Genomic DNA, 1,088,809 nt, shown 5'->3' with positions numbered 1-1,088,809 from the left:
AATTAAATGGAAGTTTGACTCCTTTGGGGAGGATTAAGTCATAATAGGTATAAGAAGAGTGGACTGTGGAAGGCAGAACTAGTTGTGCATATATATCCGTTGTTCTAGCTTTAGTAATAGAACCCCTCAATTTTAGAGGGCATGTGGATTTAGCATGGCCTGCCAGCTAAAGACACCTTTCAACCTTTGTGCATAGATGTGGCAAGGCAACGTAAATGAGTTCTAACTAAAGGTATATGAACAGAAATGATGAGTTCAACATTCAGTTTATGCTCTTAAGGAAAAGGGGTAGGTCTTCCCCTGTCCTTTTCTCTTATTTCTGCAGCTAAAATGTGCTCCTGCTTGTGAAAGCTGAATCGCACGACCGTATCAAACCTGGACTACTTAAGGTTGGAATGTTACAGGAGAGGGAAACACTTTTTAACCACTTTTTTAACCACTTTTGTCTGGGCCTTTGATTTAGCTGCTCAGCTGGTATCCTAAGGAATACTAAGAAGAATAGCTTTGCATACAGTCATGAGTTTAAACTTCTAGGAACACATACATCACCTAATTCATCTTGTCTTCAAAGAGGGAAATATTAATTGTAAGTGGACTTCGAATGCTCTAGGCTTCCTAGAAGACAAAAAACACTTGCATCAGTTATTGGACAAGGCTACTAAAGACACACTTCACATTTATGATAATAAACTATCATTAAGTTTGATAATAAAATATTTAATGTTTCTAATCTCTCACTTTAGATTTTCATTTTCAATCATAACATCCTATAAAGGAGGTTCTCTTATTATGTCTATTTTACAGATGAGAAAACTGAAGTGGAGAGATAAGTAAGTAACAGTGGAGATTAGGATCCAAGCAATCTGAATCAATATTCTGGGCTTGTAACTGTCACTGTCTACCCCTCTCCTATGTATAGTATAGTTCAAGGACTTGCAAGAAAAGCCTTATTTTCAGGAAATAGACTGATGTGTCTAAGACTATGTAAGAGATGCTAAGGAAAATTAGCAAAAGACATCTCAAAATCCAGGCTTGGGACCCGAAATGTAGATATAAATATCTACATTTGTTTGGAAAACAACATGTTTACAGGTGAATTAAAGAGGATGGGTATGGAAATAAGTTTTTGTTACACCAAATTTAAGCATTACCTTACCCGGCTTCTGTTCTGAAAAGGTGGTAAACAGTATCAGAAAAACCTTTATAAAAAAAAATACTTTCAGTTTGGTTCTACCATTTCTCAGAAAGTAAACTATCCCTGTATTCTGATTTTCTCTGAAAATTGAGATCTCCAGTCTCCTAGAGGGAATGACTTCCACTCTGAGTGTAGTACTGCCGACCATCTCAAGCACAGAGCACTGGTTTAACCTGCTCAGGAAAAAGTAAAAAAAAAAAAACATATAAAATTGAGTGGAGCAGGTCTTAAAGGCCAGTAATGACCCAGTTTAGAATCAATGAGAGCATTGGGAAAGGAGACAAGGAATCGTGAAAGAAGGTAAGCAAAGTACATGAAATTTGATTTAGCCTGGGAGAGGAAACCTGAGTATTATTCCAAAAGCGTTGTAAAAAAAAAAGGAGCTGAAAAAAATTCCAAGCACAGCTGAGGATAGAAGTATACATTAGAAGCAAATGTCTTTCAATGCATAAACTCCCTGAAATGTCAAATGGACATTAATTATCTAGGAACCACTCTGATGATATCCTGTTGTTAATTCATTTGTCAGACAGCAGAAGTTAGCAAGCCCCAGAAGGAAGCCATCAAATGTGCAACAGACAGGGAGACTTGGCAGGCAGGCAGGGAGATTTTGGCCAAGCCCATACTAAACCACTTAAGGAAATGTAAAACTTAAAGACTGTCCTGAGTCAGTCCCGGAACTGAAGACCTGGCAGATTTAGGCCTGAAGGACAAAAATATATATTTACTTACATACGTATGAATGTGACTCTTAGAAACTGACCTAATTAAATGCAGGTTTATACACTTGACAATTTTGCTCTTCCTCACCCACAACCTTTCCTATAAAATAGTTAATGCTCTCTCTGGTTCCTGCTTATAATATACATCATAAAGAATTCTACCAATATAGTTATTTTTCCATCTTATGCAATCCATTATTTTAGCTCTGAAGACACTTACCTGAACAAATACACCTGCAAAAGATGACTTAATTTCCTCAAATGCTTGGGAAAGTGGATAGGGACTTGAAATTTCAGAGGAGGAGATTCAGACAGTTCAGGGTCAGTCGTAGTTATTAACTCTAGGGGGCTGACTTCCCTTTCTCTGGCCTTTAGAGAAATCCGGATACATGTTAAATGGCAGTTACACAATTACCCATTTCATTGGAGGCAGGAAAGGCTGAATTCCAGAAGGCTCTAATTTGAATATCTTTGGTTGAGATAATACTCAAGAAAAGATTTTGAGGTAGATGTCCTGAATATACCTTGTCCAACAGAGAACAACTATTCAGATTAAGACTTCAGGAGATGTGTGTTGTTCTCATGTTGTTTCTGCAGGTAGTTGAGCTGTGTGACCTAGAAAGTGACCTCTGTATTCTGGACAATGCCCTTAGCTCTAAAATGAGTGAGAATGAGTAGAGAGCCCCTGAAATTACTTAGGAAACTAACACTATAATTTAATTCCTCAATGTCCTAAAGGAAGAGCACTGTGGGAAAGGATCTCTTAATCATCAAAGGAAAAATTAAGATACTGAATGTCTATTAGTCTCCATATGCACTCTTTCTCAAAGCATTGTAATTATCCTCACCATAATTTTTTAACTTAGTTTTATTCTTATGCAAGACATATTTAATCTCCATTCTTCAAATAATTTTTTTTTTTTTTACTGCAAACTTCATTTTGTCTTTATTCAACAACCTTCAAAAAGAAAGTATCTCAACCTTTAGTCTATTTTTGAACAAGTGTTTTGGAAAGGCCTTGGACAAATTGCTGTTCAATAGAACTTGCTGAGATGATGGAAATATTCTAATTCTGTGCTGTCCAATACAGGAGCCACTGATCATATGTAGCTCTTGAGCACTTGAAAGTTGGCTAGTGCAAATAAGCAACTTTAATTTCTATTTAAATGTAAGTAGTTACATGTGGCTAGCACGTGGTTACCTTACTAGACACCATAGACCAACAGATCAGAAAACCTGCGAGTAGATACCAAACAAAACGTGAGTGACTGTTTATCTCCCAGTTAGCTTAACAATCTGTCCAAAGTATTGAAATAGATATTAGGACAGGAGTTGTGTCCAAATCAAAAGAGTTTGTGGGGATTAGAAGTGCAGTTTTTACGAGGCGCCTGGGTGGCTCAGTCGGTTAAGCCTCCGGCTTTGGTTCAGGTCGTGGTCTTGAAGTTCGTGAGTTCAAGTCCCGTGTCGGGCTCCGTGCTGACAGCTCGGAGCCTGGAGCCTGCTTCAGATTCTGTGTCTCCTCCTCTCTATCTCTCGAGAATAAATAAACTTAAAAAACAAAAAAGTTGAAAAAAAAAAAGTGCAGTTTTTAGCCCAGGGTGTTTGGCAGAAACTGACTCTGCTAATCAAAGAGGGGAATTTATGGAGAATCTAGGGACTCTTGAAGAATCAAAGGAGGGGCGCCTGGGTGGCGCAGTCGGTTAAGCGTCCGACTTCAGCCAGGTCACGATCTCGCGGTCTGTGAGTTCGAGCCCCGCGTCGGGCTCTGGGCTGATGGCTCAGAGCCTGGAGCCTGTTTCCGATTCTGTGTCTCCCTCTCTCTCTGCCCCTCGCCCGTTCATGCTCTGTCTCTCTCTGTCCCAAAAATAAATAAACATTGAAAAAAAAAATTAAAAAAAAAAAAAAAAAAAAAAAGAATCAAAGGAAAAACTGAGTCACGAGGCCTCAGGAAGGACAGCAACCAGTGATGGTCCAGGGAAACAGGCAGTGGGCATAAACGGATAGTTTCTTCTGGAATGCTCCATTGGAATGAGATCCTTCCAACTATGTTCCTTTCTGGACCTTTCTTCCCTAAATTCAAACTCCAGGTGTAGATGATCAGGGTTTGGATCATATAGCACTCCTTGTTCATGGAAAAGCATGAATGAAAAATCCAGGGGGCTGCCACCAGAAGGAAAGGGTAACCAATGATAGATGTTAATTTTTATTAACTGGCAAGATGCTATGTCCTATAGTTACAGATTTGCCCCACTACAAGAACATCTCCACTATCTTGGCCTTTATGTTTAGTGTATTTTCATTCTAAATATGTTTAGATGTATATTATCTTATTTAAGTATAAAAGAAATTTTTATGAGAAGGTTTTTTTTTTTCCTATTTTTCCATAAGCAAACTGCATCTAAAGCTTGAATTTGTTGCTGGAAGTTAGGTTGTACAACACTGGTCTTAGCGGGTCAAATGATTTGTTCAAGTGGTCACAGTTGCACTGTAGGCAAGGTAGGAATTAAGCCTGGTTTCTTGTGATCTTCCCCAACTCTGTGATCAATGTTGTAGCTGTGTCTCTGACAGTGATTATTCCTTTTTTCCCTGATAGTATTCCATATAAAATCTTTCTGTTCCTTTAAAAAGTATTACACCTCATAGTTACATAAACTTCCTTACCTTTCAATTATTATATTTAAGAAACTAGAGTCCAGCAAAAATCACTGGGCAAAGAGATATTATGGCAATTCATTCTTTTTTTTTCAAATGCATGAGATAAGCAAAGGACATGTGACCCTGAAATATCTATAGACAAATTTTAAATAATGTCCCCAAAACACTAGATACTACATCATTCCAAACTCCTTACACCTTGAAGGCTACTTGATTATAGTAGGTCACAGTAGCTTTTCAGGTTTACACCTATTAATATTAAAAATAAACCTTTCTTTCCCCCCTCTATTCCTCTACATTAGCACTTGAGAATCTTTAGAGGTGATTCCCTTTTCTTGCACTTGGCAGTAGATGGATTCCTACATGAGCCTGTGACCAGCCCTCCAGGTGGCCGCTTACAAAGCAGTCAGCAGACAGATCAATCTAAGAGCTTGCCACTCAGCTTCTCCGGAGAAGAGACAGCATCATGGAAGTGATTAGGGAGGATTTAATGACTCCTCCATCCTGATAACTGAAGAACCCTCCCTACAGAGAGTGATCAAAGAGAACCAGATATTTCCAACATATAAACTCACTAACATAACCATAGAGATGATAAGTGATACTGGTCCTATCATTTCAGCATGTTTTACTTAGCAATCCTCAATCCAGTTCCACTTTCAATGAAGTGAGGGAATTATACATTTAATTATTTAGACAGGAAGCTAATATGTATATATCAAAACCAATCTACCTCATGGAGAATAATAATTTTAAAAATGTGATGTATCTTTTAGTTAATATTTAACCACATATAGTTACGTTGTCAAGAAGATATGAAACTCCTCTGAAACTTAGTGGTGCAAAGCCCCAATCTCCAGACATAACCATGGAGCCTCACTGTTTGCCCAGAAGCATCACATCAAGTCAATTATACAGACTTAGGCCTCAAGAAAAGACAGATCCTGGGTTAGAGGACATTTACCACGAGTGTCTGTTTTCACCTGAATACAGTCAGCCAGGACTTGGAGGTTATGAGGTCATCACTCTACACTTTTCTTAAACTTGGGAAGAAGAATTGAAATCAATTGTTCTTATTATCATAAGTTTTAAAATGGCATATCAGATCTTGAAGAGGAGCAGAGCTTTTCTTAAAACTGAGTTGTCTTGGACCTTCTGCTTCTTCATCTGTTAGGGCGGAATCATACACACTCCTGACATAGGTATGAGAAGTATAAAAAAATACATATAATTTTTGAAAATATTTGAAATCATGATGCAATATGACCCAACAAATGTTACTTAAGAAAAAGATGTATCCAACTCCTCCATCCAAACTTTTAATTCCTCTTAACCTATCCATTGATGTCAAGAGCAAACTGGCAGTCCCAGGGAAAGAAGACCCACTGATACAAATTTACATACTAAAATCATGTAAACTAGTATTTTGAAATATATTTCGGCATTTGAAGGCATTTTTCAAGAAATGTTTTAGCAGTTCATTTCTGAAGCTTTAACTGAGTAATGTTCACTAAGAATTTACTATATTCCAAATACTGTTTATGTTACTCTCATATAATATTTATAATAACTCTAAGATTTTTATATTTTCTTAAAAACTTTTTCTATAAAGACATTGAACCTCAGAGGAGCAAAATATCTTCCAAGTTTGCGAAACTACTTAACAGTAGAACTGATATTTTAACATCTGTTAGCTGTCTCAAAGGTCTATCCAATTTCTTTCGACTATACTGAAAATGTTTCTCAAACTCCATGTATACAAGGTTGTATATTATATATACAGTATAGCTATGCATTAAACACCTCAAATATATTTATTAGTTATCCTTATGTTTTAAATCTCTAAAAACATGAATTAAATAATATCCTGAGTGGCTACTTGCTCCCAGCATTGTTCTTGCTTTAGATTCATTATTTATAGCATTCATAGAGGTTGAAAGGAGAGAGAGAAAGAGGTGGCAGGGGGAAATCTCAGGATACTTAATCTTTGGCTCTCCCTTCCTCAAATAACAAACCTATGCTCATAATGTAGAACACTGTGAATATAAAGACACCCCGGCTTTATAGTTAACTTGACTCTTAGAAAAGTTGCTGAGACTTTGCCTCAGAGAAAGTCCACAGGAAACAATGAGAAATCTAGAACAGCCACAATGCCATCACCTGCTTCTACCATAAAAGGCAGAATAACCTCAAAGATAAGGTGATTTCAGGATATATTGAGACACTTTAGTACTAAGTGTACTAATGTACTAAGTGACATAAGACAAAACTCTGACCAAGTGAATGTACATGAACAAGTATGATGTTCTTCTAGCAAATTACTAGCAAAAATTTAATATAGCCACTGAAGTGGAAATTGGCAATTTAAAACCTGAGAATAAATTGATAAATGGGACTAGAGCTTTGAAAAAGGAAGAATTTACTTGCAACTAAAGTAAGATTTACTGAATTCCTAGAAGTATCACTTTATTATATTTGGAAATTTTTTATTTATTTGTCATTGCTCCTTTTGTCTTTCTGTTTGGGTTTTTCAATATATATGTATTGATATTTTAAAGTTAAATTTTCCAACTTATTTTCATCATTTAAAATACAGACATTTATATTTAGAAGGTAAAAATCAGTCCTCTCCTAACATATATTTTTGTTTTCATTAATTTGTTTTCTTAACCTAGCAATGCATAAATTCCTCTATGTCACACCAAATAGTGGCACCATCCAGTTGACGCTTATAGTAAATATTAAAAAAATTACAAAGAACTCCACAGTTTGCTTAAACATAAATGATAGACACAGTGAGAAAATCTGATGATCATGATGTTAGCCTTTTACATAAAACTAAGTTGAGGGAGAAGAACAAGAGAAAGAATTAGAATAAATAAGAAACTGAGTTCAAATCTAAACAATCAGAAACATACCTCACACCCCAAGACTTATACTCCCTGCCTTCCAGGACAAATGTCCACTGGAGGCAATGAGTCAGAGAGAGTTGCTCACATGGTATTTATTCACTAAGGGGCATTTTGAGGCTCGAACTACTTCTATTAGTAGATGCATAAGCATCATTATGTGAGTAATTTAAAGTGTTCCTGACAGAAAGCTCAGGGTAGAGTTCTACGGGGATCTATTCTTCTCTGACAAGGTTCTGCTGAAGGGGAGGTATAAGAATTTCAATAAAGAATTTACATTAATTCATGAGCATTACTCATTCGGCACAATCAAATTTAAGTCAGTTGGGGAATATCAATGTTTATTGCCAAGACTGAATCCTTGCTGCAGTCCCATTATTTAAGACTTTTTCTCACATTTTGGTTTTTTTAATAATATTTTGAAACCTCTCCTCAGAGAACAGCTCTTGCAATCATTTAAGCCACTTGCTAAAATAAAGTTTTCTGTTTATGTGTAATTTTGCCCCTTAAAATCCATTAGATAAAATCTAACAGGTCAAAAATCACAATTTTAGATACATTATTTTTTCTTCTTCCTTGGTCCACTGCCTTTCTAGCAAGTGGAAAATAGAGTTTTGCATTGGGATCTTAATTGAATCATCTCCATCCAAAAAATAAAGCCACTTACATGTTTCTTGGTGTCCATTAAAAGATCTTGTTCAGATTTGTCCCTTTTATCTCAATAACATAGCCAATTCTAAACATTTCACATGATAAGAAAAGACCTCCAAACGTAAGTTTTGGTGCTAAACTTACTGGACTATTTTCAAATCCTACCCTTGCCAAACCTCATTCCAGATCAAAGGTCGGGCAACCTGAGGAGAGTTTTTGTTTCCTTTCTCCTTCCTTTGCACTTCTTGGAAGAATGCAACTGAGCAAATAGTTTTAACTTGCTCCAAGAAAGAAAGGGGCTTAGGCAGCCTGGGGGAATCCCTAGACAGAAGTAGTGCTTTGTAAATACTCTGAAATTGTCAGAGCAAGTAAACCATTAGCCTTTGCAAACATCCACAAATACCCTCAGGGTTTGAAAAGTCATTGGTAATATAGGAACAAGATGTAGTAGAAAGTCTGGTTACCAGGCAAGTAAGCTGAAACATAACCACATCCGCTGTGACTCCTAGGCCTTTCTGGTCCAGAAGTTCAGGTAAGGACACGTGGAAGCTGTGTAAGTGAGCAACTTGAGCAAAGATGGGCAGGCATAGCTGATAGTCTGCAGTGGAAAGCCAATGTCTCTCTGTTCAGCCAGGGAACTGGGGGTGTAGTTTAACTGGAGTTAAGATAAAAAGCTTTTTCACCTTTAGAGCTGCTTCTCCCACTGTGCCTAGGCATGAAAACTAATTTATAGCCCCACTCACTGCTGAATACAGCCTTTAGCCTATTTGAGCAAAAAGTCTAATCATAGCACACAGAAATCTGCACTGCTCCAACAGCCCTTCTTACAGTGGTACTTAAATGGAGAACACAACCCATGGCTTCCCCCATTTGCCCAGCAAAATGGTAGCCTCACCTGCCAAAGTAAACTTGTAAAGTCTGGAAGAGGAGACTGATTACTCAACTGCACAGATACCAATGTAAAAAATCAAAGATAATGAAAAATCAGGTAAATATATTACCTCCAAGGAAAACTAATAAAGCTATAATAGCTGACCCTAAAGAAATGGAGATCTATAAACTGTCATTTAAAGAGTTTAGAATAATCCTCTTAGGAAGTTTAGTGAACAACAAGAACACACAGACTAACAATTAAATGAAATTCAAAAAACAATTCAAGAAAAAAAAAATTTTTAATAAAGAAGTAAAAACCATTAAAAAATAGAAACCATAAAAAAATCCTGATTTATAAGATACAGTAAATGAACTGAAGAATTCATTAGAGTTTCAAAAGCAAACTAGATAATACAGAAGAAAGAATCAGCAAACTGGAGCATAAAACATTTGAAACAATCTAGTCAGAAGATTAAAAAAAATTAAAAACTCAAAGCCTGTGAGCTTATGTGACACATGGAAAGAAGCAATATTTGCATGATGGAAATACCAGAAAGAAAAGAGAAAGTGACATAAAGAGTATTTAAACAGTAAGGTCTGAAAACTTCCCAAAACTGGGAAGAGAAATACAGATCCATGTCCATGAAAGTCAAAGGACCCTAAATAGGGTGAGCCTGAATAAAGCTGCACTGAAATACACATAATTGTCAAAAGACAAAGAATTCTGAATGCAGAAAGAGAAAAATTACATGCAAGGAAAACCCCTAATGCTGTTGACAGATTTGTCACCAGAGACATTTCAGGGCAGAACAGAATGGGTTGACATGTTTAAAATATTGAAGAAAAAAAAATCTGTCAACTAAGAATTCTATACTTGGTGAAACTGTCCTTCAGAAATGAGAGCAGGATAAAGACTTCCTGAAAAAAATCAAGAGCTGAGAGAATTCATTACCATTAGACATGCCTTATAAGAAATGCTAAAGGGAATTCTTTAAGTGGAAGTAAAAAGACAGGGGTAATTAACATCATAAAAACATTAAAAAGGTAGCACAAAACTCATTGGCAATGCTAAATACTTTGTTAAACTTAAATTCTGTAATATGGTAGGGGTGGTGCATAATTCACTTACAACTCTAAAGTTAAAACAAATGTATTAAAAATAACCATAACTAAAAAATCTGTTATTAGTTACACAACATAAAATATGTAAATTGTAACAGCAAAGACCTGAAATGTGAGATGGAGGAGAAATACAAGTATAAAGTTTAGAAATTCTATTGAAGTTGTTATTATTTTAGAACAGGGTATTATAATTGTAAAGTAATTTATGTAAACTTCATAGCACAAGGGAAAAACCTAAGCAATTACACAAAAGAACATGATGATGAAGTCAATGCCTACTGATAGACATCAAAACATAAAGGCAGCAAGATAAGTAATAAGGAACAATGGATCTAGGAAACAACCAGAAATCAATTAACTAACATAATGGCAACAATAAATCCTGTCTATCACTAATTACTTTAAACATCAATGTATTAAATTATTAATCAAAAGATACAGAATGGGTGAATGAATAAAATAAATAAAATAAAAAGATCCAATGATATACTACCTACAGAAAACTAAGCCTTAAAGATACACTTAGAGTGAAGAACTGGAAAGAGATATTTCACACAATTGATAGCAACAATAAAAAGCAGAATTAGCTATACTTCTATCAGACAAAATGGAACTTTAGGTTAAAAATGGTAAAAATAGGCAAAGTCATTATATGACAAAGAATTAATCATTTATGAATATATAAAAATTATAAATATCTATGTGTCCAATATCAGAGGACCTAAACATATACAGCAAAGTGAACAAAGCTAAAAGGAGAAACAAGCAATAATACAGTAAGAATTGGGGACTTTACTACACTGCTCTCAACAATAGACAGCCTATCTGAATAGAGAATCAGTAAGGAAAGACTGGATTTCAACACTATAGACCAATTGGACCTAATAGATAAATATAGAACATTTTATCTGACAAATGATAGAATACAGATTCTTGTAAAATGCACATGGAACTTTTTAAAGAATAAACCACGTGTCAGACTACAAAATAGGAGTTAGCAAAAACAAGAAGACTAAAACATCAGGTACAATTCTCTGACTACAATGGATGAAATTAGAAATAACAAGAAGAAAACTGGAAAATTCATGAATACATGGAAATCAAACAACATTCTCCTGAATAGCAAATGAATCAAGAACAAATTAAAGGGGAAATATGTTTCTTGAGACAAATGAAAATAGAAACACAATATACCAAAACTCTTGGAATACAGCAAAAGCAGTTCTACAAGAGATCTTCACAGTAATAAACACCTATATTAAGAAATAAGAAATATCCCACATAGCCTAACTCTATACATTAAGGAATTAGAAAAAGAAGAAACTGAGTCCAACATTAGCAAAATGAAGTAAATAATAAACATTAGAACATAAATTACTGAAATATAGAACAGGAAAACAACAAAAAAGATTAACCACCCCAAAAGTTGGTTTACTGAGGACTTTAAGATAAAAACAGATGAACACAAGGGAAAGGAAGCAAAAATAATATAAAAACAGGGAGGGGACAAAACATAAGAGACTCTTAAAAATGGAGAACAAATAGAGGGTTACTGGAGTGGTTGTGGGAAGGGGGATGGGCTAAAGGGGTAAGGGGCATTAAGGAATATACTCCTGAAACCATTGTTGTACTATAAGCTTGGATGTAAATTTAAAAAAATAAGAGTTGGTTTACTGAAAAAACAAACAAAATTGACAAAGCATTAGCTGTACTAATGAAGAGAAAAAAAGATTATCTAAATCAAGAAAATTATAAATGAAAAAGGAGACATTAAAAATAATACCACAGAAATACAAATAATCGTAAGAGGCTACTATGAGCAACTATAAAACAACAAACTGGGGGCGCCTGGGTGGCGCAGTCGGTTAAGCATCCGACTTCAGCCAGGTCACCATCTCGCGGTCCGTGAGTTCGAGCCCCGCGTCAGGCTCTGGGCTGATGGCTCAGAGCCTGGAGCCTGTTTCCGATTCTGTGTCTCCCTCTCTCTCTCTGGCCCTCCCCCGTTCATGCTCTGTCTCTCTCTGTCCCAAAAATAAATAAACGTTGAAAAAAAAAATAAATAAATAAATAAATAAAACAACAAACTGGACAACCAAGAAGAAATGGAAAAATTCTTGGAAATATACAAACCAGAAGATGAATCATGAAGAAATAATTCATGATTCAGACCTATTACACATAAGGAAATGGAATCTGTAGTAAAAAGTCTCCCAATGAAGAAATACCCAATATAAGATGGACTTACTGGTGAACGGTGCCAAACATTTAAAGATGAAACACCAATTATTCTCAAACTCTTTATTTTTTTAAGTTTATTTACTTATTTGGAGGAGGGGGAAGGAGAAGAGAGGAGAAAGAGAATCCCAAGTAGGCTCCACACTGTCAGCATAGAGCCCAATGCAGAACTCAAACCCATGAACCATGAGATCATGATCTGAGCCGAAATCATTTGAGTCAGACACTCAAATGACTGAGCCACCTAGACACCCCTATGAAACTCTTAAAAAACAATCCGAGAGGGGAGAGCCATCCCAAACTCCTTTTATGAGGCCAGCATTATCCTGATATCAAAGCCAGATGAAGACACTACTAGTAACTATAGGCCTCAATCTCTAAATAAGTATAAATATAAACATTCTCAACAAGATATTAATAAAGTGAATTCAACATGACTCAGCAAATTCAAAATGATTCAAAGGATCATTTACCATTATCTGGTGGGATTTATCCCTGGGATGCAAGAAGGGTTCAACATACACAAATCAATAAATGTGATATACATTCCATTTACAAAAATAAATGAAAAATAATTTGATCCCCAAAGGCACAGAAAAAGGTGTTGGCAAAATTTAATATCTATTCATAATAAAAACCACTTAAATTAGGCATAGAAGAAACATACTTCAACATAATGAAGGTAATCTATGACAAACACACGGCTATCATCATATTCCATGATAAAAGGTTGAAAGCTTTTCCTTCAATGTTGGGAACAAAAGAAGGATGCCCACTCTCACTGTTGCTACTCAACACAGTTCCTGAGGACCTAGTTGTAGCAATTAGGCAAGAAAAAGAAAGAAAAGGTGACAGAGTTGAAATAGAAGAAGTAAAATTGTCTCTATTTGCAAATGATATGATTTTATATATAGAAAATCCAAAAGACTCAACGGAAAACTTAGAACTAATCAAAGTTAGTAAAATGGCAGGGTACAAAATGAACATACAGAATCAGTAATGTTTCTGTACACTACCAATTTTTTGAAAAAGAAATAAAGTAACTGACCTCATAATGGCATCAAAAACAATAAAATACTGAGGAATAACCTAGACAAGGAGGTGAAAGATCTCTACTCTAAAAAGCGTAAGACACTGATGAAATAAATCAAATACAACACAAACAAATGGAAAGGTATTTCATGTTCATGGATTGGAAGAATTAATATTCTTAAAATGTCCATACTACCACTAGCCATCTAGAGAGTCAGTGGAATCCCTATCAAGATACCAATGACATTTTTCAGGGAAACAGAAAAAACACTTCTAAAATTTATATGGAACCACAAAAGACACTGAATAGCAAAAGAAATCCTAATAAAAAAGAACAAATCTGGAGGCATCACACTTGTTGATTTCAAGCTATAATATCAGGCTACAGAAGGGTACCTGGGTGGCTCAGTTGGTTGAACATCTGACTTCAGCTCATGTTATGATCTCACGGCTCATGAATTAGAGCCCTGCATTGGGCTCTGTGCTGACAGCTCAAAGCCTGGAGCCTGCTTCAGATTCTGTGACTATGTCTCTCCCTGCCTCTCCCCTACTCATGCACACTTTTTCTTTCAAAAATAAATAAACATTAAAAAAAGTATAATATAAAGCTATAGTAATTAAATCAGTATGGTGCTATCATAAAAACAGGCAAATATATCAATGGAACAGAATTGAGAGTTCATAAATAAACTCTAGTATATATGCTCAACTAATGTTTGACAAGAGAGTCAAAAATATTCAACGTATTAAAGATGGTCTCTCCTAGAAATGGTGCTAGCAAACTGGATATTCACTGTAAAAGAATAAAACTTGATTCTCAGTTCTGGGTCAAGATGGCAACGTAGGAAGACTGTGAACTCACCTTTTCCACAGATCACACCAAATTATACCTATTAATACAAGAATTGCTCCTGAAAAAAAACTTATGGCTGGCTGAACAGTCACTGAACAACCAAAGACAGAAAACAACAAGAGAAAAGCAAGAGAGAGAGAGAGATGGTAATAAAAGGAACCCCTACCTCCAATGCTGAGGATGGTGGTGGGGAAGGATAGTACTGAGGGACTTGGAACAGATTCCTCTGTCTTTGGGCACAGAAATATTGCCATGGTTTAAAAGATTAACTAGCAAAAGATTTTGGAAGATGGCAGAAGTAGCAGGACCCTAATCTCACCTCAGCCCATGTTTACAACTATATATCACTCACATCTGAGTAAATAAACCAGAGAGCAATCTGAAGACTGACAGAACAAACTCTACATTTAAGTGTAGAGAAGAAGCCACATCAGAGAAGTTAGGAAGGAAAGAAAGGATGGTTGGATGTTGCCTGTAGGAGGGAGGGAGCCATGGGTGCTGAGAGGGGGAAGCACCAGGGAGCCCACACAGAGAAAACAAATCCCCAGAACTTCTGGCCTTGAAAATGAGGGGAAGGATTCTGTGAGTTTTGTAAAACCAGTGGCAGTTGGAGCCTGGAGGTTTAAGGCCAGCTGACTCAGCACTGGGTGAGGGGCAACATAGAAGCCATAGTTTGTACAACACCTGGGGCAAAGGGGGAAGGAAATCTGTTTATACTGATTCCAGAGCCTATTGGAGAACTTCTAGAACCAAAGAGCTGGCAGATGCCATTTTCCTCTCCCGTGTCCCCTCCCAGCATAAATATAGAGCCACCTGCAGGAGGTGGCTCTGAGCAGACACTTGCTAGCAGTGTACCCCACCCACAAGTTCTCCTGAGGACTGACCTACTCAAACCTGTTGGCCTAGGCCCTGGGCTCAGTGCAAATTTTGTTAATGGCACACATGCCCCATCCAGCCAACCCTTCCACACACACCATGCCCCTGGCAACCACCATGCTCTCAGGGATCTGGCCTAAGACTAGCGACTCTGCAAATTTTGCTAATGCTAAGCATACCCTTTCCAGCTACCCTGTACACAGACAGTGAGTGCTCCTGGCTGCCATGCCCTGGCTGCCACTGTGCTTCAAAGAATCCAGCCTAGGACTAGTGGCTCAGTGCGAATTTTGCTACCACTGCCACCCCATCCCCACGCCCTTCTGTCGTCATGCCACCTCAGAGCAGACCTGCCTAGGTCTCACTAACATCACAGACAGCAAACATAGCCACAACAGGTAGAAAGTCAGTTCAGACCTCTGGACTGCAAAGAAAAGCGACTCAGACACAATAGCATTAGGCAAGCAATACACACAGGAGACTCCCATGAAGCGTCGAGCACTGGTGAATAACGAACAGAGCACTGCAGGGCACTACAGGGCCTCTTCTACATAAAGCCACTACTTTCAAGAGCAAAAGATGTAGCTGACTTTCCTAAAACAGAGAAACAGACCCAGAGAGGTAGACAACATGAAGAGACAGAGAAATAAATCCAAAATGAAAGAATAGGTCCAAATCACAGCCCAATCTGTCATACATCCTAAGTGTAACAGAAATAAGTAAGATGCCTGATTGAGAATTTAAAGTAATGATCATAAAAATACTCACTGGACTCCAGAAATGGGTGGAGGATAGCAGTGAGACCACTGACAAAGAGATAAAAAAGAACATCAGAGATGATTAACTCAGTAAAAGAAATTAAGAATACAATCGGTAAAATAAAGAATAGCCTACAGGTAGCAGAGGAACATATCCGTGACCTGAAGCATAGAGTAATGGAAAGTAATCAAGCTGAACAGGTAAGAGATAAATACTGAACAATGAAAACAGGGAACTCAGTGACACCATCAAGCATAATAACATTTGCATTACAGGGATCTCAGAAGAGAAGAGCAAGAAAGGGGGGCAGAAAATGTGTTTGATAAAATAATAGCTAAACATTTCCCAAATCTGGCAAGGGAAACATCCAGATTCAAAAGGCACAGAGATCCCTCCAATAAATTCAACGCAAGGAGGTCTGCAACACAACACAGAGTACTTAAAATGACAACAAACAAATAACAAAACAAAACCAAAATGATTAAAAATAATTTTAGGGGCACCTGGGTGGCTCAGTCAGTTGAGCTTCCCACTTCAGCTCAGGTCGTGATCTCACAGCATGTGAGTGTGAGCCCCCTTTCAGTCTCTGTGCAGACAGCTCAGAGAGCCTGACCCTATTTCAGATTCTGTGTCCCCTTCTCTCTCTGCCTCTCCCCACTCGCACTCTCTCTCTCTCAAAAATAAAAAAAACATTTAAAATAAAAATTCAAAAAAAGAATTTTAAAGGTTGCAAAAGAAAAGACAGTTGCATACAAAAAGAACCCCATAAGGCTGTCAGCTGAATTTCAGCAGAAACTTTGCAGGCCAGAAGGGATGGGAATGATATAGTCAAAGTGCTGTAAGGGTAAAATTTGCGGCCAAGAGTACTCGATGCATCAAGGCCATCATTTGGAATAGAAGGAGAAATAAAGAGTTTCCTGGACAAACCAAAGTTAAAAGAATTCATGACCACTAAACAAGCCCTATGAGAAACGTTAAGAAGGCCAAAAAAAAAAAAAAAAAAAAAAAAAAAAAAAAAAGGAAGATCTGTAAAAATCAGTAAAGACAAGCACAAAATTAAAGAATATAAAATATGATACCAGGGTGCCTGGATGGCTCAGTTGGTTAAGTGTCCAACTCTTGATTTTGGCTCAGCTTATGATCTCACGGTTCATGAGTTTGCGTTCGAGCCCTACATCGGACTCTGTGCTGGTTTTCTCCCTCTCTCCCCACCTCTCTCTCTCTCTCTCAAAAAAACAAAATATATATATATGAGATACCAAATATCTGAAACTTAGAGGGGAGCAGAGTGAAAAATGAGTTCAAAATTAAGCTTAATATAGACTGCTCTATGCAGAAGAAGTTATATATAAACCAAATGGTAACCACAAATCACCAAACAGTAAAAGATATGCAAAAAAATAAAGAGTAAGGAATTCAAGTGTATCACTAAAGAAAATGAGCAAATCATGAACGAAAGCGGCAGAAGCTCAAAAACAGAAACTAAAAAAACAACATGGCAGATCAGTGAAACTAGGAGGTAGTTATTTGAAAAAAATCAACAAAATGTATAAACTTCTACCTAAATTCATCAAAGAGACACAGTGTGTGTTGGGAGGGGGAAGGACTCAAATACACAAAATTACCAATTAAAGAGGATAAATAGCCAACACCAAAGAAATACAAACAACTGTGAGAGAATATTATGAAAAACTATATGCCAAAAGATTTGGCAACCTAGAAGAAATGGTTAAGTTCCTAGAAACATAACCTACCAAAACTGAAGCAGAAAGCATTAGAAAACTTGAACAGATAATTACCAGCAAGAAGATTGAATCAGTAATCAAAAAACTCCAAACAAACAAAACTCCAGGACCAGAGGGCTTCACAGGAAAATTCTACCAAACATTTAAAGCAGAACATTTTAATAACTATTCTACTCAAACTATTCCAAAAAATAGAAGGAAAACTTCTGAATTCATTCTATGATGGCACTATCATTCTGGTACCAAAAACCAGATAAAACAACACAAAAACAAAGAAAACTACAGACCCATATCTCTGATGAGCATAGATGCAAAAATTCTCAACAAACTACTTGCAAATAGAATCCAACAATACACTAAAAATTTCATCCACCATGATAAAGTGGGTTTTATTACCAGGATGCAAGGTTGGATCAATGTGATACATCACATCAATAAGAGAAAGGATAAAAGTCATATGATCATCTCAATGGCCACAGAAAAAGAATTTGGCAATGTAGAACCATTCATGATAATCCCCCCTCCCCCAACAAAGTAGGATTAGAGGGAACATACCTCAACATAATATAGGCAATATATGAAAAACCCATAGCAAACATCTTGCTCAATGGGGAAAACTAAAAGCTTTCCCCCTAAGGTTAAGAATAAGACAAAAAAGTCCATTCTAACCACTTTTATTAAACATAGCAATGGAAGTCCTAGCCACAGCAACTAGATAACAAAAAGAAATAACCAAACTGGTAAGGAAAAAGTAAAACTTTCACTATTTTCAGATGAAATGATACTATATGTAGAACACCCTAAAGACTCCACCAAATAACTACTAGAACTGATAAATGAATCCAGTAAAGTCACAGGATACAAAAGCAATGTGCAGAAATCCATAGCAGTTTTATACACTAATAATAAAGCAGCAGAAAAATTACAAAAACAACCTCATTTTCAATGGCACCTAAAATAAGACACCTAGGAATAAACCTAACTGAAGAGGTGAAAGATTTGTAGTCTGAAAACTATAAAATATTGATGACATAAATTAAAGATGACACAAAGAAATGGAAAGACACTCTATGTTCATAGACTGGAAGAACAAATAAAGTTAAAATGTCTATACTACCCAAAGCAATCTATACATCTAATGCAATCTCTATCAAAATACCACCAGTGTTTTTTCACAGAACTAGAATAAGCCTAATTTTTGAATGGAACCACAAAAGACCCCAAATAGCAAAAGCGCACCAGAAAAAGGAAAGAAAACCTGGAGGTATAATAATTCCAGACCTCATGTTATATTACAAAGCTGTAGTAATCAAAATAGTATGGTACTGGCACAAAGACATATAGATCAATGGAATAGAATAGATAATCCAGAAACGAACCCACAATTATATGGTCAATTAATCTTTGACAAAGCAGAAAAGAATATTCAATGTGAAAAAGACAGTCTCTTCAACTAATGGTGTTGGGAAAACTGGTCAGCTACATGAAAAAGGATGGAACTGGACCACTTTCTTACACCATACACAAAAATAAACTCAAAATGGATTAAAGACCTAAATGTGAGAATCAAAACTATAAACATCCTAGAAGAGAGCACAGGAAATGATTTCTCTGACAATGACCACAGCAACATGTCTCTAGATATGTTTCCTAAAATATAAGCAAAAATAAATTATTGGGACTACATCAAAATAAAAGGCTTTTCCACAGCAAAGTATACAATTAACAAAAGTAAAAGACAATCAACTGAATGGGAAAAAATGTTTGCAAATGACATATCCAATGAAGGGTTAGTATCCAAAATATATAAAGAACTTATAAAGCTCAACATCCCAAAATGAATAATCCAGTTTAAAAATGAGAAGAAATGAAGAGATATTTCTTTGAAGAAAACATACAGATGGCCAACAGACACATGAAAAGATGCTCAACATCAACCACCATCAGGGAAATGGAAATCAAAACTACAATGATATGTCACCTCACACCTGTAAGAATGGGTAAAATTAAAAACACAAGAAACAACAGGCAAGGATGTGGAGAAAGGAACACTTTTACACTATCAGTGGGAATGCAAACTGGTGGAACCATTCTGAAAAACAGCATGGAGTTTCCTCAAAAAGTTAAAAATAGCACTACCCTGTGATCCAGTGATCAAACTACTGGGTATTTACCAAAAAAAAAAAAAAAAAAAAAAAAAGTGCTAATAAGAAGGGATACATACACCCTTATGTTTACTGCAGCATTATTTATAATAGACAAATTATGGAAGCAGCCAAGTGTCCATCGACAGATGAATGGATAAAAAAGAAGTGATATACAATGGACTATTACTCATCCATCAAAAAGAATGAAATCTTGCCATTTGCAATTACATGGATGGAGCTGGAGAGTATAATGCTAAGTGAATAAGTCAGTCAGAGAATGACAAATACCATATGACTTCATTCATATGTGAAATATAATAAACAAAACAAGAAAGCGAAGGAGAATAAAAAGAGAGACAAACCAAGAAACAGACTCTTAACTATAGAGAACTGATAGTTACTAGAAAGGAAGTGGGTGGGGAAATGGGTAAAATAGGTGATGGGACTGCACTTGTCATGATGAGGACTGGGTGATGTAGAGAATCATTGAATCACTATATTTTACACCAAGACTAATACAACACTATGTTAACTATACTGTAATTAAATTAAATTAAATTAAATTAATTAAAAAAGAGCAACTAGCATATGCAAGAGACGTCCCCAGAGCTCTGTTTAGCAATGTATGAGCTGTGGGAAAGCTCTCCAGATCAGAGGGACTGGAAAATGTCAGTTTATGTTCCCACCCCACCTTGAAAACTTAGGCAAGAGCAGGGTTCAGACACCATAATGGGTGGGTTTAGTCATCTCAGTGAGCTTGACACCAGTGAGCTCAGCATCCAGAAGCCTATACCAGCCCTAGTCATACTGGGTCACAGAGAAAGAAGCTAAACTTAACAGGGTCAAGGAACCATGGGAAACCTCTCTCCACCTCAACCTTAAAAGCCCAGACTTAAACAGGGTCTGGCCATTGTAGGAAGTGGGTCAGATTACCACAGAAAGCTTTTGACCTCAGCAAACCCATGGTCCTCAAGCCCACACCAATCCTGGTTATGCTGGGGCACAGAAAAAGAACTATGATTTAAAAGGGCTAAGGAGGGGCGCCTGGGTGGCGCAGTCGGTTAAGCGTCCGACTTCAGCCAGGTCACGATCTCGTGGTCCTTGAGTTCGAGCCCCGCTTCGGGCTCTGGGCTGATGGCTCAGAGCCTGGAGCCTGTTTCCGATTCTGTGTCTCCCTCTCTCTCTGCCCCTCCCCCGTTCATGCTCTGTCTCTCTCTGTCCCAAAAATAAATAAAAAACGTTGAAAAAAATTTAAAAAAATAAATAAATAAAATAAAAGGGCTAAGGAATTGTGAGAACATTCTCTCCCTCTCTAGCATAAAATCCCAGACGAGGGCAGGGTCTGCTTCATGGTGAGCTTGTGACTTCAGCAAGCCTAGGCTCCATAAGCCCACACCAGCTGCCTTGTTTGTGGTGCTGGAGCAGAAGAAACAAAATGCAGTTTTCTGGGCATTTTTGAAATAATATTTTTTTTACTTTTAAAAATATGTCTTCTTGGGGCGCCTGGGTGGCGCAGTCGGTTAAGCGTCCAACTTCAGCCAGGTCACGATCTCGCGGTCCGTGAGTTCGAGCCCCGCGTCAGGCTCTGGGCTGATGGCTCAGAGCCTGGAGCCTGTTTCCGATTCTGTGTCTCCCTCTCTCTCTGCCCCTCCCCATTCATGCTCTGTCTCTCTCTGTCCCAAAAAAATAAATAAACGTTGAAAAAAAATTTTTTTTAAAAATATGTCTTCTTTTTTTCTTTTAGGACTTGTTTTTTTCTATCTTGTGCTCTTTAAAAATTTTTTTTATCTCCTTTTGTTTCTTTTTACATTTTTTTCATTTTCTTCCTTTCTTTTTTCTTATTGTTTGCTTTATTCTTTCTGTAAAAAGCCATGGCTTTAAAGAGTAACTAGTAAATATGGCCAGAGCTCCAGCCCACCAGCAAATCACCAAGTACATATAGTCTGCCTAAGGGACACCATACACAAGACCATTTCTTCAACTTTAGGAGAAACACTCATGTTTTCTAACCCATAGGAACAAACACAAAATTTAACAGGAGGAGGAGACAGGATGTGCTCCAAAACAAAGAACCAGAAAAATGTTAGAAAAAGAACTAAATAAAACAGATAAGCCATATGCCTGATAAAGAATTTACACTAATAATCATAAAGATACTCCACGGGCTGGAGAAAAGAATGGAGGAACTCAGTGAGACCTTCAATAAGGATATAAAATGTTAAAAAGAACTAATCACGGGCACCTGGGTGGCTCAGTCAGTCAAGAGTCTGACTCTTGATATTGGCTCAGGTCATGATCTCAGGGTCATGAGTTCAAGACCCATGTCAGCTGTGCACTGACAGCATAGATTCTTGGGATACTTGGGATTCTCTCTCTCCTCTCTATCTCTGCCCCTCCCCCACACTTGCTCGCTCTCTCTCTCAAACAAATAATTTTTTTTTTTTAGAAAAGAACTAATCAGACATACTAGAGGAAATCAACAACAACAAAATAAAACACACACTAGAGGGAATCAACAATTGATTAGAGGATGTAGAAGAACATATCAGCGATGTGGAAGACAGGATAATGGAAAGCACACAAGCTGAACAACAAAGAGAAAAAACTTAAAAATGAGGACAGATTAAGAGATCTTTTGAACAAAATTGAGGAAACAAACATTCAAATTATAGGGGTCCCAGAAGAAGAAGAAGGAGAGAAAGAGACACACATGTACAACTTATTTGAAGAAGTAATAATGAAAACTTCTCTAATCTGGGGAAGAAACTAGACATCCAAGTCCAGGAAGCACAGAGAATTCCAAACAAGAAGAATCCAAGGAGGTCCACACCATGGCACATAATAACCAAAATGTCAACTGTTAAAGATAAAAAGGAGAATTTTAACAGCAGCAAGAGAGAAACAAAAAGTTACCTACAAGGGAAAACCCACAAGACTATCATCTAATTTTATAGCAGAAACTGCAGGACAGAAGGGAGTGGCATGATATATTCCAAGTACTAAAAGGAGAAACCTACAACTAAGAATACTCTATCCAACAAGGTTATCATTCAGATTTGAAGGAGAGGTTAAAAAGTTTCCCAGACAAAAAATAGAGTTTATCACCACTAAACTAGCCTTACAAAAATGTTAGAGACTGCTTTAAGTGGAAAAGAAATTGCTATAACTGGAAATAGGAAAAATATTAATAAAAAGAGGTTTTTTCTTCTTCTTTTTGAATGTTTGAACTTAAATTACCACCCAATTAACATGGACTACTATTTTCTTAGAGTTTTACATATGAACATGATGGTAACCACAAACCCCAAATCTCTATTAGATGCAAACAAAAAAGAGAAAGAAAGCCAAACAAAACACTATACTTATCACAATGACAGAGAGCAAAAATAGAAGAAATAACTACAAACAAGAAAACAAATTTTAAAAATGGCAATAAGTGCATAGCTATTAAAAATTACTTTAAATGTAACTGATAAATATTCTGATCAAAAGAGTGGTGGAATGGATAAAAAAGCAACATCAATAAAACAGCATAGAGACCCCCCCAAATAAACACACATTTACATGGTCTAGACAAGAATATACAATGTGGAAAAGCCAGTCTTTTCAATAATGATGCTGGGAAAACTGGGCAGATACTTGTAAAAGAACAAAACTGGACTAATTTCTAACACCATGCACAAAAATAAATTCAAAATTGATTACACACGTAAGTGTGAGACCTGAAACCATGCAAATCCTGGAATAGAACACAGGTAATATTTTCTATGACATTAGCCATAACAATATTTTTCTAGATAGGTCTCCTAAGGCAAGAAAAACAAAAGCAAAAATAAACTATTGGGACAACATTAAAAGAAACAGCTTTTGCATACCCAAGGAAACCATCAACAATACTAAAAGACAAACTGCTGAATGGGAGAAGATATTCACAAATGATAGTATAGAAAATAAGGGATTAGTATTGAAAATCTATGAAGTGGCACAAAAACAGACACTCAGATCATTGGAACAGAATAGAGAACCCAGAAATGGACCCACAAACATATGGCCAACTAATGGTTGACAAAGCAGAAAAGAATATCTAATGGAGTAAAGACAGTCTCTTCAGCACATGGTGCTGGGAAAACTGGACAGTGACATGCAGAAAAATGAACCTGGACCACTTTCTTGCACTGTACACAAAAATAAACTCAAAATGGATGAAACACTTAAATGTAAGACAGGAAGGCATCAAAATCCTCAAGGAGAAAGCAGGCAAAAACCTCTTTGATCTCAGCCGCAGCAACTTCTTACTCAACACATCTCCGGAGGCAAGGGAAACAGAAGCAAAAATGAACTATTGGGACCTCCTCAAAATAAAAAGCTTCTGCACAGCGAAAGAAACAATCAGCAAAACTAAAAAGCAACTGACAGAATGGGAGAAGATATTTGCAAATGATATATCAGATAAAGGGTTAGTATCCAAAATCTATAAAGAACTTATCAAACTCAACACCTAAAAATAAATATTTCTGTGAAGAAATGGGCAAAAGACATGAAGAGACACTTCTCCAAAGAAGACATCCAGATGACTAACCAGCACATGAAAAAATGCTCAACATTACTCATCATCAGGGAAATACAAATCAAAACCACAATGAAATACCACCTCATGCCTGTCAGAAAGGCTAACATTAACAACTCAGGCAACAACAGATGTTGGCGACGATGCAGGGAAAGAGGATCTGTTTTGCACTGCTGGTGGGAATGCAAACTGGTGCAACCACTCTGGAAAATAGTACACAGTTTCCTCAAAAAGTTAAAAATAGAACTATCCTACAACCCAGCAATTGCACTACTAGGTATTTGTCCAAGGGATACAGGTATGATGTTTCCAAGGGGCACATGTAACCCAATGTGTAGAGCAGCACTATCAACAATAGCCAAAGTATGGAAAGAGCCCAAATGTACATAGATGGATGAATGGATAAAGAAGATGTGGTATATATATACAATGGAGTATTACTCGGCAATCAAAAAGAATGAAATCTTGCCATTTGCAACTATGTGGATGGAACTGGAGGGTATTGTGCTAAGTGAAATTAGTCAGAGAAAGACAAAAATCGTATGACTTTACTCATATGAGGCCTTTAAGAGACAAAACAGATGAACGTAAGGGAAGGGAAACAAAAATAATATAAAAACAGGGAGGGGGACAAAACATAAGAGACTCTTAAAAATATGGAGAACCAACAGAGGGTTACTGGAGGGGTTGTGGGAGGGGGGGATGGGCTCAATGTGTAAGGGGCATTAAGGGATCTACTGAAATCATTGTTGCACTATATGCTAACTAACTTGGATGTAAATTTTAAAAAGTATTTTTAAAAACAATAAAAAAGAAAATCTATGAAGAATTTATACAAATCAATGTGAAACACACAACCCAACAAAATCCCAAATAATTTGATTAAAAATGGGCAAAGGTCCTCAATAGATATTTTCCAAAGGAGACATACAGATAGTCAATAAACACGTGAAAAGATGGTCAGTGTCACTAATCATCAGGGAAATACAAAACCAAACCAAAATAAGCTATCACCTCACACTTGTTAGAATGGATAAAATCCAGAAGACAAGAAACAAGTGTTGGCAAGGATGTGGGGGAAAACAGGAACCTTTGTGGGGAAAAAATAAGAGCTGGAATGTAAACTCAATTCAGATTTCACAAACTTTCCCTCAACAGCACAATCTTTCCAGAGTAAAAGTAGAAGCCTCCATCCCTTCTAGGCAGACAGACATGCAGATACCTTCTCACAATACCAAATACTTCCAATTTGCTGGGAGTGAAAGTTTCAAAATATTTACTCTTGTGAAAAATTTGAAGTCTTAAGAAAGTTGTAATATCTGTATTAGAAAGTTGTAAGAAACACTGTTTTGCCTGAAATCTACAACTCCATCATCTTTGTTCCCTCAAACATCTTGAACATATTACAGTTTCTTAACACTACTTTCTGTTTAATGGTTTTTGAGATCATGTCATAATTATGCATTAATTAGTTTCCTAAGTCTCTTGCTCATGATCTTGAGACTCAATAATCTAAACACCAGTGAATTTCAGCTCTAAACTTCAATCAAGTAGATAGATTTTGGAAATTTCAAAGAGTAGTTCTAACCCTTCATATCACTTCACCAAAAATAAAACAACACTTAGCACTTCTCCCACCCTGCCTGTCTAGTTAAGGAACGTCCACACTGCATACATTGACTTTTCTATATTCCTGCCAGGCTCTTTACAAACAAGGAAGACCAAGGAACATTTCACTAGTCTCAGAGATTATACCATTTAATTCTTTAAAAAAAATTTTTTTAACATTTATTTATTTTTTGAGAGAGAGAGAGAGACACAGAGACAGAGCATAAGGGGGGGTGGGGCAGAAAGAGAGGAAGTCAGATTCCGAAGCAGGTTCCATGCTCAGAGCTGTCAACACAGAGCCCTACGCAGGGCTTGAAATCAGAAACCCCAAGATCATAACCTGAGCCAAAGTTGGATGCTTACCCGACTAAGCCACTCAGGCACCCCTAATTCTAAAGGTATATTTAATACCTTTAATATGATATATTAAAGCATACGATATATGCTCTCTGGTCTCTGATGTGTTCCTCCTGCATCATTGTGTCTAATCAGAGCTGAAGTGAACTCTAAATGATTCAGCTGTATTTGTAGGGAATAATGTATGTAGTAATCCACTTTGAGATTCAGAGGTAAACTACTGTCTGTGCACAAATAAGGAGTAGCCAGGAGTGACACTTAATGCAGAAGATTATTCTTATTGATCCTTTTCAGAAAAATAAAGCTTGTGTTCTTGGGTGTCAGAGGTGTACTGGTTCCTTTTAATCATGGAGACAAATGTGCTTACACACTTGTACTCAGAACAAATCCACTGCCTTGGAAAATCTAAACATACCAAATTGATCTTGATGACTGCAATGTTAATGCAGGGATCGGGGGAGGGAGGGAGGAAGAGGAGAACCAACAATTTTTTTTTAAAGACATTACATTTTCAATAACCTGGCTGAGTTATAGAATTCTTATGTAGAAAAAGAGCTTTCAGATTAGGAGAGATTTTTTTTCCAGATTTGTCTTTAATTCTCAGATCCAAGGTAAGCTAATTGAAAAGAAGCTTGGATATTTTTCCTTCTCTTATGGTCAAATTACAGTAGGTCATTATTCAACCTCTTCCAAATATTCCAAGTTGTGTCGAAAAATGTAATCTTGTTTGTAAGGCATCAAGAGATGCTCAGATGCAGAAACGGAAGCAGGTTCTAATAATACCTAAATTCATAACACTTCTTTTCCAGGCTGCCTATTTAACAATGGACTGCTATGTACCTTCACACATTCTTTTGATTTTTAAAGTTACTTTAAGGTTAGTTCACTATCTTTTTTCCTTCTCACTCATCTTTCATATATTATACGTGCATGTAATTATTTATTGCATATTAAATACTTTATTTTTGTTTCCCTCCAATCCTTACTAATACAAACACACACATCCACATATTTCCATTCACACTGACTCATGTTTTCCCCTTTACTATGCAGTCAGAATTTTTGAAGTGATAGTGGCAAAAGCATCTGATATTCACTGTCTTCAAATCATTACTTTTCATCTTTCCTGAGTATCCAGAAATCTGAATTCTATCTGACACATTGTCCAAACTATTCTTACAAAGGTACTGAGCTCTTAATTTTTGACTATTTGGCTTACTCTCAGAAAGGTGGATATTATTTTGATGTTTACACCTTCTACAATATTTCATCTCCCTTTGGAATCTGTGGTATCACTTCATCTGGCTTTCCTTTGGAATTATTATTCAGACTTATATTTTGTTCTCTGCTCATTCTCTTACCTACATTCCACTTTGCTTTCAGATTTTCTCATATTCTTACACTTTAAGAAATCAAATGCATAGCATTGGCGCCTTTTTTTTTTTTTTGTAGTTTCAAGTTTTTATTTAAATTCCAGTTAGTTAACAGGGCGTCTGGGTGGCTCAGTCAGTTAAGCATCCGACTTGAGCTCAGGTCACGATCTCATGGCTCGTGAGTTTGAGCCCCGCGTCGGGCTCTGTGCTGACAGTGAGGAGCCTGGAGCCTGCTTCGGATTCTTTGTGTCTCTCTCTCTTAAATAAAAACATTAAAAAAAATTTAAATTCCAGTTAGTTAACATACAGTGTTTTGTTAGTGTCATGTGTAGGATTTATTGATTCATCACCTCCATACAATACCCAGTGCTTATCACAACAAATGCCCTCCTTAATACCCATCACCCATTTAGCCCAACGCCCCATCTACCTCCCCTCCAGCAAACTTCAATTGGTTCTCTATAGTTAAGAGACTGCTTTAGGGTTTGCTTTGCTCTTTTTCTCCCCATGTTCATCTGTTTTGTTTCTTAAATTCCACATATAAGTGAAATCATAGGGCATTTGTCTTTTTCTGACTCATTTTACTTAACACAATACTCCCCAGCTCCATCTATGTCCTTGCAAATGGCAAGATTTCATTCTTTTTTTTAAGGCTGGTAATATTCCATTGTATATATATGTACCACTTCTTTATCCATTCATCAGTCGATGGGCATTGGGCTCTTTCCACAATTTGGCTATTGTTGATAGTGCTGCTATAAACATCAGAGTGCATGTGTCCCTTCAAATCAGTAATTTTGTATTCTCTGAGTAAATACTAGTATAATTATTGGCTCATAGGGTATTTCTATTTTTAACTTTTTGAGGAACCTCCATGCTGTTTTCCAGAGTGGCTGGACCGGTTTGCATTCCCACCAACAGTATAAAAGGGTTCCCCTTTCTCCACATCCTTGCGAACATCTGTTGTTTCTTATGTTAATTTTAGCAATACTTAGGGGTATAAAGTGATATCTCATTGTAGTTCTGATTTGTATTTCCCTGATGATCAGTGATAGTAAGCTTCTTTTCATCTGTCAGCCATCTGGATGTCCTCTTTGGAAAAATGTCTTATTCATGTCTTCTGCCCATATTTTAACTGGGTGGTTTTTGCGTGTTCAATTTTATAAACAAGTTTTTTATAGATTTTGGATACTAACCCTTTATCAGATATGTCATTTGCAAATCTCTTCTCCCATTCTGTAAGATGTCTTCTAGCTTTGTTGATTGCTTCCTTCGTTGTGTAGAGGCATTTTGTCTTAATGGAGTCTGAATATTTTATGTTTGTTTTTGAATCCCTTGCCTCAGGGGACCTTGCGAGTAAGAAGTTGCTACAATATCAAAGAGGTTACTTCCTGTGCTCTCCTCAAGGATTTTTATGGTTTCCTGTCTCACATTTAGGTTTTTCATCCATTTTGAATTTATTTGTGGGTGTGATGTAAGAAAGTGATCCACTTTCATTCTCTCCCATGTTGCTCTCCAGTTTTCCCAACACCATTTGTTGAGGAGACTACCTTTTTGCCATTGGATGTTGTTTCCTGCTTTGTCAAAGATTAGTTGACCATATAGTTGTGGGACCATTTCTGGGTTTTTCCATTATGTTCCATTGATCTATATGTCTCTTTTTGTACCACACTGTCTTGATCACTACAGCTTTGTAATATAACATGAAGTACAGAATTGGGATGCCTTCTGCTTTTCTCTCTCTCAAGACTGCATTATCTATTCAGGGTCTTTTGCGCTTCCACACAAATTTTAGGATTCATTGTGCTAGCTTTAGGAAATGCTTGTGGTATTTTGATAGGGATTGCACTAAATGTGTAGATTGCTTTGGGTAGTATAGACATTTTAACAATATTTGTTCTTCCAAGCCAAGAGGATGAAATGTTTTTCCATTTCTTTGTGTCCTCTTCAATTTCTTTCATCAGTGTTTTACAGTTTCCAGAGTACAGGTCTCTCATCTTTGTGGTTAGGTTTATTCCCAGGTATCTTAAGGCAATTGTAAATGGGATTGATTCTTTGATTCTCTTTCTGCTGCTTCATTACTGGCATATAGAAACGCAATAGATCTCTGTATGTTGACACTGTATCCTGCAACTTTACCCAATTCATGTATCAGTTCTACCGATTATTTTTGGTGGAGTCTTTTGGGTTTTCTATGTAAGTTTCATGCCATTTGCAAATAGTGAAACTTTGACTTCTTCCTTGTTGATTTGGATGTTTTTTATTTCTTTTTGTTGTTTGATTGCTGTGGCTAGGACTTCAAGTACTCTGATAAATAACAGTGGTGAGATGGAACATCCTAGTCTTGTTCCTGACCACAGAGGAAAACCTCTCAGTTTTTCCCCATTGAGCACGTTATTAGCTATGGGCTTTTCATATATGGCCTTCATATATGTAGTAAAGAATGGATGCTTTACTTTGGCAAATACTTTTTCTGCATCTATTGAGAGGATCATATGGCTCTTCTTCTCTCATTAATGTGATGTATCACATTGATCGATTTGTGAATATTGAACCACCCTTGCAACCAGAAATAAATCCCGCTTGATGGTGGTGAATGATTCTTCTATGTACTGCTAGATTCTATTTGTAATATGTTGTTGAAAATTTTTGCATCTATATTCATCAGGGTTATTGGCCTATAGTTCTCTTTTTCAGTGGAGACTTTGGGTTTGGAACCAAAGTAATGTTGGCCTCATAGAATGAGTTTGGAAGTTTTCTTTCCATTTATATTTTTTGGAATAGTTTAAGAATAGGTATTAATCTTTTTTTTAATTTTTTTTAACGTTTATTTATTTTTGAGACAGAGAGAGACAGAGCTTGAACGGGGGAGGGTCAGAGAGAAAGGGAGACACAGAATCCGAAACAGGCTCCAGGGTCTAAGCTGTCAGCACAGAGCTCGACACGGGGCTCGAACTCATGGACTGAGAGATCATGACCTGAGCCGAAGTCAGATGCTCAACTGACTGAGCCACCCGGGTGCCCCAGTATTAATCTTCTTTAAATGCCTGGTGGAATTCCCCTGGGAAGCCATCTGGCCCTGGACTTTTGTTGGGAGATTTTTGATTAGCGATTCAATGTCTGCTGATAGTCTGTTCAATTTTTCTATTTCTTCCTATTTCAGTTTTGGTAGTTTATATGTTTCTAGAAATTTATCCATTTCTTCCAGATTGCCCAGTTTGTTGGCATATAATTTTTTACAATATTCTTATAATTGTATTTCTGTAGTATTGGTTGTTATTTCTCCATTCTCATTACTGATTTTGAGTCTTTTTTCTTTTTGATAATTTGGCTAGGGGGTTATAAATTTTATTAGTTCTTTCAAAGAACCAGCTATGGTTTCATTGATCTGTTCTACTAGGGTTTTTTGTTTGTTTCTCTATCATTTATTCGTGCTCTAATTTTTATTATTTCCCTTCTGTTGGCTTTATGTTTCTTTTGCTCTATTTCTAGCTCTTTTAGGTGTAAGGTTATGTATTTGAGATTTTTCTTGCTTCTTGAGGTAGGCCTCTATTGCTATATACTTCCCTCTTATGACCACTTTTGCCATATCCCAAAGGTTTTAGACTATTGTGTTTTCATTTTCATTTGTTTCCATATACTTTTTAATTTTTTTCTTTAATTTCCTTGTTGACCCACTCATTTGTAGGATGTTCTTTAAATATCTATGTATTTGTGTTCTTTCCAATTTTTTTCTTGTGGTTGACATCAAGTCATACCATTGTGGTCTGAAAATATGCATAACTTGATCTCAACCTTTCTGTACTTGTGGAGACCTGATTTGTGACCTAGTGTGTGATCTATTCTGGACAATGTTACATGTGCACTTGAATAGAATATATATTCTGCTGCATTAGAATGAAATGTTCTGGATGTATCTGTTAAGCCCATCTGGTGCAGTGTGTCATTCAAAGCCATTGTTTCCTTACTGGTTTTCTGCTTAGATGATCTATCCATGTAACTGGGGCATTAAAGTCCCCTATTACTGTAGATTATCAATGGGTTCCTGTATGTTTTTATTGTTTCATATATTTGGATTCTTCTAAGTTGGGGACATAAATATTTACAGTTATTAGATCCTCTTGTTGGATAGACTCCTTTTTTATGATATAGTGCTCTTCTTTATCTCCTGTTACAGTCTTTTGTTTAAACTCTAGTTTGTCTAAGTATGGCTACTCTAGTTTTTATGTTCATTAGCATAATAAATGGTTCTCCATCCTCTCAGAATCTGAAGCTGTCTTTAGGTCTAAAATGAATCTCTTGTAGGCAGGATACTGATGGGCTTTTTTTTTTTTCATCCATCCTGACACCTAAGTCTTTTTTTTGGAGCATTTGGTCCATATACATTCAGAGTAATTATTGATAAATATGAATTTAGTGCAATGTTATTTCTTGTTTTGTCATTGTTTCTGGATAATTTCTCTGTTCCTTTTTAGTTTTTCCCACTGAAAGAGTCACCTTTACTATTTCTTGCAGGGCTAGTTTAATGGTCATGAGTTCCTTTAGTTTTTGTTTGTCTTGGAATCTCTGTGTCTCCTATTCTGAATGGCATCCTTGCTGGATAGAGTATTCTTGGCTGCATATTTTCTTCTCTTTAGCACATTGAATATGCCATGCTACTCACTTCTGGCCTGTCAGGTTTCTGAGGAGAGATCTGCTGCTTACCTTATTTGTCTTCCTTTGTAAGTTAGGGATGTCTTTTGTCTTGCTGCTCTTAGGATTTTTTATTTTGCAAATATAACTATGATGTGTCTTGGCACTGGCCTGATTTTGTTGATTTTGATGGGAATTCTCTGTGCTTCCTGGATTTGGAAGTCTGTTCCGTAACCCAGATTAGGGAAGTTTTCAGCTATAATCTCCTCAAATAAACCTTCTGCACCCTCTTCTCACTTCTTCGGCAACTCCTAGGATATAAATGGTACATTTCATGGAGTCACTGAGTTCCCTAAGTCTACTTTTGTAATCTAAGATTTTTCCTTCCCTCTTTTGATCAGCTTCATTATTTTCCATAATTCTATTTTCTGTATCATTTATTGGTTCCTCTGATTCTTCAGCCCTTGTGGTCTTTGCATCCAGTTGGTTTCAAATCGTGGTTGCTGCATTTTTCATTTCAGCCTGATTAATTTTAAGCCATTTTATCTCTGGTAAGAGACTCCCTGGTGTCTTCTATACTTCACTCAAGCCCAGCTAGTACCCTCGTGATAGTTGTTTTAAATTCTGCATCAGTCATATTAAATATTTTTCTATTAGATCCCTAGCTGTGACCTTTTCTTGTTCTTTCTTTTGGGATGAATTCTTCCATCTTGACATTTCATCTAGGTCTCTGTCTTTGTGTTAGGAAAGCCTGCTATGTTTCTTACTCCTGAGAGTAATGGCTTTATGGAGAAGACATAATATAATGATCAGGGCCTGCCACTTCAGGATGTCACTTCAGGATATAAGTGTGTGCTATACACACTCTGCTGCTGTGTTCTAGCTGCTTTATCCTTTATCCAGGTCAGTTCTCTGCAGAGTTCCTCCTTGCCTGCAGTGGGGAGTGCTTGGACATTGGCCAAAATGTGGCAAATTTTAACTAGGTGTGCTTTGATCTGCTAGTTAAAAAAAACCTGATGCTATTTCCACTAGAGCTGAAGCTTTGCAGAGAACCCTATGGTCAGTAGACATGATGTGTGCAGGGGTTTGTACTGGTTTTCTGGGGGAGGGTCCTGTTGCACTGGTTCTCAGGCACACTTCCAGCAGAGCACGGGGGGCAGGGCTTGGTGTAAGCAATTTAGGCAACCAGTGTTGGTGCTTTGATGTTTATTGAAATTAGTTTATGCTAAGAGGCAGGGGAGGCAAATGGCACTAGCCATCTCCTATTGTCCATGGAGAGGGGATTTCATGTTTGCTACTATCACGGAAGCACTCCCAGAAGAGCAAAGCATTTCCCCTCATGTACTGTAGATGTTTTTCAGATCACTGTAGTCACACTGTCTGTATCTGGGTGGATTGCCTGCCTGGACCAGTGCAGTGCACTTTGGGCAATATCCCAACCAGACCAACTGAGTTTTAAAACTCTAAACTTTAGGGGCCTGGTGTGGAAGGGACCTGCACTGGTCCTTCCAGATGAGGGTCTTGCTGTGGTGGGACTGATGCAGGTTTGACCCAGAAGGTTGGCTGCACCAGATCATAGGAGTGTGGGGTTTGGAGCAAAGCACACTAAACAGCCAGAGTCCAGGTTAGCTGCCCTCAACAGTTGTTGCTATGCCTATGCTGAAGGATGGGGGAGGGAAATGGCACCCACCAGATTCTTTGTCCCCAGAGAGGTAATGCCACCTTTCTCAATGTGCTCCAAGGAAGGGGAACCATCTCTCCCAGTGTGTCTCTGGTGATACACAAATTGCACCCTCTATCCCTGTGTTACCTGCCTACTGACTCTATAGGAGCACTGAAGCACCTTCAGGGCTCTATACCAGACATACCACAGACCTCTAAAACTCCATTTTTTGAGCTACATTTGTTGCAATACCCATGAAAATCAGCTCCTCTCATTTTCCCTGTTAATGGCTTTGGGGAAGTGTTTTCCTTGTGCTATCTCTTATGCACTCCTCTCTCTCTCTCTCTCTCTCTGTCTCTGTCTCTCTACAATCAGGGCAGGCCCCCTTCCCTCCATACCACTCCTGATCCATTACTCCTCAAACCATGTCTCAGTACCTCCTACCTTCTACAACGTGGCCTCCTCTCTTGCTGTAGCTATGCAATGTGTTCAGTCAGTTCTCCGATTGATTTCTTGGGTAGTCAGAATGATTTGGTATTTATCTAGCTGTGTTCAAGGAACAAGGCAAGCCTAGGATCCTCCTATTCCTCTGCCGTCTTAGCTCCTCCTCTCACAATTGGCCCTTCTCTTGAATGCTAGCCATCTATTAGAAAGTGTTTGTGTGTTTCACACTTACTTCATACTTAATATCTCCACATTTTAACTCTCCAAATTCTCTCTAAACCTGCACACTCCTCAATGCATTTCCACTTACAGTCAAAGGCAAAGCTCTTCAGCCAGTTGTCTTATAATTCTTTGAGTCATGCCTCTTTTTAATCTGTACACTCAATAACTCCTATAGCTTCTGTGTTTACAATATCCATCACTTCCACTTCCCAATGGTTCATCACCTCCTCCCTTGGACCTGGATTATTAAAAAAGCTTCCTAGTTTACTTCAGTGTTTCTTTTCTCCTCACCACTGTTATCCTTATACTTATTGCCAAGATATGACTGCCATGTATACAACTCTTACAAAAGATGCCATACCTCAGAAGCACTGTTTACATGGCAGAAATTATAATTTTTTACATTTATTATGGCAAATTTCCAGCAATTATTGGTTCTAACAAAATAAGTACATTAAAAACAATTGTTGCAATATATGGAAGGAAAGGACTTAAGGAAGGAATGTTTTACTAATTTGCACCCAGTGCCATATGGAATAATTGGCCCTGAATAAAACTGGCTTTCTAGAACATTGATTGAGTTGTCCCACTTCTCCAGTTAGGCCTTAAATTCCTGTTTTGTTTTTTTTTTAAATTTTTTTTTTCAACGTTTATTTATTTTGGGGACAGAGAGAGACAGAGCATGAACGGGGGAGGGGCAGAGAGAGAGGGAGACACAGAATCGGAAACAGGCTCCAGGCTCTGAGCCATCAGCCCAGAGCCCGACGCGGGGCTCGAACTCACGGACCGCGAGATCGTGACCTGGCTGAAGTCGGACGCTTAACCGACTGCGCCACCCAGGCGCCCCAAATTCCTGTTTTAAGATAGTCTAAGTGGTACAAAGTCCCAGATACTGATCTTTTACCTAAGTACATTTTTCATATCTACCTTGTGCTTCAGCCCCACTGTGAGGATTTGTTGGCATAATTTTATTTTACCTACTTGAATTTTCTTCATCCCCTCCCCCTCTCTTCTCTGCTTATCAAAATGCAGATTAGGCAACAAAAGCAAAAATAAACACGCGGGGTTACACCAAACTAAAAAGCTTCTGCACAGCAAAGGATACCATCATAAAATGAAAAGGCAACCTACTGAATGGAAGAAGATATTTGCAAATTATATATTAGAGATTAATATCAAGCTATATAAGGAACTTCTACAACTCAATAGCAGAAAAACAATCTGATTATAAATTGGGCAGAGGATCTGAATAGACATTTTTTCAAAGAAGAAATAGAGATGGCCAACAGGTACATGAAAAGATGCTCAACATCACTAATGATCAGAGCAATGCAAATCAAAACCACAATGAGATATCATCTCACTTATTGGAATAGCTAGTATCAAAAATACTAGCTATTTTTGATAGCTATATAGTATCAAGAAATAACACATGTTGACAAGGATGTGAAAAAAGGGCACCCTGTGGAGTGTAAGTAATGTAAATTGGTATAGCTACTACAGAAAACAGTGTGGAGATTTCTCAAAAAATTAAAAAAAGAACTACTCTATGATCCAGAAATTCTACTTCTGGATACTTATCCAAGGAAAACAAAAACACTTACTTAAAAATATATATTTGTTCCCATGTTCATTGCAGCATTATCTACTACAGCCAAGATATAGTAACAACTTAAGTGACAGATAAATGGATAAATGAATATATATGTACATGTACACACATCGGTATTCTCAAAAAGAATGAAATTTTTTCCATTTTGCAAGAACATGGATAGAGCTTAAGGGCATAATGGTTAAGTGAACTAAGTCACACAAACAGAGACAAATATCATATGATGTCACTTAACACGTGAAAGCCAAAGAAGAAAGAGGAAGAAAAGAAAAAACAAGGGAATGAACTCCTGGATACAGAGAACTTATTGGTTACTGCCAGAGGCAGGGTGTATGGAAAACGGGTAGGGGAGTCTAAAGGTACACACTTCCTGTTATAAAATAAATAAGTCCTGAGGAAGTAATGTACAACAGAGTGACTATAGTTAATAACACTGCATTGCACATTTGAAAGTTGGTAAAGGAGTAGATCTTACAGGCTCTCATCACAAGAAAAAAATTGTTAACTCTGCATGGTAATGGACGTTAACTAGACTTACTGTGGTGAAAATTTCACAGATTATACAAATACAAAATCATTACGTTGTATGCCTGAAACAAAATGTTGTATGTTAATTATACCTCAATAGGAGTGGTTAAAAAAATGTAAGCCAAAATTCACCTTTCTGATTAGATACTGCCTGGTAGCTTTGATTAATTTATTTCCTAAGCATTTATATTTAACATTATAATACTTTATTTGTTTATTTATTTATAATAAATACAACTGTGCAGAACTTACTTATGTAGCAGGTTAAATGTAACACATAGGTTGAATCATGTGAAATTGCCTTAAAAAAAAAAAGTCAACTATTGGCACTTTCATACGGCCCAAAGTATTGTTTTTCCATTTTTAAGTAAAACCATCTTGTATATATTATTTACCCATTAAACCAGGGATCTGTTTTTGTTTGATTTATGGATCCTAGAATAGTTTTTACACTTTAAATCATTGTAAAACAATAAGAGAGAACATGAGGTAAAGACTATATGTGGCCCACAAAGTCTAAAATACGTATAGCTGGGCCATGTGTAGAAAAGTTGGCAGACTCTTGCACTAAACCACTACCAAATGGGGGGAGATCCTTGTGTCACCAACATGGCACAGTGCTTGAGACTCCCTAAGTGCTTTTCAAAGTTAACCAAGAGATTAATGAATTTCGTAAGAAAAAACATAAGGTGAACATAGTCCTAGTTTTTTTTCCTCAATGAAACCTTTTTGGAAAAAAAAAAAAGAAAAGGAATTACAAATATTCTCACTTTGAGCACGCTTTGCAGCTCACCCAAACATCGATATCCAAAACTATTATAGTCAAATGATATAGAGCAAGGGTTTTCTTATGCCGCCAGCAACAAGGCCACTGGTTCGGAGTTATCTGTCAGTAATCCAAATAAATCCTGACGGCAACTAGAGGTACTGGTGGGAGAAGATGTGTGAGGCATGGTGCTGCTTAATAGCGTTAACATTTGTTGACATTCGAAGTCCTAAACAAAAACAAAACAAAACAAAAATCTCTTCCTGAACTGCATCATTGCAAAGTGCTTAAAAAACTTTGTCCAAGAGCCCAGGCGCTTCATCACTGGCCACATTCCCGCTGAAGAAATGGTCTAGAGACGATTGCTCTTAAATCAAAAAAATGCAAAATTGTACTTGGCAGCCATAATGCAGGGGAGAAAAATTCCGCTTGGAACAACAGCCTTTTCCTCTATTTTATACACTCACATATCCTCTTGCTTTTTACTATCATGTTTGGTATATTCTGACAGCTTAGAGAAAAGGGATCTTTTTCGCAGTCTTTTTGAAAATGGGGCCTTCTGAAATCGTTTGGTAAATTAAATTCATCCCTTCACAGTTAACCTCAAAAGGTAGTGTTGTTGGTATTTTCACTAAGACATTTAAGAAGTGCTTTGGAAATGTAGAATTATCGAAACACTCATTTCCTGTTTTAGGTCTGTGTCATATCACAGCTGTGCTCAATTACGGCTTTTTGAAAAGCAGCAGACAGAAAACAATGTCTTTTTCCCCCTCTATTCTTTGTAATTCTTCAAAATAAATAAATAAACAAACACACAAACCCAACACTTTCAATTGGAACCCCTCGTCCAATGCTTTTAGAAGTACAGACATCTTAAAGTATCATTTCTGAGCAATAGAAAAAAATAGCTTATTTCTAACTATACAACATAGTATAGGGAAGCTCTTTATTTCCAACTGTGTGCCAGAGTTGCTAGTTTCTTATTGAACGTCTTAACTGCCAAACTAAGTCATTTTAAACTCACCATGAAAAGCTTTTTCACATTGCAAATACAATAGTGTTTCCGGGACTAGATATACAAGGTAGAATCCTCCTCATGAAAGTAAACAGCAGGAGAAATTCAGAGGAGCTACATCTCTCCGTCCAAGTTCACGAGTTTATCCAAAATACTAACCAATGTAGATCTCTTAGCTATTGTTTGGCCTTTATTCCCGACGCACAAAACTCAGTCACTGGACTACAGAACAAGAGCCAAACCCTTTAGCATAACATCTAAGATTTTTCAGTTTGGTTCATTATGTTTCAAGCCCAATGCGGGCATTTTAGGACTGATCTCATTGACTTCTGAACAGAATTTGATAGGATTAACCACTCCTTATAACTTAGAATGTATTTTCTTTGCAGTGTAACACAGACAGAATTTCCCTCTATCCCTTTCTTTTTAAAATCTCTTTTGTATTTATTTGTTCTTTTTCTTTAAATCTCTGAAATGTTAGTAATAGTGGAGAGAGAGAGAGAGAGAGATGGGTCCTGAGGCTGCTTCTATTATCACTGCATACTTTCCTTCAGTCATATATTAATTAATCTTCCTACGTCTTCAGTTACCGTAGTGGTTAAGACTGCTGACACTGGGACCAAGCTGTTTGGATTCAGTCCTGGCTCTGTCACTTATTATCCTCTCCTTGCCTTTGTTTCTTATCTATAAAATGGGAATAACATTAATTAGCATCTACATGAAAGGGTTATTGTGAGAATTACAGACTTAGTATGCGTAAAGTATTTAAATAGCAACTACGTCATAATATGTTCTAAATGAGCACTCAGTGTCCTTCTCATTATTGTATTTATATTGGAGACTTACTAATTTTATTCTGTCAGCTCAAAACTCTCCCCGATTCCTAAAACTACCACATCCAGCTGACGATATTTCCTCTCAGGGGTCACACAAACTCTGAAGACTTAACACTTCTAAAAACTACCCTGTTCTCATCTACCAGTCCCACTTTGCTCCTTTCTCTGAGAACTATAGCTCATGTTAACTACCACCAACCCAAGTGCTTAAGATGAGGAATTGCGCATCCAACCTGCCAACTTTTTATTTCTCTCCACATCAAATCCATCACCAAATCCTGTTAATCCTAGGTCCTCTGAGGACTCAAATTCTTTCACTTCTTTTGAATACTACTTGTCACAACCCTGTATTGAACCACCTCAACTTATTATAGTCCTTCCTTTTTAACAGTGTTGCCTCTGACTCTTTCAAATATTATCTGATTTTCATTCTATAATCTACACCCCAGCAACAGCAAATATTCTAAATCTGGTCAATGTCCATTTACGTCCAATGGCTTCTCACTGCCTTCAGGATGAAATTAAGTGTCCTTATCATGACTAACCATATCCTTCAGGGTATTCCTTGATGACATCTCCAGCCTAATTCTACCTAACTGTCCCCTCATTCTACGCTATACTCAGCTTAGGCTGAAATCTATCCAGTTCCCTATCCTATCTTTGGCTTTTAGACTTTTGTATGATTTCTTCTCTGCCTGAAACACTGTATTGTACACCAGTTTGCCTCAGGGGAGATGTAATGTTTCCAGGAAGCTTTCTCAACATACCAGGTCCCAATTAGGTGTTCTTTATCTAGGTATCTCCTAACACGTTATATGATTTGGCAGTTTTTCTTTCTGAAATGTTATTACTGTGAAGGCAGGAACTGAATCATCTCCCTATTCATAGCACTTAACACACTGCCTGGCATATAGTAAGCATTCAAAAGATTTGTGATGAATGAATAAATGAACATGTGAATACATATATTGTTTATCACACACCTTATGTTTCATCCATGTCAAAACTTGGTTCTCTCCACACCTATATTAAGACCTCTTCTGATTTTTTTTCCTAGTATATGTAAACGTAAGTGAATTAAACTTCTAAAGCAAGTAACATCTATAACATACTGTACATGACACAAATGTAAAGTGTTATCATTCATTAATACAACAGATTTATTATGGAAAATGTATTTGGGATAATGGCAAGGATTCCAAATTCTGTAAATCTTGGCCTTTCCTGTATTCATGCAAAATCTTCCTTGATTGTGGGTAACCACAGCATCTTTGACATTAATCTGAGCTTCTTATGAGATTTTCAGTTCTTTCTGATTTCTGGTTTCTGTCCTGATTAGCCTATGAAATCTGGACTTTGTTGATTCTAATACGAACAAACTAAGTATCTTATATTAAAAGGAAAATGAATCAAAATACCTGAAATGAACATGTGGCCAAGATAGTACTTAGATGTCCAAGGCCTGTCAATACTTATGAGAGATAAGAGAGCTGGAAGATATTTTTAGACATCATCAAGTCCAACCCACTTATTCTGTAGATGAAGACAGCTACTACTTGGCCAGAGAAGGTAAGCAGACACAAATTCCTAAGCTACTTATTAGCAGAGCTGGGTTTGAATTTGTTCAGTCCTGAGCACTTTCTACTCACTCATGACTTAGCAGAACGTTCACATAAAGCTTTAGAGGACTATAAATTAATTTTCACCAGGAATAGTCATTGATTACTAAAAAAGATTCACAGGTAACACTGGCTGTGAAACTGCTGAAGGAAATACCATTGTAATCATTCTTCATACCTCCTGTCTACTTTTAAAGAATTTCTCAGACTTGATGTCAGAATGTACTCTCTTGGCTCAAGTGGGAGTGAGGTAGAAAACTTAGTGGGTTAGGCTACAGAGAGGAACAAAAATGTGGCAAGGGTGAAGCAAAGTGGCAAATAAGCAATAAATGAAACCACCAGTATTTTGGAAAAATTTTAAGAGTCCTTTTGTAAGATGTATTGTTCAGTTTTATCTAGTTCTCTTTATAACGCTGATTCCCTATACTTCTAAGGGTTAGAAAAGGGGGGACTTTTGATTACTAAAGGTCAAAAGAAATATATTCCTATTATTTCTTTCCTCATCTCATAAGATTCTCTGAGGAATATGGTTGTCAGTACAGGTTTAGAATTTTTATGTAGATTCCTGCCTATACCACATGTGGGTTTTTTTTTTATGTTTATTGATTTTGGAGGGGGGGGGGTAGGGGCAGACAGAGAGATGGAGACCCAGAATCTGAAGCAGACTCTAGGCTTTGAGTTGTCAGCACAGAGCCTGACACAGAGCTCGAACCCACAAACCTCAAGATCATGACCTGAGCTGAAGTCAGATGCTTAACTGACCGAGCCACCCAGGCACCCCTCCACATGTGTTTTTTAACTGATCTTTTATTCTCAGGTTTCAGATCCACTATATATTCTATCTTACAACCAGATTTTTTTTTCCAAACCACAAGACTGCTCATAATGGTACACTTTGATAATCTTAATAAATCACATCTCCCGGTATTTTTGGTTACTGTTTGAAACCAATACATTTTAATGCTGTTATCGAACAATAGATAACAAATATTGGTCATACCATTTCTCAGCATAAACTGATCTGAAAGATTTCTCTGTTGTCTATAATCCTTTGCTTGACAGGCATTTATTCTCCAGCCTCAACTTACCCTTCTAGCCTCCTTTTCTCTCAAAACTTCACTCCTCCACTCCTTCTTCCCTATTTTACCTCAGTATATCTAAACTCTCACACTCCTTTGCCCATTAATGCCAGCACACCCTGAACATGTTTCACACTGTCCATCAACTCCTTCCAACTGAAAAGCATTGCCTCCTGGACAGCTCTTCAAGAAAATAATCCAAGAGACCTCAAAGAACAGCTTTAATTCAATGAGTTTTCATAAAAAGTATCTAATCTTTAAGAGTTTAAAAAGAAAAAATCCCTTATCTCTTGGCATTCTAAGACCATCTCCATCTCTTAAGGACCCATTCATTATTAAACAACTCATGATACTAATGAATAAACGTTGAATGCAAAATCTTTTTTCCCCCCTTTGAAGGAACTTTCCAATTCAGTTCTTCAATTCAGCACATTTTATCTCTGTAGGTAGAATCCTTGGGGAGCCAGTTTATAATCGGAAGGTAGTCTCAGCAGTATGAGATTAGAACATGGTGTTAGGACATTGATGGCTCTAATGTCCCTAGATCAACTCAGTCAGATTCGTTCTTCTGCACAATGAAAAGTCACAGGCGAAACTGTTGTGTTCAACACCTCTCCTTGGGCAGAGTTTTCAGGGACTCTGCCAATGTCCTCTCTGAATTCTCACGTCCCTCACTTTCATAGGTGACCAACACATTCTCTTTTAGCTATGTTTTTTACCTTTCTTTACATTTTATTTTAGTGTCACTGACCCAGTGACAATCTCATTAAGATGACTTTATAGACCAATGCATGGAGATATATATATATAAAATGTGCTTGAATATGCATATGTACTATGCATATACATATATATTACACAATATATAAAGTGCATATTTTTAACATCAAAGAGGACCCTTTTGTTTTCCTGTGCTTCAGTCACTGTACGAAAATTACTTTGTCCCATACATTGACCTCATTGCTTTAGTATATATTTTTGAAACTCTATTATAGTTATTCTGTACAATATGACCTTATTTTCAGTAAAAATATTTTTTTATATAAAAGATACTCCTATCTATTAGAAAAAAATTAGTCAATCAGTGATGAGACTTTCTCAATAAGTTGTCATATAATCTAAAATTTCCATCATTATACTTCTTGTTGATTGAATTCAGACAGATTAAAGTGTTACTTTAAATAGAGGGGAAAATTAACATTTATTGAGAACTTACTAAGTGTGAGTTTTTTATATCCATTTTTCCCTTAGTATTCAAAAGTAGCAATAGGTAAAAATAGAATAAGGCAGAAAGAGAATATGTATGCCCTAGGAAGTTGAAGATCAGAAAGAATAAATAGCCCATGTTATGTAGCTGGGAAGTGTTATAACAGATTTTAAAACCAGGTTTTTAGAAGGCTAGGTGGCTTAGTTGGTTATGTGTCTAACCTTGGCTCAGATCATGATCTCACAGTTTGTGAGTTTGAGCCCCACATCAGGCTCTCTGCTGTCAGTGCAGAGCCCCCTTTGGATTCTGTCTCCCTCTCTCTCTCTCTCTCTCTCCTTTGTGTTATCTCTGTCTCCCTCTCAAAAATAAATAAAACATTTTTTAAAAACGAAAAAAAAACCAGGTTTTTATACAAAGTTTCACTATTTTGGGGTCTCCAGAGAAATGGAAGGAAGAAAGGTATATTTAAGAAGCTAAACTGTAACTGGATTTATGTTTTCTGTTATATAAAGGTTTTGGAGTTTGCATAAGAGAATAAAGAAGCTAAAAGACAGCCTTTGTGGAGCTACTTCACGGAGAAAAGTGAAAAACTTGTCCCTAACTGATGTGATTGAGATCTAACAGAAACTGGAGGGGCTGTCAGCCAGTCAGCCTGTCATTTCATGAAGAGCTTTATGAGGAAAGAGGGTAGTGAGGGAAGACTTAAGAGATACATTTTTTCAGGGCACCTGGGTGGCTCAGTCGGTTGAGTGTCCGGCTTCAGCTCAGGTCATGATCTCACGGTTTGTGAGTTTGAGCCCCGTGCCGGGCTCTGTGCTGACAGCTCAGAGCCTGGAGCCTGTTTTGGATTCTGTGTCTCCCTCTCTCTCTGCTCCTCCCCTGCTCGTGCTCTGACTCTCTCTCTCTCAAAAATAAACAAACATTAAAGGAAATTTTTTTAAAAAATAAAAAAAGAGACATATTTTTTAAACTTTTTTCTTCTTATAAAAATGGAGTAAATTTCTACTAGTGTTCTTCTAAGAAGCTTCCTATAGTTGTTTATTTCCAGGGATGGAATGATACTTTACCCAACATTATTTTTTTCTAAAAGCAAGATGAACAATATATCCCACAAAGCAACTAAAAAATAACTTCCTCAACTTGATAAAGAATACCTTTAAAAAAAATTCTAAAGCTAACATTATACTTAAGGCTGAGAAAGAGGTCATTTTCCCTTAAAACTGGGATCAAGGTAATGGGAACACACTACTATTCAGCACCATGCTGAAAGTTCTACAATAAGATAAGACAAGAAAATAGAAGGTATATGGATTGGGAAGAAAGAAATAAAACTGCCTTTGTTGACAGGTGATATGACTGTCTATACAGAAAAGCCCAAAGAATCAACAAATATATTCTTGGAACTAATAAGCAATTACAGCACGATTGTAGGACATAAGATTAATATACAAAAATCAACTGCTTTTCTATATTCCAGCAACCAATGATCGTAATGTGACATTGAAAACAAAGTACCATGTACAGTAACACCAAAAATAAAATAGGTGTAAACCTGACAAAATATGTACTAGATCATCATGCAGAAAACTGCAAAACTCTGAAGAAAGAAATCAAAGATGATCTAAATAAAGAGACACTCTATGTACGCTAATTGGAAGGCTTAACATTTTTAAGATGTCACTTGTTCCCAACTTGATCTGTAAATTTAATGTAATCCCATTCAAAATCCCAGCAAGCTTTTTTTGTAGAAGTCAACAAACTGATTCTAAAGTATATATGGAAAGTAAGAAGACTCAGAATAATCAACGTGATACTGAAGAAAAATAAAGTTGGAGGACTGATACTAATTGACTTCAAGAATCTTATTATAAAGCCAGAGTAATCAAGACAATGTACTATTGGTAAATATATAGACACAGAGATCAATGGAGCAAAATAGAGAGCCCAGAAATAAACACACACACATATATTTAACTGGTCTTTTGAAAAGGAGCAAAGGCAATTCAGTGGAGAAAGTATAGTCTTTTTCAACAACTGGTGCTAGAATAATTGCATCTCCATATTCAAAAATATGAATTAAGACACAGTCCTGGGGTGCCTGGGTGGCTCAGTCTGTTAAGCCTCCGAAATTTGGCTCAGGTCATGATCTCGTGGTTCATGAGTTCGAGCCCATATCAGGCTCTGTGCTGACAGCTCAGAGCCTAGAGCCTGCTTCAGATTCCGTGTCCCCCACTCTCGCCCCCTCCCCCATTCGCACTCTGTCTTCCTCTCTCTCAAAAATAAACATTTTTTTAAAAAAGACACAGACCTTACATCTTTCACACAAATTATCTCAAGATGAATTACAGACATAACCAAAAAATCAAAAAATATAAAATTTAGGAGAATTTTGGAGAAAATCTCAATGAACTTGTGTTTGGCAATGAGTTTTTAGATACAACACCTAAAGCACAATACATGACAGAAAAATTGTTAAGTTGGACTGCATTAAAACTATAAACTGAAATCCTGAGAAAGACACTGCTAAAAGAAACCAGACTTGAAGGAAGTATTTGTGAAACACGTATCTGATAAAAGCCTGGTGGCCAAAGCCTACAAAGCACTCTTATGATGAAATAATAAAACATAATTTAGTTTAAAAATGGGTAAAAGATCTGAACAGAAAATCAACACATGAAAAAAAAATGCATGTGAAAAGACGGTCTCATAATTTTTCATTAGTAAATTGCAAATTAAAACAAAACACGACTCTGCTGCAGAACTACTAGAAAAGCTAAAATAAAAAAAACCCCAAAAACCTGAATATCAAACACTGGTGAGAATGCAGTGCAACAGGGCTGTTTATTGCTAGAAGGAATGCAAGATGAGGTGGGTACAACCACTTTGGAAGACAATTTGGCACTGTCTTACAAAGTCAACATAGTCTTACCAATGAATACGTCTACCCCACTCCAAGTATTTACCCAACTAATTGTAAAATGTGCATCCACACAAAATGAGCATGTGAATGTTTATCACCATTTTATTAATAATCACCACAACTGGAAGCCACCCAAAAGTCTTTCGATAGGTTAATGAGAATAAATTGTAATAACGCTATACAATGGATTATTATTCAGTGATAAAAATATGAGTTGTCAAGACACAGAAAGATAGAAAATTTAAATACATATTGCTAAATTAAAAAGCCAGCCTGATAAAAAAAAAAGTGCTATATTTTCTATGATTTCAGCTAATGACATTCTGGGAAAGGCAAAACTATAAAGTTGGTATAAAGATCAACTATTGCCAGGAAGAGGGAAAAGCGATAAAGAATTAAATAGGTGAATCACAGGGAATTTTTCAAGCAGTAAAACAACTGTGTATGATGCTTCGATGATGGATACATGACATTTTACATTTGTCAAAGCTCATAGAACTCTATAGCTTAATACTAAGCCTTAATATATTCAAACTAAAAAGAAAATACATAGAAGTTTAAGGGATCCAAGAAGGAATAAAGACTGACAAAGAATCTGACTACAGTAGAAATGTATGAAACAACCTTGTTGAAGGGTGTGGAGAAATAGTGATGACCTATCTACTGTGGGAAATTAGCAAAGTCTGTAAAATTAAAGCAAAAAAGCACTATACATAAGCACTCTACTCTTGTGGATATAGTTGTTTCCAGTGGGGTATTAACAACTCTTACGTATTCTGGAATTGAATAGGTAAGCAAGTGAGTGAGGGATGATGGGAACCAGATTCCTCCCTACAAATGTGAGATTATAGATAAGTAAATAAATGGTGGAAGCTAAAATGATTTATGTAGTCATAGTGTTCAAGACAGGAGTACGAATTCCCATTTAGCTTAAAGTAGATACAGATGGCTACACACAGAAATGTTTATAGATATGTGCATATATACAGCTTACTACACAGATACATGTTTATGCTCCATTCAGTCCTAAAACCAATGAAAACTCCCTCAACAAAATAGGTTTAGAGGGAACATACTTCAACATAATGAAGGCTATATATGAAAAACCCACAGCTACTATCATCTTCAGTGGGAAAAAAACTGACAGCTTTTGCTCTATAGTTAGGAAGAAGACAGGGATTTCCACTCTTACCACTGTTATTTAACATAGTACTGGAAATCCTAACGAGGGCAATCGGACAACAATAAGAAATAAAAGGCATCCAAATCAGCACAGAAGAAGTAACACTCCACTATTTGCAGATGACATGATACTCTATATAAAAAATCCAAGACTTCACCACATAATTCCTAGAACTGGTACACAAATTCAGTAAAGCTGCAGGATACCAAATCATGCAAAGCAAATCTTCTGCATTTCTGTACACCAATAATGAAGCAGCAGAAAGAAAAATTCAGAAAACAACCCCATTTACAACCATACCAGAAACAGTAAGATATCTAGGAATAAACCTAACCAAAGAGATGAAAGACCTGTACTCTTGAAACTATAAAACACTGATGAGAGAAATTGAAGATGACACAGAAAAATGGAAAGACATTCCATACTCATGGACTGGAAGAACAGATATCATTAAAATGTCTATACTGCCCAAAGCAATCTACATATTTAAGGCAATCCCTATCAATATACCAACAGCATTTTTCATAGAACTTGTAAAAACAATCCTAAAATTTGTATGGAACCACAAAAGACCCCAAATAGCCAAAGCAATCATGAAAAAGAAAAGCAAAGCTAGGGCCATCACAATTCCATACTTCAAGTTATATTACAAAGCTGTAGTAATCAAAACAATATGGTGCTAGCACAAAAACTGACATATAGATCAATGGAAGCGAATAGAAACCCAGAAATAAGCCTACAACTATATGGCCAATTAATCTTTGACAAAGCAGCAAAGAATATCCAATGTGAAAAAGACAGTCTCTTCAACAATGGTGTCAGGAACCTGGAGAGCAATATGCAGAAGAATAAAAGTGGAATTTCTTCCACCATATACAAAAAGAAATTCAAGACCTGTGAGATAGGAAAACATTAATACCCTGGAGGAGAACACAATCCGTAACATTGACATTGGCCATACCACCTCCTTTCTAGATATGTCTCCTGAGGCAAACGAAACATAAGAAAAAATAAACTATTGGGACTTCACCAAAATAAGAAGCTTCTGCACAGTGAAGTAAACAATCAACAAAACTAAAAGGCAACCTACAGAATGGAAGAAGATATTTGCAAATGACATATCTGACAAAGTGTTCTATCCAAAATCTGTAAAGAACTTATATAACTCAATACCCCCAAAATGAATATCCAATGAAAAAAATGGGCAGGAGACAAGAACAGACATTTTCCCAAACAAGACATCCACATGGCCAACAGACAGATGAAAAGATGCTCAACATCACTCATCAGCAGGTAAATACAAATCAAAACTATAATGAGATATCACATCATACCTGTCTGAATAGCTAAAATAACCAACACAAGAAACAACAGGTGTTGGTGAGGATGTGGAGAAAAGGGAAGCCTTTCGCACTCTTGGTAGGAATGCAAACTGGTACAGCCACTCTGGAAAACAGGATGGAAGTTCCCCAAAAAGTTAAAAATAGAGCTACCCTATAATCTAGCAATTGCAGTACTAGCTATTTACTGAAAAAAAATACAAAAATACTAATTCAAAGGGATACCTGCACCCCAATATTTATAGTAGCATTATCTACAATAGCCAAATTGTAGAAACAGCCCAAGTGTCCATCAAGTGATGAATGGATAAGGAAGATGTGGTACAATAGAATACAGTAGAATATTACTACTCAGCCATAAAAAAGAATGAAAGCTTGCCATTTGTAAGACATGAATGGAGCCAGAGTGTTGTGCTAAGCAAAATAATTCAGTCAGAGAAAGACAAACACCATATGATTTCACTCATATGTGGAATTTAGGAAACAAAACAAGCATAGGGGAAAAGAAGAGAAAGAGGGAAAACCAAGAAACAGACTGTTAACTATAGAGAACAAACTGATGGCTACCAGAGGGGAGGTTGGTAGGGGGGTGGGTGAAATAGGTGATGGGATTAAGGAGTGCACCTGCTGGGATGAGCACTGGGTGTTGTATGGAATTGCTGAGTTCCTGAGGCTAATATTACACTGTATGTTAATTAACTGGAATTTAAATAAAAACTTTAAAAGTAAGTAAATAAAAGCAATGAAACCTCAGTAGCAATGAACACATCAACAAGCACATAACCCAGATCATAATTTATTCTAAAAGGAACCAGGACTGCCCCTTGGAGAAAAGGCTGATTCTAGAACTGGAGCAAGAAATACCTAACTATAGAGTATCTTATTGTGCCAGAAAGTCAGCAAGTTCTAAAATAAAAACAAACAAATCACATTGAAAGAATATGTCAAAGGGCCATCTTTTAGCTTCATTTCTTTCTAAGCTCCCAATGGTCACAGCCAAACCAATTTGAGCATAGTAAGGTAGTACTGTAATATAGCCCAAAATATAAAACAACTACCTGTGATTCTGTAATGACACAGATACTTATATAAATAAGTGGGGAAGGATAGACAATCACCCACACAGAATTCGAAATAACTTATGTAAATATTCTGCCCTCAAGCATAGCTCTCCTCCCCTTAAGTGTGTACTGTGTATAGTGAATTCCCTCCAGAAACTGAACTACAGAAAGGGATTTAAAAAAACAAAAACGGTGGCTTTACAGAGGAGAAATCTGACAAACACAACCTCAGCCAGGTAATCAAAGGTAACATCAACAGTGATAAATCATGTTAATGACATGTATTCTTGATAGGATGTGGTGCAAATGGTACTTTACCTCTCGCCAAATCTCAGAACTACACTCTAATTATGAAAAACACCTCAGGCAAATTCCAAAGAAGGACATCCTACAAAATACCTGACAAATGCTCCTCAAAAATGTCAAAGTCATCAAAACTAAGGAAAGCATCAGAAACTATCAGATCCAAGGGAAGCTAGGACAACACAACAAATTATTGCAGTATGGTGTCCTTAATAGGATCTTGAGATAGATAAAGGACAGTAGGTAAAAACTAAAGAAATCTGAATAAACTAAATGTGTTGATTAATAATAATGTATCAATACTGATTCATTAATTGTCACAAATATATGATACTGATTAGGATGTTAATAATAGGGGAAGCAGGGGATATATGGGACTCCATATATTATTTCTTATCTTTGTTGTAAATCTAAAACTATTAATAAGAATAAATTTTATTAAAAAGAACAAAAATCAAAGTACCTAGTATCTTTTAAGCTGGAACAATTTCAGCAACAAAATAATGATGGTATTGTATTATAATCCTAAACATAAAATAAATATCCTTGAGTCCAACTGATAAAAACAAATGTAGAAGCAACAGGGGAAATAGAAAGCTCTCATGATAACATAATAGCAATAGTAGCTGCAGCCATGAACCACTGATATATGTTGAAATTAGTGGACAAAGTGTGAGGGGAATAAGATATTTGCATAGTCTCAAAAATCTACTCTATTTATTTATTAAGGGCAAAGTGAAAAATAGTAACTTTACAGTAGGGAAACTGGCAGACACTACTTTTACTAAGGATTAACACCACCAGAAATAAGCCATTTTTACCTCATTTGACCTTATGTACCCTTGACACAATACACTGAGAGAAGTACATCATCACTGTAGTTCTCTTTGTAATAATGCATTAACTCCAATGTAGTCATGAGAAAGCAGACAATCCTACAAGGGATATTCTACAGAATAACCATCTAATATTCCTCAAAATTCTCAAGGTCGAGAAAGACAGGGAAAAAAACCGAGGACTGGAAGAGACTAAGGTGACATGAAACTTAAATGCAATGCGCATTTAGATTAGATCCTGGAACAGGGTGAAATATGAATAAGCTGTATGGTTTAGTTAATGGCACTGTAACTATGTCGAGGTCTTAGTCATGATAATTGTACTATGGTTATATAAGATATTAACATTCGGAGAGTCAGAATGAAGGGGATAGAACTCTGTACTATTTTTGCAACTCCTCTGCAATTCTAAAAACATCTCAAAATTAAAAAAAAATTAAAACAACACGAAGTAAAACAAAACTTCCACACAAAATTTTTTACACCAGTAAGGGTTTGCCTGTTTTGTTTGTAGATAGTGTCTTTTCAGCTAAGTGGTGATGTTCAGCTAAGAGTCGCTTAGGGATAAATAATCTCTGAGCTCTTAATTAAATGATAAGGCAATATTTTCCTCCTTCAAGAATGTAGTAACTCCTTCAAAATAGGTCTTGTTCCCTCATTTTCAAAATAAGAAATTTCTTGTTAGTGTGTTTAGTAAAATACCTTCAGCTTGAGATGGAGATGTGGTTTAGTGTCAGCTGAATTTCAATTATTTGAGAAAACATATTTAACCATGACTCAAAGCCAGGTGAATAGATGCCAAGGGAAGAAATAAGTCATCCAACCAGTTCAGACTTACAATGACTTTTTAGCTAATAAGCCATTAAATTCAATGTGTATAACCATAGGCCTCCAATTTGTCAACAGCTAACTCTAGACACAATGTGACTTAGAGCACTTTATTAATTCATTCATTCTAACAGTAATTTTACCAAGTCCCTTTATCTATATAATCTTATTTTGCTTTATAACATAAATACAACCTTTAGAGGCATTTAGAGGTAGAAAAACTAAAGGTTTTAAGCTGATGGTCCAGTAACATGGTGGTAGGACTGGATTTAGAACTCAAGTCCTTTGATGCTCTTCCCAAGGTTCTGTGCCTATTTTGTCAGCCAGGTATAGGTCAACTGTCTGTTAGACACTGAAAAAACAAGGTTCTCTTTCATGAAATGTTCTCCTCACAACACCTTCAGGCCTTTTGTACCAACTAAAATATCCCTTCCTCTGTTTGCTTTCTTGAACGACCTAGCTTTATTCTTCTGTTAATTCATCTAGGTATTTCAAAACATATTTAACACCAGGATCAACTTTGTGCTAAATACTAAAGACATGAAAAGAAACCAAACCATTCACATGTTAGTGGAGGTGACATGAATGTAAGTAAACACATTACAATTTCCTTTAAAAAGTGTATCAACTGGAGCCAATCAGGGGCACTAAGGTGGCACAGAATGGGAATGATGAATCATGGGAAGTGGGATAGAAAGTTTCCAGGGGAAGTACAGGAACTTTCCGTAGTATAGTTCTCCATTGTCCTCACTGATTGGTGGTGTTCTTGGGGATATCTTCCATTACAAGAACTAAAATTTACTAATGATGAAGGAAGGAAGGGATGAGATTTTGGCCTTTCCAAGGGTAACTCTAATGTCCTGTTTACATTTTAACAGTGCCCTTTTTTGGACCATTGTAAAAGAGTCTTCTAAATAGCATTTTCTAATCAGTCATTTTAATTAAGAATGATTCTGAAGCTCTTACTCATGCAATTCTGTCATTAATTCCACGGGGAATTTGACCTCATTATGTGCCTCAGAATTAGGCTCAAATTACCCCAGAACCACTATTAATTTTTTGTTCTGTTTCAACTGTAAATAGCTAAAAGTTGAGGAAAATAACATTTTTACCAAATATGTAGGAATGCATTTATGGAAGGTCTGGGGTATTTTGTTTGTTTTGGTTTTGTTTTCTAATCTCTGCTTAATGTTACGTTTATTGGCCGTGGATCATTGTGCTATTCATTGTGACTAATTATTCTATAGATCCTCAGAATGCAAAGCTCTGAACCTGAAACTAAGGTACATAGCAATACACAGGGCAATTATAAGGATTTCGGTGAGAGAAGTATTACTTTTGGTTTGATACAGGGATCAACACATGGTTTATACAGGAGGTGGCATCTCAGATAGAAGTTGATACTTGGTGAAGGTAGTATTCCAATTGGAGGAAGAAACATTAGAGAGAAATCAGAGTATGTGGAGAAATACAGGAAGCAGCTGGTCACCAGCCATGTAGCACACACAAAAAAGGGGGGGTGGATGGGTGATAGTAATGAGGAGTATGCAGCAAGCTGAGGGCAAAATACAGGCAGGCACACCACCCCCAAGCCCCCCAGGTGGGATATGCGTGATATTCCTCCAACACTCCTGGCTACCCAAGAACAAAGGAAAGGAGTATAAGCACTGCCGTGGTAATGCGGAAAACTAGGACAAATGAAAAATTAAATTCCCTCACTGCCTACAGCCCATTGACAAGTCTTTGAAACCAGCAGTTAACCTCCCTTTAGGACATCAGCTGCCTTGATGATGACACTTTGTTAGGAGCAAAAGAGAATCTTACCTTAACATTATCCCTACCTCGAGGATCCTGTAAGTCTACTTCCTTTATTTCAACTCCTCCAAGATACATGCTGGCAATCATACTCCAAGCTTATGCCCCCCCCACCCCCAATATACATCTGAAGGGTCTCATGACTGAGGTTTTATTAAATGGTAATAAATGGTGTTTCCCTAGCAACAGCTAGCCCCTGAAGGTCCTGGAAACCTTGCTTCCAAAATTCCTTAGAGACTTACTCTATCCCGGACTCCCTCCCAACCCGAGTATATATAATGAGTTACCCATCAAGACCCTATGCAGCTCTGCCTGCCCATGGGTCCTGTCCCCATGCTTTAATAAAATCACCTTTTTGTATCAAAGATGTCTTCAAGATTCTTTCTTAGGCATCAGCTCTGGACCCCATGAACCTCCCCATCACCCCAAAACTTCATCAATAGAATTATTTTACTCATAGCACCTGTAGTCTAATGAGATATGCCTGGAAATTCATCAGCCAGTGAGGTGTACCTAGAAAGGTAAGTTACAAATATGCTGTTGAAACTTTTCTCAGCTTATTATTCAATCATCAAAAACACAGAGATAGTGGAAGTTTTTAATTAGGAAAATTAGATGCTCAGAACTATGCTTTATAAAATTTATGGCCGGGGCACTCTTTAAGACAAGTTGGAATGTCATGGGGCAGAGTGACAAGTCATATAACATCTGTCTTATAAAGAGATTATTTTATAAGATAGGGAAGTTTTTCAAATCTTACCAGTCTATAAACTCCTGGGACACATACTGCCTATGATTTCCTCATCACTGTATTTTCAGTGTATAATTTAGTGTCAGGCAAACAATAGAGCTTCAGTAAATACTGGCTGAATTTAATAAAGGTCATCCAAAAATTTTTTTTTGGTAAAAAAGGATTAAAAGCTATTGCTATAAAGATACTCATTCATACATAAACTTCAGTGTCAATAAAATGTGTGTGTGTGTGTGTGTGTGTGTGTGTGTGTGTGTGTGAAAAAAGGAGGGGAAATAGAGCTAAATCACGTATGCAAATACACATATACAAAAAGTGAGAAAAGGTAGAAAATAAATAGCCACAAAGAGAAGACTATTATTCCCTGAAGCAAGTACAGAAAAATTCCAGTGAATAATTAAACACAACTCAAGTAAAAAATAAGATACACTTTATTGAGAAGGAAAAAGACCTTATACATGGGGGCATTGTATGAACACTAGAGAGTACTCTGAGCTAGGAGTGGATTGCTAAAATAATACCCCATGAGCAATGATATCGAACACACAAGATAAAAGTGTCTGATTTCACCTGATATCCATTGTAGTTTACTAAGGTCTAATAAGAAGTGGCATGGACTTAGAGAAACACTAGTTTAATCAAATAATTTACAGGGTTAGGTAACAGAAACCAGAGAGTCCAGTTAGAAGGGATTATATATACATACATACATATATACATACACACCCAAGATTAAAAGCCCTTGAACTGACTTCCAGTTTCTAGTCTGGCACATAAGAAGCTAGTAGTCAACACTCCATTTCAAACAAGTACAAAATTAAATAAACTGAAAAATCAGTAATTTCACTTAGATCCATCAGAGAAATAAGGTCACAGGGCAAACTGTTGCCCCCATTTTGGACACCAAGAGGCAAATACACAGAATCGTGACTTACCACAGGCACAAACTTCTTCAAGAGCCAGTGCCAGGGTTAAAAAAAAAAAACCTGAGCAATACTGATGAATTGGTGGAGACTCAGAGTGGACAAGTCTGGGAGTTAAAACTCCGGAGGACCCAGTCTTCAGGAGTCCTCAAACTTTGTCAGTTTTACATCCAGGAGTTCAACCAGGTTCTTTCTCATGGTGAATATCTGAGAAAAACCCCCTCGTGTCCAGCAAGCAGATGGATAAAGGAACCATTTTAAAACAGGCCAGAGCACTCTGTTCTTCTTAACAAGGTTTGCCCTTAGAAGTATTTCAGCAGAGCCTAACTTGTGGGAGTTTTATCAGAAACTAACTGACCTGGGGGCAGGGAAGTACCCAATCCCAGCCCACTCTAGTTATCCTGTCTCACTGAGAGGTTCCTGGGAGGGACTGAGAGCATGAGTTAAGTTCCCAGTCCAAGAACAAAAGCTCACTAAAAGACTGCTGAGCTTCTGAGACCAGCAGATAAAATGATAAAATACTTCTCCCCACAAACCTCACGACTACATTACTAAACACTTATTTACAGCAGTTCCATGTACCTAGTACATTTCCAGCTATCAAGAAACCAATAATATATACTAAAAGGCAAACAGAGTTGGAACACACAGAGCAAGTATCAGATCCAGACTCAGATATGGCTGCGATGTTGAAATTAATCACACTAGAAATTTAAAACAGCAATGATTAAAGTGCTAAAGGCTCTAATAGGTAAAGTAGACACAGGCAAAAACAGATGGACAATGTAAGCAGAGAGATGGAAATTCTTTTTTATTTTTTTATAATGTTTTATTTATTTTTGAGACAGAGAGAGACAGAGCATGAGCAGGGGAGGGGCAGAGAGAGAGAGGGAGACACAGAATCCCAAGCAGGCTCCAGGTTCTGAGCTGTCAGCACAGAAGCTGACACAAGGCTCGAACTCATGAACCGTGAGATCATGAACTGAGTCGAAGTCAGATGCTCAACCCACTGAACCACCTAGGTGCCCCAGAGAGATGGAAATTCTAAGAACAAAACATTAATGCTAGAGATCAAAAACATTATAATGGAAATAAAAAATGCCTTTGATATGCTTATTAGTACACTGGAAATGGCTGAGGAAAGAGTCTCTGAACTTGAGGATATGTCAATAGAAACTGACCAAATTAAAAAGAATAAAGAAAAAAAGACTGAAAAAACTAGAACACAATATCCAGTAACTACAAAACAACTACAAAAGTTGTAATATACCTATAATGAGAATTTCAGAAGGAGAAAAACAAAGCATAGAAAAAATATATGAAAAAAAATGAGAATTCCCACAAATTAATGTCAGACACTAAACCATAGATCCCATAGTTCAGAAAACACAGAGATTAAAAAAAAAAATCCTACACTTAGGCATATCATTTCCACACTAAAGATCAACCAAAAAATCCAGGGAAAAGGCAGAAGGGAAGAGAACACATTACCTATAGAGAAAGAAAGCTAAGATTTACATCCAACTTCTCAGATAATGGAAGCAAGAAAGGAGTTAATACAATATTTAAAGTGTTGGTGGGGGGAACACCAATCTAGAATTCTGTTCACTGAAAAATTAACCTTCAAAAGTGAAAGACAAATGGATTTTCTCCAATAAAAACAGAAAATTCATTACCACTGTATCTACCTTGCAAGAAATGTTAAAATAACTTCTTTGGAGAGGAAAATGATAAGCATCAGAACCTGAGATCTATATAAAGAAAGCAGAAACATCAGACAAGGAGTAAGTGAAGATAAAAGAAAAAACTTCTATTATTTTATTCTTATTTATTTTGTTTTTGAGAGAAAGAGGGCTCAAGCAAGCAAGGGGCAGAGAGAGAGAGAAAGAGACACACACACACACACACACACACACACACACAAGTGGGATTCACCCTAAGTGGGGTTTGTTCTCAAAGCGGGGCACAAGCTCACCCAATGTGGGACTTGAACTCTCAGACTGTGAGATCATGACCTGGGCTTAAGTCAGATGCTTAACAGCTGAGCCACTCAGGCACCCCTATTCTTCATTACTCTAACAACAGTTTGTTCAAAATAACAATGTATTTGATTGTGTACATTTATCTATTTGTGAAATGAATGGCAGCGATGATACAAAAAATGAGGGCAGAATTAGGATTATTTTGTCAATATAAAATAATCGTGCTACATGTGAAATGATATGGTGTTATTGGAAAGTGGATTTGGATTAGTTGTAAACATATGTTGAAAATTCTAGGGCAGCCACTATAAAAAGTAAAACAAACAAATAAAAACTGATATACTAACAAGGAAAAAATGTAATTATATGAAATAATCAATTAAAACCACAAAAAGCAAAACAGAAAAGAATAAAAGACAAAAATAGGAAAAAAGAACAATGGCAACAAAAACAGTCATCAACACAGTAACTATTAGTCCACTGTATAAATAATCACCTTGAACATTAATTGTATGACTATACCAATTAAAAGACAGAAATTGTCAGAATAGATCAAAAGTAAGACCCAAGTACATGCTGACCAGAGAAACCCACATTAAATATAAATACATATAAGATTAAAAGTAGATGGAAATAAATATACCATGCTAACAATAATCAAAAGAAAACAGGAAAAGCTATATTAATTTCAGACATAACAGATTTCAGACAAGGGAAGGTTATTAGGGACAAAGAGAGCCATTACATAATGATAAAAGCATCAATTCTCCAAGAAAACATAACAATCTTAATGTGTATGCACCTAAAAACAGAGCATCAAAATAAATGAGATAGAAACTGATAGAACTACAAGAAGAAATAGATCAATCCACTATGATAGTTGGAGAGATCAACACCCGTCTAACAGAAATAAATAGATCCAGGGGCCATTGGGTGGCTTAGTCAGTTAAGTGTCCAAATTCAGCTCAGGTCATGATCTCACAGTCAGTGAGTTCTAGCCCCACACCGGGTTCTGTGCTGACAGCTCAGAGCCTGGAGCCTGCTTAGGATTCTGTGTCTCCCTCTCTCTATGCCCCTCCCCGCCTCCCCAACTCATGCTCTGTCTCTGTCTCTCTCTGTCTCTCAAAAATATATAAACATTTAAAAATTTTTGAAATAAATACATCCAGTAGGCCGAAAATTATCAAGGTTATAGTTGCAATAACCATTATATCCATTTGATTGATGGCACTGCTTATCTACAGACTACTTTAATAACAGCAGATACATGTTCTCAAATTCATATGGAATATTTACCAAGTAAAACTACATTTGGGACCATTAAAAACACCTTCACAATTGCTTTTTAAATTTTCTTCTTTAATGTTTATGGGGAGAGCATCCCTTTGGCCACCTTCCTTGCCTGTGTCATTTTTGAGAGACAGAGACAGAGACAGAGCATGAGTGGGGAAGGGGCAGAGAGAGGGAGACACAGAATCCAAAGCAGGCTCCAGGCTCTGAGCTGTCAACACAGAGTCCGACGCAGGGCTGGAACTCACAAACTGCGAGATCCTGACCTGAACCGCTCAACTGACTGGGCCACCCGGGTGCCCCAACACCTTCACAATTTTAATAGAAATCATAAAACGTTGGCTCTCAGACCACAATGGATTAAACTGCAAATCAGTAACAGAAAAATAGCTGTAAAGTTCCAAAATACTTGGGGAATTAGACATCATACTTCTATATAACACATAAGTCAAACAAGAACTCTAGTGAAGTTAGAAAACATTTTGAACTAAATGAAAATGAAAATGTAACTTACCAGAATTTACAGAATGCACTGATAGCAGTGCTGAGGGAAATTTATAACACTGAATGCATGTATTAGAAAAGAGAAAGATGTAACATCAATCATCTAAGTTTACACCTTAGAAAACTAGAAAAAGAATAAATTGAATCTAAAGGAAGCAGAAGGAAAGAAATAGTAACAAGTAGAGCAGAAACCAATGAAATTGAAAACAGGAAATCAGTCAATAGAGCAAAGAAATCAACAAAAAGCTGACTCTCTGAAAAGGTGAATAAAGTGTAAGCCTCCAGCCAGACTAAAAAAATGAGAGAAGATACATTTTACTAATATTGGAAATGAAAAAGGGAACATCACTAGAGATCTCATGGACATGAAAAGGAAAATAAAGGAAAACGATGAATAATACTATGACACAAATTTGATATCGTACATAAAATGAATCAATACCGTCAAAGACAAAATCTGCCAAACTCACACAAGACTAAATAGACCATCTGAATAGGCCTATATCTAATTGAATCAGTAATTAGTAACCTAAAACAAAAAGCACCAGTCCCAGATGGGTTCACTGGTGCTTTCTACCAAACATTTAAGGAGGAATTTATGCCAGTCTCTTTCAGAGGATAGATGAGAGAAAATTTCCTAACTCATTCTATGAGGCAGCATAACCCTAATATCAAAATGAGACAAAAATATTACAAGAAAACTACAGTTGTATCTCTCATTAACATAGATAAAAAAAACCTCAATAAAATGTTAGCCAATTGAATCTAAATATGTATAAAATCTTTATATACAACTAAGGGGTTTATATCATAAAAATGCAAGGCTGGTTCAACATTCAAAAATCATTTTCTGGAATTCATCAGATCAAGAGGCTCAAGAAGAAAAATTACATGATCATCAATAGATGCAGAAAAAAGAACTTGACAAAATCCAACACCCCGTCATTACAAAAATTCAGTAAAGTAGGAATCGAAGTGAAATTCTTCAACTTGGTTTAAAAAAATCTACAGCTGTCATAATTAATGGTGAGAACAAAAGGGTGTATGCTCTATTACTTTTCAACACTATGCTGGAAATACCAGCTAATGCGGAGAACACTTTTATGGTGTATTGGTTGTTGTTTCATATATTCTACACTATGCTACCGAGAAGTTCTGTTTTTATGCCTTACATTCTATTTTGTCTGATATTTTTAAAATTTTTGCTCCATATTTACCTGATTTTATATTTTCAGTATTTTTATATTACTTTCTTTTATACAGATCTCTTATAAATAACATATTCCGGGATATTATTTTTCATTCGAATCTATAATTTTATATATTTTTATCATGAAGAGAACATATTTTTATTTGTTGAAATTATTTCATATTTGAAGTTCTTTTTGCCTTTGTTTTCTATTTTTTCTACTTTCAACCTATGTGCTGTTCTTATGTTCTACCATCCTGCCTTCCATTTAATTTTTTAAATTTTTAATTATTTTCCATGTTTACTTTTTTCTAGTACTTACATATTATCTTAAACTCATTATCTTTGTTATTCATGTCCAAATCTTATGTTTCTTTGTTTTCCCGTAACCTCAATAAGATAAAAACCTTAAAATTCACTTTTCTGTGAATTCTGTGCTCTTTTTTCCTTATAACATGCAACCACCACAAATTAATTACACTGTTCTGTTGTAACTTCTTAAGAAAATAATGTGGGGTTTTTTTTAAAGAATTTTTTTTAAGTAATCTCTACACCCAATGTGGGGCTCAGACTCACAATGCCAAGATCAAGAGTCATATGCTCTACTAATTAAGCCAACCAGGCACCCCTGAAAAAATGTTTTTACCAAGTTCTTTAATTTATGCAACCTCATATTTCCTCAAAAGTTTTTTAAATTTTATAATAGCTTTATAGTTCACATAATTCACATTTAAAGTACACAATTCAATTTTTTAATATTCACAGAGTTGTACATCCATCACAATTTAAAAGATTTTTATCCTTCTCAAAATAAAATCTACATTCATTAGCAATCACTCCTCAGTTCTCCCCAGCTCCCCTTCAGACCTAGGCAACTATTAATCTACTTTCTTTCTCTGCAGATACGCATATGCTGGATATTTCATAGAAATGGATTGATACAGCATGTGTTCTTTTGTGACTGACTTGTTTCATTTAGCGCAGTTCAAAGGTTCATCTGTGTACTAGCATGTATCACTACTACACTTTTTTGAAAAATATTTTAACTGTTCAATGGAATAATATTCCATTGTGTGCATATCTCACATTTTGTTTATCCAGGCAACCAAAGAAAGACGTATAAGCTATTTCTACTTTTAGGCTTTTATAAATAACGTCACTGTGTAGATATATGTAGAGTTTTTGTGTGGCAATGTATTTACATTTCTCTGAGGTCTATATCTAGGAGTAGAACTGCTAGATTATATGGTAACTCTTATGTTAACCTTTAGAGGAATAGCGAAACTTTCTTCCAAGGAGACTACACCACTTCACATTCTCATCAGCAATGCATGAGGATTCCAATTTCTCAGCATCTCCAACACTTGTTATTATCTGCATTTTTTATTATAGACATTCTAGTATCAGGTGGTATCTCAGTGATTTTGCTTTGTATTCCCCTAATGACTTACGATGGTGAACATTTTTTCAGGTGTTTACTGGCCACTTGCAGATCTTCAGAGAAATGTCCACTTAAATTCTTTGCCTTTTTCAATTGACATTTTTATTAACAAATTATAAGAGGTATTCATATATTCCAGATATAAGCCTATTACCAGATATATAATTTGCAAATATTTCCTCCCATTTTGTGAAATGTCTTTTCACTCTCTTGATGGTATCCTTGGAAATAAAACCTACAAACTTCATTAAAATTTAAAATGTTCATATCTTTTGTCATTTGTACTTTTGAAATCATATCTAAAAACCCCTTGCTTAATGTAAGTCATTAATATTTATCCTTATTTTCTTTAAGAGCTTTATAGTCTTAGCTCATATATTTGTGTACTAATCAATTTTGTACATGAAATGGGATCCAATTTCGTTCCTTTGCATGTGGCTTTCCAAATGTCCCAACACAACATGTTGCAAAGACTGTTATTTTCCCAACGAATGATCTTGGCACTCTGTTTAAAATTAACTGACCATTAGATGCATGGGTTTATTTCTTAACTCTCAGTTCGATTCCATTGATCTATATTGCCTATATTTATGCCTGTACCACACAATCTTGATCACTGCAGTTCTGTAGTAAATTTTGAAATAAGGAAGTGAAAACTACAACTTTTTCTTCTTTTTCAGGATAGTTTTGACTATTGTTTACTTTGAATCTCTTTATAAATTTCTATATGAATTTCCAAAATACCTTGCCCATTTCTTCAAATAAACCTGATGAGATGTTGGCAGATTTCTTTGAAGCTATAGATCAATGTATGGAGTATTAACATTTTTTTTCATTTATTTATATTTTAATATTGATTGATTTTAAGATTGATTGATTTACTTATTTACTTACTTATTTAGAGGCAGGGAGGGGCAGAGAGAGAGGAAAAGAGAGAGAATCCCAAGCAAGTTCTACACTGTCAGTGCAGAGCCTGGGGAGGGGGTGGGGATCCAAACATGAACTGGAACACCCTGACCTGAGCCGAAATCAATGGTCAGACATTCAACCAACTAAGCCATCTAGCCGCCTGATATTGACAAATATAATGTTAAGTTTTTCATTTCATGAACGAAGAATGTCTTTCCATTAAAGTCTTCTTTAAATTTTCCAATAATCTGTGTGTAAGGCTTGCATTTTTTCCTTCAATTTAATATTTTGATTATAATTATTTTGTTAATTTCATTTTTTAATATTTTCAGTATAAATATATTGAAATACTATTGATATTTGATATTGATCTTGTAAACTGAAAAGTTGCTGTGCTCTTTTAATAGTCCTTTTATTTAATAGATGTTAAGTGGATTCAGTTGGAATATATATACATACACATAATCATCTACAAATAGAGATTTACTTTTCTCTTTCCAGTATTAATGGCTTTTAATTGAATTATTTGTATAACTGCCCTGGCTACCTCAAGTGCAATGACGAAAAGATATGGTGAGAATAGACATTTTAGTCCTGTTCCTTGTCACAATGTGACTATAATCTCACAAATACGTCTGGTGTAACTAGAGGTTCTTTATAGGAGCCTTTTAGCAGATTGTGGCATTTTCCTTTCTTTGAAATTTTAAACTTTCAGGTTTTGAATATTTTATAATGCAAAGTTGTTTTTTTTTTTCCAGTTTTTTTCCTTCATCTATTGAGATGATTACATGGTTTTTTGCCCTTCATTATACTAGTAGAGTTTATTACATTAGTTCAGATGTCAAATCAATCTTGCATACATGGGAAAATGCTGCCTCATCATGGTATACAGTCATTTTTATATGATGCTGAACTTGCTTACTAGCATTTTGTTAATTTTTTTGTTCCTCTTATTTGTTTGCTTATTTCTAGAACTAGCAGGGGAAGGGCAGAGGGGGAGGAGAATGAGACTCTTAAGCAGGCAAAATCTCACAATGATGAGATCATGACCTGAGCTGAAATCAAGAGTAAGAGGCTTAACTGACTAGGGAATACATCCCTTCCTCTCATATTTTTAGGAGAAGTTTTGGAAGAATTGGTATTAATTTTAACTTTTCATTCAATACTCAGAAGTCACCAGTGAAGCCATGTTGGGCTGGACTTCATGGTTGCTTTCTAAAAGTTATTACCAATTCAATTTCTTTCCTTTTTAGGATTTATTCAGCTTTTTTATTTCTTCTTTGCTCAGTTTCTGCAGTTTATGTCTTTTTAGGAATTTGTCCATCATGCCTTTATCTGAATTTACTAACACATAGTTGTCAATATATTTTTATAATCATTTGATATTTTAAGCTCAATAGTAATATCTCCTGTTTTTTTTTTTTTAATGTTTATTTAGTTATTTTGAGAGAGAGACCACACAAGCCATAGAGGTGGAGAGAGAACAGGAGAGAAAGAATCCTAAGCAGGCTCCGCACTGTCAGTGCAGAGCCCCACACAGGGCTTGATCTCTTGAACTATGAGATCCTGACCTGAGTCGAAATCAAGAGTTGGATGCTTAACTGCCTGAGCCACCCAGGTGCCCCTCCTCTTGCTTTTATTTTAATAGTTTTAATCTCTTTTTGGCTTTGTCAATCTAACTAAAATTTGCCAATTTTATTGAACCAATTTTTATTTTCTCTATTGTTTTTCTATTTTAGATTCATTAATTTCATTTTAAAATTGCATTTCTCCAACATGCTACTTTTCTTTTTGTTTAGTAACTTGGCTGTATCATTTTACTGAAGTCTATTCCTCTCCTCAGCACAATTGTTCATCTGATGGTGGAGCTTTAGACTTGTGAACAGGTGTTCTAAATGACCATGTTTTTAGCAGATCTCCCCTTCTGTCTTTCCCATGATCTTTGTTAAGCTATCTGCCTGATTCAGTATCATACCCAATCACTAATTGCCACCCAATTGCTGTATCGTTTTTGACAATGTCCAGGGACATAAGTTGTTCCATATCTTGATCCAGTTAAACACAGGCCTCTTTGCAAGCATAATTTTCCAGGCCACTCTAAGATCTGTTCTGACCCTCAGAGGAGGCAGGTAAGTATCTCTTTCCCTATTGTCTCTGGTGAAACACCTGACATACAGTTTAGTTTGCTGAGCTCATAGAGCTAGGAGTCTTTTTTTTTTTTTTTTTTTTTTAAATTGCTCATAGGACAATCTCCATTGTTCTGAGGGTGTTCTTGGCCTTGAACTTTGCCAGTTTGTTTCAAATGTAGCCAATTTCTTTCAGGAGAGTTTCTGAGCTTTCTGTTCTTAGAAATTCCTTTTCCCCTACAAAATTTCTGGGCCACTGCTTCAGAGCTCAGGTTGGGAGGGATCCCTCTGCTTTAAAAGCATGGTACATGGTGAGGATGGGAGCCTCTTTTCTCCTCAGCTTACTTCTGGCATGGAATCCCCATTCTGCCAGCAAGCTAGAGTGAGTGATCAAGGCCTTGGTATTTTCAGCCTGCTGTGACTAGGGTAGCGCCTCCTATCAATGGTGTTTGGGTGGAGGAAGTGACCACCCACAACTTCTTGTCTACATGCACCAGGGATTTAGCTTATGCAATTCAGAGCTACAGGGAATGAGAAACGCCGGTGTCCTGCTCCTCCCAATAAGATATCCTATTCCTTGCCTAGGAGGTGATAAGAAAAGGAGTTCTGTTCTTGGTCACACTTCTTCGTGAAGCTTTCATGACACTAAGTTGGGAAAGAAAGGATGTATATCAAAGCTAAAGTGCCACAGACTCATTGTTCTTACTAGATTTTCTGGAATAAATGTTTATTCATTTTTTGTATGCCTTTTGAAAAATTCCAAGAGACTTAACACAATTTTTCATTAATTTTCATCAGTTATAATTGTTTTAATGAGGAATGGAGATGTAGCACTCCTCAAACCTCCATTCCGGAGGTGAATGTCTCCAATTTTTAAATGGATCCTTCGAAAACTTGAGATATTTTCCCAATTCTTTTGTAAAATTATTTTTTCTTAATTATAGACATACTTTAGGACTCCATAATCATTCTAAATAAGTATTTTTTTATAATTTACAAAATTGATATTTAATATTTTTCTTTTTATTAGAGTTTGAAGCACTTAAAAACTGGGGTGCATTCCTCTAGCTTTTCCAATAGAGACTTCATGTGGAGATTACAGGGTTTCTGTCAGCCTGAGTCACTGTGTGACCATGTGATTTCAGCCTCCCATCTAACAGCAAACTATGTTGGATATGATGGAGTATGAATGATACGAATTGTTGCCGTGTTATTGTTTTTTTTTTTTTTTATAACACTTTCAGGACAAATTTGTTACTGCAGCATGTGATGGACTATCCTAACATACATTGAGACATGTTTTTAATAACCCTAAAATAAAAACAAACTTTTAACTCTAAATCATACTTCCAGTTTATACAGGAGACATTACTCCCTTCTACCTAGAGACCTCTCCATGATTAGATAATCTCATGTATGGCAGAACGTGTCCTCAAAAATTTCCATGTCACGCTTTAGAAAGGGAGTTTGACTGTCTTTGAGTTTATGTAATGGTAAAGCCCATGTGCTATTCTTACATGAACCACTGGAAGTTATAACTTTGTTCATTAGATGCTTATGATTTTACAATTAGCTTTGTTATTTAGTTTTTGGCATAAGTGATTTAAAAAATGGAGAAAATACATGACTAGACAATGTCATAAGACTGTTAGGGAATTTGTTTGGCTTTCTTAATATTAAATGTCTTTTCTTGAGCGGTAATGTCTGTAAATGTACCATTATCAAGTTAAACATGTAAAAAATACCAAAATATTTACTCGTTTATAAGGAAATTTTCCTTAAGTTTTGGATTAAACATTGCCAAACTTAAAAAGAACCTTACTAGATCAGGGTTACAAATTATTCATGCCATTTTATAATAATACTAAGTCCCCAATGTATGGGAATTACTAATAAGGCATGCTTTACTTACTGATGGTTGTGATCCTTAATTTAGTAATTTCTCCAGGACCATAAACTGGATTTGGACATTATATGCCCTTTAAAAACTCTAAATTATCTTACTAAGTCCAGCACTTAAGTGGATAGAAGTACATAAAGAAGTATGTGGGATGGAAAAAGGAAACCAAATCTTAAATTGCTATCATTGTTCATATAATTATATAATACGTATTTTCATGTGTGGGTTGGTATCTGTGTGCATAAAACGGGAAAAATCTTAAATACTACCCATCTCCATGCCTATTTGTAGAATGCTGAGATAAAATTTAAAAGTAAAGCTGAAAGAGAGCAAATCTTTTTCAGAGACTGATAAGCAGTAACCGTTTTGACTAATATCTGAGTGTTACCTTCATCTCTCCAATATCTCATGCCAGATACTGGGAGATAATTGAGGCCACATTCTTTCTTACTTTTTTTCCCCCTCATTTATCACTCTAGTAAAAGTCATCATTATCTCCTACCTGGAATTATGCAATGTCTCCTAACTCCTCCTCCCATCTCATCATTTTTATTTATTTTTATTTTTATTTTTTAACATTTATTTATTGTTGAGAGACAGAGTGTGACCAGGGAAGGGACAGAGAGACTGGGAGACACAGAATCTGAAGCAAGTTCCAGGCTCTGGGCTGGCAGCACAGAGCCTGATGTGGGGCTCGAACTCACAAACTGTCAGATCATGACCCGAGCTGAAGTCAGATGCGTAAGCGACTGAGCCAACCAAACTCTTCTCCGCAAAGAAGACAATGTGATATTTTTGAATCACAAATAAGGAGAACTACCAAAAATGATTAAACTTCTCTATGGCATTTTTGGGGGGACAATATTTCTTATCTTCATCCTGCTCTATAAAGGTCTCTATGATCTGAAACTTACATTTCTTCAGCTTCATCTTGTCTACTTTTCTTAGATATTTACCACCTCAGAACTCTCATCCATACGAGCCTCAAGGCCAAAAGGGCTCTATTCTCGATTATTTACCTAACTCTTGATTTGATTTACATTCCCCTTCTTCAAAAAAACTTCCATGCCTCTCCTAATCTAAAGCTGATACTCCTTTTTCACAATCTTATTATACTTCTTACTCTCATAGCACTCATCACAATTTGTAATACCATTTTTATGTAATATTCTACAGCTCTGGAATCTCAAGCTTGTTTAACTCCTTTCCCCAAACCTTCCAAAACACACTCATACCAAACTAGGTATCGATTTCCAGGGATCCGCAGTTGGGTTTACAGAGTGTAACAGAAGGAAGTCTGTGTCTTCCTTGGGCTGGATACTTAACCCCAAAGGTTCTGAAATAGATGGAGTTGAGTTTCCTCCGTCTCATAGATGAGTCTAATAGATCACCTGGTCATGTCACTCAGTACAGGTGATACAATACAATCACTTATAATAAAACTGTTGAGAACATTGCTATAGCAAGAATCCATGGTCCACTCTCTTAGTACTTCCTTGGGCTTTTCTGATCTTGGACATCTATTCCTAAAATCAGATACCTAGAGTGACATCACCAAGATGGTGATTTAAGTTGTTCCTGACTTTGCTTTCCTTCCCAAGAACAACTATCCATGAACAAGACACAACTGAGAGAGTTCTGTAACATAGGGGTGAAGCTAAAGAACTCTCCTGTATCACAGAGACCGAGAGAGACTACACTAGAAAGGTAAAAGGAATAGCTATATACTGACCACCTCGCCCCCCATCATTACCATGGCCCACCATTACCAGGCCAGCGCATTACCATGCAGGGACATCTCTGGTTCTTCCAATGAGAAAGGAAAGCCTGGAAAGGGGACAATCAGACCCTCCAGCACTGTGAGTTGCTTTATTGGAGCCCCTACTCTGGTCTCACCTGATGTGGATTAAAGGAGAATCTGTGGGGCCCAGCTATTGGGAATCAGACTGTGACTGAAGGCAAGAAAGGGGCTTGCAACAACTAGTACATGGATATTGGCAGGTTGAGTTCATACCTAGAGTGCCCAAATAGTAATCCCAACCAAAATTTTGTTCATCTGAAGAACAAAGTGGGGTGGGAGGGAGCACACTCTGACCTGGGAATTCAATGGGGTACACATATGCCATCAGGTCCTCAAACAAGCTTTTATGGCCCTAGAGTCTGGTTTGCCCACACCAAAGCAGGGAGCTGAGGCGCAGCCCTATATGCTAGTGGGGTCTGGTCAAAGCACACGGAAGCTGTGTAGCCTAGCAACATTCAAGCTGAGGGGTGGGTAGGCAGAACTTATCACTATCAGAGCAAAGCCAGTACCAGGCATAAAAGGTTCCCCAACTAGGCCCAGGCAGGGGAATTAATTCATAGCCAAAAACGAGGGTTCTGGCTCTATCAGACCACAAGTATTGGCAAGAAGACCTAGAAGCTGTTCTTCCATCTAACTAGAAAGGTTGTTCAAGAACACTATCAAGGCAGAGTTGTTAGCCCTTAGGATAAAGTCGGTACTGGGTTTGGAGTATTCTTCCAGTATGCCTGGGCATTGGGATTAATTCATAGCCATGGCTGAGGGTGGCTCACAGACAACTGTGACCAGAAAGCCTACTTGGGCAAGGGCACTGAGACAGCCCCACCTGCTGTGGAGAGTGCCTACCAGACCCATCTGACCAGAAGGGCTGATGAAAATAGCTGGAAGCTGCATAAGCCATAAATGCTCAAGCTGAGAGATGCACAGTGCAAAGCCAGTGGCCCTGTTCAGCAGGAAACCTGGGGCATTGGTTGGTTTAAGACAACAAAGTGCTTTACCATCTTTAGAAGTCCTTCTCTCACTGGGCCCAGGCAGAGAAAATAATTCATAGCCCCAGTCATTGCTGAATCCAGCCTTTAGCCTCAATGACCAAGGAGCTTTACCAAAGCACATACCAAGATGCACAGTCCATCCAACAGCCCTGCTTACGGTGGCACTTGAAAAGACAACATAGCCCACAACTTTTCCCATTTGCACAGCAAAACTGGTAGTCTCACCTAACCAGGGAATTCAGTGCACACTCTCTTAATTTGGGTCCCCAAGCATGGCCGTGGGTCCTGTCCTGCTGCTCCACCAGGGCAGGAAACCAGATTCACAGCCCGATCTACTACAGAATCTATCATTACCCTTGAATATGGGTGTTAGGTGTGCCAGTCTCCCAAGCAGTTGAAAATCTGTGTATAAATTTGACTCCCCCAAAACTTAGTTATTAATAGCCCACTGTTGAGTGAAAGACTAACTGCTAACACAGTAATCTAACATATAGTTTGTATGTTATATGTATTATATACTGTATTCTTATGATAAAGTAATTAGAGAAAAACTACTAAGAAAAATCATAAGGCAGAGAAAATCTATTTACAGTTCTGTATTTATATAATCCACATATATGTAGGTTTGTGCAGTTCAAATCTATGTTGTTAAAGGCACATCTGCAGTTTAATCGTAAACATAAGTTATCATCCATCTATCAAAGTTAGAATCTGTAATATGGTAGGGATGGTTCATAATTCACCTACCACTCCAGTTTAAAACTTTTAAAGAATAAACAGAGTAAAAATAAACTACAAAAATCTGTTATTAGTTACACAATATCAAAAATACATAAACTTTAATAGCAATAACATGAAATGTGAGGGAGAGGAGAAGTAGAACGTTTAGGAATTCCATTCAAGTTGTTTTCAGCTTAAAGAGGTATTAATAATTTAAGATACTTTATGTAAGCCCCATAGTAACAACAAGGAAAAACCTGTACCAATTACAAAAATGAACATGACAAAGTCAAGGAAAACTGACGTCAAAAGACATCAAAACAGGAGAAAAAGATGGCACGGTAAGAAACAAAGCACAATAGATCCAAAAAACAACCAGAAAACAGTTAACAAAATGGCCACAGTAAGTCCTTACCTAACAACAATTACTTTAAACATCAACAGATTAAATGCTCAAAAGATACAGAATGGCTGAATAGATTTAAAAAACACAATATCCCATAATATACTGCCTATAAGAGATTCATTTTAACCTCAACAATGCACATAGATTGAAAGTAAACAGATAAAAAAAAGACATTTCAAGCAAATAGGAACAACCCCCAAAACAGCAATAGTTATACTTAAATTAAACAAAGTAGGCTTTCAACTAAAAATGGTAAAAAAGAGGGGTGGCTGGGTGGCTCAGTTGGTTAAGATTCTGACTCTTGGCTTTGGCTCAGGTCATGATCTCATGGTTCCGTAGATTTGAGCCCTGCATTGGGCTCAGTGCAGAGCATCCTTGGGATTTCGCTCTCTACTGCTCTCTCTGCCTCTCCCCTACTCATGTTTCCTAGCTAGCTCTCTCTCAAAGGAAAAAAATAAATAAAAACAGACAAAGAAGGCCATTATAGAATGATAAAGGGTCAATTCTCAAAAGGTTAATTCACCCAGAGAATAAAGAAACTATAGAACAAATGGACCTAACAGACATATATGAAACATTCCATCCAGCAACAGAATATAAATTCTTCTTTGTTTTTAAGTTCATTTATGTATCTTGAGAGAGGCAGTCAGTTGAGGGGAGAGAGACAGAGAGAGAGAGAGAGAGAGAGAGAGAGAGAGAGAGAGAGAGAGAAGGAGGGAGGGAGAAGGAGAGAGAAAACCCCAAGTAGGCTTTGCATCACCAGCATGGAGCCCAATGTGAGGCCTGAACCCACGAACCAGGAGATCATAACCAGAGCTGAAATCAAGAGCCAGATGCTTAACTGAAGAATATACATTGTTTTTTTTTTGTTTTTTTTTTTATTTATATATGAAATTTATTGTCAAATTGGTTTCCATACAACACCCAGTATACATTGTTTTTAAACATACATGGAACACTTTCTAGCAGGCTCTGCATCATCAGCACGGAGCCTGATATGAGGCCTGAACCCATGAACCATGAGATCATGACCTGAGCTGAAATCAAGAGCCAGATGCTTAACTGAAGAATATATATTCTTTTTAAACATATATGGAACATTTTCTAAGAAGGCCATGTTTTAGGCCACAAAACAAATCTTGGCAAGTTCAAGAACTGAAATCATACCACGTATCTTCTTTGACCATGATGATATGACCAGAAATCTTGACACATGGAAATTAAATGACAGTTTCCTGAACAACCAATGGATCAGATCAAAGAAGAAATTAAAGTTAAAAAAAAATCTGAGACAAATGAAACAGGAAATAACTTATCAGAACTTATGGGAAAAGAAAAGTTAAAAGCAATAAATGTCTACATTAAAAAGCAAAACAGAACAAAATACAACAAAAACCAAAAAAAAAAAACCAAAATAACAAACAAACAAACCCCACAGCCACATTAACAACCTAACTCTACACCTTGAAGAAAGAGGAGCAAATCAAACCTAAAGTTAGCAGAAGGAAGGAAATAATAAAGGTTAGAGCAGAAATAGAAATGAAATAAGAACAGAAAAACAACAGAAAAGAGTAATCAAACTAAGAGTTGGTTTTCTGAAAGGATAAACAAAATTGACAAACCTTTAGCAAGACTGCCCAGGGAAAAAATAGAGATGACCAAATCGACAAAATTATAAATGAAAAAGGAGGCCTTACAAATGATACCAGAAATACAAAGAATCAAAGAGACTACTATGAATTATACACCAACAAACCGGACAGCCTAGAATAAGTGGGAATATTAGAAACATACAAGCTATGGAGATTGGCTCAAAAAGAAATAGAAAATCTGAATAGATTGATTACTAGTAAGGAGATTGGGTGATTTTTTACTACTGACTCAAAGAAAAGCCTAGGACCAGATGGCTTCACAGGTCAATTTTAAAACAAGTATTTTAAAAGAAATTAACATCAATCCTTCTCAAACTCTCCCAAAAAATCAAAGAGGAGGGAACACACTCAAACTCATTTTATACTGCCAGGATTATCCTGAACAAAAGCCAGGTAAAGATACTACCAGAAAGAAAACTATAGGCCAAATTCCCCAATGAATATGAGCGCAAATATTCTCAATGAAATACCAGCAAACTGAATTAAGCAACAGATTAAAAGGATTATTCACTAAAATCAAGTGGTATTTATTCCTGAGATGCAAGGATGGTTCAAAATAAACAAGTCAAGCAATGGGATATATCACATTAACAGAATGAAAGAATCATATGATCATCTCAATAGATACAGAAAAAGCATTTGACAAAAATCAACATCCATTCAAGACAAAAGCACTTTAGGCATAGAAAGAACATATCTCAATATAGTAAGGCCACAGAAGACAAACCCACAGCAAACATCATACTAAATAGTAAAAGGTGAAAACTTTCCTCTTCAGATCAGGAATATAACAAGGATGCCCACTCGTGACATTCCATTCAACATAGTCCTAGCTAGAGCAATCAGGTTAAGAAAAAAGAAAAGCCATCAGAAATGGAATGGAAGAAGTAAAATTTTTCTCTATTTTCAGATAACATGATTTTATATGTAGCAAATCCAAGACTCAACCAAAATAGTGTTAGAACTAAATCAACAAAATCAGAGTGACAGGATACAAAATATATACAGGATATAAAAGTACATATGGACATTTAATATTTGACCAGGGAGCCAAGAATATTCAATGGAGAACAGTCTCTTTAATAAATGGTTCCAGAGAAATTGGATATTCACATGCAAAAGAGTAAAACTGGACTCCTATCTTACACCACGAACAAAAGTTAAATAGAAATGGATTAGAGACTTATATATAAGACCTGAATCCATAAAACTCCTCAAAGAAAACATAGGGGAAAAGCTTGACAGGAGTCTTGGTAATGATTTTGTGGAAATCACACCTAAAGCACAAGCAACACAATCAGAAATAAACAAGTACGATAACCTCAAATTAAAAAGCTTCTGCACAACAAAGGAAACCATCAACAAAGTGAAGAGTCAACCAAAAAGTGGGAGAAAATATTTGCGAACCATATATTGATAGCAGCTTAATATCTAACGTATATAAAGAACTCATACAACTCAATAACAACAACAACAATAATCCAATTAAAAAGGGGCAAAGGACGTGAGTCTTTTTTTTTTTTTTTCCTAAATAAGATATAGGAATGGGCACAGGTACAAGAAAAATTGCTCAAAATAACTAGTCTTCAGAGAAATTCAAATTAAAAGCAAAATGAATTATCACCTCATACCTATTAGAATGGCCCTCATCCAAAACACAAGAAATAACAAACGCTGGCATGTATGTGGAAGAAAGGGAACCCTGATGCACTGTTCATGAGGTTATCAACTGATGCAGCCACTAAAGAAAACAGTAGGGAGTTTCCTGAAAAAGTTAACAATGGAACTAGTATATGATCCAGAAATTTCACTTCGGGGAATATATCCAAAGGAAATGAAAACAACTCAAAAGACACTGTATTACCACCACCGATATGGCATTATTTACAATTACCAAGACATGGAAACAAACTGTGTATCCATCAGTGGATAAATGAGTAAAGAAGTTGTGGCACGGATCCTGGAAAAATGGCAGCGTAGGGGGACGCTGGGCTCACCACGCGTCCTGCTGATCACTTAGATTCCACCTACACCTGCCTAAATAACCCAGAAAACAGCCAGAAGACTAACAGAACAGAGTCTCCGGAGCCAAGCGCAGACGAGAGGCCCACGGAAGAGGGTAGGAAGGGCGGCAAGGCAGTGCACGCTATATGGACTGGCGGGAGGGAGCCAGGGCGGAGGGGCGGCCTGCCGGCCAAGCAGAGCCCCCGAGTCTAGCTTGCAAAAGTGGAGGGGCCGGAGGGAGTGTGTTCCAACAGCAAGTGGGACTTGACATCTGGAAGGTTAGAAGCTAACAGCTCTGCTTGGAGAACGGGAGGGCTGGAGGACAACGGGAGGGTGACTTGTTGAGCCCCAGACAACAGAGCTCAGCTTGGCAGCGAACAAAGGTGCTCGCCAGCACCATCTCCCTCGCCCATCCCCCAGCCAAAATCCCAAAGGAAACCAGTCCTGCCAGGGAACTTGCTTGCACCAGGCAAACACCCAACGCTGTGCTTCTGCAGATCCATCCCTCCAGCGGATCTGACTCCCTCCCGGTGCCGCAGGGCCCCTCCCCAATCGGATCACCTAAGGAAAAGCGAGCTAAGCCTGTCCCTCCCACCCCTGTGCACCTTGCCGACCCACACCAGCTAATACGCCAGATCCCCAGCACCACAAGCCTGACAGTGTGCAAGCAGCCCAGACGGGCCACCCCATCCCACAGTGAATCCCGCCCCTAGGAGAGGGAAAGAGAAGGCACACACCAGTCTGACTGTGGCCCCAGCAGTGGGCTGGGGGCAGACATCAGGTCTGACTGTGGCCCTGCCCACCAATGCAAGTTATTCAAGACGGCACAGGGGAAGTGCCCCCAGTCCCACACCACTCCAGGGACTATCCAAAATGACGAAACGGAAGAATTCCCCTCAGAAGAATCTCCAGGAAATAACAACAGCTAACGAACTGATCAAAAATGATTTAAACAATATAACAGAAAGTGAATTTAGAATAATAGCCATAAAATTAATCGCTGGGCTTGAAAACAGTATAAAGCACAGCAGAGATTCTCTTGCTACAGAGATCAGGGGACTAAGGAACAGCCAGGAGAAGCTAAAAAATGCTATCAATGAACTGCAAAATAAAATGGAGACAACCACAGCTCGGATTGAAGAGGCAGAGGAGAGAATAGGTGAACTAGAAGATAAAATTATGGAAAAAGAAGCAGCTGAGAAAAAGATAAAAAAATCCAGGAGTATGAGCAGAAAATTAGAGAACTAAGTGATGCACTATAGAGAAATAATCTACGCATAATTGGTATCCCAGAGGAGGAAGAGAGAGGGAAAGGTGCTGAAGGGGTACTTGAAGAAATAATAGCTGAGAACTTCCCTGATCTGGGGAAGGAAAAAGGCATTGAAATCCAAGAGGCACAGAGAACTCCCTTCAGACGTAACTTGAATCGATCTTCTGCATGACATATCATAGTGAAACTGGCAAAATACAAGGATAAAGAGAAAATTCTGAAAGCAGCTAGAGATAAACGTGCTCTAACATATAAAGGGAGACGATAAGACTCGTGACAGATCTCTCTACTGAAACTTGGCAGGCCAGAAAGGAATGGCAGGAGATCTTCAATGTGATGAAAAGAAAAAATATGCAGCCGAGAATCCTTTATCCAGCAAGTCTGTCATTTAGAATAGAAGGAGAGATAAAGGTCTTCCCAAACAAACAAAAACTGAAGGAATTCATCACCACTAAGCCAGCCCTACAAGAGATCCTAAGGGGGACCCTGTGAGACAAAGTACCAGAGACATCACTACAAGCATGAAACATACAGATCACAATGACTCTAAACCCGTATCTTTCTATAATAACACTGAATGTAAATGGACTAAATGCGCCAGCCAAAAGACATAGGGTATCAGAATGGATAAAAAATAAGACCCATCTATTTGCTGTCTACAAGAGATTCATTTTAGACCAGAGGACACCTTCAGATTGAGAGTGAGGGGATGGAGAACTATTTATCATGCCACTGGAGGTCAAAAGTAAGCTGGAGTAGCCATACTTATATCAGACAAACTAGACTTTAAATTAAAGGCTGTAACAAGAGATGAAGAAGGGCATTATATAATAATCATAGGGTCTATCCATCAGGAAGAGCTAACAATTATAAATGTCTATGCACAGAATACAGGACTCCCCAAATATATAAAACAATTACTCATAAACATAAGCAACCTTATTGATAAGAATGTGGTAATTGCAAGGGACTTTAAAACCCCCCTTACAGAAATGGATAGATCATCTAGACACACAGTTAATAAAGAAACAAGGGCCCTGAATGATACATTGGATCAGATGGACTTGACAGATATATTTAGAACTCTGCATCCCAAAGCAACAGAATATACTTTCTTCTCGAGTGCACATGAAACATTCTCCAAGATACATCACATACTGGGTCACAAAACAGCCCTTTTTAAGTATACAAGAATTGAAATCATACCATGCATACTTTCGGACCACAATGCTATGAAGCTTGAAATCAACCACAGGAAAAAGTCTGGAAAACCTCCAAAAGCATGGAGGTTAAAGAACACCCTATGAAAGAATGAATGGGTCAACCAGGCAATTAGAGAAGAAATTAAACAATATATATAAACAAACAAAAATGAAAATACAACAATCCAAACGCTTTGGGATGTGGCAAAGGCAGTCCTGAGAGGAAAATACATTGCAATCCAGGCCTATCTCAAGAAACAAGAAAAATCCCAAATACAAAATCTAACAGCACACCTAAAGGAAATAGAAGCAGAACAGCAAAGGCAGCCTAAACTCAGCAGAAGAAGAGAAATAATAAAGATCAGAGCAGAAATAAATACAGGATCTAAAAAAAACTGTAGAGCAGATCAAAGAAACCAAGAGTTGGTTTTTTGAAAAAATAAACAAAATTGATAAACCTCTAGCCAGGCTTCTCAAAAAGAAAAGGGAGGTGACCCAAATAGATAAAATCATGAATGAAACTGGAATTATTACAACCAATCCCTCAGAGATACAAGCAATTATCAGGGAATACTATGAAAAATTATATGCCAACAAACTGGACAGCCTGGAAGAAATGGACAAATTCCTAAACACCCACACTCTTCCAAAACTCAATCAGGAGGAAATAGAAAGCTTGAACAGACCCATAACCAGTGAAGAAATTGAATCAGTCATCAAAAATCTCCCAACAAATAAGAGTCCAGGACCAGATGGCTTCCCAGGGGAGTTCTACCAGACGTTTAAAGCAGAGATAATACCTGTCCTTCTCAAGCTATTCCAAAAAATAGAAAGGGAAGGAAAACTTCCAGACTCATTCTATGAAGCCAGTATTACTTTGATTCCTAAACCAGACAGAAACCCAGTAAAAAAAGAGAACTACAGGCCAATATCCCTGATGAATATGGATGCAAAAATTCTCAGTATGATACTAGCAAATCGAATTCAACAGCATATAAAAAGAATTATTCATCATGATCAAGTGGGATTCATTCCTGGGCTGCAGGGCTGGTTCAACATTCGCAAATCAATCAATGTGATACATCACATTAATAAAAGAAAAGATAAGAACCATATGATCCTGTCAATCGATGCAGAAAAGGCCTTTGACAAAATTCAGCAAACTTCCTTAATAAAAACGCTCGAGAAAGTTGGGATAGAAGGAACATACTTAAAGATCATAAAAGCCATTTATGAAAAGCCCACAGCTAGCATCATCCTCAATGGGGAAAAACTGAGCTTTTTCCCTGAGATCAGGAACACGACAGGGATGTCCACTCTCACCACTGTTGTTTAACATAGTGTTGGAAGTTCTAGCATCAGCAATCAGACAACAAAAGGAAATCAAAGGCATCAAAATTGGCAAAGATGAAGTCAAGCTTTCGCTTTTTGCAGATGACATGATACTATACATGGAAAATCCGAAAGACTCCACCAGAAGTCTGCTAGAACTGATACATGATTTTAGCAAAGTTGCAGGATACAAAATCAATGGATAGAAATCAGTTGCATTCTTATACACTAATAATGAAGCAACAGAAAGACAAATAAAGAAACTGATCCCATTCACAATTGCATCAAGAAGCATAAAATACCTAGGAATAAATCTAACCAAAGATGTAAAAGATCTGTATGCTGAAAACTATAGAAAGCTTATGAAGGAAATTGAAGAAGATATAAAGAAATGGAAAGACATTCCCTGCTCATGGATTGGAAGAATAAATATTGTCAAAATGTCAATACTACCCCAAGCTATCTACACATTCAATGCAATCCCAATCAAAATTCACCAGCATTCTTCCTGAAACAGGAACAAGTAATCCTAAAATTCATATGGAACCACAAAAGGCCCCGAATAGCCAAAGTAATATTGAAGAAGAAGACCAAAGCAGGAGGCATCACAATCCCAGACTTTAGCCTCTACTACAAAGCTGTCATCATCAAGACAGCATGGTATTGGCACAAAAACAGACCCATAGACCAATGTAATAGAATACAAACCCCAGAACTAGACCCACAAACGTATGGCCAACTAATCTTTGACAAAGCAGGAAAGAACGTCCAATGGAAAAAAGACAGTCTCTTTAACAAATGGTGCTGGGAGAACTGGACAGCAACATGCAGAAGACTGAAACTAGACCACTTTCTCACACCATTCACAAAAATAAACTCAAAATGGATAAAGGACCTGAATGTGAGACAGGATACCATGAAAACCCTAGAGGAGAAAGCAGGAAAAGACCTCTCTGACCTCAGCCATAGCAATTTCTTACTTGACACATCCCCAAAGGCAAGGGAATTAAAAGCAAAAATGAACTACTGGGACCTCATGAAGATAAAAAGCTTCTGCACAGCAAAGGAAACAACCAACAAAACTAAAAGGCAACCAACGGAATGGGAAAAGATATTTGCAAATGACATATCAGACAAAGGGCTAGTATCCAAAATCTATAAAGAGCTCACCAAACTCCACACCCATAAAACAAATAACCCAGTGAAGAAATGGGCAGAAAACATGAATAGACACTTCTCTAAAGAAGACATCCTGATGGCCAACAGGCACATGAAAAGATGTTCAACGTCGCTCCTCATCAGGGAAATACAAATCAAAACCACACTCAGCTATCACCTCACGCCAGTCAGAGTGGCCAAAATGAACAAATCAGGAGACTCTAGACGCTGGCAAGGATGTGGAGAAACCGGAACCCTCTTGCACTGTTGGTGGGAATGCAAATTGGTACAGCCACTCTGGAAAACAGTGTGGAGGTTCCTCAAAAAATTAAAAATAGACCTACCCTATGACCCAGCAATAGCACTGCTAGGAATTTACCCAAGGGATACAGGAATACTGATGCATAGGGGCACTTGTACCCCAATGTTTATAGCAAAACTCTCAACAATAGCTAAATTATGGAAAGAGCCTAAATGTCCATCAACTGATGAATGGATAAAGAAATTGTGGTTTATATACACAATGGAGTACTATGTGGCAATGAGAAAGAATGAAATATGGCCCTTTGTAGCAACATGGATGGAACTGGAGAGTGTTATGCTAAGTAAATAAGCCATACAAGGAAAGACAGATACCATATGGTTTCACTGTTATGTGGATCCTAAGAAACTTAACAGAAACCCATGGGGGAAGGGAAGGAAAAAAAAAAAAAAAAGAGGTTAGAGTGGGAGAGAGCCAAAACATAAGAGACTCTTAAAAACCTAGAACAAATGAGGGTTGATGGGGGGTGGGAGGGAGGGGAGGGTGGGTGATGGGTATTGAGGAGGGCACCTTTTGGGATGAGCACTGGGTGTTGTATGGAAACCAATAGGACAATAAACTTCATATACTGAAAAAAAAAAGTTGTGGTACGTTTGTGTATACATGCATACACACAAACACACACACACACACACACACACACACACAAAATGGACTATAATTCAGCCATAAAAAATAATAGGGAAATTCTACCATTTTTGACAACATTGATGAAACTTGAACGCATTATGGTAAGTGTAAAAGTCAGAGAAAGATAAATACTTATATGTGGAATCTAAAAAAAATCCACCAAATTTATAGAAAAAGATCAGATTTGTGGCTATAGGTGAGAACAAGGGGAATTGAAGGAAGGGGGTCAAAAGGTACAAACTTCTGGTTACAAAATAAATAGGTACTAGTCATTCAACATACAATATATTGAGTATAATTATCACTGCTCTAGGATATGTGGAAATTATTTTTCTATTTTATCTATACAAGATGATCAATGTTAGCTCGACTATTGTGGTGGTCATTTCCAGTATCTGTACATCAGACCAATATATTGTACACCTTAACCTTATACAGTGATGTATGTCAAATATTTAATAAAACTGGGGGAAATAGAATTATGCCCACTTGCTCCTCCTTCCTTTTCTCTGAGTTAGTGAACAATTTTGAAATATTTTCTAAAACCATTTGTATACATATACAAAACTTTATTTTACCCATATACTAACCTACTCAAAATTCAAATTGTGAGTAACTTGTACAATATTTCCATAAAACATTTTTTCCAAGCCATTGTTCTTTCAATTAAATCACTGCCATCCATTCTCTTTTCTCTGAACCTCTTACCTCATTATTTATATTTTCTCTCTGCTTTTATGAAAGCAACCAGAGCTGAGCTCAAGTTCTTGCTTTTTGGAGGACTTCTTTCTGGTCTTTGTCTTTCTATCCCTTAAACCCAACCCATTATGAAATCTTGTGTTGCATTTGGTAGTATTATTTGGTAATTATGCTTTCTTATCCAGTACTCTCTTTTATGTATACATCTTTTCTATCAAAGAGAAAACTACTTTTCTATCACTGCAAGGTAGGACAGTTTTTCTTATTCACAGTGTGTGTGAGTGTATGTGTGTGTGGGGGGGTGTGTATGTGTGAGGAGTAAACGATCGTATATAATAACTTTGGCTATTTTCCAGCTATTTATTCTTTAAGATTAGGTTGTTCATACTCCTTTGAATTTTTTCAACTTTTATCCACAGGATTTTATATAACCAACAACTCCCATCCACCTTTTCTTTGCTAGCATAAGACAATATAAAGGATTCACTGATGCTATTATACAGTCTTTTCCCCAGAGCTAACATTCTGCCATGCAAACTGGCACAGCTACCTAAGCGTGTGTGATTGTTAGTGATGATGGGATGCTTTTCTATTGCAGTTCATATTTATGTTGTTTTCTTATTCAAGTAGTTGAGTATATTTTTAATTATCCATGTTCAAATGCTATACAGTCATAATGATAGAGTAAATTGGGAATAGTAGTGCATATTGCCAAAACATTATCCAATAAGTAGGTAGAAAGTAATACCTTGGAAGTACTTTTCTCTTTAAATCACAATTGTCTTAACTTGTATACTTGACAGAAATTCAGATGAGCACTCTAATTTATATATGGTGTCCATAAGATACCATATTCCTGGATTTCACATTAATATTACACAATTAAGCTCTTTCATCAATGTATGAATTACCCTCCTTTATTTTATTTAAAAAAATTTTTTTAATGTTTACTTATTTTTTGAGAGACAGAGTATGAGTCGGGGAGGGTTAGAAAGAGGAAGACACGGAATCTGAAGCAGGCTTCAGGTTCTGCCCAACACGGGGCTTGAACTCATGAGCTGTGAGATCATGACCTGAGCCTAAGTTGGACCCTTAACCAACTGAGCCACCCAGGCACCCCAATTACCCTACTTTAAAACATTATTTAGCAATTAAAAAATTCCCCCACTACCTTTTGCCCACTTTTTCCTGATATTTCATGATTTGACAAATTAGCTAGAGGTCAGGTTAATAATTTAAAAATCTTTGAGAAGACTTTAATGTTCAGCTATCTTATTGTAGCTCAAATATTTTAGTAATTGTAATACAAAGTTGAAGGCAAACACACAAATCACTGAACAATTTTGCCTCCAAAATTTCTCTTGGCTGCTTCTCACAACTCCTATCAATTAGGAATTCACATTCACAAGGTAAATCCTAAAACACCTTGATGTTAATGTACAAAATATCAATATTTGATATGTAAAGGGACTTATGCATGAAACATTCAACTATGGCATTAGAAAACTACTCACAAATTAAGATTAGCTTAATTTCATGATTTAGGAGGCAAAATATCTAACTTGACCCCTCTCTGGACTGCATCTTCATTGTTTTTTGAAAGAATGCCTCTGAATAGTTAAAAAAAAATCAGTCTGAAAGGACTGGAGATTATGCCCTGATTCATGGATTTGAGCATACTGGGGAGAACACAGCCACCATCAAATGAGTTCAGGTAACAAATGTCTGCTCTAGGTATCAGCAAGCAATGCAAGAAAGATCTTCCTAGGAAATATGAATAGTGGGAACTAGCAGTGAAAGATGTTGGCAAATAACAATTAACTGAAGTTCATTAGTTCACTTTACCAGAAATCACTCAAGTATGTGTCCCCTGAGAATACAAAAGTAAATAGGGCAAAAACCCTTGCCTGTAAGTGTATGGTCCCAGGTTGAACTAGAATGCTATTATTTTGTGAAAGTAAAAGAGATTAAAATATATATGTAGTTTTAATGAAGGGAGAGAATAACTCCTCGTTGAACATACACCACTGAAACCACCACCAAAGGATCAGACCCCATTTTAGGAAAACAGAGGCAAACGGTGGGAAAAATCAGAGCATAAACTCTTTATCCTCTCACTTCCTCAGTGATATCTTGGCATCAGCTTTCCACTCCCCTGTATCTTATACTATTTCCCTCATTGCTAACTTCCAAAGATATTTATGCCTGTCAATATCATCTATCTTCTATCAAAAACCATCTGAAACATATTCACACTTAATAATAAATGACCTGAATTCCTTAAACCATTATTTCCTTCCAAAGGTAGCTGCATTTTAACCAGAAAAAGAAGAGAAAAGAAAAAGAGTAATAGTCAGTTTGAGAAATATTAAGTAGCAGGCTGCAGGCCAACCAGACTTTGAAGTTGGTTGTCTATACTACCTATACCTAAATCTCCTTGTTGCAGAGGAAGACAACATAGAAAAAGTGGGGAGATAGGATTGATAATGTGGATCCAATGAAGGAAGGAGCAACTCACTACCAGCTCTCAGCAGGCACAAATTCCTCCTATTCAAGTTTGTTGTCATTAAGTTGATAAATTGTGGTATTGAACCTTACCTGGTGAAGCTCTGAATCTTGGTAGAATGGGAATAAAAAGTTAAATAGAGTGTTTCCTTTGGCAGTTCTGTTAAGGATACCCTTGGCACTCTTATTCCCACACTGGCAACATGGGATACATTGATTTTTCATCAATATTACTTTTCAGCTGTGTCCTGGTAAGGGCAGAAAAAAAAAAAAGCCCTTAGTCATTGCTTCTTTTTCTGTATTTAAGAAGTTGAGACTAGGTCTAAAGGTGCTGAAGAATTCCTTCTCTGCTCAGTAAAATAAAGCCATGTTTGAATGTGATGTGGTATTACAATGTTTATTGCAGCTGTTTAGAGCTAAAATATACAGAAAAAATTAGTTGGAATGTCGTTACTCAAGTTGTGTCTCCAACCTAATGCTATGATCATTTCTGGAAGTGGTACTATGCTGATAATTCAACCTTAAAAAAAAAAAAACTAGAATATTTATATTTTTATTTCCTTTTTGTGTGATTTTGGTTTCTGCTTAAATGTAAGCTGCTTAAACAACTTGAGCCTGAAGTTGGGGACTTATTTTGTAGAGGGCTATGGACTTGTCTTCTTACTCTGTGAAACTCTGTGACAGAGAGTAAGTTTACATTTTTGTTTTTCCATCTCTGTTTTTTAGTTCATTTACCTTTGCCTGACCTGGCAGTGCACCAAAGCTCTTTGGTGAAATTTATGTATACCAAGTGCTAAATTAGAGGTGGTAATTGTTTACTGTGGCAAGGCTTCAAAACAGAAGAAAAGTTTTCCAAAACAGATTGGGAGAGAAGAAATCAAAGGTTTTATCTGAACATCCATGAGCACATTTTTCTTCATCAAAGAGAAAACACTAAAAAAAAAAAAAAAAAAAGAGCCTAAAAGCACCAGAGATTAATTTTAATTAAGGCTTAGAAAAAGATGACAAGTATATTGATAAATGACTTTCTTTTCTTTGCTTTCCCTTTCATTTCTTTTCACGGTCTATGCTTAAGGTCAGAAGATTTTCCAGGCTTCTGTAGACACTCATTATAGAGTGAAAAATCATGGCACTTTCAGGTATTCCAAGTATATCTGCTAGTGTTGGGAAAGGTAGGATGCTGAGATACTTTCCCAAATTTCACAGTTCAGTTAGTCTGAAATATTCAGTGACCTCTTGCTAACTAAAAGACACCCGTCTACGCACATGAGGACTACAAAGATGGATAAACTGAAAATAATTCTGATCTGCTGTGCTACTCACATAGATGTACAAAGGCTGTATAAGTGACCAACTGGAGGCAGGGAAGGGAGTTAAAAGTTCATGGTAGGTAAAGGGGTAATTCAGGCTGCAAGTTAATCAATGAATACTGCAGTCCCCAGAGAGGATGGTATATCCACATGAACCTAAACCTGGACCTAAAGTATCCAAGGGAAAGGAAACCTACTATTGATAAAGTACTTACTATGTGTTAAGCACTTCATTAAACGATTTATATATACTTTCTTTTAATTACCACAATAGTCTTGTGAAATAGATGTTAACCCAGATGAGAAAATAGAGATTCAAAACGAATATATAATGACCTCCAGTGGATGTCGCCAATTAAAATCTGTATACATCAACATGCTTTCCATGCAATTAGTGAAACCTGAAGTGAAAAAATATGAAATTGCTGGATTATGCAGATTCCACTTCATTATAATATTATACCCTCAAGCAAGCAATCTCAGCCCTTTATCTACTACAAGATTCATCACGGTGAGTAATGTTCACAGTTAAGAACATTCTTGCAGAGATATAATCAGAACTATCTCCCGCTTAAAAAAAAAACAACCTTAATTTCAGAAAAATTAGCATATACAAATTGAAAGAATAGTCATACATTAACACTTGTCTACTATTCATTTAGATTCAACACAAAATCCTGGCACATTTGCTTTTTCATTCCACCTATCCGTTGTCACCTTCCTCTCCCCACCTCTTTACTCCCTGTCTTATAAAATATCCCACAATCAGGGTTTGTAGGATTATTTCCTCATGATTACATGAGGAATTTATTTTTTTGGCAGCACGAACACCATATAACAAGGTAATTTTCTTTCCACTACATTATACTAGCGGCACATGATTCTGAAATTCTACTATTTCTGCCATGTATGTTAGTTGGTATGTAACAGTGTGCTTTGGGCTTTATAATGTATGTAAAAATAAAGCTTATGACAATCACAGCATATAAATCAAGCAGAGAAAGATGAACTATACTATTGTAAATTTGCTATAGTATATGTGCCATAACATATTATCACTTAAAAGTAGACATTGAAAAAAGTACACCATGAATCCTACAGTGACCACTATAACAATATACAGAATTGTTTATACAATATAATGAATTATAGCTAAGGGGAGCATGGGTTGCTCAGTCAGTAAAGTGTCCAACTCTTGATTTTAGTTCAGCTCACGGTCTCTCAGTTTGTGAGACTGCTCCCCACATTAGGCTCTGTGCTGACAGCATGGAGCCTGCTTGCTATTCTCTCTCTCTGCCCCTCCCCTGTGCTGACTCTCAAAATAAATAAATAAACATTAAAAAAAAAGAATTCTAGCTCAAAGGCCAAAAAAAGGGGATTAAATAGTCAGCTAATCCAAAAGAAGGCAGAAGAAGAAGAAGAAGAAGAAGAAGAAGAAGAAGAAGAAGAAGAAACAACAACAACAAAGTAGTGGAGGTGGTCCAAGACCACCTGACTTGGGGATGTGCTGAACTCACCTCCTCCCATGCACACACTGAAAAATTTCCCTTTCAAGAGACCTGAAAACTAGCTGAACAGATCCTCCACATCAGAAAAGGAGAAAGGAGTCCCATGGAATCAAGTAGAAGAGGCTGAGATGCAGTCTTGCCATAAACCCCACCTCTGGTGCAACAACCCACAATCAAGGAGGGAATCTCACAAACCCAGAGCTACTCTCTGAGAAGCAAATGGTTCCTACCTCACACGGGCACCCCAGATTTTAATACTTGCATCTAAATCAAAAGCCCCTAAGACATCTGGCCTTGAAAAACAATGGGGCTCACTCCCTCAAAAGCCAAGGAGCTCTAGCAAACTGAGAAAATGTGTTTCAACAGCTCATACACAGATGCACTTGCCACAGAGCCCTTCACAGAAAAAGCTGTTTGAAAAGCACCCACACTCTATGAGAAGGAGATTTGAAGGAGATCAGAGACGATTTGCTAATCTTCAAGTGTCTGCTGGAAGGGAAGGGGCTTATTGAGATAGTCTCTCACCATTGGGCTCCAATGATATTGGGCACCAATTTATACCCTTCTTCTACCTTGCTAAAGCCATTTGTTTTTTCCCTTGGCTGGTGCCATCTTTACTCTCCAAGGATCAGGACCATCTTTGAGCTCTTCCTCTGCCTTGCTAAAGCTGGCAACCACCATATATTTTTTTTCCCTTGGCAAATAATACTTCATGCTCTCCCTCTGCCATGCTCCATGTTGCCAATATCTCCTAGAGGGGAGCTTTTATAGGTGTCTGGTGCCCCAGTTTTTGCAGCTTCAGCCCAGTAGACACCCTTGGGTTGCTGGGCTTTGGAGACCAGGGGACATGTGTTCCTGGGTCCCATGGGACTATAACAATTTGAAGAGTTCATGGAAGGATACTAACCTCAGGGAACTGCACCGATTGCCAATTAAAACATACCCCAGTCTTTCTGAGTTAGAGGCCTTTTTGTATGTCCAAGATCTTTGGCCTAAGGGACAGGTTTCTGGTCTGGCCTACCATACAGAGGTGTTCCCAGGGAAAAGAGGCTAGTGGACACAATTTTGTGCTCTCCCTTTCCCTCAAACCAGCTTGCTAGTATCTTCTAGAGGGGAACTAATACCCTTGTCTGATTCCCTAATTTTTGCAGCTGCTGCCAAGGATACCACTATATCACCTGGCTCAGGTGGCCAGTACAGCTTATATTCACCAGTCTCACAGGACTGTAACCAATGAATTAAGAGTTCTTGAACAGCTACTATGCTTAGGGAACAGAAAGAGGCAACAAAACCAGGAGATCAGTCTTTCTGTGAACAAAGTCTATAAGCTTATTATCATAGCTGCAGCTTGAGAGGCAAATTGCTAAACACACATCTAAGAGGTGACTATGAACATTTCCAGAGACCTCATAATATGGGCACTTTGTGTTCTTCCTCTACTATGTATGCTCTACTGCCCAAGTATCTCTCAGACCTATCACCCATATCTGGTGCCCCAGGTTTTATGTCTGGTTCCCTGTTTTTTTTCAATTGCCACACAGGCAACATCCCTTGACTGCGTAGTTCTGGTGGCCAGGTGGGGCTTGCATTCCTGTGTACCATGAAACTTTAATAGAGAAACAAATTTTGGCAAACTACAACCTCCAGGGCACCATATAGACAGCAGACTGAACCATACCCCCAGCCTACCTGTGCAAGAGGCCTATTTACTTGTCCTGGAGCTTAGGCCTGAGGGGTAGGCTTTAGGTTTCCCACACACGCTTTCAGGGAATGCGGGCTGGGGGACACCATCTTTGTTTTCTCCCTCTGCCTCACTCCAGCTCATTGGTACTCCCAGAAAGGAACTTATGCCCTCATTTACAGCCCCAGTTTTTGTGAGTGGCACTTAAGGGACACCTCCAGGTTATCTAGTATGGAGGCTAGCGGGGTTTCCAATTGTATTTCTACATGATGAATATATTTGCACACTTTTATATTTAGTTGATGTTTACATATTTTTGAGAGAGACAGAGTATGAGTGGGGAAGGGGCAGAGAGAGAGAGGGAGACACAGAATCCAAAGCAGCCTCCAGGCTCTGAGCGGTCATCATGGAGCCCAATGCAGGGCTCAAACTCACAAGCCATGAGATCATGACCTGAGCTGAAGTTGGATGCTTAACTGACTGAGCCACCCAGGTACCCCCATACTTGCACACTTTAAAAACTGTTGCCTGAAGGTTTAGTTTCCAATCAATGTGGAATTTGGTGCTGATGGAGACTCCCTGCTTTGGGACACTGACAGATCATGGCACAGCCTCAACAACTGGAGGCTATCAAAAATAAAATAAGCTACTTGGACAATCACAGAGGTTCAAGGTGCAATCAAGAGCTAGGGCAAGCTTGAACAACTCATCTCTTACATTAGGCTACTCCTTTAAAACTGGAAGAGGTGGCTATTTCATCTAATACACAGAAACAAACAGAGACAAACAGCATAAAGAAACAGAAATATGTTCCAAATGAAAGGACAAGATAAAACCTTAAAAAAAATTAATGAAACAGAGGTAAGTAATTTACCTAATAGGAAGTTCAAAGTATTGGTCATAAAGATGCTCACCAAACTTGGAATAAGAATGAACACAGTAAGAACTTCAATAAAGAGAGAATATAATAAAGTACCCAACACAGTCACCAGAACTGAAGAATCCAATAACTCAACTGAAAAATAAATTAGAGGTATTTTAATAGCAGACTAGACGCAGTAAAAGATTCAGTGATCTTGAAGTGGAACTCATGCAATCAGAACATCAAAAATTAATAATTAAAAACATAAAGACAGTTTAATATACGTATGGGACAACACCAAGCAGACTAACATTTGATTATGGGGGTCCCAGAAGGAGAAGAGAGAGAAAAGCAGGAAATTTATTTGAGGAAATAATGGCTAAAAAGTTTCCTAACCTGGGAAAGAAAATAGACATCCAAATTCAGGAATTCCAGAAGTGAACTCTAAGAGCTTCGTGCCAAGACACATTATAACTAAAATGTTCAAAGTTGAGAAAAAAAAGGAGTAAATCTTAAATGGGGCAAGAGAAAAATAACTTGCTACATACACAAGAATACCAGTAGTGCTATGAGATTTTTCAGCATAAACTTTGCAGGCCAGAAGGGAGTGGAAGGATATATTCAAAGTGCTGAAAGAAAAGAACTTCCAACAAAGAATGCTTTACCCAAGCAAAGTTAGTATTCAAAATTGAAAGAGAGTTACAAAGATTCCAACAAGCAAAAGCTAAAGGAGATCATTGTCACTACATCAGTCTTATAATAATGTTAAAGGGACTTATATAAGCTGAAAAGAAAAGGTGCTAATTAGTAACAAGAAAACATATGAGTGGCACCTGGGTGGCTCAGTCAGTTAAGTGTCTAACTCTTGGTTTTGGCTTAGGTCATGATCTCGCAGTTCATGAGTTCATGGCCCACATCAGGCTCTGTGCTGAATGTGCAGAGCCTGCTTAGGACTCTCTCTCTCCCTCTCTTGCTGCCCTTTCCCTGCTCATGATCTTTATCTCTCTCTTTAAAATAAATAAATAAATAAAATAATAAAATAAACTTTAAAGTATAGATCTCAGTGAAGAGGTAAATATCTAGTAAAGATGATGGATTATAAAGCTAGTATGAAGGTTAAAGGGAGAAGTAAGGAAAACAACTAGAGCTACAGTAATCAGAAAAGGGACTAGACTGTTATAAATATAAATTGTTACACACAAGCCTTAAGGTAACCAGAAAGTAAAAACCTATAGGAGAAACACAAAAGCTATTAAGAATCTAAGCATATCACTAAGAAAAGGCATCAAACCACAAAGGAAGAGGACAAGACAAGAAATGAACAGACAGGAACTACAAAACAGCCAAAAAACAATTAACAAAATGGTAATAAGTATGTATCAATAATTACTTTAAATGTAAATGGACTAAATTCTTCTATCAGAAGGCATAGAGTGGCTGAATGGATTAAAAACAAGACCCATCTATATACTGCCTACAAGAGACTCACTTCAGATGTAAGGACACACATGACTAAAAGTTAAGGGAAGGAAAAAGACCTTCCATTAAAATAGAAACCAAAAGAAAACTGAGGTAGCTGTAAGATATCAGACAAAACAGACTTTAAAACAAACACTGTAATAAGGATAAAGAAAAGCATTACATAATAATAAAGGGATCAATCCAACCAGAGGATATAACTTATAAATATTTATGTTCCCAATATAGAGCACCTAAATATATAAATCAAATATTAACAAATCTACAAGGAGAAATAGACAGCAATATAGTAATAATAGGGAACTTTAATACCCTACTTACATCAATGGATAGATTTTCCCCAACAGAAAATAAATGAGGAAACATTGGCTTTAAAGGACATACTAGACCAGATGAACTTAACAGATAAATACAGAAAATTTCATTTAAACGGAGAATATATATTCTTCTCATGTACACATAGAACTTCCTCCAGGATACACCATATGTTAGTCCACAAAACAAGTCTCAATAAATTTAAGACTGGAATCGTATCAAGCATCTTTTCCAATCACAATAGTATAAAATCAGAAATCAATAGAAAGAAAACTAGAAAGTTCACATATACATGGAGGTTAAACAAAATGCTACCAAACACCCATAAATCAATAAGGAAATCAAAGGAAAAAAAAAAAAAACCTTGAGACAAATGAAAATACAACACACCAAAATTTATGTGATGCAGCAAAAGCAGTTCTAATAGGTAAGTTCACAATGATAAAGGCTTACCTCAAGAAACAACAAAAAATTATCAAATAAGTGACCTATCTTTAAACTTCAAGGAACTAGAAAAGAGTAGTTCAAAAATAGAAGGAAAGAAAACAAGGACCAGAAAGGAAATAAATGAAATAAAGACAACAAAAAACATTAATGAAATTTAAAGCTGGTTCATACAAAGATAAATAAAATTGAGAAACCTTTGGCTAGACTCACCAAGAAAAAGGACTCAAATACAATCAGACATGAAAGATGTTACAACTGATACCACAGAAATACAAAGGATCATAATCAGCGTATGTGAATTATATGCCAACAAACTGGACAACCTAGAAGAAACAGGTAAATTTTTAGACACATACAGTCTCTGAAGACTTAATCAGGAAGAAATAGAAAAATCTGAGAAGGCCAAATAGTAATAAGGAGATGGAAGATTTTTGATTACTGATTCAAACAAACAAAAGTCCAAGACCAGACAGTATCACTAGTGAATTCTACCAGACATTCAAAAAAAAAAAAAAAAAAAGAATTATTACCAATTCATCTCAAACTCTCCCCCCAAAAAACAAAAACAAAACAACAATAACAACAACAACACTGAAGAGGAGGGAATGTTTCAAAACTCATTTTTATGAATCCAGTTGTACCCTGATCAAAAAACACTCAAGGACGTCACAGGAAAATTATAGGCCAATATCCCTGATAAACATAGATGCAAAATTCCTCAACAAAATGTTAGCAAATTGATTTCGAAAATACATTACAAGGATCATACACTATGATTAAGTGGTACTTATTACAATAATGCAAGTGTGATTCAACACCTGCAACTCAATTATTTGATACACCACATTAACAAAATTAAGGATAAAAATTAGATGATTATCTTAATAGATGCAAAAAAGCATTTGACAAATTCAACATCCACATGATAAAAACTCTCAACACAGTGGATATAGAAGGAAATGCCTGACCATAATAAAGGCCATATATAAGAAGCCCATAGCTAATGTCATTCTCAACAGTGAAAAGGTGAAAGCTCTTCCTTTAAGATCAGGAACAAGACGAGAATGCTTTCTCTCAACACTTTTATTCAACATGGCATTGGAAATTCTAGCAAAAGCAATTAAGCAAGAAAAATAAAGGGCATCTAAACTGGAAAGGAAGCAAACTGTCACTATCTGTGGGTTAAATGGTTTTATATATAGAAAATTCTAAAAACCACAAAAAAACTGGAAAATAAACAATTTCAGTAAAGTTGCAGAATACAAAATCAAATACAAAAATCTGTTGGGTATCTGTACACTAATAACAAAGTAGCAGAAAGAGAAAACAATTCCATTTACAGTTGCATCAAAAAGAATACCTACAAATAAATTTAGGAGGTGAAAGACCTGTACCTTGAAAACAACAAGATAAATAAAATGGAAAAATATCCCATGCTCATGAATTAGAAGAATATTGTTAAAATGTTTATACTATTCAAGCAATCTCCAGGTTCAATGCAACATCTATCAAAATTCCAATGGCATTTTTCCAGAGAAATAGAACACAACCCTAAAATTTTTATGGAACCACCTAAGATCCCAAGTATCAAAGCAGGCTTAAAGAACACAGCTGGAGGTATCATGCTCCCTGACTTGAAATTATATTACAAAATTTTAGCCATCAAAATAGGACATTCATGTAAAAACAGACACATAGATCCATGGAAAAGAATAAAGAGCCAATAAATCAACCCCCACATATGTGGTCAATTTATGACAAAGGAGGCAAGAATATACAATGGGGAAAGGACAGTCTATTTAATAAATTGTGTTGGGAAAACTACACAGCCACATGCAAATAATGAAACTATACTCTTATCTCATTCCATAGGTGGCTCAGTCGGTTAAGCATCTGACTTCGGCTCAGGTCATGATCTCACGGTTCGTGAGTTCAAGCCCCACATCGGGCTCTGTGCTGACAGCTGGGAGCCTGGAGCCTGCTTCAGATTCTGTGCCTCCCTCTCTCTGTGCCTCCCCCATTCTCACTGTGTGGGTCTCTCTCTCCAGAATAAACATTAAACAAATTAAAAAAAAATGAACGCCAAATATATTAAAGATTTGAATGTAGGACCTGAAACCATAAAACACTTAGAAGAAAACATAGGCAGTACATTCCTTTATATGGGTCTTGTTGATGGTTTTTATGGATTTAACAGCAAAAGCAAATTCAACAAAAGCAAAAATCAACAAGTGGGACTACCAACTAAAAAGCTTCTGCACAGCAAAGGAAATCATCAACAACAAAACAAAGGCACTCTACTAAATTTGAGAACATATCTGTAAATCATATACCTGAAAAGGACTTAATATCCCAAAACAAAGAACTCCTACAATTCAATAGCAAAAATAAAACAACCTGATTTTTAAAAAATGGGCAGATTAACTGAACAGGTATTTTTTCTAAAGAAGACATTCATATAGCTAACAGGTACACAAAAAGATGTTCAACATCACTAATCATCAGGGAAATGCACATCAAAACAAAATGAGATCACTTCATGCTTGTTAGAATGACTATTATAAAAAAGACAAGAAATAGCAAGTGTTGGCAAGGATGTGGAGGAAAGGGAACCCTTGCTCACTTTTGGTTGGAATGTAAATTGGTGCAATCACTATGGAAAATAGTGTAGAGGTTCTGCAATATATTAACAATAGAACTATCATATAATCCAGTAATTCCACTTCTAGGCTTTAACTGAAGAAAATTCAAACAGTGATTCAAGAAGATACATGCAAAAAGATATATGCTCCATTCACTGCAGCATGATTTACCAAAGCCAATAATGAAAAGCAAATGTCCAGTGATGGATGACTGGATATACACAATGGAATACCATTTAGCTATAAAAAAGAATGAAATTTTGCCATTTTCAACAACATGGGTGAAACTTTGGAGCATTGTGCTTAGTGAAATAAGTCAAGGAGAAAAAGACAATTATGTGATCTCACTTACACATAGAAAAACAACAAAATAAAACAAGAGATACAGAGATACACATAGATACATAGACCAGATTGGTGTTGTCAGAGTTGCAGGGGGCAAGGTGGGGAGAGGCCGGATGATGATGAGTTAAACTGGTAAAGAGGATCAGAAGGTACAAACTTTCAGCTATAAAATAAATAAGTCATGGGGATATAATTTACAGCATTGTGACTATAGTTAATAATATTGTATTGCATATTTGAGAATTACTAAGAATAGCTCTTTCAAGTTCCCATTAAGAAGAAAAAAATGTAACTATGTATGATGATGGATATTAACTATACTTATTGTAATAATTCTTTTGCAAAGTATACAGATAAATTATTTTGTTGTACACCTGTAACTGATATGTTATAGGTCAATTATACCTTAAAAAAACCCCACAAAGTATAAATGTCATAAGTGTAAACAAAATAAGACAGATTTCTTTTTTTTTTTTTAAATTTTTTTTTTCAACGTTTATTTATTTTTGGGACAGAGAGAGACAGAGCATGAATGGGGGAGGGGCAGAGAGAGAGGGAGACACAGAATCGGAAACAGGCTCCAGGCTCTGAGCCATCAGCCCAGAGCCCGACGCGGGGCTCGAACTCACGGACCGCGAGATCGTGACCTGGCTGAAGTCGGACGCTTAACCGACTGCGCCACCCAGGCGCCCCCAGATTTCAACCTAATATAATCAAGATCAAATATAAATGATATAAACATTACAATTAAATGATAGATATCATACTGGATAAAATCACAAGATTCAATTATATGCTATATAATATACGGGAAAGGAATTTCAAATATGAAGGCACAAATAGGTTAAACATAAAAGGATGGGAAAAGATATACAATGTTCATAGTAATCACAAGAAAACTGGAGTAGTTATATTACTATTTGGCAAAGTAGATTTGTTGGTAAAGAATATTAGTGAGGTAAAGAAGATAACCTCATAATTATAAAAGGATCAAGTTACCAATGTGACATAGCCGTCAAACATTTATGAGCATAACAGAGCTTCAAAATCCATATGAACTGATAAAATTGCAAGAAGAAATAGACAAATCCTCAATAGTTAGAAATTAAAATGCTGCTCTATCAATAAGTAATAGAACAGAAAGTATAAAATCACTAAAAGTAAAGAAGACTTGAAAAATCCTATCAATTCACTTGACCTGACATTTTGAGAACACTCTATTTAAGAATAGAATATATTTTTCCCCCAAGTGTACTTGGAACATATCTACAGATAAACTGGGTCATAAAACCATTCTCAATATATTAAAACAAGGTAATACTTCTCTGGTCACAATGAAATTAAATTATAAATATATAACAGAACGATAGATAGTTGGGAAATTTAAAAGATTGACCAGCCATTGGTAACAATGTGGATGGTCTTAAAACTACTGGTGAAACATTCATGTTGTTAAATAGTGTGCCACTCTCTTAAAAATTTAAGTATATATCCTCCATGTGATCTCTTAACTCTAATCCTAGAGAAATGAATGCACATATCCATAAAAGCCTTATACATGAATTTGCATAGCAACATTATTTTTATAGGCAAAACTACAAGCAGATATAATTATCAGTTGTAAATAAATGTCCATTAATAGTTGGACTAAAAAAATTGTACATTCATGCAATGGAATACTACTCAACAATAACAAGGAATAAACTACCAACACATACAACATGGATAAATTTCTATATAATTATAATGAGAGAAATAAGCCAAAAAAATGTATGTTGCATTATTCCATTTTTACAAAATTCTAGAAATTACAAACTACAGTGACATTCAAAACTTACCCAATTATACATTTTGAATATGTGCATTCATTTAATGTCAATGATACCTTAATAAAGCTGTCAAAAAAATCTGTAAAATTAAATTTGTGGCTCAAAAATAAAAAAAGAAATACATAGAAATGTTTACGTACCTCAGAGTACTTTCACTTCCATCTGTGTATCTTTGACCATATACTATAGACTAGAAAAAATAAATGCCTAACACAAGGAAAAAAGGTTCAAGCCCTAGAAAAAGTATACACAAATATATTTTAACTGGTTATTTTTTAAATATTAGAGGACTTGGATTTAGTTATTTTATATTTTCTCCCTTCCTAAATTCTTTTATCATTTGTGTTAACTCTTATCATATATAGTCTTGGGTATGCCATATCATATCATCAACAAATAGAGATATTTACTCCTTTTCAAATTCTTATGCCTCTATTAGATTTGCTAACCACAAATCACTATTTAAAAAAAAAATGTGCTGAATGCCAAAAAATTAAAAAATTTCTTCCATGAGCAAAATTTAAACTAGTTCTCTTTCTTATTAGATATCAAGAAATAAAATCTCTTAACAGGGGCAATGTTTAAGAGTATTTAAACATTCATTTACCTAGTATTTAAAGGAGGAAGAATCTCAAAAATAAGTCATATTTCCAAAAAAAATGCAAGTTATATATATATATATATATATACTCCTTATATGTACCAACAAAAATTCTTAAGATAAAAAAAATAAAGCAGAAAAATATTTTTCATTCATCACCTCATGTAATTCTGAAAACAGCCCCCAGTAATGTGGTATTACTGTCATTTTATAAAGAAAGTCTCTGAAATTCAGAGAGTATTTAAGAACTTGCTCATGGTAACCCAGTAAGTAATTTTGGAGACACTATGTAAGCCTAAATCTGTCTAATTTCCAAGTTCATGGTCTAACGTTACACTTGGCTAATCCAGGCTATAAGTTTTAGAAATCTTTTGAATTATTTGTTACTGTGTGACAAGCCACCTCAAAACTTAGTGACCTAAAACAACAATTATTTAACTCACAAGCCTACAGCATGGGGAGGGTTCAGGAGGTTTCAGCGGGGAAGGCTTCTCTGCTCCATGTAGCGTCCCATAGAATAGTCTGACAGAGACCCAAGATCCGCTCCTTAAAATGGCTCATTCACGTGGCCGGCAAATTGGTTCTATCACCTGAGAGCTGAGCTGGGCTTGTCAGCTGAGTTACCTACACATGGCCTCAGCAAGTGTTCTTTCTGCATAGGTTAGTTGTGGTTTCCTCAAATGGGTAGCAGCTGGGTTCCAAAAGCAAGGCTCTCGAAAGTACTAAGTGGAAGCTATACCATCTTTATAACTCAGCACCAAAAGTTACATAGCATAGTCACAGCTCACCCAGATTCAAAGGGAAGTTACATAAATCCTGCCTCAATGGGAGGCGTGGTAACACCACATGATGAAAAAGAACAGACGAGTACTCTGTAAACAGTTTTGGAAAATTTATCAATACAGTCTTTAGAATTTACAATCTGCTCCTGCATTTCATTTGTTTCACGGTATTTTTAAAAATATTTTTAAAACATCTTTGGGGAAAAAAACCCTTTTTTTCTTACTTCTTTAAAATTAAGTGTGAATTGGGGCACCTGGGTGGCTCAGTCAGTTAAGTGGTTCAGCTCAGGTCATGATCTCACCCTTTATGAGTTGAGCCCCGCGTCAGTTCTGTGCTGACAGCTCAGAGCCTGGAGCCTGCTTCAGATTCTGTGTCTCCCTCTCTCTCTCTGCCCCTCCCCTGCTCTCTCTCTCTCAAAAATAAATAAACATTTAAAAAAAGATAGAGAAAATTGTGAGTGATTTGTTTCAAAGTTCTTTTGTTCTTTTTTATATTTATTTTCGAGAGGGAGAGAGAGGGAGAGAGAAAGAGCGCACACACACACACACACACACACACACACACACACACGTATGAGCAGGGGAGGGGTGGAGAGAGAGGGAGACACAGAATCTGAAGCTCCAGGCTCTGAGCTGTCAGCAAAGGGACCAACAAAGGGCTTGAACTCACAAACAGAGAGATCATGACCTGAGCTGAAGTCGGACACTTAACCCACTGAGCCATCCAAATGCCCCTCAAAGTTCTTTTTTCTACATCCTCTCAGCCTGAATTCTCATGAGTTCATTTTGTTCTATATTCATTTGGACATTTAACTCCTTTGTGAAGGAAGGAAGAAAAGAAGGAAGGAAGAGGGAGAGAAAGAGGGACAGAGAGGGAGGGAAGGAGGGAGGGAGGAATGAGGAAGGAAGGGAGGAGGGAGGAAAGAAAGAAAGGAAGGGAGAAAGGGAGAAAGAAAAAGAGATAGAAAAAGAGAAGAGGGGGAGAGGGAAAGAAAGAAAGAAAGAAAAGAAAGACAAAGTACAGTGAAAGCCTTCTTTAAAAAATACTATTTTTCATACAAATCATCTAGAATAATATTTCTCAAGGTATAGTACATACATTATCTGAACAAAAATTACCTGACATACATGCTCAAATGATGATTCTTGGGTACCTGTTGAGAAATAGATCATTAAAAACTTTGAGATCACGGCCTAGGAATGCACATTTGTAACAAATTATTTATGTGGATTTTATGCATTCTCAAACTTGAGAAGCACTTACCCAGTCCAACTTTCTTGTTTCAGAGGAAAAGAATTAACTAGTGAAGTGAATAATCTCCCAGAAATAGAGTTAAATATGCCTCTCTTTGGGAGTGTTGCTGTTCAGTTATTAAGAACAAGTTACTTTATGATTTTTCTCATTGAGAAAACCTCAAGGTACAGCACTGAAAACTCAAACGACTACAGGAGAGAGGAGGTGATATAAATGACTGAGGCAGACCTAGTCTAAGACAACATAGGCAACGAGGGAAAAGTTGTGAACTGGCAACAGAATAATCAAAGAACCCAGAGGAAGAGAGAGTTTCGTTAAAGACCCAGGAATGGGAAATAAGAAAAATGCCATGACCTCTACAGTACAAAGGTTACACAGTGGCAGAACAGAAAACCCCATGGAGGTCATGAATTGCCTTTGGCCCAAGGATGGCTCTGTTGCCTCACTTGTGAGTGAGGGCTTCAGCCACCTCCATTTGACTTCAAACATTCTAATTGATGAAGTTCTTCTTTCCAACTTGTCTCTTCACTCAAGCAAAAGCACCTGAGGGTGAAGCGTCCCCTGAGGGGAACTGAAATTACCCCTCAGGCAATAAGGACTGCCCGGAGCCAGCAAGACCCTGCTCAGGATTGACTCCAAGACGATGGTCAACCTCATTTTCACTGTCCACCTGCAAGTACCCACCATTGCCCCACATTTTCCTTATACTATATAAACCTAGAAGTATTTTCAGCACTTGGGAGACAGAGTTTGAGATGCTGGTCCTCTGTCTTCCCAGGGTTGGTCTCTCTGAAATAAATCCCTTGCTTGTTTCACCTCCACTCATCTCTCTGCCTTTGTATTTTGTCAGCTCTGAGTGGCCAAACCTGGTCTGCTTGGGACCCCCAGAGCATGTGCTCTTACATCCTTACACCCTTGGCTGCACTTGGTGGGCAAACATGTTTCCTGACTGTTTACTGTATAGAAGGCAGGATTGGGTAAGAGAAGTTTGATCTTAGGATCTCCAGGCGGTGGCCGAAACTGAGTATATGACACATAATGAATTGCCCTAAATGTTAAGGTGGATGAACATTCATTTTTTTCGTATCCTTTTGAAGACATACATGCAGACACAATTCCTTTGAATTTATGTGCAGAAACAATTCCTTTAGAATCTATAATTCTATGAACATTCTGTCACTTTTGTATATAATGGAGTCAATCAAGAGTTTATTGTGCTCCCCAATAAGATCTTCTTGTAACAAGGTCAACATCAGGAGTCCCCAAAGAGCAGGATCCCTGCTGACTCTTGTTCATGACTCCTCCAATAAACAGCTTGACCTCTCAAGAAATTTTCGATTTTCATTTTTTAATGGCCCCTTATTATAAACAACCTGCCCTCTCAAGGCCTGCCAGATCAAAAGCTAATTCTTAGGTACTATTATTTCTATGCAAGAGGAGAAGAAAAAATATTTTTGAATTGGAATGGAGAATCTAATTTTGACTCATCAGAGTACGTCTCGATGTAGCAAAAACAACTGTTCCCTTTAAAAAACCTCCAAGGTGGGGCGCCTGGGTGGCGCAGTCGGTTAAGCGTCCGACTTCAGCCAGGTCACGATCTCGCAGTCCGTGAGTTCGAGGCCCGCGTCAGGCTCTGGGCTGATGGCTCAGAGCCTGGAGCCTGTTTCCGATTCTGTGTCTCCCTCTCTCTCTGCCCCTCCCCCGTTCATGCTCTGTCTCTCTCTGTCCCAAAAATAAATAAACGTTGAAAAAAAAAAATTTAAAAAACCTCCAAGGTAAGCAGCCAGAGGCACATTGGCAAAAACAAGACTCAACTTTACACTTCTGGGACTCTGAAGAGAATGCATTTAAGATTCACAACAAGCTACAAAGAGTTTCTGCTGCTGCTGTTGGAATCACTGGCCTTTGCCAGTCAGGGGCAGCTGAGATCTGTCCACTTACTCATTTTATCTCCCTGCCATTGCTGATTGCTAATTTCCTGAGTATTAATTACAAAGTTCAGTCCTTCCCCCATTGAGTCTGAAATAGAGAATGAGGGCTAACTTTAGAACAAAAGCCATCAAATTCCCCCATCTACTCAGAACATTTAAGGCCAAGGACATGCAAAGCAAAGAGACACATTCCTCCCCTTTCAGGAAAATTTCTGTGAAATTAGGATGACTCAAACATTCCTCTCGGTCCTTAAAATAAAGGGTGAGTGTTAAAGGCATTCCTTTTTTGAATGGCCCTAAAAAATCCTTTTTTGAATGGCCCTAAAAAAATCCTTTTCTGGGAAATCTAGAAAGAGGGGTGAAATTATCTCAGCTCATTGAACACAAATAAATGTTCAGGCCATCCTTTCCTGCATGATTAAACCATTGTCTTAATCACAGACTGGCCTCTAATTCCCAAATGAATGCATTGCCTTGGTGCTGTTATTCAAGAGAAAAGAAAAAGAAGAATTTTGAGAAATTAACTTTCTTTGCTTTTGATCTTGGGGACAAATTGCATACTTGGGAGCTACCAGCTTGTTGTTTAGGCCACAAGATTCAATATGTAGCACATCCTCATACTTCTTTACCAAGAATTTGTTTTATGATTACCAATTTCCACGTGGAACAGAGAGGAAAGTCAGAGAAAAGACCGGGCCAATCTACCATATTAGCTGATGTTGCAGGTGGCAGGCATGTAAGAGTTTCTGACAGCCACAAACACAATTTACTCAAGTGCTGTCAGGGGGCTAGAATTTTAAGGCAAAATACATCTTCCATTGAAAACATTTCCCAAAAAATTGTGAGAAAGTGAATGGGGAAAGCTGAGAGCAAGTCAAATGTGAATCTCATGTACGTGCATTCCCTTAGAAAGAATATTAAAACTCGACAATGGAGCAAGTGATACTCAATCCTGGGGAGAATATCTTGGGAGAATAGAGCAAATAGTCACACAAATACATTTCTGTCCTCTGTGTTTCAGATGAAAAATCATGTTAAAACTCATTTTCAGGAAGATGCCGGCGTAGGAGGACGCTGGGCTCACCGCGCGTCCTGCTGATCACTTAGATTCCACCTACACCTGCCTAAATAACCCAGAAAACCGCCAGAGGATTAGCAGAATGGAGTCGCCGGAGCCAAGCGCAGACGAGAGGCCCACGGAAGAGGGTAGGAAGGGCGGCGAGGCGGTGCGCGCTCCAGAGACTGGCGGGAGGGAGCCGGGGCGGAGGGGCGGCTCACCGGCCAAGCAGAGCCCCCGAGTCTGGCTGGCAAAAGCGGAGGGGCCTGACGGACTGTGTTCTGACAGCAAGCGCGACATAGCGTCTGGGAGGTCATAAGTTAACAGCTCTGCTCAGAAAGCGGGAAGGCTGGAGGACAAAGGGAGGGAGAGCTGCTGAGCCCCTGGACGACAGAGCTCAGTTTGGTGGGGAACAAAGGCGCTCGCCAGCGCCATCTCCCCCGCCCATCCCCCAGCCAAAATCCAAAAGGGAATCAGTTCCTTGCAGGGAACTTGCTCGCTCCGCGCAAACACCCAACTCTGTGCTTCTGCGGAGCCAAACCTCTGGCAGCGGATCTGACTCCCTCCTGCTGCCACAGGGCCCCTCCTGAAGTGGATCACCTAAGGAGAAGCGAGCTAAGCCTGCCCCTCCTGCCCCCGTGCACCTTGCCGATCCACCCCAGCTAATACGCCAGATCCCCAGCATCACAAGCCTGGCAGTGTGCAAGTAGCCCAGACAGGCTATGCCACCCCACAGTGAATCCCGCCCCTAGGAGAGGGGAAGAGAAGGCACACACCAGTCTGACTGTGGCCCCAGCGGTGGGCTGGGGGCAGACATCAGGTCGGACTGCGGCCCCGCCCACCAACTCCAGTTATACACCACAGCACAGGGGAAGTGCCCTGCAGGTCCTCACCACTCCCGGGACTATCCAAAATGACCAAGTGGAAGAATTCCCTTCAGAAGAATCTCCAGGAAATAACAGCTAATGAACTGATCAAAAAGGATTTAAATAATATAACAGAAAGTGAATTTAGAATAATAGTCATAAAACTAATCGCTGGGCTTGAAACAGTATAGAGGACAGCAGAGAATCTCTTGCTACAGAGATCAAGGGACTAAGGAACAGTTACGAGGAGCTGAAAAGCGCTTTAAACGAAATGCAAAACAAAATGGAAACGACGACAGCTCGGATTGAAGAGGCAGAGGAGAGAATAGGTGAACTAGAAGATAAAGTTATGGAAAAAGAGGAAGCTGAGAAAAAGAGAGATAAAAAAATCCAGGAGTATGAGGGGAAAATTAGAGAACTAAGTGATACACTAAAAAGAAATAATATACGCATCATTGGTATCCCAGAGGAGGAAGAGAGAGGGAAAGGTGCTGAAGGGGTACTTGAAGAAATAATAGCTGAGAACTTCCCTGAAGTGGGGAAGGAAAAAGGCATTGAAATCCAAGAGGCACAGAGAACTCCCTTCAGACGTAACTTGAATCGATCTTCGGCACGACATATCATAGTGAAACTGGCAAAATGCAAGGATAAAGAGAAAATTCTGAAAGCAGCAAGGGATAAACGTGCCCTCACATGTAAAGGGAGACCTATAAGACTCGTGACTGATCTCTCTTTTGAAACTTGGCAGGCCAGAAAGAATTGGCACGAGATCTTCAGTGTGCTAAATAGAAAAAATACGCAGCCGAGAATCCTTTATCCAGCAAGTCTGTCATTTAGAATAGAAGGAGAGATAAAGGTCTTCCCAAACAAACAAAAACTGAAGCAATTCATCACCACTAAACCAGCCCTACAAGAGATCCTAAGGAGGATCCTGTGAGACAAAGTACCAGAGACATCAATACAAGCCTAAAACATACAGACGTCACAATGACTCTAAACCCGTATCTTTATATAACAACACTGAATGTAAATGGATTAAATGCGCCAACCAAAAGACATAGGGTATCAGAATGGATAAAAAAAAAACAAGACCCATCTATTTGCTGTCTACAAGAGACTCATTTTAGACCTGAGGACACCTTTAGATTGAGAGTGAGGGGATGGAGAACTATTTATCATGCTACTGGAAGCCAAAAGAAAGCTGGAGTAGCCATACTTATATCAGACAAACTAGACTTTAAATTAAAGGCTGTAACAAGAGATGAAGAAGGGCATTATATAATAATTACAGGGTCTATTCATCAGGAAGAGCTAACAATTATAAATGTCTATGCACCGAATACCGGAGCCCCCAAATATATAAAACAATTACTCATAAACATAAGCAACCTTATTGAGAAGAATGTGGTAATTGCAAAGGACTTTAACACCCCACTTACAGAAATGGATAGATCATCTAGACACATGGTCAATAAAGAAACAGGGCCCTGAATGATACATTGGATCAGATGGACTTGACAGATATATTTAGAACTCTGCATCCCAAAGCAACAGAATATACTTTCTTCTCGAGTGCACATGGAACATTCTCCAAGATAGATCATATACTGGGTCACAAAACAGCCCTTCATAAGTTGACAAGAATTGAATTTATACCATGCATACTTTCAGACCACAATGCTATGAAGCTTGCAATCAACCACAGGAAAACGTCTGGAAAACCTCCAAAAGCATGGAGGTTAAAGAACACCCTACTAAAGAATGAGTGGGTCAACCAGGCAATTAGAGAAGAAATTAAACAATATATGGAAACAAACGAAAATGAAAATACAACAATCCAAACGCTTTGGGACGCAGTGAAGGCAGTCCTGAGAGGAAAATACATTGCAATCCAGGCCTATCTCAAGAAACAAGAAAAATCCCAAATACAAAATTTAACAGCACACCTAAAGGAAATAGAAGCAGAACAGCAAAGGCAGCCTAAACCCAGCAGAAGAGAAATAATAAAGATCAGAGCAGAAATAAACAATATAGAATCTAAAAAAAACTGTAGAGCAGATCAACAAAACCAAGAGTTGGTTTTTTGAAAAAATAAACAAAATTGACAAACCTCTAGCCAGGCTTCTCAAAAAGAAAAGGGAGATGAGGGGCGCCTGGGTGGCGCAGTCGGTTAAGCGTCCGACTTCAGCCAGGTCAAGATCTCACGGTCCGTGAGTTCAAGCCCCGCGTCGGGCTCTGGGCTGATGGCTCAGAGCCTGGAGCCTGTTTCCGATTCTGTGTCTCCCTCTCTCTCTGCCCCTCCCCCGTTCATGCTCTGTCTCTCTCTGTCCCAAAAATAAATAAACGTTGAAAAAAAAAATTAAAAAAAAAAAAAAAGGGAGATGACCTAAATAGATAAAATCATGAATGAAAATGGAATTATTACAACCAATCCCTCAGAGATACAAACAATTATCAGGGAATACTATGAAAAATTATATGCCAACAAATTGGACAACCTGGAAGAAATGGAAAAATTCCTAAACACCCACACACTTCCAAAACTCAATCAGGAGGAAATAGAAAGCTTGAACAGACCCATAACCAGCGAAGAAATTGAATCGGTTATCAAAAATCTCCCAACAAATAAGAGTCCAGGACCAGATGGCTTCCCAGGGGAGTTCTACCAGACGTTTAAAGCAGAGATAATACCTATCCTTCTCAAGCTATTCCAAGAAATAGAAGGGGAAGGAAAACTTCCAGACTCATTCTATGAAGCCAGTATTACTTTGATTCCTAAACCAGACAGAGACCCAGTAAAAAAAGAGAACTACAGGCCAATATCCCTGATGAATATGGATGCAAAAATTCTCAATAAGATACTAGCAAATCGAATTCAATGGCATATAAAAAGAATTATTCACCATGATCAAGTGGGATTCATTCCTGGGCTGCAGGGCTGGTTTAACATTCGCAAATCAATCAACGTGATACATCACATTAACAAAAAAAAAAAAAGAGAAGAACCATATGATCCTGTCAATCAATGCAGAAAAGGCCTTTGACAAAATCCAGCACCCTTTCTCAATAAAAACCCTTGAGAATGTTGGGATAGAAGGAACATACTTAAAGATCATAAAAGCCATTTATGAAAAGCCCACAGCTAACATCATCCTCAATGAGGAAAAACTGAGAGCTTTTTCCCTGAGATCAGGAACACGACAGGGATGCCCACTCTCACCACTGTTGTTTAACACAGTGCTGGAAGTTCTAGCATCAGCAATCAGACAGCAAAAGGAAATCAAAGGCATCAAAATTGGCAAAGATGAAGTCAAGCTTTTGCTTTTTGCAGATGACATGATATTATACATGGAAAATCCGATAGACTCCACCAAAAGTCTGCTAGAACTGATACATGAATTCAGCAATGTTGCAGGATACAAAATCAATGTACAGAAATCAGTTGCATTCTTATACCCTAACAATGAAGCAACAGAAAGACAAATAAAGAAACTGATCCCATTCACAATTGCACCAAGAAGCATAAAATACCTAGGAATAAATCTAACCAAAGATGTACAAGATCTGTATGCTGAAAACTATAGAAAGCTTATGAAGGAAATTGAAGAAGATATAAAGAAATGGAAAGACATTCCCTGCTCATGGATTGGAAGAATAAATATTGTCAAAATGTCAATACTACCCCAAGCTATCTACACATTCAATGCAATCCCAATCAAAATTGCACCAGCATTCTTCTCGAAGCTAGAACAAGCAATCCTAAAATTCATATAGAACCACAAAAGGCCCCGAGTATCCAAAGTAATTTTGAAGAAGAAGACCAAAGCAGGAGGCATCACAATCCCAGACTTTAGCCTCTACTACAAAGCTGTCATCATCAAGACAGCATGGTATTGGCACAAAAACAGACCCATAGACCAATGGAATAGAATAGAAACCCCAGAACTAGACCCACAAACATATGGCCAACTAATCTTTGACAAAGCAGGAAAGAACATCCAATGGAAAAAAGTCTCTTTAACAAATGGTGCTGGGAGAACTGTACAGCAACATGCAGAAGGTTGAAACTAGACCACTTTCTCACACCATTCACAAAAATAAACTCAAAATGGATAAAGGACCTGAATGTGAGACAGGAAACCATCAAAACTTTAGAAGAGAAAGCAGGAAAAGACCTCTCTGACCTCAGCTATAGCAATCTCTTACTTGACACATCCCCAAAGGCAAGGGAATTAAAAGCAAAAATGAACTACTGGGACCTCATGAAGATAAAAAGCTTCTGCACAGCAAAGGAAACAACCAACAAAACTAAAAGGCAACCAACGGAATGGGAAAAGATATTTGCAAATGACATATCAGACAAAGGGCTAGTATCCAAAATCTATAAAGAGCTCACCAAACTCCACACCCGAAAAACAAATAACCCAGTGAAGAAATGGGCAGAAAACATGAAAAGACACTTCTCTAAAGAAGACATCCGGATGGCCAATAGGCACACGAAAAGATGTCCAACGTCGCTCCTTATCAGGGAAATACAAATCAAAACCACACTCAGATATCACCTCACGCCAGAGTGGCCAAAATGAACAAATCAGGAGACTATAGATGCTGGAGAGGATGTGGAGAAACGGGAACCCTCTTGCACTGTTGGTGGGAATGCAAATTGGTGCAGCCGCTCTGGAAAGCAGTGTGGAGGTTCCTCAGAAAATTAAAAATAGACCTACCCTATGACCCAGCAACAGCACTGCTAGGAATTTATCCAAGGGATACAGGAGTACTGATGCATAGGGGCACTTGTACCCCAATGTTTATAGCAGCACTCTCAACAATAGCCAAATGATGGAAAGAGCCTAAATGTCCATCAACTGATGAATGGATAAAGAAATTGTGGTTTATATACACAATGGAATACTAAGTGGCAATGAGAAAGAATGAAATATGGCCTTTTGTAGCAACGTGGATGGAAATGGAGAGTGTGATGCTAAGTGAAATAAGCCATACAGAGAAAGACAGATACCATATGGTTTCACTGTTACGTGGATCCTAAGAAACTTAACAGAAACCCATGGGGGAAGGGAAGGAAAAAAAAAAAAAAAGAGGTTAGAGTGGGAGAGAGCCAAAACATAAGAGACTCTTAAAAACTGAGAACTGAGGGTTGATGGGGGGTGGGAGGGAGGGGAGGGTGGGTGATGGGTATTGAGGAGGGCACCTTTTGGGATGAGCACTGGGTGTTGTATGGAAACCAACTTGACAATAAATTTCATATATTAAAAAAAAAAGAAAGAAAGAATATCAAAACTCTATAGAATTAAAAAAAAAATATGAAACTTGAAAACACAGACTAAAACCTGAAAACCAATGTCAATGTTGTCGAGTTGTTACAGAACCAGGCTGGATCGCTGGCGGAAAAACCAAGCGGCACTCTGAGATCTTGGTGGATCAGAGATTTATTTAACACCAGCGGGCTCAAGGAAACCGTTTCTCCAAAGATCTGAGCCCGAATGCAGGTGGCAAGGGTAATTTACAGTGTTATCTTCCTCATTCATGGCGGCTTTAGCGCCTGCGGCAAACAGGGCAGGAAGAACCCGGAAGAGGAGTCGCTAAACTAGGAACTAGAGCTTATTTTAATCTCGTCAGCCATTTTATTTTTTCAACGTTTGTTTTTTTTATTTTTATTTTTGGGACAGAGAGAGACAGAGCATGAACGGGGGAGGGGCAGAGAGAGAGGGAGACACAGAATCGGAAGCAGGCTCCAGGCTCCGAGCCATCAGCCCAGAGCCTGATGCGGGGCTCGAACTCACGGACCGCGAGATCGTGACCTGGCTGATGTCGGACGCTTAACCGACTGCACCACCCAGGCGCCCCTCGTCAGCCATTTTATGGCACAGAACTCTACTTATTTTCCCAACAGAGTGACTCTGTGACTCAGTCCAGTCAAAGACATTAACCTTCTCTATAGCCTCCATTTCTTCTCTGTAAGATGAGAGATGCGGGACTAGGCAAATGGTACTCAATCTTTCCTCTCAAAATGTCTATGGATATGCCATGATTAAAAAACCTAATGGAAATTATCTTTATATCTGAAAAAAAAATATGCTCATCTAGCTAATCATCCTTTCCTCAGCTGAACTTAAATCTATTCGAAACAGTACGTGTGATAATCATACACTGGTCAGAGGCAATGTTCAGCTTGAGGCCCTCTGACTTACTCAGAGCTGTTGAGATCAGCCCATCTCCCCCATACCCTCATGCACCCGGCGCAATCCCACACCTCTGTCACCTCCCCACCATGTTGAACACGATTTGACACTGGGTCCATTAATTCCTCCATACCAAATGGTTGATGAATGATGACAGCATGTCGGCTAATGTTCCACCATCTCTTGGACACCTTTCTTCCTCCTCCATCTTCCCCTTCTCTTTGCTCCTCTTCTTTTTGCTCTCCCCCTCTGGAGCAAAAAATGTGTCATGTCGGGCCATTTAGCTGTTTCTGTTTGAAAAATTATTACGACCTTGAGTTTTCCTTTTGTACCCTGCATAACTTATCCAAGTTTTGCCTTTTCATTTCAGACTAATGTTGGCGTTGTTGAAGATGCATTCTCTCTACCTCCTAATGTTATGGAAACGGTCTGGATCACCCAGTAAAACAACCAAGCGGCACTCAGAGATCGTGGAAGGCAGGAGGTTTATTTTATACCTGCAGGCTCAGAGGAGATAACTCTCCAGAGGTCTGAGCCCACAGCATAAGCAGAGGGGACAATGTACAGTCTGTTACTTCTGCATTCCACACTAGTAGTAATTTGGCACCACTGGCAAGAGGAACAGGAAGAAGAACCCGGAAGGGGAGTTTTTGGGTGGGGACCGGAATTACCCCATCAGTCCCGTCAGCCATCTTATAACAGATTTTTCCCTATCAGTAACACATATATCTTTGATGAATAATAATTCATTGTCATTTGATGAATAAAATAATACAATGAGGATATTACACAGTGTTCTCCAGACTAATGCTTGATCAAATATCTGGTTACCTTGGCCTTGCCAAATTGGCACATAAAGTAAACCTCATAATGAATTATTACTTATTGTTAAATGTAATTTGATAAATCAATTCCTTCAAAAATGTGAATTCCAGATTTTGAAAAGTCTGAAGACTACAGATAAAGAAGTTTTGTAAGATCTTTCCCAAATTCAAGGAAGGAGAAAAATCCTGACCCAGCTGATTCTCTGTTGAGTAGTTTGGCAGTATTAAGGGTTTCTACTAACCTCTAAGTCTATTTTGAAAAGATGAGTTCAAGGTCCTCTACCTCTAATCCCTTGTACTTACAGTGGAAATGACTGTTTTTATTTGATATACTCTGAGGGCCACTTTTCCCTTGCTTCTTTCCCCTGTTTATTGTTTTGTTTTTGTTTATTTTCGCTAAGATAGTCTTAGAGCCTGCAGAAATAGGAGAGAAATGCTGATTGGCCCAGAGATTATCTCTTAGGAGATTTTAAGGATATGTGAATATGGCAAAAGCTTGAAACATTGAGGAATTAAAAATAAGTCAAAACAGAAATATACTATAGTAATTACCTTTGGATTTTTATTGGATGGACCTAAATATTTGTTTGGAAGTCATCTAGGAATAAGCTCTGGGGCAACCCACACTTCCCCTCCTCTTTCTCCTGCCAAGTTTTGCTTCCTAGATCTGGCTAGTCGGAAATGACTGAGAGTGCACGGCTTCCCATTTCCTTCCTGGACCAGGAATGTCTGCCACTTCTTAAAATGTCTGCATCTCCAGAAAGTTTGCCAGCCAAAAGACTTCTCCTCTAAATGGACAAATGGCTGTAAGCATTTTATCTTGTTATGTTTGGATTTTAAGTATAAAGTTAGACCTAGATATACATTTAAATTAGATAAAAGCAGGAACACCTGTCTCCCCACAATACAACAGCCCCACTGCAACATATGTTCCTGAGAAAAGGAAACACACACGCATATCTCAGCTCCCAATTTGAAAATCGATGTTCATCTTTCAGAATACATTTTAGAATTAATGTGCTTTGGTGGAGATAAAAATGGAAAAATAATTAGACACTATCCTCCTTATTTGCATTCTTCAGACTCATTCCTGATTAAGCTAGTAAGGTGGGGTTTTGTTTTGTTTTGTTTTGTTTTCCCACTGATGGCATTTTTTCTGGAATGGTAATTAAATCTCAGCCACGAAGAATGACCCACCAGCACCATAGGTAAGCCATTTTCCGAGACACAGCTCTCAAATTGTCTAGGAAGCAGTTGTTTTTGAAATGAGAACTTTTGTGCAAAGGCAGAAAGACTGTGTGCTATTAGAACTAGAACTTATGAGCTCCAAAAGGTAAGGTGGGGCCCAAACTTCCCTCTGGAAATTGGTGAAATCCAGGCCTTATTTCCCTGGTGTGTTTGTGTGAGTTTCTGTGTGTGTGTGTGTGTGTGTGTGTGTGTGTGTGTGTGTGTGCGTGTGTGTGTGTATGTGTGTGTGTGTATGTTGGGACTGAAAGGGAAAGAATACAAAAACTCTGTAAGCTTGAAAATACAGAATGTGCAAATCACTGAACTCGGTTACAACGTCTGTTGGATGGAATTGGCAAGAAGCCGAAGCTGAAAGTAATGGTGTGGACAGCCTCACCCCATTACTTTCAAAGCAATTGATTCTGTTGTAGCCATTATATCACTCTCGATTTAAAAAGAAAAAAAATGGAGGTGGTTTATCATCTCTCCCTTGTAATGGATAGGAACATAAATTTGCTCTCAATGTGGAATAAGTGAACTAAATATAAGGTACTCACTCAGCTTGTGAGTCTCTGCATCTGACCCAATGATGAGATGACATATGCTCAGCTCTATGGCCAACATTCATATTTGCTTCCTGTGTGAGGGAGTTATTGGGTTGTGTGCTTGTCGAAAATGGCTTCTGAGAATCAGACCAGCTTGAAGGAAAGAGAGATATTTATCACAGTCAGTCATTCCTCAATGTTTGAATATAATGTATCATGTGATGATAAAATAAATATATTTTAGGGTCTGGAATTACTACTATTGTCTGTCTTTGGGTATATGATTTTTGTTGTTTATTAGACTATTAGCTAGAAAGAGATACTACTAATTAAGACTGCTTATGTCATCCTATAGATCAGATTCTTCTTTTTTTTGAAGCTGAAAAAAGAAAATTCTGTACTCAATACCAAATGCATAGTTATTCACACCTACATGATCAGCTGTTTGTTCAAAAGTTGTTCTACCAACAGGGTTAAAAATAAACAAATCCCCCCAAGAAAACAATGTCACATCAGTAGTGACAGTCAAAGGGTAAGTTAGGAACAAGGAAAGTCAAATACATTTTATAAAGTGTGTAGTTGCGTGGTTAACTGTTTAAGTGAATTGTTTTACGCCATTTGGTCTGGTTGCTGGGTAAGGAGAAATCTAGGCACAGTTAGAAAGGGCTTTGCAGCATCGTTTCCAGGTGGCTAGGTGATGACCAGTTCATGTCTCTGGGTTTAACACATGCAATGGTTCTCAAACTTTGCTGCACATTGGAATCACCTTGGATTCACCTTTTTTTTTTTTTTTTTTTTTGAGAGAGAGACAGAGACAGAGACAGAGAGAGTGGGAAAGGGGCAGAGAGAGAGGGAAAGAGACAGAATCCCATGTAGGCTCTGCACTAAATGTGCAGAGCCTGATGTGGGGCTGGAACTCACAAACCTTGAGATCATGACCTGAGCCAAAACCGAGTCAGACACTTAACTGTCTGAGTCACCCAGGCATCCCACTGGATTCACTTCTAAGACATACTGATGACTGTGTCCTCTCCCCAGACATGTAGATTTAAATTTTCTGAATTTTGTCCTGATTATCAGGACTTTTAAAAGCTCCTTATGTTTCACTGGGCAATAAGAATTCAGAGCCCTAATTTTCAGAAAGTAGGTTTCCAGTTATGGCCAACTGTCTCACAAATGCAGGCACTTGAGCTCACCTTGGTCTGGGTTTGAGAAACACCTATTACCTTTCAAGTATGCACAAAACCCATAGTTTGTCTTTCTATGTCAAGGTATTAATATCTTCAAATACCACTGAAGTCCTACTTTCATTTTTAGGAATCAAAAGCTCAACTGGAACTTACTAGAAATGGTTGATGACTCATTCCATTGTTAAAATTAAGTAAATTCTAAATATTGATAACAAGTTATCCTTTAGCTTTCAATCTACCTCTCAAAAAATTTTGATTTAGGTAAGAAAATTCAAACCATGAAGGTCAAAAGGGTACAAACTTCCAGTTATAAGAGGAATACGTTCTAGGAATCTAATGTACCGCATGGTGACTATAGTTAACAATACTATATTGCATATTGAAGTTGCTCAGAGGGTAAATCTTAAATGTTTTTACCATAATAACAACAAAACAGTAATTATGTGAGGTGAAAGGTGTGTTGACTAACATTATTTCCATAAACATTTCACAATATATACATGTATCAAATCATAACATTGTATACAATATTATCGTCAATTTTATGTCAATAAAGCTAGGGGAAAATACTAAGGACCTTTGATAAAGCTTAAGTTTTGAGCTTTACTATCCCTTTTCTAAAAACATTTATTTATGTAAGCAGCTTATCTGAGATTATTGAAAATACTCTAGCACTTTTTCATTCAGAAGAGAATATATATCCTATATATTTTGTATAACACATATATATTCCACATATAGTAAGTATTCATGTACTTTTGTTATATTCACAAGAACTCAGCAAAATGGAATGAAAAACCACCCATGTTTTACAGATGAAGAAAATATATTTTTACGATGTGAAATGACTCATCCAAGGCTATTATTCATCTACAAAGTAAATGGAAATAGAATAAAAACATTTGTTTCCTCATTCTAAACTAATATATCCTTTTTCCAATATAGAGGTATATTCCAAAGACTGTCTGAACCTTAGTTCTTGTGAAGAGAAGCTAATTGAAATTAGGTAGGAGGAAACACATCTAAATACAAACTGAGTATGAGGAAATATTCCTGTATAATGAGAATACCTATTGCTGAATACCATTGCTAGGTAAAGAATTTTGAAATATCGTATGTGGCAACTGCCTCATGTAGGAATTAATTTTTAATGAATTAGAGACATCAAAAGAGAAATAGAAAGGAATTTATTTCTCTTTTGTTGACAGATATTTTCCACTGAAAAAAGTATCTTTATAATAATTCAATGAATGTTACGACCCTGAGAGATATACTTTGTCATTGATGTTATTTGTGAGACTCATAATTCAGAAATTGGATCGTAGAGTTAACTACTTAACTCTGTATCATATTCTTAAATATTTTTACCTTACAGACCTCCTTTAGAAACTAATAAAAATAACAGAAGCTCTCTCTGGAAAAATTTCTCATCATTACATTTTTTTATCAGACTCTTATTTTTTTTAAGTTAATCTCTATGCCTAATGTGGGACTTGAACTTACAGCCCCAAGATCAAGAGTCATACGCTCTCTCGACTGAGACAGCTAGGTGCTGCATCATCATTATATTTCCAATACAGTTTGAGAAATTCAAAGGCTCTGAGAGTGGTATAAGAATTCAACTGCTGCAGAGTAACCCAGTTAAATATATATTTGAGGCAAGGAGACTTCAAGTAAAATATTTTTGTTATGAAGAACTTTCCTGTTTAAAGAGTAACAGTGCCTGTCATATGTTGATCACTCTGTATATTTAGAATTATTATAACTTAAGATTTAAGAGATTGTCTATTTTCTCATTAGGAATTTTACCTATATTTAACAACACAGAACTATAACCAACTGATCACCGATATCTGGTGTCAGTGCAAAATAATAGCTAGGTTTGGTAGAATTACTAATAAAGACAACAAAATATCTACATACAGATATAGATGTCTACAATATATGTATATTTTATATGTATACAATGTCTCAGTTATCCTAAAAGCAAGCAAATGAAAGACTCTTCTCATAAGAGCTACTGGTAAATGAGTTGTTAAGACAATTCTGCAAAGCAGTTTAAACGGAGATTTTAGTGTTTTTTGGTTTCTTTTTAAGTTTATTTTATTTTAAGACAGAGAGAGAGTGTGTATGAGTGGGGGATGGGCAGAGAGAGAGGGAGAGAGAGAATTCCAAGCAGTTTCTGTGCTGTCAACGTGGAGCCTGATATAGGGCTCGAACTCATGAACTGTGAGATCATGACCTAAGCTGAAACCAAGAGTTGGATGCTTAACAGACTGGGCCATCCAAGAGCCCCAGGAGGCATTTCGGTTTAACTAGACTTCTTTCTCCCTAATCTTTAACAAATATCACTTACTAATTTTAATTTAACATTATTATTTTGGCCATTTTAAGATATACTCTCAAATCACTGTAAGTTGTCACAAACCTGTGTTTGACCTTCCCTAGAATTCATTGGGAAGGTTTAATATTTCAGAATTTAGTATCAAAAACTAGCACATAGGTGACTTTTGGTTTCAGTTCTAACCTGTAAAGAGCTTTGGAAATCTGTCGCTTCAGTCCTTAAAACAAGAAAAAGTGTGATAAGCTGAAAAGCACTGACAATTCTTGGACCCACCAGAGAACTAAGGTTTTGCAGGGCAAATCATCACTCCAAAATCAAGAGATCCAGGCACATCAGTGACATGCAGCAACTCAGATCTGCTTATCTGAAATAGCAGTTAGTGGAAACATAAGCTGGTAAAAATGCTTAAAAGATAACTTTGATAAATTGCTGGAGCTTGAGTATGGGGTAGCAGTGGTAGAGTGGTAATTCCTGGTGACTACAGTCTTAGGGGAACTCCCAGATTTTTATGGGTGCTATCTATAGGAGCCTCACTAGATTTTCACAAGAAAGAGCTAAGAGAGATTCTCTTGTAGCTCTGCCAAGGGGAGGAGTGGAAAATCATTGTGAAATATGCCCAGAGTCATCTCTATAACAAAGGCTCAGTCTCCAGAGGTAAAGAGTTTGCCAGAATCTTGTCTCAGCTTGAGGAAGGAAATCCTTCCCATTGCACCCTTCCAGCCTTTCTGTCTCACTGAAGGAGGAAAAAACATTAGTCAGCAAGAGTCAGGCTTCAAGGAAATAAATTAGGAATATTATAGCCAGAGAGAGGTACAGGGGGACAGGGAGAGAAAAAGCTCTACCAATGGAGAAATATTTGTGAAGTTCACAATCCCATCACAGATCTAACAGAACACTGATTGAGCTTTCGTTAGATTCTAGAATGCTTCCCACTCCGGTCCATTACCACAACACCAAAACAGCTCTGGCATGGTAACAATGGATTACAGCTTGAAAGAACTACAAGACACTTATTCTTTATGAGGAGGAATACTTAAGGAAGACTGAAGTCATGAGGGGGGACAATCACAAGGACACTAGAGAAATTTGATTCTCTAAGCACATATAGCTATACAACCATTAAACACAGTCCCATCCCTAGCTAGATTCACACAAATCCTCACAATAAAGGCCTGTTGACATCATTATGTCAGCTCCTATTACCCAAAATAACCCACCTGGCTTTCAACAAGAAAATTACACGGCACAACAAAAGGGAAACAAACTAACTCATAGTCTGATGAGGCAAAGCAGTGATCAGAGCCAAACTTAGATATGACAGATATTGAAAGTATTGGACAGGAAATTTAAAATAATTATGATTAATATGCTAAGGGCTCTCAGTTAAAAAGAAGACAAATTTGCAAGACTAAATAGGTAACATAGAGCGAAGAAATTCTAAGAAAGAATAAAAAGTAAATGACAAAAATCAAAAGGACTGTAACAGAAATGAACAAGTGCCTTTGATATGTTTGTCCAGTAGACTGGACACAACTGAGGAAAAGGATCAGTGAGCTGATGGGGTGCCTGAGTGGCTCAGTTGGTTAAGCACTGGACTTGAGCTCAGGTCATGATCTCACAGTGTGTGGGTTCAAGCCCTGCATGAGATGTTGTGCTGACAGCTCGGAGCCAGGAGCCTACTTGGGTTTCAGTGTCTCCCTCTCTCTCTGCCCCTCCCCTCATTGTGCTCTGTCTCTGTCTCTCTCTTTCTCCCTCTCCCTCTCAAAAATAAACATTAAAAAATTTTAAAAAATCAGTGAGCTTAAAGATATGTGCTTTTTGAAACTTTTTTTAAAGTTTATTTATTTATTTTGAGAGAAAGCAAGTAAGAACGTGAACAGGGAGGGACAGAGACAGAGGGAGAGAGAGAGAATACCAAGCAGGCTCCATGTAGTCGGCATGGAGCCCTACAGTGGGGCTTGAACCCAGGAACTGTGAGATCATGACCTGAGCTGAAACCAAGAGTCAGACACTTAACCAAGCCACCCAGGCACCCCTAAAGATATGTTAATAGAAATGGACATTACTAATTTCTGACAATGTGGAGCAACAGGAACTCACATTTGTTCGTGGTGGGCAGTCTGGCAATTTCTTACAAAGATGGACATAGCAGTCATCCTTCTAGGTGTTTACTCCATTGATTTGAAAACTTATCTCCACAAAAATGCTTGCGTGCAAATATTTATTGCAGCTTTATTATTGCCAACAACTGGAAGGAACCAAGGTGTTATTCAGTAGATGATTGGATAAACAAACTGAATAAACCCATACAACAGTCTACTCTTCAACAGTAAAAACGAATGAGCTATCCAGTGACACGAACATACAGATGAGCATTAAATGATATTCCTAAGTGAAAGCAGTCTGGAATTCTAACTATATAACATTCTGAAAAGAGCAAAACTATAGAGATAGTAAATAGATCAGCACTTCAGACTGGGAGGGGGGTTGAATAAGTGTGAGTAGGTGAAGCACAGGGAGAGATTTGTTGAGGGAGGTGAAGCTCTTCTGGATACATGTCACTGAATTTGTCAAACCCACAGAACTTTAAAGAATGATGCTTAATGTATATAAATTTAAAATAATACTTAGGAAGTTGAGATATTCCATTACAGAATGCAAAATATGTCAAAAGGATATAACTGTATTAAATGATCTCCCTGAAGGGGCTGGAGGGACGGTTACTGACTTAAGTAACTTTGAAAATGGAGTCTTGTACAACCAAAAGTAAAAAGTACACGGACATTGTACTCTAGTTGACAAAGTTGTGTCCCATGGGGATAAAGGTAAACAATTCTGAAATGATTTTACGTGCCTAATTCTGAAATTAGGCAATTAAGTAAATGGGTGGTAGATAATGAGGGCACGCTTCTGAGTGTTGGAGTGTGGGATTACAAATAAGCAAGGGGAGGGGGCTAGAATAACCTGTGTGGTAATGAATCAGAGTAAAAGACATCAGTATGAATCCCTGTTTAGCTTAATATAGGTAAAGTGGTTAGGAAAAGAAATATTTGTAGATATATATTTTATATGTGGGTTAGTATATACAAACATATATTTCCTTCTATCTTAGCTGACAGGGCCTAGAAGTAAATGGTGTCCCAACAGAAATGTGGACACCTAGTACCCAGATACTGGTTGCTAATATTCTACAATAAAAGGAACCAGGGATCTTTACAGAAGTGGCTGATTATAGGAGGGGCAGGAAATATTTAAGATGAGCCTGGGGCATTTGGTAATGAAGCAAAATTGAGCCACACAAAACAAAATAACACAATGATGAAGTATGTCAAAGGGACCCAGGAGTCAACTGAGAAAGTTCACTCAGCTGGAGTAATTTGGCCAAAGCTGGAGTAATTTGAGCAAAAAAAATAAATACGGCAGTAATGTATTATGACCCCAAAGTATAACGTTAAGTATCTAGGAGTCCATTGTGATATAAATAATTAATTGAGTAAATATTTATTTAATATATTATTTAGAATATAAATTATTATATAATTTATTTAATATAATAATAAATTATTCTCTGTAAGGGACTGATTTCCCTCACAGAGAATTCCAAATAATTCATGTAGATGCTCTACTCACAAGGAACTGGCAAATAACTTCTCACTCTTTAAATATGGGCGGCAGCACATAGTGATTTCCTTCCAAAAAGAATGTAGTGGAAAGCAGGAAAAAAGCATAACTTACCATGGAGAAACCTGGCAAATACTACCTCAGCCATGTGATCAATATCAACAGTGAGAAGTCATGTTAATTGTATATACATTGACATGATGTGATTATAATAGATTTTACCTCTATGATCTTCTTTCAAAAATCCATGAATCTAGTGTGATCATAAGAAAACCCCAGATAAATTCCAATCGAGGAATATTCTACAAAATACCTGAACAGCACTCCTCAAAACTGTGAGGTTATCAAAGACGAGGAAAGTCTGATAAGCTGTCACAGCCAAGAAGAGCTTGAGGAGACAATTAAATATAATGTAGGATCCCAGATGACAACCTGGAACATAAAAACGAGGTAAAAACTAAGGAAATGTGAATTAAGTATACACTTCACTTAATAATATTCTATCAACATTAATTCATTGACTGTGACAAACAGACCACACTATTATAAGATGTTAAAAACAGAGGGAACTGGGTGTAGGGCAGGGTATATGAGAATTCTGTACCTTTCTTTATGGGATTTTTTGTAAATCTAAAACTATTCTCAAATAAAAAGTTGATTTTAAACCTCGAATAGAGTGTCATTTGTCAAGTTCTTATGTTTCAAAGTTATAAATCATCTATCCCTTGCTAGAAGGTTATATCTACAAAAAAGGCTTACTTTTCATTTACTCCTCTACACCGATTTTTCTCTTCATTAGTGTCTGCATATACATATATATTATTTAAAATTTAGTTTATTCTCAAGAACATAAATCTTAAAGAGCTCTCTATTATCATCTAAAATGGTTACTTTACAGTTTGCTTTGCTAAGGCTCTCTGACATATGTTTAGATAGATGTGCACTATTTTAATTATTTCTCACATTTATGTTTTTGAGATGATGTATTTTTGCTCTTACAATGTGAATTAGACTCAAACTGCCTTTCCTTGAAGAGAACTTGTTTAAATCCACTAGACTAACTTTTAGCAACATATTGAAAAATCAGTCACTCTACCAAACTATATATAAATAGCTTTAATATGCAGATGCATCAAGTTTGATCTTTAAATAACCAACAGAAGCAAATTTAATAATAGAGATACATCAGCCTCGCTGGTTCACATTCTTGACTTTGAGTCTGTCATCTAATGGACTGTGAAAACCTGGTGAGACTCAGAGCGATTGCCTCTTGGAGGCATGTTAGCTACCGCACCTGAACACAAACACAAGCAGAATCCTAAAATGGCAAATTGTGCGTTCCGAGGCCAAATTGCAAGACCAGGCTGATATTTACACCTGCAATTGCAAACCAGAGAGCACAGTACATTACATGTTCCAAAGAGATATGGGATCACATTTCACAGGGACAGCCTGACTGCTGAAAATCATGGCCTTCACTGAGACACAATGAGTGTTCTTACCTATAGTCAGGATCACAGCGATGTGACCGTTTCGGGGAATGTCTTCCATTACACGTTCCACCTTCAAGGCTACTTCTTCTGCCACAAGAGAGGGATCAATCGGTGGATGTAAAGATCTAAGAGATCATTTGTTTATCAGGGATAGAGGTTTCGTGATTTTGGATCTCTGAAAGCCACAGAATAATTTTTACAAGTTTATTTCAAACATGGACGAGAGAAAAATTAAAGAATAAAAACAAGAGCAGTGGGTAAAGCATTTATTGGTTGAAAGTCTGTCTCATGATGAGAATTACATAGGATCTTAAATCACATGGATTTTCTGGCTGCGGAAATGTGGAGGAAAAAATAGGGAGGAAGGGGGGCAAACCTACAAGATAAAAATAAGGACTACAGACCTCAAGAAGACTTAGTCAAGGAAGGTGGGGACACTTAGTAAATATTTCCTAATTTATCAAAGGAATTTCTGAAAACATAATTTTTCTAGACAAATAGTTTTAGAAAAAGATAGAAAGGGGCACCTGGGTGGTTCAGTTGGCTGAGCGTCCGGCTTTGGCTCAGGTCATGATTGTTGATTGCGATGTGTGAGTTCGAGCCCCACATTAGGCTGGCTGCTGTCAGTGCAGAGCCTGCTTCAGAACCTCTGTCCCCTTCTCTCTCTGCCCCTTCTCCACTCACACTGTTTTTCTTAAAAATAAATAAACATTTAGGAAAAGACTGAAATATTCAAAGAAGATATTTCAAGACCACAGAACATAAAAATTGTGGGAAAATCTAAACATGACAGAACTGCAACCTTATAATATGAAAGACAACAAAAGTAATACCAATTGAAATATAACTGGTGCGACATGTTGGACAGATCGGGGGAAATAATACAAAACGGTAAGGAACTAAGATATAAAATTACTATAATTTAAATGATAGACAAAAGACAATGGAGAGTTAGATTCCTAAAGATCAGAACTAAGTAAAACAGAAAACATTAGAAATATAATAGAAGAAAACTAATGAATATGCAGATCAAAAGAACTCCGCATACCCCGGGATTTACTAATACAAAGCAAAATTATAATCAAGTCAAGAAAACAGTGAGGTCAGTTGTCAAGAGCACCAGGATGGAAGAGGGAGATAACTTCAGGTTGAGACACACTGAATTTATGGTTCTTTAAGGCATCCCACCCAATGAGATACTGACTAGGCAGGTGTACATGAACATCTTGACCTCAAATGTGTGTGTGTGTGTGTGTGTATATATATAGATATATATACACACATATATATCTTATATAGGATATTTGTGGAATTTAGTAAAAAAAAATAGAGAACACATGTATAAAAATCTGATGCATAATATATATAAATAATCGTGCCCATTATACAAAAAGCAATTTCAGAATCCAAAGACTATTTTTTGGAAATGTTTATTTATTTTTGAGAGAGAGAGTACACATGTATGCATGAGAGGTGGGAAGGGGCAGAGAGAGAAGGAAAGAGAATTCAGGGCAGGCTCCTCATGTCAGCACAGAGCCTGACATGGGGCTCAATCCTATAAACAATGAGATCATGACCTGAGCCAAAACCAAGAGTCAGATGCTTAATCAACTGAGCCACCCCGGTGCCCCCAAAGACTACTTAAAAGTTACATTAGATAAAAAGAAATTGATAGGGGCACCGGGGTGGCTCAGTCTGTTGAGTGTCCAACTTTGGCTCAGGTCGTGATCTCATAGTTCATGGGTTCAAGCCCCACATCAGGCTCACTGCTGTCACCCTGTCAGCCCAGAGCCTGCTTTGGATCCCCTGTCCCACCCTCTCTCTCTGTCCCTGCCCTGCTTGCACTCTCCCAAAAATAAATACTTTTTTAAAAGTATTTAAAAAAGAAATTAATAAAAGAGGCAATTTCTCTGCTGATCTCTTCATGGTGCCAGTTTCTCTGGTTGGATTGGAAAGGGCAGAAAGCTTGTGGCAGGTACAACATAAGAGTTGCTTTTTGCCAGTTTCTAATAGCTTATGCTTCAGTTTTTGATTGATTCTAAAAGTATGCTGAAAAGGAAGGTAGTGGATACCTCGCCCGAGAAAAGCAGTTAACCCATGATGATAGAGGTTTTTGTTTTGTTGTTTTTTTTGTTTTTTGTTTTTTGTTTTTTTAGTTTCGTGTTCCATCAGGTATGTTAAGTGCCCTCTGGGCACATGGGTGGCTCAGTCAGTTAAGAGTCCAACTCTTGATTTCAGCTCAGGTCATGATCCCACGGGTCCCACAAGACTGAGCCCCACTTCAGGCTCTGCACTGACTGTGGAGCCTGCTTGGGATTCTCTCTCCCCCTCTCTCTCTGCCCCTTCCACCTCCCAAAAAGTCACACACATTCTCTCTCTCTCTCAAAACAAATAAATAAACTTAAAAAAAAAAAAAGAAAAGAAAAAAGAACTGCCCTTATCTGAAAAGAGTTATCCTGTCTAAGACCACAAACCTATCTCTGAAGCAGCCTATATCCACTGGCTGGCTGATGTGAGGGCAACCTCTTTGTCTCTCCTTGAGGAATGCTGAAAGGCTATCTCACTTCTAGAGCCTAAGAGATCCCATATAGTCTTGGTTAAGACTTTGTTGTGGTGACATTGCAGGTTATCAACTCCTCCTGGGGAATCGTATTCCTCTACCTTTCCCCTTGGTTGCCTTCTTTCTTTACTCCATGCTGAAGATACGGTTGAGGCAACTGCTTAAAGACACTACTCTGTAAGGATTGGATTTTAGGCAGAATATACTCTACATCAATCATAGCCTATTATGCTCTGCTCCCAAAAGTAGAATGTAGGGTCCCATGAATGCAAGGGTGAAAACAGGGGCAGCTTTGAATAACCCTCTCAAGAATATTTTGCTTTTCATCACCACATTCCAGGTTCTGGAGGCTTAGGGGCCTCAGTTCCCAAATGGTATTTCTTCCACCAGAAAGAGTTCCATGGAACTTTAAGGCGTGGCAGCTACCAGGTACATCAGACTTCTTAAGGTGCTAAGGGACCAGTGGCAAGTACCAGGAGTAATTGGCCCTAATCAACAACAGGACACAGAGCCACTCTTACACAACAGAAGTATGGCTGAGTACGTTCAGCATCTATACAATTCCCTTAGGCAACTCTTGGTACTCCCTTGCCCAATTTTAATAGTAAATGGGTAAGTGCAACAACCAAGAGCTGAGACCTAGATCCTAACAAGAGACTGAGATCCTTTAAGACTGAGGATCTGGGTCAACCAGAATAGAGGGTGAGAGGAAACTGGAACAGTTAGTAGAGGAAGGGAAGGATGAATATCAGTTTTAGGAGACCAGTTACAATGGCAGGAATGATCCTTTATACCACTAAACTTCTTTTTATAATTCACTCTAGGAAGGTGAATCAATCATAATCCTGATAGAGTTGCTTCCAGAAATCAAACAAGGAAGTGACTTTAACAACACAACAGGTGGACTTAGAAGGGGTGATGTGTCACCAAGATATCCCTGCAGAATGTACTAACCTGTTTTCCTAGCTGCTAAAAGTACTGTTGGCTGACAGATTTGGTTTGGTCTTTGCAAGACATCTCACCAAAATGCATTAACTATCTGGACTTCATAACCTGAACTTTCTAAAGCTGTCTAAAACAGATGCTATTTAGTTGCCCTAAGCTAAAGAGAGCTGCTTCAACACCTCACCACCATTTTGGGTGGTCTGCAACTGATGAAATAGAAGTATAAAAGCCTGGTCCTGTTAGCTAATCTTGGAATTCTATGAAGGTACAATCCCAACTCCACAATATTCTCCAGTCATCTGAATCTTTTGCTATGATTGCATCATGGACCAACTTCTCGCTCTGCCCAATCCTGACTCATTTCCTTCCCACACTTAGTGTAAATTCAGAGAACATTCCCTAATTAACTTCCTGGATGCTGATTTCTGTCTGAAAGTTGGTTTCCTAGGGAATTCAATCTGCAATATTGTCCAGAGATAAAAGACGACGAATTGAGTTGTTTCCATACTTCAAGAAAGGACCAATACTCTATAACCACATACTATCACGATTTTGAAGAATATTGTAATGTACACAAAAGTCCATAATATAATGTTGAGTGAAAAAGAATGAAGGCATAAAATATTATTGTCAAGACATGTAAGAGAGTCAAAGTACGAAAGGGATCTGAAAGATGCCCCAAGATATTTGTATAGTTATCTAGACATAAGAAAAATGGTAATTTTTTCCTTTGTGCTTTCCTGTGTTTCTAAACACTCCACGATTAATATGTATGTATTTTTAACTAGAAAAGGACATTTTAATTGTCATCTCAATGCTCGGTCTGATAGCACAGTACATTTTGGGAAATTGTGGTATCGATGTAACTTTCACACATAGCTAAGATGACTTTTTTAAAGTTACCATTTTAAGGGAGCTACGGCCGTCTTCATTTTAGCCAATGTAGTAATTTTTGATGGTTAAGCTATATTTTCTGTTTTTCCTTGTGATGAAATACTGAATAATTGTTATTTTCAAATGGACAACCACGTTGAGAGCTTCCCAGCCAGACCAAGCTGTGCACACCGCACTTGTCACAGTGCTCAAATGCAGAGAATGGGGATGTGTACAGGCTGCTGTTCTTGGACTGTGACAAGACATCTAATCCACAGGCATTAACTTTTTGACCAGTGGGACCCAGGATTTCTAAAGTTGGTTATCAGGGATGCCATCTAGTTACCAATTTCAAGCTACACTCCTTCAAACTACACGCCGTCTCCTCATAAGTCATTTTCATCTGATGAATGTATTATTCCCTTCTCATGTCTCCAACACTGCTATTTAACCTTGGGACCACGAGCAATAGAGTCAGCTGAAAAAGAGTGTGTGTGTGTGTGTGTGTGTGTGTGTGTGTGTGTTCATGTGTGTCTGTATAAGGGCCAAGGTGCTGTCTTTTTTAACACCCAATTCCCTCAAGAGCTGATTTCTTCTAAATGGGAAAGATCCTTTTTTTTAAATGACTTGTTTTAAATGCGATGCCTGGTTAAGTGATTGCCTTCTGAGCACCGGCGCTAGCGACTGATACAGGTTGACAGACCCAGGTAACCGAAACAGGCATTTACTGCCAGCTGCTGTTAAATGAAGCAAGCAAAGAGGAGGATTAAAAAATATCCTACAACTGTGGTTTCCAGAATGAGAATATAGCAACATAGCAGTAACAGGACCAGGGAGATAGAGGCATTAACTAGCTTTCTGTTCTTGTTACCACTTTAAGAGGAGACGGCCCTGCGTTTTGGAGGTAAATCTCACTCCTGTTGTATATTTCCTAACACTCATATGATTTCTGCAAGTGTCATGCTACCCAGAACCGGCCACATGCATTCCATTCCTTTTGTTCATTTCCCTTTTTATATTCTCTCTCAGCAAAATCAAATATTTTCCAGCAAATAGAAAATGAGGCATGTGACATTTGTTATCAGAAAGGAAAATACGCTTGCCTTGCTTTTGGTAATTCATTTCTACCTTTGTATATCCACTTTTAGATTTAGTCATTGTTTTGAAACAATTCTAATCCTTAGAACTGGCCTAATAACTTGCATGGCGTATGTAGCCATTAAAGAAACCTGAAGCCGTGGACAAAGCTTGCCAACAAATTAAGGAGGCAGATTATTACTCAACAAATGTCACTATAACCTGAGGTTCCACATTATAAAATCATTTCCAAGTCCTAATCAGCAGCAGCTCATCTATTTTCAGCAATATTTGACACAGCATAATGTTACCGCATCAAAGGCATGTGGGCAGTCTTATGGCATTCCTGACTGTGATGGATTTAACTAAGTGAAGAAAGTACAGGTTTATTCTGGAATCTGCTTCAAGTACAAGTGCTTTAGAGCCGAGTATGCTTGAAATAGTCTGCTGCTTTCGGCCCTGTGTGCCAAATTTAGGTGTACCTTCACACGTAAGTAATTTGCCCCAAATAAAAAGCAGCAGATTCACCACATATCTAATTATTACTCGCCAAAGAGGTCAAATTCAGCATCTTCATTGAGAATAACTGAACTCACCAGACAATGAAAAGTTCATAAAATAATCAGATGTGGTTAACTACATGACTCAGTGCATGTCCATGTTTAACTTAAAAATAAAATACAGGGGCGCCTGGGTGGCTCGGTCGGTTAAGCGTCCGACTTCGGCTCAGGTCACAATCTCGCGGTCTGTGAGTTCAAGCCCCGCGTCGGGCTCTGTGCTGACCGCTCAGAGCCTGGAGCCTGTTTCAGATTCTGTGTCTCCCTCTCTCTCTGCCCCTCCCCTGTTCATGCTCTGTCTCTCTGTCTCAAAAATAAATAAATGTTAAAAAAAATTTTTTTTTAAATAATAAAAAAAAATAAAATACAGAATAATCAAGAGCTGAATGGTTGATTTCATTTCACTGACAAACACAATGTTTGAAATGGAAATCAAGGGAACTATCCTGATAATTGCTTTACAGCAATTGAGGCAAAAATGTTCCTGAAATTGTTTTACTTCTCCATGTCAATTTGTACTTCAAAATAGAGATTTTGAGACCTCAGCTATCACAAACTTATCAAATGCATAGTCATTAAAAGGAGAAATATATTTCTGCATATCAGTAGATGAATTGTCCCCCAAAAAGACGAATAAGTAAAAAAACAAATACGAATGAATGAAGCCAGTAGCTTTTTGGTTGCCTGGTAGGTTTCAAAGATTTTTACAGATATGCTTTAAGCGCTAATTGTTAACAATAAGACATACACAAAATTCAAATTTGATAATTCAATTTGTCTCTTCATTTTTTTTCTAATTTTTTTAAATGTTTATTTAATTCTGAGATAGAGAGACAGAGCACGAGTGAGGGAGGGGCACAGAGACAGGGAGACACAGAATCTGAAGCAGGCTCCAGGCTCTGAGCTGTCAGCACAGACCCCGACGCGGGGCTCGAACTCACGGACCGCGAGATCACGCCCTGAGCGGGAAGTCGGTCTCTCAACCAACTGGGCCACCCAGGCGCCCCAGTCTCTTCATTTTTCAAGACCAGTAGCAATCCATCCTACGTTCTACCTCAATTATTTATAAAATAAAAACAGTATTATATAGGAATATATACCACCTGACTTACCAGTAGGGGCAACTCCACTAACCCACCCTTCTCTTTTTTTCTTGCACTTATGCATTCATTCATTCATTCGACAAACATTCATTACTCTCAGTTTCTGCTGAAACTGTAATGTACACAAAAAAGAAATAAAGTTTGGTGTCTTTTTTATTTATTTATTTTGAGAGAGAGAGAGAGAGGGCACAAGCAGGGGAGAGGCAGAGAGAGAGAGACAGAGAGAATCCCAGGCAAGCCTGGGGTTATTAGCGCAGAGCCCACACCTGGGGCTTGAACTCAGGAACCAGGAGATCGTGACCTGAGCCTAAGCCAAGAGTCTGATGCTCAACCAACTGAACCACCCAGGTGCCCCTAAAGTTTGGTTTCTTAATTCTAGGTGCTTATACCATGTGTGGTAGGTGGTGTGGTGCAGGAGCCAGTAAATCAGTGAGATCTGGATTCAGATCCTGACTATGCCACTTTTCTAGCTGTCTGTGGTTGAGATTACTCATTGTCTGCCCAAATCCATTTCTGACTTTGCTTTAGAAACAGAACTGTTTTCGCTTCCTCCGCTCCTCCCTACCAGCAGCACTACACTCATTCCTCTGATGCCATGATTGACCGGTGGCACTTAAGAAAGCATTTGGGGGGCGCCTGGGTAGCTCAGTCGGTTGAGCGTCTGACTTCAGCTCAGGTCATGATCTCACGGTTTGAGTTTAAGCGCCACGTCGGGCTCTGTGCTGACAGCTCAGAGCCTGGAGCCTGCTTCAGATTCTGTGTCTCCCTCTCTCTCTCTGCCCCTCCCCCGTTCATGCTCTGTCTCTCTCTGTCTCAAAAATAAATAAACATTAAAAAAAAAAGAAAGCATTTGGCTGGGGGTGGGGGGAGGGGGCTTCCAAGAAAAGGGTTTAATAGAGAGCCACACAGTTGTGAAGGACCAGCTGTATCCTTCCCCATAGTTTCTTCTGCTCTCTGAGTGGAATATAGATGTGATTGCCATACCTCTGGCAGCCATTTTGGGTAATGAGGCAAACCTGAGGGTGAATGTCAAGTATACAGTTTCGCAGAGCAGGGAGAAAAAGAGCATGAGTCCGTGATGACTTATTGGAGGCTCCATACAAATCACAGACTGTCTACTTCTGAGTATTTTTAATCTGTGAGTGAAATTAATTTGGATTATGTTTGTTAACAGTTAATTAACAAAAATTTATAAAATGTGTGAACTTGGAAAGTCCCCTATTCTCTCTGAGCCTTTTCCTCTTCAGCCTTAAAATAATACCAGCTTTGCAGAATTTTCAATTAAAAGTTTTAATGTCTGTAAAACAGACAGCATGTAATAGGGGTAGGCAAGCAGATATTTCTTGGGCCTCGAGCGTTCTGACACAGTCTTACAGCTTGATTATAGTGAGTTCTGTTTGGATTGGTCAGAATAAATGTCTCACCAAGGGTTGAGCTGGTTTTGAACAGCATCTCGGAATATGTTGTAGAAATTAGTTTCTAATCTAAAGAGAATTTTTACTCACATAAAAGCTGAAATCATAACAGGATTTAAGTAAGAGAGAAAACTTACAGAGATGTTATAAACTAGTATCAGTGAGGGGTCAACCATTTGGTGCCAAATATAAGTGCTTTTGCCTTTTGAGCTCTATCATTTGATACGGTTACTGGGAAGAGAAAAATTAGCTGGTGCCAATGAGGAATATTTATCTCACATCCATGGCATGTTGGCATTCATGGAAGATGAGGCCCTTAGAAAAATTGTCAACAAAATAGAAGATGCACATTCTGTCGCAATGAGAAGTGAAAAATAGGAAAAGCCCATATGAAAAGGTCATAGCTTTGTAAACAACTAAATATTACCCAAATCCCTATTGCCCAAACCAAATGCAGGTTCCATACACGTTTTTAAAGTTGAATTCTTAATCATTTTAAGTACTCCCTAAACATATGTATCTCTTCTGAGCTTCATCAATTGCTGTTTGGAAGTTAAGTGGGTTACACTAAAGGATATTAAACAAATGAATTAACAAATAAATGTAGAAGAAGAGAGTGGAAATAGGTAATAGTTTGTCTTTGGCTTTATGTATAAAGGATCTATTACTTCTACCTGGTCACGAAATGCAAAACACTTCCAAAATAATGCTGGTAAGTTTATGTCCTGATGTTTAACCTAATTAACACAAATAAAATGATAACTAATACATGGGAGCCTCCATATGATGTTTATGGCTCTCATTGTGATGAAGGAGGGGAAATGCCTGGCATTTTGAATGATGCAATAATTAAAGAGGGAAGGGAGAAGGATCCATTGTCATCATCCTAATTAGAGAAATAAAGCTTTTCCAAGAACACAGACTGCCTCAGGACTTGCACAAACTCTACTCAAGACCAGGGAGGGAATAGCTTGATAGGTCTGTCTTTGTGGTCTGTCTTTACAGTAGAGTTGAGAGTTGCTTATGATCCTTTGAAATATTTCCCTTAGCTACGATGGAATAAGATAAACACAAATTAAGAAGTGCAAAGCCTTTCACTCCAAAGTTAAAGAGGAGAGAAAAAGTATCATAGTAGCTCAAACAGACTTTGAAGAATCTTGGAGATCCAGACTTTCATTTTGTAGATGGGGAAACAAAGGCCAAAAAAGGATAATAGTTTTTTTTTTAGGAATTTTTCTAAAACAAGAAAGTTTTGGATAGAGCTTTTAGGGTAAAACTATATGACTGGCATATATAAGGGAAAATATCAATAAATATCTATAGTAGTTTGACTGGAATTTCTGTCATTTGCAAGTGAAATAACATTGACTAATTCAATTTTCAAGAATTTTCCATTTGTACATCAAGGAACAGTAATGGTAGTGATGTTCAGACAAAAGTTAATATCTGCTTAGAGAATAGGCTAGTAGCCCTATATCAATGATTAAATAAGATGTACTGCTGGGCACCTGGGTGGCTCAGTCGGTGAAGTGAACGACTTCGGCTCAGGTCGTGATCTCTCAGTTTGTGAGTTCAAGCCCCTTGTCGGGCTCTGTGCTGACAGCTCAGAGCCTGGAGCCTGCTTCAGATTCTGTGTCTCCCTCTCTCTCTGCCCCTCCCTGGCTAACGGTCTGTCTCTCTCTGTCTCTCAATAAGAAATAAATGTTAAAAAAATTTTTTTTAATAAAAAATAAAATCTACTGTTCTTGGGCCCTTTGCTAATACCAGAGGTAATAGTGTTTGTGTGGTTCAGGGGGAGGGCATGCATACAGGATAAGATCCACAGGGAATAACTGGATATATACAAAAAGTTCAGAAAAGGAGTTTTAAGGGTAAATTCTGGAGTGGGATGAACTATTCTGAATATGAAAATGAGAATGTTTGTTTCAGTCTCTTTTGACTTCTGAACAGAAGAGCCAATTAAGTGAATGGCAGAACAACTAGGTAGAATGTTGAAAGGCCATTCAAAAATACTCAAAAATACGAAAATACAAATTTTTAAAACTCAGTTTTAAATTACTTGCATTTCTCCAATAAAAATCTGCTCTACTCCCAAAACTTTCAAAAAAATACGTCACCAGGGACCTTGGGTGTGGTGTTTATGGGGGGGCGGGGAAAAGGGGGCGTATGTGTGCACATGCACCTAAATTTAAAAAAAAAAAAGGGCAAGTCCCCTTGAGGAAATGTCATATTGAAGATAAAGAAATAACAGTAATATGGAGATATGGAACACAAATATTTATTGGACACAGAACATCAGAGACAGAAATTACCATGAAATTTGACAGAGAAACAAGGACAGTATTAGACTTTCCACAAGACATGGCAAGATGATTCAGGCATTTTTATGAATCACTGTTCAACAAAGCAATCATTGACAAGCATGCTATTATGTAATGAAAAGTACATAAATGTTAGTATAAAAAATAGATTCATGATGAGTATTTCAGTGAAGAAGGATATATGACAGAAACATTTTATTGAAGTAAAGGCCCTCAGAGTTCACACAAAAATTTGCTATCAACATTCTACCAATGTCTCATTCCATGCACAGCCAACTTAATGAGCAGGGTGAATGTAGGGATGTACAAACAGGTGAAAATTTTATTGTTCACCAAAACGGACTTCAGCCATGTTGAGGTGCACTTCCATTTCCTGATTCTCGATCTTTCCAGTCACTCTAGGTAAACCACTTCCACCGTTCTTCCATTCTCTGGGCCAAGCGTGCACCCACTTCTGCCACAGGCGGTATGCTCTACGACTTCTCAATCTTCTGCTTCATCACGGGGAGATCTGGCCACATTGCAAGGTACTCCCTGAACCCATGAGAAACCCATGCACTCGTGCCATGCCCTGAAGCAAGGTTACAAAGTGCTCTGTTATAAAGAGGAGAGAAAAGCCAGTGCCTGTTTCTAGACAAGTGACTCGGGACTCTGACAATGTCTTCAAATCCCCTTTTCCCTACCGTTACCTTTGTATATTAACCTTTGAGGTAGGGGTGGTTACAGTGACAGAAGATGGCCATCCTGTACTAGTCTTAGAGCCACATGTCCCCAACAATGTTCAGCTCCCATCACCTTTTTCTCATTCTCAATAGTGGAGAAAAAGAGCTAGAAGATACAGACCTTGTAAAGACGTGATATGGCATTAAAACAACAAATGGATTTATTAAATAATTAAAGTAAAACAGTTCTTGTTTTGCCAATGTGGCAAGAGTGATAAAGAAGGTCCAACTGTCAAGGCGGCCTGCAACTGTAGAGTTATATCCTCTCTCTGGTGAAGGAAAAGCTATGAGAGAATTCCATCATTTAATATGGGAATGTGTATTTTAAGATGCCACTGATGATTTCTAGTACTACAAGACGAATTGTGCTTTTAGCTAAAGAAAGATTTAGGCTAAATATAATTAAGAATTCTTATCTGTGTGATTAAACACTGAAAATAGGATGGATGTTCGGAAAATATTTATCTATTCCAAATAGGGGGACTTAGCTATCTAAGAACTGATCTATCAGATCAGTTCAAAAGATGAATTCTTTCTACCTGGGCTGGACCTACCCTCCCTTGGAAGCAGCAACCTAGATCTAACAAACTTTTTAACTTGATAGATAGTTCTCAGTGCAGTGGTATTACCTTCTACAGGGAAACCGGACATTGTTTTCATTGATATGATGACTGGTAGGTATAAGCAGGCATTTATTGGTGGGTACAAACCGGCAAGATGCCCGTGATGGTGGGCATCTTGCATTTCTTGAGACCATCCGGCAAAATAAATGTTCCATATTGTATATGACTTATGCACCACCAGAAGTACCCGCCAGTCAGGTAGGCAAAAGCCTGATCGTATTTATGATCCTAAAACAGCAACTTTTCATAATCAACGCAACGTATTTTAACACTGTTTAAATGTACGCTGAAAGCTGTAGAAATGTAACTACTGTGTTTAGAGTCAAGATCTTACTTTGTTTTACAAGGATTTTTATGTAGAGTTGTTCACTATTTCAGAAGAGTACATCCAACAACAGTGCTGTTCGTGGTATCTGGGACTTTAGTATAAACTCCTATATCAATCTGTACTTGTAGCTGTCACATTTCAGGGATTCTACAATTAGGTGGGAACATCTGGCTAGCTAACTTATCTTCTAGTATAGAAGTACCATAGGATTTATATATTGAAAAACCTATAATTTTATTCTAAATTGCATTCTTTCTAAGTTTACATTACAATTTGAGAATTATATTAGTTTTAAATGTGTATAGAGAGTTCAGTAAATATATGGTTTTCATTTCAGGACAGTAAAGGAGCATTACAAAGTACCTGTTACTAAAAGGGAGCAGTGAGGCTGACAGTCCTGGCGATTCATCAGTGAGATTATATGAAAGTTTCAGATCCTGGACACCAGATGTGGAGAGAATTCTCATTCAATTTTAAAGGCATTTCTATTTATATAAATGGTTGAAAAACAATGCCATGAAAATTGGCAGACTCAAAAAACATCCTTAAGCAATTGTTAAGCATTCTTTTGATTTTTATATTCAGTCCCCTAGAATAATGAATGCTGAGGTTGGGAGAGATTAAGAATCTTCTCTGAAAATCAAAAGATGATGCCCAAAGCCAAGGTAGAAATATTTTTTTTTAATGGAATGTCAAATACCATCATGGTGCTCTAAACATTTGCCGTATCATGAGGCAGAAGGCAAAGTATCAAAGTTCAGATACGGAGATATATGTGGAGCCCTCCAAGGAGAAGATGGCGATTCCGAGTTAGGAGTAAATGATTATTATGTTGGGGAGTGTTTCCATCACTGACATTGCATGGAATAGGAGCTATCCAGCCTTGCTCCCTAAACCTAGAGGTTTCTTCAAGGTACATCAAGCAATATACTTATCAAGGATGGGACATGCCTATAGGTTCCCTCAGCTCCTGCTTCTCTTCATACACAGCAGCTGCTCTGCACTGTCCAAATTTATATATTTGGGCTTCCAAGTAGACTCTCACTTATTTTAATTCTGTGTTTTTATAGACTGAGTGACACTTGTCTAACCCAAAGCTAGAGTTAACCTCTGTCTTAGTCCACTCAGGCTCTATTGCAAACCACTATAGACTGGGTGGCTTATCAAAAGAGAAAGTAATTTCTCACAGTTCCAGAGGCTGAAAATCTAAGATCAAAGTGCCAGCTCTGTCAGGTTGTGGCGATGGCCCTCCTCTCAGGTACAGACTGCTGACTTCTTGTTGTGTCCTCATACAGCAGAAGGAGCTAGGGAGCTCTATGGGGTCTCTTTTGTAAGAGCACTAATCCCATTTGGAGGGCTTTGCTATCATGACCTAAGTACTTCCCAAAGGCCCCACCTCCAATACCATCACATTGGGCATTAGGATTGAACGTATGAATTGGGGGGGGGGGGGGACACAAAAACTCAGTCCAGAGGTTATGAAGTTGAGATAGAATGTTACATTGGTGACCCTCAAGGAACCATGACTCCCACACTCGCCCCTTGTATAGTCCCCACCAACACTGGCTCATGGTTCGGTCATGTGTCATGCCTTATCAATGGGACATTAGTAAGTGTGACACAAGCAGAGGTGTGATAAGCACTTCCTCATTACATCTCCCTGTCTAATTTTTTTAAAAATGTTTATCCATCGAGAGAGAGAGAGAGAGAGAGAGAGAGAGAGAGAGAACATGAGCAGGGGAGGGGCAGAGAGAGAGAAGACACAGAATCTGAAGCAGGTTCCAGGTTCTGAGCTGTCAGCACAGAGCCCGAAGCGGGGCTTGAACTCACAAACTGCGAGATCATGACCTGAGCCGAAGTCACATGCTTAACTGTCTGAGCCACCCGGGTGCCCCTATGTCTCCCTATCTCGATAATCTTGAGATTATCATAACTGTGAGGAAGCTCAATTTGACCACCCAAGTAAAAAAGAATGAAGGAAACTGGCCAACAGCCAGAACCGAGGCCCCCGGTATATGACGCCAAAGGAACAGTCACAGAGAGTCCTGACAAATTGGACTTTACCAGCTGAAGCCCTAGACGACATGGAAAGAGACAATCCATCCTTTGCCCTGTCACCATTGTGAACTCTCAGAAAAGTGAACAAAAAACAGCAGTTGTTTTAAATCATTACATGACATAAGATAAGTGAAACAGGGAGTCTTTATGACCCCTTAGCTAAAGGATCAAGGTTGCTGTATGTGTGGAAGCAAAGGTGACAGGTTTCAACTGTTTTTCCACAGAAATGCTGCTAAAAGTCCCTGCCCTTTTTTTCCGGGTCAAAATTCTAACTGTCTCTAAATACAATAAACAGGACTTTCCGATATAAAATAGTATCAGGGTTTGGGCATGACATGGATTAAATTATTCCCGATCTGTTTGTTTTAAATGTCAGTGACATGCCATATCTATGGTGTCAGTGGAAATTCTCAAGAAAATGATGTGGAAAATTGTAAATTTGGTTATTTTCAAATGAAAATTCACCAGATGAAATTTCTTTTTCTATTTAGAGAGTAGGATCCACAGTCCACAGCACAGTATTTGCACAGTATCGGCATTAATATCAATGTACTGGTATATAGTTTATCATGTAAATTGACCTTATCATCCATGTACTACAAAACACTTAGAAGTCCTTAACTATATGTATCTTTTTAATTCTCAAGTTTGTCTCTACATCCTATTGCCTATGTTTTTGCCTGAAGTATGAGGGCATGGAATTTGGATTCCTCCATCAACTCTCTGTTTGGGGAAACTGCACATCTACTGTGCAAGTTCTGTAAGCTCTCAACTGATGCCAGGAAGGTCACCCACCCCTCCTATTCTGGCCGTGATCTCACCAGCCCCCACTCCACCCTGACTAATTGTTTCACTAAAAACAAATGTAAGCTCTCAGCTAACATAAATGGGGAGTTGTGCGGAAAATCTTGTTTCATCCTGTTATGAGCTTAAAGGATGTGCTGTCTCTAAATGTGTGCCATTTGGTAAACACACACTGGGACTTGCAAGGTCTCAGAAACCACCATGGTGGAAAGTCCCCCAATAGCAAAAGCTCCGTTATTTTCTTCCCTCTCTGTCCTAGCGGGAGACTTTGGGCAAGTCACAAAACTTCTGAGTCTCAGCTCACCCAGAACTACACTGGGATTTCTGAATGGGGTTGTTGTTGAGAGGATAAAATGAGAAGATACAATTATATATAAATCTGTTTTGATATGAATCCCTGGGTGGGTAGGAAGAATTATGTGCTAATATAACATTGCATAAACCCAAGGTAGTATTTTTATAAGCATTGTTATTTAAAGTTTGAAACCGAAAAAAAATTAACATTAAAAATTAAAAATCTTGTTAATCTTAGACGTCAACTTGACGGGGCCACAGGAAGCCCAGATATCTGTGGTGTTTCCGTGAGGGTGTTTCCAGAATAGGTTAAAATTTGAACTGGCAGACTGAGTAAAACAGATGACCCTCCCTGTGGATGGGCATCATCCAATCTGCTGAAAGCCTGAATAGAACAAAAAGCAAAGGAAGATTTGATTCACCCTGACCCCTAGCTACGACATCAATCTGCTCTCAGTGCTCCTGGTTGTGAGACCTTCAGACTGACTGGCATCTACACCATCATCTCCCTAGCTCTCAGGCCTGTGAACTATATCACCTACTTTCCTGGTTCTCTGCCTTGCAGACAGGAGATGGTGGGCATCACTTGAACCAGGACCTTATAATCAATCTCTCTCTCTCAATCTCTTCTCTCTCCTATCGGTTCTGTTTGCCATTGGAGAACCCTGGCCAATATAAATAACCATCTATTAACTGGCAAAGGAAACATTTTCAAATCAAGAGTAGATTTATGAAATTGAGGCATTGAGTAGATTCCCTGATTGCTTTGACAGGACAAATTTAAATTGAATTTTTAGTTAAGTTTCATTTTTCTTACAATGAGACTGATTTCTAAGACAAACTAAGATGTATACAAACAGCCACATCTCAAAAGAGTATGCTTAAAGAGCTAAATCACTTTAGCCTTTAAGTTATCATACAGTGCTTCTGCAGAATAAATGTATTATTTAAAAATTTTTAATAATGTTTATTATTTATTTCTGAGAAACAGAGAGAGAGAGAGAGAGAGAGGGAGCAGCGGAGGGTCAGAGAGCAAGGGAGACACAGAATCCGAAGCAGGCTCCAGGCTCTGACCTGTCAGCACAGAGCCCCAAGCGGGACTCGAACCCACAAACGGTGAGATCATGACCTGAGCCGAAGTCGGACACTTAGCCGACGGAGCCACCCAGGTGCCCCTGCCGAATAAATTTAAAAGATAATTTTTTTCTGTTTTATTTTAAACTACACACTAGTTGTGTAAACTTATTTCCCTGATTCTTCAACCATGACCTAATCCAACAGGAGGTTATCACATTTCAGATATTTCTGGGGTTTTGTAGAAAAGGGAAACTTGGGTGCAAAAATGCAGTCATACTTGCAGGCTGCCATGGAGAATCTTAAAACGAGAAGCTAGAAACTACCATGTCATTTCAATTTAAATGAACATACAGGGCAGTACTGGAAGGAGCAGAATGAAGGGACATGTTGCTGATGGACAGGAAGTAATGGAGGAATTTCCAGGCTTATGTCAACTTAATTTCAATAATTTTATTCTGCTCTCATATGACAGTTTTACTGCCCTCCCCAATCTGCTGCTCCCAGCATGACGCCTGTGGTACGAGTTTTATATACTAGGAAGGGCCCTGATTAGAGGAACCTTCAAAACTCTTGAGGAGCCAAGGTGAACTCCAGCACAGAATCAATCCCATTGTATAATGAAGGATGAATGCACTGGACAGAAACCCACAAGACACAGGTTCCTCACACGCCTGCAAGGTACATTTGCAGAAGCCACTTAACCTTTCTATTAAGTGCCAAGCCTAATGGAAAACAATTTTAAACACAGGGTAACTTAAATGCTGTGCTCCTGTACTCTGCTTGAGCAATCCACCGGAGGTGAGTTTCACCCAACCAAGAGATGGCTGGGAAGTTTTTGTCAAACAGACTAACAGTGAGTATTTCATGGATTTCATTACAGAACGGAGTCCAAAACAGAAAGTGGAAGAGGAATATGTATGTATGATATGCTCTGATAAAAAGAACACAACTAAAAAATGGGAGTCCATGGGGGATTAAAGGGTACACTCAGCGTGACGAGCACCGAGTGACGTGCAGAAGGGTTGAATCTGTATTCAATCTGTAGAATTTCAATACTGCACACCTGAAACTAAGATAACACTGAATGTTAACAAGACAGGAAGTAAATTTAAAAAAAACTTAATAAAAAATGGAAGGATATGAGAGAGAGAAAAAGAAAGCAGAGTAAGTCATAGACTATTGTGTAGGAATACAAATGAACACTAGCCAAATAGTAAAAAATAAGAGAAAGGGAGCTAGCTCAAGGGCACTTTAAAAGGTATGCGTGGGGGCGCCTGGGTGGCTCAGTTGGTTAAGCGGCCGACTTCGGCTCAGGTCATGATCTCGCGGTCCGTGAGTTCGAGCCCCGCGTCGGGCTCTGTGCTGACAGCTCAGAGCCTGGAGCCTGTTTCGGATTCTGTGTCTCCCTCTCTCTGACCCTCCCCCATTCATGCTCTGTCTCTCTGTCTCAAAAATAAATAAACGTTTAAAAAAAAAAAAGGTATGCGTGTAAACAAACAACAACAAAAACAAAAACCCAAATCTTCATAAACAGCAAAAAAAAAAAAAAAAAATTTAAAGCAAGGAAGATACACCAAATGCAGAAACACAGTAAATGTAACATAACACAGTAATGATCAAATAATAATATATAGAACTGAGACCAAACATATCAGTCGCAACAAAAGTTTCTTTTAAAGGAAAGCAAAGCCATTTCCTAATTGGCTAATCCATAAAATCTACCTCTATTTGCACTCAGAGATTACCTAAAGGATAATGATTTAAAAGGGCTAAAAATAGAGGGAAGGACAGAGACATAAGAAAAAGAAAAAAAAAAAAAAAAAACATGAGAAAGCAGAGATTCTAATCCTGATAGCCAGATAAAGTCAAACTCAGACCAAAAACCAAAACAAAACATTAAATGAGACAAAAACAGAGTGTAATGCTAAGAGTATATGTTGGGGGGGGGGGAGGGATTAAAAAACAGCATTGAGTTCTATTTCTAGGTCTTTCTGTAACTTTGAGATGTAGGTAAGTTCACCACCCTGAGTGTAAATTTCCTCTGTATGAAATAGTAATAATAAATACACCACACAGAGTCTTTGTCTTCTGGAGTAAATATGATCCACATCCAAACAATGGGGAAACAATTCCTGTCACCCACCAGATACTTTAATGCTGAGTGGAATACACGTGCTCTATCAGCTTATGTACAGGATATTTTTATGAGTTCCTCTGGATGCGTGGGGCTTTTTTAAGTATATGATTTAAAACTAAGAACCCCCTATCCTTTTTGAATTTCTGTAGGTTTGGGCTGTGGGTTTCCAAAGGAAGAATCGCATAGTCCCCTGTGGTAAAAACAGAAAAATAACTGACAAAAGCCTATCCAGCTTTTTAGCCAACCCCAGTGTTTATCCCTCCTTTGGAATTTACAAATGCGTGTCGAGTTCTACTGTATACTGGGCACATATGGCCCCCTTTTCTTGCCTTGTAATTTATCGTCATTCCACAATTCTTTCTTTTTTTTTTTCAACGTTTATTTATTTTTGGGACAGAGAGAGACAGAGCATGAACAGGGGAGGGGCAGAGAGAGAGGGAGACACAGAATCGGAAACAGGCTCCGGGCTCTGAGCCATCAGCCCAGAGCCCGACGCGGGGCTAGAACTCCCGGACCGCGAGATCGTGACCTGGTTGAAGTCGGACGCTTAACCGACTGCGCCACCCAGGCGCCCCCACAATTCTTTCTTGAGAGACCACAGGGGCACACACAAAGCGCCACCGGGGCTGCAGATACAAACAGCAGAGAGATACAATTCTCAGACACCGCCTCACAAGGTGGCCCGAGTGTCCCAGCTCCTTAGTCTAAGGAGCTCTCATACTCCTGCCCTATGGATTCTAAACATGATTACTTGTCTGTAAATCAGTCCAGAAGACCTTTAAACACTAATATGCGGAAGCAGTTAAAGCACGCACCCAACAGCCTGTGGGATTTTCTAATATGAATCGATAAGGGAACCCCAGCTTGGCGTTCACAGACTGGATTGGGTTTCCAACGACGTTGAGCAGACAGAATCAGAGAGCTTTACCCTGCAGTCACAGAAGCAAGAAATGTTTCATCAGAGAACTTGAGTTCCTTCTTTTAGGAAGAAGAAAAGGAAGGCATACAGAAAGGACAGTGTAAGAAATGAAAGCACCAGGAAGGGGAAGAAAGAGGACAAAAGAGAGAGAGAGAGAAAAGCCTTGTATGTATTTATAGATTTTCAAATGCCACATAATTTGGCCTTTGAATATCACTAGAATGTACCTGTCTCTGACTTCAGCTTTTGCATTATGTATTTATGTAAAATACATTTAGCCAGGAGGAGCCTTTGAAACTCTCATTACTATTCCTTTGGGGAAAATTATAAAGTTGTTCCTGCTCATACAAACTCAGAGAGAGTTGTCTGAGATCCTCTGCAATATAATTATTTAATGTGAACCCAACCGTTACATGTCTCTCTTCTCTTTCCTGCCATCTGATTGATTGACACGCAATTATCCCATGGTTATTACATTTCATTAATACCTTTGGATCCTGTGTTCCCATTTTGTTGCACCATCGTTTGATTTCAAATGCATTAAATATCATCAGTTTAATCCTAGCTATACTGTAGCAAACAGTTTGCCACCTACAGAATTTCCAGATATATTTTCAGTTTGCAAAGTAAATAGGGAATTGAGGCCTCACCCTGACTGAAAACTGGGAACTATTCACTGGAGAAGTAGAAACTGAAAGAATTGACATTCAAACGTATAAGCTGTTTTCATTTTGCAAGAGTTGAAGATCTGAAGACAATTTGGGGCATACAGTTTATCCGCTATTATGAAACTACCGAATGAACCATTTACTTACGAGAACGTAGAGCAAAGTCCATAGTAGAAATTCAAATATTGGGGCAGTTGTGGCTGTAAGGCCTATACAATGTGATAATATAAATAACTTTTATTATTATACAAAGTGCATCATAATCCTGAATTTTAACAGTCCATCTCTGACTTTGCTTGTGGATTCCTGCTGTGCTTTGTTTCAAGACAACGCAAACATTTTTAACACTGTAAATATTGTGATCATGTTTTCTAAGAGTTGGGATAATAAAAATAAGAACAATCCCAATTCCAATGGTAGCATGACCCCGACATCAAAAAAGGAGGCTAAATGTCTGTGCCATTTTAGTAACAGATGGCCGTACAACGGGGCTAGGGAGGTAAGCGATCACAACAGAGCGTCTTAAATCATACGCTGGAAAGAATATGGAAGCGGGCGAGGTGGAGAAGGAGATGTGAAAGCACATACAGACTGATTCTCACAAATTTGGGATTAGACAGGCAAACACTTCCAAACCGATTAAAAGTGTTGTTGTTGTTGTTGTTGTTGTTTTCACTCTCCCAGAAAGATATCAAGGCTCAATCAAAAACAGCAGTCATTAAATAGCTGTGGCATTCTTCACAAATGAACACACATGTTTGTCGTGACTTTGTTAAATTCACATTGGGTAAGCAAAGCCCTGGCGTAACTGACAGCGAGCCTCCATTCAACAAAAGACAAGGGAAACTGAAATAGAGAAATTTAATACTCACAGGTGCTGGAGGAAGGACACGGAATGCCTCGAGGATACCTCTGAACCGGTCAAGGCAGGGTACAGGCAGAGACCCACAGGGCTGGGGCACATGCCTTGGTTAGGGTTAGTAGGTGGGAGTGCTTTATAGGGTTTCCAGGCTAAAGCCAGACTGCTCAATTTAAACTAAAGGGACTCCGTTTCCAGTAAGCTCCATGGAAGTCGTATCTAAGGAGCACATAAAAGGAGGGCCCTGGGAAGCAGGGGAGATTTCATCACAAAGACAACTGGGAAAATCACATCAGAAACTTACATTTACTTGTGACGCTGCAGGCTGTTACATAAGGGGTGAAAGGGTTTCAATCTAAACTGGAACCGGAGGATAGGAAATGGAAACTCCACGCATGCGCCCTCAGAGAAACAAAACGTAAGGAGCGTGCGCCTAGAAGCACTATCTTCGGGCCAATGAACTTACTGTTTGGACTTGGGCCAGACTTTCCCTTTTTTTGTATTCCTTCCGCACAAATGCAGCCTGCCCTAGAGCTTCAGTGGATTCACCTGTAGCTTGCTAGAGTTTGCGTTTCTCAAATTGCAGTCCCTCTATTTCCAAATAAACTCTATTTCTGGTAATGAGGGCCTGCCTCCAGTACACCTCTTTAATTGGGTTGACAAGGGCATGCGCTACCCTGAGTGGTTAATGTCAGTCTAAGGCCCTCTTGGCCAAACAAAATGAATGCCCAGACAATACCGCCATGCGTTAACTTAGCTAACCTCTGGACGGTATCATACCGTTCCCTTCTGTTCAATGAAAATAAGTAAAGTTACATTTCCTGGTTCAGAGACTGTAATTAAAAAGACTTACGGGTGAACAAAAGGAGAAATTTTGAAAATAGGTAAGTTGGCTCTTTACAGTGTACAGCTTTTTCTGTCAGAACTTACCAGTGATCGTACTTTCTCCAGTATATCAAATGAAACACCGAATCATGGCAAAACAAAAACACACAAAAAATTTTTCCCCTAGCTAGTAGATACTTTGATTTCAAAAATGTAGTTTATACTCATTTTCTAAATTCTATGAAGGTTTCAATAAAACATCAGTAAATGTAAAATAATAGATTGTTGACATCCTCACCAAATAAACTCTACACTGCCTGTCAATCTGAATAATTAGGCAATGGGGCAAATGTAAATTTTGGAAAATTCCATTCAGGTTATAAACTTCTTACAAAGAAGATGTTAAATCTCTTGCAAACCTCGTATACAACAGTGCTAAAAACAGATGTGATTTGCTTCTCTGTGATATTAAGGATTTCATAAAGAAAAAGTTTTATCACTTTCCAGTTTCCTCAAAATGTGCATAAACATTTAATGGTGCTTTAGACTTTATGGAAATAAAAGACGATAACCTTTCACATGTCTACGGGATGGCTTTCATTATTGTCAGCCATAGGAAAGATATTAAAATGTTGGCCTGTTGTAAGATTACATTTTCAAAGTGTGGGACAAGAAGAATGTTCTCCAATTTAGACATACATTTAAGATGAGAAATGGAAAAAAACATTACAATAAAACAGAAACTTACATACTGTTTCTCCAAAACCGTTTGATAATCTTTGAAGGGCCATAATGAGTCAAGAAAAAGAACTGATTATATTTGAATCATTTAATGCTATGTGTAGGTTGCAGCAAAATCTCATACAGTGAAAATCATGACTCATTTTTTGGAAATAATACTGCTTAAGAATCCAAAAGTATGTCTACAGAAAAGGAAAGCCAAATTTAATAGGACTTGCTCAATATCTTTACTAAAACTGTAACTTACTTGGAATCCAATTCCGATTTCACAAGTTCAAATTATCTCTATATATTAAAACCAGTTTCCTGGAAAGATTTAAAATGTGATGAAATCCAATGTGCTTCTGAATGCTCAAAAATGATGGACATTTTAGATACGGATATTTATATGATAAATTTAGACATGCAAAAGACTTTACTGACAAACATTTCATCTACCACAACAAGTATGTAGATACAAAGTGGATGACATTATTGTCAGTGTTTTTTATTTAAGCCATAATTTAAGTTATAATAGATATATAGCTGTATTTCATTATTGTTTCAATTTGCAACTCACTAATGACAATATAATATTGGGCATCTCTTCATTGCTTACTTGCCATTTGAATATCTTTGCTGATGTTCAGAACTGCTGTATATTTTATAACTGGGTTGTTTATTTCTTTATTGTTGAGTTTTAAGAGTTCTTTATATATTTTGGATAGAGTCCTTTATCAGGTGTGTTTTCAGCAAATATTTTCTCTGAGTCTATAACTTATCTTTTGATCCTCTTAACAGTATCTTCACAGGAATCCTTGCTTCTTTGTTAAAAATTAGTTGACCATATTTGTGTGGGTCACTTTGTGGACTCTCTTGTCACTTCATTGATCAATTTTTCTATTCTTCCAATAATACCAGACTTTCTCGATTATTGTGGCTCTGTAATAAGTGAAGCCGGGTAGTGTCACTCCTCCAATTTTGTTTTTCTTCAACATTGTGTTGGCTATTTTGAGTCTGTTGACTCTCCACGTATACTTTTAAGTAAGTTTGTTGATATCCACAAAATAACATTGATATTTGGGCTAGGATTTATTTATGAATAAAATTGGGAAGAACCGAAATCTTAATAGTATTGAGGCTTCCCATCCATAAACATGAAAGATTTTCTCCTTTTGTTTCGTTTTTCTTTGATTCCTTTTAGCAGAGTTTTGTAGTTTTCTTCACATAGCTCTTGGACATATTTTTGCTAGGCTTATGCCTGGGCATTTAATTTGGGGTGTGCTGATGTAAGTGGTGTTGTGTTTTTTATTTCAGTCCCAAATGCTAGTATATAGGAAAGAATTGACTTTTGCATTTAACCTTGTATCCTGCAGCTTTGCTGTAATCACTCATTAGTTCCAGGAATTTTTGTCGTTACTGTTAAATACAAGGGATTATTCTACATAGACAATCATAACAATGTTTTCTTCCCAATCTATGTTCCTCGTTTCCTTTTCTTATCTTATTTTGTTAGTTAGGACTTTCTGTGCAACGTCGAATAGGAATGATGAGAGGAGGCATCCTTGCTTTACTTTTGATTTTAGGGAGAAAGTATATAGTTTCTCACTATTAAGTACAATGTTAGCTGTAAATTATGTTTACTGTTTGTTCTAGCTGTAGGTTTCAGAGACTAAATCTTTCCATTTTTCGCCTCCACTGTAGCCTTTGAATTTTCCTAGAGATGTCTTAAATAAGGCCTGAGCCTTGCAATTCTATCAACTATAATCTTTTGTCACTATACAAGGGCCCAGTCTATGTGGTGGTAAATTATGAGGGAAGAGGAAGCATTCTATTAGGTCTCAGCCTTTTAGTGAGTTTAGGCCACTGGGCTGTTATCTTTACAAACCCTTCTCCATCTTTAGTTTGACCCTCTTAGGTAACACAGGAAGACTAGAGGGGACCTGAGCTGGATAGATCACTTTGCCCAGGTCAGTTAGGCTCTGATAAAATCCAAGTCCCTTAGGATCTGGCAAGATAATTGACCAACAGGATAGACTTTTGTTAAAGAAAACAGAATGTTCTGAACTTACTTCCGAGTTGCTGCTTTCCCTCTCCCTATTCCAGAAACACAAGAGGATTTTTCTCTGATCTTTATCCTGAGAACCTGGTGGGGCTCTTGGACATGAAACTCACACAAGTGTGAGGGACACCTTAAAACTGGAGCCTCCGGACCTTTTAACTCAAGCTAGTCAATGCTGAATCTCCAGCAATTCATCAAACATAGTTTAAGTGCTCCAGCAGATACCAGTACTAGGGTAGTGGTTTGATCTGTGACCCCAATTCCTTGATGGATCTAAGAAGAATTGATGATTTCCAGTTTGGCCCTTCTCCTATTTTAAGGAGAAGACTTGCAACTTCTAAGCTCTTTACATGTCAGACCAGAAACCAGAAGTCTCAGGATGGCATTATTGAAAACTGAAAACAAATCCCCACTAATTGCAAAGGACTACTAGTGCTGGTAAGTAAAATCTTAAGAAGCCCACACCCACATGCTTTTGTCAAGAAGAGATATAGTTCAATGTTACCATATTGGACCAGTACCAAGACTCAATGTATTAGGGCCTTGATATGAGCAAAACTGCAAGTCAAAATGAATTTTTAAGTTTAACTATATTCAGTTTTGCCACTGCACACGAGAAAAAAAAGTTTATCCTAAAGGCTGCAAGAAGTTCAGAGAAGTATTACTGGACAAAGAATCAGAAAGAGAAAAAGTATCCTATTCTATCATGGAACAGAAAAAAAAAAAACAAAACCACAGCAAAACATTATTTTCTGAATTGAATATAAGTAATATCTGTTTAATTAGTCCTATTATATTTATGTTCTCCTCTAAAAAGATCTTAAATTTATGTCTTTAGAATATACAATGTAACCTATAAAATATAAATATCCAATAAAGAAATTTAAGAGTTAAGCTACTATATTAAAGGACACACAGGAATGTAAAATCATTGTTATGTTTTTTACACACATTATTTATTTAATTAGTCCTGCTATTAATTACTACAAATTGGCACTATTACTCAGCCCGGCATTGAAATAATAGCATTTGTGTGACAGAAACATAGCACAGAATAATACATAATTTCAAACAAACACCTACTTTTCATATTTGTATGTTAATTCACAGTGGACAAATTTAATATATATTTTATTATTATAATCCTTTCGTTCTGGTATGGCTGAGTCCTGGGCTGGCTCTGTAACATGTGGTCACCCTATATGACTTCATTCCAAGAAGTATAGGCTTTCTGAAGGCACCTAGTGGGCAGGTGACTGGTGAGGGGCCAGTTAGGGAAACACCTGTGTTAGACCCTATTCGTAAATGCCAAGAGCCTATCCAAGCCCATGAAGTATGTATCATAAATCACTCAGTTTTTAAAAAATGTTTATTTACTTATTTTTGAGAGAGGGGAGGAGCAGAGAGAGAGAGGGGGGAGAGAGAGAGAGAGAGAGAGAGAGAGAGAGAGAGAGAGAGAGAATCCCAACCAGGCTCCACACTGTCAAAATAGAACTCGACACAGGGCTCAGACTCACAAACCTTGAAATCTTGACCGGAACTGAAACCAAGAGTCAGTTCCTTAACTGACTGAGCCACCCCAGTGGCCCATAAATCACTTACCTTTGATGTAATTTTCAAATATATAATAAAATCCATCAAATACTATCAGCTGTCTGCAGTACTGCAGGAAACAGAGGGGAAGGACTGTATGCACGGTGGGAAAATGGTGGAAAAGTGGAGAACATATACTCTACGTATCACCAGTGCCCCAGGATGAAAATCAGGAGGAAGCGTTTGTCAGCTCTGAGGCTCAAAGGAAACGATAAGAATAGGCTGCTTAAAACAGGTTGGTGTAGACCAGGAGGTTAATCATAGATGAGGTAACAAGTCTAGAGTATTACCCAACTAGAATGACAAAGGAAGGCTTTTACATAGCTAGGGTGGCAGTAACAATGATAGCTTAAAAGTTCCCTGTCGGAACATGAGAGACCTTTCCAGACACCTAGACCCATTAGAAAAAATAAGAAAGCTTAAAGAACTTGCATGGGTGGGGCAAGTCATGAAGATAGAAAATAGGTTGCTATAAAGATGGGAGCTGCAAGCTAGCAAAAACATGATCTACCAATTATGACCTTATTTGCACATAGAGAGAGTGAAGCTTGGTGACATTCAAGTGTCTGTATCCGTGAGGTTAACTTTAATATTACCTTATTCAAATCCTTATAATGGACATACATTTCTTGTTCCTGCCCAGCTTCAATTTTTCTCTTTGGAAACTAATACCTTAATTTCCCCTACATGAATCACTCTATTTATCCATGTGGTTTGAGGGAGACTGACCCTAACCCAGCCCCAGAGTTAAGTATGGGACCCAATACTAGACAATCAGAACATCTTATATCTGGTCACCAGGAATGAATCACACAAGTCCACTTGACTTTTAGCAAGCAAATAAAGCCACATCTATTTGCTAGAATTATTAGGAAAGATAAGGTCTTTTTATATTTGTATTGCTAGTGATACAGATGATGTAAATATACAGCTGCTTGTAGAGAGCCAAAGCCAAAATACATGAATGCAGAGCCTAGAGAAAGAAAAAGGGAGAGAAATTTTCCACTGAGAAAGAGAGAGGTGCTTACTAATAATATCATTGAAAACAAGATCTCTGAATCCTATATCTTGATTTTCATCAATGGATCCCTTACTAGTAGTACTGCTTTAAATAATTTCTGTCACTGATGTACAAAAGAATTATAACACAATCTTCTATATTTACTTTAAATAATCAAGAACAAATAAAGATATTAAAGTTTTGCAACATTAATGTATTTTTTCAATTTATTGCTGTGATCTAAAAAATTTTTAACTTTACATATTTGAATGCAAGTTTGTCTAAAGGTTTATGACCCTAATATCTTCCATATAAACTTTCTTCTAGGTGTCCTTTAAATTTTTTAACCTGGAACTCTATCTTATATGAATAGTAATCCCAATTACTTTTGTTTACATTTTAATGTTATAATTTTGCCCATCCTTTTTATATGTCAACCTTGTTAAATCAATTTTCCAGCAGCCTCTCATAGACAGCTCAAGATTGGAGTTTGTTTTAAAATGTAAACTGATCATCGTGTATGTTTATGTTTATTGAGTATATTCTTCCCTTTTCAATTATTTCATGACCTATTTGGTCTTATTTTTGTCATTTGTTCTATTTTCTGATTCTCACTGGGTTAGGAGTTAAACGTTTTTTGTTATTTTTTTGTTTTTTTTTTACAACGCTGAATTCTATTTACTAGTATTTGGTTAAGAATTTAAGAATTTCTGCACCTATATTCTGAAGACATATTGGTCTAGAGTTTTCTTTTTCTGTACTACCTTTATCTGGTTTGTTATCAGGGTAATATTAACCTCACAAAATAAATTGGGAAGTGTTCGTTTCATGTCAATTTTCTCAAAAAGATTGTGAAGAACTGTTAATTTTTCTTTAATCCTGTGGTGGAATTCTCCAATGCAACCATCTGGACTTAGAGATTTTCTTTTGGGAAATTGATTAATTATAAATTTAATTTCCTTAACACTTAACAGGGTATTTCAAATTATCTATTTTGTAATGTGTGAGTTATAGTATTTTACATTTTTTGATAAATTGGTCCATTTCCTTTAACCTGTCGAATGTATGGGTGTAGAGTTTATTGTAGCTTTCCTTTATTATCTTTTTGATGTCTATACCATCTGTAGTGATAGTCCTTATTTCATTCCTAATATTGGTAATTTGTGTTCCTTTATTTTTTTTCAGTTTCACTAGGAGTTTGACAATTTTACTGACATTTCAAAGAGCCAGACCTTCCAGTGATTTTATCTCTTGTTTTCTATTTTGTTTAAATTTTTTTTTAACGTTTATTTATTTTTGAGACAGAGCATGAACGGGGGAGGGGCAGAGAGAGAGGGAGACACAGAATCAGAAACAGGCTCCAGGCTCTGAGCCATCAGCCCAGAGCCCAACGCGGGGCTGGAACTCACAGACCGCGAGATCGTGACCTGAACTGAAGTCGGACGCTTAACCGACTGAGCCACCCTGGCGCCCCTCTTGTTTTCTATTTTGAATTTCATTGGTTTCTGCTATTATTATTTCCTAATCTAATCACTTTAGAATCATTTTGCTCTTTTTTTTCATACATCCTGAGTTTAGATTACTGATTTGAGACTCTTCTTCTTTTGTAATATATGCATTTAATGCTGTAAATTTCTCTTTCAACACTGCTACAGTTAATGTCCACAATTTTATCTTGTATTTTTTTTAAAGTTTACTTATTTACAGAGAGTGAGAGAGCCAGAGAGAGAATGACAGGCAGAGGTGCAGAGACAAAGAGAGAAAGAGAATCCCAAGCAGGCTCCACTGTGTCAGGGCAGAGCCCCACTCAAGGGTTCAAACTCCGAAATGGGGAGATCATGACCTGAGTCTATGAGATCAGGAGTCCTATGCTTAACTCACTGAGCCACCCAGGCGCCCCTTTATGCTCAAAGAATCTTTAACTTTCCTTGGGACTTCCTTTTTGACTCAAAAGTTATTTACAAGTGTTTTATTTCGTTTTCAAGGTTTGGAGATTTTCCACCTATGTTTCTATTATTACTTTCAACCTCGATTCCAATGTGCTTCAATAACACAATTTTTTTTAAATTATGTCTTTTCAATTTGTTGAGGTTTCCTTTTTGGTGAAGGATATAGCTTATCTTGGTATTTATTCCACAGGCTCTTTAAAAGGATTCTGAGGGTCGTCTGAAAGTCACTACCTTAGCTTAACAAAGGCACATTTATTGTCCTCATTACTTAGGAAATTCCGAGGGCTTTAGGAGGTCTGTGCCACAAATAGGGACAAAGATCAAATATATATTTCTTATAATCACAATACCACCCACTTGCAAAGAATGTATATTCTGCTTTTGTTGAGTCGAATGTTTTATAATGTAATTTTGATCCTTTTAGGTGATGGTCTTGAGTTCATTTATACCTTATTGATTACCTGTTTAGTTGTGATATCAATAATGAGAAGGGTCCTATAGCCTCCATTCAAAAATTAGGATTTTTCTGTTTCTCTTTCCAGTTCTATCAGTTCTTGCTTCACGTATTTGACAGTTCTGTTGTTTGGGGCATCCACTGAGGATAGCTGTGGCTTCATGTTGTATTGACCTTTCATCACTGCATGAAGTGCTTTGCTTTCACTAGTAATTTTCTTTGTTTGAAAGACTACTTTATTTAATATTAATATAGCCACTCTTGCTTTCCTTTGATAAATGCTTGCATGATATATTTTCTTCCATCCTTTTATTTTTAATTTACTTAGGTTGAAGTGAGTTTCTTTTTTTTTAACACCTATTTTATTTTTGAGAGAGAGACAGAGAGAGAGAGAGACAGAGAGAGAGAGAGAGAGAGTGCACAAGTGGGGAAGGGACAGAGACAGAGAAGGAGACACAGAATCCAAAGAAGGCTCCAGGCTCTGTCAGCTTTAGAAGTTATCTCTAATATTATAAATAACTGGCATAAGTTATTATTAAGAAATTATTATTAAGAAATATAAATTATAGAAAAAAGAAATATAAATTATAGAAAATTGCACATAGTTAACACTGTCTCTTCAACTCTGCAAATATAAACTTAAAGTACTATTGATTTAAAGCATATCAATCCAATTCCAGCTTCAGCACTTCCTGCTCCTACTACTTGAAATGTTCTTCCTTTACTTCCTCACTTTTTAAATTTTTATAACTTTTATTTCAATTTTATTTAGTTGACATATAGTGAAATACTGGTTTCAGGAGTAGAGTTCAGTGATTCATCTCTTATATACAACACTCAGTGCTCATTTTATCCACAGCCATGCTGAAATGTCACTTTCTCAGAGACTCCTTCCCTATTATCTCCTCCTGTAAGATGTTCTCTTCCTTTCTAACTTCTTGGACTATTTTATTTTTACTCATTGCATGAATCACTCACTACCTGGCATTCTAGCTTATAAATCTAATTGTTTACTTCTCTTTTTTTTTCTGTGTCCCCTCTAGAGTGTAAGATCTGTTAGAGGCCAGGCTTTGTGTGCCGTGATTACTGTGATGTCACCTGCATGTTCAAACAGTATCTGACTAAGAAGGAGCCCTTAACTATTTGTCAGAAAGGGGACTCAAAGTAGTCGCCTCTTTACTTCTGTAGAATCTTTCAGCACATGTGTTTGAATCATGAGATTTTATTATGTTTGGCTCAAACTATGCAATTACAGCCATAAAATCTCATTCTCTTGGAGGAAAGAGACATGCTTTGGTCCTTGATGTCTATTTTCAAAACAGTCTAATCAGTTCTATATATAGCAGAAATTCCTCTAGATAAGACATTTGTTTGGACCATTCCTTCGGTAGAGTAACTATTAAAGAAAATTGTCCCAAGTTTTCTTTTTCATTCTTTTGGCCAGTTTGTGAAAGGATGGCAACCTGCACTTACCCACCAGTTTTTCTTAGAGTCATAAACACACTGTTTTCAGTAACAGGATAGGATATGAAGAATATAGGTCAGTGAATACCGTTCACCTAGGGATGTTGATGGTATTGCGAGATTTCCTCAAACCATCCATACATGAAACATCACAAATAAGTGATCCATATCTACTAGTCAAACGTGTATGTGAATGGTGTTATGACACACACAGACACACACACCAATTTACATTTAAAAATTACGAGATCCATTATGGTTTTTCCTTTTCATTTTAAATATATGTAGTTCATTTTGTGTATAACATATGTATATATTTCATTGTATGTGTATATTTGCCTATCAAAAAAAGCAAAATTCAGCTTCAATTGTGTGAAGAGCCTACACATTCTCTAAGCAGCTTTTATAAATTATATACATTATATAGAAAGATATGTATTATATATAAAGTCAGAGTATATTTATATATAATTTATATAAAGTATACTTTATATAAAAGTATATAAAGTACTTTATATATTTCATAAGCGATAATTTTGCTGGCCTCATTGAAGAATTGTGGCTTTGGCAAAGTGATAGACTTCATTTAGTTTTGAGATTTTGAGCATATGAAAAAAATTCTTTAGAGTTTCAAGTTTCTTTTTCCATGTAAATTTTAGATAAGACTCCCTACTATTTCTATAAGAATTAGAAATAATATTATAGGGGCAACTCGGTGGCTCAGTTGGTTAAGCGTCCGACTTCGGCTCAGGTCATGATCTCACAGTTCGTGGGTTCGAGCCCTGTGTCAGGCTCTGTGCTGACAGCTCAGAGCCTGGAGCCTGCTTCGGATTCTGTGTCTTCTCTCTCTCTGCCCCTCCCTAGCTCACACTCTGTTTCTCTCTCTCTCTCAAAAATAAGTAAATGTTAAAAAAAATTTTTTTTTAAAGAAATTTATAAAACCTGTATAAAACTCCCCAGTGTACAATAAATGAGTATAAATATTATGATCAGTAAAGACACTTTAATTATACAATTAAATATTTATGTTATGCATTTCTAAATTTTTCCTGTAAATAATTCATAATTAGAAAAACTAATTATGTGTCAGACTAAGCATATTGAGTTTTCATTTGTTGTTTTGGGTAGAATGTTCCCTTGGATATTCTATTCGCTTGGGTATATTAAAAATACTTGACTGTCAGCTATTAGGGTGTAATTTCTGTCCTCTAATATTAGTGAGTTTCACAACACAGAAGTGGAACCAAAAAGACTAGATGGAAAAAGACCAAAACAAAAAAAAAAAAAAAAGAAAAAAAAAGGTGGAAAGAATTAAGATGTCAAGAGGAAGCTATATGTAGAGACTCCAAAAACTCCCGGACTGAATGCCTGAGAGTTTATCTAACACATCTCCTTAACTGCTTATTGATGGATATGCCCTTAAGAAAGAGGCTCACCTGTTTCCGATTCTGTGTCTCCCTCTCTCTCTGCCCCTCCCCCATTCATGCTCTGTCTCTCTCTGTCCCAAAAATAAATAAACGTTGAAAAAAAAAATTAAAAAAAAAAAAAAGAAAAAGAAAGAGGCTCACGAGCTTTTAACTTCTACCAATGGGTAGGTTCAGGAAAGAATGAAAAATTTTCAGGTAAAACTGAGGCCAGATGTTCATAAACTACTTTCTGAGGCCAGATGTTCATAAACTACTTTCTGCTTTCTGGGATCATAGCTCAGTACCATTTCCCAGGGTCCTTTGCAGTTAAGTGTGTGTATATAATTTATTTCTAGCCAATGGAATTCAAGCAGAAGTGACACGTGACTCTTCTAGTTCTGGCCTTGGAGAACCTCTTTAGTACAACCCTCCATCACTCTATTACGCTGAAGGTTAAGCAAAGGTTTTCAGAAGAGGATGGAGCCATAAAATGAAAGGATCCTGGGTACTAAGTGAACCTGGAAACTCATCAACCTAACCATTGGAAATTCATATGTTGAAATCATTAATTAAAAGTGTTTTTTAATCAGGGTGCCTGGGTGGCTCGGTCGGTTAAACGTCCGACTTGGACTCAGGTCATGATCTCACGGCTTGTGGATTTGAGCCCCGCATCAGGCTCTGTGCTGACAGCTCAGAGCCTGGAGACTCATTCGGATTCTGCGTCTACCTCTGTGTCTGCTCCTGCCCTGCTCACCCTTTGTCTCTCTCTCTCTCTTAAAAATAAACATTAAAAAAAAAGATTAAAAAAGAAGTTATTATTTCCCAAAATATTTTGTGTCTATCACGGATATTTTGTTTTTTAAAACAACTCTAGGCTTTCGCTTTGAAAAAATGTTCTAGATTTTTTTTATGGGAGGGAGAAGGTGATTTTTCTTCAAACAATGAGGTAGTTTATGATTTAACCGAAAATAAAATACCAGTGACTTGTTATCTTCCAACAAGAATTCTGTAGTCCTTTGCTTGCACACTCCTTATTAGTCTCCTTGGCAACGGGTAATCACTTGTTTCCCTTAAATAGATGAGATGCCAACAAATATGTAATAGTGGCTTGATACATCAGCAAAGAAAAGTGCCATAATGACAGCATAATAAATCTGAACATGAAAAGTTAATAGCCACATTAGTGACAGCCTAACTATAGTGTGAGAAGAACATGGAGCCTGGATTTTCTGCTTCTATTTCATTCTTTTTGTGATGCTCAGTTCTCCCTAGAATGCCCTCCCCACTGCCTCCGTATGCATCGCCTGAAACCTGTAAAGGAATAGAAACCCAAGTTAAAATAGGCCTGTTAATAATTCCTTTCTCCTCCCACAAGAATTTATCTGGATCCAAGTAAATATTTTCATAAAAAATATGACTTGGGGGTCAACCTTAAAGAGTTAAATGTGTAATTTGAACCTAATATATTTACCTAAATATTTTGCATTTGGGGGTATTCACCTTGATTTGTTCTGATCAGAGTCATTAACCTCCATTAGGATAGTCTTTCTGCTCTCAGATTAAGTATCACAGCTCTGTCGTATAGGACAATACAGAACTCACCACAGTTCTTTCACAGTGGAGCCCGGGACAGTTGGAGTGCACCACACCTCTGTAGTTGTAACTAGGTACAGTGACCCTGCTTGATCCATGGGGGGACCCTCTCCTCTTCTCATTATTTCCAGGTATATATGGGCATTTTGCAGTGGCCAGTGGACAGCCATTGCTTTAATTCACCCTCAGAAATAACTGTGCTCATCAGTGGTACCAGATTTAGCTCAAAATGAGAAGCCAGTGACACAGATCTCTTACATCTCCTCCCTTCTTTGTTTCTAGCTCCACTTCTTTGACTTCCAATGGTTTCTCCCAACCTTTTCCATCTTCCCTTATTCTAGGGTATCCAATTCTGTCTTTTCCCTCGACAGAATAAAAGAACCATCTGAAAACTCTCGTATAAGATATTGAGTAGCCTGCCACACAAAAAAGGATGAGACTAGAGCATAAAATGGATCAGAGAAGTAAAAACCTAAATAAATATAAATGTTATGATAATATTAAAAATTATTGCTGTCATCTGCCAAATAAGTTACCATGTGTCAAACTGTGGGCTAAACTTTATGTACATTATTTTCATTTAATCTTTCCAATAGAGATACTACTGTCTTGATTTTACAGGCAACTGAGGCTCCACAGATGTTAAACATCTTGCTTTGGGTCACATAACTAGAAAGTACAGAGTGAGTATGTGAATCTGCATCCACTTTTTCCCAAAGCCAACACAGAGTTGAAAGGGTCATTCAAGGAAAACGGATCATTTTCCACAAAATGTAGTCATCGTTCATTCAGAATTCTTGGAGGGTAATTAAGCAAACTCTGAATAGTTCCAAGTTCCTGCCTTCCAAGGCATCGCTTCCATTATTAATACTAAGAGGAAGAATAGCTACTATTTATGTAATGCTTGCAGTGTGCCAGACACATTCGTAACCTAGAACACGATCAGTGATTATAACTGTGGGTTCTAAAGTCAGACTGCCAGGCTTTGAATCCTTATTACACCCTTGTGCGATCATGAGCCTCTGTGCTTTGCTTAACACCTCAGATTTCTCATTTGTAAAGTGGGGAATAACAATATTCCCATTAATATACTGTTATCATTAGAAATAGATGAGATAATACAAATATAACTCCTGGGACTGTGACCACAACTGGGATGCATTCAGTAAAGATTAACTAGATTGTAGGTAGTTCTTTATTTTTTTTATTGAAAAATTTTTTCATGTTTATTTATTTTTTAGAGAGAGAGCGCGCGCACACATGTAGGGAAGGGCCAGAAGGAGAGAAGGAGACACAGAATCTGAAGCAGGCTCCAGGCTCTGAGCTGTCAGCACAGAGCCCGACACGGGGCTCGAACCCGCGAACCGTGAGATCATGACCTGAACCCAAGTCAGATGCTCAACCAATTGAGCCACCCAGGTGCCCCAGTAGGTAGTTTTATTGTTGTTGCACGCAAGGCAATGTGCTGAGCAACTTACCTACATTATTGCACCGGATCTTCTTAGGAATTCTGAGTTATGCACTATGGTTATCCTTACTTTACAATTAAGACAGAGGAGGCCCAGTGGGGTTATGGAATTTTCCTAAAGATACAGAGCAAGTAGTGGCAGAGCCAGGATCCTATCCCAGACATTATATCTCCAAAGCCTGCCTTGTTAGCAGCCGGTACCCCGACTATTGTTGGACAACACTATTGGTTAGACAGCGTGTCTCTATCTGAAGCCAAACTGTGTCGATGAAATGTAACCCCTCGGTCTTAGTTTCTGTTTTTGATAGTTTATACACATCACTGAACCATGAGAATTTTCTTTCTCCTTCCTCCCATCTAATGCTTCACCTCCCTGCTCATCCACCCCACCCCAATAAGCCTGTTTCACTAACTTCTCGACACAAGTAATTTGTTAAAGATATTCTAGGGAATATGTACAAAAAATGTATTCAATCCAAATCAAGAAAGCAATGTTCATAATGTATTTGACCAACACCATCTTAAATTTAACAAATGCAGATTTAAGGATCAATGGTTTTCTTATGATGGAAAATAATGATGGAAGCAATCCATTGAAGCTGAGTTTCTCAGCCAGTTCTCTGAGAGGAGTCAGTTCTGTGTCCTTCTTTGCCAGCAGGAGAGGGGCATACGTGTCCACATTTACTCTGCCCCAGTGGGGATAGGGGTTCTGGCTTGGCAGCCCATATTACCATATATACCCACAATGCACTGGGACTGCATTTCAGTAATCAGCAACTTTAGAAAAGTTATATGCCTGTTGCAAATTTGTATCATAGCAACATGCACATTTTTAATAAATAAATGGTTCTCCAAATAACTTTATTCACTGAGGAGAAATTTCAGGTTCTTGTCTCTCAGTCTGAACAGCACTTGATGTTCTGTTCTTCCTGTGTTGAATCTAAAAACCACACAAACTTTCTTCTCCCTCTGTAAATTATTATCACAAGTGGAAAATACTTTGGTTTTCAGGGGATGGTAAAACATTGTTTTTCAAAATTCTCCAGAGTTATTAAAGAAACAATGTCAAGGATGAGAGTTTGATTTAAAAGGTTGAATCTCTATCAGATATCATTTTTGTATGTACTGCTAGAAAACTGACTTGGCAAAGGAGATGTTCTGATTTCATTTCCAGTCAACTCATGTCTTGAGTTTTCCTCTGAAGAATCTTGCAGTTTAGGGGGAAGTGGAGGATAGTGGAATGGAGTAACAGAAAAAAAATGTTACAATATAGAAAATTAAATAATTTTTTACATACATAATTATGTGAGGAATTATGTAGCTGAGCCAAGGAAATCGGGCTAGGTTCCAAGTAATCTCTATTGAAATGTCAAATATCTTTATTTTCACTCACACCTCATTACTATCCCACTCTGTCCTCTATGGTTTATGGTGAGTGACCAAACACAGGCCAGAGACTGCTCCTGTATAAATGTCTCTATCCATCGGAAAAATACCCATCCAGCTTCCATAAACAAGAACTTCATCATTTAGGAAGATCATGCCATCCCTTCCTGTATGGCTCTAGGCATTGGCTAGAGCATTTCAACATTTTTTTAAAAATAATTTTTATAATGTTTTTCATTTTTAAGAGACAGAGTGACCAGGGGAGAGGCAGAGAGTGAGGGAGATATAGAATCCAAAGCAGGCTCCAGGCACAGAGCTGGATGTGGGGCTCGAACTCAAGAACTGTGAGATCATGACCTGAGCTGAAATCAGATGCTTAACCAACTGAGCCACCCACCCTGAGTGTTTCAACATTCGGGAATGCTCTCTCATCTGGAAGCCTTCTGTGGCTTCCTTTACCTGTTCCGCCAGAAGTTAGGTACTCTCTCTTCTGATTTATGTAACATTTTGTGTATCATCCTGACATTATCTACACTTATTTTGTCTGCATGTTCATTTACTTTCTGGAGTGTGAACTTCTCAAGACAGATGCTATCTTTAAAATTTCTTTGTTTTTAATCCAAATTGTTTAGCAAATTTTTTCGAGAAATGTTTGTTGGATGGTTGGATGGTTGGCTGGATGAATTAAAGGATAAGACTTAATAGTAGAAATCTTGGCATCACTACCTTTAAGATTCACAGATTAAACACCCATTGATTTAGGAGATGATTAATTTGAGTGAAAAGAGTAACTAATTTGGAAACAGCGAGACTTGGGTTTAAATACCTATGACAGTACCTACTTGCTATTTGGTCTTGCTCTGAATGCCTAATTTCTTAGACAATGGACTACTTTCATTAATCAATCTTAATAAAGTTTACCACAAAGGATTTTTATAAATATTAAATAAGATTATGTATATAAGGTGTCTGGTCAATTGTAAATATTCAATAAACAGTAACTATCGTTATTTCTATACCTAAGAACCTCTGTACATTTTAAAACCTATTTTTGGTCTTAAATAAAAAGTATTGAAGACCTCCCAGCACACACAAATGCATGCATAGGCATTTCTTCCTTAACACTAATGTTTAAACCAATAGATGATTTATCACACACACACAACACACACACAATCCTGAGTACAAAATATCTGTTGTTCTCTGAAAATACATTTGGTTTAGGAACTCTTGCTTGTGTGTAAAAGGCATACAAAATAATGACAATGATAATGATAATAATATTAGCAATATTTATATTGTGGTTATTACGTGGCAGGTACTGTTTTAAACATTTCACATATATTAGGTTTGTTCATGGACATAAGAACACTATGATGTATATGTACTATTAGTTTCTCTATTTAACAAATGGGGAAACTTAAGCATGGGGTAATTAGATAGCTGACCCTAGCTCATACAGTTTGTAAATAGCATAAGCTGGGCAAGTTGACTAAGGTAGCAGTGACATCTGGCTGTCACCAGCAGTGACAACTGACCGGGTGGCTCAGTCAGTTAAGCAGTCTCCAACTTTGGCTCAGGTCATGATCTCATGGTTTGTGAGTTCAAGCCCCACATCGGGCTCCCTGCTGTCAGCAGGGAGCCTGCTTCAGATACTCTCTGCCCCTCCCATGTTTGTGTTCTTGCTTTCTTTCAAAATAAATAAACTTAAAAAAAAGGAATGTTCTTTTAAAAAAATGTAGCAATGACATGAAGTTACCTCATTATGAAATCAGTGGCTGGACAGGAGCTATGCAATATTGGCATGACAGAATACACCCAACCTTATCAAGCTAAACATAATGGAAAGGAAGAATGACTTATAAAAACATGGTCTTAAACGCTGGTCTAAGATATGCATATTTGGAACAGAGGCTCAGATTCTCCCCACCCCCCCCCCCCCAAGTGAAGCATGTCCTTTTATTGTTTGCTGTCCACTAGCATCTGAAGTCTCAAGACTCTCAGGCATGGTGAGTAGCAGGCAGGGATACTCACTGTAAGTGCCCAGATGCCATGGGATTTGGAACTTGCAATATGTTGTGTGTGCTTTGCCCCTGAAGTGGAATGCAGTGATATTTGGGGCATGTAAACTCTCTAGAAGGGGCCTCAGCTATGTGATTACATAAACTGGTATCTATAGAAGATTTATACCAAAGTGGAAAAATTCCTTTTGGGAAAAAGCCTAGTAACAGTGGTGACACTATTCCTATGTTATTTTTAATACCAAAGATTATAAAAGAAGGCCACTAAAGGATGTCAGAACTGGCAGCTTTTTCAGACAGTGGTTTAGGGTACACAAGAATCACCAAGTCAGGGTGCGTGGGTGGCTCAGTCAGTTAAGCATCGACTTTGGCTCAGGTCATGATCCCATGGCTCCTGAGTTTGAGCCCATGTGGGGCTCTGTGCTGGTAGCTCAGAGCCTGGAGCCTGCTTCAGATTCTTTGTCTCCCTCTCTGCCCCTCCCCTGCTCACACTCTGTCTTGCTCTCCGTCAAAAAATAAACACTAACAAAAAGAATCACCGTGTCAGTTGGAAACAGTTAGGACATTGACCTTCAAACCTCCTGATTCTCTCTTAGGTAGAGCCCAAGAATTTGCATGATGAGCTTTCCTGGTGATTCTGATGGGGGTGGTCTATGTACCACACTTGGGCAACCACTGCTTGAGGCCATCTTTAGTTGTTTAATAGCTGAAACCATTTGTTTTAAATGCTTCAAAACCTGTTTAAAATTACAGAAATTAGCTCTTGACACTTGTCATTACCCTAGATCCTAAGGTATGCAGGCATTGTTATATCCAAACTTGGAAGGCAGTTAGTCTCAGATACATCACAGATGATAAAATGATCCTTCATTAAGTGATAGAGATATGTTAGTCCTCAGAGCTTTCAGGATGCCATCAGGAAGGCAGATTGGCCCTGCAATTTTTTTCTACCGTATTTAAAAGTCCATTTCCTGTCACACATTTCACCTGCAGTGCTAGGACCCTTGTTCATAGACAGTGGAAACAGGCCAAGTGCCTTATGGAGAAGTCCTGGGGTTCCGTGATCTCTAACTGCTGCTAAAGAATTCACCAGGTCTAGCAGAGCCTCTTCTTGCTGCTGTGTAATCGATGGCCCTTTAACATCAATCTTATCGCTGTATTAAAGTGACTACAACACACTGGAGACTAAATAAAAGGAATTTGAGATTTGAATAGAACAGGTATTGCCAAGAGCAGTGAAAGGGTTGATGGCTGGTCACAGATTTTTGCACTTTGGTCTGAACATCTTACATCACTTTACTGGAAAAGAATAGACAGCCAACAGTGAAGGGCTCTGAATCTGAAATGAGCTCAGAACCATCAGCACCATCATCATCATTATCATTGTGATCATAGTCAACATTATTATTCCTCAACAAATTTAATTAAAAGCTGTGACCTTCAGCCTGTCGTACAAATGATTTCTGGTTATCTATTCTTCAGCTGGATTGTAGGAAGTTTTGCTATTTTCTCTACAAAAGAGACTGATGAAACATTTTGCAGCATACGGTAGAAAAAATTTGGCATCGGAGTTCTTGATCTAAATATTGTCTCCAAAGCTTACTTACTGTTTATCTTGGGGTAGCTGCTTGACTTTATTCTGTTTTTTAATAGCCAATAAGTACCCCACATTTAAGTTTCCCTATTGTCTCATAATAGCTTTTATCACTTTTTTTTAATGTTTATTTGTTTTTGAGAGAGAGAGAGAGATAGAGACAGAGACAGAGCATGGCGCAGGGGAGGGGCAGAGAGAGAGGGAGACACAGAATCCAAAGCAGGCTCCAGGCTCTGCGCTCTTAGTGAAGAGCCCAATGCAGGGCTCGAACTCAGGAACTGCAAGATGACGACCTGAGCTGAAGTCGGATGCTCAACTGATTGAGTCACCCAGACGCCCCGCTGCTGGACTTTCCTGATCTTACTTATTTCACATTTGTAATATGGGGATAGTAATATTTTTGCCCTTGTAATCATTACGAAGATAAAATTTAAAAAGCTGAAGCATGGGATTTAGCATACAGCCTGGCACCGAATATAGCTTAGTTACCTTCCCCTTATTAAAAAGCAACATGTTTTAGTAAACACAAGGCACTGTATAGAAATGTGTATTATTGGAACGGTCCTTTTATCATCTATTTCAACCCACTCATTTTTAAATTGGGAAAAACAGGATCAAAAATAAACTGTCCATATAATTATCGGCCAAACCAGGACGTTCTTGAGCTTGCAATGGGTTAATGGCTACACCATTAATAAATGAATGAATGATTTAGTGATCACCCTGGTGCAACTGGTATAAATTGCAAGCTTCTAATCAGCTTGCCCAAAGATAGCCACTGACTTGCCAATGGTCTTAAGAATTAATGTTAGCCATCTCTTTTGTTCTCAGTTCAGCATTCTTTCTGACTATGCCTGTCTCTCTGAATATCTTATCCTTGAATTATATGAATGATCAAATAGTATCTTAAAGAGTTATTGAAAGTATTCATAGCTTTCCAGAGACCAGGCTAAAGCCTATCTTTCCCCTCGGCCCCTGAGCTGCTTCCCTTACTCCTTCTCTCCTGAGAGCACACCCTCAGTTAAAAACAAAACAAAACAAAACAAAAAAACTTTCATAAGAATCTCATTTCAGGCTCTGCTTCTACAGGACCCAACCTAAAGATAGCAGGCTTGATTTTGGATAGCAATGGACAGAGTATTTGAGAAATAGAAAAGATAGTTGAAAACAAAGTATTGAGGGCCTTATTCTGCTTGTGTGCTCCCTCCACCTTTGATGATAAAAGTGGAGGCCTCTTTGGATCAAAAAGTAGGCAAGCCCCAAAATTATAAACAACCCTTTAATGGGAAGGGTACAAATTGCGGGTGAAAGTATTCCAGGAAAGGTCAGGTAAACCCAAAGGGGGTTGATCTTTCTCCCCAAAAAGATATGTTAAAGTCCTACCTCAAGACCCCGAGAATGTGAGCTTATTTGGAAATAGGATCTTTGTAGATGTAATTAATTAAGATGAGGCCATACTTTACTGAAGGAGGTGCGTCCTAAGTCCAACATGACTGGTGTCCTAATAAAACATAAAACAGACACAGTCCTGTAAGGAAGGTGATATGAAGACACACAAAGAGAACCCCAATGTTCAAATGAAGGCAGACACAGGGCTATGCATGCATCAGATTACCAGCCACCACCAGAAACTAGGAGAAGGCTCAAAACCGTTCCTTCCTCTCAACCCCTAAGAGGAAACCAATCCTGCCAGCACTTTGATTTTGGCTTGCTAGCATCTAGAGCAGTACGAGAATGAATTTCTGTTGTTTTCAAGCCATCAAAGTGTATGGTAATTAATTCAGCAGCCCTAGCAAATTCATATACCTAAGTATACAATGGCAGTGAGTTACCATAACTGGGCTTTTCTTCATAAATCTGATGGAACCATGACTGTACCAGCTGTTGCTGGCAATTGTGCCCCCCTGCCTCTCCCACTTCTTACCTAGAAGAAATCCAGAGAAAAGGAAATAGTGGCCAAAACAGGCCTCATTTGCTCTGATCCTATATAGCAGTTTGCTCCCATCCAGTGTTGCATCTGAATCAATCACAGGCTTGCAGAGGCTATGTTTATGTAGTCCTTCCCATTCTAACTCAATCCAGCCCACCTGAAATGCTCTGACACTCTTGAAAATAATTCTGATTAATGAATAAAACATGATCAACTGGTAATTAGCTTTTGAAGGTGAACTCTTTAACAGGAGGGTAATTTGGTAATGTTCTAATTGTTTTTCCCCAACATTAGACCTTAGCTGACATTTGGTTTTAGCTTCAGCATAACAATTCCCTGTTTAGAAAGACCATGAGCAATTTCCTAGGATTTGGCCAGAAATTATTCTCAATGTCTGGAGTACACGCTTCAAAAAATGTGAAGTTGTATGTTAGTTAAGATTCCAAATCTAGTTTTCGCTTAGGCTCATGACTTGGAATCCTCAGCAGAAACATGATCAGCCATGTTTTTTGTTGTTTTGCTTTGTTTTCGGTTTTTTTACTTTATTTTTTATTTCTAAGGAAAACGACATGAAAGAGACCTTTGCTGTTAGATGATTAGCACTTTAAAAATCATAGATGTTAATATTTATGTCATTTGAGTCAGGCAGAATTTAAGGATAGACATTTCGAATGCTGATCCTAAATGTGGGAAAGAATGGGGGTTATTTCAAAAGTTAGTAAAAATACTTCTGTATGCGTTTTTTTCAAATTAACAACCTGGCACTTTACATGTGTATGGTGCTAAAAAAAAAAAAAAAAAAAAAAAAAAAGAACCAAAATGTATTCAGCAAAGGTATGTTCAGAAAAATTATTATTTCTGAATTTTTTTCATATTTTACTTGAAGAAAGAATCACAAAGATAAGGATGTGTTTCCATATGAACTATGCTTGGTGTTTCTTCCTGAAATCTGGTGTCTGCTGTAAACTGAAGCCAAAGTCTCCTTTAGAGAAATGAGAAGAAAACGGCAGAATCCTTTCCTTGAATGTGGTCACCTGCTGGCTGCCCGAATCAGATCTTTCCTGGGTGTCAACTCTAGAAAATCCCACATATTCCCATCATATTCCAGTGAAGGGAGGCTTTACTGAAACTGATGCTTGCAAAACATTCATCCTTTTGAAACTGCGTGTCTCAAATGAGACTGAAAAGCATTACAAGATGAAGCCAGCAATGACAAATTGACGGAGAGGGTAAAGGGTTGAAGGGAACCCCAAAAACTAGCTGGCAAAAAAGTAGGTGGTGGCTGAGAATCAAAAGGCCACGCTGGAGTTTGCAAACCAAATGATCACAGTGGCCTGGCAGGAAACAATTGCTATGATCTCTGAGTGTACATCATAATAAATTGCAAAACTCTGCTTTGTCCAAAGGGGGCAGTCACAGTTCAATTGCAGCTAATAGTTGCCTAATGGGAACGCAGTACTAGGGCTCTCAGATTTTTCTGATTTGTCAAGAAAATCAGAATCTCCACTTAAAAAAATGCTTTCGGGGGGGATGCTTGGGAACTAATTAAAATTTGTTTTAAAAAAACCCACAATACTGTTCATGCAAAAAACTTTTTCAGCCCTATGGAAACATGGCTGTTATCTTGTAACCTCGTCTCTGCACTGGAATTTTATTTTTCAGCAAGGACCAACCACAGGTTTCAATGTTAGAAGTCAAGTGATTGTTCTGCCTTACCCTTAATTGAAATGCACTAAGTCGTCAGTTTAAAGATGAGACCTCTTGGGGGAGCCTGGGTGGCTCAGTCGGTTAAGCACCTGACTTCGGCTCAGGTCATGATCTCACAGTTTGTGGATTCCGGCCCCGCCTGGGACACTGAGCTGACGGCCTGGAGCCTGTTTCAGATTCTGTGTCTCCCTCTCTCCCTGACCCTCACCTGCTGATGCTCTTTCACGCTCGCTCTCTCTGTCTCTCTCTCAGAAATAAACATTGGTGTGTTTGGGTGGCTCAGCGGGTTAAGCATCCGACTTGGGCTCTGTTCAGGTCATGATCTTGCATTCATGAGTTCAAGTCCTGTGTAGGTCTCTGTGCTGACAGCATGGAGCCTGGAGCCTGCTTGGGATTCTTTGTCTCCTGCTCTCTCTGCCCCTCCCCCGTTCATGCTCTGTCTCTTTCTCTGTCTCAAAAATATACATTAAAAGGATGAGAATTCTTCCTTTTTTTTTTTTTTTTTTTACATTTATTTATTTTTGAGAGAAAGAGTGGGGGGAAGGACAGAGAGAGGGGGAGACACAGAATCAGAAGCAGGCTCCTGGCTCCCAGCTGTCAGCACAGAGCCCGACGCTGGGCTTGAAGCCACAAGCCGTGAGATCATGACCTGAGCCGAAGTTGGTCACTTAACCGACTGAGCCACCCAAGCGCCCTGAGAATTCTTGTCTTTCCAACAAGGGAGAAAGAAGGGACGATGGAACAGCCATCATTCAGAGATGGACAAAAAATAAATATTTTACTCTTTGTCCCCCCTTCAAACAACACATTTCTTTTGAGAAACAGTCACGAGACACATGTTCTGTGAGTTACTTAAAGTTTTAGCTGACACTTGGAACAACCATATTATGGAGCTTTTTTTGTACTTCTCTGAATGCTAAGACATTGCAAACAAGTAGACTAGAACATATGGAACACACGCTTCATTTGTTTTAATATAATATCTCTCTTCCAAAGAACCTTAAAACTTAAACTAAGAAGGAAGGAGGTTTCCTAAATGGATATATTACCTATGGATTTTTTTGTGAATGACAGGAAAATTAGCAACCATCTTTATTTTATGAACTAAGTGAAGACTAAGGACTTAAATGTGCTAATTTCCTGAAACCACGTGTAATGTTTTGTACCTGGACAATTTCGATATTGTCGAGGCGAGAGGGATTAATGGCTGAGGACATTTCTAGAGCTGCTGAAGGAACCAGGGAGCTTCCATCACATAAAAATACCTCTAGTTTCTTTCCTTTATTACAACTGAAAAATTTTAAAGACTTCCTGAAAACAAAATAAAGATCAATTTGTTCACAGCTGAAAGTGTAACCTATAGGACCAGAGACAGGATAAAATGTTCTATATCTTACATTGCTGAGTCAATAAAATAGATAACAGCTTCATTTCAAATAGGGGAAATTATTAGCACATGGGGAGATTTTGTTACATGACTTAAAACAGAAGAATGGCATGATACAAGTTATGTGAATGACCTGATTATCAATATTTTAGATTTAAGACTTTACTGGCATACAAGGGGCAGTTCTTTGGGTCTTCAATGAAAATGAATAAAAACAGCAACACAAATAATCATAATTCAAGTATCAGAATGCAAAACACACACACACACACACACACACACACACACACAAATTTCATCTCGATGGTCCAAGTCTACCTGGGGACATCTAGAACCTCCAATTAAAGGTTATTCAGCACAATTTGGCAAGATGAAAAGAGCAAAGTTGTTTACCAAACATATGGGCTATAAGGTGGCACGAATTTGCATCCTGAGCAATTTGCTTTCTGCTGCTCAAGATCCCTAATATGCAGATGAACAAAGAACATGCTAGTTGTATGCCAGTGTGGCATCATTTTAGCTGACCAATGAATCAGCCATATCTGTGTGACTATAGGCAAGGCAATTTCTTTGATTCCTAGTTTCTTTTTTTTCTTTTTCTCTTTTCTTTCTTTCTTTCCTTTTTTCTTTCTTTTCCTTTCTTTCTTTTCCTTCCTTCCTTTTCTTTCTCTTTTGTAAAATCAAGAAAGCTACATATACTGCACCTCTTTCAAATATGAGGTATTATTGTCTTTGGATAAAACTTTGTCAAATCTTTTGCCAAGTGGTTGATATTGGACAAAGTCCTGCTTATATTTTCTGAACTATGAGGATAAAGAGTGAAAAAAAGAATCACATAATTTTGTTCCCTTGAGTAGTTTTGTTGCAGGGTTACAAAAATGTAGGGCACACCATAGCCTATTTTTAAAATTTCAAAATGTGATTCAATGTTTTTGAATGTTAATGCCAAAGTTTCCTATCAGAAATCTGGTTGTCAAAAACAAATACTGCCTTCAATTTGTGGTCACTAAATGCATGTGGATTAGCTATTTTTAGGTTTTGAGACTAAGGCTCAAATTGGCTGTGAGTAAATAGGCAAAGTCATCACTCAATTTATTTGATTGAGTCTATTTAAAGTTCTATTATTAAGAATAACCATTAAAAATAGCCAACCCCCCAGGTTTTATGAGAGTTGAATATCTCATCATCCATTAGCTAATACTAAATTTTTCTTTGACCACTTTTAGGAGGCAATTTAAAATTAATTGTAAAGTTCCAGTAAATTAAATATTACTAGCAGAAATGAATGACTACAATTAAGTAAGGAAACCTTAGTTGAATTGACAAAAGATTTTGAATGATAAAAGGAAAAAAATATGACCAACAAATTTCCCAGTAAAAACAACGTTCTTAGCATAGAGTTCCATGTGTGTATAAGACTAGATGTCTTAAAATCTATTTTAAGTTTTGGGTTTTTTTATTTTCAGGACGAGATTGAGGATCTAACATAGCTACAAATGACCTTGGTTTGGCATCAGATCAATTCCCCTGAATATATGTAGGAATATGAACACTGTAAGTATTAGATGCATTTTAAAACAACTTTATTGAAGTTTATAGGAATTAGGCTTAAATTTTGGAACCAATTTTGAGAATCAAATGACTTACGTTTACTAAATTCAGATTTTTGCTTAGTGTATCTTTGTAATCACATTGTTACTCCTATTTTTTTTCAGAAGGGAATCGTCAAAATATCAAGTGAGTTGACCCAGTTTCCTAATAGATAATTTGTGTTGAAGCCAGAGAGCATGTCCATTGTTTTGTGATGATCGATCTTATGCCTAGATCCCTTAGCCACAAGCCTTTTCCTCAATTTCCAATACTTCCACATACTTTTTCCATAATCCCTTTAAAAAACAGATGTTATCCCAGGAAATTCTTTTTGACTATTTCATGAAAGCTAAAATTTCCAGAATCTCAAGAACTTTATTACTTTTCTGTATCTAATAATATAAGCTGACTGTCATAATAGATGCAAAACACTTAGTGGAGGGTCTTTACCCAACATTAGCCTTGTCTAGTCCTGGTGTCCAATGCTGAAATTATACAATTAATATATTTTAAATTCAGTTGACAAGTATCCAGTAAAACCCACATTTTTATTTTTTAGTTAATAAAATTCCATACACTTTTACCATGGCTTAAAAACTCCATAACTATGTTTCTCAATGGATTTGTGTCTCACTAGATTTAGATAATCAAAAAGCCAAATGACTTTAACAAATTTTGTTTCCTGAAAAAATATAATCTAGGTCCCCAATATAGGATTCTCTCTTTGATAATTTTCTTTAGTCCTGTTTTACCATGTGTTGCATACTACCTGGATTTAAAGATTTGATAGTTTCAAATTCTATATTGAATGTCAGAAGCTTGTATTAAATGTTACAATTGCATTACCCAACTCAAACTGCTAGCATAAAAACGTTACTAGAGAGCATAGTACTTTAATATTATACCTACTTGACAAACTCTCCAATGCCTTAAATTTATTAAGATTCTCAAATGTGAAGTTAGAGTTTCTCGTCTTAAAATAACAACCAACCTGATCATTGGAGGGGAAAAAAAGGTAATACCATGATTTTGAAAAAGGATGCATTCTCTATCACTTCATGTACACACACACACACACACACACACACACACACACACAATTAACCTTAGAATTGGTCACTGTTCAAGTACTTATTTTTAGTTACACTTTTTTGCTTACAAACCATTTTAGATCTTCTGTTTGGAAATTGCTTTTAGAGTTGACTCGTCAGTCATAAAAAGAACATGAACCCATTCTCAGTGGTCTTTGTAAATTTGAGCAAACTCCAAGATACCCCACTTGATCATGCATATTAATCATCAGGTTTGGCCTGGAATGCATTTTGGCAGTTTGTAGAGTCAACTTGAACATCTAAGAAAGATGGCTTTCTGTCACCGAAAAGAGTAAAAAGATGATCAGATTGAAGGTAGTTCTTGGTTCTTTCACACCTGAGCAAGCCAAGGAATTTTTCAAACTCTGTGACCTTTGGTAACTTGCATGGACTTCTAAAAAGTAGCACATAGAAGAGTTTTCCAGTGCAGAACTGGCCTTTCATCACCATTCATAATTCTGGAAAGCTATAAAGCCATTCCTGGAAGTAATGATCCTGTAGGCCACCTAAGAATGATATATCAACATATCAACATATCTTTCTCTGGAAGCCCTGATGCTACTCTCAGAACCAGTGAGTAGACAATGAAGACTTGCCATATAAATGATCCATTTCACTTCCTGGTAACAGCCTTTGCCATTGTTACAAAGCATGCCATAGAAAGACCAGAAGAGATGCTCTAGAAATAAATCTACACTTCTGGTGAAAACCAACAGAAATCAACATGTAAGACATTCAATGTCAGGACCCAGTTCAAATAATTCTTGCTGTAACAATGTCGAGAGCATCACTGATATCCTTTGACTGTGGAAGAAGTGGTCTTACTAAGGTGTCCATTAGCTAAAACACACGCAAACACAGGGAAGAATTAGTGATGGAGACCATTACTGCTGAAGAGAGAAAGCACAACAAAAGGCATAAGGATGAGGCATTTAAATATCTGTTGCTCCCTTCCACACATGCACTGCCAACTTTCTATTGCTTTTATTGGGGTTTGTCTTGTTCAAATTTTATTATGCTCTAGATTGAGAAAATAGATGCAGTACATCCTTTATGACTTTGTTGTATGTCCAGTGTGAATTAGCAACTCCTCTGATAATTGTTGAAATCTACATTCTGATTGATTAGATGAATGACCTATAGCGTGGTATATTCAGGATTGAGAGGAATACAGAACACATTTCTGGACACATGCAAATATGTGAGTAGCTGAATGGGTCACTACAAGAAAGCAATTTTATTTTTGAAAGGATGAGAGAAGTGGTTTTTTAATGCCGAAATAGAAAACCAGCTCAGCCATATTACTGATGAAGAAGTTAAGGGCAAAGCATTAGTCAACTATCTAATTATTATCCTGCTGATCAGAGACAAAGTCTACAATAGACTGACTTCTTTCAGCTCATTGTTTTCCCTACTAGTTTATGATGCTTTCCTGTATACAAAGAGCTATTCACATAATGCTATCCATGAGAATGCACAGGAAGGTAGTGCTCTATATTAATTCATATTTGAAGGAAGAGGTCTCTACACCACTTGAATCATTTAGCTCTGTGATCTGATTTCTTCAAGAAAGTCGAAAATTAAATGGGTGTGGGGGCAAAGATATTAAGTTACAATTTAATTATAAGTGGAATATAATGCCATGTGTACTATGTATTGGTTCTGTGCCTTAGAAACTTATATGGGTTCATAAAACTTTAACTTTGGATAAACTTTTAATAATCCTATTTTAAGAAACTTTGTTGTCTTTCAGTTTTTTGTTTTATGATTTCCTCTCTTTTAATTTCCAAATGAGCGTGAATGGTCTCTTGGTTAAATAGTTCTTTGGCAGCAAAATATGTAGCACGTTTCAAGAAACCAAATTAGATCTCTGATGATAATGGCAGTGAATTATCACAGTGGATGAAGGGAGGCCTAATGGTACCTAAAGACTGCAGTCTTTACAGATGAGGCAGTGATGCCAAAAGCCAACCATGTTTGCTCACATGAATAGAACCCTTCAAAGATTAAGACCGGTGACAGGAACAATTTGTTATGTGTAATCACCTGTTTTCTCAAAAGAGAAATACAGTACCTCCCCAACGACTGTTTCCCATTTGTCTGGATGATCTGGATGAGGTGTGGCAATGCTTTGTCCAGAGGCATTTGGTTCTTGCAATGCATTTATATCTGTTTCAAATGAAATCGGAGATGCTTCCTCTATCACTTCCTCGCCACGGGTGTGATGCATGGGAAGGGATATATAACCATAAAGTCAGACCACTCCTGGGGATTTTCAGAGCACCAATGCTGACCAATCTGAATTATTGATCTTTATTCATGAAAAAGGTTCCCTACGGGAAAGGATATAGCTTTATAGCAGTCTGAACTGTAATAGATGTTGATCTGGTGTTGATAAATATGTGGAGTGGGGGGAAACAATTCACAGAAAATCCACTGTAAGTTCTATAGTTAGGCTTCATCCTTTATTAGGTAGTGAGTAAAAGACAACTGATGATTACAACTCCAATTTAAGAGACCATTTAAACAAAAATGGTTCCATAGCGAAGTGAGGCAGAAGGGAGTTAGGTATTTCTGAGTTTTCTCATATGGCTGATGGAGAAAATATGGCTGATTTGTTTGCTCCCAGCAAATCATTAAAGTTAGTAACACCTTGTGATCCAGGACTCTTTGCATCCCACAGGCCCTGACTTCTAGTGGACTGGCTTGTTCACTTTGGTGAAAATGGGGAAAGAATAGCAAAAGCACAGAGTAGTGAGATTGTATCAGTTAACATCAGGTTCTCCAATAGAAAGAGGTTTTCTCAGGGGTAAAGGTTGTTGGATAAGGATTCAGGCTAACTTATAGCGAAAGATAAAAATATTTGACAAAGCAGAAAAAGGCAACTTAAGTTCAAATTGGTCAGAAGCTGGTCACACGAGATATAGACAGAGCCCCAAACAACAAACTCGTGAGCAACTTTCCATCTGACTGAACTAGTAGGGTCTGTGAGTGAAAAAAGGAAACACTTGCTAACACCAGATTGTAGAGGTATTGGTAAATGTAAAATCACCAGATACTCTCAAAAAACAAATTTTAATACTAACCAGCATGTTTAACCAGATGTGTATGGTTTGAAATTCTTTTTACCAAGGACTAATGAAAGACTTTTTTGTCTTGTCTGCCTGCCCTCCTCCCTTTTTTCCCTTCCTTCCTTCCTTCCTTCCTTCCTTCCTTCCTTCCTTCCTTTCCTTCCTTCTACCCTTATTTTTTTTTTTTTGTTTAACAAAAGATATATAAAGCCAACTGCTTTAAAGATACGTATATATGACAAATGTCTATAGCTAGATAGATGGTGGAGAAGAACTCCAAAGACCACGTTCAATGTTGAGCACCAAGCACGCTATGGGTGTTTCTTAAATATAAAATGACAAATGCTAAATACCTATCTCTCAAATGGTTTCATCTTGAATCTTTATACCTCTCAAAAAGTTACTACAGTTTAGATAAGAGCAGTTTTAGGAAGGCCATATCCAGCCCTTCCCTATATTTTAAATAGTCTTTACAAAACCTTTTCAAAAATATTTTTTTTCTCTAAACCTAAATCATGTAGGGTTGATTTGTACATGTTTTATCATTGTTCTAAGTTTGAGTATCCTTGTTGTTATTAATGCAACAGACTGGCTGCATCAAACCCCATCATAGTGATAGGTATATGTTAGCTTTCTATGGGAAAAAGCAAATAGCCTTTATCACAAATTAAAGGCACAGCTATTTTTATGCCATTCGTTACCAACTTAATGATAACATGTAACATGGGATGGTTATATAATTATTTTATATAGATTTTCTTTTTATAAGTTATTATCTTAATCTTTCTAACATATATACAATATACATCTATTTATATATACCCCTGATAAATCTTGTTTTAAAGGTAAAACATCAACTCCTTTCAGCCTTACGGTGAACACAGAAGGCTGCCAGATTTCACAACTCCACTAGAGAAATGATGGTCAAGTGCGTCCTACCAGGTTTTTTTCCAACACTATATCCTTGGTCTGCAATCAACTCAGATTCATTTTTCTTGTTTTACTAACACTTAAATATATATTAATTGTTTATATCATGTCAGTAGGAAATCTAAAAAACAAGAAAAAGCCCACAACAATAGCTAACATCTATCATCATATTCAAAGCAGAAACCTTTGCCTAAGACCCAGCCTTACTGGTATGATATAAAGGGGATATATTGCAGAGATGCAATATTCTCTGTTTTTTTTGTTTTTGTTTCTTGTTTTGGGTATACACTAACATGAAAAACCTTTACTTTGCATTATCATCTTAGGTCGTGACCGTTCCTTATCCATGAAACAAAACACTTGTACTGATTTCTTTCGAAACACCCATGATGCACGGGTTTACCTGTTTTCAGATATAGTTTCATTCCAAAGCCTTCCCAATTCCCAGCAATACTGCCTCAGGGTGGGAAAATGAATAATTTGTAAGAAACTACCTTTATTAATGTCTCCCCTATGTCGATGCTTAGCCCTGCTCTCTTGTCCTCAACTTGAAGTCTTACAAGCTGGACAGGAGGGGGAGAATGTGGACCAGGAAGACCTCCACAAACCCTCTGGTGTCTGTTTATCGTTTGACTGTTTACTGGCATGAAATAGTTGTTCATTCTACCTTTTGCGACTCTTTAAAACCTAGTGGCATAGATCGAGACACAGCACTATTGTTTTACAAGACATCTACTGTATCTACTTTTGTTGGGATAAATACCCAGTAATTGCTGTCATAGCAAGAGGACCAGCACGGGTACTACTATTCACAGTGTTGCTTTTGTGTGTGTGTGTTTTTTTTATGTTTTTTTGTTTTGTTTTGTTTTTCTTCTTTTCATATTATCTTAATCTACAGAGTAAATTATTATATATATATACACTGGAACCAGTTAATGCCCTTACAATGTATAGTTGTTTCATAAAGCAGGAAAGACAATGCAGAGGGAAATAGGTGCCCAAAAGCACAGTCACAAAGGCTTCAGAAGTTCTAGATACCACTACAAGTCAATGCTGGAGATCACTTCTAAAACAATCAATGTTCAAGAGGAATGCTTTAATTTGGAGAAAATACCACCCCTCCCCTCCCCCCCAAACCTCCCTCCTTTTTTTTTTTTTAATTTTTTTAAATAATCTTTTCAATTCACTATCAAAAGTCCTGGCTCTTCGGATATACTTTAAACTATAAATAAACACTGCATAGTTCTCTTTTGTTGTGTTTGTTTTGTCTTTTGAAAAATTATTGCAGTACAAGTACTCCCATTTGGAATTCAGTAAGGAGCAAACAGCACAGGAGTGTGGGCGGTCCGAATAGGTCCAGGAGCTGGCCGCAGGAGTGCTGGAGGGAGCGCCGAGGTCTGGAACAGTGTTGCCGCTGGGGCAGTTCGGAGACTGAAGGGGGCGTTCACTGCCACGGCAGCAGCGGCCGCTGCAGCTGCCAGTGGGTTTGGTAGAATTCGCGGAGCCAATGGCTTTGAAGGTTCTTTTGAAAATACTAATTTTACCTGCAAGGGAGAGAAGAAGAAAAAAAAAAAGAGGGCAGAAGGACAAGAGTTTGGGCATCTACACTCAGAATCCAAAATGATGGGCAGCTTTTAAAATGTAGCAGTTGGGGCGCCTGGGTGGCTCGTTCCTTTAAACATCCGACTCTTGGTTTCAGTTCAGGTCATGATGGTCTCAGGTTGGTCCAGGCCCTGCATCAGGCTCTGCACTGAGGGCGTGAAGCCTGTTTGGGATTCTCTCTCTCCCTCTCTCTCTCTCTCTTTGCTCCTCCCCTGCTTGCTCTCTCTGCCTCTCTAAATAAATAAATAAGTAAATAAATAAATAAAGCAGTAAACAAGTACAAAGATGAAATCACACTTGTGAATGATCAATAAAAATAATGGGAAGTGTAAACATCTTTTCTTTGATAGAGATGGAAGATCACTGAAGATGGCCAATCTAGGAAGTTGAAAAATCCCCCAGAAAAGTACTCAGCAACCTTACTTTATTTTTCTCAATAAAGTAGGAAAGTATTCATGTTGAGAAAAAAATAGGGAGTTTTCTACTCTTTACACACACACACATTAACTGTCATGGGAAGATATTTTTAAAGGGAGTAACTGTCAGCTACTAGGAGCATATCCTAGTGTACAAACTGAGTTGCACAGCAAGGTGTGAGGTAGTAATAAAGAGAAATAAAAATAACAAAATTCCACTTGCAACGAAGAAGAAAAGACCACTTACTTCCCCCTGAATCTGACATTCTGGCTTCCTCTCTGGGCACATGGTAACCACATGCTCTCAACTCTACTCTCCAAAACCAGTTCATTCTTTGGCTAGTAGCATTAGCAAGATGGCTGCTCTCACAGAAAGAATGTTCCCATTTATGGGAACAGTAACACAGAGCTACCACTGAGGTTTTGCAGGGTAACGTTAATACAATTTGACTTCCCTGTTTACTTAACAACCATTCACTTGATTGTTGAAACTTGTGTCTATGCTGGTCAGAAATTGCACTCAAAGTTATGACTAGTGGTGCTGAAACCTCAGCTCTGCATAGAATTCACAGCTTTTCAATGCAGCTAAAATTGCTTCTGTACAAAAGAGTAAAGTGACTTCATCTGCATAAAAATGGGTGATGCTACTAAATTAATTGCGTCAACTCCTACTGAGGTCTCATAATAGATGATTGCAGTTTTCCTTTAACTATATTTTCACAGGCCAGCAGCACACAATAGTACCAATTATTAATAAGATCTATTTTGAAGAAAACAGATTTCAAAGTGCATAATTCAGCACATACTGTATAGATCAGTTGTTCTTAACTCTTCATTGAGCCCTGGGTATCCCTGAGAAATCTGTGCTCAATTCGACAAAGAAAAAAAAAAAAAAAGAAGAAGCACATGGTCATAAATACCAGCTTGAAATTATCAGGAGGTTTCACAGATTTCCCCTAAGTTCCTACAAAAATTCCAGGCCGGGACATTAATACTAGTGTGTTCACTAATCTAAATGGTGTATCTGGGGTAATGGGAAGGGGACATCTCCCAGAAAGTGTTTCCCCAGGCCTTAGATACTGTCCTTGGTTTGATAATTCAATAAAATAAGCCATGCCTTTCAGACTTTGTTATTCAAAATCCAAAACTGTTGAGGGCATCATCAACACCAATGTTTTGTCCCTTGAAGAAATTTTTCACTGACCTTTCGTTAAATTCTGAACTAATGGCAGGGCCAGATTTCATGTGATTTCATGTAATTACTTACCTGACTCCAACGATTGGCTTTATTCCCTTCCCCATGCTTCTGTCATTAACCAGAGCCCAACTCCAAAAGATAAAGGTGCTGGACCTTGGCCAAGAGTGGCAAACCACAGAAACAACTCATGAAACAAGTAATTCTATTGGTGGAGTAGGGTCTGGACTCTCTAATCAGCTGTTTGTCATTACTTAGGTACCTTCCATTTATTTCATACAGTAACTGACCAAAAAAAAAAAAAAAATCAAGTTCAGCAGATTGTTGGACATTCAAGATCACTATCATTTGAGAAGCAACAAAGACACTCACCCCCAGTGGATGTGCTGCCTTCTGTAGTTTGTTGTAAGGACTGTATTTAGGTTTCGGGGGCTTCCCAGCAGCTCTGTCTTTGTGCCTTCTACTGCTAATGTGCTATTAAAAGCAATTAAAAATGACAGCTTTAAAAAAATCATCCCCAAACCCCCCTTATAAATACTGTTTTAACCTGAAGGATAGTAGTTACTTCACAGAAGTTGCAGAAACACCAAAATAAAAAAGCATGCACTTTTGTCCTTGGATCCTGATGGCTTGAGGGTATATATTTTTATGCTACCCATTTTAGTATATTTTTAACGGATAGAAGGCTCTTCTTTTTCCCAGCCTTTCTTTATATCACTGCACAGATCTCCTTTTTTGAAAGTTTACAAAGGAAAGGAATGTCTAAAGGAATTTTATGTGCAAATAAACAAAGATGCCCAGGCAGGCATGAATTTATTTCCATACTAATATTTATCCTCACATTTGTACAGCCAAATGTCAATCCCCTAAATTCTAAAGATAAATAACTAAGGTGCATAAAATGAGTCCAATTTTGTACATATGCATATAAAACACAACACAATACGAGGGCCGGCCCTTCCATTGTACAGCTGATCTCTTTGGAAGGCTATTCACAGAAAAAGTGAATGCAATAGGATTAGTAATCTCTTTAGCAGGTCACTGCAGGGTTTAGAAATACAGTACAACACCATGTAATAAAGTACATAAAATAAAAGAACAGTATAAAATTAGTTGTAGCATGTAAATGTCTAAACAAGTAAAAAGGGAACATTGCAATTTGACCTTTAAAGAAAATCAACACTTTTGAGGGGGAAACCTGGTAGAGAAAAGATCTCATACCCCTTTTTTCTCCCACTCTTCAGATATAAGAATAGTACAAACTCACTTCAGACAATTTCTGAAAGGCTTTAGAAAACATTACATCTTAGTATTCCCCTGGCAACTGACATAAGCATTAATAAATAAGGGCAATGAATACAAGACAAGTGGATGGATGGATGGATGGATGGATGGACAGATGGGTGGGTGGATGGATGGATGGATGGACAGATGGGTGGGTGGATGGATGGATGGATGGGAGAGGAAAACAGGAAAGAAAGGGAATAAAAGAATCACACATATTCTGCCCATAAGGGTGTCCCCTATCTGTTTTCATTTCTAGAATATGCGCTGTCTACCTGTTTAAGTTGTGTTTCCGAGTTGACGTGCACATCACAGATTTCACAGTGAAACGTTTTGTTTTGCAGACCTGTGTTTCCCTTATTAACTGGTCCTTTGCCTTTCACGCCTGCCCTAGGAAAGGCTTTGATAGTCCCACTTCCATTCCGGGCTTCTAGCATGGTTTTGTGCTTAGTACCTGCCAGAAATATTTAGAACAAAAGGAAGAAAAAATAGAAAAAATTCTTAGCTAGGAGATGCCTTTAAGAAACGATTCAATAACAAAATATGGTACCTAGTTTTAGAGCAGTTCCTCCAAGGGTTATGACTGAAATACGCTTAACTTAGAAGACAATGTTGTCTGACCACCTTACACAACATCACTTAATTACTCATGTTTTTATAGCGTACCACATAACAAACCAGCACCATTAATACAGCACCTGCACGGGAGAGTACTGAGATGAAACTAAATGGGTGTGACTTTGTTTCATTTCCTCTTGATGCTAATAAGACATAAATGATAGCTGATGAGCAAGAGTGATTTAGTTGCTAAAGGTATAGTTGGAGGTGATTTGTAACAAATGTAATCAGTTTAAGCATGGTGTGTTTACAGAAGTGGCACTAATTAAATACCCATGTTCTAAACAGAATGCAAACAAGCTTTCCTGGTCATGTGTTTAGGTTCAGTAAAAAATAGTAATAGTATAAAGATCTTAATGACAGGGGGAAAAAAAGCCCTATTAGGAGAGTAAAGCCCAAACAGACTGGTTATGTAATTTCAAATGTATAAACAAATGACCAGGATGATGAGGGGTGAGAGGGTATGCAGATGCACTCTAAGTAAATACTTCTTTTTAATAAACCAATAACATCTTTGGACTCTCACACATAAGTAGTGTAACTCCAGTTCTCAATACTTTTTTTTCAATTACTAGAGTTCATGCATGGGAGTTTTCCCTCAAAACTTTGTTCGCAATTTTCTTTCCCTTAGTGTTGATAAATATTCTTTATTTTTCTCACTTAGTCATATGGTGTTGCTATGAAATTTTCTCTGTTAATCATTTATGTCCTTTTTGCCATTCTGGTTTTCTAAATCCATTTTCAGTGGTTTCTCTTTTCCTAATTGTATCTATTAGATCTGTTATTAGATTTATTGGATTTAATATTTATTAGATTTATTTGTTAGATTGGTACCAGCTCTGTAAGGATAAAAAATAAGATTCTTAACTTCTGAATTCTGAGCCAGCCTCCCAGAACCATTGAATATTAACGAAGAAAACACACTGAGGGCCACACGAGGTCAGTGCCAATCACCATTGCCTTAAATAAGAGGCAGTGAAATACACAAACAGGTTTACAGTCACGTTTCTTTTTCAAAACGATTACAACTTTACTGAACCCAATATAAACAAACGTATATTTCTACAAAATAGATTCCCCACTTTGAATGTCATATTCTTATCCATAGCTGTGAAAATGTTCATATCCCAACATATTAAGGAAAGGGAAAAAGGTCAACACCTTGTAAGTAGACTGGAGGACTTGAAATATGGGCCACAGCACTGCTCTGTGGTTCTGGTGGGAGGCCTCCTGCAGTCCGCTTTCACTTATCCCCCTTGCAAAATAGATACAAACACTTTCTACTCTGAAGTTGGTGTAAGCCAGTGTAGAGCAAAACAATGTTCTAGGGAGCATATATATATATATATATATATATATATATATATATATATACACACACACACACACACACACACACACATATACACACACATATGTATATGTGTATACATATATATATATGTATATATGTAATTTATGTCACTGTGTGTATGTGTCCGGACAGTTGTCCAACCTTTTTTATCTAAACAGGTGGTTATATCAAAATATTTTTCCATGCAGCTTCTTCAATCAGACTGAGAAGGATTCCTGGGCTGGTTTGGCTTATTAATGTCTAAGAAGTAGTCAGTTGGAGACTGAATGTTACTCTGACTTTTTGGAGGGACTCTTGATTCACCCTGGTTAACCTCTTTTGTAATTGAGAGTCTTACCTCTACCCTAGAAGATTCTCAATAGGAGTGCCAGATAATCTTTGGACCTTGATAACAAGGCCATGGACACTGACCACAGCTGACTGGCTTAAATGAACTTTCACTTGAAATATGAAATGAGAGATGCCTTAATGAAACAAGTCTTTACCTATTCTCTTACTGAACACAGAGGCATGGCTTAGACATGGGCTTCTTAAAGGAAACCCTGGGTTTTGCTCATACTCTATTCTCAGTGCCTGACACATAGTAGAGAATCAGTGAAGACTAGGTCAAGTATTAGATATTTTAAAGAGCAATGAACAAATATCTGTAAAGAGCATTGTGAGCTCAGACTCTGGCATGGTATGAGTCAGAGTTTGCTTCCATTAGCTGTGTGGTTTACATGTCTTTGTGCCTCAGTGTCCTCAGCTGTGAAAAAAGAAATTATCTGCTCTACTGAAGTGCTGCATTAAATGCATTTATTGTTTTAAGGATTACTTTTGGCATTTCCATGTGTTCTACATATTTTAGTCTATCCTCTTTCTTAATGGTGTTGGTTTTATTTAGGCGAAAATTTAGAAATCTCTAAGCACTTTAAAATTTAGTGAAGTCTATCCTTTGATACCTGCCTTTTATGCATATTAAAACTTAGTGAGGGGTAGCATAAGCTCTGTCTAGGGATAAAAAAGCTTGAATGAGCTTAGTGAATATTATCAAATGTTACCACTTCAAGTGATTACCAGAAAAATTTGCCCAAATTAGTAATGAGCATTAACTATAAAGCATTTAAAAGGTTTGGATTTTTTATTATATAGAGAAAACCATCAAAATTACCTAAGGAAAGCATTGCCTAGTGGAATGTTTTGGGGAGATTTCTTTGAAGACAAAGACAAAACATATTTTTTGTATTATCTGTGTCTATAACATACAACTAAAAGGGGACTTTTGGATCTTTTGAAAAGAGTAGGTCCCCTTAAGTTGTTTTAAATATTCTTAGACTGGTTGTGAATCATGCTTGTAAGCTTAGGAGAACTACTTCTCTTCTCAAATTCCAAAACAAACAAACAAACAAACAAACAAACAAACAAAACATGCAAAGCCAGAATGCCCGTATTCAAATCCTGCATTCCATTATTATGGAATATAAACCAATTAACTGCAACTTTAGTGAAAAATAAAAAGAGAAAGCAAGTGAAATAACACAACTGATCCCCAGATAATGCTAGAAGCAACTGTGGTCATACTAATAATTGTGCCGTAATAACTCATCCTTACAAGATGCCATATGGCCTCTTAGCTCTGAGATGGAGAGAGAGGGAGAGAGAGAGGGAGAGAGAGAGGGGGAGAGAGAGAAGAAGAAGAAGAAGAAGAAGAAGAAGAAGAAGAAGAAGAAGAAGAAGAAGAAGGAGGAGGAGGAGGAGGAAGAGGGGGAGGAGGAGGTAGGAAGGAAGAGAGGAAGAAAGGGAGGGAGGGAGGAAAGAGAGGAAGAAAAGAAAGGAAAGAAGGAAAGAAAGAGAAAAAAAAAGAATAAAGAAAGGAAAGGAAAGGAAAGGAAAGGAAGGAAGGAAGAAAGGAAGGAAGAAGAAAGGGAAGGGGTAGGTTCAAAGAGAACAAATGACTTGCCCAGGTTCACATAGAAATGTTATTTACAGATCCGAGGTAAAAATAGTCTGATCACTTCTAGCTCATTCCATTGGAATATACAAGAGGCAGTGTTTGATGGAAGCTATAGCATCAAAATCTGTTTATGATTAAGAATGTGTTTTTGAGATTAAAAGAAAAACCATAAATGCAGAACTCTACATTCACAGCTATAGGCCTTATTTCATGCATATGTGTTTCTAAAAGGGAAAAAAGGGGGAAAACTACTTAGAATTACAATTTAGATGCAAAAGACACATCTCCCCACCCTGCAGCCTGGTTGCTTTTGATCAAAATTGGCTTTCAAACCTGGCTACCTGAAAAACAGCCCAATCTCAAAGGTGGTTTCCTCATCTGTGGCTCTAAAAGAAAGCAGGGAATTCTTTTAAAGTGATATTGGTGGTGTTGGGTGGGTAGGGGTGAGTGTGGGGGCAGTGGGGCACTAAGGCAGTGACTGTAGTCTGTTCCAGATGCAGGTAATACAGGGGTCCATTAAAGAGAATTAGAAAACAATAATTAAATGGACTGCAAAGGCAGTCTGCTTTCCACTAGGGCCATGAACTGGCAACTCTAAACAATGTCCATGATAAAGGACTTCTTCCTAGAAAACATTTTGTTGATCTATATTCTACACCATTTGTGTGTTTACTGTTGAGATTTAGTATGCATTAAATTAGCCCATTGTGTTACTTATCCTATACTAAGCATCATGCCACATGGAACTTGGTCTGTAGACCTCTCTATTACACAGCGGGCCGCGCACACACAGGAGCTCAGCTACGGGCTCTTGTTTTGTTAGCGAGTCCATAACAGTTCACAATCATTCAAGCTCACGAAGGCTGCGGTTCATGCCTTCAACCCCTGCGGCCCTCTGTATTTTTATAGATGAACGACGACACCATGATTGTGAAAATGAAGCGACAGAATTTGGGTTGCTTCAATTCTGTCATTTTATGTGACTGCTGGAAGTTTTTATGTTTAAAGCAGCGAAACAGTGTGAGCCGTGGGGTTTCATGGTTTTGTCTGGCGAGCATCAGTTGCCCACGTTGGTAACTGTCTAGTGACGGGCACTGTACTGGCTGCCTTCCTGCCCTGTTACCTTTTCTCGCTTCCTAACCTGTTCCCTTGGCCTCTCCTGAAAACTCTCTGCTCTCAAATCCTGGTCTCCGAGTCTGCTTCTAACGGAACCCAAACTAAAACACACACCAACCCTATGATGGATCCTACAACAACTACTTCTTTTCCTGACAGGAGAGTGATCATACGGGTAAGCCCGTCTCTTTCTAACTCCCCACCCCCCATGGGTTTCCCCTCATGGGGTCCGAAAGGAAAGATGCTGGAACCAGTGGATAAGGGGCAGTTGTATGAATATGGGAAGGACTGCATTCATCATCTACATTTAGAGAATGTCCTGGACACAGGGAGCCTCTCGACACTGCTTCCGTTACAAATAAGAGAGCTAAATCTGGAGATCAAAAATGGCGCACAAAGGGGGTTAGACACATCTACTTGTCCACCTGCTTTCCTTTGCCATCTCCAGTTCTGGCACAGCTGGCTCGTGCATGTCTAGTGTGAGGCCTCCAAGAAGGGCCTGGACCTGAGAGAAAGATCTCTGAGGTAGGAAGGGAAATGCAGGGCTAGAGAAACCTAAGCTTAGGGGGAATGGGGATAGTCTCCTGACTAGGACAAAGGGTTGGAGGGGACATCCCTATAAAGGGACTCATAGTAGAGGTGACAACCACATTTACTACCTTAAGCTCTGCCTGCACAACACTTGTGAGGATTTTGTGTTTGCTTTTTTTTTTCTTTTCCCCAATACTATAGCTTCTAGGCTTGGATATATAATAAATCAGAATCCCTAGATATAAGAAATACACACACACACACACACACACACACACACACACACACATATATAATGACATGGGTGAGTATGCATTTAAAGCTCATGGGCTACTTCTGACAACACAAAGCAGAGATGAGCATCATAGAATTGGAATATGAAAAGTGCTGACCTGGTGTGATATCATGTGATATCATTGCTTCTTAATCAGATGTTTCTGATAAGAATTCAAGAAGGATGCCCAAATTATTGATAAATTATCGCCAGCCTCAAAGGGTATGGTTTTGTTTATCTGTCAGAGTTGATCCCCCCGCCCCCAAATGAATGTGTTTCTCTGTCACTATGCAGAAGGATCAAGAATTCTTGAGAAATAACTGGACCTCCAATGATGTTTTCGCTCTCCCAACTACCCTGCATCCCTGAATAATGTATTTGCATGAGTAAAACTCGAGGCATGTCTGCATGGTATATAGATTCTGACTTGGGGCCAGATCTTTTTCTGTGTTCTCAGGCCCTGAACCCATGAACTCCCAGACGACAACTAATGTTGCGTGCAGGAGGAAGATACGAACTGAAGGAATTGCTCTCCACCTGCAATTACTCCCTCAGAACACTGAAGTCAATACTTGGATATTACTGTGCAGCACAGTGGCCAATGACAGTGAACATATAGCTGCAACATTAACCCAGGGTATCATTTACAAACGATTCTGTTTTTACTGTAATTGCTGACAGGGTCCTGGCAATGAACACAGTCTTTGGGAGAAAATCTAATCTTGGGCCAAAGGGCTGGCTTAAATCTTAGGCAGGATATATATACAATTATCTATATCTATATATCTATATATGATATCATCTAGATTTTATTGATAGATACATAGATAGAGATATACTCTCCCTGTATGTATTTATCTAGATAGATAGGTTTTGGTATGATATAATATCTATACATTATCTTTCTATAGATATAATACAGAACAGATGGATGGAATTGAAATATACTGGGGAAACATTTCATCCTTGTTATGATATGTTCAAGTTTAGTGTTTAAGTTGGAGAGACCTAAGTTTACTTCATGGCTTAGTCGCTTAATTGGTCATGTGCCTCACCTGAGCTTCAGTCAAATAGCAAGAATAGTATGTTTAGGTTGCCACAAAGAGTAAATAAAATATCACATGTGGAGAACATACCTCAACGGTTGCCCATAATAAACCCTTTATGGTAAAGCGTCCAGGTGATACAGATTTAGCCCAAATAATATTGTCATTAAGACCATAACAGCGAGGTTTCACCTAAAATCACATGGAGTTATGGAAGCAAATTTTGTAACTACCGATAAAAACTTCAGCAAACTTCATTTAGAAGCAAATGTGTGGGAGTGTATAGCAATTTAGAAATCAAATAAATGCAAATCTTAGACTTTAGAATATTTTACTTTATCTCCTAATGTTTAATAACACACACACACACACACATTCATAAACACAAACACATACACATCGAGGCACAGGAGCCCTGGAAGTCCTCTCTTGCTCCCATGTAAATGACACTTTGCATGTCATTTTTATTTTGTAACAGTTAATGAATTCCATGTAATAATTGCCAGTTTTCCGCCAACCCTTTGTCCCCTGCTGCAAAAGATCTAACCCATTCAGAGGAAGATAATTGAAGAACTGTTGAGACAGAAAAGAAATCGCTTCATCTCACCACTGTTGTGTGCCTCCAGCTGTGAGGCAGAGTTGACAGCAACCTTGCATAGCGAACAGTAAAGAAGCCGTTTTGCCTTTTCTTCCTCGGTCTCCGTGGAAGGACATGAGCTATTGCCAGTGGCTGTTGTGGGGCTTTTTTCCACTTTGGAGGTGATCTCAGTTGTCATAACACTGCTTTTGCGAATTTCCACAGTTGTCGTTGATATTGCTGGTGTCCCTGCGGTACTGTCTGCATTCCAAATAGCATAGGAAAAAAGAGGACAAAACAGTGGTATTATCTTTCCCTATTTGGAAATGTATCACTAACATTACGTTCTGCTAATAATGATAAGAGCAATCAGCAATTGCTGCTTGGTGACTGTGGTATGGGTCAATCATCTCATGAAGATATTTGCATAGACAGCCACATGTAATTGTGTATATTGATATCAAAGGCACAGATAATTCTTAAAAATATGCCCAAATACACTTAATATTTTTTCCTGTGGGGCAAATAAACATACCCACAGATTTCTCTTGTTACCATATGGCCTTAATAAAATCATCTTTACAGTATATTGTATTTTGCATATGTATATTTCTACACAGAGGATTTTTGACAAAATAGAGGATAAACACTTTTAAGATATCTTTATTTTTCTTGACTAGTCTATTTTCCTTCTACATTTATCTCTTAAAGTAAATACAAGTACCGATCCTTTTGTATATACTTGTGCAAAAAAAAAAGAGAAAAAATGGAATCCTGACGACATATTGCTCTGTTCAGATCAACAATTTAGAAAACCATTGCCCTATTTACAAAGAGTTGTATATTCAACACCAGGTACAGGGATCATCAACATATAAACAAGAGGAATTCTAGTCTGGCGTATTGATTAAATGCATGCTCTGTACCAGGCTGTGTTCAGGGAGTCTGTGACATAGTATTCAAACATCAATGGCCTCTGTACAAGAAACTCACAGGCTGATCACACCATGTTAATGTCACCTCATCATTTTGAGAGTCAGATGACCATGAAAGTGTTGGTATACTGGAACCCTACAACCCATCTGGCTCTGAAGTCTGATTCTAAATCTGGAGGGGTCAACTTCTGAAGGAAAACTGCTTTATCCTGACTTCACTCAGGTATACACCAACAATTACCAATTATAATTAGCAGTGTTTGCCATATCCAATAGCAAATTGCAAAGAAGCTCTATGTTCGTATCCTTTCGTCTTTCATACTCTTTACTCAGCCTCCCAGCTGGCTGGTTCTTAACCTCTATTCAAAATATTCCCAGGCTGTCTCCCTAGCTACAGCTGCTCTTGGAACTGTTTCTCATTCCAGATACTGCTGTGGTCACTAATGCCACACTGAAAAGTTCATAATAAATGGATCAGGCATGGTTATAAGGGACAGTGGTCTGCCCGCAATGAAGCGTTGTCCTCAAAAATGCTGGTTAGGTCACACTATCAAGAGTTGATTGCAGTTACAAAATGCCTTTTAACCTGGGTATTTCCTTTGATCCAGATATACAGGTGGGGATTTAGGTGAGATTGGTTATGGCTTCTTTCCCAAATATGGCATCAGAAACACTAGTCAATAAGAAGAGATGGGGTGCCTGGGTGGCTCATTTGGTTAAGCGTCCAACTTTGGTTTAGGTCATGATCTCGTGGTTCGTGGGTTTGAGCCCTGCATCACGCTCTGTGCTGACAGCTGGAAGCCTAGAGCCTGCTTCAGATTCTGTCTCTCTCTCTCTCTCTCTCTCTCCCCCTCCCCTGCTCATGCTCTCTTTATGTCTCTCAAAAATAAATAAATGTTAAAAAAAAAAAAAGAAGAGAAATGGGCTCTTGTTGAGGGCTGTTGTATAAAACAATTCATCTGGATCTTATTTCCTTTGCCTGATACTTCAAAAGTGTTTAATCACTTATTTAGCTTCTGAGATCATCAAGTAAGCCTCCTTTTTGAAGAATATCCCCAACCATATTAAAAAAAAAGTCAAACTGCTCATCAGTTTCTCATGATTAGGGAAAAATAAATAAAATTACTCAAACACTAAGTTTTGCCACCAGAATACATTCATTCCCTTTCCCTTGAACACAGACAAGTCTATTTCCTGATTGGTTTTTGCTTATCTATTGAGGTACCAGTGTTAAAACATCAGTTAACAGCTAGAAAATATTTCTGAGAACCTAGATATGGCATAAAATGGAATGACCACTTTAAAACAGTCTAGTAGCTTTTCATTGCTCCCAACAAACCAGAAATGACTGTTTGAAAGCATATGCATATGTGTCTGTGAATAAATAACAAATACCCAGTTAATTTGCTAAATGTTTTAGATACATGATTTCATGTATGCTTCACACAAACTTGAGGAAATTCCAGAAGTTAAGAAAATTTCCCAAGGTCACACAAATAGAATATGGTGAGTCAAGGCAAAGTGTTTATAGACTGAAAAAATCAGGGATTTAAAAAAGAAAAAAAAGATGTTGTGGATGATATTCTTGCCCAAGACTGTGATTCTTCATACTAAGGCCACAAATGGCAGTAGGCTAAAACTGCTAAATTATTCTTACGATCCGCTCTCATGGGGAGTGACAACCGTAAATATAGATATATTTAAACTTTGTGTGGCTACATGTAGAGGCAGAGCGTGACACTATGGACATTTATTTCATTTAATTCTAAGTAAAGATGTCCCGAGTAATACAACATTTCCTCTGGATTGACAATGCTGATTTCTTGATCTGAAAACTGCGTAGCATCGATCAGAGTAGTCCTAAACCAGCTTCCTTATTTACACTGAAATTCTTAAGTACAGAGTAAACAAAACCATGGATCTCCTAATCCCTGTGACAGCTACATTAGTCGTTTTCTAACCTCAGAGGATAACGTACATTTAGACCAAGGAAGCCACAAGATTAGAACTGCCAGATTCTCTATGCCTAGGGCTTAATGAAGTATTAACATTTCTTAAGGCAGGTCCTTTGCATGAGCTAGGTTTAGGGGAATTAGTATCAAAATGCCTAACTTCTGGAACCTCTACTCTGGTCTTTTAAGACCTCATGGCTGAGTACAAATCTGTTATTTTCTCCATTTGGCAAGTAATTTGAAAGAAATACAAATAGTTATATTTTTCATTTTGAATTGAATATATAAATGTTATGTGTTTATGTTAACATTAAATGTTATATAAATGTTATGTCCATAGGTAGGATTACTATTAATTTATAATAAGACATGAGTTTTTCAGTTACTTTTCATTTATCAGTGGTGAGGGGATTTTTTTCATAAAAAAGTAAAGTAATTATATTTTAAGATTATGCCATTAATATGGCATTAAAAAATTTTTAATGTTTATGTATTTTTGAGACAGGGCAAGCACGAGCCCAGGAGGGGCAGAGAGAGGGGGTGACCGAGGATCTGAAGCAGGCTTTGAGCTGACAGCAGAGAGCGCGATTCGGGGCTTGAACTCATGAGCCATGAGATCATGACCTGAGATGAAGTCAGCTGCTTAACTGACTGAGCCACCCAGGTGCTGCAAGATTATGCCATATTAGAAGATAATCACCTATGTTATACATTGCCTAGAAAGTTACACCTAGCAAAGAGATTTTAATATGGTACATTAAATTACCAATTATAATAATCCTTATCCACTCATAAGAGGCAAATCTTAAATGGGTGTTCATGTTAACAGCACATACCTTTGATAAGATGTGAGAAGAATTACCTCTAAGATTTTCCCTCCCCAAACTCACAACCCCTGTCTGAACATGGGAAAAGCATTAAACAAACATAAATTTAAGGACAATTTATGAAATTCATGATTAATGGTCCTCAAAACTGTTAAGCTCATCAAAACAAGGGAAGTCTGAGAAACTGTCAAATCTAGATGAGTCTAAGGAGACACGATGACTAATTATAACATCATACCCTGGTAGGGATCCTGTGTGTGTGTGGCAGGGGGGAGGGTGAGACAAAAGGACATTAGGTAAATACTTAGGAAATGTGAACGAAACTTGGACTCTAATTAATATAATGTATCAGTATTGGTTCATTGGTTATGACAAATGCTCTATAATAATGTGAGATGTTAACAGTAAGGGCAACTGGATGCAGTATATACAGAAACCCTCTACAACATTCTTATACCTTTTCTGTAAATCTAAGACTATTCTAAAATTTCAAGTTCATTAAATTGAAGAAAAACAGAATCATAACCAGTCAAAAAATAGTGCATCATTTCAGTTACTTTGTAGAATCATAATTAAAGGATATCTTCGTGGTTTCATAGTATAGTTTTCTTGGTTTTCAGAGTAAAATTTTTCAGTAAATTTCTCAAGGTTACATAGTGCTTTAAGGTAGACACTGGGACTTGACATTGCATATCCCAATTCTAAATTAAGTGCTTAGTATCCTGTATTGCAATGACTCACATATTCAAACTTCATGCCATCAACATTTATTAAGCAGCTATTTTGTGCTAGGTTCTATATATACTAATCCACAAGACCAATAAATATCCATCACGTACTGACCATCACGTACTAAAGGTTTTATGAGACACCTCGTGATAAGCTGGAATAATAATAAAGTGAAATCTTTAATCAGCATTGCTATATCCTTACACTTATACTTGTCACAAAAAAGACACTCAAATATTTATGAAAAGAAAACAATGAACGAACGAACGAATGAATGAACAACAATTACAGCTAATGTTTACTGAATCACTTTTAAAGCATTTACCAGTATGAATTCATTCAATTCTCATAAAAACCTAAGAGGGGCATACCATTTCTATCCCCATCGTGAGAAGGAATTGAGATATGGATTTGCCCAAAGCCAGAGCTCCCAGGTGTGGCGCAATGATTTGAACTCAGACAGTATGGCTCAGAAGCACAAGCTCTTCTATTTTTTTTATGCTAAAGTTTTGATTTTTTAAATGAAAGAACTGACTACATCCTCTTCAGCTAGTTCAAGTTGGTCATGATTTATTTTGCATGTCTGTAGATAGCATCTTAAAAATTTGACTTTAAAAGAAACTAAACATGGCCAGAACTAGAGTCAATCACATATATTCAATCATCCACTTAAGCTCAAGTATTAAGTTACTGGAATACATCTGGAAGGAGGGGAGAAAAGAATAATTTACAGCTCTCAAATAATCTCTTGTGCAAAATGGTAAAAGTACAGCTCTTCCTTGTTACAATCCTTCCTTTTCTTCCTCCATCCCTTCCTTCCTCCCTCCCACTCCATGTCTGTCTGTCTTTCTTTCTTTCTTTCTTTCTTTCTTTCTTTCTTTCTTTCTTTCCTTTCTTCCTTCCTTCCTTCCTTCCTTCCTTCCTTCCTTCCTTCCTTCCTTCCTTCCTTCCTCCTTTCCTTCCTTCCATCTTTCCTCCCTCCCCAATCCTTCTTTCTTTTCTTTTCTTGTCTTGTCTTTTCTTTCCAAAAGATGAGAAACGGGAATAATGATTCACTTTTCCTAATGTTTCCCAAAGGTGGACTCAGATTTCTTTGCACTCTTCAACCAATGGCCCTCTAAGAACAATATATGTGACAAGGAGTCGAAAATAATGGGTGCTCTTCAGTGGGAAGAAAAACGTTTGAGATGGTTTGGGTTTGCATTTCTGTGCATGTTTTCTGCCAGTGCCCTGTAGCAAATATTCATTACTGCAACAATCAGTATTTGGCTTTGGCATCAAAACAGATTGCTGATACTTGGTGGAATGGGGCTTTAGTTGAGAATGAAAGAAAACTTGTCAGTATTCAGAGTGGACCATTTGTGGCCCTCATCCTTGTACAAGAAAATATTCCAGAAGATAACAACGACTTGAATTCTAGGTAATAAAATAGAGCAGCCAAGTTTCATGGCCTGGGTAAGAAATTTATTCTCCTAGACACAGACCTCATAACCCAAGTCGGACAACCACAGCTGAGTTACTTAAGTTTCCTTGCAGGTAACAGGAATTAGTATTATGATCCAAAGATGCTCATCATGTTTTCCAGCAGATTAAAGACTGAGAATTATATACAATTTATGTCCTTCCTCCTCGTGTGAATTTAAGTCTCACCCGGGCTTGCTAACAAGTGAGAACAGCTGCTTCCTCTTAAATATGCTGACATTCCAAAGTACAAAAAAGGTGCCTCCTGACAAAAAAAAAAAAAAATCACAAGTTTTTAGAAATTACTACTGGCCGTTTCTTTCCTATGGATTTAATTTAATTTAATTTAATTTAATTTAATTTAATTTAATTTAATTTAACTAACATTTATTGAGCACACAGTTAGACCCAGGCAGCAATGACCTGTGCACTGGGCACTGTAGTTTTGAGGGCTCCACATATCATGAGCTACTGAAACAAAAGCCTATTTTTTTAATGCACTGATCTTGTAAAAAAGTTGTTAGAGTGTCTGATAGCCAATTGAGCAAGTGGGAATTATAGGAAAGGGAAGTGAGGGCTGGAATGGCTGCCTCAGTGGCCTGTGTAGACTAAGATCTCACGAGTGTGTGTGTGTGTGTGTGTGTGTGTGTGTGTGTGTCTGTATCTGTGTGTGTGTGTGTGTGTGCATACACCTATGTGCACTGGGAGGTGGCAGGAGACCAAAGCTTGTATCTGGAAACCAGAAAAAAAAAGTTATTTCGTTCATATGTGGCTCTATCAAATCACCTGAGCAAAGTCCCTCCCCCACAAATTTCCTCCCTCCCCTCTTCCCCTCTGCTATGATGGTATAGGAAGGGCTTCAAACTGCCTGGAAATTCTGAGTTTACAAAATGAGGGTGGGAAGAAAGTGTTACCTCCCCAGCAGGTGACCTGATTTGGGTGGATCCAGCCACCATCCAAAGGTCAGGGCTCAGGATTACCTTACCCTCCAGGTCACGTGGGTAAGGTCATTGGGCTGCTAGGTAAGCTTGAGGTGGAAGTTGTCAGTATTTCCATGTAGGACATATGGTCTTTATCTGCACTCTTGTCTTAGCCCTGAAACTTTGGGGTGGGCTGGAATGAGCCCTCATATGTCAGACTCTGTGCTACTCACTGGAGGTGGAGAAATAAACATGATATAATTTGTATGCTAAAGAATGAATTTGCACTAATATGATGAGGGAGAGGGAAAGAGAGAGATGGAAGGAGAGTGTTAGTGGTGCAGGGTCAGAGAAGGAGACAGAGGATCCAAAGCAGACTTTGTGCTGACAGCAGAGAGCCCGATGTGGGGCTTGAACTCACGAATTGTGAGATCATGACCTGAGCCTAAGTGGGACACTAAACGGACTGAGCCACCCAGGTGCCCCTGGAGTTTCTCTCTTTAAGGAAGGTAAGCACAAAGAAATGTCACTAGAAAATAAGTTGTACTTCAAATTTTGATTTTATATTGCCTCCAATGGTGTAGAGGCCATGCCCCAAAAAGAGATTCCCTGTACTTTTAAAAATGTTTATTTATTTATTTTGAGAGAGAGAGAGAGAGAGAGCAAGAGTGTGCAAGCGAGTGGGGGAGGGGCAGGGAGGGAGGGAGAGAGAGAGAGAGAGAGAGAGAGAGAGAGAGAATCCGAAGCAGGCTCCACACTGTCAGTGCACAGCCCAACACAGGGCTCAATCCCAGGAACCATGAGATGACAGCCTGAGCAGAGATCAAGAGTCAGACACTGAACTGACTGAGCCACCCAAGTGTCCTCCATACTTTTTAGACCAAGTGGTATATTCTGTTGTACAGTGAGCTCAATGAAACTCTTAATGTCCTAAGGGATTGGGTGACTGATTCTTTCTACCTTTACAGCATTTCCCATGCTCACAAAGCAAAAATATCAAACTGCAACTTCTGAGATGCTTCCCAAAGCTGTCCAATCTACGATCTGTTTGAGGCAATTACATTAGGAGTAGATTCATACACCGATAATGATGATCTGTTGAACTCACTTTGCCATGTATACCACATGCAGATTAGAACATAAATTATTCTGATGAAACGCATTTGAGACAGAGCCTATTTTAAAAACAAAATAGGTGATTGAGCTTTCAGATTTGCCTCTTGAAGCCAGGACCAATTAGTTTCATTGGGACTGGCTGTTTTTCAGGAGCATCTATGATTTGAGAGGGTAATTTTAGATTAACTTTCATAGGATAATTTATCAGAAATTTAGGTTATTCCTATCACTGATTAGAATTTTGGAGTCAGAAGCTAGAGATTCAGGTTGCCAGGTTTAGCATATAGCTGCAGAAGCCCTCAGAAAGAAGTGGTGACTAGGACCACGGTGAGGGGGGCTGACTTACGCCAGGCAACTGCAAGTGCAGTTAATGAGAAGGGGGAGGGCAGGAGGATGAGGCCAAGCAGGAGGGACACCAGCAGCCCCTGAAGCTCAGCGGGCTCGGCAGGGACTGTCCAGCCCCTGGACAGAGGAGGCAGGATGGAGCAGTTGGCCAACCAAAGCTGAAATCTACTTATATCTTCAAACCTCCCCTCTCCAAAATGTCTTTGACCTCAAATATGGACCTCTCTTATTTGAACTGGGATCTCACCAAGTAAAAACAGGCATAAAACTAGGCAGCAGTCAGGGGCGCCCGGGTGGCTCAGTCGGCTGACCGTCCGCTTTGGCTCAGATCATGATCTCGTGGTTTGTGAGTTTGAGCCCCATGTCAGGCTCTGGGCTGACAGCTCAGAGCCTGGAAACTGCCTCCGATTCTGTGTCTCCCTCTCTCTCTGCCCCTCCCCACTTGCACACCTGTCTTTCTCTCTCAAAAACAAATAAACATTAAAAAAAAAACACCTACGCAGCAGTCACACTCACATATACCCCCACCCCCAGGGAAGACAGAAGATGTAGATGAGTGAGGCAGGGCAATGGACGATGATAGTATTAGCAGCTGTGGTAAACTGGGGAGCAGGCAGCTCTCCACAAAAGGGGTAGTTCATTGTACCACTGTAGCCAGTTCCTGTCATTTTAGAAACACATGTCCAGCTTTACCAGATGCTTTGATTATTATGTTAAAAGCCACAAAGTTTCATGTAAAATTTCCAAATATTTCCAAATTTTTCATGTTAGCAACTGTGTGTGTGTGTGTGTGTGTGTGTGTGTGTGTGTGCATACAAAATCCTGTGTGGGCCCAAATATTCCCTGTGCTCTATCTCGGCTATGGGATGCCAGTTTTGCAAGGTTCTCTAGGGACGTGGTGGCTGTGCCGCCAGACACTGCTCCTTTCCACAAGGGTTCAGAGACTGTTCCGATGGCTTGACTTAGAGTCTCCCTCAGAAGACAAGGTCTCTACTTGAAGCAAAGATAGCTGATTAGAGTTGGTCTTTTTTTTTTCCTTTACCAGACAATTTTCCTTCATTCCTTTCTTTCATCCACAAGAAGGGGCTCATTCTGGAGCAGAAACCTTGGTGTGTCTTGTCAGCTACGTGTAAGGGTTCACAACTTAACATCCCAGAGGTGTTCTTGGTTGATAAGCCACATCAGCAATCTGTACCAATGTCTTATAATGTTGGAGCATTCGTATCTAAAAGTCAGTGGGGATTATATTACCTACTCCTATACTTACCTTGTAACACAACTAGAAAGAGCTTGCTAGATATTTTTTTTTGTAATTTTTAAAAATTTCTTTTTTGGGGCGCCTGGGTGGCGCAGTCGGTTAAGCGTCCGGCTTCAGCCAGGTCACGATCTCGCGGTCCGTGAGTTCGAGCCCCGCGTCAGGCTCTGGGCTGATGGCTCAGAGCCTGGAGCCTGTTTCTGATTCTGTGTCTCCCTCTCTTTCTGCCCCTCCCCCGTTCATGCTCTGTCTCTCTCTGTCCCAAAAATAAAAATAAACGTTGAAAAAAAAAATTAAAAAAAAAAATTTCTTTTTTAATGTTTATTTATTATTGAGAGACAGACAGGGACAGAGCATAAGCATGGGAAGGACAGAGAGAGGAGAAGACACAGAATCTGAAGCAGGCTCCAGGCTCTGAGCTGTGAGCACAGAGCCCGAGACAGGGCTCGAACCCACAAACCGCGAGATCATGACCTGAGCCGAAGTCTGATGCTTAACCAAATGAGCCACCCAGGCGCCCCAAGCTTGCTGGATATTTTATAATTGATAAATATAGAGGCTGCTGTCAGTAACTTCATTCTGTTAGACGTTTGCCTTTCTTTCAAAAGTTAAGAGCTTCCATAAAATACCAGACTGAAAACTGGCATAGACGTATAAATAACAAAACTCTGACCTGCTAACTTAAGTGTTCATCCTCAATCAGTTTCATTTTATCACTTTTAAAACGCTGCTTCTTTCACTCTATTTTCTCTATTGTCTTTTGGCTCTCAGAACATCCAACAATGATGAAACCAAGATGTTAGAAACTTGTGAATCCAAAATATTCCTCTCCCTGGACACTAGTGGTTGGAAAAATGTATTCTGTATCAGAATCACCTGGAAGTTTTGATAAAACTTTGTTGGTTCTTGCCCCTAGAGTTTACGATTCCTAGGTCTGGGTTGGACTCTGAGTATTTGCATTTCTAATAAGTGCCCAGGTGTTGTTGTTGCTGCTGGTCTGAGGCCAGAATGTCAGGAACCACCACTGACAGATCTGTCAATTAGGTTAACTCAGCTTTGAAGCTCGAATGTCACTGAAGTCAAAAGTCACTGATGTAAACAGGGTAAATGAGGGATAGAGCCAACACTGTCCCGTTTGGCGTGTGACTAAGGGAGTTCCTGAGAAGGAACCGCCAGTATTAACACAGGGAAAGGTCCCGGCAGGTCAGGTCACGTTGGTCACCCTATAAGGGAATTTGGGATAAATTAGGAAACAACTCTTAAAAAATGTATTTTAGACACAACTAAGCAAGCAATGAGCATTTCTATTGAAAGATACATTTTTTTTAAAAGATATATGTGACAACAAATGAGAGAGGATGGAGAAACATTCAGATCCTTGAAACAGAAAAATAACTTTGGGGCTTAATTAACCTTCCATTTAGTAGTTAAAGCAGGGGCTCTTCTGTAAGAATATAGTCTTGTCTCTCTAACTTCTGGTCTGTACATTTCCAAGGGAATTCTTTTCCTATACTGTTCACAGGATATATGCTTCATCCCTTCCAAACACAGATTGATCTAAAGTAAATTAATTTAAAACTAAGCTAATTAGAAGGTAGGACTCTAGGACTTTGTAGTGTTAATCGAGTGGGTCTGGCCACTGTAAATGAATTGCAAAGCACCAAGAAGAAGGGAGGGGGGATTTTGTCAGAATTTGTGAACTCTGATAAAATTTCCAGAAGGGAATAAAAGGAGGAGACTAAATAAAAATCAGTGTATTTCAGAGCTATTTTAAGCGACTTGGATACCACTAGATTAGGAAGCTGCCTTTTCTGACTTCTAAAAGAATAAGAAAAAAAAATCTTTCCAAATCTATGAATGATAGTTCCCCTGTTCCAAGAACTACCAGAGGGAAAGGTATGCAGGCCACAGCAGCAGTTCCCAATTCATCAGCGAGAAAGTCTGTATATGGAAAACTCGATTTGAAATCTGGCAAAAAGTCAACGCATGATTTTTCAGCAACTGCCTTTGGTACTTGGTCTGTTTAATGTACATAGCAACAGTCTTCCTTCTGGCCAGGTGCTTTAGGTTACAAGTAAGGATTTGCCTTGTGTCCTTCCATAATAGCTAACCATTAAAAACTATGACATGATAAATGGTGAGTCTTGAGATGTGTTACTAACTGCAAGTGAACACAAAGTGAGAGAAAGCATGTCTTCTGACTATTGAATGTAGATTGTGTAGAGAACTGAGAACATGGAGATAGTTCTGCCAAGTCACTTAGGATATGAATCCTTGCTGTGGAATCCTGTTAGGTGGCCCATGTAATAATAATAATAATGGAAGTAATAATGGTCAGTTAGCTCTACAGTTTTTTGGGGGACTTAGTTTTTGTCTTTGTTGTTTTTTGTTTTTTGTACCATATTGCTGTCCTAAAGATAAGGAAACAAGCTCTCATAATGGTTGGCATACTGATAAAATATTTACTGTGGACATAATTTAGGACATTATACCATCTGCGCTTGGGCAGTTTATTGTATGTGTAAATTACTTAGCAGTTTTCATTACAATGTTAGTGTTTCATGGATTACACATGTCTATGCGGACGATGTTTTAATCACCAGAAAGCTGTCATGATGTCACATGCCACACTCAACATTTAGAGTAAAGGATTTTTTTTCTTTCAAATTTTGAGAGACGGGGAAAGGTGTTTTTAGGGAGTAAGTTCTACTGGACAGATTATGGAAAATAGTTGGCAAAGATGACAGAAATACAGAAAGTGAGGAGATCTTTAAAAATACCAAGAAATAATATTATATATATATATATATATATATATATATATAATATACTGTATACATATTGTATATTGTATAGTATATATTATATATATATATATACACACATATATATAATGTAATGAGAACTTTTTCGCAACTCCTATGCATCCCATGCACACTATGTTGTCTCAAGACTCAAACTACCAGTCATTTCACCTGAAACAGCAGTTTATTATTATTTTCCCCTCTGCTGGAAGCAGAACAAGAGGGAGGTCATCATATAATACAGTCACTTTTTGACAGAATTTCTCTTCTCAAAGTAGTTGTTTCCTTGTAATATTAATATACTTCAGCCGAGACGATTTTTAAGAGTTGGGAGGAGGAACATAAAAATTAGGGGAAGCGTGCACATCAAAATAGACCAAGAGAAATGAGAATCCTACTCATTTACTGAAAGGTTGGCTGCTGAAAAATTAATTGAACTGCCTGGAAAATAATAAAATTCTGGAGCAAATGCCTCTCTTCTTCAGCAAAGCCAACAGACCTTTTTCTAAGATGGGAAGAATCTCTTTTAATCTACAGAAACCACAGAAGCCAGATTTTCATGAAATTCCAGGTATAAAAGTAACTCTCCAAATATTCCCATAAACTGTCATACTGCTCCCAAAATTCCAAGCTACCGCAGACTGCTTCTTGCACAAAAAATTATCATACTTTCTTTTTGTTTTTGAGAATACATTCATTGTAATTGTATTACTATTTCAGCAAAACACTAACTGAAACATTAAAAGAAAAAAGTCAGTCTCCTTTGTCTAAATGATGCAGAACACCGATTTTGATTTTCCTTAGGGCTTACTTAAGAGACTAGTTATTTTGGCATTCTTTAAACAGCTCTAAGTCCAATTATTTGTTTTCAGTGTATACTCAGGGAAAAAAGAGATTTCTTGCTTAGCTCTACCAACAAAGATTTCATTCAATACTTTAAGATAAATCTATTTTTAAAGTGGAGCTGTGTTAATAAAATACATGCTAATGATTAATTTCAAAGTAAATTCACATTATCTCTGACAGTCAGTACCGGCCATTCTGAGACCGTAGCATGCTAAATATTTTTATAGCTACAAAAGGATAGAAATCTATCCCATGCGACCTGACCTCTCAAAGGATGATGGCATTTCAATGAGATGATCTCATTTCATGAGTCAAATCAGAACACTGTATTAGAGACCATTTGATACGAACAGAAGTTCTGGAATTTCATCATTAAGTTAGATAAAGTAATTTTTAAAATATAACTTTTAATCTGAGGCTTAGAAAAGAGTCATGATTTTACTCAGGATAAATATTTGTTTGGCTGTCTTTAACAAGCACTATTTCTATTCCTTTTACCAAAACTCAACCATGACCATTCAAATTTAAAGCCAGCACTTAGAGCAAACCACTTTGCTCTACAGATCGCTTTTTAAAAATTATTTTCATGGGACAGAAGATTTTCTTTTCAATGTATCTGTGTTCTGTAAGCCTGTTTTAAATCAACATTCGGTTCTTTTAAGGTTGTTTCTCTAGAAATGGGAAAAAAGCCTTCCTGCGGCATGTGACTAGTTTTGTTCACATCCTTACTGGCCAACTCTTCTCGCTCAGGGAGGAAGCCGGGCCAAGAACGCTAACAGTCCAGGGCTGGAATGTGTCAAGTCAAAAGTCTGAGTGGATGGGGAGTGTGCAAGGCAGAGACCTCCTTCAAGGCTGGCACTGGGAAGCCTGTTGCCAATCAGTCAAGATCACAGCCAAGTCGACAGCCACTTCACAAGGCTGAGGAGAGAAGTCAGAGCCAGAAGGCAACTTGGGTGAGAAGAAACAGCTCTCGGGTATTTAAGGACATGGCTTAAGACCCCGGCAGGCAGATAAGGTGGTGACCTTGTCAGGTTATTTTTAGGATGGAGGCTTTTGCCTCCTGGACAGCACTGTCATGGTTTATTGAGGAAAGAGTACTCATGGGCACTATCTGTGCCTCCCAGTAAAGGGGAGAAGAGGCAAAGGAAGAGATGATAGCTGTGTGTCTAGAGACCTCAAGCTTTATGCAGGATCACACTGCAGGAAACTGGGATGAAGATGGAGGCAAGCACCAGGCTAGGGTTCGAGCTCCTTTCTTGCCTCCTCTTTTGCCCAACTCGCCCATTCCTTACACCATTCAAAATAAAATACCTAACTAAATAAGATAACACATGTATGTATGTATTTCTCCCTTTGAGACTTCAATTTGTTCCTGTAAGCTGTGCCTCTAGAATTCAGGACATTGCAAGAGAAAGAAAGTTGAAAACTTTCCAGGTTGGCTGGAAAAAAGAAAAAAAGAAGTGACCAAGGGTTGGGCAGGTTAGCTAATAGAACTGAGTTGTATGATCTAGTTCTGTGAAATCATTTGGTTCTTATTAGCTCATCTAGATACCACTGAAGCTTAGGCGTAGCTTTGCAAAAATATAATGCTTTTTTTTTTTTTTTTTTTTTTTTTTTTAAATTTTTTTTTTTCAACGTTTATTTATTTTTGGGTCAGAGAGAGACAGAGCATGAACGGGCGAGGGGCAGAGAGAGAGGGAGACACAGAATCGGAAACAGGCTCCAGGCTCTGAGCCATCAGCCCAGAGCCCGACGCGGGGCTCGAACTCACGGACCGTGAGATCGTGACCTGGCTGAAGTCGGACGCTTAACCGACTGCGCCACGCAGGCGCCCCAATGCTTTTTTTACCAAAATTGAAGCACAAAATAAATTTACCTGGATAATTTAAGTGCAAAGATAACTGTAAGAATCTAGGGGAATTCTTTTTTTTAAATTTTTTAAAATGTTTATTCATTTTTGAGAGAAAGAGAGAGACAGAGGGTAAGCAGTGGTGAGGCAAAGAGAGAGGGAGACAAAGAATCAGAAGCAGGCTCCAGGCTCTGAGCTGTCAGCACAGAGCCCGACATGGGGCTTGAACTCACGAATCGTGAGATCATGACCTGAGCCAAAGTCGGACGCTTAACCAACTGAGTCACCCAGGTGCCCTGTATCTAGGGGGATTCTTTGAAAAACACCTAGAAGTTAAAAAATGATGTATTTTATTTTCACACAACTTTTTTTTCATTCTGTGTGTGATATATTCCTTTTTTTAGCATTGCTAAGCCATAATTTCAGTAGTCATTTGCTTTTACTTAACACGTCAGAAAAATTCCACTGTACTTAACCCTCAATGTAGAATTCCAAAGCCAATACAAGTCTCTCCTCTGCCTGACTTGTCAGTCTGGGTTAATAACTGTTTCCTCAGACTGGAAGTTTAAGTAACTTAAGTTGAATAGATGTGAATGAGATAGAAATTATTTGTATTTGCTTATTAACTCTGTCTTTTGCAAGACAGAACTAGAAAGAAAAGAAGCAAGAGAAAAGGGCAAGAGAGATCTGTGTCTTATTTGCTCTTCTAAATTACAGATTTTATAGGAAGAAAACTTTCGTGAGTTTCTCCTCTTTAAGGGTATTTTTATCCGTCACTCCAGATGGACCAATATGATGGACCAATCCATAGCATTTGGATGAAATTATTCTCTTTCGATCTTTGGAGTTCACATCATCACAAATGCTCCATTTCTATTGAAAGCAATTTTCTGTGAAGATTTCTGAGATGCTAATGGAAAAGGTGCCACCAAATATGAAGACTTATGAATTCTGATGTGAATACCACAGAAACGCAAATGAATGGTAAATGCCAAAGAAGTCTGCAGCTGATTTTTGAAGATGTATGTTATACGATATACCCAAGATGACAGATAATGCATCACGCAAAATGAGATAAAGACTGCTTCTTCAACTACTTTTATGTCTCATTATTTTTTGCTATTTTAAACTTTGCATGATATAGAGTGGTTCTCTCTAGTAAGTCCAACAACCTAGCTGTCTAGTTTTATAGGTTCTTATTCTAAATGCCATTACTGTTACATGAATCAGCCATCAGGTGTGACTGTACTCTCTCAAAGGCAAACTAAATAATTACAAAATTAAACAAATGTGTGATAAAGAACATTTAAAAGATGCAAGATAATAGTGATACCCTACATTTTTAAGTGCTTTTAGTTTTCAAATAGTGCCAAGATTTTTTTAGGGCTTCTTGTTGCTATCTAGTAGAAAATATTATCTTTGATTATCAAGAAAGGAGTATTAAAAAATTGCATAATAGGGCATTGCAGACTCACAGTGATAGGTAGACAGATAGATAGCTAAGACAAGTGTATGACTTGAACGCATTATACATTTAATTTTCAACTAATTTTATAGTACTTAGAAGAGACATATGTATTAAGTAATAGAGTAATATTACTACACAAAAATGCTTAAGTTTAATGAACCATGTCAGATTTTTAATACCTACTTATCATATTTACTAAGGTTTATAGCTTTAGTTTTAAAAATTGTAATCATTTTAAAAAAATCAAAAAAGACAAAGATATACTTTTAAAATAGGGGTTAGATCACATTATTCTCAAACTACCAGAATGGCTTCCTATTTCATCCCAAGTAAAAGCCATTGTCCAAGTGAAAGCTTCCCTCTTAGTTTAGGTTAGGAACAAGACAGGGATGTCCTTCTGGCCATTGCTACTCAACACAGCACTGAAAGTTCTAGCCAGGAATATTAAGCGGGAAAAAAAAAAAAGGTATCTATCTACACTGGAAAGGCAAAGGTAAAACTATTTCAGTTCAAAGATGGCATGCTCTTACATATAGAAACCTCTAAAGAATCTGAAAACAAACAAAAGAATCTATTAAAAAAATAGAGATGGGGCACCCGAGTGGCTCAGTTGGTTAAGCATCTGACTCCGGCTCAGGTCATGGTCTCATGCTTTGTGGGTTCAAGCCCTGCATCAGGCTCTGTGCTGACAGTTCGGAGCCTGGAGCCTGCTTCAGATTCTGTGTCTCCTCCTCTCTCTGCCCCTCCTATGCTCATGCTCTGTCTCTCTCTGTCTCTCAATAATAAATAAATGTTTAAAAAATTTAAAAAATAGAGATAATAAATAAGTTTAGCAAAATTGCAGAGTACAAGATCAATGCACAAAAAACCAGTTGTATTTCCGTGCACTAGCAATAAACTATCTGAGAATAAAATTAACAAAATAATTTCGTTTACCATAGCATGAAAAAGAATAAAATTCTTAGGAATAAATGTAACCATGAAGTGCGAGACTTGTAATGAAAACCACAAAGCATTACTAAAGTAACTTAAAATATCTAAATAAATGAAAACACATTCCTTATTCATGAAGTGCAAGACTTAATATTCTAAGATGGTAATACTCCCTGAAGTGATCTACAGTGTAAATGCAATATCTATCAAATTCCCAATGACCTTTTTTGCAGAAATAGACAAGCTAAACTAAAGTTCATATAGAAGAAATAAAGGGATCCCAATATTCAACAGCACTGAAAAAAAATAAGTTGGGAGTTCTCAAACCTCTTTACTTCAAAACTTACTGAAAAGCTGAAGTAATAAGGCATAAGGATACCAGACATACTGATAAATGGAATAAAATTGAAAGTTTAGAAATAAAACTGTACATCTATAGCCAACTGATTTTTGACAAGGGTGATAAGACCACACAATGGGGGAAGAACAGTCTCTTTAAGGGACATATGGATATCTACATGCAAAATATTGACACTGGACCCCTGCCTCATATCTTATACCACTCAAAATGGATCAACAACCTAAATGTAACAGCTATTACTATAAAACTCTTTTAAGGAAGCATAGTTGTAAACATGTGTGACCTTGAATTAAGCAATAGTTCCTTAAAAATTATACAAAGAATACAAAGATAAAAAGAAAAAAACAGATAAATTGGACTTCATCCAAATTAATAACTCTTGTATGTCAAAGAGACTGTCAAAAAAGTGATGTCATATGGCTGATAAGTGTCTAGTGTCTAAAATATACAAAGAACTCCTATCACTCAATTATAAAAAGACAAACAATTAAAAAAGTGGACAAATGATGTTAATAGACATGTCACCAGATAAAACATAAAAATGGCCAGTAAACACATGAAAAGATGTCTGACATCATTAGTCATTAGAGAAATGAAGATCAAAATCATGACAAGATACCATCTCACATCTACTAGGCTGTTTATAATAATGATTAAAAATTAAAATAAAAAAACCCCAGAAAATAACAAGTGTGACCAAGGATGTGGAAAATTGGAATCCTCATATATTGCTGGTAAGAATAAAAAAATGGTGCAGTGGCTGTGGAAAAGTTTGGTAGTTTCTCAAAAAGTTAAATATAGAGTTAACCTATGACTCAGAAGTTCTACTTCTAAATATACACCCAAGATAAAATATATTTTTACACACCAACTTGGACATGAATCTCATAGTAGCATTTCATAATTGCTTAACAATGGAAACAACCCAAAGTTCATCAAGTAATGAATGGATACACAAATGTGGTATGTCCATACAATATAATACTAGTTAGCCATATAAAGAAATGAAGTTTGGATACATATCACAACATGGCTGAATCTTGAAAACATATGGTGGTTAAAAGAAGTTAATCACTAAAGACCACATATTGTAGAATTCCATTTACCAGAATAGCCAAATTGATACGGACAAAGAAGTAGATTAGTGGTTGCCAGGGAATGGGAAAAAGGGGAAATTAGGAGATACAGGGTTTCTTTTTGTGGTAATGGGAATGTTCTGGAATTAGTGTTATGGTTGCACAACATTGTGTATATACTAAAACCCTCTAGACTGTACACTTCAAAATGGTTAAGACAGTTAATTGTGTTATGTGAATTTTGTCTGTATAATTTTTTGTTTGTCTCCTTCTCTCTCTGCCCCCCCCCACTTGTGCTCTGTCTCTGTCTCTCAAAAATAAATAAATGTAAAAAAAATTTAAAAAAAGGGGGTGCCTGGGTGGCTCAGTCAGTTGAGCGTCCGATTTCGGCTCAGGTCATGATCTCAGGGTTTGTGGGTTTGAGCCCCGCGTCGGGCTCTGTGCTGACAGCTCAGAGCCTGGAGCCTGCTTCGGATTCTGTGTCTCCCTCTCTCACTGCCCCTCCCCTACTTTTGCTCTGTCTCTGTGTCTCAAAAATAAATAAATGTAAAAAAAAATTATAATTTTTTGTTTGTTTGTTTTAAAGTCAATATCCTTGCAATGGCCAGAAGGCCTATATAACCTGGTCTTCCATTATCTATCTGACTTTATCTTTTCCTACCTTCTCTTTTGTTCCCTCTTTTAATAACCACACCACACTGGCCTTCTTGCAGCCTCCCACCTCAGAAACTCTGAGTTTGCTATTCCATCTATCCAGAACACTCTTTCCCAGAAAATCACATACATTACTCACCCCCTCCCCATCTTCAAGTCTGCATCACCTTCTTAGTGAGGCTTATCTAACCACCCTGGGTAAAACTGTATCCCTCCACCCCTGCCTGCAATTCTTCTTTCTCTTCCCTGAATTTTTAAAAAAAGTTTATTCATTTTGAGAGAGAGAGAGAGAAAGCACAAGTTGGGAAGGGGCAGAGAGATATTCCCAAGCAGGCTCTGCACTATGAGCGCGGAGCCTGATGTGGGGCTCAAACTCACGAACCGTGAGATCAGGACCTGAGCAGAAATCAGACAGTTAACCGACTGAGTCACCCAGCCACCCCTCTCTTTTCTGCTTTCTTTTTTCTTTTTTTTCTTTTTTTTTTAAAAAAAATTTTTTTTAATGTTCATTTATTTTTGAGACAGAGAGAGAGCATGAATGGGGGAGGGGCAGAGAGAGAGGGAGACACAGAATCAGAAGTTCTGCTTTCTTTTTTCTACACAGAACTCATCACATTCAAGTATGCTGTGAAACATATAGCAGCCTGTGGGCTGGTCAGTATCAGTCTACACCAGTGGAATGTAAACTCTATAATGGCAGTGGATTTTAGGGTTTTTGTCCCCTGCTGTTCCTTAGCATCTAGAATTGTACCTGAACCATAATAGATTCCCAACAAATATTTCTTGAATGAATGAATGGGCAAACAAATAAAACACCCCAGGAAATAAAATGATGCTTGAAAAGGAAGAATGAATTGTAGGAGAAGGAAGGGGAAGATCCAACATCAGTATGTGACTGCATTTCTGTGGTAGCCATTGTTTATCTCTCTAAAATGTCTGCTTTCTTTTGTTCAGGTGTGATTTAATTAGATGATTTTTAAAAAGTGGTTATAATTAACTAATTAATTAATTTAGAGAGAGAGAGAGAAAGAGAGACAGCAAGTACCAGTGGGGGAGAGGGGCAGATGGAGAGAGAGAATCTTAAGCAGTTTCCACAGTCCTCAGAGCAGAGCCCAACGTAGGGCGCTATCCCACAACCCTGGGATCATGACCTGAGCAGAAATTGAGAGTCAGTTGTTCAACCAACTGAGCCATGAAGGTGCCCCAAAAGTAGTTATTTTTTAAAATAAGGAATTTTATTACACGATTTATTTTTAAATATTTATTTATTTATTTATTTATTTATTTAGAGGAGGGGAAGGGGAGGGGCAGAGAAAGAGGTACAAAGAGAATCCCAAGCAGTCTCTGGGCTGTTAGCACAGAGCCAGTTGTGGGGCTCCATGTCACAAACTGTAAATCATGAGCTGAGCCAAAATCAAGAGTTGGATGCTTAACCGATTGAGCCACCCAGATGCCCTTGTTACATGAATTTGGAAGTCTCTTCCGGCTCTAAAATAATGTGAACTTTTGAAGAACAAGATGTTTATTAAAACTTAGCTGTAAGGTCTACAGATTTTCTAAAGAAGTGATGAATAAGTTAATTTTAGAATAACACACAAGTGATTCTACGCTATCCCTTCTGCTATACCAAAGGCCAACAGCTAAATCAGATGAGGTGTATGTTCAGAATTATTTTCTGCATTTGGGAAGTTATAGCAGAATCATATTGAGGCATTATTGCTATGACTTCCCCTCCTACCCCCTGCCCCCACTTTCTGTTAGATCAGGAAAAAAGGGATAATATAGTCCAGAAGAGCAAGTTTCTAAGACTCCTGGGGAAAACAAACAAACAAGTAACCTTAAGCAGCTGGAAAAGAGATTCAGATAAAAGCTAGTTATGCAAGGGGGAAAAAAAAAAAGGAAAATTTGAACTCTCAAGCCTCAAGTAGCTGTGTAAAGCCTAGAAAATGTGACCCTATTAAGAAACAGATTGAGGTTCTCTCTTTAAAACTATAGGTAAAAATATGAAAAAAGTTTACTTTTACTAAGTATTATGGTTCTTTAAATCTTATTCTAAACCTAAATGAATTTTATATATATTATGAAGACTAGTTAGTAGTTATACTTTATGTTTATTCATTTTATGTGATTCGTTTTTGTTTTTACAGGAACATCATCATTGAATAAAAACACGCACTGATTTTTTTTCCAGGTAGTAATTCTGGGAGGAGCCTACCTCCTAAGAGTATCAACCTAGGGCAACTTTATTGACAATTAGGATATGTTCTACTCTCAATGAACTTTCAATCCCCGTCAAGAGAGCGTTCCACTAAAAAGGAGCCCTCATGCACTGTTAGTGGGAATGCAAACTGTTGCAGGCACTGTGGAAAACAGTATGGAGGTTCTTCAAAAACTTAAACCCAAAATTACCAGTAATTCCACTACTGGGAATTTACCCAAAGAATACAAGAATCCTAATTTAAAAAGATACATGCATTTCCTATGTTTATTGCAGCATTATTTATGATGGCCAAGATATGGAAGCAATTTTTGACCTGGTAGCTGAGAATATGTAGTCTCAAACCTAATGTTAGCACAGCCATGTTGGAAAACATTTTAATATAGTTTCTCAAAATGTTAAAAAATAGAATTACTATATGACCCAGCAATTCCCATCCTACCCAATTCCACACATACTTAAGAGAAAAGGAAACTTAGGTCTACAAAGAAACCTGTACACAAATGTTCATAGCAACATTATTCACAACACTCCCAAAATGGAAAAATCCAAACATCCACCAATGACTAAAGAAAAAACAAAATGTGTATCTATACAATGGATAATAACTATTCCACCCTAAAGAGGAATGAAGTCATGATATGTATGACATTGTGAATGAACCTTGAAGATCTTATGTTAAGTAAAGAAATCAGTCACAAAACACCGGGTATTATGTTATTTCATTTTGATGAAATATCCAGCGTAGGCAAATCTACAGAGACAAAAAGCATATGAGGGTAGCCAGTGGGCTTGTGAGGACATGCAGGATGACTATTAATGGGTCTGGGGTTTCTCTAGGGGGCTCTAAAATTGATTGTGGTGATGAGTGCTCGACTCTGTGAATACACTAAAAAACTATTGAACTGCACACTTTCAAAGGGCGAATTGTATGGTATGTGAATTATATCCCAATAAAGCAGCTATTAAGAAATACAATAAGCTGTGAAAATGCTTTAAGTTCTAGCACCCTGATTTCTGGTTTTACTCCGAGGAAGCGTGACCAGAAACAGACTCCTGTCACCTGGAGAATAAGAAGGGAGAGCAGATTATATCAACTCTTATGTTGGTGCAGTGGTGAACTTCAGAAGTATCAAGAGGGGGCAGGACCTCTGTGCTACCTATGCCCTGAGGTTGCTATGTTGGGAGGATGAGCTTTATAAATTAATATGTGCAAAAGGGATAGTAGTTATCATGTGTTTCAAGCCAAAAAGATCCTTGGGAGGATCTTGCTACAAACCTTGTAGAACAAAATCTAAACTACTCTGTATAATACACCAGTCTGACCCTTGAAAGCTTTCGAGCTTCCACTCAAGCTCTTCACCTGCACACTATATTTTAATCTTGTCATACTGTCCTCATTGCCACGCATGCTATACTCTTTCTTAGCTTTGTGTGCATCTTTTGGCCAAGGTTCAGCACAAATGTCATCGTAGAAATTCAGTGATTCCTTCTCCATAAGCTTATACCACCCTTGCCCATATTCCTATTTGGGTACTAATCATGTTACTATAATTATTTTTAAGTTAGTGACCTTTTTTCCAGGCCATGAATCAAGAGCAATATCTAGTATTTGGTAGGTGCCTAAATAAAATACTTATTATTTGGCTGGATGGATGAATGACTGAATCTAGTGTTAGCTTTAACTATCTCTGACTCACATCTCTGCTCTACAGGATAGGAGAGGAAAGGTGGAGTTAAACAATACTTTATAAATGGAGTATAAATTTAAAATTTTGTAAATGGCATAGGTAATCACAAATTAAATGGGTGGACAACTGTGTGGAATAGGTACAAGACTGACAATTAGGACATGTTTTACTCCCAGTGAGTTTTCAATCCCCATCAAGAGAGCATTGCACCCAAAAAGGAGCCCTCATGCACTGTTGGTGGGAATGCAAATTTTTGCAGGCACTGTGGAAGACAGTATGGAGGTTCCTCAAAAATGTAAAATTAAAATTACCAGTAATTCCACTAATGGGTATTTACCCAAAGAATACAAAAACACTAATTTGAAAAGTTACATGCACCCCTATATTTATTGCAGCATTATTTACAATAGCCTAGATCTGGATGTACCCAAGTGACCATTAATAGAGGAATTGACAAAGATGTGGTACACACACACACACACACACACACACACACACACACACAAATAGGATATTACTTAGCCATAAAAAAAGTGAAATATATTTGCAATAACATGGATGGATCTAGGGGGTAGAATATTAAGTGAAATCAATAAGAGAAAGACAAATACCATATGATTTCACTCATATGTTTAAGAAACAACACAAAAGAATAAAGAAAAAAAAAGACAAACCAAGAAACAGACTCAAATACAGAGAACAAACTGATGGTTTCCAGAGGGGATGTGGATGGGATGATGAGTGATATAGATGAAGGAGATTAAGAGTACACTTATCAGGATGACCACTGAGTAACATATAGATTTGATAAATCACTATATTGTACACCTGAAACTAATATAATGCTGTATGTTAACTATACTGGAATTAAAATTAAAAAGAAGAGAGAAAGCATTCCACTATGCTAAGTATATTTTATTTTCAAACAAAATAGCCCATGAACACAGCAACTACCACAATCTATTCCTCAACCAATGTACCAGAATCTATTGTACCTCTTGATGAAAACGGAACAGGCTGGGCATTCAAGATAGATGGAAGGTCTACACCAAATTACCACCTTCCTATGATATTTTCAAGGGTAATTATGATAATACCCAATTTTCACCCTAGGTAATGACTTTAGAACTCAGCTCTCAACTAAGATGGGGCTGTATTCTCTAAGTCTGGGTATACTCAGTTGTGTTCCAGGTCCCAGGCTAACCACTTACAACCTCCCACAGTATTGCTTCACGACCTAGGCCGCAACAAGCATTGGCCCACATTACTAATATTATTGGCTGCTGCTAAATCAGCTGTCAAGTTTTCTGAATTCTCAATTTACTCTGAATGTTAAGCTCGATCCTTTGTGTGCATGTTTCTGTTGATGCTGTTTATGTAAAGACTCCCAAGAGACCAGGCCTGACCTCAGTTTAATGCTCAGATGCTGTATCTACAACACCATCTTGTTTCTTTCCAGTGCTAGACAAAGTAAAAGTCAAATATAATTTATTGTTGTGTGCCCTAACTTGCATGAATGACTAATATAGATTTGGAGTGAAGTGCTTTTGGTTTCTGTGTTTGCCTGAAATGCATATGTCTCAGCCTAATGCTCCATGTAACTATTTCATAGTTATCAGATCATGTGAGAAATAGGAGAGAGAACCATAAAGTGGTTGGTGGATATTGGGTATTCATTATTTAACTTTGCTTATACCAGATTATATTCAGTATAAAACTTTAGCGGCATGGTTTTAAATTGTGTACTTCAATAGGGATAAAAGGAACAAAGTAATTGATTTTGCTTTCCGGGCACCTGGGTGGCTAAGTCGGTTGAGCCTCGGACTTCAGCTCAGGTCATGATCTCACAGTCCATGAGTTCGAGCCCCGGGTTGGGCTCTGTGCTGACAGCTCGGAGCCTGGAGCCTGCTTCTGATTCTGTGTCTCCCTCTCTCTCTGCCCCTCCCCTGCTCATGATCTGTCTCTCTCTGTCTCAAAAATAAATAAAAACATTTAAAAAACTCTTTTTAAATATTATATCACACGCAGCTTAGAAATTAAATCTTTCTGGATGTAATCTTGTGATGAAGATATGGAGCAAATGGATCCTTTAATAAACACGCAAGTGTTTACATGTGTGGTCTTTGTGCTATGTGTGTAAGAAGAAATATTTCTATTGTTTTCTATTGACTACAGTAATTTTTAAGGAAAGAAGATATAACAGTGTTACTTATTAGAGCAGCTGTAATCTCTAAAGTTGATGGTTTTCTGATTTGATATAGAGTCATGATGTAAAACTTTTTTATTTTTTTAAAATGTTTTTAATGTTCATTTCTTTCTGAGAGACAGAGAGAGAGAGAGAGAGAGAGAGAGACAGAGCATGAGCATGAGTATGAGCAGGGGCGGGGCAGAGAGAGAGGGAGACACAGAATCTGAAGCAGGCTCCAGGCTCCAAGCTGTCAGCACAGAGCCCAATGTGAGGCTTGAACCCACAAACCGCGAGATCATGACCTGAGCCAGAGTCAGACACTCAACCGACCAAGCCACCTAGGCACCCCAATGATGTAGAACTTATTTAAAGAAAAGAACAATTAATTAGGACAACTGGATTTGAGATCTAGTTCCTGAAAAACACAAGACTCATCTTTCTGTCATGAAAAAAAATATTGTCGATTTCCTTAATAATATCTAAGCTGTGTTTAGAACTGTGCAATTTGCTAAATGCTTTTACATCCACTCATTCTCACAAAATTCTTTAAAATCAGAGCAAGAGCTATTTTTGCCTCTTTTAAAATGTGACTATAGTTGATAACACCATATTGCATAATTCAAACCTGCTAAAGGGGTAGAAGTGAAATGTTCTCAATGCGAAAGAGAGAGAGAGAGGTGAGGTGATAGATGTGTTAATAAACTAGATGGGGGGAATATCCTCTCACAAGTATGCATATCAAAGCACCACCATGTACACTTTCAATATCTTAAAATTTTATATGTCAACTATCCCTCAATAAAAGTGAAATTAAAAAACCCACAAAGAATGCTGGGATACTTGAATTTACTCATCTAAAGACATAAGCTCGGAGTGCCTGGGTGGTTCAGTAGGTTGAGGATCTGACTTTTGATTTTGGCTCAGGTCATGATCCCGGGGTCGAGGGATCGAGCCCTACACAGGGCTCTGCACTGAGTGTGGAGCCTGCTTAAGATTCTCTCTCTCTCTCCCTCTCTCTCTCTCTCTCCGCCCCTCTTCCCAACTCATACTCTCTCTAAAAATAAAATAAAATAAAATAACATAAAATATAAAATAAAATAACATAACATAAAATATAAAATATAAAATAAAATAAAATAAAATAAAATAAAATAAAATAAAATAAAATAAAATAACATGAATTCTGCATTGCTGGACCAAGACCATGGTGTACCTCTCACATCACCTGTGGTGTCTTAGGGAGCTGAGGCGAGGAAAGGATATAAAGTGAACGCCAACTCTCCACCTTTCATCTTCTAAAATCATTTTCAAGGTTTAGTTTTTCCTTTTTGGTCTTCACATTTAAAATGCTATGTGAATTTTTCATACTTAACCTTCTCTTTGGAAGGAAGTTTTAATTTTGAAGAGGATGGTTTAAGAGAGCAGTTCCAATACAGATGTTAAAAATTCAAATGATCCATGTTGAACCAAATGTTAAATAATAACTTCATTGTTTTCGAATTTGCATAGCAACTAATTAGACCTCTAGCCAGTTGAAATCACACATTATCAACTTATGCTGCACATTTCACATGTTCGCAGAAAGGAGTTGAACACTCTTCTGAGAGGATGCTCTCTGCATAGCTACAGATGTCCAGTAAAGCTGCTTGCCGATACAAACTAGGACAAAACACATCTGTACCCACGTTAAAATATGTGTACCATTATGCTAGAAGTAAATTGCAAGTATTTTTAACCTCTGAGGACTTCTCATTTGGCTTAGAGAGTCCCTGTGACTTTTTAGTTCTTAGCATACTAGATACGACTAGGATACTTGCTATAGAGTAGTTGCTTAATAAATATTTTCTCAGTGAGCTATTTTTTTTTTTTTGGTTCCTACATTTTCATAACCAAAATCTGATGACCTCACAAACCAACTGCATGTCCAGCGGCAGCAATAACAATAATTGACAACAAACCCCCTAGACTAGAAACTCGAAGGGTGCCTGGGTAGCTCAGTCGGTTAAGCACCTGACTCTTGGTTTCCATTCACGTCATGATCTCAAGGTTCGTGAGTTTGAGCCCCACATTGGGCTCTGCTTTAATAGCACACAGCCTGCTTGGGATTCTCTCTCTCTCTCTCTCTCTCTCTCTCTCTCTCTCTCTCTCCCTCTGCCCCTCTCTCCCACTCTCTCTCTCACAAATAAATACATTTAAAAAAAAAAAAAAGAAAAAGAAACTCCAGAGAACCCCATAGTGGGTTGGCAAATAGAATTGTTATGTTCAATTCCAAACACAAAGTTTTCTACTTTTTTTTTTTAAAACTCTTTTACTTTTAATTTAATCACTACCTCCCCTCCAACCCCAACGCAGGATGAGAGAATTCTTTGGTATTTAGGATTTCTGAGACTCTGAGTTACGATTTAGTTTCTGGAGGAGAAGTTGTATAATCAGTATCTAGAGTAGTTGTCATAGAACCAAATGGCAGAAAGAGTTTTACTTCAGGTCTCACCCTGACACCTAAAATGCTTGCTTGCAAGTAAATAAGTCACGGGAAGAAATATAAGAAGTGATAGATATGTATATACATAGCTAGATAAATGGCTAAATACTATTTTAAGGGTAAAAGTAGACATTAAAATATGTGTACCACTATGCTAGAAGTAAACAGCAATTTTTAAGAATCTGAGGATAAAAAATGATAATGAGGGCAAGAGACAAAATAAGTTAATATAATTTTTAAATGCTATAAAGTTGAAATTTCTATATGGGAACATTGTAACCATACATTATAAATAATTACTTAACTTATATAATATATACCTACATGTAATTATATGTAATAATAATTATATAATGTTTTTCACAGAAAGCTAAACAGGCAACCCCAAGTGAGGCAACTTTTTAAAAAATTTTTAATGTTTATTTGTTTTTGAGAAAGACAGAGACAGAGTGCGAGTGGGTTAGGGGCAAAGAGAGAGGGGGACACAGAATCCGAAGCAGGCTCTAGGCTCCCAGCTATCAGCACAGAGCCCGACGTGGGGCTCGAACCGCACGGACCCTGCGAGATCACGACCTGAGCCGAAGTCGGACTTTTTAAAATATTGTTTGATGGACAAGATATACAGACTTGAAAGATTAAGTACATTAAGAAGTACCTTAAGCTACCATGATATTAAAGGTACTACATATAATTTTATTAGTCATGGTAGCTAAAATTGTAAATATACAAAAATAAAATAGATTAAGAGGAAAAATTAAGTAGGACAGAAAATATTCAATCACATAAGATTAAAAACCATTATATGTAATATGATCCCAGTTTTATAAAAAAAAAAATGTATCCCACGTGTTTTTAAAGAAAGACTAGACGGATTTATAAGTGATCGACACTATCCTTTTTTGCCTGTATGAAAAACAGATACCATGTATTTTCTTCACAATTAAAAAAAAATACTAATTATTTAAAATAATGAAGAGACAGCCTTGAGCAGTGGCCAGCCTGTGAGTCACACAGAAAGAGGCTGAGCCCACACAGACGCACGCACAGGAGCCTGAGAGTCCTCAGGGCATCCTCGGGGCTGAATGTCACGGTGGAGCGAGGGCCCGCTAAGCCCCTTCAGGTCTGGCCTTGAAGCCCCTGTTCTCTGTAACAGCTGCCTTGCTTTTGCTCCCCCAGGCCTCCAGACTCAACTAGCCTTCTCCACAGATGCCTACAATATGCAAAGATGCCCATTGCCAGGTGGCTGTAATATAGACCAAATACCTGGGAACAGGGGAAAACTCTTTGGATCTGAGGTCTTTCATTTTCAGTGAGAGACTTGACTGGATGAAATCCAAAATTATGGGCAGGGTTAAATGTTTGCATTTTAGAGATCACATTTTTCTTCCCAGATTGGTACTCTCATACAGTGTACTTTTGGGAGAGCCACTTCGTATTAGCTTCTTCAGACCCAACAGGAATGAGTATATGCCTCATCTATCTTATTTATAGCAAGCGACAGCACACATATAAATGAAACAATTGAAACAAAGCAATGAACCGAAGTGAGCTCAGCCGAGGTAAATGTTATTCACAACTCTTGGCTTTGGCAAAGGAACAGAGGTTACAAATATCCTTAAACTCATCTAAGTCTCTACCGAAAGCAAATATTTAATATTATAATATTCTTAGAGTATTTGCTTCAAACACATAAAGAAGACTTTTGAGAAAGTAATTGCAGAGATTTCAAAATAATTAAAAAATTTTTTAAACGTTTATTATTGAGACAGCATGAGCATGGGAGGGGCAGCGAGAGGGGGAGACACAGAATCTGAAACAGGGTCCAGGCTCTGAGCTGTCAGCACAGAGCCCGACGCGGGGCTAGAACTCACAAACCACGAGATCATGACCTGAGCCGAAGTCCCACGCTTAACCGACTGAGCCACCCAGGCGCCTCCAAAATAACTTTATAAGTACTGACTGGAGGGATAATGTAGAGCATTCACATACATCACATATACTTGTTAACTATGCAATCTTATATATTCCCAAATGGAAAACCAAAGCCTTTTTAAAAATGAGTCTATTAATTTGATGCAAATAAATCTTAACACTAATAAATGTATTTCTATATTAAAAACACACAAAAATAAATATATTTCCATGCCCTTCCTTCCTCCCTCCCTCCCTCCCCTCTCTCTCTCTCTCTCTTTCTTTCCTTTCTTCCTGTGTCTCCCCTTTTGGTAGGCACAAACACACAGGCACATGCACACCTGCGGAGGGAACCACAGACACTCAAATGCTTATTGCTTTCTTCTCCCTGAAACATTGTGTAAGCTTCAGAAACAACAGCAGTCAACGCTTCTCCAAACAAGAGTGGGCTCTAAAACTGCAGTTTTAAAACCACAGCTGTTAGAAGCTATAGTCCAAAGTTGCTATGTTCATGCCATGTTTTCAACTCATAGTTTCCAAAAAATCCCTTTTTTTTGAAAAAAGTAGATACACATGCATAATTATTTATAGCCGCCAGAAAATAAAATACACACACATGCATGTGTGCCCACCCACACACTCACATGTGCACCTCATGAACACTACCTCTGCAGTAAGTTCGGGATGAAGCGAAACAAAACCACAGCAAATGTGTAGTATATTGAAATGTTCATAGAAATACAACCCGCGTGAAAATGAGATAGTACCCTCGCTTACCAAACATCATTTGGCTACTCTCTCCTTTTTCGGTGGGGTGCAGACAGAGGGATCCAAGCAAATTTATGAGGCTGTCATGTGATCCCACCGTCAGCCAAAGACTCTGCTACAAAGAAGCTATAAATTTCTTTCTCATTAAATACTTAGTCATCATCCCAGAAAGGTTTTATATCCAAGTCTCTATGCCCTGTGTTTAACAGATTTCCATCCATCTCTCTTTATATGGGACATTTTCTGTTAAATATTTCTTCGCACGTATGTTCTTACTGTTTTCTTGACCACCTGCAAAACCTAAATTTTATTTCCGTGTAGGCAACCACACTTATATCTAGAGTCTTTCCAAATTTTTTGGTGGCTTTAGATTATATTTTTACGTAACCCGTTAAGTGTTTAATGAAAAACACATGAATTTTTAATGATTGTTCTCTTCGTTGGATATTTTTTATTCAGAACCATGGTTATGTAGGTGCTATAAACTCATCGACCAATATCATATACAATCTCAGTTAGTTTGGAGCACTTTCTCTTTTCTCAGTGGGGAAAATCATGTAGTGAAATATTTCATGCAGAGCTTAGATCTAACGGGCCTCTCTTTTCTTATTCATGCTTTTGTAAGCTTCCCTAGCCCCAAGACAGCACAGCCTCTCATCACCTGGCAAGGGTTGATAACACAAGACAAAATATTTTGAAGTCCAGGAAAAGCCATAAAAGAATGAATGAATCAGAAGCCAAACCTGTCAATTATCACCAGGGTTTAAAACCTAAATTCTCAAATAATTCCTCCAAGAATGTATGACTGTTATTTCGTTTTGTTGGCACTCTTGTCTCACATCTGTGTGAGTCTCAGTGTGTCTTGTTTTCTGTCCCGACTATGCTTCTTCCTTGACTGTGAAAATAAGCCATTCAGAGTCCATCTGTGTGAATTTCATAACATCCCTGTAATCTGTTCCTTTATCACCTATTTAATGTTTGTGATTAATCGCACAGTAGACCTACACTTGGCACTGGGGATGAGATTTGGCACATAACCAGACTCGTGGCCTGCAGGCTGACCCACTATCTCAGGCTATAGAACACTCATTCTCCATCATACTTCAGGCTACGGAGACTACTGTGAACTACAGACTTCTCTGCATAAATGTGTGCCACGCACCTCTACCGGGATTTGCAAGGGTCTTGGAAAGTTCTTGTCTCCACCTACTTCGACAGCAAAATTCAGAAGACTAATATTTCTTAACTACATCACTGAAATGGCTCTGTAAAGGATAGCTGCATATCTTCTGTTACACTACCTTCATTCTAATATGCAAATCTATTACCAATTTTTACCTTATAGTACGTTCATTGGGTCAACATTCTGGGGCACAAAATCCAACGACCTTAATGTGGCTTATAAGGTCCTGAAGGATGTGGTCTCTGCCTAACCTTCTAGAATTTTCTTTCACCTTGCCCACTCCTCCATATAACCACTTTGCTCTAGTCACATTAAACTTCTTCTACTTCCTTGAAAATCATTCTTATCTCAAGGCTTCAAACAATAAGTCACTTTTGGCTTTAATATTCTAGCTCATTATCTAGGTAAAGCCTGTTTGTCTGTCAGTTAAGAACGTTCTTTTTGCAGGAAGGCTTCAACAATCCCCTAAAAGAGGATGTCAACCTTTCCTGCATGCTGTTGCTAACAATCATGGCTTTCAACATCTCTATCTCAATTTTCCACCTACTAGTGAATACTTCACTGGTCTGAAAGTGCTATTAGAAATGGTAACATATCAAAAAAAAAAAAAAAAAAAAGAAATGGTAACACATCCATCTTGTTTTCCATGACGTCTTGTGAGTTCTGCTCAAGCATTATTAGGAACAGAAATTTGTTAAATTAATGAATAGCTGTTTCCATCTCCTTTAATTCCGTGTTCTCTCCCAATTACACATGCCCTCTTCCTTCCTGCCTTAGGTCTTCATGAATTATTGGCTTTGATAAGCAAATACAGAGAAACTCAGAGGACTGGAAACTTAGGACAGTATCTAGTACTGTTCTACAATTTGATAAATGACAGTGCCCTAGTCCAAAGAAATAAAAACAACTTGCCCAGAACACTGAACTGGAAAGAAGCAGGCTCTAGACCAGAAGACAAATCTTCTAAATCCCTGGTCTGTGTTTCTGTGTTCTCTCAACTACGCCAAGCTATTTACCGATGATCAAGAATTTCTCATCAACTTCCTCCAACAAGGTTCTTGTGCCATCGGCCCTAGTGTTTACACTCTTATCTGTGCCACCGCTAATGGGGCGGTGGCAGGGTGGGGTGCGGTGGGGAAGCTTATTTCATTAATGGCTCTTCACCAATGTACTCATCAATAACATGTGAAAGCAAAATTAAGGGGAGTTAATGAGATGCTGTGTCAAAACTTGAACACATTACACTTATTTTTCCATTGAGTGAACTCGACAGCTTTTACAAAATACAAAAACCATGAACAGTTTTGTTTGTGTTAGCGCTGTAGTTGTTTTTAGAAGTTTAGAATGTCCTTTGTTTCCTTTTTTTGGTTTGTTTTTACCAAAACTGTGTTCTAATTCTAAGTACACATAAGTTGAAAGCCTAAGTAAAATGGTTTCTTTGGGACATTATTCTGATGCACGAAGATTTCATAGTATTTGGGGAAACAAAATAGTTTTCCAGAATTGTTTGTAGGGTTTTTTGTTCGTTTGTTTGTTTGTTTCCAATCTTACTCATTTCCCATTGAGTCTGGGGAATAAGGAAAAGAGAAGATACTTACAAACAGCAAACACACCAATCACAGTTCACTTCCACTCTCTACAGCTTTGTCCTGGTCTTAGATGCCTCGTGTCAGTGACATCTTTTTGTGGGATCTCCCTGGTCATTCACAATAAACTGATTGTATCCCAGCAAACTCATGCTTCTCCCGAATCTAAAATGGTGTGATGTCTTTGGAAAAAGTTTGATGATTTCTTCTAAAGTGAAATATACTCCTATCCAAAACACAGCAATCTACTATGTAGTTACCAAGAAAAATCAAAATATACCCGTGAAAAAAAGTATATACAACTGTTCAGAGCAGTTGTGTACATAAAAGCACCACTGGGAAGCAACCCAAATAGCCAGGACCAGGTAAATGGGTAAACTGTGGGATATTCATAAATTGAGATACTATTCAGCAATACAAAAAAAACCAAATTAATTGATACAAAAACACTATGCATGAAACTGGAAAACTTTACCTTGTACAAAAGGCACGAGGCACAGAAGAGTACACAGTAAGATTCTATTTACAGCACATTTGAGAAAAGGCAAAAGCAGTTACCATGACAGATAAGCAGATCAGTGGTTGCCTCTGAACAGGGAAGGCATTGACTGGACTGGGGTACAAGTGAACTTTCTGGGGTGACAGTCAAGTCCTATATCTTTCCAGGGTGATGGTTACACCGGTGACCAGATTCATCTGTAAAGTATGCCTCAATAAAACAGTAAAGGAACAGAAATCTGTGCACTCATATTGACTCTTGTTTTGTATATAGAATATGAGAAGAGGCCAAGAAATGGAAAAATAATCATAGTTGCAACTGTGATTTCACAAGGTAAATGCCACCCTGAGTTCTCCCTGAAACTTGCCAAAATTTGAGTTCACCTCCGGTGGACCCCAGGCTTCACAGAACACAACCTGGTATGCATTGTTTTTCTTTGAGGACAAATATAAACACATTTTACTAGCTCTTTTTAAAGAACTTTGTTTTTCCCCAAAGGGAATTTAAGAAATGTAGGGAACTATAATAATTATTATAAATTGGACATACATAAGAGTTTGGTTTATACTATGGGAAGGGTGTTTTAGTTATTTTTTTTATAAAATATTCCGTTGATGTTCAAGTTCCTTTCTTTTTTTAAATAACTATATAGACTGATGGACGTTCAATTACTTGAGAAAGGTTTTTAAGTTGTCTTTCCTTATTTCAGTGTAACAAATAATTTGACATAGGCATGGCCATTTAAAGCTCTAGAAAGAATTATTAAAGTGGAACTCACGGTATTAAATAACCATACAAAGAAGGCTTAAAGAGAGGGGGAAAAAGTCAGTAATTGTTTTGTGGTCTCAAAGTTTAACATTGGAGATCCAAAGCAATCTTTCATTTCTCGCAAAGTACTCCACAAAGCAGGCACATTAAGAAAAAAATGATGGGTAAGAGGACTAAAAATATAGCTACTAATGGAATGTGTTGATTTTAAAGTTGTATAAAATGGAAGTCAGATCACCTAAGTATAACTGCCTTTCTCTCAGCACTTTGCTTGCTGTGTGTCTTATTAGGCACTCATAGCACTTAATTCCCCTTGAAAATACAGGTTCATTGTATAATCATGGTAAGGGGAGAAACCATGTACTTCTTGTCTACTTTCTTGTTTTGCCTGGTACAGTGCTGCACAGACCAACTCTTCAACAAATGTGTGCTGACAGAACTCAAGAATTAAGAGCACATTATAAAAGGCGTCTATATTTATAAATGTGCTGGATACAAAGTAGTTACCTAGGTAGCTTGAGGTAAATAGGCAGCTGTCCAGCTTTAGAATTCTTGACCCAGGCACTAGTATTATTCTAAAATGTGGCAGGGCTGGATGTATTCTCCATACATTATCCTCAAATTTCTAGGACCAAGAAAGCACAACAGAAACTTCTATATAAACCTTTTTAACACTTAAAAATATTGTTTCATAAAATTGGTAACAAAGGCATCATTCAAAATAAATTAGTGACATGAGATACATAAAAGAAAAACAAAATTACATGTATCTAATATGATTTCTATCTTTAATTTTTTTAATTTTTTTTTCAACGTTTATTTTTATTTTTGGGACAGAGAGAGACAGAGCATGAACGGGGGAGGGGCAGAGAGAGAGGGAGACACAGAATCCGAAACAGGCTCCAGGCTCTGAGCCATCAGCCCAGAGCCTGACGCGGGGCTCGAACTCACGGACCGCGAGATCGTGACCTGGCTGAAGTCGGACGCTTAACTGACTGCGCCACCCAGGCGCCCCTAATTTTTCTGGGAAAACAGAAACAAATGGTTTTCCCAACATTTGATTAGAGAATATTCTTTATTGTCATATCACAGACCCTAACTGAGCCAGACCTACAGTTTGAAAATGACTTCTGCAAGCAGAAGATGTCCTCTGGGACTGACGATGAAGATGAATAATATAGGACACAGGAAAATGCTAAGGAAAGGGCCTCGAGTTGACTACCTTTTTGTGGCGAAACTGTCTTTGCATGGTTGTTCCCAACCTTCAGCCACCAATGGGCCCAAGTATACGTTTATACTTGTGGTACCCAGTTGAGGAAGGTTTGCAATTACATGCAACACAACGCAGCCAATCAGAACCTGCCGGTAGAAGAAAGCACGTAGTAGGACTCCCCATTCGAATTCTATATCCAATTCTTAGTTAAAGACCACATAGGCTGGTGTGATTCAAAACATTATTTAATTTTAGAGATAGACAGTGGGTCTCTGTCAATTTAACATGAAAACCAGGGGGCCCGAAAAGGATGAATGACTTACCCCAGATCGCACACATATCTCAGGTCGTACCCAGGGTTAATCCCCAATTCTCCTGAGTTCTGAGTTGGGACTACTTTTCCTGCACCATTCTCTCTCTCTTGTCCTCATTCCTTCATCTACTTACAACCTGGGCTGTTTTCATATCATTACCTGGTTGGATCTCTTCAGACAGGACCATTACTTTTATGAACAAAGTTCAAAGGCATAGTCTGCTGATACTGCAGAGTTTCTGCTAATACACAGCCCTAAAGCAGCTCTGATACTCTCACTAAAGAACCCAGAGCAAGTAAGCAAACTCATTTCTCTGCAATAAAATTCCAGCCTCTTATATTTATGGTGGAACGACTTCTCTGTTAATTAATCTATTATTTGAAATCTTCTAATAATCAAAAATTCCCAGAGGATGGAGTACAGAGAACACTGCTCACCCCTCAAGTTAAAACATCAAAATATTTTTATGATAATCAGTTTTGTCTCATTTGAAATAGCCTGCAGTGTGTAGGATAACATTTCCCTTAAGACTCTTTAGTTTTGACACAATTGGAAAAATGATTTCTTTCTGAGTATATTTATAGTGTCTTTCTGAATATCTTTGTGCATGAAAATCTCAGAGAGACAAAGGAAATCAATTATCGTTGGTTACGTTTTTTTCCTCCCTGTTGGAGGGAAACATAATAATTATTTCTTCCCATTTCATTACATACATGGGTTCAGAAAACAAAATGCTAAGTTTGTTAAATTACTTTGCTTAACTTAGAGAGAAATTTTGTGTTTATGTGAGGACTGGTTTGTACTATTGTCATCTTGAAATATGTTCAAGACAGCATGACCTGAGTATTTAAACTTTAGCTCATGTTACTTTCTGATGAAGTCTAAAGATTAAACATTTTTCATAGGCTTTTAACATAATAATCCCTTATGTTTATAATAAAGCCATGTGGCTAAGGGCTGGAATGTGACAGAAGAAAAACTTTTTAATTCTATTTTAACATTTGTTGACATAAGGAACTCTGCTAGGCATTCTGGGGGGAAATTTTTAATTTAAAAATATGACAAGACGTCTCTACTCTTGAAAAGCTTACAACTAAGAGAAGGAAGCAGGTAAGAACTTTACCCAGTGGCACTCAAGGGGACATAAGAGGAGGGCGACAGCACAGGAGCAAGAATTGTATTATGGAACCCCAAAGGGTAAGTGATAACTCCCATTTAGAAAATGTGATCCTCAGCCACAAATGTCACCACAATGCAACCAACTGCTCAAGTGTGAATCTGGGTTGTCCTTGCTCCCTTATCTCTCACCTCTGATCCATCAACAAGTCTAATTGTTTCTGTATCAAAATGTACTTTAAATCCTTCCACCACTCTGTCCCCACACTGTTCCAAGTCACCATCACTTTTTGCCTAGACTGATATACTACCTTCGTTCAATCTCCCCGATTCTACTCTCAATTTCTGGTCAACCTGTACTACAACAGATAAAGACATTTTTGAAATATGAAAAAGATGACTCCTACTTAAAATTTGGCAATGGCTTCCCATTGCTCTTAAAAGTCCATTTGCTATAGGGGCTTAGTTGGTAGAGCATAAGACTCTTGATTTTGAGGGGTCATGAGTATGAGCCCCACATTGTGTGTAGAGTTTACTAAAAAAAAAGTCCAACTGTGGACACAGCCTACAAAGTTCCAGCATGATTTGGTTCCTGTCCTCTTCTCTTTTGTAGAGGACATGGTGGCCTATCTTAGCATTCATACTAGAGGCCAGAGAGCTACAAACTGTAGGTCCTAGATTAACCCAGTACATCCTGATTATGGTTTGGATTCTACCATTTAGATTGCATAAGACTGAAAAAAGAGATTTAGAAAATATTTCTGTCTCTTCTTTCACCCCCCGCTTTTCTGGCAAGTAGTATGTAGGAGGGGTCTGGCTTTTTGGGGGGAATTTTTCCCATTTGAGCTGTTTTCTAATTGCAGTGTCTTCCTGATAAAGGACATGGCCCTTTCCTGGCCCAAGTCTACAGGTAGTTTTTTTTTCTGTAGCTTTCCTAATAAATCTGTAATCCATTTTATCCTTTCTACTAAAACAAGCTAAGATGAAATCTAAATCCAGCTGTTCAACCCCGAATGATATATGTATTTTCAGCTTCTCTAATATGCCAAACTTTTTTTTTAAGACTTTGCACATACTTTCTTCCTTGACTGGGTTGGCCTTCTTTGGGGTCTTTCTCAAATTTCACTCCTGGAGGCAAACATGAACTCCTCATAGATACTTTTCTTGGTTAATCAACCCAACTTAGATACTCCCCAGTTTTTCCCATTAAACACTCTGCTTTTTAACAGTAGTTAACATATACTATAATATATAAACACATATAAAATATCAGATGTTTTGTACCATATACATATATCTGTATCTATATCTACATCTATATAACCTTCTCTATCATGTTCAGCCACTAAATTGTAAGTTCTGCCACTTGATCAGCAATGTATACCTAGTACCTTGGAGAGTGCATGACACTTTTATTTTATTTTATTTTATTTTATTTTATTTTATTTTATTTTATTTATTTTATTTTATTTTATTTTTACCGTGAAATATTATTCAGTCTTTATTATTTTTTTTTATTTATATATGAAATTTATTGTCAAATTGGTTTCCATACAACACCCAGTGCTCATCCCAAAAGGTGCCCTCCTCAATACCCATCACCCACCCTCTCCTCCCTCCCACCCCCCATCAACCCTCAGTTTGCTCTCAGTTCTCAACAGTCTCTTATGCTTTGGCTCTCTCCCACTCTAACCTCTTTTTTTTTTTTTTCCTTCCCCTCCCCCATGGGTTCCTGTTAAGTTTCTCAGGATCCACATAAGAGTGAAACCATATGGTATCTGTCTTTCTCTGTATGGCTTATTTCACTTAGCATCACACTCTCCAGTTCCATCCACGTTGCTACAAAAGGCCATATTTCACTTTTTCTCATTGCCACGTAGTATTCCATTGACACATTTATTTTAAAAATAAATCTATGTTGCTTCTAGGAGTTGTCCAACTTTTCAGCCAGCCCATTCTTCTTTTGTTGCTTTTCACTGACCATGGTTTAGCTAGGGACACCAAGAGGGAATCTTTATTCAGAGTAGCTGGGGAAGTTCCCCACACCACTGCATCAAGGCAAATCCTAGCAAAGCCATCGGAGGTAGTGAGGACCATATGCATGGGGCTATGTCTCTGTGCTATCCTATCTCCCAGGCACGTCACAAGGTCTCTGGACTTGGAGTAGGTACTCAAAAAACAAATTGTTTGGCAAATGAATTGATCTCATTCCATCGTTTCATTTGAGAGTAATATGAGGTCTGGGCAGATAAATTGCTCTCCCAAAGTCAAAAGAAATTTTTATTTTCCCTACACCATTCTCTTCCAGTTCAAGCTGTCATGTCCCAAAAATTTCTCACACTTTACTTATTTATGTATTCATTCATTCATTCATTCATTCAGTGAGTTATTTTGAGAGAGAGCACTTGCACGTGAGCAGGGGAGGAGCAGAGAGAGATGGAGAGAGAGAATCTTAAGCAGTCTCCACACCCAGTGCAGAGTCCCACATTGGGCTCAATCTCATGACCATGAGATCATGACCTGAGCTGAAATAAAGAGCTGGATGCTTACTCAACTGGGCCACCCAGGCATCCCCTCTCACATTTTACTTTTGACATTAGAAATATGTTTCATTTATTTTAAATTCTGAGAAAGAATGTAAAGAACAATTTTGGATACTGAAATTTTAAAACATACCAGATATATTCTAATCAAAGCCCTCTCACAAGTCTTGTGGTTCTCAAAATCCAAAATGATTTAATACTGCTCAAAACCCATATTTAAATCTTTGCTAACATTACACGTAAATGATATAGTCCTCATATTAATTACATTCTTAATTACATGTTTTCGTGAATAGTTTTATATTTTAATTCTGATGAAGATATATTTAGTATAAGTGACATAAGGACACTTTTCTCTAGCTGTTGATACAGAAAATATAAAATAAATTAAGAAAGACCTTGTTTTGTTTTGTTTAGAGTTAAATCACTGACATGTTATTTCTTTTCACAAGGTATACAGAGTGATAAAATTCTACTGGTATAGTTAGAAATTTAAAAGAAAAAATATATTTAAAAAATTTATTAAGTTTATTATTTTTTTGAGAGAGAGAGACAGAAAGAGCGAGCAGAGGAGGGGCAGAGAGAAAGAGGGAGAGAGAGAATCCCAAGAAGGCTCCATGCTGCTAGTGTAAAGCCTGATGTGGAGCTAGAACCCATGAACCGTGAGATCATGACCTGAGCTGAAACCAAGAGTCAGACTCTTAACCGACTGAGCCACCCAGGCACCCCTAAAAGAAAAATATTTTAAAAAATTGGTTGGGAGTGGTAATAATTCCTTTGTGTTATTACATTTATTATTACTAGTATTTGAATTAATATTTAGATTAGGTAATATAATTATACTAATAATTTTATATTAAAATATATATGTATTCTATAACAATAGTCTGAAGGCATCTATTTCAAACTGGAGCATTCAACTTCTATTTTAATGTTCAGGTGAAAAATGTCATGTATAAAGTAAGAATCTATGTTCATTTAAAATATCTAGTGATTCTTCAACTTTTGTCTTCAGGATATTAGAGATTTGATATTCACTTTTAAATTTCCCATAATACTGAAACAAAAGATTTCTTTTTTATTAAAATCCAAAGCCCTTATTTAGACTGAATTCTCTTAATCTTAAAAAGATCCAAGAGGAAAGACCCTCCTTGATCCAACATTCTAAAACTGTATAAAATTTCAAAACATCTGTATTTTTCTTATGAACCAGAGAGCTGGCTCCATTATGCTCAAAGTTAAAGACATACACATTTCAAATGTCAGGCCCATTAACTCTTTCAGTCCCCCTAGGAAACAATCAATGCAGACTTATGTTAGTGCAAATAAAATTTAAGATAGGAAAAAAAGATTACATTTTATAGGTACTTAGATTTTGAGTTTCAAGCAGACTCCATTGGCACACATGGGAAAATCTATTTCTTTTCTCTTGGTTTTTATGGCTTGATATAAAATCATTTCTAGTGTATTATGTATGGAAAAGACCTCATCTTTTAGATACAGCTCATGTGTTTATGCATTTTGCATGCACAGTAAATCATCAACAGACACATAAGCATGTTGCTTTCTCAGCAATTGCTGGTCATATGGATTAAGAGATAGAGTATAGCTAAATATTCCTGATTATTGGAACATAGCTCTGTAAACATTCCTCAGCTCTGAACTGCAGTGTTAGACATTTAAACAATTGCTATTTGTTTGGGCAGGGAAGCTGCAAGCTATCATAGTGTGCATGGCGGCTTTACTCTATCGAAACACAGCGTCTAAACACAGAACTAAACCACTTCAGTTGTGGTCTCAGCCTGGATTTAAATAAACACTGTCTCTGTGAAACAAGGCCACCCCTTATTTAATTGTTCATTCAGCCCCTAAAAATAGACCGGACAAAGTAGTCACAAAAAGGGACTGTTCAAAGTAGTATGTGCCAAATTTATTATTTACCTAATAATTTTAAAATTAGACTGTCCACTTCCCTCACACACAAATTGGAATCTTTAAAATGATATTGAGTGCCATTTTCTCTTTCTTATAGAAGACACTACATATGTGTGTTTGAATTATGTCTTGAAGATACTTAAGCTCAGGGTGCCGTGTGGGTGGGTTGGAAAGAGACCTATACTCGCTTGTATTTTGCATTTGTAGCATATAAAATATAACTGTTTTTAGGTGAGAATGGCTATCTTTTTCAGATTACAGAACCTGAATTTATTTAGGTTGGAATTAAAATAGAATATGTCTCTTCTAGTGAAGAAAAAAATTCCCTATCCTAAATCTGTTTCTTATCTCCTTTCATCTTTCACTTCGGTTACAACCTAATTCTCCCCCAAAAACTAGTTCCACGGAGTGCTCAGTCTTTCCCTTGCATGGAAGAGATTCCAAGATGACTGTCTTCCTGGATGCAATCTCATCCATATTTACAGCCCTCTCTCTGTTCCCATCCCTTGAAAAGTTCCCGGTAACTCTCAATCCCTCTCTGTCCCCAATCACCTTGACCATTTGTGTAACTGCCTCACAATTCTAAGACCCTCCAAATCATAGTCTTTAAGGCACTGTTACTTCTTCCTTTACTATGATAGACCGAATCTACCACACTTCAAGGTCTCTCCAGCTTACCCCTTCCTTTCCTGTTCTATTAACTGTCCTGTTCTGGGAAGTGATTGTATCATATTTACAATTGAGCAAAAATCTCCCTAGGTACTTTCTTCTTCAAGTCACTGCTGGCACCCAAATGTCTTACCAACTGTCAGAATGGTCTCCCTAACGTCAAGCCCTGAGTCCTCAATGTACTGTGTTGGCCATTTCTTGCTGGAGTTCACCTTCCCTGTTGAACCCTGGCATTCTAACTCCCCGTCAACCAACATCACATCCATTCCTGCAACTTTTTTAAAATTTATGCTCTCTTCCACAGGGCTTGCTTTTTCTTTCTCTCCCAAAAATCTGTGTCCAAGCAGATTCTTCCTTTAAATTTTACATCTTTCATGGAGGCCCCAGCAACTAAAACCAGGAAACATACATGCATGGCCACCAACTTTCTGCTCTATAGGCTACCACCCCCATTTCTAAAAGACACAGATCTATGGATGACAGTTACTTTCTCTACTATTACAATGGAGTCAGGGCGCAGCGGGGGGGGGGGGGGGGATCTTCCAGAATTGATCTGATTCTCCAGGCAGATGTGTACGAAAATGATCTTGGCTCATTTTTTGCTCCCTTATCCCTAATGAAATTTCTTTCAAAAAGCAGTGTTTGCAACCTCTATGAAAGAAACATAAAATTTCCATCAACACAATATCAATGAAAGAAGAAAGTATATCTATGTTATCTATTATTCCAGCCTAAACCTTAGTACAAACTTCAGCACATATTTGATGCTCCAAAATATGTATTATATAAACAAATATTTAGTGTGGATGATAGCATCATTGTATACAACATCCAAAACATTTCTCCACAATGCATTCCCTAACAGAGAATTGCATGTGTCTGTGCTCCGCTGACTTGTGAACTCACCATGTGACTGACTTTGCACCCTCGCCATAAAAACAAGAGTAAAAGTGACCCATGCTATCTCTCAGCAGATAATGTATGGCTTACCATTTCTTTCTTTTTCCCTGTACTATAAGACAAACAATGCCCAGATACACCTACTCTATCAGACTACGTCCACAAATAAAGGCTTATTCAGCAAAGTCATCACAAAGAATAAATCTTAGTTTAGTAAGCCATTGAGATGTAGGGGTAATCTCTTACCATTACATAACTTGCCTTAAGCTTTCTCATACAGAGAGAATCAAATATTTGAAGTAGGACTATTCTCTCCTAGTACTAGCTATTGTCTCTGAAAGAAAGAAAGGGCAATTCTTTTCAATCAGTTTGTGAATTTATTCAGTACAAAAACACTGTCCCCAGTAACACAGAAAACAGACTGACGAAGGGATAGTACAAGAGATTAGACCTCATTTTTTCTCTTTACCTTTGTTCAAATTTGGTAGAAGGAGAAATTTGAAGCAAAGGGGATTACAGGAAGTTTTTTTTACCTTTTAAGTCATAGACATCTAATAAAATGTGTAAAATGAACTTGTATTATGTATAATTAAAATATCTATCTATCTATCTATCTATCTATCTATCTATCTATCTATATGAGCGGATAACGTGACAACTGTAAGTTTCATGTAAACTTTGGCTAGAAATATTCTGTGAATATGTTAAGATATATTTAAGATCAAAACATAAATTATACAGTTAATGTTTTTCTACTTGAATGGGTAGCCTACAGGTACTGGTATTATTCCCTCTATAGAAAACTTTAGAAAATTCTAGAGCTGTAAATTAATTTAGTTCAATATTCAGGCAGGAAATGCATATTTCTCTGTATAATTTCATCTATGATACCACTTGAGAAATTTATCTTTGCTTTATGTAACTTTTTGTGGAAATTTTCCTTCTCAGACCTGATCCATAATTTAGCATGTTTAGTAATTAACACATGTAATGATGTGTTAATGATCTCTTATTTATACAGCACCTAGCTTCAATGAACACAAAGTACTCTATTTACTTAATTTATTCTCTAAACATATGCATCTGGAACTGACTTTGGACTTAAATTAACTCCACTAAAGAGTAGATTTCTATAAAATAAGATTTATTTAAGGGCAAGAATAAAAAATTAAGACATGGAAGTGTTCTTCTGCATGACACATTTATTTAAGGCTTTTGATTTAGACTTAAGGGTACTAGAAAAATATTTCCAAACTCCTCTCAGTGTTCAGCAGGCTCTGGATGACTACCTAGAACCTTACATTTTTATCAACATCAGAAGAACTTAATTTGTAATGAAAGGCAACTTTGCAGTTGCAGCTAATTCTACATTTACCTGCCTCCATAACTTGCTTTACTCACGGCTGTTTCTTGCATTAATATTCATTACAAAAGCCCCCTTCTAATATTACTTGATTTGACAGAAATGCATTAGCTATGACAAATGCTTCATAATGTACTCAGACAGTATTAATGCAGGTAGAATCTACGGTAATTATTGCTATTTAAACACACAGATTACTCCTTCTGGTCTTCTTCTTTAAAATGAATGTAAAATTTACAGGCACCAGAACTTAGAAATATCTGCTTTTTAAATACAATTTGCATTAATATCATTTCCCCATATTAAAAGAGCTATATACAGAGATAATGGCATATAATAAACATGGTGGACTCATATATGTATTGAAAAAAAAAGAGAGAAGAAAATGGGATAAACTCTGTACTTGTCCAGAAAAAAGGGGGATCTCAGAAGGTTGGGCCACTTGGTATCACAGTAAGATTGAGGCCATCTGTTACTCGATATCAATTTATCCTTCCAGACGTCCTTTCTTTGACTGCTCCCTTGTTCTCATCACATACATCCCGATCAGCAGCTCCTTCCAATCAGGAAAGATCCAGGAGATGAAGAAGGATTTCCCATTCACTTTGAAGACCACTAAGATGCATCACGCATATAACCTGATTCGCTACTAAGTGATTTGTCTGATGATATTTGACTTCTTCAAATATGAAGCATATGAACTGGAAAGCTTAGCATATGAACAGGATCCTTTATGGAGCTCAGTAAGAGCTCTGAGGTCCATACAGCAGATTATGCCCCTATCATACCCCCACCTGAAATGCCCCAGGCTAGCTTTTTCTATTTGAGGGATTGTTTTTTCACAACTGCAGAGACTGAGAATTCATTGCCTCTCAAGGTAGCCTGGTCCACTTGCAGATACCTTTAAATTTTACAGATTTTTCTCATTGAATTGCAATCCACCTTTCTGCAACTTCCTTTCATTGTCCAGTTAGCTCTGGACGGGTTAGCTCTGTCTCTGTGGCCTGGAACAGCACATGAATATAGTAAGTGTTCGATATACAATTGTAGGACAAATGAATGGAGAAACAACCCTATTTGTTTGGAAGTCATAAACTTCATAATCTTTTTTTTTTTCTAAATAACAAAGTATTTGGACACTGTTCTCAACATTTTCCTCAGGGTTAGAGTTCCAGTTGCTTCAGGTCCTTCTCTCATTGTGTGGTTTCTAGACCTTTGGCCATCCTAAGGGATTTGTTCTGGTCTTGAACAATTTCATAGACTTTCTTTGAAGTGAAAAGGTCAGAACTAAGTGCAATGCACTAAGCATGGTTTGACAGTAAGTGGGACCACTGGTTCTTTAAGCATGGGACTCATTTGTTCTGAGTAGGATTGCAAAAATAAATGGTCTAGGACCAACCCATGGTTGATTCCTACTAAGTGTGTGGTTCACTCAATCATCTAAATTAGTGGTCAGTGAATTGCGGCCTGCAGGCCAAATCTGGTCTACCATCTGTCTTTGTAAATAAGGTTTTATGGAAACATAGGCACATCCATTCTTTTATGTATTACATATGGCTACTTTCACTCTATAATGGCAGAAGTGAGTAGCTGTGACAGGGACTTATGGCCTACAGAGGTGAAAATGTGTCCATCTAGTCCTTTACAGAAGTTTGCTGATCATTGTCCAGGGTCAAAGTTCATGCCAACATAAGCAGTGGCACCAAATATCACAAACCCAAGAGAACCAAGGAAGCTAGTCTCTCCTAGCAAAGCTATCTTTTACCTAATAATTTCTTTAAATCAGTGTTAGCCCAACCTCTGAAATTGTTACAATTATCTGTGAAAATTTTTTAAAAATGCCAAGTCCTGGGTCTCAAACTAGGTCAACTAACTCAGACACTCAAGGCTGTGGCTTTGAATAATCCCTGACATTAGCACTCCTGCCTTAGTCCTCTCCTTCTAACACCGTATCCTTTAGTTATTGCTGTTTTGTTGTTATTGTTGTGGTTGTTTGTTTGCTTAAGTGTCACTTTAACAAAATTTTGGACCAACAGAGAAGTTTCAAAAATAGTATTGAGAGAATTCCCATGTAGTCTTCATTCAGATTCCACCACCGGTAACATTTTTTATAGGCGTAACAAAATTATCCAAACCAGAAAATTGACTGTGGACAATACTATTAGCTAAATTATAGATCTTTCTTCAGAATTTGCAGTTTTAACATGCATTTTTTTCGTGTATATTTCTTTGACATTTTACCACATGTGTATTTCTTGTAATCAGTACCACAATCAGGAAACAGACCGTGATATTACACTAAAGAAACATCTTCATGCTAACCCTTGGCTGTCACAGCCTCCCTATAACTCCAAATCCTAAAAACTACAGCTGAGTATGAGTTGGAGAATGCTACCTCAATGGAACAACAAAATATGGAAAATCTTGAGATTGGTTTTGTTCATTGATGGTTTTGTCCATTCACCATGATGCCCTTTAGGTCCACCCAAGTTGCTGCATGCATCAATCGTTGACGCCTTTTTATTGTTGAGTAGCACTCCATAGGATCAATGTATCACCGTTTGTTAATCCATTTGCCCAGCGAAAGACATTTGGGTTGTTTCCAATAATCAGTGAGCATGAATAGAACTGCTACAGAGATTTGTATCCAGGACTTTGTGTGAATCTAAGTTTTCAGATCTGCTGGGTGAATACCCAGGAGTAAGATGGCTAGGTCATATGGCAAGTATATGTTTACCTTTATAAAACTTCCAACTGTTTTCCTCACTGGCTATATACCATTTTGCATTCCCACCATCAATGTGTTTCAGTTGCTCTGCGCCCTCATCAGTATTGGCATTGCCAGTAACATTGCCATTCCAGTAGGTGTGTAGTGTTGTCTTCTCATGGTTTTATTTTGCATTTCCCTAACGGGTAAAAAAAAAAAAAAGTTGAATATATTCTTGTGTGCTTATTTATTATCTGTGTATTCTTTGGTAAAAAAGCTGTTCAAACTTTGGCTCATTTTCTAATTAGAATGTTTGCCCTCTTACTGTTGAGTTTAACCTATTCTTTATATGTTCTAGATATAGAATCTCCTAGACTTGTGAATTGAAAGTATTTTCTTGCAGACTGAGGTTTTGTCATAGAACAAAAGTCTTCATTTTCATGAAGCCCAATTTATCAATTTTTCTCCTTTATGGATCATGCATTTTCTGTCATTATCACTCAGGGTCCCATCTGGAGAGAAAAACTACACAGTATTTTGCACATGGAAAGTTCACCATTAACTCTAACAGGGGTCAGAAGTAAAGATATCTCTAAATAATGTAAGACTAACAGATATACAAAGTAGCTAGGTCATGTCATGTGCTGAGGTCATGTGCCTAAGGATGAATGCATCCCTCCCAGAGCTGATCTCCAGACCTTGTTGGAGAGGGTGGGGCCATGGCTCACTGAATCACTGCTATGGAGCCTCCCTGGTAGTACTTGCTGGAAATCTGGCCTCTAAGGTACCAGTGAAAGCTGTTCATTGTGAAGTATCAAACTTGAGGAACAAAGCTATAAAACTGCCATTGGCTGAGTTGGGAGAAGTTGCTGGCCTATCTATGCTGCTGGCCACCATGCACAGCAGGAGCTGGGTGTCTATGGCAGAAGCTGTCCACCCTGCAGAAGTCTGGCCGGTGAGTACCCAAGACCAGGAAGAAAGACTTCTTCCTCCTTTAGTGTCTCTCCAGTGCCCTTTACTGACCAAGATTAACATAACGCCAGCTGATAAAAAAAAAAAAAAAAAGGATAGTTTAGAAGGGCCCACCCAGATCCACTTTCACAGAGTGAGGCTGGCTGTCAGGCTCTCCCCCACAGTTTCACAGTGCCTGCTGGAGAGGAGTACTGCCTCTGCTTGTACCAGTGCTGAGCAGGGATGGTAAGCAGGACTCTATCCCACAGTTTCCGAAGGGTCCAGTGAGGAGGAGAAGAAGCTTCTTTGAGCTATTCACCTGGAGTGCAGAGTATAGCCAGAAGGGGCCCATCCCACCGGGCCACCACCTTCCAAACCCACGAGAAGGCTGGAAAGAGAAGGATTTCCCTGGAGCTGTTGTATGTGCAGCTACTGGCAATTCCAGGTTGCAGACTGTGCTAGCACCCGGGCTGGCATATAGGGGAGGAAACCAAAAATCAAAACCCAGGGGAAAAAAAAAAAAAAGAAATCATCAAAAACAAAAATGAAAACAAAAACCATGGAATGTCCCACTGAGTCATCCCTCAAGTCTTTAGGTTCCCCCAGTAGTCCTACTTCTGTCTACCCATCAGAGTCTTCCAATAGTTGGCTTCATGTATTTTTCCCAGGGTTTATAGTTGTAATTAGCAAGAAGAATGGGTGCTATGTGCTTAGTCCATCTTCTCTGGAACCAGAAAATCTCCATAATCTATGTTTAAACTGATTGATTTCCTCAGACAACATGTCAAACCTTGTTCCAAATACAGGTGTTTCTGAGCCATGGTATTGTCATGATCAGCTGGCTCAGGAAGATCCCTTCTAAAAAATGCTTATCCTGATCTGTAAGACTTTCTTATTCACTAAAGCTGGAGATGGGCCATAATGTGGGCATTGAAGAGACACCCATGCCATTATGAAGGGCAAGCTTTACTAAATATTAGAACTAATGAAGAAAGAATTTGAATTGTCCTACACCGCCAGCTGGGGGAGGCAAATGTACATTCAGCATCGATTTTCACCTCTATGGCACATCAAAGGTACAGGAATGCCTTGGAACTCTTCTGGCTATACCATCATTTCTGATCTTGCTGGCTATGGGCGTCTTCCCTGGCATTTCCTTTATATAGATGATGTCTTTCTAACCTTTCCCTCTATTTGTGAGGATCCAGAGGAGTGAGAAAATCCCAATCCTATCTCGAAATTACAATACCTGATAATAATAATGAATACAACAGTGTATGGTAACCTTCCTATCATTTCAGAGTATCTACTCCATGCTAGGCATTATGATGTGTGTCTTAGCTACACTTTTGACCATCCTTACTACAATTGATTATTTGACAAATGAAGAAAAAAAGTGGTATAGTAGACATGAGAAACCTAGAGTCTGATTCCAAATTTCTTCCACCTTTCCCAAACCATCCTTTTTTTGCCTGTACCTATAGGTATACATCATAGTATTTCCATTTTGGTTTTATCTACTGAGCAACACTGAAAGCTCCTTGATGGAAGTGAATTGCCTTGGGTCTTAAAACACCGAGCTGACAAAAAATCCCACGTTAGGTGTTGAGTGGCTGCTGATTTTCATTGCTGCCAATTTAGAGGCTGTCCTTCTCTAGCAACTGACTTAGCAGAGAGATTAAAAGAATTTATCTAGAGAGTCACAAATCCAGCCAATGACTAGCTGAGTGGAAGGGATGCTCAGTGAATAATGAGGCTAATCCGACTGATAATCAAAATTTGACCATGCATGCCTATGCGCACCCAACCTGAAAAGAGGTGTCACTGTATGCATGAATTTATAGCTACATATGAAGAAATGGAGCCAAGTGTCATAAATGCAAGTACAAGCCTTTCAAATACACACATTTCAGAGACTCATATATGACGATGATACTTGATAAAGGCTCACATCAGTCATGCCTAGCCTCGTGTCCTGATTACAAAGTACACACTGTCCATTTCTCTGAACATCAAAAGATGATAAATGTCCTCCCAAACAGGTAGGGCTAAAAGAAGTGCCTGAAATATTTCTCAGTGGTTTTGCAACAACAAACATATTGTTTGGATTTTTTATCTTCTGTGGCATGAAAAGCAAAAGGCTTTAGCTGTCAGGAAAGCTAAAACGAAAAGAAATAAAAATCAGAGGATCTGGGCTTTGGAGTAGACATTACATCACATCTGGTGTTAAGCATAAACCAGAGCTGGAACTTGCTGAAAACATTCCTAACAACTAGTCACACAGCCTACGCCAGAATTCCTCCATTGTCAGGAAAATACCTGAAGTGCTTCATTTGATAGGAAGTTCTTTTGTTCATTTGTTCATGCATTCTTTCATTCATTCGATAGTCATCACGTGCTTTTCGTTTTTTTTTTTTGATCCAAGACTAGACAAGGTGCTAGGAAAATAGCCATAAACAAAACATATATATCACTGTTCTTAAGGAATGTCTCTTCTACTGGAGGTGGCAGACAATAAACTAAACTGTACAAGAATAAATTCTTTATAAGTGTGATAGTGTGAACCTGGTGAGGTCTTCTGTATTTTTCATCAATCTTCCCTGGTTGTATACTTTCATGCCATACAGAACAAGGCTGTTCTTACTCTTCTACATGGCGACGCACAAGATACCTGAGGATAACTAGCACCTTATCCTCAACATTTCTGCAGGACAAACACCTCCAGAATTGTTTTAACTCTTTCACATTTGACAAAATGTTGTGGCCCTTCATTCAGTACACTGGTCCTACATGGTAGGCTGTAGGCATTTCCTTTGTAAATGCACTGGTTCAAAATCTATCACTTTTGCTCCTAACCACTTTTGCTACAATTCATTATGTGGCCCCAATATAAATGCAAGAGGCCTTGAACATGGAGAGAAATACAGGGATATTTAGCGAACGTTATCTCTAATGCAAATTCTAAATTTCACTTAACATCACGACAGTAGATGTAATAATGAATGCCATTACCTTCCTCATTGCCAATACTACACCTAACTCTTAAATGTAATCACATACACACTATATAATATGCACATACATAACAATGTTAATATAGTAATAAAATAGAGAAGACTTGATTTAGGAAAGGGAATTAAATAATATGCTTATTGAAAATATAACACATATAGCTGGATCACAATCTTGCATTTCAGAAACAACATGCCTACTGCTCAGGATCAAGGCCCCTGGGGCTAGATTTACTGAGATTCCAATTCTGGTTCTATCATTACTAGCTTTGTGACTCCAGACAAGCACTTAACCTCTCTGATCCTTCGTATCTTCATCACAAAATGAAAATAAGATCAGAATCAGCATCCCTCCATAATATGTAGGGTGCTTGACTCACTGTAAGTGCTGGAGATATGTGTGCTATTGTTGTTGTTATATTTAGTTATGCAATGAAAACACAATTTTTTTATTTGCTAAAACCAAGTGAGTCTTCCTAAAGAGCTTCCTCCATGCTAAATTGGAAGGGGGGTGAAGGATGTACTACAACACTGAACTTACATATTTAACGTCATCATACTCTTTACAGGTTGAATAGCCTCTTTGGGATTTCTTCTAACTCTATGGAGCAGAGTTAAAGTTTTATGTCTCTTTCTCTTCCTGTGCTTGCTCTGCCATTCCTTCTTCCTTACTGTTAACTTTAGGAGGATTATAATTATTCATACAGTCAAGGCAAAAAGGAAAATATAACTCATTATGAAAAAGCAAGAAGTATGCCAGGTCCGAAGAGAGCTAATATTAATTTAGTTTTTCTGGCACCTGCATCTATCCAGAATAGAATCTTCTACCATACTACCGAGACAAAACTCCTAAGTTTATTCTAGTCCATCTGATTCTCTGTAGAGGAATTCAAATGTATCCCTCTGTCCTGATTCTCAACCTTCTGTTCATCCAATGTCATAGTGCTGTAGAAACAGGACAGAAATGACATTAAGGGGATTACAAGTAGAAGAGACCTGGGCCTACTGGGCAGTTTGGTACTTAACACTTGGCTGTTTTGTTAGACCAGGGTTTTTAGAACATGAATAAATCCAGTCAGCTTCAGTTCTCTGGAAGGAAAGTTTCAGCATTTATTTGTTTAATCTCTCTAAAGCAGTCCAAAAGCATTACCTGAAGGCAGAACTTAGAATTGGATTTCTGGTCCCAGAGGACACCAATGTTGCTGCTAGAGTCGGCCTAAAGCCCTAGCATGTAACAAGCACATTTGCAGTTAGAGTCTATTAATAAACTGATGAAAGCTCACCAGCTAAAAGCTGGAGAAATGCTATTTAATGCTCTCTTTTGCTTTTAATGGACTGAAACTTGTTAAAATGCTGCTAAACAATAAGATAAATTTTTCTTGCAGTTGATAGAAGGGCAGGAGCATACACACACACACACACACACACACACACACACACACACACACACAATTGAGAGATTAATTTCCATAGGCTTGACACCAAAAAGCAGCTGGAATGTAGCAAAACCTTAGTGTCTAGAGAGTCCAAGGAGCTCCACAGACAGTCTGGAGATGAAACTCGAGATGTTTCACTCAGACAGAACTATGATTACATTATCAACTTTTCCTGGGGCTATTAAATCAGTGGAGCAAAAAATAGGCACATTTGGTCCACAGACAGAGAGAGCCGAGTATAGCAAAGAGAGGATTAAAATGGCACAACAGATGTCTCGGGGCTCTCATATCAAGGTGCATGCTCAGAAGGGCTCTTCCGGGGGCTCTAATGTGGAAAATGGCTTATTGAGTGCAAAAGTGAGAGAAGTTAGGGGATGGACTTTTAAAGACTTTCCTCATTCTTTAACTTCCCAGATGGGCTGTTTCATCTATTTTGGATTCGTGATGTCAAACCAACCCATTGATGCAGTCATTTTGGTGAGACTTTTGCTTTTGTGACTGCAGTCACAATTAAGCACACAGTCAACACTTGCTTCTCCCTTGCCTCCTAGGAACATTCATCTACCAGCCCCACCCTGTGCAATGGGTTGTCCTTGACCTGCAAGAGGTTCTAGGCCTCCAGGAGATGATGAAACTCTTGGTTAATCAGAATGTAGCCTTAACATTAAGGACATCTCACTCTTCTGGTTACAGAGACCACTTTCTGATTTCCTTCCTGTTTGTCTGGATTTAGATTTACAGCCTTCCTCTGAAAACTTGAGGCTACCCATTCATTTTTGACATATATTCTTAAAATTTTTTTACTTCACAACATGGCTCCAGTGTTTTGAACCTCATTTTAACTTGGATTTAGCTCTTTCTTGCCTTCGCTACCATGATCAATATGTCTTTCCTATTATTGTCCCAATTTCTCTCTTGTTTCCCAAATCTTGTCCTGCCTCTTCTAGTAGCTGTGAATAGAATAGAATAGAATAGAATAGAATAGAATAGAATAGAATCCAATCCAATCCAATCCAATCCAATCCAATCCAATCCAATCCAATCCCACTGTGGCAGATTTCATTTGCAAAAATGGTTCCTGTCTTACACGACCATCTTACATTGTGACTTTGCCATTCTGCTATCATTGGGTGGAATCTAGGCCCTCTTCCGTTGTGTCGGTCTCAACTGATAGAGTACGGTGGAAGGATATTGTGACTTTAGAGGGTAGGTTATAAAAGAAAATAAAGCTTCAGCTTAGCTGTCATTTTGGGATCCCGCGGTCATGCTGTGAGCAGCCCAGGACACATGAAGAGGCTACCGGTAGTGCCCTTGGCAGATGAGCCCCTGCTGAGGTTCTAGCCAAAAGGCAGCATCAATAGGCTGATGTGGGAGACATCATTCCACCTCAAGGTGCTACTTGACTGTAACCATACAGAAGAGAGCACCCCCTATTCCTCCACCAAAGCAAAAACTGCCCACTTAATTTCAATATCAGGAGAGATGCTAATAATATAATACGAATAATATTGCTAATAAGATCCTAAAACTCACGAGAGAAATGGACAATCAATTCTTTTCTTTTTTCATTACCAAAAAAAAAAAAATGGCTTGTTTTGCATACATACACAGATAATTGGAGGAAGAAAAAAACATTAAGTAGCTGAATATGTGGAGGTGTCTAGACTAGGGATTTGCAAAATATGGCCAGTAGGCCAAATCCAGCCTGCTGCATGTTTTAGTAAATAAAGTTTTATTGGACCACAGCTCAGTCATTTACTTACGGCCGATGTCTGCATTCATGTGACAATGTCAGAGCTGAGTAGTGTGACAGATAGTGCATGGCCCACAAAGACTAAAATATTAATACCTGGCCCCATTACAGGAAAAGTTTGCTGAACCCTGATCTAGACAAATGGCTGACTTTTCTTTCTCTTATATTCTTTTAAAACTTTTGACAGTGGATATTTCCCATTTTGCAACCTAATATACTTATTTCCTATCCAGTTATGTAAAATTTTATATTAATATACACATTTTCATCAAATGCAAATCCAGATTCTAAGGAGTCATGTATGTGGTTTTCATAATGGTTATGTGAAATCGAGTATGAATTAAAGAACCCAAAAATAAATATGGTCATTGACCAAGCAATGTGATACATTATGGTAAAATGTTTTATTTTTCTTTCTGTAATAAGAAAACATCTAATAATACTGGCAACTCCTGACTGTTCAGAAGTTTACACGGGGTGGGATTTTGATGAAAACAAAACAAAGGCTTTCTTGGGTGTTTAACCAAAGGTAAATGTTCTTAAAGGCCAACATCTAAACTTAATTAATCTGATGACAAAGTGCCCACAAATTGAATGGGCTTGCTATATGGATTTTAAATGTGTTCTATGTGAAAAAATTACTTTGTCAATCAAGGCCAACATGGCATGATTCCTTCTTTACTCTTTGCATTACAACAAATTACATTTCTGCAGCATACAAGTAAAAAAGAAAAGAAAAGAAAAGAAAAAAAGCAAAAAAAAAAAAAAAAAAAACCCAAAAAACAAAACAACTATCTTACTCTCCCTTGTTAATTGCAAGTTTGATGGACGATGTTACCTTTACCTTTTGAATAAAGGGAATAATCATGGAAAGAAATACTCAGTGGACTTGACAACGAGGACAAGTAAGTTATTCTATCAAGGTTCCAACCATAGGTATTAGTTTAGTGGTTTTTAACACAAAGACACATAATCTGGTTGGAATCTTGGATTACTCTAAAGTAAGAAACTTTTTCACCTACTGTTTCAAAAAAATTTTCAAAATCCATTTACCCTTTAGGGTAATGAGTACTTCTGGCCCCCTTCCTAGAAACAAAAGTTAACAAAGACTAGTACCTAGAAAAAACAAAAAGATGGATAATACATCACTGACATATTTCTCCACAGTATTTGGCAAATGAGAGATCTATGAAATGTTTCTACTAATAGGGAGATAAGTATATTTCTGTCCTATTACTGATACACATAGCTTTCTTCAAAACAAATTCTTTAACTGGGGATGCCAATTTTAGAAATAGCTGTTTATATTTTTAATTTTTCTGTATGAGCATAAAATGCAATGATTTATATGATGACAAATTGAAAATTTAAAAGCTATACAAATAAAAACTACCTTGTTTTTCCTGTTTAGGAAATTGCCAGCTTTATAGGGAAAACGATTTATGACCTTGAATTCTAGATTGCATTACCTTATTTTTAAATATCACTATATGCTAATCTAAAATGTCTTAGCAGCAAAGGAGGAGGCTTGCATTTATGGGCCCTGAACCAATCCTTTCTGGGTTACTGGATTTTCAATTACCAAAATTATCACACTAACTATCACCTTAGTTTCCTGAAAGAACTAAAGCAGATTTCCAAAGTAGAAATTCTTAGGAGATGATATATGAGATTCTAATTTCTTGCAATGTAGGTAATCTTCTATGTTTATTTGATAGTTTTGTTATATTCATTTAGAAAAATTAACATTTGACTGCAGGAAAAAAAACCCACTTTTGTTTCTTTTGTAGTTTTGTTCTTGCAGAGAATTCTGTCATTGTGTAGACAGCATTACAAAATTACACAGAAAGACTAAGGCTGGAATGGTTTCACATGCAATTCCTAAAATATCTACTATAAATTTTACATAGAGAGGTCAAAGATGTTACTTTACAATACACATGGAGCTCTTCTGTCTGGAAAAGTAATAAAAATAACAGTATGGTTTTCATTAACAAAATGTAGACCAACAAAAAGCTTTGGCCCTTAACCTTATCTTCTTTTACCAGCTTCCATGAAGGTGAAAATCACAATAAAGATGTGAAGAGCTTAACTGTGGGCAGATACACACATCAGAATCTTTTAACAGGTCCAAGGTCTGATATGCACAGGCAAATACAGCAGCATCCTTAGGGGTGTTAAGAGTGTTTTTGCAAAATAAGTGGAACTATCCTGGGTGATCTACAGACGTGGTGATATCAATTAGCAACCCAAACTGGGGCTAGTGTTAACAAGGATTACAGGGTGATTCCATGTTTTGCTGCCTAAGTCAAGACAGCAAGGCAAAATGTGTCAGAACTCAGTTCAAACCCTACCTCTGCTTCTTACAAATTTATTGACTTCAGTCAAGTTCTTCAACTCAGAACACAGTTTCTTTATCTGCCAATTAAGAATGTTTATTTCTAAGAGTTAGGTACTCCCCATAACCTAGCACGAGCCTCTAGCACTAGCCTAACACAAGCCTCTAGCATTGAAGTTCTAAACCAGTTGGGGCCTTTTGTTTTGTCTTCTTCACTGAAGTGAGTCCCTAGAGGCTGGGAGTTACATCTAAAGACAGAAAATACTGAGTACATGCTAAATGTTGGTAAAATGAAACATCTCATCAAGGGAGTTATTTTAGGGATTACACACCCTTGCCATTAAGTTTAGCATACACCAGTTAATATTCATCCTTCCATCTCCCTCATATGAAAGGGTCATTCCAGCTGCTCTAGACATTCATGGTACCATTACCTGCTATCTCCTCCTGACAAATCATGGCCTATCCTGGATTATATTTTGGTTTTGCTTCTTGTTTTCCCAACCAGACTGAAGACACCTTAAAGCAGAACTCCTAATCTGCATCTTAGTTTTTGTTCCTGACTTATCTTACCCATTGCAAAAATACCTGTAGATGAATGAGTAGGTATGACTGAATAGACAGATAAAAGAACAAATAAACAACGTAGAGTTGATAAGTCAGACTCTCAAATATCTGACCATTCAGAGAGGGGTGGGGGAGTTTTTCTTTTCTACAAGGTCTTCTACTTCTTCGGCTGCATGAAAGAGATACATGATTTTTTTTTTCTTATTTTACTTAATTCCATTAGAGAGCTGGCAGGAAAACAGAAGGCAGGACAATAAATAAAATAAGGTCCAAATGGGTCAGCATCATTACTGCTACACATTCTGCATCTTGACCTTCCCCTTGGAGTTTGGCCAGGCACCAACTGTTAGTCTGAGAGTGATTGATATGAGCAATCACGTAAGTGTAAAATGTCAAGACTGCCTCCAAACTGAGTCATAACAAAAGCAAAGCAAAGTAAGGAAAGTGGCACAGATTCTACCCCACGGAGTTAAATATGCTCTCTGTCCTCAAATTTAACCTGATGTCAGAACTTATAGTTCGTACATAGTCAATCTGATTCAATATAGCTTTTTAAAATGTTCTCAACTCTCATTAGAAAGTGGAGTAGCACAGTAATTTAATGAGGAATCTGACTGCAATTATGATCATTAAAATAGTAACTTAATTTTATGCTGTCTTTGGGAAATGCTCAACCCAAGGGCTGCACATCCAAAGTCTGAGTTACACTGGTTTATATCTTTGATTCGTATTATAAAGTATTTAAATATGATAGATTTCAATTAGTAAAAACTATTGACTGTATGCATTCAAATTGTTACTAAATAGTTTGGAGTGTGTGAACTTTCACTGTTAAAAGAATTCTTAGGATGATCTTCCTGAAAATAAAATTAATACAGCACTATTTATTGGTACTTTTAATGTAGAACCAGTAGGTGCTTGGACAAAGACACATGGTGTAAAGGTGTATGCTCCATCAAGGAAGTGAAAATTTTATGGGGTTGACAGGTAAGAAGATACACAATTTCAATAAGTGCCAGGACAGAGCTTACATAGAAGCCTGGAAATAGGAATCAGCTGGACAAAGAGTGTGAATTCATTTGTATGAATCCATGCACATATGCATTGGCACACAACTTGTACATCCTCTGTGCACCAGTATGTGATGTATTAGATAGGCTGAAATATAAGAAAGGGTTTTTCTAACATGTTTTGTTTTGTTTTGTTCTGTTCTGTTTTGTTTTGTTTTGTTGAGAGGGGGAGAGAGAGAGAGAGAGGAAGAGAGAGCGAGTATGACGGAGGGGCAGAGAGAGAGGGAGACACAGAATCCAAAGCAGGCTCCAGGGTCTGAGCTCAGCACAGAGGCCAGGTGGGGCTCAAACTCAAGAACCAAGGGATCATGACCTGAGCCGAAGTAGGATGCCCAACTGACTGAGCCACTCAGGTGCCCTTTTTATTTTTTAAAGTTTATTTATTTATTTTTGAGAGTGAAAGCACGAGTTGGGAGGGGCAGAGAGAGAGAGAAAGGGAATCCCAAGCAGGCTTTTCACTGTCAGCAGGAGCTTGAACCGACAAACGATGAGATCGTGACCTGAGCTGAAGCTGGATGCTTAACTGACTGAGCCACCCAGGCGCCCCTAGAAAAGATTTTTCTAAGAAAAAGAACGTATAGCTCTTTCTTCCCCCCCTCAAGTGATTTTGTTGGGTTGGAATTAAGGACAGATATGGAGGACTGGCAGAATAGTAGTTCTGGAGCTAAATCCCTGTGATTCAAGCGCTAGATCACAAACAACTTTTGCTGCCATGTTTGAGTTTGGAATTCGTAGAACATAAATAAAAGTATAATTCTTAATTTAAATATCTATTTCAGTTTGGGTTTTACTAAGAATTCAGTAGAGGGGCGCCTGGGTGGCTCACTCGGTTGAGCGTCCGACTCTTGGTTTTGGCTCAGGACATGGTGTCACAGTTCGTGAGTTCAAGCCCCATGTCTGGCTCTGTGCTGGCAGCTTGGGATTCTTTCTCTCCTTCTCTCTTTGCCCCTCCTCCACTCACACTCACTCTTTCTCTCCCTCTCAAGATAGATGAATATTAAAAAAAAAAAAAAAAAAAAAAAAAAGAATGCAGTAGAAGCTTTATGTCTCCTGACTGGAAGTAATGTGCTGTCGAAATGTTTTGTTCCACATTTCCTATCACTATTAGATAGCAAACTCCTCACTTTTCCAATTTAGAGACAAAGTTCTGTAATGGCCCACATGCTTTTACAGGTGCTTACTTCACATTCTGTCATATTTGATCATTGTTCAACAACGATTTTTGTTATAGTTGTTATTCAACTTTAAGAATTATTATCTTGCCGTTGAAATAGTTTATCATCATACAAGCATGTGTCTACTCAATTCCTAAGAATTACATAAAAGTAGAGGGAAAGAATCCCTCCATGAATTAAAACAAAACACATACAAACAAACAGAGACACAGATGTTTCCAGAACTGTGGCATCTGTAGGCAAAGCCACCGGGAGCTTTAATTTAATTTTTAAAATTCACCAGATGTCTGGTATTTCATAGATACTGGGTAGGTGTTTAGCTTACCAATTATTTTAAGATTTGATATTTCTGGTAAAAAAGACACATATACAGACTGTGTACACATGCACACAACATGCATGCACACACACACATACACACACAAGTTAGCGAACAAGTTGCTTTAGATTCTAACATAAAATTATATACTAGCTTGTCAAGTTACTATTAATTCTCTTCTTATCTTGCACACCATACACCTGCACCTGAACAAAGCTGGATGATGGGTCCTTTAGAAAGTTTAGGCCTCTAACTGCTTCACTCATTCATTATGTTGAGGAAGACAACATGTCCTTGTCCAGATGAATAATTCATTGTGAAATTCTTCTGTGATTCAAGGAGCAGTTTTACGTAGTATATCTAAGATAAGACCTTTATCAGCCTAATAGGACCAGCAAAATACAATTCATCTTGATTTCCTCATGCACAAGAAGAGCGGGATAGAATAGTCTGTGTTATTTCCACGTCATCTCTAATATACAATTTGCCATCACTGGTTCACATACAAAGATCCTGGAACCACAATATTCAAATAAGGGTTAAATTTTTTTTCCCTCCTGAATTTCCCCTCTCTTTTTCAATCCCTCTAGAGATCTGCTGCTAGCATACTCTGTTGGCACTTATCACCCATCTTGAGAAGGGAATACTTGATAAAGTCTCTTTTTTGGCCTATCTGAAGCATGTCATGAACCAGTGCTAAGAAAAGAAAAAGCAATTTAAGCATAAATGTTCTCACAATGGTGCTTCAACTCCTGCCCCAAGAGGCATACAATGGCATCCTTTATCATAGTAGTGATTGTCCCAGGGAGGTTTTGTTTGGAAGAATGGGTCAGAAAAGAAAGACCCCAGGAACTAGCACAATTTCCACAAAGCCAAGAGAGGCCATCTGTACAGTACTACATCAGATCTTCAAGTGCTGACAGTGATGTGTCCCTTTTCAAATGGCTTTGTATTACTTCTTAAATTTCAACAGACCTATAGATTCACAAGCCACAAAAATGTTTGTTTCTCTTCTTGAAGTAATGTGCAATGTTGATTATGAAACCTGGTGTAGTGGGGAAATTTCAGGGACAGGCATTAAAGACAGAATCTTGCATATAAATAAGTGTGTGCTTAATACATTTTTATATAATACATACTATACTATATCTTATATACAAATATATAATACAAAATCAAAGATATATAGCTTTCTTATACCAAACTCAGCTTGTATTTTGTTATCATTGCCAACATTTGGGACATTTGTTTGAAGACTATGTCAAGAAAAAAAACTTTTACCATCTTCCTTACGAAAACAGAACAAAGCTAATTCCCACTTGTCCTCCATGAAAACCCATGTATCTATTTTCTAAATGACATTGGAATTAGTGTCGCCTTACAAACTATCCATCCACCACCTCTGTTTCTAGTTTACCATTCTCATGATTTGGCTTCTACCTAAATAGAAGGGGGAAAAAAAAATGTTTGTGCTTGGCTTTGCCTGGCACCGGGCCTATTGTAAACAGCTGACTCCAGAGGATAATTCTTAGGAATGAACCCAGAAAGGGAAAAACCCAGATTCTGTGACCTTATAACTGACTGACTTTCCCAAAGGGGCTTTGTTTCCCAACGTATTTGCTTTCAATCACTGGCCATCATTTTACATCAAATATCTTTTTTTATCATTAGAAAAGTCTCTATTATTCCAAGTGCCTGACCAAATAATGTGAATTCTAATAAACACTTACAGTCAATTATTAACCCACAGTAAATAAATATTCTTTTGCATTCCTAGAGCTTCTCAACAATAGATTCAAGAATATTTTACTCTCAGCACCTTTGAATCAGATGAATACAATCTTCTTGGATTATAATTTTAAATTTAAAATAGAAAAAGATGGGAAAAATGGATACAAAGAAGACTAAATCATAAAGGTGAATAGTGCAAATTTAAATAACATAGTGGCTTTATCTAATGAATATATTTGCAGTTCACTGAGACTTGATAAAGAATTATGTACTAGAACCCGAAAGAAATGTTCTCATACCTTACTGGTTAGATGACTAAGGTAAATCTATATACTCAATATACAAGCTAATTAACTCAAAGACAGTCACCAAGGGGGCATTATAAATGTCAAGTTTTCTTTACCTGTGCAACTAGAGAATCTCAAAACAAATAAACAAACTTCAGGAGTTTGACTTGATGACCTTTATGAAAACTCTGAAATTTGATGAGCAATATCTCAGAATTCTTTAGATTAACAAGAACTATTGTTCTTTCATGGAACTATCTATGCATAAACAGCAAAATCTAAAGCTTTGCTATGCTCCCCCATTCTAGATCAAAAACACAAAACTGATTAATTCAAGTTTTAAAACCACTTATTTATTATATTTTATATAAGCAGTACTCTGTAAAAAAATAATCAGACTAATCAAGTATACACTGTCAATGAACATGTCATGTAGCAATAAGAAAAGGCAAAGACATAAGAAATAATATTTTAAGAAGAATATGATAGAGCAGTTAGCTATGAATTCTTATGGGATTTGAGATGCAGAGAGAAAAGTGATATACTTTTAAGAGAGAAATGTAGAAGAACAGTAAGAAATGAAGACAGGGAAACAAGGTGTGTTTCTAATGGCGAATATTCCAGGCGAGCAACAGAAGAGAAGTTTGGAGAGGTAGGTTGTGGTCAAACTACAGAGGACCAAGCAGCTCAGCAAGTAGGTACATTGAAAGTTCCTGAATGGGTAGGTCCTATGATCTCCCTGTATAGTATAAATGGACTGGAGAGTGAAGGATATGGTTGTCAAGGGACAAGAATGGAGAGAGCTGGACTTGCATGGAGGCTAGGGCAATTGTATGGGCAAGGCAGAGACATACAAAGCCAGGTTAAAGGTAGTAACCAAGAGGGAAAGGATAAAGGATGTTTTCTGGGGATGGGAGGAGAGTGGATTCCAACAACTGAATAGATGTGTGAATTGAGATAAAGGAAAGTGGCATAGAAACTAGGAAGTTTCAACTCTGTGAACTGCAGGACCAAAAATGAAACTAGGAAATACAGGATGGAGAGAAAATTGGAGAAGGTGGTCAAGGTTAGGCCTATTTTTTTTTTTTTTTGGACCTGTGAAACACGGATGCTGACAAGCCACCCAAGTGAGTGACTAACCAGCCATGGAAAGTCAGGTCAAACTTCAGGCTAGAAATGTGGAATGCTGAGATATGTAGGCACAAGTCATAGTTGAAGCCATGGAGGAATGCTGTGTTACTGCTCACCAATATCTGCTTCCCCTCCCCGGAAGAGATGATTCTTCCTTGTCCATGATAATCAAGCTTGAACATGGGACTGGACAAAGTCAAGTGAGAAGAATATTATATGTCACTTCCATTAAGAAACTTTAAGAGCCTACTGATTCACAATCTTCTTTTTCCCCCTGGCCCAGAATTGGGAATGTCCAGCTAGTGACTGCTTCATTAGCCTAGCCTGGAGTTAAATTAACATGGAAAAAACCCACAGCTAATATGTACTATGAGTGAGAAATAACTAGTTGTTGGAAAAGCCACTAGGATTCGGAGGTTGTTTATTATTGCAGTGTAAACTAGCCTAACTTAACTCATAGACCAAGGAGATGAATAAGATTACCCAAAAAGGAAAACTAAAGAAAGTTCAGAAGCTGACCAAGCCTGGGACTTAACTCTACGATTTTGAATTTGGTATTTGATAGGGGTAAAAATGAGTTACATTTGCTAAGTTACTTTGAGAATATTTAATTTTTGTCATTACCTTTTCTGTATAAAATAATCATTTAAAAAACTTGCTGGATCAGACAAAATCATCTAGCCATATTTGGAAATGTTTGCTGTTTGAATTATTCTGTAATGATTAGTAACCATTCTTACATACCAACAATTTTGAGTGTTAAATATATTTTTTTAAATATTATTTTTATTTGTAAATTTTTCTTTGTGTAAATTCACTAACCTAGCACTCAGATAATGAGAAATAAAATTATGCTTTAATGTTAGGGAGTCTCATCTTGCCTAGAGGTAGGGGGAATAGGCTTTCTGTGAGCAGTTGGTGGTTGATCACTGAATATTATCTTTTTCTCACCATGCCAGCATGCAGACTGGCATAAGCAATGACAAAAAATATCCCAAAATTATAGTTAGTGAATAAGAGCTTACCCTGCAGGGCATTTAGACATATTTGTTATCCCAAGGCAGCAATTAAAACCCACAATATATGATTTAGGAATTTAACAGAAACTATCTGTCAAAATTACTTTTATCAAGTAGGTTTTCAATGAAACTTTATTATGACTACTCAATTTCTTACATTTTTGAGAATCCCAGGAAACCCTCCAAATTAATGTTCTAATTCAAGTCCACACCACTTCTCGTCCTTTTCTCTGCTGTTGTCCACCCTTCTTTAAGGTTCTTATCTGTCAAACCATTGTATCCTTAGCATGTTTAAAGGCAATTACTTTTTGTATATGCTTGGATTATTTTCATTAAGAATGATTTGGTAAAATTAGTAAAATGTGATTTAATGCATCTATATCTTTTATGTATGTATAAATCCACAAATCACAAAACAGCTTGCATATTAAGCAGTAGGATTAAAATTTATTATTGAAAAATATATGATCCTTGATTCTAGAGTCTTATTTCTCTCTCCTTCTGCCCCCAAAGTGTTCAACCATTCTAGGAAACTAGCTCAGAGACCCATATCGTTTTCAAGGTTGTACTTCTTCCTAATCAATATGAAGAAGCAGACAGTAATAAAAAGGACTCACAGTAGTTTTAAGAAAACTCCAATTTGTCAGCGTAGGTACCTCTAATTTATTTTGGAATACAAATGGTAAGAAGGAGACATGTCTCTGAAGGCAAGGGAAATAAAAGCAAAAATGAACTATTGGGACATTGAGATAAAAAGCTTCTGCACAATGAAGGAAATAATCAGCAAAACTAAAAGGCAACCAACGGAATGGGAGAAGATATTTACAAATGACATATCGGATAAAGGGTTAGTCTCCAAAATCTATAAAGAACTGACCAAATTCAATGCCTGAAAAACAAACAATTCAGTGAAAAAAAGGGCAAAAGACACGAATAGACACTTCTCCAAAGAAGACATCCAGATGGGCAACACACACATGAAAAGAGGCTCAACATTGCTCATCATCAGGGAAATACAAATCAAAACCACACTGAAATACCGCCTCATACCAGTCAGAGTGGCCGAATTAACAACTCAGGCAACAACAGATGTTGGTGAGGATGTGGAGAAAGGGTTGCACTGTTGGTGGGAATGCAAACCGGTGTGGCCGCTCTGGAAAACAGTGTGGAGTTTCCTCAAACGTTTTAAAATAGAATTACGCTAAGACTCAGCAATAGCACTACTAGGAATTTATCCAAAGGATACAGGAGTGCTGATTTGTAGGGGTACATGTACCACTGTTATAGCAGCGCTATCAACAATAGCCAAATTATGGCAAGAGCCCAAATGTCCATGAACTGATAAATGGATAAAGAAGATGTGGTGTACACACCCCCACCCACACACACACATACACACACACTGGAATACCACTCGGCAATGAAAAAGAATGAAATCTGGCCATTAACAACAATGTGCATTGAGGAGGGCACCTGTTGGGATGAGCACTGGGTGCTGAATGGAAACCAATTTGACAATAAATTTCATATTAAAAAAATAAAAATAAAAAACCAATGTGGATGGAACTGGAGGGTATTATGCTAAGTGAAGTAAGTCATTCAGAAAAGGAAGGATATCATACGTTTTCATTCATATGTGGAATTTGAGAAACTTAACAGAAGACCATACGGGAAGGGAAGGGGAAATAAGTTACAAGCAGAGAGGGAGGCAAACCATAATAGACTCTTAAATACAACAGAGAACAAACCAAGGGTTGATGAGGGTGGGGGACGGGCATTGAGGAGGGCACTTGTTGGGATAAGCACTGGGTGTTGTATGTAAGTTGTGAATCAGGGGAATCTACTCCCAAAGCCAAGATGTTAGCTAACTTGACAATAAATTATTAAAAAAAAAAGACCTCACCCTAAAAAACAAAACAAAACCAAAAACAAAAAACAAAAAAATAAATGGGTAAGAAGGGTGATGAAAAGACAGGAGCTTTCTTGGGCTATTTTTCATGGATAGTTTTGTGGAAATGCCAATTTACAGATAGAATTCAGCTTACAACATCGGGCAAGTGTTAGTCTTTCAACTATATGACCTTTCTTTCTGGGCAAAGGTCCCCCTGTATTAGGAAAGCAATGCACTGCTTTTTAATTTGGGAGAGAGAGAGAGCAGGGGAAAGAGACAGAGGGGGAGAGAGAGAGAGAGAGAAACAGAGAGGGAGAATCTTAAACAGGCTCCATACTCGGTGTAGAGCTAGACAAAGGGCTTGATCCCACAAGCCTGGGATCATGACCTGAGCCAAAATCAAGAGTTAGACACTCAACCGACTGAGCCACCCAGAAGCAATATACTTCTGGTGCTCATAGCTTTCTTCCTTTGGCTTCAGGATATCTGTACTAATTTACAGACTTTGCTATCCTTTCTGTCCTTGAAGAATTTTCTCTAGCTTCAGCTTGAAAGGGTACTTCACCATTTCAACACCATTCCAGTCATTAGGTAAATGCTGGCATCTCCACTGAGAATTTGTTTGTTTCATGTGGGTTCTCTCCCACAGCCCAATCCAAAACTTGTTTCCATTTAACTTGTGAAAGGACAGAGTCTTGATGACTCCCATCCTTTCCATTTTAGTTTCTAAGGTTGAGGGATGGAGGTATGTATTCGTAACTCAACTATGTAACAGAGAAAACACACACAGGAGTCTTTCCTAAACCAAGTTAGCAACTTTCCCCTCCATGTACATATATACTTTTAAATGATGAGAATCCTCAGCTTAACAGGATTTTTTGCCTTTTAAAAAGGATTCAAGGTAACCCAAATTGCCTTTATTGATAAAAATACCTAAGAATAGAAAAGTTTGGGGATAAGCACAAACTGTACATCAAATCCCGTATCTTATATCATGCTAATTTCTTTGTTCTTACTACCCACTATCTTTCTGCAAAAAAAAAAAAATTCTTTATGGCAAACATGGCTTTAGGGATCCTAATTTGTGCCTGAATATCTGGGAGCAGAAATTACACTCATCTGCTACATTACTGCTCATTCTCCTACAGCCCCCAAAATAACTGAAATTTCAGTTAATAGAGAAAAGATTAATGCTTTCTCGATAAGGTTTTACATCTAAATTAATAAGATGGCATAATCCAGCTCTTGCTCTGGATACCAAAGAAATCGAACATGACAAGCACTTCTTTTTCCCTTTAGTATGTTGTAACACAAAACTGGATGAATCAGAGAACCAAAGGAGTGAGGGAAAAATGCAGCCACACAATAGACATTGTACTCAGTAGCTGCACCATGCTAGGGTACAAAGATGAGAGGTGTACTCAGCCTCAGAGAGTACTCAGGTTCTCAGGCAGTAGGGGACATAATGTATCTACCCATAACACTCGGGTAAAGGACATGAAATATGTCATGGGAACTCGTACTGAACATTATCCCTTATAGATTCACATAGGAGTAAGCATCTCTCCAGATCCTTTGAGGAATATATAGGTGTCTAATGTGCAATGCATATAACAAAGTTGCTTTATTCTGTTCCATATTTTCGCTGCATCATTTTACATTTTCATCCGTTATGGTTGGAAGATTCTCTTCTGTTAAGATACTATTATTGACGATGATACAAATGCTTCCTAACCGTTGTCATTTGTAGGGCTTAGAAAACAACTGACGTGTACCACCCACTGTGATCTAGAAAAGGATTTATTAAACATGCAGCCATGAGTCACACAGGACTTCTTTTTCTGTAAATATTGAGGACCAATAGTCTTATATTTAAAAATGCCAGCCTAGAGAAACCCCACTGGCTTCCCCTGCCATGAATTAACTGCTTATTTGCAGGAGCTGTCCCAAGAGGCCATTCAGAGGCCATTATTTCACTGTGAAGACTCTGTTAAAAAGAATAATTGGGAGGCGCCTGGGTGGCTCAGTCGGTCCAGCGTCCGACTTTGGCTCAGGTCATGATCTCACGGTCCGTGAGTTCGAGCCCCGCGTCGGGCTCTGTGCTGACAGCTCAGAGCCTGGAGCCTGTTTCAGATTCTGTGTCTCTCTCTCTCTCTGACCCTCCCCTGTTCATGCTCTGTCTCTCTCTGTCTCAAAAATAAATAAACATTAAAAAAAAGAATAATTGGTATCAATAACACTTACCTGTGTATGCAGAGGGAAGGTTACCCAGCTATAACAAGCCCAGATTCACACAGCCACTACTTAAAACAATGCAATGTTTGGGATTTATGAGAATAAGTCCTGTCAATAATAATGCCCTTGTCTGAAGGGGCCTTCTCGATTCATCTGGCATATGCTGCAGTGTATTCACAGTTAAATCGAATCTGCCATGCAGTTACAGGCTAAGGGGCGGCATACAAGATGTCAATGATACACACTGAAAGGGTTTACTTCTCAAATAAATGGCTTCAGATGCCTTTATGCTCTCGTGTTCCTCCAGAACAGCCACAGGACTGTTTCAAATGCAAAATCTGCAACATAACTAGTGATTATCTTAATCAGTTGCTGAAGGGTATTGGGAAAATGAGGGGGACACAATTACCATTACACAGAAAGATGGATCAAGCATGAATCGATGCGGCAGGAACATAAGGAAACAGACATGGGTCTAGACAAGGGAAGGAACCCCCAAACCACTATGATGACAACAACAACAAAGATCATCGCTTAACCTGTTTTGTCAGAGCTGGTATTGATGGTATTGGTAGTGATGGAGGTGAAGGTAGTCTTTGCGCTGTCCTTGGCAGTTACAGATTTCTGCTTATTTTTCATGGCTTCCAGTGCTTTGAGCTTCTTGGCATGTTTCGTGCCTTTGTAGTGGGCCGCAGCCTGGCTCTACAAAGGAGAACAAAATGAACCGTGCAATCAGGCTCATTTCTAAACTGGCATTCTCTGTATTACTGCAAATACAGACTCCCTTTCAATAATAGGTACCATTCAAGCTAATTCTGGCAGTGGCCAAACAGTAGGGTTCTATTTAGAATGATGCTAGAAAGCAATGGGATTCAAGTTCTAAAACCTCTGGACAGAAGTAAGAGATATTCCATTGTTTCTCTTGAGAGAAATGTGGCTGAACACTAACACATCAACAACATTTTCTTTGTGGAGTGGGGAAAAAAAAAATTGTACCCATATTCCTCTGGCTCTGCCACAGAGGATGCTGGGCTCCCAAAGATTAACAAGGGCCCCAGAAAAGAGTAGCTCTCATCTTCTTGGCTCAGGAAATGTGTTTTCTCTCTCTACAATGTGTCTTATTAATACAATCCCCAACAGGTGTCTACAAGGAAAAGTTCACACATAACAAGGGAAGTGGGCACCCTGGAGACTGAAATTGAAGTTCGACAGTTCAAAAGCAAATGTACTGCCTAAGTCCAAATGAAGTACACAAAAGCTGGGCAATTTTCTGATTCTTTCTTTCTCCTTGCTTCCTACAGAGGTAGTCTGAGAAACTCAAGGGACTGGCATTCCTTAAACACATGGATCTTTCATGCCCTGGTCCATGGTCAGGAGGCTCCAATGTGCTTTGACTACTTAATGGAGCCACAACAATTCTTTTACCTGTGCCTTCTGAGATTTTTTTTCTTAAACAGTAATATACATTTTCCAAAGTTTATATTTTCTTAACATGATTTTGTTGTTGTTGTTCCTGGAGAGACACAATAATTGAGATAGAAAATCATCTTAAAGAATCCTATATTTATTAATGCTTATTGGAAAACAAGGAGTCTTTGCTGCTGGGGGTGGGAGGGGACTGGGCTGAGAGATTCTTAGATCAGAAAGTTTCCCAGATCAAAACCCTTAAAAAGACACCTCACAAAGAAGAAATCTCAGTGGAGGACTATGTCTGTCAGACTGCCCATTGCTTCCCGTGACTTATTTAAATCCATGTTCCACTCCATGTTCTGGCTCCATTTTGCCAGAAAAAATAATAATAACCACACTGTCCTCTTTGTCACAGCAATTGTGGTAAGTAGGGTTGTAGTATAATGTCTTTTTGTAAATAGGTAAAGAAATAATCCACACCTTCATTTGCATCATTCTGACAAATATTCTCAAAGGACTAGGTACCCTTATTGAAAGAACACTGGACAAGGAAATCATATATTAGAAACAGTTTGAACAGAGAGGACGCTCATGCATCAGTTACGAGTTTTCCAACAACACATAACATCAAAAGACATAGTGCGAGCCAAAATGTGAAGTTAAGACTTGCTATAGTTAATTGAAGAACCAATGATAGGTTGGATTGGGCTGATTCTACATTAAGAATGCCACTTTGATGAACAGAGTTGTGTCCTTTTTTTTCCTGCCTAGTTCTCCTTCTTAACAAATCGATTCCTTTGGTCCTATCTTTTGAGGGCAATATGCATTTTTAATAAAATCCACAATATAGACGGTCCTCTTCTCTAGACAGCTGGCTACACACTTTCTCTTAAAGCAAAGTTCCTCTCTTCTCTCTGTCCGCATTCTTATTCCTGACATAGAAGTGAATGTTTTATATGTAATACATATTAAAAGACAGGGTTTATATTAACAGTGCTATCTCCATTTATACCTCATATATATATATGTATATATGTATATATATGTATATGTATATATGTATATGTATATATGTATATATATGTATATGTATATATGTATATGTATATATATGTATATGTATATGTATATATGTGTGTATATATATATATATTTTTTTTTAAGGTTCCTTGCAAATATGCATTCTCAGTAGTATTTCAAATCAGGCAAGACTCTGTTTTAACACACCATAGGACCAGGTGAATGTCACTATTTTGGATATTAAGAAACTTACTCCAAAGGAACCCCTGCAAGTGAAGAGAGTATTTACACCTCCCCAAAATACTCTCTCCACAGGCACAGCTAAGCCAATGCTTCCATCCAGTGAAATGGCTCAGGGAGTCATAGAGAGAAGGGGATGACAGAATAAACAAGAGTTGGTGGGCTCCCTCCCAAGTGAGACACCTGATCTATTAAAAACATAATAAAAATGTATACTCACTTGTTAATTGAGTAATAGTCCCAGAGCTTCTTGATAATAATTATTTCAATTAAAAATTATCTGATTAAAAAAAAAAAAGGTAACTAAGCCTTCCCCAAATTTGAAAATAAAAAAAAAAAGAAGATCCAAAGTGCTATGGAGAGATCAGGACATAGAGAATTTAGGGGGAATGGTAAAGTATAGAGGGGTTGGTAACACTGGAGGCGTCAATGTGATTATGACAGTGCAGGGCATAAGTGGTGGGGAGGAGTTGGGCATACAAGTTGGAAACCAAATGTAGACAGATAACCCTTTCTGGATATTTTACATTAGACCTTTATTTAATGTTCGTAGGATTTATTGGACTGCTCTTGGTTTACACCGGTATAAATTTTCTAGTCTCTGCATGTTGACCCCACAAATCTTGATCCATCTTGATAGAGGTGTGTGGTATAAAGGTGTGTTCCTTGTGCAAAGGAAGTATATCCAGTGAGCTCCCTGTATTCCTTTCAGCCACTTCCTGGACTGAATCAATTATTCAGCCCCATCTAATATTTCTGTGACTGCAGACAAAGCTGTAGCCTAAGAGGGAGTCCTGCTGGGAGATTTTTTTGAAAGCAGCAGTTGGTCAGAGATGTTTCTTTGGGCCTCAGCTGCTTTTCCTTTGGGCAGAGAGGCACTGGATGTACCATACCACCTCATATTCCCTCGGGGCTGTTTCCTATTATTAGCCTCTGAATCAAGTCATTCCCAGAAACCTGGGGACCATCGGACACAAGCAACCCATTATTTTTCACAGGAATGATTCCAAGGTTAAATAAGTGGACTACTTCATTATGGCACACTTCAGCATTCTGTATTTTGAGACTGAAACAGAATCAGATGATCATAGTACACAAAGAAGTTAGCAGAACAATAGAAACTGGGCTTTGACAACTTCCTTTTAAATAATGAGTGTAATATAGGGTGTTGTATAATAAACGTCACTCTACCACCCTTGAAATAGCACATGACAGCATGAAATCTAACAAGTGTCATCCCAGAGGCAAGTGCTGACATTAAAGATATGCACACACATTCCTGCAGAATAGAATGATGCCACTTTAAATGTCATCACCACATCCTAGTCATCAGTAGCCAGTCATACTTTCTCATCTTCAAATTTTATCTTCAGCATTTCAAAATGGCTTCAAGTTTAAATGTAACTGAAGTCCCAAAGTAGACAAAAATAACTGTTAAATGGCCACAATTGGGAGAGAAGTCTCATTCTTTTGAAATGCACACACACACACACACACATGCACACACGCACACACACATACACCCACACATTTATTTTACTCATGTAAGTAAGAGACTTCTTGATAAACCCCTATTCTCTTATGAAACTCACAGAATAATATTGTGTGAATATTCATATGCATCTATCATCTTATCTCATTAGCATCAATACCTTGTACACTTTTATTCTATGTCTCCTTAATACAAGGTATCTTAATATGATTTTTAAAAACTAAGTTTATTATTAGCACAAACATGTAGCTCCCACAACCAATATTAATTTTCATAAACACATATGATTTCAAAAGGAACATGGTAGTCTTTGTTAGTTATTAATATGTAATTTTGCCACATATTAAACTGTATGAAAATTAAATGAATGTTATCATGTTAAAATGCAACATCAGAAAAGTAAAGTGTAGTTAATTGAGAAGTTGTGATCCATTTTGGGGCAGGGGGTAGAGATAATACCTGAGCCAGGTAAATTTTTCTTTCTTTCTTTCTTTCTTTTTCTTTCTTTCTTTCTTTTCTTTGTTTTCTTTCTTTCCTTCCTTCTTTCCTTCCTTCTTTTTTTCCTTCTTTCTTTTTCTTTCTTTCCTTCCTTCCTTCCTCTCTCTCTTTCCTTTTTTTTATAATAAGTTACCTCATGTTTTTAATTTTGGCTTAGATTATTGTTTTGAAGATAAAAAAAATTAAATGACAAAACATGATATAGTATCCTAAATTCTAAAACACTTACTTTAGATTTACATTTTAAGAATTATTTTAAAAAATTACTTCAGGAAAGTTTAATGTTTTGGTTTATCTACGTGCAGTTGTTTCTATGTTGTGTACATTCACTCAAGTTTAATACTAAAACAGTGTGTACAGGCTCAGCCCTATGGGTTAGGGCCAGTGCGCATTTTAAATTGGTCAGCAGTACATGGGGTGCCTGGGTGGCCCAGTCAATTGAGCATCTGACTTCAGCTCAGGTTATGATCCCACAGTTAGTGAGTTCTAGCCCCATGTCAGGTTCTGTGCTGACAGCTCAGAGCCTGAAGCCTGCTTCAGATTCTGTGTCTCCCCATCTCTGCCTCTCCCCCCGCTCATTCTCTGTCTTTCTCTCTCAAAAAATGAATAAATGTTAAAAGATTTTTTAAAAAATTGGTCAGCGGCTTATTAAACATTTTGAATATCACTTTTGTATATACCAGCAGCAGATTTCTATTCTATTCTATCGTATTCTGTCTTAATTATTATATCTTAATTCTTTCATTATCAACTCTCAGCTTCATTTAACGTTGATAGAAATAAAGACATAGTTCTCAGAGAGCTGTCCCCAGACCAGTAGCCATAGAAGCAGCTGGGTTACTAGAGACGCAGATTCTCAATCTCCATCCCAGACCTACTGAGTTAGAAATGATGGGGCTGGGGCTCAACAATCCGAGTTCTAAAACCTACTCAGAAGCTTACAATGCATATCAAAGTTTCAGAACCACTCATCTTAAATACTAGAGCGTTTTCTTCAAAGATGGGCCCTTCTTTAGTAAATAGCCAAAGTCTAGGTTTTTTTAAGATTAATATTTAATCATTTGAAAATTTAACATTTACTAAATATGAACAATGGGTATCACCCAAGAAAAACCAAGACATAACAAGAAATAAAAAATAACTCCTATACACAGGCACTTGGGGGAACTTCTATCAAAGAGGGATAGATACAAAAGAGCAAATCAACCTTGGTGACTTCCATACAATTCTAAAGTCTCAAAGAAGTGCTTCCCAAGTCCTTGCGTTTTCTCTTTGCAATTTTGACCTCTGTTCTTCTAATTTTTGTTGCAGCCTGGCCCTCTGTCCCCATTAGTTTTACCTTTATGATGAATACTTTGCTATGATTCATTTGGGGGGGGGTGGGGCATCCCCAACTCTATGAAAAAAATAAATAAAATCAAGCACAACATTTAAAACATTACTATAACAAGTATATGGCCCACTGTTTTATTTGCAACAAACTGACTTAGTGTTAGACATGTCTAGCTTCTTTTATCATGTACTCACGGCTCTTTTACTGAGGGAAACTTCTAGCCGGGAGACACATAAAGACCACTCTGGTAAGCTGGGAGAATGCCTTCTCTGCTACTCCACTTAACAAAACATTTGAAGAAGGAACTGAAAGACTAGTGCTTTGTTTTACGTTTGCCCTCCTGCAATGGATACAGGAACCTTTCAAATTCTCCTATATCGTGGGCAAAATGACGTGATACAGGTATTTTTCTCCCTTAATTGCATGCCCCATAAGGAGTATTTAATAACTTAATTTAACTTGTGATTATGTAGCTCACATGTTAAGTGGATGACTACATTACAAATAAAAATGAAAATTCACTTGCACTGAGCCCTAAAGTGAAAAACACGATTCAATTAAGAGTGTTCTCTTTGAGCTCAAGTGATTGATGCCTTACTTTAAATGTATTCCTGTCTTCTGTGCTTTTCAATACAGAAATGAACAGTAAGAGTCACAGGAATAGAAAAAAAAGATAGAAAAAAAAAAAAAGAGATAATGCCACAAGAGTAGAGTGATTTTTATACAGTACCACTACGCACTGGAAGAAAGAAATTTAAAAAAAAATAAAGTAAAAGAAGAGAGGCATGTCACAATTTCTCAGCTACATTAGGTAACTCTGATTTTATAAGCAAAGAAAATACCTTGTCACTAAGTACTTATGTAGTTGTGAAAAAAGTAATCTAGATGGACTCACTTACCTCTTCGAAGTTTCTCAATACATCTACAAACTTCATGATTTTTAAACATTAACTATTTAATGTTTTCAAGTATGTAATGCGAGTGATAAAGTAGAGTACTTATTTGAGTGAGAGGAGCTAATTTGAGAGGTTTTGTCTGGTTTCTGCTGTGAAACCACGGTTTATGTGTATTTGCAATCCAGATAGCTGCCTCACTGACCTCTAGTGGTGGGGTCCTGATGGGGGGGACAATGGCTAACAGTGGGTTCTAGAAGCTAGTACAAATGATGTAATGAAGTCAAAAGGAACATGTGGCCTTGCCTAAGTTTGGTCAACATTGATGGGAACTTTCTGTAAGCCAGAAACTTCAAGTGAGTTTTAATTCTAGTGATATAATCACATAAAAGGTTTTTGTATGAAACTAAGAGAAATCAGAAGAACCATGTTGCCTAATTGCTCAGCCAATGTTCAGTACCTTTTCACAATGCCCATAATTTAATGCTTTGCTTGGTGGGTGATTGTCACGTGCTAGTTAAAATGTGGGGGGAATTAGAAATGTTGAATCTAATTGTAGGGGAGGGTCAAGCTGTTGTGGGTGTTGGTATCAGTAACAGAGAAAAATGTCTTTATTTCCTGGCATGACATGTATGCTTCCCTTAAATAACCTCCAGCTTCCCCCTCCAGGCAACCTGCCTGCCCCCTGGCACAACCCCACAGTCGTGACCCTCACCGTCACGATGCCTGCTCTCTAGAGAGGACAACCACTTTCAGTGTAGATCAGGGAGGGACAGGCCTCCCTTGTATTCTCTTCCAGAAAATACCACCACAAGAAGTAATTTTCAAGCCTTTGCATGACAACTTCCCTCTGTCTAGAGAACGGTTACTTGCTTGGTAGATATCTACTCCTCACATGTTACCTCTTCCCTGCAGTCTTGGGTATGGCTGCATTATAACACTTGTCACTGACACACGAAGGGTTAAATGTCTGTTTCTTCTAGTAGAGACTGAATTTCTCAACAGAGAGAGAAAGACCTGATGCTACTCATCATTCTGTCCCTAGAACCTAGGATGGATCTCTAAATAGGTGCCGATTAAATGCATGTTGAATTAATTTCACATTTTGATTTTAAAATGGAAATATGCATATGGTGTCTCAATGGATTTTGTATGTGAACAGGGTTCAACTTAATTCTTTGCCATTCTTTGGCACTTTGCCTTATCTGCTGAACACACTTTAGGGGATTTTTATGGCACTTAATGCTGGAAAAGCATCTGGCACAAACACAAACTATTATTTTTTCTCAGGGAGAAGCTTATCATCAACTGCAAATTGTGCTATTTACAGGCGCTCTCTTTGCATGGAACGTAGCAAAGGAATAATATCGAGATTGTTTCATTTTCTAAAAATTTTGATAAATAACTAACAAGTTTTTTTTTAAATCTGGGAAATGCAATGAATTATTCCAGTGATGACTCTGCAGTTTAAGATTTATCTGAAAGACTAAATTCCTATAGTAATTTTCAGTACTCGGAGAATGCTATTTTCTGTTAACACTATTTTTAACCTTTCAAAATGAAATGTATTATGTTCTAAAACAATATAGAGAAATTAATTATGACATTGTTAACCCATTTTCCTCCCTGAAAACCCACATAATAAAATACACCCTGTATTTTCTGAAAAAGAGTACCTTCCATTGGGGAAAAATTATTAAATTCCCTACATTTCCATAAATGAAGAAAGGGCTTCCCTCTATAATTTTATAGCATTTCTTTTTTTTTTTAGTGTTTATTTTGAGAGAGGGAGAGAAAGCACATGCACATGTACACTTGGGCAAGTGAAGGAGGGGCAGAGAAAGAGAGAGAGAGAGAGGGAGAGGGGGAGGGAGGGAGGGAGGGAGGGAGGGAGGGAGGGAGAAAGAGAGAGAGAGAGAGAGAGAGAGAGAGAAAGGGGCAAAGAGACAGGGAGAGAGAATCCCAAGCAGGCTCTGCACTGTGGGGATCAATCTCACAAAATGTGAGATCATGACCTGAGCCGAGATCAAGAGTTCGATGCTTGACCGACTGAGCCACCCAGGCATCCCAATTTTGTAGCATTTCTAGTCTCTAATTCATAAATTTGAGAATTGTCCTGATTGCAACTTTAATGGACGTGTCCCAAAGATCACTTCTAAGACATGCAATTAACATGCAATTGCTAATAGGGTTTATTGGGTTCACAAAATAATGGTTTATATTTGAGGCAGATGTTTTGTCAGTGTTAGGCACCATAACAGTTTTCTGAAGCACTTTGGGTACACCAGGAAAAGATGAAGAATGATATCACATATAACGTCAAGAACCTAGACCCTTATAGGCATGATCCACCTGTGTTCCAGCTGCTGTCCATTCATTCACAAAGGACTCGCAGAACTGCGGCCAGACGTTCTTGTAGTTATGAGAATAGAACAAAGACAAGTCAGACTGATAAATTACATTTACACACCTCTATAAAAAATACCAGAGTAAAAACATTTGAAAAAATATGAAAAATACTCGCAAATCCTACTGCAAAGAGGTTAAATTTCTTATTATATAAAGAACATCTACAAAATCAGGAGGAAAAATGCCAATGATGAGAAAAATCGGCAAAGCCTTCATAAATTCAATGAAGTAAATTATCTCAAAGTACCTAAGGCTTCTTGGTATGGGGGTTCAATAATAAAAATAAATGGCTATTTTTGGTCAAAATAAAAGAAAGCTAATGTTCATCTGTATAAATCAATTTGGTGCCTAGATTAGAACTCTGGAAATAAAAAAAAATTGTGAATAAACTGTTATTTTTTGGAAATTGAGGGATTAGGAAGGAGAGAAAACAAAATACTTTAAAGGAAGATAAGTTATTCCAACTGGACCCACCCCAAGATACTCCTGTGACCTAAGAGATCTGAGGTGAGACATTTTATGGGCAAAACCCAGCAAAATCACCCAACTGCTCTAATAATGGTCTCTTCTTGGACTTAGGAAAATATTTGGTAGGCAGAAAAAAAGTGTTTGTTGTCATTTTTAGCTTCCTACAACCAAAGTTGCAGAAAAAAATGGCTTTGGCCTTGGATTAAGTTTTGGAGGGAGGGTGAGCTGGCAAGAAACAATGGCAATGACTCCAGAAGATTGAGTTGTCTGGGCAAGCATAAATGCCTGACTTCTTGTTATACCAAAATTTCTTCCTTTTGCATAAAAAAAAATATTTATTTTCCATGATTGACCATGGGTACAGGAGTTGTGTTAGGCACTCTAATCCCAAGAGTTTAAGGCTTAGAGAAAACTTCCACAAATGGTGAGATGTTAATAGCACAGTATCCCTTGTGGGCATTCAGTAGCCCTTGGTGGAATTCTGGCCAGAGGGTTTCTTTTTCCTGAGTGATGTCTGGTGGAGGAACTCAGTGTGTTATGAATGCATTAAGGAAACCCTGCTGTCCCTTTACACAGTGGATGTTTGTTTGAAGCATTTACAGAATGCTCATCTGTGCCAGGTAGTGTGTTAAAGGCTTTATATGAACATTCGCACCCATTCCTTACAAAGATCTATGAGGGAATGACACTGACCGTGAGCATTTTATAAATGGAGAGACTAAGACTCTGGAAGCTAGAACCACTCGACCACATAGTAAGGGCAATGCACGGTGTGTACCTGTGTAACTCCAAAGACCACAGACATAGCTCTTCTTCCCAGTCCAAAAGAGACTGGAACATGGAAAACAACCTGTTATACAGCTTCATAGTGGCTCACCTTGCAAAGGACACAAGTAAGACTAAACAGTGCACAGATACTAAGCTCATAAATAAAAACTCTTGATTTTTGTGGTCATTAATTCATAGAATTTCACTCAGAGTCTGTCTTAGGCCCATGCTTTAGATACTATTATTAGCAACATTCTGAGGGTCTACCTAGTTTAATTCTTTCCACGCCAGTTCCAATAAAGCGATGCTGATGCTGTAAACACAGTACAGAAAACTATGTGATATTTGTTTATATCCCAAAATGTGAAGCCTTCAGGCATCAGGAAGTATTATTGGGCACAAGTCAGCTCTTGCACAGAGAACCTTGTAGGCTTGGTTAAGGATTATATTCTTTACTCTCTATTCAAATGGAAGTCTGCTTGATGGCTTTGAGAAACACAGAAACACACAAATTTTGCATTTTTGTGAGATCACTCGGCAAGAGCAAAGAACTCTGGATGGGAGGAGAGCCAGAGTGAGAGAGGAGCAGAGGAGTGGATTCTTATCGCAGTGGCCAAAGGAAGAGATGGCCACGCTAAGAATTAGATGATGAAAGACAAAGAAGAGAGAGAAGAGGGCACAGATTTGCTTAATGTGGGAGTTGAAAATGTCAAGAATTGATGATGACCTTTGAGAGGTGGTTCAAATATGCCTCGCAGGTTTCTGGTTCTTGCAAACACACGATCGGAGGTTCCATCCCCAGAACTGTCGGTAGTGACAGAGATCTAAATGTCTGGGGAAAGAGCGTCAGTTGGGTTGGGATAAGTTGCGTTTCAGGAGTCTTTAAAACATCTACGTAAAATATGGGCTCTGCGATTAGCTATGTGGTCTGGAACTGAGAGATGAAGTCTAGGCTGGGGCTAAACTGGGGAGTTATCAGAAACAGATGGTAACTGAAGCCACTGGGAAGTGCCATTTGAAAGGCAAATAAAAGATTTTTTCCTGTTTAACCACTGAAACACAATCCTTAATCAGCTGCAACATTTGAATGAGCGAATGAAGACTCTGGTCGTGTATGGGAGAACATATTTCCAAATTCTTCACTGAGCTCAAGTATACTTCAGCACTTAGCTTCAAAGCAAGTCTTTCCTTAAAGTGCTTAAAATCTTCAAGTTTCAGTCACACGGTGAATCACTCCTTTCTTAAACTTCGCACCAACATAAGCGAACGAGGAATAAATGACACACTTCTCTCATATATAGAATGTTGTATCTCAGCATTGGGTCTCTAGAGGCTGGATTCATGAGGATAAAAGTTCTCTCGCTAGAGCGGCAAAATGAGGTTTGGTAAAAGTCCAACTACTAAAGGCCACAATGAGGTGGCCTCCAGACATGGCAGTGAGTTGTTCTCTCAGTTAAAATTGTAGCGGATGGAATGAGCCACTTACAGAGATCTTATTAAAGGGTAGGTCAAAAGCAACGAGGCAGGATGAGACTACTAATCAAGGGCTGACTGAATGTAAAAGAGAGCTGTGCTTAATGAATATTATTAACATGTCTGAAGTAAGACCATCTTAGTTGAATAGGTCTCACCTTGGCATCTGGAAAAAGGGAATTTAAAGATTAACTTCATCTAGGTTTCCTTCTCCCCCCGGCCCCCCGCCTCCCCGCCTCCGACAAATGTGGGAGAAAAACAAAACAGAAGCCCTCTATCTGTGATGACCGAAGGTGAAAGGGTTTGTTCCGTCAATCAGGTTTTAAAATTGTGTATACATGTGACATTTACAAGTCAATAATTATAAAATTTAAGTACTTTCCGGCTTCTACGTGTGAAGGAACAAAACCCCACAACTCAGTAAGATCACTAAATTTAAGATTCTTGTCTACATTTTTTTCAATATTTTCAAGTGTTGATTTTTAATTAATTAATTAATTAATTAATTTTTAGAGAGAGAGAGAGACAGAGCATGAGTGGGGGAGGGCAGAGAGAGAGGAGACAGAATACGAAGCAGGCTCCAGGCTCCGAGCTGTCAGCACAGAGCCCGACGTGGGACTCCGACTCACAAGCCATGAGATCACGACCTGAGCCAAAGTCGACTCATTTTCAATGTTTAAACAGCTCTTTCATTTTAATGCTTTGGGGGGTGTGGGGGGCTGCTTTTGACATGTTTTTCCAGCAGTATTTGTGATTAGCACTAAGAAAAGTCAAAAAAAGTTTTCTCTAAATAAGACTTACTAAAACTTTTTGACTTTGTAAATATTAAGAAATTTCTAACCATTGAATTTTCTATGATACTATATGAATCTCCACATTGTTTGAATTTACCAGGGTCAAAACAAAACTAATAAACATCTATATTTTCATGACAAGTTGGGATATTTGTATCCAATCTTAAATACCAGAGTTGTCTAAGTGATGCCTGTTAATATCACCGCTTCCAATGCTTAAACCAGCAAGTGATTCCCCCCTTGGGCATACATTAACAATTTACTTTTTGCAGACAAGTGCACAAATATGATTAGCTTTTGCAAATTGCTCTTTATTCTGTTACTAGTAAGTAATTTTTATATTATTACAGTGTAAACAGATGCTATTTTCCATTCATATTCAGCTGTAATGAGCGAATTTAATGTATTAAAACAACAAAAGAACTTCAAGAATGAGTCCGTGATTCAAGTTGCATGGAAACCAAGGGAAAAATCAAGCATGAAGTTTGCAAAACCGTTCCAAAATTCCGTTTTCGATAAGGAATTGTGGAGCCCCTGTTCTTTGAGTCTGCTTGGCCAATGCTGTCTGCGCACCTTTGCATGGTGAGTCCTGCAATCCTTCAAGCGGAAGGGTTCCACATGCTCCTCTGCTCATTGTGTTCCCAAATCCTGAAACGCTATTTAGTGTCCCTCCTTTAGGTTTAAGATTACATTTATTTATTTACTTGTTCATTTAAATATTTATGTATTCAACTAGTGTTTATGCTGTGGGGCATTCCAAATAGATAGGCATTACAGGAAGTGGATCAAGAAAAGGAGATAAAGAAGATGTAGTAATGAAAATAGGATAAGCCCCTGAAGAATCTCGTATCATGGAAACCAAGAGAGATAACGACTTCTGGAAGCGAAGTCACTACTGACTGCGACTGCTATGTCAGATAAAAGGAGTTATGGAAGTGTCCACTGGATTTTATAACATATGTATTGTTGGCAACTGTAATACAGAATAGGATCATTTAATGCTTAATCAATTGATTAAAACAATGGATTTTGGAAAGGTCTGGAATAAATGAAGGATCTGAATGCTTGGTCAAGCAGTTGCCAATTTAGGCGGCCTCCAGATGCAAACTTGGTCATCTGACACTATCATTCTGAACTAAGCACTATTATCTAATTCTGCTCACATATGTTTCCATATTATAAGTGGATATCTGGAAACAGACCTGCATTTTGATTCTATCATTCATTAAAGCGCAAAGATGAGTAAATATTTTCAATAACATCAAAGAGTTATTTTTAAATACTTTTACTTTTTTTTTTTTATCAAAGTCCTCAGAGTAGAGAGTCTTGAAAGTTTAAATAAAGAGAAGGGATAATGCAAAATAACCTGTAAACAAACCATCTAATATTAATCCTTTCAGATGTTCAGAGATTTTTTTCCTATCAGCAATAGTTTCCTATAGTAGCTGTTGCTCAATATCTATTTGTTGAACTAATTATATGTTATTATATAAAAATTAAGAACACACTCTTTACTGTTACATAAAATACTTTACTGATTAACATATCTTCAACATTTCTGTATTTAATCAAGATTGTTTCTCTCACACCCTCATGACAATTGCCACTCTTAGAGAGAGGTGATATAGCTTGGTATTGTAAGCAACAAGCTAAAAAGTGAAGGCACAGCTCCCCACTAGTCTCCCAAGTTCATTCATATATCCAACATAAACCATTTCACCTGAAAATTTCCCAGTCCCTAAAACAGAGCAATGGTACAAAAGGTTTATAAGCAGTAAACTGATTTATTTGTTATATTGAAAGTAAATTTTCAGATAAAGACTAAATAAGAGTCTAATCTTAACTTAGACTTTCCTCTATAGATTAGAATTTTAAATTGGCTACCCTCTGGTCTTCAATATCCTTCATGTCTGGAATGGCCATGACTTGTTAAGTCACCAAAACCACATGGAACCAGATGACAAGAAATGCTCAGTGCAGAAAACCAGAAAAAGAGAAATACACATCCATGTTCTCAAGTCTCTCTAGTTTAAGGCCTATTTGTTATAGCAGCTTAGTGTAAATATAACTAATCAAATCCTTTCCATAGATTTTCAGGTAAGGAAAAAAGAACATAAAGGTGCCCAGATAATGATAAAAACAGCAAATACCAAATATTTGCCAACTAATACATTCTACATACTATGAAGGGATGTTATCAAAATTAGAGTTTATTATATTAATTTCACAGATGAGGAGACTGAGATTCATAATGTCTAAGTGACTTGCCCAAGGTCCAGAAGGAGTAAGCCAGAGAGGAAATATCTGAAACCAGGTCTTCTTGTTTCCAAAACTCATGATCCTTCCATTACAACATGAAGAACTTTTCAAATAGTTCTGTCTTTAGCACAAATATTTAGGAAAATGAACTATATATTATATATACATTATATGTATAATACATATATATAAATGAATTACACACACACACACACACACACACACACACACACACACACACACACACACATAACCAGAAGGGGAGAAAAGATTTTTTTAAAAAGCCCTGATAGGGGCACTTGGGTGGCTCAGTTGGTTAAACATCCGACTTCAGCTCAGGCCGTGATCTCACGGTTTGTGAGTTCGAGCTCCATGGCGGGCTCTGTGCTGACAGCTTGGAGCCTGGAGCCTGCTTCTGATTCTGTGTCTCCCTCTCTCTCTGCCTCTCCCCCACTTGTGCTCCGTCTCAATCTCTCTCTCTCTCTCAAAAATAAGTAAAATGTAAAAAAAAGAAAAATTTAAAAAGCCCTAGTACATTTCCTACTTTCTTCTATGATCCTGTATCTTTACCACAGAAACACAACAGAATCATTTTTGTAATATACTAGCTTCTGGGGAACAATGTCAGGAATTCACAGAAGAAATTTATTTCTTCTTCTTCCTTGGCAAACAGCCAGACTATACTTCTCTTACACCTAGGTAGCTATGTGGTTGAGTAATAGACAATGACTCTGAGTGTAAAGGACCTGCAATATGTCTCACCCTGGTTTACTAAAACTTCCCAAGCATAGTTTTCTAGGTTCTTTCTCTTCTGCCCATTGGATCAAACAAGCACAATCACCTTAGAAGCCACACTCTGAAGATGTTAACACCATAAAATGCAAGGGCCTGAATTTCTGAAATCACCACTTGGAAGACATGTGTCAATGGATGAAGTACAGGTATTTTGGATATTACGTAGGAAAATTAAAATATTGACTATTAGAGCTGGTATACATCTTTTGATTGATTTACACAACAATCAGGGTTATATTAAACTAACAAATGCATTTACCTTCTTATTATGCTTTAAATCTAGATAAACAGAGTTCCCAGCCAAGGAAAAGAAGAAACAGTGTGTGAGCAGATAGTCACAATTAAGTCTGCAAATTTATTTTTTTAGCTAGTCTTTGCCTAAATGAAGACCGAAGTATTCCGAAAATCTACAATTACATGATTCTAAAAGAGGCAAGTTTGTGATGTATCTTTCTTTGGGTATTTCTTTGGATAGCCTAGAGTAACGAAAGACCTAGATGTGGTGCTAAACCATAGATATGGATGGACTCAAATCACCTCTATATATTACCTTCTCAATCCTTACCAAATCAATTTCTGGTATGGACAGCACACCCAGTTTCCCCAGATGCTCTCCCTGAAACCAAAGGTGGAACTATGACTGAGGATTTTCTCAGTATTTTCATCAAAGCCGAGTAATATCTTCTCATCATAGTGCAAAGGAATTTCAGTTTCTGATATCCTATTTGACTTTGACAATAAATCAAAAGATCCTGCTCCTTCCTAGAGAGTCCTGCAAGTGATTGATGACACTCCCCCAAATTTTAACGTCATGCACTTCAAAAATAAGTACTACTTTTATTTCAGGAGCCCTTCACATCCACGGCTTTTTATGTGTCTTCCTTTTTCCTGGCTGTCCTTTCTCATCACATACTTAGGAAGCTTAAAAAAAATAAAATAATTTACTCATCCCTTTAAAAAAAATCTTTTCAGCAGACACCAAGATAATCTTGTGATTCTTTTTTCAATCTTACATGAATTTCATCTATAGACCTCAAGTCCCTTTTGGAAACATCCATTCATTTTTCACCATCTTCAAGTGAAGAAGAAATATCGCCTCACAATAGGTGTGTTAATGCACACACACACACACACACACACACACACACACACACACAAATGAAATACAGTACTTAAACCTTTCTATAAATCTTACTATAACCCAGAACCCAAAAGAGCATGGTTCCAGGTCTACAAGCTAAGCATTAGGCATAAGTCTTACTTTAGTAAAATGGAATGAAATGAAGTTTGGATTTAATGGTTCTGAATTTAATATTTGGCTTTCTACTCATGGACTATATGACCTTAAGAAAGTTATTATTCCCCAAATCTCAGTTTCTTCATTTGCAAAATTCTTATAGAGAGGGCTATTCTTTACTTTGTGAGGATCAAATTGGACAAGCAAAACTTCAGCGCCTTGAATATAAACTAAATTTGAATGAGAAATTCTGGAGTCTCCAGCCTGGTATTTGATTCAATTTCTTTTCATCACTTTAGAACCCTTTTGTGGAAGGAAGAGCTTTTTCTCTACCCAACTCTCAGACGTCCCCCCCCCCCCCCCCCGCCTTTTGGGAACCTCAACTAACTGCCTCTATCAGCTCCAAGCTATACTAATGGGAGAAGACAACATTAGTAGTCTTAGCAAGACAGGGAAAAAAGATGTTAGGAATGTTTTCATAATCATTTAGAAGAATTTTGTTAAAATAGACCCTCAGCATGAGGAAAAAAAAAGTTCGCTTTATGGGTATTTCATTTTAAGGAACTTGAGAAGTCTGAGCACCCCCTCCAGACCCCAGAGGATACAAGATCTAAAGTTGCCCTTCTCTGCTGTAGATACAGCTAAAGAAAAACCAAACAGGGGCGCCTGGGTGGCGCAGTCGGTTAAGCGTCCGACTTCAGCCAGGTCACGATCTCCCGGTCCGTGAGTTCGAGCCCCGCGTCGGGCTCTGGGCTGATGGCTCAGAGCCTGGAGCCTGTTTCCGATTCTGTGTCTCCCTCTCTCTCTGCCCCTCCTCCGTTCATGCTCTGTCTCTCTCTGTCCCAAAAATAAAATAAACGTTGAAAAAAAAAATTAAAAAAAAAAAAAAAGAAAAACCAAACAAAAGCAGATGATGGAGAGTCAGCGCTCTGGGGGAAATGCAGAAATACAGAGAACAGCTTATCAGCATGTCGGTAGAGGAGGAGAAAAGTAAAATAGGAAATGATGATGAGGAGATAAGGAAGGAAGGAATCCCTGATGCCCATCCAAAGGGACTAATGGATCTCTTTAGGGACTGAGAGGAGAGGTAAATGAATTTTTGAATATGCATGGTCATCTAATACATGATTTCTCTACTGGCAAGTGGCTAGATGTTCCCAACCTAATACTAGGGTTGTATGAAGGCTGTAACACAGCCTGTAACACAGCTATGTTTTTTTTTTAATTTTTTAAAAATGTGTTATTTATTTTTGAGACAGAGAGAGACAGAGCATGAGCAGGGGAGGGGCAGAGAGAGAGAGGGAGACACAGAATCTGAAGTAGGCTCCAGGCTCTGAGCTGTCAGCACAGAGCATGATGCGGGGCTCGAACTCACGAACTGTGAGATCATGACCTGAACTGAAGTCGGACGCTTAACCGACTGAGCCACCCAGGCGCCCCAACACAGCTGGGTTCTTAAAAGTTGTGGCAAAGAAACAATCCAGACTTGTAAGTAAGATGGAATACAGAATATCTGCTCTGTTATAAAGTAGGAGTAGAAGGGGGCAGGAAATCAATCCCTAACTCTTTGGTCTTCTTCCTCACCAATGCCAGTTCATCCCCCTTCAGTTGCTTACTAGGAACTTTCTTTGGGACTCTTAAGACTCAAGGGGAAAGGGTGGGATGTTATCAAGGTATCTTTTAGTTAAAACATTTTATCCTGCTATCATGGTACATTTAAAAGAAATAGGGAGCAAGCTATAGAGGTTTTGGAAACATTTCTTTTTCTTCTTCAAGTATTTTAATTCTTGTTAAGCTTACCTGAAAAGGCACATTCTAAGCTTATTTTTTTCCTTTAATTTTTGGTGGGAAAATAAAGTGTTTTTATTGTTGTTTGTGGTTTTAAATTTTATATATTTTTTAATGTTTCTTCTCATAATGTTATTTTATTTTTTTATTTTAAGTTTTAATTTTAATTCCAGTTAGTTAACATACAGTGTTCCATTAGTTTGTGGTACACGATATAGCAATCCAACACTTCCATACATCACCCTGTGCTCATCAGGACAAGTGCTCTCCTTAAATTCTATCCTCCCACCCATGTACCCTCTGGTAAACCTCAGAGCTGTTGTTTGTTTTTAATTAAATGCCCCGGAAGCTTGACTACCATCACACTTAGGTTCAACTCCCACTCTCTCATTTGCTCTATAATTCAGATCTGTGTCACATTTTCTCAAGACTTTTCAAGAAAACAGGAAACAAAACCACAGTTCAAACTGTCAAAAGATGTATCTTCCCTTTTGCCGTGGCTCCAGGCAAGCAGGATCTCTAATGATATTCAAGGACTTTGTGGTCAGAAGACCGGGTTCCACCTGCTTGCTGGCACAGGGAGTTTATGCAGCTTTTTTAAAAAATATTTTTAAAATGTTTATTTATCTTTGAGAGAGACACAGAGACAGAGTGTGAGCAGGGCAGAGAGAGAGGGAGACACAGAATCCGAAACGGGCTCCAGGCTCTGAGCTGTCAGCACAGAGCCCCGCGCAGGGCTTGAATTCACAGACCGTGAGATCATGACCTGAGTCAAAGTCGACGCTTAACCGACTGAGCCACCCAGGCGCCCCAATGCAGTTTTTTTTTTTTTAAAGCTCAAGCTTCTCATTGGCAAAGTAGAAGTAACAATCCATGATTACCTGTTCATTGATGCTTGCGTCAAATGTTATAATCTGCCCCATGTACTAAACTATGTGCGAGACACTAGGGCTGTGGTGGTGGAACAAAAAAAAGGCGGCGGGGTGGGGAGACAGACTCAGTCCCCGGGAAGCTTGGCATCATCATAAGGATTAAGGAGTCACTGAATTTAAACACATTAAATGCTCCATACATGATAGTTATATCTATGATTGCTCACGTCACTATTATTATTATGACACAGAGACCAATCCTGGTGCAGCTTATGAGGCTTTTAGGGGATTTCTAGATTTCCATTCAAAAAAAAAAAAAAGAAAGAAAGAAAGAAAAGAAAAAGCAAAATGAGCAATTTGCTTTCAGATGAAGTGTGCTTCTCCCACACTAGACTGCTGTTAGAATAACCAAAATGTATTTGCATGCACATATGCATGAATCATATTAAACTGCCAGCATGTGACCACTTTGGACCTATAAAATTAGCAATTTCACATGGCCCATTCTAATGTCAGCAAGTGGGGATTGGGGGAGGGCATGAAAAGATGTATGTGGGAAGGAGAACAGTGATGAATAGTACATGCTGCAAAAATTTCACTCTCTTCAACATCATATTTAACTAAATATAGATTTCTGATAATTAGATTTTAAAATATTCTTAAAAAGGGAACATTTTGGCTTCCTTCTAGCTATAGTTCCAATATGAATTCTCAAGCCTAATAGAAAACACTTTTAAAACAAAATCCTCGGGGTGCCTGGGTAGCTCAGTCAGTTAAGCATCCCACTTCAGCTGGGGTCGTGAACTCGTGGTCTGTGAGTTCGAGCCCCCGCATCGGGCTTTGTGCTGATAGCTCGGAGCCCGGAGCATGCTTCAGATTCTGTGTCTTCCTCTCTCTGCCCCTTCAGAGACACACTCTGTCTCTGTGTCTCTCAAAAATAAATGTTCGGGGCACCTGCGTGGCTCAGTTGGTTAACTCAGCGGAGGTCATGATCTCACAGTTTGTGAGTTTGAACCCCGCGTCGGGGTCTGTGCTGACAGCTTGGGGGCTGGAGCCTGCTTTGGATTCTGTGTCTCCCTCTCTCTCTGCCCCTCCCCGGCTCACACTCTGTCTCTCTCTCTCTCAAAAATAAACATTAAAAAAAAATTAAAAAAAAATAAATGTTAAAAAAAATTTAAGTGACATCCTCTGTGCCCCATATCTGAAACAAATGCAAGTGGCAGTTGTATACAAGTTTGTATCTGTCAGTTATACACCAGATAATATTCTGAGTAAATATTCCAAATTGAAATATGTCCAGCAACTTCCAGCAATCTCCCCCTTCTTCTGCTTCCCATTGCTGTTCATCCTTCACCAAGTCATTCCAGCACATGTTGAGTTTATGCAACAGTCACTGAATGCCTACGATGGCCAGAAACTATTCAGACACCGTGTGTTCAAAAACACAGGTAAGGGAGTAAATCAAAGCACTTTACAAAGAAAAATAGCCTGTGAGGTTCATTATCTGGCACTACAAAATATCACTACCCTCTGGTTTGGGAGTTCGAGCAACTGCCTCACTCAAGGTCCTGAAACTCAAGGGTTAAAGATCTTGCGATTCAAACCGAGTCTGTATTCCGTGAAGATGGATATAATCACTGCCATCAATTGATGAGTTATGCATAAAGCGATAGTGACAAACAAGGCCACAACCCATCACAGGTCCCTGAAATTACTGATGTAGTACCAAACCTCTAGCGAGTGAAAGAACAGGTGGCCCTCGCCCTGTAGGCTGCGGCTCTAAATCTTCCCAATGGACTGAGGAATAAGCACTTCACCATTTAACAGGAGCAGAGGAAGTCACTTCATCACCGGCCTGTCGCATGAATTGCTGACATAAGAAACTTTTCCCTACCTAGAAAACCACAAGCACCGAGCGATTGCTTATCAGTTGGAAAATGCCTATTTCTCCTCCCACCACCCCTCCGCCGACCACTGACAGTCTCATATCTGGAAATCAAAGCCAGTTCTCTTTCAGGAACATTTTGGTGCTCTAAGCATTTGAACTCCAGTCATCTTGCACTAATCCTAAGCAGCAAACCTTTTGCGAATCTGTCAATGGCATATAAATTTACTTATAACTATTGCTGTGCATCTATTATCCATCTATATGACTCAAAATGCCAACTGTCTGATACCTGAACAGCAGTTCACTGGATATCATTTTTGAAAAATGTTAGGTCAAACCCACATCTATTATAGAAGATCTTGCGGCTTAGGATTAGAAAGAGAGAAAGAGAAAACCCAGAATCAACCTGTCAGTTACTAAGTCAAGCTACAAATTGCTCCTAGAATTAATTCCTACCTATATTTAAAAAAATAACTTAGTGACTCTGTATGCTTAACGCCTTATTGGAAAGAAGAATCGGCCAAAAGGATAGAACACATTGGCAGGGGCCAATTAACATGCAATCATCTAACTGATGAAGAAAGATAAAGGAAGAATTGGACATTTAGCAATCCTTGCCACAGATATGTAATTTGTGATTTTGGAAAGACGCCAAGTTTGATAAACATGACCATTTTGATGCCAGTATCAAATACAAGAAGGAAAGAAAATTAACTCTAAATCCTACTGTGAATCTGTTGCTTTGCTTACAACACTCCCTTTAAGCCTCAGTGACATCTTGCACAGTAGTGTTACCATCTTCATTGCACGAGAATCTGAGATTCATAGAAGTTAAACAAACTGGCTCAAAGTCATACAACAAATATGTGCTGAGACCGGATCAGCCTGATCCAAGGTCCCTTTGTCTTTCCATTTCATTAATCTGGCGCAGACAGTAACCTGGAAAATAACTCCTTTCTCATCTGAACTTGCATTTTGTGGACGAGGTGCAAAGCTGAAATGATGGTCTTGGTGATTTATCAAGGGATCATGCAAAGATTCGAACAGATTGCCACATCAACACTCTAGAATGTTTACTATAGCAGGCTTAAAATAATCCTCCCTCCCCTGCCCCTCTCCAAGCTCAACAAAAGGTAGTTTAGCTCTCTTACACAAAGAAACTGGAACTAAGCTCAAACTCCCTCAGCAACAAATCACTCACATGCTGACCTGAGAAGGAGAGCTGGAGCACTGCTTTTACACCCGCCACTCAGTAGGATAAGCACAGCTGGGCTGAGGAGACCTCTTTTCCTAAATTCTGTTGCCAAGCTGAATTTTATGATCTTCACTGGCAGATGATCAAATACAAACTCTTAACTTACAGCCAAGTTATCTTACAGCAGCTGTTGGCAGAACTAATTTAGAATGCAAATCTAGCCCTTAATCTATGGGAAAACTGTTGCAGTGATGGATGGCTTTTGAAGCAATAGTTCATGAAAGACACCCCTGATGCCTTCTAGTATTATGGAAGGAGAAATATTTAGCTGCCATTTGTGTTTATTTGTTTTCTTTTGAGCAATTGCCTCTATAGGGCGAATTAGAACCTCATGGAAAGAAGTCCAGGTGTTTAAATCTTCCTCAACTCTCTTTTCCACATAAATAAAATTGAGATTAGAAGACAGATGTGTAGACTGAGTTTCAGATAATGTCTTCTTAGGACCTCGGACTCTTTCATTTTAGGCTAAGTCATCCAGAGAACAAGGCAATGGGGATGTAACAATTTGCCTAGATTTTTATGCGATGGCAAGAAAGTAGGAAGGTCGGCACCCATCACTCTGCCTCTAAAGAATCCGGTTACTCTAGGTATGAATTATCAAATAAAGTTGATAATATTTTTTTTTCTTTTTGTTCATTTAACTGCTGGTGAACAGTAACCCTGTAGAACACCTAACACTTAAGAGTTCCCTGAATTATCCCACAGCTGTGATCCTCATCTTTTCCATGGCACAAAATCTTAGAAAATATTCACTCCCGGTTATTAGGAAGTGTCGTAGTATTCTATTGAGTTACTGAAGAAACCTGGGCTTCTGTAATATCTATGAAAGTCTCATCTTATAGCAGCTGTCAAGAGTTGGGGCAATAGAAAAATGTATGTCTCTATCTGTTCCTGTTTTGTTAGGCACAGAGAATAATTATTGTGGATCTTCAAGTCAACTCAAAGATTGGTAGAATAAGAATAAAGGGAAAGTGCTCTAATGGGTAAAGAATTCGAAAAGGGAAGATACATCCACTTTGGGTTTTTTATTGTTGTTCTTTCAGCTTGGATTTGTATAGAGAGTAGAAAAGTTTGTAGTCTAAGTAATTTAACTTTGAAGATTAGGCTAGAAACTCTCTTTAACCCATGATGTACCTCTAACTAGTCACTTCCACATATGCTCACTGCTCCACATGAGCCGACATGCACAAAGGGAAAAGCAAAGTGGCGCCACTGTTCATGTCTATTTGTGATCCCGCTTTGCCCTGACCAGATGCCACTGCTTGTCACCCGCTAGTTTTCTTAGATACATAGTTGTCTATATTCCTGATAAACATGAGTCTGTGGGAGATTGGGGCTTCTGTTGGGATTCGGAAAATACCCTGAAATCACTGGGTCTGTTTTGGAGGCAGATCTAACATAATTTGCATAGTATTGAACACAGGGGGTGATTCCAACATTTTTACCAGATGAACCAAAAACGGGGAGCTGGAGCTGGATCTATTACAGTTAAATATTCCCGTATGTCCTCTAAGATGAGGTGCTGTTAGAGCCCTTGATCATCCTAAATCTTCCTGGGGATAAAACAGTGACAACTTATCTGGAAACAAAACTCAATTCTCTTTCATTTACCGTTCCCTTGACCTAACTAACATGTGGGTATTTACATCACTGACCGTTCATCTTATTTGTGAATGCATTACATGATGGAAGGCCCTAACAATGTGTTTGATATTAAGTTACTAAGCAAAGCCTGGATCCACTGTAAAGCCATCTAATGTCCTTGGACAGACCAAATATTTTGATGTCAGAAAATGAAGCAAGCTCACAGGAGGGAGACCATATTTGTTCACTAAGGGTGAATGAACTAGGGCAAAGGGAGCTTCTTCCATCTCCCCTAAGAATGTCTCTGTTCCTTGTCATGGGACTTCCCTGGTTTGAGTATGAAAGAAGAGGAAATTGGGGGAGGGCTGACGTATCATAAAGCTTAGGTGAAATGAAGCTTCGACATCGATCTGTCTATCTATCTATCATCTATCTACCTCAGGGGAGCATCCTGATATTTACTTAGCCATTAACTTATACACTCAATAAATATTTATTAAGCACTACATATCAAGCACTGCTTAAGTACTTGATAAAACAGTGAATCAAACAGACAAACAGTCTTTGTCCCAAGAGAGCTTATAGTCTAATTGGCAGTGGACAATAAACATAATAAATAAGTAAATCATGAAGTATTTTAGGATGTAATTAGTTCTTAGGGGAAAAACCATCAGGTAAGGAGAGGAGGAATGACAGGGGCTGAAATCCTAAACACAGTGGTTGCATCATGAGATGGTAATATTTGAATAAAGCTTTAAAAAATGTAGAAATCTGAGTAAAGGGAATTCCAGGCAGAGAGAGAGAGAGAGTCCATGCAAGACATAGAGGTAGGAATGAGCCAGGTGTATTCTAGGTATAGTAAGAGCTGGGTTGGAACGAAGTTGAGGTAAGTGAGGTATTTGCATCAGGAGAAAAACTTAAGGGGATACTAAACAATTCAGGGATCGAGATGAATAATATTTTCATATTAATTTAAAAAATTAAATATTTAATATTAAAAAAAAATTAAAACCAAAACAAACAAAATCTATTGTGGACAAACTATCCAAATTAAGTAAGACAGGATCTGACCCCGTACTTGTACAACCCTGCCTCACTCGCCTGGTTCCAGTAAAAAATTATCTACAAAAATGGGTGGCCAACATAAAGACCACAGTCTGCCAATTTTACCTCTTTACTATTGCATTTAATATTCATTCTGATTACTCACTTTTTTAGCAACCCTTATTAAAGTTTGTGCCTGAGTGCCTCAATTGCCTTACTCCAGTCCCGGCCCTGCAAAAGGGGCCCATGTGTTTGCAGAAGAGCACCTGAGGGGGTGATGGGAGGAGAAGAGGTCAGAAAGGCTCCCGAAGTCCATATTTCATAGGGTTGGAGAGCCAGTCTAAGGATTTTGCCTTTTAATGTAAGGGGAACGTACCACATTGGAGGATTTTAAACAGAAAAGCCATCTGGTTTCAACTTACCAAGTTAAAAATGTTGAGTAAAAGGAGTAGAAGCTAAGAGAATAATTAAGAGGGGCGCCTGGGTGGCGCAGTCGGTTGAGCGTCCGACTTCAGCCAGGTCACGATCTCGCGGTCCGTGAGTTCGAGCCCCGCGTCGGGCTCTGGGCTGATGGCTCAGAGCCTGGAGCCTGTTTCCGATTCTGTGTCTCCCTCTCTCTCTGCCCCTCCCCCGTTCATGCTCTGTCTCTCTCTGTCCCAAAAATAAATAAACGTTGAAAAAAAAAAAAAAAAGAGAATAATTAAGAGGATGTTTGTAATCATCTAAATGAGAGTTGATGATGGTGGCTTGGACCAGTGTGGTAGCAAGAAGGTGGTGGAGAGGTCAGATTCTGGATATATTTGGGAGGTAGAACTAACATAATTTGTGTAACATTGAACACAGGGTGCGAGATAGTAAGAAAGGGTGATTTCAATATTTTTACCAGATGAAACAAAAACACGGAGCTGCCATTATCAGGGAAATGCAGAAGGGAATGGGCCTATAGTTACGAACATTTTCAATCTCAGTTATCTCTTAGCTAACCAAGTGAAAATAGTAACTAAGCCATTGATATTCAAATATGAAGTTGAGGAAGAGATTTCAGCTGAAGAAACAAATATGGGTGCCATTTTGAAATCAACATAATTAACTTATTCCTCTCCTCCACCTCCAGATACTGAAGTCATTCTCCTGTAAACCAGAATTGAGAAACTTTTTATAGAGAATACATCTCTTCATGAGATAGAACTACATTAGGGCCTACTCTTTCAAGGTTCTTCAGCGACACAGTGGTTTGTTTAAAAACAACAAAAACCCCACACTGATTTCTATACCTTTGGTGGAAATACCTTTGATACAATCTCTGTTTTCACTGAGCTTTTAATTCTCAGCATTTTTTCTTTAATTTAAAGATTGACAACATGTTTCAAATTAGAGATTACATGGTAAAATTTTAGTAACTGGATCCCACCCCAAATGTCTCACTTTCCAAAATCTGCATTAAATTTTCTGCCAACATGAAATGTGCCAACGAACTACAGTGTAACTAAACATATCCACCCGGAAAACACTAGACAAAAAGAAGCAGAAAACTCTCCTTGAGTTATTCAAAATAAAGGTCTGTCCTTTCATATCAGCCTCCAATAAATTGTAATGAATTTTTTCAGACAATCTGAGTGTTTTATGAATATATAAACACAGACCCTTCTTTGGGGCTGATGTTCAAAGTTTGGCATTAGGTTATACGCTGTGGCTACTGTTTAAAAGTAAAAAAAACGTCATTTGACCATTTGACTAGCCTCTCTGGGCTAAGAAGAGATGAACTATTCTGACCTACTCTTCATTATAACATCTAGTCTGCTGACTGCTAATAAAGAGCCACAACAGTGGGTGCATATATTCTCGTTAATTGTTAAACCTGCATAATGACATAGCATCTCTCGCCCGAAGCGATCAGCTCCTATCCTGGTAAGAGAGCCAAGACAACAGATCTATCAGTGAACCAGCTTGAGCTGTTAGCTCAGCCTTTAAAAACCAAACCCCATTTAGTGTTGTGTGGTTTATATGCTTCTGCATGGATCTCTTTCTTGTTAAGGGATGCCATTTGCCCTCATTTTGTTTTGGGGGTTAAAGTAAGAACTAATAATACCCGAATATCGGTATCAAAAGAAAGCAGCAGTCTCTCTCCTACTGTTGTCCTACTACACACAAAAAATAGAAATATATCATTATCATAGGAAGTCCAGCCACACAGGAAACTTTAGGTTTTTCTAATTCATCCTTTTTAAGGGAAAGGCATGAAATCTAATCAAATCCGCATTATTTTGTTAGTTCATATTCCATTCAGTTTTCTTTATACTTTGCACTCTAAACGTTAAAATATCTCTTACGCTTCTCTAAATTATTGTTCTGGATTTTATAAAGTAATAAAACACAACAAAATGCAATAAAAAAAGAAAAATTATCTTTGTGGGATGCACCGAGGACATATTAAATGTTTATTTAATCATACGTTTATTTTAAATACTTTATGAAATCAATAAATATTTTACCATGATAATGTTCTATCATTGCTGTAGTACTTATCTGAACATGCTCCTGTTTTAAGAAATAGAAGTTGGCTTAGAGAAATAAGAAATAATTTTACTTCGCATAACATATATTGCAGACACAGCAAAGAGTAATGCTGAGTTTGAGCAATTGATTTTAAAACATTTACTTCTCAATGTCTTTTTAAACCATGAAGATAGCTACTTAGTGTTACTTAAAATAAGATGAAAATTAAAGATAAATATTCCCTAGCCCAAGCCAAAACATAAAACAAAAAACCTAACTTAGGAAACCATTAAAAATCAACAAAATTAGACTTGCAAACATTCTACTAAAACATATGCTAAGCTGTTTTTTTACAGAAGTCCTGAATATTCATTGAATTATGATTCGCGGGATTTTAATTTCTACAATGACTGCATTAAGAACGGAAAAAAAGTTGATATGAAAGTAAGGAAACAATAGATCATAAGCTACTATTTGAATTAAGAAAGCCAAAGCATGAACATAATAACCATATCGCACAAATGATCGAGCAAACCTTGAGAGCTATTTCAGGAGAATATTTCATAGGAGAAAGCAGAGTTAAAGTTAGACATGACAACTCAATGAGACCCAAATGTAAATGATAAAACCGTCGACAAAAGCCTTGAAGGGAAACGCTTTCCCCATCGAGGGATGATTTGTACTGGCCTCCAGGTGTAATATCATGTGCACTGATGAGCTGATCAACAGAACAGAACTTCTACCCAGCTGTAATCAAGAGTGATTGATGGTTGGGACAAAAAAGTTGATTATCATGACAAGTTCGCTGATGCAGAGAAAATAAGCCCTGCCTGGGAAATGGATAAAAAACCTGTTAAGAGACTACCTTCTGAAACCTTATTTATAAAGGCATCTGAGAGAAGGTGTAAGTTGTACAGACCGATCTGATATCCCGATAAACCTGGTAAGAATAAATTTTCCCTACCTCCACCTCCACAGATTTCCTATGGAAGGAATTTAAAAGCTCATTTAGGACCAATAAATAGTAAACCACATACGCTCAATGTTACCCGGGCAATTCTTAAAAGTTCTCTTTCTGCTTCTCAAAGTATTACTGAAACATCACAGGTGGACGCAGAAAATTAAACTTGCATAGCACACCAGGCCTCCGTTTACCCTCCGCAGCTCCCTCCTCACAAGGAATAAGCTCCCCAAATGACTGCAACCTTTACCACTATCACATTCAATTAACATCAAAACATAGATTTGGACTGAGACAACAGATCCCAGAGGCAGTATTTAGCATCTGCAATGAGGTTTGGCAGGCTTGAAAAAGGTGAATCTGGGCCAGAATGGTGGGTGTACAACAGTGTTCTAAAACAGTGGCTAGATTATACAGAGATCTAGAGAGTAGAAGGAAGGCATCCATGTTTTTCAAGTTCTGGTTCTAATGTCATATAAGAAATTCTAGCACCGTAATCCTAATGCAGTGTGTAATTTATAGCATGCCTGGTACAATTTCAATCTCCTGAAGCTCACAGTAAAATCAAATGGCCACTTTTAAACTGGTCATCATAAGAAACTTACTGTGAAGGAGATAAAATGAATGGATATGTTCATCTCATCTATAAGGAAACTTTGGCCCTGTGGACCCTTGAAAAAGGTACAATTACTCTAGTTAATTAATACAGATAACAGGAGTCAGTGAAACAGACAACAGATAGCAACTGTTAAGAAAGCCAGGATACAAAGGGCTACAAAACCCAAAATGACAAAAGAATAGACACTAACATAAACTACCTTTTTCTTAAATTCCTTTGCTCTTCTGCCCAGAAACAAATCCCTCTACTGTCCTAGTTTCCAGGGTCATGGCAAAACTGATGGCTTATTAAATGCTGAATAAACTAAAATGAAATATAACAAAAAGGACAAGGGACCTGACAAATACTGACCATAATATATGGAAAGGGATGAACAAATTTCATTTCTGAGACTTTCAATTATTGGTGATCATTAACCCAGTTTTACATTTAGTTTCCCGAAGTACTGTTAGTGCCCCGTAATAGATTAAGAAGTGCATATACTTGTAAAAAGAGATACAAAACGATTGGTGACATTTATAGTAGATACGCATATCAAGCAATTTCTGGGCAACCAGGTTACATCAAGGATTTTCTATTCCATGGCCAACAAAGGCATCATTAGCCAGTGATGAAGTTACCAGTGTACCCTGAAATCTTCAGGGTATAATCATAATGTTAAAGCTGGGAGTTTTTGAATATACTTTTTTTTTTTCCAAATTACCTAAAAATCAGAGATTGCTACAAGGCAAGGTTTCAAAGTCATGAGAACCAGTTTCAAGGCTGTGCTCAAGTCTAGTCCCATGTATTTATCTCCCTTTAAAGTCAAGTGAACTTTCATTTTTAGGTTATAAAGAACAGTTGCTTAGGATATGAATCCTGTATTGCAAAGGGATCAGGCACTGGGGAAAAGGCAACCTAAACTTCTATGTTTTATCAAAATGTAGCAATTACTCTAAATGTCCTCAGTGAAGCTGAAGCGTAGACCATCCTGGAGTCTCCTGTTTCTACCTTAATTTTCTTACGATAGCAATAGAGAAAAATGTTTCTAGTCTTGAGCATTGCATTCAATTATTTGTTAAAAATTCATCGAGTGATAGCTAAGACTTGTAGAGCTTTCCTAACGTTAATAGGCTTCCCTGCTTCATCTTTGGGGCACACACACACAACTGTCAGTTCGTTTAATTGGAAACACACCTCTTGCGTCGCCACATTCTACCTTCCCCATATTCTGCCCTTTTATGCTTCGCTCATGTTTAGTCCTCTTCTGAAAACTCTGCCTTCAATAGGTGTCGTTGGATGGAACAGACTCTCAGCACAGATTCTTACGTGCTCCTTCAATATTCGGTACAATCACATTGCCCCTCAAGTGGGACTCAGTTTGGAAATGTGTTTCCACATTCCAGCAATCTGTACTTCTCGCAAGCTAGCAATGAGTGTGTCCACCTTGATTAGCTTCTGTAGTGGGTGTAGAACTTATGTGACCAATTGCCTCAGTTGCAAACTGTCAGCTGATGCCGGTGCAAATCCCAAAATAAATTTCCCTTGGGGCATGTCATCTGGTATGACAAATAAAAGCACTATGCTGGGACGTAAGGGCTGTTTCCAGCCCCACCAGCTATTTCAACAGCTTAGAAATGTTGGACAAGCCAACTCGTATTCTGACCTGTGATTTTGCCATCTTGACAATCTCTAAAACGGACAGAATGACTTCTTAGACATCTCGAAGTCCTAACACACAGCAATTCTTTGAGGTGCTCACAGTCCTCTATAGAAATACAAATATCGCTTCGATTACCAAAGGTTATGTAACACATCTACTCATACCTTCAAAAAATTTTTTAATGTTTATTTATTTTTAAGAGACAGAGCATGAGCATGAGCGGGAGAGGGACAGAGAAGGAGACACAGAATCCAAAGCAGGCTCCAGGCTCTGAGCTGTCAGCACAGAGCCCAACACGGCGCTTAAACCCAAGAAGTGCAGGATCATGACCTGAGCCAAAGTCAATGCTTAACGGACTGAGCCACCCAGGCGTCCCAACATCTACTCAAATCTTAAATCAACTTCTCTTTCTAGAGACAATGCTCAAGTTTGCCATGTCTAGGAGAATCTGATACAAAAGTGAATTTTATTATTTTGTTTTTCTTTGTTTATAAAGGGAAAAAAATAACTAGAGAAATAGGGACTCTTTTACAAAGAGTTCTCTTTTCTCAGTCCCTTACCCTTCATTCCATCCACAGATGAAACTCTGGAATATCAAAGCCTGATTCAGAGAGTCCCAAAATATCCCAATGTTGAAGTTTTATTTTTAAAAGCCTGCCAAAGAGGCACGATGCTTAACGAGGTGCCTGTGCTCTTGACTGGCTCATTTTCTCCTGAAATCTCTAACAGCCAGACCCAATATTTTTTGCCTGGTCCTTCTGTTCCAAGTTTTGTTTTCTGAGAATTCCTGACAGAGCTGTGGGCTCCATTCAGGAAGTACAAGCTGGTGAGGCTGAGCGATGAAATGGGGCCCAAATGCACACTCAGAGCCCAAGCCTTTCAAAAGAGATGTCCCAGGTGTTCGTTTCAAATGCAGCCAAACCTACAGCTCATCACCACATGCCCCAGAGCCAGTCTCTCACACGAGGGTGACGCGACAGTGAAACTAAACCTCATCAGGCCCCGGATGTGTCTCCTCTTATAGAAGCTGAATGGCCCTGTCACAGAAGTACTTTTGAAGAAGAAAAAGCACCCAGTAGGAAGGCCACAGTGCTCAGCCCAAACCTCTAAATAGCTCTGTGAGTCCTGAAGTCTAACAGGAGACACTGTCTTATGAAAGAGAGGTTTCAAAGCTGCCTGCAATTTAATTTCTAAGTGGGTCCCCCAGAAAACCCTTTGGGACTTAGCAGCAGCAGCAACAGACTTAAAGAGGTTGAGAACTGCTAATAAAGCAGCTTTGTCACTGACAAGTTGACCCTGTGGTTTTTAAAAGGTAAAAGGTAAAGATTTATGAGGAGTGAGAACCTCAAATCAACACAAAAATACACTAAACACAGGCACTTTCAATGGGGTAGAGCCCTTTAAGCACTTTTCTTGAAGATAGATCTTTTCAAACTTCAGTATTTCTTAAGAAATAATTTAACAGGGGTGCCTGGGTGGCTCAGTCAGTTAAGCATCCGACTTCGGCTCAGGTCATGATCTCACAATCTGTGAGTTCGAGCCCCGCGTCAGGCTCTGTGCTGACAGGTCAGAGCCTGGAGCCTGCTTGGGATTCTGAGTCTCCCTCTCTCTCTGACCCTCCCCTGCTCATGCTCTGTCTCTCTCTGTCTCAAAAATAAATAAAAACACTTAAAAAATAAAAAAAAAAGTAACTTAACATTCAGAGAATAAAATAATGATAACCACATTATTCATCCCATAACACAAAAATGAAGTTTCCATTTCATTTGCTATACAGTTTATAATCTGATTGCCTATGTGTTCTATTTTATAATTCTTACAACATGGCTAGAAGGGATGGCTATTAATTTTAAATAAGATGATAATGGGTCCTGTAAGTTCAACAAAGAGCCCCAGGACATGTAGCCAACAAAAAAGAAAAAAAAAGGGTGGATCTAGACAAGAGGTTATATAAATTCTGATCTGATGATTTTCCTACCATCACATCAGCTTCTCTGCTGCATGCTGTACCCCCATGCATACAATTTTATTAACCCTTCTCCTAGGACATGCAATAAAATGCTGAAATCTGAATGAAGCAACAATATCTATGAACTCTGCTGGGCATGTTTTGAGACTGGAGACACAGCCAGAAATAGGCAAGAAATATTCACGAAATTGCATCAAAGGCCTTCAAAGTGGAATTTATAATTTAGGACAAAGTATGTGATTTAAAAGCCATAATAAGATAGTCCATGCAACAATTCCTCTTTCCTTTATAAACTTTAAGCATGCTCATAAAGGAAATTTGGAAAATAAAAGTAGAAAGAAGAGTAGTTCTTCAACTCCAGTACAACCACTATTAGTTTTTTTTCTCTCCCTCTAAGCAGTATTTCCTTTTAATATCACCCCCCGTAAATAATACAGATATAAATATTTAAAAGGTGTTTCTTAAGATATGATGTTACAAATGTTTAATCATCTAATTTGGTCATTTGATAGGAAAAAAATGTTCCTTTTAGCAACTTCATCATTATATTGCCTCATTTGGCAATATAACAGAAGTTAACACGAAGATATAAATTAAATTCAGATGTATTGCTTAACTCCACTACATTTCTGGGATCTAAAATGTAGAAAAATAATATGATTTCTATCTTATAATACTGTTGAAAAATATGTCAATTATATTGGTCATAATCCCAAGGTTCCCCTTTGAAGGGGTCCAAGAGCTCCAAGGTGGTTTTCCCCTCTGACTTACAAAACAGCCCCTTGACATAATTGATGCTTGACAGTCCTGAGTCATAAATGACATGTTGCTACTACATTATCTCTCAGTAATTTGCATCTACATTGAAATTTTCACGGTGTTTATGATTAAATTGTGTGACTGAATATGGGTGATGCCATTTGAGTGTACTCACAAGCACTTGTGGGCAAGGCCTCACCCAGGCGTAGATGACCTCTACAACAGCTGTCACATCCAGTTAGTTCCAAGAAGGAACGAGCCCCTATGCCTTCTCTCTGGGAACATGCAGATCTCCAGCCACACCATTACCATAGGATTGGCTGGAGACTTTGGATGGACCTGCTACTCTGCCTGGACCAGACAGAGCAGAAACAGTGGATGAGTGTGGACGCTGACTTTGTGTGGCCAGTGACTGGCCAGGTGGCCCTTGTATGTCTCCTATATTCTCTGCATTTCAGTTTCCACATGGGAAATCAGCAAACATTTTCTTCTGTCTCTAACATATTATGAAACATTAGTGTCAGGAGGTTAATCGTAGTGACTCTTAGATGCTACAACCTAATCATTCTTTAGTTTGGAGCCTGAGACCTTACTTTCCACTCTTATACATAGTCATCAAGTAATCATTCTGTATCTCGCTAAATAACCTTGTGTCCATACTGGTCCCGCTATAAGTTGTCTTTCAAAGGTACACTTAATAGCTTGCCCAGGTCAATGGCAATTTATGCTTATTTTAAGATGCTGATAAAATAACTGGACAATTTATAATCTTTTGGTCTTTAACTGGGAACTTTTTGCATAACCTCTATGTGTGTTTCATGTAAATGTCAAGAAAAGTTTTTTTCAAAGAAAAAGCCTACGCCAGAAGAAAGCAATCTCATTTAAAGTACATACAGTATGATATGCCATTTAAAAAGATATCTCCAGGGCCAAAAATAGAAAATGTACTGTACAGGAAACAGCCATAGCATAAAACCAAACTCCACAGTTTATAATATGAAGGGTTAAAAGATAAATAAAAGCATAGAGGAAAGGAAATTGAATTTTCATGATGCGGAGATGAAAAGAAATACAAGCTATTATTTTCACTGGAAAGGGAAGAAGCTTTGAAATGTAAAAAGGTTCATAAGGCAAAAATACTTTCCTATGTGATTAAGGATGCAACCAAGCATACAAGTAAATTACAGTGTTACTTTTTCAGAATAATTCTACGTTTAATAATGGAAATAGGACAATAAATTCCAGATTTACCTGGAAGGAGTAGATGCAGTTGTAACGGGATTATAAAGCCTTTTTCCTGGGATTAAAATGGTCAAATGTGACATGTATCTATATCTATCTAGAAAACATTTGTATTTTCTCTTAATTTAGAGATTATTTTCTTATATGTGGATGAATGGATGATAAATACCATTGATCTTGGCATTCAGTATTGAATATTTTATAAAACTGCTATTTATGGGGGCGCCTGGGTGGCGCAGTCGGTTAAGCGTCCAACTTCAGCCAGGTCACGATCTCGCGGTCCGTGAGTTCGAGCCCCGCGTCGGGCTCTGGGCTGATGGCTCAGAGCCTGGAGCCTGTTTCTGATTCTGTGTCTCCCTCTCTCTCTGCCCCTCCCCCGTTCATGCTCTGTCTCTCTCTGTCCCAAAAAAATAAATAAACGTTAAAAAAAAAATAAAAAAAAAATAAAACTGCTATTTATGGACATGACCAGCCAATAGTAAACAAATCTCATATTTCCTGCACATTAGTTTCCCTTATTGACATAATAATGCTACAGAGACATTTTTAAGTCTCTAAGAGAGTTTCCACTCCTGTATTTCAACTTTGCAATAATTATATTTTGTTTGTAAATCATAGGTAAAATGTTGCTATGTCATTTATAAGATCAATAACATTGGGTCTTCCTGTTTTTGTTAATCTGCAATTTTAAAAATTAACACTGTATAGAGAATTTATATTTAAGGTTCAAGATAAAAATGTAAAAGCAATGAATTCACATGTGTCCAGTTTATATACAGCAACAAAAGTATACTGGGTAATTACCTGATAAATTCAAGTGGCCATAAAATTCAGTTCAAATCTAAGCCAAACATCTGAATGAGTATCCATGCTAGGCAGAATAATGGTATTTAAGTCCTAATCCCTGGAAACTATGAATACGTTTTATTATATGACAAAGGGGGATTAAGTTAGCAGATGGAATTAGGTTGCTAATCAGCTGATTTTATAACAGAGAAATTATCCTGGATTATCCAGATGAATTCATTGTGTTCATCAGGGTCCTTAAACATGAAGAAGCAGTCAGATAAGTGAAGGTCAGAGTCATTCAATGTGAGAAAGATTCCTCTGGTCATTGCTTGCTCTAAACATGGAAGGGAGTCATGAGCAAAGGAAACAGGGTGACCTCTAGAATCTGGAAAAGAAAGGCAAGGAACTGAATTCTCCCCTGGAGCCTCTAGAAAGAACATAACCCTGGCAACACCTTGCTTATAGCACAGTGAGGCCCATTTCTGACTTCCCATCCAGAACTGTAAAATCACGCATTTATGTTTTAAACCACTGTTTGCCATGGTTTGTTACAGCAGCAATAGAAGATAAATGCAGTAACCATCTAGTGAATGGTCAAGTCTGCAATTGTGTGATTATGGCCCAGACTGATTAGTCTAACTTCTCCAAATACCTTGGCCATTTTCCTTGGACCACATGTCATGTACATACCTGAAAACAAAACTGTGAGAATGAGAAGCAACTTTCCCCAATAAATACATACTGATTTCTGTATCACCTTGAAACTTCATTAGCAAAATAAATTGCTATTCTCTCATCAAGAAAATAAAACGAGGGGCGCCTGGGTGGCGCAGTCGGTTAAGCGTCCGACTTCAGCCAGGTCACGATCTCGCGGTCCGTGAGTTCGAGCCCCGCGTCGGGCTCTGGGCTGATGGCTCAGAGCCTGGAGCCTGTTTCCGATTCTGTGTCTCCCTCTCTCTCTGCCCCTCCCCCGTTCATGCTCTGTCTCTCTCTGTCCCAAAAATAAATAAACGTTGAAAAAAAAAAATTAAAAAAAAAAAAAAAGAAAATAAAACGAGATTACATTTAATAAAACAAGATGACATTTTATAAGAAGAAACTATTATGTTAATGTTAATGCATACCCAGTAGTAATTCTAAAGACTCCAAATATGACTTTGATAGCCATCTACAGAATTAGGAACATTCAAAACAGAAACAAAAACAAAAACAAAAACAACAAAAAAAGGAACATTTGTCTTTAAGTTGTGAGTGACCCATAGCTGGAGAGAACCAACTAAAGACCGAGCCTGGATGCGGCAGATGGTTTTCTTAAATTTAGTAGGAGATTGGGTTCAACGAGCTTGAAGTGTCTTTCTGATTCCCAGTTTACAGGAAGTTTACTTAACACAGAGGAAAATATTGACAGTGAAATTGTTGGCAGGAGGAGATATTGAAATAGCCCCCATTAGATGTAAGAAGCTGACAATATGGCTCCTGGGAGACTTTTATATCATTATCTGATCAGTTCCAAAGTGAAATATCGATACAATTTAAGAAGGAAAGAAATCGAGAAAGAGCCACTTAAAATAGCAATTACAGAACTATATGATTTCTTGTTAAATGTTTAGAAATGATCAAAATTGCAACTTTTGAGTTCAGAACTCTAATTTACAAGTCGAGAGGACTCTTTCTTTCTTCCTTTTTTTACAACAGTTGGAGGAGATTATTATATAATATTTATCAGTTGAAAAGTTTTTCTGTTATTAAATTAAACTATGGCAAATGTCTTAAAATTCAAATCCAATCAAAGCACTCAGTATTTTAAAACAAACAACAAAACAAAACAAAAACCCCTAAACCACTCTTTAAATAAAATGCCATATGTCTAGTATACCCTTTTTTTATATCTACAAATACCATTCAGGTGCTATGCTGGCAATCTACTCTTTTCTAAGCCAACAGAAGAAATATTATAAAACTACCTGATGATTTTACTATGAGTTCATAAGATAGTAGCAATCCTTAAACAAAATGAAACATCCTCACAGAAGAAAAAAGATGCTTTATTACTGTCATGTCTATTTTCTGTGCCTGATTACTTTGTATGCTCTTCTCACCATCAGAGCTTCTACAGGACCCACTTGCCTAGAAAGATGAAATTTTCGAAAGCCTAACATTCTCCAGAATCCAGATCCATTTGGTCATCTCCACACCGCACATCAATTTAGGGCAAGATAATGCCAGCTTAGAGGAGTTACTTTACCATCCTCTGTTTGCCTATGGTATCAAAAAGTATTCTATTCCTAGTCCTTCTAAACCAGCATTCCTTCTCTTTTCTTTATCTTTCAGCACCAACTCCACACCAAAGCAGGCAGGCAGTATTTTTCACATTGGCCACAGGCCAAAATTAGCTTCACTGTGATGAATCCAGAGATTTTCTGACCCTTAGAAAAGGTATGGAAAGTACGAATAATTCTCTGTGAAAAATTTGCAAAGCACTGGTCAGGTCTACAAATGTCTCCTTTCTATCATGTTTTCCACATAAGTTTTATTCATCAGGGGCTTGAGTGCTTTGAGGTCTTTTAGACTCCCTATTAAAATGCTAATACTTCTGGGGTTATAACTTAAGAGCTCTATCACAAATATCATCAAGGACACAAGAGCTGATCTGGAATTGGGAACCACCAAGGCAGGTAAAAAAATTTACAAAGCAAAATGTTGGCCTTGAGATACAATTTGGGACCTATCTTACTTCAGAGGAATAGTTTATTAAAAGTCTCATTGGTCCTAAATTTGACTATTCCCCAAAGGGAAGTGTATTACCTAAAGTTAGCATTCCCAAGAGAGTATAAAATACCATTAAAGTGCAAGTACAAAATATTGTATATGTGTGATGTTCCCATAGTAAGCAACCAAAAATAATACAATAAACTCCGAAATTAAAGGACGTAAGGAGTTAAAAATATTATCTTTGAATTTTGACATGCTCAGTTACTGAAGAAAAATGTTTAAGGAATCTCTTCTGCAAGATTAGAACAGCATAATACATTTTTTCAGTGAATACTAAATGGTAAACTTACATCAGAATTAAATCTCAACTGGCAAATGTTGCATGATATGATTTGCTTTCTTCGATGAGGAAGAGGAACCCCGAATGTATGATTTATTACAGCTTTCTGAATCGGGTCCATCTGTAATGAGAAAGAAAATACAACAAATAGAAATAAAGCTTGTCAGTTCCATTGGAATGTTGCCTATTTCATTAAAGAGCCAATCTGTACAGCTTGAATCTACTGCTCACATTATAAAAAACATTTTTATTCTAAGAAACAGCATTTCTACTTTCTTGGAAAATAGACAATAAGCTCGAAGCTCAGTATGATAAGAAAATGATAAATGTACCCATTAGAGTTTGCATACTAACTGTTTTTCTCATTTACGATCAACAATTGTCTCAGTTTGATAAACCTAAAATATAATTAAAGGTTTATCAAAACTCAAGTTATTGCAAATGCCAGCAATCTTACACAGTAGTGTGTCTATGCCATTGCCCCAAAATGGACTTGTGAATAGACGTGGTCAGATGAACAGTTCTGAAAATAAATTATGCACCATAATCCAACATTAACCTTATGCTTTGTTCGGTACCTTTTCTATGTTAAGAATGTAGTATATAAATCCTACTTTCTAAGAATTCAAATGTATAGAGCTACCAATTCACTCAACAATCATTTATTGACCATTTAGTATAGATTGCTATTCTATGAACTTATTATTTGAGGTTCAGACAGTCTAGACCAGATTAATTATCTTTCTCCATCCCATATTCTCAGGATAGGTCAAGTGCAACCAAACACACAGTATCAGCAATCCAGCTCTGATAAAACTCATCAGCTTTGTCCTACAGTCTACATCAGTGGTTCTCAACTGTTGGAGTCAGATAAAAATTTTGATCTGCTTAATACTTGTGCAACCTCTTTGCTTATCTGTGTCTCCCTAAGGTGGTGATGAGTTTTAACAGTAATAACATGTGAAATTTATTTAGCACAATCAGTGCTAAGCACATTACGAAGTCAAGAAATGTTGGCTATTATATTTTCTCTATCACAACACATGTGAAGATCAAAGTTAACTTGAGTCTCACACTCCTATGGTCATTGTTGGCACACTACTAATTTCTCACATGACCAAGAAACATTTCGAAATAAACGTTTACACATACAGCCATTACTTCTGTTGAATGCCTGCAAACTTTAGAACTCTTAACTCTCATCAGATACAAAGTTCTTACGATCGTCTCACAATGGATTAAGATGGCTTAGAAATGATTTGACATATACCACAAAGCTAAGAATGTGTCTGTGAAATGATGCTCTAATATTCAGCTTCTGTGATACGTTGTAGTTTGTTGACTGCCCTAAACAAGTCACTGACAAATTCCACGTCCTTTTGTGTATTTCAGATTATCAAAACCAGCTCACTCATAGGCTGTCTTCACAGGTAAGTAGGAGGAAGCTTCTGTCTATATAGTCACAATTCCCACTAGGCTATCTAGGCATTCTTAATGTACAGAAAAAATAATAGCACTCAGCATTTATTAAGTGCCTTCTATGAGCTAAGTAATAGGCTAGGCGGTTTATATATTAAACAGTTACAACGATTAAGAATAACTTAAGGTTTATCTTGATAAAAGGTTTATCTTGACCATTTTGGGGTCACCGGGGTGGTTCATTTGGTTAAGCGTCCAACTCTTCATATTGGCTCAGGTTGTGATCTCATGGTCATGTGCTCAGTGCAGTGCCTGCTTGGGATTCTCTCTCTCCCTCTCTCTCTGCCCCTTTCCTGATCTCACACTCTCTCTCTCTCTCTCTCTCTCTCTCACACACACACACACACACACACACTCTCTCTCTCTCTCTCTTTTAAATCAATAAACATTAAAAAATATATACTTTATTTAAAAAATGTCATAATTTTTATCTTCCATCATCACTTTCCTTTTTTTATCTGATGTTCATCCTTTCCCATATTCTGGAGGAAACTCAGCTACCCCATGATTTTTCTGGTCATTTACAGAAATTGTTTAAATTCTAGGATCCCCTCTCTCCTTATTAGTGCATTCTATTATACCTTTTTTTCATATCATACTTTCTTTTTAACCAGTTTTATTTTAGGTATAATTTACATATAATAAACTTTAGCAACGTTAAGTGTAGAATTTGATGGGGTTTGGCAAATACGTAAAACTAGTATTATCACATAGAACATTTCTATTACCTGGAAAAGTTTCCTCCTGCCTCTGTGTGGTCAATAATGACTCCTACTCCCCACCTCTGAAATCACTGGTCTGTTATCTGTTCTTTTTGCTGTTTCTTGAAGTTCATCCAAAGGGAAACATACAGCATGTGGTTTTTTTGTGTTTGACGGCATTTTTTTTTTTTTTTTGAGAGACAGCACGCATGAATCTTAAGTAGGTTCCACATCCAGCACGGAGCCGGGCATGAGGCTTGATCTTACGACCATGAGATCATGACCTGAGCCTAACTCAAGACTTGGGCACTAAGCCAACTGAGCCACCCAGGCACCCTGCCCGACAGCTTTCATTCAGTATGATGTTTTTAAGATTCATCCATGTTGTGGCACGCATCAGTAGCTTATTCCTTTTATTGCTGAGCAGTATTCCTTTTACACGGACGAGCCACAATGTCTTTATCCATCCGTCAGCTGATGAACATGGGAATTGTTTCCAGTTAATTCTTATTATCTTTTCGAGTCTTAACACACAGTCTAAAGTACATTCCTACATTCAGTTCCGTGTCTTAATCTACACATTAAAAATCAATTTAAAACTACAGTCTCTTTTGGGGCACCAAGGTGACACGGTTGGTTAAGTGTCTGACTCATGGTGTCAGCTCAGGTCATGATCTCATGGGTTCATGAGCTCGAGCCCCTCATCGGGCTGTGCATTGATGGCCTGGAGCCTGCTTGGGATTCTGTCTCTCATTCTCTCTACCCATCCTCCCACTTGTGCTCTCTCTCTCAAAATAAATAAACTTAAGAAAAAAAAAAAAGGCTACTCTCTCTTTCTTAGCTTAGACCTACAAACATGGTATAAGTTCTTTTTTCTCTCCCTCTCTATACACACACACACATAAACACACACATATATGTACATATATACACACACATATATTTTGTTCTTCAGGTCCCCTACCCCAGCTAATCTTCCAAACCTTCCTCAACCCCATTTCATCCTCCTTTCCTCAGAGCCTAAAGGGAAAATGCACAGTTTGACAAGCCAGAAGCCACACAAATGTGTGAATCTGGCTGCTTCAACAGCCATCATTCTGTGTCCCAGGATCACTTTTATACTTGTTTAAACATGCCATCGCAACGCTTCTCTGACAGCAATCACAGAGAACACTTGGGGATAATTCCCCTTTCAGCCCAACACCTCAGGAAAAATTAAAAGCGGAAAGAGGTCGCTGACTTAGAGGTAGCTGTTTTATCATATGCTACTGCATCTGTTTGGTGCATAAATGGGGCCCATTCCCATCTGGGGATAAGGTGATTATGCCTAGAATCCATTTAGGAGTACTGAAGTCCCCTTAGAAGGATACTATAATATAAAAAAATATGGGGCGCCTGGGTGGCTCAGTCGGTTGAGCGTCCGGCTTCGGCTCAGGTCACGATCTCATACTCCGTGAGTTCCAGCCCCTCCTAGGGCTCTGTGCTGACAGCTCGGAGCCTGGAGCCCACTTCAGATTCTGTGTCTCCCTCTCTCTCTCTGCCCCTCCCCTGCTCATGCGCGCGCGCGCGCGCGCTCTCTCTCTCTCTGTCAAAAATAAATAAATAAACATTTAAAAAAATAAATAAATTACACATTTATATTAAAGATGCTCTCTGAAAATGAATAGTGCTGAATTTTTATCATATAATGGTGAACAGCATATTATTTTGGTCTTTCAAGTAACACTGGGGAAGCAGTGACCACATTCCATCCAAATTTGTGTACGAGGTGTTTTGGAACTAGACATTTAATGTGAATGTGGCAGATTCTCTAGATTTAATTCTTTTGTTTGAATTGAATGATGTTCTGATCACTGTGACTGTAAAATCAAATTTCAAAATGCAAAGTAGAATCTTCTTCAGAGACAATTTTATTTCCCAGTATACTTAAAAAAAAAAAAAAACTCCATCTCACTGAATTATATTTCAACGGTGGATTTCACAAACTACAGTTATATCAACAAAAGTAATTATCTTTATCATTTTAGAAATCCAGTACAACAAAACGGTGAGTTTAATGCCTTTATTAATGAGCATGAATCCTATTCACCTCTCTAATATATACATCTTTAAGTAAAACCGTCTGTAACAAGGAATCATGAAAGGGTAAAATCTAAATAATAAATAATAATCGGTTCTATTGTTAGTTAATTAAATGATACCATGGGGCACCTGTGTGGCTCAGCCGGTTGGGCGTCTGACTTCAGCTCAGGTCATGATCTCATGGTTCATGGGTTTGAGCCCCGCTTCCGGCTCTGTGCTGACAGCTCAGAGCCTGGAGCCTGTTTCAGATTCTGTGTCTCCCTCTCTTTCTGCCCCTCCCCTGCTCATGCTCTGTCTCTCTCTCTCTCTCTCTCTCAAAATAAACATTAAAAATTTTTTTTAAAAAATTAATAAATGATACCACATGTTATGTAAGTAAAAGTCGCATCTATTATCAACAAGCCACTTCAATCATTTTGTCTAAATATACCATTATTCATCATTATAATCAAACACTTTGTTTAACAGGAAGCCTTATGTGTTGGTTCCCCCTCCCACCATAGGTTGTGATCCGTCAAAACAATGACACCTTATTGTGTGCATGCATTTTATCATGAGGAGTTTTTCTACAAAATCAGTCTCAAGAGACGCCAATGTGTATAGGCAAGAAAAAGGGGTTCTTGGGTCAAAAAAAATGCAGGAAACCTCAGTGCTACAGCCTAGACATTCACAGTGCCCAATAAAATATTAAATTCTCCGAGATGACCTACAATAAAAAATCTGTTTTAAATAAGTAATTTCTTTTTTTTTTTTTTTAATTTTTTTTTCAACGTTTTTATTTATTTTTGGGACAGAGCGAGACAGAGCATGAACGGGAGAGGGGCAGAGAGAGAGGGAGACACAGAATCGGAAACAGGCTCCAGGCTCCGAGCCATCCGCCCAGAGCCTGACGCGGGGCTCGAACTCACGGACCGCGAGATCGTGACCTGGCTGAAGTCGGACGCTTAACCGACTGCGCCACCCAGGCGCCCCAATAAGTAATTTCTAAAATAATGTAACCAAAACTTTTGTTTTCTTTGTTTTTAAATTTAACGTCCTTGTTTAGTGCATACAGTTAAGAAAATAATGACCTGGGAATAAAATCACCATAAAAATACAAATGAAAACATAAAGCAAAAAGTAAACCAAAAATGTAACAACAAGAAATCAGATCCGTAAAAGCTTCAATACATTTCACTTAACTCATGCAGCACTGAATTAAAAACTAAATTAAATGGTAAACTCTACATGATATTTTCATACATATTTATCTAATGTCTAAAGTGGGATATTTTGATGGCTAAAATTTTCCAAACACATTATCCAACCCCCCAAACAAGCAAAAGTGAAGAATGATACAGTACCTATTCATATGTGTACCCAAACTCTAGCCTAAAATTCAATTTCAAACTCTGCTAGGGCCTTACTTAAAGCCAAATGAATATGTTTTTCTTCATTTTAGGCTTAAGGATCTTTGCATTTCTATCTCAGGTCTTACTTTTCCCTCCCCTCCCCTCTGGGCATTCTGCTAAATCGATTCCTAAATGAGCATAGAAGGGACAGCCACTGCTCAAGATTCCCTTCTCTAAAATGCCTGTTGTATTTTCTGAGGATGGGGGTTAGCCCTGAGTTTATATTCTCTGCTTTAAAGACTTCCTCTCTTTCTTTTCCTATTATTATTGTAGCTTTCGGTTTTAAAATCAAAGAACAAAAACGCAAATGCCAGAAAGTTTAAAAGTTCAGAAATATAAAGGTTGTCTCTTCCACCTGATATTTCTATGTAACAATGACTGGGTAACAATAACTCTAAAGGTGACACTCACAGGCATTTACTGTGTATTTTTATGTTTATTAGCACCATTTTTATCCTAACAACTTACTATAAGCTCGCATTGCCCCGTGCCTAATATCACACAACTACTAAGAGGCATAGCCAGCTAAGACATACAACATCTCACTCTGCCCTGCTGTCTCTCGCAGGAACTGACATCAAGCTTTGTGATGTCCTTTGTCCTGGATGTTTGTGACTCTGTAGTATTAGGTGACACTGGGCTGAGGTCCTAATGAATTTGTTACGTCAACTATGAATTAACAAAATTTGAGCTTATATCACTTCCATTCACATATTAGAAAGCACTAATAAAAAATCCTAATTATCCTAATCCTGCAACAAACTTGTTCATTTGTAAAATTTGCAATGTTGACGTTTTGCTTTCACTTTTTAAAATGTTTTGATTTTTTTTTTTTTTTGAAAGAGAGAGAGAGAGAGTGCAGGGTAGGGGCAGAGAGAGAAGCGGACAGAGGATCCGAAGCAGGCTCTGTGCTGGACAGACTGACAGCTGCAAGTCCCATGTGGGGCTCCAACTCATGAACTGGGAGATAATGACCTTAGCCAAAGTAGGAAGCTCAGCCAACTGAGCCACCCAGGCACTGCTTTAACTTTTTTTTTTAATGTTTATTTATTTTTGAGAGAGAAACAGTGTGAGCGGGGGAGGGGCAAGAGAGAGGGAGACATAGAATCCAAAGCAGGCTCCAGACTCTGAGCTGTGAGCACAGAGCCCCACACAGGGCTCAAACTCATGAACCAGGAGATCAAGACCAGAACCGAAGTCAGATGCTTAAGTGACTGAGCCACCCAGGTGCCCACCTCCCTGCTTTAACTTTTTAAATGGATGTATATACATTTAAAAATGTATATATGTTAAGTGTATCTATCACTAAAAGTTTATCTATCGTTAAAATGTTGTTTTTTAACCTGTGCATACTCCATGTTAATCACCATCCCAATAAACATATAGGACATTTTCAGCAATCTAGAAGGTTCTCAGAATGGAGCCATAAGTTTGGAAGTCCCCAGGCCACCTGCACTTCTGACAAACAGGCTACAAATTAGGGGGTCTGATAACTTGCTAGAATGATTAGCAGGACTCAAGAAAATACTATACTTATGGTTAGAGTTTTATTATAAAAGATACAAATCAGGGCTGATGGGGGTTTTGGGGTAATGATGGTGTGGTCTAGAGCTGACAGCCAAGAAAGAATTCTTGAAGAAGTCTTTGGTGCAAAAAGGTGATTTTATTAAAGCATGGGGACAAGACCCAAGGGCAGAAAGAGCAGCACTGGGGTTGGGACCAGTATCTGATTATACACCCTCAGGTTGGGAGGGGTTTAGGGATAGAGTTAAGTCTCTAAGGTATTTTGGAAGCAAGGTTTCCAGGACCTTGAGGGGCTTGGTGTCATTAGAAAAATGCCATTTAGGGGCGCCTGGGTGGCGCAGTCGGTTAAGCGTCCGACTTCAGCCAGGTCACGATCTCGCGGTCCGTGAGTTCGAGCCCCGCGTCGGGCTCTGGGCTGATGGCTCAGAGCCTGGAGCCTGTTTCCGATTCTGTGTCTCCCTCTCTCTCTGCCCCTCCCCCGTTCATGCTCTGTCTCTCTCTGTCCCAAAAGTGAATAAACGTTGAAAAAAAAAAAAAAAAAAAGAAAAATGCCATTTATTACCATTTGGTAAAACCTCAGTCATGAGACCCTTCAGATGTATATCAGGGGGCCATAAGCTTGGAGTATGATTGCCAGCATATATCTTGGGGGATCTGAGATAAAGGAAGCTTCCAAAGGAATTTTCATATGTTCAGGTGGACTTACAGGATCCTGGGGGTCAGGATAATGTTAAGCAGAGATTCCCTTTTGCCCCTAGCAAAGTGTCATCATCATCAAGGCAGAGGAGCTCCTAGAGGGAGGTCACTCTGCCTGTTTCAAGGACTTGTCAATGGGCTATAGGCAGTAAGGGAATTTAATTTTTCATTTGTGTTAGTTTCCCCATCACCATGGTAAGCACTTAAACCCCTTTCTTTTGTTCTTGGGTAGCCAGGAGTGTCCAAAAAATATCACACATATCCCACCTGGCCGGGGGTGGAGAGGTGCTATTAGCCTGTACTTGCCCTCAGCTTGCCCTATGCTCCCTCATCAGGACCAACCAAATGGAGAGTCCCAAAGGGTGATGTCTGGTAGAATCTTGAACATGGAGCTTCCAGGTCACTTCCCCAAGAAATTGGAATGCATCACCCTTCCCCAAACCCTCACAGCTAAGAAGTATGCCAAAACCTTGGCGTCTAGAGTTAATATCTATTGAGATTTCATCACATACACAGGGCTGACTGACTGAATCATTGGCAAAGTCAATGAACTCAATCCCTAGCCCTACTTCCCTTCCTGGAAATCCAGAATGATAAGCCCAATCCTCTTTCTGGTTGGCCTTTCTGGTGACTGGCCTCCCTCCAGCCCGAGTCATCGCATTAGCGTAAACCCAGGTGTGATCCAGGGTGTGCATGATTCACAAAGCCACTTACCACTCAGGAAATACCAAGATTCTAGAGTTCCACCTAAAATCTAAAAACTGAGGACAAGGAAGGCCAAATTCTTTATTACACAACAGTTGTACATCTTTACGCATATTTTTATACAGGTATAAACATAACATAGAATATTTTCTTTTTTTTCTTTCATTTAACAATATATCTTAAGAATACTTTCATTTAGCACCAGTTTCCATATTTACCAATTAAATGGTGGCATACTATTTCATTACGTGATTGTACCACAATTAGCCTGTTGCTGGATATTTAGTTTGTCACAATTTAAATAGCACGGCACAGATCATCTGTATTGGTGTCACTTTGTTAAGAACCACAGCATTTTAGAGCTGGAAACAATCTGAGTGATTGTATTTTGCCTTCTCATTCTATTGACAAGGCCACTAAAGCCCAGAGATGTGAGTACCAGTAGTAGAAAATGCACAACAAACCAATTCTCCACATCCCTGTTCTAGGTTCTTACAGCTGTAACATGTGACAGTGAGTCTAATCCCTCCTCTTTGAACCCCCAAATAGGAAGTAACAAATGGTTAAGATGTAGTCTGAAATGTTGCTGCTCTTATTTGCTAGTTGTTCTTTTTTAATCTTTCTAAGCTTCTATGTCTTTACCTCTAAAATGGAGTGATAATCACATTGGGTTATTACGAATAATGAACTATATATAAAGTGTATACTGAGCCCAGCACTGTGCCTGGGCATTCAATAAAGGTAACTGCTTCTTCTATTACTATTTTATAGCAATAATAGTGAATATCATCATTCCTTTCCAGAAGCAAAAAAAAAAAACAAAAAAACAAAAAAACAAAACAAAACAAAAAACCTAAAAAAAGAGTAGAAAGATACCTTAAAGGGTCCATGTGATCCAAAACCATCCAGAAAAAAAAAACACATAAGTTTAACTACAATCAACCGTGTAATTGAAAAAAATAACAATAGCTAATTTTAAATGAGCACTTAGACGTGTGAGGCATTGTCAATAAGGACTCTATGTCTCATTAAGTCTTTACAGTATCCCTGTAAGGGAGACACTTTGGTTTTTTCCTTCTAATAAATTTAATTTTTTCTATAGCAGTTTTAAGTTCACAGCAAAAACTGAGCAGAAGGCACAGCAGTAGATACTTTATTTGCTCCCATTTTACATATGAGAATGTTTAGGTACAGAGACATGAAGTTAAGCTCTCACGGGTAGGCAGGTCTAGACTGGTGATCCGAATTCAGGTAGTCTGGCACCACCATTTTCCCAGTTGATAAACACAGTGCTAGATTTTCTTTCACCAGCAAAAGAAAAATACCAATGTCTTTACACATACACACACAGGCGTGGATGGGAGAAAATGTCTGCAACATCCAAATCATCAAAGATTATTTACTCTGGCTACATTGAAGAGCTGTAAAAATCACTATGATTTCTAAAAGATAACATACCAAAGCCAAAATGTTCAAGGCATATTAAAAGGCAATTTGTAGAAGAGAAAATCTGAACGGTCACTAAAAAAATAAAATGTATTGGTTATTGTGAAAGTAAAGTTTAAAATAACAAGAAGACAGAAGGCAAAAACAGTCTGACAACATTTCGTACTGACAAGGATTTGGGAAAAGTGCAGAAAAATTTGGCATCACCCAGTAAAACTGAAAATGAACTGAACATATGATCGGAACATTCAAGCTCTGAGAAACTCTGGCTCCTGTGCACTAGAAGATTATTACAAGGAAGTTCCCTGTAGTTTTTTTTTTTTTTTTTTGTATCAGTAAAAACTTTAAAACAACCTAACTAGCCAATAATGAATATTCAAAGAGGTATAAAATAAAATACCACACAGAAGTTACAAGGATTCATTAAATATTTCTTTATCAGCATGGGGATATAAACAAAATATAGTGTGTCAGAATATCTGCAATATGACATCAGAACTTACAAAAAAAATCACACATGCATACCCAATAAATAAAATAAGAAGGAACGATTAGGATAGCATCATTTTATAACTCCTAAAGAAATAATGTGCCCAGGAAATGCCCATTACTTAGCTAATGAACCAAAAGAGACAACCAAATATCAGGTGTCTCTTGAAGAACTACAAAACCCCTTGCAAGGAAGTCATGCTCAAAATAACAAACTTGCATCCGATCAAGCCTCTGGGTGTAATTACCCATTCTTAGGAAATATAGAGACATGGGGCACCTGGGTGGCTCAGTCAGTTGAGCATCCGACTTCACCTCAGGGAATGGTCTCACAGTTCATGGGTTCGAGCCCCGAATCAGGCACTGTGCTGACAGCTCAGAGCCTGGAGCCTGCTTCAGATTCTATGTCTTTCTCTCTCTCTGCCTGTCCCCCACTCACGCTCAGTCTCTCTCTTTCTCAAAAATAAGTCAACAGCAAACAGGAAATACAGGGACAAAAGAACATGGTAAAGGTCTCTACATGGATGGAGAAAGGGGAATATTCATGCATTGTTGGTGAGAATGTAAATTGGTGCAGCCACTGTGGAATACAGTATGGACATTCCTCAAAAAATTAAAAATAGATTACCATATAATTCAATAATTCCACTTTTGGCTATTTACCCCCCAAAATGAAAACACTAATTTGAAAAGATATTTGGACTCTTACACTTACTGCAGCATTATTTTTAATAGCTAAGATATGGAAGCAACCTAAGGGTCCATCAATATATAAATAGATAAGGAAGATGTGGTATGTGTGTGTGTATATAATACATACAATATATACCACATCTTTCTTATCTATTATGTACATACATACATCAGCCATATATACGTATATATGTATATATCTTTTATATATCTTATCTATATCTATATATCTATTTATATATTTATATATCTATTTATATACCTTATCTATATATATCTATTTATATATCTTACCTATTTATACACATACATATATCTGCTACAAAAAAGAAGGAAATCTTTCCATTCACAATATTGAGGGTCCTAGAGGTGTTATGCTCAGGAAAATAAGTCAGAGAAAGACAAAGACCATATGTTTTCACTTATATGTGAAATCTAAAAAACAAACAAATGACCAAACAAATGAATAAACAAAAACAGAAACAGATTCATAAATTCAAAGAACAAATTGATGGTTGCCACAGGGGAGGAGGGGGGTCAGGCAACATAGGTGAAGGGGATTAAGAGGCACAAAATTCCAAGTTATAAAATAAATAAGTCATGGGGATGAAAAGTGCAGCAAAGGGAAATAGGATTGTAATAGCGTTGTATGATCACAAATGGTAACTATACTTATGCTGGTGAGCACAGCATACTGTACATAACTGTTGAGTCACTGTATTATACACCTGAAAATAATGTGTCACTTAGACTTCAATTATCAAAGGAAAAGTCTCCAGGGCACCTGGGTGGCTCAGTCGGCTGAGCATCCGACTCTTGGTTTTCGCTCAGGTCATGATCTCCCAGTTCGCGGTTTCAAGCCCCATGATGGGCTCTGCGCTGGCAGTGTGGAGCCTGCTTGTATTCTCTCTCCTCTCTTTTCCCCTTCCCCACTCCGTCTTTTTCTCTCAAAATAAATAAATAAACTTAAAAAAAAAAAAAGTCGTCACACTAATGAAATCAATAAATAGCCAGAATGTAATAGGGGAAGACCTATAACTTTAAACATACTTAAGAGACCTAGCAATCAATTATAAACAATGGGTATTACTGGATTATAATTCCAACAAACTATTTAATAAACATTACAAGACAACAGGGGGGGAAATTGGATATTCACAGTAAGGAATTATTTTTGATTTTTAGTGGTAATAATTGTTGTGTGGCTATGTATTAAAAAAATCGTTTAGAATACACAGTAAAATATATACTGAGGAAACAATATTATGGCTATGTTTGCTTCAAAATAATTGAGAATATTTGGGGGCTAAGTGAGTGGAGATATAGACGAAGTAAGATTGGTTCCGAGTTGTTAACTACTGAAGCTAGGTATTGGCTATGTGAGTTTTTATTATACTGTTCTATTTTTGTACATGCTTGAAATCCACCATAAGATAGACTTAACAATAATCACACACACACACACACACACACACAATCTATAAATGGTTTGTGGATACACAACATGTGTATCTAAGAGCATACCCATGTATACTAGAGTGGAAGGAAGGATGCATACCAAACTCACAACAGTTGTTGTCTTTGGGGATCTTAGAATGTGACTGGGACAGTGGCTCCAGAGGACGAGAGCTACATCCATAACATTTCATTCCTTCTAAAATGTGGAACTAGAAGCAAAAGTGACAAAATATTAACAGCTATAAAATTCTGGGTGAATATGGGTTTCACTACAGTATTTATCATGCTTTTTACTTACTTTAAAAGATCTACAAGTAAATGTTCACATGCGAATCCCTCAGTAGATCATACGTGAGTGAAAATAAGTTGAGGGATGATGCCTTTATTCTCCTTTCTTTGAAATTTGGGCTGGTAGGGAATTTAACAGGAATACCAATCACCCAAGACTAAGACACAGCTCGGAGCGAGGTATATGGGGGTGCTGAATGGAGATACGCATGAAGTTCCATTGTTTCTCTGCTTTTGCCAAACAGCAAAGGACACACAAGAGTTCATTCAACAAATAAATTCATTCAGCTGGAGGTAGCCTTATTCCCATGAATCTCATGAATCAGGCCATGCCCCAATCATCTGATTTAAATAAAGGAGAAAATATAACACATATAAGTCACATAGGTTCATTAAAGGTATAGCCATTTTTCAAAGCACCAACCTTCAATTCTTTTGTATATTCCAGTTTTTTTGTCTTGAAAACTATTTTCCCCATGCTTTCTAGCTCATCTTCCCCTGACTAACACTTACTTTTCAGGACTCAAATTTTCAGGATACCTAGCTGGCTTCTCTCAAATGGGCTAAGTCCTCCCACTTATCCAGCAAAACACTCCATCATACCATCGATGATATCTCTTAACTTGTTTGTCTCTCCCAACAGAAAGTCAAGCCAAGGCAGGGGTGGGTCTCCTTGTTCTTTTTCTCAGGAAATTAGTGGAGTGGCTCCCACTTATCATGGGCTCAATGCATGTCTTTTGAGGTGCTAAGTAAACTGAATAATACTGAAACCCAATAAAAAGAACATAATACCAATCTTGGAATGGTATTAACAATAGCAGTGAGAAAACATGGATTTAGGAAACTTTAGGCATTGAAGGTAAAGTAAGCTTATTGGAAGCAAAGTGACAGGAGAAATGATTCTGTGATACAATATGGGATATAGGATATTGACTTGGGGAGTAGAATCTAGAATTACAAGCTAGCACGTAGAATTTGCATGTATTTCCATCTAAGCAACAGGGCAATTGTTGATAGGTTCTTTCATCTACCCGTTATGTGCCAACATGAGGCCACCTTTTCACCAGGCATCTTCCTCAGCAAAGGCTAACAGCCATACTGGTGCCCTGATCAGTTAAGGAGAAGATGATTTTGCTCAGAAAAACCAGTACTTGACTTTGATTGAGCAAAGGCATTTGGATGCTCTCCAAGTACTCAAGACATGTCCAAATGTGAGAGATTTCATTGTCAGTAGACCTCTGCCATGGCTCCTTTTCCTAATGTTCTATGAATAGGCTAATAAAGTGAAATCTAAAAAGCTCAAAGTAAATGGATTCGCTTGAGGGGATTTTAAGACATTACCTTTCTCAGAATCCTTTGTGATCATGCAAACTGCATTTAACCAATGTATTATGGCCCAGTCATGGAATACACACAGATACACGCATTTTAGGATTTTCAAGTGCAAATATGAAATTGTTACCAATACAATTTCTCAGTCATGGAAGTTCAATCCTGGTTACAACTTTAGAAATTATCTCTTTGTGGTATTTTCAGTGGGTGGGATCTATGCTTCACACATGTTTATATGCCCTGTGGCTCTCATTCCTTTCTGTGGAACTCAAAATATATTTAAAATGTATTGAAACTTGTCAGTTTATAAATGAGAAAAGCTATACCCTAGAGTGGGGGAGGAAGTTGGAGAAAAAAAAGGAAGGAAAGGTGATTTTATTCCACTGATGGGCTCCCTTTTTCTGCAATGTTATACTTTTTGCTAGTCAAAAGAGTACTAAGTTTGTCTGAAAAGAATGAAAGGTGCCTGATCACACTAATAATGCCCTGTAGAGAAGGTTGCAGGGCTTAATTTAGATGTTTTAAAAACTTTGTTATCAGCATTACAGGGACTTAATTTAACTCAAATGTTTTGATGAGAATCCTGCTTCTGGTGGACTTAAATAGCAAAATCTCTTCCAAAGACAGCAAATGCTTAAGGTGCCTGTCTGTACAGGAAGTCAGGTTTCTCAAGAGACTTTAGGGTTGGTCTCTGAATAAGATTTAAAGTAATTAAACCAAACAACTCCAGAGTTGGGATTCCATTTATATGCAACGCCCCAGAGAGCATGATATTATTGACTAAGAAAATAAATTCTAGAAATCTATTCTATTACCTGCTGTACTAGAAGTCCACAAACACATCTGGTTCCCAGGCAGGTCACTAAACTATGGGTCAGGTATTGAAATCTGCTGTGCTGTGAGATGAACGGAAAGGTACGGACAAATATACTGTTGCACATAAATTAAACGTGGCTAAATTGAAAGAATTTTCTCTTACTTATTCTGGAAGTATGTCCTTCCTACTTTTCTCTTGAACTCCTTTCTTTTACAGAATCATGATGCTATCAGATGAATTTATTTATTTATTTATTTATTTATTTATTTATTTATTTATTTAGGTAGGTAGGTAGGTAGGTAGGTAGGTAGGTAAGTAGGTAGTTCTGGCTTGAAAAATTAAAATGTGAAAGTCCTATCCTAATTGGCTTTTTTTAATTTAAACTTTTTTAAATGTCTATTTATTTTTGAGAGAGAGACAGACCACAAGCAGAGGAGGGGCAGAGAGAGAGGGAGACACAGAATCTGAAGCAGGCTCCATCCAGGCTTTGAGCTGTCAGCACAGAGCCCTATGCAGGGCTTGAACCCGCAAACTGCGAGATCATGACCTGAGCCGAAGTCAGATGCTTAACTGACTGAGCCACCCCGGTGCCCCGAGTTGGCCTTTCTATGTTTTCTTTTTTAATATTTTAACCATGTGTTCATTTCCTGGGGCTGCCATAACAAAATACGGCAAATTTGTTGGCATTATCTCACACTTCTGAGAGCTAGAAGTTCAAAATTGAGGTCTTGGCAAAGCCGTGCTTCCTCCGAGATCTGTAAGGAGAATCTTTCCTGCCTATTCCTAGCTTTTGGTGTTTTCCCATCAATGTTTGGCAATCTTTCACTTACAGATGCCAAGGATTACTATAGTCCTCTGCTTTCACACTGCATTCTTCCTATGCGTATCTCTGTGTCCAAATTTCCCCTTTACAAGGACACCGGTTATATTGGATTTTGGACCACTCTACTGAACTCATTGTAACCTGATAACCTCTGCACAAATAAGGTCATGTTTTGGGGTCCTGTGGGGCTCAGGCTTCAACATATCTTTCTGAGGGACAATTCAACCCATAATAAATGGAAGGGATAGTGTGAAAATCTAGAAATCACTGTAAAATTTTACTCAGGCACTAATTCTAGGATTTCTTGGTTAAAGGAAAAGTAAAACTTAAAATCAGTTTCTTTTCTTTTTTCTAGAGGTTTTATTATTATTATTTTTTAATTTTTATTTATTTTTGAGCGGGGGAAGGGACAGAGAGAGAGGAGGACAGAGGATCCGAAGTGGGCTCTGTGCTGACAGCAGGGAGCCTGATGTGGGGCTTGAACTCATGAATCATGAGATCAAGACCTGAGCTACAGTTGGGACACTTAAATGCCTGACCCACCGAGACACCCTTTAAATTCAGTTTCTTTGTCTTTTTAACATGATCAGTATAAGCCTCAAAGAATGTTGCAATCCCCAAGGATCTGGAAGAAGAAAGAAGTTCCAAGTATTGAAATACACAGAGAGAGGAGAATGGAATTGAAAGAAGGAGTGTAGATCTTTACTAGCAAGCCTGCAAATAATTGAGATGAGGTGTTTCTGAAATGTCAGAAAATGAAAGTTATGAAGTCTCTAGAAAGTTTAAATAGTGGCACATTAGTATGATCTACGTGATTATCCTGATTTTAATTGTTTGGTTAAATTACAAATGACATATATTTATGGGCCGATATCTTCCACTGTATTTTTTTCTTGTTCTTTGTTTGTTTCTTTGTTGACATCACCATTTAATGCTTTTGAGAAAGGATAACGATGTCTGGGGTCTTTTTACACAAATTCCATCTCCATAGTTAATCTATATGATCTGTTCTAGCATGAAGATGCGAAGATAACACACATATTAAAATGAACCATGTCAGAATATTCCTGCTTGTCTTTATGTTTTGTTAAGAACATAAATATACATATATGTCTGCGTATATGGATGTTTATGTTTGTGGATGTGTATATACATGCGTGCCATGCATAATATTAAGGTACCAATTTACATACCAGTATTTATCCACCAATTCCCTACATAGTCTCTCGCTACTTGGAACTTGGCATGACTCCATTTATTTTGTCCTGTGTTTGCCTAGACTTGATCATTTCTTGAAATATTCTACACCTCCTTGCACTGAAGTATTCATTCACTAACTTACACACGCTTCCTACCCCCGCCCCCATATGTTTCCTATACACCTGTTTCCCTTAGCCAGTGATACGGAATTCAAGCCACAAAGGAGCATTTTGTATTTGTCAAACGCTGCTTTCCATGAACTAGCACAGGCCCGTATCTCGGATTCCTTTCCATTCCTCCCTGCCTCTGATACTTTATTCCCCTAATATAGATCTACCGGCAATTTCTTGCCTAATCTAACTGTGGTTTTTGTCTCCTTGTATTTTGTAAGGCTTTTTCCTTTCTTCAACCTTTATGACTTATTTCTTACACGTATAATTGCTGTCTATCACTCCAAATGTCATCTTTTCCAAGAGGAACCCATCTGCTCTCTTAGTATGCAGGGCTAAAGACTCCTCCTCCCAAGTTTAACAACACCCTACACACTCCAGCATCATGTCACACGTTGTCCGCCACTCAAACGTTCTGCTTATAGTTCTCCCTTCCCCAAACTGAAAAGATGTAGTGTTACTCGTCTTCAAAAAACAGGTGTCTAAGCACAGAAAATGCTCAAGAAAGATTTATTGTTGAAGAAAGTAATTAGATATGTAAAAGTAGCTTATTCTAGCCAACTGTCAATCACTTTATTTTTTATCTACTTATTTATTTATTTTTTTGTCAATCACTTTTTTAAAAAGCAGCCCAAGATATCACTCTTGATTGAAGGCACACTGTTCAATTGTATAGAAAAATGCACGGTCATCTGAGGCTAATTGTGTTTGAGACTTTTGATGTAAATACTCAAAATAAACTGCATGTTGAGAAAGAAAATAATAATATGCCTCTGAAAATGCCTGCCGTATATTGAAGGCACCCATTCTTAGCCCTGGCTATACACACTGAGCATAAGCTGAGGAGCCTGTAAAAGGTACAAGCCAGATCCCCAACACAAGGCAAATTCTGTCAGTGTTTAAAAGGACCTGCGTGGTAGGTGGCTAAGAAGTACAGTTAAAAGCTTGATAACAGAATCAACTTCCTGTGATGAAAATGTTTTCCCCATATGTTTCCAGAAAACCAATGTCTTCATCTCCATCAACAAATAATTTTTAGTAAAATAATCCTATAAAGGATGTGATTTTGCCCTCATTTTACAGAAATGGAAACTGAGGAACAGCCAGGAGAATGATCTACCAGGGTAAACTTCATATTCCCAAGGAGCTCCAAGACTGAAATCCAGGTTTATTGAAGTCTAGTGTTCTTCCTACAAATTGCACTGACTCTGACATGTGGAATAACATAAGAAACTTCTGGACTCAATTTAAAACCTGGAACTGAATTTGGGCTTGTTGGGAATTGGGAAAGGACAGGAAGAAATGCACCTTCAAGAAAAAAGAACTGAGAAAAAAAATCACACCAGAACAAAGGCTATCATAAAGTATTTCTAACAATTGAGTTACTTTTATTATATTGTAGGCTACCTTTTTTATTTTTATTTTTTTAATTTTGAGAGAGACTGAGCGTGAGTGGAGGAGGGGCAGACAGAGGGAGACACAGAATCCAAAACAGACTCCAGACTCAGGTGTCAGCACAGAGCCGGACATGGGGCTTGAACCCATGAAAAGCAAGATCATGACCTGAGCCAAAGTCAGACACTTAACCAACTAAGTCACCCATGTGCCTCTACTGTTGGCAATTTTTAATCCCCCAAAGTGTTTCTAAAGCACTGATTCACTTCTCTTTCTCTCTTTCTCTACTTTGCCTGTTTTTCACTTCCTGACCTTTTTAAGGATTTAAATTAAAATAACTAATGTAAAGCTGAACTAGTTAAAAGCTTGAATCAGATTCTATGAATTCCAAATGGTTAGCAAGCTGCTCTCAATTGTTAAGATCAAGGAAGGATGAAGACAGGACTATCTGGTATTCCCAGAAATCCTAAAGATTAAACCAACCTGAACCCAAAGTAAAGGTGATCCAATACCTAAGGGTCTCTCTTAACCATGAAGGTATATTAGATTTTGTTTGCATTTTAAACAATTTTGGTGTCTACCATATAGAAACGTGTGTATAAACCTTTGAAAAACAGTGCTGTTGGACTACTGGTGGCCTCTTGCATAAACCACAGCAAAAACTGTACAAACTATAAATTGTAAGAACATAAATTAGGGGTTTGCAAAAAAATCTCAGATGTATTCCTGGGAGCAAGCGTTGTTGAGAACAATGGATTTAAGAAGTTATTTTGTTAGTTGGAACACTACATTGTGCATTTTGTATTTCCCATGCACTTCCGGCCTTCTTCATAGGGACTCTCTGAATGTATATAATTCTTTTCTATTTTTATTTATTTTCATCAAATAATGCATACATGGTAACAAATCGAATAGTACACCAGACTTTCAGATAAAAAGAAAAACTCTTCCACTCTAACCCTCCCATCCCAGAGGTAAATGTGTGAAATGTTTATTATTATTATTATTATTACATTAATATGATCACTTTATGCCTGTTGACATCATAGCTCTAAATAACACACTAACATATTTCTATCTCTAGACACTAATAAAGAGAATTTAACATATAGACACCACTGTACTTTTTTTCTTTTCATATTCCTTTTGATAGCCTTTCAAAGTTTTCTTACTTTGAATATTCTATTATTTTACAACTACACATAATATTTAGTCCACATTTACCTTTGATTCCATTAACTTGAGTCAGGATCTCAAATTTTCTGCTTGAATTCTTAGTTTTCTTTCATCTTTTTGCCTTCAATTGTCAATTTCCAAATTCTCTCAACTATATTTATCCTTCAAAATGTTCAACATTTTCTAACTGAAATAGTCTGGCCTCTAATTATAGGCCCATTCTTCCAGGCTTTGTTCAAGGGGAACTTTAAAATTTAAAAGCTAATAAACAACATTACCATTGTGTTGGCCTTATCAGTATTTTTGTCTGCTGATTACATAATGTCATAGGATTCAATTTCTTTTTCTATGATTCCAATGCTTTGAATCTTGGCCTGTTCAAAAGAGACTATTTTAGTTTCGAGAAAAGTAGCTTCCACTTTATTATGCATCAAATGATCGAAAGTCTGTCCTATTTTCGACTACTACATATATAAACCACACTTTCTTATTGTTCGTTTTATGTCTTTTTCTATAAATGTATTTTACTTTAATTTAGAATGAATTTTCTTCTTTTTGATCAAAACCCATGTTTTTGGCCATATCATCTCATGTTCTCTGTTTTGTTCACACATCATTATACCTACAGGCCCTAATTCCAGACCTTCTCCAAGGTCTTGGCTTCCTACTTTTCTCCACTTTATTTTCCTGTGCACATCCATCCACCATCTATCTGGCTTCCAGAAATGTTTAAAACTTTATCTTTTGGAGACCCAAAACATGTTCTGGGTCTTTGTTCTTCTGCAGCTCTGTCTTTTTTTTTTTTTGTATTTCTTCAGATTTATTTCAAGGAAATCTTAGGAGAAAAGGAATGGTATTTGTATGAACCTTGTCCTGTTTTAGAATAAAACTAGAAGTCATTCCTAAATATGTTTTAAATAGGGGTGCCTGGATGGCTCAGTCGGTTAAGCGTCTGACTTCGGCTCAGGTCATGATCTCGTGATTCGTGAGTTCGAGCCCTGCATCAGGCACTGTGCTGACAGCTCAGAGCCTGGAGCCTGTTTCAGATTCTGTGTCTCCATCTCTCCCTCTGCCCCTCCCCCATTCACACTCTTTCTCAAAAATAAATAAACATTAAACAATTTAAAAATATGTATGTTTTAAATAACAAATCTGGAGAGAGGTAACCTTGGCTCCTAAAAATGTGTACCAGTCCAATATATCTGATATCAATAAATTATAGTTTGCAGGTAAAGGCTTATTGTTGCTCTATTTGATTATAAAAAACTACTCCATTTAAATAATTACCCTTCTAAGCAAATTTTAATATCAAGAACATGATTTAAGATCATGTCACTTCCTTTGAGGTCTTCTGGGAACTCTTAGTGAAAGCTGCTTTCCACTACTTCTTAGAATAAGTAATTCCTTCAATCATGAAAATCATACATGACAGCTAAAAACTGCATTTTTCTCCTTCCTCTGTTACTGAATACACCTTGTATTTTAAGTGAACTTTGTAAGCCAATTCTCCAGATCTTTCTTCATAACAAGTTACATTTTGTCAAAAAAAAATATCTTGGCTAAGGAAAAACAAACATAAAAAAAGCAATCACAATGAAGAAAGTGCACAGTACCAAAGACTTCTGCTAATTACCTGGCAAAATAATCTGGCTGCCTGAGCACATCTGGGATGGCAACGTTAAGTAAGTCTTAAGGAAAACACATCACAGATCAACTGTCAGGTGGCTAAGCTGAATTTTGAACAATTCCAAAACATCTAACAGGAAAATCCCATGCACTGTATGACAGAGCTTGGCAAGAGTTTTTGGAGTCATTTGCACTTTATCATATAAATCTACATATGAATAAAGTAAGGACAACAAAGGGTTCAAAGCTATGGTGAAGTTGATAGCTGTACATTGGAAAATGAAGAGATGGAATTGGTTTAAAAAAAAAAAAAGGTGTCCTGGAATATAAATCTTGTGGTGCATAGACTTGGGTTGACATTTAGAAATGGTCGCCTACTAATTTTTTGACTTTGGGAAAGAGTACTGGGAGGATTAAGTGAAATAATACATGGGAAGCACTTGAAAGAGAGCCAGGCATGTCATGGATCCATAGTGGTTTTGTGGTTTTCAGACATTATCCTCCTCCAGATATTGAGGGCCAAACAAGTGGAAGAAATAGTAACTTCTATGCTGCTTTTTTCAGTGCTTAAGATCACGCCTGAAATACAGAATCATGAAACAATATGCTGTATTGATTATTGACTGAAAGGTTAGTTAATACTACAACAAACTGAAAGCAATGAATTAAAGACCCACTGGGAAAGATGATCAGTTTGATCAGGTTTTGGGAAGAAACTGAACACACAGACCAAATATCTAGGCTTGCAAAAAGGGTGGTAGTTCACCAGTGTTGGTGAAGTCGCGGTAGTTCACTTGCTTGTGAAGTAGACAAGATGTTTTCTAGATCTCTGCGGACTCTTACGCAAGAAAGGTTTTGTAATTTAACTGTTGGGGCAGGTACAATAATGTAAAATAAATGGTTTTGATCTCTAGAAAAAAAACTTAGAATAGTAAAATTGAGAAAAACATATAAATGCATTTTAATTCTAATTAGCAAGTGATATGAGCGAAGTGCCATGGAACAGAAGAAAGGAGACAGTTACTCAGTTTGGGGGTGTCCTAGAAGACGTCAGATGAATGGTCATATTTGGGCTGAATGAGCAAGTATTATTTAGATGGAAAAGGGGAAATGGCAATTATGCAAGAAACCACCCATGTAAAGGCATAGAAGAATGTGATATTGTCAATAACCATTTAAAAATTAGGAATAGGGGCATCAGGGAGGCTCAGGTGGTTAAGCATCCAACTCTTAATTTTGGCTCAGGTCATGATCTCATAGTTCATGAGTTCCAGTCCTACATCAGGCCATGCACTGGCAGCATGGAGCCTGCTTGGGATTCTTTCTCTCTCTCTTGCTCTCTCACTGCCTTTCCCCTGCTCCCTCTTTCTCTCTCTCTTTCTCAAAATAAATAAAGAAACATTAAAAAAACAAAAAGAAATAAAATTTAGGTATAAGTGGAGCACAGTGTGAGTGGAATTGATGAAAGTACATAACGAGTCCTATGCTGATGAATTTGGGCTTTTGTCCTTTGAGCAATGCTAAGCTCTAAGAAAACATTCAGCTCAAAAGTATACGTAATGATATTTGTATTTTTAGAAAAATAATTTAGACAAGAACCTGAAGGGAGAAAATCAATCTGGCGTCAGGAAGACAAATCAGGAGACCGTTGCAGTAGTTCATCAGAAAACACAAGTCAGGTCATAAATCAGCCAGTAGCAACTGGGAGATTGAAGGAGAGTTTGGGTAGATTTTTAAGATGTGCACTTTAAGTAAGCATTATCTATTTGAAGTCAGTCCCGAGAACGACGGAGTCTTCTCATTTGAGTAAGAGAATGGATAGTGACAACATTAACCATCATATGAATAAAGGAAGAATGGCAAATCTCAGAAAGGTGTGTGCATAGGTACAAAAATTAATGAGTTCATTATGGGGAACATATTACATTTTATGTGCTAACAGCAGGTTTTATGCAAGATATGTCATAGATACGTAGGAAATTAGAAATAAGTCTCAGGAGTTTTAGTGCATTTAGTGTTGAAATTACAAGTTTAGTAATTCTTGGTGTAACTGCGGAATGAGAGGGGATAATATGGAGTAGACTTTTGAGTAAGATTAGGAGAGATGGGACAACAAAGAGATTTCTGGGGGGGAGCGCTGGAGGAGAAACAGAGAATGGAACAACAGTGTCTAAGGGGCAGGGGATCTGGAAGGAAGGAATTACCATATAGCCCTATTTCTGTGCAACTTTTGAAGATTTCACCAACAGTAGATTCTATTACCTCCTTGGATGTCCAATCTTAATGTCCAAAAACTTACAGAGCCTGCATTCTACATGGCAGGGACTGGGACGGAGCGCTGTGATACAAACCCAAGATTAAGTCTCTGGTCTCAATAAATGTATCATCCATTTATTGAGGATGATTGGGGGAAAGCTAGACGTATGTGGAGAAAATGGCAGTACAAGACAATGTTACGGTAATTGCTGTAAAACAGGGTCATAGTTAGAAACACAGGGGAGACACTAATGAATTTTGCTGGGCATGGGTCACAAAAGGCTTCAGAGTGGGAAAAGTTGTAAGTTAAGAGCAAAGTGTTTCTTTCTTTAAGCTTTCTCAGTAGTTTTAATTAGGTTTTTCTTTTTAGATGCTCATCTCTTAGCTAAATGGAAATCTTCTGATGAATTATAATTACTAGCTTCTTTCAAAATTTTACCTTCATTCAAAAATCCATGCTATTTTATGATTTAATTTTTAGAATATACAGTGTCAATGCTTAGTTAAAGATAAAGACATCATAATTTAATTGAAGAATAAATGGACAGCTTAATGATGTCTGCAAGAATAATAACAATTTATGAAACGTGTATAACCTTATAAAGATAATTTTAAAAATATATTGAAAGACATTAAAGAAGAACTTAATAAATGAGAGATACATTATATTTATGGATAGAAAAATAATTAAAATGTCTCTGTTCTTTCCAAATCAAACTATGGAGTCAATGCAATGTGAATCAAATAGCTGTGGGGTTTTTTGTGGGACTTGATAGGATAATTCTAAAATTGACATAGGGAAGAAACTATGAAGAATAAACAAAACACTCTTAAAGAATAAGAACATGGAGAGGCCATGTCCTATCAGACAAAAAACCTTATTACAAAGCTATAGATTAAGACAATGATACTCAGCCAGAGAAAAAGTAACAGAAAAATGAACAGGCCTGAAGTCCATGGAGAGATAACATTTTAAAATGTAATATGCTGATTTATCCATTCATTTAATAAGTAGAGTACTGATTATGTGCCAGGCATTTTTCTAGGTGCTGTAAACAAAACAGATAGTAAAGAAAACAATGGTAAACAAAGCAGTCAAAAATCTTTCTCTTCCTTGTCCTTATGTTATGGTGGGTACATACACAATAAAATAAATAAGGCTAGTAAATATCAATTCAAATAGTCAGAGGAGTGATAGAGAAAAATAAAGCAGAGAAGAGGGATTGAATGTGTTTGGGGGATTGTTGAATGTTAAATGTAAATGGTTGTGGTCTTACTCTCTAAGGTCTCAAGTGACTTTAGAGAGAAAGCCCAAAGGAGGAGAAGAAGGGAGCCCTTCAAGACAGAGGGCAAAGTGAGTGCAAAGGCCCTGAAGTGGATGGTACCCAAACCAGGTATGTCATTGTTGTGTGCTGGAGAAAGAAATGACTAATCAATGAATGAGTTGGGACATTTGTTTATTCTCAGGGAAAAAAAATAAAATTGGATTCATATCTCATGCAATACATAAAAACTAATTCCCAGTTAGGTTATAGACTTAAGAATGAAATGACAAATCTTTACCTTTTAGAAGACAAGGGAGAATATTTCAATGGCCTTAAAGTAGAATTTTTTTTTTAACTTGAGACACAAAGTTCAAGGGGCACTTGGGTGGCTCAGTTGGTTAAGTGTCCAGCTCTTGGTTTTGGATCAGGTCATGATCACACAGTTTGTGGGATTGAGCCCCACACTGGGCTTTGCACTGACAGTGCGGAGCCTTCTCTCTCTCCTTCTGCCCCTCCCCAGCTCTCTCTCTCTCTAAATAAACATTAAAAAGATAAAAAAAAGGTTAAAACAACTTTGAAACTAAGAACATTTGTCCATTAAAAGTCTCCTGTAAAGACAGCAAAGTAACAAGTCACAAATCTTATGAAGAATTAACATCTTTGATATATATAAAAAACTTGAAGAATTCAATTAAAAAAAATCATAACTTAATAGAACATGGACATTTCCCAGAAAGGAAAATTAAACAGTCAGTAAACATATAAAGAACTGACCAACCCTACTAGTAGTGAGGGAAAACTTTTGAATCACAAAATCACTTTAGGATTCTATTATTCACTCAACAAACGGACATAAATTTTTTAAAATGTACAACAGCACCAATCTTTGGTACAGATGTGGAACAAAAAGAACTCTTTCACATTCACACGGAAGTAAAAGCTTTTGGTTATGATCCTAGTAATATAAGACCTAGCAATCCCATTCCTAAGCAATAGATTCTAGAGATACCATGCAGCAAGAATGTTTATAGTAACAGTGCTTGTAACAGCAAGAACAAGGATCCAGATATCCATCGGTAGTAGACTAGACCTATATCCTATGGTCTAGCCATATAATAGATAGACCATGCAACATAATAGAGATGAAGGACAGCTAAATGTATCCACATGGATGAATCTCAGATACATGGTACTGAGGAGAAAAACAAATGACAGAGGAGATATATCCATATATATTTTTATGTAGATACATGAATACACTGAGAGAAACAAAGAGTGTTCTGTGATGCAAAAAACAAACAGAACTGAGTAATTATTCAAGAGTATATAAAACAATAGAGAAGAATATGGGAATGATGAATACACATTTTTGGATAGTGGTTATCTCTGCTGGAGGTTATGATCAGGGAATCAAGGGAAGCAAGAGGACATGATCAGCAGGAGAAAGAACAAATTATCTTAAAGTTAACTATAATGTTCAATTTTTCAAGCTGGATGGGAGGTACATGGTGTTTACACCACAGTGTGCGTCATAATTTACATACATGGCATATATACTTGTAGACACAAATATTCCACTAAAAGAAGCCGAAAGAGAGATTACGAAGAGAGTTTGTGAAACATTATGAAATGACTGCAATGAACCTTCAAAAATGCACCAGGAAAAAATGAATGACATTGTTTTATTAACTGAATGTTTATCCTGAGAATACTGAAAAATGGCTACCAGGACTTTAAGGTCATTAAAATTAACTAAGTGGAAACAGTGGTTATTTCTCCGATTTCTGCTTTTTTTTTTTTTTTTTTTTTTTTTTTCATTTGGTGGTGGGAGAGGATCAGGGAATAGAAGGATTACCACAGTGATGTTGCACTGGAGACCCCCCTTCCTGACAAAAACCCTCTATAATGGCTATCTATATCTCTACCTAATCAAGAAGAAACAAAACAAAACAAAACCAGAAATGTTCAAATGAATTTGAACTCCATTATATTTTTTAGAAAGTAAATTAAAAATTTATTTATTATTATTTTTTAAAGTTTATTTTTATTTATTTTGAGAGAGACAGAGACAGCACGAGTGGGAGAGGGGCAGAGACAGAGGAGACAGAGACTCCAAGCAGGCTCTGGGCTGCCAGCGTGGAGCCTGACATGGGGGTCGAACTCACGAAACTGTGAGATCATGACCTGAGCTGAAACCACGAGTCAGATGCTTAACCAACTGAACCACCCAAGCACCCCTCAAATTTTAAATACATATACAGAATCGTAAAATCACATGTTAGATATGGCAACTCAGAAAAATAAGTATAAAAAATGTTTCTTAACTTTATGTTCTTTTTAAATTAAATTATAATAAACTAGAATTCCACATTATACATTTGTTTTTCCCTTAAGCATCTCCTTCCCTCTTCAATAAACAAAACTAACACGATGTTCTCTTTTAACTAACTAAAAGGAAATGAGTCTATTCTTATGGTACTTAAATACCTCTTGGGGAGACGGTGAAAACACTGAACAGGTATGGAAGTGAAACAAAGTGACAGAAATTTAATATATTTCCAAAATCATTGTTCACCTTTAATGAGCTGATTACATGATTCAATATTATGATAATCAATGTTCAGTTTTGAAAGCCTACAATATTAAGTCCAACAGGAACATAAATTAACTCACTAGGTACTTGTAACTATATACTATGTTGTCCTCACGTAGAGACAACACACAGATGGAAGTACTTTAGTATGTATTAGCCTAGTCTTAGGGTCGCACCCTGATCCCTGATTTTCCACTTCCCTGCCTGGGAAATCACAAAAGCATCATTTACTCTACCCACAAGCCTTTTTCTCACTGTATCCTGTTTTTAACTTCCTTCAGAAAACTAGTTCTTTCTAGCTATAATTCTGATTCCAATATCAAACCTAGAAATCTTTCAGATCAATGATTTCCATGCCTCTGGTATTCCACTATACTTCCATTGCATTTTTTCTTAAAAATTCCCATCACAGATCAACCAAACATCTGAGTTTTTAGCTCTTTTGGTTACGACTGTTTATTTTCACCAGCTGCCGAGTCTGATCCCCTTCCAAGCAGCAACTCCTAACTCTTACTAGTGGTGAGATGTCAGACAAGTTAATTCACCTCTTTAAGTCTGAATATTTATAATTAAGGTAATAACATGTGACATATGTTGGGGGAGATCGAGTGAGATTATATTTGCAAAGGACTTTAGCATATTATCTGGCACATAAATTCTCATAATTATCACTTCTGATTATTAGTAGTTATCTCGACTTATCTGAGACAAATGAAACTCTCATGTAGCTTTTCTGCTTTGTCTCCACACTCTTACTACTTCTCTATAAATTCTATTACAAGATGCTGTTTCTCTGCCTACCCCTTAAATGACACCATTCTCCAGTATCCCATTTGCATTCTAGCTGATGACTTATTTATCTATTATGATTTACAAGGACACTACTTTAAAAATTATAAACAAACATTAGGAGAAAGAAGTTAATGATTGCCACAGATGGCAATATATTAATGTGTCTTGTATTTCTCTCTTCTCTCTGTATCCTCTCTGTTAGGATTTATACTTTCTTATAAAGCCTTCCATCTTTCATAATCTTGTCTTCATGGCAAAACACAATTAATTATTGAATTAAGTCTAATTTTCTGTTCTTTGAGAAAAAGCAAAAACTTAAAAAAAAATACATCTGCAGTAAAGCTTTGGTTGGCTCAAATTCTTGTTCTCAGATCAGATCTTTTCAGATGGGAAAGGAATGGCAACTTCTATTTTAAGATTTCGAATCCCAGCAACAGGTACCTTTCAAGAATAAAACCTATTCCATTTTCTTCTAAGTAGAAAGCAGTTAGAATCTGTCAATCAAAGTACAAAACTTCCACAAGGGAAAAGCATTCTAGAACATAAAGCCATTCATTGATCTAAATCAAATGAAAAGGTAGATCTCTTAGGCAGGCGCTTTTCTTAATGTGCTCTGTTCCCTATACTGGCTAAGGGACAACAAAGGCTAAAATACGGCCTGCGCAGCAAGCTGCTGATGGGGAAATGCACATCTTTGCATGGTCTCAGAGTGTCCTCGCACAAAGCCCACCACCAGGGCATTCAACACCCTCGGTCAGAGTGCCTTTCTCCTGCTGCAGTGAAGCATGTTTCCAGTTACTTCCAGCTACTCCTGCTCAGATCTCTCAACCCAATTCTACTTTGCATTTTGTAGTGGGAACTCTGGATATATCTCTTTAAAGAAGGACTGAGGGACCAGTGGCTCGGGTGTGGTGACCAAGGGTCTGGCTTGTTTCCATCCTTCCCTAACTGTCCTGGCTCCAATGCCCGTGATATTAGCGATATTTCTGGTTTCCCCTTTCCTTGTCTCACTTCCCAGACAAACCTCCTGTCTTGCTCTCTTCACCCTCACACTAGACCCAGCTCTGGGCCAAAGCATCCAAAAACAACTTCCGAAATGTAAATGAGGCTTATGCCATCTTGTGTGGACAAAGTTCTATTTTTCTTTCTCCACGAGTTTAACTGAAAAGAAGGGTAGGGAAGGGGCACCTAAGTAAAGCAGAGCTATTTGCCATTTCTGTCTCTTGGCATTTAGTAGCATACCTTTCTTTCTACACACAGTCCCCACACCACTCCAAAAATAGGTGCATGTGCACACCATGTACACACGATGCATTTTAAAAACACGAAAGGAGGGGCGCCTGGGTGGCTCGGTTGGTTAAGCGTCCGACTTCGGCTCAGGTCACGATCTCACAGTCCGTGAGTTCGAGCCCCGCGTCGGGCTCTGTGCTGACAGCTCAGAGCCTGGAGCCTGTTTCGGATTCTGTGTCTCCCTCTCTCTCTGCCCCTCCCCCGTTCATGCTCTGTCTCTCTCTGTCTCAAAAATAAATAAATAAATAAAAAATTAAAAAATAAATAAAAATAAAAACATGAAAGGAGCTTATGTTTGCTTCTAGATCCCTAGTTATATATTATAAACTTTGTTGAAAATTACATTGGGTAACAGGAATATGTGATCTGATACTACCGACAATGAAAACAGAGAGGCCAAAAGATAAGCTAATCCCAGAAAACTGTAGAAAAAAAGGAAAAGAGAAGTTTTTTTTATAATTACTTATTTTGAGAGAGAGAGAGAGGAGAGAGAGAAAAGGGGAGGGGGAGAGAGAGAGAGAGAGAGAGAGAGAAAAGGGGAGGGGGAGAGGGGGGGGAGAGAGAGAGAGAGAGAGAGAGAGAGAGAGAGAATCCCAAGCAGCCTCCATGCATGATGCACGGCGCCCCACACGGGGTTCCATCTTGCAACAGTGAGATCACAACCTGAGCTGATATCAAGAGTCAGAGATTCAACCAACTGAGCCACACAGGCACCCAAAAACATTATTTTTATTTTATAATTTTTATTTTACAGAGAGAGAGAGAGAGAGAGTTTGTGAACACTCCATTAATATCTGTTAAGTGAAAGAAAGCACTACATGAATGACCAATATCAAAGAACAGAATAGAAAAATTAGTAATTTATCACACACACACACACACATACAGCTTATCAGTTGTCCAAATCTCTTTTTATTTTTATCTAGTTTTATTTTAGAGAGATAGAGCATGCGAGGGGGAGCGAAGGGCAGAAGGAGCGCGCGCGAGAGAGAAAAGATGTGCTTTAAAAGGAGAAAACAAAAGTGCCAGGGCCGTGGCCACAGCCAAGAGGATTTCTATGGGGTTTATCCTGCCACTGAAGACCAACTCCCACTACTGCTTACTGCCCAAATCTGGCTTCCCAGTTTGGAGCTTAACGTCAGGAGAAATGACATGGAATAGTTAAAATGGTTGAACTCGAAGGAGACAGAAGGTAGATAAGTTTTCACTAGAGTTGCTGTCCCGGAAGAACATTGGTAATGGGAGATTAGATGCAAGTCTAGCAGCTCGGGCTTCTGCATGATGCAGTGGGTTCGTTCAGGCAACGCCCAAAAGTTGTTCTTTTATCAACGAAGTCCACGAGGGTTTCTGTGTAATACATCATGCCAGAACTGCCAAAACCATCTAGTTATTCTGAAGTGTGTAATTCCCTGCTAGATTTCCCGCGACTATAACATCTTTATGAAAGTGTGGGATGGCAAATAGGAACAGAGCTAGCTAACAGAGAAAGTCTGCGCATCTTTGTTTGGGAACAGACCTGTCTCAGGCCTGGTTTCCCACAAGCAGACTCTGAGATAAAGATCACCCGGTATGAGTGATTCTGAATGACCTGATCCTAAGAGAGACCAAGTAAACTTATGCGGAAGAACAGAGAGAAGGCAGAAGACTTAATCAATGGTGTGATGTCAGGCAATGCCTGTGGAGAACGGCTTCCGCCTGATCCTACAGGGGTGTCCAGAGTGTGGGGTTAGCCACCGTTTGTCCTGACTTGAGGTGAGGAAGCTCGTCTTACGTATTCTCACATCTGTCAATCATCGTTAAAGGCCTTCCTCACGTATCTTAAATTTCCAGAGGATTTTGGTTTTCTGCCTGGGTTGGCATTCTGGGCAGTAGTAGCCCAACGGCAAACTGTTGGAAGCAAAAGCATACCAAATCTGAGAAGGGCACACAGATACAGCCAAGGGGGTCAAGGTGATACGGGTGGGTAATGGACAGTATCCACAACAGGCCCTTTAAGCAGCCATGACAGAGTCTGGAAATTTTAAGCTCAGTGATCGGTCTGACATGAATAAAAACTGAAGAAAAATATAAGCCAAGCCTAAATTGGAGGATTATTTTTAGACCACTCCATCTATTTAATCCTCTGTTCATTTATAATGACATTTTGATGCTGTAGCCATAAATAACAGAAAGAAGATGCAAGGGGCGCCTGGGTGGCTCAGTCGGTTAAGCACCCGACTTCGGCTCAGGTCATGATCTTGCAGTTCGTGCGTTCAAGCCCCGCATCAGGCTCTGTGCTGACAGCTCAGAGCCTGGAGCCTCTTCAGAGTCTGTGTCTTTCTTTCTCTCTCTGTCCCTCCCCAACTCACACTCTGTCTGTCTCTCAAAAATAAGATAGACATTAAAAGAATTTAAAACAAAGAAAGAAGATGCAAAATAAACTCAGGACCTAGGATACAACTGTTTTCTACAATGAGCTGTTGAGCCATAATGATAATTGCCCACATGGTTTTAAAAATGCATGGACATATACACACACCTATGTATCCATCTACCAATACAATATAAAATTAAACTGCTTATTTGCTACCACAGGTAAATCCAACAGTTAAATGTTCTAACATTTCATAACCAGTATTAAATAGTCAAGTGATTGTGACACTCTCTGGTTCAAGCTTAAAAATACACATTTGTCTTACCAGAACTTAGGCCAGAAGGAACCCTGAAAAACACGGGTGTCAGAGCTCACATACCCCAGGGCAACTGTGAGTTCCATCAGGTAGCCACATACGTGGACCTCAGCCGATATTTCTCCCAGCAACAAGAATATAGCACCCGTGTAAGCTTGGCTCTTTGTTGTTCCAGGGCCTATCAATGCCTACAGTGGTCAATCTTCATAGACTCTCCTAGTAATGAGACTTATCACCTTTGTTCAGTTCTCTGCTTCATCTTCCAAGCCCTATTATTTGTGTACACGTCTTCACTTTAGCACTTCACTTCAAGACAGGAACCCATATATATAAATATAAACCAGGAAAACAGAGTACCTACGATGTGACCAATATTGAATACCAGACCACCTCTAGAAATTGGAATGAACTAACCCTCAGTTTCCAATTCTTTAGTTTCTCTTCTGTCCCAGGACTCTATATTCAGTACGATCCACTTTATGGGAGCCCTTGCTTACTACAGAGAAACACGTTATTCTGAGCTGATCACATTTTACCAACCAAAGTGATTTTTAAGCAGCAGAAATAATGACAAAGCTCCCCTAGTGAAGTAAACTAAAGTCTGAAATACAAAACATAGAGACCAAGAAAGACAAAGTAAAGAAGATCAGCATGAATATCTTAGAGTGATCTTTCATAAATACCAATATATATCAAATATCAGCCCCAATCCTTCATTCCATAGTGGTTTTCCACCAAAACCCTCCACAATATGTAACTGCACACTGACTCTCTTCTAAAAACATTAATCTAGAGGCCTAAGTATCAATGCAATTTCATAATGCAAAGGTGTTTTTATTTTTCAAAGAACTAGCAATCTGACAGCCTTGACTGAAATACAATGAACATTGTACTGCACAAGTTCACAGAAACTCTTTCCCAATCATGTTTTAATTAAAAGAAAAGATGACGTAGGAAGGAAAGTTATTCAAAGTAGTTCTGAATTTCAGTTTCAGCAGCTGAAAGAAGGGGAGAGGGTAATTTGAATGAGAGGAATTTACTGCCAAATGCTTCAATAATTTTATAACAAAATTAAGAGAATAAATAAAAATCACAAAGCAAACATCAGATAGTCACAAACCACCCTATTCGGTATACAGAGCTGCAAAGCATTAGAAGGATAGGGACTTAGTATTCTTGGGAGAGTCCTAGTCTCATCTTCAAATAGTCTACAAGCTGTGTGACACAGTCAGAAGACAAATTTTTCAGTAGTCCAACATCCTCCGATTTTTTGAGGTGATGCTAGGAGGGAAGAGAAGCCAACACAATCAGAGGTGCATTTGTAAGTTGTTTTCTATTCTCTGTGTGCTTGTGAGGAATGAATACTCGCCACCTTCCCCTTTTCTTTTTTCTTCACAGTTAAGAAATACAGAGAAAGTTAGTGATGGAGGGAAAAAGGGGGTATCACTTTTTGATACACCTCCCATTTCTAGAGCCCAAAACAACTAATTCAGCCTAAGAATGTAGCCCTCTGCTAATGCATTCTGAGTTGCAGGTTTCACTCTTACTATGGCTATGCTGGTTTCCCCTATGCTTTTGTGGGCGTCAAATACTAACAGCAGCCTTGATGCTGGATAATATTATACCTAATAGATGGAATATTTTAAGAGTTGAATAAAAAATATTGACTAGTGACCTAAAAACAAGGCATTTTAATTAAATAGGGTTTGCTTTAAAAATGAAGCAATGTTTCAGTTCAAGGTTTAATCAACTAGTTATAATTTATAACCTAATTAATTAGTGGTTTCATTTTCTTTTCTAGTGGGAACACTCACAGACATTATTTTCAAGTAGTGTTATCAAGCGACTCAAGAAGGCCTGCAATTCACACTGCACTGATATTTATTAAATGAAAGAAGCAAACGTCCTGCAGCTGTCTGTGGGCTAGAAACTGTGTTATTAAAGAAGGGGTGGGGGAGGATCTAAAGAAAAACGAGACATTAACTCTCTTCCCATAAAACTTAGAATACACGCAGAGTAACAACAATGTACAAATAAAATGACACAGGAGTTCAGAAGGTAGGAAGAGAGAATGAGAGAAGAAGGAGTAAAGAGGGGAAGTAAAGAAGGAAGATTCAGTGGAAAACAGCTTTAAAGCTTAGGTCTGACAGTTGAGTAAGGCCATAAAAATGAAAGAGTGTGGTGAGAGGCACATCGGACAAGCCAACTATGCAGAATCGAAGGAATGGAAAAGGCATGGAGGTTACAAAGCACTGGGTAGGGATCGCTGATAAAATGTAGGGTAGGTGATAAAGCGTAGGGTAGGGATAGATGATAAGGTGTGGGTAGGGGTAGGTGATAAACATATGAAGGTTATTGGGAGACGAGCACACCAAAGACCTGGCATGTGGTTTTGAATGGGTGGGAAACGGCACCACAGATAGTCCTTGCAAACTGTAATCCAACATTCATGTGGACAGCTGGTTGAACAGGAAGTAAAGAGAGGACTCAGAAACCTGAGATGTCTGAACAAAGATCCAGGGGACATTTAACAAGGATGAAAAACAAAAGGTGAAATGAAAGGACTGTTGAAACTTCCACAAAGAAGAATGGATGGAATTCGTTAAGATATGTACTGATCCACACGCCATCTTACAGAGAACCGACTTTATAGAACACCTGCTACCAAATACATCTGTAATAATTCTGAAGGGGCTGAATTATTTATAAAAGAAGATAACCATGAGAGTCTTAGAGAAAGAAGTATTGGAAATAGTGATTTTTTCATCCTTTTCAAACAGTTATAAGGGTACGTTTAGCTTAATATTTATATGGATAAAATTATGTATATACACCTCATTTCTAAATTATTTTCAAAGAATTCTAGATTTAAAAGATTGTTTCAAAAAAGTAAGGACAGCAGGAGAGAATCACATACACATAGCTTTTAGCCTAATGGGAGAAAAATCCAAGTAAAAATTTTAGAGAACGCAGAAGCATTTTACGCTTGGTCATTAAGAAGGAAATTTAGGAGAAAGAACTGGCAAGCACTACATAGCATATTCCCAACTGGATCATTTATATGTGAACAAACAATATAACTGGCCCAAATACTATAATTGGATTTAATGACAGTGAAGCAATGTCATTACTCAAAACTGACTGCAGAAAGTGAGATTTCTGTCCAACAGACAAGAGGCTAGAGTCTCAGATAATTTCTGTTGATTTGGATCCTGAAAGAAAAAAAAAATCTCAAGCATCAATTTACGCCTTTAACTAATTTACGAATATATGAGCTTATGTGCTTCAGTTTACAGCACAAATTAGGTACTATGACTTAGGTAAACTACATAAATATTTAGCGACTTGAAAAGGGAATGCAAATTTCTGATATAAAACACCTGGGGTCACAGAATTTCTCCTGGCCTCTCAGGCCAACACAGATCTATTTCATTTCAAAACTATGTATTTATTCAACTTCTTTAACGATTCCAGAAATGTTCACTATGTTCTCTAATGCTCAGAAAAATCTTACATAGGGATTATCTACATGGCTGACCTCAATGGAACAAGGCGTCCTTGAGTCTACCAGCCATGTCTAAAACGATTTCCAATGTCATATGTATCAAAATGGCTGAAAAGAACTCCACTAAAAAAGGCAGTGATTTCCAAATGAACTTCAATTACTTTCTAACTGGGGTCACATCTAAACTTTCCTACAGAAGGTCACTGAAAAGTCAATGCTGGTTTCCATCGCAGGCTGGCTCTGTCTTTTACAGACAAATATTCAGCCTGTTTACAACAAACCGGAGGGCAAGCCATTTTATGGGTTTGGTTAAAATAGTGTTACTCTGTATGTGAGAATGAGAAAATTGAGAAAGGATTCTGGAAAGGATTCTTTCAGGGGTAAGTATGATGCCTGCAAATACAAAACACTGAACGCACATTTATTGAATGGGCGAGTTACATGTGATATCAAAAGATAAAAGCATTAAACATTAAGAATTTGCATTTTATAATTTTAAAACCAATTTTTTCCTAAGTTGCCTACGTATTTCCTCCAAGGTTTACACAGGAGATAATCTCTCCAGGTGAACTAGAATGGCTACTCTTTGTTGAAAATCGGTCATATGCTAAACCTTTTGCTGACTATAATGTTGATCCATTGTACACATCTAAAGTTCTGTGTTATTATTCCTGTTTTGCAGATGCTCAGAGAGGTTATTTACTTAAAGTCACAGGGTACGTAGAACACATATTTAAGGCTGATCAAAAAGTAGTTGAAAGAAAATAAAAGTCTGAGGTGTTTTTTTTTTCTAACAGTAGAGAATTTCTATTTTAAAATGTACTCGTGCCTTTCTCCATTTAAAAATTTTTCCAAACAAGGCCATCTAACCTAATTTTGATTTTTCTTTCCAGATGATCACAATTGTATTGATTAATATCAGTTATAAAAAAGTCACCTGATATAAAATCAATCATGCCCAAATGATATACCAATTTTAAAAATGGCAAATTATTGATTCCAATATACCTTACTTTTAAAATTTAAAAATATTAATTTCATAATACACTACATTATATTTACTCATAGGACATATAATATAAATACATAACAATCCTTTGTTTTACTACTTTTGTAAAGAAAAAGTAAAAACAAGGTAATCAAATAAAATTTTCTAGCCAAATATATTTGAATTATTGGTTTGGATAAGTCTGAACTAACACTAACACTATGCAGCATATTGCTAAATAATCAAGGGTTTAAGATAGTAAAAGATAACAGACATATTAAATTCTTAAGAAACTTGAATTTCTAAGGTGGTTGGCACAATTTCTAAATTGAATATTTGACAGTCAAATCACAAAGTATTATTTTATGGAATCCCAACAATTCAAATGGAAGGTGAAATAACTCTATTGTAAGATGGGAAATAAATAAATTTCTGCCCCTTTCTCCTTTAATTTTATCACCTGAAAAAAGTCAATGAACATAAGAACCAGAATGAAAATCTTTATACGAGATGATAACGCAAATATGGAGCAAAGTGAAAAAAGATGAATTCTAAAGACTTCAAGAGAGAACAACAACAACAAAATCTCATTCACCCCTCAGAGTCATTGAATCAGGAATTTGGGACACCAAGTACCTTGAGAGTGACACTTAGGGCTATAAAAGCAGTGGGTGCTTTGTAAGGAGTGGTTAGATCCACAGGTCCTGCCACCATTTTCTATTTCATGCTCACTTGTGATCCACAGGTGTGGCAAGCAAGACGTATAGTCTTGGAAATGGTCAAACACAGTAGCCATTTGGGGTGGAGTGACTAAATGGGAGTTGAGTAAAGGTCAGTAAAATAACTGGTAAAATTTCCCAGTTCCCTTCTTCCTTCTAACATCTAGAATTGTGCTGTCCAATATGGCAGCCACTAGCCAGATGTGGCTACTGAAATGAAACAATAGCAAGATCCAGTTCCTCAATTGTACCTTCCAAGGGCTGAAATGCTACATTTGGCTAATGGTTACTATTCTAGACAGCTCAGTATAGAACATGCACATCATCATAGAATAGACAATTAGATTGGACAACATTAAAGAAAGGAGCAATCTGTCTTACAGTTACCAGAGTGAAGATTAAATGATGCCTCTCAAAACATCTAAAAGCCCTAGAACAAGACCTATAATCTTTAACATTTAGAGTCTTCTAGTGAAAAATAGCTCTGTCATATCACCCTGTATTGCTGATCCTACCACCATTCATGCACAGCATCACATCTGTCTTTTCTAAAACTGATGATCATAAAACATTCAAGAAAACCTTCCAAAATAGAAGACAGAGACCTAAATAAAATGCGTGCATGCACACACACACACACACACACACACACACACGATATGAAGAAGAAACAGGAACAGTTGCAAGCGAAAGAAAAAAGAAATGCATGCTAGATAACAAATACATTCATTAATAAACTTACAAGAAGATGCCATTAAAAAGGAATATTCGAATGCAAAAAAATCTCTAAGAAATTATAAATGTGAAAATATATATGTAAAATGTAGCAGAAAATTGTATAAACTCAAGAAAATATCTTCAAAATTAAAAACAAAAACAAAAACTAAACCAGAAGTATGAAAAATAGATGAAAAGGTCAGAAAATTAAATAAAGAAAATTAACCTAGAGAGCCCACATCTGACTAATGGAAATTCAAAAAAAAAAAAAAAAAGAAAGAAAGAAAATACTCAGAAAGTTATAGTAGAAGTCCAGGAAATACTAGTTTCCTGTTGTTAATTTTTAGGAGAATCTTATCATTATTAGTTTAACTGTGTATGTGAATAACCCTTGATAAAAATTTAATAATTATTATATGAAGACCCTAAAACAATTTTATAAAAGAGAGTAGAATCCATATATTCCACTGGATGCATGATGAAGTTACTCACAAAGCACATATTTGAGTTCATTTCCTGATGGTGAACCCAAAAGATTTTTCACTTTAGAAACCAGAAGACAAGCTACAGGCCAAGACAGATCTGAATTCTTCCTGCTGACTCATTTACATCAATGAAGTAAAACATTCAAAACCTCAAGATAAAAACAAAAACAAAAAACTAACTCCCCCAAACCTCCAGCTAATGAGACCATTTGTGCAAATTCATTAGCATGAATACTTCCAATCGATTAGCACAAAGTGTTACAAAGAAACCTCAAGAGTAAAGAGTAACGTATAAGATTAGAGACTGTTCTCCCAAGATGGAGAAAACCCCTGGGGAGCAGGCACCAGGGAGTTAAGCAAAGCATCTGGCCTCCTTTACAAATGAACATCTCTTAAAAAGCAACATCTTCTAGTACTTCCAAACCTGGATTAGAGCAAGTGCTTCCCTTTTATAAGGCTGCTAAATGTGAAATCAGTTAAGGAAAGCAAAAGTTAATGCTAATTATTTGTAGAATATGACTGTTGTTTTGTAAACAAAAGATCACATCACTTTTGCTCCCAAGCATCTAAAGATGCTCTGCTCCGTATCAAGCCAGCTGCATCGCATTATGCATGAAGACACATGTGACCCCTCAGATGATTGTAGCTGTCCCTTCCTTCGGGAAGTTTGAGCTGATCAACTCATACTGCAGTGGTAAAGTAATCCAACTAATGGTACCCAGACATCCTTACATGTCTCCATTTGGAGCACTTAGCACAATATTGTAATGATCTCTTCACCTGGTCCCTATTCTCCACGATACTTTATTTTCAGAGAGAATTAGGAACCAGGCTATCTTATTCATTGTTGTACACAGAGCTGCTAAGAAACTGTTGCACACCATGGCTGGTGCACAAAAATTGAAGGAAAGAGTGAAGAAACGGAAAATGAAGAAATAAACAGAACTCTTCATTTTAGAGATGAGGAAATAACAGGACTAGAGATGCAAACACTAGCCCGGAATAGGTTAATAGCGAAAACAGGAGCAGAACTAACTAAGATCTCCAGCTCCCTTGCTTATCACTTTTATGAAGTATTAAAACAACTCATTAGCCCACACTGAGAAGCCACCAAAAGATGATTATAACTTTCTCCTCCATTACTCATCTTCCGCTTCTCTTACACCTCTGGACAAAAAGGTCTGTTTATTGCTCAGATAATCCCAGTTTACCCCCCACCACTCCCGCTTCTGTTTTTGATGCCTCGGTCGACACCAGGAATTCTCTGTCTTTATCTTTATCCCAAAACAACGAGCATTCAGGGTTCAGCTTAAATGCCATCACTTTCAATTACAAAACTAATCAAGAAATTAGATAAAACACTGTACACTTTCTATACACCAAGCAATACAGGAGACGAAAAGATGAATAATGGCCTCTCTTAAAGAAGCGGACCACTTAATTAGACTGATAATATCTAGGGTTTGGTAAGAGGTTGAGACAAACCCTTTTGACACACTGTTGGTAGGGAGGCAACGGTTTTGTTTGATTCCTGGGGGAATGTCTTTCTAAATTAAGGGTACCTGTCCCCTCAAACCTGACATTTTTGCTTCTCATAATTTCTCATAAAGATGCTCCCCTATATATGTTCAAATTCTTATGTACATTAATGGCGATGGCAGTTTTTCTAAGATTCTGAAACCAGTAAAACAAGTGTTCAATTATAGGATGTTGGTAAGGATGTTGTATTATATCTATACCGATAATATGTGTGAACAAGAATGAGCTAGTTGTCTACAAGCTAATATAGAAAAAAAAACTCAAACATAAGTTGTGAAGACAGTAAAGTACAGAACGATATGTCTAATAGGATTCCATTTGTTTAAAACTACCTACACAAATATGTGTTTATATACGTTGACATTTATCAAAGTACATTGAGAAAGTCCAAGTAGTGATCATGTGTCTCAAGGACGAAGGATTAGAGAATTCGTCTTTATTTTCTTTTTTCTCTTAGAGAGACAGAGAGAGCATGAGCAGGAGGGTGGGGCAGAGAGAAAGAAAGAGAATCTCAAGCAGGCTCCATGCTCTGCATTAAGCCGGACAGGGGACTTGATCCCATGACTCTAGGATTATGACTTGAGTCAAAATCAAGAGTCAGATGCTCAACCGAATGAACCACCCAGGCTCCTTCTTTTTTTTCCCAATATTTGAATTTTTAAAATCTATACACAGTTATCATATTCATAATTACTTATTTTCTTAAAGAACTTTTTAAAAAGTCTGGATATTTACATAGTTGATGGGATAGTGGTATGAATACTGGGGAAAGATTAAATGAGATACTGATATTTTACACAGGCCTTGAAAGGTAGTAAGTGTGTCAGTAGACAGACGTGGTGGAAGGATTTTTTGCAGAGAGAGAAAAGCACGTGGCAGGTATGCATGGCCATGTGATTTGTTCTCGCCAATGAAATGTGAGTGGAAGTGACCTGTGTCCTATCCAGGCTGAGGAAGTGAAAGCCCTGAGTAACGTGGTTCAATCACAGAGAGGGACTTGTGCCAAGTTGCATGGAGACAGAACAAGATGTGGAATAACAGCAAGACACTGAGAACAGCTGCTCAGTTGTGTCATGTGAATCCTCGAGAGCGAGAAATAAACTTTCACTGCAAAGCCATTGAGATGCGGAGCTGTCTGTTACTAGAGTCAAACCCACCCCGCCTGATGCGGACAATATCAGAAGAGGAAATACCATTACACATAAGGAAAGGTTTTAAAAATGGAGGTGTGTGTTTATAATGGTGAGTGTCTGCTACGTGTGTAGGTGGACAGATGGGGGATGCTCAGAAAGTGACCTGGATTTGAAAGGTAAATGAAATAGACTGCCAAAATGAACAGTTACATTTGATTTTCTTGGAGTTAGTAAGTTGCTGAAAGTTTTCCTGTTGCTTGGCTTTTAATTTTTGTGTTAAGCTACAAAGGAACATGATCAACATTCAGGACTATCAGTTACTACTCAGGAAAACTAGCCTGACAGTGTTATGCTACGAAAGATGCCTAGTTTTGGATACGCAAGAGGGGTATTCGGCAACCAAGAGAGAAAAGAGGAAGAGAAAGTGAGAGTGTTTTGTGTTCTAGAATCCAAGGACAAAGGAAGGAGAGCTGGGTGGTTCACAGTATAAAACCCAAGGAGGTGAAATAAGGTAAAGCCTGAGAACTGAGTGATTCTGGTGATTAACCGATAAACTTCGAGAAAGTAATTAGCAGAGTCAGGTGGAAAGAAACTGGGTTGTGTGGTTATGAGCAGTGAGTAGGTGGTAAGGAAATGGGGTCACTTAGTGTAGGAAACTCTCTGAAACACATGCAAAGAGAAGGAAAGAAATGAGAACAGCTTGAAGAATTTTTTAAGTGAAAAAAAGTTATTTTTCCCCCAAATGTAGCTATTTATTGAGATAGGGAAGGTAATGAGATACCTGGGGCCATAGAAGAGTCAGGGTAGGAGGAGCATTAATGGCCCACACATGGTGATGATGGGTAAAACCACATGCACAGGTGCAAAGAGCAACCCGAAGGATACTTTCCACTGGAGCAGGAAGCACGAGAAAGGGGGCGAAACCCTGGCAAGTTTCTGAAGCGAAGAAGAGAAAGCTCACAGGGAGATTCACCTTAGACCTAGCACTTCTCAGTGGAGGAAACAAAAGGTATGCCCTTGCCAGCAGAGTGTGGAGGCTGCAAGCAATTTAGAAGTGAGAGTACTGCAGTGTGGGAGTTGAGGACATTGCATTTCCAGGAACAGACAGCGAGTTGGGAAGGAAGAAGCGTAAGGGCTTGTGAGCCCTGTTGGGGGCTCAGATGCAAAGAGAAAGGATTTGTATTGGGCACAATAGAGCCATCTGGTAAATGTCTCCAGTTAGGTACAGTCGCCCGGGACGGAGTGGAGACAACAGAACTGGGGTCTCCTTGGGCTTCAACTGAAGTAGAAGAGTAAGGCAAAGGGACAGATCATAGCTTGTCTATCACTGAACTTTCTAAATGATGGCGGAGGTGTGAATCAGAGCTTGTCTCTCAGGGAATTTTCCAAATGCCAGTGACAGATGTCAGAGCCAGGGTAGGAAATTACAAGTGTGTCTATCACAGGTGATGGCCCCAGACAAAAGGAGGGGTAGCTTTTCCAGGTCACAGAAAGAAAAGAGATCTTGCCCTCTTCAGATGTCTTTCAACATTTTTGCCTGACTCACTCCCCTGGCATTTATAACCTTCCCATGGTTCAATTTCTTCATCTCTAAAATGGATAAAATAGCGGTATCCATAGGGTTAATATGAAGACTAATTGCCATTGTCTCATTTAATCAGTATTAGCATCTGGTGAATTAGGCATTGTAATTAACTGCAAGGTTATAGATGAAAAAACTGAAAGATTCTTACCTTGATCTTTAACCATTTCATCAAAATATTTGAACCTAGGGTACCTAGAGGGCTGTCGGTTAAGTGGCTGATCTCACCTCAGATCATGATTTCATGGTTCGTGAGTTCGAACCCCACATTGAGCTCTCTGCTATCAGCGTGGTGCCCTCTTGGGATCCTCTGCCTCCCTCTCTCTCTGCCCCTCCCCCAGTCACTTGCACACACGTGAACTCTCTCTTTCTCAAAAATAAACATTAAAAAAATTTAAAAAGTCTGAACATAAGCACTTCACAGTAACAGCTCACTCTACTCAACACTATCCAACATTTAACAAATCAAACGCAAAAATTCATGCACATTGCGTATAGGAAAGCCACATCATGCACACCCTAGCATGTGCAGCCTGGACCAGATATTGTCTTTTGACCATCTCCATCTAGTCTCTGACTTCCTCTTACCTCCTCAGTTCCCTCAGGGGCTCACTCTCCATCACCTGGACCCCTTCCCCCCGAATTCTGGTTGTGTTTGGTCCATAGAGGCACCAACAGAACCGAGGGATGGTGGTGAGAAAGGTCAGCGTATATCTTCCCCAGCTCTCTCCAAAGGCTCATACCTCTCTGACAGTAACTGCTTCTCTTTAATACCATGGCTGAAGCCCTGTGGCCTCTCTGCACAGCCTGGATCTTCTGGGCTCCAGTATCATTACTCCTTCCCTTGCCCCTTCACGCCCAGGAGTGGCCACAATTTCACTTCTGGGAGCATCATACACAAGAACACATACACAAGAACATGCTGGTTCTTCCAGAACTGCCCTCACCTCTGAGCACAGTCCTTTGATGAATTCCATTAAACCCTGTTGAGTAGATATTTTTCCTATCGGCACCCTGACTGATTCACAGAGTATATACGAAGTGCCATTTATTTTAGGTACAAAATGGAACACCAATAATAACTTTTAGATCCATAGGTGACTTTAGAATGCATTTGAAATAGATGAAAAGACTGAGGGATGGAGAAGTAAATTGGATCCCAGCTCTAAAGTAAGAGTGAAATGGAGAAGGGCTGGTCTCCTGACTCCCAGAACAGACAATCTGTGCTCTGTCATGTGGCCTCCCTCACAGGGGGACCTGAACTGGAAAACAAAAGGTTTTGATTAGAGGAAGCAGCTGCAAGACAGTGACTGTGGCTTCTATTAAATAAATTCCACCGTCAAACCTTTCCACCCCATTGTAAGAAGACACCTACCATCTCTCTCCATGGAGATAATTAGGATTTAACCTCTGTGTCAGAGGCAGAAAGCTGCTAGCTTTCAAAAAGAGATGTTACTTAAGGGTCAAACCTATTTTCTTCTGATCAATTCTACTGCAAATGGATGTAGCTCTTACACCTGCCTCTTGTTTTGGGGTGTGAGATGGGGTATTTTGTTCTCTCTCCCTCTCCTGCATACTTATGGCAAATCACGGATTACCAGGCAAAACTGAGGAATGTAGTCTTTAATTAAAACAATTCCTAATGAATTTACAGAGTGGAGAATTTATTTAATCAAAATTAACTTGTAGCTGTGTTTTGTTCTCCCAAAAATTATTCTTAAAATTGATGGCATATACAATAATTGATACTATCTTATACACACACACACACACACACACACACACACACACAAAGTACATACAAACATATACACAAAGTCTTTAAAAACTAAAATGAAATTATTCAGTTTAATCTATAATAAAGAATGATAAACATTTATTTGTTGTTGGGGAAACTTCTGCATTAGTAACTTTTTTGCATTATACAGTAAATGAAGATGACGTGTATTATTGTTGCTTAATAAGTGACAAAAGTGAAGCATATTGAAATTAATAAAGTCAGGGCGCCTGGGTGGCTCAGTCGGTTGAGCGTCCGACTTCAGCCCAGGTCATGATCTCGCGGTCCGTGGGTTCGAGCCCCACGTTGGGCTCTGTGCTGACAGCTCGGAGCCCGGAGCCTATGTTGGATTCTGTGTCTCCCTCTCTCTCTGACCCTCCCTGTTCATGCTCTGTCTCTCTCTGTCTCAAAAATAAATAAACATTAAAAAATTTAAAAAAAAAAAGAAATTAATAAAGTCAGCCTAAGCTGGCACAGCTTAGTAAGTAGAAAACTGCAAATTTGAGTCTAGGCTTCCTATATAAGCAGGGCACACTCTCCATTTTCTGGTCCTTTATAATCAATACCATTATGACATTGATCCACAGAAGATAACTTTATTGATAAGGCCAAATGATATCCTCTGCCAATCACTTCTTTCCAGTCCCCACATCTTCTTGGAATACTCGTCGACCCTCTAGTTCATAATGGGACAGCACCCGCTCTAGTCGGATCCCATTCCCTCTTATGGGAATTTAGTGTTGTGTCCTGAAGATACTGGTTTAAGCCCTGTTGGGGGTTAAATGGGAACACCCTGTGGGAGCATGAGCTGGAGGCCCTGTGCATGTTGGACCAAAGGGAACTAGCTAAAGAGAGAACAAATGCGTATCTCCAGAGAGAAACAAAGATGATCGGCCGCTTAGTTCTGGTGAGAGAGAGACAGAGAGAGAGAGACAGAGAGACAAAGAGACAGAGAAAGAGAAATAGAACTCCCTGATGGCTGTCTTGTCTCATCCCTTTAAGAGATCTGATGCTCAGTCCTGCCTTGAGTTCCGTGCGATGTCCGTTGATTTTTTTCAGTAAATTACCTCTTCCTTTAATTTACATAAGCAAGTTTGAATAGTATTGTATTACTTGCAACCAAGTGACCCATAATGAAAACTATAATGTTTTCCCTGATAATTATGTATGTCTCTTAGAAACACTGCCATGAATTCTGAGTGTTGCTGGTTATTAAACCATAAGCATTAGTGGAATGTCGGATAACTAAAAATGTAGAATTGACAGATAGTGGTTAAAAGTGTGGGCTCTGGATTCAGAATGCCTAGGTTCAAACCTTTACACAAGCGTAACATGAAACAAGTTATTTTTGACCTATTTTGCTTCTGCTTCCTCTGTTGTAGAATATGGAAAATAAAAGAATTTACCTGAAAAGGTCGTTATGAAAATAAGTAATATATGGAGGGCAATTACCACAGTAACTGACCCAAAGAAGAGCTTAAACAAATGTCAGTTGTTGTTTTTGTTGTTATTTTTACTCTGATCATCTCCACAGCTACTTTTCCCTCTCTTACTCTGCAGATAAAGTTTCATTTTGGGTTTCATGTAGAAGCATCAAAATTCCATTTACTAATGAAAGTAGTTCCAAATCCAGTTTGCAATAAAACCAAGGTCTGCCATAGCCATTAGTATTAACATTTATAGTCCTTCCTTTATCTTTGTTTAAATTTCCAATAAGTTTCATTCATTCTCATAAGAATGGGTTGGGATTACGAGACTTCACTGAAACAGGCAGGAAAAATCTTTTTTTTATTTAAAAAAAAAATTTTTTTTTCAACGTTTATTTATTTTTGGGACAGAGAGAGACTGAGCATGAACGGGGGAGGGGCAGAGAGAGAGGGAGACACAGAATCAGAAACAGGCTCCAGGCTCTGAGTCATCAGCCCAGAGCCTGACGTAGGGCTCGAACTCACGGACCGCGAGATCGTGACCTGGCTGAAGTCGGACGCTCAACCGACAGCGCCACCCAGGCGCCCCAGGAAAAATCTTTTTAAACATCTTAGCAATGGTAATTCAGACAACCGTGGGATATAATCAGATACCTAATATGAAAATAATTGTGCCATCTTTCATAAACGTAAATCACTGCCAACCACTTTCTTGAGGAGTTACTCTGGGTTGTTTTCCCAGCTGTGCTAAATAGAATTGTGCCGAATAATTTCATTTGATCTGTCCCGCATCCCAAAGCTGGTGTTTTCAGAAGAAAAAGGTTAGAGGAAGAGTAGAGCCCACACTCCACGATGAGTAAAACTGACTTGTCCACACAGGGATTTACTTACCACATTAGCCTCATTAACACACAGCTCTAACCAATTGAGCTAAATAATTAGGGTCAGCTATAGATAGAATTACCATTAATTGTTTTCAGATTTCAATCTCTGGGCCTTTCATTCCAGAATCACTAATTAAAACAGGGAAGAAAAAAGTGAGCAGAAGTATGGAGTGAATTTATGCTTCATAATCATCTATTACCAAGCCAAATGGCTCATTTATGGAGAATGCTATCCAAATCAGGTTTTCCAGCAGTAAATATTTAAATTCTAGGCACTTGAGAAAAATGTTGCTAAATAAATTCGAGACATCACTGTTTTGTCTAGTTAACATGTCTTCCCATCCTTCTTATGGGAATAGTTCTATCCACCCGCTAACCATTGTAGACTCACGAACTGCTCTGAGCCTCTTAGGGGAGCTTGCCAAGCAGTGCTCATACTCATTGGTCTGAGGTGTCAGAAAAGAAGCTAAGAGAGGATGTGTTCTTGACATTCTGGTCTTGGAACTGTTCATAGATAAGCTTAATTGGCTCGCAGCCACACAAAGACAAATGAAACCCTCGTGCAGAGGGCAAAGAGGTGAGATGTAGGGAAAGATGAATAGAGAGGCCTAATGGCATTTGAATCCCTTCTTCTATCTATCCCTCGCTTTACTCTTAACATTCACCTTTACACAGGCTAATAAACTTCCCATTTTTCTTAAACTAATCTAACCTGGGTTCCTGTCACTTGCAATCAAAATGTCTTGATTAGTAAGCCACTACACCAGGATTACTTTCTTTAAATATTGTTGAAGCTTGCTTCATTTCAAAGACCTTAGAATTACAGGGGCAATTTGAGCAGTAGTCGTGTCTACAAAAAACATACATAAATATGCGTTAATGTAGAAAATATGTCTTTACAAAGGCCTCATAGGAAACTTACAGGAGATTGTATTATAACAAAGGACAGGCATCTATATAAGAATGCAAATATCCATACATTACTGGATCAAAGAATAAAGCATGACAATGATGCTTCTATGAGTTCTTACAATATGTCTGCCACGGATATAAGCACTTCACATCTATCATCACATTTCATTCCACAATAGCTCTGTTAGGGTGAATTCGTTATCTACTGATGTACAACAATTTAACTACAAACTCAGCGGCTTAAAACAACATGCATTTATTATCTGACAGCTTCTGTGGGTCAGGAGTTCAGACACAGCTTAGCTAGGTCTTTTGCAAGACTGCAAGCAAGGGGTCAGCCTGGGATGCAGCCTCATGTGGGGCATAAATGGGGAAGAATCACTGCTTTCCTGACTTGGCTGCTGGATGCAGTCAGTTCCTTGGGGCTGTTGAACTGGGCCTCAGTCCCGCTGGATGTTGGCAGCATGAGGCTGCCCCAAGTACCTCGTTATGGGGATCTCTCTATAAGCAACCCATTAACACGGCAACCTGCTTTTTCAAAGCCAGTAAGAGAGAAAAATAGGAGTACATATTAGTATTTCCCATATGATACATGAGGAGGTTGGGGCGTTTCTTAACAGAGAAGCTGAGGTGCAGAGTTATATTTCAAATCCAGGCAGCCTGTTTCTACTATTCAACTCTTTATGGAAAAAAGAAAAACTATGTATGGTAAGATCAGTATCAGTCTCAGACCTGATGTTCACTAGCTGTGTGAGCTGGGACACAGCTTAACCTCTCCGATCTTCATTTCATTTTCCTTCTATAAGGCAGGAATGATCAATAAAAACATTTTTATACTTTCTGAAAGTATAAGAATATGGTATCAAAAATATTACCCCATATCCCTATGATATAGAATGAAAACATCCCACTCCTTTCTGCAGTAGTGATACCACATCCAGCCTTGTTAGGCAGACGGAAATAAAGATAAAAGTATCTGCAGACGACGTGATGCTTCACTATCACCAAGACATGATACTTGAGAACACTGACAGCAGGAGAGATGGGTTTGCAAAAATTCACTCACATTTTTTTGCTTGCCGTGCCATGCGATACTTCTATAACGGTTAGACTTCAAGAAACGCCTTTGGTAATAATAGATGGGAAAATGAAGGAAATCCACATCTAGGGAGCAGCTACTGAAAGTTACCATTGTCCTAGGTAGTTTATTGATGTTATCTCATTTAACTTTCAAGAAGTTCTGTGAAAGAGTCATTTTTAACTCTCTTTTCAGATTCAAAAACTAAGAATCAAGGAGGCTGTATAACTTTTTCCATGTAGAATTTAAACCCAAGATTTCTTCACGTTGGACAAATAGGAAAAAATATATATTTAAGTGTGTGTGTGTATGTGTGTATATATATATATATATACACACATATATATATACACACATATATATATATACACACATACACACACACACACATATATATATACATACATATATATATATATATATATATATATATGTATGTATATATATACACACACACATACACATACACTACATCATGGTGGAATTCACTCACTTTTTTCAGTTACCAAATCACCAAGAAGTAATTGAGCTTTTATATCAGTCACAAATACACAAAAGGAATGAAAAGTCAGATTAAATGTCACAGTATTTTGATACAGAAACCATTGAGTGGGGACTCAAAAGACATCTATCCTCATCTGGCTGTACAACTAACTCACCATGTGTCTAAGTTAACTGATTTAAATTCTATAGTCCAAGCCTCAGTTTCTTCTCTATAAACATGGTACCAATCCCCTCTGCTACAAAGCAGTAACTGGAATCAAATTACTTAAATAAAGCACTATAAATATAAGATATTGTTACAGTCTTGGGCAAACACAATCTTGATCCATTTAGCTTTAAGTAACAGTCAAAAAACAAACATGTTCATGTGATATCTTCTTTCACCAGAGTACTTAAGAACACTGTGTACTCAGGGCACTCGTGTGCTTAACGCAGTTGGTTAAGCGTCTGACTTTGGCTCAGGTCATGATATCACAGTTTGTGAGTTGGAGCCTTGCATCAGTCTCTCTGCTGACAGCTCAGAGAGTCTGGAGCCTGCTTCAGATTCTGTGCCTCCTCGCCTTCTGCCCCTCCCCCACTCACACTCAGTCTCTCTAAAAAATAATAAACATTAAAAAAAAGAACACTCTGTATCCAAGATAACAACTTTGGGGGCACCTGGGTGGCTCAGTCGGTTAAGTGTCCAACTTTGGCTCAGGTCATGATCTCCCAGTTTGTGAATTGGAGAGAGGGAGGCACAGAATCTGAAGCAGGCTCCAGGCTCTGAGCTGTTAGCACAGGGCCTGACGTGGGGCTTAAACCCACGGACCGCGAGATCACGACCTGAGCCAAAGTCGGACGCTTAACCAACTGAGCCACCCAGGCATCCCTATATTATAATTTTCAATGAAGAGGACTAAAGAAACAAAATCATTCTTTCCTCCAGTTTGGTTGACTAAGTTTTTCAAATAATAGTTTTTGAACAGTTTTTCCTTTAACTTCAAAACAACTCACCTTTGGTAGTATAAACTCAACTTTTAGGATAGTTGTCAAATTTGGGACACTTCTATCTAGTTTCTTCTGTATTTGAGCTATATGATTGAGAGGTAGCTTCCATAGAGCAGTTTCTGGTTCTGTACATTTCAAATCTCAGTCCTTCTTTGTTGCACACATACCTTTAGTTTCAGGCTCTTTAGAACTGGTTCATATTGAGATCTAAACTCTGACCTGACATTTCTGCTATTTACTCTGTGCATTACGGGTAACGAAACCTAACATCTCGTGAAGTTTTGTCAAGAAGACCCTTACTGAACTTTCCAGTGTTGTAATTACATACATTCTGTTCTTTATTCATTAAATGGCCCTTAAACTCTTGAAGCAATAAATACACAGACTTGTATTATCAGATGGGGACAGCGTGAGAATACTGAGGTTGGAAGTTGAAGCCAAGCATGTGAATGAATCATAGAATACCTGCTCTGTGAGGAAACGGACACACTGGTTCCTCAGCTCATTTCCATGCATGCAAACATCCATGGTTAGTTGAGCAATCAATCCCTGCCCCTATAACTCGCTGGACGTAGAAACCACCTCTATTAGTTTGGAGAGACAAACTACGCAAACAATTAGACTCCAAATATAACAATGACTCAGGTACATGGAAGGGTTTTTTTTTTTAAGTAATTTCTACACCCAACAGGGGGTTCAAACTCATAACCCAGAGATCAAGAGTCTCATCTCTTCTGACTGAACCAGCCAGGTCCCCTAGGGAAGGTTTATTTATTGTGCATAAGACATTGTAGGGAGGGTGAGCAGGTCTGATGTGAGACTCTCACACATGTGGTCACTCAGGGACCCTGGATGACAAAGGTTCTACTAGCTTTTTTTTTTAGTGCTTATTTATTTTTGAGACAGAGAGCGTGAGAAGGGGAGGGGCAGAGAGAGAGGGAGACATAGAACCTGAAGCAGGCTCCAGGCTCTGAGCTGTCAGCACAGAAGCCAATGCGGGGCTCAAACTCACTAATCCATGAGATCATGAACTGAGCCGATGTTGGACGCCCAACCGACTGAGCCATCCAGGCGCCCCTGGTTCTACCACCTTTAACATGCAGTTTCCAAGGTCCCTGTATTAGTCTGCTAGGGCTATCATTAAAAATAAACAAACAACCAAAAAAAAAAAAAAGTCCACAGAGTGGATGGCTTAAACAACAGAAACTGATTTCTCACAGTTCTGGAGGCTAGAAGTCCATGATCAAAGTGTCGACAGGTTAGGTTTCTCCTGGGTCCTCTCTCCTTGACTTTCAGGTGGCCACCTTCTTGCTGTGTCCTCACATGGCCTTCCCTCTATATGTCGTCCCTAGTGCCTCTGTGTGTCCTAATCTCTTATTATAAGGATGCCAGTCAGATGGGATTAGGGTCCACCCTGAAGGCCTCCTTTTAACTTAATTACCTCTTTAGAGGCCTCTCTCCAAATACAGAGGTGCTGGAGCTTAGGGCTTCAACATACATTTTTACCTGGAGGGGGGCGGGGCACAGTTCAATCCAAACCCATTATCCTGGGGGTTCTCTTGATTCTAGTCACACAGATGTGGAAAGGACCATGTGGAAAAATAACACTGGGTGCTTTTTGTTTTCAGCCATGCTGAAGTACAAAATTATCTCTTGCAGTCCCATTTCCTTCAGCTGAACTTGGACAGTGGCTGTGTCCACAAGGAGAGCTGGGGGATTTAGGACCCCTGGGCAGCCCGCTCCCAGCAAAAGCCCACACAGGGAAGGCTAGAACACATTTTTGGTGGGCAGGCAGGCAGGCATCCCTGCCACAGCACTGTATTTAAATCGGTAGGTTCCTTATTCAAATGCAACAGCGAGTTTTACATAGCAAGAACTCAATGAATACAATTTTATTTCACTTAACTTTGTTTCCTGCTCTCATCCCCTAATATTATTAATCTTGTCCTCTAGCCACGCCTTGACCTTTTTTTTTAAACTCTAAAAGACTAGAGTTTAGGGGTGCCTGGGTGGCTCAGTCTGTCAAGTGTCCAACTTCAGCTCAGATCATGATCTCACTGCTTGTGAGTTCGAGCCCCACATCGGGCTCAGTGCTAATAGCTTGGAGCCTGGAGCCTGCTTCGGATTCTCTGTCTCCCTCTCTCTGCCCCTCCCCTGCTCGCTCTCTCTCTCTCTCTCTCTCTCTCTCTCTCTCTCAAATATAAAATAAAACATTAAAAAAATTTAAAATACTAGAGTTTTGTTGTTTTTTGCAGTTGTCCTTTGACTTTCTCTTTCCTTTTACATTGAAAAATCTTTCAATGTTGGGGCACCTGGGTGGCTCAGTAGGTTAAGCCTCTGACTTCTGCTCAGGTCATGATCTAATGGCTCAGCTCATGTGTTCAAGCCCCTGTCTGGGAGCTGTGCAGACACCTCAGAGCCTGGAGCCTGCTTCAGGTTCTGTGTCTCCCTCTCTCTCTGGCCCTCCCCGGCTAATGCTGTCTCTCTCAAAAATAAATAAACATTAATAAAAAATAAAAATAATATAAAAATCTTTCAGTGGTTAGTGTTTCAGGTGGCTAGACTATCTTATAAAGCCTTTTCTATCTAATCTCTGGAAAGAGGAAGTATACAGAAAGTGAAGAAAATGTGAGTGTATGTGTGTGTGTGTGTGTGTGCTCACGCGTGTGTATGTGCATGTGCATGTGCATGTGTGTGTTAGAGAGTGATTTAAAAACTCATCAATTTGAAAAGAATTCATTATTCAGTGAAAGAGAGGAAAAGGCATAACAGGCTAATCTAAACGAGGCTTGAGGAATCTGAGCGGTTTTATTTACGTAGGATATGGACAGATAACTTTCTGAAACGCTAATCAGAATTAATGAATAGAAAATTTAAGGAATAGAATTAATGCGCAGAAAACAGGAAAAGAAAAACTGTAATCAAGCATCAAGTTGTGTTCTATTTAAACAGGCTAAAATCTATGAGAATTTAAAAACTAAAATCACCTTAAGACTACCCTCTCTCATAATATTAAACACACACACATAATATTAAACACAAATGAACACAACAAAAGGCTTAAGGATACTACATAGCAATCCTACAATATGCACAATGTGATAAAAAAAATAAAGGTAAAGTGAAGGGGTGACAGCACAGATTATTAGGTTATTTGAGAGTTTGGGGTGGCCACAATTCATGCTATTTCCTTGCAAAGGAATCTGGGTAAAAGACATGGGGTAAGGAATGGCTTAATTCTTGTTTACTGTTGGGAATATACAGACATCTGACTCACTGATAGGGCCAAATTAGTTGCTTCTCCACTGATGCTAAAGATACCCTTCAGTACCTTCCATCAGAAAATCAATTTCCTTGCAGGAGAGTTTTTGAAGGAGGCTGGGGAACTTCTATTATGCTAAATAAGTAGTTGCAGCAGAACACATTTTCCTTCCTAAAATGACCTCTACCAAATAGAGCACATTTACTCTTGCAAATCCCAAATATTTTTCAATCCTTTAAATCTAACTAGTTTTCCCATTAAAAAAAAAATTAAAACCAGCCCCGGTTCTCCTGCTTGTTTCTTATTGCTTGTTACACCTGGTAAGTGGTTTGTTAAAGTGTCTCCAAGCAACGCATGCACAGGTCTGGAACAATGTTGTGTGTGTGTGTGTGTGTGTGTGTGTGTGTGTGTGTGTGCGCGCGCGCGCGCGTGTGCAAGGCTCACTCCTTGTAGTATCTGGTGTCTAAATGAGTAGTACAAAATACTTCTTGTGATATCTGTATGCTTCTGATAAAAAAGACAGAAATTACCAACACAGGTCACTTTGAAGCTGGAACTTCAAGGTGTTATAAAAAGAATTTATACATTGTCATCACCTCTGAATCTGCAAGTGTTTTTTATTGCAGCAAATAGGCAGATTATTAATTCCTCTTCACTGATTACTTTTTGAAAGGCCTCAACAGAGTCAGAAGGTACCATCTGACTAAATCCCTAGAACACATTGATTTTGCCCCTACCGCGTATCTTAAAAATACAAACCTGATCTTTTCCTTCTTTGCAAATGCATGAATTTCAGCAATCTCCTTTCTGTCCTTGAGACCTGTTCCATCAATAACAATTTCTACATTTATAAGCCTTAATGAGTTGAGTAATAGAGAATTCTGGCTTCTCTAGCCACTACGGATACCAAATTTTCATTCCTATTTAATATGGTTGAGGGCAAGGTGTCTCAACTCTCATGTGCTCCGAACAATAAGCGAAGTTCTTCATGAGAATTTTCTGGTGAGAACTGGGGGTATAATAATGCTGCATGCTAAGAACTGGACTAGGTTCCAGAGAGCAGGGTTTGAATCTAGCTCTGTTATTAACTAGCCGTATGTCCTTGAACAAGTCACAGCTCTTAGGACTTCCCCGTGTGCATCTATAAAGTGAGGTATTTGAACAAGATACTTCCTAAATAGTTAATGTGACAGTGTTTTTGTGGCCCAGATATTTCCCTTTGCTTTACGGATATTAATTCACCTCTTCTTCAGAGCAACCCCAGGAGAAGGTACTTTGAGAATCTTTGTTGAACAGAGGTGGAAAGTTAAGGCACGGTGAGGTTAAGAATCTTGCCCAAGGTCAAAGCAGCAAGTGAGTGGGAAGCAAATTCAAACAGGAATAAATGCCCTTAGCCATGCTGTTCTGCTGCTAAGGTCCTTCGTAGCACTAATGTGCTCCGATTTATATCAATCTCTCCTACAAGGAACTTAGGTCTACTATCCTTGATAAAATTTTTGAGACAAATAACCTGTCATAAGGAAAAGCGCCTGGACCAGGAACCTGGTAACTGACTTCCTCTCCCCCCTTCCTCCCTTAGGAAGTTGTATACAGGGGCGCCTGGGTGGCTCAGTCGGTTGAGCATCTGGCTGCAGCTCAAGGTCATGATCTCACCGTTTGTGAGTTTGAGCCCCAGGTCGGGCTCTGTGCTGACAGCTCAGAGCCTGAAGCCTGTTTCAGATTCTGTGTCCCCCTCTCTCTCCACTCCACCCCTCCTTGTGCTCTGTCTGTCTTTCAAAAATGAATAAACATAAAAAAAGAATTAAAAAAAAAGAAGTTGTATACAGCCAGGGAGGTTGCCAAGAAGCTTGTTGTGCTACACAACTCCTTGAAATCCCTTCCAGTTCCCCATTTGTGGGATTTTAGCTCTGAATCAACAACTGGCACATCTCTTATTGTGAATGGAAGCCTAGATTCCCAGGACAATGATTTCTTTCCTCCTCTGTAGTTAGTTGAATAGTGGCCTCCCAAAAGATACATCCATATCTGATCCCAGGATCCCCTGGAACCTGGGAATATTTCTTTATACAGCAAAAGAATAAATATTGCCTTTTTAGGGGTGGGGGGGGGAAGGGTCTTTGTAATGTAATGAAGTTAAGGATTTTGAGGTAAGATTCCCCTGGTGGGTCCTAAAAGCTATGTAACTAGTCACAGCAAAACACATTCTCTTTCCTAAAAAGACCTCTATAAAACAGGGCATAGTTAGATTTGCAAACCAGAAATACTCTCTATACTCTACGTCTGACCAATTTTGCCACAAGACAAAGTAGAAACAGCTCATACAAGGGTACAAACAAAATAGAGGCACAGGGAGATTTCACACATGGGCACACAGAGGAGACTGGAATGATGCTTCTATAAACCAAGGAAAGGCAAGGACTGCCAGGAGCCAGCAGAAGCTGGGAAGGGTCCTTTTCCAGAGCCTTCAAAGGCACCAACCCTGCCCATACCTGATTCTGGACTCCCAGTCTCCAGAAATGGGAGAGAATAAATTTCTACTGTTTTAAGACACCCATTCTGTAGTAATGTGGTGCAGAAGCCCCCACAAACCAGAACAGTACCCCATTCGGGATGAATTAGGTAAGTCAAACAGAGGTATCTGAATCATCTCTATATCCCAATGACTGCAGAGTAAATGAGCAACAAACATAAAATCACATCACAGAAGTCAATTGAGTTTGTTGTTTAAGTATAAATTAGGGAAACACTAGCAAAGACAGTAATCTTAAATACGGAAAACATCCATCATTAAAAAAAATAGGTCTAACAAATATAAGGTAATGCAGTTGAGAAAACTTGAAATTTATTTACTTGTTTATTTTCTTAAATATTTACTTATTCTTGAGAGACAGAGTGTGAGCAAGGGAGGGGTAGAGAGAGAGGGAGACACAGAATCTGAAGCAGGCTCCAGGCTCTGAGCTGTCAGCACAGAGCCCAACGTGCGGCTCGAACTCACGAACTGCGAGATTGTGACCTGAGCCGAAGTGGGACACTTAACCGACCGAGCCAGCCCAGCGCCCTGAAATTTATTTTTTTAATGCTCATTTATTTTTGAGAGAGAGAGTGTGAGCGGGGAGAGAGAGAGAGAGAGAGCAGGGGAGGGGCAGAGAGAGCTAGAGGCACAGAGCTGTCCGCACAGAGCCCAACGCAGGGCTCAAACCCATGAATTGCAAGATCATGATCTGAGCCTCCCCGGTGCCCCTGAGAAAACTTGAAATTTAAAGCTACCTTCTTCTTGACTTAACCTTTAGGTGTGTGTGATTATAAATGCAAATATGCATAAGTACACACATTTAGATCCAGCCTGGCATGCTGTAGTTCTTCCTTTCTAAATTCACACTCCACCATCCAGCCAAAACAACAGTGACAAAACAAATGTGATCATCACATTATTCTCCTGCTTAACACCAGCAATGCTGTGAAACAGAGACTCTCTTTCATTAAAAATTCCCTGAAGCCTCTGTTTCTCTGGGGAATGGAAGTAAGAGTTGCAAAACCGCTAGCTGCTTTAACGTTCTTAGCTCAGACTTGCTGAGGGAGTCGTGATGAAGAAGAACCCATGACATTCTGAGTCTAACTGAGAAGGAGCTTCTGGGAACTGCATTGTCTCTGGGAAAGAGAAGATAGGAACTCTAGCAATTACATAATTACATTCCTTAGGAATTGCCCCCTTCCCCCCCACAGTCCGCCCCCCCCCCCCCCGCACGATTTTACCTGAGAAAGAATGAGGGGAGGGGAGGGGAGTACTTCGTGTGTTTGGAGACCAAACTCTGTTCTGGGCACCACCAAGCATCTCTCTTCAAAGCATATTAACAAAGGCAAAAAGTTATGTATCCCTTGACTGAGAGCCCATCAGAATTAGCACCCTAAGTGTTCAAGAGCCTGCTAGCAAAACATCAGCACATATTTCAGGGCAAGGGGAAGTTAGTCTAGAAAGCAATGACCAGTGCATCAGAAATACAGTATGGGGAAGTTTATGTTTGAAAGCAAGAGCAGTAAAAAAAAAAAAAAAAAAGGCAGTCACAAATCTCTGGCTACTTTGTATTTTAAATTGAAGCCAAAAAGGGTCTCCCACCTCTAGTGTTCCAGAGGAACAACAGCTGAGGTGGGGCCTATTGTTATTCAAATGAATGCTGCAACTCATTAGAGAAGAGCCTTCTTTTGGCCAATCTTTCCTCCCCTCCCCCCCTCCCCCACGCCTTAGCTTCGCCTTCCTTTCTCAGCGGCTCTTTTTGGCAGTGAATAGGCACATTACTGGGGCGACATGTTTTCTGTCTTCCTTCGCCAGAAGCTCTGCGCTAATAAAGTGCCATTTGATCCTAATAAGCCAACAATTAGTCTCATTCCAAGCAGCCATTGTGGACATCCTTGCATTCAGGCTATATATCCTTCTGCACCCAGGTCTGTCCTTTCAGCATCAGGTAGCCCAGTATGGCAAGCAAAGTTCTTTAGGGTCAGTCCACTGGTTTCCTGCTTTGAATGCCCACAGCCTATCTGACTGTGTGTTTTGGTTTTACCCAATATGCTGAATGCAACAGGAACAAGCGTGGCTGTGATACAACATGTGCCAGTACGCTTCACCCCTGCAAAGTCACAGTAGGGGCAGTTTTCCACATAGGGCTCTCAAGAGCAGAACCGGTGCTGGAAAGCTACATATGCAAACTACTAATGGTGTGATACTAGTTTGCAAATCCTTGTAAGGAAACTCATCACAAAACAGACACAGTGGGTAAGCAAAGCAGTGTGACTGTGTGCATGGGTGCTGTGCACAGGAGTACACACACACACACACACACACACACACACACACGCACCCCACACACAGTGCCACACATACATTATTTATTTTCTGAAGTACTAAGTACCTGGCATAGGTTAACCTTAAGCAATGGAAAGCAATTGTTTCCTTATAAAAACCTGTGCACTTACCATGCGGTTAATAAAGGAGGCTGCAAAAGCACAACTTTGAGAGCTGGACTCTTGGCTGCAAATACTGGGTGGCTTTTTCCCCTGATAATTATGCATTTGCTGTCTAAGATTAATCAGGGAAGTTAATGATGCAAAAAATTACATTTATAATCCAGTCTGAATACAGCTGTACTGCAAGCTAAGTTCTAAGTCCTATTAAAGTAAATGGAATTAATGGGCTGTCGCTGGCAATCTTTATATCTATCAGTTACTAATTAACATTCTTCTGTAAAAAATAGTTTGTGGTGGGGAAAAAATAAAATATACCTTAGTAGCAGCTGTGGTAAAGCGTAAGTGGAGTCATTAAAGGCGACCAAAGCAGTGCCTACTAGGGATGACAAGGCAGAGTGTTCACAATGCAGGGAGCAAGAAAGTGCCAATTCACTGTGCCATCAGTTAAAAGAAAAAAAAAGTGTGTGTGTGTGTGTGTGTGTGTGTGTGTGTGTGTGTGCGCGCTCACGCACACATGTGCACGAGCGCATTCATGTGGGCATGTGTAAAGTTGTTTGTTTTATGCGACAGCAAATAATCACCACTAAGGACAACCTTTCAACAGGAAATGTGGACTTCAGCTAATAATGCAAGAACAGAGGCATGCCAGCTGTAAAACTGGAGAGTTAAATTAGCTACCGAGGACAAATGAATGTAGTGTTTTATCTTCAGAGATACTCAAGCGCATTTGCTGCTCTCATCACAAAAGGCTCCCAGTTTGATTACTAATTTTATGTCTTCTGTTCTTGAATTAACTTGAAGTGTCCTTTCCAACCCTTTACACTGTGTGTGTGTGTGTGTGTGTGTGTGTGTGTGTGTGTGTGTGTGTGTGTGTGTGGTGTGGTGTGTTATTTGGTCCTTAGCACAAAAGGGGAAATTTGTTACTCTTCTGGATGTTAATTCTTTTGTATTTTTGTGTTACTTTTATTTTCTTAGCCAGGAATGTGCGCTTTGTTACTCTACAGGCAAGAAGAAACTCAATTTGCTAATAAAGGGCAGTTTCTTTTATAGGGGGCATAGAGTTTCCACTCATTTTTTATTATTCACAAACTGAGACTCTGATGCAAGAAAATCTCCCTTAGGTCTTATCAGAGATTAAATTTATTTCAGTGGGGGAAAAAAGTGATCTAGGAGGAAGGAATTAAAAAATAATGCTTAAAAAAAATAAGGTTAAGAGCATTTGCCCTCAAATTTTCAACACCACAAATCTGCCTTGACATAACAGTTAGCACTTAGTCTGAAGAGATCATTTGCTTGTAAACTTTCCAGATGTGCAGGTCTTGCTGTTTTCAGTAAGACTCATACTGAACCTCACAAATCAGAGAAGAGGCAAATTTTTAAGTCAAGTGATAGAATATATTGAGTCCTAAGCTTTTAAATTTTTTAATGTTTATTTATTTTTGAGAGAGAGAGAGACTGAGCACAAGCGGAGGAGGGACAGAGAGAGGGAGACACAGAATGCCAAGCAAGCTCCATGCTCCGAGCTATTAGCACAGAGCCCAATGCAGGGCTGGAACTCATGAACCTTGAAATCATGACCTAAGCCGAAGTCGGATTCTTAACCCACAGAGCCACCAAGGTGCCCCTCGAGTCTTACGTTTTGAGTGAAAAGATCAAGGTTGACACTGTAGCATTATCATTTATTAGGAAAAAAATCTTGGAATTTAGGTTTTTCATCCATCAAAAGGGAGTAACAGGGCACAACCTTCCTTCCTACTAAAGAGGTATTGAGATGTTAAAGGCTTCATGTGATTTTACAGATAAGAAAGTGCTCATAAATGTAAATCAATTATCTGTGTTGAATTTGGTCCATCTATATAGTTATCAACAAAGATGCATCTTCAGTTCTGGTCCTGTAGATCAGCATCTCCCCGGCAGGGGCAGGGACTCAAAATGGCCCTTCAACCTGGGAAAGGAGCCAGCCACCTGGCCCTGCTGGTTGGGGCACCTTCCTGGAAATTTGCCAAGACCTGCATGGGTGCCTGGACCTGCAGGAGTTGTCAGGGTCATCCTCTGAGGCATCCTGAACAGGATGCAGATGTCCACAGAGCTCAGTGACTCTTGCCTTTAAGGCTGTCACCATATGTGTAGTTCTGGGACCTTGTAGTTCTGGGAGGGCAGCCTGGGTCACTCCCATTGCTCCGTGCACTGTTTCTTGCACAGGAGATCAGGCCACCAGTGGTGCTGATATCTGATTTGGGGCAACCATTTAACAAGGAACACGGGCTCTGTTTGGGGCTCTGAGCCTCCACTGTCCACCATGGACCTTATAGGATTCGTACTCGTAGGTCCTGTATAATTCTGACTATCCAGGTCTGCAGCACCAAGGAGGACGAGAAGCAACCTTGGCTGTGTGCCCCCTTATCACCAACACCAGAAAGGCCACCTACTTCCCAGTGCAGTCTCAGTCATCTTCCTAGGTGGCCTTCCAGACTGTTCCTCCTCAATGCCAACAGAGCCTGCTGGTCAATGTCCTCCTTTGTCTCTCACTGATGTCTCCCACCTCATGCTGTCTCTATCATCTTAGGCTATGCCTGATGAGGGTGGACACTTTTTGCCATAATGGAACTGTTCTTGTCACTCTCCCCACAGGCCGTTACTCTCTGGTCTGGTGGCCTTGTGTAGCTGGCAAGGGTGTGGGTCCCCACTGACAGGGATCACATTCTAGAAAGCCAACGATTACCTCCTGAATTGTTCAAAACATATTCTAAGACCCTCAACACTTAGACTAGAAAATTTCAAACAGTAAATTTAAAGCCCCCAGAAGTCTTCAGACTTTGTGGCAGACCCAGGAAGATTTGCATTTCCTGTTCCTCATCAAAGGGAAAACACAGTGACAACCTTTAAGGGGGTCATTGGGAGCCAATCTTCCCCTGAAGCACCACGGATAAGGCAGCTCATTAGTAATAATGTAACAAGCCTTAAACTAATGGTCTTAGGAAAATCAGAATCAAGATGATCTGTTCCAATATAAACCAACTCTGGAGAAGTCTGGCACTGTAATAATAATGCTGTCCCTTTCTTCCTACGGTGGGAGATGTGAAATCAACAAGGAAAGGTGCATTGGACAGTAATGGACAAGAGAAGATGGTGTCTGAGCCCTAAAAAGAATTTTAATGTGCACTGACTGGGACATAAATACATACACCACTAGCTCTTCTCTACCCATTTTTAAAATTTTTCTTCAATAAATCACTATACCTCATATAGGCCCATGGATATTATAATTTGTAATCAACTTGTTTTATAGACAGGAGCCCCACCAAACAGTATTTATTTGCTCAGGCTCTACACATGCTAGAGGCAATCCTGTTGCACATCCTGTTTTTTTTTTTTCTTTATTTTACAGGAAAAAAATATAGTAGATTGAGAGGTATCTATATAGAGACAGTGTATATATCTACAGTCCAATTAATTCTGTGTTAAATTCAGTCCATCTATATAGCTCAAGAGGCTTTTGTTTAATTTCTCTTGGACATAATCATTATTTCGCTTTTTAATGTAAAACAAATGTTGCATTTTGCTTAATTCTCACTTTACTTGATGATGGTCATAATACATGTATAGCCAAGGCACATTTAACTTAATTCACGTGTCCTTTCAGAACGATTTATGTGGACGTCCCAAGCAAAATGTAATGGTGAAGGGAAATAACAATTTAAAAATCTTGCCCCCAAATGAAAATGTTTATTAGTCATTTCCAATTTGTCACTGAAGCAAAGTGATGATAATATAATGTTCTCCTGGGGAGCCTGGGTGGCTCAGTTGATTAAGCGACTAACTTTCTGGATTTCGGCTCAGGTGGTGATCTCACAGCTCCCGAGATTGAGCCCCGGTTGGGCTCTGGACCGAAAGTGCGAAGCCAGCTTGAGATTCTTTCTCTCTCCCTCTCTCTCACTGCCCTGCCCTTTCTCTCTCTCTCTCTCTCTCTCTCTCTCTCAAAAATAAATAAGTAAACATTAAAAAAATAATAATGTTCTTGGGGCGCCTGGGTGGCGCAGTCGGTTAAGCGTCCGACTTCAGCCAGGTCACGATCTCGCGGTCCGGGAGTTCGAGCCCCGCGTCAGGCTCTGGGCTGATGGCTCAGAGCCTGGAGCCTGTTTCGGATTCTGTCTCCCTCTCTCTCTGCCCCTCCCCAGTTCATGCTCTGTCTCTCTCTGTCCCAAAAATAAATAAACGTTGAAAAAAAAATTAAAAAGAAAATAATAATAATGTTCTCAATGAGAAGAACTGCCTTTTTTATGGTCAGAGACAGTAAAACTTGTGTTTGAAAACCGGGGCTCTGATTGCATGCTGCCCTTGTTCACATTAGAGCTCTGGCCCTATGATTTGGCACTCAGACGCTTCAACTGCATAGAAAGACAACACAGCTCCTCCTCTACTAGGTGGATGTAAGGATCCCAATAAATAATGTAGGTCAGGAAATTATGTAGTAATTTAGAATATGTTTAATGAATGCAAGTTCCTATTATTTTATACAGATCATAAAATAATGCTTTGCCTCAACAACACTATTATTACACATTAATAACAAATCTCAGGAAAAAATAACTTTCCATATGACCCTTATATCACTACATTATATTTATACAGTTCCAAGTACCACAGCACTTTTGCTTTGCTTTTTTTAGTAAGGCATGGCCTGATGATACTGATTTGAAACTAGTGTTCCCTATCTAGTTTGTCCCGTCTATCTGAGCTGCAGATTCTCTTTCTTGCAAAAGTAAAGCAACGAAATGTTGACAAAAATTAGTCTTAAATTATGCTTGTCAATGGGTTTGAAGCGAAAAGCTGAACTATATTAAAATCATTAGGGTGTATTGAGAAAAGGGAGGAATGGCCCAAAGGTGTTTTCTGGTGGTTTGTTTGTTTCAGAGACATACATGGAACAAGATATGGTGAGAAACATGTTAAATGTATTCAGTTCAGCTTCCTGTTCCTGTCACATGCAACTAATCAACATTACTGGCAAATAACCAAACAGCACTATTTCAGAATGTACCTCCATTCATGTAAGTTCTTTTTATTGCCATTATAATGCAGGTTTGGAAATGACAGTTTGGTGTTCCTTGGGAGCTCTCTAGGTTGTTCACAAACCTTAGAACAAAACCCAGTTTCCCCCTGTACGGAGGATGACTGTCACATATTGGCTTTTCTGGGTGACCTGCGAAATCAGCCTACTGTTAAAAACGGGCATTGACGGAAGTAATTCTTTTTTTCTTTTCAAAAAGTGCTGAAATCATAAAAATAATAGCCCTCTTTTGCCTTAGACAGAGAGATACAAAAGATGAAAAAGATACAGTACCTGAATTGGAAAGGATTTGTTTTAAAATAACAGAAATCTGGGAAACAATCATACTTTGAGACCTTGTAATGACTACTGGCAAGAATTAGATTGGTGGAAATCCAGGCAGCTGGGAAAATTCTGGCTCCACAACTCCACAGAGAAAGCTTGAGTCCCTACCCAGAACTCAGGAAGGAAACCATCACTCCTCAGCCTCAGAAGACCCAACTCAGGCACCATGCAGGCTTAGTACTGAACATTCCAGGAAAATCTCAAGCCAACCGCAATCTGAATCCTGGAAGGTGGGGAAGAATATTTTATTTCAACTCAAGTCACGCTGTAGTGTCCAGACGGTTTTCCTATTTCCAAGTGGAAGCCAAGCTTTGAACCTTTTAAAGAGTAGAGGTAAAAATTTCCTTCTCCTTGGAGTGACCCGCCAAACCTACCCTATGTCCACCCTCAAACACGTAGACTTTGAAGAAAGATTACAATTCCACAAAAATTGGACTTGGGAAGCATCTGTTCACTCATGAATATTTTCTTAATCTGCCTCTTGCCTATGTTTTGCATCCCTTCTTTGAACCAATTTTAAGGATAAGTAAGTTAAAATTATAATATAACAAGATAGAGGAGAATTGATTTTTAGAACATACTTAAAGTATTTTGATCCTTGACTCCAATAGTCAAATGAAAACAGTAAAGAGTAAATGAAACTACCTTTATAAATCAGAGGCAAAGAAAACATTTCCTAATGATCCCAAATTCAGGGCAAAGGACTTTTTAAGTGTTCCTAAACTTCATATTCTTGTGGATGATGGCATTTTACATGTTTTTGCCCTTTCTGTTAACAGCCAAAACATGGGGCGCCTGGGTGGCTCAGTCAGTTAAGCTTCCGACTCTTGCTCAAGTCATGATCTCGCAGTCCGTGAGTTCGAGTCCTGCATTGGGCTCTGTGCTGACAGCTCAAGAGCCTAGAGCCTGGAGCCTGCTTCGGATTCTGTGTCTCCCTCTCTCTCTGCCCCTCCCCCTCTCATGCTCTGTCTTTCTCTCTCTCTCTCTCAAAAGTAAATATTGAAAAAAATTGAAAATAAAACAATATGAGATGATCCAAATGAGGAACAACCAGGAAGGGACTACCTGCATGAGGATTCTTTAGGACACACTCAAATAAAAAGTTTCTAAGCCACGGTAAAGCCTTCAGGACTTTGAGGACAACACTGAATCTTTTTATGAATCCAGTCCTCTTAAACAAGAATACTTAGCAATGTTTTTCTCTGACCTTCACTGGTGGCTCTAGAAACACTCACATATCCACTAAATTTTAACAAGAGAACAATGTTACCTGACTAAATAAGAAGAGTCTTAAGTGATTAAGACACAAAAAAATTACATAGTTTCTCTTCCTGTCCTGCCCAATACCATGGACATTAGTTAAATGGGACTGCTTAAACTTAAATTAATTAAAACTAATATTTCAGTTCCTCGATCTCGCTGACATTTCCTGTGTTCAACAGTCACACATGGTGAGTGGCTACCACATTGGATGAAAACAGAACACGTTCAGCATCACAGAGAGTTCTAGTGGACAATGAGCACTTCACGGTAGTCAAAGCCATCTGAGGTTGTCATTCAAGCCCTCTCTCCTTTCAGGTTTCTTAAAGTTTCCATTTTATTTAAATGAGACTATTGATCGGGTACTTTCCACATTTCAGCTCCATTTAATTCTCAGAGCTGCCCTATGAGGCACATGATACAATTCTCACTTTACAGATGAGGAAACTAGAGTTGAGGGAAGTTAAACACATTGCCCAAGGACTCAATGCCCGGGTCTGCCTAGCTCAGAGCTCCCACTCTATGCACAATGCTTTCTAGCTTCTGGAGTTTGTGCTCACTGGTTCATGAGATTTCAGAGACACAGATGAGGAGGCAAACCCACCCAAATGCCCTTTATATGTGTCCTTTGGGTGAAAACGTGACAGAGCAAGAAAGTAGAAAAAAAATCAACATGGTCTAAGAGTCACCTCTGTGCCAATAACTATGCTAAATATGTTGTCTCTATCTTCACTAAAAGCCCAGTACAATGTACACACATAACACAGAAAGTGATGGTCACTGAACTTAAGTAATAAATTGGCTTATTTATTAAGCAGATGAAATGTCATCTCTTGAGGTCAGATATGCTTGCCATCTGTGGCATTCCCTTTCTCTTGTGTGGGATGTTCCTGGCTAATTTGAGGTAGAGCTCCCCAGTGGCTACGAAATGACACAGCACTGATGAGCTTTATGGCTATCACCACCTTGTGGCTACAGTGGCCACTGCATGTACTTCTTCTGGAAGGAAGGCTAGGTAGGTAAGCAAAGAAAATGCCTCTCCCCTTTGTTTGAGGTGCCTGAAAGTGATGGAAAGTGTCAAGAGAGAACCTGAAAAGTGAGTCCAGATGGTGCCAATATATAAGAAAACCTAAGGTGAATAGAATTTGGAGGCAGAATGGGGAGATAGAACTTTGGAGAGAAGGAAACAAGTACATCAGAATTTATAAATGGATGGTGATCCAATTGGATCTCAGAACCTGATGTCAAGGCTGGTGGGCTATTTATATGCTTCAGTGCACAGAGATGTGGCCCTGATTGGCCTGTTTAAAAGGTATGGTGTTGAGGGCCTAAGAAAAAGCACATGTCAATTAGGGAGCTGGTGCCTATCGATGACAGGTGTTTTTATTTTGCAACAAAATAAAAAAATTAGGACAGTTTAGGGAATTTTACTTTTTTTCATAAAATTAAATAACCACAATTACAGAATTATCTCCCCCTCACCGAGGTTATGTCTTTTGGTTTTCAAATATCTGTTTTAAATGAAATGACATCAATAGTACATGCTAGGTTGTTCATTTTAATGCCCTTACTCACTTGTCAAAATTAAATACTGGCAACCTTATATTAGCTCAAAAATATGTGTGTGTGCCTGTGTGTGTGTGTGTGTGTGTGTGTGTGTGTGATAGAAAGAGAAAGAGAGAGAGAGAGAGAGAGAGCGCAAGCATTATTACTGGTTTGTGAAGGCCAAGTCTAGGAACCACTCTGCTATGGGACAATTAGTGAGAAAGCTAAGCCCAGGCTCCATATGCTTAGGTCCTCCACATGTTGCAATTTATACTGGGTCCTGAACCTTTTAAAGAATTACCCTTTAATCAGTGAGTCATATTTTATGAGGGAAGCTGAGAGTTTGCAAGACAAAAGATGCTGTGAAAATCAGGTGGTAGGTCCAGTGTCTTCTCACCATCCAACCCAATTCCAATGGGTGAAATGATATCCACCTGCTTTGTTTTTTGGGGCTTCTAAGCCGTGCATGTCACAAACAACAGAATGGACACAGAAAAAAAAGAAACATACAAAAAAGTTATTGCCCAGTTGCCTTGGGCAATACACAGTACTGCGGGGCAGACCATGGATTTCCCATGAAACAACACACTAAAAGAAAAATGTGTGCTGCTGGAGCAAGCATCACAGGTATTTACTGTTCCAGAGCGTAAGGAAATTTTCTATTCAAGTATCACCGTCCCGGTCATTTATGTGGAAAGAGGTATGCTGGTCACTGAAATGCTTTTGAATCATGCAGCAATACATGGGTAGATGTGGATTTATACCACAAATATAATCTGATCTAAAGAGTTTATTTTAGATTTTGTCGTGCAGACAACAAGCAGAGCAGACCAAAATGTCAAGTATTTTCTTTGCAAATACACTCTAAAACAAGGAAGGGGTGTGCTAATAATTTACTTGCGATTTGCACAACAATTTGCATGACAAAATTGAGGAATGACCCTAAAGACTTTACTTTTCCCACTGACTCCTTTGTTCCCCATTCACCTCTGACACTGCGGACAAAGGCTCATTTGCGTAGATGCAAATTTCTAGAAGTCTGAAAGACATATAAGGTGGCAATGCATTTAGAAAAACTGAGGTTGAGGTTGCGTAGACTGTTGTAATACGTCTTCATTCTGACACCATGGACTTTAAGAGCTACGCCATCGTCAGGTAGGGTCCAGCTGAACTGCTCACAAGTGACAACTCTGCTGTTAGAAGGGACATTAACTGGGGAAGGCTGTGGGTTCGACAGAGGAAACGTTAACCAGCAGTGGAGAAAAAAGGAGGATTTATTCCCAAATCTGCCACCAACTGGCTATGTCACCTTAAGCAAGTCATTTTGATTCATTTCTTAAAGGGTACTCTTGGAGAGAAAGGATTTGAGGTAGCTCCTATGGACAACCTAGATAAAAGGAAAAGGTCAATTTCATGAGAAGAAATACAGACGCGGCCTAACTTCTCCAAGCCTCCATTTATGGTTTTCTAAAAAACGCACATGGGTTTATCCATGGTTGTGAAATTCCATTCTGTGGCTTAGGGCCCGGCTGTAGCATCAGAATGATCTGGGATCTTCCTTATTATACACATTCTTTGGAACTACTCCTGAAATTCTGACCTAGTGAGTCTGAGGAGGAGCTGTGGACCCTGAATTACTATAATCACCCCAGATGATCTGAACACATAAGCAAAAGAAGGAGCAGCTGTAGCAATAATAATGATAACAGTGATAGTTAACATACTATGGCACTTACTATCCACCAGAGACCCTACTACATTAACATGTGTTGGTATCTCTTCAAATATGGCCTTTCTAACTCCATGATTTTATGAACTCCATGTACCTTCCCATTCATATTTTGCCTGGTAAGATTTTATTAAGGGTGGGACTGTATTTTTTTTTAAGAAAATCTCCCATTCAGCCCATACATCATAATTAACAAACACTTAGTAAGTGTTGGTTAAAGTAGCAGAGTATCAGCCTAAAGTTTCTCTTTCTTGTGATCCGTTCCAAGTCAATTCTGGGGAGAATGAGTCTGTTATACTGTGGAGTTGCACGTTCTCTTTTCCTACAGACTTGCTAAATGTTGTGGTCTGTCCAAGCTATTTGTCATAGGCAGGAGAACCAAAAAAGGTGCAGAGTTCTTCATCAGGCCTCTCTGGTCAGGACTGTCTTAAACTAGGGATGGAGGCTGGAGGCCCTACCAAGGCTCATCCAGCTGGTCGTTTCTCCCCACACCACATCCTATGAAAATCTGCTTCTGATTTCCACCTATTTTTCTCCAGGACTATTCTTCTCTTACCAGGTAAGAAGGCTCATTCTTGAGAGAGAATAAAAACTCAGAACAATACATGTTCTATAGTCCATGTTCCACTGTTCACTTTGAAAATAAAAAGATTAAACCCGTGAAAAACGACCACTTGCCCAGATGTTGGGAATCACTGCCAAAGACTTAATCAAGCACACACTTCTGTTTCCCCATGTGAAGTTGTTTCTTCTTTTTCCTCTTCTTCTTCTTCCTCTTCTTCCTCCCCTTCTCCTTCTCTTTCTTTTTCTTCTTGTCTCTATCACCAGTATTTTCTCAAAGGAAAGGTGGCCTCCTCCCATGTGGGCTACTATTATAAGCTCTATAGGCAATTGGTTTTCAGTGTTTCTCAGAGAGGAGAATCTAAGATACAATACGTTATATAAACTCATCTAGCCTCTTTCAGAAGCTAGATGTCATGGATTAAACAGAAAGATGTAAATAAAACTCATTGTACTGGAACCCACGTTGTACCCTAGAATTGCTTTGACGCAATGTACTCTGACATCATTTCATTGGTCTCTGCCAAGTAAGGTTGAGGAAACCCATCACAATATTTGCTGCAAGGATGTGATTAAATATTTATCATATTGATGGTGCCTTCTCTGGGAGGATTCTTGGGGAAAGTGTCCCTCTGTGTATTTTTTTCTCAACGCTGCTGTTTATGAGCTGGTAGGCAATCAAGATCTTCCTAATAAAGCAGAATATTCTCTATGTGAAATGAAAAAATCATTCTGTGAAGTACATTTCACCATCATCGTTACCAGTTGACCAATGAGGAAAGTGAAGATTATAAAATTTAAGAAGTGTTCTCATAATTATTCAGCTAGTAAATAGTGGAACCAGCATTCAAAGTCAAGATTTTCCAAATTCACAACCTTCATTTTCAAAAGTGTCATTGCCCTTTTGAAATACCATCCATATCTCAGTATTGCTAACACAGGGTACACTTAAGCAAGTCACTTCATCTTTATAAACCTCACTTTGCTCACAACTAAACAAGCTCAAAAGTATCAGGTTTGGATGTTATGGTAACTTTTTTTGTTTGCTTTTTTAGAAGGCGAGCAAGCAGGGGAGGGGCAAAGAAAGACACTGAAGCAGGCTCCAGGCTCTGAGCTGTCAGCACAGGGCTTGATGTGGGGCTCGAACTCACAAACTGCAAGATCATGACCTGAGCCGAAGTCAGATGTTTAACCAACTGAGCCACCCAGGCGCCCTGTTATGATAGCTTTTTACTCACTGTTCTCATCAGGAACATGGACTTTAAGTTCCTCTGTATCATCATCACCACCTTCATCATAACCAGCATCACTATTATTTACTGAGTACATATTATGTGCTCTTTACTGTAGAGTTTTACTCCTCTCACACACCTTGTGAAATAGTACTACTGATTTCTCTATTGGGAAGATGAGGTAAGAGATGGAAAAGGTGAAGCAAATGGCCAAGTCCACATCATGAGTAGGTGATGAAGATAAGGTAAGCTCCAAATAGTCTATCGAGTTTCAAAGATAAACACAAGGGAAGTCCTGAGGCTCACATAAAAGAAAATCCTAAAGATATCTGACATGGGGAGGGAAGGCTTCCAAATGCCAAAATTTGGGTATCAAACAGGCAAACGTTCTGGTAAGCATCCGGACAAAGTTTTAAAGACTATATTCTCATCGTGTTACTGGAAGTTAAAGCATTTCCTTTGAGTCTTCAGATTCCCAGGGGTTGACCCTTATTAATTTAGAGCTTATATAAAATCCAAGTTTATATAAGTCTTATTCATACTATGTATATATCTATTTATGGCTGTCCAATAGATATCTCTCTCATTTAACCAATATTTATCTAATTCCTAGTATATGATGGGCACTATTCCAGGGATCAGTGACAAATGATAAACAACAACAACAAAAATCCCCATTGTCACAGAAATTACAGTCTAGTGGTGGGAAAGATAGTCAATTAAAAATTGGGGAGAAGGGGTGCCTGGGTGGCTCAGTCGGTTAAGCGTCTGACTCATGATTTTGACTCAGGTCATGAGCTCACAGTTCCTGAGACCAAGCCTGTGCTGATAGCACAGAGCCTGCACACAATTCTCTCTCTCCGTCTCTCTCTCTGCTACTCCCCTGCTCTTTCGCTCTCTAAAAATAAATAAATTATAAAAAAACATTAATTTTTTTAAATGGGGAGAAATTATATTCCTACCCTCAGAACTTCCATCTAGTAGTGATGAGAGAGATACTAAAGAAACAAACATATAAAATAATGTCAGATTTGGGTAAGTATTATATAGAAAACCAACATTGGAAAGAAGGCAGGCATAGTGGTGAGGTAATGGTAGCTGGCAAATTTTAATTAAAAGTGACCAATTTGAGACTGGCTTTCTTAATTTTTTCATTTACTGAGTTTATATCATTAGTTAAAACCCTTGGGAAATATATTAAATTTTACTCACTTCTCATGCTGATTTTTGTCAATTCAAAACAATTCTGCATGAAATGTATTAAGTTAATTTCCAAAAGAATGTAGTTAAGGGGAAAAAAGGCAATATAATAGCATTTTGCTCTGGGAGATTGAACAGTAATGTGCGATATGAATTGGACCACAGAGTGTATTCTTTAATGAAAGACACCAGAGAAAGGAGACATAACAAATCTATTTTCAGATTCAGTTGACACGGACTGCTGCTTCTCCCTAATTTGTAGTAGAACACACATCATCTCTGTTGGATTGGATGTGACAAAATTTGGGGAAACAAAATAGAAATCATCATTTTGTGTGAACATTAGAATCAAGTTACATTGTCATCAAGATATTTGAAGTCCTGAGAAATTATTTTTTCATGTGTCTTAGCCAAATATCATAATGTGAATAACTGAGGCATTTGCATTATGTCTATTTTGTTTATTTATTTATTTATTTGATGAATTAATTATAGGAAAGTTATTGTTTTTTTCAAAATATAATTTATTTTCAAATTGGCTAACACACAGTGTGTAAAGTGTGCTCTTGGTTTTGGGAGTAGATTCCCAAGGTTCATCACTTATATACAACACTCAGTGCTCATCCCAACAAGTGCCCTCCTCAATGCCCATCACCATTTTCCCCTCTCCCCCGCACCCCCATCCACCCTCAGTTTGTTCTCTGTGTTTAAGAGTCTCCTATGGTTTGCCTTTCTCCCTCTCTGTTTGTAACTATTTTTTCCCCCTTCCCTTCCACCATGGTTTTCTGTTAAGTTTCTCAAGTTCCACATATGAGTGAAAACCGATGATATCTGTCTTTCTCTGATTTCACTTAGCATAATACCCTCCAGTTCCATCCACATTGCTGCAAATGGCAGGATTTCATTCTTTCTCATCGCCAAGTAGTATTCCATTGTATATATAAACCACATCTTCTTTATGCATTCATCAGTTGATACACTAATTTAGGCTTGGAAAGTTATTCTTATATGCTTATTACTTCAATACATTTATTTTTTATTTTATTATTATTATTTTTTTTAACGTTTATTTATTTTTGAGACAGAGAGAGACAGAGCATGAGCGGGGAGGGGCAGAGAGAGAGGGAGACACAGAATCCGAAACAGGCTCCAGGCTCTGAGCTGTCAGCACAGAGCTGGACGTGGGGCTTGAACTCACAGACTGTGAGATCATGACCCGAGCCGAAGTCGGACGCTTAACCGACCGAGCCACCCAGGCGCCCCAATACATTTATTTTGAAGAAAGCTATGATGTTATTAAAAAGAAATTTTTTGACTTAGTCGAAAATGGAATACACTGAAAAAAATCTAAAATTCAGTATATTCTTCACATTTAACGGAAAAATTACTAATTTTCTAGGTGTCATAAGCTGGTATTTAAAGGCAGAGAAAGAAAAGGAATAAAAAATCATTCATTTTGGTTCCTTATATGAGAGTGAAATTAAAATGAGATCATTAGAGGTGCAGCAGTTTTTATTTTACTGTATAATCTTTATTTGACTCTACTATTCATGATTATTCAATTACCTTGAATAAGAGCTTGCTATACAGCACTTGAATTACACAAAGTCACATGAGTGTGTGTGTCAAAAGGACAGACCTTTAAACTGGAGTACACATGCCAATGTAGAAAAACAAATGTAGAAATGGACATTTCTTGTTTTGTTTTTTTTAAGTAAGTAGGCTTCACATTCAGTGTGGAGCCCAACCTGGAGCTTGAACTCACGACCAACCCTAAGATCAAGACTTGAGCTGAGGAATGCCTGGGTGGCTCAGCTGAGTCCAGTTCTTGATTCTGGTTCAGGTGGCAATCTCACAGTTTGTGAAACTGAGCCCCATGTCCGGTGTGCACTGACAGTGAGGGACCTACTTGGGATTTTCTCTCTGTCTGCCCCTCCCCCTACTCCTGTGGATGCACATGCGCACACATGTTCTCTCTCAAACACTTAAAAGAAAAACACCTTAGCTGAGATCAAGAGTCAGACCTTAACCAACTGAGCCACCCAGGCACCCCCACCCCCCAAAAAACAACTTTAATGTATATACTGTACGCAGCTATTGTGCTGAATTACTGTTCTAAATATCAGTCTGAATGCCCTGACCTTACTGAGGAAGCTTCAGATCATATCTTAAGTTATTTTGATAGCCAATAAATTCATTAAGATACTGAAAGATGGAGCTTTTAGAATTGTGTTCTTTTAATGATTCCCGGAAATAGAAAATTTATAATCAAGTATAAGCATTTTATAAAATTGCCCATTTCTGCCAACCCTGACCTCTCATGAATGTATACATTGCATTATTCATAGCACACTGAGAAACCTAATGAATATATGATCATATACTTGCATACTCAGTTAATGTTTTAACCAGTGGTACTGGTGGCTACACCAAGCAAATAAAAGGAAAAGACGGCTTTCTTTTTCACATACAAAATAATAATCCATAAAATCAGCCACAAAGGAAATCCATGATCTTCTAGCTCTAAACAGCATTGTATTCTACACATCTCTGTCATTTTTAAACATTTAATATATTTGTAATATTAACTTTGAGAAGTAATTACCAAAATTTAATTCTCATTTGCCGGTCAATAAAGCGCGGAATATATGACATACTTAGTTTAGAAGTACATAAAGGCTAAGTACCATCCTTCTAGTATTTCCAACTACATAATAACTTTTTAGGTGAATTGCATGTATGTAATATTATTGTGATGGCTCACATAAGTACACAAATAGTCTGCTAATCAAATTAGATGTAAATAAATCAATGTTCTCAAACCTGATATTTTCCTTTAGGACATTCTATGACTTAAGGCTTACAAATTTTTGGATTGCTTTTTTTAAAATTTCATTTTCAGAGACAAGAAAACTGCCATTTAGAAGAAGTGTAATTAAAATATGAGTCAAGAAAATAAATCTTTTCATATACATCAGGATAATTTGTTTCATTAGCTTACAATTTCAATGGAGACAAAGCATGTTTTTTTTTTTCCTTCAGGTCTAACGGTGCTATCAAGAGGCATTTTCGTAAAAGTCAAAGTACATGTCTATGCCAATAGAAACCTCTAGACACATGCACATATATACAGAACAAATCACAGACATTCTTTATGTTCCTGCAGATTGTTTCAGGATTGTGACAAGAAAGTATTTATTTTATTCTTTATTTAATTGATATTGATCAAGCACATATGAGGCATTGCGGTTGGCTAAAAATATAATAGTGAGCAAGCCAGACTTGGTTCCTATTCCTGCAGAATCAAATGGATTCAGAAAATGTCTTTGTTTCCCAAGGGGAAAAATTATTAACAATCAGATGATATCTAAAATAAATAAAATGTAATGAGTGCCCACCACATGCCTATTCTATTCAAAGGGCGTAATATCTATTAACTCTATTAATGATCACAGCAATCTTACAAGTTAAGTTTCATTATTAGTATCCCCTGCATGTAGATAAGGAAACTGAGACACAAGGGATTTATATGACTTGTCCCAAACTGCATAGCTACTAGAGTTGCTGGGATGGGAATCCAGCTTAGGCAGTCTTGCTCCAGAGCCTATGATATTTAAAAAAATTTTTTTCTTAATATTTAGTTTTGAGAGACAGAGAGAGAGAGAGAGAGCAAGCGAGCATGCGCATGAGCAGGGGAGGGGCAGAGAGAGAGGGAGACAGAATCTGAAGCAGGTTCCAGGCTCCGAGCTGTCGGCACAGAGCCTGACGTGGGGCTGGAACTCACGAACCGTGAGGTCATGACCTGAGTCGAAGTTGGACGCTCAACTGACTGAGCCACTCAGATGCCCCAGAGCCCATGACCTTAAACACCACAGGAACTTTGGGATAAGACCCTGTGAGCACAGAGCCACCAATCCACATTTGCCATGTAACTTTCAACGTGAGGTTCAGAGCATGTGTTGTCTCCAAGTCATCCTATTTTTTTTTTCCACTTGCTTGCTTTCCCTCTCCAACTTCTCTCTCCCCAAAATCTAAATTCTAGATTTTAGATGACTTTAATGGGTCACTCTCAGGGAACTTGCTTTCTTGTTAAAGGAGGAAATAGAATTTGAAGATACTCCTGATTATTTCTACAATTCCAAAACCTTGACTCCTGACTCTGTTATCTAGGCTGAATCTAAAATTTAGTCCTAATGCATTTGTCCCTGTACTTTCCTATCCTCATCTGTTATGGAGGACATGATCCACAAAAATTCCAAATAATAACCAGAGGAAATTAAGAGAAATATAGCCGTAAACATGAAGTCATACTGGTCATTGCATCATACTGTGCATTAACAGTATACATTAACAATAAAGTGTTAGCCCTCACTTACCCTAAGCATATTCATAAATATGAACAAACTCAAGCAAACACACAACACCTAAGAAATTACAAATAATTCACCAGAAAATTTAATATTCAAAATAAAATTGGAAGGACAATTCTCCATGGGTTTTATGTTTCTGCACTTGTGAGCAAAGGGACTCCACACCTCCACACCCTCCATACTCCACACCAGAACACACGCGTGTTCTGGACTATCGTTGCTAGGATGTTTGTTTAGCAAACAGCCTTGTAAGTTAGATAGCGTCTCCCTCTGGGCAGAGGACAGATTTGTTTCCTGACCGGCGTAATAAAGATAATGCTCTTCTCTGGGGCGAAGGCTGTGCAGGTTTGCTAGGAGTTTCCTTTCAAAGACTGCGGTTTTGCTAAGCTCAAGGTTTCTCAGCTGTAATACAGAGCCACTGCACACGCAGTATCAATCTGTGCCTACCCCCGCATCACCCTGTGGACTTGGGAGGCAAAGCAAACCGATGTGAAAATGAAGCTCAGTGGGGCCAGTAATAAAATCACTTATCTCTGACCTAGAAGTCTCATGTCTTTTGCCAACATCTATAAATCTGTGGTAGACTTACTTAGTGTGCAAGTGGTGTAATATTAGATCCTGTACTCTCCTTAACACATTCCAACTGAAGAAGAGGTACATTGGTTTTGTGCATAGAAAGCAATTTTAGGAGTCCTTTGTTTGAATCTTTATCTATCTCTTGTAATCCTCAGATTTCTGGAAGAATACATAGTGAAATACAAACTTGAACTTGACAAGAAATGACCAGATGTGCAATCATATATGAAACTTACCTAGAGAAATTTCCTCAATAGCCGAAGCATGCAGACATATTCATTGGTATGAAACCACAAAGACATGGCAGGTTGGCTAGACATTACAAAACGCAGTCTCTCAAATTCACCAGATAAAGACACACACACTCCAACTTTGGAAAGAGTTAACCTCATCTTTCCATCTAATCCAACTACCAGTCAGACTTATCAGAATTTCAGAATTTCAATTGGTTGCAGAGCAACCAACTTCAATTTTTCAAATTATTCAAGGACAATTAAGATAATTATTATATATATTTTCATGCTTAAGTCCTACAACAGCAGAGAAATACATCACCCCTCATTACCTATCTCTCTCCTTCACATTTTTTCCCAGAGTACTTAGTACTGCTTAAGATACTTGATATATCTCTTGTTTATTTATTGATTACCTGCCTCTCTCCATTAAAGTCAAGGAGTGTGATTGCTAGAGCTATATAGAATATGATACATAGTAGGTACCCAATAAATAGTGAATGAATTAATACATTAAATAGATACGCTGATTGATTTTTTTTGCAAAATTAGTAAAGTACTGAAAAGAGTTTTATATTCTGCTTTATAAATTAAAGTATTATGAGCCTTTCCCTATGTCATTAAATATTCTTTCAAGCCATTATTTTTTATGACTATATAAAATTCCATTTTACTAATCTACCATAAACTTAAATACTTCCTCATAGGTAGACACTTTGGCTTTTGTCCACTGTTTTGATATTATAAATGATCCTTTTTATACTTCCATGAATATTAATCTTTGCCCATCCTAATGCTAAGAATGTACTCTCATTTCGGGGAATGCCTATATCATACAATTTCACATGAAAACCAATTGTGCTTTAGACCTGCCCTACCTTAGAAATTTTGGATAAATGTAATTACTTGCATTATAGATTTATTTATTTAAAAATATTCATCATTTGACTCTCACAAAGAGAAATTCCTTCACTACATTATTATAGTTTAGAAAAAAGAAAATTGAGACCAAACATCTCAGACTTAGTTCTATTATATAATGAATAGTTCAAATAGACTTTAAGGCTTTCAAATGATCCTTCTGTATTATTTCCCTTTTCCAACCATTTAAGTAATTAAACATTTACATTGTTAACTCGAAATAATCTTGGATTTTAAAATTGGATTTCTTTTTCCTCTTGTTTAAAGTTTTAACTTACTTTCTTTTTGCAAATCTATGAGAAAGAAAGAAGCTTGAAATCGATTCTGTACTGTGAGGCTTGCACATTTTACACTGGTCCTCCCAATGTTTCTAATTCACATGTTATGCTGGAACTAACATGGTGGAAAGTGGGTCTTCCAGTTGAAATACACACACACACACACACACACACACACACACACACACACACACACGAGACTATCACAGTAATTTATCTCCATAGTTGTGCCTCTCTGACTTTTTTTCACTTTCTGACTGAGCCATGGTGCTTATCTACAAATAATAGACCATCTCAGATTCACCACTCTTAAAATTCAGGTCCTGTTTTCCGAACCTATTATATTTTTTCTAGGCACTAAGAAGTACAACGGCTATTAAAAGTGCCTCTTATGATTGGGAGCTACCAACTAAATATTTGTAACAGTGATCCAGAATTTTTTGTGAACGTATCCTTTGGTATGTATGATGGCACATGGGAGAACATACAGCTTAGCCTCCTAGGAAACAGAAAGGGTGGGACGGTGTGATAACGCTAACAGTCAAAGGATTTCACCTTCTTCCAAGCTCTGAGAAAAGCCCTTACAGGCAGTTAAAGCCTCTTTGTGACAAAGGCTGTCATTGGTTGGTTCCTTTTGTTTTCTTGACCACAGGGTCAAAGTCACTAAATTTAAGTGTTCCATGACCAGGCTGGCTAAATGCATCAGTCTGTAAACGGCTCGTGTGAAGGGCTAAGAAGCATGTGAAGCAATACCTGATATGTACTATTATAATACAAGAGAACTGGAATAGGACTTAATCTAGACCAGGGATTGACAACTTTTTCTGTAAAGAGCCAGATAATAAATATTTCAGGTTTGGCAGGCTATGGGGCCTCCGTTTTAAGGATTCAACTATGTTGTAGAATGAAAGCAGCCATAAACAATACGTAAACTAATGAGCGTGGCTGCCTTCCAATAAAACTTTATTTACAAGAATAGGTGGCCCACTGGATTTGGCCCATAGGCTATAGTCTGGTGATTCCGCTTATATTGGCTTCTGTTCTGACATGGTGACTAAGCACAGGTAGATCACCTAATCATGCTGGCCCTTAAATTCACCACCTGTAAAAACATTTATAGAATTCTAGATCTTAACGTACTTAGGGATACTCCCATGTATGTCCACACAAAAAAGACAACTCCACATTGACATATAAATACTTTTGCTAAAAATCCACATGCACATGTGGGTTTGATGTGTTTCTTCAGTTACTTCAAAGGTACCTTTTGAGTATCCAATCAGAAAAGTGTTGTCCAAAACATGCGTCTATCAATTTCTAGCTTCATGAACATAGGCAAATTAATTTCTGCCTTTATATCTCCTTTTTGTAAAATGGGGATAATTAAAATTATTAAAAACAAAATTATTCTAACTGCCTGTGTAACTGAGGTGTTCAAATCCATGTAGCCCCAAGTTATTTAATCTTTCAGTCCACTCATTCATAAGCAAGTATCTCGAGGTCCATTTTAATGTGGTGGAACGCTCCAAATTCTCAGCAGTATCTCCAAAAGCTGGAAGTGGAGATAGAGTTTTCCTATATGTTTCCTCACTGTAACTATGTCCCTCTTAGCTACTACAAAGGACATCCTTTCTCATTGCTCTGGTTTTGTTCACACTATAGATTATCCCTCATCTTCAATTTTCCTAAAGCTCTCTTGTTTAGTAAAGTGTTATAAACAATTAAGGGGTACACAGAGTAAATTTTAGCATGAGGAATGAAGTATGGTACCAGAGAAGTTGGAGTAGGAAGAGGCGGAAGTGAAAGAAAAAGAGAAGAGGAAGGAGGGAGAAGAGGAGGAAGAAGAGAAGAAGGGAGGGAGGAGAAGGAAGAGAAAAAAAGAAGGAAAGTCATTATTATTATTATTATTATTATTATTATTATTATCATTGTCGTCGTCATCATCATCATCATTTCCTATCACTGGGAATTCCATGGGTTATTTCCCTCTCTTTTCTAGTCCTCCCGCCATGTCCTCAGGCTCCTCTTTCTTGTTAAACCATTATTACATCTCTTTATTTTCTCTCTTCCCACACATATCCCACTTTCCACAACCAAACAAAAATTTTCTCGCTTTACTATGCAGAACAAGTCAGCTCTTCTTTGAAGCTACGTTCTTAAAATCTCCTTGTAAGTCAAGAGGCATTTTGTGGCATTGTCATCCCAACCTCATTCAGTCAGCAGTACTCACTAGTTAAGAAAAAACCTCTGGGCATACACTGAAAAGATTTGAAAGCAGAGACTTGAACAGATATCTGTACACATATTTGTTCACATCAACATTATTCACAATAGCCAAAAGGTGTAAATCACCCAAATATCCATCAATGGGTGAATGGACAAACACAGTGTGGTAGGCACATACAAGGGAATATTATTCAGCCTTTAAAAGGAAGAGAATTCTGAAACATACAACATGGACGAATGCTGAAAACATCCTAAATGAAATAAACCAGATACAAAAGGACAAACATTGTACCCTTAGACACAGATTATAGAATGTGGTCCCAGGGGCTTCAGAGAGGATAGGGGGAATGGGGAATTGTTATTTAATAGATAAAGAGTTTCAGATTTGCAAGATAAAAAAGTTCTGGAGGTGGATGATGGGGGTGATGGTTGCACAACAGTGTGAATACACTCACTGCCATCAAACTATACCTTTAGAAATAGCTAAAATAGCAAATTTTATATGACGTACACTTTAGCACTACAAAAAAGACAAAATAGAGAAAATCCATTTGATTTTCAAAAGCCAATGTGTTTGAATTCTGAGAGTTGAACTTCGGAGTATAAGTTCTAAAGGCCACAGTGTATAAAGTCCCCACCATAACAAGACAGAATGAGAAAAATACAGGTTCATGGCAGAGCCATTTTTCTCATGTCAATGGATAACAGCATTTTCTAGGCTGAGGAGGGCAGCACAGAGTGAGAGAAGACAAAAACTTAGTGTTTGTTGGTAAATAAGAAGAATCAATCTGAGGAGCAGGAAGACAGGGCCACCATGTGCTTTGTTGGGAAAGTAGAGGAAAGGAGACTTATTTTAGCTTCATCCCCCACCAACACCCCAACACCAAGAAAGGCCAGTAACACAGCATGAGCCCAGAGCTTGCTTGTGCCTCTCAGAGTTCAGAAGCAAAATATATTTCTGCATGGGCAGGTAGAAAGGATCTAAACAAATGACTGAGTCAATGTCATGGAATTACTCTGAGTCAATGTCATGGAATGCTCTGGTGATGCAAAATTCAGTAGAATGTCTTCTCATTTGCATTAGATTATCATTGAACCTATTATGGCCTAAGACAGCCCCGCCAATTTTCCAAGTGTCATGGAGAAATGACTGGATTTATTTCAAGATCCTTCATAGTATGTAGAAGTGGCCAGAAGTGAAGTAACCTGCAGAGACCCTACTGTTTAGAAATGCGCTGTCCAACACAGCCACAAGCTGTGTACCATTCTTTACAGATTAAAATTAAATACAACCAAATACTCAGGTACTCTGTTGCATGAGCCACATTTCAGGTGCTCAGTAGCCACACATGGCTAGTGGCCACAGAATTAGAGCATATACATTTCCAACATCATAGGAAGTTCCGTTGGACAACACTGTTTTGGAATGAAAAGCTATAATAGCAATCTATGTGGCTGAACAACAAAGAATCATATGGACTACACAGGGTGTAGCCCACCTTTTGCAAATGTGAACAGGAAGAACAAAGAACAAGATGTCTCCTGCCTTCTGACATTTTTAAAGCACCCGAAATATAAATATAATCCAGGAAAGCAGGAAGATTCTAAATTAAACTTAAATTGTATTTTTACCACACAGAGTATTGAAGTTAAAAATAGATACCAAGTTCAGTTTTTAAAAAATGGGAAGTTTCCTACGTGCATAGCCTTATGAATTAAAATTTGTACCACATCACACATAAATCATACTGTCCTAAGACAAACAGGCTACACTAGTGTGTGAAAGTGACTGTAGCCTCTTTTTAAGGTAAGATTTTATTCTTATCACCATCTATATGAAATGCTCAATGCGGTGCCTAGTTTATAGGCCTGGTTTATAGACGGCACTCAAAAATGATAGCGTTTCTGATTATTACTGTCTAAACACATCTCGTTCTAAACACACAAAAGCATGTATTTGAGAAGCAAAACTTCCATATCGAAAAACAACAAAACCATCTTGCAGAATAAGCAGCCAAGAAGAGCTGCGAGGACGTGAAGTCCTCTAGGTCACAACACTTGGCATGTCTCTGAGGCAATGGTCCCTGAGAAAGTTTTGTGAATTCCAAATTAGAGAATATGCCAGGTTCTTGCACCCACTGGCAGTGCTGGAACTGGCAACAGCTGTGCCATCAAATTCACACTAATCAGTTAACAGTCGTCCAAATCAAATTGCAGCCAAGGTTGTTAGAGTCATTGATAAAATAAATGGTTGCTGAGAGGGAGGCGGTGCACGCCAGTGAGCTCGCACTAGCAGCTGGGACTGGGGGTGTGAATGAAGAGGTACAGGAAGTAGAGGTCAGTAGAGACCTTGGCGACCTACACAGGTGCAGAAGCCAGTAGAACTAACTTACTGACCCTTTCGTCTCTAACCCTCCTCATGGCGGGGGTTCTTAACTGCAGCTGACAAATAAGACAGGATAAATGAGCAAATGGACCTCAGAAGTATTACTCCTGATGTTCAGCCTCTGTTTTGAAGGTGGGCGCAGGGCTTACAAATAAATAACCGGCAGGCCAAAACTGGGGGAGTTGAGAAAAATAAAGCTATTAAATTAGCTAGTTGGTACAAATTCTACAGAAGTAGGTATGACCTAAGAGTTTCTGGAAAAGCTGAAGTTGCCTTCAGCCCCCACCTACTTCCAAGGCAGCCAGCCACCAGCCCTCAGCAGCGGCCAAGTTGAACACATCAGTCCCTGCATAGCAGAAGGAAAGACGGAAAGAAGGGCAAAGATAAAGCAACTTCGTTCCAACTATTTTTTTCTCCCTCATTGTTAAGTCACAGTGGCTGGGTCTTGTTTTAAATTTGGCTTTTCTAGGTCCATGTTCAACATTAGGAACAGAGAAATTTGTACATTAACAAAACTTAGCCCATGACTCTTTCACTAGCAAGGGTTTTAGTTCTTACATTTGATTAGTTGATAAGTTATGGGTGAATTTCAAATGTATCTTCTACTTGGAAGGGCAGTCAACTCCAAGAACGGAGTTTAAATGACTATCTTATAAAGCTCAGAGAAGTGCAGTCCCAGTTTACAGGGATGCAGAGAAGATCTACAAGGAGAGTGGCTACCAACAGCCACAGGGCCAAATAATTTTTTTAGGAAGGAAAAATTTGGGAACATTTTTAAAATTGTTTTTCTTTTCCAAAATTGTGGAAGACTATATAATTTGGGGGTGTGGAGATAAGCCATGGAAACAGACGCAGTCATGGATTTGGTTATGTTTGAGAAAATGAGGGGTGCATGGGTGGATCAGTTAAGCCTCCGACTCTTGATCTTGGCTCAGGTCATGATCCTGCAGATTGTGGGTTTGAGCCCTGCATCAGGCTCTGCACTGACAGCACAGAGCCTACTTGGGATTCTCTCTCCCTCTCTCTCTGCCCCTCCCTGCTCATGGTCCCTCATGTGTGCTCTCTCACTCTCTCTCAAAATAAAGAAACATTAAAAAAAATGAAGAGGGGTGCCTGGGTGGCTCAGTCGGTTAAGCGGCCGACTTCAGCCAGGTCACGATCTTGCGGTCCGTGAGTTCGAGTCCTGCGTCAGGCTCTGGGCTGATGGCTCGGAGCCTGGAGCCTGTTTCAGATTCTGTGTCTCCCTCTCTCTGACCCTCCCCCATTCATGCTCTGTCTCTCTCTGTCCCAAAAATGAATAAAAAAACGTTGAAAAAAAATTAAAAAATAAATAAATAAATAAATAAATAAAATAAATAAATAAATTAATTAAAAAAAAAAAAATGAAGAGGGGCGCCTGGGTGGCTCAGTCGGTTAAGTGGCCGACTTCGGCTCAGGTCATGATCTCGCGGTCTATGAGTTCGAGCCCCGTGTCGGGCTCTGTGCTGACCGCTCAGAGCCTGGAGCCTGTTTCAGATTCTGTGTCTCCCTCTCTCTGACCCTCCCCCATTCATGCTCTGTCTCTCTCTGTCTCACAAATAAATAAACGTTAAAAAAAATTAAAAAAAAAATGAAGAAGGAAGGAAAATACCATTCCCTGAGCACCTACTTATCCAGGACTGTGGTTAGTGGTATGAAGTTTTTATACTGCAGGTTTTGCTTACTGTTGTGTTACACATTATTATCCTATACTGATGAGGAATTAGCTGCCCAGAAAAGTGAAGTAAATGGACCAAGCATCACACTTGCTGGGTGGCAATGCTTAGATCTGAACCCAGACCTTTATCTTCAGAGGTAAGCTACAATGTGAAAGACAACTTGTCAGCCACAGACTACTTTCAGTGGTAACTGAGACCAATTCATTCAGCCAACATTAAGTGAGCATCTACTGTGTGTTGACCATGATTACGGAAAAATGGCAAAGAGTGCATTTTGGAAACATGTCGAGGTCAGAGAAAATGTGAGAGTTTTGATAACTCTCTAGGCTCTACCCATTTCAGAGGCAGTTACAAAGAAAGAAACTAACCTTTCTTTCCATTTCCACCATTAGAGGTCTGTATAGGCCACTCCATTTACTTTCTTTCGATATATCATCTGGCAACGTCTCAATCAGCATTCACAGCCAACAGCTTTGGTATGTCAGGTCACAGACAGAAAGCAATAGAAAGTGCTGTGTTATTGCCTGTAACAGCAGCACTGCCCAGCCTCTCTTTGTCTGATTCTATGGCTTGCTAAAATTAAGGCTAGACAGAATGGAGAGCTGGTCCAAAGTGATTCTGTAATGTAATGTATCACTCTACGGCCAGTGGTCATTAAAAAAAAACTTTTTTAATGTTTTTATTTATTTTTGAAGAAGAGACAGAGCATGAGCGGGGAAGGAGCAGAGAGAGAGAGGGAGACACAGAATCTGAAGCAGGTTCGAGGCTCCGAGCTGTCAGCACAGAGCCCGATGCAGGGCTCAAACTCACGAACCATGAGATCATGACCTAAGCTGAAGTCAGACGCTTAACCGACTGAGCCACCCAGGCGCCCCTGTGCCGGTGATAATTTTAATTGGTAATCAATTTCTTAGTGACATATGTACTTTCTCATTTCTAAGTAAGACAGACTACTCAAAGAAAACAGCAGGTATAGACACAGCTTAGATTTTCAATATCATATTTACAGACAACCCAAATGTCCAGGATAACTCTTGTTATCCAAATTCTGATATAGCTGTTAAGTAAATTGTAGTCATTTTCTAAGCATTAATCTTCTAAAGAGATTGCCTAAATAACATGTAATAACAACACAGGACCTCAATATGAGAATTTCCTTATTGTCCTACCGTAAATAATTTCTAGACCTACATTTCTTTGGCAGAATATCTGAAATGACAGTGATAGATCAATCCTTCCTTTCTTTTGTTTGCTTCCATCCTCCTTGTCTCTTTTTTCCCCTTTTCTTGCTTCCTTGCTTTTCTCTTTCCCTCCTTCCTTCCACTTACTAACCACCACAGATAAAACAAACCCATGCCTATTTTTCAAGAGCGCTTTAAGTTCTGGAGAACATCCATTAACACAGCTAATTACATAATGCCCATTAACACAGCTGAATTCCTAAAATAATGAGTTTATTCCATTTTCATTATCTATAAGTCTGTTTCTTTTACCCACAGAATTAATTGTGGTGGTAAAATGCGCTTCTCCTTCCATATTCCTGACTAGCTTAATCAAATAATTTCTTAAAGTACATCACTTTTCATTTTAAATGCAGCTTTAAAAAACAGGTTAACAACTGCCTACATTTAACTGTAGATTTTATGTGCTATAATATTATATGTCATCCACTACCAACGTTATAGGCTTAGCAGAATAAAATAATCATTGATCTTTTTCATATGAATGCTATTAAGAAAAACGATGTAAACTTTAACTGATGAAAATGTTACTTAAGATGCTTTATTAAAACTTATTTTAAAGCAGTTTTTCTCATTAAGACTTGACAAATCTGGAGATGACTTTATTTAATCTCATTACGAGGATGTTTTGCATGCTAAGAAGAGCCTGCAGAGCTATAAGGACCCAGAGAGACTCAGGCGGTCTAGAGTTGCTGATACCTGTGGGCAATTAATTCCTGCAGATATGCTGTGCAAAGTGCTTCTTACACAAATCAAAGTGGGAAGAAAGAGCAGGGAATCACGATCCTGTTCGTGGTTTTCGTTTCCTATAAACATCGATAAAAAATGGAGATGGCAACAACTCCCAACTAAAATCTGTGTGATTCTTACACATCTCTTGTGATTCCTTGATTAAAAGCCATAGAATTCAACTGATTTAAAGGATGCAAGTATGTGATTAAAGAACAGGAGAAGATCTATCACGAAATAACAAAGTTGTAAACATCATCGCTACTTTACCAACCTTCCAGAGACAGCACCATGTTCTTGAGGGTAGGGGCGTTCCAGGAAATAAGATATATGTGATATTTCGTTTAAGCCACAAATAATCCATGAGGCAGTTAGTAGTATTACTGCCATTTTACAGATGAGTAACAAAGGTACAGGGAGGCCAAGTAATTTCCCCATCCCTATATATTTAGTAAGTAGTGAACCTAGAATATAAACCCAGCAATTGCACTACTAAGTATTTACCCAAAGGTTACAAACATACAGATTTGAAGGGGTACGTGCACCTGCATATTTATAGCAGCATTATCAACAATAGCCAAACTATGTAAAGAGTCCAAATGTCCACTGAATGATGAATGGATAAAGAAGATGTGGCACATTGGGGCACCTGGCTGACTCAGTTGGTACAGCATGTGATTCTTGATTTCAGGGTCATGTGTTCTAGCCCCATCTTGGGTGTGGAGCCTACTTAAAATAAAGATTAAAAAATTTTTAGAGGTGCCTGGGTGGCTCAGTTGGTTAAGCATCTGACTGCTGGTTTTGGCTCAGGTCATGACCCTGTCGTTCATGAGTTCAGGCCCTGCGTGGGGCTCTGTGCTGACAGTACGGAGCTTGCTTGGGATTCTCTCTCTCTCTCCCTCTCTCTCCACCCCTCCCCTGCTTGTGTTCTCTCTCTCTCTCTCTCAAAATAAATTAAAAAAATTTAAAGAACATATGGTATATATACTCAATTGAATATTAACCAGTCATCAAAAAGATGAAATATTGCCATCTGCAATGATGTGGATGGAGCTAGAACGTGTTATGTGAAGTGAAGTCAGTCAGAGAAAGACAAATACCATACAATTTTACTCATATGTAGAATTTAAGAAACAAAACAGATAAACATAGGGAGGGGGGGAAGAGAGAGGGAGGCAAACCATAAGTGACTCTTAACTACAGAGAACGGACAGGGTTGACGGAAAGAGGTGGGTGGGGATGGGCTAAATGGATCATGGGTACTAGAAGGGCACGGGTTGTGATAAGCACTATGAGTTACTATGTAAGTGATGAATCACTAAATTGTACACCTCAAACTAATTTTACAAGGTATGTTAAATAATAGAATTAAGTAAAACTTTAAGTTAAAAAAAATAAAATATAAACCTTAGGCTCTGGTTCCCAAACCCATTGTCTTCAGCTCCATGGTCTTGCTCCTCGATATGTGGTCCAAGACAGGCAGGATCAGCTTTACCTGTGACTTTGTTAGAGTGCATGTTCTGATTTAACTGCATACGGACATTTGGGAACTGCTCTACACTATAACAACAATATGAATCATAACAACATGTATTACGTTATATACTTCTTTATAGCTTTAAAGTATATACACATATTACTCAACCATGGGCAAGACAAGGCTAGATGGCAAGTAAGAAGAATGTTCTAAAAGAGCAAGAGTGTATTTGGATGTCACCAGACGGTGTTCTGCTTGCAGTTTACATGAGAGCATGAACACGCTGTACTCTTGGAAGATTATGAAGGGAGTGGTCATGGACTCATGTCCCCAGAAACTACTTAGTGCTATGACATCATGGAAATTCGCTGAACTTTCCTAGGAAGGGTTGTCCAACCACATCAAAAAGCTATCTTACCAAAAATGACACTAAATGTCCTTTCTGAGACTATAATGAAAGAAACCCATTTCATGAGAGTTTCCATTTATATACAAGGAGGAATCTTGGCAAAGCAACTGTTCAGCATCAGAAAATATTTAGGACTCCAGTCTTTCCTATTGGATGCTTTAAATAACTCAAAGACCAAATTTAATTAATTTGTAATGAATGCACAATTGGATATAGCGCTTTCATAATAAATACAAGTTAGTTAAAAAACAATGAGATAGGATAGAATTTACATTTTTTTCAATTATTTGACTTTGTCCAAATAAGAACCAGCTCATTAAAGGGAATCAATCTATCAAATTAGTAATATTGAATTTGCTACTTAAATTATTTAAAAATACATTGGTTTCTTGCACCTACCTCCTCAGCTACCTTACAAGCTTTATTCTTCATTTATTCTACAACATTCTACAAACATTTATGAACGCTCTGTTATTTGCATCTCTGAGGATGCCTAGCATGATACAGAGCTATATTAGTCACATAATAAATGCTTATTGATTCATGAATTAAAATAAAATTTATTCAGGTTCTCTGAATTAAAATTAAAATCCCTGACACAAAGAACGGGGTCTTGGTCATTGTTCTATCTCCCATACTAGAAACCTGACAGTACCTGAGTATTTACCGAATTAATGAATGAGTACAAGGTTGTAGAGAACAGGAAGTTACCATGCTCTTGAAGAGGACCGTGAAATATATTAATTCCCATGAGCAAATAATGCCCATTTAATGGCAAGAATGTGAATAGTTTATATCTTAAAATATAGATTAACAATTGGAACACATGTTCTAAATACCTTTCAGTTCAATTTAATAAAAATATCTATTATCAAAATTTTCAGTTTATATTCATTGCCTCCTAGTTCATATATCTTGCGGTTCAATATTGTCTGCTAACAATCAAGCTGATACACACATTTATGTATTAGCTCCTACTTAATATTCACATTATCTAGAGCCAAAATTGACGAGAACAAAGTTCACGATAATGAAACACGCATTAATGATTTTAGTAGAAGAATTCCTTAAGGCAGGTCCTTAAACATCAGTGCTCCACAGAAAGACAATATTTAAAAAGGGTATAGATAAAATATGGGTTTGTATTTTAACAAGTGTTTTTTAGAGTGTTAGTATAACAAGTCTCACATCTGTAAGATTTTTGTTTATGTCATTCTTAAACAAAATAAGAAAAAGAGGAAACTAATACAGATATCCTCAGGACATGGGGAGAAATCTAGAGCCATTTATTCCTCCACTTGAGCTACTCAAAAGTAGAACATGCCAATGACAGTAAAAAATGATGGCTACCAACCAGCCATATAAAGAAAGCAGCTTCTATTGAAGGCCGATGCCCTAAATATGGAATTAGATAGTAACTGTAGAACTAATTACCATATTTATAGTCGAACGTTAAAGTTGGCAAGAGGATCAAAAGATGTGACGAAAACAGAAGCAACCTGGAGTCCCAGTATTTCAAAAACTTAAAATGTGGGAAAGGAGAAAACCAAAATAAATGCAGAATGCAAGGAATTGCGTACGTAATCAACATTCCCCCAAGCCTGTGGAATTGTACATTAAATATAAACAAATTTCATCTTTTGTCAACTTTAAACCTTTGGAATGATGATTTCAGGAGCCAAAATTCAACTTGCAATATTTTCCTTCACTCCTGTGGTGATTCTTGTTCTTCAGGATGTTCTTTTAGGTTTCCTTGGCTGACACCCCTCTCCTTGCCAACTACTGTAAGGGTCTTTTTAACCAGTTAAATCGGGACAGACAGCACAATACACAGATAAGAAAGAACTGGCGACATTTATTTATTTATTTTTTATTAGGCATGCAAGTTTTTAAAACATGAATTTTTAAAAATCCTTCAAACAGCATGCAGGTATCTGCAAATGATAAACTATTTAATATAACATATATTACCTATCGTGCTTTCAAAAGAATTCTGAGAACAATATGGGCTCATGTTTAAAAGTTCATATGTTCACCTTTCACAGATTCCCAAAACTTTTCAATGAAGTCAGAGATTAACCAGAGTAGTGGTGGCTGGGTGGCTCAATTGGGTAAGCATCCAAATCTTGATTTCAGGTCAGGTTATGATCTCTCAGTTTGTGAGTTACGCATCAGGCTCTGTGCTAAGAGTGTGGAGCCTGCTTGGGATTCTCTCTCTCCCTCTCTCTCTGCCCCTCTCCCACTTGTGTGCGTGTACTCTCTATCCCCTCCCCCGCCCCACATTAAAATAAACTTAAAAGAAAAAGAAATTAACTAGGGTAGCACAAGGCAATGAGTGTTTTTTTCCTCATGTGGACTTACTGATAATTTCTGAGAGTGTATTGTTTTTTTTTTTTTTTAATTATTATTGGCTTTTTTTACTGTGTGTAAAAGACACCATGAAAACTTAAATAGTTGATTGGCTCAAAGTTTGTCAACGTTATTGATGTGGGCTGTTTTCCTTTGGAAGGAGTATGTTAGAATTTCCATTTTTATTTTTGACAAAATATTATTTTTGGGCTCTTACAGTTATCTTGACAATTTAAATTTCTTTATAAGGTAAAAAAAAAAAGCAAAGACAAATTCTGCAGCTAAGGGCGTATAAGATATTGTCTCATTTATATTCTAGCTTAGGTTATTTTCATTCAGCTAAAATTGAATATACCCATCAGGTGTACCACATAGTATTCCTGTGATTGCTAAATTCTATTGGTTTTATGGTTCCATTTGGATTAGTAAGCACAACTATCTGGATTTTTAAGGGTAGGGGGTGATGGGGAGAGGTGCCTACAAGTTATTAGATATATTTTAGTGGGTCCAGTGATCCTTACTTCTAAAATGAAAATTTTCCTAATACTCAGAACCCAGTGGTTACCTAAAAACTATAGCCATTCCTTGAAAAATACAGACCTTTCAACAGAAAATTAAGTATCACCTTGACATTCTAAATTTGCTGGGTGGACTAAGGAATTGTAAAGTTGACCACTTCTGAGAAATAATCAAAGGGCAGTGTTTGAATGGTGATATTAATTTGCTGAAGACCCTAAAATACCATCCCTTCTATACTAAGACCTGATGTAAGTTAGAGCACCATCGCAATCACATTGCATTACAACTGATATTTTTTTTTTAAATTTTTTTTTCAACGTTTATTTATTTTTGGGACAGAGAGAGACAGAGCATGAACGGGGGAGGGGCAGAGAGAGAGGGAGACACAGAATCGGAAACAGGCTCCAGGCTCTGAGCCATCAGCCCAGAGCCTGACGCGGGGCTCGAACTCACGGACCGCAAGATCGTGACCTGGCTGAAGTCGGACGCTTAACCGACTGCGCCACCCAGGCGCCCCATACAACTGATATTAATAGCCAGACTCCAAAATTTTCCTAAACTCTTTGACCTTCAATGAATATCCATGTTTTAAAAGATAACGTCTTTAATAAGTAAATTTGAATTGAATTTTAGGAGTAAGTTGTCAAGCTTGGTCAACACATTTTGATTGTACAATCTCACCTAAATAGTAGACAGTTATAAGAAGCCATGTGTTAACCTTTCTACTTGGATATTAATCTAAATAGTTTGCTAGAAGCCTTTGAGCAGCCTACGCATAAGTGTGATATAGAAGTCTCAGAGTTGGGAACATGCTGATCAGGAAATAGAGACTTGTGTTTGATGCTAATATCTAATTATTAAGATCAGCTGGGCTCATGAAATAATATCGTAGGTAGTATAAGTTGCAATTAAGTATTTTGCCAAAGACATTTGCAACTTAAAAAATTTAAAAAGTTTTTTTAATACACAAAGTATATAGAATATTATAAATAACTATGTACTGATCACCTAGACTGAAAAACTAAGTATTAAAAACTCTTTGCCTTTGTTACAGATATTTTTTTAAACAACAAAGCTTTAACACTATAGATATATTGAAGTCTCCTTTGTTCCCCTAATCAGTCCTATTGTCTCCTTCTCGCTCCTTAGAACACACTGCAAATAAGGATTTAATGTACGCTTTTCCAGTTCATGTTGTTAATATTCTATAAATCAATCTCAATCTTTCTCTCTCTCATTGCCATGTGATTTTAAAAATATGCACATACACATGCATATATTCTGTAGGTCTGTACACATTATGCAAGTTGTGTTTCCTCCCCATCTGTCCTTTTGCTTAAGCATTAAAAAAAAACGATACGTTTGTTAAAAAGATCTCAATTTATATCCATTTTCCTATCGATATTCGTATTGGTTTTTATGCATTTGTTTTATATAGCTGTTTCTTTTGGCTAATAACAAAATTGCTGCAATGAACGTCATTGAATTAAGTCTCTTGACACACAAATGCAAGAGTTTTTCTACACACTTACATTCAGAATTTTAAGCCATGATCCCCAGTAAGAAGCATGTATATATGCATAAACATAAATATCTATATACATGTGTATATGTATTTTCCCTTCTTCAAAATTCTAAATGTCTTACTATGATTTTAGATAAGTAGAATTAAAAACAAACTAATTCTAAGCTCAAAATCATCCTATTTTATTTCTCTGTCCTCACTCTGAACTAGGATCTCAAAACCAGAGTATACCAATAGAACCAGATAAATAATCTAAGAGCTAGTTAAATTAAATCTCAAAATCAATTGGTATTTTCAGATTTTTTTTTCTTTTTAGCTAAGAAAAACACAAAAGTACAAGGGGGCAAAAAGGCCAGTCTTCCCAGAGACCATTGTACATAAGCACAATCTATTTGATTATATCAATTCTGTATTATAGAAAGTGCCAGAAAGAGCTGATTACCTCTCTTTTATATTCTTCCTATCACAAGTTCCTAGGAAAACAGGGACTGTTGCTTTTCAATATAGCAAGTGACAAAAGTCACAAAAGTACTAAAACAGTAGGGGATGCAGAGATGTTCTAAAGAGCAAGGATGTTTTGGTAAAATTGATTGTTTTTTTCTGTGTGATTTCTTTTGAAAACCTGCTTTAAAAATGTCCCCAACCTACTGTATTACTAGACTACCATTTATTCTAGTTTCTAGTTTTTAAAAAATAATTTGGAATTAGACATCAAAGTAATAAAGTTACTTTCTTATCCTCATATATAGTCAACCTCAAATTTCTTTTTTCTTTTTCTTTTTTTTCCTTTTTACCTTTAGTTCCTTAAAATCCCTCAGCAAGGTCCACAAAAAGAAGCTCAAAAATTAACTACTCATTTTACCTCTTTCATATTTGCCCAAACTCAAGATAAAATGTGCCATCAGGGGTTAAGCTCCAGAGAAAGGCAAAATGCAAATTATCTTACTTTTGACTCTACTACTGTCTTGATTTATGAGTTTCAGAGAGAGTCATTTACCACTGCTACACCTCACCAGGATAAGGGAAATTGGATAGCACTACCAGAATTTGGGTGAAAATTGTATTTGTGAGTTTCTCAACTATCCATCGTTTGAATTATCCAAATAACAGCTTCAAAGTCCCCATCACTTTCTAGGTATAGATGAAACTCAAATCCTTAACAATAAGAGCAGAGCAGTGCTTTTCAATTCTCTCTGCCAAAGGACCAACTTTCCCCACATCAATCAGAGGCTAAAACTCTTATAAAATATAATGGAATGAATTATCAGAAAAAATTAAAAATATACAAAATATAAGTCATCATTCTTTACTGGCTTCAACAGATGCAAAATTGCCCTAGGCTTCTATAAAAACTTTTAAATGCTGCTCACTCTCAATTTCTGTACTTCTCACAGACCAGTAAACAGTTTTTGGACCAGTATGGGTCTGAGAACCACAATTTGAGAAGCACTGAGTCATGAAACAATTGCCTTGCTGGCAAAAAGTTCTCATTCCTTTGACTAAGAGTAATGAGAAACAGCATTCACGTCGTTCTTTACACTGGTGATGAGGGGGGATGTGTGAAGAGACAACTTTGCTCAAAAGATAGTCTGAAAAGACTGCACCTGTACTGAACTGTGAAAATGGATTTTCCCACCAATTTTGACCACAGGGTAGAATACAGTGACTCTTAACATTTAAGGGGCAAAGGAATCACTTTGGGGAGAGTGTAAATAATGCTCATTAGGGTCCCAACACCAGAACCTCTGATACAATAGACTTCCTTAATGTCTACTATTTCTTTCTTTTTTTTTTTTTTTTAATTTTTTTTTCAACGTTTTTATTTATTTTTGGGACAGAGAGAGACAGAGCATGAACGGGGGAGGGGCAGAGAGAGAAGGAGACACAGAATCAGAAACAGGCTCCAGGCTCCGAGCCATCAGCCCAGAGCCTGACGCGGGGCTCGAACTCACGGACCGCGAGATCGTGACCTGGCTGAAGTCGGACGCTTAACCGACTGCGCCACCCAGGCGCCCCCTTAATGTCTACTATTTCTATATTATTTTCAATTTTTAACACCTTTAGACCCTCGAATGCGGTCAACATGATTATTCTAGTTCCACAGATGAGAAAATCTGGACTCAAAGTTTCACAAAAAGTAAGGTATTAAACATAGAACTCAAACCTTTTAGATTCTTAGTATTTTTTTTTCCTTATGTGTGCAGATGGATTTTTGAGTCTTAAGAAGCCTAAATTATTGTTGGAGTAGGAGTGAATTTTTAAAAATTTATTGCCATTTAAAGTTATTTATCCCCTAACAATGATTGCCCATCTACAACACAAATGTTTGTGAGGGTGACATAATATAAAGCCCCCATTTATGCTCTAAATGCTCTTTTCCATACTTACCCAATCATGGCCAGATTGTTGCGCAAGAAATAACTCACTGTCTGGGAATTAAGTCTTCTAAGGAGTTACAGATTACTTAATTAATAAGCTGATACAGAACCAATGCTCTGGGAGCTGACTGAAGAAACTACAACTGTTTTCTGGAAAGAGATCAGTTAGCTTTGTTATAGATGAAATCACACTGGACTTGGATCACTGAACCTAAATCTGGCCATGATTTGGTCACTATTTGCGTGATTTGGGGTAAACTATTTTCTCTCTCACCTATAGGTTTCCTTACCTATGTTATTCAGATAATAGCTATAACATCCAAGACTCTTGCGAAATTATATTGTTAAAAAGGTCGGTGTAAAATTGCCTTCCTTAAGAGCCCTTGCCACTCAGTTCATGATCAATACATACTTTTTATTTAAAAAAAACAACAATATATTGTGAATTATATTTTTCCTTTGTTTACAGGAGTTCCAGGGAGCCTGAACTGGCTCCTAAAAGAAAACTTCCCTACAGTGTAGATGACCTATGGTGTAGGGACTCTCTTTGCCCCAGGGGAAGACCGACTTACAACCACTGCAGAGAGTCAAGTAAAAAGATAGATTGTAAGTTGTCAGAAACCCTATAGTAAAGAGTCTGGCAAGGGAGAGTGGTAAATCAGATGGCTCTAAGAATCTTTTCCTGCCAAGGCCGCCATAATAAAATACCACATACTAGGTGGCTTATATAACAGAAATGTATTACCTCACAGTTCTGGAGGTCAGAAGTCCAAAATCAAAGTGTCAATGTTCGGGCTGTGAGGGAAGGGTCTGTTCTAGACCTGTCTTCTTGGCCTGTTGATGGTGTTCACCCTGTGTCTCTGGACATGTATCTCTGTGTCCAAATTTCCACTTATAAGAATACCAGTTACAGTGGGTTAGGGCTCACTCGAATGATCTAATGATCTCGTTTTAACTAATCACATCTTCAATGTCATCTTCAGTGACCCTACTTACAAATATGATCACATTCAAAGGTACTATGTGTTATGAATTTTGGGGGGACCCAATTCAAACCATAACATGATTTAGTGATTAGCATCTTCATGAAACAGAAGTCATGAGTCTCAAATTTTTCTGCCACTTACTACCCAAGAAGCTGGAAGTCCCTCAATTATTTTAGGCTTAGCTGTAAAATAAGTGAGTTGGAGTAGAAAGAAATTGACTCTAAAAAGTTTATTTCATTTCTGAAATGTCTATATCTCAGTGTGGAGCAGGGATCTCCGAAAGAGCTGCTGGATCCCATAAACTCAGAGCTTAGACAGGCTCTTATCTGGGTCCTCCTCTTTACCTAGAATCACAGTTAGTAAGAAATTCAGACTAGGAAACAGGTCAAATATGTTCTTTGCAAGAGCAAAGTGTCAGTCTGTTATGATTAGATTGACTGATAAAGGAAAATAAGCAAGCATATGGTGTATATTAAGCCACATCTTTAATGTCTATCTCTGGAAAAATAGAAATAAAAATATTTGACCACCTCGATTGTCACTTAAGAGAGGAGAACTGAGCGGCAAGGGAAGAACAGTCAGGGAAACCTTTTTGTTCTTTTTACATCTTGAATCACAGGAGAATGCGTTACCTGTTCAAAGAGTAAGCAAGGATTAAAAGAGAAAACTATTTGTGTATTGTGTATTTGTTTATTAGCCTTTTATTTTCAAGCCGAGATACTCATATTTAAGTCATTTTGCGTTTTGGAGTTTTATAAGTAGGCTTGACTTTTACAGCTTTTGGCTTCACAGGAAGCTAGAGGGTTTGGCAAATAAGCTTCTGTATTTCAGTGTGAAAACATAAAATGAAAGACCTCATAAGTAGATGTTTCTTAAGAGGCTTTTGCTATACAAATATGACACAGTTAATGCACAGAACTAGCTAGCAATCTGCTATCTCTGTCTTCAAAGGACAAAGAACTTAGCAATCAATACTATATTTACTATGTCATTATTCACCTGAAAAATTTCCACATCCTCTACCAATTGTGACTAAGAAAGACAGTCTTATTTTCTTCTACTCATAATTTCCAGTTGGCTGCCTACCTATTTGAGGGATGGCAGCAATTGTAGACATTTAGTAAGAGCAGTTACTAACATATAAACTGGATTCGATTAATATCTCTAAAAAACAAACACAAGTGTGGTTAACTATTGTTTCTCTAACTGCTACACTTGCTGAGTGATGGGAGGCATCTCCATATCTGGAACAAAATACAGAGCCACAGAGGAAAGTGACAGTAAGGAATAATTTTTGAAAGGAAAGTAGGCAACGTGTACCATTACACATGGTAGTGTTTCCATTTTAAAGATGGAGGAAATGAAGATCTTGAAGGGTATATATCTGAAGATAACAAAAACTTCAATCTGACATTTCTTCTTTAGGTTTCTGTATTTTTGTCATTCACCTATTATGATATTATAAATGCATATGTAAGCCACAGCTGTAGAATATGTGTTATACACACTTAATGAAGTCCTTTTAGAGTCATAAAGTGCCTCACCAATATTTTATGGTAAAAGTCCTTTTGGAGTCATGAAACAGTTGAGGAATATCATAAAAGACTAGTTTTAGAGGACATTCTATAAACAACCACTGTGATTTTAACATCACTGTTCTTCCATATAACCAGAGTAAATAAACACATGAGCCAACATAAAATTATGGATGGAAATTAAGGGGATGGTTTGATGCTATGCATGCTTATGTTTCCTAATAGTCCCTTAAATTAATAACGTTGGTTAAATGGAAATAATCTAGTGTATGAAAACAGTGAGTACTTAGATATTCTTTTCTGTTTCTTATGGTACAACTATAATGGCTATCTCTCTTCTATTATCTATCATGCATTTTCTCTGTCATCTATTTATCTATCTATCCATCCATCCATCCATGCATCCATCCACAATTCCAGAATTGTGTGTTGAGTGTTTGCAATGTTCCAGGCTCTGTACTATGATTATGTTACCAAACAAGATAAACATGGAACTGATCTCAGTTCCCAAATTAAACCTTAATGTTTTCCATATAGCTTTCCTTGGCCACCTCCAAGTGACTTCAACTTCCCTTGGATTCAGGGAGCATTTACATTCAAAGGATTTTATTTAAGCATTTAGTTACAGAATCCTTTACAGAATGACTTAAGTAATGCACCACAGTTTTCAACAAGTGAAGCAAACTGTATAGATAGGGTTACTGCTTGCATAAACTCTACTGTCTAATGTAGTGTTTTAAAATCTAAATGTTTACCAGTAGCTGATAGAAGACTGTTTTAAGAAGTAACTAATCCACTTATGTCAATACTATAGACACAAGGACCATTCCTCCTCTTCCACCTGCCCCTTCACTCCCTCCACTTCCTCTCCTCCCCCTCTCCTCTTTCTTCTTTTACCTTCTCTTCCTCCTCCTTATTTTTGCATTTTTATTATCTGCTACAGTGTCAGACATGTAGTCAGTGCTTTAGTAAATGTCCAACAAGCAAATCATTGCGTAAGAGATGAATTGCTTCTTCTTCCTCCAATACTTCAAACTTCCCTAATACCCCAGCACACAAACACCAGAAAATAAGTTCCACAATGACAGAAATTTAGCCTGTTAGTTTTACTGCTGAATCTGAAGGGCCTAGCCCATGATTGGTCCTCAGTAAACTTTGGTGAATGAATGAAGAAATACACTCCAGGAGTATAAGAACTGTCCAGTGTATTTAATCATTTCCCTGGCTTCCCCTCCCCTTCCCTACTCACATATGTTCAAAATCTGAGGTCCCAACCCAGAACTACTAAATCAGAACCTGTATTTTAAAATGATTCCCCCAGTGATTCACATGCACCGTAAAGAATGAGAAATGCTGTTATAAATCACATCCATTTCACTTTCCTGTCCCCCTCCCCACCACTGATAACAATTCTGAACTCCAACTAACACCACACTCAAGTGTCTAGGGTAGTTGTATTTGAGAAGTAGGAAGAATCAGCACAGAGTTGGATGGTAAGATTTGATCTCTCTTTACCTCGCTCCTCCTCTCTGCTTGGCTCCCTCTCCCATAACGAAATCATATCACACAGAGGAGGAACACAGAGTCAACATTTCTATACTAATTTACATTTTTTGAATGTGAAAGAATATGGGCCACCTGGCTGGCTCAGTAGGAAGAGCATGTGGCTCTTGACCTAGGGGGTCATGAGTTTGAGCCCCAAATTGGATGTAGAGATTACTGAAAAGCAACAACAACAACAACAAAATATTAGCCCAAGCTAACTGAAAACAAAATAGTTACTCCTCTTTATTGGCCCACCTTTATGTCTTTTGGCCCTCTATGTGACCTTACTCTCTTCCATGCACCTCCTGGAAGACCTCAATATTTCCTGAGAATCTGGTACTTGCAGGTGAATCATGTCAGTTTACCCATTTAATCTTTATGCCAATAGGAAACACAGCCATGGAAGGGGAGCACAGGATTTAGGTTTATAGTCAGTCCCCAGTAACACATCCCCCCAAAGCTACACAGTTTCAACAACACGTTGAAGGTTCATTATTGCTAAACCACTGATCAGTGTATGAAGAAAACACATTAAAGAAAAGGAAAAGGGGCAACTCTGAGACTCAAGGAGAAAACTGTCAAGGAATATAGGCATTTTTAAATGATCAGCTCTCATTTTAAACAACATCCCAAGTAATGCAAGCCACTTCTCAGCATCAATCTCCAGCATTTTAACAGTCAGCTATCCCTCAAACCTAAGAGAAATTTAGTCATTCTCATTTTACAGAACAGGACATGGAGGCTCCAAAGGATTTAGCCTCTTGCCCATGATTGCAGACATGCTCCAGTTTTCTGATGATGCATAAATCTTTCCATTCTGCCATCATGTCAAGTCTGCTGGCAATTCAGCACTGCCTTCTCCCCTCTGTGCTCCCTCTTACAGCACAAGGACTGGAAACCTGAAGGTTACATTCCCACAGGTGTATGCTAGCAGAATTCAGGCATGGATCTCACTAAAGAGAGGCGTTTCATGGCATCTGGATGAAAGTAACTGGGATTACTGGGCATCTTGTATTTCTGCAACTTCCTGATTCCATGAAAGGAAGCAGAGAAATTGAGAGCCAACAACAGCCGTCCCTGACCTTTGTTTTACTGCCCACCACCTACAAAGGCTTTGTTATCATCTAAATCCTTATATTAAGTCCCTTCCTGTTTGCATGCCTAGAATAGTTTCTATTTTTCTCACCAAACCCTCACTGCGCCAACCACACAGTCTTCCTTCCACTCCTGTTCCCATCCTGCCCTTGCACTCTATACACTTAGACAAATATTTACTTGCTTAACATCCTTTATACATTGAATTATTTCATGGCAGAGGTCATAACATAATTTTTGTTATCCCTATTCCCGCCACATAATAGATGCTTAATAAATAGCAGTTGAGGGGCGCCTGGGTGGAGCAGTCGGTTAAGCGTCCGACTTCAGCCAGGTCACAATCTCGCGGTCCGTGAGTTCGAGCCCCGCGTCGGGCTCTGGGCTGACAGCTCAGCTCGGCTGTTTCCGATTCTGTGTCTCCCTCTCTCTCTGCCCCTCGCCCGTTCATGCTCTGTCTCACTCTGTCCCAAAAAAATAAATAAATAAACGTTGAAAAAAAAATAAAAAAAAAAAATAGCAGTTGATAGAATGAACCAAGCTCATACCACTTTCTAATATTTCTTTTCCTAAACATCACCTACCTGCTTCTGGGATTGGTTCCTTTCAAGAAATGCTGATGCAGGAATACTATCATTGGGATCAGAATGGTCCTAAGCACTGAGACTCCAACGTCTTAAGGGACTGAGGGGCAGTACAGGGGGTGCATGGGGAAAATTCAAGGAAAGCTTTCTCTTGTCTCAAAGCTACTGAAACATCCATGATAAAACATCCATGATAAAACAGGTCAAGAGAACAGTTTCTGTTGCTATTCTTCAAAAGTTGGCTCTGAGTAGACCAAGGGATCCTAATGGTTTTATCGAATGGCCTCTTCTATATCCATATCTAAGATCAAAGTCTACACCTGTTTTCCTTTCCTTTTTTTTTTTTTTTTTAATTTTTTTTTTCAACGTTTATTTATTTTTGGGACAGGGAGAGACAGAGCATGAACAGGGGAGGGTCAGAGAGAGAGGGAGACAGAGAATCGGAAACAGGCTCCAGGCTCTGAGCCATCAGCCCAGAGCCTGACGCGGGGCTCGAACTCACGGACCGCGAGACCGTGACCTGGCTGAAGTCGGACGCTTAACCGACTGCGCCACCCAGGCGCCCCTTCCTTTTCTTTTTAACTGTGCATAGTGTTACAGATGTTTCATTATTCTTCTCGGCTAATGTCCAAACCCAGTGGCTTATGCTCTTGTGGAAGGATGATAATCAGAGATATCCATTTATGCTTTCCTGACTTTATTTCACATATTTTTTTCTTTCCTCATTCTGCCCCACCCTACTCCCAATAGACAGATAATTCCATACACATATCCTAAATAGAGGAATATAACAGGCAGTCAGTCTGTGATTCTTAGGAACTTGTTTTGAGAAGGTCAGATGTGGGAAGGTTGTTGGGTGGCAGATGGTTCATCATTTTCTTGGCAAAGAGATAAGAGTAATTTGGCACATTTAGGCAGAAGGGACCACCAACAGCCATGCAAAGTTTGTGTGTCCAAAGTTGGAAGGTGGGGGCCTAAACAGCCATGCTAACCAGGTGCTGACCATCTATGAATGCCTATGTGGATAAAGAGCTTAGTGAACAGAGGTAGTTTCCCACCAAGGGCTGGATGGATATCCTGTTACATTCCAGAACCACAGCACACCCTGAAACAGAATTAAATTGCATTTCCCTTCATTATAAAATGGGCTTTTGATTCAGGAATAAAATCAATTTACTGCATAAAAAAATTATGCTTCATACACCCTGAATTCATGGATTGAGATTCATACCTGCTACAAAATCAAGAAGTCAGGCTATTAGTTACAGAAGTGCTCTATACTAACTCTGATTCCAAAGCCACCTGATTATGGGCTTTGCAACCATTCTCTTCAGTATGAAGCAAGGAGTGGCTTAATCCTTGCTTGGCTGCTGCTTGACTAGCACTGAAAGGAAATAACTTAAGGTGTGCAGCAACAGAGGGTCCCTTTAAATGGAGCAAATACAAACATAAGTCAAAATTCATCATAGAGGAAAAAGAATCAAGCCAAACTTTTGCAATCAGTCAATGAACTGCCACATTCAAACCAACAAGAGTTTACAGGCTATGTATGAACATACTACGTATCACTCAAATAGTGCTTGCTGTGGGTCGAGTGGTGTTCTCCATTATTTAACCCACACAAGCATTACCACATGCCTAAGAAGTAGGTTAATTTTTAATCCTATTTTACAGATGAAGATATTGAGATATATGGGGTTGTGTCACTTACCCAAGGTTGTATTGATGGTTAAGTAGCAACTTTGAGATTTGAATGCAGTCAGTCTAGTTGCAGGGTCCAGTTTGATCATCATACAATGCCTCCTTTGCCACAAAAACTCAAATATTTGAATGAAATAATCCCCAAAGGAAGAGAGTAGTAGGTCCACTCTCTTTAAAGAGGAGGAAACAGTAGTCAAGAGGATAAAGAGACTGCTCAGTGTCTAATAGCTGAGCATATCACTCATATTTTTTTATGACAAACAATACTTACATCCATCAAATTAATCATTTTGCTTTTAATGTTTCTCAACTGGCAAATCGCAAGTTTAAAGCCCAGTTTTTTACAGCCTTCCAGGAACTTCGCCTCAAATGCTCTAAAGCTGACATGAGACCGAACTGACAGGATGCCAAGTGGTCTCAGAGGCCAGGTAAAGCACCTTGATGGATCATCTCCGGGTATCTGGGAAGCAAGACTATGCCAGGAAGCCACTTAACAGAGGAGCAGAGAAAGGGAACCCAGGGGACTTCTGTGTGGTCACTTAAAAAACCAGAGAATTTGATGCTGAGCAATTTTTTTCTCTAGTATTCTTGAAACACCTTGGATTAGAAACCTCTACTTTGGAAACATGATCTTTATGCAGTTCCGTTTATGCTCCATCAATTTCAAAGTAAGATTTCCATGGAAAATCCCTCACCCCTAAAAGAACAAAGTGATCATGCTGATTGTCCCCTGCCCTTTAGCAAGGACTAGCATATAACTATACCTTCTCACTGGCATGACCAAAGTCCCCCCGATGAAGTATTATTAAAGAAAACAAGACCCACTTGTGTCTCTTGAAAGAGAATGATCTAATTGTGGGAAAGTTTTTAAAATTTCATCATGGGAACAAGATGTTACAACAAGAAATCTGTATTATTTAGGTCACTGGGCATTCAGTGACCTCCCATCTTAATCCTCTTTGCTTTGGTTGTGTTGACACATCCCGTCATTGTCATTGATAAGCTCAAACCTGCATTATGACAAACTGCTGAAATCTGAATCAGATGACATTAGGGGGAAAAAAAAGTCACTTTCTGGTTTCTAACCTTTTCAACCCTTATTTCTATTTTCATCATCACAATACTCTCTCACGGCTTGTACAAAAAGAGATGATGATGAATATGAGAAATCTGTCAACTTATAAAGAGATGCTAAGAGTGAAAATAGAAGCAAGTAAGTCGTTGAGTTTGTTGAGAAGGCCACTGGCAAAGTCCAAAACATAAAGCAATTTAAGAAAGACTTAACTGAGCAACTGTGACAAGGCACGAAGGAAAAAGCACACACACCAAAACCAAAAAACTCCCACTACCAGAACACTGAGTTGTTTTAAGGAGGAAAAAAGTGCTCTTCAAATGGAATGTATCATTATTGTGATTATCAGGGTCCTCTTTATTAAATCAGAAAAGTGGCAACAGATTTGAAAATTAAAGTGCAGGATCCAGATAGAAGGAATATGTTTATGTTTTTAGACATCTACTTGAATTATAATGTTCTCTATAACAAATTCATTAGGTTTTCATTTAGATAAACGCCAACAAAATAATGGAATTGTCAGTGTTACCCAGAAAGACACTAAAAGGGAGACATGAACTCAAGACCAATGCAGTCAGATTAAACCTCTTTTTTTTTTTATATTTTTTTAAACATTTATTCATCTTTGAGAGACAGAGGGTGCGTGAATGGGGGAGGAGCAGAGAGAGAGAGGGAGACACAGAATCTGAAGCAGGCTCCAGGCTCTGAGCAGTCAGCACAGAGCCCGATGAGGGACCCGAACTCACCGGCTGCGAGATCATGACCTAAGCCAAAGTCGGACGCTTAACCAACTGAGCCACCCAGGCGCCCCAGATTAAACCTCTTTTAATTTTCCCTTGAAGGAGCCTGGTTCTGGAGACCTTACGTAACCAGGCAGCCAGCTACTTAGTGGCTTTCATATAATTCACTTTATCTGTTGTTGATAGAGTAAGACAAAAGTAGTGACTGACTCACCGCTGGCAAATCAAGACCAGTCTTATGGCTATTGGGTCAACTTCTCCCCTTTCCGTTCTGCAACGAAGTTACAACCTTGTGGCCAAATGAATTTATTGTTCATAACAAATCCCAAAGGCTCAGCTATAAAAAGGAACCCCATAGCCTCCAATATTGTATTGAAACGACGCTGCAGCAAACTCTCCTTTGAGAAATAACACAATAATGTATATGAGCATTCGCTCAAAAAAATAAAATAACCCTCTCAAAAAAGAAAACCAACGACAACAAAAAATGTACCCCAGGCACTTACCACGGTGACATATGCAAATTTGACCTTGAGACTTACCGCATTAAAATTGGGGAAGAGGTTGACCGCAGCAGTGTCCAGAGGAAAGGGAAGAAAGGGTTTGATATCCAGCGAAGGTTGCAGAGGAGGGGCTGGTGGACGGACCAGGGCTGGGAGAGCAGGGCTCTGGCATGTACCACCTGCAGAGAGGAGAGCAAAGGGAGCCATCAGGGACATGATGCCCGTTAAAAAAAAAAACAACAAAAACCAAAAAACGTTGAGGCGTCCTTTGAGCCCAAAAGGCCGGCTTTGTGGGTTACTGGAGAAAAGAGGCCATGGAGTGTAGTGACCTCAACTGGAAACCGGCCAATGAGCAGATCTGCCATTAGGCGGAGGGAGCCAGCTGAGCTTCTCCCTTCCCCTCCTCAGATATAACTACGTGGTTGTGTAGGTAACAGTTACCCTTTCAAACATTTCATGCTCCCCAATCTATCCTTCCTTTCCTGCCTAAAGCTCTGGGCTGGATCAGCAACAAAACCTTCACTGAAATCCCTTGATTCAGAAGGAACACCCTCCACCGCACTGCCCTCTCTCTTTGAAAACTAACTTCTGCTCAGAATGTGCATCAATTCTAAGCGATTATTTTACAGAACTGCTCTTTTCCAGCATGTCCAAAACTCTGGCAGCAAGATAACATGAACTTGGCATGGAAAAGAAACTTAACCACAAAGACAGGCAGCCATACCTTACTGCCCTGGCAACTGGAAGATTAAAACAAGTGAACCCAGCTACAAACCAAGCAGTCCCTGAACTGTTGAGCACCCCACAGCTTTGAGCATTCAAGGACTACCTGCCTCCTTCCCAGTCGTGAGTAGGTGGAATTTAGAAGGCCACCAATGAGCAAGCAGTGGGAATATCATGCCAACAAAGACACCCTTTGCATACTGGTAGGCAACCAGCTGTTTGCAAAGGAGCACCTTCACCCCTCTCCCCCACTCCCCTTTAGAGGACTCCGTGCACTCAGAAGCTGGAAGGAAAGAGGCACATCCCAATGTTCAGTCTCCCATATTTTGGTAACATTCCAAAACATCAATTTGCTGTTAATTAAAGGCTGTTTGAATCCTAGGAAACCGTTAAAATATGCCAGCATTCTTCTAATCTGAGAGGCAAGCAACAGACTGTAAAAACCTGCTGGTGAAAATCCAAGAAGCATTAGGAAAACAAAATACAGTGGGAGTTTTCCTTTCTCACGGAAAAGAACTCTAAGAGACAGATGAGACAAGAGAGGCCCATGTCTGCACCACTTTCTTGCCTGCCATTTTGTTTTCAAAACAAAGCAGAGTGAGACCCATAGGAATAACGTTTAAAAATCTCACAATCGGGGCGCCTGGGTGGCTCAGTCCATTAAGCCCCAACTTCAGCTCAGGTCATGATCGATCTCACAGTTCGTGAGTTCAAGCCCCACATCGGGCTCTGTGCTGACAGCTCAGAGCCTTGAGCCTGCTTCAGATTCTGTGTCTCCCTCTCTCTCCACCCCACCCTGCTCATGCTCTGTCTCTCTGTCTCAAACATAAATAAACATAAAATAGAAAAAAAAATTTTTTTTTTTTTAATCTCACAATCAACTCTCTGGTCAGCTGGATGCCGAGCATCATTCTGTCCTCAATCAGTTACTGAACACAAAGTAAACATTCTAAAAATGATTCCCTGATGGCAAATCTAACCCTACTAGACCAGTGGATGAGTTAATAACAAGGCGGGTGACTTAATACCTACAACAGAAGCCATCAGCACAAGATTTAATTAACCATACTGAAAAACCATTAACTCTCCTGTTTCCAGGTATAAAACCAGCTGGAGCCAAATTAACAAAACCAGTATTTTTTCCCACTCTTTTTAACTTCCCTCTTAAAATATTGCTTAACAACAGCAAGGCCAAACACAGCAAGTTTGAATCAGCAAACCAATTAAAATAAAAAGTAGTACAAGCCAGAAAATAGAGGGCAGATGTTGAAACAAACACAGATAAAAGCAAAAAAAATAACAAGTCCACAGTCACCAAAGCACAACATAAACTTGTTTTCTTGTCCACCTGTTAGTATTCTGAATGCGGGTGTCTAAACTTTCTTAGAGCACCCATAAAACTTTGGTGATAGGTCTGTCTTGAGTGTAGTATTGCTAAGAATTTCTCTTTCGATAAAAAGTTAAAGAACCAAAATAAATTTTTGGTCAGCACGTCTTCAGAAAACTCAAAGTAAAATATGCCTTGGTGGGTATCAGTGACATGGTTTAACAAGTCCACAAATAGTAGTGAGCTTTAATAACTTTATGTGATTTTTATCTGAGTGACACATCATGCTTTGCAAAAGGTATTCATCTACATCCATCACCGTGCTTGAGCTTAAAAATATCAGAAATTAGGTAAGGACTAACATAATATCATAGAGGGAAAAAAATAAGTTGGAAAACTCCTTAGCTGTTAATGTAGCTTCCATCAAAACATTCCATTCTTATAATTACAAGAATGCAATTCAGCAGGAACATATTTTGTAATTATTTCATTATATGTCCCCCTTCTAGTTCAGGATATCCAAAAAGGTTAAAGAGACAGTTGAAGCTTATTTATTTTATCCAGCACAGTCAGAGGCACATAGTTGGTTGATTGCTTGGTAAAGTTAATTCCTACCTCTCTTCCCCCAAGATGCGTATTTCATTTACACTTAAGAGGAATGATTCAAGACCTTCTCTTAATGTTGCCACTGGGTTTTCCTTAGTAGGGGATACAAAATATCAAGGAAGAGTCATAACATGTAGGGAACCTAGGCAAACTATTTAAGTCCATCTCTTCCTATCTGTTTTAATAAACCAAGACGATGGTTGGAAAGCAGAGGACATGTCAGTGCATACTCGTGGCTAGTGGCTATGCAAACACAGGTGTAGTGGATGCTGTGGTGTGCCTCCACACCCCCTTCCCCAGCTCCTGGGAGAGCTGGGAGCGCTGGGAGCTGAGGACTCACACCTGAGATTCTTTACATGCATCGCCTTGGGCGCGAGGGTGCTGCCTCACCCAAGCTCAAACTCCTCCAGAGTGCAAGGACTGATTAAAACAGGCGTCAGGCCTTCTCCCTTTTGCCTCAAGACAAGACAACTCTGAAGTTCTGATTTCAGTTCCAGGCCTCCTCATACGATCTAGGATAGAAGGAGGCCTCTGTTGTGACTGCATCACAGTTCAACTTTTCCCACTGCCCAATCCTGCATGCCTCATTGCTCACAGAAGATGTTCCCCAATAAAGTCTCAGAGTCCACTTCCAGAAGAACTTGGGACAGCAGGCCATAACTATTCATGAGTCTAAGTGAAATGTTGACTTGCTTTATTCTAAAATAGATTCATGCTTCTAAATCTATAGTGTTGATATTGAGGAACAAAATTGAAGATACCTCTTAAAAATGATCTGTGACTAACATTTCTTTTTTTTTGAATGTTTATTTATTTTTGAGACAGAGAGAGACAGAGCATGAACGAGGGAGGGTCAGAGAGAGAGGGAGACACAGCTCCAGGCTCCGAGCTATCAGCACAGAGCCCGATGCAGGGCTCGAACTCATGGACCGTGAGATCATGACCTGAGCCGAGGTCAGATGCTTAACCGACTGAGCCACCCAGGCACCCCTGTGACTAACATTTCTACTTTTAAAATTTGGCTAAGTCCTGAAATATTTCCTTGTACCAATCTGTACAGGCTCAGCAGCAAGAATATTATTTGCAATATCGCAAAATCAAAATCAGCAAATGAAACGTATTTCATCTGTAAAGCAGATTAAAATATTCTCCTTGAGAAGATAGTGATTTCATGTCTTCATTTTTTTTAATAGAAATTATTGCATTTAGGATACAAATATATGTTTACTATTATTTTCCTTATTATGAAATTGTCTTAACAATAGTAAGCATTAAAATACCTAATGAATTTGTAGGTATTTCTATACGTTAAAAAGAGTAGTTTCGTGGGGCCCCTGGATGGCCCAGTTGGTTAAGTGTCTGACTCTTGGTTTTGGCTCAGGTCATGATTTCAAGGTTCATGGGTTCAAGCCCAATGCTGAAAAAATCCATTTGGGATTTTTCTCTCTCCCTCTCTCTCTCTGCCCCTCCCTCTCGCTCTTGAGTGTGCTCTCTCCCTCCATCTCAAAATAAATATACTTAAAAAAAAAAAAAAAGAGTAGCTTTGTTGTTACTGTTTACCAACAGTGTCACTTCATTCCTTGGAATGTCACACTTCTGGAAATATTGGTACTCTTAATTTGAGGAAAGCATTTTGAAACCTCCATGAGTAGAGACTGAAAAAATGTTAAGTTCATGCCTTTTTTATTTGAAACTCTGTGTATATATGTCTAGTAACATATATATCAAAGCCTAGGAAATTTTAACATACACAGGCTTAACAAATTCAACTTTACAAATTATTCTGATTTCAGAGCAGTTAATCTCTCTATATACCAAATTTCTAATATACCATTAAAGTCAAAAAATTAAAAAAAATCATTGAGTATCAAATGTTAGACATTAAGGTATTAAGTAAATAAGATAATCATTAAAGCTCACAAAATTTCCTCTGTGCCTTTTGTATATTTATTTCTGTTAGTTTATATTTAGAATTTAGAATTGAACTATAGAGCAAACACTAAATATCACTTTGGTCTATTCACAAGACAGTTGTATATTTACAAAAGTACAAACTTGTGAATTTGAAAAAATACTAAAGTAACCTATTTGTTAATAGAGTATTTTTTAACTGAAAGGTTTGAGTTCTTTTATTTTTTTAAATTTTTTATTTTTTAAAATTGACACCCAAATTAGTTAGCATATAGTGCCACAATGATTTCAGGAGTAGATTCCTTAGTGCCCCTTACCCATTTAGCCCACCCCCCCCACAACCCCTCCAGTAACCCTCAGTTTGTTCTCCATATTTATGAGTCTCTTCTGTTTTGTCCCCCTCCCTGTTTTTATATTATTTTTGTTTCGCTTCCCTTATGTTCATCTGTTTTGTCTCTTAAAGTCCTCATATGAGTGAAGTCATATGATGTTTGTCTTTCTCTGATTAATTTCACTTAGCATAATACCCTCCAGTTCCATCCATGTAGTTGCAAATGGCAAGATTTCATTCTTTTTGATTGCCGAGTCATACTCCATTGTATAAATATACCCCATCTTCTTTATCCATTCATTCATCGATGGACATTTGGGCTCTTTCCATACTGTGGCTATTGTTGATAGTGCTGCTATAAACATGGGGGTGGGTGCATGTGTCCCTTAGAAACAGCACACCTGTATCCTGTGGATAAATGCCTAGTAGTGCAATTGCTGGGTCGTAGGGTAGTTCTATTTTTAGTTTTTTGAGGAACCTCCATACTGTTTTCCAGAGTGGCCGCATCAGCTTGCATCCCAATCAGAGTATTTTTAATAAAGATTATGTGGCAGAGTAACAGATGTGCACCTCAAATGTTTGCATTTTTGAAAATCAAATGAAAATATAGATTTGGAAATGTCTGTTTTAATACTTCATACAGAAACAGAGGAATTCTAAGACACTGGTTGCTACTTGAAGCTTATCATATTAGAGAAAACATATATACAGTGCCTAGCACAATGCCTGCCCGATATTGGTGCTCACTGGGTGAGGCATATATGTTTTAATGAACCTAATAAATTGCAAAGGAACTTTCCAAGTTCCTGAAGACACAAACCGGGGTCTCTGAAAGCAGTCAATCAAGACAATTTTAAAAGCATGTTCCTATCCTTCACTTTGTTTATTTTGATCCCTGCAGAAAGAAAGTCTTCACAAAGAGGATACTTTGTCAATCAATATTCTGAAATGCTCCATCAGAGTGCTCAGTGTTCTTTCTGTAATATAACACTTTAACCTTGAACTTCTCCATTTAATCCATTCAGGGTTTATCAATCACAGATGTTCTGCCTGACAGCTTAACCTACTAATCTTTCATTTCTCCAAATGATAAAACCAAAGTTCAAAATAATCAAGGGCTGATGCTATTCAATATTCAAAATAGTGTAGGCTTCAGAACTGATTTCCTGATGGGATAAATAATTTCTATAGTATCTATTTCCTTATTTCCTTATTATATATATGTGTGTATACACACACATACATATGTATGTATATATACAAATTTAATTATATACTTTTATTTATTAAATATATGCATATTAATTTTTGTATTAAATACATAATTATATGTATGTATATATATACACACTTAACTATAGTATATATGTGTATATATATGTATATGTATACATGTGTGTGTGTGTGTGTGTGTGTATATATATATATATATATATATATATATTTCAATAGTGACCTATGATTAAACTACTAAACCACTCAGAATATTCATTCCTAACAGGGAAACATCAAGAGCATTTTATTAATACCAAGTCCTAAGTAGTTACTTGTGAAGCAACTACTTTCATACACATGAAACACTATTCCATCCATCGCAGGAGGGAATGGAAAGGTGCACTAGGAATTCTGGGGTCTATGTGACCGTAGGCAAGAAATTTACATCTGATCCCAAAAACATGAACTGAAACACAAATGATGGATTGTGGGCATAAAGGTAAAATTTGATTTGACACAAAACACTGGCCATGGAGTGCTGTGGTTAGTGAAATCTGCCAGCCAGGTGGGCGGGAGTGAGCAACAGTAGAGAATATAATAGCTACATTTTATAAATCTATTGAGTAATTGCATGGACTAGCTCCGCTCTCCGTTAATTCCTTTAAAATGCCCAACAACAAACTGATGTTTACCAGAGGGGAGGTGGGTGGGGGGAATGGGTTAAACAGGTGACGGGAATTAAGGAAGCACTTGTGATGAGCACCAGGTGTTGAATGAAGTGTTGAATCACTAAATTGTACACCTGAAACTAGCATTACACTGTATGTTAACTAACTGGAATTTAAATAAAAACTTAAAAAAATAACAATATAAAAAAAAAAGAATAAAATGCACAACAATTCTTCTATGTATCTATTATAATACTCAATTTACAAACTCAAAAGCGAAAGCTCCAGGAAGCAAAGTATCTTACCTAAAGTCACACGGGTAAGAAATGGAATTTGTTGTGAGTACTAGGGACCTGAACAATTTTCGAAGCACTGATGCAAACAGCTTTTAAGTTAAAACAACCACAAAAACAAAATAACAACAACAACAACAAATCACTCTACAAAGTCAGTTTTGCCATATAAGGCAAGCCAGCTCCTTAGCAACTGGACGTAATGCATTAAAATGAGAAATCTTGAATTTTTTATTGCTACTCAAAAAAAAAAAAAAAATCAAGCCTTTGATTTACATTCCTTGTAAAGGCTATGATAAGGGAATATTCAGTATTTATCACAGATATTTATCTACCATGGGAACATCCTGGCACTGCCCTGTATTTGAGAAAGAATCCAGAAGGCCATGCATATCATATCAAATATGTTTCAAAAGCCCTCAAGTTTGCATTCTTTAACATCTACTTGCCAAATCAGAAAAATAAATATGTGTTTGTTGTATTCCTTTGTGTTACTGCCTCTCAAATACTCAAGGTTGTTGGCTGGGTAATACAATGTTGTGATGATTTTTCAACTTTCTGGCTAGAAAACTGTATGTTTACTATATTTCCTTACACAGTGATCCCAACTCCCACTCAGTTTTGATCTTTGTTTAAATATGGTTCCCAAGTGAATGATAAAACTAGAAACTTATCTTGAAATAAAATATGAATTTAGTGTGATTTGGTCACAATTGTTCTTTTATTGCCTTCATTTCCTCCCTGTTTACACTGTTGATTTACCTACTAGGTTTTGGAAAGTTGACCCAGCACTTTCTCCCTCAGGATGAAGGTCCTCATTGGCCTAAAGTGACTTGTCCTTGGCAGGTCAATTCAAATGTTAAAAGCAAGTTCGGATCCACAAGGCAAGTGGCAGCACTAAGCCACACAGGATGGTGGCTCTCAGCTCACATCCTGTTCTCGATTGACCACAGAGAGGAATGAGGTGAGAATGGGGGTATGAGTCAGGGCAACTGGAGCATCATTCTGGAAACACTGATTCAGAAACATTAGCCCAAGTCAGTGGTCAGAACTCCATCTGTAACCATGACAGAAAACACATGTGAGCAAGCTGTATTTTCCCTTTATCAAATTCTTCATTTACTCATCTTAAGTGCGGTATTTAAGTATCCCAGTAAGTCACCTCAAAACTCGTTTTGGAAGGAACCTACAAAGGACTAGCTAACATTGTTTTCTCTGTCACTGTCAGTGAACACCATGACCAAAATTAAAAAAAAAACAAAAACAAAAAAAAAACGACAAAGTTATTATCTCATTGCCAATATCATGAGTCAAGTCTTCACTAGAAGAAAAGTTGAATCTCACATTTATTTAACTAACTTTCATGACAATTTCTGGTGCCTGGGAAACACTAGAGAAGATTTTGTTAGGAATGCCAGAGTTAGGAGATTTAGACTTTTAACCCTGTATTTCAGCCCCTCTGTCAAAGGGTGCATAACTCAGGACAAGTACCTCCTCCCAAGAAGTCAAAAGATTTTGCCTGAAAAATTTCTCTCAATTAAGTACCAATTCCTCACGAGGAATTTCCCAACATTTAATTTCACAAAATAAATTATAAGTAATAATAAAGGTGCTCTAGTACCAAGCTGTCCAACTTGGTAGTCATTAGGGTGTATGGCTATGTTATGTTTTTATTTTTAAAATATTTATTTTGAGAGAGAGAGAGAGAGAGAGAAAGAGCATGCAAGTGGGGAGAAGGGCAGAGAGACAGAGAGACAGAGAGAGAGAGAGAGAGAGAGAGAGAGAGAGAGAGAGAGAGAGAGAATCCTAAGCAGGATCCATGCTCAGCACTGAGCCAGATGTGGGGCTTGATCCTATGACTGAGATCATGACCTGACCTGAAATCAAGAATCAGATGCTCAACTGACTGAGCCACCCAGTGCTCCCTGTGTGGCTACTTTAAATTAAAAATTAGTAAAATTAAAAATTCAGTTTTCTCAGTCACACTAGCCACATCTAAACGCTCAATAGTCACATGAGGATAGAGGCTACCATGTTGTATATGGCAATTAGAAAGCATTTCTATTAACACAGAAGGTTCTATTGGCATTACGGCTACAGTGAAATGCCGACATTTTTGAGTGATGAGTAATTTACAGATAAGTTGCCTGGTATAGTCTGTTTCAGAATGCATGGCTGATAAGAGAGAAAGTCTTGCTTTGTCCTCGTTTCTTCTCCTTCTGCAATTAGGGAGAACTTTCCAAGAGCCAAATGTGGGCACTGTCAGAAGGCAGACACTGTTGCAATCATACCAGAAAGGATTACTTGTCCACTCCTGGAGAAGACAACGGCCAATATGAATCTTCATGTGTGATCAATGATGATAGTACTCAAAGGGAAACCTAATTTAAAAAAAATGTTTAATGCTGAAATCAATAGTAATGAATAATGAGTGCTTTGGATAAAAATGATACCACATCTTCAAACCGAGGATGCAAAAAGGGTCAGTCCTGGGGCAAATGAATGTTTATTAATATCTGATAATCTTCAAGAGTGCTATCACAAAGCTTTTATTTCATGAAACAAAGTGTCTCACAATGCAGTTTCACTAATAGCCAAGTGTGGAAATCCAGCTAATGTAGGCAGTTAAACCTGCCTAGCTACATCTGTCTCTCAGGGTAATTTTGCTCATAATGTCTAGGCTTTAGTCATCTCACTCTAGAGAGGGAAAAAAAAATGATGTTGAAGTCTTGTTACTTGGCATTGCTTTTCCACGATCTGTGACTTTCAACTGGGACTTGCCTGCATGAAATTTGCTATGCCAATGGTGCTGGGCATGTGTTCCTCCAAAGCCTGATAAATATCTTCCCTCCTGTTTTTGTTTTTTCCCTTTGTTTTTGTTTTTTTCCCACATGACATAATTGCGTTACGTTTACATGTAACATGTCCCAGCTCTAGCCATTGGATAAGAGGGACTACTGCTTAGAAGCAGGTTTTGAGTGGATTTCACTCTGAGCAAGCACTGGAGTCGTCAGGTAGGAAATTAAGTCATGGACATGGAAAAGATTTCCTTAGGAAAGTGTAGAAGAGGCCGGGTCTAAGTGCATAGGTAGTCAATGTGGTATTAATGAAACATCTCCTGAGCTTAAACGGTTTAGTGTGTTCTCCCAGTACAATTAAAATGAGTTAAATAAGAGGTGCCGGGGTGGCGCAGTTGGTTAAGTGTGTGACTCTTGGTTTCGGCTCAGGTCACGAGCTCACAGTTTGTGAGTTCGAGTCCCACATCAGGCTCTGCACTGACAGCATGGAGGCTGCTTGGGATACTCTGTCTCCCTGTCTCTGCCCTTACCCTGCTCTCCACGTGCCTGTGTGTGCATGCACTTCCTCTCTCTCTCTCTCAAAAATAAGTAAACATTTGAAAACATGAGTTAAATAAGAATTGCACACCACCTTCATTTATCTTAAGTAGTGTTTTTACTATGCAGATGGTGAAGCTATTAAGTTGACTTGAGGAAGTTTTTGCCATAATGAGCCTGAAGCAGAAGTGGAAAAGTAGCCATTGGATAAGAGGGACTACTGCTTAGAAGCAGGTTTTGAGTGGATTTCACTCTGAGCAAGCACTGGAGTCGTCAGGTAGGAAATTAAGTCATGGACATGGAAAAGATTTCCTTAGGAAAGTGTAGAAGAGGCCGGGTCTAAGCCTGAGCCTCGACCATCTTTAGCCCATTGAGGAAGACGGAGTAGGACTGGCGAAATTGCTAGACAGAAGGCAGAGAACGCACCTGCCCAGAGGCAAACTCACCAGCAACTTCCTGGAAAAACTAGAACAGAAATGGGAACTAAACAGAGTTTATTGGTGTTTTTTGATAGAAGGTCAGGAACATTGTATCGTATGTTTTTAGTCCATTAAACTTCCATTGTTGATTTTTTTCTTTAAAAAAACTAAATTCATGGTCCAAGCATAAAATGCTCTAATCTGTTTATAACCTAACTTCATTAGCATCTTTCCTCTGCCTAAGTTGCTTAACCATGGATTTCATTTTTTAAGTGTGAATTTTTTCTATCTTTTAAACAACTCCCCTTTCCTCCATCAACCTAAAAGCAATTACATTTCAGCTCCTACACATGGGGCACTGTGCTGAGTACACAGTGGATCCCCTTTTGTCCTTTCATAGCCTTGTGAATTAAAGAAAAAAAAAAAAAGAATAATGATGAGGCTAAGACAATTGCCCAAGGTCACAGCCTTAGTAACGTGTGAGGCCAACTTTTGACACCAAAAATTCTGTTCCCAGAGTCTAAGCCATTATAGCCACATTTTATTCAGATATTGCCATTTCTTTTGATGATGTATAACAGAGAAAAACAAATTCTATACACAAAAAACTGATTTCAATTAAACTTTGCCAAGGCAACTCAAATCAGTGTATCCTGAGAGGGACTCATTTGTAAGGCACTGGATTATTGAAGAAGCAATTTCAGTTTCGTGCTCCACTGGTGCTTATAATCCAGTATATTGCATATTATGCATATACTGAGTCTACCAGATACCATAATCCAATAGACTGAACGTTTGTGCCCACCATAAATTAGAAACCCAGCTCCCAACCTGATGATATTTAGAGGTGGACCTTTGGGCGGCGATTCGGTCCTGAGGGTGCAGCCCTCAAGAATGGCATTAGTATCTTTATGAAAGAGGCCCCAGAAAGATCCCCGCCCCTTCCAGGTGTGTGGGAGACGCCTTAGAATCAAAAAGTAGGCCTTGTCAGATACTGAACCCATCTGCGCTTTGATCTCGGACTTCCCGACTTCCAGAACTGTGAGGAATAAACGTCTGTTGATTATAAGCCACCCAGTCTGTTCTGTTACAGCCATCTGAATGAACCAACCAGATACATTTACCCAAAGATATCCCACTTTTTCTGTTTGAATTAACCTGTTATGGGTTTAGTTCTCCTTTTCACACAATCTACACAGTCCAGAAGAGCAAAGACGAAGTTAGATTTACATCCATCCTAATTAATTCTATTGAACCTAAGAGTAGTATCTCCTAGAGCATTCACTTGATTGTGAATGTTTTCATTCAATGTTTCACTGTGATCCCCTCCCCCCCCCACACACATTTCAATTGAATTTTCTTTCATAATAGTCATGAGGCAAAATTCCTAGGAAATGCGACTAGAGTTAGCATTGGGTAACATTTAGAAATAACCACGGAAGAGACTATGTCACTGTCACCATCACCTAATTAAATAAAATGTATTAGAAACAGCGATGATCACATTTTGGCCGTCTTAAGGAGCCTACACTTAGCACACTCCATTCGTAGTATCCATTAGCTTCTAAGGTTTAGAACTGTGAGTCCTGGTTTCCATTGCTTTGGTGAACATTCTTACAAACTCTGTCATAGCAAAAAGAAATTCTTATTTCAGTTTCCTCAGGAACATTCCCTGTGGAGCTGACATGTGCTCTGTTTAGTCTCGGCCTCAATGGGATTGTTTCTTCTGGCAGGTTTTGCTTAAAACAAACCTAACTTTATATTTTCTTTTAATTCTGAAACATTTAGTTCTTGGAAAAGATGTAAAATCAGTTACTAATGGAATTGTAGTAATTATGGTGTCCTGAAAATGACTGGCTTTAAAATGGAAGAGAAATAAAATACTTATCAGTGACTGCAAGTGGGAAGATACACATAGCCATTTTTTAAAAAATTTTTATAAGAAGTCCTGTTATCTTGAGCATTTATTATCTTCTAGGTTCTTTTTTCTATACGTTATTTTTGTAAACAATGAAGATATCCTTGTTCTCATTATACAGGTGAAGAAACAGAGGCTTAGTGGGACCCATTTACTGAAGATAAACCACCTTAAGTGGTACAGCCGAGAAGTATTAGAAACCAGAGATGTCTGATTCCAAAGCCCATATTCTTTGATTATAGTACACTGTTCTTCCTCTCAAAACCTACCACGTTGTGATTCTCACCAATCTGATAAAGGTATTGATGGAAACAGAAATTGCCTCTGAGTAAAGGACCTGTTTTCACATTCAAATAGCCAGGAAGGAGCAGAAACGGGATTTACAAATCCAGAAACAAAACAAAACAAAACAAAACAAAACAAAACAAAACCAAACCCAGAAACTGCTTATAGCGTCAGGGAGGAGAAAGTCATCATACCAAGGTTATGGAGCCATCATCAAAATGCAACACATAATGAAAAGGGACCTCTGTATTGTGATACATAAAAGACATCATAAAAATACTGCAGTTAAATACGAGGACTAAAACAAAACTAAAATGAAGGGGAAACAAATAACCAGTGGGAGCTGTTCCTTCTGGGAGCCATGTTGGTGAAGATGACGGGCATTAAAGGGTCAGTTTGAGAGGGTCTGCTGGAGTGGCCTTGAGCTCAGAGAATACCAGGCACTGACCAAAAGTCCAAGAACGGAGACCAAAGTAAAGAGGAGAACACCACAGGTTTTTTCTGGCCGCCATGATCAACGTCTCACCTTCCTGTGAACTGCAGCCTAAAATACATAGTTACTCACTTGCCTTGAGGTACATACACATCTTGATTTGCGCTACCAATACCTATTGGTTTGAGTCAACTCAGACTCAAGCCAGAACCGACAGATGTAGGTATGGCATCAAAGAAACTGTCTCTGATTTTTCTTTGACCACGGATTTACTAGAAGCTCGTCTTCTTACTAGAAGAATGAGAATTTGAATATCCAGATAGCATAGGCCTAAATGAATTTTGAAGAGAAATACTTAATTTAGCAATTAGGAAAAAATATACCAGTAATTTAATTGTACTCTGCTGGTTTGTGGTGGCCTACATACAGTGAATTATTCAATTTCAAACAACAATAATAAACATTAAAATAATAATAACCACTCTCAATTTTTCAGTGCTTTATATACAGGCTGGATTTTAATTTTCACAATCTGTTAATTCAATAATTTAGTATTTGTAGTAGTGAAACTGAGGCTGTATGAAATTAAGTACTCTGTAGCAGCTAATTCAGAGTAGGAAGGCAAACAGAGATTGATTGATTTCACTATTCCTGCTCTTGGTAAAGATCATATTCTATCCATTGTCCCCATAAGCCAAGGATACAAATCCATGATACTGCTTTCTTTTCTAGTACTCAAGACATAGTTACCAATCAATCATGTATCTAGTAGGCCTCCTTACCCTTCCAGCACGACACGATGGTATCTCATCCACTTGGTCAAAGTTTGCTCCCCCCAGCATGATACTCAAAATGACCTAAACACAATGACATTAGGGCATCCTAAACTCTACTATTATCAGTCAGGTTCAAAGATACATGGAAATGCTTTGCAAGCATGGGAAGATGGGTAGTGAAATCACACTCATGGGTGTCCTTATACCAAGCCATTTGGTGAACAGTTCAGCCTTCTCTGGGTTAGAATCTGGTGAGAGGGTTAAGAAGGGCCATTTGACTTTTCTGCCAAAGCTTGCCCAGGTTATGAGGACAACTGGAGATCTGTACCTGCTTCTCAGTAAGTAGGAGACTTCCAGGGTTTGGCTTTCTGCAACAGTGACTGTTGACATAGTGAAGACGTTCTGTTGAGACCCCCCTCACATCTCAGATGTCACTGAACACCTTGAGAACATGCAGCTTCCTTATAGCTATTCTTCCTCATTGATGTGTCTCAGAGAGTGGAAAGCCTGTGGGTTGACATGATCAGTGTAAACCCAGAAAGATCTGTGGAAAATGAAAGAACTACTGACTTTAAAAAGAAACTTGCAAAGGGGTTCTGATCACAGACACGAGAACTGGAGTGAGTCCTTTTAAATTCATGGGCCTGTTTGCCTTAAATTGTAGAGATTATTGTGTGCTTTTGAAAGGACATTAATCCCAAAGGAAGAACAAAACAGAATGAGTCAAATTGCTTTGAGCAGGAATGCCTGCTGAGAGAGGAGAGAAATTCTGCAAGAAGCATCTCTTCTGAAATTGGCCCTGCATTTTCCTGAATGATTCTGATCTGTCCTGCATATCATTTTCAGAAGTCATTATGCCTTCCGAGTGCGAACTATCTGTCTCCCATGTTATCAATGTCATTATGACCTTTTCTTGCCTATTCATACCACTGAGTGGCTTCATCGTATAACTAAGATAAGGAAAATACTTGTTTAATTTTTTCACATTCATATCGCTTATTTAACTCCTCCCTGCCCTTCAAGGTTTAGCTGAAATGTCACTTCTCCCTCCCCCTGTCCTTTTAGCACCCAAATCAATTTTCTCTTTTGTAAACTTCCACAGAATATTTTAAGTGCTTATGAGAACAGGCTTTGTTATTTGAAACCTAAATCCGAATTCCAAAGTTTTCATGTCCTAAGGAACTTCACAGCTATGTAGTTTCTTCTCCTACGAATTAAGGAAAATAACACCTAAATCACAAGATTTAAGGATTATGTGCAGAAATATTTAACAGAGTAAATACTAAATTTATAGTAACTATTCTTATTGCCGTTTTATTATTATTTTATTTAAATGATAGGAAATAAATTGCTACACAGTATTTTGTGAAATTTGATTTTATTAAAGTTATTGTTTGACTCATAAATCATTATGTTGGGTCTTACTTTCTGTTTCTTAGTAGAGTTATTCGGCTCTGGCTAAAAAAGTTTTTGAAGGGGGGTGTCGATGTCTGTGTTACGTTGATTTTTTTCCATGACGCCTAATGAAGTGCTTTGAAAATCATGGGCATTGAAGTGTACTTGAGTGAATGCATAAGTAAGACACTGTTTCTCTGAAAACTAATCCAAAGAGAGTAAAGGGAAGTGGCAAACTGTATTTAATTTCATTACTACTATTTGGTTTATCCCTATGAAGAATGCGAAGTATTCGCTGATGCCTGTTTTTGATATATGAGCATTGTGGTGGTAGGCATAGGAAACAATATTAAAAAGAGAGAAATAAAAAGGGAAGGGAGGAAGGAAGGGGACAGGAGGTGTTAGGAAGAAGCAATACTCTAAGGAATCATATCCAAATCAGATACACAGATGGTCCACTGGACCTAGACGGAACTGTTACTAAAACACCATAGAAACTACCCGAAAAGATGCCCTATATGGAAACACCGACTCTTTGAAGAGCTGACGGTAACCCACAGAAATATTTCTGTCTTTCAAATTGGAAAGTAAGTCATTAAAAGCATGACAGTATCTGACAAAGTATTGCACGAGACAGAGACAAGCCCTGTGTCTACAACAGCCGACTTAGAATCCAGCATGGAAACATTTACTATTATTTTCGGTCACTCTGATTCAAGTCTTCCCCTTCTTATCTGTGTTCTCAATTACTTCCCTGCTCAGTCACCTCTTCTCTCTTCCTGCCCCTCACTTCTCTGTCCTCTCGGATCTATGTCCCGGCACGTTCATTCTCTCTCTCACAAACATTCATCAAATATTTATTGGTTGCCCACTGTTGTGAATGCCCTGGGTAAGTTTTAATAAAAGTAAATATGATCCCAAGCCCTTTAAATAAAGATAAAATGAAAGCAATAGCGAGAGAAAGAGCACATGCCTTTTTCCATCCCGATTCTCTTCAGCTTCCCCTTTGGAATACGAGTTTTCTCTTGTTTAATAAAATGGAATATTTTTCTGAACCATCAAGTAAAAACAGTACAATTGGTTAATATTACCATATATTAACAAAAGCAAACCAGCTTTTAACTGGATGTTGGTTGACCTTACTTTGGTTTTCGCTCCATATTTTTATACAGTTTGAAACCTACTTTTTTTTTTTTTTTAATTTTTAGTAGCGAGCCATGTGTGATGTTTAACTAACAACATCAGACATGACTGACACTTTTATTTATTTATTTTTTTAACCAAAATGTCACATGTTCCGGTATTCACATGGATTGGAATCAAGGCCACTTAATTTTTTGAGTAGCTTTCTTGTCCATTTGCTACATTTTCCCCAACGATTCCAGGCAGACAGTTTCAGATGGCACATAGGCACTGGGGAAATCTTGATAATAATTGTTTATGGCAGTCTTGCTTGTAGCTGAAGAATCCAATTAGTCTAGCCAAAACTTTAGTTGGCTCTTTCTCTCAAATCCCCCTAGCCAAATCATGAGTGCTACACAATTCCTTTCTTTTCTATTCCTATACACCAGCTCATAATTTTCTATTTCTTATTCCCCATAGACAGCCATGCTGTATGGACAGCCTTTCTTTAATGGCCGCTGCTGCAAAACCAAGTAGATATTTTGGATCGTCTGCCGCCGTTTTATTTTTAATTTTGTCTTCCATTTTCGATTATCCTTGGCTACAGTTTCATTTAGCTAGTCTGGCTGGGCAGGGTCTCGACTGATTGATAAATTCCAACTCTGGATATGAGCATAGCAGAACTGCTTGCAAAAAAAATCAGAGTTTCCCATCACATTTCAGAGTATTATACTGTTACAAAATAGCTGAAGTCCTTCCCTGATAACATAAGAATATGGCAAGGTAAATCTTCAAAACATGTTATTTTTATTTTCAAAAAGTTGTATGTTCAGAGAACCTCTATGAATAGAGTCTATGAGTTAAACCCTACATTTCTGGCACATGGGATCCAAATTTGATTGGCATGGAGCAAATTATATTATTCATTATGTTTCTGGAAAGGTAAAGGCTGTACAATTGGTAAATTAAAAGTGATTATTTCAGTAATGAGATATTTCAAATGAGCAGGCTTTAATCTGCTAAAGGAAATGGCAGGGCGTACCTCAAGAGGCAAGCTTAGGAAAGCTGGCTGTTCCTCAAAGACATCCATAATACCAAGAGCACAAATGTACATCACAGATAAAGCAGGGCAGAAGGGAAACCAAAAAGGACAGAACAAGAGCTCTGCATATATCTGCAACCCACAGAAAAAACATGTGTTCTGGAAGACTCCAGACAAAGAATGATAAAAGAAATACAAAAAGTTGAAACAAAACAACCAAATAAAATTGGTGTCACAGATCAGAAAATACCAAGACTAAGGATCAAACTGAACGGGACTAACGGAAAGAGAAAGCTGAGATTTTATTGACTGATTGATTCACAAAATGGACAGAAATGAAACAAAAGCTTGTATGATTAAAATTGGGCACCTAGAGTATGTTGGAACAATTGGCTGGCCAACTAAAAATACGAGATGTCAGTGAAAACCTTCCCTACGCCACATGTTTGACATTAATGAGTCCAGCCTCAGAACATAAGAATTAATCATATTAAAAACCTCATTGCTGGACTGATTTTGGAGAGAAAAGCATGTAAAGTAAGGCATGCAGGCCACATTTAGTGAACTTCAGAAACAGGTAAGGTCAGAAGAAACTCAATCACATAGAAGTCTTCACAAAATAAAAAGCAAAAATCTGGACTATTGGAAGGTTCATTTGTTTGTTGTTTTTTTTTTTTTTTATATTGAAACCAGAAAGATTGGCTAAGTGTGTTCACAGTGTAATAACTCACAAAAGATGTACACACCCTAGTAAATATCCAAGGCAGAGAAAAAGACATGATCCAAGGGTAGGGAGATAGGGAAAGAGAAGGAATGGGGAAAAGCTAAAGGCATTGGCAATGTTTGCCTGAAGGTAAGAGACTCAGGGTGAGTCTCTTCGACTCTTTGAAAAGTAATATAGGAAGGGTGGTGAACAGATGTTCTCCATTTTCACTTAAGACAGAAAAAGCAGAGGATGGAAAGTGCAGAGGAAGGATAAAATCAGTTATTTTAGCTGCAACCATGTCTGGAGGAAATGGCACACTTTAAGGCCCTCTAGCAGGAATGACTGTCAAGGGTTAAAACTTTTTAGGAAAACGGGCTTCTAAATCTCATATGCAATTTTACAGGATTCATATGGGAAGCTATGCAGGATAAGAACAAGTTAAAATAGGATGAGACTTCAGCAATCAAGTAATCTACTCCCTGAACAGGGGTAGGCAAACTTTTTTTTTTTTTTAATGACCAAATAATAAATATTTTAGGCTTTGAGGGCCATATGGTCTGCAGCGTAATTCCTCCATTGTAATGTGGAGGCAGCCGCAGACAATACACAAACCAATGGATATGACTATGTTCCAATAAAATTTATTTACTAAAACAGTCATCAAGCCAGATTTAGTTCTCTAGCACCAGCTGTAAGTCTGCTGATCATGGTCTAAAGCGGTGGTTCTCAGGCTTTGTAAGCATCAGAAATACCTGGAGGATTTGTTAAAATACTCACTGCTGAGGTGAAACTCTATGTAGAGTTTCTGACTGAGTCTCGAGTAAGGCCTGCTAAATTACATGTTTTACTAATTGACAGGCAATGCTGATGCTGTTGGTCCACAGACCACACGCTAAGAATCCTGAGGCCAGAGAATGGAATTGATAAGCCCCAGGTCCGGGCAAGGGTATGTGTATCTGTGAGTGTTGAGCAGAATAATAAGATTTCCTGCTTTCCTGGTATACACACTGTGCATAATCCCCAGGCCTGTGCATTTGGTGGGTATTACTCCTGTGATTATGTTATTCTAAATGACGGGACCTCGAAATTGGGAGATTATTGGAGTGGGCCTGAGCTAATCACATATGCTCTTTAAAAGCAAAGAATGGGGCGCCTGGGTGGCTCGGTCGGTTAAGCGTCCGACTTCGGCTCAGGTCATGATCTCGTGGTCCGTGGGTTCGAGCCCCGCGTCGGGCTCTGTGCTGACAGCTCAGAGCCTGGAGCCTGCTTCGGATTCTGTGTCTCCCTGTCTCTCTGCCCCTCCCCTGTTCATGCTCTGTCTCTCTCTGTCTCAAAAATAAATAAACGTTTAAAAAAAATTTTTAAAAGAAATAATAGAAGCAAAGAACATTCTCCTGCTGGCCACAGAAGCACCAAAACGATGCGACAACGTTCTGTTGCTGACTTGCAGATAGAGGCCACGTGGTTAAGGAGCTCAGAACAACCCCAGGAGCAAGGAAATAGAAACCTCAGTCCTACAACCATAGGAACTGAATCCCACCATCAAGAATGAGCTTTGAAGCAGATTTTTAGCTTTTCCCCAGAGTCTCCAGATTGGTCCAACCAACATCTTGGTTTCAGCCTTATGATGCTCCGAGCAGGGAACACAGTCGCACCAGTGCTGGACTTCTGCCAAGTGTGACCTAATAAATAACTCTTATTTTAAGCTTCCGAATTCCTGGTACATTTACTACACAGTAATAGAAATCTAACATTGTGTAAGGTGGATGTCCTCAACCTCCCCCATCGAACCAGTCACATTTGCACTGCCAGGCACCATTATCAACTCCAACAAAGACCTGACATGCTCTGTGCCACCCTTTGTCACCTTTAAGCACATATTCCCCAAAGCACCGTATTTAGGAAGCATTTCTCTTTGAATTAAAACATTTTTCAACTGCTCAGTCTGGTCAGGGTCTAAAGGAAACTTAGGTAATAAATAGCTTGTATGTTTGGCAAGCTTAGCCACACTAAACCAAAAAATATAATTGTTTTTATTTTTTATCTTTCCAAGTACCTTTATGTTCTTTAGCATCTAATTTGAGACAACTCTGATTATTTCAATGACAGAACTGCTTTAAGGATCTTTAAAAAACCCCAAATGCATAAAAAGTTCAGAAATACCCTCAACAGTTAAGTATTATAAAATCACATTAATTTAAAAGCATTACATTTTCTGACATTTAAAAAGTCTCTAACATGGCATATCCATAGTTTGATTTTTCTAATGTTTTTATAAAGGTCATGTTTATGGTATAATAAGCACACATTTGCAAGGGTTATTAATCAGAGCAAAGCTAGGTTGCAAACAGATTTCCAAAGAATTTCCCATTTTTATTCTGAACATATTAGCTACTTAAGAATGTCACATTTTTCAAGAGCCTACTTGGAAAAAAATTAACGATTAATTTTGTTCAAAGGGATGTCTTCATTTTAAATGAGGCAGGAGTGCAGCTTAGGAAAATAAATGACAGGAATGTATTCTGCTAGCTCAGCAAACTTGTATGGCAATTTGGAAAATTCTAATTTTTAAGCCAATGCTTTAGAGGAGGTACACCACTGGTTTGCAAAGAAACTGATAAGGTCTATGAGCTTCATAAAGAATCCAGTGGGTATCGGCACTAGCCTTTTCTAATTTGTATGTGAAGGAAGGAACATACCCTATTAATGGTAAGAAATGCTGCAAAATCCTGGTCCATACAGGTGTTAAGCTTTATTTTCTCAAACAATTACCATCTCATTTTATCTTAGCAAGAGAGATATTGGATTCCTTCTTGTTGAATATAAGAACAGACTTCTTTTGTTTTAATATTCAAGAAATGTCAAGAAGAAGAGTATCCCTGAAGATATTTTGGCTACTAGCAATTTGGAAACATCATTTGCCTTTGTGACAAGAATTCAGCCTAACCTACCCTTGAAATATAAGAACACTTTGAATATATTTGAGTTTAACAAAAGAAACAAACACACAATATGGCACAGTCTAACAGTTCATAAAAGACAGCAGATTTTTAAGCATTTGATTTTCAAATTTCGGTAAAACTCTTCAGTCTTTCCACAGGAGTTTCTCTAACCTTGTGTGTGATGAACTTTATAAACCAAACAGACAAGCTGGCACATGCAATTGTGCTCAAACAAGAGGAAGTACCACTCCAAAGAGCCGCTTCACCTGGTGGGTGTTTAAACCAAACACCCGGCTAGATTTCAAGGGCTCCAAATAGCACAGCTCATAAAAAGACCAAGTACAAACCCATTAGAAATCGATGAAGTTAGTAATTGGCATTGCCAAATTACTAATGACATGAGATTTCTGGAAAACCTTTCTCATATGGAACAACACATCTGCCTATCTTAATTTAGAAAATGAAGTGCTAGGAGTCCAAATGATCGGCCACCCTGAGGTTTTGGCCGAGGGACCAGTAAAGCAATAAGCCAAGTGTGACAGCAAGACAGGTGAACTCTCGAGGCAATAATTCCTCAACTGAGACAATCAGGGCAGGGAGAATGGGTCAACCAGGGAAAGAAAAAGAACGATGGTGAAAACCAGAAGGCAGGCGTCTTTGGCTATCACAGACGTCTGGCTTGGGTTTCCACACAAATAAGGGATAAAGGCAAATTGAAAGGTTCTAGCCTTTCCTATGACCCGCATTAGAATAATTGAAGATGAATAATACAGAAAACGGAAATACAAACACGATGGAAATTTTTAAATTAACTTTTTTAAAAACATCAAACAGGGCCGTCTGGGTGGCTCAGTGAGTTGAGTGTCCGACTTCGGTTCAGGTCACGATCTCCTGGTTCGTGAGTTCAAGCCCCGCGTCAGGCTCTATGCTGACAGCTCCGAGTCTGGAGACTGCTTCAGGTTCTGTGCCTTCATCTCTCTCTCTACCCCTCCCCCACTCATGTTCTGTCTCTCTCTCCCTCTCACTCTCTCTCAAAAATAAACATTAAAATTTTTTTTTAAACCAAGCAATTTGGTACTTATGAATATTATAATAAGGTGCAAAAATGTGTACTCAATTTGTAGTAGTTCTCTTCAGTAACATGACACTAAATTATTATTGTGTTTGGATTTTAAGGCTGCTACAATTATTGTTGGCAAGTGCAGATTATACATTGGTATAAAATGATTTGAATATTATGCTTTGAAATAACATATGGTCTCCAGACATGTAATTAAAAAAAAAAAAAAAAAAAAAAAACAACTATGAGAAACTGAAAAGCATCAGCGTACAGAGTAACAACACTGGCCAATCACAATGTAATGTGAGCCACAGATGTGAGTCACTTATGTCATTTTAAATTTGCTAGTAGGGGTGCCTGGGTGGCCCAGTCGGTTGAGCGTCCGACTTTGGCTCAGGTCATGATCTCGCAGTTCGTGAGTTCGAACCCGCATCGGGCTCTGTGCTGACAGCCCGGAGCCTGGGGCCTGCTTCCGATTCTGTGTCTCCCTCTCTCTCTGCCCTTTCCCCACTCATGCTCTCTCTCTGTCTCTCAAAAATGAATAAAGGTTAAAAAAAATTAAAAAAAAATAAATTTTCTACTAGCCACATGGAAAAGTAAAACAAAACAGGTAAAATTAATTTAATAATAATTTATTTAATTCAATTTGCATAAAAAAGCATTTCAACATACAAGCAATCTAAAAAAATGACCTATTTTATATACTCTTCTTTATGTATTAAGTCTTCATAAAAAGTATATATTTTATACTTACAGTGTGCCTCAATCCAGACCAGCCAATTAAAAAAAAATTTTTTTAACTTTTTTTTTTTTTTATTTTATTTTTGGGACAGAGAGAGACAGAGCATGAACGGGGGAGGGGCAGAGAGAGAGGGAGACACAGAATCGGAAACAGGCTCCAGGCTCTGAGCCATCAGCCCAGAGCCCGACGCGGGGCTCGAACTCACGGACCGCGAGATCGTGACCTGGCTGAAGTCGGACGCTTAACCGACTGCGCCACCCAGGCGCCCCTTAACGTTTTTTTTTTTAACGAAGTCGGCCACTTAACCGACTGAGCCACCCAGGTGCTCCCAGACCAGCCAATTTAAAAAGTCTGTGACAGCCACATGTGGCTAGTGACTATTGTATTTGGCAGCATAGGCAGAGATGTTAAGAAATCAGATTGGGGGTAAGAATCTGAATTTAAAACTGGTCTCCACCACTAACCGGCTGTGACCTAAGCAACAGGGCTATTATTTCTTAACCTAATTTCCCTTCTCTGTAAAATAGAAAAAAAAAAATGATAGTACCTCCCCTTAAGAGTTATTCTGTTGATTAAATGAGATAATCCATGCTTACTAAACATTGAACACATTTTAGTTTTAATATAATATTTTAATATGACACTGGAATTACTGATAGTCTCAAGATGTGAGAACCACACATAACTGTGAGAGTCTGCCTTTAATGGTTTGGTCATTTCCACGGCAAATTAAATATACATACTAGTACTTTGCTGATCCTTTCTTCACACAAAAAAAGCCTATCTTCTCACCCCATGAGTTATCACTGGCCTCATGACCTGATCTTCCATTGTAATATGGTAGAGGTGATGCCATGTGAATTCCAGAGTCTGAGTCCCATAAGGCATCACACTCCCGCCCTTTCTGTCCAGTAAGGCTGCCTGGTGACCATAGGAAAGGAAGCTGGTCTAGCCTAATGGAGGATGAGAGGCCATAAAAAGGAGAATCAAGGTTCATAGTCAACAACCAGCATCAACCTCCAGAAAGGTGAGTGAGGTCATCTTGGACCTTAAAGCCCCAGAGGTTCCTGATAAATGCTGCTATATGAGTAAGCCAGACCAAACAAGCAGAGGTACGCAAACACAACATATCATGAGGACTAACGTACTGTTGTTGTAAGGCAGTTAATTTGGGGGTTAATGTTAAGCAATGGGTTACAAAACTATTAACCCAAAACCCATTACGTTTTCTGAGTAAATCCAAAGGCATTTCTAAATTTACAGGAAATAAACACAAAGAGGAAAAACAATGGTTCATCAATGATGATCATGTACTATTTTGATTTGTTCCATTTAAGAAACAGCTGAATGGCTTAATGAAGCATTATATTAATTATAGAAAAGTTAGAAAATATAAATAAGCAAAGAAGAGAAAAAATTTTTAGGGATGACTGGGTGGTTCAGTCGGTTAAGTGTCCAACTTCAGCCCAGGTTGTGATCTCATGGTTCCTAAGTTTGAGCCCCACACCAGGCTCTCTGCTGTTGGCACAGAGCCTCCTTCTGAGCCTCTGTCTCCCTCTCTCTCTGCCCCTCCCCTGCTCATGTTCTCTCTCTCTCTCAAAAATTAACATTAAAAACAAAAAAAAAAACAAAGACACAAAAAATTTATATCACTGTAATCTCACTACCAGAAGTCACCTCTGTTATTTTTGACACCTCTGCTATTTTGCTCCTTTTTAAAATATATACTTGAGAGGAGGCCAAACACATTAGTTTACAAAACCAGAATCATTTGAAACTACCTTTGTTCTTTTGAGAACAATTGGATATTTTAGTAAATATACTTCTAAAACACCATTTTAAATTTTGAAACATACTTTATTTTAGGGACATATCATAACTGATTTACTCAATGCCCCATCATTGGTCATTTATGACATGTCCAAGTTTTCCCATTATAAATAAAGCTGACATAGAATAATTTTACCATCATAAATAAGTTGTTTCAAATGAAACAGAATAAAAAGGCAATCAATAAACGGGTGGGGAGAAGAAACCATATCATGAAACACATCGTTATATCATTATCCATTAGTTATATTATAAAACTAAAAAAAACCCAAGTCTTTATGACAGCTAGATATTAACTCCATTCCTTTCAAGTCTCGGCAGCTTTAAGTGTTTTTACCCCTGTCTCTATTTCCATGGTGAATGGCTAAGCTGTTTAAACTATTTTTAAATAATAAACCTTTAAAAATGCACTGATTATGCTGTAACTATTGCCATCTGATAAAATTCTAATATTCAATGAATATTCCAATATTCAATTAATAACTCCATAAATAAAAGATGAAAACTAAATGCTAAGCCATATAATTTGTAAAATGACAAAGAGAAGTTTCTCAGTTCCCGCTCAACAGCTTTTTACTATACCATATGTTTGAAAGATCAATTAAGAGCACACCAGGGTATCTGAAAACAGCATGTGTATACTATGAAATGATTAGAATGTGCTTATGTTCCCAACAACATACTTCAATACATATCGTGAGATGTGTCCTTCGCCAAGAAGACTATTATCTAGTTAACTAAGCTAAGAAAAATACCTGTGACAATGAAAGGAAGTTGGATACACAAATCTTACATACTCCCGTGGCTGAGACGGTGCAATGTCCACATCCAGAGATTTTTCTGATGTCCAAATATTTAGACTCATCTAGCCTTCCCTACTTCCTTTTCTTGAAACATATATACTATCACAATTGAAGACTGAACAACTGAATCTCAGAGCAGTCATGCCAAGCTGAATGTGTTCTAATACAACCCTATAAAAGCAGAGGACAGAGAGAGAATTTCGCTGTTCACCCAGCGCTGTCCAGAGGAGAACACCACCAAATTTAAGGAACCACTAGTATTCAATCACTGGAGACGTGTGTTCTGTTGTAAGGTAGCATAAGCCCCATGAACTTGCAATGTCTCAGTGAACTGTCACTCAAAATGATCAACTTTCCTTTACTCCCAGGCTCACCAAGCAACATACAGATTGGGCCTGTTCAGCAATCTGGAATGGGTGGACTTGAAAAGAAGCTATAAATATATAGTCACTGGAAATTCAGCATAGATTCAACTGTGCGTTAGTAATTAGACACTTAAGTCTCGATTTCACGTGCCTTTCGTTCATAGACATCGGTCTTTGAGAACGGGCTTGCTTCTTAGAGCAGTTCTCAGGTTATGGGGAGGCCAGTCAGGTAGCTGCCTGAGGCATCAATCTTAAAAGAAGCTCTGAAGCAGGGAGTCTCAAGGTTTATCAGAATCACCTGGAAGGCTAAACACACACACACACACACACACACACACACACACACACACTTCTGGGCAACACTACCTGGGAATTTGCATTTCTATGAACTTCCCAGGTCATGTTGACTATATTGACTCTATACTGACTTGAGGACCTTATACTGGGAGTCACTGCTCTAAATACCCTTGAGTTACACTGGGAACATGATAGCAGTTTATACTGGCTTCTAAATACGACTCTTTATAGACCTGGTGAAATGTAAGTCCTTTTGCTCCTACCAAAGTAGATAGTGCCTTGAGCAATGTCTCAGACCTGGCTCCTTAGGAAACAGAGCCCAAGGCAAAAACTGAGTGTTAAATGCTGTATTTAGGAGGTGCGTGGCCGGGACAGTGAGAGTGAGGAAACAAGAGGCAAGGCAGGGAACACAGGCAAGAGATGCAAGGTGATGCGTGGCCACTGATTCCCTAGAAGCTGGGAAGAGACACAGCCAACCCTGGTGGACTGCATCTGACGTCTCCGACAGGCTGTTCAGAGAAACTACCGTGGAGCAGCCAATGAGAGAGAGGGGAGGGAGAGGGAATTTGGCTGCCTTCCGTCTCCTTTTCTCCATTGCCCTAAGTGTACCCCACAGGAACTTCACCATGAGAAGCTGAAGGTCTAGGGAATGGAGGTACTGAGGATTTCCAGGGAAGCTCATAAAACCTGTCTAATGCCAGAAGAAACTGAAAGAGTTACTTCATTTTCACCAACTTACCTCCACTGAATGGGAATAGCATTCACCCCATCCAACTCTGAAATGACAGATCTTTCTACAAATTCTGAGATCAACGAGCCTATGGTTGTCTGAAAATATTAAACAGCATCAGCTAAAATTCTATGCCTGAATAATGCAGGTTTTGGTGCTGCTGACTGGGGAAAGGAGGATTATCTTGATTATTTTAAAAATCTAAATGTGAAAGTCTTTAATATGCCTTCCAAAAAGTTGTCTGGGTCAAAATTGCACACGCACAAAAAAAGTGTTGTTGTTATTCTAAGTGGAAAACATTTGTCAATAAGAAAGAATGAGGACTTTTAAACATATTTTCTTTTTTTGTTGTTGTTTATTTATTTGAGAGACAGAGAGATGGAGTGAGCAGGGGAGGGACACAGAAAGAGGGAGAGAGAAAGTCCCAAGCAGGCTCTGTGATGTCAGCACAGAGCCTGATGCAGGGCTTGATCCTACGACCCTGGGATCATGACCTGAGCTGAAATCAAGAATCAGACGCTCAACCAACTAAGCCACCCAGGCCCCCATAATAAATATTTTTTTTATTGTGTTTATTTATTTTTGAAAGAGAGAGAGACAGAGAGAGAGAATGCAAGTGAAGGAAGGGCATAGAGAGTAGGGCAGAGGATCCCCCAAAACAGGCTCCATGCTGACAGCAGTGAGTCCAATGTGGGGCTCAAACTCATGAACTGTGAGATCATGACCTGAGCTGAAGTCAGTTGCTTAACCGACTGAGCCACCAGTGCCCCTAAACATATTTTCAATGAGACTTTACAACTGTCTTAATGACTGTGATCCATTAAACCTTCTGAGTGATGGAAAGACTGCATATTGAATATACCAAAATATAAAGTACATGTAAAAAATCCTTTATGCTAGACACAAGATATTGATACAGTTTTTAGACACATAAAATTTTAATGTCTTTAGTAGAAAGATCCATTAAAATTTTTTTCTCACTAAATACATCTTAATGCAAAATAAATATATATGGATAAACATATGTATCCATATAGCATAAATCCAAAGAATATTGATCTGAAAGGCACTAAATCATTAAACTACCTAGCATGCATATATAAGTCAGTGCAGTCTTATCTAGGGGTCCTTAAGGTTCCTGAGCCTGTGAACTGACTGCCACACTAAATCCCTCATTGGACAGTAAACTGGTCAACCTAGCAGAGATCTCATGCTTCCCCCTTACCATGTTTATGTTCCTTACTCTCCATTCTCCTAATGATTCCCTTCACACCTTCCAGGTCATTTCCTCATGTTCCTTGAAAACTTCAGCAAACGGAACGGAGTATCTGAACCTTCTTCCTTGTACAATACCTACACTGATCCAACCTACCCCCTAACATTAGGTAGACTTTTCTCTGTGCTCTACTCCAGTGGTTCTCAAAGTGTGGTCTTCGGGTCAGCAACATCAGCATCAAATGAGAACATGTTAGAAATGTAGATTCACTGGCCCCGCCCCAGACCTACTGAATCAGAAACTCTGGGTGTTAGACCCCACAAAACACATTTTAAAGAGCCTCAGGTAATTCTGATGCACCTAAAGTTTGAGAACCACTTCTCTACTTCATTCCCACCCATCTTCAGTCTAAGCATTTACCTGATCAATGTCTGGAACTATTCCTCCAAAATCTTGAATGCAGGCATTCTAACTTCTGATCGCAATCCATGTTTACTCTATGTTCCCTTTCTCAAAACCTCTGGTCCTTTGCTTCCAGGTTCCCTCTCAGTCTCTCAACCCCTCCTGCTCTTTTTTTCTTCCTTCCTTCTCCAGCCTGGACCACATGGTCAACCAATTAAATTGTATTCTTCTGAGTACCCTCAATTCCCTCAACTCTTTGACTTTTGACCACACTGTCTTGCCATTGCCATTCCCGAAATCAATCCAACTGACTGTGTCTCTGGGTTGTTTCCATGCTGCCAAGTGCTGCTAGAGAAAATGACATAGCCATGCTCACTTGGCTTCATTACAAATTTATTATATTCAACCTCAGCTGGTTCCTCTGTGCTCCTTGGCAATTATTTAATTCTTCCCCAGTCTGCTTCCTTTCCCACCCACAGCAGCTGTTTCACAGCTTTGTAACTTTCCCCAAGTCCCCGACCTCACCTTCAACCTTCACACTCTTTTACCAAGAGAAGAGTCAAAGGCAGGAGATCTTTACCCTTTTTTTCCCCTCTACCTAAAAATGGACTCAAATATTTACGCTTGTCCTTTCCTTCTTTGTTTCCTCTGAAGTGTCTTGACCTCCTTTCCTAGACCTTCACCCATGTCCCTTTTCTCCTCATTCACCAAGATCTTGACACCTATTGAACGTATTGAACCTATTGAGCATTCTGATCATCACTGCTATGAAATTGTGTTATGTGTATGCACTACCCACCTTAATTCTCACACACTTAACATTTTTTTATCATGACAAAATACACATTCTATAAATATTCACCATTTTAAGTTATCTTTAAAGTTTATTTAAGAGAGAGCGAGTGAGCGAACACAAGTGGGGGAGGGGCAGAGAGAGACGGGGAGAGAGAGAGAATCCCAAGCAGGCTCTACACTCTCAGTTAAGAGCCCAACACAGGGCTCGAATTCACAAACCACAAGATCACGACCTGAGCCTAAATCTGACGCTTAAGTGACTGGGCCACACAGGTGCCCCCTACATTATCTTTAAACATACAGTTCAGTGGCATTGAGCACATTCACACTGCTGTGCAACTGTCACCACTATCCATCTCCAGAACTTTATTTATGATCCCAAACTGAAGCTCTGTACTCATTAAAGAATAACTCCCCCTTCCCCTCTTATTCGGTCCCCCACTGTTCTCCTCTCTGTCTCTATGAATTGACTCTTCTAGGTATCTCATATAAGTAGAATCATATCATATTTGTCCTTTTACATCATTTATTTACTAAACATAAAGCTTTTTCAAGGTCCATCCATGCTAGAGCAAGTATCAGAATTTCACTGCTTCTTAAGTTTGAATAATAATCCATTTTATGTGTGTACCTCGTTTTGTTTATCCATGTATCCATCAGTGGATATCTGGATTGTTTCTGCTCACAAAACTTTCGTATGGTGTCTATTTTTGACCTCATATTTTGATGAAGATCTTGAAGTTTAGGAAGATTATCTAAAGTCTTCATATTCACACAGCTGTTAAGCAGGTGGAATAATCAGATCTAAAACCTCCAACTTTATTCCACTATATCCCCCAGGCTGTATCTCCTATATTTGCACTTCTCTGGAGATTGTACTATATCTTTTTTCCACCTTCAGCCAAGTAGGCTTCCACCCTCACTACCCACTCCTTTCTAAAACCATACTCAAATCCATTCAATACTGAAAATTGTTTGACTTCCCACGTTCAATTTACTTCCCAAGGTCTCCCAAATTTGGCCATCAAAGGTCACACCAATGCTGTCTCAAGTGTCTCTTCTCTCTCCTCTCCTACTCAACGCTGGTCATTTTGTGCCTTTCCAATCCATCACTAATGTACTTTTTTAAGCCTCATCTGCCAATGACACCCTCAGTGCACTCTACACAGGACATCCCTCCCTCCTGAAGAGCTCAGGTCTCCATTCTTCTCCCCACATTCTCCTATAATGTCCTTTTCTTCTCACTCCACCTAACAAAGTCTGGTCCAGGCACAGGTCATAAGTTACGTTTGTGGAGTCTCACAGGCCATCCCAACTCCCGCCTGTTTCAGGCAGAGTAACCATGTCCTTCTCTGAGCTGCCATTATTGATGCTACTGCCCACCATATTATTATCATTATCTGCATATGTGTCATTCTCCAAGATACTGTGAACATCGTGAAGACAATTACTACTTTTAAACAGAGTAGAAAATTTATATATTTGGGTATTACTTGTGACCTCCTCATAGCCTCAGCCATTTTTTTATCCAGCTGTAGTTCTGGCAACTAGCTTCACACAGTTGTAACCATTCAACTACTGACTTCAGCGATAATGGGTGTCTGTTGCTTTCTTGCCCAGAGCTTATCTGATACCTCAGTGAAGGATGCCTATGGGAGGCTGAGTTCATACATATGCACAGATTTAAATTTGTGGGGGAGTTATCCCACATTGCCACCCATACCCAAAGGGAAACACGAACTGGTGGACTGCCCCCTTCGGCAGAAGGAAGTGGAAATTTCTGAGTCTACTGTATACAGCAACTCAGAGGGCTGCAGCATGATTGAGCCTAGTCGTCCAGGGCACTGATCAGCTTGATCATTCTTCCCAATCCTCCATTCTGGTTCCCTGCGACCCCTTCTCAAAATAAACTACTTGCAATGCAGACCCTTGTCTCAGGCTCTGCTTTCTGGGGGAATCTCAAACTTACAATCAGAATATTAAATCTTGGGGGCACTGGGGCGGTTGAGTCGCTTCAGCAACAGACTCTTGATTTCAGCTCAGGTCATGATCTTACAGTTCATGAGTTCAAGTGTTAAAAGCTGTGTAACCTTGGGCAAATCACTTGACCTCCCTGCGATTCAGTTTTCCTCATCCATAAAGAGAATATATTATGAGGAATTATACTCATAGGCTGAAAAAGTCTATTTCCTTTCTAATGTATATCAGGTGTTATGAGAAACATTAGAAGTAATTGTCTCCATGTTGATATTTCAAAAAATTTTGAAACATTCCCCACAGATTTATGCAAACCAACCAAAGCCAACAAGCAGGTTATAAATTTAAGAAAGTAAGAAAAATGAGGTATCAACTAGTCAGAGAGGAGTAGGAACTACAGTTAAAATTGCTGATGCTGTAAAACTTTAGAAAACCATTGAGGAGAGTCTTCTAAGGAGCACCTTCTAACATAACAAGGGCTCCTGGGGAAAAACCTGCAGCCTGGATATGTACTCCGAACACAGCGTAAGCAGCTCGGATGAGGAGAGCGCGGCCTAAATCTGCTCTCTCTAAGCCCTTCAGAATACGGACTGCTCTTACAGCCAGATGTGGGCATTGCAGAAGAATTCAATTCTTAGATCTTGGAACATCCCACACTTGACAGAGGAAGACAATTTGGGGGAAAAAAGAAAGAGAGAGAGAGAAATGAAAACCACAGTGAACTAATTCTCTGGAAGGGCAACTTGAATGCTCATTTGTGTACATACAGACAAAAGGTGGTATCTTGGGTCTTTGAACATATGACAGTGAATAAGGATGACTTGGGCTTTTCGTGATGGATTTCGATTAAGGAACCTTTATGTTCCATCTGAGAATCTGAGATCTACCTCTTATTAACTGTGCAGGGCCAAGCCAAGTGTTCAATTTCACTAAATCTAATTAAACAAAAAAGAGAATTTTAAAGGAAAGAGAAGGGGGGTGGCGGCGCACCTGGTGGCTCAGTTGGTTAAGCGACCGATTCTTGATTTCACCTCAGGTCATGATCTCACAGTTTGTGGGTTCAAGCCCTGCATTGGGCTCTGTGCTGGCAGCACGGAGCCTGCTTGAGATTCTCTGCCTCTCCCTCCCTCTGCCCCTTCCCCTGCTCTCTCTCTCTCAAAACAAAAAATATTTTTTTTAATAAAATAAAGGAAAGGGAAGGGGAAGTAAGGGAAAGAAAAGAGGGATAAAGGGAAGAAGGGAAGAAAGAGAGGAAGAAGGGTAGAAGGATAAGCTTGGTTTTTGAGGTGAGGCCATCCTGGGCTTGGATCCTAGCTCTACCACAGAATTGCTTTTGTATTTAATAAATCATTTAACTTTTCTGTAAAATGAGAGCATTCTCTTGAAGATCAGATACGGATATGTGAAGTGCCCAAAACATTGGATTTATGCATAAATGGACATCATATGTGTCACCGTCCTCATCGCCGTCATTATAAATATTAGTGTCATATCACCTCCAGAACGCAAACATGAAATGCAAGAAGCAGAGACTCAGGCATCCAAAAGGACAGAAGAAGAGCAGTGTAATGGAGTTATTTTTCTCTTCTAAAGTAGCTTTCAGAAATTACTTTTCTTTTCCCTTTTAAATGAATCTTCAAATGCCTCTGGAGACAGGTGAATTTTCAAGAGCTGAGCGAAAGTGAAGCCGTTCCGTAGTGGAGCATAATACCTAAGGGATACAGTCTGGTTTGCAAAATGTGTGTCATCAGCGAGATGCCACCCGGTGCAGCACTTTTTAGTTCAAAGGTTGCAGCCACATGTGATTTTAAGCAAGGATCGCTGCAGGACACAGTATGTATTATAGCTTAAGTAGGACTGACCAGTAGCCCATCCAACTAACAACAGGCTTCTTCCTCAGATAATGCCAGATGCTTCAAGGGAAAGTACAAAATGCATCAGATATCCCTCACCACGCTCTCTAACGCCCCAGAGAGAATTTATTCTTGACCTCAGCCAGTCATCAAGCTATGCCCAGAAGCATGAGATCTAACAGCTGTCCTAATAATTTTATCCTTGTAGTCCAACTGCAGATGTATCAGAGGTATGTTATGCACATACAAAGTCCATGAAGGTATTTCATTTGATTCCTTTAAAATGCTCTCCCTTTAATTCTAATTGCTGCTACCTCTTGTTAGAGCAAAAAAATGTAGTGTATATAAGAACAGCATTTTATTCTCCTGAAGTACTCTGTAATTATAGAGATAATTGCCATTATGTATCTTCTCTACGCCAGACCCTGTGCTAAGCAGCTTAGATATATGATTTCGCATCATCATAGTGCTATTGGTTTTATAGCCCCATTTTACACATAAAGGAAGTGAGGCTCGCAGTGGGTAAATCGTTTTGTCCAATTTCCTACAGTTAGTGTCAGAGTTGGATGGGGACCCAGCTATGTCTAGCTCCAAAGCCATCCAGAGTGTGCTTCCTTTGAAGTTCCTTCACAGGGTAGAAAGAGGCAGTGACCTGGTGAGTTAGGATGCTCATAATGCAAGGGGGCAGGTGGGAAGGCTGGACATAGAGTTTGGACTCAGATCATTCGAATCAGAGCACTGATACTTTGCAGGTATTTGACCTTGGGGGATTTACTTAATCTCTCCCCCTTGGTTACTTTATCTACAGAGTGGAGACAGTAAACTCTCCTGCCTAAGCATGCCTGAGATAATCCCAGGCCCCTTATATACCTGGCACAGAGAAAACGCACAACGAATATTCGTTGTTACTATGATATTCACTGTGTTGTGACAGCACATAATCATTATACACAGTCAAATCGAAGCTGGCCCATGTGAGTGAAAGCAGGACAGTAAATTCAGCCACAATCCAGAGCATTTAAATATTTCTCTCTTAAACCACTTAATCAATCAATAACAGGCTTTCTGATCTAATCAGAACAACAATGTCCATATATGGTACGTACATCCATCAGACTGCAGCTCTTTAAACAATTGATTATTGTCTATCAAGCCCATATGATGCATTTCCAGAGAACTGTCCAGCAAAATAATGAGAACGTAGCTCCTACCAAACAATGTTTCATTGTGGGGAAAAATCTACTCCTGAGTCAACTTCCTCATAAATCAGCAGCGCACACGCAATTACCAAGTCCTGAAGTGAGCAAGGGCCTTACCACTGAACCCATCCTCTCCGGTTAGCCAGGAAGGAACTGAAGTTACTATCTTATAAATCATTTTGTGTCTTGTTAATATTTGTTTTAATGGTATTCACAAAAAGGAAAACTATGAGAAAAACATGAAAAAGCAACAGCTTATTGTTCTCACCGATGTGTTTGCTTAGTTTTTCTAAGTTCAACAGGTACGTGCTCTTGAAGAACAGACTTCCCCGGGTGGAAACCGATTCGGCGGCTGTGTGGCCTGGGGAGAGGTACTTCTGCTGCCTCTGCTCCTGCCCTGGCGAATGAGGGTAGTCGGAGCTGAACCTACTTCACGGGATTACTCTTCATCCCACAAAGATTCGAGTGCTTGCTTTGGGTGAGATAGTAGTCCACACATTATAATCACAACAATGAATAAAGCAGACTAATTTTTTCTGCCCTTAAAAGGTTTATAATCATAGGAAGAAAGACAGCAAATCAAAATATAATATGGCAAAAGGGGTAAGTTGAGCTCCGTCTTAGGTCCTGATGGTAGTAAATCTTGCGATCTGTTTTGAATCACCCATTTGGCCTTGCTGGACATCATCACCCTCCTCATAATCATCACCATAATAAAGCAAAGTGGGGTAAAGTGCAGAGAGCTGCACTGTGTAAAATGGTAGCCACCAGTCCCATGTGGCTCCTGAGCACTGAAAATGCGGCTGGCCCAAATTGAGATGGGTTCCAAGTGTAAATACAGTGTATTTACCAGATGTGTCCTAAATGTAAGTACCAGGTTTTGAACACTTACTACGAGAAAAAGAAAATAAAATAACTCATGAATGGTTTGTATTGATTGCATGCTGAAATGATAATATTTTGGATATATTGAGTTAAATAAAAACATCGTTTAAATTTAATTTGTGCCTCTTTTTGCTTTTTTTTTCAAATGTGAGTGCTAGAAAGTGTAAAATTACTTGTGTGCTTTGCATTTGTGGCTTACCTTATATCTCTATTTCTACTTGGCTAGACAGTGATGGACGCCAGGTTTGGAGTAGGGGGAGGCAGAGAGTGGTCAGCAAATACCTTTCTTAATAGCATGACATTGAGCAGGGACTAGAAGGAAGTGAGGGAGAGAGTCATGCGGGCCACAAGTAGCATTCCTTGTGAGGGAACAGTCAGGAGTAAATGAAATAATTTACCCTACACAAGTAAAAAGAGACCTGACACCTAGTAAAGGGGTAAATTTTAGCTCTGATGATTATTCCAGGCTCAAAAACATGGACTGATATTTACAGATATGTATTTATACCGTATGATTAATTTTTAAAAATTAGTTTTGAGTTTTCTTTTCCCGAGGAGGAAGAGCCAGGATTAACTGTCATCAGGGATTAAGGAAAAGCAGCTGGACAGAAGACCTGAGTGCACTATGGATGTGACCTTGTAAGATTCAGTAACTCACTTAGGCCTTTCTGAGCCTCATTAATTGGTATAATATTGGAGGGGAAAGATAAATAAGAATATCTGCTCTGCCTTCTGTAGAGAATTGGTGAAGCTTTAGAAAGTTCTTTAAATTACATAATGCAAGAAAACTCACACTGGAGTACTCAAGTGATATGCACCTGTTAATTTCATAATAGAAAGGTACAGGGGAGATGTCCAAAACAGTTCCAGTTCAATAATTATTATGTTGAAAGGATTTCCTTCAGATTAATATCTCCCTTTCTCTCTCTGTAGATAGATGGATGGATAGATAGATAGATAGATAGATCTTCAGTAAGTGTTCTAGATATTTTCTTTGTCCCCCTGTGTACACTCTAGCTTTCTCCTGTCCTAAGGCAATGGGCTCCTTAGCCTTCCAGCTTCTGGTGGTTTTGGTCATTGGAGACAATAAGCTATCTGAAGGCAGAACGAGTGTAAGTTTGAGGATTTTATTCCTTGATGGGTCTCCATTGGTTGGTGTCCCTCTACCAGACTCCTATGAGGCAGCGCTCTCCATACTATTTAAAGATGACTACCCTTCTCCTTGTCCAAGGTACTGCACAATCTTCGTTGTTTCCTTAAATCCTACTCAACCTTTGTACATAGTTGCTTTATTAATCCTTCAGAATTACACAGTTTTAGTGTGATATCTGTTCCTTGCTGGGGCTCTGTCATTGATAGGTATGTGTAAAATAAACTACTTAAATGAGAAAGAAGTTATTGCAAGCTTATAAAAGTAGCTTATCATGTATATATATTTTTTTTACATTTTATTTATTTTTGAGAGAGAGAGAGAGAGAGACAGAGGGCATAAGTAGGAGAGAGGCAGACAGAGAGGGAGACACAGAATCTGAAGCAGGCTCCAGGCTCTGAGCTGTCAGCACAGAACCCGACACGGGCCTTGAACTCACGAACCGTGAGATCATGACCTGAGCCGAAGTTGGACGCTTAACCGACTAAGTCACCCAAGCGCCCCTCATGTATATTCTCTTAAAAAAAACAAACGAACACACTAAGAACCCCAAGCCTAGGACATACATCCCCTGTGTAAAGACCACTGTAGATAGTTGTTTTTCAAGTTGATCCACGAAGCTGACCATTAGACTGGTGAGTTAGGCAAATTTGTTATTTGTGGCTCCTTCTTTGGGCTTATACCGAGCCCAGCCACTTACATAGCAATTAGTCACTATTCCTTCATGGCCAGCTCCCATCACTTCTTTCTGTAACCCATACACTCTAGTGCTGGGAAGGCACACCTTTTAGGTCAGTGAGCATGCCAAACTCCCTTCACACTCTCCGCCTTTTACACTATGCCATCTGTCAGTAGTGCGCATATCTGCTCTCTTTGTGGCTATACCTGCTAAGGACCTACTAAGGTCCTTTATCAATTAAAAAACACTGAAAACACATTCTGTATCAAAATAAAAGCAGTACCCGGGTGACTCTGGGTTTTGGCTGACGTCATGATTTTGTGGTTGTGAGATTGAGCCCCACATGAGCTCGATGCTGACAGCACAGAGCCTACCTGGGATTCTCTCTCTCCCTTTCTCTATGCACCTCCCATGCTCACACTCTCTCTCTTTCAAAATAAATAAATAAACTTAAAAAAATAAATAACTAAAAAATAAAAACAGTTCCCAACCATAATACTCAAAATGCACACATCTGGAAATTATAACAGTTTCCCAGGGCTCGTGATCCCCCATAAGTTTTCTGAGCCCAAACCTTTCTTATTCTTGAGGTAACACTGCATGTTAGTTTTAACTTTGTGGTTGCTTTGCCTATTTAGTCACCCATCAATGCTCCTCTCTGTACCTCAAGGTTCTACCCTGGTATAATTTCTTGTTAAAAGCTACCACTAAACCCTAGACTCTGGATTAAGAGCCCTACTTCATGTGTACCTGGAACACAGCATAAGTACCTCCATCAGAGTCCCAAGCATACCTTACTGTCACTGCTGGGTCCCCTGCCTTCCCCGTAAGTGCCACTCTTCATTCTCTATCATCTTTCCTTACTTTATTTATTTTAAGATCTTTATCAATACCTGATGATATTTATTTGCTCCTTTTATTCATTATCCTTTTCTTTCACTGAAGTGTAAGTTCCACGAAATGATGTTTTGTTCATCACAGTATCCCCAGTATCTGGAACAGTACCTTGACACATAACGGGCCCTCAATAACTATCTATTACATGAATGAATGAACAAATAATCTCATGTTTCTCACCTAATATTGAGCAGGCACTTAATTAATTCCTGTTTGAATGCTGAGTGGCTTCCCTCTCGTAGTGCACTCCAGTAGCAGGTTATTTCATGTATTCCTAGAAGAGGTCTCCTATGGCATGGAGGTAACGAATCTGAGCCATCTAGAAGGAGCAGCTTGGACTCAATGCCAGACATTTATTATCATTTGAGAATGTAGGCTTCGTGCTGCCAGATTTTTCCATGTTGCAAGAAAAGTCAAAATTCTTGATTTTTCTATGTTGAAGTTTCTTCATTGTTAAAAGTGGTAATTAATTTAAAAGATTATAATTATGTGACTCAAAATGTGTTCAAGTGTAGTACCTCCGGTAGCCTATCAGTCTGAGAACTCTACCCCACATCCTTGCCCTGTAAAATGTATCCATAAAAAAAAGCTGTTAAATATCAGCATTCTGGACTAGTGCATTGCTTTAAAAATATCAAAAGTAATTTCTTAATATAGATTAAGAAGGAAAAGCAAAAGCTTGTATATTTATTTTTAAAAATGTTCTCTTGTAGAAGTCACAAAGACTATGAGATAAAACTACTAATTAGCACTTAATTTGAAACTTAATTAAACTGAATTCTACTGTGTAAAACTCAATGATCTCAAGGATCCTATGACCTTCAATTTGTTTGTAATGTGATTCTGCTTTCTAAGCGGACATGGGAGAGCACAGAATACAAGAGTAAGAAGAATTCCTCAAAAGTCATCTTGCCAATCAATTTCTTCCATTATAGCTGAGGAAATGAAGGGTACTAGAATAAGAGACTTGCCTGCCATCATGTGACGGCGGAGATGGAAAAAGAACCCACTCTGTGTTCCACAGCATCTACCTACTGCCCCCGAAACCCACCTGCTCCATCATGCCTCCCCTGTGGTTTAGACCCTTTGCATTAGAGGTGGACTTTGCTGTCCCGCTCATGTCTGGATTAGACTCTCTGGACTATTCTCTGCTTCCTGACCCAGCAGTACTCAATGGTCCAATTCCTGCCACTCCCACACCAAGCCCTGCCTGCCAAAGCCTCAGCCTGGGACATGTGCCCAGATGAGCTCAGTCACCAGGGAGAAAACATAACTTGACCAGTGATGGCAGAGGTGGGGGTGGGAAGTGGAAATTTACCATCCCTGTCCACTGCGGAACATCTGATGCACCACTTCGCCTCCTCCAAGGGTCTAACTCACTTCCACATGATGATGCTCCTTAAAATAGTTACTCATTTATGACAGGACTAGCAACGACTCAAAATCACTCTACTTCCCTTATAGGACAAAGCCAGAAGAGACTTCAACAAGGCCATACAACCTTACATGACTAGACATGGACTTACCCAAAGCTCTCATCTTTATAATTTGTCCTTGTCATGCTATCAGCTTCTTTTTTTCTAGCAGTTTGAGATATCACTCATATACCATACAATTCATCCTTTTAAAAACAATGAGCTTCTGATAGCTTACCTGAAACATTTTACAGTGGGATCAATGAAAGGTCACATATCTCAAAAAAAGGTGTTTCAGTTTCAGTTTCAGTAGAAACTACAGAAAGCCCGGGGATTAATTCTGCATGAGACATAGCATATTTATGATGTGAAGACACAAAAGCGAAGATTTTATGATTTTTTTGGTAAGCTATAGTTGGCCCCTCGACTAAAGGCAGAAATTGAGGCTCCAGGGACATATTTTCAAATTCATGTCTATATTAGCTTTATAATCTTGTTGTTAGATGTAATCATCAACCAGTAGGGTTTATTCTAGTTTCTAATCATTTTATTATTTTTTTAACATTTATTATTTTTTAGTACTTACTTACTGATTTTGAGAGAGAGAGAGAGATAAAGAGACAGAAAGAGAAAGAAAGAGAGAGAGAGAGAGAGAGAGAGAGAGAGAGAGAGGCAGAAAGAATCCCAAGAAGGCTCCACAATGTCAGCACAGAGCCTGACATGGGGCTCGATCTCATGAACCATGAGATCATGACCTGAACCAAAATCAGGACTTGGATGCTCAACTGACTGAGCCATCCAGGTGCCCCTCTATTCTTTTTAGATATCAAAGAGTCAATTATAATTAACACCAATACTCCAAAACCTATGGCTTTGCATGCAACCATGCACCAAGAAGGCAGCTGTTAAGGTAACAGAGGGCCACACCCTCCAATACTCCACTTCTAAGTGGGAGTATTTAAATAGGTAGATAGATTCATTTGTATTATGATACATAGATGGGTAAATGATAGATAGATAACACAGATTCTAGTCCCAGAGACAAAATCAGGTTTAGAAAGCTGACAGTTTATTTTTCTTCCTCCTCCTCCAAGTGGCCACCTCTGCCTGAATTTCTCTATTCATGTAGACATATCCAAAGAAACAATTTGAGAAGCGTAATGAAGTTTAAGTTCAGAGGCTTTCAGTAGCTTACCTTTAATAAAACCCAGATGTGATTCAAACTTGAGTAGGCCTTACTTGCTAAGAGTATTTGTATTTATTATTTAAGGAAAAATCAAGCAAGCTGATGATCTGAATCACACTGCCAGGGGAGAGAGATATTTAGTTAAATAGTTATTATTCTTTTTTAATAACTCCTATTTAGATTGGCTTCATTATGTGACTTACAAATCACATCATCTTTATTAAAGGCACTTAAAATATTCAACATGAAATGAAATTCCGAATGCCTGATTTACTATAAATTGTGCACAGGTGTGGGATTGTTTACAGTCCTTTGGTACAGTAGGAAGTCAAGCTTTCATTTATGTTTCATGGTGCAGTAAATACCATTTAACTCTGAAATGTTAGGATCATTATAAGGAATCTTTAAATATGAAGCAATTGTCAATGCAGATCAACTTTAAGACTCAGCGACCATCAGGGTATCTCCTTAAAGACATGGCAAGTGCTTCTTTGTTAGAACCTTGAAAAGGAGAAAACTCTCTCTATATGGAAAATATGTAAAACCCTACACACTCTGGGGAGAAAAAAGACTGCAGATTAGGGAAGTGTATGCTAATATGGGCAAAACCTGAGATAGGTTCCCCTGGGATGGCAGTGTTTGGAACGGGCATGCACCATCTCAGCACAGCTATAAATTGCTTCTGAAGATGAGATCAGTTGAGGATCTATGGTCTCTTTAATTGTGTTTTAGTTGATGTTTCCAAATCAGTAATATCTAGTCTCTAATCAGCTCCAGAGACTGGAAAAAAATACAAATTGTATGCGTGCGTGCTTCATGACCTGAACCCATTCATTTGGCAGTGATGTGGAGGAACTCTATGCTGGGAACAGACAGCGGGGTTTTAGTGCTGGCTCTGGTGCTTCCACTCCTGTGGGACCTTGGAAGATAAAAACTGCCCTGTGACTCAGTTTCCTCACCTATCAAAGGGGCAGCCAGAAAACATATCTGGACTCCCTCTTGGCCCCCAAACTCTATTATAAGTTGAGTTCTAATATTTGGAAAAAACTCCCGAATATCAGCTTAAAACTGCTGGTAATTATAAGCAAAAAATAACAAAAACAAAGTCACTTTGGATTAGTTTTGTTTACGATTACTCTCATGGGTGGCATCAGTAACTACAGAACACATACTATGTTCTAGGTACTGAGCTGAGATCTGTGAAGCTCATGTAATGCTCACAACAACCTATGAGGAAGCTCTTATTTCCTCCAGGTTGCGGTGAAAGAACTTCCCCAAAACGGCACAGCTCACCTTCTGACTTCGTGCCAGTGCTCTGGACCCCTATCACCTCCTCACATAACTTGGGAATCCTGACTGTTCTAACCAATCTCATAGCTTCCTCCCATCTATGGACATTTAAGATACCTTCATATTTTACCAATTTGTTTTAAGAAATTGCCCACCCCAAGTCCCAGAGTATGAAAATAAATCTGATATTGTTGTTTTACATTACTTAGAATTAAAAAGAGGTTTTTTACTCCTACCTTTTCATTTCATTTTTTATGTTTCTTCATTGATTTTTTTGCATTAAATGTTAAAGATAATTTTAATAGAGTATGGTTTGAGTTCCTTCCATCCTAATATGTTTCATTAACAGCTATTATAAAATATTTAATTGTCTAAGAATGTCAACTCTTTTGTGTCAATAGCTTTCTTTCACTGGTTCTCTTTTTACACTCAACCTGTTTAACTGAGCCAATGATGAAAACATCTGGAGTGTGTTAACACACGTAAACACACACACACACACACACACACACACACACACACACACACACACAGCAATACATGGACCATAATGTCCTTGATCATAAAGCAAGTTTTCCTTGAAGGCAAGGTTTGTTTCCAAAGCTTTCGTGGTAGAAGAATCTGCAGAGACAAGAGACCACACGGATCGGAGCGGCATTAAAGTTATGATTAACTCTTGTAGGCCTATTGTGCCTTCCTTTCATAGTTCTTCAACTAAAATGGGCACATCGCAAATATAGTGCCTGTCAGTGACACATTACACATTTCACATTAGTGGTAATGAACACCAAGTGTTTATTTCCGGTTCCTATCTCCTTCAGGATCTCACATAGCTTTAATAATGACGGTGCACATCCACTGGTTTTGTCTGGTGGAATAAGCTGATACACCAAGGGGCAGGCGCCTTGCTGTTTTCTGTACCACATCCTCCCTCTAAAGTTCAATGCCTTTCTGACTTTAGAACCCAGAGTTGTCTGCACTGCTTGTCACTGACACCTCGGTTTCCAGAAAGGCCCCTGAGGTTCTAGAGATCCCCTGCGGCCCTCAGCTCACTTACCATCCTCTTGTCAGGAGTGGGAGCTCTCTCAGACAAACTTACGCCTCCCTAGGCTTGTGTGAAAAACAACTTCGCCTCTCTTTAGCCTTTTCTTCTATTTCCAAAATATCAGTTTCTAATGCTTTTCAATAGAAGGGACCCTCGCATGACGTTGGAACTAAAAAACTGAAGGTTTTATCGATTCTAAGAGACTGTTCTCACATTGTAGACTTCACAAAAGGAAACTCATGGATGAGAAGGACCACTGTACATATTTTTTTTTTCAATATGTGTTTTAAAAGTGAACATTTTCCACAGTTTCTTACACAGTTAAGTATACATGTGACCCAGCTCGGTCACTCCTAGGTAGTTTCCTCTTTTTCTGAATGTGTACAATGGAATTATTTGTGATCTTCAAAAACCAGAAACAAAGAAATTGCCCTTCAACAAGGGACTGGTTTGACAAACTGTATCACATCCATACATCAAATATTCCATGTAATAAATAAATAAATGAGAACGAAGTATTGACACCTAAAGCAATATAGTTGAGGCTCAAATGCTTTAAGTTGAGTGAAAGGAACCTCTTCAAAGACTACATACATACTTTATGGTTTCATTTACATGGTATTCTGGGAAAGCCAAAACTATGGGGACCGAAATCCCTGAAGTCTTTTAGAGGCTGGAAGTAGGCATTTACTACTAGGAGGCATGGGGGAATTTGGAGAGAAAAAGGAACGGTTCTGTATTTTGATTGGGGTGGTAGTTACATGACTATATGCAGACTACAGCAAGCAGGTGCTGACAAGAGAGAGCCCCATGCAGGGCTTGAACTCACAAACGGTGAGATTATGACCTGAGCCAAAGTCAGGCGCTTAACCAGCTGAGCTACTCAGGTGCCCCTGGCCTCTTTTTATCTCCTGAATCTGTATCTTAATCCACAGTGAGCTGATGACTGGACGGCTCAACTCCACAAGGCACACTGGCAGGCAGGGCCTAATCTCCACCGCGTTTTTTAAATTAGTGTTTCACAGTCTTCACAGGTGCCCAGTTTTGATCTTCAGTCATTTCTACCTTCACTCAGGCATGTTTGTGACAGGATTTATTAAATTACAGCTAGATAGAGTAAAGAAGGGATCTGTGCTAATTCTGCTGATTCCCAATATTGGAATCGACATTTCAGCTCTTTGAACCATGGGTGCTTGAATATCTTCTCTATATTTCCTCCAAGGAGTTACTCAGCCTCTCCTTGAATACAGGTTCCTCATCACTGCATGAGCTGGCTGATTAATTCTCCCACAGACCTGATGTTAAGAATTCTTTGTAAAACTCAGCCATACCTCATGAACTAAAATACTCAAATTATTTACTAATCTGAAACCTCTCTGAAATTCTCTTATTCCTTCCTCTAAAACAGCCATGTGATCTTTGTCCTTGGACAACTTAAACTCAAGTCTTTACTCACCCCACCCCCGCAAGGGTTTTCTATAAATAAAATATATAATCCTCTTCCCCTATAATGATTTCAGAATTTCTTATATTCTATTAATAAGCTGGCAAACATGGAAGAAATGGTTAGGATTTGGGGGGAAAGCTCACCTCTAACTCATTTCAAAAAACATTTTAAACAAGAATAATTATAGGACAATTCTGTTATAAGTAATCTAGCTCTGAGAGCTCCAGAGCCCATACATCATTGACATGCAATCTGGAGCTATCGTATGGAGAAGATGAACAGAAATATTTCTAAAAAAAACACTCATTCATTCTCCCTTTTCAAAATTTAAAACACACCCAATTTGGATGTTTATATTTAGCTTTATTGATGCACACATTTCCAAGGGCATTAAATAGAAAATAAACAGCAACATCCAAGGCCAATCTCCATCTCCTCTAAGAGCCGACAGAGAAAATTCCGAGTCTCAGGGCTGGAAAGACCCATTTCTACCTTCCCCATATCACTGCTCATGGTAATGAACACACAGAATTATAGACCGAATAACTACTGTCTTAAAAACACACAGTCACATGAATATCATTTCGCTAACGAAAACCCTTCCACAATTCCCTGTAACCTATTGTGGTAATAGCCAAACCTTTATCTGAGGTCTTTTTTAAAGGCCCCACTACCATTCCTGGACTCTTGTGCCACCACGGCCCTTACTCTCTCTGGCAATGGACAAGTAATGACTCCCCAAACTTGCTGTGTTCTTTCACACCTTTGTGCCTCTGTTCACTATGGTTACTTTGTCCTAAAATATTCTTTTCTCTTGAAAACCACTATGGATGTCCACAATCCTCCCCTCTCTTGCTTGGACATGTCTATTTCTAAGGCATCATTACAGGAATGTGATGCCCATGTTATAGAGCAGGATCTCAGCCCCTCAAGGCCAAGTGTCCTTTAGTCCTCATTCTCCACTGAGCGCCTCACCTGCCTGCTGTAGCACAGCCCCCTGGCCAGTCGAGCTCAGGTCTCTTTTTATTTATGTGGAATATCACTCTCATTCCGATATTTTAATTTAGAATGTTCCTGCAACCTGTTATATCTTCATATTTGCCTAGTTTAAGCCATTTAAATAATACATTTAAATAATACATTTAAATAATAAAATTATTATAATAATTATTTTAAATATTTATTTTAAATATAAAAAAGTACAGATGTAAGAAAAAGATTTCTCAGTAATGTGTACATCCTTGTGAAATTCTATTAAATATATTATTTTAAGAAATTTTACTCTATACACATTGGTATCCAATGTGAAAATTTCATGCACAAAGAAATAAGAACAGTTCATACGGAGATTATTCAGGTTTGCAAATATATAAGCTCTTGAAAACATGGATTTCACTGTCATCTAAATACATAAGACCTTTATCTACTCTGAGCAAATATAGTTTTCTCTACTCAATCAAGAGTAATTTATTTCTGGAATCCATCATATCCTTTCAGCCTCTGCTGGCAGTGAATTAATTCATTCTCTGTTTATCTCTTGAAATAATGCAATGGACTCCTAAATGGCTTTGATGTTTTCAGTCTCAACACACTACATACATGTACACACACACACACACACACACACACACTCTCTCTCTCTCTCTCTCTCTCGCTCTCTCTCTCTCTCATCAGTAGTACCAGGTTTTTAAAAATAGGAGTACCACTTTTCAATGTAAAAATAATTTTCTTTCACTTCTCTGCTATGCCAACTTGACCAACCCCATGGCCTCCAACAGAGGGAGTCAACAGAGTACCCATGTACTTGACTTAAGACTACTCTAATTCCACCAGCAGAAGCCAGAAGCGAATCTACATATATGCACTAATAATCCCTTCCCAAAGGCCCTGGAGACACCAACAGCAAGGTATAAGGGAAGTCCCATTCTAGAGAAAAGACCACGCATTCTCTAGACCTCCACTTGTCAAGTGGAAGCCCCCAAACTGTGTGTACCTACAAACTTCTTCTGTGACACCTCTTTCCACAGTCTTGGCACTTCCCCTGGAATTCTCTCATGTGGCGGCTGTTTTCTTCTCCACCTTCCTCGTACCTTGGGCATGGAGGTGGGGGATATGTTCTCCTTGCCCCTCCGCCATCCCCTGGGCATTTTCCCTCTCACCCCCAGCTGCAAATTTTACACATTCAGAGTGTCACTGCCACAATCATTACTGCTATCTCTACCGATCCCAGGGTGCTCCTCTTCTTTTCTTGGTATTTCAGCACTTGTTTCTCTACCACCATCTTCTGCACCATTTTTGACATAGCTTGTGGGGATTTCGATATACCCATAGCCAACACTTCTAGTTCACTGGAGTTGCTGCTCTTCGGCCTCCTCTCCTCCAACAATCTTATCTTCCACTCTACCTCAGCCACTCTTTCCCACAGTCATCGCCTAGACCTTCTCATTCACAATAACTGCAAGCTCACCACAAACTCAGTTTCAGACATCCCGCCCTCCAAACACCGCCTTCTTTATTTACAAGTCACTCCTATCACACCAACTCAACTAGCGTCTCATCATCTGATGATCCTACCATCGTTTCAGTTCTTCCACTTATTCATGGTTTTCTGTCTTTACTCAGTTGAAATCTTTGGTTAATCATTCTAATACTCTTGCATATATCCTCAACTCCCCGGCCCCTTCTTGCTTCTTTATCCCCTTGACTAAATCAAACCACGCTTAAGATCTAATCTTTGCCTACTCATACCTGCACTCATGCAGCTGAACTGGGCAAGAGGAGAAAATTGAATGTTCCATAATGACTGCTCTCAATTTAAAATTATGACAGTTAACATCAAGTGGGCCCTTCACGCTGCCCACTAAACAAATACCTTCTCTGAATCTCTTCACTCACTCTCCTTCTTTCCTACACAACTGTTTTATTTGTTCTCCTTTCTCCAATAACTTCCAATACTTCCCCAACTCACTTCTGCACCAGTGGCCTTGCCTCACATCTCACTGAGAAAGTGGAAGCAACAAAACATTAATACCATAAAAATAAATACCATGGAATCTCATCTGTGCCTATATCCTCCCCACTCCCCATGTCTATGAAGGAACTACATTCCAAACCAAGGCCAATTTCTCCTCTTGATCTCTGCCCTGAAATCGGAACACAAACCTCACTTCTTCACTCTTCCATTTCTCTTTTTCATCATCAAATTTCCCTTCATACTGTATCACTCCTAATCATTTCCAAACATGTTATTTATTATTTCTCCCATCTTCCAAAACAAAGACAACAAATAAAGCAAAAAAATTGTCCTGATCCCACACTCTTTTCCAGCTAACACTTAACTTTCTTCTTTCCTTTACAGCAAAGTCCTTTGGCAGGGTTGTCCATAATTCCTGTCTCCAAAGTCCCTGTTGCTATCTCTCTTAATCCTACTCCAACCAAGCCTTTGCTCACACTATGCCATGGAAACTGAGATCACTTAAGACAATTTCCAGCCCTTGTATTACTTAACCAATTGCACCCTTCTCTTTGGATTGCAGGATATAGGTTTTCCTGCTACCACTCTGGCTGCTCCTTCTTATTCTCCTTTGTTGGTTCTACTGCATCCCCCATGGCCGCTAAATGTTGAAACACCTCAGGGTCTGGTCCTTATAACTGGCTGAATTTCTAACTTATGTACACTAATTTCTTTGGCAATCCTTTCCAGTCCATGTTTTAAATATCATCTATATGCTAATGACTCTCCTGGCTACATGTCTAACCCAGACCTTTCCCCCTAGACTTCAGACTCACTACATTCAACTGCCTAGTCAATTTTTTCCACATGAATATCTAACAGGTATTTCAAGTCTTTCATGTCCAAAGGCAAATTCCTGCTTTTCACCCTTCAAATCTATCCTCTCATCACTGTCTCCATCTCAGGAAACAGAAGCTCCCTCCTTCTAGTTACTCAAGCCCCAAAACTCTGAATCATCTACATTGTTCTATATCCAACCCCTCAGCAAATCCTGTCAACTCTACCTTTAAAATAGACATTTCCCAGGGTACCTGGGTGGCTCAGTCGATCATGCGTCCAACTTCAGCTCAGGTCATGATCTCATGGTCCGTGGGTTAGAGCCCGGTGTCGGGCTCTGTGCTGACAGCTCAGAGCCTGGAGCCTGCTTTGGGTTCTGTGTCTCCCTCTGCCCCTCCCCCACTCACAATCTCTGTCTCTCAAAAATGAATAAATGTTAAAAAAAATTAACAAAGGGTGCCTGGGTGGCTCAGTTGGTTAAGTGTCTGACTTCAGTTCAGGTCATGATCTTGTGGTCCATGAGTTCAAGCCCTGTGTCAGGCTCTGTGAGACAGCTCAGAGCCTGGAGTCTATTTCAGATTCTCTATCTCCCCCTCTCTCTCTCTCTGCCCCTCCTCTGCTCACGCTCTGTCTCTTTCTCAAAAATAAATAAAGATCTAAAAAAAATTTTTTTTAATTAAAATTGACATTTCCCAACACCTCTGCTGTTACCATCCCCTGTCCAGTGTACTATCTATCATACCTCAGCTGAAATATTCTAATAGCTTCCTAACAGGTTTCATTGCTTCCATCCTTGCTCATGTCCAAGCTATTCCCAGCACAGCAGCCAGAATGATACTGTTTATACATATGTTGGATTATTTTTGTCCTCTTCTCAGAAACAGTCTCTTTCCATCTTAGAATAAAATCAAAGTTCTTATACTGTCCCAAGGTCCCTACATAATCACTCTAGTATCTCTATGCCTCCCACCACTACCACCCTCCACCACTCCAAGTTCACCTCCTACAACTCTGCACCTCTCTCAGGCCACCCCCTCCCCATGTCACACTGGCCTCCATGTTATTCCTTTACCATGTCAGAGACAGTTCTCGCTCAGGCCTTTGACATTTGCTGTCCCTTGTGCTTGGGACGATTCTTGCCCATCTATCTATCTGTCTGGCTTAATTTCTTAACTTCCTAAATATATTACTCGAAGCTCATCTTCTCATTGAAAACTTCCCTGCTTCCCCAACATTTTTCTTCATCCTTCCTTCCTTTATTACTTAAAATGTATGCCTATATAGCATAGGAAATATTTCACTTATTTACCTTGTTATATTTCCATATCCCTTCTAGAACACAAGTTAAATTAGGGTAGGGGGTTTTCTTTCAGTTTGTTTGTTGTTCTGCCTGCAGTGCCTAGAAAAATTTCTGGCAAATCCATACTAAATATTAAATGAATAAATGCTGTATGTCTAGCTGTCAGCTGACTGAGAAAATACATGGCAAAAAGTTTTCATAAATACAATTATGCCCTCATAAGGATTTGCCGTTTTTGATCATACAGCCATTTAGTACATTCAAGGAAAGATAGAATGGATATGCACTAGAGAATGCTCTGAGCCCCTCTGGAATTTTCAAACTTGTAGATAATATTTGGAGCCATGTGAGATTTTCAAATCCCTCATGATAACTTCCTGGATCTCTTTGCAGTCATGATCCAGAGATTGAAACCGACACTCCATTTTTTCTGCCAAGATAATCTTTCCAACACATAAAACCCCATCATATCACTTTTCTGGTTAAAATCCTTTAGGACTGCCTATGCCTATAGCAGTGCTTCACAAATTTTCACCTGCATCTGAATCGTCTGGAGGACTCCTTAAGACACAGACTCTTGGGTCCCACCCGAGAGTTTCAAGTTCAGTCAGTCTGAGGTGGGGACAGAAAATGTGCACGTGAAGTTCACAGGAGATTCAGTTGCTACGTGGGCTGGGACCACACTTTGTGAACCCCTGGGCTAAAAAATGAACACATCTGCTTTCCTCCCAACCCCTCCTCCAGATGAACCCACATGATACACTCTGGGAAACAGGCAGTCTGGGGCCCTCCAGGCCAACCTGCTGGGAGCTTTCCTGGAATGCTCATCCAAGTTTTCTCCTGGCCAATCCTTCCAGGGCTCCTACTCAGATAACTGCACTCTGCAATTTGATTCCCTGGGGCTGATATGAAGGATGGTTCTGCCTTGGTCTCCTGAGAAAGCCTTCCAGGGACATTCCTGACAGCCAAGACAGAAGACTGAGTCCTGGGAACCAATGGTGTCTACATCAGTCAGCCAGCTGTAGCCACCAGCCAACAAGGTAGGATAACAATGAGAATCAATGTTTATCTACATGCTTCCGACATGCCTGGATAGTTGCTAAGAACTTTCCATGTATCACCTTATTAAGTCCTCTCAAAAACCCTACAAGGCAGGTACCATTATTATCTCTATTTTGTAGATGAGAAAACTGAACTTCATCAAGATTAAGTAACATGCTGATAATGAAATAGCTTGTCAGTAGCAAAGCCTTGGACTTGAGCCCAGATATTCTAATTCCGGAAGCCAAAGTCGTAAACGGATGCTATACTACCTTGTCCTAACTATGAAATCAGGAAAGAGGAAAAACTACCACAATTAAAGTATTACTTCCCAACATGATTTGGGAATGTTCAACCAGAACTGAAAAACAATTAGACTGACTTTATTTTCAATTTTTGTAAATATTTGTTTATTTTTGAGAGACAGAGTGTGAGCGGGGGAGGGGCAGAGACAGAGAGGGAGACACAGAATCCCAAGCAGGCTCCAGGCTCTGAGCTGTCAGCACAGAGCCTGACGCTAACCCACGCACCCATGGGCTCGAACCCATGAACTGTGAGATCATGACCTGAGCTGAAGTCGGATGCTGAACCTACTGAGCCACCCAGGCGCCCACAAGTGGACCAATTTTAAAATCAAGTAGCATTGTGGAAGTTAGTTGACTCCAATTCTTCCTTTTTTCTTACCTGTAAACTATATTTTCAGCAGAGGGTTAAAATTTTTTAAATTATTAAAATTTTAACTTAAAAAATTAATGAAGGAAAATTATTTTAAAAGGCTACAAGTTGGTCTAATGCAGTTGCTTAAGACGTGCCAATGTTCCTTGCCGTCGCTATTATCTTGTCTTTGGGGTCATGGTTTTTATCGCTTTTCCATTTCAAAATGCTAATACAGCCCCTTTCAACCTCAGTACTCAAAGTGCGGTCTGTGAACCAGCTGCACATACCAAACCTGGGGGCTTGTTAGAAACGCAGACTCTCGGACTGCACCCTAGACCTGCTGAGTCAGACTCCATCTTACCAGGATCTCGGGTGCCTCTTATGCAGAGGTCCCATTATGCACTTGTCGCTTAATTTTAAATCCAGGCATACTGGTAAAGAAGTGCCACGTAGTAAAAGTACCCTGGGTACTTTTTCTCATAACTAGCTGTTCAGGAGAACTTTTTCTCATAACTAGCTGCATGACCCTGACTGATTTTACTTCCTTGGGGCTGCACTGTTTCATTTAAAAGAAAGAAGGACGGGGGCGCCTGGGTGGCGCAGTCGGTTAAGCGTCCGACTTCAGCCAGGTCACGATCTCACCGTCCGTGAGTTCGAGCCCCGCGTCAGGCTCTGGGCTGATGGCTCGGGGCCTGGAGCCTGTTTCCGATTCTGTGTCTCCCTCTCTCTCTGCCCCTCCCCCGTTCATGCTCTGTCTCTCTCTGTCCCAAAAATAAATAAAAAAAAACGTTGAAGGAAGGAAGGAAGGAAGGAAGGAAGGAAGGAAGGAAGGAAGGAAGGACCTAGCTAGAAGAGTGGTATTTCACACGCAGTGGTTAGCTGCACATTGGGATCACCTGGGATCTTGAAAAAAAATACTGATGCCTAGTTCTCACCTTCAGAGAATCTAATTTAAACTGGTTAGAGGTGTGGCCTGGGTATTGTAGTTTTTAAAACTCCCCCAGGGATTCAAATATGCAGCCACGATTGAGAACCCCTGGCTTAGAAGAGTGATCCTTAAAGTGTGTTCCTTAGACCCGGAGCACCAGCATCACCTAGAGACTCATAAACTCAAATTCCCAGGCCCTACCTCATACCTACTGAATCAGAAGCTCTGGAGGTGAGGCCCAGAAATCTGTGTTGAATAAGTCCTCTGGGTGATTCTGCTGTGTGCTCCACTTTGAGAGCACTGACCTGGAGAAATCATCAAGGTCCCTTTCCTACCGTAGAGGTATAATTTTAGCACGTATTTCGGACTGGATGTGTTAAGAGTATGTTTACCTCATGAGTCCCGTGATATTTAATTTGCAGACTTTCTATTTTGGGATAAGGAAGGAAGAGGAAATTCTCAAGAAGATTTCCAAATGGTGACCAAAAAAAAAAAAAAAAAAAAATCCCTGTCAGAACCATGAAATTATTTGTCTCTTTTTCCTCTAAGATGAACTTCACGATTGAGGGGGCATACTTAGCATATGCCCATCTGATGAATGACAGGCTTTGCTTAGAATTCCTTTTTTTTTTTTTTCTTTTTAACATATCTTTCATTATCGTGAGAAAGTTGCGATTGAATTTTTTCTGATGAGCAGAGCTTAAATATAAACATAACCTGTCATCTATATTCCTGGAAAGGGGCGCACACAACTCTTCTCTATTGCTAAATGGTTGCTTAAGGTCCCCTACAAGACCTCAGCGGGTGTTGGCACTCTTCTTGCTCCAGTACCTAGAACCAGTGGAGAATTCAAGATTTCCACCTTGAAGCAGAGAGTTGAAGCAGAGTGGGTAAGATCTGAGCATGTTTGGACATTTTATTGTGTAGGAAGAAAGAGCAACTCAAATCCTTTGGACGGGCTCTGTCTCTTGGTGGTCTGAAACTTCCATGGGAAGGAAGTTTTATATTTCTTATAAAAAGAAAGAATCCAGAGAAGACAGTACCAAAAGTTGGCATATCCTAAAAAAGACTTCACAATAACAGGAAAATGCCCATCTTTAAATAAAAAGAAATAATTTTCTTGTGCCTTGACTTTCTTTGAGGTTTTTATAATAAAAATGAGGACAAGAAAATCCTATTTTGGAGAGTACCTAATTTATTTCAAAATACTTTTGATCCTTAAATCCCTTAGCAATGATAGTAATATTAATTCAGACTATTTTAAGTTATGCAAGTGAAATGTTACACTTTACGGAAAAGAGGAGTTTATAAATACACAAAGCCTCTCAACTGGATTTTATAAAGATCAGCATGGAATCTGGAGCCCAGCCTGGCATTTTATGTCTGAACTGTAATAGTGTCCCATCTTCAGGAGATATTTGCAAACAAATAGCAGGGCAGCAGGGGTGGCGCCTGGTCCCCAAAGGGGACAAGTAATCTAAGTCAATGGCCGCCCCCAGCAAACTCCCTGTTTCTAACAGACATCCTGTACAATAGCGGTTCACTCCCCTGTGGCTGTGCCAATCTGCAAGCAACTCTGGATAAAGGCTTCTCCTTAGACACCACAGTGTGTGCACGATAGATGTTTTCGGATAATAGGCATACACAGCCCTCTTCCTCTCTCTCCCTCCCTCTCCCTTTACCCTTGAAAAACAATGCTTCCAACCATCCCATGCTTAGACCCTATCTGTTTGCTCTGCCTTTCCGTCTATGTCTCTCTGAGGCAGAAAATACAATGGCACCATAAAGCAGGCCGAGGGTTACCTATCAGGCACCTGGGCCCCTCTTCCTTGAGCAGCTTAGAATTCTGTCTTGCTCCCAGGTAAGCAGGGGAAGGCTTGGAGGCCACTGTGGCCTCTCAGATGCAGCTTTGATTTTCCTCACCCCACCCCTCCTGGGGCCCATCAGGATTCTGTGCCTCACGCTTCAAACCTCCTCCATCTCCTGTCCCCTGATATGAACTAGATTCTCTTGCCAACCTCCATACCAAGAACATCAGATCCTTTTCATCAGCTTTCAAACCAGCTTTGAAGCCTGCTGGCACCGAACAAAGGTTCTAAAAGCTTCAAGTAACCCGAACTATCTCCAAACCTATAGTGTAGTCAGCCCCATTCACCAGATTTTCTTGTCGTCCTCTCCACCACTCAAGAAGCTCTTGTGAGCTTGCCGTATCTTTTGGACAGTGTGGGTCTCTGACCTGCTGCCCTTGGCTAGCTTCCCAGGCCCATGCAATCATGGCTCACCCTGCTGTCTACCCAGCTGTGTGTTATCTTCTCCTTTGACACCTCATATCTAGCCTGCTCAGGTTAGGGCCTAGGTGGTTTCCCCGATATTATATAAGATGAAAGGAAGAAAAGATCAGATGCCCACCCAACCAGCATCTTTCTCAGGCTCCATGTACAGGAGGAAAAAAAAATCCAAAGTTTTACCAAGTCACAGAGGCTCAATGCAGATACAACATCACCACAAGGCACATAGCCACTTAAAAAAATTTTTTTTTCAATTAAAAACTATTTTACTTTCTTTGTAAGACAAAAGTTTAGACTACCTGAAAGAATAGGAATAAAACAAATAATAAAAACCCTACAGCTTGCTGAGATTCTGCTATAAATCCGTTGCTTTACTGGGGTTTGAACATTTAGTTCCCACCACACAATAAGACACATTTTTGCCAACTTTACAAGTGAGAGAACTCAGCCTGTGTGGTCAGGGGCCCCTGACCTACTCAGCTAGTCAGTGGCAGAGGAGGGATTCAGTGCATTCAAATTTGGGCTCAGATATGACCTTCATAACAAGGTCCACTCCCTCAAGCCAGCCCACCCTTCCAGTGCCATGCTGGATCTCTCTTAAATTACATTTGCCACCCATAGAGCTTAATTTATTCTAACATACAGTATACTTAATTTATTAATTATTTTTTGTTGTTGTTGCTTAATATCTGTCTCTTCCCATGAAAATGTTAATTCTTCAAGGGAAAAGGTCTTTGTTTTGTTCACGGATTCACCCTTAGTGTCTAGAACGGTGCCTGGGACACGGCTGAACTGAGTGTATGTGAGGGTTCTACTAATAAAATGGCAGAATGTCTTCATTGCCTATGTTTTTAATTACTGCTCTATACTGCCTCTGTTCTGAATGCAGAAATAGAAATTCTGTTTCATTCCATGCCAAGTCACTCTCTCTGGTAATGATTCAGGAGGGGTGAGCAAGAGATCTTCTACCATTCTGGTCTCACTGATGGTAAAAATCAAAGTTATAGGTATCCAGGTATGCCTTACCTCTTGAGGTATAAAGACGCATCAACGGTAAGAATTTTAAAGCAAGAAAACCCTAAAAGCTAAATGCTCATTAAGGCATATTTATTTAAATATGAGTTTGTTCCTTGTTGGCTAAAAGGCCTTCACTCAAGCTATTTTAAAATTAAGAAGAGGCAACACTTATCTTATAAACCACAGTGAAAATGGATTATCTTCCCACTTCACTGTATTTGAAGATAAAACTGTCATTTCCACAAGTAGTGGAAGACAGTGTGACTCAAGGACTTTGGCAATCTTGTCAAGTCTGAGGAACTCCAGTGGGATGGAAGCTTCTCTCTCCCCCAAAGTACTTTAAAAATAAGATCTTGGGCTCTCCCAGTGCCTTACCATCTGGGTTTCTGTATTCTCTCAGAATCTAGTCCTGAGTTGACTGGGTGGGAAATCCTGGCACAAAAGGAAAACAAGGGAGGCTTAAAAGGACAGCAATGGCCCAGAAAGCCACAGCAATATAGAGGAAGTGCCTAAATAACCCAAGTGATGACGCCATTCGTGATACCGCTGAGGCACCGCACCCGTCAGTGACTGGGCTGAGGAACAAGAAATGGACAGGAAGATCTTGTAGCTAGAAGGGATTAACTGTACATTCAGTTTGAGTAAATCACCAGAAGATTTTTCATGGTACTCCCTCCTGAGCTAAGATGCGGGCGTATCCTGCCTCAGGTCTCCCTTCAGAAAGCAGGAGCTGCTTCTTCTGTTTCTCTGTTCTCCATTCATTCAGTAATCATTCACCAGCTATGTGCCTCCATGCTAGATGACAAACTGCTACTCTACAAGATTGTATTATGCACATTACACACATTCTCTAACTTAACAACAGCCCTGTGAAGAAACTGGCCTGGTTCACTAAGCTTACAGGCACAAGAAATGGGACTTAAAACCAGGCGACCTGACGAGAGAACACGGGACTTAAATCACTTCTCAGCACTGTGCGAGAGGGGACTCTATTGGCCAAGGCCTGAAGCCTGAAAACAGGGACGATTCCCAACCACAAACATTTGTCTTGCTATCTGAGAGACATTTCCCCCAAAGGGGAGACGACGAAACACTAGTGCTGCTCTCAAAGGCTGCCTGAGCATCTGAACCACAAAGGAAGCTTTTACCTATATTTATACCAATATATTTATTATCCTTGGCTAATACACGTATCATCCTTGTTACTGCAGAGAAATGTAAACAAGAGAACAACAACAACCAAAGTGGCTCATATTCCAATGACAGGTTACCCTTGATGAAAGAAAAAAAAATAAATAAAGCAGTTCTTCCACAGATAGTGACCGAGCACCTCTGATGGCCAGGCATTGTCCTCATGCTGGGTATAAAGATGTCAGTACAACAGACATGAACCCTTAGCACAGTGGAGCATTCTATTCACACAAAATGACTTAAAAAGCATAAACCCTGTCCAAATGTAACAACTGCTAATGATTTCTTATGACTCCTTTTGGAAATGCATATGGATAAATCAGTATAGCTATTCAAGAACCTTCTTAAATTGTTACTCCCAAAGGGATTTCTTTGGGGATTTCTCTTTACATATCTGAGCCCTCTTTTACTGGTGTTAAATTCTAGGTGTTTTCCATATCACGACATAAAGATACACCCATTTTTTTTCATGGCTGCAACATTCCAACATTTTGAATGTACCATAATTTTATTTAATGTCTCCCCTACTGATGTTCATTTTTGTTGTTTCTAGTTTGTGCTTTAAAAACCAACATTGCATTCAACATCCTTAATCATTTATGTGTGTGACCTTTTTGGGAATATAAAGCATATTTCTAGTAAAAAAAAAAAACCTGCTAGGGCAGAGAGTACATGCTATAAAGATATGCATATATAAATATTATCACTTCATCTTGTGTAGAGTTTGCAAAAATTTATTCCTTTACACACCACTGTGTATAACAGTGGCTTCTCCCACACCCAATTTTTAAAAATTTGTCAACTTGTAAATATTCATCAATCTGGTAAGTGAAGGACTATATATATATATATACATACACACACATATATGTATATAACATATATCCCATTATTTTCATGTATATTTTGTTAATGATGAGTGAAATTGAATGCAGTTCTTTATTTTCACAGGCAATATATATTTCTTGTAATATGGTTTGTCTTTTCTTAGTGATTCTTATAAGCTCTTTGTTAATTAAAAAAAGTAGTCATTTGTCTGACATTGGTGTTTAAATAATTTTCCAATTTCATCATTTTTAACTTAGTTTTTCCCAAACACAAGTTATTAATTTTATGCAATTAGACTTATCATCTCCCCACTTTATAGTTTTGGGTTTGTGTCCTGATTACAAAAACCTTTTCCATTGCCAGAGTGTAAATTTATTCACTCAGGCTGCCTTCTATAAATTTATGGCGTCAGTTTTTATGTTTGAATCTTTGTTCGATCCGTAATTTATTTTGGTGTAAGAGGTGGAATAGGAATCCACTTTATTTATTTGTGTAAATATTCATCCAGGTGTACCCACACCATTTTAGTCAATAGTTACTGTTTGCAGTGATGAATTGAAATGTCATGTTTATCATAGCCTGAGTCTCTATATACATAAGTATTGAGGTTTACTTCTAGATATTCTAATCTGTTTTTTATTACCTATTATGTAGGGCCAAACAATTTAATTATTATCGTTTTATGATGTAATTTAGGTAAGCTCTCCTGTTAGACCACTCTTTCTTCATAATTTCCTGGAGCGTTTCCTTAGGTTTTTCTTTTTTCTTTTTATTTAAAAAAATTTTTTTTTTCAACGTTTATTTATTTTTGGGACAGAGAGAGACAGAGCATGAACGGGGGAGGGGCAGAGAGAGAGGGAGACACAGAATCAGAAACAGGCTCCAGGCTCTGAGCCATCAGCCCAGAGCCCAACGCGGGGCTTGAACTCACAGACCGCGAGATCGTGACCTGGCTGAAGTCGGACGCTTAACCGACTGCGCCACCCAGGCGCCCCTTAGGTTTTTCTTTCAGGTAAATTGTAGTACCATTTTTTTCCCCTAGTTCACAATTAAATCCTGTTATTTTAAAAGTGATTGCATTGGATTTATAGCTTTATTTATGGAGTGCCAACCATCTTGTGATACTAAATTTGGAGGTAGCTTTTGAAAATACTGATTCTTGGGCTCTATCCCTAAAGATTCTGATCCAGTAAATCTAGAGAGGGGAACAGGAAACAGAATTTTCGAGCACTCCAAGCTGTTGTTCAGGTAGGTTTTGGCAACACCAGACACGGAAATTCAAAGAGGGTGTTTACTGCTTTTGTAAAGAATTCAACAGTCTTCCTTAAGGAGGTACATTTGCAGTGGACCTCCTTGAAGAATTCCTAAGATTATGCTTTTACACTAAGTGTTTAAAGGACAGAAAAGAGTAAGAGTGAAAAAGATAATGGATGGGTTAGAGTCTTGGAGACACAGAGGCAAAAATAAACCATGTATCAGGTGGAAGGACAAAGTGAGGCAAAGTCTCAAAAGGGTTAAGAAGCAGGGAGGGATTCTACAGAGCTTAGGATGAGATAGGGGTAGTTGTGTAAAAATGAACCTGCATGGTAAACTGGGGCCAAAACCTGGACAGTACTGACCACCTGGGATAAGCAGTTTGGAAGCTCTGTATGAGGACACAGGAATCACTGGAGGCATTTAAGTATGTGTGTGTGTTGCGGGGTATCATGACTGTGGCTATGCCTTGGGATAACAAAATGTTGGCTGAATTGGAAGCATAAAAGAATCAAGTCAGGAAACCCATTAGGGACGATTATAGCAGTTCCCACAAAGATAAATGATGTGCTCTGCAGACAGTGAGGGATAGAATGAGGGACACTTGCTCATGCGTTTGGGACTTGTGTGGGCTGCAGTGATTTATTGCTCCAACGAGTACTACCCTTTCATCCCCAAAGCTATTGCAGGATCCAAGAATTTTAAGGCTGGGAGGAATCTCTGAACTCATTGAGACCCTGAGAAATTCACGTTTAAACCTAATGCACACAATGACAGACCGGAGCCTTGCGTCCAGGAGGCAAAGAGAAGGAATAGAAAGCATGTGAGCCTGGATTCAACCCTGGACTCTCGCACCTTCTATATAACATTGGGGAAGTAAGTTAATCTCCATTTCCTCATCTATAAAATGCCCATCTCCCAGATTTGTTTTGAAGAAAAAAAATGAGACAATGAGCATCTCCCTTCCATCCCAAGAAGAACAAACTACTGGAAGGAAACCAGTAGATCGCAATTCTAGGTAGCCCAGCTCCACCACTCACTACCGACTATTTGGGGTAAGTAAGTAGTTATACCTGTTCTCTTCCTTCTTCTCACTTATAAATGTAGGATGTCAGATGAGATCTCAAGCTGCCATCTAGATTCGTGAGATGCTTCTTCTGCATGTTGCACAAGGTTTGTGTGGTCACCAGGATTGGAGAGAACTCCAAACAGCTCGGTGAACAGAGGGGACATAAATTAGGACACTAGACAGTAAGTTCTGCACAGCATTCCTGAATAGCACATCATTAAACGCAGTATTTTACTGACTTCCTTCATTTAATTTTCATTGGCTTTGACAACACTGGGGACTGCTTGGATGGCCCAAAGAGACAGCAGGTAACAAAGGAGACCATCTCTTCAACAGAAGAGAGAAAAGAGGATTGGCTGCCTTTCTCTCCACAGGTCCCCTACCGCAGGATAAGGCTCTTAGCATTGTCTACATTTTAGCAGGAATTGCTGTGATCATCCGTAGGACTCTTCAATAGCAAGGACAGGGAAAATGAGAACCTCCGCTTTATATAAATGTCCCCTCCTATCAAGATTCTACAGAAGTGGCTCACAGTAGTACGTTGGACAGAAAATACCAAAGGGTGGTGTCAGCATTTTGACACGCCAGATGTCCAGCTGGATGGTCTTAGGCTTGAATCCTTTGCCTGCCATTTTCAATCTGTTTTGGGGACAAGAAACTAAACCTTTAAACACATCTTTCTTCTTTTGTAAAGTAGACAGAATGACATCTAGTTCATTAAAATGATATCATTACTTTAGGGAATGAGCTGAGGTTTGTAAAGAACTAAAGAGCTCAATAAATGGTAACCATAATCACTGTTTGGATTTTGTTTTTTAAATAACTGTGGCATTTTTACCATAGAAACATGCTACAGACATTCCAGATTATTTCTAAGCTTAATATGTTGTAAATAGAGATGCTGAAAAAGTCAAAGAAAAACATGGGGTTAGGGACAGAAGAAAAAAATACTGAAATATGAAATTATGCAAAAAGCAAGGACAAAACAGGAGAAAGCCATTTCATTTTGTTTCAGTCTGAGAACCCACATTTGAGAAGTCTGCGAGGCGGTGTTCACATAAATAGTTTACCACTTAGAAAGGAGTTATTCTCCTCTTTAATTTTAGAAATATATGTAGAAATCAATCAGTAAAAACTTTCCATGGGGCACTTTGGCAACACCCATGAGAATTTAGTATGCCTTGCCCCATAAATTCTACTTTTGAGAATTTACCCTATATATATGTGTGTTCATGCACACAAAAAATTATGTATGCACAATGATATTCATTGCTTTTATCAGTAAAAGAGTGGAAAGAAGTTATTTCTCTTTTAAAAGGGCCAGTAAAGGGGCGCCTGGGTGGCGCAGTCGGTTGAGCGTCCGACTTCAGCCAGGTCACGATCTCGCGGTCCGTGAGTTCGAGCCCCGCGTCAGGCTCTGGGCTGATGGCTCGGAGCCTGGAGCCTGTTTCCGATTCTGTGTCTCCCTCTCTCTCTGCCCCTCCCCCGTTCATGCTCTGTCTATCTCTGTCCCAAAAATAAATAAAAACGTTGAAAAAAAAAATTAAAAAAAAAAAGGGCCAGTAAAATAAATCACAATATGTTCCTGTATTAGAATACTATGCAGCTATACAATAAAGGGAATGAGAAACATCAAATATACTAAAGAAAGCAATATGCAAAACAAGGTCCGTGGTATGTTTCCATTCCATATAAAAATAAGAGGGTGGGTATACACATACGCCCGTCCATAGAATTTATTTTTTTTTCAGTTTTATTGAGATGTAATTGACATATAACATTATATAAGTTTGGGGCGCCTGGGTGGCGCAGTCGGTTAAGCGTCCGACTTCAGCCAGGTCACGATCTCACGGTCCGTGAGTTCGAGCCCCGCGTCAGGCTCTGGGCTGATGGCTCAGAGCCTGTAGCCTGTTTCCGATTCTGTGTCTCCCTCTCTCTCTGCCCCTGCCCCGTTCATGCTCTGTCTCTCTCTGTCCAAAAAATAAATAAACGTTGAAAAAAAAAATTTAAAAAAATAAAAAAAAAAACATTATATAAGTTTAAGGCATACAACATAATGACCTAATATATGTACTTATTGAGAAATGACCTCAATAAATTTAGTTAACATCCATCACCTCACATAGTTTCAATTTCTTTTCTTATGATGAGAACTTATAAGATCTCCTCCCTTAGCAACCCTAAAATATACAATACAGTATTAACTATAGTCACCATACTTTACATTAAATTCCCGGGACTTAATTATCTTAAAACTGGAAGTTTTTACCTCCTGACCACCTTCAATATTTCCCCCATCCCCTCTCCCCACCTTCCATTGAATTTAGCCTCTAAAATGTAAGAAAGTGCACAAGAATGAAGGAAGATTAAGTTTTCACTATTTACCCTTTTATAATGTTCTATTTAAAAAATTGTGCATGTATTACTTTTTTCAAAAAAGATAGCAAATATTCTCTTATGGGTATAAAAAGAATTCACTGTCTCTTTCAGTTTCCTGGTGCTCCATGGACCTAAAATAAGTTCAGATATTAACTGATTAAAAAAAAAAAAAGATCACCCCATGTATGGCACATTGCATGATGTACCCAGGAAGAAGTCCGTGAGAAAGGAAATAGACTGTTCCATTTGCAAGAGTGTGGTCCCTCTATCAGGCACAAACACACAGGGAAAGGGCATAGCCTTTTTCCCAGCACATAGAAGCCAGTTGTCATTGTGATGGCATTATTTATAAGCCTTGATTTTGCAGCACGAGTAGGACTGGTGTTACATGTTCTATGAACAAGATTTCCTATGTCTTGCCCTTAGGCAGACTTTCTGGAAGGGACCGGGAATTTTTCCTTGATCTTGGCCTCAGCCCCACCACCAGGTGGCTGCTTGACATGCAAACCAAGAGGAGTTTTGCTAGTTGGCTGATTAGCTTGTTAGGTTTTTTGTTTTGTTTTGTTTTGTTTTGTTTTGTTTTTTTTGCCTGCTTCAGAAACCTGCTGCTCAGTCTGAATAGTGAGACTATGCTCCTGGGCTTTGGTTTTCAGAGGCTGAGATTTACTCAAGGTCACACAGCACAGGATGGTGGGGCCGGTGCTGGGGAGCCAGACATGTTAGGTATGCCTCAGCTCAGCCACTTACTCTACTCTCATTACCTGACCTCTCTGTAGCTCCGTTTCCTCATCTGTAAAATAGGCATTGTGATCATCTTCCATCACAGGGATGCTATGAGGATGAGTTAACGGGGTATACTTAGAGCAGTGATGGCAGGCACTAAGCATTTAAAAAACCTGGACTATTTTTAGTAGTTACCAGCGCTGCCTTGTGAGGTAGGGTGACTGGTCTTTATCCAATCTACTGACTTGGAAGCTTTGGAAGCTGAGGTCCAGGACAATTCATCCAAATTTGCACCACTGAATCAAGACCTGGGTTTTAATTTTTAGTCTGGGCGTTGGTCCTGGCCAGATACGCGCATTTACTAATCACTTGGCCTCTACTTTCCTGTCTATGAAATGGGCACTTTGATTCCCTAGGTTTAATGCCCTTTTAGAATGGGATGAGGGTCTGACTACAAGTAAGCAGAGATGAGACCAGAGACAAAATCTGCCAATTTTTCCTCTAAAATGTATACACGTGAAAATGTAGGGCCCTTTCTGCAATTGCACGTCACGCTGGAGGAAAGCAAGAATAGCTTCTGCTCTGCTGTTCGTTTGTCTTCTTGTCTAAAATGCTAGTCGGCTGCAGTTCAGGCCTGGTAACCCCTACCGTGCAATAATTTGCTGCTTGTAGCAGCCCCACTTACGAGTCACAATAGGACAACAAAAGTGCACCTTGCCTCACACATAATAGTCACATATTTGGCACACTAAGTGTTCTGATAAGCTGATGGCATTTGACAGGAGGTGAGTGAAATGGCTTTTCCTAGGTAAGGACTGGCAAAGCCAGCCTCGTGCACTCAACACCAGCCCACTGCACACGAGGAAGCGGCCCCTCCCGTCTCTACAAGAAATTGACTGGCACGAAAGAGGGATGCCCCCAGCCTGGCACTGCACTCAATAAACACTTAACGAATCCAGTGTCCGTGTGCCAGGCTCTGTGCTTAGGAAGCGTGCGAGTTAGAGGTCTTTATTTTTCCCTCTCCGTGGGCCATTTTAGTAGAAGGCGTGGTGTGGGTGCTGCCTTATCTGTTGGTGTGTGTTTTTTGAAGGATATCGATTGTTAACACAATGACAGGTCAGGAGATGGAAGGCACAGTCATTAGCGGCAGCTGCCCTCCTAAGTTGTTACAGGGCTCAGGGAACACTAATGGATGAACAAGGTCGACAGGAACACCAGGGGCCAGTTCAGAATGTCCCAAGGTGGACGGGCCTTAGCCAGGCCTTTCTTTCCCTAAACAGCAAATAAAAAGCATTGGCGCTGATATTCAGGGTTGGCAAACCATATCCTGAACGGAGAATGCTTCACCCCCGCTTGCCCGTCAGACCTCAGGGCAGGACGTGATTTACAAGCTGTCCTCTCTGCACACAGATGGTACAATAGAGATGATCCGTGAGCACTCACGCTTGACCTTTGGGGTATTTCTTCTTTTCAGTAATGAAGGGGAGTGCTGAGTCAGGTCTCTGAATTCCAGGTAATAGGCACAGCCAGCATTTAGTGAGAATGAACATTGTGACAGCATGTCAAGTGCCTTACACGCAGCACCTAATTTCTACAATTATTCTGGGCAGTATTATTTATCGTTTCCACTTCACAGAGAGGTAAACTGAGGCTCAAAGAGACAATGTGTCGAGTGCTTTATATGCACCACCTAGTTTAATACCTACAATTATTCTAGGCAGTATCAATTATTATTTCCGCTTCACAGAGAGGGAAACTGAGGCTCAAAGAGATCAAGTTACTTGCCCAAGTTCTCCCTGGGGAACTTGGTCTTGCGTGTTGATCTACTGAAACTAGGGTGATCAATTCATCACAGTCTGCATGAGACTTTCTCAGTGTCAGCACTCAAAGCCCACATCTTGGGAACCCCCTCAGCGGCAGGCAAAGTAGGATGGTTGGTCACCTGACTTGGAACTCACACCATGGGCCATACAGTATCCTGTAGGAAAAAAATAAGGAGGTATAGTGGCACCCAGGGGTTTGGTCCGTAGAGCATCCAACTTCAGCTCCGGTCATGATCTCGTGGTTTGTGAGTTTGAGCCCCACATCGGGCTCGTTGCTGCCAACCCGAAGCCCACTTGGATCCTCTGTCCCCCTCTTTCTACCCCTCCCCTGCATGCACTCTATCAAAAATAAATGAACATTTAAAAAAAAAAAGGAATAGGGAGATTGAGGTGAGACACTTAGACCTGAGTCCCCCTGTCTGCAGAAAGCTGTAGCTCAGATATATGATCTCTAAAGCCGTATTACTTAGAGTGTGGTTGGTGGACCAGCAGCACTGACAGCTTGTTAGAAAGGCGGAATCACAGGCCACAACCACACCTACTGAATCAAGAGCTGCATTTTACTCTGATCCTCAGGTGATGTGCATGAACGTTCAATTTTGAGAAGCAGAGTTCTAAAATTCTTTCCAGAACCATACCGACTGTGATTCTGAATCGACTCCTCTTGCACTGAACCTGATTTGGGTGCCAGCGCCATAAAGAACCCCAGGTAGAAAGGAGGGGGCCCATTTCTAGGGACTTCCACCCTGGAAGCAAGGGAGCAGCCCAAGATGGCGGCAATCGGGCCCGGACTTGAGGCCACGGGATGATCTCCCTAAGGGGAGTGAGTCAGCAGGTGGAGGGAGAAAGAACACAGGCTTCGGAGTCAGGTGGACTTGGGATGAATTCCTGACCTGGCTGCCAGGGTGAGTTGGGGCAAGCTGGGAACTCCTAGCATACAGGACTTGCTCTGCAAAGTGGTTAAAATTACACATCTCAGTGATTTTCAATTCTGGCTGTCCTTCAGAATCAACCTGGGCATTTTAAAAGAAAATGCAGATGCCCAGGCTCCATCCCCATAGAAGTAGATTTACGGATTGTGGTAGGCCTTGACAATAGCATCTATTCAGAATTTCCCCAGGGGATTCCATTGTGCAGCCAGGATTTAATGTTTATTTATTTTTGAGAGAGAGAGAGAGAGAGACAGAGTATGTGAGTGGCAGAGTGGCAGAGAGAGAGGGAGACACAGAATCCAAAGCAGGCTCCAGGCTCTGAGCTGTCAGCCCAGAGCCTGACATGGGGCTCCAACTCATGAACCATGAGATCATGACCTGAGCCGAAGTCGGACGCTTGACCAACTGAGCCACCCAGGCGCCCCTGTGCAGCCAGGACCTAGATCCACTGATCATCTCTTAAGGATGGTGGTGAGGTGCAATGAATTAAGTCACGCCAGCGCCTGGCATAAAGCAGGCACTCAGGCTGTTAAGCCCCCTTCTCTGTCAGTACTGCCCCATCACCTGTCAGCACCAGGACTGCTCTCCATTAACAGGAGTTGGGAAACACTCAGGAAACCAAGAGGTCCGTCAATTCCATGCCTTGGGCTTCTCACTATAACTTTCTTACTTATTAAGCATTTTAAAGTGAGGAAAACCCAAGACACCATGGAGAAGGAGAAGGAGAAGGAGGAGGAGGAGGAGGAGGAGGAGAAGAAGTTTACCAGAAGGTTAGTGTATAGGATCTTGAACTTTTAAAAAAAAAAGAAAAAAAATACATATATATTTTAAACAAGCCGCCTTCTAAAACACCTTCTAACTGATAACCTTAGGACACACTCCTAAGAATCACCATAGCCGTCTAAGGTATGTCTCACCATCACTCAGGGCAGCTAAGTGAAACACCTGGTGGTAACCACCTGCCTTCTGTGTCGTGCATCGTGCCCTGCAAGGACAATGCTCTCCAGCAGTCACTGTGGTGATGCCTCTAAACAAGGGCACCGTAAGTTATGAACTGTCGCAGGCTTTACAAGAAGGCTTTGAGAGAAATGCTAATAATGCCATACGGGAAGGGCAGAATGTTTTGCCTTAGGTTTTTTTGTTTTGTTTTGTTTTGTTTTTAATAGCAGGGCCAGTCAGCCAAAGAAATCAGTCTTTAAAAGTCCAGCAACACATAGAAGAACAGGTAAAAATCGATATCAAATCCCTCTTCCCTTCCCAAGCAACTATTAATAAACTCCCTCAGCTTTCAACGTGTCTATTCCCGTTAGAGTCTTGGACAGGAAGGAATATGGGGGTAGAGAATCTTTACGGAGGGTTTCCTGCCCAGCTCGCTTTCTCTCCCCTGCCTTTGCTCCTGCAATTTCCCTTTGTTATAGAACAATAACAAAGAACCGATTATATATGGCCTCACAGGTACCTCTGACCCCACCATGCAAGGGGCTATGTGAGGATGTATCCAAATGTTCCCTTTCTCAGTGCACTCAGAGATCTCTGCTGGAATGCTAAACTGCATAGCTGAACATGTATTTTCCAAGCTGCTATTTTTCCAAGCTCCACTCTTTCTAATCCACTTGGTTTTTCACGTCCTCATAACAAGGCCCATTCACATGGTGCTTTGCATATTGTGAAGCTTGCATTCAACAACTCATTGAACCTCGCTGTCAGACAGACTCTATAACCCACTGTATAAATGAAAAAGTTGACGCAGAGACAGATTTACTAATTTGTCCACCGTCACAGAACCAGAAAGTGACAAAGTAGGTACAGAAACCTGGGGATTGGTGGGGACTGCTGCAAGCTCTTCAGCTCTATTCCTTTCCCTCTTACTTGTATGTCCCCTAACCAAACCTCTGGCTGAAAATTGAGATGTTCTTCCAGACACACTGTCACATTTAAACTGCCACTCCTATCAGGTGTAAGATCTCTTTCCAGGTCCTTGGCCAGTTTACCCTGAGGTCCATTTCCTGAACTTTCCCTGGACTGCCCAGGAGCTGACACCTGCAGGGTGCAGTGCCCACGCTGCCTGGCCTCTGGTTCGATTCCACCAATGAGGGGCAAAGGCAGCGTACTGGAGGGTGGGCAAAAGGGAGACGCCAGGGTACTTCTCTCTATGCCTAAGGTCGAGTCCTTCTACCTCCAACGTCTTAGGTCTGCCACGACTCCAGCTCCCACCAGGAGACCCCGGGCCCTGGCCTTCGGGACCACGTCTCTTGTCCTTCCATCTTACAACTACTAGTTTCTTGCTATTGCTAATCTCTGGGTTGCCTCACCAGCCCCCATGTGGCTTCCCAGCAATTCTATCATCCATAGAACAAACCACCTGCATTGAAGTCCTTCTTTGTGAATTAGTTAGCATGGTTCCTGTCTTCTGATTTGACCCCAAGAGATATAAACCCTTTTTTTTTTTTTCAATTTTATACATTTGTATATTGGGTTGGATACAGAGGGGGAAAAAAGTAGGGAAGAATCACATTTTACTGGCGGCTCACCATGTACTTCCTGGGGCTTGGCACTTTTATATGCCTTGTATATTTTAGTCCTCAAAATAGAACTGTGGGAAACACATTATCATTATTCTTCTTTTACAAAAACCTGGATATCAAAAATGTGAGGTGACTTACCCAAGAATACAGAGGCGGTAAGGGGGGCAGCTAAATTCTCACAGGCTGTTTGTTTCTCTTTATCAGTCACAGAAATAAGACCAGGCTGGGGTTCCATCTTGAACACCCAAACATTGGAGATGGTGTCACTGTAAACATCAAAGAGTCTGGAGCACAAATGACTTGGAATTTTTCTTTTTGTAAGCATTGAGTTAAATAGTGACACAGCAGGAATATACAGCTGTACAATTAATGCAAGCCTTAGTATCTGATGCTGCCTTGGAAAAAACAGAGGCAGTGGAGAAAGCCGGGTCCTGCCTGAGGCCGATTAGTATTCTAATCTAATATTCTACTTGTGTTTATTAGTAATTATTTGACACAAGAAACAAGACAGAATAAAAAAATATGAATTATGTCAGGCCTCTGTTATTACTTTTGATTTTTCAAAGTCAACACACAAATATATCTTATTTCCCAATCTTTTGTATTCATTTCTTTAGCCTATCAGCTGGAATATTTTTTCCTAGCATTATTATTACAAGTAATCCTCCATTCATAAGAAATATTCCCCTCTACTCCTCTGTAAAGAGTAAAGAGCACCGAAGTAAGACTCTGAAGGACCAAATTGGAGTCTTGGCCTTAACGTTTACTGGCTGTGTGACCTTGAGAATGTTCTTTCAGTCACTGGAGGCTCAAATTCCTCATCTCAAAATAGAAATAATTATATTTTATCTACCTCCTGCAATGGGTCATTTTAAGGATTGAAAAAAAAAAGCATAGTATTGATGCATTTTGAGAAATACAAATCGCGATATAAGTGTAAGGGATGATGTTTATCAAAGTACGTTTACACGCATGTGGCACTTTTATCCTCAGGGCAATCTGCCACAAGCACTTTCACCAGCAAAACACATGAATATGAAAAAGGTAAGTGTGAAGCACATTTTTGCAAAGCCTTGCAAATAGTAGTCCAAACGATCTCCATTTTCTTCAGCTTTCACAAATGATCTTCAAAACTGGTGGCCTTCTGGACGTTTTGGTTACTTGCACATAGCGGGCAGTCCTGCCTATCTAGCCCGTGGCAAGAGGACGTCAACATCTGGGGCAAACTCCCTGAAGCCAAGTAAAGCTGAGAACCGAAGTCGTGATCAAGCGAACGGAAAACAAAGTGCAATTCTACCATCTCCTATGATGGTTTTAGGTATTCTTCAGACATTTTTGTACACTGGTCTTAATATTCTATAGATACGTTACTCTTTACACTGCAGAGTTCTATGAAGAAAGAAGTGAAAAAAGATTGTAGAACTCCTTACATTTATTTTCAGATCGGATTTCTAAGGACTAGTCCTTACCTTTAAAGATTAAAAAAAAAAAAAAAAAGACAAGAAAAAGGCAGCTAAAATGTTTCAGGAGCCAAGAAGAGTGTTTGTCAACACACATGGACCAGTTTTCATAGGGAACATCAGCCTTAAAGGATCGGCTGAGGAAGTGGAATTGGCTCCTCCCTAATTCTCCAACTCACTCAGTCATGCACGATCAACACCTATGTGCCTGGCACTGAGCTAAACAGGCTGCTGAGGATACGCATCGAACGTGATTCATCCTGTAAAAGAACGTGGAGCCAACCAAACCCACTCCCGCCCCACAGCCCTCCCCTCCCACCAGGTACAGTGGTGCTTTGGGGCGGGCAGCATTTGCTCAGAGCTCCAGGCCTGACACCTGGGTCTCCCTCCTGACCTTGCCCAGGTTACTCTTCTCTGTTCTCCTTTCTTACAGAAATGGGAATACTGCCAGGCTAGAAAAAAGAGAAAACTGAAAGGCAGACAAGGAGAAGGGGTTCGGGGCTCAGCGCATCCCCTCCAGGGCTCTGATGGAGGTTCGTGTGCATTTCAGGTTTCGGAGTCAAGAGGGTTTCGGAAATACCCTAGATTTTAAAAGCTGTGTGAACCTGATGCTCACATGCCATGAAGCCCGACTTCCAGCTGCCTCATAACGATTTTAACGCTGTGACAGAGCAAAGCGTCTTCCTATTTTCAACCCTAGCAATTTGGTTCAAGCATGATCTCAACCACTTTAAGCTTTGATATTTCTAGCCACCTCTCATGCTGTATTTTCTCTTAATGCCACCAATCATGTGTGAAATTCTGTTGCAAAACTAATCTTTGTGGGAAATGATATGTAATGGCTTTTTTAAAAGAGAGTCAGAGAGAAAGAGAGGGCAGCTGCTATGACCTTTGTTGTTTTTTGACATGTTTTTCATAGTGTAATACAAATGGAAACGTCTCTTTCTCAAGGTCAAAGTAGAGACAGGTTTCTGCTTATACAAGCATCACTCTCTCTTAAGCAGAAAAAGGCTTAAAAATTATCCTCATGACTTGATTTTTAAAACCTCTAATGTATATAATGGTTGTTAAACTTGAAGCCAGCTGTGCTAAAAAAAGAGTTTAATATCCATCTTGTTAAACCAATACTTAATGTTTTACCTTTTAAATGATGTGAAAAGATTTGGGAAAACATACAAGATGTGAATGCAGAAAGAAATTTGGATGTTTACTGTAAAAAGGCACCTTTTGATGCTCCAGTGTGAAATACACCCATACACACACACACACACACACACACACACACACACACACACACACACACACACACAGGCCAATGCATCTTGTCTTATCAGGGGAGGTTTTAGTCAAAAACAGCTGTGACCAAATCTTCTGAAATGGAAGTCAGAAACCACTAATTTAAATTTTTCATTTGTTTTTTGGAACAATTATGCCACCCACAAAATGGTAACTTTGCAAGCCGTCATTATCTCATGAATTTTGGAACTTATCCCTTAAATAAACCCATCTCATTTCCATATAATTACAGCAACTAATAAAGTCCTTAAAAATATTTTTTTTGCTTAAAATTTAAGAGTGTAATAAGGATTCCATGTTACTGGCATATTGATCAAATTTGGAATCCGTTTCCTTAAAATAAGGGCTTCGTATGAATTTAAAAGAGACCCTGTCTTGAGGAAGAAATCTTAATGGGTTTCCAAGTTCTGTTCGGTTTGTGGTTCCTGCATATGATCCCTTCTGACAGTATTCACCTGTCATGTTCTCCATCCCCGTTATGTAGTAATTTACTGCATGTCATTTAGATTCATTTGTAATAAAACATAATGGCAATGACTTCACGCTTTAAAAAGGGGAGTCTACAGTAACAAGTGCCTTCCTGAGTTATTCTCTCCTCCTGTCAGCCTCAGGAAGATAGAAACACCTCCAGAGTGTTTAGAAAGACTCTAGTGGACCTAATTCCCCATAACAGATCACTCAGTACAAACTAATTAGGACGAGTTAAATGTTTCTACTGAAAACATGAAAAAAAGAGGAATGTTTTTCTCTGCTGCCTGCTGTTTTCTGCTCATTTCCTTCCCCATAACCTTGCTGCTTAACTGTTTTCCTAACATACTGCTTTAGAGGTGAAACTTGATGGTCCAGCCACAACCAAAAGTGTAAATGCTGACGTGAGAATGTTCTCAACCTCCCAGGGGAAAAACAAAAGTCCTTCTTATGACAATATACAAATGTGTCTATTCTAGGCTGGGGAAATAGGCTTCTGGTCTAGAATTTTCCTACTAGTTTTTTTTTTTTTTTTTTTTTTTTTTACCCCTAGCTGTTGTATTACAAGCTTCCTCAATCAAGTATTTCTTGTAATAATCAGCATACCACTAAGTAATTTTTCCTATTTTTCTCAGGCATTTTAAGGAAGACAGCTGATCCACAACGAACGCCAGGCTGAACTTGAACAGCCCTTTCACACTTTGTGGATTGTGTTCGCCCTTTTCCCCAGGTTTCCTCAATACACCGTTGGGGGGGCTCTAATATTTGTCTCTCAGTTCTGCTCATTTGTTTCAGGTGTATTATTTCCTTTTTCCAGAGCATTCTCATGGAGCCAGCCCCAGCCTCTCATTGGCTGTAAGCTCCCCCAGAGTCTCCATCTGGTTGACTCAGGCCTAAAAACATCTTTCGTTGCAGCCACATAGAATTTCCTGAGTGCATTCAGCCTCCCATTTTCTCCCCTGATGGCAAAGGGTTCAGACATAGCACCTCTCTGGCCAACCATGGACAATTTGTGAGGTTGACATGACCACTGGCAACGACTCACCACTCCGGCAGTGGAGAAATGTGGTGGGCCAGATGGAAAGGGGAGATGATTCAGACATACGGTGCTTAGAGCTGGAGAGAGTACATGGTTACAACCTTCTGCCAGGCTCTGACAAATAGCCAGGATGCACTCAAGCAAGGAACATGCCCTTCATACCAGCACACTCCTCTTAACCAAACTGTAACCCAGCAGCTCAGGTCTGTTGTACTGACAACCACCCACAGCCTCTCTTCCTTAATCTGAGGAGAAGCCTCCCAGCTGCTTTGCTTTTATTTCTGGATAAATTATTAATGGCTCTTCATCCTTGGCACATGTAATTTTTAACTATGTAAAATATTTATGGGGGTGGGGAGGGAATTTCAGAACTATTTATTATTTTCCCCGGCTTTTACTGTAATCCCAATCGGGTTGCTGACTGGGATTTTCCTTGCTTCTTTCTCCTATGTGAGCCTTATTTTTAACTCCAAGTAATGAATGCAAGATCGATAGCATAAGTAACAAAAGTATCCACGGTGACTGAACAGCAAACTCTTAAATCACTGCACAGTAAGTGCAAAGGAACAATTATTGAAAACGCTGCACTAAAATTTCAATAGGAGATAAGAGTGAGGCTTAAGTCATTAAAAGGGTCCATTAGTCTTGCAAGTCTGAGACGGCACACTCAAAACATGAGCTATTCTTGAGAAATGGAACTATTACATATCCCACCAACTTGCACACACAGGACAGACGCCAACTGAGCAAGGGGAGGCTGCAACTGTCCAGTACTTAAGGCGAAAGAAAGCAGGTAGGCAGTGATTCTTCAGTTATATTTGAAGGGGGGTGTCGAGCAACACTGACAAATTAGATTATTTATAAGGGAAATAAATACCCTGCTTGCATATCAGTTTCCCTGGTGTTACAGCATCGCCATGCTCTTCATCACTCCCTGCCAGAGATGCAAATACAAGTCTTCTGACGCCTCCACTCCATTCCCACAAATCCCCAGAAAAGCCCACGAAGGCAGCCCCACTTTTTCTTTGCCTATGTCCTCCCTGACTCAGTTCAAAATTGAAGAAGAAAGTAAAGGGCAACTAAACTACAAAGTGAAAGTATTGTTTTGAAAAACTATCCGAAATAGCTAAAATGTTGGAAATATATAGATACACACAAACGCACAAATACACACGCACACACACATATACACAAATATACACAGTCTGAGGCATTTGCAAACATCAGCATGTTACTGAATCTTGAAACTGCCTGGATTGTTCTGCTCAATTCCTCTTGCCCTACCTCTTTTACCAGGCATTTTATTAGGGACAGGTGGGCTCTCGGAGCTCTGAACTGCCTGTGAGAGGGGCTGCATAGCCTAACCTGAAATCAACGGCATTCCTGAATCCACACGGTTTCCTCCAGGAATAGAAAAACGTATCTCATGCCGGAATCCTGGTAAGATGGAACCACATTCATGACACAGAGGGCAACTTTAGCTTTGCCTTCCAAAGAGTATAGTTTCATCCGAAGTAGGACATCACATTTCAATTTGTACCATTAAAAACTTGCATTACACGGTGAAACTAATTGCCCTGTGAATCACCCAGCTTTATGAGACAGCTGGACGAGCCTACAGTTAACATGAGCTAGCCCAGTGAACATTTCTCCAGCAGCTACATGATAATCTCGTACAGCATGGATGGCCACTGACCAGTACTTTTAGACTATGCAACTCCTCTGGCTAACCTCCATGCTCACCATCATCACATAAAGAATTGTTGCAAGAGGCTAAACACTTAAAATTCTAATCTACTTCCTATCCCTCAGTAGCATTAGATGCTGAAATTTTATTTTGTCCAAAGGACAGATTACGTCTCCAAGATTTTCCATTTATCAAAAATATATTCATGATACACACTTGCTGTTTTATCAATTGCCAATAAACAAGCTTGACCACCTCCAACAGTACCCCTGGAAAGAAGTGTTGTTTAACTCTGGATTCATCTTAAATTTGGCTCTGAAATGAGGATTGTTTCTTCCACATCAATTTTAGTTATTTTTAAGACTTCTTTCCTAATATGACACAAATTATAGGGAAATCAAAACGGCTGTCAAGACAACTAAAGGCATTCAGCTTTTACAACTCGTGTTCCTCCCGTACTTTCACAAATGTTTCAAAGTCTGAAGAAAACAAAACAAAGCAAATAGTACACACAGAAATAAATGCCCAAGAAACTAACACTCCCCCAACACAAGTTTATTTAAACACCTCCTTAATCTGAAAAAAGACTCTAGGTCTCAGATTTAAAGCCAACCAAGAAATCACCCAGAGCATTTGCATCTTGGAATCCTTCCCTGGCCCCTCTCCAGCTGTTCTCACAAACCTTTTAATATCAGATAGATGCCCTCAGATGATGACGCGGGATAGAACTTACAGAAGGAAAGCATAACTTCGGGGAGGAGGAAAGGATATTCAGTCCCAATCCTTGGCGGCTTCTTATTCAGTAAAGGGGTTGTGCCTTCTCTCCCAGCAGTAAGTTGCAGCCTTACAGTGCGAACACACAGCTCCAAGCCCGCTTACAGTGCTCCCCTGGTAGTCCAGATCTAAGCCTCAACATGTTTTCTGGAAATGCAGGGCAGCTGGGCTGAAAATCTTAAGGGAGGGTTCCACCGTGGCACAGAAACTGCAGAAATATTTAACAGCTTCGAGACCTCTAAAGGTTTGAAATACTGTGCGTTTTGTGCGATTGCTGTTCTAGCCAAAAGGAAAATGGGATGGTATAGAGGAGCGTCCTCAGCTGCTCAACCCCTGCACACCAAAGAATGTTTTTCCTTTTTGGCTCAGAATTCGGGAAAAACCAAAATGCTTAATGAAACGCTGGTATTGACTAAGATTTCACAGCATCCATAGTACAGGAACTTAGTTTTACATTCCATTGAGTTAGCTCATGACTTCCCACGCCGCACCATTTCTCCTTCACCTAGCTAAAAAGCCAACTTCATGCAGACGATATCAAGCCAAAGTTTATCCACCCCCACCCTGTTTCTTTTCTTTTCCAACTTAAACTCACACACGACTAATAAACAGCCCCAATTGTAGCACAAAGGAAGCTTTGAAGGCTGCACCAGCTTGGTCCTCCACTTGCCAACTGGAGGTAGATTTAACGTAATATATTCTCGCGGCTTAAAGATTTTTTTTTTTTTTAAAGGCTCGTCTGCCCTGGTGAAGAGCCGGCCACCCCCAGAATTACATCATCAGAGGTAACACTCACCAAAATACATTATGTTTCTCATTAATCAGACAGCTGGAACCCCACCGCGGCGTCTTCAGCATCAGCTCGTCCCCAAGGCTGACACGCAGAACAGAGCCGTTTCATGCTACATTCGGTGGAAACGTCCCCAGCGTGGAGAGCAGCGAGCGCCCAGCGTGCCTCTTCCGCGGGCTGAGCGCCTTGCAGGCTGCCTCTCCCGGGCTACGATCCCCGGCGGCTGGAGCGTGCGCTCCGGCTGCCTGCTGCACTGCCCATCCTTACTGTAATCCGACTCCTCCTTGCGATGTCCTTGCCGCGCCTGTGACATCAGGACTGAGAGTACTACAAACAGACCCCCCCACCCCACCGCACCCCACCCCCGGTTAGCAGCGGCTCCATGAGGTGCTCCGATTGCCTGCCTGGACCAACCATGGCTCTCGGGAAGCTTTGACGAGCCCAGAGACCTGGGAGGGGGCGGAGTGAGGGGCGCGGGAGGCTCTCTTAAAGAGAGCAGGGTCTCCGGATCCACGAGGGAGCACACGGGGGAAATTCACCACGGCGTGGGAGGGGAAAAGGTTAAGGCGAGTTCTGCCATTAACGTGTAATTAGACAACACACTTTTATCCCGCCCCTCCCACGAATGCCATCATTCTCGCCAAAATTTAGCCTGCCACCCTAAGTTAAAAAAGCAGCGGGGGAAAGGAATGGTGTCCTGTGTCTGCATTCTCTTTGCTGTGGGCTTGAGGGTTTGTTGCTTGTGATGTTTCTGCCTAAGAGAAAACAAAAACAAAAACAAAAACATTCAAGGGTCCATTGCTAGGGTCATGGAGGTTTTCCCTTAGAAATGACCAGATCAAAGAAACCTAGTAGTTGGGGAAGAGTTATTTTTATTTCTTGAGTATATTCTGAGCGAGGTTGATAGAGAAATGTAAAGAAAAATAACGTGATAAAAGTCACCCCTCAGTTTCACAAGATCACATTTGCTGCTTCCCATAGTAGGTAGTAGAAAGGATACTGAAGCTGAAATGATCTTTGACCCCCAAAGAGGAGAGACAATTTAGCCTGAAAGACAACCAAGATTGTGTCATCATTCAAGTCTGGTCACCAGGATAATATAGACACACCCACACACAAGCGCACACAAACTCGCGTTAGATTTGAGAGGAGCCGTCAAGAAAGGCGAAGCTTAGCAAAGCCTCTGGCTCCTCCAATGGTCTAATGAATTGCAGTCCTTATCTTACATAGAAAAGGATGTTAGAAAGAAATCCCTGAAAGCGGTGCTGATTAATACTTAAATGCTCAGCATGGAAAATAAACCCATAAAATACGTTCAGTTTCCTAAGGACTCATCACTTTGGCATCCAATTGACCTACAGAACTATGGAAACTTAAAATTTTCTACAAAAATCTATAAAATTAAGAGCTGGAGATAACAAAAGAACTACAGCTTATAGAAGGACGCAACTGATCTATTTTCAATACAGGTTTTTATAAGCCATGGTAGCAAATATTTCTACGGTGTGATATTAAAATAATCCGTGGTCTTTCTTTGCACAATCCTGTCTCTGTTTGTGGGTTTAATGCATATTGGAACTGGTGGGCTGGAGCTCATAATGGCAGTTTGCTGTGCAATCTCGCAAAGAAGCTAAACCCCCTGTTTCCTCTCTGTGAAAAAAGCACTATGACCCATATCCCCTCTTGCGATAGATTATAAAGAATTTTGTAAATGCGAATGGTAATCATCTCTAAATCAGAAACATTACCACGAGTCTTAGGATAAATCCAGTGATTCTTTTTTTTTTTAGAAACACTCTTCATTGAAAGCAGTTTGGAGCAAGAAAATGCAAATAGTAAAGAATACTTTTTTGCTCCTTTTTAAAAATTAGAAATAAAAAGAACGTTACAGGAAACTACTGAGGGAAACACATAAGTGTTTTTCCTTTTGGACAGATGGAAATCATCCAAAAGTACAATTAATGGTCCTTCCCTCAGGCAAAAGAACCATCTGTGGTAGAGCTTATTCATGAAGCTCATGAACTGTCCTGACCTCCTACATGGGCTAGGGGGCACTGTAGTTTAATGCTACAGTTTTTGGTCCTTTTCTGTTCCTGTAGTTAGAAGATGCAAGCATTGAGAGTTGAGTTTAAAACAGGAGGCTTAAGACACTAAAGGACTGTCTTAATAATTAATAACACCTTACATTTTCATGGCATTTTGCAGTTACAAGGTACTTTCACTTACGTCATCTTTCTTTCTAACAAATTGACATGTAAAAAAGGTGGATATTATCAATGTCCCGATGAACAGGACTCTGACGCTGAAGACAAACGAACCTGAGGCTCAGAGACTTTAAGCAGTTTTCTCAATGGTGCGGTCAGTAAAGTGTAATCGTCTTATTATTTGTATGTGGAATTTATGTAGGCATTCCCAGGAGATTTCTTTATTCAAAGAAATAAATTATAAATTACCCATTTATAGTGGCTCAGGTAAAGGTCTTCCCCAATCAAACTATGTTACTGAGTGTTCCAGAAAAAAATACCTGTCTACATGGGCACAAATATGCAAGCGGAGAGTATTTGATAATAGAACATTCCACCCTCTGCCTGGTCTATAGAGGATTATTCCTGAAAGAGCAGCATGTAGCCTCTGGAGAACTGTGGCATCCAAGAGGCAACTGAGTGTTCCATCCATGCAATGGAATTCTGTTCGGCCAAAAAAAGGAAGGCATCTGCTTTATTTAAAGGTGTATGCCCCACCCTTCTCCAGTTAAGGGTTAGCGGGAATATCAAGGCCTTGGATAGAAACAGTGCCTATTTCTGGATGGAAAACAAGTGATTTTTATTTTAATTTTATACTTTTTATTGTTTCCCCTAAAATTATTTGCATGCCTTATATTTATAAAGGAAAAAACTGCAAGTATTTTTATTTTAAAACAGAATAGCATCCAAATAAAGGCATAGCTGATGTTGGCTAGACATGGATTATGGACATGCTGGCTGTGCCTGAGACATGCTTCTATATGTCATGTCCAGGAGAGGACCCAGCAGCTTGCAGAGACAGACCTGGTTCACACTCCTGACCTTTCTCTCTCTGTAAGCAGGTCTGAGAAGCTGGGGGATCCTGAGGGGAATCAGGTCACTGCTTGCCAGATAGTAATATACCTATCAGGATTAAAACAAAAGATGCCCTAAAACCAGTCACATATTTTGAGTGAAAACATTATGGCAAGAGGAGAATTTTCTCTCTGCTTGAATATCTGGGTAGCTGCCAGCCTGGATACCTCATCGCTGAGTCTTGATCAAAAGTTTGTCAGAGTGGGGCGCCCAGGTGGTTCAGTCAGCTAAATGTCTGACTCTCGGTTTCAGCTCAGGTCATGATCTCAAGGTTCACGAGTTCCAGCCCTGCTTGGAGCTCTGTGCCGACAGTGCAGAAACTACTTGGGATTCTCTTTCTCCCTCCCTCTCTCTGCCCCTCCCCTACTTGCACAGTCTCTGTCTCTCTCAAAATAAATAAATAAACTTAAAAAAATTTTTTACAAAGTTTATCAGAGTAGCTTCCCTCCATAAGGGTTGTCACTGCCCGACACACTACTGTAGACCTCTGTTTACCTACGTGTCTTCCCACTGGAATAGAATCTCCATGAGGGCAGGGATTTTTGTTTGTTGTTCACTGCTGTATCCACCATCCCTACGAGGGTACCCAGCACTTGTTCCTACTCAATAAATATTTGTGAATAAATGAGTGAACATGCTGAATACAACCATATTAGGTGTAAAACATCATACTTTTCTATGTGTTTACAGTCAGTTCTTTGAAGTTGATAGTGTTTGATGCAAAATGTTTACACATATTGAACTTGTCCATGTTTAGCAGCAGCTGTTCTTAAATTCCACACAATACAGATGCCAGGTGGTACTGCAGGGCCACAGTTTGTGAGCTTGCTTGTCCTTTCGAGTTCCCATAGCTGAATGCAGCAGTAATTTAGCATTGAGTTAGCACAGCAAAGTTGCATCTTCGGTCGCCTTCCCCTGAGCCTTAGTTTAGTACACTTTCATTCTTTACTATATTGCAGCAATAAAATTTTATCCAGGGTTCCTAATTCCAGGCTTGCCCAAATCCAACCCATTCTCCATATTAGATCATGATTATCTTTTAATAAAAAAAAAACATTGTCAACTACACGTAAAATTAAAAAAAAAATGAAGTCAAATAGGTCACATGGAGCCTAATTCAGTAGGAGTTTGTAGGCCATATTATAAGGATTTTGACTTTTTTCTGACTTATATAGAATGCCTTTGGAATAACTTGATTTGACATTAAAAATTTTTTAAAAATATTTATTTATTTTTGAGAGAGAGAGAGAGAGAGAGAGACAGGGTGCAAGTGGGGGAGGGGCAGAGAGAGAGAGGAAGACACAGAATCCGAAGCAGGCTCCAGGCTCTGAGCTGTCAGCACAGAGCCCGATGTGGGGCTCAAACTCAGGAATGGTGGGATTATGACCTGAGCTGAAGTCCAGTGCTTAACCGACTGAGCCACCCTGGAACCCCTGATTGACATATTTTAATGGGTTTACTATGACTGTTGCATGGAGCATGGATAAAAGGGAGCAACAGAAGATGCACGGTGATGATTTAGGAAGACTTTGTGATAATCTAGAAGAGATGGTGGTTTGGCCATGGTAGGAGCAGTAGAGGTGGCAAAACGTGGTCAGAGTCTGTATGTGTGTCAAAATAGGCCAATAGGTTTTCCTGTGAGTTGGATAGGTAATAGAAGAGAAATTAAAAAATAATAATAATATTGTTATTATATAAAATTTGGGGACTGAGCAATTGGAAGGATGGGATTTCTACTAACTGATATGGAGAAGGCTGTGGAAGAACATGCTTTGGGTGGGGGGGGGATTTGGAGGTGGTCAATGTGGGGCATCCTAGTTTAAGATTCTATTGTATATTCAAGTGGAAACATTCTATAGAAGTTTGGCTGTATGGGTCTGGAGTTCATGGGAGAAGTTTGGGCTTGATATTTAAATGTGAAAGTCACCACTTTATAGATGGTAATTAAATCCATGAGACCATATGATATCTTCAAAGGAGTATTCAACTTCAGAAGAGAAGAGGGTCCACACTGAGCTCTGGGACATTGTAAAAGCAAGAGGCCAAATATATGGGTACTTGGTGACTGAATATTTGTTGAAGCATAACAATTTGTTGAATGAATATTCATTGACATATGAATGGAAGGCTCTTGATTTTAAGCTTGAGTTTGCCTTTGATACATTGCCAACCACTGTTAAAACAGTTTGAAAAGGGGAGAGAGACGTGATTGGTCAGTAAGAGAATGAATGCCTAGTTCAATTGATCCATGCAGTGTTTTGATGAATTTTTTAGATTGTATAGACACTGCTGAAACTCATAAATCATTTTAATTCCTAGATTGTCACTTGATGCTTCCATTGAAATTAATGCCCAGGGACCTTAGTCTGGAAAGTAAATTGCCTACAAGAAAAGAAGTGCTAATACTGAGCTGAGAATAAAGAAACTATTAATACTATAATATTCCAAAATTCTGTCCATCTGAATTTCTCTGACTTTGGAGACGTCCAATAAATCCCTTCTATATGTAGTCCTGCCTATTCTGATAGTTAATAGCAATTCTTTTACAATAATTAGTAACTAGCATTGGGAGACCTGTTTGAATTCTTACCTTGGAACTGGCTGTGGCCCAGGCATGTTTATTTATTCAACATATAGTTATTGGGTATTCATGTCCCAAGTACTGTTCTAGGTGCTCAAGGAACACTGATGAAATTGCAGAAATCTCTGTCTACAAGAAGCTTACATTCTCTGGGATTCTGCTTATCAGCTTATCTTGTAGAATTTAGAACATCTTCTACCTTTCTCCATGCAGAGAAAAGGACCCATCCTTTATGTTATTCATGGACTACACTTCTTTCAGTACAATGGACATAAGGGAAGGGGCATGTCTACCATGGTCATGCTGCATCTAGTGTCTAAACAACAGGAGGCATGCAATAAATATTTGTTGAGTGAGTAAATATCTCAAATGTCTTCTACTTCTAGATGATGTTCCATTCTGATCTTCCTGAGAATATAGTTATATTCAACCAGGAATGCCCTTTTGTCTTCCCCTTTGCCTAGATATTTATATTCACCATCCAAAACTGCTCAGATATTTGGTTTTCTAAGAAGTATTCCCTGGGGGGGCATCTGGGGGAACATAGTCGGTTAAGCATATAACTCTTGGTTTCGGGTCAGGTCATGATCTCCTAGTTCATGGGATCAAGTCCCCACATCAGGTACTCTCAGCACAGAGCCTGCTCGGGATTCTCTCTTCCCCCTCTGTCTGCCCCTCCCTCCCCCACACGCTCTAAATAAACAAACAAACAAACACATAAACTTAAAAAAAAAAAAGAAGTCTTCCCTGGGTTTATGTCTGACTCATGTGTTCCCCTAATGAGCACTCACACATTCTTTACATAACTCCATTTAAAGTATTTATCAGATTGGCTTTCAGTGACCTTTACAATTATCAATATCCCCCAGGTACAATGTAGGCTTCTTTGATGTCACAGAAAAAGTGAAATATATGTTAATTCCTCGAATGCTTTACATACTCTAGAAACATCGCAGAAATGTATGACAAGGACATGGCCTATTGCGTTAGTGACGAGAGTATACCACTAACATCAAACATTGCCCATGATTTAGGAAGCAGCAAACTTTGCTGTGGTTGGAGACAAGGATCAGAATTACACAGAAAAGGAAGAGATGTCAAAAGTAATCTTAGAGAGAGAAATCCCAAAGCTCTGAGGAGAGGATAGCTAAGAACTAGAGGACTGATCAGGTATCGGGCAAGAGACAGATCAAGAATTTTGGGGGTAGGGGTGCCTGGGTGGCTCAGTCAGTTAAATGTCCGACTTCGGCTCAGGTCATGATCTCACCGGTTGGTGGGTTTGAGCCATGCATCAGGGTCTGTGCTGACAGCTCAGAGTCTGGAGCCTGCTTCTGATTCTGTGTCTCCCTCTCTCTCTGCCCCTCCCCCTCTCATGCTCTGTCTCTCTCTGTTTCTCAAAAATAAATACATGTTCAAAAAAAATTTTTTTTAAAGAAATTCATGGGTAGAGCAAATCAGGAGGCCAATATGGAAAGCAAGTACCAGAGTCAAGAACAGAAGAGAGTTAAAGCAGAGAGTAGTTCAGGGGAAACTAGACAACCCCCTAGCTGCTCATATAGGTGGTTTTTATGAGTACATTTGCCCTGATTGATAGATAGTTCTGATTCCCTTATAATAGGAAGTATCACCAGCTTCCTTTCTGTAGGCTCTCAGACTATTTGCCTGACATGCCATTTCTATATCTTTTCCCCCAAAACCCCTCAAGAAGTTGTTTACTTATCTATTTTTTTTATTAGATTGCTTTATGTCTGTGTAGATACCGTCTCCAAAAATGATGGATACCACATCACAAGTTTAGTAGCACCACACTACGTAGTTTGGTGCCTCATTAAAAGGAAGTGAGATTATTATAACTATTATCATTATCACTGGCAAAAAAAAAAAAAAATTAAAAGTAGCGATCCTAAATAACAAAGCATTGAAGTGTAATGCTTAAGCGACCACCCTACTCCAAAAAGCATTCGGTAGCTTACTGAAGGAGATGAAACACATATCCAAAAATACAAGTAAAAACAAAGGTACTATAAAGTAAACAACAAATGAACAATCTAGGACATGCATGTAAGGGTTTGGTAAAAGGTAAAATTATGAGATGGCTCCAGGCAAACCTGGAAAGCTACAGAGAAGGGGTGGAACCTGAACTTGGTCTTCAATATCAGTTCAGATTGATAAAATGCAGGAAAATTTTGCAAATGGGATTGTGAGTGATATGTCTGGGAAAGCAAGAACAAATTTGAATTTAAGGAGCAAGTTTCCTAAGAGATTTTCATGCAAAGTAAATTTGGAGAGGAAAACACAGAAGCCCTGTTGGATGTGATCTCACATTCCAGGTTAAAGGGTTTTAATTTTATTTGACAGATAATGCAGGAAGTGTTTGCTGAATGAATACATGAATGAGCCTCAAAATGTTTCCAAGGACAGAAATATAATGATATGCCTCCTCCAAAGACATTTGGCGACACAATAACATGAGTTAATATATCTTGTATAGCAGGTTGAAAGATCTTATACACTCCAGAGGTTTCCAATTTTTCTTAAAATAAAATTCATTTATGGTTCCTAGGCAGCAATTTGAGAATCAGCCCTCTCCCCATCCAGCCCCACAACAAATGTACTTGCAAACAAAATGTAAGAAGAAAACAACATCATATTGAATTTCTTCTTTTGCTTTAAAAAAAAAAAAAAAAAAAGATCCTTCAAGATAAATTGAGTACAGCTCTAGTAAATTTGGATGCGTTAGGCCATGGACATTCCATTTTTATATATACTATGATAATAACTATATAGAGTGAGCAGAGAGATGTGCAACTCTGCCCCACTGTTGCAAGAATTCACCAAGTAATTGAAAGTGTTTCCAAGTGTGCATAATTCTGTGCCTCCAGTCAAATACGGTGGATGGAAATTTGTTTGGCTTCCTCTGTCAAAATGTCTAAAACACATAAAGGAAATGTGTAAATGGAAAACAAAATATTACAGTTCCAACATTCTTTTAATTATGTCTCAATTTCAATCCTGGCTTTGCTCAAACATACTAATAATCCTAAGGGCTCATCTCGATCCTTCTGGTGGATAAAATGACCGAATGTGATTTTTACCCTTGACTCAAAAGTGTCAGTTCTGGAAATCTACAGTATTTGTCACCATGAATACCATTTAACTGCAGCAGTACCCAAAGGAACTCTGCACAGCCACACGTGAATAGGGCTTGGAGGAACTTAATTAATCTTGCTGTCACTTCCATGATGGTTTTCATTAGTTTTGCTGCTATCTGATCAACTGGTCTTCTCTGTATTGGAAATGGGTAGCCATAGCTTCTTGGGAGAGCACTTTCAAAAGGTAAACAAAGACTCACCTTTGTGGTCAGGAGCTTTTATGCAGATGGACATTATTATTGCTACTCTAATATGGAGGTAATCCTCACACTTTATACTTAAGTTATAAAATCACAGGAAACATAAATACCTCTTCTGTCCTGAACAGGAAAACTGCTTTAAAATCTATACACAGATTATATAATTTAAATACAAGGTCACAATTTTGTTTATATTGTCTTCACGAACACTGATGTCTGGAACTGTTCTAAACATAGAATGTAATTCATAAGAAATCTAGACTTTTTCACGGACCCCTGGTAATTAGATTAGGTGAAAGTTGGATTTAATGATGGAATAAAAGAACCATTAAACCAATGGTAGTATCAGCCCTCTCTGTCATATTTTTGAAAGATTGGTTTAATACACGTGTATTTGAAATGCAATTTTATTTATATGCATTATTTTTGGCATTATTGTTTTCAATGCTGACCATAGTTTAATTTAGTAAAAAAAAAAAAACTTGGCATGACTTTATAAAATGTTATCACATTTTGACTACATGAAAGTCAATTCATACCTATAGCCATGGGGACCTAGAAAAGGAACTCACCAAGAGCCAACATATATGGCAGGCTCTGGTGAAGAAAACAAAAACGTAATGTGTTCCCTTTCCTCTTGTTTAGAAGCCTCCAAAAATAATCCCCAGTAATTCTTGTTTCCTAGTATTCACACTCTTGTATAGTCCATTCCCACTCTGAATAGAACTGTACTGTGTAACCAATAGGATTTTGCTGAAACGAACAAGTGTGACATTCAAAATTAGGTCATAAAGGCAAAGTGAGTTCTGTTTCTCTCTCTTAAATCACACACTGTAGGGGAAGTGAGCTGCCATACTTTAAGGACAGTCGAGAAACACTATGAAGAAGTACACGTGGCAAGGAACTGAGATTTCCAGCCAATATAGAGGATCAAATTGGCAAATATCTGAGTAAGTTACCTTGGAAGTAGATCCTTCAACTTAGGTCAAGTCTTCAGGTGCCTGCAACCATGATCAACATTTTATTTATTTATTTATTTATTTATTTATTTATTTATTTATTTATGAGAGACAGAGAAGGAGAGGGCAAGTGAGGGAGGGGCAGAAGGAAAAGTAGGGAGAGAATCCCAAGCAGGCTCCATGCTGTCAGCACAGAGCCCAAAGCAGGGCTCAAACTCATGACCATGAGATCATGACCTGAGCCAAAATCAACAGTTAAATGCTTAACCAACTGAGCCACCCAGGTGCCCCCATGAATGCAACTCATAAAAGTCTCCAAGTCAGAACCACCCAATAGAGCAACTCCCAGATTACTCACCCATAGCAACTGCATGAGATAAGAAACAGTTATTATTGTTTTAAGGTTCTGAATTTGAGGTAATTTTTTTCTATGCATCAATAGATAACTCATGCATCATAGCCTTAGCTTATAGCTTAAAATTATGGCAATGTGATGCAGATTTCAGTTGAGATAGAGGTAGACACAGGCCTTGAGAAGTATGTATGTATGTATTCCTTTGGGTCTTGGTTTCTTAATCCAAAAAATAATGGTGTGGGAATGAGTGAGGGTCACCAATGTAAAATCCCATACGGAGAAGTGATGGAAGTCACACAGCTGTACAGAGTGAGCTAGATATATGTTTATAGAGAGTGTTGGAGACTTTGGAGGATTGCAGAGTATCAACTAACAAGGGAGGGTCTGTTACTTCACTTCAATTGACTGTATGCCATGAGGAAATGTTGCCAGATTCTTCAATTTTTTCCAGTTCTTACTTTCTATGACTAAAACATTACACATTTGATAAAAATTTCATGCAACTTCAACCTGAAGCCATTGGTTAAAACTATGATTGAAACAGTATTTTCTTCTCTCTCTCTCTCTCTCTCTCTCTCTTGCATTTTCAAGTATATTCAGGATTTTATTCAAAGATCTCTGCTGTTAAATTCATCTGTTTTGTCCTTCTTCCCTTTCACCGTTATCTCTACCCTTCTCTATATCACAAACTTCTACTGTCCATCTGCCAACACATATTCCTCCCTGCCTGGCATAATGCTCTCCTCTTAACTTTCTTAGCCTGCTTAAATGCTACTCATCCTTGATGGTCCATTCACATGGCACTCCTCCCCCGGGTGGCTTTGCCTGATTGCCAGTCACAGTTAGTGACTACTTTTCTTATACCTCAAGAGTAACGCTGCTTTATCTCTTGAGTCCTGCTAGGTATATGTCTCCCTGTTCATAGTGTGAAATCTCATTTGGCAAAATTAATGTCTCATTAATTTTATTGTCACTGAGCATTTATACAATGTCTGTCTGCAACATACTGTCGAGATCTCCCTGAATGAAAGACTTGTTGTTCACTCCTAGGAGTGCTGTAGACAGATGGCTTTCAACTGCAATATCTTTATTGTATCATCTGGTGGGAACTGCACTTCTAAGGTTTCATCTCTTTGTGGCGAACCATATCCAAGGATCAATGTGGGAGTAAAAAGGCCTGGCCATCTTAGACAAACTTGGAACAACTTGGTCAACTTGGGCCACTTAAGCTCTGAAGCATCCAACTATGTCTTTGGCTTCTATATCACAGCTCAACTTCTCCCTCTCACCACTCCTGTTCCTCTTCTCCCTTCCATAATGCTGACCTAGAGCATTCTCTAATAAACATCTTTCATTCTAACCTTCACCTGAGTCCGTTTCTCAGAGAACCCATCCAGTGACACTGCCATTGAGCAGATACTCAGTAAATGCTCAGTGTTATAAATTAAGTCCTAAGTCCCCACAGACAAATAAGACTAATTTCCCAAAAAAGAGAGTACAGTGATTCCCCAAGAAGCCCTTGAAATTGTTGGATAATTGTGAATGAAAGCCCACCTTTTACCCAGTAACTCATTGATTTTGGAATTAACGTGAGGAAAAGAAAGCCCAGAATTTAAATGAATGCCCTGGTCCGTGTACTCTGTCTGAGTAATGGTGATGGCTCAGAGCTGTCAGGTCGGCCAGGAGATATTCAATCATGATGCTTTCCTCTTTCTTTTCAACAAAGGTAATCACTCAGCATTTTATCTTTTCTAGAAGGTGTCATTACTTTGAAAAGACAATAAAAGTCTCACAAGGGTTTCTATGTAGTGGAAATTTTTCTCTTCATTTTTAAGACAAAAAAAAAAAAAAACTAAAGGAGAAAAAGGCCCTAATTAATTTAAACATGAAAAAATACATTAGCTTGCAGGAATTTCATAATTTTAAAGTATAAAATTCCTTGAGAAATCCTTTCAAACTGAGTAATTTATCATGTTCTTTAGAGCCTATAATGCATAAGACATATCTTTTAAAATTACATTGTTTTAGTTAAATAACCAGACAATTTTTTCTGGAGAAAAGGGAAAAAATTGCCTTGGAAAGATCTGTGATGCAGAGATATGTGTGGAGAGTCTACCCTGAAGAAACTATCAACAGTAAGGCCTTCTTAACCTCTGACTACATGTCACCAACAACAGAACATGGACATGAACTGAGTGGTTTACCACCCATTTTCAAGTCCAATACTTAGTCTAGAAGTATTTAAGTGTTTTCATTTATTCACTAATTTGACAAATATTCATTGAACACCCATTTGTCAAGTACTATTCTTGGGACCAGGGATATAGGAGTGATCATGACAGATACTGTCCTTGGCTTCATAGAACTTCCAGTGTTCCAGAGGATGGAAAATTATAAAGGGATGTAGATCAATGGCTGCCATAATCTGTTGAGGAAGGCAGATAGGCAGAAAGGGAGGAAAAGGTGGGAAGTCAGGGAGGTTAGAGAAGGACTTTTGAGAACTAGACACATAAGTTGACGAGCGCAGGAAAATTTGGAATGAATCAGATGAAAATAAGTCATCGTTAACAGCATGCGCAGAGGCCCAGAAGAAAAAGGAGCATGGGGACAAGAGCTGAAACATATTCAATAAGGAGAAGCAGGGGAAACTGGTATAAAATGAAATAGGGCTGGTAGCTTGGAGGCAATCATGAACTTGCAATAAAGATTTGGAAAACTACAAAGGCTTTAATCAAGAAAGTGATGAACCATATGGTTATAGATTCAGTTATAGAATAGTTAAACATTAACTATTCTATGGCAATAAGGCTCCCATATAATCAGGTGACTGTGAAAAGTATATGCAGTAATTCTGTAAATCTCTGGTACAGGCAAGAATACTCCTTGTTTGGGTTTTCTATCTACGTTTCACCCAATGAAACACAGCAAGAAAGAACAAAAAAAAAAAAAAAGAAAAGAAAAAGAAAAAGATGTCTTGCATGGCTGGGCTCATCTAGTTGGGAATCACCAATTCAACCAGTTTCAGGGTAAATCAGTTTTTTTAGCTGTCATGGGAGCCAAGCATTGAATTAAAGAATCAAAACTTAATGGCTGATTGTTTAACAATTGACCCAGATTAGCCTTCAAATGATGGAGTCTGTGCCACACAAATACTGGCACTGAAATTATACACACACACACACACACACACACACACACACACACACACATATATGTGTGTGTGTGTGTACATATATATACACACATATTTTATATATTATATATTATATATACACACATATATATATATATGTGCACACACATATATGTGATTCATGGAGAAAAATGGGGAGAATGACACTTCAAGGCATATGCCATAAGTTTTTATGTTTATATGCAAGGAAGGTGTGGTATAATTTTACATTTCTGGCTCCCAAACCCAATGTTTTTCAAGTATTTAATTCTCTCCTGCCTACAAATTTCCTAAATAACTTCTGTCATATTATAAGTGGTCCTGTTTTTTGAAGATCCTTGAGAACTGAAGAGTATTATTAGATTACCATTACCTAGAGTTGCCTCAAAGAAATAAACAGACATTTGCAGTGGCCAGAAGTGTCTTGTTTCTTCTCTAAAGTTTCAAAAAATGAGTGTCTTTATAATCACAGTAGTATTTTCACAAAATAAGCTACTTATTGCATTTATTTCAGAAAAATATAAGCATCCATTTCCAAAAGGTTATATATATATAGATATCTATCTATATCTATCTATATATATATCCACATATATGGATATCCATATATATATATATATATATATATATATATATATATATATGGCACCTATACACTGTATATATGTAATGTGAGTATGTGAGATTTTACTGTCTTACTTTCTTAGAAATATAAGTCAGGAATCAATCTTGATGGGAAATATAGGATACTTTGACATATTTCAGGGTATCTGTCAAGGCATCCTCCTCTTTGGGGAAATTATTTTTTCCATATGACATATGCAGGACTTACTCACCCTTGGACAAGACTGATTTGATTTGAGTGGCCTCTGAATGGGATTTTCTGAGACCTATGACTTGTATGACCTAGCTTGAAAAGATGAACTGAGACAATCATGTTTGTTCTCAAAAACATAAACTAAGAAATAGAGAAGGAACTTATAAATTGGTGATGGGTCCTGGAACTAGAAGGTCATATAGACTCAGGTCATACAGATTCATGTGCAAGATGAATAAGCACAAAAAGGTAAAAGAGAAAAAGAGGCAGACACAGAGAAGAGTACATGTGTTGGATGCTGGGTGGAAAGAGAGAGAGGCACATTCTTAAAGGCAGACTTTGATTATTCAGTGGTTTCTTTTCCTATACACCTTTCCAATAATCTCACCATCCCACCCCAGGCAACGTTAATAAGTCTCTGTTCCTCCAGTAGTAATGTCTTTTATTACACTTTTAATGAATTGGAAGAGATTCAGTAGAGCTGACGCTAGGAGGTGTCATGTTGAAGTATTGTATACTAGCCTTCAGACTACCCCTTCTCAAAAAGAGAATCTAAGATGGCTGCAGTGTGAAGAAGGGAAAGATGGCAGTCCAGGTTAAACAGAAAGAGTCAGTCATGCTGGGGGAAGTTCAGAGCATTCAGGGAGTGAACTGAGAGTAGTTACGGGATTAATAATAATGGTTTCTAAAAGGAAAAAATAATTGCTGTACCTCTTTAGGTCAAAGATGTATTCTCTTCCAACCTTCATTTTCCAGTCATATTTTGTGAAGATGTACATGTAAACAGTAAGACTAAAAGTTTTTGACACTTAGCCTGTATTCCTTATATTTTGTAAAACTTTTTTTTAAGTTTGTTCTTTTATTTGTGTGTGTGTGTGTGTGTGTGTGTGTGTGTGTGAGAGAGAGAGAGAGAGAGAGAGAGAGAGAGAGAGAGAGAGTTCCAAGCAGACTCCACGCTGTCAGTGCAAAAGCCCAACACCAGGCTAAATCCCATAAACTGTGAGATCACGACCTGAGTCGAAACCAAGAGTCAGACACATAACTGACTAAGCCATCCAGACACCCTTATATTCCTTACATTTTCATATATTGTTTTCCTAGTAATCACAACCTCTTCTATTACCAGAGTGATGAAGAGAATTCGTTTTTGTCAACCAGATAATTTCCTACCTGTTATGGATGAGAGACATGCCTATTGAAATATCAGGACCCCAAATCATGACTTTGGCCCATGTATTGAGGTATGCTCAGCACACTTTCTAGAGATGAAGTTGTGTTTTAACGAATAGTCGGAGTGTAGCATATCATTGGCCACAAGAAACGTGGCCATTGATTTTTTTTTTTTTAATTTCTGGCAGTTCACAATAAATCTGCTGTAAGATGCAAATCTTAGGGTAGATCTTGCAGGAGAACAGAGAAAATGTTATTAAACCACTATGGGACATCAGTTATGGGATGGAAGATAGGAGAGAATTAAGTAGTAAGGACAAGAAGAGTAAGTTAGAATAGAGGAGATTTAAAAGATGATATATCACATAGAGTAAAGGTAGAGTCAAAGGATTCAGTGAGTTAGAAGGCAGGGTAAAGCAGTGAGATCCTTGAAGTCAAAAACACAGAGCTAAAATTATATTCACTAGAAATATAATTTGTAGTTGAACTAGTGTACTTGAAAGGATTTGTGGTTATGGGTAAGGAGGTCATCTGGATGGGGTTCTATTAATATAAATCTTACCTAATCCAATACTTGGTTCAAGTTATGGACTCAATGATCATATACACCATAGCTATCAAATACAAGATCTTTTCAAATCTAATCTTTTCTTTTTACTCATGGAAAGAGTGTATGTACAAACAACCCCCTCCCTGCCCACCACAACCTAGGTACTCTGTCTAAGCCTAAATTGAAACAGAATTTGGTAGAAAATACTATCAGTTGAAAGCCTTACAGAAATGACAGTTCTCAGAATACTAGAATGGTATTGGACAGTTGCCTTTAAACAAGACTGAAACTACATGCGTTTCTTACGTCTGTACAATTATTCTGCAGAATCCAATGACTGATATGCCATTGTTCCCTTTCTAAGACTCTCGCCCTTTCCTAATATCATTTATCTGAAGAACAGAAGTATTAGTTAGATTATCAGTTGTCCTTATAGAACATAACATCAGAGCAAAGGGAGATGGAAAGACTTACAGGTTTAACCAGGTCATGGGGAGAGCCTCAGCAAAACTCCTATCTTACATCCTTAATGTTTATGTCATTAAAATTTACCGTCCAACTCATTGGGAGAGTGTTGGACAGATATTGCCAAGATTGAGGCACTCATTTATTATTACTTAACCTCAAAATTCCAGTGAAACTGCTTTATTCCCAAACCTGGTTTTACAGTGTTCAATTGTAGAAATTCTATACATCTTAATTAAGGTGCTGGTTAAATGGGTATATTTGTCAAACTAATCAAACTTTAAACTTAAGAAGTGTGTTTTTATTAAATGTAAATCATATTAAAAAAAGAGAAATGGAAAAATAAATGGTAAATGCATATGCATGCAGGAAAGAGTTGGATAGAGTAAACAAAGGTTTGAAAGTTGGAGTTAGCAATGAAATATGGTCAGAAAAATTTAAAAAAACAGAATGAACCTTAAATATCTAACAGGCTTGGACCAAGACTGTTACAACACCAGGAACAATGGGCCCCTTGGGCTTGCTGGTGAGGCAGAATGCTATAGAAAGAGCATGGGTTTGGAGTTAACATTGACCTAGGACTGAATCCAAGCATTGCCACTCAGCAGCTATGTGACCCCATGAAAGTCACTTAACCTTTTGAGATTCCATTTCATCATCTGCAAATGGGATAATAATCCCTACTTCGCTTTGTGGTTTTGAATAGTTGGCTTATATTGGTGTTTAATAAATAGCTGCTATCATCATTATCATCCATCATCTTGATGACTTAATATTAATTTCTGTAAATTTAAAATATAATAATATTGAAAAGAAAAACACCATTTTGTGCTTTTATCCCTGACAATTTCAGACTTCTTTAGGCTTCTCTTCCCTATAGTGGGTTTTTCTGTTAAAAGCAGGGGTCAAAAAGAAGTAATACCTTTAAAAAGAGAGCCCGATGGAGGGCACCAGAGTGGCTCAGTCGGTTAAGCATCCCACTTCTGCTCAGGTCATGATCTCACAGTTTGTGAGATCGAGCCCCTCGTGGGACTCTGTGCTGACAGCTTGGAGCCTAGACCTTGCTTCGGATTCTGTGACTCCCTCTCTCTGTGCCCCTCCCCTGCTCTCACTCTGTCTCTCTGTCTCTCTCTTGGTCTCTCTCTCTCTCAAAGAAATAAACATTAAAAAGAGAGGCCAATGGGACACTGTGATGGAAGCAAAGAAGGGGACAGAGGAAGTGGAGTCTCAATCCCATGCTTTTACAAAGCCCAGAGACAAGTTAAAAGAAGATAGTAATTCCCAAGAAGGATATTGTAGTAAGTACAGAGATTAGGAGGAGTGGACTGACTTGAGAACTACTGAAAAGATCTTGTTGCCTGTGTAGACAGGTGATGATGTGTGATGTGGGGTGATGAAGGAGTGGGTATGATTAAGAATCATTTAGGGTTTTGATTTTTTCAGGTCATTGACTGTCCTTGATATAGGGACTTGGGGAACTTTGAAGAAGCCCAGTTTAGGGAGCAAAGTTAACAAATTTGGATAAGATCTTGGTGTTACTTTGGAAACAAGGAAATGGAAATGACTTCAAGCAGTTGAAGAATAGCTCTCAAACTGAAAAGATGGATTTCGGCGTCTTCAACAACTGACTCTTTCGGGAAACAAAGTCCTGATTTATAGCCTTTGCCAATATCCATGGTGTAGATGCTCCTACCAAGACACCGATTTCATGGTATAATACAACCAGCATAGCTGCAAGGTTTATTTATTTATTTTGAGAGGGAGAGACAGAGAGCACCAGCAGAGAGCACGATTGGAGGAGGGACAGAGAAAGAGACAGAATCCGAAGCAGGCTCCAGGGTCTGAGCTGTCAGCCCAGAGCCTAATGCAGGGCTGGAACCCTCGAACTGTGAGATCATGACCTGAGCCAAAACTGGACCCTTAACCAGCTGAGCCACCCAGGCTCCCTGAACCAGCCTAGCTTCAGAAGAGATGTGCATAGCTAGCTGGCTCTTTCCAGGGGTGCTAGCCAGCTGTATCATATACAGGGTGATTCAAGAAGCAAGAAGTAACCAAAGGCATTAAGTATCCATGGGAAGTGGAGTAAATTTCTCTGGAGGAGGGATGGTTTCCGCAACTCTTTTGCTTCTGATTCACTTGTGTTTCTTTTTTTATTTACTCTTTCATGCAGGGTTGCTTAGTGGTTGGTTCCTTAAATCATCTTGGAGCCTTCACTGTTGGCATCTGCAACACCTGCTATGTCACGAGGTCATCGGAAGGCGAGAGTAAATGAAGGATACCTTCTCCTTACTACAAATGGGGGTGGGCAAAGGAAACTGCTTTTATAGCTCTGTTATCCTCCAAGTACTTTAAATTCTCAATGAACCTATTTCTACCTGTCCGATGTTCTCTTCCTTCTGGCCATCTCCTTCAGCAAATGGGATGCTGTATGTTATCTAATTTCCAAATTTAAATCCATGATTTTATCATGACGTTTTTGGTATTTGTGCATCGTTTCCTCTTTCACATATGTTTCTGTCCCAGAAATATTGATCCTAAAATATTTGGGGTTTTCAACGACTAGGGAATAATTAATAATTTTTCACTGATAGAAGGATATGATGATTCCAGAGTACATTTCTGGATTATCTAAGCTAAAAATGATACATTCTTTTCTAAAGTTCATTTTTTTTTAAATGGCACTTTTCACTAATTGTAAAATTAAGATATGCTTTTGTTAAAGAATTTGGAAAATTCAGAAAAAAGAAAAGAAGGATCCATAAATCATACAAGAATATTAATAGTATTTCCTTTCAGATAGTCAACTGGCATACAGTTGACATTCGTGATGGCATGTTTTGCTTATATATTAAATATTTGATCATATTTCTTTGCATTTTGAAATTATGGTTAGTGGCAACGTCTTCCCCATGTCATTAACATCCCGCAAAATGTAATCCTAATTGTTGAACAATATCCTCTGTTATGAGTGTATCACATGTATTTAAACACTGTTTTCATTTTGGACACTTTAATGGTTTCCAAGTTTTCCCTATTATAAATGGAATGGCAATGGCCATCCTCTTCCATTATTTTTTGTGCTTATTACTCACTGCTTCCTTGGATAAAGTCCTAGAAATGCAATTACTGGGTTAAAGGGTAAAATTGCTGCAAGGAATTTTGGTACATAGTGTTCAATTGCGCTCTCAAATGATTATACCGATTTACAACCACATCAGCACTGTACGTAGTATCTATTTTCACTCCACCATTGCCAGCATTGAATATTATCTTTAAAAAAGATATGTATCTTTAAAAAAGACACATGTGTGTGTACGTTTGTGCCTGTGTCTGTGTGTATATCCCATTTTATAAGCAATAACTAGTATTTCATTATTAGTTGCATTTATTTTTCTTTTATTAAGATAGGTTAAAGTTTTCTTTATAGAAGAAACGTGTGCGTGTGTGTGTGTGTGCGTGTGTGTGTGTGTGTGTGTGCGTGTGTGTGTGTGAGAATTTCTCTTCTGATCCCTCGCTCATTTTTCTATTGATGTTTAGCATTTTACCTTACCCAAGGAATTTGATGCAATTTAGAGGTAACTGAAATCATAAACTTTATTTGAGCTCCTGGAAATATAATTTCTAAACGGAGCCTCAGCAGTTACCATAAAAGGGAAAATAAAGCTAAACTATGAAAATGATGTTTACAAATCATAATTACAAAAAGCAAAAAGAAACATTATCGCTTACAGCTATTGAAACCCCATGAGCAAGGTGCATTTGCTATCACCTTGGGCATATACTGAAGGTATTTTCTTCTGTGTATGGATGCAGTTGGATTTTAGACTGAAGACAAGATTCAGAAGGGTTCCCAGGTCCCTTTCCATCACTGCTGAACAGAGGTGCAGCAGAATCCTTGCAAACAATTGCTGTGAGCTTCAGATATGATTTTCTAATTCCTCCTTGGCCCCCAAACATGGTACTTCCTCAGTCTTTTCCCCACATGGGATCATGTTGCCAATAATGTCTTTGGGATAAATTTGAATTCATCAGGCTTGAATTTAATTACATTATGTAAACTAGAAAATGTCCCCAGTAGGCTTTGAGGGAATAGCTTCTGTATGCAATTGCAACGTCCTGTTTTGTTTAAAATATTTGCATTTTGATAAATCCACGCTGACTCCAAACCCTTTTTTGATCTTTGTCAAGAATTCATTTTCGGGGCGCCCGGGTGGCACAGTCGGTTAAGCGTCCGACTTCAGCCAGGTCACGATCTTGCGGTCCGTGAGTTCGAGCCCCGCGTCAGGCTCTGGGCTGATGGCTCAGAGCCTGGAGCCTGTTTCCGATTCTGTGTCTCCCTCTCTCTGTGCCCCTCCCCCGTTCATGCTCTGTCTCTCTCTGTCCCAAAAATAAATAAACGTTGAAAAAAAAATTAAAAAAAAAAAGAATTCATTTTCATCGCATCGGCCTGAATTGACTTTTTTTTCTTTAATAAATATTTGCAAAATGTTGCATAAGTCCTTTTCTTCTGGTCCCCTTTCCTCCCCAAATGGCTCTCCCTTTACCCTAGTTGAGGCAGGATAGTGAGAGGAGACAGACAAAAAAGCATCATGTTTATGAGTTATCCCAGGATGACAGAAGTTCGCAAATATTGATCCACTCTGAACAGAGTAATCTTACTGCATAGGGAAGAAAGAGTTTCAAAGTAATCAAAAAGGGAAAGAGGGATCATTTGAAACACTACAGGGACTTCATACACGGACTCCACATATGATGTCCGTGAAACTGTTCATATGGATCCCCCACTGTAGATGTACTCATTGGCTCCAATTTTTTCATCTGCCCCCATACCCAAGCCCTGTGCCATATAACAATGGAGTTTCTGCCTCTGGAGGCCATAATATATTTCAACCCCTGCCTTATACTGGGCTTGGGTTTGTGGCCAGTTTCAATTACTAGAATGAGTACGCCATATTTGAACCTAGCTCCCTCATGCGTCTGATACCACCATGAGAAGAACCTATTCTGGCACGCCTGCTGGTCGAAGGAGAATGAGAGACATGTGGAACAGAGACAACCCACCTTGCTTAAAACCTGCAGTGAGAAACAGAGCTGCTAAGCAATCCCAGCCTGAAGCAAACCTATCCAGCTGAGCCAAGTCTAGATTAGCTAAACCCCAGCCGATATGCAGCATGTGTCAAAGAATAAAGATAACAAGCAATTGCTGTTTTGAGTCAATGAGTCCTGGGACGGTGTGTTAAGCAGCAATAACAAACTAATAAAATACCCTTAGAAGCTTTACCAACTTAAAACTTACACACTGGAAGCAAAAATTAAAGTTTAAAAACTCCTCAGATGGGCAGAGAGCCAATCAGCACCCTTCATTTAGGAATGGTGATGTCCAACGTCCTCAGATTCTTGTTTACAGCCCCTGATGTGTGGCTCCCACTAGAAGCACTTCTATTTGTTGGCTTTCAAGGAAGAATTTCTCACTACAGATACCCCTTCCCCCATCCCCGCAACACACCTAGTCATTGCTCTTCAAAGCTGTGCCCAATGACTTCACTCCTTTCCAACACACAGAGATGCAAAGAGCCTGAGTGAAAGGCGGTGACGGTTGAGTTCAGAAATAAAGCAAGCCTTCCCATTTCCTATTCATCTCACAGGCATAATCTAAACATTGAAGCACTCTGTAGTCAATCAGGCAAGCTCTCACTGCCAGCTCTTGAAAGATGCAGGGAAACAATTCTGATTCAGGGCATGGCTCATGAGAAACAAAATCTACAATCACAGAAAAAAAAAGTATACATACACCTGCATCAAATGAGGCTGAGAAATCACATCTCGTACCTTTGTATCATTTCTATTTCTCACCAGAGAAAAGAGGATCACATTGATTGATTTTATAATTTAATTAAAAATAAATTTAAAAAGCCAAATCTAAATCCTGCCATGGTCATGTTGTGACTCAGTTTTACCAAAATCAATAAGCCACTTGTGGCTAAGTGCTTTATAAACGGTCAGCAAACTCAAGGGAAAATATCATGATGAAAAGACTATTTTAATAAGACAAAATCACTGTCTGGCACATAGTCTGGAACATTACTATATGTGGACCAGATCCTATTAATATCCCTGCTTTTCTAAGGGCAACAAACCTAGGCTGTTTTGTTAGGCAGAACTAAATCTTCCCCATGGAGAACCAGGTTGGGAAAGAAGGTATTCTTTTAGCAACCCTCAGTAAGTGCCGATCTGGTGGCTGACGTGGACAGAGGCAGACCACTTTTAGCCTGGAGCATAAAAACGAACCAGCCAGTCATAGCTGGGACAAGCTGAGGCTGGAACTGCCTAGGAATTAGCCACCTGCACACATTACCTTCTCAGCAATGACATGACTAAGAGCATCAGTGTCATTAAGCACTGCTGGGTGTTTAAGGACAGAAACATTCCAAATGCTCTATATTTTGTGCAACAAAATTGAGCAGATTATGCAAGTCAAATCAATTTCTATCTCAGTGATCATAAGCCTCAAAGGTTTGTATTTGGAAACATATGTAAATAGCCCATGTGGAGAAATATATTTACTTTTCTCTGCTTTTTTAAAAGTGTGTGAAAAAAACACTAAAAAGGGTTGATTATTGCCTTTTTATACATTGTATGGCCCAAAGCATAATATATAGTTTATTATACTATGGATATAATAAAAAAGGCAATTTGGGTGCCTATTGTAATTAGCGAATTTATACAAGAGCTATTTCTCTGAACATTAAAAATTTTTTTCTGACTTTCCATTTCTACCTCAGAGAAAAGGAAAGGGGTGGGGAATTAGCATTGCCCGCCTTCTGAAAGACAGCCACGTTACATATGTAGGTTGATTTAATACATCAAAGTAAAAAATCTATGACCAAAGAATCAGTAGAATGCGAAGCACATACCCATTTAGAACTGCAAGGTTTCAGGTATCTAGATGTGTTTGTATTAGTTTCTGAGCATGGCCTTAGATTTCGCAGGATTTTATATTCTGTTGAAAAGGATCTACTAACTCAATTGTTCAAAATAACGTTTTTATTCTTTTGTTTGTCCTCACTATATATTTCTTTACACTTAGTCCAAAAATTAAATTTACATTAAAAAAAAAAAAAGAGACTCAGAAGGCTCTAAATGTAATTTCCAGCCATTGTCTTAAGAGGCTGCCTTTTCACAAAGAAGAGAGAAAGATGGAGTTATCTATTATGTTATGTGAAAGTGACTTTCAGGATTAGTCTAATATATTAGTGAAGAGCACACATGCACATAGACATAGACACAACCATCTATAGAGGAAGTGAACACTTCTGGAGAATCAACACTAGTAATAACAACAAACGTATAACACTTAACCATGCCCCAGGCACTGTTATAAATACTTTGCTTCTATTAACTATTTTAATCTTCCTAACAATCCTATGAGACAAGTTTCACACGTTTCAAAGGAAACGAACTGCTTAATAGAGCGCTCACGGCCAAAGTGAATGGTAGATGTAGGCCAATACTCTCTTTGCAACTTCCACCAGGGGACTCATGTCACAGTTTATAGAGTCTTTCTGACATTTCCCTCCCTTCCTCACCTACTTTAGTTTCTATTGCACAGCCTGTGTATTCTTCTGTGTCAATCTCTTCCAAATATGGATATAATATACATTTGTGTTATCTACTGATATTATTTATTTTCTGAAAAACACGAATATGTTCTTCCTTAATTTTAATTTCAAAACATGAGACTGTTATCGATCTGAATTTGTTGAGTATTTACTTTTTCTTTCTAGTTAAGATACGTTAGGAACCAATACTAGTAAACACATAAAAGTCCTACTAAGGCACACAGGATCTTTCGATCGAACTAAGTCCACAGGTGCAGCAGTAGGGGCCCTAACAACATTCTGGTTGGAGTAACCCACAGGATCTCTAGGGAGGCTACTGCATTGTCCTCAAATAAACCCTTTTTTCTTCAACTTTCACTGGAGGGAACATTTTCTGGAAACTTCTCCATCAGGTGGTCAATAACAATACTCAGGTAGTAACAACCCAACAATAGCAAAACTAAAGACTTCCTGTGAGGTCCATCTAGTATCACTGGTGGCTGTTTATTTCCAAAGCTGTCATGGAAAATACCTTAGACATAAGAATCTGAAGCAATAGATTTTAGATCAACCATACTTGAGAAATTTTGAGGCAATGGCTTTAATGGGTTTCCCCAAGTTGGGATGGAGAAGCTAAGAGATTATGACAGAGAGGTAACCCAGAAGAGACAGGAAAGGTTGGCTATACCAAACCTTCCAAAAATGAAAGAAAAGGGTACAAGATAAATATGAAGTCTAGGAATAGGGTAAGTATCACTTTCGTTGAAAGACAGAGAAGGAAGAAGGAAAATAGTGGACTTCTGCAAGAGAAAATAAATAACTGAACCTTTCCAGGGAAAATATTGTCAGAAAGAATGGGAGGTAGAAATCTGAAGGTCCCTTGCCCATGTAGAACAGGCAGTCTCTCCACATCTAAAATAGAGACACTGCACAAAATAAACGCCAAAAATTCCTGAATTATTTCAAATCCCTCTAGACCTTATCTGGAAGCAAATCATATACAGGAAATATTAAATATATTGAAGGTTCTTCCAAGGAGTGTCCAATTCTTGAGTGCCCATACAATATGTAATATTTTGATAAACAAATACGTTTTGTGTTTTTTTTTAATAGAAAACGCTTTGAATAACACTTCATTTACAAGTCATTTGGGGTAAGTGTTCCATGAGTCTTGTCTCTAATAATACCTCATATAAGTTCAGGCCAGAGAATGACTAAAGATTCTTTGCTGTTCTTGACGACATAAGCCAGACACCTTGAGCAAACCCTTAAGTCTTATTATTATTATGACTCCTAAACTCATAATATCAAAGCTTATAAATATCTACACAGCATGGCTTTTAGAGGCTCATCCCTTTGCCAGGCAGAGAAAAGATTTTACAAGCAGACCTCTAGCCCGCAGGTCAAGATGAATCAAATAACTGATGTCCCAGCAATGGCATTTGACCCAGAAAAAAAAAGCTAGAGCTATAAAGTGAAAGCTGAAAGGACTAAATGGGGATGGAACAACTTTCCATCAACTTTCATCACTCCTCAAACTGATGAAAATTGCCTCTATCAATAAAATAGGCACTTCACTTTCACGGCTTTTTCTGTCTCCATCCAGGGGGAAGATTCACCTGTATCTTTTACCCCACACTTTTTCCTCCTTCTCTTTGATGATGAGGGACATTTCATGGCATGGAGCAAAAACTGAAGGTCTTTCATCATCTACTGCACTGTTAGCATAATTCATTCAGAGAAGACTCTGCCCTGCTTCTCATGGAGATAAATAGCTACTACTGTAAGGGCTGTGCATACGTGCCTGTCAGTTTTCAGTATCCTGGGCAATGTTTAGTGGTACCTACCACGCGGAGGGCACAATGTGGGCACCTGTCTTGATGAGGCATCAACATAAAATCTCCAAGCTTGGAAAGGAGAGAAATGATCTGTCACCTAGAGGGAACTTAGGGATCAGATAATTTAAATATGTCTTTTTTAAATAAGGAAAGAGAGGGGAAAATGGGAGCTGGGCATTGAGGAGGGCGCTGGTTGGGATGCGTGAGCACTGGGTGTTGTATGTAAGTGATGAATCACGGGAATCTACCCCCAAAACCAAGAGCACACTGTATGCACTATATGTTAGCTAAGCTAACAATAAATTATATTAAAAATAAATAAATCGGGGTGCCTGGGTGGCTCAGTCCGTAAAGAGTCAGACTTCAGCTCAGGGACTAAATGGGGACTCACTAAATGGGGACTTGTGATCTCGTGGTTCATGAGTTCTAGCCCTGCATTGGGCTCTGTGCTGACAGCTTAGAGCCTGAAGCCTGCTTCAGATTCTGTCTCCCTCTCTCTGCCCCTCCCCGACTCGTGCTCTGTCTCTCTCTGTCAAAAATAAATAAAAACATTAAAAAAATTAAAAAAAAAATAAAATAAAGTAAATAAAAAAATAAATAAATCAGGAAACTGAGGCTTGGAAAGATTGAGGTTTGTTCAAGGCCACTAGGTGACTCAAGACAAATGAGCCTCTAATTCAGGACCTTTTCGTCTAGACTCTGACAATTTTCATTTTCATACATATGGGTCGATCATCAAATTCATTTTGTATTTCCTTTTCCAGCCTCTATTTAAGTCTCTCCAGATTTACTAACTGTGGGACTATGAGCAGGATACTTAACATCTCTGAAATTATTTCCTTATGAGTTAAAACATGTACCATAAAATACAGGACTAATATAACTCTATTCTTCTTAGGATTGTTTGGAGAATTGAATTAGACAACACTGTTAGAAAACATGGTCTATTACTTACATAGCGACTATTTGATAAAAGTTAGTATCCTACCATCACTCTTTGGATGTGGGTGATAAAATGCAGGTTATGGTATATTTGAACAGAGGATGAGAGGGAAGGTAGAACAGGAATTTGATTTAACCTGTTCACTTCATATCCTGGGATAATTCATTGTCCTACCTGAAAATACATTATGCAGTTATAATTGCATTCAGACTTACAGAAACACGACTTAGTTAAAATATCTATGCCTCAACTGCATGTCCGACTCAGCCCTGATCCTCACGCTGCTGTTTTGCTTGATTTACATGCTTAGTAACTGATCATTATTCTTTCTGATCTTCGGCCCAATATTTCAAGACCAGCCTAGGAGGGGAATGCCATATCCCATTCGTAAGTTACATTTAGGGACACTAGTGTATTGTGATACTCTGGTTGTAACAAGTGGGTTTCTAAAACAACCTGACAAATGAAGGACCTGGATAGGTAGCGAACAAACCATTAACACAAAGTTGAATGGGTAAGTTTCATTTAATCAAGGCTTCTATTAAATGATATTCAAAATTGAGCTCTTCCGGAGAGTGTCAAGCATTCCATGGGAACAGTGGAGAGAGAAGAACCTGAAAAGAGACCTTCCCCCAAAAGTATCCGAGTAGGAGAAAGCAAAGAGCACCTTTTCCAAAGAAGACACTTAGATATTGCCACACAGCAGCATTTGGCAAAATGCTTTTCAGAGAGTGCTGTGCGTAGACTATCCATCTTGAGCATAAATTGAAAAACTCATCCTCAAATATCTCAGATGCTCTAACAGCACAGTTTGATATATAAGTCCTGAGCTTTGGGAAAATCCAGCTGTATCATTTTACTCTGAACCAGCAGTTCCTCCCACCTTGCTCCCACAGCATCAGGCTTCTCATCTGGCTTTTCTGAATCCAAAAGGGGCACCATTACAGAAACACAAAGGCCCCTGCTAAAATATGCTATTCAGTAAAACAAGTGAAATAAAATAAATAAAATAAAGTAAAATAAAATAAAATAAAATAAAATAAAATAAAATAGCAGCACTGGAAAAAGCTAGCTGATCTCCTCCCTTACTATTTATTTAAATAATACAATATTCAGAAGCTTACAATATGGCTGCAGAAAGTTAAGCTTTTCCTAAAATTTCTTGATTGACACCTACTTCCTATGACCAGACTAAAAATATAGCATGTAAGCAAGCCTTCCAGAAAGAAAGTTGTGGCATTGATTTTTTTTCCCCCTCCATTCCTCTTTTTCTATCAGACTTCATAGACCACAGTACGGTGTTATCAGCATGGCCAGACTAATTCAGCAGGCAGTCAGGTTCTCCCATACACACGCTTATCAGTCTCCTGTAAGAACTTTGTCATTTAGTGAACTATGGGTATTAGAACTGAGTTACTGGGAGTAAATTCTGCCAAAAATAGAACTTTAAAAATCAACCTATAGAGAAGAAGAATGTTATTATGGCTTCAAAATCCATACATTTAAAAGGAAATTATAATCAACCATATGATGGATATTCTTAAAAATGTAATTGTGCTTTCCTAGCCAACTCTCAGCATGGGCTACTTACTTACACTCCTAAAGATCTACCTATTGGTGTCACATTTCTTAACACCAGCATAATCATATTAACCATTTTGTTGTCACCTGGAGTTTCTAAGGTGATGCCACCTCTATTCTGCATCGCTTAAATAAGGGACCAGGGTGGTGGAGAGTGAGTTCCTACTTCACGCATGAAATTTAACAGGGCCCCAAACATCTCAGGAATCAAGATACAAGGTATTTTTTTTTTAATCAAAGTTAATGCAAAAAAAAGCCATAATGAAGAAAATACAAAAATTTTAAATAAAGACATAAACAGTTATGCTTCCTCATTTTGCCACTTGCCTTAGGCCCCAATATGGCTCCACATGGCACTGTCACTGATTGTAATCGTTATTTAAAACTTTCACATTTTGTTCATCATGGGTTCTTTTGCATTTTAATTTTGAAAGATATTACACTACAATCTTAATATATCTCGATTACTGAGTTTTTGGCAATCCCTTAAATTCTCTGACCGAGGCAAATGCCTCACTCACCTCACCCTCGTCTGCCCTGAAGGAGCTGCACAGGCAGGCTGGATGCTACAGGAGTTAGCTGTGTGTGGTACCACCGCTGACCCGAGAGAGTCGAGTTGTGGAAAATGAGGGTCAGAGCAATTTAATAACTTGCCCAAATCACCGAACTATTTAAGAGGGCAGCTAGCATGTGACGCCTGGTCTGGGTCCCGCCTGAGCCCTACATTTAACCACTCTGCTACACTGTTTCTCCCTTTTCTTAGGGTTATCACAACATAACAACAAATTCAATTCAACAAACACCTAGTAAGCACCTACCCATACATTATGGCACTTTGCCAACCATTTAAACACAAATAGGACACATGTCTTGCTTCAGTGTAGTCAGGGCCTGATGAAGCACACACAAATCTACTTGACTATTATGTGTGACAATTGCCTCTTCCCCCTGCCTAGCCTCCACTCACATAAAAGGAACCTAAAAGTACTTCATTTGCATAGGGGCTTACCCTCGATGTGCGGAAGGGATGGAGCAAAGCACAGAGCTTGGAGCATACCATCTGTCTCAAGTGTCGGTACTTTACGATATTTTTTTTACATGCGACTTTATTTCATCTTCATAAAATCTTCGTGGATATTCATGTCTTTATTATTCTAACAAAGAATTTGGCCAAGATTCATAATCTACTCAACATTGCAAACATACATGACAGAAAGGGGATTTGAACTCCACTCTTTCTGGCTTCCCTTTTCTATAATTCTTGACGGAGAACTTTCTATAAGCTGTCCCAAGTGCTACGTGTGGCCCCACTGACTATGCTAGGAAGGACAGGGCACTGTGTCCCAAGCATGGTGTGCCACTTAATGACCTGACCAGAAATGTTTTTGACAATCTTAGTTCAAGAAAGCCAAGAACAGCTTGAGAGAACAGTACTTCTCTAAGGAAGTCAGGCTTTTGTGTGTGTGTGTGTGTGTGTGTGTGTGAGTGTGAGTGTGTGTGTGTGTGTGTGTGTGTGTGTGTGTGTGTGTTTAATCTTCATTGTTTGCTTTGGCATATTTCGGATTTTAAACATATACAATTCACAGCAAATGGGATATAGCGCCTCCAGCAAGAATTATTCAAAAGGCTTTAATCAGAAATTTTGCTCTCATTCCCACTGCCCTGAAACCACATAGCCCATCTTCACCAGTGCATTATCTCTGAATCAATCTATGCAGGGCCATCAGTGAGAAAAACAACTTTGCAATACCTCCCATTGTGCAAAAACTAGGATCTGAAACAGTATAGCAACAGTACTGACAGAATAATAAGGCCATTTATACTTTTCTATTTGGTAACTCATAAAACCAAGTTGCATCTAGGTAATTTTTTCAGCATTAAGCTTTGCTCTGTCTGTGGACATATGCTAATGAATGAAATCAAATTATTATTATTTTTTGTATAAATGAACCTTATCTTTTAAACCAGAAACAAATTCCCAAGCTAAATCTCCAAATATATTTTCCTAAGCCCCTATGAAGTGGTTCATTATGTTCTTTTAGGAATTGTGCTACCCAAAAGAAAAGAAGAATAAACGAAAGAGAAAATTTTACATTTATTTAAACCTAATAATAAAACATAGTGGACTGAACACGTGTTTACCTTCATTCTTGCCTGAAACCGTACAACTTCAATGACAGCAAAGAATAAGAAAAGTATTAATCCATAAAGGCAAAGAAATAAGACGGGGAATGACGATATACAAGTGATGACAGCTCATTTTGGAAGAAAGGGAATGGAGGGGAAAAGTACATGACGTAGCAAAGTAGGAGAAAGTGAAACTAAGTGTCCAGAGAAGATAGTGATGAGAGAACAGCTTGTTGAACTTTCAGAATCCTCAAAAGGCTCAGGAGGAGTGAGGTACCTCCAAAGATGTGGGTGCAACCAGACGGGCACTCCTCTTCGACCTTTGGCAGAAGAAAGGAGACTTCAAAGACTCACTAAATGGGGACAGGAGGCACAGAGAAGGGAGGTGGTGAGAAGCTAAAATAAAAACAGAAGTATTCAGTGCAAATGAAAACTAATTGGGAGTAGGTATTACTTCCCCCCCTCCCCCTCAGCCCCTGCTCATTATCCAGACACTAATATCCACCACAACACCGACCACACATATTCTGTCCTGCAGGACGTTAGAAGCTCCTTCACGGGAGAAACAGAAAGATCCCAGAAAAATGACATTCAGATGCTGACATTTTGGAAGCTGCCAAGAAAAAGCTAGCCCATCACCCTAGGGAAGGTTACCAGCCCACAGACTCTGCCATCAACTTTTTAACACCTTATTTTTAAATATGAATGAACAGAAAAGATCACCACATATTTGGAGAAAGCCTCCATCCATCGTGAAAAGCAGAGACCAAGATAACTAAAGATAAAATTGAAAGAAAGAGAGACAATGCCAAGGGCAGAAGAGGTATCTCTTTTTTAAAAGAACAATAGTTAATAACCTCAGAGAAGTAGGAGTTAGTATCATACCCATAAAAAAAAGGAGGAGTCCATGAAAAGGAGCAATCAGATAAGAAGAGCTCTAGGAAATTAAAATCATGATAGGAATAATCAAATATTCAACAGAAGCATTAGAAGGTAAAGTTAAGGATATCTTCCAAAGAGTAGAAATAAAAAGACAATTAGCTGGAAAGTGAGAGAGAAATGATAACAAAATTAGAGAACTGATTTACATAAGGTTATATCTGCCTAATGGGAGATCCACAAATAAAACTAAGGACAGCAAATTAGCAAAAAAACAAAAAACAAAACAAAACAAAAAAACAAAAAACAAAAAATAAAAACACCTACATAGAAGGACATGTGTCCAGATACATAGGGGCCAAGTAAAATAAATGAAAAAGAAGAAACAAGATCCTCACGAAAGCCTATCACATAAGCACAAAGCTAGAATAAAATTATTTTTTGAGACACAAAGTTTTCCAACGAATAACCCTTCCCTACTTTTTCTCTCCATTGCAGGAGGCATTTCAATTCTAAGGAGTCAGTGATCACACTAGAGAAAACACAGAATCAAGGAAACAGGAATCAGTGATGCATCACACGCTAAAAGTTTGGGGCTTTCCAAGGTGATGGCCAATGGGATATTTTGACTAAACAGCCACATAGAGGGGGTCCAGGGTGCTACTGATTTAAATTAGGACAGGAAGTCCCCAGGGTATCAAGAAAGAGAAATTTAAAAAGAATGGATCAAATAGAGTATCTGACAGACTATCCCATGTGTTATTGAAAGGCATGGGGAAAAGTATCCCTAATGCCCCGAGCAAGGGCAAAATTTGAACAATGTTTAGCTCCTAGAAAAACAAAAAGAAATTGTACAATAAAGTAAAAGTAATTATAGTCCATTACTTGGCTTCACCATGAACAGTACGTACACAGGCATAATAAAGGAAACACAAATGCTGATTTAATTAAATCCATAATACAATTATCTTTGGAGTATGGGGGGAGGGTGTGTGTGCCACACACATTCCAATTTAGGAATTCAAGACATACTAAAATAACAAATCAACCCAAAGCAATAAACTCCCGGTATCAGTATAAATAAAAAGTAAAATCCAGAAGAATGATGTAGGAGAACTGAAAGTGGTAGATTCTGGTGACCAGGACGTGGGATTGGGGAGAAAAAGGGCAGAATGTTGGTCTTGTTGTTCCTCAAAATCTTCAAGCACTGCCTGACTTTCAAACCAGGGGCATGTGCTCATTTGTTAAATATATAAATTAAAAAAAACATGCCTCTTAACTGCAATGCTACAAATAAAGCTCCCTGAAGAATAAAGGTAGACATCACTGATTTATATGGTGAGAAAGCAGACTTATTTGCCTATCTTTCGAAAATTCTGGATTTGCATGCTTATGTTAAAAGAAAGGAATAAGGCAAAACAAAATTAAATTAATTGCTAAACAAAAGACCCCAAATGCTTAAAATATTTAGCAGGATTATTGTATTTTTATTGCATTTATCACACATACTGTAACAAAGTTTTGGACATAATTAATGAATATTTTATAACCTTCATGTAGATAGATGACTTCTTGGCGTCTGTTAATTTGTCAATGTTGTCAGATTGTGGCAAGAGGATAGGTTAAAGGGACTCAAAGTTCTTCAATAGGAGATTGATTAAATACAGTCAGATCTTAAAATGAAACATTTTGAAAGTTGTTACCAGGCTGTGATAGATCTATATGAAAAGATCTCCAGTAAGTATTAAGGAAATGATCAAGATGTAGAAAACAGCATGTATTCTGGTTCCTTTTGTGTGCACATACACACACACATACACACACACTTGAGTATTTATGCCTGTGGATACACAGACTGATTTAAGGAGGCCTCCGATTATACTGCTAACAGCACTGGCCTCTCAGGAAGAAATCACAGGGGAAGATTCATATTTCATTCAGAAATCTTTAATACTCTGATTTTTTTAAACCTTATTCATATATGGTTCGTTTCAATAGGAAAATGGTTAAGAAAGATAAATAAAATATCAATTCTCACCATGCTACTGTTAAAATAAATAATTTTGAAGAAAAACGGAAAGATCGATCAAGTTACAAAGAGGAAAAGGAATTATGATCATACATGTGTAAAACTAATACAGAGAGTTATCTTTTGGTTATGACATTTGGAATGATTGCTCTTTCTTTCTTGTAATTTTTTTGAAGTTTACAAATTTTCTACAGTTTTCTTCATTACTTGAAAAATGAAAAAAATATTAAAAAGAAAAAGAAGAAAGAGGAGAACATGCTATTCCTTTATCAATTCTCTAGAGCAGAGAAGATGTGCAGCCAGAACGTAGCTTTTCTGGGAGGGAAGCGTGAGCATCTGGGTATTACATTTGCAGACGGACTTCATACAAAGCATATGGTAGATTTTCTCAAGGAAAATTGTTGCTGTAGAGGCACGAGTTGCTATTTAAACCTTGGCAGACTAGGTCTTTCTTATGCTTGACTTTTCTCTCTCCAATATGTGAATTAGGCATCTGTTCAGATTTTCTTAAGGAGTCCCCCATTATCAAAATTAATTTTTTCTCCTCTGTAGAGACTATAAGTCACGGAATGTAAAACTGGGATAGCCTGGATGGGTGAGGGTGTAGGGATAATTTTTTAACTTGTCCTTTAGGCTTATTTATTTTTTCCTTTCTGTTTCCTAAGTTGCCAGATATGTTAAAACAAGGGCTAAGGAAAACAAAACAAAATGGAACACCATAAAGCTAATATGAAGATATTCACAGAACCAGTGGCACGTGAGCCAAGAACGCACAGCACTGTTTCAGAATAACAAGGAACTTCATTCTCAATTTACCAGAGGTTACGGTTCTAAAAATCACAAGTACTTTTCACGGAAAGTAAATGCCTTTATAAAGGTCAACACATCATTTATCAGATTTATTGCATGTTTTCTGTCTTTTTCTTAAGCATGTCAAAGGAACACAATAGAAGGTGTGCGCCTTTTTTTTTTTTTTTTTTTATTGTCTTTTCTTCAACAAGGTTAGGTGCAGCAAGTGCTTTGCTTCCAGCTCAGCAAGTTGTGTTGATCTCATGTAGGTCCATTTTCAACAATAAGGACACATTTCTTCAGTGGCTCAAGCTAAAAACCAGACGTGAAGTGTGCAGTGGTATATGAGAGACAGGAGAGTGACAAACATTTATCCATGAGAAACTGACAAATGTGGGAGCTATTGCAGAAATGTCTTTGCTACGGATAATTGGCCTCTTACATGTAAGGTTTTCAGTTGAAAGCTTTAAGAGAAACTCCCTTCCCCAAAGAAGAAATCTGGCTCCTTCAACTTCCTATCCTGCTTTGGGGACAAAAATCTGGAACTCAGCCAGGGCTTACAGTCCCCGACCCCCCCGCCCACCCACCCCAAGGGATATTTTACAAAACATTAGCAACTCTAATGGTTTTCATTATTTAATGATTTCTAACATTATGCATCGGAATGGAAACTAAAGCAAAGTTGAGAAAGCTTATGTATTAATGCATTTTTAAATTTAAACAACTTTAATCATTTTCCTATTCTCTTTGGCCTTTTCTGCAAAAGATGTTTGATAAATCAAAAGTTTTAAGCAATTAGCTTCCCTGGGGCCTTATATTTTCATATAAGGAATGTAAAATGATGTCTCTCTTGACTTTAACATTCAATGACTAAGATGTGATGCTTTTCTGTCTGTAGAGCACTTTGCACCCTCCACTAAAAGATAGGGAGATTTAAGGAGTCAAGGCAACCACGCCCTGCCTCTAGGTAAAGAAATGTTCGCCAAGAGAAGCGGTTGACATATTTCAGCCCTCCAGTCAAATCTGGCCAGCCACTGTTGTTGTAGATAACACTTTATGGGAACACAGCCACACCTATTGGTTTGCTTAGTACCTGTGGCTGCTCCCCAGCCACAGCAGCACAGTGAGTACTTGCCCAAACACCATCCGGCAGGCAAAGCCTCAAACATTCACTAACTGGCCCTTCATGGAAAAAGTCTGCTGATACCTGGTCTGGAAAATCGCTGAGTTGCTGAGGACATTCTGTGAAGTGGGGGGACCTGAGAGAGGTGCCCGTGTCCACGTGAGAAATACAGGAGGACACACACAGCCGAAGGGCAGTCTCCACACCTACCTCAGCCACTACTCAAGACTGGACCCTCCTCTCCCTCCAGTTGTGCAAAACCCGATATTCAAATCCCTTAGATTAAATGACACGCTTTCATCAGGAACATGCAGCTCTTCGGCACCAAATGCATTAAAAAATGCTCTAAATTTTCCTTGTTTTGTACATTTTAATTAATCTCTGACTTTTGGGTTAGACGCTGACCTTTTTGAGAATATGACTGAGCTATGGACCCTCCCCAGGGAAATGTGTTTGCCTAACTCAAACAACATTTTACATTCAATTTTCTTTTCTGGGGCGGAGGGGGGTGCGGTTCACATTAGGCTAAGATTTTACAACAGATAGCAACCATAGTTTCTAAATGAGATAATTTGTACAATATTCTCACCATAAAGGTCAAGATTTCTATATAGGATTGAATACCAATGTGACATAGCAGAAAGAATACCAGATGAGGAGCCAAAAGAACAAGTTTATGCACTGTCTTCTCTACTAACTAGACACATGACAGGTCACTGAAGCTCTCTGTGCTTTTGGATCCTCATTTAGTAAATAGTGAAATTAATAAATGCCCTGTCTACTTCACAGGCTGTGATAAGAATGAAATGAGGTAATGTGTAAGAGATTTTACAAACCACACAGCTCTTCCCATTTGAGTGGTGAGGGATTTTGACAACCCATTTCATAGGGGTTAACAAAGAACCTTAGACACTTTGGATTCAAAGTGTGATCCTCAGGCCAGCAGCAAAGATACCACTTGGAAGCTCGTTAGAAGTGCAGGTGCCCAGGCCTCCCTATGGACTTCTCTGAATAAATCAGAATCTACACTTACACAAGATTTCCGGGTGATTTGTGTGCCTCTTAAAGCCTGTGGAACATTGCCATGGAAAAATCTCTCTACAGCGTATCAATCACTGCATAAGGCTGATCTCCTTCAGATAAAGAAACTGAGGGCTACAGAAATCACAACACATGCTGAGGTTTTGCCTAAGTCAAGTTGCAAAGTGATGGGAGCATAACGGATATTCAATTTGAGAAATGTTTTCAAAATAATTTTGTGTTCACAGTGCTCACCGCCTAGGAAAAGATAGACACATCATTAAAGAAACACAGCAGGCTGTGGGAAGCTTAAAAACAGCTTGACCAGGTTGCTGAAATCCAAAAAGAGTTTCCATCTATTATTATAAGGTCATGGAACCACTGGCAGAACAAGTCACTGATTTCTAGATCTTTTAATCTTCAAATTCTGTCACATGGGAAGTAGCATGTCTACTCCCCTGTAATATCTCATTGGGATGGAGTAAAATCAGTCATGAAAATTCTATAGGCTTTTTTGGTCACTGTCCCAAGCACTGAGCAGTTAGTCTTAGAAAATAACAAGACCGATGACATGACATGGAAGAAGACGTGGAGAGAGGAACAAAGAATAACTGGGGATATTTTCAAAAGCACACACATACAAAACAACAGAAAATGCTGATTATATAACCAAGAAAAACAATGCAAAGAGTACATATGGGGAAGACTGTTTCTTTGGCTGACAGAGGAAGCCCCCCATCTCCCCTTTCCCATTCTCTACCTTGAGGTGCAACTGGCCAGATTAGGGAAGCAGGAGTGTGGGGATGAGAGGTAAGTGAGACAAAATGGGCAATTTTAAACCAGAGCTAAAACTGGGAGAAGTGAGTGCAGTTTAGACTACTGGGAAGTTCTGCTCTAATAAGGCCAGTGGATACCCCTGAGGCATCTCTTTTCTGGAGAGCTAGAGGGGCCAGACTGCCACTCAGAGGATAGAAAACAGAGTGGATGGAGATTGAGAGGTTGCAGGTGAGGCTTAAAGGAGGGAATGACCTCTAGGTTGTCCCGCTCAGACCACCACACCGAGGGAGCAAAGGGATTCCGAGCGGAAGCCATACCCAGGGGTACAGTTGTATACTTAGAAACCAGGCTAACGCATTTCCTTATTATTTTTTTTTTCTCTCTCTCAGGACTCTGAGCATGGTAGAATAGAATGGAAGGGAGAATAACCCATGTTTAATGATCACATTTAAAAAAAGTGATCACCTGTGAAGCTGTTACTGCTGCTCACTCCGGAACGTCAAAGAAAAGGGCGAAGAGTTCAGCATCCCAGAAGCCTGTATTTGAACCCAGTTCCGCCACTTGCCATTACTCTGTGATCTTACCTACCCCGGTTTGTCTGAGCTTCCTCTGAAGACTAGGAATTATTGTCTCGTATCACATAATGTCACGATAACTAAGTGAAATAGTGACTATGAAACAGGGACAAATTGTGCGTGCCCCCAACACACGCATTCCTTCCTTTTCAGGTTTTTATTAAGGCTCGGTTTGTTAGTCCATACTCTCTGAGTCTGTATCCATCGTGTGTTGAGTATTGTATCCAACAGTTTGTTTACGATTCTAACTTAAAACAAAAAGTGCAAAAAACAAAGAATCTGATGCTTCAGTTTAAGCGTTCCAGCCCTGGTTGTCCTCAGCTCACCCTTCAGGTTTAGTGATCTAACGACAGTATTAGCCTGCTCTAAGATGACCCAGTGTGAATGGAAAAGCCATCACAGTCTTTCATGTAATTATGTACACAGTTGCTCTAGGCCTCAGGGGCCCCATTGGCCCTCTAATAACAGAGAAGTCTGGAAAGTCTGCGCCTCCCCAAATTACAGCAGTGACAGGCTATGGACTCACCCTGGTAACAGATGGTTTTATTAGTGGCCACGGCCAGATACTTGGCTGAGGGTGGAGCACATGGCCATTAGCGTCTGTTCCACTTTGGTGGAGTAGTAGCTGTGTGCACAAGGAAAGCTAGGGCTGAAAATAATTGACAGTGAGTGAGATAATGCCCTCTTGATGTCACCCAGGGAAAAAATAAGCTGCAAGAAATTAAGAAAAAAAAACAATTTCCCTGGGCTCCTTAAACAGGAAAGATAAGCTGCAATAATTGCGTTATTTCCATGGAAGAGGAGTATCAGGACGTCTCCTGGTTGGGGGGGAGGGGAATAAAGCTGGGAACAAGATGTCTACAGGTGCCTGACATTCAGTGAATGTGTGGGGAGAAATTTTGACTCCGGCTACTCGGCAAATTTAAAACAACAACAGCCCCTGGGGGCGCCTGGGTGGCGCAGTCGGTTAAGCGTCCGACTTCAGCCAGGTCACGATCTCGCGGTCCGTGAGTTCGAGCCCCGCGTCAGGCTCTGGGCTGATGGCTCAGAGCCTGGAGCCTGTTTCCGATTCTGTGTCTCCCTCTCTCTCTGCCCCTCCCCCGTTCATGCTCTGTCTCTCTCTGTCCCAAAAATAAATAAACGTTGAAAAAAAAAATAAAAAAAAAATAAAACAACAACAGCCCCAAAACCTTTGCCCCTCTACCACTGCCTCAAATTATATGCACTCAAATAAAGTGAAGGGACGACTATCAAACAGTACGCAAGAGAAAGACATTCTCCATCTTCTACGGCAAGAAGAAAATATTCTTTTTCAAAAGGAATATAAATATTAATATTTAAGACCTGGACTACAAAAGGTAGATAGCTATGAAGATAAGCATAAGTATTTAAGACATACATTTGAAAGATCTCGCGGTCTATCCCCATTCAGCCACATGTAAATAGATTTAGAGCAGTCACAGCAGTAGCAGAGCCCAGGTGGTACTCAGTTTCCTTTCCCACTTGGCATCTGGATGTAAATACTGTGATTAGGGGTGTGTGTGTGTGTGTGTGTGTGTGTGTGTGCGCGTGCACGCGTGTGTTTTAATCAAGTTCTGGTAGATTTCCCTAGTCTTTTGGAGATTTTATACAGGGTCAGAATGTATTAGAGAACTTTACTGCAATGAAATCTCTCTATCCATCTTAGTTTTCTATTGCTGTGTGACAAATTACTACAAAGTAAGCAGCTTAAAACGACACAAATTCATTATCTCACAGTTACATGGGTAGGACTCCAAGCATAGCTTAGCTGGTGCCTCTGGCTCATGGCCTCACTGGGCTGAAATCAAGACATTGGCTAGACCAGCTATCTACTCTGAGGCTCAGGACTCTCTTCCCAGCCCGCAGGTGGTTGGCAGAATTCATTTCCCGAGATCTATAAAACTGAGGTCTGCATTTTCTTGCTAGCTTTAGGTGAGGGTCCACTCTCAGCTCCTAAAGTCCATCCTCTGGTCCTTAGCCATGGCGCTCTCCTCTTAAAACCTGGTAGCACACTCCTTCAAGACTCATAGGGGAACATCTCCTTCAGCAACTTGTCTTTTTGAATGGCTCATCCAATTAGGTCTGACCCACCCAGTATAATCTCCTATATGATTAACTCAAAATCAACTAATTGGAGACTTTAATTACCTGTGTAGAATTCCTCACCCACGTCAACTAATCATGGGTGTGACATTTCATCACATTCACAGGTTCTGCTACCACTGAAGGGGAGGAGATCACACATGGTATGCACACGAGGAGGTGGGGATCTTGGGAGCTATTTTGAATTCTGTGATAAACTGTTTTTTTCATTGAGGTAATATTTACATAACACAAAATAACCATTTTAGAGTGCAGTTCAGTGGAATTTAGTATACTCACAATGTTGTGTAATGATTACCCATATCTAGTTCCAAAATCTTGTCACCATGCCAAAGGGAAACCTCATACCCACTGAGCAGTTTCTCCCCATTACCCACTCTGTTTGGCCTCTGTAAACCCTACTCTTTTGAGTCTCCAGGGATTTAGTTATTCTGGATATTTTACACGAGTGGAATCATGCAGTATGTGACCCTTTGTGCCTGGTTTCTCACAGTTGATGGACATTTGGGTTCTTTCCCCCTTTTGGCGGTTGGGAATAGTGCTACAGTGAACATTCCTATACAAGTTTTTTAAACATCTATTATCAGTTCTTCTGAGTATATAACTTGGAGTGGAATTTCTGGATCATACAGTGATTAGCAAATTATTTTCCACAGTGGCTGTATCAATGTACATTTCTCCAAGCAATATGTGAGTGTTCCAATGTCTGTACACACTCAGCAACACTCCTTATTTCAGGTGGTGGTGGTGGTGTTTTAATTACAGCCACTCCAGTGGGGGCAAAGTGAAATCTCATTGTGGTTGTGATTTGCCTTTCCCTAATGACTAACAACGTTGACATATTTTCATGTGCTTTCGGCCATTTTTATAACCTTTTTAGAGAAGTGTGTGGAGAACAAGTCCATTGGCCATTTTTCAGTTGGGTTGTTTACCTTTTAGTTATTGACTTGTAAGAGTTCCTTATATGCAAGTTACTAGATCCTTATCAGATACATGGTTTGCAGATATTTTCTCTCATTCAGTAGGTAGTCTTTCGACCTTCTTGGTAGTATCCTTTGATGAATATACATTTTTTTTAATTTTGAAAGATAATTTTATAAAATATATCTTTTTTCTTTTATTCCTGGTTCTTTTGGAATCTTATCTAAGAATTCATTGTCAAATTCCATGAAGATTTACACCTATGTTTTCTACTAAGACTTTAGTACTTACATTTAGGTCTTTGACTCCTATTTTTATTAAAAAAATGTTTTTAATGTTTATTTTTGAGAAAGAGAGAGAGAGAGAGAGCATGAGTCGGGGAGGGGCAGAGAGAGGGAGACACAGAATCTGAGGTAGGCTCCAGGCTCTGAGCTGTCAGCACAGAGCCTGACATGGGACTCAAACCCATGAACAGTGAGATCATGACCTGACCCGAAGTCAGAGGCTTGACTGACTGAACCACCCAGACACCCCTGATTCCTTCTGAGTTAGTTTTTATATAGGGAGTGACACAGGGTCCAAAGAATTATTTTGCATGTGGATAACCAGTTATCCCAGAAATTTTGTTGAAAGACTATTCTTTTCCTATAGAATGGTACAGTAGTACCTTTGTTGAAAAACAATTGATGGGGTGCCTGGGTGGCGCAGTCGGTTAAGCGTCCGACTTCAGCCAGGTCACGATCTCGCGGTCCGTGAGTTCGAGCCCCGCGTGGGCTCTGGGCTGATGGCTCAGAGCCTGGAGCCTGTTTCCGATTCTGTGTCTCCCTCTCTCTCTGCCCCTCGCCCGTTCATGCTCTGTCTCTGTCCCAAAAATAAATAAACGTTGAAAAAAAGAAAAACAATTGATCCCAGACTTATGGGTTTGTTTCAAGACTCTCAGTTCTACTCCAGTTGTCTATGTCTGTCCTCTTGCCAGTATTATACTGTTCTGATTGTTTTGGCTTATCGGAAGGTTTGAAATTGGGAAGCGTGAGTAGCCTAACTTTGTTTTACCTTTTCAAGATGGCTTTGGCTATTTGAGATGCCCTGCAATCCCATGTGAATTTAAAAAAAAATTTTAATGTTTATTTATTTTTGATAGAGAGAGAGCGAGAGCGAGCAGGGGAGGGGCAGAGAGAGGGAGACACAAAATCCAAAGCAGGCTCCAGGCTCTGAGTTGTCAGGGCAGAACCCGCCATGGGGCTCAAGCTCAGGAACCAGGAGATCATGACCTGAGCTGAAGTCAGACGCTTAACCAAGTGAGCCACCCAGGTGCCCCCACGTGAATTTTAGTATCAGCTTGTCAGTTTATGTAAAAATGTCCATTGAGATTTTAATAGGGATTGCATTAAATCTGTAGAGTGCTTTGGGTAACAAATGCCATCTTAACAATATTAAGTCTTCCAACACATGAATATGAACTTTCTCTCCATTTACTTAGGTCTTCTTTAACTTTCATCAACAACGTTTTTTAGTTTTCACTATAAGTCATGCACCTCCTTGGTTAAATTTACTATTATTATATGCCATTGTAAATGCAGTTGTTTCTTAACTTCAGTTTTCAAACTGTTCATTCATTACTAGCACACAGAAATACAGTTGATTTTGTATATTGATCTTGTATCCTACAACTTTGCTACATTTGTTTATTAGTTCTAATAGCCTTTTTGGGAGATTCTTTAGGATTCTCTAGAATTTTCTATAGTAAGTCCATGTCATCTGCAAATAGAGATAGTTTTGCTTCTTTAGTTTGAATTCATAAGTCGTTTATTCCTTGTCCTTGTCTAAGTGTTGTCTAGAACCTCCAGCATTAGCATATTCGTCTTATACTTGACCTTTCGCCTTTGTGTAAACTATTAGCTGTGAGTTTTTCATAAATGCCCTTTACCACATTCAAGAAGTTGGCGCCTATTACTGGTTTGAGTGTTTTGTTTTGTTTTGTTTTGTTTTTAATCATGAAACAGTATTGGATTTTGTCAAGTGATTTTTATGCATCAATTGAGATAACCACGCATTTTATTTTTTCCTTTCATTCTATTAATGTGGAATATTCATTGATTGATTTCATACATTGAATTACTCTTAATTCTTGGGATAAATTCCACTTGATCCTGATGTATAATACTCTTAATAGGCTGCTGGATTCAGTTTGCTAGGATTTGCTTGAGGATTTTTGCATTGATATTAAAAATGGTTGTCTGTCTACAGTTTTCTTCTGGTGTCTTTATCTGGTTTTGGGATCAGGGTAATGCTGGCCTCATAGAATGGGTTAGGAAGTGTTTGTTCCCCCTCTGGTGTTCCTGCATTTTTAAATGTTTGATAAAATTCACCACTGAAACCACATGGTTCTGGGCTTTTCTTTGTTCAGATTTTGTTTTTTAATTGTTATTACCAGTTCATTCTCTTTACCTTTGTATCTATTTTTAGTACAAACTTCCAGCTAATGGAGCTGGAACTTAACTGAGGCTCTGTTTCCATTGCCTCTCTGGCCAAAACACTTGCATTATGAATTGACTATGGCAAAGCCATCAGACAGGAAGGCCACACTGGTATGAGATGGCAGTGGACTGTTCATGCAGCTTCTGTGGCTTGGAGACAGAGACTGTGTCATTTGCCATCTTAAAACTGGGAGCTATAGAGAAATGTTCTTATTATCTTAGAGGTACTGAAACTTGGGTGATTTAGAAGCTATGACATCTATAAGGAACTAATGACTGCCTGTGAACACTAAAAGGAAAACATAAACAATCAAGAAATAATACCTCTCTCCACAAAGAGGAAAGTATATGACTTTTATCTTTTGTAAGAGATTGGATGGCTTTCTTAAAAGCTACTGCCCAAGTCACACACTGGCAATCAGGGGCTACGGAAGTGTATAGTCAATATGTTTCCTGAAAGACAAGGAAATTGTGCATAAAAATCTAATTAATGGCTCATGAAAATGATACACATTAGCTACTATAGATTATAATTCCAATATTGTCCAGGAGTTTATAATTATAAAGTAGTTAGCATATGTTAAATATTGTTTCCCATGAGTAGAGAATAAGAAAGGCTTTGAGCTTCAAATATGAATATGAAAACCTTTCTTTGATAAATTCAATTATTATTCCCATAGGAAAACAGACTCACTTCTTTGGAAAGGATTTTGCAATATCGTTTCCAAAACAACTTGTTTTTACTTCGTTTAAGAAAGTTGATGCTGAAGATTCTGAGCCCCTTCAAAAGCACAGAGTCAAAACGATATTTATGTAATAGATATCTTCAAATAAATAAAACACGTGAACCAGCACCTTATCACGCAGAAAAGGAATTTTATTTTCAGAGGGGATCCGTTTTGGTTTATGAAGTGTAGCAGGTGCAACCTAAACTGTATGTGCATGGGTGACAGGCAAGGAGGTTCACATAGGCCAAGTGAATCACGTGATGTTTTCCTGCTCTGGAGGTAGGAACATCCTCAATAGACCACTGTGCTGGCAGTCCATCTCACCATCTGTGTGAACCCGAGCAAGTCATGTAATCTCTGAGCCTTTGCTTCCTCATCTGTCACATAAGGATACAAATGCTTACCTGCCCATCTGGGCAGGTTAATTACATAATGTTTATGAAATGCTTTGAAAGCCATTAGACCTAAGCAAAGGTTAAGTTTTCAAAGATGGATGTGCAAAAGATTGATTGGAAAGTGCTCCCAGGAGAAATAAGGGAGTCAAGAAGGAGTGCAAGGAAGGGAAAAAAGAGGCAAGGGTGGGAATTTAGGCAATTTTGATCTTGCAGCAGGGAGCTTTGGAGTTTTAATTACTGAAGTTTGTCTCAAGTCAAGGCAAGGTGGCTGCGAGTCACTTGTAAGGTCTCCCTTATGGGATAAAAATCCCTTCGCCACTCTAGTTCTCCGTGTATATGAACAAAGCAGCTCCAGGAACGTAAAGGCAGTTCTCCAAAGAGGGTCACGGGTACAGGGGACACCTGAGAAGCAAAGCACCAAATGTGAGGGTGGAAGAATGGCCCTCAAATGCTAAACGTGATCTGCCAGGATCAAGGTGGGTCAGGAGGGTCCACTGTAACCATTTTCTTTCACTTCTCATTTTCTTGCCATATTTTCATTTGTTAACAGTTTTCTAAAAAGTGTCTAGACAAGGCTTTTTTTCCTGCATAAGAGTAGATATAGTCATTGCTATTTTAAATCAAGATGCTTCAATAACTGTGCACATGAATTATGGTCCCAGAACTCAGCATTAAGGCTAAATATTCCACAATAAAATAGCCTTTTATTTAAAAAAAATTTTTTAACGTTTATTCATTTTTGAGACAGAGAGAGACAGAGCATGAATGGGGGAAGGTCAGAGAGAGAGGGAGACACAGAATCTGAAACAGGCTCCAGGCTCTGAGCTGTCAGCAGAGAGCCCGACGCGGGGCTCAAACTCACGGACCGCGAGATCATGACCTGAGCCGAAGTCGGACGACCAACCGACTGAGCCACCCAGGCGCCCCTAAAATAGCCTTTTAAAATGTTTCAGTTTTGGGGCGCCTGGGTGGCGCAGTCGGTTAAGCGTCCGACTTCAGCCAGGTCACGATCTCGCGGTCCGGGAGTTCGAGCCCCGCGTCGGGCTCTGGGCTGATGGCTCAGAGCCTGGAGCCTGTTTCTGATTCTGTGTCTCCCTCTCTCTGTGCCCCTCCCCCGTTCATGCTCTGTCTCTCTCTGTCCCAAAAATAAATAAACGTTGAAAAAAAATATTAAACAATAGAAAATGTTTCAGTTTTCAGGTTAATTTTACAATAAAGAAAAATATTTTTCTTTACAAATATATAGAATAGGTGTGAAAACAGTTCAAGGCAATGTCCATGTTTGTTCTAGTACATAAAAGATGCATATACCATCCCTGTCATATTTCAAATAATAATGCAACTTTCACAGAACGTTAAGAAACAAAAAGCATTTTTCTCAGGCTTCACCATCTTTGAGGCTTTCTGAAATAGGACAAATTCAAGTAGTTTTTTAATATCTCCATATGAGATAAAGTTTGCGTGGAATCATTTATCCCAGGAGTCTTGGAAATCAAATCGGTGGAAGGGGAAAATGCTTTAACATGTCCCCATGGGATAATTAATCATTGCTCGTTTTGAAACTGCATGCAGCCTCTGTGGCATTGTCATTTGGAATGAGAAATTCAGTATTTTTCAAATTCAATAGGCATATTGTCAAGTTCTGTAGAGTTTCATTTCATGTTTAGACAATGAAGTAATCTTTGCTAGAAGTAACATCAAAAACCAAAGTTAAGGGATTTTTTTTAAAAACGTGTAAATTATTTCAGCTGAGAAATTAGCACAGTCCCAGGGCAAATGAAAACTACTGCACATTTTTTACCCATAGTGAAACTATTTGCAGACAATTATGACTAAATTAAAATGTGTTTGGCGTGGTTGTTTTAGTAAACAGAAGAGTATTTTTTTATTCCCCGTGCCTGTTGTTCACAATTCTTGTCCTTTATGAATTTTTAATTTTCTTTCTTACATGATGAAATGCAATGCGGTCTCAAATGGAAAAGGCTAAATTGGTCTCTATTTGTGAACTATAATTGAAACGAACACACATGTGATGATGGCAGTTACCAGTGAAGAGTAAAGTTTTTAAGAAATCAATCAGATGAAAAATTAAGTAAATCTATCACCAAGGAAGTGCTTCAATTTCCTCAGGGAAAACGGAATGAGTATGAATAAAAAATGATTCAAAAGTAGAAGAAGTGGTATTTCTTGCATTTGTGAAGCTTTGCAAAAAGTGGAGCCCCGCAGTGTATGAAAACTACATGGGTACAATCAGAAGACAAGAATTTGAATTCCTCCATCCACTTCAAAGCTGTTCATCCCTAGGCAATTCATTTTAGCCTCTCTTGTCTTCAGATTCTTCATAATTTGCTTAATGTAAAGTGGTTTAAATTTTTATTTGCATTATTTACTTAATTTTATAGATGAGAAAGCTGAGTATCACAGAGACTAAGTAATTTGTCCAGGATCATAAACGATGTAGGTGGGTCTATCTTAGTTCGATACTACTATATTTACATGGTATCCACTATCTTACCCTATTTTCTCCCATTGCTTTATTATTAGAAAGAATTCTGTGTGTAAAATCAGTCTTAAGGATAAAAATTTTATAATTATCATTATTTTTTCTTTGAGAAATTAAAGTTTAAACCACAGCAAAACTTTCTAGAAGAGTCTAGAATACAGCCATGCTATCCAATACGATAGCCACTCGTCATATGTGGCTTTTTAAATTAATTTAAATTAAAAAAATTACAAACTCCTCAGTTAAAACAATCATATTTCATGTGCTTGATAGCTACATATGGCTCCTGGCTACCATACTGGAAAGCACAAATAAGGAACATTTTCATCACTACAGAAATTTCTTTAGGATAATGCTGGCTAGAGACTCCATCCAGGACTTGCAATATTGTAGTTTATAGTCACTAATGTTTTAACTGGTGTTTCTTTGGGGGGAGGGGTTGTTTTTTTGTTTTTGTTTTTTGTTTGTTTTACTCTTAGGCATGGTATTTTAGCTTCCTTTTGCAACCATATATAGTAGTATTCATCTTTAAGTATTTTGGAAGGTATGTGGTAACACAAATCATATTGTAAAATAAGAAATAAGCCCAGAAGTTTGGAAACACATTTTCTGTCATTACTGAGAAGAATGGAAGAGTGCTGAAACTCCAACTCCGGGAAAGATGCATCTTAGAGTCTTACAGACAAGAAGTCACGTGGAAAATAACAAAAGACCCCTCTATGATTCAGAGGTTTGTCTCTGATCATATGACTTGGACCTGTGGCTCCCCTCGAGACCAAGTTTATCATTTATAAAATGAATGAGCTCAACAATCTTGGGCCATCCCACCCCTGACATTAGGATTTCTCCCCCATCTCAACTAACCTCAGAGTTGCCAAGAGTATAGTATTCCTGAAAAGAGTGTATCTAACTTTCTCCTCTCCCATCTGTCAAGTAGAGAAATGAAACAGTGAAATGGCTCTAACGCAGACATGGAGGGTTGTCTACATGGCTCAGGTGGTTAAACCTCCCACTCTTGATTTTGGCTCAGGTCATGATCTCCTGATTCATAAGACTGAGCCCTACATCTGACGGCACAGAGGAGCCTCCTTGGGATCCTCTCTCTCCCTCTTCCTCTGTCCCTCCCCAACTTACATGTGCTCGGGACTGCTCTCTCCATGTCAAAAATAAACAGATAAACTTAAAAAAAAAAAAAGGCATGAGGAAATCATGGAAAACTGCTTGGAGCATGAGATCTCACAGAAAATGAAACGCTTCCCCCTGGATAATTAGCATCTGGGTGAAATGCCTGCTACATATTCTTTCTACTTACCTCCATTGACCAGATGATGGGAATCTGGAAGAGGTCACTTTCAATATGGTTTGGGAACAGTAAAAATACAATGTCTATAAATAAACAGTATTTTAATAAACAGTGTTGCATATACCCTTATTCTCATTTGCCCTACACAATTGATATGCTTATTTGCCTATTACTTAAGTGGGGCTTCCCTGCCTTCTCTCCTTCCTTCTCTCCTTCCTTCCTTCCTTCCTTCCTTCCTTCCTTCCTTCCTCCCTCCCTCCCTTCCTTCCTTCCATGCTCTTCCTTACTTCCATTTTTAATTTTATTATATTAAATTTTGCATTATCAGAAATGAGAATGTTATGACATAGGTATACAATAATTCTCATGCTGATATAGACTCCAACACCATTTTATCATGACTCTTGCTCACTCCCTTTCTAAAATATTATCAGGATCACCAGCAATCCCCTCCAAGGATTCTATTTTCCAAGTGCTCTGTACCACCCGTTTTAGTTTTAAAATCTACTTCCTCTGTTAGATATGATACTACTATTTTATTCTAGTTAATCAGAACCAAAGGAAACTACATGGTCTAGAGAGAGTTTGTTTTATGGTTAAGTGAGATCATAATAAAAGTATACATAAAACCAGTGATATTTTTTATAGGGGAAAAGGGCACAATGTCATTCTAGAATTTCTTCTTCCAAACCACACATGCCTAATTGTTTATAGATGTTGTCAGTGCAAGGAAACATATGTTATATAGTAATGACATTTAACTTTCAAATCAACCCATAAAACTTTGTGTTTGTATTTCCTTCCACTCATGGGTTCCCAATTTTCCTGGTCAGAAAAGTTACTTGAGGCTCTTGTTAAAACACAAACCCTGGAAACTTCCCCTTGACCTGGAATAAGAACCTTAAGGAGAGAAACCTTATAACATGCATGGTCAGAAAACATCAGCAGTAATTTTTACAATAAAAGCCAAATTTGGAAGCCATTAATATGCCTCCAGATGGAAATTGCATTGCCTATGCGCACTTTTTCTGAAATCAATGCCAATCGTTCCTATTTTTCTGACGTCAGTCTAGTCCATTTCATAGTCCACACTATTGTGGAAAATCAGAAGAAAGAAAGAAAGAAAGAAAGAAAGAAAGAAAGAAAGAAAGAAAGAAAGAAAGAGGAAGTGAAGGATTTAGACTAGCACCATTCAATAAAAACAGAATGCAAATTACATGTGTTAGGTAAATTTTCTAGAAGCCACATTTTAAAAAGTAAAAAAAAGAGCTGAAGTTAATTTTTGATAGCATATTTTATATAACTTAATATATTCAAAGCATACCTCAACATGTAAATAATATAAAAAACATGTAAATAATATAAAAAAGTAATATAAAAATATAAAAAAATGAGGTAGTTTGCATTCCTTTTTAGAACAAAGCCCTAGAAGTTTGCTTTATACTTAACGTGCACCTGTATTTGGCCTTGCCACTTGGTAAGTGGTCAGTAGTGACCATATCTGGTGCAGGTTTAGAATATATTGGTTTATGATACAATAATGGTGAAGAGTAACTCTAATTTGTCCTAATCATTTATCTTGTAAAAACCTGCAACAGATTTTAGGTATCTTAATGCTGATTTAACTTGACTATCGAGATAAAAAGTAAAGAGAAAACCAGGAATACAGGTTACACATATAATACGGCTTAGCTTTCAAGTTTCTTGTAGATACTATTTCATTTTCATTGTCAAAAATAGTATTGAGGTAAAAAATACAGTAGAGAAGATATTCTAATTCTCATTAGTAAGTATTATGTATCAATCCTTATCATGCCAAATACATAGTATACTTAAGGATATATTTAAATAACTAACTTTGGTATTAGTGGAATGGAATCATGGAAAAAAATATTTGCTAGGGTCTTTGAGCTTCTTCTTCTTTTGTATTTTTAACAAAACAAAAGCTCCATTTATATTATTTCTTAAGCTTTTTTAGAATAGCAACCTTTGTTTTTTAATGGCATCTCTAAATATACTGGTGTTTGAAATGACCTCACTGCTAAGGACAGTTTGAAGAAAGTCTCTGAGAGGCTCTGAGACTGAGGTATTTACTCAATCCTTATATGTAACCCATAAAAATAAATTTTACTGTAGTTACTTTGTTAAAATAAATTAAGAATACAGACTAAGTGAAACATCATCAGTACAGAGACCCCAAAGTCAATCCATTTCTTTGATAATATTTCTTTGATAATGTGCTCCCTGAGGTAGATAAAGTCATAATAAATATGATAAGATCACAGTTACCGACTTTCTTCTGCTAAATTCAAAATCTACACTATCTTTAGGATCTAAACTAAATTTACAGAAGAAAATTATTTCCTGGATATTTGTCTTGTGCCAATAATTTAAATCTTAATTTTGATTTAGGTCTAACTTCATGTTTGGCCAAATGTGTTTGAAAACAGAATAGCTTAGTATAGATTCTATTTTTATTATTTTCCCCTGACACTGCAATAAATTGAACAAGATATAGGAAGCCAAAACCAGTATTAAGAAGTAATGAAAAGGGGCGCCTGGGTGGCGCAGTCAGTTAAGCGTCCGACTTCAGCCAGGTCACGATCTCGTGGTCCGTGAGTTCGAGCCCCGCGTCGGGCTCTGGGCTGATGGCTCAGAGCCTGGAGCCTGTTTCCGATTCTGTGTCTCCCTCTCTCTCTGCCCCTCCCCCATTCATGCTCTGTCTCTCTCTGTCCCAAAAATAAATAAACGTTGAAAAAAAAAAAAAAAGAAGTAATGAAAAAAAAATAATTTGTCAATCAAAAGTCTCTATGCTTGATGAATAATGGTTAACATTTTTCTTCACAGTTGTCATTGCATATATACGTTGTTGTATACATGTGCTTCCTACTCTCTCTTCTACGTACAAATACACACGCATAAACATACATTTTGCAATAAGAAAAAATGGCTATAAATCTCCCGAGGTCCTAATATGAAAGAAACTTAAATATATTGAACACAGTGGCACGTATTTTAGATAACTTTCCACTCTCTAGTCTTCTAGTTCTGTTTACAAATAGAGCCCCGATTAAGTTGGGGTATCAATATTTCTCAGCCTTCCTTGAAGTGGGGCTGTCCCTGTGACACAGTGACAATCAATTATACGTAAGCCAAAGTTTCTGGTTGGGGCATTTAGGTAAACCCTTTGCAATAGGAAAGACCGAGTTAGTTTGTCCTTGCTATTCCTAGCCTTCACAATTCCTTTGTTGCCTGGACTGTATTGTTGACGTCTGGAGATAGATTAGTCCTTTCATCTTCAGATCAAACGGCAGAAAGATGGTACCTTGCCTAAAGATAGCGAGTTGAAAAGCCAATAGTCTTGTGGACTGGCATCATGGATTACTGTTTCCTATCAGCCTCCTTTCACCTAAGTTGAAATTAATCCTCTCAGTAACTTCTGAAAATATAACCAAGCTCTTGGGAAAAAAAAAAATGAAGAACTCTTCTGAATATATTAGCAATATTATCATTTTTAGAAAGGAAGAGGTAGCTCAGTGCTAACAATATTCTCCCCTCTGCACGACAACTGCTTCAAATAGTAAAAATACTAAGAAGGTCCCCTGATTTCCTGAATCTTTTGTCATTGATATAATTTTACCTATGGGCATTGGCATATGTCTTATTAACAGGTGACATGATGAAATTACAGGTAGAAATCAATGATTAGGAAGAAAGTTTTGAAAGATTTGCCCATGGGGATTACAGATATTAATAGGGTCATCTTGACTTTGCTAAGGTACTGAGTTTAGAAAACCAGAAAGCAGTTCACTTTGGCTCAAAATATCTCCAAACGCTGTCAGAAACTTCTTATGGTGTCCACAGACAGGAGCTGCATTGTGCTGATAAGAAATAGAAAGTAATTTCTTACATATAATATATAAACTCTTTAAATTGATTTTTAAATCTGCTCTTTCCAAATTGTCTATTCCGTAACTCATCCTGATATTCTCATTGCCTAGAAAGTCAATTGTGACGACTACTGGCATGCCAAGCACATAGTCCTGTCTTCCCTTGAATTATAAGAAAACATAAGATTCTCCATCTGCTTCACATGCAAAAGTTTTATCAGATATTGATTCCACAGAGAAGATGAGAGATGTCATAGGTCCTCAATTTTAATATGCATTTTCTGAAATAGGCTTTGCTACAACCTACTAGGTTTCTTCCCAAAACAAAAATTCATGCTATAGATAATTTTTATGGGTGAGGAAAAATAGTTGTAGAAAATGAAGAGGTTTAGAAATATAAAGCAAATAATGAAGGAAAATAAAATTAACACTTTAAGAAAACGTGAAAACTAATTTACAAATGTATATTACCACGTATGTCATATAAGACGTTGTATGATACGTGCAAAAATTATATAATTTATGAAAACTTGAATGTGCCAATGGTCAAAAGTAAGGTAGTAAATGTATATTTTATATCTTTATTTTAACATGACTACAATATATATATGAACTACATAATGTCATATATCCACATATAATCATTAGCACTAATCTTTTAAAAAATATGTATAGCATAAGAAAATGCCATAAAACATGAAAACTATGAGAGTAAGTATTTCTTAGATAGTTTAAATGATAAGGATAAGACCAGAACTCATAGAGAGTTTATTAAGGAGCTTAGTTCTTAAACTTAAAAAGACAAAATGGTCATCTAATTACTATGCTTTTACGTAAAATAAAAGTGACAGAATATAAACAAACAAGTATCAGAATTATTGAGATACATAGAAAAAGTTAATTTGAGCATGCTTGTAGGACTGAATTAAACAAATAGTACAAGGAAACTTCTTAAAAAAGTCACCCTACAAAAACACACTCTCTTTACAAATGGACCTGGGACAAAAGTCCCTTCTGAATATGCTGCCCTTCTCTAAGCAAACACCAGACCCTGAGACTCCCCACCTGGTACTGGGTGCTGTGGCCTCAAAGACTGTGGGAAGTTGCCCATTGACCATCCCCCTCTGTGATAAGTGAATGCAAGCAGAAATGGCATGCATCACATTCCCCTCTCGGCATGGCAGTTGTAGAGAGTGTGCGGAGAACCCTGTTCACTAGCACCTCCCTGCACTAATGCAAGCCCCATACCTCCCTTTCCCTTTGTCAGTGCTATGGCCATTGAGACTGTTGGGTAGAACATTATTGACTATTCCTCTCCTGCCCTAAGTAAGGACAGCAAGGGAGCAAATCACTTCACTCTTCTAACTAGCAAGTGAGGGAAGGACTAAGGAAAGAAGTGAGCTAGATAAAGCAATGCTTTAGATCAGTATGTGTAATCCCAGGGCACATCCTGGAGCAGCCCAGAAAACCAAACATAATCAACATTGCAAAAGCCCTTAGAACTGAACAATGGTGTGGAACGCTGCCGGTTTCAACTGGCCTCAGGGTAGGACACAAGTGGGACAGATGAGAATAAATAGTACTGCAAAGACTTTCAAAACTAAATTGACATTTGAGCCACAGCCCATGAAGGACAGCCAGGACATGCATTCTAAACTTCAAGGGTTGCCTACATACTGTAACAGAAGAATTAAATAGGAACCAGAGTCTAATAACATCAGATATTTAGGATATAATGCAAAATTGCCCATCACATCTAGAATTAGGAAAACGTCAACTGGAATGAGAAAAGATAATCAAATTACCAAATGCCAAGATGACACGTATGTTGGAATTATCTGATGAAGACTTTAAAGCAGCTATCCTGAAATGCTCCAGCAAGCAATTATAAACACTCTTGGAGACAGGGTGGGAAAGAAGGAAAATGAAAGTCTCAGCAAAGAAAAAAAATGGAAACTTTAAAAGTTTTCAGAAGCAAATAAATAACAACAACAGAGATGGTAAATATCCAGGTAAGCATAATATGGCATTCTTACCCTTTTGTGTTTACAAAATAATGTTTGATAATTAAAAGCAAAAATTATAATACTTTCTGATGTGATTTTCAATGAATATACAGGTGACATGTGAGATAATTATATTACGAAGGTGAGGGAGGAAGAGGGACCTAAAAAGTGTTAAGGTTTTTACATTCCCTTTGAAGTCATAAAATATTGAAACAAGATCATAAATTGTGATATCTTTGGAATCTATGAAAACCCTAGAGCAACCACTAAAATCACTATGCAGAGATATATATTCAAAAACACTAAAGATAAATTAAAATCGAATACCAAGAAATAAACAAGTAGGCAGTAAAGGAGAGAAGAGCAAAACCACAGAGGAATGAACAGAAAACCAATAGATAACCTGAATAGAGCTATACCTAAAAAGGAAATTAAATTCATACTAAAAAAAAAAAAAAAAAAACTTTCTGAAAAAAAATATCTAGGCACAGATTGTTTCAATGGATCTTCAAAACATGTCAGGAAGAAATCATAGCTGTTTCACACAATCTCTTTCAGAAAATATAAGAGAAGGGAACATTTCTCAATGTATTTATGAGATCAGCATTACCAATACCAAAACTGGACAAAAATAATATAAAAAATATCACAGACCAGTATCCCCTGTGAACACTGACAGAAAAGTAAACAAAATATTAGCATATCACATTTAGCAATGTATGCAAAAATATATACCATGATCAAGTGGGGTTTATTCCAGGAATGCAAGGCAGATACAATATTTTAAAATCAATCTAAGGGCGCCTGGGTGGCTGAGTTGGTTAAGCATCTGACTTCAGCTCAGGTCATGATCTCTCGGTCCGTGGACTTGAGCCCCAAATCAGGCTCTGTGCTGACAGTTCAGAGCCTGGAGCCTGCTTCAGATTCTGTGTCTCCCTCTCTCTCTGCCCCTCCCCCACTTGCACTCTGTCTCCATCTCTCAAAAATGAACAAATGTTAAAAAAAGTAATTTAAATCAATCGAAATAATCCATCAATCTATAGCTAGAAACCACAGGGTTTTATCAATTGATGTGGAAAAAGCATTCACCAGTCACATTACTAAATTAAAAATATAAGTTGGGGACTTAACCACACAGATAAGAGTTATTTTGAGGAATTTAAACAAAGAACTTGGAATGTACATTCTTGGTGAATATATCCAAAGGATAAAATAAATTACAAAAATAACTTCAATGGTAATCATATTATTATATATAATAGTGTGAAATAAGTAAGAATGTCAAGGTCTTTAGTGATCCCATTTTCCATGTAGGAGAAAGGATATAGAAAAGGGATACAAATGCAAAAAGCAGAGACATTAAAAAGATAACCTGAAATCTTAAATTTGAATTGAAAATACCAGCAAACTTACTATTTAATAAATCCTATTTCCTAGCTCATATACTGAAAAATTCTGGAAACAATGACAAATGCAGTAGCTATGAACACTCTAATCACTGAGATTGTGGTCTTTAAATAACATTTCCTACTTAGAAGAACGAGAACTTCTTGGGACAACAGCTGATTCTCAGGACTGGGAGACAAAATATTCAAGATGAGACCAGAATATATTTTCATAATAGAAAGCAAGAAATCTTATCAAAGACTATCATGGTAATTTTAAAAGTCTAAGAATCAGTAGAAGGGTCTTCTACTTCTCAGGAGGGGGCAATTTTAACAACAAAAACATATTAAGATGTGAAAACTCAGTTAAAAAAAACAAAATAAAATAGAACTCAGACATATTGGGAGATTGCTAATATATGGCACCAATTAATTAATCTAAAAACTCAGAAAACAAGGAAAGTATTTATTCTGCCTTTCTTGTGTAAATTGTAAACCAAACAATTGATGAAGAGTGGTGTTTCTTTATAAAATAATTCCAGTTAATTAATGCAAAAGATAGAATTACAATATCATTGTTTTACAAACTCTACTAAAATTATGTACCTAGGCCATGATAACCAATCATTGCTCAATTATTTAGTAAAAGGCTAATTGATGATGAACTGTATAATGAATGGGTAAAGGTAAACTTGACCCACAAGCTGAATTTTAAAAAAAGACAATAAAATATTTTGTACATTTTAAGAGAATGCAAGAGAAAGTACACAGAATCACCTACAAGATATTCCTGAAAAAGAAAAAGATCAAGTCTGTAGGTATGACAACTAGTTTATAGAAAACACAGGGAACAGAGAAACAAGTGAAATGCAACCAAAAGGATATAATCAATCAAATTTGGAAAATAAAATCTTCTATAAAAAAATAATCTGGTTTCTTTAATAAAAACAAACAGAGAGGGGAAGCTCTTATAGATTAAAAGATCCTTTAAAGGATACTTAAGAGGCCTATCAATCAAAAACCATGTTTTTACCTTGTTTGAAATTTGATTTAAATAGTATTATAAAAATATAATAAGACAATTGGGTGAAATATGAATATTAACTAGATATGAGATGGTAGTAAGGAATTATTTCTCATATTTAGGTGTGATCATGATAATGTGTTAATTTTTTTTAAAGTCATTATCTCTTAGAGATATATTTTGCAATTTTTCTAGATTAAAATAAAACTAGGATTCGCTTGAAATAATACATTAGGGAATGAGACGTGAGGAAATGGAAGAAGGGTAATACTGAAATAAGATAAATGACCTCTATCAGGCCCGTAATAATTGTGGGAGCTGGGTGATGAAATTCTCTTTTATTCTGTATATATTAAAATGTTCTCTGTATTAATAGGAAAAGCAATTTCAGCTTGAAGTAAATGCCAGAAGCAAGGAAAGAGATTAAAGATGGAGTGATGGACAAAAAATTAAGAACATCGTGATGACTCTAAGCCAACATTATCATATTATCTATTTTACTTTTCATCTTGAAAAGAAATCAAAACAGAAAGTTATGACAGAGAACTGCACATAAGCTATTGAGAAGTGATTGACATTAACAATTTCTAAAGAGCTTATATTTTTCTGGAATGGAAAAAGATATTAATTCAAATTTATAGTTGGCTGTAATAAATATACTGTTAAATGTTTTTGAGTAGCCACAAAAACTACAAATAAAATAGAGAAAAAAGAACAAGAAAAAAGGCAAAAAGAGATGGAAAAAAGGAAATATTAAAAAAGCATAATAAATAAAAAGCATATAATAAGATGTTAGAAATGGATTCAAATATACTAATGATCACAATTAATGTAAATAGGCTAAATTCTAGAATTAAAAGACAAAGATTGTCAAACAAAACTGGAAAACAAAAAAGTTATATATTCTTTAACAGAGACTCAAACCTAAGACAAGATAACAAAAATCTGAAAGCGAAACAATGGGATAATATACACCAGCAAAATATTAAATATAAATAGAACGTGGGCAGAGAGGGGGAAGATGGCACAATAGCAGGATCCTGAACTCACCTTGTCCCACAGACACACTGAGGCAACAGCTACCTCTTACAGCAATTAATTCTAACAATGACTTGAAGACTGGCAGAACAGAACTTCCACACCTAGCTATGGAGAGAAGGCCACCTTAAAAAGGTAGGAGGGACAGAGACACAGATGGGAACCAAACCCCTGGTGAGACTAATCACAAATGGGAGTCATATCACAAGCATGGTAAAGCAAAAGGATCAAACCCCACACTGGGCAATCCTGGCACCGGGGATTTGCACTGGGAAGATGGGGCCCGATAACATGTGGCTTTGAAAATCAGCAGGGCTTAACTCCGGGAACTTTAAAAATGGGGGGGACTGGGGCGCCTGGGTGGCTCAGTTGGTTGAGCGTCCGACTTTGCTCAGGTCACGATCTCACGGTCCGTGAGTTCGAGCCCCGCATCAGGCTCTGTGCTGACAGCTCAGAGCCTGGAGCCTGCTTCAGATTCTGTGTCTCCCTCTCTCTCTGGCCCTCCCCCCGTTCATGCTCTGTCTCTCTCTGTCTCAAAAATAAATAAATGTTAAAAAATAAAAATAAAAAAAAAATAAAAAAAATAAAAATGGGGGGGACTAAACTCCAGAAGGGTGATATGAAATTGAGTCCGTGTTTTTATAGAGCCGGCAAGCTGAATAACTTGGTTTGAGACAACACCACAGACAGAAATTTGCAAAGTGCAAGGTGTATAGGTAAAGGGGATCTATTGACTAATCTTGGAACATGTACCAGAAGGCAGGAATCTGTGGTACATTTATCTGAAAACAAAAGTGCTGGTAGTGCCATTTTTCTTGGCGTTCCTATCCTGGATAGCCAGGAGCTTTACACAACCAGTTTTAGCACTCTCTATCTACCTTGCTAAGACCATGTGTTCCTCTCCTGTGTTCCTTTACAGACATCCCCAACCCAACCTTCCTGCCTCACAAGGCATCCCTCCAAAGCGGCTCTGCCCCACTACACCTGCCAGGAAGCTCTGGCCAGGACCAGCACCACACCAAAGTGACTCCTGCCCTGGGGCTAGGAGGAAATAACCACACACACCAGCATGCCCACATTTCCTGTAGCCAAACCTCTCAGCTAGTTGTGCAGGGAAGAAGTCCTCCCATTCCATGTGTCTGCAGCTGTGGCAGAAGGTAACTGAGTGCCAGCAAATCCATGGCTGCTGCAGTTGGACCTCTCAAAAGCATGGTGTGTAAACCCTACCCAGTGTGCCCACACCAGGTGAACTGGGTCATTGCAGCCAGCTGGGCTAAAAAGCCAGCCCCAACCACCACCATGTCTACAGCAACTATGGCTCAGCCACACTAGGAGGTTGCATGCAACGCACATGGAAGGTACCCCTGGAGCCCTTGGTTCTGATAGCCCAGGGATGATCGTGCTATATGGCGCCACAGAACATCTGCTACACAGGGTTACTACTTTCAAGACCAGGAGAGATATCTGACCTACCTAAGACACAGAAACAAGCAAAGAGATGTAGACAAAATGAGGAGACAGAGGAATATGTCCTAAATGAAAAACAAGACAAAATCACAGAAAAAGAGCTAAATGAAATGGACAATACACCTAATAAAGAGTTTAAAGTAATGGTCACGAAGATACTCAACAGACTTAAGAAAAGAGTAGAAAAATCCAGGAGAGCTTAAACAAAGAGATAGAAAATATAAAAAGTACAAGTCAGAGCTGAAGAATTCCATCACTGAAATGAAAAATAGGTCTTGATTCCCACTAGAGGAAATCAACAGCAGATTAAAGGATGCAGAAGAATGGATCAGTGATCAAGAAAACAGGGTAATGGAAAGCAACCAAGTTGAATGTTAAAAAGACGAAAAGAATAATAAAAATGAAAACAGGTCAAGAGACCTCTGCAACGTCATCAAATGTAATGACAGTCACAAAATAGGGATCCCAGAAGGAGAAGAGAGAGAGAAAAGGCAGAAAACTTATTCGAAGAAATAATAGCTAAAAGTTTCCTAATCTGGGAAAGGAAACAGATATCTAGGACCAAGAGTCACAGGGAGCCCCAAATAAGATGAAAACAAAAAGGTACACGTCATGACACATAATAATTAAAATGGCAAAAAATTAATGATAAAGAGTCTTAAAAACAACAAGAGAAAACAGTTATATAAAAAGGGAATCTCACATGGCTAGTTTTTCATCAGAAACTTTATAGGCCAGAAGGGAGTGGCATGACATGATATATTCAAAGTGCTAAAAGAAAAAAAAAAGCCTACAAGCAGGAATACTATATATACATGGCAAGATTATCATTCAGCATTGAAGGAGTGGTAATGAGTTTCCCAGACAAACAAAAGTTAAAGGATTTTACCACTACACCAGCCTAACAAGAAACGTCAGAAGGGATTCTTTAAGTCGACAGAAAAGGCCAGAACTGGTAGCAAGAAAATTATAAAAGGAAAAAAAAATTCACAGGTAAATGTAAACATATAGTAGATTAATCACTTATAAAGTCAGTATGGAGGTTAAAACACAAAACCAGTAAAATCAATTATACCTACAAAACTTAGTGAAAAGATACACAAAATAAAAAGATGTAAAAGAGAATGTCCTATACATAAAAGGTGGAGGGGGTTTTAAAAATTTAGTGCTTTTAGAATGTGTTCAAACTTGAGCAACCATCAACTTAATACAGACTACTGTGCACATACAATGTTATATATGAATATAATGGTAATGTAAATAAGTCAGGGTACAGCATAGGGAATGTAGTCACTATTATTGTAATAACGTATAGTGACATATGTCAGTCACTACACTTATGGTGTCGAGCACTGAGCAATGTATAAAATTGTCCAATCTATGCTGTATACCTAAAACTAATATAACACTGCATATCAACTATACTTCAATAATAAATAAAAAACAAAACATCTAAAAAGGAATTTTTGGGGCTGTCATATTAATATAAGAAAAAAAAATCATAGATTAAAATGTTCTACATAATGATACTAGAACTAATTCCCCAGGTAGGAACAAACTATATAATATAACATTACTTCAAAATTAGGAAGGAAATTCTGAAACAACTACAAGAGAAATTACTATAATATTTGGCTCTGTTATATAAATGTAGTTTTTAGTACTATTAGATTAAGCATATAAAAATCAATAGGAAAATACATATAAATAACACAGTGAATACGCTTTATCTAATGGATATGTGTATAACACTTTACTTCCAAATTGTAGAATTTACATGCTTTTCAAGCACAGTGCAAATGAGCAATATCGGGAATGATTCAGGAAAAAAATTAAAAACTTCAATAAACTCACAATAATCAAGTAAATTGAATCAATATTTAAAAATATCTCAAGAGGTATGGATGATTTCTCAAATATGTTTTACCAAATTTTAATGAATAGAGAATTTCAATCTTTTTTTAAAAAATTTTTTTTTTCAACGTTTATTTATTTTTGGGACAGAGAGAGACAGAGCATGAACGAGGGAGGGGCAGAGAGAGAGGGAGACACAGAATCAGAAACAGGCTCCAGGCTCTGAGCCATCAGCCCAGAGCCCGACGCGGGGCTCGAACTCACGGACTGTGAGATCGTGACCTGGCTGAAGTCGGACGCTTAACCGACTGCGCCACCCAGGCGCCCCGAGAATTTCAATCTTAAATAAATTCTACTCTTACATAAAATTTTATAGGAAAATCTTCCTAAGTGATTTTATGAGACAAGGATAATTGAAGGCAATTATGCGACATGACAATTTCATTCATAAGCTTTGTGGAAAAAATCTTCAACAAGGGATGAATAAGAAAATTCAGTAGGGTACTTTAAAATATGTAAATTATTACAAACAAGTTGATTTTGTCCCAAAAATGTAAGGTTAGTTCAAGTAAAAATTAAATATGATTATAATATATTGGAAAATTATTACGCATTTTATAATTTAAAAATATTTGATCATAGAAACAAAAACAAACCAAAATAACACCCAACCTACTAAACATTGAGAACATTATTTTTACCAATAGAAGTCACTTAATATATATATATATATATATATATATATATATATGAACAAATATATATATATCATGTATGCATCCGATATAATATTTAAAAATAAAATGTGAAATCCATTCCCTTTAAAATTGGAAATAAGATCTTAAATACAGAAAAGAGAGGAGTGGTTGCCAGAGGGGAGGTGAGTGGGGAAATGGGAAAAAAAAAAAGGAAAGAAAAATTAATCAGAAGAATGAGGAAAATGCAATGGGAAATTTGGCTGAAGATTTGAATGAGCACTTCAAGGAAGATGAGAAAAATTATCACCATGCTTGAGAAAAGATGTCCAATTTTGTTGGTGATAAGGAAAAGTTAAAATCACAAGACAATGCCACTGCACACTCACCAGGCTGTGAAAAAGTAAGACATTAGTTAAACTTAAGTGTTGGTGAATCAAGAGGGAGCTTCATACTTTGCCGGTAGGCATGTTTATTTGTACAGCCGTTTTGCAAAAACAATTTGTCATTTTAATGAGAAAAATTAAAAATGCATAATCATATAACCCAGTGATTCTATTCCTAGGTATATAATCTAGAGAAACTCATGCAAAGGTATAACAGATGACCTGAACAAGAAAGCTGACTGGCATTATTAAGAGAGCAAACTCTGGAAAGAAGCTTCGGTAAAGTCTCTTAGTGAAGTGAGGTGTACCCACAGATTGGAGAAGAACAGGACTGGGAAAGAACCAAGGTGGCATGCACCAACATGGAGGAATCTCAAAAATATAGCATTGAGTGAAAAAAGTAAGTGACAAAAGACTACAGGTGGAATCTTACACTTACAGAAAGATCAAAAACAAACCGCCAAAACTGCATAAAATATTGTCTAGAGATAGGTGCGTATGTTACAAAGCTGTAAACAAAAGAAATGGATCACTCAAAATTCAGAAGAGTAGTTACCTGGGAAGATAGCAAGAAGAGAAGGCGTTTGTAATCAAAAAGGGTGACACAAGAGACTTCAAAGATATTGTAATTTTCTACTTTTCAAGCCTCAGAGGGGATATACAGGTGTCTTTATTGTCATATTTATACTGTATATGTGCATTATACACCTTGTTTGGCATTAATGATAATCTGCATAAAAACCTTCAAAGACTGTATAAATAGAGAGTAGGTAGGAATTTCAACACCATAGTTGATATGGTTGCTTATTCTGACCAAATATGTTGTTAGACAAATTAGTAACATACCAATTCAGACAACTTAAAGGTTTGAATCATTGTACCCAAATCTTCATTATAATAACTTCCTGAATATTGGCAGTTCCTATTTGTATCCTAAAGGTTGGCTTACTGGACTTGAACTCATTACATGTCCCATACCTATGTGCCCTCTTCTATGCCCCCAAACACACACGATGTGTATGTAGTATATAAACACATTTTGTTTTAATTCACTTCTCTTTTCATCAGACATTACAGGCTCTCTCTGGGGATGAAGTCAAGCGTTGCTATGTTCAGATGAATTTTCTGGCCCAAGGAGATAATTCTGCACACAGTCAATAGCAATATCCCAGAAGTGAGCCAGAAAACTCAACCAGTGAAATAAAATTCAATAGCAATATCAGAGCAGAAAACTCCTTAACCACAGAGGGTATGTTTTCCAAAGAACACACCAGTAAATGCAAATGGAGCACGTAATACCCACATATGATCCAAGCTGATTATGCCACTTTGTCAGGTAAGGTGGCAAGAGAAAAAAAAAATGCTGCCTCTGTAACTCCCAAGGGTCTCCGTTGCTTAAGTTTACTGAAAGTCAATTTATGTTAATGGATTGCACAGGGCTGTACATCAAACCCGGGGTGAAGTTGTCACTTTATTGAGAAATCATTAAATTATTACACTATTTAATGATGCATGAAAGCAAAATGCAATTGTGAAGAAAAGCATTTTGGGTACAGACTGTGCTTTGTAGTAATGCAAAACAATGCATTTCTGTCAGTTCCCTGAACACAGGATGGCCATCTGTGCAAACCTAAAACTGAAAGTTGATGACAAAAGGTGACTAATGAAAACACGACTTCTTTCAAAATTCATTACATCGCAGTGCAATGTGCCACCAGAGGCCATAAGACTTCGGAGCAAATCAGCAAAGACTTGCCCCTCACGTTGAAATTAACATTATATTCAAGACAAAATATCCAAGGCTTTGACAATTTTTATTTAAAAACTATATAGCAATGGTGTTTTTATAAAAACAACTGCTGGGGCAAGCAAAAAAGTCCATTTATCCAAATAAAACATTTGTCAATATACAGGAGTATATTAATGTAATAATATGTATACTTATGAAAGTTGTTGATATAAAAAATCAATAAATAAGAATATTTTCTTCTTTAACCCTAAAGGCACATGCATGCTTGTATGTGTACATACACATGTACACATACCTTCACATGCATGTATGTTTGTATCTATACTTCACTGGATACTATATTCTTTTATTTTATTTTATTTTTTTTAAGTAGGCTCTACTCCCAGCAGAGGGCCCAGCGTGGGGCTTGAACTCACAACCCTGAGATCAAGACCTTGGGTGAGATCAAGAGTCAGATGCTTAACCAACTGAGCCATGCAGGTGCCCCTCGAGATCCTATATTCTTATGTATCCTGACCACCATACACACACACACACACACACACACACACACACACACACACACACCAATATATAGTTATTTATTGCATCTGTATAACTATATATGTATAGTTGTGTAGTCATATGTATAGCCTAGTTTTTCTCTTAAGAACTTGATACAGATTGGGGTTAAAACTAAGTAGAAAATGAAATGAGACAAATGATTCCACTTGGTAGTGTCATCAACATGAGAGTTCCAGTATGTGGAAAATATTAGCTACGGGTGAAAATGGACAAGTTTAGTATCTTAATAAATAATTTAGAGAATTTAAGGCAAAACCCAGAAATTGATCTAAAATTTCCAGCTGAGAAGACTCAATGGTTGTTTTTACACTATAAGGAAATGGTGAAGAAAATGCTGACTTACTCCTTTGTACCATAATGTTGATTGTAACCATATTATGATAATGTGGCATTTCAAACAAAATTATTTCCATTTAAAATGTTATCTATAAGTGCCTTTTTAGGAAATTAATATATTCAGGTTTTAAGATAGTATAGAGACCCCCATATCATTTAAACAGTGACCCAATTGTCTATTTGAGATTCTTCAAGGTTCATAAGCATCAGTTTCACATAGGTCATTTATAAAGAAACACTTTCTTCTAATATTTACATTTTTCCCCTGTCAGTATTTAATAAGTGCACACACTAATGCAAACAAGAATGAGACACATTTCCCCCCTAAATAATGTTCTAAAATGACAAGCACTCCGAACTGGAATGTCAAAAGGAAGCTGGGGTCCACGTGAAACTCCCACAAGCTCCATGAAGTGTGCATCAAACTCACGTATCATTTCCTTTCTCATCTACAGCACTTATTGTCAGAATTATTTCACCACTTCCATGAACACTATTTTGTATTCTCCTCAAATTACTTCCAGTGTTTGTGGTTTGTCTCTCTACATGAGTTAAATTACTTTTAATTTCAAGAAACAAAATTTGAAACTAAAATTGGTGAAACCTTTTATATTGTTTGCAAATAGCAAACAGTGAACAGTTAGGTTGTTCCAGGGTTGTGTCAGTGGCTTATAAACCTCTTGAAAGACCTAGGCTGTTTATTTTTGCTCTGCATTTCTCAATCCATCACCATTATCTTGCCTCATGGCCACAAAATGGCTGCAGCAATTTTGCAGCAATTCAAACACCAAGTTTTTGGAGTGCGACATTTAAGAACAAGTCAGGGGAAAAGAGAGTGAGAACAGCAGAATGAGATAACCTTGCCCATATCTCTCTCTCTCTCTCTCTCTTAAATCATGAAGGTTAATTTTTCCCATAAACTCTGCAGCAGAGTTTCCTTTTGTTTATATGATCAGAAGTGGGTCACATGATCATTTAGAGAAGCAAATGAAGTCGGGGCAATCGATATCTGGCCTTTGTCGTCGTTGTCGTGTAAGACTCATTCTACCAATAAGAAGATGGGAGAAGAGAATGCCTGGTGGGTGGGAAACCACAGTGGCTACTGCAATTCCCCAACCTGGCTTTTGTGTACGACTGGTAGCATACAACTTATGTTTTCAGCAAAGTAATCTGTTCAGTGCTGGTAGCCCAACACTCCCCTTAAAATTCCCCTGTATGGCACTAGTCAGAAGAAATATTTGATAGGGCACACAGGCAGCCATAGAGTTATCGGCGTCTAAACAGAGGTGAGGGTTAAGGAGAGATTCAGGTAGCAGGTTCACTTGTAAGATATTCCCTTTCTTCAGAAAGTATATGGGATGTAGGTAACTGCTGTCACCGTTCAGACCGGCAGAGAAATAAGCAAGGCTGGGGTCATACACAACAGCCACTTGGCAGAACATGACCTGTAATGGGGGTGGGGGATGTACTCCCTACGTTCCAGAATTTTACAAACAGATTCACACAGTAATGAAGACTCTGTTGATGATTAAACAACTTCAGGAATAAAGCCAGAGAATTCTCTGCAATTAGTACACAGAGAAGAAAGGAGAGGATTGACCAAGAATCAGGAAATTGACAGAAAGCCCTTCTGCAGGACAAGGGTATAGGTGGTCTCAGCTGAGGTCAACTCCTGGACATACCTGAATGAAACAGTGATGGCTTCAAGGTCAAAGTGCCTGAGCACAGAACTTGGCCCAGCTGTCTGCTCAACTATACAGCTTGTATCAACTCAACTTCGCTGTGCTTCTGTTTCCACATCTCAAAGTGAGGACTGTAATAATACTCCCCTCATATAGTTATTGTGATAACAAAATTAGGTAACACATGTGACATGCTTTGAACACTGACACACTGTAAATATTCAATTCTTGTTAGGTTCTGTCACCACCAGTGGTACTTTTAAGCCACACTTGACTCAGGGATTGATAGTCTTACAGGAAGAGATTTGAAAGCAAGCCCACAACCTCCCTGAATATTGTTTATTGTATATTCCCGAATCTTTAAATCGGCTGTTGTGCAAACTATGCATAAACTCATGCACGCACACATATACATATGCATATCTGCTTGTACAAACGGATCATTCTAAGCCTTTTGTAGGTTTCAGAGTCCTGACTTACAAGGACCTCCTGACTACGTCAAATATTTTTAAGAGATTAACAAGCACTTGTGGGCAAACAGTACCCCTTAGCCTGGTTTACGTTTACTTGTGTCTCAAGATGACGCATGCTACACTAGATCATAGAAGTCACTTGTTGAACTAAATTCACACACTAAGTAATTTATATTTCATCCAGATTTTATATAGGAAGGAGATCAGTAATCATACCAACAGCCACCTTATTATGTTAATATACTGGAGTGTCTCTAGTTTGAAGAATTACAAGTACTCTTGGAATGCTGAAGGATGACAAATTATAAAAAGAGTAATTCTCCCAGGAGCTACAACTCCAGAAAAGAAGTCTTCGAAATGTGCATGACATTTGGCTCTTCATTCAAATGCAATTTCTGATTCTTTTGAAGTTTGCCTTCCATTAGTTAAATATATAGTGCAGGAAGAAACACATGAAATCTGTAGCATATGTTTCTCTCTCTATTCAAAGAGCATTGGTAAAGGGCTCAACGTATTGAAGGCAATTAATCTTCAACTTATTTACCTGGATAAATGCCATTATGAGTCAGCTGTATTGGATATTAAGAAAAACTGGACTTAACAGTTTATTCATTTTCTTCTCATTACCCTTTTTCTCTTTCCTACCTTTTACTAACAACTGAGCCTATGGAAATACCATGTCGATAAACTAATCAGAAATATAAACCATAAATGAACACTATGCGTTTTACAAAGAAACGAATCTATGCGTACCCGAGTTGATTATAATTTCTAAAAACTAGAGCTATATTTGCTACACAAAATATTCCTTTAAGCTAATGTTCATCTGTGCTGAAAAAGTTTGTGGCCATATTGTCACATATATTCATCCCACACATGCTGTCTCCAAAGGTCACTTCCAAGGGGGACAGTCTGATAGGTGTGCACACGGATAGCTTTCAGTAAACCATCAAGTTGGCAAGGGTCATATTAAAACACCTTCGGAATGATATAATCAACATAGTATGACTGTGTTTTGTTGTAGAGAAATAGGCATGGGGGGGAATTTTATTGTTTTTAACAGCAAATAGGGCTTATAATTATAGTCTTGCCAATATATAGTCTAAATCACTTCATTCGTGTCTTCTCATAAGGCAATTTCGGCATGTGGTTTACCATTGTTTGTTTTACAAAGATGTACTGACTCTTCACTACGTGTCAGGCAGGTGTGGACAGGATGGATTCGGTAGGGAACAAAGCAACATGTGAATCAGTATCCTGTTGCTGCCCTGATAAATTACCACAAACTTAGTGGCTTTCAGCAATACAAATTTATCATCTTACAGTTATGCAAGTCATCAGTCTGAAATTAGTTTTACTGGACTAAATGCAAGGTGCTGTCAAGGTGGGTGCTTTTTGGAGACACAAAAAGAATATAATTTCCTTGCCTTTTCCAGAATCTAGAGGCCACCTGCATTCTTTACTTCATTGCCCTTTTCTCCATCTTCAAAGCACATCATTCCAACCTTCGGTTCTCTCCTTACATCTCCTCTTACTGACTTCGACCTTCTTACCTCCCTCTTAAAAAGGCCCTTGTGATTACACTGGATCCACTTGGATAATCCGGAAAAACCTTCCATCTCAAGATCCTTAATTTAATCACATGGTTAAAGCCCCCTTGCCATGTAAGGAAACATATTTAGTTTCTGAGGATTAGGATGTTGACATCTGTGTGGGTTGGATGTTATTCCATACCAGGTATCTCCTCTTACGAAGTTTATCTTCTAGAGGAAAGACAACAAATATGTATCCAAATCAACAAAATGTGTTATTTCAGGAGTGAATCTGTATGATAAAAAAAATTAAATGAACAACAAGCCTCTGAGGTATGAAGCTTCAGATCTAAGTGATGAGAGAAGGAAAGAACTTTCTAGGTGGAAGGAACACCAAGTGCAGAGACCCAGCATTAGTCACAATCTAAGGCATTAGGGCCAGAAAAAGGCGATTGTAGTGGCTTAGAAGGACAATGGCAGGACACTCAGTCAGAGAGGAAGGCTGTGCCTTGACCAAGTAGGTCTCTGTAGGTTGTAGGAAAAAGCTTGAATTTCATTCAAAATAGAAGGCAAAACAAAGGAGAGTTTTAATCAAAGAGAAGGCATGACGTGGTTTATCTTTTGAGGAGATAACTTTGTTGCTTAAAAATGTGGACCACAGAGGGTCAAGCTGGTGGCAGTGGGACGGGTCGGGGGGAGAGGTTGCAATAGCCCAGTAGGTTGCAACGGTGCTTTGGATTAGAGTTTCCGTGGGTGAGATGCTAGGAAGTTATTGGAATATATTTTAGAATATATGTAGAAGAGCTCCAAAAATGTTTGCATTTAAACCTGTTTACTCTAGCAAAAATGCAATCTTTACATCCACCAAACTGACAGTGTCTCCTCCACACATACATAACAGGCATGAGTATTTGGGGATTGTTTTCTAGCTCATTGTGTCCAGCAGTTGATTGAACTGATACGTGATTAACTGAGTTGATCAGCTGTTTGGCTGAATTGATCGGATTGATCTGGTATGTTAACAGTGTTGATGCAGCTGTCACCATTTCTTGGGTACCCTAGGCTCTAAGTTCTTTTGTATAAAACTACTAGCAATAACCTTAGCTGATACCCTCTTGGATACAATGCCTGTACATATAATCTGTACTGATGGCTGATTGATGTCAATTCAACTCTGTAGCCCAAACTATATTTGCTTAGCCATTCTTACTCAGTGTTTGTTTGCTTTCCTTCTTCATTTCTCTGCCCTGTCTGTCTAGGATGAGGTGAACTCTGGCCAGCATCTTGCTCACAATGTCTTTATTAGCAGACTTGCGGGATGTGCCCGTCAAATTTTAAGTAGGTGTTTTATGTTTGCGATTTCTTTTCCTTAGCAAATATTTGTGTCTGGAAATTTTGCTTGCAGTGTACAAAGAAACCTTGTCTTCTTGGAAAGAAAACAACATCAGAAGGCCCATATTTGTCATCGCCTTGGGATATACAGAAATCCTGGGATTATTTGGAGGAAAATATTCATGTTACTGATCTAATTTATCATCAGAGTGCATTTGGCGGATGTCGTGTCATAAATTGGCTTTAAAAACTGACATATAATATTCTGTTAAAAAAATGAGTATTTTGGTTTCAAGAGTAAAGTTTTATAAAACTAAACATGTCAGATTCCAGGACTTCAGAATTTATGTACCATAGTGAGACTGGAGATGGAATCTAAGCACGAAAGGAAATGTTTTCTTGACATTTCTTTTCAAAACAAATCAACATTCGGGGTTGCTTTTAAAAGCACAATTCAATAACTGTGTAAAAACATTTTGCTTAAAAATTTCTTCTCCTTTGCTACCTGGAATGCCCTTTCTATTATGTTCTATAATTTCCTTAAAAATTTAACTCACTTGTGGTGGGGAGGAACAGAATCATACCTACCTCACAGGATGCTAGGGTAAAGAGTATATATGCAAAGTCGTGGGGCAAACATAGCTGGTACTCAGAACTTTTATGTATTTAATTTTATTTCTACAATCCTTCAGCCCTTTTATAATCAATTCACTGGCAAACTGCTCTTGATGAATGAGCCCTGGACCAGGAATAAGAAAACTTCAGTGCTGTTCCAAGCTAGTAGTAGTATTTGAATTTAAACCCAGACCTTTCTGTGCTCAGTTCAGAGGTCACCTATTCCAATTCGCTACTCATTTGTTCAATAAATATTTACTGAGCTTCACTCTGGTTCAAATCAACTCCATTGTACCCATGAACACAACCTTCAGGAACAAAGGCAGTCGGAAGCCCCACTACCTTCTAACCATTGGAGAGGTGCACCCCTTTCCCCTCTTTGTAATGCAAACTTGCACAGAACTGCTTCCCAGGCCACGGTTCCAACAAGGAACTGAAATGGAATCTGATCAATTCTGGATTTTTATGGTGGGTTTCAACACATACAATTTCAACTATGTTATCTTAGTGATATATTTAATATTGCATAACCCTGCACTCATACCAAAATAACCTACAGTTTAAAAATACTAAAGGAAGCTTACATGCACATGTTCATACTTGAACATCTTGTGGGAAACAGGGTTGGAAATGTGCTTTTAAAATATAAACATTTTGACATTAAAGGGAACTCTCCCTTTAACTAGCATGGATATCATTTTTCCAGATTTAGTTATAAAAACATTGAAAATCAACCCAATCGGTTTTCTAGACAGTGTTGTTAAATAATTTATCTTTTGCTTGTTTGTCTTTTCTTCTCTTTCAAGCCCGTGTATTTAATTTTTTCTTTTGATTAAATTTTATAATATTGAATATGTTAATAAATCACATCTTATTTGATTCTTTTTCTTCACATTTGCATTCATTTAAAACTGGCCCAATATACACATGAAAAATAATTACAGCATTTTTCTTTAATGTAACAAATCTTACAGCAAATCAACTCCTCTCTATAATGTTGTCTGCATTTTAGCATTTTGTATGTTAGACTCATTCACATTCTGTCAGGGCTTTATGATAAATAATAAACATTGTTTTCAAGAAATAATTTGAAAACCACTGGTGCTCAGTCCCTACCTCTGAGGAGAAATAACCTCACATTTCATAGAATGTTTGCATTCACAGGGATTAGAAAAGCCAGTGACCTCTCATGAGCTGAGAAATTTACAATACGGGAAGGTGCTCTCCCTTTGCTAAGAGACTCTCCCAAAACTTAGAAATTATAGCTGCCCCAGACAACATTCCGTGTAATGGGTCACATACTTTTGAAGCTTTGTTTATTCATCTTCACCCTTGTGGATGGGCCCAGTGATAAAATGGGCCGAACAGTCAGGTGGTGTAACGCCTAGCATTGGGGCATTTGAATGGAAACTGTCAGTGTTTTACAGGTGTGATTATTTGCCACCTGGTGTGGAATTGGACTAGATAACAATTCAGGTCCTTCCCAACCTGGAGATGATCTGATTCTATGAATTCCTTTGCTCCCTTTTGTATCCTCTGTTTCCCACCCACAACAGGGAAAAGATTAATGCAAAAGATATTCAGTTATGTTACTGACTTCACTTAAGGGCGTCCCTGTGGTCAAAAACTTTCTCATGAGGAATCTGAATATTTTATATAAAACCAATCTCACTTCCTCAGCTATGCTCTTCAGTCACAGCCTCTTTTTAGTGGTAAGACACACTCTATCAGAACCAGGACACTTTCTACCCTCATATCCTGACTAACTTGTCCATTCAACAAATGTTTATTGGGTACATACTATACCAGACTTTGGGTTGTGTTGGTTACCAGGAACATAGCAGAGATCAGGATAAACAGGAATTCACTTATCACTGATTTTTCTTTTAATCAGATTTTTAGCCTGGTATGTTTAGTGGGATAAAAGGTGACCCCAGTGATATGTCCATATCTTAGTCTTTGGAACCTGTGATTATTATGTTATGTGACAAAAGATGTGACTAAATTAAGGGTCTTGAGAGGAGGAGTTTATCTTGTATTATCCAGGTGGGCTATATAACAATCCCATCAATCCTTATAATAGAGAAGCGGGGGGCGGGGGGGGGGGGGAGGTTCAACACTACACATAGTGGAGAAGACGATGTGAAGGCTGAGCAGACAGGGATGTGGCTACAAGCCAAGGAATGTTTTTGAATATGCTAGCCAATAGTCATTTAATAAATTACATAAAAGATAAAGTTATTTTAAAGGAGCTCTTCAATTGAAAATATGAGCAAGTCACTTTAGATTTACTTTCGTGGTGATAATGAAAGACATACAAAATCTTTTATGTATGGGGGCACCTGGCTGGCTCAGTCAGTTGACTCTTGGTTTCAGCTCAGGTTATGATCTCATGGTTTGTGAGTTGAAGCCCCACATTGGGTTCCACACTGATAGTATGGAGTCTGCTTGGGATTCTCTCTCTCTCTCCCCACCCCCACTTCTTGCTTACTCTCTCACTACCCCTCCCCATTGGCTCTTCTCTCTCTCTCTCTCTCTCTGTCTCTCTCTCTCTCTCTGTCTCTCAAGATAAATAAATAAATTAAAGAAAATCTTTTATGTATTTGTGATCTTTGATAGTCATAACAACAAATTATTTGAAAAAGACAATAAAGGAAAGGGGTATAGGTTGCTTTATAACATTAAAGTTCCATTGCATTGCATACACGTATCAGCGCCTGAAGTAGATATTGATGTTTGGTTACTAGACAGCCATTTTTTTTTTCTTTTCTGAACTATGCTAGTTGTGTTCAAATGGCCACACAGCCCATGAAACTCACAGCTGACGCCACCTTCTCATCTTGGGCTCTACCCTCTTTACAAAGGATTGACTCTGGAATGAACATATGCCACAATTTGACAGATGAGACACAAAGGACTCACTTATTGAGGACTGCTGAAAAAGTTATTTTTTGCTTATCTGGAAGAGGGTTGAGGAAAGTTCTCTTTCTTCTACCCAGTGTGAATAAGAAAGAATGCAACTGTTGCCATCCTATGACATTTTAGGAGGAAGGGGGCACTTTGAGTCCTGATCATTTGAATCAGCCAACATTGAGGTTCATCCTACTTTAGACTTCCCAGTTAAGCAAGCTAATTATAAGTCCCATTTTTCAAAAGGCAACTTTGAATTATACTTTCTGGTACTTGCACATATCCTAGCAAATGGCTCTGCCTGTTCACTGGTCTTATATGAACACTTATTACCTATAATTAAGTTATTATTTAAATTCAAATTTAATAAAGGTAGTAACGCATGTGAGAATTAACCAGAAAACAAGAGATGCTCAATAGCTAAGAAGGAAAGATAAAAAGTAGTGAAGATAATTATAGTTTGCATTTTTTTAGGTGTGGGATAAAGAAGCAAAAACAGATGTAGTTCTTAGTACTAAATAGATTCTGTGAGACTATATAGCAAATGGCTTATGATCCTTCCATTGTAAAATTTGCTTAGAATAGGCTTTCCCTCTAGAAAGTTGTTAAAATAGCATATGTTGCCTCCAAAATTCTCCAGCTGGATAATGTTTCCTGCCGAACTACTCTTAGCCCTCCCAGAAATGTGGTAAACATGAAGTGATTTGGAGGTTGAATCAAAGTCAGATTATTTTTAAAAATACCTACACCAAATACATAAGTTCACTAAGGCAAAAGGTAAAAGTAATAAATATTAGCATATGGTCTAATAGGAAAAGCTAAAAAACATGGGGAAATAGTCATGCAGTCTATAGCAAGAAAGGTTTTATTTCGGAAGGTTCTTGCTTAGTAAAGCAGAAATTATACTTGAAACTATATTGTTACAGGAAAGAAGACTTGTTTTTCCTTTCTTCCATTTGTAAGTAATGATGTGTCATTTCCAGAAAATATAAGAAAATTCTTCTAGACCTAACAATTATTGTTTCTCTAACCAAATGCCTCCTTAAATTTGGTTTCCTGATATTTTATTACATAATCCTACAACAGCTGTAGAAGCAAGGTATATTAATGGATTCTGAATATGATTTAGGAAAAAAACTTATAGGGTACTTTAGGAACACCTTTTTGAGGGAGGGTGGCAAGGGAGCCAAGTCTATGGATCCTGGGAGCCTGCAAAGTTCAGGCAGGTAAGGAAAAATGCACCTAGCCTTCTTGCTTATATATTTATTTATCTATTCTCAACGACACGGTCAAAATAAGACCTTTTGGAGAAATGTGCCAATGATGGAAGCACATAGAAAGGAAAAACATGATCTTTTAGGACGAATGCTATTAGTCACTTGCTATTCCAGCTCCTCAAAAACAGCTTTGATCTCTAAACAAAACAAGTTATTGCAAGGAAGTACCAAAGGAGAAACATGAATATGGGGTTTTTAGAGTCATGTTGTCAGTTGTTATCATCCAATCCTTAATCCGTGAGCTACTACTATCTCGCTTTCTCTCCTCCCCTCATTCTTCCCTGAGCCCGATCTAGGACTTAGGCACCTTTACACATCTCCACTGAACTGTGACGACTGTGAATGGAGCTGGAGGAAGTCAGTTGGGCGTGTTCATTTATGGGTTGACAAACATCGCCACAGGATAGAATTTATGATAGCAGTCTAGAAAGAAAATACTCAAATCTGTATTCTAGACCATGAGTTGACAAGCTTTTACTACAAAGACCCAGGTGGTCAACCTTTTAGATATTGCACGCAGCCTCTGTCACAACCGTTCAACTTTGCCATTGAAGTGAAAATGTAACCATGGACTACAATGTAAATGAAAATATGTAAATGAAGGGGCATTTCTGTGTTCCCATAAAACTTTATTTATGGATGCTGATATTTGAATTACATAAAATTTTCATATATCCTGAAATATTAGAATTCTTTTGATTTTTCTCTCTCAACTACTTAAGAAATGTAAAAAAGCATTCTTAGCCCACAGGCATATGAAAATGTGGTGGCAGATTTGGCTCCTGGGCGAGAAGTGGTGGACCTCCTTACTCTAGAACCACTCCATCTTCGATTTCTTAGAAAGGGGAAAACCAGGAGGTATCATCCAGCTTATTCCAGGCTTCTTCTCCCCATTCCGTGAGCTAATCATGTCGCAGAATGAGAAATCGTTATGTAAGGACATGAAACTTGTTAGAAGAGCAATTTGTGATGGTTTCATGAAAGACTTGTAAAAAATGTCCAACTATCTTTATAGTCCCATAAAGTATAGAGCCTTTCACATGTCACAAACATTGGAACGACAGAACCAAAAGTTAATAAAAACAGTTAAGTGAAACTATTTTTTAAGGTTTGTTTTCAGGTATCTTCCTACAGGCTTTCTTTCAGCCTCTAATGCAGTGAAACACCTTCTGGCTATTGACAGCCTATGTTTGGCTTCTTTCAGTTACCTATTGGTGTGAAATACACACTCCAAATCTAATGTCTCCAAATCACAATAATTTTTTATGTCTAGCAATATGGTGGCTTGGATATGGAGTTCTGGTCTTGCCTGGGCTTATTCATGTAATTGTGTTTAGCTGATACGTAGATAGGGTTCTGGACTTATCTGGGACAGCTGGCATTGGTAGGCTTCTCTCTCCACATCCCAGCCCTCTTCATAGTATGTGGACTGAGGGAAGTATTCTAAATGAGCATAGGTTAAAGCTGAAAAACCTCTTGAAGCCCAGGACCCAGAATTTGCCTGGCATCATTTTCTCCACATTGTATTGTTCAAAGCAAGTCAGAATTCTAGCCTAGATTCAATAGAGAATTTATGGACAACAAACTACCTACCATAGCACATTTGTCTCAGGACTTGTGGAATCTATGAAGCCAAATTATCCCTTTTATTTAGAAGCATTTGGATTTTCATAACTGTATATTAAGAGAAAAAACCTTAAAAATATAGTTACAATGCTTAATGAAGAGATTTCAGAACAACACAAATGAACGCAATTTATAAGACTAGTGTTATTATGAAATGGGTTTGTGTCGGCTCTTGTCATTTTGATAAAATGGAAAATCCAAGGAGACCGCACTGTGGAGACAGTGCAGAGGATGAACACAGTGCAAAAGATGAAAATGGTAGGGAGATTCTCAAATATGTCAGGGACAGGCTTAGGACAGGCACTTGGAGGATTTGGGAGAAAGGACGCCATGCATGGTGGTATAGATTGTAGAGACAAAGGTGTGAGAATGCTTTGGTCATGGTCACAGAACTGTGGAGCAGGAAGAGCTCCCAGAAGTTGTCATACGGAACTTAGGCATAAGTCAACAAGTCCACAATAAAGTGGCCAGACTCCCATGTTAGAGTGTTTTTAGTTCAGATTTAAGATCTTCTTTGTCTAGAACAACATCTTTACAATCTGCAAGACACATTTCCTTCCCTTTTCCTTTTTTTCTTTTTTGAGAGAGAGAGAGAGAGAGAGAGAGAGAGAGAGAGAGAGAGAATGCAAGTTGGGGAGAGGGGAAGAGGGAGAAGGGGGGAGAGAATCTTAAGCACGGTCCACGCCCAGCACAGAGCCCAATACCAGGCTCAATCTCAGGACCATGAGATCATGACCTGAGCTGAAATCAACAGTCAGACGCTTAACCGACTGAGCCACCCAGGCACCTCCTGCAAGGAACATTTTCAAATGTTGCTAGGAAACAACTTGGGCTCTGAGTGGCAATAAAGTGGCAGGAAGGAGAGACTTAGCTGGGTTATGATACTGCTGCAGGATGGCAACCTGACCCTATCTACTACAGGGTCTTAATGCTTACTGCTTAAGTCAACTCCACCCAGAAAGGTCTTAGCAGTAACTTGTTTCTTCAAATCTAAGATGCTATCTACTTTAAGTTGCATCCTTATTTACATACTATATAAATTATTATATATTATATAATTTTTATATTCTTATATTTTTATAGAATGTAAATAAGTATATACTAACTAAAGTACATATAACTATAATTATAAGCTGCCACTAATTGCTAAGATGCATCCTTTCTGCTTTCAAAGATAAATTATGAGAAAACATGCTTTTTAGAGGTAATGGAATTGACTAGTAATAATGAAAATAGCATGGACTAAGCAATACGCATGGGAACATGCTAAGCATTTTTCATATTTTTCACCAATGCTCATTACACTCTACAAAGGACTTTCTATTAGTGTAATTCCTATTATATGAACAAGGCAACTGAATCTAAAGAGATTAAGCCACCTGTTCAAGGTCACATAGCTAGTAAATGCAAAGCTAAGTTCTATCCTTGGTCTAACTCCAAAACTTGAACTCTTAATCACTAATCCATATGGCTTTTCCCACAAATTGGTCACAGATATGGGGCAAGGTACTGTTCAATGAACCCTCACAAAAACAAACAAGTTAAAACAAATTAAGACTTCAAAGATCTGAAATTAAAACAGAAAAGCTGTGGGCAAGTGGGATCATATTCACTTTCCCACCACTCAGAGGGCAGAGTAAGGAATCTGACCATTAGGTAAAAGGCAGAGGGGTTTCTGGTCCACACATCCCTATGTAGACATTTCATTTCCTCCTTTCGTATAACCTAGTAGCGCTCAAGATTTAGCAGGCCTAAGAATTTATATATATATATATATATATATATATATATATATATATATATATATATTCCTAAAAGTTCTCTACCTTCTGAGCAACTTTGAGAACTTTTCAGAGAAGTTTTGTCTTTTTTTTTTTTTATTTATATATGAAATTTATTGTCAAATTGGTTTCCATACAACACCCAGTGCTCATCCCAAAAGGTGCCCTCCTCAATACCCATCACCCACCCTCTCCTCCCTCCCACCCCCCTCAACCCTCAGTTTGCTCTCAGTTCTCAACAGTCTCTTATGCTTTGGCTCTCTCCCACTCTAACCTCTTTTTTTTTTCCTTCCCCTCCCCCATGGGTTCCTGTCAAGTTTCTCAGGATCCACATAAGAGTGAAACCATATGGTATCTGTCTTTCTCTGTATGGCTTATTTCACTTAGCATCACACTCTCCAGTTCCATCCATGTTGCTACAAAAGGCCATATTTCATTTTTTCTCATTGCCACGTAGTATTCCATAGTGTATATAAACCACAATTTCTTTATCCATTCATCAGTTGATGGACATTTAGGCTCTTTCCATAATTTGGCTATTGTTGAGAGTGCTGCTATGAACATTGGGGTACAAGTGCCCCTATGCATCAGTACTCCTGTGTCCCTTGGATAAATTCCTAACAGTGCTATTGCTGGGTCATAGGGTAGGTCTATTTTTAATTTTCTGAGGAACCTCCACACTGCTTTCCAGAGCGGCTGCACCAATTTGCATTCCCACCAACAGTGCAAGAGGGTTCCCGTTTCTCCACATCCTCTCCAGCATCTATAGTCTCCTGATTTGTTCATTTTGGCCACTCTGACTGGCGTGAGGTGATATCTGAGTGTGGTTTTGATTTGTATTTCCCTGATAAGGAGCGACGCTGAACATCTTTTCATGTGCCTGTTGGCCATCCGGATGTCTTCTTTAGAGAAGTGTCTATTCATGTTTTCTGCCCATTTCTTCACTGGGTTATTTGCTTTTCGGGTGTGGAGTTTGGTGAGCTCTTTATAGATTTTGGATACTAGCCCTTTGTCCGATATGTCATTTGCAAATACCTTTTCCCATTCCGTTGGTTGCCTTTTAGTTTTGTTGGTTGTTTCCTTTGCTGTGCAGAAGCTTTTTATCTTCATAAGATCCCAGTAATTCACTTTTGCTTTTAATTCCCTTGCCTTTGGGGATGTGTCGAGTAAGAGATTGCTACGGCTGAGGTCAGAGAGGTCTTTTCCTGCTTTCTCCTCTAAGGTTTTGATGGTTTCCTGTCTCACATTCAGGTCCTTTATCCATTTTGAGTTTATTTTTGTGAATGGTGTGAGAAAGTGGTCTAGTTTCAACCTTCTGCATGTTGCTGTCCAGTTCTCCCAGCACCATTTGTTAAAGAGACTGTCTTTTTTCCATTGGATGTTCTTTCCTGCTTTGTCAAAGATGAGTTGGCCATACGTTTGTGGGTCTAGTTCTGGGGTTTCTATTCTATTCCATTGGTCTATGGGTCTGTTTTTGTGCCAATACCATGCTGTCTTGATGATCACAGCTTTGTAGTAGAGGCTAAAGTCTGGGATTGTGATGCCTCCTGCTTTGGTCTTCTTCTTCAAAATTACTTTGGCTATTCGGGGCCTTTTGTGGTTCCATATGAATTTTAGGATTGCTTGTTCTAGTTTCGAGAAGAATGCTGGTGCAATTTTGATTGGGATTGCATTGAATGTGTAGATAGCTTTGGGTAGTATTGACATTTTGACAATATTTATTCTTCCAATCCATGAGCAGGGAATGTCTTTCCATTTCTTTAAATCTTCTTCAATTACCTTCATAAGCTTTCTATAGTTTTCAGCATACAGATCCTTTACATCTTTGGTTAGATTTATTCCTAGGTATTTTATGCTTCTTGGTGCAATTGTGAATGGGATCAGTTTCTTTACTTGTCTTTCTGTTGCTTCATTGTTAGTGTATAAGAATGCAACTGATTTCTGTACATTGATTTTGTATCCTGCAACTTTGCTGAATTCATGTATCAGTTCTAGCAGACTTTTGGTGGAGTCTATCGGATTTTCCATGTATAATATCATGTCATCTGCAAAAAGCGAAAGCTTGACTTCATCTTTGCCAATTTTGATGCCTTTGATTTCCTTTTGTTGTCTGATTGCTGATGCTAGAACTTCCAGCACTATGTTAAACAACAGCGGTGAGAGTGGGCATCCCTGTCGTGTTCCTGATCTCAGGGAAAAAGCTCTCAGTTTTTCCCCGTTGAGGATGATGTTAGCTGTGGGCTTTTCATAAATGGCTTTTATGATCTTTAAGTATGTTCCTTCTATCCCGACTTTCTCAAGGGTTTTTATTAAGAAAGGGTGCTGGATTTTGTCAAAGGCCTTTTCTGCATCGATTGACAGGATCATATGGTTTTTCTCTTTTTTTTTGTTAATGTGATGTATCACGTTGATTGATTTGCGAATGTTGAACCAGCCCTGCATCCCAGGAATGAATCCCACTTGATTATGGTGAATAATTCCTTCTATATGCCGTTGAATTCGATTTGCTAGTATCTTATTGAGAATTTTTGCATCCATATTCATCAGGGATATTGGCCTGTAGTTCTCTTTTTTTACTGGGTCTCTGTCTGGTTTAGGGATCAAAGTAATACTGGCTTCATAGAATGAGTCTGGAATTTTTCCTTCCCTTTCTATTTCTTGGAATAGCTTGAGAAGGATAGGTATTATCTCTGCTTTAAACGTCTGGTAGAACTCCCCTGGGAAGCCATCTGGTCCTGGGCTCTTATTTGTTGGGAGATTTTTGATAACCGATTCAATTTCTTCGCTGGTTATAGGTCTGTTCAAGCTTTCTATTTCCTCCTGATTGAGTTTTGGAAGAGTGTGGGTGTTCAGGAATTTGTCCATTTCTTCCAGGTTGTCCAATTTGTTGGCATATAATTTTTCATAGTATTCCCTGATAATTGTTTGTATCTCTGAGGGATTGGTTGTAATAATTCCATTTTCATTCATGATTTTATCTATTTGGGTCATCTCCCTTTTCTTTTTGAGAAGCCTGGCTAGAGGTTTGTCAATTTTGTTTATTTTTTCAAAAAACCAACTCTTGGTTTCGTTGATCTGCTCTACAGTTTTTTTAGATTCTATATTGTTTATTTCTGCTCTGATCTTTATTATTTCTCTTCTTCTGCTGGGTTTAGGCTGCCTTTGCTGTTCTGCTTCTAGTTCCTTTAGGTGTGCTGTTAGATTTGTATTTGGGATTTTTCTTGTTTCTTGAGATAGGCCTGGATTGCAATGTATTTTCCTCTCAGGACTGCCTTCGCTGCGTCCCAAAGCGTTTGGATTGTTGTATTTTCATTTTCGTTTGTTTCCATATATTTTTTAATTTCTTCTCTAATTGCCTGGTTGACCCACTCATTCGTTAGTAGGGTGTTCTTTAACCTCCATGCTTTTGGAGGTTTTCCAGACGTTTTTCTGTGGTTGATTTCAAGCTTCATAGCATTGTGGTCTGAAAGTATGCATGGTATAAATTCAATTCTTGTCAACTTATGAAGGGCTGTTTTGTGACCCAGTATATGATCTATCTTGGAGAATGTTCCATGTGCACTCGAGAAGAAAGTATATTCTGTTGCTTTGGGATGCAGAGTTCTAAATATATCTGTCAAGTCCATCTGATCCAATGTCTCATTCAGGGCCCTTGTTTCTTTATTGACCGTGTGTCTAGATGATCTATCCATTTCTGTAAGTGGGGTGTTAAAGTCCCCTGCAATTACCACATTCTTCTCAATACGGTTGCTTATGTTTATGAGTAATTGTTTTATATATTTGGGCGCTCCGGTATTCGGCGCATAGACATTTATAATTGTTAGCTCTTCCTGATGGATAGACCCTGTCACTATTATATAATGTCCGTCTTCATCTCTTGTTACAGCCTTTAATTTAAAGTCTAGTTTGTCTGATATAAGGATGGCTACTCCAGCTTTCTTTTGGCTTCCAGTAGCATGATAAATAGATCTCCATCCCCTCACTCTCAATCTAAAGGTGTCCTCAGGTCTAAAATGAGTCTCTTGTAGACAGCAAATAGATGGGTCTTGTTTTTTTATCCATTCTGATACCCTATGTCTTTTGCTTGGCGCATTTAGTCCATTTACATTCAGTGTTATTATAGAAAGATATGGGTTTAGAGTCATTGTGATGTCTGTATGTTTTAGGCTTGTAGTGATGTCTCTGGTACTTTGTCTCACAGGGTCCCCCTTAGGATCTCTTGTAGGGCTGGTTTAGTGGTGACAAATTCCTTCAGTTTTTGTTTGTTTGGGAAGACCTTTATCTCTCCTTCTATTCTAAATGACAGACTTGCTGGATAAAGGATTCTCGGCTGCATATTTTTTCTGTCTAGCACACTGAAAATCTCGTGCCAATTCTTTCTGGCCTGCCAAGTTTCAAAAGAGAGATCAGTCACGAGTCTTATAGGTCTCCCTTTATATGTGAGGGCACGTTTACCCCTTGCTGCTTTCAGAATTTTCTCTTTATCCTTGTATTTTGCCAGTTTCACTATGATATGTCGTGCAGAAGATCGATTCAAGTTACGTCTGAAGGGAGTTCTCTGTGCCTCTTGGATTTCAATGCCTTTTTCCTTCCCCAGTTCAGGGAAGTTCTCAGCTATTATTTCTTCAAGTATCCCTTCAGCACCTTTCCCTCTCTCTTCCTCCTCTGGGATACCTATTATGCGTATATTATTTCTTTTTAGTGTATCACTTAGTTCTCTAATTTTCCGCTCATACTCCTGGATTTTTTTTATCTCTCTTTTTCTCAGCTTCCTCTTTTTCCATAACTTTATCTTCTAGTTCACCTATTCTCTCCTCTGCCTCTTCAATCCGAGCCATGGTGGTTTCCATTTTGTTATGCATTTCGTTTAAAGCGTTTTTCAGCTCCTCGTGACTGTTCCTTAGTCCCTTGATCTCTGTAGCAAGAGATTCTCTGCTGTCAGCTATACTGTTTTCAAGCCCAGCAATTAATTTTATGACTATTATTCTAAATTCACTTTCTGTTATATTATTTAAATCCTTTTTGATCAGCTCATTAGCTGTTGTTATTTCCTGGAGATTCTTCTGAGGGGAATTCTTCCGCTTGGTCATTTTGGATAGTCCCTGGCGTGGTGAGGACCTGCAGGGCACTTCCCCTGTGCTGTGGTGTATAACTGGAGTTGGTGGGCGGAGCCGCAGTCAGACCTGATGTCTGCCCCCAGCCCACCGCTGGGGCCACAGTCAGACTGGTGCGTGCCTTCTCTTCCCCTCTCCTAGGGGCAGGATTCACTGTGGGGTGGGGTGGCCCGTCTGGGCTACTTGCACACTGCCAGGCTTGTGATGCTGGGGATCTGGCGTCTTAGCTGGGGTGGGTAGGCAAGGTGCACAGGGGCAGGAGGGGCAGGCTTAGCTTGCTTCTCCTTAGGTGATCCACTTCAGGAGGGGCCCTGTGGCAGCAGGAGGGAGTCAGATCCGCTGCCGGGGGTTTGGCTCCGCAGAAGCACAGAGTTGGGTGTTTGCGGGGAGCAAGTTCCCTGGCAGGAACTGGTTCTCTTTGGGATTTTGGCTGGGGGATGGGCGGGGGAGATGGCGCTGGCGAGCGCCTTTGTTCCCCACCAAACTGAGCTCTGTCGTCCGGGGGCTCAGCAGCTCTCCTTCCCTTTGTCCTCCAGCCTTCCCGCTTTCTGAGCAGAGCTGTTAACTTACGACCTCCCAGACGCTAAGTCGCGCTTGCTGTCGGAACACAGTCCGTCAGGCCCCTCCGCTTTTTGCAAGCCAGACTCGGGGGCTCTGCTTGGCCGGCGAGCCGCCCCTCCGCCCCGGCTCCCTCCCGCCAGTCCGTGGAGCGCGCACCGCCTCGCCGCCCTTCCTACCCTCTTCCGTGGGCCTCTCTGCGCTTGGCTCCGGCGACTCCGTTCTGCTAATCCTCTGGCGGTTTTCTGGGTTATTTAGGCAGGTGTAGGTGGAATCTAAGTGATCAGCAGGACGCGCGGTGAGCCCAGCGTCCTCCTACGCCGCCATCTTCCTCGATCTCAGAGAAGTTTTGTCTTTATCCAATGTTGGCAGACAAATGTATCCAGGATTTGATAACCCTTAAGCTGGTTACCACTGCTTCCACAAGAAAGCACCTAGCAGATGACACTCTTCAGCGTTTGGTGATATTCCATTTAGTTCTAAGATTCTGTCACTACTTATTTGTTAACTTTTTGAATGTGGCAGAACCATCACTTTCTCTTCCACTCACTGTAGCTTGATAAATCATCCCGCAGGTCAGGTAGAATATCTAAATATCATGCTGGGGATGCTGAGATATATATAGTCCCTGACTTCAAAGAGTTTGTGGTCTACAGGAAACCAAGAGTTGAACAAATGGCCATAACTGAGGTCAGGATAATTTGGCAACACATGTAATGAAGACATATCCCACCTAGGTTGGCCAATTTAGCTTTCCTGATAAGCTGAGGCCCTTGCTGCATTTAGAGATATGGAAGAATGAGACGCTTAAGAATACGTAAAAACAAAAAAAAAAGTATGTAAAAAGGAATCAAGATGAATGGTGCAAGTAAGAGAAGGAACGCAAGCCAAAGGGAAGGAGGCAAGGACCTTCAAGAGCAAAAATGACACCAATGATTTACACTACTCTGAAGCTTACATTTTTCACTAAACTATGTATCATGAGCATCCCTACAGATCAGTGATAAGAACTAATTCACTTTTTCTAATAGCTACATAGTAATCCCAAGACATGATGCAGATTATCCAACTATGCCTGTACTCTTGGACATCCAGATTATTTTCAGAATTTTGCTATTACAAACAGTGTTGTCATGAACATTCACTTATGTGTAATTGTATGCTTACCTGCTTTGATTTCTCCTAAGATCATATCTGCAATTTGACATTATTAAGTCAAAGCATATTTTATCAAAAAAAAAGTCAAACTGGTACAATTTATCTTCTCATCTAGCAGTGTAGGGACAGATATTATTAAATTTTGCTGATTTTATGAGCATAATAATAATAGATCACCATTGCAATTTGTACTATCTGAACCACTGATGAGGTTGAAAATATTTTCTTTTCTGTGATGAGCCTGTTTATAGCATTGGGCATATCCCTGGTTTTTTTTTTTTTTGTCATTTTAGGGCTTCTTTTGAATACTTAGGATATTAACTATTTTTCTTTCAAATTATACACGCTTTTTCTATTTTTTGTCTTTTGACTTTTTAATGATGACTTTGACTTTGGTGAAGTCATCTATGATGTATTTAGTTAAGACTATTTTTAATTTCATAAATGCATATGCATTCTTTGCTTTCATAAATTTTTTAGTTTCTGAGCTTCTTCTAGAAATCCTCCCATACCTCAAATTTATCCCATCACCTTTTACCATTTATAACATTAAATTTTTTGTTCACCTTCAAACTATCTATCATTTTAGCATTGCTTTATCTTTTAGGAAAAAGTGAAAGATAACTGGTTTTTAAATAAGTAATAATTAAATATATAATATTTTCTCACCTGTGCAGGTCAGCTGGGATCTGACAGACTAGCCAGTTAGAATATCATTCAGAATACTTGTTATTTTGGATGGATGTGTGAATAAGGAGTTGGGAGAGGAAGGTAATGTAGGAAGGTGAATGAATTTTATCCTGGAATCTGATTCCTGTCAGATCTGATTTCTATAGCTTATGTGGATTTTCCTCCACATTATTTCCAGCAGTTATGAATTGAATTTGACCCCCCCGCCTTTTTTTGAAAAGCTGGGTAGCCACTGATAAGCATGAAGGATCACTTAAAGCTCAACTTGGCTGGGGCGCCTGGGTGGCGCAGTCGGTTAAGCGTCCGACTTCAACCAGGTCACGATCTCACGGTCCGTGAGTTCGAGCCCCGCGTCGGGCTCTGGGCTGATGGCTCAGAGCCTGGAGCCTGTTTCCGATTCTGTGTCTCCCTCTCTCTCTGCCCCTCGCCCGTTCATGCTCTGTCTCTCTCTGTCCCAAAAATAAATAAACGTTGAAAAAAAAAAAATTAAAAAAAAAAAAAAAAAAAAAAAAAAAAAAAAAAAGCTCAACTTGGCTCACCAGAAGGTTCTTTGCAGCCATAGTGGATGCTCACTGTGATGCTTCTTTATGTTGATTTTGTTATTAGATCTTTAGAATGGTTGCTCACTTATTGGCCTAAGAACATGAATTGAAACCCAAAGGGTTGTTTTATAATTTTAAAACTTTTGAATGTGAAACAAAAGTCTTTTCTTGCTTAATTCAGCCTCATAGTCAATCCATCACCTCTTGAATGCCAAAATGGCGTCGAAATACAGTACTTTTCAGCTTTGGTTATTTCTACATTTGATCTGCTGTCAAACAGCAGTTAAGCTGCTGCACAAGTATTATTTTGATAAGGCCATTTCTAAAGACAGAATTCAAAACAAGAACATTATAGTCTCCCCCATTAAGGTCAAATGAATAGTATTCTGCCAGACATTGTTGGGCACTTCTGAAAATCTATTCTCTTTTAAATTGCACTGCATTATACTTTCTGAAGAATGTTTACTCCTTATTTGAAATTGTTTAGAGTAAAAGTTTCCAAGAACAGTTTCTCTAGAAGCTGGGTTGGCTTTTTTTGGAAACTGGTTTATCCTAGAGAGTAGTTTTCTGGACAAATGCTAGAGGGTGATCAGAACAAGCCAAACAGGACCATCCTGCGTGGGGGAACTCTGACCAGTTAGAAGATGGTATCAGAACAAACTCTTTGGTATGGGGAAGAGGGTTTCAGAACCAGTTGGAAACACTCAGGGAATCGATATTAATTCTTCTATCACTTTGAGTTTTGCTGGGGTCTTAAAATGGGCCAGCCAGAAAGATCACCAGTGTGGCATAAGTGGCCCAAGAGTTATCATGGCCCTTTGGGCTAAGTTTCAGCCAGGAAAAATGCAAGCCTGATGTCTGTTTTAGAAAAGTGGGCTCCAGGGATACAAAGTCACTTATATTTCTCATATTCTATAATCCAGGCAAGTGAAAGGTAGACTCTGATTGAAGGGTGATAACAACTGAAAACATTAATTTGTTAATTCGACTAAAGTTTATTGTGCTTTTAAAATATACAAGACAGGGGCGCCTGGGTGGCACAGTTGGTTAAGCGTCCGACTTCAGCCAGGTCACGATCTCGCGGTCTGTGAGTTCGAGCCCCGCGTCGGGCTCTGGGCTGATGGCTCAGAGCCTGGAGCCTGTTTCCGATTCTGTGTCTCCCTCTCTCTCTGCCCCTCCCCCGTTCATGCTCTGTCTCTCTCTGTCCCAAAAATAAATAAACGTTGAAAAAAAAATAAAAAAAAAATATACAAGACAATCTACTAGGCACTTCAGGAAATACAAAAATGAATAAAACCAATGAAGTACTAGGCACTTCAGGAAATACAAAAATGAATAAAAACAAGAAGTTATCAAATAGTGGACATACATTAAAGTCAGGAGATAGCAAACAGGAATAATTAAGGAATTACCAATTTTGAGAAGGAAAGAAACCCCAGAAGATGGTATATTCTTACAGAAAGAGTTGTGCACTATGGACTTTGACAGGTAGGAATAATTCCAAGAGTCCTGGGTGGAAATGGGAGGACTGGCACCTCCAGGGCGAGGGGGGAAGATTCATTCTAACTTTCTAGCTAGCATCAAGTCTATTCAAAGCATCATGCTTCCTGCTATGGGAACAAAGTTGCAACAGACATGAATCATGCAGGAAGGCACTCCAGTAGGGAGATAAGATACATTCACAAATAAAGATGATACAAGATAGAAAGTAATGCATTACACTAGAAGCATATATAGATCCTTGTTCTGGGAATTGCGTTGGAATTTAGAGAGATACTCAGCATGAAAAGAAGCCAGAGCCAGGGGATTTGAAAATACATACATCTTATAGAATTTCACTATGGTATCTAATTCTAATCTTAAAAGAACCATGAGAGGTAGACAAAACAGGCTAAGATTTATTATTATCCCTGTTTCACAGATGGGGAAACTCAGTTAAAGAAGAGGGCTTTTGTTATTATTTTTTGTTGTAGTTGTGTTTCATTCCTCAACAGTAGTTTCATAAATTTGTTCTTGCTAAAGGGAATTCACCCTGATGTGGGACCAGAGAATCAGTTGCTTTATTCCAGCCCATCAGCGGATTGGACATAACGGATGGTGCTTTTGGCATTTATCACTGACAACCTATATGTTGAAGTCGTCTGATGCTCAGTTTTCCCATGCCAAGTGGGAGGTAATAAAGCCTCCTTGAAAAATCAAACAGGAAACCCTTTTAAAAATGATACGCAAAGTTGAGGTGTTAACTTTTGCATGGTAAACATTCAGTCCAAACTCAGTGCCAGGACATCGTTTTAAAAATTTACCCCAGTGAGGGGAACCTGGGTGGCTCAGTTGGTTAAGCATCCAACTTCAGCTCAGGTCACGTTCTCATGGTTCATGGGATCAAGCCCTGCACTGGGCCCTGCACTGGGCTCTGTGCTGACAGTGTGGAGCCTGGTTGGGATTTTCTCTCTCTCTCTCCCTCTCTCTCTGTGCCCTCCCCGCCCCCCACCACTTGTGCTTTCTCTCTCTCTCTCTCTCAAGAATAAACTTAAAAAGATTTTTATCCCAGTGAAAGATTTTCAATATCTGAAATATTTAGGCCTCTGAGGAACTTGTCATAATCAACAAAATTGCACTGTCATCGAATTGTCCACATTCTACTGGGAACTAGTATTTTCCTTTAGCTTGAAAGGCAAAAAAGATCAATTCTACTGTAATTTTATGGAGCTGACTTATTCAACTTCACAAACAGACAAACATCAGGGTATAGTTCCACTGTGACTATGCTTAGATAATTTAAGAGATCCAGATAGACTTTCGAATTGGTTTTATAGATGTTGGTTTCACTTATAGTACTATTGTACTTCTGACATTTTAAAATATGTGTTGATATACTACTAAACCATGAACAGGGACAAACAACAATGGCAAAAAGATCCAGAATTTGCTACTCTCTGACACACAGGTCTTAGTGTGACTTTGCAACTTTTTTCTTCCAGAGAATCACTTAGAGTTAAAATGTTGGAACTATCATTAGTCATTTACTTTTTGGTCCAGTTCATTGAAAATGCCAGATTACAGGTTGCATATCTGTACTGCAAATTTGCTGTCTGTTATACAACACAGCTGATTAAAAACAAAGGCGAGGGGCACCTGGTTAAGCATCTGACTCTTGATTTTGGCTCAGGTCATGATCTTACAGTCGTGAGATCGAGCTCTATACCAGGCTCCGTGCTAACAGCGCAGAGCCTGCTTGGGTTTCTCTTTCTCCCTCTCCCTCTGCCCCTCCCCTGCTCATGCACTCTCTCTCAAAATAAATAGATGAATAAAGTTAAAGAAATAAAGGAGAAAAGGAGGCTGGAGATTTAACTTTGCCTCTTGGCCATAGTTTTCGGCACAAAATGACTTCTGGTGTAATGGAATCTGAGAGACACGATAATTTTGGTTGTGCCACAAATTCATGCCTGAAAGCAACCAAGGACACAGTAGCTCCTGCAACTGGGGCTATCTTTTTCTCCATCTTCTCTTTCTGTACATCTCTTTTCAGTTATGAAATCTACTCTCGGAACTGATATGGAGATCTAAGTAAAAATTATTTTTTTCAGCATTACATTTTAGAAAGATGAACTGAACAAACCCTGCCAGTTTCCATTAATCCAGATCACCTTCAGCATTACAATCTCTTCCAGGAAGGATATGGGTTTTTTTGTTTTTGTTTTTGTTTCTTATAGTCCTGTAAGTGCTCTCTGATGTATAAAGATACCCCTGGGGAGAAAAACCTTAATAACCTCAGCCACATTTGCCATATTATAACATCAGGATGTTCAGTGAAAGGGCTTAAAAGACTTGATTATTAGAGACGGAATTTTTGTGGTTCATGAGCGCTCCGATGAATCAACATCTTTGACTTTTAAGGGAGAGAGCTTGCCTGCAACTTCTGTATCAATGTCAGGGTAAGAAAATCCGCCTGGGTATAGAAAAATATTTGGAGATTCACACCAAAATATTTGGAGATTCACACACCTTGGAGAAAGAGGCCAGTAGAGCAAAAATAAGTTAATCTTACTGATAAAGACCATGAAGTAGCTTTGCACAACACAGAAGGGCCCCAAAGCACGCTGACACTGACACCACACTGCAGTTGTGATTTCTGGTGAACCTGCTAGTGACACACAGGGAAAACTTCTGCTCCTAAGTGAGAATGAACACAGAGGCCCTAGCAGCTTGGGCCATGGAAGTCAGGGAAAGAACTGCACATTAGCCTTTGTTGGGGACAGGCTACCTAGTTACAATTGTACAGCTGGCGAAACAGGCCAAGAATATTTGGAAAAAGTATTCGAGAAGTGACTCTTAGTTCTGGAGTGCTCTAGATGCTCAAACCTATTACTAGATCCTACAGCAATTCACCTTTGCATCACCTCTGCCCAGCCCTGGAACAGGTAATACCCAAGTTATTCAAAAGTCTCTTAATGTTAGGTTAGGGTTCTACAGATTTAAAAAGCACTTTATCCTAAACTCGCATCGTGGGAAAATTACTGACTTATTAACTTGTCTGTGCTTCTTTGTTTTTTTTTTTTTTTCTCTTGTCTTTGAACTCTAGCAGGTAGCAAGAGTGTACAATGTATTGCTTTAGGGATTTTTCCATGGCTGAAAGGTGAAGCAGGCTTTTCCTCCAGGCATATGAAAAAACAGGCATATTTTCAGAAAAATATGACGTGTTGCTGGAAGGGCAGAACGCCTGAGTACACTTGTGATGTAGGGGAGATCTAAGAGAATGGGGAGTAACTGAGATTTCTCTGGGACCTTGGGTCTGACTCCAAGGCATCGCCCATCGCCAAGATACACCTCGACTTTGGAGAGTGAGAATGGGAAGTGCTGAAAGGAGTGGCTGAAGACATTTGCACCCAGACACACATCCATGCCAAGGCTACAGGTAGGCGGGACCCGACGGAACCTTGTGGGCTTGAGCTAGCGGCTGTCCTGGGAAAACAAAGGAAAGTAGTGGTGGCCTGTTATTGCTGCACTTGACTTTGACAACCCCATGGATTTATGACCTAACACAGATCACGGGACTAGTCAAAGGTAAAAAGCAAAAGAAGAACACAGATCTCCTCCAGCCCCATTTAGATTCCTTTCTGTTACAGGGCTCCAAGCTCAACTTTTTCGAGAGAAGCCAATTCAAAACTTTAATTCCACATCAGCTGCCAAAATTTCACCTCGGGAAATCCAGCTGCTAATGATATTTTCACCAGTAGAAACATGGAACAATTTATATTTTCATGACTCATTTCCCAGAGACCCTGTATGAATAAAAAAAAAAAAGCTGTATATGCAAAGAGCTTTGTTAGTTGTTTGGAAGGCTCCTATTATCTATATTCAAAACAGTTGCTGCTGGGAAACAAAGCAAGGGAATTGAGAATAAGAACGAGTCTATGGCTTATTGCCAACATTTCAAAGAACAAAATAAAACAATAAATGTATACATTGATAAGACCGCATCAGTTAAGTAAAAGATTGCATTTCTATGGTTTTGACAGAACTAGAAGCAAAACATTTTAATAATTCAATTGTTTCATGCTGATTAGAATCTTAAGCTCTTAACATATTTTCGATTACTAGAAAAAAGAAGAATTAAATAATTACACAGCGAGGATAGTTTATTGAATAAAATAATGCTTTTACAGTTTCCTCCCTCATTTGGGTATGTGTGTTTCAATTTTATTGAGATATGATATTGTACAATAAAAATCACTACTTTTAAGTGCATCATGTTATGAGTTTTGATAAGTGTGTTAAGGCCTGCAGGTGCTGCTACCGTCATGATATAGAACATTTCTATCACCCGCAGAAAATTTCCTCTTTCTTCTTTTGTAATCAGCCTTCTCCTCTACTGATGGTTTTTGGCAGCAACAGGTTATTTTTCTTTAATTTTAATTTGTTTTTTTTTGTTTGTTTTTTTTATTTTTGGGACAGAGAGAGACAGAGCATGAATGGGGTAGGGGCAGAGAGAGAGGAAGACACAGAATCGGAAACAGGCTCCAGGCTCTGAGCCATCAGCCCAGAGCCCGACACGGGGCTCGAACTCACGGACCGCGAGATCGTGACCTGGCTGAAGTTGGACGCTTAACCGACTGCGCCACCCAGGCGCCCCTCTTTAATTTTAATTTGACAAGAATGCTTATGTGGGACAGATCCTTCTCACAGATTTTTCTGTGTACAATACAGTATGGTAAACTATAAGCACGATGTTGTACTGCAGATCTCTTATCTTTGCATATCATATATCCATGAATATCTGAAACTTTGTACCTATTGATTAGCGGCTCCTGATTGCCCTTTCCCCTACCCACTGCCAATGACTATTGAATTCTCTGCTTCCATATTTCACTTAGCATAATGTCTTCAAGGTTCACCCATGCTGTCACATATTTCTGGATTCCCTTCTTTTCAAGGCAAATAATATTGTTGTATGTGTGTACCACATTTTCATTATCCATTCATCTCTCGATGAGTATTTAGATTGTTTCCATATCTTGGCTATAGTGAGCAGTACTGCAATGAACATGGGATTGGTAACATCTCTCTGTCATCCTGATTTCCATTCTTCTGGATAAATACACAGAAGTGGAGTTTATGGAGAAGACAACAGAAAATAAAAAACAGTAGAAATAAATGAAATAGAGAACAAAGAAAATCACATGATCATCTCAATAGATGCAAAAAAAGCATTTGATAAAATTGAACATCCTTTTATGATAAAAAAACTGTCAACAAACTATGAATAGAAATTACTTCAATATAATAACGGACATATGTGAAAAGCCTACAGCTAATATCATACTCAGTGGTGAAAAACTGAAAGCTTTTCCTCTAAGATCAGGAATAATGCAAGGATGCCCACTGATGCCACCTCTATTCAACATAATATTGGATGCCCTAGCTACAGCATTAGGCAAGAGAAAGAAATAAAAGGCATCCAAATCAGAAAGGAATAAATGAAATTGCTCTCGTTTACAAATGACATATTTTTATATATAGAATACCCAAAGAACTACACACACACACACACACACACACACACACCTGTTGATAAATGGTAAATGAATTCAGTAAAGCTGCAGGATATAAAATCAGCATACAGAAACCATTTGTGTTTCATACTCTAACAACAACTACCAGAAAAGGCAATTAGGAAAACAATCATATTAACAATGGCATAAAAAGAATAAAATACTTAGAAATAAACTTAATTAAAGAAGTGAAAATATTATACATTGAATACTACAAAATATTAATGAAATAAATTATAGACGACACAAACAAATGGAAGGACATGTTATGCTCATGGCTTAGAAGACTTAATAAATATACTCAATATTGTTGAAATGTCCACACTACCCAAAGCTATCTAAAGATTCATTGGAATCTCTATCAAAACTTCAGTTGTATTTTGTACAGGGATAAAAAAAAATCCTAAAATTATCATGGAATCACAAAGGATCCTTAATGGTGAAAATCATCTTGAGAAGAACAAAGCTGAAGGCCTCATATTTCCTGACTTCAAAACATATTACAAAGCTACAGTAATCTAACCATTATGGTACTGGCATAAAGACATACATATAGACCAATACAGTACAATAGAAAGCACAGAAATAAATCCCTGCATACATAGTCAACTGATCTTAGACAATGATGCCAAGAATATACAATGGGGAAAGAATATCATTCAACAAGTGTTGCTGGGAAAACTGGATATCCACGTGCAAAAGAATTAAATTGGAACTTTCTTTTAACAACCATAAACAAAAATCAACTCAAAATAGATAAAGATTGAAACATAAGATGTGAAACTATAAAACTCCTAGAAGATCACATGGTGGAAAACCTTCATGACCCTGGTGTTCGCAAACATTTCATGATTATAACAAATAGCACAGCCAACAAAATAAAAAAAAAAATAAACAAGTGATTTATTTTCTAACACTCTTATTTTGTCATTTGTCTCTTCCAGAATTTCATTATAAATGGAATAATGCAAGAACTTCTTTACGTCTGACTCTTTTCATTTAGCATAATGCTTTTGATAGTCACTCATTCTATTGCAGGTATCCATTGTTTATACCTTTTTATGACTGAGTAGTAATGTAAGCATATAACAAATTTGTTTATCCACTCATCAGTTAATAGATATTTGGGTTGTTTCCAATTCGAGATTATGATGAACAAAGCCTGTATGAATACTCACATGTGAGTTTTTGTGTAAATTCATGTGCTGTGAGTGTATGTTTAAATACATAAGAAACCAAAATAAATGAATGATTGTACCATTTTAAAATTCCAGAAGCAATGTATATGAGTTTTTATTGCTCCACATATTTGCCAATACTTTTTATCAGTTTTATTCATTTTTTTCTTTTTTCTTTTTAAAATTGTTTTAAGTTTATTCATTTATTCTGAGAGAGAGAGAGAGAGAGAGAAAGAGAGAGAGAGAGAGAGAGAGAGAGAGAGAGAGAATGAGCACACAGGGGAGGTGCAGAGAAAGAGGGAGAGAGAGAATCCCAAGCAGGCTCCACACTGTCAGTGCAGAGCCTGAGGTGGGGCTTGATCTCACTAACCACAAGATCATGACCTGAGCAGAAATCAAGAGTCGCACACTTAACTGACTGAGCCACCCAGGTGCCCCTAATTTTAATTATTCTTGAGGGTGGGTAATGTTTTGTGTCTTTGGTTTTAATTTGTGAATATCTAGTGATTAATAATATTGAACATTCTGTATGTAGTTCTTTGCCATCCATATAACTAGTGAAGTGTCTGCTCAAATGGTTTGCTCTTTTTTGTAAGTGGGTTGTTTGCCTTTTTATTATAGACTTGTAAAAGATATCCTTAATGCCATTCAGATTGAAAGGAAAAAAGCAAAACTGTTTTTTTTATTCTTTTTTTTCCCAAATGTTTATTTATTTCTATTGAGAGAGAGAGCACGAGCAGAGGAGGGGCAGAGAGAGAGAGAGGGAGAGAGAGAGCATCCCAAGCAGGCTCCATGCTGTCAGCACAGAGACAGATACGGGGTTTGATTCCATAAACTGCAAGGTCATGACCTGAGCCAAAATCAAGAGTCAGACACTCAACTGATGACCCACCCAGATGTCCCATCTAAGCTGGTTTCACCTATGCAGAAAATAAGAAATAATTTTAATTACTAAATTAAAAAATTTAAAATAAGAAATAAGAAATAATAAGCAAATTTAGCAGAATTATAGGGTTTTGTCAATAAACCAAAATTAAATGTATTTCTATATATATGAATATGAACACACAAATTGATAGCAATACATACAAGCTATCATTTACTAAGGTGTAAAAATAAAATAAATAATTTATTATGAAATTAACAAAAATATACAAGACCTATACACTGGAAGCTAATAAAGTTAAAAAGTTAATAAAGTTAAAAAAGGTATATACTTGTCCTGGATCTAATACTCATATATGATAAGATGCCAGTTTTAAGGATTATTATAAAGCTATAGTAATGAAGAGGCCGTGGTACTGGGTAAAAACAGACATATGTTAGAATGAATATTATAGAAAATCCAAAAATGCACACACATATATATGGCAAGCTGATGTTTCTACAGGTGCCAAGGGAATTCAACAGGCAAAGAATAATCATTTCTTTTTTTTTTATTATGAAATTTATTGTCAAATTGGTTTCCATACAACTCCCAGGACTCATCCCAACAGGTGCCCTCCTCAATACCCATCACCCACCCACCCCTCCCTCCCACCCCCCGTAAACCCTCAGTTTGTTCTCAGTTTTTAGGAGTCTCTTATGTTTTGGCTCCCTCCCTCTCTAACCTTTTTTTAAACTAATGGTTCTGGAATAACTGGATATTAATATACAAAAGAATAAAAAATTAGAAGAATGAAACTCAACGTTACATTATACCATACACAAATACTAACTCACAATGCATTTTTGACTTAAACACAAGAGATAAAATTATAAAAATTCTGGAATATATATATATATATATATATATATACATATGTGTGTGTGTATATATATATATATATATATATATATATGAAAATATTAGTGAACTTAGGTCAGGCAAAGACTTTTTAAAAAGTATATGGAGAGTGCAAACTATAGAAAAATTTAATACATTGGATTTCATCAAAGTTAAAAGTTTTTCTCATCAAAAGGAGCTGTTAAAAAATAAAAAAGTAACATAACATTTTGAAAACATTGGTATATATAAATAGCAAAGGAAATGAAGTGAAGTTACTCTGGCTGGAGAGATTTGGTGAAATCCTACTTAAGGCTGACTTTTATTTTTAGAATTGCTAGACAGTTTGATTCACCTTCTAGTCCTATGGGATGAACAATTTTCACCTCTTCTCTCCCTTCTACTTTTCCCCATAAACTTGTGCACAGCTATTCAAATCCTACAGTAAAATCAAAGACAAATTTCTCAGGCATTGTGCTTGGATTCCAGGGGGAAAGTCCCTGCCACATGTGAAATACGAATCTTCAGCTAGAAGCTACTTTGATTAAGCCTTCCGAGGGCTTCCGTGATCTCAGTCTCCAATGTAAACATCAGGGATTTGGACAGATTATTTACAGTCATGAATGTTTCTGATCCAGAATAATACTTTTAGACAACAGAAAAAAATAAATTGACAATAGCTCTGTTTTCTTTTTGGCTACTTTTCTCCATGATCTGACCTCATATGATCATAAATTTGAAAATAATTAATACTTAAAGATGAAAATCCCTTTCAACCAGTTTTTCAAGTATCATTTAAAATGTTTTCTTTTATGAGTTCTAGACACTGTGGAATTTAAAGAGAGGAAAAACACTTTCAAGCACTGAAACCAATGTAAAGTAGATTTCTTTTAGATTTACCAATAAAGATCAGCATTTAAAGTACCAACAGGATGTGGCTATCTTATTTTAAGGATCTGTTCCCACACTGGGTACCCAAAGTATTGTATTTTAATCAAGTAGCAGAGTAGCTGGAATAAAAAATGTTCCAAATTCACATACACTCAATCATAAAATGAGTCATAAATGACTGAAACTTTGAAAACGTACTAGTTGATTAGCTTAGAAGTTTGAAAGATCTCTTTATCATTGTTAGCTTCCCTTTTTCCATCAAAAACAGTACATAATTAATAATATTACATTTATGAAACTTCTGATCATTTTTTGGGCCAAAACAGACTCCAAATGTACCAATAGAAATTGCTTATTCTTGGGAATAGATAATTACAGATCATATTCTATTTTTGAATACAGCCACGTTGCATTATCTCTTATGAAAACTTTCATTACTTAAATTCATTTTATACCCCTTTCTTAAGGCTTACTAACAGTATAAAAATATTTCTCTATGATCATTCCCATCATATCTGCATTTTATAACATATTTAAACTCTGCATGATATCATTGGTTGCCCACGTTATTTGTACTTGGGAATTATACATATGCACATACCTGTTACATCCATATTTTTTATTCAAGGTATTTTACTATTTTTACACACCATGATGTTGAAACAGAGACGTCAAAGTAATTTCTTTTCAGAATAACTAAGTCTACCTTATGCATCTTACATATTCAGTATAATAGTGCTACATCTTACATGGTAAGAAAGTAAAGTCTAAAGTAATGCCACTGTGTGAGCTGATACTTACGCATTATCTTATATTTTCATGAATTGTTTAAATACTTATATATAGCATGTTTTTCTATTTCTCTTTTTAACACAAGAAAATAAAACAATCTGAATATTCAACATGTCCTTCCTTCAAAACTGGCTTTTTTTTTTTCTCAACAGGATAAAATATACAGCACAGATCCTAAAATGGTGCACTGAAATAATTAAAAAATAATTTTCCTAATATTTTCTTCCATTTATTCCCCAATTAAAATTCAGTTATTTTCCAAATTGTATGTCAAATCTACTCATTTTTCAATTTTCACCCCAAGCATCACCCTAGACACCATCATTTATTGTCTGAACCACTTTAATCTATCTTATTATAGAGGTCTTTGAAATTTCTTGTTCATATACTTCTTCAAAGATTCAAGAAACCTACATTTGTTCTCTTTACATAATATTAAATGGAACTCTAAAATTATATGTTATGAGTTTACGTAGTTGCAAAGGATGGTAATTTGTGACTTCTCATCAACATTGACATGACAGTCCTGTCTCCTTGAAAGGTTCAGTGAATGATAAATATAATAAAAGTCTGATACTTCCTGTATCAAGCATCTGCACATATAGAATAAGTTATTTCAGACTAGCTTTCCCGCTATCAAGAGCTAGAAAATTGGATATTTTTCTAAAATTATTTTCCAACAATGCATAAAAAGAACGTAGGATTAGGGTAAGACTTCACAAAACAGGGCAAACACCTACTAATGGAGATAGACCAAGTATCAGGGAGCTAAAAGTTAGAAAACTAACAGAGTTCATACATGGTTGAAAAATGTTAAAGTTCTGACCAGCCAAAGAAATGATACCTTGTGAACATATGAGATATTTAGTTGAGATTTTAGAAAGGCTATGCCTTAAAAGGAAGGATAAACTGGCCCTATAGTAAAAACTACTCTGTATCTGTTCTAAAAACTTTAAAATCAGCCTAAATATTATAAAACTGAGCAACAAGTATATTAATTGCTTGCCAGAACAAAACTTAACATTTTTAAAAGGGAACAACAAAATCTAGATAAACAAAAATGCATCATCGAAATATCCGGGATCCAATAAAAATAATGAACATGTAAAGAAGAAGAAACAGGTAACTTGTAATTAGTCAATAGAAACAAACCTAGGAATAAAAAAGTTAAGTAGAGGACAAGGGTTCAAAACAGCTATTGTTGGGGCAGCTGGGTGGCTTAGTCAGTTAAGCATCCATGATCTCGTTGTTCCTGGGATCAAGCCCAGCATCAGGCTTTGCCCTGACAGCGCAGAACCTGCTTGGGATTCTCTCTCCCTCTCTCTCTGCCCCCCCATGCTCACGTATTCATGCTCATTCTCTCTCCATGTCTCTCTCTCTCAAAATAAATAAATAACCTTTAAAATACCTATTGTTGAGGCACCTGGGTGCCTCAGTTGGTTAAGCAACTGACTCTTGACTTTGGCTCAGGTCACGATCCCATGGTTCTTTTTTTTTTTTTTTTTAATTTTTTTTTTTTAACGTTTATTTATTTTTGAGACAGAGAGAGACAGAGCATGAACGGGGGAGGAGCAGAGAGAGAGGGAGACACAGAATCGGAACCAGGCTCCAGGCCATCAGCCCAGAGCCCGATGCGGGGCTCGAACTCACAGACCGTGAGATTGTGACCTGAGCTGAAGTCGGACGCTTAACCCACTGAGCCACCCAGGCGCCCCAATGATCCCATGGTTCTTGAGATGTAGCCCCATATCAGGCTTCAGACTGACAGCATGGAGCCTGCTTGGGGTCCTCCCTCTCTGTCTCTTTCTGCCCACCCCCAACCCCCATCTCTCAAAATAAATAAATAAACTGAAAACAATAAAATAGCTATTGTTATTATTATGGTTAAAGATAATAAAGGAAAACATGCACACAATAAAAAGATTAATGGAAACTATAAAATGGAATCAAATAAATACTGTATGGTGAATAATACAACATGTAAAATGAAATTTTCACTGGAAGAGCCTAAGCTGGTTAGGAACCACAGAAGAAAAGATTTGTGGACTCGATGAAAGGGCCTTATGAACTATTTGAACAGAAGAAAAGGGAGGAGAAAAAAAGATGGGATAATGACAAAATACTTAGGAATTTGATGGACAATATTAATGGCCCAACATACATGTAATCAAAGTCTCAGAAATAAGGGAAAAAATAAGTTAAGGAAACAGTGGCCAAAAAATGTTCAAATTTTATGAAAACACCCAGATATCCTAGAAGCTCAAAGAACTTGCAAAAAAGAAGTCAAATAAACCACCAAGATACATCATAAGAAAATTGTTGAAAACAACTCATTTTTAAAAATGTAAAACAACTGTAGAAAAGATATATTATATAGAAACAAGGATAATAATACCACTGGATTCTCATCAGATCAAATCCAAATCAGATGACAGTTAAAGTAATTGAAGGACAAAAAACAAAAACAAAAACAAAAACAAAAACAAAACCAAAACAAAACAAAACCTGTGAACCTAAAATTCTACTACTAGAAAAAATAAAGTTCAAAAATAAAAGAAAAAAAATCAGAAAAATAAAAACAGAGATTTTGTCCCTAGCAGAGCTGCAGTATGAGAAATGTTAAAGGATGCTCCTTGGCTAGATGATACTTATACCAAATGAAAATCAATCTAAAGAAATGAAGAACATGATGAATAGTATCCATGTAAGAAAATATAAGTTTTTCTCATTACTAAATTTCTTTGAAGACAATTATCAGGTTTATATCAAACATAGAAATAAAAAGTCTGAAAAAAAGGATAATAAGGACAAAAATAAAAATGTATTATTATCAAGTTCTTTCTTACATGCAAAATGGTATAAAATTATTTGAAGGTAGACTGTGACAAGTTAAAAATGAAAATTGTCAACACTAGAGTGAAATCCATGAGATTAAACAAAGTAGTATATAAACCAATAAAAAGCTAATGTGAAAAATGAACACATTCCCAATAAAAAATAATAATAGGAAATAAGAAACAATGAATGGATGGGACAAAAATAATATCAATAGCAAGATGCTATATGGAAACCCAGGTACAACTATCTTTGCATTAAAAGTAAAGTGTCTAAATATACCAAATAAAATGCAGATAATATAAGAATAGACTTTTAAAACCAAAAAGCAACTTTATGTCTTCAAGAAACGCACTTTAAATGTGAAGACAATAAAATTAAAGGTATATGATGGGGAAAAAATGTATCACGCAAATCTAAGAACACTGGAATGACTATATGATCAAATTATTTTTTTAAATTTTTTAAAGTTTTTTAAGTTTTTTTTTAATTTTTTAAAAAAATTTATTTATTTTGAGAGAGAGCAAGCGAGTGAGCTTGAGCAGGGATGGGGCAGAGAGAGAGAGAGAGAGACAGAGAGAGAGAGAGGGAGAGAGAGAGAATCCCAAGTAGGTTCTGTATTGTCAGCAAAGAGCCTGATTCAAGGTTTGATCTCATGAACAGTGAGATAATAACCTGAGCCAAAGTCAAGAGTCAGACATTTAACTGTCTGAGTCACCTAGGCGCCCCCAGACAAATTATTTCTGACAAGGACTATTACCAGAGATAAACATTATTGTTAAGACTAGAACAAAAGTACTTAATGAAATTTGTAGAACTCTACCAGCATATGTAGAATACATCTTCATTTCAAATACTTAGGAAACATTCACCAAGATTTACAATATTCTGGGTCATAAGACAAGGTTGAAAATTTTAAATCAATAGTTAAAACAATACTTTAGTTCAACATTATATTGAAAGTTCCACACAGTGTAAAAGTCAAAAGCAATAGAATAAAAATAAACATAAATTAAACTAATCAAAAATAAATACATAAATATAAAAGGATATAATTGAAAAGGAAGAAGTATAACTAAATTTTTTGTAGATGACATGATCATGTTACAAAAAAACTGAATGAATTTACAGAAAACTTCTAGAAATAGGCAGTTTAGCCTAATACAAGGTGCAAGATCAAAAAAAGTAATTATATTTCCGAATATGTTCAGTAAATATTATATTTAAAAATATCATTATGAGGCATTAAAAAAACTTAAAAAACACAGGGATAACTTTAACAAAGTTATGCAAGACCTATATGTTGAAAAGAACAAAATATTCCTCAGAAAAACCAAAGAAACCATAAAATAAATAGGGAGATATAACATGTTCTTGGATTAGACTACTCAATATTATTAAAATGGAAATTCTCCTCAGAGTAAACTGTATGCTCAATACCACCAGATTCAAAATCCATACATGCTTTCTTGTAGATATTGACAACCTAATTCTAAAAATTATGTAGAAATTCAAATAAGATAGATTAGCAAGAATAATTTTGAAAAATCAGAACAAAGTCAAAAAACACTTTAAATCTGTATTAAAAAAGAAAATATAGTATTTGGATGACAGCTAGAGAGCCCAGAATCAGACCTATACATAAAAGATCAATTAAGTTTCAGTATGCCAATGTTACGCAATGGAAAAAGGTATGAAAAAAAAAATGAGTTGTGATGCCTACCTTGCACTATACACAAAATTGAACTCAAATGTATCAAAGAAAAATTACAAAATTTCCGGAAGAAAACATGGGAGATATCCTTATGTCCTTGGGATAAGCAAAGATTTCTTAGGTCACAAAAAATATATTAATCATAAAAGAAGAAAGAAGGACAAATTGCAATTTATTTAAATTAAAAAAATTTTTTTTGGTTTAAAAATTTCTCCTCCAGAAAACGAAAAGCAAGGAAGAGTGGAAGAAAATATTTCTAATACACCAACCTAAAAGGACATCTATCTAAATGTATTTAAAAAATCCTTACAGCCCAATAACAAAAAGAAAAAATGACCCATTTAAAAAAATAGCAAAAGATTTTAACATATTCTTCACAAAAGAAGGTACATAAGTGACCACATGAAGAAATTCTCCAATGTCATTAGTCATCATGGAAATGTGAATTAAAATGGCAGCAAGACACCAGCACAGCTCTGCTAGACTGGCTAACATTAAAACTTCTGAAAATATCTAAGATTAGTGAGAATGTGGAACAACCAGAAGGGTAACACTCTGCTTTTGAGAGTGTAAGATGTATAGTCACTTCAGTATGACAGCTTCTTGTAAAGTTAAATATACGGTTAACATATGATTCAGCAATTCCCCTCCTAAGTGTTTACACAAGAGAAATGAAAACATATTTCATGTAAATGTTCATGGAACCTATATTTAAAATGCTAAAAACTAGAAATCTTTCAAGGGTCCTTCAACAGCTAATGACTAAACAAAGGATGGCATAGACTCTTAAAGGAATATGAAACAACGTAAGAGTAACAACGAAAATCTCTTGTGATAAGACTCCGTCTTGTAAACCTTTTGTGATTAGCTTTAATAAAAGCTGATTAAAAGAACAAAAAATATATTTTGCAAAATGCTAATGGTGACACAGACTTCAGCGTCAATTATCTTTCCTTTTTTGTGTGTTTATAGATATAAGCGCTGGGAGCTGTATCTGTATAAGTAGATGGACAATGGAAGTTTTGTTATGGTAATATTATTGAATTACTGGCCCTCTCTCTATGCCAACAATCACATTGTGATCTACCAAAAAATATTTTCAACAATTTTAATAAAGTGACTAACGGGGAACTACCTGACTTGTTAGAGAATTTTTTATTTTGTAACTAGTCATTCACTTTTTCAGCACCAAACGGTAGTTCTAATTGTCCCTTTGTTTGGTATCCTAGAGCATTTTATCAGGGCAATATACCATATACACCATACTACGGCAATAGACCATAGTAGATTCTAAATGGATAAGAGGTGAACCTTGGTTTTGTAAATTATGAAAGGGGAGGTGAGGAAATAGAACATGCCAAGTTCGGGAAGACCAATTATAGAAAAGAATACATATGGAAGTTGAGGAGTTGTAAATTGATTCCCTTAGAACAATTCATGCCACAGAGTACCCTTTAAAATGACTACTACTGGGGTGGCATCCCTAGGTCTGAAGACCGTTCTTGCCTCTTGCCTCCTGCAGTCCTGCAGTCCACGCTCTTCACTATAGCAAACTAAGCGACTGATACTTTTAGCAATAAAAATTGGATTGAAAAATATTCTTTTACTGCTGTTCATTCAAACCGATCTGACTTGTGTCCACCACAAATAGAAAAAAATACACATTCCTCAACTGAGGCTGGATTCTTCTCTCTCATTTCACATTTCTCTCCTTCTCCATGTGTTCTGGATATACCATGCTTCTGTTTTTCAGACATATCAAGTTCACACCTACCTCAGCCTTTATCCCCTGGTTACTCAACCTAGAGCAGTCGCTGTAGACATTCCTTGTTTTATTGCTCTGTTTCACCTTCCCAACATTTATCACTGTCACTATTGCTCTTCTCCCTCTTCTAAAATCCTTCACGACAGCAAAATCAAAACTGTCTGTTTTTTTTCTCTTCCTCAATTACATAGAACTGTGCCAGGTAGGTCCTCAAAACATTTTACCAACAGGGGAATGAATGCCAAGTAGTTTTTATAAAGATTATTTAAAAATTTTTTAAATATTTATTTATTTTTTGACAGAGAGAGAGAGAGAGAGAGAGAGAGAGACAGAGCATGAGCAGGCGAGGGGCAGAGAGAGAGGGAGACACAGAATCCGAAGCAGGCTCCAGGCTCTGAGCTGTCAGCAAAGAGCCCAACAAGGGGCTGGAACTCACAGACCACGAGATCATGATCTGAGCCGAAGTCAGACGCCCAACTGACTGAGCCACCCAGGCGCCCCTATAAAGATTATTTCATTTTCATGTTGTAGAGCAACAACAAAAAAATTGTTCGGTTTTCCGGCGTAAACTTATCATGTCCAAAAGCTAAAGGATGCACGTGATATGTCTCTCATTTGGCTGTACATCTCTAAGGAATCTTTGACTGCAAGACAATTTAGAGGAGGTAGAAATTTGAACAAGTTCAATTAACTGCATAGTAGTTTCCCTGAGGACATTTCTAACACTGTTCCGAGGTCTTATTCATAAAAGAACTTCCTTAAGTGACTGTAATAGACAGCAGTCTTTTGAGAACTGTCACCTCTAGACCTGTGGCTTTATTGATTTCTACATTGCTCTTACTTTTGAGGTGTCAAAGTCAAAAACAAAATGAAAATCATGCTAAGTGGTTGATTGTACAGGGAATTATTTTCTCCAAAGAATTGCTGTGATTCTGAATAGGGTAAGATTGGGCAATAATTATTATCCCGAGCTGAGCGGTAGGTTCTATTATTTCTACACTAGTATTTAGGACAAGATGATGTTGCAATTAATAAGAATTGACTAAGAATAAAAGAGTAGACAAGATGAGAAGCTGTAAATTGAGAAAATATTTTAATGGATAGAGGTCAGTATGAAAAATTGAACCTTAATGGAAAAGGGAATAGAGAAGGAGTTAGGATATTGATAGATAAAGAGATTGAGGAAAAATGTATCCAAAGAAAATGTTCCCCTTCAAACTCCTGATAAAGTCATCATGAAATACAACAGAATAATCCCACAAGGAAAATAAGTTATATATCCATGTTCAGAAATATTGTGGGAGACCGAAATTCAGTTTTAATTTCTTCCACTTGTTCCCTCCACACACTAAAGCAGAATCCACTCATACCTATTACGAAGATTTTCTTTCCCAGTGGTAAAAGCCAATTAAAGTTCGGCATACATTTCAAAAATCAGGCTTCCAAGGAAATTGAAAATGGCTTGTGATAAAACTAAACAAATAAAGAAAAGATACAGAGTAATTTTTTTTTAAGGAAAAAACCTCAGCAAATATATGTTAAAATTAGTTGTGATCGAAGTTATATATTCCCTTACCGACATAAGGGAATCAAATTTCTTTCTTATTTTTGGTAATAAATCCCAACAGTTATTTTTAGTGAAAGGAGTATAAACGATCTAGAAAAATATATCTTTCTTAAAAAAATCAATTTTCTGTTTGGTGGTTTTAAAAAAATGTTTTGAAGAGAAAAGGTAGTTGTCTTTGTTAGCTCAAAAATAATATGGTAAATCACCCCACTTGCATATTTATAGCATGATGATGATCAAATTTATTATAATTACTAATGAAAATGCTAAGGTTTTCCGGTTTTAGAATTTAATTTTTCAAAATTTGCATTCCTGTTCTTTTTTGAATTCTGAAATGTCACTTTATCAGATAATGAATGCCCAAGTAGGAAGTTGTGAAACAAAAATGGAGGGGAAACTTAGCGTTGGAAGAATAGATTTTGAGCCTGATTTTATTACTTGTTAACCATGTGATGTGATATGCTGTTTCTCACCTGTAAAAAGGAGGACCAAAAAAATTTCCTCAAAGTATTAATATAATGATTGAAAATATGGTTGTAAAGTCAATCATTAAAATATCAAGCCCAAGAGAAAAGGAAACATAAATATATAATTCTGTTTATATGAAGTTCAAGAAAGGCAAAACATATAGTGACAGAAATCACAACAATGATCATGGAACTTTGGGCTACTGATTGGAAAGTAACTCCAGGGAGCATTCCAGGGGGATAAAATATTCTATAGTTGTATGTTGGTGGTTAAAAGATTACACACAATATGAAAAGTCATAAACATTGGGGTGCCTGGGTGGCTAAGTCGGTTAAGCGTCCAACTTTAGCTCAGGTCATGATCTCGCGGTGAGTTTGAGCCCCGCGTCGGACTCTGTGGTGACAGCTTGGAGCCTGGAGCCTGCTTCATATTCTATGTCTCCCCCTTTCTCCGCCTCTCCCATGCTCATGCTCTGTCTCTTTCAGTCTCTCAATAATAAATACACGTTTAAAACAATTTTTTAAGTCATAAAGATGTGTATTTAAGATTTATGCATTTTGTAGTAAATTAAACCTCAATGAAATAAATAAAAGGAAGAAATTACTGTGATACTTATCCATGTTCCTTAGCATTGCCACAGCAGTAGTCACGGCCCAGTCCTTATCTACTTTTTTATTATCAAGTATGACCACTCCATTCTCCTTCAATCTAATTTTGAGCCAATTATTATTTCCTGGCCACAACATTTGCCTTTTTATCCTTAAAAAAAGAAATTGTAAAAGGCCCATCTCTTTGCTTGTTTACATCATATTCCATCCTTGCCAAGCAAACTCCATGTCTTCTCTCAAAACAGAGCCCATATTCCACTGATTTCAAAAACCTTCCAAGAAATATTCTACCCAGTTAATCACATAATTCTCCTTTACAGGGCTGTCTTCATGGGCACACAACCACAGCAATAGTATGGGGTCCCATGGTTAGAAAGGCTTTACACTTAGTTAAGGCTATGCTATAGTCATCTTGAAATTCTTAATGTTTTAACAAGGGAATGTGCATTTGCACGTTGCTCTGGGTCCTGAAATTATGTACCAACTAGGTCCTGCTCTTCTGACACTTTGCAGTACGTGTACCCGTATCTTTTTTGTTGGGATTTATTATTTACTTCTCTGACTCCTTAACTTTAATCATGACTGTGGCTATTTCATTTCTATTCCCAGAATCTAGAAGAACTCTTAGTATTTAATAAGCAGTGCATGAATATTTATTGATTGATAGAATAACTAACTGACCCATTAACTGGGTGAATTAATTAATAACAGAGTACCTTAATTAATATTATTAAGAGACTGATTTGGCAAATTAAGAAATGATAAAGGACTTGAGTAGTAAACTGAAAGCTGTATTTGCTCATTAATCAGATCTGTAAATTCATTCAACAAACATTAAAATAAGTATCTATAGTGCGCCAGAAGACTTGATTGACTGGCAGTCGCATCCATCATTTCCCTTCTGTGACAGGCTAATTTGGCTCTCCTCCTTCCCATATACCTGGGCCAAGCAGCAAAAACCACTGCCTCTGTGCAGCATATCAGTCCCTAAAGACGAAGGCAGGAACTGAAAATCAAGTTGGACAGAATCAGTGAGTGTTAGGCATGCTGCCATATTGTTTTCAAGCCTACGTTCTAATTTTCTTTTAAACTCTAACTCATCTTATGTCCTTTTAAAATCATTCCTTGGCAACTCACTTGGCAATTTGTTTCTTGTCAATGAAGTGAGAAATGGAGGACAAAAGAAAATGGCTAGGGCAGTCATGTTGGATACACTGCCCTATCCGTTTTGTTTTGGAAGCACACCCTCTAAAAGGCAACTGTTGGAGACACCATGGTTTTTACTATGTTCAAAATCTACCAGAGCTCTCACCGAGTTTTTCTCAGGGGCTTCTAGGTCTTTTAACAAACGGGCAATGTTGTTAGCAACAGCTACATTACCACTCCCCAAACCCATTCCCATCCCCATCCCAGAAAGTAACTTAGCATATTGTTGCTTTCTCTAAGATTTTGCTTGCAATCTAGTCCTAACATATTGTCTCAAAGTAATTTGTCTCCCTTCCCTGAAGAATTTTTTAGCCGATGAAAAATTGTACTTTGTGGCCTCCCAAACTGCCCTGCTCGAGCAGAGATTGTGTCTGCACCACCCGGGGAATTAATCACAGCGTCACAAGATGCATACCCCGCACAGACTGCTGGGAAGTTGCATTTCTTTATGAAGATAAGGTACTGTAGGCCCCATATCATTTGCCCTCCGTGGAACTAAGGCCTTCCTTGTCATTTCTAGTGTTTTAATCCTGTGAGTCGGAGTTTCATTTCTTTCTTATTTTCACAGGATTTTCTAATCACTGCATTAATCGCAGTCCACTGAAAACAGTTTTTAGTTTTATTCCTTCTCACATATATCAGAAAAAGTTGTCCAAATGAGATGTCAGCTAATATAGGCCTGGAGCCCTTCTACTTGCAGAATTGATACTTAGTTTGTCTCAAAGACTTTTTTTAACCATTTGCACTGAAAGATACAGAATGAAAACTTGTTTCTAAACCATACTTAAAACAATACTTATAAAACTTCTATTTTTTAAATATGTATTTATTTTTGAGAGAGAGAGGGAGAGAGAGGGAGAGAGAGAGAGAGAGTGAGAGAGAGAGAGAGAGAGAGAGAGAGAGAGAGAGAGAATGGGGAAGGGGCAGAGAGATAGGGAGAGAAAGAATCCAAAGCAGGCTCCAGGCTTCAAGCTGTCAGCACAGGGCCCAATACGAGACAAGAGATTATGACCTAAACCAAAGTCGGACACCCAATTGACTGAGCCACCCAGGAGCCCCATAAAACTTATATTGAATGTAAGTATTGCTTTAAGGGTTATGAGCTGATCTAAATCACATCTGAATTTTTATAATAATTATTTGTGCCAATAATTCTAATATACTGTGATGTTAATTCAGTTTATTTACATCTTGCTGAAGGTGTTGAGAGAGGGTACCTGATAAAACTATACCATCAAACACAAGATGGAATAAAAGTTATCTACCATATATCTATATTCACACACACATACATAGAATAAACTATGTGAGTATAGTATATGTTTGTGTTCATACAAACACATACACTTGCTATAATTTCCAAGAGAAATTATTCACATGAGGTATTTAAAAAAATTTTTTTGAATGTTTATTTATTTTTGTAGCAGAGAGAGACAGAGCATGAGCAGGGGAGGGGAAGCGAGAAAAGGAGACACAGAATCTGAAGCAGGCTCCAGGCTCCAAGCTGTCAGCACGGAGCGTGACGTGAGGATCAAACTCACAAACCATGAGATCATGACCTGAGCTGAAGTCGGACGCTTAACCGACTGAGCCACTCAGGCACCCTTAGCACATGAGGTATTTTAAAGCACCAGTTGACATCGAACTTTCATTTTCATTCATTGATCATCTCTTCATAGTTCTTTCTTTGTGGGTATGTTTCAATAAATGAAGTTAAGACATTCGTGTATCCAGGATTGTTTCCATGGACCCACCTACTTCTCTACATGCATTCATTCCTCCTGTACTCTCATCTAATTCTTTGGCTTTATGTAACATTCCCCAATTTTTATCTTCTTTCTGAAGCCCTTCTGTGAACTTCAAATTCAGTGACTAATGGGCATCTCCATTTGATTGTCAACAAACACTTCAGAATTCACATGTAAAGTATGAACCCCTGATCTTCCCTTTGAAATCAGCTCTAATTCTAGTCTCTCTCACCTTTTCACCTGCTCAGTTCAGAAATCTTGGAGTTCTGTTTGGTTTTTCTAATCTCTCTTTTTCATATGCCACATAGAATCTATCAGGAGATCTGTTGGCTCTACCTTTTAAATAAATTTAGAATCTGACCACTACCTATCCCCTCCTTCATTGCCTCTTAGTCCAAGCCACCATCCTCTTTTGCCTGGATTATTGCAGTGCATTCCTGACTAACTAGCCCAGTTTTCTTCTTGCCCCTTTAACTCTAACAACCAGCTCATAGGTGCTCAATAAAAAGCATCTGAAAAAATGCAATGCAATGCCCTTAAAATATGCTTTCAAAGGAAACTTAGAACTTGATTTCAAGTAACTGTGTCAGAAATCTAAAAAAAAAAAAAAGAAGAGTCACAGACCTAAGATAAAAATAAAACTCAAGGCAGACAATTCTAAGGGGAGCTAAGGTAAAAAGCCTTCACCTGTTCTACCATGACTCCACTTAAGTATATTATTCACAGCAGGAATACAATTTCCATGCCCCTACTTATCAAGACCTTCCCTCACCTCTATTTTTTAAAACTGTAATAACTTGATCTCAGCCCTCACTAGCTTTTCCTCTCCTCTTGATCTTCTTTTGTGTCACTTCATATAACATAGATTTAGTCATTCATTTTTATATTTTGTATTGTTTATGCCTATTAGACTATAACAACATGAGGAAAAGTTTTTTGTTTTTGTTTTTGTTTTTTTTTTTATATTTTGTTCACATTGTATCCCCAGGTCTAGAACAGTGCTTCACATATAGCAGGTTGTATTGTTCAGGTGATAATCCTGATGCTCTAAGAAGAAGTAGGGAGGTTACAGAAATACTAGAGCTCAGGGAGAGCTGAAGCCATGTTGGGGGGTTGGGGGGGTGGGTGCCTGACAGGATTTGTAGTCCTGGATGGAAAGGGAATGGACCCAGTACTCAGCCTGAAATATCAAGGAGCAGAGAATACATGTCCTGACCTCTGTTGTCTCCTGCCTTCGAATCTTCTGCTGACACTGCCCATTGGTCAAACACAGCGGAAGGCTGAGATCAATGGAACCCAGCAATTCAGGCCAGGGGCCAGCCTCTCAGGGCACAGAGCCAATCAGAGAAAGACGAAGATGGATCTGAAGAACAATCAGAGAACAACCAGTATGCACTTAATAAATAGCCACGGAACAAATGCAAGGCAGTGTCCTCAAAATGTGGTTTCAAAGGAAACTTAGAACTTGAATCCAAATGACTGTGTATCTCAGAAACTTTTAAGAATACTAAGGGCATAAAATAGTAATGAAACTCAGAAGAGGTAATTCTGAGAGGGGTTAACGTAAGGAGGTTCTAACAGGAGCCACAGAGGAAAGGTTATTTACACAATGGACCCTTTTGGTTAAATTAAATGTTCACATGGATGGGTAGATATACATGGGCAAAATGTCACGGTTCTGTGTAAGTTCTACCTGTAACTCCTCCATTTAACTGGGTGGCTTTCATGGATTGCATCATTAATTCCACTGCCTGCCATGATGCAGCTCTATGCTGCTCCCCTAGCATGCCGGCAAGGCGTAAGGGCTTCCCCATGACAAACCATCAGATACCAGGGCCAATCTGTAAATGCCATGCGTTTCCTGTTTTTCCTGACTGTATACCCCATTTCTGGTGACCTTTGCTTTATGACAAGAGATCTAGGAACAGATCTGATATCAGGAAGCCAGAATAGCAGACATCCTAGCCACCAGCCCGCACATATAAGGAGGAGAAAAAGTAAAACTCAACTTTCATATCTGAGGTTTGAGGCAGGGTTTCTTTTAAGGAGCAATGCCACCTGGAACCAGAATTTATTATTTCTGTAAATAGTAAGGAAACACAGGTAAGAGATGAAAACCTCAAAGCAGCTACTGAGCTTTTCTGCTCCGAGATCCCAGAAACTCAAAGAACTTCCCTTGGCAAAACTACACTTTATACTGTGCCTGCAGATTTACTTCTGCTTTAGGAACAAAGCCAGGAACAAAACCACCATGTGGAGAGCCCAGAAGTTGGAGAGTCAGGGTTATGCATGTGTGGATTTATCTTACCTCTTAAGTAGTTGGGTTTGGAAAAAAAGAAATAGAAAAAGTTGGAAAACAATACAGGGAGAAATACAGTTGCCCATTTTTATGGTCATGTAGATGAGAAGAACATTCTACTGTTCCTCTCTGTGCTCTCATCAAATGCCCACGAAATATGGCATTCAGAAAAAAAAAAAAAAGACAAAACAGCATGTCAAGGTGCAGGCCCATCAATTCAGCAGCCTCCAGAGCTCTCCTTCCTGCAAAGAGCCTGCCACTGAAACAACATTATTGCTGGCTTTGACTCAGGAAACTCTAAAGACATTTTTCCCCCTGTAGCTATGAGGTGCTGACCTCACTGCTGGAATTGGAAGATAAGAAAAATGTTTTAATCCATATGTTAATTATTGAAATTAGAACTGCAAACAAATATTTTGAGAAACTTCAAGTTGCTTCCAAACGTGGCACTTTCCATTTTAAGCCCAAAGTGTAATTGTGTATTCAAAGGCTCAGATCTTCCCTAAGATTCATGCATTATGTATGCTGTACTTCCCTGGGATATGGAGGATGTCACGCTCCGCATCCTGCTGAAATGGGGAAATAATTTCAGACAGAGTTTGACTTGAAAAAGTATCAAAACTTAGAAAAGAGAAAAAAACATGGAAACCACTTTGTTGGATTCAGAAACTTTACTAACATAGAGGTCTTTTTTGGGTAAATTAATATATATGAAATTAAGATTGATGTTGAAATAGTACATTAACAACTACAGAAGAACACTCTTTTGTGCAAAAAAAAAAAAAGTAGTTCTGAAACAAATTGCTCCTGCCAAGTTGCAGTGCACTTTTTCCGTAAAGGGCCAGATACTAATTATTTTAGGCTTTGAGGTGACATGATTCCCGTTGTAAATACCCAACTCAGTCCTTGCAGTGAACAAACGTCCATATGTAAACAAGTGGGTAGAACTGTGTTCCAATTAACTCGTATTTACAAGGACAGGAGGTCAAACAGATTTCACCTGCAGGTTGTAGTTTGACAACCCCAGATATAGAATATACTTCTACAGAGCAGTATTTTTACGAGGTGAGTTAAATATTTAAGAGCATTATTGCCTACTTTTGTAAGTTGATTATTCCTCTTGTAAATGCCTGGGCCTCTTTCATCAGCTGGACAAGTACAGATTTCCCCACATCAACATCAGTTAAGAAGGGAGACATTTACATTGCCAATATCAGAGTGCTCCTGGGAACAGATCAAGCATCCTGTCTGTATTAGGTTTAACATTTCCATCATCAGGTTTAATAAAATCTTAATAGTTCTCAAAGCTGGGCTCATAAACACTTTCTGTAACTTGTGCTTCAAAATCATATATTAATTTTAGCCATTGGAACCCAAGGCAGTTCTACCGCAATGACTTTCTGCTGCTCCAGGGAAGACTAGGCTAAGGGAATTTGAACATCTGTCTGTAGCAACTCCACTTGGAGTTCCATTTGGAGATCCCTGTCAAATGAAATGAAAAGGGACCGGATGTAATAACATCCATTTAGATTCACTGCCTAACTCTCATTTAGTTGTTCTGATTTCTTTTAGTCTCTGGGCATATCTGCCGGGGCTTATTTTTACGGCTGCTCTATGGTAAAGGTTGGATTAAGGTACTTCCTTATTTTGCAATGCTAACAATATACGGCCCAGGGCAAAGGGCAGAGTTTAACCTCTGCCAGTTCAAGGTCAAGGTACAATATTTTAGTCCATCCAGCCAAGCCAATGAGGGTGGTCAACTCACTAGTCTATTCACAGACAGCCTCCTACTTCATGTTCAGTGCCTCTGGGAAACCCAAGGAAACAGACTGCTTTCAAAACCAGCTCTATTTTATTTATTTATTTTGTCATGCCACAGTACAGGTGTTTCAACAGTATCAATACAGTCTGTCATCATAAACTGGAAAATTTGGAATGATTACAATTTTTCTATGTTCAGAAGTGAAAATTTTCATTTAGGGGCATCAGTTGCTGCTCATGGAAATGCATTTATCTAATTGCCTTCACTCATATCACTTAATGTCCTGTACTCTGATGACATTTCTAATACGACCTTGGGAACAGGTAAACCCTCTTGTGTGTGGAGTGGAAATGTAGATAAATGCAATTAATTAAAATGAATATAGGGAGAATTTCACCAATATATAATTGACTTGAAATAGCTTACCACTAAAATCACTGACCAGGCAGCATTATTCTGCAAACTCTAGCTGGGAAAGCCAAATGGCATACAGTGAAAGAATCTTTCCACTAGCCATAGGTGGCCGTGGCTTTAGCAGAACAGGAGAATGTAGCAAAATGCTATGGTTATCTCCCTAAGACACTTTTCTTCTCCTATTTAATAAAATGTGTAAATTGGTGGGTAATATCTGTTCGTGGTAACCCAATCAAGGTGATCCCATCCCTCTGCCACAGCAGTTGGCTGAGATAACCTGTTTTATGCCAATTAGCATATAGCATTCCTTTCATACTTTGCACATATAATCTGGGCCAGTGAGACAGGAAGAAAAGCCCTAGCAGCTTTGTGAAGAAGAGGTTGCTCATGTACCAGGAAAGCCACGCCAGGCCTTGAAGACATCATTAAATGGGTAAATCAAACCAATCCTGAAGCTAGACCATCACATATGATCTAGATAACCCTTTAATAAATATAATGTATATTTTAAATTATTAAGTATTTCATGTGTACAGGAAATTCAATACTGAGACAGATACCCAAGTATCTCATTTATGTTAGGAAATATCAACACTTTTCTATATTGATATCAAATACCTTTTTTTAAAGAGAAACTGTTTAAAATATTGTAGAATGTCTTAATTCACATTTCTGTACTTAACTAATTGGAAAGAGATATAGAACTACCATGGAAGCATTATTGGTAAATTAATTCTGTGTACAAAAGACAAGATATCTCTACTTTTTAGCAATTTCAGGTTAAAAGCCCAAGATAAGTGCAGTAAATACAACAGGTTTGCTATTGAACATGACCAAAGATACGAATCATCATGGACTGTGAACCAATTTGAGATTCTTATATCCACTAGGACTAGATGAATAAAAAATGAACGGAAACAGAACAAAATGTTTCCCTTTATCATCCCTGACTAAAGATATGCCAAGACTTTGATACAGAGGCCACAGGTAACTTCCATCACCACATCATGTGGCACATTTGAATGAGTTCTCTTCTCTTCGTGCCCTCATTGTGCTGTGTGTATGTGATTCCAGCATGAGGACTTATACTAAAGAGAGGTAATTAAAATAGAAGGAGACCATCATCCTAAAGCCCAGATGAAGCCGTCAAGGCAGGCAGTTCCTGCCTCCTTATAAAGGTCCTTTTTCTGTTTGTGTGGGTCCAGTTATATCTGCCACTACAGATCAGTGAGCACTGTGCCAACAGCCCTAATGCCCTAAGACACACCCAATTCAAGTCAAACTGGACTATTAGCTCAATTATAACTGTTCTTGGTTGTTTCCAGGATTTCTGGAGCCAAATGAAGGTAAACTAAGGCTGTCCTACATCCCACTTCACTTAGTTTTATTTGAAAAAATGCATTTTCCCTCACCTTGTGGACAGAAATGTGAAAACAGATTCAAATAATCTGCTTGCAAAGAGGTATACATAGTCGAAAATACACACATACATATGCATAGAATCCACTGTCCTCAAAATCCTAGAGGCCAGTTGCATAAAAATATGTTGGGAAACCATATTAGAGCTGATCTCTAAGCAAAATAACTTACTGACATTGAATTAGATGTATCATTTAAAATGTAAAACTATATGCTGATAGCTAATTTCTTTTCATTCTGTATTTCATCATCTGCCCCATTTATTTCAATTTTGTCAAACTAAGTGTTCAAAGTGTTGACATTCTTTCTAAGATAAATGCCAGCATTTGATTATATTTTTAATGTATCTTTTCTAGGCCATTGTAGGCACTCATTATTTGTTGAGTGAATGGATGGATGAATAAATTAACAAATGTCAAATGCTCATATTAAATGTTTGTCTTCATACTTTGTGAAACCTTTTTGGTTAGGAGAAATGAAAATAGTATTCACATTTAACACACATAAAATGGTCATCAAATCATAGACTTTAAACCTATGTTTCTGAGGACAAACCAGTATTTAAACAAACGGCATTTAACTCAAGAGTTGGGGAAATTTAGTAGTGGAGACAAGATAAGAAGCTGTGGAGGGTCTACTGAATGCTGGAAGAGTTATTCAGCACGAATTTAACTCAGAAAACAACAAGGACTTGCAAAGACAAACAGTCAATATGTCAGTATGACTGATGCAGAAAGGTCAGAATTTTAAGTACTGGACTCGTGTTGCCAACAGAGAAAGAAATAAGGAGCTATTAGTGTATCTGTGCAGACACAAGAAAGTACCAGTCAGACCCAGACATCTATAAAACATGAATACAGTGAGTTCGAGTTCAGTGTTTCTCAAACATTAATGTGCATATGAATAACCTGGGGATCTTGCTCAAAATGGAAATTCTGATTCACCATGTCTGGGAGAGATTCTACATCTCCAGCTAGCTTCCAGATGATGCTCATGCTGGTGGTTCAGGGACCATGCATTTCTTAGTAAAAAACCTGGATCTTCAGAAAGAATAAAAAAGATCCAGATAACAACTGTGCCTCACCAATATATATGTTGCGGATATAACTTGCTTATGCACATATACACCCATATGAGTGCACAGAGTTTGTTCCGTAGTTTAGTTTTCAGCTAGTCCTTTTATTGCTATTTTGAAAACCTGAGCTCAACAACCAAGGTCATGTAAAGAAAGTATACATGATATTTGATCCTTATCAGAAGGTGTGATTGGTTGGCCAGGTAAGCCTCCTTTTTATGTCAACCCCATTTATGATAAAAAGGAAATGCATTGGATGAAGAGTCTTAGGAAACTTACAAATTCTCTGTGCATCAGTTACATCATCTCTAATTTGGGCTGCTTACCTTTCTTCTCTAAGTGCTTGCTCCTCTAATCCTAACTGAGTAATCGGAAAAGTTGATTAACTCTTATGAACCTCAGTTTTGCTATTTTTAAATTATGGATAAAACAGAACTTGTGAAGATCAAAAAGTTGAATATATTTACAGTGCTTAGTACAGTCTTTGGTATGTCACGAATGTTCACTAAATGACAGTGCTAAAAAAAATTAGTAAATAATCCAATACTATTAACCATTTTCTAAAGGACTATTCTGGTTTACTATTATTGTTATGCCTCTAAAATTAGTCTTTTAGCTGTGGGTGTGCCTGAGGATAACTATAAAGCTTTCCATTCCATTATTTATTCCCTACCGTCACCTTGTTTAATTCTTACTTCTTACTAAGAAGCTTAGTATTCAAGCCTAAAAATGTCCTTGTAAAATATCATTCTTTATTATGCCAATAACTCAGAAATGTAGGTCAAGTAAATATAAGTGGTGTGTGAAATGAAGCCTTCAGAGTTAACAGTGTTACTGACCAAACAGTCAAACATTGTTAGTGTGATTATAACAGCCTAGAGGAGCCATCGTGCCTTCAGCACAATGCTTTTCTTCTCTTTTGCAGCAAATACTTTGGGAGTTGGGGGACGGTAGTTTTTACTTTCAGAAGATCCCACCACTTGCCATATCTATTTTTATTTGGCATAACAAAGTTACGTTTTGTCACGTTTTTATTTGTTAGGTTAGCCTGTGATAGAACACTGCAAGTAATTATAGCATTTGGTACACACTATGTGCTTCCAGAGCCCTTAAGAAACACCATGAATCTGTTCTACAAACTTATAAATAGATGGAATCAATACACAGTGAAACCTCGAACACTCATTCCATACTAGTTTCGAATTTGTAATTTATCAGATATAGGTATGACTGAATTTGCTTTTGCATTATTTGTAGAAGGAAAAAAAAATCTTTGTTTAGCAAAATAACAAGGTCATTTACCTTTTTTAAAGAATATATTATCACTAAGGCATTTAAAACGGGACCAAGGGGATACAGTGTGATACATGCCAACATTGCTTTCAGTTCATTAAAGCAGACTCATCAGATCTTCTTTGACAATATTGTTGATGTACACTCTTGAATGTTACTAAATAAATGTTTAGTAATCACACAGAATGTCTTTATTGAGAACTTGCTAAGGTAGGGTGTACAGCTGAACAGTTCTGGGTAACTGTTAAATTAGGTGGTGTAACTTGAGTACTTACTTTGCAGAAGAGCCTGAGCTTTTCACTTACATGGACTGAGTTTCTTACCCATTAAAATTGCCTTGCTTAATACCAAGGTATGTGAAATTCAAGTACTGCATTATTGAACTTGTCCCTTTATTCAAATGTGTACACTTTACCACTTCAATACAACTAAGAGATTTTTAAGTGCAAATATAAATATTTCATTTTCAGCTTAGTGCTATAACTTATCCTGTTTGGGTAACCAGATGCTGTGACAGTGCAAAGGACACTCACAAGATTTACATCATTGGGTGTCACATGACTAAATACTTGCTTAGAAAACAGTACTAGATACTATCTTCATATAGAATTATAAGTAATATACTGGTTATATCCTCAATCTGTTTCTGTTTATAACATTAATATATATACATATACATGTATATGTATACATATATCTATATAATGATAATTTTAAAAAATAGTAGCGAAATGTAAAAAATAGTTTTCTCTTGATTTTATAAATCTATAATCAAACAAACAAACAAACAAAAAATCTCTGCCCGGGTTTCATGAATACACCACTATGCATCCAAGGCAGCTGTTCTCAAACCTGAGTTTGCATCAGACTCAAGAAGAGGGAGTGCTCGTTAAAAGACTCTCTGATTTCAGTAACTCTGGGTGGAAACCAAGAGCTTGCACTTCTAATAAGTACCCTAGCTGATGTTGATACTGCTAGTTCTGCAACCATATTAGAAAGTCACTGCTCTAGGGGCGCCTGTGTGGCGCAGTCGGTTAAGCGTCCGACTTCAGCCAGGTCACGATCTCGCGGTCCGTGAGTTCGAGCCCCGCGTCGGGCTCTGGGCTGATGGCTCGGAGCCTGGAGCCTGTTTCGGATTCTGTGTCTCCCTCTCTCTCTGCCCCTCCCCCGTTCATGCTCTGTCTCTCTCTGTCCCAAAAATAAATAAACGTTGAAAAAAAAAAAAAAAAGAAAGTCACTGCTCTAGAATATCTCATTTTCATTAGGCATACACAGTACCAAGATGTTCTATTTTGACAATGATTTTTGTCCATTAGGGCAAAAATTTACCATGAGCAAGAATTTGTTACCATGTTTTCATCATCAGATTCTTTAAATCAATCATTACAATCACTTGAGTGTTTAAAAATACATAAATACAGTAAAATCTTGGATTTGCAAGTGCCTTGTTCTGTGAGTGTTCTGCAAGACAAGCAAACATTGCTAATAAATTTTAACTTGATAAACGAGCGATGTCTTGCAATACGAGCAGTACAGGATGCTGAATATCACACGATCACAATGGAGCCAATGGTTCTCTCTCTGTCTCTCTCTCTCTCTCTTGCTCTCTGCGGAACTGTGGGTGATCGTCTCCCATGCTCGGATGTTTGGTCTCAGGCCGCGGTATTTGGGAGAAATCAGTGACTTTTCAGAACGTTGAAAGATGCCCACGACTGTGTATTTTTTGTCACTTCAAAGCACCTACGGACAGTCTTTTGCTTTACCATACAAGAGTAAGCTTAGGAATGCTTTGCTTCATTCTAGGTCAGATATAGACCCTTTCCTCTGCTGTTTTATTGCCAGTTACATTAAATACAGTATATGACAAGATTTTATTAATACTGTACTGTAGTCATCATCTGTGCAAGCACATACAATGGTCCCCATGCAGAAAAAGATTCTATTGAGCCACAAGACAGCAGTGATTCCATGAGTGATAGTGAAAGTTGTCCTACACAATAACTCTCCTGTCTCTTGTCTCCCTCATACCAGCCATGAAGGTCTTCAAAGGTAAGTGCAGGTTAATTTCTTTATTTTTCTTTACGTTTTGTGTTTTATTTATTATTTCATGTTATATTACAGTATTGTAATCATTTTTATATGAATATTTTGGGTTATGGAACAAATTATCTGAGTTTCCATTATTTCTTATGGGGAAATTCGCTTTGATATACACATGCTTTGGATTACAAGCATGCTTCCAGAATGAATTATGCTTACAAACCAAAGTTCTACTGTACCTGGATGTTACATCTTTAGACTTGAGGTGAAGCCGGGGATTCTACACCAGTGGTTCTCAAACTGTGGCCTACTATAATCCACTAGGGAGCTTTTAAAAATCCTGGGAACTGGGCTGTACCCCTTAGCAAATTAAATCAGAAAGTCTGGGGTAGGCCTCAGGCTTCACTAGATGTCCAGGTGATTCCAGCGCTTCCAAAGTTGAGACCAATATGTATGCTTGCTATATTAGAAGTCTATTCTAGAGTACTCTTTTGCTCTTTTCTATGATATTACAATAATCACGAAAATCAATCTCTCTCTCTTTCTTTTCCACTCTCTCTCTGTCAAGACTGCATCTTGATCACATATTTGTATTCTTTCATTACATTTAAGTCTCTAGTTTTTAGGTATTTATAAATGTTTTATTGGAAACATATTTCAGTGTTTATTCTTTTAATATAATTTATTGTCAAGTTGGCTAACATACAGTGTATTCGGTGTGCGCTTGGTTTCGAGGGTAGATTTCCATGATTCATCGCTTACATACAACACCCAGTGCTCATCCCAACACATGCCCTCCTTAGTGCCCATCACCCATTTTCCCCTCCCCCCCATTTCAGTGTTTATTTTTAAATAAGATGTATTATTTTATTAGCTTATTTTAATGCCTTTCATTCTCTTACTTAATGCTAAGCAGAAATGTATTTTAATAGGTAAAAACCCAACAGACTTTTTAGTCAGTTTTGAGACCTTCAACTAGAGCTGTCCAACAGAACTTCCTGAGTTGATGGAAAGATTCTGTAACTCTTCTGTTTAATATAGTAGCCACTAGCTACATTACGTGACTTTTGAATACATAAAAATGTAGCTTGGTGCACCTTAAGAAACTGAACTTTAAACTTTGTTTAACTTTAATTAATTTAAATTTAGTTTATTATTTTTTAATGTTTATTTATTTACTTTGAGAGAGGGAGAGTGGGGGAGAGGCAGAGAGAAGGAGAAAAAGACAGAATCCCAAGCAGACTATGTGCTGTCAGCACAGGGCCCGACATGGGGCTCGATCCCACGAACTGTGAGATCATGACCTGAGCTGAAATCGAGAGGTGGATGCTTAACCAACTGAGCCACCCAGGCACCCCTAATTAATTTAAATTTACATAGCCACAGGTGGCTAGTGGCCACCCTATTGGACAATACATCACTAAACAATAAATTTTATCTAGCACAAAACTGGCCTACAACAAGTAGTAGTTACTTTATAAACTGCTAATAACCCTTATATATATGCTTTATATGAGGTGACCCTTAAACCTTTACTTAGTTCTAGGCTCTATGCTAAGGAATGGTGCGCATTATAACATATGATTCTTTTGACAAGCAGTTGATTAAAGTTTTCTAAAGTGACAGAGAACTTTAATCTTTTAAGCCATGTGATCTCTAATGCACCTTCTCAACCCTGCTGCTGTAGTAATGGCATACATAAACAATTCATATATAAATGAAGGTGGCTGTGTGCCAAAAAATCTTTATAACATAAGCAGCAGGAAAGATTTGGCCTATGGGCATAATTTGTAGATCTATTTCAAGATAATCCTATAAATTCATAGATGAGGAAATAATAGCAAAAGGTGAGTGCATAGCCAATCTAGGCCAGTGACTTATTTCTACTACAAACAATTATTTCATCATTCACTTCCCTACTTCTGAGTATCATTTTATTGGAACCACAAGAGACAACTTCTTGAAATGAATTACCCACAATAAGCTATTCCTTCTCTACTTTCTTTCCTGGTCATCTATTCAAAGACAAATGTCCTCAACATATAGAAGATGAAACTAGACCACTTTCTTACACCATAAAATAAACTCAAAATGGATGAAAGACCTAAATGTAAGAAAGGAAACCATCAAAACCCTAGGGGAGAAAGCAGGCAACAACCTCTTTGACCTCAGCCACAGCAATTTCGTACTCAACACATCTCTAAAGGCAAAGGAATTTAAAAGCAAAAACGAACTATTAGGACATAATCAAGATAAAAAGCTTTTGCACTGCAAAGGAAACAATCAACAAAACTAAAAGGCAACCAACGGAATGGGAAAAGATATTTGCAAATGACATATAGGATAAAGGGTTACTATCCAAAATCAAAAGAGAATTTACCAAACTCAACACCCCAAAAACAAATAATCCAGTGAAGAAATGGGCAGAAGACATGAATAGACACTTTTCCAAAGAAGACATCCAGATGGCCAACAGACCATACAGTGTATGAAAAGATGCTCAATGTCACTCATCATCAGGGAAATACAAATCAAAGCCACAATGAGATATCACCTCACACTGGTCAGAGTGGCTAAAATTAACAACTCAGGAAACGATAGATATTGGCGAGGATGTGGAGAAATAGACACCCTCTTGCACTGTTGGTGGGAATGCAAACTGATGCAGCTGCTCTGGAAAAGTGTGGAGGTTCCTCAAAAAATTAAAAATAGAACTACCCTATGACCCAACAATAGCACTACTAGGAATTTACCCAAGGGATATAGGAGTGCTGACGCACAGGGGTACGTGTATCCCAATGTTTATAGCAATAGCCAAATTCAACAATAGCTAAATTATGGAAAGACCCTAAATGTCCACCAACTAATGAATGGATAAAGAAGATGTGGTTCATATATACAATGGAATGCGACTTGGCAATGAGAAAGAATGAAATCCTGCCATTTGCACCAACGTGGATGGAACCGGAAGTTATGCTGAGTGAAATAAGTCAGTCAGAGAAGGACAGGTATCATATGTTTTCATGCATATGTGGATCCTGAGAAACTTAACAGAAGACCATGGGGGAAGGGAAGGGGAGAAAAAGTAGTTACAAACAGGGAGGGAGGCAAACCACTAGAGACTCTTAAATACAGAGAACAGGGGCACCTTGGTGGCTCAGTCGGATAAGCGTTTGACTTCAGCTCAGGTCATGATGTCATGGCCCATGAGTTTGAGCCCCGCATCAGGCTCTGTGCTGACAGCTCAGAACCTGGAACCTGCTTTGGATTCTGTGTCCCCTCTCTTTCTCTTTCTGCCCCTCCCCGACTCATGCCCTCTCTCCTTCTGTCTCAAAAATAAACAAACATCAAAAAAAAAAAAAAAAAATACACCAAACACACTGAGAGTGGATGGGGAGTGGGGTGGGGGAGAGGGGAAAATAGGTGATAGGCATTGAGGAGGGCACTTGTTGGGTTGAGCACTGGATGTTCTAGTAAGTATATTTGACAATAAATTATATTTAAAAAAATTTTTTTTAAGTTGACAGCCTAAAAAAACAAACAAACAAACAAAACAAAACAAGAAACAAAGATGAATGTCCTTTTACTATTACTAGGTCCACTATTGTAATGTACTTATATGCTGAGACTTGATGGTACAATTCTTGGTTCCAACTACTACTGAGCAGAAAGCAGAATTATAGCATCGCAGTTGAACATTTTTATGAGTTTATGTGTATTATTATTAAATACAGCTATAAGAAGTTGATCTGCCATATATGTTCATTATTTTACCTAATGGCAATTAAATGCCTATCATATTCAAGGGACAATGCTGGGCATTATTACAGAAGACAAGAGCATACAGCCTGCTTCTTTCCAGGGTGCTTAGAGCCCAAGTAGGGAAATTCAAATCACTGTAATACAAATTGACTCAAGAGAGGTAGAGACTAAATATTTAGCAGTCCAGAGAACCTAGAGACCACTTTTCACTAGAATTCAAATCAATTCAATTAATGTTCATCTACTAAATGTCTTCTTTGCCTGGAATTTTGTAGGCTGCTGGCAGAATATGAAAAAAAGAAAAATATTAGATTTCCTGTTTCTTGAATTTAAGATACCATTAGAAAAAGCATGAATACACTCTTCAAACAACTGAAGGAAATCCCAAGGGGCTGGTTAAAAAATATTCTATAAACCCTATAACACAGCTCCTCAAGGAAATTAAGAGTAAAGAAGACCACTGCAAAATGTAATTACAGTCTGAAGACTCACATCCTACGGACGGCCCAATGCATAGGGCTAAAAAGTTTGTGTTTACACAACAAGTAACATCAAAGTGTATTATCATGTAGTATTCCAGTTGACAAAAAAAAAAAAAAAAAAATTAGAACAAAGTGGTATAACTATCGCCCAGCAATCAATAGGGTCAAAGACCTTCAAGTTTTAACACTGTACCATCAAACACAAACTATTGTCAAAATGTGTACAGCCAACGTATCAATCTTAGAACTCCTATGGTACAGCTGAGTGATGCATGGAGTGAAGACTTCTGTGGTAGCTGTGAACAGATGAAGGATGGTTAAGTCTTCAGAAAGTAATTATCACTGGGACAAAAGCCAATTTGGTATATGTATGCTCTAAAGCTCAAAGGATCCAACAGAGCAGAAACACACCATTAACAGGAATGGCACAATAACAAAAATTAGAATCCCTTGATACACACAATAATTTTTCATGTGCATTTTTAAAAAATGATCTTCAATATATGTTTATTATTTCAGCATATTAACAACACCCTTGCCTCTCCTTCTCCTCTTCCTTTTTCTTCTTCTTACCATTCCTTTTAAATGCACCATGTGGCCATTTGGAGGGGATGGTGGACCACTCTATCAGACATTTTTTGCCATTTAAGTTAATTCTAGATATACTACCATTAATCCAAATGCATATTTAAAAGCATCATGGTGAGAAAAAGCACAGTATTTCACACACATAATTCAAATGGAAAGTAAAAACTATTTTCCCAGCATCTAAATAGGTCAGTAAAAGGTAGTATGTTTTTACCTGAATAGAGTATAGTATTCTCAATTATAGTAATACTTTCTTTAACTGCATTCTTATTTCATTGTAAACATGTTATCCATCTGTTACATGGATGCCTAAGGCAAACTGTGCCTTCCTGAATAAGACCCTATTTTCAGAGGTGAAATTTTAGACTCTGTCATATTCTATAGATTGCCTAAAACTTGAAACATTAAAATGCCACAACATCAGGTGGCAAGAATTATGAGAAAAAAGATTCATTTTATCTCTATTTCAGTTGGAGTTTACTTATTTTTTTTTTAAATTTAAAAAGCCTGTTTTCCCTCCTATCAAAATTGTGCGCTGCATAACAATGCTTGGAGGGACGCAGAAAAAACATTATACAAACTCATTAGCACACAGATTAAGCCAACAGAAAGAGATTACTTTATCGTTTCATTTAAAGACTATCATTCTAGTGATAATGGATTGGTATATTTTCACAGGGCAGAGGTGCAATGTCAAATAGAATGATATTCAAATGAGACTTGAAGCCCTCTTCAGAGGCAGGATGCACACATTACATTACTAGCTTCCCTAACACACAGTCATTAAAGACATGCTTATTACTATTGTTGTTGTTGTTGTTGTTGTTATTGTTACTAACAATAATGTCCATAGAAATTATCACAAACCTTGCAATAAAAAATGTCTTCAAATGTGACGCCCCCACCTCCCATAAAGCCATCTTTTCTTTTCTTTTTTTTTTAAGTTTATTTATTTTTGAAAGAGAGGGAGAGGGAAAGTGAGAAAGAGGGAGAATATGAACTGGGTAGGGGCAGAGAGAGAGGGAGACACAGAATCCAAAGCAGGCTTCAGGCTCTGAGCTGTCAGCACAGAGCCCTACGCGAGGCTTGAACTCACCAAGGATGAAATCATGACCTGAGCCCAAGTCAGATGCTGAAGTGACTGAGCCACCCAGGCACCCCAAGCCATCTTTTCTAAAGGAGGGATATGTACTGTATTCAGAGAGCAACCCTGATAGTGCCAGGTTTAAAGGTTGGGAAAATCCACCAAATTGAATTAAATCAATTGAATAAGCACCATTAATCTATATTGTGAGGGATCAATAATGAATAATTGACAAGCAGCATACAGGCTTACAAAATATTAAATGTTTTAAATGATATAGTTTAGACACACTCATAGTGAAAAAAATGTATATTATTCTTAGCTTGTGCTGCTATATAAGAAGAAAAATAAACATGTTATGGATTATAGTAATTTGTTAATGTCACCTATTTTGAGTACATATTGGATTCTTCTATCATAAAATAGAAAATTAAGCCTGGAATCAATCTAAGATATTATTTAAATAAATTTCTTGCCAAAGCAGTATTAAAACCAGCTACATAAAGTAGTTACAAGTCTCTTAAAAAAACTGCAACTTAGTGTTAGGGAAAATTTTTCTTTAATTTAAATGAAAAATAGTATGCTCAAAATTGGTAAAAGGTTTGTAAGGTAAAGATGACAAAACAAAACAGATGCTGTGCTTTTATATACCGTTGTGGAATTTAAAAAACATCTCCCAAATGTACAGAATACACATACCTCGTTTTAAATTTGAACAGTCAATCCAAAAATATTCACTAAATAAATTGCAACTGCAAACTTAAAGAACATTTCAGTGGTATGGATAGCTAAATATTTCAGAAATTATTTGTCCCCAGGAAGTAAATATTCTTCCTGACCCAAATCACAATTTTCAGCAAACATGGCTGGGCATTTTGGCTCCTTTTTATCAGCCATACATTAAAATGCCCATGCATGATAGGCACATATACAGAGGATATGCAGAAATTGAGCAATTCCTCCCTGACATGTCTTTTTATGTAGATGTTAGCTTGAAGTAAAGGGCAAGCCCCAGCTCTGGTTTCATCATGGTAACAGTAAGACTGGATTCAAGATACGGATGCCTTTATATCCAGTACACAAATACATTTGCTGTTAAATAAATAAAGTCTTACTGCTAGCATGAGTAAATAAATCTGTAGTCTGTACATGTATGTGATCCGTGTAAAAGGTAGCACTACTATAAATCTGATTTCTGACTTTGTAACTTGCAATTTGAGGTTCACATCTACAATCAAAAACACCTTTCTCTGTGGTATCTCACTTGGAAGGGTGCCATCTGCCACATGAACCTCTTATTCAAATGTACTGTTACTGGTCTCAGACTTCAGTGGACCTCAGAACCACTTGACACCCTGCAAAAAACAGATCCTTGGGCCACACACCCCTAGGGATTCTGATTCAATGTGTGTGATGTAAGACCCTTAGTCTGCATTTCTAACAACTTCACAGGTGCCGCTGCTGCTGTTCTACTCTGAACAGAAGAACTACAGGTTGACTATGTCTTAAAGATATAGAGTATCTTCTCTTTGAAGACTCCCAGGGCCCCCCTCAATAAATTTAATATACATAATAGAGCCTGTGTTTAATTTCAGGTTATTTCAAATGAACTTTCCATATTTGATCAAACTCTTATTATTGTCATAGGAAACAAAACAGTAGACAACATTAATAAACTAAAAACCCTTTGCATAATGTGTGTCATGACTTGGCCAATATATAATATTGATAAAATTTTAAAAGAAATATGGTTGTTACCCATTATTAGTGGATAGGTAATTACACCCAAAAGCCGTACATCAAGAGTTACAATCCAGCTATATGCAGAAAAACAGAATTTAAAAGACTGACTTCTTGTGTCAGCTCCAACATGTAAAAAGCACGGAAGTCATCACTCCCAACGTCATAACAAGAAAAAAACCTGAGTAAACTGAAATTCAGTGACTTCTCTTAGATCCACTTCAGAACAGGACAAATCACCACTGCCAAATCTAGAGAGGCAGAGAATACCAGAGGTCAGTTTACGGGAAGAAGTTGTGAGGCCAGTAACTGATAGGAACATTTAAATGGAAATTTGATGAATTGCCAGAGGCTGAATGTGGACCAGTTAGAGAATTAGAGTCCTAGGGGCTGATTTTTAGAAGGGAGTCCCCACACTCTTGGGTTTTACCTTCAAGAATCCCATCAGGTTCCCAAGAATGAAGATTGGAGAAATTACTCCTGCGTTGGGGAGATAGAGGTGAGAAGTAATAATTTTGATTTATCCCTAAGGCGTTCTCCATAAAAAAGTTCTGTCATTCAAATTACTATATCACAGCCTATGTGGCTTGAAAGAAAATCTCATAATAAAACAATTCCAGGCCAAAATATATAATGAATGTATATAACTCAACAACCAAAAAACGAATAATCCATTAAAAAAATGGATGGAAGACATGAACAGACATTTCTCCAAAGAATACACACGAAAACATTCTCCAACATTCCTCAACATCAGGAATATGCAAATCAAAACTGCAATGAGATATCATCTCACACTTGTCAGAATGGCTGAAATCGAAACACAAGAAACCACAAGTGATGGCGAGGATGTGGAGAAAAAGGAACCCACTTGCAATGTTGGTGGGAATGCAAAATGGTAAGGCCACTGTGGAAAACAGTATGGAGATTCCTCAAAAAGTTAAAAATAGAACTACCTGATGATTCAGTAATTGCACTACTGGGTATTTACCCCCAAATACAAAAACACTAATTCAAGGGAATACATGTACACTATGTTTATTGCAGCATTATTTACAATAGCCAAATAATGGAAGCAACCAAAGTGTTTATGGATAAATGGAGAAAGAAGTGGTATATATATACAAAGGGATATTATTCAGCCATAAAAAGGGATCAAATCTTGCCGTTTGCAATGACATGGATGGAGCTAGAGAATATTATGCTAAGTGAAATAAGTCAATCGGAGAAAAAAAAATACCACATGATTTCACTCATATGTGGAATTTAAGACACGAACAAATGATCAAAGGAAAAAAAAGAGGCAGACCAAGAAAAAGACTCTTAAATGTAGAGAACAAACTGATGGTTACCGGATTACAGTTGGATAGAGGGATGGGTTAAATAGGTGATAAGGATTAAAGACTACACTTATCATTATGAGCACTGAGTAATGCACAGAATTGTTGAATTGTTATATTGTATACCTGAAACAAATATAACACTGTATGTTAACTATACTGGAATTAAAATAAAAAAACTTATTTAAAGGAAAAATTAGATGAAACAACTCCAGGCCACTCCAGCTTTCTGGTTCCATCTAATGGAAAGAAAAGGAAAAGGCTAATAAATTATTTTGAAGGTCACATCCTAGGAACTCAGGCCATTTAAAAAATAGATTTAATCATAAGATTAAACAATATTTCTCCTTCCCCACATTGTATCACTACATCAGTAGAGCCTCAGGATAGCAAGACTACAACTGAGAGAGAGAGATGCACATTCTATTCAAGAAGGACTTCTTAGGGAAACCCAAAGGTATACAGGGAAGGAAAAAGAATAAACCACAGGAACTCAAGTCTGAAGTCTACAGCTATGATAAATATTACACAGTCCAGCTTCCAGCCAAATGAATATAAAACATGATATTAAAAGCCTAATTACCTTAGTTCCCATAATCAGAAACACTATGTCCAGCTTTCAACAACAACAACAACAATAAAATCACAAAGCATATTACAAGACAGGAGGAAAAACAGTTGAGACGACAAAGTATCAAAACAAGATTCATATATGACACATATTTTGGAATTATCAGACAGGGAATAAGTAATTATGATTAATATGTTAAGTTATAACTGAAAAAGTAAATAGCAAGCAAGAAGGGATGGATAATGGAAGCAGAGAAATGAAAACTCTAAGACCCAATAAAAAATACGCTAAAAATAAAAAATATTAACAAACAATGAAACACTTTTATTGGGATTGTCAGTAGACTATATACAAACTTAACGATGTGTCAGTAGAAACTACCTAGCTTCAAATACAAAATGAAAAAAAAAATGGGAAAAGAAGGAATATCCAACAACTATGAAAGAATTATAAATGATGTAATATCATTAGATATATTTACATGTAATATGTAATTATATATTTGTATAATTTGAATAGAAGGAGAAGAGAGAAAGAAGAAGAAAACAATTAGAATTAATAGCTAAACATTTTCCAAAATAAATAAAAGACACAAAAATATAGATCGAGGAAGCTCATAAACCAGAAAGCAGGATAGCTGGATAAAAAGAAAAAGTTTACACTTAGGCATACCATGTTCAAAGAGCAGGCAAAGACAAAGAGAAAATACTGAAAAAAACAGTTGAAAGAAAAACACCTAGCCTGTAGAGGAAGGGATAAGAATTACATTGGACTTCTCATCATAAACTACACAATAAAGAAGAGGGTGGAGTAAAATTTTTAAATTGTTGAAATAACCCACCAACACAGGATTCTTCAACAGGAAAATTTTCCTTCAAAACGTATAGAGAAACAAATAAAACTAAGGGAAATTTTGCCAGTTGATATTCCATGCTAGAAATGTTATGAATTCTTCAGAGAGAACAACGATATAGGTCAGAAACTCAGATCCACATAAAGAAGAGTCTTAGAGGGGCGCCTGGGTGGCTCAGTCGGTTAAGCGTCCGACTTCAGCTCAGGTCACGATCTCGCGGTCCGTGAGTTCGAGCCCCGCATCGGGCTCTGGGCTGATGGCTCAGAGCCTGGAGCCTGCTTCCGATTCTGTGTCTCCCTCTCTCTCTGCCCCTCCCCCATTCATGCTCTGTCTCTTTGTCTCAAAAAATAAATAAACGTTAAAAAAAAATTAAAAAAAAAAGAAGAGTCTTAGAGAAAATAAAAGTAAAATAAAATATTTTGTTTTTTCTTATTTGTATTTCTTATTTCTATCAGTTAAAAATTTGTTCAAAGTAGTAATAGTAACAATATATTTGGTCATTTTGGCTTAAGGATAAATGAAGTGAATGATAGAAGTGTTTTTAAGACACGGGAGGAAGAATGTGGGAATGTTCTGTTATAAGGTACTTACACTCCTGTGAAATGTTACCTGAAAGTGAACTTAGGATAGCTGTAAATGCATATGTATATTGCACTAAGAAATTTTAAAAAAGAAGTAGAATTGATATGCAAAGAAAGGATATTATATAAGATCATAGAGACTACTCAGTTAAAACCAGAGAAGGCAGAAAAATAGGGGAAGACATAAAATTTAAAAAGGAAGACAATGAATAAAGAACACTTATAAATATGGTATATATTAATCCAAGTATGTAAATAAACTATATCAATAGTCATTTTGAATGTGAATGGTCTAAGTGCAAAAAATAAAAGATAAAGGCTCTCAGTGGATTAAAAAAGAAAGACCCAATTTTTATCGTTTACATTAAAAACATCTTAAATATAAAAACACATACAGATTACAAGTAAAGGGATCAAGAAAGATATATCATACTAACACTAGCCAAATGAAAGCTCAAGTCACTATATTAATTTCAGACAAAGCAGTCTTCAGAGCAAGGAAAATTATCAGGGACAAAGAAGGGCACTACATAAAGATCAAAAGGTCAGTCCTTCAAAAAGAAACAGCAATCCTTAATGTTTATGTGACTAACAATAGAGCACCAAAATACATATGCAAAAACTGATAGAACTTCAAGGAGAAATAGAAAACTCCACTATCATTGTTGCAGGTTTCAACACTCCTCTATCAATAACTGACAGATTCACTAGGCAGAAAATCAGTAAGTATATAGAATAGCACCATCAATCTACTGGGTTTGACTGATATTTAGATGATCCTCCACCCTAAAATAGCAGATACACATTATTCTGAAGCTTACATGGAATATTTGCCAAGAATATTCCCATATTTGGGGACCATATTTGGGGCCATAAAATACAACTTATCAAACTTAAAGGAGTAGAGATGATACAATGTCTGTTCTTAGACCACAATGGAATTACTCTAGAAATCAATAACAGAAAAACAACTGACAAATACCAAAATATATGAAGATCAACTCGTGTGCTTCTAAATAACACATATGTCAAAGATCAAGAGGTCCTAAGAGAAAAAAAAAATTAAATAAAAAATAAATTGATCATGGGGCACTTGGGAGGCTCAGTCGTTTTGGACCAGGTCATAATCTCAGGGTTCTTGAGTTTGAGCCCAGCCTCACCCTGGGCTCTGTGCTGATAGCACAGAGACTATTTTAGATCCTTTGTCTCCCTCTCTCTCTCTGCCCCTCCCTCACTCTGTCCCTCTCCTGCTCACATGCCTGTGCACTGCCTCTCTCTCTCTCAAAAATAAATAAACATTAAAAAATATCGATCACAATTTGTGAGATATAGCAAAAGTAGTGTTTAGAGGAAAATTTATAGCTTTAGATAAATATATTAAAACAAAAAAATCTAAATTTAATAATCTAAGTTTCTACCTTGAAACATCAGGAAGAAAAAGCAATGCAGTGCCCTAAAACAGGCAGGAAAAAAGAAATAATAACAATTAGAAGAGGAATCAGTGAAACTGAAAACATGAAATTAATAGAGAAAATCAATAAAACAAAATTTGGTTCTTTAAAAACATCAATAAAATTGATTAACCTTTAACCAGACTAAGAAAAAAAAAGAGAAGACACAAATTACTATTATCAGAAATAAAAGAGACTTGTAACTACGGATCCCCTAGACATTTAAAATGATAATAAAAGAATATGATGAAAAACTCTGTGACCACAAATTTGATAACTTAGATGAAATGGACCAATTTATTGAAAACCACAAATCACCAAAACTCCCACAAAGAGATATAGATCAGTTAAACAGCCTTATATCAATTAAAGAAATTGAATAAGCAATTAATCTTCCAAAACTCTCACACTGGTGAGACTTACTAAACATTTAAGGAAGATATGGTACCAATTCTCTATGATCTCTTCTGGAAAACAGAAACAGAGGAAACACAATCTAACTCATTCTATGAGATCTGTGTTACCCTAATATCAAACGAGATAAAAACATCACAACAAAGGAAAACTATAAATTAATACCTACTAAAAACTTGGATGCAAAAATTCTCAAAATATTAGCAAAGTGGATCCAACAGTGAATAAAGATTTATACACCATGAGCAAACAAGACTTATTCTGTGTATGCAAAGCTGGCTTAACATTCAAAATCAATGAATGTGATCTATTGCATCAATAGAGTATAGAAAAAATTAATCACATGATCAAGACACAGAAAAGCATTTGAAAAAATCCAACACCTATTCATAGCAACTCCTGGCAAATTAAAAGTAGAGATGAACTTCTGTAACTTGATAAAGAACATCTACAAAAAAATTCTACAGTTAGCATCAGACTGGTGGTGAGAAAGGATGGTGTGCTTAATGGGGAGCTTTGCCAGTAAGATTAGGAACATGGGAAGTATGCCCCCTTTCACCATTCCAATTCATTTGCTGAATACTGGAAGGCCTAGCTAAAGCAATGAGACAAGACCAGGAAGTGAAAGGTATACAAATTGGGAGGAAAGAAACAAAACTGTGTTTATTTGCCGATGACATGATTGTTGTATATGTACAAACTCCCAAGGCATTGACCAAACCACACCAAACCAATTAACAACAACAAAATTAGAATTAAACTGCAATCATAGCAAGGTTACAGAATACAAGGTTCACATGCAAAAGTCATTTGCTTTCCTATGCACTAGCTGTGCAATTGGAATTTTTAAAATTAAATTACATTAAATTAAATTAAATTTTAAAATTAAAAAAATTAATGTTTTTTCATTTTTGGGAGACAGAGAGAGCATGAGTGGGAAGGAGCAGAGGGAGAGGGAGACACAGAATCAGAAGCAGGCTCCAGGCTCTGAGCTGTCAGCACAGAACCCCATGTGGGGCTCAAACCCACAGACGGCGAGATCATGACCTGAGCCAAAGTTGGCCGCTTAACCAATTGAGCCACGCAGGCTCAATGGAATATTACTCAGCCATAAAATGAATGCAATTTTGCCATTTGCAATGACATGGATGGAGCTAGGGAGTATTACACTAAGTGAAATAAGTCGGTCAGTGAAAGACAAATACCGTAAGATTTCATTCATATGTGGCATTGAAGAAACAAAACAAATGAACAAAGGGAAAAAGAGAGAGAGGCAAACCAAGAAACAGACTCTTAACTGTAGTGAACAAACTGATGGTTACCAGAGGGGAGGTGGCTGGGGGGATGGGTAAAATGGGTGCTGGGGTTTAAAGGGTGCACTTGGGATGAACACCAGTTGTTGTATGGCAGTGTTGAATCACTACATTGTACACCTGTAACTAATGTTACACTGCATGTTAACTAACTGGAATTTAAATAAAAATTTAAAAAATAAATAAATACGGGGAAAAAAGTAAGCATGAGAATTTTACTGTGATGAAAGTATTTTGTAAGATACTGTAATGGTGGATATATGATGTGTGTTTGTCAACACTCTCAAAACTGTAGATCATGGAGTGAATCTTAATGTAAACCAAGGACTTCAGTTAACAGCAAGGTATAAATTTTGGCTCATTAAGTATAACAAAGTATTATACTGATATGATATGTTAATAATAGGGGAAACTATGTTTACATATACATTTAGAAGGAAAGATATGTGTCTTTCTGCTCAACTGCTCTATAAATCTAACACTTCTCAAAACTAAAGACTATTAATTTTTAAAATTTCTATTATGCACATCAACATAAAACTTAACATGCCTTGATAACTTTAATGAAAAAATTCTTTTAGTTTATTTTACATAAATACACAAATATATACATATATGCCATAAACATACCTATATACAACGAATACCTCATTTTTCCCACTGTGAGCTGGAAATTAGTTAACAACACACTAGCTCAGAGTAGCTATTATACCTGCTCTTTCTTTCTCACTCTGGAGGGCAATAACTTTGTTGTATTCATAGCTCTCCCCTTATAGTTTTAAACAGTACCTGGCATGTACTGGGTACTCAGTAAATACTTGTTGAACTAATAATCAATGTGTGAAGAAAGAAGAGGTATCAAAATTAGCAATCTAGTAAATGGTTATATCTTCCATTGGATTTATGTATCGTTGTGAGAGATATAATTTGGTTCAAATAGCAACTTCAAACAAATATGTATTCTCAACGGAATTTAGAAATAGACTTGGAAATTACTCCAGCATTTTGACTAATGGTAATTTTTTATAAAATACTTTTTGTATAAGATTAATTTCACACACGTTAAAAGAAGCATTTTTTACATCATCCTATTTAATGCCTACATTTGAAGATGTTTAGGCATATTACTATTAGAGAAATTCATTTATAAATTATAAACGCATCAATATACACATAATAAAAACAACATAGAGATTTACTGATATGATTGATGCCTGATTAAATGTTTGAAGATAACTGCCTTTCCCAATACAGCCTTAACAAGGTTTTTTTTTTTTTTTTTAGTGTGTCGGAAGTTACCTTTTCCCATAGGAAATGCTACACGAGGTTGTAAATTCTTTGAGAAGCACAAGAATCATTTTTCATTATATGTATATTCCTAACATCACACACAACTGAAACTTGACATATATGTTTTTTGAAATTATGAAACTCTATTGAATTGAAAATACCGAAGGCACTCCAGATAATCAAATAAAAATATCCTGGTATTATACAATAAAAACACATCCTTAGGGCAGGAGTTTAAAAACCGTGGTACTTAATCTAGAAGTCTTCAAATTACATAGCTTTACATACCACCCTTTTACTTGAAATGGTTGCCGTGCCTCAGTGAAACCTTAACATTCAGATTCTGAGACCATGAAGAAGTGGTCACTTTTCACCGGGTGGCAAGATGGCCTGAGAGAAATAGAACTGCTGAGCTCACAAATCAAGCTATGAAGGGAAAGAACCGTCACAGACGTAACTGTCTATCTTCAGCAAATTTCAAAGCCAATACCATACTGCCTCAATAACATATTTTCTCTAAAGATGTAATTGGATCCATATAATTTGGAGTATTGAGAGTCTACAGCTGATAACGTCAGTCTTCATAACAGAGGGTGCCCACAAAACAGTGTTAACTTTTATTTACAGTTGAACGGCTACGGTGTGTGTGTGTCCAAGATAGAATTACACAAGTGTTACCTCCATTTTCTACGGGTAGATTTGTATAAAAGGAGAGCACATACCCATGTCAAATCAAGGTTACTGTGTCACACAATCTAATCCCTTCTCTTTTTTTCTGCATTTTGCATCCAATAGTCGTTGACACTTTTAAATATATTTTGGGATGTAAAAGGATATGTTATAGTAGACATCTAGATGATAGAAAGATAATGCTATAGATTAGATATATAGACACACAGACGTGTGTGTGTGTGTGTTCATGCAACACGCAGTGTGCTATTAAATGTGTCACATATGCTATGCATGTTACGTGTGTAATAGCACTCAAGGTCCCAGTGAGCGCATAAGGTACGTTTTCAAAGTAATTTACAGTTTTTTTTTTTAAGTTTAGTAATCTCTTAAAGTTGAAATGAATTATCCAAAGGCATACAGCCAGCAAGTGGCACAATCAGGATACAGTCTCAATTTGATACCTGATCTCACCTATAATACATCAGACGGCTCCTTGTATGTATTTCTATATTTTCATGGTTGCATAATCTCTCATTCTTTCCCCTTCCTCCTCTCCCCCCCCAGCAGACCATAGCTTCTTTCAGTTCTTCCTTCATTACAGTTCTCGCATCCATTTCCTTCGGATCCCACTCCAGTCACTAGACTTTTTTCACCTCCTATGTTGAAAAGTAAACTGTTTTCCTGCTTCCCTGTGTCCCTCCTCAAGGTGACAATTGTAGCATCTCTAAACAGCACTTTAAGCCAATCACTCACCTGCTAACCACCTGTGTCCTTCAAGATTTCACCTCCCCTCTTAGAGCTTATAGCTGATCCGTTTTATGGGAAGACAGTCTCGATGCTGTTTGTGATTCTTATCTCACCCTTGCTCACACTTCCTTCTATACGCAGGGTATTCTTGCTCCCACCACGCCCCCCAGCCAGCTCAAACCCGGTCCAGGCTTTGATAACCACCCACACTGAGTAGAACAGGTATGTCATCATTATGGTCATTACTGTTGTCATCACTACCACCATCATCATCATCATCTCATCATCATCCCTGTTCTATTTTTGCAGACATTAAGAGCATTGCTACTCAAAGAGTAAAGCTTGGGAAACCCTGCCATTTAGCCAACTAGTTTCTACCACTCCACACAAGATGTGGACTGAAACAGAAAGAAAGCATATAGAAACCTTGTTAGCAATTTAACATTGTTGTAACATTGAAATGTGGAGACCGAAAAGTATCAGTTCTGGATAAATTGGAAATTAAAACCAAGGGGGAAAAAAAAAGCAGGCCCTTCATCATAGTTGGCTGGAGAAATGTTGTTTTATAGTCCTTCAAAAACATTTTCACGGGGCGCCTGGGTGGCGCAGTCGGTTAAGCGCCCGACTTCAGCCAGGTCACGATCTCGCGGTCCGTGAGTTCGAGCCCCGCGTCGGGCTCTGGGCTGATGGCTCGGAGCCTGGAGCCTGTTTCCGATTCTGTGTCTCCCTCTCTCTCTGCCCCTCCCCCGTTCATGCTCTGTCTCTCTCTGTCCCAAAAATAAATAAACGTTGAAAAAAAAAAAACATTTTCACAAAGAATATAGCATTCAATTTACATGAGATATCAAGAATAGAGACTGTTTTCATATTATAAATGAAAAAAAAGCAAAAAAAAAAAAAAAAACAAACAAAAAAAAACCAACCAACAGGGCTAGGAAATGTGATTTGCCAAAACACGTATCTTGTTAGTGGTAAAACTTTGTATTCCAAATCTGGTGATCCTCCTCTTTGTCCTTCTACTTACACACATACTAAGAGGAAATTCCTTTCTTCTTGGCCAAAATGGGATAGACAAAATAATTTGTTTGGGATCACAGAAGAGCCACTAGCTGCCCAAATAAGCTTTATCTGTCAATACAAATTAATTAAACATTTGTCATCAAGGAAACAAAAGAGTAAAAAATATATGCTTTGCACTGAGAATTACTCTAAGGGCTGACTTACTCTTAATCATTTATTCGTCTTTTCAATCAGCTAACATTTACTACATTTAGTGAACATCTACTATATCCCAGGCATTGTGCTCCCAGGATTAGGTATACATGAAGAATGACATAGATTCTCTACAATGAGTCATAAGTAGAAACTAATAAGGGAGTTTGGATAGGTTTTCTTAAATTTATGCAATTTGTTGTATCATTTGGAATCAAACTGGAAACTCAATTTCCTGTTTTGTAACACGAAAGCTTTAAAAGAGTTCCATCTCATATGGAAATAAAATTCTACACAGCTTCACCCTGCTGCAAGCTACCAAGCATTAGCTTCTGTCTAAATGTTCTTTCTTTCTCTAATTGCTTTCTTTAGGATCACTAATCTTCCAAAGAATCACTGTTTACATTATACTTTTGCCCATTAACCAGAGAAGCATTTCTTTCCACCCTATCCCCACTCCAAGGAAGGATTAAGAGCAACTGTTAACACAATAATTAAAGCTCAGTTTAATTTCTATGATCCATTTGCATTTGCAGTAAAACACCATGACTGTGGATTCCTAGAGAGTTTTAAGTGCCATGGGATCGAGTTCCTTCTTCTGCCCTAAGTGACCTGTACAGCAAGAAGGAGAGGCTTATCACGTGGAACACAGAAACACTCAGATTCGGTCAACAAGGTCATTTTGGACGCTCTGCTTGCATAGGAATAAGCATTCTAATGACTACCCTGTTTCCCACTCTCTGTAAAGCTGAGAGTCAAACTAGCATACGCTGTGCCCAAATATCTACTGCGGCTTGAAGTGGAGTCTCAAAAGCACAGTGGCCCAGAATTTTGATCCACTGAGGAAATGAATTCAAGAGCAGATGCCCTCAATATATGACCCATTCTCAGAGCCTGTGATTCTAGGTAGCATGCAAATTCCCAGAAACGTGTTAGATTAGAAGGATGACAGTGGTGTCACACAGACTTAGGTAGTTATTTAAAGTTTAATTAATTTAACCTGACCTTTCCCTAAAACTGTAAGGTACAATAGACTTCTAGTGATAATTGATTCCGGAGAACCTCTGAAATGGTTCAAGGAAAACACAGCTGTGCTGTGTAACAGTTCTTGTTTGCTCTGGATTATAAACTATTTTTAGTACTTAGTTAATAAAGCTGATTTTCTTAAGGGCCCCGTAGTGGAATACGTGAGCTGCCGTGTCAGATGCTGTTGGAATTGGGATTTGCAATGGATGAACCCAAGAAAATTAACTCTGCCAATACTGGCTGATTTTTAGAGCTGAGGCATTGCTGTGCTTGCATATGGAGATATCTAATGAAGGTAGTGAGAGCCTATTTCCTGGTTTCCCCAAATAAATATACTTTTGAAGCCACAGAGGACTCAGTAAAGTCTATCTCCCTTTATTTTTTATGCACTGATATTTTATTAATTATAACAGCAATAAATTAAGATTTCTGAATATAATGATAAGCAACATAGACAAAGTGCTCCTTATAAATGCTTTATATATTTTTTTTCCATGTTATGATGCTCATTTTATATCCATTTTGACATCTTTCAAGTGGATGATGTATCCTAATAGTGAATCCATGGTATCTTAGGTTCAGTAAAATCTGGCAACTAAGGTAATCTAAGCAACTTTCTAAAGGATGTACTGCTTTTATTCCCATCTTACAGAAGAGGAAACAGAAACACAGAGAGATCTTTAGTAACTTATCCAAGCTGACATATCTAGTAAATAATGGACTGGTGATTTAAATATGTAAGCAATCTGGTTCCATATTCAAATGCTTTTTTAAAAAATGTTTTTAATGTTTATTTATTTTTGAGGTGGGGGGAGGGCAGGAGAGAGAGAGACAAAGAACTTGAAGTGAGCTCCAGGCTCCACGCTGTCAGCACAGAGCCCAATGGAGGACTTGAACTCATGAACTGTGAAAACATGATCTGAGCTGAAGTCAGGTGCTTAATTGACTGAGCCACCCAGGCAACCCCAGATTCAAATTCTTAACTACTGTGAGATGCTGTCTCAAGGATCCATTTATATATGACACAAGTGCCACCTGAATAAGACCTTCTCAAAAGGAACCACCATCACCAACTTCATTTTGGCCCATCGATATGAAGAAGGCATTAATATGTATACAATAGAAAATATATAGTATTCTGTGTGTGTTTACAGAAGAAGGTATCATGCTATGTAAATCTTTATATTTTGTTTTCATCATTCAATAATTCTTGATGAAGTCCTTTTTACTGTTTAACTTTCTTTTCAACTGCTACCTAATATTCTATTACATGAATGGAATTTCTATTACATGAAAGTGATTTTCATGTTTACATTATTATAAACAGGCCTGTAATAAAACATGTAAATTTTTTCATTTAAACAAAGTATTTTCTTGGTAGATATCAGGAATTGGAATTTTGGGCTCATGGATATGCTTCTATTTGCCTTTTAGAAGATTTAAATATTTTACCTATGATACACCAAGCCTGTTACATAGCACTTCGTTTCTAAGATCAGTGAGTTATTTATAACTATATATTAGAGCAGTTACTTCTCAAACTAATTCGAAGTGATTTTCTGCATCATGCAGAGAATCCTTATAATACCATTTTTATTTAGGCTCATGCACACTCTAAAATTATCTTGTATAAAGAACTTCGTACATTTGAAGAGCACAGCAATAGGTCAAGACTTGCTTCTAAAAGCAGTTCTCCTGTGATATGCTTCCGGAACAAAACAAAAACAAAGTTGTCCTTGTTATTTTGCATCATTCAAATGCCTCTCAAATTTGTAAAACATGTCAAGACTGTGACATTTTGACTGTCACAAATGATGCTAATGTGGAATCAAATGATACGATAATTTACTTACCTTGTATCGAATCAAAAAAATCCTGTGTTTGTCATATACCTTCATGAGCAAAATGGGTTTAGTCCTCCTGACCCCAAAGTGTTTGTTTCCATAAATCATTTCTTCCTAACTGTGGCAATGTCTAAATGACAGAATGTCTGCTAAGGAGAGTACAGGTGGAATTGCTTATTACCATCTCTGGGATAAGAATGCAGGTTCTCAGCTACCTGCACAGATGCTTCTTGTCTGTGTTCTCAATATAGTTGTTTTGCATTAACACTAGTTCTGTCATCATAACATCGAATATGAATAAGCAGGACTATAATTTTGAAATAGTGTAGGCTTTTGTGTCTGAGCTCATCTGCTGTAAACCAACCTTTTTCCAAAAGCCGTTCGCATTAAAGATAAATTTATTAACTTAAGTATCGAGCCCATCACACGGTCTAAATATAACATTTTTCTCATAGCTGCTGAAACACACAAGAGCACTTCAACTAAAAAAAATATTCACATGGTTTGGGAATAACTAATATAATAGAAAGAGCCATCTAGGAGCCACTGAGTGCTACCTTTTAAAAGGCACCAGAGGGTTCTCATTTGGAAAGTTGCTTACAAACTTCAGTATCAGAGGATGCATAAACCTAAAAGACTTCAGTTAACGATGTTTCTGACGGTTCCTGACAGTATCCCTTTGGTCTTACAACAGAAAGTTGACATTCTTTCTTCCTTTCTTAGTGTTTTCACCTTACAAGGAAAATAAAATGCAAGAACAAACCCTTTTCCCACGTTCCCTTGAGCTGTTAAGTCAGTCCACAAAATTAGTTCTTGGCCATGATTTGGAGCTGCATGGCAGTAATATAGCTAATAAATTAACTAATCTTTTTAAATGTAAAGACTATGGATATGCAAATAGCATGCAAATCAAGCCATTGAAAGTGACTGAAATGGCATTATGGCTTCTCACCCAGCCTTCTCTAAAGGCTCCAGAAGTACAAAAATAACCATACCAGAGTGATTTTGCTACTTAAAATATGGTCTGGATCGGCAGCATCAGCCTTTCATGTGAGCTTCTCAGAACCACAGACGCTCTTGTCCCATTCCAGAGCTTGTAAATCAGAATTTGCACTTTAGCAAGATCTCCTTATTGTCAAAGTTTGAGAGACATTTCCCTATATAACAGTAATATATTTTTTTAAATTTTCATTAAACCAAGTATAGGAGCAGTTGCAACACAGTGATTTGCCCAGCTAATTCTATGGACTTTTTAATAAAGAGAACAGTTACTTGGAAGCTTCCCCAGATTCTCCACTTTGTCCTCAAAAAAGTGCTCAAGAGCCTTTACATAAAGGTAAAAAGTGATTAGGAACATCATGCTTATAGGGTTTACATTTAGAATCTTTACTCTGGAGGATGGAATACACCTTAATACTTCTACTACTTAATAAAACCCGTATTAAAATATTATTCTGAAAATCAATATTATTTATGGTTATTTGGAGCTGGCAGATTTATGCCCTGTCTCCCACCACATTAAAGATGTGTCATAAGAAAACACCATACATCAATCATGAGTTAGTTTGTATGTAGATAAGATTATTATCTCACCATTTTGTCTAGATTTATGACAATGTCTTAGCAGCTTGTCTTCTCATCAAGAACCCTATTTTTTATTTTATAATCATTTGTTCTATAAGAATTAGTTCATGGAGGAAAAGTCAAATTAATTCGGAAGTTCGAAACATGCATCATTTAAAATAATTTCTTTACCTTTAAGAATAAACTAGCAAATTCCTTTTCCTCTCATAAAAAGAAAAATAAATAAAAATGTTTTTCTAACCAGACCAGTGTCTAGCTACATTTACCATGTCAGTTATTTATTCTAGGTTTTTGTTTTTCCATCTGTAAAATGAAGAGGTTTTACCTGATCATGAAGTTTTATGATACATATTCATATATGAAAATGTTTGATTACATGACTCTACCATTTATTAATAGCCATGCTATTTCATGATATGAATAAACATGTACAGTTAGGCAGACTTTGCCAAGATTCCGAAAGCTTGGAATGGCATAAGTTTAAATTAATTAACTAGAAATAATGAGAAATGGGTTTAGGTGATGCACAAGGCTTTCTTTAGAGAAAAATAAAGCGTATTGACTAAGAACAATGGTCATTTCGTTTTTATCGTATTTCATCAAATTGTTGCACATATAAGGGTAGAATTTATATGTGTGGAAAACATGACTGTTTATTAAAGCAATGCATTTCTATCACTGCCTTTGAGGTTCTTTCATTGGCTAAGGAGGCTGAACCACAGGTGAGCACAATTGGTCTCAGATTGAGACATGCAATACCTTCTCATCTATTTCTCTGTCCTCAGCAGGACATCATAGCTACTAAGTCAAACTTCTGGTCTTTCAAAGGGATTCAATTTGTCCTCTATTTTATGGCATCTTTCCTGCATGTTAAGAATGGAACACAAAGACTTAGTGTTGATGTATAACACAAGACAGAGCAATGATGCAGGTGGTCTGCAGAGGGTAAGGAAGACACAGGGATTGTTGCATGATTGCTTGTTCCCATTTGACAACAAAAAATTAGGATTGCTAAATGCAACACGTGGTAAAAACAATTGCTATGAATTCTATTCAATATTATTTTGGCAAAATATAATTTGCCCATGCAAAAATGGCCCTCTGACTTATATTATGCACAGTCTACCAGTTATGAACACCGTGTTCTAAAAAGGTCCTTACAAGTTGGTTGTTTGGAACCTGAGATTCATTTTCTCATAGAAATAGCATCTGAAATAGTAAGTATATTCTTTAGTCAAATCAGAGGTACAGGGGGTGCCTTGAAAATCAGTAGACAATGCTAACAATAGTTTTGCCTAAGTAAAGCATTCTTGCATTGTCATTGCTATCTGAGTGTTCCTCCTAATGTCTTTATCTTGTAGCTATGTTTCTACCCAATAGTTACCCCGTGGAATAGTTTCATGGCCTTGACCCAGATTTTAAGCTGGTTCTTGACCATGGCTAGTAGTCTGTTGGAGCTTACTTGTACTGGTTCACAAGAGCTAATTCCTAAATTTTCAGGAATTTTGCAAGCCAGTTATTCGACAGAGTCAATATTAAATATTAGGTTATTTATATTTACAATTAAACTATATAAAAATAAAAGCAATAAATAGAACTCACTGTTCTTAATTATTCTACTACACTTTACTCTCTTCTATTCTCTGGAGGTTATTTATGTGTATTGTATCTGCAGAGTGGAAATTCTACACAACGGTGTGATATTGCACATCTCTGTCCAACTGTAGATTCAGTGACATCATGTTGGGAGCCTGAAATCAACCATGATGGAAGTATATACACCAAGGACATCAACAAGCACAACAAATCAAGGCTTCATTACTTTGCTGCTTTCTAGCCTAGGGGACAGGAAAGTATGACCTTTGAACCTGCTACCCATTTTTGTTAATACAGTTTAATGAAATACAGTCATTTTCTTTAACATCTTGTCATCCTGCTTCACACTACAATGGCAGAGTTGAATACCTGAGACTCAAACTATTTGGCCCACAAAGCCTAAAACAGTAACTATCTGGCCATTTAATCAAAAACTTTACCAACTCTTGCTCTGGATTTAAGAAAAAGGGAAAAACGTTAACTAAATTAAAGTTAAAAGTATGTCAGGTTTGTCCCTGTTATGTTGAGAATAGCACAGAAATTGAGGACAGTTTTTCCAGTATTGTAAGACTATTATCCAATTCAGGAAAGAAGTCAAATGAAGTTCCAAAATACATCTCTGTTCCTCTACTTTTGTCTTACTTGTTAATAAATACTAAAATAGCAAGTAACATTTTGGGTCAACCAATTATGGTCACAATGATGTGAGTGATGTCTTTGTTGAGTTGAATAATAATTAAACATTTATTTGTAGTCTGATTTTGGGACATAAGTGTTAGTGACAGAACCTTACAAAACTGATAGTGGACTTCACAAGGTCACATATCAGATTTTATAAAAATATCTTTATTGAGATGAGCGTGAACAGATTGGGAAATAACTCCATTTGTCAAACCATGGTTAAATGACAACCACATGCTAGCGAGTAATATAATAGTTTGTCAAAACCAAGAAAGCATGTGAGAATCAATTTACTATAAAAAATTTACAATAAAGAGTTTTGCATATTTTATTATTTTTTAAACTGTGTGCTACACAATTTTTATAGCAGTAACATTTATAACAAACTTCTGTATATTGTATTAGTCAGGGTTCTCTAAGGAAATAAAAACCCAAAAGGATAGATGATTGATAGATCGATTATAGATATAGATACAGATAAACAGACATATAGATATAGACAGGAGAAATAGAGAGATTTATTTTAAGGAATTGGCTCACAGATGGTGGAGGCTGGTTAAACCCAAAATCTAGAGAGTAGGCCAGCAACCTGAAGACCCAGGGAAGGGTCCAAAGGAAGTCATCTGGCAGAATTCCTCCTTGCTGAAGGGAGGTCAGCCTTTGTTCTATTGAGGCTTTGGAAAAATTGGATTAGGCCCACCTACCCACATTATGGAGGTAATCTATTTTTCTCAGGATCCACTGATTTCAATGTTATTCTCATCCAAAAATTACCTTTACAGAAACATCCAGAATAATGACCAAATATCTGAGTGCCAGATAACTTGACAGATACGATTAACCAACACAGGCAAACAGACACATGAAAAGATGCTCAACATCACTAACTGTCAGAGAAATGCAAATCAAAACCAAAATATCACCTTATATCTGTCTGAATGACTATAATCAAAAAGACAGTAAATACCAAAACTAGCGAGGATGTGGAGAAAAAGGAACCCTGGTGCACTGTTGGTGGAAATGTAAATTGGTGCAGCCACACCAAATACGAGGGGTCCTCAAGAAAATTTAAAATAGAAATGCCATATGATCCAGTAATTCTACTACTGGGTATTTACCCAAATAAAATAAAAACATTAATTCAAAAAGATATATACATACACACACACACACACACATCTATGATCATCACATCACATCACACCATTATTTACAAGAGCCAAAATATAGAAGCAACCCAAGGGTCCACTGACAGACAAATGGTTAGAAAAGAAGTGGTACACACACACACACACACACACACACACACACACACACACACACACAGTGGAATACTACTCAGCCATAAAAAAGAGATCTTTCCATTTGTGAAAACATGGATGGGCCTAGAGGGTACTATGCTAAACTAAATAAAACAGAGAAAGGCAAATACTATGTGATTTCACTTGTATGTGTAATCTAAAAAATAAACAAAATAAACAGGCAAAACACAAGAAAACAATGAATAAACAAACACAAAACAGAAACAGAACCATAAATACAGAGAACAAACTGATAGTTACTATAGTGGAGGGGCTAGGGGGATGAGCAAAATGAGTGAAGGGTAGTAGGAGATACAGGCTTCCAGTTATAGAATGAATAAATTATGGGAAGAGAAGGTACAGCATAGGGAATACAGTCGATGATACTGTAATAGTTGTATGGTGATAGATGGTATAATGTATCAACTTGTGGAATCTCGATGTTATATACCTAAAGCCAATGTAACATTATATGCCAACTATGCTTCAATAAAAAATTAACTATTACATACATTTACACATGCTTTTTTCTTTTTTCACGAAGTGCCATATAAACACTGACCAGCACACACTGACCCTGGTCCACCCCCAACTCTGAATATCCTTTAGTGGCCTTCTTATTTCATGCAGCTTTGTACTTCAAAGTTACAGCTGGAGGATGCTGAACCCATCCCTCCTATGAGTCATGGCCTAGATGAGATCACACTCAACTTACTGCACAAGGACTGTGGACAGAGTAGCTGGATCTGGGTGTGACTGATGCATGGAGTGGAGAGGAGGAGGAGGAAGAACCTTGGTTCAGAACTGAGCAACCTGTTGAAGTGAGCTTTGTCTGCATTTGGCATCCATTCACTCTTCTCTCTGAGCAACCCTCTGTCACTGATGTCCTTGTGACTAGCTCTGGCCTTCATCCTATCTGAAGAAAAAGGGCCCCAGGTGGATATGGGATAGATGGCTCAAAAAAAACATACCAATTTTTACAATTATGAGTCTAAGTAAGCCTGGTCTCATTAAATCTTAGAACACTTCCTTGTCCATACTGAATTAGAATGTGTCTATACGAAGAAATAGAGGCATGGGCAGCCTGTAGTTATTAATGGAATGTTCTCTGGTTTACATTTAGCAAAGACCAGCATAAATTGATGAGATCTGAGTTCAAATGAGTGATTAGCATTGGCCTTGCAAAACAAATCTAACAATGTGCTGTGTTTTTTTTTTTTTTAATAATTGTTCCTACCTACCAGCATTAGCTTCATCTTCATCTGTGGTCATGATTAGGTCCCCAGTGTCTCCGTGGGTCCCATTCCAGCACATTCTTTCATTATATATGTGGGCCACCTGCTTAGAATATCTGGCACCCCATTAGATGCCAGACTGTTTCAAGCAGCTTAGCAAATGCTCCTTCCTTTATTCTCTTCTTCTTCTTCTGGAAGAAGCATTTATTGGTTCCTTCTTAGGAATTTTTATGTGTCTCCATTATGCTTCTACTAGAGGAAAGAAATGTCCCTGCCCTATGGGGGTGTTTACATTAAAATTCATCTTTGGGAAACCTTTAGGAGGACAAAAAATTTGAACTTGGATTTTTTGCAGTGTTTATTTTTAAATTTTTTTAATGTTTATTTATTTTTGAGAGAGACAGAATGCAAGTAGGGGAGGGGCAGAGAGAGAGGGAGACACAGAATCTGAAGCAGGCTCCAGGCTCTGAGCTGTCAGCAGAGAGGCTGACATAAGGCTCAAATTCATGAACTGTGAGATCATGACCTGAGCCGAAGTTGGATGCTCAAACCACTGAGCCACCCAGGTGCCCCTACAGTGTTTACATTCTCAATTGTTGGTGACAATTTATTTCATGTATTGAAATGTCATGAAAGATGTTTGATATTTGTGGATTTAATCTTAAATAATGATTTGTTTCTGAGTGTGACCCTTAACTATCTACTACCAACAGTTGATTTTAACATTTTGGCCATCAAATCATTCAAGGAAACACAGGCATGTGGCTTAATGTCATGGTTTATAAAAAATATGAATTTATGCAATGAAGAGAGAATACTTGGGGATGGAGAACTTAAAAGAGCAAACAACAGTAACACAACACTAAAAATTTTAATTTTTATAAGTCTAGCAAATGCTGTGAAAATAAGCAAACCAAAAAAGAAGTTTGGTTTAAGGTTTAAGAAACATATTTATAACAATTATATATACATCAACAGCTGCATGTTCAGGAGGCAAAACTTAGCAACATAGATGGAATTTGCTCCTCTGCAAGCCGCTTAGGGACAAAGCAGTGTGATAAAAGCAAAAATAAAGTAAGTAATATGAATAGCAGTCATTCAGCAAAGGGAACAGTGAAATTATGTTTAAAATCATCTAACAAAGTAGCTAAGACTAGGCCCAGGCTCTGATGATTCCTAAATAAAGAATGTATAGAAAAGGGATTTCTAAGATGCCTACCACCATTTTCTGTGTCACTAGGAAGAATTTAAGGGACTGAAGAGAGGGGAAAAAAAGTACGACTAATAAATTGGTAAAATGATTTTAAATGTTGCTTTTATCAACGTTTTTTTTTTTTATTATTTATTTTTGGGACAGAGAGAGACAGAGCATGAATGGGGGAGGGGCAGAGAGAGAGGGAGACACAGAATCGGAAACAGGCCCCAGGCTCCGAGCCATCAGCCCAGAGCCTGACGCGGGGCTTGAACTCACGGACCGCGAGATCGTGACCTGGCTGAAGTCAGACGCTTAACCGACTGCGCCACCCAGGCGCCCTAAATGTTGCTTTTAAAAAATTGTAACAGAATGTTTCCAAATGGATGACATATTTCAACGGAAAGCATAGTAATGCATTGTAAAATAACTTGAGGATTTAGTGAAGAAAATTACATCACAATGAATAAAATTACTTGTAAAGTAGAGTGATTAAATGATTAAGAATTTATTTCCCTTTCATTTTTCACTTTTATTCAAGTTCAATCATTGTTCTCCCTCTTTTTTGGGAGATAATCTACTGAAAGTTTTTAATTCCAGGTAATTCTTCCTCCATTGTTTAACTGCAAAATCTGGTATCAAGTCTAATAGTTCAAAATTGTATAGCTTTGAAATGTTCATTGGGTAGTTAAATAAGGATCTGGAATTTAGGAAAGTGAATTAGTGTGGACTTTTAGATTTGGAGGTGATTAGAGAAAAAAAAAATTATACTGGGTGAACGTGCAAAGAGAGAAAGAAAAAAGGGTGCCAAAAAAAGAAACCTGGAGATCACTAGCATTTAATGAAGGTAAGAGGTAAAGGACCTTTTGGAAGGTGAGAGAGAAAATAGGAGAGAGAAGTGTATCGGAGCACATGGAAGAAAGAGTTGTAAGAAGGAAGGAGAGGTTCAGAGTGGTTCATCGAGACTTAAAAATTCTAGAGTGGCCAGAACTGAGAATTGCACATGGTTGAAGTAATCAAGAGTTTATTAATGAATTTCTTCCAGGACAGTCTTCAGTGTTGCTGTGGGAGTGGCAGATAGAACTGTGGATTGAGGAGTAAGTGGAAGAAAATGGAAACAGGCCCAGCTATTTTTCAGAAAGGTTGGCTGAAAAGGAAAGAGAAATAAAGTGCAGGGGCAGGTGGATGGGTAAAAGAGAAATAAAATGATTACAGGATATTAAAACTGTACCTGGTTTTCATTTTACCTAAGACTTCAAATTGATAGGGAAATAATAGATGATGAGTTTTCCGCAAGTGAGATGCCAGTTCACCTAAGTTGGGGGTACCGAGGAGATAGCAGAGGGCCATATCTGACCACTGACCTCCGGCCAAGTACCTGTTCAAAAAGCAGGATATGCAGGATGAATCAACCAAACATAAAGAAGGAATGACACCTATTCTTCTCAAACAATTCCAAAGTGTAGAAGAAGTAGGAAAACTTCCAAATTCATTTTATGATGACAATATCACCCCGATATCAAAACCAGATAAAGACACCACTGATAAAGAAAACTACAGGCCAATATTTCTGATGAGCATAGATGACAAAATCCTCAACAAAATATAAGCAAATGGAATTCAAAAATACATTAAAAAATCACTCAACATGATCAAGTGGATTTATTCCTGAATTGCAAGTGTGGTTCAATATTCACAAATCAATCAACACTATACATCACATCAATAAGAGAAAAGATAAAAATCATATGATGATTTCAACAGATGCAAAAAAGTGCTTGACAAAATACAACATTCATTCATGATAAAATCCTTCAACAAATTAGGTTTAGAAGGAACATATGTCAACATAATAAAGACCATACATGAAAAACCCACAGCTAACATGATACTCAATGTGGAAAAAACCAAGGTCAGGAGTAAGACAAGGATGTCCAGTCTCACCATTTTATTTTATTTTTTTCCACTCTCACAATTTTAATTCAACGTAGTACCGGAAGTCCTAGCCACAGCAATTAGACAACAAAAAGAAAAAGTGTCCAAATTGGTAAGGAAGAAGTAAAACTTTCACTATTTGCAGATGACATTATACTATAGATAGAAAAACCAAAAAAAACTCCATCAAAAAACTACTAGAATGGATAAATAAATTCAGTAAAGTCACAGGATATAAAATCAATATACAGGAATCTGTTGGATTTCTACATACTAAGAATGAAGCAGCAGCAGAAGAAATTAAGAAAACAATTATATTTATAATAGCACCAAAAATAATAAAAAAAATTAGAAATAAATCTAATCAAAGATGTGGGAGACCTGTACTCTGAAAACTATAAAACACTGATGAAAGAAATTAAAGACAACACATTCCATGCTCATGGGTTAAAAGAACAAATATTGTTAACATGTCTCTACTACCCAAAGCAAGCTACAGATTTAATACAATTCCTATCAAAATACCAAGAGCATTTTTCACAGAACTAGAAGAAACAATCCAAAAATTTGTATGGAACCACTAAATACCCTGAATAGCCAATGCAATCCTTAAAGAGAAAAACAAGACTGGAGGCATCACAGTTCCAGAGCCCAAGCTGTACTATAAAGTGGTAATAATCAAAATAGTATGGCACTAGCACAAATATAGACACACAAATCAATGAAAGAGAATAGAAAACCCAGAAATAAACCCACAATTATATGGTCAATTAATCTTCAACAAAGAAGGGATGAATATGTAATGGGAAGAAAATCTATTCAACAAATGGTGTTGGGAAAATAGACAGCAACAGGCAAAAGAATGAAACTAGACCACTCTCTTTGATCATACACAAAAATAAACTCAAAACTTCAAAATGGATCAAAGACTTAAATATGAGACCTAAAACTATAAAAATCCTAGAAGAGAGCACAGACAGTCTCTGACAATGGCTGTGGCGACATTTTTCTAGATATATCCCCTTCAGCAAGGGAAATCAAAGCAAAAGTAAACTATTAGGACTATGTAAAAACAAAAAGCTTCTGCACAATGAAGTAAACAGTCAACAAAATTAAATTAAATAGTATACATGTTCTAGAAAGTTATGTTTCCATTGTTTATAAAATGGCTAAAATAATACTTTCTTTGTACGGTTTTTATGAAAAATAAATGAAACAATAAAGGAAAATATAGGATACATTGCTTGGTAAATAGTAGGTACTCAGTAGTAGATTTTTATTATTGTTCTGTTCTCAGTAGTAAGACTCTCATCATCATCTTGTTATCATCATCATAATTTTTCAAGTTTGGAGGTTTGGTGGTTAGATGGGGAAAGGATGTTGAGGAGTTTCGTATGTTCCTATTAGTTGTTTTTGTGCTGCGTAACGAATTACCAAATCTTAGTTGCTTAAAACAACACATGTTTATTATCTCAGTGTTTCCATGGTTTAGGAGTAGTCATGCTTAGCTGGGTTCCCACAAGGCTACAATCAAGATATTGACAAGGCTACATTCTCATTGGAGGCTCAACTGGGGAAGAATGCACCTCCAAGCTCAATCAGGTTGCTGGCAGAATTCATTTTCTTGCAGCTCTATGACTTGCGGCCCTGGCTTATTACTATCAGTTATAGGCTAACTCAGATCCTGCTGGCATCCGACAGTTCCTAGAGATCACCCAATTTTCTAGATGATCCAGAGTTCCTAGAGACCATCCTGAGCTCCTGGAGACCACTCACAGTTCCTAGAGATCACTGAGTTTTTAGACACCACTCAGAGTTCCTTGGCACATGGGCTTTTCCTACATGGCCAGTTACTTCATCAAGTCTATAAGGAGAATGTCTAGTTCCATTCTGCTGAGATAGAGTCTTTTATAACATAACATATTCACAGGAGTGCCATCTCATTCCCTTAGTCACATGCTATGGTGAGGAGCAAGTCACAGGTCCTACTCACACTCAATGGAGGGCTGATGCAAAGATGAGAACACCAGGAGGCAGCAAGAGTTAGGTGTCACCTTAGGGTGTGTCTACCCTACTTAGGGTCTGCATCAGGATGTCCTCAGTTAGTAACCAATTCACAAAATTGATTGACTGAATATGTGGATTCTCTCATTCTCCTATAGTTACTAATAAATATCTTCACTTACTTTGACCACGTAAGGTGGGTCTATTCATTAAGATGCTTAGAAAAAACACATGATATAAATGATATTTAGTCTATTAAATACAAAACCAAAAATAATCAAACATAAAACAGTCCATCAAGCTGTGCTTATAAGTCAAATAAAAACGTTCTTTCCCAGGGACGCCTGGGTGGTTCAGTTGGTTAAGCATCCAGTCTCTTGGTTTCAGCTCAGGTCATGATCTCATGGCTCAGGAGTTGGAGCCCTGCATCGGGTTGGGCTCCATGCTGGCAATGTGGAGTCCGCTTAGTATTCTTTTCTTCCTGTCTCTTTGCCCCTCCTCCACTTGCTCTCTATGTCTTTCAAAATAAATAAATTTTTAAAAATTAAAAAAAAAAAAGTTCTTTCCCTAACAAAAAAAATAATTATCTTAAAAGAATAAAAATTAGGTATCAATTTGGCAAATATGCAGATAAAATAAAAAATCAACTAAACATAAGTTATCTCTTATTTAATCATACCATATTAGGCAGTTTCTAGAGAAAGTTCTTCAACGTTGTTCAGAGGCAACAATGAATATTAAATAGAAATTTCTGTGATTAGGAATGTCTAAAGGCAAGCCATTTACCAGTATTAAAATGCAGGGTACTCTAACTTTCATGCAGAGAATGCACAAGGGGCAGTGAACTGGAGACATAGGTGGGGAAGGAAAAGAAATTTATTTTGATATCTTGAAGTGTAGCTTCTAAGAAAAGGTAGGACATGTTCAAACCTCTCTTCCTCAGAGGGGTCTCCTCAATCATCCCAACTAAAATAACTCTTTACTTTCCATTTTCCAACACCATACTCTGTTAGTTTTTCCTGAAAGTCTTTATCACAATGATCAGACACTATAATATGTGGTTGTTTATTATCTGTCTTTCTAACTAGAAGATAAATAGTGTAAGCATATGTTTTGTCATTTTCACATGTGCGTTTCTAGTTTTCAAAGAGAGTCTAGCACACAGGAAACAGTAAGTATTCACTTAAGAAATGAATGCTATGACTTCAGAGCAGCAGCAAATATCCAGCTAACATTCTACCCAAGTGGTTGAGTCAGTTTGAAATCAGGTTGAGAAGTCTTGAAATGTCTTAATTATGTGAGACATAAAGAGTTCGTATTCTATTATCATTATTACTATGTTATATAGCTAAAATTCTGAAGACACAGTAATTTTCTATTATTTTAAAATCTATACTAATTCACCAAATTCAGTAATCCATAGAAGGATTATCTGTCATTGATGTAATTTAGAAAAGTTCCACTCTGTTTCCTTAATAGTCTTTTGAAATAGAAATCCCAGCTGATCACAAAATATTAAATCAAAAGGATATTATCAACAGCAACAAAGATACTGGTCTCTGTGTGTGCATGCAAAATAAACATTTTAATTCATCCGAAGCTTATATGATATCTATTCATTTCAAGGGCAACTGAAATTTACTTAAAAATTAAGTTCCAATACCTGCTTCATAGGAGGCATTCTGAATGAAAATACTACTAAAAGCACTAGAAAATAAAATACCTCAAATAAAACTTCATTTTAATAATTAAAATGGGTGAATGAACGTAAATTTTTAAAGAGTGAGAGACGTCTGAATTTTTCAGATCCTGTAGTTTAGGGCCTTGAAAACCTACAATGTCAGGGATATGCTGGTTCAGCACAGAAACCTCTAGGGAAAAACAAGAGTAAATGACTGCCTTAGGTTTGCTCAAACAAATTCCTCAAGAAATCTCTAAGGATATCACCATCCAGAAAAATCCTTCTCAAAATGCACTCTTGTCCTCAACTCAACAGAGCTTCTCCAAACAGACTTGTTTGTGTTTTTGCTCACATTAGATTTAAAATAGTTATTACCCTTAAGGATTTAATTTGGTTAAACTCTTGTTAATGTAAGTATGACTTTGTTGAAATACATTGAAAAAATATCAAGATTAAGATTTATTGGTTTCCTTCCACAACAAGTCTTATTTATATTCAAAGTAGCTAAACCCTGCTCTTTAATGGATTTTTAATTTAATTTTAAAGACACTGGCTCCATCAACTTTCCTACTCCTTTTACTTCAACCGATCTTAGACCCTCTGAAGTTATTTTCCAGAAACTATTTATTCACAGAGCAAGACAAAGTCCAGAAGGGAAGTGAAGATCATTGTTTTCCGAACCATGAGCTGTGACCAATTGGTGAATTGTAAGATCGGTTTACTGTTTTGTCTTAAAAAATGAAATAGCAGAGAATAGAATGCAAAATATCATATAAATTATATATTGTAAAGATAAGTGTTTTTGGAAAATGTTTTTACTACGTGTATCTGCATTTGATGACATGGAGAATGTTTAGAATAGATTTCAATCAGAGAAGTTTGGAAAACACAGGAGTAGAGAAAGGAACAGACTTTAAAGGTAGACAAGCCTAGTCCGAATGCTAGCTCTAATACTCCCTGCGTGACACTGAGTAAGCACCTCTCAGAACTTCATATTTCTCATCTAAAATGGTGATGATAAATCCAGAATACCAGTAGATTAGAACCACCTTGAACATAAGACAGAACAAACTGGATTGGCATCATATCTCACCTGCTTCTGTCACAGATATACCAGATTCCAAATGTGAGTTACACATTTACAGAAGTGAGGAAGATCTGGCACAACATTTAAAATACTAGTAAAAATACCAACAAATGAAAAAGGTGTCTTGCACATTGCGACCAGCCAACTGTTTCTTATCAATGCCCAAGTCATCAACCCATATTACTGTGCTGCATGTGGTCTGGGAGCTAGCATAAGCGATATGCAAAAAATGAATCATGATTCCCACGAATAGTATTTAGAAAGGCTCAACCATAAATAACTTAGCATTTATAGGAATTATAAAGCTCTTTAAATGTTTTAACGTGCCCTCAAATAATTTACCTCATCGAATGTTTTTCCACTGAACTCACCTAAGTTAGGTTACCTTGCGAAGTCCATCAGAAACTTTAAGTTTGCTAAGAGAGAGCATCAGTCCAAAGGTTGAAAGTTGCTTCATAGAGAACTTTGAAACTGAGAGCCAATTACAATTCCCTTGTTAGAATTCCCTCGTCTAGCTGCCTGAGAGCTTAGAGAATCACTAGAGAGGCATTCCACACTATCAAAGCCACTGTTACACATTCCAGTACCTGCGTTAGGCAATCATCAGTTTCTACTCTATTCAGACTTTCCCTAACAGCATCACTTGAGATTGAATTTGGTCTTTTCATTTTATCATCCAAAAAGAAAATTATTTTAATTGTATGGGCTTTAGAGCAATCTACAGATAATCACTGCCTTAGATGATTCACAAAAGCAACTTTTTAATACATTCAAAACTTTCACCCAGACTTAGCAAGTTCTGAAAGATCCAATGATAGAATCTTTGTATGTGTGTCTCCAGGCAATTACATATGTGTTTCACACTTCCTAAAACCTCTCAAATTTTTGAACTTACATCATCATGTATATCAAACATGGTATTTTAAAATTGCCAAAATCTAGAAAATTTCTGACTTAGTTCACTTTTAAAAATATAACAAGAAACTCAATGTCTTTATCTCTACAATAATTAATTAAAATGAAAAAATTTAGGCCACGGAGTTAATAACAAACCACTCCAAATATCACTAATACTGTCTTAAGACTAGTATTTATAATTGGTCTATTCATCTAATATCACTGGTTGAAAAACATGTTTCTTAAAAAATAAGTTTAAAGACTATTGTCATAAATACAAAGAAAAATGCTCAACTGATGTTTTGCACTAAAAACATCCCTGATTTGGGACGGGAGGCACCTGGCTCAGTCAGTTAAGCATCTGATTATTGGTTGTGGCTCAGGTCATGATCTCGTGGTTCGCGGGCTCAAGCCCTGCATTGGGCTCCTCTGTATCCCTCTCTCTCTGCCCCTCCCCTGCTCAAGCTCTCTCTCTCTCAAAATAAATAAATATTTAAAAAATCTCCTTAAAAATAAATAAAAATAAACACACCTCTGATTTTGGGATTTCCTATTTTTTTCCCATTTGCCATCTTCCTTATCTTCTATAACTTGTCTTTCAGATCAAAACAAACTTGGACTTTTATCTGATTTCCTTCCAGCTCACAGAGAGGTTTAGTTATTAATTTAGATCTGCAAAACTCACCTTATTTTAAATTTAAAGATCTACTTTATAATTATCTTTAATTAACATAGTTTGTAAGTGGTAATGATTCTCTAAATTCATGGTATATGGGCTCCCTCCAGTGGCTAATTTAGCATCCACAAATCTCTTAAAATGGCTATTTTGTACTATTAAGCTTATTTAAGCAATATCAGCCATGGTTTTAAAATCTCTAAGGTTAGGGACGCCTGGGTGGCGCAGTCGGTTAAGCGTCCGACTTCAGCCAGGTCACGATCTCACGGTCCGTGAGTTCGAGCCCCGCATCAGGCTCTGGGCTGATGGCTCAGAGCCTGGAGCCTGTTTCCGATTCTGTGTCTCCCTCTCTCTCTGCCCCTCCCCCGTTCATGCTCTGTCTCTCTCTGTCCCCAAAAAAATAAACGTTGAAAAAAAAATTAAAAAAAAAATAAAATCTCTAAGTTTAAATCTTACAAGGAAAAATAAGTATCAGGTGAGCATATAGCCATAAACTGGTCATCTATTTTTTCATTTAACAAGAAATGGTAGAGCTTAAAATATGTGGCAGGCACCATGCCAACCTCTGGAGGTTCAGGATATGAGGCAACTTCTTTCTAGGAGCTCAATTTGAAGGGAGGACACAGATGTTTATAAATAATGACAAGCACCACCCATCAAAAACACAGTGAGGTGAGCACAGTAATGGTGGCATGCACGAGTGGAGAGACCCCAGAGAGCAACGGAATAATCCTAGGCAGGTAGACCAGGGAAGACTTCTCAAGGGATCATAAAATAAGAATATGTGGTTTGAAAGAAGGGACATTCCAAGCAAAGAGAATATGTTCAAAGAGAGAGCATGTTCAAAGGCCTAGATTCATAAAATAGTTGAGCATATATGGAAAATTAAATATTTCTATTTCACCGATTAGAGTCTACCTGGGTAACTAGTAAGAGTGAAGGGTGTTCAGGAAGATAGGAATCAAACTGTGGAGGACACAAGATCCCTACCTTCCTATCTGGAAGATACCATCTTGGTACGGATGAGCCACTAAAATATTTTTTAAAAGGAAGTGACATGGATAGATTTGGATGTGGGTAAAGTGTGGTGGTATATAGGGCAGACAAGCAAGGATTGAAACCAAGTTCAGAGGATTCTGCTGAGTAATTTTTAGGGAAAAAAATAAATGAAAAGCAGGAAATGAATGCCAGAGACTGCAAAATGGAAATAAGTAAATAGAGTCAAGAGATATTAAGATCTTAGATGTAGGGCAGAGAAAAGAAAATGTGTCTATGATGGTCCTAGAAGTCAGGTTTACATTAAATTCAAACTAGTGTCTAATTTGTGATTTTTTAACTTTTTTTTATTGTTTGTTTATTTTTGAGAGAGAGAAGAGAGAGACAGAGACAGAGACAGAGACAGAGACAGAAAGTGAGTAGGGGAGAGGCAGAGAGAGAGGGAGACACAGAATCTGAAGCAGGCTCCAGGCTCAGAGCTGTCAGCCCAAAGTCGAGGCGGGGCTCAAACCCATAAACCGTGAGATCATGACCTGAGTTGAGGTTGGATGCTTAACCAAATGAGCTACCCAGGCTCCGGTAATTTGTAAATTTTTTTTAATTTAAAATAAAGTCATTGGAAATTTGTTTAATGTCATCAATAACAATTAAATTTAATGAGGAGAATAGTTATATAAACAAGATTAAAAGTAAATTTAGGGCATGGTTAAGAGATTCCTTGCTCAACATTGGGTATCAGTGACGTTACTGAGATACCTTTGCTCCTATGTCAATAAAAAAATTTGTGACACTATTGTCTATTGGAAAGATGGTTAATGGAAACTGGGTAAAGAAAAGCTTAGGGAACCTGAAATTCCAGCACCTGAACAGTTTAACATGTTAAGTTTGAGTGGGCAATAGATGACCTTTGGGAAGCACTGATGCTTTGGAGATATGTCATTCATAAGCTGTCCCCAAGCTCCATAATTTGAGAGTTCCCAACAGTATAGACACCAGTTCCCAAAGTAGAATAAAAAAAGTCTACTTTTCCCAGCCTTCCCTGATACTAAGACACATACAAGTGAGTTGGGTTCCACAATCAAGTATACCCAAGGGAATGACTTTGAGGTGAGTCATCTGGAGGGAATGAGGAAGGGTTTGGGGTACCCCCCCTTTTTTCATGATGTACTTTATGAACAGGCATCATGTTCCAGGAGCAAACAACTATGAAAGCAACTTCCTGTTGAGGAGCTCCCTGATTATGGTAGACAGTGTGTGGTTTTAGAGCCAGCAATTGGGTAGTAGTTTTGTGATACAGTGATACATGATTATGATAGAGGCGGCAGCTCCTGTCTGGGGGTGATGAGAGCTGGCAATTTAGCAACAGGATATAGGAAAATGCTTTTGGCCCGCCAGAGTCTGTTTCTCTTTTTCTCCAATGTGTTCTTAAAAAATTTCTGCCTAAACTAGACAGAGGTGAGACTGTTGTCTGCAATTAAGAATCCTGGCCAGTGCACAGCTAGTAGAAGTCATTGAAGGCAGCAGCTCCTTAAGGAAAAAAGACATTGGGATTAGTTTTCTGACAGCTATGTTTACAGGCAGTGAGGACAGAACACTGGTAAATCCATGAAATGTCATAAAACAGTTACTGCAGTTATCAACCAATGACACATGAAATGCAGAGGCTATTGAAGGCCGGACTTTGGCTGATTGGGCAGAGGCTTCAATAGGCTTGCCACTTTGGGCTTTGCTACTTTAGAGGTTTTTAAATACCTAAATAAGAATCCTTGGGGCGCCTGGGTGGCGCAGTCGGTTGGGCGTCCGACTTCAGCCAGGTCGCGATCTCGCGGTCGGTGAGTTCGAGCCCCGCGTCAGGCTCTGGGCTGATGGCTCAGAGCCTGGAGCCTGTTTCCGATTCTGTGTCTCCCTCTCTCTCTGCCCCTCCCCCGTTCATGCTCTGTCTCTCTCTGTCCCAAAAATAAATAAATGTTGAAAAAAAAAATTTAAAAAAAAAAAAAAAGAATCCTTAGATCAGTGACTACAGTAGTGGCTCTCTTGAGACTGCCTGCCACCTGGCTATTTCAGACTGCTCATACTATTAAAAATAGACAAAAGGTGATTAATTACCTGGGTGATTGATCTTGACTATCAAGTGAAAACAGAGTACTTTATAACATTTAGGAAAAAATAATTTGTATGGAACGCAGGAGATCCATTGGGACCCTTTTGTGCACTGATAGCCTTATGATTAGTTGCAGAAATCAAGACTGGAGCAGCTATTTTTATTTTCTTGCCTCCTTATCGTGTCATATTTATTGACATATGTTAGTTAATTCTCCTTCTGCCTCCCCTCCTCTTACTATTTTATGTAGGGTGTGCTGTCTGTGGCTAACTTGATAACTTATTTCCTAGATTTCAGAATATGAAGATGGGATTGTGGACTGAGCAAGTGGAGAGGGGAACATCAGGCAGAGATTCCCCATTGAGAATTATGTGTGCACAAGTTCATCAAGATGAATTCATGTGACCATCATGTTAATTTAATTCGGTCTGAGAGTTGAATCTTATCATTATGTGTATAGGACAGGAGCAAGCTAAATCCTAATCCATATCCAACATGAGTTTATTTGTTGTTGTTGTTGTTATTGCTAGTTTTAAATAAACTATACTATCTAGCTTTTGTCTTTATAGTGACCAAAACTTATTCCTCATTTTTTACCTCCTAAAAGGTTCTTTTTATAAACACAGATGACTAAATTATAAGCACTGGGGTTGTATTTTTATTCATTCAAATGTTAGACTATGAAGTATGCAAATCAAAGTGTACAACTTTCCATTCTTCTATGCACTTAAGTATTATTTTTGAGGCCAATTATTTTAAAACAACAACAACAAAAAGGAACAATGTGCACTAAAGAGATAAAATTACATTTCAGTGATGTTCAATATCACAAAAAATTTCATTATCATTGAACAGCAAAGACACCTGGGCATATATTAACTAACAACCCCCCTCCCCACCGCCGAGATCCAGCATAATGGCAGTACTCTACTCTAAAATAGCTCATTCTAATGGAATTTTCCTAATATAGACATCTGAATGTGATTTCTGGAGCATTTCATTTTCATTGCTATTGGAAGACAAACGTCGTACATAAACACATAAGAAAATGTTGTTCATGCATAAACTACTTTCAGATTATCTTTCTGTATAGTTCAGTATTGTTTCATGTTATTTATATTTGTAGCTTGCTGCAGTTTGGTTATTTGAGAAGGTCTAAGATATATACTAACTTCCCATTTACCAGAATTTATAAATGCAATATTTCCAGTCATAGTGCATATATCAAGATGTTTTAGCTCCAAGTAACATAAATCAACTAAAGATTACAAAAACAATAGATTATTTTCTCAAATAACAGGAGGACTGATGGTGGCTGTTTCCTGGACTAATTGATGTAGTAGCTCAATTATGACCAGTTTCCTCTGATCTTGTAGGCATTTCCTATAAGACAGCAAGGGCTGCCGTAGCTATAAGCATCACATACGCAGAAGATAATGCTCAAAGAGAAGGAAGAAAGAAGGTTTCCTCGTGGACATCTTCAATTTTACCGGACATAAAAATGTTTCTGAGAACCTCTCAAAAGACTTCCCCTCTGGTCTCACTGACTAGAACTAGGTCATATACCTAGAATTCCATCACAGGCAATTAGAAATGGGGTTATGATGCTCAGATTATGAATCATCCCCCAGGGCAGTGATTCTCATTAGGAGAAGGGGGAGGGGCTGCTCCCCAGGAAACATTAGGCACTGCCTGGAGACATTGCTAGTTATCACAACTTGAAGGGGGTTGTTACTAGAATCTAGTAAGGAGAGGGCAACAATGTGATTATGCATCCTAAAATAAAAGATGGAACAAAGGAATAGCTCCCTCCCCCGCAAATACTATCTGGCCCAAAATATCAATAGTGCCAAGGTTGAGAAAGCCTGTCCTAGGACTTTGTTCACCCTCTCTGGATAGAATGTCTTTTGATAAATGAACAAAATCAAGATTCTGTTAACAAAAACCCAAAGGGGAAAAGACTATAAGATCAGTGGTTCTCAAACCACAGAAAATATCAGAGGGGGGGGGGAGAAAAGGAAACCATCAGAGGGCTTACCTAGAGGGCTAATTAAACAAAGATTGCTAGACCCCATTCTCAGGTGTTATGATTCAGTATCTCTGGGGTGGAGGCTCAAAAATTTGCATTTCTAACAAGTTTTAAGGAGATGCTTGTGCTGTTGGCTCACACAATACATGTTTGGGATCCAATGTATTCAATCATGCCCCAGGGGATTGTGGATAGATTGTGACATTGGACAACTAATGTAACCGCTGTCGGCTTCTACTTTCTCACTGGGAAAATAAGCAATATACTAGAGTTACACCGTTTTATATTTGGTGAACCTTGACCCCTCTGTGACCAAATTTCTCATCAAAATGACACCCCTATGGTATTAATACTGCCTAACAGAAAATCAGAAAAGTTGTTTAAGATATAGTAAAATTTGAACCATATTAAAGAACAAACAGATCAGTTGAGTTTCTTCTAAGCAGAAGACCAAATCAGCTAACCTCTATGGCAGGTGATGTAGTTTAAGTTGAATGGTCGGACAGCTGGTAAGGCACATGATCTCAACACATTTGTGAGAAATAGCGCTTGAAAAACAGTAAGATCCTGAACAGGCTATTTACAAAGCAAGAAATAAAAATTGCTAATGATAAAATGATAAAATGTTCAATCTAACTAACAAAGACATGCCAATTAGGATAACCTATGTATTGAAAAAGATAGAAGAAAACAAAGAAATCAATGAACGCTGGTGAAGGTGGGGGGGGGACTAGAGCCACACTGGGCACTCTTGGGCAAATTTTGCTCTAGAAGGATGACAGAATCAAATAAGAAAGAGATATCAAATTATGGAAAAAATCAAACAGGTAACAAAGTGTAATTTTACTAGATCTATGTGAGGGTAATAACCAGCTTCAAAACAAGAGAACAACATTACAGCTATTTTATCATGATGCTGTTGATGATGACGACGATGATGATGATATACTTTTATTTATTCACACACTAAAAAGGAAGCGATATTAGAAAAATATTCAATTTAGTATAATAGGGAAGTGGGTAATATCTATACTTTATAAATGCTCATGTGGGTATGAAGGAAAAATAACAAAACAATTGATGACAAAATAGTAAGAAGTGATGAGTCACATAAGATGAACTATAATGTGGAACGAAGCCAAGAAGGTAAATTGAAAAAATAAAAGTAGTGGTATTAGGGTGGCATCATGGTGGCTGATACACACATGTACACACACACACACACACACACACACGTACATATGCACACACATACATATATACATGCACACATACACATATGCACACATATACACATATACACACATACGTACATATGCACACATATACATACATATATACGTGCGCACATACACATATGCACACACATACACATATATACACATATGTACATATGCCCACACATACATGCATATGGACGCATGTACATACATGTGTACACACATACACACATGTAAAGAGAAAAATAGTTCATTCATTCAGTAGGTAAGCCTGGCAAAAAGTCTGACTAACTTTGCCCTTGGATTTGGACAAAGGCTGTTGATTACTAAACCATCTATTCCTGGTGCTTTTTATGGATATCGTCATCGTCTAATTTAGGGCATATAACAGCCCTTTAAGGAAATGAGTGTTATCTCCATTTTACAGATGAAGACACAAAAGTTCAGGGAGATGAAGTGACCAGACTAGTGCTGCCTGTTATCAAGGTCTCTTTCTACTACTCTTTCTGCTGTAATTCTGGTGTTGCCCTTGGACGGTGATGATAAACCTCATAGCATTAATGACTAACATTTATTGAGTAGCAAGTGCTGTGCTAAGCAAATTGCCTGTGTTATCCCATTTAATTCTCAAGATAATCCTGTTATCTATTCCCATTTATAGATGATAAAATTAAGAGGCTATGTTCAAGGTCATAGAATTCTTAAAGCCAGGTCTGCATGATTCCAAAGCATACACGTAAACATTTAAACATTTTTCTCATATTTTCTTCTTTAAAAAAGTTATTTTTTTATTTGAAATTTTTTTTTTAATAAAAGGAAAACAAGGGGAGGGGAGTCGAAAGGGAGACACAAATTTAGGATGGTCACCTAATTAGTTTCAAAGAGGCATTGGTTACTTTATTAGGGATTAAGGAAGATGGGAAGGCCCTACCTGTCTTCATTTAGCTCCGAATTTCTACCCTCACCTCCCAACTCTAAATTCTGGTTTAAAATGGAATATTCATCATCAAATTTACTAACGATTTTAGTCCCTAAAGTTTGAAAGAGTGTGGAAAGCAGGAATTAAAATGGATTTAGAAACTGTATCTCTCCAACAGTACACTAAAGAGGTAAAAACATATTCGTTACGTAATTTTGTACTAATGGTGGAGGCAAGATACCAATGCCTGGTCAAAATATTTGCAGAAGATATATGATCTATTTGCATTTAAAACGTTATTCTATTCATTCCAAGTTAGCGAAAACATTCAAAGATACGCGTTTTTGTAGAGGCTTCAATGACTCATAGAGGCCTCAAACTATGGATCAGTCAACACGAAATAGCTTAATATTTGGTGGGAACAGATCAAGTTCTCTGACTTTATGTTCTATTCCTCCCCTCTTTTTATAGAATAAGGTTGTCTTCAATGAAAAAATTTAAAAAGGGCAAAAAGAAACAGAAAATGGAGTTTGGGAGTAGCACTTAATGAAGCTTTTCCAATAACCAATGAACAGAATGATATCAGTGAAGTTATTTTTCCTTGATTATTTGTATCTATCTTTAACATTTTGCTTTTATTTTCTAGGAAGCAAGGCAAAGGTGTCTGAAAGAAAATGGAAGTTTTGAAATATTTGTGATACAGTTGTTCCATAGGAATATCTAGCTACTTTATTTTTATATAATGATAATGGTCTTTGTCCTTTAGCCTCAGCAACACAAGCCTGTTTCTTCAGTCTTTGTGATCACCACTCAGATGTCACCATTGGCCCAAAGGAAAGATAACTCAGTTTCTGTCATGGTGACTTTAAGTAAAAAGCATTTGCGGTGCGAGGCCTGCAACCCCACACCTATAAAATGATTGCACCTGTCACCCACGACATGCGGTCTTGAGACCATAAGATAAACCAAACCACCCAGTCATCTTTCTAAAAAGGGATGACCCATTTTAATAGCTAGTAATATGCATAAGCTTTTTAGCCTGAGGGCAGAAACTGATCATTAGAAGGATTTGGGGAGGCATTTCCTCCTATTTCAAACACGGCATCACAGAATTAGATGTGTATGTGAGGAGGCTCACTTCAAATAAGAACCACTGCCAAGGGCAAAATACAATATGTGATGTAATGATTCAGTCATTTAAAATAGGACCCAGGCTCTATTGTGTCACATTCACACCTGTGCTCTATTTTAAAAAGATTCTCAGAGTCTGCAAGCCTGGCTTAACAGCACCATCTGAGACAGGCAAAAGGCCAAGTGTCTAAGCAAGCATTCTATGAGAATCAAAATTGATGGCTGTCACAGAACTTTATAGGTTGATGGAATTGTACCGTATTTTGATTGTGACGGTTGTTACCTTGGTGTAAACATTTGTCAAAATTCACTGACCCATACATTTAAAATGGGTGCTTTTCATTGTATGGAAATTATACCTCAATAAAGCTGATTTAAAAAAATGACAGCTGTCCGTGTTGACCGTGAACACATGCCCCTGTGGCAACAGCAATAGACACCATGAGGTTAGTTCTGGGTGCAAACCAATAAAGATTAAATATAGCATTTCAGACTGTGCAGGCAGGAGCAGAAGGGCTTCCTTGTGAGAAACTGGAGACGATAATTAAAGACCAGTATGAGACCCTCGAATTTGTTCTTTCCTTTATCAGACTAATCATGGAGCGTGTCAGAATGCTCAGTGGATTTCTAAAGGTTTGTACCCTTGGATAGGCACACAAACTCATTAAAACTGGTAAGGCTCAAGGTCAATGTGCACATTAACTATGAACAGTGTTATCTTATTCTTGTTGTGAGAAAATATACTGCAGCATCCTTCCCTGGGATTCTTGAAAATATATCTAAGAAATATAATTATGAAGACTAATTTCCTAAATATGTAATAGTGTCCATACCGAGAGGCAACACACAGTTCTAGAACCAACCTTTGATTATGTGACCTTGGCAAAATCGTATCTTTCTGAATCTATGCCTTTTTTTTTTTTTGGCTTCTGTAAAATGAAAGCACTAGACCAAAGCTCTATGCCATAGAACAGCATAAATCATACTTATCTCATGGATTAGAAGCTCTATTTTTACTCACCAGAGATTCTCGCTTTTTGTTATCACCTAATACTTTTGATATGCTACATGTGGAGAAAGGGGATGGTGCTGATGAGAGAATGAGGACATTTTCTTTAGTTATCTCATTGAGATACTCTAAGTATACTAATTTCTTTTCAGCAGATTGGACTTGATATGAGGAATGTCCTAGAAGTTGAAAGGCAAATATTAGAAAGAAAAAGAATATTATTGACAAGGGAAAAATAAAAAAGAAATGAAGCTATGATTCATCTCACTGATATTTAAGAAAAGATCTATAATAGATTAAAAAATTTTACATTGGTAGTAGTTGAATTCATCTTTGTGGAAACAACCATATGCTTTAAAAATTATGACATTATAGAGTTTTGGGTTTATAAGGGAACATAAATGGGTCACCATTACCAGTTTCCCCACTCAGAGTCTGAAGGTAGTCAGTGTTTTAACATTAAAACAACAACAACAACTACACCTGTCTCGGTTATTTTACTTGTAAAGGAAAAGGCACAAAAACAACTTTGCACAGCTGTCACTTTGCATGTTCAAGGCAAGCTGTGATTAATATTTTAGAGATAAATATTCAGAGATAGTAGCAGGGGCTTTCTCTTATCACATAAAGGCTAAATTTTATCGGAGGTTGCATTTATTCATCAACTTTAACTTGTTAGCAGCAGGCAACCTTTCTCCATTTCAAACCAGGGCACATTTTTCAACCCAAGAAGCACGAATAGTATAACAGCTTTTCCCAGGGAAATCTAAGCCCCTTAGTTTGGAGAATAAAAAATAAAGCAAGGAAAACAAATGATAGAGGTACAGAGCATCAGAAAAATTATCTAAAACTTGGTCATACAGTGCAAAGGATGTGGCCCATCACTCAAATGTCATTTGGCAACAATGGCCACTTAAGGATTATCTATGGTTCAGGGCTGAACTATTGTTGACTATTGAGTACAGCTCTCAAACTTAGTTAAGTCACTTCTTTACTTGTTAATGTAATTATTTTTTCTGACAGAGGTAATTTTTTTTTCCTGAAATAAATCCAAACTTAGGGCCTTTTGAACACTTATCATTTTTTTTAACCAAACTCAGCCATCTTAACCTAGTATTTATTTGTTATATGGTCCACCCATACTTAATTTTCCAAATGCTTCCTGGATTGGTCATAACAACTTTCTTTTGTCTGATTAACAAGTGAAATGAAATAAGAGATCCTACATGTTCACTTTATATTTGCCTGCCAGTCTTGATTTTGTTTTTTGCAAATTCTGTTTTAACAAGAGATCAAGATGCTAAATGAAAACTGTTAATTGCTGTTTTCTTTCTTTTTTTTTTTTTTAAAGAAAAGGTTAAAATAAAAGGGCTGAGCCGTGTAACTAGAAGTGTTGTGAATCATGGATACTAGGGAGAAAAACCTACAAGGAAATATCTTAAAAGTGGTCCAAGCCCTGTAAACAGGACACATCACTATGTGCAGTTCCCTCTACTTGGAAAGAACCTTGTCAAATTATTCTGCCAAATTATTTCTTTTGCAAGGTTGTCAGTTTTCCCCAAGAACAGTTATTTCCTTCAAATCATTTGACTTATTCTTTTTTTTTTTTTTTTAATTTTTTTTTTTAACGTTTATTTTTTTTATTTTTGGGACAGAGAGAGACAGAGCATGAACGGGGGAGGGGCAGAGAGAGAGGGAGACACAGAATCGGAAACAGGCTCCAGGCTCTGAGCCATCAGCCCAGAGCCTGACGCGGGGCTCGAACTCACGGACCGCGAGATCGTGACCTGGCTGAAGTCGGACGCTTAACCGACTGCGCCACCCAGGCGCCCCAGACTTATTCTTTTTTAAAGCAGCTCCTGCATTATAATTGCTCCGCTTAAATGTCATTACAGACTCGTCAGCTTCATGTCCACTTCACGTCCCAAATAAATGATCACCTCGGGGACGGTCCTGGGCTTTGCCACCCACCTGTGACCTGAAGAACACAGATTGTAGACTTTCCACTGTGGATCCGGTTCTTGCCTCTGTTTCCTTCCCTTACTTATGATTTCGTATCTGACCTTGCCTTCACCCAACATGCTCTCTGTGGTGTCGCTGGGCTCTGTGCCCACAGCCATGGGCTAGCTGCTCTATGCTCGTGCCTCGCTGTGGCTTCTAAACCACAGGTTTGTCCAGAGACTCAGGCTGTTTAAAATTCATCCCCAGGTGTTTGGCTTCTAGATGCTATTATTGTTCTCGCATCCTGGGTCCGTGTCTGTCTGCCACACTACTTTGTCCCCCAGCTGCCACTGGTATGAACAGCTGAGAGAACTCGAGTGATCACGGAGGACACACCCCAAGTTCCTGCATTCACTGTCTTCAGTCTTCAGCCTCTGCGCCCTTCAAAGCCCAATGACAGGTGACCCTCCATTCTGTATTAATTCTAGGGCTCTTCCCTGCCCTGTTCCCCACTGGTTGAGAGCTAACAACATGTTCACGCTCTTTAGAATGCAGCTGTACGTATTGCTACCCGGGATCCATGTTGACACCAATTCCCAGGGCTGTGACCACGGCCCCCTTGTACCAGACCATTTGAAAATACATTTTCTACCCGCTCTTCAAGAATGTCTATTAAAACTCATACCTTCTCCATAGGCAACCCAATGGTCTCTTAATCTTAGTTGTTTTCATTAGCTATATAATAAAGTTCAGTTTAGTGGAATTTGAATACACATTAAATATAGTATTTAAATGTTAAATATGTAAATGTTTAAATTTAAATTTACATATCATATAAATATATATTTTAAAAAATAATTTACTTTTATTTTTTTTTTATTTTTGAGAGACAGAGAGAGAGAGAGGGGAAGAGAGACAAAGGGAAACAGAGAGAGAATCCTAAACAGGCTCCATGCTCAGGGAAGAGCCTGACATGGGCTCAATCCCATGATACTACGATCATGACCTGAACGGAAATCGAGAGACACATAACCGACTGAGCCACCCAAGCACCATATATATATATATATATATATATATATATATATATATATACACATATATACGTATACATACATATATGTATACGTATATATGTATATATACGTATACATATATATGTATATACATATATATGAAGTATATGTTAAAATATATAAGTACATTTATAAATATATAAAATATATAACACAAATATATAATATATATTTATATATTAGATATTTAAATATATAATATGTAAATATATATCTGCAGTAAGATAAATAACAGCATAGTTGTATTCTGCCACTTAGAGACAAATAATATTAACATTATTGTGTATAGCTTAATGCTTTTACCTGTATACTACATAAATATATACTTTTATTATGAAAGTGGCATTTTATTACCCCTTGAGTCTTTGTTTCTATAAGAAAATCCATTTTAATGTCAATATGTATAACTTTAAGTAGCTAAACTATATTTCATTGTATAGATGATCAGTGTTTATATGAATGATTCCTTGTGGTTGGAATTTAGGTGGTTTCCATTTTTTTCCACTATTCTAAACAGCACCGCAGTGGACATTTTGGTCATGAACGTGCATTGGTCAGGCTAGGAAAATTCCTACTCATGGAATCAGTTCAGGGGAACACACACTCTGAGATTCTTTGATACACATGACCCCGCACAAAGTTGTTCCAATTATTCTTCCAGAAGCACGCCCTCATTCTCTCACCAACATGCAGTACTATCAATCTTTTATAATGTTTGACAATAAGATATAAGAAAAGACTATTATCCTCAGTAACAGAAAATGCTGCTGCAGGCTATACACATTACTGCGACTGGAGCTTAAGCTCTGGGATCGGAATGCCAATAGTACCTAAGCAGAGGATGAGGGAGGCCAACGGGGTGTGTCAATGAACTTGCCTGCTAGAAGCAACAGGCCCAGAGAGACCTTGTCTTTTCTTTCTTTTTTTTTTTTTAAACAAAAGAAATTTTTTTAATGCTTATTTATTTGTGAGAAGAGAGAGAGAAAGAGAAAGAGAGAGTGCAAGCAGGGGAGGGGCAGAGAGAGAGAGGGAGACACAGACTCTGAGGCAGGCTCCAGGCTCCGAGCAGTCAGCACAGAACCCAACACAGGGCTCGAACCCACGGACCGCGAGATCACGACCTGAACTGAAGTCAGACACTTAACTAACTGAGCCACCCAGGCACCCCCACCCCCCAGGGTGACCTTTTCTGATGGAAGGATAAGCAAACTATGGAAATAAAAACCACATGGGGTCTGTGAAAGGGTGAAACACTTAAGGAACAGAGACCATTTATACTGAAGATGAGGAGGAAAAAATATGTTTAAAACTGGTAGTGGGGCACCTGGGTGGCTCAGTCAGTTGAGTGTCTGACTTCGACTCAGGTCATGATCTCCCGGTCCGTGAGTTCGAGCCCCGCGTCGGGCTCTGTGCCGACAGCTCAGAGCCTGGAGCCTGCTTCAGATTCTGTGTCTCCCTCTCTTTGCCCCTCCCCCCCTCATGCTCTCTCTCTCTCTCTCTCTCTCTCTCTCTCTCTCTCTCCCTGTCAAAAATAAATAAACGTTAAAAAAAATTAAAAAAAAAATAAAACTGGTAGAAAGAGGGTAAAGGTTATTTGTTTACTTTCTTAATATATTTTATAAAAACTAGGACTCATGGACACGGGAAAAGAAGGATGAAATCTTCTTTTGAAAGTTTTGAAACCTTTTGAAAATTAGGTGGGTGAATTAAGAAAAACCATAAGGAAAAGAAAAATGTGACACCAGGATGCAGAACTGCATTTGACACAGGAAAGAGTCAGAATGATACTACCTGAGAAAGATATTTTTTCTGAGAATGGTGTTATGCTCTGTGTCATTTGTTTATTTTACTGAACAATTCTGGGCACCTACTGTACATATCAACATTTGAGGATAAATGCCAAAGACCCCAATTGGTAAAGAATTCACCAGCCAAGTGGGGAGACCAACTGGAAATATTGTATAGATTGAATTTGCAAACTGAGGCTTGGCACAGTGCTGTAGGAGTAGAATGAAGGAAGGGTTAACTACCCACAAAGTGAGGAAGGTCTTCACACAGGATATAACCTGTAAATCAGGGCTTGCAGAATTTAGCAGATTTGGCCAGACTACAGAGGGACAGGCGAATTCCAGGGAAAGGAAAGAGCATGGGCAAAGTTCTGAAAACCATGTACATCTAGACTCAATCACCCTTAGCATACTGGTTATAAACAGTATGACGGATTGGTTTAGCTCCTTAAAAAACCTTTGCCTGAGAAACATGCAAATTATGAGCATGCACACCCTTGTGTCAATGTTATGACAATTGCAGCTGTTAAAAAAGGTTGTGTGACTACAGAATGGGGGAGTTATTTATAGCCATGGCCTAGCTCTATTTAGCATAGTAAAAAATCACAAGTTTTTTTTAGCTTACGAAAAGGTTACAGAAAACTCAAATTAGTAATTTAAAAAAATATGGTAAAACAAACCGGAATACAGTTTCCGATAGATATTTAAATTGCTCTTTCTCTAAAGGTCTCAGTGTCTAAACAAAGAGTTAATCGCTCATTGATAGCTCAAGTGTTGAAAACACAGATGTTCCATTTCTTTAAATAACTTCTCTTTCTACAGAATGGCCATGTCCTGTGAGATGTAAGTTTGTCGGAATATAATAAGTGCTGCATATGGAAGCAATCACATTCTATTTTGGAACCACTTGACAAAACTCTGTCACTGCATAAAATACAACCACCCCTCCCCCTCATTTTTTTTTATTTATGCAGCATGTATTCAGTTTAACAACACAAAATAACTCTGATATTCTGAGAATTTGGCGACATTGCATTTTCCATGATGTCAGGTGGAAACGAAAAAGGACCAAACATTACTGATAGTAACATTAGAAAGGCTTGTCCTCTTGGCTTATGTGCAGATGGGAATCATTATTGGTAACAAAATCTTTGTAACAATCATTTTATCTCTAAATATAGCTAGCTAAACATTGAGCTCCACAGTCAAGTTCGGAAAGAGAGAAGGTTCATAGATGGGCATTACAAATTCTACTTCATCCTTAGAATCTCCAGGTCCAGGTCGAGAATCCCAATTCGAGGTCTGAATTAAATGCTCCAAAGTCATTATCCCATTTCCCATGGATAAGTGGGCAGGAATGGCCGAGGTGTGGTAGTTATTTTCGGGGAGAAAGAACACTGGACATGGTGTAGGAAGACAAATTCCAGACATCTAATTCTGAGAACGCTTTCCAAAAATTACTTACATTTAATGGGTTTCAGTTCTCTTGAATGAAAATGGGAATACTAATGGGGATTATATCAGGCAAAAGAGAAGTGGGAATATATATGAGGCAACTCTTATGTCTTGCAAGCCTATCTCTATGAACAATGTATCATTATTATTATATAGGATAAGAATTTATAACAAATTGCTTGTGCGACTGTGACAATGAACAGGCAACTAAAGGTGGCTGGAGAAAAAGTATACACTGCTTTTCAGAAACCATTTAGCTAACTGCTGCATTTCCAAGTGTATAGACTTAACTAGCTCATATTTAACACACATGGCCAAACATTCAAACACACACACACACACACACACACACACACACACACACACACACACACACACGCACAAATTACCACTTGTCTTTCTTTTTCCTAAACTATTACTGTAACTACTTCAGGCCACTGATAGGACTACTCTGCCATCCAATAGCTATGTGCTTTAGGGTTTCATTCAGCCATTTAGTTCATTGTTTTTGGAAATGATAACACTTGCCAGGCATTATATCTGTTCCACATGTTTAGTATGCAGGTTCCATATGTTCTGTGTAGTTTCCAGATCCCTGAAATAGGGAAGAGGCAGTTGCTTATTAAAAGCTGCTCTAGTGATAATCTTGAAATTTCTCAGCTCAACAAACAAACTTTTAAAATGTCAAAATGCAAGAAAGCTTTGGCACTTACTGTAAACTCTTTTAAATATTGTCTCTTTTGCTTGCTTCTAAAAATACAAATAGTAAAAAATGGAATTTACTGTTGTCAGGAAATTATTAAAATTTTCACTGAAAAATGATATAACTGCTCCACTGAAATGAGTTAAAAGTCTTTGAAAGTCTAACCAGACATCCAGAAACACAAGTAATCATTGCATCTCACGTATAATGATATTCACGTGTGAATGAACAGGTATGATTGATAGGTCAGAATATGAATGTGGAAATGTGGGATATGATGTGGGCCAGGGAGGGGGATTACACAAAGTTTTTATTGGAGGAAGCAAGAGAGAATGTAAAGAACACTACCTAAATTCTCTGAAAATAAAATGATGGTATTTGAGGAATGAAATAAATGACTCATATTTTCAAAATACAGAGTTGATAGGCTTTAAAATTAAATTTAGTTGTACACTTTTGTAATATTTGATCACGACGTATTCACATACATTCATATGAAGTATAAAAGAAACATAATGCTCTTTAACTCATATTTTAAAAACTCCACGATATTTTCTAAAATTCCTAAGAATGAAATGTATATGTGTTTGCACATGTGCTGTGTGTTAGGGGAGGATGCTGATGAGAAAGGGGTATCTGTGTGTTTTCAAAATGATATAGTTTAACAATCTCTTATAAAGAATGTTGGAGCTTCTAAAACTCAAAATGAATTGGTAAAAGCTAATGACTTCTAAAACTGCAAATACTTGTGGTATTATAAAATGTAGAATTAATTGGTATTTTTAAATAAATGGATTTTATGATACCTCATTAACTCTCATTTTTATATTTAATTCATGTTGTAAGAAAGATTAGTAAAGCTTATTGTTAAGATACTAAAAAAAGTGTATATATATGTGTGTATATATATATATACACACATATATACATATACATATACATATACATATACATATACATATACATATACATATACATATACACACACATAATTACATATATGAGCTTTGTAGACTGCTGGTTTCACGGGGACAATATGCCCACTGTGCTAAGGCCATGCTGGCAGGAGGCTGGAGACCTGAGTTTGTGTTCTTCCTTTGCCATCCTTGAGATATGTGATCTGAGCAACTTACATAAGTTCTTAAGGTTCTGCATTTGTAAGATGGCCATCTCACTAACATTCACTTCATAAAGTTATTTGACAATCACAAGATCTAAGATGATACTCGAACTCATTCAACATGACACGTTGGAAACACTGAACATATTTTAACATTCTTATTGAAAATTAAGAGTCACATTGCAGACGTTGTACAATTTTTTTAAACATTTTAACTGAGTTTTATTTTTTTCAGCTTTATTGAGATGTAATTGACACATAACATTGTGTACGTTTAAGTAAGGTTTATAAAGTGATGATTTCATCAAACTTATACTGTGAAATGATAACAACAAAAGGGTTAGTTAACATATCCATCACCTCACATAATTATTTCGTATGTGTGATAAGAACATTTAAGATCTATTTTCTTAGTGTTGTACAACTTGTATTACCATTAAAGGCCATTAAATAATTTCTCTATTTAACTATTTACCAACAAGTTATTTTATTACAATTGGAGAGCTATGAAGGATTTACCATGTGTTTATAAGTAGGTATTTATCATACCTGGAAGGTTTAGAGAGAATTATATTTATAAGATGGATTTTTTAAAAAAACACTTGTATCATGGTGACAAATGATAGTAAAATGGACATTTATCAATATGTCAAACTAAAAATAAACCGGAGAATGATTTAGGACATTGAAAATGAAATTCATGAGAACCGGAAGTAAAATAAGGTCCTATTTCTGTGTTAAACAATACTCAGACTAAACAAAGTTAACCCAGTTTCTTGCTCCAGGAAATATTTGCTCCTGGAATCTAAGACTGTAAACCAACTAAAAAGCTTATTTATCAAGATTAACAGTTTGCTTATTAAGACTTACTTCAAGATCATTTGCTTTTCACACCAATTCAAAACAATTATGTCAGTAACTCTGCTCAGTCTCAACCATTTTTCTACCTTTTCTACCAGTGTTAGTCCCTAACACTGGTGAAACTCCTGCCTAATTTCCTATTCTGAGACATTATTAACTTTAAGTGATATACTCCCTTGCTGCTGTAGGTTTACTAAGCTTGGCTTTACTTCATAAACACATTTTTTTTTTCTACTGGACATTTAAACTATTTACTGACAGTAATTTTTTTATTTTTAAATTTCTATTTTTTTTTGAGAGCGAGATAGAGAGCAAACAGGGGAGGGGGGCAGAGAGAGAGAGAGAGAGAGAGGGAGACAGAATCCCAAGCAGGCTCTGCACTGTCAGCACAGAGACTGATGTGGTCTCGAACTCACAAACCGCAAGATCATGACCTGAGCCAAAATCAAGAGTCAGATGCTTAACTGACTGAGTCACCCAGGAGCCCGAAAAGCAATTTTTAAGACATCTCTTATATTATCCAGAGATATAAGATATGATCATCTTTGACCTTGATGGTAAAAGATAATGTGCTCTTCTCACCTGTGTACAGATAAAACTGAACATGTGTTCAGGAAACTGAAAAAACTGTCATGCTTTTATCTAGGACATGTGAGCCACTCAAAGCAATCCAGGGGAATGTTCTCTATTAAATGCAAGTTAGATACATATATCTAATTGTGTATCAGTAGGAAATGGATATCATTAAAACTTTCACCATCCTTCTGGAACTTACACAAGGAGAAAACCCAACCAATTATATTACATTCTACAATATACAGATAATAAATTTGCTAAGCTGGGGCCTCTACAGAAAAGCTGTTAATAAGATAGATCGGCATTCCTATTCTGTTATTTGCCATTTTACTCTTGAACACATCTCTGAAATAGCATTTGGCTCCCTACCAAGAATACAAAGAAAAATCTTAAACTATCTTGGCTTCCACATCTAAGAAATTGAAATAGTACTGACAATCTTACTGTGGTTTGAGAAGATTGGAAATAGAATTGCAATGATGATAAGGAAAGCGTAAATTGTTCACTTTCTGGATAGGGTTCTCACTTCTGTGAACCAGCGGATAATCACTCTGGACTAGGATTCTGGGAAAGGACTCGGAAAGAGTGATTGAACCAAATTGAATCTTCTGCCTGGGGAGGCAATGTTCCTCCAAATGTAAGTAATGTGCTACCTTCTCACCAGGAGAATGACTCCTGATGACACTGGGGGTCAGTGCATGGGGACAGGACTATCGAGGAGAGGACAATGTGCATGCAGTGCTGTGACATGTTCCTGACTATAGCTGTTACACCTTAACCTACAGAATAAAAATTTCATAATCTATCTTCCTCCAAAAAACTATTTCCTCAGGTTATGTATCAGCTTTGGCGCAAAATTATGATTAAGGGAAAAATTCGGCACATTCCAACTCCCAAACTTGATGTTCGAAGACCACCTACGTGAATCCCTGAGTTTTGTACTGCTAAGTCATCGAAGAGTAGTTGAGGAATGCCTATTACATTCCAGGGATTATTACTCTCCTTAAAGAGATGGTTTTTAATATTCCTGTACAAAATGTGGATTTCTACAAACAGGTGCTCATATCAGTTTGTCTATTTTGTTTACCTTTGGGGAGTTTCTACAACAAAAACCTTGTCTCTATTAAACTACACTTTAGTAAATCAAAGGTCTTGTGCCCTTCCTTTTGTTCCTACAAAGTTATTGTGTTTCTGTCAGTTTAGGATAAAAGTATCACATCCCTGGCTTTTTAAAGAGAGATTAGAGCTCTTATTTGGTGAGGATCAGTAATTCTACCTCCCTTACCACCGACTCCACTCCAAAGGCCATTCTCCCAGGCTTTGATCACAATGCGAACTCATCATAAACCCATACCTCATAATGATCCATCTGTTTAGATTCCCTCATCAGGAGTTGTTAAAATTAGGCAAGGATTTGTTGGTTGGTTATTTTTATTCACAGCCACATTAATGCAAGCCCTAAAGTAATCAGCTCGTATTATGTGGCCTTTCATGCAGGGTGCACAGATTTGCAGCTTGTTTGGTTTATCTAGGCTCATGCTTGTGAGGCAGCTGTTAGGCATTTAGTTAATAAAATCCTCTTCCTCCTGGGAACTGGGAACTGTTTTTTGTCCATTCACAAGGAGACACATGTAGCCTAGAGTTAACACTGGAAGCATATTAAATCACCCTTCTTCTCTCCCTCCCTTCCTTCCTCCCTTCTTCTCTCCCTCCCTCCCTCCCTTCTTCTTCTTTGTTTTTGTCCTTCTAAACATTTTTTATTCAATTGAGGAAAATATGTTCAGATTAAAGCAACAAACACTGAAAACTTGTGGTTGTCATCATAGTTCCAAAAATGCCTATTTCCCATTAAAAGTATAAATTAATATATTTTCTTTTTTTTTAATGTTTATTTATTTTTGAGACAGAGAGAGACACAGCATGAACGGGGGAGGGTCAGAGAGAGAGGGAGACACAGAAGCAGAGGCAGGCTCCAGGCTCTGAGCTGTCAGCACAAAGCCGGACACGGGGCTCGGCGGGGCTCGAACTCACGGACCGGGAGATCATGACCTGAGCCAAAATCGGACGCTCAACCGACTAAGCCACCCAGGCGCCCCTATATTCTCTTTAATCCAGATGCAAATATGGTCAATTGTTTTCATAAAACTATATGGTATTCTTATAATGGCAGTGGTTAAATATGTCACTTGCATGTAGATGAATTGATCGCTGGTAATGCATACAGCTATCATGAAGATAATCTTCCTTCATTGCTTAGAAGATAGATAATATATTATCAATATCCATCAGTTCTTTTTAAAAATTTGTTTATTTAAATTCAAGTTAGTCAACGTATAGTGTAGTATTGGTTTCAGTAGAACCCAGTGATTCATCACCTGCATTTAACACTCAGGGCTCATCCCAACAAGTGCCCTCCTTAATGCTCATCCCCCATTTAGCCTTTCCCCCCCACCCACTTTTTTCTTTTCTTTTCTTTTTTTATTGAGCTCAGTAATTTTAGTGGATACTTTCTCTAAAGCTAGCCAACTAATTCAACCATGACAAAACTTGTCCACTGTGTTTTTCATTTTAATTTTCTTTAAGAGGGCAGGTTAACATTTCCTATTATATTTTTGAGATAAATCATATTGACCTCAAGTGTCAGTAAGTAAATGATCTTTGGATGCACTTAAACTATTCAGCCTCCAACCCATCTTCTGTTCAGTGCTTCTATTTGACTTTTTTTGGTGATAGTTGGGGGGTGGGAGTCTTATCTGTCTTTTTCAAATGTTGAAGAAATGAAAATATAGGAGATTAAACCTTTCTCATTTGATTGTGTCCCGTCAAAAGATCATATCAATGGAAACTCATTCAAATACCTCATTAAAATTCAGTCCCTAGATGAACAAACTTAATTGGCATGAAGTCAAGATACATAATTATTTAAATTATGAATATTTCTAGAAATAGAAGATAATGATGAAAGGCATTCATTTATGCTGCATCATTTCATTGTGTTGGAAGTTACAATAAAAATAAATACTGTGTATTGCTGCTAAAAAAGTAGAAAATAAAATCATAAATGTATAGCATCTCTAAAACAAAAAAAAAAGGTTTTATTTAAAAGATCTTGAATGCCCTTTGGTTCATTTGTATTGAAGAAGAGGTTCATTATCTGAAAGATGAAGTCTTACTCTTATGAGGAGTTCAGATCAAATCTAACAATATTGTGAAAAATTACCCTTGTGTTTAGCACAGACAGCTTGGGATATTAAAAAACATATATATCTAATCGCAGAAAAAAAAAAGCCTTCAATAAAAAGTAGTATATGTGCACAGACCACAAATATGGGGAGAAGTTAAGAGACTTGGTTAGTGTGGGTCACCACAACCATATTCAATAAGAAGCCAGAGTGTGAAAATAACCTTAAGAATTCGTAAAAACACAACAAGAAAGAGTTGTGTGTTACTTAACACCCTGTATACTTCTCTGTCATTCCATTTACATGGCATATTTTTCCTATTACCCAGGGACCGCGTGTGCTATGCCTTGACAGTGCTGTGGTTATCTGGGAATAAGATAAATACTTTCAGAATCTCAGAAAGGGTTTATAGTTCATTAAAATTCAACACACTATGGAACTGCTGACACTGCCTTTCATTTCCCAAAAGGCACCTTGGGTGGAGGTTATTTTTCTTTTTTAAAGATCGGTATTATTATTGCAGGTATTTGCTAGTTCAAGACAATGCAAATAGAGTTGTAAGCACAAAACACCTAACAGCACTGTGTAACTTTGGAACTGCTATCATGCTTCTTTTTAACGTAGGTGTATCTCTTTCATTTCACCTCTTAATGTTCTTGTTTTAACTAGTATTTTTCTGTCATCAGGTAAAATGAGTAAGAGTTTCTCTAAATAATGTCTGTACTGATGATTTATATTAGTGGTTAGAGTAAAGCAATTGGTTTATTCAAGAAACCTGAAACTACTCTCCCACCCCCTACTATAAAAGGAAACATGACAACAAGAAAAACAAAAAGTGGCATATATCCCTATAAACAAACAACAAGTGGGTCAGTTGAATACAGCTTTAAGAAGGCCATAAATGGGAAGTCAAGGACTTGTTTAGAATGTCAAAAGAAAGCAAAGATACTGTTCACAACTGATACCTTCTATGGGACTCAGAAAACAGAGGGCTAGTTGGAAAATTTTTGTCCCTGGTGTATGAGTTTCAACATACACATTAAGAGGTTACTCAGAGGGGCGCCTGGGTGGCTTGGTCGGTTAAGCGTCCAACCTCGGCTCAGGTCATGAACTCACTGTCCGTGAGTTCGAGCCCCGCGTCGGGCTCGGTGGTGACAGCTCAGAGCCTGGAGCCTGTTTCAGATTTTGTGTCTCCCTCTCTCTCTGCCCCTCCCCTGTTCATGCTCTGTCTCTCTCTGTCTCAAAAATAAATAAATGTTAAAAAAAAAAAAGAGGTTACTCAGAAATGAGGTTTCCATGCTGAGACTATCATGGCTATGGCTCTTAATTACATTGGCCAATGGCAACTTAAACATTGAACTGGTACCATTAAATTCTAGCTTAAACCCAAAAAAGATAACCAATAACAACCAGGTATATACTACATTTTGTTTTAATAGATTTTAAAGTTCTTATTTTAATACCGGAAATTATTCTTTCTTGGGACACCTGGGTGGTTCAGTTGGTTAAGTGTTTGACCTCAGCTCAGGTCATGACCTTGCAGTTCATGAGTTTAAGCCCTCCATAGGGCTCTCTGCTGTAAGTACAAAGCCTGCTTCAGATCCTCTGTCCCCTTCTCTTTCCTCCACTTGTGCTCTCTCTCTTTCTCTCTCAAAAATGAATAAAGATTTAAAAAAAGAAATTATTCTAATTGTCCATGAATATTGAAGGTATATGTTACACCACATCAAAGGGTTAATATCTATCAAAAGGTGAAAACTCTAAAGGTTATGTTCTGCTACCTGAAGGTAACAGAACTTGACATTTACAACAAAATAATATAGAAAATCAGAATATTTGGAAAGTAATAAAGATTTCTTGGATAGATATTATCCATCTAAGTAACACATATTGTTGTGTACATATTTTTTGTATTCAAATCTTATTTTTTACTTTTTTGTTAAGTTCCTCAAGCAGATCTTTCACATTATTTATTTCATTTATGATGTGTTGATACTATGCTTGGCTCCTTCTGATGCATATTTTTTAAATTATGCATTTATATTTAAAATATGATCTTTACACAAAAAATTATAGAATTTAGAGAATAAATAAGCATAAAGAACAAAATGACAGAGGTTTCTCTATGCAAACTAACTACTTTAACCGCTGATACTATGCTTGCATATAATCAGCCATATATCTTTGGCATAGACTCTTTCCAGTATAGCATTGATACTGCTTTGTAATTTTATTTTTAATGTGAATTAAAATTAGTCTTTTCAAATATAGTTTAACTTTCTCTACAAAAGCAGCTTCAATTAATTCATACTAATTACTGTAAAGGTCTAGCACAATTTATTTACCCAGTCTCTTATTGTTTGATATTTAGGTGCTGGAAGAAGCCATTATTATTGTTGTTACTATTCTGGTTCATCTATTAAAGAATGTAGCAAGCACAATTGGTGACTTTTTCAGTGGATTTTGTCATTCTAAAATTGTCTTCCTTGATATTTCAGACAATTGTGGGTAGTTTGCCTGAATTAGACAAGTATTTTTATTGCTCAAACGAGAGAATGTATGTGACACACTCATAATTGTCCTTTTGACACTAATGTCAATAGTTATAGTGATCAGCATATCTGATATGAAATGTGAAATAATAACACAGAGGATTACATGCTCTATTGTTTAAAAACAACTATTCATTTCGTTTGACACTTTTCCTCTCTTCTTCTTCATTCCAATATCATTTTATAATTTTTAAAGTTAAACTGCCAGCTTGAAATGACTTTTTGACAGGGAGATCTTGTGATATTAATCAATGTCTTTATCTTCAGGCTCAGCCTTTGTTATTTATTAGCTCCAAGGTTATTTCAAATGCTTGCCCCAGATCCTAAATCTAAGAGGAAATATTCAAATCCTTCCTCCTCCTATTAAATAAAGACAGCCTTAATTTAAAATCTCTTCACTTGCTATCAGATGGTTTCATAATGCATTAAATAGTATCAGGAACATGGTCTTCTCTAATAACATTTGTTTGAATAGTTGTCCCTCATATCTTGTCTTTGATAGTTTTATTATAAAATCGCCGAGGGATTTAGAGAATGTTGGAGAATAATGCCAGCCTTCAGTCTCCATTCTTTCATTATGCAATATTATTATGGTCAACCGTTTATCAGGAACCAATTTTGGCACAAAGAGTTCAAAGACGTAATATACATGTTGCCTGGCATCCAAGAGTCTCCATACACAGACAATTATAACTATAATGCACTTTGAAAGGTGCAAACCTGGAAGTGACCTTCTAGCAGCTTCTCTTCTATTTCCTAGCCATGTAACGTGGGACAAATTGATTCACCTAAGTCAGTGGTCATGTATGTAAAATTGAAATTATCACTGTATATAACCTATGGATTTGATCAGAGTGTTAAATGGCCTACACATGTAAAGAGTTTAGCATAAATTCTGGCACATAGTAAACACTTAACAAGTATAAATTGTATTCATTACTAACACTGCCACCATTTATGAGAGAAGGAAATCTACGGCCTTGTGAAATACTGGACCTTATACTGGTCTTATACTGTCTTGATACACCAAAGGCTTTGCAGGGAAGGGAATAACTGTCCTATGACTTTAGGGACAGGTAGAAGCTGATCTGAAGGTAGAGAAGGAGAAAAAAAGCTTGAAAAAGAGAGGGTACAGATGAAATAAAAGCACACGAGGATAAAAGTTCACGACGTGATCATCTGTGAACAATTAAAAATAGGCACCGAGCTGCTACTTAACAAAAAGGGGATGGTTATATAAATTACTGTGAACCTATGGCAGCGGTTGGCAAGTTTCTCTGTAGGTAGTGATATAATAAATATTTTAGTCCTTGAGAGTCAGTTTCTGGCAGAACTTTTCAACTCTGCCATGGTAGTGGGAAAGGAGCCATAGACTATACATAAACAAATGAATGTGTCTGTGTTCTAATAAAACTTTATTGACAGGAAATCAAATTTAAATTTCAATAATTTTCAGGTAATAAAATATTATATTACTGTTATTTTGATATTTTCAACTATTTAAAAGTACAAAACCCATTTTTTTTTTTTTGGTGCTTGTGGGCTATGCAAAACAAAAACAAAACATCAGGTTTGGGCTGCAGACCATAGTTTCTCAATCTCTATTCTGTATAATATTATATAGCAATTAAAAATATTGTATTTATTTAGAAGAATAAGTAATAGTATACCAAAGTGTCCCTAGTTAATAATTGTAAATATAGATAAACGTGTGAGAGAAAATGCACCAAAAAGTCAACAATAGCATATTATCAATTTTATAGATTATATGACATTATAGTGATTTTACTTTTTGTTCTTTCCAAATTTTTTAGGCTGAGAATGAATTGGAAAATTAGAAAATACAGTTTTTATGCATTAATATGTACTCAAAGTCGTTAATTAATAAGTGGTCCAATGTGATTTTAGTCTATGTTCATTCAAAATAAAATTCAAATATTCAAAGTCAAAATACAATCTATAACCCGAACAATTTTACTTCTCTTACAATTGCCTTTACAGTTTTAATTGGCATAATGTAAAAAACTGGCTGGTTAAAGGTGAATTTGGAAGCTTATAATTTGTGAAATCTGTGTTAATTTTTAGGATTTCCTTTCTAGTTTCACTTTGCGTATATCCACCGTTATTTTGAGAAAGAAAGATGTTATTGCCATTTGCTCATGAGAGATGGTAGGCACGCTGATAAGTGTGAGAACAGAGAAGATACGAGGGAGCAGAACCAGGCTTGTAGGTAAGCAGAAAATCTTAGAGGAAATCATTTTGGTTATCCTACTGTAAAATTCCCAAGACAGAAAAAGAACTTCCTCGGAAAAAGAATCATTAAAGATTAAATATGATACTTACTGGGAAACATAACCAACTTCAGTCACATTCATTCACAAATATTTATTAAATTTCAACTATGAGCTAGACATTAATTTAATCCCTGAAGATAATATTGAGATGACGTCATCAGATTTAATGGGGAAACACCCCCTTTAAATAAAAAATGAGACCAGTATTCCCACTACCACAACTTGTACATGAACACCCCAGCTGGTGCAATAACAACAATGACAATAATAACTTCAAAAGCCTAAAGGTTTGCAAAAGAAAAAATACAAGTATCATGGCCTGCTAGTGCACTCTAGAAAACTGTGCAAATCTGTAAATTATTAAAAATAATGGAAATATTGTAGCTAGATTCATGATCAATCTAAAAATAAATTCTATTACTATATAACAACAGTAAAGACTGGAAAATAAAATTAGAAAAGAAAGATAGCATCACAATGGCCACTTAAGTTATCAAGTACCTATAAATAAAGCTGTAGCAAAAGCAGCCCAGGATCTTTTCACAGAAAACAGTATTGAAAGGCATCAACTAAGACCTAAAAAAACGAAGGACAACCTATGTCCTCACTAATAATTTCCTGAAAATTAAAATATACACTTAATGCAATTTTGATCTAAATCTCAAAATGTATTTTATGGCATTTGAGAAGATGATGGCAAAATTGTGTAGAAAAGGACAATGAGTAACACGGCAATACTGAAGATAAACAAAATGAAAAAAAACTTGCCCTATCAGATAACAAGTGCTATTTATCAAGTTACAGGAATTTAGAGAATGTGTATTGGTATTAATATAAAATAGATTAATAGTTGTGGAACAGAATGGAGAGCCCAGAAATACACTTATGTTGATGAGGGCTAAAACAACAACAACAACAACAACAACAAAACTAATAATTCATCTAGGAAAACATTTTTAGTCTCCTAGATAGCACAATACACAAATATAAAATCTATGTTCCTATATATATTTTCCATGATAAAAAAGTAAACGAAATTAGGCTCTGACAGATAGTCCTTAAACTGCATTTTGGCCCATCAGAAAAGAATGCACTGTTATCTAAGTCAGTCTGATTGCATTGTTTACTATTCTAAAATTATGGGTACTCTGTGATTCCAGATGCCTTAAATGTTTGATGGCACGGTATTCTATTAGTAAAGAGCACTTGAAGCTCTCAACTCCAGGCGCCTGGGTGGCTCAGTTGGTTAAGCATGTCCTGACTCTTGATTTCAGCTCAGGTCATGCATGGTCTCACGGTTCATGAGTTTGAGCCCTGCATCAGGTTCTGTGCTGACCCTGTGGACCCTGGGTGGATTTCTCTGTCTCTGTCTCTCTCTCTAAAAATAAATAAATAAACATTAAAAAAATATACAAAAACACAGAAGTGGGACTCAATGAAGATGCTATAATGAACCCTCCTTTCTTCTTAATCCAAATGTCATGGGATCAGCTCAAAATCTGCAAGTCCAGTGGTTCCTACTTCCAGTGAAATACTAGTTCCCTAAAAAACAAGGGAAACCTACCTTCCCCTTACCTCATATAGCTATGATTGATCTTACAACTATTGTTGAGCAGAAGTATTATTCTCTTGGAGACTATGAGACCCTCTGCAGAGCCAGATTTGGACCAGAATATTATCTGATTCTAGTGGCACTGAGCTTATCACATGGCCAATAAAGCAACCCTAAGAATCCGCTTGCTTTCCTAGAATGAATATTCTGTATCTTGCCACCGCTGTGGGCTACAGGAATGTAGGCATTTGCCAATGCTTACTGAACTGTACATTTTAGACCCGTTTAATTGATCACATGTAAATTACATCTCAAACAAATTTACAAAGTTCTCAAGATTAAAATAAAGTGGTATGTTAGAGGGCGGGCAGCTTGGTTAAAGAAGTTTGGGAAATATTTCTTTCCATTCCCATCTTCCCTCTTGGAGAATGCACAATGCACATAAATATTACAGTCTAATAAATGCTGCAGGAATACTTGAGATTAGCTGTGTTGATGCAAACTCTCTGCTGCTGGCAAAGGAGAGACAAGGGACAAAACTAAGACCAGAAAATAATTCTTGTATTTAGAGTCAAATGATTTTTGATGGTGATGCCAAGGCAATTCAGGCTGGCAAAGGAAAACCTTTTCAACAAATTTGCTAGGAAAATCAGGTACCCATATTCAAAGCATAAATTCCAACCCATGCTTCACACCATTACACACACACCAAAAAAATTCAAATTTTATCCGAGGCCTAATTATAAGAGGTACACTATAAAATTCCCGGGAAAAATGTAAGAGAAAATCTTTAGAGCTTTTGATTAGGAAAATATTTCTCAGCTAAGACACCAGGAGCAGAGCATTAAAAATCATAATTTTAATTTTGTCGAAAGTTTCAAAATTTGTGCTTTAGAAGACAACATTAAGACAAAGAAAAGCCAAGCCACAGAAGGGGAGAAACCATACACAAATCATTATTGTTGAAGAATTTGTATCCAGAATATATAAGGAACTTTTACAACTCAATTATAAAAGACAGCACAGTTTTTTTTTTAAATGGGCAAAGAATCTGAATATCAAGAGATACACAAACTGCTAATTAATAAGGACATGAAGAATTCTCAACAACATTAGGAATTAGGGAAATGCAAATTAAAACTACAATGAGATAGGATTTTTCACTCAATAGAACAGCTATAATCAAAATGATAGACAGTAACAAGTGTTGGGGAGATTGTAGAGACACTAGAACCCTCATGAGCAGCTAGTGGGAATGTAAAATGATATAGTCACTTTAGAAGATAATTTGGCAGCTTAAAAAGTTAAAGATAAACTTATCACATGACCCAGAAGTTCCATTCCTAGGTACCTAGCTAATAGAAATGAAAAACATATGTCCACACAAAGATGTGTATGCAAATATACATTATGGTATTATTTATAATAGCTATAAGTTGAAACAACTCAACATCTCCATCAACTGGTGAAGGGATAAATAAAATATTTTTAAATTTTATCCGTACAGCAGAACACGGTTCAGCAATAAATAGGATCATGACACAACATGGACAAACATCCAAAACTGAAATTGCATGCTATTGTAAGATACCAGCTGCATAGGCACACACATTATATGACTGCACTGCTGTGAAAATCTATACAGACAGAACACAGATTAGGGGTTACCCTGGGCTGAGAGTTAGAACGGGGTCTGACAGCAACAGACATGGGAAGTACTTTTAGGATGATGGAAATGTTCAAACTATATTGTGGGGACATTTGCACAATTCTATAAATATGCCTAACATGACTGGATTGTATACTTAAATGGGTGAATTTTATGGTAGGTAAATTATACTTCAACAAAGCTGCTAAAACATGTTGAGTTGATCAAGGCAAATAAAAATTTAAAAGGGCATTTGTGATAGAGGAATAGTTTGAACACCATCCTTCCAGTAAATACCATATTTAGCTGCCTTTGTTAATCTTTCTAAATCTTTGCCTATGGAAAAAAATGTGAAAACAAAATTAGTGAAAGCAAGTTTTTGGTACATGATGCAGCACTCTATGGCTTGAAACCGGGATAGATTTTTTACATTTAAGTGACGGGCAGCATCTCCTTTAGGCTATCTGCGATAGGTATTATATCTCTCTACCCAGCTCTTGATTAAATATTGAATAGCAGTGAGTTTGACGTTATAATCCTTGACAAGTATCTAGAGAGCAGTTATTCTGTGTGGCTGATTAGGTGGGGAGCCATAAGCTTTAACAGTCAATTGAGCTGGAGTCAGGATTACACTCTTCTTGAGAAAGTTAAGTAGCTTGAAAATACACATACTGGAACAGAAACCTCTCTACCTTATTTCTTGACTTTTTGGCTTCTCAAACAGGTGAACAACTTAAAAAGTCAGCCACAGCAAAGTCATATCTGCACCAGAAAATGCCACAAAGGAGCCTATAAAATAATTTTACAATCATGCCTGTTCCTTTTCATTGCCATGGTGAAGATTTTATTTTTAAATAACTATGACAGCAATAATTACTTATGGACTGTTATCTGGATCTATCTTGAAGTATTTCCTGAAACTGTCTGTAGAGATAGAAGGTCACATGACTTTCCCCAAACCAGGCTGGGCAGGCTTTCCTTAAGGAGCTGTTAACATTCTAAACCCAGGAGAAAAGGAAACTTGCCAACATTGGCAACTGTGAACCGATTCCTGTGTACCATTTCCCCATGTGCTACTGACACTCTATACATTGCAATATGGATATCTGCCTTGACATGGGGACTAATATATTTAAAGACCAATAAAATATGATTACATCAATCCCTCATTTCCAAAGAATATGTTGCTTTCCCTCCTTCCCTCCACACATTAATATCCTCTAGATCTGTTACCTAAAGTGAAGCATCAATAAGGTTCATCACAGCTTCTTTTGTTTCTCTATCATCAAGAGGAATTTATGTGACTTTCTCTAGATTTTTCTACTTAACATGCGTGCTTTGATTCATAGTACATTTGAAATCATATAACTGTGAGCTGATTTATAACTTTATAATGAGGCTAATGATAGAGATTTTAAAAAGATATTGTTAATATACAGAATTTGTACTCATTTGCAAAAAATTCAAGGCTTCACGGGTATAATTTTCTTTGTATCTTAGGATCAAAACCGCTATATCTGGTTGACATCTACTGGGCCTAATCTACTGGTTTTTAGCACTGAGACAGTGCTATTTGGGATAAGGAGGAGAAGCTTTATTAATTTTTGTATACCACGGAAAATACTGATGAATGGGTCCCATATTAATATGACTCTACCGGGGCGCCTGGGTGGCGCAGTCAGTTAAGCGTCCGACTTCAGCCAGGTCACAATCTCGCGGTCCGTGAGTTCGAGCCCCGAGTCGGGCCGTGAGTTCGAGCCCCCCGTGGGGCTCTGGGCGGATGGCTCTGAGCCTGGAGCCTGTTTCCGATTCTGTGTCTCCCTCTCTCTCTGCCCCTCCCCTGTTCATGCTCTGTCTCTCTCTGTCCCCCCCAAAAATAAATAAAACGTTGAAAAAAAAATATGACTCTACCAGTGAATCTTCATATACTTGAAAAAGTCAAAATATTTCCAAATCAATTTAAAGGGTCCTACAAACAACAAAATCTGAACAGCTTTCATATCTTCTGGTCTCTTAAATATAGCATTAAAACTCTTGGCTTCCATTTTCCCAAGTCTAAATGAAGTAAATTTTACAGGTGGCTCAGTCAGTTAAGTGTCTGACTTCAGTTCAGGTCACGATCTCGCGGTTTGTAAGTCTGACCCCTGTGTCGGGCTCTGTGCTGACAGCTCAGCCTGGAGCCTGCTTTGGATTCTGTGTCTCCCTCTCTCTCTGTCCCTCCTCTGGTCATGCTCGGTCCCTGTCTCTCAAAAAATGAATACACGTTAAAAAAATTAAAAAATAAATAAATGAAGTAAATTTTAATTCCACTTAGATCATAAGATTGCCAAGACTTTTGAATAAGATAATGTGTATCAGGTATTTAGCAAAGTTGACTAGTGCACAGTTGGCTTTCAGTTAATTAGTTGTTATTATTTCCACAGTAATTCAATGCTAATAAAACTAATTTGGGCAGAAAATGAAAATTTTGAAAGTTGGGTTTCAGTACAAAAGGTACCTAAGTATGTTTTTCCAGACAAGCAAAATGAACCGACATTCAATATATCCTATATTTTCTCCCCTTTAGCTCTAAGATGCAAGCATTAACTGGTTTGTTGAATCTTATTTTGGAAATCATCTGAAAACAACTATTGTTGATTATATTTCTCCGTCTGGATGGGAATATATTCAGAGGAAAGTCTATAAAACCTGGAATACCAGGGGCTATTTTCTATTGAAATACTCTCTATGTACTTGTCCATATAAAAAGTGAAATTGCTGTTAACAGATTGAGTTCCAAGGAAATTTATGTTGCCACTTTTTAAGTTACTAGCATTCATCATCAATTATTTATTCTGAGATTTGTAATAACTTATATTTTAAAACATCCAGCAGCATGCAAAGATCTTGGCTTTTTACCAGAAAACCCTTTCTTAGAGTTAAATATAGAAAAAGTAGATGTCTCGACCTCCAAGACAAACTGTTTATTGACTACATCATCAAGATATTAAAATATATTAATGACAAAAATTGGTGACAGACTGACAACACAGCATGAGGGAATCCCAGTGATGTAATAAAAGAGCTCAGATTTGGGGATCCAACTGCTACAGTTAAGGGATAATTAAACAATTTCAGCCTCAAGGAAGGCTGCTTTGGCTGGCAGCTTCACTGTACTAACAGATGAACTTGTTTTGCAAGCAAATGAGTAAACAAATCTGTTAAATACAGTTGATTTGGTGTTTTACACGTTGATCCTCCACTTTCTTATATACCAAATAATTCTGACCTCTATCTGAACAAAATAGATCGATGTCACATATATTGGCTATGGTTACTTTTTAAATATTTTTATTTAAATGACATGAATGACAGTAGAGCAAAAATTGTTTTACCTTGCTGTCCCGTGTTGAGCACACTGTTTTCTCTTAGTTGTATTGTTACTATTAAGGATGCTCCTTAAAACACTGCAGTTAATTTATCTGAGTTATCTACTAAGTCCCCTTTATAGGTGATGTATCTAGTTAAAAGTGCCATTATCTAGTAATAAATTGTACAGGAGAAGACAGTGAAGGAGTATGTGTCCACTGAGCATGAAAAGAACACACTGTTGGTATTAGTAATTAACAATTTTTAGTCCTAAGCATGCCTTAAAAGTCTTCATAAGAACATGTCAATAAAACAGTGATCACTTACTATATATAACACTTACATAGCACTTACTAAGCAACATACATTGTTCTAAGGGCTTTATTAACCCATTTACTCCCCAAAAGAACCAAAGGATTAGGTGTTATCCCTGTACGATGAGGAAAGCAGGACATGGACATAAAGTGAAGTAATTCCCTGAGGTAGAGACAAATTTTATAAATAAATGGAATGAGGATATGAAAAAGGGGAACAAGGTAAAAAAAAAAAAAAAGGTCTAAGGTAATTCCAGAGCTTCAAGCATGGGAAACTAGTAGAATATTGTTGCATTCACATCACCAGATGAAAAAAAAAAATCATTGCTGACAGAAGAGAGACAATGAAGTTGGCAAAGAGTTAGAAGAGAGAAGATGAAAGTGACTTTTGAACAACTTACCAAAAGGCTTATGTACTATTTAAATTTGACATATAATTAACGTAGAGTATTATATTAATTTCAGGTTTACAATACGATGATTTAAGATTCAACGATTCTATACATTACACAGTGCTTATCACACTAAGTGTATTCTTAATCCCCTTCATCTATTTCAGCCACTCCCTTTCCCACTTATCGTCTGGTTATCATTACTTTGGTCTCTGTGTTTGAGAGTCTGGTTGTTTTTTTGTTTGTTTTTGCTTTTGTTTTGTTTTGGCCCTTCGTTTCCTTTTTCCTTTATTCGTTTCTTAAATTCCACATATAAATGAAATCATATGGTATTTGTATTTCTCTGACTCACACACACACACACACACACACACACACACACACACCCACTTTTTTTTTCACCACTTCTTTATCCATTCATCTACTGGTAGACCCTTGGGTTGCTTCCATATCTTGGCTATTATGAACAATGCTGCAATAAACACAGGTGTATATATATCTTTTTGATTAGTGTTTTGCAGTTGGGTAAGTACCCAGTAGTGGAATTACTGAATAACATAGTAATTCTATTTTTGAAGTTTTGAGGTACCTGTTTTCCATAGTAGCTGCACCAGTTTGCATTCCCACCAACAGTGCATTAGGGTTCCTTTTTCTCTACATCCTTGCCAACACTTGTTATTTCTTGTCTGTGTGATTCTAACCATTCTGACAGGTGAAAGGTGATATCTCATTGTGGTTCTGATCTTCATTTTCCTCTTGATTAGTGATGCTGAGCATATTTTCATATGCCTCCTGGCCATCTGTATGTCTTCTTTAGAAAAATGTCTATTCAGGCCCATTACTTAATGGGATTATTTGTTTTTCATGTTGAATTGTGTAACTTCTTTATATGTATTGATATTAACCTGTCTTTGGGTATGTCATTTGTAAATATCTTCTACTATTCAGTAGGCTGCCTTGTTGTTTTGTTGATAGCTCCTTTCACTGTGAACAAACTTTTAACTTTGATGTAATCTCAATAGTTTTTTTATTTTTTTAATATTAAATATAATTTATTGTCAAATTGGTTTCCATGCAACACCCAGTGCTCATCCCAACAGGTGCCCTCCTCAATGCCCATCACCCACTTTCCCCTCCCCCCCACCCTCCATCAACCCTCAGTTTGTTCTCGGTGTTTAAGAGTCTCTTATGGTTTGACTCCCTCCCTCTCTGTAACTTTTTTTTTCTCCTTCCCCTCCCCCATGGTCTTCTGTTAAGTTTCTCAAGTTTCACATATGAGTGAAAACGTGATATGTCTTTCTTTACCTGACTTATTTCATTTAGCATAATAACTTTCAGTTCCATCCACATTGCTGCAAATGGCCAGATTTCATTCTTTCTCATTGCCATGTAGTATTCCATTATATATATAAACCACATTTATATATAAACCACATTATCATTCATCAGTTGATGGACATTTACGCTCTTTCCATAATTTGGCTATTGTTGAAAGCACTGCTATAAACATTGGGGTACAAGTGCCCCTCTGCATCAGCACTCCTGTATCCCTTGGGTAAATTCCTAGCAGTGCTACTGCTGGGTCATAGGGTAGATCTATTTTTAATTTTTTGAGGAACCTCCACACCATTTTCCAGAGCAGCTGCACCAGTTTGCATTCCCACCAACAGAGCAAGAGGGTTCCCGTTTCTCCACATCCTCACCAGCATCTATAGTCTCCTGATTTGTTCATTTTGGCCACTCTGACCGGTGTGAGGTGGTATCTCAGTGTGGTTTTGATTTGTATTTCCCTGATCAGGATGATGTTGAGCATCTTTTCATGTGTCTGTTGGCCATCTTGATGTCTTCTCAATAGTTTATTTTTACTTATCTTACCCTTGCCTGTGGAAACATATCTAAAAAAAAAGTTTCTTGCCAATGTCAAAGAAATTAGTCTTGTTGTTTTCTTCTAGGAGTTTTGTGGTTTTAGGGCTCACATTTAGGTCTTTAATCCATTTTGAATTTATGTTTATGTATGATATAAGAAAGTATCCCAGTCTCATTCTTTTCAATGTAGCTGTCCAGTTTTCTCAGCACCATTTACTGAAGAGACTGTCTTTTCACAATTGTATATTCTAGCTTCCTTTGCCATAGATTAATTAGCTCTATAAGTGTGGGCTTATTTTCTGGGCTATCTTATTCCATTGATCTATGTCTCTATTTTTTATTTTTGTTTTGCTCCAGTACCATACTGTTTTGATTACTGTAGCTCCATAGCATATCTTGAAATCTAGGATTATCATACCTCCAGCTTCGTTCTTCTTTCTGAAGGTTGTTTTGGCTCTTCAGGGTCTTTTGTGGTTCCATACAAATCTTAGGATTCTTTGTTTTAGTTCTGTGAAAAATGCTGTTGGTATTTTGATAGAGATTGCCAAAAAAGGCTTATTTTGATCATCATTGAGTGTAATGAGGATAAAAGTGCTCATGCTTTGGAAAAGTAGAACTTGGTTGGGATGTACAATTTTTTTCTTTGCTTATGTCAGCATTGGTCTGTTTAGAAAAACTTTTTACCAGTACTATAATTCCTGCACTATAACTAGACCAACTCTGTGAGGCAATCAATCTAAATCGGTACAACCTGATATTTTCTTAAGGTGTCTATGTTTTCCTTTTCAGCATTTAACACAGTTTGTAATAATATTCATTTATGTGTTTACTGGTTAAGTGTGTGTTTCCTCCACTAGACAATTCTTCATGAAGCCGTGCACTCCATCTCTTTTTATAGCAAGGTATATCCATTTATTAGCAGAGTTTATGGCACAAGATGAATAAATGCTACAGGTTCCTTCTCCTCAATAAAAACAGAAATCTTTTTAATCTTAAGGATTAAAAACCTGAGGTAATATCTGGCAGTTGCTATGCATTTTATTCGGTTATGGGCTTTTATTAGCAATCAAAGATAAGGGATAGTAGCAACTAAGTAAGCAGTGAATTTGCCAAATTTAAACATTCCTCTTCCAAGTGGTTAAAGTCTATTAACATTTCAAACTTTTCAGGTTCTTGGATGTGAAATATTGAAGAATACAAAAGATTATAACATAATATTGTAATAAGCAGAGGAAAAAGTACTAGTCTAGATCAGGGATATGTATGTTAAAACTAACACAAGTTAGCCTCACAGCTGCAGTGCTACCAGAAAGAAAAAGTACTTCTTGAAATGGAAGAAAAAATGTGTGCTCATAAAAGTTCAAATACTTCAATCAAAGTAGAGTGCAGCATACACTAATTTTTTTTCACAGATGAAAGACCCAAATAAAGTAAGCTTTAAAAAAATCAAAGTACAATAAAGGTCTGTGATCCAGAACATCTTCAATCACAGCCTCTTATTCTGCTCTGTCATCTAATTTCACCATTCTCCACTCCAGTGCCTTTGACCTTCGGAGAACAATAATGCCAATGGCTTTTACAGTTATTTGCCCCATTGTGCCACTGTAATTGAGTTCACCTAAGGACCTATTCGACATTGTATTAATAATTGTTTATGCTAGAGGTATTTTAGTCACTCTAACAAGGGTTTGTAAAATCTAATCAAGACACTTAAAAGATGTTTTGTGTTATTGATGATGAAGCAACCTCAACCATGTTGAATTTTTCACTATTGCTTGAATTATAAACATTATTTATCTTTACATTGATGTTTAGAAATAAAAACACAAAGGACATCATACTTTATTATGCTCGTCTGTCTTGAAATTAAAGGAAAAAGTCCAGATGGAAGTACTCCTACAGATATTAATGAGAAAACAGTTACTGTTTTCCTTCTGATGGTGAATGAGATATGTATCAGTAATTTAATTGTTTTATACAGTCTCCAAGGTTTTATCATCCCCAAATTCTCTGAATACATATTCAGTGTAAACTGTGTATGAAGCATAGTCTCTATAAAATAAATATATTTGTCTGTCATTAAGATCTCAAGCCAAAAGACCAAAAGCAGAAAATAATATTCTTCTAAAAAATGTCTCCCCTTTGCAACAAATGTCCAAACTCTTCCATATGCCACACATGCAATTTCCAGAAGTAGTAACACAGTGCCAAATCTCTATGTAAAAAAGCAAGTTCAGGTTTTTTTTTTTTTTATTTGCTTCAAATAATACTCAACACAAAAAATCAGTGCATAGAGTATCATGGACTCTAGACTCTAGAATGACACTAGGCTAAATGTTTCTCGTCAATTATCACTTGCCCCCTTTCTATACATGAATCACCCTTTGTCAGGCAACCATTCATCATATACTGCCCCAGATGATACACATGAGATGTTTCTATCCACTCTCTACTACTGCACAGTAAACTATTATTTACGTTTTATCTCTAGGGTTTGTCCATGTCCTCTCCAACTGTGTGAGACACTGCCATGTCAGTCACACGTATTGCTCATCACCCACTACACACTAAAGTCATCTATTCTCCTCCGTGTTTTAAGTGCACTTTGCCCTAAAACTCATTTCCATCCCAACACCCTGATGTGAAATGGCCATCATTTTTACCTTTACTTGGTACAGAGTTCACCATCCCTCAAAGCCAAGAGCAAGTTCACTTCTACTACTGTTTATCCAAGTTCAGTCCATACCAATTATGCTTACTCTAATTTTAGTCATTACTTTGAAATTTAGCACATAAATGTTTTTTAATTGTTTCAAGCCAACTGGATCATTACCTAACTGAACTGTGAGATCTTCCAGGTCATGGCCCATTTTTTGTGCTTCCTGGTACCTGCAATTTGGTTACTAGCAGTGCTGAATGTCATATTGAAAGGACAGGTTTATCACTGAACTGATTTTTCATGCTGGCAGCTGAACAGAAAGTAGAAAGCCACCCAGTAAAGACAGGGACATGTTAACAGTAACTTTGTACTGTCATTGCCAGGGTAAGAAGAGTAGTGAAATCCCTATGTTTGTCTACTGAAATATCTATGAAATTACAGTGAAACAACCACAATTACAACGACGACTAGCATTTGCTAGGCTCCTACTTCGTGGTAGGCTCTAAACCAGGGGTTTAATAGATACACCATTTCATTTAGTCAGAATAACAACTATTAAGCAGGTATTCTTTTTTTTTTTTAATTTTTTTTAACGTTTATTTATTTTTGAGACAGAGAGAGACAAAGCATGAATGGGGGAGGGTCAGGGAGAGGGAGACACAGAACCTGAAGCAGGCTCCAGGCTCTGAGCTGTCAGCACAGAGCCTGACGTGGGGCTCGAACTCACGGACTGCGAGATCATGACCTGAGCTGAAGTCGGCAGCTTAACCGACTGAGCCACCCAGGCGCCCCTGAGGTATTCTTTTTTTTCAATATGAAGTTTATTGTCAAATTGGTTTCCATACAACACCCAGTGCTCATTCCAACAGGTGCCCTCCCCAATACCCATCACCCACCCCACCTCCCTCCCAGCCCCCATCAACCCTCAGTTTGTTCTCAGTTTTTAAGAGTCTCTTATGTTTTGGCTCCCTCCCTCTCTAACCTTTTTTTTTTTTCTTTTCTTCCCCTCCCCCATGGTCTTCTGTTAAGTTTCTCAGGATCCACATAAGAGTGAAAATATATGGTAACTGTCTTTCTCTCTACGACTTATTTCACTTAACACTCTCCAGTTCCATCCACGTTGCTACAAAAGGCCATATTTCATTCTTTCTCATTGCCACGTAGTACTCCATTGTGTATATAAACCACAATTTTTTTATCCATTCATCAGTTGATGGACATTTACGCTCTTTCCATACTTTGGCTAATGTTGAGAGTGCTGCTATAAATATTGGGGTACAAGTGCCCCTCTGCATCAGCACTCCTGTATCCCTTGGGTAAATTCCTAGCAGTGCTACTGCTGGGTCATAGGGTAGATCTATTTTTAATTTTTGAGGAACCTCCACACTGTTTTCCAGAGCGGCTGTACCAGTTTGCATTCCCACCAACAGTGCAAGAGGGTTCCCGTTTCTCCACATCCTCGCCAGCATCTATAGTCTCCTGATTTGTTCATTTTGGCCACTCTGACTGGCGTGAGGTGATATCTGAGTGTGGTTTTGATTTGTACTTCCCTGATGAGGAGCGACATTGAGCATCTTTTCATATGCCTGTTGGCCATCTGGATGTCCTCTTTAGAGAAGTGTCTATTCATGTTTTCTGCCCATTTCCTCACTGAATTATTTGTTTTTTGGATGTGGAGTTTGGTGAGCTCTTTATAGATTTTGGATAATAGCCCCTCATCCGATATGTCATTTGCAAATATCTTTTCCCATTTCGTTGGTTGCCATTTAGTTTTGTTGATTGTTTCCTTGGCAGTGCAGAAGCTTTTTATCTTCATGAGGTCCCAATAGTTCATTTTTGCTTTTAATTCCCTTGCCTTTGGGGATGTGTCAAGTAAGAAATTGCTGTGGCTGAGGTCAGAGAGGTTTTTTCCTGTTAAGCAGGTATTCTTAACTCCATTTTACAGATCAGGAAAAGAAGTCTTAGAAAGAGTAAGGGACTTATTAAAGACCATTCTACAGGTATAAGAAGTAGAACTTGAATAAACAACTATTTTGGTCTGACTTGAAAATTTTTTTGCCACAGTATTCTAGGAAGAGTTTAGGCCCTCAAACTTCTAAGAACTATGTATCTATTCATTAAAACACTAATCACCCACCAACATTACCTATAAGTTCCACACTATTCTACGCTATTAGAAAACAATTATTATTCAGTCAAGTCTTGTTTAGTATCTAGATATTGTAAAGCATACAAGGAATTAAAATAGATAATTCTTACAATTAAGAAATAAAATTTAGATTACTTGCAAGAAATCAAAATATAATAAAATAAAAAATGTGTTAAAGCAATATGTGATGTGTCTAAGATCTGATGCCGTGAGTGTTTTTAGGGGTAATTTTCTGGTTTTTTAAAGTTTTTACTTCAATTCCAATTAGTTAACATACAATGTAATATTAGTTTCAGGTGTATAATATAGTGATGCAATATTTCCATATACAACATCGTGCTTACCACAGCAAGTGCACTCCTTAATCCCCATCACCTATTTAATCTGTCCCCACATCCACGGCTCCTCTGGTAACCATCAGTTTGCTCTCTATAGTTAACAGTCTGTTTCCTAGTTTCTCTCTCTCTCTTTTTTTTCCCCTTTGCTCATTTGTTTTGTTTCTTAAATTCCACATATGAGCAAAATCATGGGGTATTTGTCTTTCTCAGATTGACTTATTTCACTTAGCATGATATTCTCTAGCTCCAAACCGCATCATTGCAAATGAGACGATTTCATTCTTTTTTACAGCTTAGTAATATTTCATTATATATATCTATACAACATCTTCCTTATCCATTCATCAATCGATGGACACTTTGGCTGTTTCCATAATTTGGCTATTGTATAAATGCTGCTATAAACATTGGGGTGCTCATATACTTTTGAATTTGTATTTTTGTACTCTTTGCGAAAATAGGTAGAAGTGTAACTGCTGTATTGTAAGGTAGTTCTATTTTTAATTTTTTGAGGAACCTCCACACTGTTTGCTACAGTGGCTTCACCAGTTTGCATTCCCACCACTGTGCAAGAGGGTTCTGCTTTCTCTACATCTTCACCATCACCTGTTGTCTCTTGTTTTCTTGATTTTAGCCATTCTGGTACGTGTGAGGTTGATATCTCATTGGAGTTTTGATTTGCATTTCCCTGATGATGGGTGATGTTGAGCATATTTTCATGTCTGTTGGAAAATAGTAGGAAAATATCTATTTATGACTTTGGCTCATTTTTATTAGATTATTCATTTTGGGGGTGTTGAATTTTAAATATTTATATGGGGTAATTTTCATTTCAGGTTGAAGAGTTAAGTAACTAGGTGGATGGAGAAAGACATTGGAAAATGAATGGAAAGCACTTCCATCATAAGAAGGGAAGGCCTCAGAGTTGGAAGTGGGAGTTCTGCCTAAGTCCAGTTCTTTTAGTTCAGATGACTTTCTAAAAACACACTTGATGAAAGGAGGAAGACCACATAGGTCATGACGGGTGGCAAGCTAGAAAACTGTCCCAAGGAAAAAGAAATTAAAACCCTTCTAGACTAGTGTAGTAGGAAAATTTGGCACTAAAAAAATTTTCTCTGTGCATGTTTCACTTCTTTCCAATTCCTTCCTTTACTTTTCTTCCCTGGGCCGTTTCTTGTAGAGGTCTTTGGAAATGTGTTTTGTTTATGTTCTTTTATAAGTTTCTAGCCAATCATGAACTATGACACTGTTTATCATCATATTTACCCACTTCTCTATCCTCCACCTCCTTCCTTATAAAAAAAAAAAACTTCCTTCAAAAAAACCTTTTTCAACATATGAAATAAAAACTTTTTGCAAGGACAATATCATCAGACAACATGATGTAGAAAAATGCATTCACAGGTTTTGAAGCAGATAGAGCTATATTTGACTCCAGCCCAGCCATTTAATGGCAAGTCATTTACACAATGTGTCAATGGGGAAAATGGTAACTACTTGACAAGATTGATGTGAAAATTAGAAATTACATACGAAAAGCACCAGTTTACAACATAGTAAACCTAAAATTAGCTCTGGGTATTATCAATTCTTCAACATTCATGTCCAAAGTTGTTATTTTATGTCAGACTCTCCTTCTTATTGTAGAATAGGAATAAGGAAAAACAAAACACAACAAGATAGGTGCCATCAAGAAACTTACAAGCTAGTTAGGGAGATAAAAAGCAATCAGATAATAAACAAGTAATGAATATTATCTGCAAATGCTGAGAAGAAAAATAATACAGGCTAAGAGGATATAAGATAGGTTAGGGGTGGGACAGTTCAGATAAGATGGCCGGGTAAGTCTCAGTATATGAATTTGTTCTTAATGAAGAAGATATCATATGTAAAAATATGTTATATAAAATATATGTCAACAAAGTTATGATTTGGAAATAGTTTGGAATACTGTAAAATATTATCAACTTTATAAGAATTTATTTCAAAAATATACATCACAGAGGATCCATCCAAGCATTTTTGGATAATAGGTATTTTTTCAATGGCTAAAAGATAAAGAATTTTTGTACTCGAACCTACAGTGTTCGAAAATCATCACTAATACAGATTAATGAGAAACAAAAACAAATTGTTTTTGAAAGGGTAATTTCAACCACTGAAAAATTGTGATACCTTTCAAGTATCTACGTTGTGTTTTTTCAACAACTGTTAAATAAAATGAATTGAGTGCTACCTTTATTATGGGGTAGTTAAAAGAGAAGGTTCAGGAAACAAAATATCTGGTTCCCAAGCTCTGATTTTTCTTAGCTGTGTGGTGTAGCTTATATAGCTTATGTGTTACTTTTTTGATGATGCCAATTTTGTGGAAATTTACTTTTCTGAAAAGTCCAATACACCCTCTGGTGAATTATGTAACTCTTTGGAAATAAAGTAGTAATATATATATATACTAAGATGAACCACATGTCAGCTATAATTCAATTATCTGCTTAACTAAAATATGCAAAGAAAATAATGGTCTATAAAATGCAGTAATTAGGCTGGATTTTTTCCTGGGTATTTTCTAATACTAATTCTATGCTCTTTAATTTCTTTTTTATACGGTCCACCTTGTTTACAATTAATTTATGGGACTTAAACTTTAAGATCTACTACAGGAAAGAAAAATAAAATTTAAAAAATACTGTGTTTTTTCTTTCTCTTTTACAGACTTAGCTTCATTTAGAAAGTGACATAACGAGATACAGGTTACATATAATAATCCTGTTTGATTTTGGATAATTCTCCTTTACCAAACTTTGTCTTTTTTTTAATAAAAAAAAGTATATGCAACATACACATATGTGGATGAATGTATACCTTATAGCTAAGAACATGACAAAACAATAACACCTTAAGTCAATGTGTTAATATTATTTCAAGCAATCAATAAGCTATCAACAATTTTGTACCATTTAAAAAAATCCGATATACTAATGGGTTCTCATTGCAAGAGAAATATCTAGTTGGTACTCAACTGGTTTATATTTGAAATAAAATGGCAAACTTGTGAGCAGAGAAGAATAAAGGAGTGATAAATGTTTCAAGTTACTTTTCTAAAACTGAGTACTAGTAAAGGCCTCTTTAAGATTATGCTCTGGGGGCGCCTGGGTGGCGCAGTCGGTTAAGCGTCCGACTTCAGCCAGGTCACGATCTCGCGGTCCGTGAGTTCGAGCCCCGCGTCGGGCTCTGGGCTGATGGCTCAGAGCCTGGAGCCTGTTTCTGATTCTGTGTCTCCCTCTCTCTCTGCCCCTCCCCCGTTCATGCTCTGTCTCTCTCTGTCCCAAAAATAAAAAAAAAAAAAAAAAAAAAAAAAAGATTATGCTCTGTGTTCGAATTTGTAGTGAGTCATCTTGCTGTCCTATAAAATATGTTACAAACAGAAGACAGGGACTCATCCTCTCGCTAATGCATTGTTTAGAGATATACTAACTTTGGATAAGACACATGGCCATGAGGAGACGAGAAAATCTAAGCACTGCAGAAGCAATCACATAATTTGTTCCTTGATTTATTACAACTTTGGCAGGCAAAGCTCCAAGCTTCCATGCATATATAGGCAATTGGGGCATCCATGATGAAGTGCTGTTGACAGAAGTATGGCCCGTGGTAACGTGATTGCTATAATAAGGAAGCATGGTAAGTCAGACAGCTGTATCAATGGTTATTCTCTGCTTTGATATTTCAAAATGTCAACGCGCCATCACAAACTGTCAGGGAAAGAAATGTAAAGATGTAGGGAGAAAAAAGAACACTTCTATCTGTGGTTCTTTAATCAAGTCATTGTTTGAGATGTCTCTAATCACAGGTACATAATACATGCAGCTCTGCTACTTTTTTGAAAAATGAGGATTTCACCAAAAGCTGAATGTCAAGTTCATCAGTCTTACTTTAAAGCCATCATTTATTTTGGCTCATGGGATATTACAATTTAACCCTGCTAGGTCCTTCTTGACAATACATGAGAATGTATAATTATAATATCACTTCACATAAGCACTTTTGGTTCTAATAATAAAAAAAATTATATCAGAGAAACCAGAAAAAGTCTTAACATTCAGCTGAATTTAGCCATTTTATTCCTGAAGACCTAAAAATAAGGGAGGAATTAATTTAACACACCTATTTCACATTTTGATTCTATGTATCCTATCAGGTAAAAAAAAATATGCTAAAGAAATAACTAACTGTTCCTTATTTGACTCATTTTGTTTTTCTAGTTTCTTTCTCTATGCTCCAATTTATCAAATATTGAACTTTAAAGTATTAATGACTTGTGCAGTAATAACTTCTAAGCAAACAATATATTTACTGACTATAATATATTCAGTACATTTCATCAATCCTTGAATTCAGGAATTAGTCCACATAATAAAATACAGAGTAAATTATAAAAGAAAAATTATTAACAACACACAACCAACAAACTACACAGCAGTTAAAATCACTTTACAGGGAAAGTATCTTGCTTTTACATGTATATGGTACATAAATGCATTCATAGGATAGTCTAATGTGGTGTACCAAATATAAATTTGTACATCTTGTCAACAAGAGTTAGAGATTTTTCTAACCAGTTATCCTTTCTTCTGGCAAAGAAGAAAAGAGGCATGCTACATGAACAGTAACTCAGTTCTGGAGGTTTAATGGAATGGCCAAAGTAAGCCTGAAAATACGACAAAAATGCTTCAGTATTTTCAGGCTTACTTTGGCCATTCCATTAAACCTCCAGAACTGAGTTACTGTTCATGTAACATTCCTCTTTTCTTCTTTGCCAGAAAAAAGGATAACTGGTTAGAAAAATCTCTAACTCTGGTTGACAAGATTTTGTTGTATATGGAAATACAAAGAAATCATTAAATACTGTTACATTCTATGACAAGAACTATGATTGTGCTGAAAATTCAATCAGGCTTCCTTGTCAGTCCAATAATGATAATTTTAACATGTTCATCCCAAAAATCCAGTGAACCATGGTATTGCATTCAACAAACAGAATGAAGCCAAACACTAAGTCTATGATTTAGAAAACACAAAGTATATTTACTATTTCTTTATGTTTTCAACTGCATTGTTCTTAAGTAAAAGGACAGTTTTTTTAAATGCTATAAAAATTCATATATATATATATATATATATATATATATATATATATATATAGCACTGTGCTTTTTTATAGTCTTTCACATTAACTTATCCAATAGCATTGCACTTGCTGCTAATGAAAAGAGAGCAGGCTATACAAATCTTCTTAAGTCTCCTGTGGCAAGAAAACTATTACAGAAATGAATAGAAGGAAGTTTCTGAAGCTTTTCCCTTGCCTTTTTGTTTTACCAAAGGCTGTTAGGATCACACTGAGAACTGTCAAAGCTGAATCAACCACTAGCAATTGGGTTTATACCCTTTGGGCAGTCAGGCTTTCACAGGGGATGATTCGACTTTGTCCACGCACCAATATATTAGAAACAATGTGAAAACTCCCAGAGACTGAAGCCTGGCTTATAACTGTAGACAAAGAGGCACTTGGCTGCTGGTGGTTTGCAAGAGAGGGTTTGTCAAAGAGAGTTAATTCAAGCAGCCTGAAATTACATCAACCCCAGACATCTAAGTATTGTTAATCTGCAGCTTTGCACATTGTATTTTCAAAGCCGTTCAGCTGCAGGGTGGGAGAAAAACTGGGTCTACAGAATCATTAAGAAATGTGAATTTTTTTAACTCTCATCTTTGACAAGAAAATGTTCATTACATTTTATGGGGTGAGGTGGGAGGGATGGCTTCCAAGTTCTCTCTTGGAAATTATTTGAAAGTCAAATTCAAATTATTAAAATATAAATATAAATGTATAAATGTAAGGTCCTTGTGAGGTCAAAACTTTCACCTTTATTTCACAGATGACTATACATGAGTATTTCATGTAAGTTACAGAAATCTTGTTTATGTAGAAAATATTAAAAATGTACTATCAATATGATTAATTTGGAATTCCTGTTCATCTCCAATTTACACATAGGCAGAATCTTAAAAAATATACATTATAATGTTAAGAATTCTCAAATGCTATGACACCTGGGTGGTTCAGCTGTTGAAGTGTCTGACTCTTGAGTTTGGCTCAGGTCATGATCTCATGATTCCTGAGTTCGAGCCCTGTGTCGGGCTCCACACTGAGAGTGCAGAGCCTGCTCAAGATTCTCTCTCTCCCTCTTTCCCTGCCCCTTTCCTCCTTGGGCATGTGAGCGCTCTCTCTCTCTCTCTCAAAAATAAATAAATAAACTTAAAAAAATTCTCAAATACTCAATGCATAAATTCAATGACCCTATATGAATGTGCATATCATATAGAAAGAAGGAGAGGGAGAGAAAGAGAGACAAGGGATTGTTTCTATGCCATGAAGGCACTGGCCAGCCTGAGAAAATGGTATCTGACTTAACAGAGTTTATAAATATATTACTATTCTCTAATATTGTCTGGACTTCAAAAATTTTTTATAACCTATACTGGTATATAACCTATACATGTACAAGGCATATTTATGGTGAGATTCATGTTAGTTGTATGTTTTCTGCAAGGAAGAGCCACAATTTTTAAGTCTGGTTCTCCTATTTACGTGTGTGAACTTTGCCAACTCATTTAAAAACTGAATTTCAACTTCTATAAAACAGAAAAAATAATAACTACTTAGAAGACTACCAATATTAAATTATTTTGTTCATGGCAAGGAATATGAACTAAAGAAGGTTGAACAAATGTTGATCTTCCTGGACTCAGAATTTTAGGTGATAGCAAAAATCTATCTAAAAATATATTTTGTGCTTACATTAAAATGTGTATTTGCTCAATGATCTCCTGCCTAATTTATGTACCATCTTAATTGTAACCTTAACTAGACTGCTCATATTAAAACTGTATCACCAAATTGCTAACCTTTGTGAAAATACCTTAAAAGAAAAGATATTAAAATATGTGCACTGAGATATCAAGTTTATGACCTGGTACTGTGTGTTTATTCCAGAAACATAAGTAACTATGCTTCATTTCCTCTTTAAGAAATTCATATTAATAATAATAAATACCACATTTTGCATTATGCTGTTCAATTTTAAGAGCTCTCTAAAAAATTAAAAAATCAGCTCACAGTAATATGAATTTAAGCTCAATCCAGTAATCATCTCTTAATTTTACTTAATGGGGTGTGTATATTCATATGGCAAATTAGCTGATTTAGCTGACCCCTGCTCAGTTCATGGATCAGTTCACCAAATGTATTTATGTATTTCTCCAAAGTCATACACCAATGAACCACAAAATTAGGATCTCTTCTTTTGTGGATGCACTGGTTCCTTTATTTTCTGACTCTTCTCTTTTAACTTGACTATTTCTTTCCTTTCTTTAAAAACAAAATAATTAGAGGGATTAGAGGTATAAGATGACAGTGTGGAAAAACCTTGAAGTCACCTCCTCCCATGGACATACCAAATCTATACCTACTTATAGAGCAACTCTTGCCGATAACTGAAAGCTGACTGAAGAGCTTCTGCACAACAAATGATAGATGGTCCACAAAGAGAAAAGTTGGAGAGATGGAGACCTGGTAATGATGGGAACCCAACCCCATAGACAACAATCTACAGTAGAGAAGGATATCACTTAGGGTCTGCACATAGACTCACCTGCCCTGGAGCACAGAAAAAAAAAAAAAAAAAACCCAAAATCCAAAAAAACAAAACAGCAGTTCAAGGGTCAACTAGACTATAAATTAAGGAAATCCGTTTACTAATCCTAGAGCAAATAGCAAACATGTAGGTAACCACTGCAGCTTACTTGAGGATCACAGGACTTGGTAATTGCCATTTTTATATCCCCCCTCAACCTTGACAGCGTGGGCAGGAGCAGAGTCCATGTGCTCTATCCACCCTGTTATGGCCACCTCAGTATGCCTTGGGTCCTACCTTATGTCAGCTCCAGCTATCCATCTAAGGTGGCCTTGGCGTGGCATGCCCTCTGACCTCACCTGTGCTTACCCTAGTTCCAGCCATCCCACAGTATGGCACACTCCAGGACCCCACTGGCCTGCACCTGACCCAACCATCCTACCAGGGCAGCCCTGGGATGGTGGACCCTGGAACACTCCCAGCCCAAGTCTGTTCCAACTCCAACTGGCTAGCCATCCTACCAAAATAACCCAGGTATGGCACACCCTGGCCTGTGCCTACTCCAGCCCCAGCTGTCCCACCAAGGAGACCCTGGCACAACACACCCCAGGCTTTCCTGGTTTATGCCAAATCCAGCTGTTCCACCAAGGCAGCCCTGGTGCATTATGCCTAAGAAACCCTAGCCTAAGCCATATAGTTTCAGCCATCCCATCAGAGAAGTCGCTGAACCACACTCCCAGGGATTCCACAACCCAAACCCACTTCAGCTTCAGCCCACCTGCCAAAGCCAGGAACATACATTCTACACAGGGGATGCTCCTAGAGAAGTCCACTCCTTCAAGACTGATAGAGATAGCTGTTCCATTTAATTCATACAAACAAATACAGGAAGTCAAACAAGATGATAAGACAGAGGAATATGTTCCAAGCATAAGAGTAAAATATGACCCCAGAAATAAAACTAATAAAATAGAGATAAGTAATTTACCTGATAAAGAGTTCAAAGTAATGGTCATAAAGATGTTCAGTGAACTCTGGAGAAGAAAAAAAGAGCCTAGTAAGAACTACAACAAATAATTAGAAAATATAGGAAGGAACTAATCAGAGCTGAATTATAAAATAAACAAAATGAAAAATACAACAAAAGGAGTCAGAAGCAGAATAAATGATACAGAAAAAGAGATCAGCAACCTAGAAGACAGGGTAGTGGAAAAACCACCCAATCAGAACAGTAAAAACAAACAAACAAACAAACAAACAAACAAACAAACAAATAGGATAGCTTAAGGGACTTCTGGGACAGCATCAAGCATACTAATATTCGCATTATAGAACTCCATGTGGAGAATAAAGAGAGAAAGGGGCAGAAACTTATTTGAAGAAATAATAGCTGAAAACTTCCCTAATCTGGAGAAGGAAACAGATATCCAGTCCATGAAGCAAAGAGGATCCCAAATAAGATTCATCCAAAGAGATCCACACCAAGACACATTATAATTAAAATGGAGAAAGTTAAAGACAGAATCTTAAAGAATATTAAATCTTAAATCTCTTGAAAGCAAGAGAAAAGGAAATAGTCACATACAAAGGAAACCACATTAGAATATTAGCTGATTTTTTAGCAGAAAATTTGGAGGCCAGAAAGGAGAAGCAGGATATATTTAAAATGCTGAAAGGGAAAACTTAACAACCAAGAATACCCTAGATGGCAAGGTTACCATTCGGAATTGAGAGGGAATGAACAGTTTTTCAGACAAGTAAAAAATAAAGGAATTAATCATGAGTAAATGGGCCTTATAAGAAATATTAAGGCATATTTTTAAAGTAAAAAGCAAAGGCCATAACTAGATATAAGTAAATATATTTTAAAAAATCTCCCCAGTGGGGTGCCTGGGTGACTTAGTTGGTTAAGCATCCAACACTTGATCTCAGCTCAGGTCATGATCTCATGGTTCATTGAGTTTGAGCCCCTCATCATCTCCATGTGACAGTGTGGAGCCTGCTTGGAATTCTCTCTCTCCTTCTCTCTCTGACCCTCCCCTGCTAGCTCTCACTGTCTCTCTCTCAAAATAAATAAATAAGTTTAAAAATATAAAAAAATAATCTCAATGGTAAAGGCAAATATATTAAAGGCATTACATCAGCCACTTAAAAACCAAGCATAAAGGTTAAAAGACAAAAATAGAAAAAATCAATTATAACTAGAATATGTAGTCTAGGGATACACAAAATAAGAAGATATTAAATATCATGCAAAAACATAAAATATTGAGAAAAGAGACCACAAATGTGTGCTTTTAGAATACCTTTCAACTTATGTGACTATATATATATATATATATATATATATATATATACACACACACACACCTCATAGTAACTGTAAGTCATAAAACCATAATAGATAAAAAAAAATAAATAAAAAGGAACCCAAACATAACACTAAAGAAAATATCAAGCCATGAGAGATGAGACCAAGAGAGGAAGAAAGGAACAGAGAAGAAATCCAAAAACAACCAGAAAAAAAAAATTAACAAAATGGGAATAAGAACATACTTATCAATAATTACTTTAAATATCAATGTACTAAATACTCAAATGAAAAGACATAGGGTAGGTGAATGGATAATAAACATGATCCATCTATATGTTGTCTATAAGAGACTTCAAATCTAAAGACAAAGCTAAAGGTAAGGGATGGAGAAATATATTCAATGAAAATAAAAGCATAATAAAAGCTGGACTAGCAATACTTACAACAGACAAAATAGGTTTTAAAACAAAGACTATAAGAAAAGACTAGGAAGGGCACTATAGATTAATAAAGGTCAATCTAACAAAAAATATACCATTTGAAACATTTATACACCCAATATAGCAATACCTAAATATATGAAGCAAATATTAATAGACATAAAGGGATAAACTTACAGTAATAAATAATAACAGTAGGGGACTTTACTACTCACTTACATCAATGAATAGGTCACCTACACAGAAAGTAAGGAAACATTGGCCTTAAATGACACATTAGACCAGATAGACTTAACAGATATACACAGAACACTTCATCCTCAAACTGCAGAACATGCGTTCAAGTGCACATAGAATATTCTCCAGGATACTTTAATCACACGTTAGGCCAGAAAACAAAATCTCAATAAATTCAAGATGAATGAAATCACATAAAACATCTTGTGTGGCCACAAAGGCATGAAATTGGAAATCAATTACAAGAAAAAAAAACTGGAAAAAAACCCAGAAACATTTGGAGAATAAACATGTTACTGAACAACCAATGGGGTTAACAAAGAAATCCAAAATGAAATCAATAGATACTTTGATACAAATTGAAATATAGACAGATACCATATGGTTTCACTCTTATGTGGATCCTGAGAAACTTAACAGAAACCCATGGGGGAGGGGAAGGGAAAAAAAAAAAAAAAAAGGAGGTTAGAGTGGGAGAGAACCAAAGCATAAGAGACTGTTAAAAAAATGAGAACAAACTGAGGGTTGATGGGGGGTGGGAGGGAGGAGAGGGTGGGTGATGGGTATTGAGGAGGGCACCTTTTGGGATGAGCACTGGGTGTTGTATGGAAACCAATTTGACAATAAATTTCATATATTAAAATAAATAAATAAATAAATAAATAAATAAATAAATAAAAACTGAAATATAAACAAAACTTTAAAAAATGAGGAAACAGCAAAAGTAGTTTTTTAGAGGGAAAATCATAGCAATACAAGCGTACCTCAAGATATAAGAAGAATACAAATAAACAATATATACACCTAAAGGAAGTAAAAAACGCAGAACAAACAAAGCTCAAAGTTATAGAAGGAAGGAAATAATAAAGATAAGAGCACAAATAAATTAGAGACTATAAAAAAAAATCAATGAAACCAAATGCTGGTTCTTTAAAAAGATAAACAAAACTGAAAAATCTAAAGCCAGACTCATCAAGAAAAGAGAGTGCCCAATAAACAAAACCAGAAATGAAGAAGAAGTTATAACTGATACCACAGAAATACAAAGGGTTTTAAGAAACTACTACAAACAATTATATGCCATAGACTGAAAGCCCTAGGCAAATTGATAGATTCCTACAAATATGCAACCATCCAAGATGTAATCATAAAGACATAGAAATCTGAATAGACTAATTATAAGTAATGAATTTTAATCAGTAAACTCCAAACAACAAAAATCCAGGATGAGATGGCTTCACAGGTGAATTCTATCAAATACATAAAGAAATGTTAGTACCTATCCTTCTCATATTATTCCAAATTTTCCAAACTCATTTCATGAGTTCAGCATTACCTTGATCCAAAAACTAGACGAAGACACCAGAAAAAAACCAGAAAATTACAGGCAAACTTCATAGATGCAAAAATCCTCAACAAAATATTAGCAAGCTAGATTCAGCAACACATTAAAAGGATCATACACCACAATCAAATGGAATTTATTTCAGGGATGCAAGTATAGCTAAACATCTTCAAATCAATCAGTGTGATGCACCACGTAACAAAATGAGAGATAAAAATGATATCATCATCTCCATCGATGCAAAAGAAGCATTTGACAAAATTCAACATTTACTTATGAAAACTCTTAACAAAATGAGTATAGAGAAAAACTACCGCAACATAACAAATTTATATATATATATATGTATACATATATATAAAACATATATATATGTATATATAAAACATATATATGTTTTATATATATATACATATATATATAAGTATATATATATGTATAAATATATAAAACAAACCAATAGCTAACATAATAATCAATGGTGAAAAGATGAAATCTTTTCCTTTAAGATCAGAAACAAGACAGGGATTTCCATTCTCACCACTTTTATTCAACATAGTACTAGAAGTTCTAGCTGCATTAAGAAAAAGAAATAAAGTTATCCAAATTTGAAAGGAAGAAGTAAAACTGTCCCTATTTGCAGATGACATCATACTGTACAGAGAACCCTAAAAACTTGACCAAAAAAAACCTATTAGAACTAATAAATGAATTCAGTAAGGTTTCTGGAAACAAAATTAAATACAGAAATATGTTGCATTTCTATACACTACTAATGAGCAATCAGATGGAGAAATTAAAAAGATAATTCCTTTTATAATTATATCAAAAAGAATGAAATACCTAGTAATAAATTTAACTAGGGAGATAAAAGACTTGTACACTGAAAACGATACGATGTTGATTGAGGAAACTGAAGATGACACAAACAAATGAAAAAATATACCAGGCTCATGGATCAGAAGAATTAATATTACAAAAATGCTCATACCACTCAAAACAATCTACAGATTCAATGCAATTTCTATGAAAATACCAATAGCATTTTTAACTGAACTAGAACAAAGAATCCTAAAATTTGTATGAAACTTCAAAAGATCTCAGATAGCTAAAACCAAATTGAGAAGAAGAACAAAACTGGAGGTATTACACTCCCTGATTTCAAATTAAACTTCAAATCTATAGTTATCAAAACATTATGGTACTAACCTGAAAATAGACCAATAGATCAATGGAATACAATAGTCTACATAAAAATCCATGCATATACGGTCAATTAATCTATGACAAAGGAGGCAAGAATAGACAATAGGGGATTAGTCTCTTCAATAAATGGTGTTGGCAAAACTGGACAGCTACATGCAAAAGAATGAAGCTAGATCACTATCTTATATCATATACAAAAATAAATTCAAAATGGATTAAAGATTAGAATGTAAGACGTGAAACCATAAAACTCTTAGAAGAAAACATATGCAGTAAACACTTTGACATTGGTTTTAGCAATATTTTTTGGACTAATATCCTTAAGCAAGGGCAACAAACCTAAAATAAAGAAATGAGATTACATCAGACTGAAAAGATTTTGCACAGTGAAGGAAACCAGCAATAAAACAAAGAGGCACCCTACTGAATGGGAGAAGATACTTGCAAGTTACACATCTGATATGAGGTTAATATCCAAAATATATAAAGAACTGACATGCCTTTTATTCAAAAACACAACCCAATTAAAAAATGGGCAGAGGACTTCAACAGACATATTTACAAAGAAGATATACAAATAGCCAACAGGCATATGAAAAGATGCTCAAAATCACTAATCATCAGGAAAATGCAAATCAAAACCACAATGAGATAAAACTTCACACCTGTTAAAATGGCTAGTATCAACAAGACAAAAAATAACAAGTGTAGGCGAGAAAGTGAAGATGAGAGAACACTCATGCACTGTTGGTGGAAATGTCAATTAATGCAACCAGTATGGAAAAAATTACTGACCTTCCGCAAAAACTTAAAAATGGAACAAACTTTTAATTAAAAAATAAGTAAGTCAAGAAACAAAACAAATGAACGCTGGAAGGGGAAAAAAAGGCAAACCAGAAAACAGACTCTTAACTAAATAGAGCAGAGTCTATGGAGGGAGGTGGTGGGTAGAATGGGTTAAATGGGTGATGGGTATTAAGGAGGGCACTTGTGATGAGCACTAGGTGCTATCTGTAAGTGATGAATTACTAAATTTTGCATCTGAAACTAACATTACACTGTTTTTTAACTAAGTGGAATTTAAATAAAAACTTGGAAAAAATAGAAATAAATACATAAATAAGTCATGATACAATGTACGCCACAGGGAATAGAGTCAATAGCATTATAATGATAGCTTTGTATGGTGACAGGTGGCAAGACATCATTGGGATCATTTCATAATGTATAAATACGAACTCATTAAAATATACACCTGAAATGAATAGGATATGTCAATTATATTTCAACAAAAATAAATAAAATAGAGAAACTGAATAATGTATTATTTATTTATTTATAATTTATGTTGACATGCAATATTTAATTGACTTTAGGTGTACAACATAGTAATTTGACACGTTTATATGTTATGTTGCACTCACAACAAGTGTAGCTACTCTCTGTCACCACACAACACCACTACAATATTTTTTATTAGTTTTTTTCATTACTTATATATACGAAACATTTTTGCATTTATCTATTCAGTGCTTTGCATTATATACAAACAATATCAACACATAGAACAGTCTACCCAGTCACCTATTACTTTACAGATATCCTGGAATTGAGACTGAATTTATTATATTCTAAAGATGAAGAATCACTGAATAGCTACTTTGAAGGCTTTTTTTTTATTCTCTTACATATATTTTTAAATAGAATTTTCTATAAACTAATCGTTTTAAGTTACAGTATATTAAGAAAGATGTTCTAACTTCATGTAATCTTGTTTGAAAGCAATTTTAAGAATCCATAAAGTATTTCAATGGGTAAGCCTACCATAATTCTTTAAACTACCCTCTGTGTGGACATATAGATTAATGTCAATTTCACCTTCCTGACAAAATATTGGTTTGAGAATTCTCGAGAAATATCTTTATAAATCTCTATGATTCTTTCCTTAATGTGACTTTTTGTAAATGGAATTTTGGGGACAAAGATGATGTGGATATTTTAGCTTATGAGACTTCGCTATAACTTACATATCACTTGTGCATAAGAATGTCTAAACATTTTACCTATGACTACACATGTCAAATGGATAGTTACAATATTCAATTTATAATTTAAATATATTTTTAAATTGTTTGTGAATGTTGACCAATTTCCATTATATTCACCACTCTAATGAATTTGTGTAATTTTTATTATAAAAACTATTTTATGTATTTTTCAAATTATTTTTAAATTGCCACTCCATGAACTTTATGTGTTTCATGATTTAACTTTCCTGGCTATCTATCTCCTGTATTTCTGTTGATGCATAAAATTTATCAATCTTTTCTTTTACTGCTTCAGTCATTAGTGTTATATCAAGAAAGTCCCTCCCCAAGTCAGATTTATGTACTTATTAATATTTAACTTTAAAATCACATTTTGTTGCTTTTGAACCAATATTTCCCCTTGGTTTAATTTTTTCATATAATATGAGGTAGATATCCAATTATTTTTTTATTTTTTATATAATTTGAAGTGTGCTTTTTATCTCCTGTTTTGGTTTTAAGATACTATAATTATAATTTTCATAAAAATTTGTGTCTGATTCTGAACTTTCTATTATATTTCACTAATTAATGATCTACCTTATTTTGTCAGTATCACACTGTTATAATTACTAATGCTTTATGGCATCTGATAGTTTAATCCAACCTCACTACTCTTCTTTTTCAAAACTGGGTTTACTTTCTCATTTATTAATTAAATCAATAAATTATAACTGTCCCTAATCTAAAAAACCTACTGGGATATCAATTTAATAGAAATTAAGGCTTTTCAATACTTAGTCTATGACACAAAATACGGGGGGGGGGGGGGGACCAAGTTTCTGGTAAAACTTTCCGCACCCGTACTTCTTGCTCCTTTTTTGACAATTATTTTCATTTCTCCCATAGATATTAATTTCATATCTTTGAAATTCCCTAAATCCCTTAGAAGTTTTCATTTTATAATGAAATATTCAATTTCACTGAAGTTTTTAAATACCACATATTGATATTACTATCCTATATCTCATTTCTGATACATAGTATATTTGTGTATTCCATTTTAATCCTGAAATACTAGATTTCTGTACACTTTTAAGTATGTCAGTAGGCTCTTGCCATTATTTCTACTATCTACTTTCCATGAAAATGCTCTTTTTAAAATGTGGAGCTGTGGGTACACTGACAGTCTTTTTTCTGGTCCTATTTTCATTCTTTATTAAAATAAACCTTCTACATTTTTGTTTTCTCAATATATAAGGTCTTTTACAAATTCTAGACATTCTCCCCCCTCTCAGATTCATAATCATTTCTTTTTTAGGTCTCGTAAAATAAAAGAATGGAAAACGTTCTACTTCTGGACCATGTGCCTAGAAGATATCAAACTGAATGTTATGTTTCCCCAAAATGTTAAAACCAGTTGAGATTGTTAAAGAACCATGAATTTTCAGGGACCTCAGTATGTCAGATCATCAGTGGACTGGAGACTTTCTTAGGAAGGAGAAATGGGACTCGTTTCAATCAGTCAATGATCTCCTACCTTCTTAGAATTTTCCTTCCAGAACGTTGTCTTCTTTCTTCTGATAGGGTAAGCATGATGAAACCCCCTCCCCTTTAGGGCTTAAATATGCTGACTTTCCCCAATGTTTTATAGTTTTCAGAGTACAGGTCTTTCACCTCTTTGGTAAGGTTTATTCCTAGGTATCTTATTGTTTAGGTGCAATTATAAATGAGATCAATTCCTTGATTTTTCCATCTTTTCCAGGTTGTCCAATTTGTTGGCATTTAGTTTTTCATAATATTCTCATAATTGTTAGTATTTCTGTGGTGTTGTTTTTCTCCTCTCTAATTTGTGATTATATTTATTAGGGCCCTTTCTCTTTTGTTTTTGAAAAGTCTGGGTAGAGGTTATCAATTTTATTAATTTTTCTAAGAAGTAGCTCCTGGTTTCTTCAATCTGTTCAATTGCTTTTTTTTAGTTTCTATATCATTTATTTATGCCCCGATCTTTATCATTTTTTTCTTTCTCCTGGCTTTATGCTTAATTTGTTGCTCTTTTTCTACTTCCTTTATGTATAAGGTTAGGTTGTTTATTTGAGATTTTTCTTGCTTCTCAAGGTAGGCCTGTAGTGTTATATACTTTCCTCTTATGACTGACAGCTTTAGCTGCATCCCAAAGGTTTTGTATGGGTGTGTTTTCATTTTCATTTGCTTGCATGTAATTTTTTATTTCTTCTTTGATTTCGTGGTTGACCCATTAACTGTTTAGCAGCATATTGTTTAATCTCCATGTATTTGTGATCTTTCTAAATTTTTTCTTGTGGTTGACTTCTAGTTTCATAGTGTTGTGGTCAGAAAAGGTAGATGGTATGATTTCAATCTTTTTGAATTTTTTGAGGCCTGATTTATGGCCTAGTATGTGATTTATTCTGGAGAATATAACATGTGCAGTCAAAAAATGTGTATTCTGTTGTTTTAGGATGGAATGTTCTGAATATATGTGTTAAGTCCAATAGGTCTAGTGTGTCATTCAAAGCCACTGTTTCCTTGTTTTTCTTGTTTTCTGTTTAGATGATCTATTCATTGAAGTAGATAGGGGTGTTAAAGTTCCCTACCTGTGTTATTATCAATTAATTCCTTTAGGTTTTCTATCAATTGTTTTATATACTTGAGGGCTTTCATGGTGGGTGCATAAATATTTACAATTGTTATATCTTATTGATTTGTCCCCTTTATTATGATATAGGGCCTTTTTTTATCTCTTGCTACACTCTTTGTTTTAAAGTCTAGTCTGAACAATATAAATATTGCTACTCCAGCTTTCTTTTGACCCCCATTTGCATGATAAATGTTTCTCTACTCCTCACTTTCAATTGGCAGGTGTCTTTGGGTCTGAAATGAGTCTCTTATAGATGGCATATAGATGGGTTTTATTATTATTTTTTTATCAATTCTGACACCCTATGTCTCTTGATTGGAGCATTTATTCCATTTACATTCAAAGTAATTATTGATGGATATGTATTTATTGCCACTTTGTTGATTGTTTTGTTGTTGATTCTGGAGATTTTCTCTGATACTTTCTTGTCTTTGTCACTTTTGATCTGTCTCTCCTTTCCCCTCAAAGAGTCCTCTTTAATATTTCTTGCAGGGCTGGTTTAGTGGTCAAGGACTCCTTTATTTTTGTTTGTGGGGGATGCTCTTTATCTCTCCTTCTATTCTGAATGATAGCCTGGCTGGATAGAAAATTCTTGGTTGCAGATTTTTACCCTTTAGCACTTTGAACATATCATGCCACTCCTTTCTGGCTTGCCAAATTTCTGTTGAGAAATCTGAAGCTAGCCTTGTGTGTCTGCTCGTGTAAGTTAAGGCATTATTTTCTCTGGCTGCTTTTAAGATTTTTCTCTTTATCACCATATTTTGCAAATTTAATTATAATATGTCTTGGTGTTGGCCTGCTTTTATTGATTTTGATGGGAATTTTCTGTGCCTACTGGATCAGTATATCTATTTCCTTCTAGATTAGGGAAGTGTTTAGCCATTATTTCCTCAAATACATTTTCTTCCTCCTTTTCTCTCCCTTCTTCTCCCTGGACTCTTATAATACGAATGTTAGTGCATTTGATGGAGTCCCTGAGTTCCCTAAGTTGATTCTCCTGTTGCATAATTCTTCTTTCTCTCTTTTGTTCAACTTCATTATTTTCCATTATTTTGTCTTCTATGTCACTAATTCATTCCTCTGACTCTTCTGACCCACTGTTCATTGCATCAAGCCTGTTTCCAATCTTGTTTATTTCATTATTCATCTCCGACTGATTCTTTTTAACTCTTTTATCTCTGTGGTAAGAGTTTCACTGATGTCTTGTATTGTTTTCTCAAGTCCAGTGAGTATCCTTATAATCGTTGCTTTAAATTCTCCATCAGGCATATTACTTCTATCTGTTTTGTTTAGATCTCTGGATGTACATTTCATTTGGGATAAATTCCCAAATTTTGCCTAGATACCTTAAATATCCAAGTTTAGATACCTAAGGTAGAATGGTTAAGTACATGAAAACTTTTGGCATTTTTGTGTAAGTCTGAGTCTCTGTCTTCTCTGTTTTAGAAAAGCCGGGTATGTCTCATGCTCCTGAAACTAACAGTTTTATGATGAAAGGAACTGAAGATGACACAAAGAAATGGAAAGATATTCCATGTTCATGGTTTGGAAGAAGAAATATTATTAATATATCTATACTACTCAAAGCAATCCACACATTTAATGCAATCCCTATGAAAATACCAACAGCATTTTTCACAGACTTGGAACAAATAATCCTAAAATCTGTATGGACCCACAGAAGTCCCCGAATAGCCAAAGCAATTTTGAAAAAGAAAAGCAAAACTGGAGGCATCACGATTTTTTCAGACTTCAAGTTATATTACAAATCTGTCATGATCAAAACAGTATGTTACTGACACAAAAATAGACACAGACTTCAATAGAACAGAATAGAATACCCAGAAATAAACCCACTACTATATGGTCAATTAATCTTCAACAAAGCAGGAAAATGGTAAAAAGACAGTATCTTCAACACACGGTGTTGGGAAAACTGGACAGCAACATGCAAGAGTAAAACTGGACCACTTCTTACATAATACATAATAATACACTCTAAACTGACTAAGACCTAAATGTGAGACCTGAAACCATAAACATCTTGGAGAAGAACATAGACAGTAACCTCTTTGACATTGGTCATATCAACTTCTTTCCAGATATGTCTCCTAAAGGAAGAGAAACAAAAGCGAAAATAAACTATTGGAACTTCATCAAAATAAAAATCTTCAGCACAGCAAAGGAAACAATCAACAAAACTAAAAGGAAAACTATGGAATGAGAGAATTGATTTGCAAATGAAATATCTGATAAAGTATTAGTATCCAAAACATATAAAGAACTTCTAAAACTCAACACCCCAAAAACAAACAATCCAGTAAAAAAATGGGCAGAAGACATGAATGGACATTTCACCAAAGGAAACATAGAGAGCACCTACATGGCTTAGTTGGTTGAGTGCCCAACTTTGGCTCAGGTCATGAGCTCACAGTTTGTGTGTTCAAGTCCCACATCAGGCTCTGAGCTGCTTTGGATTCTGTGTCTACCTCTTTCTCTGTCCCTCCCCTTCTCACACTTTGTCTCTGTCTCTCAAAAAATAAAAATAAAATGTTAAAAAAAGTTTGTTAAAGGAAAACATACAGATAGCCAACAGACACATGGAAAGATGCTCACCACCACTCATCATCATGAAAATCAAAACTATAATGAGATATCACCTCACACATGTCAGCATGTCAAAAATCAACAACACAAGAAACAACAGGTGTTGGCAAGGATGTGGAGAAAGGGGAACGCTCTTGCACTATTGGTGGGAATGCAAACTGGTTGCGTCCACTGTGGAAGAGTATGGAGTTTCCTCAAAAAGTTAAAAATAGAAACTACCCCATGATGCAGTAATCACACTACTGTATATTTACCGCCCACCCGCAAAAACAAAAACAAAAAACCCCTCTAATTCAAAGGGATACATGCACCCTGATGTTTATAGCTGCATTATCTACAATAGCCAAATTATGAACAAGAGCCTAAGCGTCCAGTGACTGATGAATGGATAAGGAAGATGTGGTATACATATACAACGGAATATTCCTCAGCCATAAAGAAGAGAGGCAAACCAAAAATAAACTCTTACCTATAGAGAACAAATAGATAATCAACAGAGGCAGGGTAGGTGGGTGGATGGGTAAAATAGGTGATGGGGATTAAGGAGTGTACTTGGTGTGATGAACATAGGGTGATGTATGGAAGTGTGGAATCGCTATATTGTACACCTGAAACTAATATTACACTGTAGGGTAACTAACTGGAAGTTACATAAAAACTTAAGACAAAAAACAAAACCCTGACTTGACTTCTCAATAAAATACTCTTTTTCCACTTATCTGGGTTCCCTTGCCTGGCAGCTTCCTCAATCCCCAGACCTGGTGGTCTCTGCCTTATTCTCTAATATCCCATTTTCTTGATTCTCAAATACCATACATTTTTAAGACACACCATGGATTTAATAAAAGTCTTTATTAAAGGAAGATATTAATAAAAATAAGGATGATATAAAATTATTTATACTAATTTCAAGCCAAAATCTGATTTCAGAATTTTGAAATTGGGGGATAATGAACTTAGGCTCTATATCAAATGGGTTAAGTGCAAATCGTCCATGACTTACTGTCCAATGATCTTGGAATTTCCTTGGATTTCAGTTTCCTTATCCTTATAATGGATGATAATATATAGTAATAGATAATTAGATATAATAATAATAATGGTTAATAACAGAACCTAACTCAGAGAGTAATTGTGATGATTAAAATAACCAAATTAAATATGCCTCTAACTCAGAGTTTGACAGAAAACAATTACTTGAAAATGTTGGTTACTCTAAGTGTAAAGTAATTATTGAAGATTGGTATGAAAGATTTTTTATACAATACTATAATAAAAGGTACATGATTCATATTAACTTGTATGATGATTTCAAAAAGTTCTAAAAGCAGGAACATCCACTTACTTTGAATTCCCACAGATAAACTAACCTCAAAGAAAGGGAGTTTATATACCTAAGGTAGAATGGCTAGGTACATGAAAAATGCTGATAATCTATACACTCCTATTTAAGACTTCCCCAAATGCTTCTCATAGTGCTTTAAACATTTGCTTTCGCACTTTCAACAATAGCCTAATTATGGAAAGAATCTAAATGCCCATCAACTCATGAATGGATAAAGAAGATGTGGTTTATATATACAATGGAATACTACTTGGCAATGAGAAAGAATGAAATGTGGCCTTTTGTAGCAACATGGATGGAACTGGAGAGTGTTATGCTAAGTGAAATAAATCATACAGAGAAAGACAGATACCATATGTTTTCACTCTTATGTGGATCCTGAGAAACTTAACAGAAGACCGGGGGCGGGGGGAAGGGGGAAAAAAAGTTACAGAGAGGGAAGGAGGCAAGCCATAAGAGACTCTTAAATACTGAGAACAAACTGAGGGTTGATGGGGGGGTGGGGGAGAGGGGAAAGTGGGTGATAGGCATTGAGGTTGGCACCTGTTGGGCTGAGCACTGGGTGTTGTATGGAAATCAATTTGACAATAAATTTCATATAAAAAATTAAAAAAATAAACACATTTGCTTTCTCTGCCCTCAGTGAACACATCCAGCAAGCACAAAATCAAGACTACAGGTGGCCGACTTTTTTATTTTCTAATTTTATATGTTCTTTGTTGGGTTACAAACTATCACAATTATCAAATCTGAATACTTTACAACATTATCTCCTTTGCTGTCTGGATTTTCCTCAAGTGTCTCCCTGTCTCTTCCTAATAAAATGTAATAAAACATTGTAAAGGTCGTGTGGGAAATGAACATTTCAAACAGTAGTGCTTACAAACTAGAGACTCAGAATATACTGTTTTTTCCTCTCCAAAGTCACATCAAGCCCGATGGGTAACTATTTAATCTTCAAGTGGCAATAAAACATCTGGAAAAAGTGGAATTAAATGGCTCTTTGAATTACATTGTGATTTTTCCTGTCATTATCCTCTGACTCATCTTTCATGACTATCTCCATTGTGATATACTTGAAATCTCCTGAATAAATGTAACGTCAGTAAGAATAAGTAGTTGCTTCTAAGTAAAACTTTTTTTCAGAAGTTTCACCAAATGGTTAAAATACAATATATGAAATGGCTTTGGTGATTACGGAATGTTTTCAAATAATATAGCTTCCAGGAAAATGACATTAACTAATATTTTTGGTTTGACATAAACCTGTATTTTCTAAACATTCAAAGAATACAGAGCATTTTTTGTACTTGCATTTGATTTCAGTAAGTAATATGCCTAGCCATTCATTTTTTTAATGTTCGTGTAACTAAAATGAATATGGGGGATGAGAGGGCAATTTAGGCTTGCACAAAGATATCACTGCACTATTTGGATATTACAGTAAATTAGAAAAGGCGTTTCTAATTAGAGTAGTACACACACACACACACACACACACACAATAAATGTACATGCAGTCTACAACAAAACACTGCCAGAGTCTTCTTTTAAAATGAGACCCTTTCCAATCTGTTGTGTTGAGCAATATTTTTTTTTATTTTTTTTTCAACGTTTTTTATTTATTTTTGGGACAGAGCATGAACGGGGGAGGGGCAGAGAGAGAGGGAGACACAGAATCGGAAACAGGCTCCAGGCTCCGAGCCATCAGCCCAGAGCCTGACGCGGGGCTCGAACTCACGGACCGCGAGATCGTGACCTGGCTGAAGTCGGACGCTTAACCGACTGCGCCACCCAGGCGCCCCGAGCAATATTTATAATATCAACAGACATGAGCTGACTGAAAACACAAAACAAGGACAGAAAGACACAAGGAAACATGTTTTTACTGTGTGACTTTTGACCTATAGCACATGGAATTTATCTCAGTAAAGTAGTCCATTTCTCTCCTTCTCTGTCTCTCTCTCTCTCCACGTGTGTGTGTGTGTGTGTGTGTGTGTGTGTGTGTACTGCTTCAAGTAACCACAGAAGTGTTCAAAATTGTAGTTTATGGTAATTTATCATAGGATCTTTTCTTCTCATTATTTCATAGATCCCTAAGGATCTAAAGTGCAATTAGAATAACTCCTCAACCTGGAGTTTCCAAACTCTCTTATTTTGTGGCACTCATATTCTTGGGCTAAAAGAAATATGTGAGTCTTGTTTATTAAGCAGATATGTCCAAACAGCAAATATTTATGTCCTAAAAAAATGAGTGGCCAAATGACTAATACATATTAATGAAAATAAACCTTATTTTTATTTCATTCTTTAATTACCACAGTTTCTTAATAATGAGATGTTCATACCTGCTAAATCTGGCATAATTTCTCAACGTTTAGAATAAGATGGAACACATTCACCATCATTTTATGTTCCTCACTGATTTTTGTTGTACTTGCTTTTTATCACAGCAACCACCAAAAACTAAGCTTTGCAAAAATATGATGTCGCAAAAAGTAATATATATGATTTAAGGCTGAAACTGTAAATAAATAGCCTCATTCAAGTGGTTTGTTCTGTGTCTGACAGGCTGTGTTGTCTTTGAAAAATTTTAAATATGTGGTGATTTACTGGAATTTTACTGAAGAGTTTTGGACCATCTTTGTACACAATTTGGGAACCATGACCTGAAATAATTGTTTCTTATCATAAAAATTCAAGGTATTTTATTCAACAGAGGCTTTTGTGTTGTATTACAAATGGACTGTCATGGAAAGCTATGACAAGTTATTTCCTCAAACAAAGAAAAACAGCTAGATGAAATCCTTCCTTCTCCCCATAAAACAATATTGTAAGCATAATAACATAAATTTATATGCAATGTTACGGGTGACTGGCTTATTCTTTTGCCTGGCCATCTTCTCAAAATGGCTAGGGGGACATGGATGGGATGTGAGAGGTAGCAGCTAAAGTTCCTATTCTCTTGTGAGGTGTGGGGTAGGGTATGAAAGGGAGAAGAAGGCTGGATGAAAGATCCAGGGGAACTCCACTCTAAGAAAGGGGGAGAGGGATGATGGGTCTTCTCATCTCCAATATTCTCCCATGCTTGCATTCCAAAATCTGGCCAACAAACACACCTAAGTAGGTGATTCCTTAAGGATATGATGCAATCCAGGAAGCCCACAGGTAGCCAACAGTTCCAGAAACATCTCATCAGTACTTAAGCAAGGTCACGCAAACACCACTAGATGGTGCCAGACCAAGCAAGAACTAGGATTTGTCTAAATTTTGTATTTTATTCCCAATTCCTAGTCAGCCAGTGCATAGACTTATTCTGGCTTACTTTGTTAACTTGCATTTTAGATAATTTAATATTTTGGATCCACTCTGAGTTATCGCCCCAGGAAATTTAACTATAGACTGTATTAGATATCTATTGCAAGGCAGGTCTATAGCAACACAAGAATTATACAGATAATTAGTATTCCATAATTCAGAGTAGAGAACATCTTCGAGGGTTTCTAACAAGTGATAAGAACCTGAGTTTATTCATCCAGATTCTTAGCCATAAGCCAGATCCTTATTCCCAGCTCCATTATAGCACCAAATATAAGGATCCAAACTATGGCAATAGGGTCAGGCCTTGGAGAACTCAGAAAGCCTGATGGAACCTACCAGTCATGCCATAAGACAGGCGTTCTCCAGAGATAACACAGTACCCTGCCATTCTAAAATATAATTGAACCTGTTTGGAGTAGTTTTCGAGAATATCATCGATTTTTTCAATATTTATTTTTATAAGCATTCTATTGAATTTGTAATATTCTTGACTAGTGCTTTGGATATCATATTATTGTCAAACTTGTGTTCTTTATTATATAATATTTATACCTCTTATTTTCTCTCTTTTCTAACTGAAGTGACTAGAATTTTCAGAATAATTTTAAATGATATGACTGATAGGAACAAACTTAGACTATTCCTGACTTTAATGGAAATTGTTAGAGTATTGTACTATTAAATATATTGCTAGCAACATTTTACAATGTAAATATTACACAACACATGTTGATGCATTTAATATATACCTTTCATTTACCGTCATATAAATACACAATATTTTGTCAGCATGCCTGTCTAAAACAGGTTACTATTTCTCAAAAGTACATTCTATGACATAAAAAAGTGCAATATGACAGGAAACAGACTCTATTAATAGTGCTTTCTTGCTTGCATTAAAATAATAATAGTAACAATAGCAATTCAAGGCAAGTAGCATTCCTCAATATTTCTCTGTGTATTTATTACTGCTTATTTTCCTAACCGCAAATATTTGAATTTATGGCCTAGCACTGACTAGTTATAACCAAAAAGTCAAACTTGAACCTCTGATACTTATTCAAATGGACTCATTAAAAAGAATAAAAACACAATTAGCACTGATGTTTGTAGTAACAAGAAGTATTAGACAGTTTAAGTTTAATAACTTTCTTTAATCTGTTGAAATTAAAGCAAATAACCAACAGGCCAAAACATAGATGCCAGGGCTTTGATAACCTACCAGATGGTGGGCAGACTACAAGGCAGAGATGAGACTCAACTCATTTAATTTTGCTACTTGTCAGCTGTGCTGATAATATGAAGGGTGGCAGAAACCATTAAAAGGAAGTGATGAAGTATGTCATTTATTTAAATGACAGAGTCCTTTATTAGTGCCTATTTATCATAGATAAATTAAAGTGAAGGGTGGGAACAGTTTATAGACATAGTTAAATAGTTAGCACATATCCAGGGCTCAAGAAAAATATGATAGCAGCTCTTAGAAGATCAATGGGTCTGAAAAATTTGGGTCTTCTAATAATCATTGCTGCACACATACAAAAACAATTAGGACCCCTATGGAATATCTTTCTTTGACCATTCTTTCTCCAATTTCTATTTCTCCCTCACTGTTTCAAAGTACATTCTGGCTTCAGACATCATTCACTTTAGCTATTGTCAATAAACATTTTCTTCAACTTTCTTTCAAACTACAGGTGAGAGGTAAGGATATAAACCAAGGACTATACTTCTAAAGAAGTTTATTAAAACACTGAGATAACACTGTGATGATTGAGCTAGACTTGCTTACTAAAGGCTAATTGTTCTTCCCTGATTTGAAAGCAAATGGATTTGACATTGCATCCATTACCTTAAATATCTCATAAAATTATGAAACATTACCATTAAACAAGATTTTACAAAAACCTTTGCTTGCAGAGTACATATAAATAGCTATAGATACAAGATAAAAGCTGATTCAATGTATTTAATTTCCTAGTAATTAATTGAGGTGGGGGGACTGCCTTTATAATTTTTTATAAAGTGGTATTTGTTCTGCCCAACCCTATCATTTGGGGTTTGATTTATAAATTTGATATTCTTGCTCGCTTTTAAATTGTGTTATAGTTACAAAAAAAAAAAAGATTTAGGCAACTTTATAACTGACAAAGTTTGGGTGGAAGAGGAGAGAAAAAATGACTACCCATAGAGATCTAGCTGTAAACATTTAAGAAGGAGACAACTGAGAAGTTACCCTGGGAAAACTAAATATTTTCCATTATATTTAGCTTTTCAATAAATGAGAGGGAGATGGTGGTCAACAATGCAACACATTTAAAGCAATCGGTATGTCAGAGATACCTGTTCACAGTGATGAAACCTTCTGCTTTCTGATATGCCTGTGCAATGAGAAACACTGATTTATGATTCTGGTAATTTGAGGATGTGTTATGATAAGCATGGTCTCTCAGAATAATCATGAAATGAGCCTGCTTTCAGAAAGCGGGATGCACAGCTGCAGGGGCCAATTCCAGACCTTCACTGAAAGCAAACCCCGAGAAGAAAGAAATCTGTAATATTTTATCCTGTGTTTTATAGTCTTTCCTCAACAGGTGATCCAACGGAACCTTTACTTGAGGTGTATTATCTCCCAAGATTCTGTATCCTTAGCCTTAGTACTCTAATTACTTCTTACACTAAGATTTCCTTTACCTGGCAAGTAACCTAATTCAATAATTGTAGTTACCAACTATATTCTTCCTTTAAACTACTATTTCTGTGTTGCAACTTTGTTCTTGTAGCAACTCCATGACAAGTTCATTGCTTTCTGGTTCCAAAGACCCAGTTCCTGTTCCATTACTAAACTTCATGAATCTTCCTACCTTGAGAGCAATAGTGTCCTTGTGGATAATATTAATTCTCATCTGTGTCTGCAAAAGAAGGGCATTCTTCTAGGAGGAAAAGTTTCTTGCTGCAATCCTACTCAATGGTCTGTAAAGAAAAATTACGCTCTTTTCTATCTCCATGTACTCACATGGTGCAACTCTGCCCAGGTCCCAAAGGATGTAAACAAGATATTGCTATTGTGGTGCACAGCTTGACCTGGGAAGCTATGGCAGGCTTTGTCCCCAGTTCTTTGCCTCTGAATATAACCATCTGGCCACCATTCATTTTCATGCCATTTCCCTCTACCTTGATTTTCTCTCACAGTTTAAGAGATGACAATGAATTTTATTCTGCCTGACCAACATTTTGCTTTGGCTTTTTCCCCTTCAATTCTCCATTCTGTAGCCCACAGGACCACCTCTACTGAAGAATAAAATGTCCCTACTCAACTGGAAAATAAAATGTCCCATTAGTAGACACAATATTTCCATTCAATGTACTAATTGACTGCTAATTTGGGGACACAGGTAGCATACAATATTTGACAAACCTGTTATGTTTAAATAAGCACCCTGATTCTCTAGAACACCCCTGGTGTGCCCAAGTGCTACTCCCCCGGAGTGCTACTCCACACACTTGCACAAATACAGGTGCGTGCACACACATATAAGGAGAAGGAGGTTGTGGGAGCATGGTAGCCATGGAGATACCCTCTTTCAATAAAACTGCTGCAATTCATTGGAATGGACATGTGTAGGCTTATCTCCCTCCTCCCTGAAAATCCTTGCCTCCTTAGTGATTTGTAAAATTAATGTCACTAAGCATTGTAGATCATATTCTATCTCAACCTAAGGATCTTGACTTGTGCAAAATCATTTTATTAGCTGATCATAAGAAGACCTATATTTTGTAGGTAGGGACACTGGGTTGTGCTAGCAGAGGCCAAGAATATGAGCTTTGCTGTCAGACAAAAGCTCAAACTGTACTGCTTTCCAGTTTCTGGACTTTGTGTAAGTTTTATATCTCAAAACCTCAGTACTTTTATCTCTAAATGGGGATAATAATGCTTCTCCATAAGCTTGCTGTGGGAAGTACTGAGTCAATATTTATATTGTGCCACCTTGCTGGGTACATACCATATAATTAATAAATGAGTGCTCGTATTGTGTTGCTATTGTCATTATGGTGGCTAACCGGAAGCTGAACACTTAATAAAAAAGAAAACAATTTCTCTCAGTCAATTAATATGAACATTTTCACCTATAATACAATTCTATGGTAGAAGTAAATTCTGTTGCCAGATTATATAACTAGGAAAACTATTTTTCCAAATCAGAGAAAAATAGTGCAGAAAGTTTCACAATTGAAAAAGAAATCCAAATAAATGCTAAGCCAGAATGGCTTGGGGATTAGCAATCAGAAAATCTGCTAAATATAAACCATGGATGTTTACAATATTATCTCTTTCTTTTCCTAAAGTTATGTGTCAGTTTTTTCTTCATTGTAAAAATTCCTAGGGGAAAAAACACGGAAGATAAATAAAAGACTCTATTATAATTTTTTAAGGGGAAAAATGTACAAACTATAATGTCTCCCTTTAAAGCCCTGAGATTTTTACGATGCAACATCACAAGATAACACCTACTTGGATTGCAGCATAAAATATAGGTTTCTAGTATTTGTTGTTTTATTCCACGTAGTTAATAAAGTTGCTTGTATAGTGATTTTGCAACCAATAGTTCAGTTACATAAATGACTTAGCTCTTACAGTATCTCAAATAACCTATGATATCTAGGTCAAAAATACTGTTTTAACAATTTGAGACTTCTGTGCTTTTCATCAATCAGAAATCAATTCAGATTAACAAATCTGAACGAAGCTTAGTGCTTCCCACAGATTAAAAAACACGTACTTCAGATACGACAAAATGCAGTCAGGAACAAACAAGAGTGCTAAATGCAGTTAAAGAAATGCACTGCTCTCTCAAGTTTTGTTTTTTGTTTTTTTTTTTTTTTTTCATCTGTCAGAACAAAATAAGAAAAAATAATCCACAAAGTTATAAAATATCATAGTGTTTCTGATGAAAGAGTCAACATTTTAATGTCTCTCCTTCCCGCCCAGCTGAGAATGCAGGCAATCAAGGCATTCGGTCCAACTTAATATTTTCAGAGCACTGGCAACAACTCTCCGAGGTTCTCAGCCTGACCCCAGGCACAGGAGTTGAAGTACTCAAAGCCCATCAATGTGATGATGCAAGGGACTTTGTCACTCAGCCAGATGCCTTGGAAGATGGGGGCTGGCCCTATGGTGGGCACAGGGAAAGGAGTTTGGGGCCAGCGGTGGCTTCCTGGAACTGGGAGATCTTGAAAGGTCTATCTTCTGACTGCTTCTGTCAACCCAGAAAAATTAGATAATCTGTCCCAGAAAGAGGAAATGACTTGCACAGGGTGGGCATAAGCTCTGCAATGGGCAGAAGCCTTCTCAGTCCTATTCATTTGGGGTTTACAGACTCTAGAGGAATACTTGACATATAAAAAGTCTTGATAACTAGTTATTAAATGAATAGGAACTTACTTAGGGATAACTTTTTTTTCTGCCATCAATTTGGCCAATTTCATTTCACACTTGAAGAATACTGGACTGCACGATATTTTGTCAATATCTTTTTTCTTCTCTTTTTGGTTTCCAATATATTTTGTCAAAAATCCTTTTAAAAAAGAAGTCAGTTTAAGTATAACTACTGAGTAACTGTAGAAATGGTTCAATTGCAATGAAACAAATTATGGCAAAACAGGAAAAATTTCCCTGGAACTAACTGCAATGGTGAATTAAATGACTTTATTTTGCATTTTAATTTTATGTCTTTCATATGTATAGAACTATAAGATTTCAAAGTAGGGAACAGAAATTATAAGTTTACATTGTTATATTTCAATTGATGAATAACTGATTCCCCAATATTTTGGAAGTGAACCAACTGCAGCTTCCAAACAATGGATAACAATTAGAAACAAACAATAAACATAAAAAAAAAATTTAAAAAAAAAGCCTGCTTCAGATTCTGTGTCTCCCTCTCTCTCCACCCCACCCCTGCTTGTGCTCTCTCTGGCTTTCAAAAATGAATAAGCATAAAAAAATTGAAAAAAAAAACAATTAGAAACAATGGATAACAATTAGAAACAAACAAACAAATATACACATACCTGCCCCCCAAAAGGCCTATACCCAATTCAGTGTGCTGTGGAAAGTCAAAGCTCGTGTAGCAAAGACAGTAACTTCTCCTTACAGTAGAGTATAAGCCAAATAAAGATGAAAATAGTGAACAAAAGGAGTGATTCAGGTTATGGTTTCAAAGTCTTTAGAAAGATTATATTTCTACAGTAAATTGACTTGAATAAAGAAAGGTAAAGGAAACCCATCTTTAAAATTACTATTGAATAATGAAAGTAATAAAAACTTAGGTTATCTTTTAGCATTCAAGAATTTTCATATATTAATAGAACAAGGGCTTATTCACATACGTCCATTTTTAAAAATTTGTTCATTCATTTATCCAACCATCTATTTGTCCATCCATCCGTCCATCCATCCACCTACCCCATCCACCCATCCATTCCCCGATCCGTGTGTCCATCCGTACATCCAAGCTTTTGTTCATTTAGCTACTAAGCGCTAAGCCTTGTAGATTTAGTGATGTAAACTAGTATCCCCATCTCTCTTTAATCCTAAAGAGATAGAAAAAACATTCGATAACTAAGTAACCAATTAATAATTAAAGTTGTTATAAATACCATAACGTAGAAATGCCAACAGGCATGACTGCTTATAGCAGGAGTTTCTGACCTTATCTGGGGCTCAGAAAAGCCATTCTTGGAGAAATTATTCTGAAGGACACATTCAAATCCATTATTTAGTGGGAGGGCATGGTAGACGAGATGGGGAGCGATTCTGAAAGAAGGAGGGACATTTGCAGGACTGTGAAAAGAAAAGGACCCAAGGACCTATGAGAAATTTTAAGAAAAAGAATGTGGCTAAAAGGAAGAGAATAAAAGAAAGAGAGGGTACTCCAAAGGGAGATGTTGGGAGATCATACATGGTCCTGTTGGCCAGCTTAAAGAGCTGGGCCTTAATCCTAAAAGCAATAGGAAGACGCTGAAGAATGTGAAGCGGGGTAAGATATGGGCATATGAATGTTTTTCAAAGATCATTCTCATTGGATGTGGAGAACAGACTATGGGCAATGTAAAAATAGGCAGAAAATGTTTAAGACATTATTTCTGCAAAGAGAAGATTATGGATTTGATTAGAATCCTAGTGGTAGACAAAAAGAGAAGTAAATAACAAATAGGGATTTTAGACATAAGCAACATGTTGTTCAGAAAGACGTTTGGTCTGGATTTTAAATACTTGGCGGAGAAAATTGGGTTCCTTACTTCTTTTGTAAGAATCTAGAATTTGGAAGTACTGATTTATTTCAGATTGAATCCAGAAATTCAGCTCCCAGAAGGAAAATCTGATACAAAATTCATGCTGACTGCTGACCACTTTTATTAGCTGGTGAAGTGTCAGGCCCTCTGTGAAAATGTTATTTTTGTTTTTTATTTTTTGTACCTGATGGTCATTTTCCTTTTTGTGTTGTAAGTTCTTTGCCTATCATATAGTCCCATAGTTTTGTGGTTTTGAAAGTGTGTTTCCTGATGAAGGAATATTAATATATACCTGGAAAATGTTTCATTGAGCAAATTTAAACTGATTTTGATTTTGCCAGACATCCTTGAGTCACCACTATTAGTCCAATGTGTGAGGGGGATACAGTAATGACACATTTTCTTAGTGATCTGAACATGGGCAATTCCTCCAAGATCATCTGTTACAACTAGAACTTTATGAATTATTTTTAGGCAACTCTGTTAAATAGTAGTCTCTCGTTCTGAGTAGTACCTTTTATTCAATAGTCTAACCTGGCTTAGAAAAACAAATTCGGAGTGCCTGAGTGGCTTAGTCAGTTGAGTGTCGACCTTTAATTTTGGCCCAGGTTATGATTTCATGGGTTCATGAATTTGAGTCCCGCATAGGGCTCTGTGCTGACAGCATAGTGTCTGCTTGGGATTCTCTGTCTTTCCCCTGCTCTCTCTCCCTCAATAGAAATAAATAAGCATTAAAAAAATAGCCACATGGTCTTTCCCGGGAGATTTCGTAAGATTTGTCTAGAAATACTTTAAAATGTTCATATGCTTTACAGGATGTTAAATTGTGAGCTAACTGGGATGCACCACTTATAACTCCGTTGCGTGGCCATTTGGGAGAAGTTTATCATATGTTTAGCAGGTTAATTTCCATATTTGAGGTGGCATTGGTTCTGTGTATGGTGTGGTATGTTTGCATGTAGGGTGAAGGCAGTGTTCACAAGGAGGGTGAGCAGTACTAATCTAGTCTTTCAGATTATAATCAATGATCTAGCCATGGTAGTGTGTGGAAAAGTAGTTAAGAATAGGGAGGCAAAGGGGTTTTTCTTGCTTCTTCTACTCACTGCTTCCTATCCTTACCCAAATTATTATCCTTATTACCTATGATTCTGAATACACTTATCGCTTATATAAAACTTTCTGGCCTGAGTCCACATTCTGGAAATCTAAAGCAATCAAAACACTGAACTCTACTTCTAAAAACATTTTGTTTTATAATTTGCTGCCCCTGCTGGTCAGATGATTTCTCTATCCATCTGACTTTAAGATATATACACAAAGAAATTGTAGTTTATATACACAATGGAATACTACGTGGCAATGAGAAAGAATGAAATATGGCCTTTTGGAGCAACGTGGATAGAACTGGAGAGTGCTATGCTAAGTGAAATAAGTCATAGAGAGAAAGACAGATACCATATGTTTTCACTCTATTTATTTATTTATTTATTTATTTATTTATTTAAAAAAATTTTTTTTCAACATGTATTTATTTTTGGTACAGAGAGAGACAGAGCATGAACGGGGGAGGGGCAGAGAGAGAGGGAGACACAGAATCGGAAACAGGCTCCAGGCTCTGAGCCATCAGCCCAGAGCCTGACACGGGGCTCGAACTCACGGACCGCGAGATCGTGACCTGGCTGAAGTCAGACGCTTAACCGACTGCGCCACCCAGGCGCCCCCATATGTTTTCACTCTTATGTGGATCCTGAGAAACTTAACAGAAAACCATGGGGGAGGGGAAGGAAAAAAAAAGAGGTTAGAGAAGGACGGAGCCAAAACATAAGAAACTCTTAAAACTGAGAACAAAATGAGGGTTGATGGGGGGTGGAAGGGAGGGGAGGGTGGGTGATGGGCATTGAGGAGGGCACCTGTTGGGATGAGCACTGGGTGTTGGATGGAAACCAACTGAACAATAAATTTCATATTAAAAAAAAGATATATATAATGAATATGTAAGAGATGTCTTTATGACAGCTTTATGTATTTCTTCTCTTGGTAATTAAAGATATATGCATACCCAAGATTCCAGGAATACACATTAAAAAGCAACAAAGTAAATAAAAATGATGGTGCTGGCAATGATGTTGATAATCATTGAATAACCCATACTCGTTGAATTGCAGGCTAAGTGTTCCATGCAATGCCAGGAACATAATAAATGGTGTATAAATGCTGGTCATCATCACCATGCCTGTTTAATTCTTCTAATTCAATTTTGAGTGATAATCTACAACGTGTAAATCCATTTGACTTATAAATCAATTTATAACCTTGAGAAAAGAATGAACCAAGTATCATTAGCCAGGATAGAAAAGAATCAAGATTGGTTAAGTTTAAATTATTTTAAATACAAAGGATAATTTCTTATCTTTTTTAGCATCTCCTTCATCTACTAAAACCTGTGGTTGGCATGACATGTACAACAAAGTGAAAACATTTTCACAAATGAAAAACCATAGATCCCTAGGGCTCTCTGTAAACACTTGCTTCAGAGAATTCTTAAGTATTTGCTCCACAGTTGGTCCTCCAAAAAAAGAAAAGAAGAATCTCCAATTTCAAAGATCTTGAAGCACAGAATATTCTGTTTTATGTTCAAAGGTAATTTCTATTCTTATAGACCGTATTTGGAGACTAGCAAAAGGAGACTGTGAAACACCTATTAGGAAGGTACTGAACTGAGGAAAATGCATGTGTTCATGTACTGAGCAGATAAAAATAATGTTAGTGCTTAGGTTTATTTCATTCTATCCGGCTACACTTACCCCTTAACAGTTTTCCAGCTTAATGCATTCCAAAGTTGGCACTGGAATTGGGAAGTACTATGCCCAGAAGATGAAAAAAATCTGTACTATGAGAGTGAGAAGAGTTTGAAGGGAAAACACATTTGACCAAGGGAGACATCGCTTTTAATCAAAGCACTGCAACTTAATAGCCGGGGTGACTTTGGTAGTTAGTAGACTTGGATCCTAAGTTTCCTTATATGCAAAATAGGTTTAAGGGTAATTCAATTTCAAAGTTGTAGCCAGAAAATACTATGCATAAGCTGCATGCCACATATAAGCACTCACTTATTCAAAAATCAATTATTGAACACCTATTATGTACCAAGTCACACTCCTAATGATGAGGAAACCCAAGTGAACAGGAGAAATATATTTCCTAGACATACATTTCCTAGGCATACAGAAAGTAACCAAGAAAACAAATACATTTAAATATCTGGTGTCAGAAATACAGATTGAGAAACGTTCAGAACAATTAGCTTGTACTCTTTACAAATATCAGGAAAAGATCAAGAAAGTTTGAAGAGCTTTTTCACCACAGAAACCTAAAGAGCAAGACGATGTGCAGTGTATGATCCTAGATCAGGTCCTGGACAGAGGAGAAATGGCTCCAGAGGGCATTGCTGGAAGAATTGACAAATCCAAATGTGAACTGTGGATTTGGTAATATTATATCAATGTTGAGTTTCCTGATTTGGCTACCTATTCTATGGTAAGAAGATACCCTTGCCTTTAGGTAAGACACACTAAAATATACAAGAGTAATGGAGCAAAATGTTCCCAACAACTCTCAAAAGACTAAAAAACATGGAATGAAAAAGGGAGGAAGGATACAAAGAGGAAAGATAACAATTAAGCACCAGGGAAAAATGCAAATAATAATGAGTCTGGATAATGTCTATGTGAGAGTTCACTGCACTATCCTTGAAACTTTTCTCTCAGTTTGAAATTATATGAACAATACAGAGGCACTTTGATTGAGCAAAGGTAGAGAGTATCATTCCCTTTTCTCTTTGCCTTGGGACCTGCCTTTCTAGAGTGAATTGTGCTAATCTTCTTTAGAATTCAGCAGTAGAAATTGAGAGTTACACTTTGTGGGTCCTCGATATCGAGCAGTACAGCTCTACCTCAATGGATTTGATGTGTTCAATAATTGTAAAGTGCAGGACTTTAGGAAGAATTATGTTACTGACTTGAATGAGTTGAAAAACAACCCCGAACACCTGGCAGAGCTTCTAAAGCTGGTGTTTTATTTGGAAAACAAGCTGGGTGTATAGCAAGCATAAACAGCATATTGACATTGCAAAGCTAAGGAACTGACCTCACCTTCATCTCTCCTAACAAGTGAGAGAAACGAAGTAAAGAGGAATTTGTGGCTTTCAATTTAATTAACGCTAGCATTTCTTGGACTGGGTCAAATGCACAACGTATAGCACATGTTTTACAATCAACAGCGCTCATTATATTCATTTCCTGATTAATCAAGAGTGTGACACATAAACCTATTGGGGTCAACTAGCAGATTTACTTCTGAATGTTTAGAATAAGTGTGCATGCACATGAAAGAATAGTTGAGTTTGTGTATATATATATATATATATATATATATATATATATATATATTGTAGAGCAGAAATCTATGTATATAAATCTAAATAACACATACACACAGATAAAAATGTTTACAGTAGGTGAAAAATAAACCAAATACTTTTGAAAAGTACTATACATTTGTTTTATGAAGAAAATTTGTACCTTTGACTTGTACAAAGCAGACACCTGTGAAAATACAAAACCTAGAAGTACTGTCATGGTGATTTAAGTTTTTGGCTTTGGCATTGTTGGCCTCTTGATATATTTCAGTCTTGGGCAAGGAAGTAATATCTCATCTATTTTACCCAAATTCCTTAAAATTCCATAATGTGAGGACAATTCACTTCTCCCACATTTACTGTCTTAAATGCTTTCTCTTACTCCCATTTGAGTATTTATTCTAAAATGTGGGATAAATAAAAATGCAAGCCTAAAACTTCCACTTCCAATTACACTGAGGTTTCTTATAGCAGACCAATAATCCTGCTAAGAATAAAAAAAATATCAGAAAGAAATTTTAAACAGTGGGTTTGAAAGCATGAGAGAGCTGCCTGAGTAGCTAGTTTTGAAGAGCCAGCTCCTGGAGAGAAGGAAATTTTACTGAGGTAAGCCAGATTTTCTGCACAGTGGATTTCTCTTTGGGACATTTATTGATTTTTGACATATACCAAGATGTGACTAAGCTGCTAAGCATCCTAAACTCCAAAAGAGCTTGTGGTAACTTCACATGTTTGGGGAAACAAGAACGGGAGTTCTGGTACAACAAGGCAGCTAGGACTTGATTGACCAAAATTCCACTGATGAGTAAGGTTCACAGAAGTGAGACTGGCACTCAAGACCTGTTGTTCTATTGGATCATTATCTGATAAGCTACACAGTAGAAATGCAAAGAAGCCAAGAAGTAAGCGTGCGAAAAGCAACCAAATATGACTGAAGAGCTTTGTGGTGTTCTCAGAATTTCTACAGTGTTCAAGAGACCAAAATTCAAGATCTCCGAGGAGTGGCCTTAGTAAACACTCCAGGCTCTAAATGGGATCCCTGGAGGGGTATACCATGTAGAGGAAGCCAGAGTAGACTAAACCATGCCAACACTGCAAACAAGTGTCAAGTTAGATCCAGACCTGAATGGACTTAGGTAATGTGTCTCTTTTTGCCAGTGGATAGGGTAAATCATTGCTAAAATTCTTCACCCATAAGATTGACAGTGAAACCAAAATTTCTAGGGATATTAAGAAAAAAAGACCAGAAGAAAAAACAGGCAATACAAAGTGACACAAATAATACAGTTATGAAATTTTTAAGGAACTATGATTAATACCTTTAAGCAAATAGATGAGCACGTAGAAACTTGTAACAGAAAATAAGAAAAGAATCAAATGGAAATGTTTAAATTGAAACATACTATAACTGACATCATAGCATGATGAATGAGACACAGCTGGAGAGAGATGAATGAACTGGAAGATGAATACACAACTTCTACACAATAACATAGATGGCAAATAGATGGTAAGTACAGAGGGAAGCACATGAAACATATTACATAACAGGTGGGCCCTAAAACATGTATTACATGTTTCGTATCTGTACGTCTTATGATAATTCCAAACTTTCCATCAACAGTAGAATGAGTAACTACATGTCAGGATGTTCGTATCATAGAAAACTATTTAGTGTTGAGAAATGAACCATTGCTGCACACAAAAACATCAACATTCTACCAGAATATACCAAAGAAGCCATATACAAAAAAGTACATGTGCATGGTACCATTTACATAGAACGCAAACATGGGTGAAATCAATCTATTATTATTATCAGAGAGAGGTTAATTACTGGAGCTGCTGGAGATGCTGTTAATATTCTCCTTCTTGACTCAAGAAGGGGTTACACAAGTGTATTTGCTTTGTGAAAACCCACTACACTGTGCACTTATGATCTGTGTGATTTTGTGTATGCATGACAGACTTCACTTAAAAAAAATTCTAAACAATTAAACGTAAGTATATTAAAGTTAAAATTAAGATAAAGTTTCTGATGGATGTATCATTTTCATTCTCCCAGAGCTAAAAAAGTTTATTTGGACATTGATTGCCTTTGGCTTTCAAGGAATACAAAGAATTAATCAGGAGACAGGATATCAACAAATGAAAAAAAATTAATAGGAGGTGCAGAGGAGGATGTGTGTGTATCTGAAAGACGACTCAGTAGCTCTGTATGTCCTTAAAAAGAGCAGAATAGAGCCTGCTGGAGACCAAACAAACTGTTCCAGCAATTCATCCTCCTCTAGCAGTCCAACAGACCTAGGGATAGTTGGTGTACCCAAAGGCAAGAATCAGAAATACCAGATATTAATAATTACACTACTATAGAATTTATATCCTAATAATAAATCCAAGTATGACTAGTATACTTATCTTGATGAGAACTGGATGATGTATGGAATCTTGGAATCACTATATTGTACACCTGAAACTAATACAACCCTGTATATTAATGACACTGGAATGAATTTTTTTTTTTAAAAAGTATATCCAATCTTCTTGTCAAATAACAAACTATTTTTTCTCTGAATTCTTTGTTTTGTTATTTATTTATTCGCTTTTCACCATTTCCAGACATAAAATATCCCAAACTCATTTGGAGTTTCTTTCATTCCTTTATACTCTTTTAATTAGGGTTTCTTGATTCTAGACACTGAATTCCTGCGTTGTTTCTTACTTCGTTATGTACCTATATTTCCTAATCAAGCACCTATGAAAGAGTAAGTACTAAACATATGTGCGGTGTGTGTTACTACAATAATCTAAACCCAGGATTTACATTAGGGCTGATATTGTAGTATTTTCAATATGGTACATGTTTTGCATTGTCTTTTCCTGGAAAAAGAAGAAAATAACCCTGGAACAATGCCATCATTGGCAAACATATAGTAGGATGCATTTATCCTGCTGTGATTTAAAAATCTTGCTAAATGTTCTCTGAGATTAGAGGTTTTGCCTGTGATTTGGCACATATGTTTATGATCAGCTTTTACACTGGTCTCCAGACCAGGATGGAAATTAGTAAAAATTTCCATATACCTTTTTATACGATTACTGTTTTCTGAGTACAAAGCATCCCACTAATTATGTCTCTAGATGGGACATATGTAATGGGAAGAAAATGTAATGGGAAATGTAATGGGAAGAAAATCACAAATTAGCAAATTAACACTTTAAAAAGCATTCCTGGGAGTGAGGCTACATAGCATGTGAAACCCACCTTAACAAGTTCAGTATGACTACAAATGTTTCCTACACAACTGACCTCAATTCTATAAAAATACCCTAGAAGAATTGAAAATGTGTGACAAAACCATACATATTTGCTTCATGTTAATATCAAAATCAGAACTTTAGGTTTTAAAAGCTTATTTGTTTTGGACACAACTTCCAAGAATCCAAGTTCACCAGCTCCAGTAGCCAATGGACATAATGAGATGGAGAACAATAGAAAATAGTTGTGACTTGGGGCGTCTGGGTGGCTCAGTAGGTTAAGCATCCAACTTCAGCTCAGGTCATGATATCACAGTTCATGAGATCGAGCCGAGCCCTGTGTCGGGCTCTGTGCTGACCCCTCAGAGCCTGCTTTGGATTCTGTGTCGCCCTCTCTGTCTGTCCCTCACCTGCTCTCACTCTGCCTTTCTCTCAAAAATAAATAAACATAAAATAAAACAAAAAGAAAATAGTTGTGACTGTCTCTAGTACATGCCGATCTTCTTTTTCAGTGGTCACTTTGACCTAATGATAGCTCATTGATGATTCATTTGCTTGAAAAAGTGTCTGGGCTAGGTCCCACATTACAAAAATGGTGCACACGAAGTATTTTGTCACTTTTCTATTCAACTGCATCAAACAAAAAAAGAGAAAAAAATTCTGTGTTGTCATACTATGTACACTTAATCCCATACATCACTATAATCATAATCATATAATATTTTGACTATTAAATAAAACCTTAGAGGAAATCTTACCATTGAGATACGGGACACTGAGGTCTAGAGATTGAGCTCCTTACTCAACATTTGACAGTTAATTAGTAACTAAGTTGAACTAGAATTTACCCGGGCCAACAAGAAGGAGTTTTTCCTGTAATAAGTTTTTGGGGTAGCTCTTTATAAAATGTGTGATTATGAGGTTTTTTAAAAAAGGGGGATGTAGTAAAGGTCTTGCCCCACTCCAGTAAAACCTTTATATTCTAACAAGGAAAGTTCAATAATAACTATTTCTTAGGCCCCTAAAACGATTACTATTTTTAGATATTCCTCCTCAGCAGATAGATAAACTGAGAAAAGGAAGAAAGAAGAGTAAAATCTGCAGGAAGATTCAAGATGAAGAGGAGATAAGTACTCAGAGAAAGAGAGCACCAGGGTGAAAAAATACATATCAAATCTTAGGACAAAGGAACTTGTATTGAAAGTACTGTATGAATATCAATCATGTATGTTTACTGTAGACTAACTATTGCTGTTGTGGTTCACAAATATGTTGATAAGACCTTTAGGGATTCATTTCTAATGAATAAAATATAGTAGAAATGATGGTGCCTGACTTCCAAGACTAGTCACAAAAGGTACATGACTCTTTTTCTTTCTCTTGGATCTCTCACTAGGTGAAACCAGCTGCCATCTTGTGAGGACAGTAAAACAGCCTTATGCACAGGCCACTGTGGCAAGGCATTAAGCCTTCTGCCAACAACTGATACTAACTTGCATGTAAGTCACCTTGAGAATGGATCCACCAGCCATAGTCAAGCATTCAGAAAACTGCAGGCCTGGCCAATATCTTGACTATAATCTCATAAGAGATCTTGAACTAGAACCAGTCAACTAAGCCCCTTTTAAATTCCTGACTCCTAGAAACACTGACATAATAAATCATGATTGTGTTAAACCATTAAATTTGGGAGTAATTTGTTACAATGCAACAGATAACTAATAATGTTGTCATGTTGAAGTGAAAAGCAGCGTCACAGAACTCATAAAATACCATTATTGGGGTGAGCCATATATAACTACTGTTTCTGCAGATAGTACATCCACCATTCTATATGGTTCAACCTACTGGACAGGAGCTCTACCAAATCTTTCTGATTTGTTCTGGACTTCAGTCTCTCAGGACACTTGGTTCAATGTGTTTGTCATTATCTAAATTATAATCACATGGCAACATTGTCCAGCTTTTCTGACGCAATGTTCCGATGCAACGGTTGGAAACCAATTATTTGTGGATTACCTCTCACTTTAGACATGTAAAAGATAATTATAAGCAAATGATGCTCATTCTCTCCTGCAAAAGGTATTTGGGCTTTTGACTTGGAACAAATATTTGAATAAAAGATAAAATGGGCTTCAAATATCTTAAACAATCCCAAGTAGCAAAAGTCATTTTATTCTGATCCTGAGAAGCACTGGTTGTCCTTAGGGCAACATGCTTTCTTTGCATTAACACACACACACACACACACACACACACACACACACACACACACACACACACACACAGTCTGTAAGTATGTAATTACTTTTGAGTGCTCTCCTCATTTTAATACCATTAAGATGCCTCAGCTGACCCAGGTAACACAAAATTAGCCTTTTGATAACTTACTATCTTTTTCGGCACAACCTTTGCCATTTCCACATATGTACTGATAGAATATATTCAGCTGTTGAGTGAGAATTTATTTCTGCTTCTAGTCCCCTAGAGGTTTCACAGACGAGCTTGATTTAATGCAAAGCTGTATGTGTAACCTTTACAACACAAGATCACAACAATTTCTCACTTATCTTTCATTTTCAGCTTTAATTGAAGACAAATCTTAAATGGGATGTTATAAAAATTGGTATATTTTTTACCCTGATTGCAGATACAAAATTCTAAAGGCTTTCTTCAATTATCTTTCTTAAGAGTTTGTAGGGATGTGTCATCTATGAATAACTGTCATGGGGTGCTTATTTTCTTTGAAAAAAGAATCTTTGAGCTAAAATTCCATAATTGCTAATGAAATTACTCTGTCACCTTAGGGATCTATTGACAATGGAACAGATACGGTTCTTACTTCTTATGGTTAAAACTAGCAAAGCCTCGGTCAACACCAGTGATTCATTCGAAGCAACAAGGAACTCTTCACAGATTTAAAGTTAGAAATCATGATCCATTTTGTATATTACCAGAGCATGAACTTACCTAAATTCCTTTTAAGAGATGATAATGTTAACTGGATAAGATTAGAATTGATCTTTTTTTTTTTTTTTAATTTTTTTTTCAACGTTTTTTATTTATTTTTGGGACAGAGAGAGACAGAGCACGAACGGGGGAGGGGCAGAGAGAGAGGGAGACACAGAATCGGAAACAGGCTCCAGGCTCCGAGCCATCTGCCCAGAGCCTGACGCGGGGCTCGAACTCACGGACCGCGAGATCGTGACCTGGCTGAAGTCGGACGCTTAACCGACTGCGCCACCCAGGCGCCCCTAGAATTGATCTTTATTTTCATTTCTGTTCATTTATATTCCTTAACATTAAAGTTAAGAGTGAACGAGTATTTCTACTCTATTCTATGATATAAATAGACTGTGTTAGGATCTACATTTATACTTAATATATAATTTATATACTATAAATTATATCTTTGTGTAAACACAGTAATTCAGTCTGGAAAACTGATACTAGAAGTCATATATACCAATTGACTCAAATGTAGGTAAAGAAATCTTATTGAGTCTTTTTCTGATTTTATTTTTATAGAGCTCAGCCTATCTCTACATCCTCTAACAGAAAGAGATCATGAGCTGAAACACCTATTGCACCCACATGGGGAAATTGTGAGCTTCTTAAACCATTGGCAAATAATGTGTACAGCTTGGACTTCCTTTGAAAACAGAATGCTACATTAAAGGACAACAAACCTTCTGGCAATAACTCAAATTTAACAGGTCGCTGCAGCAAATCTATCTTTCTAAACAACCAGTATGCGATCCTACAATAGTATCAACAGTGCACTGTACTGAGAATTAGAATGCTTATATTAACGCTGCTAATTTGCAGTGGGTTGTACGGAGGTATAATTTTCCATTTAAAATGTAAACTTCTCTGCACAAAAACACTTGAATAATTATGAAAATGGAAGGAATCCTTTGCAAAAAGTAATTATGGCGAGGGAGACTTTCCTTTTTGCCTTCAGTGTTTTATGAGTGTATTTGATTCCATAAGCAAACTAATTAAAATGTTTCAAGACACACTGAAATGCTGGCACTTTAGATGGAAAGCAGTTGTACTCCTGGCACAGGCTGTTTCATGTTTCTAAGGAATTTTGAAATTGTAGTTATAATAAACTATTCAGTCAAGCAAACTGAAAACAAGAGCCAAAATCATGCTCTCAGCTTTGAGATCTGTAGCCACATGCTACCACAAAGCTGGGTATTTTCTAAGTATAAAGTGGGACGAAAAACACATTTTTTTTTTGGTTAGAAAACATTTGAAAAAGGGGAGCCTGAAAAAAAAATGGTAGTATTTATACAGCTAAAATAAGATAATTTGGAAGTCATCTCACTGTTTTAGGTTGATTGTTTCCATAATTTAAAAATGATTAGCCAAATGGCTGACAAATAATGTTACCACCACAAATAGGAATGCTCTAGCATAACAGCTAATAAGATGAAGGGATGTAGTATGGTGAAGGCTCACTAGTAGATACTTTACCTGAGAGCCCTGGATGTACGAGGCAGCTGCAGAATGATTATTAGGAGTAATGCATGCAACAGCCTGCATTTGGAATTTCAAATGTCTGCCTTCTTCACTTTGGCCAGTCATGCTTTGGGCAAGATTTAATGAGTTGCTACTTTGTACCAATCACAGTGGTAGGAAGGGGGGTTTCAGTAGTAAGGAGTCTAGCAGGTGTCTGCCTGCATGGATTTGGCAATGCAGTCCTTCTAGAATGCAGTTTGACATGTTAGTGAGTTATGGACTCTGGGGCCAGATCACATGGGCTTAAATCCTGGCTTGCCCACTAATTATCTGTGTGACATTGGACAGGTTAATTTGTTTAGTTAACTAATTAAATAGTTTATTTTTTTTTATTTTTTTTTAATTTATATATGAAATTTATTGTCAAATTGGTTTCCATACAACACCCAGTGCTCATCCCAAAAGGTGCCCTCCTCAATACCCATCACCCACCCTCTCCTCCCTCCCACCCCCCTCAACCCTCAGTTTGCTCTCAGTTCTCAACAGTCTCTTATGCTTTGGCTCTCTCCCACTCTAACCTCTTTTTTTTCCTTCCCCTCCCCCATGGGTTCCTGTCAAGTTTCTCAGGATCCACATAAGAGTGAAACCATATGGTATCTGTCTTTCTCTGTATGGCTTATTTCACTTAGCATCACACTCTCCAGTTCCATCCACGTTGCTACAAAAGGCCATATTTCATTTTTTCTCATTGCCACATAGTATTCCATAGTGTATATAAACCACAATTTCTTTATCCATTCATCAGTTGATGGACATTTAGGCTCTTTCCATAATTTGGCTATTGTTGAGAGTGCTGCTATGAACATTGGGGTACAAGTGCCCCTATGCATCAGTACTCCTGTGTCCCTTGGATAAATTCCTAACAGTGCTATTGCTGGGTCATAGGGTAGGTCTATTTTTAATTTTCTGAGGAACCTCCACACTGCTTTCCAGAGCGGCTGCACCAATTTGCATTCCCACCAACAGTGCAAGAGGGTTCCCGTTTCTCCACATCCTCTCCAGCATCTATAGTCTCCTGATTTGTTCATTTTGGCCACTCTGACTGGCGTGAGGTGATACCTGAGTGTGGTTTTGATTTGTATTTCCCCGATAAGGAGCGACGCTGAACATCTTTTCATGTGCCTGTTGGCCATCCGGATGTCTTCTTTAGAGAAGTGTCTATTCATGTTTTCTGCCCATTTCTTCACTGGGTTATTTGCTTTTCGGGTGTGGAGTTTGGTGAGCTCTTTATAGATTTTGGATACTAGCCCTTTGTCCGATATGTCATTTGCAAATATCTTTTCCCATTCCGTTGGTTGCCTTTTAGTTTTGTTGGTTGTTTCCTTTGCTGTGCAGAAGCTTTTTATCTTCATAAGGTCCCAGGAATTCACTTTTGCTTTTAATTCCCTTGCCTTTGGGGATGTGTCGAGTAAGAGATTGCTACGGCTGAGGTCAGAGAGGTCTTTTCCTGCTTTCTCCTCTAAGGTTTTGATGGTTTCCTGTCTCACATTCAGGTCCTTTATCCATTTTGAGTTTATTTTTGTGAATGGTGTGAGAAAGTGGTCTAGTTTCAACCTTCTGCATGTTGCTGTCCAGTTCTCCCAGCACCATTTGTTAAAGAGACTGTCTTTTTTCCATTGGATGTTCTTTCCTGCTTTGTCAAAGATGAGTTGGCCATACGTTTGTGGGTCTAGTTCTGGGGTTTCTATTCTATTCCATTGGTCTATGTGTCTGTTTTTGTGCCAATACCATGCTGTCTTGATGATGACAGCTTTGTAGTAGAGGCTAAAGTCTGGGATTGTGATGCCTCCTGCTTTGGTCTTCTTCTTCAAAATTACTTTGGCTATTTGGGGCCTTTTGTGGTTCCATATGAATTTTAGGATTGCTTGTTCTAGTTTCGAGAAGAATGCTGGTGCAATTTTGATTGGGATTGCATTGAATGTGTAGATAGCTTTGGGTAGTATTGACATTTTGACAATATTTATTCTTCCAATCCATGAGCAGGGAATGTCTTTCCATTTCTTTAAATCTTCTTCAATTACCTTCATAAGCTTTCTATAGTTTTCAGCATACAGATCCTTTATATCTTTGGTTAGATTTATTCCTAGGTATTTATGCTTCTTGGTGCAATTGTGAATGGGATCAGTTTCTTTACTTGTCTTTCTGTTGCTTCATTGTTAGTGTATAAGAATGCAACTGATTTCTGTACATTGATTTTGTATCCTGCAACTTTGCTGAATTCATGTATCAGTTCTAGCAGAGTTTTGGTGGAGTCTATCGGATTTTCCATGTATAATATCATGTCATCTGCAAAAAGCGAAAGCTTGACTTCATCTTTGCCAATTTTGATGCCTTTGATTTCCTTTTGTTGTCTGATTGCTGATGCTAGAACTTCCAGCACTATGTTAAACAACAGCGGTGAGAGTGGGCATCCCTGTCGTGTTCCTGATCTCAGGGAAAAAGCTCTCAGTTTTTCCCCGTTGAGGATGATGTTAGCTGTGGGCTTTTCATAAATGGCTTTTATGATCTTTAAGTATGTTCCTTCTATCCCGACTTTCTCAAGGGTTTTTATTAAGAAAGGGTGCTGGATTTTGTCAAAGGCCTTTTCTGCATCGATTGACAGGATCATATGGTTCTTCTCTTTTTTTTTTGTTAATGTGATGTATCACGTTGGTTGATTTGCGAATGTTGAACCAGCCCTGCATCCCAGGAATGAATCCCACTTGATCATGGTGAATAATTCCTTTTATATGCCGTTGAATTCGATTTGCTAGTATCTTATTGAGAATTTTGGCATCCATATTCATCAGGGATATTGGCCTGTAGTTCTCTTTTTTTACTGGGTCTCTGTCTGGTTTAGGAATCAAAGTAATACTGGCTTCATAGAATGAGTCTGGAAGTTTTCCTTCCCTTTCTATTTCTTGGAATAGCTTGAGAAGGATAGGTATTATCTCTGCTTTAAACGTCTGGTAGAACTCCCCTGGGAAGCCATCTGGTGCTGGACTCTTATTTGTTGGGAGATTTTTGATAACCGATTCAATTTCTTCGCTGGTGATGGGTCTATTCAAGCTTTCGATTTCCTCCTGATTGAGTTTTGGAAGAGTGTGGGTGTTCAGGAATTTGTCCATTTCTTCCAGGTTGTCCAATTTGTTGGCATATAATTTTTCATAGTATTCCCTGATAATTGTTTGTATCTCTGAGGGATTGGTTGTAATCATTCCATTTTCATTCATGATTTTATCTATTTGGGTCATCTCCCTTTTCTTTTTGAGAAGCCTGGCTAGAGGTTTGTCAATTTTGTTTATTTTTTCAAAAAACCAACTCTTGGTTTCGTTGATCTGCTCTACAGTTTTTTTAGATTCTATATTGTTTATTTCTGCTCTGATCTTTATTATTTCTCTTCTTCTGCTGGGTTTAGGCTGCCTTTGCTGTTCTGCTTCTAGTTCCTTTAGGTGTGCTGTTAGATTTTGTATTTGGGATTTTTCTTGTTTCTTGAGATAGGCCTGGATTGCAATGTATTTTCCTCTCAGGACTGCCTTCGCTGCGTCCCAAAGCATTTGGATTGTTGTATTTTCATTTTCGTTTGTTTCCATATATTGTTTAATTTCTTCTCTAATTGCCTGGTTGACCCACTCATTCGTTAGTAGGGTGTTCTTTAACCTCCATGCTTTTGGAGGTTTTCCAGACGTTTTTCTGTGGTTGATTTCAAGCTTCATAGCACTGTGGTCTGAAAGTATGCATGGTATGATTTCAATTCTTGTAAACTTATGAAGGGCTGTTTTGTGACCCAGTATATGATCTATCTTGGAGAATGTTCCATGTGCACTCGAGAAGAAAGTATATTCTGTTGCTTTGGGATGCAGAGTTCTAAATATATCTGTCAAGTCCATCTGATCCAATGTCTCATTCAGGGCCCTTGTTTCTTTATTGACCGTGTGTCTAGATGATCTATCCATTTCTGTAAGTGGGGTGTTAAAGTCCCCTGCAATGACCACATTCTTCTCAATAAGGTTGCTTATGTTTATGAGTAATTGTTTTATATATTTGGGCGCTCCGGTATTCGGCGCATAGACATTTATAATTGTTAGCTCTTCCTGATGGATAGACCCTGTCACTATTATATAATGTCCTTCTTCATCTCTTGTTACAGCCTTTAATTTAAAGTCTAGTTTGTCTGATATAAGTATGGCTACTCCAGCTTTCTTTTGGCTTCCAGTAGCATGATAAATAGTTCTCCATCCCCTCACTCTCAATCTAAAGGTGTCCTCAGGTCTAAAATGAGTCTCTTGTAGACAGCAAATAGATGGGTCTTGTTTTTTTATCCATTCTGATACCCTATGTCTTTTGGTTGGCGCATTTAGTCCATTTACATTCAGTGTTATTATAGAAAGATATGGGTTTAGAGTCATTGTGATGTCTGTATGTTTTATGCTTGTAGTGATGTCTCTGGTACTTTGTCTCACAGGGTCCCCCTTAGGATCTCTTGGAGGGCTGGTTTAGTGGTGACAAATTCCTTCAGTTTTTGTTTGTTTGGGAAGACCTTTATCTCTCCTTCTATTCTAAATGACAGACTTGCTGGATAAAGGATTCTCGGCTGCATATTTTTTCTGTCTAGCACCCTGAAAATCTCGTGCCAATTCTTTCTGGCCTGCCAAGTTTCAAAAGAGAGATCAGTCACGAGTCTTATAGGTCTCCCTTTATACGTGAGGGCACGTTTACCCCTTGCTGCTTTCAGAATTTTCTCTTTATCCTTGTATTTTGCCAGTTTCACTATGATATGTCGTGCAGAAGATCGATTCAAGTTACGTCTGAAGGGAGTTCTCTGTGCCTCTTGGATTTCAATGCCTTTTTCCTTCCCCAGTTCAGGGAAGTTCTCAGCTATTATTTCTTCAAGTACCCCTTCAGCACCTTTCCCTCTCTCTTCCTCCTCTGGGATACGAATTATGCGTAGATTATTTCTTTTTAGTGTATCACTTAGTTCTCTAATTTTCCCCTCATACTCCTGGATTTTTTTATCTCTCTTTTTCTCAGCTTCCTCTTTTTCCATAACTTTATCTTCTAGTTCACCTATTCTCTCCTCTGCCTCTTCAATCCGAGCCGTGGTGGTTTCCATTTTGTTATGCATTTTGTTTAAAGCGTTTTTCAGCTCCTCGTGACTGTTCCTTAGTCCCTTGATCTCTGTAGCAAGAGATTCTCTGCTGTCCTGTATACTGTTTTCAAGCCCAGCGATTAATTTTATGACTATTATTCTAAATTCACTTTCTGTTATATTATTTAAATCCTTTTTGATCAGCTCATTAGCTGTTGTTATTTCCTGGAGATTCTTCTGAGGGGAATTCTTCCGCTTGGTCATTTTGGATAGTCCCTGGCGTGGTGAGGACCTGCAGGGCACTTCCCCTGTGCTGTGGTGTATAACTGGAGTTGGTGGGCGGAGCCGCAGTCAGACCTGCTGTCTGCCCCCAGCCCACCGCTGTATCCACAGTCAGACTGGTGCGTGCCTTCTCTTCCCCTCTCCTAGGGGCGGGATTCACTGTGGGGTGGGGTGGCCCGTCTGGGCTACTTGCACACTGCCAGGCTTGTGATGCTGGGGATCTGGTGTCTTAGCTGGGGTGGGTAGGCAAGGTGCACAGGGGCAGGAGGGGCAGGCTTAGCTTGCTTCTCCTTAGGTGATCCACTTCAGGAGGGGCCCTGTGGCAGCAGGAGTGAGTCAGATCCGCTGCCGGGGGTTTGGCTCCGCAGAAGCGCAGAGTTGGGTGTTTGCGCGGAGCGAGCAAGTTCCCTGGCAGGAACTGGTTCTCTTTGGGATTTTGGCTGGGGGATGGGCGGGGGAGATGGCGCTGGCGAGCGCCTTTGTTCCCCACCAAACTGAGCTCTGTCGTCCGGGGGCTCAGCAGCTCTCCTTCCCTTTGTCCTCCAGCCTTCCCGCTTTCCGAGCAGAGCTGTTAACTTATGACCTCCCAGCCGCTAAGTCGCGCTTGCTGTGGGAACACAGTCCATCAGGCCCCTCCGCTTTTTGCAAGCCAGACTCGGGGGCTCTGCTTGGCCGGCAAGCCGCCCCTCCGCCCCGGCTCCCTCCCGCCAGTCCGTGGAGCGCCACCACCTCGCCGCCCTTCCTACCCTCTTCCGTGGGCCTCTCGTCTGCGCTTGGCTCCGGCGACTCCGTTCTGCTAATCCTCTGGTGGTTTTCTGGGTTATTTAGGCAGGTGTAGGTGGAATCTAAGTGATCAGCAGGACGCGCGGTGAGCCCAGCGTCCTCCTACGCCGCCATCTTCCTTCTCTCTCAATTAAATAGTTTAGTATGCTTACCTGTAGAATAAGAATTATAACAATCCTACCTCATGTAGTTGCTATGAAAATTAAATGAGTCAGCCTATGTATAAATGCATAATTCCTGGCACTCGGTATTATATGGATTATTTGCTATTATCTTATTTCCACTCCAACTCATCAGTGCTATAAATATTGCCTACTAGATACCATAATAGCTAATTTTACAGAAAGGAGATATGCAGTAATAGTCAAAGATCAGAAAAAGCCTCTAGAAGGCATAGCTGTGGGCATCTTAAAGCCTTTACTATTTGTTCTGTATGTAAAATAAAAGGATACACTAGGGCTATTACCCAAACAAGCTCATGTCAAACATGATAGAAGGCATAAAAATAACATCTGAGAGCAGCAAGAGGCAGTAGAATGACCATTCTCATGAAACAGAAAAAAACAGAAGTTTAAAATATATCATCATCCATCACAGCTATCATTTATTCAGTGCTTCCTCTTCTAGATGCCAGGCACCAAATAAACTCTTTAAATGTTTTCCCATTGAATCCCGAAAACAATCTTGTAGAGCAAGTGCTATTATTTTACCTATATTGCAGGTGAAGAGGCTGAATAACTTCATTAAGTTTTCCAGGTTATATGAATGGTAATGAAGATATGACAAGAACTCTGGTCTCTGAGTCTACAGTGTAAGTTACTATACTCTATTGCAAACCTTATGATATTATGAGCATATTTCCATGTCATTAAAAGCTTTTCACAAACATGTTTTCTCTTGGCTGCAAAGCGTCCTAGTGTATGTCTGTGCAATTATTTATCACTTTCTCTCCTGCCAAATATTTAGGTTGTTTCTAGTCCCTTACCTTTTGTATATTATTTGCAATACAAATCTTCATGTGTAAGTTTTTATATACATATTTGATTAGTTCCTTAGTATAGATTCCAAGAAGCAGAGTCAGTATGCTAAACGATGTCAACATTTATAAAACCCTTATTATACTGTCAAATTACCCCACCAGGAATGTGATAGTAATTTGCTCTCTCTTCCATAATTTTAGAGGTTGCTCACTTCACTGAATCCTTGCCAACCCTGAATGTTAGCAATGTATATTTTCAAAAAGTTTCTTATCAATGTCAGATTTTTAAGTCTCCTATTCATTTAATTTGTATTTTTATTTCCACTGGGGTGCCTGGAGAGAAAAGTATCATTTACTGAAAACAAAATGTGGACAATACTTTACCATTCATTCATATCTATCTTTATCTCCTAAGCCTTTTCCTTGCATCCAATCTTTGCATTTCCCTTCACAGAATTTTCTAAAACTCCCAGGTCCAATTTATTGTCACAATGTTTATGAAGTTTTCCCAACTTGTCTAGACAAAGCTTGTTACCTTCTCTGATCTATGCACATGCCTTATGTTATCACTTATTCCATTATAGTAAAATTAGGGTTTACTTCTCTCTCGTCTCTTCTAGGTCATGAACTACTGAGGAATAGATCAACTCAAAACTTATTGGATCCCTACGACCTAACAGAAAGTAAAAATTTCCTAAGTTGCACTGGCCAGAAAAGCACACTGACTCTGAATTTCAATCAAATGTTTATTGTTTGCTTACATTAAATGTTTACTCATCATTAATAAATAATGTACTTGATCACATGCTATGGGAAAGTATAAAAACTGAATAAAGACATGTAATGGAATTACCTTCTTCTAAAAGAACTTGAACTGTGAAAATCAGCCTTGTGCATTGGTTGGAGTTAAGGATTTAGAAATCATCACAATGTCTCCTGTTTATCTTGCACTTACTATGTGCACTTACAGTAAACCAGGCTCTTTGCAGGACACCGTGTGTGTGTGTGTGTGTGTGTGTGTGTGTGTGTGTGATTGTATACACATATATGATGTGTGTGTATGTGTGTGTATACATATAATTTCCTTTAATTATTAAACATTTATGTGACTTAGCTGCCATAATTTTCATTTAACAAAGAAGAACACTGTTTTGGAGATATTAGTTAACAAGTTTGAGGTCAGAAAGTAACAGTAGAACCATATTTGAATATTTGTAATGGTGAATCCAGAGATTATGCTTCTGCTTTACAATAACATAAAAGTTAAAAATTTTAATGAGAATACAGATAGAAAACAGGCGGTCCAAGGATGTTGGTGATGTCTAATTTTTTCCCTTCATTTAGAAGAACATACTCACAAAATACCGAATTCATACTAGTAATATTAAATATTCTCATTTTATATGCTTAGATTATATGAAAATGTGTACATTTTACAATCAGACATTGAAGGAAGGAGAAAAAAGTCACTCTGGCTTGTCTTAGGTGTCTTGCAGATGGATGCAACAACAGTTATCAAGCTAACTTCATAGCAGTTGTTTGTCAGTGAAACTCTCAAAATATCTTTGCTATGTGGCATTTCAATGCAGTGTTATGTCCTTGGTTTTTTATTGATAAAAACAACAAAACCACAAGGGAAATGCTACAGCTCATTGAGCCTGACTGATGTGTATGGCTGAACTTCTACGTTGCTAAAATAAAACCCACAATGAGTACGTTAAGAGCAGACAGGACTTAAGAGGTATGGTAAGGTCTTTTAGAAAACTCAACCTAGGGAACCGAGGGAACCAAGTCGACATCATTCTTGTTGTCAAGGGGTACATATTGAAAAAGAAATCCTCTTTTAAGGAGCATACATTGCAAAAGAAAGATTCTGATGTAATATAATTGCATAAATTAATTCAAGAACTCTTCAGGGTGTGCATGTGAGTGCATGCAATGGAGCCTGTTGGCAGTCTGGTTCAGCCTCTGCACTTCTAAGGATGGTTTTAAGTACCCAAAATAAAATATTAAAGTTCAAATAATTACAAAGCCAACCAATCATGTGAAAATGCCATTATCAAGTTATTTTTAAAGTGTGATATGGTCATATATGGTATTGCTTATTAACACATTAAGTAACCGATTTCTCAGGAGGTCTCATGATGATTGTTAGTTCAAGATGGTCATTAGTATAAAGTAGTCAAGTTAACTGCAACAGCAACAGATTTCTATTATGTCTATTGGTGACAAACTCACAGGAATTGCTAACAGTACTACGGTTTGTCATCTACATTCATAATTGAAGGAACCACTATATTTCCTCCAGAGGAAATATCATTCAGTATAAATAAAGATGTGATTTTTTAAATTTCTAGTAATACACACACACCCATCTAAGAGCAACAGCATAAGCCAAAAAACTACTAGAGTCTCCCCACAGATCCCAAGTTAAGGACTTCTATATTAGTATGTTCCCACTTTAAAATACAATTGCCATTTCCCTAAAAAGTTAAAATTCTGATCACCTGAAAGAGAGAAAAGCTTAAAGAGAAATTAACTATGAAATGCAAACAAACATTACCACAAGAAAAAAAAAACACATTTTTTTTCTATTTGTTGTATCTATATAAGATAATGGATATTAACTCACTGTGGCAATCATGTCATGATATATGTAAGTCAAGTAAGTCATCATGCCCTGCAGCTTAAACATCGACAGTGCTATATGTTAATTATATTTCAATAAAACTGAAAGAGAAATGAGTCCAAACACATAGGCATACTTAGACACGTGGAAACTAAATGAACAAGTATGAAAATCAGATAGTTACCTAGATCAGTCATATTTCATTGATCTTAGTGACTGACTAGTAAAAGTCCAAAGACTTTAGTATTATTTTGTTGTCTTAAATTTTACGACATGTTGGCAAGAACACCTTATTATTTTCCATTTTTCCCTTTTGCCATCCCGAGTCCCATATTGTCTCTTTCCCCACCCACTCTCCTTTTTATACTATTTCTTCTGCAGGAAGATATACAATGGAAAAAATATTTGCATTAACAATAATCACAGTTATTCCTCTGATGGTCTTATTAAGAGACAAAATTTAAGTAACGTTGGCTTAAGCTTTCAAGAAATCAAGATTTATATTTGCAGTTTGGCACAAACCCTACTGCTATTCACACACAGTGATGCTACAGTGAAGGTCTTGGTTAATTACTGAAAGAGAGAGGCAATGAATTCATTATTTTTTTCCAAACAGAAATGTGAATAAATCTGCTAATCTTCCTTACTTTTATATAGAATATACACACTTGTTTTTTTAAGTTTGCATTTAGTTTTTTTTCAAATTCTTGTTTAAATTCTAGTTAGTTAACTTATAGTGTGATATTGGTTTCAGGAGTAGAATTTAATGATTCATCACTTACATGTAAAACACCCAGTGCTCATCCCAAGTGCCCGCCTCAATAAGAATAGACACACTTATCACTAAGGTTAAGATGACATTTAAAATTTTTAGGAGTTTTTCTATCCTTGACAAATAAAATTATGCCTTATAAGATAAAAGATATGCTTTGAATGAGAAGTGACTTTTTAAAAAAAGTTACCTAAGATAAATCCTGAACAAACTGATGGGTGTACAAAGCTATGCTAAAAGCTAAACACATCCTTGGGAAAGAAGGTGTCAGTGAGTACCCACTCATCAAACTAATTGCTTAAGCTTTGAAACGATATATTGTCATATGAGTTTCAGCAACAGCAATTCAATATTAAAAATTCTCCTCCTCTAACCCTCCCCTGACCCCTACCCACTTAGGGAATGGTCCTCTGTAAGTCCCCCTCTGGAAATTTAACATAATGAAGGAAGGACCCACTCGACAACTTTTAGAACACTAAGTGTGAAATTTCAAAATGCCACTATTTTACTGAAAATGCCCATTCCTTTGTTCCAACACTCATTTGAGGGAACAAGAATGAGCGTTAGAGTTAAAAGCAGAAACAGGAACAAAACAAAGCAGGAACAGAAATATATGAAAGGCCATTATTTTGAGACCTATCTCTATCTCTAATGGCTGACTACTCACAGGTATTTAAATTTTTAAAAGCTTTTTTCCATTCTTGAATATGCCTTTTTGAGCTTTGACTGTAAATGCAAAGAGAAAGAATAGCACTTTTATGTATTTAATACAGCCTCAGAGATATACCTTCTGGTTCTAATTCCACATGATGGTTTGGGTTTGGACCATTCCTTAATCGTCAGATGCATGTTTTTAAAAAGAAGTGGCAAAATGAAAACATTTAGATAAATTTACATCTTGGCTTAACTTTATGAGAAGAGGAGGGAAAGGATTTTAACTAACTGGTGCATCTGTGATAAGACAAAATATCATCCTTGTTAATATCTATTGCATAAAAAGCCAATTGCAAATGGTTTGGGTTTTTTCTTTTTAACCGAAATATAATTTGGGTTGTGTTTCTATATGTTTTTTACTTAATGAAATACTTGTAAAGTTAGAAATGTTTGTGACACAATATTTCAAATTTGTATGTTTATGAAACTACAGGTGTTTTCAGAGGTGACATTTTATGTGACCTTTTATGATTATATTAAAATGACAGGATAATTATCTCTTTTTGACCATAGTAACAAATGGAGAATAGGGATAGATATGAGACAAAGGAAGTTGAGTCAGAGGTGGAAAATGAGAAACAAGGCAGCAATTAAGATTAAAAAGATAACTAGAAGTGAGAGAAAAGTGGAAAGAAAGGGAAAGAAATGGAAATAAAAGAGACATGAAGAAATAACTCTTTTAAATTTTTGTCAATACAGTAAAGGAAATTTGTGAAAAACTTAGTAAAAACAACAACAAATTGAATAAAATATAATAAACATCCTTCGAAATATAAAAATGAGGTTCCAAGGTAATAATATAAAAACCAAAGAGAAAAAGAAAGGGGAAAAAAAAGCATGGGGAGCAGGAATTTCATGCAGAGCTGGTATTGAGAGGGTCTGAACAAAGAGGCCTGGGTTTTCACAGCTCTGCAGACTCCAAACTGCAGGCCTTGTGAAGCATGAAGACGCTCATGTTGTCGGCTAACAAAGAGATAGAATTGATTGCAGTTTTCAAATCTTCGTTTATTAATATTTTTGCAAGGAAAATTGTTTCCATGGTTTCAGAAAAACTCTGTGAAAAGGTATGTGCAGAGAAGTTTTCGATCTCATCCATACACTTCTATGTTGGTTCCATCCACTCCTATTTACTAACCACCATCCTCAGTTTTCTGTTCATCTTTCCATGGTTCTTTATGCAAAATAAGCAATACTCGACTGCATCCTGGGCTATTTTTCCCCCCACTCAACAATATATCTGGAAACCATTCCTAGAAGTTCCTAGAGACCTTCCTCATTCTTTTTAACATCGGAATTATAGTCTTTTGTGTAGATCTATCATAGTCAAGTCAAAGCAGCGTTTTTATCGGTATTTGTTTAGGTTGTTACCAAAATTTTGCTCTTACACATAACATAGCACGAATCATCTGTGTATAAGTTTTTTGGTGTGTACTGAGGTATATCCTCAGTGTTTATAGCTATAAATAGCATGCACTGCAGGCTCAGTGGGAAATGCATCTGTAGTTTCCATAAATACCACAAATTCTTCCCCAGAGGGGCTGTGTATGCCTATCAGCAACGTAGGAGAGTATTTCTTCACAGTTGCATCAATACAGGGTACTTCCTAGCTTTTGAATTCTTGCCAATATGTGAGAAATAATAGTTCAGTGTAGTTTTAGTTCACATTTTAAAATTTATGAGTAAAATTTAAATAACCATCATTTGCATAAGGGCCATTTATATACATTTAATTTGAACTATGTATTTTCTCAACTTTTGTATTGGGTTTTCACAGCTTTTCTTGATTCTTGATTTTTAGGAATTTATATATTGGGGCTATTCCTTGCTTATCCATGATATGCATATATATGTAATACACTATGTATATATTATGTACATATATATATATTTTCTCCTAGTTTGTATTTTATATTTTTGTTAATGGAATTTTCTACTTGCTTTCTATTTATTAATACAAAAGATTTATTTTTTATAATTTTTCTATGGTCAAATTTATCGATTTTTTGTTTATTATATATGAATTTGGAGTTTTGGTTAGGTTTAGGCCATATCCAGATTATAAAGGAACTTTATGATCTTTCAGATACAGTCCTTTAATCTTCTTCTAGGCCTTCTACAGTTCATCTCTCTACATACAGATCATTCATGCATTTGGACTTTGTTCTGGGGTTTGGTGAGGAGTAAGGTCCCATTTTATTTATTACTGGTTATTTAGTTGGCCTATCATTTATGTTTCAAAACCTACATTTTATAGATAAGCCTTAGAACTGAGACTCCTCATAAAATTTAGACCTTCAAACTGCTATAATTTCAAAATAAGGTAAGCTAGAAACATATTCACTTAGAAACATAGGGAGATGACAAGGAAGCTTACTTTTATTGGCCTGCACTTTGGGAAAAGTACTTTCCAGAATGTAAGGCAAAACTAAACAGATATAATCACTTTCATGCAGGCTGCTTTATCTGCCTACAATGCAATCAAGTTGGAAAGTAAAAATAAACCACAAGCAAAAGCAGTGTGGAAATTTTTACACCCACTTTGAGTAACAAGAATTAAAATCAAGAAATGCTTAAAAGCAAACAAGTATAAAACTACTGCGAAGCAAGGCAAGTAGTAATTAGCTAAATCAGTGTGTATAATAAAATTGTAACTTCAAACTCTTATATTAGAACATTTAAAAGTCTGAAAACGTGTTAAGAGTCATGCCTAACATGGGGCACCTGGCTGGCTCAGTCAGTGGAGAATGCAACTCTTGATCCTAAGGACTGAGAATGAAAACCCCACATGGGGTGTAGAGATTACTCAAAAAATAAAATCTTAAAAAAAAAAAAAAAGAGTCATGCCTAACAGGAAGACAGAAATAAAACCATATAATAAAGCAAAAGAAATTGGAAAAAGGAAATTCAAAATGAGGCAGATAAAAAGAAATCAAAATGTTACAAAGTTGCACAAATCCTAGCATTAGGAAAGATGTGGAGGAATAGAATTCTCATGTACTGATAATAGGAGGGCAACGTGGTCAAACTACTTTTGAGAACAATTTATCTAATCCATTTAAATTATACCCTAAAACAAGCAATCCCCAGTAATTCTATCCTTGTGTATGCAGTCTCCTAAAATATATGTAACTCAAGTTGACTCAAGTAACATTTGGAATAGGGAGAAGTAACATTTGGAATAGGCAGAAATTACAAATAATATCCACATCCATCGACAAGAGGATGAACAAATTGCGGTATATCCATACAAGAGAGTATTATATGATATAAACTAAACTTTAAAAAATAGATTCGGTGAGAAGTTAAGTTGCAGAAGGTTATGTCAAATATACAAATTTTTAATGTTTCAAGTATGCAAATTAAATACTAAAATGTGAAATCTCTAAAGGATTTAATTTTTAAGTAATCTTTATACCTAATGAGAGGCTTGAACTTACAACCACGAGATCAAGGGTTGCACACTCCATTGATGATGCCAGCCAGGCACCCCTAAAATACGGAATTTTTAAATGCCCAAATCTGGAGAGTAGTTAATTATGGCTAAAAAGGACACAAGCAAATTTTAAAGTGGTATTCAGGGGTCGTCAACTGCATTGTCATGTTTTATTTCTTAAGTTTGGTTATGAGTATACAGATTTTTATTATATTAAATCTATAATTTTATAAATAATGTATTACCAAAATATTATAAAACAAAAAAATAAATAAAAGAGAAATGAAAAGGGAACAGGATGGACGTAGAAATAACAATAGGAATAGAACCAGTAGGCTGGAGGATAAAACAGTATAAAGGAAAAAGAAGAAAAGATTTACATCAACCCTTCTAAATCTTTATTAGCCTATGTCACAAGACTGAGAATATTTAGGAAATTAACTTTGGGACAGAGCAAATCCACAAGGGTTATACACCCATAGTTTATCAAGAGCATCCTTTCTGCCTTAGCAAAGAAAGAATATTATCTCCAAAAACAATGATTTACTCCCAATACCAGTTCACCTCTAAGCCAGCCCTTGAATTTGTTGAGGGGAAAACAAAAGACACTTTGTTGAGGTTGCTCTGTGTAGGGTAAAACCTGCATCTTAGTCAGTGTGCAGACTGGGAGTCCAGTACGATGCAGTTCAATGACTACATTTCAGGTCTGGAAATTCAGAATCTAAGACTCCCTGACTCTCCGTACACACAAGGCACCCATGGACCCAATACTACCAAAATATTTCAGGGCCAAATTTCACCCCACAGGGACAAACCAGCTGGATTTCTTTCCAGGTGTATGACCATCTCTTCATAAGAATACAACAATTTCTGTGCTCCTGTGTGAATAATTATTTTGATAGATGTTTGGGTTGTTTATATTTTGAACTGGGAAAATGATATAAGGAGAGCTATTGCAATAAATCTCTGAGTTGTTTTCCTTTGCCCCCTTTCTCCTGCCCACTCCCAGTTCCAGCAAAAATATCATTTATTTCGAGCTAAATATACATAATAGAATCCTGGAAAGAATATTTCAACAGATTATAATTGAAAATGTTTAATTATTAATATAACTCATTGAAGACATGATATGTGAAATTCTACAAGTTTTGTTAATGAATCATCCCTAAATTGTTCCCAGAAGCATAGTAAATAATTATGTAGAGTTTGATGTATTTTTGCACATAACTATAGTAAATTATGAGTAAATTCCACTCTGTTTATGGTTTCTAAAACAAGTATATGTAAGCAAAAGTCCCCAGTAAGAAAGCTTTCTATGGAAATAAATACAAACTATGGTTAAATGGTTATTTTAAAGCATCTAAAAATATTGAAAAAATGGTATACTTATTCTTAGATTAAAAAAAAAGTCATGTCTATATTTCATCAGAGCATCATCATCAGGTTCCAAATACAACTATCACTAAAGTAGAAGCAAACTGCCCAAGAATGAACTTGGTACTGGGTTACTCTCTACCCGATTTCATTTTTTCACAGTAATAAGCTTAGCAGATTCACCTAATGACAAGAAGGGCACAATTCTTACCATCATGGTATTTAACGGAAACATAAAAAAGAGAAATATATAACAATAGAGTTTGATATACCTTAGGGACTTTTAAATTTTGATGTATAAAATAAAGTTATGGATGATCAGAGGCACATTTTAGAATCCAAAAAATAGTAAATTAGGAAAGGAGTTGTATTAATAAGCATGGTTGTAAAAATCTAACGACGTAATCATATAATCTGTAATGTATAGTCATTTAATATTTACAACAAACCCTTGAAGAAAGTAGGTAATTATTATTAACCTATTTTTAGAAAGAGAAGTACTGAACAGGCAGTAACACAATAATTTACTTAAGACTACCCTTTTGGTAAAGTTGTTGAGCCAAAATTCTAAGTCTAAAGATAATAGTTATGCTGCTACGATACATCTTGTATTTATCAGCACGATTAAACATTTTTTTAAAGGACCTGAAGAGGCAGCAGCTTTCTTCTTCCGCCCTCTCTCCCTTTTTTCTTTCATTTCTTTCAAATATCATGACTCAACGTACACATAAAATAATCAGCACATTATCAAGTAGGAAGTTATATTAACTTTCTACAAGTCCTAACTGTGGAGCCCCACAGAGGGACCCCAGAGAGCTCACCATTCTTCATTAATCATGAGCACAACCTGCTTTTCATTCTTCAGGGTAGAAGTGCCTTCTTTTCAATACTAGACTTTAAAGGGTACATGACATGCCTCCTTCTTGATATTTTAAGAATTATTGTCCTAAAGTCTTTATATTCACAAGCTAAGATTGAAATACATAGCACTTTCTGAACTTTACCAAAATATTGGTACCATTAACACTCATCAAGTGTTTGGCCAATTCTAAAGAGATAACACACTATATAGCTTCCATAAATGTATCAACACTAAAAACTAAAGTACTTTATTTGCATTAGCAGCTGTCAAACACTGCTCATAAAATTTTCCTCCTCTCTTTCTCTCTTTCCCCCTCCTTCCTTTGCTTGTTCTAATATTTCCTCTTCTCTCTTTCTTCCAGAAAACACATGTGCTCCAGAAAATGTCCCATAATTGGGAATTATAAAGATGAATGAATTATGATTCCTAAATTGTAGTCTAAGTAGGAGATCTGATCATATCCAGACAAATATTTAAAACAATTAGTATAAGAAAGAAATACTGATGTGACAGCAGCTTGGTATACATTCATTTGCAAGAAAGTACAGTGACTTATTCTGGTCTTTAGATACATTCAGACTCCTTCAGGGGTGTCTACCCCACTGTGTTACAGTACAGGGTTAAGAACATTCTCCATGAGCTGCTGAACACAGACTTGTTAAGAACTGGGAATTAGCTTCTGTTTAAATTTAAGTACTGGCAATAGATTATATTTATTAAAAATGTATATGGTCAAAGGGAGAGTTTCTCAATCAAAAGTGATTGTAGGCTCTGGTCAAAGATAGCTGACTCAACACAGTCTTTCATTTTTACACCTCCCCAAATCCCATTAGAGTGATTGAAGAAATGTAAAATTGAAAATGAATCAATATTAGTACTATAAAGCAGAAGAGGACTATTAGCAGAACAAAATTTGAGGAATATATAGAAGATTTAAAGTAGATGAGCTTTACAGCTCATTTTGTTTTATAGAAGGTAAAGTCTAAAAAAGCTAAGAAATAAGCAAACCACACAGGTTAAAATGTGGGTCACTGCTTAAGATCTACAAAAATGTTTCAATATGGAAAAAATATATTGGCTTCAAAATACAAAAAGTACAAACTTCAGATGAAAAACACACTTGCTTAAATGTCCATAGAACTTAAAATTCTACTTATTGTCTCACTTGTTATACACAGCATATATAAATTTAATTACATGTTATTGAAGGTAGATATTCTCACTTTGCTAGAATTCCCAAGTATGATGATGATTACTGAGAAATCAGAGCCAACTGTATTAAGTTAGTTACTTTAGGCCAAAAATTATTTTTAATTACTATATTGTTTATATTACAAAATATTTTCATTTATTGTTGATATGGGAATACCTTAATGTGCTTGACATTTGGGTTAAGGCGTCCCAAAAATAACTGAAAAAAGTGTAGACCTTTGACAAAGCTCCAATAACTCAGGTAGCAGTGTTGGAAGCAAAATCAGTCCATGGAGCAACATGTAGAAAACTTAATTAAGGATCTGGTTAGCTTTGAAGGTCCAGCCAGCCAGAGTAAGACTTTAAGTATATCTTGGTGAATAATATAGACAATTCCCTAGGAAACACAAAGTGGGGGAGAGGGCTGGGGGATAAAGCAGGGTGGTGACTCAGAGAGTGTGTATTTCCACAGTCCCAGGAAAACAAGCCAACTGGACTTCTGGTTTCCAGCACTATCATCTAATGAGTCATAAAGATCTTTAAGAGTACTGAGTTAAGACCCACTATTAAGTTTTGGTCAATCAAGATCCTCATTTACAAATAAATGTATATGTAAGCATATATATATATATATGTGTGTGTGTGTGCGTGTGTGTGTGTGTGTGTATAAACATATATATAAACATATATATGTATGTATATGTAAACAAATCATCCAAATCACCAGATATCTGAGGAAAATTATTGACCATTAGTCTGTAAAAGTAAGGAGTAAATCCAAGAAGCAGAACTAAATCAGGAAAGAGAAGAAATCACTGGGAAAAAAATACATGATTTGTATATTCAAAGAGCTTCACGATGCTATCGCATAACTAAAACTAGAAGGCCCTGTTGTTTAAAAAACAGAAATAAAACCCAAGGTTCTTTGAAATTAAAAACATAGGTGCTGAAAATTTTAAAGGTTGGGTGGGTGAGGTGGGGGAGAAAGGGAAAAAAAAGAAAAAGACAAGTCAACAGAAGTATAGAATTGTCCAAAGGCAAAAAATTAAATTAATATAAAAGCAAGGAAAGAGATTCTCCTAGAACATAGAATACAGAAGCATTAATACATCCTCAAGCACCACACTTGCAACACTCCTAGACAGTGAAATCTCTAAAGATAAAAACAACAATCCTATAAACTGCTAGGAAGAATAAAGATGATATCTGTGAAGAAATATGAACCAAACTCATTTATATCAGGAAATAAGGAATGCTAATAAAACAAAACAAACAAAAATACAAAATGCAGCACTATGTAAAACTTCCTAAGAAAGTTCTGAATCTGAAATGTACACCCACTCTCCAGCATATTCAAAACAGAGAATTCTATGTATACAAATACTCAGAAGATTTCTTGTCCGTGGAACTTTAAACAATATGATGATATGTTGTGCAAATTGAAAAATGAACTGATGGGGCACCTGGGTGGCTCAGTCAGTTAAGCATCCGACTTCGGCTCATGCCACGATCTTGCTGTTTGTGAGTTCAAGCCCTAGGTCAGGCTCTGTGCTGACACTCAGAGCCTGGAGCCTGCTTCGGATTCTGTGTCTCCCCCTCTCTCTGTCCGTCTAATGCTCACGCTCTGTCTCTCTCTGTCTCTCAACAATAAATAAACTTAAAAAAAATTCTTAAAAAAAGAGAAAAATGAACTGAAGGGAAAATGATATGATACACAAAAACTAAGAATGAACAAATAAAACTACTAAGAATAGTAATTAACTTAATATATTTCTTAATAATTGAACTTCTATGTAAATATTCACAAAATAGAAATGCATAATTCAATAAAAACAGAAATCAATAAATGGTAGACAAAAGTAAAGCTTTGGAAACAGACTTCACATTTTTTTAAAATCTAAAAGCAAAAGCTACAAATTAACCTGAAAACTGTTTAAAGTAGCTCTTACAAAGGCCCGAGGAGTGAATTAGAGGCAGAATAAGAGAATTCTCACTCTTTATATATACTTTTATTGTTTGAATCATTTATAATGAGCATGTATCACTACTCTTTTAAAAATTTAAATGTAGCTGTGGCCACAAGATGCGTCTATTTTCTGTTCACTTAAGCAAATAATTCATACAGTAAGATACTAAAGAATTACTTCCTTGCGAATTACAAGATTCAATTTAAAGCAAATAAGTTTAGTGTCAAGCATTAAACAACATGCCGGTAGATCCATTTCAGAGCACCACTTCATCAATATATTATACCATGAATTAGCATATAAACATTGATAATAGCTAATAGATTGCAAACACATTCGTTGCACTATAATTTTTATTTCCCTATGCTCCATAAAAGGATACAAACCCTTTCGTATCATTAACTGCTAAGGGAACTCGAAAGAAGATATCTAGGCTTATCACAACTTTTCAAATGATCATATTTGAAAGGGCAGGCCTACGCCTGCCGACTCCACCTTGTTCTGTGTCCTTCACCTAGACCACGCCTCCTCCCCTTGAGTAACCTCCCGCTCACCCATTCAAACTTCCTGATCAAAACACGCCCCTTCCCCAGCCAATCAGCCGAGGCCACGCCCCTTCCCCAGCCAATCGGCTGCCCCTAGACCCCTATAAAACCTTTGTGCTTTTGAAACTCCCTCTCTCTCCCTGGTATCTCACCGCTGTGTCGGTGCAGGTAGGGGACTGAGCTCGAGCTAGCTCGAATAAAGGCTCTTTTGCTTTTGCATCGGACTCAGCTCCCTGGTGGTCTTTGGGGATCACGAATTCTGGGCATAACAATATTCTTTTGCTGTCAGCGGCAATAATGCTGAGGAACTTTGTCTCTATCCTCTGTAGGCAGCCTGGATGCTCACTGGAGTTCATTTCCAATCCTCTGGTTTATCAACTTTGGTGACTCACAATTCCTTTCCTGTCCATCAATCCAGTTAAGAACTCTGTACTTACATCTCTCTGCCCAGAAATTTGAGCTGTGAATATTCATCTAGGAATTAACTCAATCATCAATACTCCTTGTTTATTTCCAGCAGCAAGTTCTTTATTACGGAAACCATCTGGCTCCTGGTTCTTGGTCTTCCTCTTGTTTTTGTTCTCCCAGTATATTCTTTCAGCATTATCTCTGGTAATGGATCTTCATCTCTTGGCCTCCCTATCATGACTGCCCTCAATGCACTCTTATGCTTTTGATGTTTGAACCACTATGCCGGTGTTCTAGAGAAACATTCCAAGGCTCCAATTCCTGGATAACTGAATAATGTGCCCACATTCCTGTCAAAAGGGCATCTTTTTCCACTGGCACAGGGGACAGTGGACATTATAGGAGCATATGATTGTCATTCTTTGAGAGAAAATAAAAAAGGAAGAGTTTCTCATATTGTTACAAGGGACTTTATGAAGGTCATGGATGAATCGACATAAATTTGAAAATAAGCTTATTTATATTTTCAGCACTTGCTACTTCCTGTTAAGGAATCTCATACACTTATGTTCTAGAAGAGAGTTCTATTTCTTCTAGACCAGTGTTTCTTCAATAAAGACACTAAATGAAGTTGTGTTTTATTAGTAACAGGTATATACATGAAAAATGTGAACATGTATATACAGAATGTGATTATTCAGCCTAATTCTAAAGTGATATATATATATATATATACATACATACATATATATATATATATATATATATATATATACATACATACATATATATATATATATATATATATATATATATATAGTACAATAAGTAAGGGGTTTTTAGGTGTCTGTGATGAACATGTTTGATGCTAGGAGTTTAAATAGCCCCTAAACTTCTGTTTAACCAATTCTAGAAACTCTAAATTTATGCTTAGATATATTTCTTCTATGCAGAACAAACTATGTAACACTATGATCCCATGCATAATTTCTGGAACTTGTGAAGAATAAATATACAGGGTCCTTTTCCATATTATTAAAAAATTTCAAGGTGGTAACAACAGAGCATTAAGCTGAGTATAGGGTCCCTCTCAGCATGGAGCCCCTTATGACTGCACAAGCCACAGACCCCCAAAGCAGGATTTGCTTCTATATATACACTACCTCTAAGACTTGTTAAAGTTCATTCATTCATTAGTATGCTTTTATTCATTTTCTAGGTTCCAAATACTGTGATGGAACATGAACAAGAGAAGATAACATTTTGTAAATAAATTACTGCATACATATTTGATAACTTTTACTAATTAAATTAAAATTAGCAACTCTCTTAATTTTAAAATCTAAATTCATAACATTTCAAACATGCAACACAAATAGCTCATTTGTATTCTCTAAGAAGAATCTTTTATTTTTTATTTTTTTTTAATGTTTTTATTTATTTTTGAAAGAGAGAGACACCGAGCGTGAGGAGGGGAGGAGCAGAGAGAGAGGGAGACATAGAATTTGAAGCAGGTTCCAGACTCTGAGCTGTCAGCACACAGCCCGATGTGGGGCTCAAACTCACAAACTGTGAGATCATGACCTGAGCCGAAGTCGGACGCTTAGCCGACTGAGCCACCCAGGCTCCCCTAAGAAGAATCTTTTATTAAGGGATGCTTAGGAAATTCTGGTTAAGGAGTCTATTATAGGTCATACAATACATGATAGGAAATTCTTTATTTAAGTGGTGTGGAGGTGAAGAGCTATGACTACAGTTAAGAACATAACAAGAGTGATAGCCAGTGCACTCTCTGCTAAAAGGAGACCCAGGTGGCAGGAGCAAAACTGGATGCATAGATTTCAAGGATGTTGGTGGAGGCTCTTTTTCTTTTTCTATTTTTTTTTAAGTTGAACCACATGGGGAACCCAGGATGGAGATAGTTTCTGTGCTCCAGCAGTTTCATCAGCCATAACTGCTGGAACCTAAATATAGATAAGGCTCTAAACGCAGCAGTTAGCATGATTAAGACTCTACATGGGAAGCAACCAGAGTTATGCTAAATATGGATGCTTCAAACCTCAAAGCTTCAAGAGGAGTCAGGGTCAGTGAAAAGAAATGTCAAAAACCCACAACACAAATAAGTCCCCAGGTATTATAAGGATAGAAACAAAGAAAAGTGACCTATAGAAGTAGACCCATAGAGATGATCAAATTATTCCCAGAGTCCCTCACCTTGGGTTCTGTGTCAAGCTGACCTGAGTTTTGATTTCTGGTTCTCCACTATGTCTATGACCTTAAGCACGTTGTTTGATTCTCTCAGCCTCCGTTTTCTTATATACATAATGGGAGGACTTACATAGGTAAATTTCTCAGTGCCAAGTCCTTAACAAGTACTTGATATGAGTCGAAACACAAAATTCCTTTTGGAAATCTCCAACCAACTGGAGGTATCTAATATAATGTTAAAAATGACTTAGGAATGAGGACCATTAGGCTCTTCTCAAGCATTTCCTCTCAGTGTTTCCTAAATTTTCTGTATATCAGAATCCTACGGGGAGCCTCAGAGATTACTGATGCCTATGTCCTTCCCCTGAGACTGTGATTTAATTAGTCTAGGGTAGAAACTGGATTTGGATTTGGAATATTAAAAAAAAATCCTCGACTGGGTCTCATGCACAGACTACCTGGTAACTCTGCTCTAACCTATACCATAAAGTGATGAAATTCATGAAATCTCAATTAGCTTGTTTTCTATGACACGCAGGGGCAGAAAAGGGTATAGACTAGAGACCCTGTGTCTATTAATAGTACCAGACTGGAAGCCAGAACTAACTGAGTATGAATAGGTTTTTAGTCACTGGCTGGCTCTGCACTTAAGGCAACTTAATTTTCCTATACTTCTGTTTTGTTATCTATAAATAAAGCAGCGAAAAGTATAGGTCTCACAAGCATTTCAAAATAGTTGAACTGCCAATTGTATACTGCCATTTCTGTATTGGCTCACTGACTTCAACTTTATTTTACAAAAAAGACCCTCCCTGAACTCTGACCTTCTTCTCTACCTGGGGTTGCTCCATAAACTTTCTATTCTTGGCTCCTTAAAACTTGAGAGAAAACTAACAGCGTCCAGAAATAACACAGCACTCAATGATCCTAGTTCAGTTCTTTGTACCTAAAAGAAATAAACCCCAAAGGAAATGAGTAAAAAAGAAATGACATATCAGAAAATCCCTAGACTGGCAAGTAAACATGAACACACTAGAGCATACCCTGGATCTTATAAAAAATCTATGCTTCTAGAAACGAAGTGATATTTGTCCTAAGCAAACTCCACAAATTCTACATCATGTAGTATATTATTTTTTAAGAATGAAAAAGGAATATAAAAAAACAAAAATTGGAAAAGAAAAAATTCCAAGGTGAACATTAAAAAATTTTTTAAACTTACTGTTTAGAAATGGCGTCTACTCTTTGAAATAACATGTAAAATAGTTATCAGAAGAGCGAATATTTTTTAAGAGACAGGCCAGTGTGGCTTATTTATCATTTAACCAGGAGGGCAGGAAGGACCCATACTGCGAGGATCAGGGAAGATAAGGACTGAAGATAAAAACGAGGGTTCTGGAGGAGGCAAATACATAGAAAAAAAGTACACAGTTCTCTGTATCTCAGAAATAACATGGATTTTAGTCTCCTCTTTACAAGTGTTTCCCCCGTCTCTGAGGCCGTCTCTTATTTTTATCTTCCCTACCCATGCCTTATGCAAGCATGGTATCACAAAATTTTCAATAAATATGGTTCAACTGGAATCCTGATGGTGAAAGAATAGCAGAAAGACTTTAAGGGATTAATTAAAAGTGAGTACTGGAGGCAGCAGTGTAGTAAATGAGCCTGGTCAGGAATGACCTCAACTCATATGTGCTTAGGGCCACCCATCAGTCTGTGTAGAGACCATCTGCTTTAGACTCAAAGACCAGGACTGAAGGAATATACTTATGATATAACCATGCACATAAAACTTTTTTATTAACATCTGAAAACCCACTGGCATAGAACACTAAAAAGGATCACACTGAGAAACTAAATCGGATTTCTCCTATCAAATTAAAGTTATATATCAACACATCTTCACTGAGAATAGAATGAAATCATGTTAACAATGTTTCTTTTCCTTTGCACTTTTAGATAGATTACAAAGCTGTTTCAGGCTGAAGGCAAATGAAGCGAAGTTGATCAAAACAAACAAAAAGACATCCTAAATATGACTTGAAAGTAAAAGAATGCATTTTAGGTCAATTGATGATTCAGTGAATTTCAGTACAAATTACTTAATCATGGATTCAAATACACGTTAGGTTCAGTCATGTGACTCTCACACTGCTGAAACGTACAGATTATTATAGACAAAGGCCCAAAGTAAGAACTTCAGAGTATCCTATAGCTGGTGAAGTGGTATAGAATGAGACCAATGATGTTGGGTTCATTAAGGGACTCAGTACATGTAAGGTTTGAGCACTTTTAGAATTAATAACAGAAGTGACTTTCATTGCTCTAGATGCTTAGATTTAACAGAGATCTGCCCAATTAATGTACTCACAGATATTAAGAAATTAAGTAAAATCAAAGTGTGAGAATACAACTACAGTGGTCAGATAAAAAAAAGGATCAAGAGTAATAATATGAATGTTCAAACAATACTTACTATGTGCTACGGAATAACTTAAGTGCTTTAGATACAATAATTTTATTTACTTTTGTTTTGCATACTGTGCATATTTAATACTTTGATACCATTTATATATACATCTTTATTAATGTTTTAGACATATTTTTAATATGAAATTTATTGTCAAATTGGTTTCCATACAACATCTAGTGCTCAGCCAACAGGTGCCCTCCTCAATGCCCACCCACTTTCCCCTCACTCCCGCCCACCATCAACCCTCAGTTTATTCTCAGTTTTTAAGAGTCTCTTATGGTTTGCCTCCTTCCCTCTCTGCAGCATTTTTTCCCCCTTCCTCCCCCTCGCCCACCATGGTCTTCTGTTAAGTTTCTCAGGATCCACATAAGAGTGAAAACATATGGTAACTGTCTTTCTCTGTCTGACTTATTTCACTTAGCATAACACTCTCCAATTCCATCCACATTGCTATAAAAGGCCAAATTTCATTTTCTCATTGCCAAGTAGTATTCCATTGTATATATAAACCACAACTTCTTTATCCATTCGTCAGTTGATGGAAATTTAGGCTCTTTCCATAATTTGGCTTGTTGAAAGTGCTGCTACAAACAACGGGATACAAGTGTCCCTATGCATCAGCAGTCCTGTATCCCTTGGGTAAATTCTTAGCACTGCTATTGCTGGGTCATAGGGTAGGTCTATTTTTAAATTTTGAAGAAACTCCACACTTTTTTCCAGAGTGGCTGCACCAGTTGGCATTCCCACCAACAGTGAAAGAGGGTTCCCGTTTCTCCACATCCTCTCCAGCATCTACAGTCTCCTGATTTGTTCATTTTAGCCACTCTGACTGGTATGAGGTGGCATCTCAGTGTGGTGTGATTTGTATTTCCCTGATGAGGAGTGACATTGAGCATCTTCTCATGTGACTGTTGGCCATCTGGATGTCTTCTTTTTTTTTTTTTTTTAATTTTTTTTCAACCTTTATTTATTTTTGGGACAGAGAGAGACAGAGCATGAATGGGGGAGGGGCAGAGAGAGAGGGAGACACAGAATCCGAAACAGGCTCCAGGCTCTGAGCCATCAGCTCAGAGCCTGACGCGGGGCTCGAACTCATGGACCACGATATCGTGACCTGGCTGAAGTCGGACGCTTAACCGACTGCGCCACCCAGGCGCCCCTGGATGTCTTCTTTAGAGAAGTGTCTATTCATGTTTCCTGCCCATTTCTTCACTGGATTATATGTTTTTCAGGTGTGGAGTTTGGTGACCTCTTCATAGATTTTGGATACTAGCCCTTTGTCCGATATGTCATTTGCAAATATCGTTTCCCGTTATGTTGGTTGCCTTTTAGTTTTGTTGATTGTTTCCTTTGGAGTGCAGAAGCTTTTTATCTTCATGTGGTCCCAATAGTTCATTTTTTCTTTTAATTCCCTTGCCTTTGGGGATGTGTCAAGTAGGAAATTGCTGCGGCTGAGGTTAGAGAGGTTTTTTTTCTGCTTTCTCCTCTTGGGTTTTGATGGTTTCCTGTCTCACATTCAGGTCCTTTATCCACTTTGAGTTTATTTTTGTGAATGGTGTGAGAAAGTGGTCTAGTTTCATTCTTCTGCATGTTGCTGTCCAGTTCTCCCAGCACCATTTGTTAAAGAGACTGTCTTTTTTTCCAATGGATATTCTTTCCTGCCTTGTCAAAGATTAGTTGGCCATACTTTTGTGGGTCCAATTCTGGAGTCTCTCTTCTATTCCATTGGTCTATGTGTCTGTTCTTGTGCCTGTACCATACTGTCTTGATGATTATAGCTTTGTAGTAGAGGCTAAAGTCTGGGATTGTAATGCCTCCCGCTTTGGTCTTCTTCTTCAATATTAGTTTGGCTATTCGGGGCCTTTTGTGGTTCCATACAAATTTTAGGATTGCTTGTAGGTTCAAGAAGAATGCTGGTGCAATTTTGATTGGGATTGCATTGAATGTGTAGACAGCTTTGGGTAGTATTGAAATTTTAACAATATTTATTCTTCCAATCCATGAGCACGGAATGTCTTTCCATTTCTTCATATTTTCTTCAATTTCCTTCATAAGCTTTCTATAGTTTTCAGCATACAGATCTTTTACATCTTTGACTAGGTTTATTCCTAGGTATTTTATGATTCGTGGTGTAACTGTGAATGGTATCAGTTCCCTTATTTGTCTTTCTGTTGTTTCGTTATTAGTGTATTAGAATGCAACTGATTTCTGTACATTGATTTTATATCCTGTGACTTTGCTGAATTCATGTATCAGTTCTAGCAGACTTTTGGTGGAGTCTATCGGGTTTTCCACGAATAATATCATGTCATCTGCAAAAAGTGAAAGCTTGACTTCTTCGTTGCCAATTTTGATGCTTCTGATTTCCTTTTGTTGTCTGATTGCTGATGCTAGCACTTCCAACACTATGTTAAACAACAGTGGTGAGAGTGGACATCCCTGTCATGTTCCTGATCTCAGGGGGATAGCTCTCAGTTTTTCCTCATTGAGGATGAAATTAGCTGTGGGCTTTTCTTAAATGGTTTTTATGATGTTTGATTATGTTCCTTCTATCCCAACTTTCTCGAGGGTTTTTATTAAGAAAGGATGCTGAATTTTGTCAAACACTTTTTCTGCATTGATTGACAGGAACATATGGTTCTTTTCTTTTATTTTATTAATGTGATGTATTGCACTGATTGATTTGTGAATGTTGAACCAGCCCTGCAGCCCAGGAATGAATCCCACTTGATCATGGTGAATAATTATTTTTATATGCTGCAGAATTCGATTTGCTAGTATCTGTTGAGATTTTGCATCCATATTCATCGGGGATATTGGCCTGTAGTTCTCTTTTTTTACTGGGTCTCTGTCTGGTTTAGGAATCGAAGTAACGCTGGCTTCATAGAATGAGTCTGGAAGTTTTCCTTCCCTTTCTATTTTTTGGAACAGCTTGAGAAGGATAGGTATTATCTCTGCTTTAAATGTCTGGTGCAATAACCCAGGGAAGACATCTGGTCCCAGACTCTTACTTGTTGGGAGATTTTTGATAACTGATTCAATTTCTTTGCTGGCTATGGGTCCGTTCAACTTTTCTATTTCTTCCTGTTTGAGTTTTGGAAGTGTGTGGGTGCTTAGGAATTTGTCCATTTCCTAAAGATTGTCCAGTTTGTTGGCATATAATTTTTCATTGTATTCCCTGATAACTGTCTGTATTTCTGAGAGAGTTGCAGTAATTCCATTTCATTCATGATTTTACCTATTTGGGTCATCTCCCTTTTCTTGTTGAGAAGCCTGGCTAGAGGCTTATCAATTTTGTTTATTTTTTCAAAAAACCAACTCTTGGTTTCATTGATCTGCTCTACAGTTTTTTTAGATTCTATATTGTTTATTTTTGCTCTGATCTTTATGATTCCTCTTCTTCTGCTGGGTTTGGGGTGTCTTTGCTGTTCTGCTTCTATATCCTTTAGGTGTGCTATTAGATTTTGTATTGGGGATTTTTCTTGTCTGTTGAGATAGGCCTGGACTGCAATGTATTTTCATCTCAGGACTGCCTTCGCTGCATCCCAAGGTGTTTGGATTGTTGTATTTTCATTTTCATTTGTTTCCATATATTTTTTAATTTCTTCTTTAATTGCCTGGTTGACACATTCATTTTTTGGTAGGGTGTTCTTTAACCTCCATGCTTTTGGAGGTTTCCCAGACTTTTCTTGTGGTTGATTTCAAGTTTCATAGCATTGTGGTCTGAAAGTATGCATGGTATGATCTCAATTCTTGTATACTTATGAAGGGCTATTTTGTGACCCAGTATGTGATCTAGCTTGTAGAATGTCCCAAGTGCACTTGTGAAGAAAGTATATTCTGTTGCTTTGGGATGCAGAGTTCTAAATATATGTCAAGTCCATCTGATCCAATGTATCATTCAGGGCCCTTGTTTCTTTATTGATCCTGTGTCTAGATGATCTATCCATTGTTGTAAGTGGGGTATTAAAGTCCCCTGCAATTACTACAGTCTTATCAATAATGCTGCTTATGTTTGTGATTAATTGTTTTATATTTGGGGGCTCCCGTGTTTGGCGCTCAGACATTTATAATTATTAGCTCTTCCTTATGGATAGACTCTGTAATTATTATATAATACCCTTCTTCATCTCTTGTTACAGCCTTTAATTTAAAGTCTAGTTTGTCTGATATAAGTATGGCTACTCCAGCTTTCTTCTGACTTCCAGTAGCATGACAGATAGATCTCCATCCCCTCACTTTCAATCTGAAGGTGTCCTCAGATCTAAAATGTGTCTCTTGTAGACAGAAAATAGATGGGTCTTGTTTTTTTTTAATCCATTCTGATACCCTATGTCTTCTGGTTGGAGCATTTAATCGATTGACATTCAGTGTTATTATTGAAAAATATGGGTTTAGAGTCATTGTGATGTCTGCAGGTTTCATGCTTGTAGTGATGTCTCTGGTACTTTGTGGTCCTTGTGACATTTCCCTCACAGAATCCCCCTTAGGATCTCTTGTAGGGCTGGTTTAGTGGTGATGAATTCCTTTGGTTTTTGTTTGGGAAGACCTTTATCTCTCCTTCTATTCTAAATGGCAGACTTGCTGGATAAAGGATTCTCGGCTGCATATTTTTTTTCTGTTCATCACATTGAAGATTGCCTGCTGCCCCTTCTGGCCTGCCAATTTTCAGTAGATAGGTATGCCGCTACTCTTATGTTTCTACGTTTGTACGTTAGGGCCTGCTTATCCCTAGCAGCTTTCAGAATTTCTCTTTATCCTTGTATTTTGCCAGTTTCACTATGATATGTCATGCAGAAGATCGATTCAAGTTACATCTGAAGGGAGTTCCCTGTGCTTCTTGGATTTCAATGTCTTTTTCCTTCCCCAGATCAGGGAAGTTCTCAGCTATGATTTGTTCAAGTATACCTTCAGCCCCTTTCTCTCTCTCTCTCTTCTTCTTCTTCTTCTTCTGGAATTCCTATGATACACATATTGTTCTGTTTGATTGCATCACTTAGTTCTCTAATTCTCCCCTCACACTCCTGGATTTTTTTTATCTCTCTTTTTCTCAGCTTCCTCTTTTTGCATAACTTTGTCTTCTAATTCACCTATTCCCTCCTCTGCCTCCTCAATCCATGCTATGGCCGCCTCCATTTTATTCTGCACCTCATTTATAGCATTTTTTAGTTTCTCATGGCTATTTCCTAGTCCTTTGACCTCTGCAGCAATAGATTTTCTGCTTTCCTCTACGCTTTTTTCAATCCCAGCGATTACTTTTATGACTATTACTCTATATTCTTGTTCCATTATGTTGCTTAAATCATTTTTGATCAATTCATTAGCTGTCGCTACTTCCTGGAGTTTCTTTTGAGGAGAATTCTTCCGTTTCATCATTTTGGGTAGTCCCTGGGGTGGCTCCAAATTGCAGGGCTCTTCCCCTGTGCTGTCTGGAGTAACTTGTGTTGGTGGGCGGGGCACAGCCTGACCTGATGTCTGCCCCCAGCCCACCGCTGGGGCCACAGTCAGACTTGTGTGTATCTTATCTTCCCCTCTCCCGGGGGCAGGACTCACTGTGGAGTGGTGTGGCCCCTGTCTGGGCTACTTGCACACTGCCAGGTTTGTGGTGCTGCTTCGATGGGATGTGGCCAAGGGCGTATTAGCAGGGGTGGATCCACAAGGTGCACAGGGTGGGAGGTGTAGGCTTAGCTCCCTTTGCTGTGGGTGGTCCCCTGCAGGAGGGGCCCTGCAGCACCAGGAGGGAGGCAGGCCGACGGAGGGATGAATCTACAGATGCACAGTGTTGGGCTTTTGCGTGGTGCAAGCAAGTTCAGTGATGGTGACAGGAACTGGTTCCCTTTGGAATTTCGGCTGGGGCATGGGAGAGGGAAATGGCCTTTGTTCCCCTGCCAAGCTGAGCTCTGTCTTCTGGGGCTCAACAACTCTCCCTCCCGGCATCCTCTCACCCTCCCCGCTGTCCAAGAGCAGAGCTGTTGACTCTTAACATTCCAGATGTTAAGGCCTGCTGGCTGTTGGAACTCACAGAGTCCAGCCCCTCCGCTTTGATGAGCCAGACTTTGGGGGCTCTGCCTTGCCAGGTGGGCTGCCCCTCCACCTCCCCAGCTCCCTTCCACCAACCCATGTAGCACGCACAGCCTCTGTGCCCTTCCTACCCTCTTCTGTGGGCCTCTTGTCTATGCTTGGCTCTAGAGCATCTGTTCTGCTAGTCTCCTGGTGGTTTTCTGAGTTACTTAGGCAGATGTGGGTGGAATCTAAGTGATCAGCAGGACAAGGTGAGCCCAGCGTCCTCCTACCCTGCCATCATCCTGGAAGTCTCCTAGATACAATAATTTTAATCTTCACTAGACCTCCTATTACTGCCCTAATTAAGAAGCAGAGAGTACTAAGACACAGAGAGGTGCAGTAACTTGTCAAAGGTCCCAGAGTTGGCAAATAGTAGAGCTGAAGTTTGAGCTATGCCATCTAATTCTGAAGTCCTTGCTTTTAGTTACCACATCATACTGCAGACCAAGAAGAAAGAGACTGAGCTGAAATTCAGAAATCGAGTTTTCATCCAAATCATTCAAACCAAATGGTGTAAGTGTCCAAGAGTAGATGATGAACAGTGTGACAGGTTAAAGACAGAAGTTGACAGAACCAGGAAAATCCTTGGAGAAAAGGGAATGGAAAATTTTTAAAAGACACCAAATTTCACTGAAGTTATGAGAACACAGCAGAAGAAGGTATTACCTATTGCTGGGTAGAGTGGGACTCCACCAGGAAGATGTGTTGTGAGAGGAAAGGGAGGGCCGAAAAGTCACTCCCTGGGCTTTCATCATGGAAATCAAGGTGATTATACCAGAAAAAAGTCTACAACAATTCCTAAACAAGTTGGGATCAAGAAGTAATTAAAAATATAAGAAGATTTTGCAGGAAAAACAGTCTAACTGTATCAGGTTATATTAGATTATCTTTAATACTCACTCGGTACTAAGCACCATGCCTAAAACTACTCTAAATTAAAATCTATAGAAGGTCAGGAAGTAGGGTCCCCAATCATCCTAGTTCACCTAGAATTCTCCTCATTTTAACACTGAAAATCCTGCATCCCAGGTGACCCCTCCCCCCCTACCAGGCAACCTGAGATGTTTTCGACCAGGACAATGGCGGTTTTCAAACTGAACATCCTTCTCCCTAAAACCCTGTCAGTCCTTGGCAAATCAGATGGGTGGTAATCATATCAGGATAATACAGTATGTCAAAGTCCCATCATAATTGTCATGAATTGGATCTCAAAAGGAGGATTTACATGATTAAAAATTATTGACAGAAAATCATGTCAAAAGGGAACGAAAGGAGTCAAATTGACTACAAAGACTTTAAAATATGTATCATAGGTTTAAAACATGTAACAAAAATAAATGGATGTTGGAACTATCAAATGATATGTGATATTATGGGACTAATTTACACCAGTTTTCCTACTGAGATGTTATTTTCAAGAATGTTTTAATTATCGCAAATGTTTTAATTCAAGAATAATTCAGTAAATTTTTTAAAACAAGTAGCATTAAATGAGGTTAAAGAAATACTCAGGAAAAGAACATATTGTACCTTTTAAAGCTATCTTTGATACTCTAGGCAAAAGAAATTTACAGTATAATGAAATATCAAATATCAGCCCAGAGATGTGTTGAATTTACCTTTAATATAATAGTATTTCAAAATTTAGATATAAAATATTTTAAAATATGTATTCAATAGGAAAATTTATAAAATGGTACTTAATCATTTTACACTGTTTTTAGGATACCCAAAAGATGTGCACATAAAATAAACACTGCAGATTTATACACTGCTGTCTGTGTAAGACAATCACTGAACATTGAGCAGTTTAATGTTAGCTCGCATCTGAGCATTAATGAACTATACAGTGCAAATAAAATGTTCTGAATGGAGTGTGTTGAATCACGTATATCATTTGGTTTGATCTCCACCAAAAAGCAATCAGGTTCAAGACAACTAGTGGAGTAAGAAGAAATACTAGAACACAAAAAACTTCCCAACCCTATCTTCTTTGCTCCAAACAAGGCCACTTAAATTATGAGACACAGAGCTAGACAGCCTTGTTCCCAGTGTTCATCTAACACCCCTTCTTTTCTAAAGATGTTTTGACTGTTAAGTAAAAGCTGTACCATATCCAAATATAATACCTTTTCAATTAAAGAGAAAAACATTTTACTCATCATTTAACCCAGAGCATTATAGAGAACACAGAAGAAAAGGTGGTTTCTTGAAAACATTTTAAAATTGGTTTAAAATTTTTTTCTATGGTTTGAAATCCTGGGACTTAGCCATGAGTATATGCCGAAGTAATTGTCTTTCATAAGTTTCTCCAACAGTAGAAATGTAGCAGAAACAGAGGAGAGAGAAGTGGCCAGACCTGCCTAAAGGTAGCGTTCCCCCCAGACACCCACCTAACCAAGGAGACTCCTATAAAACAATCAATGAAACATAGCTATTTCCAAGGGGAATTTCTGAAAGGAACAGTGGGTATGGTTCATTTTAAGATGGAGAATTTAGATGACTAAAGCATGACCACCCTGCAGAAAAGTAATGAAAATTCTGGCATTCAGAAATGGTGCAGATCCTGTTACAAGTTCCAGGAAGCAGAGACATGTAGTTTTCAGATGGGTTGCTGATGAATTACTGGGGACACAACGAAAGTGAACAGTCCAAGTATAAAGGCGTAAGTAAAAGAGAAAAGCAGAAATGGAAAGTGAGGAATAAAAGCAAAATGTATTTGTTTTTCTAGGCCTTGATACTCAGGTTTAAAATAATATATTGCTGGGTGCCCACCATGAAGACAAGGGCATTCTGGCAAGAGTCTAACCTCCATCATGAGCATTTAAAACATGAATGAGGGGCGCCTGGGTGGCGCAGTCGGTTAAGCATCCGACTTCAGCCAGGTCACGATCTCGCGGTCCGTGAGTTCGAGCCCCGCGTCGGGCTCTGGGCTGATGGCTCAGAGTCTGGAGCCTGTTTCCGATTCTGTGTCTCCCTCTCTCTCTGCCCCTCCCCCGTTCATGCTCTGTCTCTCTCTGTCCCAAAAATAAATAAACGTTGAAAAAATAAATAAATAAATAAATAAATAAATAAATAAATAAATAAAACAAACATGAATGAAATTCAATAATGTTCAGGAGTTAGACAATTAACAGGAACTAAACCAACTGAGGACCACAGGTCAAAAAGTGAAGATCCATGGGGAAGAAGGTATTCATTTGTTCTCAGGAGAAAACAACAGGGGAGGAGACAGATAATAATCATTTTTCCCCACAAAAGAGTACAGTTATCTAACCAAAGAGTTGTATTTTATTTTATTTTTTTAATGTTTTTTTATTTTTATTTTTGAGACAGGGAGAGACAGAGCATGAACGGGGGAGGGTCAGAGAGAGAGGGAGACACAGAATCTGAAACAGACTCCAGGCTCTGAGCTGTCAGCACAGAGCCCAACGTGGGGCTCGAACTCACGGACCGCGAGATCGTGACCTGAGCGGAAGTCAGACGCTTAACCGACTGCGCCACCCAGGCGCCCCTAAAGAGCTATATTTTAAAGCATTCTGATAACTGTGATAGCACACACATCATCAAGTTTCAGTTCAATGAGAGTAACAATTGGCATCCATCTTCTTTACATGAAATGATCCAATAGGAAAAGCAGGAGTAATATTAACTGACAAGAGCACGGACTCACAGAGAAGCTCACAAACCAAAGGGAGAAGAGAGGGAAAGGCCTGAATTAGAAAGAAAGAAGGAAAAAAACAGTAGTGATATGAACATCAGGGTACATGGTATATGAAATTGAATGTTACCTAGATTTATTGGGCACTAACCAAAGGCAAAGTGCTAGGCTAGAATGTATAGGGGATAACAAGATGAATAATGCATGTGAAGAAAGAAGTTTTCTTGGCTGAAATTACAAAACATTCAAGAAAGACAAAATGTTTTAGTGATGGGCTCCCTCAAAACACCTGTGGAGACTTTATAAATTACTGGCTAAATTCCTGATATATGGGATCAAATGGCCTCAGGTAGAATACTCACTGTCCCATTTACCACCTGCATGCTGTTGGACTTATTACCTAATTGTTCTTGGCCTCAGTTTTTCCATCATAAAAACAAGGATAAGAGTAGAACCTGTTTCACAGATTTGTTGAAGACAATTAAATGAGATAATACATGTGGAACAATTAGAATGAAGCCTGAAGCAGAATTAACAGTGAGAAATAATGTTAATGTTGTTGTTATCATTATTGTAATCTACAGATGGAAGTAAATTTTATTCTACTGAAGTGGAATTCTAAACACGTTGTTCATTTACTTTCCTGACAGCTTAATCAATCAAATGTTTGGGGAAACTAGCATTATTTTAGGCTTCAATTCTAACTCTTTTGGAACCAAAGATTTAACTCTCTTTGTAACCAAGAAAGAAAAAGTCAATATACTGGATACATACACCCCAAACATTTATAACAGCAGCATCTATAACAGCCAAATTATGGCAACAGCCCACGTGTCCATTGATGAATGGATAAGGAATATATGACTCTCTCTCTCTCTCTCTCTCTCTCTCTCTCACACACACACACACACACACACACACACACACACGAATATTACTCAACCATAAAAAAGTGAAATCTTGCCACTTGCAATGGGGTGGATTGGAGCCATAGAGTATTATGTATGCTAAGTGAAATAAGTCAGTCAGAGAAAAACAAATACCATATGATTTCACTCATATGTAGAACTTAAGAAACAAATGAGAATAGGGAAAAAAAATAAGAGAGAGTGAGACAAATCAAGAAACAGACTCTTAACTATGGAGAACAAACTGATGGTTCCAGAGGGGAGGTGGTTGGGGAATGCGTTAAATAGATGATGGGGATTAAGGAGCTCATCACTCGTGATGAGAACACGGTGATGTATGGAAGTGCCGAATCACCACATTGTACACCAGAAACTAATATTACATTGTATGTTAACTAACTGGAATTTACATAACAACTTAAAAATAACAAAAATAAAACATATCTACAAAACACCAACAAAATCTCCAGTGTCTTCCAAATGAGTACATACTAAGTTCAGAATGTCTTAGCATACCATCCAATGTCTTTATCTATCTGGGCCCAGTCGACCATTCCAGCCAGATATTCTATCATTCTCCTTTAATTCAAAGCATACTCTAAAGCCTAGTCCCATCAGACTAAAGAGGCTCATGCTCAGTATATTGCTTTGAATCATAAGAAAGTATAAGCAATAAGCTATTTTGACCAACAAAGTGACAATTTCATGGGTTCATACAAACAGACAACATAAAAAAGGGTAACCCACAGCTTCATGTTAAATTTTCTGCAAATCTAGGAAAACTACACCTGAGGATTATTAGGGAACCTGAATAGGTAACTGAATGTTTTAAAAATTACTTTTAATAGAAAGTACTCTTAGGAGTTGAACTGTTGCTGGATGTGGCCCATCTGCTCCTCCAAACTTGTACACCCTTTTCTGTGATGAGGAGACTAATCTACATTCACTACACCACACTGCTTCCGTGTATTCTGGCTTTTAATTGGATTTAGCCATTGGGGGATCCCTGCCAGGAGAGTAAGGAGTAGGAAGTTGGGTATCTGGTCTCCCACTCTCTTTGGCAAGGTTGCCTGAGGCTGGCGACACACCTCTGTTGGTGGTCACTGCCCTTCTCAAGGTTTAATGTCTATCTGACTCTCCACTTCTGAGGTCCTGCAACAGCTCCCACTCCTCTCACTGCTTAGGCCTGTGGTGGGATCAACTCCAGCATTTTCCTCATGATTCCCCTACATGCTGCCCACATCCTTGTAAATGGTCTCTTCATTAATCTCTTTGTAAGTTATCCTAATTTGAGGGTGTCATCTGTTGTCTACTGGAATCCTAACTGATACAGAGCTAAATTCCTTATAAGCATTATTCACATTTAACTCTTACAACCCTTTGAGGAAGGTTTGATTATCATCTCCAGTTTATGGATAAGGTAACTGAAGCTCAGAGAGGCTAATTAACCTGACCAAAATTATATAATGCATTGCTGATCTAGTGTTGGGATTTCAGCAATCTGGCTCCAGAGGCTCTGGTTTTGATGGCTGATAAGAATTTGCTATCCTGATTTAATAAAAGGGGGAAAATAAATTACAGATCACACACTGCTATGAAAAAAATAATGCTGACTGCAAAGTTTTAGGGTGGATTACTATATGTGTAGATTGTCTCATATGGTACATTTTTTGAGAATAGTAAAGAATTATGGAAATAAGGTCTTAATTAGGCTGTAGGAAATTTGCCATTGGAATTTCTAGATTTTTGTCAACAACTAAGGAAACACAGAAACACAGATAAGACAGACGTACCAAATTTGGGGATGATGCTAAGCTGGGACAGAAGACTAACAGAATTTCAAAATTGTTAATGACCTGGAAAAACTAGAGAAGGAAAATGAAATAAAACGGAATGGCAATAAATATTGCATTGTACTATGTTTGTGTTACTCAACTGTCTTGCTTGCTAGAGGCAGAAATCCAGCCCATATAGGCTTAAGCAGAGAAGAGTATTTATCAACTCAATTAACTAAAGATTTTATAAATGGACGTTAAATAAAAATGAATGAAAGGGCTCAAAAGATGTCAGATGAATTCTCCCCTTCAGTAAATTTCTTTTCCACTTTCGTCTATGTTTGTTCTTGAGAAAATTTCTCTCATATGCGGGTTGATATTTTGCCTCTTGGGCTCAGATCCAGTAGAGGACAAAAACTCTTTGGAGTATCTCTAAAAATGACCCAGAATTATATATAGTTGGCTATGAAATAGACCAATGACCTGTAACTGGACTGTTGCCAGAAGACTGCAGTGGTCTGACTGTACAGGCAAGTAACATAGGCCCACCCCAGAAAAAGAAATGGTTCCACACAACCACATAAATACAAGTCAGAAAAGTGTGACATAGAAAAACACCAGAAAGATCTTACAAGAAGAGTGCGAGTTGTATAAGGCAAAAACACAATGAAAACCAATGACAAAATTAGAAATAATCTGAAAAAACACAGAGTGAAGAAGACAAACGTAACTATAATATTATGAGGGGTGCCTGGGTGGCTCAGTCGGTTAAGCGTCCGACTTCGGATCAGGCCATGATCTCACATGCATGGGGTTGAGCCCCACGTCAGGCCCTGTGCTGACAGCTCAGAGCCTGGAGCCTGCTTTGGATTCTGTGTCTCCTTCTGTCTCTGCCCCTCCCCCACTCATGCACTGGCTCTTTCTCTAAAAAATAAATGTAAAAAAATTTAAAACATATATATATATATATATATATATATATATATATATATATATATAATTAACATTAGAAAGGCTTTGGGGTTTTAAGCTAGATTTTTATTGAAGTATAATTGACATACAGTATACTATTAGTTTCAGGTGTACATCATGATGACTCAATATTTTTATACATTATGAAATAATCTCCATAGAGATTTGTAGACAGTTATCATCTGTCACCAAAGTTATTACAATATTATTGACTCTATTTCCTATGCTGTATCTTATATCTCCATGATTTACTTATTTTATAATTGTAAAATTATAAATTGTAAAATATAATTTGTACCTTCTAACTTTCTTCACCTATATCACCCATCCTTCCCAAGAACTGCCCCCTCTGGTAACCAACACTTTGTTTCCCATACATATGAGTATGTTTCTGTTTGTCTGCTTGTTGTTCTAAATTCCACATATAAGAGAAATCATACCGTAGTATCTTTCTCAGTCTGACTTATTTCACTTAACACAGTCAGGTCTAGGTCCATCCATATTGTCACAAATGGCAACATTTCATCTTTATCCATTCATCTATTGATGGGCACTTAGCTTGCTTCCATAGCTTGGCTATGCTAAATAATGTTGCAATGAATATAGACATGCATGTATCTCTTCAAATTACTATTTTATTTGGATAAATACCCAGAAGTATATTTGTTGAATCATATGGTAGTTCTATTTTAGACTTTTTGAGGAACCTCCATACTATTTTTCACAGTGGCTGAACCAATTTACATTTCCACTAAAAGCATACAAGGTTTACCTTTTCTCCACATCATCACCAGCACTTGTTATTTCTTGTCTTTTTTACAGGTAAGCTAAATGATTAACATGGGGCTTAACCTTATGACCCCAAGATCAAGAGTCACATGCTTCAACAACTGAGCCAGCCAGCTGCCCCATATTTCTTGTCTCTTTAATAACAGCCAATCTAGTCACTGTGAAGTGACATCTCATTTTGGGTTTGATTTGCATTTCCCTGATGATTAGGGATGCCAAGGATATTTGTCCTGTTGGTCATCTTTATATCTTCGTTGGAAAAATGTCTACGCAAGTGCTCTGCCCATTTTTCCATCAGGTTGTTTGACTGGTAAAAGTTGTGTTGGTTCTCTTTTATATATTTTGGATATTAACCCCTTTTTGGATTCATGATTTGCAAATATCTTCTCCCATTCAGTAGGTTGGCTTTTGTTTTACTGATAGTTTCCTACACTATATGGAAGCATTTTAGTTGGATGTAATACACCTTGGGGATTATAGATGATGTGAAATTCAATATGAACCAACAGGGTAATGTGGAAACTAAAATATAGGCACAGACTCAACTGACCAATGTATATTGTTCACAACAGTAGAAGCAATATTTATTATATCAAGCTGCACTTATCAGATTACAGCTGGAATATCATTGTAGGTGATAAATACATTTTATGAGAGATATTGAAGAACTGAGACTTAAGAATGGGTCTGAAAGTCATGGCCTTTGATGAATGTTTGAAGAAACAAGGATGTTTCAAATGAGAGGATGAACATTTCAGTGAGGTTATAATATTTGTCTTCCAATATTAAAGAACTTCCATGTGGAATACAAAATAAATCTTGGAGACAGAATTAAGACCAGGAAATACTAACTTTCAGCTATATTTCAATGCTTCATCAAAGCAGTATGTTTAAGTAAGAGAAACATGTAAGTCAATTGCCCATTTCCCCTTTAACCTTTGTTGGTGGTAAGCAGAGGGTAAGTCACCACCTCTCATAAGAGCTACCAGAAGAATTATCAAATGGGTTACAACATTGGACTACAATTGGTCTTAGGTACTTCTAGCTTGGGCATTCTATAAGGAATCACACTGGTAGTACCCAAATTCATCTCCCCTTGTTCAAGGTTTATGGGACTGTGATAAATTCACTTACCCTCTACAAACCTCATTCCTCCATAGGTAAAATGAGGAAAAGAGTCTATCACTTTTAAAGCTGTTGATTTAAATTATTAATACCTACAGGGCATTTATGTTAGTAAATGGCCACGTGTTCAATATTAGCCCATTATTGCTATCTAGTTGATCATTGACACCTTTCTTTGATATAGAGCTGAGCTGCTATGTGATAGAGTCACCTGTGATAGTTTTTGTTAAAGAAGATTTTCTTCTGTGTTACCATACGTATGATTAGTTAAGGGTCTTAAATTATCGTTCTACAGCAAAATAGACTCTAAGGTGTTCATCTAATTCTTTTGCAAAACCTATTTCCCCGAGCTCACTGTCATTCAGTGACTGTGGAGCTCTGGTCACCGTCTTCTTCACAGCATTCTTTGGCAATGCCGTGAAGTGCTGGTAATGTATTTCTCTGCAGGACAAGGCCATTTAAGAGTCATAGCTTATCTTCCAACATGTCACTTCTTTCAAGAATCAAAAGGCTAATTCGTCTCACTAAAATAAAATCATTGAACAGAAGTCAATAAACACATCCTCAGAATTACTGTGAAGACCCAATTTAGTAAGAACATCTAGATCCTTCGTACGGTTTCATAATAAATGTAAGAGAACACAAGAACATATAGCTTCATAATAAAAATAAGCCCCCTTGTCTGAGACCTGATTTGTTGGATTATCTTTGGAATTGCAGATTCGTGTCTAGCACAAACTATTCGACTTCTTTTTTTTTAATTTTTTTTTTTTTAAAGTTTACATCCAAATTAGCATATGGTGAAATAATAATTTCAGGAGTAGATTCCTTAATGCCCCTTACCCATTTAGCCCATCCCCCCTCCCACAACCCCTCCAGTAACCCTCAGTTTGTTTTCCATATTTATGAGTCTCTTCTGTTTTGTCCCCCTCCCTGGTTTTATATTATTTTTGTTTCCCTTCCCTTATGTTCATCTGTTTTGTCTCTTAAAGTCCTCATGAGTGAAGTCATATGATTTTTGTCTTTCTCTAATTTCACTTAGCATAATACCCTCCAGTTCCATCCACGTAGTTGCAAATGGCAAGATTTCATTCTTTTTGATTGCCGAGTAATACTCCATTGTATATATATACCACATCTTCTTTATCCATTCATCCATCAATGAACACTTGGGCTCTTTCCATACTTTGGCTATTGTTGATACTGCTGCTATAAACATGGGGGTGTGTCCCTTTGAAACAGCACACCTGTATCCTGTTGATAAATGCCTAGTAGTGCAATTGCTGGGTCATAGGGTAGTTCTATTTTTAGTTTTTTGAGGAAACTCCATACTGTTTTCCACAGTGGCTGCACCAGCTTGCACTGCCACCAACAATGCAAAAGAGATCCTCTTTCTCTGCAACCTTGCCAACATGTGTTGTTGCCTGAGTTGTTAATGTTAGCCATTCTGACAGGGGTAAGGTGGTATCTCATTGTGATCTTGATTTGTATTTCCCTGATGATAAGTGATGTTGAGCATTTTTTCATGTGTCGGTTGGCCATCTGGATGTCTTCCTGGGAGAAGTGTCTATTCATGTCTTTTGCCCATTTCTTCACTGGACTATTTGTTTTTTGGGTGTTGAGTTTGAGAAGTTCTTTGTAGATTTTGGATACTAACCTTTTATCTGATATGTCATTTACAAATATCTTCTCCCATTCTGTTGGTTGCCAACCAACACAGATACAAGCAAGATGTCTGAACCAGAATTTAGAATCATGATAATAAGAACAATAGCTGGAGTCGAAAATAGATTAGAAACCCTTTCTGCAGAGACAAAAGAAGTAAAAAATAGCCAGAATGAAATTAAAAATGCTATAACTGAGCTGCAATCACGGATGGATGCAGCGGTGGCAAGGATGGAAGAGGCAGAACAGAGAATCAGCGATATAGAGAACAAACTTATAGAGAATAACGAAGCAGAAAAAAAGAGGAAGATTAAGGCAAAAGAGCATGATTTAAGAATTAGAGAAATCAGTGACTCGTTAAAAAGGAACAACATCAGAATCACAGGGGTCCCAGAAGAGGAAGAGAAAGAAATAGGGGTAGAAGGGTTATGTGAGAAAATCATAGCAGAAAACTTTCCTAACCTGGGGAAAGACACAAACATCAAAATCCAGGAAGCACAGAGGACCCCCATTAGATTCAACAAAAACCGACCATCAACAAGGTGTATCATAGTCAAATACACAAAATACTCAGCAAGGAGAGAATCATGAAAGCAGCAAGGGAAAAAAAGTCCCTAACACACAAGGGAAGACAGATTAGGTTTGCAGCTGACCTATCCACAGAAACTTGGCAGGCCAGAACGGAGCTGCAGGATATATTCAGTGTGCTGAATCAGAAAAATATGCAGCTGAGAATTTTTTATCGAGCAAGGCTTCATTCAAAATAGAGGGAGAGATAAAAAGTTTCCCAGACAAACAAAAATTAAAGGAGTTTGTGACCACTAAACCAGCCCTGCAAGAAATTTTAAGGGGGACTTTCTGAGGGGAGGAAAGATGGAAAAAGAAATTATATATATGGTGTGTATATATATATATATATATATGCTTGTAGAGTTGGATTTTTGGTGATGTTCTCTGGCCCTTTCTAATCATTTGTTGCTATTTGTGTTATATATATATATACACAAATAGCAACAAATGATTAGAAAGGGCCAGAGAACATCACCAAAAATCCAACTCTACAAGCATCATAATGGCAATAAATTCATATCTTTCAGTAAATGGACTCAATGCTCCAATCAAAAGACAAAGATAACAGAATGGATAACAAAACAAGATCCATCTATATGCTGTTTATAAGAGACCCACTTTACACCTAAAGACACCTTCAGATTGAAAATAAGGGGATGGAGAACCATCTATCATGCTAATGGTCAACAAAAGAAAGCCGGAGTAGCCATACTTATAGCAGACAATCTAGACTTTAAAATAAAGACTGTATCAAGAGCTGCAGAAGGGCATTATATCATAATCAAGGGGTCTATCCACCAAGAAGACCTAAGAGTTGCAAACATTTATGTGCCAAATGTGGGAAAACCCAAATATATAAATCAATTAATCACAAACATAAACAAAATCATTGATAGTGATACCTTAATAGTAGGAGACTTCAACACCCCACTCACAGCAATGGACAGATCATCTAATCAAAAAATCAACAAGGAAACAATGGCTTTGAATGACACACTGGACCAGATGGACTTCACAGATACATTCAGAACATTTCATCCTAAAGCAGAAGAATATACATTCTTCTCCAGTGCACATGGAACGTTCTCCAGAATATGGAATATACTGTGACACAAATCAGCCCTAAGTACAAAAAGATGGAGATCATACCGTGCATATTTTCAGACCACAATGCCATGAAACTTGAAATCAACCACAAGAAAAAATTTGGAAAGGTAACAAATACTTGGAGACTGAAGAACATCCTACTAAAGAATGAATGGGCTAACCAAGCAGTTAAAGAGGAAATTAAAAGTATATGGAAGTCAATGAAAATGATAACACCACAACCCAAAACCTCTGGCATGCAGCAAAGGTAGTCATAAGAGGAAAGTATATAGCAATCCAGGCCTTCCTAAAGAAGGAAGAAAGATCTCAGATACACAACCTAACCTTACGCTTTAAGGAGCTGGAAAAAGAACAGCAAATAAAACCCCAAACCAGCAGAAAACAGGAAATAATAAAGATCAGAGCAGGAATTAATGCTATCGAAACCAAAAAAAAAAAAAAAAAACAGTAGAACAGATCAATGAAACCAGAAGCTGGTTCTTTGAAAGAATTGACAAAATCGATAAACCACTAGCCAGTTTGATCAAGAAGAAAAAGGAAAGGACCCAAATAAATAAAATCAAGAATGAAAGAGGAGAGATCACAACCAACACAACAGAAATAAAAACAATAATAAAAGAATATTATGAGCAATTATATGCCAATAAAATGGGTAATCTGGGAGAAATGGACAAATTCCTAGAAATATATACCCTACAAAAACTGAAACAGGAAGAAATAGGAAATTTGAACAGACCCATAATCAGTAAGGAAATTGAATTAATAATAAAAAATCTGCCAAAAAACAAGAGTCCAGGGGCAGATGGCTTTCCAAGGGGAATTCTACCAAACATTTAAGGAAGAGTTAACACCTATTCTCTTGAAACTGTTCCAAAAAACAGAAATGGAAGGAAAACTTCCATACTCTTTCTATGAAGCCAGCATTACCTTGGTTCCAAAACCAGACAGAGATTCCACTAAAAAGGAGAACTATAGACCAATTTCCCTGATGAACATGGATGCAAAAATCCGTAACAGGTTATTAGCCAACCGGATCCAACAATACATGAAAAAAATTATTCACCATGACCAAGTGGGATTTATACCTGGGATGCCGGGCTGGTTCAGTATCTGTGAAACAATTAACGTGATTCATCACATCAATAAAAGAAAGAACAAGAACGATATGATCCTCTCAATAGATGCAGAGAAAGCATTTGACAAAATAGAGCATGCTTTCTTGATAAAAGCCCTCAAGAAAGTAGGGATAGAAGGAGCATACCTCGAGATCATACAAGCCATATATGAACGACCCAACGCTAATATCATCCTCAAAGGGGAGAAACTGAGAGCTTTCCCCCTAAGGTCAGGAACAAGACAGGGATGTCCACTGTCACTGCTGTTATTGAACATAGTATTGGAAGTCTTAGCCTCTGCAATCAGACAACACAAAGAAATAAAAACATCGAAATCAGCCAGGAGGAGGTCAAACTTTCACTCTTTGCAGATGACATGATACTCTATATGAAGAACCCTAAAGGTCCACCAAAAAACTGCTAGAACTGATTCATGAATTCAGCAAAGTCATAGGATATAAAATCAATGCACAGAAATCAGTTGCATTCTTATACACCAACAATGAAGCAACAGAAAAAGAAGTCAAGGAATCGATCCCATTTACAATTGCACCAAAAACCATAAAATACCTAGGAATAAATCTAACCAAAGAGGTGAAAAATCTATACACTGACAACTATAGAAAGGTTATGAATGAAATTGAAGAAGACACAAAAAAATAAATGGAAAAAGATGCCATGCTCCTGGGTAGGAAGAACAAAGATTGTTAAAATGTCGATACTACCCAAAGCAATCTACATATTCAATGCAATCCCTATCAAAATAACACCAGCATTCTTCACAGACCTAGAACAAATAATCCTAAAATTTTTATGGAATCAGAAAAGACCCCAAATAGCCAAAGCAATCCTGAAAAAGAAAACCAAAGCTGGAAGCATCACAATTCCAGACTTCAGGATGTACTACAAAGCTGTAACCATCAAGACAGTATGGTACTGGCACAAGAACAGACACTCAGATCAATGGGACAGAATAGAGAACCCGGAAATGGACCCACAATTGTATGGCCAACTAATCTTTGACAAAGCAGGAAAGAATATCCAAAGGAAGGAATAAAGACAGTCTCTTCAGCAAGTGGTGCTGGGAAAACTGGACAGTGACATGCAGAAGAATGAAACTAGACCACTTTCTTACACCATACACAAATATAAAGTCAAAATGGGTGAAAGACCTCGATGTAAGACAGGAAGCCATCACAATCCTCGAGGAGAAAGCAGGCAAAAAACCTCTTTGATCTTGGCCGCAGCAACTTCTTACCCAACACGTCTCCAGAGGCAAGAGAAAACACAAGTAAAAATGAACTACTGGGACCTCATCACAATAAAAAGCTTCTGCACAGCGAAGGAAACAATCAGCAAAACTAAAAGGCAATCGACTTCTTTTTTTAACTGTAAATTACGTGAGAGGTGTGAGCTGTACAGTCACCAAATCAAAGGTCTAGCTTAAAATTCTAATTCTTACAACTACAATCAGTTGTGGTTCTTTAGTTTCTTGGACTTTGTTAACAAGGCTATAGCTTGTCAACTGCAAAATCTCCAGAGCTGAACAAGGTTCCAAACTGAGAAAAGTCCACTGTGGCTGACTTCACCACACAATTATCACCTTGACATCTTTGCCACTCAGAGAATAGAAGCCTCTGTCACTGGATTTAAAAGAAACAAAGCAAAAACCTTTTTGAGCTATATATCCAAATCATATGTAAGGGCAGGGAGTATATGGGAAGTCTCTGTAACTTCTTCTTAATTTTGCTGTGAACCAAAAACTGCTCTACAAAATAGTCTTGAAAAATCAAAAACATAAAAAAGATAAGGACTTCAGTTGAGTGTGAGGAATGACAGTGAGAGTGGAAATTAACTAGTCCTCTTGATGACAGAATGAGACGATGAATGTAGAAAGTTCCTTGTAATGGTTTACTGCAGATGGGGTTGGAAGTGTGGTTCAGAATGGGGAGTGTATGTGCAAAGGATTCTTTTTGCTTAGTGTGATTTAATATAGTGTGCGCACGCGCGCGCGCACACACACACACACACACACACACGAAAAGCCCCAGTAAAAAGATAATTAAAGCGGGAAAGGTTCCTGAGAAACGGGAAGAAGGGTGCAATCCAGAACACAAAACAGAATTTAGTCTTTCATAGCATCTGGAATTCTTCCACTGTCAAGCTAGGAAGGGAATGTTACAACTCCTACCCCTACTTCAATTTCCACTCCATTTCTAATTGCTGCCAACTTATTCAGAGATTCAGAGATATGAGTTATTCATGTACAACTTTTCATTCTAACACAACCCCCACAGTATGGGAACTTCTCTACAGGTTTCATTACCATTTCTAATGCTGAGGCAAGGTGATATTTAAAACCAGTTTTTACACATAAAATGCTGTAATCACTTCTGAAGATTATTCAGGATATCTTGTTTCTATAGTTTTTCCCTCTCTAGTTCAATTTCCAGAGCTTTCCTTCAAACCAATAAAATTTGGAGACACTGGGGACATGACCAAGTTCTCTATATGTGGCTACTTGGGACACCAGCTGCTCCCAAGAAAGAGACTCAAATCTCTTTGCCATTAATCAGAGATAGAACTATAACTGAGATCTAAACAAATTTTTCTCTCTCTAAGCCCCAGGTGAAGAGCTAGGGACTGCTCCTATCAAATGCCTCCAGGGAAGAAAAATAATGAGGGAAGCAATCTGAATGACTGAACATTACTGAACAAGCACTTGTTAGTATAATAATTGTCAGCCTTGGCAGATTCAACTGGGAGGAAAATTGATGATAGTGGCTCAGCACAACTGTTCCAACCAAAATGACAGCGGAGTGGGCAGCAGGGGATCTGGTAAGTGGACTAAACAAATGGCCACTAAGAGGAAAAAGTCAAAGGAAAATATTCACTTAGGGTTTCAATTCAAGGCACCAATACACATTTCTGCAGACCAGATAAACTTTCTGAAATGGCTCACTTTTGCTGAAATTTCATTAACCATGTTTTCAAACCTATTTTTCCCTCACCATCTCTCCCACTATTCCAGGATACTCAATAGAAATGTTCTCTAAAAAAGACAATGACTTGACAGCCAATTACAGCCTGTGTTCATATAAAAAAGAAAAAAAAAAAAAGACATGGTAAATTGACTAAAATTCCTTTTAAGTTAGTTCATTGACATTTAATCAAAATGGACAGTCCACTAGCCATTTTCACCCAAGTTTGCTATCTGCAAGGTTTAGAGAACTACCACTGAAGGAAAGCAACATTCACCTCTTCTTCCGTGTTTTCTGCTTTCATTTTCTTCTGTCATTTTCATTCACATCAATGGGTGCAAATACCTTAAGATTTATTCAGTGAGTTACTTTTAATACTTATGACACTCACTGGCTATTCATTAATTCATTCAAGACAAATTATATCCCAGCACCAATGGGTAGAACTGAGTGCCATCTAATCCTCAGGATCATTTTTTATTTGGAGCATACTGTAAAAGAGTCAAACACAAGTAATTTCCTAAATCAAATTGTATTGGGGGAAGTAAATTACATTATGGAATAATTTTAAGGCTTTTCCAGTAACAGAAAAGGAAAAGTTGAAACTAGGAAAACTTTAAAATACATTATACTTCATAAAATCAACAGTCAATGAGGAAATACGTGTCCATATTAGATTATATCTACATAGAATAAACAAAGAACAATTAGTAAAATATATGTTAATATTCAGTTAACCAACACTGAAGAATCTGGAGGATAATTTGTACTGTAACTGGACTGTAAATTAACAGTTCACCTTATTTTTCTGTGCAAATAGTGAAGGCTTCTGACTTCTGATTAAATCGTTAAATAGATTTAAGGCTCGTAATTTTTCCATGTAATTTTTAATGAGTTAATTTCTCAGGTTTCATCTAATTCTAAAATTCTATTAATCATTCAAATATTACATTATGCATCTATATAAAAGATCTAAAAGTCTACTAATCCCTCATATAATGGATTTCAGGTCTCTATGGCACCATATAATTCAATAACTTGTGGGACAAAACAAACTATAGTAGTCAGAACGCTTTTCCCCTTAAATGAGAGAAACACAACTCAATGTAGTTTAATTGGGAATAAAAAAATAGGGGGAAAAAAACTTGATATGAGCTCATTCCATCAAGCTGCCTTCCATTATCACAAGCTGCCTGGTACATAGGCCTTCAGGATTCAAGCCACGAGAGTGGTTCTCCTGAACTCTACTGTGTAAAAAGGTATGGCAAAATGGGTTTGTCCATTCCAACTCTCCCTACTTCTCGTGTGACCTATGGACACCTCACAGAATTGGATAATGGAGGTGCCATAAAGTGAGGTTTTAGTTCTAACCCCTAATTGGTCAGGGGCTATGGAAGGCAGAGATTTTTTGGTAAGGGAAGGGAAATGTGTGCTGCCAAAGAATATTAGAACCCTGCACTAATCTGAGAGTTCTCATATTTACTAATTTAGTGATGCTAACACAAAAATAAGACCTTACTGTATGTTTTCTTTATATCTTTAAATATTCTGTTATTTGAAAAAATTTCTATCATAAATCTACACTATTTCAAATTTACAGTAGTTAAATGAGCTTCTGAAAGCCTGAAATTTTAGCCTTAATTTATACTTTCCTTTGTATATTTGTTTAATGCCATGTGGGTTGCCTTTAAAAGAAATGACGGATGTTTAGTTGCACCACTGCCTACCTTCAGATCAAGAAGGGTGGTACCCCCCTGTAACTCAAGCCTTTTCCTCTTAACATAATTTTTAGGGATATTTATTATCAAGAGTGTAACTGAGCTCATGGGAGGTTTACTTTAATCACTCTGAAACCTCCTACTAGCTCTGGTTTGAAGAGAAGGAAAAGGGCATAGATGTGACACATTGCTTTGGGGACAGCTCAGCAGCTGAGAAACCACTTGCTGACCTGGCTCAGGAACCAGCTTATCAGGGTTATGTATTCAAAATGGTGGGGCGCCTGGGTGGCGCAGTCGGTTAAGCGTCCGACTTCAGCCAGGTCACGATCTCGCGGTCTGTGAGTTCGAGCCCCGCATCAGGCTCTGGGCTGATGGCTTAGAGCCTGGAGCCTGTTTCCGATTCTGTGTCTCCCTCTCTCTCTGCCCCTCCCCCGTTCATGGTCTGTCTCTCTCTGTCCCCAAAATAAATAAACGTTGAAAAAAAAAATTAAAAAAAAAAAACAAAATGGTACCATGGATTCACTGGTGGTGACCTCCCTCCTGGCCAGCACTGAACATTAATAAAAAAGCAAGTCTCCTCATTTAAGTAACAGGTGTGTTACTTAACAGGTGTGTGTGTGTGTGTGTGTGTGTGTGTGTGTGTGTGTGTGTAAGAGAAAGGTGAAAAATGGGGAGGAAGGGACAGAGAGAAAGAGGAAGATAGAACGGTAGAGACTGTGTGAATGTGGGGGTAGGGATGTGTTTGAGAACCAGTGGATTTGGGTTAATTACTTTCTTAACATCAACATCAACCTTACTAGTCTCTGGGAAGATTTTCTTCTGTGAAACAATGCACAGAAGCAAGATAAGATATGGGTGACTGGACTACTTTTCTTTTGCAAAGCTTTAAACCATCCTTTGTCAGTGGATGGGTAGGGGTGGAAAGCAGGAATCATTTGCCAGGGCCTTCTTAAGTTATACTCATTTTAAGGAAAAGTATGAACAAAGTTGAAAATCTGCAAACATATTCCCTTAAAACTGTTAATTAGCTTCCTGCACTGTCTTTGGGTCCTACAGTGTCTATGGGGACTCCATTTTGAAGAACTTAAGTCCATAATTCCAGAGGCAGAAATTATGTCAATTTTGTTCACTGCCATATACCTGGGCCAAAGAAACAATAATAGGGGCTCAACAAATATTTATTGAAAACTTAACGATAGTGACTACATTCAAATTTAATTTCAACCAACTATCAATATACATTCTATTTTCTATTAATACAGAGAGTAATATTGCCGAAAGGAATAGGGTAAAAAAAAAAGTCTTTTTCTAAAGGGGAAATTAAGCTATTATTTAGTCATTAAGTTTTAATTTTGTAAATTACATTTGCTCTTTGTAAAGAGAAAATACATATTAATATATTAATACTCTAGAAAATTCTGAGGAATTTTCTTTTTGAACTTTGTTCATATTTTCAAAATTGATTTAAACAATCAACCCATTTTAATTCTCATTTAAAATATGTTAACATGTATGGAAACTACTGATTTTCAAACATGAAGAAATAGAGTTTGGATTATTCACATTAAAGATACATGTGTAACATAACAGAGTAGATTATCATTAGGTTAGCACTTCTCCATTAGAAAATAAGAGAAAATCTAGTAAGAAAAGCCTCCCACATGAGAGTTTTTTTAAAAAAAACCAGGGAGTATTAATTAAAGAAGAGAGTTTGGGCTCAAATTCTAATTGCTTCATTATTCAATTACAAGCTGGAGAATACTTTGGTTCTTATAGTAAAGTATAAAATATGTTTTCAAAAGAAACTGTAAATTAAAAATAAAGGTAATGTCATATCAAACTAATGACAGTCTTACTAAATAACTTTTATATCAAGATATAATTAACTGATAATTATGGATATTTAAAAGCTTTATTGATTTCCTTATTCTCTAAGGGCAGTATTAATGTGTCTTCGGCTTGGGTAATAGGGAAAGTGTTAATTTAATAACTCGATGGTTGTAAAGAACTATTTTTTCAAACTAACTTTGTTTTCTGAAATCTCTTCAAGGGAATAAACAAACCCTGAAAGCATTTCAGCAGTGAGTGTAATGTACAAAGAAAGGTAGTCATTTATCAACTGAAGCGATAAACAAATACAAATATAAATACAAGTAATTTTAACTTAAATACATGCTGAAGAGGAACTTTTTTAGGGTTCTGGAGTTAGTAAGTCTTAGACTCAAAGAGAAAACTGTTGGCTACGCTCTTGCTCTTCTCCTAAGACTATGAGACGCGTGGGATGGGGCGCCTGGGTGGCGCAGTCGGTTAAGCGTCCGACTTCAGCCAGGTCACGATCTCGCAGTCCGTGAGTTCGAGCCCCGCGTCGGGCTCTGGGCTGATGGCTCAGAGCCTGGAGCCTGTTTCCGATTCTGTGTCTCCCTCTCTCTCTGCCCCTCCCCCGTTCATGCTCTGTCTCTCTCTGTCCCAAAAATAATAAATAAACGTTGAAAAAAAAATTTTATATGAGACGTGTGGGGCATGTGGGTGCCTCAGTTGGTTGAGCGTCTGACTCTTGATTTTGGCTCAGGTCATGATACTAGGTACATGGGATTGAGCCCCGCATGGAGCCTGCTTGGGATTCTCTCTCTCTCTCTCTCTCTCTCTCTCTCTCTCTCTCTGCCTCTCTGCCCTTCTCCCTCATTCACACTCTCTCTTTCTAAAGGAAAAAAAAGATTCTAAGAGAGATGCCAGAAGCACTAATACAGAATGAGAACTTTGAAAAGCATGAGATAAAAATCCCCCCCACCCCAAGCTAGATAGATGCCTGCCAAGTAGTGAAAACAGTCAAACCTACATCAGAACTCAGATGCGCACAGAGAGCGTTTGGAAGAGATTGTCTCTCTCCTTGACTGTAAAAACTGGTGCCTGCCTCTCCAGAAAATCCTGAAGGTAGGAGGCAGCTGGATCCTTCTGCAATGGCAGAGTGAACAGTCAGGTGACAAGAGTTTATGGCCTGCACTCCCATGTCAATGTGACAGGGATAAGCATGTTTCCTCCATGTCAGGCGAGTGTCCAATAGCATCCAGATGTGAGCTAATTTGATGGGACTTCAACCCAAGAGGACTGCTTGCTTGGGCATGGCAAAAAAAACAGTTTGTGGAGGTAAGGAATGGGTGTGAATGTAAGGAAGTGGCAAGTTGGCACAGGCACTGCACCAGTTTGGTAAATACACGGAAGCCAGAAATCTATGGGGGACAGGATGGGGGAGAGGTGTTCCCAAAAGACATAAAATACACTTGCATAAAAGAACCCGCACATAAATGCCTGTCGTTACTGAAGGTCACCAATACCCATACACTGTACCAGGCATAAAGGATGGTTTGCCCTTTTTCTTCTACTCTCCCATGTTGGTTCTAGAAAAATCAGAAGAGAAAAGAGAATGAAAGCACAACACAGCTCCATCTAAAATAATCTAAGTTAAGTGGAGTGGGGGAATCTTTGAATAGTATCTGGGCTCGAGTTTAAGACTGGATCACCTAAGGACTGATTATTCACAAAAGTGAGAATTATCAAAATAAAAAAAAAAAAGAAACAAACAAACAAACAAAAGAAAAAAGACAGTTGTGATCACTGAAAGTGACAAGAGGGCTAGTGTATCCTCCAGAGAGGTCTTCAGCAAGCAGGGAAAGGAAAGCCATCAGAGCAATGTTGAATGGATCCATGGGAGAAAAAATAAAGTCATTTCCTATGGCACATTATGTTCAGCCCATTCAATAAATTGGTTTAAAGTTATTTATTGGCAGAGGGAAAAAAAGGGATTGCTTTTTTAACATTAAGTATAGCTTTGAAAGATGAAAGATGAAGGAAAGGAAAAACCATGATGTAGCTTCCTTGTTGCTAAGGGGGCAGGCAGGGAAGGTAAGGTAGCGCAAAGATGCTGGGTGAGACTGTTCCCCATGTGTATAGCAGGGGGCACCATAAGACCAGAACAGCTCTTGTAAACCCTAAGTAGGCCATCGAGAAAAAGGGAGTTAGGGAGGGACAGCTAAGATGGTAAGTATTGCGCACTTAGCGACTTACATTTATTTGATGTTCCCTAGTTGGTTGTTCAGGACCTGAGATGCGTCTATTCTAGAAAGAGAATAAGCCACACAGAAAAGAAATTGAAAATGTATTTCTTTGGAAACATAACCCAGGATGCTAAATAAGTTTCACCTCCACTGGATGCTTCATCAAAATCAACGATGCCTATAATCAGAAGTGCCCCATTCCTATTTAGTTTTCCTACTTTCTAACATCCATAAATTCAACAATAGATTATGAAAGTCTAGATCACACTCAGGCACCTAATGGGACTATAAAGAAATGTTCTTTTCCTCGGTGGAATTACTCTTTTAATGTCCTTGCTTTCCAATTTACATCAGTTAGAAGCTGTTAAAGTAATGGCATAGGCATTAGAAAAATAAAGGCAATATGGAAAGGAAGATTGCTCGTGTCTGTGTTTTATTCATCACACTGCCTGTTGAGTTTATATCACTGGCTTCAGATTTATCCAGTTTCTTTTCTCTTATGACTGGAGACATTAAGGGCAACCTGTCAGCTCTGTAAAATAACATTTGTAGTACTCTGAATCTTCTCGGTATAATCTTTAATAACTGTCTCATGTGCAAGTTGACAGCAAGCAAGTAATAAAATGCCTAATACCATTTTATAGGTCACATAATACAACAGTTTATTTTAGTTCAACAGGGCAATAACAGGTAACAGATAATGAAGTCACTATAGATTTGTATAATATAGTTTCTGGGTTGGCAACAGCTTCACAAAAGCCTCAATAATCTTCTTCTGAGCTACAACAAAACAGAAGTGTGTTTCCCATTTTCTCTCTCTCTAATGATTCACAACACTAAAGTTACCCTCATAGATGGTGCACTTCAATTATCAAAATTTGATGTATATTATTATGCAAACATACTTTTTTAATGGGAAAGTACAGCTCTCTCCCACAACTTCAAATTACATAAGTGAAAGAAGCAATCATTCTACAATGATTTAGGAACACAAAAATAGCGAAGACATCTCTGTCCAATACAGTAAACCACTGGCTACTCATGGGCTAGTGAAGTTGAAATTAATTGAAATTAAGTAAAATTTAAAATTCAGTGACATTAACAAGATTGTATTATTTTATTATGGGTTATCTCCCTTATATCTATTTGGATTAGTTTAAACATAGTTGCTTTAGAGACTCTTTCAGATAGCTGTATTATTTCCACATAATGTGGTGCTAATTCTACTTACTGTTTGTTATACCTAGTAAAGTTTCTTTTTCATATGAAGGGTACTCTGGGTACTATTTTAGTTACAGCCCAACACTTCCAGCAACGCTACAATTCGCATCTTCTGCTGAACGTTAAAATTCAAGATGCCAACCTCTGGGTCTATATCCACATGTAGTAATAAAGCTAATTATTTCCTTCCTTCCTTCTTCCCTTTTCTCCTTCCTTCCTTCCCTCCTTCCTTTTCTCTTTTCCTCTTTCAACACCTCCTTCCCTCTCTCCTCCCCACCCACCTTGAGCTCTACTACTTGTGATTATGTTCTTCTGAAGACGTACCTGGCTTCCAAGAAATTCAACACCATTCACACATACCCTCTCTGGTTACTGATATTTATTTGATCCTTTTTAGATCTTCTTTTTCTGATCACCTCCAACATTTGTGCAAGGTCTAACTCCTATAATGAATTCTTTATTCTACATACTTCTGGTTGAACACTGGTTGAACTTTTATACAAAGGGTAACTCAATTTCTATAACTGATACATAAGGAAGAATGCTACAGAAGTGTTGGCAAATGCATAACCTTGAAGAAATGCTTTTACCTACAAGTCACAGAGAGTCTGCTGATAGTAGCTTAGATCACAAGGGCATTTAAAGTTAACTGAACAATAAGTAGAAAGAGGGTATCTCAGAATTGTATATGATGCTACAAGATGTCATTACATACCCAGGCTCTGTCTTTACCCTTCATCACCCTCAGCTTTAATCTTTTGTTTTCATGCTTAGTGTTTCATTGTCCCAAGATGACTGCTATGTCTCCAGAAATTACATCTATGTTCAACCAGTAAGAAGATATAAAGTGTAGGATTAGTTACAAATGGCCTTTGTGTTAGAAAATCCAGTATTTTAACTGCCCATCCCTCCCCACACCCAACCTCTCCTTACACATCACTGGTCAGCACTGAGTGATCACAAGAAAAAGTGATCACTGAGTGATCACAAGAAAAAGAAGATCACAAAGGCTGGCTTAGGCTAATAAGGGTAATTTCTTGGAATTGGCAGAAGGGCCTCCTCACAGCAAAGTGAGGCTATCTCCACTAGCCACCAAATCAAGGTTCTAACGGCAGGAAAGTAATTTTCGAGGGGAAAACTGAATGAGTGCTTTCTGATAAAAGATCAACAGCCTTGGAGTTGTGGAAAGAGGAACAGTATATATTCAGGATATGGGAAGACCCCCAAAGGAGCTGGAATGCATACGTAAGTGATGTAAAGGGAAAATAAACAATCAAAATGGCACACTAAAAATTGCGGACTTTATTCTTTAGATGACTGAAATGACAAGGAGAGTTTGAAACAAAAGAATGGCACAATACTTATCAGTGGTGTAGAATGGTAGCTGGTATAATGTTTTGTTGTCTAAGGAGAAATAAAATATCTTCACGATGTCTCTCTTGTCCTATAATCTCCCCCGAGGAGGAGGAATAAAGTAGAATCTCCAGGATTTTGGACACCTTTTCTAGGTGCGGAGGAAGTAGACGTACCACAGTGATAAGTAAACTTGGCCTCCTTTACAGGGCCCTCTTTCCCACCTTTGTCCATTAAACAGCCAGGACTAAGCCAGCGGCCTTCATCCTTCCATGTCCCCTGAAGGCAGACATCTTTTTGTCCTTCCAAGTCCCCCGCTGCCTTTCTGCTGCTGCTATCTGGTATAGGATGGATTTAGGGGTGCTAAGCTCTCTGCTACACTTAGAGAAAAGAACAAGCTAAGGCCAAATGAGCCTTTTGCTGCTCTATCATTCTTACTTTGCCTTTTGTTTTATTTCCACTCACAAGTTCAGCACTGTACTGAATCCTCACATGGCCCATGGTGCTTTTTTAGAACTGGAAATTCATTACTTTCCTTTGCCATTTAAAAATGTTCCACAAATGTTTCACTTCAAACTTTAAAGCAAAAATAATTAGCAAGCTTTTTTTTTTTATAAACATTATCGGGGCGCCTGGGTGGCTCAGTTGGTGAAGCGACCGGCTTTGGCTCAGGTCATGATCTCGTGGTTCGTGGGTTCGAGCCCCACATCAGGAGGCTCTGTGCTGACAGCTTGGAGCCTGGAGCCTGTTTCAGATTCTGTGTCTCTCTCTCTCTCTCTGCCCCTTCCCCACTCTCACTCTGTCCCCCTCTGTCTCAAAAATAAATAAACATTAAAATAAATAAATAAATAAACATTATCTATTCACACATCCTTGAAAAAAATCAGTGGTTTCATCCATTTAAAGCGCAGTTTGGGTCCTGGATAAAGAGACAGGTACACTACTTTACAAATGGCACCACTTGAATTTTTTTTTAAAGGCAAGCAATATATACAGTTAACCCTTGAACCACACAGGTTTGAACAGTGTGGATCATTTTAAATGCAGATGTTTCAATATATACACACAGAATACAGTAAATGTATTTTCTCTTCTCTATGATTTTCCTATTAACAGTTTCTTTTCTCTAGCCTACTTTATTGTAAGTATATGGTTTACGATGCATATAACATACAAAATGTGTGTTAACCAACTGTTCATCAGTAAGGCTTCTGGTCAACAGTAGGCTGTTCATAAAGTTTTTGAGGAGTCATAAATTATCCGCAAATTTTCGACTGTGTGGGGGCGGGAGTCAGTGCCCCACATTGTTCAAGGGTCAACCGTACTGCAAAGAAATAGATGTCTTTGAAGTAACTGCTTCCCAGATATATTGGTCCTAAATTTTAAGACTTTATATTTAACATGCCATTGGATGGGAGACACATTGCTAATTGTTTCTGTTAGGACTTGGAAGAGGGACCTGTGTACTTTGCTTCAAATTTACACCTAGAAAAATGAAATGGGTTTCTATGAGAACTTTTCCACTCTTGGACACACTGTTATGAGAAAACACAAAAGAGTAAAACTATTTTCAAACAGACACACAGCTGTTCTAGTCACAGGAAGCCCTAGAGTGACTCAAGGATAAAGGGCATGAGAAAATACTCAATAAAGATGTTGGAGAAATAAACAAAACCTCCAAATAAAATCAGAATATTTACAATTTTGAAATTCTGTTTAAGGGTCAGAGGAATCTAGATAAATGTCATGGCCAAAGCAAACTCCTGCATTTCCAGGTTTAGAGGTAAGTTATGAAATGACATAATGTACAAAAAATCAGTGAACAAGGTCAGCTCCAACTGTATTATTTACAACAACTTACGATCTCAACTAGATTCAGTTCAATCACTTTTATTAAGTTCTCTTCTCATGTGTCTTCAGAAAGCATTTACTACCTTGAAACACTTAATAGTTTTATGAATAGTGTGTTATATTAAGAAAAAATGAGTGAATCCAGCATTTTTCCAAAGTCTGACAAAATTTAAAACTTTCTACGTGTTCATTTACCAAATCTATGAATAGAACGCAAAATGTCTACGGACCGAACACTTTGAAAGAGAAAGGAAACATGATATTCGTGAAGGAGCTCAAGTGTGGGTCCTGAATAGAATGGTCCAGTGTCGACTTTACACAAAGTGAAATGCCTATGTTTACACTGCAAATTACCTTCTTCTCTCACTCATCACAAGAGCTAAATGCAGATATGTGACAGATAAATACTATTCGCAAGTTTCAATCCCATTCTTCAGCATCTCTCGGTCATCTTAATCAAACTGATACTCAGAGTGAGGATCTCGATAATATTCATGGCAGATGGCAACCTATCTAAACAACAGGCAGCCTAATATTCCTCTCAAAGTATAAAACAGTTGTTTAGATACAAACCCGAGAAAGAAGAGTTTATTTACCTTCACACTAGAGGTCACTGGGGGACTAAAGAGAAATTGCTGTGGCATCTGCATCCCAACAACACCTTTTAAACCCACTACAAATCCGCCATCACTGGTCCTCCTTTCTCTCTTCTGGAGGTACCTCTGAAGTTATCTTTACTCATCCCTGTATATTTCTTTCATTTTCCAGAAAACAAACATTGGCTTAATGTATCAATGTACTTAGAAAATATCCGATTATTTCTGACTTAGTTGACATTCTCTTCTGTTGGCAGATGAGGAAGCTGCAGTACAGAATTTACCTTTTATCCAAAAACCCAAAGAAGGTCCATAAAAGCTACAAACCTTTCTCTTTCTGGATGTGCAGTTAAATGCCTAACGCACATGCTCGGGCTGTTTGCACTCTGCCACTTATAGGTGGTGCATTCAATAATGGTCTCATCACAGACTCCTTCAGAGTAAGTCAAAGACTGTTAATACAATGGCCCTGCAATGTATTCCTTTAGTAGCTGAAACTGTTAATCAAGGTATCTGTAGGAAGCTATCAATTTCAAAAAAAAAATCTGATGTAGAATTCTTTTCTTAAGAAGGATAATAATTGACTCCTGTAACATCCATGGTAAGTAAATTGTAGTATTATTATTTTAAGTTCTTCATCTTAGTGACAATAATGAATTTGAACACTGAGGAAACTGAATCTTAGGATTCTAAGTTAGACTCTTATTCCAAATTAGTGTTATAGATAATAACTGAAGCTACCCAGTGGTAAGAAGGTCTGAGAAATGGTAGAACATCTTAACTGGACATGGAAATCCCTTAACTAAACATGGACGAAAGCCTTGTGCAACAGAATACTGTGACTATACTCCCTGGAAGTTTCTTCTGTGCCTTCTGGTGGAAGCAATCATTCTCTCAGGAACAATCAAAGATCACTAGAACTCAAGAACAACAGTTACTTGCTAAAGAGCTGGTGCCTAAATTTTACTTATTAAATTTTCCTCTATGGATTTGATTACAGGGTTAAAGTTGTTCTGAAGCAAATGATTTTTAAATCTACTATATATCATTATATAAAGTAAGCAACATTGAATGAATGAAGTAAAGGAATGGAAGTTAGATCTTAAGGAAGAGAGGGAGCAAGGGAGAGGATGGGGAACAAGGAAAGTTGGATGAAGATGGAAGAGAAGGGGGAGGGAGGGTCACAAGGAAACTCAGACAATAAATAGAAATATTAACAGGGGTACCTGGGTGGCTCAGTTGGTTTAGCGTCCGACTCTGGCTCAGGTCATGATATCACAGTTCATGAGTTCGAGCCCTGTGTTGGGCTCTGTGCTGACAGCTCAGTACCTGGAGCCGGCTTCAGATTCTGTGTCTCCCTCTCTCTCTGCCCCTCCCCTGCTCATGCTCTGTCTCTGTCTCTCAAAAATAAATAAATGCAAAAAAATAAATATTAATAGAAAGTAGAAATTAATAGAAAATAACAAGAAATATTAAAGGTGAGAGAAAGAGTGGAATGGAGGTTAGGAACTAAGGAAACCAAAAATAAAAGGCCTAGGTTTGATTCCTAGTGGCCTGGAATACATATTCTTCCCTGAGGCTGAGCTATATGATCCTAAAGTGAGGTTCGCTGCAAGATGTGGGCAAAGTTAAAAGCTCTCAGTAATAGAGAAGATAGGCCATGACTAGCTTGTCTTTCAGATGGTTTCCAGGCACTTTCTTTTCAAAAGTTAAGATTCTAGTTCTAAGCACCTCAAATCACCCTTGAACTAGAAAGCTCTTCAATCCTAAAAAAGCAGCTTCCCTCAGGGCAGAGACAAGCAGATGTGGTAAGGCTAGAAGCACCCTTGTGCTAGAAACAAGGCTAGGTTCTGGTCAAAAGCCAGACCTTCAATCGTCTTTAAGTCCCAAGTAATTAGTTAAAATCATAATTTGGAGACAAATCCAGTAATGTCTTCCTTTCAGGTCCCTGTTTTTCATTTTCTAAATTACTTCACGTTAAAATTAGTTTTTTTTTTTTTTTAATTTTTTTTTTCAACGTTTATTTATTTTTGGGACAGAGAGAGACAGAGCATGAACGGGGGAGGGGCAGAGAGAGAGGGAGACACAGAATCGGAAACAGGCTCCAGGCTCTGAGCCATCAGCCCAGAGCCCGACGCGGGGCTTGAACTCACGGACCGCGAGATCGTGACCTGGCTGAAGTCGGACACTCAACCGACTGCGCCACCCAGGCGCCCCTAAAATTAGTTTTATGTAAAGACAAGGTCGGCAGTGAGAAAAGAGGGAATGAGCATAATTTCCACTAAAGGAGGATGGGGTGAGGAGGGCAAAATGCTGTGACTGTTCCACTGTTGATGCTTTATTCCTAAGGGAAAAAGTAGTTTAAATTTCTAGAAACTCAACCCTTCCTGAAATTCAATGAAATTGAATTTCAAATTCAAAATTCAATTCTATTTTAAAAAAGTATAAAAAGTCACACTCCACAAATTACACGGGGAGAACAGGCGAGATACCAAACAGCATGGGTCTTAATCCCATTTCTAGGATCAATTACAAGACGATGCAAATAATTTAGGTTCTTTATTTTTCTTCACCTGTAAAAGGAGCATAATATTAGCTTCCCTGTCTTACAAGTTTGTAATGGGAAATAAAAGAATGGGGAGCTTGTACAGTAGGAATTAAGATTTGCTGAATTGAAGAATACATTTGGAAGCTCTCTGAATAGGTAAAAGCACACTATTTTTAGTGTCCTAAAAAATGGAAAAAGAGGTTAACTGCCAATCCTAGACCCTTCTGCAAGGTTCTTTGCGTATTTAGAGCAAGAGAAACATTTCTCTTTTAAAGCAACTTTTACAAAGAGGATTGGTTAATCCAATTCATGAATGGATCTGCATCTTTGAAAAAGGACCGTTTATCTTTGTGTACTGAAAAATCTGCTATTTTCAATTTTTTTCTGCTTGCACTAAAGCAACTGATTCAATGTTCCTTGTACCTTTCCATGGGGTGTTCAATTGTGTTCCTCAGTATTCTGGTACCCTAAGTAATTCTTGGTAGACACTAGGATAAAGTTTTCTGTTGCTGTGTACCTAGAAGATGAAGACATCGAGAATGAAGTTCCCGAAGGGTTTTACAGAAACAACTGTCAACAGCTGCTCGATTTGCTCGCCTGTGCCAGCTCGTTTGCTCTGAAAAGAAAAGGCAAAGACAAGCTGATCCCACAATGATCAGCTGGAGTGAAGGCATTGATTATGTCAATGCAAGAATAATTAGATACGTAGTTACCATAAACAGCTTTTGAATTGTTTCAATTGCTGTAATTCCATTCATTGCTATCATCTAGCTCTTGGCAAAGAAGCCAACTCTCAGTTTTTTTATGGATGGATTTAAGCAAACAGCATCTAGCCCACTGCCGAATCCTAAAAGATTACTAATAAATGGCAATTGAACAAGAATCTTATATGTTGATCACTTCTAGTTGCTTCTATGAGAAAATTATATAAGCAGGCAGTTTCCTCCCCTTAAATTTCTGATTCAAACCTCAAGTGAGGGATGTCTGGCATTCCTACCACATAACCCCACTCTGTCTTCAAACTTTTATGTTCCAATTCCCCACCCACCTAGCTCTCATCTAATTACCTTAAATAGATTTCATTGCGATGGCCATGCCCTTGCCTTCCTATCACAGATCAATCTTACATTTCCCATTGTCACTTGATAGTAAAGGAAGTGAGCCTCAGTCTGTCCACAATGCATCCTTCCACAGGTACTCTGGGCCCCTTTCCTTTCACACCTTTCTTTATATAGGCTACAATCACTCTGTCAGTTCAGAGGTTCTCAAAATGTGCCCTTCAGACCAGCAACGTCAGCGGCACTTACAAATCAAATCAGAAACTCTGGAAGGTGATACAGATGTCCTCTAAAGTTTGAGAAACCGTTGAATTAGTTCAGTGACCCTCAACACTAGCTATGTATTTGAATCATGTGACAAATTTTTTAAAATACCAATTCCAGGACTCTAAGCCCAGAGATTTCAATTAGCTAGTCTGGGATTGGCCCAAACACTGATACTTTTTAAATCTTCCCAAGTGATTCTAATATGACACCAGAGTTGAAACCACAGATGCTAGTAGGCTTTCTTTCTTCTATACTATCAATCTCGTTTCTACGACTGGATTACTCCCATCAACATACATGCACACCATGATCACTTTAAAAAAGTTGCTGGGGCACCTGGGTGGCTCAGTCAGTTAAGCGTCCAACTTGGGCTCAGGTCATGATCTCACAGTTCATGAGTCCGAGCGCCACATTGGGTTCTGTGCTGACAGCTTGAAGCCTAGAGCCAGCTCTTGATTCCGTGTCTTTCTTTCTCTCTCTCAAAAATAAACATTAAAAAAAAATTTTTTAAGTTGCCAATGAACTCCATGCTGCCAAATCCAAATGCTGCTCCTCTGCTCTCATCATCCTCCCTCACTTTTCCTCCCTAACAAATCTTATTTTCTGGATTTCCTAACTATCTTCCAGAATGATCACTCTTGTGAGCTCGTTCTTCTATGTCCAACTGATAAAGCCTGGAGATGCTCAAGACTTAATCCTGGGTTCTCTTTTCTTTCTTGCATACTATTCCCAAATAAGTTTTGATTCATTCCCTTGAATGTCACCTAAGTAAAACACTTACATCCATCTTAGATGTTTATCAGATTTAGATTCAAGTATCTATTTCCCATTTTCTCTTGGAAGTTTCAACAAACATCTCCCTCTTCCCATGCTATGCATCAGAATTTGTATCTGGTTTTGGTGAAGATTGTACGAGTGTTTTTTTTTTTTTTTCTTTGCTTCATCATTGTGTGCTGCATTGATTCACCTGATTCCATTCCCATCAAGAATTTTACTTACATCCTGCTCTTTCCTTGCCTGTTTCCACTACCCTCAAAAGAGCATCTTTGGTATTAGAAATGGAATAATTTTAAAACAAACCAGACTCAAAAGAGAAGAAAAATGAAACCGTGCAATATTGGTAATCAACGGAATACATCATCTGTGCTGACTGTGATTTTGTCCAGTGCAACCAAGTCTGAAATAGGCAAGATTCCTTGTCAAGAGACTATTCCAGAAGATGACTGTCTTCCAAAGCATCATCTCAATAGATGCATTAGTGATAGGTTCCTATTTATTCATTTTTCAAAGTGAGACACACTTTTTCACAGAAAATGCTCACTAACACTACTTCTGATATCTGAATCCTGACTGTGGGGCATCTGCATGGAGAAGCTTACAATTGGGAAGTCTGTGATAAAAGGGAAAAATAGCATTGGCCTAAAATAATCACACATTTTTATTAAATTTCAAAATTGAAGACTATTTACTTTAATTTTTTTTTCAACGTTTTTATTTATTTATGGGACAGAGACAGAGCATGAACGGGGGAGGGGCAGAGAGAGAGGGAGACACAGCATCGGAAACAGGCCCCAGGCTCCGAGCCATCAGCCCAGAGCCCGACGCGGGGCTCGAACTCACGGACCGCGAGATCGTGACCTGGCTGAAGTCGGACGCTTAACCGACTGCGCCACCCAGGCGCCCTGAAGACTATTTACTTTAAATACCTCTGAAATTTAGAAACACCATTTTAGTTTCTCTGGATACCTTTTCATGAATGCTGCAATCAGGGGAGAATTTTCCAGGCTCATTGCCTGAAAATTTTAGATGGATATTCAATGCCTAGAATGTTTAGTAAACTCCTTTTTAAAAAAAAGTCATACCATAGACCTCTTTTAAAAGATAGAAATGTTATGGTTTTTATATTGTAGAAAGAGTTTCCACTAGCTCGGTGACTTTTTCTTTTTTAAATATTTTAATGTTCATCCATTTTTGAGAGAGAGAGAGACAAGAGTGTGACTGGGGGAGGGGCGGAGAGAGAGAGGGAGACACAGAATCCAAAGCAGGCTCCAGGCTCCAAGCTGTTAGCACAGAGCCTGATGAGGGGCTTGAACCCACTCACTGTGATATCATGACCTGAGCCGAAGTCTGGTGCGTAACCAACTGAGCCACCCAGGTGCCCACTCGGTGTCTATATTTTTAAGAAAATGTTGACAAGTTAAAAGCCTGAATGATTGAAGAATTTTGCAATATGACCATGAGTGGTCATCATCTGGTGATCATAAAAGATGATGTTGACCAGGCTCACAAACTGAGGAAAATATCCAACCACAGTACTACCATCAAGTGCATGGGTGACCTTCTTATTTATTTATTCATGTATTTATTTCTTGTTAAAAATGAGTGGATAAGAATATGGTATTGAGGTATTTTGTCTTCAAGCTCACAGATGAGAGAATTTTGCAGTATTTTATAAAGAAAATCCAGGGGCGCCTGGGTGGCTCAGTCGGTTGAGCGTCTGACTTCGGCTCGAGTCATGATCTCGCAGTTCATGAGTTCGAGCCCCACGTTGGGCTCTGTGCTGACAGCTCAGAGCCTGGAGCCTGCTTCGGATTCTGTGTCTCCCTCTGTCTCTGCCCCTTCCCTGCTCATGCTCTGTCTCTCTCAATCTCTCAAAAATGAATAAACATTTAAAAAAAAAAAAAAAAAAAAGAAAAAAGAAGATCCAAGAAGGCACAGTGCTTAACAAGGCAAGAATTCAGCAACAGAAACAATAATGCCTGGTCATCTTGTTGACATTATCTTCAAAACAGAAATCTCTAACAGTGACAGGACATGGCAATCAGTGTCTTTTCAAGTGACTTCTCAGGCATTGCTGTCAGGAACCTGTATCATAAGTAGTGGCAGGTTGTGGATGTAAATGTCATAAATTTGAAAAATGATTTTAGGAAATAACTTTTCTATACAGAATATATATAGTATTATTTAAAAATAATATAGACAGGCAAGGATGAGTTCCATTAAGCTGAATATATAGAGCCATATACCTAAAATTTTGAATACAGCCTTGTTTCTCAAAATGTGCACTTTGTCTAAAAATGTGTGTAATTAACCTAAATTCCTTTATTTTAAGTGTATCCTTTAAAATTCTTTACGCTTACCTTAATTCTTAATAGCTAAAACTCATGTCTTTAGAATAACCACAACTTGAGCAGAGGATGTGGGAGTTAGAACAGAACCAAAGTTAGTCGAGACATGTGAGCAAATATCTGGATAAATAGAATTAAACAGAATGGTCATAGTTTTGGGGAGTTAACTTGTTATCTAGTTTAGCCAACCTTGAACTTGAGAGCCACACAACACATATAGCTTCAACAATCGTCCCACCATTAAAATGAAATGAGCTGATAAAAGAAAAAATATTTACAACAAACCAAAAACTTGAAGAGCCTCTAGATGTGATTTTATAAACAAGTCTTCAGAGAAAAATTTGCTACTGCAAAATCATCATGTAATTATCTAATAAATGAATTATATGATTAAAATATTTTAATATGAAACTGCCAAGTACAAATGGACTAACAATGATATTCAAGGAAGATACATTCATTTGAAAGTCTTTCCTGTATTTTTGAATGTGAGAGTTCAATAAGATCTTGTAAAGTGGGATTGGGAGAGATTTCTGAAGTGAATTAAGGGTAATTACCAATTAGTAGATACAAGTACAACCTAACAAGTGTTCTCTCACATTTCTTCAAGGCAAGTAAGAGCTTTTTCATTACTTGGAAGTACCTGCGTTCTTTTATAATAAGGAGATGTTGCCCTAAGGAAGATAATTCCAGTTTCATTGACAGCATAGGGTATCCAAAATTAGATTACTGTATGCCTTTATTCATGTTACTATCTCTTTGCAGGATGTTTTTTGCCTCTGATTTTCCACACATTACTGCAAAGAGTACTTCTGTTGAGAAAATAAAGACATAGGAACGGAGGGCTTTAGAAAGACGTGTGTGAAATGCATAAGGCTAATTCTGATCTTTGTATATGTTTAAAAATAGGTCCCTAAAAATTTATGTATACATATTGCACCTAAAAGCATCAGAGCAATCATTTTAAAAATATGCTCAGGGGAAGAATATCAAAGCTGATATGCTTACCTGGCAGACAGCCTACCCATAGCTATGTTAATGAAGACACAAGATGTTCAGAGATCATTTCATAAGATGTTTTTGCCATTATACTTTGTCATGTAATTACTTAGGAAGTTATATAATGTTTCTTGTCTACCACTTTACACTAATGCATCCTGAAAACTCATTCTGTTTTATCACACAAATTAGAGTGTTATTGACATAGGAGGCCCTAAAAACTCCAAAGTTGTGATGATTTTGTGTCAACAAGCCCGGGAGACTTTGATGCATAGACAATTGACAGTTACGTGTGCAGCTAACACATCTGCATGTTGAGAACACTAATTCTACTTTTGTCTTTCAAGAAGCCAATGTCTACGACCAATAAATAATAATGAATCTGCTTTCATCCTGTATCTTTTTTTACGCTGATTTATTTATTTTTGAGAGAGAGAGCGAGTGAGCATAAGCAGAGGAGAGGCAGACAGGGAGGGAGAGATAGGAGAGAGAATCCCAAAGAGGCTCTGTGCCATTAGTGCAGAGCCCCACATGGAGTTTGATTTCGCAAACCACAACATCATGACCTGAACAGAAATGGAGAGTCAGGATGCTTAACCTACTGAACCACCCAGGCGTCGCTCATCCTGTATCTTTATAAAGACTCATAAACTTTAAACAAAACTAAATTGCATCACATAATTCAAAGCTATATTTGCCGCTCAATATATAGATCACAGTTGTTATATTTATATATTTCTATGAATATACCTACATATCTATAATATAGATTATACATACAACATATTAATAAGTATATATTCTATATGTATATATCTATATATCTGGTCATATATGCATATAAAATATTACATATATTATGTATCTCAAACTAAATTAGAAATTCCTAAAAGTTGGGGCACCTGGGTGGCTCAGTTGGTTAAGCGTCCAAATCTTGGTTTCAGCTCAGGTCATGAACTCAGGGTTTGTGAGATCAAGTCCTGAGCTGGGCTCTGCACTGACAGTGCTTGGGATTCTCTGTCTCCTTCTCTCTCAGCCTCTCCCACGCCCTCTCAAAATAAATAAATAAACTTAAAAAAATACATCCCTGAAATTCAACAAACATATCGTATATCTCTTTATGTTTAAAACATTTCTGAATAGGGGCGCCTGGGTGGCTCAGTCGGTTAAGCGTCCGACTTCAGCTCAGGTCATGATCTCGCGGTCCGTGAGTTCGAGCCCCGCGTCGGGCTCTGTGCTGACTGCTCAGAGCCTGGAGCCTGTTTCGGATTCTGTGTCTCCCTCTCTCTCTGACCCTCCCCCATTCATGCTCTGTCTCTCTCTGTCTCAAAAATAAATAAATAAACGTTAAAAAAAATTAAAAAAAAAAACATTTCTGAATAAAATGTAGTGGATGGTCAAGGATTTTTGTTAAATGCCTTGTGTTAACCTCGAGTAGCTTACTAACTTATTTGCACAAAATCTTCCTAACCTCTTCCTATATTCTATCCACCTGTCGGTCCTAATTTAAAATACTGGGAGTAGTGTGCTACAGAACTAGTTTGGGACATGAGTTTATATCCTTGTTCACACATGTAAGAGCTCTGTTTCTTTGTGAAAGCTACTTAGCCTCCGTCTCCTACAAAATAATGTATTACTATCTAAATTGTCTAATTCATAGGTTTATATTCATAAACATGTTTTTAACACTTTGACATAATATAAAAGTTAAGGAATTGTTACAATAATGGCCGAGGCAGGGATGAGCTAGACATTCACCAAAGCAGTTTCCTCTTCCTCCTGAGCACACAGTAAGACTCGGCTCTCCTAGGAGACTGGTATTCTAGAAGATTGAGTATTTTCATCACCTCTTGGGCAGAAGTACCTACATGAAGCCAGGGCCAAATACTTACAGCTACCTGTTTTTCATAACCAAAGATTTATGGGAACATAAACACGCTCATTTGTGCATATATTATCCATGCCTGCTTTCGAGCTAAAATGGTAGAGCTGAGTAGTTATGACAGAGATACAGCCAAAAAACCCTAACACAACTACTATCTGATCCATTACAAACAAAGGTTCTATCACCTACTTTAGCAAAAAAGAAATCATTACCCTGTAGATCCATTGAAATTATTTGATTTGCTCCTTATATCATATAGTATTACTATAGCTAACACAAGGCCAGTACACTCTCCTAAAATTACTGTCTGCTTTCCCTCCATTTTTCCAATGGTAGTTACTTGTTTCATGGTTGCTTTTTTGTTTCCTTTCATATTTTTAATCTAACAACCAAAATAAATGGTTTGGAACTACAGTGTTAGAAATTTTCTTGTTGGAAGATGTTAATCAGCAGAGTGGTGATTGTGCGATATTCTTTGAACAGCACTGATTATTTCAACATCACAAATTATTCCTGAAAATTATATCTTGTATTTCAAGTAAGACAGTGAAATTAAACAATATACTATCTTCTTACTTACTATGGGCACGATGACTGCTAATTGTCTGCTATATCCATCTCCTCAGAGGCTTTTTTTTTTTTTTTTTTTTGGCTAAACACACAGATGGCCAGAAGAAACAAAAAAAGATTAACCAAAAATCTTTGCAAATAGCTGATATGTGACTAAGTTCTGGCCGAAGGAAGTAAGTCAAAATGAAGAATACAAATTTCAGGAGCACCTGTGTGGCTCAGTCGGTTAACCATCTGACTTCTGTCAGGTCATGATTTCGTGGTTCATGGGTTCGAGCTGTGCACTGGGCTCTGTGCTGACAGCTCAAAACCTGGCACCTACTTCAGATTCTGGGTTTCCTTCTCTCTCTGTCCTCCCCGTGTGCTCTCTCTCTTTCTCTCTCTCTCAAAAATAAACAAGCATTAAAAAACAAAAGTAAAAGAAAAAGTAAAACACACACACACACACACACACAAATTTCAGGAGTAAAAAGAAGATGTGGTCTCCTCCTTTGCTTCTGTCCTGTTTGCTGAAAGGTAAAATGGCTGAAGCGAGGGAGGTTTTCTTGGACCTGGAGGTAGAAATTTGTTACTGAAGATAAGCTTCAACAAGAGACAGAGAGAACCTACATCCCTGATGATTTTTGAGCCATTGCACCACCCTAGGACTGCCTACTCTTACATAAGACAGAAGTCAACATCAACTTTTAAAACGATTTTTTATTTTGAGCCTTGTCACTTGAGGCCAATTTTAATCCTATTTGATAGAATAGATAAGGGAGTTTAAAGTTAGTGTTTTATTCATAATGAGAAGAAGGAAACAGAACAGTGAGAATAATTTAAAAACCACAAAAACCAAACAGCAGAGTAGAGAGAAGATTCTCCAAAAGTCTGTGTACGAGGGATATTCTGAACTATATTAATGGCTCTTGTCTCCCGTATTTCCTTTTATCAACATGCCTGCTATTCTGCCAGTAGCACCTATTTGGGAAAGATTTAGGATTGTTACAGCGGGAATACAAAGAGAAAGAATGTTAATAATCAGCTTTTGATACGCAAAATAAGAACTTATAAGTAGTATTAAAGCAGAGCTTTGTCTAGAACAAAGATTTTACCAATTTGACTTCATATATCAGAACCACACGCAGAAGGGAGGGCAGAAATCAAATTTTCTCACAAGAAATTAAGAGATAACCCTTCTTCTCGTGACACTAGGCCACAAGTCATGGAAACAGGCACAAAGTATATATGCTGTAAAGAAAGAGAAAACCCAGAGTCTGTGTCTCCTAGCCCTGGGCCCTGTGAGAAGAAAATAAAATATGGGATAACACATGAGAGGCAAGAATAATTTCCTTTCCATCTAGCTCTTTATAGGTGACACCGTTGAAACATTTCACTAAACGTGAAGGGGCCCGGCAACACTGAATCTGGCGAGCCCCTTCCTTTTTTTTAGCACTGGGCAACTTTGAGGTTTGGCTTCATTGCTTCAGCATGGCACCATCCAAAATGGTGTGAGAGCAAAGGTGTACATGGATCAATCTAAGGCCAGATTCCTAGTTTCCTATGGTCTGCAATTATTTGTGTAACTTAACAGTCACACAAGTGAAAAGACTTAAAGTTACATACGTTAAATTACACAACTTAAAAGACTTAAAAATGCTCTTGGGCCTGAGTATGGACACCAATGATGAGAGCTCTAGTGGAGTGGCACAGAATAGAGGCAGAGCAGTGACCAGAACGTATAAGAACCTTAGGGAGAGGTTTTGTCTGGGACCATGGGCATCAGTGGTGAAAACAATGCTCCACAAAAAAACAACAAAATGACAAACAAGGTGAAACACTAGCAGTGAAAGGAGAAAAACAAACAACGCTCCTGCAAGATCCAATGAGAATTCAGAAAACAGTGACCAATGAGAAATGAGATTCACCCTTCCCTACTGTAACTAAGTTGCCTTGCCCATATACCCAGATACCATCAAGAGAAGGGAGGAGATCAGAGAGACTGAGCATTACATTTAAAAGGACTACCTTAAAGAACATTCGACAGTTATTTCATTAAAGACTGTAAATTATAAAATTTACATTGGATAATTTTTCCCTTAATGAGTAAGTAGGGATCATAAGAAAGATTAGAACAGCTAAAAGAGCCAATAATGATGTATATTTTCTTCACACATCTAAGTGTTGTATGAGTTAGTCAGCTAGATCACTATATTTACAACGCTCAAAGAGAAGGCATGCCACACACTTTTTTTTTATTGTAACAATGAACTTTAGAACAGAATATTTTTGCAAAGGAGTAAAATAATTGATATGTGTGCCTGTTCTTATTTCTGAAATGTGGAAAAGAGTAAAACAGCTATAACAACATGAAACATTGGAATGAGGCTAAATAAATTAGAAACTCCCTTTAGGTAACTTCAGAGAAAAATCTATCAGTTTAATCCAAGTTCAGATTACTTGTGATTCCCTTTTATTTTTACAGATATCTATTAAATATTATGTTGAGTGATCCACCCATGCATTGAATAGACTCAGTTTTCCTCAAATATTTCCTCTTCTGTTCCTACTATTGTTATTGCTATTGCTATTTTATTGACTCTACATGCCTTCAATACCAGAATATAAATTTCTTCACCCACTTGTCATCAGAAAAATGGCTCACTCTCCTACATTCTCTACATTAAAAAAAAAAAAAAAAAAAAAACTTTTGTTCATAATTGCTGGGCAAAATGGACTGCAAATATACAATTACACCTTGTTTTGTTGTACTTTGCTTTATTCACTTTGTACATGTTGCATTTTTTACAAATTGAAGGTCCAAGATTTCTGTGCGGGAAGTCACTGCAGATGTGGTGGAAATGCCAAGAAAACTAGAATTAGAAGCAAAGCCTGAAGATGGGACTGAATGATTGTAATCTCATAGTAAATTCTGAACCGATGAGGACTTGCTTCTCATGGATGAGCAAAGAAAGTGGTTTCTTGAGATGGAATCTACCCCTGGTGAAGTTGCTGTGAAGATTATTGAAGCGACAACAAAATATCTAAAATATTACATAAACTTAGTTGATAAAGTAGCGGCAGGGTTTGAGAGGACTGACTCCGATTTTGAGAAAAAGATCTATTGTGGTTAAAATGCTGTGACACAGCATCACGTGCTACAAACAAATGGATTGTTCATGAAAGGAAGAGTCAAGTGATGCGGCACACTGCATTGTTGCCTTATTTTAAGAAACTGCCACAGTCACCCCAACCTTCAGCAACCAACAGCCAGAACAGTTGGCAGCCATCAACATCGAGGCAAGACCCTCCACAACCAGGAAAAAGATCACAACTCACTGAAATCTCAGATGACGGTTACCTCTTTTATCAATAAAGTATTTTTTAAAATAAGAAATGTACATTTTTTGTACCTAATGCTCTTTCACCCTTATAGACTAGTATAGTCTAAGTATAGTATAGTATAGTATAAGCATGTATAGTATATACATAAGTATAGTCTAGTATATATACTTATACAGTATAGTATAAGCATGACGTTTACATGTACGGGCAAAGCAAAAAATTCATTTGACTCACTTTATTGAGATATTTGCTTTATTGCAGGCCTCTGGAACTGAACCTACAGGATCTCCAAGGTATGCCTGTATGCCTGTAGTCCTAATCTGAAAGTGTTGTGTGATAGCTATTCGTTTTTATCTTCCTGGTCTAAACCTACCCTTCAGTGCCTATTTTGTGATAATGTTGATGGACTCTAAAAATATTTCTCATTTGTCAGCTGGCATGATGTTAAGCTTTGTCAGCATAGGGTGCTAAAGGGCCACTGGAGGAAGAAAGTGGTTTTGTTTGCTTGTATGTTTGTTTTTCCTGCTTCCGGTGAGTGGAGACAGGCTCCTGCAGTATAAGCAGTTTTTGCAATACCTGCGTCCCGCAACGTGCATGGCGTCTAGAAGGTGTGCTTCTAGCAGCTCGGGCTATCTCGCAGCGTACAATAGTTCCCTGGTGGCAGCTGCCCTTGACATTCCACTGATAGCTCATGCTACCAGTGAACTTTTTGCTATACAGGGAACCATGGAAGCACCTCTCCGATGAGGTTTAGATCTCAGCCTGGCAAAGGGGATCTTTCAGTTCCTGATGATTCCTTGCCTACAATATCTCAGCCAAATGGGCAATCATTACTAGCATGTCTCTCATTACCTCAGTCCCTGGCGTAACCAATAATTCCTTGTGTTAAAATTCTCCTGTTCAAGTTACTATGCGGGTTCTACCCTGGGAGTGGTCCTAAGCAATAGAACCGCAAAGATGGGATTCAGGGAGAAGTTTGGTTATACCCTTGGGCTTGAGTACAGTGCTGAGGTTTTTGCTGATGGAAAATGGGATTCTAGGAATCTATGGCACGTGGTGAGATTATAAGTAATCAAACTATCACCTGTGGTGGATTGTGATAAAGAGCCAACTAAACAAGTGTCTTGAGAGCCCAAGTGGCTGCTGCACTTGACCGTTATGACAGTAATGATGCCTACAAGGACTACGGTGTAAGATAGATTTTTTCAAGTGCACTTAAACACTTACAGAGAAAAAAACGACAAGCTCTTAGCTTGTCAACCTGAGGACCACAGAGCCACCATGAGAATGTTGAAAGAATCTTTTATTTATTGTAGCAATAAGGCTGATCTTGCTGAAAATTAAACACAATATTTAATTGTACAGGTCGCTGACAGCAACAGTCGCAAATCCATAATTCATTGCCTCCTCTATGATAATGGATCTGGACCCTGTGAACATTTCTCTTTTGCCAGGTGGCACCATGTTAACCTTTGTCAGTACAGTCTACTAAAGAAAAAATGGGAAAGGAATGGGTTTCCCTTCTGGGTTCTGGTATATTCCTTGAGGCAATTTCCTGAAGCACGTCTAATTTCTGCAATGTCCGTCTCTAGACGCTCTGGTAGACTGCAGGGCCAGCTCTAGACATTCAGGTAGAGCTTACCGTGGAGTCCTCTCAGGTGGGTCACAGTACTACTGGCATGACATGTCCTTGTGGATGGCTTCCGCTGGCATCCCCAGGAGCAGCTCGACAACCTTAGAAAACTCTGCCATCCAGTCACGGCTATGCCCTCTCCAATGAAGTCTGGATCTTAGTCTGTGTGGTGGGGGTTTCTCCAGATCATGTCCTGTTCGTCGAGCACTATTTCAGCCCTAAAAGTACATGCCCTATCCCTAAATTTGTTATTACTATATTATTTACAGATCTCTTTATTCATGGCCAGTCAGTCCCCTGTTATATCTAATAATGCTTGATGTTCAGATTTCTGTGTGGGTTCATCTTCTGAATCTTGACTGAGAAACCTCTTAAAAGTTCAATATTTTTAATTTTTTTTAATTTTTTAATGCGTATTTATTTTGATAGAGAGAAAAAGAGAGCATGAGTTGGGAAGGGCAGAGAGACAGGGAGAGAGAGAATCCCAAGGAGGCACTATGCTCTCAGCGTAGAGCCCGACATGGGGCTCAATCCCATGAACCATGAGATCATGAGCTGAGCCAAAATCACAAGTCAGAGGCTTAACTAACTGAACCACCCAGGTGCCTCTTAAAAGTTCAATATTTTAGTTGAGGAAAAAAGAAGAACTAAACTAAGGTCTGATTTAATCATAGTCTCCCAGGAATCATTCATTTTAGTTCTTTATCATTTGTAACTCATCTATTCTTAAATTAAAGTAAATTAGATGTAATGAGATAATTATTTTGAATTTTACTTAAGTAAAAATTAGAAAATCTATCAAAGTTCAGCATTATAAAAAGGCTGTATAAGAAAAATGCACAACATTCAATTTTGTCTTATGTATTTATGAAAATACTGAATATATCCAGTTTAATGAAGACAAACCTTGGGAAAGTCTGGTAAAAATGGATAGCAAATGTTTATATATGCAATTCTAATGGAAAAATTAAATATATCAAATGGATATAACTGAAATATAACTTTAACTTGATCTACTAATATTCTTTTAAACTACAAGGGAAGCCCATTTTTCTCTTAACACAGGATAAAATTTTGGAATCCAGTAGCTCCCTTGGCTAATAAGCCAATTTCTCTTAAAATGAAAAAATTCACTAGGTAATTATAAACACGGAATTGACTGGGAATTCTCCAAGAACTAAAGCTTTATTCACTATACCTAAAGTGAAGAGACACAGGGCCCTCCTTCCCATTTAGCAAAAAGATGAGAGTCATATTGCTCCAGTGACTTTTTTAAAGGTTATTATCACAAAATATTCACCTTCTTTTTCTCTTTTTGGTCATTCTTGTTAACTTCTTGTGTCTTTTGCTGATTTAGGATTATCACATAAATACAAGGGTAACAAAACTATATATAGTTTGATAACTTCATATTTTGGTCTCAAATCTCAGTTTTGTAAATGCACGCTTTGTTGTATCTTGGTGTTTTGGTTGAAGTATCAAATTCAATATCATACGTACATATGCACACATATATAGTTATTATTACATATGTGTTTACTATTTAATAAAATTTAGTGTTCTGATACTATGAGTTGATTTGAAAAAAGTTCAAGTTATTTAAAGTTTCATATCAAACAACATTTTTATAATGGAAGAGGAAGTTAGGAAGGATTTCTCAATTATTTTTTATTTTTTCTTCTGAAAAATAACTTTTTTAACTTTATTTATTTTGAGAGAGAGAAAGTATGTGTGCACATGAGCTGGGGGGAGAGAGAGAGAAAGGGAGAGGTAGAGAGAGAGGGAGAGGGGGGAGGGGGGTAAAGGAGGAGAGAGAGACAAAGGGAGAGGGGGAGAGAGACAGACACACACAGAGAGAGAGAGAGAGAGAGAGAGAGACAGAGACAGAGACAGAGACAGAGACAGAGAAATTCCAAGCAGGCTCCATGCTGTCAGCACAGAGCCTGATGCAGAGGTTCGATCTCACTAACCACGAGATCATGACCTGAGCCAAAACCAAGAGTCAGATTCTTACCAACTGAGTCAACCAGGCACCCCTGAAAACTCACTTTCAATCTTGACTCATTGTTGTTTTATCAACTGCCTAATTTGGCATACTCTCAAACCCTCCCCAGGCATTCACGCTAAAAGTGGGGCTTGGCTAATATTTCATTAAAGTATATCTTAATAATTACTTTGTATAATTTCTACTTCTAAATTCAAAACCATTTTGCCTTTTACATGCTTCTTTTCTATTTTCCTATATAAATGAACATTTAGAACAGTTAACAATGTGTTTTAATTTTACGTAAGCATCTATAATGCTTATTGTTGTCCTTTTAACATAAATTATTTATACCAAGTTTGTGCTTGCTCATGAGAGACAGAAATAAGGAAAATGTATATTTTTTAAATAAATAGCTTTAAATACTCCATGTCTTTGTTCTTGAGGGGGTTTTTTCTTTTTATTTTTTTGCTTTCAATTAGACTGTCACTGTTCATCGACTAAAATGTATTCTTCAGTGAGAAAAAAAGATTAAAAGTACAAAAATTACTCTATGAGGCATCTCATCTTCTTTATTAATGGTTGCTACATAATGAATTGTAAGGAAATAAGGAACATTGCAAAATTCTGCTAGTTATGAGCATCTTTATTTTTAGACTAAAAAAATGATTACAGATTTTTAAAGAAATTTGTTATAGGCATTGTTCTATAGAAGCCAGACTTTAAAAATTTACAGAAAAAACCTGTAGGCACATAAAAGTATGAGTTAAAGTATATAATATTACTCTTTGGTCTTTGATTTTAGCCTGGCTAGAAAATGAATGAAGTCAAAATGAAATCAAATGAAATCAAAGCACTTCATCATTTGCTTATTCCTCCAAATATCATTATATCTGACACTGAGTACAGGTTATATTTTCAGGGACTTAAAACAGAAAAATCAGGAAAGAAATAGTAAACACCTTTAATTTTACTAATTTATAATTTATTTTTATATACTTCATCTTAAGGTTTGTCTTCACTTGTTTCTACAATTAAATATGTATTAATATATCTGAACCAAATTAGTCCTTTATATGATTTCATTCACTCATCCATTCATTCACTCATGTATCCATTCATTATGATTCATCAAAGGCCCATTCTATTTAAGGGCCAGGGGTTGAGAAAATGATCTTAGAATCCTGGAATTCAAAGTGCTTACCTTTTAGTGAGAAAATTCCTTACATTAAAATGAAAAGAAACAATAAAATATTCCAAATGAAATGCCTAATATGCTTGGAAACTCAGAGAAAAAGAAAGGGCCTTACCCTGTTAGGAGGGGAAGGCAGAAAGGATCGACATGAAGGAATGAGGTTACTTTTGAGCTAAGTCTTCAAGCACAAGTGAGATTTCAGTAGATAATATAATAGAATAAAGGTTTTAGGTCCTGTATGTGCCATATTTGGAACACAAGCAAGAGCATCCGTGGAGTTATGTAAGAAACAAAGCTCAAAAAATAGGCAGGGCAGGGCATCAAAAAGTGTGCATTTGCCAAGGATTGTGGACTTCAACCTCCAATCTGCTGTATTAAGGATCATTTTAATGATTTCTCCCTACCTGAAAAGAGTTAAATGTTACTATATAATTGATAAAGGAACAACACATGTTATAACATAGCTGCTATTACTGCCACAACAATACTACATAATGGGTAAACAAGCACTTCAGTGGTATAAAACATAAGCATTTTTTGTTCACTTGTCTAGGCTTAGCACAGGGTTTGGCAACTTTGCTAGTTATGGCAATGGTAATGCACGACCTCATACCATGTGTCAGCCTGGGTCACACCTTCCAGCATTTTATTGCCCAAAGCATGTCATGTAGTTGAGTCCAGTGTCTAGGGACAGAAAAGTGATGGCTTCCCTGATGGCTTCCCCACCCCTAAAGTAGAACAATGTAAAGTTACCTGGCAGGGTGTATGGACACTGGGAAAAGTAAATCATTGGGGCCACGTGCTATAATCCATCACACATAATAACGAAGTAGAAAAACTCTCCAGGAAAAATGTCATTGAATTGCGCCTAAATAATTTACTTAGCGTTAAGACAAATGACTGCACTGTTGTTTTCAAAAACGGAATATACTTCTTTCAAAAAGAGCAAACCGGGGCGCCTGGGTGGCGCAGTCGGTTAGGCGTCCGACTTCAGCCAGGTCACGATCTCGCGGTCCGTGAGTTCGAGCCCCGCGTCGGGCTCTGGGCTGTTGGCTCAGAGCCTGGAGCCTGTTTCCGATTCTGTGTCTCCCTCTCTCTCTGACCCTCCCCCGTTCATGCTCTGTCTCTCTCTGTCCCAAAAATAAATAAACGTTGGAAAAAAAAAAAAAATTTAAAAAAAAAAAAAAGAGCAAACCACATGGGGGAAGCGGGTAGCTCAGTCAGTTAAGTGTCCGACTTCGGCTCAGGTCATGATCTCAAGGTTCATGAGTGTGAGTCCCGCATTGGGCTCTCTACTATCAGTGCAGAGCCCGCTTTGGATTCTCTGTCCCTCTCTCTCTGCCCCACCTGCCTTCCCCCTACCCCCCACCCCGCCACTCGCAAACAAGTGCACGTGTGTGCTCGCTCTCTCTCAAAAATAAACCATAAAAGACTCTTAAAAACTGAGAACAATCTGAGGGCTGATGGGGGGTGGGAGGGAGGGGAGGGTGGGTGATGGGTATTGAGGAGGGCACCTGTTGGGATGAGCACTGGGTGTTGTACAGAAACCAATTTGACAATAAATTTCAGATTAAAAATACATAAATAAGGGGCGCCTGGGTGGCGCAGTCGGTTAAGCGTCCGACTTCAGCCAGGTCACGATCTCGCGGTCCGTGAGTTCGAGCCCCGCGTCGGGCTCTGGGCTGATGGCTCAGAGCCTGGAGCCTGTTTCCGATTCTGTGTCTCCCTCTCTCTCTGCCCCTCCCCCGTTCATGCTCTGTCTCTCTCTGTCCCAAAAATAAATAAACGTTGAAAAAAAAAATTAAAAAAAAAATACATAAATAAATAAACCTTAAAAAAAAGAGCAAACTACCCACCATCTAAAACTCAGAAGGTACAGTCTTTTAATATACAAATCAATCTGGACATCAATCTACATAAAGATATAAATTAAAGGGTATACTACTGTTCGATGCATAATTATAAACCATTTAATAAAACGTATTTGAATAGAATATGTTCAACTTATTTTACTTGATTTTACCAAAAGTGAAATAAATATAATTGCTAAGCTTCAGATAAATATTTTTTTCCACAAAGGATATTATTATAATGTCCATTTATGAGTAAAAGTATTTGGAAAAGTACTAATAGGTTGAAAAGCTTTATGATTTTTAACAATAAACTTGATTCTCATCCATTATATCAATTGACAACCCATTATGAACAGAAAATGAAAGTTATCAAGCATTCAACCATGTCCTTCTACCTACGCTTTTCGTAATTCCCATTTTTATCACTCACATTATTCATTTTATTTCTATTTTTTCAACGCTTAGTAACATCTAAATTTGCTCTATAATTCCAATAGCTATTTAGGCTTAGTTCTATGTTAATATGGCTTCTAAGCAAATTTTGTATTGAGATATAATATATACACAGAAAGTACACATATACTAATACTACACTTTGTAAAATTTTATAAAGTAAAAAAAAAAACAAAAACAAAAAAAAAAAACTCCGACAACCATACCCACATCAAAAAACAGAGCATTTCTATCACTGCAAATAGCTTAAAACCCACTTATTTCCTTCCATTTACTAGTCATGCTCATCACAGAAAAACCAGTACAATTTCTAAACTGGTATCAGTTTAATGCTTTGAATCTTTAATAAAGGAGTAGACTGGATTTTATTTTCATTTGTTTTTAAATAAAAGGCTTATTGCTCTTGAATTCTCCCAGTCTTTTCCCATTTTAAAATGTGTCTGTTATATGTTTCCTTTACACATGAAGTCATTACTCTAATGTCTTCTGGCATTAAATATTCTATTGATCATTTTCCTTTTCAGATAACTATCTCATTCATCTTTGGGTTGTATTTCAATGCTGAGTAGTATTGTTTTTTTTTTTTTTTTTCCACAAAAACCTCTTTGAGTTTTTGAATATTTGAGAATGTATGCATCTGCCTTTATACTTAAAAATAATAACTTGGGCTACGTATTTTGTTCTTAAGTTTCACATTGCCTTTTTTTTTTTCCACTAAGAAAGTGTGGGTATTGTACTAATGTCTTCTGTCTTTAAATCTTGCTTAATAGAAATATAAACATATATTAGAGGAGTCCTCCAAGAAAAAGGGCCCTGAGGAGATTGTTAGTGGGAGCCTAAGATACATGAGGAGGCATGGACATAAAGAAAATTGGTTAGGACATAAAGGAAAATAAGCAAAATGTTACTGGAAGCTAGAAGAAATCGACAGAAAGGTTGACAAAACTATCACCCGCAGTGTTGTACAAAGTAGGAAATATTCCTAATGAACTCAAATCTAGCTAAGCAGTTTTCTAGCCAGAATATTGAAAGATACTCTATATGGCTTCTTTTCACTGTGATATAACGTGAAATAAGAGAACTAGGTTTGCTTATGTCTCCACTCTTATCTGCCACAAAACAAAAGCTAGTGTTATGATTTTATAGGTACACATGTTGGAAATTATGCCAAGATATTCCTGAGTATAAGGGAATATGTGTTTGGAGAAGTAAAAGAGAGAGCAGGTACACTTGAAATAATTTATAGTATCTCTTCTGCCGTCACAAGAAAGAATTCTGTGTCCTAGGAACCTCAGTCTCATCCAGATACCCCTAGAAGTCAAAGCTTTGATAGAGTGCCTTAGAGTTATTATGACACTGATGGGAAGAACAATAATATCTCTTGTCCACAGTAACATAAAGATAGTGGAGGTGCCCTTCTTTAGAAGATCAGATGAGCTTGCACCAAGAGTATGCCAATGTTGACCAATGGCCATTGAAAACCAGAGAATTTTTCCCTCAATGTCCTAAACTGCTAGCTACCCTGAGGCTAGGGTGATACCCAGGGTGTGTATGTGAGTTGCCAGAAAACATTAGTATGAGAGAAAGTGACCATTTAATGTAACTAAGCTGTTGTGGGAGGAGTGAGACCAAGCCAAATACTTTAGGAAAGTGCAAGAACTATAAATACATGGATTGCCATAGGAGGTACAGAGAATGGGTTTTCAAATACTTTATCAACACAGGATTTAAGAGAAGAAAAATTTGAAACGGGGGAAGATTTTCCTCCAATTCAATGAAAGAAACCATGCTAAATGTATGGTGGTAATCGGATAGTGATTTAAATATTAAGTGTTTAACCACCTTCTAGAAGTCCCTATGAGGGATGCCAGGCTGGCTCGATGAGTTAAGGTTGGGCTCTTGATTTGGCTCAGGTTATGATCTCAGGGTTGTGAGATACAGCCTCACATAGGGCTCCACGCTAGGCATGGAGCCTGGCTAAGCTTCTCTCTCTCCCTTACCTTCTGGCCCTCTCCCACTTGTGTGCTCTATCTCTCTCAAAATAATATACATAAAATAAAATAAAATAAAATAAAATAAAATAAAATAAAAGTTCCTCCAAGAACAGTCATCTTGCCAACACCAAATACAGGGTTTTAGGCTTTCTGTTTTTTTTAATCAGAGAGTCCTCATTTGAACCTGTCATGTAGCCATGGGTACAAATGACATGAAGAGTATATTCACAACAGGGGAAATGTCACATACTGGGTAAGCACACAAAAAATTGTCCAGTCTTTTTAGTCATCAAAAAAATACATTCTAAATAAAGACTATATATTTTGACTACCAAATAAGCAAGATAAAAATAAAGGATCACAGTCAGTGTTAGTGACAGAGCGGAAAAATAGGACAATAATCAGTTGCGCGAAAACTCCTGAAAGAAAATTTGGCATTATTTATCAAAGGTTTTAATGCATACTATTTAAGCCAGCAATTTGCATTTGAATAATCTATATTAAAGGCATAATTAGAGTTAGCACAGTGCTATTTGTAATAGAAGATGATAGAAAGAAAACAAAAGGACAAAAAAAAATCTGCTTGTTTAAAGTCAGAGAACAGCCTAAATAAAATATGGTATTCTTAAACAACAGAATGCAAAGCAGACAAAAATATTCACACTACTGTATCAGGTGACATGGAAAATGTTTATAATAATTTTTAAGTAAAAGAGCAAAAAACAAAATAGTAAGCACAGTGTTATACCATTGTTATCATGGGATGTGTGCATACATATAGAAACACATCTATGTGAACACCCTCTGCGCAAGTGGACTAGTGACTTGAGGACAGCACCGAAGGTCTGGAATAGACAAATTGTCCATGAGAAAGGAAACTGACCAATATGAGTGATGAGTGACTAAAATAAATAAATAAGTATGAATAATACAAACAATGTTTTGATGTACTTAGAAAATATGAGCTGCAATTAATGATTAGAATGTTACAGTGATAGCAATTAACCTGAACAAGCAATATTGTTTAGCTTGTCTCAAAGTCTTGATATAGAGGAATTGAGAATGGGGAGGATGGAATTAACCAGCAAGACTGGGATTTATAGGAAAATTGTGAGTAGATGACCAATGCTTAAAAAGACAGACAAAATAATTTCACTGATAAACCTAATTGAGTGCAAATGGAAATAATCCCTCACATATCCACACAGAATAAATGCTAAGGCAAACTATCACCCTGGGCTTTATGGAAACACTGGGCTTGTATTGGGCCTTGAAGCATAGGAAGGGTACCAACAGATGAATGGAGTGTAAGGAAACCCCAAACCAGTAAAGGTATTCTGACTGCGGTCTGTACAAAGCCCAGAAGCCCAGTGTTTACACTGACAATGAGTGGAAATAATAACTATATACTAGGGGTGCCTGGGTGGTTCAGTTGGTTGAGCATCCCACTCTTAATTTCAACTCAAGTCATGAGCCCAAGGTCATAGGATCGAGCCCCAAGTCAGTCTCTGCATTATGTGTGTGGCCCACTGGGGATTCTCTCTCTCTCTCTCTCTCTCTCTCTCTCTCTCTCTCTCCCCCCCCCCGCCTTGTCTCTCTACCCCACTTGCACTCTCTCTCTCAAATAAAATGGAAAATAAAATATTTTTTAAAAAAGTACTAGATACTATAATATATATATATATATATATATATATATATATATTATAAGAATAAACATATTAGAGTCTGGTTGTAGAGTTCTTAAAATGCTAGGTCAAAGATCGGAAGTTGTGGTAAATGCCCCTCATCAAAAAATGTCCAATATTAAATGCCTGCTTTTAAGATATTTGCAGAAATGATAAAACTCTGAGAGTTGTGCTAGATATTTTAGTAATAAAATGTGAAACAGTAAATGTGAAGTCAGGCAACACTTTCTTGGATACAAATACTCAGGTTTACACTGTAGTACACAGGCCTATTATAAATGAGATATCCAAAAAGCTTTTAATACTATGGTTTCTGAAGTACATTAGCTTGAAGTTATAGAAATTAGAGAAAATGAGATATTGTTGAATCTTAATGCTGATAAACAATAAGGTCTTATTTGGACTAATACTGTTACAAAAATCAATAATCTATTGTCATTTCTAGTAGTATTCAAAATGCATTTGGGAGTTAAAAAAAAGCATCATAATTCACCATTAAGTAATGAATAAAATTGCTTAACTTAAGGGCACCTGGGTGGCTCAGTCGTGAGCATCTAACTTCAGTTCAGGTCATGATCTCACAGTTTGTGACTTTGAACCCAGTGTCAGGCTCTGTGCTGACAGCTCAGAGCCTGGCACCTGCTTCGGATTCTATGTCTCTCTCTCTCTCTCTCTCTCTCTCTCTCTCTCTTTCTGTGTGTGTGTGTGTGTGTGTGTGTGTGTGTGCCCCTCCCCAGCTCGGGCTCTCTCTCAAATAAATAAACTTTAAAAACTAATAAATAAAAATGCTTAACTTATAGCAAAGTTCAAAACAATAAAATATATAAAGAGATCTATCTATCTAGACTTCCTATGAATGTGTATATAAGATGCTCATAAAAATGCAAAACAAAGGGATGTCGGTTCCCTTTGAGCAGGTATCAGGTGCCAGCCTGTGTGCCAGGTGTTCTCAAAGAGGTGAAGTATGTCTTTCGTCATAGTAAACAATATACGTTTATTATTACCCTATACAATAATCAATAGATATAGGGTTTAACATTAATCCAACTCACTGAATATAAGCATATTATTGCTCCCATAGTGAACCATTTCCCTACAATTTCTATTTATACAGTACTAAGACTGGCCACACCAGAATAGAAACGGACATATTTAATTTTGCCAACTATCACTTCTAAAAAACAAGCAAACAAACAAGCAAACAAAAACAATAGGGATATGTAAGTTTTGCAAAGTATCAGTTCAGCTACAAACCAGAGAAAAAATTCTCTGGCAAAAAAACATACCACGTCAGCAGTGTTCTTGGACCATAAATTGTGGACCCAAAAGAAGATGAAATCAATGATCAAAAAAAGTACACTTTTTGGGAATCTTCGAATGAATCCAAGAACACATTTTAAATCATCTGGTGACTCCAGACTTCATTTTACAAATGAGAAAGCGAAGCTCACAGAAGCAAAATGGTTTACTCAAAACAACACAATGAGGTAGTAGACAAACCGAGTTTCTAAAAACATCAACATCTAAGGGATCTAGCGTCCTGCTACCTTTCCATCGTACCACATCAGGTTTGTTTCTTAATAGAATAAAAATTTTAAAGCACATCAGTGAGGATGTGTAGTGAAAGGAAAGAACCAACCACAGTAATTTCTCCTTTTGAACTCAAAAAGCTCCAGGATTGATAACCAACACAGTTTAATTGTCTGTGTTTTTTACCAGGGGAATACCTCTCAGCTATTGTGTCATTAAGGTCAGGGAGTACTTCTTACATGAGCCAGTCTTTATTGAAGCACTTGATATTTGCCAGACACTGTGCTAAGCACTTTAAACACATGATTTCATTTCATTATTCTAGTTACCAGGTATAGTATGCTTTATTTTTATTGCTACTTGAAAGGTGAAGAAACCAAAAGAGAAGCGATGAGCCTAATGTTGATCAGATAGCAAAAGCTGGAATCTGTATCCTGCAGGAGTCCCTGTACTTCATGGTTACACTAAACCAATTCCCAATCTCCCACATTACTAACCATCAATGTACAATATCTTTACTCAAAACATATTTAAAACCACAGGAGGTGGCTTTCAAGTACTGAGAACTCCCTCGGAAAGTGAGCAACATCTTTGGTGTCACTGGCCAAACAAGGTACAGGCAGAGATGAGAAAAATACATGCTGACACCAGGAAAACTGGGAGAGAGAGAGAAAAGGAAAAGTAAAAGGACCTTAACTCATCTTTAAACTGTGAGGGTATTCTGACTGATCTCCAAATCCTCACTAGCTATGAGACTAAAGAAAAATCGTGTGCTTCTAGGTTTCCTCACAGCACCTTGCACACACTTCTGTGGCTACTGTGATAGGACTTAACACTGAACTGGAGCCATTTGTCAAAATCTGTATTTGACTCTCCCGATAAACTCTGAGTTTCTTGAAGACGAGGGCCGTATCTAAATTATCACGATCTTGGGGACTCCGGGTGGCTCAGTAGGTTAAGCACCAGTCTCTTCGGCTCAGGTCATGATCTCACAGTTCATGAGTTCGAAGCCCTGCAAAAGGCTCCACTCTGACAGTTGACAGTGCAGAGCTTGCTTGGGATTGTCTCTCTCTTTCTCTCTCTCTTAAAATAATAAATGAAATACAATAACATATAAAATATAAAGTAGAATGAGATAAAATAAAATAAAATAAAATAAAATAAAATAAAATAAAATAAAATAAAATAAAATAAAAATCACAGTCTCACCAGTGCCTATCATTTTGCCTGGAACAGTAAAGGTTCAGTAGATGTTGAGGAAAAAAGTGGGAATGAAATCATACAGTTACAAAGTAAATATTTGCCCTGCATTCTCCCCAGTACGCCCAGTCTACTCAGGGATGTCCTACAGACATTTTGATAAACTGTGCCTCAGTCAACCTCTTTGCTTCCCAAACTGAGCCTAAAGAGGTGATCTCAGGGTGTCATGAAAGCTCTTCTGTGATTTATTCTTAAATGGCTTATTTGAATTTTGGCGATCCACAAAATTAACACTGAACTTCAGTGCCCACGTTTGGGTTGGTGTTTGGGGTCATACTGGTACCGTGTGAAGGTCAAGTAACATCACTGGTGGTATAAAACTCTTGCGATTAGTTCAACCAGAAACAAGTGGGAAGAAAATTAAGTCCTCATGTGGTTCATGTTAGATAGCAAACTATGCCTCAGCACAGTCATGAAGGGTAATTGCATGTTAAAAGGGATAATCCCACCTTGAGAAAACACTAACGTCCATCCTATTAAATTAACATGATTAACTTGAATCGTATGGCTTTAAAGTTTATTTGAATTCAATAGGTAAATCAATTTTGACTTATTGTATAAAACTAGCAGCATCAGGAACATATTCTTCATTTATAATTAATGTCTACCATACATTATGTAATATATATGACATATATACATATATATTGTATGTAATATTTAAAAATCCTATCAGATAAATAATGTGCCTACCTCAGGGAGGGAGAGAGGTCTAGGAGAGCCTTTTCAGTTTTTCCTTTAAAAGGTGTCCATACATTTTCAAGCCAGAAACAAACCGGTCGAGCCTTTATGGAAAATGCGTTTCTGCCAACGCGACCGCCATCACTTCTATGATGGATTCCAGCAGATGCATCTGTGGAAACCTTCTGCGTTCCTACATACGGCATCCTCTGTTGAGTGCCGTCACTCCCAGCTTCCACATGCACTAAAATTCACTGAGAGTGCATCCTGCTATCAAAGGCTGTTTGAAAAAAGATGATGTTTTATAACTTGTTCAGTATAATCTACTCTGTTGATTCTTGTCATTGCCCTGCTTTAGAGGAAGAATAATGACGTTCTTCTGCAGGTAGCATTAGGATGCTGGGACTCATTTTTTTTAACAGCAATTTCTCCTTTTTCACTGACTGTAAATGTTTCATTCAATATTTTACAGCCCCCTGGGTTTGGCAAGCAGTTCCTGTTGGGATGTGTACTTCTTGGTGATGTTTCTGTTTCTTCATTGTTTAGAATTATGAAATTCTGCTGCATTCTACATAAAAACTACAACATAAGACAGTGGCATAAAAATGACCCCAAAGTTGTTAGTCTCTTTCCACCCACACTAGAAAGAAAAATTGTTGCAATCAAAAGCAGTAGAAAATAAAGCATTGTTATGAGAGATAAATTGCACCAGCTAGCAGGTATGAATCATATTCTGTGCCACAAGGCATACTGTCTGAAAGTATATTGTCTGGAAGGAAAGAAAAAAAAAAAGAGTCTATGAACTTGAGTGAATAAACTAAAGGAGATTTTCTCCAGGGCACCCAGTGGCTGCCAGTGTAACTGAAAGGGGTGCTGAAGAATGGTGGATGTTTTACTCAAATCTGTTGCTCCTTGCCACGATATCTTTATACTGACCCAGTATTATGAGAGAATCAAAGAGGCTCAGAAGATTATAGTGCTGGTATATTTGAAATTGAACTCTGTTTCAACAATAAAAAGAAATCCTTTGACAAAGAGATTTGAAAACTAGAACAAGCATTCGCTTTCACGGGGTATTCTCAGACAATGTTTCATTCATTCATTCATTCATTCATTCATTCATTTGCATGTGGAAGGGCTGTGGGAGAAAGGCAGAAAGAATGATTACCTTCTGCATATCAGACGCATAAAATGGTATCATTAGAATCAAGTTTTCCCTATGTGAATACAAGGGCCCAAAAGTGCACTATAATATACCTACGATAATTAAACTCAATGATTACTAGTCTTTTTTTTTCTTCAGAGACTAATGTAGTAGTTATTTCAGTTCTAAAACTGTGAACTTATCTAACTGAATAGTATCCATCTACTATAATTGTGTTACCTTAAGTAAACATAAATAATATTTTTGTTTTACTTTAAATAATCATAAATAATTTTTGGTAAAAAAAAAATGTCACTATCACATGCTTAGTCATTCTTTACAGGATCCCTCACACCTGGAATTGTCTGAAAACCAGAGATCTTCAGATGTCAGCCTGAGAAATTCTAATTCAACAGGACGAGAGTGGGGCCCAGGTATTTGCAGTTACAAAAAGCCCTCCGGGCTGTTCTCACCAGCCACCTGAATGAAAGAAAGCCACTTGTATCAACATCAGGTTATAAGGAACTTGTCCTCAAAAATAATCTAATTTTCCAAATAACAAACCTGAGCACCTAACACATTAGTTATTCCACACAAAACTTTTATGCAGTGGGGATACTTATTCTTCCCATTTTACAGATGAAGAAACCGAGATATGTTCAGTCTATTGTTAGTGATTGTCGTCCTGGGTCCAGCTCCAAGAACTAAAAACCTGTGTTTTACAGGCTCAGCCTTATACACAGGGAGAATCTGAACAGGAAGCATATGAGGACCCTCTAAACTGAATTTCCCTGAGTGTTCAGTGTTTGCTGTCCTTTCTTTTGGTGTCACTTTAGTTCCTGAGTGTCTGCTCTGAGGCCCCTGTTAGTCAGCTTGAGCCCCTCACCAGTCTCTGCCTACTTGGTTTAATGCAAGTTCGTGCAAGCCCATCCCTGAACTTGAACTCAGCTGCATGAAGGCCTGACCTCTTGTCTGGTACTGGGTGATCCTAACCCTTGCAACTGGAACTATCTTCCAGGACCCTCAAATTACCTCACATGACCCATCTTGATCTAGAACTTGCTCCTTCACCTGATGCTGAGAGGCCTGGCCAGTTTGGATCAAGATTATTTAGACTCTGAGTCACAATGATTTAAATTGGTGGTTTGGACCCTCATTTTTCACAGAAGGGGTCAGTTAACTCTTCTTCCACTCCCCCCAGCCCTGGATAGTTGCTATTCACTCTCTAAAAGCCCTCTGCGAGGAGCTCCCGGCAGGCCTCGTAGATACAGCCATCTTAACTAATTATGCAAAAAATGTGCAATTAAAATTCTTAAAAGGCAGTTCCTCTTTTGACAGAAAATTATGTTAAATTTTCCAGATTCTGAGTGTAGAGATTGTAAAGTGAATAAGTAGAAAAAAATATAAGAGGAAAGCAGAGGTTTTACATGGAAATATATTTTAGAAACTATCAATTTTTTTAACCTATAATTTTTTTCTCTTAAAAAAATTTTTACTTATTTACTTTTAAGAGAGAGAGAGCAAATCCCAAACAGGCTCCATGCTGATGACTCAGGGCTCAATCTCACAAACTGTAGAATCATGACTTGAGCCGAAATCAGGAGCCGGACACTTAATTGAACCACCCAGTTGCTCCTTAAATCTAAAATTTTTAAAAATAAAATAAAATTTTTAAAAATAAAAATAAAAAATAAAAAAATAAAAGTTAATTATAGATGTTGTGTATAAATTGGAACCTAACATGAGGTGACTAGTTTAAGGACTATAAATTCCATAACTTTATTTAAATTATAAAACGATATATACCTATTACAAAAAATATACATTAAAAATATTAAACTGTAAATATTTAATTGCAAATTGTTGGCAAAATTCCTTACATGTGCTATATAATGCCAACTAGGTGAATGTATGTTATTATATATATACACACACATATATGTAGTACAATATTAATGCTGATTTATGTAAATACATACAAAGTAAATAATATTTGTGTTTGCATACATACACAAACTTGATATAATAGAAGATTCTTTGTTTTTATTTTGCTTTATATTCAGTGGTCATATCCCTTTCATCTTAATCCACACCTTTGGTCAGAACAGCTGTCAAGTGTGTGGTTTTCTCCCAAGAAAGGTGATTTTCAGCAGTAGCTATAAGTATAATGGAGGTTCTTTTACACGGTCTGTCAAGGCATAAAATTCCTTAAGAGAGGAGTAGGGGTGTGAAATGAAGCTGTAGCTTGACAGGGACAGAGATAGGAAAATTCAAATAACTGGATACATGTTGGTTCCCAATCACCATGAAATGATTGTCAAATTAGTGCATTCTGTGATGAGCTAAGGCTTCTGCAGTTGAGCAAACTGGAGTTCAAATTCAAGTTGTGCAATTCATTATCAGAGCGGCCTTAACAAAGTTTACCTTCCCGAGTTTAGTTCTCTTATCTATGAAATGGATACACAGCAAAGCTTCGGACTGCGAGTAACTTGTTCTGCAAGTGTTCCGTATGACGAGCAATATTCCTAACGCATTTTTTTTTTAATATTTTTTTTTCAACGTTTATTTATTTTTGGGACAGAGAGAGAGACAGAGCATGAACGGGGGAGGGGCAGAGAGAGAGGGAGACACAGAATCGGAAACAGGCTCCAGGCTCTGAGCCATCAGCCCAGAGCCCGACGTGGGGCTCGAACTCCCGGACCGCGAGATCGTGACCTGGCTGAAGTCGGACGCTTAACCGACTGCGCCACCCAGGCGCCCCTTCCTAACACATTTTAACTTGACAAATAAACGATGTCTTGCAACACAAGCAGTACGTGATGCCAAATGTCACGTGATCACAACTGAGCCAATGGCTTTTGAAATTCGCTTTGACATGCAAGTGGTCTGGATGATACGCCTGTTTCCAGAATGAATTATGCTGGCAAACAAAGGTGTTTCTGTAATTTATAATTACTTCATAGAGTTGCTCTCAAGTCCAAATAAGATTAATACGAAAAGCATTAACTGATGATGCTTGCACAGGGTAAAGTCTTGCACACACAGTAGCTATGAGTCTCCATCCTTTGTACCACTGCTTCCTTGATGTGTACTCATCAGAGAAGGAAACTCTACCTGACTTCTGCTGCTTGAAGCTATAAATAACCAAAGCAACTCTTACTGATGGCAGGCCATTTTGGAAGGATGGCTCATCCAGAAGCCCAGCCCCACACATTCACTCATTCATTCAGTCACTTATACTCATTCGCTCAATACTGATTTATTGACTCCTAGTGTGTACCACACATTACAAAAATATGGGCATATAAGAATAAATAGAAGATGCTGCCTTGCATATAGACATGTAATATAAGTCCTTAATATGTCATAGCTACAATTGCAGAAGTATGTATACAGTAAAGTTTGAGTTTTTTGAAGAATGCGTTACAGCCTCTCCTCGGATAGTAGAGAGAAAGTATCTTAGAGAATATTATTTTTGCAGCAAATTTCAGAAATAGGTATTTTCCAGATGGATGGGGCTAGAGACAAAATGATAGGGTTTTTCCAATGAAAGAACTGAAAATAACATCAAGAGAAATAAAGGTATAACAAGGGGCTTGAGGTACTGATGATGGGATTAGGGAAAGAGATATGGTTGTCAAGAAAGGCTGGGCTTGTAACAGAGTCTTGTATGTGAGGACAAGAAATCTGAAATGGACTCCTTAGATGATTTTGAAAAGCAGAGTGAAGATATTTGGGCTGTAGTGTATAGTTTCATCAGGTTGTTTGGGAAAGGTTACTCTGGTATCATTTTTTTTTTTAATTTTTTTTTTAACGTTTATTTGTTTTTGAGACAGAGAGAGACAGAGCATGAGCAGGGGAGGGTCAGAGAGAGAGGGAGACACAGAATCTGAAACGGGCTCCAGGCTCTGAGCTGTCAGCACAGAGCCCGACGCGGGGCTCGAACTCACGGACCGTGAGATCATGACCTGAGCCGAAGTCGGCCGCTTAACCGACTGAGCCACCCTGGCGCCCCACTGGTATCATTTTTGAAGGCACATTAAAATGATATAAATTCAGAGAGTGGGACTAAGACTGTTATAAGAATTCAACCTAGGGGCGCCTGGGTGGCGCAGTCGGTTAAGCGTCCGACTTCAGCCAGGTCACGATCTCACGGTCCGTGAGTTCGAGCCCCGCGTCGGGCTCTGGGCTGATGGCTCAGAGCCTGGAGCCTGTTTCCGATTCTGTGTCTCCCTCTCTCTCTGCCCCTCCCCCGTTCATGCTCTGTCTCTCTCTGTCCCAAAAATAAATAAACGTTGAAAAAAAAAAAATTTAAAAAAAAAAAAAAAAAAAAGAATTCAACCTAAAATGAGTGAATATTCAAACTAAGGCAGTGACATTTTGGGGCTCCATGTGGGCTTTATGTAATCTCAGGAGGCTGGTTTATACATTTTGCATGTGAAAAGGAGTCTGTAAGCAGCTCTGTTTACTTAAGAATAATTTAAGAAAAGATGAGGAGTATCTAGAAGGTAGAAATCTGTCCTGACTGTGAACTTGGAACATCTAAATTTGCTAATTATGTATGAGAGCTTCAATTTAGTAAGCTTTAACAGATGCAAGCAGAGCAGTAATCAGCCCAAGGACACGTGGCTTGGACACTGCAGAAACAGGGCCCCGTTGCAGGGATTGTCAAACTCCTGGGGAATGCACACGATGAGGCAATCATCCAATGTCATCATATTCAGGACTATGAAAAAGCCACATTGAAGCCACATCGAGATTTAAAACTCTTGGGTTAGGCACTATTTGGTTCTTTTCTTAATTTGCCATGTTGGTCTTTTATTTAACCACTGCTGATTCCTTATGCATTTCCTTGCAGTGACTCGATGAATTCAACAAATGGTTTTGTTGTTAGACCTTTACTGTGTTGGTAGATGGCGGTCTTAAATCCATAAAAAGTGGAAGGAATCAGATCAAATTTTTATTTACTTCTTTTATTTCTTCTGACAATTTTCCAAATGCTTTTGCTTCTGATTTTTGTGAAAATATGAACAGTGAAATGTGGAAGTAGCCTACTGTTCTGTTGGTTTTAGAGTCACAGACTAGGTTTATAGGACAGAAAACACACTACTGTCCAGTGAAAAGTACAGGGGATGCTACATTCCTTTCTAATGTTGGTTTGCCTAATTCCATCAAATGCACCTCAGTCATTAAAAAGTAGAAAAGCTGGGGTGCCTGGGTGGCACAGTCGGTTAAGCGTCCGACTTCACCCAGGTCACGATCTCGTGGTCCGCGAGTTCGAGCCCCGCGTCGGGCTCTGGGCTGATGGCTCAGAGCCTGGAGCCTGTTTCCGATTCTGTGTCTCCCTCTCTCTGTGCCCCTCCCCCGTTCATGCTCTGTCTCTCTCTGTCCCAAAAATAAATAAACGTTCAAAAACAAATAAATAAATAAATAAAAAGTAGAAAAGCTGACGGCAGGAATATAATTTAGGCAGACATTTACCCTAATCTCAAAGGCTTCCAACAAAATTCACTTGACTTGAATACTGATAAAGAACAGCCAAGAAGGTGCAGCTAAAAGCTAATAAATGTACTGTAAATTAACATGTAAATGCAACCAAAGTGGCAGTTTGCTGAATTTAGAAATGGTTAAGGCTATTGTTCAATACGGTATTATTCATTACTCCTATATCTGATTAGCATTCGCTGCAAAATTAAGTTTCTACTCTTTTGAATATATCATAAATAGAATAACTTCTGAATTTTTTACTCTGGGCAATTAAAATAACTAATAGAGAACCACAAGAAATCTTTCAGTAATTAATAATTTTATGCCAATCGTTTTCCTCTAGCTATCAGGAATGTGAAGAAATAATGCACAAAAATATTATAGAGCATAGAATGTTTATAGGACATAAAAAGAAAGATAATAGTGGGCAATGAGTTTACTAATCACACTAGTCCTTATTTCTCACTGATAAACAAAACTGTATTTATTAACATTATCAATTTATATAAATCATTTATTAATATACTTCATAATTATAACACATAAGTAATAGGACTTAGCATATTTTCAGATTTAACTTTGTTTTTATAAATGAGAGCTAGATATATGCAGATGTAATTGGAAACAACAGACCTAGGTGACATAGGGAGACAGCTATGCCCAGAGGATCAAGAGACAGGAGTTCCATTCTCAGGCAAGGGTGAAAGCTTTGAAGTGTTATGGAATGGAGTGTTAAGAAATAAAGGTTCCGGGGTGCCTGGGTGGCTCAGTCAGTTGAGCGACCGACTTCGGCTCAGTTCATAATCTCACGGTTTCTGAGTTTGAGCCCTGCATCGGGCTCTGTGCTGACAGCTCAGAGCCTGGAGCCTGCTTCTGATTCTGTGTCTCCCTCTCTCTATGCCCCTCCCCCACTCATGCTCTGTCTCTATCTCAGAAATAAATAAACATCAAAAAAAATTTAAAAAAAAGAAATATAGGTTCCACTCTTGATTAAGCCTCTGTTTCACTCAGGAGCTGAGTTGTCACTTTTCCTGTGGGGGCAAAATTAGAGAAACATTTTTTTTTTTTTTTTTTTTTTTTTTTTTACCAAAATGATGCTCTTTTAGTGAATCCAGACATAAACAAATAATTGTGTGATACACTACATACATGTGTAGTGAAAGTGAACATGCCTGGAAAGTATGGAATGTTATCCTGTTCTTCAGCTCGCTGTGTGGCCTTGGTCAACTGCATTAATCCCTCTTTGTTTCACGTGTGAAAATAAGGAAGTAGATTAAGTCCAGTATGACAAGTCATTTTCACACCAAGGGCCAATAATGGAAGGTTGGAAAAAGCTGCTTGGTGCTGTATGTTGAAATAGATTATGAGCTTGTGTCACAGCTCAGCAAGAAAGAATGGAGCAAAGGGTAAGGACTTGGCAGGTCAAGTGCTGCTTATTTGCTACTCATGAATTGGTTTATCCCTGGGTAATTTCTAGCTCTAAATCGCTGTGACTCTATAATTTAACATCAAGATAATAGGTAATGCTAGAACACGTAGGGGAAGCAGGCAATCGTTTGACAAGCTTTAGGAAAGGACCCAACACTTAAAAACATCACTGCCTTATACAGTGTTTAAATTTCTATATTTGTTCATCTTTCTGGCTAAGGTGATACAGGCAGTTATTACCAGTTTAAACTATTACTAATCATTAACACCTTGCTTCAAATTAATTGATCGATATAGCTAACCTATGATGACACAGACCTTGGAAAAAATGAGATGTATAATAATATGTATGTAAAAGGAAAAAGGTCTTATGTATGTGACAATATTGTCAGTAAGGGTAGTGTAGACTGAAGTATGCAGTGGGCAATCCAGGAACTAGGAAATCATCGACTTGCCTTATTGTCAATAATGGAATGTTTCCAGAAGTCAGAGTAATAGGTGATGGGAAACTGACCAAATCACCAAATTCCATACTTTCCAGTCATGTTCACTTTCACTACACATGCGTATAGTGTATCACACAATGGTTTGTTCATATCTGGATTCACTAAAAAAGCATCCATTTGGTAAAAAAGAAAGCTGCTTCTGTAATAGATACAAAAGAAAGCTCGTTCTTTCTACAATGTTACTTGGGGACAACTCTGCTGAAGGAGGAAAAACAAAAATGGAATCTTTTTTAAGAATGAATGTATCAATATCATTTCTATCATTTCAGGTTAAAGTACATGGTTCTACTTTCCTCATCTAGATAAAAAAATTAAATGGAAATAACAGAATCCATTTATCAGACCTAAAATTACCAATCCCAGCCATGGCAATGGTTAATGGTTTTCATTTACCCTTAAAATAATAAAATTGAAGATAGCAATAAATCTAATTATATAAATGTTGTAATTAGTAACAGAACTACAAATGGATTAATAAACATATAACAAGAGAAATAAGAAAACATATATCATATTTTAGGAATATTTAATATTACATGTTTATAGTAATCAGATGAAAATATAAAACTATCTAAATTTCAAATCGCTGCTGGAGGCTAAATGAAAATAACTATTTCTGTCTGTTGCATATTTCTCTTGATAAAACATTACAGATAATGGTAAATATTTAAATTGGCAGAAACAGAAATAGTAATTCACATATGCATTTGCATATATAAAATATGAGTAGTTACATGTGATAAACAGGCTGTCTATGAACCTACATTTTGGTGGATATACATTTTACATATACACGCATATAACCATGCTGTTTAAAGAAATTACATTCAGTTACTTCTATATTTGAAGTGGCAAATTGAATTAATCACTTTGTCAATTTGTATTCATTGGTAAAAGCTTTCAGAAGAGGTAAATTGAGAAGGTTTTAAAAAATGTGCTCTCAGTAGAAAGGAACGTTTGAATGGGTTACTGATATCTGCAACAGGCATAGCAGGACATGCAATGCTGACACTCATTTCATACATGTGATATTCCTTTTCTGTGTCCTAAGGTTGGGGATAAGCATAAGTGAAAAAACATTTTCCACCCTTTAATTATATTTAATGATCAAACCCAGGATAAGTGAAAAATGATTAGTTGAGAGAACAGCAAAAATATGAAGGCATAAAACAAAACAAAACAAAAATCCTCAAATATCTAAAAAAAAATGCAAACTTCAGGGGCACCTGGATGGTTCAGTGGGTTAAGAGTCTAACTTCAGCTCAGGTCAGGATTTCGCAGATCTTGGGTTCAAGCGCTGCATCAGGCTCTGGGCTGACAGCTCAGAGCGAGAAGCCTGCTTCAGATTCTGTGTCTCCCTTTCTCTCTGCCCCTCCCCCACCCCACACTGTCTCTGTCTCTCTCTCTCTCTCTCTCTCTCTCTCAAAAATTAATAAGCATTAAAAAATAAAAATACAAATGCAAACTTCAATAACTATTAGAATAATTATTTAAGATTGTTAAGGATTAAAAAACCACAAAAGCTATAGTTTTTTCTAGGATCAGGTTCCAGAGCTATACTATGGTAATCATGATATAGTACTTGAGAGGTTAAAAAATTGTTATGTAATTAGCTTTTCTAGAAATACAAGTTATTACTGTGTTAACACTAGGAATGATAGAACTTAAATTCTTCGATTTTATATTGTTCTTGAACTTCAAGACTATTCAGCAGATATGGTGATCAAGAACTGAATGTTAAAAGTTATTTTAAAGTATATCAGGGTATATATTGCTTATTTTACACTAAAATCTTATTTTTCATTTGTACCCACAGTGAACATATAACACTGAACCTTCTTCATACAAATACTGTGATATTTTTTAACTTTTTGAGGAACCTCCATACTGTTTAGCACAGTGGCTAAAGCAGTTTGCATTCCCACCAACAGTGCAAGACGGTTCCTCTTTCTCCACATCCTCACCAATACCTGTTGTTTCTTGTGTTGTTGATTTTAGCCATTCTGACAACCTGTCAGAGGTGTAAGGTGATATTGCATTATAGTTTTGATTTGTGTTTCCCTAATGATGAGTGGTGTTGAGCATCTTTTCATGTCTGTTGGCCATTTGTATGTATTTTTTGTTAAAAATGTCTATTCATGTCTTTGGCCCATTTTTTATTGGATTATTCATTATGGGGGTGTTAATTTTTATAAGTTCGTTATATTTTGTATACCAACCCCTTATTGGCTACCCTACAATGTAGCAATTGTACTACGAGGCATTTACCCAAAGAATACAAAAATACTAATTCAAAGAGGTACACGCACCCCAATGTTTATAGCAGCATTATTTATAATAGTCTAATTATGGAAACAGTCCACGTAAAGAAGATGTGGTAAACACACACACACACTGCAATATTACTCAGCCATAGAAAAGAATGAAACCTTCCATTTGCAACAACATGGATGGAGCTAGAAGCCATTATACTAAGTGAAATGAGTCAGAGAAAGACAAAACCATACGATTTCACTCATATGTGGAATTTAAGAAGCAAAGCAAATGTGCAAAGGGAAAGAGGAGAGGAAAACCAAGAAACAGACTCTTAACTACTGAGAACAAACTGATGAACAAACTGATGTCAGGAGGGAGGTGGGTGGAGGGAATGGGTTAAATAGGTGATGGGGATTAAGGAGCACACTTGTGATGAGCACCAGGTGATGTATGGAATTGTTGAATCACTACATTGTGTAACAGAAACTAATATTATACTGTACGGTAATGAATTGAAATTTAAATAAAAACTTAAAAAAAAAATTATTGTGATAGGATTGTTGGAGGATATTAATTGAATCACAGTACTGTTTTCCACGATCTAGAGATCATGGAGGCTATGACTGTAAACTACAAAATTAGAGCACGTGCCTTTTCATGGAGAAAAACTTTCAGAAATAATACCATTCAAGTTTTGCCTTAATAAAACACAGCACGTATGGAAATAACAGAGGCACCTTTTTTCCTTCATGTATATCTGATTTCTCTTCTCACCGTAGCAATTGCAATGGATTTATTATGCTTATAGTTTAAAGTGACAATATCTTGACAGATTGTCCTTTCACACTGAATTAAACTCAAAGTGCAAAATCAGTTCCCAATAAATATCTGTGTAAAATAAAACAACTCTACTGGTCTCTCTACATATGTAGTAGGACAATTCATATTTCTCCCCCTTAGTTACTGTGACAAAGAACATTTTATATAGCTATTAAATTTTCTTATGTTGACATTATATGAAGCAAGGAGATAAATTAAAGGAAATAGAGATGAAGTGTTTAGATTGGTGCCTTAGCTAATTGGATTCTATTCCAGCTAAAGCTTTGTTTTAAAAAGGAACACTTATGTAATCTAAATAAAGGCATAACTTATCCATGTCTACCCATTTACCCAGTAATCCATCTGCCTATCCATTCATCATTCAATAAGTACATATTATGATCCTGGTATACACAATATTTCACACAATATTTGTGTTTCCCCAGAGGTACATCCTGAGATGAAGATTCGAGTGAAAGTAGTTTATTTGGGAGATGATCCCAAGAAACACTAGGAGACTGGGTAAGAGAAATGGGAAATGAGAGGAAGCCAACAGAAGGTACATTAATGAGTTCAGCACTCTTGTGAGCAAATTGGGCTCAATTCCACCGGCGGCCATTGGAAGGCAGTGTGTAGAATAAACCTGAGAGTTCTCCCAGACAGAAGGTGAGAAAATTGAGGTATTTTTCCAACCAGGTCCCACTAACTGTTGATTGAGGGCTGGGGGGTGTGAACTCTCTGGCATTTCTAGACTCTCTAAGGTGTATTCTCCCACGGCCAAAGAAATCCATTAAGCAAACCACTGTAGTGATTAGCAGCAAGAAGTCACTGGTAAAAGAGAGAACCTAGGAGACTTGGTGAGGGCATTGAAAATTTTCATAACAGCCAGAGAGAATGTTAAACATTGCAGGGATAAAAAGGAAGAGCGGCCTCTGCCCTCATGGAGTTTCCAGTAGACTCGGTAAACCCTGGAAATCAATGATTTTAAAACAAGAAAATGAACAAAAAATGAAGTTAAGGCACAAAACAGAAAGGGAGTATAAGTGTCCTCAGATTTCCTAAAATAATAATTTAGATATCTGAGCCAAATTATTTTGTGTCATATTGTTGCTGCATCTCATCTTTGTGTTATGAATACAAACAGAATAGGCATTCACAGCATATTTCAAATGATGAGACAATAATGCTACATGGCAGCCATCATTAACAATAACAAAGAGAACTGGTTACATGTTGCCAAAAGCATCAAAGAAACTTAAAGAGGTTTTGCCAGTACTGAATCCCAAGCTTCCAGTGAACCATAAGGAGACTTTTGGGCGCTTCACTAGCTTTGTTGCAAAGCCTAAAATGCAAAGTAGTTTCCTAATTTAAGGAAAAATAACTGCACCTTTAGTCATATGACCTCTGAAAGAAACACTTGGGTGCTTGGAGTAACCATCAGGAAAGGCCCCTGGAGGCAGGGGTACGACCACATAAGGGAAGAGGCTTTTGCTTTTTCAAAACAAAATGATCTTTGCAACATATGATCTTGATAGTAATATAAAGTAACCTGATGATACCTAACCCGAAAGCAGCAACATGACCACTTCCAGATTAAAACTGGAAGGTTAGGGGCAGGTGAGTGGCTCAACTGGTTGAGCGTCCAACTTCTGCTCGGGTCATGATCTCGCAATTCATGAATTTGAGCCCTGTGTTGGGGTCTGTGTTGACAGCTGAGGGCCTGGAGCCTGCTTCAGATTCTGTCTCCCTCTCTCTCTGTCCCTCCCCTGCTCATGTGCTCACGCTCTCTCTCTCTCTTTCTCTCAAAAATAAATTTAACAACATTAGAAACAAAACAAAACAAATTTTAAAAAATGGAAGGTTAACAGTGTCCTGTTTGGAAGAAAGTAAGCACTGGGCACTGTCAGCATTTACATGAGTGTGATTTCAGCCACACCAGGGCAAATTGTAATTCTTAAGAACCAGTGAACTTTCTTTTTATGGTGAAAATATTTAGATTTAGATTTAGCCAGCTGGACTCAGTTTAGATGATCCCAATTTTGTGGACAACATCCAAAACATTATAGTCAGGAGCCAGTCGAACATATGCCTTCCTTTCTCCTTCGGGCCTGATCAGAGTGTTGACCTTGGCCATGTCAATGTCATACAGCCTCTTCACAGCCTGTTTGATCTGATGCTTTTGGCCTTGACATCCACGATGAACACAAGTTTATTACTGTCTTCTGCTTTCTTCATGGCTGACTCGGTAATTAGGAGGAACCTGATGACAGAGTGGTCAAGCTTGTTTCTCTTGGGGGTGCTCTTTCGAGGATATATGGGGTGCCTTCAGAGACACAGGGTCTTGGGCCACCCAAATGTAGGTGATGTGCACACCTTTTCTTGTGACTGGATGCCTTCAGCATTGCTTTCTTGGTCTTCAAAGGGGCTTCCTTTTTCACCTGTGGTGCCATCTTCATGAAAGGGAACCGGTGAACTTTTATAATAAACAGATATGCAGAGTGAGAGACCTGGGAGAATCAGTGTTTAAAATCTTAAAGTTTCCTTTGTGTAATCTCCTAAATCTACTATAGATATGCTTTTGTATATCTATACTCGGCATTTAATACCAAGTGATACTTTTTATTGAGGTCATAATTACTAGCACTCACAGAATGAAATCTTCAGCAGTTAACACATACTACTTTCCTTTTTAATAAATTAGAAACAATGCTCCTCAGGAACCACTCAGATTTACTTTGTTCATTTGCCTACGTGGATAAATGTACTTCATAATTAGTCCAATAAGAAATGTAAGGCCTTTTGAAAAATATACACAATTAAATTTAATTGATGTGGATGAAGAAAACAGAAAAAAATGTACATGAGAAGATTTTTAAAAACGTGGAGAGTTAAATTACACAAAATTTGCTAGAAATAAGGTAAAATTTGGAACATAAGCTCTCTAACAACAAGTGCAAAAAAAGAGCCATAAGAGGTAATTTCAAATGATCATTGGATAATGCTAAAGAAATTGCTAACATAATCTAAAGCATGACAGTACTAAAATTAGAAGCACGTTTCTTCCACGGGGCCTAGCAAGATAGTGGCAATGTCCTTAAAATATGTATTTTCTATAAATAGAACAATAGGTTTTGTAAGATAAGCCTATTTCTAATAGCTTCTTTACAGAAACTAGATAAAATGCTAAAGCTCATAATAACAACATTGAGTTGTTGCTGTGTACCATAATTGTTAGGTCATTTTCCATCATAACCACTCTATGTAATAGACAAAATTATTATCCTCTCTCAACAGTTAAGGGAAGCAGCTTAGAGAAGTTACATACCTTGTTCAGAATCAATTATCCATCAGTGGCATAGATTAGATTCCCAACTGATGACTGCAGAATCAAGCTCCAAGAATCTAGGCCTTATGAGTTACCACTAATTAAGTCCAATGTCATGATATCTCAGCATTTGGAAACAATATAGAGCTTGGAAATACCTTAAATCATCACAAGTATGCCGTTTTAAAAGAAAAGATGCTTATTTATTTTGAGAGAGAGAGAGAGATAGCATGTGCATGCTGGAGTGGGGTAGGGGCTGAGACGGAGACAGAGAATCCCAAGGAGGCTCCACACTGTGAGCATAGAGGCCAACATGGGACTCGATCTCATGAACTGTGAGAACATGACCTGAGTTGATATCAAGAGTCAGATGCTCAACTGAGCCACCCACGCACCCTAGAAGTATGGTTTTGATATGAGACTTGCACTCTAAAGATTAAATAGGAACTCAGTAAACCACTCATAAGTAATCCTTTGAGCAATATAACTTTTTAATTTTCCCTCTTAAGATAAGCAGGTTGCTGAATGGGTTCCTTGTAGCTGAATTAACTTGCTATGTGGGAATGTTAGCTATGAACCAACTTCACTATGGGGAATGGTTATGTGAATATTGGTTGTGAAGTTAAGAAAACACTTATCTCTGTGGCTTCAGAAGGTAGAGATTAGGCACAGACATATTATCCAACCAAAATTGGTATTAAACAATTAATTAACAGGTTAAATAGGAAAGGCATCTGAATTCACACTGATTTGTCCCATTGGATTTGTTTTAAAAACACCTGTTACTTTCTTAATTAAAAAAAAATAGGCTCAAATTGAGTATTTTAGGTATTTACTTTTAAATAACCTTAATGGATGTAAACCTCTAACTTGATCAACATGACTATTAACATTACCACTGATTATTTTAATGGATAAAAATTATCTACAAGAGAGAATGAATGTCTGTTATTGCCAGGACAAGAAGAAATTAAGAAACAAATTCACTTTTCTATGCTGAAGCAGTTATCTGGCAAGGGTAGCATTCTCTTTAATCTAATATGATAATAGTCACTCTGAGGCAGCAAGGTTTTTTAAAAACAAGAATTTCAAGAGGTACAATTTCTTAGCATCTGAACCAGATACTCTACTGCCCTCTCATGGATATTATATACGTAGCATGAAGAGTAAATACATCGCCTTAAGAAGGCTCAACAAAATGAAATCTGTTTAAATGAAACCCAGGGTGACTAAAATTACCACCAGAAAATCAAAAACAAAAAACAGCATTGTTTTCTTCATTAAGACTATTAGACACAGACACTGTCAATAATTGTAAATTAAAACAAATGCAGTACATTCTACTTACGGTATTATCAATTTTGGCATTACTAATGTGCCTTTTACTTCCCAAATCCTAGGATTCTAAATGTGCTATTATTTCCCTGTTTGGTAATTTCAGATAACTGGCAGAGAACAAATGACTTCAAGTGGTTAATCCCTCCAAATGATTGTTTTGCCACAGTTGACAAATTCCTTCATGAAGCAAGATTTAAGAAATCTTAGGAAATCGCAATATAAATAAAAAATACAAGTGTGGGTACTCAGAGTAAGAGACTGTGGTTATGGGAGCAGAAAAAGGGAATGAGAGGAAGGTTGCTGCATACAGATGTATAGCTTGCAGACGACTCATCTCCAAAGGGTGCTGTATACATAAGTATGCATGATATAATGTATACATGATATACATGTTGTATGCATAGTACACATAAGTATAAATTATAGCGAATATTTAGATTAGATCAGTGGGAATTCTAGTACCTTGAATTAAGAAATTCATTTTTTGGGGCGCCTGGGTGGCGCAGTCGGTTAAGCGTCCGACTTCAGCCAGGTCACGATCTCGCGGTCCGGGAGTTCGAGCCCCGCGTCAGGCTCTGGGCTGATGGCTCAGAGCCTGGAGCCTGTTTCCGATTCTGTGTCTCTCTCTCTCTGCCCCTCCCCCGTTCATGCTCTGTCTCTCTCTGTCGCAAAAATAAATAAATGTTGAAAAAAAAAAAAAATTAAAAAAAAAAAAAAAAAAAAAAAAAAAAAAAAAGAAATTCATTTTTTTTCTTTCAATCAAATCACTTGGAGATTAAAAAAATGCACTGGTACTCGAGTGAAAGTTCAGCCGATACACTGTAAAGACAAGCAAAGAGCTGAGAGGTGTGGTTATCTTTAAAGCATATTTTTGACTTGATGTAGCACATTCTCAGCTAACAGTGGCAAGTCCGGGTTTAGAGTTTCATTGGCCTTAGAAACATGACGTAAACACGATTTTAACACATTTCTTGGTTCGCTCCAAACATAGAATTACAAGCATTCCATATGTACTTTCTAGTACAACTTTTTTTTCTGCTTACAGGTTCTAAAATACAGTTACAAATCTTAAAACGTTACCAACCAAAGCGAAAACAGTTTGGGTTGTTGCACATGTAATATGACCCAAGACATATGAAACTGCCACCTGCTATATGTATTATTTCTTCAGTGATTATCTAATTCTAAAAGGACAGAACCTTGATGATCTTGTATACCAATGAATCAAGGCCAGATTAACTGTTCTAGGGGAGCTACAGAGACCACCAATGAGATGTCAATAAGGGGCTGCCAAGAATGCCACCTGTCACATGAACTTTGCCATTGGCTGTGCCTTCGGAAGGGATTTACTTGGAACTTAATATACCATAAATACCTAGTCAGCTACTCAACATAGATTAAGGATACAAGTCAATATCTTCATTGCTGTCAAACTAAGTCAGAAGAAATATTAAGCAAACATGGAAAGAGGGCAATGATCTATGTCAAATTTTAACAAATCTACTCTAAAATCTTATTTCCTTGGCATATGAACTCGAACAACTCATTCGAGAGAAATTTACTTCCATTTTAATCTGAAAACATGTTTCATTTGGAAATTATTTTGAAAAGGGGGGAGTATGCTTTAGCATGCTCCAATGAGTTTTTATTAATAATTCTTCTCACTCTTACTGATCTCTGTTTCTTTAAATGGTTTGGCTTCCACAGCAGGCCCCTCAATTACTACATTTTTAGAGTTGTTGCTCACCTTGGAGCCACCGTACCTCCAGTAGCTTCTCATCATTTGCTCTCCTTCCAGGAAGTCCTTATAGCCCCTTCTGGGCACTTCTATAGCCCTTTCTGCCATCCAACAGGTCTGGATTCTGGAGCCTCTCAGGGAGTGGTGGGATCGAAAATAGGCTCTTGCTATCAGTCCAGTGGGTTTGTTGTCACAGAATTGGTTAGGATCTCTTTGATAGATTATATTGGGAAGTGTCTGATGAGCCTTTATTAGTGGAGATTTCTTCAGCATCTACTACATACCAGGCATTGGTGCCAATTACCGGAAAGAGTAAAGGGATTTTGTGCACTTGGGAAAGGCATAGTGTTTGAGTCTGTTAGGGCTGCCGTGACAAATTATAACAGACTGGGTGGCTTCAACAAGAGACATTTATCTCTCACAGTTCTGGAGGCTCGAAGTCCAAGATCAAAGTGTTAGAGGTTTGGTTTCTCCTGCAACAGCTTCATTTGGCTTACAGATGACTGTCCTGTCACCGTGTCCTCACATGGCCTTTTCTCCGTGTGCCATATCCCTGGTAACTCTTCCTCTTCTTACAAAAGCACCAGTCATGTTAGATTTGTGCCCGACCCTTAATGACCTTATTCAACCTTAATTACCTTTGTGAAGGCCCTATCTCAAACACAATTACATTAGGGGTTAAGGTTTCAACACCTGAATATGATGGAGGGCCCAGCATAGCACATAAAATGTTCCAGCTTTAATTTATTTTTTTTATTAATGTTTATTTATTATTGAGAGACAGGGAGAGATGGAGCATGAGTATGGGAGGGGCAGATAAAGGGGGAGACAGAATCCGAAGCAGGCTCCAGGCTCGGAGCTGTCAGCACAGAGCCCATTGCGGGGGGTTCGAACTCACAAACCGCAAGATCATGACCTGAGCCGATGTCAAGCCTTTAACAGACTGAGCCATCCAGGCACGCCAAATGTTCCAGCTTTAAATTAAAGGCATCCAAGTTTGAATTCATCTCTACCTTTTACTAGCGATGTGATGTTGCACAAATCATTTAAGAGAAAACAAAGCTGTGTTAGCTTCTTCATCTATTTTTTTAAATAACATAATCTAGTTCATATACTACTGTTTATCTTACTTAAAATGCATAACAACCCTAAAAGGTAGTCCCTTGCAAAAAAAAACAGGAAATTTAAAATTGCTTTCTTGGGGCACCTGGGTGGCTCAGTCGGTTAAGCATCCGACTTCGGCTCAGAGCATGATCTCATGGTTCATGGGTTCAAGCCCCACATCGGGCTCTGTGCTGACAACTCAGAGCCTGGATGGAGCTTGTTTCAGATTCTGTGTCTTCCTCTCTCTCTGCCCCTCCCCCACTCTTGCTCTGTCTCCCTCTGTCTCAGAAATAAACAAACATTAAAATTTTTTTTTTAATTGCTTTCTTATTCACTTGTTACATTGCTAGAACATTACATATGATGTGAAACAGGCTCTTAAAAGACATCTATTACAAAATGTGTACAATATTAGGAGCAGTGATTTTTAAAGGTAGAGGGAGCTTTGAGACCACCTATTTTTACATCCGTAAAATAAAATGAATCACCAAGCTTGTGGTTTCTTTCAGACTGGTCCACTTCCCATATCTGAAAGCCCACCAAAAATAACACATAGAAATGGAAGTTTCCTGGGGCGCCTGGGTGGCGCAATCGGTTAAGCGTTCGACTTCAGCCAGGTCACGATCTCGCGGTCCGTGAGTTCAAGCCCCGCGTCGGGCTCTGGGCTGATGGCTCAGAGCCTGGAGCCTGTTTCCAATTCTGTGTCTCCCTCTCTCTCTGCCCCTCCCCCGTTCATGCTCTGTCTCTCTCTGTCCCACAAATAAATAAACGTTGAAAAAAAAAAATTTAAAAAAAAAAAAAGAAATGGAAGTTTCCTTCATACCAAAATCATTTTCATTTAAAACGACACTGATTAAGCCACTGGTTGTTGCCCACTGTGACATATCTGCTTCTTTAAGACAACACATTTTCATTTTATCAACTTCTTCATTAACGTCAAACTCTAAGCACAGGAAATTCAACCTCCTTCTTTCACCTGCTTCTGAACACTCACTGTCTCAGTGATCTGTAAATAATTGACCAGGCAAGCACTGAAGCACAAAGGCAAATAGATCAATACTCCTCCTGCCAGAGCTTACAGCAAAGAGAAATGCTGCTTCTCTCCATTTCCTACCACAGAGGACCTCATTCATGAATCAATTCACAGTCTGCAGCCCCCAGATTTAATTCAGCATGCATAATCAGCAACAATTGCTGAAGTCTTTGATTAAACTTTTAAATTGCCTCCTAATATGATGCAAATGGAAAAAGGTATTGATTAAAGAATCTTAAAATGGTAACCTGTTCAGATGAAAAAGGAAAATGCTTTGAGCTGGTGAGCTTGTGTCACAGGATGAACAGTGTGAACAATGCTCTAAGGATTTCCGATTACAGATGCAAAACAAGCAGTTAAAATACCTACTGGTTGTCATGTTCATAAACTTGAAGAAATTAGAGAACGTTGTCAAATGGTGTGGCATTTATTTATGATGAAAAACAAGACAGATGACCTGTAAAAACATAATCCTTAAATGACCTAAAAATGATTACATTTTTACTCTAGGAAAGTCTTTGTTTTTTTTTTTTTCTACTATAATGGATTCTGGATTTCAGAGTAACATGATTGTACATGTAATTTCCCAGTAGTATTCTCCCAAGTACATTCATAACAATTTTCTCAAATGGATTCTTTTCCTGTACAAAGAATTTATCCATTCACTACAAATCACACTAATCTCACTACAAATATTATCGAGCATACAATATATGTCTACATATGTTGTCTATATATTTGTCCATATATTGTCCATATATTGTCTATATATGTCCATATATTGTCTATATATTTCTACATATTGGAGATATAGGTAAACCAAGTGACAAAACTCTGCATTCATGGAGCTTAGTTTCAAGTGGGGAAGAGAGAAAATTTAAAAAAAAATTAAAAGGGACAATATGTTTGGTTGAATAATGATAATTCCTATAAAGGGAAGGAGAAAAGGAAGTATGGATATGGAGAAGTCACAATTTGGATATAGAAAGTTCCAAGAAATGGGTGCCTGGGTGGCTCAGTTGGTTAAGCGTCCCACTTTGGCTCAGGTCATGATCTCAGGGTTCATGAATTCGAGCCCCATGTTGGGCTCTGGGCTAACAGCTCAGAGCCTAGAAACTGCTTTGGATTCTGCGTCTCTATCTCTGCCCCTCCATAACTTGCATTCTGTTTCTCTCTCAAAAATAAACAAACATTAAAAATAATGTTTTTAAAAGTTCCAAGAAAGGATGGTGACATTTCAGTAAAGAGCTAAATCGGTAAGAAAATTAGTCATGCAATTTTCTAAATAAAAATGCTTTAAACAGAGACAACAGCAAATGCAAAAGCCCTGGGGTGATATCAAGCTTAGTCTGCATCATAGAAAGAGCTAGGAGGCTGGTATGGCTGATATGCTATAAGTAGAGGGGAAAGGAAAAAGAAATGAAGAAAGGTAATAGGGGGTTATACAGGACTTTGAAGGCCACTATAAGGATTTTGTTTTTATTCCAAATGCAATGGAAAGCAACTGGAGGATTTTAAGCAGAGGAGGAACATAATCTGACTTCTGTTTTGATAGGAACACTTTGGCTGATGTGTTGAGGATAGACTGTTGTAATTATGAGAATAGGATGGCATAAGATAGGATGGGATGGGGTGAAATGAGACAAGATAGGATACAGGACAGGATATAACAGAACAGAACATAATACTAACTAGAACATGAGAAGAGGAAATCGTAAGGGGAAAGATCAGGAGCTCAGTTTTATACATGCTACATTTGAAATATTTATTTATTTATTACATATTTACACAGGCATTAAGTAGCAATTAGTTACACGGGTCTCAAATGGCTATATGACTCAGGGAAGAGATTAAGGCCAGAAATACAATTTAGGAACCACCAATGTTTAGAAAGAACTTAAATTATGATATTGGATGAAATCACCAAGAAATTAAAACAGACAAAATACAGAAGACTTCCTAAGGCTAAGTGCCAGGATGCCCCAGCACTGAGAGGTCAAGGAGATGAGAAACTAGCAAAAAGAGAATGTGTGGTAAGAAGGTAGGAGAAGATCCAGTAGGTTCAATGGCTAGTGAAGACAATCTTTCAATAAGAAGACAGCAATCAGGGGTGCCTCGGTGGCTCAGTCGGTTGAGCATCCGACTTCAGCTCAGGTCATGATCTCACAGTTCGTGAGTTCGAGTCCCGCGTTGCGCGCTGTGCTGACAGCCTGCTTCAGATTCTGTGTCTCCCTCTCTCTGCCCCTTCCCCGCTCAGGCTTTGTCTCTCTCTGTCTCTCAAAATGAATAAACATTAAAAAAAATAAGAAAAAGAAAGACAGCGATCAGCATGAAGTCATTGGTGACCTTGAAAAGAACAGTTTGAGTAAATAGGGGAAGGAAGCCATGTCTGTTTGGAGTGGATCCAGGGATTTATCTGGAGTGGAGATAACTATTATAAACAACTCTCTCACAGAGTTTTTCTATTAAGGGAAAGAGATAAGTGGGGTCGAGATAGAGGGAAAATAAAGAGTACTTTTAAGATGAAAGAATTAATAAGATGTTTGAATAGTGATGGGAAATACACAGCAGGGAATGAAAAACTGATGTGCCAGGAGACAACGGGGAGGCTGCTCAGGACTGACTGGGACTAGAAAAGAGGACAGGATCTTGGCCATTGTGAGAGAGTGGAGGCATACTGTTTTGGGGCATAGCTGCAGGGAGGTAAGAAGATGCCACAGGGAGAGCTTGTGAAAGGTCTTTGCTAAGCCCTTCTATTTCCATAGTGAATAGGAAGCAAACTCATCAGCCAAGAATAAAGATGAGGAGAAGGCTATGAAGATTTGAGGACTGAAGGAAAGGATGAAAAGTCATCTAGTGGATTAGGAGAAAAATAATCAGGGGATATAGTGCAATTACTCGGCAGCACGGAGAGTCCACTAGAAGTCAGTGATCATGGGGGGCGCCTGGGGGGCGCAGTCGGTTAAGTGTCCGACTTCAGCCGGGTCACGATCTCGCGGTCCGGGAGTTCGAGCCCCGCGTCAGGCTCTGGGCTGATGGCTCGGAGCCTGGAGCCTGTTTCCGATTCTGTGTCTCCCTCTCTCTCTGCCCCTCCCCCGTTCATGCTCTGTCTCTCTCTGTCCCAAAAATAAATAAAAACGTTGAAAAAAAAATTAAAAAAAAAAAGAAGTCAGTGATCATGGGAACAAGTCAGCAGGGATGTGTGTGTGCGTGTGTGCCTGTGTGCGTGTGTGTGTGTGTGTGTGTGTGTGTGTGTGTGTGTTCACCCGCATGGGTGCAGATTGGAAGTAGAAAGAGAGTTACATGATTTAACTAGAGTTGATGTCCACCAAATGAGAAAGGAGAAAGGAGGAAGGAGGTTTAGAGTATATTTAAGGGAGTGATTATAATGGTAAAATGTGTAACTTAAGGAGAGAACTAACAGCAAGATAAAGATAAGTTTCAGTGAACTGATGGCAAGACTAATACAATGGATTGCTTAACCCAAATATATTTCAACATGTACCTCAATATACTGTACAACCAGTGTTCCATTATATACATTTGTAAACACAATCCTGTAGATGAACTGTAGAAATGTTACTAAATAGTAATGATAATTAATGGTCATTAATTTATTAACATTGCATGAACTGATTGCCTAATGTTTTGATGCCTAGGAAATATGAATACTTTAGAAACTTAATAATTTGCCCATATCTTTAACAGTAACTTATCAAAAAGTCACTAAATGTATATTTATGATAAATTAGTAATTATATCTTCCTGTTCTGAAATTCCAAAAAATGCACTTGTGTAAAATTATGAAGATATTTTGACATTTAAGAAAGAAATTAACTAGTCCAAGTTATTCACTGAAAATTCTGTTCACTTAAGAAGATATAATACAATAGATTCAGACTATATAAATAGTGTGAAGTTGCCTTAAATTGTTCCTTTTTAAAATGAAAGTAATAGGGGCGCCTGGGTGGCGCAGTCGGTTAAGCGTCCGACTTCAGCCAGGTCACGATCTCGCGGTCCGGGAGTTCGAGCCCCGCGTCGGGCTCTGGGCTGATGGCTCAGAGCCTGGAGCCTGTTTCCGATTCTGTGTCTCCCTCTGTCTCTGCCCCTCCCCTGTTCATGCTCTGTCTCTGTCTGTCCCAAAAATAAATAAACGTTGAAAAAAAAAATTTTTAATAAAAAAAAAAATAAAATGAAAGTAATAGACTGGGAAATCTATAAAGCCCTTCCAAAAACTAAAATTCTAGATCTTTATGAAACCTATTAAATGTCTTATTAGCTAGAAGTGCAGTTAATTTATCTTTTAAGAAAAAAGTAGTTATTTTTGTATTATTGTCTTTAAATACCCTCAAAAATTCCTTTCTATTCCTTCCTGGCAGGGATAACAAAGAATTTGGATCCTTAAATAAAATACTTTTGGGCCTTCGGAAATACTTCATATCTTCAAGATCCTTTTTTCTTCATTCTCCACAAATAAAGTTTGCTTAATATCCTACTCAATAGCATGAAGACTCTAAGGTGTAAAAAGCAATTCAGTCAGACTATGGAACAGAATCCTGTACTTGAACTCTCTATGTGAGGTATGTGTGAGGAGAGTGGGAGGGAGAGGGAAAGAAGGAGAGAGTAAAAGCCTACATACAGAAACAGACAATAAAAAAACCCTGCTTTTATTAATTTTATGCTAGACTAGAACACAGTATAATGGCCACATTAAATTAATAAAAAGAATTAAGAAATTTGAAACAGATCACATTTCGGGTTTGAGGCAAGATAAATAAGAAAACACACTCTACGTACTCCCCCTCCTAAGTACAACTAAAAACCTTGGAAACAATAAAGCAACCATAAGATGACAAAAAGATAGAGAAAAGAAGGAAGACTGGAAAGAGACTTCAGAACTCAATAAACGATTCTTCTAACATTCCCCACCCTACAATAACTCAGTAGAAGCAGTACCCTTCCCTTCTCCATGGACACCACAGTTGCAGAGGGGGACACAAGTCTGGTGGGTCATCCTCAACACGAACTAAGTAACAACAGCAAAGAGTAGCAAGATAATCAAGAACCGTGCAAGATAATATCGCTGATGAAAAGAATTCTTTAAGCTGTGTATGAACTTCTGAGCAGATCCATGAGTATTTCATATAAGAAAGTGAAGAGAATGTTCAGTAACCTCAGGAAGACAGCAAAAGGGAAAGACAGAAAGAAAAATCAGAAAGAACAAAGGGTGCCTGAGTGGCTCAATTGGTTAAGCGTCTGACTTTGGCTCAGGTCACGATCTCGCAGCCGGTGAGTTCAAGCCCTGCCTCAGGCTCCATGCTGACAGCTCAGAGCCTGGAGCCTGCTTTGGATTCTGTGCCTCCCTCTCTCTCTGCCCCTCCCCTGCTCACACTCTGTCTCTCTCTCTCTCTCAAAAATAAATGAACTTAATTCTTTTTAAAAAAGAAAGAACATTACATAATCAAATGACAGGCTGAAATACTAAGATATCAATAATGTCATTAAATCTAAATGGCTTAAAGAAACTAATAAAGACAGATTGTATGAATGGATTAAAAAACAACTCAACCAGATACAATCTATAAGAAATAACCTTCAAATATAATAATACGGATAAGTTAAAAGGATCAGTGGATAAATGGATAAAGAAAATGTGACATACACATAGTCACATACACACATACATACAATGTAATATTATTCAGCCATACTAAAGAAGGAAATCCTGTCATATATAACACCATAAATGAACCTTGGCGAGGGGGTTTGTTCTGCTAAGTGAAAAAAGTCAGGGAAGGACAAGTATCGTATGACCTCAAAAAGCCAAACTCAGAGAGTAAAATGGTAGTTACCAAGGGCCAGGTGATGGGGAAAATGGAGACAGGTTGGTAAAAGGGTTCAGATTTCCAGGGATAACATGAGTAATTTCTGAGGATCTAATGCAGAGTATAGTGACTATAGTGAACACTACATACTTTTCAGCTGTTAAGAGAGTAAAACTTCAGTGTTCTCAAAACTATAAAAAGGGTAACTATATGAGGTGATGGAGGTATTAACTAATCTTACTGTGGCAATCATTTTGCAATATATGCATCAAATCATCACGTTGTATACCTCAAACATACCCAATATTATATGCCAATTACATCTCAATAAAGTTGGAAAAGAAAAAAAAAAGTAAAAGGAAAGGAAAATAAGTTACATATAAACACTGATCAATGAAAGTTGGAGTGCTACATTAATATTAGACAAAGAATTCAGAATAAAATCAGTATGTGTCAAATAACCAGGAAAATAGAACAATGCGAAATGTATATGCATCCAACAATAGAGCATCAAAATATATGAAGCAAAAATGACAGAACTAAAAGGATAAATTTTGCTAGGGGCTTCAAAACCTTTCTTTTAGTAATGACTAAAACTGTCAAGCAGAAAATGAGCAAGCATAGAGAAGATCTAAATACCACCATTAACCCACAAAATCTGACAATTAAAGAACACTCCACCAAACAGCAGCAGAAAACACATTCTTTTCAAGTGTACATGGAATATTCATCAAAAAGGCACACATATTCGTTGATGAAACCAACCTCAACAAGTTGAGAATAATCAAAAATCAAACAGAGTATAGTCTCTGTTCATAAGGGAATCATATTAAAAATCTTAAACAGAATAAAAACAGGAAAATCTCCAAACATTTGGGTAGTCACTCCTTTCTCTCCTAATCAGCATCATACTGCAAATCTTTGCCAGTGCAATAAAGCAAGAAAAACAAACAAAAAAGATATAAACGTAAAAGGTAGAAATAAAACTTACCTATTTTCAGATGACCTAATTAACTACATACGATTAGCTATATACAAGAAAACCACTGTAACTAATAAGAGAGTTCAGCAATCTCTCTCTCTCTCTCTCTCTCTCTCTCTCTCATACACACACACACACACACACACACACATCAATCTTATTTCTGTGTATAAACAGTGAATAACTGAAAACAGGAATTTTACATGAAATTTATAACAATTCCAAAAATTATCATACTCAAGTATAAATCTAATAAAACATATCCAGAATTTCTGGGCTAAAACTACAAAGATCCAAATAAATGGGAAGACACACCATGTTCATGGAATGGAAGACTCAATATAATAAAGATGCCAAATCTCTCCGAATTGATCTATAGGCTTAATGCACTTCTATCAAAATCCCAGCATGATTTTTGTAGATATAGATAACCTGAGTCTACCATTTAAAGGAAAAGGAACTAGGGTGCCTGGGTGCTTAGTCGGTTAAATGTCCAACTTTGGCTCAGGTCATGATCCCATGGTTCATGGGTTCAGGCCCCGCGTTGGGCTCTGTGCTGACAGCTCAGAGCCTGCAGCCTGCTTTAGATTCTGTGTCTCCTCTCTGTGCTCCTCCCCTGCTTGTGCGCTCTCTCTCTCTCTCTCTCTCTCTCTCTCTCAAAAATAAACATTTAAAAACATTTTTTAAGGAAAAGGAACTAAGGAACTTTAATCACTAAAATAATTTTGAAAAATAACAACATTTGAGCCACCACATTAAACAATACTAAGGCTCACTATAAAGCTACAATAATTTGGACACTAGAATTAGCAAGAGTATACACACAGATCAATAGAACAAAACAGAGAGTCCAGAAGTAGACCTACACAAGCACATCATTGATATTTGATAAAGATGCAAAAAATAATTAAATGAAGAATGGTTAGCTTCTCAACAAATAGTTTTAGGGCAATCGGACATCCATGAAAAAAAGAATAATAACACTTTCTACAAAAATTAACTGAAAATGGATCAAAATTATTAATGCAAAATATAGCACTATAAAACAAATAGAAGAGAAAATAGGAGAAAATCCTTGTGACCTGGGGTTAGTGAAGAGTTCTTAGGCATGGCACCAAAATCACAATCCATAACAAAGAATCAATAACCTGGACATCTAAAGAATTAAAAAATTTTTCTCAGTGAAACACACCGTTAAGAAAATGAAAAGGTAGGGGCGCCTGGGTGGCGCAGTCGGTTAAGCGTCCGACTTCAGCCAGGTCACGATCTTGCGGTCCGTGAGTTCGAGCCCCGCGTCAGGCTCTGGGCTGATGGCTCAGAGCCTGGAGCCTGTTTCCGATTCTGTGTCTCTCTCTCTCTCTGCCCCTCCCCCGTTCATGCTCTGTCTCTCTCTGTCCCAAAAATAAATAAACATTGAAAAAAAAAATTTAAAAAATAAAAAAAATAAAAAAATAAAAAAAAAAAGAAAATGAAAAGGTAAATCACAGATTGGGAGAAAGTATTACCAAATGACATATCCAACAAAGGACCTGTTTCAAAATACACAAAGAACTCTGTGAAATCAATAATAGGGAAAACAGGAACACCCAGGTGTCTCAGTCAGTTAAGCATCCAACTCCTGATTTCAGCTTAGGTCACCATCTCACAGTTTGTGAGACTGAGCCCCTGTGTCATCATCGGGCTCTGCACTGATCGTGCAGAGTCTGCTTGAGATTCTCTCTCTCCATCTCTCTCTTCCCCTACCCTGCTCACTCCCTCACAATAAATAAACATTTAATAATAATAATAATAATAATAATAATAATAATATAAAATAGTTAATAATAAATGAGTAAAAGACTTAGACATTTGACCAAAGGGAATATATGGAGAATGAGCAGACAGAAAGATGTTGAATAGCATTTGTTATTTAGGAAGTGCAAAATAGAAGCAAAATGAAATACTTCTATACTATTAGAACTGACAAAATTAAAAAAAGAAAAGCTAACAGGCTAAGTCAAGGACTGATGATATATGGAGACACCACATTTCTCATGTGTTGCTACCTGGCACATACAATGGTATAGCTACTTGGAAATCGATGTGGCAGTTAAATATGTATTACATACAACTCTGCAATTGCACTCCTGGGTATTTATCTTCTAGAAATAAAAACTACATCCACACAACAACCTGTACGTAGATTTCCACAGCAGCTTTATTTGTAATAGCCAAATGTCTTTCAACTGTTAAATGAATAAACTGCTGTATACCTATAGAATGGAATTCTACTCAGCGATAAAAAGAAATGAGTTACTGAAACACACAACTTGAACGGACCTCACACCCATTATGTTGCATGGAAAAAAATGAAGTGTTTATATACTATGTTATTTCATTTACATAAGATTCTCAAAATGAAAAAAATATAGTAATGGAGAACAGGTCAGTGGTTGGAGGAAGGGAATTAAGGATTAGTGTTACAGGGAGGTTGGAAGTTTCTTTGTAGTGACAAAATAATCTTGTACCCTGCTTGTGGTGGTGGTTATATGAATGTATCCACGCAATAAACTTTCACAGAACTATACAAAGCAAAATGAAAAAAAAAAAAGAATGCATGTAAAAATGGATACAATACAAATAAATCTAGTTTAACTGTATTATAGCAATGCCAATTCTCCGATTTAATACTCTGATTGTAGGGGCGCCTGAGTGGCGCAGTCGGTTAAGCGTCCGACTTCAGCCAGGTCACGATCTCACAGTCCGTGAGTTCGAGCCCCGCATCGGGCTCTGGGCTGATGGCTCAGAGCCTGGAGCCTGTTTCCGATTCTGTGTCCCTCTCTCTCTCTGCTCCTCCCCCGTTCATGCTCTGTCTCTCTCTGTCCCAAAAATGAATAAACGTTGAAAAAAAAAAATACTCTGATTGTAGAAGATGTAATCATTGGGGAAATTTGGGTTAAAGGTGCATGAAAACTGTGTATACTAGTTTTACAACACCTTATCAGTCTTAAATTGTTTAAAAACAAAAAATTAAAAAGCATATAGGAAAATAAAATGAGGTTGATAAATTTGTAGAAACTGAGCTAATATGCAACCTTAGGATGTTGCTATTTCTAAAATTAATTTCTTGAAGGCCAAGAGCATGGGAATGTTGTGCTGGGTTTTGTTGGTTACATTTTTATCAGAGGACAAGTGGGACAATATTCCATGTCTTTAATCATTTGTATTTTGAGGTTTACATTAAATAAGGTACACTGAAACTTAGATAATTGCTGAACATAAACACAAATTGTACAACAAGGCCACCAGGATTCAAGTCCTGAGCAATTTACAGTATGATAAATTATCAGAGATCAGAAGATTTGCTCTAATGCATTTGGAAGCTAAATATTTAAAGAGCAGCGTACTTCATTATTTAAAAATACAAGAGAGGTTTAGAGGGCTAAAGAACTTAAAAAAACATTTCACAAGAAAATTTAAAACTTTCCGGAATGCTTTATATACAAATGTAAAGAGTCATTAGTTCTTCATGACGTAGTATCGTAACAATCCCAACTAGTATTTCATTATTTTTTAAAAACCCACTGTGAAGACTATTTCTTAAAGAATAAATTTTCTTTGTCTTGAAATCATCTAATATAACAAAAACCACATCAAATAAGAATAACCTAATATTTTAAAATGTACATTTTGAAAGTATATGAATTAGTTCTCCATCCACCTCTTGATTTATTTACATCTTGGAAAAAACCAAAGCAGGCACTTTTTTCAATTTGCTGAACTTTCGCAGATTAAGGAGACCAATTCTCAATTATTTGTGCTAATGGAGGAAAACAGTGTCACATAATGCAGGAAATACTTATAACTCAGCCTAGCGAATCTTGGACTCCTGGGGCCTCTCTGGTAAGATAGGAATAGTTTACTGGTCTGCTATTCACCTTTTGGAGACAAGAATCAAATTAAGAACTGAAATCACTGTTTTGGGGGAACAGGTGGAGGGCAGCACATCAAGGAAAGAAGAGCTACTTGTGTTGAACATTTTGCCCCAACACTTATGGTTGTAATTTAACAGATTATCTCAGTGAAATTACAGTGGCCCAAATTGTTATTCATTTCTCAGTTTTACAGTTGAGGAAACTAAGGCATACGGATAGTAAATACCTTGATCAAGGACATACAATTAGCCAAGCTAATTTCGGATCTCTTTTTATCCCCAAAGCTGGTACTCCCTGCGTTGTGGTATTTTATTGCCTCTTAAACATGTACAGATCAAAAGACATTGAGTGACTGCATTTCAACATTTATCCACATAACTCATGGTTAAATGACAGTCAATTTTACAGATAGCTAAAAAGCATCATCAGGTTGACAGCTTATTTGGCGTAACTGAAACATGAGAACACTACAGTTCTCAGGCACAACAAGACTCGGGCCTTGAAGGAAACTTGGAAAACACCCAAGCCTACCCTAGGAGATGTCTCTATTTTTGGTAAAATGTTTAGCTCACAGTAATATTGTGTGTTGGTGTTTTGTTTTGTTTTATTTTGCTTTTTTTTTGTAATTTGTTTGGTTTTCATAGTGTTTTTTTAACTAAACAAAACTATGTTTTATTTGGTGAGAGTTTTTACTAGTTTTGTTCTGTGTTTTACTAGTTTTTTACTACAAGTTTAAATGTTTCATGATTTTTTTCCTTTGGATTTCATTCCAAATTTAACTGGTGTTTTTCCCTTTATTTGTTTTTATCTCCAGAGCTATTTTCCTTAAGTCTGAGAAAGGCTGAATATAAATTGGTGATGAAAAACCAAATCAAACCACAAAATGTGGTAGTTACAATGAAATTATGAACAAAATGCATCTATAAGATTAATTTAGTTCTGTGTGTGTGAGCGCATGTGCGTGTATGGGTGCAGTTGACCCGTGAACAGCATGGATTTGAACCATATAGGACCACTTACATGCAGATTTTTTTTGATAAATACAGTATAGTACTGTAAATGTATTTTCTCTTCCCTATTATTTTCCTATTAACATTCTTGTCTAGCCTACTTTATTGTGAGAATATAGTATGTAATACGTATGCCATACAAAGTATGTGTTAACTATGTTCTCGGTAAGGTTTCACGTCAACAGTAGGCTATTAGCAGTTAAGGTTTGGGGAAGTCAAAAGTTATACGTGAATTTTTAATTGTGCAGGGGGTCTAGGTACCTAACCCACCCACTGTTCAAGGGTCAACTGTACATATGAATATTTATTTATTTAAATTCCTTTTTATGGTATTTGTTTGATTCTGTAGCTATTCTTTCCATCCTTCCCTACTCTGGTCTCCAACCTGAGAAACATCCATACAGACTATCTCAGTGGGTATCCTTGCCTCCTGACAACCTTCACCCAATGGAGAGCCCCAGCAGGAGCTAGAAGCAGGAGAGATGAATGAGGTCAGTGAGGTCAAGGGCACTGTAGTGTTTTATTTCCCAGTTCTCTCCCAGGGGGTCACTTGGTCTAATTGTGTAAACAGGCACAACTCACAGAACAGCCTTCTTCACAGGATTTTCCCTGCCCTGCATTCCAAAAAGCTCTCTGCCCTCACTCTGCCATAAATGGTAGTGATGATCAATCCCTATTAGATGTCTGCTCACTATTACCAGATTTCGCCTCACTGTCGACAAGTTTGAGTGTGTCGCTTACTCTACAGTAATGAATGATGACAGTAAGAGTTAAATTTATATGAAGAGGGAGAACTTCATTTAATATAGCATGTTTTTACACATTAAGGTTAAAACAATAAAGACAAAGTAGAGTAAAATACCCTTTCATACCCCAAACTTCTGTGATCCCCAGAAATAGCAACTATAACTATTTGCTATATGTACCAGATCTATTTCTATACATTTGCATACACATACTGGCAGATAATTTGTTTTCTTCGGTATGTTTCGATCATATGATGCATATTCTTCTGTGACTTGTATTTAAATATTTCTCCAATGATGGACATTTAGATTTATTAAACTTTTATGCTGTTATCAACACTGAATCATGATAAGCATCTGTATATGTGATTGATAAATTACTTCCTCAAAAAATTCTTATTCAACATTATGCTCTTCTTCATTAAACAATTTATATAAAGTCATGATTATATGTATTATATATGAAAGCTAAGCTATTACTAGAGAATATTCTTTGAATATTAGCAACTATGACATACCTTTTTTAACTGAGTGAATATTACATTTCATTCTTTATACGTATATTTTTAATGTTTATTCTGAGAGAGAAAGAGAAAGTGGGGGAGGGGCAGAGAAAGAGGGAGAGAAAGAATCCCAAGCAGGCTCTGCACTGTCAGCGTGCAGCCGACGTGGGGCTTGATCTGACAAATTTTGAGATCATGACCTGAGCGGAAATCAAGAATCAGACACTAAATCGAATGAGCCACCCAGGTGCCCCTCTATTTCTCTATTCCTCACAACCGCCTTGAAATACAGCTATGATTTTGTGGTCTAATGAAGGTACAGAGGCTAAGAAATTAAAAAGCCCAAACCTACAGGGCTTGCAAAGAGATCTTTATTTGAATGCAAGGACTCTGGTCTCCCAACCCCTGTTCTTTGAACTACACCATGCTCTCTCTCCTCACTAGACAATACTTTTCACTTATGAATGGAACTCAATGTCTAGTAGGAAAGTTGGTCAGGCAAAAACACTTCTTCTGAAGTAAAATTTTAGGCTTCTTTTCTCGGTATATCCTGCTACCCCATGTGGTATTCCCCACATTTATGTCTAAAGGAAGGAATAGCCCAAGAGGACAAAAAGAACAAATATGTGCACCTTATGGGTTTTGTTTAGAAAACTAGCTTGATTTGGGTGGGGATAAGGAGTCAGGAGGGAAGAACTCAGACATAAGGAGGACACTTATAAGAATAACGATTCAGTCACTCTGCAATTGGACCAGGTACTAATGACCCAGAGTATTAAAGAGCCTACAAATGGAGTTTAGAGGCTAGTGCTTCCTCAACAAGGGGTACTATATGTGAGTCGCTGGCCATACTGGCTGGCCACGAGGTCGAAGTCAGTAGGAGAGTTGGAGGGAGATAAACCTCCAGGTAGTTGGAAATGAAAAAGAAGACAGCATTTTCCTCCCAAAAAGGAGTAAGGTCCCAGAGGGGGTAAATAATAGACAGATTGGCTATGGAGGTTAAAGCAAAAGAAATGGAGGGCTAGCAACCTGTCCCTGAAGAGTTTGGCTATTCAGTGAAGGGAGAATGGAAGCGTGGCCTGCAGACCGATGACCATGATGTACACACATGACTAAAGCAAAGCAAACTGTGGATTGCAAAGAGCACAGCATAACAAGTGCTTAGGGAGCCCTGTGAGCACTCAAGAAAAGGCCTAATTAGCCTGAGGGAGAATCAACTGGCCCACTAAAAAAAGGAGGAAAGTTCATTTTTATTTATAGGATTTGAGCTAACATTTCTACCGTGTTTCATTTAATAGAGCTATTGGATAAATAGCTCCCATTAGAATTATTTTATTTATGATTACATAAGCATGCTAAAAGTATAACCAGTCTATAGGAGTTCCCCATTAATATTATTAACTGTTATAAACCCATAGGCTACCACAAAGGGTTAAACAAAATAAATCTTTTTGTATCTTTTCCCTGCTGTCTTAAAGCTTGAGCCCGAAATAAATCACAATGAGTGAAATAAAATAAAATAAAATCTACATTGTCCCCATGCTGGATTATACTATACTGACACTATAATTTTTCATAGTGTACATTTTTATTGTCTTTCTCTACTTGCTAAATTATAAACTCCATGAAGGCAAAGATCTATGCCTGGCAAATTAGAGGTTCTCTATAATATTTGTGGAATGAATGAATAAGCAGATGACAAAAATCTAATTTTTTTATTATATTTTGATCATGTTGATTCTGACATTCTGGTTTTCCTGAGACTTTAAGCCAAAAAAATTTGTGCAACTTTGAAAAAATCTCTTAGAATAATTTAGATGAATAAAACACTAGACCGCAAAGCAGACCAAAATAATACATTTTAATGAAAATGTTATAAAATAAAGAGGATCTGTAAGCCAATATATCTAAAATTTCTTATAAATTGTGATGCACATTATGTGAAGATTTTTACTTTTGGGTTTTTTTTTTGTTTGTTTATTTTCAGGAGACTATTTTGTTTTTCACTATCGAAAGGAGATAAAACAGAAAAACAAGAGAGAGTGTTTTTCACACAAGACAGCTTTTTTGGTAACCAAAAGTTACCTGCTAGCTGTTAGTAAATCTATATTCCATTTATGGTTACTGAATTAAAATCACAGTAGTAAATATTCCTATTGCTATTTTGTAAATGCTTGTAATATGGACCAAACAACTTAGAATAAATATAACGATGTAGCCAAAGTGTTAGAATCAAAGTTCAAAAAGAACTTGAAAAATAAACAGTTGCTATTCTTGGCTGCCCAAATCTACTTCCTTCCCTTCTGGTAAGAGAATCTCAATTGCCCTCACAAAACCACCCACCCCCACTCTAACACTATGTTGGATTGATTCTAGCTCCAAGAGTAGGCATGTGACCCACAACCTGGCTTATCAGAGGGGGACATACACTTCCCGACCATGGGAAGTGACCATAACCCAATGAGTTTAGTGAAAGTTATCATGAAACTTTCACTGTAGTAACTTGGAAAGGGCTATTTTATTTTCCTGACCTTAGTGTTGGGAAAGTGGAAGGCTTCAGTTGCTGGTAAGGATGGTGTAGTCAATAAAGAGGAAAACTCACCTGAGAAATGCAGATTGGTAAATGAAATGTTTATGGTAACACCGCATGCTTTCTATGTGTCAGGTCTCATTTTAAGCACCTCATGTCTATTAATACAACTCAAAAAAGATATTATTATACACATTACACAGCCAAGGAAACTGGGGTTGAAAGACTGTAAGTAATGTGTGCAGTATTATAGCTAGTAAATAGTGGACACAACTGACGAGAGAGGTCATGCTCTGAAATACAGCTGTGTAAAAACCAGGCACACACCTTTCTCTGACCTCCACCCTTGACTTTTTATTCAATGAGTTAATACACTACCTTTTTAAGTCAGTCTTTTTTTTTGACATTTGTGATTAAAAGTTCTGAATAATAGCAGCACTGTAATAATGAGAACAGTAATAAGTATGCTGAGATAACATAAAGTTTTACTGTTTAATTTGGTCCCCCAAACAAAAAAGTAACATAGGATATCGAACTCACGGACGGCGAGATCGTGACCCAAGCCAAAGTCGGACGCTCAACCGACTGAGCCACCCAGGCGTCCCTTAGAGGCATTTTTAAAATCTATTATAGACGGGGGTGCTATGTAGCTCAGTTGGTTAAGCACCTGACTTCAGCTTAAGTCATAATGTCACCGTTCATGAGTTCAAGCCCCACATCAGGCTCTGGGCTCACAGCTCAGAGCCTGGAGCCTGCTTCAGATTCTGTGTCTCCCTTTCTCTCTGCCCCTCCCCAACTTGTGCTCACTCTCTCTCTCTCAAAAATAAATATTTTTTTTAAAAATTAAAAATAGGGGCGCCTGGGTGGCGCAGTCGGTTAAGCGTCCGACTTCAGCCAGGTCACGATCTCGCGGTCTGTGAGTTCGAGCCCCGCGTCGGGCTCTGGGCTGATGGCTCAGAGCCTGGAGCCTGTTTCCGATTCTGTGTCTCCCTCTCTCTCTGCCCCTCCCCCGTTCATGCTCTGTCTCTCTCTGTCCCAAAAATAAAATAAACGTTGAAAAAAAAATTTAAAAATTAAAAATAAATAAATAAATAAATAATAAAATCTATTATAGGCCAAGAATGAAATCTTGCCATTTGCAACAACATAGGTACAGCTAGAAGGCATAATGCTAAGTAAAGTCAGTCAGTCAGACAAAGATAAATACCATATGATTTCACTGATACGTGGAATTTAAGAAACAAAACAAAGAAAAAAAGAGAGACAAATTTAAAAAAAAAAACAGACTCTCAACTATAGAGAAGAAAGTGATGGTTCCACAGGGGAGGGGAGAGGATAGGTGAAATATGTGAGGGGGATTAAGAGTATACTTAGCTTGATGAGCACTGAGTAATATAGAATCTTTGAATCACTCTGTTGTATACCTGAAACTAATTACACTGTATGTTAATTACATTGGAATTAAAATTTTTAAAAATTCTATTACAGGCCAAAGTATCCTTTCTGAATTTGGAGAGATTATGTGCTTTTTTTCCCACATAAAATTTTGGCAAAGATTTTACTCTTGGTCCATGCAAGTGTTTAGTTAATGTTTACTATCCTTTCAATTTCTGTAATTCCTCATAAGGGCTTTAAAATTACAATGTTTCAGGTACCTCCTCTCAGGAAATAGTTCCTGCACAGCAAGAGAGTCAGGGTTGACTCTAGATCCTACTAACCATCTTCCCTAGCTCTGTATTTGCCATGGAATTCAGGGGTAAATGAGACTTTTTACAGTAATAACTAGGAAAGAAGGACTCTCTTTTAACTGAGCTTGGAGTTGAGAAAATGGAAGCCTAGAGCTGCGGGCAATGGTGACTCCAAACAAAGAAGAAGGTTGACCCAAGGGATGAGGATTTAAAAACAATGTTCCTAAGGCTGACAATGAATAAATACTGCATCTCTGTGATAAGTGTTCCATGACTTTATTATAAAAGTGTAGTTTGATTATAGCTTATTCTTATTATGATACCACTTTGGACTAAGAGCTTTATAAACCGAATTCCAGTTGTGTAAAATGTGTATAACAACCTTAATATAAAACCATATCATTCAAGGAAACTCAACTGAGTTAGAATTTGTGCTTTATAGATTTGTCTTCAGCCATGCATGATGGAGCTATCAAATCCAATTAAGTACAAATTTACCAGACCTCAAAGAGCAGAGTCCAGAAACAGTGACAAGCCTCACATTTAAATGGATTCCATGTAAATGACAGGTGTCATTTCTGGTGTGGCATACCACACGTCTAAACACTTAAGTGTTTTGGTTAAAGAACAGAACCACTAATGCCACTGAGCTTCATCTATTAAAACGTAGATCATACCTTCCATTATTTCTTGGAAAACCCTCAAAACTGCAGAAGAAGGGGCTGACCACAATTCAGCATAATTTTTTTTTAATTCCCTCTGATTTCAGCCACACAGTTACACACCCAGGATCCACATATGAGTCAACAATTAACACTAAGTTTAGTTTCAAAAACAAACTAAAAAAAAAAAAAGGAGCTTTTGAAAGTTTAATGTGTAAGGTTTACTAAGAGAAGCAAAAGCAGAGACTTTTCCAGATGGTTTTTGCAAAGTAAGATCTACATGGTGGTATTTATAAGTGGTTAATCTAATGCCTTACCTTTATTTAGTCCAGTAGTACTATTTGTCTCCCTTTGAAATTATGTAATGAATGGGAAATGACCATAAAACTTTGGGAATTTATGGCTACTTTCCAAACTCTTTTTTCTAAGAACTATTGAATTGCTCCCTAAAGAAAGATAGATCACATGAACTTCAGAGAGTCCCAACTGGATACTCACCTTCCATTCTTTGGGTTTCTTATGAATATGCAAACTTCTGCTTAAGATTGCTTTGGGGGCTGCAAAGAAGTACGAAGAAGTGAAAGCAGTCATAGGCCAGCTCCTTGCTACTCAAAAAAAGTGTGGTCCCAGGACCAGTTGCAATAGCATTACCTGGGAGCTGGTTAGAAACATTGACTCTCAGGTCCTGCCCTTGACCTGTCTGAAGGAGAATCTGATTTTGGAATCCCCAGGTAGTTTTCATGCAGCTCACAGTATGACGGAGCTCTGAACTATTTTTTAAGAACACCATACTCCTAAAAGTCTTTGTCTATATACATGTTAGTTTTCCAATCTTGACTTTTCGGCCAGCTGTTTATAGGTTTAACAAAGACTAACCATAATTATAGCTGATGCTTATTTTATTGCATGCTTGAATCAAATACATAAATTACTTTATTTTAAAGTTATTGCTTCTCAGATCTATTTATGAATAGGGGAGTGATTCTCAAACATGAGACTGCATCACAGAAGCATCTGAAGGGCTCTTTAAAACACAGCTTGCTCGGAGCGCCTGGGTGGCTCAGTCGGTGGAGTGTCCGACTTCGGCTCAGGTCATGATCTCGAGGTCTGTGAGCTCAAGCCACGCATCGGGCTCTGTGCTGACAGCTCAGGGCCTGGAGCCTACTTCGGATTCTGTGTCTCCCTCTCTCTCTGCCCCTCCCCCACGCATGCTCTGTCTGCCTCTTTCTCAAAAATAAACATTAAAAAAATTAAAAATAAATAAAAATAAAACACAGCTTGCTCAACCTACCACCAGAGTTTCTGATTCAGTAAGTTTGGGGTAGGCCTCCAAGAACTGGGTTTCACCAAGTACTCAGGTGATGCTGACTGAGACCACTAATATAGAGCCCCCAAATAGAGGTATCTGTCAATTCAATTACCTGGGCCCATATCTCGGATGCAGGCTACTTATCAAAAAAAAAGGGGGGGAGGGGCGGCACCTGGGGGGCTCAGCTGGTTAAGAATCGACTTCGCCTCAGGTCATGATCTCATGGTTTGTGAATTCAAGCCCCACATCAGGCTTTGTACTGACAGCGAGGAGCCTGCTTGAGATTCTTTCTCTCCCCCCACCCTCTCCCTGCCCCACCCCCCACTCATACTTTTTCTTTCAAAATAAATAAACTAAAACAAAAATTGTTTTGGCTAGTCCTAGGGGATCTCTCTGGACACCCCCTCTTTCCCACAGTTGCCACTGGTCGTTTTGCCTCTTTTCTCAAACCACCTGCAAAAGACAATACACTTTCCCTACCTCTCTTCCTCCAGACTGTCTCTAAATCTGAAATGTTTCGGCTTTGATGTTATCAGTGCTAATCACTACAGAGTGATGGATGATTTTTGAGGGTAAGAAACATACCACAAATTTCACAAACCCTCAGAGTTTATTCCCTTGACTTTTACTCTAGGTTTTAACGTGGAATTAGGTTTCGATTAAATTCTTTGGGCCTTTATATTCAAATAACTCAGAGGTACTTCAAAGAAATAACTAATTAAAATTCACATTTTTGTTAAGAAAATGAGATTGTTGAAATACTTCCACCAATATTGCTTCATTTGCTTCTGTCAAGAATCTCATTAAATAGGCACAGTAAATAGAACAATGCCACAAAAGAAATTAGGGGGAAGTGAAAACAAAGTAGCAACAGAAAAATAAGTCCTAGTTTAGGAAGATCTTCCTCTCAAAATAACATTTCTATCTTTTCTACATGTTCAAACGGGACCTTATAAATGTTCCAGGGTGCCTGGGTAGCTCAGTTGTTTGAGCGTCAGAATTCAGCTCAGGCCATAATCTTCTGGTTTGTGGGTTTGAGCCTCACATGGTCCTGCCTGCTGTCAGCCTGTCTGTGCAGAGTCTGCTTTGGATCCTCTGTTGCCCCCTCTCTCTCTACCCCTCCTCCTCTGGCGCATGTGCTCTCTCTCTCAAAAAATAAATAAAATATCTTAAAAAATAAAAAACATTTCAAAGCTACACAGTAATTGCGAGTTATAAGTGTGTGTATTATATACACACATAGCTTCATTGTGTTATTTACATAAACATTCCTCAGTTGGAACGAGTTGTGTTCACAATAGGTTTTACCTAAAGAAATCAAGTGTTAGATGCTGGAATAGCATCCCCAGAAATATAAAAGCAGGCAAAAGGGGTTTTTGCTTATTTGTGTGTTTGTTTAGATCAATGGTTCGTGGTAAAAATTCATGCTTCTACTCTTACCCCCTTGGTTCTGAACAGCAATTCTTTACAGAGAAGGCATACCCATTGCAATGAGTATTAGGAGGAGATACTTTTAATTTCTTCCTTTAGACCACCAACTCAAGTAGTCTGCTAACACATTAAACTATAAAAGGAGAGAGACAGTGGTTAAAACATGATTTAAGAAGCCTGCTGTGAACCCACATGCTAGTTTTTAAAATATATTTAACATTCTAAAAGGAAAATCCAGAACAAAATGTAAGTAAATATAACTAGTAGAGGTTTTAACTTAATCTGAGCTATATTTACTCATGTATAAATGCAGACCTATTCGATCATGCGTGTGAAGACGGGTCCCTCAGGAGATGATGTGACTCAACAGTGAGCCTCCTGGGAAGACTCTAGAAGTCAACCATTTGGGGAATGGGACAGGGTCTAGAAGTCAACCATTTGGGGAATAATGAAGGGAAAGAGGGACTCTCAACTTCCATCTATTTAGATACAACTAATGTAATTTAGTTATAGCTATTTTTAACACTTCTTTTAACTTTTACACTAGATTTAAAAAATGATTAACCACTACTGTTATGGTACGTCAGTATTGTTTTTGTCTATATATTACTGTTACCAATGACTTTCATACTATCTTACGCTCATATTGCTGATTAGCAACCTTTGATTCAACCTGAAGAGTTCTCTTTAGCATTTCTTGGAAGGCACAGCTAGGGGTGATGTACTCCTTCGGCTTTTATTTGTCTTTATCTAACCCCTTCATTTTTGAAGGACAGATTTTCAAGGTATAGTAGCTTAGTTGGAGGGTTTTTTTTTTTCTCTCAGTACTTTGACTATATATCATTCTACTATCCTCTGGCCTTCTGCTGAAATAACCACTAATAATCTTATGGGGGCTTCCTTGTATACAGCAAGTCACTTTTCTCTTGGATGCTTTCAGCATTCTCTCTTTAACTTTTGACAATTTTATTATAATTATTATAATGTGTTTCCACATGGGTCTCTGGGTCCATCTACCATATGGCCCAGGAGTCCCACTTCTGAGTATACACTCAAAGGAAATGAAATCAGTATCTCAAAGAGATATCTATACCCCATGTTCATTTCAGCATTATTCAAGATAGACAAAATATGGAAACAACCTAAGTGTCTCTACACAGATGAATGAATAAAAAATATGGTGTCTGTGTATTTGTTTGGATATACGTATACAATGGATGAGGCCCACCCACATTATGTTACACTTTACTCAGTCTACAGATTTCAGTGTTAATGTCATCCAAAAATCACCATCACAGAAACATCCAGAATAATATTTGACTAAATATCTGATCTCCTTGGCCTAACCAAGTTGGCAAACAAGTTAACCATCAAAATGGGAAATATATGTAGCTTCTGATATCTTATTAAAGAACTTTTCTCATAACTCTTTCTACCAAATAAGCTAGAGAAATTCAATTTTCTTCATTTAGTAACTTAAAAATCTCTTTGGGTAATTCTTTGAGACAAACGCTTAGTACTTGTTATTCTCTGCTCTATCCTAACATAACTCAAGAGTTATTTTACCTCTATTTAAAACAAGAGCTTGGGGGCGCCTGGGTGGCGCAGTCGGTTAGGCGTCCGACTTCAGCCAGGTCACGATCTCGCGGTCTGTGGGTTCGAGCCCCGCGTCAGGCTCTGGGCTGATGGCTCAGAGCCTGGAGCCTGTTTCCGATTCTGTGTCTCCCTCTCTCTCTGACCCTCCCCCGTTCATGCTCTGTCTCTCTCTGTCCCAAAAATAAAGAAAGGGTGGAAAAAAAAAATTAAAAATAAATAAATAAATAAATAAATAAAAATAAAACAAGAGCTTGTTTTACCTCACTGCACCAAGGAAAATAATGTTATCTGTATTTGTTTTCTGTTGTTGCTATAACAAGTTACCATAAACTTGGTGACTTAAGCAGAATAATTTGTGGTTTCACAGCCGTATCTCCTCTGACTCTGATCTTCCTGCTTCCTTCCTGCCAAAGCCTTGTCATTACATTTGTCTTACTCACATAATCCAGAATAGTCTCCCCATCTCAAGATTCTTAACTTAATCACATCTTCGAAGTCTCCTTTACCAGGTAAGGTAACATATTCACAGCTCTCAAGGATTAGGATGTGGGCATTTTAGGGGTGATATTATTTTGCCTACCACAGAAAATCATTCTGCATGTAAGGTCCTTGTACTATTTTCTGAACCCACTGGTCATGAATACAGAGATGTGATGGAGATCTGCACTGGCTCACAAGAACCAATTCCATGTATTTCTTTCCTACTCTGTGTTCTGTGATGTCACATTAGTAGCTTGAAACTGGCCATGGTGGGAAAGAGGTGATTGTTACAAATCATGGCTTTGATTTTTACAGAGCCAGATGTTAAACATTTACTATATTCCATTGTATAAAATCATTTTCTATATGGTTGTTGGTCTCCTTGTTGAACACCAATCTGTAGAGAGTAAGCCACATCCCCTTTTCTAATTGAGCCCCATTTCTATTCTCCTTGGTACCATAGTACCCCTTTGGTTCAGGTGGGACTCTCTTTACTTGCTGGAATTAGTGGTCTGGTCTGTAGCCAATGCCCACAGAGCTAGGTCTGTCCTGAATCTATAATCCCATCAGGCAAGCTCACAGCCAATGCCAACTTCATGGCCCTATGGCCCGTGCTGGCACACAGAGCCCCATACTCACAATGGTTTAATGCTGCACTATAAGCATCTTGAATTTCTTAATGGATTTTGAACAAGTGACAACACAGTGTCATTTTGCACTGATCCCTGAAATTTATGTGGCGATTTCTGTTCATGGCCAGCATCCTCAGCTATACATTAACAGAAACGCCTGAATACCTTTTGTCTCCACACCATATGGGAGGGGTAGCAGAGTTACAATTAATACCTAAAAGTGCTAATCATACTTGTTCTCTCTCTGTATTGATTCAAATGTTTGGGTAATTCAGTTACTTTCAGTTTTAATATCATCTTGCAGGTCAATCTCTGTTTCCTCTGTCCCTGTGCAAGAAGACTTTGGTACTAGAGCAACTATCATGTGAGCAAATTTGCAGTGACGGTGATCTCTGGCCTCATGATGATGGTCCTTGAGAATATACTGATAGTGACTGGGGTGCAGTTGGGTGAGTACCCATCTGAGGGTATGCTACAATGGATGCTGCTAAAGTCCTGTTTTTATGACCAAAACTCATTTCGTTTCTATCTAGAAGAGGAATGAGGGTATCTGCCTGGTTAAGCTGATGTTACACTGATTCATGTTAATGCTGCAAGCCACTATGAGTCTCTGTTACATCATCAAACCAAACACAAGTGTAGGATGTGAGCATTCCTTGACTCTCACCATGCCAGACCCCACAGCAACTCAGCTATGTATGACTTTACCATGTAGAGACATTGGGAAATATCTGAGTCTCTCCTCCCATTAGGAGAGAACTGAGCAAAGCTCTAGTGTGCAGCTTGAGCCCTTGTTTTCTCATCTCTTTACTTGGCACAAACTCACAAAAATAGAACTATTCTGGAGTGAGTTCTAAATGAAGTAAGAACCAAGGTACTCCTTTAAGCCTTGATGTTTCTATAAACAACTCTAATATATCTTACCTCTCTGGGACTTCTTGGCTCACTTCCAATTTCCCCCTGTATCTACCCTGCTTCTTTAATGTTAACACTTCCCTAAATCACATATGATAAACAAATATCCAGTATTGTTCATAATAGTAAACAACTCAGAAATATTTCATATCACTTTATTCTTCTTTAAAGTCCTTCAACTGTTGGATTGTAAGGCTATAGCCACCTCCCAAGGAGACAAACAGCACTCTTCTTCCAGTGATGTTAAAAGAAATATGTTGTTTGGTTTATACTACGTTATTGTAATTGAACCTCAGAGAAATTGTTATGGCATATGAGACTTGGTGGTGGGCTTTTATATTAAGTTACTGAATGCAGTCATTCAACAGTGTATCAAGGAAGAGACATTTTTAAGCATCATGAAGTAAATCAATCAACCTTATTCTGTGATAACAATGACAATATCATTGACAGTTTGATAAAGAAATCACTTTGGGATCAGATATATTAAATGTAGGGGTCTCCACTTTGATTTTTTTTTAATTTGCAATTCAGAAACACAACATAATTAAAATGGGTCCTGATGCTTATTAGACTGAAAATATTGAACACTATTAAGATGTTTCTGGAACTAAAGAAAAATTTTAAGGAAATTCCATTTAAGAAGGCAAAATAGTTTATGAAAGGAGGAATAAAAATCTGATCACAGATTACAAACACTGTGAAATTTTCATTAGTCAAGTTAGCAAACGGGATCATTGACTAGGTGAGTAAATAAAATGTGTCTGACAGGATTATCATAAATTAATATTTATTGAGTACCTATAAGATGTGTTAGGTTGTTCTGACTCCATTCTAATTTATTATCTCAAAGTTCGACCTAAATAATAAAGATAAATAAAGATAATAAAGATAATAAAGAAAAAACATCTCACTACTCATAAAATTATAATTTTTCAGCATTAAAAATGAATTTTGAGATTAGTAACTAAATATAAACTTAAACTTCTTACTGTCGTGATAAAAAAAATGATGGTAGCAGTGGTTCCTCAACTGTTTTTGAAATGAAATAAAAATAATATATTTTGTGAACATTTTTCAATCTGGGTTTCTTTTACATTTAATAATGGATGAATTAGACGTAAAGAAAGGTAACAGTATTCAAAAGAGTATTCACCCAGCCCAGGGTACAAATCAATTTATCAAGTGTAAGCCGTGAAATTTAGACAGGAGATGAAAAGAAAACTAGTAAGACCTCTTGTCTCAGTAACTCTCCCATGCGCAAGAACATCCTCAAGATAGGGACACTAGCACATATGTGTCTGGTAAAGATAAAATGTAGAAGCAACAGGACCGAATACCCGCCATCAACAAATATTGATAACGGCACAAGAAGTATTTTCAGGTGAACTGTAAATGTATTTCTAGGAGAAAAATAATTACCGCCATATGAAGACAATACTCTCAACAAGGGAAGATGTAACAAGAACAACAAGAACATAAAAATTCAAAACATACAAAATATTGCTGAAGGAAGTAGTTTGGGATAAAGTATATATACCTGGACACTTTTTTATGATTAAGTTGCAAAATGTCATGGTCGGGATGCCCAACGACAGAGCAAGACCAGATGCAGACTGTGGTGTACATAACCTTCCTGCCCCTGCACAGATGGATTATCTGTTCCTCAAATTACCTACAATGCTCAGGACCCACTCACAACCACCGGAGCTAGATTTAGAGGGAGATAGCCATTTGGTTTCATGACTTGTAGATCTGTGAGAGTCCCTGAAACACGGCTGAAAATATAACAAGAAAACACTTTGATTGGTCTCTTGGGTTTGCAATTCATCTTTCCCCAGCACATGTTAAAATAAAAACAGATGGTCACTAAAATGCCTCCATAGCGGAGTTTTTGCTGCTGAATGAAGTATGTAAATTAGGCCATGACCGTCTCATTGCTCTTCCTCTTTCTTTCCCTCTTACTGATTTTCGATTTCTCCTAACTAAATGTGACTGGAGAATCCCAACTAAGGGACTTGGAATGTATACTCGGTGGATTTGAATTTTTAACGAAAACACTCAGGGTGAGTCTGAATCACGTGCTCTAAAGACCAACAGCTAAAGAAACATCGTCTTAAACTCTCAAAATCTGACTCGGCTTTTCCTACTTGGCTGAAATAATTTCTCAAAGATGCCTGCCATTTCACAGCTTGCAGATCTCCAATATAGGCTGTCTTTCTCGAGTTCTCTGAAAAAAGCCTTCAGTACCCACTGGTGAACCATATTCTTTTTCTGAAACTCTGTCCTCCTTTGACTTCCGAATCCTTCTCTCTCCTCCTTTGACTTCTAATCCTAGAGCAATCTTAGTTGTTCTCCAGGCTTGAGAGGTGATGTGGCATCATGAACATGGGCACGGACTCTGAAGCCAGCTTGCCAGGGTTTGGAGTCTGACTCCACCTCTCTCTAGCGAGGTGACCTTGAGCAAATTACTTTGTTTGTCTCAGTTTACCTATCTACATAATGGACACTAATAAAGTCGAGTAGCTCACCAAATTATGATTACATATACAAAGAATTATTCAAATAATACCTAGAACAAAGTTAATGGACAACACATGTTGCTCATTACTTATATTTCTGACACTTTCATTACCTTCTTAGGCTACGCTTTCTCTTCCTCTGACAAGAATTAAATTATAAGAGTCCTTTGCTTTTTCTTCTTTCTTTTGGTTATTTTATAACTCCTTCGGCTATAGCTCTTCTATCAGTGAGATAAAACTCCATTTGGTAGCAAAAACTGAACACACACATAGGTCAAATTATTATCTTTGCTACCCACCCTCCAACCAGATTTTCTCTGTTCAATCTTAACATCAACCACACTATTCTAAACTGATGGAATAACACTCACAGAGCATACAAACAGCGTTCTAATCTAGAATCGTGTTAATTCCTCATTTAATCCGTATTCAGTACTTTATTTCTCCTGCTTGTTGTATATGTTGTGCCAATTTTCTTTGTTAGAAGATCGTAATCTTTTTTGGAATTGGGAAATATTAATTATTTCTCAGAATTACTATTGCATACACAAGTGTTTAATGTATGTCACAGAAGTTAAATATTCTTATATTAATTCTGCTTTTATTCTCCTTTTGAAACAATAGTTGTTTTATCTCTTAGGCATTGACTAGTTCATACACTCCTCTGTATTTCTATACTTGGATTTAGTCATTGAAATAAAATCTTAAAGGAAAATCACATGTGTTTTTTCATCACATATTTCCTCTGAAGTAAAATCTGGAATCGAAATTTATGTTCATGTTTTCTCTCCTCCAAAGCTTGCCAAATTTTAAGTGAGTAGTAAATATGTCTTGCTCATATCTTTGAAATTTTTTTAATGTTTATTTATTTTTGAGAGAGAGGGACAGAGAGACAGAGTGCGAGCTGGGGAGGGGCAGAGAGAGGGAGACACAGAATCCAAAGCAGGCCCCAGGCTCTCAGCCCGAGGCAGGGCTTCAATTCATAAACCTTGAGATCAAGACCTGAGCTGAAGTCAGACGCTCAACAGACTGAGCCACCCAGGTGCCCCAATCTTACTCACATCTTTGATTTCTACACCGTCCCTGATACAAGTGGTTGGAAATGGCCATGCATATGTAATCTGTACTTTGCCTTTCTACCTGTATGCACGGGGTCAACTTCAAACTGGATAGTCTTGACACATATTTCAGTTTCCCAAGAATCTAACCTTATATAAAATATCAGCAAACACAAGTGTCTTTACTGAAGATTCCACAGGTGAGATGTAAGAGGGAATTACAGCACACAATACCAAGTTGACAGGTTAAAAGTCCATACTGGATATATTTGTTTCCTCTATCCTCTCTTATCCCTGGCCCCATGAAGACATTCACTTTCTGACCTGTCTGCCTCCTAGTCTCCAGACTTGTTTGCTCTCCACTTTTTTTAAGTTTATTTATTTATTTAGAGACAGACAGAAACTGCATGAGCAGGGAGGGGGAGGGGGGAAAGGGGAAGAGAGAGAGTGGGGGAGGAGAAGAGAGAATCCAAAACAGGCTGTCTGTACTGTCAGCACAGAGCCCAACACAGAACTCGAATTCACAAACCCGTAAGATCACGGCCTGAGCTGAAACCAAGACTTAGCGCTTCACCGACTGAGCTACCCAGGCGCCCTTCCACTTTTCTACAATTAGGCTGGGCAGGTCAGTTATATCTCATTTCTAACTACAAAGCAACCTAAGTAATTTTATCATAATGTTCATCAAACAGTGAGCCCCACCTTTAAGGCTACCCCTAATCTTAGGGGTATTCTGAAGTTTTGTTGGAAACCGAAGTTATAGGGCATTTTTCCCTAACTCTGTGTATTTCCATATTTGTGTTTAGATTCAGGGATTTACCTCATTTTCATCATGTGTTTGTTATACCTTTCAGAACTTCCCATTTTACTCTTCTTCACTGTGCAGTGTTGCTATGGATTTATTTGTGTTCTCAAATTTCTTGTGTCACATCATTGTAGTTTTGGAAACAAGGAGAGGGAATATATGCATCTGTGCTGCTACTTTTGAAAATTACTTTCTTACCTCTTATTTAAAGGTTTAATATTTTGGAAGTCTATTTAATGCATTAATCTAAAGTGCCATCTTAAACACACACACACACACACACACACACACACACACACACACACACACTCCTAACACTCTTTAGTACTTCTGAGACATATGCACAAAATGATGAAGCATGCTATGCCTGGAGTGAAACTGTAGAAACTCCCCAAAGCCCATTTAAATAGGGCTGGCCTCCCAACCATTAGAGTCTCTAACCTACAGAGAACAAACTGAGGGTGGCTGGAGGAGGGGGGGGGGATGGGCTAAAATGGGTGATGGGCATTAAGGAGGGCACTTGTTGTGATGATCACTAAGTGTTGTTTGTAAGTGATGCAACACTAAATTCTGCCAATAGTGTAGCCAATACTACACTATCTGTTAACTAACTTGAATTTAAATAAAATCTTGCAAGAAAAAACTAATTGGGTTGGCCCCCAACTGCAAACTAACCTGTTCAGGAACAGGAAATTCATACATAAAAACGTCCCATTCCTAGTACATACTAGCTCTGTTACCATGGGCAAATTACTTTTAGAGCAAACAGAAAAAGGAAATAGGAAAATATTTTTAAACATCTATGCTTTCAAACGTAAAGTAGAAGTGATTATTTTCCTAAGACTGGAGAATAGAGACACTAGAACTGGAAGATATTGCTGTGGAAGTGGTTAGTGACTGAAAGGGACAAAAGGTGAGAAAACAAGAAGTAGTTTGAGCTGTGCTAAACAGAGTTGAAGTTCAGTTGCACAAATGAATTATTCTGCACCCTCAATTTATGAGGCCCCCAGTTCTTCAAACCTCCCCAAACAGACACACACAGAAAATCACCAAAGGAAATCTCTTAGATCTCAAATAGAACAAACTCTATTCTCAGGTTAAACAGCATGCATTTGATTAATTCATTTTTTTTCTTAAGGCTTCTCTTAAGGGCCATTTCACCAATTTTTTCATGGATAACACCAGTCTTGAAGAACTAGAATATATTTCTTGGGCGCAGTCTCCTACTGGGGTGCTCTTCAGACAGGAGTGATATTAGATCATGAGCCTCAGGTTGTAAAACATCGCCATCATCATAATAATAAAGAAAGGGTTTTCTAAGAGATACATATTGGATAAAGAAATCTCTGTGTTGGCAAAAATGCTCCTGTTCAATGAAATTAATGTTAAGTCCAGGTGAAGCAAGGAGCTAGTTGCCTGAACTCCATCTGTTTGAAATGATCAACATGTTTTCCTTTAACGAAGAAAAAAAAGTTGATAACCAAAGCCAAAAACCTACTCAAAATCTGAACATGGTAATACTAGCATTTGTCACTTCCTCCCATATTTTAATCCTCCAATGCTAAAAAAAGACACTGAGATCACTCAAACAAGAACAAAATGCCTTATTACATAATGTTGGACAATTTAATAGATTTTTCTCATTGCCTCCCTCCCCCACCTAGGCTGAAACTTCTAAGGGATATGACTAAGAAAAGTTTGAGAAAAGCAGTACTCCTCACTGCCATGTCACGCTATGTCATATGCTAATATGGATAAGATAATATTAAGAAAGCAGCTCTCACTATTTAATAAAATGATCCCAAAAGGCATCACTAAGAGTTCACAAATGTACTAGTAAGTTCTAACCAGTCTACAGACATTCTACAAAAGCACAGATAGTGCGGGGAAATCAAAAGGTAAAGTAAATTTTTATGTAAATGAAGAATGTATCATGAAATCAAGCCTGAAGGAACAGAAAATTCCCTGAAGCTATTTTGCTTTTATTAACTACCCATGTTGCAAAAGAGCACTCCTCTTGTAAACTGAAAATCCACTGATACCTTAAGCCTCATCAGAGACAATCAAAGGAAAGAGAAAAGAGAATAGATCAGTGAGAGCTCAAAGTCAAATTTTATTTAGCTTTTATGTTAAATAAAAGAAAACTTAATGCTAACAGGATGGATAACAGTGACAATATTCTAGATTTATGTGCTACAAAACAACGAGCACTGAAAGACTCTAGCATACTATTAGATAAAACTGAATTATTTGATAGCACTTTCAACCCAATAAAAATGGAAAACCGGGCTTAATAAAATAACTCAAATATGACAAAGGTATTATGAATAAAATAAAGTTGTCACAATAGGTCAACTTGTTACTCAATCCTTCAACAAGCTTTAACAACAACTTAACCATGGTGAGCACATGAAAATGAATTAAATTAGTTGGCCATAGAGACTTTAAATATCCTGAAAGGTTTATCCTTTGTTACATGTATTCCAAAATGCTCTTATGAATCAAAGGAGCATGCTTATGCTAATCTTCAAATTTCTGTTTTTAGATAAAAGTATACTTTTACCTCAGTATACTTAGTATACTCATAGTATACTTAATTTTAATACTTAAGTTTTTACTTATAATAAAAACCTTATTAAGGTGTTTCCATTATAGAATATATCACATAGTTAGAAAACAAAATGTCAAATGTGAGCAAAATCTCAACATTTAGCCAGAAATCTCAACTCCATTACTAATTTCTTTAGGGTAATTTTAAAATATGCATTCATAAGAAGGTAGTGGTACGCAAACACCATCATATTATAATACATATAATATTGTACATCTAATATTGCTTACTCGTATTTATTTGCATACCTGATAGAACTGTGAGAATTTAGAAGAAATTACCTTTGTAGGACTCCTGGCAATTTTTATTTCAATTTGTATATTTATGAATAGCCCAGATGGGAAAATCTTATTTTTATCATCAGAAAAATAATAGTTATTCGCAAAACTTAATTTCTGAGTAAATACAAAATTAGAGATGTTTTCCAAAGAGAACATTAGTAAGCCATGCAGTTTGTACTGGAATTTCTTTAGCTTATAGTTTTCAAGAGAGCGTGAAGCATGGAATCTCTGGAATATGAGCAAGTCGACACATTTAAGCACCTTTTAACTACAGAATGCCCTTTTACCACTTCCATATCTCACCTCATCTTCAAAAAATGTGCAACAAAAAGAAATGTATTTCTGGAATACAAGTGAATATATAGTAATAAAGTATAAAATGACCTATTTACATGACCCTATTCAAAATGTTCCACAATATATTTTCAGCAGTTAGATTTGGTAAAGAGAATTTAAGGAATTATCAGATTTGTTGTAATAATGTAAGCTTAAGTGCTCTAAAAAATAACATAACTCAAAAACATAAGAATACACCTAAATGTATGACATAATTGTGTTGACAACAGAATATACATTTACCAGGGAGATTTGTAAGTTGATGATAAAGGAGACATAGGCAACTTTATGGATAGAGTTAATTGGCAAGTCTCTTAGTCCCTTTGATTCTTGGCTACCTTATTTATAAAATGGAAGTAATAATGCATGCTTTGCAAATGTGTTGATTGGAGTTGAAAAGAAGATATATATAAGATACCTGGAACAATAAATACTATTTCACTTTTTGTTCCCATTCCATTTTTTTTATGACAAAGCTTATTATATACAGGCACCAAATAGACAATACAGATGGGAGAAAGTGTTAAGTTTAGTTGTTTTTGCACAATGAAGTGTATTACTTATTAAGACACAAAAATTATTGATGGTGTCTTAGATTTCTGGAAAGTAGAGTCAGATGATTTTGTGGGTGAGTGCTGAACAAGGGGCCTAGACCTGTGAGGGACAAGGAGAGCAGGACTGAATCAGGGATGGGGGGAAACTGTGATAGAACCACCACTCTGAAGCTGGAACAGCCTTTCAGAGTTATCTGCTCACTTTTGAGGCAAGGAGCTGGGACTTTTTGCAGGATGCCCCCAAGAAGGGGACAAGTTCAGGAGAGGTAGCTCCCTTCGGCTGAGGGCATGCTTAGGGAAGAACCAAGCAGGCAGTACTCCCAGCTCAGCAGGAGGGACCTTGGAGACTCAGGACAGCGTGCATGGTAGGTGGCAAACACATACTCTATATAACTACTTCCTCAGAGTACAGCATTGGCACAAATTAAAGTTAGGTCTTACCGGTGGAGACAGTGGCCTATTAATTAATTCATTGACATAATACATTTTCTCTCTGTGATCTTCAGATGATCATTTTCCCTAATAAGTGAGATGACATGAGAAATGCCACAGTTTGCTCAGAAATAGAGAAACCAAATTTTAGATACGGTGATTGTCTATCTTGTTCACTCTTGTTCTCTGTAGTGTGTATGAGGATATGCCTTTAGGCATATAATTATACAATGTTCTACATATATTAAAGACAGAAATGAAAGCATACTTTTCTCCACTTAGACAAGCCCAAATGAAAATAATAATTAGTTCCATGTCTATTATGCATTTTTATTTGCATCCTTAAAAATAAACCAGTTAGGTACAAGGGTTGGATGAATTTAGGTAAGCATCTATATTGTCATATTCCCTTCTTGGCACGATTGTATTTAATTATTCCCATTTGAAATCAGGACTGAAGATTTTAAAAGATGGAAGCAGTTTATAGCAGCCAATGTGCAAGTGTGCACATTCAAGGAGAAGAATCAAACAATTCTCCTATCTTTCTCTAAATAAAAATGATAATGTTCTTGACTAAGAATTTCTAGGATCCTTTATTCTTAGGATTTCCATTTGAAGCTTGGTTTCTGTGTGGCAAAGAAATAGCCATTAATAGATACATAAGGCTTGGAATTGGGGTCCTTTCTTATTACGAACAAGTCTAAAAGAGTACACTTTTAAAGTGGGGAGACAGGGGAATATGTATTAAGAAATAATATGTTTGCGTATTAATGTAAGGTCCTAGAACTCAGTTGTGAGTTTGATTGCCTGTAGTCAGATCCACCTGCAGATAAAGGGGAGGGCTGCTCCCAAGTGTAATTCCGGGCCAAACTAATAAGACCTAACCCAAGTATTCTCAGTAATTCATGGTTGTTTTTAATAACTTTACTAGATAGAGCCTTGGAAAACATTATATAAATAGAAAATGTAGCAAATCATTTTGTTAAGTACCATATTGGTCAATGCATTGTTGGAAATACGGAAAAATATGATTGTTTTTAACGTTCTCTTAAACTGATTTCTCTTTGAATAAAGAAAGGCACTGTTTCTACAGAATATTTATTCTGAGGTAGCAAGTAGACTTCAGAAACGCATGTATGTAAATGACTAAAACCTGAGTTTTATCGCTAGTTTGACATCACACTATTTAATCAATGTTATCCCTAATTTCCACATTTACAAGAGGAAGATAATAGCAATCTCCCTGTGGTTGTAACGAAAAATGAAATAGGAAAATGTACATGAAGCCTTTACCACAATGTTAGCCCATAATAAATGCACTGATAAAAATATTAAAATAATCAATTTGACGGTATTCCTTCCTAAGTATTACTATTTGAAAATCTTTGAGTATTCTAAATTTTGTCTGGGACTGGCTCTAATTTGAGTTCATAAGCCAGGCATGATTTTTGTCCTCGTTTCTTTCTATGATACCATTTATTATTCCTCCAAAAGACGTTTGTAAATATTAAGGTAGGTGAAGTAAAATACCAAAGCTGCCACCATTATCTCCAAACAATACAGACTTAAAGAACAACTTGGAATTGAATGCCATTGCTCAAAAAGGTTTGACCTAAATGTAAGTATAAGATTAAGATGTTCAAAATAGAGGCTGTGAAATATATATTTTACACATGACTTACCAATTCATCTTATGCCTAAAGAATTCAGTAGTTCTCAATTTTTCTAAACAACTATTTTTGCGTTTTACATGTCTTTGACCAATAACACCCATGACTAACTCTTTGTCATACAACAGAAAGAGAAATGTGGAGTCCTATTAGAATATTTTAGCTTAGTCATACTATATAACACAAAGAAAGACAAATAATTTCCATTTTTAAAATGTACTTTTTTCATCTCATTATTTGGTAACCTTGAAGCAAGCTACAAATTCATATCAAACAATCTTTATGATGGTGGTGCCTAGGTGGCTCAGTCGGTTGAGCGCCCAACTCTTAATTTCGGCTCAGGTCATGATCTCACAGTTCCTAAGATCAATCCCTGCATTGGCTCTAACAGTGCAGAGCCTACTTGGGATTCTCTCTCTCCTTTCTCTCTGCCCATCCCACAGCTCACTCTCTCTCTCTCAAAATAAACAAGTAAACATTGTTTTAAAAACTCTTCAAGATGTCAAACATTGGAACAAATGAAAATTCAGTCTCATTTTTATGTATCATTAAATTAGGTAAAATATACCTTATTTGAAAAAAATATATACCTTATTTGTCAAACATAAAGCATTCAACAAGAATACAATACTGTAACATTTTGTTGTTGCTATAGTTTTAGATCTCCAAAGGAATCCACCCCTCCTCTCCCTCACCTCCTCTCCATGCTTTTTCCGATAAACTTGGATTTGTTTCCAAAAGTATTTTTATGCTAATTTAAAAATCTCTTTACTCCAAAATCCAACCAACATACACTATCAAAAAGTATTCTAAAATGATTAAACAAACCATAAGTTTCGCCTAGAAAATTTAAACAATCTGTAAGTAGTGACAGATCGTACTTTATTGTTAAAACACCTACTTGAGAAGATGTGTATTTTTCTCAAACTGCAATCTTACTAACTTATTGAAGCCCCTAACATGCAAGAACAAACAAAAACTTTAACATTATTCTTTTAAAGGATATCCATTTCCAAAAAACTACATTAAAGGCACACATCAAGGAACTCCAATGTCGACTTTTTCAAACTATATCAAATAAATACCGTGCAGGGTCATGATCACAATCCTAATGCAATTAACTATATACAACAAAGAAAAGTTCCTCTTTTCATCCAAAACACTGTGAAAGATTATTTATTTTAATGTAGTATGCCAATCAAGCTTTTATGTAATGTTCTATCTTGGTTTTAAAAATAGATTAACCCACTCTTTTATCTTTACATCTGCAGGTACACAAATAAGTTAAGTCAGCGATGTAAAATAAAGAATATATTTTTAGAAAAACTTACCATTGTCATTTTTCAGCATCCCATTGTTCAGTTGTTTTAATCTCTTTTGATGTGATTTGCCATTGTAGTGGATTTGTGCTTGAGCTGCAGAATTCAGCTGAATGTTACAAACGTTGCACAAAGTGAAATTGGTATGTTTCTTTTCTCTTTCTGGTTTTTCTTCAAAGTCATCAGGTAAAAATTCAGCCTCACTCTCTCCATCTTGTGCACTTGTGAAATCTAGGGGTGCAAAGAAATTTATGGATAGGCTGACCAAGACTTCTGGATTCTTTCACAGTACTGAATGGGTTAGCAAATGAGCACTGTTCTCGATAATAAGAATTCACATTTTTAACTTTCTCCCATTTCAGTAGGTTATTTTATACTATCTAAAAGTGGATAGCTTCTTTAATGGAATATAAATGACAAATATTTCACTTTGTTTTTTCTATGTCAAATAGTGTGCTAAATGTCTGACAAGGGTTTAGCAGGCGTGACCTCATTCAATTATCCTAACAACAGAATAGGCACTATAGATTTCCTGTTTCATAGCTGAGGAAACTAAGGTTTAGATCAGTTAAATAACTTGTTCAGGGTCACAGAGCAAATAAATGGTATAGGTGGATAAGCATTCCGTTTTACTAATCTCCAAAACACAAATTATTTGTCATCTTGTTCTCTAGCATATGTTTGAATACTGGATATTTCCCTTTAGACTCAACTAAATAACAGTCTCTTATTTTTATATTCCTTGCCAGTTATGTAAAGTCACATCTGGATGGATACATCCTACACAAACAAAAATGCTCAAACTGTTTCAATACCTAAAATTGTATATTTTACACCTGGAACACAAAAGAAATTTTGAATACCCAAGATATCTTCATAAACAGGGGGTGCAAAAAGTGTAACTTATTAAAGGATTACAATGGAATATATTATTTTTGGACAAATATATGCTTTGTATACTCAAATCCAAGAGAAAAGGGCCACTGACAATCCCAGGGCCTCTGGCCTTATGATGGTAACAATTAACTACTGCAATACATATTTTACTATTCGTTTACAAATTACTTAAAACAATGGCTCCTTTCTAAAATTTTTCTGTGCTTTCACTACATGGGACTCTGCATAACTGTTATGACTCAGATTTGACTTCTCCATTCTAATTTTCCAGATACTTCAAAGATTTATTTTACTCTCTTTGAAAATATTGGCAGAGGAAAACAATTATTTTAACATCCACTTTTTAAAAATTTTATATAATGTTTATTTTTGTATATAATGTATATAATGTTTATTTTTGAGAGAGAGAGAGAGAAAGAGAGAGAGAGAGACAGAGCATGCGTTGGGGAGGGGCAGAGAGTGAGGGAGTCACAGAATTTGAAGCAGGCTCCAGGCACGGAGCTGTCAGCACAGAGCCTGACGTGTGGCTTGAACTCACCAACTGTGAGATCATAACCTGAACTGAAGTTGGAGGCTTAACCGACTAAGCCACCCAGGCACCCCGATATGCATTTGTTAATTGCCCACTGTGTGGCAGGCAATCTCCTAGGTGCTGGAGATAAACTGATATGCAAGACGAGGATGGTCCTTATCATTATTCAAGTTACTAATAATGATAAGAAGGTCATGTGTTTTGGCATCAGGCAAATGAGATAACAAATGCCACGATTATTTGAACAATCAAAATTGATCCGCTAAATCAAGCCAAATACCTAATACTTGAAACTTAAAGGATTTTCAAGTATCTAATTTCCAAAAGAAGTAAAGGATTTTAAGTATATAATCCATGCTTTTGGGGGGAACTCATTTACTTAAAAATATATTAATCTTATTGTAAAAAGGAAGTTTCATCTTGCTTACTCAGGCAGCCCCTATTACATAATACTAAGTATACAATTTAAGTGGTCATTTTTAAAAGAAAATAGATTTTGTGAAATGATTACATAATTTTAGTTAAAGCTAAACATATACTAAACATATCAGATTTTCTTATTTTTTTAAATGTTTATTTATTTAAGGGAGAGAAAGATTGTGAGCAGAGGAGGGACAGAGAGTGAAGGAGAGACAGAATCCCAAGCAGGCTGCATGCTGTCAGCCCAGAAACCCAAATGGGATTCAATCCCATGATATGTGATCATGACCTGAGCTGAAATCAAGAGTCGGACGCTTAACCGACTGAACCACCCAGGCACCCCTAGCTTTTCTTATTTTATATATATATATATATATATATATATATATATATATATATATATATATAAAGCAATTTAAGTGTCTACCCCAGGTTGTATTCAGATTGTTTCAAAACTGTTTTTTCTAGAACTGATTTACATTTTTACAGTCTTTTATCTCAAATATAATTAATGAAAAAAATTAAATATATGATGGTATATGTAATTACTGTGATATCGTGTAGCCAATAAAGCAGATTGGAAAAATGTACAACATGGGAAATTCTATATAATGAAGAAAACACACACATGTAAATTTACGTGTATGTTTGTAACTATGTAAAACACAAATAAGACTTAGAATAAATGCAAGTAGTTGCTGATTACGAATGGTGAAATTAGCGTTGTTTTTTTCCTTCATCTTTTCCATATTTTCAAAATTTTACATAATGACCACTGACTACATTTATTATTTACAAAAAAAAAAATCAATGTACTTTAAAGAAATAAGCCAAAAAAAAAAAAAAAAGAAGGAATCTGTATCCTACTAGATGAATGGTAGGTTTGTCAGAACTAGGCCAAACAATACATGAGCTCCTCTGACACATGATTTTTAATAAATATATGTATTTGTTTGGAAGGAAAACTTTTCTTCCTTGATTCACATTTCCACCTTGACCCATAAAATAAGAATGTCTGCCAACAATTTATTAGGGGGAAACACTGGATAAGAAATTTTCTACCAAGGCTACGAGATTTATTTGCTTACACATAAGAGGTTCACAGATCACAAGAGAAAGTGAACACTTTGTCACCAGAGTCAACAATTTTGCACCGGGAAGGGGAGAGGCAAGGATAACAACTCGTAAAGGAAATAGAAAGTAAGATATATTAACCATGTGGCATGAACACCAGAAAAAAGGAAATCCCAAATAAATTCTCGTGCTTGGGGTGTGATATCACAAAACATTTATAGAATCTGCGAGAAAATAGCAATGATTCAAATGGCACTCTCTATCATAGGAGGCAATATGCATAACTAATTTTTACTCCTAATATAGTAAAAGCATTTCTGGAAGGGAAATTTTGCTCATTTGAGTTTCATTGAGAAAAATTTCAGTGGTCATACATATGCTTTATGCAACTAGCTTGGAACCCAAACGATTTTATCAATTAATCCATTGTTTTCCCACCTAACCTCTGTCCATGAAGACACTACGAAATTCTGTGGCTTAATACAATAATGTGAATCTAGATTGTACCATGTGATAGCTTTAAGGATTAGAGTTATCCTGGGGATGATCAGTATAGGAATTAGTCAATTGCTTGTGAGTGTGTTTTAAATTTTGTAGACATAGAGTTTAAATTAATCCTATGATTCACAGACATAAAGAGGGTACTTAAGAGAATTCATCTTTGGTAAGCTATATGAGACAATGCATCTGAGCACAACTTGAAAAAACAGGTGAAAACAATACTTTTCTGGGAGGTAGGAGGGTTCTTGATGTTGATTTATAGTACGTTGTTAACCCACTTGACACCCTTCTGAGGTAGAAGCTGATATGTCACCACTTGTGTCAAAGCACCAGCTTTTGGTGTCAAGACTGCCCTGAAAAGTGCTGATCTTTTCTTCCCCACACCACCCCCAGGGTGACAGTCCGTAACCCTGGTGCACCCAATGTTTAGTGTAACCCGACTTATTACTAACCAAAAGTTGGAGAATGGACACAAGAGCCAAATGAAGGAGCTCCCAGTGACCAAAGTTGGAACAACTAAATATTGTATTATTGGATTACATCCCAAAGTATAGAGTATTTCATATTCTAAGTATATAATGAGTACCCACTGATGACTAAATACTGATATTAATAAGTAAATCGGGAAGAAGATGTAAACCCCCTATAAAGAAGTAATCCAAGTAATTTAAATAGTTATCCTCCCCCAGGGGGGGCGGAATATAACTCTATATGCCTTAAGTGTAGGCTATACTTAGTGACTTGCTTCCAAATAATAGAGTACAGAAAGAGGAAAAAAGTACAGTGGAGAAAATTGACAACCACTACCTGAGCAATGTAATAACAACAGTGATAAGTCAGTGTGACAGCAAGTATCTTTGATATGACACGTTGAGAATGGTATTTCACCTCTGCATATCCTCTTCACAAAAATACATAACCCAAGTCCAAGCATGAGAAAATTTCAGACAATAACAAAATGCAAGACATTCTACAAAAATACCTGACCCTTACTCCTGAAAACTGTCAAGGTTATCAAAAATAAGGAAAGTTTGAGAAATCATCACACCCCAGAGGAGCCAAGGGAAATAGGAAAACTGAATGAAAGGTGGTATCCTGGATGGGGTCCAGGAAGAGAGTAATAACACTGGCTAAAAATAATAATAATAAAATCTAGATAAAGTATGGAGTTTCATTAATATTAATGTATTATTATTAGCCCATTAGTTGTAACAAATCACCCATACTAATCTGTCAACAATGAAAGAAACTGCGTGGGTGGGGTATATGGGAACTCTACTAACTTGGCAACTTTTCGACAAAATTAAAACTATTTTAGGAGTGCCTGGGTGATTCAGTCGGTTAAGCATCCAACTTTGGCTCAGGTCATGATCTTGCAGTTTGTGGGTTTGAGCCCCACGTCAGGCTCTGTGCTGACAGCTCAGAGCCTGCTTTGGACTCTGTGTCTCCCTCTCTTTCTGCCACTCCCCAGTTCACATTCTGTCTCTCTCTCTCAAAAATAAATAAGCATTAAAAATTCAAAACTAAAACTATTTTAAAATAAAAATATTATTTATTTTAGATTGGGAATAGGTCAGGGACCTACTTTTTTTTTTTTTTTTTTTTTTTTTGGTCTCTCTCCTTGATGCATAAAACAGGAATTTCTTTAGAATTTTGGTAGTCTGGGAAGGAACTAAGAAAGAAGCTTCTCTTCTTTTATGCATCCCTTGTTCATTTATCTCCAAGCATGAAAATAAGCTGTGTGATTGGGAGGGTGAGGAAAAGGATCAAGGCCTCATGTATGGCCCACCATCACGACTCTGTATTTCAAATTCACTCAAAATTACATTCTCTTATCTTCTCAGCTACCATGTGTGAACTTAAAGTGTAAAGGCTTCACATCCCTGAATGAAAGGCCCATATGACTGCATGTGACTGGGGAGGTAAATACAATTCAGACAGGAAAGTCTGGGAAATCCAACATGGATCATGGTTCCAAGCCATTTTCTCCAATTCAATTTGCCTATTAAATAACTAACCAACCAGGTGCCTGGGTGGCTTAATAGATTGAGCGTCCGACTCTTGATTTTGGCTCATAACCCCAGGGTTGTGGGATTGAGCTCACCTGCTTAAAATTTTCTTTCTCTCTCCCTCTGCCCTTCCCCCCTGCTTGTGCTCTATCTAAAATAAAATTTAAAAAATAACCAACTAACCCTTAAATGAAAAATTTAACACACCTTAACCTTAACTGAGGCCTTTTGTCTATTTACGATTAGTTCAATCAAAATTAAGAATGAGCTATTTGCACGCACGCTTGCACATACACACACACACACACACACACACACACACAGAGTGTTATCCAACCTATCTCCATATAATTAAGAATTCCAAAAGTCCATTTTTGGTTAGTATTTAAACTCTACCACAACAATCAACAACCATTAATATAAAATTAGAAGCATTTACAGGAGTGTATATTATTTGATGAACAAACCTAATTTAATTGAGTGGAAAACTTTCTCTAAAGATGATGTCAGTGTTTTGTTTCAAAGTTAACAAGCAAGGTTCCATTCTCTTGCCCATGATTGCCTTTATCTCTTATTCTTGGATCTGCTACCTTATCAAAATGACAAGCCTTTAAATTTTTCAAGAAACTTAAGGTTCTACAATAATATCAAGTGACAGGAGATGACATCTGCCAACAGGCAGTTTAGAGCACAATAAACCATACTTTAAAAAGGGTTTTACAAATGACCTATAAAATCATACAATAGTAAATGGCATCAATAAACTAAACTAAAATATTATTGGTTTTTCAGTGGCTTCTCCTGTCATAGAATTTTTTTTAAAATGAAACAGATAGGGACTTATAAATATCGAACACATTTAGCACAGACCTGCTTCCATAAATAGTGAGACAACCAAATACCAAACACTAAAAATCCCCTTAGAAACTTAGGTATGACCCTATATCTAGCAATTATTTGTCATTTAGGTGAAAATAAATAAAAATATGATCTATAGATATGCCATGGTGATACAGATGATAAATAATGTAACAGCCAGCTACTAAAAAAAAAAAAAAAAAATAGAACTCCCAAGTTCAATTGATAAGCAGCTTTAATTCTTTGAGTTTTGATAATACTTATACATGGACAACAAGTGATAAATTTTGCCTATTTCTTCAAAATCAATTTCTTTGAGGAAATAAAAGTAAAGGTCTAAATATTATTCAAATGTAAGATAAAGTTTGTTTTAAATTTTTTTTTATTTTTTAAGCTTATTTATTTTGAGAGAGAGAGAGAGGGAGAGAGAGAGAGAGAGAGAGAGAGAGAGAGAGAGTCAGTGATGCAGGAGGGGCAGAGAGAGAAGGAGACAGAAAATCTCAAGCATATTTTGCACCATCAGTGCAGAGCCAGCCCAATGATCTCACAAACTGCGAGATCATAATCTGAGCCAAAGTCAAGAGTAAGATGCATGATTGAGCCCCCAGGTACCCAAAAAAGTTATCATACTGAAAGGAAGAAACTACTGATATTAAATCCCTAAAAAGTTTATTACACGTCAAAAAGTTTTCTCAATTGCTTTACCATGAAAAAAAAGAAAAGTACTTTTGGGTGAAGACATGTAATTCTAGACCATTTCCCTAAAAAGAAATTGTACTTTGTACAATCTGTACAAATTCTTATAGAGTTCGTAGTTCATTCTTGTATGACTAATTGACTGGCTCAGTAAAAAATAGAAGCTAAAAAATATAACAAATACTTCATCATTATTTGTGAGAATATGATCTTACAAATGCAACTGTAAGACATCATTCTGAAGAAACCTTTCAAAGGTCATGTTAAAAATTAGAGAAAAGATGTGAAGATCTTGAATAAGTATTCATGAAGCAAAATACTTAGAAAAATAATACTATGCTACTGCTATATGACTGGACCGTGATTTCTTGGAATAAAATTTCCAGAGACAATATTATAAATGGATTTTAAAAACCCTCATTTAATTTGAAATAACTTTGAAAAAAAAAAAAAAAAACAGCCATGAGGTACCTGAAAGCTGATTCTAGCAATGACAAACATTGTTATCAAAGTTTTCAATAAAGTTGCTTCTTGAAATTAGGATCAAATATGAAACATAATAAGTAAATATTTTAAAATCTAATCCTCAATCTTGAAATTTATGAAAGAAAATTGGCCATTATTTTCTTGGTAGAAAAAATGAGGGATTAACTTTTAGTCAACATTTCCTTGAATTGGGATTTAAATGGCATAAGTTACATCTCTACTTATATAGATACAGGTATTCCAAATGAGCTGCAAGAAATCAAATGAATTCAATAGTCAAGTTTCCTCTGCTTTCAGGACTAATTTTTAAAGTATTGTATTTTACTGTAATGGTTAAATATTAAAGATGTACATTATATGCATAACAGATAAACTACATTTCTAGCATTTCACCTTTGAGAAAATTATAGATCACAGTATTCTTCTACATTTCAATATCAAAGTTGTAAATAGTCTACAATTAGTGCTATAAAGTACCAACACAAGAACAATTTTGCATTGATCTCATTCCCCACTAGAGAGCAGTATGAATTTAAAATTAAATCTACAGTATCGAGATTCCCATAACACTAGGCATAAAAATAGCATTACTGTAATTTTGGAAATATATAATACATCCACACATATTCATATATACAATATTTAGCTTTAGTAGCATGCAATATATACACAGTATATCTAATTAATTTCACATAAATTCACCAAAACCTAGCTCCACAAATCAGGCAAAATAATCTAGAGGAATGGCACAGAAAAGGAGACAATCTAAATCAATAGACTCATCATATGTTACTATAAGTTCTCTATTAATGAGCAGCAACTGTTTTATATAGTTTTCTGATTTAAGTATCACTGTGGAGCTTTAAAAATGAGTACACTTTAATTAGCATTATCTTACCTTTATGACAGGCAAATGATATTATAGAAGATTACATGAGACAAGTCAAGGTTAATGGATTATTATTTCAATTACAGTTTTTATTACATCATGGCATTAAACCAAGTTTGTCAGTTTCAAGAAGATTATGGTTTTCACAAGGTGAAGGAAGGCTTACTAAATATTCAAGGATTCACATGCAGAAATTAAACTGGGAATGTCAGGATAAGATACAGAATGAAACTTTTAAATATATTCCTTTCTCTTTCTCAGGCAGTGGGCTTTTAGAATTGTAAACTCAGCATCAGCCATTTCTATTTTGAGGACTCAGATAAAGAAATTTCTACCTTATTCTTAAAGTGACTAGAATGAAATCATGGCTAGAATCTCTGAGACCAAACAAGAGCTCATAGTTTAATCTCAAAAATGAAAACAAAGGCAATTCTTATTTTTTTATAAAAGGCATTCTATTCAAACCTATTTTCTGTAGTTGGATGTATCTCCAATTCCAATGTAATTAATGTCATCCCTTAAAGTTTCAAAGTCCTATGAAAAAACTTCATTACTGTATTTTTTACAAACAAGACACAGATATTTTCCTATATTCTGACTTTTTTTTTTTTTTTTTTTTTTTTTTTTTAGGAATTCTTCGTAAATCAGTCATGACTTCAGGGCAAAACCCGGCCCCCTGGATTTATGCCACCCAGTATCTCCGCTATGCTCTCTGGGTAATTGAGGCTGGATTATGAGCCATGCTCTTGAGTTCTCAGGATGTATGTTTTTATGATACTATTTTAAATACGAACCCTGTTCCCTTGAGAATGAACCAAATATCTTAGCTTTCATTTGTATCCTGCTTTGCATCTAAAACAGCTTATATAAAACTTAAAGAGTAGTTTGCCCCAGAAAAACTTCTGAAGACCTAAATTAGAGAGAGATTGTTTGGGCTTATATCTGGCAAAAAATTCTGCAAGGGAAGGAAGGAGGAAACCAGAAGCTCACTGAAAAGTGGTTCGACATATTTATTAAAGCACCTCCTTTGTGTATACCATTCCTTTAAGCACCTGGGAGAGTAGCACACCCACAAAGCAAACATTCTAGTCTTCTGCAAGTTTGAGAGAGGGTGAAAATGTAGGTTATATTGACTTGAGGATGACTTAACGATCGGTTACATGCTAAGGGAAGAGTAAAACTGTGGTATTTATTGCAGTTAAGATCTAGGTTTGCAAATTCTGCAGTTGGATGCTTGAGCTGTTCATTTAAGAAACAGCTTTATTTATTTTAAGAGACAGCTCTTATTCATGCTTTAAGTCCCAGGATTTTCTTTTTCTTTTTTTCTTCATGGACTCTATATTCTGAAAATACATTTTGAGGGCACCTGGGTGGCTCAGTCGGTTAAGTGCCGACTTCAGCTCAGGTCATGATCTCATGGTCCGTGAGTTCGAGCCCCGCATCAGGCTCTGTGCAGACAGCTCAGAGCGAGGAGCCTGCTTTGGATTCTGTGCCTCCCTCTCTCTCCGCCCCTCCCCAGCTTATACTCTGTCTCTCTCTCTCTCCCTGTCTCAAAATTAAATTAAAAAAAACTTTTAAAAAATTAAAAAAAAAAACAGTTTGATATTTTTGGGATTTCGGCTATTGTCCATGTCTATTTTTTTTATAATATGGACTTTCTTGTGATACGGATGCAGTTTTACCATAACCATTCTTATTAATGATATAATCACTTAGCTCAATGTTTCCTTTCACACACGCCCACCCTGGTATCAGAGGACTAGGGGAGATACTACTGATAATTCAGAATATCTACAGACTACATAAAAATATCTTCTCGTATCAAGAGAAAGTTCCCCGAAAAGATATGTGCATTCCAACTGTGGCAGACAATGCTCTGAGATAGCCCCCATGATACCTAACTCATAGTAGTCAGACCTCTGCATAGTCTACTCCCCTGGAGTGTAGGCAGAACCCATAACTTGCTTCCCACCAATAGAACATGGTAGAGGTGATGGGATGTATGTAATTATAAAGGCATTATTATGTTATGTGAGAGGAGTTGTAACTCCCATTATATGAACAGAAACTTTCTTTCCCTTGCTAGCTTTGAAAAAGCAAGCTGCCAAGTAATGAGCTTCCCTATGGACAGGTCCACTTGGCAAGGAACTTAGGGTAGTCTCTGGCCAACAGCCAGAAAGAAACTGAGGCCCTCATAAGCAGCTGAATGGTACCAACAAACACATGAGTGAGGACGTGGTTTCTTCTCCAGTCCAACCTTAGATGAGACCACAGCTTTGGCTGATGTCTTGGTAACCAACTTCTAGAAACCAAAAGGAATCAAAAGGTCTGTCACGACTTCCCTTAATCAGCTTTCTTCTTCATTATTTCAGGTAGCCATTAGCCCTGTGCTCTCAGATGATATGTTTTGTTTAGAGCTGTTTGCTCCAAAATTCTTAAGCCCTCACCCACACAATGTAATTGGTATGTCACTGGATTATTTACTCTGGGTAAGAGTATTTCAACCAGCCAATCAGAGACACCTTATGTTTCACCTTTCCCTTTTGGTCATCAGCTGCAAGCTTGCAAAGGACCCAGAGAACCTAGCTGAACAATGGCTGGACTCTTGATGCTCAGAAGCTATGAGGTAATAAATCTGAGCTGTTTTAAGCTCTTCAGTTCACAGCAATAGATAACTAATACATCAACTAACTCTTCTGTATTAATTAATAGTAACATTAGGAACTAACCCAAATTTCCAAGGAATTAAGAAACACTTCCACAAGCTTTTAAAAAAATGGTTTAAGTCATATCTTTCTTAAATGCTTCCATTTAAGACATCCCAGCTATCTGATCCCCCATACATATAAAACATATTTGAGCAAAACAAATAGAAAAATAAATAATTTCCCCCACAAAGATCTAAATGACCTGATGTACATCCATGACAGACATCATTAATTAATTATGACAATCTTCCAGAGTCTGGATTTGGTTTCACACACTCAACACATCAATGTAGGGATCCACAAATTGTTCACATCTGCCATATAAAATGAAAGTGTATTTGCTATACAAAATACATTGATTAATGTATCACTGTCAACCCTAGAGAGTAGTAGAAATCGATTTAAAAATAAGATAAAACTAAAAACAGTTTTATAAAATAAGCTGAAACTACATAGTTTTATTTTGGTACCATTAACATATTTTTTCCCATTATCAGAATAAGCTTGAAGACTGTTAAGTTTGTAGAATTCAAGAATTCTACACCCAGTAAAAACAATCCACGTTTTAAATGACTTTGTTAAATTGTGGCAGTTGTTGTAAATAAAAAGTTATGTATAGGTGGTAAATTTGAAACAAAACATAGCTATACACATAAACAGAAGGTGTTCTTTTTGTGTCTAAGAGATTAGTACAGATTTCATTATATTCATGTTTCTCAGATGCATGATATTCAGATTTAAGCTCCAAATAGAGACATGATTAATATGAATACAGGTCTAAGAAGAGATGTGAAAATCCATTAAATATTAGATAGTGGACTCTAAATTTAAATTATAACAAATTAGTTTTCTTTGACCTAAAAAAGACAAAGAAGAATCTTGATAAGTCTTAAAATATATAAAGGAATATTATTAAATTGAAGGTGGTTTTCAGCTTCTGTCCATTTCTCTTAATGAAAGAATAATAATACATGACTTTAAACTACAGCATGAATAATTTAGGTTATATATAATACTATCATTAAGAAAGAAAGTTCTTTGGGGGCGCCTGGGTGGCTCAGTCGGTTAAGCGTCCGACTTCAGCTCAGGTCACGATCTCACGGTCGTGAGTTCGAGCCCTGCGTCGGGCTCTGGGCTGATGGCTCAGAGCCTGGAGCCTGCTTCCGATTCTGTGTCTCCCCCTCTCTCTGCCCCTCCCCCGTTCATGCTCTGTCTCTCTCTGTCTCAAAATAAAATAAAAAAAAAAACCGTTAAAAAAAAAAAAAAAAGAAAGTTCTTTGGTTGGTGTTTTTCTTTTCTTTTCATTTTTTAATAGGCTTTCATTCATCCAGGATGGTTAAAATTAAATCCTTTTAAAGATTAAAAGGTGGATTCTGCTCTTTTCAAGTGTTCTGACCTCCAGAGAATGAAAAATTTCACTAACAAAGATTCTTTATGAAATGAATATTTTCTTATAAAAGTATATTTATATCCTACCATTAATATGTACTTTTCATTAAACAATTTTTAGTAGGCAAATAAATTATAATTCCCTTTGTATGTTATTGTTTTAAATGTTTATTTATTTTGAGAGACAGCGTGCAAACCCGCGCATCGTAAATGGGGGAGGGGTAGAGAGAGAAGGAGAGAGAGAATCCCAAACAGATCTCACCAATCCTGAGATAATGACCTGAGCGGAAATGAAGAGTCAAATGCTTAACCAACTGAGCCACCTAGATACCCCTTGGATGTTGCTTTAAAATAAATAAATAAATAAATAGTAAATAAATAAAGTTTATTTATTCTTTTTTTTTAATTTTTTTTTAACATTTATATTTATTTTTGAGACAGAGAGAGACGGAGCATGAACAGGGGAGGGGCAGAGAGAGGGAGACACAGAATCGGAAGCAGACTCCAGCCTTGAGCCGTCAGCCCAGAGCCTGACGCGGGGCTCGAACTCACGGACCGCGAGATCGTGACCTGGCTGAAGTCGGACGCTTAACCGACTGAGCCACCCAGGAGCCCCAAAGTTTAGTTATTCTTGAGCGAGAAAGAGAGAGAGTGAGTGAGATGGGGACAGAGAGAGAGAGAGAGAGAGAGAGAGAGAGAGAGAGAGAGAAAGGAGACAGAATATACAAAGTAGTCTCTGTGCTGTCACACAAACACCGATGTGGGCCTCGAACCCATGAACTAGATCATGGCCTAAGCCGTAGTCATAAGCTCAACAGACTGAGACACCCAGGTACCCTGAATGTTGCTTTTTAATTGAAATGGTATTTAGCAAACACTTCTTGGCCTTTTGGCTAAGATCAAGTGAAACGAAATTTAACAAAATGTTGGGTCTTAGGGCTATGAGTGATTTTTTTTTTTTCACTTTCTCCGTAGCTTGAGATTTTTCTTTAACTCAGCTTTCATATTTAAGACATATGGGGTACAAAACCACACATTTCAATGTGTCAGTATTTGATTTTACCTAAATATCATCTCTAATTCTCTGGTAAATCCAAAGATCACTTGGAGGAGTTCTCAACATGAATTTACAGTGTAAGGGGCAAGGCTCATCAAAGTGTGCTGATCCTAACATTTTGCAGGTGTGTGAAACCATCACCCCTCTGGCTCTGTTTCCACATTTGTAGAATGAAGGAGGTGGGCAATTGATCTCTGTTCCCTTCTTTTTGATCTGCTTATTTATTTTTGAGGGGAGGGGGGAGCACATGCCAGTGAGTGAAGGGAGGAGCAGAGTGCATGGGAGAGAAAGAATCCTAAACAGGCTCCATGCTCAGCATGGACCCCAACCTGGAGTTCGACTCCATGACCCTGGGACCATAACCTGAGTTGAAATCAAGAGTTGGACACTCAACCCACCAAGCCGCCTAGGCACCCCAGACCTCTGTTCCCTTCTAATGATACCAAAAGGTCGTCAAGTGACACTTTGTATTCACGCTCATGTATCCATTATAGACCTTGCTGCAACACTGTGTTTTGCCTTTAGAATAATTTTTTTAATCTGATATTTGTTTTGACTTTAAGAGTTAATAAACGATTTTCACATATATTTTCTCAACTAATTTTCCTCTAATTGTGCCAGATCTCAAATCTTCAGCAATGGATGTGTTAATTGATGAGACTACTGCTTTTGCTTTTGCGCACCAAAGGAAACCATCAACAAAGCAAAAAGACAATCTATGAAAGGGGGAAGATACGTGTAAATGATACATCCAATAAGGGGTTGATATTCAAACTATATAAAGAACTCATACAACTCAACAACAAAAAACAATCTGATTAAAAAATGGGCATAGGACCTGAATAGACATTCTTCCAAAAACATACAAAGGGCCAACAGACACATAAAAATAATCAGGAAAATGTAAATCAGAACCACAACGAGATATCACCTCACACCTGTGAGAATGGCTAAAATCAGGAAAAAAATAAACAAGTGTGGGTGAGGATGTGGAGAAAAAGGAACCCTCACGTACTGTTGGTGGGAATGTACATTAGTACAGCCACTCTGGAAAACAGTATGGCACTTCCTCAAAATATTAAAAAAAAAAAAAAAGAAATATCATATGATCTAATAACTCTACTACTGGGCATTTACCCAGGAGAAAAAAATACTAACTGAAAACGATATATGCTTACTGCAGCATTATTTACAATAGGCAGGACATGGAAGCAACCTAAGCACTTAAAATAGATGAAAGGATAAGAAAAAGGTAGTATTTTTACACAACAGCATACTGCCCAGCCTAAAAAATAAGATTGTGCTATTTGGGACAACATGGATAGACCTAGAGGTATCATGCTAAGTGAAATAAGTCAGACTGACAAGGGCTAATACCATATGAAGCCAATCATATGTGAAATCTAAAAAAAAAAAACAAAAAACAAATGAATACACAAACAAAAAGAGGAATCAGACCTGTAAACACAAAGAACAAACTAGTGGTTGCCCGAGGGAACAGAGAAAATGGGTGAAGGGAAGTGGGAGAGAATAGGCTTCCAGTTATGGAATGAATAAGTCATAGAAATAAAAGTCACGGCATAAGGAATATAGCCAGTGATATTTTACAAGTGTTGTAACAGATGATAGCTACACTTGTGATGAGTATAGCATAATGTATAAACTTGTCAAGTCACTATGTTGTACACTTGAAATTAATGTAACATTGTCAGCTATACTGAAATATTTTTTTTAATTTAAAAACAAAGACTATTGCTTCTTACTGATATATCTCAGAATTAAACTTCTCAAGCAAAATCTTGATGGCCCAGGAGTCAAGAATGGCAAAGTGTATGAGAATGCCAAAAAGTTCCTTGTTCAACACTGAAGGTTTTAAAGATTTGTCATTCCATATACCTGTAATTTTTAAATTTAGAAGAGAGAAGAAACAAATCCTTTTTTTAATCCTACCTTTTGAGTTATGTTTAAATTAAAATGTTTTAGATAAACATGGCTTTCCTTTCAGAAATGTTGAAATCAACAGATATGTTAGTGTATATTGAATATTAACTATTGAATATTAACTAACTTCAGATCATATAACTGTAATTTACCAAATGGGAGAGCGATCTAATTTACCTGATCCAAAGTGCCAGTGATGAAAATGGAAAAGGCTATGGAAATTTTAAAATGGTAAACTTGGGGAAACAAAGGTATAGAGCAACAATGAACTAGGAAAGAAACAGGGGTGCCTGGGTGGCTCAGTTGGTTGAGTGTCTGACTTTGGCTCAGGTCATGATCTTGTGGTCCATGGGTTCCAACCCCACATCAGGCTCTGTGCTGACAGCTCAGAGCCTGAAGCCTGCTTCAGATTCTGTGTTTCCCTCTATTTCTGCCCATCCCCCACTCACACTCTGTGTGTCTCTCTCTATCAAAAATAAACACTAAAAAAATTATGAAAAAAAGAAAAAAGAGAAATAGAATACTAAGAGAGCATTTAACCAAATGAAACTTTATAGTAGAAAAATGTTTCGAGATAGTATTCTCAATCTCATACTCATTTCTAACTCAATAATCCTTATCGGTAAAACAACTGTAATTGTTGCCTTAGTGCAAGCTAGACTACAATTCTAAGTGCAAAAAGCAGGCAGAGTGATATTTTTTTCCCTCAAATCAATTCACAAATATATAAATATGTTGCAAAACATTCAGCATTCATGCACCCCCCCTTTTTTTTAATGATTCCTGTCCCCATGGAAAAGCACCCTTGAAAGGGAGATGTTAGTTATGTTATATCTGAAATCTTCCCAGGAAAGAAACAGTATTTATCACGGATTGTTTTCTCGATCGAAAGATGACTCAGCCTAAAGAACTCTCTTATTGCACAAAGATGGGACAATGGTAGAAAGCTGGCATGATAGAATATGTTTATACTAAACTCCTGCTGGCTTATTTTAATGCAACTCAATGATGATAATAATAATAATAATAATAATAATAATAAGTTTGCTAAACTGGAAATAGGCCTAAATTGAGACATTCCTGGACAAAAGCTCACACTTTTTTAACAATTTCAAGACTCACTTTTACATTCCGATTGCTTAATTAAGCAAGTTTATTCAATATACACTGCAGTTAGAAAGTGAGACTTCTTTAGGGACTTGAAAAGAAGAAAAGGATCTGAAGAATTAACCTTTGAAAAGGGATACATTATAGGTTACAAAAGAGATTTGCAAAGTTACCATGGAAAGAATGCTCTCAGGCCAGCACAAACGCAGAGGAAACTTGAAGTAACTTGAACAAAGGCCACCAGATTGATGAAAAAAATACTGACGTCATGGGATTGTCAACCAGGAAAGCATGTGAAAGTCAGAGAGGCAAGGGTCCCATGGATCTAGTAATGCATTGTCCCGTGGAGACCATCCCTGTAGAAAAGAAGTGGTCTTTGGTACGACCATCTCTGTTGTGAGAGTTGTTGCAGGCTTCTGTGTCCTGATACCACAAAATTCTTGGTTCCTTTAATTCTCTTTGTCCTGATTATATGACCAACAAGCAATCTTTTGACTTTGATTCGTCTTTCCTTATACGTATCCAGGGGAGATGTGTATAAGGGGAGAATGAGCTGACTGTAGGAACTTGATAGGATTTCGATCCCATGGAGTAAATTCCTTCTGAAATCCTAGTGTCCTACTTCATTTTATGCTCCTGCTAGATGGACTACACCCCAGTATTCAACAAATAGCCTTGTTTGAAACACGTGCTCGGAGTAATTGGCACTAATTCCCTATTTAAAATGTGTTCATACTTAATTCGTGTTTTTAATACTAATAAAAATGTCAGGGCTTTTTAAGTGTGTGAAAAAAGACTAATAAATTGGGAATGCAAGTTGGTGCAGCCACTCTGGAAAACAGTATGGAGATTCCTCAAAAAACTAAAAATAGAGCTACTCTACTACTAGGTATTTATTTCTCCAAGGGATACAGGGGTGCTGTTTCGAAGGGACACATGCACCCCCATGTTTATAGCAGCACTATCCACAGTAGCCAAAGTATGGAAAGAGCCCAAATGTCCATCAATGGATGAATGGATAAAGAAGATGTGTATACACACACACACACACACACACACACACACACACACACACACACACAATGGAGTATTAGTTGGCAATCAAAAAGAATGAAATCTTACCGTTTGCAACTACGTGGATGGAACTGGAGGGTATTATACTAAGTGAAATTAGTCAGTCAGAGAAAGACAAATATCATATGACTTCACTCACATGAGGACTTTAAGAGACAAAACAGATGAACATAAGGGAAGGGAAACAAAAATAATATAAGAACAAGGAGGGGGACAAAGCATAAGACACTCATAAATATGGAGAATAAACAGAGGGTTACTGGAGGGGATGTGGGAGGAGGGATGGGCTAAATGGGTAAGGGGCACTAAGGAATCTACTCCTGAGATGATTGTTGCACTATATGCTAACTAATTTGGATGTAAATTTTAAAAACAAAATTTAAAAAAAAGACTAATAATTTAGAAACACTTTTTTTCCCCCTAGGTGCCATATACTGATGAAACACTTCACAAATATTAATTCATTTAATTTTTAAAACACTGCCAATGAGGGTTACATTGTATCTATCCGATAATTAACCCAAATGTATAGATGAGAAAACTGAGGCACAGCCAATAAGTAGCAGAGCTGAGTTTTGAACTCTGGCACCAGCTGTACAGTCAGTGCCTAATGTTATCTTTAATCCATATTGTAACAAATAAGGAGATTGTACAATCTAAGACCCCCTCACATATGAAAAGGCACGTGTACATTCTTAACAAAGTTTACGGCCATCCTTTACTGAAGCTTCTTCCTTTCTTGGTTCAGCACCTTTTTCTAGCAGCAACGTTTAGCTGGCATCTTGTAGTCTGGGTACAGTGCAGTCATTTATTTAATTGAGATCTATTAAATAAAATGGCTATGCACTAATCAACAACATATGTTTTTCAATTAACTAATAATACATATTTATTTCTCATGCTCATGCTAAGTAATGGGGCACTTTGAGTGATTTAAAAGTATTTATGGCCATAATTAATTTATAAAAATCAACTCTTAAAATATGAAATCAACTTGGAAAATAGTGATTCATTTCTCTTTTTCTCTCTCTCCCCACAGACACACATACCACACACAAGCATTCTTTTAAAATACTATATAGATATTTAATTCATTTTGTAGAAGGAATGGAGTAAGTACTGAAATCAGAAGGAAGCCCCTTTCCTCTCATGAGGAATATTTAGATATTTACATATTCTAAATAACATTTAATTTCACAGACATACGCCAATTCATAGTATTCAAACTTCTGTTTAAAGGGAAAAGTGATGGGGGCGCCTGGGTGGCGCAGTCGGTTAAGCGTCCGACTTCAGCCAGGTCACGATCTCGCGGTCCGTGAGTTCGAGCCCCGCGTCAGGCTCTGGGCTGATGGCTCAGAGCCTGGAGCCTGTTTCCGATTCTGTGTCTCCCTCTCTCTCTGCCCCTCCCCCGTTCATGCTCTGTCTCTCTCTGTCCCAAAAATAAATAAACATTGAAAAAAAAAAAAAGGGAAAAGTGATAACTATGGAGAGATTTGAATCAGAAGCAGGGAAACCCAAAAGGGAAAGGGAGAGAGGAAGGGAGGGATTGTAATGATATTGGGTAAATTTGGACGAATTTGTAGATGTGAACAAACCGGTTTACATTATCTAAAGAAAGATACTGCAGAAATACAAGTCTTTATCCTTCTCCTCACCCTCAGAAACCTTCCATTTTAAAATGTATCTTGCATGCTTCTATTCAGGGGAGGACATTAAGTCAGATTTAAATAATTCAAAATTGTTTTGCTTGGCATCTACAAAAGCAGAAGTTAACAGATAGACAGGTGACCTAAGAAGATGATTCTATATTGCCTTGTGTCCCAGTGAAAGTGTCCCATTGTTCATTAAGCAGATGCTACCTTCCAAATGATTTTAGGACATCCTAGAAAGTGAGCCCCACTTACAGAGCTATGTATACGTTCACCATCATATGCCATCTGCTATTCTTCACTAATTCTAATGCACTTTTGCCCCCATGTGCTTGCATTGTTTGGAAAATGAACACTTACCCATTATATTCAACAATAAAAATGGCCCAGTGGGTGTAATGAAGCAATAAAAACAGTATTCTTGGCAAGTGTTTCCATCACAGTTTGAGATTTTATATTGTTGCTGAGGAGTAATTTCTAAAACAACGACTCGTGGGCAAATATATTAATAATATTCAAATATAGCAAAGTTGAGAAGCAAATCTACAAGACAGGAAATTTGAAGTTCAGACTGACATTCTGTCCATGTTATGGATATTCCCCGGGCTCAGGTACCACAGCAGATATTAATTTTATTCTGACTTGTGCCCTCTGTGGTGATAGTTACATTTATGAAGTGTAGATTTTTTGAGGATAGCTCTTTACTAATTTATTTTTTAATTCTTATATTGGTAACCTTGGTTTCATTTCAAACCAGTGAAAAGTTCTTCCTAAAGTGTCTAGAGCTAATTTCTCTAAATATATGTGTTAAAAGGATGTTGCTGTGGTCACTGAGCATCATGTCTAGCAGTCACAAGTTCATAAAGCAATTGTTGATGAGTTTTAAATGATCAAGGTTATGTAAGTAACAATGGAACAATGGAAAAAACTCACAGGAACTATCTGAAGTAACCTGGCATTGAGGTCAAATTAATATTGTTATATATAAAATGATCTCTATGAATTGCCTTATGCTTCTCTTGCATTCCTTCATGAAATTGCATTCTTGTGAATACATCCATCTATTAGAAATACTAAGTAATAGGACATAGATCTCAGGCTTTTTTTCTCTATATGCAGATAGCTTTACATTCTTGTAATTTGTGTGGAATTCAGCTATGTTAAAATAACAACAACATGACCTATTATTTTACCCTGACTATTTACAAAGGATATTCTATAAAATTCTAAAATTTGTAAGAAATGTTTAAGAAATAGCCAAAATTCATATTCAAACTTGTTATTTCTCTCTGATCCCAGGGATCCTTATTCATCTATAAGAAATATTCCCAATTTTAATGAAATTGGCAGTAATTATTATTCCAATTGTTGATTTAGCATATGAATTAAGCATAGCATTCTATTTTCTTTATAAATATGAGCAGTCTAAAGCAGAAATTCTTTTTTTTTTTTTTTTTAATTTTTTTTAACGTTTATTTATTTTTGAGACAGAGAGAGACAGAGCATGAACGGGGGAGGGTCAGAGAGAGGGAGACACAGAATCTGAAACAGGCTCCAGGCTCTGAGCTGTCAGCACAGAGCCCAACGCGGGGCTCGAACTCACGGACTGTGAGATCATGACCTGAGCCGAAGTCGGCCGCTTAACCAACTGAGCCACCCAGGCGCCCCCAGAAATTCTTTTCTATATTGTTAATTGGGTTATGTAATTATTATTGGATGAGTTGAATATATTTTTAAACAGTGTATTATACTGACCTTTTAGAGCTATTTTGCTTACTGTGATCACTTAGAGGTATCTCCAGAACATATTTTCTTCTAGAAATAATTGTAGCTAGGGAATGTTGTGATAGAATAGGAGCCTTTTGTTTTATATAGCTCTCTATAGTTTTTAATTCTTTAAGCTGATAGGTTTTTCAAAAAATCAAGACACTAATAAAATGTGTAGTAGTTGCAAAAGTAATTAATGAATAAATACTTTTGATGTATAGTCTAAGGGAATATAATTCAAATGAAGACTATAGTTTAAAATATTTCAGTGGAGAATAAAATGACCCAGGCATTAGTAATACAAGTTTTATAAAAATTATACTTAATGAGAAACACAAGAAAAATATCTTACTACTGATATTCATAGAATCATCTTGAAATGCCAATCTCTTCAAAAAAAAAATAATAATAACTGGCAGGGCGCCTGGGTGGCTCAGATGGTTGAGCATCTGACTCTTGATTTCAGTTCAGGTCATGACCTCAGGGTCAGGGGATCCAGGCCTGTGTCGGGCTCCACGCTGAGTATGGAGCCTCCTTAGGATTCTCACTCTGTCTCCCCCTCTGCCCTTCTCCCCCACTTGTGCTCTCTCTCTCACTCTCTCAGAAAAAAAAAAAAAAGTGCTCATTTCTAGATTCATTTATAAAGCAAGATTCTTCCCGTATAGAACTCTCTCCTATATAGAATCTGATAATGATGAAGAAGTAATTTTCTTCTACCTAGCCACCCTCAAAAGCCTGCACTCATTCTTCTCCTTCTCCACTCCACTTTTACAATTCAAGTCAGTCTACCAAGCATAGTCCCCTGCCCCTGGCCTCAGGGTTTAGGAGCATGACCCAGGACTGGCAAATCATGGTGACTTGTTCCAAAGGAGGACATATGACCCAAATCTGGGCCAACCAGAGACCTTCTGCAAGATTTTATGCTTAGATGCTGAGGGAGTTACTTTCTCTAGACTGTCCAATAGCTGTTGTCTCCCCTGAGTGAAGAAATCCTATTGCAGCCTGAGAAAATGAAGCGTTGCTAGCCAGATTCCAAGGTTGTTCCCAATGTTCCTCACTTCTCTGTATTCATGCTGCAGAAATGATGGTGTGTGACTCCTGATCCAGCATCAGGAGGCTTCTGCTTTGCACCCTCTTGGACCATTTGCTTGGAGGGAAACCAGGTGACACATTGTTAAGTATACTCCCTTTGAAGAGGTACCGATGGCAAGAAACAGGTCTCCGGCCAAGACCAAGTCCCAATTCACCAGCCATGTGTGTGAACCACCTTGTAAATGGGTCCTCCAGCCCCAACAGGCCTTCGAGAGATTACTGATGTCATGCCAACATCTTGACTGCAACCTCATGAGAAACCCTGAGCCAGAACCACCTAGCTAAGATGCTCTTAAATCCCAAGCCTGCAGAAAATGTGTGAGGTAATAAATATTTACTGTTTTATGCTGCTAAGTTTTAGAGTAACTGGCTACACAGAGACCGGTGACTAACACTGAAGTTCATAAAGAAATGAGAAGCAGAAAAGGAAAGAGAATTATAGCAGAAGTGTTCAAATTTGAGCCCTGCTTTACTCGACTTTTTTTTTTTTTTTTCATTTTCACTCTTTAAGTTGCCCAATATCCTTCCCTTTTACAAACGTCAATAAATTATTTTTCTTGCTCAGGTACTTGATTCGGTGTTGGGTCATTTGCAGCTTGAAAAGTATTACTAAGGGTTGTTAATGATAGGAGGATAGCTACTATTTAGTGATACCTCTAATGAACCAGGCACTATGTTAAAGATTTAAGACTTGTCTCTAATCCTTGAAGAACTCGGCTTTTATCCTTTTTATGATCAAATCATAACTGAGTGCTTAAGTACAGTGGCCAAGAAATAAAACTGGGTTTTAGACGTGGGTCTATTAAATACTGAAGCCAGAGTTTTTTCCACCATGACTCTACAGTTCATATTTCCCTACATCTGGAGAGGATTTAATCTCAGACAAGGCAGGAGTAACTGTTTATATCACTCTACGTTAACAAGAAATTATTAGGTGACATTAATTAAATTTTAAGTCTTAGAAAAGTAACAATGCTTCCTTAAAGATATTTCATCTCTCAACAAGTTTGAGCAAGTCCTTTATTTACTTCATGCCTTCTTCCAACATTTCCCCTCCAGGCAGAATTAATTTTTGTATCACTTTGCTCACTTGGAAGTTCATTCATAGAGCTGACATAATCCTTTCACAATGGAGCCTTTATTAATTAAAAACGGTTTTCTCTCTCCAATAGATAATGAACTTATCTAAGACAGTAATTTCAATTTAGTCATTTTTTATGTATTTTTATATTATAAAGTAACACAATCATACCAGTTGTTTTTTTTTTTTTAAATGATTTTTTTTCAACGTTTATTTATTTTTGGGACAGAGAGAGACAGAGCATGAACGGGGGAGGGGCAGAGAGAGAGGGAGACACAGAATCGGAAGCAGGCTCCAGGCTCTGGGCCATCAGCCCAGAGCCTGACGCGGGGCTCAAACTCACAGACCGCGAGATCGTGACCTGGCTGAAGTCGGAAGCTTAACTGACTGCGCCACCCAGGTGCCCCAATCATACCAGTTTTGAAAGAGAGAAAAACTTAATGCAATTATCCTAACACTGCTTTTCCTGAAATTCATATATAAGATATTAACAGTTATCACATGGGAAATATCCGATCTAAGGACAAACTAGTTTTAAAAAATCTGGGTTAAACAAAGGTAAGCAGAATTACTTCCTGTTTGACAGACATCTAAGAAACTTTAATGTACAGATTTTTATTGTAACTTTAGAAATGAAGAATATAGTATGCAGGATTTTCCTTATTTATTTGGCTACCAAATCCTCTTATCACAAAGCTTTTGGACTAGTATTCCATGGAATTTTGCAAATGAATGCAATATTCCATTATGTATTTGGGCTCTTTGTAATTTTCACTTTTTATAAATAAGCCACAATAAAAATCTTTGGATATTTACATTGTTTTGTATATATTCTGGATAATTTCCTTAAGTTAGAGTCATAAAGATGTAAGTATTGCTTCTAGGACTATGAACAACTTAGATTTTTCATCTATATTGTTAGATAGCTTTTAAAATGATTATACTCATTTTTATACTACAATGAAGAAGATGTGAGAATGTCAGTTTCATTGAACTCCTGTGTTAGGTATTATATTTTTTGCTTAATTTTTCTTATGAAATGAGTGAGAAGTGGTAACACATAGCTACGAATATTTTTATTTTTATTTTATTAGGAGTTAGGGCATCTCTATATGTTTTTATTAGTAGAATTTCCTCTGTGAAATATATATTGCTGTACCTTATCCATGTGTACAAGGTAAGTTAAGAGTCTTAATTAAAAAAAAATAAAAAGGCAATTTTAGGGGCACATTGGTGGCTCAGTCAGTTGAGTGTCTGACTCTTGATTTCAGCCTAGGTCATGATTTCATGGTTCACTTCATAAGGTTGAGGCCCACATCTGCCTTGTGCTAAGGGCACAGAGCCCACTTGGGATTCTCTCCCTCTTCCTCTGCCCCTCCGTTTCTCATGCTCTCTCACTCTGTGTTTAAATAAATAAATAAACTTAATTAAAAAAATTTTTTTAAAGTTTTTGTTCAATGAGTATTAACTATTAGGCTACAGTTAGTGATACTTTCAAATTAATTTTAATTTTGTGTGAGCTACTTTTGACAAAATTAAAGTATTGATTTATTGTAGTTATATATGTAGGTGTTTTTTTTTTTTTTTGATTCCCTCCAGATTTTAGAAAATAGGCAACTATAATTTTCCCCTAAGTTTTTTTTTTTTTTTGAGTTATAATTTAATTCTCTCTGAAACGTATTTTTGGTGCACAGTATAGAGTTAGGACTTAAACTGACAAAATTGTCCCCCAAATAGCTAGCTAATTATCCTAGAAAGATTTATTCCATTTCCATTTATATTTTTAGTATTTAATCCATTGATTTTTTTTTTAGTTAACATATACTAAAAGTGAATTTCATTTGTGTAAAATTTCATTAACTGTAACACTATGTAAATTTGTGTAAATAAATGTAAATTTGTGTAGCCACTGTGGTCTATAATCAGCATATAAAGCACTCTCTTGAGTTACTGCTTTGTCATATACTTGTGACTTGTTTCTCCCAGCAACTAGTGATCCATTCTTTGTAACTACTTTTGTCTTTCCAAGAATGTAATCTTAAAGGAATGGAAAGGTGTATACCCTTTTTAGACTATCTTTTTAACTCAGGACAGTACTTTTGAGGTTCTTTTAAGCAGCTGCATGTATCAATACTTTATTCCTTTTTATTGTTGGGAAGTATTCCACTGTATGACTGTGCCAGTTGGCTTTCCTGCTCACCTGTTGAAGAACATTTGGGTTTTCTCAAGTTTTGGCTGATCATAAACAGAGCTTCATGAAACATTCATGTATAGGTTTTTGTGTGCCCATTTCTCTAGAGTAAATACTCAGGAGCAGTATTGAAGCAAGGGTATGCTTAACTTTATAGCAAACTACAAACTGTTTTCTAAAGAAACTGTACCATTTTGAATTCCCACCAGCAATTTTTGAGAGTTCCGATTACTCCAAATTTTTATCAGCACTTAGCACTGTATTTTTTTTAATTTTAGTCATTCTATTAGATATTTAGTGGAATCACACCATTGTTTAAATTTATATTTTCCTAATGGCCAATGACGTTGAACATCTTTTCACGTGCTTATTTGTCATCTATATATCTTCTTCAGTGAAGTGTCTGTTCAAGTCTATTGGCTGGAGTTTTGAGAATATATGTTTATATAATGTAAAAGATGTCATCTCTATTTACAGGCTAATAAAAAATATTAAACTCAACTTAACTAGATATAATCCATTGGTCATAAATCCTACAGATTCAAGGCCAGCCCTAAGTGGAAGACTGGATAGGTGGAGTAGTGAATTATGTAATAAGGATGTCAAGTTATAGGCAACTGAGATGTAAATCAATATATTTTCTTTCTAACATGAAAAATGAAGTCAGTCCACTGTGGCAGGTGATGGGTAGGGGGACAGCACCAAGGGCAAGCTGTGCTATCTTTTGACAATTGTCCAGTTATAATTACCAAAACTCATAAAATTTTCATTGCTTTAAATCTATTTAATAATAGTTTCATAACCCAGATGTTTTTTTAATCATATTCTCAATGTAGTTAAAAGAAATTTAGGGGGTAAAATGTAAAGATATATACATATACACCATATATTTACATATTCTGGAAACACGTCTTTTGTTGGCAGGCTCAGTGTCAAGGGCATTTAACCTGTGCGAGTGAAGGAGGCCTCACCCTCAAGAGGACCCTGTTTTTGGAGTGTAATGTTCTGCAGCCATTGTCTTAAGATTCTTAATCCAGTCTTTGGATTTGTGTTTTGCAAGTGAACTCCAATAGGAAAATGAAGCATATGTCAGGGAGGTGTGTGCTTAGGGTTTTGGCTTAGATGCTACCATTGTGCCTCCCCAGGATGAGGTCTTAGCTGCCCACTCCCCACCTTATGGTGTTCCAGGCCCTGCCTTCCCCTCCCTGACCCCACACTGCAGCTGCCATCACCCTCTGCCAAGAGTAGCAATTTTGTATTGGCAGGGGAAGAGATGTATCTTTCCCTCACCTTTGAGGGGGGGTCAGGGTCAGGCTTGGGCACATGCACCCTGATTTATCTTGGGTTAGGGAATATTGATGGCCATCCTTACTCTGGGCTCCTAGTTTCACAGCACATTGAGTGATCTCTCATCCAAGTACCCAGGAGAGGTTACAATCTGGTGGGTGTTGTGCTCTGTCATAGGTTGGGGTGGTGGGCTTGTGAAGAGTGGAGACTGCCTTCCCTGCCCTGAGTTAGGTTACAGTATGTAGGTTCCCAAGGGAGCAGGAGATTATAACAAATAAAAACACTATGACAGCAGGGCAGGGATGAACAGGGGGAGCACTGAGGATTCTCACCACATTGTTATGTTCATTCACTGTACACTACAGCCATATAAAGGATACATACATGCAAAGGACTTCCCTCCGGTGACGTTTCTGATACCCCACCCCTGCTGGAGCAGCATCCTAATCAGCCCCAACATCAGTGCCCACCTCCTGCTCCCTCCTCATAGGCAGCCTCTTCTGACTTGGTTCTGAGAGTAGTTCATTAATGGAACCATAGTTTCCCCTTCATTATCTTAGAAATGTTAATCAACATTCAAAACAAAATATATGAAGACAGACCAACCCTGGTAAATAAGAATGCCAACTCAATACTATGCCCTTCTCCTGGACGAACTTCTACAATTAGAGTGTGTTCCAGGTGCTAAACCAGAATGACAGGTGCTGAAGAGACAGAACAGTTATTTTTTAACCAGAAGAAGGAGAAAAGTTTACCCCACTTAATATCCACAGATAAGAGATTTACAACAGCCACTTGCCAGAAAACTGGAAAAGCAAACTCTCTACCATCCTCACCAAATTCCTAGATGTGAAAATCGCTTTGATTTTTAGATATGACACCAAAGGCACAACCTATGAAAGAAATAATTGATAAGTGGGACTTTGTTAAGTTTAAAAACTCCTGCTTTGTAAAATATCATGTCAGGAGATTGAAAAGACAAGCCACAGAGCAGAAGAAAGTATTTGCAAGGGATAATTATGAGAAAGAACTGTTATCCAAAATATATGAAAACATAAAATCCTTTTCTATATAAGCCTGAGTACTTATTCTGATAACGGTCAGTAATCTCACTGTTCACATGCAATCCTCCAATTTTTGCTTAAATAAAGGTAATAAAAATGCCAACATATATAAAGTGATATATATACACACACATACATATGCATATGTACATATGTAAATATGTATGTACATATGTTTACACACACACACACACAGAACACTTAAAAGTTACCAATAAGAAACCCAAACAATCTAATTAAAAAACAGTCCAAAGTCCTTAAAAAACATCTCACCAAAGAAGATACACAGATGACAATAAGCATATGAATAAATCTCCATATCCTAAGTCATCAGGAAAATGAAAATTAAAGCAATGAGACATCACTATGCACCTATTAGAAGAGCCCAAATCCAGAACACTGACCACACTAAATGCTGGTGAGGATATAGAGCAAAAGATTCTCATTCATTCTTGGTGAGAGTACACACTGGTACACACACTTTGGAAGATGGTTTGCCAGTTTCTTACAAAACTAAATATACTCTTGCCACTTGATCCAGCAGTAATGGTCTACCCAAAGGAGTTGAAAACGTATGTCCACACAAAAATCTGCACATAGATATTTATAGCAGCTCTATTTATAATTTCCTGAACTTGGATACAACCAAGATCTTTCAGCAGGTAAATGGATAAAAATAAACTATGGTGCATACAGAAAATAGAATATTATTCAGTGCCAAAAAGAAATAAGCTATGAAGTCATGAAAATATGTGGAAGAAACTTCAATGCATATTACTAAGAAAAAGAACCCAATCTGAGGAAGGTATATACTATATGATTCCAATGACGTGACATTCTGTAAAGAGACAAAATGATGGGAGACAGAAAAAATATCAGCAGTTATCAGGAGTTGGAGGGGGAGTGGAGGGATGCCTAGACTCAACACAAAGGACTCTGGGGGCACTGAGAATATTCCATATAATACTATAATGATGGATACATGTCATTATACATTTGCTCAAACCCACAGAATCTACAACACTAAGAGTGAACCATAAGGTAAACTAAGGACTTTGGTGATCATGATGTGTCAATGTAGGCTCATTGATTATAGCCTATGTACCACTCCAGTAGGGGATGCTGGAAATAGTGGAGGTGATGTATGTGTGGGGGGACAGAGTATATGGGAAGTCTTTGTACCTTCATCTCAATTTTGCTATGAACTTAAACTTGCTCTAAAAAAGAGTCTTTTAAAAACTACCATGAATAATGGGAGAGAAACCATGAAAGATAGGGACAAGTTTTATTTTAGTACACTTAATGACACTTTTCTCTTGCTTTTTGTTTGTTTGTTTGTTTGTTTGTTTTTAATTTTTTTTTTCAACGTTTATTTATTTTTGGGACAGAGAGAGACAGAGCATGAACGGGGGAGGGGCAGAGAGAGAGGGAGACACAGAATCGGAAACAGGCTCCAGGTTCTGAGCCATCAGCCCAGAGCCTGACGCGGGGCTCGAACTCACGGACCACGAGATCGTGATCTGGCTGAAGTCGGACGCTTAACCGACTGCGCCACCCAGGCGCCCCTTCTCTTGCTTTTTGAATAAGAGATTTGCATTTTCATTTTGCCTTGGGCCCACCTATCAAATGCAGCCAGAACTGTGTGTTGGTATGTGCTTTGCAAATATTTTCTGCCAGTCTATAGGATGTCTTTTCATTCTTTAACACGGTCTTTTATAGAGCAAAGATTTTAAGTTTTGATGAAGTGGAATTTACCAATTTTTTCCTTCAATGGATTCTGCTTCTGGTAACATGTATAAGAACACTTATTTTGAGCCCATACATAGAGATGTTCTTCTATAATTTCTACAAATATTTTGTAGTTTTACATTTCACATTATGAGATTTATGAGCCAAACATTATAAGCAATTCAATGTTTTTAATCTATATAATTTCTACTCAAGACTCTCTCTCTCTCCTCTTCTTCTAGGACTATCCTTACACCATTAGAACTCCTCTCAGTGAATTCTCTACCTCCATCCAGTTTTTCCTGTGTGTTTACCATTTTGTTTCATACCAGTGCTTCATTGCAGATGTTTCTACTGAGTTGTATGACAATTGAAAAACAAAAACAGGGGCGCCTGGGTGGCGCAGTCGGTTAAGCGTCCGACTTCAGCCAGGTCACGATCTCGCGGTCCGTGAGTTCGAGCCCCGCGTCAGGCTCTGGGCTGATGGCTCAGAGCCTGGAGCCTGTTTCCGATTCTGTGTCTCCCTCTCTCTCTGCCCCTCCCCCGTTCATGCTCTGTCTCTCTCTGTCCCAAAAATAAATAAAAACGTTGAAAAAAAAAAATTTTTTAAAAAAGAAAAACAAAAACAAAACCTCTCTTCAGCTTGACCAAATGCCTGTTGAATCCATTTATTGAGCTCTTAGGTATAGATTACGTATTTCAGAGGTGCCTGGCTGGCTCAGTCTGTAGAGCATGTGACTCTTGATCTTGGGGTTGTGAGTTTGAGTCCCAAGTTGGGTGTAGAGATTACTTAAAACTAAAATCCTAAAAAAAAAAAATCTGTAAAAAAATAATAAAATTTAAAAAATAAAGATTATGCATTTCAGTTATAAAATTTGAGGTCAACTTGTTTTTATATATCCCAGTCCTCTGGTGAAATTCTACATCATATTTATTTTTGTCAACATATTAACTTCAGTTGTATCTCTCCAGTATCTGAATAATCTGTGGTCTATCTGAATAATCTGTGGTCTATGGCTCTACCCTTTCTCTTAGGTTTTGGTCATCTTTCTTGATATACTTGAAAAATTTTATTGAATGGTGGGAAATGCATATAATAATTTACAGGGGCTCCAGAAGATAGATGTCTCCCCCCGAGATTACTTTTCTTCTGGCCTTCCACTAGAATTGAGGCAGATCCTCTTAATCAGAAAATTCGATGAGATTCCAGGCTTTTGGCCCTTACTTCTAGGGTATAAATCCTCAGGAGTCTCAGATGAAAGCAAGAGACCTACCCCAAATTTCCCTTCAGACCATGAATTCCCATGTGTATATCCCAGCTCAGTGGCCAGAAGCACTCAGAATTTCAGCCTTTGCACCTTCATTCTTTTCTGTCTCTGGGACCGATGACTCCCCACAGTTCAAGATTAGACACATGCCTTGATGAACAAAAGTTGCTTAAAATATCTGTCTCACTTGTTTTTGGTTTCTTCTTCTCAGCAACCTTGCCTCCAGAAGTCCTGCCTTCCTTTACTGTGTTCTGACTTCAAACAGTCTTCTGTTGTGATTCTATGCTGCTTTCACAGCTGTGCTTGAAAGGAAGATTGCCTTCATACAAACTACTCTGTCATAGAAAAAGATATCTACTTTTATATTTTACCCTATATATTTATGTGGTGCTACTCAACAAGTATCTATTCATGAAGTACTTCTATATAATTTGTAAAATAAAGTTAAATGTTTGTTTAATTAAAACATATTTTAATATTTTTATTCATTTTTGAGAGAGAGAGACAGAGTGTGAGTGGGGAAGAGGCAGAGAGAGAGAGAGAGAGAGAGAGAGAGAAAGAAACAGTATCTGAAGCAGACTCCAGGTTCCATGCAGTTAGCATAGAGTCTGACCCAGGACTCAAACTCATGAACTGTGAGATCATGATCTGAGCCAAAGTTGGACACTTAACTGACTGAGCCCCCCAGGGGCCCCAAGCAAAGTAAAATGTTTTAATAATCCAGAATAAAAGGCTGGGGAAGAGACATAGAAACTGTGTATAAAATCATAAAGGTCTGAGAATATTTAAGCAATGAGAACCAAAATACCTAAGAAAAAAGAACCAAAATGAACAAAGAGCTCCTACTATCTCAATTTGACAAGCTGACCTAGTAAATTGAAAAGTAAGATTAAGTTGAAAGATAAAAAAGAGACTTCTACTGATTTCATGTTTAGAAGGAAGAAGACAATAGTACTTTCAATATACGGTGTTGAGGCAACCACTGATATTTGCAGCAAAAGGTGTATTAAGCTTGATTTGTGAAAGGACATTCAGGGAGAGATAGCTTTAGGATAATTAAGGATCTGGTACTAAGCATATTGTGAAAGAGAGTTCTGAGTCTTTTGTACATAGGAGATAATTGATGAGCCCTTGTTTGTGTAAATAAGCTTTCAGAGAAGAGATATGGAAAATGAGAGACGAGCTGGGTTTTGTTGTATTATTGAATTCAAAGTATCATAAAGCAAGGGAATAAAAAAAAAGTTTATCTTAACAAAAGCATTCCTTTGGCTTGGCATGCTTAAAATCTCGTTTTAGACTTTTTATATTGTTTTTCTATCTTGTATTTCATGCTAACACAAAAGCTAAACAAATGACCACATACTGAGAGACTAAAGAAAAATTATCAGGTGTACCCACAACCGCAAGGAAAAGACCCCACCCCCCCTTCTCCACCGTTCCTGGAACCAGCCAGGGCGTGCCCGGTTGTGGTTTGACCTAAAGGCGGGAACCAATCAAGTTCTGCTGAGTGTTCAAATTTAAATGTCAACCAATAACAGCTCTGTAACCTCGAAAAATCCCTAACTTCCCCATAACCTGTTTGTGCCTGTCTATAAAAGTGCTGTAAAAACCTCACTCGGGGCCTCCTAGCGTCACCGGCAACGAGTGCACGGAGGTCCGGGTTCGAACCTGCAATAAACGACCCTTGCCGCTTGGCTTTGACTCTGGACTCTGGTGGTTTGTTTTTGGGGGTCTCTCGAATCGGGGCATATCAATACTTGTGTTAGTATTAAAATATGTACATGGCAGACAAGCCTGGCAATAAAGTACACACTTCACATAAAAGTAAGCCACTCAACAAATCACCTTCCCTCAGTCTTTATTTGTAAGAATGTACATCATCAATTTCCTTTCCTCAAGTTAGATTTCACCGTTTCTTTTAAATAGAAAATGGTGGTTTCCAAATTTACTACATTGTCCTTATGCTGCCTATGAATTGAAGGAAAGAAAGTAGAAACTTCCTTGTTGCTGCACATTTAAAAAAAAATCTATCTTCTTTAACATCTGCAAAAACGTATGTTTTATACCATCTACTGCTTTTCAACACACCATGATTATTGATCATTACACGTATCACTCTTCACTGACTAGATTTCATATGCCTTGCTTCTCCTCTCAAATTTCCGAAAAACGCTAGAATTTCTTAATTGGAAGATTTGGAAAAAATAAAAGAACAAAACCAACGACACAAAAAAAATCACGTCCCACAATCCCATCTCCACATTCTTTTTGTCATTTTATGGCCTGACGTGTTTTCCCCTTCCTTTTCTATCCCTTTGTTTCAATAAGCTGTAATTGTCTGCCCAATGTAGATTACATTTTACATCTCAGATCAGAGAAATGTGTGAAAGGGAATGCACCAGTTATAAATAACATGATGTGAATGTTTTATTCAATGCATACTTAAATAGGCAGCATCATTAACAACAATGATTGACACTAAGGCTGAACACAAGAGCTATCCAAAAAAGGGAGTGTTTGTCCCCGCAAAATAATGAGATGCGAGGCCATGGAAATACTCAAAGTGTAAAGTTTCGCTTGGCAGGTTCGTACAGTCAAGGAATTAGACTTGCTGACTTCGGATTTGGCATTACTGTGGAAGTTCACAATGTACAGTGAGAAAGGGAAAGAGGAAGGGAACTAGCACATGTACGTTCTGACTGCCGGCGAGGAGCTGTACTCATCCTGGAACACATGTCTCATTGTTATCCTCATTGCTCAGATGGGAAAACTGAAGCCAAAAATTTTAAGTAGATTTCCTAAAAATTAAATAATTTTTATTTTTTGGAGAGAGAGAGAGAGTGCACAAGCGGGGGGGGGGGGGGGAGAGAGAGAGAGAGAGAGAGAGAGAGAGAGAGAGAGAATCTTAAGAAGGCTCCATGCTCAGTGCAGAGCTCAACACGGGGCTCCATGCCACAACCATGGGATCATGACTTGAGCCAAAATCAAGATCGGACTCTTAACCAACTGCACCACCCAGGCGCCCCTAATGCATCTTTCTTTTTTAATTTTTTTTTTCAACGTTTATTTATTTTTTTGGGACAGAGAGAGACAGAGCATGAACGGGGGAGGGGCAGAGAGAGAGGGAGACACAGAATCGGAAACAGGCTCCAGGCTCCAGGCTCCGAGCCATCAGCCCAGAGCCCGACGCGGGGCTCGAACTCCCGGACCGCGAGATCGTGACCTGGCTGAAGTCGGACGCTTAACCGACTGCGCCACCCAGGCGCCCCGCCCCTAATGCATCTTTATAAGCCAGACACTTGACTGAAATGAGATATGGCTAACTGTAAGGTCAAGAACTAAAGTGAATTAATATGTACTTAACCACAGATATGCATAAATGTGATGTATAGGCAGAATTTATGAATTATACTTTAAATAGGAAAAAGAATAAAATGTGGAGTTTTATGGAAACTCAAATAAAAAGAAAATCAATTAATGCTTGACATTAGGGTTACTTATTATATGCTAGAAACTCTTTTAGGACTTTATCTGCCCCCAATGCATTTAACCATCAAAGAAACCCTCTAGAGTACATACGAATATTTTTCTGATTTTATGGTAAAGACTGTACAAAGAGGTCACAGAAAGGTCCACCCAGATCATACAATTAGAAGCTGTGGGAATGGGAACCTCCAAAATCCATATCCTAAACATGACACCACACGGCCCTAGGAGAATTTCCACTGATAAGTGTGATTAGGAAATTAAGGAAAAGAGGTCAATTCATTTTTTATTCAACTTTAACCATGGTGATCTGGTAGATGCAACTGAGAGAAGAAGTTTAAAATAAACATTTTGCTTCATTCTTGCTTGAATTCTCAAAATTTAAATAATATCCAAATGCTACTTTTCTACTTTTCTAGTCATAACAAGTTTCCGCTCACATATGAAAAAGGATAATGTAGAAGTGGCTATCCTGATCAAAAGAAATATATCCTGATAAAAAGAAATAATTTTAATTTGATAATTTTGACAACATAGAATTATTTTTGCAGTTCTCCTTTGAATTTAAGTATGAAGAAAATCATTTACTTGGTTACTACACAGAAAAAAACAACAACAAAAAAGTGGGTGTTTTAGAAAAATTGAGATATGAAGTGAGGCTTCAAAAATTTATTTAAATGTTCTCTTTGATGAGGAAGCTTGGGGTAAGAAGACAAAATACAGGCTGGCACACATCCCCCACCCCCAGATGGAATATGTGTGATATTCCTCCAGACACTCCTGGCTACCCAGGAACAAAGGAAAGGGTTTTAAGCGCTTGTCGTGGTGATGTGGGTAACTAAGGCAAATGAGAAATTAAATTCCCTACTGCCTATAGCCCATTAACAAGTCCTTGAAAAGGACAGAATGACCTCCCTCTAGGAGCTCAGCTGCCTGGATGATGACACTTTGCTAGGGGCAAAAGAGTACCTTACCTTAACATTATCTCAACCTCAAGGACACTGTATGTCTACTTCCTTTATCTCAACTGCTCCAAGATCTATGCTGGCAATCATACTCCAAGCTTATGGCCTCCCCATATACATCTGAAGGGTCTCATGACCAAGGTTTTATTTAAATGGTAATAAATGGCAATAAATGGCATTTCCCTGGCAGTAATAGCTAGCCCCTCAAGGTCCTGGAAACCTTGCTTCCAAAATTCCTTAGACATATATCCTATCCCTGACCCCCTCCCAACCTGAAGGTATATAATGAGTTACCCATCATGACCCCAGGGCAGCTCTTTCTGCCCATGGGTCCTGTTCCCATGCTTTAATAAAATCACCTTTTTGCACCAAAGACATCTTCAAGAATTCTTTCTTGGCAACCGGCTCCAGACCACCCCCACCATCACCCCAAAACTTCATCATTTTGGTGGCTTTTACACCAAAAGTCTTTCTTTCTGATTTGAGACCAGCAAACTTGGGACCTACCAAACTTCAGACTGATTACTCACCTTCTCTCCAAGTTTTATTTTTATTTTTCTAAATCTATACAATAATAGTTAACTACTGACACTTTACTGAGTTGATGTAAAGATTAACTCCATTAAAATATGGCTTGTAAGAAAGCTCCAATAAACTCTATTGAAACCATTTTTCCTGGATTCTGCTGCTCATCTCATAAAAGATCTTTGGAAAAAGTTGATAGCACATCTGGGGAAGAGTTCAGATTCAACCATGTCTCCTACATCTCAGAAGCAAGCAGAAGGAATTTTCAAAGAAATGGTAGCAGAATCCTGGTGCCATCCAGGTAAATGTGTCTGGGTCAGGTAAGCTACAACAAGGGCATCAGGTCCTTGAGACGGTTCCTTGTGAATGACAGCTTTCTGATACGTGTTATCAGCCATCAAATGAGTAATGGCCTAGCAGTTTCCAAAATTTACAAGCTGGCAAAACCAAGGAAGAAAGTTGAATCACAGTCCTTAAAGCTGAAAAGGTTCCTAGAGAATCACGTGATGGCCTTATAATGAGAAACTGGGGAATCTTTGTTGCCAGTTTTGTAATGTTTGTTGCCAATTTATAGTTCCACTTGCAGATTTCAAGGTGATCCCCACTTTACGAGACTATAAATGTTAAGTGTCTCATTCTTTGATATGGCCACCTGGATTCATTGACAATGGTATTATAGTGGAGAAGTATAGGCCATAAAAGCATCCTGCTTCTCAGATCCATTCAGTCAGCACATAATATTTACTCAAGTCACAATGTGAACAAAACATTGTGCTATATAAATCTTGGGATAGTTACAGAAGGAAGAGCAGATAAGACAATTCGCCTTGAAAAGCTTAAACTTGAAAAACAGAAAGCTTCTCATAGACATGTCACAAATGCTCCCATTCATGTTTAGCATTGTAAATACAAATGAACTAACCTGTTAAAATAAACTTACTACTGGAAGTTAATTAAAGAGATTGGCAAACACAATAGGAATTGATTCACTGTAGAGAACAGCAACACTTCAAAGGCGTTCATATTTAAGAAAATCATTGTGGGGCGCCTGGGTGGCGCAGTCGGTTAAGCATCCGACTTCAGCCAGGTCACGATCTCGCGGTCCGTGAGTTCGAGCCCCGCATCAGGCTCTGGGCTGATGGCTCAGAGCCTGGAGCCTGTTTCCGATTCTGTGTCTCCCTCTCTCTCTGCCCCTCCCCCGTTCATGCTCTGTCTCTCTCTGTCCCAAAAATAAATAAAAAAAACGTTGAAAAAAAAAAAATTTTAAAAAGAAAATCATTGTGCCTATTTCATTAATAATGCTTTCAAATTCCTCTCTTCTATATCTAGTTTATATTATTTATATTGGGTTTTAATGTTTGTTTATTTTTGACAGAGAGAGACAGAGACAGAGCATGAGCGGGGGAGGGGCAGAGAGAGAGGGAGACACAGAATCCGAAGCAGGCTTCAGGCTCTGAGCTGTCTGCACAGAACCCGATGCAGGGCTCGATCTCACGATCCTCAAGATCATGACCTGAGCCGAAGTCAGATGCTCAACCCACTGAGCCACCCAGGCACCCCTATATTAGCATATTTTTATAATAAAGTTGGTTTGGGGAAGAAAACTATAAAAATGAACTATAAGCAAACCATGTTTCTTTCCTGTGAACTAGCAATTTTTTCCCAAGATTATTCATCAGAAGTATTCCTGAAATAACTTTATTCCTTTACATTTATTTTTGACAACTTGAGCAAAACATCAAGTTATTGCTGACCCTACTGCTATGATTTGTGGGACTTTCATTTGTGATTTAATCTCTAATAGAGCAATCATTTCTTCTTCCCTTTTGTCTTTTACTTAATTAAGGAACAGTACAAGCCCACACATAAAAGTCAACTCAGGGTATATGTGGAAATTATAAGGCTATTATGTATTCAAAATTACCACTGAGAGGATTTAAGCGAAAATATGCATTTTGGAAAACTGTTTACCGTAGTAATGAGACATAGGTAATTTCTGATCTTAAGTTCTAGATACCTTGAGAACTCCTTTATCCATAATTATATTCATTTTATTCAATTTAAAGTAGCATACTCTGGATCGTATTTCCCTAAGCACCAAGATATTTTGAATGAAAGAAATCTATAGAAAACTAAAGAGCTAATTTCAAACTATTTATGTCAGTTAAGCCCTGGGAAAAGATCCTGTGGAAGTGAAGGGAAGGAGTCATTGAGTGGAAATCGCTTGCTGTGCTTAATACTCATTTAGAGACGTGCATTAATGATCAATAAGGTGCAGCTCCAATAGTTAAATACATGTCATTCTTTTACAGTGATTAGTATCAAGTCACTAAGGTAATAGGGACAATTTTTTTCTATTTCAGAAAGCATAAAAAAATAATGAAATTTATATAACAGTCTTATGCTTGTATTTCTGAAGGGACAGAGGCATCCACAAGTGAATGGGGACTTAGTAAAGTCTAATTATACTTAACATTGATGAGCATGAGGGCTTAGTCAGTTAAAATATCTTTACTGATCACTCAAAAAACTCACAGAGCTGAAAGACAAGAAAATGTGGGTAGTCTGAAAAGCATACCAAATCCAAGATGATTTAAGTTAAGAAAAAATATTCTTCTTGATCTCAAGAAACCTGCAACCCATTGGAATGAAATAGATATGGGTAAATATAAAATCAATATAAATAATGTATCTGGCATTATATTTTTATTATACATATTTGTTCAGACATCAACTCTTGTCAATACATAAGAGCCTACTGAGAGGTAATTCATTTCTCCCCACTTCTCCTTTTTCCCTCCCCAATCAACTTCCTCTGTCCAGTTCATACTTTATGCTCTGGCCGCAAGGAACAAGAACTTCTTTCTTCATACTATTCCTTCTTCCCTGTAGGGGCCAAGGGCAGGCCAAGATGGGCCACTTTGGTATGAGCATTATTTTGAATTAAAGTAACCAAAATGGAGAAAATGCATGAACAGCTTCCTTCTCAGGCTTCAACAGCCTAAATTTACATAGGAAAGGAGAGCCTGTACCAAGAAAAAAGCTTTTTCTCTTTAAGTGTTTATTTATTTTTGAGAGAGAGAGAGAGAGAGAGAGAGAGAGTCAGAGTGTGAGTGGGGGAGGGACAGACAGAGAGGAAGCCACAGAATCTGAAGCAAGCTCCAGGCTCCGAGCTGTCAGCACAGAGCCTGATGCTGGGCTTGAACTCAGGGAGCATGAGATCATGACCTGAGTGGAAGTCAGAAGCTTAATGTACTGAGCCACCCAGGTGCCCCGGAAGAGGGCTTTTAACAGAGACTCCGCTTTACTTCAGAAACTTATTTGCAAAACAGAGCAACCTTTGTTTTTCAAAACATCTCCTTTCATTTTCCCTCTAATGGCCTTCCTCCCCTTCAGATGCTCAGATCTACGCCTCTCCTTAGCTGATAGAAGCTTCATGTTGCCTCACAGTCTTTGGAATCTCTTGTCTGTGTGGGTTTCCTGTAAATATGTTATTAAATTTGATTTTCTCCTGTTAATCTGTCTCATGTCAATCTGATTCTAACACCAGCTAGAAGGACTCTAAAGTGCAGAAGAGGGTCTTCCTCCCTAACCACCCAAAGACAGAAGCACTAAATTACCAATTTACTAAATATTAATTTCATCAAATGATCAATTCAGTAAAACTATAAAACTCAGTATGTATCCATAAACATGATATATTCATATTGATATGTATTGGTTGTATTAGTATTGAAAGGATGATATGCCTTAAAATAAGTTCTGATAATAGGCAAGTTTGCCACATTGATCTTCTCGTGAATTGGCTTTTTGATAAATTGTTCTTTTTGACAATTGATCTTAATCAAATGGACTCAGATCCTAAAATACCTCTCTCCCTGTGTGGGTTTCCCCAACTTTCTCCATATGACAAATTTCTATACATCTTTTAAGAGGTGGCTTCTGTCTCACTGCTTTACCAGAAATTCATCTGAGTCCTCCAAAACTCCTCACATGGGTGCCCTGTGCTCACCCAGCTGAAGAACTGATTTCAGTAGAAGGAAAGGGTTGCAGAGTTGTCAATCCCAGTAGATTATAAGGTCCTTGAAATAACCGTATCTTACTCATTGTTATAAGCCCAGCACATGCCAGATGCTCAATAAAGCATTTGATGAATGAATGCATATTCCTCAATGTTCCCAAGGACTGGGAAACCAAATAAATGTCCTGAATCTGTAAAGGTCAGTAGCTACTCTTCTCACCCTAGGCTCCCAACTTTTCAGATAATCTGATTCCCTGGTCTTTCTGGCAGTCAGTGGATAATGTAACTTCACCCCAGAGATTACAGCTCATTCCTGTCACAAGTGGGCAGCTGGCTCAAACAAGGACCATCTTGTTACAGGTGGGTGGGAGAGACAGTGGTCCTGGTCTCAAGGAATCAAAGAACGAATCTAGTGGACAGTGGTGAGCAAAGTGATAGAGTTTATTGAATGAATGTCCAAAGCTCACAAGGTAGGAGGAGTCCTGACTGGGTTGCCACTAAGGATCTTTGTCTCTTTGTATTGGGACCTTGTCAGCAACTGGAAACAGTTTGTGATACTCATTCATGGCACCTAGCATGGTGGGCAGGTCTGGAATGTGTTTATCCCGCCCTCAGCTATAGCCTTCCACCAGTATCTGCAGCTGGGGCAGGGTGCATGGTGGACACTTTGAGGAGCTGGAGGGCCAAGGGCTATTAAAGAGAGCCTTGAAGCTTGGGGGTGGGGGGGTGCTGCAGACCAGGCTGGAGCCACGGCTTCCGGCCTACTGTTAACCCTTTCCCTACTCAATCTGATTCTTGCATGTTAGCATCTGCAATGTAGATTCAGAGTAGACTCAGAGCTTCACTTGGGTAGCTGAACTAGGGGGAGATACAGAGTAAAAGGAGTCACTGGATATACTCTCCCTGGATTTGACACCAAGAAATCAAATCTATAGACAAAGAAGAAGGCTGTCTTGAAACAGAAGCAGCAGCATGAAAGACCAGGAGAGAGGGTAAGAAAAGAGAGAGTAATGTTCAAGGGTGGCACAGAGAATGGAAGTGGGCGAGAAGTGGTCCAGTGGTCCCTGAGTGCCACCTATTTCTTGGACGCACTCTTACAGGGACGATGAGGGAGCCAAAGACAAGCTGAGGGCCAAGCACAAGCTAACAGCCCCCACCCCAGGTGGGATACCTGTGACATTCCTCAGGCACTTGTGGCTGCCCAAGAACAAAGAGAAGTGCAAAATGACTAGTTAACTGGTAGAGATCATAGCCATGCAGGATATGAGTCTCCATCAGTTTACAAAGGTCTTAGTAAATTTTAAGAAAAGGACAATCTTATCAATAGTCTCACCTCCAGGAATCCATAGACACAGTTTTCTGGAGACCTAACACCACCCTCCACTCTATAATGATGTAGTGAACAAAGGCAAAAAAAGGAACTGGTAAATAAAATTGAAATTCTTTATAACCTTCATCCCACTGACAAATACTTGAGGCAAATTGTGAGTATAACATTTCTCCAGGAACTCCTTAATGTCTTCATGTTAATACTTTGCTAGAATGAAAAAATAACCTTAGCTTGACCATAGCTAGGCCTCCAGTATTTTAGGAGTCCTCTTTAGATTATGAAAGCCCTTTTGGGAACCTCCCTTTTTCCTTTCCACCCTACCTCCTAGGTATATAATCAATCATTCCTCACAATCCCCGGGCAGCTCTTTCTGCCCACAGGTTCTGCCCCTATGCTTTAATAAAATCACCTTTTTGCACCAAAGATGTCTCAAGAATTCTTTCTTGGCCATCAGCTTTGGACCCACCCCACCACCATTCCAAACCATATCAGGGACATTACTAATTTTTTGTAGGACAGTGCATAAGATGACTCCGTATACTCTCAGCAAACTCCTTCATCTCCTGTTTCCTTTCTAAATCTAGTTTGATTATTTTTAATTCAAACAAACGACTCCTGGCCCTGGCAACACATACCTAAGCAATGTGTTCCATTCATAATTCTTCAATTTTCTCTGCCCTGTAAATACTCTTTTACATACGAAGTGATCACAGCTGCACAAGCAGTGATTCTCTAAGATGTTGTGGCAAAAGAGAAGAAGTATCTTAGCAGCAATACAATATGTAGTTTTCTCCTCCAAAAACTAGTTTTCTCTTTTTAAAAATGTTTACTTATTTTGAGAGAGAGAGAGAGAATGAATGAACGTGAGAAGGGGACGGGCAGAGAGAGAAGAGGGAGAGAGAATTCCAACCAGGCTCCATGCTGTCAGCACACAGGGCTCAGTCGCATGAACCATAAGATCATGACCTGAGCCGAAATCAAGAGTCAGATGCTCAACAGTCTGAGCCACCTAGACACCCTGAGAACTTCTATTTTCTATTGCAAATACAAAAACGACCTGACAATCTCTTGTTCAATTATTCCCAGTGGACTGCCAAAGACAGAGGAAGAAGACAAGATGGGTAGAAGACAATAGTGGACCACCAAATACAGCATTATGCCACCAGCTCACAACAGCTTGGTCTTTGCTCTAACCATCTCTCAATCCCTGTTCCACAAAAGAACAACAACAAAGCGTCTATGCTTCCACCTTTTCATCCCAACTTGCTACATTTCCATATGCATATGTCTTCCTGTAACAATTTTTAAATCAAGAAGACTGAAGGAAAAAAGAAATTGATTAGCCCAGATCAAGTGGCTCTGATCCACCTGTTATAAGGTAATAAATTGTTGACCTTTTGGAAACACATTAGTGATGTTTCACTTAAGAGAGTTTCCTTTCTTGGAACTAATAAGTCTCTAAAATGTCAGGCTTTACTGCCACATCATTAAACAAATCAGCCTTAATATGCTTCTCTTTCAAGTGACTATTTTAAATAACTCAAAAAGGCCATTTCTAATGTGAATATAAACATGATTTAGGTAAGAAAAAGTAAAGGCAAATGAAAGCATATCTTAGGGTTAAGTAACGCATAATGATTGTTTTCTTTTTATAATTAGAAAAGTAAAATTAGAGGAAAGCTAGAAGTAGAGATATATTCAGTATAAAACTATAAAACTAAAAGCATTCATTTGTTCTCTTATTTATAGCCTTTCTGAGAAGAAATCACTAAGTAATCTTAACTGTAAGATACTGGACTGAGATGCACGTACAAATTAATTACATTAACTAAAGTGAAAATAACATAAAATGAGTTAATTTGGAACCAATGAAAGACTGTTTAAACATAATGATCAGAGTGCATTTATTTGGAGGTAGTGAGTAAATGACTAACTAAAATCTTTCTTTTCTCTTCTGATAAATAAAACGCAGGTTAATCTGTGGAAGTTTATAACTCACATTCTTTTCAGAAAGTTTCTTTCACATGGAAAGGACATTTCCCAAGGAATACATATAATTATGGGAACCTAGTCACATAACAATATCATTGGTAAATTATAATGCTGCCAGAGTTTGGCTTGGTAATCAGAGACAGGAATTGAGAAATATTTTCTTTTATTCTTAATTTTTAATGTTTATTTATTTTTGAGAGAAAGAGAGAGAGCAAGAGTGGAGGAGGGGCAGAGAAGGCGGGGGCGGACAGAAGATGCAAAGCAGGCTCTGTGCTGACAGCAAAGAGACTGATGTAGACTTGAATTCATGGACTGGGAGATCATGACCTGAGCCAGTTGGATGCTTAACCAACTGAGCCAGCCAGGCACCAAAAAAAAATATTTTCTATAAAAGGCTAGATAGTAAATATTGTAGGCTTTGTGGGCCACAAACAGTTTCTGTTTCATATTCTTCTCTTTTTTTGTTTCTATTTGTTTGTTGTATTCATCAACTTTAAAAAATGTTAAAACCATCCTTAGCTCATTAGGAGTACACAAACACAAGCCACAGGCCATATTTGGGCCATAGGATACAGTTTGTTACTATAAAGCAAAGGGTGATTGAGTTGCTAATCTGTGTGGGTTCCTAATTTTTAAAATTATTAATTTATGCCTTATCACTAACAAAGCACTGTGTAGGCACTGTAGGTATCATGGTGATTCAGTCCTAGCTAGATTCAGTATTCAAAATTAATATGGAAAGTTAATTTTACTAAGCCTATTGAACTATAACACAAAGTAGAGAGTGATGAATGTCGTAAGAAAGCCTCACTGACTGATGTTGGACACATAGTGTTCATTAGGTCACTGTAACTCCAAGAAGCTTCAGAGGATAAATTTTCAATGGAGGAGACTGGGGTCCTCATTAGGAAATGCAGTCTCACCAGCACACCAGAGATGAGAAGTCTCAGGAAGATTAAGTGAAATCATAAGAAAATTATTAAAGTCCCAAATGTTAAATGCTTATATCTTTGTGGCCTGTGTATTCGTCTCTTCTTAGGCAGATTTTTATGAGAAGCCTATTTATGAAGAGAAGTTTACTTGTTTATCATGGAATTAGAGGAACCAGTTTACTGAGTCAAATTTTTCCATTATTAGGAACAAATCCATCACACATGGATAAAAACTGGACAGCTCTATGGGTCCAAGAGCAACTTTGTCTTGGACAGTGCTCAGGAACTGCTTGCCAGTTCTGTTCCTATAATGCTGTGCTAAGTTTCAGGTAAAATATATTCCTTCTAACTGATGCCTTTTTCTCCCTTTATCCCCTGTGACTCAATTATCCCCTCTAGTCCTTAAAGTTTAGATAATTTCCTCTAAAAGAGTTTAGACAAAGATACAGATGTGGTAGATATATACAATGGAATATTACTCAGCCACCAAAAAGAATGAAATCTTGCTATTTGCAATGATGTGGATGGAACTAGAGCGTACTATGCTATGGTCGACACATCAGAGAAAGGCAAATCCCAAATGACTTCACCCGTGTGTGGAATTTAAGAAACATACATGTGAACATAGGAGAAGGGATGGAAAATAAAGTAAGATACAAACAGAGATGGAGGCAAATCATAAGAGACTCTTAACTATAGAGAACTAAGGGTTGATAGAGGGATGTGGGTGGGGGATAGACTAAATGGGCATTAAGGAAGCAACTTGTGATGAACACTAGGTGTTGTATGTAAGTGATAAATCACTGAACTCTACTCCTGAAACCAATATCGCACTGCATGTTAACTAAAATTTAAATAAAAATTTGAAAAGAAAAATAATAAATAAAACAGTTTAGATATTTAAGTAGAATTGAACTGTAAGTAGAATGATCTCAGTCTTGTCAAAAAATAATTTTCCTAATATTAAAGAACATATTTTTATTTACCAAATTTCATAATTTAATAAAATTTTTAATAAAAATTTTTGATAGTTTCATAAATATAAACATTCATTCCCTTTATAATGCATGTTGGAGATTTTTATGACTGTCTTGTCCAACAACACTTCCTTTGCAGATAACTTGCCTTGGAAATCCAGAAGAGGGACAGCCCCTTTCATTTTAAGTCATGGAAGGTATAGGGGACATTTCTGGTTAAAGATAAGCAATATTGTTCATGAAAACCTAGAAGTGAAGAAGGTTTTAGAGGAAATTTTGATCATTGACCCAGATGTGAAAACGCAAGGTAAATACGTAGAAAATAAACAATATCCCATTTTGGTTTACACCAAGTTCATAATAAAACTTGTGCAGTATGAGTTGGGAAAGCAGATTTGAGAGTATCATGGAAAAAGTTGACCCTTAGACAGTAGACACTGCTTGCAGCTCACCAACCCATCCTTTCTTCCTGTAAGTCAACAGGTGGGTGACACTCCTCTGTCACCCTTGCAGTTAGATGTGGCCATGTGACTAAGAGATAGTCAATGAAAACTGATTAGAAGTGATCTATGGCAACTCCAGGCCTGGCCCATGAAAGCCTCCCATGCGTAGGATTCTTCACTCTCCTTTGGTTTCTATGGCCATTTGGAAGTCATACATTAAAGATGGGTGAGTCACAAAATCACCACTGGGAAGAAAAGTACCTGCCAAATAGAAGCATCTGTCTTGGGTTTTCATAAATAAGAATGAAACTGCTACTATGTTAAACCACTTAGATTTCACTATATATCTACAGGAAGAACTAGCATTACCTTAACTTTTGGAGATTAACCTCAAGGTAATAAAAGAAAAACCTCAAAGGACAATGCATGTGAAAGAGTAAGAGAGACCAGTTAGAAATCTGTTGCAATATTCTCTGAGTATACTCCACTCTCTGCTAATTAGAGATTATGAAATTAGAGAGGTACAGACAATTTGTCAAATACTGCAAATGGTAATATTAGAAATCCTTCATCATCCATGTAAAAGCTTGCTTTAATCACTTCTTCAGCTCTGTGACATGCTTATTTCCTGTTCCTTCTTTCCAAACCTATCATTCTCCCCAATACACACCCTATACATATGCCATTATATTATATACCATACAATGCTACATGTTATGGAGTTTTCAGATGTTTGTAACACAAAAAGTGCACAAACAAGTCCAGGTCTGTTGTGAGGTGAATTACTTCCCACAAAAGTCCATTAGTTAAAGTCTTAACTTCCAGTACCACAGAATGTGACCTTATTGAGAAGTGGGTCATTGCAGAGGTGATTAGTCAAGATGATGTCATCTTAGAATACAGCAGTCCTCTGTATTAACATAGCTGGGATCTATTTCAATCAGGCATGGTGAGGCTGACGGATCAGGAGATTATTGCTACCAAGAAAGAAGTTTTTACTCAAAGTTCCCCAGAAATAAGAGATATAACATACCATGCAGAACCACATGGAGAAGCACCTGGGTCAGGCAAGAGATAGACAGAGTGATGGAAAAGCATGGATAAAGTCTTTATTGTGGTTTTCATGGGAAAGAATTGGTAAGGCAAGGAAAGAGGCTGACCAGATTTAGAACTGGCTAGTTTGAATATTTTTGTAAGCTCGAGGGTGTAGAGGGCTGCTCCTAGTTGTCTGATACCTGCCCCAGGGATGATTAGGGCAGAGAAATATTCTTCCTGGAATATCAAAGCCAGATAGAGCAAGTGGCTCAGAGTATGGGCTCTGGATTGGCTGATTTGCATATCATAGTTGTGCTTACAAGCAAGTTATTTACTCTCTCCAGAAATTAGCTAGCCATGTGAGGGAATTCTCCAGGATTGGCAATGCCCCAAGATGTCAAGCCATCACAAAGTACACACACACATGTACACACACACACACACACACACACACACACACACACGATTAAGATAGACTCTGATTTCACATAACTGGTGTCCTTGTAAAAAGGGACATTTAATAACAGACACACACACACAGGGAGAATACAGTGTGAAGACGAAGGCAGAGATTTGGGCAATGTTTCTACAAGAGAAGGAATGCCAAAAGTTACCAGCAAAACACCAGAAGTAGGTAAGAGGCACGGAACAGAGGTTCCCTCAGAGCCCTCAGAAGGAGGCAAACCTGTGGACATCCTGATCTCAGACTTCCAGTCTCTAGAAACATGAAACAATTTCTGTTTTTAACCACCCAGGTTGTGGTACTTTGTTACTCCAGTCCTAGCCAATAAACACAACCCCTAATACCTTCACACTACATTGCCATTCAGCACACATTTATTTGACTCTTACCCTCTCAAAAGGAGACACTGTGTAAGGTGTTGTAGAAGAAACAAGCAGGTCGTGGAGTCCCTGCCCTCATAGAGCTTACAATCTCAAAGGAGAGAGGAAGGACGCAGGCCCAAATCTTTGGTTGGAGGAAATTTCATTAAAAATTCACCAACTTTAGAAACCCTTTTTTAAGAATGGCTGTGTCCCTGGAATCAGCACAATGAAGTGAGCCCTAGATCAGATAAACACATTTCAAGGTCCAGAACAGCAAACTCTGACTTGTGGGAGGTAAACTCCTATATCTGAGCCTCATGTTCGTCACCTACCATCATGAAGAGGCTGACGTCACCACTTCAAGATAGTTGGGGAAATCAGATGAGAGTGCTCTGAAGTCTAGATCAGGCAGATTATTATTCTAGCTTCTTGCCAGCATTTTTACTGCAGTGTGATGCTTGTTTTCTGAAGTGTTGGGTCTAGGAGATTTGTTTCAAGACCTTGTGGTTACACTATGGTCATAGCTGCTGTATTTTTATAAGCCATCTATTTTTTTAAGTTTTGATTTTAATTCCAGTTAGTTAACATACAGTGTTATATTACTTTCAGGTGTATACTATAGTAGTTAAATGGTTCATACATGACCCAGGGCTCATCAAAACAAGTGCACCCTTTAATCCCCACTGCCTATTTAACCCATCTCTTCATCTCCCTCCCCTCTGGTAAGCATCAGTTTGTTCTCTATAGTTAAGAGTCTATTCCTTGGTTTCTCTCTCTCTTGTCTCCCTTTGCTTGTTTTGTTTCTTAAATTCCACATATTAGTGACATCATAAAATATTTGTCTTTCTCTTAGTTTGCTTATTCCTCTCTAATGCCATCCATGTTGTTGTTGTCTTTTTTTTTTAATTTTTTTTTTAACATTTATTTATTTTTGAGACAGAGAGAGACAGAGCATGAACAGGGGAGGGGCAGAGAGAGAGGGAGACACAGAATCAGAAGCAGGCTCCAGGCCCTGAGCCATCAGCCCAGAGCCCGACGCGGGGCTCGAACTCACGGACTGTGAGATCGTGACCTGAGCCGAAGTCGGACGCTCAACCGACTGAGCCACACAGGCGCCCCTGTTGTCTTTTTTAATAGCTGAATAATATTCCATTCTATATATATAGCACATCTTTTTTATCCATTCTGCAGTCGATGAACACTTGGGCTGCTTCCATACCATGGCTGTTGTAATTAATGCTGCTATAAACATGGGGGTGCATGTATCGCTTTGAATTAGTGTTCTCATATTCTTCGGGTAAATGCCCAGTACCTAAACCATCTAATTATAAATTTATATATGTTACAAACACTTTTGGACCTTCATTTCTTAAGAGTACTTAATAAAATTTCCTGTTGGGGCACCTGGGTGGCTCAGTTGGTTAAGCATCCAACTTCGGCTCAGGTCATGATCTCATGGTTCCTGGGTTCCATCTCCCTAATGGGCTCTGTGCTAACAGCTCAGAGCCTGGAGCCTACTTCAGATTCTGTCTCCCACTCTCCTTGCCCCTCCATGGCTCATGCTCGCTTGCTGTCTCTCTCTCTCTCTTGCTCAAAAATAAATAAAACACTAAATAATAATAATAATAATAATAATAACAACAACAACAACAATAATAAGAATAAAATAAAACAAAACAAAATATAACACTTTAAAAATTTAGGGGCATCTGGGTGGTAAGCTCTTAAGTGAAAGTCAATGTCTGGTAATATTTACCCATAAAATCATGACTTAGTTCAAGGAGAAATTTAATCCAACCATCTAGATAAAAACAAAGATGTGTCTGTCTCTCTCTGTGCACCATATATGTATATATAATACACCATGTAGTGTATATATCACATATGAATATTGTTCATTCAATTATTATATTCATATACGATTGTTTACAGACATTTTCAGAGATGGAATAAAATGGAGCGGGAATGAAGGACTGTAAAAAGTTCCATCAAGAAAAGGAAGAGATTGACATTTTAAAATATTTTCTTCTTTAAAATTAGCAAGTCTATTTCGGAAAAGTAAGAAAACAAAAAAGTGTGTAAGGAAGAAAATTTAAATGCATATAGCTTTGTTTATGTGCTATCACTCACGCATAGATTCACACTGCATAGGCAATGTTATAGCAGTTTCAACATAATTCCATATTTGAATATTTAATTTCCAAGCAATATAAATGTTCCATGATTAGTTTTAAAAATCCTTGACTATTGGGCATTTAGGTTATTTCAAATGTACATACATCCACTACTGTTATTTCCCAAGGATATGATCTCAGGAGAAATACAAGGTCAAGGACTAAAACATTCTTGCCAAACTGTTTCCCAATAGTATGTACCAGTTTACAATACTGAGGTACAGTAGAAATGTGAAACTATTACCAATGCTTCTTCAACAGTGAGTTGGGGACCAATCTGATAAGTGGTATATTTCTTTATTTTGCAATGATTTTATTTCAAGGAAGCTTTTTTTTTCCTCGTTTCACTGCCATTTGTGGCTCTTTGTTTATAAATTGCCTCTTCCCATTTTTCGCCCACTTTTTGAATGGAATGGTTTTTTTGTTTTTATTTCCAAAAGCTTTTCAGGTAACAGCAATATTGTAATTTAATTTTATGTTTATTTAAATATTTCTCCACAGTTGCTGTTTGCCTCTTTTTACATTTTTATAGAACAAAAAACTTTTATATTTAGTCTAAGCTTATGTCATTAAATTTATTTTATTGCTTTCATATTAAAAATTACTATCTCAAAATTTAATATTTGCCCTTATGTTCTCCCAGTTTTTATTCCATTTTTTTTCTTTTTCACTTCTATCTCTTCAAATAATCAGGAATTTTTATTCTTATACTAAACTAGTTGCTGACTCAGCACCTTAAATTTTTACTAACTTGATAATTAATGGCTTTCAAGAAGATTTTTTAAGTATAATTTTTTGTCCAAAATTTCTATTTGTCCTTAATGCAAGGCTTATTTGAAGTATCTAGTCAGCCAGTAACCAGAGGACTCATTTTTTTCCATTAAGAAATGAAAATTGTTCCATAAAAAATTGTTTTCCATAAAAAATGGAGGTTATTCCCTATAACCAAGAAAGCTACTATTCTCCTCAGCGTGGCTAAACTTTGGACAAGTTTCTTCCTGATACTGGCCCCTGGCCTCACTTTTCTTAACAGCATGTCCCCTTTGAGATGTCAATCTTCTCCCACCTCTGGCCAGTTTTACAACTCAGGATAGTCTTTCCCAAGGTTTGGGGGCCATCCTTTTGAAATGTAAATATCAAGAAAAACAGTGCCTCTGTCTCCAAGTCTCCATGGGATGGTAGGAATCTAACTTAGATAAGTGCCAATTAGCAAACATAGACAGCCTAATCAGAATGACCAAACTCCCTGGTCATCCCCTCCCCCCGCAATGTTCTCCAGTCTATTTCTACTAATTCACTCCAGTGCTTCAAAACTATCTCATCTTTGTTGTAGTGGAGTTGAGGTCAGTCTCCTTCTCTTATTGCAATAATCTTGACCTCCACTGCAACAGTACCGAATAAAATCTTCCTTGCCTATTTAACCCCGCATGGTAGAATTATTCCTTGCCAGATACAAGTACAAAATAGTTTACCTCATCTTTTTGACTCACTAAAGAGAATTATTTTTGTAGCATAAATGTATCATAATTTAGTAAATCCTCCTTTGCTGGACATTTCAAATGAAAATTCTCAAAACTTAAGCTACAAGCAAAGCAAATCAATTGACATAACTCAGTCCAAGTATATGGTAATGAGCTGGTACTTACTGCAACTGTTTTAGCTGAAACAGATTCTTTTTTTTTTCTGTTTCATATATCTTGGAACGATATGAAAAAATGCTATTCTTTGTCAATTTCCTATAAACTTGGTAGAAATTTTCTAAAGAGGTGCATCAGAAACATGCTCACCAGAGATCCCTTCTTTCAATGTTCTTCTAGCAATGTCTCAGATATTTTTAATCTTTGTTTATATTTCTACTTCAGAGTAATTTTAAATATTTTTTCCATCATGTTAAGTACAGATGATTTATATTTCATGTAGACATTATCAGGAAAATGCATTATTTTCTATTTTCCCTTAGGAAAGCACTGATTCTCACATAAACAAAGTAATCTCTAAAGAGAAGAAAAATAAATGCTCCTTCACCTCTCCCTGGGGTAGCTTAATTTCTTCCAGAAAACTGCATCAATAGCATGTAATCAGAACCTCAACATTTATTCACATGCAATCAGAACCGAAACATTTATTCACCATGTTCTCTAGGTAGAAGTGACATGTGCATATGTGTAAGTATATATACATATACACACAAATATACACATGCATACATACCCACACATACACGTACAGCCATACATATAAATACAGAAATTATGTATATGCACTAAATTAAAATATGGAATATCAAAATGACAAGATTTTTTCTTATTTTTTACTTTTTTTAATAGAAGTAGAAAAAGTATGATCATGAACTTCATATATTCATTGCCAACCTTCAAGAGTTATGAATCAATGGTCAATCATATTACATCTATATACCCCTAAGCAGTTCTTCACCCTCAACCTCATTTACTTTGAAGCAAATCCCAGACATCATAACATTTAATTCATAAGTATGGCATTCTGGATGAAGCATTGCTTTGAATGTTAAGACTGAAAATCTTCACAGATTTTCAAATTCACAGAGGCAATTTTGAAAATGATGGTTTAGGGGCGCCTGGGTGGCTCAGTCGGTTAAGCGTCCGACTTCAACTCAGGTCACGATCTCGCGGTCCGTGAGTTCGAGCCCCGCGTCGGGCTCTGGGCTGATGGCTCAGAACCTGGGGCCTGCTTCGGATTCTGTGTCTCCCTCTCTCTCTGCCCCTCCCCCCTTCATGCTCTGTCTCTCTCTGTCTCAAAAATAAATAAACGTTAAAAAAAAAAGAAAATGATGATTTAATTTATTTTGCTTTATTTTAGAGAGATTTATAATCACTTCAGGGCTTAGGAGAAAATAGATTTCTTTGTAGCTGTGTGTTTTTGATCTTTTTAACAAAAAAGACAACTCAGTCGTTCTTTTGAACTTGTTAATATAGACATCTTAATGGCACATAGTCTGCATGGCTGACAGTAACTAAATTACACAGTATACGCACCAAAAGCTAGTGCAAAGATTTTTAAGAATCTGAATTTAAATATAAATTAAATCATCTTTGTGTGATTGGTTCAATGTAAGCTTTGTCTTCTTTACTCATCAAAGCCTCTAAGGTATTCATAAAAGACATGTCTCCATGGCCAAGGAGCCAAAGTGAATTCCCTCAATAAATACACAGAGACGCCATGGTTTGTTACCATCTTTTTCAAAATGTTTTATACAGAAGATTTCATTAACCACACCCAACTTGCTGACCATAATCTTTACCACATAGTCATCACCAGCCAGCCTCAAATTAATAAAAGAAAAAAAGTCTGGGATGACAGCCTAGTGAATGAACTGAATTTGTAACCAATTACTAAAGTAATCATGAAAATACAATAGGTTCTGAGATTAAATATGTTCAAATTAAGGTCATTCAAGGGTAAATGTCATTTCTTCATATATCTCCATAAGGACAATGACAGTAAGGAGGGGGACAGTCAGCTTCAGTTTGAACTTTTGTGAAGCTGGAATTGAACTGGGCTTGCATACTGGGCAGGAGAATGGATTAACTTTGTGAACTTGGGCAAGCCACTTACTGCTCTGAGCCTTAACTTCTTCATCTATAAAATGGAAATAACAACAACCTCGCTTTCATGGCCATTGTTAAGAACAAATGAAAGAATGGATGTAAAAGTGCTTTTGCAAATTATAAAGCTCTAAGTAAAATGTGAGATTTTATATTTAGTTTTAGGCAACTTACAGTATTCAGCAATTTACAAGGATGCTGTGTTTCACTACCAAAATCAGAATCACAGAAGTCTTTTTTAAATGATAATGAACATCTTGAGAGTGTTAAAGCCTTTTTTTGCTAATAGTGCTCATCTAAATATCCAATGTTCATTTTACATAAACCAGTTAACACCAGTCTTTTTTGTGTGGGTTTGTTTTAATCATTTAGTAATTATCCCTCAAGTCTTCCCTAATGTAATCATCTTTTTTCCAAACTCAATTCAGTTAGATATGCCATTACTTCCATTTTTGAAAGATACTAAGAATTTAACATTACTACTCCATAATTTCTAGTATAATATCATTTAATGCTTTGAATATAAAAGCCATGATAATTAATTTCAATTCTCTGGTTTCTCATCACCCGTCCTCCAATTTTCATAAGCAAATATTTAGGTTTTAATCATAAAAGTTCTCAGTTCACCAAAAAAGGTAATGAAAGCAAATATGAGTGAAGGAATCAACATAACTAAAAGGCAGCCTACAGAATGGGAGAAAATATTTACAAATGACATATATGATAAAGGGTTAGTATCCAAAATCTATAAAGAACGTATCAAACCCAACACCCAAAAAACAAATAACTCAGTGAAGAAATGGGCAGAGACATGAATAGACACTTTCCAAAGAAGACATCCAGATGGTTAATGGACACATGAAAAGATGCTCAACATCACTCATCATCAGGGAAATACAAATCAAAACCACAATGAGATACCACCTCACACCTCTCAGAATGGCTAAACTAAACAACACAAGAAATAACGGGTATTGGCGAGGATGCGAAGAAAGGGGAACTCTCTTATACTGTTGGTGGGAATGTAAACTGCTGCAGCCGCTCTGGAGAACAGTATGGAGGTTCCTCAAGAAACTAAAAATATAACTACTCTATGATCCAGCAATTGTACGATTAGGTGTTTACCAAAAGGATACAAAAATACAGATTTGAAGGGGCAGATGCACCCCAATGTTTACAGCAGCATTATCAACAATAACCAAACTATGGAGAGAGCCCAAATGTGCACTGACTGAGGAATGGATAAAGAAGATGTGGTGTGTGTGTGTGTGTGTGTGTGTGTGTGTGTGTATTCCATTATATAATATATATATTATATAAAATATAATATATATTATATATGTGTGTATTCCATTATATAATATATATATTATATATGATATATAATATAATATATATCATATATAATACATATAATATAATATACATAATATATAATATATATAATATAATATATTATATAATATATTATATAATGGAATAATATATATAATATTTTATATATAATACTATATATATAATGGAATATTACTCAGCCATCAAAAAGAATGAAATCTTACCATTTGCAATGACATGGATGGAACTTGAATGTATTATGCTAAAAGAAATAAGTCAATCAGAGTAAAACAAATACCATATGATTTCGCTCATGTTCAATGTAAGAAACAAAACAGATGAACATACAGGAAGGGGGGAAAAAGAGAAACAAACCACAAGAGACTCTTAATGGTAGAGAACAAACTACCAGTCGATGGAGAAAAGTAGGTGGGCAAGAGGCTAGGTAGATCATGGGTACTAAAGAAGGCATTTGTTGTGATGAACACTGGGTGTTGTTTTTAACTGATAATTCACTGAATTCTACCCCTGACACCAATATTGTACTGTATGTTAACTACAATTTAAATTAAAAATATTGAGAGTATGTCCATCAACTGATGAATGGATAAAGAAATTGTGGTTTATATACACAATGGAATACTACGTGGCAATGAGAAAAAATGAAATATGGCCTTTTGTAGCAACGTGGATGGAACTGGAGAGTGTGATGCTAAGTGAAATAAGCCACACAGAGAAAGACAGATACCATATGGTTTCACTCTTATGTGGATCCTGAGAAACTTAACAGGAACCCATGGGGGAGGGGAAGGAAAAAAAAAAAAAAAGAGGTTAGAGTGGGAGAGAGCCAAAGCATAAGAGACTGTTAAAAACTGAGAACAAACTGAGGGTTGATGGGGGGTGGGAGGGAGGAGAGGGTGGGTGATGGGTACTGAGGAGGGCACCTTTTGGGATGAGCACTGGGTGTTGTATGGAAACCAATTTGACAATAAATTTCATATATTAAAAAAAATAAAAAAAATATTGAGAGTATAAAATATGTGAATAAAATTTCACAGATCATCTTAAATCTAAGTGGGCCAATGAAAATCAGATGTGACAACTAATGAGAATTTTAATATGTTGTGCTTATTTTTTTCTCCATGTTTTCTATATGTGGATTGTTTGTTATAGAAATGGCTGGTAATTTTCATATGTGTATGCCATAATTTCTGGCCAGCTGAGCTACTATAAGCTACTGTGTATAGTGTTTAAGAACATAGGCTCTAAAATGAAACGAATCTCCATTTCTGCACATACACTTACTTGCTGAAAGGTGCAGCACTGATACATTATTTAATTTTCCTGGGCCATAAATATCTTCACTGTAAATTGGGGATAATACCAGTGATTTTGTAAGATTGTTGTTAAATTAAACAGAGCTGCATGGAAAGTATGTGGCAGGGTTCTTGATCATTAACAGAACATAATGTATTTAACATTAATAAATAGTTTTACGGAAATCAGAATATGTGCCAGCCACTTTGCTTAGCACTAAATATACTTTAATAATTTTTTTAAAATCAAATGCCCAAGATAAACAATCATAGATGTCCAAGAATGTGTCAACAGAAAATCAGGTGAATGAAAATTTTCAAGTTGAGTGTCTATAGTTTAATAATTCTGGACTACTGTTTATAAAATTATGGGAGATGCTATATATTTTCACGTAACCTAAAGTATCCCAACAATTTTACTGACTGATTGTCTACCATATGCCAACTTCACTAGAATGCAGCCATGTGAACTCTGAGGCACTGCCTATTTTATTCACCGTTACGCACTGCCTATTCCCAGCACCTGATACCTGGTTCAAAGAATAACCCCACAAGTAGTTGTACAACGAATGAACGCACTTAAAAAAATAATAAAATCCTGCCCATGCCAAGTATATGCTAGGCAGTGGCCTAAATATTTTGAGGCTCAAAGATAAACTGGTGGTCAATTGGACTCTCAACAATAGAATGAGAAAAACAGATATTCATGAGACAGTAAGATATAAGTAAGTCCAATACTGGTAGATTTCAGAGGAGAGAACTGTTATTTCAACCATCAAAGAGAAAATGACACAAAAGATTTTTCTTTTAATTTGTATTTTTAATCTTCACTGGAGTAATAGTCACAAACATGATAACTTACTTGCCAGCTTAGTATATTCCAGGTATGTATTTTACTTGGGAGAATGTTCACAATATTTTAATTTAAATATCTTCAGTTGAAGCATGTATTCTCCATTTTACTTCAACTCTACCTCTTTATACTGCCATAACTTCAAGACATCTCAAAAGGTTTTACTGCCATTCTGACCCTGAAGGCATGGTAGACAACCAGCATCTATTAAGAAAAGTTTTGCAGTGACTACAAAGGATAATTAAATGATAGCAGGCTCGTGGAAAGTTAGGACAGAGTTAAGACACAATGATGCACAAGCTGGAAACCGAAGAAAACGTCACAGGGAGGATAAAAAGATGTGGAAGATCATTGTCAGGAAGTCAATGCAAGATCCAATCGAAGTTGAGCTATTCCTACTAAAGTGATCTCATTTCTACCCACACATAGATGAAGCTTGGGACACTCTGGTTCCAGTAGATTTAAGATACCAAATCACCAACTCAACTACTGGGCACTGCTCCTGCTGTAGAGCACAGCAGGCAGATCCCCTCTTGGAGATGCCCGCACACCTCTGTTCACACAGTTTGGCTATAAACTTTGTTCTCACCAAACAGGAATGAATATCTATTTCCGTGACATCTATTATATTTTTAATTTAAAAAATTTTAATGTTTATTTATCTTTGAGAGACAGAGACAGAGTGAGCAGGGGAGGGGCAGAGAGAGAGGGAGACACAGAATCCAAAGCAGGCTCCAAGCTCTGTGCTGACAGCTCAGAGCTCGAACTCACCAAGGATGAGATCATGACCTGATCTGAAGTCCGACGCTAAACCGACTGAGCCACCCAGGTGCCCCTCTATGTCATCTATTGTTGTCAAAAACAAATACACACACACACACACACACACACACACACACACACACACACACTAGAAAATGTGATCCCTGAAAACACACCGTGTTTTCTCTCACCATTTTATTCTCAAGAAAAGAGGTCTGATAGATATCTAATTGCATTAACAATGGGTGTATATTTATAATCACAGCTAAAATTATGTTCTGAAAGCTGTTTGTCATACTTTAATCTCTAAATTTCTGATTTCATACTGTAATAATATCCTCTCTTTAGTTTTTATATTCAAAATAGTTCTGATTGAATAGCACATCTCTGTAGGAAAAGATGACATATACAAACTGGAACTCAATACTACAGTATGCAGCAGACACTGGCAATGCTCAATCCAGAACTTTTCACACTTACTACTTAATTATGCAGTAGCCTGATGTCCAACTATCAGCACGAACATTTCTTTCTAGAGTATTTGGATTCAACACCCCAAAAAACTACTTAACCATAAATCCTGGTCATAGGTCTAACTCTGAGGGAACCCAAATTAAGACAGTGATATCAACTTTTCACATTGATCTCAAATCAATAAAGATTTGTCAGACTTATACAAACGTGGTCTTGTTAATATTTATTAAATGATCTTTACCTGTAATACTAACACATTCAGTGTATTTAGTTTAGCTAAAATGACTTCTGCACATACACCACTTTCCAGTAGTTTCTAGTGTATCTGAAAGAGCAGGGGAAGGGTTCTTTAAACCACTCCCTCTATCTTAACCCACCTCTGAGTCCTATTGAAATTAAACCCTGCTGACCACTTCCATATGCAAAGTTATTATACCTTCACTGCAGGATCCAACATGAAAAGAAACTATAAGTGGAACAGAATCCTAACTTATCTCTCCGAAAGTAAATGGAAGTGAAAAAAAAGTTATTTAAGTATTGTTCATTTTATATTGATGTTCCCTTTTCCAAGTTTGATCCTATATAAAGGAAAAAAAAACCCTCAATTCCTTTTTTAACAGCGTTCACTTTACCACAGCTGGACACAAAACTTATAAGCAAGCTCCCAGCAGTGATAAAGGTGCTCAGAAGCACAGAGCCCCAGCATGACAGGCCAAAGAACTCTTGGAATCATACACAGACAAGGGGAAAGACTCTCATTTGAGAAAGCTACACAGCACAAGGTAAGAGAGCTCAGTAGAAATCAGGTGGGGATTCCCAGATACCTCATTACTGTTTTATATAGGCATCAAAACTTATCTTCCAAAACTCAACTCTTTTGTTCTCCCACCTATAGGTGAGAAAACATTTTTAAATTGTGAAAACAGTAGCCTTGGCAACACATGTGTAATAATTCCTCTTTGTTTGTTTAGGGGTTTGTGATTGAAGCTCCCAAGCAGAACATCATTTTCATTTATGTTCTTTGTTATGATTTTCTTTCCCTAGGCAAGCGTTCAACAGTTGCCTCTTTCAAAGTCTAGGTCACCATCTATAGCGTTCTTTACATACTTGTCACTCAGGTTTTCATTTTTATCACATTTTTCTTACCATCTTCACTTACCTGGTTTATCCTCTCTACTTCATGTGTCATTTTATTATATGGTTTTAGCTAATATCTGTGTTTTCTCCTATGAGTGCAATGCTGACAACTCCAAAGACCTTAATATTCTCTTAATTCGGTCTTAATTCAGTCTTAATTCAGTTTAATCATATCTTTGAACTCGTTCTTCCTTAACATCTTTCTGCTTGCAAAGGCCAAGATGGAGAGGTATAGGCCAGATCTATGGAACTGATAATGTGATTCAAGCACATCAGCATATTGTGGTAGCTTGCTAGAAATGCAGATTCTTGTGCCCAACCCAGACTTACTGAATTAGAACTTGCATTTAATACTTCACATTATTCATATGTAGCTTAAATCTTGACAACTCTTCATGTAGGTAATATAAACAGGAATAAGCGAATTTATGGCTGTTTTAAATTTTTTTTTTTAATTTTTTTTGCAACGTTTTTTATTTTTTTTTATTTTTGGGACAGAGAGAAACAGAGCATGAACGGGGGAGGGGCAGAGAGAGAGGGAGATACAGCATCGGAAACAGGCTCCAAGCTCCGAGCCATCAGCCCAGAGCCTGACGCGGGGCTCGAACTCACGGACCACGAGATCGTGACCTGGCTGAAGTCGGACGCTTAACCGACTGCGCCACCCAGGCGCCCCTGTTTTAAATTTTTATACTAGGAGATTTCATTACTGGATCAGGGTCAAGTGCTAAAGCAGAAACAGCAAATATTTACTGAAAAAGAAAAAAAAAGGCACACAACCATAGGGCATTCTGGGAGCTCCAAATTAAACAAAAGGAATGAGTAGAATGCAAGGCAGCATGGTATTTTTCTGAGGAAGTGCATGTGATTCCAATTACTTAGTTCAAGTGGGCCTTCAGAGAATTCTAGTCCCACCCAGGAAAAGCATCAATCACCAAAGGACCCTATCAGAAAGAAAGGACACATTGGTGCCTAATTCATGGATCATGAGGTTCACCCAAGACTGAATGGATTGGATGTTTCCAACATTCTCCACTGTTGTTCCCTCGTTCCATTTCCCCTTTTATTCTTCTCATTCATCAACTTCCTGAACTTCTCTTTCCGCTTAATATGGATCCCAGAATTAGTGGGGTTTTTTTAGTGGTATTTATTTTATTAAGTATAATGGACATACGATGTTATATTAATTTCAGGTGTACAGCACAATGAGTCAACAATTCTATATATTCCTGAAAGCTCACCACAGTAAGTATAATACCCATCTATCACCATAAAATGTTATTATAATATTATTTACTATATTCCCCATGTTGTATTTTACCTCCATGACTTGCTTATTTTACAACTGGAAGTTTATACTTCTCAATCCCCTTTACCTATTTGGACCATCCCCTACCCACCTGCCCTCAGGCAACCACCAGTATGTTCTCTTTATTTAAAAGCCTATTTCCTTTTTGTTGGTTTGTTCACTTGTTTTATTTGTTTTGTTTTTTAGATTCTACATTTAAGTGAAATCATATGGTATTCATCTTTCTCTGTCTGACTTATTTCACTTGGAATACCCTATAGGTCTATCCATGTTGTTGCAAATGACAAGTTCTCATTCTTCTTTTCATAGCTGACTAATGTATATACACGTACATACACACACACACACACACACACACACACACACACACCTCACCTTGTCTTTATACATTCTTCTATTGATGGACATTTGGGTGTCTTTGATATGCTAAGAAAAGGAAACCGTAATGCACTGTGAGTGGAAGTGTAAATTGGTGCAACCACTATAGAAAACAGCATGTAGCTTCCTTAAAAAATTAAAAATAGAAATACCATATGACACAGTAATTACAATATTGGGTATTTACTGCCTCCCCCCCCCATGAAAACACTGATTTGGAAAGATATAGGCACCTTGATATTTACTGCAGCATTTTTTATAGTAACCAGAGTTAGTGTTTTAAACGGTGTTTCCTTGCACCATGAAATCCTTTACTTTCTTGACCTCATGACCCACTCATTGATCAATACCCAAATACCAGATCATCCGTGAGTGTTATCTCTCTTCTTCTCAAATACTGCTAGAGTAAGTAAAAAATATGCTGAGTATATGAGATGTCATGGGCTGATTCCATGTGCCATGTTAATAAAATAGACCCCTTTTCCTCAAATTTTCACCTCCAACTCTATTATCTCTCTCAGAAAATAGATTTACTTTCTTACAAAGAAACTCTAGACCAATTGATGTGCATTTTCACCACTATCTTCTACCCTAATTCCTGACATATTCTTTATCTTGAAATTTTAATTTCAACTAGAATACCTTTTTAGTTTACCTTATCTCCTTCACTGTGGTTAAAGAAATATTTTCTTCCTGTTTTTTGTTTTATTTATTTTAATTCTAAGGCTAAATTCCCTGCTTGTACTCTCACATCTTATGTCCTTTTTACTTTTATAACCCATAGTCCTCTAGGAATATTTTAAATAAATCATTTCCTTTTTAGTGTTCTCTATTTGACTTCCTTACTGAGTCCTTTTATCTGTTTACAAACACTCGCAGAATTTTGCTATCTGAAAAATAAGCAAGAAATTTATTTATATTTCTTTCTTATGGTCTTTATATCACCTCCCTAATAAAACTGCTCAAAAACATAGTCTACATACTCACCAAAAAAAAGAGAACAGATTACTGACACATACAACAACATGAATGAATCTCAAAATGATGCTGAGTGCGAAAGGCCAGACACAAAAGATTATGTACTGTATGACTGCACTTACAAGAAATTCTAGGAAAGACAAATCTGATCTCTAATGAAGGAAAACAGACCGGTAGTTGCCTGGGGCAACAAGTCGGGGTGAATTGAGAGGGATCATAAAAGAACTTTGTGGAATAATGAAAATATTCTATATCTTTATTGTGGTGTGTATAAATTCATCAAAACTCACCGAAATGCACACTTAAAACTGGTGCATATTACTGCATGCCATTTATACTTCAATGAAGCTGATTTTGAAATACTCCTCACTTATTATGTATATGACTTTGAAACTAGGCTATTAACCCCCAAGACATCTGGCTTCTACTCACACCACTTCAATGAAACCACTCCAGTGTACAAATAACTTTCTCTCCTTTCAATTTCCAGGGAGGAAGGGCTTATTATCTTCCTGCTTATTTAAACATCCCTTCCACACCTCTTCCCCTACATCTTTCTCCTCTATTCTTACTCTGACATTTGGAAGCAATTTAATGGTTGTGTTAAAAGCCCACTGCCAAACCAGTCTAAGAATAGGTGATGATGGTGGAGTAAGAGGATCTACATGAGTTTCAACGTAATGAATGTAGTGAATGAGTTTCATTACATGTAGGAATGTAATGAATGAAAATGGCTTGAAGGCTGACAGAACAGATCTTCTACAGATAAAGACATAAAAAGGCCACACTAAGAGGGGTAGGAAGGAAAGAGACGTGGTTGGGAATCAAACCCCAATACACAAGGCTGGATAAAACACTCACAAGTAAAACAGTCATGGAGGAACAAGGGAATCAAGCCCCACACTTGGAAACCTTGGCCCTGAGGACCTGCACCAAGTAGAGAAGCCACCATAAAGTCTTTAAAAATGGCAGGTTTAATTCTTGGGAGAGTCAAGAGACTATAAAAAACTGAGTCTCTGTTCTTAACAGGACAACAGGCTGTATTACTCACCCTGAGACCCAACACAGAAACAGCAGCTTAAAAAGTGCCTGAAATATATGTAAAGGACATTTATTCCTACTTTTAGGACATGTGCCAGAGAGGAAGGGAGGTTTCTTCAGGAACAGAAGCACTAGCAGGCACGTTTTTCTTGCCTTCCTTCAACCTAGCTGACCAGACACTGTTAAGAGGCAGTTATAATGCCTTCCATCTACCTTGTTAGTATTGCTTGCGTGGCCCCAGCATTTCCTTGCAGAATGACTCTACCCATACTGCAGCCTTGGCAGGTACCCCTCTCAAGTGGCTCCCATCCCTTCTCACCCAGTGGGCAGCCTTAGTTGGGACCACCATCCTCCCACCAGAGCAAATACTGCACTGCCCCACCTGACAGCCATCCCCAGTCAGGACTGGTGGCCCTCCAGAGTGACTCTTGCTCTGGCGAAGGGCGACCTAGCCCTACCACTAGCCTATCTGCAGTAGTTACAACAAGACCTCTTATCTGCACTGGTAACTAGTCCCACCCACAAGTGCACATGCAGTAGCTATACCCAGGCCTCTCAGCCAGCTGCATGGGGGCAAACCCTGCCCACCAGTGCCCCTGTAATGGGCACGGCCAATCACTGGTGACAACCAGGTTGAGGACCAGCCACACTCACCAAGACACCAGTGGCAATCGCAACTAATACCAACAAGGGGGCACATGCAGCCCACATAACAGACATCCTTGGAGCATCTGGTTTTGATGACCAAAGGGGATTGTCCTATAGGCTCCACAGAACCTCTGCTATACAAGACCACTCCCTGAAAGCCCAGGAGTCATAGCCAGAGGAAACAGCAAAAAGAGAAATTAAGAAAGCAGCCCCATTTATAACTTCATCAAAAATAATAAAATATCTAGGAATAAATTTAACCAAGGAGGTGAAAGGCCTGGACCCTGAAAACTCTAAGACACTGATGAAAGAAATTGAAGATGACACAAATGGAAAGATATATCATCTTCATGGATTAAAAGAATAATATTAAAATGTCCACACTACCTAAAGCACTGTACATATTCAATGCAATCCCTATCAAAATGCTAATAGTACTTTTCACAGAACCTGAAAAAATAATCTTAAAATTTTTATGGAACCACCACATACCATGAATAGCCAAGGCAATTTTGAGAAAGAAGAGTAAAGCTAGAGGTACCACAATCTCAGATTTCAAACCAAACAAAGCTTTAAGAATAAAACCGTATGTTACTGGCACAAAAATAGACACAAAGATCAACAGAACACAGTAGAGAGCCAAGAAACTCAGGCTTATATGGTCAATGAACCTCTAACAAAGGAGGCAAGAATACAACGGGGAAAAGACAGTCTTCTCAATAAATGGTGTTGGGAAACTGGAGAGCTAAATTCAAAAGAATAAAACTAGACCACTTTCTTTTGCCATACACAAAATGAACTCAAAATGGAGTAAAGACCTAAATATAAGACCTGAAACCATAATATTCTTAAAACATAGGCAGTACTCTCTTGGTCATAAGCTTTAGCAATTTGTGTTCTGAACCTGTCTCCCTACACAAGGGAAACAAAAGTGAAAATAAATAATGAGAACTACAACAAACTAAAGACCTTCTACACACTAAATGAAACCATCAACAAAGTGAGAAGGTAATCTACTGAATGGGAGAAGATATTTCCAAGTGATACAACCAATGAGGAGTTAATATCCAAAATATACAATGAAATCATGCAACATCAAAAAACCAATAACCTGATTAAAAAATGGGCAGAGAATCTGAAGAGAAACTTTTCCAAAGAAGACACACAGATGACCAGAGACATATGAAAAGACCATCAATATCACTAATTATCAGAGAAATGCAAATCAAAACCACAATAAGTTATCATCTCACACCAGTCAGAATGGCTACTATCAAAAAGATAAGAAATAACAAGAGTTGTTGAGGATGTGGAGAATAGGAACAGTTATACACTGTTCGTGAGAATGTAAATTGGTCCTGCCATTATAAACAACAGTAGGTAGATTCCTCAAAATAATGAATTAAAAAGAATGAAATCTTGCCATTTGCAACTACATGGATGGAACTGAAGGGTATTATGCTAAGTGAAATGAGTCAGTCAGAGAAAGACAAAAGTCATATGACTTCACTCATATGAGGACTTTAAGAGACAAAACAGATGAACATAAGGGAAGGGAAACAAAAATAATATAAAAACAGGGAGGGGGACAAAACAGAAGAGACTCATAAATATGGAGAACAAACTGAGGGTTGCTAGAGGGGTTGTGAGAGGGGGGATGGGCTAAATGGGTATGGGACATTAAGGAATCTACTCCTGAAATCGTTTCACTATATGCTAACTAATTTGGATGTAAATTTTAAAAAAGAAAAAAGAAAAAAAAATAGAACTACCATATAATCCAGCAATTCCACTCCTGGATACTCACCCAAAGAAAATGATAACACTAATTTGAAAAGATACACACACCCCTATGTTTATTGTAGCATACATTTACAATAGCGAAGATATGCAATCAACCTAAATTTCCATGGACAGATGAATGGATAAAGAAGATGTGGTATACATATACAATGGTATAATATTCAGCCACAAAAAAAAGAATGGAATCTTGACATTTTCCTCAACACAAATGGACCTACAGAGTATTATGCTCAGTGAAAAAAACAAATACCACATCATTTCCCTCATACATGAAATCTAAAATACAACAAAAAACAGAAAGAGACTCGTAAATGGAGAGAACAAACAGGTGTTGCCAGAGGGCAGGTTGGGGGGGGGGGGTGGGGGACAGGTGAACTAGGTGAAGAAGATTAAGTGATACAAACTTCCAGTTATAAAATAAATAAGTCACAGGAACAAAAAGTACAACATACGGTATATAGTCGATAATACTACAGTAACTTTGGTGACAGATGGTAGCTATCCTTAATTTGGTGAGCATTTTCTAATGTATATATTGTCGAATCACTATGTTTTACATGTGAAACTAATACAAGTCAGCTATACTTCAATCAAGGCTTAAAAAATAAATAGTAAAAACAAAAAACTAAAACTCCCATTGCCTTGTTCATGAATTACCATGATTTCCTAAAGCTTCAATTAACCTCTCCTTTGTGATGAGATCAAACCCTACACTCCCCTGCCTCCTAACATGTACCCAGTCTGCCACTTCCAAGTCCACATATTTAAAATCAAATCCACTCTCCAATCTAAAGCCAGCCACTCCTAACTTGGCCGACAAGTTTACAGGTATTCAAATTAAAAATGTAAAAATAATTTTATTTGCACCGATTCACATGAAACATCCACCAGGTATGTAAATACATTATTTGTACTGGCTTTCAAATTCAGATTTTACTCTCCATTCCCATGACATCTATTTGAACTCAGTCCTTTATCTGCTGCCTTGTCAATACAACTGGTCTCTTTCTCTTCAGAACTCCCATTTTAAACTTCATCTCCTCAACGCATTCTATTTACTGCTGTTGGGTTTTATTGCCTGAAATGCATTGTGTTGGTTGTTCCACTTAGCAGCTCAATAAACTATAAAGATCATACCTTTTGATCAATGCCTTTTAAAGAGAGTCTCAAATCTTCAGGCCTTGGAAAATCTCTTCCTCTGTAGGCTTATTAAATTCTATCCTCAAATCCAATTCACATATTTCACTAGTCTGAAAGAGTCACTGTTCTCCACGAATTCCCTCAAGTTTTTCACTCCTGAACTTCAGTATTATTCTTCTCTTTAACTAAAAGTGTCCTACCTTAATCTTAGCCTATAGATGTCTTGTGATGACTATCAATGCCTTGATGATACAAAAGGTGTCAAATTCTTTGGAATGATTTTAAGTTGCTTAAGGGACACATCCCCTATATGTATCCAAATTATTTAGTTTATCCCAAATATTTACCAATTATATACTCCTTTGTATTGTAGTGATTTGCATGACTATGGGTGTCAGTTTTTCAGACTATATTCTCTGGATGGAAATGGTATGAAATTTATCTCTGTATGTGAGGGCTCACATAGTCCTGCTCACTGTGGGTTCTTGGTAAAAATGACAACTCAGTATTTCACCACCCACCCTATGTTATAATGTCATTAATTATCAAATAATGTATTTAGGGCTATTTTGATACTGAGACAGGCCAAATATCTTCAAGAAAACATGTTGGTAGCACCAATTAAGTAAATATAAATTTTCTTCATTTCATTATGTGTGTCAAATCTCAAGCAACTAATAGGAAGATTTTAAATGGTGCTGAAATGGTACCACCAAGGCATGAGTCAGCTTTTGGTAAAAGAACCCCCAGTAGGTTCAGGACAATATCTACATACACATGGGACTGTGTGTGTGTGCGCACGCTCATGTGTGAATCTGTAGGAATTTAACCTACAAATGGAAATAAGTTGTTTTCATAAGAACCCAGAATTTTACCTTCAGCCAGACCCAAATCTGTGCCTTTCACATATTTTAATTTCAATGCACCGTCTTCTCCAAAGGCGTGAATACTTTGATTTTAAAGATGTTTAATCATTTTTAACTAGAATAAAAATTTACATATGAAAGATAAACCTGGAAGACATGAAATGTGAATTTGTTTGCAATCTTGGTGAGATGGAAATTAAGGATAATTACTAGGAAGGAAAGGAGGAAAGATGATAGTCATTTTACCGTGGCAAAACATTCAGAAGCCATAAAATAAAAAGATGGTTTATAACCCAAATCTTAGAATCTTCAAAAATGCCCCAAACAATGCAAAAGTGACAACTAGAGATTAAATATGCAACTCTTCTGCTGAACAGAAAGTTTTCTTAATGTTTGAAGACAGTTAAGTCAAAAGAAAAATGGCCAAGGGATGTGTGTAGGCAATCCCTTGAAACAAAAAGAGAGAAATAACAAATAAACATAAAAATAGGCTCAATCACACCCAGAGTCAAAAACTGGAAATCAAAACATTTTGCAGTTCTCCACTTATCAAAGATTAATATGCTTTAAAACACACTGCTAATAAGGACAAGAGCAAACAGAATTTCACACATAATCTTGAGGGAGTACAAATTGGTACAATCTCACTGAAAGTTAAGACGAAAATATCCATTAAAATAAGTGCCTAGTTTAATATCGGGAAGACAAGAAGTGGAAAATATATATTGGTGAATTAAAATTCAAAACTGCATATGCTGTTCATTTTATTTTATTTTTACTTTTGAGAGAGAGAAATAGAGTGCATATGCATTTATGCAAGATGGGGAGGAGAGAATCTTAAGCAGGATCCCTGCTCAGCACAGAGCCCAGTGTGGGGCTCGATCTCACTATGGGAAGATCATGACCTGAGCTGAAATCAAGAGTCAGATATTTAACAAACTGGGCCACCCAGACACCCCTGCATATGCTTTTTGATCCAACAACCTCACTTCTGTAAATTTTCTATGGAGAGATGTTCTGAAAATTGGCAAGATAAAACATCATAACTCATTGTGACCCTGATTGTAATAGCAAAGAATTTGGAAAAGATTTAGAGGATATCTAGAATAATATACAACCAGCACAGAGAAAAATACAAATTTTTGAGTACAAATAAAGTAAGTACCAAGAAATCATTTGAGCAATTATATCTTTTGGAAAGCAAATTTTTATGATATGTGTGTATGTAAATGTGTATATTTGTTACATATGTGTATATTTATATTTGTATACACACGTATATTTTGTTTATATATAAAAACATCTCAGGTTTTAATAACTATTACACTAGAAATTTGACCAGCAGAGCAAGGAGATTTTTTTTTAATTTTTTAAAAATATTTTTATTTAGGGACACCTGGGTGGCTCAGTCGGTTGAGCATCTGACTTCGGCTCAGGTCATGATCTTGCAGTCTGTGATTTCGAGCCCGGTGTCAGGCTCTGTGCTGACAGCTCAGAGCCTGGAGCCTGCTTCAGATTCTGTGTCTCCCTCTCTCTCTGCCCCTCCCCCGCTCATGCTCTGTCTCTCTCTCTCTGTCAAAAATAAATAAACATTAAAAAAAATAAAAAAATATTTTTATTTATTTTTGACAGACAGAGAGAGCACAAGTGGGGGAGGAGCAGAATGAGAGAGGGACACACAGAATCCAAAGCAGGCTCCAGGCTCTGAGCTGTCAGCCAAGCCCAAAGCGGGGTTTGAACTCACCAACTGTGAGATCATGACCTGAGCCGAAATTGGACGCTTAAGTGATTGAGCCGCCCGGGTGCCCCAATAGATTTTTTAATATAATGGTATATGATATGAGGCCGTATTATTATTATCATATCTCTTTGTGTTTTGGGTATGAATTCCACAACAACAATGGAGCATGTGAGTGAGCAAAGGAGATAAATACATTTGTGAGCATCTGCTGTTCCTTGCCATTCTACTCACATATAGCATTCATGATTCCCCATGAGTACAGAAATCTGTTGGACCCACAAAGCACGGGAATTCAGTGACTAAATGAGTAACATCTACAACTTAACAAGCAAGGGAATTCACGTAACCAAGATGCCTCGCTTTCCACTAAAAAAACAACTTACTTAGAATTCAGAAGGAAGGCAGTGGCACTCTAAGAAATACTAGTGACCAAGGAAAACTATCATATCCCTTCTTACTCATGGTACTTCCTTCCATTTGCCAACTGCTTGCCACAAAAACAATTACAAAGGAAGAAAGGGAAAAATAAGGCCACTCGTAGTTCCTTTTCCTTTCAGACCTTACTTAAATAAGGCAAAAGTAGAGAATACTAGTAGAATGTATGCATACAAGAACTGAAATAAAACAAATTTTGTTGCTTCTGTGCAGTGATTCCATTGTTCTGGTAAGAATGAAACATATGTACATGTATAAACTATGGAATGTGAATTGTTTAATTTCAGTGATTCCACATGTAAGTTAAATATTCTTACACTTGCATCTATAACTTGTATTGCATAAAATAAAGATGAATGGTACAATTCATGCTGATGGTCAAAAATTTTGATTTTTCTCTATTTAGAAAACCTTTAAATAGCACACAAAATACACCATGACAATTTGAGAGACTATAAAAAAGAGAAGTTTTACTTTTATCACCTTTAACACAGCATTTTTTTCAACTTTTTGAATAAAGGGACCCACCATTTCATTTTACACTGGGCTCCACAAATTATGTAGCTGAACTTGATTCAGACGACTATATTCCCAAAAGAAACTTCTGACTACAACATCATACGAGTCTTAAAAAGAACTGCTCAACCAAGCTATTCTCTAATACCTGACCCAAAACCTGCAAGGAAAACAAATGATATTGCAATAGACTATTAAGAATATTTTGTTATACAGCAGTAGTTACCTGAACACCTGCTTTCCAAGGCTGATCCGTTTTTTCCTTCTTCTGTGCTTATCTAAGCATACAGTCCCATTTAAGATTAATCATATTTATAACTTTTTTGTAGCATTTCTCCACCCCATTATTTTAAATTTTTCTTTAAATAGTTACCGAGTGGATTAACATATAAATTATTATAACTTTGGAAAATGAAAAGTCACAACAAATAACTCAGAAACTCAGGGTTCCTACAATTAATAATGTTATTTGAATGAGAACAAACTTTTTACATTCTTCTTAGTACATTTATGTATTTCTCAATTTTTAAAAAATGATAATATTATCTAGGTTTTTACAACATTACAAACCTGTATTTTACTGAGGGCATTTAACTTCAAATGATAAGTGACTTGAACCCTTAAAGATGGCAACAGCTCATAATTAGTTACATCCATCATCTTTAAGACATTTAAGAAGTATATATGATATTTGTGACAGTATGGATGGACCTAGAGGGCATTATGTTAAGTGAAATAAGTCAGACAGAGAAAGACAAATACCATTTGATTTCACTTATATGTGGAATCTAAAAAACAAAACACACAAAGCAGAAATAGGCTCATAAATACAGAGAATTTATGATTGTGGGGTGGCGGGGAGGGGATGGGCAAAATGGGTGAAAGGAAGCAGGAGGTACAGGCTTCCAGTCATTGAAAGAGTAAGTCAATGAACATTGAAAGAGTAAGAATGAAATGTACAGCACAGGGAATATAGTCAATGGTATTATAATTGTGTTGTATGTTAACAGATGGTAGCTATACTTGTGGTGAGCATACCATCACATACAGATTTGTCACTGTTATATACCCAAAACTAATATAAAGTTGTAAGGTATACTTCAATTTTAAAAAATAGAAAAGAATGCATTCTTTAAGAAAAACAATGAACAAATGAAACAAAAGAGAAACAGACTCATAGATTCAAGAAACAAAATGTTGACAACCAGAGGGAGAAGGTTTGGTGGGGGGGTGGGTAAAATATGTGAAGGGGATTAAGAGGTATGAACTTCCAGTTTTAAAATACATAGGTCATATGGGTATTGAGGAGGGCAACTTTTGGGATGAGCACTGGGTGTTGTATGGAAACCAATTTGACAATAAATTTCATATATTGAAAAAAAATAAAAATAAAAAATAGCAAAAAAAAGAAAATTATTCGGAAAAAATAAATAAAAAATAAAATACATAGGTCATAGGGATGTAATATATAGGGAATATATATATAGGAAATATATATATAGGGAGTATAGTCACTAATATTGGGATAACCGTGTGGTGACAGATGGTAACTAGATGTATTATCAAGATCATTTTGTAAGGTATAAAAATATTGAACCACTATGATGTACACCTGAAACCAATAGGATATTGCATGTCAATTATATTTCAATTTAAAAGTAAATAAATAAAATGAAAAAAAGAAGCATATTTAGTTATACTGTTTGAATAATTTTCCTTTCCTGTTGTAATTATCTCTTCCGACCAAGGCTTCATGGGCTACTATATTCAATTTTATATACATTTCACATGCCTTTTCTTTAATCTGAGTTAAAAAAGCTACTAGCATTACTTTCCATACACTTAGAAGAAAAAACACAATAAAGGAACAAATCACTAATATTTACTTAAATAAGACCAAAAAAAAAAAGGGAGAAAAATATATCAAAAAGAGAAAATTGTGGAAAGAGTAAACTTCTATCCCCTCATTCTGTATTTTTTTCCTTCCAGATTCACACACGGCTAGACCATTTAAGAATACTTCAAGTTTTGTCTGCTAGATAATTTTGTCCTCATCAAAATTGTATTCTGTGTGTGTGTGTGTGTGTGTGTGTGTGTGTGTGTGTGTGTGTGTGTAAACATATATACCAATAAGAAGCACAAGGAAAACTGATACAAGAAAAAATAAGAAAAATTAAAAAACACCAAGCATAAACAATGATGTCTGGTACCAAGTACACAGCGTTCAGAGTTCGGCAAAACTATCTGATTTTTGAAATGTACCAGTAATTTTCATAATGCCACCTAACTTGTCCAGTTTCAGGCTTCCCAAGCTTCAAAGCTGAAACACTGACTGACTTTTAATTTGTTCAGCCAACACTAGTACTTTAGAAAGGAATTTTAATAGCCATTTCACCATTTCTGTAACTCTCTAAAATTATACTCTGTAACCCAGCAAGCATTTCAATAGATTATTTTTTCTATAATATCCCTCACCAGGAAAATGAGTTTGAGAGTTGGCATAGCAGGAGTTCATGCATGTGGGTCTATGATTTTTTTTTAAAGGAAATATTACAATGCCAATTGCCTTTCTTCAGTTAGTGTCCAGAAATTCTCCATGATCCCTATCCTAAAAATAAGAATTCTTTTTTTACTCTGCTATCTTAAAGGTTTTCAGTGCTTTTCTCCCTCTTTAGGGCAAATTTTTAAATAAATGACTTTTAACATTTTCCTAATTCAGAAATGTACATATTAGCAGAAAAGTAGCAAAGTGTAGAGATTTAAAATATTTTACAATTCAGTAACCCAGAGTAATAGTTTTTAAACTGTGATATATTTCCTTTAAGTCACTCTCTTGTTTTCCATTCTCTCCCCCCCTTCCTCCCTTACTCTCCCTTCTTCCTTCCCTCCCTTATCCTTCTGAATTTCTATATACTTTCTGAGGATCTCTATTGTACCACACTTAAATAATAACTACTAGATTATTCTGTTTCCAGACAACAAACCTGTAAGTGAAGGAGTCTATCAACAGCCAGCACATATATCATCTCCTCCCAGAAGCCTTCCTTGACTAATCTTCCCCTAACATTACCACCACAGATCTAATCACTTCTTCGTAGTACCTCCAGAGAAAGTTCATACTTCCATTGTTGCATATCAAAGTGAAGTATAGTCAATTCACATAGAAATCCAGGTTCTATTAAACTATAAGTAACTTCCACAACCCCATACATACTTCAGGCCATCTATGCATGTTCATTTAAGGAAATTTTTTCATTCTGATTCCTGAACTCCCAATAAGGTGCTCATAAGAAACAGGTACTTGGTATATGTTTGATGGATGATTAAATGAATAAACTCTCCTGGTGGTATTCCAAGAAACTCAACTCTCCTAAATGCTCTGAGACATTTTCCCCATTTCCCCAAAATAACTGCTGAATAATGTTCTTAAGAAATCACCGATCGGGGCGCCTGGGTGGCGCAGTCGGTTAAGCGTCCGACTTCAGCCAGGTCACGATCTCGCAGTCCGGGAGTTCGAGCCCCGCGTCGGGCTCTGGGCTGATGGCTCAGAGCCTGGAGCCTGTTTCCGATTCTGTGTCTCCCTCTCTCTCTGCCCCTCCCCCGTTCATGCTCTGTCTCTCTCTGTCCCAAAAATAAATAAACGTTGAAAAAAAAATTTTAAAGAAATCACCAAGCAACACTGGAAGTCAAAGAAAGCTGAGTGTCCTAGGGAAGATGACAAGGCTATGGGCTTCATAAATGAAACCAACTGACTTCTAGAGGGCACTGTCCCCACACACTCTTCCTCCCTGATTACTCGCCTGATTTCTCATATCTCATCCCCTTGTCCATTCCCTCTTGGCTTTGATCTTGGCCTATTCTACGTTTGCAGGCTTTCCATTCACCTTTACCAGGCTTTCGCTATTGTCTGAATGATTAGGTACTGGTCCATCCCTGACTCAGTTTCCCAATCAGAGACAAGATTTATTTTGTGTCTTCTATTCAGACACTTATAGACCGGTTTAGGTTTTGAGTTTATTATTTTTAAACCTGCAGTCCTTTGGCTTTTAATGAATTCACCTAGCTTCTTGGCTTGGGAAAGGATGTTACCTTCCACATCCATTTTCTTTTTTTCTAGAAAGGAAAAGAAGAATGCCTTCAGATTGTTTTAATTTGGTTAAGGCTGAAGTGAAGAATATTTAAGAAAGCCTTTTGTTCCTAGAAAAAAAGCTACACAGTGGTTAATTCATATTCTACAAGACAATGTCCATAATTTGCAATCCCAAACACAATATATTCTTGCATTGATAACTCTTACGTACTCTGAATATACTACTACTTTTTGTATTCTATTGCGGATATTAAAAAAAAAAAAAAGAACGTCTTTAAATAAGAGGGACAAATGTTCTAAATATTCACATCTTAAGAAGGAGAATATTGTGTGCAGATTACACTAAAGGAGAAGTTTAAATTTAGGATAGAAACCATAACAATTGACTCTGTAGTGAAGAGACTGTTTCTCCATTATCAAACACAGCTAGGAATTCAATGGAGGGAAGATAATCTTTTCCGCATGATATGGAACAAGTGGATATACCCACAGGTAAGAAAATGAACAACTAACACACTCCTTGAATTTTATACAAAATTTAACTGAAAATTATTCATAGACATAAGTATGAAACGTAAAGATATAAAACTGTGAGAAGGAAAGAGAACATCATTGTGACCATGAGTATTTAGGTAAGATATCAAAAGCATGCTCCATGAGAAGAAAAACTGATAAACTGTAGTTTGTCAAAATTAAACACTTTTTGAAACAGCTCTATGAAAGGCAGTATTAAAAGAATGTAAAAACAAGCTACAAATTACAGAAAATATTTGCAAATTATATCCAGGTAAAGGATTTGTGTCCAGAATATATAATGATCCCTTAAAACTCAACAATAAGAAAACAGACAACTCCAATTAAAGAAAATATGCAAATGTTCTGAACAGACACTTCACCAAAGATGATAAATTAATGACAAATAAGCATATGAAAAGTTGCTCATTATCATCACTTATTAGGAAAATGCAAATTAAAATCACAATGAGATACAACTGCACACCTCTCAGAGTGGCTAAAAACAAGCAAAAACTGACATTATGAAATGCTGGTGACAAGCAAGAACAGGGCCTCTCACTCATTCCTGATAAGAATACAAAATGGTACAGCTACTTTCAAAAGATAGACATACATTTACCTAGCAATCCTACTCCTATTTATTCATGTAACAACATGGATGAATCTTAAATGAATTTTACTAAGTGAAAGAAACCAGACCTAAAAGGCTGCTGCATGCAAGCATTTACACAGCCTTTCAGAAAAAGGCAAAATTATAGTGAAAACACATCGGTAGGTGCCCACAGCTGGGAGAGGGTTGTTGACAACAAAATGGCTGCACGAAGGAATTTTTAGGATGACAGGAAGGTTCGGTATGCTGTTGTGGGGGTGGATACATGCTGACATAACCTTCAAACCCCACAGAACTATATACCACAAAGAATGAACAGAAGCATTTTTTTTTTTTACTAAAGTATAATTGACATAAAATGTTATATTCATCTCAAGTATACAACAGTGATTTGACAATGTTATACATTACCACATACTCACCACAGTAAGTGTAGTTACCATCTGGTACCATACAAATACTACAGTATACTGACTATATTCCTTATGCTAATACTTTCCATCACCATGACTTAGTTATTTTAAAACTGGAAGTTTCTATCTCTTAACCCCCTTCACTCATTTCTCTCATTCCCCCAACCCTTTGCCTTCTAGCAACAACCAGTTTGTTCTCTACATTTATGAGTCTATTTCTGATCAATAGATGGCAGGGGATCCCAGGGAAGGATGCAGATTGTTACAAATGAAACTAATTGTATTACAAATGTTTAACCTCACTGAAGAGGGTGGAGGAAAAGGAGCAGATCTAAGTAATTCTGGGAAATGATGTTTTGACTGAATACTGTAAAGCTAAACATAAAATGAATTATACATAAACACAGTATGGGTTAGTAATTCTGATACTATGTTTAATGTAGTTTAGGGCTACAAATAAGTATATATATAAACTGTGGCTAATGGGAGCCATGTTTTACACAATCAGAGAAAGAACTTATAAATAAGCAAAGGTGGAAAGCTAGAATGAACCCTGTGGTGCTAAATTAGACTCAGATCTGTAATCATAAAATCATGTTTAGGTTAATGGATGAACAGTGATGTTACACACATATGTGTGCTTGAGTATACATAAATGCATTTTCTTGCCTAGGAAGTTGAGTTCAGCCCACTGAGCAGGATGAAAAGGAACGACATTGTAAGCATACCCAGCACACTGATATTGGTTTCTAAGTATTCTCCAATAAAAGATCCTGAAGCTCTGTTTTAGTGACTTTGGCAACAAAGTACCATAGACTGGGTGGCTTATAAACAACAGATTTTGTTTCCTCACTGTTCTAGAGACTAGAAATCTGAAATCAGGCTGCCAACATGGTCAGATTCTGGTGAGAGCCTCTTTCTGGTTGCAGACTGTCAACTTTTCATTGCATCTTCAGATGGCAGAAAGACAGCACCCCAGCTCTCTGGTCTCTTTTTATAAGAGCATTAATCTCATTCGTGAGGACTCCACTCTTGTGATGTAATTACCTCCCGAAAGTTCAACCTCCAAATACCATTATACTGGGGAATTAGATTTCAATATTTGAATTTTAAAGGGACACAAACATTCTTTCCATAGCAGACCTTTTAGAGAAATCACTGATTCTAGGGCTGGTACAGGGCGAAGACAGGATAACATGGGGCATCCTAGAGCGTCAGAAAGTGAGGAAGTGCTTAAAGGAACAAAAAAAGGATAGGGGTACACCAAAAAGGGACAGAGAACAACCTGAAAATCAATCTTTCAAGGGCTGAAACTGGAATAGTTTGAAAAACAACCTAATAACGATAGCACTGTCTATATCACAAAGAATAAAGTAAATATCTGTGTCTCTCCAACCTGATCTTAGTAAATGATTGAACTAACGAGTAAGTGCAGAAGAAAATATTTTCCTTAGAGAAAAATTCCAAACAAAAAATGTAAAAGAAATGAAAAAAATAGAAAATCACTATTGGAACAACAAAGAAATAATTGGTGAAGGCAAATCCACAAATTAATGATAATATTGGGCAAAACTCTAAAGAGAAAAAGGGTATTTGTTTATTCCCCAAAATATTTATTTTTAAAGTTTTTATTTATTTATTTTGAGAGAGAAACAGTGTGCACAGGGGGCAGGCAGAAGGAGAGGGAGACAGAGAATCCCAAGAAGGCTCCATGCTGTTAACACAGAGCCCAACGTGGGGCTCGAACTCACAAACTGTGAGACCATGACCTGAGCCAAAAATCAAGAGTTGGACACTTAACCAACTGAGGCACCCAGGTGCCCTCAAAATATTTATTAATCACTGTGGTGTCTTTAATATATGCTCAAATTCTTTGATAGGTTTCCCTCCATAAGGTAGAGGTTAATATTCCTGTCCTGGATTGTGAGCTGGACTTAGTGATTCACTTCTAAAGAACAAACAACTGGAAAGGGGTAAGGGGAGGATGGGGAGGGCAACTTCACAGTGAGGAACCTGGTGAACACCTTAACCAAATCATCAAGATTAACAACACCAGTAATAAGGCATGTTGATTTCATGTAAACCCTGATAGGAAGTGATGAAAATGCCACATTGCCTCTGTGGTATTCTTCTAAATTAGTAACTCCAGTGTAATTATGAGAACACATAAATTCAAAAGAAGGAATGCTCTGCAAAATACCTGACCAGTTCTCTTGAAAAATGCCCAAGTCATGAAAACAAGGAAGGAGGAAGTTACAGATTAGAAGAGATTACATAGATATCACAACTAAATACAACATGGTATCCTATACTGATCATGGAACATAAATAGGACATCACTGGGGAAAAAAATTAATAAAATCTGAATAAGTCCTGGGGTGGCTAGCTGGCTCAATCAGTTGAGCATCCAACTCTTGCTTTTGGCTCAGGTCACGATCCCAGGGTTATGGGACTGAGTCCCACATCGGGCTTCATGCTGAGCATGGAAACTACCTAAGATCCTCTCTCTCCTTCTGACCTCTCCCCTGCTCATGCATTCTCTAAAAATAAAAATAAATTTAAAAATTGTTTTAAATCCAAATAAGTCTGTAATTTATTTAATAGTATGAAACCTATTTTACTATCTTAGTTTTGAAAATGTGCCATGGTTGTATAAGATATTCACATACTTTTCTATAAACCTAAAATTATCTCAACTTTTTTTTAAAAAAGAAACAAATCCAGAATGTATAATCCAGAAAGATTATCTGCTAATAGCAGTGTCAAGAAATCACTTCATGTTGCTGGTTTCAAGTTTAGTTGTACAATGTGTAAATATATTCTACAATTCAGGTCATAAGGTTATAGATCATGCAGACCATAACAAGTAATTAGTAAATGCTGAGTAGTAACATGGCCTAAAGCAATGGTCTAGTTCCCCCATTGAGAGAGGAAACATGCCTCTTCTCAGTTTAGAAAATAAAAGATAAGATAAGATTCTCTCCCTCTGCCTCTCCCTCTCCCCCCACCACATATGTGTACACTCTCTAAATAAAAAATAATTTTTAAAAACCCTATAAATTGCCAAACTCAAGAGTTGTAGTGAAACACAAAGAACTTTAAAAAAACAAAGGGCAATGGAACAACAGAAGTTTACTTTCTAGAGTTTGTGTTTTCTATTTGCTCCTAAGAGCAAATTCAAAGCTAAGAAATGAACATAAACACGCCTTTCCCCTCTCACTACTATAGTCTTAAATTAGAATTGTGAATTTATGAGATGGTTAAAGAGAAAATACAAGTTCAATTATTTACTAAAAACAAGTAAATAATGAGAAATATACTTTAAGATGCTGAGATCTTGGCTAAGTTAATGATGCAAGTCAACATGAGCAATTTGCTGGGGATTCTCCAGGGAAGATGTTGGTCCACATTCCCAGTGTCCCCTAAGGCAAAATCTGTATTTGTGTCTCTTTCAGATGGTTTCCTTGGGGATACACAATTCTTTGGGGAATATAAATGTAGGCGAAGTATCATAAACTTGGCACTAAAAATAAAGGGGGGGGGTACATAGAATTTCATTTTCATTAGCTAGTTGTGTCTCTCCTTAAAGCTAGAATTAAGATTTTAAAAACTATTTTCTTCCATTAAGTAGCTACATTTGTGTGCATGCAATCAATACATAAGAAAAAAAACAAAAAAAAAAAAAAAGAAAACAAGAAAAAAGAAAAAGAAAGCCATTTTACTAACAATCCTGTGTTATATATCGGTTGCAACAAGAGCAAACATCACTGCTAAGAGGATGACAACTAATACTTTTGTGTAACTGCTATGCACAAAGCATATTTTAGGTGCTTTGTAAGTAGTACTTAACCTTCAAAATAACCTAAAAGAAAAGCTGCTCTTATGTCTACTTTATAGATAAGGAAACAAACTAAACTTTAGGAACATCGAGATCCCTTTGACCTCCTACTTCTCTATTAACCTAAATAAATAGCTCCACCTGGGGATGCATGCGATAATCCAGAATACCAAAAATAACATTAAGAGCTATTATGATTTATCTACATGATGCAAATTTTGCTGTTTTCTCTAGAAGTGATTGGCATTTCTGCTTAATCAGAATAAGTTATTATAAGCAATTATGTAAGGCATTGAACGAGAAAATGTGGGAAATGCAAAGAAAAATAAAATTTACTGTCTAACCCCAAGAATCTTAAGATCTTTGGGGGAAAGTAAAGTGAAAACTTAGAAGAATAAATATTAGTGTGTATGTAAAACAACTTTGAAGACCACAGTATAATGGATTTCCTATGAAGAGATTATTTCAAGATTAAGTATTGAATAAAACAGCCTGTGGAGGGGAGTAGAGGATCGGGGAGTAAAGCATTTGCTAGACTGATGTCTCAGGGCAGGGAGAGACACCGGGTTGTTTTAATTAGCCAGCCTGGCCAGCCTCTCCCAGATGTGGAGGCACTGACGTGTGCCGGGAGGTGGCTTTCTCAGTTCCCTACCACCTCTGGTTGCTCAGCTCCACACTTGACCGCAGAGACTGACTAGAGCAATGTTACTCCAAGTATGGTCCACAGGGGAGTGCTGGTCTGGACGCTGTTTGTTACCGGACTGCAATGAAATAAACCCAGACACTCTAATAGAAGAAACTTCTATACTAATGTGAATGAATAATGTTATGTCTTTTGATTCTTACAAGATACTTGGGACTTTATTGTTTTTTTTGAGTATCTTTTATTTTCATCTCATTTTTTCTAGTAATTCATTTTTATCATGTTTTACAAAATGCCAGCCTGCAGTTGACTGGAAATGAAAACTTTAAATACACACACACACACACACACACACACACACACACACACACACACACCACTCTCACAACAGGTGATGTGAGAAGCAACATACTAGATTCTTGACCACTGAAACAGAGATTTTGCTCAAAGGACAAGCTGCTGAGAAAAATCTGTAGGTACAAATTGGTCTCAGGCTTCCCAATGGTCAGTAGGTAACAGGCCAGCTGCTTAAAAAAGAAAGCCTTCTTAGTATGATAGCAAGATAAAACTTCTAGGAAATGCTCTTTTGTCCACATGATCTCTCTCTTTCCCTTCTCCAACCCATGGAATATTAACCAGTCTGAGAAAATGAGAACTCATGTTTCAAACATATACACATTTTTTTCTTATACTCAAGCTGTCAGCCTTTATACTTACATCCCAAGAATATAATTAATATGACTTAAATTCTGTGGCTCTACAATGACTATCATCAGGAAAAGAACTTGGACACTTACACCTAATTCTCTAAGCAACGTGTGGAAGAAGGGGATTTAGGGGGCACAAGTGAAGAAAAGAATTAAAACTGATAGGAAGGACATCACTTTTGCTAAGTAGTAGTTGGAACTATCCCGCCACAGACAAAACAATAATTTCCATGGATGTTCAGTGTTTTAGTCCAGGCTGAGTTACTAGGAAAGAGTTTAGGGAAGAAAACAACTTGGAGACAGAGAAAAAAAAAAATTAAAAAATGTAATAGTTGCCTAAGAGAAAGAACATTCTATTGGGTGGCCAAAATGCTGGGAAACTAGGAAAATATACATTAAAATTATTTATCTATATTACATGATGGTACATATTAAATTCAATGACATTACATACTATGTTCAATATATCATCCCCCATTAACAGTGAACAAAACTGATTGTTAGGCTCCAAAAAAACTGCAGCGAGGTAGTGTAGGTCCAGCAGTCCTTATATGTGTATCAGCAATTTGCATCTCTTCACTGAATATATGTGGGCATATAGCATTACTACATGGAAGCCATCAAGGGGCTTCCTTCCAATCAAATAAGCCAACAACCGACTCCACATTGCCGCATCATCCAAATGAGCTCTGGAAATTATCATTCAAAAAGTCCCTCACCACTGGAAATATGAGGTGGTCTGTCAACGTTTCAATCACTCAAAGCAGCCTTCCCTTCCCTAGACCATCAAAGACCGGTATTAACGAGTCACTTAACATGGTCAAATATGTCATACATTGCCATATAAATCTAAATATAGATTTAGTGTCCATGCTATAGATCAGTAAAATGGCCTGAGTTGAATCATTGAGGCCGAATATTTTAAAAAGAAGAACGAGGAAGTCTCAAGGGTTACATGTGAATGTTTTGATATTAGGATAAGAAAGTAATCTATTCTTGACTGCCAAGCTAAAAATACATACTTACATCCTAAAGCAATATGAAACCATTGAAGATTTCTGAGCAAGAGAATAAGATGTTAAAAAGTGTGTACAGAAAGGTAGGTTGAGTCAGAGAACAGGGAGAGGAATTAGTCTGCCACTACAACAGGAGAAATTCCATGAATCACTATTCGGGTCGTTAGGGGACAATGGAAATGAAAATCAGAAGGTTTCAGAGTACTTGAAAAGCAAGAATCGGCTGACCAATGTGCCTAACGGGATTGTTTGAAATGGAAGAGGGAAAGGCAGCTGTCAAGTTTTGAGCTTGGCAAAACAATGGCACTGTTACCAGGAAAGCACACATCGGGTGAAGAATCGGGTTTGGGCTTAAGAAGAGATGTTTACAACTTTAACCTTGGAGATCAGCACTCCATCAAATAGGGCATTCAATCAACAGCTGAAAGTATGAAACTTAAGCTCAGAAGACAGGCAAGAGATGTGAAATGTGTCTGTTCTATATTTCGGATAATAGTAACAAGAAACATAGAGTTCATGACAACAGCCCAACTTTCATTTAGTAAATCTCTCCATTGATACAACACTCTTCCATGAGAACAAAAACAGTTACTGAAAAATCTCTTGAGACATTCAGTTTTCCTTGAGGTCAACAAACCTCTACAAAATCGACAGTTCCAAAAAGTGTTAATACTCCGAGCAAGAACCTTCCTAAGGGAAAAAATAAATTAACCATTATTAAACTTTTGCTCCAGGGTTTGTAATACCTGTGGTTTGCCACAGTGCGCTGCTTTGTTATAACTGCCTAAGACTTGGGAAGTGATTTATCTTGAAATTGTGTTAGTCTCTGGAGAGTTTCAAGACAGATTCCTTACTTAGCTCTGAGACAAACTGATATCAGACAAATGGAAACGAAACAAACCTGAAAATATCAAAAGCAGAAAAGTATAATAAACTAGGTATATTCTTTTTAAAACAATGTTTTGTTAACGTTTATTTACTTTTGAGAGAGAGACAGAGTGCAAGGGAGGGAGGGGCAGAGAGAGAGGGAGACACAGAATCCAAAGCAGGCTCCAGGCTCCGATTGTCAGCACAGAGCCCGACACGGGGCTCGAACCCACAGACTGTGAGATCATGACCTGAGCCGAAATTGGACACCCAATGAGCCACCCAGGCGCCCCTAAACTAGGTATATTCCTTTTTTTTTTTTAATTAGGTATGTTCTTATTATCAATCCAAAAACTGGATTTTTTATCTTTTGGTTTTAACAAATATACCAAAGTGAAACCCTCATCTACTTTGAATCAGGATCATAAAATCTAAAATGAGAGGCTCAGATGATTAATATTTAATGTCCCTTTCAGGCACATCAGCTCCTAAAGTACAATTGATAAGTCTGAAATAGGATAGTTTTCAAAGTGAGTTTAATACCCCTTAAATACAAATGACTTCACAGTCTGTAACTCTATGCTGAATTTACTATTTCATGCAATCTCCCAAATGCAGGTATTTCATGCCCCACAGGCATATTTAAAAGTAATGGCAAAGACTAAAAACATCCTAGGTACAGCTCTTGTTTTTTAAGTAATTTTGGGGGGGATAAATTTTTCAGGACATCTGCTCTACAACTTGGCCTTAGCGTGTGCCCAGATGAATAAATATCAGCTGAGTTTTCCAAGGTCTCAAAATCAGCTGTGATTTCCAAAATTTATGCTTGAGGATGTGACCTTGGCACATCCCAGACTCCAAAATGGCCTACCTTATTTCTGAAGTTGTCTGCACTTGTATCAAAACTGCTGAGGAAATGACTTCCAAGTGAAAAGTTCTGTATTTTTCAGTCCTAAAATGTCAAGCTAGAAATACTGTTATGGACTAAATGTTTGTGCCCCCCCCCCACCCACCCAAGGTTGCTATGTTGAAATCCTAACACCCCAGTATTAGGAAGTGAGGACTTTGGGAAGTAATTAGGTCATGAGGGTGGAGCTCCCATTAACGGGATTCAAGAGACAGGAGTTTTGCTCTCACTCTGTTCTCCGCATGTCGGATACAAGAAAAACCTGACCATCCACAAGCCAGGAAGCAGGCTTCACCAGACACTGGATTTGCCACACCTTAATCTTGGACTTCCCAGCCTTCAGAAGTGTGAGAAAAAAAATATTGTTGTTTAAACCACTCAGTCTTGGTTTCTATTACAGCATCCTAAGCTAATACTTCCCGTACACCGCATTCAAAGAAACTGTGAGATTGTAGAGTTTGAGAAGAAAGTCTGAATAATAAATGATTAATTATAGCTCCTTTGGGGCGCCTGGGTGGCGCAGTCGGTTAAGCGTCCGACTTCAACCAGGTCACGATCTCACGGTCCGTGAGTTCGAGCCCCGCGTCGGGCTCTGGGCTGATGGCTCAGAGCCTGGAGCCTGTTTCCGATTCTGTGTCTCCCTCTCTCTCTGCCCCTCGCCCATTCATGCTCTGTCTCTCTCTGTCCCAAAAATAAATAAACGTTGAAAAAAAAATTATAGCTCCTTTATTTTTTTTTTTACCTTGTTTTCAGGTTACTCTTGATGTAATACGTTTTATTAAAGAGGTGTCACTGTAAATAGAGAAATGGGATTTATATCTTGATTTTTTTTTTTGCCACCATTCTGGCGTCAACATTCCTACCACATGACATATGTCCTGGGATTAGTACAGCTGTGATTGCATTCCAAGGGAAGCATACTGCTGGCTTCACTGCAGCAAAATCTATATAAATCGGTGTGTTACCAAATATTTCGAAGCAGTGCAATATGACGCAGCTATTTGATTTTGCAAAAAAAGGATAAACAACAAAAAATTAGCACCCTTCCGCCTCTATTTTCACTAATCAGCATTTTCAAATCACCTGGTGAGAGCGTTTTAATTTTAAAGTAGTAAATTTGTTTTAGCTTTGACAGCTTGCAACAATAGATGATAGATATGTGTGTGACACAGCAACTACAAAAGGCTTGGTGAACGCTCAGACGAAAGTGCTTTATCAAAGAGTTCATTTTCTCTTTCTTCTTTAAAAAGTTTTTTTTTTTTTTTTCTCAGTCTGTGTGGAAAATATTGAGTCCTACCTGCCTTATCAGGAGGATGACAAACGTTCCAAGCCTGCCACAAATTGGAAGGAACCGTGATTGAAGGTAACATGAAAAACCACTCTAATCAAGTAATAATCACTGTGAATCATTTCCAGGAGAATCTGCAAAGTGGTTTAGACTGAAGTGTCATGGCTCAATCTGAGCTCCTTATGAAGGGAGAAGTCTCAGTCCCAACCAAGCTCAGCGATAGCGACAGTCCAATGAAACCACCCTTCCACTGTTTTTACTTTCTGACACAAAACATTTGGCCAGGGGTTTTGGAGAGCGTAACAGGTGCTAGGATCAGATTCATAAAACTGTGGGTAATGAGAGAATGTTTTAAATGTAAAATTTTATTCAAGCCTTTGATTGCAATTATTTTAATGGCTCACACAAGAAGAAATGCGTTTCTTTTCAAATCTAACTCTCCTTCTTTCTCTAGAATATCTCTCAAGTCGGAACTATGCCTTTCCATGGCTATTAGCAAAATTCTTTTTCAGTCTTTGACTTTCATAAAGTACTAAATGTGTCTTTTTTCTGACGTCTGTCCATTCTTAAGCATTTTCCCTGCCACAGCCAAAACGATTTACCTTGTGTGTTATAAACGCCTGCTTCAATATCAGAAAACATTAATTAAATGACTACTGTAGGCCCTCAAAAACCACACAGACACATTTGCCAAGGAAACTCAACTGACAAACAAGAACCATACTCTGAACCACATGGATGAATTCCAAAGATACATTTTCTTTCACTCTAAACCTAGAACTGCCTTTGTTTTAAAACTAACTGAAATGCTCTAGAGTGTAGTTAACTTTATGATATAAAATTTGAGGTTAGTGTCTCAATTGCCTAACATGCACACTAAATCATTCAGATAAAAAGCTTTTAGTAGCTTTCATTTCCATAATATATGATATCAAAGGGGGGGGGGGAATGATCTCATTTCTTACTCCTATGATGAAGATAAGAAGAAAAGAAAATCCTTCCAGAAATGATTTTGTGAGATACTCTACCAATTCTCTCATTCCATTTTAAATACTCCTCTTTTCGGGGCGCCTGGGTGGCGCAGTCGGTTAAGCGTCCGACTTCAGCCAGGTTGCGATCTCGCGATACGTGAGTTCGAGCCCCGCGTCGGGCTCTGGGCTGATGGCTCAGAGCCTGGAGCCTGTTTCCGATTCTGTGTTTCCCTCTCTCTCTGCTCCTCCCCCGTTCATGCTCTGTCTCTCTCTGTCCCAAAAATAAATAAATACTCCTCTTTTCAAGCTTTTTTTTCCCCACTTTTTTCTGATAAAACATAACTGTGCTTCCTTAGTAATCCTGTGATTCTAATTATTAGACTTATTGTTTTTTCAGAACTGGCAGACTCTGTTTACGTATATTTGTAGCGTATGTCAATGCACCCTTTGAGAAGTGTAGGCATATACACAACACTCACACTGTTCAACTAATATACAGACCCAGTTCAGTTTATTCACACACACACACACACACACACACACACACACACACTTCATTTACATACTTACAAAGTTTTATTTATATTACAGAGTTTCATTTGTCCTTACTTCTGTTACATTTTGAATTGCTGAGTATCAGGAAGTAGAACTATTATGGTGACTTCATTCAATTACCTTGGGCCACAAAAATGCAGCTTTATTTACCATTTTCTTCGTCCTTTGGAGTGTTAATTATTTAATATATTAAGCTACTGATTAGTAGCTTAATATATTATATTAGTAGAAAAAATATAGTATATATTAATTAATATAGTATATATTAATTAATTAATATATAGTATATATTAATTAATTAATATATATACTATATATTAATTAATTAATATATACTATATTAATTAATATATAGTATATATTAATTAATTAATTAATATATAGTATATTAGTAGAAAAATCATTTTTTAGCTAGTTATAAAAGTCGAAACTTTTTTTTCTTTAAGTTAAGGCTAAAAGCTTAAGGGAAAGTGATAGGAGAAAGTATGCATGCTTAGCATGCAAATATAGAAAGCTTTAAACCATAGTTTTATTTTTTATTTCTTAAAAAAAATTTAATGTTTATTTAGTTTTTGAGAGACAGACGGAGACAGAGTACGAGAAGGGGAGGAACAGAGAGAGAGACACAGAATCCAAAGCAGGCTCCAGGCTCCAAGTGGTCAGCCCACAGCCCAATGCAGGGCTCAAACCCAAGAAACACGAGATCATGACCTAAGCTGAAGTCAGAGGCTTAACCGACTGAGCCACCCAGGTGCCCCTAAACCATATTTTTAAATCACAAGACAAAGTGATGATGATGATGACTAATTTGACCTCCATACAACCTATACCAACAATTACATCAGTGAAAAATATGACATCTTGAAAAATGCTTATTTTGATGAAGAGGTGTTAGAGATGTTTGGGGAAACCACGTTATTCTTGAAAGTCACACAAGTTAAGCTTACTTAACATATTTTTCACTATTTCACAGATTGCTATTTATATACCGCAATTTTCACAACTTTCCAATATGACAATTTACAAGGCAGACTTCCCCTGAATTCCAGAGTATATGTATAAAAAATCAAGAATCTTACTGTATACACTACAAAAATAAATTCACGAAAAGCATGAGTTTTAAGTCTACAAAAAAGGATAGAACTGTTTGATAGTCCTCTGTCAAGCCACTGCAGGGGTTCATTAACTATACAAACTTGCTCTCTGAAGATTGTTTCCCAGAATGAGGCAAATCTCAGCATAAAGCATCCCAACATACTCAAGGCTGTACCAGTCAGTCATTCAGTGTGCTACTGGGAAAGAACTCCAATAATCACCAGCTACCTGCAAGGGACATACTGACCACATGTCCTATACAGGACCATACAGCTCTACAGCAAGACAAGCTAAGCTTTATCCAATTTAGATGAAATTGAACTTCTATTCCTTCATTCATTCAGCAAATATTTACTGAGCTCTGAATTTGTGCTTTGGGAATACAGGGAAGAAGATAAACCTACTTCTCACCTTTCATGCAGTGTTAGAGGAAGAAGCAGAACATTAAAAAAATCACATAATTAGGGGTGTCTGGGTGGCTCAGTACGTTCAGTGTCCAACTTCAGCTCAGGTCGTGATCTCGCAGTTTGTGGGCTCAAGCCCTATGTCGGGCTCTGTGCTGACAGCTCAGAGCCTGGACCTGCTTCAGATTCTGTGTCTCCCTCTCTCTCTCTCTATCTGCCCCTCCCTACTCTCATTCTGCCTCTCTCTTTCTCAAAAATAAATAAACATTTAAAAAAATTTTTTTTCATCACGTAATTATATCTGTACAATTAAGATCAAGGTTATGAAAAGTAAGAAACTGAGCATCTTTAAACTGGCATTACTCTTCAGCAGGCACAGGCTTTTGGATTTGGATCTGGTTGTATGATTTATGTGTTCTATGAACTTGGGCCAACTAGTCCATCTCCTGTAGACTCCGCTTCCTCAGCTCTCTAGTGAGAATTAATTCCTACTTGTGGACATTTTAAAGGGGGACTACAAGTTCTGTTCCACTCTTCCCCTAAAAACTGAAGAAGGGAGCTGGTGACATCACAACGCTCCTCACAGGACACCCCCTCCTTTGCTGTGGCTGGGGTTTCAGGCATGTGAAGCTGCAACTCTGGTCTACGTAACAGTGCCCTGCACACCACGTACAAAAGCGTTAGACTCCGAGGCGAGTACAGTGGACACAACTGCAGTGTATGTTTGACACCTTAAGATGGTATCTGAGGCAGGGAGAGGGAATGGAAAGAATAAAATTATGAGCAGTTACGTCTCCTCACTCCAAGCTCAGCAGTCACTGCAGTGACCTCCAGGGCAGGTACAAGTAGAAGCCATGTTCTATTCTTCAGCTGAGGTAAGGGCATGCCGCCTACACCTACCTCTCTCAGATGCACCCTCTTGGAAGGTGGCTGTCAGCCCAAGCCACCTGGAGAGGCCCTCTGTAAATTCTCTGGTAGACACTCCCATGTAGCCACCCTTCACATGAATAGAGAAATCATTTAGAAGTAGGTACTCCAGGAGCGCCGGGGTGGCTCAGTTGGTTAAGCATCCAACTTTGGCTCAGGTCACGATCTCACGGTTCAAGCCCCGCACTGGGCTCTGTGCTGACAGCTCAGAGCCTGGAGCCTGCTTTGGATTCTGTGTCTTCATCTTTCTGCCCTCCCCTACTCATGCTCGCTTGCTTGCTCTCTCTCGCGCGCGTGCGTGCACTCTCAATAAATGAATAGAATATTAAAAAAAAAAAAAAGAACTAGATACTCCAGGGGAACCTGGGTGGCTCAGGCGGTTAATTAAGCACTTGACTCTTGATTTCAGCTCAGGTCATGATCTCATGGTTCACGGGTTTGAGCCGTGCAACAGGCTCTACAGCACAGACCCTGCTTGGGAATCTCTTCCCCTCCCCCATACTCTCTCACTCCCTCTCTCAGAATAAACATTAAAAAACATAGATACTTCAGAAACTTTTTACTTTGATATAATCCCACTTGTTTATTTGTGCTTTCATTGCCTATGCTTTTAGTTTCATATCCCCAAAAGAATCATTACTAAGAAGTTATTTCCTTGTTTTCTTCTAGGAGTTTGACAGTTTCAGGTCTCATATTTAACCCTCTAATCTATTTCAGGTTAAATTTTGTTTATGGTATAAGATAAGGGTCCAATTTCATTCTTATACATGTGGATATACAGTCTTCCCAGCAACATTTATTGAAGAGACTGTCATTTCCCCACTGATTCTTTTAACTTTTTATTTGAATACAGTTGACACACAATGTTCTATTACTTTCAGGTGCACAGCATAATGATTCAATTTCTCTATAAGTTATACTATGTACCCCACAAGTGTAGCTACCATCTATCAACATACGACACTATTATAAAATCATTGACTTTTACACCTGGGATGCAGGGCTGGTTCAACATCTGCAAAACAATCAGTGTAATTCATCACATCAATAAAAGAAAGGACAAGGGCCACATGATCCTCTCAATAGATACAGAGAAAGTATTTGACAAAATACAGCATCCTTTCTTAATAAAAACCCTCAAGAAAGTAGGGATAGAAGGAGCATACCTCAAGATCATAAAAGCCATGTATGAAAGACCCAACACTAATACCATCCTCAATGAGGAAAAACTGAGAGCTTTCCCCCTAAGGTCAGGAACAAGACAGGGATGTCTACTCTCGACACTGTTATTCAACATAATATTAGAAGTCTTAGCCTCTGCAATCAGACAACATAAAGAAATAAAAGACATCCAAATCGCCCGGGAAGAAGTCAAACTTTCACTCTTCGCAGATGACATGATACTCTCTATGGAAAACCCAAAAGATTCCACCAAAAAACTGCTAGAACTAATCCATGAATTCAGCAAAGTGGCAGAATATAAAATCAATGCACAGAGATCGGTTGCATTCCTATACACCAACAATGAAGCAACAGAAACAGAAATCAAGGAATTGATCACATTTGCAATTGCACCAAAAACCATAAAATACCTAGGAATAAATCTAACCAAAGAGGTGAAAAATCTATACGCTGACAACTATAGTAAGGTTATGAAAGAAATTGAAGAAGACACCAACAAATGGAAAAATATTCCATGCTCTGGGATAGGAAGAGCAAGTATTGTTAAAATGTCAATACTACCCAAAACAGTCTACATATTCAATGCAATCCCTATCAAAATAACATCAGCATTCTTCACAGACCCAGAGCAAACAATCCTAAATTTTGTATGGAACCAGAAAAGACCCCAAATAGCTAAAGCAATCTTGAAAAAGGAAACCAAAGCAGGAGGCATCACAATCCCAGACTTCAAGCTGTGTTACAAAGCTGTTATCATCAAGACAGTATGGTACTGGCACAAAAACAGACACTCAGATCAATGGAACAGAATAGAGAACCCAGAAATGGACCCACAAATGTATGGCCAACTAATCTTTGACAAAGCAGGAAAGAATATCCACTGGAATAAAGACAGTCTCTTCAGCAAGTGGTGCTGGGAAAACTGGACAGCGACATGTAGGAAAATGAACCCGGACCACTTTCTTACACCATACACAAAAATACACTCAAAATGGATAAAAGATCTAAATGTAAGGCAAGAATCCATCAAAATCCTAGAGGAGAAAGCAGGCAAAAACCTCTTTGATCTTGCCCACAGCAACTTCTTACTCAACGTCTCTGGAGGCAAGGGAAACAAAAGCAAAAATGAACTATTGGGACCTCATCACAATAAAAAGCTTCTGCACAGCGAAGGAAATCATCAGCAAAACTAAAAGGCAACCGACGGAATCGGAGAAGATATTTGCCAACAAAATATCAGATAAAGGGTTAGTATCCAAAATCTACAAAGAACTTATCAAACTCAACACCCAAAAAACAAATAATCCAGTGAAGAAATGGGCAAAAGACAAGAATAGACACTTCTCCAAAGAAGACATCCGGATGGCCAAGCAACACACGAAAAATTGCTCAACGTCGCTCATCATCAAGGAAATACAAATCAAAACCACAATGAGATAGCACCTTACACCTGTCAGAAGGCTAACATTAACAACTCAGGCAACAACAGATGTTGGCAAGGATGCAGAGAAAGAGGATCTCTTTTGCACTGCTGGTGGGAATGCAAACTGGTGCAGCCACTCTGGAAAACAGTGTGGAGGTTCCTCAAAAAATTAAAAATAGAACTACCCTATGACCCAGCAATTGTACTACTAGGTAGGAATTTATCCAAGGGATACAGGTATGCTATTTCGAAGGGGCACATGCACCCCAGTGTTTATAGCAGCATTATGAACAGCCAAAGTATGGAAAATGCCCAAATGTCCATCGAGGGATGAATGGATACAGAAAATATTGTATGTATGTGTGTGTGTGTGTGTATATATATACACACACACACACACAATGGAGTATACACACACACACACACACACACACACACACACACACACACACACTGGAGTATTACTTCGGCAATCAAAAAGAATGAAATCTTGCCATTTGCAACTACGTGGATGGAACTAGAGGGTTATATGCTAAACAAAATTAGTCAGAGAAGGACAAATATAATATGACTTCACTCATATGAAGACTTTAAGATACAAAACAGATGAACATAAGGGAAGAGAAGCAAAAATAATACAAAAACAGGGAGGGGGACAAAAACATAAGAGACTCCTAAATATGGAGAACAAACAGGATTACTGGAGGGGTTGGGGGAGAAGGGATGGGCTAAATGGGTATGGGGCATTAAGGAATCTACTCCTGAAATCACTGTTGTGCTATATGCTAACTAACTTGGATGTAAATTTAAAAAAAGATAAATTGGGGCGCCTGGGTGGCTCAGTCGGTTAAGCGTCCGACTTCAACTCAGGTCACGATCTCGCGGTCTGTGAGTTCCAGCCCTGCGTCGGGCTCTGGGCTGATGGCTCGGAGCCTGGAGCCTGCTTCAGATTCTGTGTCTCCCTCTCTCTCTGCCCCTCCCCTGCTCATGCTCTGTCTCTGTCTCAAAAATAAATAAAAACATTTAAAAAAAGAAATCTAGTAATGTGAAATATTATTTTTTAAAACCTGTATAAATAGAAGAATGTAACACACATCCTACGACACATCACTCTTTCGGTAGGGATGAGGTCAGCGGGCTGATTTGTTGTACTGGAAATTACTAAGGATAGAGATTGATACACTATAGATAAATCCATAAATAACTGAAGAGCAACAGCAATAGTTTTTGACAAACCCTTTCAAAGGTCAGAGAAATGTGCAAATGTGCATTATTTTAAATTATGCTGATCTTCAATTTCTAAATGGAGGTAGCTAAAATAGTGCTGCTTTTATTTATACTTGGGTCCAAAGAGTCCACCTGAAACAAGAGAAGGATGTATATGCCATGTCAGCTTTTCCCTTCAGCAAAGAAGCCTCTCTTTCACAAGGTCTATAAAGATATTGATCACCCCTTTAGGCTAACTAGGCACTACATTTTCACTCAGGGGAATATTATCCAAATTACCCACAGCAAGTACATAGAATGGAAACTAACTCCCCCCCCCTCCAAAAAAAACCATATCAACATTCATAAAGTACAGTTAAATTTCTATATGTTTACAAATATTCACTCTCAAATTTGTAATTTTGGAAAGAACAAGCCAAAGATGTAATACACTTAAAGTATTTTCCCCAAACGTATTTACATATAGCAAAACACAGAGCTATACAATCCTATGTGGTACAATGAAAACAATTAATATACCTTTATAGAGTAATTTCTAGTATTTCCTGAGTATCATTTTTTAAATTGCAAAGACTAAATTTTTTTAATTCCTATTTTAATAAGGATGCTAAAATAGATTTATTGATTTAGATTTTAACATACACTGAGTGTAGTAATGACCTTTTTCAGGCAACTGTATTGCTAGATATTGCCTTCTCAAGGCGACCCCTCTCTCCTCCTTTTTGTTTTCCTGGAAAAAACAAAATAAATGTCATGTATTCAGACTGGAATTACTTTTCTTTTAATTGATTTATTAGGAGTGTAAGGGAATATTGCCCCCAATACTCTGCATGTTGAATTTAATAATTTATAATCAAAATGTACTTGCTATACATGAACCAGCTATGTAATATGGGAATTCAGTGCAAGATGAAAATGTGGGCCCTTGGTTCAAAAATTAAGAATTTCTAAGATGTTGAGAGACAAGGATTGAACAAAGCATGGAGAGGGGTCGTCAAAGCCCAGGGCCCTTTGCCTCTGCTTCAGACACAGATGAAGCCAGCCCTGGCTGCAAAATATTTAAGGAATAATGCATACATAGAACAGGGACCAAGTGAGCAAAAAGCAAAGCATTCTGTCTGCGGAGAGTTCCAGTGTGAATTTGTGGGTGTCTCGTCATTTTGATATTAAATCCTTCTTGCCAAGAAAACCTTAACCTATGGAATCCAAAAACGGCTCAAGAACTTTACTAAGTACATTATGAAACACTACCAAACACTTCAGGAAAATGGGTTTCCATACTCATTTACCCAAATAACCATCGATCCTCAATGCATCAATCTTGGGATCAGAGCAAGGCCAAGTCATCAACTTTGTTTCACCAGAATGAAAACACCAAGCCCCCAAATGTGCTGGACTACTGAGTCACTTACAATTTCACTATTAGTTCAGATTAAGAAAAATTCTACACCAAATTTAAAAGATTTTGCTGATAGCATTTGCTAAAATAATCAAGACCACAATAAGCCCTGAAAACCTGATATCTTAAAGTACATACATAAAACTATTCCTTCTTAACTATCATCTTTACACAAGTGTCAACTATAATCTTTCACTGAACAATTTAAGAAGACCTTCTCTTGCTTTAAGTTCTAAACGAGAAATAAGCATAGCATAGTAATATTTCCATAACACTTGTCTTCCACAAAAATAAGAATATACTACCATTTGTTATGTAAAATTTATTACCATATATTACAAGGCTTGACTGGTGCACCTCTTTCCTCACACATTTTTCTATGTGGAGGTTTCCTGAGTGAGTCTCCACAATTTAAAAGTTTTTCTGCCTTTACCTTAGACCTCATTTCTCAACTTTAGCACCACTGACAATTTGGACCAGATAATACCTTGTTTTAGAGAGCTGCCTTGGGCTGTATTCTGGGCCAGGGTCTCTGGCCTCTACCCACTAGCTGTCAGCAGCAAACCTACTCTCAGTTGTCAAAACCAAAAATGTGTCCAGACATTGTCAAATTCCTTCTGAGGGGCAAAATCACCACCCATTTCCATTGGCAATCACTGCCAGAGACCTACTTCTATTAACAATGAAGTAAATAGAACAAAATTCAGAGTTTGCACCTGGCATCCTATAGATGCTATTTTTAGTTCCATATCTGTCACTCAGATGTTGTATGCACCAGGGAAATTCATCTAGCCTCTTTAAAGTTCTCTTTCCTCCTTTGTAAAATAGAGCTTATGAGATTTACGTCATAGGACTGTGATCAAGGCTAAATGGATAGCGCTTGTAAAATGCTTAGCTTAGTACCTGGCACATGGTAACCACTCAATACATGTTACTCAAAATCTACAACTGAAATGCAACCTAATTCAAATCAATAAAATGAGAATAAAGAATTCAGGGAAGAAAGAGATAGAGAGTGAAGTATTTCCCAAACTAAAGACTTTTCTTTTCTTCCATTTGGATGTGAACTTTAGACTGTGATATTACTGACTTCAGAATGTCAGAATATTGATTTAGGAAGTTTTAAACAATTGTGTGCTTTCTTAGCACATATTTTAGTCCATCCTTGTGGAGGTAAATTGAGAGTAATTAGATTTAATGCCAAAATACTGAATTTTCCTCCGTTTGAAAATCATTTGCTATTCACCTGTTTAATCAGAGAAGAGTAAGGAGTCATTGTGCTGTGGGGAAATAAACCCAACAGAAAGACACTTAAGATGCAGATCATGCTTTTACAAATCCTAGTCAAGGTGGGTGGATGTGTTTGTGTATCATTCTATCACAAAGTAAGTGATATGATAAAGGTATCAACAGAAACTATGGAAGCAAAATTGAAAAAAGACACTACTGTTATTAAAAGTGGTGCCCATTTATTTATGGACTATTAGGTGCTGAGGTTTCTGCTGAGTATTTAACATATCATCTCATTTCATGAACACTATCTGGGTGGCTGGGGAAGGCAGCAAAAGCTAGCCCTGGATATTGAAGAATGATTCATGGACATCCAGGAGAGATTTTTTTTTTTTAATTTTTATTTTTTAATGATATTTATTTATTTATTATTTTTTTTAGTATATGAAATTGTCAAATTGGTTTCCATACAACACCCACCGCGCATCCCAAAAGATGCCCTCTTCAATACCTATCACCTACCCTCCCCTCCCTCCCACCCCCCCATCAACCCTCAATTTGTTCTCAGTTTTTAAGAGTCTCTTATGCTTTGGCTCCAAGACAGATTTTTAAAAATGGAGAAGATCATTACAGTAATAAGAAATCACGTTTGCACATCAGCACTAAAATGTGTGGCAAGTTTGAGTAAGCTTAATGAGTTTAGTATGGATGAAACACAGGTGAATTTTTGAGTTGAAAGCATAGAAATGAAAACCAAGAGGCACATTGGCCAAGACTATAAAAAATGTCTCTTCCTCAGGCTAAATAGTTTATTTTTTACCCTGTAGGTATCAGGAAGTAACAGATGATAAATCCCAACATTACACAGTAAAATCTATTCACAAGAAGATGATTGTGGTGGCACAGTGTGAACTTAAATAGAAGATCAGGGGGATTCGATAATTGATGAGATGTTAGAAGACAAGGAAGGGAGTGTTCTGGACCAATATGCATCTTCTACCCTAGGAAAATGGATAGACTGTGGTAACGATAACTGATAGAAGAATATTCCTTTAAAAAATCACATTAGAGGGTAGGAAAATGTTAAATTTTGGTGTTTGGGCAACACCTATGCTGTCCAGTAGCCTTTTGGAAATAATTGTTGAATCTTGGTGGTGGAGTGGGAAGGAATTAGAACTGACATATTGACCTAAGAAACTATTAAATTTATTATAATTAAAACCATAAGGTTAGTTGTAATCAAAAGAACAGTTGGCTGGTTCAGACGTTTTGAATTTCAGCTTGGATTTCAAAATCTTAGCAACTGTAAATTATGAAAGCATTTTCTCATTAGCCAGCCAAATTTTCAGATACAAAGATTAGAGTGTTTCCTAGTATAGAGGCTCCTCAAAAAATTAAAAAGAAAATTACGATATGATCCAGTAATTCCACTACCCATATTTAACTAAAGAATATAAAAACACTAATTTGAAAAGATAGAAGCACCCCTGTGTTTGCCGCAACATTATCTACACTAACCAAATTATGGAAGCAACCCAAGTGTCCACTGATAGGTGAATGGATAAAGAATATGTGATGTATACACACACACACACACACACACACACACACACACACACACACACACAAAGAAATATTGCTCAGCCAAAACAAAGAATGAAATCCTGCCATTTGCAATAACACAGATACATCCAGGAGGGTATAATGGTAAGTGAAATAAGTCATAGAAAGACAAATACCCGATGGTTCCACTCGTATGTAGAATTTAAGAAATGAAACAAACAAACCTGACACTGATGATTGCCAGAAGGAAGGTGGATAGGGATGGGGGAAACGGATGAAGAAGATTAAGGGTACATTTACTATGATGAGCAGTAATGTATAGAACGTTGAATCACTATGGTGTATACCTGAAACTAAGATAACACTGTATGCTAATTATAACAGTTTTTTTTTAAAAGATCAGAGTTTACAACCAATATAATAATAGTTTTCCTTTCAATAACACTAAGGATGATAAGTAAAAATCTGTTTAGTGGTAAAACATGTCATATTACCATGATGGGGGAGACTCACCAATGACAAGATTCCAATTTTCATATATTAAATTTTATAATTTAATGCAACTTAATTTGAAATCTCAAATGAGGTTACTTTTGGATTTTTGTCAATCATTCAGTTTTATCTGGTAGAACAGACAATAGAAACCTAGAAAATGTTATATAAGTGAACATATTAGAAAACAGAATTACCAAAAACAGTGTAACTCTGGCACAAGAAATGACTGAACACATCGTTAACACGAGAGAAAATCCAGAAACAAGCATAAACATGATAAGAGAAGCATTACGAATCAGTAGGAAAAAAAAACAACTATTATCCATTTGTGTTGGTTATTAGGAAATTAAAGTAAAATTAGATTTCCCCTCATTCAACCTACTGAATTTTCTAAAAATCCTCTCCTAAGCAAAAAAAGGTAGAAATTTTGGTTATGACAACCTAAAAGCTAATTTTTTTGTTATGTTGAAAAAACACCGTAAACAAATTTAAAAGCACATAATTATCTGCGGAAATGTTTGCAATATGTAGAATCTACCAAGTATTGATGGCCTTAATATATACAGTTCCCTCACGATGATTGGGAGCACACAAGAGAAGCAAACCCGAGAAGAGACACCCCTCAACAATTTCTAAAAGAAGAAATGGAAAGGAATAATAAACATTTCAAAACTTTCAAGTCTTACTAGCAATTATAATTAAGCACATTAAAGAATGGATAATTTGATTATTGAACTGGCGAGTGTATATTTAATTTTATTTCTCAATGTTAAAAGTGTGGTCACTTTCACTGACAATAGCCTTCTGAAGTATTTAACAACCTCTATCAAGAGTATTAGGCTTGGGGCACCTGGGTGGCTCATTGGGTTAAGCATCTCTCTTCAGCTCAGGTCAAGATCTCACAGTCTGTGAGTTCCAGCCCCCTCTTGGGCTCTGTGCTGACAGCTCAGAGCCTGGAGCCTGCTTCAGACTCTGTATCTCCCTCTCTGTCTACCCCTCCCCTGCTTGCTCTCTCTCTCTCTCTCTCTCTCCTCTCTCTCAGAAATAAACAATAAAAAAAAATGAAAACATAGAAACAGAGTATTAGGCTTGTGCATTTTCTTCGACAGAACCCGTCTCTTCTGTGCTTATATTCCAATTGTTCTTCTTTCCACTCCTTCATATATTTTACCCTAAAATAGGTATCATTTCCTAAATACACAAGTAAGCTTTATTTATCATATAAACAAAAATGCCAATAAGCAAAAACAAATTTTGTTATCACCAACACCTTGAGGCAAATCAATGCTGACACTGATTTTGTAATCATGTAGGATTTTTCCCCCACAAATGCGATATAATCAGACTGTTTTTAAAACCTCTACTTTCGGGGCGCCTGGGTGGCTCAGTTGGTTAAGCGGCCGACTTCGGCTCAGGTCATGATCTCGCGGTCCGTGAGTTCAAGCCCCGCGTCAGGCTCTGTGCTGACAGCTCAGAGCCTGGAGCCTGTTTCAGATTCTGTGTCTCCCTCTCTCTGACCCTCCCCTGTTCATGCTCTGTCTCTCCCTGTCTCAAAAATAAATAAAACGTTAAAAAAAATTTAAAAAACCTCTATTTTCTCCTCCTTTATATAACATGGGAATCAATAAATAGGCATGCATAACATTGTTTTACTTTAGGGTATATTTCATCCTCCAGATATGAAATAACTTACCTAAATATTTCATGTGACTTGGCATGCATAGTATTTCCCTTTTTTTTTTTCTATTTGTAACAAGTCTAGGTAAATATTATTGAATATATATCTCTTTGGAAACTTTCATTTATTTAAAAACAATTCTTAGTAAACTTGTTTTATCAAACCTTCTTTGATTATATTGCCAATTATTAGCCAAAATGTGGTATCACTTCTACAAGCCTATCTTCAGCCTTTAAAAATACTGTAACAACACACTTAAAGAACACCATTCTGATAAGAAAAGTTGGTATCTCTTTATCCATTTGATGTTCCTTTGGGAAGTAGTTAAGATTTTATATGCATGTTTGCTAATAGTTTGTAGTCACTCTCTTGAGAGGTTCAATTTCATTACCTTAACTCAACTTTTGTGTTTTCTAACTGGGACTCAATGTTTACCTTATTGATCTACACGAATGCTTCCATTATTAATAAAAGTCTTCCCAATATATCACAACTACTTTGTATGCTTTGTCATTTACATTTTAACTTTGTTCATGGAAGCGCTTTTGATTGTTGCCACATATGATGATTAAGTCATAAAATCAGAATCTATCAATCTTTGTTTTGAGTTCCTGTCTACAGGGTCAGGTTTCAGACAATTCTCTCCCAGTTGGACTATACACTTCTGTATTTTCTTTTGTTTAGAATCTATGTGGGTATAAATCATGAGGCAGCAATATAATTTCCTTCTTTCTACAAATGAGATGGTCATCAATTGCACTGCCTGTCACATAACCTTTGCTGCTATTATTGTTCACAGTGTAGCAGTTGTCTTGATAAGTGGTTAGCCTAATGTCTTTTAAGACCATATTTCTATAACCAAAATTTCCAGTTACCATTTTTATATATGTATTCATTCTACTAATATCTAATGACTGTCTTCTGCACATCAATTTCTATCACTAATCTTGGACTTATGTGATCAATCAAAACTAGTACTATCTTCACGGGGTTTACATTTCCTTAGTGAAGACAGACTTAACACAACTAAATGTCAATGGTATGCTTTGTGATCTTATACAGTTAAAGAAGGGATTCATAAGGATAAAGAATGTCTTTCAGGTTAAAAAAGAGTTCTTTGAGAAAACGTTATCCATGACCTGAGACCTTAGAGATGAACAGGTGTTCTCTAGTCAAAAGGAAGAATAAAACTCCTGGGGAAGCAGAAGCAGTGATGTATTTCAAGACCACACAGAAGATTCATGAAATTAAAATGCCATGACCTCCACAGGCTTCCTCCCAGTTTCCAAAGACAATTTCCAGATGATAGGCAATAGACTTCTTAGCGCCACCAAGGGAAAACCTGCAGCTATATTTTCAGTCTCTTTTTGACAAACTCCTTAGCTTAGCTTCTATCTGTGTTCATGTCTCTGTCCTTTAATAGGATCTTTCAATTCTACACTCAAAGTATGGACATCTTCCGTTCCTTTACATTTCTTAAAGAAAAGCACCACCAGGCATTGCCACTCTCAGAAATGCTACAAAGCTACCAACATCTTTCAGTCATCACAGAAGACCTCTCCATATTTTGTCCAATTGCCCAATATGTCTTGAAACTTTCTTGTCCCTTAACTGGACCTGTATTGTCATTTCCCCTTCTCTCTCTCTGGAGATTCCTCCTCTATCTCTATGACTTTCTATTATGCTCTCGTTTTCAGTGTAGGTTGTCTCTAGGATTTCAGATGCAGTTCTTGTCTACGTGCAGTCTGTGTATTCTAAGAGGCTCGTATCTGTTGGAGATGAAGGACGATGAAGTACACTTCCACTCTGCCCAGCACCTGAGTTAAGGATTTAAAGATGGAGTCCTGTCAATCTCCCCTCCAAAACCTCTTTGAAATCTATTTCATCCTTTTCACTCATACTGCTACTTTCCCGGTCCAGACTGTCTTCCTCTGCACTCCGGACTACTATAGCCATTTCCTCTCCAGTCATCTTTTTTGTAGGGCTACCTTCAAATTTCTCCCACAATCACTTCCATCTTTAAAGTCTTCTATGACTTACATGTACTTGTAGGATCAAGTCAAACTCTTCCCTAATCTGGTCTTATCCTGTTTCTCAGTCCCATTTCACTTCCAAGCCTCATCAGTAACTGATGCTTCATCAATACAAAGGAACCTGTGGATCAATGTGCAAAGATAATCGTTCATATTTCTAAGATCTCTGCAAATGTTATTTCTCAGACTAAAATATCCAGACTATATGTATTCCCCTTCCAAATTTCTATTCATCTTTCGAGATGATGGTAAGGTATAGCATCTCCAGTGAAAGCATTACAAGTGACTATCCAATCTCCACAAGAATAAATCACTTGTCCTTCATGCTGTATCTGAATTTTGCACACAATTCATACATTGCATTGATCCCTATGTATGGGCATGTTTATAATCACATATCTATACAAAATGGTCTTTTCTTCTAGACAGTGAATCCTGTAAAGACTGAAACATACATCTCCTACTGAGTTGAAATAAGAACTGTTATTACAAAGACTCTAATTCTTAACAGGTTTGAATCAGAGACCTGATTTGAAATGCTAAAGAAAGATAAAATACCTGGTAACCATCTCAAGATCTCATACTTTGGTACCAAGTCATTTTCTATTGATGTTTGCAAAAGAAAGATCAAGTCAGCAAATGCTACATGATATTTTACATTACATTTAATCTTTTTTAAAATTAATTGAGGTTATACAGCACTACCTAGGAGTAAAATAGTTATCTTCAGGCAGTAGAGGTGTTATAGACAGACTCAGTGCTAAATGTTTCCTATAGAAATACGATGGGACATTGAATAAACTGATGGGTTTGCAGTTCAGGGTAGGGGAAAGGTTTACTCTATAACTAAAGCAGTTTATTTTTAGTCTGTCTAGGAAAAACTTTGCCAAAGAATGTTAATTAGAATAATTTGTTTTGCAAGCATTTGGGTCTACTACTGTGAACAAGTTATAAATATCAGAGGTAACATTTGCTCTAAAAGGGAGGAAGTATATAAAAAAATGGAAAGAAATTGCCAATGCAGCCACATTTATGCAACATTCAATTAGAAGAGTAAGAGGAAAAGAATATTGCACAATTTTCTTAAGTTAGGATCTGTGAATGCTTAAATGAAGCTTGGTTCAAAAGTAAATTGTGAAACAAATATATATTTTTTTTTTTGCTCCTTTGAAAGAGATTCACAATATACTCTGATTAGTACCATTAAAAATATTTTTTCTGTCACAACTAAATTAGTTCTTTTTATTTATTTATTTTTTCAACGTTTATTTATTTTTGGGACAGAGAGAGACAGAGCATGAACGGGGGAGGGGCAGAGAGAGAGAGAAACACAGAATCGGAAACAGGCTCCAGGCTCTGAGCCATCAGTCCAGAGCCTGACGCGGGGCTCGAACTCACGGACCGCGAGATCGTGACCTGGCTGAAGTCGGACGCTTAACCGACTGCGCCACCCAGGCGCCCCAAATTAGTTCTTTTTAAGAACGACCAAAAAAAAAATTTCTCTGGGCAGAACTCAATACATGCCCCCACTAAAAATTCATCTAAAAACAGACTTAAACTACTTTGACTATAGACGTTCTCCAACTTTTTGGTCTCAAAACTCCATTATACTCTTAAAAATTACTGAAAATCCCTTGAGGCACCTGGCTGGCTCAGTCAGTAAAGCATGCAACTCTTGATCTTGGGGTTGTGAGTTCAAGCCACACATTGGGTGTAGAGATTATGTAAAAATAAAATCTGTAGAAAAAAATGTTGAAAATCCCAAAGAGGTTTTATTCATATGAGTTATGTCTATTGTTACTTGCCACATCTGAAATGAAAATGTACAGAAATAGGTTACACATTTATTGATTCATTTAAAAATAACAATTATAATCCCATTCTGTGTTAAAATACATATTACATGAAAAATAGCAATATCTACCAAAACAAAAATAAACTTAGGGAGAAGAATGGCATTGTTTTCTAATTATGTCAGTCTCTTTGCTTTGGTATACAATCTATTATAACCTACTGTTCTGTTTTAAGTGTATAAAGAAAAGCGTATCTCCTGAAAGCATATACTTGGACAAGGAAGGGGCCTTTATTTTTTTATTGTTTATTTATTTATTTTGAGAGAGAGAGAGAGAGAGAGAGAGAGAGAGAGAGATAGCCCCACATGCCTGTACATGGGGGAGGGGCAGAGGGAGAGGGAGAGAGAATCTTAAGTAGGCTCCACACTCAACGTAAGGTCTGATGTGGGGCTTGATTTCACCACCGTGAAATCATGACCTGAGCCGAAATCCAGAGTCAATATTTAACTGACTGAGCACCCCAGGAAGGAGCCTTTTAAGTCTTTTTCCCAATAATTATGGATATTCTTCTTTGATATCACAACAAAACTCAACATGTGCTAGTTTTGCAAAGCTTGGTTGCTATATGGTTTCTGAAATATTATCAATAAACTATTATAAATAATTAGTTCATCTTACACTTTGAGTAAATTTCTCATGTGCGATTTTACAACACGATGCATAGCTCATTTAGAAAATATTAGTTTACTGAGGTATATTTTGAGTTATATTGATCTTCCAAATATTGGTACATTTCATTATATAATGTGTGTTTATTTAAATATCATTTGTTAAAATTACCACTGAGTTCATCAGACAAGAGAATTTCTTAAATAAAAGTAGAGGATTTTTAGGGCAATAAAAAAATACTCTGTATAACACCATAATGATAGATGCATGTTATTCATTATACATTTTTACAAACCCATAGCATACATAACATCGAGTGAACAAAAATACCAACTACGGACCTTGCTGTGTCAAATGTGGTTTCACCAATTGCGACAAATGTATCACTGTGTTGAGAGATATTGATAATGGGAGGAGGCTATACATATGTGGGGCAGGCAGCATATAGAAAATCTTTGAACCCTCCTCTTAATTTTACCACAAACCCAAAACTGCTCTAAAAATTCAAGTCTTAATAATAATTGTTTTAAAAATGCTTGCACATAATGTGAAAAACCCAATGGTCACTAATAAGGTTGCTGCCACTGCCTTGATTCGTGCTAATGCCAGCATTTTTTTTTTAATTTTTTAACGTTTTATTTATTTTTGAGACAGGGAGAGACAGAGCATGAACAGGGGAGGGTCAGAGAGAGGGAGACACAGAATCCGAAACAGGCTCCAGGCTCTGCGCTGTCAGCACAGAGCCCGACGCGGGGCTCGAACTCACAGACCGCGAGATCATGACCTGAGCCGAAGTCAGCTGCTTAACCGACTGAGCCACCCAGGCGCCCCATAATGCCAGCATTTTTACCACTGTTGCTTTATCTCTAGTGAAAGTGTTTACACGATGGAAAAAAAAAGGCAAATAAAAATCACGATTATATTATGAAAAGAGTTATTCTCTCTTATGCTCTCTGAAAGAGAATGAGCAACCTTGTCCTTCTCTACTTTCAAGGACCTCAAAATCTACATAAAAGAGAAAAAGGTTGTTATGACATGAAAGGGTAATAAAGAAAATAGAGAAATTCAATGTGTGAAGGAGATCAGCACCTAGGATGTACAATTAATCATGTAAAGACACAATTAATCAGGTTATTTTCAATGTGCTCCACTCTAAGTAGTAAGTTTTCAAATACATTTCATTCTGGCTTTCTGTGCTAATACAGACTTTAATGGAAAATTAAATTATATTCTAATTAAAAGTTGTGATTATTGTAGCCAATAAATGAAAATTACACTTGAATTGATTTTGATAGGTTGTAAATCATTTTGTAATCTCTTATAAGAATAAAATGAGTATAAATTTAAAAGTTAGATATTTTAAGATTTCTATTTAATGCTGAACAAGATTTCATTAGCAAAATGGTTATAAATCTGCCTGCTGTCAAAAAGGAAGCGTTTTTACCTAACATAATAAATACCTTCTCATTTTATCCTATATGAAAATGCTAATTCAACTATAAATTTTTGGTTGTGGCTTTAATTTTAAACATTGAACATGATATACTGACTATTTATCAAATTCAAAATTACAGCCAGATTTTTAATTCTGAAGGAAATGTGTTTTTACCAATTTTTCTATGAAAATAATTTTTAGTGAAGCAATATGTTTAATAAATCTAGTTATGCTATTATTTCAAAATTACATTAAAACATATTATGCAATCCTCAGAAATTCAAGAAATTTAAATGGCATTTTAATACAATTTCAATGAGGATATTTCATTAATACGTACAAGAAATAAACTGCAATTAACTTAAATAACAGTCTCCCAGAAGTATCTATTTATCTCTTTTTGTATCTACCTTCCTCCCTTCCTACCTATATATTTCCAACACCTGCTACTCCTTGTCCTTCCATACCCTTCTAATAGCAAGGTATAATGAAGGGATAAGACCAGACCTTGGATATACTTAAGTAGTTGGAAACAAGAATGAAACTGGCCACAGCTGCTGCCACATCATAGTTAAAGCCTAGGTAAAAAATGGCACAGTATAATATTGGGAAAATAATTCAGGACATGGCTTTATAACACAAAGTAGTACGCAGACACCCTGGGTGGAATTTGGTCTGTTAAGAGGTGGTTGCATTAGCTTGGTAAGGCCATGCAGTAAGCATTCAAACTAATTTCAGGGGTGCCTGGGCAGCTCAGTTGGCTAAGCATCTGACTTTTGGTTTCAGCTCAGGTCATGATCCCAGGGTCATGAGATCAAGCCTAGCGTGCTGCACTGACAGCCCAGAATCTGCTTGGGGTTCTTTCTTTTCTTCTCTCTCTGCCCCTCCCCCACTCAAGCTCACTCGCTCTCTTTCTCTCTCAAAATAAATAAATAAATTTTAAAAATAAAAATAAAAAAGAGGGGCAGCTGGGTGGCTCAGTCGGTTGTGCGTCGACTTCAGCTCAGGTCATGATGTCGCGGTTTATGAGTTCGAGCCCCGCGTTGGGCTCCCTGCTGACAACTCAGAGCCTGGAGCCTGCTTTGGATTCTGTGTCTCCCGCCTCTCTCCCCCTCCCCTGCTTACATTCTTCTCTCTCTGTCTCTCAAAAATAAATAAAATATTTTTTTAAAAATTAAGAAGAATAATTTCAGAGAAACCAATGAGGATGTCTAAGGTATTCCAGGAGGTAATATCATTAACATAATAATAATAATTGGGTCAAGAAGTGCGCTGGATTTGCCCTTCCAAAACCTTTCATATTTCCTCTTTTCTGTGCCCGGGATCCTGACTTTTACGGTCTGCCTCAATGGGCTGCTTATTTTCTGACTGGACTGAGCACATGTGTGTGTGCAGGGAGGGTTGTCAGGGAGACCTAATGGCGGGGGGAAAGTGGGATTGAGATCTTCAATTGCCCCTGCCCCTGCTTCAAGTTTGCTGTGTTCATCTACCAAAGGCTGCAGTACACATCTGTGGGCATCTTCCAACAGGGCTCTGTTCCAGTTTCTGAAACTCATCCCTCTACTTCCCAATCAAGTCTAGGAGTGGCAATATGTTTCTAGCCCTGTGGTGCCTCCCATCACCTACTGATTTATCTCAACCTTGCCCTTTTCATTAAACTCTCCTCAATTACACTATTTGAGTGTGCCACCTATAAGAACCATGAAGAATAGACTGATCCATTCTTTATGTAAAAACAAAAAAATCCAGTTATCATATCAAGGGTTTAAAAATAATATTCTGAACTGGTTCAAGTCAGAAACACAGAAAGATCCTGAACTCAGTTCCTTCCACAGAGGAGTCTACAGTTACAAATGGAATAATTTCCTTAAAATAACCTAAAGGCTGGCTTGTGACAACTACACATTGAATAAATTGAAAGAAAACAATATCAAAGCAGGTAGGAGAACCTTGGATACATTCTCACCATACACTCCACCTCAAATGCAGTGACCTACAACCTAAAAGGAACTTAAAACCTGGAGCTTCCTCCTGAGGATTCAAGGGTTCAAACCCAACATTAGGCATCCCAACTTTTAAGACATAAACTTGAGAGATGAGTCTCCAAAATACTTAATTTTGAGAAACAATGGGACTCACATCCCAAGGCCCACAAGACTCTACAGATCAGAGAACGTGTTCTTAAAGGGCTCACCTATTAAGTGTGATTATGGAACTACTGAATTATTATATTACACACCTGAAACTAATATAACATTCTGTGTTAACTAACTGGAATAAAAATAAAAACTTTAAAGTATTTCATGGTGCCCTGGGGGCTCAGTTGGTTAAGCATCCAAATCTTCATTTCGGCTCAGGTCATGATCTCATAGTTTGTGAGTTCCAGCCCTCTACTGGGTTATGTGCTGATGGCATGGAGCCTGCTTGGGATTCTCTGTCTGTCTCTCCGTCTGTCTGTCTGTCTTTCTCTCTCTCTCTGTCCCTCACCTGAGCTTTCTCTTTCTCAAAATAAATAAGTAAACATAAAAAAAAGTGTTTCATCTCCCCTTACCTGCCCCCCAAAAAAGGTCTCACACATTAAACTCACCCACCCCAAGGCCCATTTCACAGAGAGAGGTGATCCCACCCAGACTTAAAGTGAGTAAGGCTCAGCTGCTTGCATTAAAGTGTTAGCCTGAAGGACAGGCATGTAATTTAACACACACATCTAGGAGCTTGCTAGAACACTCTCCAAGGACAAAGACTGGTGTGTGCCATATTCACATGCTTCACTAACTATACTCCAGAATACCACTATAACCTGGAAGGGAGTGTTTGTTTGTGAGAAAGAGAGATAGAGAAAGAGAGAGAGAAAACCTATGTCTGAGTCGGGGAGAGAGGCAGAGAGAGAATCTTAAGCAGACTCCATGCTCAATGCAAAGCCTGACACAGGGCTCACTCCCATGACTCTGGGATCCTGAGCCAAAATCAACAGTCAGATGCCCAAATGACTAAGCCACCCAGACATCCTGGAAAGGAGCTTTTATATAAGTCTGGTACCCAATTTTTATCCACCTAGTAGATGCCTCTGGATCACCTCTATCTGGGGGCCAGTGAGGCTTAATCTTGAATCCTATAGTACCATTATATATTTGCATACTTTTAAAAGTCACTGCCTGAGGGTCTGGCTTCTAGTCAGCCTGAATCTAGGAGCTGAGATCCTCCCCCTGGGGACAAAAAAAATCTTGGCACATCCTCATTACTTGGGGCTATTTAAAACAGAATAGGCTGCTTAGACCAAGCACAAAGGTTTGAAAGACAACCAAGAGTTGAGGAAGGGTTGAATAACAAGGTTCACCTCCTAAACAAGGCCAATACTTCAAGACTTGAGAGAGGTAGTTTCAGCTACTGTACAGAAACTAGTATAGAACATCAGATAAAATGCAGAAACAAGGGTATATGTTCCCAATGAAAGAGCAAGATAAAACCTCAAGGAAAAACTTTAATAAAATGGAGATACATAATTTACTGGATGGTCATAAAGGTGCTTATCAAACTGGGGAGAACAATGGAGGAACAATATGAGAAATTCAACAAGAGATGGAACATATAGGAAAGTATTAAATATAACTCACGGAGTTCAAGAATAGAATAAGTGAACTGAAAAATACACTAGACAGATTCAAAACCAGACTAGATGAAGAAGGATCTACTCAAAGAGAAGGCGGTAGAACTCAGCAAATCAGAGCAACAAAAAGAAAAAAAAATAACGGAAAAAAAATAAAGATAGTTTAAAAGACTATAGACAACATCATACAGACCAACATTTGCATCGTAGGGCTCCCAGAAGAAGGGAAAGAGAAGGGGTAGAAATTTTATTTGAAGAAATAAAAACTGAAAACATTCCTAACGTGAAGAAGGAAATGGACACCCAGACCTAAGAAGCAGTAAGAGCAACCCAAGAACCACAGCAAGACACATTATAATTAAAATGTCAAAAGGTAAAGGAGAGAATCTTAAACGCATCAAGAGAAAAACAACTTGTTATATACAGAGAAACCCCCATAAGACTAACAGCAGGTTTTTCAGCCTAAATATGCAGGCCAGACAGGAGTGAAAAGATATAGTCCAAGTGCTGAATGGGGGGAAAAAAAACAACCAAGAATATTCTACCCAGAAAAGTTATCATTCAGAAGTGAAGAAAAGAAAATTTCCAGGTAAGCAAAAGCTAAAGGAGTTTTTCAGCCCTACACTGGCCTCACAAAATGAATGTTAAAAGAAGTTACTTACACTGAGAGAACAAGTGCTGTTTAGTTATAAGAATACATATGAAATAATGTATCTGACTAGAAAGGTAAATGTGCAGTAAAAGTAATGGATTAATCACCAATAAAGATGAAAAAGACAAAAGTGGTAAAAATAACTATGATTACAATCAACCATTAGTTAAGGGAAACAAAAGATGTAAATGTGGCATCAGAAACAAAACATCGAAGGGGGAGTAAAAATGTTGAGTTTTATGATGGGATCAAACTTAAGATGTTATCAACTTAAAGTAGACTGTTACAGAGATGTTATACATAAGCCCCATCATAATTGCAAAACAAAAACCTGTAACAAATACACAAAAGAAAAAGGGAAAGGAATGTAAGCATACCTCTAAAGTCATCACCACAAAAGAGCCAAGAGAAGAAAGAGAGGAACTACAAAAACAGCCAGAAAATATTAACAAAATGGCAAAAATCACATACCTGTCAATAATTACTTCAAATCAAATGCTCCAATCAAAAGATTTAGGGTGACTAAATGTATACAAAACAAGACTCATCCATCTGCTGCGTATAAAAGACTCACTTTAAGTACAGGACACACACAACGAAAAGTGAAAGAATGGAAAAAGATACTCCATGCAAGTGGAAACCACTTTTATTAATATTACTAATACTGTCTGCACTAACTATGAGGAGAACATTTATCAAAATCTTCCAAGGGATACATGGAGTTAATGCATGCTGAATGGGTAAGAAAAAAGACCAGGACCCAAAACAGTCATTGGAGGAAACTGATCAGATTATGTAAATCCAATCATTCGGGTGTTTTTTCCAAATTTCATTCTTCATTTTAACAATAATAGAGATACAGAGAAAAAATATATAAATGTCTTTGAAATATGTATTTTCAGTTTGGACTTGCGTTTACTTTTTCTTTGCTGCAAAGTAAAAAAGAAAATGCTTTGTTTTTCAGTTTTGACATAAAAACATCAGAAAAGTCCCTGACAGCTTAATTGATGCTACTTCTTCAGAGTTTCAATCTAGAGTCTGAATTTTTGTGTACAAATACTGGTTTACCTAACATTTCTGAACTTCAGTTTCCTCATTTAAACAAAAATGGTTGTACTAACTACATATATATACTTTTGTCTTGAGGTAACAAGAAAACAGATAATCCAATTACAAGTAATTACTTATCCTCAACATCCCCACAAACTTCCATTTAATATTTGAAATATGCAAAAAGGACCTCTTAATCACCCCCAACCTGCTCCTCTCCCAATCTTGTCCATCTCAGAAAAAGGCAGCAATAGTCAACTAGGCTCATGTGCCTATAAATCACCCCTGAGCCGTTCTTTTACCTACATCCAACATCCAATCGATCAGCAGGTGCAGCCAGGCCTTCCTTTAAATGCTATCTCTTATGACAATAGCATTTCAACTACCTCCAGTGTCATCACCCCAGTTCTAGCCTCCATCTTTACTCACTCATCTTCTTGCAGCCACCTCCTACTGGGTCTCCTCAATCCCATTCTTGGCTCCTTTACTACTGTTGATTCTGACTACAGCAGTAAGAATGTCCCTCCCTGATTAAAAATCCAGTTCCATTACTGCTCAGCTCAACACTTTCCAGTGACTTCTCATCATACCCAGGACCATCACTCTGACCCAGGTGTTCTTCTCTCAATTCGAACCACATATGCCATCTTGCTATTGCTCAATCACAAGCTTGTTCCCACTCAGGAACTTTCTGCTTTGTGCTTCTTTCTCTATGTAATGATTTGGTCCAAGATCTTTACCAAACTTTCAACTTCCCTTCCTGTCTCTGCTCAAAAATTATCTTCTCAGAAAGATTTTGACTACTCTCTAAAATAGTGTTCTACCTCCTTGCTTTCTTTCAATTCAGTATAGGGGCGCCTGGGTGGCGCAGTCGGTTAAGCGTCCGACTTCAGCCAGGTCACGATCTCGCGGTCCGTGAGTTCGAGCCCCGCGTCAGGCTCTGGGCTGATGGCTCAGAGCCTGGAGCCTGTTTCCGATTCTGTGTCTCCCTCTCTCTCTGCCCCTCCCCCGTTCATGCTCTGTCTCTCTCTGTCCCAAAAATAAATAAAACGTTGAAAAAAAAATTCAGTATATGTTTCATGAACTAACTATTCCTCATTTATTATATTTTCCCTCTACAAAAATGTGAGCTCTATAAGGGCAAAGGTTTTATTTGCATTTATTACAGGGGTATTCCTAATGCCTTGAATAGCTTCTGACACCAAGTAAGTGCTCAAAAAATATTTGTTGCATGAGTGGAGGAACAAGTAAATGGGTGAGTAAAACATACGTTGGTTACTTGAAAGTGTATTTGCTTCTCCAGTGGGGAAATACTGACCTCAGAAGATATTTAGCAATTTTTAGATGCAAGTGGGAGACAGATTCTACTGTCACCTAGTGGGGAGAGGCCAGGGATAAAGTTAAACACCCTACAACACAGAGGGCAGTCCCACAGGAAAAAACAATTATCTGGCATAAAATGTGAGTAGTATTGAGAATGAGAAACTCTGATCAGAAAGTTAAAAAAATGTAAATACATGTAGCATATTTAATAGTCATTACTAACGTAAGTATAAAAATATGGAACCTAGAAAGAGATGATATAGAGTAAGAAAGGTAGAGACAACAAAAGAGAGGCTTGAAGGGGAAGAAGACTGGAGGAATCAGATCACAAGCCAAGTCACGTTTAAGGTAACTCCGGACGAAGTCTTGACAGAAATGCAGGAAGTATGTGATAACATGATGCTAGTAGGAGAACAAAAGTGTTCATCAGTTAATCCAGAACAGGAAGTGAACCAGCTACTATACAGGAAATAGTGTGCTTCTCTTTGGATTAAGGATTGGCAAGGACTAAGGATTTCTTTATTACACACATGTTCCTATATATGTTTGCTTGATTAATGTGGGTCTCCCCACTGCATTCTAAAATCTATTGGAGTTCGGGGCCCCTGAGTGGCTCAATTGGTTAAGTGGCTGATTTCGGCTCAGGTCATGATCTCATGATTCACGAGTTGGAGCCCCACATCGGGCTCTGTGCGGACAGCTCAGAGCCTAGAGCCTGTTTTGGATTCTGTGTCTCCCTCTCTCTCTCTGCCCCTCCCCGGCTTGCACTCTGTGTCTCTCCCTCAAAAAAATAAACAAACATTAAAAACAATGTTTTTAAATCTACTGGAGAAATAGCCCTATCTGTGTAGTGTTTGGTACACAGGGTCTGCTTGATAAATACATGCTGAATGCCTTTATGAATAAAGGTACACATAGCAATGAATTGCATTGCAATAAAAAAAAAAGTTCCATGATGAGAAATGAATGCTGGCGTCTCTAAAATTCCACTCTCTATCCCAGTATGAGAAGAAAGGACTCAAATAATTACATTGAGCCCCTTCAAGCCAATGAGACTTCTAAGCCAGGTTCTGTAGTCACCTCAGCATTTTTGTCCTTCACTCCAAGCTCCTCAGATAACAATTTTTTTCAACATCTATTTACTAAACACCTCCCATGTACCATAATTGTAACTAGGTGCTTGGGATAGAATCATGAGCAGAATAGACCTGGCCCCAATTCTTGTACAACCGACAAACTAGTGAAAGAAGGAACCATTAACAAAAGTTAATTGCAAACTGTGGTAGGCATCATGGATAGATAAAAACCTACAGCCAAAGGTGGAGAACTACAGGGTGACGTGTTCAGATAACATGATCAGCAAAGACCTCTCTGAGGAGGTGGTGTTTAAGCTAAGAATATTTTATGATTTTTAAAAAGTCAGTGCTGTAATCGTTTTTAAATGAGCAAAAACACTTAGGCTTTCATAATGGGATTACAAAATCTTGGGGTGAAACGTTATCGGCAAAGAGGTTAAATGAAGTCTTTTGTATCTAAATAATAAACATTTGTAGAGTAGAAACATTTAGAACTCTCCAGGCCATTTAAGCTTTCCACATACCAGAGGAAAAAAGTTGATTACTTAGAGACGAAAGCAAATCGAACTCAACTGACCTTGTCGCCATCAACCTAACACACGCTATCAAATCAATTTTGTCACAGAAGGATTATGACACAGGCCTATGAGTCAGCAGTCTAAACTCACTGAGTGATAGCACTGTGGACATGAAAAGGAGGAACAATCCAAAGGTCTGGCTTGAATATTAACATTCTCGGGCCTCTGTGAGAATGGACAGGACAGGTAAGCAGTATGCAATGGATTTTTTTTTTTTATTTCGGTGGCAAAAGTATTATTTCTACAATTTGATATATATTTATATTCCGTGCCCCAAAGCAGCACTCTCCTTGGCCACTGCTTTCAACTTTATCATTATTTGATAAGGCTGCTCAAATATTATCAGAGAGCCCGTTCCTGAGTATATGATAATGCACAGATACCCAAGTGGAGTCAGGTTCTCTTCTGGGAAAAGCAGTGTCATCCGTCATTATCATTCCATTCACAAAACTAACAAACTTTCCTACCAAGGATATTAAATGACAATAAATATAGTGCTCTGTGCTTTGACACAATATTCTAACTATCCACAGCTTACATGCATTACTTAAAGCAAAAACACAAACTATTCTGTTCTGAATTTTAATTAGAACATAAAGAAGTCCATTTACTGGGGTGCCTGGGTGGCTCAGTCGGCTGGGCGTCCAACTTGGGCTCAGGTCATAATCTCGAGGTTCATGAGTTCGAGCTTGGCATCGGGCTCTGTGCTGACAGCTCAGGGCCTGGAGCCTGCTTCAGATTCTGTGTATCCCCCTCTCTCTGCCCCTCCCATACTCATGCTCTGTCTCTCTCTCTCAATAATAAATAAATGTTAAAAAAATTTTTTTTAAAGAAAAAAAAAAGAAGTCCATTTACTTATCCATATAAGTAAATGAACCAAGCTAAGTCATGACTTTCTTCAGAAAAAGTCCCAAAAAAGGGAGCTGAACTTGCATCAAATGTCCCTGGGAAAAGGCATTTGAGAAGTAGCTATTATATTTTTAAATTAACTAAATAATTACATTTCAAAGGATAAATAACAGAATCCCAGCTACTCCAAATAAAATGTGTGTGTGTGTGTGTGTGTGTGTGTGTGTGTGTGTGTGTGTAAAGCCTTACATTATTTCCTTGCCATAACCTGAAGAATCCATCTCTTAATTTCTAATTCTAACCAAACTGTTTTTCATTTTACCAAAGAATATGATTTTTAAAACTGCATATTCAGATAGCCACTTTTTTTTTTAAGAAACAGAAAGTAAAGGGGCGCCTGGGTGGCACAGTCGGTTAAGCGTCCGACTTCAGCCAGGTCACGATCTCGCGGTCCGTGAGTTCGAGCCCCGCGTAGGGCTCTGGGCTGATGGCTCAGAGCCTGGAGCCTGTTTCCGATTCTGTGTCTCCCTCTCTCTCTGCCCCTCCCCCGTTCATGCTCTGTCTCTCTCTGTCCCAAAAATAAATAAACGTTGAAAAAAAAAAATTAAAAAAAAAAAAAAAAAAGAAACAGAAAGTAAAGAACAAGTTGCATGTGTAACATTATAATTCTTTCTTATTTTGAAAAGGTTGGAATTCTCTACTTTCAAAAATTTTCAGTTCAGTGAAAATAAGATCAATAGTCAAATCAATATTTCTCAGTAAGAAATGCAAATTCACAACCCCAGATGAACAATAAGAGAATGATTATGAAAAAAATCCTTTTAGCTTTATTAAAACACCATAATTCTTATTTTAATTATACTTTCCTATATTTGTCGTGCAAATGATGAAGTGCTCTCCCTAAATGCACTCCCAAATCAGGATGCTACATATACAGTCAAATACTCTATTTTGATTTTACCTATTAAATTATTAAAAACAAAATAAGTTCTAAGTAATCAAAGTAGTAAAAAAAATAATGCATACTTTTCATATTTTATGTGAAATAAAACAATGGCAATAAAAAGCATTGATGGAACAAGATAAATACTGACTTCATTGCCACTCAAAGTGAAAAGACAAAAACAAATCCGGTATTTTTTAAAGATATTCTTTTTTTTTAAATTTTTTAATGTTTATCTATTTTTGAGAGAGTGAGAGACAGAGTGCAAGCGGGGAAGGGGAGACAGAGAGGGAGACACGGAATCCAAAGCAGGCTCCAGGCTCTGAGCTTTGTGTGAGTCAGCACAGAGCCTGCCGCTGGGCTCGAACCCACAGAATGTGAGATCATGACCTGAACCAAAGTCAGACACTCAACTGATGCTCAACCCAAGCACCCCTGATGTAATGTTTTTAAGTATTGGCATTCCAATAATTGAAATAAGGCAAATATACCTTCTCCTCTTTTCTAATCACAGTCTAAATCTACACTACAAGGGAAATTTTTACATAAATTTAGTTTGCAGTTTCAGGATGTGCTAAATAATTGCTAACAAAATGAAACAATAAACCGTTGCTATTTCAGGACGGCAACCTCTGTTTTCCAACACCAGGATGGCTGACACCGTGAAAAGGGGCACTCAGCAATGGCACAATGGACAAGAATCACTTATCCTCCAATTCTTACTGGGACTCTATGAAAGTCATATGACTAAAATAAATGCAGTGTCTCTATTTTCTTCCACTAAGTTTCATTGTAAATGTTATACTCAGTGTATAAAGGTATTACTGCTCCAATTTTTTTCTGTAATACATAGGTATGAATTGATTTTATACTTTTGTTTGAAGAGGGGCTGGCAAATTTGATAATGAAGAGCCAGATAATAAATATTTTAGGCTTTTCAGGCAGCAGAAGGTCACTGCCATAACAACTCACCCCATGTCATTTTAGCGCAAAAGCAAATATAGGCAAAATGTAAATAAATGGGGATAGCTGCATTCCTATAAAATTTTACTTACAAAATAAATGTGGCATGGGCCGTAAATTGTAGTCCTCTGGTATAGAACAGCATGGCAAGTGGTACCGAAACGTAAAATGAGGGAGCAATCGCTTTTATCTATCAAACAGGTACTGAGAGTCATTTTATGTTACAGGGGACAGCATGCTTCAAAGTGAATCTTAGGAGGTGGGGACTCCGGAGCCAGATCACTTCCATTTGAATCCAGGCTCTTCACCTGCCAACTATGTGGTTTATGTCAGTTACTTAATTCTGCCTTCTCTCCTTCGTCATCTGGAAAATGGAGGGTGGAGGGGAATACGACTGTGGTCAGAGTTAAGTGGGTTCAGGCAGGTAATCCACTCAGAAGCATGCAAGGTAAAGTCTGAGAAGTAAGTAATATTATCTTTTATTATAAAAGTTCATTTTCATATACGACAGCCTGTCAAGAAAAAAAGGGCCCATTCATATTTTCCAGTACTTCCTTGTCATCAGAAAATAAACCAACAAACAACTGCACGCACTGCTCGTATATGATATATCTGTATGTGTTAAATCATTCTGAGCTCCCAAGGGTCATGCCTGAGGCTTCTTTATTACTATCCCTCTATGCCCGGCACTAAGCTACTGTCCAACGCAGAGTTGGGAAATGTGGAATGAATGGGGGAAGAAGTGCCTGAATGAATCTGGGAACTCAAGAACTAAAAGAGACATTCCTGATGGCTAACGATTAGAGGCCCTCGAGAGTTAACTAAAGGCAAGAGGCATGATAACACCATGAGGTGCTAACATGAGATACTTCTTAGAAATTAGACCACTTGGGGGTGTGTTGAGAACAAGGACAAATATGTTTCTTGTAAGCAATTCAATGTTAGGGATAGGAGACAACCCAGGAAGTTCAGACTCCATCTGATGCCTTCAGAATGACTTTCTGGAGGGGCGCCTGGGTGGCTTGGTCAGTTAAGCGTCCGACTTCAGCTCAGGTCATGATCTCACGGTCCGTAAGTTCGAGCCCTGCGTCGGGCTCTGTGCTGACAGCTCAGAGCTTGGAGCTTGTTGCAGATTCTGTGTCTCCCTCTCTCTCTGACCCTACCCCATTCATGCTCTGTCTCTCTCTGTCTCAAAAATAAATAAACGTTAAAAAAATAATTTTTTTAAAAAAAGAATGACTTTCTGGAGGGCATGGAAAGTCAGGAACACTTTCGAGTGATGGGGAGGGAGTGCTGGCCATTAGAGACATCAAAGGTATTTCAAGAAAAGACAGATTGCAAGGTGAACTGGAATTAAATGACAACGTGGGGAACAGGATTTTTCCAGCTTCTTCAAGGTCTCCAAAGAAAAAACACAACTGAACTTTTTTTTTTTGTAGGTGCAGAACTGGCAATATGACCTCCCAATATCATGCCATAAAATCATCTTCTCATTCTTCAATTCTGTTTCTGGTCTAAATACCAGTGCTGGCCCCAAACATTAATGAACCTTAAGGGACAAAACTTGGCTTGCTCCCACCCGCATTACTCTCATAAAGATCCGGTAATGTCACATTTTATCCTGTGCTGACAAGACAACCCAGACTTCCTTTGGTGCTCCATCCCAGTGTGCAGGGCACTTGTCAGCCCTGAACATGCATGTGGTGTACCTAGGCACCAGGTTGAGGGCAGATTCTGGCTCAGAGGGCCTGGGGCAGAGTAGGAGTCTGTCTCCAACAAGCTATGGATCCATGAACTCCCCAGCTGTGAGGAGCAAACGTATAGAGAACATTTAGTTCTTATTTGGTGCCTAACATCCTTCTGTTCTTTTCCCTGGAAATGGTCCTCCCTTGCTCACAGCTCAGGTGGAACATTAGTGGTCACTTATTCCTTCTACCTTCACTTTGTGAACAGATCCACAATTTCCCTTATGCCTAAATGAGGCGTTTTAAGACCATATCTTTAAAAACTTGAATCTAACAAGGCTGGCATACACAACTTTTGATGCCTGTTTGACATTGAGAAGCATATCTGTTTAACTCCTCTTCCGCTAAAATCTACAACACAACATTTTAACTCAATTTTTCTTTCTTTTCACACCTTTGAAAATGTTCATTCTCTGTTGGATACACTTACGTTTAAATTAAAAGCAATGTCTATTTCTCGTTTTAAATTGTATTGCACAGAATGAATGACAATGTGATATAAATATCTGTCCAGGTATCATAAAATTTAAATGTTCTATTGTTATAGTAAGAAAGCATGTAGAAAATATAAAGCCATGTAACACGAAACCCTTGGTTATCACTGCATTATTTGCGGTAATAACCTATATTGCTTGTGGTATTTTTTTAACTATAAAGTAGCACAACTGTTGACTAAGCTTTGATTCTTACCCCAACTTAAAGTACTTTAAATGTATGTAATTTTAATAAATGTACTGAATTCATTTACATAAGTTTTCTGTTTTCTCTCTCTACTCTGAAACGTTCTGTAAAATTCTGTAGTCAATAACCCATATCACACACACATCTTATTCTGTTAACCTTGGACCCTTTCTCAAGGGTGACCCTTGTTGGTTCTGCGTCTTGACAGTTTCCATTCTCGGTGTATCAAGAATGTATCACTCTTGTTATTATCCATGTATCACTCTTTGAAGTCTTTACCCAGGTACCACCCCTAGAGGCCCCATCCCTGCAAACTTTCCTGGGACATTCCCTCTCTTGAACCAGAGATCCTGTGATCTATCCATCTATTCAGTCATCTGTTCATTCATTTCTTCATATCCACTGATATTAAACATTCAAAATGTACTTGGTGATACACTGGGCATTGTCTTTTGGACCGTGACAGTCAGGAGAGAGCAATAACAGCTTCCCTGTATTGGAGGGAAAGGAGGAAGAGGAAGAAAGAGAGAAAGAAAAGAAGTATAAGGAAAAAAAGACATTGGAGAAGACGAATTCGGGTTCATTTTCCACACCATCTTTCTACACAGACATTTTTATTCTAAAAGGTTTTTTTTTCTCTTGCAAATGTTTTCCTTCAAACTTTTCAAAGATTTTTGCAAATAATTTAAAGAATCTGATTGCACAGAGAAAAAGAAATTATCCTTGGAGTAAAAAGTAGATTTCTTACCGCGGCTCACAAATCCCCACCTCATCTGACCCCAGCCTACGTTTCCAAATTCACCCCACTTTCTCTCCATGCCCTTGAGCTGACAGACACCAGCCATGCTCCAGATTTGTGTTTCCTGAAACACATCAACTCCGTTCTCACCTCAAAAATATGTACTTATTCTTTCACCTTAAAGGACTCTCCTCCAGACCTTCTGGTCTGCCTCAACATCATTTAAGCTCTGCTTACACATTATGCTCTCAAAGACACCTCCCTATCCTTCCTAGCCCCATGCATCAAACTACTAATCAGGCTTAATCATTATACCTACTTTAAATCCTCTTAGGACTTTTCAAGATTTATCTGGAATTACCTTATTTTTCACCTTATAATTTACTCTCTTTCTTTTCCCCCTGGGGATATAAACTCCTTGAGGTTTGGAAGTCTGCCTTAAAGTTTAATTCTATATCCTTGATACCTAGGACATTGCCCAGAATATACTCAAGTAAGTATGTGCTGACTGACCGTGCCTTAATAATTGCATTCGCATGGAGCTGTAGAAGCTGCCCTGCAGAAGTGTGTTCTCTGGGTTCACAGGGAGCAGTGACCTACAGTTTCTTATTGATGAAAGCAGCTTTGTAAAATCTGTGTTGGATTTGGGTAGGGATATTCTGCGGACATTATCTACCACTGTGTCACCACCATGACCCTCTACTCATAAATTTGTTTTTCCCATTTTTTAAAATTTTTTTTAAAGTTTATTCATTTCTGAAAGAGAGACAGAGCGTGAGCAGCGGAGGGGCAGAGAGAGAGAGAGAGGGAGACACAGAATCCAAAGCAGGCTCCAGGCTCTGAGCTGTGTCAGCACAGAGCCCGACGTGGGGCTCAAACTCACGAACTGCGAGATCACGACCTGATCCGAAGTCGGGCGCTTAACCGACTGAGCCACCCAGGCACCCCAAATTGTTTTTCCCATTTCCTTTTGAGATAATTGTCAGAAAATTTATTGTACTGAGGATCTAATATATTTCTTTGTTAAGGACAATATATAATAATTCCATTTCTTGACTGGCTCTGTCACCAATAAACTCAACTATAGAATCTTAGGTCTTAAATATCTGTATCTTTTCTTATATATATTGCATACTATATGCCAAAATATATTCTGTTTCTATTGCTTCTCACTTAATCTTTTATTTGGGGGTTATCTCCATGGCCAACTTCCAGGAACTCTGAGGGAAAACACAGGACCAAATTAACGACAACTATTTTCACTTACACAACTACTGCTTACTTATGTCCTAGATATATGGTATGGCTTACGGCTAGGGCCATTATTTAACTCACCAAAGAAAAAACTCAGGGAAAAAGACACGGTCAAAAGAGAAAGCAGGCTGGGGTGCCTAGGTGGCTCAACTGGTTAAGTGTCGCAGTCATGGTATTGAGCTCCCCATCGGGCTCTGTGCTGAGCATGGAGCCTGCTTAAGATTCTCTGCCCCTTTCCCTTGCTCTCATTCTCTCTCAGAATAAATTAATCAACATTTTATTTAAAAAAAAATAGCAAGTAAAACAAAGGATAGAAAAATTTCCAGATGTGACAAAGAGTGTTTTCAAGGGCTAAAAAGTAAACAAGAACCTACATTAAAAAAGGTACGCCCGGAAATGGGATTAGTTACAAGTGTCCTAAGGGCAGTCTGCGATTGGTCTTATTCACAATTTTGCACGTATGTATGTGTGCTACTCAATACACATTAGTTAAATGAATACATGAGCAGAAGACATTAGTTTTTACAGAAAACTGTAGGGTATCACTTTACCCAAGAGCAGCAGTTCTCAACCAGGAGTGGTTTTAAATATTCTCATCTGGGACGTGTGGCCTTGCCTGGAAACATTTGTGGTTGCCGCAACGGAGGGTGTGTCACTAGCATCTAGTATGTAAAAGCCCGAGAAGCTGCTAAATATCCTACAATGCAAAAATAGCCACCTCACCACCAAAAAACTTACCCGGTGCAAAATGCCAGAAATACTGACACTGACAACACGTGCCCTAGAGAAAGAAGTGACGCATGGTAATTTTCAAAAAAGGATAAAATCATGATTCTCATACAGCTACAAAATGAATAGGTCTTGACAATAAATTTCATATATTAAAAAAAAAGATACGCAAAATGAATAGATCTTAAAGATTTTATTTCAATCAATCAAAGAGAAAACCAAGAAAATATCATAAGTGGCTTAAAATAGATCAGGAAGGTGAAAGTAATGTGCACATGGAGGTAAGACTACCTTTTCCATTGGATGGGTAGAGAATTTGAATGAATCTCTACTGGACCCGTGGAGATTAGCTACAACATACAAAAATGTGGGGCGCCTGGGTGGCGCAGTCGGTTAAGCGTCCGACTTCAGCCAGGTCACGATCTCGCGGTCCGTGAGTTCGAGCCCCGCGTCAGGCTCTGGGCTGATGGCTCAGAGCCTGGAGCCTGCTTCTGATTCTGTGACTCCCTCTCTCTCTGCCCCTCCCCCCTTCATGCTCTGTCTCTCTCTGTCCCAAAAATAAAATAAACGTTGAAAAAAAAAATTAAAAAAAAAATTAAAAAAATTAAAAAAATTAAAAAAAAAAAAACAAAAATGTAGAGTAACTGCCGAATCAGAATCAGATGAGACAGAACGGAGTGCTATGGACAAGTGGATAGTTTTCCACTGAAGTTCACACTTTTCTTCTTTATAGAGAGATAGAAACATTGGTCACTATCAAATGCTGCCTTTGGCCAAGTACATTCCAGTGGCTTTACAGTAATATTCACTAGATAACGACTTTGGTAAGACTATGAACAATATTTCTATTTACTTAACCTTTCAAATTGATTCTCAGTGAAGGATCTCCTCATATATTCTCCTAGCAAATGCACATCTAAAATCAAAGTTCTTTATTTTCTCTACCTCCCCCTCAACAAAACTTAAGCTCCATCAGAATATAGAACACAAAAGAAAAAAAATACGTGGTACTGTATTGCCTTTGTCTGCCTAAATACTAAAACTAGAATCAAATGTTTTGTCTTTTTAAAGGCACCTTATGGAACAATGTATCATTTTTCATTGTAACATAACCATGAGGACAGTATAATAGCTCATAATAATCTACATGGAGGACAAATTAATGATTCATAGAGAGCCATAGGCCTGGAAAAAATGATTGAGACAATGAGTTTAATAGAGATTATTTAGAATGTCCAGTATAGGCACCTAAGGAAGCATGGATAATTCAACGTCATATAAATCACTTATGATTTTTAATGGCTCACCACCTTAACTTCATTTATGTGTGAACTGTTTCACCAAGGTTGGCCAAGAGTGCATTGCGATCAAGATGTTAAATTCCTTTGGCTTTCTAACAGTTTGGATGATTGAACATGAAAATAATATCTCCAGTCAATGATACCAAATGTGTTCATTTTACTAAATTAAAAAAAAGGAAGTAAAATATGTATGAATGAAACACTCTGCACTTAATATAATCCTTTCTATGTAATCCTTTAGTGGAAATGAAACATTTGGCTAGGATTCAAACAAAGTTAATCATTATTTTTTTGAAAGCATTGTTTCTTATTCCCTTTAGTTAAAATGTTGAAATCATTAAGACTAATTTTAAACTAGACTTCAGAATGACAGATATACTAAAAATAAAATTTGAAAACATTTAAGCATATAAAAATTAGGATCAACATAATAAATTATATCCAAATTTGAGGAAGGAAACAGGATGAGTGTGTACAACATAAATCAATCAATTAGAAGATAAAATAAACCCAAAGGATAGCTGTCATACATATTGAACAGTTCTTTTACCGAGACTGAATCTCACGAACCCATGGTCATCAGTAATTTAAAAATTAGAATCAAATATGCCAGTTTTGTCAGCTAGGTTCTATTATTATTTTACTGTCATTTCTTAATTACTTGAGAATATTATATTTCACAAATAGCTAGTGGCAAAACTTAATCAAGATAAATGCTTCTGCTATGCCAGTGAGAGCATACTTTCAGTGAGGGACATTTTACATTGTATTCTATTTCCTTAAATGATTACTGTGGTATTAATCAAAAGGAAACCTGATTAGCAAATTAAAAATTTGATTAGCTCTTTGCAGAATAAAAAGAGAAAGAAAGAAAGAAATTAATCACAGACTGTCAGTAGGGCATAACTAGTCCCTTACTCCAACTAACACCTGCACGCTGGAAGCAGGGAGATAATGGCTGTTAACATATAAGAGTATGAGAGCCCTTTGATTGCTGTGAAACCTTTTTTATTCTTCTTTAATCAAGGTAATTACAGAGTACAATGGTTCTTCGAGGCTTATACTGTATTTATCAAAGTAAGATTGAGGTGTTTTTAAGACACAGTCCACCTACACATAGGTTTAAAAATACAGTAATATCTCTCTCCCAATCTTGGGATTGTAGGCTCTGCTTTCCATTTCCGAAAGTTTAAAGTTAGATTAATGTTCTTATGTAAGACAATAGTTGCTTTCACTCTTGACAGCATGAGTGCTTGGAATGGGGGTAGGGGAATAATGATATTTTTATCAACTTCAAAAATGACAGAAAATCCATAGAGCCTTGTGTCTGGTGATGTCACAAGACTTTCGTCGCAAAATCCCAATGTCAGCAACGTTCAAAAATTTAACATATTTGTTTTCCTTAAAGAATTATGAGAACTGAAATGGTAACAGTCACGATGGGCACCGGCACAAGAAAAGAAAACTGCTTCTTTATCATGAATGAATTCAATTTTGTTTGTAGTGAGCATTTTGATACTTTGGGGATGTCAATGGAGGAAGCACTAGGATCCAATTGTTTGCATGGAAGTTCCAAATTTTAATTAGAAAGATTCATCCTCCAGTAAGTGTGCATCGTAATTGCCACTAGATATTAATTTATGATAGACACTACTATTATTTATACACTCAGAAAATGCTTCAACAATGTTCCTCTTGGCTTAGTTATCTCACAAAGAGGTACAAGAGCTTAATAGACACAGGCGTGGACTTAGACCTACATCTTAGTCCCGGCTCTACCAACTCTTTTTTTTTTTTTTAAGTTTTTTTTTTTTTTTTTAACATTTATTTATTTTTTGAGACAGAGAGAGACAGAGCATGAACAGGGGAGGGGCAGAGAGAGAGGGAGACAGAATCTGAAACAGGCTCCAGGCTCTGAGCTGTCAGCACAGAGCCCGACGCGGGGCTTGAACTCACGGACCGTGAGATCATGACCTGGGCTGAAGTCGGACGCATAACCAACCAAGCCACCCAGGCGCCCCCCGGCTCTACCAACTCTTTAGCCATGTAAGCTCATGCAAGGCATTTGAAGATGCTAAGAAAAATGTTATAATTGAAGATTAATGATGGTGGTGCATTCTTAGCTTAGATCACAGGGCTACTTTTAAATCTGAAAATGAGTTTGGGAAATATGGGGGAAAATCACAGTAAATACATGTGATTTTCCTACTTATTACCATGTATACCACTACTGGTGACAGAAAATGCCCCACAATATTTGCTTCGCCATTTTTTGTTCGTCTTTTGTTTTGTTTTTTACTGGCTTTTGCTGCTTACAAATGACACTCTTATGGAAACCATAAATTATCCATACAAGGATGTCAGAGGCAAGAAATATAGAATGAAATCAAATAACAAATGGTAAAATTTTAGCCTCCTCTTCTTTTCTACTTATTGTACCTGAAAACAGATCATATGAATAAAATTATCAAAAATATCAGTTATTTCAACCACATGGATTCATTTAACATTTTATTTTAAAAGGTTGGTAATGACAATCTTAAAATTTGTATGGAACCACAAAAGACCCCGAATAGCCAGTTATGTTGAAAAAAGGAAACCAAAGAGGGAAATATCACCATCCCAGACTTTAGCCCCTACTACAAAGCTGTAATCATCAAGACACTATGGTACTGGCACAAGAACAGACACATAGACCAATGGAATAGAATAGAGAACCCTGAATTGGACCCACAAATGTATGGCCAACTAAGCTTTGACAAAGCAGGAAAGAATATCCACTGGAATAAAGACAGTCTCTTCAGCAAGTGGTGCTGGGAAAACTGGACAGTGACATGCAGAAGAATGAACCTGGACCACTTTCTTACACCATACACAAAAGTATAGTCAAAATGGATGAAAAACCTAAATGTGAGACAAGAAACAATCAAAACCCTAGAGAAGGAAATAGGCAACAACCTCTTTGACCTCAGCCGCAGCAACTTCTCGCTCGACATGTCTCCATGTCTTGATGGGACCTCATCAAGATAAAAAGCTTCTGCACTGCAAAGGAAGCAATCAACAAAACTAAAAGGCAACCCACAGAATGGGAGAAGATATTTGTAAATGACATATCAGACAAATTGTTAGTATGCAAAATCCATAAATAACTTATCAAACTCAACACCCAAAAAACAAATAATCCAGTGAAGAAATGGGCAGAAGACATGAATAGGCACTTTTCCAAAGAAGATATCGAGATGGCCAACAAACACGTGAAAAGATGCTCTCAACATCACTCATCATCAGGGAAATACAAATCAAAACCACAATGAGATACCACCCCACACTGGTCACAGTGGCTAAAATTAACAATTCAGGAAACAACGAATGTTGGTGAGGATGTGGAGAAAGAGGAAACCTCTTGCACTGTTGGTCGGAATGCAAACTGGTGCAGCCACTCAGAAACAGCGTGGAGGTTCCTCAAAAAATTAAAAATAGAGGGTGCCTGGGTGGCTTAGTAGGTTCAGCATCCGACTTGGGCTCAGGTCATGATCTCGTGGTTCCTGAGTTCGTGCACCACATCAGGCTCTGTGCTAACAGCTCAGAGCCTGGAGCCTGCCTCAGATTCTGTGTCTCCCTCTCTCTCTACCCCTTCCTCACTCAAAGTCTCTCTCTCTCAAAAATAAAATAAACATTAAAAAATAAAAAATAAATTAAAAATAGAACTACCCTAGGACCCAGCAAGAGCACTACTAGGAATTTGTTCTAAGGCTATAGGAGTGCTGATTCATAGGGGGACATGTACTCCAATGTTTTTAGCAGTGCTTTCAACAACAACAAAATTATGGAAAGAGCCCAAATGTCCATCGATGGATGAGTGGATAAACATGATGTGGTTTATATACACATTGGAATACTACTTGGCAATGAGAAAGAATGAAATCCTGCTATTTGCAATAATGTGGATGAACTGGAGGGTATAACGCTAAGTGAAATCAGTCAGTCAGTCAAAGAAAGACAGATATCTTATGTTTTCACTCATATGTGGAACTTGAAAAACTTACCAGAGGATCATGAGGGAACATAAGGGGAAAAATAGTTTCAAACAGAGAGGGAGGCAAGCCATAAGAGGATCTTGAATGCAGAGAACAAACTGAAGGTGGATGGGGGGGGGGAATGGGTGATGGGCACTGAGGAAGGCACTTGTTGGGATGAGCAATGGGTGTTGTATGTAAGTGATGAACCACAGGAATCTAACCTCCAAACCAAGAGAACATAGCTAACACTTTAAGTTAGCTAACTGGACAATGAATTAAAAAAACAAAAAAATAATAAAAATATAAATGAATAAATAAATCGTTGGTAATGAAAAATAGAAAATCTCAGCACTATTTAAATATAACATCACATTTCATTCTATTGCATTTATTTGTGCTTATTTATTTCTATCTGCCAAAGCATGAGACAGCTCAAAATTCTAATTCTAAGCAACAGATTTAATTCTTCCCATACCAAAACTGTCTTGAAACTTCCCTAAAAGCAGTAAAAAGTAAAATGAAGACAGAGCTGGGAGACAGAGGGCATGTGAAGGCCACAAGATTAGCACTGGTGAGAACAGAAGCAGGGCTGTTGACGGAAGGAACCAGAGGAGAAAAATAAATGAATATAAAGAGAAGGATTGAGAGTAGAGGATGTAAGTAGGTTCAAGAGGCAAAGCCTAGGGGTGCCTGGGTGGCTCAGTCGGTTAAGCGTCCGACTTCAGCTCAGATCATGATCTCACGGTCCGTGAGTTCGAGCCCCGCGTTGGGCTCTGTGCTGACACCTCAGAGCCTGGAGTCTGTTTCAGATTGTGTGTCTCCCTCTCTCTCTGACCCTCCCCTGTTCATCTCTATCTCTCTCTGTCTCAAAAATAAATAAACGTTAAAAAAATTTTTTTCAATTAAAAAAAAAAAAGATGCAGAGCCTAGAAGAATTCCTTGATGCAATTCACACGAGGCAAATAACCTTTTTATGGAATGCCAGGACTTGAGCTGAAGCTGGGAAGATTGTAGTTAAAGGCAAGAGGCCCACCAGACATAGGTAGCTCATGAACAATAGAATCACCTAAATCAAGAAAGCAGCAGGAACAGAGTGCCAGGAGCCAAAATAACCACACACTGTTTAATGAGTCACTAAATAATTCTAATGAAAATAATGCAGAAAATATTTATTGTGTACCTACAAGATGTTAGATGTACAACAGTAAAGAAAACAGGATTCTCAATGTTATGATGTTTAGGATTTCCTGGGATACAAATGTATTAATAAAGTTAGCACAGGCATTACTTATGAGGAGATGTGAAGGAATCAGCAAGTACTGCTACTTCAACAGGGAGACAAATTTTAGATTTACAGTTCAGGTTACAGTACAGGTTACATTTTCCTAAAGAAATGGCTTTTCATCTGAATCTTAAGAATGACTATGGATTAGGGGCGCCTGGGTGGCGCAGTCGGTTAAGCGTCCGACTTCAGCCAGGTCACGATCTCACGGTCCGGGAGTTCGGGCCCCGCGTCGGGCTCTGGGCTGATGGCTCGGAGCCTGGAGCCTGTTTCCGATTCTGTGTCTCCCTCTCTCTCTGCCCCTCCCCCGTTCATGCTCTGTCTCTCTCTGTCCCAAAAATAAATAAACGTTGAAAAAAAAATTTAAAAAAAATGACTATGGATTAGATTTTGAAAGAGTTTCCTGATATGCATAAAGGCTTAACATGTTCCAAGAATGGTGGATATAAAGTGTAGAAAGTGAGGAATAGTACCTCTAAAATATATTTCATATTTTGATCTAGACCTCCTCCAGGAAGCCTTCCTGATTTATCCTGACAAGGCTGCTTGCCCTTCTTTGTGCTTCCTAACATTGTGTCTCCACCACTGTACTTACTAGATTTTGTGATAATTATCAACTTACATTTTCCGCACTGCATCACTGATTTACTCAGAAAGTACATGTCTCATTCATATTTATTTACCACATGGCCTACAAAAGTCTCAAGAAGACACTCAGTATATCATTATTGGATACAAAAACAATGCAGTTGTAAATGTAGTCATAATGTACACAACACTGAATTCAAAAACCACAGTCACAGAAAATAAAACTTCCCATTTTGCACTGTCCCAAGTACATCATTATTATCATCATGTGAATATATTTCTAATCTGAAGCCAGTAGGTGTCATCTACTATAAGAAATCAGAGGGCTATGTGGCTAATGTACTGAACGATCTGAATCCATAGATAAACCTCATGAGAGGATTTAACTTTCCCCAATTCTTTTTCCCCCTGTAATCATATTTCTGTTTACTTTTTTCTGTACCTTAAAATTAACTTGGGCAGATCCAGCCACGTTCTAGTCACTAAAGTAGTGAACAATTCAGTTAATACAGCTTAAAATTTTATCTCTTATCTAATTGAGCTCTCTAATGTTCCCCTTCGGTCCTACATCAATAATTTTTCCCCTAAGTCACAGGCTAGAGAAGACCAATCTTGCTCTTCATTTTCCTCCCGGCTACCTTCTTCTTTCCCAGCACCTTCAGGGGTGAGGCTTAAATAACAATCAAAGAAAATGAGAAACTTTGTTTTTACTTTAAAGATTTAATTGTAGGGGTGCTTGGGTGGCTCCGTCAGTTAAGCGTCTGACTTCAGCTCAGGTCATGATCTCACAGTCTCTAAGTCTGAGCACCGCATAGGGCTCTCTGCTGACAGCTCAGAGGCTGGAGCCTGCTTCAGATTCTGTCTCCTCTATCTGACCCTCCCCTGCTGTGTTCTCTCTCTCTCTTAAAAAAAAACATTTAAAAAACATATTTAATTGTAGGAAAGGATAGACTCTTCAATAAATGGTTCTGGGAAACTGGACAGTTACATGTAAAACAATGAAAGTGAACAACTGTTTTATACCATACAAAAAATTAACTCAAAATGGATTAAAGAATCTAAGGCCAGAAACCATAAACTCCTAGAATAAAACATAGGCATGAAACTTCTTGCCATTGCTCTTGGCACTATTTTTTTTGGATCTGATTTCAAAAGCAATGACAACAAAAGCAAAAATAAACAAATGAGACTACATCAACCTACAAAGCTTCTGCAGTGAAGGAAACCATCAATAAAAAAAAAAAAAAAAGTAACCTAACCTACTGAATGAGAGAAGGTATTTGCAAATCATTTATCTGGTAGGGGGTCAATATTCACAATATATAAAAAGCTCATGCACCTTAATAACAAAATACAATCCTATTTTAAGATGGGCAGATGATCTGAATAGACACTTTTCCAAAGATATACAGATGAGCAACAGGCACATGGAAATATGTTTAACATCACTAATTATCAGAGAAATACAAGTCAAGGCCACAATGAGATACTCTTGTCAGAATGACTTGTATCAAAAAGAGAAGAAATCACAACTGTTGGCAAAGATGCGGAGGATGTGGAGGAAAAGGAACCCTCATACACTGGTAGTGGAAATGTAGACTGGTGCAGCCACTATGGAAACTGGAGGCTCCTTCAAAAAACTAAAAACAGAACTGCCATATGATCCATCAATTCCACTACTGAGTATTTATCCAAAGAAAACAAAAACACTAATTCAAAAAGATACATGCAGGGACCCCTGGCTGGTTGAGTTGAAGGAGTGTGCGACTCTTGATCTCAGGTTTGTAAGTTTGGGCCCCATGTTGGGTACAGCAACTACTAAAATAAATAAACGTTTAACATAAATGAATAAAAACATATATATTTATATGCATCCCTATGTTTACTACAACTTTATACACAACAAGTTACTAAGATATGGAAGTCACTTAAGATAGATGAATGGATAAAGAAAATGTAGTGTATACATGCAATGGAATACAACTCAGCCCTAAAAGAAGAATGAAATCTTGCCACTTAGGACAACATGGGTGCACCCCGAGGATATTATGCTAAGTGAAAGAAGCCAAACAGAGAAAGACAAACCCCCTGTGATTTCACTTATATGTAAAATCTGAAAAACAAAACAAGTGAACAAAACAAAACTCAGATGCAGAGAACTGGTGGTTGCCAGACAGGAGGGATGGCTGGGTAAAGTGGTACAAATTTCCAGTCATAAGATAAATACACCATGTATTTATTTGTTTTTTTGGTACAGCACGGCGACTATAGTCAACAATAGTGTACTGCATATCATGTAACTTTATGTGGTGATGGGGAAATTAGACATTGTGGCAAACATTTCACAGTTTCTGCAAATACTGAATCATTATGTTCTACACTTGAAACTCACAGAACATTGTATGCCATTTATACCTGAACTTAAAAAAATAATAAAATTGTGGTCTTCTCTTGGTCAACAATTGTGTTCTTTAGGCAGAAATCCAAATGCTGACTCTCTGAAGGGGTCTGGGATGAAAACCTGAGCAGGGTCCTCCCTTTGCTCCAGGCATGGGAAATGAGATTGCTGCGACTGTTTCCAAGTCCTCCCTCCAGTTCCCTCCTGCAATGGCATCCTCCATGGCTCTCTTACTCTTTGGTCCTTGTGCCTGACAGGCAACTCTGTTTTTGGAAACACAGACCTAGACTTTCTACTTCCAATGGTGTCCACTTGATGGAAAGGAATGCTATGCATTCTGCCATAACAAACAGTGGAAATACAATGCTATCTGCAAGCACTCTGTTTCTAATTCTTTCTTAAATAGGAACAGAGATCTGCGAGCCTGACGTGTAAGCAGATGTTCAATCAAGGATTAGTGTTCTAGTCCTCTTTTCTTGCCATAATTCAAATCCATGTCAATGAGAGGCAATATGACTTTGAATGAGTAAAGCATCCCGATACAAAAAACATGGATGGAGTTGAAGCCAGATTCTGATGGGTGATAGCTGTGTGTAACTTTGAGCAAGATGTTTTTCCATATTTTAATTTCCTCATCTGTAAATTGGAGATACTAGCAGCTCCTACATCAGAGAGTAGCTGTGAGAAGCAGATGAGTTCATGGTAAGTGACATGTGCTTAGTCCATTTCCTGCTGCATACTGAGTACTCAATAAATGTTAGTTACGATTATATTTCTCTTGGATACCTGAATTCAGTGGCGAGATAGAACCTTCCATCTTTTTCCCCCAAAGAAGGGAAAGAGCAATTTCCTTAATAAGGATAATGTATTCCCAATGTCTTCTGTCCCTTAGATTCATCTAGTGCTTTAAGAAGGGAATATGGACTGATGTTTATGTCCCCATAACTGGGTCTGGTACTCCTTAATGAAGCTGTTCATAGTCTCATGACTCTCTTTATTATGTGTGGATACTTGGCTATAATTCCACGACAACAGAAAAATTCACATCTAACATCATTTTTACATGAACATGAAACAAGATATTACAAGTGCCATTCTACATCCACCAATGAAAAGGAAACTTTAAAAATTTAAGTGTAATCAATAAGCACAACTATCTTTTAAATGCCCTGAATCTTTGGCATATTATGAATGGATTCTAAATTGTGTGGCAGACCACCAAAATCCTCCCAGGTCCTTCTAGAGCCATTAGACACTACGACTGATTTTAATTTCAAAGGCACAGCCAAAAGCGGAAGGAAAAACTTCTTCATTACGTATGACAGAAAAGAAGGGGTGAAAGACCCACACAGTGTAACCAAACACAGATACTTCCCAATTCAGCATTCTTGTTCTATGAATCATTCATTCTTATAGAAAGAAATAAGAGAAAATTCAGTCATAATGCAAGAATGTCATGGGAAAGGAGAAGAATCTGAATCTGGAAAGCTTAAAAAAGAAAATCCTTTCTGAATCTATATTGACAGACCAAAATCATTTTAGATAGAGTGTTTTATCACATTAAAAGGGCAGACAAGAAAAAAATGGCACAGCAAAGCGAATATGAAAGAACAAGATGCAAAGGAAAATAAGCAAAGAAGATGAGAAGTTAGAGAATAAATGTTGGGATTACTGAACAATGAGTTAAATGTTCCGGATAATGCATTAGAAATGGACTTGCACAAACTTAAAAGATAGAAAATGGAATTTTTTAGTGATTATAAGTAGTATTTTCCTGACGAACCAACTGAATTATCAATTTCTGTATAAAGATGAGTATCCCTCGAGAAGCTATCTTCAAATAGACCATCTTGTAAGTGCTTCTGATTGAGCCTGGATGTTTTTGATGATAAGGGACTCATCCATCTCTCAGCCTCCAAAACACTCCTATCTTCAACTTCCCATACCTGACTCCAAGGAGAGACACTTGACTGTCACAGATAACAAATGCTTACTTTACATTTATTTGGTTGAAAAATATTGGACACATCAGTAAGTCAAGTGTTTGTTTTTATTTAAGCCATTTTCCCCCCTAGGAAGGAATTGAGGACGAAGTAAATTTTATACCAAACCATATTCTGAGCAAGCAGAAAGAAGCTACACAGAAATTCAGGTGAGTAGGTCACCAAAGAATCAACTAGATTTTAATACCTCCCTAGGGCGTTTCTTTTTAAATTCATTTCCTTTGTAAATAGATGAGCTAAGGACACACTCCAAGGTGTGAAATAGGAAACTCCAGTAGTGTAGGGTAGCACTTACTCTAATCTCTCTTGATGCAATGTATTGATTCTTTTTCATAACGCATCGTGGACGTTCAGGATTATTATTTATCAACATATATAAAATCTGGCGAACATATTTTGGGCTTAATTTTAAGATCAGCTAATTGACGTGGTTCTAATTCTTCTTCCTTAGTGTGTAGTGTGTAACGCACTAATACTTGGATGCTTCCACACAGCATAATGAACAAAACAAAACAAAATCGGGCTTTTTAAAAAGTACTAATACAAAGAAGGGCTCTGAATCTTGAATTTTCTGGAAATAATCATTTCATTTCAATCATTTCAGCCAACATCACTTAAAAATATGATGGCAGATCCTCATGTCCAAAAGCAGCATGTTGAATATAAATGAAATTTTGTAGTTGGTATTACTGTTTTGCTGATTGAAAGTATTTGAACTCCCTTAGTCGCATAAAAGTAAACCTCAGAGTTCATTGTAAATATGGATTTTCTTTCCTTTCCCGACAGCACAATCTATTCAATGACCTACAGAAAATATTATTCAAATGTACTTATGATTCTCACACAATACACAATTTGTATTATATCAGCAAGGTATGCAATTGTAAAAACTGGTTATACTCTCATCAATTTAAAAAAACTTCAATATGTGTTGCTTCCATTTTTGGAATTTTGATTAAAATTATTTAAGGGATTTCCAAAGGGCTACTTAAAAACTCACATAGAATGTCAGACATTTATTTTGCCATGAGATTACATTCCACAACTCCCCAACTACCCCATGTACAATGGCTTCCTCAGTTTTGAACAATTTCCTAAGACTCTTATGAAAGCAATTTTAGGAACCTGTAGATTCTCAGCAAAACAGGAATCAATGGCAGATAGTTGTGAAAGCCCAGAATCAAAACAGTTCATCAGATGATCAGGAAAGAAACTCTGTCAGCTAAGAAATGTAGTTGCTACAGGGGCAAGGGCAAATGTGACACCACTTCTATTCTACATCCTTCTTGTTCCCAGTGCTACAGTCAGTATAAGATGGGACTGGTAAGGAATGAACAGACAAAAACAGGATACATGAGAACCACAGAATTTTAGAATCAGCAGAAGCCTTAGAGTTTCTTTCATTTGACGATGGTTTTAAAGGTATGCCATAACACACGATATGATTACATGACCTGCACATACCTTCTACATCCCTCTATTCACCTCAGGCAGGCACCAGTAGGCTTTCCAGCAGCCTCCGGTCAGCCCTATGTCCGCACCATGACATCCCTAAAGTGACAAATGCCTACACCGGCTTTGAGAAGAGATTTCAAAACCATATTACTAAAAAAGAGGCAATGTTAGTTGAAGCTCCATAATGAAGAACATTCTAAGATATATTCTTAAATAAAAATAGCAACATGCAGAACACTAAACAAAAATGCTAATGCATAACAGGTGTGCTAGTTTGAAATCAAGTTCCATTCCCTGTACAATACATCTGGCCATTTCATATTTTGAAACCTTCAAGAGTTTTTAACGGTTATGTACTATTCCAGAGCATAGATTTGCCATCATTTGTCTGGTAATCATTATATATATTTTTGTGGGCCCTTATAATTTTGTCCTTCGGATAAATTCCTAAAAGAAAAACATCAACGTCAACACACATATTTCCCATCTGTCTTCCACAAATGTTCCAACAGCAAAAGTGTATGAAAACCCATTTCCTTGCACCTTTCCAAAACGTTGTTTGTGTATGCGTTCATATGTACAAACCAAAATCTAAGTTAACAAATGACCACTCATACTTCGGTTTGCATTTCTCCAATATTACTGAGTCTAAACATCTTTCGTGTATGTGAATACTGACTCTATTTGTCTTTCACAAATCATACATTACCTACTTTTCTAAGCGAGTAATTTGATTTTTCCCCTCTGATTCATAAGATGCTTTCATACGTTAAAAGACACCGATTTTGTCACATTTTGCAAATTCTGCAAAATTTTGGTCATTTTGTACTTTGAATATATAATTTGAAATAGGGATCCAACTCTGCCTCCCAGAGTATTATTTGTCCATATTCCATTTCCTAAAACTCTTATGTGTTCTTTTTAATAGCTTCATCCACCATATTCTAAAGTCTAAAAATTTCTAGTTTTTTTTTTATTCATCTGCACAGTTCTCTCTAAATTTATAATTCATTTTAATTTTTTCCTTCTTTCTTCCTTCCGTCTGCCTTTTTTCTTTCTCCCTCCTTCCTTTGTTTTCTTTCTTCTTCCTTCCTTCCCTCTTTCCCCTTAATTTTCTGCTGTTTGTGTACTACTTCATCCCATCTTTATCTTTTTTCTTCTTTTATTTCCTCCCTGATGTTTCTGCAAGAAATTAGCTAATAACTCTGGGTGTTTTTCTTGATGTTCCTGTTGATGTTCCAGATCTGGGCAAAGCACATACAATTTTGCTAACACATCAACCGTATCTGACAGTTACACCAAACTAAAGACCTAATGTCAATCCCCAGTGAAGAGGCTGGGCAGAGGGAAGAAAGAAAAAAAAAAAAAACAAAAACAGAATATAAATAAGTTTGTTTCTGACAAAGGTCCATCCATACTACATGTATGACCATGACAAGTTGAACTACGTCTCAGTAGTTATATGTGCTCAGTATATATTTAGTCACTGCCTTCAAATTATTATTATTTTGATGATTTTAGCTTTTGAGACTATTTCATTATTTTTGGTTAATGAAATCCCCTGCTCCTTCTATACCCTTACTCTTCTTTGTCAAAATAGTCTTAACTATTTTATCTCCTTGCAAAATAAATTTATTTTGCAAAGCTTCCTCCAAAACTCATTAAAATATTCATGGTGATTATGTTAAAAATGTACATTGATTTAGAGAAAAATGTTACACATACTGTTACATAACATTTAATATCACGACTTATTTTCTTCCTCTTTAAGTTTTTTGTTTATTTTTAATCATTTGGGTCCTACATATTTCTTGATAATCTTTCTTCAAGGTACATCAATTAAGAATAAATTATTAAACAGAATAATTTTCTACTCAATTTTATATTCTACCATATGTAAATATTTATAGCGTCCCTGTATAGCTACTATAATTGAATACCTTGCTGAACTTTATTGCCAATAAATTTTAGTTGATTAAGTACATTTTCAAATAGTGATAGCTTTATATGATTCATTACAATAGTTAAAATTATTACACCTCTTTACTGTCATTTGGCATTACCAATAACCTTCTGAGCTGCTTTAAACATAGTGGAGTTTGTGATAATGGATATCTTTACTTCTTTTCCACTTTATAAAAAATATATTGTTTTGAATGATGTGTTGTTTTAGAAAAGATTTCATAATATTGAAAAACTTTTGCATTCTAAAGATTAACCTACTCATTTGTGCAGTTATTCTTTCAATATGCAAAAATTCAATTTAAACATTTTATTTGTGTAAAATTACATTTTTCATATGTGAAATTAGGAACTTCCTTTCCTCCATTCTTTTTCTCTAATTTTATATTCTAATCATGCTGGGTTCATAAAATCAATTGAGAATCGGTTAATCTTCACACAAGATAATCAAATACTCGGTTGTGCTCTATTATTTCCCTGAAGAAAGTGAATATTCTCCTCTTAATTGTCATCTTTACCTTTTTTCCTGAGAGCTGGGTGATTTCTTAATGTTGGTTTCTGCAATAGACTGAATCGTGTATTCATCCAAAATTTATATTCTGAAATCCTAACGCCCAATGTCATGGTATTAGGAAAGAGTTTAGGGGAGGTAATTAGGTCACTAGAGTAGAGCCCTCCCAAATGGGATTAGTGTCCTCATATAAAGAGACTCAGAAGTCCCCCTTCACCCCTTGAGTCATGTAAGATTACAGAGAGAAGACATCTATCTATGAACCAGGAGGCAGGCTTCACAGACACCTACTCTGACAGCACCTTGATCTTGGACTTCACAGCCTCCAGGACTATGAGAAATAAGTATTTGTTAAGTCAGTCTATGGTATTCATGTTAGAGCAACCCAAATTATTAAGACAGTATCTAATTAATAACTCTGCAATATCTAATATACTTTCTGTCACCTCTATTATCTTCTAATTTAATCACTTGATAAGTTACAATATGCTTGTTTTTGTTTTTGTTTTCCAAGACGACTATATAGGAAGTTTTTCCTTTGAGCCCTAATACATATATAGAACTTTTTTTCTCACTGCTGCTCTAATATATAAAATGCTGTATATGTGGATCATTATATTTTAATCTCACATTTCTCTAAATATTTTTCCAAGGTAGTATGGAATTAAGTATTGTACAGAAGTTCAACACCTTATATCTATTAATAGATGAACAGACTATATGCTTTAATTTTGATGTATGGAGGATGGCACTTTATAATCTAGCACTGGAACTATTATGAAGCAGTATATGAGAAATTCTGTAGACTTCTATTGAAAGTAACATGTCCACAAGAGTGTCAAAATGAAAAATTTAGATTTATCTATAGTTTTACATGGCCAACTTAAAGATCTAAAGGCTTCAAGAGGTAAGGTAAGGGATGAGATACAAGTGTAATAGTGGCATGGAGTTTTATTTCCCTAACAAATGGTTTTGTTTTCTGTATGTGATTGTTATAAATTACAAAGGATGTGCTACAGTCTCATTCTTTTCCTGGTAGTTTTTGCTGTTGATTCCCTGCTCAACTTCCATTACCTGCTGGGATGAAAATTCTCTAGTAACAATAAAAGCAAAAGATGATTCTAAGCTGTAGCCACTTAATTTTTTCCAGTTACAGATCTCCAAGAGAATGCATTTTTGTATTTTCCTCATCTTGGGTTAATGTTTTTACTTTTGTTTTCCCCTCAGTCATGATGTCAATGAGTTAAATAACATAAGTAAACTATATGATTTATTATCTTTAGTGAATTAATGTTACCTGGAGAAGCAGTCAGTTAGTAGTACCAAGTGGTTTTCTTCAATATGTATGCTAAACTTTATTCTTTTTTTGGGCGGGGGAGAGAAAGCAAATGTGTAGGGGTGGGGGTGGGAGTGGGGGAAGCAAAGGGAGGGAGAGAGAGAGAATCCCAAGCAGGCTCCATGCTCAGCATGAAGCCCAACAGGGGGGCTCAATCCCAGAACCCTGGGATCATGACCTGAGCTGAAATCAAGAGTCAGACACTCAACTGACTGAGCCACCCAGGTGCCCCAAACTTTACTCTTTTACAGACTACACAAATACCATGTTATTATTTGTACATTATAAATGCCTCCAAAAACCTTCTACCAGAAATCCCTCAAACTTGATCATAGTTATGATCTTCATTTGCATGTGTCATTTTAATTTTGTTGCCTTGGAGAGCAAGCCCCAGTGTTAGGGCAACCTGGCATCAGAAATATATCGGATCTTTTTGACTTTCAATTAAACTGTATGTCCTCAGCTCACCACTAATTAATTAGTGGTCACATGAATTCCTTATTTAGTCTTTCTCCGTAAGATTTTAATAAATTATACATCTCCCTTTTAATTTAGAAAGTTCAAACATTCTCTATTAACCAAATTTTGTACTTTTTTTTCTGAGCCAATGCAATGGAGTTCTCTTTGGTCAATGATGCCCTCTCAGTAATTGTTCTTATAAGCTAATTGTGGCAGTGTCCATGGTTATACCTAGTTTAACACTTAGGAACCTAGAAGTTAGTTCCACAGTGGTATTCATATATTTGATGCAATACTTCTTTTTTTTCCAAATGAATTCCACCTGATGTTCCATAGCCTCACTTGCCCATGTTGGATGCATTGGGGTCTCCAGACCACAAGAATCAACTTCAGCATCAGCATCACCTGGCACCTTTCTGCAAATAAAAATTCATGGGCCCCACTCCAGGACTACTGAATCAGAAACCCTGGGAAGGGGGACCCAGCAATCTTAAGAGTTCAGCTATAAAATTCTGACATATTTGTTCATTTATCTATATTACATTTGGGGTTAATATTTTTTTCTCCAGATATTGGTATTTCTATCCTTCCCTAGACTGTAGCACTTGTTTATACCGTTCCTCCTAATTATATTCTCTTGGGGATTTGGTAGAGAAATGTTGGATACACACACCGAAGATCCCTTGAGGTCACTCTAAAGATCACCTTGATGCAGCATTATGTACTTCTATTGCGTAGGTATAAGAAAAAATTATGGTAGGTTCTAAGAGGAGGCAGACACAGTTTTAGCTTTCCCACAACATTCCTATTAGTGCCTCTTTGTACAGTTTCTCTCCTTGATAAGTCTCTAGTATTAAATGACATATTTATCCTATTTGCTAACAGGATCTCTCCTGATAGGAATGGTGTGCCTGTGGATCCATTCCTTATTCTATTAACATAAATATATGGGGTGCCTGGGTGGCTCAGTTGGTTGAGTGTCCGACTTGGGCTCAGGTCATAATCTCACAGGTAGTGAGTTTGAGCCCCATATGGGAATCTGAGCTGCTTTGGATTCTGTGTCTCCATCTCTGCGCCTTCCCCACTTGCGCTTGGTCTCTCTCTCTCTCTCATACATAAGTATTACATATATATATATATATATATGTGTGTGTGTGTGTGTAAAATAATATATATAATAATATATAAACATATATATGCCCTAAGAGTATATAAATAAAAGCATATATATGAAAAAATACATATGGAAAAGTACATATATATGTATATATATGTTTATGTGTGTATATACACATTACATTCCATTTCTTTTCATTTTCCATTTCCAGTGTATTTTCATTTCCTCATGATCTTAACTGGCTACCTAAATGGATACAATGATTTATGATTTTAAGACTAAAATTAATAAAATAAAAGACAACATGAAATTCAAGGTCAGAGAGCAGGATGTGGCTACTGATGCTGACAGTTACCAGCTGTGTGTTGATGGGTGAACTACTTAACATCTCTTAGCCTCTACTTTCTCAATTGAGAAAAAAAATGATACAAAATTCTAGATTGTTGCGAGAATGCAAAATAAATAAGTAAGACATCAAGACTGATTAGGAATCCAATGCATTTGGCTCTTACTAAGCAATAAAGCAATAAGTTACTAAGCAATACATCTTTAATCTGTGACCACTATTAAATATCCTTTGGCTTATAAAAAGCATTCAACAAATAAGTCCAAAGGAGTGGGAAAATTAGATACCTGGTTTCAATTATAGGACCAGAGGAATAACCACCTATCTTCGTCTATCTATTCATATGCACAATCACATACATCTTTCACTATAGAACAATAATTGGTTTCAAAATGTTTGCTTATGGCCCATTAATTTCTATTATTAGTGGGAAAACTCCAGTATTCCTATTAATGGAAAAGTCATCGTGCTGGTAATAACAGTAACATGTGTTTGAAATTACATATTATAGGTAACAATAAATTCCTTCTCTACACATGAATAATAAGCTATAAAAATTCCGAAACTAAGCTTGGCAGTCTTTCAGAGGCTGGATAAATTATACTTAAGTACTATTTAGAACATTCCCAATATGTTTGGGTGTAATGTTTGCACACAATCAAGGCGATCTTCTAGGAAAAAAGCTTGAATTTTGATGGAAGCACATGGGATATAGAGCAGGCTACCCACATTCACACACTAGGAAGAGAAACTGATGAGTCTACGTTACATGCGTTCAAACCCTGTGATCTGCCTCCAGGCCCCATAAGATAAATGCATCGAATAAAATAAATAAAAATAAATCCCTGCAAAGTAAAACTAGACAAAGATTATTGTGTATGAATCAAACTGCCAAAAAGTCACAGTAAGAACACTCACAGAGAGCACTTCAACCTTCGAGAATGACATTTCTGTCATGCGTGGGAGGATGCCAGAACTGAACCAGGTGAAGGGAATGTACCTGAACCTTTGGTTGGTAGAAAAAGATAAACATACAAGAAAACGCACCACGTTTTTTTATTACTTTGTCTACACATCACACAATCTGACCTCTGGTGTCTCAGGCCCATATTTAACAACTTTTCATCTAACAATTTCTACCACTCCCTCAGCAACCACTAAAAGCCATAACCTTTGGAGGATATAATTGGAGAAAGCTACCACTCCTAGCTCATGGTCTCTCCCAAATGGGTTTCTGATTAAGGGGTACAAAGTCTTTGAAGGAGACTGACCTTTAGAAGATGGAAAAAGAAATGGGGCAAAGTGCATAAGAATATTCAGGGCCAAGGAGAAGAAAAGAATCAACAAAGTGTCATGGTAACCAATGTCAAATCCAGATGTCATAATTGCAGGCCTGGGGAAAGAGTACAAATGGAGGCTCACATGCCATATATCTAAATACCTAAACATTTAAAGGCTGCAAATCAAGTTGATGTCGTACGTGCTAGGCTTTTTTGTTATGAGGTCAACAGCTTCGGGTAATTTCTATTTCATCATCTATTGCTACGAACTACTCCGAGCACTTATGGGTCTCGAACCACAGTGTTTCCTATTTGCTCAGGATTCTGCAATTTGGGCAGTGCTTGGTGCAGACAGCCTGTCACTGTTTCTTGTGGCATCAGCCAGGATGGTATGAATGGCTAGGGATGGCAAAAATGACTCCGCTAGCATCACTGGCTTGACTCCGTTCCTGCTGCTGGATAGTGCGTCAGTTGCTGTGTGAGTTGGGTCCTCCAGGAAGAAGATACGGAGATGGAGTTAGGATTGCCAGTAGTTTTCGGTGGTGTGGGGCGGACGAATGCCTAAGAAAGTTAAAACAGGGAGCATGCCTTTATGCCATGATGCAGATGTGGCACCTATAAAATGGAAGGAGGCAGGAAACTGAATCCAGCAGGGAGACTTCAGTGCAGATGACAAAGCCTCAGTCAACCCATTGTAGGGCTCCATAGCACACACTGTCATGCTGAGCAGGGGCCAGACCCTGGTGTCCCCGCCCTGCCCAGGTGGAGTCTGGGGGCTGGCTGAGAAAAGCATGGCCCCAGCTTGAATGCTGAGGTAGAGCCTGAAGGAGCATCAGCCGACAGCTCTCAGCTAACTGCACTCCCTGCTGAAAGGAACGTACCTTCTCAAAGGACATGCACCTCCGTGAGTGCCACAGGAGTCTGAGCTCCCTCCCAGGAAAACGATCTCAGGCATGGTGTATGGCATCTCCCAAGGGCCACTTCTGCTATCCTCTACTGGTGAAAGCAAGCCAAAGGGCCAACCCAGATTTAAGGGGAGGAGATTATACAAGAATGTAAATACCAGAACACACAGTTCAATGACAGTCTCCAAAGTAACCATCTAGACTGGAAGCACTGACGGGCCCGTCCTCACATTTGCACGTCCTGCGGCACCAGTATTCATTGGAGCCCTCATGCCTCCTGATTATTTTATGTTATTGATTAAAGTAGTTAACTATTAAGATATATTCTCCTATCTTGACAAATATAATCTCCTAAGGACCTGAAGGACCAGGCTCAAAATCAGAATTCTCATATTTCTCAGGTCTTCACATTAGAATGTGAGACTAACTGGTTTCTAATCCTCTGCTCCCAGCCTGGGATCATCCACCTTTTCTGCCAGCCCCAGCCCCTCTAGTAAGGCCTATCGCACATGCGTCTAGACACCCCAGATAACACGTCCCAGATCCATTCACATCGTCCACCCTTCCGTTCCTTCACTTGAGAAAAGCTGACTTTTGACCAGATCTCTGTCTGGCCCAGTCTGCCGCTGGGAAGATGGCCTAAGGTAGAGGCTCCGACAGGCCCTAGAAGAATCCAGGATTCTGCCTACCCAGAACAAAGTCTAAAGGGAAAGACATGGGCTATAAAACAGCAAGCTCATTGATCTGCAAATGTCTTACCTTACGGAAGTAGGGGGCACTGCCAGAGGAGGGCTCTGCAGAAGGCAAAGCCCAGAGCAGAAATCCTCTTTATCTGGGCAATACTGGCTGATGAACTGGGAAGTGTCAAGAGGAGCAGAATACTGGGGGACTTCATGTTCCCCGTCGCCTATTCACAGCCCTCTCTGAAATGGCCTAAAGTAAACACATATGGGAGAACGTACATATACAATACAATGGGGGTACAAATACAATGGGGTATTTTCTTACATACTATAGAAAAGCTTATAAATGTATTTAAAAATATGTATGATATATAAAAATATATAAATATTAAAATGAATGGCCATGGCTATCTGTACTGATCTAGAAGCACATGACACAAGATTACATTTCTTTTTTTTTTAACGTTTATTTATTTTTGAGACAGAGAGAGACAGAGCACGAACAGGGGAGGGGCAGAGAGAGAGGGAGACACAGAATCGGAAGCAGGCTCCAGGCTCTGAGCCATCAGCCCAGAGCCCCACGCGGGGCTCGAACTCATGGACCGCGAGATCGTGACCTGAGCTGAAGTCAGACGTTTAACCAACTGAGCCACCCAGGCGCCCCAACAAGATTACATTTCAAAAGCATGTTTAACATGCAATGTATATTTTTGCCTAATATTTAAAGATAGTGAAATAAGCCAAAAACCAACGTAAGCATCTATAAATACATTTCCATAGCTTGGAGAACACAGGAGTAAATGTGACCAACCTGTTAACACAGATCACATTTAGGATCAACGGAAGGTACAGAATAGGATTGAAAAGGGACTTTCTGAGGTTCTTTTCATGTGTGTCTCTATCGTTTTTACTTATTAAAATAGGTAGACACTTTTCCATATTTTACAAAATTAAATCAAATAATTTAAAGTGAAGGTAAATGGAAGCTATTAAAGGTAGAATTTTTTAAAGGGTTGTTAAGAATTTCAAAAGACACACAGCAGTCAAAGAGAATAAAAATGTAGGAAAGGTCATCAGATTTGATGACTTAAAGGTCATTGTACAGTGTGCCATTTAAATGGAATAGTAGAGGACAAAATTGACAGAGGTTTAAACAGCAAGTGGAGAGAAGGGGGGAAAAAGCATTTGTGACCACTGATGGCCCTCTCTTCTCTTAGCAGGCTACATCAGTGTCCCTCAAGCTGAATTCTGTAAATAGTGTTAACAGGCAGGCCTAAAATTAAAAAATAAATACAAAACAAAAATATTCTGAATGATTGCATTTCTATTTCAACGACTCAATTTCCACTGTGTCAAAAGAGCAAACAGCTCTGAGGAACAGTAAATAAATTGCTCAACTTTATTTAAAAGTTTCCTGAGCATACTTGGGCATGGACTTATGATCTTTCATTTTATTTTTCCACCAAACCCACACAATTATAACCATATTATGTTAGACAGTTATATATATACATACATACATATATAAGAACTACAACATTCTTCTGATTCCACTTAAATTTAGGAAAACATGATTTGGCAGAGGGGACAATGTCAGAGCCAAGGCGCTTTTATGATTAAAACATATTATAGAGCAGTTTCCACCATAATTCAAATTTTATGAGCTTGTGTCAGGAGAGGAATATGCTTCTATCAATAATGAACTAGCATCTCTTCTCAAATTGCTTTCAGGGTTCACTGGGTCTGTGGAAATTAAAGAGGCTGATGGTGACTTTAATAACCAATAAAATGACTAACATCTATGCAAGTCCGTAGTGGAAATGACTATCTGTTCTTTTAAGATTATAATTTATCTAAGGATTACAATTCAGACTATAGCCACAATAACGGACCAAATAAAAGCAAAATTGAAGAAGTCCACTCTCAAAATAACTCTTTATTTCATGACTTTACTGTAGACGCTGAATAACTCAAATGCTAAGAATATTTCTTATTTGAAGAAGGATTATGCTACAGACATGGAACAGAGGAATATGTATGAGTAACAAGAAACAAAACCTTAATTTGAAAAACAGCAAGATATTCTCTAAACATACCAATGAAACAAATAACTTCTTTTTTTGGTATAAAAAAGTTCGGACATATAAAAAAGAAAAAAAAAAGTCTCTGGATTTAACAAACCTAAGAAGTGAAATACAGAAAATATAGATAAATCCTCTACCCTAACTCACTGCTCACCCTTATCCCCAGAGGATACCATTATTATGAATTTAGGGTTTGTCAATTTCAAGTTACTATATATGAACTTGGCATTATACACAAATATGCATTATTTTGCAAAATACACCAGTGTTTTGCATACTTTAAAACTTATAGAACAGGTATTATTTGGCATGTATTCTCTGCAATTTACTTTTCTTCTATATTGTGTTGAGATTGTTATATGTGCCAACTGCATGTATGTTTTCTTCACTGGTTTCACTCGTGTATAAAACTTATTTACCCAGAGTTTACACTTTATTATTTATTCATTCTCCTATTCATTAACACATTGTTTCCATGTTTACACTTTGCAAACGACACTGATACGAACATTCTTAGTCATGTCTCCTCATGCACATAGCAGAGTTTTTCTAAACTGTCCAATTGCATTCACACTTCCAGAATGTATGAATGCAGATTTTCAGTTTTACTATCTCTTGACAAATTTATCCCCAATATTGCTATACCAATTTTCACTATCACCAGCTCTCTGGGAGATACTCTGCTGCTCCTTACCAAAAACTTAATATTGCCATGGTTGTAAAACTTTAGTTTCTGAATGCTGTAAGCTGAGTTTAAGTTGTACCTCTATCAATCAGTAGTAAAATTCCACATATATAATAGGATTATACATATGTGTGTGTGTGTGTGTGTGTGTGTGTATTCAGAACAAAATGTTCAATTCAGACAGAACACCTCTGTTGGGTTTTTAATTGGATTACAATGAATTTTTACATTAATTTGGACAGAATTAAGATCTTCAGAGTTTTAGACATTGTACCCTTGCACACAGATCTCTGCCTCTCTAAATTTCTAATACCTTTCCAAATACCTTATTTTTTCCAAAAGTCCTCAGGTTTTTAAATTAAATTTCTTAGTCACCTAATATTTTTCTTTTTATTTGAAATGGTAGTATACTTTTGTCTTATTTCTCTAAGTAAGGATACTAATAAACAGTCTTAGAGTAGCTATGACAGAAAATTTTCTTCTATTCTTAGCTTTAGAAGAGTTTTAATTATGATAAGGTATAAAAGTTTAATTCTCTAATTTCCAAATTTGAAACGTAACCATTAATCTTTTCTTTTTAATTTTTTTAATGTTTACTTATTTTTGAGAGAGAGAGAGAGAGAGAGAGAGAGGCGGAGAGAGAGAGACAGAGAGACACAGCATGAGCAGAGAGGGGCAGAGAGAGGAGAAGACACAGAATCAGAAGCAAGGTCCAGACTCTGAGCTGTCAGCACAGAGCCCGAAGCAGGGCTCAAACCCACAGACCGTGAGATCATGACCTGAGCTGAGGTCAGACAGTCAACAGACTGAGCCACCCAGGCACCCCTAACATTGCTAACTTAAATGTATTGTGACAAGACATGATCAGCGCTTACCAATTCTTTGATTGTTGCCAGGATTTACGCCCCCTGCCCCCCAACTCTCCATTATCTTCTAAGTAGTAATAAGACTATTGGCCACACATGTTGTTGCTGAGGGAGAAGACCACTTTCTCCAGCCTCCCTTGCTACACATGCAGTCTGTCAGTAGACTAGTTTATATGAACACTCAGTAGGATTTTTCACCTTGCACATGCTCTGGCTTTTGTTCCCTGCCCAATTCCCTCCTATACATATATTACTCACCACCTGGTATCTCCTTGTGTGACCAGGACAGCTGTGAAATATAGAACTCTTTCACTTATCTTGACTCATTCCTTTTTCGTTTATAAGGATTTTTCTTTGACTTTTGTCAGGATTGAAATTATATTACATGCATTTAAAGTGATTTTTCAAATTTTTTAATGTTTATTTATTTTTGAGAGAGAGAGTGAGAAAAAGTGCGAGCAGGGGAGGGGCAGAGAGACAGGGAGACACAGAATCCAAAGCAGGCTCGAGGCTCTGAGCTGTGAGCACACGGCCCGATGAGGGGCTCGAACTCATGAACTGCTGGATCACAAACTGAGCCGAAGTTAGACAATTAACCAAATGAGCCACCCATGCACCCCATAAAGTGATTTTTAAAGCATAGTCTAGGCTGTATTTTTAGCTTTTCTCTCCCAGAAGAGTTTATAGTTTACCTACTAAATCATATTTCTGTAATTAAAGCCAAACCATTGATTTTTGTCTTTTTATGTTGTATATAAATTGATGGTTTCAATGTAGAAAATCATAAAACCTCAATTAATAAATGTTTTCTTCTTTCCAGTTTCATTGCCACCTATTTCTATTTCCTTTTTGTTGCATAGGTCTTCAAGTAAAATTTTCAATAAAAATGCTAAGAGGAGGCCTTTCTTATCTTTTTCTCAAATTAAAGTCCCTATCAGTATATTTTCCTATTGTAACTTTTTATCAGAAATGTGTTTTGAAAGTAACAAGTTATACTTTGTGATTAAAGATTTATTTAAAAAGTCAAATTCTTTTTTATGATTTACATACTACTGAATTCAAATTACTTGCATTTTACTTAAGGTTCTTGAGTACCTATATTTTAGCTGACACTGATGTGCAGTTTTCTTTTGTGCTTATTCCCTGCTATTAATTTCAGTGCTGTGTGGACACTGTAAAGCACACTGAAGACTTGTGCTGCTTGTGCCAGAATATTGTAACATATAATCTTTAAATCCATCTGAGGCCAAAGCTTCATGGAAATAATTCTTTGATGAATTTTTAGTATCCTTCATGCTTCATGATATAATCACACTTACCATTTCTTCTAGAACCAATTTTGATAATTTATCTTTCCCTGAACATTGATTACCATGAGATTTGCAACTATACCAAATGTGCCCTTTCAAAATTTTTTCATATGAATGGCCAAAATATTTTTCTTATTGCTGTTTTGAATATCTCCTATTCTCTTCCTTACATGGGTAGGCATGTAAGAACTATTTTTGATTTTTAAGCAGCCAGATATTTTATCATTGTTACTTTTTGCTTCCCTGTATTTCAGTTAGTATCTGCTTCAATAGTCATCTAATTTAAGTCCTCTATGTTTGACTAAAATCATTAGTTCATTTATTTATTTCTTATTACAATGAGCATGCTGAGTCCTTAATACAGTACTATTTCTCTTTCTGGATAGTGCTAATTTTGCTTGTTTTACATTCAATAACGATTTTCATTTCACTTTTGCATTTTAATCTCCAAATATCCTCCTTATCTCATCTAGTTCTTGTTTACCTTCAGCTTTCATCTTAGGCAGCTTTCTCTTTTTTATCACTTTATTCTTTGTAATTTCTTTTTTCATGAATTATGGTTTATCAGATTTTGTTGAAAACACAATGCAGATGTTTTCTAAATGTATATATAATTATTTTTTTCTCCTAAACTGTGCTTTTATGTATCTGCTCCTAGAGTATTATGTTATTCTTGTTGTTTCAGAGACTTTCTCATAGGTTCTAGGGTTTTTTATCTTTCTTTTCTTTTTTCTTTAAATTTATTCGTTCTTGCATGAAGATGGTACCTAACTGGAGTTGGTTTACCAACTTTATGAGATCATAGTGCAGTAACCAACAACCTCAAAATCTGCGGCTTCAAGCAACATGAGTTGACTTCTTGCTCGGATGACACGCTCAAGTGACAGCACTGGGCTCTGCTTCAGGTCATTATGCAGAACCTGTGAGTGACGAAGCCTCCACCTTGTGGAGTAAGTATCACGTCCTCTGAGCACAGGATAGAGATGACAGTGAATAAACACACCAGCTCTTGAAAACTCATACCCAGGAGTGTTCCCTGTCACTGCTGCTCATACATCACTGACCTAAACATGGCCACATCTAACTTCAGAAAGTCTTAGTAATGCATTTCTGTCATAAAGATTGAAGTTAAGAATTTTTTAAGGTTAAAATAAAGATTTTTAGCTGTTAGCTATTTCTTTTAGTAGTTAAGGGCAGATTCTTCCCCCACTATTTTTAAAAGTCTACAGTTGATTCCCTTGTAAGAAAAAAAAAAAGTAGGGCAAGGGAACTTTAACACTCACCATTCCTATTTTCTCCTTTGGAATTCAAGGTATTCTTAGTGGTGAGGATGAAGGTGTGGATGAATTGCCCTGGGATACTTCATTAAGAAAATGATAAACGATGTTTAAAGCAATTTTATATTAGCAGCAAAATTAAGCAGAAGGTACAGAGATTTTCCATAAACCATCTGCTTCCACCCAAGCATGGCCTCCCTCATTTATCAACACCAAGTGGTGCGGTGCACTTATCACCATCAATGAACCTACAGTGACACATCATAAATACTCGAGTCCACAGTTAACCTTAGGGTTCACTCTTGGTGTTGTACATTCAAGGGTTTAGACAAATGCATGATGCTATACATCCATTGTTATAGTATCATACAGATCTTTTTCACTGCCCTGAAAGTCCTCTGTGTTATGCCTATTCATCGCTTCGTGCCCCCTTCCAACCCCTGATCTTTTTACTGCTTCCAAAGTTTTGTCTTTTTCCAGGATGTCATATAGTTGGAACCATGCATTATGTAGCCTTTCCAGATTGGCTTCTTTCACATAGTAATATGCCTTTAAGGTTTCTCCAAGTCTTTTCAGGGCTTGATAGCTCATTTATTTTTAGCACTGAATAATATTCCATTGTCTGGATGTACTACAGCTATTTATTTATCCATTCATCTACTGAAGGATATTCTGGTTGCTTCCAAGGTTTGGCAATTGTGAATAAAGCTGCTATAAATATCATTGTGCAAATTTTTGTGTGGAAATGAGTTTTCAAATCCTTCGGGTAGACACTGAGGAGCACAATTACAGGATCAAATAATAAGAGAACATGTAGTTCTATAAGAAACTGCTGAACTATCTAAGTGACTGCACCATTTTGCATTCCCACCAGCAATGAATCGGTGTCCTTGTTATTCCACATCCTTCTTAGCATTCAATGTTGTCAGTGTTTGGGATTCTTACCATTCTAGTAAGTATATGGTAACATCTAATCATTGTCTTAATTTACATTTCCCTGGTAACATGTTATGTGGAGCTTCATCTCATACACTTATTTGCCATCTACATATCTTCTTCGGTGAAGTGTCACTTAAAGTCTTTGGTCTATTTTTAATTGGATTATACGTATTCTTATTGTTGAGTTTTAAGAGCTCTTGTATATTTTGGGGAGCAGTCCTTCATCAGACAGGTCCTTTGCAAATATATTCCCCCAGTCTGTGCTTTGTCTTCTCATTCTCTTGACAATGTCGTTTGCAGAGCATAAATTTTCAATTTTAATGAAGTATAGCTCATCAATTATTTCTTTCATAGACTGTACCTTTCATGCTACATCTAAAAATCATAAGAAATTTTCATGTATATGAATTTGATACATATAAGTTTCATGTATATGAATTTGATACATACATATGGCACAGATAAGTCCTTTTCAGTTTTCTGATGAGCAACACTTCTCAATCTCTCATCTATGGATACAAAGTGGTGTACACTTTTCTCCTTGTGGTTAAAAAAATGTTTCCTTTCTTCTGCCATCTGTTGTCCTGGTTTAGCACTTTGAGCACACTCTATTTGCAAAAGTTCCCCCAGGAGAATGGCATATTAGTATGTGGGTGCTCATACTCTTACTTACCAAGGCTGGTCTATCTACATATCTTTTGCTTTGTCTGTTCATTAATATTTCTAAGATAATGGAGAGGAAAATATTAAATAACCAGTCTCAGAACCAAGTAAGAAGCTGCCTGTCTATATGCAGGAAGGAGGTGGAGGGTGCTGATACTGGGGCAGATCCGGAAACTGCTCCAGCAGGGGAGAGGGGTTAGCAGCTTCACTGCAGGGAAATCCTTTGCATGTGTGTATCCTTTGTATGGCTGCAATGTAAGTTGCATGGGCCGGATATATTTCAGACAGAGACACGGGATTTTCTAAGAACAGGTTGTAGGTATGAGGGAAGAATGGACTTCAGCAATATAAACTAGGCATACTAAATTTGTAGACATAGAAAAGTACAAGTTTACACATAATGAGCTAAATGATAGATATTATATTTCAGAAGAATGGCCCATCTTCAAGGCATCTTCACTTTGAAAAAGGGAAAAACGCAACTCCAGAATGACTACAAGGCTCTTTGAAGTGTTTAAAGAGATTCTGAGTAAATGAACATTAGAGCTCCAGGGAGATAAGGATGATATCTCATTGATGGCTCCATGGAAGAGATTGAATTTGAAAGTCCTATAAAAGAAATGAACCCTTTTGTTTCTCTAGAGCTTGGGGTTTCAACTTGGGGTAGAACCAAGATTTGTGAGCATGGGAGTTGAGCCCTGAAAAGTTGAACAGGGAAGTAAATGAAAGACAACAGTAACTGCCTGAGGAAAGTCCTTCTGGGGTGAGGAGTGTGTTTCAAAAAGAGTCAGTTTAAGTCAAACAGAAGAAGAAAGGAAAGAATGAAGACGAGTCTGTTAATCACAGACTGAGGTCATTATGCAAAAAGCCTTCAATGCCACAATGAAGACATTAACCTTAATAAGGTAGGTAATAAAGAGGTTTTGATCACAGAATTGAAGTTTGGGAGCAAAACTGGACTATAGATAGAGATTTTGGAAAGCTTCAAGACCACAATGGTTGAAAGCCATCCATCTCTAGATGAGAATTGAAGGCACGGGAAAGATGTGATTAATTGGAAAATATACAAGTACTGTGTATGTGTGTGTTGTCTGTGAGGACCTGTGTGCATGTGACATTTATCAAACCACACTGTGTAACACATGTAGTATTTTGGGGAACCTGTAACACAAATGGATTGCGGTAGACTCTTCAGCTCCTTATAGAATAGGGTATATGTGCTCGTGTGTGTGCTGACCTAGAGGTAAGAGGTAAGGTGTTGGCTTGTTCATTTTAAGGTCATATTTTTTCAACATGCTTAGAACTTATTCTGTTAAAAAAATCATTTTCTTAAGATAACATAAACTAGGCAAGTTTTAAGGCAAGTACACATGACATACACGCAAAGAAGAAATGCTGCTTATTTGCAGGCAATGTTAATAACATCATCAAACTCAGAATATGTTGCTGAGGGGGAAATGATAAAAGAAAAATGAAGTATTTTAAAGCCAAATAAAATTAAAATTACCCCTAATTAAAAAAATAATGTTTATTTATTTTTGGAAGAGAAAGAGACACAGAGTGTAAGCAGGGAAGGGGCAGAGAGACAGGGAGACACAGAATCTTAAGCAGGCACCAGGCTCTGAGCTGTCAACACAGAGCCTCACACAGGGCTTGAACCCACCAACTATGAGATCATGACCTGAGGTGAAGTCGGACGCCTATCCGGCTGAACCTCCCAGGCACCCTAAAATTACCCCTAATTTTTTAAATAACTGAATCAGAATATTTTCAATGTATAATCAAATTCTATACTATACTTTAGGCCTCTTGAAAGTTCCACTTACCTTTTGGTCTAGAAAATACAGCATGAGTGTAGCACAGTTTAAAGCAGTGAAATAGTAATTAAAGAGCTCTGGTGATCTTCAGTTACTCCAATTTCCAAAACATTACAAATTATTTAAAGCACAAAGAAAATCTACTTTTAGATGCCAAAAACCCTAAAATTATTGTTTTGCCACCTTCTTACACCATACACAAAATAAATTCAAAATGGATAAAAGGCTTAAATGTGAAACTTGAAACCACAAAAATCCTAGAGAACACAGGCAGTAACCTCTTTGACATGGGCTGTAGCAACTTCTTACTAATATGTTGCCTGAGGGGAAGAAACAAAACAAAAATGAACTATTGGGACTTCATCAAAATAAAAAAGCTTCTGCACAGTGAAGGAATCAATAAACCCAAGACAGCCTACTAAATGGGAGAAGATACTTGCAAATGACAAAGCTAATAAAGTGTTAGCATACAAAATATACAAAGAACTCGTAATACTCAACACTCAAAAAGCAAATAACACAATTAAAAAATGGTCAGAAGACATGAATGGACATTTTCCCTAAGAAGACATACAGATGGCCAACAGGCACATCACTTATCATCAGGGAAATCAAAACTATAAGGAGATATCACCTCAAGCCTGTCAGAATAGCTAAAAGCAACAACGCAAAAAACAACAGTGTTGACAAGTATGTGGAGAAAGGGAACCCTCCTGCACTATTGGAGGGAGGGCAAACTGATACAGCCACTCAGAAAAGCAGTAGGGAAGTTCTCCAAAAAGTTAAAAATAGAACTACTCTATGACCCAACAATTGCACTACTGGGTATTTACCCAAAGAATACAAAAATACTAATTCAAAAAGATACATGCACCCCACTGTTTATAGCAGCATTATCTAGACAATATGGAAACCAATTAGCCAATTTATAGAATAGACAAATTATGTAAACAGCCCAAATGTCCATCAACTAATGAATGGATAAAGAAGAAGTGGTGTGTGTGTGTATATATATACGTATATTATATATACATATATACGTATATATAATATACGTATATATGTATATTATATATACGTATATACGTATATTATATATACGTATATATGTATATTATATACACATATATATATGTACATATATATGTATATCATATATATGTATATTACATATATATATATATTATATATACATATATGTATATTATATATGTATATATATAATGGAATATTACTCAGCCATAAAAAATAATGAAATCTTGCCATTTGCAACAACATGGGTAGAGCTAGAGAGTATTATGCTAAGCGAAATAAAACAGGGAAAGCTAAATACCATTTGATTTAGCAAATGGTGGAATTTAAGAAACAAAACATATGTGGAATTTAAGAAACAAAACAAACAAGCAAAGAAAAAAAGAGAGAGTGAGCAAGAAAGACAAACCAGGAAACAGACTGTCAACTCTAGAGAACACAGTGATGGATACCAGGGGGATGGGTTAAACAGGTGATGGAGATTAAGGAGGGCACTTGTGATGAGCACCAGGTGACGTATGGAAGTGTTGAATCACTAAGTCCTACACCTGAAACTAACATTACACTGTATGTTAGCTAACTGGAATTTAAATAAAAACTTAAGAAAAAGAAAAAATAAGTAATAATCATTATTTTAGAAAAGATTTGTTCCAAACTGAATTTTAGTCTTTATTTCAAGTTATTACTCATCTCCCTGAACGGAATTTTACAATTCAAAAATAAATCACTTTTTCTTTCCTTCATATAAATTCCATACTTTCTTTATATAAACTCCTAAGTATTCATAGCATAATTTACCATCCTTGCTAAATAAATTCTTTAAATAAAAGCACATTCTTAATAAAACCATAGGAACACTACAATTTATGAATATTAGAATTTATTGAGAGGGAACCTCATGCCAGACTTGGACTACTCTGGGAAAAAAAAAAAGTAGTGGCAAAAAGAGGCCATGTTGGAGAATCAAAACGTGGAGATTTTAACAAGGACTTACAAAAATATTACCATGCAGAATATGAGCTTGGGGCCAATCCATTTTTCATGTAAGGTTCCAATTTTCTCTCAGCAACAGAGAAAACAAATACAGCCAAAATCCTTCTGTGAATTGCAAATTAATGAATTTCAAAAGTTTGTTTAATAATTTAGGGAATTTTTTCTAACTGCAAATTGATTAATCCCTGCATTGCTTCGGCAATAAAATGAAAGGCTATAAAGATAATTTTTCCATTTTCTGTACTTGTATTAAAATACTGCCAGAAAGGAAATAATAACCCAGAAAACCACACTGTGCAGCTCTAAGGGTGCCAAGATATTCCATTAATGGATCTGAAACAAAAAAGGAAAAGCAGTCCTTGTGTTAAATCTCCAGGCTATTCACCATTTTGAAAAAGTACACTAAAATGTGAAAAGGAAGAAGGTATTTGTCCTTTCCTAAGAAAGTCGCACCATCAGAAATTCTCCTCTGCAACTGCTTTTACTTTAAACAAAAATGAGATTTTGCTTGTAACTATTTACTTATCTCTGCCCTGTACATTTAAAATTTTAATTATTCATATAGTAATCCTTCCTATAATAAAGCATTTGAAGGAAGGGGACAAGCAAGTATAAATAAAACACTTCTTGGATTTGAGAGGGCATGACCTTGTCCCAGTTTTTCACTTCTAAAGGTGAAAATAAGGACAGTGAACTAGTTCCATTTAGGCTATATATAAAGAAAGTATTCATATAAAGTCAAAAATATATTCTATTGAAGAGTTCAAATATTTAAGTAAGTTTCAACGTGAAAGAGACTCCCAGGTAAGTCATGACCAGGACTAGAATAAACTAAAATGCATCTAGATAGCTTTCGTCTATTTTAAAATAATTAAAATGTCAAAGGTGATAGTTGACAATTCAGTTGACCAAACTCCCTTGTGAATTATGTCCTGTTTTTGGTAAGTTGCAAAGGTTAGTCACTCGTTTGGTAAGAGGATTGTTCCTTCTTTCTCTGTAACCAACTAATCTAGTTTAAGCTTTTCAAAATTCACTTTTTATACTTCAGCTTTCCATTCTTCTTACAGCCCATCTTGGTACCTTACCATTCTGAACTAGTCTTGATATCCTAAAGAAAAAGGTACCAATGAGCAACAGGGTGAAATTTTACATTCCAAGTAGGAAAGACACTTACTTACAGACAAGTACTTACAGACACTATAGGCCCCAAATTAAGTAGCAGAAAACCTGTCAATCTCCAATGAATTCAGAGAGGCGTGATATGCTATTCGACAGGACAAGTAGTTCATCCCTTGAGAGGTTAGGGTTACTTGCCCTGGGATAAGGGATGACCCAAGGAGAGCTAAGATCCAACAAATAAACACATCTACGCATCTGGATTTTACACCGTATTAAGCACAGCATCCTATTTGTTTTCACAATGCTGGATTGTGATCATTGACCATTCTGGTGACAGTGGAAAACAGAAGTTAAAAGTGAGCTCCAGAAACAATTTCCTGGATTTACATCCAGGCTTCACAAATTACTTGCTGTGTGAACAATGGCAAGCAATTTAACTTCTCTGAGCTTCATTGTACTCTGCTTAAAACAGAAAAATTATCTTTCATGGATGGCTGTAAGAACGTGAGTTATTACATGAAAGTCATTACCACAGGGCCTAGTACATAATGTGTGACTTCTACATGGTAACATAGGAAACATCATTACTACCTAACAAAAATATTTAAAAGCATAATATAGTACTTAAATTTGGTGGCAAACTGTACTGTATTTAATCCGCTATCAAATTTTGAAAACTTAAGCTCTTTCCAGGTTTTCACTGTTATAAATAGTACTGCAATTAACCTCACAGTGGCATCACTGATTACTTCCTATGGAATATCCCTAGAAGCAGAAAGACTGACCCAGAGAAAATAAAAATAAACATCTTCAAATATTTTAATATTTATTGTCAAATGGCTTACTAGAAAAGAAGAGTGAATTTAAATTTCCACATGTCATTGATCTTTCTCATCTTACCACAATGCTCACAAACTTTGCAAGTGAAAATTAGTATGTTGTTTTCACGGTTAGCCCTTTTAGTAGATTGAGTCCTTTCACAGGCTCACTTCCCATTTCTCTATTAATGTATAATGTTATCTATCCACTCTTTTTAAGTTTTATTTTTTATTTATTTTGAGAGAGAGAGCACGAGCAGGGGAGGGACAGAGAAACCCAAGCAGTCTCTGTGCTATCAGTTCAAAGCCCAACATGGGGCTCGATCTCACAACCATGAGTCATGACCTGAGCTGAATTCGGATGCTTAACTGACTGAGCCACCCAGGCGCCTTGATTCATTCACTTTTAATGAGCATTTTTCTCACTGATTTGTAGGTACAATTTATATAGTAAGGGCTTTTGTTCTGTTTGTCATATTATTTAAATACAATGATTTCAGCTGTTAATTTTATATAGGAGCTTTTCATTCTGAAGAGTTGTTACATTTTATGAAGTCAAAACTATCAGTCTTTTTCTTTCTATTATCATAAAACAATTTTATGCTTAGAAAGGCTTTCTATACCCAGACATTAAAAATTACATAAATATTAATTATAATTTCATTTTTATATCAAAAACTTAAATTCACTGTGAGTAAAATTATGCATAGTGAAAAACAGATACTTTGATTTTACATGACCATGATTTATTTTCTCTTCTTGACAGGAGATGTTTAAAAACTGTATTAGATTGCTTTATGTGTTAATGTTTCTAATATTCTATCACTTTAATAGTTAACATATGTTCATAATGTGTTTTAATTTCTAATAGGGTAAATTTTCCCTTTATTCTTTTTAAAAATAGTATCAGGTGTATTTATCTGTTTATTCTTTCAGTTAAATTCTGTTTTTGTCTAAAAGCCAAACCTAGGCAAAGAAAAACAGAAAAAATCAAGAAAAAATTCTAAATATATAGATGTAAACTCTACAGAATTGTATACAAACTATGCATACATAAACCTATACTATTAATTCTGGTTGAGAAAGAGTAGATTTTTAAAGTTTTCACCACACACACAAAATTGTAACTCTGTTAGATGATAATATTAACTAACCTTATTGTGGTAATCATTTTGCAATATATACATATATAAAATTACTACATTGTACACCTTAAACTTATAGTAACATGTCAACTATATCTCAGTAAATCTGGAAAATAATCCTGCAAAAGAGCAGAGGAAAAGAAGGCAATATTGGTGCTTTGCTGTCTCATAATATGATACAATTTGATATTTTTTAAAGCTTCAGAAAGTCAGATGATTCTATAATAAAATGTGTCAATTTTTACGATTATTTTCCTTGTCACGCTATAAAATCAGTATTCCCAGCGGCACTCCCATATACCTACAATTTTGTCAAGTGGCATACTTGCCTTTAGACTGATGAAGGATGCTACTTGTGACATAAATTAGCCATGATTTATGCATTATGCAATAGGACATCACTGGGGGCACAGGAGCCCTATAATTATCCTTTCTTCAGTACCAACCACCATTTTGGGCCACAGTGCTAGAGACCCTCACACTATCCATTTATACTCCACTCAATCTATGTGGCAAAAAATGCCTAAGTAAATAGGGACTCAATTCATCACTTATGCAATTCTGAGTCTCTTCTCTTTGGATTAGGTTTTACTTCTTTGACTTGCAAAATACTATTCTGATAATCAATTTTTCTCTTCAGAAGTGTTGAGAAAAAATTAAATATGCACAGTAATCTCTAAGTAAAGATGCAATTAAACCAATTTTCTTAGGCATTTGTTTTGAAAGCACGTACTGGAACCTAGAGATAAAAAAAAAAATTAAAACAGTGTTCATAAAAACTCTTTTCATTAGGATATGGCCCTATCAATTTAAAAAAACACACAACATGACAAATACTAAAACTAATTTATGGATAAATTTCTATTATCATAAGGTATGGGAGAAATTCATTGAAGATTATGGTACAGATGTCATTTTAAACATCTTTAAAAAAGGAGTTAATAATGCAAACAACATTACAGCTAAGAAAAAATAACTTAAGCCAAGATAAAGATGTCTAAATGTAGTAGAAGACATAAGCAGACATTTCTCCAAAGAGGACATCCAGATGGCCAACAGACACATGAAAAGATACTCAACATTGCTCATCATCAGGGAAATGCAACTCAAAACTACAATGAGCTATCACCTCACACCTGTCAGAATAGCTATAATCAACACAAGAAACAACAGGTGCTGGCGAGGATGTGGAGAAAGGGGAACCCTCTTGCACTGTTGGTGGAAATGCAAACTAGGGCAGCCCCACAGTATGGAGGTTCCTCAACAAGTTAAATATAGAACTCCCCTATGATGCAGTAATCACACTACTGGGTATTTACCCAAAAAATACAAAAACGCTAATTCAAAGGGATACATGCACTGCTATGTTTATCAAAGCATTATTTACACTATAGAGCCTAATTATGGAAATAGCCAAAGTATTCATGGATAGGATGAATGAATCTACATACACAATGGAATATTAATCAGCCCTAAAAAAGAATGAAATCTTGTCATTTGCAACAACATGGATGGAGCTAGAGGGTATAATGCTAAGTGAAATAAGTCAGTCAGAGAAAGACAAATGCCATGATTTCACTCATATGTGGAATTTAAGAAACAAAACAAATGAGCAAAGCAAAAAAAGAGAGCAAGAGAGACAAACCAAGAAACAGACTCTTAACTACAGAGAACAAACTGATAGTTGTCAGAGGGGAGGTTGGCAAGGGGATTGGGTTAAACAGGTGATGGGGATTAAGGAGTGCACTTGGTGTGAACACCAGGTGTTGTAAGGGAGTGTTGAATCACTATATTGTACACCTGAAACTAATATAACATTGTATGTTAATTATACTGGAATTAAAATAAAAAAGTTAATTAAAAAGATGTATAAATTTGTCCCAAAATTGAAAGAGAAGGTGAGTAGCAGGTTAGTTTATATAAACATCGGGCAGAGTAGAATATTCTTAATGATTATTACCTTCGAAAGTGATAAAAATAAATAAAACAACTTAAAATGGCCTAAGCAGAAATGGGAAATTGCCTACATAGTTAACAGATTCAGCATTACTTCTCACTTCAGAAATCACTGGATTCAGGGGTGCATCGGGTACCATCGGGATCTAATATATATAATATATTAGATGTGTATTTATATATATTTATATATTATATATATTATATATTATATTATATATCTAATATATAATATAAATATATATTTATATATTTATATATTATTTATGTATATATTTATAGATATTATTTATATATTTATTTATATTTTAATATATATTATATATTTATATTATATTATATATATATTTTTATATATTATAAATATATATATTTATTAGATATATATTTAAAAATATATATATTGTTTCCTAATTGTCATATCCCCCACCCAACCCTAGGAAATTAAGGAATAAGATTTTGTCAGATAGGGTTGAGCTCCAGAGGGCCACAAACCACTGTAAAATTTAAGATTTTCTCATCTCCCCCAACGAGAACCAATTTCCACCTCCTTGGGCGTATATCACCCCATTGAGAATATGTGTTCCTCCTGAAGTGTGAGTGGCTCTGGGTTCTCTCTCTAAGTCAATCATCAGGGTCATTTGTTCTTGGCCAGGCCTGAATCATGTGCTCTCCTACAGGTGAGGATGGAGTGAGCACCACATAAACAAAACAAGTGTTGGAAGGATTGTGCTACAAAGAGAATTTGCCAGTACCATGGTCAAGAGGAAGGTGCATTGATAAAGAGTATAGGTTAACAAAATGATAAAGGCCCATCACATCTAGACTTTGAACAGAGTCCTATTTATGCAAAGCTATCAAGGCAAAGACTGAATGAATAAAGGAATGACTCAAAGGAAACAATCAAGGTTATTGTGATAGGTAATATTTCCCAAGAGAGATGATGAAATCAGGGTTACAGGCAAGAGACAAAAAAAAAAAAAAAAAGAAAGAAAGAAAGAAAGAAAGAAAGAAAGAAAGAGAGAGAAAGAAAGAAAGAAGAGAGCAAGAGAGAGAAAGAGATGAACCTCATTAAAACAGAAGTGGTAGGATTGGGTGACAAATTCATTATGGAGGAAAGCAGAAGCCAAACCATCTTAGCCAAATGAGTAGGTGGCAATGCCTTTGATGAAGGGAAGTCAAGCTGAGTAAATGAAGGCTTCAGGGAAATAATGACTTGTTTATGGATATTCTGACTGCCCATAGAGATGATCACAAGTCAGTTGGAAACTCAGGTCTGGCAACTGAGAGAGACTTCAAAGTCAATGTTTATAATAGGGAGACACTGAATTATAGATGGTATCTGAAACCTTGGAAGAGGATGATACCCAGAGGAGACATTACATAACAGAACCTTATGGAACACTATCTGGGTAGAGGAAAAAAGAAAAATCCTGAGGAAATATGAGGGAGGGCATGGAGTCAGTAGACCACAATGTCAGCGAGGGCTAGGGGACAAAAAAATTCAAAATGGAGGAAGTGGCCTCACTGATAACAATGTCAAACACCACAGAAGTCTGCGTTAAGACAGGGTTTTAAATGAAGTGGGCCTAGGTCAATGTGTTAGAGATACTATAATTAAGCAGTAAACTAAGAATGAAACATTTAAGAAACCAAAATGAGATTCTTTTTTCCCCACTAAATCTGATAAAGGAGAGTGATAACAGAGGAACTAGATGTTTAAGAATATTTGTTTTGGGGTCATATAGGCCTCGATTTGAGGCCCATTTTTTACATCTAGATTCTCTAAGACTCAGCTTGTTCATCCATAAATGGAATAATGAGGCACCAGGGTGGCTCAGTTGGTTGTGTCTGACTCTTGATCTGGGCTCAGGTCATGATCTCACGTGTTCGTGAGTTCGAGCCCATATCAGACTATGCGCTGTGTGGAGTCTGCTTGGGATTCTCTCTCTCCCCTTCTCTCTACAACCCCCCCCCAACATTCATGTCCTCTATCTCTCAGAATAGACTTTAAAAATTTTTATAAATGGGACTAATAATGGTATTTGCCACACAAGATTGTCTAAATGATAAAATTATATAATTAATGTAAAATGTGCCACAGAGGGTCAGTATACTGGGAGTACTCAAAATGTTTCAGCTGTTATTTTTTAACTGCAAGGAAGAATTCTGAGAACATTACAATGCTGGAAATGCTAAGGAGAGTAACTGACATAACACAGTGAAAATGGAAGCAGACAAAGATTCACTGAATGCCCAAGTGGAAAAGAAGCTTTAAATAGGATGAAATAAAATTCTTTATCAAATATAAGTGGCAAGATCGAGAAAATGGATGAAGACACAGAGAAAATTTGACATGGAAAGGAAAATCATAAAAAGTGCACACATTAGATAACCTTGATAAATCAATAAAGAATCAGACAACTGCATCTCCAGAGTGAAGACAGTCAGGTCAGAGGCTTGAGGTAAATGGGAAATTATGGAGCTAGAGATGTAGAGAATAAAGTAGGAGGGAAATTAAAGTTGAGTATAAGTGTTTCTGATTGAAAGAGGAGCCAAGATGAATTAGCACTAAGTGAATTGGTGGTCAAATAAATTGGCCCACTGCCTGACATTTTTCAGCGATATTTTGGAAGCAGCAAGCAAAGAAACAGACATTAAGCAGCAGGAATTATCTAAGACTGTGGATCAGCAACAGAGGACTAAAAGGAAAAGATCCCAGGAATTCTGCAATTTTTAAGATAAAGGAATCATAGCCTACTTGACTGAACATTGCAGAAATAATCAAGTCCAGTATATGAAATGAAAATGTACTGTAAAAAAACGATTAAGGAGCTGGAGGTCATGATGAGAAGAAAAATATTAGAAATAAGGAAAATGGAAATCTGGTAGCTCTAGTCAGAAAAGAAATATTCAGAGGTTAAGTTCTCTACAGTGCATTTTCTTGAAAAGGTAGAATACTGCGCTTTTAAAAAGCATTGAGTATTTTCCTTATAAATGACCAAAGAAGTTACCTTAAATGCCTGCAGTGCAAGCTTTTAGAAACTGTTCCATTTCAGAAAATATGCCAAAAATTAGCACAAAGCAAAAGCTAAATTTATAACTATCATGCAGCTGCCTAATATAAACACCACAGAGAACACTAGATGGTAAATACTTTTTTAAAGGCATATGGGAGAAAAAGGACCAAAACTGTATTTTTACCTAATCTCTACCACATGTAAAGATCTTTACAAAGTTTTGTAAAATGTTATCTCGAACTTTAAGTAAACTCTCATTAGTTATATAAGTATTATTTAACTTAAAGAGCTCCTTTGAGGGGCACCTGGTGGCTCATTCGGTGAAGCGTCCGATTCCAGATTGCAGCTCATGTCTTGATCTCACGGTTCATGAGTTCGAGCTGCACATCAAGTTCCAGGCTGACAGTGCGGAGGCTCCTTGGGTTTCTCTCTCTCTCTCTGCCCCTTGTTCCTCCTCTCTTAAAGTAAATAAACTTTAAAAAAAAAGAGCTCCTTTGAATAGACATCCATGTCTATTAAAGTCACAATAAATAACATCTACAGTCCAGTATGCAATATTTAAATAATTTTTAATGAAAGGGACTTACTAGAAATTCTAACGTTTGGTCAAAATTAATACAAATACTTTTTCTTTTTCAAGGAGCATTTACAAACTACTTTTAAGAACAAGAGCAATGCTGAAAAAGTTTGGGGAAATTTGTCAAATGATCATACTGGACACTAGGGATGATGTTTTTCTTCAAATGCTTAAGATCAAAGGATATATCAAAAAACGCACACAGAAACTCAGAGTAGCACTCCCTCCCCCTACCCGCCCACCCTGCCCTGCATAGATCTCTTTAAGAATACAATAAAAGACTTCCGGGGGAAGAGTAGGAGGGTTGTAGTCTCCCCTCATCACACAGATACACCTGGGTAACACCCACAGCAGCGTAAATAACCCAGAGAACCACCAGAAGACTGGTGGAACAAATGCTCCAAAACTATATGTAGGGAAGGGGCCACATCAAGAGTGTAGGAAGGGGTAGAGACGAAGTCAGGAGCCAAACTGACCCAAAGAACTGAACCATGGGACTGTCCAGAGGAAGGAGGCATACCATAGGAACAGAGAAGGGAGAGGACTAGACCCAGCCCCAGGCACTGCAGGTACAGGGAACCCACAATAGGAAGAAGAGCCCCTCTAATATTTTACTTTGGAAACCAGAGGGGTGTAACATCAAGAGTTCTTAACGTCAGCAGGGCTTAACACCTGGAACTTTAAAAATCATCAGCTAGGCTCTGGGAGAACTAGAAGGTGATAGGAAACTGAGTCCCCAACCTTAAAAAGACAGCACAACAAACAAGCCTGCTGAGATACAGCATAGAAGCAGCAGTTTGAAAAATGCCTGTTTACTAGTCTCCGAGCATGCCCTGGAGGGACAGGGATCACTGGGAGACTTCTTCATGAACAAAAGAGCTGGTGGGCAACATTTCTCTTGCCCATCCCCCCGCCCAGATACACTGACACCTGAAGGAACCAGCACAGCCCAAACACTCCACCCGACCTGCTAAGGGCGCCTCGACCCCAAAGCTCTACAGATCTGCCCCTTCCATCCTGGCCACACAGAATTTTCCCAGGGTGACTGGAGGTCACCTGCTTCAGTGGACCTGCACGGATCTTGCTGGCATTAAGTGCCTGGTCCCCGCACTCTCCTGGGAAGCAGTCCCTTCACACACACCCTTGGTAAGTGTCCATTCAAAGCAGCACCAAGCCTGGCAGCGTGCATGCAGCCCTGACAGGGACCAGCACCAGTCCAGCCAAAGTGACCCAGGCTCCAGGGGGAGGGGAAGATCATCGTACACACCAGTCTAACTGGAACTGTGGTTCCAGAAGTGAGGTGAAAGCAGGCAGCTCGTCTGACTGCAGACCCTGTCTACCAATAAAAGCCTCACAGAGGACAAACCAGGCAAAGTGCCCAGCAGATCAGTGCAACCATAGTTCTGGTAAGTGCCCAGTTTGACACAACTCAAGCCCACAGTGGCCCCAGACGGGCCCACTAACAACACAGGGACAAAACCCTACCCACAATAGGCAAAGAGAGCCATTGCAGATGATTGGACTGAAGGCAAATATGGCTCGGCTAAAACAGTAGCACATAGGAACACACACAGGAGACACCCATGAAGGTTCTAGGGAATAAGGGACACTGCATTGCAGGGCACCATAGGACATTTACTTACTTACTTACTTATTTACTTACTTATGTAGAGGGAGGGGGAGAGAGCAAATGAATGAGCATGAGAGGGCAAAGAGAGAGCTGGAGAGAAAGAGAATCCCAAGCGAACTCCACACTGTCAGCATGGAGCTCAACACACCCCTCAAACTCGCCAGTGAGATCATGACCTGAGCTGAAACTAAGAGTCTGATGCTTTACCAACTGAGCCATTCAGGTGCCCCTAGGACCTTTTCTTCATAATGCCACTACCTTCAAGAGAAGGAAATGTAGCTAACTTTCCTGACACATAGAAACAGCACCAAGAGTGAGACAAAATAAGGACACGGAGAAATATGTCTAAAAGCAAAGAATAGGACAAAAACACAGAAAGAGAGCTAAACAAACAAACAAACAAACAGAGAGAAAGAGAGAGAAAGAGAGATAAGTAACATGACTGATTGAAGAATTGCAAGTAACAGTCCTAAAGATACTCACTTGACTTGAGAGAAAAAGACCTCCGAGAGACCCTCAAAAAAGAGAGAGAGAACATAAAGGAACCCATCAGAGGTGAAGAACTCAAAAAACTTAAATTAAAAATACACTAGAGGGAATAAACTGTAAATGAAACAAAGCAGAAGAACAGATCAGCAATCTGGAAGACAAAGTAATGGAAAGCAATCAAGCTGAACAAGAGAGAGAAAAAAGAGTAATAAAAAATGAAAATAGATTAAGGGACCTCAGCCACATCTAGGGATGCGAATAAATTCACATTATAGGGATCCCAGAAAGAGAATGAAGAGGAAAGGGGACAGAAAATTTATTTGAAGAAATAATAGCTGACAACTTCCCAAATCTGGGGAAGGAAACCAAAATCCACACCCAGGAAACACAGACAGCCCCCAACCCAAGAAGGTCCACACCAAGACACATACTAATTAAATGCCAAAATAGATGCAAAAATCCCCAACAAAATATTAGCAAACCAAATCCAAGAATACATGTAAAAAAATCATTTATGCATTCATTTATTCCTGGAATGCAAGAGTGTTTCGATACTCACAAGTCAATCATTATAACAAATCACATCAACACAAGAAAGGATAAAAATTCTATGATCATTTTTTTCTTTTCTTTTTTTTTTTTTGCTCAGATATTTGCTCAAATCTTATTTATTTTCATTTTTATGTTTGTTTCAAGTTTTTATTTAAACTCTATTTAGTGAACATATAGTGTAATATTGGTTTCAGAAGTAGAATTGAGTGATTCATCACTTACAGAGAATACCCAGTGCTCAACACAAGAGCTCTCCTTAACACCCATCCTCCATTTAGCCTATCCCTCACCCCACCTTCCCTCCATCAACCCTTAGTTTGCTCTCCATAGTTCATAGTCTCTTATGGCTTTCTCCCCTCTTTTTTTCTCTCTTTCCCTATGTTCATCTGTTTTGTTTTTTTCAGTTTACTTATTTTTGAGATAGAGGGTTTGAGTAGAGGGAAAGAAGAAAGGTGGGGGAAGGGGGAAATAGAGGGAAAGACGGAGGGGGGGGAGAGAGAGAGAGAGAGAGAGAGAGAGATAGAATCCCAAGCAGGCTCTACACTGGCAGCATGGATCCCGATGTGGTGCTCAAACCCACAAACCACAAGATGATGACCTGAGCCAAAGTTGGACACTTAACTGACTGAGCTACCCAGGTACCCCTCATTTGTTTTGTTTTTTAAGTTCCACATATAAGTGAAATCATATGGTATCTGTCTTTCTCTGACTGACCTGTTTCACTTAGCATAATACACTCTAGTTCCACCCACATCATGAAAGAACTAAATATGAGACAGGAAACCATCAAAATCCTAGAGGAGAACACAGGTAGCAACCTCTTTGACATCAGCCATATCAACCTCATATGATCCTTTCAACAGATGCAGAAAAAGCATTTGACAAAACATTCATGATGTTACATTCATGACAAAAAAAAAAAAAAAAAAAACAAACCTCACCAAGGAAGGTTCAGATCAAACATACCTTCAACATAATAAAGGCTATATATGGAAAACCCACAGCTAACATCACACTCAATGGTGAAAAACTGAAAGGTTTTCCCTTAAGATTGGGAACAAGACAAGGCAGTCCACTCTCATCACTTTTATTCATTATCATACTGGAATTTCTAGCCACAACATTCAGATAAGACAAAGAAATAAAAGGCATGCAAGTCAGTAAGGAGTAAGTAGAACTTTCATTATTTGGAGATAACATGATACTACATATAGAAAATATGAACTATTCCACCAAAAAACTACTATAACTGATAAGTGAATTCGATAAAGTCACAGGAGACAAAAATAAATACATGGAAATCCATTGCATTTCTATACACTAATAATGAAATAGCAGAAAGAGAAATTTAAAAAATAGTTCCATTTACAACTGCACCAAAAACAATACCTAGAAATAAACTTAATCAAAGAAGTGAAAGACCTACACTCTGAAAACTATAAAATACTGATGAAAGATACTGAAGATGACACAAATAAATTGGAAATATATTATACACTCATGAATTAAGAGAAAAAACAATGTTAAAATTTCTATACTACAGATTTAATACAATCCCTATCAAAATACCAACAGCATTTTCACAGAACTATATCAAATAACCCTAAATTATATGCAACCACAAAAGACCCTGAATAGCCAAAGCAATCTTGAAAAAGAAGAATAAAACTGGAGGTATCACAATCCCAGATTTCTAGATCTACTATAGAGTTGTAGGAAAACAGTATGATAATGGCACAAAATTAGACACCAATATCAATGGAATAGAATAGAGAACCCAGAAATACACTCACAATAGTATGGTCAATTAATCTATGACAAAAGAGGCAAGAATATGCAATAGGAAAAAGACTCTGTCTTCAATAAATGGTTCTGGGAAAACTGGACATGCACAAGGATGAAACTGGACCACTTTCTTATACCATACACAAAAATAAACTCATGATGCATTAAAGATTTAAATGTAAGACCTGAAGCCATGAAAATCCTAGAAGAGATCACAGGCAATATTTTCTCTGGCATCAGTTCTAAATACTTTTGTCTACTATGTCTCATGAGGCAAGAGAAATAAAAGCAAAAATATTTGGATTACATCAAAATAAAAAAAAATGCTGCAGTACAAAGGAAACTACCAACAACACTAAAAGGCAACCTACTGAATGGCAGAAGATATTTGCAAATGACATATCTAATAAAGGGTTAGTATCCACAATATGTAAAAAACTTATGTTACACACACACCCCCAAAAAAACCCAAATAATCCAATTAAAAATGGGCAGAAGACATGAACAGACATCTCTCCAAAGAAGACATACAGATGGCTAACAGACACATGAAAAGATGTTCAATGCCACTCATCATCAGGGAAATGCAAATCGAAACTACAATGAGATATCACCTCATACCTGTCAGAATGGTTAAAATCAAAAACAAAAGAAACAAATGTTGGTGAGGATGTGGAGAAAAAGAAACTCTCCTATTGGTGGGAATGTAAACTGATGTAGCCACCATGGCAAACAGTATGGAAGTTCCTCAAACAATTAAAAATAGAATTACCCTATGATTCAGTAATTCCGCTACTGGGTATTTACCCAAATAATATGAAAACACTAATTTCAAAGGATACATGCATTCCTATGTTTACTGCACGATTATTTACAACAGCCAAATATGGAAGCAACCCAAGTGTCCCTCGGTAGATGAATGGATAAAGGTGTTGTGTGTGTGTGTGTGTGCGCGCGCGTGTGTGTGTGTAATATTACTCAGCCATAAAAAAGAATGAAATCATACAATGTGCCACAACATGGATGGATGTATAGGGTATAATGCTAAGTGAAAGCATTCACAGAAAGACAAATACCATGATTTCACTCATATGTGTAATTTAAGAAACAAAACAAATGAACAAAGAAGAAAAAGACAAAACACAAAGAACAACAACAACAACAAAAAAAAACACTCTTAACCTGGGGAAAAAAACTGATGGTTACCAGAGGGGAGGTGAATGGGGATATGGTTGAAATTGATGAAGGGGATTAAGAGAATATTTACCATGATGGAGCACTGAGTAATGTATAGAATTGCTCAATCACTATATTGTATGCCTAAAACCAATATAACTCTGTATGTTAATTATGATGAATTAAAATTTTTAAAAAAAGAGACTATAATAGAAGCCATAAATCCTCTACTCCATGTAGAAGAAAAATGTAATTAAGAATAAATGCAAATATTTGCTTACAACATCAGAGTATTCTCTGAATACTGCCTCACAATGTCCTCCTGTGAAAAGCTATGCTCCCAGAAAGTAATTAGATAATTTCCTATGAAAATGTCAACAAACTTACCTAATACGAAAAAAGATGAGGGCAGATTAAGGATCAAAGGCCAGAAGAAGAAAGCTGGTATCACAGACAACTTTCCTTAACTTGGACATGAACGAATTGGTCTCAAAGTTGTTTCAATTTCTGACAGATTTTTGTTAAGCGATATCATTTTAGTTATACTTTTTCCTTTGAGTATCACTGTTGCTATCTCATGGATTTTAACATGAAAATCTATCTTGCTGTTTATTATTTTGAGATATGTGATAATCAGAACTACCTTGGATGCAGGCAAAAAGGACCCCTGCTTAGGCATTGTTTTGGGAGAGACTTCACCCAAACATTTTTTGAAAGAGTACACGTGTGCCTCGTGTGACCTAATGATCTGCGCATCCTCAACATCCATTCTTGTGACTTACACCCAAAATATCCCAGGGAAAACACTTCTGCACATCTCCTAACCTGTGTGCTAGAAAATAAAGGTGACTCTTTCTGACTGTCAGTAAGGTTTAGGGGTTGTTCTGCAGCCAGTATAAGTGATGAACACTGCTTTAAAGCTCAAAGAGGATTTGAATGGGATTAATACTCCAGTAAAGGGAAATTTAACTTGCCCCAAACCCTTCCTTTCAGTTATTATGAAAGCAAAAAATTCGTGCCTCAAGAATAATTTCCCCAGTATTTTTAGAATTCTAGAACACAGTAGAATGGGAAGTTTATTTTCATTGAAATATTTAATAGAATGAAATTAATTTTTCATTGATTAAAACGGATTATAAGATGTTGGCTTTCCTAGCTTATAAAGGAAATTGAAGAAGATACAAAGAAATGGAAAAACATTCCATGCTCATGGATTGGAAGAATAAATATTGCTAAAATGTCAATACTACCCAAAGCTATCTACACATTCAATGCAATCCCAATCAAAATTGCACCAGCATTCTTCTCGAAGCTAGAACAAGCAATCCTAAAATTTGTATGGAACCACAAAAGGCCCCGAATAGCCAAAGTAATTTTGAAGAAGAAGACCAAAGCAGGAGGCATCACAATCCCAGACTTTAGCCTCTACTACAAAGCTGTCATCATCAAGACAGCATGGTATTGGCACAAAAACAGACACACAGACCAATGGAATGGAATAGAAATCCCAGAACTGGACCCACAAAAGTATGGCCAAATAATCTTTGACAAAGCAGGAAAGAGTATCCAATGGAAAAAAAAGACAGTCTCTTTAACAAATGGTGCTGGGAGAACTGGACAGCAACATGCAGAAGAATGAAACTAGACCACTTTCTTACACCATTCACAAAAATAAACTCATAATGGATAAAGGACCTGAAATGTGAGACAGGAAACCATCAAAACCCTAGAGGAGAAAGCAGGAAAAGACCTCTCTGACCTCAGCCATAGCAATTTCTTACTTGACACATCCCCAAAGGCAAGGGAATTAAAAGCAAAAATGAACTACTGGGACCTCATGAAGATAAAAAGCTTCTGCACAGCAAAGGAAACAACCAACAAAACTAAAAGGCAACCAACGGAATGGGAAAAGATATTTGCAAATGACATATCAGACAAAGGGCTAGTATTCAAAATCCATAAAGAACTCACCAAACTCCACACCCTTAAAACAAATAATCCAGTGAAGAAATGGGCAGAACACATGAATAGACACTTCTCTAAAGAAGACATCCAGATGGCCAACAGGCACATGAAAAGATGCTCAATGAACTCCTCATCAGGGAAATACAAATCAAAACCACACTCAGATATCACCTCATGCCAGTCAGAGTGGCCAAAATGAACAAATCAGGAGACTATAGATGCTGGCGAGGATGTGGAGAAACGGGAACCCTCTTGCACTGTTGGTGGGAATGCCAACTGGTGCAGTCACTCTGGAAAACAGTGTGGAGGTTCCTCAAAAAATTAAAAATAGATCTACCCTATGACCCAGCAATAGCACTGCTAGGAATTTACCCAAGGGATACAGAAGTACTGATGCATAGGGGCACTTGTACCCCAATGTTTATAGCAGCACTGTCAACAATAGCCAAGTTATGGAAAGAGCCTAAAAGTCCATCAACTGACGAATGGATAAAGAAATTGTGATTTATATACACAATGGAATACTACGTGGCAATGAGAAAGAATGAACTATGGCCTTTTGTAGCAACGTGGATGGAACTGGAGAGTGTTATGCTAAGTGAAATAAGTCATACAGAGAAAGACAGATACCTTATGTTTTCACTCTTATGTAGATGCTGAGAAACTTACCAGAAGAGCATAGGGGAGGGGAAGGAAAAAAAAAAAAGTTAGAGAGGGAGGGAGCCAAAACATAAGAGACTCTTAAAAAACTGAAAACAAACTGAGGGTTGATAGGGGGGTAGGAGGGAGGGGAGGGTGGGTGATGGGTATTGAGGAGGGCACCTGTTGGGATGAGCACTGGGTGTTGTATGGAAACCAATTTGACAATAAATTTCATATTAAAAAAAACGATGTTGCCTTTCTTTCAAAAATATGATTTTGTCCTTTCATTTTAATAGATAGCTTTAAAAAATAACTATTTTTTATTTTTTTCTAATAATTTAATTTATTTTTTTAATATAATTTATTGTCAAGTTGGCTAACATACAGTGTATACAGTGTGCTCTTGGTTTTGGGGGGGGCGATTACTGTGAGCACCCAGCGCTCATCCCAACAAATGCCCTCCTCAGTGCCCCTCACCCACTTTCCCCTCACCACCGCCCCCCTCCCTCCCCTGACCCACATCAACCCTCAGTTTGCTCTCTGCATTTAACAGTTTCTTATAGTTTGCCTCCCTCCCTCTCTGTTTCTAACTATTTTTTCCCCTTCCTTTCCCCCGTGGTCTTCTGTTAAGTTTCTCAAGTTCCACATATGAGTGAAAATATATGATGTCTATCTTTAACTAATTTCATTTAGCATAATACCTTCCAGTTCCATTCTCGTTGCTGCAAATGGCAGGATTTCATTCTTTCTCATTGCCAAGTAGTATTCCATTGTATATTCCATTCATTGGTTGATGGATATTTAGGCCCAATACTACCCAAAGCAAACTACACATTCAATGCAATCCCAATCACAATTGCACAGGCATTCTTCTCAAAGCTAGAAAAAAACAATCCTACAATTTGTAGGGAACCACAAAAAGCCCCAAATAGCCAGTTATGTTGAAAAAGAAAACCAAAGCAGGAGGCATCACAATCCCAGACTTTAGCCTCTACTACAAAGCTGTAATCACCAAGACAGTATGGTATTGGCACAAAAACAGACACTTAGACCAATGGAATAGAATAAAGAACCCATAATTGGACCCACAAATAGATAAAAAGCAGAAAAGAGTATCCAATGGAAAAAAGACGGTGTATCCATAGCAAATGGTGCTGGGAGAAATGGACAGCAACATGCAGAAGAATGAAACTGGACCACTTTCTTACACCATGCAAAAAAATAAACTCAAAATGGATGAAAGACCTAAATGTGAGACAGGAAACGATCAAAACCCTAGACAAGAAAACAGGCACAACCTCTTTGACCTCAGCCTCAGCAATTTCTTCCTTGACATGTCTCTGAAGGCAAGGGAAATAAAAGCAAAAATGAAATATCGGGACCTCATCAAGATAAAAAGATTCTGCACTGCAAAGGAAACAATCAACAAAACTAAAAGGCAATCAACAGAACGGAAGAAGATATTTGCAAATGACATATTGGATAATGGGTTAGTATCCAAAATCTATAAAGAACTTACCAAACTCCACACCCTTAAAACAAATAATCCAGTGAAGAAATGGGCAGAAGACATGAGTAGACACTTTGCTAAAGAAGACATCCAGATGGCCAGCAGACACATGAAAAGATGCTCAACATCACTCATCACCAAGGAAATATAAATCAAAACCACACTGAGACACCACCTTACACCAGTCAGAGTGGCTAAAATTAACAACTAAGGAAACAACAGATGTTGGCCAGGATATGGAGAAATGGGAACCCTCTTGCACTGTCGGTAGGAATGCAAACTGGTGCAGGCGTTCTGGATAACTGTGTGTAGGTTCCTCAAAATATTAAAAATAGAACTCCCCTAGGACCCAGCAATAGCACTACTAGGAATTTTTCCAAAGGATGCAGGAGTGCTGATTCATAGGGCAAATGTACCCCGATGTTCATAGCAGCACTTTCAACAATAGCCAAATTATAAAAAATAGGTAATTTTAAATACTTTCCAGGGAAAATAACTTAAATGATCTCATGTAAACTAATTCTTCAGTTTTTAATGTTTTCACTTAGTTCTATTTTTGGTGAAAATATATTTAAATTTTTTACACTTTGAATACAACTTTTTAATTATTTAGATTTACCTTTTACTATAACAAAAATTGATTTTAATAATATAATTAGGCATTTTGTTGAACTTAATTTGTGGAAAAACATAATTAATAAATCATGCTATGTGGCTTGGTACATAAGCTCCTGATTTTTATAACTGTTTCACAAATTGTACTTTTCCACATTTCATCTTGTTTTCTTACCACTTAATTTCACCTTATCTAACACTGCTGATCTTTTTTTTTTCTCACCTCACTTTTTTTTTTAGCACTACTTTATTAACAACCTTTCATGATTTCATTTTAAGTGTGTTGCATGTACATAATATATTCCCTTTTTTGGCCCTTTCTCCAAGTCCCTACACTTTAATGCAGGAATTAAGTCTATTTATATTTAATATAATGTCTGGTACTCTATTTTATTCAACTTGCTTTACTACTTATCTCCAGTGTTTCATCATCTTTCCCTTTCCTTTGATTTACTGGTGTTAATAACACTATTCTCTTTACTATTTCCCTTGCTAAATAAAAAGATTTGTTGTGCTTTTCTACCCTTTTAACAGTCTCCACTCTGTTATTAGCTATACTCTTGAGTGTCTTGACAATAACCACAATTAATATTTTAAGACTATTATATCCGCTACCCACAGAAACTTGTTTATCCCACTGTTATTCATCATCTCCCCCATTGCCATTACATCCCCTACAAACTGAGATCTTTAGAAAAATTTCTTCCTCCCCCATCTGATAGCTGTTTCTGAGATAATTTATCCCCTTTAAGTCTGAGCTGTTACTAAACTTGGTTAGCCTATATGTTTTCTAGAGTCCTTCACTCACACTTATATCTTATGTATTCTCATGCAATATATCTTTACTGCACATCATATGTACTGTTGATTCTCAGAACTCTTTTATTCCCTTCTTTATTTTCCCCCAATTTGTGCTACCTGCTTGTTACTTATAGTCTTTTTTTAAATGCTCTGCTCAGACAGGGAAATAGGACCTCCTCTTTGAATTATTTATATCCTGAATTACTTTTCTTTCATCTCAACAGAGGAAGACTATTTTGACTTAGTAATACTACATTATAGTAATTTTCTCTCTGAAGTCTAGACACTACTACACTCTGCTCTATCTCCCAGTACTATAAAAGAGAAGCACAACGAGCCTGACTTTTTTCAGAAACTTGACTGGGCTTGACAGATTTTTACAAGGTTTCCCTCTAACCGTGGACATCAAGAGTTTTACTGTCTATCACAGTCTTTTCTCACTAACCCTGCCTTTCAGTCTGCCCAACCTGCCTTTTTTTTTTTTTTCAGTTCAGGGATATTTCAGTCTAGTATTTAAGTTTTGTCCTTCCTTCATCTGTTTTGTTCTTTACCAGTGAAATATCATTATTTACATATAATATCTATTGGACATATCCCCTCTATCTCTTACAAATATTTTCTTACACTGTATACCCATCTTTACGCTCTGCCTTCCCATTTGCCCAACCATTCGGTGATTTTTTTTTTCTCCTTCAACTCTTCTGAATTCTTAAGCTCAGAAATAATTTAAGTTCAAGACAGACATTCTTCATGTGAGGGCTTTTTATTATTTTTTATCAGGTTACCATCTATCTTTGCTAACAGTCCTGGTTACATGTTCTGTTTGCTCTGTTCTTCTATCTTATAGCTAGGGCATTATGTGGACTCTTATTGCTCTGTCTTCTCTCACTGGGACCCCACAGCAGTATAGATGACAGTAGTCCTGACAATGGTGGAAAGGACATAGCCTCCACCCTCAGAGCCAGGAAACATGTAAAAGCCCTCTGCAGAAGAATCCTCCCAGTTCCTGGTCTTCCTGTACCCTCAGGAGCAGGAAGGATGCCCAACCTCTTTGTGGCTCGCAGACACGTCTGGCACAAACATTTGGGGTGACTATCAATCATTCCCATGCTCAGGGCCCACAGCTTTCCACAAATGGACTGTAACTGCAACAAAATACCTAAATATATTAGTATAATCAATTTTTGTTGCAGTAAAAGATAAATCTAAGCAATTAAAATGTTACATTCAAAGTGTACAAAATTTAAATATATTTTCACCAAAAGTAGAACTCAGTGAAAATATTAAAAACTGAAGAATTAGTTTACATGAGGCATTTAAGTTATCTTCCCCAGAAAGTAATCTATTAAAATTAAATGATAAAATCATATTTTTAAAAGAAAGCCAATTTCTTAAAACAGTTTAAAAAAATTAATTTCCTTCTATTAAATATTTTAATAAAAATAAAACTTCCTATTCTAGTGTGTTCTAGAATTCTAAGAGTTCTAGGGAAATGATTCTTGTTGTGGGCCACAACAGAATGACACTCAAGGCCTGAGAGCCAGCCAAGAACGCATGCAGAGGGCTTTGGCTACACATTTCTACTCCCGCTCATCGGTGAGGCATTTGCTGCATTGGTTTAATTCTTTCCTGTTATTCCCCACACGAGGCATGAGAAAAGTTTTTATTGAAGTCTGTTCTGCTCTAAGCTTTGGGACTAACAGGAGAGGTCTGAACCCAAACACAGGACAAGCTAGAACAGGGGGAGTAAAGGCAAGTTAACAAAAGCAAGAAGAAATCAGTCAACAATGGAGCATCAGCGTCAAGTGGATGCTCAAGAGGTGTGACAGGTAATACCTCGACGGACTTGCTTTAAAAACTTTTAGTGAATAAATCTACCTTTGCAGGTGTATTGATCAAAAGTTTTCAGCTTAATAAATTTTCACAAACTAAATTCATCTGTGTAAAGAGCACCCAGTTCAAAGTAAAGGAACATTCCCGGCACCTCAGAAGGTACCCTTCTGCTGCCTCCTGATCACTGCCTGCCCTATGCAAAGGGTAAATAGAATCAGACCATATGTGATTTTCTGTATTTGGCTCTGTTCACTCCGTAATTTGCTGGTGGGATTTTTTTCTAGTTTGTGTGTAATTGCTTCATGGAATCAAGAAAACATTCTTTTCTTTTTTTTTAATGTCTATTTATTTTTGAGAGAGAGAGAGAGGGAGAGGGGGAGAGAGAGAGAGAGAGAGCGAGCGAGCAAGGGAGGAACAGAGACAGATGGAAACACAGAATCCAAAGCAGGGTCCAGGCACTGAGCTGTCAGCACAGAGCCCAATGTGGGGCTTGAACCCATGGACCATGAGATCATGACCTGAGCCGAAGTCAGATGCTTAACACACTGAGCCACCCACCCAGGCACCCCAAGAAAATATTCTTTAGGAATACTCAGAAATATTCAAGAAGAGGAAACCAATAAAATATTATAGTTGCTACACTAAAGTAGGAAAAAGGAAAGACTGTGTAATTTGAATATTTAAGAGGAAAACTATTTCTTTTATTAAATATTCCTTCCTTGGGGCACCTGGCTAGCTCAGTCAGTAGAGCATGCAACTCTTGATCTCAGGGTGTGGGCTGAAGCCCCGCGTTGGATACAGAGATTACTTAAAAATAAAATCTTAAAATATATCCCTTCCTTGAAAATTGGTCTGTGTTAACTATGGTATATGAATTATTTCATTCTGTCCTCACACTGACCCTGTAAGTTACAACGATGATGATAATATCAATGCCCACTCTCTGACTAGAAAACTAAGGCTTAGAAAAGTCAAGTCAATTGCCCAAGTCACTCTAATTATGAGTAGCAGTAAAGCTGAGATTTAAATTAGGTAGCCTATTCTTAGAGTCCTCACTAAAAGATTCTCTGCTTATAACAAAATTATATTATACTGTAAAACATAATATAAAATTATTAATGAAAATTAAACTCAAAAGATGGGCTGATCTCAGACCTGCATCTAAGGTGGCTTGGTTACTAAAATTATAAAAGCAACCACATATCATATTACATAAGTAAAATTCTAATGACACATAACATGTTTGTTTTATTATATGAACTTTTATCTTTATTTTGCCTAAGAAAAGAGGCAAGCTGATGAGAACACAAGAAATATTTTATATTATTTATTAACCCTATACTTATCATAAGACTGAATGCAAGTTGATAGAGCAGCTAGGGTGCTAGAAAATAGGAAATTACCTAATGTTTAAATTCTTTGAGCCATTTACAGATCTTTTGCTTTGGGTCATGAACATCCTCGCTACAGGGAGAGAAGGACAGTAGATGGAAGTAAAAACCAAATGACTTATTTTTGAATCTATTTTAAGAAGTTCTTACAAAAAAAAAATGAACGAGAAAAATGCAGAAATTATTGGCTAAAATGAGGTTTGGAGATTATCCAAGGGTTTCTTTTTATCACTCAACCACCCTTACTAATTTGCAAGTATAATTGAGAATGGGCCACAAAAGTCAATTTGAAAAGTGGTTGTCGGGAGCATTAAACCTTACAAGTTGAATAATGTAAGAACTACTTGATGCCCAAAAAAAAGTGGGGCGGGGGGGGTGTATTTCAGATGGCAATTATTATAAAATGAGAAATTTAATTTCCTAAGTTAAATTGTAAGTAGGAAAAAATCAAAAAATGTGAAAGCTTGCCTTTCCATTTCTTCTTTTAACTTCCATGGGCACATATTAGCTAACCCAGCCTAGAACACTGTATTGAATTTTGGGGAGCTATCAACCCTTCCTAAATGCGATGAAAGTTATTGACCTATCGCAATGAAAACACACGTAAAACCACATTTTTGTCTATCCTTTCAAAGAGTCCAAAGATTTCCTGAAGCTTCACATGAATCTCCAACTAAATCTATCTACTCAGTTAAGAATTTCTTTGCCAGACTATGATCTCCACATAGCTGGTAGTGCAATATTTTCTTATTTTGCTCACCTGGTGACAGACTGCATACTTGCCTGGCAGATGAAAAAGACCCTGATGTGTATTTAAACTGAGCTCCTGGCCAGGGGAAAAAAAAAAACAAACTATAGTTCAGTGATGTTGCATAGATGTGATTTATCACCCTTGCCCCCTATACTTTGTAAATGTTGACCTTGTATAGAAAAGAAGATTGCTATTTCTTAAAGCATTTCTCTTGATTTTATCTCTGTTTCAACACTTAGAGGTGTACAATAAAGAACCTGATAATTTTAATATCAAAAATATATCATTTGGAAGAAGACTGTGAAATGGTATGGAACATTTATTGAATTCCTAGTATGTTATAAGCACTCCACTCTACTGAACATACATTTTCTCTTCCTTTTTACTTTTGTTTTGTATTATCTAAGTCTTTTACAAATGCCATTTATTTAGGTTATGTTTCTTTTCATCTGATGAGTTCTGACTTTTAATCGGTGTTTAACCAACTTAAATATGATGTGATCACTGATCCATTTGGACTTAAAAAAAATTCTTTGGTGTTTCCTGCCTATGCTCTAACTCCCCTACTTACCCTCTCCACCCTACCCTGACTTCTTTCTTCTTCACTTCACACTCCTGTCGGCAATTCAAAAGGGTTATATTTTTATGAAATCCTTTTTTTATTCTTTTCTATTTTGGAGACTATGTATTATATTTCTATTTTTTAGGATTACCATTAATTTAATAATTCATATTCCTGACTATAAATGAGTATTTCCCTACTGCTAGTGTTAGCATACTCTAAATATACACTGAGCATTTGCCTGACCCACTTTATTACTTTACCTGCTATGAAACAAAAAGAAGAGTTACTAAAAAAAGTTACAATTACTAATATTGTCTCACTTTCTAGGGTCACTTGTACCCCATGCCTCCCTCTGGTCCACTATCCTTGATTACGTACATTCCTCCAGAACTCTTTTAGTGAGGACCTATGGATGGTAAACTAACTAGATGTTTATTTCAAAATATTTCCCTTTTCTTTTTTCCTTATACTTAAATGTCTATTTTGGCACAATGTTTTTAGATTGTCAGTTACTTTTGCTCACCACTTTAAATATGTTACTCCATTGTGTATGGCCTCTAGAGGAGTCTACTGTTTATCCAACTGTTTTTCAAAGGTGACCCATTGGTGCGATCTACAAATTTTTAAATTGTTCTGTTTATACTTGAGTTTCTTCAATTTCACTCCAAAGTTTCTGAGTATGTTTTTATTTATCCTGAACATAGCCTGATACCCCATGAAACTATATCTTTTTTTCAATGATAGAAAATTTTCACTAATATCTGTTCAAATATTTTTTCTCCACCATTCCTTCTATATTGTTTCCCAGGACTCCTGCATAAGAGTTAACATTATATAGACTAACAATGCCCACCAAAATGCAATGCAAGGCACATATATAATTTAAAATTTTATGTAGTCATGTTAAAAACTAAAAAAAGGATAACATTAATTTTAATATTTGCTATTTCGGGGCGCCTGGGTGGCGCAGTCGGTTGAGCGTCCGACTTCAGCCAGGTCACGATCTCGCGGTCCCTGAGTTCGAGCCCCGCGTCAGGCTCTGGGCTGATGGCTCAGAGCCTGGAGCCTGTTTCCGATTCTGTGTCTCGCTCTCTCTCTGCCCCTCCCCCGTTCATGCTCTGTCTCTCTCTGTCCCAAAAATAAATAAACGTTAAAAAAAAAAAAAAAAAAAAAAAAAAAAAAAGTAGCATTATGTAATTGTGTATAAGGTCCTTTTTGATATATTTTTGCCTAAAATGCAGCAATCTTTATATTGTCTGTAAAAATGAAAATACTAGGGGCGCCTGGGTGGCGCAGTCGGTTGAGCGTCCGACTTCAGCCAGGTCACGATCTCGCGGTCCTTGAGTTCGAGCCCCGCGTCGGGCTCTGGGCTGATGGCTCGGAGCCTGGAGCCTGTTTCCGATTCTGTGTCTCCCTCTCTCTCTGCCCCTCCCCCATTCATGCTCTGTCTCTCTCTGTCCCAAAAATAAATAAACGTTGAAAAAAAAAATTTAAAAAAAAAAAAAATGAAAATACTAAAGATCTCTGAGTGGTGAGTTTTTGGATGACTTATATTTTTACTTTGGGTTTTTCTGAATTTTCTAAAACATACATGTATTCAGAATTCAAAGCCCACTGAAACAATTCTATTTTCAAAACTATCCAGCACTGATGTTACAATTAAATTATTGATAGAGATTAAGTAATATGAATAATTGTAACTAAAGCCCACCCACAATGGAACCCAGACAATGTGTTTGCCTCCTCATTGCATAAGCCTTACCAGGTAAAAACATTGACTTGAAGTGGAAAGACAGAGTAAGGAATAAAGTAAAATCAAGAAATTTTCAACATATCAACAAAGATAGAGTTCACTATAACATATTATGGGACTTTATTTTTTTTTTAATTTTTTTTTTTAACGTTTATTTATTTTTTTGGGACAGAGAGAGACAGAGCATGAACGGGGGAGGGGCAGAGAGAGAGGGAGACACAGAATCGGAAACAGGCTCCAGGCTCTGAGCCATCAGCCCAGAGCCCGACGCGGGGCTCAAACTCACGGACCGCGAGATCGTGACCTGGCTGAAGTCGGACGCTTAACCGACTGCGCCACCCAGGCGCCCCTATGGGACTTTAAATGAAATATTTAGAGTTGTTCTTCTAGGGTAATAACTGCAGTCGTATCGAAAGTTGCATATACCAAATCCTAATTTTGTTTTTATTTGTTGGAACTCAAAAACCATTCAACTGTATCAGAAATAGTTTTATGAAACTGACTTATTCAGCAGTAACTCTAAATTAGTGTGTGCCTTCTGCCTTTTTTTTTTTTTTTTTTTTGGTCTTAATTACACACAGGCTATTTATATACTCCATGTGACTTTCTGAAGAAATCTAAGTTGTTATTTTCAAAAGTTAGGTTAGTGACCTATAAAGGAAATCATGTATTTTTATCTTGTCACATATGATCACTGTTTTCCATAGCATATTATCAAGTATTTTACTACACATCAAATGCTCATATTTACAACTGGTAACATTATATACCAAAGTAGAACAAAATTGTTTCTGTATTATTCCTATTTAGAAAAAAAGAAATTATTTTATTATAGCATTCCTAAAAACAGCCATGTATGTTTTTTTATTCTTTTAATGTTTATTTTTGAGAGAGAGAGAAACAGAGTGTGAGTGGGGGAGAGGCAAACAGAGTGCGAGTGGGGGAGAGGGACACACAGAATCTGAAGCAGGCTTCAGGCTCTGAGCTGTGAGCACAGAGCTCAACGTGGGCTGAACCTCACCAACCGTGAGGTCATGACCTGGGCCAAAGTCACAGACACTCAACCAACTGAGCCAGCCAGGTGCCCCCAAAACAGCCACATTTTATACCAAATTTTAACATACTATGGTTGAGTAATCTTGAAACACTAAGCTTTAATGTGTAGGACCAGAGTGTGCAAAGGAAATGCCACCTGTGTCTGAAATGGTTTATTACAGACAAAACGGTAACGAGTGACATCCTCAAAACCATTGTGCAAAGGGTGTTTTATTTTCTCCTAAGGAAAAAAAAATCATAGCGTTAATGGAGAGGGGATATATTGTGCACTACTAATGCACACCTCTTGCAGCTCGTTTTACGTACCATATTTCACATAAAGAGTCTTAAAAGCCCATTCATTTATTTGTTGTTGGAGAGTGGAAAGTCATTAAGAATTACGCATTAGTAACACTTTGTAAATCATTCTAATTACGTTTTATGAATCATTCGACATTTGAAAATAAAGCTTAACTTTTCCGTGACATTTTTTTCCAAATGTGTATGCTCATTGTAAGAATGGATAGTTCCACATTTTGTCAAAACAAATACAGCTAAGTTTCACACTTGGTATTACAACCTACCCAAATGCCCAATTAACTCAATGGTTATAGAAATGTGGACAGACTTGACATGACTGGAAATGCTTATTGACTTTAGGATGAGACTGACACTAATGAAAATTAAGTAGCAGAAATAACTAAAAGCTTGTATTTTCTCTGCCATCTTTTTTTTTCCTTTTCCTTTTCCTTTTCTATGTATATGGATTCAGATCCTTTCAAGAGGACAGGAGAGGAACGGCACCATATTAGTTTTATATCCAGGAGGTGAGAGCAAAGACCTAGAAATGAGCAAAATTATCACTGTGCCTGATTTTATAACCAGTGATTCACTGATTGGAAGGTAGCCAGACTTCATAGATAGTCGAGAGAGTGGATCCCTTGACTTCCCATCAACTGACTTTTTGTACAGCAAGCTGACTGAACGAAGAAAAGGCACCGGCTATTTCCCAACCAGAGGTGAAGTTCTCCCAGGGTAGGAATTCTATCTCATACACACATCACTCGTCTGAGCTCCTAAAAAAATGCTCAAAGTGTAGAAAGTTCTCACCAAAATTTGGTTAAAATATTTTCCTTGAGAAAACTATTGAAAAAGATGAAAAGAAGGTAGAAGGAAGGTGACTGTTAATACCAAAGAGAACTACAGCAGGTGTCTGTTAATTATCTTAAGTAATTACTACTCCATGCACACTTAACTCTCCATACAGCGTAACATGCGATTAATGTTATTTTCTGAGAAAATTCTACTTTCTGGGAAAAACATTAATGAAGATACAATTTCTCTATGAATGTCTGGTTTAGTAATTCAAAGAGAGACATAAACATATGAGAGAACCTTAGTTTTAATAACATAGAATTCCATCAACAATTCAATAATCCAAATCTGTAGATGTGCAGGTTGTGCTTTTTTGTTCCGGGTATGCAGTGTGAAAGTGTGATTTTCCTAATAGACGAGCAGAAGTTATAGAAATCTCAATACAGAGTGACTAGAAATTGGTGCTGAATAAGTTAATATAAATGGTTGTAGATGCTTGTCCTCTCTACTTTGAGAGCTGCTTTCAGAGATTTAACAAGAGATTTAGACCCAAAATTCATTACAACCCAATACAAAAAAAAAAAAAAGTAAAGACAAAAATAATGTTCAGCAAAACAATGTTTATTGGATGTTTAAAAAAAGAAAACATTGTAAATGTTTAAATATGCGTGTAGATATAGACACACACCCATGTTATAAATACGTAACACAGATGCATGCACGTTATACTTGCATAGTGTTTTAAAGTCTGTGCTCCTGCAGGCTGCCTTGCTTAGCAACTGTCCCTCCATCTTGGCTTTGCCATTGTGTATAAAGTTTAGTAGTTTTTGCTGAAACCCAATAACTAAATACTTTAAAAGCTTGATACCACAAAACAATTAAGGAAATTGAAGTTACCCAAATACCTGGCCAGGAAATTTGGAAATTTTTCATGATTATATTGGTATAGCTCATTATTGTCCATCCTATCATTCTCTCACTTTCTTTGTAAACAGTGACTGGTCTTTTAAGTTCAACTACTATTTATTAAATACATACTATGTGCCATGTACCATATTAGGTGCTGAATACCTCGAGATTAATCAACCATCCTCTACCCCCAGAAAGCTATTAGAGGTGAAAGACATGTAATAACAAGTACATATGCAATACTGAAATGAGCTGAAAACCTTCAACATATTAAATAAATGCTATGTATTAATAGATTACTTTCTACTACCCCCTTCCATTTAGTGTTTACATATAAACAAAAGCTTCTTTCTCAAAACAACCAACCAACCTTATTATCCATGCTACTCTTCCTAAATCCATTTTAGTTGCCCAAATTTCTGAAATTAACAATCACCTGCTCTATTTGCTCACTACTTAGACATACACACACTGGTTTCTGGCATCAGCATATTGAAACATCACTGAAATATCACTAATCAGGGAATCTGGGTGGTTCAGTTAGTTAAGCGTCTGACTCTCGATTTTACCTCAGGTCATGATCTCAGGGTTTGTGGGTTTGAGCCCTGCATCGGGCTCTGGGCTGACAGCACAGAACCTGCTTGCCATTCTTTCTCTCCCTCTCTCTCTTTGCCTCCCCCTTTCCCCCTCCCTCCCAGTCTCTCTCTCTCACTCTCAGAAAAAATAAATAAATGAACTTAAAAAGAATAATGTCACCAATCACCCAGGTCTATTGATAGTTTCTGCATCTTTGGATACTGTTCAACATTCACATTTTTTCTTACCCACTCCCTTCCTCTGATTCTCTGGTTTTCTGAGTTATTTGGTTTCTCCACCCAGCTCTCTGAGCTCCTCTCTATACTATTTGCTGTTCTCTCTCCTGTCTCCTATTTTCTGTGAACATTTCTCAAATTTGAGTCATCAGCTATGTACTAATACTCCTTCCCCTCTGCTTCATAAAACTCAGCCATTTTCAAGTACACAATTAAAAATTTCATTTAAAAAAGTAAACTATATTAAATATCTATGAATAAAGATAGAAGACTAACTCTCTGGGGAGATATTCAGAATTTTATGTATCTCAAAATTATTGCTATGAAAGACAGATTTTAAATTAAATATAAATTATAAGCTTGCGTGTTAAATCACTACCTTGAAAACAAATATTTCTAAAATTGAAATGAATGTCAATTTATACCCAGTCCAAATTTTCTTTGGTTTTCTTTCAAAACAAAAAACAAAAAACAATGTGAATAGGACACAAGATACAGACAGAAGAGCATAATAGGACACACCTTCCTGAGTGTCTCTCTGGATCCACACAAATATGCCACCAAATGACAGATTAATTACACCCACGTGGAGTGAGGAACCTATAAGGATAAAGGAATCTGGAGCCACAGTCTTTTATACATTTGAGCAAGGGGAGGAGCCATTATCAGCCTTAATGTCAACCTACAATTATATAAAGGAATTCATTCCTGTGCGATCACTATGTATTTCTCCTTCAAAATCTATTTCTTTCCCTGCTTCCTCATTAATGATACGTCTGAGCAATGGCCTGTCATGTAGAACAACTCTGGCACCATTAAGGTGACCACTGGGGTCTTTTAAAACAGAGTATCAAAGTGTGGGGATTAGAGACCTAGAAAAAAAAAAATCAAGGAAACACGGCTTCTTATTCCAGTTGAAGCATTATCAATGATTTTGAGGGTCTTTGGCTTTCTTTACACTTCTGTTTTCTTATCACCTGCAAAATTGAGTAAATTAAATCCCATGATTACTGATTTCTCTCCAAAGTCCATCATGATATAATAGTACTTTTATCTACAAATTAGAGCCTATAAGCCAAATCTGGCCTACCATCTGCTTTTATAAATACATACGCCTTGCAACACATTCATGAATCACATATGGCATGCAGCCCATGGCTTCTTTTGTGGCAGGGACAGAGTTGAGTAGTTGCAATAGAGACCATATAGCCCAGAAACCACAAAATATCTGCTACCTGGCCTTTTACAGAAAAAAAAAAGTTAGCTGACCAACATATCTACAAATCCTCTTCTGATCTCTCCAGAAGTCAATCCCATATCTTTAACTAATTGTTGTGCTAAGTAACACTCGGATGGGCTAACATCACTACATAACCAAAATGAACCCTATACACACACACACACACACACACACACACACACACACACTATATGCATAGCAAAGTGGCATTCCTTTATTTCTCTCCATTACTATTAAGAGATAAGTCCCATGGAAGTCAATATTATACAAAGTTACAATCACATCTTTTAGAGACTATAAAGGGTGGTGGTTATGAATATCAAATTCATAACTGCCAATGGAATCAAACTAAGTTATACTGTGAGCTCTTCCTCTTACCATTCACTATCTCCTAATGTATGAATACAGTATAATCCCTAAAACAACACCATTTTGTGTAAGGCACACATATCAATTTCCTACACATAAGGGCTCCATAAATTTGAGCTATTACTATAAATTATGGTAGTATCTCCAGCTTCCAGAATAGTAAACACTTCATAAACCTTTGTTGAATTAATGAAATAGCTAAAAGATTCAATGAATTATTACCAATGATAATTTCATATTACCAGTTACTCAGGCTTTTTAAAACTTCAGTCCTATCATTGGTTTTAACATCTCCTGTAAACCCACAATAAAATTCTGAGGCTTATTTACTGGCAAACCCTATAAATCTGAATCTCCAGACTCTTCTCTGTGCATCTGGAATTGCCTCATTTTCCTTCTACTTAAACAAGTCCTTTAGAAAAGCACATCAATCCCATCATTTTTTAAATACTTTAGGACAGAATTCAATGGCAACCACTTAAAGAATAGGTCTCTGTAGATGGATAGATTTTTAACCTATATGTGACAGCTGCTGGAGATTTTTAAGCAAGAAAGGAAAAAGAGAAGCAGTGTTGAACTTCTAATGGTCCTGTATTTTCCAAGGTGATTTTCCATGAACTTAGATCACCAACAAAGAATATAGAATATAATAAATACCCTACAGCCTTGCAAAAATGTCTTTACTGTGTTATAAGTTAGTCACATGCTCTAAATGTTTTTGAAAAAACATTCAATCTGAAGAATGTCCTGAGTATCTCAAATAAAAACTGAACATACTGAATAATCTAAAGTTTCTGTGTCTAATAGTAGCAATTAGCCTAAGCAGATATTGGGAGCTTGAAATAGAACTAGTACAAATACCTAATTTCAAAGACATAATGAAAATACATATATATCATATATCTCAACAATTTTTATATTGGTTGTATGTTGCAATAATAAATTTTTGAACCTATATGGTTAAATAAACTAACATTTTCCCACCTCTTTTTATTTTTTTTAATGTGGCTACCATAAAACTTAAAATACATGTAGCTTGCATTGTATTTCTATTTGACAGCATTGGTATAAAGAGCTCATTCAAAGACCCATCATTAAAACCCCTAGTGCAAGTCCTTCACCTCTGGTTAAGCTCATTCCTAATTTCTTTATTCTTTTTCTTGCTGTTGTAAATGGAATTTTATTATATAAAGTTTATTTATTTTTGAGAAAGAGCATGCATAATATGCATGTGAGTGGGGGAGGGGTGCGGAGAGAGGGGGACAGAGGATCCAAAGTAGGTTCTGTGCCTATAGCAGAGAGGTCGATGCTGACCTTGAACTCATAAACCATGAGATCATGACCTGAAGTTGGATGCTTACCTGACTGAGCCACCCAGGTGTCCCAGAATTGTTTTATTTCCTTTTCAGATTGTATATTGTTTGTATATGGAAACACAATCTTTTTTGTAAATTGATTATGTATCCTGCAACTTCACTGAATTTGTTTCTTGTTTCTAGGTTTTCTTGCTGCATCTTGAGGGTTTTCCAGATATATGATTGTGTCATTAGCGAACAGAGATAATTTTACTTTTTCCTTTATGATTTGGATATACCTGTTATTTCTTTTCCTGGGATGAGCGGACATGGGGAAATGTTGGTCAAAGAGTACACAGTTTCAGTTAGGCATGATCAATAGTCCTATAGATCTAATGTTCAGCAACGTACATATAGTTATAATATTGTATTGTATACTTAATATTTGCTAAGAAGGTAGAACTTAATTACGCTTATCACACACACCAAAAAAATAAAGAAAATAGCAAATATGTGAAGTGATGATTATGTCAATTAGCTAGATTTGTGATTATTTCACAATATATATAAAAACATCAATTCATATACCTAAAGTATATATAACTTTTATTTCTCAACTATATCTCAATAAAGATGAGAAAAAAAACAGCACCTTTAAAACTATTCACTGAACAGAAAAAAATGCAGAAATTATTATGGCATATCACTATCTCATTTTAGGGAATTTTTCACTGTGGGAACCAAAAGCGACCAGGCATGCCCTCTTTTTATTCTCTGAATCTAAAAAGTTAAAGATCTGGATTCAGCTCAGCCAATCAGAAACTCCTGTTCAGGACTCTGGAACTGAAGACACAGAGCAACTAGGCATCTAACTACTATAGACTACCCTGCTGGGAACAGCAAAACATGTCCAACACAGTACCTGTGTCGGTACCAGTGGAGCCCCCTAAGGATTATGCCCATGATTTGACCTTGATAATGGCCATGTTCTCTTGATCCTCTGATACCCCTGGTTTCTGCCTATTATTTTCATCTGATGCCCCGGTATTCACACTGATTCTGTGAGCAACCCAATGTATTTCTAAAACATTCCCAGTCAGATGCTAAGAACTTAAGCATCTGACTTTGGCTCAAGTCATGATCTCACAGTTCATGAATTCAAGTCTCACATCCGGTGAGCTCAAGCCCCACTTCAAGTAAGCATGCATCCTGCTTCAGGTAAAACACCAGCCCCGATGAGCCCCGCCTTTCTCTCTTTCTCTCTCTGCCCCTCCCTCACTTGTGCCCTCTCTGTCTCAAAAACAAACAAAAACACATTCCCATCCAGCATAAGTTATGCATGCATCCAAGAACACTTAAAGATACATCTAGAATATTTTACTATTTTGCTTTTTTATTTAAAAATTTTTTTATGTTTGTCTCTTTTTGAGAGAGACAGAGAGAGAACGTGAGCGAGCATGAGCAGGGAAGGAGCACAGAAAGAGGGAGACACAGAATCTGAAGCAGGCACTATGCTGTGAGCTGACAGCACAGAATACAACGTGATCATGACCTGAGCTGAAGTCGGACACTTCACCGACTGAGCCACCCAGGCACCCCTATTTTGCTTTTCATTAGAAAACAATGTCACATTCAGTGCCTCTAGTATAGTGGTTTTCATTTTTTTTTAACGTTTTTATTTATTTTTGAGACAAGGAGAGACAGAGCATGAACACGGGAGGGTCAGAGAGAGGGAGACACAGAATCTGAAACAGGCTCCAGGCTCTGAGCTGTCAGCACAGAACCCAATGCGGGGCTCGAACTCACAGACCGCGAGATCATGACCTGAGCTGAAGCCGGCCGCTTAACCGACTGAGCCACTCAGGCGCCCCTTCATTCTTGAATGTACATCAAGATCACCTGATGGACTTCTTTAAAACAGACTGCTGAGTTCGAGCCCTGTGTTAGGCTCTGTGCTGATGGCTCAGAGCCTGGAGCCTGCTTCTAATTCTGTGTCTCCCTTTCTTTCTTCCCCTCCCCCACTCATACTCTGTCTCTCTCTCAAAAATAAAACATTAAAAAATAAAATAAAAAATAGAGACTGCTGGGCCCCAATCCTACAGTTTCTGATTCACTATGGTTCTGATTCTACCCAGGATCTGAGACTCTTCATCTTAACAAGATCTAGGTGGTGCTGGTACTGCTCCTGGGACCACAGCCCTGGTAATTACTATTCCTGCTGCTCCCATTAAATGGTCTTCTCAATAAATAGCATTTTCTTTCCTATTTTTTAAAGTTTATTTTAATCTTTTATCTTTAAATGTTTTAGAATTTTGATAAGGTATTGTAAAATTAAAATCTTAATGCCTTAGTCTTGAAGCACAGGTACTTTACCATCTAGCTCAGGTATGTACTTGCTGACTTAACCCACTTATACTCTTGGTTCTAGCAACATCAGTCCACTACTATCTTTCAGAGCTGTGTCTGCTTCCCAAGCTGTATTGTGCACAGCTCACCTAGGGATCCTGCTGAAATGCAGATTCTGATTCAGCAGATCTAGAGTGGGACCTAAGATCCTTCACTTTTAACAGCTCATAGGTGATGCTGATATTGCTGGTCTGCAGACCACACTTTGAGTAGCAAGACTTCAAGAGCATATGTAACCTCCATGGAAACTTTCATGACAAATATTTTTTTTCTGAAAGCTGTACAACCAAGAAGAGTCCTTCTACTTTTTTCTTGTCCACTTCCACTCATTTTTTAAGATCCAACTCAAACCTCCTTCCTCACAATGCCTTCCCAAAAAAAAGAGATTCCTCTTTGCGTGACTTTATGACATATACTGTGTACTCTTCCTATGACGGTGGATAACAAACTCTTCTATTTTGTCTGTGAGTTTTGCTGAATGTTCATACACGTGTGTGTGTGTGTGTGTGTGTGTGTGTTAAACTACATGACCGGGAAACCTCACAGTCCAGCAGAAAGGAAATGAGCTTTGAATCCACAGCAGGATTTGGATTTGTCTCCACTCATTGCTAACTCAGTACTAATTCCTCTAAGCTCAGTCTCATATTTAAAAAGCAAGAATAATACTATCTACCTTTCAGCCTTGTTTTTTAGTTAGAATTAAATTTAAAAATTAATGAAGATAACACCTAACACAGTCCTGGTACAAAACAGATGATGAATAAATGCTGGTCATGTTTCTATTCTTGTCTTTTTATGGTGTATCCATCAATTCACCAACTAACCAACTGATCTAAAACTTTGGAGTGCAAGAGACTGACCTAGGGAGATTTTGAAAACTTCAGTTACCCAGCCTTACTTACCCAGTGAGGTGCTGTGGGCCTACTGTTTACTTTTACATGATTCCTATGTGATTCGGTTATGGTTAGCTCTAGTTTCTATAGGTTTTTTTAATTGTTTACCATGACCATGGATCCTAGTGTTATATTTCCCACCCACTGGCATTCAAAAGATATGGGCTATATGGTACAGTATTAGCTATAACAACAATAATAGAAATAAATACAAACCATATTAATGATAATTAATGTCATTATTATTTTTCTTATGAATTGCACTTATGGTAGTTCTCCATTAATTATTTTACTGTCCAGGTAATTTCATGACTAGATCATCTTAGATTCAGAGGAGAAAGTTCCAACTCCTCAGTTTGCCTTATAATAATAAATTTCCTTGTTTGGATTTCAAAAATATATGTACCTGCTGTGTAATGATTAAAAACTATGTAATTATTTGCCTCATTACACATGAAGTAAAATTCTTATTTTACAACACCAAGGCTTCAATTTCTTTTGGTAAACAAACATTTTGGATTAGTTTTCAAGGCAGTAAGTGGCCAAAATGTCCCAAGTATTATTTTAGACAATGAAAATATACATGACAGAAACATCCCTGCTGCCATGGGTTTTCATTCTGCCGGAAAGACACAGTAACCAAATAAATAAGTAGATGCTGAATGTAACTTATGTATGGAGGAAATAAAACAGTTCTGTACAGGAGAGCAACTGTGTTGTGGGCTCTGTGTTGCACCTCCTGGGTACCCCCACAAGACTAAACGACTTCGTCCTTCAGCTTCCAGAAATGCTACTGGCTGACACCTAGCTGTCATACCTCTCTAGTTACTCCAGGTGACGAGAGCTCCCTGGCCCAGTCATGTCCTCTTTCCAGGACAGCCCGTAACCAATGGCTGGTCAACATGGAGATATAAAGGCTGGACGTGAGCGCCAACTTGGGACATCACTAAGAAGCCATCCCAGTTCTAGAACTCATAGTTTGGATGAACTCTTTGTGACTGCATCATAGTCCCGCTTCTCCCTTGTCCCAGTCCTGCTTTCTTCCCTTCCCCGACACAGTTTGATCCCTAATAAACTCCTGCACACTAACCTCCTCCCAGAATCGGATTCCTATGGAACCCAACTGCAATGGGCTAGAAATGGAAAGTGAACGTCTGCTTGACTCCTTTAGCATCCCCTTGCATAGCAGAATTTATTTCCTGTTCCCATTTGCCTTTACACATACAGAATGACTTAATTTATAAGCAAGGCCCTCTATAAACTCGTGTCTACTACTTTTTTCAGCTCAAACATATATATATATATATATATATATATATATATATACACACATATATATATATGTATATATATGTATATATGTGTGTGTATCTATAGATAGATATATCTATATATATTCATATATCAACCTTTTACCTCAAAAAGTACTTACTACTTTCACAAAAATATTTGTATGAAACATGAATAATGAGTTATTTGTTAGAAATGAGAATCTGGATTATTTGAGGCAATATACTGGGAAATCTCCCTTCACTCTATTCTGGTGTTTTAGTAACAATTATAGCAAGTTACATTTACAGAGCATTTGCTATGACTCAAATAAGGGCTTCTATATTCATTATCTTATTTTATCCCAAGAAAAACTTTATGAATTACATATTACTCTTATCCCATTATAGTAGTAAGAAAACTGAGGTTTACCAGGTGTAAATGAATGTGTGCAACAAACCACATCCACTGGGTGATAACATTTTTTTTCTTTTTTTTTTCTTTTTTTTTAATTTTTTTTTAAATATTTATTTTTGAGACAGAGAGAGACAGAGCATGAACAGGGGAGGGTCAGAGAGAGAGGGAGACACAGAATCCGAAACAGGCTCCAGGCTCTGAGCAGTCAGCACAGAGCCCGACGCGGGGCTCGAACTCACGGACCGCGAGATCGTGACCTGGGCTGAAGTCGGACGCTCAACCGACTGCGACACCCAGGCGCCCCTGGGTGATAACATTTTAATCAAAACCCAGGCAGTGGACACTTAATCCTCAGCGACCATTTAGAGTTGCCTTTTATAGCATTTGAGGGCTGTTCTAAGGGTTAGGTGCCATTTTATGCATTTATTTAAAAATCCCATTCTCTTACCCAATTTCAAAATAAACCCAGTACATTTTACACTAACTATGAAAATAAAAACAACCAGGTAGGTTTTTTTTTGTTTTTGTTTTTTTAATTTTTTTTTCAACGTTTTTATTTATTTTTGGGACAGAGAGAGACAGAGCATGAACGGGGGAGGGGCAGAGAGAGAGGGAGACACAGAATCAGAAACAGGCTCCAGGCTCTGAGCCATCGGCCCAGAGCCTGATGCGGGGCTCGAACTCACGGACCGCGAGATCGTGACCTGGCTGAAGTCGGACGCTTAACCGACTGCGCCACCCAGGCGCCCCAACCAGGTAGGTTTTAAAAGTAGAAATTGCAAATACAACTTGAGATTTTTTCCTACTTTAAAAAGAAAAAAACCTTTTTTTTTCCTCCAGAGTGCTGCACTTCACTATCATAATGTTCTCTTCTATTCTGTTCCAGTTTTTAATCAGTCACATGTTAATATGCCAATGGGATAATACAAAAACCAGATATCCACGTGGGACATTGACCATTTGAGACTTTAAATCCCACCTAATATAATTATGTTGAAATAAGAGGAAAAATTTCAAGTATTAAGACATTGCAAAAAGGAAAGTGACACAAAAGAGACATAGTGTATTGTGTCCTGTGTAGTATATTTTACTACCCTTTCTAAAATGAATTTCATTTTGAGCAAGTGAGCAAAATAACATGGTTTGGTCCACAACATCTTTATTCATATTTTAAGCATTTATATTTGATTAATGCATTTATTAATGCATTTGAGTTTGCATTTAATTAAATTTATCATGGACATTCTTTTTAAAAATAGGTTTAAAAAAACACTACAACTTACAGGAAAATATATCATCAGTAGCATTGGAACACAGTTATTTTAGGTCAAACCACTGCAGGGAAGAAAGATTTATCTCCCTGAGTTTTGATCTATGCAGTTTTGAACTGAAGTCAAAAAGTCTCTCCTAGAATCATTATAGTAAACTGTTCTTGATCCATAGCCCCCAAAGAAGAAAAAGGAAAGTTGACAATAAGTCAATTTTAGGAAAGGCTAGCTAACATGAGAATAATGCAGTTTCATAACAATCAGACAGAGCAGCCGAAGTTGGGGCCATTCACTGCTCAACAGAACAAAAATCTGAGTTGGAAGCTGAATTGAGAATAGACTCTTCTATTTGGTAGTAACACCAGAAAGGGTAAATTAAATTGTTAGTAAGTTTATAAAAGTATGATAAAACTAGCTCATTTTATGTGTCATAATACTATAGATTTTACAAAAGGATGGGGTAAACTCTCATGGAATTTTTGACACCAAAATTTCTAAAACTGCATTCATACTGGAGCAGACAGTCTCAAAAAATAAACTTAAATTTTGCACATAAAGAAAATTATACATATATATGTGTGTGTGTGTGTGTGTGTGTGTGTGTGTGTGTGTGTGTGTATATATATATATATACACATATATATATGTGTGTGTGTTTATAACTCAGACACCAGTCAAATAACCAGATTGGACAAAATGGATTGTAGGAATCTAGAACTTACCTTCAATGTGTCTGCTGTGTCTTATTTCAATTAAAACATGAGTAAACTCCAGAGAAAATCGGAGTATCCCCATTTTTGCAATACTGTAACAATTTCAGCATTTACAAAATCTAAACAAAGTCTACACTTAGAACATTAATAATATACGTCCTTTACCTGGTATGTGTCTTTCATGGAGCCTTCATTTATAGGAGAAAAGAAGCAACTAGTTGTTTAGTGGTCTCTTAAAAAATAATATAAACCCACTGTCAGAAATAATATAAACCCACTGTCAGAAAGACATTGGGGGTTATATCCCCCCCAAAGTCAAAGATTGAAGTCCTAACTCCACTGCCTCACAATTTCATTGTAATGGGCGAAAGAATTTTTTAAGAGGTAATTAAGTTAAAATGAAATCATTAGGGTGGGCCCTAATCCATTATTCCTGATGTCCTTCTGTGAAGAGGAAATTAGGACCCAGAAGTTGAAGACTGTGTGAAGAAACATGGAAAAGGCAGACGACGCCTACAAGTCACGGAAAGAGGCCTCAAAGAAACCAACCCTTCCAACACCTTCATCTCAGACTTTTGGTTAGCAAAACTATGAGAAAATTAATTTCTGTTGTTTAAACCACCCAGTTTATGTATGGTGCTTTGTTAAGGCAGTCTTAGAAAAATGAATGCAGGCATGTAGACAAAGCTCATTACCAAAGAGTAGAACTATTATGCTAATATATATGCTAATGGGACAATACAAAAACCAAATACCCAGGTGACACATTGATTGACCTTTTGAGACTTGAGATCCCACCTAATGTAATTATATATTAAAATAAGAAGTAAAATTTCAAGTATCAAGGTAAGACATCACAAAAAGCAAAGTGACATAAAGGAGACATAGTTGTTAACTCTGGTAGTTATCTGAGAGCAAATGAGTCCAACCAGCGCAAATGCTAATTGTTGCATTCATGAATCAAACAATTCATCAATCTTTCTATCTCATTTACCTTATTAGTCTTCTTTTAAGTTAATATTTGCTTCAAATTCAGAAGCCTGAGACTCCCTCACTAGATTACAGTTTTCTCGAGAAAAAAACAAAACAGTGTTTATCAATCTTAGCAAATAGAGTGCCTAGGATGGCCCTTAACACCTAAGAAATGCTTCAAGAAGGGAATAAGTCCATGAAGTCCCCAGCTTACACTGGATCCACTTAGGAATTTTTGACTTTACCATGGTGCAAAGACAATATGCGTTTTGCAGAGACTGCACTTTGAATTTTGATCCTTCCCCAGGCGAGTGCTATGCAGTAGGATCCTCTCAGAGCGTGGGCGGGCAGGCACAGCGCCAAGTCAGCCTTGCAATCACTGGGGTAAACAACTGATACAAATGTTGTTTTCCCCTCTAGCTACAATATTCAATACCTGACACAGGTATTCAATACTTTGTTAGCAAATAGGCTTTGTGTTAAATGATTCTGTCCAACCATAAGCACAGTGAAGGTAGGCTAGGCTAAGCTTTGAGATTCAGTGGATTAGGTATATTAAACGCATTTCTGATTTACGATAGTTACCTTTTTTTAATGTTTACTTATTTATTATTGAGAGACAGAGAGATACAGAGCACGAGCGGGAGAGGGGCAGAAAGAGAGGAGACACAGAATTGGAAGCAGGCTCCAGGCTCCAGGCTCTGAGCTGTCAGCACAGAGCCCCAAGCAGGGCTCAAACTCACAAACCACAAGTTCATGACCTGAGCCGAAGTGTGAGGCTCAACCAAATGAGCCACCCAGGGGTCCCTGACTTGGGATATTTTCAATTTATGATGGTTTTATTGGGGTGCAATCCCATCGTAAGTTATGGAAGATCTGTAGCGAATGAGCAAATGCTCGTTCGGCTGAACAGCAGCAACAGCAGCAGCACATCAAGTTAAATCTAGATACTTACAGGATGAGTTACCCACTCACCATATTCAAGATAATGAACAAATGGTGGCACTGGGACCCTTATTTTGAAACAATGTTTCAAATGTTAGGAGAAAGACTGCTCAATGTAGGGCTACAAGTTAGGAGTCCCAGCAGCAATGTCAAACTCCGAGCACATCAATTAGCTCCCCGACTACTCTTCTAGGGGTACACTGAGGATAGCTGCCTTTCTTAACTCGTGAGGTGGTACTAAGGGTGAAGAATAAAATAATTAAACTGCATAGATTTTTTAAAAACATCTCTTAGGAGGTCTGACATTTCTGGGACCGAACCCAATGCTTTACTGTTCTGTCATCCCTCATTTAAAAACATAGAAGCCACTTATGATCAAGGATTGGTGAAAAATAATAAACGCACTGGACCTTAAATCAGAGGCACCTGAGTTCTTATGTAGTTGCCAATGTAATATTTATAGCCTGGGTCTCACCACACTTACTGTGAGAACAAAATGAAAAAGATGTTCAAAAGTGTATTGAGAGCTAGTAACTTCTATAAACTTCTAGGCACTGCAATTTATTATTATTATTATTATTACTATTATTACTATTTTAGTTTTCTGAATTGTGGAGTAGAAAATTAACCAATTAACAATGTAAGATATAACTACCCATAACACGGTAAAATATAAGCAAAAGATGACTAAACAAGAGTGAAGAAAATAATAATAATGCAACTATGTAAAATGTGAAATAAAATGTGGCTACATTGTAAGTAAAAATGCATCCACTTGAGTTCATATGCTCAGGATGTAACTACAAAATGTTCAGTAGAACTTACTAAAATTCTCTCCTATCACCATACTTAAGGTCTGGATGCCCCAGGTACCTACCACTTACCCAAGACTCTAGGGCAAGCTGTTCATATGCAAATTATTTTGGCTTACTGTTTTAAAGGAGGAAAAGACCATACAACTGTTTTAACATTTTAAGTCAATTGCTATTTATGACTGTGTATCCACTTTGCATTACTTTAAGTGTCTTTTCACTTGAAATTCAGTATTATTTTTAAAAAATGTATAGTTGGGAAATATCTCAGTAAAAATATCTCTGTGCAGCCAACTCTTTAGATTGACATTACCCATCTGTTTATGTTGTCACCCTTGAGCCCAAATATGGATGAAATCTTAATAAAATACTGAAAATGAAAATCATTCCCCATAATTAACCAAAGTCCAAACTATAAGCATTTCGAACACTATCTCAAAACAAATCTATTTGTGTAAGCTACTGATTAACAAACCTTGGCAAAACCTTAATTAATATTTGTGGAAGACACACTGTGTGTAAAATGCTATTTAGCCATTATCCTCATAAAACTTATAATTCAGTGGAGAAGATAATCATATACTCCAGTAACAATACTCCAGGAAATAATATCTCTTATAAGCAAGGTAAATATTTGGAGCTTTTCCCTAAGTAATTATAGCTTTCTTTATGGAAGAGATCTGTTTCTTGAAAGAGTACCCATATTAAATGTATAAATATTTAAATGTACAAATGTATAAATATAAAGGGTACTTTCCATTGTGTTTTGCTATGTGGGAGATAGATTCTTCTGTGGTTAAAAAAAAAGCTATAATTCATCACAACACTTTAAAGATACTGTTAATAATAAACACTTCTTAATGACTGGCAGGTGCACTCTATACTCAAAGTGCATCTAAAATCATCCTGAGAGGTCTAAATTACTTTTCATATTTAATTGGTGAAGAAACTCTCAGCGAGGCTGCACAAGATCACCTAACCAGGACATGTCAGACTAGGTTGAACAGACCTGCTTTTCTCTGACTCAACAAATACTCTTATCCACAATGCTATACTAACATCAGCCACAAGTAGTTAGTATTATTTCTTACAACTGCCTGTGTATCTACAATTATCTCAAAATAAAAATTTTAATTTGAAAGAAGTAATTAGCCTGATAAAATAACAGGTTATAAAATGAAATGTAAAGTAGTCAGAATTGTTTATATTTGACAACAAAAATAGCAATTTTATTTTAGCTAAAAACACTGAATTCTAAAGTCTATGAGATGCTATCAAAACCCTCCACTGAAAAGCACAGCAATATAATGTTCACTTATAGTGTGTCCTTACACCACTCTTTTTTAGAACTTTCTAGAAGAATCTATGTTTCAGAAATGAATAGTCTGTTCAAAAAGATATTCAGACACAAGAGATATAATTACTAAAAATCAACAAGAATAATTGCTAAAACATCTGCCTAAAAATACTTTAAGGGTCTTTTCCTAGATAGTGCATTTAAAAAATCTGAATCAGATTTTTATACCCCAAGCTACAATATAAGTAGTATACTTACCATAACTAAGTTGCTCCAAATGCAAATGCATTCAAGAACTCAAGAATAAGCCGAAAATCCAATGCAAACAAGCCAAGAGTGAAAAATGGTAGTAGTTTAGGACTAAATAAATACCCATCAGCACAAAGCACATTTAAGATTAACTTCTATCTTCAACATTGATTCCAAGTAATGATACAATAATGGGATTCACAGGATTCATAGTCCAAAGATGCTTCTCTCTCTACCAAGAAAAAGAAAAGGGGGGGGGGGTGGGGGGGGGGTAAAAAATCAGGTTAAGTGTGAGTAGGAGATTTAAATGACTGCTGCTTCCAAATATGGAATGAAAATGCTGCCAACTTGAAGAGAAACAAAAGAATTGCTTGTTTGTTCTCACTGACCCTTAAGCAGGGCTTTGTTTTGTATCATTACCTCATATTGTTCATGTAGCCAACATAAAGGGAGTAGGTCAATGTTCCCTTATCTGAGCAAGTTTCCAGAGGCAAGAAAGATAAGGCTACATCGCACAATGGATACCACAGACTCTCTCTCTGCAAGGCTGAGAAGTCTGTAATAACTTCAAATTAAAGGGAGTTCACAATCCTTACTTTTCATGGCATATATAAAATAAAATGTAAAGAAGAAAGTAAGACAGAAGTTACGAGTTTCCCGCTTATGATATGCTATGATAAAAGTCCCTTCTATTTCTCATCTAATAAAATTATAACAGTGTTCAATTTTGTACATGATCAAAGTGCACTAAAGTACTACAAGTGTTTGTGACAGTTTGTATCCATTGAGGTCAGCAGAGCCCCAGTTACAATTACACGTAACCCTGTCCCTGTGCATGACATGGTGTGACTGAGGCTTGCACTTTCTGAGGTGAGAAGTGTAATTCACAGCCCAGATGGAGAGTTGTCTTAAGATTCTTGGGTTCTAAATTAAAAGATTTCCTTGGGTCTTTGATTCCTGCAACATAATTTCCTAACACATTTTTAAGAGGAGTGGTTTCATACTGACCTAATGAGGACCTAGCCTAGCCTCCTAGTCTATAGAATTTCCTGTCACTAAACATTTTTGTACAAATATCTCAGGTCTTAAGTGCATAATAATATCAAGCTGTAATAGAGTCTAAGTTATTCATTCAATCCACAAGTAGTCAGTAAAAATTTGGGGCATACATAGTTTTCTAAAAATTGCTTCCAAATATTTTCTGTTGAAAAGTCTCCTTTCCCTTTAGGGAACAGGCTTCCCTAACAAGATTTTATTCTAATTCTGTAATCTGTGAGTTCGTTTCAGTTATTAAGAGTCAGTCATAACCATTTTAAAACTTCGGTCTCCTGTTGGGCTAAACACTCTCTCCTCATCCCCTCTTCTGCCAAGCTCTGGAGTTCTGCTTGGAGGGATGTGAGGCCCCGTCTGATGTTACAACTTCTTTTTTTTCCAGAAAGCTTCTTATTCTACTAGAGATGGGGTAGGAAGGAAGAAGACAAAAAATATATATTTCTCTTTTTTTAAGTTTATTTTTTTAATGTTTATTTATTTTAGAAAGAGACAGAGAGATGGGGCGCCTGGGTGGCGCAGTCAGTTAAAGCGTCTGACTTCAGCCAGGTCACGATCTCGCGGTCCGTGAGTTCGAGCCCCGCGTCAGGCTCTGGGCTGATGGCTCGGAGCCTGGAGCCTGTTTCCGATTCTGTGTCTCCCTCTCTCTCTGCCCCTCCCCCGTTCATGCTCTGTCTCTCTCTGTCCCAAAAATAAATAAAAAACGTTGAAAAAAAAAATTTAAAAAAAAAAAGAAAGAGACAGAGAGAGAGAGACAGAGAGAGAGAGAGCAGGGTAGGGGCAGAGAGAGTGGGACACACAGAATCCGAAGCAGGCTCCAGGCTCTGAGCTGTCAGCAAAGGAGCTCGAACCCACAGACTGGAGCCCCACGGACCACGAGGTCATGACCTGAACCAAAGTCAGACACTTAACTGAAGCACCCACGTGCCCTGAAAATATATTTCTTTCTGTGCTAGCCCTTGGAGATTTGTCTTTCCTCTGATGATTGTTCCATGCTTGCTTAATCCCATAAACCGACAGTAAGCTTAAACACTCCTTCCTGCTTATTTCCTCCATGTGGGCAGCATCCAAGAAGGCTGTGCTTGTCCTACACCCCACTCCCACCACCTCAAGCAATTTCCTGGTGTGGAAGATCTGGACAAACCTGAACCCCGCAGCCCTGCCAAAGCCTCTTGCTGGATTCTCCTCATCCAGTGGCTGGCCCTCTATCCGTGGAAATTTATTTCTCTGTGCCACGCCAAGGGTGGAAACACAGGCTGTGCCCTCAGCATTCCTCCTGTGAGTTCCACCAAGTCTCTTGGACCACATCCATGCCCCAGCAGCAGCAGGTTCTCATCAAGGTCAGCGGCTCTGCAACTTTCATGCAAAACACAACCACCCCTCCCTGATTTATTGTTGCCGTCTCTGCAGGGAACCCACACCAGGTGCAGGAAATACACCCAACTGGAATTCATCACATTCTGATACAGTTGCTTACTGTGTGCCAGAAGCCCGTGTTAGAACAAACAATAGAAGAGGGCAGCACACATCCCACTGCCCCCCCCCCCCAGTCACCTTCCTGGCTGTGGTCACCCACAAACCTCTGCAACATTTTAGCTCCTGGCTCACAATCACGCTCTCTCAAACTGCTCTTGTTGTAGGTCATGGTGCTCTCATGCATGTAGATGTCCGTCCAAAGCGTTGCTCTTCCATTTCTTTCACCTGCAGTACTCGTACCCCTTTGTCCTACCCCAGCCACATACTCTTACTCCGATAGTATTAACTGCAAATAAGTGAAAGCCCTCTCAAATCCCACACATCCCACTCTCTGACCACCACCTCCTGTCTTTCCCGATGACATGTTCTACTACCAGAACTGACATGGTTTTTTTTATCCCTTCCTACCACATTTCAGTACTCCTCTTTGCTCTGCTCCCATTTTCCCTTTTATCTGACCTAAATTCCATGGACTGTCATTAAAATCACAAACACACATGAACTTTATCTTCTTCCTTAAATCTCATGTTCCACCTGCTTCTCACCAGCAACCTCTCTCCTGAATGTGAATGGAGCTATGACAATAATAGGGCTTTTCTACTGCCTGGGCCTGAAAGTCAGATTCTTACCCTGAACACTGCTATATTCTAGTTGAGTAATTTGGGCAAGTTATTTAAATTCTCTGTGCTTCAGTTGCTTCATGCAGGATGGAGAAAGTATCAGTACATATTTCAAATACATACAGTAAGAACTAAATGAGTTAGTACATGTTATTCAATGCACGGCACTTAGTTAAGTCTTCATAAAGACTATTTATGGCTATTGTTGCTATTATTAAACATATTTTTCTGTCCTTTAAAACTCGAATTTAATCCGAGGCAGATCCCTTAAGAAAGCTTAATTATGTCTGAAATATTGGCAGAAATGTTGATATGAAAGAAATGAATAATTTGCTTATATATTATTAAAAGCTTAAATCATGATTTAGATGTCATGGTTTTCATAGTGTAACAATAACTATTAGGAATGTTTTCTTCAAAAAATAGCTTCCTTTACTTTTCTTATGATAAATTTCACCTAAAAAATAGAGATGAGATAAAAAAAAAAACGTAAGAAAAACCTGCAATCAATAACTCCCTAACATAAACAATAACCATTAACACCTTGGAATATAATAGTTTTCTACACCCTTGCTGCCCAATGTGGCGTTGTGGTTATTTAAGTTAAACAAAATTAAAGTTCCTCAGTGGCACTAACATTTCAAATGCTCAATAACCACAAGTGACTAGTGGCTACAATATTGGATAAAATACGTATGGAACATTACCCTCATCACAAAAAGTTCTACTGAACAATACTGTCTATACATTGTATTATACACATGTAATGGTAACAGTGAATATAAAATAAAATCTACATTTGATTGTCATTTTTTTAATTCACTGTCAATAGATGTGTTCTGGCTACCTCATTATCCCATCATGTCTCTAGGTTGTATTTGAAGGTCCTTTACATAGTCCCCATTGTCTTGCAAAAATTTGCAACTGTAAACTTGTCATTAAGTCTTTATATGTAATGTTTTCATTCAATACATTTTAGAAGAAATCCCCTTATGTTTATTTGTCCTATCAAAAGACATATACATTTTTTAAGCATTGGATAGATGTTGTAAATTCTATTTTTTTTTAAATTTTTTTAATGTTTATTTATTTTTGAGAGAGAGAGAGACACAGAGTGTGAGCAGAGGAGGGGCAGAGAGAGAGAGAAGGAGACACAGAATCCGAAGCAGGTTCCAGGCACTGAGCTGTCAGCACAGAGCCCGATGCGGGGCTCGACCCACGAACTGTGAGATCATGACCTGAGCTGAAGTCAGACGCTTAACCAACTGAGCCACCCAGGAGCCCTTCTTTTCTTTTTTTTAAATGTTTAATTTATTTATTTAGACAGAGAGCTTGCACACACCTGCCTGCATGCAAGGGGAGGGGCAGAAAAAGAGGAGAGAGAATCCCAAGCAGGCTCTGTACTGCCAATGTGGGCTCAATCCCACCAACCATGAGATCATGACATGAGCCAAAACCAAGAGTTGGAGGCTTAACCGACTGAGATTCCCAGGCGCCCCTGTTGTAAACTCTTTTGTAAAGACTCTGAAATATTTTATATCACACACATCGTTCTAACATAACTTCCTTGTTATATATTCCAGTATGATCCAGGAATATGGGATATATGAAATACAAGACAATGGGAGCATACAAAAATGAAATGAAATCTCATAGTGGCAGCTAAGAGAGCAATGGAAACCAAGAAGCCAGTGAATTTAGGAAAACTTAAAGAAGTATCCTTAAATTGATTCCAAGAAATTAGAAGAAGCGGGACATTAGCAAGATGATGAAGAAAAAGATCTTCCATTAAAAAAAGAAAGAAAATTTCCATGAAAAAAAATTTTTTAACTCCAAAGAATATCATGATCAAATATGAAGCAAACTGAAACATATAAGGACTTCGAATCATCTGTAAAGTATAAGAAAAGAATATTCATTTTTTCTTAAGAAACAAATAAAGGGTTATTAGCATACACAGTATACATCCATATCACAAATTTAATGGTAGAGCTTATAGACTACAAACGGTATATTTCCAAATCATTAAGTACAGAAGCTATGAAATATAAAAAGTTGTATTACAACAAACAGATACATAACTCAGTAAATCCCTTGCATTATCCTTTTAGTATTATTTCTCTTTTCTGCATATAGGTTGCAAATACTTCCAATTCCTTTCCCAAGAACGAAATGTAAACAACATACATAAAATAGTAAAACAAACATAGAATGTAAAAACTCTTACTGCATACATGGACATTGTGTGATCACATGTACATTTTTTTTTAAATGTTTACTTTTGAGACAGAGGGAGACAGAGCATGAACGGGGGAAGGTCAGAGAGAGGGAGACACAGAATCCGAAACAGGCTCCAGGCTCTGAGCTGTCAGCACAGAGCCCGACGCGGGGCTCGAACTCAACGTACCGTGGGATCATGACCTGAGCCAGAGTCGGACGCTCAACCGACTGAGCCACCCAGGCGCCCCTCCATGTACATGTTTTAAGCAGCTTGAGATTTAATTACTTTTGGTTCCCACGGACTAGCTGGGGGTGGAAACCAACAGACCAAACCATGCAAATACTATTTAACCAAAGCATCTGTGTTTATATATCACAGATATTCTATTTTGCATCATTATTATTACTGAGCATGTATAAAATGGTCCACACATGAAACAACAAATCCCATAGGAAGTATATTTTGATGCATATGAAATGTAAAATTTTACAAACAATGCTACTTTGAGTGTTACCTTTATGTGACTTTTCTTTTAGTAGCACCTTTATTTTTTAAGGAAAGTGTTTCACATGGGGTGATTGGGGTTGAACAGCACCTAAGGAGTGTCAACCTAAGAGAAGGAAAGAGACAAGAGGCAAAAAGAAGGCAAACATCATAATACCCTTCCTCATGGCCACAGAAACTCCTGTCTCATTCAGGTGCTAGCAGGCTGTTGATGCTGGAATTCTGTGCCCCAACTAATTTTCCTTACACCAAAGCTTTCAAAGAAATGTAGAGATACGTTTTGAAGTATCAAAGTGAGATTAGATAAACAGAACAGGGATTGTTATTGGTGAATTTTTTAAGAGATGAAGACAGAGCAATAATATATATGAGCACAAATCAATGATAAGTCCATTCTAAAGGGATATTTCTGGGTTGGTCCATTCAGTGCTATCCTCAGTTATATATATTATTGGACATATTACAAAGTAAAGTCTTCGGTGAGACATTCAAAACAAAGTAGAAGATGATATAAAATATCAAGAAGAAGAGGTTAAGGTGGTAATAAAATCAGAGTTTACCATTAAGTGAGCAAAACATTCACCACCCAGACAACGCCCTCTCTGCAGTATGTACAGGAAATGAGATAGCAAGTTATAATAGGTCCTATATAATTGTGAGCACATTAATTATATGAAAAGTGCAGGAATAAGCATTTGCACATAAAAAGAAAATTCCATCACTGAAATTATCAAGAAGTTCACACACATAATTACATAGTACTTTTCCAGCCTTAACACAATGAAGCTTTCAGATAGGAAGAAAAATAGACCAAAGCATATCATTATCCCCAAATCTCTAAGTGAACTTGAAATGATTTTAAGTTTCAAGAAGTTTGTAGAGAAGGAAATATAAACTTCAGAGCAGCCCTGAGCTACAATAACAAGTACATTACGAAATGTATACAGTTGGATGTGAACTGATTTTCTCATAGACCCTCTACTACTTTCTAGATAGATGCAAGGCAATTAAATTAGGTCACTAATTGCTTAGCAATCGCTTTCATTTTTTTCAGACATTTTATTTTTAATATGATGGATTTAGAGTCATGCTGGGACATACAGTTTGAAAAATCTAGTAGAAGCCTGAAAGTGCAGTTCTATTTTCACAACGCTTACAGTGAATCCTCACGGCAGACAGGATATGCTAGGTTGAATGACAGTGACAAAGTTCTAAAATCTTAGTCACTTAAAGAAACAAAAACTTAGTTCTTGCTCACACCACATGTCCATCTCAGATCAGCAGGGCCTTCACTGCAAATTAACCCTCACGCCGGGTCACGAACTGTCAAAGCCTCCACCAACTAAAACACTTGTGTTGATCTCTGTGACGGAGGAAAGGAAACTAACAAATCACACACCAGCTTCTCAAGTCTTCTGCCAAAATGTGACAAATCACTTCCAATCACATTTTCTTGGCTAGAGCAAATGATAGGTCATGACCTTATTTCAGGGGTGTGGAGTATTACAATCCTTCCAAGTGAGTGATTAGTAAGCACATCTAATCACTACAAGCAATGTATATGCTCTGTTTTCAATTAATTATTTCCTCCTTTCCTGGGTAACTTTACATTCGTGGAAATAAAATGTTGAATCCTATCCCTATTCCCAGGTTATGTACCTTATGCAGTATTGGGCACTCAGTATTTGTGAATGAATAATAAGGACAGTCTGCTGAGTTAAATATTTTAGCATGTTTAAGCCCAAGTAATGTTGAAAAGAGACCTTTGGATTCGACATAAAGTTCATGCGTAACCCTAGAGAAGTGTCTCAGAAGTATGACAAAATGAGATAAAGCAATGAAAGGAAAGCATGGGGACTGCCCTTTCTAAAAGTTTGGCAGTGATTCCATGGAGAGATTTGGGACAGCAGCCTGAAGAAAGAAGAGTACAGCGGATCTGGAGGGCAAGCAGATGGAAAAAAAGAGCCAAGTTTTAAGCAGGACGATGAGTAACTGGTGAAATGTTTAAAAGGTACCAGGAGGAAGTGGGATTATAAGATAAGTAATCGGGCCTTGGGAGAGCAATCCTCTTGGGTCAGAGATGTGAATCAGGATGGTTGTAAATGAAGCTGTAACTGGTAATGACAGAAGGAAAATGTGAAGGTGTACCACTCTAATGACCTTTATTTCATCTAAGAAAAAGAAACCAGAAAATATTCTGAATTTAAGAGCAGGCATTGGATAAAGAATTTGAAATTCAGGACAAACTTTTGAACAGCCTTTATAGGAAGGCAGCTACTAAGCATTAGAAGAATGAGTGGCACCAGAAAGAATGTCCAGTTGGAAGTGAAATTTTATTTTTTTTTTTAATTTTTTTTTCAACGTTTATTTATTTTTGGGACAGAGAGAGTGAGAGCATGAACGGGGGAGGGGCAGAGAGAGAGGGAGACACAGAATCGGAAACAGGCTCCAGGCTCCGAGCCATCAGCCCAGAGCCCGACGCGGGGCTCGAACTCACGGACCGCGAGATTGTGACCTGGCTGAAGTCGGACGCTTAACCGACTGCGCCACCCAGGCGCCCCGGAAGTGAAATTTTAAACGGCAACATACTCATCTCCAAAGTTATGAGAACCATCTCTATGATTTAATGACCCAATATCATAAGCCTACAAATCATCTGGTTACACATCCAGGCCCAGAACCCAGGAAATGGAAGCAGAGGACCTCTTTTTGACATCTAGCAAAAAGTGGGATACTTTTGACTCCCTATACAAAAAAATAAAAAATAAAAACCTCTACAACTCTATTTGCCCATTCTGACTTATTTACTGCGAACAAAATAAAAATGCCATTATATAATGCTTCTCTCAGTGTGGCCATTTTGTTTTTTTTTTTTTTAAAGTTTATTTATTTATTTTGAGAGAGACAGAGACAGCATGAGTGGGGAAGAGGCAGAGAGAGAGAATCTCAAGCAGGCTAGGTGTGGCCAGCGATTTTGAGCAAAATGCAAAAGCTGTCTATATTATTTTTCCTTCTAGTAAAAGGCTAATACCAGCTCATTTGCAAGGAGGTATTGGATTCTGCAAGACAGAAAAATCTCTTGGAACTTGCATGATAGTATTTCTCTATGTATGTTGTTAGTTGAATCAATTGCAGCCTCCACCTAGAATTACCTTATGATGGTAGATTTAAATGGCCACGGCGAGGGGCACTTGGTGGCTCAGTCGGTTAAGTGTCCAACTCTTGATTTCAGCTAAGGTCATGATCTCACAGTTTCATGAGGTCAAGCAAGCCCCACATCAGGCTCTGTGCTGACAGCATGGATCCTGCTTGGGATTCTCTCTCTCTCCCTCTCCCTGCCCGTCTGCTGCTCACACTTGCTCTCTCTCTCTCTCTCTCTCTCTCAAAAAAAAAAATAAAGAAATAGATAAATAAATAAACATTAAAAAATGCTTTAACGTATAGAAATAGTTAAACTCTGAGGAAAGCAGTGTTGGTATTGAAAAACAAAACAAAACAAAACAAAACAAAACCTCAAGCCAAGAAAAAGTGGAGCTGAATTTAGAGGCAAAATGATGAACTCAGCTTGAAATGACAATGGGAGTACCAGTAGAAATGACAGGAAATGATGCCCTGTGGACACAGTGCATCTCTCACTGGTATGAAAACTAGTTATGAACCATATGTAAACAAATGAATGTATAATGTCACTTCTATTCCTTGGCCACGTAATTTTTTAAGTGGGCTGTAAAAGAGAATGCGGTATATGTAGTAAAGGCAGCATAAGGTTCAAAAACAAGGTACTTTTCAGGTAGAGGAAAGTTCTCAAAATTGTCTGTGGGATCACTTTCTTTACTTGAACGGAAGGCAAAAGAAAAGCCACAAACGACATGACACATAAGGATGGGATTACTGCGACTGTTAAAATCACAGCCACTTTACTAGCTTTAACAAGATCCTCTTTGGGGACACTTCCAACGTTATGTTGGAAAGTAGTCACAGTTGAACTCTTACAACTTGTTTCATTTTCTGAAAAATTTCAGGAACTAATAAAGCAAGAGCTAAATAAACCTTTACTAGACTGTTGGAAGAGTATGATTTCTTTCTTGAAAACATATGCCTGGGTAATTTTATTCTTTTAGAGCAAACTACTTTTATGATTTTCCACAAAAATACGCCAAGCCATCCTCAAACTAACCTCCCAATGACTTCCAAATGACTTTAGTGTGCGGACACACATTATATTCCCATACACACACAGCCATACTCATGGAATCGGCACCACGGTTCCAGCTCCAGACACAATAAGTATTGTGCAGTTCTTGGCAGTTTCCTAAGGGACATGCTTCGCTGTATTCTCTATGCACATTATGAAATCAACCAAAGTTCTGTAATTTATTACCATCATTTTTACTAGACTTCACTGACGCTTCTCTAAGAGCCAACTTCCAAGATTCAATGCTGTTTATTTTAATAACAAAGCAATGACACGAAGTCTTAAACATTCTTTCAAAATGGAAAAAAATACCAATGCCCTTGTAAGCCCTGTTCACTGTAGGGGGCACGAGAGGCACATTGTGTTGACATACGTTGTCTCACTGTGTGTCCCTCTGTTCACCTCATGCTTTAAGTGTTAGAAACAAAGAAATAACACTCTGACTTTAACGTTTTGGCTCTCCTTTAGTATGAAATCATGAAATAAAAACGAATAACTGTGTATTCCTTTGAGACTCGGATAATCAGGGTGACCACTCAGTTGGCACATTTCTGTTTCCATCAGGTTATAAAAATTGAGAGCCTTCTAATATTATTTGATTATGCTGCCCCTCTAGAGATCACTAGCTATTATTACCCTAAACCTTTTATTATTCTGAAACACACAGTCAGTTATTAAAATATTGCATTTGAGGGGCGCCTGGGTGGCTCTGTCAGTTAAGCATCCGACTTCAGGTCAGGTCATGATCTCAAGGTTTCTGAGTTCAAGCCCCACGTAGGATTCTGTGCTGACAGCTTGGAGCCTGGAGCCTGCTTTGGATTCTTTGTCTCCTTCTCTCTCTGCCACTCCCCCACTTGTGCTCTCTATCAAAAGTAAGTAAATGTAAAAACATTTTTTACAAAAGATTGCATTTGAGTTATAAGGATGGAAAAAAAATACTGCAGTCTTTTGCTGTTCAAAACAAAACTTGTTGATGTTGCATCACAAACACATTTGGGAAAGTAGTTAAGTTGCCAGGTTTCAAATTATCAGAGGGATGGAGTAAAAACAAATTCATTGAATAACACAGAATTTCCAAACTCAGCTAATGGACAAGATGATTCATTGTTCTGATGTGGCAAGACAAAATGGAAAGTCAACAACTGGGAAAGCACAAAAATGCAGAGACTGGAAACTTTCAAAGTTGGGCATGGAAAGCAAGCAATTTGCTGTAATCAGAATGTAATAGGCAGCATTAATTTATAGGAAGATGCCTTTTGGAGTACCAAATTAGCCTAATCAATTTAGAAACTTATTAATGGTCCTGACAATTTTCCTTAAGGACCACATCAAGGTATATAACATAACTGTTAAAGTCACTTTAGCATTTGCATAAAATTAGTTTATCTTCACATCAAATCTGAGTATGGTTATAAAACCTATCTTGGAATACATTTCGGAGCAATTTTCAAATTAAAGTTTCATTAGTACTGCCTTAATACTGTCACTTATTGATTGTTCTCATCTCCATTCCAGTCATAGACTATCATTGTCCCAAGTAATTCATTCCAATGTATGATAGACTTAACAGAAGCTATTTCCCTGAATATGTGGAAAGAAAAGGAAACTATTCAGGGTAGCACAGAGAACATCAGGCATTGAGTCAGACAAGGTTAATTCATGATCCAACTTTGCTACCTACCAGTTACTCAACCTTGCCAAATCACTTGACTTTTTGTTTATGTATCTTAAAAAAAAATGTAACTGTCATAATGGTAACACATACCCACCTAATTTGTGGGAAGAAACAAATGAGAAATTACAGATGTCATTTCAGTATTCTATAAAACACTATTTCATTGTTGTATTTTAGTGTGTGCCTTGATAGGAATAGAATGCTTGCTCTAAATGGACAAAGCAATGTGAATCCCGTAATTCACAACGGCAACCTTTTCTACCCTGAATAGTATTTAGTTTTTCCTCAAATTTTCTTACACATGCTAAAAAATCCTAATTAGGGAAACTTGTACTTTGTTAAAGGCATTTTTTTTTAATTTTTTTTTTCAACGTTTATTTATTTTTGGGAGAGAGACAGAGCATGAATGGAGGAGGGGCAGAGAGAGAGGGAGACACAGAATCGGAAACAGGCTCCAGGCTCTGAGCCATCAGCCCAGAGCCCGACGCGGGGCTCGAACTCACGGACCGCGAGATCGTGACCTGGCTGAAGTCGGTCGCTTAACCGACTGCGCCACCCAGGCGCCCCTAAAGGCAATTTTTAAAGAAGGAACTTCTTTCTTCTGATGTCGTCAGAGTTTCGAAGACTTCCTCTTCAACTTTTGAATATTTAAATTCAGAATCATGTTCTAATTTATGATCTAAAAAGAGAAAACATGTTTCGGAGTGCCTGGGTGGCTCAGTCAGTTGAGCATCTGAGTCTTGATTTCAGCTCAGGTCATGATCCCAGCGATATTCTCTTTCTCTCTCTCCCTCTCTCTCTCTTCCTCTCTCTCTCTCCCTCTCTCTCTTTCCCCTTGCCCCTCTCCCTGGCTCGTGCTCTCTCACTGTCAAATACGTAAAATAAAATTAATTAAATAAAAAGAAAACTTAAAAAATTTTTGGTATCATCTCTTCAGGTTAACTTGTTCTGGTTTTTCATTTACAAAGAGTCAAGGAAGTATACATTGGGATTAGACATAATTTATGATTAATAAATAATTAAGAGTTATGCCACTCATTAATAAGGAATTTCTACAAATACAGAGTGCTCACCCAAAATCCATAGGAATGGAAAAATGGTATTTTGAAAGCAATTTCTTAAGGTCAAACTTTTCTTTATGAGGCGCTAAAAAACTTAACTCACTAAAAGCCATTAATTAACCAATAATTGATCCATGTCTACTTTACTCAGAAGAGACCAAATGACACAGTGTATCAAAAATTTGATAGATTATGAGGCTGTTTTTAAGGCAATTCTTAAAGTATCTTAAGATTCTGATAACTATTTCCACCCTCTACAAATTCTATGTCTACCACATTGCAGAATTTAATCATTTACTCACTCAACAATGTTTGGGGATACCTACTTTGTTGAAGGCACTGTCCAGCATCACAAGAGGTAGAAAGATTAATACAACATGGTCCCTGTCATACAAGAATTATTCTCTGTGGGATTATAGCTATCATTGTCTAGATTATTGATGCCTGGAGAGATTTGTGAAGAACTGTGAAGAATTATCAAGGGAAATCAAATTAATTCACTGCATCCTACTTATTAATTATTTAAGCAAATATGAACTTGCCCACTGCTTTTACCTCAGAGCTACCCCTCTCATTCCTGGAAGGTATCCATTTTCCCAGGTTCCCCAATGAGTCAAGCTGACTCCAGTTTTTAACTCATCACAAGGAGTATCAGCACGATGAATGTGTCTAAGTGGGCTCAAACTCACTGCCATGCAACCATGGCCAAAGGTATCATTAAAGGAAGTGAATTTACAAAGCATGGTCTAAGGAATACATGGCCTTCCCGTTCCGCTAGAAACTTTGAAATGTTTAAAGTTAAGACAAACCAGAAAGCATCCAGTAACTACACTGCTCTTCACTTTTACGAAAGATTCCTATCAAAGTCTCTGCTGTATTAACAAGAAAATGTTATTCGCTGCATCATTCAGTTCCCTTTTCATGAAGACTCATGGGAAAACTTCCCTCCAGTCTCAGTCCTAGGAATGGTGTTTTTCTCTTGAACAGCATTGTTCTGATGATATCTGTGCCCACGGATGTGATTGCTGTTTAAAATTTAGGGCCAAGGACCCCTGGGTGGCTCAGTTGGTTGAGTATCCGCCTCCTGATTTCAGCTCAGTTCATCATCCCAGGGTCATGGAACAGAGCTGCATGACAGGCTCCACACTGAGCTTGGAGCCTGATTAAGATTCCCCTTCCTCTTCCCACCCCCCACCCACCCACCCTCTCTCTCTCCAACCCCCGCCCCCCACTCTCTCTTCCCGCTTTGTCCCTCTCCCCTGCTCACTTATTCTAAGAAAAAAATAATAATAATAAAACCTTAGGGCCAAATATACAGACCAAGTCGTCCAAGTGGATAAACCCTTAGAACACATTTCTTTTCCTATCTTTCCTACTTCTAAGGAAATTTCTCTTTGTCATGTGCTTCTGAATGACCAACTGATTTTTAACTTTCTTAAGTGTAATTGAAATACAGAGAAGTGCATAAATCATAGGTACAACTTGAGTTTTTGCAAGGGAATAAACCCACATAATCAACACTCAGATCAGAAAACAGAACATTTCAGCATGTTGCCCCCTTCCCCTCCAGAAATTATGATGTATTCGTAAGTTAGTTTTACTTAATTTTGAACATGTGTGAATGGACTCAGGCTTTTGGGGCTTGCTGGCCTTTGTTGGTCAACATTACATATGTGAGATTATTGATAATTTAGTCTGCAATTACAGTTTATTTCTTCTCATCCTAGTCTCTTATTTTGTAGATTTAATTTAGCGATATTTTACACTGTTTTTTTTTAAGGTTATTTATCTCTTTGGAGAAAGAGAGAAAGAGACAATGAGCAGAATAGGGGCAAAGAGAGAGGGAGAGAGAGAATCCCAAGCAGGCTCTGTGCAGAGCTCAAACTCATGAACCACAAGATCATGACCTGAGCCAAAATTAGGAGTCAGACCCTTAACCAACTGAGCCACCCAGGCACCCCACATTGTTTTTTAAAACTTCTCAAACTAGGGGCGCCTGGGTGGCTCAGTCGGTTAAGCGGCCGACTTCGGCTCAGGTCATGATCTCACGGTCCGTGAGTTTGAGCCCCGCGTTGGGCTCTGTGCTGACAGCTCAGAGCCTGGAGCCTGTTTCGGATTCTGTGTCTCCCTCTCTCTGACCCTCCCCTGTTCATGCTCTGTCTCTCCCTGTCTCAAAAATAAATAAAAGGTTAAAAAAAAAAAAAAAAAAACTTCTCAAACTCGTTACCAAAAAGGTAAAGAAGAGACATTGTTTGCTTAGATATGCCATTAAAGGCCCAGGGAACAAAAGAAAAAAATGAACAAAGTGGACTGTGAAAAATTTTTTAATCTGTACATCTAAAAAACATTACCAACAGAATTAAAAGGCAAACCACAGAATGGGAAAAACTTGCAAATCATATACCAAATAAGGGACTAACCAAAATATATAGTGAATTCCTAAGACTCAACAACAACAGCAGCAAAGCAAGCAATCTAACTCAAAAATGAGCAAAGGACTCAAATAGACTTTTCCCCAAAGAAAATATACAAATGATGAATAAGCACACAAAAAGATATTTAATACACTAATCATTAGGGAAATGCAAATCAAAACTACAGTGAGGATCACCTGGATGGCTCAGTTGGTTGAGTGTCGGACTTTGGCTCAGGTCATGATCTCACATTTCCTGAGTTTGAGCCCCATGTAGGGCTCTGTGCTGACAGCTCAGAGCCTGGAGCCTGCTTTGGGTTCTATGTCTCCCTTTCTCTCCACCCCTCCCCCATGTGCACGGGTGTGCATTCCCTCTCTCTCTCTCTCTCTCAAAAATAAACATTAAAAACAATTAAAAAAAAAACTACAGTGAGATACCATCTCGTATCTACTAAATTGGCTACCATTAAAACAACAACAATGAAAGGAATGAAGGGAGGGAGGGAGGGAGGTGAACGAATGAACCAGAAAATGAGTTTTGGCAAGGATCAGAGAAATTGGAACTCTTGTGCACTGGGAATGTAAAATGGTACAGCCACAAGAAAAAAAAAAAAAAACCACTATGGCAACTCCTCAAAAAATTACAAACAGAATCGCTATATGATCCAGCAATTCTGCTTCTGGGTATGTTCCTAAAGGATTAAAAGCAGCCTGGAAGAGATGTTTGTACAGCCATGTTCACAGCAGCATTATGCCCAAAAGGCAAAATGCAGAAGCAACCCAAGTGCCCATTGATAGAAGCATGGATAAACAAAATGTCATTTATACATATAACAGGAAGGAAATACTCTAATATATGCTACTCTACATGGATGAACCTTGACGACATTATGCTGAGTAAAATAAGCCAGTTACAAAAAGACAATTATTCTCTGATTCCACTTACAGGAGGTACTTACAGTAGTCAAAATCATACAGACAGTAAGTAGAAAGACGGTTGCTAGGTAATAGGGAGAGGGAAATGTGGAGTTATTGTTTAAAGGGGATAGAGTTTTAGTTTTGCAAGAAGAGTTCTGGATACGTGCGGTGATGAAGGATGCAAAACTATAGGAATGTATTTAATGCCACTGAACTGTACCCTTACAAATGGTTAAGATGATAACTTTCATGTTTTATGTATTTTATTCGGATCATTTTCTTTAAAAAGTTAAAGAATAAATAAGTAAATAGTGTCTATTCACCAAAGTCGGAAAATCAACTAATACCCTCTAGAAAAAAAAAAGGAAAATATAACAATTCTGAAAGAGAAGCTCTTAACTTTTCAGCTAAACCCAAGTCCAATTAACCATAATATCTTATGAGTTGATATTTCTAGTTAATTAAATTATGTGGTTGACAAATTCTGTTTGTATTTCAAAAATTTTATTTTTATTTATTTTGTTAAATTTGTTCCTGATTTTTCATTTTATTTTATGGCACATATAGTGTAAGCAGAAGGAAGACAATTCAAAAATTGTCCCATCTTAGCTATGTATATGCATATTTCCTAGCTTAGTTCCTTATCTCTAAACTATGTTTAATGGTATTTCTTTGCTCCTAAAATTGTGAATTAAACAGAAAGAGCTAATTGTATTCTATCAAAGTACTATTTAAAATGTAGTAGCTGTTGGGGCACCTGGGTGGCTCAGTCGGTTAGGCGTCCGACTTTGGCTCAGGTCATGATCTCGTGCTCCGTGAGTTCGAGCCCCATGTCGGGCTCTGTGCTGACAGCTCAGAAACTGGAGCCTGTTTCAGATTTTGTGTCTCCCTCTCTCTCTGACCCTCCCCCATTCATCCTCTGTCTCTCTCTGTCTCAAAAATAAACAAACATAAAAAAAAGTTTAAAAATACATAAATAAAATAAATTGTAGTAGTTGTCTAGCTATTTTTCATACACTAAACGCTCCATGACCTCAGGGTCTTTCTTTTCCTGTCAACTTTGATATCCCCAGGACCAATATTCTGTAAGCACATAGTAACTACTCATCAGATATTTACTGACTGCATTATGTTAAAGCGAACAGAAAATAATTAATTGCCCTGAAGTCTCTGATCAAAAAATCTGGTCAAAATTTGAACATAAGTTAGGAAAATGTGCTTTAAAAATATATGAATTTTCTGATACTTTCTACATTTTCCATAATTTAGTTATATTGGTTCTGCTATCTTTTCATACATCTAGCACAGTACAAAAATATGAGGATGATGATTATAATAGGCCAAGTAATGTACAGACAACCCTCCAACATTCCCACTCCAGGTCTCAAGACCCCAATCCCTGGAACCTGTAAATGTCATCTTTGGGAAAAGAGTCACTGCAGGTAGGATTAAGTTAAGGATCTTAACATAAGAAATTATTCTGGATTATCAGGATAGGCCCTAAATGCAATCACAAATGTCCTTAGAAGAGAAAAGCAGATGGAAATTAGACTCACAGAGGAGAAGGCAATGGGAAGGCAATGGGAAGACAAAGGCAGAGACAGAAGTGATGTGACCACAAACCAAGGAATGCCAATGGCCACCAGAAGTTGCAAGAGGCAAGGTACAGATTCCCCCCTAGAGCCTCCAGAGAGTACACAGCCTTGCTGAGACCTCGATTTCAGTCCAGTGATACTGATTCCAGATTTATGACCTTCAGAATTGTGAGAGAATTCATTTCTGTTGTTTGAAGCCACCACATTTGTGGCAATCTGGTTGAGTAACTATAGAAAACTAATACTTGATGGTGATCAATCAACCCATGAAATTCAATCACTTAGTATCACCATGTTACAGCTAAAGCAAAGAAACGTACAATAAATTGACTAAATTCTCACATTTTTAAATTTTTTAATGTTTATTTTTGAAGGAGAGACGGGGGGGAGAGAGAGAGAGAGAGAGAGAGAGGGAGAGAGGTGGAGGGGGCAGAGAGAGAGAGAGAGAGGGAGACACAGAGTCTGAAACAGGCTCCAGGCTCCAAGCTGGTAGCACAGAGCCCAATGTGGGGCTCAGACTCAGGAAACGTGAGATCGTGACCTGAGCTTAGGTCGGACAATTCACCAACTGAGCCACCCAGGAGCCTCTAAATTCTCACAGCTTGTAAGGAACAGAGCAAGGATTCAAACTAAGGTGTTCCAGTTCTTGAGTGCACTTTCTTAAAGGCTACATCATGTTAAAAGACTATTTTGTCTCTGTAACTTTAATGCCAAATTTTACTATGGATGAAACACTTGCATCCACTTGAGAGCTCAATCCAGTGCCTATATTCTTCAAATTCTAGGTGATCTGGATAGATTTGGTACACTGAGACTAACTACTGGAAGTTCTTCTCAACAAAATAGTTTTAAAATGTAGAGTTTTCAGGACGCCTTCTGGAGTTTCAAGTGCATTTCTTTGTTTAAGTAAAAGTCAAATAAAGATACTATAGACATATTTCATTATTATGTCTTTCATTTCAATTGGGGGTAGATGAGAGATTGTTAAAGAAGAAAGAAATCTCTAATAATTGTCTAATAATAAATTATAAAAACAGCCGCGATTAACTCTTTAGATATATAAACAAGGACCCATCACAAGACCAGAATAAAATTAACAGAGGATGCCTGACCCCGTGTTATAAGAAACCATAGTTAAATCCGCAAATGGACCTCCTTAACGCTGCCCTGTAATAGTATTTGTTGCTCTCATGGAGACAGATAGGTCTAATGGGTAATCAAGATATGCCAAGATTAGTACTGTGTGCCAGAAGACGGGCTACATAATTACATGGAGGCAAAGTTAAGAACTCTCCTTTACTGCAAATCTCTGACTTAAGAGACCAGTTTAGAAATGCTGTATGTTTGCCAGCTGTGGTACATATAATTCGAGATCAGAGTGGACTGCCACTTTGTGTTTCAAATAAGGCAAAAAATGAAACGCATGGTTGGATGACACTACAAAGTAATAAAATCATTAAATGGCCTAGAGCACTCTATCGCCACTCTAAAACTGTGTTCTAGTATTCTCTACCGTACATCAGTAGGTTAGGAAAAAGATACTCTTTGAATCCCATTCTCAGTCTCTGCAAAAGACTAAAAGTGGGACAGAATTACCTGGATTTGATTACCATCACATTTCAAATGCGATAAAGACTTTGTGAAGAAATCTGATTCATCTCTGCTTCTCGGTTTCCGTAAAGTTCTTTCTCATTGGACTTTATTTTTAAAGTTAAGGATGGGTCAATCCACAAACAGGAGTTATTGCCAATCTTAGCAAGCCGTAGATTATGTAAATTAATGCATTTTTAACATACTGGAGTTTTTTTAAGGATCTCAAATGTGTTTGTTAATTACTTGTTCAAATTAATTACACCAAATTTGAGGCACATAATTCCATTTGAGCTGATCTAGGTTTCCAAAGAGCCTACTCAAGTGCTTGCTTAATGTTCAACCCACAGGCTTTATTTTATTCAAAGTCTCTATTTAGAGGCTTGTCAAAAAACCAAGGAGTGTCATCTACCTTGAGCTCTAAGCCCTTGCAACATTCAAAATTAAAACTCCTTCCCCAATATCAGTTTCTTTGCTCTGTGACACCAATATGACTCAGATGCTTATAGAGCTTAAATCATTTTCCAGAAATCTGGTTGTTCAAATCACCAAATAATAGCACATAAACTAAAATCCTATTGTGCAAATATAAAACAAAAAAAAATTGTCAAACACCTAACAGATGTTCATGTGATTATAAGGTTAACCCACTTATAAGACTCATCATAAAATATTTTGCAGTTCAAAAATTCATATTTACAATTAATTTCAATACTTCGTTACCAAGGTTAAATATGTTAACCACTGTAACAACCTCATTATCTACTTCTAAAAAAACAAACAAAACCTCAAGGCAAGTTACTACTGTACTATTTTTATATTCCTGTGAATGTATTCAGAAATGGATTACTTACAGTACACAAAGTATGATTTTTTTAAGACTTCAAATATTTGAAAGGACACAAACGTTAATTTTATGCAACACTACGTTACTACTAGAAAACACAATTTAACTCTAAAACAAAGAAATCAAAGGAATAACTTAGTTTACTGTAACAGAGAAATGTCCTTTTATTTGACAACAAACAATAAGATACTATGCAAGTGTGATGAAACCTAGTAAGATAACTTGTCAAAGATTCTCTATTTCCAAAGTTGTTCCCCCATCTGGGATATGAATATCATTAGTATCCCAACGGACTTACATACTTTTATCTGATCATTCCATTCATGTGCAGGCAAATCAGATCTGTGACTTAAAATACATCACTATTCCCCAGATATGCATAATTACATCTTATGAAGAAATACAACAAATATGATCTATTTGCTGCTTTCGTTCTTTGTTTTAAAACCTCAAAATCTTTAGACAGCACACAACAAATTATCTGAAGAACTCATCAGTAATGAATTTATAGTTGGAGATTACAAGAAAATAATGGAAGATGTGTCCTCAACTACCTGCATACATTTTGCAGTAACAAATGCAACATCTTAATTAAATTTCAGATAAAATAAGCCCTAAATTGGATGTGAGTCTTTTAGCCAAAGTTGTTATTGTAGATGAGACACTATGTTTTGTTGAATTACAAACATTTTTCATTACTGAACTTTTGATGCACCTAGTAAATAGCAAATCACAGCAGGGGGTGTAATTGTTTTGAAAATACTGCTGAAAATAAAAAGGAAATTTTCAAACAAGCTGCATGTATCTCTTAATAGAAATTCAACATCCTGTTAGGATCTGAGCATTAATTATAAGCTGGCTAAACTATGAGAGTGTCCAGGTAGACCTCAGAATAACTCTAGAGAGTCATACAAATGTGATGTTAGCATCAGGTATATTTAATGTTATAAATCACAGATTGTTAAGAGAAAGGCTATACAATACTACTACTGATTTACAGTAAAGGGGCTCAAAGAAGAAACACTGTCAAGGGGAACAACAAGACCTCAGCATTTAGCCCTCTCTACAGATGGCAAGCCAAATGACATAAATGTGACACATTTTTCATTTGATTTGAAGTCTGAGTTGGACGTTTCTGTTAAACATTTGAAATAGTTGTACATGAATCAATCTATGATGTGGTACTAATTTTTCATGGGGTTAGAACTCAGATAGTCCTCCCACTTTTCAAATGAGGTTCGACAAGGTTGAGTAATGATTGAAGGAATCAACTTTGAAGTCCAGCAATCTTGGGTTCTAAAACACTAACTCTGGAACTTTTCCAAATTTTACATCTCTAAGGCTCCTTTTTCCTTATCCACAAAATGGAGAAGTAAAGATGTTGCCTTCCTGGGGTTGTTATATATTTAAAGGAGCTGTAAGGGCATTCATACAGTGCTTAGTGTGCTGTGAATGGGGAAAAAAATGTTAGGCGTCATTATTACGGTTGTTCTTGTTCTTGTCAAATGACCCCAAGTTCCTTCAGCCACTCTGTAACTAAGCAAAGCAGTCCAGACGTCCTATATTTTGGCTCAGGTTTCTTTCTCCTAACACACATAGCTTCTAGCACCTCGCTTACTGAAATCTAAGATAATACATTAACTCAAGATGCTTACCCATTCCCCTAGTCTATGGTTGAGCTCCATGGATAGAGCACTCCAGTTAATTTCTGAGGAACATCTGGAAGGAAATGCGAAGACATTGCAGCAACCCCCAGACACACTGTGCTGCATCCATCAACATAATTTGAAATGACCCATATTTGCCTTTCATGTTTCCGGACCAGAGGATAGTGACTAAATTACCCAGTACGGAGCAAGGGTGACAGGAAAACCCAGAAGGAGATAAACCTTTCCCAGTGGTTTCAGGGAACGTGGTGAACCAGAACTGAATGGACGTGAAAATCGCTTTTAACAGACAAGTAGCAAACAGCCTCAAGAGAAGAGAAAGACATTTCCCTAGGACATCCCCAGAAAGCGCCACAGGAATGTCAGCAAAAAGCACCAGCTCGAGGGTCCCTAGTTACACCTACAGAACAGAAAGTAGTCTTGCAAGTCAGTTCAAGCTTCCAGAATTTGGAGATGCTCATAACACCCAGGAACATCGCATTCCTTGCTACTTTAGCTGCAGCTCAGGCTGAAGCAGACACAAACATCGTCCCCAGAAATATGTGATGCAGAGAAGTCTGAACTGTAAGGGGGGCAGACAGGACATTGGGCATTTCACAAGGGTCGACAGTGTGTTGCGCCCCGCAGGTTTCCTCTGACCCCAATTTGCACGCACAATAAAACTTCTCCCTAAACGCAAGAAGTCAAAAGGCACGCAGACCCCGTACTCTCTCCTCCAACTCAATCCCCTGGACCAGGAAGGCAATCAGATCCAGGGGCACTGATTTACCCTTAACCTCCCAACCCCACCCGAAATGTTAAAATTATTCCCCTGGAGGAAGGCTTCCTGTAACTGGGTGGCATCCCCACTGCCCTCAAATCTTGTACATCCGCAGGAGAGATCTTGAAAAGAAACAAAAAAGGCAGGAAAGGAAGAAAGGAAAAAGGACGAATTAGAAGGAAGAAAATGAAAAGACAAGACAATCACGAAGCTAGCCCGCTGTGCTTTCTTATCCCAACAACTTCGCCTGGTTTCCCGAGGAGGGAGCGCGCCCCACACACACCCAATAGGAGACAGGCGGCAGGGAGTCCGTCCTCGGTGGCCCAGCCCTCGACTCCAGCCGGAGCCTGGCTGACCCTGTCGCCCCCTGCCACTGCTTCCTCTGCCCCTTGGTCCCCGTCAGCGCGTGGTGCCTAGAGACCCTCAAGCTCTGCGCTCTACACTCCAGCCCCCCACTGCCTCACATCTCTGCTGGGCGCCGAGCGGAAGAGACAAGGGAGCAGACTGATGGTGTGGGGTTCGAGGGGACAGGGGGACGTCCCGGGTGCGGACTAAGCGAATGCCCATTCGGTACGCCTCACCGCGCCCGGGGGCGCAACCCCAGCACCGCAGCCAACTCCGCCACCCGCACGGAGACACCTCTTTTGCACTCAACTTACCGCGGCTGGACTGAGCTTTCGGCGCCCCCAGCAGTTTTTCTCTCCTTCCTCCCGCCGAGCCCTTCATCCTCCTGCCGGCGGCCGCCCTGCGCCCCGGCCCCGGCATCAGGAGGAGCGGCCGCCCGGGCTGGCTGGCCCCGGGGGCGCACAAGGGCCGGTCTGCAGCTTCGGTGGTGAGAGTCACCACGAGGCGTGAGCGGCTGCCGCGGAGAATAGTCCCCGGAGCGCCGCTCGTGTGGTCCCTCGGGCGCTGGCTGGAGGTGGCTGTCGGCGCGCCTCTGCCTCCGCCGCGCCCGCCGTGCTCTGCACGCGTCCCGAGCCCGCGCCAGCCTCAGGTGCACCCAGCTGGGGAGAGGTGCGAGCTGGAGCAGAGGGAGGGGCCGGCCCGGGGGTGCCAGGGAAGGGAGAGAAGGCTGAGCGGAGAGAAAGAAACCGAGGGGAGAGGAACTAGCTTTCATGGAGTGAGTGGATCCTGGGTGTTAAGGGGAAATGCGAGCGACAGAAATGCATCCAGAAACTATGGGTATTAGAAATGAGCTCAAGTGAGCTGCTTCAGGAGGCTCGGGAAAGGGGCTTTCCTTTTGTGCTTAGGTCCTTTATCTTCCCGGGTTGCATACAGGTCTACCTGAAAACAGCCCCACCCCCACCTCCACACCCCTCTTTTTCTTTTTTCTTTTTTTTTTTTTAACGGTGAACCTCCAATCTCAGATTGCAGATGCAAAGTGATAGGGTGAAGCTACTGTAAGTATGAGGGGAAATTCCACCTCCACAAAACCCATGTTCCCCCCTCTTGAGGGACCCAGGTCCTACTGGGATTTTTCTTCTCTCACCTGATACCTCCATCCCTCCCCCTTCTGTTTCTCACCCCTCCCTCTCTCCTTCCCTCCCTTCCCCCTCCCTCTATCCCCCCCTTCTCACTCTTCTCTCTTCTCTCTCTCTCTCTCTCTCTCTCTCTCACACACACACACACACACACACACACACACACACACACACACTACAGTACCCTGGGGATGAAAACATATCCATCATTGTCCTTTCTTAGGAGGTAAAGAGGTGTTTCTCAAATTTTGCCGTGCACAGGAATCATCGAGGAAATCAGGTTAGAGTTCAGATTCTGTTCCAATAGGCTTGGAGTGGGGCCTGAGAGTCTCTGCTTGTTTAATGGTGTGACAGAGGATGCTTATCCAAGGACCACATTACCCAGTGGGCAGTAGTCTCTGAAAGCACGTATTGTCCCTCAGGTGCTGGCTGGAGGTGGGCAAAACACAAACAATATAAACTCACTTTCCAGTACCAGCTGAGACACTAGCTATTTGTACCATGATCTGAAATAACAAGTCCCTGGGACAGTGTCTTTCGTGGGGTTTCAGCATGCTGTGTAGGCCAAATAACTTAGAAATGTGAACTGAGTGCACAAGTATAAAATGCCCCACATGTACAATGCTGTCATCATTGTCATTAATAATCCACTATTGATAAAATTATTAGGAATACTAATGTTGAGGAAAGTGTATATAATAATGGTAATCTGCTGTGTGTTTTCAAGAGTAGCTCTAAAAAATAAACAACAGTGACTTCCCCACAAATTCACAGACATTTAGAAAGTAAATGCTGAGTAACATCCTCAAAAGAGTAGACTGTTCATCCTCTGAGCTAGTTGTTGACTTTAGCAGAGAACGGCACCATTCAAGTATGCATTATCAAGTAGTTAAATCATTTTTCAAGCTAATGGATAAAGAAAACCAAGAAATGCAAATGCCAAGAATAAGGAAATAAAGAGAGAAATACAGTAAATGCACCGAAAAAATATGTGGTTTCGACTTAGCCTATGTTAGTTTGGTTTGATACTCTCTCTTGACGTGTTTTCATCTGGATTTAAACATTCATCCTATCATTTCAGTTCATCAAGTGTTAACACGTCTTCATCGTGGTAAAGGCCTTTCCTGGGGTGAACAGAGTCAGACACCATTCCTGCTTTGCAAGAACAATTTGACAATATACCAAGAAGCACCATATTAGGTAGTCTATGGTCCCACTAGAGACTACCAAACACAATACTGCAGCGAGTTCAAAAGGCAGTGAGGCCTGGAGAAACTTCACAGACGCAAAGAGAAGGAAAGTCATTCTAGAAAAACCTTCAACTATGATAGGATTCCATCAGGCAAGAATTAAAAAGGAAGTACCGTTAAGACGAAAGAGTAAGGGCAGAAAAGTATGGGGAGCAGTGGATCCCTTGGCCCAAAACATACACTGCATGGAAGAAGATAAGGAAAGAGCTTGGAAGATTGGCAGGTGCTAGGACTGCTACCTTGAGCAGACTGTACTTCACTTGAGAAGTGCTGAGCTGAGGACCGCCATGCTAAGAAATACAGCAAGAAGATTTGATAAAACAAGTTAATGGGATGACCTAGGAGCAGAAAAGTAGTAGAGTTGTAAAGGCACTTGGGAGGCAGTCATAAAGGTATGAACATAAAGGTACGAGATCATAAAGGTATGAACAAAGATATGAACAAAGGTAGGAAAGGAGACCTTTAAAAGGAGACATAATTAACAGTATATCGCAACTATGTGGAGGAGAGAGATTTGTCCAAGGTATCTCTAAGGCTTTGGGGCATCTGGGTGGCTCAGTCGGGTAAGCATCGGACTCTTAATTTCAGCTCAGGTCATGATCTCACGGTTTGTGAGTTCAAGCCCCAAGTCGGGCTCCATGTTGACGGCAAGGAAGCTGATTGGGATTCCCTTTCTCCCTCTCTCTCTCTGCCTCTCCCTTGCTTCTGTGCATGCTCGCTCTCTCTCTCTCAAAATAAATAAATAAACTTAAAAAAATGGAAAAAACCTATCTCTATGGTTTTGTGCCTGGAGTATTAGAAATAGGTGACACCGTTAAGAATTGAGAAATCAAGAAGGTTGGTTGGGTACGGTTGGTGGATTTTATTTTTATGTTTATTGGGGAAAGGGTATCAGGTAATGAGTTTTCTTCAGACGTTTTTAGTCAGAGGTTTGGGGGAAGATGTTCAGGTGGGAATGTTTACACAGTCGGGAATAGAAGCCCTGCTCTGGGGAAGTAGATTCTGGGTTAGAGCTTGTGTTCGCTTTCATTTTCTAGAGCACTGGGCATGTATAGTTAAGTTGTTGGAGAATATAAGGTTAGTGAGGTTGAATAGAGAAAGAAACACAAAGTCCTTAGGACAGAAGCTTAGCACTATGTCTCTTCCTGTTCCCCAGCATCCATAAAACATGGATAATAGCACCATCTGCATAAAACCGTTTTGTGAATTAAGACAGTGTACTGTTTTCTCATTTAAATTTTTTTGCACTAGCCTGACACATAGGAGTCTCTAAAAATGTTCATAATGATTTGATAGAAATAATAAGAGACACCAAATCACAACCAAAAAGATGGGAACAGATGGCTCAATGGGCTCGGTTATTTCCATGTCATGAAATCCAAGTTGGGGAAAAGTTTTGTTATAGAGATGGGGCTGATAACAAACAACAAATGGGGTAGAGGTATTAAAGGGAAAACACTACTGTCACTGAGGAAGGTTTTGGATTTGTTTGGGTTGTCGGGTGGGGGGGGGGTAGGATCTGGTTTTAACAAGTTAATTGATTACCTTCAACGGTCCTGTTAAACCAACAAGGTATCACTATTATGAGTGGCAAAGGAATTAAAAAACAATCTTAGATTATTTTTTAAAGAAAGTTGACAACTGAAGATTAAAAAGGGAGACGGGGTTGGGGGGGGGGTGGGCAGAGGGCTGGTAGCAGGATTGAGGAAGGTTGTTCCTCTTTAGAAAAAGCAAAGTCCCAACATACCTTGTTGATGAGGTTAAGGGGCCAAATGTGTGGGAGAGAAGTTGCAGGTGAGAGAAGGTGAGAATTGATTGAGCAAGAACTGAAAAGAAAAACACAACTAGTGAACCAAGAGTGCAGGTAATCAATCTTAGCAGAGAAAAGGGTCACCTGTTCCTTAGGAGAAAGAACATAGGAACAGGAACAAGAAGATGTACTGAGATTCTAAAGTGGAAGGGCAGAATGTAAGAAAGGCTTTCATTATTTTGTCCCTGGATCTCTAGGAAAACACAGATGAGGCCTTCTACTGAAGAAACAGCATTGTGAGCTAGAAAAAGTAGAGAATATTTGGAACAAGTTTTAACAAGGATGACATGGTGAATCCACAAAAGATGGGAAGAACGATCACCAGGGAACCCTACCAGGTGGGAACCTGCCTCAGGGTTAAAATATATACATTTATTATAATGAAGACAATCAGCATTTTTATTTGTTACTCTCCTAGTAAAATTCAAAGACCAGAAACACGGTGTGCAGCGTGGCTGACCTAAGTTTAATAATCAACAAAGTAAGACTCTCTTAGTCTTAGTTTCCTCAACTGTAAAATGGGGGTAAGACTGTTTTCCTTTCAGTTTTAGGCCTCTATAATAAGATGCTATAATACTGGTGGAGCAGTGGTTCTCAAACTAGAGCATTCTGCAGTGGCACCTGGGGGGACTTGTCAAAACACAGAGTGCTAAGCCTCACCTCTAGAGTTAGTGATTTTTCTCTATCTTAGATGAGTCTCAGAAATTTGAGGGTTTTTTTTAAGGTCTATTTATTTTTGAGAAAGCAAGTGCAAGCGGGACAGAGGCAGGAAGAGAGGGGGACAGAGAATCTGAAGCAGGCCCCACCCGGAGCCCAATATGGGACTGGAACCCACAAACTGCGAGATCATGACCCAAGTCGAAGTCAGGCGCTCAACCGACTGAGCCACCCAGGCACCCCTGAATTTGAGCTTCTGACAAGTTTCCCAGGGATGCTGACACTTCTGGTCCAGAGACCGCCCTTTGTAAAGTATTTAATATAACGCTTAGTACATAATAAGTACTAAATACAGAGTAGCAGGTGTTTGGGGTTGGTGCTCGCCTCAGGTATGATAGCTGAATATAGAGTTCAAGCTGAAGTGGCTGTAAATGAAACACAAAGGTGAATCATGGACAGAGATTATTGGGAAAGATTGATCAGTTCACAGAAATGCAGATTGCATTTACTGTGGGAAAGATTCAAGATCAGAATCTTGGACATCAATATATGCTTACCCCAACACTTTCTAAAATGGTGGTTTATAATAAAATGCCAAGGCCATAACAATTAAATCAGATAACGGAAGGAGAAAACTGGGTCAAGGAAGAACAGCAAAACTGAGCAGGTCAACACCAATATTGTGACAACACAGAGCCAGGCTCTCGGGCTTGGAAGCCACTGCGAAACAGGAATCGCAGATGTTACGTAACTGTCATTGTCTGAGATGAAGATTTGTAAATTCCAGTCTCTCATGCTGTAAAAACTGCTCCTACTCCCACAACTGAGGGAATCTCTCACTCCTGGAACACTGAGTAACTTGGAATTCATGTGGCTTCCTTAAGTGGAAGCTTTAATACAAATCAAGCCATAGTATTACAACACAATTAATAAAAAGCACATCTGGGGGTGGTTCAGAAAATGTGCTCCAGATATTTAGCCTTCTAGTGATTCACCATTACCCACGTATACGCCTCCCTGTACAGAGCGCCTGTATTTTGTCAAGTACTGCGGTAGGATGGTCTTCAACCTCCAGTCAAATCACTCTTCCAAGATGAGGAAACAGGCTCTGAGAGATAAAGGAACTTCCCTGAGATGATACCTAAAAAACTCCAATGTCTCTGATTAGAAAGCATGTTTAATTTCCACTCTAAAATGTTGTCTCTAAAAAAGTAAAAGTTAATAAATCTCATCTTTCCATTTTCCTTTTGTCTTCATTTGGGTTTTACAGGAAAGTGATTCTGGAATCATGGAACGTATGCAGGAAGTTTACTGGGGAAAGCCCCTGAGGTCCACACCTGAGAGAGAGTAAAAGAAGCAGAACTGGGTAAAAGGGGAAGTTGAGCTCCAATGCAATCTCAGCAAAGGCTTCAGCCCATTCCATGGGAGTTCTGGACTCAATGGACCCTTTGGAGTTGTTCTGCACTGAGGACAGACAAGCAGGTCTTTGTACCCTCACATCAATTTGTCATTCCTAGTAGTCAGAATTGAGCTCACAGAGGGGCGCCTCGGTGGCGCAGTCGGTTGAGCGTCCGACTTCGACCAGGTCACGATCTCGCGGTCCGTGAGTTCGAGCCCCGCGTCGGGCTCTGGGCTGATGGCTGGGAGCCTGGAGCCTGTTTCCGATTCTGTGTCTCCCTCTCTCTCTGCCCCTCCCCCGTTCATGCTCTGTCTCTCTCTGTCCCGAAAATAAATAAACGTTGGAAAAAAAAAAATTAAAAAAAAAAATCTTATAGAATTGAGCTCACAGAGAAGCCTGTAGAACTAACCTGCTCAAATATATGAATATTTCATCATCACTGGTTTATAGGAACCCAAAGAAAACTATCTTAAATGCAGCAATTATTTTAATAAACATTATTATTTGCAAGGCACTGTGATGGGTACTCTGGGGGAACACAAATTTATTTAAATCACATGTTTGACATCATGTAACTTAAATTTAAAGTAAAATGAACTATAGAGAAGCAAATTGTCTGTAAAATGGATATAATAATATCTGTCTCATAGGGTGGATCCGAGGATTTGAAAACCTGCCACAAAATAAATGCTACATAAGTATTTAGGTTTTTTTCCCCTAACTACAATAGGGAGGAATGAAACGTTTTGCACAATACAATCGACAAAGTACAAATAAATATGTAGTAAGTGAGAAGCTATCACTTTAACTGAGAAAATGTAATGAAGGAAAATGAATTTAGTTGAGTCTTCAAGAGGGGGTTGGAGTTTGGAAGGGAAAAATAATGGTGAGGAGAGGAATACATCCAAAGGATAACAAATAAGATGGACATGTAAAGCATAAAAGCTTAGAAATTTTTTTGACAGCCACTAAATGGACTAGTATGTCAAGAACTTAGGTGAAAGGTTAGGGACACTGCTAATGATTTTCAGTGCCCAGTTAATTGTTGTGACTATTTAGAAGACTATAAAAAGTGAAATTTTTGAGCAAATTATAAGTATGAATAAAATTCTGTTTTATGAATATTAACCTGTGAACCACTGAAATTGAAAGAAACTGGAAGCAAAATTTTCTGTTTCTTGTTCCTGCCTCATACTAATCTATCTTTCCAGAGACTGTTCAAAGTGGTGTCCCTGGACCAGTAGCATCAGCATCACCTAGAGACTTACTGGAAATGTAGATTCCTGGGCTCCACCCCTGACCTTCTGAACTAGAAACTTTGTGGGCCCCAGCAGCCTTTGTTTTAATAAGCCCTCCAGGAAGAGATTCTGATTCACATTCAAATTTGAGAATTACTACTATAGTGTTTCTTTTGACTGGAGCATTTAGCCCATTTACATTCAGAGTGATTATTGATAGATATGAATTTAATGCCATTGTATTACCTGTAAAGTCATTGTTTCTGGAGATTTTCTTTCTAATCATTGTTTTTGGTTTTGTCTTTCCTGCTCAAAGAGTCCCCTTTAATATTTCTTACAGAGCTGACTTAGGGGTCATGAACTCCCTTAGTTTTTGTCTGGCAAACTCTATCTTTCCTTCCATCCTGGATAGATTTTCTGGGTTTTTTTTTTCCCCCAACTACAATAGCTGGAATGGATAAAGTATTTTCTGGATAAAGTATTCTTGGCTTTTCTGGATAAAGTCTTCTTGGCTGCATATTTTTCCCATTCAGCACACTGAATATATCATGCCACTCCCTTTGGAGAGGTGTGCTGTTAACCTTATTTGTCTTCCCTTGTGGGTTAGGGATTGCTTTTCCCTTGCAACTTTCAGGATTCTTTCCTTATCTCTGTGTTTTGCAAATTTGACAATGAAATGTGTCTGTGTTGCCTGGCTTTTGTTGATTTTGATGGGAGTTCTCAGTGCCTCCTGGATTTGGATGTCTATTTCTACCTCCACATTAGGGAAGTTGTTAGCTATAGTGTTTCTGTAACACATTTTTCTTCTGGAGCAAACATCCTTCGGGAATATCCTAAAGCAATCCTCCTCTCTACCTCTCAAGAGTGAGATTGCTGTCTACTAACATCGTTCCAGACTATCTCTGACCAAATGAGTCAGCACCCCAAGAGATGAAAACTTTTCCTTTCTGCACTTTCAAGTTTTTTTGGCTGGTCTCATAAGTAAGTTGACACAAGACAGGTTAACAAGAGAAAAAACAAAAAACAAATTTTACTTTTGTATGTGCTCAGAAGGATATAAAACTCAAAGAACTGACCAAAGCAGGCAGCTTTTATACCTTTTAGACAAAGAAACAATCTGTGAAGTGCTGATAAGACAAAGAAGTTTGAGCTTGGTGTAGCAAGTTAATGAAATAACAGTATTTCTTTTAAAAAAAAAAAAATTTTTTAATGCTTATTTATTTTTGAGACAGAGAGAGACAGAGCATGAATGGGGGAGGGTCAGAGAGAGGGAGACACAGAATCTGAAACAGGCTGCAGGCTCCGAGCTGTCAGCACAGAGCCCGACGCGGGGCTTGAACTCACGGACTGCGAGATCGTGACCTGAGCCGAAGTTGGCTGCTCAACCGACTGAGCCACCCAGGTGCCCCTAACAGTATTTCTTTATACGGCTTCTCCACCCTGAGTTCATATCTGTGGTAGTCAGGATGCCTTCTACCCTCCAGGAGGATACCTTTCACTTGGGGGAATTTATTTCCTGATTTTAGGCAAAGGACGGTCGGAGTGTTCCTTTTCTAGGGGCTATTTCTTAAGCAACTTTAATTCAAAATAATCAATATGCCAGAGTAGCATATTTTGGGGTAGTCTGCCCTGAACCCCATCAGTATTGAACTGTGCTATGTTGATATATGGATTAGATTGTTTTTAATTTTTTTCAGAAAATCTTGAATGCAAAGG

General features: G+C 37.6%; 1 protein-coding gene and 3 long non-coding RNA genes across 7 annotated transcripts; 2 read left to right on the top strand and 2 right to left on the bottom strand.

The window, feature by feature from the left end:
- Positions 1–97,956: 97,956 nt before the first annotated feature.
- LOC147577129 (uncharacterized) lies at positions 97,957–118,564 on the bottom strand. 2 transcript variants are annotated; one of them, XR_015255752.1, is made up of 3 exons: positions 118,465–118,564; positions 108,534–108,649; positions 97,957–98,245 (listed from the first exon to the last, which is right to left on the bottom strand). It is a non-coding gene; the product is annotated as an uncharacterized LOC147577129 (long non-coding RNA). The 2 variants fall into 2 exon arrangements; XR_015255753.1 differs by lacking the exon at positions 118,465–118,564 and adding an exon at positions 116,631–116,761.
- A 52,099-nt stretch (positions 118,565–170,663) lies between these two features.
- ZNF385D (zinc finger protein 385D) lies at positions 170,664–1,080,212 on the bottom strand. 3 transcript variants are annotated; one of them, XM_086674198.1, is made up of 9 exons: positions 1,079,918–1,080,212; positions 858,330–858,548; positions 396,567–396,706; positions 291,730–291,840; positions 253,210–253,372; positions 184,202–184,432; positions 176,998–177,176; positions 175,811–175,912; positions 170,664–173,769 (listed from the first exon to the last, which is right to left on the bottom strand). In XM_086674198.1, the coding sequence occupies exons 1-9, from the start codon at positions 1,080,021–1,080,023 to the stop codon at positions 173,536–173,538; spliced, it is 1,485 nt and encodes a 494-aa protein (XP_086530324.1). In that variant the 5' UTR covers positions 1,080,024–1,080,212; the 3' UTR covers positions 170,664–173,535. The 3 variants fall into 3 exon arrangements, with proteins under 3 accessions (XP_086530324.1, XP_086530325.1, XP_086530326.1); XM_086674199.1 differs by lacking the exons at positions 858,330–858,548; positions 1,079,918–1,080,212 and adding an exon at positions 472,503–472,826; XM_086674200.1 differs by lacking the exons at positions 858,330–858,548; positions 1,079,918–1,080,212 and adding an exon at positions 471,666–472,046.
- Positions 259,853–269,284, top strand: LOC147577128 (uncharacterized). The gene is made up of 3 exons (XR_015239936.1): positions 259,853–259,912; positions 265,819–266,050; positions 268,806–269,284. It is a non-coding gene; the product is annotated as an uncharacterized LOC147577128 (long non-coding RNA).
- Positions 1,080,213–1,084,002: 3,790 nt separating the features above from the next.
- On the top strand, positions 1,084,003–1,087,896 carry LOC147577127 (uncharacterized). The gene is made up of 3 exons (XR_015255751.1): positions 1,084,003–1,084,137; positions 1,085,727–1,086,006; positions 1,086,258–1,087,896. It is a non-coding gene; the product is annotated as an uncharacterized LOC147577127 (long non-coding RNA).
- The last annotated feature ends 913 nt before the right edge of the window (positions 1,087,897–1,088,809 follow it).

This window comes from Puma concolor, chromosome C2 (genome assembly GCF_028749965.1).
Source record: "Puma concolor isolate L17-30 chromosome C2, mPumCon1.1.hap2, whole genome shotgun sequence".
Taxonomy (NCBI): domain Eukaryota; kingdom Metazoa; phylum Chordata; class Mammalia; order Carnivora; family Felidae; genus Puma; species Puma concolor.
This window is presented reverse-complemented; position numbering and strand designations above follow the sequence as displayed.

What these genes read in the sequence shown, in the direction of transcription:
- ZNF385D (XM_086674198.1), bottom strand. Translation starts at nt 1,080,023, where the DNA reads ATGCCGGGGCCGGGGCGCAGGGCGGCCGCCGGCAGGAGGATGAAGGGC. An exon ending in GATGCTGAAAAATGACAATG is followed by an intron (nt 396,707 to 858,329) that starts GTAAGTTTTTCT and finishes TCCTCTCTGCAG; the next exon opens with GTGGTACATGCCAGAGCCCT. An exon ending in GCTGGAGGCACACAACAGTG is followed by an intron (nt 177,177 to 184,201) that starts GTGAGATGAAGC and finishes TATTTCTGGCAG; the next exon opens with GTACTAAGCACAAAACCATG.